Source organism: Leptinotarsa decemlineata, unplaced genomic scaffold (genome assembly GCF_025532065.1).
Source record: "Leptinotarsa decemlineata unplaced genomic scaffold, Ldec_3_MD MMD2_tig00004307_RagTag_RagTag, whole genome shotgun sequence".
Classification (NCBI taxonomy): Eukaryota; Metazoa; Arthropoda; class Insecta; order Coleoptera; family Chrysomelidae; genus Leptinotarsa; species Leptinotarsa decemlineata.
In genome coordinates, this window is record NW_027412606.1 from 5,481,378 (window position 1) to 6,580,512 (window position 1,099,135).

The window sequence follows — 1,099,135 nt, forward strand, 5'->3', positions numbered from 1 at the left end:
AAGCAGAAAATTAAAAATTATTATTAATAAAAAATGAAAAATTAAAATTAAAAGATTTCAAATCAAGTTATGTCACGATGTTTCGATTGTTAGTATCCACAATCGTCTTCGGGTGATAACTGGACTTATTCCTCCGAGATCCGACTATTTATAGGCCATTCGAGTGCTTTCACGTATTTCCTCTTCTCTCTCTCTCCGCTTCATTCGTTTTTAGCAGGAGATGACCGTTTGGCGGGAGTTGGTAATTTTTCGTTTGATTAGAGGTTTCCATATGTTACGTATCTCTACGCTAACTCAACTAAATGCATTGTTGGACAACATATACGCGGCTTCTTTGAATTTTCTCCTAATCCAGTGTTTCTCTTTGTGGAGATTTCAGCTTGAGCCCACTTATATTATGTTGATGAGCCCAAACATGCTCTGCTATTCCGAATTTGCTGGTTTCTCCTCGCTGTGTGTGTTTCTTGTGATCAGCAATGCGAACTTTCAATTGCACCTTAGTTTCACCAATTTATGATTCTCCGCACTCGCAGGGTATCCGGTAAATGCAATTCTTGGAATCGCAGTCCGCGTTTGGTGGCCTGGTTTTCGTGAGGCTGCTACGGATAGTGTTCCCAGATTTGAAGCAGGTCCTGATGTTATACTTGGACCCAATACTTCGTATCCTTTCCGATAATCCTATAATGTAGGGAAGTACAAGTACTGGTTGTGGAGGCTTCTCTTCCTTGTGGAGCTTCTGCTGTCTTCTAGCTAAAGCCTGGTCTACCATCACTCTGGAGTAACCATTCCGTTGAAGGTCGTTTTTGATGATGCCTAGTTCCCTTGCGAGACCTTCCGTTGTATTACAGAACTCGAAGGCAAGGTCTAGTAGAGTCTTGATGATTCTTCTCTTAGTCGATTGATGGTGGTTGGAATTCTGGTTCAGATACTGTCCTGTGTGAGTGGGTTTTCGATATACAGATTTTTCCCATTTAGTGTCGGTCCTCTTCACCAATACGTCTCAGAAAGGCAATTGGTTGTGGACTTCCTTTTCCATTGTAAAAGTGATGGAAGGACTAACGTTGTTGATGTGCTTCAGGAAAGTGTCTAGTTCTGCATTCCCATGGTTCCATATTATGAAGGTGTCGTCTACGAATCTCAACCAGACTCAGGGCTTCTTGTGGGCTTCTTCTATGGCCAGAGTTTCAAACCACTCCATATATATATATATATATATATATATATATATATATATATATATATATATATATATATATGGCCTATAAATAGTCGGATCTCGGAGGAATAAGTCCAGTTATCAACCGAAGACGATTGTGGATAATTACAATCGAAACGTCGTGACATAACTTGGTTTGAAATCTTTTAATTTTCATTTTTCATCTTTTATCAATATTTAAATTTTTATTTTTTGGTTGTTGTTTGGTTTTATGTTATTTCTTTGTAATTTCAGTTTTTTTGTTCAAATATAATTGTGACTTTCGGTTGATCTTTTTAATATTTTTCCAGGAATTTAAAGAAATTTACCTTTTCCTGGTAGAGACAGCAGGATTGATCTGCAAATAAGCATTCCGTAGCATCGTGAAAACACTCCTCAAGTTTGACAGATGTTCGTCAAAACTTTTTACGGTGACTATAATGTCATCAAGATAGATAAAGCATGTTTTCCAAGTAAGTTATCTCAACACCAACTCCATCAAGCGTTAAAATGTTGCGGGTGCGTTGCATAACCCGAACGGCATAAACTTAAACTGGTATAATCCATTGCCGGTGGAAAAAGCAGTCATCTCTTTATCCTCGGAGCGAATGGCCACCTGCCAATATCCGCTTTTCAGATCTAATATTGAGAACTATCTACATTCGGCCAAGATGTTGAGGGTGTCATCTATTCTAGGGAAAGGGTAACTGTCCTTTCTAGTGACATTATTAAGCCTTCTGTAGTCTACGCAAAATCTCGTCGATCCATCTTTTTTAATCACTAACACACACAATCACAACATATTCAACAGTTTTTATTTTATTTTTTTTAATTTTTCTCTCTTTGTGAACCCACATTTTGATAAAAAAGTCAAAAGACTCGCTAAGGGTCTGACTGAATCCTTGTAAAAGACAGATGTAAAGCTTTAGGAAGACCAAAAAATGGGGTCTGAGAGGAGATCGCATGAAAAAAGTTCAAGGATGAAATTTCAATTATCAAAACCGTTTACTACAAATTCTGAAGGATAATATGTTTCTTCCTCACATATTTGATTTTCTTTATAACTTTAAAAACATTAGCGAACCTCGAACATCCGCCATAAATAATTTTATAGGCCAGTAAAACACGTAAATTGAAAATATCCTGTTTCGCAAACTTATCAAGGAACAATGACATCGAGATTGAGAAGTAGGGCACAGTTCTAAATGAAAAATGAGTGGTATAACATGGGTTGCCAATATGGTGAAAGATTTGAGAAGGTAACATTTATTTCAACCTTATACATTCATCAGTTCAAAAAATATTTTTTGTTATTCTCTAGCAAAAATAGTGTTTTGAAATCTCTCGCAGTTTTTTTGATATTGCATTAAACATTTGAACTTTTACGAAATTATGCTATCTCTATCGATTTTATTCCTAAACTAGTTGCTGTTCGGGAGTTCGTTTGCGTGGACTGCAGGTTTTGGATTTTCTAACAGCCAAAAATTCTTGGGTTTTTGATTTATCAGAAAATCATTTCACAAACTGTAAATACGAGTATAGTCAACCAAAATTTCAGTCAAATCAACAGAACAATATTTTTTATGTTTTTTTTTTCAACAAATGTTCAACGTTTATATTTGAATTGTCATTACTTTTTTATTCATGAACCGACTGACATAAATCAAATACTTAATATAAATTAAATCTACCACAATGCATTAGAAAAAAAACCACACCCAAATCGGATAACACGCACACACGTGTTTTTTCTGATGCAATAAAATCTAAATTGATGGGGTTATATTTTTTAGGAGTGATTGATTTTTGGGAAAGAAAGTTTTTGGCTCAATACTACTCCATCTTGATACAAAAAAAGAGAAGAATAAGGGAGTCTTCCAAAGAAAGGAAGGAAGTAACTCTATACATGGATGTGTAGATCATGCAAAGAAGTAACTTTCAGACACAAACTGAAAGAAAGTCCTCCTGAAACAGCTACTTCCATATAAACATTGAATTATACGAATGAAAAAATTCTTTCGAAACAAATACTTCTATATGAACACTGAATTACACAGAAGATACTTTTCTCTACTCAGTTTGTATTTCAAACATTCGTTGTGGAATAAAAATCAGATATCATTCACATGAGTTCTACTTTTGATGAATGGTAACAAATTGCACTTACATAGAACACTGCCTTCCTCACTGGTATACACCGATGTTTCGCCTTAAGACACTTGCCCTAAGGCTCTTCAGTACCGAATTGAATAACATTATAGGAAATACACACACTTCATACTTGAGACACCTGCCTTAGGACAAGTGTCTTAAGGCGAAACATCGGTGTATACCAGTGAGGATGGCATGTTCTATGTAAGTGCAATTTGTTACCATTCATTTAAAGTAGAACTCATGTGAATGATATCTGATTTTTATTCCACAACGAATGTTTGAAATACTAACTGAGTAGAGAAAAGTATCTTCTGTGTAATTCAATGTTCATATAGAAGTATTTGTTTTGAAAGAATTTTTTCTTTCGTAGACTCTAATGTTTATATGAAAGTAGCTGTTTCAGGAGGACTTTCTTTCAGTTTGTGTCTGAAAGTTACTTCTTTGCATGATCTACACATCCATGTATAGAGTTACTTCCTTCCTTTCTTTGGAAGACTCCCTCATCCTTCTTTTTTTTTGTATCAAGATGGAGTAGTAGAAAGCCAAAAACTTTTTTTCCCAAAAATAAAATCTAGTAGTTTGACTTTGCTCACCTTTGATTTTTCTATGCTATTCTATTTTATGCTATCATGTATGTCTTTACATTATCTTTGTTTTCGTCTTTTCACAAGTAGTTTTTATATGTTTTTCTTTGCTATATCAAAAATTTATATAGTTTACATTTTCCAGTCCTTACCTATTATGATCACATCATCGACTTATCATATATCTGATAATACTATCTTCTTCATTTTCCAATATCTTACCTAGTATTTCTTCAACGTGTTCCTTCTTTTTTTACCCCTCATTAAGTATCACCTTAAAAATTAGGAACTTCCGATGCACCTTTCTGCCAAAGATGTCTCAAACTCAATAGTTCCTATTTTGTTCTCATATAATGATGTGACTTCTTATACCAACTCTAAATGCTTTGAATCCACAATTAACTCTTAGATTATTCCTAAACACTATCATTACGAAAATGGGGTCGACTTTATTATAAGCCTTGATAATAGGATTATCAGTTGAACTTTTCCTACTCAGATTCACCTTTATCTATTTTATTTATCGATGTTTCATGACTTCCATTCGGTACATTTCTTGTCTCTCCATCTCCCATGGCTCTTCCAAAATTGCCTGTGTATTATTTGGTTTTATATAGTGCCACCTACCTTCAGTGATCTTGAGTTTTCTAGTGGTCTTTTCTCTTTCAAATTTTATTCTCGCTTCTTTCATCTCATCCAAAATCATTCATCCTCTATTGACAAGTTTTTTTTGGATTTTTGATACGTTTCCACATATAAAATTTTCATATTTTGTTACTTTTGTAGCTCTTTTAGTGACGAAAATATAGGATGAAATTGTAGTAATGTTAGTTAAAACTACAAATGGTATAAAAGTATAGGAAGTTTAATTTCCCATTTTTCATAAAGCTATATTTCCTTTGATACAAGTCAAAAGGTTGAAATCTCTAGATATCATATTCAATAGTCTACATAAATTCACATATGGTATGTTTCTGTTTTCAACCTCTCGTCACGGACCTATTATATAGAAATTTTAGCAATTTATATCCAGACTATTATATTGCAAACGACAAAGAAAAAATGTTGCTACATAAATTTGAATTATTTTTCCTTTCAGAAAGCGATATGGCCCCAATATTTCAAAACACAAAGCAAGAAAAAGAGCCATCTTGAAAAGTGGCGAATATAATATCATAAAACCCAAATTCACAAAAAGATATCTTCGTTACGTAAAAGATATTTTCACTAGTTTGGTGGATGCGGAATGGAAGTGGACTTTGCAGGTCATGGTAATTGGTTTTTTAGGATGTTGGTTGATTTTTGCCCTCCTTTGGTGGTTAATTGCTTTCGTACATACCGATTTGCATGAAGATCACTTACCAACACGACAGGCAGAAACCGGTAAGTAAGCCTAAAAGTCATGGAGCGATGAATTTGTTCAACATCAGAAGTTGACTCAACACAGAAATACAAAACTCTTCTCTAGGCGCGTTTAACCAACCCAGTTTGCATGGAGCAAGTTCCATTCATTCCCATATTCCCGTATTTAGTCGTATCAATTACTGACTGTCGAGCTCCGTGTTCATTCATATCTATAACTTTAGAGGTTGCTGAAGTGAGAGGGATCTCCATTTGAGTGCTAAATTTTTATTGCTTCGCACTCTTGCTAGGTTGTTCTGATTGATCCACGTTGTTGCCAGCTATTCTGGTGAGATATCGATCGAAGTTGTATTCTAGTCCATTTCTGACCTTCTTGTATGTTCTACAATCTCTATTTCTGTTCTACATGTTCTATTGATCAGTATACCTTCTTATGTTCTATCGAATTTTTTGGGATCTCAATGACCTCCCAATGAAGTCGTGCGAATTAATTCGTTGAATTAGATAGGACAGCAGTTCCTTCGTATTTTATTGTGTAGTCTGTTTCTGCCAGGCCATGTTCTGCAATTACGGATGTCTCAGGTTGAATAAGGCGACAGCCACACTTATGTTCTTACACCCTGATGTTGATGCTAAGTTTAGTAGTCCCAATGTAAACAGAGCTACAGAGTCAGCGAATCCTGTAAACACATGCAGATGTCAGAGGTTCCTTGGTCGATCTGATAGTGTTGCGTAGTTGATTAGATGGCTTTCGAATCATCTCAATACTGTGACGTTTGAACAGTTTTCCAATACGGTACGTGACATTATTTTTGTAAGTCAAATATACTGTGTCTATCACCGTCGGCTGAGTAGTGATCGGAGTTGGAGTATTTCTTCTAGGATGTAGAGCGCTGTAAACCCATTGATCTGTAGAACTTGGTCTGAATGACAAAGTTCTATAGACTATAGCTATCTAATTCTAAGAGACTACGGTTAGTGTACAGATGATATATAAAAAACTAACATACAGACTAGACGAAAATGATTACGTACAATGGAATGACTTTCAGAGAGCAATGTTCCGGATGATTGAATCAAAATATATCAAAAAAATGTGTTCACTGAATAATAAACTCAAAACCCTCATATCTAAGAATAAACCGAAAGAAACCACTCCGAAAGTCATAAATATTGTTGAAAATCATTCATCACAATCGTTTGATAAGGAAGAGATCAACCTTTTGAACAACGGTTTGAAATTTGGCATCTCGCCTTCCGAGAAAGTTCTTGAGGATATCGTTGCTAGTGTTGAAAGTTCCATTCAATATATGCCCGATTCCTCGAAGGGACTAGTTCGAGAAAAGGTCAGGAATCAAATCTCTAAGAACATGATAACAGATAAACGGAAGCATTCAATAAACAACGAGAAAAACCAAAAGAAACTTATCAAACGATTGAAAGACAAGAACGTTTTTTACTTGAAAGCCGACAAAGGTAACAAAGTAGTAATTCTGGATAAATCGGACTACTACGAAAGGGTCAATACTGTCATTACCAACGGACCGTATGCGAAATTGTCCAGAAACCCGTTACCAAAGATGATTGCAGAAGTAAAAGACGTCCTAAAGAAATGCGACAACATACTTACCCCTCAACTGAAACGGAAGTTACAAGTTTCCAACCCAACGGTGTCGAAACTATATTGCCTCCCAAAAATCCATAAACCGGGAAAATCAATGCGCCCCATCGTGTCAGCTACTGGGGCTCCTACCTACCAAATAGCGAAGTGGCTCACTAAGGAATTTGAAACCTTGTCGATTGCGGAACCAGGTTTTAGTATAAAAAACTCTTTAGAGTTCATACAACATACAAAAAGCATGGTTCTGCAAGAAGGTGAGATTTTGGTTTCTTTTGATGTTAGTTCATTATTTCCTAGCGTCCCAATTCCACAGACCTTGCAATACCTCAGGGAAGTACTAGAGAAAAATAATTTCAATAACAACGAACTCGATGAATTCGTTTCTCTTACCAATTTGTTTATGAAACAAAATCGTTTCCAGGTAGAAGGTTGCATTTATGAACAACAGGAAGGAACGGCCATGGGAAATCCCCTGTCCCCCTACCTGGCAGACCTGTTCATGAGCAGATTCGAAATGGAAACTAAAGAAAAGTCAAAGTATTTTCCTAGGATTTGGCTAAGGTATTTGGATGATATTTTCGCGGTATTCGATACCAAAAAATCGAATATCGAGGACTTTGTTTCCTTTTTAAATAATAGATGTCCATCAATAAAATTCACGTATGAAGTAGAAAATAAGGGACAACTACCATTTCTTGACGTTTTGGTAATGAGGAGCAAATATGGAGGGTTAGAATACGATATATTTAGAAAAGAAACAAGCACGTACAGGTATATTCCTGACAGTTCACATCACTGTGGACAGCACAAACGTGCTGGGTTGAATTTTTTGGTGCATCGTCTTTTGATTTTCCCTCTAACACATGATAGGTTCACAAAAGAAAAACGTACAATACAGGAAATAGCAGGCACTAACGGTTTCCCGAGGGGTATTGTAGATGACATAATTAGGAAAAAGAAGTTTAGGTTAAGAATGAACGAAATCTCGACTTTCAGAAAGGACAAAAACCAAGATAAATACATCTCAGTTCCATACCACCAATATACGAAGAACTTTGGAAAGATTTTCAAGGAACTAGGTATGAAGGTGGTTTTCAAAGCAAGTCATACACTGCAGAACCTTTTGGGAAGTCCAAAAGACAAAGTCGAGAATTCGGAAAAGTCTAGAATTTACGAAATTGAATGTAAGGACTGCGATGCAAATTATTATGGACAGACAAAAAGATCTATTAAAGTGAGATATAAGGAACACATAGCACACTTAAAATATGGAAGACCTGAAAAATCAGCAGTCGCACATCATATTTTACAACAAAACCATTCCATAGACTTCAGTTCTTTAAGATTAGTTAGACAAGTTAATAACAACAGGCAACTAGATGCCTATGAGAGTGTGGAAATAAGTAAACGTAATAATATTATGAATAACGATAACAGACCAATACCAAATAGCATACTATATAGCTTGTTGAAATAATATTGTTGGGTTTACTGATTACTACAAAAAGACACATTGTAAAGATATTTAGATAGGCAATACTGTGAAACTAATTTTATATAGCTGAAAATTGTTCTTTATATAGTTGTAACATTTAAACATACATAAGGACATATTGTAAATAATAGAAAGGCCAATTGTTAAATTAATTTAGGGTGGTACACTTGTATGGGTGGTATTACTGATTACCTACCTGTATGATGTACCTGATTAGTATAAGTAGCTTCAGTTTTGAGTAGTTATTAGTTTTATCTTCCTCTTGAAGATGATCACTTGGTGATCGAAACACGTGTCGAGGTGTAAAAATAACGATTTGGTGTTGGGAAAAACTCCAGTAATATTCATTACTACACCAAAGGTTCCAAACAGTATATCACAAGTCTTCTTGTTTCATTAAAATACTAAGTTGATTTTATTTTCAAGGTTGGATTCCATGCGTCCTCAACATCAACGGATTCCATTCCTGCTTCCTTTATTCTCTAGAAACTCAACACACTACAGGATACGGTTTCAGAGCTATCACCGAGGAGTGTCCAGAAGCAATCTTTCTAATGTGTGCCCAGTGTATTATTGGTATGATCATCGATTCTTTTACAGTAGGAGTGGTTTTTGCAAAACTGACTAGACCCAGAATGACCACATATACAATTCAATTCTCCCGTAATGCCGTAGTGTGCTTGAGAGATGGAGAACTGTGCATGATGTTCAGGGTAGGGGATTTGAGGAAGAGTAGGCTTGTTGGTGAGTTTACTTCCTTTTACGAGTTGTCTAATGTAAAGAACTGCTCGGTAGCAAAATATTTTTTTCCAATTTTGATATTCAAGTGACACTTCATTGTGAGATTTTTTAACAGTTTACAAAACCGCAACATATGTGATAACTTTCTTGGGAGTGTTCATACTAGTGATGCACTGTTTAGATAAAGGGCGTCGCTACCGTTCTGTGGATATTCAAAATGAAATTATTGGTATTTGTGGAAGCGTTAAAGTTTTTGACAAAGAAGATCTGAATATAAATAAATGCGTTAGTTTTGGTTTTGATGGTTGTTCAATGATGTCAGGAAAAGACGGAGGGGTACAAGCGATCTTACGCAAAAAGTGCACCAAAGCCCTCTATTTTCATTGCTCGTCCTACAAACTGAATCTAGTTATCAATGATCTAAATTCACTTCCTGAAATTAGAAATGCCATGGGTGATTCCTAACCGTGTTAGGAATCACACGTTAAAAGGTAAGACCTCGTTAGTCCTTAGCTCGCACAAGTTTCTCAACTTCTGAGAGTTGTCGTTCGTATGGGGGTGGCAGCTGATTAACGGAAAAACAGATTTTAAAACAGATTTTTAAAACAGAACCATCAAAGATACTATAAACTTTTTTCAGAAATCAGTTTCAGGAGGAAATTGATACCTAATATTTCTAGACTTCACGAGACAAGATGGAGTGAGAAAAACGAAACCATCAGAGTTTTTAAAGAAAATCCTCCAGTAATTCTGGAAGCCTTACAAACATTATCTCAGGAAGGAAATAGTGCAACTCGAAAAAGTGCCTTCCAACTGCATGCGGTTACTTCCAGAATTTCTTTCATTCTCGGTATTATGTTGAGAGTCAAATACTCGGCTATATGGAACCCGTTGTCAACGTACTCCAATCTGTAGCTTTGGACGTGGTCAAAGCCTCGGAACACGTTAAAAGGGTTTTACTTTTAATTGAAAACCACCGTGAAAATCCACCGTGAAATTATAAACGAAGCTACTGCTTTTGCGAAGAAAGTCGGACTGGAGGAGGACATTACATCAATGCCGAGTATTACGGGGAAACAATGTCAGAGAAGCAATCATCCAGCAGAAAACCCTTCAGAATACTGGAAGAGGTCTTTAGTAATATCATAGCTTTGGAAGTGGTCAAAGCCTCGGAACACGTTAAAAGGATTTCACTTTTAATTGAAAACCACCGTGAAAATCCGGAAAAAGTGACAGACGAAATTATAAAGGAAGCTACTGCTGTTGCGGAGAAATTCGAACTTAAGGAGGACATTACATCAATGCCGCGTATTACGTGGAAACAACGCCATAGAAGCAATCATCCAGCAGAAAACCCTTCAGAATACTGGAAGAGGTCTTTAGTAATATCATAGCTTTGGACGTGGTCAAAGCCTCGGAACACGTTAAAAGGATTTCACTTTTAATTGAAAACCACCGTGAAAATCCGAAAAAAGTGACAGACGAAATTATAAAGGATGCTACTGCTTTTGCGGGGAAAGTCGGACTGGAGGAGGACATTACATCAATGCCGCGTATTACGGGGAAACGATGTCATAGAAGCAATCATCCAGCAGATTACGCCGCGTATTACGGGGAAACAATGTCATAGAAGCAATCATCCAGCAGAAAACTCTTCAGAATACTAGAAGAGGTCTTTAGTAATATCATAGCTTTGGACGTGGTCAAAGCCTCGGAACACGTTAAAAGGATTTCACTTTTAATTGAAAACCACCGTAAAAATCCGGAAAAAGTGACAGACGAAATCATAAAGGATGCTACTGCTTTTGCGGAGAAAGTCGGACTGGAGGAGGACATTACATCAATGCCGCGTATTACGGGGAAACAATGTCATAGAAGCAATCATCCAGCAGAAAACCCTTCAGAATACTAGAAGAGGTCTTTAGTAATATCATAGCTTTGGACGTGGTCAAAGTCTCGGAACACGTTAAAAGGATTTCACTTTTAATTGAAAACCACCGGGAAAATCCGGAAAAAGTGACAGACGAAATTATAAAGGATGCTACTGGTTTTGCGGAGAAAGTCGGACTGGAGGAGGACATTACATCAATGCCGCGTATTACGGGGAAACAATGTCATAGAAGCAATTATCCAGCAGAAAACCCTTCAGAATACTGGAAGAGGTCTTTAGTAATATCATACTTGGATTTAATTATCACCTCTCTGGAAGTTCGTTTTGCTGAAGAAAACACACCATCACTCGCATTATCTAAGTTACACCCGGTGTAGATGCAAAAGATGACAACTGAAAATCTGAAACAAACTTGTGAATCTATTCCACAGCTTTATGATTTACCGAACATAAAGAATGAAATCGAACTTCGACAGCAATTGTGGCACGATAGGCTTAATCTAACAAATCTTACAGTTGTTGATGTCCTAAAAGAAACAAATTCCTTCTTTCCCGAAACAGAAAAAGCATTGAAATTTTTTATCGCTTCATCATGTACGACCTGTACAGTAGAGCGATCCTTTAGCAGCCTCAGAAGACTGAAAACATGGCTAAGAAGTACCATGGTAGAAGGTCGCCCTAATGGCCTGACCATGATGAGTGTACACAGAGCTATAATGAATATAAACCTAAATAATTTTAATGATAAAGTGGTTGAAAGTTTTGCAAAAAATCCCCGCAAGCAGGGCCGTAGCGTAAATAAATACGAGGGGGGAGGGAATCCAAATTTTACCAACCCCACCAGCAAAATTTACCAACTTTCGAAAAAATGAAAGCCCAGGGATTAGTTATCCAAAGATTACCTGAATGCCTATGCTCGATAGGGTATGCACAAACAAAAATAAATTTTGGTATATATAGAAATAATAATGGGAATTATTCTACCTTGGTCTTCCACCATATCCATCATGTATAGGAATACGCATTACAAATGAAAGGAAACAACACTTGAATAATATTGTGCTTATTGTTTTCTACTATTACTTTTTTATTTTCACTGCCCGAAATTTCCCAATTTTCCAAGTCGAAAAAAACAGTGAAAAGTTGGGAATTTTGTAAAATTGTCACTTCAAAATTTGTGGACTGTTCAGGAGTGTTCTCTTACTTGGAAGAAATCAAACTTTTTTGAAGTTTTCAAACAACTCAGAATTTCAAAGTATGGAATCTCCAAGTTATGCATGTTGGGAAATCCCAACCTTCTCCTGGTTCTTTCCCTTTTCTTATTACCTCTCCCTTTATTTTCGCTCATTTTAATTTTTTTTAATTTTCATTAATTTTTTTGCTATTATTTTTTCATATCTTCGCGGCCCAAAATTTCCCAACTTTTTCCCAAGTCGAAAAAGCAGAGGGGGGGCTCCCCCCATCCCCCATGGGATATAAATATTAAATATTATTTTTGTTGAAATAAATAATTATTACTGTGTTTCAAAGTTTGATTTAGTTATTGTGTTGTCGAGGAATTGTGAAGTTTTATAGATTGATATCAGAACAGTCCTTATTACAATCGTCATCGAGGCAAAGACTTCTAAAATGTAATGCTTCATATTTTTTATTCTCCATAATATTGCCCCATTGCCCCCCCCCCTCCTTAGTCATAAGCTGGCGACGCCCTTGGATTGGAACCTTTGGTATAGTAATGGATGTTACTGGAGTTTTAATACCAACACCAAACCATTATTTTCAACACCTCAACACGAGTTTCAATAACCAAGTGATCATCTTCAAGAGGAAAATTAAATCTTCAAGAGGAATATTGAATCTTCCTCTTGAAGATAATCACTTTATGATTGAAACGTGTGTCGAGGTGTTAAATAACGGTTTGATGTGTTGATTGAAACTCCAAAAACATTCGTGTTCATACTAGCTAATTAGTGATTCACATAATAAAACAATTTGAGGTACCTACTCAATGGCTAATAGTTTCATTTGAGACTAGATATAAATTAATTTAAAATTCAAATATTACCAAAAGAGATCTTCGGCAGCTGATTTGTCGGTTTGTGTGAATCGACAGTTTCTCTTAAGTTCAGAGAGGTGGTATAGGTAAGATAAGGTCCAAAGTGAGTGGGTCTATTTGACCCTTCACCGCAACCCGCCAGGGTTTATTGTGGCTCAAACCTATTCACACTCGACCCAGCTTCTTAACGAAGCCGATTAGTTTATATGGTGAGTGGTCTTTCAGGTTAGATGGTAAGAGTACGGCTCTGCCGAACTCTAAAAACCTGATTCGGGGCAGGCACAAAGTATATGCTCTGCTATTTCATCGTTAATGAGGTAGTCGGATAGTCAAGGTGCAAGGTTTCCACCTTGATACCCGCGACAACCTTCCCATATGTGGGAAGCGTCAGAAGGAATGTTTAAGTTTACTCTGTCAATAAAAGTCCCACGAGTAGCTAGGGAAAGAAAGTTTAATCACGGCAGAGCCGCGCATTACCGTAACAAGGCGATGATGCTACGACAAGAGGGCGCCCGGTATCTCGAAGGTTCCGTAGAGACAGCTGATAGGCTCAGTATCATTCATCCTCTCGGCACGGATACACACACCTCAGGATTAAGCCATGGTTGAGATGCCATTCAGTTAGGAAATAACAGAACTACAAGTTGTTCTGTCATTCCCGTATCCAGCGGGGCTACGTGGAAGCAGGCATCCGATGGCCGATTTGCTCAACCCCCACATCCCAAACCAATGCACTCGCCAAAAATAGCATGCACAGTGGTTCAGGCAGTGAAAGATGAACAAGGACAGCCAACCCGCCGGAGAGGCGGATACCTAAACTTCTTTTCGTGGTTCCAATGTATGAGTAGACCGACCCGCAGCTACAAAAAATACGGCAAACCTTGGGTGTTGCTGAAGGTTACCTGAGTTCCTTACGTGACCTCAGACTTTGTCTGATAGTTTTTGTTGGCCTAAATATTGGATTCACGTCATATTTCGAAATTACTACTTCAAGCTCGAAATTTCTACTTCAATCTCGTAATTTCGAGTTCAAAGTTAAAACTTCGAGAGTAAAGTCGTAATTTTGAAAAAGCGAATAAACGAATTCTTAATAAAAATGTGTGGCCTTTCTGCGCTTTCATAGAGTTGATACCTTCTATCTTATTCTATTTTTAAAGTTTCATATATTAGTTTTCTCATAACTTACATAATAATGATAAAATTTTATATTTTTCAGGTGTTAGTGCTAGAGCAATTGTTATACACTCTAAAAGAACAATAGAAGGTGAGAGACTAGCCAATTATGAAACAAAACTGGAGGTGCAATGTGATGACATGGGTTCTGACCTTTTCATGGTTTGGCCGCTAACAATAATCCACAAAATAGACAATAATTCTCCCTTCTTCAATTTATCAGCATCAGAAATGCTTCATCATAAATTCGAAATTGTGATAATTTTGGATGGTGTCATAGAGAGTACTGGACAGAGCACACATGCCAGAACTAGTTATCTGGAAAACGAAATTTTGTGGGGTCGAAAATTTGAAAATATCATTTTCTATAATGAAAAAATGCAATGTTATGAAGCTGATTATGAAGTCTTCGACTATACCATGAAAGTTGAAACCCCTTTAGAATCAGCAGCTGAACTTTTATCAAGGAAAAAACAACCAATAGGTGAGAATTTTCTTCAATATAAAATGATTCATGATAATACGTAGCAGAAGTATGGCACAAAAATATTTTTATTAGACACTCCTCAAATATTGGTGTTTTAGTCGAATCAATAGGTCAATAGGTCCGTGTTAGGAATCACACGTTAAAAGGTAAGACCTCGTTAGTCCTTAGCTCGCTCAGGTTTTTCAACTTCTGAGAGTTGTCGTTCGTATGGGGGCGATAGCTGATTAACGGAAAACCAGATTTTTTTCCTCAGAAGTCAGTATGCGCTGGTCAAGCTCTATCTCCTGAAGCCCCGATACTTTCGGGAGGACGCGCCAGCATTATCAACCAACGACCACTCCCCACATCGTGGGGTAAGTGATCATTGGATCCGAGAAGCATGTGCCCTGAGCAAGCGCAGTGAGCCAAGAATGGCAGCCTTCTACATTTGTGCTGCTAAGATTTCTGCCTTAGTGCGACAAGTCGGTATGATTTTAAGATTCGAGAGTAGAGAGGACATCATTCCATCAAAGACCCTAATAATCAGAACAACCATCTTGACAGAGTAGTCTGGATAGAGTCTGCGGAGTTCCAAGAGAAAATCTCGATATTTTATCCATTTTTCCTCCTTTCTTCGGACGATATTCGTCTCGCCAGGAGCTGAAAATTCCATGACATATATCGTCTTGCTCTGGTGGTCGAGAAGTATGTATGTATGTATGTATGATTACGTTTATTCATTATTAAGGGGTTAGTAGTTTACAAAGTATTTGGATGTTTATTGGGACCCTGCTATAGGTTCATACCTCTTCAGGGTTGGTCGAGAAGAACTACATTAGCACTTTTAGGGCCGCGTTATGTCGATGGATATAGGCCGAGACCGCATATGCTGGACATGCTGATAGCAAGTGCATTAGTGTCTCGGGTGCTTCGCGGCAGGCCCTACACCTTGTGTCAGGAACCTCTATACCCATAACGCGACTGCGGTAGTATAAGTATTATTACTTATAATATTTTTATTATTTTTATTATCGTGAAAATTCCTTATTGAGGAATACACCTCTAAAAGAAAATGGTGAAGATGATATAATTGAAGTTAAAATACATAATGAAAAAAGACTAGCAATTCAGAATCTTAAAACTTAACAAATACAAAAAATTAAAAAATGAGACTTATATGATGAATGTGGAGCTGGTGCTTACGATTTACAAGAGATTCTATATCTGGGTTGAAAGTTGAAAGCTTTAACTACTGATCACTTACCAAACAAAGATTATTTCTATATTTATTTTTTGAATATACCAAAGTGGAGAATGCCCTCTCACACTAATGTGGTTGAAAACCCCATCAGCTCTTTTAAAGCTATGTTCGAAAGAACTGGATACTCTCCCATAGCCTTTATCTTAAATGGGAAAAACAATTCAAATCAAATCAAAATATACTTTATTGTTGCTTTATTATTGTTATACTAAAAAAGTATAAATGTGGATATAAAAAAGTTCCAAAAATGTATGATTGTGAATATAAAAACAGTTCTAAAAATGTATAGATAAAATACCACCATGTATAGAGTGATAGTACAAAGAATAAATTGCTAATATATTGTTAAAATACCCTTCCAAACTATAATAGGGACTATCAACAAGTAGGTTCTTCACCGCCTTTTTGAAATGAATGTTGCCTAAATTTGCAGATCTTATTTCTAATGGTAAATGATTGAACAATTTACCACCATTATAGTATATGGAATCCTTGATCAAATTCGAAGTTGGGATGGGAAGTCTAATGGTATAATTGCTATTGCGAGTAGCATAAGGAGTAGAAGCAAAGTTGAACTTCGATTTATGTTTATAAATAAGGCAAACCTTTTCTAAGATAAAAAGTGCGATGACTGTTAACATTTTATTGGCAGTGAACAAATTCCTGCCCGATTCCCTGGGTTTGACTTTGCAGAGATATCTTAGTGCCCTCTTCTGTAATATCAATACAGAAGAGAGAAGGGATGAGTTGCATGCTCCCCAAAAAGGTATTCCATAACGTAGACGAGATTCAATAAGTGCATGGTAAACGGTCTTTGCGACATGGAAACCCAACTCATTTGAAACGACTCTAACTGCATAACACCCGGAGGAGATCTTACTCTTGAGTTGTTTAAGGTGTTCATCAAATTTCAGCCTATTATCAATAAATACACCGAGAAACTTTGTGTTCAATTTATTTTTTAATATGGCAGCGTCTATTGAAATTTCATCAAGCGAACATTTGAATGATATTATATTCGTTCTGGACGCATAGAGAGAGAGTAAATTTGCATCGCACCAGCTCTTCACCTTCTTCAAGTCGGATGATATTATTTTATTCAACTCCATTGAGTTTTTTTCTTTCCACAATATTGTAGTATCATCCGCAAATAGAGTGAAACTACCAGATATATTAATCATAGTTATGTCATTCATATATAACAGAAACAGAATAGGGCCTAACACAGAACCCTGTGGTTTCGGAACCACTACGCTATACGATACATGTATTGAGACGCCAGAAGATGCTATCGTATAGCGAAATACATGTTATGGTTTTGTAAACTTTCAAATGGAAATCTCACAGTGAAGTGTGTTTTTTGAATACTTTTTATTTTTTGTTCGTTGGACTGACTTTGTTCTCAGTTGGTTCACTTCCAACTCCAATGTCAAATGTTTGAAACCAGTGTTCCCTTGGAACTGAACAAAGTAAGAATAAAGCCAGTGACGAGACTTAGGGGTCAGGTAGTATATTGAGTGTAATGATATTAATCAGTGAAAAACAGAATTAGACAATCACTCAAAAAAGAAGGTAGGCAAACTACAGACGGGTCAAATGCAAACGGATTCAATATCAAGAGCTAACTGCGAATTCGGGGCATCGTTGGAAGACGTTGCGGTCACAAAGACAACTCCAACACAGTCACGGGTGCAGCTATAGCGATCTGCGTGAATCCGGGTCAGGGATGAAATAAAACTAAATGGAGGATATTGAGTGTGATGAAGTTAATCAAATGTAAAAAAATAATGGACAATGACATGGACATGGACATGAAAGAATGTGGGCAAACCGCAGACACGTGTTTCTGGCTAAGTAGCCTTCGTCAGTACGGTACAGCCAAGCTATCGAAGGCTTGCCAGATACACGTGTCTGAAAATACTCCAAGATATGCCCAAACCATTTCTAAACAATAGACGAAGGTATACATCGGTTACCTTTTCAGAAATTTCAGTAAATGGGTGGAAAAAAGAATGGGAAAAAAAAGTTGGAATGTAACACGTTATAGTCGTGATTGAACTTATGTCCTTCTGTCAAAAAAAAGATCGCAAATGTGTAATTGGTCTTTCCATTCAAGAAACTACGTCTATGCTTTTTGATTCTTTGGGAAAATGGTTTTCCAGTTTAGCCAATATAAAATTTTGGGAAAGAACCACAAGTCAATTTATACTCGTATACTTCTGATTTATCTGACACTGCTCGAATAATTATTTGTTCTTTGTAAGCCACGTCCAAACATTCATTTTTTAAAATGACTGGTTACTGAAAATATTTTGTAATGTCAGTTAGGCTTATAATTTTATAATAGCTATAATGTAATAATGTTTTCAAATTTCAGAAGATACTAATGCCGATGTGATTGAAAAAAAAATAGAACTCACTGAATTCCTATCGACTACTAACGACAAACGCCGTCGTTCTTTGGATAAATTTCAAAAAGAATCTTCGAAACCTTACCAGAGAAAAAAAACAAGAAAATCATCGGTTGACGGTGAAAATTCTCTTTTAAATTCAACAGGAATCCTCTTGGATCGGGATAACCTGGAAACGTTTAATAATAAGAACTTCTCGAAAGTCCCACCAAAGAACATCCAATCCAGAAATATACAACATAATATTACAAAAAACGAACATTACAAATACGTGCATCAAGAAGATAAAAGAAGCGAAACTCCTCCTTTTCCTGTAAATTGGGTATAGATATTAAATGTTAGTGATTTTGCTTTAAGGACCAAATAAAAATTTAAAAAGTGTTGAAGGTCAATGTGTTTTTTTGAGCATACACCTGTTGCTAAATGTGTTGTTCTGTCAAGTTAGAGGTACAAGAAACTAAATATAAAATGGTTCACCAATATCATTGTATTCAACCGTCTGTCCATCATGATTCAATTAGTGAAAAACGGTTAGGTACATATATTTCATTGATATTATCGTACTGATTTTCATTCATAAACCTTCCATTTTCAATGCATCATATCAAGTATTCGAAATCGCTGGCTAAGTCTGAAGATACAAAAATTCATAGGAAAAATCCTGTACATTTTTTTACCTGTAAATTCATATAAATTAAAGCGACAGTCTCAGAAATATTTCATGTTGAATTAAATACAGCAATTTTATTAGTCAAAAACAGAACCGTGTCTGAAACTGTATCGAGGAGAGATACATACATATAAGAGAATAAATCTGAAAATATTCATCTCTCCCAATTATCTAAACAGTAGGTTGTGGAAGATGCCTGTCGGAAAACAACAACTTCACCGACTAATACCACGCTGGATATTGAATTCAAATAATGCTTAGAGACAAGAGCAGATTATATGGACAGAACAATATTAAGCCCAGCTGAACAGATACAAATATAAGTACATGAATATATTAATATTGAGTAAATGAAAATATATAATGCTACATAATGAACATTGATAGCAATTTCTTGTTGATTTCAATAACTTGTTTACACTAAGCTACATGCCAACTACTCGATAGAGCCTTGGTAGAATTCGTCCATACTATAATAGAACCTACAAGGAATTCTTTTACTTTCTCTCTGAATTTCTTTTTTATATATTCGCCTTAAATTAATGGAAAGGTGATTACATAACTTCTTGCTATAGGTGTAGGAAGGGAACTGAAGTAAGACTGACGTTTACTATAAGTTGAGGTGGTTTTAAATTGATTTTTATATTTTTTGTGGATAAGATACACTGTTTCCGAAATAAAACGACATACTAAGGTCAGAATTTTCTGCTTCACAAATAATGAGCGGCATGAATCCATGTAGCTAGCTTTGCATGAATATCCGATGGATCTTTTCTGTAGAGAGTATGTCATATTGAAACGAAATTGTGCACGGTTTACCCAGAAACAAATTCCATAACGTAAATAATAAAAATCAATGTGTGTGTTGTGAAATAAACTGATCTTGTAATAGTAGTATCTAACTCTCTTGCAACAACTATCACTGCATGGCATCCTGCTGCTAGTCTTTTACATAAGTAGTCGACATGGGAATCAAATTTTAGATGTTCATCAAAGAAGAGCCCTAAAAATTTGTTTTTCTTCAAATTTTCAATTTTTACATTTTCCAAGTGTACTTCCCCTATGTTACATCTAAACGTGACCACATCTGTTTTGTCGATGTTGAATAATAAGAGATTAGAATGACACCACTATTTCAACCTTCTTATGTCGACGATAATTTGAACAAGTGAATTTGAGGTGGTATTGCTATGCCAGAGGATTGTAGTGTTGACAGCGAAACATGTGAATTTAAAACATGGACTAAGTCACTGACATAAATGAAAAACTACACCGGTCCCAAAACGGAACCTTGTTGGACCCCACTACCAATGAAATGTTCCTGTGCTGAAATTTTATCTAATAGAACATTCTGCCACCGATGAGAAAGGTACGTATCAAAGCAAAGTAATGCAGATCCTTTAAATCCGTGCATTCATCTGAACAGAAAAAATCCGACCCAAACAGCAAAGTGCCTGATTTCAACGAGGTTCGACTGCATGTATGTTCTGTTGACCAGTGCCGTCTGCTGCTGACTAAATTTCCGGTACATTCTGTTGATTTCCTCACAATAGGCCTCTGCTGTGATTGTTTGGTCCATGTTCCCAAAAAATTATAGTGAATGACATCAACTACTGATCATACAGTAACCATGAGATTTTTTGGTAATTGTTCGTCTTTGGGAAGTGCTCAGGTGGATCATCAGTGTCTAATCACTACACTGAACGTCTCCTGTTGTCGTAAAGGGTCCACTTTTCATCACATGTGACGATCCGATCCAAAAAGGGACCGTTTTGGTTACGCAAAAGCAAGGAAGACAGACCTCGAAGCGTGACATCTTCTGTCGATCATTCAAATCGTGAGGCATCCACTTTTCAATTTTTTTAACCTTTCCAATACGTTTTATACCATCAAAAACCGCATGGGAGCTGACGCTCAGTTTTTCCACTATCCCACGCACCCTTTGTGATGGGTTAGTCTTCACCAGGATCCTCAAATCCTCGTTCTGAATGAAATTTCGCAAACCAACGTCGAACATTGCGTTAATTAACACATTGCCTAGTTATTTTTTAAGGCTGTTTCGGCAGCACTCTGAAAATCACTCAACCACATCATATAAATAATAATCTGAAAACAGGCAAAAAAAATTGACAGAAATAAATAGTATTAATGTATAGATATAGTACAGTATACTCGTATCCCACGACACAATAGACACGTGTGAAGCATTGTATTCGTGTCACGTGCCAGCATGAGTATGTTTGCAGAATGCTGTATAATGTCCGCTGTAGGTAGACCCACTCTGATTCGAAAGTTCATATAGAGTATAACGACCAGGTGTCACATTGTCTGGTGCATAATTGTTCATATCTAATCCATCTAGAGGAAATTTGTTGGCAACTTTTAACTTGCCTCTAAATTTTTCTTTTAGAGGAAATTTTTTAAAATGAATGACTAAAATACGGGAAAACTTATGGATCGATAGAGACTCTGTGCATTTTCTTCTTTCCTTGCAAATTAAACACGTCGGTTTTTCATGCCTCATTTGTGAAGAAATCCAAGCATTGTGGTAATCTCAATTGGACAGTTATTTGTGGTATGGGGAGTGACAAATTCCAGAAAGGATCGAATATATTACAGATGAGTGTCCACAATGTGTGCACTTCATCGTGGATTTTAATTGACCAACGAAATTATCTACAATCTTAGAGTTATATGTACTCAAAAAAATCAGTCATGACTCTTGTGCTTTTCCGCTGTCGCGCAATTTTTCGTTAATCTCCGTTAAGGTCGGTTTAGGTTTCTCAATAATTCTATTAACGTCATCATGTAAACCTTCTAAAAGATAACGAAGTAACTCGTGGGCGTCTTGATGAATCTGGTTTCAAATTATGCATATTAATTAGTTATTATCAAGTGGTTGAATCAAAATTTTCTAGAAAATAGCAAAAAAATTATTTTGAAGCCAAAGAATATGTAACCACGAGATAATGAATTTTTTGAGACACACTCTACATAATAGTTTTTCTTTCATCCGTGAAATATAATCTTCTGTCAAATTGACAATTTTGTTAAATTCTAGTAAGAAAATCAGCTTGTTTTCTAAATTTAATGGGTACCAAAGACAGCGAAGAATTCAGAAATGCCTTAGAAGACATAGCCTGTCATGCTCACAAACTGGATAGTCCATTCGGTAAACTGGTTTTCAATATCAGCAATATTCGTAATTTGACGAGTTAACTTTTCAGACAGGGTAAGATGTGTGGAATGGTGCAGAAAGTTGGCAAGTTTTTCAGATGAAGATTTGGAGTCGTGTAAACTAAAGAATGAATATGCACAACTTTTGAGAATACAAGTTCGACATAACTTCCTACATGGCCCATTCGTTACACCTCCTCCAGAATCTAGCAAACTGTGTACACTCTCCGAGTGTCTGGGAAATATAATGGCAAACCAAGTAGGTAACTTTTATTTGTAGGCAGCGAATTTAGAATTCTCGGGATTCACCGGAAAGTCTCCAGTTGGAATCCGCCTTTGACCGAATATTTTTCTCGCAGGAATTTACTTATTTGAAAGTGAATTGACCTGCTATGTTACATGTTTAAAGGGACTGCTAATTAGCCAAGATGACTCGGAAAGAAATGATTATAGCTTACCCAGAATACGAGGCTACTTTTGATCATAGTAGTCATGGCAATGACATGCAAAAACCAAAAAATGTTTATTGAATGTTAAAAAAATCGTTACATTCACATAAGGCTCTTCAATCCGGGAATTTCAATTTTTGATACAGTAGTTGTTAAAAAGTAGGGTGAATGTTCAAAATTCGCGGGCTACGTACTATCGATTAGCGATTTTTTTTATTTTTTACGTTGGTACGCTCGTCTCGAACATAAGTTCACAGTTTCAACTGTTAAGCATGTTTAGTTTGTTGGTGAGAGGCATGGAAGCTAAAAGGGTTTTGCATGTTCAGCAATTTTCTGCTATCGAAAAAAAAATGGATCAAAGAATTTGTTCAGGTTTCATTTTTGGTATTGAAAAAATAAATGAGATCTCGATCTTTTATCAAACTCCCAATTTTGTTTTCGAGAATGCTTTTCCACAGAACAGGCTATATTCAGATCGGTGAAAGACGTCTTAGCTAATCTCAATGATGATAATAAGTGCCTAACAATATTTCTAGACCTTGCCAAGGCGTTCGACACCGTGGATCACAAAATATTATTGATGCATAGATTGGAAAGATCGGGGATAAGTAGTACTGTTCTTAATTTATTTCAAAATTATCTCCTGGATAGAACTGTTTTATAAACCCCCCTTTCTATCACCATAGGCGTACCGCAAGGAACACTGATGGGTCCCATACTCTTCCTAATTTATATAGACAATATTGGATTACTGAGAAAAAACAAAAGCTCAGTAATTTCATATGCTGATGATACAACGATAATTCTTTCTGGAGATTCCTGGACAAAAGTGTACCTACCAACAAGCCGACCGAGAGTTAAATATATATTTTCATTACATTGATGGTAGCTTTTTAAGCTTAAATACTGATAAGACAAAATTTATCACCTTCAGTGCTGATATTAGAGATCAACCAGAGTTTGATAAAATAACAATAAAAAAGAAACCTGTGACTATATACATTGTACATGCCGAACTATAAAAAAATTAAATATGGGTGTAATCTTAAACCAACACCTGGTCTAAGCATGTATCATATACAATTCTGAGATTTCACAAACTTATACGTAAATTTCATCAGCTGCTGAGGGGGTATATGTACAAAACAGCCTTATGTGATCTAGAAATTACTAAAAACACAATTATAAAGATTATACTTGAAAAAAAAATATTTTTCACAAATGAAGCTAACTTACTGAATCTTAAACAAATTTATATATACCAATGTATTCAATGGATGATGAAAAACATACACATATACTAGTCATTCCTACATTATATGCATTAAATGTATGCATTAAATTACTGTGTAAAACATGTCGTTATCACCATACATACATACATAGTATTGAAACCAATAATCTTCTCTCTCTCTCTCTCTCTTCCTCTCTCTTCTTCCTCTCTCTCTCTCTACTATTGCAGTTTTTTCTTTTCCTTCCATTTTGATTGTGTCTACCAACCAATATTATTCAAGGTAGGTATTTATTTAAAGTTAATTCAAGATTTTTTTTTGTAAAATGACTCTCTAGCACGGGCTGACTTGTAATACAAGCCATAGGCTTAGACAATGCACCTAGTGCAAATTATAAAATCCTCTTGTAAACATGTCTATCTGAATAAATATATCATATTATATCATCTTCTATGGAAGCTCAGAAGGCCACATTATTAAATTTTTGTTTCTTGTATAATTTAGTTACCATTTACTATATAAAATTATTTTTGAACTCATAACTAAAATTAGAATAAAGTTATTGTGAGTAGTGGTAACTATCTGATAATTGTAGAATCTTTGTAGGTATACTAATTGGTGGTATACGTGAATGAATGAGTAAGTAATGTATTTGTTACAGATTCCATATTTGCCTCGAATAGGGCCCATGAGTCCAGTTGTGCACCACAAATCTCCAGATGGAAGGGCTTACGTGTCTGCCAAACAAATACCTGGAGGAGGTGTATTTTGTTATATGGCTGTTAGCCCCGATGGACTGAAATGTAATGCTAAACATTGAACAATGTGTTTCAAAATGAATTTTTCACGGTTTAGGCTTTTATTTCTACATTCCTCATGGTTCTTTGGATTATGTCAATCCAACAAATCATAATAATTATTGTATCATTTTACACATGGACCAACGAAATAGTTCGAATTTTTTTAAAAATAAACGAAAAAGTAATTTTCCAAATTGCTCCTATACTTCAACAATTGTCGAGTATTCCAGAAGGCAGGTTGACGGAAAAAGTTTAAGATTCGTGAAATGAGATGTGAAGATTGCGACCGAAAAGTATATTAGTCAAACTAAGCGAACTTTAATAACGCGTTTTAAGGAATATGTTTCCCATATTGGGTTTTATAGACCAGAGAAGTCTAGTGTAATTTGACATGCCAGAATAAGAGAAAAATGCTTGATATTAGTATACAACAGGCCTGTAGACGTCTTTGTCGCCTATAAAAACCTATAAAAATGTTGAAAAAACTATACACTTTTGAGCTTTCACATCGACTCTTGAAGCTGTCAGCTTCGTATCTTATAGACAAGAAACAGTATGTAGTTTATAAGGGATGGGAATCAGGATTCCTTCACAAGATCTGGTGTAATCCAAGGGTCCAAGCTAGGGCCCCTCTTCTTTTATTACTAATAGATGATCTGCCAGAGGTAGTTCAGGACTCGCATGTGCACTATTCGCGAAAGATTTTAAATTATTCAAGGATATCAAAAGTCAAGATGTGATTTTGCTACAAAATGACGTAGATAGAGTTTACGAGTGGTAAATCGCCTCACATTCAATGTTGACAAATGCTTTAGTATGTCAATCACTAGAAAAACTACGGAATGACTTTCAGTAGAATATAAACAATGAATATTTAGCCAAGAAGACAGAATGTAGAGATTTGGGAGTTACGTTGAATGAAAAACTCAGTTTTGAGCAACATATGACCAACATTATAAACAGAACAAATAGAACGATTGGCTTCATTATCAGGAGCTCATTCAAATTCACAAAAATATACACATTACTAACACTTTATAATGCATCTGTCCGTAGTATACTGAAATATGGTGCAATAGTATGGTCTCCTTATTATTCACTTCATAAAAATGAAATTGAAAAAGTACAGAAAAAATTCTAAAGATTTCTACATTACAAAAAACATGGTTAATATATTTTCAATCTTAGTTATCATACTTCCTTGAATGAAGTTAAATTCACAACCTTAGAATTTAGAACAAGAAAATCGCTTTTCTATTATTTTTCTATAAGCTATTGCATAACAAAGTAGATAATCCATACTTGTAAAAAATTTATCTGAACTACAGTACATACTTCAATAATAGAAGGAAATATAAATTTGTTTCGTCTAAACCTCGAACCAACCTAGGTTTAAATTCTCCAGTATTCAATATCTCTATATCATCTCCTGATGATGCTGACTTGGTCAGCGAAACTCTCGTCAAGAGACAATATTTTGTGGGAAAGTATTTTCATCAGATTGAAAAATTCTATCAACATAAACTTCATGAAACTGCACACAATTGTAATATTGTCCCAGCTCTTACTATTTTGTCTATGCCTATTCGGATTGGTGTGGTCATACACAAAGAAAATTGTACCCCATGTAATACTTACAAAATTCAAGTTTGATATTATGTCTAGCAGGAAACTGTCTGGCAATAAATGTCAGATGTCATACTTTTACATATTTCATACATTAAAGTATGACATTTATCATTATCAGATAGTTTTTGGAAAGTCCAACTTCCACTTCTGTAAATGTATGACATTTATTATTTCCAGAGAGTGTCTGAAAGCTCCAACCCTGAGACATCCTAGAGACCAAAACAATTAGGCATCATCTCAAGGAAAAAAATTGTCGAATACTCCATATACCTTTCGAAAATAAAAAAAAAAAAACATTTTGCAAATAATATTTATTTGAATACATAAGCTCATAATATTCAATGAACTAATATAAATTTTAAGCAACAGGAAATAAAAATATATCTGTAACACACAAAACGATATAATAAAAATAGTTTCATGCTATACATTCAAGTCCATCTGATTAAAATCTACTGAATAATTTTCAATCATATTTATATTGTTTATACATGTATCTATTTCCATTACTATCACAAATATATTCAATAGAAAACGTTTTGTGGAGATTTATAGAAAATCGGGAAACTTAAATCTTAATTTTGGACAAAAATATTTTCATGTTTTCTAAACAAGGAAGTTTGCAATTGGACAGTGGAGTAAATATTTAGTAATATTTCATAATATTCAATACAGGGTATTTTCACTTGTGAAATTTTTCCACTTCAATGATTTTAAGAATCGTCTTCAAAAATAACTAGAACTCAATAAAAATGCGTATCGAAAAAGGACTCAAAAAAAAACTGGAACTCATAATCTATTGGTCGTTCGAGTAAAATCATCCGTCTTAATCGGCATCTTTTTTCCAACACCCTGTAAGAATTAAAGATGTATCTATCTCATACAGGAGAAGTACCAACATAAAAATCATTGTGTTTCACCTCTATTCAATCAAAACTAATGAGTTCAGCCGTTTGAGCTTCTCCATTTTGTTTTCTTTGGGGACTAGCAGGGGGAGCCCCAGCCTGTTGAAAATGCGGAGGCATCTGACCTGGTTGGGGCATTTGACCTGGTTGTGGCATTGGACCTTGTTGAGGTATTTGGCCTTGCTGTGGTATTTGATGTTGGGGCATTTGACCAGGTTGGGGCATCTGGTTTTGCTGTGTAATTTGGCCCAAAGGAGGCATTTGACCTTGTGGATGCATTTGGCTTTGTGGAGGCAGCTGACCTTGCTGTGGCAATCCTTGATTCTGTGGGGTAGAACCTTGTCCTATAGGTCCCTGATTTTGCCCGACACCAGCTTGATTGCCCATTGAGATACCTGGAACCATCATATGCTGCTGAGGAATTCCATGAGGAGCAAACTGGGATTGTGGAATAGCTGCCGGGTTATTAGGAGCTGCTGAAGGTTGTGTTGCACTTTGTGGAAAACCTGGATGGTGTCCGAGAGTGGGGTTATGTAATGACTGAGGAGGTAAGGAACCTGCAAAAAAAATGTCAATCAAAACCTGTAAAAAAATGTGAAAATATCCGAATTGCGACCAACAAGTCCAAAATACTTGAAATGAATTTGAATAAATTATATTCAAGGGGTTACTGGTGTTTCATGTTTCATAGCCTTTCAAATATTTCAAATTCTGAACAGAGAGCAAAAAAGAATGTGACAATTAAAAAACAAAATTACAAGTTAGTTTTCACGATTTCAGTAATTGTCCAGAGCATTTTTGAAAGCATTAATTGATGGAGCACAAATTATATGCTCAGGCAGGCTGTTCCAGTGGAAGAAAACACGATTGAACAACACTGTGATGGTATCGCCTCTTGTGTAGTCTAACTTATACCCAGTCTCATACTGAACAATTCCATTAAAATGTACTTATTTCTTTGTGAAAGATTATTTGCATGCCTTATATAAAAAAGTTAATTTAGAAGTCGTTGAATATTGTATTTATCATGTTTTCACGACATCATAACGGAGGGCCGCTAACAACTGATGTTACTAAAACTAACATTAATGCCTGTGTAAATAGTACTTTTGTCTACCGATAGCAAACTGGTTTAATAATAACGAATCCAATATAAAATGGATTGGCTACATAAAGCCGGGTTTACTGAGTCGTTTAAATACCTACTATAATTTATTTTAATAATTTAGTCACTTGGGAATATACAACTCCAACAAAATTTTGGTTACACATTTGATCAGTTTGCTTCTAATTATAGTAAGATTTTTCTTTGTTCAAAAAGTACTCAATAGACCTGTGTCATGATAGAATAGAATATTTTATTGGTGTTAAAATAAACATTAAGTTTTTACACAGGTCAATACAGCACAGATATAGAAATATGACTTATAAATTATATAAAATATATCAAAGTAGATACTTAGGTTTCACAATATCAACAATTTAAAGTTTTCGTTTCATTTTCTCAGAGACAGATACAATAAATACAACATTCTAAAGTTTACATTTCATTTCAAATTTACTGTTAAGGAATTCATCTTAGCTATAGAAGGCTTTGTTTGTTAAATAATCTTTCAATACAATCTTCAGTTTATTTGTTTCAAGATACCTGATTTGGCAAAGTAGTTTGTTGTAGAACTCTGAAGCATAATAAAGTGAAGCATTCCTAGATTTATATAGTCCATGATTATTCATTCTTATATTGTCTCTTTTCCTTGTGTAGTGATTATGTACATTGCTTTGAGTTTTGTATTGACTAATATTTTCAGGCATATAGACAATGCATATGTATCTTGATGGAATGATCATGATTTTAAGATCAATATAAATACAAATAATACATTATTTGTTATTTATTTGATCAAACCAAACAAATTAATGCCTTGAATAGACTGCTGTTATATTTTTGAGGAACGGGTGAACATTTGCATTCACACAGCTCCGATATCCATCCCTGTGCACAGTGCTTTCTGTTACTTGAATAATTTGAAAATAATCACAAACTTCACCCCTAACTCCGTAAGAGTTAAAATTCACAATGAAATTTTGGTATTTATAGTATCAAATTTGTTATCTCTGAATAGTGAGACACAATGGCCATATTTATTAAAATTCAATTCAATTTTTAGGTGTCTCAAAGCCTAAAGTAGCAGCTTTAGTATTCATATGAAAAACCCATCTGGTTTTCGAATCAGTTGAATCAATTTTAGCCTGTAGTTTGCCACTAATTAATGATCAGCACTGCTATAAATTTCATCCAAACGAAATAATGAATGAGATGAAGTCTAGAAATGATTTTCTCACCATGTGGTGGTCCGTTTGGATGTCCCATTTGTGATGGAGCACTATGGGGTGGGATCATATGCTGCGGAAATGGGTATGTATTGTATGAACCAGCAGATGGTGCGGTGTTTGGTGGAAAAGGTGATGCGTGAACTGGAGAACCCATATATCCGTACTGAGGAATCATGTACTGCTGTTTTTGCTGTTCTTGTCTCATCTGCATTTCCCGTTCCTGTTCCTGTATGCGCTGCAGAGCCAACTGCCTCTGATATTGCAAATATTCTTGTTTTTTCTTACGCATAACATCTAGTTTGTGCGCCATTTGAAGTTGTCGCTGACGTTCGGCTTCTTCGGCTTCCCGGCGAAGTTTTTCGTTATGTTCTTCACGTAGGGCATCTAGTGCAGCTCTGGCATCCTTAACTTGTGTGAGTTTGTCTTGGAGGCATTCATAGTGGATGCGATTGTCATCATGTTCTTGAATGTAGTGCAATAGTCTTGAATGCATGGCTGTGATATTCATGAAAAGGGTCTGGACACTTGTATCATTTGCGATAGACCTAAAAAAAATAATATTGAAAAATTCTCCAGCAAGTAAAATATAATGATATCTTCCATCAATGGTTGTGGTGAATGAATATCACAACCACTGATATAACCACAATTATTTTTTGTGTTACGTCACATTATCACCATTACAACTTCTACCAAGCTTTGAATGGAATTGGCTGATAATTGAAAATCCAAATCAAAATTTACTTATATAGTTTATTGTGATTTTAACTATGAAAGTTTTAAAAACCGCGACACGTATTTCGCTATATAATAGTTTTCTCATTGGTTCTGCATGAGGAATTCATTTCTCCAGAATTGGGATCAATTTGTGTCATTGCAAATGACGAAAAATAATAGTACCTTCCAATTTAACTCTAAATGTAGAAACATAACAATAGGTGTACCACAGAGCTTCATATTAGGTCCTATTTTGTTCATTCTCTTTGTAAACAGCATTGACTCTATAATTGAGGGCAGTAGTTATACAGCACCTGATACTAAAATTTTAGGAAATTAATTTTCAAGAGCAATAAGTCAAGATTTACTTTTCAACGCAGATACAACACAGGTTATTCGTATTCACAATTGCCAAAAAAGTTGAAAACCTCCAGTTCCATGTAAATAACAAAGCTTTAAAAAGTAATGGTAGTAGTGTTGTTTTTAAGTATTCATCTGGATTAATTCCTGAATTGGAATAGTCACTGCCAACATCTGATATCTGAATTCAATTCCCTGAAGCATCTTTTTATCAATTTCAGTTATTTAGTGTCTATATACTATGCTCATGTAGACTCTAGAATTAAATATGATGTTTGTTTCTGGGGAGAGTCAACTTCAGCACAAAAGGTATTTGTTGCACAAAAGCGCATGTGTTTGAAAATATTCACCACCAGTATATGAGAATCACAAACCAGTTCCATGTGCCAAATGCGAAATTAAAAATTAATTACACTGGGCCAGAATACATTGGTCCAAAAATTTACAATAATCTTTCTGAATATATGAAGGCTTCAAAGCAACTGTATAATTTTAAACAGACACTGAAAGCATATCTGTTAGAAAGTTAATATTATGTAGCAGATTTTTTTTTATAATTCACATATCTCTTCTTCTTTCACTATTGTCTCATTTATTTTTCATGATTAACTTTATCTTCATTTTATTGTGTTGACAATTTCCTAAACAACTTTATATTTTCTTTATGAAAATAAAGTATGATTATTATTATTATTATTATTACTATTCGGTAGTGAAGACCGCAATAAACTGTGTTAGTAAGTACCAAAAACTTCTCTAACAGGCGAGAAAGTGTTTATTTCATGGAAAGACATCCTACAGACCAGCCGAATACATACTCAAAACAATCACATTACTCAAATGTGAACAGCATATAATTGTTCTGCAATAAACAACTGACTAGTAGATTTATATAAAAAAATAATGGCATTCGTTGGTACAATGAGATATAAAAGGTATGTTATTGATGTGGAGCTTCTATCTAATAAAAACAGGCCTACTTCTTCATTGAATTTGCTTGCCTAGAATATGTCAAACTAATTACATAACCTAAAGTCATAAATTTTCAAGCTAATTACGATAAATTCTAATATAATTTACAAAGAGTAATAATAATCGATTCAAAATAAAAAAAAATTGTATGCAGCTACAAAAGAGTGAATTAAAATAATATTCATCAAAATACAAATAAGCACAAAGAAAACAGAATCGAAAAAAAATTTTAATAATAAAGGGAACGTGTTCTTTACGTGACAAGCAGAAACATAGCAGATACTTGTCAGGCTTGTCAAGAATTTCCAAAAATTCAAGATGGTTTATAATTTCATGAGTAGTGTCTTCTTCCTACAATGATTCGTGGACCCTACTGGAGGGTTAATGAGATATTTCAAAAATATATAATTCATCGTGTATTCAAACAGCAGTACTCACCTTCCTCTACTTGAATTACTCTTCATCCTATTGATGAATATTTCCACGTGTCCTCTCAAAGTCTTTATAAATTCTTCCAGATCGTTGTCAGGGATTCCATTTTCTTTTACTTTGAATTTCGGTTCAGTATTTTGCAATGGAGCTGTGGCTGTAGCTGGAGCAGAAGGACTAGACGACACTGTATCAGTTTGTTCACTTGTTTGTACTTTCTCCCAGTAGGATCGATTTAGGTACCTTGCCAACTCTGGGTTGGTTTGTTCTTCTGTAGGGGTCGATGGGCGCACAAAAGGAGCCGGCTCAACTATAAATATTTTTGGTAAATGAAAAAGTTTACATTACTCTATCATTTATGTTTATTGTTGTAAATCATGCGTTAAAGAAAATAACGCCGGCCGCCACTGGTTGCCATAAACCAATCGTGACGTAGCTAATAGCGTGCGAATGTTCCCTGCCGCTCTAGAAGCAGCGAGAATAATGCTACAGATTTCGATGGAACTTTGGCGAAATTTCTACTGCATTCAATTATGATATACAGGGTGTCCCTGGACTTCCTCTTTTCCTCTCGGGAATGTATAGATTGGGTCAAAATATCACCAGTACTTCATATAACTTTTTTCCTAAAATCCTTCGTTACCAAGTAACGAGCCCTCGAAGTTACAAAATGAAAAATGTTTTTCTTTGATAACTTTTCAAGTGAATATTCAAAATCATCCAAATTTTGGTAATTGACTAAACAAATGAATTTCTTCGATGAGCTTTCATGCAGGAGTCAGTTGTTTTGCTACAAAGTCAGGAACGGACTACCCCCGATGGTCCACACCCCATAACTTTGAAATGACAGATATTTTTCAATATTTTTCAACAAATTAAGGTTACTTGGACAATTTTATGAATAAAAGTACTCGTGTGGAAAGTCGATCGGAGCAACGAGTCTTGATAAAAATGTAGTTTCACTCGACGACATCAAACCCGCTCGTCCACCATTATTTGAAATGAATAATTATCAAAGCAGAAATAATAATGATAACGTTAATTCAACAACATTTATCCTGAGATGTCTACCATTATTCGAAAATATTAGTTTTTAAGGAAAATGGAAATGATAGGTAAAATGTTCATAACGAATTTTTATAATGCAAACATGTTTAACTAACGAAACTCAAGAGCCTCAAGAGCAAACAGAAATGAAAAATCCGCTACAGAAACTGCTCGATATGACCACCTTCTCTCTCTATACATTTTCTTAGTCTGCGAAGACACCCTCTCTGTACTTGAAATAGCATTCCAGGGTCGTTTCGTATGGCTTCACAATGTAATGTTATTCTATTCAACAATGCATCTCTTGTGTGAATAGGTGTAGCGTAAACAAGGCTTTTTAGATGCCCCCACAGAAAGAAATCCAATGGATTTAAATCCGGAGACCGCGATGGCCATGAATATGGCCCACCTCTATCAATCCATCTATTGTGGAAAATATGGTTCAGATGGTCACGCAAAATCAAACTAAAATCAGGAGGAGCGCCATCGTGCATAAACCACATATCTCTTCGGGTTTGCAATGGAACATGTTCCAAAAGTCCATTCAAATCGTTCTGAATGAACTCCAAATAACGTTCTCCATTCAATCGGTCCTGTAGAACGAATGGTCCTATAAGATGGTTTCCTATGATACCAGCCCAAACATTCACGTTGAATTTCCGTTGGTGTTTGGTTTGCAATATCCCATGGGGATTTTCTTCGGCCCATATATGGAGATTATGAGAGTTGATAACTCCATCTATACTGAAACCTGCTTCATCAGTGAATAAAACTCGATCAATAAAAGTCACATCCTCTCTTTGCCTATCCATGAACCAATTGGCATATTCCAGTCGTGCTGGAAAATCTTGAGGTGTCATGGCATGTACCTTCTGGATGTGAAATGGGTGGAGCAGTTGTTCCCTAATTATTCTATGAATAGTGGACTTGGATGTATGGAACTGTTCTGATAGATTTCTGATGCTTATTGAAGGATCATCAGCGACGGCTTCCAAAATATTTTCCTCCAATACAACGGTACGTACAGTCCTAGGAGCGCCCTCACCACCTTGTTTTGTCAAAACTGTACCTACAATAATATCGAAATGAAACAAAGTGCTCAAATTAATTATCAATTATTACATACCTGTCTCCCTCAAGCTGCGATCGACACGCTCGAATGTTTCTCTTGACGGTACCGTTCGATCAGGAAAATGCTCGGAATACAGACGACGAGCTTCTGCAGCATTACAAAATGCTCGTCCATAAAATACATGCATATCTGCATATTCATTGAATGTAAACTGTTCGGCCATATCAAAAAAATTCAAAATATCCTATAGAATATTGACAATACAATGATAGTCATATGACAACGCACCACTCAACAAAACAAAATCGCATTCCAGTTTCTCAGTTTTTATCAAAACTTTCTAAAAGGTTTTTTTGTCAACATCTGTGAAAGAAATGGAACATAATTATTCCCTGGATATTTTTCACCTGATCATGTTTTTGTAGTTCATTCGTTTGCTTTTTATTAGTATAGTAAATATTTTTTCCGATGTGCGTTTTTTCAGCTAAATTTAGATTCGTGTTAAAGAATTTCTCCCATAAAATTATAATTATCAGTGAAACTCCTCAACAGTTTAGCTGTGAAGAAGAATTTGAAACATTCGAATGTTGAGTTTCATGAGATTCAGCTAACTGATCAACACGAAACGTGATTATTCCACACGTATTATGTACATACAAAATATGGAATTAATTCGATATTTCATAGTAGAGTAGCTTGTTAGTTTAAAAACACCACGAATCTACAGAACTTGATATTTCTTTTGAAAAAATATCTGCTATCACAATTGTGACTTAAACTTCCATATAGGTACTGTACTTTTTGTTTACGACTTCATTTTAGCATACTTTGTATTATTCCAGTTATAAATGTTGTTGAATTAACGTTATCATTATTATTTCTGCTTTGATAATTATTCATTTCAAATAATGGTGGACGAGCGGGTTTGATGTCGTCGAGTAGAACTACATTTTTATCAAGACTCGTTGCTCCGATCGATTTTTCACACGAGTACTTTTATTCATAAAATTGTCCCAAGTAACCTTATTTTGTTGAAAAATATTGAAAAATATCTGTCATTTCAAAGTTTTGGGGTGTGGACCATCGGGGGTAATCCGTTCCTGACTTTGTAGCAAAACAACTGACTCCTGCATGAAAGCTCATCGACGGAATTCATTTGTTTAGTCAATTACCAAAATTTGGATGATTTTGAATATTCACTTGAAAAGTTATCAAAGAAAAACACTTTTCATTTTGTAACTTCGAGGGCCCGTAACTTGGTTACGAAGACTTTTAGGAAAAAAAGTTATATGAAGTACTGGTGATATTTTGACCCCATCTATACATTCCCGAGAGGAAAAGAGGAAGTCCAGGGACACCCTGTATAAATGCTAGCCAGGAGCGTATCGACAGTCAAGTGGACGTTGCAGTGCGGTACGCAAAGTGATCTAGTGAAGACATAGACATTCAAATAATAGTTGAAGTGTTTGTTGTATTCAAAGTGAAATAAAGTTAAGTTTGATTATTCAGTGTAGTCAATTATTGGGGACCCACGGGGAAAAACGCAACATTATTATTGTCATTAATAGGCATTTTTGTTTTGTTGTTATAAACAAGGTTTGTCCCAAAAAAAAAAGTTGAATGTTCACATTTCGCGGAAAACGTACATTTGATTAGCGATTTTTCATTTTTTATGTTGGTACATTCGTCTCGAACATATGTTCACAGTTTCAGCTGCGTCATCATTTCAAGTGCTCAAAAGCACTTTGAATGATGACAGTGGCATACGGTGATTGTACTCTGAGTCAAAAACAAGTTTACAAGTGGTACAAGCTTTTCACAGAGGGTCGAGAAGATGTAAATGACGACGCTCGCCCTGGACGTCCCAGCACATCAACAACCGATGAAAATTTGGAGAAAGTGAAGAAATCACTATTAAGATGTCGGATAGAAGAGAGGCAAATCTCCAACTTCTCTTCGATGTTCCAGACTATCAAGGTTGCAAGTGAGTTCACGTCTCCAATCAGGTGGATGGCTCTTTTCTGAATGGAATCCAGCAGCTTCAGGGTATGCTTAAGGGCATAGCTTCATACATTAGAACAATACTTCAAAGAAGGTCTGAACTGAGCTTTACAAACTATCAAAAGTTGCTAGGGTGTGTACAATTTTCTGGTTAGGAACAGTGTTCCAAGCTTTTGAGAAGCAGTCTTTGCAATTCCAGCGACATGATTGTGCCAAGACAACAAACCCCCAACAAACTCATCGAAGCAGAAAGCGAAATTGTTTGTCCTGGCTTTCTACTTGTCCATCTTCATACATACGGTTTCCTTACTCGTTTCTTGATCTAGAGCAAGAAAATGGTACCTGCACCCACTTGGAATGACTAGCTCTTGACCTGCAGAGGCAACGGAGCAGGTCGGTTCTTGATTTTTTTGTAGAAACTCAACTAAAAGTGCTGAAAAGAGTTACCAAATCAAAAGCTCTTATTCGGACGCCGTCTACAGAAGTTTCTAAAAATGCTGTACCCATTTTTAACACTCATCACTATAGACAAACTTAGTTGGGAGTGTTGGTGACTAACCAAATTGATTTCTATGTATAAATAATCAACATGGGTTCTGCCAGAAAAAATCTACTTCAACTAACCTGCTGGTGTTTGAGGAAACAACATTGAATGTCTTGGAAAGCAGAGATCAAATGGATGCTGTATACACTGATTTTTTCAAGGAATTTGATGAACAAATTAAAATAATTTGGACTCTCTCAACAAAGTCGATCGTGGTTTGAGAGTTTCCAAATTGACCGTACTCAGCTAGTCAAGATAGGGTAGCTACATCTCATATAATTCAGGTTCCATCAAGGGTACCACAAGGATATCACTGTGCACCTCTCCTGTTCAACATTTTTGTTAATGATATAGCCGAATGTTTTGAGAACAACGACTTTTTAATGTCTGCAGGTAACTTTAAGCTCTTCAGACCAATAAGATCTTTGGAGGATGATAATTTATTACAACAGGATGTGAACAACTTGGTTAGAGGGTGTAATGAAAATAATTTGCATATGAACATTGATAAATGCAGTTATATCAGTTTTTACAAATTAAATAGGAAATTTAACACTTCATATTCTTTCAAGGAAAACCAATTAATGTATGTGACTTAAGTTAATGACCTAGGTGTTATTATTGATGAGCAGTTACATTTTGCAGAACATGTAGAGTATATTGCAGATCACACTTCAAAGCTATTAGGTTTCATTTAACGGAACTGTAATCACCTATCTGTTAGACCCATTAGAACAATTTACTTTGCATTAATAATCTCTTGGTTAGAATATGGATCAATTATATGGTCACCATTTTATAAGAATCACTGCTCTACATTACAAAAAGTTTCAGAATAAATTGTAAGATTTTGTGCATATAAAATGAACATTCACATAGAAAACCATAATTACAACTTTTTTGCAAATGCTCTCAACTTCAGTTCACTAAGGAAGAGAAGAGAAAATTCTGATATAATATTTATATACAAATTAATTAATGGTTTCAATATATGCACTGAACTATTTCTAGTTTTGAAAGTTAAATATGCTTTATTGTCTGAAGATTCATATATGTTGATCAATTGTATTTGTATTTTCACTTTACTCTATGTATATGGGGATAACATGTCTAAATGAATGAATAAATAACTAAAAATCAAATAAGCGAATGAAAGTCACGTACTGTAATCGATGACATGAGTAGATTACACTCATTAGTACATAAGGTTGCATAAGATTTTGTATAATTCAATATTCATTAAAAGTAGTTGTTTCAAAAATATTTTTCTTTCATGTAATTCAATGTTTATATGAAAGTAGTTGTTTCGAAAAGACTTTTTCTTCCAGTTTGTCTGAAAGTTACTTCTTTGCATGATATACAAATCTTTGCATAAAGTTTATTTTGAAATTAATTGCTTTCTTTCTCTCTTTGGAAGATTTCCACATTTTTTGTATGAAGATGGAAAAGTAAAAAGCCAAAACCTTTCTTTTCCAAAAGCATTGTCTGATATTTGATGTAGTTTTTGAGTTATGGTATCATCTGGTTGCCTTGCATACAAATATGCAGAGAGATACAGAAGACAAACATGATTCGGCAGTTGAAGTCGAACCTTGGCTTTGCAACAGGCCATCATCGGTACCCTCATACATCATTCAATATTCGAGTTTTGAACTTTCTGTTGCTTTGCCAAATGATTCAAGATAATTTATTCTGTTGAAAAAATCAAGTGCTGAATTATGAAAAATGAAGCACGTCAACCTATGAATGAATGAATCATCAAATCAAAGATTGGTTCATGTCAAATTGAATAAAATTGTATTAGAAATTTGATTTTCTATGATCACAATAATCAACTTTTTCATATTACCTTTGGTACTATACGGTATGGAACTAGTTACTTTGAATTTTTCTTTTTCTTTCGCTTCTGCTTCTGACTGGCTCAACGCTAAAGCTAACTGCAGTTCTTCTTCTTCGCGTAGTTCATCTTCATTTTTTTTAGGAGGCTCCTGAAATGAATAGCATAATTAGTTGACTTTTGCCGGAGTAATTTTTTATAGTTGTTTCAACAACATCTGAATTACACAATTCAAACGTTAATATTCCATTTTATACTTATTTTTATTGTATTTGTCCCTGTTTTATTCAAACCTGTATTAATTGCCAGTTTTTATCTATACACCATTAGTTATGCTTATATTTAAATCTACAAAGCTTTGTCAATGGGATACAAAATCTTCTGACAAATAAAGTATATTTTGATTTGATTTGAATGATCTTAGAAATGAGAAATCCAACTATACATATATACAGGGAAATGTCAAATATAGCGTTATAAACATTTACAATGAATTTCCACTCACTATTCCAGTTTCAACAATAAAATGTCGTTTGAAGAACTACCTCGTAGAAAAATCTTAAATGAGTGTTATTTATATATGCCTGATTTTATGTTTTTGTTTTGTCTCAAAACTACGTGTGTGATAATGTTAGATATGTATGATATTAGAAATATAGCTTGGACTGACCTGATTTTGCTGAGCCAAAGAACTCTTCAAATATTCTGCTGGCAATTCTGATTCTGTTTTCAATAATGCAGCTTTTGAAGCTGCTGAAGGTTTCAGAGTTTCTTCATAACAAGAGTCACAGACTCTAACCTAAAAATATAAATTCAATATTTCTGTTATCTAGATAGAACTGTGTAACCAGTAGTTTGAAAACTTACCTCTTTCTCGATTCCATACTTAGGTAAAGTAGATGTTTTTGTTGTACACTGTCCACAAAAAACCTGACCACATGCCCGGCAATGATGCTTCCTTTGCATCAAAGTAAATGGCACCCTACACCGATGGCAAACATCACCGTCAGTCCATTCTGGAGCAGTGTCAGCTGAAAACATGGCATCTGTTTCCCTCAAAACTGGAAATTTGTATCCTTCGAATTTCATTGTGTTCATCAAGTCCTTCAAAGGAGATTATACTAATTAGATCAGCTATTTCACAATCAATAATATAGTTTCTGAATCATACAGGGTGTTTTGAATTAATGTATAAGAAATTAGTGGGATACAAAAATACCACATCATCAAGCCTAAATGAGGTGGGTTGAAAAGTTCGTAGGTTAACACACAGATGGCGCTACTAGTAGTACAAATTTCACAGCCATCGGATTTTTTGTTTGTTTGTGGGATAGAAAATTTTGAGTGAAGTAACTTTTGTTGGTTTGAAGAAAATTAATAAAAAGAAATTTCATGTGTTAATAAAGCATTGCTTTACGGTGAAAAATATATTGTTGAAGCCAAGGCTTGGCTTAATTAACATTATTGTGACTTTGCACCAGTAAAATAATCCATTGAGAAGTGGTTTGCTAAGTTAATAAAACGAGCTGTTACTGACGAAAACATAAAAAACATCATTTCACATCAGAATCAAAACGATCGTCCTCTTGAGTGGTCTGCACATGGTGAACTGACCTCAAAGCGTGCAAAGACGCAACAGTCGGCTGGCAAGGTTACGGTATCAGTATTTTGAGATTCGATTATCTTGAAAAGGGAATAACCATCAACAGCGATCATTTCATCAAAAAAATGCACCCGGACATAAATCAATGAAAACGATGGCAAAATTACATGAATTGGGCTTCAATTTGATTCGCATCCACCATATTCCCCAGATCTGGCCCCCAGCGACTTTTTTCTGTTCTCAAACCTCGGAGAAATACGCGCTGGAAAAAATTTAGCACCGATGAATAGGTAACCATCAAAACTGAGGCCTATATTGATGATAAAGAAAAATCTTACTATAAAAATGATATCGAAAAATTGTATGACCGATATAATTGTTATAACTATAATCGTAATAACTATATTGAATCATGAAATCAAAATTTATCAAAAAAAAAATTTCTGTTAGCCTACGAACTTTAATTACCCAAAAAAGAATAAACATTCTACCACTGATCAAATTGAAGGACGCCAGCAGGGCCTATAAATTAAATATGCTACAAAAACTACAAAATCGAGGGATGAGAGTAATCTTGAAAACAAATTGTCATACTCCCATAAAAAGTATGCTAGATTGTTCAAATTGGTTATCAGTTGAAAGTAGACTTTACTATTTTACAATGACTCCAGTATACAAAATTGTAAATGGAATGGCACCAGAATATTTGAAAGAGTACAACATTTATAATTTATAAATAAAAACATTTATAATTATAACACAAGAAATTCCAATGATATACATACAAACAGACCGGCATTCGGAAGTACCATGAACTCGTTATTTGTTAAGGGCTTCCAAGTTCAATGAATTACCAGAAGAAATAGAAAAAAATATCAATTTTGAAAGATTTTAAAACAGCACTCAAAGAATTTTTTAAAAAAGCAATAGAACACAAATTGTATAGTTATGTGGAATTATTTGGGACATTATTTTCAATCATCTATTGTTTTTAATTGTTCCCTAGGGTATTTCTATCTGTAATGAAACCAAATATCACTATTTTAATAATAATTTAATATATGTATCTATATTTCATTATCTATTTAAATACTACTTCAAATTAACATATGATACTGAAATATTTATATATAATCTTCATTGTCTAACTACATGCTAGTTCAAATTTAAAATTTTTTTAACTTATGACCTTGCTATTTGTACTTATTCATTCTATATTTCTATATTTGTATTTTTTTATATTTCATTGTGCTAGTGTTATTATTACACTCATAGATATGTATATTAGGTTTCCTATTTCAAATAAAGATATATTCATTATTTGATCAGTATTTCCGCCCTTACAATAGACCTGAACCACCCCTAACTTTGACTTTGTTTCGGACCAATATATTTCAAAAGATAATATTCTAGCACATGAAATATTCTTTTAGATCTTCAAAATTTCCTTGGTGTATGTCATCGTTGCCATAAAATATTATTCTTTCATAAATTGATTTTAGTTTTTAGAGATCAGTTTTCACAAGTTCAGTGATTTAGCTGTCCAACTGATCTTATGGAACATCTTCAAAACTATATTTTGATATAAAATTCATTCATGGAAAGTTACTGGATTCATGTTGAAATTACCAAGTAAGAGAAACTTGGATTACCGAACCTTGTTTGTGTACCTATAAGAACAGGAAGCCCAATTTTATTGATGTTCATTGCCTCGTTTTGTATATTGAAATGAACATTAATAAAATCTTGCTACCTGTCCGTACAGGTACACAAACAACTAATGGGTTGAAAATATTCAATCACCTTCTGTCCTATCTAAAAGGTGCATGCAAAAACAGGAAATTCAGGAAAGTTTTGAAGGATTGTTTTAATGAGAGAGCCTATTATAATTCATCAGAGTACTATCAAGATACTTTTTTATTTGACTTATGTCTGAATCTCAATACATTTTAAGAAATCAATATTGGAAATTTTTTTTAAATACATTCTTATTGGCTATTTTCGTAAAGTGTTGTATTGCACTATGTAAATACAAACTTTTTTATCTTTTTCTGTTCTTTTTTGTTGTATATGCATATGCTCAGTATCTACTTGAAAATTTTATTCAACACACTAGCAATGTATATTATTTTATAGTGTATAGTTTTACATGACTAGCTTCTTACATAACTAGAATCTTCAGACAATAAAGCATATTTTGAGTTTGACTTTGAGGAAAGTGTAAGACTGAGGACCTATGAACAGATGGACCACAGCTCATAATTTTGCTGCGACACCAATGCACACCATTTTTTCTGGGGGAGCAGTAACGCCAACGAAAGAGGTCAGTATTCAATAAGGAGTCTTGGGGAAAATAATCTAGTCTTTCTAAATGTAGGAAATAAACCTACTTTCGTAAATTAGAGACATCACATTTACAGTTATTCAACAAAAAATTATTTCAAATTGCCAATCAAATAATTCTTGGACAACTTATGAAATGTTTATTCAAATTATTGAAACAAAATTACCCATAGTTATAATATTATACCCCCTAACATTAGGCGACGAACAGTTGTGAACTATATAAATGAAATATTGTCACAATTCAAGAAATATCCCAGCCAACTATTAAAACTCATTCTATATGAAGTATTTTTTTTATAAAAAATGTAGATTTGCAACCTAAAGTTATAGCAGGAAAATGGTAACAACTTGAAAAAATGAAACAACTTTTATATAAACATTTTTCTCGTTTCGTGCGTTGCTTTTATACAAAACGGAACTAGATTGGATGTGCATCTATAAAAAACTATGTATTGACATTTCTCATATTTCAAAGCAAATCATGTATTCTCTTATACAATTTTCTTACCTTGAGAGCACCATGTTTGGGATTTTTTCTGAAAGCAAAATTCCATGCCTGAATGAGTTCTAACAGTTTTGTTCGAACATTTTCATGTGGAGTTGTCTTCGATAAATCATGTAAGAATTCGCAAAACAGTTTGGTAGTGAGTTCCTCGTGAACAACAGTTCCTGAAATATGAAGCGAAATATGTTACTCGAAAGTATTGAAAAAAATTAAATGATTTTCATCTGTACAATTGTAGACAAGGCAATGCCATTAGCCCAAGATTGACAAAGTGGTTCCTACATGAAGCTGTTTTTGATATATTAGTCATGCAACGATTTTTTTGGGGCAAAGAGTTCACCAAGAATTGTATACTTGACCCCAGAATATAAGGCCATATGAGAGATTTGATTGTACAAGTCCAAACATAGTAGTTTCAGGATTTCCCCTGATACTGTGTTACAGAGGTTTTCTATAAAAAAACAGTACAAAATCAGTTTAGATGATATATCATCTATGTGGTTATTTCACATTAGTTTTTAATCTAAACAGATCCCTAAAAATTTGGTATTTGACGAATTTTATAATGATTTTCTTTCGGTTAGGTTCTAACATATTTTGTAAATAATTGAACTGCCAGGGATTTATCAACATTTACGACTGTACTATTTTTAGCAAACCATTGGGATATACTTCTAATGGAATATATTTATTTTGTAGTTCTTCACATATTTCTGTGATTAGTAAATGTGTATCTTTGTATCATATGCATTATATAACTGGAAATCCTCTTTTCAAATTACTGGGAAGGTCTGTGATGTCTCCATATTTGTTTAGATTAGGTTAGACCTTATATATATATGTATATATATATATATATATATATATATATATATATATATATATATTTTCACAACGTTTCGGCAAAGTCTCATTTGCCATCTTCTGGTGATGTCCGGAGTTTTTCAACTAGACTAGAGTCTAGTTGACCAGCACGACCAGCTATCGAAAGTGCTTGCATATAATTAAATAGGAGTTATAAAGCTTCAAATTATTTTTGTAACAAATATTAATATTAAAATACTGAAAACAAAGGAAAATTTGTTACATCATTTAAAATATATATATACAAGATTTAAATAATCTAAGTACTTACCACAATTTTTGACCATACTCTCTAGAACCAGAAGAGCATATAAAGCACTATGAGGATTCTGAGACATTAGTTTTTTCTTCAAAGCATTTAGAGCATTTCTTGGTCTGAAAATGAAAAGGAAAGATGTGAGTCATAACATTGATTTTCCAAATATATAAAATTGGAAAAACTTTTTTAAATAAATTATTCAATATATTTCTTACTTTAGAACCAGGTTACTGAAATGTACTAAATTTGGGACAATTGACACTATAAACAAGATATGTAATACAAATTGAATGTAATTATGTGAAAAAACAATTATTTTGTTCAATTTTCTTTTAATCTTATGCCTAACAAATATTTTCCCAGAAATAACTTGACTTTCTGAATTTGATCGTAGGATAATAACGAAGATTTCTGATATGTCTTTACTTCTGACTCAGTAATAATAACTCCACACTATTGCAAAGATAAATATTCCAATCTTAGGTGAAATCAAAGTCTTCCTATTGTAACTATTCTCGCCAAATTAGGTAAGTGAAATAATGGTGAATCATCAATATTACAAACCTTGATAATTCTTAGATAGAGAATGTTTGACACAAGCGCCAACTTTTGGAGATATGACTTTTCAAAACACGCAGCTGTAGACGTTTATTTGTCTGCCACATCTATTTTTTTTCCATACTCATCAAATTAATTATTCATAAATATATTTTAATAATCAATCACATTCTGTTTTCTACAAACTTCTTTGCCACGTTATATGACAATTTCATGTGTGATTTTTTTTCTATTTGTATTAGCATCACTACAATATCAGAAATGTTGTATTAGAAAGAATGTGTTAACGCCAAATTGATATAATATTAAAAATTTCATTTTCTGGTATTTTTTATCCACATAATCTTAAACGAGTAATGCTACATTCTTTCTCGATACTTATTTTTATCACATGCAAAATAATGAGTTTATTTATTAGTTGAGAATATAAATGGCCACAGCTGTATGAATAACAAGGTTATCACAGTCAATATACCTAATGTAATATTATTATATTAGATACAGAACACGAACATATACGAATTTTTAGGAGTGATTAATTTTTGGGAAAGAAAGTTTTTGGCTTTCTACTACTCCATCTTGATACAAAAAAAGCATGAGGGAATCTTCCAAAGAAAGGAAGGAATTAATCAATTTCAAAATAAGTAACTCTATACATGGATGTGTAGATCATGCAAAGAAGTGACTTTCAGACACAAACTGAAAGAGAGTCCTCCTGAAACAGCTACTTTCATAAAAAATTCTTTCGAAACAAATACTTCTATATGAACACTGAATTATACAGAAGATACTTTTCTCTACTCAGTTTGTATTGCAAACATTCGTTGTGGAATAAAAATCAGATATCATTCGCATGAGTTCTACTTTAAATGAATGGTAACAAATTGCACTTACATGGAACATTGTCATCCTCACTGGTATACATCGATGTTTCGCCTTAAGACACTTGCCCCAAGGCTTTTCAGTACCAAATTGGATAACATTATAGAAAATATTAATATAGTACAAGGCATCTTTGCTCTATAGTCCAGGTAATGAATGGAAAAAGTCATTAATACCATATAAGGGATTTTCCGTAAGTAATGTCTATATATGTTTTTTGAATTTAGTAAAGTTCAGAGAACGTACTGGGAGAGGTAGGGCATTGTACATTTTAATATCAATAGTATCGCCCATTCTTTGTAAGCAGGTTTGTATAATCAAATTATCTTTATTTCTAGTATTGTGACCATGTATATCGGACACAACAGAGTAACTAATAATGTTTTGTTTGACTTATAGTAACTTTACAAAAATTATCAGAGAGTAAAGTGTCATTATTCTAAACGTTTTAAAGATTGGTTTGCAGGAGTCTTCAAAATTAGTTCCTGTAATAGATCTTACAGCCCTCTTCCGAATGACGAATATAACATTTGAATGAAACTGACCTGCCGAGCTCCAGACAGACAAGCCATATCTGATAATGGATTCAAACAGTGCATAATAAGTAGTGGATTGCAGCGGATTGGTTAATAAGTTGTTAAACTTTTCTTATAGCAAATACTGCACTATTTAGTCTATTGCAAATTGTATATATATGTGTGTTCCAAAGTAGCCTGACATCTACATCTACACCCAGAAATTTAGTGTGCAGCATGTCTAGGTCGTTTTCTACATTGTAGGATATTCTGGATTCAAAAATGAGACTTTTGGTTTTTTTTTCATTGAGTATGAGTTTGTCAAGAACCAGGTTTTTGCTTGTTCCAAAACTTCCCCAAGGATTGTAGCCGGACACTCCCCTTAATTGATACTGATGCCAAATGTGGTGTCATCAACATACAAAATTGTCTCGATATTTGAGGTGAATATATTTGGCAAATCATTAATATAAATAATAAAGAGAAGGGGGCCCAATATTGATCCCTGAGGAACTCCTCTAACTACTAAACTACTTGAAATCGATTGGACAAGTAGGATTTGATTAGTTTGAGTGCCACTCCTCTCAATCCATAGTACTCCATTTTCCTTTTAGATTGGGTGGTTAATCAATTAATTTCAAACATAACACTAGACAAACATTTTCAATAGTTAGTAATTGCAAATCTAATTTTGAACAGAAATCGATTTATCATGATGGAATTATGATATATAATGTCGTAAACTATCCTACTTATGCTTCCTGATCTTTCTAGGTGTCACGTCCCTTCGAGAATAATTCTATCGGCTTCCTAAGACTTTCATTGGCATATATAAGCACTACTAACAGGCATATTAGGTAAGTTTATTTGGAAGGGCTGTATGAAGTGAGCTAATAAGGCGATAGATATTTGAGAATGAGTCTGAAGTTCAGTTAAAGTTTTTGTGTTGTATTAACAGTGTAGTAGTGAAATAAAGTTTAGAATCATCTGAATGTTTTTATATCAAATCTTAATTTAACATTTTACCGTCTGCTCATATTAATTATTTTACTTGTTTTCTTTTTGAATATTTTATAATTTTCTAAATTTTTATTTTACTTTTTTATACCTTTCTGGGAAAGAAAGGTTTAAGCTTTCTACTTCTCCATCTTGATACAAAAAAATGTGGGAATCTTCCAAAGAAGAAGCAGTCAATTCCAAAAAAGATGTGTAGACCATCCAAAGATGTAACTTTCAGACACAAACTGGAAGAGAAAGCCCTCTCGAAACAGCTACTTTCATAAAAAAATTGAATTGCACAAAAGAAAAATACTTTCAAAACAAATACTTTTTTATGAACACTGAGTTATACAAAAAACACCTTCCTCTATTCAGTTTGTATTCCAAACATTCGTTATAGAATTGAATTAACCTCTCCTAAAAATATACCCCTTTCAATGTTTTATACCTATTCATGAACCTAATGTTGACTGCTCATATTAATTACTTCTGGTTTCTTGTTCAATATTTCATTATTTTGTTAAATTTGTATTTAGTTAATCACTATTCATAAACATTTAATGTTTCTTTATAAAAACAGAGGTAGTTCTTCATACTAACTTTTACGGCAGAGTATTTTATTATTTTTATCAAAATACAACAAATAGTTCTGTTCAAAAGTGATTGCAAGGAATTTAACAATTGCATATGTTATCAATTACCATAAGAGCACAATCGAAATATTGTGAAGTTACTGGGTATGAAATCTTTTCTTATTTTTTTCAATTCAATTCAATGGCAATACATTGTTTGTCAACTATCAAGACTATCGGTCTTTATTGCTATTTGTGATATTATAAATTTGTTAATTGAACTTGGTGAATTGACCCAACATTTGAAAATCGGTACTGTTACTCCTATTCATAAAAATAAGAGTTCTAAAGAATTCGGTAATTTTCAAACTCATTTTTTGACATTTTTGACTTTTGAATGGCAGTATCATCGAAAGTTGATGCTTGCGCCAAACGTAGAGTTTTCAGATTCGTGTTCGGTTACAAGAATACATAAATAATTATATTTTTTATAAATTTAGCATAGGACTCTTCGCCCAATAATTATCCAAAAAGTTATTACTTATCTATATTTTCCTGGCTGATGTGTAACACAGACAGAAATATAGCAAAAAGTGGAAGTGAAATCTGAACAATGTTGAAATATAGCATATAAATGAAAGAAACGTCGGTATCAACTTACTGAACATCATTCTGTCGGATTGTATCACATATTTGTAGAATTGAATCCCAATCTGGCTCCATCAACAAATGACTTGTAGCTTTCTCTGTAAATATTTGTGTTATTAGTATATATCAAAAATGTTCAACACAGCACTCACCAAGTAGTTTATCAAAATTTCCACTACGAAATAAAGACATTGTACGGGTCTAGATTTAATAACACCTAGAATTTATGAAAAACAATGTGAATGTTAGAGTATACTTCAACAAAACAACTTATTTTTCTACAATTGTGAATTATGAGTCATCACTGTTATCAGACTGATTAGTAGGGGATTTTTTGTGCTGATTAGTTTGACATGATCAGATGATTTTTGACATGTGAAGTTGATGTCACTTACCAATGTTGCCGTGTTTGAAGGTGTGTGTACGACAAATGTTAAAATATCAGATTAAACGCTCAGCCTAGAGATCTCTCCGGAATCTTTTGAAAGATGTTCTTTTTGATTGGATCGCTTGTATCTGTTACGATTTTTGTATGAAACAATCAATTTTTCTAGTTCTCGGAACATTTTCTATTTCGAAATTCCCATTTTGTATAACATTCAAAGTGATACTACTAATTTTTATGAAGTACCATGTCAAGATATCAGGCTTAACTGGTTCGCAGACTTCAATATCACTTTTAATTCTGGTCCAGATTCTAGAAAACGAGTTTTTGCAGAAATATATGAGCTGGGTAAATTATATAGACATGCATTGAAATCTGTTTTCCCGTTAACAAGTTGTCACCACCATATGAAAGACAACCCTTAGAAGTCGGAACTTGTGGAAGCTCAGGATTAACGGAAACTTTACCTCTTAACGTTCCATTCCTAACATGGTTTGGACGGTATAAGCAGTGAAAATCAATCGTCCGGCCGTAGGACTGGAACCACCGTTTCACATAGTGGCCTATTGAATGGATAGAATGAACTACTGATGGCAACCCAACCGGCTACCTTCCCACTTCAGTATTGCATCTTCTACAACTCATGAAAGATGTCATCACTAAATTGAATTCATTTCCTTCATAATTTTCATAATACTATAATAATTCACCACTACTCAATATTTTTCAGGACTGTAACTCACTATTATCATATATATATATATATATATATATATATATATATCGATTCATTTATGTATTCATTGGTATGGAATACCTCGGGAAACTAAAATAGACTGAATAGAAATCAATTAAATTTATATTTGCCTGAAGAGCTATCAAACGTACACAACAATGAACTAAATTAGTTTCATTTGCCAAAATCCAATGTTATTCGCTGTCCTGCTCGATCAAATAACATCAAACAGTGTCAACAAAAAACCTAATATCTGTTCAATAAAAAAAATACCAATATCTCTATGTTCATTCTGCGATGCAAATAAAATAATGTCAAATTTTTTAAGATTATGGTCAAGCGCGCCGAAGCAACGACCATATAATAAGAAGAAGAAGAATTCAAATTATATGATATTCGATATCACAGAATCACACAGAATATCGGATCGATATCTCGAATTATTATGATTGAATTATCGATTATTTTTAATTCGAATTAGCCCATCACTAACGAGAGATTTTATTCTTAAGGCGTGGAAAAAGTGATTTCAACAGATTGAAGATTTAACATAATTTACTATATCGTCGGCCTAATTGTAAAACCATGTAACTCCACGAAAATCAATTTCGAGTTTATTATATCAAATTGTTGTAGAAAATGCTCTACACCAATGATATAAACCTCGTACCTCCAAAAAATTCGTTGAATTCAATAAAAAGGAATTTCCAAACCACGTATCTTTTGTTAGGGTTTTTTGTTATTTCCAACCCACTAACTCCTAGTTGTCCATATGTTAGTAATAGTCATGTCAACAGTGCTCTACCAAGTCTTTATTTTTATTACATATTCAGTTTTTTAACAATCGTGGTTAAATACACTGACGAAATAATTACCGTTTTTTTATATTTTTCAAATAGAAAAGTGATTTTCATATTGTGAATAGTTGAATAATATGAATTAATATGAATTGGAGTTATGCGGTTTGACAAAAACAGAGATTATAGGTTAGAAAACTCCGTATTGGAGTAACGTGTTTTCATATAAGCCTCTTTTTATTTCAACTATCGCAGTCATTTCACGTTTAATCGCCGATAATAATTAATGAAAATCTCAAATAATCATTATGTAATAGAAATTATATGTTTTATCAATCATAATCCGAAGGTCCCATATAAATAGAGAGTTATGTGGCTTGCAAATAGGTGATGCAGGCTGATGGATCTCTTGTAGAGATATCTAACGCAGTGACTAGTACTGATACTACCACTGATATTGCTACAGATTCACTTCCACCTTTGTATGATAGTATGATTCCAAGTGAAGGAATATCAGATAGTAATGTAGTTCCTAATGTAACTGAGGAAACAAATGTTGGGGTTATAGAAGAGAACACGTCAATTATTGACAGCACTGTTTCACGACAAGTTTCTAATGTAATCGAGGAAACCATAAATGGGATTATAGAAGAAAACACGTCAATAATCATCGACAGCACCGTTTCACTTCGAGTTCCTAATGTAATCGAGGAAACAAATAATGGGTTCATAGAAGAGATGAATTGATTGAAAAAAATATTTCTATGAAAGAGTTTTTCTCGACACTCCCAAAAGTTGAGAGTCATTATTGTAGATCATCATCAAATAAACTGTATCTTGAACCATGTTGGTCATCAAAGGCAAAATTGTATGAATTTTACTGCAATGAGATTGGTGTGGGCAGAGAAACATGAATCCATTATCCAGTTGTACGTTCCATAAAATGTTTGAGGACCTGAACCTTAGTTTCTACAGACCAAAAAAGATCAGTGTGACAGGTGCATTTCATTCAAACATAATCACATTGATAAAAGCAGCTATGACGATCATATGGAAAAAAAAGAAGAAGCAAGAAAAGCAAAAGAATTTGACAAAGCTAATGAATAACATGTCTACACAGTCGATTTACAGTCGTTACTTTTAAGCCCAAAATCCAATGTATCAGCATTATACTATCGAAGCAAATTATCTGTAGGTACATAATATGACCTTCTTTGACTTGAGATTTAAGGATGGCTATTGCTACTTATGGAATGAGAGTGAAGGTGAACTCACTGGAAATGAGTTTGCAAGCATTTTGACACACTTCATTGTTTCCCAACTACTTCTAAGAAACAATGGTAATAAAGTGATAATTTTCAGCGATGGTTGCAATTATCAAAATCGTTGTGCTATACTGGCAAATACACTAATGCATTTAGCAAAACAGTATAATATTGTCATAGAACAAAAATATTTAGAAAAGTGGCACACCCAAATGGAATGTGACTCAATTCATTCAACAATTGATAGATATCTGAAAAATAGAGATATACATGTTCCAGCTGATTACGCAGAAGTATGTTCCAAGGCCAGAAAGAACCCCAGGCCTTATAAAGTTCAATACTTAGACTACACTTCTTTCAAAGATTATACTAAAGCTATGCCATATAAATCAATCAGACCTGGAGTAGGTGTAGATCAACCAAAAGTAACAGATATTCGCTGTCTTTTGTATACAGAAGATGCGAACTCAAACAATCAAAAAACACACGATCTAGAAGGAAAGAAACAACTGCCACGGCGTGTAACGATTCACATTTAATTGGTCAATTTGATTTTCCTCAACTGTACACATCCAAACGAAAGATTCCTCGATCAAAATATAATCATCTACAAGAGCTAAAACAAACAATGCCTTCCGACTACCATTCATTTTACGATGTTTTGCAAACTGATTAGTTAAGAAAAATTTAACGATTTTCCAACTTTGGTTGGTTTGTCTCTGAATTTTTGTGTAATAAACTAATCCAATTGAAATCTGTTTGATTATTGGGACCTTTGAACCATGTAAAATTGGAGAATCGAACACTCCTTTTCATTCATTGTTACTTCATGGGATTAAATATGAACTCTTGTACTATTACGATTTTAACGTAACTCCTAGTTTTGAGATGTAAGCGGATATTTAAGCTCTATCCAAAACCTTCAACTCCGCATTCCATAACACCTAACTCCAGAAATCAGTATTTACAGAACATGTAACTCACTGAGAAACGATAAAAAAAAATAATAATCCACAAAACCTGATGTGTGACAGATTATTTTCATATTTCCATACAACAGTGTTTGATTTCGTAAGAAACCATAGAGGAAGTGTCAAATGAGAAAGTTTTATTGCTCTCCTGTAAAATAGGCAAAATGGCAGTTACGTGGTTTTACAATTAGGCCGACGATATGCTATGTGCCAAGAAAAATTATTTGAAATGAATAGTGCTTAGTCCTATAAGCATTGGACATGGGTATATTGTGTAGCAATCCTGTGACTGATATCTGATTCTATTCCATAAAGAATGTTTGAAGTATAAACTGAATGGGAAAAAGTGTTCATTGTATAATTTAATGTTTATATAGAAGTTTCTGTTGAAATTATTCTTCTACAGACCGGTTTTGAGGTATTACCTCCATAAGATAAAATTGACAGATGCCAATGGTGATTGCAAAGAAACAGAACAAAATAACATGAAAGTATCCATCATTATTAAAGATATTGGTGAAACCATTAGTTGCAATGTGATGATTTATCAACTCATTTTTTTTTCATTTTCCAGGATTAATGAGTATTGTTTGTTCACTTCGAGTCGTTTTTAACTTTTCAATGAAATTAAAAATCAACAATAAAAATTAATTGGCGCTCCAGGGTGACTTCATTGATTCCAGTGGCGCATTTGCTTTTTCAGCTGCAGGAAGGCCCGGAAAAACCTTGCTGCACCACATCATCTGAAGATATGCCAATGTCCTCTCTCATAAAACAAAATGTAGGATGTCTCCAGAGGCTCCAATAGATTAAACACATCGCCAGAACACTTTGTGACACGACTATCGTCAAACTTCAACCATTCCGTTTAATTCAAAAGTAGAATGAAACAATCCGTCAGTGTTTAGTTAGTTTATTAATGAACGCCATTTCTTTTATTTTATCATATGCCATTAGTACATAAATTTGTGAAGCATGTATGTACCTATACTACTGAAAATATTGATTTCTGAATGTTTTCTGTGATAGTCCACTTTTTTGCTATCTTGCCATTGAATTATTTTTTATCAATATTGACATTACAAATGTAACATAATGTTGTAACTGTTAATCATAAATCTTTTTGTTTTTATTTTCCAATAATTTTGTTTCATATATCTCATTTGTAAACTTTTCAATTTGCATTGTTTATTAATGAAATATTAAAATTATAATTTTGATTGACCTTCCCACAACTAACTTGCAGTTGAAAATTTATACTGCATAGATATCCTATATATGTATAAAGGCCCCGAGTTTAAATTTACTATGTTATAGTAACGTTAGTGTTACCCAATGATACATTCTAATTAAAAACATTTAGTGGTGTAGCTTTACCAATTAACGGCCTGAATTTGAAAATACAGTGTGATGCTAAAAGTGTTAACAATCATCCAATAATTTTTTCATTCGTTTGTACAAAGCTGATGGTTAATTATGAAGTTTATGATGCACTGTTTGAAGATGATCACTTAGTGATCAAACACGTGTCAAGGATAAAATAATGGCTTGGCGTTGGGAAAAATTCCAGTAATATTATTTATGGAGCTATCTAATTATGAGGTGTACTTAAAAAATTGACAAGTTTGGTTGGCTACATTATTTCTATAAAATCATTTCCTTTTTGTAACCTCTTTGAAAAATGGTTTTATTCAGCTTACTGGGAAAGATATAATATGTACATAATGTGGAAACTGATATTTCACTGAGTAACCCACCATTCATCAATCTATTTCCTATTTGCGATATTTCGTCCAAAAGCTTTCAATTCTGCTGCTTCTTTCTCGATTTCATCTTTAAGTATATCCATATGAGAATTTACAACAGTACACATCAAATCTTGTTTTAAAGTGAGAAAATATTCGAGAGTTGTCAAGTCTTGGGGTTTCTGTAACTTGGCAAATTTGCAATTAGGAGCATGTTTCAAGTGCTCCTTCCATGGATCATCTGTAGACTCCCAACCATCCAGAGCTTTGTTACAGAGAAAACATTTTACAGCATCTGGTTCTTGCTTGTTTCCCGTGAAAATGAAACCAGCTTCTGCCATCTATAAATAGAAAATTTAATATAACAAAGTATTCAAGTCATTAAAGTCATCACCTTGTCTGCATTACACTTTTCACTACTTCCAAATATCCACTTTTTGAAGGTCTTACGCCGATTCTCTTCTAAAATATATTGCATTGCCCTTTGAATTTCCTGAAAATGAATAGGATTATTGAAGAAATGCTAATGTTTTTGAACAACCTCTTTGAGTTCAGACATGATCCAATATACAAAAGGATTTTCATGTACTAAGTATTCCTAGTTATTAATAATGAGATATCTTTATTTCCTCAGAAGAGCTCCTTATATAACACAGTATCTTAGTTGAAGAAAAGCCAGAGCACAGTAGAATCAAACGCCGAAGGAACTTTACTGAAGAAAAATTTTATTACCTCCAAAACAAATAGAAAAAAACGACAAAAACTAAAATCAAATCTCAACCGTCACACAGTGTTGCCACAGGATTCGATTTCGAGCCCTCCTTGCACGGAACACATAAAATCAAAACATTTGTTTTTCATGATAGGCCAAAAAGGTGAGATTTAAATGCAACAGAAAAATTCCAGTGGATTGCTTCAACCAATAGAAACATTCTAACGTTTGGACCAATGAATGAATCAATCGGATCATTCAGTGGATTAAACGATGAATTTAAGAACTCGCCTGAAATGTGCCTCAGGTTAATTCTATTATTTCACTCTAGGGTGTGTTTTCTTCAAATTAATTTTAAGCCAGAGATTCCAATACTACCTATCAAACTTTGACATGGTTCGTCCCTGAGTTATCTCTGAAGCCATTTATCAGAGCTACATAAGATTTGACGCCCAGAAAGCTCGTGGTGTGATCTAAATCAGCTTTTGTAACTTCGGCGAGCTCTGTTGCAAGTAGCAATGGTTTTAATGGAAGTAAATGTTGTGTCAATGTACTGAATACCTTGCTTTGCTCGAATGGGCTTCAACTCGAATGTAACTCAGGGGCACTGTTTTCAAATCAGGTATCCTCTCTGTTCTGAAAATGAAATAGAGAGAGATTTCCGATTTTTGAGAGTTGACAGTTCACCAGCTGTGGAGCTGTTATTGTCTAGTTTAGTGTTTACTTCATTTCAATTTCAGTTTCGAGTTTCTAAATGTTAATTTTTCTGTTTTCTATATGAGCTCCGCATATGAAAGTTTTTTTTGAGAAATGGCTGAAGTAGATTATCAGATGGCCCTTCTTTTAGAGTATAAGTTTGAACAAGAAAAGTCATGTCTTTCAGACTTGCAATTGGCAAAATCCTTACAAGAACAGTATGAAAAAGAATATGCAGTTGAGCGTCCTGTACAAAACTTGGTGTACGAAAAGATAAATCAGAATTCTTCAAAAAACCCAACCAAATCTCTCACTGATCCTTCTTGGGAAGTAATTGACCCGACTCCAGACATTCATAATCTTTTCATGGCCTTCAATGAAAGATTTTTTTGGAACAAACTTCTGGCAGTCTGCGTTTCCTGGAGTAAGCGCATGACATCATGTGCAGGAATATGCAGCTACGATGGTCGTGGAGGAATGTGTAGAATCACCCTGAGCGAGCCATTACTGAAACTGAGGCCACGAAAGGATCTGGTAGAAACTTTGCTCCACGAAATGATCCATGCTTATCTTTTTGTTACTCACAATAATAGAGATCGGGATGGACATGGTCCTGAATTTCATAAACATATGTATAGAATAAACGCTGAATCAGGTAAATTTCATATGGTCAGATAAAGTACTTATTTGTTTCTGAATAGCTCATGTAGAAAATTAAATCAAGCAATTCTAGACAGTTCAATTTATGATTATCAGAATAATGACAGTATCATATCAAAAAATATGTTACATTCATAAATAAATTAAGACCTTATCATATCCAAAGGTTTATATTGCTGTCCATATACTAAAATATAAATTATGTATATAAATTATTAATATGTGCATAACTATATATTATATATTAGGATTCCTAAAATAAAGTCTACAATTACTACATAAGTAAGAGATAAATGATTTTCTACTTAATTCACAATTCGTCAATGATGATAAATGATTCATAAAACAACCAATCCTTTCTAACTCTTTCACGAAAATTATAATTTAAATTAATATAAGAAATAATAATAATAACCTTTATCAACCATTTTCCGTATCTAATGTACATTTGGTAAGTCAATAATTGTACTACGTAATATATTTAAACAATGATTATCTGAGATACTCGAATACTATTTTACATTCAACATTTTGCAGGTACAAATATAACTGTTTATCACAATTTCTTTGATGAAGTTAGACTCTATAAGCAACACTGGTGGAGATGCAATGGTCCCTGTCAAAAATGGAAACCTTTTTTTGGAATGGTTCGAAGGGCTATGAATAGACCACCAGGACCTAATGACAAATGGTGGGGCAAACATTCTATGGATTGTGGAGGAAGTTTCATTAAGGTAAGAGACATTGTCACTTTTTAATTGGTTTGTTGGAATATCTCAGATTCCCATAAACATAGATAATCAAAGTTCAGTACTAAACCATATTCCATGATGCCCTTCTATTTTTATAACCTTCTACGTTTTTTATATAATTTCACATTTTCCCTAAATAATAAATACTAGTGACCTGTCCCGGATCCGCACGGATGCAATGTTGATACTAAATATACATATAAACACGTGCGATCGCTGCTAATCATAAAGTGCTATAGGGTGAAGCGTGGCCTTCGACGCGCTATTTATAGGAAGGCGCCGCCGGCCCCCCGGCAAAAATATCAGTTTGGTGTTAGGGCAATTGATCTCGGAAAAAAAATATTCAACTTTCACACCAAAGGTTCCAATCTCATCGTTAGAATTGATTATACTCGAACTGATCCAACAAAAGCTTCTGAGGTAATACCATTGATCATATGATAAAATTTAATGAAGTAAAATGTATTATACTTTCAGCAACAGTATTAACTCCAGATAATACTTTCTGTGAGGAATACTTGAAGTTGAAATGAAAAACTGTGTCATCAAAATTTATATTTTCGTTCCCCCTTCATTTATAGTCACTTTTTAAATGATTTCTATAAAGTCTTGGAAGAGTAGAAGGATTGTAGTTCTTTCTTTTCAATACTTTCACCCATTTTTTTTGTCATCATTTTATCCTTTAGGAACCTAAACTCATTATATGAAATAACTCATCTAATACAACGCACTTTCTGTTTTCTTGTGCCTTTCCGCACAATTAAAATCAGCACAAGAATGTACTATGTTAATATTCAAATATATCTCTAAAACACTGTTGAAACACACTAACTAAACTCGATGAAAAAAAGGAATTGTTCCTACGCGAGATGTCAGCTAAGAAAATGTTGAAACTCAATGTTGCAAAAACAAGATAGATAGATAGATAGATATTTATTTTCTCCTTCATTACCACAATTACATGGATTAGGTAAGTCAGAAATACATAAATTGAAATGTAAAATGTATAAGGTATATATACTAAACACATCTTCCATAGACATGGATTGTGAACGTCAACAAGGATATAAACCAAGGTAAGCTTATGGAAATTACATAGAATATGAATTGTGTACAATTAAATCGCATACAACAGATACAAACTTAGTATACTGGAGATAAAATCCATGTATATACTAATACACTGTGTACACCGATACACTATTTGTGTGTTAGTATACACAGATGTGAGTTATGTATAACTGGAAATCGCAATTGAGATACAGGTCCAGATAACATTACAATATACCAACTGACCTTACTCAAAACTAGAGTGCAGGTAAACAATTATACCCACTAATTATGCTAACAAGGTTTATTTATTGGTTATGTACTACTATTTATAGTTTTTGAATAATTTTCAAATTCTTGTATATTGTAGAAGCAACCTTTGTTCATAACCTTTCTCAGTTCTTTTTTGAAGATTATTACGGACGAACATTTGATATTGTGAGGAAACAAGTTGAAATAAGTTTTTTTAAAGAATGCGTGATTAACCCTGCCCAGTAGCAAATTTTTAGAATTTCTAGTGGCATACTTTGAAATATCTCCGACTTTCTCAAAGTAATTGATGTTTGTTTTGACATACATTAGGATTTTCATGAGATATATACTAGTATCTCGGCATGATTCGTTATAGGAAAGATCAAATATTACACGAATTATCCTTTTTTGTATTATAAACGGTCTTTCCATCTCTCTGCTATTTCCCCATGACATAATGATGTAGTTCAGAGTTGAGTGAACTAAGCAGAACTAAACAGAATGGATCCGATATGACATACATTTTTAATGCCGAATCAACCAATAAATTGTGATATGGGTACTCCATTTTCCTGAGAAAATGAATCATCAATTAAAATTTCCTGTAATTATTCATTCATTTCTGTTAGGAATGAAGCCAGCAAACAAATGAATATACAATAATAAGATCGCTTGAATCCACGAATTGAGCATAAAAATGAAAATAATATTTGCCTTGATAACTGATATAATACAAGTTATATCTAAATATGATTCTAAATAGAATTTTACGAGCTGTATTTTCAAATGGTTTTCGAATGTTCATGAATCCTAATAAAATAAATCAGTTATGCATTCATGCCACCCAACAAAAATAAGAAATTCAACGTTACTGGTATATTAGGCATATTGTCATCCAGTCAGCCAGCGCCCTCTGTAGTGTATCGTTCTACAGCAAAATAGGCACCCGTCGGGACAAAAAAAACTTTCTTTAATTTGATAATAATTGTAACAGTTGTTTTCACACCGAATTGACAACAATAACAACAAAAATTGCGCCTATCGAATTGGATCATCAGATCTGTGATTGGATATTAAAAACCAATACACTTGGCAACTCCGCTCTAGACATGATTAATTTTATTGGTCAACAGACACACCGCCAATTTAAATTCTTGCTTTTCGAATTGTTCTTTTTTCTGCAAATATTGAGAGATCATGGTACCGATTAGGCTTGATAAGTATAATATACCCCTAACTCGATCAGAATATAAGGAAACCAGTATCATTTTCCATAGCATGAAACAAGCCCATTTTGAAATTTTTTGTTTTTCCTACTTTATGAATTCTCAATATTTGATTATATATTTTCAGTAACATCATTTCATTTTTAAAATTTTGATTTTTATCAGCTTAAATTTGGTTATAATTTTTTTAAAGCAATTTTATATTTAGCTCACAAGAATTTTTGTGATGAATTAACTTTCCGATGAAATGTTTTTCACGTTTTCAATAAATTGATGGATGTATCCGATACGACGTGAGGAGATCATGATTAAAAATGAGAATTAAAATTTCCATTGTTTTCATACCACTTGTATTTGTAACTAACGTTACTGTAGTTTCGTCCTATAAGGGCATTTTCAAACCAATACAATAAACTGAAATGATTAACAATGTACACCTTCATACACCTATACCACCACAGTAGGTAATAAAAGACGGTCCTCAATGACTTTATTACCTGAATTTTGTTTACCTGTGTCAATGTGAATATGCTAATATGAAAACCCTATAGTAGACCAGGTGAATTTGGTAATTCAGTAGGTTGCATTGGCACTGCTTATGTTTGTGAATTTCCAAAGATTCTAAATAATTGAGTTTCTAACCCGTGCCTGCATAGTGCAAAATTTCCGTATCGTTTAGATTCGGGAACTTGTGGTTGCTATCTAAAAAATGGTTTGAAAACCATTTTGGAATTTCATTCCCATATAATGCGGATTTTCTTTTCCTTTTGACAATCTTGAGAAGGACTGCACTATTTCCAGCACATCATTGGACTCGAAAAAAGAATTATTTTGTAGTTCTCGTTCGGATTAGTGAATTTGTATCATCTGCATATATTATTGGTTATACTGTTTTTTTCAAATTACTGGAAAGGCCTGTGATGAATATATCAAATAATGTCGGTGCTAGACAGGACGGTACTAGACATATTTGTTTCGAGTAGGTTAGACTTACACCGTTGACTAAATGGTGAAAGCACCAAAAATTAAATTAAAAAAAGCTGTTTGAAATGGTTATTTTGATTATTGGAGTCGTCAATAGATCATTGCCTTTATGCTTATTTTTGTATATCATTCATTAAAAAATAATTTTTTCTGTGACGGAAAAAAAGTTTGATTTTTTGTCTCTGATGAAAGGTAACTAAATGCCACTTTTTACGAAATTACTGAATATATCTAATACAAAAGTTACATTTCCTTTATATTGAAAGTACAATTATTAAATGTGCATTGCATGAATGATATGTTCCTTGAACTATTCGGTACAACAGTCGAATTTTCTTGTGTTGAAATTATATTTTTTTCTGCCATGGACACAACTGCCGTTGATGTACCTGGTCGCAAATCGGGTGTGGGTGTTATTTCAGCACTGCCAAACGTTCTATGAACACTTTATTAGCTATTTCTACCCTGTGAACTACCGATTCATCAACATACCCTTCAGCGACCGTTGATGACTTCCAACCGCCATGTTTCTTTAGTGTCATCAAGTCTCCCCCAGATTCAACTAAAAGTGTAGCAGACGATCTTCGGAATGAATGACCTGTATATGAATTGGAATTTTCAAGTTGGAGAAAATTAGCCACTGCTGCAGGTACATTATAAAACTGATTGCTAGTCACAACCTGATTGATATATTTTCCATTGCGATATGCATAAAACAGGCCCCGATCCTTTGCTGCTGCTGGACGAAGGGCTATGTACATTAGTACATTCGGTAAAATTTAATATATTCTTCTGTAACTACAAATCTCTTGTTTACATCATTCTTTGTTTGCTTGAGTTTCACAATTAATAACGTTCTCGAATCTTCAATATCATCTGTTACCTGGCTGATTTCATAAATTCGACAAACTCCTGCAATCCCAAATACAACAACAACCTTGGCCATTAAATAAACTTCATCGGGAGCATTATTTAAAAAGTCACTGATAATATGTGTACTCGTAAATATCGCAGCTTTCTTGGGCGTGTAACTATTTCCATTTTGTTTCAGAAATGTAATTAGTTTTTTCATCTTTCATTCCATGAATCTGTAATAAGCGGTTTCATAAATTTTCCGCGATTTAGCTGGCAATAATTTTTGAGATGCTTCTTTCGCTGCTTCTACTAACTCCGCTGGAGTCAGAGAAAACTCGGAATTAGACATTTTTCAAAATAACTACTGACCACTAAGTTCGCAATTTTCAAATCAAATCACAGAATATTAAATCGTCGTTTTTCCCGCCACAGAAAAAAATTGTGTATTATACACGGGAAAAATATTAGATTTTAGCTCTCGGTTTTTTGTCTCCCTCCACTTCGCGTCGGGAGACAACACAACCTCTAGCTAAAATCTAATACTTTTTTCCCTTGTATAATAACTAACTATTGTTGAACATGGTGTAGTAGAATAAACAATTATTTTTTGATATGTGAACTGATAATTTTTCTGTTTTAGGTTAAAGAACCGGAAAAAAATGTAAAAACTGTTTCTACGGCAAAATCTGGATCTGATAAAACAAAACAAGATATTAGGAATTTCATTCCACTGGTGGGTAAAAAATTAGCTGACACATCTGCGAATAATACTCCTACCACTTCTAATAACAACACCAAAATCAGCAATGTTATTCCAAAGTCAAACATATTTGGATTCAATGATTTGAACGGTTCTACTAAAGCAACAAAGACTAACAGTAGTGGTAATAGTTTCAAAGGATCTGTTCGAAATAACAGTAGCACTGTGATTATCAATAAAAAACCTATCAGTAGCACAAAGGATGCAGAAATAATCAATTCTAAACAACCTGATCCTCCTCCAAGTACTTCACAACCACCGAAGGTTCGGAGCCATGACGATTACTCTGTAGTACGTAATCATTGGACAAACAAGTTTCCTGTTGAATCTGCAACAAAACGTAGCTTTGATGATACCGATTCTACTCGGATCCCGTCAGAAAAACTTCCTAAATTATCTCAACCTACCATCGAATGTCCTATTTGTAGCAAAAAGATTTCAGAGGAGCATCTCAATAGTCATATAGATGACTGTCTCCTGGAAGACAATCCTCGAGTATGCATTATTTGCGAAAAAAATGTTCCATTGAGAGATTATCAAGACCATGTCAACAAGTGTTCAGAAGAGATTTTCAAAGATGATGTTTTTGTAGAAGCAACTGAAAATGTACCTGAATGCTGGAAAAAAACTAAGAAGAAAAAAATTTGTGATAGTGACGAAGATAAAAAACAGTGTGAGGTGTGTAACCAAAGAATTTCTATAAATGATTATCCAATTCATTTGAATGAGTGCTTTCATAAAATGTATGATGACATTGAAGCTAAATACAGTGAGGGTGAAGTGAAAAAAGAAATGATAGATTGTCTAGCATGTGGTAACAAAATCTTAAAATCCGAGCTAAATTCACATTTAGAAGACTGTTTGAGTATAAGTGGGATTTTTGACGATGAAAATGAACCTGCAGCACCCGAGAATGATGGAAAAGTAGCTAAGTATAACTGTCCATGTTGTACAAAGCTGTTTGAACTGGAGGAAATGAGTAATCATATTGAAGGGTGCCTGTGTACCATAGATCTGTGTTAAGAGTTGACATAGTTTTTTATTATTTCACTGAATATATTACTTGATTATTTTTGGAATTTCTGATTTCTTCTGTGATGAAAACTGAGTTGAAAACTTTGTTAAACTGCTTCAATTCTTAATTCGAATGGACTGTCGTCCATCACTATAGTGATTCATTCCTCGAGGAAAACAAAGAATTGTCAAAGTGACAATTTGAAAACTTGACATTTTTCAAAATGTAAATGTCAAATGTGGTGATTTGGGTCAAACCTGAAAAATGAAAACTTTACTGCTTCAATTCTTAATTCGAATGGACTATCGTCCATCACAATCAATCAATATACTTTATTGTCCAAGAAAAGATATTCTTATTGACAAAGCTTTCTATAATCTTAAGTCAGTACATAATTAAATTTGACAAATATACCACATACCAGTCGACAAATACAAAAATTTTCACAACACAAAAAGTGAGCATCATCGTAAAAAAAATATTTACATAGCTTATAATCTAAAATGAATATAAATGAGCATCATCGTAAAACTCCTGTAGGATATAATAGGATTTGAGCAAAAGTGTTTTTTTGCCTTTTTTTCGAAAAATATGGTGTATGGAGATTTCTCTCAAACAGGGTGGCAAATTGTTATATATCTTTTTACTTTCATACATTATTGATTTTTTCGTTAATTCTAAGTGGGGGATGGGGAGAGGTAAGTTTTTTCTCGTTATTTGACGAGAATTATGGTTTGTTTGAGCGCGCTCAGTATCGGAGACGTTGGACTTGTGCTTATGCTCCAAACATAGAGTTTCAAGTATAAAAATGGAAGTTAAAGTCAAAATTCTGTGTTTTATAAATAACGGTTTGCAATGGTTGGTGTATTTAGCTCTGGACATGAATCTGAGTGCTCGTTTCTGCAGGACGAAAACATTATAGGAAAACAAAGAATTGTCAAAGTGACATTTTGTCTTGACACCTCTGAGAAATATTGAATTTATTAATTCAGCAAAATTTTCTAAAAATATTTTAGAGAAAATATTGTTCATGGAAATAATCCGGATTTGAAAGATAATGATAGATGGCATGTGAGAGGTTGAGCAGTTTTCAGATTCAAATCATGTGATAGTTATGCAGTTGTAAAGCCGGTCAGTTTTATTTCTAAAATCTATTTGTGATGCACTGTTTGGAATCTTTGGTGTAGTAATGAATATTACTGGAGTTTTATATACCATAGATACCTCTGCTAGGTACCAGCGTCTTAAATGTAGTCTCAAATTGATTTTACAATGTGGCCTTACCTAATAGTCAGGTAAATCTGATAATTAAAATAATATATATATATAGTATTGGTCCACCATCGTTATTCATAATATTATTATGTTTACGGGACTTTTGGGATGCCTACGGGACTTTCTACAGTCCCGCAGACATCTACAGCCTGTTTTTGTTAACTTGTGTAACTAATCTTAATGAACCAAAGTCTATGGAATGGTTTTATTGCAAAATATGATGGGTGACTGCTGATTTTTCTGGTCTTCTATATTTTAGGTGTGCTAAGTGTTCCTTATATCTTATTTTAATAGATCTTTTAGTCTGTCCATAATATTTTGCATCGCAGTCCTTACATATAATTTTGGGTGAACGGCAGATGTCCAGTACATGTGAAGAAGAAGAATTTCGAATAATAAGAGTGGCCAGCGAAATTATATATGCTTTAGGAGATTGATGAGTTAATACTGAATTTCTTATTATCAGACATAATTTTGAGTGATAAGAAGCGCACAAAGTGGCTACGATTCCTACTTTTGAAAAGAAATGTAAATCTATTGCACTTGTTATAATATCAGCAGTACGACTATGATTATTTTTATTGCCTTTCCATAATTCTTTGGCTGTGACGTTTAATTGAAAATTCGGCTCCTTTGGGTAATGGTTTGACGATTGCAACTTTTAGACACTCGGGAATTACATTATTTGAAATTTGGTCTATTTGACCTTTCACTGACATACATCCAGCACTGTGAACTTGATTTGGCCGCCCCATTCACAGAGTATATGTGTTATGCTGTTTCATAACTGCAATATATGCATAAGTATATGAAAAATTATTGTTGCATGTATGCAGAGATAATCATTAGGATAAGGGTTTCATAAACAATAATCAGGGCTTTATGAAATCTGATGAAAAATGCAACTATACGAAATTATTTGACTTTATTATTCAGTATATTGTTTTTCAATTATTTACATTTGCCTACATTTTCACAAAAATACATCTTCCTGTTTATAAAAGGTATTGATTACGACATCAAACCATAAAACATTGTACATATAATATCAGTAGACAAGAAATTGTGACATGTGTGAAGGAATTAACTGATATTTCATGAAAATTCATACTTTATTCGAATAGCACTTTATTCGTTCAGCTTCCCGTTCTAGAACACCACAGACTTGTCTTCCCTTGTTAGCAGTTCGCGAGGAATCTGGTAAAAACTCTAAACAAGTTTAGTTATCAAAAAAACATTTTTTGATATTATTTTAATGTACTGAAATGAAAGAAATTGAAGTCGTATTTCATAACGGTAAGTGTTTTGAGTATTTTCACTTCTATTAGGTAGTTTCCAAAGTTTTGTCCGTTTTTATGTCATCTGTTTTTGTAGCTCCTCATCTCAATAAATATTTATTCTATGGTGTCGTGTATACTGATCGTTTGATAATTTAGTACTCTATACATTGATGTTCTTTTTTCCAAATTTCAATTTCTTGCCCCTTTTAAGCTTGTTACTATATAATGTCGTTAAGCGATTTTCTGCCAATCTTTCTCTACGAATTCAAATTGAACCAAAGCGCTGACAAAACAGCCCGAAAAATTGACCAGGCATTTGGCAATGATAGCGTGAATTATTGCACTGTTCGACGTTGGTTTGCGAAATTTCTTTCCGGAGATTTTAGCTTTGAAGATGATGCCCGAATAAGTGGTCGACGTATAGTAATCCAGGACGTGGATTTGAGGATCCCGGTAGAGACTGAACTATCATAAACGGTGCGTGGGATGCGGATCCCATTCATATTGAAAAGGTAAAAAAGCTGGAAAAGTGGGTGCCCACGATTTGAACGATCAACAGAAAATGTCACGTTTTGAGGTCTGCTCTTCTTTGCTTTTGCGCAACCAAAACGACCCTTTTTTGGTTCGGATCGTCACGTGTGATGAGAAGTGGATCCTCTACGACAACAGGAGACTTCCGAACACTGGTTGAATACCGATGAGCTACCCAGGCATTTCCCAAATGCGAATACCCAGCAAAAAAGACCGTGGTTACTGTATGGTGGTCAGCGGCTGGTGTGTTTACTGTAACTTTCTGCAACCGGCCAAAACCATCACAACAGAGTCCTATTATAGGAAATCAACCAAATATACCGGCAGCAGCCGTCATTGGTCAACAGAAAAGTTCCGATTCTGCTCCACGACAACGCCTGTCTGCTTCCTCGAATTGAGGGTCGAAGTTCTGCCTCACTCACCATACTACCCAGACCTCTCGCCAATCGACTACCATCTCTTCAAGCACTTCGATAACTTGCTCACGGTAGAACCTTCGCCAATCAGGACCAGGCAAAAACAGCTTTCGTCCACTTCATCGAATCCCGAGTAGGCAATTTTTATGCTGACGGAGTAAATTAACTTGTGTTTCTTTGGCAAAAGTGCACTGATTCAAATGGCGCTAATTGTAATTAAACTGAATGAGTATTCACTGATATTATAGTTCAAACTATACTCATGAAAACGGCCAAAACTTTTGAAACAACCTAATGATATACCGGGCATCACACATCTCATAGTCATAAACATAATCATTAAGACACGTCTCTGATAAACATATGACATCGAAATTGTTTGCTAGAGAAATTTCATAGAACTCCTTGGTTTGGTTTTCAGTACTCTTTCTGATGAAAAGTCAAAATGTGCTTCACTTTTGTTGTTGTAAGTAGTGTTGTTAGGAATATTATTGATTTCATTTATGCGCATCTTTTAAGTAAGTATTTTTACTTCAAAAATCCAGCAAAATAATGAAGCCTAATATTATTAGAAATGATGTAATTTAGTCAAAGTAGTATTTGTATGATGGTAGTTATGAATGTCGTTACGTTACAAGGTCGTTCATGCCTTCTCGTAATCCCGCTGAAAGATTACATTTTTATTCCGAGGAAAGAAAAAACCACGTGCCTCGTAATTCTACAGAATCACACGTTAAAAGGTAAGACCTCGTTAGTCCTCAGCTCGCACAAGTTTCTCAAATTCTGAGAGTTGTCGTTCGTATGGGGGCGACAGCTGATTAACGGAAAAACAGATTTTGAACAGATCGTGTTGTCATGGAAAAGCTTAACAACAACAATATTATAAACGTAAGTTTTTTGTGTTAGCGAGTTCGCTTTAACAACGACCACGGATGAAATTGAGGAAACAAAATTAAATTTCTTTAAAAATATTTGGGAAATCATATGCAGCGAGTGTTGATTCACTGCCGAAAATAACTCAAGAGCGATATCAAAAAGAATATGAACATTTTGAAGAGTGGCGTAAAAGCAAGAATGTAAAGGTGGTTAATGAAGATGTATCATTAGTCTATACGAAAGGAAAATCAGCGTTTTATTCTCCTAACTCTCTGTGGAACAAGATTTCAAAGTTGAACGTTGCTTTGAACGTTTATGACAACATTGACATTTCAAGTTTATTTTTTTAAATCGTACACCATATTTAAAGTATTACCTACAGAAACGGTATTTCCAGATTTGGAAAATTATTTTTGTTCTTGAGACGAATGTTTGATGGATACACACCAAAGAAAGCAAAAATTTTGTCTGAAGAAGTTGGAGGCAGATGATCATACATGGTTGCTAGAAAAGGTTGTATTAAGGTGTGGTATCTTTGGCGCCTGTAAACGTGATTAACTTGTTAAGCTGACTGTGGATGATTTTGAAAACCAGTACAAGAGTTTTGGTTACATTGAGGTATACTAAAAACAAAAGGAACTTCCTTTTGATGTCTATGGTTTATATCAAAAATACGGCTTTCAAATTTGGAAAATCGGCGATTCTTCATTGGTTATAGGAATGGTGTTAAACAAGTTGTGGACTATTGGATCTGTTTCAAAGATAATTGCAGCATTCTTAAAACTGGAAAATCCGCAGTTCTACACAGGGCACTCGTTTCGCAGATCCTCGGCTTCTAAGCTTGTAGAAAATGGTGACGATCTACTATCGGTAAGAGAACTTGAGGTTGGAACTCTTCTGCGGTGGCGGAGTCGTATATTGAAAATTCAGTTTCAAAGAGAATGAAGATAACGAGACAACTATTTCATGGTAATGATGTCACACCGACAAGTTCAAATACTGGTGCCATAGATGATAAATCTCTCATCGATGGAATAGAAGTTTTTTAACGGCCGCCAGCCGTTTCATCGATTTCACAAGTTGAATACACTACATATGCCTACTTTAGAAAAAAAAGAGCCCAGGTGAAATAAAACATCCTCCATTTTTTTATCATTTCGAGACCATTTCTGGTTGCCAAAAATTGGTTTTGTCTTTCTTTGACAACTCTTCAACTAACTACCAAGAGGCTTGTTTTGGATATGTACATTATTGCTAATAATAATTCTCAACGGAGTATTATGCTTCTTTATGAATATTAGAATTGAAAATACTTTTAAATTCACCATTATGTAATATGACTTTAGTTTCTTTGAGTTCATCAAAATAATATCACAAAGTGTTCTTGATACCTGAACTTGTCAACAGTTTTCACCACATTTCTCGCGAACTGCTAACAAGAAAGGTAATGGGGTAGTTCCACCCCTGCTCGGGGGTTGATTTAGTTTAATTAAAAACTAGCTTGCCAAGTGTCCTCCATAAAAATAAGTTTGACTTGTTTTTGCATGTTTTCAGATTCTTTATAGGGGACAAAATAGAGAGGCTGGTACATTTTCAAATTGACACACTGTAGTAAACAGTGGTAAACATGGTTTTACATTCCTACATAAAAATAGATTCTGTACAAAATTTCTAACAAGCTGAGTAGAATTTTCAGAATCTGGCAACATATTTTTTTAATTCAGACTTGATATTTGTTAACAGTGATAACAAAAAATTGAACATTTTGTGAAAATGTTTGAAATAAGTCACGATTAGAAGAATGTGATCGTGAGAAGAAAGTTTATTATCAGAAATGGACCCTAAAAACTTGTTTTATAGTATTATCGATTTTGGAATGGCCGTATCTCGACAAATTTTGAATAAAGACATCTAGGTATCACAAATCACATAACAAAATCTAAAATTTTACCGAGAAGATTATTCATTGCAATCACATCAGTCAAAATGAAGTTTTAATTGAATGAAAAAAATCACTGTCAATATAAATGAATAAAATATTAGCAAAATGCAGCATAGAGTAGCATTTTCAAGACCTAAATGTACAGTAATATGAATCTGTAACACGTTTTTCTACATTGATGGCATAACGAAAAATATACAGAACATGAAATTTATCCATTTGTTATCAATATTACAAAGAGTGCTGTTGTCACCTTATCACTAATTCATACATTTTTTGTCACTCGTGTCATGCTTACAGCAACGAGTTATAGGATATGCCTAGATCACTTTGATCAAAATTAGAACATTTCAACAATTTCTCGTCAACATACAGATTTCTTCATCGGCAACTGCGTACCCAGTAGATTTTCTTTCTGTTCTTGGATCTATGCATAGTGAGGTTTCTGCCTGAAAAATATAGAGAAGAGAACTGATTAGAGCTCCAAATGAAAAGCAAAGAAATTAGCTATCATTATAAAACATTTGAGTTGCAGATAAAAATGTCTAGTCGACGGAATAGAGGGGAAATCTCATCAATTTTGATACAACTCAGTGATCGATGTATTTTCATGACTTGCAACAGACGAACTTTTCAAAATCTGAATATTCTGAATCTTACGAGCAACTAAGCTGTTTTTCCCTTCTAGGAAGACGTCTGCCGCTCGCTTTTTTCAAGTGTGCAAGAAACTCTGCAGGTTCATGTGCTTTTGGCGCTTTCTCCCATCTTTTGATGACACTCATTCCAACATTCTTTTTTCCTGTACTAATTTGTAAAGGTATGTTTATCATCATGTTTTTCTGGACTTATTCTTTGGTACTCGTAAATGGCTTTATTCCTGTGAAAAAGTGACTCATATTCATATAAGACGTAATGCCACCTGCCACTTTGTTCTATTGTCTGCTGCTAAGCGTTAGAAAGTAATTTTGTTCACGTTTATTCTAAATGAATAGTGTACAGTGATTATTTTCATCTAATACCACTGCACCGTTGAAGCAGTCCTTCAGATATTTTTTCAATTGGGCTCTTCATGGTCTCTCTTCTGTACGTGGACCATTCAAAAAATAAGGTGAATATTCAAATTTCGCGGGCTATGTACATTCGATTAGCATTTTTTTATGTTGGTACACTCGTCTCGAACACATGTTCACAGTTTCAGCTGATCAGCATGTTCAGGTTGTTGACGAGATGCATAAAAATTAGAAATGTTTTACGTGTTCGGCAATATTCAGCTATCGAAAAAAAAATGATAAAAGAATTTGCATCAAATTTTGTAAAAAATGGAATTGAGTGCTCAAAAATACTTGAACTTTCGCCACTGTCAACAACAAAAAAAAATGTTAACGAGAATCGTCGAAGGACTATTAGAGTTGCTGATGGTGTCGGCATATCACTTGGCTCATGCCAAGCAATGTACATGAAGCGTGTGTCAGTAAAGTTCGTTCCAAAATTGCCGATTTCCGACTAACAAAACCGTCGCATGAACATCGCTCGGGAATTGTTGAATGGCGATCCAAATTTGCTTAAAAGAGTCATGACTGGTGACGAAATCATGGGTACATGGTTATGATATCGAAACCAAATTCCAATCGTCCCATTGGAAGAACCCAAGAGAGCCAAGACCAAAAAAGCACGCCAAGTTCGATAAAATGACATGGTTTTCTTCGATTACCCTGGCGTAGTGCATCAGGAGTTCTTGCTACATGGTCGTATCACAGTAGAATAGTATCACCTGTAGGCTCTTTTACCACGTGATCCGCCCGAGTTGCCGGGGAGCTTCAACCGCTCTTGTGCCTCGTGTCCACTTGCAAGTAACTTGCGAAAGTTTTTTCACCAAGTACTTGCCGGCGTGTCTATACTGCAGTCTAATTGTTTTGAAATTTATTGCGGCAAATTACTCTAGCAAGTTTCTTTGCTTGAGTAACGTGTACACACACTTCCAGAAAAATGTCGTCTCAGCAAGTGGTTGCTGCTGTTGTAACATGTTTTAAAAAAACAAATAAAGGAAAAGGAAAATAACAAAAAGCGTAGAAAAATTTGGGTCATAAAATGGATTCAGCGAAGATCTACGTTATGCATGGCAATGGCTTTGGCTGACGCAAAATATAGAATATTTTATGTGGATATTGGCTGCAATGGTAGAGTATCAGATGGTGGTGTACATAATATGTGTTCTCTGTCTAGAGCTTTGGAAGAAAATACTATGAATTTGCCTGCTCCACGGTCACTTCCAGGAAGAGAACACTTATCACCGTTTGTAGTCGTAGAAGACGACGCATTTGCAATGAAACCATACTTGCTTAAGCCATATCCGTTCAAAAACCAGCCAGGGCTAAATCGTGTATTTAATTACCGGCTGTCAAGAGCAAGAAGGATAATTGAGAACGTATTTGGTATTATAGCAAATCGTTTTCGAATCTTGAGAAAACCTATAGGTACAACTTGTCCCCGAAAAAGTTAGGAAAATTGTTTTGGCAATATGCGTCCTTCATAATTTTTTAATGATAAGAAATTCATCGAGAGCAAATTATGCTTTTTTTCTTTTGAATTTTTCTCCACTTCTGATTTAGTTGTGTTCTCAAGTTATGTAGCTTGCGCTGAATTTCATGTTCAGATGTGTTGAATAGTTCTGCGAATTTTTTAAATGCGCCTTGTTTTTTTACTCTATTTTTAGAATCTTTGCAATATACATTCCATATTTCTGGGTGCAGTTTAAAATTTTCAATTAGCAGAAGAGTTTCTTCTCTATTCCAAACACGTCGTTCCTCCATTTTTTTGAAAAAATCAGAATTATAATTCAGATTCAAAAAAAAAATAAATAAAAGTTTAAAATAGTTCACAAAATCTCACAATTTGCTGCAAATATTTCGAAACAGCCTCGAAATAGTAAAGTGCAAAGTAATTTGCTTAGATTAGCCGTGTACACTACAAGCTCTAACAAGTCGGCAAGTACTTGGCCCGAGAGTAAACTTTCAGCAAACTTCCTTTAGCGCTGCTGTTTACACGCATCGCAAGTGACTTGTAAGAGTACTCTAGGCAATTTGTTTGAAGGTGGTTGACAATGTTTCGTGGTGTATTTCATCAGTTCGGGCTTCTATTGTCTAATATAATATAAATTGATTTGAAATCCCTGAAAAAAATTTTAAAAAATCAAAAAGATTAACCGAATATACGAATTTTATTAAACAAAGAACTGAAAATTACAAAAAATAACATACAAGCAACTACCAAAAAAATAAAAAAATATAATAAATATTAATAAAAGCTGAAAAAAATTAAAAAATATTAACAAAAAATGAAAAATAAAAATAATATCACACGAAGACGATTGTGGATACTAACAATCGAAACGTCGTGACGTAACTTGGTTTGGAATCTTTTAATTTTTATTTTTCATTTTTTCTTAATATTTTTTAATTTTTTTCAGCTTTTATTAATATTTCAATGTGTTTATTTTTTTGGTAGTTGCTTGTATGTATGTAATTTTGTAATTTTCAGTTTTTGTTAAATAACATTCGTATATTCGGTTAATCTTTTTAATTTTTCGAAATTTTTTTCCGGGATTTCAAATCAATTAATATTATATTAGACAATGGAAGTCCGAACTAATGAAATATACTCTAGCAAATTTAATTGCTAGTGGACACGAGGCTTTGGGATGAGATTCTCATCCAACGCGTTCAGTGCTGTAGTATTGAAGGATTCGACGGTGCCACGGGCATCGGATTAGGTATAATAAACGGTCGGAAATTGTATTGTGTTTAGTTTATTCGCTGTTGTTATTATTATTTTTAGTTTTTGTAGTTGGTTATTGTTGTTTGTTTTATTATTAAGTGATTAGAAAATGGGAGATGTAAAAAAGACATTATTATATGAGCGCACGCCTATGGTAAAATAACGAAATTGGCTCCGCACTTCTCTTCGTTGTCACCGAGAACTTTGAATGTATGAATGAAAATAGTGGGAGTGAACTTCTGGTTTATTTTTACTATGGTCGTATGGTCAATAAGGAGAATTATCTTGAAGTTATGCTCCGCTTGCGAGAAGCATTACAAGAAACTCCGGTGTTGTGGAAAAACAGTTCGTGGCTTTAGCATCACGATAATGCACCTGCAAAATCGTCATTGCTTGTTCGCAATTTTTTGGTCAAAAACAACACCGTAATCATTCCTCGGCCTCCTTATTCACCAGATTTGGCCTACCTGATCCCAAGATTAAAGAGACCCATGAAAGGATGGTGTTTTGTGACGATTGAGGAGGTAAAAACCAAAAAGTGTATATCAGAAATGCTTTGATGTTTGGAAAAAATGCTGGCACGAGTGTATTATATCAGAGAGGGTCTACTTTGAGGGGGAAAAATTTGAAATTTATGAATAAATATTTTTTGAGGAAAATGCCTATACTATATTTTGATGATGCTTGCTTGTTGGCAAGATGAATCAAGAAATAATGTTTCACAGCTTTATATATTGTGTTATGAAAGAACGTACCTGTCCACAGTACGAGCTGCATTTGTTACAGTTATAAACATGTCCATTTCTCACTGGTCTCATCCCATTACAATGGTGATTTTTATCTCTCTCTGTAAAAGTACTTGATGAATGTATTATGTTTATTTAAACTGGTATTTTTTGTCCGTGCTAAGAATCACACGTTAAAAGGTAAACACTTCCTAATTTTCAGATAGGTACCATAAGTATTGGGGATTGCTTTTTATTTGGAGGCAACAGCTTATTGACAAAAAAAAACAAACTTACTCTGAACTACAATACGACAAATTTTCGACTCAATACTAAAACTTCTTCAGGACGATAGAAATGAAAACAGTGAAAAAAAAACATTGCAGAATACTTTACACGTAAACTCAGTAAATGGTACTTGTTACTTAACAAACATAAAAACAGATACAAATTTGACCTTGGTTTGGATGTTAAACTTTTATGCATATCTAATGTCTAATGTTGATGTAAATATTTTAAAGGCTAACTGTAATGACAAAAGTGACATCAAAAGTAGAAAAAAAAATTATTCCGTAATTAGTTTAACCGATTATATGCCATGTGATTTTAATTTATTCTAATATGAATCAACGAAATTGATACTTCTCCATATACATATGCAGGGTGTATATTAAATGTCATTAATTTCAGGTGGTGATTATTTGTCATATTTAATAAAAAAAAGGTCATATAAACGTGCTTCCTAACTTGCTTCGTTTCATAGTTTTCATAGGCTTTCTTTCAGTGGCGTCACAAAGGGTTACCTGATGAATATTAATGGTAAAAAATCAGTGTACGCCAAGATTGATATTTTTATCAGATTGAACAATTAACAAAAAAGCGTGTTTGAAAAAATGATCAATTGTTCGATCTAGGTTGTTCTGTAACATATTCAAAATCTTGCCGCGCGAGATTACCTATTTTGTATCCGCGGCAAGCTTCTCACTCAGAGAATGAACTAGATAAAACATTGAAAGAAATTAGTTTTTTTATTTTCAGTTCATATTTATATTAGCTTCTCTTTAGAAATGTTTTTTTACAATTTTCACTTTTAAAAATGTTTGAATCGAAGTAAAAATCAAATAAATATAGGAAACAATACTCACATACCTGAACGGGAGCCAATAAAATATCTAGGTATCCATTTAAATAGACATTTTCGATGGCACCTACAGATGAGAGAAATAATCAGAAAGTTGAGAGGTACACTTTCTAAATTCAATAACTTAAAAAACTTTCTTGACATTCAACATTTGAAAATGTTGTACTTCGCACTTGTCCAATCCCAACTATCCTATGGTATAATAGGTTGGTGAGGAGTGAATGAGTGTTATCTTAGGAATCTACATGTCATACAAAAATGGATTCTGAAGATTATATTTAATAGAAAAAATCTCATCCAACTGCTGCCTTATTTAAAGAAGCGAGGGTATGTGATGTTTGACAACTTTTTTTGTATGAGTAGACTCACTAATGTTGAAAATGGAAACATCAAAATAAAACCAATCATCCACTTCTACAATATTAGGAAAAAGGGAAACTCTTTAAATGCACCACAATGTGACAAAACCATAGGATAAAGAAATGCAACATATCTCGGACCACGCTTATACCAAATATTACCAGAAACAATTAAAAATATCAATAGTTCTCATATGTTTAAGAGAGAAGTAAAGAAATCCATTCTGAATATCGAAAGAGCTTTCTTTTCTGATTTTGTTAATGAAACTATTTCAAACAGCAATTTAACTCAAGCATTTGTCTCTGGTAATAAGGTTATTGATTAATTCATCATTCATTATCTTTCAATGTTAGATTAAGTATTTATACAGTTAATTACAATGTATCCTTATTACGAACAAGCTATAGATTACTATGGCTTCTATATAATGTATATCAGTGTATGCGATAATAAATATATTATTATTGAAAAAAAAATTACACACAGCAAAAACAGTGCGTACAATGATTTTTACCATAAATATCGATCAAGTAACCCTCTGCGATGCCACTGGAATGAAAATTCCAATTCTATGAAGAGAGGCTCCTCGTTACTCATAACAAACACACATAATTTAATAAAAATCGGCAAAAATTATTAATGAAACGGAAACGTAGGACAGTTAGGACATACGTTTATATGTACTTTTTTCATAACACACTACAAGTAATCACCAACTGAAATTAATGACATCATTAAAGATACATGACCGTATGATAAATATCACTGCTCAATATTTGTTTTTTGGTTTATAAAATTCGAACTATCATGGATTTGTACCATTTTCAGAGCAAGCCTTTTGAACATGTTTCTCTCTGAATGTTCATGTTCTATAAACCTCACAGATTTTCACCAACTTGAGATAGTTGAGCAAAGTCGGAGTTCTTTCCTTTTAACGTGTAATCATTCTAAGTGAATAAAAAATATTATTTATTGTCTTCCCAAATATCTTTGGAAAAAATTAGGATGGGTTGAACCTAAAAGAAAACCTTGTATTTTTTGGCAAATATTTGAGATAATTTTCAAATCAAATATTATGCGTATGTTTACCTTGAACTGCTGACTGTTTTCTTTTTTCACTTCTTGATTTACTGCCACGATGAACCACTCCATTGGCATAAATGGAACTACATGACATAGTCGTGCAAACTGACTGCCTCCCCACTGCTAATCTACAAACATTTATTGAAATCAGGTCAAAAAATTGATGAACAATTTTTTTAAATATCGACTTAGTACCAATTACTTGATATTAGGTTGTTTCAAAAGTTTCGTTCGTGGATACTTGGTCAACTTAATCGAAATAAGGACTATTAGAATCAGTGCACTTTTGCCAACGTAACAAGTCGACTAATTCCGTCGGCCGGAAAATTGGGTGATTGGGATTCGATGAAGTCGATGAAGGCCGTTTTTGCCTGATCCTGAATGGCGAAGGTTCTACGGTTAGAAAGATGATAGTCGGTTGGCGAGAAGTCCGGGGAGTATGATAGGTGCGGCAGAACTTCGACGCTCAGTTCGTTTAATTTTCGGCGGTGATTTGTGAAACATGTGTTTTGTCATAGAGCAGGATTCGATCTCTTCTGTTGACCACTGCCGGCTGCTGCTCACGCAATTTTCGGTATATATCGCCTCTGTTGTGATGGTTTGGCCCGGTTGCAGAAAGTTATAGTGAATCGCACCAGCCGCTGACCACCATACAGTAACCATGGTCTTTTTTATGGGTTTCTGCCTTCAGGAAGTGTTCATAGGCGTCGAACCACTGCCTTGAAGGTCGTTGTTATCCCAGAGGACCAACTTTTCATTACAGCACCATTTTGCACCATTTTGGTTTGCGCAAACGCAAAGAAGAACATAACTCGAAAAGTAACAATTTCTTTCGATCGTTCAAATCGAGGGGCACTCACTTTTCGAGTTTTTTGACCTTTCTACAATACGTTTCAAACCATCAAAAACCACATGGCAGCTAACGCCCAGTTCTTCCGTCATCCGCCCAAGCACCGTTTGTGATGGGGTCAGTCACATGCTACAAATGCAATACCCATATAATATACAGACGGCTCAAAAACCAAACAAGGCTCAAGATGTGGAGTGTACTCCAGATCACTAAGCCTAATGATTAAGTGTGGAATGGGAAAAAATACTAGCGTGGTTCAAACAGAACTGGCTAGTATCTCAATCGCCACAAAAGAAATAACCAGGAAAGGAATTTCTGGCAAAAACATAACAATCTGCACTGATAGTAGACAAGCCCTATTAGCCTTGAAACAGACAACGTGTTACCTCAGGACTAGTACTAGAGTGCCACCAAGATTTAGCCAATGCCTCGGTAACATTATCCTGAGATGGGTTGAAGAGCACGACAGAAGTGACGGTGATCGCATTGCCGACTCTTTAGCCAAGGAAGCGGTTGGACTAAGAATTTTACGACCCAGTGACACCTACAATTGCGGAACTAGCCGAACGTCACACCCATGCTCAATCCCTAGAGAAATGAAATGGAATCAAAGGATGCATTCTTGCCAGGATCACCCTGGGCAAGACGGCTCAAAATCCAAAGAAGGCTCAGGATGTGGAGTATACTCCAGATCACTAAGCCTAAGGATTGAGTGGGGAATAGGAAAAAATTCCAGCGTGGTTCAAACAGAACTGGCTGGTATCTTAATCAACACAAACGAAATAACCAGGGAAGAAATTTCTGGCAAAAACATAACAATCTGCACTGATAGAAGATAAGCCCTATAGCCTTGAACAGACAACGTATTACCTCAGGGCTAGTACTAGAGTGCCACCATGATTTAGCCAAAGCCTCGTTAGATAATAACATTATCCTGAGGTGGGTTAAAGAGCACAGGAGTAAAAGTAATCGCATTGTCGACTCTTCGGCGAAGGAAGCAGCTGGACTGAGAATTTTAGAACCCAGTGACACCTACGGCCTGATGACTTCGAAAATTGCGGACCTAGCCAAACGTCACACCCATGGTCAATCCCTAAAGAGATGGGATGGAATCAAAGGATGCAATCTTGCTAGGATCACCCTGGGCGACCCTGGGAAGCTGGCGCCGAAGAAATATCTGGCGATGACCAGGAAAAATCTACGCTTGACAGTAGGATTTCTGACTGGCCACTGTCAAGTAAGGAAACACCTCCATAATATGGGGGCTAGTGGACACACCTCTGTGCAGGATGTGAGAACTGGTAGATGAAACTGTCAGGCATGTCCTAAGCGAGTGTCTGGAGTTATCGTCAATAAGAGAGTGTGTGTTCGGCGAGTCTTGGCCTACACCTGCCGATATAAAGTAGATGTCTCCCAGTGACCTGTCCACCTTCCTGGAAAGGGTCACATGTGGCCCAAGTGCTGTAGGACTACACTCACCCTCTCTACTCTACAGATACAGATACAGAGACAGATCCTTATCCTGGATTATTATAGGTGGACCACTTCGGGACTTCGAGGCTAAAATCTCCGGAACTGAATTTCGCAAACCAACATCGAACTGTGCGTTCACTAACACTATCATTGTCAAATGCCTGGTAAGTTTCTCAAGCGATTTCGGCAGCCCTTTGGTTCGATTCGAATTAGTATAAAAATTTTTGCCGAAAATCGCTTAACGACATTATATAGTAATGAACTGAAAAGAGGCAAAAAATTAAAACTTGGAAAAAATTGAACCACATCAATGTATAGAGTACAGAATTCTCCAGTCATCAGTATACACCACCCACAGTAGAATACATACTCATTGAGAGTTTGTGCGTTTAGAAACATACGTTTCTAACCACTTAACCATGCCACATAGCCTCTTACAACTCCAAAGAATGATTCTCAACAGCCCCCTACGACTATCAGCAGTATATCTGATAGACCAGAGCTTTATTGAGATATGGAGCTACAAAAACACACAGGGCCGTCTTTAACCTATTGGAGGCCCTGGGCATAAGAGGATAATGGGGCCCCTATGACGTTGACAGAACACTATTTTGTTAGAATAGACAAAGAAAGTAGATGAACAAGGTTAAATATTTATTTTTATTAACAATCACATGAAACGAATAGATAAATGTAATATAGTCCACAAAAGTAACTTTAACAAATATTTTATTGAATTTTATTTATAAAACAAGTATGATTAAGTGAGGATTAAATATTGTTGTATTAGAGATTGCACTAAAGATAAAAACATATTCATATATTTAATTGTATTTTGTAACAGTGAATAAGAGAAATCGCGGTCGGTAACAGTAGTCCCTAGTGGGCCAGTCGGGTCCCCATTTTGTTGCAGGGAGCGTGGTTGTAGTAGAGGGCTGTTGGACGAGAGTATAAGAAGTGGAGGCCTCGTAAATTTTAGTCAGGTTGGAGAGTTGTTTTGGAGAGTTTGGTTGCAATTTTCTATGTAACTTCTCAATTGAATTAATTAGTTGATTCAAACTAGAAGCTTCATACTTCGCTTCGTTCGCTCAATTTAAATGGAGCGAGTCACACTGATAAGTGTACTACTGATAATTTTTCTTTAAAATGTGTATGTGCTAAGTATACTATTATATATTCAAATTTATTTAAGCACGCTGAAGTCGGAAAGCATAATTTTTGAGCGAGAGTAGAATAGCTTCGCGCATGTAAAAGCTAGTAAGTTGGTATTGTAGTCAGTAATTTAGGTTCGATTTCTTCGAATTATATAAGCTTTTTGGTAACAAATATTGGTTATCGTTTGGTGATCTGACAGGAACTAGGGATTTTGAATTTCATCTGAGGGGGGTCCCCTATCGATCGCGGGTCCCTGGGCACTTGCCCAAAGTGCCCATTGGGAAAGAGGGGTTTGAAAACACATAACCTTAAAACGGAAAAAACTTTTGTAAGAACCCAACAGCAGTATTCATTCCCGTATTAATATTCAGCATGAAATTATCAAAACTTTCTTTTCAGAAAATCCTTTTGTGAGCTGTCCGCGCTAAAGTAGCGATTAACGTTGAATTGAATTGCTGCAGATTATATTGAATTTACTCGTAATGTTATTATACTCTAAATGAGAGAGTTATAAGAAAATTTTTCGCGTACTTCTGACGTACGCTCTTGGAGCAATTAAGTGGAACGTTTCTCATGGAAGAAGTCTGCCAGATTGGCCAATATAAACCTGATTGCAGTCTGCACACAGAACAGCAAAGACTATATGAGAATTATGAGTGGTTGGAGTTTTGTCTTTTAATTTTGAAGAAATATTTGTAATCGTTGGTGTATACTTGAAAGCGGTAGTAATATTAGGCAAAGATTTGAAAATGTTTTTAATTTTGTAAGAATATTGTCAATGAATGGAATGGAGTTATTCTCGGAAATAATTCTATCATGAATAGGTTGGATATTGGAAGATGAACAGAGTAGCACTCTCCGCTGCTGAGTTGAACTTCGCCCTTTATTTTCTTAAATGTATTTCAAAGGATTATATTTATTTGAATGTACTGAAAGGGGAAATAATGAAGACGTTATTATTATTTTTTTCCCGTAGTATGCGCTGGTCAGGCCCTATCCCCGGCCCCGATACATTCGGGAGGGCGCGCCAGCATTATGAACCAAGGACCACTCCCCACACCGTGGGGTAAGTGATCGTTGGGTCCGAGAATCATGTGGTCTGAATTGAATGATCTGGACCCAAAGCCAACATAACACATGCCATCGCATCGGTCAAATTCAGCCTGATTTATGAGCCAGAGTCATGGAAAATTGGACGTTTCGGATGCGCTCCACCTAGAGAAGCCGTGGCGGACATTTGAACGATGTTATATTCCACACATAATGGCATCAATAGATTTTTCAAATAAATGAAAAAGGCAGCGGCGGCTCGTCAGAGGAAGCAAGGGAGGCTTGGCCTCCCCATAAAATTTGAGGCTATTCATCGCAATAAATTAATTTGATAAATGATGAATAATTATGATTATTTTTTTCTAAAAATGCTTGGTTATCATTACTCTACCATTAATTTTTAATGTAAATACATAACATGCCCGAAAAAACACTATCACTCACTACACTGTATCGTGCATCAACAAAACTCAAACGCACCGCCCATGAACGAATAACGAATAAACCATCAACCTGAAATAATAAATGCCATACGTTGCAAGGGAGCCAAGCCTCCGACCGCTTTAAAATACACAGGCTCCACAAGACCGATCCAACCAGCGACATACGTCCCGATTTGTAATTTTAGTTGCAGAAATTATAGCGTTAGACGAGGCTAGCCTCCAGTTGGTCTCCGTTAGTGTACGACTGCGTTTGTTTTTTATTTAATTATTCGTACGGGATGCCATGACGGACGGGGACTGAAAAATATTTCGGTAAATCGTTTTATTGTTTCTTGATAATATTTGTTATTTGTGTATAAAACAGGCATTAGGTATTGTATTATAGCAGTGCTTTTTGGTAATATTTTTAATGTGTTTTTGAAGTGTTTTCTTTCAATTTCAAAGTGGTTTTCACTTTTCGGTAAGTTTTTTTTTCATTTATCATGGTTGGACGAAATTAAAAAATCTGACGATATAGTCGATTGGTTGCTGACAAATAATTTTAAGTCTTTATCTTATGATAATAAATTTTACATTATTAAAACCCTGGGAAGGCCTCAACCAAATATGATTTGAATTAAAACGTGAGATAATCGACAAAATCGAGGATTTAATAGTAGTTGGTACGATAAATGCGATTGGTTATCCGGCTCCATTAAACGAGAAAAACTTTTTTGTTGGCGCTGTGTTTTATTTTCCGTACAAACCGAATACCAAACGTAGTCTAAAATAGGATACTCCGATATAAAAAATTTATCTCGTTCTACAGAAAGACATTTTAAATCTGAGGAGCATATATTTTTGTCTTGTAAATTAAAATTGTTTAGCAAACAAAATATAGCAACAGCTTTAGATACAGCTCAAAAAGAGGCCATAATTTCTTTTAATAATCAGGTTAGGGAAAATCGGTCGAATTTAAAAAGAATTATCGATACTATGATTTATTTGGGTTCCCAAGAATTAGCTTTTCGTGGACACGATGAAATCACAAGGAACTTTTAATTTTTTGGGAAAAAAAGTTTTTGGCTTTATACGAAAAAGGTCGATGATATCTCACACACAAATTTGAAGAAAGAAAGCGCTCAATTAAGAACCTTATGTATATTGTGAAAATTTGTAGTTATTATCATGACCAGTGTTATTGATTTTCACCAAATAACAAGTCAGTGTATTGAAAATTCTTGAGCAATTAAGGAGAAAATACCACCACTTCAATTATTTAACCAACAATAAAACAGTACAACAGATCTTTAAAGTTGGTCCAATGTTATCAACAAACCTTAAAATGCGCTGCCTACAGGGAAAACATATCCTGGATATTCTGTTGGTAGCTAAATATGTCAATATGCTGGTTATGTGGGGTTTCATTTCGGTTTTAACTTCACCATTTAAGAAGCAATATAGAACTGCCACGAAAAATCCCTAAAACATGTTTCAGTTGTAGATTTTTTGACGTAATTAACAATGTTATTACCTGGAAGCTTCCAAAAAGAGTATCGAAGATGAGCCAAATATATGTTTGGCCGATAAAATAAAAAATCAACAATATGGCGTAGTGCACTCCAAATAGTGGTACCAAAACTAGGGTCGATTTTGCCCATTTCTGGTATCTCTGTGTATCCTCGCAAATTGGAGAATTCAGTTTTGTGTAGAGTACTATAGATATAATGATGAACAGAGCGAAATTTATCTGAAAAATAATTGCAATCTTCAAAAACCATACTTGCAAAGTGTATGAAAGGGTACTATCCATGATAATAATTGAACAAATTTCACAAACATTTTCTATTTCGAGATTGTTTTCGCTAATAACGTAGGTTCCTCGGTGTTATCATGGATAGTGTTATTAATTTTCATCAAATAGTGAGTCAGTTCATTCATAAGTTTATGGTAGGGTTAATATCTACTTTCTCAAGTTTTTAGTATATAGCGGGATAAGGGCCGGATTTGGAAGTCTGGAGGCGCTGGGACAACTAAGGAGTGGATGCCCCTAATTTCCCTGCTATAAACAACTAATTACTCTAACATATATAAAAGAAAAAGGAAACACGATGGGCCCCTTGAAATTTTTTATAGCAGTTGAATTGTCAACTACCCGGTAAGAAAATTGAAAATTTTCAAAAAAAGGGGAAGCAGTCGAAAATCACCGCATTCTACAGATGTCGTTAAAAATGTCCATTCAAGTGCTTTCGTCAAACAATTTTTGAAATTTTAAGCTCTAAGAAGCGAAAAGTTGCAAGGAAGTTGTAAGGTCAACCGTTTTTTGGATTTATTTCATTTTTCTCTAACTCATGAGTACATATTACGAATTACACATTAAAAAAAGTATTGCTCGATCAAATCAAAATTTGATAGTAAATGAAAACTTGCAATCAGGGCTTTCTGACATATCGATAACAATATTATAATGTTTGTGCAAGTACTCTTAAGTAGTGAAAATGCATAAAAAATGTTTGGGAGGAAAAAACTAAGAGTTGCTGACCCGTCAAAATTTGGATATTCTTTTATGTATATTGTACAGTAGCTCCAATTGCCCTCCTTCAAATTCGGCCCTGAGAGGGATTAGTGAACAGTACCATAAGTAAATTGAATCAATTGAGTATCGTTGAAATCGGATCCAGATTGAAACGGATATCCTTTTAGGAGAGATGAATTTTCGGAAAAGAAAGGTTTTGGCCGTTTACTTCCCCATCTTGATACAAAATAGTGTGGAATTTCGAAATAAACTCTTTACAGAGATGTGTAGATCATGCCAAAAATTATCTTGAAGACACAAACTGGAGGAAAAAGCCCTTTTGAAACAACTATTTCCGTATGTACATTGAATTATACGAAAACAAATTTTTTCGAAACAACAGAGTGCGGGTTTAGAGTAGTACTTGTCTGATGATTCGACATAGTACCAGAAGATATCTGAATAACTATATAAAGTCATATTACATATTTTGCTTCTGCATTCATTCGAGTATTGTGTCAACTACCACCAGTATTACCATAGGTAGGTATTTAAAATCCAGGTAAACATCTTATAGTACGAATTCATTTCTTCCTTTATTCCTTCCAGGTCTGCTTTTTAGGTTCGATGAATTTCAAGTATGCCTTCGTAACAAGAGGCGTAAGATCTTGAATCAAACGAGCACAACTTCATAGATTCTATATTACAGTGTTTGTTTTTCACACAACTTCCTATAGCAGTATGGATGCTACAGTATCATACCTGTTATTCACACTATCTTATTGCAAAGCTGAGCACTACAGTAGTAGAACATCAATCACTGATATAAATAAAGGGGAACTCAGGAACTCATAGTAAATAAAATCTTGAAGACGATATTTTTATGACAGGTAATAAACAAATATAATACATGATATTTCATCAGAAGATCGAAATCTGGTTTTCTCACCATCTCAAGAATCTATATATAATATTTATAATATGAATCTATAAGATCAAACAGTTTATTGTTACATCAATAGGTATGTTCTGGTTTTAAGTTTGAACAGTTCCGGGTTCCGGATCGTTCAAAATCAATGAGTCAGTTGTAGACTGGAATGATCTATGCCACATGATATTCAGTAGGTATCCAGTTGGATGACTGTTTTATGACTGATGAAAACAGTCCAGATAGAGAACCAGAACAGACCTAATAATATATTATGCTTGAATGAGAAACAGCATACCTACCAGCACTGATATTACTGTGGGTATGGCAATAATCAAAAATGGAATAATATCGTCATTCATAGTCCAACATGTAATATCATCCAAAAAAATTCTTGCTATAATCCAGAGTATTATGACCAGAAGTGGTAAGCCTAGAAAATGTATAAGTGTATTCAAGCAACTATTGAAATTGAATTGAAATTACCCCAACCCGCACAAATATAGTATATTAGATTTTTGCTGGAATCTGCAAAAAGTGCCCTAAAGATCAAATTGTTAAGATATAGTCCTTCCATCAAAATCCATGAATAGTTCGCCGTGGTGAAATATTGCACCAAACTCGTTAAAAGTTTGCATTCGTAGTTATTTTTCTGGAATGTAAATATCAGTTTGCATTACCAGTGTTTTTGAAAGAACGTTATTGATATACCTCTAGGTCTGTCTTGAAGTACAGGTATCCATTTCTTTCGCTCAAGTCATTTGTGAGCCCCACCCCATCAATAAACAATATGTCCTTCAGAATGTAGAAGAATGCTCTCATTATAAAAGACGCAAATAAATTCATATGGAGAATGTTTCTAGCACAATGCAATTTTCTGAAAAACAAAAGTGGTACAATGAAATTTCATATATTAGGAAATTATATATAGTACCTGATAAGCAACATTATTAAGAAAGCTATCAGGAGAGATATCAATGAAACTGCATATCCTGTTTCGGATATAATTTTAACTGCTGGCACAATAGCTTCATAACTTTTTGAAATTCCTGGTTTCCCGGAATTATTGGTGAAAATTGTAGTTATTGCACCTTCATAACACGATGTATAATTAGCCCAAGGTTCGTGTGTAGTAAGATTCGTGAACCATATACCATCTTCAGTACATTTCCTGGTGACGTTATACTCCTGAAAAATATATATTTGTGAGTCAGGGAAATGTTATTCGAATCCAAATTCAGACAGAAATTTTATATGAACTGTGAGCCAACGGAAGGATAGAATGATACTTGTATGTGTGAAACACGAAAAATTGGCGAAATCATAATTTTTTAGAAACTGCACCGGAAACAATTTGATCTACACAAACTTTATTTCCAACTATCACGACATGCTTCGCTATCACAGTAGTTTTTCGTAGTAAATAACATATTATGTTATTCACTATGTAATGTAATTACGTTATTTACACTCATGTAATAATTGATGAGAAATGAAATTTATTAATAATTATGTATTCATCAATCACTAATAAACTGTATATGGCTAACCGCGCGCTCTCCGCCCTCTATCTCGCAAACGATTCAACGTATAAAAATTTTTTGAAAGAAAAATTGTAGGGAATTCAGTCCTCTACAATATTGATAATGAATACAAATAGCGAAAACCCTATAGGAAACAAGATACTTGAAAAAAATGTGCAAAAAATCGATGGTGCTGGTTGGATGCAACAGCAATATCTGCCTCGATTTATCATGTGCGAATGCTGAATTATGCCATTTGTTAAGTTAGGTTAGTGTTTTTTATATTGAGTAACTTTTCAATAAAATCATTTATTATTATTATAATTGTGACATTTGATCTTATATTTCAATAGCCGTGTACACCCTACCATACCTATGTAGTTTTTGAGAAAATTTTTAAGATGTCAAAATACAAGTTTACACGAGAATTTCAAATTCCGAGGTGAACTTACTAAGATGACTGGACTAATTATTCGAAAATACTTAAATATACTGCCGTAAACACCGTGCCTGCAGGATGATAATCTGCATGCTGAGAGGAAGATCAGAATACACAACCATCAGGGGTCGTCCTCAGGGGGAGGAGTTTGTCCCCACTGTTATGGAACCTTGTAATGGACCATAATCGACACAAAGTACCTACTTTGCTAATATATTGAAGAAACACATGCAGCAGGCTCTGAGTATTATAACTGAATGGACCAACGAACGTGAGCCCAACAAAATGGACTATGGTAGAAGTATCATAACTAAATGGACCAATGAAGAAGGGCTGAACATAAGCCCAATGAAATTGACCATAGTAGGAACAAAACAGATGGCCTAGGACCTATAAAACATCAAGGTGAAGAGATGAATCTGTTGGGGAAGGTCAAATATCTGGGTGTGCTACTAGATCCCTGGAAGCAACATCTAAAAAAAGTTAAAAGGCGGAGGTAGCTCTGAAGGCTTTCAGCAATATGACCAAGTCATAGCATTACTACAGAAGAGTAGATATAAAGTTCTACAGAGGTTACAACACAAGCCGTTCAACCCGTATTTTATCAGAACCGTCTCACTCACAATATAGAATAAATGAAGCAATCGATACAATAACGTTGTATTTTAACCACTTTTCGACCTGAAGAATGCAATTGTGTCGTGAAAACCAATACCTTTTATAATGAATAAGAACCCTAAACCAACCAATCAACTTCTCTATACTGAACCAGAGGACTTATGAAAATATTACAATTCAATTACGGTCGTTTTTGTTATACACTTTTCTCTCCTCCAGCCAGAAAAATTCACAAATTCAATTCTTAGTACTAACTTCACCACCATTATATATACCCCAGCGTATCTGACTTTAAATACTGGACTACAGAATAATCGCAGATACCGGATTAATTTGTTAGATTCCAATAATTCAAGGTGACCTCAAATTTTGTATCTTTCTAAAGCTGAAGCTAAATGGCCACAAGCAATGGTTTCGGTGAATAGCACTTTGATAGAAGAAAAATCACATCAGCCCACTGTGCTAGTATATTCCCCAAAAAATATTCCTCATAAAAGTGCCTTCAGAATGCGCGGATTTCCAAGGACTTCACATATGAGCAAGCCTAGCTTTGGTAAAAACAAAATACTTCTAGTACCAAAGCCAAATGAGAACGATCGGCTCTGATTTATCTTAAAAATTAATGGAATGAAACGTCATTCCAAAATTCAAACATAGAAATTACTGAGCAAAATGAACAATAAATTCACAAACTCAAAATAAATTCTCAATACATAAAAACTGAATAAAACATTGTCCTCAGTCGACAGTGAAAATCACAGTTTGATTCATATACCTACTTAACAACTATTGTATTATCATATTATCAATGTCTATTGAGTGATTCTACTGCGCATTGCGAATGATTTCTAATTCGAATGATAATTCGATTATTCAAACAAATCGATAATGCCATCACAACATTGAAAAATCATTGCTGCAGACTTAAAAAAGGAAAACTCCGCTTTCATGACTCTCCAGCCCTCAGGGTATTGTCTTTTGTTACTCTGAGCTTCAGCCCATATGAGTTCCCTATCTGTATATCACAGAACAAAATTCGGTTTTCGTTCTGTAACCTGCGTTCTGTACATTGATAAACATCGCCACACTGTCGCACGTCAGTCACTTGTCATATGTCAGTCTCACACGTGGGAAATGTGATTTTGGTTGTTTACTACGAAACCGATCATTTTTTCTTGCATATAATTTGTTTTTGGAGTTTCAAAGTGTTAAAGAAACATGCCTAAATCGAAAAGAGATAAGAAAAGTGGGTTTTAGGAAATTATTTATGTTTATATTTTTCTTCAATTTTAATTTGTCCTACATAACCTATTTTAATTTCAGTTTCCTTAACAAAAACCGATAAAAAGGGTTTAGCATTGAAGCAGAAAATAGTGGAAGATGTAAGGAATTGTGTGGAAAAATATAAGAGCATTTATCTGTTCACGTATCGAAATATGAGGAACGAAAAGATGAAAGAAGTTAGAGAAGAATGGAAGCCCAGCAGGTTCTTTTTTGGAAAAAATAAAGTTATAGCTATAAGCTTTGGGAAAACTGTTGAAGAAGAAGTCGAAGAAAATCTCCATAAGGTAACGTAAAGTACTAATGTCTGACATCTATCGGATAGTTAACACGAGTATTCAACCAAATGTAGGTAGTAAGTTTCTAGTTTTGAACATTGGTTACCATGTGTTCATAAGATAAAACTTGTGATTCACAACTTGAGACTGGTGAATGAATCATATTTATATAATCCTCTGACTAGTCAGTAGATGTATATTAGGTAAAGTTTGTAGATTTCTTTTTATTTCTTGATATGTTATATTTTCCTGAAGAAAAATTGTTTTACTGAAGGAATCAAATTGTCTCCTACATATATTTGATAAAGAGTCATCACATACAGCTAGTACATCATGGGGTCCATTGTTTTTATAGATATTCACCAATGGTATGAGTTTTTCAGATTTGCCGATGTTAAATATCAAGTGTCACTACCAGTAGCCTGGATTAAAACTAACATTATTATTGAACTGAGAAAGATTATGTTTGATTCGTGAAAATATGTTGATGCAATTTTGTAGATTTCAAAATATGTTCTCGGTTGACATCTATCGACACAATGTGACATCACGAGTGTTATATTATCGTCTCCGGCACTCCTATGGTATTGATGAGTCCCCAGTGTTGCCTTACCCCCTGTGAGATATTTATTTCATTGTGGAAATGAGAGGTGCTGGGTTTATCAGAATTTTCATTTTCCACTCTCAAGCAAATACAAGCTATTAAGCCTGCTGTAGTATTTGTCCTCCAGCAATTTAAGATAATATCTTTTGATATATTTTCTATTCTGTATGAAGTTGTTATTTGAAAAGAGATAAAATTTACTCTTCAAAATCCGTAAATTCTGCCTAGACGACTCTGCCCAGATGAACTCTGCTCAGATGGACTTCAACATCATACCGTCTCGTCTCAAAATAGCAGAAATTATAGCCAGATAGATGCAAAAGGCTGTCATTTTTGGTTTGCTACATTTCCTCAGGGCAAACGATTTTCAGACCCAAAGATCACATACGCCATACTTTTTATTTATGAAAGTTGAAGGTAGAAGTTACATGCTGAAATTTTCTCTGACTTTGAACTCGGAGGAACAATTTCAAATTTCGTTAATCTTTGGGACTAGTGGCAATTCAGATAATGTTCTATAGATTATGTTGATGAATCCTACTAACTGTTAAGAATCATATACTTTTGAACATATTTTACGTTTTCAAAGGTCAATAATTAATACATTTCTTTGCACTTTCAGATGTCAGCTATTTTGAAAGGTCAGTGTGGACTCCTTTTTACAGATTGTAAGAAGAAGAAAGTGGTAGATTGGTTCAATAACTACTCAGTTGAAGATTACGCAAGATCTGGATTTAAAGCAACCGAAACAGTAAATTTAAAAGAAGGTCCACTGACCCAGTTTTCACATGCAATTGAACCATATCTGAGGCAATTGGGAATGCCAACAAAATTAGACAGAGGTAATAATTATAATTATTCATTTGATGTGTTCATTCTGTTCTTAGATGTTATTTGAAAGTTCCAAAAGAAGGGTGTCAGACTTTTTTAAATATACCCAAATATAGATACAGTATGCAATATATTTCATATTGGGTATGATAAGAAATGAATATAAAAATATGGATTTTAGTAAATGAAATGGCAATAATCGAGAGCCCATTGAGTATTGAATATTATAAATATTACTGGAGTTTTTTCCCAACACCAAATCGTTATTTTTAACACTTCGACACGTGTTTCGATCACCAAGTGATCGATCATCTTCAAAGAGGAAGATTAAAACTAGAATCTGATGTGAGCTAACCCTATTTATGCTATAAAGGTAATCCCTACACTCTTATAGGCATCTAGAGTGTAGAAATAAGTAAACACAATAATATTAGGAATGACGATGACGGACCTATACCAAAGAGCAAACTATATAGCTTGTAAAAATAAAATAAAATAATGTTGTTGGGTTTACTGATTACTACATAAGGACACATGAAATGCAAAAATAAATTTGGAAAGGTAATATTGTGAAATTAATTTGTATATAGCTGAAAATTGTTTTATATAAACATATATTGTAAACTAATAGATAAGGCAAAATTGTAAAATTAATTTAGGTTGGTACGCCTGGATGGTTTACCTGTATGGGTTACCTTTATAGCATAAATAGGGTTAGCTCACATCAGTTTCTAGTTTTAATCTTCCTCTTTGAAGATGATCACTTAACACGTGTCGAGGTGTTAAAAATAACAACTTGGTGTTGGGAAAAAACTCTAGTAATATTCATTACTACACCAAAGGTTCCAAACAGTGCATCATAAGTATGGAATATTATGTCAAGAGGATTAAAATCACTAACTTTGAAATTATGTATTTTATTTTCTACCATTTTCTTTCAGGAGTTGTGACGCTATTGCGGGACTTTGAAGTTTGCAAAAAAGGAAATATACTGACTCCAGAGCAAGCTAAGATTTTGGAGTTGCTAGAGCTTAGGTTAGCCACATTCAGGTTGATCCTGAAGGCAAAGTGGACCAAAGGAAAGGGTTTTGAAGAATTTGAAGTGGACGATGAAGAAGTTGATTTAGAAGTAGGTGAAGAAATGGAAACAAATGATGATTAAAAAACTTCTTTTTAATTTTTATACACTTTTTTCAAATATTTATATAAGTTTGTATATATTTGTTAAATATAAGGTAATCAAATAGTTTTTGCTTCATTTAAATCAAATCACGGAAAGCAACATTCAAGGAAAATAAAAACTTTGGATACTATTTAATTTTAGGTACTGAATCATGAACATGGATTATGATAAAAGTGAAAATCTTCATTTATTGAACACTCATTGAATGTATCCTAGGTACAAGCTCTTGCTACTGAAAGTATGTTGCTATCACTCTATCTGACCTGATTTCAGTTGATATTTCCATTATGTCTTGTGCTAGCTAAGGAAATAATGAGGTCTTATCTTTTAACATCTTATCTTGTAAACAATAAGATGATGTTGGACCTATATTGTGGTGGATGTAGCACCTCTAAGGGTGTTCTGAAGAAGAGATTAGATTAAACTTATCCATGGCGAAAATTCATAAGCCATAGAATTTTAGGTTTGCTAGATTATGGTAGACTGCCAATTGCAAACCAAAATTATTGCTACTTGAAAAATTTGGACTTTGAAGCTCGGAAGTTTAGGTTCAAGTGAAGTGTAAGTGTTCAAAAGGGATATTGAAACACTGATTGTAAATTGCACCCCTACATTACACACTATACCATAATAAGACCGAATCCCGTCATGGAATGAAAATCTCTGGTAGTAAAGTAAAACATAAAATACACATTCCTCAATAACTATAAAAAAATCATAAATTCAACATAGGCGTAGCCAGACCATTTTTAAAAGGTAATGAATGGTTTTAATACATAACATAAAGTTTATGCAGAGAGAAAATATTTTGTTTGGTCATCAATTGAGAGTGTTCAGGGTTTTTCATTCCGGTTCACGTTTTGATTCGGGTCATTATTATACTTCGGCTTTGGATGGTTTTTACCGGTTTACGGGCCTTGGTGAACAAAGCTTCCATACGACAGATGCAGAAAAGCAGATCAATCATCAGTCAAATGACTGTTTATATTCTCTTTAACGAGTCCCCATCAAAATGAACTCCTCTAAGGTGAAGTAAAGTTTATTCTAAGTTCGTTCTCTGGTCATTTCTTGCTGCTGAAAAGCGAATGTGCCCAAGGACGCACCCAGGATTAAAACTAAGGGGACAAGCCATGATCGTTCGGGTTGCAACATTTTAGAACGGAAAAGGTGAATGAAACTAAACTTTTTTGAGAAAATTATTTAAACTTACAAGTGATTTATCAACTATGTCATTACAATGAGTTTCACAACCTATGAAACAAGAAATAATTGATAAAAATATTTGTTTGTTTTCTTCAATCATCTTCTGGTGATCACTTTGCAACTGTACATCAACCGAAACATTTTCAAGGAACGCTTTTGCAGCAGATGTTGAAGTTTTGTGTGAGTGACTGCTGACGTTTTTTGTACAATCTTCATGTATATCTTTGAGCTTTATGTATGACCTAACCATGAATTACCCCAAAACTCTTTCAACTGTAACACAACTAGGAGAAACAAGAACACAGTGAATACATGGAGCACCTTTCAAACGACTTGAGTACACCAACCAAGGGGTATATTGAATATTGATCTAAATAGCGGCGGTTACATTTTCTTTTCAAATGGCTGGCATTAGAACGAGAATCGTAATTGATGGTGGGGCTCAAGAATTTGTAAGCAGTTCCTCTTTTTTTTCCCATCCCATCCCAGTTTCTACTTAGTTTCTGGATATTAATATAGTTATACAAATAAAACAAACATTTCAGTATAAAATCAAGTAAAGTTTAAATTTAATTTTTCTCTAGAGAAATTGATGAATTACTTTACTTATCTTTTTGGAACTTAGTTTTTATATCCATTCGGGCAGCTTCTGGGTTATTTAAGGTTAGAACTTCAAACGTAAATAATAAGGTAAGCTAATATAATCTTCAAATGGAATGAATTCGAACAAATGATTATCAAAAGAAACATTTATTGAATGAATACATGGTAAAAAGATAATCTATGATGAATCCCACTAACTGGTTGACATAGATTCCTCTGCCAGTCGCTAGGTGTGGCTCTAGATCGGTGGTGCAAGATGTACAATCACGATAATTTTCATTTTCAGTATTTTTTTTTGTTTTCGTATAGAACATAATTGTGAACGATTGTACGAAAATTTCGATAGGCAATAAAATAACGATGAACTACCCTAATTTCACAAATTTCAATAGAGTAAGTATTATTTCGACTATTCAAACAGTAATTTCGAAAAGTGTAATGAATTCCAGCAATAAAACGTGCTTCCAGTGAGAGGCACTTGCCTCCCTGCCCCTCGTTGGGTACGCCCCTGAACGTGCCATCTGAAGAATAACGTCCTGGATCATTTACGTTGCTCTTCCATATTTCAATATTGATCTACAATTTTTATGTTTTGTTGATGTGATACTTCTCTAAAAATAGAGGTTTTGTGCAAACAATACAAACAAGTGCAAACACATAAATTGTATGAATGAACAATAGTGAAATCACAATGACACATTTATCCATTACCAATAATTGAAGTTACAATATATTCATTTTATGTTATTACTGAAGTTTTGAACTTTTTCGCGTACTCGGGATTCGATGAACTCGACGAAGGTCGTTTCATCTGATCCTGATTGGCGAAGGTTACCCCTGTGATACCATATTTTTAATTGTGGATTATACCGGATTTTCTAACAACAGCTACTTTTACCAGCCACTTATTCCATAGAGAATTTCACCCAATAAAAAAGTTAGTGCGTTATTGGATACGTAACTTTTTGACATCAGATGTTGTGAACTTTTCGTTCGATATAACCCGATAATAGCTGTCTTCAATATCGAGTAAACGATCTGAAAAATTGATTGGGATTTTGATTTCATCTGAATTCTTGTTGTTTGCTCGATTCTCTGTAATGTAGTTTCAGTATAATGCGTATTATTTTCTGGGTTCTGAAGATATTGTCAGCATTAACAGCTGATCCTCAGAAAATGATACCAAACTGAATTATCAACTAAACGTGGGCTTAGTAGACTCGTAATATACTTTTAGACTATCTAAGGATACTTGATCCCGCAGAGCTTGAAAACCTTAACATATAGAACAGAGTTTGGAATTGAAGCTCTGTTACGCCAGCAACGCAAAGTACGGAAATCGCATTTAGAAAATGCTAAAACTAGATACTTTTTAGATGCTTTTTAGGTAGCATTATGTGATGCTAGAAACGCAATGAAAATAATGATGAAATAATGAATGTTAAGGCAACACTATTAGGTGCTAAACGGTGAGGATCGTGAAATTCTCTAATTAATAAACAAAAGCTTCCAATTTCGCTTAACAACATATCTAAGAATCAGGTCTCTCGAAAACGAGGACGAATGATCCATCAGGTATAAACCAAGCGTGGTAATAAAGTGCTAATTAGGTGCTTGCAAGAAATTAAGATGAAAACGACTGCGAATAAGCGAAAAAAAAATCGAGATACCTGATTTGAGAAAAAAAATCAACAATGTGCAATGAAGTCTTGAGATACTCAAATAAAAATATCAATCAAAATAAAGTGCTAATCAAGTGCTCCCTAGATATTCATAGTAAAACTAGATTATTTAATGCATATGGGGCTCATGGACCTGAAAACCATTATACCTGATGTACTGGGTTTTTATAGTATCTACGTTATTTAATGAATAAGGGCAAGAAATTAAAGTGCTAATTAGGTGCTCACTAGATAAATAATAGCAAACCTAGATTCCATAATGCCTATGGGGCATTATGGAAAACCACTATGACTGATGGACTGAGTTCTTACAGTACGTTTCTCGATAAGTAAGGGTATGAGAATAAAGTGCTAATTAGGTGCTCATTAGATATTAGGAATCACACGTTAAAAGGTGAGACCTCGTTAGTTCTTAACTCGCACAAGGTCGATTTCTGAGGGTTATCGTTCATAGGTGTGAATTATCTGGTTAAAGGAAAACACATATTTCAAACATTTTTTTAATGGTGGTTATCGGGTCCATGGTGGTTATCGGGTCCATAAGCCCCATATGAATTATGGAATCTAGGTTTACTATTATTCATCTAGTAAGCACCTAATTAGCACTCTAATTTCCTGCCCTCATTCATCAAATAACGTACTATAAAAACTCAGAACATCAGTCATGAAATAATGTCATGGTGGTTTCCAGGTCCGCATGAGCCCCATAGGCATTAAATCTAGTTTTACTATGAATATCTAGTGATCACTTAATTAGCACTTTATTTTGATTGTCTATGTATTAGTTTACGAGTATCTCAAGACTTTATTGCATATTGTTGATTTTTTTCTCAAATCAGGTATCTCGAAATTGTTTTTTCGCTTATTCGCGGTCGTTTTCATCTTAATTTCTTGCAAGCACCTAATTAGCACTTTATTACCACGCTTAGTTTATTCCTGATAGAGCATTCGTTTTCGAGAGACCTGATTCTTAGATCTGTTGTTTAGCGAAATTGGAAGCTTTTGTTTATCAATTAGAGAATTTTACGATCCTCACCGTTTAGCACTTAATCAGCACATAATAGTGTTCCCTTAGCATTCATTATTTTATTATTATTTTTATTGCGTTGCTAGCATCACATAATGCTAGCAACGAAACTTTGAGTATTGAGTTGCGGTGTAAGTTACAGAGCACCTAATTTTTGACTTCGGTACCTAAAAAGCACCTAAAAAGTACCTAATTTTGGCATTTTCTAAATGCAATTTCCGTACTTTGCGTTGCTGGCGTAACAGAGTTTGGGCCTCATTCGACAGTGTGTTGGGGCCTTCTATATCGGGAGGGGTCGTCTACAGCGCAATCTATAGCTTCCCTGAGTAACGGATTATCGTGAGTTTTCGCACAATAGAAAACTCGCCGATTCCTCCACTGAATGGAATTCCTCGACTGAATGGAAGATTTTCAGCTCGGTTTAGTTTTATGTCCATGTATATAAAATTTAATTCCTAGATGATTGAGAAATGAAAATATTCATCAGTTCTACCTATAATTGATTCTACAAAATATTAATTTCTTACCGGTTTGAATCCAGCTATGTAAGATGGGCATGGGCTTACAGCTAAAACTCCTGCTGGAGTATGAGGCCAACAAAGAATAGAGTCCCAGAAAGGAGGACACATCAAACCTGAAATGAATGAGAGTGATCAGTATATCTATAAAATGGGAATCAAGGCAATTTCGTAATAATTCAGTGTGTTCCAGCTAAAACTTGTCACCCCCCTAATCTGCTAACTCGTAAAAAAATTGAAAATATCTCAGACCCGTCTATTTTTACACATTCACCAGATACATCATCATTGTGTTGTCAACCCCTTCATCCCCAGTACTTCAGAATTTTCAATGGGATTACTATAATTGTGATACATCATTCTGAAGGGAATTCAATCCGAAATACATCAGTATACTGAAATTGAGGATCGATCAAGTATTGAAGTTTTAATGAAAAGTACATTTTATAAAGATATTTTTAATTTTCATCATGTAAAATGTCTTCGCACATTCCTCAACATTCTGGATTCACAATTCTTCTGCAGAGGTCATCAAGAGAGTTTGGTTGTGTAATATTTAATAGTTATTTTTATATTGTAACTTCAACATGTACATACATTCTACATATAAATTAATTTTAGATTTTCTTTTTATATTTTGACCTCTAATATTACTCTGAATGTTTATATTGTTGCATTACTTTAAATTAGCCTCATATATGTATGTATATCCACACACAAGCAGTACTGCTTCCGAGGTATTACTTTATTCACAATCTGTATCCTATATTGCTTTGAATAGGTACATTATTATTATTAATATGAACTTTGGATTTCATAAAAGAAGTCTAATGGTGATAATCAGGTTCTCGCTTTCCAATCCATCTCCCTGTGAAATTGTCATCTAAAAATTGGCGTACAGGTTCAACAAAATCTGGAGAATTTCCATCTTGTTGAAATGTGAGCGACCATCAAGTAGACTATCATCGTTTTTAAGTAACTGAGTGATTCTGGGGTTCAGAGTTGTATCCAGAAGTTCAAGACAAACCAAGTTCCTTATAAGTTATTCTCACTGTAAAACACCCTGAAGCTTGCTTTTCATTGAGGGTTACAATGTTATCGACGAATTTGAGTTTAACGTCAATCATTCCCCTCAAAAATGTACAACTAGGTCTGCTTTCAATCATCTTGTCCTTTGTTATTAATAGTATGGTGTCAGTAAAGCGGCGGAATGATAATACATTTGTTTTAGAAATATTAAATGACAGCAGATTGGTGTCGCACCAGTATTTCTTCATATCTTAGTTTATAATCTCGTGGAGATTACATGAAATTTTATTAATACATAATACTGTGGTATCATCGGCGAACAGAGTAAATTTTCATTCTATATCGATAGATGTTAAATCGTTTATGTATAACAAGAAAAGTATCGGTCCCAGTATTGAACCTTGTGTAATGCCAATTTTAATTTCGTTTGCTGATGAGGACGATGAGGTTTTCACAATCTGACTTCATCTCGAATCGTTTATGAGTAATTCCACGGATGCCATATTAGCTTGCCTAGAGTCGGAATGAGACGTATAGGGCGAAATTTTCATGGATCACTGAGATCACCACCTTTGTGCAAAGGAACTATAGATTTTTTTAGACAGAAAGGATATGTAGCGGTCTTGAACAATTAATTTATTACGAACGCTAGTGCATTCAATGTGGTATCAGGATATCAGAAATATCAATTGAAATTGTGGATTATGAGGAATTGGTATGTTTTTTGTTAATTTTTCAGATACAGAGCAAAAGTAATTGTTCAGTTTGTTTGTGTTTATTAGTATATCAACTTGTTCTTTTCTTTGTTTTCTCCTAAAACCATTAATCATGGACCACATCTCTTTTGATTTATTGCTTGCTTGTAAAATTCTGACTTGGTAATAGAATTCTTTTGCACATTCGGATACTTTTTTATAAGTATTTCTGATTTTTCAACACAGTGATGAATAGGTGTATTATTCGTGAATTTTTCATATGATAAGGTAAACTCATATTTCTAGAGGAAACCTGCATGGCCTTCGTGAGCCAGTATTTTTTTCAGTTCAATCCTTTGATGCGGAGAATATTCATTGAGAATATTTTTTATGTAGGAATATAAAATAGAAAGAGGGTCAATTCATACCTCCTCTCCACATTTTTCTGGATAGGGAGGCTAAATGGACTGTATATAGACTTATGCATATTGCCAATTGAACAAATCAATGTAATGCAGCCTGCTGGTTGACACTGGAAGTCACAGCATTCTGGAAATGACCTCTAACTTCATGCCTCCAACTGTCAACTACGAACTGTTTTATGAAGTACTGTTCCCGAGTAGAGAGGATTGGATACTCTGGAAGAAGGGAATATTAAGAGCAGATAGTTTTTGGTTCATAGATGGATCAAAAACACCTTCAAGTTCTGATGCAGGTGTTTTCAGGCGCAGTCTCAAGACAGAGATATCAACCTGCCTAAGAACCTATGCGACTGTACTTCAAGCAAAAACTCACGCTGCAGCAAACTGCAGTAAACTGCAAAAAACGACTGTCCTCGATAGGAAGACTTAATAGATTGCTGGATTCCTGGCCATACTGGCCTAAAAGGCAATAGGGCTGCTGACTCCCCTGCAAAAGAGGGTGCTGCAAGCAGCTTCATTGGACCAGAACCTGTTATTGGCATCACTTTAGGTTTTGCCAAATAAACAGTGAACACATGGATGGCAAGAAGAATCTTCCAGGATTGGTTCACTTCAAGGCATTTATTTACCCTTCGAAACTTGATACCAAACAGTTGTTGAACTACAGTAGGGATGAACTACGATATCTAACAGGCCTTCTCACAGGTCACTGTCATTTGAATCATCATAAGCAGAGACTTGGACTGTCGGAAGGCAGCGTGTGTCGCCTTTGTTTGGGAAATGATGAAAAAGCAGGACACTTCTTGTGCCTGCCCCACTTGGGACCGAATCCGGTTTTCAGATTTTGGCAGAGCCGTACTTTCACCATCTGACCTGAAAGACCACTCACCATACAAATTAATCGGCTTCATTAGGAAACTGGGTTTATTTGGTCGAGTGTAAATAGGTGTGAGCCACAATAAACCCTTGCGGGATGCGGTGGAGGATCGAAAAGACCCACTCACTTTCGATCTAACCTAACCTACATGCACGCTTGCTTTTTACAGATCCCCTCAAAAATAAAAGATCTAAATATATTAAGATATAACTCTCTTTTGAAAGCAACTACAAAAAATACTTTCGTTAAACTGCAGTCTTTGCCACCTGCTGCAGATGCCACTTTTGAACAATCCAAAAGTATATATCTGCAAATTCAAACCTGGATCGGAAGAAAAATATGACCAAAAGAATGGGGTTGGAAATATGAATGCAAACAATGACGAAGCGACCAGCTTCAGAATCTTCATTGAACATTTTTTGTACATACAGGAAAAGTTTATTAAATTACACTTTAGCTTGCTTGGACAGTTGTACTAATTCTTCACTTACTGACCATATCAATGAAATCGATGATGACGAGAGTAATGATCAATAATGTTATAATGTAGGTATATATCGTTTTTGTGAAATATGAATTAATTAATTAGTTACTATGCAAATATTGTTTATCAGGTATAAAAATGAGATCTTTGCTCTAAACATTTTTTTTCTCATTTTTCAGTAAATTGTTCTTGAAAACTATTGTAACTGAGATGGGGCCTTTTTTTGATTGAGCTTTTAACAATAGAGTGACAGTTTTTATGAAGATTCATTGACTGGGCTTGAATTCCTAGATTTTACAATTTTTACGCCTACTCCACCAGACTACCTAACCCATTCCACAAGATATGCAAAATTGAACGATACCCAATGAAATGATGCTTTTAGGAAGATTATATCACACTTCAGCTACGTCTACCGAAAAGCCCATTGTGTAACACATCTTCACGTATTCGAACTTTTGTGTGTTTCCGGCGCTTTCCAATCCTTGCCGCATCGAAAGCTTTTCACCAAGGCAAAACCACTTTTATTTCGTTTTGTCTCGATGTTCCTCGCAGAATCACGTTACCAGACTATTAAATACTTGTGTGGGTGGTCATTGAGGCATCAAACTGGAAAGCTAAATGTGCATACGAAATGTCCTTTGCTCTAGGATTTATTAATTTACGAGAAAATGAAAGGGAGAGGTGAACATACAGTTTCATGTCGGTTTCATGGAGATAGAGAAACACTGGTTCACCCCACTCTACTTCATACAATAGAATATAATTTTGGGCACAAATAATAGAAATAAAAATAACAGACCGTATATACTTTATTATAACTATCCTTAGGTTTTTCCCGTAGGACTGTACAATTGACCTTAATTTTATTTCGCTGCTACACTGACAATACAACACAAACACTTCAACTGAAACTTCAAATGTCTGTCGCCTTATTAGATCACTTCGTACCGCACTTTCAACTAGACTTCTCGATCTGCGTGTTGGTCTGTTTATATATGGTAATCGAAGTTTCTGAAAGCCGATAGGAAAGTCGCTGGAAGTATCTCGAAGCGACGTAAAATCTAGAACAATAGCGAAGTGCAAGTCGAGTTGAGCGCGATTTCGACCGAGTCACAGTCGGTTAAAGACGACCAGCGGCGTCCGGCGTTATTTTTTCATGGAATGATTCATAACACTATCAAATACAAATCAATTCACTGAATTAAAAAAATACTTCGAAGGAGCGACTTCGTTCCCCTGTTCATAAAAGAGGACATATGCCTCTCCACTCACCAGCAATTTTGGTTGAATTGGAGACACGTGTGAATGTATTCGTGCCACGTGCCAGATTACTGATGAGTGTCCACAGTTTGTGCACTTTTCGTCAATCTCCGTTTGTGTTTCTCAGTAATTCTAATTACGTCTTCATGTGAACCTTCTGAAAGATATCGAAGGAACTCCTGGGGGACTTAATGCGCATGACCCATGAATCAAGGGGCAAATCTTTGAATCTGACTCTTCAAGTAGACTGTGTTTAAATATTACTGGAGTTTTTTCCCAACACCAAACCGTTATTTTAACACCTCGACAAGTGTTTCGGTCACCAAGTGATCATCTTCAAGAGAAAGATCAAAGTAATCAGACTTACAAGTTATTCTCATTTATACCATAGATACCTCTTCTAGGCACCTGCGTCTTAAGTGTCTTAAATTCATTTCACAATATTGCCTTATCTACCACCCTTAAATTAATTTTGCAATGTGTAAAACATTATAAATATTATAAAATATTATTTTAATAAGCTATATAAAATTAATTTCACAATATGTAATAGTCAGGTAAATCTAATCATTAAAATATTATTTCAACAAGCTTTGTAGTATACTATTAGGTATTGGTCCACCATCTTTATTCAGAATATTATTATATTTACTTATTTCTACACTCTCATAGGCATCTAGATGCCTATTGTTGTTAACTTGTCTAACTAATTTTAATGAACTGAAGTCTATAGAATGGTTTTGTTGCAAAATATAATGGGCGGCTGCCCATTATATCTTATTTCGATAGATCTTTTTGTCTGTCCATAATATTTTGCATCGCAGTCCTTATATTCAATTTCGTAAATTCCAGACTTTTTCGAATTCTCGTCTTTTGGATTTCCTAAAAGGCTCTGTAGTATAAGTATGACTTGTTTTAGAAACCACCTTCATACCTAGTTCCTTGAAAATTTGTCCAAAGTTTTTCGTATATAGGTGGTATGGAACTGAGATATATTCATCTCGGTTTTTGTCGTTTTTAAAAGTCGATATTTAGTTCATTCTTTTGTCGTTGTTCTTGTCTATATTTAGTTATTTATTCTAAGTATTTGTTAAGCAATTCCACTATTCTCCTGCTTTACATAACTGTTTGACGTTTATTTATTATTTTAAATCTAAATCCTAGTTTTTTATCCTATGAAGAGTTTTATCACAGCAGCTCACGTTATGGCAGGAAGTATTCCATGTTTTCCTTATATTTGAGTTGTAGGAATCTCATTGCTTTTGTAACAGTCGTATATTGTGTTTTTCAGTGATTTTATTAGATAAACGTCTGAAGGTTTTGTTAATCATGTATCACATCGAGTCTTGCGTTCATAAGGTTTGTTTTTGACTATTTTACGTATAGTTGAGAAAGGAATTCCGGTCAAATCTGATGTTGCTTGTAATAGTTTGTTTCCCTTGAAACCAAACTTGAGATGTAGATTCTTATATACATTGAAACATATCTGTGTTTCACTATTCAACACGACGGCGATAATCATCACCGCATTCCCCGATTTTCATTCGTCACCGTAACATGACTTCAAATTTAATTTTATGATTCTTCAGCCAATCATTAAACTCGGTTGGTAAAAATTATCCAACACGAATCGCCAAGTGTACAGTCCACGTGGACTAGTTCGTTGCCGGTTCATTTCTGTGTATTAATTTTTTAGGCTTTTGAGAGTGCCGCCAACTTCAAGAGTGCACAATATCGTTGACTTCGACTATACTTGTATGTTGTTTGCTTATCGAGTGCATTTGTTATCCATCTTTATATATATTATATTGAAATTTCAGACCAGTTGCTATTGATTTTTGGGTTCGCGTAAACGGTTAGAAATTTTGAATGTTACCATTCAGTCTATTGAATATTTTTTGTAAAAAATGAGTGCGCAAACAGACAATGAACAGTGCGTTCATTAATAACACAGCTCTACAAAAAAAAATTTTTGTGTTGCCCTGGATATTTTTGCAAATTTTTATGTTTTTGAGTGCCTAAATCACGAATATATTTACGAAAGTACTGAATGTGCTCTATTTTTTATGATTTTTACGTATCTTGTATTTTTAATAATAATCGGCTTGTTAGTAAAAAAATTTATTTTCTCAGTCATGATTAGGCTTCTGCGAAACTTTTTTGCGCGTACAAACATCACGTGATCCCCACTTCTCGGGCTACTTGCTCTGCAAAACAGCTGAGAACTCAGTTATTTGATAATATTGAAGTACTAACACGGAAATCTGGATAAGTTGTTATATGTTAATATTTTCTTTCAATTGTTGAGTGTCCGTTCTAATATATTTATCTTGTCTTTTTAAACATGAGTGTGTCTTAATAAAGTTTGTAAGTCTTGCGTTGAGTCTTTACGGCTGTGGAAAAAAGGAGAACGTTCTGGATTAGACTTTGGTATTCCTATGATCTGGATGGAGGCTAAGAATCATTTCGATGATTGTTACTTTTGCGTAGTAGATGCTAAAGGTTTCAATCGAAATCAAACGTAGAGATATCCAGATTTACAGTCTAAAAAATGTCCAGTTTTACACAGTGAAAACCTCCCTCGGCCTATTTATGTTTCAAAAGTGATTCGCATGCCCTCAGAAATAATTATGTTGCCAAATTCACAGAAATCGAATCAGTCTACCAGTGGAAGTGAATGGGTGAAACATCTACGCCAAAGTTGTTTTCTCAAAATGAACTCAGTGATTTAATACGTGATCTAAATTTATCAAAACAAGGATCAGAACTGTTAGCTTCAAGATTGAAAGAAAAAAATTTATTGGCACTGACAGTTACAATTACAACGTACAGAACGCGAGAAAGTGAGCTATTACAATTTTTTGATGAAAATGAAGGATTGGTATACTGTAATAATATTGCGAAGCTGCTTCTGGACATGGGTTTGAAAGAATACAAACCTACTGAGTGGCGTCTTTTTATTGATAGCTGTAAAAGAAGTTCAAAATGCGTCTTACTGCATAATGGAAATAAATTTGCATCAATTCCAATTGCCCATTCTATAAAACTCAAAGAAGAATATGAAAATGTCAAATTAGTTTTAGAAAAAATCAATTACTCGGAGCATCAATGGTCGATCTGTGTGGATTTAAAAATGGTTAATTTTTTTCTTGGTCAACAAAGTGGATACACGAAATACCCTTGCTTCATTTGTATGTGGTACAGTAGAGCAAACAACGTCATTGGGAACAAGATGTTTGGCCTGAAAGAAATTCTTTAACTGTAGGTAAAGCTAATGTAATAAGAGAGCCGTTGGTGAGCAGAGACAAAATTATACTTCCACCATTGCATATTAAGTTAGGAATGATAAGGCAATTCGTAAAAGCTTTGGCAAGATATTTGTAGAAAATTTGCAAAACTTAGTATGGAAAAGTTGAAAGGTGGAATATTTGATGGTCCTCAAATACGGCAATTGATGAAAGACGCTGATTTTATTAAAGTTATGACTGTTCCGGAAAGTAAAGCTTGGGAAAGTTTTGTGTTGGTAGTCGAAAATTTTCTAGGTAACCATAAAGCATCAAATTATGAAGAAATTGTACAAAATATGCTGACAAACTTTCAGATTCTAGGAGCCAAATGCCTGATTAATTTTTAGGGCTGTTTCGGCAGCGCTTTGGTTCAATTTGAATTCTTAGAGGAAAATTGTCTGAAAATCGCTTAACGACATCATAAAGTAATGAGCTGAAACGAGGCAAGAAATTAATTTTGAAAAAAAAGAACAGTATCAATGTATAGAGTACAAAATTCTTCATCGATGAGTATATACAAAGTAGAATAAATATTTATTGAGATATGGAGCGACAAAAACACATGATATTAAAACGGAAAAAACGTTTGAAACAACCTAATAAGTATTTATAGTCAATCTCCGCTTTCACTTCTATAATTTGTCGAAGACAACGATTTAAAAAATCTAGAAGAAAATATATTCAATATTCCAAAATAGAGTATGAACAATAGAAAATAATCATATCTGGTGTTTATCGAGTTTCATCAAAAATTATATTTCTTCAGAAAAGCCGCTTTCTGCGATAAAACGTTCAGGAGTAATTCTGCTGAAGGGCAGTTCTTTGTAGAAGGAATTAAGTAAATGAGCTATTATTCCATCTTAATTTACGTAGGAAGTTTAATTAATCTACTTTCGTTAAAATTGAATACACTTAACTTTGAAGTAGTGCTCCGAAGATTTGGATATTGCAAGAAAGTTTGAATTATACTTCTGTTGTCGGTTGACGAATCGAATTTCGTTTTAAGAAAAGTCAAAGCCGGAATCCTTCAGTGAAATTCAATATTTTTTGAATTGGTAATTCTGAATGAAATATAAGGAACTTTTTGAGGAACGATTATAAGAAAATATGAATAACACTGGATCTAAGAAATGAACACTGTGCTAGAAATTACGTTAGACCTTGTTAGTTTTCGATATTTGAAAATAGGCGTTCTTAGGGGGGCGCCCAATTAGCAAAACGTTTCGGACAAACAAATTATAAAACTGTATCTCTCCCAGAAATGTTTTCAATGTCTTTATGATAAAATAGCCATGAGTAGGAAATTGGTACCGTTTTATAAAATATTATACTTAGTCTTTATTATCTAATATTTTTTAAGGCCTTTGACAAACACTACAAAACAGTTTTATAAACATTTCGTCAGTTACTATAAAATTTTTGTAACGCTCTTAAAAAGTAGTTTTGTAAAGTTACTTATAAAATGATTGAAATACAATTTCATAAGAGTTTTTTAGTAGTTCCAGGTGAGCGTTATGAAATATAACGATAACGATAGAAAAGTGTTCAAAATGTTTTCTTGAAGGCGCAAGAAATAATTTTATATTGGACACAAGGAAAATATAATAGATATGTCACCAACTGAAAACTTTCAAATAGAAAGGTTGGCGCCATTTTAATAATGTCAATTTTGTACTTTGAAGACATTTTTTGTGCTCCTAAGATTGATATTTAAATTGCGAATGAAATTTTATTGACAAATGTATCCTATGTATCCTATTATTAGCAACATTTGAGCACGCCACTTGTTTTACCAATGTTTTTGGAAAAAATTATTAACTATACAAAAATTAACTCTATCGATGTATCAATTTTCTAGTCGCAAACTCAACTCATTTTGTTGTGAATAACATATTCTTATGATATCTATGTACTTTTCAGTTGTAAATATCACTTTAATGTGCATTCAATGTCAGTATTCTGAATTTAAAAAGGCGTCATTCATAAAATAATTTGCTATCTATCAATATTTTTAACGTATTTTAGCTACTATGTTACCTCTATAAAATTGTTGAGAAACACTTAGTGGATGTATTGCGACAGTGTTGGACTAATTTATTCGATTGATGATCTATTTATTTTGTGGAAATTCATATTGAATATAGAATAATGAAAATAACTTTTGTCTGATTTCTACTAAGTTTATTATTTGTTACGATAGGTTTGCGACTGGCCGTAACTAATAATAAACATAGTAGAAATTAGACAAAAGCTTCGAAGTTAACGAAAATGTCTTTGAACATATTTTGAAATTGAGCTAAAACATTCAGAACGCTACATGCAAGATTATGTGTAACTAGGAGTTTTAATGAAATTGCAGGTGGTGGAAGAAAAGAAACTGTAACAACGGCTGAACTAGAAGAAGCTATACTTGATGCGATAAAAGAAGATCCTTTAAATAGTACCATGAAAATTGCACTGCAGCTGAAAGTCAGCCTGAAAACCGTACGGACAGTTCTAAATAGAAACCTCCTATACCCATATCACATACAGCGGCTCCAAGCTCTACTGTTTCGATTATTGTTTTCCAGGTGGTTGATTTATACGATGGCACACAATAATGATTTTTCACCAAATATTTTATTAACGGACAAAGAAAATTTTTCACGAAATGCTATTATGAACTTTCACAATGACCAACGAAAATCCCCCCGTCATTAGAGAAAGCTATTTTCAGCAACAATTTTTGCTGAACAGTTGGTTAGGAATGATTGGCGACTACCTGGCTGGCTCATTTTTTGTTCCAGCTAGATTAACAGGTGAATCCTACCCGAACTTTTTGCGAGTGCCGGTAGTTATGAGAGGCAACATGTCGTTTATACACGACTGGACTCCAGTTCATTTTAGTGTTCTTGTTCGTTAGCATCTCGACATCACCTACTCTAATCGTTGAATTGGACGCGCAAGGCCTCAAAATTGGTCAGCTCGCAGTCCTGATATGTATCTTTTAGATTTATATTTATGGGAACATCTGAAGGATTTTGTTTATAAAACTCCTGTATTAGATGTAAATGACTAGATGACTTGAATAATTGACACTTGCAATGTCATAAGGAATACTCCAGGTATTTTTTAACTTGTCAGATGAATCAATGACGAATGTTCATAGGAACTTGTTTTCTTGAAACGACCTAACGAACCACTCTCTTGAGTTTGTTACCGTAGTTAGGAAACACCCCGTATAATAAATCTTAACAATTGTTATCGAATTAGTTTTGTTTCATATTTCTTGCATTTTCGAAGTATGTACAAGTTACCATACAAATCTGGGAAGAAGCCGTGAAAAACTGGAATATATGATTTGTTCAACAATGCTCATCTTTTTGATGTTCTCTGTGTGCCTTTTTGAGCTTTCTAAAAACCATAACTGTTTTCAATCTCAAAACTTGTATTTTGTTATCGTTGATAGTATACTTTGGGATCTACCTGTTTGTGCCAAACTGAAAATGAATTAAATACTGTAACTTACTTTGTGTACTTTGATTGAAATAAGGTAACCGATGTTTATTCTCCACCTCTGACCCGTACATTTTAAGACAGTTCTCTTTTGCGTCATATCGATGCCTTTCTTGCTTTTCGATAATTTCTTGTATGTGTTGGTTGGGCATAGTTGAAACCTGAAACAAAAGAAAACGTTACTGTTGATATCCTATATTTCTTCTAAGATATAATGTCTTTCAACGATCCCACTTTATTTCGGACATGTTAACATTTTCTATAAAATTCGAAATCAAGATTATTTGGTGATTTTTTGAAAGCAAAGATGTTTCGAAGTTTGTAGAGAATAATAAGATATTCTGACATATTTTTAATAAGCCCATTGCCTGAACAAGCGATGGGGACGTTTGAACGAAACTCATCCAGAAAGGCGTGAGACGAATCTCCTTATCAATATAAAAATATATAAACATAATGATCGACCTCAATAGATCCTGAAAATAACTATATATTACTGACATAATAACAATGTGAAATACATGAAAATGATTATGAAATTGATTCCTCATAACTATATGAAACTGGGTTCATGAATGATTCAATAAGGACTCAATAAGTCCATTTCTACAATACAATAAATCTTATAGATATACTTTCGAACAGAAACATTATTCCGTTCTGTCCAGTCCGTACCTTCCCGCACGTCCCGTCCCGTCCCGTCTCGCCCGTCCCCCCCCCGTCCCGTCCCGTCCCGTCCCGTCCCGTCCCGTCCCGTCCCGTCCCGTCCCGTCCCGTCCCGTCCCGTCCCGTCCCGTCCCGTCCCGTCCCGTCCCGTCCCGTCCCGTCCCGTCCCGTCCCGTCCCGTCCCGTCCCGTCCCGTCCCGTCCCGTCCCGTCCCGTCCCGTCCCGTCCCGTCCCGTCCCGTGCCGTCCCGACCCGTCCCGTCCTGTCACGTCCCGTCCCATTCCATCAAATACCTTCCCTTTCCGCCTCGTTCCGTCCCGTTGCGTTCAGTCCTTTTCTGTCCCGTTTTGTTAGTTTCTTTTCGTCCCATCTTGTCCCGTCCCGTCTTGTTCCATCCCATTCCGTTCAGTCCCCCCTTCCCGTCTCAACCCGTCTCGCTACCTGTTGGGTTACGTCCCGTCCGGTCCAATCTCGGCTCATTCCATCCTATCCTATTCTATTCTATTTGGACGATTTTTATCATTCACCTAAAATGTGAAAGTGACATTTTTTCATACGCTATGGCGAATTTACTGAAGTAAATGCATACCAACATTCTGCAAACAACGTACGTAATACCTAGTAGATTTATCAATGAATTTCATATTATGGGTTCATCTCGGTGGATTCCCCGCAGACAATTTTTTCACCCAGTAATTTACGAACTACTCAGATGATTAATGGATATTTTGTAGCAAAGAGATTATATAATTGGATTACATTCGTCTGTAGGGCTCTCTGGTGTACAATAAATATTCGTTATCGTCTTAACCGGCAGTAATTGTCAGACCATTCAGAAAAACCCAACATTTTATGACCAAAAGACGAGGTTTTATTACTGTGATACTCGGCCATTTACGAATTGAAGTTTAGAGGTTGGATTGAATGTTAACGATGCGTGTTACTAGTCTTTATTGAAATAAAAACTTAATTTTCTACACCCGTACTCTAACAATACACTTATATGACCATAATCCGTTTCATAATGATATCCATTATGATACAGATTTTTCATAACGATACAGATTATCAACCAATAGAAACCCATAATTTTCCAATCAAGCATCCTGTTCCTTTGTTTGTCCTAGATTCTATCCTAAGTAACTAATTGCTTTATTTGTCAAAATCAGTTTTCATATTACCTACCTATATTATCAAAATGTCAGAAAACAGCGATATAGAAGGAATACCATCGACTTCAATATTTTTAAAAGATCAGATTAATTACAGTTGTTATATTCAATATAAATATAATTAGAATCTTTATAGTTTTCATATATCCATGATAATACCATTAAGTTTGTGTTTTTCTTTTAAATATGAGTTAATTACTGTAAATGTGTTCAATACAAATATAATATTTATAGTTTTTCATTATTTATCGGGTTTAGAAAAAATGGCGTATGCAACTCTCATGTAATACACTCGCATATACCATACAAAACTCGCCTTCGGCTCGTTTCGTATCCCGGTTAATGCTCGTGTCTTAATAACCATCATTACATGATCGTTGCATAATATACTATTATAGGTACAGGGGTATTCCAATTTGAGTTTCAACAGGGATATCGCAATCCTGAAAAGCTAGAGAATAGATTGTATGGTGGCAGAGTTGACTATTTTCGGTTACAATTCAAAGAATAAATCGACTCTAGCTTGTTTGACTACGAACGTCTAAGGGAACCCCAAACTGTGAGTTTTACTGTATCTACTTCGTTCACGGAGATATTGAAAATCTGTTTTAACGTCGTCACGGAATTATTTGATTCACTATCAGTATTTGTCCATGAAAATTTTATACAAGATAATATCCGACTTGGATCATCTCAATTTGTGAACACGAACTTTTTTTTATCGGCAATGTTCATTTCATGATGTTGAATCGAATTCTTTTCAATGATTTTGGGAGTTTTGGTGATCTGATAATCACCAAGTAAATTATTATTTTTTCTTACGGCCCTTTTGACTGCATTATTGTTAACACTCCATTATTTGAATGCTGTTAAAAAGAATCTGTTTAAAATCTGTTTTATCGTTAACCAGCTGTCGCATCCCTACAAACAATAACCCTCAGAAGTCGAAACTTGTGCGAGCTAAGGATTAACGAGGTCTTACCTTTTAACATGTGATTTATATCACGGATTGGACGATGGCAAGTGAAAATCGACCATTCATCCTGTGGGTTGAACCACCGACCAATACGGCAGTTTATTCGAGTGAGTGAATAAAGCACCCACGTCGAACCGATCGGCTGTCGACCGACCAATTTGGAACTTATAGGACATGAAAGTTTGATGTTTTTGAACCCTCGAGAGTTGTACAAAGTAGGAAAACTTTCCTGAAAATATCAGAACATATAACTCATTTCCGTACATGGTTCATTTACCTGATAATAGATAGATATGATAGATACAAATGATAATAGAGACAATAGACAATCTTGAAGAATTTATTTAATGATTATCAAATTGCTGAAACTCACATGAATATCGTGAGAAAGTCAATTAATTGATATTGTATAAGCATTGCTGCTTAAAAGTCACTACAAAAATTCAGGTCGGTATTTAAAATTTAGAAGTTAAGTTGTCCTAAGTTGGGCGACGACATGTTGAAAAAATTGTTTCAATATATTCTAATAGCTCATTAAGTTCCAACAGAATAAACATATTTCGATCAGCTCTTGAGAAGATGAAGCAAAACATAAAATTGTAAGATTTTTATTTTTGTCAGTATAAGTCGGTAACTAAAAAAGTCAGAGTCTGAAAATATAGATTACGGCCCTCATTATTGATGAAAATTTCATTTTTGGTTTTCTACTTTTTCAATAGTATACAGTGTGTTCCCAAAGCGAAGAAAAAGTTCTATAAAATCGTTGTCGGAAGTATCTCAGAAAAGTGCTTGTTGAGATCGATTTTTATTTTCATATTATTGTTTTTTGGGCTTGTAACTCTTTCGATTTTTCATCTTTCCACCCACAAGCGGTGGCAGTCACAGTAATTCAAATGGCAAATTGTCTTCTGTGATAATTCGAATGATATAAAACCGCGGACACGTGTCCGCGGCTCTGGGCCTTGTCAGCCAGATGTGAAAATGGGCAACACTTGTTTGCCGAAACGTACACATAAGCACGGAGTCACCAAAAGGAACCAACTGTATATTCGTGGTTTTCGTCACAGAAAACTGGGTGTTGGCGAAAGGAGTTGGATTAGTTAGCATAAAAAACCCAAAAGTGAAAACATGATACCCAGATCTTTCAGCAATGTCAGTCTTTGATTGAAAAACCCAACCCAGTAGCATAAAAGTACTGAAAAAATTTTAGATGACCTTGTAACAATAGCGATTTGACATGGAGAAATGAAATGCACCTGCAGCAAAGTCAAAATTGATAATTCTGATAGCTCAGTATATTTCCCTGCCTACAATTATTAGTCGAAAACTAATTACAGTAACAGGCGATTCTAGCGCTAGATAATTTTTGATCAGCATAGCAATTCATAGAGGAAATGCTGCATCAATTTTTGGCACTATGTCTCCTTTTCAAAGTCTTGATGACATTTTTTCCGCCCACAAAATTGATCTGATATAACAAAGTTTCCAGATTTAACAGATTTACCCCAGCTTCTTCTATAGAAAATTATCAAATCGGTAATAAAAGTAAATCAGAATATAGTTTTAAAACTTATGTGGTAGAAGACTCAACAGGCAACTCAAGTCATGAAAGGACAAATGCAGAAGAGAAACAATGTTCAAACCCGTGGAAATTTTGCGGTGATTCAACCAATAGCCAAATCTCCACCTTTTGACCACCACACGCACACTGTGATGACCCACCATCATCGGCCTATGTCTGTACCCGTCAACAATTTTGACGGAGTCGCTATTGACCAGGATGCCGAAAACAAGTTCAACAACAATCTTCTCATATTCCCTTTCAAGCACTCCAGAAGGTACTACCAGTTTGTAGATCCAGACTGTTATATGATGGCTACGTTTCTATCTACATACACGATCGACGGTAGGGCAGTGAACTTGCAGCGAAGGGGTCTGCTTAATCAAAGCAATTACTGCTACATCAACTCGACTTTGTAAGCCCTAATCGCATGTCCACAACTTACTGAACAGCCTGAAGTCTACCCGGTTGGAATGCGTCGTTTTGTGGATCAGTTTGTTTACTCATTTCCTACATTAGGATGAAAGACGGAAGAGTGGATGAAAAAATCAAGAATGACCAAGAAGTTATAATCAACACGGGCATCCCATTCGGTTCGACGTAGATTTATAAAATGTTGCATAATATACGGACAGACTGGATCCAGGGTAGACAACAAAATGCGGAAGAGTTTCTATGTTTTCTTCCGAATGGGCTCAATGATGAAATGTTTGAGCTAAAGGAGTTGGTTGAATATTACACTGGAGATAAAAAAAAATTCTCGTTGACTCTGTTTTGAGCAATAATTCAAATAATGAATGGAACGTAATGGAATCGAAAAATAGAGGGCATTCAACCAGAAGGATCCACTTCATCAGTACACCGATAAGTAACATCTTCGGAGGCAACTAAAGTCAGCCATATTACTGAGAATATCCAGCCTTTCCTTACCCTGCCACTCAATATTAAGGAAATGGAGACTGTCAGAGAAGCGCTCAAGGAACTGGTCTGCAAGAACAGTTTAGAGGGGCTGACTTCGTCGAAAACTAGGTTAGGTTAGGTTGGGTCTGAAGTGAGTGGGTCTATTCGACCCCCATAGCAACCCGCGGGGGTTTATTGTGGCTCACACCTATTCACTCTCGACCAAATAAACCCAGCTTCTTAACGAAGCTGATTAGCTGTTATGGTGAGTGGTATTTCAGGTCATATGGTAAGAGTACAGCTCTGCCGAACTCTAAAAACCTAATTCGATCCCCAGCGGGGCAGGCACAACGTATATGCTTTGCTGTTTTATCAATAATGAGGTAGCCAGATAGTCAAGGTGCAAGATTCTCATCTTGATACCCGCGACAACCTTCCCATATGAGGGTTTTTGCACGTCAGCTACACCTGACGATGCCTTAGATTCAAATGTGCAGGGAAGGATTTTGGTGAATCATCATTTGAGCGCAAACGTTTGCTAACCTGTTCATGGAGGTTTGTTCGTCTACCTGAGACAGATTCTGCGTATGCCGCTCAAGAATTTAGTGCAAGGTGGTTTTAAAAGGTATCCCTCTCTAGAGGAGACGACTCAATCGTTTCCTGGCTGCACCACCTAACTTCTTTTTTTTAGGTTCAGTTATTGGATCAGGAGTTAGGGAGTTGAGAAGTTCTCGCTCCTGAACTAAATTTACAGGGAGGTCAATTGGAGTCGTAAACTTGACATTAATTTCCTCTGTAGACTCGTTCCTTATATAAATGTAGAGGAAGATGAGTTGCAGTCGTAAGCTCGACATCCATCTCCTCTATAGACTCAGCACCAGAAAGAATTTTTAAGTTTACACTGTCCATAAAAGTCTCACGAGTAGCTAAGGAAAGAAAGTCAATCACGGCAGAGCCCCGCATTACCGTGACAAGGCGATGCTACGACGAGAGGGTGCCCGGAATCTCGAAGGTTTCGTAGAGACAGCTTATAGGCTCAGTGTCATTCATCCTCTCGGCACGGATACACCTTAGATTAGATACACCTTAGATACACCTTAGAATTAAGCCATCGTTGGGATGCCATTCAGTTAGGGAATAACAAAACCACAAGTGATTCTGTCAATCCCGTATCCAGCGGGGCTACGTGGAAGCAGGCATCCGATGGCCGGTTTCCTCAACCCCCACATCCCAAGCCAATGCACTTGTCAAAAATAGCATACACAGTAGTTCAGGCAGTGAAAGATAGACAAGGACAGCCAACCCGCCCGTTGAAAACTAACGAGAAGGTCGAAGCGTGGGAGTGAATTATGCTCTAAAATTTTCCTGTTATCCTCATATTGAATTTGAAGTTTTTCGAATACAGCCATGACGGTTGGACGAAGTTGGACGGTTGGACGAAGATTATCAAGGCTTTGGAGTTTGCATTCGACTAGAAGATTGATTCTACATTGGTATGGTCGGAAGCACAGTCTCCAACAGAGAAGCACAACAAGCTATTCGCCGTCGTTTACCACGAAGGCAAAAATGCCAACATTGGACACTACGAGACCGATGCCTTCCACGTCGGCTACAAGTGCTGAATACGGTTCGACGATTCTTCGGTTAAGACCGCGCAGGAAGAATACGTGCTGAAGCCCCAGGCAACTCGAGTTCTTTAAGCTTGTCGCCTACTTGTTCGGTACAGCACAGCACGGCGCTGTCCGTTGCTTGATGACGACGGGAAGTACCATTGCCCATTTGTCCAACAACAACCAGCATACTGAAGGTGCTGTTTGTTCGATTTCAAATGAATTTCAGTTAACATCGAGCGGTGAGAGAAAAATGTCTATCTCTAGCAGTTCTGATGAAGAAGTCGTCATTATAGTTGCCGCGTTATTAAATGTCACAAAACAGAAGGATGCAGGTCCATCCCATAATTCGAAAGAGGGCAAATCTGGGACAGTTTCGTGATCTTTTCAACGACCTGAAGGAAGACGAGAAATTTTTTCGTATGACTCCAGGCAAATTTTCAGAACTTCTGGATATTCTAGACTCTAGAGCCTGCCATAACAAGCAACTCAATTTTTACTTGTCCATTTTCATAGTACCGTCTGACACCGTGCTGTCAACTGATGGTATAGCAAAACAGAGAGATAGAAACTTCCCAGGCACGTTTGGACAAGTTGATGCTGGCAAGCGCTGGCCGGCGACGCCTTCACTTGGCCAGTCCATCACAGCAAGTACCGTTATTTGCCGGACAGGATCGGAGAGCTGGAATCCTTTCCGGCGGCGGACGCTCTTGGCTGTGCCGTGCCGGGCTAGTAGGCGGTTGTCCATTCATTTCCATTGTTCCAATTCTATCCGTATTTTGACAGGACGGGCCGACTATGCTTTGCCGGACAAGTGTGCGACAAGATTTATTTGCTGTTCTGCAGCGATCGGACCATAATAAGGCCCCTTAGGGGTATGAGGTTGCTGCGTTTACGTAGTGTTCAGCGCCTGGAATCGTACAGAATTTCTCATTTGAGTTTTTATCGAATTTGATTTCATGTTGGTTTTACTGGATTTTTTATTCTTTAATTCTGTTGTAATGTGAAAAATGTACTTTGTAATTTTTTGATTTGGCTGTTAATGTGTATTTGATACCAAGAAAAAGGAAAATTTTTAGACTAAAATGGAATATAATAATCTAACATATTCTTTAACAGAAAAGAATTGTTAGAAAGTGCTTGATTATTGAAAATGATCAAGATGTTACTCTTTGTTTGAGCAAACTGATATCAAAATTGTCTCCAACTTCGATATAAGTCGTTTATAAAGTCGATTCAGGGGCCGTTCGAGTTCGTTCCTATTTACTTTTTCTTACAAAAATAGTAATGATTTGCATCTACACGATATACTTCAAGGAACTTCGATGAAAACCTTCATTAACATGCATCATGCAATGGAAAGTTTCGTGCACGGTGACATCGGAAACTCTATAGTTCGTTAACTCATGATAACAGTTTGAAAATAAAAATATTAGTGGTTAGAAGGAGTCGATAGGAGTTCCTTCTTTGTCTTTTAGGAGGTTTACATGAAGACGTTTATAAACCTAAACCGATCTTAACGGAGATTGACGAGAAATTGAGCGACAGCGAAAAAGCACAAATCGAGATATTTGAGTATTGTAGATAATTTCGTTGGTCAATTAAAATCTACGATGAAGAGCACTACCTGCGAACACTCATCAGTAAATTTATATCTTCTTTGGGATTTGCCACTCCCCATACTTATGATACACTGCTTGGAACCTTTGATGTAGTAATGAATATTACTGGAGTTTTATCCCAACACCAAACCATTATTTTTTACACTTCGACACGTGTTTCGATCACCAAGGGATCATCTTCAAGGGGAAGATTGAACTAAAAATACGTACAGTTTGTCGAGAATAGGAAAACGTGCGTAGAAGACAGGAGTAGAGACGCCCATAGCCCAAGTCAGCCGAATTTGTCTGTTGTGAAGTGAGCATCGCGGGTTATTCGAGGGTACAGTCCGAGCAGAAATAAAGCGTGAAGGGTACAATTTGAGTATTGTAACTCAACCAGGATGGAGTTTAAGTCAAACCTAAATCGTAAAGTGCTGACAATTTAAACAATGGAAGTTATAGCCAATTTTTTTTATGCAACGGGAAGCGACAGAAAATAAACCTATGAAGGATTTTAATAAAGTTCAAGAAAGAGCTGCTCTGGCAACTGGCGTAAGTTTAAGCAGTATACGAAAAATTTCAAAGGAAAGGAAATTGATTGAGAATGGAAAAGCCGCTGCTTTTTTGACACCGAATATAAAAAGAAAGAAAGCCGCCGCTAAAACTTACTTAGATGGTTTTGATAAAGGATTGCTTCGAAGATTTATTATTAATTAGTATACTGTCGATAAAAAAGTTCCAACTCTTCGGCGCATACATCATAAATTTAAATTCCAAAATAACTATGCTGGTTCCTACGGAAGCTTGAGAAAAGTTATGCATGACATGGGATTTCGTTGGACGATAACTAAAAATAATCGAAAATTAATCATGGAAAAGACAGATATCGTTCAGTTAAGAACAAATTTTCATGGACGAAAGCTATATTCATTCCTCGCATACCCACATAAAAACCTGCAATGACAACACTAGTGAAGGTTTACATAAACAAGTATCAAAAAGGCAAAGACTAATAATAGTGAATGCGGGCAGTGAAAATGATTTTGTGAAAAATGCTTATTTAAAATTTAGATCAAATACGAAGTCAGGTGATTATCATATCGAGATGAACTTCACGAATTATATAAAATCGCTACAGGAGATGCTTATTTCTAATTTAACACCAAAGAGTGTCTCAGTGATAGACAAAACTTCCTATCACAATGTGTAGGTAAATAAGTCTCCTACTTTATGTAATAGAAAAATCGAAATGATGGAATGGCTATCACCGAGTAGATATTTAGTCTGCGGTGCATGCTCACGACGATAATGAGATATTGTGAGATTGAAAGATTCTATATGCTGTGTAAGTAAATCATCGTGTTGGAATTTATTGCGTTTTTTATGTTTTCCGGCGTAAACAATCGAACAAAAACTACAACTTATTTATAACCTCCAAACAGACAGTTAACAGCACATCGCACTATCTCACCAACTTACTAAGCAAAAAGGCAGTAACTCACATGTGCTAAGAAAGAGTGCCGTATATACATTGCATATGCCGCACTTTTGTTGAATATATTGCATATACTGCTTTTGTTCCTAGTATTCACAGTGAATTTTGTACATACGGCAAACAAAATCAACGAATATTTCCACTCCTGATAGTATATACGTAGTTTTTGCTAGGTAAAGAGGACACAAAATGTTCATACTCTACAACCATCCGAAAATTTCAAAATGACCTCCTTTGTACATACGTCACTTTTGCTTAGCAGGGCAGCATCCCCTCGACAAACCGTTAATGACTTGAAGATGATCACTTGGTGATCGAAACATGCGTCGAGGTGTTAAAAATAACGGTTTGGTGTTGGGATGGAACTCCAGCAATATTCACTCCCCATACCACAAAGAACTGGCCGATTGAGTTCGTCACAATGCTTGGATTCTTCACAAGAGAGAAAACTTTGAATGGAGATGAAAAACCAACGTGTTCGAGTTGCAAGGAAAGAAGGAAATGCACAAAGTCCTGATCAATCCACAGGCTTGCATTGAATTTCGTCTAGATGGATTATACAGGGTCCTGCAACAGTGGCGCGGTGTTCCATATCTCTATATAGGAAGCAGATAGGAATCTAATTTTCTATAATATTACCTTATTGCTCGAGCTCGACAAAATAAAAATTTTGGCGGTCACACAGGGTGTTCGATTTTTTCTGGGCGGATCCCAACTGTGTCTTTTTAAATGGTAACCTATATTTTTAATCGCTTTTTCGGTTTCTTCATAGAAAATAAAATAAACTTTATGTATATCTGCACTTCGAAAATATTGACGGTTTTCGAGATATCTAGCATGACAGGTTTTTTTTTCCAATATTCGTCACTCAGAATATTTGAAATTATAAAGTGGTGCCAAGTCCAGTTGAAATTTTTTTTTGGTCGAATATTCTACATTGGTAACTCTCTCAAACGATATATCTGAAATCGACCTGTGATATACAGGGTATGAAAAACCGCTTGCCAAATATTGTAAATGAAAATTTGCAAAATCTTCCTTAGATTAAATGGAACACCCTGTATATTATTGATCCATAAGAAGCGCCAACGAAACCTCTACAAATTTCATTAAGTATTCCCTATGGCTAAGTTCAATAGTTTTTCTTAAATGAGCATTTCTTTCGAAAAATGGTCATTTTTTTAAAGCGAAATAACTATTTTTTTCATGTTATTATATTCATTCAGAGCTTGAGTTCTAGATATTCAAATTTGTCAACTGGCAAATTACAAAACTACAAAAGGGAGAGTTTAATTAAGGTTGATAATGAAACTTTTATAAAATATGTTCAACATGTCTTCCATTTTCTTGAATGCAGAGCTGAAGTCTATGTTTGAAAGACTGTTCTACCCTGCGCAAGACAGCTGGTGTAATGCTGCGAAAAGCATTCGTTATTCTAAGTCGCATATTTTCGGGAGAAGTTGGTGGCTCAACGTAAACCATATTTTTTATGTATCCCCATAAGAAAAAATCTAGTTTCGTCAAATCTGGTGATCTAGCGGGCCACCGTACAGGCCCATTCCGTCCTATCCATTTATTGGGAAATACTTCATTTAGATGATCTCTCACTTCTGCCGAATAGTGAGCAGGTGCACCATCATGTTGTAACCATATTCTATTGCGGAGGTCAAGAGGAATATCATCTAACAAACCTGGTAAATCATTTCGTAAGAAATTGAGATACATTGCACCATTCATATGTCCCTCAAAAAAGTATGGACCAATTACATATTCTCCAATGATGCCTCCCCAGACATTTATCGACCACCTATGTTGATAATCCACCTGTCTCAATAAGTGAGGATTTTCTGTCGCATAATAATGGTAATTATGTCGATTTACAAATCCATTTTTATGGAATGTCGATTCATCCGACCATAAAATATTATTGAAAAAATATTCGTTTCGACGAATTTTGTTCATGGCCCAATTGCAAAATCTCACTCTTTTCTCGAAATCAGCATACAGTAGTTCTTGATGTAACTGAACGTGGTATGTATGCAAGCGATGTTTCTTCAATACTCGTTGCACTGATCTCTCACTTATATCCACTATTTCCCCAATTTGTCGTTGACTCCTACTAGGATCTTCTTCAACAGCAAGAAGAACTTGCAATTCATTATCTTCATTAGTAGCTGGCTTGATGCGCTCATGTTTGGAATAATTAATAGATCCAGTTTCAACGAATCGTCCCAAGACCTTTCGGAAAGATCTTTCATCTGGATGCCTTCTATCTGGATACCGTTGAGAATAAATTCTACTTGCCAATAAACAATTCCTGTCTGATTCACCTAATATGAAAATCATATCAATCAAATCACTTTTTGATAACAACATTCTGATGAAATTATACCGACAGTTCAACTTCACGATTGACTAAAAATTTCAATATTCATTTGCAGCCAAATATTTTGTTCTGTCATTTGCCAGACTACTTGATTTCCAATAAATATTTCATTCGCTGAAAGGTTGTTTTAGACCGAAAGAATATGGCACAAATTCCGAGATTTTTGAAATTATTGTAACTATTCAAGAACGTCCATTTTGTGGTGTAATTCGCAACTTGTTTATCTAGCAACAGGTAATTTTAGGAATGGGCGATATTTTAAGGAAAGGGTATTTTTTGTATATTCTTATCAGTCGTCAAATGGATTTCGCTTTGAAAAAATGACCATTTTTCGAAAGAAATGCTCATTTAAGAAAAACTATTGAACTTAGCCATAGGGAATACTTAATGAAATTTGTAGAGGTTTCGTTGGCGCTTCTTATGGATTAATAATATACAGGGTGTTCCATTTAATATAAGGAAGATTTTGCAAATTTTCATTTACAATATTTGGCAAGCGGTTTTTCATACCCTGTATATCACAGGTCGATTTCAGATATATCGTTTGAGAGAGTTACCAATGTAGAATATTCGACCAAAAAAAAATTTCAACTGGACTTGGCACCACTTTATAATTTCAAATATTCTGAATGACGAATATTGGAAAAAAAACCTGTCATGCTAGATATCTCGAAAACCATCAATATTTTCGAAGTGCAGATATACATAAAGTTTATTTTATTTTCTATGAAGAAACCGAAAAAGCGATAAAAAATATAGGTTGCCATTTAAAAAGACACAGTTGGGATCCGCCCAGAAAAAATCGAACACCCTGTGTGACCGCCAATATTTTTATTTTGTCGAGCTCGAGCAATAAGGTAATATTATAGAAAATTAGATTCCTATCTGCTTCCTATATAGAGATATGGAACACCGCGCCACTGTTGCAGGACCCTGTATATGAGCAATTGTGCAGTAGGCAATGTGGCTCCTTGTTATTATAATCTATAAGCACTTTCGAATCACAGTGGGACTTACTCACAGCGAGCATTACACAGAATATTGCAGACAACTCTACACTGGCACGAATATAACGATTCACATGTGTCACCAATTTCAACAAAATCACTTGTTTCATGAAAAGGACCAAACGATTTCGCACTTTCAGTACACCTGAGAAGATGTTCCTTTTAACGTTTCAATATGTTATTATTGACCTGTTAATTATTCATATTTGTTCAACTTTCTAACGACAAAATGTGCTCATCATGATTCGATTACCTGAAAACAATTTCTAGAGGTTGCGTTAATTTATAGAAGGCTCAAATCCAGTGCTATCGACAAATGATGATACTGATTGAATATTCAGCAGGCATTCTCAATATGTTCCTTACCGTTGGAAACACTATAACTCCCTGAGGAAATCTTGTGGGATGTAATTTGTCTTTCCTCTCTAATTCCTGATTGCGAAATAAACAGCCTCGTCCATTCACGAAGAAACAAGTGGTTCTCATTAAACGTGGCCATGCCTTGTAATCAACTGCTGAGTAATTATATTTTGCAAGGTACATGTCCCTTAGCTAATCCAATTTTGTTGACGTAGGATACACGATCAAAGTAATTATGTCATTAGTGATATGAATTTTCACGTTAAGTCTGGGAGCTTTTCTAAGGAAATTACTTCAGTCTGTAAGTTCAAGGCCCATCTTAATTCCATAATAGTTTCGACCTCGGATATTGAATATCATGTTTATACAGATCGTCCATGAAGTGAGAAATGAATTTACAAATTATGAACTGAACGATATTTTTAAAAAATTCCGGAACAAGTAGAGAAACAGGGTGATCTATCTGAATAGTGACGTAATCACCGCTTTTTCGAAAAAGGAACTCATGTTTTTCTTGCAATTCCCAGAATTATTTCGCAGAGCTGATTTTGAAAAATGTATCTCAAGTACAACAAGACACATTATCAAAATTGGATGTTAATAATAATAATAATCTTAATAATAATTATCTTCGGTAGGCAAATCATCGTTATGGGCCCCACCACCTTGCCTCTGATCCCTCCGAGCGGGTCGTCGGCGGAGGCCCTTTCCTCGATTATTAGGAACCAAGCGCTGGGTCCACCGGGTGGCTAGCCCTGTGGACCCACGACCGGCACCGGAGGGAGAATATTCTTCTTCCTGCTGGGTGCGCTTGGGCTGCCAATCCGGTTTTCACCAATTGCTCGAGTAAGTGGTGGCGCAACTCACCAAACGCCAAGAGTGTTAGTGGCCATCCCTGCACCCAGAAGGGGTGTATTTCAGGGCGAATCCCTCAGTCCCCTTCTCTTCTGCATTTCACTATTGCCATTATTCGTTACGCTCAGAAATACTCGAGGGTTTAACTGTGGCACCCCCGGAAACCGGAGGCACGAGGTCACCCATTTGTTTCATATGGATGATCTTGAACTTCATACTTCTGAAGAGAAGGATCTCCATCAGTCCTTGAGGGTGGTGGAAGAGTACACGCATGCTATCGGTATGAAATTCTGGATAGACAAATGTGCAATGGTCCATCTCAAAAGAGGACGATGCGGGGACTACGGAGAGGATATGCGCTCGTAAATGGAAGCATCCTACACCATTTGGATGCCGGAGAGACGTATACGTTACTGCAACAAATATGCTTGCAGTTCCAATTTTACTCTACTCGTTTGGAGTAGTGAAGTGGACTCGGGAGAAGCTGTATCAACTCGACGTTCCATGGTTGTACTTCCCCCGACAATAGAAAGGCCATGGACTTTTGAGTTTGGGGTGTCTTCATGACAGAATGGTCCTTATTGGATACGGCTTTTAAAGTCGTCAGGAGTTCGGATCCTCTTCTCTGCATGGTCCGTGACCATGAGAGACCAGGAATTGGAGAATTTCTCTTTAGGGCAGCTGCTGAACTCGGTATAGTTTTCGACACTGAACGAGGTGACCACAACTCTGTCACCGAGTTGGAACCCGTTTAGCAAAAAGCTCAGATAAAACCCGCAGAGATCACCTCACTTCTGCGGAAACACAAGGATAAGCCAATGTATGGGTCTTCTTCAATAACATTGGAGACCTTGGCTTATCAAAGCGCCTGACGTTCGCTTTTCTCAGGTCGGGTGGGACGAAGTCGGAAACTGAGGGGTTCATCATGGCTTGCCAGGATGGTGTCTTCAACACCTTAGTCTACCTCAGTCGCGTGATGAGTATAGAGGTTCCTAACACAAGGTGCTGGGCCTGCCCCCAGGTGCTACAGCACTCTAACGGTATTGACGAGACAACGGTATTGACGAGACAACGGTGTTGCCCTACGCTCGTGGGAATATTGAATCCGTTATGGGAAAGGAGAAGTGCCGAATTTATTGGAACTATTCGTTCCCCACCATCAGGCTCATACAAGCTAATAAGCCTGATATATTCCTTTTTGACCACCAGAACAAAACGATATTTGTCGTGGAGTTTTCAGCTCCTGGCGAGATGAATATCGTCCGAAAAGAGGAGGAGAAACAGATGAAATATCGAGATTTTCTCTTCGAACTCCGCAGACTCTATTCAGACCACTCTGTCAAGATGGTTGTTCTGATTATTGGAGTCCTTGAAGAAATTATGCCATCTCTACTCTCAAATCTTAAAATCATACCGGCTTGCCGCAGTAAAGCAGAAATCTCAGCTCAGATGCACAAGGCTGTCATTCTTGGCTCACTGCGCTTGCTCAGGGCACATGATTTTCGGACCCAATGATCACTTACCCCACGGTGTGGGGAGTGGTCGTTGGTTGATAATGCTGGCTCGCTCTCCCGAATGTATCGGGGCTTCGGGGGATAGGGCCTGACCAGCGCATACTTCGGTTTTTTTTCATAGGTAAGAAAAAAATACAATGTATGGAATACAATATATACAATCCACTCACGTACCTATCAAAAGGCAGAATTCAATTTCTGATCTTTTCACGAATGACTCAATCAGAAGTTGCTCTTACATTCAACATCGAGAAAAAAATTATTTAAAAAGATTGTACATGCACAACATACGTAAATCCTAGATATAGTTCAGTGCCAAATGCACCAGAACCATTTCTGTTAGTACTAACAACAATAAAACAAAACTAATGATAAATCAAACTGTATGATAAGCTCATTTACATTAAAATTATTTTATTGACAGAGGAGTTGAGGCAATTTGTATTCTAGTAAGTAAATATTGACTTTATTTATATAATCTAGCGCGGAAAGTGATTTTAGTGAATTGGGAATTCGAATATAAAACCAGGCCACATTATAAGAGAAGGATCCATAAAATAGTGATTCTGTGGCGGGGTGTAAGTTGATTTCTGAATCTCAGAATCAAATCATGGATGTCTGTTCCATATCTTATTTTGTTGTGAAGATAACTGGGTACTTTTGTTGTTTTAGGTGATACAAGCATGAAATGTGCTTGCAAGCTTCCATTTTTTGCCATCGCATTCTCTCCAAATGATGAGGCACGTGTTGTCCCTTCCTAGTTCCTGTAATGAGTCTGAAGCATGCGTTTTGTAGGGTCTCTATCTCTATATATATATATGTAGGGTCTCTATTATACCATATATTTTTTAAATATTTTCTATCGTACACTACAAAAGATGTGACTTGTATTGTGCAAAATACAATTATATTTCTATATTTTCTCATGAAAATTCGATCGAGTATATTTTGTAGATTCCTTCCAATTTTTGATTTGCCTTATTGCTTTCTTGATATTGAAATGGCCAATTTTTGAAACGCAGATCAAACATCGCTGCGCTGTAGAGATGTCAAAACTGGCTTGATAATCCTTATTAATATATGACTGAGCAGAAGTAGAATCGCGAGGCGGCACAGAGAAACATAACTGTGTGTTGTCGGCATAGTATATTGCATTTCTTTACAAACTTTTGATTAAAAATCGCAGATATATAAGCTAAAAAGCAAGGACCCAAGGATATATGCTTGTGGCACTTCTTTTGAGACCGGTAGAGCATCCAATACAACTCCATCCACAACACCATTTTTGGTAAGATTCTTCAGATGGTTTCTTGAGAGTGACATAATTGCTTTCCGAAAAACCAAAGTAGGCAAGTTTGTCACACAAAATCTCGTGATCTATAGTGATATAATCCAGAATTACTAAACACATCCTCACCATCTACAGCTTTGAGAAGATCGTCGGTAATTGACAGAAGAGCCATGGCAGTACTTTGCTGAGAATCCTGATTGAACAATAATATGATTTTCATTGACATAATTATTAATCTGATCTTTCAGAATCAAGGACGAGAAAGATCAAAGTGAGTTTGATATTCTTCTTGAAGATGATCACTTGGTGATCGAAACACGTGTCGAAGTGTTGAAATAACGATTTGGTGTTGGGAAGAAACTCCAGTAATATTCACTACTACACCAAAGGTTTCAAACAGTGGAACATTTCACAAGTATGGTGATGATTTCACTTGGTGGGGTTTATCGAAGTTTTTTTCCACTCATTTCAGTCATCATTAAGAAATCAAGTAGAGAAATAGTTTCAATTGTGGTACTTCACAGTGTACATTTACATTTTGAATTAGATGCTTGACACTTGTTTGGTACTGTTATGGCTTAGTTTATACTGGGAGGGTGAAATTGAATATATGCATGAGAATTTCTAAATACTAAGTGTAACAAAGTACAGAGATGCATATTCCCAGATTTTAAGAATACTTCAATGTTTTTATATTCACATTTTATATTTCTTACATTTATATTTATTTTTCACAAGCTTTGTTCACAAGACTTATTCTTGATAACAACAAAGTATATATTATTATAATTTCTGATTTCACTCATTGTTTTCTTGATATTGAAATGACCAATTTTTGAAACGCAGATCTTGGTTTCAACAGGATGGGGCACTGCCGTATTCCATTTACCTGTGTTCGAGTTCGTGAACAGAACCTTTCCAGTGATTGGGAAGAGGGAACACAGTAGAACGGCCCATTAGATTACCTGATTTAAGCCCATCAGACTTGTTATTTATATTTATTTGAAATCTGAAGTCTAAATCGATGGACCTGATAATATGAGTGAGTTATACACCCAGATCAGGTAAGAAATGCGGAACGTACTAAGTACGAAACTTCAGAGATGATTTCATTATCCGAATATGCCATTATTTAGCGAATAGTGAAGAAAAATTCAAATTGCGAGTTCGTTTAATCCAGGTAGTGTATCCAATATGTACAGCGACGTGATCTTGGCTTATTAAAGCGCATGACTTTCGCTTTCCTCAGGTCGAGTAGGCTGAAGTCGGAAACTGAGGAGTTCATCATGGCTTACCAGGATGATGTCTTCAACACCTTAGACTACTGCAGTCGCGTGATGGGTATAGAGGTTCCTGACATAGGGTGTAGACACGAGGCACCCGAGACCCTAATGCACTTGCTATCAGCAAGTCTAGCAAATGCGGTCTCGGCCTATATCCATCGATGTAACTCAAATACAGGCAAATAAGACGTTCTAACCGCTTGAAAGAACAAACAAGAGGATGAAACGTTCAGTTTGAGTATAGCCAACAAGATGATTAAATTTAGTAACGCTATTTCTGAGATTTTGTCACAAAACGGTAAGACATTTACTGGTCTCAATTGTTCAGCTAAGTTAGTGTTTAGAATTTTTGGTATTGAAACTATTGTTAAAGTTTTCGACACTACTTCGGCACTACTTCGAGACCAACTTCATCAGTACTATATTTTTTTCTTTGGGATTTTATTATATTATATAAGTTTTGTAGGGACAAAGGGGTGAATTCACACATGTTTGACAAATAGATATCATGAATATTATTCATGAAATACTGGTTCAGTACATTGGTGATTGTTATTTCATCACTATGAATTATCCCTTCCCAGTTTAGACTGAAAATTGTACTTACATTTTTTCTGCCTCAAATTTGTGTGAGTTGCATCCACATCACCCTAGGCCTACCTTGACTCCCAGCATTTTGGTATTCAAAGAAATATATTTTTGACTCGTTCATTATTTTCAGAGCATTGTTGATAACAGTCATTGTGATATTCATACATGATAATTGAACAATTTTTACATACATTTTCAGTTCGTAGAAGCGTCTCGCTAATACCGTAACTTCCTCGGTTGACAGCTACGATGTAGGTTAGCGAAACGCGTCTAGAAATAAAAATTGTTTATGGAAATTGTTCAGTTATTATCATGTTATTAATTTTCATCAAGAAACGCATCAGTCCATTCATAGTTATTGTAATGGAATACAAAGTGAAAATCATTTGATTTTTTATTTCACCTTTTATCGAAATTTGTATGATAGAAAGTATGTATTCTGATAATTCGACCATATTTATAGCACTTATCTTCATTCGTTGATTATCTTTGTTTACACGCACTTTTTCAGTAGTATATAAAGAATGAAATCATTCTCTCAAGTTGATTGCTGTGTCTTAGCGTATCTCTTCACTACACGCTAAAAATATGTTGTCATGTTCTCGTCATAATTATTGGGTCGGTTTCTTTTTCTAATCCAGAACTTGAATTTACACTTCAATGTATTATATTTTATGGCCTACCTTATATTTCCTTCTGACCGTACTCTTATAATCTCAGAAAAAACTATTTCTTTGATCTAAACTAGATGAAACACATCTATCCAAGGGCAGGATAAAACAAAAGTGAATTAGGAAAATAATCCGTGCGAATTAACTTGTTTGTAATAATGAAAATTGTCAATATGAAGTCAATTTGTGGAAGTAAATATATTCTTTATATTATCAGCAACAAGGATACTGGGTGTCCGCGAACAATAAACAAAACTTCGTTGAATGACAAAAAAGAAATGTTAATTAAGCCACATTTCATTTTGGGAGTCAATAAATTCAGTTTTTAATGGTGATCAGGTGTCCACAAATGTGCAACGGTCCATCTCAAAAGAGGACAATGCGGAGATTATGGAGAGGATATGCAGCTCGTAGATGGAAGCACCATGCACCATCTGGATGTAAGAGAGACGTATACTTACCCTACGGTGGAACAACGCCACTTACAAGAGGTAGCAGCAGTGATAACTCTCTCCGCGGCAAGTATCAGCACAAACAACTATGTTGCTAGTAGTGAAATGGACTCGACAGGAGCTGTAACAACCCGACGTAAGGACCCTAAAAATGATGCCACAGTTCTACTTCCTCGACAATAGCAAAGCCGTGTACTACATGATAGAATGGAACTCGATGGAGCCTGTTAAGTCATCAGGAGTTGAGATTCCCTTTTCTGCATGGTTTGCGACTATGAGAGAGCAGGGATTGGAGCAAATACTACATGATAGAATGGAACTGGATGGAGCCTGTAAAGTCATCAGAAGTTGGTTCGCGACTATGATACAGCAGAGATTGGAACAATTATCTTTATAACAGCTGCCCAAGCGGCTGATAAAGTCGGTTTAGTTTTCGACACTGAATGAGGTGAACTGTAACCGACTTGGAACCCGTCACTTCTGCGGCAACACAGTTTCTGAGGGTTTCATCAACCGCTGTCGCGTGCTGGGTATAGACGTTCTTGACAAAATGCAGGGCCTCACGCAATGTAAGGCCTCTGAGACTATAATACACGTGCTAGTAGCAAATGTCCAGCATATGCGGTCTCAGCCTAGATCCATCGACATGACGCGGCCTCAAAAGTACTTTATTACTACATACGGCACTTTAACGGGATTGAAGAGACGCCAGTATTGCCCTACGTTCCGGGTGATATTGAATCCGTTGTAGGAATCGAGAAGTGCCGAGCTTATTGGAACTATTCATCCTCATGCTCATACAATTGATAAGCCTGATGTATGTTTGAAGATAGTTGACAATGTTTTTTGGTGCATTTCATTAGTTCGGACTTCCATTGTCTAATATGATATAAATTGATTTGAAATACCTGAAAGAATCTGTAAAAAATTAAGAAAGAGATTAGCTGAAAAATAACAATTATATTAAGCAAAAAAACTGAAATTACAATGAAATAAAATACAACGAAAACCAAAAAATCAAAAAGAAAATTGAACTATTCACACGAGATGAAAATTGAAAAATTATCAACAAGAATTGAAAATTTCAAATTGAAAGATTCCAAACCAAGTTACTTCCACACGTTTCGATTGTTAATATCCACAATAGTATTCGGGTGATAACTGTACTTATTTCTCCGAGATCTGACTATTTATAGGTCATTTGAGTGCTTCCACCTATCCCCTCTCTCCGCTTCATCGGTTTTAGTGGGAGCTGACCGTTTGGCGGGAGTTTGTCGTGTTCCGCTTGATTAGAGGTTTCCATATGTTGCGTATCTTTACGCTAGCTTGGCTGAACGCGTTGTTGAATAACATATATGCGGCTTCTTTGAATATTCTCCTAAACCAGTGTTCTTCCTTGTGGATGATTTCAGCTTGAGCCCACTTGATGTTATGTTGATGGGTCCAAACGTGCTCTGCTATTCCTTATTTGCTGGTTTCTCCTCGATGTGTGTGTTTCTTATGCTCGACCTCTTAGTTTCACCGATGTATGATTCTCCTCACTCGTAAGGTATCCGGTAAATGCAATTCTCAAAAGCGCAGTCCACGTTTGGTGGCCTGGTTTTTGTACGGCTGCTACGGATAGTGTTCCCAGATCTGAAGGAGGTTCTGATGTTATACTTGGACCCGATCTTTCTTATCATTTCCGACAATCCTCTGATGTAGGGAAGTACAAGTACTGGTTGTGGCAGCTTCTCTTCCTTGTGGAGCTCTTGCTGCCTTCTAGCTGAAGCCCGTTCCACCATCACTTTGGAGTAACCATTTCGTTGAAGGTCATTTTTTATGATGCCTAGTTCTTTTTCGAGACCTTCCTTTGTATTACAGAGCTCAAAAGCACCGTCTAGTAGAGTCTTGATGATTCCTCTCTTAGTCGATTGATGGTGGTTGGATTTCTGGTTCCTGTGTGAGTGGGTTTTCGATACACAGATGATTCCCAATTCATGTCGGTCTCCTTCAGCAATACCTCTAAGAATGGCAATTCGTTGTGGACTTCCATCTTCATTGTGAGAGTGATGGAGGGACTTACGTTGTTGATGTGCTTCAATAAGGTGTGTCTAGTTCTGCATTCCCATGGTTCAGATTTTTTCAGGTATTTCAAATCAATTTATATCATTTAAGACAATGGAAGTCCGAATTGATGAAATGCAAGCCTGATGTAGTTCTCCTGGACCATCAGAATAAGACCATATTTATCCACGAGTTTTCAGCACCCGGCGAGACGAATATAGTCCGAAAAGAGCAGGAAAAACGGATGAAACATCGAAATTTTCTCTTCGAACTCCACAGACTCTATCTAGATCATTTGTCGGGATTATTATTTTGATTATTGGAGTTTCGGATTTCAAAATTATGCCAGCTTGCCATACTAAGGCAGAAATCTTAGCCGAACAAAAAATGCAAGAGGCTATCATTGTTTGCTCACTGCGTCTGCTTAGGCACATGAATCTCGGACCCAACGGTGTGGGAAGTGGTCAGTGGATGATTATTTTGGCGCGTCCTCTCGATGGTATGGGGGCTTCGAGGATAGGGCCTGATCGCCGCAACATTAGGGATTATGAAAATAATGATAATGAAACAAAAAGAGTGGGAAGATTTCAAAGGAAGGAAAAAAATATATTTGCAATAAAAAATTCTCCACAAATATATATTCATTCAAAAAAAAACTGTTGAAACAACCATTTTCATATGAACATGGAACAACTTAATGATAGATATTCGTGTAGTTCAGTGTTAAATGAAAGTATGTTTCGAAAGGACTTTTTCGTGAAATTCAATGTTCATATGAAAGTAGTTCTTAAGAACTGTATCTACAACTGTGTAAACAGTTTTTTATAGTTATTGTCTTTCTTTTATACTTTGCGAGTTTGTTTAATGATGGATAAGTATAAAGCTGAAAACTTTTCACAAAGTTGGGTTCTAACATACTAACACGGCCAGTGTTGCCGGTCAAAACAGAATATCTTTTGCAAAATAGTAGACCAGCCAACACCGAATACGGCGCTTTTCCCGTGCGATTTCTTCTTTATCTGCAGTAAATCAATTTGCAATATTCCACAATCTGATTGAATAACGGCTTCGTTGTGAAAAATTCGAACTTTTCGCACACGGCATTCTGAATAATACAGTGTTGGATATTGCTGACATCATTTTTATTTCAATTGATTTTTTTCAAATAGTCATTTCCATAGTTGAAAAACTACCGAATGTATTTTCAAATGGTTTTCCAAAATAGATGAAGTGATTCCAGAGGAATATTCATTTGTATGATTGATTGATATTTTGTGTTGAATTAGTTGAAATATGATGGATTTTTTATGCGAAGTCGGGGTGGTGGTGCTATCCGTGCGAGGTCAGGCAGCTTTTAAACCTAACCAGCTGTTGCTCTCTGCGAACGACGAGTAGAAACTTGTACGAGATAAGGACTAACGAGGTATTACCTTTTAACGTGTGATTCCTAACTTGGGTTGAACGATACAAAGTGAAAATCGATCGTCTGGAGTTTTTTTAGAATCAGAACCATCGTGACAAAATGAATTCAACCCCCATCATAAATCGATGCGACACACGTGATAAAGAAAGATTGCAATTGCGTCGGATTTGTTTCACGTATTGGATGATTCTGTAGGTTAAGGTGATAGAAATAAGTGCATTCATGAAATTGGCATAAATTAGTATAAAATTCCCAATACAAAAAAATAGCTTCATTTCCACTTCCATCATTTCTACGGTTTCGACAAGAACCCCGTGTGGCCTTATGCCCTTGGGGATCTGTATCTGTATCTGTAGAGTAGGTCCTTTCCAGGAAGGTGAACAGGTCACTGGGAGACATCCCCTTTATATCGGCAGGTGTAGGCCAAGACTTGCCGAACACATACTCTCACATTGACGATAACTCCGGACACTCGCATAGGACATGCCTGACATTTTCATCTTCCTGTTCACACATCCTGCATAGAGGTGTGTCCACTAGCCCCTTATTATGGAGGTGTTAAAAGTGGCCAGTCAGAAATCCTACTGTTAGATTTTTCCTGGTCATCGCCAGATATTTCTTCGGCACTAGCTTCCCAGGGTCGCCCAGGGTGATCCTGACAAGATTGCATCCTTTGATTTCATCCCATCTCTTTAGGGATTGAGTATAGGTGTAAGGTTTGGCTAGTTCCGCCGTAAGTGCTACTGGGTCTTAAAATTCTTAGTCCATCCGCTTCCTTGGCTAAAGAGTCGGCAATGCGATTATCTTTACTCCTGTCATGCCTTTCAATCCACCTCAGGATCGGCCAGGCTTTGGCCAAATCTTGGTGGCACTTTACAACTAGCCCTGAGGTTACACGTTATCTGTCCAAGGCTAATAGGGCTTGTCTGCTATCAGTTCAGATTGTTATGTTATTGCCAAAAAATCCTTTCCTGGTTATTTCTTTTGTGGCGATTGAGATACCAGCCAGTTCTGTTTGGACCTCGCTGGTATTTTTTCCCATTCTCCACTCAATCTTTAGGCTTAGTGATCAGGAGTACACTCCACATCCTGAGCCTTCTTTGGTTTTTAAATCTTCTGTAAATATGCGTATTGCATTTATAGCATCTGACTCTGTGTTCTGTTTTATTTGTATTTTGTAGGGTTTATTAAACACAAACCTGGGTTCAATTGCATCACTGGTTGCCTGCTGCAGAGGTTGCGCACTAAGCGCTTCTTGCCATAGGCTCAGCTTCAATTGACCCATTAACGCAACCTCTCTAACGTACAGGTCCAGAGGGATCAGACCAGTAATTAATTCCATTGACGCGGTTGGTGTTGTTCTCATGGCTTTTGTGATGTTCAAACAAGCCAGTCGCTGTATTTGATATAATTTTTAGATGGCCGTTGCTTGTAGAACTTTCGGTCCCCATGCAATGGCTCCATACGTTAACATAGGTCTTATTATTGCAGTGTAGATCCAGTTGACCACACGGGGTGAAAGACCCCATGCGTGTCCCACTGTCCTCCGACATTGCTCATGAGGCACATATGCTCTTTTTGCTACTCTGTAGGTGAGAGTTCCATGTTAGCTTCCTTTCGAGAATAGTATCAAGGTATTTCACCTCTTCAGAGAAGTTTAGTTCGCTCTTGAAGATTTAGGGAGGTTATAAGCCCGATAAACTTCATTTCCTGGTGAGAAGGACCATCTCAGTCTTCTTGGGATCTATCAACAGTGAGTGTTTCTTACACCACGTTTGTAATAATTTCAGCCCATCCTGCGCTCTATAGCACAGTGTGTTCACAAATTTGCTGGTCTGCATGATAACAATGTCATCCGCATATGCAATTGTGTGGAATCCATTATTGTTGAGGTGACTAATCAGGGTATTCGGATTTATGTTCCAGAGAAAGGGTGATGAGACCCCTTCTTGTGGACATCCCCTCATGACCAGTCCTCTCACTGTAATGTCTTCTACATTGATACTCCTTGCTCTACCAGAGAACATCTTAAGAACCCATTCTCCTACTACCAGAAGTACATTCCTGGAGTGTAGTTGCTGGGTAATTGTTCGAAAGATTTTTTTATCAAACGGTCCCTCGATATATATGAATATACTCAGGGTGGATTCTTTGTTGTCCAATGATCTTTCGATTCTGCCAACCATATGGTGAAGGGCCGAATCAGTAGACCTTCCCTGAGTATAAGAATGCTGATTTGGATGAAGTGGGTATGCCTTTGGAGATATTGAATCCGTTGTGGGAAATGAGAAGTATCGAATTTATGGAAACTGATCATTTCCCAGGCATCAGGTTGCTATAAGCAAATTATACCAATGACGATACTGGTACAGTATTCATCTCTGCAGACTCTATCCAGACCTCCTTCAGTATCGTTGATCAGACTATTGAAGTGGTGAAATCATTGCCTCTTTCCTTTCAAATCTCAAGATCTTACCAGTTTGTCGTAATGAGGTAGAAATCCTAAAAGGTCAAATGCAGAATGCTGCCAATTTTGGCTCATTGTATCCACCCAGGGCACATGATTCTTGAACCCAATAATAATGTACCTCATGATGTGGGAAGTGGTCACTGCTTGACAATGCTGGTGCGACTTTCGAATGTATTCGCAGCTATGTAACGTAGCAGAATCGACCCGACTACGAATTTAAACAAGTGTGGCTCACAGAAGTAAGAGAAGATGTAGAATAGAAGGTAGTTCCATTTCAAGATTGGAAAATCTAAGAAGTCCGATGCAAATATCTACCAAGTTGGGGTTCAAGTTTGATTTTCTTATTATTTAAAACAAAGTGGTACTTCCTATTGGCAAATTTCGTTCAAGTAATGAATTTGAAAGATATAAAGTTTGAGAATGAACAATTAATATACAATTCAAACAATGTATTCAAAATTTTTATTTACTCACTCTGAAAATGTTGAAGTTGGAGATGAAAGTTCTACATAACAGAATGATATCTATAACTCTGAAATTGATGTTATTCAGCATATTTTAATTGATTAATTCACATTGATTGAATTTATATAATTTGTTTGCTCCACATTGTATATTCTTATAGTACATTATTGAATTATCAACGGATTATTGTCAAATATAGAAGATAATCATGAAATTATTCAGATTCATTTAAGTAAATACATGAATTGAAAGATGTTCCAACCTCACTTCAATATTTTAACACAAAAACACTCAGTATTCAGAATTCCATCTTTTGATATTTCAAGTTCATAGACATCGAAATTGATCCGATCACAGGATATGGAATATAAAACAATCTCCAAATATGCAAACTTGGCACAGATTGCATGCTGTGCATTTTACCTCAGTACAGTGACCGGATCAAAGTCGCAATGTCAGCGTATAATTCTTTATAAATATTGAGGGAGGTCAAGATAGTTAAGAGTTAACAGTTAACAGTCAACAGACAGTATTCATTTACGTATCGATTGGGTCATCAGAAATGCAGCACATCTCCTTCTCTTCAATCCTGCTGGGTGGCAGTGTAATGTAAGTTTTTTTGATTATTTTAATGTATTTTTTTATTAACATTGAGTGTGAGTTTATTTAAAGTATTTTTCCGTTTCTTTCACAATAAATATTTTATTAAGTTTTAAATGAGTTCTTTTATTATTTGAATGAATGAATGAATGGGTGAAACAGCAAATAAAAATCCTCTCGTAAATAGCCAAGCGAGAACTGAGTTGCGACACGTGGTGGAGGCGCCTCTCTCGTTCTCGGGGGCTTCATTCTTCATAATGGGCCTAATTTTCTGATACAAAAAGTTGAATTGTTCAAGTTTTGAAAATATGTTGTGATAATTAGCAGAAAAGTGTATTTTTCTTTTGTTTTCCAATAATGAGAGAATTTAATAGCTGTTTCATCCAGTAAAATTACAGTTTTTCCTTCTTTTTAATATACTTCAAATAAATGTTTTTTTTGATAGTTTGATAATTAGTTTTGAATATGTTGGTTCTTGTGCTTCATTTTTTTTTAATCCAAATATAACCTATCATTTCAGTCAACTTTCCATGTTTCCCTTCTCCTCAAATTATGAGTAATACACTTTCTAATAACTGTCCATCAGCTTAGAAAGAAAAGTATTACTGAAGTTGAGCAATCATAAAGAATATCTGTTCATTCAGCTTCTTAAGATTGCCAATGGAATAATTTGAAAAAATTTTCATTTATCGTCTGTAAATTTCGAAAGTATGAACGGTACATTTTCCAATATCTGTTTTATCAGCTTGGAATTGTACAGTTGAATTGGCTAAACGTATGGAATATCTGTTCATCCAGCTCCGTACGATTACCCATTACATGATTTCGAAATTTTGCATATGTGTCTGACTTTTTGAAAAATAAATGATACACCTACCAATATCTGTTTCATCAGCTTGGGAATGTGTATCATAGTATCAATTAGTTGGATTCATAAGATATTCCTTGTTCCCAATCATCCTTTAATAATTTATTGGTAATGACTCGTAAAAATCCTAGTCGTCGTCAACGTCAGCTCATTAAAGAATTGAAGGCAAAACTAGCATTAAACCAAGCAGTAAAAAAACAAAAATTGATAGTAAGCATCAGTCTTTCCCTTTTAGTAGACATCTATGAAACCAACCCCAAATTATTTCATAACCCTGAACAAATGTCAAAGTGTCCCAAAATAGAGTTGACAAATGAAGAAAAATTACAAGAGAAATTTAAAAGATTATTTGGTGATAATTGAGTATGATATATATTTTATGACTTCATGATTATTATTAACTAATTATTAATTCTATTATATTATTTACACAAAAGTGAATATAGATTTGGTGATTTTGTTTTTTTAAATTATCAATATTACAGTTATCTCTGGCGAAAGTTCCTTGTACGAAGAAGTAGATAGATTCTGATGTATTCTAATACATTTTTGTAATATTTCTTGAATTTTATAAAGACCACATATGTTGGTAGAAGGTTTTTATTGGTTGATGATTTTTTTTTTTTTTTTTAACAAAAAATACATATACACAGCATAAACATAACTTATCACTAATGTTTAACCACAATTAAATAATCTATATACAAAATACAAATAACATGGTAATAAATAGGAATGTCAGGTAGAAAACCTTTTACTAGAGGAGATAAACTTTTGGTGAAACTAACAGAGAAAAATTTTAACCCCAGCCACCGAAGTACGGAATTGTTTTTGAACCCAATTGACCGATCAGAAAATATATTTGCCAGATCCACACAAACTCCACGTTCCCCACAAAAACCACTGAGTCCCATAACTGTACAAAAAGAATCCAATAGACTTTTCGAAGAAGCTTGTAAAGTTGAACCTTTCACTGAAAACAAAGACAGACTTTCAGACAATCAAGATAGTGAAAACAAAATTTTTGACGAGAAAACACAGTTGACTCAGGAAAATTTTGAAATTAACGACAGTTACTTCGAAACTTTTCAACAAGATTACTTAAGAAATACCGGGGAGGAAACTGAAAACAACGAAAAATTCATTCAACAGTTACTCTCTCAATCGATAAATAAATCTTTAGACGAATCCCCAGCACGAATTCACACTCAACAACCAATCTTAAAAAACATGGTCAATATTACACTGACAGACGCCTTCACAGCAGCAAAATCGGCAGCGACCCCAACCTTTATTTCACCACAAACTTTCAATCCAAACAAGGGGAATGCAAACTCATTCATTAATTGCTATGAACGTACCTCAATAGCAAACGGTTGGGATGATAAACTGAAAATATACTACTTCGGGACATTCTTAGAGGGTGCAGCGAACATCTGGTACAAAATTTACAGTGAAGAAGCGGATAATGCAGCAAAAACCTGGAAAGAAATCTGCAAAGATTTTATAAAGGAATTTGGAGATGAAGATATCAAAAGGAGTTTGGAAGCCCGCCTACTTCAAAGGAAACAAGAAGAAAATGAACCCGTTAAGTCCTACTACTACGACCTGAAAACAATGTTCTACGAATATGACCCTTCACTAAATGCCGAGGAATTTCGCAAATTTTTTGAGAATGGAATCAGACCCGAAGTATATGCAGCATATCGTCTGATAAGACCAGACACAATGGATATGGATAGTTTCAAGACTATCATCAATAAATTAGATGATATAATTTCGAAATCTTCTCTCAGCACCATTCCTCTAGCTACTCAAAATACTACTACAACTATGACAAATCGAAATTCATTTCATGGGCCACAAAGATACCAATTCTCAAATCAACATCATCAAAACAACCAATTTCAGCCACAGGATCACTATGCCAACCAACGCCAGTCACACTACCAACCGAATCAGTTTTTTCGAGGAAATCAAAGACATAATTACTACCAACCACGTCCTACCTACAACCAAAATCACAATAACCAATACATGGGACCACGATACAACCCGCAACAAAATCCAGGGAATTTTCAAACAAACCCAAGATCGCAACCAAATTCTAATTACCTAAATGGGCCAAGAAATAATCAGAACAACAGACCTCGTCATCCAAACCAGAATACATCATATGTTCCAAACACAAGAACAACAGACGGTAGGCCTAAGTGCTACAACTGCGGAAGAATTGGACATTTTGCTTCAGGGTGTCGGGATAGACAAAACCCAAACGGCAATGGACACCACAACTGAACCCGGGTGCTGTCCTATCCACAAACAGGGTTCACAACCCCTCACAGCAATACAACATACTGACAATAGACGGCACCGTAAATAACCAAAACGTTAAAATAATTTTAGACACAGGGGCAGAACAAAATATAGTAAGCAGAGACTTGGTTAACTCTTATATACCCAATGATATCAATAAATATCTGTTAGCAGTAGGGGGTAGAAGAATTCCAACTCTTGGCAAAACAAAAATATCAGTGAAAATTGAAAATCTGAGTACAACTTGTGATACTATAGTCATAGATAAGCTACCACATCCCCTGATACTTGGAATGGAATTTTTGAGAAATCATAAAGCAATAATAGATTTTGATAAGAATTCAATAAAATTCAGTAATAAAAATGCCAACACAATTATTAATTTGTCCCAGAATAAGGAAGAGAGATTTGTAGTGACTACGATACAAAATTTAGGAAAATGTTTCTCATACAAGGACCTATATCAGGAAGAGTGCAAAAATAATTTAAAAAAAACCCTTAATGATATTGGGACTGTATCATCAAATAGAAATAAAGAAAATTCCCAAAAGATAGATAAAGAAAAAATATCCAGTGAGGCTCTATTCAACATTAGTTTCGATAATATTTCTCAGTTAGATGAAAACCCAACCACTAATCTGCACCATGAAACGGACAATTTCGAAGAAGAAATACACAAGGATCATCTTATTATACCACCACCAGCGGAATTCAGTGATAATATTACCATGGAAAAAAAGGATACTTCAAGAAACCCCTCAACACTTGAAGATAAAATTGCTATACAGGATGACTGGTACGACGATAGGGAAATGAAAAATGTAATAAAGGTCACACTCACTGACGACTTTGTTGTTCTACCAGGCATCGATTACTACTTACCAGTTCAAATCGAAAATAGCACAACAGACCAATACAGTTTTAAAATTAATGAAGAATATTTTTTGAAAAATGGACTCATCTGTATTGAACATCCAACATTGTCAAACCAGCCCTACATTCTTGTGCGTTGCTTGAAATATCACCAAATAAAACTTTTCAAAGGGTCCACAATTGGATTATTTCTTGAGAATAATGAAATATCGAATACAGCCCTACTACTCTATACATCAGAATGCGATGAAGAGGTAACCATTAAAGACCACAACTTAGACCATATAGAAGAAGGAGTCTTCAAAACTCAGATTACGGAATTACTAGAAGAATATCAGGATGTATTTTCGAAATCCACTAGGCACATGGGTCTCACTGATATCACTGAACATCGGATAGACGTAGGAGATGCAACGCCAATAAAATGTCGTCCTTATAGGGTAAGCCAAAAGGAAAGGGAAATAATAGAGGAGCAAATTTCTGAAATGCTAAAACATAATATAATTAGACCTTGCCATTCTCCGTGGGCTAGTCCGGTGGTGTTAGTTCGGAAAAAGGATGGTTCCATTCGTTTCTGCGTCGATTATAGAAAAGTAAACAGTGTAACAAAAAAAACCACATACCCAATTCCCAACATGGATGACATCCTAACATATCTTGGAGGGGCAAAATATTTTTCTACCCTAGATATGTTTAGCGGTTATTGGCAAGTGAAAATCGAAGAAAACTCAAAACAATACACAGCATTCACTACACAAGGTCACGGCACTTATGAATTTAATGTTTTAAGTTTCGGCTTATGTAACGCTCCAGGAACTTTCCAGCAACTCGCAGATAGAGTATTTGAAGGGATGAAATGGAGGGACGTCCTTGTCTATCTTGATGATATAATTGTCTTCTCTGATACACTGGAAGCTCATCTGGAAAAATTAAAAAATGTTTTTGAGAGATTACGGAATGCAGGCTTGACCTTGAAACCAAGCAAGTGTGTTTATGTAAAAAATAATGTTAAAGTCTTGGGACATATTGTTAGTGATGAAGGAATTTCACCTGACCAGAGCATTCTCGTTTCAATCGAAAAATTTCCTCAACCTAAGAGTGTCAAACAAGTACAAAGTTTTATTGGCCTATGTAACTTCTATAGAAAATTTATAAAGGATTTTGCAACTATAGCCCGTCCTCTACATGATGTCACAAAAAAACAATTAAAATTCAAATGGGGTGAAGAACAACAGAAAGCTTTTGATATGCTCAAAACAAAACTTACAACTGCCCCAGTTCTACAGCATTTTGACCCCAACAAAGAATGCGAATTACGAGTTGATGCGAGTACAGTAGGAATTGGGTCGATTTTATTACAAGAAGGTGCAGACAAACAACAACACCCAGTAGCATATATAAGTAGAAGTCTAACAAAAAATGAAGCAAACTATACCATAACTGAATTAGAAGGACTTGCAGCAATATGGTCATTATCTTATCTGCGTCATTTAATATATGGTAGGCCAGTGAAAATTGTAACCGATCACCACGCTCTCTGCTACATAAAATCACTGAAGGATCCCACAGGAAAACTTGCTAGATGGTCTCTAAAATTATCGGAGTATGACTACAGCATAATTCATAAAAATGGAAGCAAACACATGGATGCAGACTGCTTATCAAGGAATCCTGTCCTTAATAATGAAAATGATAATACGTTCGAAGATATTCCTACTTTTCTGCTACTACCAACAGATATTGCAGAGCAGCAACAACTTGACTCCGAACTTCGAAAAATATTCAACATTATAAAGGACCCTTTGAATACATCTGCCACCATCGGCATGAAAAGACGCGCGAAAAATTTCAGAATTATTGATGGAGTACTATACAAATCCAATCCTAATCCGGAAGGACTAAGAAACCTGCTAGTAATCCCAAAACATTTAGTGAGCGAAATTTTAGTTACAAATCACTCTGAACCACTTTCTGGACATTTGGGCATAGCTAAAACATTACACAGAGTCAAGTCAAGGTACTACTGGATAGACTTGTACAAAGATGTAGAAAAATTTGTAAAAGGATGCACCGATTGCCAAGCTCGAAAAGGACAAAAGAATAAAAAACCAGCAGGCCTTTTACAGCCAATCCCTGTAGGAACCCCTTTTGAGAAAGTGGGAATAGACCTGTTAGGCCCTTTCCGCAAAAGTAGAAATGGGAATACGATGATTGTGGTAGCCACAGATTACGCAACGAGATGGGCAGAGGCAGAAGCCTTGCCAAATGGAAAAGCAGGTCCAGTTGCGAAATTCATTCTAGAGAAAATAATTACCCGTCATGGTTCACCAAGACACTTATTGAGCGATCGCGGAAAAACCTTCATGTCACAACTTGTACAAGAGTTACTACTCATAATGGGAACCGTCAACCAGTACACAACAGCATACCACCCTAGTTGCAATGGGCTGGTAGAGCGATTTAATGGTAGTTTGGCAAACATGCTATCAATGTACACAAACACCGAACAAACCGACTGGGACGAATACATACCTCATGTCACTTTTGCATACAACACAGCAAGACAAGACACAACTAAATATTCACCTTTCATGTTAGTATACGCCAGAGAACCCATTCTTCCAACCGAAGCTAACCTGATGTCAACCTTGAATTCACCAGATGCCCAGCAAATAAGGGAAAGAGCACTTGCTGTACGGAATGAGGCGATTGAAAATATTCGTAAAAGGCAAGGACTAGACAAGGAAAGATACGACGACAAGCATCGTCATTTAGAATTTGACATTGGAGACAAAGTCAAAGTGTTTACCCCAGTCCGCAAAGTAGGAAAGAGTGAAAAGCTAATACTTAGATGGTTCGGCCCATACTACATCACTAGAAAAATAGGAGAAGTAGATTACGAAGTGAAAAAAGGCACTGCAGCGAACTCCAAAAAAGAAATAGTCCATGTCGGTCGTATTCTCCCCTACTATGACCCATGGACTCCCAAACCAGAAGATAACACAGAAATAGAGGATTGAGAAATATGAAGAAATGAGTGAATAGTAACTCCTGACAGGACATACACTTTGATAGAGCACAAAGCTCCAATCAACTCAATCACAATACCTCAACCCAATATTTTTACTAAAATCCCCTGTATATATTATATATCTTTTCAACATAAAGCACATACTCTAATCACAGTCAGATCCTCATTCAGAATATGTCACCCACAGAAGATACTATCTGTAAATAAGTCTTCTGGTTAACCATGTACATACAGAATATATATAGCATATAGTAATTAAATAATCAACCCCCAGGTTCTTCATCCTTGACATAAAGAGAGTCCACAGTTCTCACAATTTAGAGGTTACAGCAGGAGCATTTTGGAGACCCCTTCCCCAAACGGTGAGTTACGAGGCCACAATCCCTCTAGTTTACCAATCCAACTGGCATGAAAAATCAGAGATGAAAAATAATAAAATCCAGCAGATCGGTACTTGCAAAGGGAAAACTGATCAGACTTCATACAGATGTAGGGCAATTGAACATTTGAATTTACTACAAAACGCATTTAATATTGAGTTTCAATCACTTTCAAAAAGTTGGAGTCCCATTTACCTCAGAAATTGTTCAGGAAATGACAAACGTCACATTTTAGACAAAAGGTCATTGGATTTCTTAGGGGACGCACTCAATTGGTGTTGTGGCGTTGCTACTGAAAATAAATTAGAAGGTATGATTCTGAACGAAAACACATTGAAAGAAAAAATGTTCAATATTAAAAAAGGATTGACCAAGTCAATAAGAGCTATAAGTGAAAACTCAATCAAATTCAAACAATATGAAAAGTCTGTGGCAATGTCATTCAGAACAACAGAAAAACACATTCATGACCTGGAAGGATTCATAGACAATTTGAAAAATGATATTAACTCAGAAGAAAATGAACAAAATCAAATTCTGAATTCACTGTTGAACAATGAATTCCAAAGTTTGAAAAATATTATACAAGTTGGTAGAGCAATAAAAAGGCAAGGCATTCTTGCTTCATGTCGTCAACACCAAATCCCAATAGCAATTTTAGACCCATCCATACTCCTTCATGACCTCAGTAATTTACTGAAAGAGCTGCAAAATTCCAATCAAACATTGGCCATTTCAATTAATGACATATCAAAATACTATCAACTCCCTATTTGTGACTGCACATTCACTGATGATAATATCTTTATTCATGTCCGTATACCAATCTCACAACAATTTCATTCTTGGGAACTATATCAATTAGTAACCACCCCCTTTGCTTGGCACAACCAAACTTGTAAAATCATTCATGACACAGTATTTTTAGCAGTTTCTAATTTCAAACAATCTATACAATTGAGACAAATATCCGGTACAGGCCTTCAGCACTGTAAACCATTCCACGATAAACTCTGTTATTTACCACGCTTCTCAGCCGATTCCATTAGAGGACCAGCATGTGCAAAACAGTTATTCACAGGAGCAACTGTAGAAGAAATTAACCATCACTGCCCCCTAACTTGCCACAAATCATCAACTACAGTTATTTCAGAAATTGAGGATGAAATCTACATAATCACTCACCCAAAGAAAACCACCCGTATACAATGTCCTAATTCTATAACAAGATTCCCTGACCTAGCATACAATACCCCTGGGGCAATAAAAGCACATATTCCCTGTAACTGTAAGTTGTCAATGAATAACGAAGAAATAATTCCAGAAAGGTACCCCTGCATTGAAACATTGCCACAGACAGCCATTATTTCACACATCATTCCTGCTGCCTGGTCTAACCTGAAATCATTCATCATAAACCCTGTTACAAAAACGAACTTGCCAACATTTGGTAATATATCAGAATGCCTGAACACAAATTGGACAGTTAATATTCCTTACATCAATTTAACGTCATCTCAAGAAAGTATGCATGATATCTTGGAAACACTAGAAGAAAAGACAGCCTGGTCTTACTCTGATACTTACGGAATGCATGGAGACTCAATTTTCATAATATGGAACTCAATCTTGTCTATTTGTGTGGTATTCATTCTGTTCCGTAACCATCCAAACCTAGCCCTCCTACCAGCACTACCGCGCGCACAAGCCGACAGAGAGAACAACACTCACCATGATGTATTATTCTCCCTCCTATGTACAGCCTTCCTCATTTTTCTTTCGTACCTCTGTTACAAACTCATTGTCAAGTTCTTCTCATCCCACAAAGAACCTAAAACAATAACAGAAAGTCCTGTACCAGCTGAAAGAACAGGAAAACTAGAAGAACAAGGAAATAGATTTGTTCTAGAACTTTCTGAAAACCCATCATCCTTATCAAAAGGAAAAAGTGTGTCATGCACACTGCATAAATATGAGGATTCTGACTCAAATTAAAATATTCAACTTTAAACATATAAGAATCCAGAATAGTTAGGATATAAACATTAGAGAATAGTAATTAAATAAAAATGCAGATAGGAAAAATTTTTTCAGTTGCAATTAGATTTTTCAAATAAAATTTTACACACAATTAATTAAGGAAAAATAAGCTGTAATTACATAAGAAAAGAAACATAATAATAATGAATGCATTATTGACACCCCTTGCCAGAAGTAGTACAAACAATTCAATGTCACCACATAGTTTAATTTTTTTATTTTGTATGGAAAGTAATAGGAAATAGCATCTCAGACTGATGATCTACAAACAGTGAAGTTTGTAATATTATGAGAAATAAAAGAAGCGTATAGATATATTGAAAAGGTGAGAATTGATGATTATGTATTGAAGAAGAATCATTTATATAGGTAGACTATACACACGAGATGAAAAGGCAGACTGTGGAGGACGCTCCCAAAACTGCATGAAATTTTTCATTTTAAAGGTGTGTAAAATGTGCTAGGTGTTTAGGAGAAATGATGATGATAATAATATGAATTTTGTATGAGGCATGAAATGAAATGCGCATACATGAGGTCTTTAGAAGAAAGACAATAGGTACGATGTTGTAAAAAGTACGACACAGAAAGTTGTCTTAAGAAAAGACAAATATGATGTTTCAAGATGTAGAAAGTTACTACGTCATGGTAATTATGAAAAAAGGTGAAAGAGTATAAAGAGAATAATAATAATATATGCAAAATCTGAGAGATGCAATTTACATGTGGTTTCTAATATATATTTATCAGATATAATTCAATATTCGTCGTTGGTACTAGCCAGGAAAGTAGTTGTTTTCGATAAATATTTCCAATAGCTGTTTATTTTCATTGAAAAGAAAATAAATTGCTATTGCTATTTTCAATTTCCTATTATTCAGTGAAATGTATATCACATGAGGTGACAATTGAATAGGCAGGTGACAAAGACTGTAAGGAATCAGTAAAAAAAAAAAAAAATTGTACATAAAGAAATTGATGTTGAAATGGGTGTGTCATAAAGAACCAATGGATTTTGACAGTATGCTCAAGCATAAATCAAAAAGTATGTTTCAAAGTTGAAAAAGAAAGTCTATAAGCTATTTGCTATTTATCGTCAAATTAACTTTAATATATATCATATGTACTCTAACCAATCAGATTAAACTGTAAAATGATTGTTAACTATATAATGCAGTGATTTTTGTTGATTGTTTTTATTATCGAATTTAATAGTAACATAACCTAGCATAAGAATAAAAGTATATCATGAAAGAACTTACTGCCGAATTTCTCTCTTGTTTCATGCAATCGAGGCAACACCACACCCCAAGGCACTTCGAGGTAGTCACTACTCCACTACTCCATCACCACTGTTACGGTTTTCCACTCCAGGACATTCAGCAGATCGTACCACAGACAGCACGATGACCTAGGGAAACATGAAGTTGAATCATCATGGCTCAAATGAATGGACTATAGGAATATCGCAGTCACTAGTGCCATATTCAACCAGAAACAAATACTTACGTTGTTGCGTTACCAGTTGTTCTGAGTAGCTGATAAACAGTTCCTGTGTAGGCAGACATCATCCACAGACATAATATGTGAATAAAATTGTAATACTCAAAACAATTCAGAATCACCATCATACCGTTGAGTACCAGGATAATCCAAATCCCAAGCAGCCTACAGAAAATATTTCGCAAGTAATTTATGAAAACAACGCTAGTTTCATAAATGCTGACACAACAGAACCACAGACGATGATGTTTGAAGTTTCCCAAAAGCTCTCGAAGGGGTAATTTCTATAATCCAGGGCAGCTAATAACTTGATCACACTATTACACGATGAACACACAGATATAAATATATTTCAAAGTGTGAAATCAAAATCACTTCAGTGAACGAAAAATGCCGCTAAATATTCACATATTCATCAAATTATATGTATGTCATATGTCATGTCAAATCGTAAATCTTCTTCTCTATACACAATTGAGAGAATAGGCATGGAACAGAATGACAGATACATTTCACAGAAACCAGAAAAACATGTTCTGGTAACACGAGAAAACGCAAAGCACAACGTAATACGTAATTATAGTCCAGTCCAATTCAGTCCACTGTTACGTTGCCAATGTTTCCATCCAGTTGAGTTGTGGTAGCCGAGCAGCCGTCAACCTAAACAGTATCAGAACCAAGACACGGAACAATGTGCGGACAGATTGGTGGAGTGACACAAAGACAGATAAAGTTCAGTGCCGGACTATGACAATATTAGTGTGGGAACTCATAGTTGCAGAATCAATTGGACAATATAGTTTTTTCCAACTTTTATAGGACATGTAATTTGTAAATGATGTTTATAATCATATTTTAAACCCATTGTTTTTTTATTATTCAAAATATTTTTATTGAGTTGTGAGTTTTCATTTTTTTTTTTGTTTTTCATTACCACCCAGAAAGCTGGGGGCCAGCTTTAACGTGGAGGGGAGATGTGTCAAATATAGAAGATAATCATGAAATTATTCAGATTCATTTAAGTAAATACATGAATTGAAAGATGTTCCAACCTCACTTCAATATTTTAACACAAAAACACTCAGTATTCAGAATTCCATCTTTTGATATTTCAAGTTCATAGACATCGAAATTGATCCGATCACAGGATATGGAATATAAAACAATCTCCAAATATGCAAACTTGGCACAGATTGCATGCTGTGCATTTTACCTCAGTACAGTGACCGGATCAAAGTCGCAATGTCAGCGTATAATTCTTTATAAATATTGAGGGAGGTCAAGATAGTTAAGAGTTAACAGTTAACAGTCAACAGACAGTATTCATTTACGTATCGATTGGGTCATCAGAAATGCAGCACATCTCCTTCTCTTCAATCCTGCTGGGTGGCAGTGTAATGTAAGTTTTTTTGATTATTTTAATGTATTTTTTTATTAACATTGAGTGTGAGTTTATTTAAAGTATTTTTCCGTTTCTTTCACAATAAATATTTTATTAAGTTTTAAATGAGTTCTTTTATTATTTGAATGAATGAATGAATGGGTGAAACAGCAAATAAAAATCCTCTCGTAAATAGCCAAGCGAGAACTGAGTTGCGACATTATGAAACTATAGATACCAGTATTTGACTTACTTCATTTCGTAATAAAAGTATCGTTTTCTCATCATATTAGTTGTGACTGTAATTTATCAATCTTATCTTCATTCATGGATAATCTTTGTTTATACACTTTACTCAACGAGTATATAGTTGTACTCATGATAAATCTATCTAAAGTTTATCCCACTGTACGTTGGTGTGCATGTACCTTATACGTTTCCGAAAGCTCTTCATCACCAAGACTAAGTTAGGAGACCTACCTTCGAATATTTCCTTTTGAATTTTTCCTAGAATTATGAACAAAGTATTGACGCGTGAAATGGCACAAATTATTTTTCGCACAAGACGAACCAAACGCACAAAAAAGAGAAACTCAGATAATATTGAATCAGTTGAAACCTTGAAACAAGTTGAGTATCTCAATAGAAATATTGATATCGAGTGTCAGCCGATACTGAATCTGAAACAATCAAAGATAACATCCAAATATTCCGTTTACACTACTTGTACCGAGCTTAGTATCAAGTCATTCATGTAGAAGTGCAACTCTGAAATGACTGGAGTTCTTCGCTTGGACGAGGGCTATATTAGTTAGGTTAAGTTAAGTCAAAAGAGACTGGGTATATTCAACCCTCCACCGCAATACGCAAGGGTTTATTGTGGCTTACACCTATTCAAACTCAACTAAATAAACCCGGCTTCCTAACAAAGCCGGTTAGTTTGTATGGTGAGTGGTCTTTCAGGTAAGATGGTAAGAGTATGGCTCTGACGAACTCTTGAAATCTGATTCGGTCCCAGCGGGGCAGGCACAAAGTATGTGCTCTGCAATTTCATCATTTTTCAAACAAAGGCGACAAACACTGTCTTCCGACAGTCCCAATCTCTGCATATGATGATTCAAATGGCATGGACCTGTGAGAAGGCCTATTAGACATCGTAGTTCATCTCTACTGCAGTCCAACAACTGTTTGGTATGAAGCTTCGAAGGGTGAGTAAACGCTTTGGAGTGACCCAATCCTGGATTTGCCAGCAGTCTTCTAATCTTCTTGCCATCCAGGTGTTCAATGATTGTTGGGCAAAACCTGAAGCGATGCCAATTGCAGGATCTGGTCCGATGGATCTACTTGAACTAAAAGAGGAATCATCAAGACTCTATTAGACCGTGCTTTCGGGCTCTGTAACACGGAGGAAAATATCGAGAAAGAACTAGACATCATCAAAAATAATCTTCGACGGAATGGCTACTCTAAAGCGATGGTAGAAAAGGTTTTGGCTAAAAGACAGCAGGAGCCTCGCAAGGAAGAGAAGCCGTCACAACCAGTGCTTGCACTTCCCTACATCAGATGATTATCAGAGAGGATAAGAAGAATTTGTTTCAAGTACAACATCAGAACCTGCTTCAGATCCGGTAACACTATCTTTAGCAGCCTCACGAAAACCAGTCTACCAAACGCGGACTGCGATTCCAAGAATTGCATTTACCGGATACCCTGTGAGTGCGGAAAATCCTATATTGGTGAAACCAAAAGATCTCTGAATGTTTGCATTGCCGAGCACAAGAAACACACACAGCGAGGGGAAACCAGCAAATCAGGAATAGCAGACCATGTTTGGACCTATCAACACAACATTGAGTGGTCTCAGGCTGAGATCTTACACAAAGAGGAACATTGGTTTAGGAGAAAATTCAAGGAAGCCGCACACATGTTGTCCAACAACGTATTCAGCCAAGCCAGCGTAGAAATACGCAACATATGGAAACCCATCATCAAGCGAAAAATGGCCAACTCCCGCCAAACGGTCATCTCCCACTGAACCAGTAAAGCGGAAAAAATGGAAAGCGGGGATAAGTGAAAGTACTCGAACGACCCAGAAATAGTCATCTCTCGGAGGAATTAGTCCAGTCATCACCCGAAGACGATTGTGGATACTAACAATCGAAACGTCGTGAACTAACTTGGCTTGAAATCTCTTAACTTTTTTATTTTTATCTTTATTTTCATTTCGTACTTCTTTATTTTTATTTTTTGTTCAATTGTTCTATTTATACTTGTATGTTATTTCACTATTATTTAATTTCAGGTATTTTTGCTTGATATAATTGTTATTCACAGCTATTTATTTTTAATTCTTCTTTTTTATTTGTTTCAGGGATTTCATATCATTTCATATATTATGCAATGGAAGTCCGAACTAGTGAAATTCATCATGAAATATTGTTAATCACCTTCAAACAAACACTTGTATCTATATGGGGTATAAGTCTAAGCAGTCAAGCAAAACCAATCCTATATATAGTTCAAAGGATAGCGTAAATCAATAATTATTTTCCGGAATTGTAAGAGACTGTTCTACAAATAGGCAAGAACATATATACATATAAGCACCAAACAGTAGGTACCACGGTTAGGAACGATCGGTAAATGAATATGGATTCAGCAATAAAATAAGGGCATGAATCACAGCCTATTCAAAATAACACGTCAACCCGAATTTGATGCAGAAATTCAAATGTCGCCAACAAGTTATAATGCGTCGCTAGAGCTCAAGCGTATGCGCAATTCAAAAGTCATAAAAATAACATCAAATTTCCGCCTTACAATAAAAATACGAAAGCACTAAAATAAATTAACAGAAAGAAGCAATAACTTGCGTGAATTCCCACGGTGGTTGTGGGTGAGCAAAAGGTTCTTGAATTGTAAGTGGACAAATGATAATATCGAAGTCTCCGAGTAGCTTCTATCCTTTCGTGCTGATGACCATGAACCGTTCTGTATGTAGGTGAGAATAACTATTCGATCACCCCGTATATGGATTGATCTTCGACTACCAAAACGTCGAAAACTCTGGATTGAAGTTCCGTACAAAAAAAACCCTTCTGAGTTGGAAGGGTTTTTTTCTCCTCTGCAATACAGTTGGCGACAGGAATCGTAGATTTGGCAGAAATTTTCCCTTTTTACTTTCCTCCAATCTCTCAAAAAAACACTGTGAACAACTACCTTTTCTTTAATTTGGAATCTTTTCGGCAAAAATTCGATGGAATTTCAAGAATGAATTCCGAACCATGAAAATTTTCTAATCCTCAATAAGAGAGTGGAATGCCACAATCAACAATATTATAAAATCAATATAGGGCATAATTTCCTCTAATATCGAGCCCAGGAATATAATCCTCCAACGGAGTTATTATCACAAACTTTTTATTCCACGAGTCCTTTAAAATTTTTTTCAATGGCTACAGCTACGATCTTCGAGAACAAGGAATTTTTACCTCGACCGGGAGTAGGAATTGCATTCTCGCCTATTTTGAAAAAGTTGAGGGATAAACGCGCATGCCCCTCTGATACATAAGTAGCCCGTTGGCCAATCCGAGATCGAAAATTGAAAATTCATCATTTCAACTAATTATTATAGTCCAGGTAAATTAGTCCAGAAGAAAACATTTGAAACCAGAAACGTGTTCGATATAAATTAGGAAATGTTTTTAACAAATCAGGGTATCATACAGTGTGACCCATTTTTAATGGAAACACCCCCCTAAAATTTGAAGTTGTAAACCGATTTTAATATTTTTTTTTAAATGTCAATTACTAAAAGGTCTACCTTGGGACAAAATTTGAAATGTTTATTAAAGTTTCAGGGCATACTACGATATTTTTTCTTAGTCGAAAATCAGGATTTTTTATTAGCGATCTTTTTATTGAAAAAATCACTACGCCACAAGATTCAAAGTGCCTCTAAACAGGTGTGACCAAAATTTCATGAAAAAATATTCATTATTAACAAAGTTATGACAATTCAAAAATTCGAAAACTCACATAGCTAACAGTTACAAAAAACACCCTATACAGATCGTCCTCGTATTAGCTGCGGTACGGTAAATAAAATAAATAAAATATTCAATGAAACTGGTGCAGTATCAAAAATTATGTTAAAAAGTAAACCTGTACAAAGACGAAACAGGAATGACAGGAATGATCAAATCATTTTAGATTATTTCGGAAATAAGTCTAATGCTAGTATAAGGAATGCCACTTTAGATTTGAAACTATTAGGAGATGTCTCAAGGCGAAGAATATTAAACCTTTCAAGCCAAAATTTTTACACACACTTCAAGAAGGCGACGAAGCAAGACGCCTGGAATATTGTTTATGGACCCAAGGGGAATATTTAAACAATAGAGATTTCCTAAAAAATATTTTATATACCGATGAAGCCACTTTCACTACAAATGGAGTAATGTCATCACAGAATTGTCGCTATTGGGCAGCGGATAATCCTAACTGGGTAATAAACTGTAAAAGCCAGTATTCCCAAAAAATCAACGTCTGGTGTGGGATATTGAACGAACGAATTATTGGTCCTTTCTTTTTTGAGGAAAACATTAATACGCAGAGGTTTCTAGAATTTTTAAACACAGAGTTTTGGGATGCTATTCACGAGCTGCCGATCAATGAACGATCAAATTTAATTGTCCAGTTAGATGGGTGTTCAGTTCATTATGCCGGAGCTTCGAGGCAATGGCTCAACGAACATTTTCCAAACCGATGGATAGACCGTGGTAATCCATTTATAGAGTGGCCACCCAGATCTCCAGACCTCACAGTTTTGGACTTTTTTCTCTGGGGACTTCTCACACGAAAGGTTTACAAAAACCGCTCGACAGATAGAAATGAACTATGTGCAAGAATTCGACAGGTATGTGCAGATATTAGCCCTCAAGAACTACGGAACGTAATCAGAAACATTTGTAAGCGCTACGACACATGTATCGAAATACGTGGTGGATTAGTAGAGGCTACTAGAATATGAGTTAGAATTAATTGTTGCACTGAATCGAAACATTTCAATAATTAGTTATTAGTTACGTTTATTAAAATTTTTTAGTTCATTGTTAGTTGAATTGTGTGAATGTAATTCCGTTATTTTCATTAAAAATATTTATGCTATTTGTTTTTTTTTCATCTAGCGGCACTTTATTGTTGAAATCATGAAAAAAAGATATATTGTGACTGTTAGCTGTGTGAGTTTTCGAATTTTTGAGTTGTCATAACTTTGTTAATAATGAATATTTTATCATGAAATTTTGGTCACACCTATTTAGAGGCACTCTGAATCCATTGGAGTAGTGAAATATCGTAGAAAAAATATCGTAGTATGCCCTGAAACTTTAATAAAAATTTCAAATTTTGTCCCAAGGTAGAACTTTTAGTACTTGACATTTCAAAAAAAAATTATTAAAATCGGTTCACAACTTCAAATTTTAGGGGGGTGTTTCCATTAAAAATGGGTCACACTGTATATCCTCAAGTATAGGTTAGCTGGAAAATAAAATTTTCTTTACTAAAAATTAGTTTCTTCGAATACTTACCGGGTGAAATGATATGGTCGAATTGATAATTAAAGCGTGATATTAGAATACGGTCTTATTTTCTCAAAGTTTCAAGGAGAAAATATTTACCGCAAATTTAACCCGTTACAGTCGCACAACGCAGTTCTTTCGTGGGTCTCTTCAAACTTTGGGAAAGAAAAAAGTCGCAGAAGGTTCAGATGTGAAAATTGTTCAGTGTCTCTTCATTATCTTTCCATACCACCAACGTGTCATCATCATGTCTTGCAAGTCAGAATTCTGACTTGTATATCAGAATTCTGACTTATATCTCAGAATTCTGACTTGTATCTCAGAATTCTGGAAAAATGGGAATTTAAGAAAAACAAATGAACATCGTCGGAGTGCGCTCAGTGAAGAGATCAAAATAAATGTTCTTCTCTCTGTCGAAGAAAATCCCCATGTCTCCACTAGGCAGATAGCTCGGGAACTCGAAATTAGCCAGTCTTCAGTGGCAAGAGTTCTTGTAGCTGCAAAATGTCATCCATATAAAATAACAATCCTCCAGGAACTTACTGATCCAGATAGAAGACTTCAGTTTTGCGAAAAAATGATGGATCTACTAGACAGGAATGTTGTACATAAAGAAAACTAATAGTTTCTGACGAATCAACGTTTTTGTTGAATGGTGTGGTAAATCGTCAAAATTGTCGTTATTGAGCAGACAGAAATCCACACTGGATGAGCGAAGGCCACACTCAACATCCAGAAAAAGTCAATGTTTGGGCAGGGATCTTTGGTGATCGAGTTATAGGACCGATTTTCTTCCAAGAAAATCTTACTGGAGCAAGATATTTAGAATTCTCGCAGAAGGACCTAGTTCCGAATTTGGCTATTTTGTTCCCTTGTCCTATAGAAGCTGACGTGTCAAATAGAAACATCTGGTTTCAACAGGACGAGGCGCCTCCTCATTTTGCAAGACCTGTCCGTGAGTACCTGAATGATGTATATCCAGGCAGATGGATTGGCAGAAGAGGACCTTATGAATGACCACCTAGGTCTCCGGATTCAACACCTTTGGACTTTTTCTTATGGGGTTACTTGAAGAGCAAAGTTTTTAAAACCAAACCGGCAAATATTGAGGATTTAAAAGAATGAATAAGACAGGAGTGTAGGCTAATTTCCGGCGAAGTAATAAGAAATGTTCAAAACGAGTTTCAGTTACGTTTAGGGTATTGTCATTGGACATTTTGAACACTTGTTAACGGAAGACTATTGATTTTGAATTAATTTTTTGAATTAGATAATGTTTGTTGAATATCTTTCAAAGGACAAGGAGTAAAAAAATGAAATTTGGCAGGCATGTGCAACTTGTTGAAGTCATTAAAAAAAGGGTTGTCATTTAAAAAAAATTATCGATGATGTTATATCTCATATTTAAGACACACTGTATACTTTTTGTTGCATTAAAATAAGGGCACTTTAAAATGCTAATCGACGTGTCCGAGCATATTTCCGAAAGAAACAACACCTTTGATTTAGTGAATTTGTTCCATGTTAGAGACTCGCACTGTTTAAAGTATCATTTATATCTTTTTTGAATATCGAGATTGCGTCAAAAAATAAATCTGCTCTAACAAGATATTCACTGGCAATCCGACAAAGTCGATAAATAGGACTATTATGACTTAGATTTGACTGAGGTGTTGGAGAAACATAAAGAACGTTGTATTATTTTTTTCAAATTAGGAGATAGCTTAGATAAAAATTGAATACAGTTAACTTTTCCATTGATCACCTTGTAAATGAAAATTAAACTGGCTATTCAGCATGTCCCCCTCGTAATGTTTTGAGGATTTTCCATTGTAGTTTTATTGGTTCATTTTCAGGTCGGCATCACTAAGAAATCAATAATCGAAAAGCACATTTGTGCTTACAGTATAAATGAAAAATATTAATTTATACCTACACTTTCAAACTCAAATACAGAACTAAATGTTTTTTTGAGAGTGATGATTGGCATCCTACCCAGAACAACATACTGTAATAAATAATGATTCAAAATACTACAATAAACACTATGGTAGGACGTTTTATTTGTTGAATAACAGATCAACTCGGACAACGATACAGGCATAAAGCTAGTCGACTACAAAGTCAGAATTCTGAGATACAAGCCAGAATTCTGACTTGTATCTCAGGGAATAATAATGATACATTCAGTATTAAAAGGCAGTTTTTTGCATTTATCAAAATATGAAGATTATGAAATTTTTCTTATTGTTTGAATCGCTTCTTTCGATATAACTGGAGATACAATTGCGGTATCGCCAAAAACATATGCAGGCATTTCTTCTGCGAAGAATCCTGCACTGACACCTATCGGATACAATCCCACGCCTTTCGTAGTATTAGCCAGGGGAGTAGTTGTGTTCTGACGATCTCACTCCATTAAACTACTGTGTAGGTAAGTGAAGACTGGCACACAAAAGTCACTTACAACTTAGAATTCTGAGATACAAGTCTGAATTCTGAAATACAAGTCAGAATTCTGACTTGCAAGTCAGAATTCTGAGATAAAAGTCAGAATTTTGACTTACAAGTCAGAATTCTGAGATGAAAGTCAGAATTATACAAATCGGAAAAAATATTTTTGTGTGGCCCTTCAACGCTTTCGTACAAATCAGTTGTAGCGGAACATGCTCTCAACAGAGAAGGGACTCGCATTCTCTCATTCGTTGATACAGAAATACTCGATAAAACTCAACATTATATCGTACTGTTTCAACTGAAGTCAAGTTAAAAACATATCTTATTATTTATATGGGAGTCGACTTAAAATTGTGTGAAATTGAAATTCACCTACGAATGTTGAGACAGGGGAGAGTAATTAACTAAGTGCTACGGATATTGATCACTGTTCATGGATATGGGGTTTCAAGTTAATCTGATATGAGACCTCTGAACTGAAGATAAGAGGTCCTCGGGTTGAGTGGTGTGTGTTTATAATTAGGTTCACGAATTACGTTAACATCTATACCGTATGTTTCATCAATTTGCTTTTTGACGGTTTCAACACCAGAGGACTGTTTACGATACCGTCAATGGATAGATGATACTTGAGAGGCTGAATTGAGAAGACATTATAAATCGCTAAAATATATAAATTGAGGTATACTTTGATGAGCATTTTGGAATAAAATTTTCATTCATTAGTTTGTAACGGTTGAACTGGGTGGTATGCTGGTTTAGGCAGGAAAACAAACTTCTCAGCAAATTGCTGATCGATAAATAACAGAGTGATTGCAGATGACTCACCTACGTTGTACGGGATTTAGTTAATCCGTGTTATCAAAACAGAAAAGAAACTTCACCCGGTTTATTCTTTTTAATAGAATAGCAACAACTAATAATGAAAACACAAGTGGCAAAACTTATATGTTGTTTCAAAAGTTTCGTCCGTTTTAATGTCATGTGTTTTTGTAGCCTCCTATCTCAATAAATATTTATTCTACTGTGTCGTTTTATATACTGATCGATAGAGAAATTTGTACTCTATACATTGATGCTGTTCATTTTTTCCAAATTTCAATTTATTGTCTCTTTTCAGCTCATTACTATGGTGATAGGTGAATTATTAATCAGACGGACGCAGCATTTATCTATAATTAAATCCATTAACAACAAAAAAGAACGACAAAGAACACGAAACAAAAAATTGCAGGGTAACCTCGAGGAACTAACGCTAAGTCTCTTCTCGATCAGCGAGGAGACTGTGGAGGGGGTTTGGTTCTCGGCGGAAACCCCGAATAAGAAATATCTCTGATACTGATATTGATCGGGGTCATAAATATAGTCAAGAAGGGTCAAACACTTGGGCCCGAATTCCTTGTCTTAATCCATAATCCATATTCTGTGTTAGGAATCACATGTTAAAAGGTAAGACCTCGTTAATCCTTAGCTCGCACTGAGGGTTCTGAGGGTTCTCGTTCGTAGAAGTGCGACAGCTGTTTAACGGAGAAACAGATTTTTTTGAACAGATAAGAGTGTTAACAATAAATACCTACTCAATACATGCTAAGTAGTGTTGTTCTAAATATTCATCTGTTTTTTGGCAATAAACTTTTGTTTCGAAAGAAGAGAGCATTTCAATGATATGAGATAAAAAAATACGAAAATGATAAATTAAAATTAAAATAAAAGAATTAACATAAAAAGCCAAGCAGATGGATATTGTGGACGACTGCTTGATAATAGAGTTATGAAAAGTTAATTTCCTGAAGAAAATTCATAATACAAAATGAAAATCAATAAAGGAATAAAATGTTTCTAAAGTAAGTAGTTGTAGGAAAAACTCTACCTCGAGGAACTGACGCTGAGTCTTTTCTTGATCAGCGAGGAGACTCTAGAGCGGGTTTAGTTCTCGGCGGAAACCCCTGAATAAGAAATATTTCGGCCGAAATCCCAGAACAGAATGAATGCTTTAGCTAAAAAATGTATTCGAAGTAACTCTCGAAAAGTCATCACTGATAATGGTCGGGGTCATAAATATAGTTGAGAAGGGTCAACCACTCAATCCCAAATTCCTTGTCTCAATCCATAAGAGTGTTAATAATGAGTACCACTCGAAACATCCCTAGTGGTGGCGTTCTAAATATTCATCTGTTTTTCGACAATGAACTTTCGTTTCGAAAGAAGAGAGCATTTTAATGATATGCGTTGAGAAAATACGAAAATAATAATGAAAATTTGAATAAAAGAATCGACATAAAGAGCCAAGCACTGCCGGAACAGATTGAAAAAGTAACCAGACATTTGGCAATGATAGTGTTAATGAACGCACTGTTCGAAGTTGGCTTGCGAAACTTCGTTCCGGAGATTTTAGCCTCGAAGTGACCTTCCAAGTGGTCGACTTACAGTAATCTAGATCCAGGATTTGAGGATTCTCGTGGAGACTGATTCATCACAAAACGGTGTGTGGGATGGTGGAAGAACTGGGCGTTAGCTCCAATGTTGTTTTTGATTAGTTAAAACATATTGGAAAAATCAAAAAGCTCGAAAACTGGGTGCCCCACGATCAGAGCGAAAAGTTTTCAGGTTTCGAGGTTTGCCCTTCTTTGCTTTTGTGTAACCAATACGACTCTTTTTTGAAACGGATCGTCACATGTAATGAAAAGTGGGTCCTCTACGACAACAAGAGTCATTCAGGACAGTGGTTGGTCACCGATGAGCCATCCAAACACTTGAAAAAAGACCATTGTTATTGTATGGTGGTCGGTATCAGGTGTGATTCACTATAACTTTCTGCAACCAAGCATATGAAATATTAATCGCCTCATTTATTCGTTCCAGTCTGATTCGACGGTTTGATGAAGTCGATATCAACGAGGGTGGTTATAAACTAGCTTTTCCGATTGCTCGTTTTCTATTTCACCAATTTTTCATGGTCACATACGATCGCTCCACTTCAAAAACGAATTAATTTTCTCTTGGGTGCCAACGGCATCGACTACTCAGTCACTAGTTTCGAAAAAAGTTTTCGATGATACTACAGTTTTCACAATTTCGGTTTTACAAAAAAAAAAAGTTTTGTAAAATTTCATTGAGCAAGTTTCGTTTGAGTTTTTGACGTTACATTTCATACTCGACCAAGTTGTCAGCGAAACAAGAAAAATTTAATACGGAATACCACAACGTATACTGTCTTAGGCCTCATTCTTTTCAATATATACGTGAACGAACTATACTCTGTTCAAAGTGATGGCTGTATTCTTGGTTTCGCTGATGATACAGCAATACTTTATACTGCGGATACCTGAGAGGCACTCAAAGAAAAAACTCAAAATGACTCAAGTAAAATGAAAACATTTTTGAGTAGTGAACTACTCAAAGTGAACTTAGAAAAAACAAACTACTGGATCACCCATATTCGATAACTTAACAGTGAACATAAAAGACAAGCCATGAGCTATCTTACCACTCAATGAAATTAAATATCTGAGATGGGAGTCACATATAAAATATGTGACTCCCATCTCAGTGACTCCCATATGTGACAACCTACAGACTATTCCATATAGATTCAAATATCTTGAAAACATATTACAAACCCACTTACTAAAAATACTATACCACGCACTAGTGCACAGTAATTTTCGCTATGGAATACTAGGATGGGGAGCTGCAGCAAAAACCTACCTACATCTTCCTGAAATAAGTCAAAAACGGTTTTACAAGCTCATTTTCTCAAAAGATCGACTATACGACTCAGATCAACTGTACCTAGAAGCAAAAATTATGTACCTACACCAGACAACTATACTGTTTCCTCACACTGTTAACCCTCCGTTAGTGTACCCAAATAAATTATCTCGGTTAGTGTACTGGGGTATAGCATACCCCCAACAAAAGTCATTTCACAATTACTGAGATAATGAAATTTGATCATTTTTATAACTATATATGTTTTTCTGCATATTTGTCAGTGGAATGAAGCAAAAGCAGCAGTTGAATATTTCTCTTTGAAATTCAAAAATCACCAATCCTCAAAAAACACAGTTCAACTTTATTCATCGTGAAATATGGAGAACATGACATGGCATATACAACAAAAAAAAATCTCAAAAACTGTTTCACAAACAAAACATTGCAAAACTGGGAGTGATAACTTCCCAAATAAATGAGTTATGGTTTCTCGAAATTGGCACAATTTTCTTAGTCATCATTGCGTGCTCCATACAAATTGGACTATGACATCGCATACATACATAAAACGTCTTCCTGTCTTTGCTTCTTGGGCAAACAGAATATCTTGAGAGTAGTCGCTTCGGTTTAGGTTCATGACGTTCCACCTCTTGGTTTTCCCGTAGTCGTCGGCGTAGACAGGGGTTTTGTCTTCGTTGATTCCAAAATTCGGATATCAGTTGCAGACTGGGTTCTTTAAAAAAATATCGCCTTTTCAAATTGTATTTCTGCGTATTTGCTTTGAATATAACTTGAACCAAAAAAATAGTGTCAAGATCAACGGCGGTTGTTTCTCTCAGATAACTCATCCAATGTGTCTACATTGTTAATTATAGCATCGTCATGATGTAATATAGAGAAAAGGACGAATTCTTCGACTTTTTCGGCACATATGACACAGCTGTGATATTATCTTTGAAAGCAAATACATAACTGCGAGGCTTTCTGTTCCTTATATTCAGAAAAACGGATGGTATTTGTTTCTTGTTTTTTTTTGACAGTTCCAACCGATGTTAGCTCATGCCTCTTGAGAATTCACCTCCAAACTTGATGACATGGGGTATGTCGTACCCTGACTGATTTCTAAGATGTCTCGCTCACAACTGAGACGTTTGAGAGAGATGAGAGTGTGTAGTATCTGGAAGAATATGTTTCAACTGTAGCTACTAAGCACTAGAAGTCGATATTTCAATTCGTTTTGATTTGAGAGCTGTGACTTGGAGTTCTGGGGTATGTTATACCCCAGAACACTAACGAAGGGTTAAAATATCACCCCACACAAACACCAGTTCACACTACTCATCCATACTATACACGAAATCGAAATCAACACCTAGTTCCCTATATGATGAAAACAACAATACAACGGTCTTTTCAATATTTAGCACCAGAACTATATAATAAATTACCTTGCGGTTGAAAATATTAATATATCTTCCTCAATCAAAAAATGCATTAAAGGAGTTCATTCTTGAGAATCCAAGACCACTAGTTCATCACTATTTCGATTTTCATGTAAGCTAAACAGATCCTGAATCCTACTATGTTGTTGTGTACTGCTCATATGAATGAGAGCTTTATTATCATCCTCGTTAATTTATGAACTATGTTTTTACTTTTACATTGTTTTATTCTTTCTGCGTAACTATTATATCATTCGCATTCCTTTTATAACATTATCACATTTTAGTGCGAAACAAGTGCAACAACATATACCGCTCATTAGCTTCATTCATATGTTTCGTATAAAATAACACCTTTATAATACTATTGAATAGAGTTACGTATTATTATTACTTACATAAATGAGGAGGAAGTTTATAATTAGTCTGAATACTATTATTTTATATACTATGTATTTATTTATTCCATTTTTCTATTGTTTAGTACTTGTATATGTATGTTATTGTTATCCGTATTTTTAGGTATCGTATGGCGAAACAAGTGCAATAGAATTTATCGCTCATCAGCTTTATTCACTCTATTATATTGTGAGATACACCTTTGTATTATGGAATTAAAATGAATAAAGATCATTATTATTATATTGACACCGGAATTACCCTTCGTCGCTGTGCTATGGAAGATTTTGTTCATTCACGAAACCGGTGTGAGCTAACCAGAAATCAATACATCCTAGCAATATCGGATTTTGAAATTGGATAGATTCAAATACCTGTCAATTCATTCGGATCCGTAAAAAATTTGCACATTATCAGATTTTTCAATATAGTATAATATAAAATGTTCATGTGCTGGATAATTCAATTTGAATTCATATAAACCACGTCTCTGGCGAAAAACAAGTATTTATCAACAAACAAGAATTTATCGTTAGAACGATTTTGAAATATTTTATACAAAACATCTAATTGAAAAAGTTCAAGATTGATTGATCACGTTCTAACTTCTTTTGAGGCAAAAGTTTACCTATTTTCAGTTGATTCTGGGATTATTGATCCTGATAGCTTTGTTGAGTGAAAATTTAAGAAATAAATATCAATACACAAGAATGTGAGGTCAAATGAAATTCGTGATAGTCTAACATATATTCTATTCTACAGATCATATTATCGTGATCAAATCGGCACCGCTAAGGTTCAATGACCACTTGAGTTATCTGATAAGAACTCGAGAGAAATTGTTTTGTTACAGAATATCTAATCAACAAAATCTAATACACTGAGAATAGTATGATTAATTGATTTTTGATTTTTTATTTTTCAATTTTCAAGTGTTACTTCTGCTAAAAATAACTAGAATAATATAATTTCTCTTTTTCATCGAAATGATTTTGATATGGATAGAGTTGAAAGTATTGACTAGAAACCCGTTGAAAAAAAATTGTGTAGGAAAGTGATTGAGAGCATAATAACGGCTCGATTGATTTTGTAAATCCTTGAAATAGCAAATAGAAAAGGTAATAATGAAAACTCAGAAACATCCCTTTTCAGTGTAACATCGATTAGACGGAGAATTCGCGTAAAATACCTACAGTACTTTTAATCAAAGGAAAAATACATGGAATATGTACTGTGAATTCAGATCTGAATTATGAAAACGGCGATTCATATAGTAAATTGAAAAAATTACATTACAACAAAATGAAAAATCCACTCAAACCAAGTTCGATAAGAACCCAGGAAAGAAAATCCGTACGACCCCAGCCGCTGCAACCTCATCCTCCTATAGTAAAACCAATAATGATTGAGAGTAAAGCGCGTTGTCATATCTAAATTTCACGTTACCAGTTTATAGCAGAATCAAAATATAGTACCTAAGCGGTAGAGTTGTAGGTTGTGGCAAATTATAGATAATACACAATACTAGTACGATTAAAAGGTATTATTTATGAAAAAAATCAGTAATGAGCCTGTAATGAGTAATACTTATACATTTCCTGATTACTGATCAGTTAAAATTCATTATTTTCTGTATAGTGTTAGATATTTATTACAACTAGTGGCAACGCTGTACGCAACGATATTTCTGTCTTTGTCACTTTACCGTAACTTCCATCTCATCGTTGCAGTCCTCACTAATGTACTTGCAGCCATGAGCGTATCATTGGTTTGTGAATTATACAGCGTGAATTGTACGTTTTACAGTTAAGTTAGTCAGCAATCGACGTGTTGTGATAACAATTGGTGAAAATAATAGTGTTTAAGCGTTACATAATTATATTTCTACACCGTTCTCAAACTACTCAAAAAATGGGAGACATGGTCGGGCCTTCCACGTCGAAAAAGGTAAAACGGTCGGAGTCTCGGTCAGTAAGAGAAGAACAAATTGTACTGCGAGTATTTCACTGTCTTGAAAGAGATCATCAGCCACCAAAAGATGACTTTGTGCATATGTGCTGTAATTCTACGTGTGTACCTCCGAATAACCAACCGGGCATTTCTACATCATTAAGTTCCACAATTACAAAAGAAAAATTAGTTGATATGTGCTCTGATTATACCGGTGTACCAAAATCATCGATTTACAGAATACTAAGAGAAGCAGAAATTCATGGGGACGTACAAACGCCAAAAACTAGTAGCGGACGAAAAATATCACAGTTGATGAAGAAGCCAAAACCAGTATACGCAGAACTATTCATAGTTTCTTATTCAGAAATGAGCTGCCCACACTACAAACAGTTCTGGAGGCACTCAGCGATCATGAATTGGTCCCAAAAATGGTAAAAAAACTTTTAGGAAACTTGTACACGAAATGAAATTTACGTACGGAAAAGTTGACAGGAAAAGCATTCTCATTGAACGTCAAGAAATAATAGCATGGAGAAGAAACTATCTAAGAAAAATTGACGAATTTCGGAAGCTCAAAAAAAAATTGTACTTCATGGACGAGACATGGGTTAACCAAGGACATACGGTCAAAAAAGTATGGAAGGATGGTAATATAACAAGTGCACGACAAGCCTTTATTGAAGGTTTGTGAGTTGGGTTAAAACAGCCATCTGGAAAAGGTAGTCGTCTGATAGTTACGCATATAGGAAGCGACAGTGGATTTTTACCAAATGGTGAATTAATATTTAAATCTAAGAAAATAGGCGACTATCATGAAGAGATGAATGCGGAGGTGTTTGAAAAATGGTTTGAAGGCATCATTCAACTTGTGGAACCTGGGTCTATCATCGTCATGGACAATGCCCCATACCATAGTCGACATTTAGAATCATTATCGAAACAATCATGGAAAAAAGCAGCAATTCAAGAATGGTTAATTAATAAGAATCCAATATAACAAAGATAGTTTAAAGACAGAACTACTTCAGCTAACAAAATTACACACAGACAAATATAAAAAATTAGAGTTCTAAGGTTACCACCATACCACTGTGAATTAAACCCAATAGAATTAATCTGGGCGCAAGTAAAAGGATATGTGGCACGAGAAAACAGAACATTTAAATTAGTGGACGTGCAACATCACCTACAAGAAGCTATTCGAACTGTTTCTGCAGAAGACTGGAAGAAATGCATGCAGCATGTTTTAAAAGAGGAGCAAAAAATGTGGGACGTAGACAACCGTATTGAACACAATATTGAACCAATCATAATTCACTTTGATGATAACGGTAGCAACAGTGACAAATCTGAGGTTGAAGATTAGACGAAAATTTGTACATTCACATTTATATTATATTCTATCATCATAAATTTGTAATTCGTATTTTCTACTACCCCTGACGATGAGTTTAAGTTACTCGAAAGCTTGAGAATAGTTATTAAGAGGTCACTTATCAATTGCTGCAACCCAATAGTGGAAAAAAGTTATATATATATATATATATATATATATATATATATATATATATATATATATATATATATTGTGTTTTTTATTAATATTGTTGATTTATTTGGTACCTACTAAGTATAATTACCACGATTATTACTCCGTTTTCATAAGGCCCACCTAATGACTACAACGATTAGGTAAATTACGATATTGCAAAGTTTTAATGAAATAAATAAAAAATGTGTATGAATATTTTAACTAATTGTACCTACTAAGAATTTTTCTTTCATTCTTAACCCTCTCAAAAATTAATAAGCACGCCCCCGATTTGCTGTCAACTGGGCTTACTTCTACTCTCAATCATTATTGGTTTTAGTATAGAGGGCGTTATTTAGATTCCATCGTATTGCTCGCCTGAAGAACTGCAAATAAGGAACTTGTTCTCTGTGAAGTTTCAGTCCCAAGGGTAACGGAGCCAGGCTCCAACCTGTTTCAAATCAAGACGACGTGGAGTGAGGCTTCAGTTATTTCAACACCTCGACACGTGTTTCGATAACCAAGTGATCATCTTCAAGATGATTGAAAGTTTCATTCTTCAAACTCAAATCGCCGTATAAATTCAAGTATCAGTTATCAGAAGAAATGGAACTCAAGTTAGTTAAAACTCTTATTTACCCCCATATCGAGTATTGTTGTTCGGTGTATCACAATATAACAAGCAGAAGTTACAACGTATATAAAATACTTGCATGCTATTCGTATGCTGTATACCATATGGTGAACATGTCAAGACCATTTTGTTAAAAATCAAGGAGCTGAAAGTGAGGTACAGAGTCCAATATTTGATAAAATTTTTTTTGTTTAAGTTGCTTCAAACTAAAACACCTAGTTATTTATATAGTTTATTAAGCACGCATTCTGACATACATATGATCAATTTGAGAACTAACTCATTCAACATACCTAGACACCGTACTTCCAAATTTCAAGGATGTTTTTCCTACATAGCCCCTTCTTATCCGAATGAAATTTTACCCCTTATAAATCATAATATTCATCAATTTAAGAAAGAAATAAAATCACAGATGCTTACTGCTCAGTGTTAATTCAAAAAATTTGAAATTCAGTGAATGGTAGTGCAATGAAATTGTTAAATAATATGTTAAGAGTATCAGGAGTTATTAGCAACTATATGATCTATTTTTTTTTCTTCTCTATCATTGTTATGATAGTAAATAAGTATTTTTATAATTATTTTGTCACACTTACTGTATAATTTTTGGAAGGGGTTGAAGATAGCCTTTGGCTAACCCTCTTCCTTCTGAGTATAAATGTATTTTTTATGCATAAAAAACGATATTGTTATTATTATTTGAAGTGATTTCTTTCATTCCAATCAATTACTGCGGGAGAGAATGTTCAGTATTTATATTCAGTATTATTTGTTTACCTTGTATATATCTGTATATCGCAATATTTACTCTGATGTTCAGTTGTTTTAACTAAAACAAGGATAATTAAAAAATTTTTTGTCCGACATTGAATTTCAATATTTCGTTGTTTGAGACCAGATTAAACCTAGACATTTCAGGTAAAACATAACATAAATAAATAGCATTTGGAATAAATGAACAAATTTCTACAGGGTGTTCCTTAAACACATGCTAATATTTAAGGAGGTAATTCTTAGACCCATTTTAATAAAAAAACTTCTTATGGACGTATGTCCTAAACGCCTTAACTTTTGAGATACAGGGTGGCAAAGTTTTCAAAAATAATCAGTTTTTTAATAATAACTGAGATAATTTTGTAGACATCTTTGGCATATTTGGTACATATGTTCCATGCCTCAAGGCGCATTTTCTGATGTACACAAATTTGTATTTTTTCAAACAGTGGCATCCCTACGGGTTTCGCATTGAATATTTTTGGGGAAAAAGTACTACGCCAATGCTTTCTTTTCAAAATAAAATCATTTTTAAAATCCTCATTTATTTTTGAGAAAATTTGATCTCCTGGTATTTCTTTGTCTGACGCATGATTTTCACTCAAAAAAATAAAAATCGACAGAAAGCAAATTAAGAAATTAGATCAATTCTAAAATGAATGAGAATCTGAAAATTGCTCCATAACGCATTACCAATTCCCTAATAATATTTGAAAACATAATCTGCAAAAAAATAAATTTTTCACAAAAACGAGTTTTATTTTATTTTGTGACAGTAAGTCTAAACGAATAGCACAAATTTGTCAATTAGTAATAATACCAAAACTGATTTTAAAAATTGTTGGAAGTGGCCACCTGCACTTAGTATGCATGATTTCGCCCTTATACGCATGGAATTACGCACCCGTTCAAATATTCCCGGCGTATTTCGTATAGTTTCACACGAGGCAACTATTCGCTCTCTTAAATCTTCTAAAGTATTAACGGGAGTTTTATACACAAGAGTTTTAAGGTGACCCCATAAAAAAAAATCTAAACTGTTGAGATCGGGGGATCTTGCTGGCCATTGCGGAGGTCCTTCGCGACCTATCCAACGATTAAGGATAAACTGTATTTAAATGGTTTCGGACAATCACACTGAAATGAGCAGGGGCGCCATCGTGCATGTACCATATTCGATTCCTTAACGCAAGTGGCACATCTTCCAATAACCCAGGTAAGTCTTCTTCGAGAAAGTGTAAATAAGAACGACCATCAAGGCGACCTGGTAGAAAAAATGTGCCTATTAGATGATCACCTATAATTCCTGCCCATACATTAACCGAAAATTGGTGTTGGAAATGGGTTTCGGTTATTGCATGGGGATTTTCTTCAGCCCACACATGATTGTTATGGAAATTTTGAATGGCATTCCGAGAAAAATTTGCTTCGTCTCTGAACAAAATTTGTGTCTCAAACTGTGGATTTAGTGCAATACTTTGTAGATACCACTGACTGAAGTTCACACGCTGTGGAAAATCTCTGGGGAGTAATGCCTGCACTCTTGAAATATGGTATGGGTATAACAAAAAATCAACCAAAATACGCCAAACAATTTGATGACAAATATCCAGAGTTCTAGCGATCTTCCTCGTACTCGTCTCAGGATGTTCCTCAATTTCTTGCAGCACCGCTTCCTCAATTTCAGGAGTTCTTACTACACGAGGTCTACCTTCCGGAGTCCCTTTCTTGAAACTACCAGTTTCCCCAAGTCGACGACGAATATTTGAAAAGGTTCGGCTATCTGGTAAGGCACGATTAGGATATCTTTCCTGATAAATGCGCCTGGCTTCTGTTGCATTACCATCGGCAAGGCCATATACGTAATGCATTTGCGCCATTTCCGCAATCGTATAATTTACCATATTTACTGATATTCAGAAAAACAGCGGACTACCAAAATAACTTCAATAACACTTCAAAATCAATCAAAACGCGCTGTGACAGTTTTTAACACCAACACCTTACTTTAAACCAACATCAATATTAGCTACTGACGTTTGTACATACAGAGAATTCGTTTTTTATCGCTATGGTGGGTACGCTGTTTTTTCTGCTTTTAATCTTTAAAAGAAATCACATATCGACAAACTCCATATTTCCAAGAGGTGCAGTAAATAAATTTTGCTACACGTCATTTATTCCAGGATAACTAAATTTATGTTTTCAAAAATTATTAAGCGGTGCTGCGTTATGACGTAATTTTAATTGAGGACAGTGCATCTGCAATTATTTTGCAACAAATCTGATCTCTTAGTTTGCTTTCAGTCGATGCACGATACCGCATCAGATTTTTAAGGAATTTATCCTTAAGTAAAGTGATTTTTAATTTTTTGAGCGAAAACCATGCGTCGGACAAAGAAAACCCAGTATATCAAATCTGCTCAAAAATGTATGGAGATTTAAAAAAAAAAATTTAATTTAAGATAAAGCAGTGGCGTAGTATTTTTTTTCGCCAAAAATGTCCATTTCAAAACTCGTACGTACGCCACTGGCAGAGAAAATTAAGAAAATTGTACATCAGAAAATGCGCCTTGAGGCATGGAACATATGTACCAAATATGCCAAAGATGTTTACAAAATTATCTCAGTTATTATTAAAAAAATTATTATTTTTGAAAACTTTGCCACCCTGTATCTCAAAAGTTAAGGCGTTTAGGACATACGTCCATAGGACGTTTTTTCCTTAAAATGGGTCTAAGAATTACCTCCTTAAATATTAGCATGTGTTTAAGGAACACCCTGTATATCGATAAACAACAGCAAATTCAGCCAAAGAATGATATATGTTTGGTACAAACAGATCGTAACATCCTCATTACAACGTGGTCACATGGATTGAATGCATCCCACTGAAGTAATTTTGTTCTCTAAAGCTATTTGGTCAGATAATTTTACTATTAATCAACCGCGCATTCCTCAACTGGCAAATTGAATTCTAACAAAGATTTCTATGTTCCAACGTCGCACACTGAAAGAACGCATTGTTGAAAAACGGACACAATTTACTTTGAATGGAACACAGTTCAAACAAGTTCCCAACAAACGCCTCGCATCACCTTGTTGGACATTCTCTACATGTTGATTAATGAATAGGTGTTCAGAGTGTTTTCGGAAATGTCACTAGCAAGTTTTCGACCTGGAGTTGAGACAATTACTTCATGCCAGTATGTGTGAAAACAAATTTGAAACAGATCAATGGAAATGTCACCAACAAGTTTTCGACCTGGAATCAAGACGGAATTACTACTCTGCAATTATGTCACAGAGAAACATTTTTATTCGTTTCTGCGTGACTCACGGTCGATGGAAGGTTGAACGTTTCTGGAAAACGCAAAGCATGATTTTTCTGAAAATTTCACCCCTCACATTTCCTTACCTGTTCTATCGATCTAAAGTATTTTCAGCATTGCGGCGTTGCCACTTCCATCAAAAAGTCCTAGCAACTTTATTTTTTTAAATGGAACACCCCGTATATTAATACATTTTTGGAATTGCTCTGGTATTTTAATACTTTTTTGTTGATAATGTCCTATTCCCATCTCTATCTGATTTCGAGATAAAAAATAAATTGTGCTAAATATGGTCCAAAACATAGCCTTAATTGAAATTAAGTACATCAGTACTCTCAATTCATGAAAAGTTGATATTTTGATGATAGTTTGGACAAACTCGAAATATTCAAATAACACCAAGAAATCGACTTCATATCATACAGGGCATGCTGAAATTACTATTATTTCCATTGTGCATAAAAGTAGTCAAAAGTTCATTTTTTCAAATGAAACCTCCTGAATATTACTTGGTAAATTGAAAGATGGTAAAAAATGCTTCAAGATGATACATCATGTCCCTATACCTAAATCGTCAAGTTTTCTCAATAAAGTCGCTTTTTCTAGAAACATTATTTTTTTTTAGAATTTGGGTAGCAGTGGAATTATCAAGCTTATAGCAGTTCGGTTACTTTTATAAGTAATTTTGGAAGATGATTCGACGGTGTTCCGAATCATCTTCCATGAATGCAAATATCGATTATTCAAACGAAGTTCTTATGAAATTATTTATTATTCACATGAACAAAATTATCAAATCATTGTCAGAACGTATAAAAATTCAACCAAACGTATCCTGAATTAACACCAATGAACGAGAGGAAGTTTGTAAGGTTACAAAATAATTTCCTTAACTATGGCTCAAAGTTTCCAGGGAACAACTGTACCAAAAATCAGTCATTTCTAGGTAAAAAGTAAGATTTTGAGGGCTAAAACATGTGAAAGTACAGACAATAACAGAATAGGTTGATTCAAATTAACAAAATTGTAAAAAAATATCACATTTTCACAATAAATGCTGAAAATGTTGTCCATTACATTCTAAACACTTCAAAATGTTTTTTTGTACGCGACTTGTGGTTGCTTTTTCAATTTCCTGGGGATCCAGATCTTCAATACTCCGCACTATCGCCGTCGCAATTCTTCTTTGGTAGGCACTGAAGTACTGTATACCCTTCCTTTTAAAACACCCCATAAAAAAAGTCAAGTGGCGTGAGATCGGGTGATCTTGGTGGCCAATCCCACGGCCCTAAACGTCTAAACCAACGATCGTCGAAGATTTCGTCAAGTTTTCTGGAAACCTTCTGGGTGGAATGAGCTGGCGCTTCGTCCAGTTGAAACCACGAATTCCTATATTCCTCTAAAGGCAAATTTTCAAGAAAATCGGTTACAGTCGTCCTTAATATTTGGAGATATCTCTCCGCATTCAGTGTGTCTTCATAAATAAAAAAGCTAATTTTATTGTTCTTCAGAATACAGAAAACACTCAGGTCAAATTTTTCTTGAAAACTCATTTTTTTTGTAACATGAGGATTATGATCAGCCCAAAAATGTGTATTCTTTCTATTGAAAATACCATCCTTCGTAAACTTTGATTCGTCGCTGCAAATTATTTTTGACAAAAATTCCCGATCTTCCTGTCTATGAATCAAAAGGGATTCGCAAAAATGGATTCTACGTTCGAAGTCTTCTGCTTTTAGAGTTGAACTTTGGTAAATTTATACGGATGCATTCCGTGATTTTTCAAAATTCGTTGTACTGAAGCATGTGGTACACCTAAATATTTTTCTGCACTGCGAATGGAAGCTTCTGGATATGCATAAAAATATGCCAAAACGTTAACAGTATTGTCCTCATTTGAAGTAACAGGTTTTGGAAATGTTGAAAGCGCTTTCAACATGGAGCCATAGTTAAGGAAATTATTTTGTAATCTTACAAACTTCCTCTCGTTCATTGGTGTTGATTCAGAATACATTTGGTTGAATTTTCTACAAGTTCTGATTTGATCACACTGTCCGTGTATAATAAATAATTTCGTAAGAACTTCGTTTGAATAATCGATATTTGCATTCATTTTGGAAGATGATTCGAAACACCGTCGATAACTCTTTGTAAAATACTTATAAAAGTAACCGAACTGCTATAAGCTTGATAATTCCACTGCCACTTAAATCCAAATTCTAAAAAAAAATGTTTCTAGAAGAAGCGACTTTATTGAGAAAGCTTGACGATTTAGGTATAGGGACATGATATATCATCTTGAAGCATTTTTCTCCATCTTTCAATTTACCGAGTAATATACAGGGGGTTTCATTTGAAAAAATGAACTTACTTTTATGCACAATGGAAATAATAGTAATTTTAGCACGCCCTGTTTGATGTGGAATCGATTTCTTGATGTTATTTGAATATTTCGAGTTTGTCCAAACTATCATCAAAATATCAACTTTTCATGAATTGAGAGTACTGATGTACTTAATTTCAATTAAGGCTATGTTTTAGACCATATTCAGCACAATTTATTTTTTATCTCGAAAACAGATAGAGATAATTATAGGACATTATCAACAAAAAAGTATTAACATACCAGAGCAATTTCAAAAATGTATTAATATACGGGGTGTTCCATTCAAAAAAATAAAGTTGCTAGGACTTTTTGATGGAAGTGGCAACGCCGCAATGCTGAAAATATTTCAGATCGATAGAACAGGTAAGGGAATGTGAGAGGTGAAATTTTCAGAAAAATCATGCTTTGCGTTTTCCAGAAACGTCTAACTTACCATCAACCGTGAGTCACGCTGTATAAAATTTCCTTTCAGACCAAACTTGGTATCCAATAAGTACATTCAAGATATGTTCAACCTTCAATCAAAATAGTTATTTATTTGAAATTCCATCTTGCTTTGTAATTATAAACACATACTGTTTTTGTATAAAGCTACTTTATTTAAATTGATTGCTCTTTCATTTCTTTGGAAGATTCCCACATATTTTTGTATGAAGATGAAGAAGTAGAAAGCCAAAACCTTTCTTTCCCAATTATTTTTTAGATATTGTTTTGAGGTAGCACATAACCAATACAACATACCTTATGAACAGATTTTTTCATACCTACTGTATTTGCCATGCGAACCCACGGAATATTACATTTTTCAAAAGATTTTTCATTACTTCACTTGTGAAATGTTTTATTTCAGTTTCATGAAAGAAGTATATATTTCATTTTGTAGTATTTTATCACTATAGTTCACAGTCTCTCACGTATAAAACTTATCATTGCGATATAAAATTAAGTTTCTAGTATTTGAGCCAGAAAATTTCAATTCATTGAAGAAAAGTTGAATATATCAATCTAGCATGTAGATGTGATGTCAAAACTAATATGCTGTTGCAATGTAACAGATATGTTTTCTCGATATCATTTATTTTTTCAACCTCAAAGTGTAACGTTTCATTCGTATTATAATGCGATATCCACAAAGACGATATAATTGAGAATATAACAAAAGTACGTTACCATGACGTCTCCTAGATATCTAAAAATAATAGCGCTGGACCCAATGTGAAGACATCTTATCGATGTTTGCTGGGATTACGCCTAAGTGATATCTGTTTTCATGAAGCAAATCTTTTGGATATTTTATTGATTCCAAATGAGCATTTCGACATAATTTGTAGCCATATTTCACTTACATTTTCTTTTTGAACACTTTACTGGATCTGGATCATTTTTATATGTTCTAGTCCAAAATCTAGTTCAAGTTTAAGAAACAAAATTATGAACAATAAATTCCGCTAGCATTATTTCAGTCAAAACTCTTCGTTTTGATCTGATTAAACAGTGTTTTCGGAATGAAGGTATAGGAATGAAAGGTATATAGAAGTTTATTATCAGGATACGACGTCTATCGGAAATATTTTGAACTGAGTAATACTCTAAAACAAAGACCAAGTTATGTCAGCTGCCCTTTACAAATTGTTTATTTCTTACGCTTTGAAAGTCTGCGAAAGTATTTCATTTTATCTACTCATAAATTTCTCAAGTCTACAATAATTGTACTATGAAACACTATTATTTTAAAGTCACAAGTCAATATATAGCAAATTCTAAAACAACATACATAAGGATATGTTTTACAATGAGCTGTTTATCATTTGTTGAACACACCACACACCAGTCGGACACCAGCTCCAGCGTCCTCATTGAAAGTCGAAAGTGCCAACGCTGTACAGTATAGAGTTTTTCAAAAATTTTTGTTGTAGTCTAGAAAATAATTTTTGTATGATAATAATATAATCCTAGCACAATTTAAAATTTTTAATTTATTTTTGTTTCATTACCACAACTTTATTTAAATATTGTTTCGTCCATGATTACTATTGGCATTTGGTATAAGCATTATAACCTCAAAAAATGTCAGAGGAAGATATAGAATTGAGAGATTTGGTAGCTCAAACACTAGAATCAAATGGAACTCTTGCCAAAATAAAGGTTTTGGAACTCATTATCCAGTTTAAAAAATTAATTATAATAATTGAACTTTTTGTAGGCTCAGTTGTGTGCCAGCATCTTTCTTGCATTGGATGAGGATGAGAAGGTAATATATTCCTTAATCAAAAGTAAGTACCTTCATTTTACGTTCTTTGCAGGTTAGCAGATTGAAGCCATCACTGAATAACAAAATTACTAATTTTCTAGAAACGGAAGAAGGAAGGGGAATGTTTTGTGTTGTTCATGAATTCTTGGAATTTTTTAACATGAACTTTACACTTTCTGTATACCAGTCCGAATCATATTGTGGTGATAAATACAAATACGAAGACAGTCAAAAATTAAAAGACAAATTGAGACTGGAAAATATTTCAAATACTTCTCCACTTTTATTCCATCTGTTGAAGGTCACTCAGACAAAAGCTAAAAGCATACAAATAAATCTCGATATCAGAGGAGATAAGGAAGAAAAGTCTGCTAGTGTGAATACCGAGTCTGATAATGTGAAAACTGTTGCTGATAGTATAGGTTCGGAAGTTGAGGGTAATGAAAACTTATTATCGGTACGAGACATTTCCAGCGAGAGGAAATTTGATGCCACATTTAGTTTAACTAGCCCAACAGTAAATCTCTCGAAGACAGTTAGTGGTGACTCATTGTACATTCTCCCGAGGAGTTGTCCTCCTAGATGATCGTCCATCCTGTCCTTTCCAGAAAGGTGGACAGGTCACTAGGAGACATCTTCTTTATAGTGGCAGGTGTAGGCCGAGACTCGCCGAACACACACTTTCTTTGGCAACCTTGAGGTGTCTCACGGTGGCCTCCGCGAAGGTTACGAAAGGTGCAGCGACATTATTGTCGTTGTACGGTTTCTCAACCTTCTTGCGGTTCCTTCCGTGGAGGTGCACAAGTGAGGGAGCTTTCCTGCAGGGGCAGCCGGTTCCTTGTCTTTATTCAAAGCGAAGCTCTTGGCGTCCGCCGCAGGAAGTGCCCTTGCTGTTGGAGGTGGAGTGGAGGAGGAGGAGGCTGCACTTATAGTTGCTGCCACTCCTGCCTCCTTCGCCCTATATCTCCTGTTGGCCTAGACGCCACAAATGCGCTTACGCCTTGGCCAATGTATTACATCACGAAGTGATCTGCTATGTCCAGCCTCATTTCAAGCGGTAGGTTGGGGTGGACATTTTTGTTCAACCCCAGCCACCGCCTTAGATTAAGGTGAGCACTTCTGTCCAGCTTCGGAATTGGTTTTTGTTTTTGTTGTTTCTGTTTCTGTGTTTGTTTCATTCATGTGTGTTCTCACGAGTAGCAAGGGAAGAGTTAGCCACCAGAGCATTACCAGAGGTAGGCTGGAACATCTTGGTAACATCACGAGCGGGTGCGGCGATAAAACGCACGTATCCGCTAATTGCACGGAACTCTAAGCTCAGTGTTGACAACAAGTTGCTTATTTATAAACAAATAATTAGGTCAGCTATGTTGTACGCGAGTCCTGTGTTCTGCAGTCTCAAGAAGTCCCCTTTAATGAGACTCGAGAGAATGCAGAATAAGGTGCTCCGTATTTGCACTAACAGTGACAGATACATTTCATTGAACAATCTGTTAGTTCTGGCAGAAGTGGAGTCAGTCACCGACCATATCAGGAGCCTGGCTCAGAAATTCTTCAAGTTCTTTCTACCGAAGAGCCCGCTGACGAGGGACGTCACGGCAGTTAGAAGCTATCATGGACAGCACCGTAAGCACGGGCTAGTCTATGAAGAACTGGAGATATACCGTGAACGGCGCGAATGCGATCGCGCTTAGTTCATGGAAAAATTGGATAAGAGTATTCACGCACACATGATGACGTGATAGCAGAAATACTCTTACCTGGTTTTTTAATGAACTTTTTCCAGGGGGTTATCGACAACTGCTACCAACAAACAGACGAATGATTCTCTGAGAAGTACCGAAATGCGAGAGAATGACAACTTCCGCGTAAGCCTCGGCAGGAAGCGAAAAACTATAGATGAGGCTGATATAAGGCGTTTTCGAGTGGAGAGCCAACCGCCAACATCAGCGGGGGCGTCTCCCACTGCCCCATCGGGGGACTGTGTGGAGGCGCTTTTCTCTTCCGTGCGGAATTCTTGAGAGCGCAAATGTATCGGGGTCTTTTCCTGCCACTCTCTCTACCCCATTCACTACCCATCCCAATCCTTCCCACTGTCCCACCCCATTGGGGAAACCCTTGTGTACATTTTGTATATTTGTATATATTATTTTTTTTATATATTTCATAAACACCACAAAAAAATACATTAAAATTATATGGAGAATAGTCGATAAAGAACATTTTGATTTTGATTTTGGTAACATCCTAATCTCAAATAAAACTGTCTTCTAACATTATTTAACATATCAGTCGTGACCGACCTAATCGCAAGCGTTATTCGTTCTTTTAAGTCACTCAAATCTGAAGGTTTAGTTTTGTACACATTACTCTTTACATATCCCCATAAAAAGAAATCTAGTGATGAAAGATCAGGTGATTGCGCTGGCTATTCAATCTATTCTGGCCTGCCTCTCCATCGATTGGGAAATGTTGTATCGAGGTATTGCCGGACATTAACTTAATGATGCGGTGTTGCTGCATCCTGCTATAATAATATCGTACTCACTGGTACTCGAGGGTTTTCTGGATCAGGATATAAAATTGCTAAACTTGAAATGACATCATTTTGAAGTAGGGCAAATAATTATCGCTATTCAAGTTTTCCTGAATGAAAAAGGGACCAATGATTTCCTTTCCTACAATCCCTTCCCAAATATTAACATTTTGAGGGTATTGCGTGTATTCTTCTCTCATCGAGTGAGGATTTTCCGTTGACCAGTAGTGATAATTTTGCCGATTGGCATGACCATTAAGAGACAATTGGATGATATTGTTATCCAACATGTCCATCATTTGCTCACAAAAATGAGTTCTTCTATCAAAGTCGTCTTCCATGAGCTCCTGAGAAGGTATCATTTTATAGGGATGCATTTTATTCTCTTTCAATATGTTTACTATCGATGTATGGCTAACATTGAATGTAGTGGATGCCTGTCTACTCGATGTATGTGGGTCTTCCTCAAACTCAAGCATGAGTTCATCAGTCATTGCATTGGCAGCTGCTTTTTCATCTGCCCCACATGACCAAACTCGCGACACTGGGTCTCTATTTTGAAAACAGGGGTTTCCCTTTGAAAGTCCAATTTGGCCCACTCTGTACATTTGTATAAAAATGTATGTAGTGTGTATATTATAATTTTATCGTTATTATATAATCGTCTTCATTGCATAATATGTATGGATGAACTATTTTTATATGCTTGTGCATTGATGAACCTTACATATTTTTTATTTATTTATTTATTTATTTATTTATTTATTTGTATCCAAACAGACCAAAGGTCTAATTACATGGATAATTAATATAAAATAATCTTCACATTTCAATAATTATAATCATAAGAGTCAGTTGTGTATCTACTCAAAAACTTTGAGGTTGAATAGCAATGAACTATATATACTCTGTTATTGAATATAGTTGTGCAATAAAATCGATAATGGTAATATATGTAAATTAGCTTATCAATAGAAAATCGTAGTCGTGCACAGATGAAAATACTAAATATAATAAATTTGTATGCGTATCAAACAGATGTAGTCAAGAAAAAATCTAATATTGCTCTACGAAATACTCCCTGAGGTAGAGTCCAATCTAAATCTACTAGCACACTACATGTATTGGCCAGTCGTAGCATGGTCATGAGAGGGGATCTGTACGTTGTAACTACCAACGGAATATTGAATGGATAAGTTCTCCGAGTTCTACGGGAAGGGACATTGAATCTCAGTAATGATAGGATTCCTGGTGCATTTATCCTGTTGTTTATCACATTATACAAAAAATACATCATGGTAAGGGATCTCCTAGTTTCTAAAGAGAGAACTTTGAAGTCATGTCTAAGTTGATTGGATCTGATAATTTCAGCTGAGTCAGATGAGTCAGCTCTAATACGGTACTGTTTATAATATAGATACCTGAGCAATTTATTTTGTATTTTCTCCACTGCATTGATTGTGGACCGATATTCACCTGACCATATTATACTTGCAAATTCCAATTTAGGTCTTACAAGTGAGTAGTATAATAATTTTATAGTATTGTTATTCGTAAAGTCCCGAGTTTGTCTAATAATGAATCCCAACATTCGATTTGACGATTTAACAATATTTTGAATATGTTTGGCAAACGATAAAGTACTGTTGTAAGTTACCCCAAGATCTCTAACCTCAGAACATCTGTGGAGGACTTCCTCATCCATCATATAATCAAAGTTAACAGGATCCTTCAAACGAGTTATTGTGATGATGCTACATTTGTTAATATTAAATTTCAATTTATTTGCGATGCTCCACTCATAAATACTGTCGATGTCCCTTTGCAGATTAACACAATCCCTAACTGTTTGAATCTGTTTATATATTTTCAGATCATCGGCAAAAAGCAAACATTCAGAAAATTTCAAAATGGAAGGGAGATCATTTATGAATAGAACAAATAATAGTGGTCCAAGGTTAGATCCTTGAGGAACACCAGAGCTAGCATGAAATTTACCTGATGTGTTACCGTTGTGTTTAACACAGAAGTATCTATTTTGTAAATAACTTTTTAATAATTTCAATAAATTCTCAGAAAATCCAATTTTATTTAGTTTATATAACAAAACATCGTGGTCAACTTTATCAAACGCTTTTCTGAAATCCGTGAATACAGTATCGAGTTGACTTTTTAATTCTAGTGTATTATATGCATAATTAGTAAAAATAAATAGATTGGTATTGATTGATTTATTGTTAACAAACCCGTGCTGTTCTTCCGTGATATATATTTTTGCGTAGTTGAATATTCGTGTATAAATAATTTGCTCGAATAACTTGGCTGGAGCACACATTATGGAGATTGGCCGATAATTTTCAATGTCACATTTTTTACCACTCTTATAAATAGGTGTTGTTATAGCAGTTTTCCACATATCTGGAAAAACATTTGACTTGATGATAAGGTTGAATATATGCAGAAGTGGTATTTTTACCCAATCGCCACATGCTTTCAGAATGTATGGGGGAATTCCATCAATACCAGCCGCTTTCTTTGGTTTCAATTTCTTTATTGCATTTTCAAAATCTGACTCTCCTATTTCTCTAATGTCGCAAAAATTGTTAACTATATCAGCATCATTTATGAAATTGAGATTATATCCAGATTTACTTGTCTCATAAACAGATGAAAAGAAATTTGCAAATATCTCAGCTGTATCATTGTCATCTATTTGAATATTTTTGTAACAAAAGTTTCCTAAAGTCGACGATTTTTTACTATTATTAACATAATTCCAAAATTGATTCACATCGGTTTTTAATTCATCTTCTACTTTTGAAACGTATTCTTTAGATTTCAATCTAATCAAGTTCTTAAGTTTTTTTCTCAATTCTTTATACCTTTCTCCATAATAGTCTGATACTAGTCGTAACTTTCTAAATATATTTTTTTCTTTCAATAATTCTTTGACCTCTTTATCAAACCAAATGGGAAATTTTTTTCCTTTTCGAATATTGTTACATTTGGGCACGCATTCATCAATAATTGTGTTCCATATAATATAAAATTTATCTACAGCCTCATCCACAATATTTTCATATAACACACTATCCCAATCAGTATCTCTAACTCGTTCACTTAGCATAAGAAAATTAGCTTTTTTGTATATAAATCTTGGTTCTAATAGTTCGTTCACACGTTCTTTTACACGTTATGGCAATAAAAGAAATGAACGAGTTGAATTGAATTAAATACCTACCTATGGTGTGTTTTGCAAGAGAGCTATTCTTTTTCATTATCCTTTTTTTATAGTTTGCCGTTTCTACACCTTCATAAAATCTTCCGTTACATTTTTTAATTTTTTCATATTGTGAAAAATTACTTTCGAGCAATTCTTTCACAGATTGAAAATAAATTTCCTATTCTAAGTTCGTAAAAATTAGAGAAATTATCCTCATAAATTTAAAATGCATTTGTTCTCAACGCCATATTTGCAGAATTTCTCGAGAAGAACGTAAAAGTAATGTTCGAATTCGACGCATCAAAATTGAACTATAAAACGTAATGAAATGAATATGCTGCATTGCAATGAGATGGAGGTAATTTACGGATGCTTTACGCTCTGCTGAAGACAGAAAATATTCATCTTCTCGAATGAATTCCACATTTGAAGAAAACTCGAATAAATGGGAGAAACAAGGATAAAATATTCCGGTTTAGTAGAAACAATTCTTTTGTGGAGATACCTACGAAATAACGCTCAAAATATTCATATCTCCAGAGCGATGTGTCTTGCCAACTGTGTTATTACCTCAAAGAACTTATGAAGTGCAAATCAAGGCATGATGATGATGATTATAGAATAATTGTCAAATCGTTACATACGAACAAATATATACTGATTGAGGAAGAAAGATTTTGGCACTCTTCTTCTCCTTCTAAATACAGAAAAATGTGGAAATCTTCTAAAGAAGGGAAGAATACAGTTAATTTCAAAATAAACTTTTTTCAAAGATGTGTACTAAGAAGTAACTTTCAAACACAAATTGAAAGAAAGGAAAAACAACTACATTCATATAAACATTGAATTACTGTAAAGAAAAAATACTTTTGAAACAACTACTTTTATATGATCATTGAATTATTCAAAAAACAGTTTTTCAATTCAATTTCTACTCCAAATATTCGTTATAGAATTGAATCAGATATTCACAGGATTGCTACACAATAAAGTATATGAAAGAGGAGAAGTTTCACTTACATGGAACATTACTGCATACGCAGATGATTTCCATTTAATCGTTTCTGATTCAAATACGAAAATCTTAGAAAAAAATGTGATGATATCATAAATAAAGTAACAAGATTCTTCAATGGGCGTGACCTTTTTTCAATGATAATAAAACACAAATTACAAGTATTCACAATCGTCAGAAAAATGTAGAAAATCTGCAGGTTCTCATAGAACCTTCTGACTAATTCTCACGAACCGGCAGTCTTTGATGGATGAACATCCAAGAGATTTATGGTTAGTTACTGTTCGAAGAGATACAAACTGTGCTATCCTGAAGACGAAAAAAATTGTTCGGAAGAGGTTTTATTTTTTAGGTTCATTATTTCATTATGAACATAATTATGGCGAAGCGATAGATATGATAGACGAAGCAATAGCCGAAGATGACAGTGAAACTGAGAAAAATACGGTTGTAAATGAGACTCATCGTAGTAGTTTAAGGTGAACTAACAGCCAAATTATTTGTTTTGGCTCTGAACGTGGAGAGTTCTTTTGACGATGTTCCTCAATCGTTTGGGCACACTGAACTGAGAGTTATAGAGGTTGAAATGGAACGAAGCTTTTGAACGAGGAAACTAGATATCTGGAAATTAGAATCTATCTGCCATCATGAAAATATTGAGGGAGATAACAAACAAATACAGACATGAGGCATCTCGTATTTCAAATTTGAGATTTTAGGTTTTATAGTGTCAAATATGGAAAATAATTCATATTCATTCAAACAAATACACGAATTGAAAAATATTTCAACCTCAACTTCAAAAACACTTAGTATTCACAATTCCATCTTTCAATATTCCAAGTTCATAGACATCAAAATTAATACGATTACAGGATATGGAAATATAAAACAATTTCCAAATACGCAAAGTTGCACGGATGCGTATCAAGCATTTTTCCTTAGTACGGTGACCGGAGCAAAGTTGCAACCCCAGCATATGAATCTTTATGAATATTGAGGGAGGTCGAGATCATCAACAGGATTTATTGTGAAATTCATTCAGCATTCATTGATCACTCTTCAGAAACGGTTTTATTGAAGAATTCAGCACATCTCCTTTCTTCCGATCCTGCTGGATAGCAGTATAATGTAATGAGAGAACTGAAGAATTTCTTCAGACTCAAAATAAATTGTTTTTCCTACGGTATGCTTTTCATTCAACCTGTCTATTGCGAATATTCACTCAAAAAGTTCAAAATTGAAGAGTGTAAACCAACAATAGCTATATGAAGCAAGGAGTCCAATAGATCAATTTGTTTTTGTGCGAGGATCATTTTAATGAAATTCAATAATTTGACTGAATGACCTATCAGCAAGAACCTTATTATGAACTTCAGAGTCAGGAGAAAATAACAATCCATTTTCCGATTCAAAACTTCAATTCCAACATCTCATTCAGTTGACTTGGATATCAAAACGTCCATGAATGTTGGCCTGATCACACTGTCAGTGCAGATGTTGCAAGTTCGATAATCAATCAAACTTTGTGTAAACATGAACTCATGCAATGGCGGTTCAAACTTCATAATTATGAGAAACCGACTATTGATGTTCGCGAGGCTATGGATTAAAATAAAATGCAAACACAACTATCACATCTATAACTGCCTGTGACATTTTTGAAAAATTAGTTAAAAAAAATCAAATCATGATGAGGTTAATGAGCAGTTGTACTAGACACCGTGAATGATTACCTATTCTTTATTGACATTTTTTATTACCAACGACGATACATTCCTCTAATATATTTACTAAAATCAATATGAATGTGATATCTATACTCATTCATATTGATAATGTGAATGTGAAAGTTTGTGAGGTTGGATGTATGTATGTATATACATTTGTGGTTCTTTCACGCCTAAACGACTGAACGGATTCAGATTAAACTTTACATAAATACAGCTTATACATCAGAATAACATATAGGCTTCAATTTACGGAATATCTGTCAAATTCTTATGAAAATTGATACAATTCTCGTTTTAAGAATTTAATATAGATAACTTTTGTCTCTTACACTGAGTAATTTGAAAAAATCATTTGAAAGTTATCATGATAAGATGACCTTGACGCAACGCAGTAAGCCACCACGCGTCGCGTCTACTGTAAGACGGCGGAGGTGATGGGAGGTAGTAGAGGAGCGGTCTAAGCAACGGAGCGCCATCGCGCAGACGCGTGAGGGCAGATGTCGTTGAAGGTTGTATTACTTTTGCGATTTTCTTTATAGATAACAAAATTCTGAACCTATAATCTTGAAATATGCAGGTAGGTTCTTTCTATAGCGTAAATAAGCATCAGGAAAGGGAATCAGGAATGTCCACTCCATTACTTTGTGGTTATATTAGTATTTTCATTTCATTCCATCTATTTTTACCAAATTTTCATCGCATCTTTCATGCGTGTAAATGGTTTTTTCAAACCATTATAGCATGGTCTTCATCAGTCAGCTCTTTAGTTAGCTGGATGTGTAACTGAGAGTTCAAGTTGTGATTAACATGGCCAAGCATTTTGCACTAGCATTTGTACATTACCAAATGCAACGTACTCTGGAATTTAAAAATTCTTATTTTCCGTTTTGAATATTATCGAATTTGTTTTGGAGGTATTCGAAAGTAGATCGTCATCGATGAAATAAGCGGGAACAGTGTTCATATTATACAACGTTAGATCAGTACGATATCATTGGAATCATCATCATTGGTCTAAATCTCGGTATTCATTTCAGATATTTCTGAGAAATCATTTATACGGATTATGAAAAGTGAAAGAGCTAGCACACTTCTTCTGGAACATCTTTTTAGATATAAGGTCCAAAAAGTACTCGAAATTATTTTGTTTGATACTTTTTGCGTCCTGTTATTTGAATAATATTTGAAGAGGCCTCAAAAATTATTCATCTTATTTCGAGATAACATAATTTCTGTAATAGAAATAATAAGTGGTTTTCGTTATTGAAATCCTTGCTACTACAAGGACATCATATCAAATAGGTAATGAACTCGTCATTTATTGAAAGGGTTCGGAAAAATTTCAGATTTCAGAAAAGCATTGGAAATGAAACACGAAAGTGGTAACGGAACGAATTCAATCCTTCAAAATACCTACTGGAATCTTATCAGTATCACTACATATTTCATTTTGATTTTACTATCTATGTTTTATTTTTTCCTCTCCGCTAATTTGATTTACTACTGCGCATTATACTCGATAATTTCAACAAATAGTCAGTAAGGTCATCAAAAAATCATTCACTTGTCATAAATTATTTTTGCCATTGAATGTGTTGAAATTTCAATGGGAGGACATGTATGTGGAATTAGAAATCTAATTTCAGAGTTCAGATAACGTTAGTTTTTCCTTGGAAAAGCTCTTTATACACAGACGTTTCTTTCAAATACAAACTGAAGGAAAAACGACACAACGAGGAGATCGTCTTGGAGGTATCTCAAGTGGTTACTGCTGAAGACTGCCGGAATCCCAGATCTCAAGAATCAGAGTCTATTTGTAGAAGTGTAAAACAATAGCCTTCAGTTTTCTTGATAGTTTCTGAAGATAAGATTTCGATAAGAAAACGTTGTGTACAGTGCATTAAACTCAAGAGTAAGACCCTGTACTCTGTTTTATTTCCAATCGAAGCAACCATTGGAAAGATTAGGAAATTTCAGAAACTGTGCACATCAATGTTCATACGAAAGTATGAACATAGATGTGTGATTCAATGTTCACATGAAGTAGTTATTTCGAAAGTGTCTTTTCATCCAGTTCGTATCTGAACCTTCTTTGTATGATCTAAATATTTTCATGAAGAGTTCTTATTGTATCAATTTTTCCTTTCTCCTTCTGGAAGTTTCCCGTATTTTTATTCATTATATTGAAATGTCTGTGGTAGAAGATCTGGGGACAAATTTCTGGCCTTTTCTCCCTTTACGTAAGTGTAATCTTCAAATCACCATCAATTTCCATTCCTTATACAGTAATAATAACTTTCGACAGTTTATGTTGGTGTTTTCAAAGCAGTTTGAACAGATTTTCATTGTCTCCAGGACACATGAACAAAAATATACTTTTCAAACAGGATTTCTAAAATAATCATCACTAAAATAACAGTTCAAATTCAGTCTCTAAATCAAGAAAACTTTCACCACAGTATTTTTCAGATGATTCTGATTTAACACCAAAGCAAAATACTTTAATCTACTACATAATTGATATACTGATTCCAATAATTTTCACGATGATTATCAACAAAATAATGTTTTTGTTTTAATCCCAAACCCTCATGGTTTCCATGAGATATTGTGGAGGCCATGGAAAGTTTTCTTCAGATTTCCGCTATCTGCCCAATCAGAATTCAAATAACTGTCATCGTCGTCGTTCTCCAATTTTTTGAATTCTTCTTGCTTTCTGTAAGCATGCAACATCAATTCTTTCCTTTGCTCTTCAGTCATGATTGGTTCCCTTCCAGGAGCTCCTTCTCCTCTTTTTGAGATCTTCATTATAACCTTGCAGTTTTCTATTTTACCGACGTAGTCGCCCACGGTTTTTCCATCCCTGTAGCGAAAAATTAATGGAATTATAGAGGCATTGAGCTATGATTACCAAATTACTAATATTGTAAATCATTTGAAATATTGTCATCGATTCATTGCTCAACACTATAAATCAAGGAATAATTCAAATTATTCAAAAAAAATCAATAAAAAAATTATTCATGGTATTTGTTACATCAATATAGGCAATTCTGGAATAATTCCGAAGGAGAAATGATCTATTCTACGAATATACAGGGTGATCCTTAAACACATGCTAATATTTAAGGAGGTAATTCTTAGACCCATTTTAAGGAAAAAACGTCCTATGGACGTATGTACTAAACGCCTTAACTTTTGAGATACAGGGTGGCAAAGTTTTCAAAAATAATCAGTTTTTTAATAATAATTGAGATAATTTTGTAGACATCTTTGGCATATTTGGTACATATGTTCCATGCCTCAAGGCGCATTTTTTGATGTACAATTTTCTTAATTTTCTCTTCCAGTGGCGTACGTACGAGTTTTGAAATGTATATTTTTGGCGAAATAAATACTACGCCCCTGCTTTATCTTGAATTAAAAATTATTTTTAAAATTTCCATACATTTTTGAGCACATTTGATTTGTTGGGTTTTCTTTGTCCGACGCATGGTTTTCGCACAAAAAATTAAAAATCGCTTTACTTAAGGATACATTCCTTAAAAATCTGATGCGGTATCGTGCATCGACTGAAAGCAAACTAAGAGATCAGATTTGTTTGTTGTCAGATGCACTGTTCTCAATTAAAATTACGTCATAACGCAGCACCGCTTAATTATTTTTGAAAACATAAATTTAGTTATCCTGGAATAAATGACGTGTAGCAGAATTTATTTACTACACGTCTTGGAAATATGGAGTTTGTCGATATGTGATTTCTTTTAAAGATTAAAAGCAGAAAAAACAGCGTACCCACCATAGCAATAAAAAACGAATTCTCTGTATGTACAAACGTCAGTAGCTAATATTGATGTTGGTTTAAAGTAAGGTGTTGGTGTTAAAAACTGTCACAGCGCGTTGTGATTGATTTTGAAGTGTTATTGAAGTTATTTTGGTAGTCCGCTGTTTTTCTGAATATCAGTAAATATGGAAAATTATACGAATGCGGAAATGGCGCAAATGCATTACGTATATGGCCTTGCCGATGGTAATGCAACAGAAGCCAGGCGCATTTATCAGGAAAGATATCCTAATCGTGCCTTACCAGATAGCCGAACCTTTTCAAATATTCATCGTCGACTTGGGGAAACTGGTAGTTTCAAGAAAGGGACTCCGGAAGGTAGACCTCGTATAGTAAGAACTCCTGAAATTGAGGAAGCGGTGCTGCAAGAAATTGAGGAACATCCTGAGACGAGTACGAGGAAGATCGCTAGAACTCTGGATATTTGTCATCAAATTGTTTGGCGTATTTTGGTTGATTTTTTGTTATACCCATACCATATTTCAAGAGTGCAGGCATTACTCCTCAGAGATTTTCCACGGCGTGTGAACTTCAGTCAGTGGTATCTACAAAGTATTGCACTAAATCCGCAGTTTGAGACACAAATTTTGTTCACAGACGAAGCAAATTTTTCTCGGAATGCCATTCAAAATTTCCATAACACTCATGTGTGGGCTGAAGAAAATCCCCATGCAATAACCGAAACCCATTTCCAACACCAATTTTCGGTTAATGTATGCGCAGGAAATATAGGTGATCATCTAATAGGCCCATTTTTTCTACCAGGACGCCTTGATGGTCGTTCTTATTTACACTTTCTCGAAGAAGACTTACCTGGGTTATTGGAAGATGTGCCACTTGCGTTAAGGAATCGAATATGGTACATGCACAATGGCGCCCCTGCTCATTTCAGTGTAATTGTTCGAAACCATTTAAATACAGTTTATCCTAATCGTTGGATAGGTCGCGGAGGACCTCAGCAATGGCCAGCAAGATCCCCCGATCTCAACAGTTTAGATTTTTTTTATGGGGTCACCTTAAAACTCTTGTGTATAAAACTCCCGTTAATACTTTAGAAGAATTAAGAGAGCGAATTGTTGCCTCGTGTGAAACTATACGAAATACGCCGGGAATATTTGAAAGGGTGCGTAATTCCATGCGTAGAAGGGCGGAAGCATGCATACTAAGTGCAGGTGGCCACTTCCAACAATTTTTATAATCAGTTTTGGTATTATTACTAATCAACAAATTTGTGCTATTCGTTTAGACTTACTGTCACAAAATAAAATAAAACTCGTTTTTGTGAAAAATTAATTTTTTTGCAGATTATGTTTTCAAATATTATTAGGGAATTGGTAATGCGTTATGAAGCAATTTTCAGATTCTCATTCATTTTAAAATTGATCTAATTTCGTAATTTGCTTTCTGTCGATTTTTATTTTTTTGAGTGAAAATCATGCGTCGGACAAAGAAATACCAAGAGATCAAATTTTCTCAAAAATAAATGAGGATTTTGAAAATGATTTTATTTTGAAAAGAAAACATTGGCGTAGTACTTTTTCCCCAAAAATATTCAATGCGAAACCCGTAGGGATGCCACTGTTTGAAAAAATACAAATTTGTGTACATCAGAAAATGCGCCTTGAGGCATGGAACATATGTACCAAATATGCCAAATATGTCTACAAAATTATCTCAGTTACTGTTAAAAAACTGATTATTTTTGAAAACTTTGCCACCCTGTATCTCAAAAGTTAAGGCGTTTAGGACATACGTCCATAGGAAGTTTTTTCTTAAAATGGGTCTAAGAATTACCTCCTTAAATATTAGCATGTGTTTAAGGAACACCCTGTATATGGTTGAGCGATCTTGCTCGCATTCCTAATTGTGTCATTAATGAAGGAGTACTTCAAGTTTTCAACCGACGTTTTGAGGGAACCCGGCGATTTTGAAAAAAATTTTGAGTGTACTTACGTATTTTAATGCGTAATATATATATATATATATATATATATATATATATATATATATATATATTTTAATATTAACATATATCACAAAAAGAATTTGAAGCTTTATAACTTCTATTTATTATATGCGAGCGCTTTTATCTTCAAGGCTCTACTCAAACTGCCGATGAAGATGACAGCACAGTCAGCTATCGGTGACAATTGAATATTTTCTACATTTGAGAAGTTTCTACCGATATTAGTTGATTGGGTAGTGTAAATGTTCTTTTTTCCCTTATGCAATATGCATTATAGAGTATTCAACATTTTCCAATAAGTTTTTTATTGATATGTCCTCTTGATAAAAGGTTTTTCACTTCACTTCGACTGTGTTAGGAATCACACGTTAAAAGGTAAGACCTCGTTAGTCCTTAGCTCGCACAAGTTTCTCAACTTCTGAGAGTTGTCGTTCGTATGGGGGCGGCAGCTGATTAACGGAAAAACAGATTTTAAACAGATTTTTAAACAGAATAAATTTTATTCTATTTCTGTTTGATTTTTTCTTATAATTCTTGAATATCCCAGCAATTTGAATTTTTAAATTTAGGTTGAATAACAGAGTTCTGAAGTTAAAAATATTTTAGTTGAATGGAAAACAAGCAAGCTCTTGGTGAACTTCGAAGTTCAGGGAAAAGATTCTTGTCTTCATGTCATTATCATTTTGGATAACTCCAATACAAAACCTTTTTTCCTTCAATAGAATTTTGAATGTTCTCACGACCTGTCATCATAGCAAGAGCAATATCGTGTACTCCAATGATATAAAGTGGTAATTTTGTGAAAGAAATAAGTGTTTCGTCTTGTATAATGGTGCCGATGAGAAGAAACTTCGTAGTTCACCAAGAGTTTGTTTGTACAAGTATTGAAAAGTAGAAAGACCTAAAATGTTTTTCTAACATCTATTCTCTCCTAAAAATATTTCCTTTCCAATTTAAACTCTATATCTGATCATGTCGAACAGATATTCATAATATTATCGAAAAAAATGCATGACATGTGCCAACCAATATGCCAGCATCCTCAGCAACTTCTCTGATAGTGATTCCACGATTCTCCATAACAAATTTCTTCACTTTCTCAAAATTTCCATCGGTTGTTGATGTTCTGGGGCGTCATTCACACCTCCGCGAGCTTCTGTGAAAAGATTGTTCCACTTGTACACATTTTTCTGACTTAGAGTACAATCATCTTACCCCTTAATCGGTACGACCAATCAGCCTTACCTCATGGCATTATATGTATCCCCCCTCAATAACCACCAGTATGCTTATCAAACCAGAAAACCGACAGATGTAGCATTGAACAACCTTGTAGAGAAATTCTCCTATTCCCTTGACAACAAGGAGATTCCGGTTGGTGTATTTCTTGATATGGAAGGAGCACTACCTGAATTTATAGGATTATCTCTGGCTAGGAAAGTTATAGAATCGACCATAACTGGCTGGATCTCTGTCATACTGGTGAACTGAACTACAACTACGACTCGTCAAGGCGAGGCCATTAGGTTCATGGTCACCAGAGGCTGTCATCTTGGCAATGTCCACGTCGGAAAGCTAGCTTGTAATATCCTCCAAAGCACGTTGAACGTTGTTCACAGTTGGTGCCTGAGGGAGCAGATGTCTGTCAACACCAGCAAAACTGTGATAATCCCATTCGCCAGGAGGAGAAAATTGGACGATCTAACGGCACTTTTCCTCAATGGTAAGGTCATTCCATTTGGAATGGAGGTGAAATATCTTGGCATAGTCCTTGATGAAGAACCCACCTGGAACACTCACTTGGAAAAAGTTTTACACAAAGCCAGAGTATCCCTATGGATATGTCGAAGGTCCCATACAAATCCATTGGATTCAAGTGATGATTGTCAGATCAATGATCACTTATGGTGCAATTGCCTGGTGGCCGAACGTTTTACCGAAAACGACTCAGGCGAAGCTTTCTGGCTTACAGAGACAAGCCTGTCTGGCCATCAGTGGTGCTATCAGTACCAAATCGTCAGCGGTCATGGAGATCCTTCTAGATCTACCTCCTCTTCATATTTTCCTGGAGAGAGAGAGAGTGGCTAGATGGACTGCATATAGATTTGTGCACATTGCCAATTGCACAAATCAATTTGATGCAGAGTGCAACAGACTGTTGGTTGACACTGGTAGTCACAGCATTCTGGAAATGACTACGAACTGCCCCGAACTACGAACTGTTCCCGAGAATAGAGGACTGGTTACTCCTGGAGAAGGAAATATTAAGAGCAGATAGTTGTTGGTTCACATAGATCAAAAACACCTTTCGGTTCTGGTGCAGGTGTTTTCAATTGCAGACCCAGGACAGATATATCAACCTGCTGAGTAACTTAGGCGAAAACTTACGGTATTGAATTGTGTGTGGAGAGATTGGAAGAATCAATTGATATATTTTCGGACAGGCAAGCGGCGTTGGAAGCTCTTGGCTCCTACCGAACAACGTCCAAATTGGTAGCAAAACACTTGACAGATTGTCTCTGGTCTGGATTCCTGGCCTACTGGCCTGAAAGGTAATGAGGCTGCTGATTCCCTTGCAAAGGAATGTGCTGCAAGCAGCTTTATAGGACTAGAACCTGTCATTGGCATCGCTTTAGGCTTTGCCAAACAAAGATTGAACACCTGGATGTCAAGAAGATTTATGGACTTCTGGCAGAATCATCCAGGATTGGCTAACTCCAAGGCGTTTATTCACCCTTCGAAGCTTGATACCAAACAGTTGTTGAACTACAGTAGGAATGAAGTGTAACAGACCTTCTTACAGGTCGCTTTCATTTGAATCATCATATGCAGATACTCGGACTGTCGGAAGACAGTGTGTCTCGCCTCTGTTTGGAAAATGATGAAACAGCAGAGCACATACTTTGTGCCTGCCCCGCTGGGGACCAAATTGGGTTTTTAGAGTTCTGCAGAGCCGTACTCTTACCATCTAACCTGAAAGACCACTCACCATACAAACTATTCGGCTTCGTTAAGAAGGTAGGTTTATTTGGTCGAGGGTGAATAGGTGTCAGCCAAAACAAACCCTTGCGGGTTGCGGTGAAGGATCGAATAGACCCACTCACTTTGGACCTAACTTAACCTAACCCAACAATCATCGTATGCCACTGTCAACATTTTGAGTATTTTTGAGTGATTCATTCCAGTTTTTACACAAAATTTGATGCAAATTTTTTGATCCATTTTTTTTCGATAGCAGAAAATCGTCGAACACGCAAAACACATCCAACTTTTATGCCTTTCAACAACAAACTCAAGATGTTAAACATCTGAAACTGTGAACATATTTTTGAAACGAGTGTACGATATTGAAAAAAATGAAAATATCACTAATCGAATATACGTAGCCCTAAAAATTTGAATATTTACGTTATTTTTTGAACAGACCTTGTATTTATCTCACCATGCCTACTGTTTTGAAAAATAAATATGCTATTCACCTATACATTTCCTTTCCACAGAACCAAATCTGAGCGGTCGTGGGGTCTATAACTTGTAAAGATGCTTGCGTTCCTGTAAGATCTTCGATATTTTCGAATTCCATTCTTATGGTATCATGTGGAGGTAACTTCATAGGGTAAACAATTGTAACAGCACCTTTCAACAAGTTAATGGCTTCTTGAACTATTTTTGTTGTCAGGCACTTTTCTGAAAAATATTTTATTGCACTGATTTTTTTAGAATCATATAAAAGTTGTCAATGAGAATTCGAATGTTCTCAACGATAAAATATGCAAATACTGTTTCAATAATTCGTTTCAACGTTCTTTTTTGTTTTCAGATGAGGTTCTACTGAGCGTCTATTGGTGAGTATGGGGTAACAGATTCAAGTGGCGCTCATTTCGATTGAATTGAATGAGTTTTCACCGATATACAAACAAAACTTTTGAAACAACTCAATATTCCTTCGATAAATATTGTTATAAAGAAAGTAATTTATCTAAATTAGTACTTGTGTGGTAGTCATGACTGACAATTTAGTTCAACAGTTGTCAAAAAATAAGTTTTTTATTCATATCAAGGAACTTTTGAGTAATACAAACTATGAAATTATGAAACAAGAAAAATTAATTGGCGCTCTAGGGCGACTTGATTGATTCCAGTGGCGCATTAATAATATTGATAAAAGTAATGATAATAGTAATAGTAACGCAGGACTTGATACAATATAAGCGTAACCTCTCTATGGCCTGGATCGATTACCGTAAGGCATTTGATACAATTTCGCATGAGCTCATCTTACCTTTGCTCAGATGCCTTGCGGTACCTGACAACATAGTGAGATGCATCGAACAACTGATACCACTTTGGAGAACTCGCTTCACAATAACATCTGATCAAGCAAGAGTCCAAGCAGGGTGAGTCACTTTCAAAAGGGGTGTATTTCAGGGTGATTCCCTCAGTCACCTTTTATTCTGCATCTCACTATTGCCATTATCCGTTGCGCTCAGAAATACTCGAGGGTAAAACTGTGGCACCCCCGGAAACCGGAGGCACAATGTCACCCATCTGTTTTATATGGATGATCTTAAACATTATGCCTCTGGAGAGAAGGATCTCCGTCAGTCCTTGAGGGCGGTGGAAGAGTACACGCATGCTATCGGTATGAAATTCGAAATGTGCAATGGTTCATCTCAAAAGAGGACGATGCGGGGACTACGGAGAGGATGTGCAGCTCGTAGATGGAAGCATCCTACACCATCTGGATGCCGGAGAGACGTATACTTACCTCGTGGTGGAACAACGCCACTCACAAGAGGTAACTGCAGTGAAAAACTCTCTCCGCGGTAAGTATCAGCACAAACTTCGACAGATCTGGTCATTGGAACTGTCGGGGAAGAACAAAGTTGCTGCAACAAATATGCTTGCCGTTCCAATCTTACTCTACTCGTTTGGAGTAGTGAAGTGGACTCGGGAGGAGCTGTATCAACTCGACGTAAAGACCCGAAAAATAATGCATCTCTATAGGAGTTTGCATTCCAAATCGTCCGTTCCACGGTTGTACTTCCCCCGACAACAGGGAGGCCGTGGACTTTTGAGTTTAGAGTGTCTACATGACAGAATGGTACTGGATACAGCCTGTAAAGTCGTCAGGAGTTCGGATCCCCTCCTCTGCATGGTCCGTGACCATGAGAGAGCAGGAATTGAAGCATTCCTCCTTAGGGCAGCTGATGAACTCGGTATAGTTTTCGACTCTGAACGAGGGGACTACAAATCTGTCACCGAGTTGGAACCCGTTCAGCAAAAAGCTCGGATAAAAGCCGCAGAGATCACCTCACTTCTGCGGAAACACAAGGATAAGCCAATGCATGGGATCTTCTTCAATAACATTGGAGACCTTGGCTTATCAAAGCGCCTGACGTTTGCTTTTCTCAGGTCGAGTGGGCTGAAGTCGGAAACTGAGGGGTTTATCATGGCTTGCCAGGATGGTGTCTCCAATATCTTAGTCTACCGTAGTCGCGTGATGGGTATAGAGGTTCCTGACACAAGGTGCAGGGCCTGCCACGAGGCGTCCGAGACCCTAATGCACTTGCTATCAGCATGTTCAGCATATGCGATCTCAGCCTATCCATCGACATAACGCGGCGCTAAGAGTGCTACATTACCATCTACGGCACTCTCACGGTATTGACGAGACACCGGTGTTGCTCTACGCTCCGAGGGATATTGAATCCGTTGTGGGGAACGAGAAGTGCCGAATTTATTGGAACCATTCGTTCCTCACCCCCAGGCTCATACAAGCTAAAAAGCCTGATGTAGTCCTTCTCGACCACCAGACCAAAACGATATTTGTCGTGGAGTTTTCAGCTCCTGGCGAGACGAATATCCTCAGAAGTGAGGAGGAAAAACCGATAAAATATCAAGATTTTCTCTTCGAACTCCGCAGACTCTATCCAGATCACTCTGTCAAGATGTTTGTTCTGATTATTGAAGTCCTAGGTGGAATGATGTCCTCCCTACTTTCGAATCTCAAAATCATACCGGTTTGCCGCGCTAAGGCAGAAATCTTAGACGCACAGATGCAGAAGGCTGTCATTCTTGGCTCACTGCACTTGCTCAGGGCACATGATTCTTGGAACCAATGATCACTTACCCCACTGTGTGGGGAGTGGTCATTGGTTGATAATGCTGGCGCGCCCTCCCGAATGTATCGGAGCTTCGGGGGATAGGGTCTGACCAACGCAGACTACAGTAAAATTAAAAATAATGATAATAATATCAATTGGTTTTATTGATAAGTTCATACATGAGTAATCAGTACATACATAGCTCTTATCAAATGGCAGAATTCATTTTTCGCCAATGTTCACACATGCACAGAAATCGCTCTCCCATCCAACCTTATTCCTATTTACAATTTAATTTCAATTATAATAATTATGCATAAATAAAAATGAAGATTATGAATTACTAGTTGTTGCCCGCGGCTTCGCCCGCGTAGAATTTGGTAGTTGTGGTACTAATTAGTATCATATTGCTGTATCGCTGCTGTTCCAATGTTTTGACAGAATCAGAATCAACGAACTTAGGCGTGCGCAGCGTTGTAGAACAGTGCTTTCAAAAAATTGTTCCAAAGCGCCATCTAGCGGTGAGTTACAGAAAAATTGATAGCCTTGAAACCTTCTCTATGAAAAATTACCCATACGTGTCAAGTTTCATCACGATCGGTTGAGCAATATAGAAGTTTATCACTTACCAACCAACCAACCAACAAACACCCATTTTTACATATTAGATTGTATAATTATTGCAATATAATTGCTGCAGGAGAACCCGGCAAAACCTACATCATCGGAAGATCTTGATCTGCCAATGTCCTCTCTTTCATAGAATAAAATGTAGGATATCTACAGAGGCCCAAATGAATTCAAGATATCGCCATAATATTCAGTGATACGACTATCGTTAAACTTAAATCAGTACATTTCGTCTTTGACCAAGGCGTAATAAAGACCCGTTTCAACGCCAGAACCACAGTGAACAATGACTGCATGAAATGGTCCGCTAAAATGAAGTGTTCAACTTTTTCGAACCTTCGTAAGAGTTTGGTGCTTCCGTCATAGGTTGAGTCATGCTTGAAGATCATCAGTGTCTTTATTAGATTGACTGGTGCCTTAGTTATATACTTGTTGTCTTATAATAGTCAGTTATATTGGCGCATATTTGGCAATACCGTTGATCATCACCCGTTAAGAGTTCTATTTTCAGATTATTCAACAATAAACTATGCACGGACTGGTAAACCAGTGAGGATTTTTCCACCAAAAAGTCTACAAACACAAGACGAGAGAGACTGCATGTAATTATTCAATCCAGATCGGTCAGGAGTATTGATTCTGCTATTTTCCTGCTCACGAAGAGTAAATAAACTAATAAGTAAATAAACGTCAGTCGTTATAAAGTCGTTATAGATCCCAAAGCCCCCGGACCTTCGTCATTATAGCAAAGCTGAAATTTTCAGGATTATTAGTACAATGTCTTGTTAAGGGATATGCGTACCCATTAGCTTGAAAGCGGGGCCACTTCTCAGGTAATGCGAAGTACAGGTAGATAAACACCGTACTTACCTACGTTAAAGTAGAAACGCTAATATTTGAATATTTTCTTAAGGACATTATTTGAAATTTAAATTCATTACTGACAGACACTTTCCGTGGGCCATTACTTCAGCCAGACGTCTTGAAGGTTATGAAAAAATTGGGTAAACTACGTTATAGTAGCAAACCTGAATTTTATATATAAATAATCTTGAGTACTATTTCAAGACACTTTGTATGCAGCCAGACCAATCCAAAGGACCAATCATCCTCCCCAGACGCCATGAAACTTTACCTGTGAGTGTGGGTGTGACGGCATTATAAATACGCATGAATGCGAGTGAGAGCACTACATTATAATTTTAATAATAATTTTAATAATAAACAAATAATAATACAAATAAACACCAACACAGAACATCGCGAAAGCAGAGCTTGTATGCGATGAAACTGCCAAAATTTTCGATTAAAAAAATATACGTATTTTATGAAATAAACTATAGCAACAAACAAAAAAGAAATACAGAAGAAATAATCTAGACAGTAAATAAAACTTTTGTATGTAGTAGTTAATAAAAATAATAATAAACAAAAAGAACTACAAACCATTGCAAACAACAGGATTTGCCAATACAAAAAAAAAAGAACAACATACTATGTTACTAGGACGTCAGGCTCTTAGTAACAAATTAATTTGATGTCGTTCGTCCAAAACGAATTTTTTAATTAATTTTTTAAATTTTTTAAAATGTTCTGCCTGTCGAATGGACTCCGAAAGTATATTATAGGCTCGACTAGCTGAATGCAAATGACTTCGATGACCAATTGTTTTGATTGTCAGTTCTGTTTTGATCAATTTTTTTACTTTATTTCTAGTGTTATGTACGTGTACGTTATGTACGTGGTCTATATAATCGTGACGTTTATGTTTATATTGAAAATACACTAACTGTATGTAGTACAACTGACTAATATCAAATATTTTAGCCTCTTGATAAAGAAGGTTTGTAGGATACAACATGTCTCTTTTAAATATTATTTTTAGGAATCTTTTTTGTAGAGTCTCAAGTTTGGACAAATGACAGTTTGCGGCTCCACCCCATCCCAATATTCCGTAATTTAGCCTGGATTCAACCAGAGAGTAATATACAATCTTTATCACAGGTAAGTCTAATTATCGGTTCAGAAATTTCATTTTATATAGCATAGGCCTTAATGTTTTAATTACATTTTGTATATGTATATTCCATTTCATAGTATCGTCAATTGTTATACCTGAATATTTTATATATCTAACTCTATTTATTTCTATTATTTTATTGTTGACATGTAACTGTACAACATTAAAATCTGGTAAACCATTTTCATAACAACTAAATGGAACAAAGCACGTTTTTGAGTAATTAACAGTTAATAAATTATAATCAAACCAGTCTATAATGTGAATAAAATCTTGATTAATTTTTTGTTGTAGGTCAGCCCATGACTCACTCTGATAAAAAACAGCCGTGTCATCTGCAAAACTAATAATGGAACCTTCAGTATTCAAGGTAAGTAAATGATTAATATAAATGGTGAACACAGTAGGCCCTAGAACCGTACCTTGCGGCACACCATATATTATTAAATTTTCTTCACTTAATTTATCATTTATTTTGACTTTTTGCTTTCTTCCAGCTAAATAGCTTACCATCAAATTATAAACACTGCCCCTGAAACCTAAATCCTGTAAAGTTTCCAAAATCCTATTATGAGACACTGTGTCAAATGCCTTTGCAACATCCAAGAAAATGCATAACGATTTTTTGTTTGTATCGAGTGATTTATAAATTTTGCTTGTCAGAAAAGAGATTGCATCTTGTGTTGACCTATCTTCCCTGAACCCAAATTGATGTTCTGATATTAAATTGTATTTATTTAAGTATTTTGTAATACGAATTTTCAAAATTTTTTCAAATATTTTTGCAAAGTTAGAAATCAGGGAGATAGGTCTATAATTGGAAACTTCAGTTTTACTTCCTTTTTTATGTAATGGGACTACAATTGATAATTTAAAACAAGAAGGGTATACACCTTTATAAATAATATTGTTTATTAAATAACACAGTGGTGTTGCAATCTCATTTGCAATTTCTTTCAAACATTCTGCGGTAATTTCGTCGTAACCCGGTGATTTTTTGTTTTTTAAAGATTTTATGGTGTTAATAACTTCTTCTTCTGTTGCAGGTTCCAAGAAAATTGAATGGGGTAGTGATTTGTAAGAATGTTTACAATTTGAAGTCCGCGGTATTTTATTAGAAAGTTCTGGTCCTACATTGGAAAAATATTTATTGAATTCCGTAGCTATTTCAAAAGAATCAGTGATAGAGTTTCCTTGAACATTATGTATTTCTGTTATTCTGTTATTTGTTTCTGTATATCCATTGATTATAAAATTGATATTGCAAAAATTTTATCATATCCAATTACTCACGTGCCTTTATCATGTGCCATTTTGATGGTGCAATTTGTAAAAATCCAAAATCTGCTCTGATGAAATCTCTAGAGAAAGATATTGAGCATTGTCCACTACCGTACATTGATATTTTGATAATTGGTGGTTTTTTTATTCTTCACTCTATGAAAGATGTACCTGAATCATTTGAAAACATTTCAAAGAAAATGTTAAGAATGGTAACACAATTGAATGCCAACAGAATTGACATTATTTTCGACCAATATTTCACTTCTTCCATAAAGGATCATGAGAGATCTATCCGACAAGAATGTACACAACTGGATTTCACTATAACTGTATCAAATCAAGTTCGACCTGCTGATTTTGGAAAATAATTAAGAAATTCCCACTTCAAACAGGCACTCGTAAATTTCTTTATTTCACATTGGGCTACAGACGAGATGGTAATACGATAATACAGTTGTATCAAGTATTGATGGAAATTTATCGTACCCAGAGCATGAAGAAGCGGGCATAAAAATGTATGCAATATCGATACTCAAGCAAACATTATCATCAGATGTTCTGATAGTGACGTATCAGTTATAATGTTGGGTCATATGCATCATTTAAAAGATGATAATTCGCACGTTTGGATACTTACAGGTGCCGGAAACAATCAAAGATATATAGATTTATCCAAAATTTACGGAAAGTTGGGGTCGTCTGTATGTAGAAGCTTAATAGGCTTTCATGCTACCACAGGATGTGACTATAATCCTGCTTTCTTTAAGAAAGGCAAGCAAAGACCTTTTAAAATACTCAAAAAATCTCCTGAATATCAGCAAACGTTCCTTAAATTTGGTGATCTTGAATTATTTATTGATGAAGATAAGGAACAAAATTTATTGATGTAATACAAAAATTCACCTGTGAATTATATAATGTCTCCGGAATAAATGATGTAGATGTTGCCAATGAAAATGAAGAATTCCACCAGCAAAATCTAAGAAATTTTGACGCAAGTAATTTACCACCATGTGAAACTGAATTACTTCAACAGTTTAGGTGAGCAAATTATATACGTATTAACGATATTCTATATTTTCTTTTCTTTTCTCGATAATTTCCATTGAAATAATTTTTGAGGCGTGTCTTTCAGAGATAAAAAACTCTATTGAAAGTATGCTGAAATTAGTTAATATCACTACAAAATTGGGAGGAAAATGAAACTTCATAATTAAGTTGGGTTACCTTGCAAAACCAGATTTTTTGAAATCATTTCCTTAGCGTCCGTTACTGCCTTTTTGAGAACGTCTTGCATAGCTTTTGTTGGCTTTTTACCGTTTCTCCTCCCAACGGGATCTTTTTCGTAGGTGTGCCCACCACTGGGTAGGCACTTTTCTCCCCATGGATCGGTCAGGTTCATCTCTTCCACCTGTTCTTCGGTCAACCCCAAGATTTCCGGAGGAAACAGAGTTCCGTGGTTTGCGAGCTCATCGATTTCCGAGCAAATTCTGTCTATTTTCAGCCGTCCATTGTAAATGGCTACTACCGTCTTCACCAAATCTTCAACTGGTGTTTTCAGGGTGGTTTCGAATAAGAACTGACTCACGTCTTTGTGTTTAATGTGAACGATGACCATATTTCTGAGCGATTTGATGTTTCACTTTTACATTTAACTTATATAGGCGTCTTCTACGTTTCCTTGGTAACGTATAATATTTTCCGTTTTGTCAATATTCTCAGTGACGACATTAGTCCAGGTTCTTAGTTTGAATTTATAGGTTTGCAAGTATTTTGATCAGTAAGGGATGTACCAGTATGTTTCCAGAAAAATAAAATGATATTATAAATTCATGAAAATTGGTTCCAAAGTCCAAGTTTTACTATTTTGGTGAAATATGACTACTGATTTTGTTCATTTAAAGAGAAATAATCCATGAAAAATATTTTCCAAACATCTATTTTTTCGTTAACCAACTGCCGAGCTAAGGACTAACGAGGTCTTACCTTCTGACGTACGATTCCTAACACGGGTTGGACGATAGTAAGTGAAAATCGATCGTCTGGTCTCGAGGCTCGAACCACCGTTTCACCTGATGGTCAATTGAATAACTAGAACGTACCAAAATCAAAATTCCTTATTTTTCATTTCTCTTTTCAATGGTAAAACTCTATAAGTACAAATTATTCACAAAATGAAATATATACAATTCTTCCACACACAGGAGTGGTTAGGGGAAGGAAAGGGATAGGTGCGGGAGGGATGGACGGAAGAAGTTTAAAATCTGTTTAAAATCTGTTTTTCCGTTAATCAGCTGCCGCCCCCATACGAACGACAACTCTCAGAAGTTGAGAAACTTGTGCGATTTAAGGACTAACGAGGTCTTACCTTTTAACGTGTGATTCCTAACACAAGAAGTGGACTGCAATATTGAGCCTTGTGATGACCGCAAGAGAAAACCCCACCTCACAGTCCCACGATAGGGTGCGGGAGAAGCCCCTGCTGATGATGACGGGCAGCTCTCTGCTCAACAGAGCCTCATTACAGCTTCCGTCTAAGATGTCTCGCAATCAGCGCATCACTGATAGCAAAGTAATCGGTCTACGGTTATATTGAAGATTTTTCATGCCCTTCTTGAGTAAAGGTGGAACTCAAGCGGTCTTCAAACAAGAAATATAGAAGAAAGATAGACTAATCTACAGAACTGTTGATGTATCATTTTTGTACGATGATATTTATTTTAGGTTCTACCTAAGGTCAGGATAAATTATTACTCATTAAGAAGTCATATGATTCAAATTGCACAAGCCGATTCAATGAGTTGGAAAAAATATTCTTTCATGTTTCGAAATTTCAATTGGTCTTTACCTAAACTCAGCTAAATTTATCAGCCAGTACCTAGGAAGAAGGCCTCATGATTCAAATTGATACTATCAGAAGCGCACATTTCGCCAGCACAAGTGGCTGGCTTCTTCAGAGGTTCATTCATCTTGATGATTCAGCGATGACTCATCAAGATAAATAAACCTCTGAAGAAGACAGTCACTCATGCTGGCGATACGTTAGGAAGCAGTTCCAAAGTACGACGGCTTTCAAACCCGAATGAAGATAGTAACACTGAAAATCTCGGCAGCGAAAGCCTTAACCAATTTATCTGAGTAGAATTCAGACAGTATGAAAATGCTCGAGAAGGCTATTGTATAACGAAACACGTGTTGCAATTCTGTACACTGTCCAGTGAAAACCTCACAAAAAAATGTCACTTTATAGGCATTTCATCAGCATTATAAGCTCTGTTTATATTGATCCGTATTAATTTTTATATGATGATAATCTTTTGAATAGTATTATCAAAAAAACTATTCTCTACTGAAAATATTCCTTTTTCAGTTTTGATATCCGACATTGTGGATTGCAGGAGGAGAAGGTGGTGTTTTTTTCTGAAAATCAACAACCAATGGCCACTCCCCACACCGTGGGGTAAGTGATCATTGAGTCCAAGAATCATGTGCCCTGAGCAAACGCAGTGAGCCAAGAATGACAGCCTTCTGCATCTGTGCGGCTAAGATTTCTGCCTTAGTGCGGCAAGCCGGTATGATTTTTAGATTCGAGAGTAGAGAAGACATCATTCCACCAAGGACTCCAACAATCAGAACGACCATCTTGACAGAGTGATCTGGATAGAGTCTGCGGAGTTCGAATAGGAAATCTCGATATTTTATCCGTTTTTCCTCCTCTTTTCTGACGATATTCGTCTCGCCAGGAGCTGAAAACTCCACGACAAATATCGTTTTGGTCTGGTGGTCGAGAAGGACTACATCAGGCTTATTAGCTTGTATGAGCCTGAGGGTGGGGAACGAATAGTTCCAATAAATTCGGCACTTCTCGTTCCCCACAACGGATTCAATATCCCCCAGAGCGTAGGGCAACACCGGTGTCTCGTCAATACCGTAAGAGTGCCGTAGATGGTAATATAGCACTCTTAGGGCCGCGTTATGTCGATGGATATAGGCCGAGACCGCATATGCTGGACATGCTGATAGCAAGTGCATTAGGGTCTCGGGCGCCTCGCGGCAGGCCCTGCACCTTGTGTCAGGAATCTCTATACCCACGCGACTGCGGTAGACCAAGGTGTTGAAGACACCATCCCGGCAAGCCATGATGAACCCCTCAGTTTCCGACTTCAGCCCACTCGACCTGAGAAAAGCGAACGTCAGGCGCTTTGATAAGCCAAGGTGTTCAATATTATTGAAGAAGACCCCATGCATTGGCTTATCCCTGTGTCTCCGTAGAAGTAGGGTGATCTCTGCGGCTTTTATCTGAGCTTTTTGCTGAACGGGTTCCAACTCGGTGAGAGAGTTGTAGTCACCTCGTTCAGAGTCGAAAACTATACTGAGTTCATCAGCTGCTCGAGCAACTGCCCTAAGGAGAAATGCTCCAATTCCTGCTCTCTCATGGTCACAGACCATGCAGAGAAGGGGATCCGGACTCCTGACGACTTTACAGGCTGTATCCAGTACCATTCTGTCATGTAGACTCAGAAGTCCACGACCTCCCTGTTGTCGGGGGAAGTACAACCGTGGAACGTACGATTTGAGATGCAAACTCCTATAGAGATGCATCATTTTTCGGGTCCTTACGTCGAGTTGATACAGCTCCTCCCGAGTCCACTTCACTACTCCAAACGAGTAGAGTAAGATTGGAACGGCAAGCATATTTATTGCAGCAACTTTGTTCTTCCCCGACAGCTCCGATGACCAGATCTATCGAAGTTTGTGCTGATACTTGCCGCGGAGAGAGTTCTTCACTGCAGTTACCTCTTGTGAGTGGCGTTGTTCCACCCCGAAGTAAGTATACGTCTCTCCGGCATCCAGATGGTGTAGGATGCTTCCATCTACGAGCTGCACATCCTCTCCGTAGTCTCCGCATCGTCCTCTTTTGAGATGAACCATTGCACATTTGTCTATCCCGAATTTCATACTGATAGCATGCGTGTACTCTTCCACCACCCTCAAGGACTGATGGAGATCCTTCTCTCCAGAGCCATAAAGTTTAAGATCATCCACATAAAACAGAAGGGTGACCTAGTGCCTCCGGTTTCCGGGGGTGCCACAGTTATACCCTCGAGTGTTTCTGAGCGCAACGGATAATGGCAATAGTGAGATGCAGAATACAAGGGGACTGAGGGAATCACCCTGAAATTCACCCCTTCTGAAAGTGACCCACCCTGTTTGGACTCTTGCTTGACCAGATGTTATGGTGGTATCAGTGGTATCAGTTGTTCAATGCATCTCACTATGTTGTCGGGTACCACAAGGCATCTGAGCAAATGCAAGATGAGCTCATGCGAAATTGTATCAAATGCCTTACGGTAATCGATCCAGGCCATAGAGAGGTTACGCTTATATTGTATCGAGTCCTGCGTTACACATCTATCGATGAGCAGGTTCTCTTCACATCCAGCGACTCCTCTCTTCGACCTCCTCTGCTCATATATCCGTTCGAACACTCGGTCAACTGCGGTGAGTATTCGTGTGTATAAGATGCTTGTAAACAACTTATAACACGAATTCGAGCATGTTATCGGTCTGTAATTCTTAGGAATCGACGAATCTCCGCTTTTGGGGATGAGAACGGTCCGCCCCTCGACAAACCAATCCGGAATCGGCTGCTCTCCGTCCAGCCATAAGTTGAAAACTCTGGCCAAATGGCGGTGTGTATTTGGTAGTTTTTTCCACCAATAAGTGTTCAGCCCATCTGGGCCTGGAGCAGCAAAGTTCTTGGAACCAACAAGGGCTCTTCGAACGTCATCCGGGGTTATCGGGTTGCGAAGTTCATTGAGCTCAGGCTGTCGAAGCTCTCTGTTGAAAGCTTCGAACTGCGCTAGGGCTGGAGTGTCTAAGTTGAGTGGCTGCGGATGTTCATAGATATCCTTCCAGAAGGATTCCACCTGATCAGTAGTCGGCGGATTATCCACAACACTTGGAGGCTCTTGGAATAAGCGAGAAGATTTCTCGCGGAACCTAAGATTTCCCGCGATATTCGTATCCTATCAAGGCAATGCTGTTTGGTGGTCAACAGCACGCCTTGGCTTAGAGTGTGATGGATACGTCGTAAATTGGCGGCTATTCGCCGCACTGCGGGCGTGAAAGGCCTATTGGCCGCCCTGTAGTCTATCACACATTGGATACGAGACGCGTGTTGTCTCGCCGACGTGATCTTAGCCTCCATCTTGTATACACGCCGTTCAATCTTCCGAACCTCAAGGCCTGGATTTCGTCCTTCCGATTCGGAAAGCGATTGGACGACGTTATACACGGCGGTGTTGATTTGCCAGATGTCAGCCTCTTCTGTTAGAACACTATGAACCTCCGCATCCAACCAAGCTAGTTCTTGTGGCTTCAGGGGCCTAGTTCTGTGGAGCGCCCTGCGTGTTCTGATTGTCGTCTCCATTGGTGGTATGGTGCGAATCTCCTTTCCAGCCGTGCCAACGGGTGGTAGAACTGCCACTTCTACCACTTCGTTAGCAGACTGGGGAGGAGCTATATAGCCCTGCCGCCGAAGATAGGATACGTAATCCCTAAGATTTTGGGCGGAAAAGGCGGCATGCTCCGGATGTGTTTCACACCACAGAGCATGCAATCTTGCCATGTACTCTATTATTATTATTATTATTATTAAGGATGTTGAAATTATTGTTAACGCCAAACAAACATCTACGTTTTTCGAACTGAGAATTTCGGACCATTGTCAATTTTTGTTTAATCACGGTTTGTCGTTAGAAAGTTGCATCACAGATTTCGAGGGAGGAACAAGCACAAGAGATCTACGAAACAGAACCATAGAATATTTTCGAGAGTCGCCAACTGGCGTGTATGACAACACACAGAACACAAATTTTCGTCCTACATATAATAGACACACATATAGTTAGTTCGCGAGACACACTCTGTCACCAGTAAACCTGCCTAGGGACCTATGCGACTGTATTTCAAGCGGAAGTTTACGCTATTGAAATGTGTGCGGAGAGATTGGAAGAATCCAAGCTCATACAGTTCAACAGTGGAATAAACAGTAAATAGTGCTTCTTACACAGTGCGGTTGCAAGAAGTCCTAATTTTTTCAAATATATTCGCTCATAGTCAGGATTGAACTCATGTCAAAAGATAGTTTTTTGAAACAAATATTGAAATGATGGCAATCTAAATGATCTCCTTTTAGCTTTTATTCTTTTGGAGCTCATATACTCCTGACTTATCTGACAGTGGGTTTACCAAAGTAAAACAATTTCTACCACTCCTACTCTCGCCAGTAGAGTAGACTAGAGAGCACTGGATTCTCCAGGAGAAGGAAATATTGAGAGCAGATAGTTGGTGGTTCACAGATGGATCAAAAACATCTTCCGGTTCTGGTGCAGATGTTTTCAGTCGCAGACCCAGGACAGATATATCAACCTGCCTAGGAAGCTATGCGATTGTATTCCAAGCGGAAATTTACGCTTTTGAATTATCTGTGGAGAGATTGGAAGAATCCAACCTCATACACAAGTCAATAAAAATATTCTCGGACATTCAAGCGGCGTTGGAAGCTCTTAGCTTTTACCGAGCAACGTCCAAATTGGTAGCAAATAGCTGAAAACGACTCTTCTCGATAGAAAGACTTACCAGATTGTCTCTGGTCTGGATTCCTGGCCATACTGGCCTGAAAGGCTATGAGGCTGCTGACTCCGTTGCGAAGGAGAATGCTGCAAGCAGCGTCATCGGACCAGAATCTGTCATTGGCATGGCTTTAGGCTTTGTTAAATTAATATTGAACACCAGGATGACCGGAAGATTTATGGACTCCTGGCAGAATCTTCCAGGATTGACTCACTCCAAGGCATTTATTTACCCTTTGAAGAAGATACCAAACAGATATTGGACTGCAGTATGTCACTGTCATTTGAATTTTCATATGCAGAGACTCGAACTGTCGGAAGACAGTGTGTATCGCTTTTGTTCGGAAAATGATGAAACAGCAGAGCACATACTTTGTGCCTGACCCGCTGGGGACTGAATCAGGTTTCTAGAGTTCGGCAGAGCCGTACTCTTATCATCTGACCTGAAAGACCACCAACCATTCAAACTAATCGGCTTCGTTAAGAAACCGTGTGAATAGATGTGAGCCACAATAAACGGGTTGCGGTGGAGGGTCGAATAGACCCACTCACTTTGGACCTAACCTAACCTGTTACCAGTACGGGTAAGTATTCACGGGCGATTTTCCAAATGGCCGATTAAAATATCGGCCAATTAAAAATCATGTGGTCTCAGAATATCTTAAAAATCCAATGTCTTGTATCACATTCCTATCACTATATTCTTTTGAAGTTTCATTATACAAGTGTGGTATTTTCTCTATTTCACTAATGAGCAATCCTGGGTCGAAATCATTATTATTTTGATGTAAACCGAGAAAACGATTCAAAACACAACAAATAACAAAATGAGGCAACTGATGCCAAAGGCGATCAACTAGTTACTGGTCAGGTGTCAATCGATTGTGTGTGCGGATAGGTTACAATCTGTATGTTGAAGATGGTCGGCCGCTTATCGCCTCGCCTGCAAACCTGTGGTGTCGCTCCCAATGGAGCGATACGATAAGCGATGCAACATGAACAATCTCTAATCGCCCGATGCAACTTTTATCCACGCAACACTCCAGAGCACACTGGAGCGATATGATAGCCTATAGGGCAGGGGTGGCCAACTTGATTAGACATAAGATCTACTGTTTACTGATGAAACCCTGTGCGATCTACCACTTACATACTTCTTGAAATCTTAAATAAAACAGCATAGTGTTTAGTACACAATCATAAAATATTTTTTATTGAACAGTCTTAGGAGTCTCTTTCGTATCACATATGAGGTTGTTTCCTTAAATTTACTCAATACTTTGGAACGGAAGTCTGAGTTGATGATGTTTAATCAACATTTATAGGTCCTATCTATATATTAGTATGAGCATTACGTCGCAGTATCTTCCACTAGTTTAGCATAATCTGGTTTGTAGTTGGAAATTGCCAACTTTAAAGAATCCAATATATGAGCGTCTGTCAAGCGAGAACGGTGTTTACTTTTTGTTTGTTTTAAGTAGGAAAATGCTGACTCACATAAATATGTTGAACCAAAACACGAATGAAGTTATTTAACACATTTCTTCAAATTTGGATATTTTTCATTGGAGACCAATGCCCAGAAATCTTGACCTGAAAATGATCTTGCTTTTAGAAATATGTCGCAGCGCAGAGTAATAATTTTGTTTTGTAACATAATGTGCTCCATTTGAATTATATCTGCGAATTTTGTAGCCAATTCATAGATATCACTATGATCAATGGAATCATTAAACGGATAATTGATGAATTGAACCAATTTCTCAATTTTTTTGAAATCACTAAAGCGAATTTCGAAGTCTGCTATCACTGCCCTAATTTCTGTCGTGTACTTCTCAGAAATGAAATTGTAGGTAGGATGTTTTTCCATATGGCCCTTGATGTTTACAAATTGTTCAAATTTTGTCTTCTCTATGTCAACTATCATAGACGCTGTTTGACTTTGAAATGCTGCAATAGAACTCATCATTTCTGGTAATGTTTTATTCTTGTAGATTCAGATTCAATGTACTCAGTTTTCTAATAAAATCGGCCAAGAAAGCTAAATCACATTGCCAGTCTAAATCACGTTGCGCAGTCTGGTCTATTTATTTATATTTTTTGCCTTTCCACGATCGACTGGACTAATGGTCGCGATCGACCGGTCGATCGCGATCGACCGGTTGGCCACCCCTGCTATAGGGTGAGCAACGGAGCAGTTGTTTTCATGAGCTCCCCGAGGAGGACGTTGTTTTTGCTTACCGGTACTTGCAAAAGAGGAAACAGGAATATAGATATAGATACATTGATATAATGTTTAATATTAAACACAGTTCGGCAGTGGTTTCCCGTGGGCTCTCTCAACATGAACAGAAATTTGGAGAGTTTTAAAGAATGACCTCAAATAGTTACCATGTTTTATCGAGATTGGTGTCAAGGGGACTGCTGAAGCACGGGTTCTGCTCCACCAATTTCACGAAGAAAATAGAGAACTGCACGTTTTCTTGCTGACCCGACATGGATGTGTCGAACGAGATTGCGCTTTTTTTCTCTCAAGCGATCTAGCAGCTGTGTCCCCCTCACCGACGCGACTCCGTTAATTATCGGAGTAGTATCGCGATTGCTCCAGTGGACACTAGATTGGTTGCTTCCACCATGTATGCATGATAAGGGCCGGCACACTCCTTCACACACCTCTCCGATCCGACTCCGGTTTGATTTTGCCCCAAAAGCGGATCGGTACAGGATCGCCAGTGAGTAATCACACTTGTCATACATGCTTCCGACTTCTTTCCGATTTACCGCTCCGGCTTGATACACTTGCCACTCTCGCCACTGCCGATTCAAAGAATATCTAGGAAGGCCCTCTAAGCAAAATGTTAAAGAATTTTAGCAACTGCGATTTAGCCATTAAGGCACTCTATTTGGAAGAAGAAGATGAAGAAAATCATCTTCAGTCTGGTAATACAGAACTGGATATTTTCTGACTTGTTCAATAAGCTCCTCCGGTTTCAATGACATTTTCTGAATTTGAATTGAAGAAAACAAAACCTCAAATATCACACAAACTCCCAGCGATACGCGTCCCGCATCTGGAGAACAAATAGGCTGCACCATCGGATCATGATCGGGTGGGAGCGGAGTTGGTCACGTATCGGAACAATGTGAACTACTCAATTCGGACTAAAGTACCATTTCCCTCTCAGACACTCGTCCGACTGTATGATGGGAGTCGGATCTGAAAGGTGTGTGACAGGTGTGTCCCGGCCTTTATAAGTGATCGGTGTCAAAGCAGGATCGGGTTGCTTATCAATCACCTGTTGCATCGCTTATCGTATCGCTCCGGTGGGAACCGCGCCTGTGACATGCCATATATTTTGAAATCGGCTCAAGTCTCGATTTTCTCTGTTCGAGCCTCCGTTCCTATCTATGTTATACAGATTGGCCGATGAAATAATTGCCATGAAATAATCGCCCGTGTGTTCTAGGTCACAGATGATCAACATGCAAACACTATACACATTAGAATCAGGTGAAAGAACACATTCCGATAACGACGAGTATGATCACCAGCCTAGCACCACTGATGAGACCTAAGACGGGTTGAAAAAGCGCTGTTGGGTCACGAATGCTTCGTTTTTTGGCTCGCGTTTCAGAAAGTGCTTTTTATCAAGAAGTAATCAACTGAAAAAAAAATTGTTTAATTTCTAAACAGGAATAAATCCCAATAACAAGACATATTAATATTATTAACAAGCATGTTACAGTTGTATATCTGCCTATATACACACAATACACATACATATATACATAGATACATACACGTATACATGAATACAATACTAATTTATCAACTAGAAATACCTGAAGCGAGTGAACAAAAAAAGAAATAAAGTTAACATTTAGGAGAGTTAAGCAAAAAATTAGGTGGAAAACTTGTGTGCAGCAAGCTAGGAGAGTAATTGAAAAAAACCATAAGTCAGATATAGAGCTAACAAGTAAAAACACAGTTCAAGTGTATTACAAAAAAAAACATAATTCAGCAGTAATAAAGTAATAGTAATAAGCTCACATGGTAGAATAACTTTCAATTTGGGCTCATGTATTTTGACTAGAGTGTTAAAGTTTCTCAACGTGGTTCTTAACTTGACCAATAGGTTCATAATAAATGTCGAGATTTTCACAGAGTTGATTGTAAAGTTTGCTCATTGCAACAACTGGTGACATGAGTAATATGTTTGTTCTAGAATTTGGTAGATAAAAAATCAGTTCATTTCTAGAATTAATTCGTAGAACATGACAGTTGAAGTGGGAGAGTAGTTCGGGACAGTCAATCAGATTATTCACTAGTTTATAAATGAAAATTATAGAGTAGTAGATTCTTTGGTTTTAAATTTATTCAGTAGTTTTCTGTTGTCGATGCCTTGTTTAGGGTAAACTCCTTCTAGCTTGTAAGTAATATATGTCATGAAGCCTCTTTGTATAGACTCGATTTTGTTTATGTGGACATTGTATATGGGTGACCATATAAGGAAGGCATATTCCAGCCGAGATTTGACGTATGCATTGAAAAGAGTTAAAAAACTGTCTCTGCTACAAAAGTTGTTACAGTTACGATAAATGAGCCCTAGCATCCGTTTGGCTGAGTATGTTATTGTGTCATAGTGAATGGAGTAACTCAGTTTAGGGTCAAATGTGACACCAAGATCCATTTGATGAGTGTCCACACTATTCAAATATTTGCAATATCATCGTGAATTTCAAAACAATTTCCATCCATACAACTCGTTTTGATTTGTTTTTGCTGAAAACAAGGAATCAGCCATCGCCAACGGCATAACAATAACGTTCAACTGGTGGAGAATATTTCCGAAAATATTTGGAATGTGCTGTAAAGTAATTTCGTAGCGTCGTAGCGCAATATTTTCAACGTCGTATTTAATAAAGATACCACACAGCGAATAGAGGTCGAATGAATAACTCTTCTCAATTTTCTATATGAACGATACATTGGAGTTATGCACTTGGGATCAGAAATGTGAAACAAAATGAATTTACTTCCAATATTCATCATAGGTATAAAAAAGGTAAATAAGGTAAATAAAAACCATCGACTGTCGAGGCGGATCAATGTAACGTGTAGATACTGTTCAAAAATCAAGGTGAATGTTCAAATTTTGCGGGCTAAGTACATTCGATTAGCGATTTTTTATGTTGGTACACTCACTTCGAACATATGTTCACTTTTTCAACTGTTTAGCATGTATAGTTCGTTGGTGAGAGGCAAAAAAGTTTTGCCTGTTCGGCGATTCGCTGCTATCGAAAAATATGTTTCAAAGAATTTGCATGAAATTTTGTGTGAAAAATGGAGTTGAGTGCTCAAAGGCACTTCAAATATTGACATGGGCATACGGTGATTGTACTCTGAGTCTGAAAAACGTTTACAAGTGGTACGAGCTCTTATCAGAAGGTCGAAAAGATGTGAATGATGACGCTTGCTCTGGAAGCCCCAGCACATTAACAACCGATGAAAATGTTGAGAAAGTGAAGAAAATTGTTATGGAGAATCGTCGAATCACTACTGGAAAAGTTGCTGAGGATGTTGACATATCAGTTGGCTCATGCCATGCAATTTTTTCAAAAGAAATGGACATCAAGCGTGTGGCAGCGAAATTCGTACTGAAACTACTGAATTTTGATCAAAATACCGGCGCATGAGCGCAGGAGCTGTTGAAAGACCTTACGGCCATCTAGATTTACTTGAGAGGGTCATAACTGACGAATCATGGGTATATGGTTGTGACATCGAAACCAAAATCCAGTCTTCCCAATGGAAGAGCCCAGGAGGGTCAAGACCAAAAAAGCACGCCAAGTTCGATCAAATGTCAAAGTTTTGCTAACTGTTTTCTTCGATAACCGTGGCGTAATGCATCAGGAGTTCTTGCCACATGGCCGTACGGTCAATCAGGAGTATTATCTTGAAGTTAGGCACCGCTTGCAAGTAGCGATACGAAAAAAATGCCTGTAATTGTGGAGAAACAATTCATAGCTTTTGCATCACGATGAAGCACCTGCTCACTCGTCATTGCTTGTTCGTCATTTTTTGGACGAAAACAACATCGTGATCATGCCTCAGCCACCGTATTTACCAGATTTGCCCCCTGCGACTTTTTTCTATTCCCAAGATTGAAAAGACCCATGAAAAGACGGCGTTCTGCTACAATTGATAAAAACCGGATCACTGAGAGAGGACATAGCAAAAAGTGTATATCAAAACTGCTGCGAAAAAAATTAGGAAAAACCGCTGGCACAAGTGTTTTATGACTGAGGAGAACTTTTTTGGATTGAACGAAATAGAAATTGCTGAATAAATAAATACAGACAGCGCATACAATACGGAAACTTTGGGAAAACTTGGCGTACTTCGCTGAGTCTCCTTCACTAAACATGAATAAAAACTAGGTTTTCATGATGTCATCTCCTTCTTCCAGAACTTTTGATGATACAATGGAGTTGAGTGTTATTTTTCTGTTGTTTTCATCAATTGTGTTTTGCGATGATGCATAATTTCAAATTTGTCCACTAATTTTGATATACAGTACAACTTCTCTAGTTCGGACACTCGCTGATTCGGACATTCCAGTAATCCGGCGTTCCTAGGTGTCAGGATATTTTACCTCTGTAGTCCGGACAAATGAATGTTTTCAATACGAATCGATATTAAACGCGGATTTTTCCTTTTTAAACTTGTCAAAACCAATATTGTTCGCAACCTAACGGGTTTGGCGCCTTTGGCGGTCAGTTACCGTTTAGTTACCGTGCGTCGTGTGTCAATCTTAAAAAAAAAATGGCGCCAAATAAACGACCGCATAATACAGTTACTCTTGCGGAGAAATGTAAAATATTAGATTTTCTTGATAAGGTGAGAAGCATACGCCGTGTGGCTGAGAAATTTAACGTTCCAAAATCAACTGTAAGTGATATAAAGAAAAACAAAACTAAAATAAGAAGATTTGTGTCGGAGTCATTCAGTGGAGCAGGTATGTATGATTTAACTTTTATTGCAGGTAATGTTATTATGAAACATAATGTTTTCAGGTGAAAGGCAGGTTATCCGAAAGGAAGAACATCCCGAAGTTGAAGCTGCTTTATATGGATGGTTTCTACAGCAGCGTAGTGCTCATGTACCTATTTCTTCTGAGATTTTGCGAACGAAAGCTAAACAATTTTATGAGAGAATAAGTGGGAAGAGTGATTTTTTTGCGAGTTCAGGTTGGCTTGACAAATTCAAAAAAAGGCACGGAATACGCTTTCTTAAAGTGTGTGGTGAAAAACTTTCCAGCGATGTAAGTGCTATAGTACCATTTCAAGGAAAATTTCTAGCTGTGGTTAATGAAATGAAGCTAAGTCGTGAACAAGTTTATAATGCTGATGAATCAGCGGCCTTTTGGAGAGCCTTGCCGGACACTACGTGGGTTCATGGTCAGGAACAATCAGCTCCAGGGCGAAAAATATCTAAAGATCGCGTAACATTTATGCCCTGTTGCAATGCGGCTGGAACTCATAAGTTACCCCTTTCAGTTCTTGGAAAATCCGCAAATCCAAGGGCATTTAAGAATGCTACTTTACCTGTCAACTACAAGGCAACCAGCAAAGGTTGGAAGACCAGGACCTGGATGACCAGGACGTCAAACGTTTTTTATCGGATGTTAACCGACCTCATAAAGCATTGTTACTTGTAGATAATGCTCCATCTCATCCACCTGAGACAAATAAATTTCGATCCTGATTTCAGAGTCATGTTTTTGCCGCCCAACTGCACAGCAGTTTTACAGCCATTGGATCAAAACCTAATACAAAACATAAAAGTAGCATACAGAAAGAGGCTACTAAATCACATTATCGCTCACGAAGGTGACGATTTAGTTACAGTTTTAAAGCAATTTAATTTAAAAGATGCACTTGTTAATCTAGATATTGCTGGGAAGTCCATATCTGAAAAAAATATCCAAAAAAGTTGGATAGCATTATGGCCGAACCAAAGAACTGATGCAGAAGAAGAGGAATCTGATGAAGAGAACATTCCACTTTCAGAACTTCAAAGACGACTTTGTCAAATAAACGAGGAAGATTTAAAAACCATTACCGCTTCCTTGCTTGTGATATATGCTGAGAACAATTTGGATCGGGAAGATATTGTTGAATGGGCTTTAGGCAAAAATGAAGTCATTGTTGATTTGACTGAAGAGGAGTTGATAGGTGATGCGTTAAAATCTAAGGATGCAGAGAGCAATGAAGATTTAGATGGGAATATTGAGATTGTTGTCACTAAAGTGAAACACAGCGATGCTGTAAAAGCATTAACATTGGGAATTCAGTGGGCTGAAGAAAACAACTTACCAATGCACGAAATTTTGCTTTTAAAGAACGTGAAAGAAAAAGCGACTGAATTAGCAAGCTCTAAGGCAGTTCAGAAAAAAATTGATAGTTTTTTCAAAACCGTTTAAACTTGCATTTCTTTGTCTTGTATTTGTAATTTATGTTTTGTCCTACATAATGTATTTTTATTTCTATTTAATGTTTGTGTACCTGCGTGGACATACAGGATGTGTATGTACATATGTACATACATATTTGTTTATACATACTTATTATGTATGTATATTATAATTTGAAATATAAACATAATCTTCTTTGTAATTAGGGTACAATGATTTATTTATACCTAGAAAAAAAGCTATGTACATAGTATGTACAATGTACATATGTATATTAAAATGAAATTATTGAAATATTAATCCAGTTATCCGGACACCTCGCTAATCCGGCGCTGCTTGGAACGATATGTGTCCGGATTATCGAAGTTGTACTGTATATCAATTTCAGAAGTTTGTGAAAGGTTTGTTAATCCGAAAAGTGAGAGCAGTTATTTTTTAATCTCCACAAATTTTGATTTCAAATAGCGGCATTAATTTGATAGAGCACTGTCTCGAGAACCAAACCTGATGGTGAAATTTCAGCTCAATCGGTCGAGGTTAACTGGTTAAAAATTCAATTTCAAATGTTTTTCTACACTAAATAATATCCTGAATACATGTTAGTATGTTAGTTTTTTTAAGGACAAAATACAAGCACTACAGGAAAATCCTTAAGGCGCTTTAAGAGATTAAATCCATTTGGAGAAACGTTCCCAGGAAGTTCATTCCACATAAACGCAGTTCTCCAGATGAGAGAGTTTTCAAACAGTGAAGTTCGAGGTGTACTGAGTTGAAACTCAAAACGATGAGCAGCCACAGTTCGTCATATATTTCTGATATGTACCGCTTTTGGTGGAATCAAATGTGCCAAGTCACTTGACTACTTCCCGTGAAAATATCTATAGAAGAGAGATAAATTTCCTACCTTTCTTCGATGTACCAGGCTATCGAGGATGATATTCGCGTTTCCAATCAGGCGGATGGCTCTTTTCTGGATGAAACCCAGCAACTTCAGGGTATGTTTGGGTGCAGAGCTCCATACATGAGAACAATACTCCAAAGAAGGTCTGATCTCAGCTTTATAAAGCATCAAACCTTGCTGAGGTGTGTACAGTTTTCTGGTTCGGAACAGTGTTCCAAGCTTTCGAGAAGCAGCCTTTGCAATTTCAGCGACATGATTGTGCGAAGACATATTGGTCGTCATTTCAACCCTCAACAAACTTTTCGAAGCAGAAAACGGAATTGTCTGACCTGACATTATTATATCCAGTTCTCAGACATTTATCTTCTTGGAGAAAACCGATGCTTGGGTTTTTGTGGCATTGAATAGAACCTGATTACTTCCACACCAACTCGAAATCACTTCTAGATCCTCATTAAGATATGCAACCAATATGCAACCTCCTGCTGCCGGTGAAGATGTGCCTGCGTAGCCGATATCCTGGAATCCAAATGGAATGACGAGACAAGTGTGCTATCGTCAGCAAAGCAATATATTGGATTGTTATGTTCTGTAATGGATATGATAAACTCAAAACACAGAATACATTAAATAATAACTCAGTGATGGTTAAATAAACCCAGGATTGAGACTTATCCCTTTCTCGTCTCTGCTGTAGAATCCAAACTGCTTCAGGGAAACTATTATGGCAAAGTAGGGAGGGATCAAGGAGTTTTTGGAGAAGCAGTGTTGAAGAAAGGTTATTTGAACAAAGAACAATTCACACATTAGTCTATACAATAAAATCACTGCGCGTATCTTATTTCTTTTTGATCCAGCCTTTCCGAACTTTTCTAATTTCAAAACTGAACTACTCAACTGAGTAGATTTATTCTATCGAACCGAGAGCGGTGTTGTCGAAATTCAAATTAATTTTCCTTAAATTAATACATGCCTAAACATACCTTCTACCCTGAAAAATTGATTTTTTTTCAGACTTTTCGAAAAAACAAAGAGCTCAAGAAGTCGAAAAATCCAATCAAACATCAGTATAAAATAAAAAAAAAAATTGAATAATAAGATAATTTTCATTTATTGGGTGGGCAAAGGACACATATCTTTACAACAGGATGTTTAAATGTTCCTTTGCTGGTTTTTAAAGTGACATTCCGCACCCTGCCATCCTTTCCTGGATGTATGTCTGGAACCACGGCTAAGGGCCAATGTAAGGCTGGAGCGTTATCCGTTTTCAGGATAACTACTGAACCCACAGTTATATTAAGAATATCTTTAGTCCATTTCGAACGCATTTGTAGACTCGTCAAATATTCCGTCCTCCAGCGTTTCCAAAAATTCTGTACCATTTTATCGATCAACTGAAATCGGTTGAGTCTATTAATAGGCACCGCTGTCACGTCTTGTTTTTTTCCAATAAGTCCAATAGAAAGAGAGTTGGACACAGTATGGATCCCTGGCGGCGAACACCAGCGTTGTTGGTGAAAGTATTCGAGATATATCCATCGACGGTCAATTGCAGGAAACGTTCTTTCATGAAGCTGAAGGGCCATACACAAAAATGATCCGACAAACCATAGCATTGAAGTGTGGCCATCAAACCACTTATGCCACACACGATCAAATGTTTTAGAAATATCAAGCGCAACAGCTCTTGATTCTCCATGTTTCTCGATTGTTATTTGTTTCCGAAAGCCATATTGATGATAGCTCAAGATGTTAAAGCCTTCCAAATATTTGAGAATATGGTGGTTCACGACTTTCTCCATGATTTTTGATATCACTGATAGCAAAGCAACTGGTTATTTGAAAGATATTTCTTGCCCTTTTTGGGAATAGGCTAATGGCAAGCAATCTTCCAACGAAAAGGAAAAACCCCTTTCTGGTGAGACAGGTTGAAAAGTCTGCAAAATACTGGTGCGAGTTCATTTGCGCACTTTTCAAGTACGATGGCGATACTTTTGATGATACACATCTCCTTGCGTCATCCCTGAAAAAAAATCAGCTCATTATATTCAACTCAATGTTTTGAGGCTAGATTATCCAGTAGTGGATCTCTTCACTTATAAATTGAAAGTTGAATTAGATTGAATACAAGTTACTGTCTAATTTGTCTCTTCAGTAACGCAGCAACTTTTTAGGGTGAACTTTTCAGTTTGCCCTTCCCTACACTTTAGCAGATTCAATATTGATTTTTTCAGTTTGTGGAAGGTTATAAACCTGAAAAACAGTAAAAAATATTGAAATCCACATCGTCTTGCTCAAGGTTCAGATAGTTCTGTATACTGCCAGTCTTTCATCACACCATTCCTTCAGTGGGTTGGAACTTAAAATATTCTCTGGGGGTTCAAACGATAATGTTCTGAAGGAAAAAGCATCAATCTCATGATAATACTCCAAAGCTAACAATTTTCTCGAATTGCAGGCTTCATCCAAGTGGACATTATATTCAAGTGGTTTTAGAGACTGAAAATACATCAGGACCTGAATTTTGGGTAACGTTATGTGACTTTTATTCAAATTCTACTTCCAATTTCCAAATGGAAAATGTTTGCATTCAAAAATGTTAATAGTAACTTATTTACATTTACATACTTTCGAAAGTTTACTGCCTATAAAAGGAATACTTTGTTAATCCCAATGAATAGGTATTTCGATGTGTCTTATGGAGATGCTTCAAATGCTCTGAGAGAGAAGCCTGTCGAAAAGTAGCAATTTACGTTTGATTTGATTGGCTGTGTATTATATTCATTTGGAAAAAACTTTTTCGACAAATTATTCCGCGAAGACGCTTTTATTCAAATCGAATAGTGCTAGAACGTGTAGAACAACGATGAACAGTAGTATTTTACCCTGCACTTCTTTGAATATCAGTGAGAGTATCTATGAAAAGAAACAATTTGTCAACCTTTTTTTCGATATTCGAGTTCATCAAGGTTGCTTGTGATGTGTGGGTCTCCAATTAGGCAGCTAGCCATATATCATGTAAGCAAGATTCAAAAGTTACTGTGGTGTAAACTAATTTCTGATTCAGAATATTGTTACAAGTTTCTGAGATGCCACAATGCCTTTGTCAGTACCGTGATAGTAGCAAGACATCAGCATGTAATTTGAAAACCAATAAATCAATTGACACACCTACCGGAAATATGTGCCCTGATTCAATCATCTGGCCAGTCTCAACTCCCTACACAGTAGGTTAATGGACTGACACCTGTCAGAAAACAACTACTCCCCTGGCTAATACCACGAAGGGTGTTGGATTATATCCTGGTTTATGTCCGGTTCCATCACATCCACCTTGTTAGAGAGTTTTTGTAGCATTAAATTCCACCCCAAAACTAAATTGGATCTAGATCTTCAGTGAGATATGAAACCTCTTGTTGTTGCCGAAGATGTGCATTGACAGCTGATATTTAGAAATTCACATGAGAAGAGAAGAAAATAAAATGTCATTAATGCAAAATATTTATCTATGGTTATTTCCAATAGGTCGACGATGTATGGTGGAGAAAGGTTTGGACCACTTAGGATAGCCGGGAAATTCCAGCATTGATGTGAAAGTATCCGAGATAAAAGCATCGATGTACTTGTGACGCACTGTTTGGAACCTTTGGTGTAGTAATGAATATTACTGGGGTTTCTTCCCAACACCAAATCAACAAGAGGAAGATCAAACCGTAGATCTTCCTCTTGAAGATGATCAATTGGTGATCGAAACACGTGTCGAGGTGTTAAAATAACGGTTTGGTGTTGGAAAAAAACTACAGTAATATTTGAAACCATCCATGACTATTTGACAGGATCTCGGACTTCGATATAGCGGAAGAGTCACGAACAAAGACAATATAACTAGCCATAACATTGAATGTCAATTAGTCAACACTCACGCAAGAATTAGTCATAGGTCAAACAAACTCCTTTGTACTCTCCTAAAAGTGAATGAGGGAGATATGTAAGAAGGTCGCCTGTTGATTTTTGCTTCGGAAACCATATTGATGCCGACTCAATGCATCAAAACTATTTAGTAATACATTCATCAAAAGATTTCTTTATAATTTTCCATATTGATAGAGCTTAGAGTTATTTCAAGATAATCAAAAAGTTGGTGCAAGTTTATTGACGAATTTTTCGAGAATAATGAGGGGCACTTTTTCAGGAACAGAAGCTTTGTTGATGTTGAGCTGTTCAACTATCCAACTCACTGAATGCTATCGTAAAATGTTATGTGGATAATTGTACAGTGGAAAGAGTGGATTAGTTTTCCTGAACATCGACTGTGCAGTTTCATTCAAACGTATAAGAAGTTACATATTTTGAAATGGTATTGTGTATCCTGCCTGGAAGTTGTTTCCAAGCCACTGTATATAGTCTTGTATAACTCTCAGATATTTATACTACCGGACGATTTTATCTCTACACCTAGTTTCTGTATCTTGGTCATTTTGGTGAATGTGACTATGCGTATTAGGTTGGTCCCGGTACCATATTAGGAGTGGGATGACTAAATTGCATGATAGCCGAGTATTATGCATCCATTTCATTTCAGAAGATATAGTGACTTGTCCGTTACACAAGATCCCTGGATCCCTCAAAACCTTGGCCACAGCTGTTTTCCACATAATAATAGTCGTGAATACCAGTCATCCTATGAGCATGCAGCTGCAGCTTGCATTTCTTCACACGTCGTCTGTATGCATATTCTGATTTTTCTGTTACCCTACATAAAGTCGTTTCTGTTCACGCAACTAACCTGCTAGCCTATGGGACTGGACGCAGTAGTTTGTTGAACAGTAACAAATCCCTCATGAGTATAATGATTGTTAGTCATTTACATTTTAATCGTCCTTTTCACAGACCAGATAAAAAACCAGATCAATAAGTTCAAAATGAACCTCAAAGAGAAAATGGATCGGACTATTTATTCAGTGGAAGACTTTTATAAAAGTGAGCGTATACAATGTGTGTATTATTTACATGTATTTGAATGTATATTGTATATAATAATTCTTTTTCACTCGATGTAACTCCGTTATATTTCATTCTGCATATTGTTGTTATAAATATACTTGTATTTGAAGTTTCCCACAAAATGATTGTATGAAAAATATTATTATTATTAAGATAAATTGATGGATGTAGCCGTTACTACGTGGTAGGAGTTCATAATGAAGAAAAGAGAATTGAAACTTTTCTATGTTCTTACCTCTTTTATTTGTACCTAACGTTGCTGCAGTTTCGTCCTATAAGGACATTTTCAAACTTATACATTGAAATACATTAAAAAGTTCAATGTATAAGATCGAAAATGCCCTCATAGGATGAAACTGCAGTAACGTTAGTTACAAATAAAAGTGATAAAAAACATAGAAAGTTCCAATTCTGTTTTTTTCATTAATTTTTTTTCATAGTAGTGTGCGCTGGTCAGGCCCTATCCCCCGAAGCTCCGATACATTCGGGAGGGCGCGCCAGCATTATCAACCAATGGCCACTCCCCACACCGTGGGGTAAGTGATTATTGGGTCCGAGAATCATGGGACCTGATCAAGCGCAGTGAGCCAATAATGACAGCCTTCTGCATCTGTGCGGCTATGATTTCTGCCTTAGTGCGGCAAGCCGGTATGATTATAAGGTTCGAGATTGGAATTCCACCAAGGATATCAATAATCAGAACAGCCATCTTGACAGAGTGGTGTTGATAGAGTCTGGGGAGTTCGAAGAGAAAATCTCGATATTTTATCCGTTTTTTTCCTCTTTTCGAACTATTCGTATTATTCGTATTCGTTTTTAAATCTGGTGATAAATCCAATCCTAGCAACTATCGACCAATTTCTGTAATAGATAATTTTGCGAAGATATTGGAGCATGCCCTCAAAATTCGCCTACTGGAATTTTTTCAAAAAAATGAGGTATTAACAGAAAGGCAGTACGGATTCATTAATGGAAGTAATACTGAACTAGCTGTTTTAGATTTGTTTAAGCAAGCATCGGATGCCTTGGACAATTTAAGAAAGTGTCTTGCAATTTTTCTTGATTTGGACAAGGCCTTTGATACAATTTCTCATGAAGCACTCTTGAATAAAATGAATTTATATGGAATACGAGGACCAGCAAATAATGTTTTTACAGATTATCTTTCTTGTAGAACCCAACTGGTCAAAATGTTAGTGAACTGTGGCGTACCTCAAGGTACCGTTTTAGGCCCAATACTATTTTTACCATATATAAATAGTTTAAGTCGCATAAATAATTTTAAAGGGCACCTCATATCATATGCTGACAATACTGCAATTATCTATACAGGTGATACATGGCAACAGGTATATAAAGTAGCAGAAGAGTGTTTGGGTAAAATACAAATTTGGTAAAGTAACAATCTTCTCAACCTTAATGTTGAAAAATCGAAATTTATTACTTTCACTCTTCTGAGCAACCACCAACCTGTCCAACAAAAAAATTATTTACATATGCCAAAGTGTTCTGAAACCATTTGTGAATGTCCATATATTGAAAAAGTAACTAAACTAAAGTATTTAGGAGTTGTAATGGACCAACATCTGAGATGGGATGAACATTTGCAATATATAGTAAAAAGACTTAGACATCTTAGCTATAAAATGTATGAACTCAGGGATATACTCACAAAAAAAAGCTTAATTATTGTTTACAAATCTCTTGTTGAGTCAGTTATACGATATTGTATCACACAAACTCCTAGTGGTCCTAACCATAATATTAATAAATTGTATATTAACATATTCCAAATAAAATTGAAATGAATTGAATTGAATTATTTATATTATTGATTATTACATCATTTGTCTGAAGACTATAAAACTGGTAGTTATTCAGGAAGGGCTAACTCGATTCCCAAAAATGAAACATGGCTGGACAGGGAATTCAAATGAATAGCTAACGAAGTATCATCTTTCAATTTGAAAAAACAAAGTTGATAGTCTTTCCTCGGCGATGCAACATTACTGCCCTTCTCATCAAAAATTACTAAAATGAACTGAAATAAGGGGGACAATATTTTCGTCCTCACTGTATAATATATTCTGTTGAAAAATGTTGTTATGAGTGATTCTGTACCACCATTGTTACGAGAAGATTTCAAAGTGCCCCTTTAACGTTAATTTTTCAACTCCCATTTTTATTTTCAATGGTAATGCGTTTGCAGCTGTAGATTACGAATTTGTCATTTACTCGCCAAGCCAGTGATTATATTTTAGAAAGCATGTCTCGAAAATGTTTCAACGTTTTTCTCCAACTTTGAAGTTGTTCTGCTGGGATTAGCTGAAATATGAATCATTATCACCGTCAAAAGTATAATTAGTCCCTAATTTAACAAATTGAACGATTCAGGCTCTCTCAAGAGGTTAATTCGTTTGGTATTTAGTTTCAAATTAGTTGTGAACCTCTGAATTATTCATTTCCATTTTGACTGTGATTCATTCATCAGTAATTTCCTTTGGTTGATAATTTTCTCCTTGGGTGTAACTTTGTTGTCAGATTATTATAGAAAATAGGAATGAAGTTCAATGAAGTTCATCAATGATGCCGTTGTTATGCTATTGATTGAAATTCTTATGAGTAGTTTAACCTTATAGTTTCCCTTTTTAGAAGGACGAATTTAGCAGACAAAAAACTTAATCGTAATTACCTTTTCTGATTATTGGTAACAAAGCAGAGCAAAAAATAAAATTTTAGAAGGAACTGATTTTTATCCATGTATTGCATTTTCCTCTTTTTGTTGTGATATTTATGATATATTGTACGAAATTGAATACATACCAGCAGTGGGTGCAACCCAAGGTAATGGTACCAACCACCCCTATAATTTAAGAAACATAGTTCGAGTGATCTCACCCTTTTAACTGATATTTGTCGAAAAACGACAAATGGGAACAAAATGTACTTGTTTCATCTTGATTTCTTTCAGGTTGCAGCCTAGCTCATTTACCCTTTAAACGGGTTTTCGTCAGAGTGACGAGTGGGCTCAACTGATCAATGGTGACGGCATGAATGTCCTTAGACATCAGTACCGCCTTTCGCGGTGTACCCCTACCTGGCTGGGGTGGGATGGATGAAGATATTATTCATCTGTTAACGGAGGACACAGGAGCCTCATTCGACAGAGTGTCGGGGGCAAAATGTGAATAACCAAGTAAAGCACTTAACAAAAATAACTGCGTAAACGCAAGCGAGACATAAATGTACCACTTATTGGTGTGACACCCAAGTTGACTTGTCAAGTTTTTATGTCAGTGTTGGTGGTTTAACCAGTCATCCGACAACTACGGAAGCAGACATTTGGGATACTAACATGTTTCTAGAAATGGTATGAAATCGAGAAACGTTAATGCAGTCGAGCTGCTGAAGATTAATTTTATGAAAATCAAAAGATGAATAGATAGATAGATAATTACTATTCTGATCACTCTCATATTTAAGAGCCATCGGTAGACAGGTGTTTCAGCCTAATGGGCATTGTCACTACCGGGCAAGCGGTCCTCGATTGGAAGGTCATCTTGAACTTAGACATGTTGGAGCTTGGCTCCCTTACCCTTTGGACTGATCGGTCTTCGATTATAACTAGGTAAAGCACTCAACAAAAATAACTGCGTAAACGCAAGCGAGGCATCTATTGGTGTGACACCCAAGTCAACTTGCCAAGTTTTTTTGTCAGTGTTGGTGGTTTGACCAGTCAACCGACAACTGCGGTAGCAGAAATTTGGGAAGCTAACCTGGAATGTCATCGGAAAACTAATCTACATGTTTCTAGAGATGTTATGAAATTGAGAAAGTTTAATGCAGTTAAGCTGCTGGAAAATAATTTCATAAAATAATTTCGTGAAAATCAAAAAATTAATAATGAATAGATAAGTACTATTCTGATCACTCCTATATTGATTTCAATTTAAGAGTCACCGGTAGACAGCTGCTTCAGTCTATTGGGCAGCGTTAGTACCGGGCAAGTGGTTCTCAATTGAAGACAAAATGTGAATAACCAAGAGAAGCACTTAATAAAAATAACTGCGTAAACGCAAGCGAGACATAAGTGGAACAACCTATTGGTGTGACACCTATTGGTCTTCAGGAGAAACGTACAATATTCATTATACATAGTTACATTTGGATTGTGAAAATTCTTCTACAAAAACAAAACTTACTGTTAGTGAGGTTGGCCAACAATATAGTAACAACTCTTGTTACTTCGGCGAAGTAGCGAAGGTAGCTATAGCTGCCTACGTGGTCATGTTAGATGTTTCCTAGGAATGCAAGATCTTCTAACTGAACTGTTGGCGACATGGTACAAATGTGATGTTTTCCATTTTTGATAACCAGGTGTTGCCCGTCTCTGCACTTAGCTGCACCGCCATGGTGGGGCCAATAGCCAGAAATACGTGTTCGCGGTTTGCACTCCTTTTTGGAGCATTCGAAATTTCATTAGTTGTTTTTTGAGAACGTTAGAGATACAAAGATGAAAATTGTAAAAGACGTACGAAAAGTGAGGTTATACAATATCAGAACATTATTTGAATTGTTATAATTCATTACTGATGCATATTGAATAAACACAGACAATTATAAAATACATTAATCAATTATTGAAAATTCCAAAACGCTCATAATGACATGTGGTATTAATGTGCATAATGATTAAATAATTACTTTTGTTGAGTGTGCGATGGATAGCGTTAGTGCACGGATGCATTGCAATGAAATACTCACTTTGGTAATGACATAGGTATAGGGTCTTACATTAGGCGCTTTCTATTCTTGAATTCAAATTAAACGAATTTTGTGTGAGTGAGGCATCACCGACATTTTCAATTTCATTTTTCATCAAAATATAATGTTATTATTGAGTTGATTTGTCTCAGTAATTTCATCATCTCCTTTCTTTAAAATTTTACAGCTGGATCTTATACCAAACATTAGGCACAGTAAAAAAGGTCATTCGCGTATACCGGATATAATCAAACTTGATGATGAGGTATTTGATAAGCCTGGAGATATTGTCAATGGATTCGCCAAGTACTTCAGAAGTGTATACTTGGTTTCGGACGAGAATATGCTTCGTGAAAATTCTCATGATTCTGATTTAGATTTAGATACATTAAACATCCCTGCCTTCTCTAAAATCGATATTATCACTGCTTCAAAAAAATTAATAAATAAACTCAGCGCAGGCGTTGACAATATTCCTAGTCTTGTGATAAAGGACTGTATCGACGTTCTCTCTATACCTCTAATAGGCATATTCAACTTAATTTTATCAACTTGTGCCTTCCCTGAGCAGTGGAAAACGGCTCGAATTTGTCCGATATTAAAAAAAAACGACTTTAGCGATATCACAAACTACAGGGCAATTTCAATTTGATGTAACTTTCCTAAACTCTTCGAGGTATGTGTGCAAAATGTTATGTACTCACATTTTCCAAAAGTTATTTCTCCTACTCAGCATGGTTTCGTACAACAAAGATCATGTATGAAAAATCTTGCATGATCCTAGGCAAGCAAAAACAAGTCGATGTTGTTCATTCACACTTTCAAAAATCCTTCCTTCAAATAGACCATTAAGTTCTTCTCAGCAAATTGTCAAAATTGGGACTCTCTAACCAACAGCTTGCTCTAATTGAATCATACCTATTTAACAGAAAACAATTCGTCGAATATGAATCTTTAAAATCTGCTCAGTACGTAGTTACATCTGGGGTACCACAAGGTTCTAATATTGGACCTCTTTTATTTTTAATTTCCATTAATGACTTGGCAACCTCTTTGAATATCCCTAGCCTACTATTTGCAGACGACCTGGAACTTTATTATAAAATCGACGACATTACTGACTGCCAACGTGTACAACCTGAATTAGATGTAATCAAACTTTGGTGTAATGATAATCGTCTACAACTGAACGTATCCAAATGTAAAATAATATCATTTACAACAAAACAACGAACTTAGGGCATGTACACAAAACTGCGATGTGACGCGATACGAATTCGCAACGCAGAAAGTTGCGACACGAATTGCTGCGATTCGAATTCCTGCGGCAAGTGGCTCCCTATGGTCACCATTCCTTCGACGACCGTCAACCGTACTGGACGTATTTTGAAAACTAGGTCGTGTACAGGTACTAGATGTGGGAGGTGACATGGATCGTAAAAAGAAGTGTGCACTTTTGATATTGCTTAGGAGATACAGGCAAAAGAAACAAAGAAGATTTTGGGTTCATCCCAATCAATTCGTAAGTTCTTGCGATGCGTAATGCGAGCTCGCAGATTTTTGCGTTGTGACGTCGCACCGCAGTTTTGTGTACAAGCCCTTAAATGTACGATTATTCAATCAACAAAACTACAATCAACCGCGTACATGAGATACAAGATCTTGGTGTAACATTCGACAGTAAATTAACATTCACAACACATATAAGAAATATGACTGCTGATGCAAATAGGATGCTTGGATTCTTTTACAGGAATGGGAAAAACTTCAAAAGTATTGCCACCTCAAAATTGCTATATTTTGCGTATGCCAGATCTAAGTTAGAGTATGGCTCTGTGTTATGGAATCCAGTTTACGACTACCAAAAAACAACAATTGAGAGCGTACAAAGGAAGTTCCTAAAATACTTATGTCTAAAAGTTGATGGTCAATACCCCACGAGAGGCATCGATCATAACATATTGTTGATACGATTTGATATGACATCTTTGGAAAATAGGAGAGTTATCCTTGGTGTAAAATTCCTGCATAAATTACTAAACAACAATATTGACAGTACGGTTCTTTTACTCGAGATCAATTTCTTAGTACCAAGAAGTGAAGGTCGACACAATCTGAAATTCTATTGCGAAGCATCACGCACAAATATTATGCTACGATCACCATTGAATTTTATGTGCAGTAGCTTCAATAAAATCTGTAAACACTGCGATATTCATTTCGACTCTCTCAATGCCTTGGTATCTTGCATCCACAATCACTTTCAATAATACTATAAATAACTTTTGTGTCAGTACTATTACATTGCATGATTTGTAACTTCTTGTGTTATATACTCAACTTTTCATTTTCTTTCTAAATTCTACTTATACGAATATTATATATATATATATATATATATATATATATATATATATATATATATATATATATATATATATGATGAGCTGTTTTCTCGGGTTTCGCTCCGTGTTCTGTGTATTTTCTCCCCATAAGGATTATTTTCACAACGTTTCGGCAAAGTCTCATTTGCCATCTTCTGGTGATGTCTGGTTTTTTCAACTAGTCTAGTTGAAAAAACCAGACATCACCAGAAGATGGCAAATGAGACTTTGCCGAAACGTTGTGAAAATAATCCTTATGGGGAGAAAATACACAGAACACGGAGCGAAACCCGAGAAAACAGCTAATCATACTTTATCCGTGAGAATCTTCGAGTTAACATATATATATATATAAATATATATATATACATATATATATATATATATATATATATATATATATATACCGGGTGTCCCACACTTTATGTGACAGGCAATATCTGGTTTGTTGAAGGAGATACACAAAAATGTTTCATACAAAAGTTTTAGGAGTTCATGAGAGCTATATTTTGATATAATTTTTAAATATACAGGGTGTTTGGTGTAGGTGCTACAGACCAAAATTCCATTTTTTAAAATAGAACGCCCTGTATATCATTACATATTCAGATGCTACGTTGAATTCTGATATCATTTCATGTTTGGTTTTTGAAATTCGGTTACGGCGTTGTTGAGTTATTGCTTAAAATGTAAAGGCTTGAGAACGACCATTATTTTTAAAAATATCTCATACAATTATTCTCTCTGCATCAGATCACATGAAAATTAGTCAAAATTTTAAGTGTTCGAAGTAATGGTTTCAATTTTGAGTTGTGCAATTTAGTCAGGAATCATTTTGAATATGAAACAATTGCGAAATTGAAAGAGGTGTATTCGAAAACAAATCTTTAATTAATAACAATGTAAATAATATAACTTGATAAATCATTTCATGAGAATGTTAGGTACCTAGAAATAAGTCATGGAAATTGTTCAAAGTGATTCCCATTATACAGGCTTCGAAACGTCGAATCACTTCTCTCGTACAAGTCGCTCTTATAATATCAGGCGTAATATCACTGCACGCTAGTCGAATTTTCATTTTCAGATCATCCACATTCAAAGGGGGAGTAGTGAAAACAATATCTTTTAAATAACCCCATAGGAAAAAATCAAGCGGTGATAAATCTGGGGAACGAGCCGGCCACCGAATTGGACCCTTATTACCAATCCATCTATTTGGGTACGTTCTATCCAGATATTCAGTAACAACCTGTGAATTGTGGTGAGGAGCACCATCTTGTTGCCACCAAATTCCTTGTCGTTCTGCTATGGGAATATCTTCCATCAACTGGATCAAATCATTTTCTAGAAAATGTAAATATCGCAATCCATTGAGATCTTCATTGAAAAAGTAAGGTCCTATGATGCGGCCATTGAACAATCCACACCATACATTAATACCCCAAGTAGTTTGAAAATTACTTTCGCGGACCCAGTGGGCATTTTCTTGAGACCAATAGTGACTGTTATGTCGATTCACAACTCCATTATTGTGGAATCGCGATTCATCGCTCCACAAAATTTGACTGAATATGTTAGGACTTTCATGTAATATTACCTGAATACAAGAAATGAATTAAAGTCGTCGTTCAAAGTCCGTGGGTTTCAAACCTTGTACCAACTGAATTTTGAATGGGTGGTATTTATTTTCTTCCAGAATTCTCTGTACATTAGATTTACTCACACCGACTTCTTCTGCAAGAGTACGGATAGAAACATGTGGATGAATAATAATATAAGCCAACACATTGATCTCTAAATCTTCAGTTCTAACAGATCTCGTATGATGACGATGCTTTATAGTAGAAGGAAATGACCCAGTTCGCAATTTTTCTACAACTCTCGAAAAAGTCATTCGTGACGGAATGGGTCTGTCTGGAAAACGTTCTTGGTGTAGACGTTGTGCTTGACGGCAGTTTTTCTGACATTCCCCAAAAATTAATAACATATCATTGCAATCACTTGGACTAAACGCGAAAGGCATACTGGAGTTTTCGCACAAAGAACACAGTTACTGTTTTGCAAAGAATCACTGAATCGAACTGACAAGTAGATACAATTCAACAACATTTGTTACTATGGCATCAACAAGCATAAGCTACTTGATGAAATTGTGCAATATAAAGCAATTCACCCTCAAGTTAGTCACATTCTCAAGAATTTCAATATTATATTCAACTGATATCGATATCGTATCGTAGAGGTGAGAATAATGGTTTGTATTCAGTAGTAGTCTAGTTCAATTCAATAAAAGATATAGACTGGATTCGTGTACGAGTAAATAAGTTTTTTTGAAACTTCATATTTAAGGAAAAGTGCAATAACTCAACAACGCCGTAACCGAATTTCAAAAACCAAACATGAAATGATATCAGAATTTAACGTAGCATCTGAATTTGTAATGATATACAGGGCGTTCTATTTGAAAAAAATGGAATTTTGGTCTGTAACACCTACACCAAATACCCTGTATATTTAAAAATTATATCAAAATATAGCTCTCATGAACTCCTAAATCTTTTGTATGAAACATTTTTGTGTATCTCCTTCAACAAACCAGATATATATATATATATATATATATATATATATATATATATATATATATATATATATATTTTGTTTTAGCAAGTTTATACATTTCTATATTATATTATTTTTAATATGTATTTCATATATACTCTGTAACAATAGCATTGCCTGTATCTGGGTACTCCTGTTGGAAATAAATCTTTGTTTTTTTAAATCAGGCCAGGCTCCTCCTATCTAGGTTAACAGGAGCTTCGTCGGGGGGCGCAGCGGCCTTACACGAAGCAATGCTGCCAACCGTCTTTTTTCGAACTTTTTCTTATATAAAAACAATTACATATTTTATCAAGTCACCTCCTGCTCGGGAGACCTTTTGGTTTTTTTTCATATATACAGCCCCCTTTAGGTGATTATCCGAACCACCCCGGCTAGGATACCGTCGTGAATAAAGGGGGCCCCTTATTAGGTATTCACTTTTTGATAAGACTCTCAAACATTTTGATTATCCGTCCACTACCACGGCCACCACAAAACTCCGTTTGGCAAAATGATTAGCATTGTGACTGCTTTTTCAGAGTGAGAGTAAAACATAAAGTGAAAGTTGGGTGTTGAATCCTGTTACCAGTTTTTGATCAGCCCATCATGCATTTAATGCAAATCATCCAGCTCCGTGTATATTTGTATTCAGCAATTCATGCGATGCGAATATTCAAACGCTAATGGGAGAGGACGCAACACTATTTACTTTTCACAGTCGCGTACATTAGTCAGGTCAACAAGCAGAATAATATCTCATTCAGTCTTGCATAAACGTCAAATTATCTCTTTTGATAATTCGAATCTAACAAGTATGAACAAATTGCAAAAGAAATTCCTTGCGAACCTCATTTGAAAGGACGATCAGTCATTTGAAGTAAAAATGCATTTAAAGTCGTAGCTTGACTGATATTAGGAACTAGTGAACCGCCCCAGCTCCGCATGGATGCAATGCTGATACTAAATATAAATTCCCCCACCGAATATTAAAGGGCATTGAGAAACAATGATGAGAAGATAATTTTGTTTTTTGGACGCAGATTTTATCCCCGTGGCTGGCACCCCAGTTGGAATATTCAAAAATCTTTTCTTATTGCATATCTACAACATAAAACGAACCCACATACGAAATTTCATCGGTGATTTTTATATGTAAACGCTTCTTTTTTATCTTTAGGGGGCTCACCAGTCGGAATATTCAAAATCATTTCTTATTGCACATCTACAACAAAAATGCAAAATTTCAGCCTCCGAAAATATAGCGGTATGGAGGAACAGTGATGAAAATATAATTTTCATATGTAAACGCGCTCCTTTTTTCTCTACGGGGGGCGTATCAGTCGAAATATTGAAAAATTCTCTCTTAGTGCACAGCTAAGACCTAAAAAGCACCTATATACCAAATTTTAGCTTCCTAGGACTCACCAGTACAGATAAACTGAGATGTAACTACTCCACTGGCTAATTCCACGAAGGACGTTGGATTATATCCGACAGGCGTCAGTGCAGAAATCTTCACAGAAAATTTCCTGCATATGCAACTGGCAATACACGTGTTGTGTTTTACAAAACAGCAATACGAGTTTCGCCATACAATGGCTTCCTCAAGCGTCTCTTTACTAGAGTGAAGATACGCTTGAAGAAGCCATTGTATGGCGAAACATACGCATGAGATTTTCAGCAAACAGTTTTACAAAAACGAAACACGTGTTTCGTCATACAATGGCTTCTTCAAGCGTATCTGCACTAGAGTAAAGATACGCTTGAAAGAGCCATTGTATGGCAAAACATACGCCTGAAGAAGCCATACAATGGCTTCTTCAAGCGTATCGTTAATAGAGTAAAGATACGCTTGAAGGAGCCATTGTATGGCAAAACAAACGCCTGAAGAAGCCATTGTATGGCGAATATCTCACAATAAAGTGTTTTTTGAATACATTAGTTATGGATTTTCATCAAGTATCGGCCAATTTCATGATATACCGTTAATTTGTGTTGCATTGGATATGACAGCTATATACTCGTCAGTAGAGTAAACACAATTTGTAATCAATAGATCTTTCAGCTGTTTGACATGGGGAGGTAGAATATTGTAGAGGTTAACACCGATAAAATTTCAACTCTAGTTTTTCAGTCTTATCGTGAAAATCACAATATCTGTTTTGTGTTGATTAATTTTTGTGAATATCAATCACAAGTCGACACAGATAAATAAAAGGTATCGTCATTAGTCTCAACGATAGAAAATGAGATTTCAGGAGTTTGAGAAACAAGCCTTAGATATTATCCATACGTCTTTTTTTGTAACGTAAATATCATATTTGCATTTATGTTATCTCCCCAGAAAATTGTCACGTATAAGATAAGATAAGCTGATAATAGCGCCTGTTGAGCGATTAAGCTTTTCAATTTTCGAAGAAAAAGGTGTATGTCGACAGTTTCATGCTAAGTTGTTCTATGCGCTCTACTGTGTACTTCAATCAAATGTGTGATGAAAGTGAAAATGCTGTGTTTAGTTTTCATTCAATAATAAATCATTTCATCTAAACCATATGTCAACATTCATTTGACTTTGATTTATATAGCGCACCAAATTATCCTCGATTTTTCCAGATGTCGTGAAAGTAGTGTCATTGGCGAAAGCAAAACAATTGTGAGGTTGCATGTAGGAAGCGAGACCATTTACATATATTATGAATGAAAGAGGGATCAGAATCAAGTCTTGGGGAACTCTACATGTAATTGGTTTCGAGTCAAACACATTATTCAAATTAAGTGCCACATATCGATATCTGCTTGTAATCGTAATTGTAATTTTTTCATTGCTTCTGAAAAAAATTGTTATACGAATTTCATGTACCCCCTTTAAGGGGCTGTATCTCAACAAGGGATGCTCCAATGAAGTTTCTTTATATGAAAGATCCTATCTTTTTTCGATGAGGAATCACCTCCTTGAATGTTTCACACTCATTCAGTTACACCCTGTAGTAGGACGTCCTGAAGAAATCAATAAATATGTGGCCGTATGTGCCACTGGGTCCTAAAATTCTTAGTCCAGGCGCTTCCTTGGCTAAAGAGTCGGCAATGCGATTACCGTTACTCCTGTCGTGCCCTTTAATCCACCTCAGGATAATGTTATTATCTACCGAGGCATTGGCTATATCTTGGTGGCACTTTATTACTAGCTTTGAGGTTCAAGGCTAATAGGGCTGCGATCAGTGCAGATTGTTATTGTTTTTGGGGCAATTGAGATACGAGTCAGTTTTATTCGAACCACGCTGGTATTTCTTTCCATTCCCTACTTAATCCTTAGGCCCAGTGATCCGGAGCACACTTAACATTCTGAACCTTCTTTGGTTTTTGAGCCGTCTGTATATATGCGTATTGCATTTGTAGTATCTGACTTCGTGTTCTGTCTTATTTCTTTTTTGTAGGGTTTATTAAACACAAACCTGGGTTCAATTGCATCACTGGTTCTCTGCAGCAGAGGTTGCGCAGTGAGTTTCTGGCCAATGGGAAAGCAAACTGTCAATTTGTTGTACATAGAGGGCGCTAAGTGTTTGTCATCAAAAGATACATTGGTTATATGGGAACATTTGTGATTTTTCGTTTTTATTCAGAGAAATGGGTCGTTGTGATTCTTTCGGGTGCAAAGAAATGGGAGTTCATAAGTTTCCTAAAGATACTGATATGACAAGAAAATGGGAAAAATCTTTGAGGATAGTAAAGTTCAAACGTACTGACTGATCATTCTAGGTTATGTGGTGAACATTTCAAAGATTCTGATTTTGAGACTACTTCAAAGACAGCTGGTGAGTAGCATTCATTCTACTTACTTATATGTGATATTAATTTCATAAAATAGGATAGGATTTTCACTCCAAATTAAAAGTTTTTGAAAAATCAGCTGTGCTTTCCATATTTCGCTGTACTTCGAATTCTACCAGTCCACAGATGTTGAAATTAGAAAAAAGGAATGCTAATGTGATTGAAGCCAGCTAGTACTGAATCATCTGAAATTTTCGAAGATAAAGATAACCAGCTTCCTCTCAATGGTAAATATCCAATAAATAAATTTATTATATTGACTGCTCAACCACCATATTCCATTTGATTTTCAGATATAAATTATCTAGACCTCCAACACGAAATTGCCTCAGAAGTTACTTTCAACCCCGAGGAAGATAATCCTGATAAGGAAAGCCACCCAATCAGTTAGTCCACACAAACACCAACTTTATTCAGATTATTTTCCAAAGATGAATTTCTGATGAACAAAAAATCTGTTCTTTTTTATACAGGTCTCTCTTGAGGGATATTTTCGAAATTAAAATGTCTATCATAAGCCTCTAATCTGAAAACAAAATTGAACCTTATAACTTGCATGTTTTTGAGGTTAGAATAATGTTCATTGATTATTAGTGAAAAAAACACAGAATATGTGTTTTTTTTCAATAATATATTTCTTGGGAGCAAATTGGATGCAAAAAACTGTCTTTATAATTAGAGAGCTGTTCAAATATGCAAAATTATGAACCTTTTCACTAGATCAGCTTTCTTTCCTCCTAGGGTTGCACCTCTCCTCTTTTTACTCCTCTTTCAACTGAGCGATACGCCATGTAGAATACATCTTGAATTACAAGCAATTTTAAATAAGAAACTTTCAAATAAATCAATAAATAAAGGTGGAAACTTTGACAGCTAATGACCAATGTGACAAACACTCAGCGCACTCTGCCGGATGAGTTTCCCGTAATCATCCCCATTGAGCCATTCGTACTACGAGGTTTACACTAGCCGTGAGCAATCGTAAAATGGCCATTAACGCAACCTCCTTAAAGTACATGTCCAGAGGGGACAGACTAGTGATTAATTCCATTGTCGCGGTTGGTGTTGTTCTCATGGCTCCTATGATGTTCAAACAAGCCAGTCGTTGTATTTGATATAATTTTTGGATGGCCGTTGCTTGTAGAACTTTCGGGGGGATCAATCCCCCTTGATCCCCCCCTGGCTACGGCCTTGCCTGTTGGAAGACATCATTTCGACTCAGATAAACATTCATTCGTTTGGCTCTTTGAATCGATAATGTATATTTTTGAAATATATTCATCGTAAGGAAGATCAATTTTCTCTCTAGCCACTAATGAATATCTGAAATATCGTATAATAGATTAACTAGCGATATGAAATCAGGCCAAAATGTGATATAGGTGAGGTGAGGTGAGAATTGAGGAAAAAGTTCGATATTCACCAAATAAATACTAGGAAAAGCGTCGAACAAGTTAAAAACACCATCAATAGTGAATAATGAATCTGTTTGTCCTTTAGTTTTGAATTTCGCCGGCATATAGATAGATCCACGCAGGTTTCGACAATATGAAGTTTCGATTGTATGGATGGTCTATTCATTAGAATTTATTGAAGTTCATTCAATCACACCAAACACGTGTGCTAGTGACACATGAAATCTATTCAGTGGTCCAGGATATTAAATTCAATTTTGCATTGTGGACGATAATGGGACTTTAGGCATATAATGATGAGATGAGTATGCATCAAAAGTTGATTTTGAATAAAACAATGAATAGGAAAATGGTTGAATGATTTTCAATGGATAGACTCCAATAATTGGCTCATCGTTTTGTATGCTGATGAAATACGGAAAACGGATTATTTATTATTCATTACAAGCACATCCATTGACACAAATTATTTTTTATATCGGATCGGTTAGGTTTTTCTGTGAATAGTATTAACGAATTCCATGAACTGACAATTTCTTCGAATGAATTCATCTAAACAGACCCGTATACTATGAAAATTCTGATTAATTGAAAATAGTGTAATAAAAGCAAAACGTTTTGAGAAATCACTTGCTGAATAATGCTTTTTGTACAAATATTTCTCCCTATTTTCACCTACGAAGCTGTTATTATGCACGAAGAAAAGGCGGTTCGTCCTTCCCTTACGAAGAGGTCATTTATAGGATGGACAGGAGGCTCAATTCATGAATATAAAAGATTAAAGAGACATTCGAAGGCAATCAGTTGAACATTCAATCTTTGACGTCAACCTCCTGACGAGATTCATCTCCCAATTTTCTCTAAAGCTTGCACTTCGGCGCAAATAGCGAAAACCAGGGCCCAAATACATAGTATTCTTGATCCATCTTCAGACAGTCCTGTTCAAAACTAGTTACTTTGCAGTGACTCCAGTTTGCCTCGTTTATATTTGATATTTAGTGCATTAGTGGTTCTGCCTAGCATAACTCATGATACCTATGCTGGTTTGAAATAGAACAGTTTGTTGTTGAAACACATGCATTGTTTTTGTACCCTGCTTTCAACCATATAATAACGATGATTAATCAATCACATGTTGCAAAAGGCTTTGCAAAACATGCTACCGTGGACCACCCTACCCAAGCTAAGATGTAAGGAATCATGCCGACACCTGAATGGCCGCAGGGTGATATGCGGTCACGAACGATTTCCTTGGGGAATTGGGCGAAACCTCATTGTGATCAGCCTACCTTTGCTAATGCGGGGCTCTGCCAGAGATGACCAAGTTTTCCCTTGCTACTCGTGGGGACACACATGAATGAAACAACACAAAAACAGGAATAACAAAACAAAAACCAATTCCGAGGCTGGGCAGAAGTGCTCACCTCAATCTAAGGCGGTGGCTGGGGATAAACAGAAATATCTACCTCAATCTACCGCTTGGAATGAGGCTGGTCATAGCAGATCACCTCCAACAGCAAGGGCACTTCCTGCGGTGGGCGCCAAGAGCTCCGCCTTGAATAAAGGCAAGGTACCGGCTACCCCTGCAGGAAAGCTCCCCACTTGTGCACCTCCACGGAGGGAAACCCAAGAAGGTTGAAGAAGCTGCGCAACGACAGTAATATCGCTGCACCTTCCAAAACCTTCGCGGAAGCCACCGTGAGACAACTCAAGTTTGCTAGAGAGTGTGTGTTCGGCGAATCTTGGCCTACACCTTCCAATATAAAGGAGATGTCTTCTGGTGACCTGTCCACTTTTCTGGAAAGGACAGGATGGACGATGACCTAGGAGGACAACTCCTCGGGAGGATGTACAATGGGTCATATGTGGCCTAAGTGCTGTGAATCTACACTCACCCCCCCTACTCTACAGATATCAGACAACCTTTGAAAGTGATGTGTCTTCCAGAGTCCCGAAATTTAAATAATTTCAAAGGTGTTTTTGGGAAAGAAAGTTTTTGGCTTTCTACTACTCTATCTTATCTAAAGCAAATGAACTTTAAACGTTCAAGCCAGTCTCTATATACCTATACAGTAGGTTTAATGGACTGACGCCTATCAGAAAACAACTACTCCCCTGGCTGATACCACGAAGGGCGTTGGATCATATCCGACAGGCATCAGGGCAGGAATCTTCACAGAAAATTTCCTGCATATGCAATTGGCAATACAACTGAAAGAGTCGACCTTCAATTATGGAACGGGCACACTTGCAGACCGGTTTCGGGCTTATTAGCCACTCATCAGTGCAAGATAGTGACCATCATCGACCTAAAGTCAATGATATTCCACAATTGAAAATTGGAATTCTTTCAGAGTATTTCATTCCTCTTCCAAAGTTGAAGCGAACATCACAAAATGTCACTCCATCTAGTGGACGAGGTACTAACCAACTGCATATCCGTAATTTGCCCGATTCCTCTGAATAAGGAAGAAAAACTTCCTTATAAGCACAGCCCACTGACTAATAAGAAAAAAATACTCCATCTTAATACAAAAGATGTGGGAATATTCCAAAGAAAGGAAGGAAGCAATCAATTTTAAAAGTAGTAACTGTATATATAGATGTGTAGATCATGCAAAGGAGTAACTTTCAGACACAAACTGGAAAAAAGCCCTTCTGAAACAGCTACTTTCATATGAACACGAAAGAAAAATTCTTTCCAAACAAATACTTTCATATGAACACTGAAATATACAAATAACACTTCTCTCTATTCAGTTTGTATTCCAAATATTCGTTATGGAATTGAGTCAGATATCATTCACAGGATTTCTACACAATATACAAAATGAAAGGTAAAAAATTGAACTTACATGGAACACTGTCATCCCCACTGGTAGACATCGATGTTTCGGCATAAGACACTTTCCTTAGGGCTCTGCACTACCAATCTGGATAAGATTACAAAAAAAAAACCGCACAATTCATTCATGATTCACGATTTTTTATGTCACGGAATAAGTTTGATCTACTTATGTCATCAATGACATCGTAATGACTTTCATTTACTTATTTGATTAAATCCGAGCCAGAAGGAATCCTGTATATATTGAAAGGGTTATATTTTTAGGAGTGATTAATTTTCGGGAAAGTGTTTGGTTTTAAAAATCTGAAGCCGAGCGAGCAGACCACGTTTGATATCACGTCATCATAGATTATTTGTTTCTGTGATGAAACCAAATATCACTGTTTTAATAATACTTAAATGTATAAATGTACAAGTTCTTAACGTATGACCTTGTTATTTTTGATTTGTTATTTTTCGAATACCTATATTTTATTATCTATTCAAATGTTACTTAATATCAACATAGGATACTGAAATCTTTATATATAATGTTCATTGTCTATTTACATGCCAGTTTGAATTTCAAAATTTTCAACGTAATACCTTGCTATTTGTACTTCCTATATCTATATTTGTATTTTTTATATTCCATTGTGCTAATGTTATCATTAAACTCATAGATATGTATTATTGAATGATGTTATAAATGTTGATGTGGGTTCAGAATATAAATTTTTAATTATTATTATTTTTATTATTTCCTGAGATGAAAATTTTATTCGGCTAGACTCCTATGTTGAGTTCAAATATCATAGCTCAGTGTATAGAGATTTTTCTCAACACCTCAGGTGGATTCAGGCACAAACACAACAATTACTTACCCAAATTTGGCCTTACTTGCAGATGTTCCTGTGAAGAAATTAGAAAAAGACACAATTGATTTCCGAAAACGTAGAACAATTCCAATAATGAATGTAAAAATGTTGAAGTCAAAAATATATATAAATTAGCAGAAGAGAAGATTACTTAATTCTGAAAATGTCCTAAACCTACACCGAACTATTTTAATGTGAATATCGGAACGCACTCTTGGTCTGTAAAATGTCAGTTTATTAATTCAAGGTCACTATAATTCGTTTGCAAACTTTATTTCTGGATTCAAGCTTTAATTTGATTGCCCTATTATTTTCTTGAACAATTTCATTAATATATGTATATATTTTGATGTTAAGTGGAATCGGTAAATACCTATCGGAAATTACTATTATCAATAACTTTTCACAGATCCTTGATCTATCTCAAAATAACTTTGTATCTAATGAACTCAATCGACTTCTTGACCTGGTATTTTTCAATGGAGAGTGTCATGTGGAGAAATCAATGGATCCTTCCGTAGTCGAAGATCAGCATCATCCTGCCTTGGATATTACTTGTACTTGAGACGAAGGCTAATTACAAAAATAAACTGCATTCCTGTTTCCGGAATCATTATAATTTCAAAAGAGCCAACAATCCACAAATTAAAACAATCAAATATCTCATATTGACTGGGTCTTCTTGGAAGTTCTTCATTAATCACAAAATGCATCTACATATTACTATGGAAAACTTTATAATGTTTGTGATCGCTACTGTCCCAAGTATACAGTTAAATACAAAAATAGTAGAAGCATTATTAGAGACTTGCAGGCTAAAAGCAAAATCTGGCGCAAATATAAGCGTGAGTGTAATTTGCAGGAACTTGAAGATTTCAAATGCCTTCGGGCAAAAATAAAGCATGATGTTGATGTGGAATACAAAATATTCTTAGGTGAAACTGAGGAAGAAATACATATCAATCTCAAAAGATTTTGGTCATTCATAAATAATAAACGAGGTAGCTCCAAAATATCACAAGTACTGAATTTTGAAGGTCAATTACTGGAGGGGACTTCTAATATCGTAAACATTTTCGAACAATCGTGTACCGTTTCTTCCCCTTTTCAACCAAACTCTGATATTGATAATAATTCTTTTTTTTGATATATCAAGCTTCAGTGAAAACGAAGTATACGAGGCACTAAGCCTAAAAAGACCACTGGTCCAGATGACATTCCAGCTTTCATCCTAAAAGATTGTGCACCTGTGCTTGCTCGGCCTCTATCTATATTAATTAATATCTGCTCAAGATCGGCTACAATATAATACAATACAATACAATACAATAATATACAATACAATACAATACAATACAATACAATACAATACAATACAATACAATACAATACAATACAATACAATACAATACAATACAATACAATACAATACAATACAATACAATACAATACAATACGATACGATACGATACAATACAATACTATAGGTATAAGTTTGAAAATGTCCGTATAGAACGAAACTGCAGTAACGTTAGTTACAAATAAAAGAGCGTAAAAAACATAGAAAGTTTCATTTCTCTTGTCTTCACTATGATTTCCTACCACGTAGTAACGGCTATATGCATCAATTTATCAATATATAGTTATTTGGAAAAGGTAATATGATAAAATCAATAATTTATGAAAGTTGAATAATAAAAAATGAGAAGTATATTGATGTCACAAAAAGTAAATAAATAAGTAAATAGATAAAACTAATAAATATAGATACAGATGCACTCATATGCATATATTAAAATATATTATCTTCTTTGATATGATGCAACAAAGCTTGTTTGAAAGTGTAAATACTTCTGTTGTTTCTCAATGAACCAGGCAGTTTGTTAAATTCCACTAGTCCTCTGAAAAACAGACTATTAATTGCTTACGTCGAGTTTGTCCGGGATACATGGAAGCTTATAATGGTTCTATTGTCATATTATTGAAATAGCTAGGTTGAATATCATTCATTATTTTGAATATGAAAACCATACTTAGATAATAAGATCTGCATTTGATTAGTTCAGACTTTCATTGTCTATGATATAAGTTGATTTGAAATTCCTAAAAGAATCTGTAAAAAATTTAAAAGATTAGCTGAAAAATAACAATTATATCAAACAAAAAACTGAAATTACAATGAAATAAAATACAAGCAACAAGCAAGAAATCAAAGAATATTAACACGAGATGATAATTGAAAAACTAGTAACAAGCGTGATAACCAGTTGATTTCAGAATATGCTCCGCCATCCTCTATCATGCCATAGGCCTTCTCTTTATATATTCACGATGTGAGAAAAAATTAACAGATTGAAGAAGGTTACTTATCAAAACACCAAAACAGTAAGAAGTATTGAGTCCTCCACTAAGATATGTCGATTATATTTTCTTCATTCAATTGATATTTTTTTATTTCAAATATCAAAAATTGACTACTCATAAAGACGGTATTTGAGAGAAACTTTTAGGTATTCCCCATGTGCAAGAACTGACAAAGGTGCAAAAAAGGAACATTGAATAATATCAATGTTTTCGATCTCACCCGACAGAGAAATATAGAGTAGATTGAGATTAACGACAGCGAGACAAACACGGTTTGTTTACAAGAGAACTGAGAAAATTCAGTACAAAGAACTGTATGAAGAAATAAATCATGAAACTTCTCACGTCAAATGATTCAATCATATATCACAGGAGTGATTCTAATCGTGTTTTAGAAACAGAGTTTCATCAAACAACTCCATATGAACTAGGTAATTCAGTATCATGTTATCATCATATTAAAGTGTATGTTGTGGCCCATGAAAATGTTTAATTAATTATGCCATTTGGGACATAATGACTAATTGGGATATTGAATTTCAAAACATCTATTTCATTAGTTAATATTTGAATGGGACAAAAACAGTTTCAGATTATCTATACTGATACAAATGTGAAAATTTGTGAGGATGGATGTATGTATATATGTTTGTGGCTTTTTAACGCCTAAACGACTGAACGGATTTAGAGGAAACTTTACATATATACCGATTATACATCAGAATGGAATGAAGGCTACAATTTACAAAAGTTTTGTGTAATTTTGATCATAATATAACAATAAGTATTGAATAAGCCGAAAAAACTCTTGCTTCCTGAGAGCTTTCTTGCGCTGCCTATACCGTTGGAGTTACATGCAAATAATGTATAGTCGAAGTAAACGATAATGTGCATATTTAAAGTTGACGGCACTCTCAAAGGCAAAAAAATAAATTCATAGAAAGCCGAACTAGTCTACGTGGACTGTAGACTTGGCGGTTCGTTTTGTATGATTTTACTAACCGAGTTTTATGATTGGCTGAAAAGTCATAAAGTTAAATTTGAATTCATGTTACGGTGACGAATAGAAATCGGATTATCGCCGTCGTGTTCGGTTCAGGAACTGATCGCGATTTGAGTGTTATTGGTGCAGTTATAATTACCTAAAATTTTTGTTATCTGTACAAAATATGGCGTCCTTTGAAGTACTAATAGTAATAACGAGGGTGACAGCAACGCAGACATTTTCCAGTGTAGTGATTCCAATAGCGATGGTGAACAATGTCAAAAAGAGATACCAGTGAATGGGATTCGGATGCATTTCAATATAGAAACACAAAGAGTATGTTTCAATGTATATAAGAATCTACATCTCAAGTTTGGTTTCTAGGGAAACAAACTATTACAAGCAACATCCGATTTGACCGAAATTCGTTTATTAGCTGTACGTGAAATAGTCAAAAACAAACCTTATGAACCCAAGACGCTATGTGATACAGTATTACCAAAACCTTCAGATGTTCATCTAATAAAATCATAGAAAAAAACCATATCCCAGATAGCACAAATACGTCTTATGGACGTTTTTAAAACGTCCCGCTTGGACATTCAGGACATCTTCAAAACGTCCATTTTACGGACATGGACATCTTATGAACGTCTTTGTAACGTCCATTGTTAATAATCAGGATGTCTTTAGGACGTCCATAATAGAACATTACAGGTCTTCAAATTGACATTTACAGAATGTCTTTAGAACGTCCATTTGAGAATATTCCATAGACATAATCAGAAGCTCAAAAATATATTCACAGGATGTTCTATTCGTTTCTGTCATGCGTTTCTGTAGGCTAAAAATTATTTATTTTTCATTCATTAGGTCAGATTGCCTCGAGAAAATTAAGAAAATATTGAACATTTCAAAATCTGCTGTTTGTTCTCATGATGAAGCTGCGGACGGCGGGATGAGTGTATAGGGAACAGATTGCGAATGCCGTTCAGCATGCATATAATGTTTGTTTAAGTTTGACTTAGACATTTTGAATACGCTAACCTTTTGGCTTTTTAGTATTCAGTAAGATAAAGTGCAAACGTTAATAAGTCGACCACAATCACTAAAACAGTCGCGTACGAGTAACACGAATGACAATGACAGTCACGCGTCATACACAACAACACAGAACCACAGGTACGGAACTAACTGTTCACAACTATTAGATCATGTAGGCTACGCTATATTATTCCTCGCAAACATTCGCTATATATGATCTAAAACTGAACTAATAGTTTTAGTTCAGTCGGTTTTAATCATTGATTAATGGACAGTTCAGTAATCTGAACTGCATTACTTACCTTTTTTTTATCATTACTTTCAGAAAAGGTCGACATTGAATAAATTAAAATATCAAAAAAGCGATGCAACCAAAGGTGAAGAATGTAATAATTAAAATCGACCAGACTTCCGTACAGCCGACAGTAAAATGCAACAAGACGCGTTCTGTGGTTGGTGACTCTGATGACGGAAACTTAAAAATTGTCATTTTAAACGGTCGCATGCAAATTGGGTTAGAAATTCGTTAATTATTGGTCAACCCTAATTCCTAGTTCCTTGCCAACTGAACCAACACAGTTCAGTAGTTCGTAAAACCGCATTATACAACCTGCAATAATAAGTTATTAACTTAAGTCCAAAACTCAACAATTTGAAATCAATCTTGCGCGTGCGCACATGTTACGCATGACTTCGTGTTTTATGTATCAATTTGGAAATTGAATTAAGGAATTATATAATTCCCAAAACTCCATTCTCGAGATATCAATGTTTGAAATTGTTTTTTGATATGACCTATATGACCTCGATACCTTTATGTTGGATAACTTCACACACAGTTGGCATCACCTTCAAATGTTCTACTGCTCATTGAAGATTAAATGTTATAACAACGTCTTGCTGAATGAGATGTTTTTTGTGTAATGAACATATATATACGCCGTCTTTTATAATCATTTCATTATAATATATCCTGATTTTTTAATGTTTCTCATGAAATAATACAATGCGAACGTGAATCCAATGGGAATATAATAAAGTACCTAGAATGGACGTTCTACGGACATATATTTCTGGATGTCCCGAGGATTTACTGAACTGGACATACTTAAAACGTCCAGACTTGGTCCTGGACATTCACACGATGAATGGACATGTAATGGACGTCTTTAAAACGTCCTGTGTTATCTGGGATACGACTTTTACAAAAGAAATGAGATTTCTACAACTGAAATCATAGGGAAGAAATTGAATACTTCTGGCCATAACGTGAGCTGCTGAGACATAACTCTTCAAAATTGGATAAAGAAACTAGGATTCAGATTTAAAATAATAAACAAACGTCAAGCAGTTATGTAAAGCAGGATAATAGTGGAATTGCGTAACAGATACTTATAAAAATAAAAAACAACTAAATATAGACAAGAACAACGGCAAATTTTCTATTTGAACGAAAATCGGTATGACACTCATGACACAGTTACGAAAGGGGGGACTGATGGTTTGAGAATATGTACGCCTAACGTACCTGCAAACTAAAGATCGCGACTTATCACTGTGCATTGCGAAGGAAGTGAAAGATGGGTTTCGAATTCTTTGCAATTATGTGGGAAAAAACATGAGAACTGCGATGTTGACTATCATAAGAACATATTTTCGAGGAATGGTTTGAAAACACACTAATCCCAAATTTGGATGCAAATGGTGTGATAGTTCTTGACAACGCTTCCGCCATTACAGAAATTGCGCGAAAAACCAGTAATCTAAGTGACACGGCAGAAATGAGATCTTCAGTTTTCAGTTGAGACGTCAAGAAGAGTACTTTCACCTTGCCATTGAAGATGATTGTCGCAGTTGCAGTTGATACGTTTGGAGATTATAACCAAAGAAAACCACGGCATGACCCGGAAACCAACCAAAACATAACCATACATATTTTGCAAGTGCAATGATTTCCGTGGTCCGTTTCTCTCGAAATATATCATATGTTCTTTCTGTAGGTATGAGTCAAATTCTATGAAATTTTGGAAAATATTACAACTTTTGTAGTATTATTATTTCTATGTATCTATTATCACATCATTGAACACTTATCCTATTTTATTTCACAATCGTTCAACTCAAAATACCGGGAAAGGTACCTAAACTTACCTTATTCGATTTAAATCTCAGTCTTTGTGTCATTCATCGTTGAAGCCGTCCTCAAGAAACTTCGATGAGTTCTTCGTTCTATCTGTAATAAAAATACGAATAAAACACGTGTTTGAATTTCGGAAAGAAATTGAATGAACTAGTTATTGAAAGGATGAGGAAGCAATCGTTCTGGGAGTTTTATTGGATTCATTCATTCCCCATTGAAATGGGAAATTGATAAGGTCAACTCTGCTCTCGGATCAATATTGGAGCAATAAAACTTGAGCCTTATGCATGTCATGTCGAATGAATTCCTGCAAGAATGGAAACTAGATATTTGTTCAAACTGTTTGATACATTTTTAACGTTTGGGCAATGGTTCCCCAAAGAGGTTCTGTTTCAGGTCCGATTCACACGTGACGTTACATCGCTTTCACGTCGCCTCTATGTGATTTGTTCACATAGAAAAAACGACGAAGATAAAACAGTCCGCGCATCACCTCCGCCTAATTTCTTTTTTGTGTGAATCTGCGCTCAAAAGGCAAATTCTTTCGTTTGATATCAGTGTTGGAGGAAGTATCAAACAATGGCAGATGTAGCTTCAGCCGGTGGTCATGGCGGTTTCCGTGGTAGATTCGGTGGTGGTGGTAAAGAAGGTGGCCGAGGTGGCCCCAGAGGTCGTGGCCGTGGACGCGGTAGAAGCCGTAGTCACGGTAAGGAAGTCCAAAAGGAATGGGTGCCTGTAACTAAGCTAGGACGGTTGGTAAAAGATGGTGAGATCCGCTCTTTGAAGGACATCTACCTGTTTACTTTGCCAATCAAGGAGTATGCATTCATCGATTTCTTCAAATGGTTAGAACTGAATAATGAGGTTTTGAAGATCATGTCCGTTCAGAAATAGACTCGTGCTGGTCAACGAACTCGTTTCAAGGCTTTCGTAGCTATCGGTGATAGCAAAGGCCACATCGGTTTGGGAGCCATCCGTAGAACCATCATCATAGCCAAGCTTTTTGTCGTACCAGATTGTAGAGGTTACTGGGATAACAAAATTGGTCAACCCCACACAGTGCCTTGCAAAGTCACTGGAAAACGCGGGTCTGTAACTGTACATCTCATCCCAGCTCCGTGTGGTATTGGTATTATTTCTGTTCCCAAGAATCTACTGCAGATGGCAGGTATTGATTGAAGACTGCTATACCAGCCAAGGGCTCCACTGGTACGCTGGGGAACTTCGTTAAGACAAATTACGCAGCAATCACCAAGACTTATGCATACTTAATGCCAGATTTGTGGAAGGAGATGCCTCTTACCAAGACACCCTACCAGGAGTTTGCGGATTACTTTTACAAAAAATCACCACAATGAATCTGCTGCAGCACGTACTGAAACCGTTTGGATCGTGTTTAACAACAATGCTGTAATAGAAGCATTGAATACCTATTAGTTATTGCATCATTGTCAGTTTTTCCAAGAAATATATTATATTTTTTACAACCCTCAGTTGAGTTTGTTTTCAATGAGGCGAGAAGAATGATCGTGACGATAAATTACAGTTTTCTATTGAAAACACTTTCCCAAAACCAGAACGAAATTAGGGCCTCTCGTCACGCTAACCAAGTTAGCATCCTCAGGATATCATTATGACTTAATTTTACTACTATGTTAGTCTTTTTATATGCTAGTGGCCTAACTACTACCTGGTAGTAGTACCTAACTACTAACCTAACCTAACCTAACTACTAACTGTTTTTGATTTTAATTTTTTTCCCAGATATCGCCCAGTCGTCATCTTAAAAATTTCATCAGTTAAATTCACTTCAAAATAAAGTATTCATGCATTGATTTCATTATCCCAAATTTCAATTTTTCGAGTTGGCCCGTTCAAAAAATAAAGGGGAGGGACATTAAAGACAAGCACTGTATGTGTTGATACATATTTGTTGATACAAATGTGTTATCCAAAACTATATATATCCTTCCAATTTTTACGATTTGAAGTGTTGTTATAGAAAATTTCTGTTCAGTTTTTGTTGTTCTGCTGTTTGAAATGTTGAGCTATCACGTATGAACAAACTATGGTTACTCATGAAAAAACTGAAATCACAAGAAGATGATCCCGATCATTTCAAAAACTTTCTTCTCATGGATGATACAACTTTCAGACTATTATTGGGAATCACTAATATTAATGCACAGATACTATTAGGCTATTTTGAAAAATTCGTCTTCTTTTTATGAGTATACTGTTATATGTTAGTAACATTCAATGTATTCGAAATAAGCGTAATTCAAATAAGTTCACTCTTTTGCCAACATATCTTGTGAATAATTTGAATTATAGGGACATTCTGTCATATATAATATGAAAACGGAAAGTAGGGTGAACTAGGTACGGTTGTGACAATTTTCAGTTGATCACCCATAATTTTGTTAGTACGCCAGTTAGATAAAAAAATGCATTTTTTATAGTGAAGTGTGTATTCGTGTACACATAAATTCAAAAATACTGTGCCGAAACAAAAAGTTTAACTCATGGGACAAAAATCCATGAGTTAAACAGCCCAGGGACTGTTGTGACAGAGCTGGGGGTCGGTAGTGACAAGTTCTAAAATACACAGAAATGATTTGAAATCACTTTTATTGCGTGTAATATAAGAAATCTTAGGTTAATTCTGAGTTCTAAAACTGAAATGTGAGATACTGAGATCTAGTCAGACTCACAGTTATGACAAATGTAATGGCGACTACAACCTGCGCACTCTAAATGGGACCAAAGTTCACATTTTCCTTGGCATTTGATCCATTTTTGCCAGGTCTACTTCCAGAATATGCACCTAGACAAACCAGATAGAAATATTCATTTTCATCCGATGATGGTGGTGATATCTTATTTTTCGTGACTTTGTTTTTTCCTTTTCCATTGGTTTTTTCTTTTGGTTCCGTAAGATTTTTCTTCGCCTGCATAGTCTTCAACCGTTTTTCTTTTTCTTCATATTCTTGCCTGACTGCCTATTTTTCAGGAGTGTATATAAATAGTCGACTTTTTAGTTCTTGAATCTCTTGTCTTTCTTTGGGGAGCCTTTGGAAAAGGCCAAACGACGTCAGGTGAAAAAAGAGATAGTGTAGCTGAGGATGGCGCAATTGGCTGAACATTGCTGAGATTTGAAAATGAAGATTCGCCCAATAAGGAAGTTGAAAGTGGTGGTATATCATCGTTTGGTCCAGGATTATTCTCCCCAGCATCAGGGTTTAGTCTGTCCGTTACAAAAGATGGTTCTGCAGCATTAGTTTTTTCAGTGTCAGAGGTCAGCCTTTCTGTTTCGGAAGATGGTTCTGCAGCATTAGTCTCTCCAGCGTCAGGGTTTGGTCTATCTGTTACAAACGATGGTGCAAAAACAAGCGATTAAATTCGTGCATTTCCGCAGTTCTCCGCAAAGAAGTCCCTCGTTTTACTTCTTCATAAGCGTCTTCATATTTTTTTATGTCACAGTGCCCTCTTTCGGTCTTCCTTAAGCGTTTTCTTGGCATCTAAAAGCAAACAAAAACAATTTTCACTTATGTCAAAAAAAATGTCACAACCGTACACAACAAACCCCTCCGCAAAAAAAACCATCGCAATGATAGTATAAAATAATTTACGTACGAAGTAGTCACTGCTATTTAACTACTAATGTTCAACTTATAACTGCGAAAAACACCTATTACTCTATCTGTACACATATAAGAATAATTATTGAAAGAAATCGAATAAAAATACTTACATTTGACTGATAAAAAGGAATGTAGGCCTCGATTGGTTCCTGTTTCGTCAATTCGTGATTCGTCACCTGCCCCAAAATTTCTTGTTTCGTTACCTGTACCTTTTTGACCTTTTCGCAGGTAATAATTTATTCCGCATTCGTCAACTGGGACTACTAGGGCCATAAAAGTCCGTAAACCTAAATTCTTTTTAATGCTTATTTACAATAATTTTATATTGATCAATAATCTACACTAATATTATAAAGAGGTAAGATATGATTTTTTGTTTGAAGAAGGTGAATGAGGTGACGAAACAAGAACACCTTAAGCAGGTATATTTTGCAGTTGACGAAACAAGAAACTACCTAGGCCTCTGCTAACATTAATACCACACGATGGCTGACACAATACTGTGAAACACGTTTAGACTCGCATACCGTACCTCCCTCCCTTGCACCCTCCTTGGTATTCCTTATAGTTTCGCTTAAATGACGACTGTCACAACCGTAACCTGGCACAACCATACCCAGTCTACCCTATGCTTAGGCTTACATAATGTTCCGTTTTCGATAATACAGCTCGGATGTGACATCTTTTTAGATTACAGAATAAAAACTTGAGAGTTTGTCATATCGTTCCAAATCTAATTTCGATATAGAGCTGAAGCTTTAAAAAGAATTTAAATCGAATTATTTGCAGTGGAAGATTTCCTTACGTGATGAATTTGAATGTGAGATGCTCGCTGAAATGTTCGGGTTTGATTTATTTTCTTTCGAATTGACATGGAAAGTCAATTCGGAAGATATTTTCCTGAAAAGCTTTATAAAAACTAGTAGGTATAGAGTGAACGAATTTTTCATTTATTATTCAAATTATAATTTCATCATATTTTTTCTTAAAAATGCAACTAGTTTTTTTTATTTTCAATCATTCAATATTAACATCTGTTCACAAAAATGATTTGAATCTTCAATAACTTCCAATTAATATATGCCAGCGTTTTCGGTAGCAGGCTGTGCTATTAGCTTCATGGCTTTCTCAAACTGGATATTTTATCTTCTTGTTTGTTCTTTTATACGGTTGAAATGCCCCAGTGCAGGTATTTGTCGTCTCCTTCCATCTGGATATTTCTTTGAGTTTCCCGGTACTTGGGTTACATAAGGTAATATCCTTCGTGTTGGTGTTTCTCTAGGTTCATTGTTACTAGGAATGTCTATTGTTTTGTGAAGTATATTGAATGGAAGGTCTTGTAGTGTTCTGATTTTTATTTGTTCCCCGATAAGTGAATTATGACTTTTGATTTGATTTATGGATGTCTAGAAAATTGTATGAACATCTGAGAAAACCTTAACATCCATAAATTCAAAAGTCATAATTCACTTATCGAGGACAAATACAAATCAAAAGACAACAAACCCTAACATACTCCACAAATACACACTCCTAGAAACATCAATACGAAGGATATTACCTGATGTAACCCAAGTACAGGCAAATTCAAAGAGATATCCGGATGAAAGGAGAGAATAAATACCTGCACTAAGGCGATCTAACCGTATAAAAAAACAAACGAGAAGATAAAACGTTCAGTTTGAGTAGTCTTGATGAGAGCACCGTCTGCTATCGAAAACGCTTGCATACAACACTGAGAAGTTATTAAAGCTTCAAATCCTTTTGGTGAAAAAATGTTGAAATTAAAAAATTTATCAAATTTGCATATATTATTTTTGAAAATGTGCAGTTTCCGAGCTAGTAATTTCTATTGGTACCAGTTAGTTTCCTATTCAACTAAATGTCCTTCGAACTTGTAGAAGTGGTCTTGTAGAATTCTTTATGACCAACGAATAGTAGGAAATATATTCAACTCCTCTATCAGTTCATTCATTAACGAAGAGTTCATTTTCATGACAGAAAATGTATGATAAGGTTGAAAAACTTTTTCTTCAGTAATTTGATTAATGCCACCTTTGGAAGATTGGATACATGTGTCGATTTGTGTTTTTGATTGGGATCGAATCTTTGATGAGATATAAAACAACCTACCTCAATGTATACTTATGAAGAATGCCAAAAAATGCGTATGGTCAATTTTCCCCTCATTTTTGAAGCCCTTTATGAAATGTTCAAATAGTTACCACCCATTCAAAATGAATGTAACATAGCACATTATTGAATATTTTGATTCAATCAATGGAAATCCATAACGTATTCAAATAATACTTCATTATAAGACTTTCACTGAAAAGTACAGAACGACAACACGTGTTTTACCATATAATAGTTTCAGAGTGAATGAATTGTACCCAATTAGTGCTTTATATGAGTAAACAATTTGAATCATATTACCTTCTACTTACTCAATGACTTAAGCTTATGCAGATGACCTTGTCATACTGGCAAGGTCCACGTCGGGAAGGGTAGCTTGTAATATCCTCCAAAGCGTGTTGGACGTTGTTCACAGTTGGTGCCCTAGTGAGTAGATGTCTGTCAACCCCAGCAAAACTATGTTAATCCCCTTCACCAAGAGAAGAAAATTGGACGATCTAACGCCACTTTCTCTCAATGGTGTGGTCATTCCATTTAGAACGGAGGTGAAATATCTTGGCATTGTCCTTGATAAAAGACCCACCTGGAACGCTCACTTGGAAAAAGTTTTACACAAAGCCAGACTGTCTCTATGCCCATGTCGGATTTGTGGTAAAACTCGGGGTTTAGGTCCCAAACAAATCCATTGGATTTATGTGATGATTGTCAGACCAATGATCAGGTATGGTGCAATTGCTTGGTGGCCGAAGGCTTTACAGAAAACGGCCCAAGCGAAGCTCTCTGGCTCACAGAGACAGGTTTATCTGGCTATCAGTGGTGCCATCAGTACCACACCATCAGCGATCATGGAGATCCTTCTAGATCTACCTCCTCTCCACATTTTTCTGGAAAGAGAGGCTAGATGGACTGCATACAGACTTGTGCACATTGCCAATGGCACAAGTCAATTCAATGCAGAGTGCAACAGACTGTTGGTTGACATTGAAAGTCACAACATTCTAGAAATGACCTCTGACTTTATGCCTCCAACTGTCAACTACGAACTGCCTTATAAAATACTATTCCCGAGTAGAGAAGACTGGATCCTGCGGGAGAAGGAAATATTAAGACTAGATAGTTGTTGGTTCACAAATGGATTATGAGCACCTTCCGGTTCTGGTGCAGGTGTTTTCAGTCGCAGACCCAGAACAGAGTTATATACCTGCCTAGGAACTTATGCGACTGTATTTCAAGCGGAAATTTACGCTATTGAATTGTGTACGGAGAGATTGGATAAATCCAACTTCACTCACAAGTCGATAAAAATATTCTCGGACAGTCAAGCGGCGTTGGAAGCTCTTGGCTCCCACCGAGCAACGTCTAAATTGGTAGCTAACTGCCAAAAAAGACTCCCCTCGATAGGAAGACTAAACAGATTGTCTCTGGTCTGGATTCCTGGCCATACTGGCCTGGAAGGCAATGAAGCTGCTGACTCTCTTGCAAAGGAGGGTGCTGCAAGCGGCTTTATTGGACCAGAACCTGTCATTGGCATCGCTTTGGGCTTTGTCAAACAAACACTCAACACCTGGATGGCAAGAATAGTTATGGACTTCTGGCTGAATCTTCCAGGGTTGGCTCACTCCAAGGCGTTTATTCACCCTTCGAAGCTTGATTCCAATTAGTTGTTGGACTACAGTAGGGATGAACTAACAGGCCTTCTTACAGGTCACTGTCATTTGAATCATCACATGCAGAGACTTGGACTGTCGGAAGACAGTGTGTGTCGCCTCTGTTTGGAAAATGATGAAACTGCAGAGCTTATACTTTGTGCCTGCCCCGCTGGGGACCGAATCAGGTTCTTTGAGTTCGGCAGATCCGTACTCTCACCATCTGACCTGAAAGACCACTCACCATACAAACTAATTGGCTTCGTTAAGAAGCTGGGTTTATTTGGCCGAGTGTGAATAGGTGTGAGCCACAAAAAACCCTTATGGGTTGCGGTGGAGGGTCGAATAGACCCACTTACTTTAGACCTACCTACCTACCTACTCAATGACTTCAATAATTCACCTGGGTTTGATTATGAAATGATCATAAATTCAAATAGTAAAAAAACGTATGGTCAGGATGTCAACAGGATTTCACGGCCGGTGTACGGGGACGATTTTCTGCTATCGAAAAAAATGGATCAAAGAACTTGCATCGAATTTCGTAAAAAAAGTTCTCAAAAATACTTGAATTGTCGACAGTGGCATACAGTGATTGTACTCTGACTCAGAAAAATGTTGACTAATGTTTCAAGCTTTTCACATAAAGTCGAGAAGATTTGAATGGCGACGCTCGTCCTGGGCGCCCCAGCACATCAACAACTGATGAAAATGTTGAGGAAGCGAAGAAAATTGTTGTTGAGAATCATCAACTCACTATTAAATAAAGCATTCCTCATTGACGTCAACCATTGAAGTGAAACCACATTTTCTGTTTTGTTTTGGATTTATTTTAAGATCCTTCCACTTCCCTTTTCATTCCACTTTTATTCTCTCACGTTGCTAAATGTTCTTGAAAAAATCAATCTCAATCATATTATTCTATATAAACTTTTGAAAACGTACAAATATTAATGATGATGAAAAATAAAATATTATCCTTCTAGACCTAATATTACATATTACTGGAGTTTCATCCCAACATCAAACCGTTAAGGAAGATTGAACTTCCTGTTGAAGACGATCAGTTGGTGATCGAAACACGTGTTGAGGTGTTAAAAACCAGATAATCTTCATAGAGAAAAGGAAATTTCATTTATCGAGGAAAACCTTCATTATGTACTGGTCATCTGGCATCTCTATATTAATGAAGAAAACAATCTTCAGGCTCACAGATTAAAATTAAATAATCGAATTGATATCAGAAATAAGTTTCAAGGACGTTTAGAAATTTAGAGAAAGAGAAACACAATATTTTTGAAATGATCTCAAGAAAAACAGTCTGGTGCTTTTGATTGTGAAACAAGTCGAAGGAAATATATAAATATGTAAATCTGATTGTGGAGGTCAGAATTTTATTATGGAGGTCCCATGTAGAGAAAGTTGTTATTGAGAGTGAGAGTATTTTCTTCTATCGAATAAAATCGTGGTTAGAAATTGTTTTTCACGATGTTCAGCTGAACTGAAACTTTTTATGAAAAATGTACTTTTCATGGATATGAAAGTTGTAGTCAACAATGTCTACATAATGTCACATGAGATGAATTTTTTTTATTTGTTTCGGCTACGAAAATTATTTGTTGTCCACAATATGGAAAAAAACTCACTATTTTCTCAATAAGCCGTGATTTAATTGAATTCAAATACTTCCTTGTTGTTGCGGCAGATGGCATTGAATCATATTTGCTTATTCGGGTAAAAATTTAAGAAACTCTTGGTTTTTTTTTGAATTTCATTGAAGAAAGTACGTTTTCGAAAAAAATTATATTTGTAAATGGCAATCCCATTCTGAGGCAAATCCTGTTTGAAAGGTGTCAGCGGAGTTTTAGCTACAAAATGACACCTGCAAAAAGAGGTGCAAAAATTTGAAAGTCAAAATTGTATCAGTTTTGTTGTCTCTAATTTTTTTCGTGCCAAGGAAATCAATTACTGGGGTCATTAATATTTTGGGTAGGCTATGTTAATGAACCTTCTAACCACTCAGGACGTATCTTTACTATTCGCAGCTTCGCCAGCAATGTAACATAGGCTGTTATTATGCCTACCAATGTTACAAAAAAGTCCTCGCTTGCATCCCAGTTGAGTAACAAAAATAAATAACAGTGATTGCAACTTCAAAGTACACATACATTTACGGATATGATAAATGGAATGAAGTTCTAGTCGAGCTATTTCTAACACCAAATTATCCTCAAGTAATTGTCTCTATTATTTTTTTTGCTGTGGTCAATTCTGATGAAAATTCAAATCAGGAATATGAGACAAAAAGGGCTAACCAAACATAATTTTCACGTATTCAAAAAATACACTTCAATATGTGAATTCCATCTGAAAGTTTACAAAACCGCGACACGTGTTTCACTATGGTAGCATCTCCGGCAATCATCAATATTACCGAATACAGTATTGTGACGCCCGAAGGTGCTATTGTATATCAAAACACGTGTCGCCGTTTTGTAAACTCTCAAGTGAAAATCTCATGTCAAAGTCGGTTTTTTTAATACGTTATAACGGATTTCCATCAAGTATCGGTCAGTTCTATCATATTTTCATGATGTGAACCTTCAACCTGCTCCTACAGAGCTATCACCTTTATTTCTAAACTCTTCTTTATATAACTGCTCGCGCTTATTCGATTGTGTTACAAACTTCAACATCCACTTTTAATTTTGTTCAGAACAAACAATGTTTCCTCAACTCTACGTCTGGAAATTAAAATACTCCATCATTATTTTTTTCAGCTTCCTTAACCTGTGAGGATTCTAACATTTCAGTTGGTCGGAATGAATCTGAAAAGAAGTTTATTCAATGACCATCATTTGAATTTCTATGGTTCACAGAAATGATTTTATAAAAAAAACCGATTTTGGTAAATATGCATCAGCCGAACGAACGAGATTGAGCAGAAAAGTTCCAAGTTGAAAGATATTCATTATCCGAATTTTTTTCACCTGAATTACCGGATTCTGACTTATGCCTCCAACTGTCACCTACGAACTGCCTTTATAAAGTACTGTTACCGAGTAGAGAGGACTGGATCCTCCGGGAGAAGGAGGGAGAATAGCAGATAGTTGTTGGTTCACAGATGGATCAAAAACATCTTCCGGTTCTGGTGCAGGTGTTTTCAGTCACAGACCCAGGACAATCAACCTGCCTATATCGACTGTATTTGAAGGGGAAATTTACGTTATTGAATTGTGTGCAGAGAAATTGGAAGAATCCAACCTCATACACAAGTCAATAATAATATTCTCGGACAGTCATGCGGCGTTGGAAGCTCTTGGCTCCTACCAAAAAACATCTAAATTGGTGGCAAATTTCCAAAAACCACTCTTCTCGATAGGAAGACTTAACAGATTGTCTCTGGTCTGGATTCCTGGCCATACTGGCCTGGAAGGCAATGAGGCTGCTGACTCTCTTGCAAAGGTGAGTGCTGCAAGCAGCTTCATCGTATCAGAACCTGTCATTGGCATCGCTTTAGGCTTTGCCGAACAAACACTGAACACCTGGATGGCAAGAAGATTTATGGACTTCTGGCAGAATTTTCCAGGATTGGCTCATTCCAAGGCTGGATACCAAACAGATATCTAACAGGCATTCTCACAGGTCACTGTCATTTGCCTGCCCCGCTGGGGACCGAATCATGCTTTTAGGTCTTACTATCTGACCTGAAAGACCATTCATCATACAAATCAATCGGCTTCGTTAAGAAGATGGGTTTATTTGGTCGACTGTGAATAGTTGTGAGCCACAATAAACCGTTGCGGGTTGCGGTGGAGGGTCGAATCCACTCACTTTGGATCTAACCCAACCCAACCAGATTCTTACATAATTCTTTTTGAAATTTACATGTCAAACATGATCAAAAAACTCGACAGCATGATCAAAATGATCGAAAGAGAACGGGATATCATCAAAATGAAATAAATGAATATCTCTAAAAAATCATTAATCCTCGAGAGATTTTTCAAAAATGTATGTTATGAAAATACCACTCAATTTTTATCAAGAAATTTGTCAAAATGAATAGCTCCTACAGCACATTCGTTTCTAGTGCCCTGTACTCATGACACTGCCCTGTACTCATGATCCTGCTCCATGACAACGCCCGTCCGCACGTTTTACAAATCACCATCCGGAAATTAAACGAATTGAGAGTCGAAGTTCTGCCTCACCCACCATATTCCCCGGTTCTCTCGCCAACCAACTGTCATCTTTCCAAGCACTTCGATGAGTTTCTCACCGGTAGAACCTTTGCCAATCAGGGCCAGGCAAAAACGGCCTTCGTCATCTTCGTCGAATCTCGAGCATACCATTTTTATGCTGATGAATTTAATCGACCTGCGTGATTTTATACTTATTTGTCAATTTAATTTTATGTTTGTATAATTTTATATTTAAATGATATTATCTGTCAACACTAACTACTTGTTTATATTTATACTTATATTTGTGATTTTGTGTTATCTTGTGTGTTTTTAATTTCATACATTGATTATTTTATTTATATATGCGAATCTTTTTTCCATAATTCATTCTTATACTTTAACATTCTTCATATATACATTTTTCCACTTGGATCTCTTTTTCACCACATACAAGTAGCATCTAATGCTTCTGTGGTTTCTACGATGTTTATTCAACTGTATGTATCTCTTTAGTGTGATTTTTATCCGAATAAACATTATTATCATTATTTTTATTTATAAGGAATTTTCATTGTTTTTATTTCCTTTTTTATATTCTTTAGTCATTTCTCATCTTTTTTGTTTAATTTTCTGATTGATTCGGCCGTTACTTGATGATGATCCATAGTAATTTCATAAACTCCATCTTACCAGTTGATTTCCACAAACTTTATTTCAAAAAAATATGACACAGTAGTTTTTCGTAGTAAATAATGCACTGAAAGTTCTTTCTTCACTCTAATAGAATAGACATACACTTTACTGTCCAAGAAAATACAACCTTATTGACAAAGCTTGTTAAAAAATCTGGTATATATAGCACTTCAAAGAATAAGAGAAAAGAAACAATTCAAAAACACAAATACACAGAAACACAATTTGAGCAAAACTAAATTCACATATCTAATAGACAAAATATAACAATAGAAAATCAAATTCAACAAATTGTAGACAAAATAGTTTGTATAGTCCCTTTCAGAAGATGTGAATAACAAATATATACAATTTGAACATAAGTTCACGTGCCATGGCAATAAAATAATATATATCCTGGAACTTCATCTAGCTTTTCCTAATACGACTAATTACCAGTCCGTGCAAAGCTTATTGTTAAATCATCTGAAAATGGAATTTTTAACAGGTGATGATCAACTGTATTGTCATACATGCGCCAAACTAACTGACTGTTATAAGGAAACAAGTATAGCTGAGGCACCAGTCAATCTAATAATAACACTGATGATATTCAAACAAGACTCAACCTCTAACGGAAGCAAGAAACTCTTTGGAAGGTTCGAAATAGATGAACATTTCAACCTAGCAGACCACTGTTATAATATTCATGCAGTCATTGTTCACTGTGGTTCTGGCGTTGAATGTGGTCATTATTACGCCTTGGTCAAAGAAGAAACGGACTGGTTTAAGTTTGACGATAGTCGTATCACGAAGTGTTCTGGTGATGCATTGAATTTATTGGAGCCTCTGGAGACACCCTACATTTTGTTTTATGAGAGAGAGGACATTGTTAGATCAAGATCTTCAGATGATGTGGTGCTGCAGGTTTTTCCGGGTTTTCCTGCAGCTGAAAAAGCAAATGCGCCACTGGAATCAATGAAGTCGCCCCGGAGCGCCAATTAATTTTTATTGTTGTATTTATTTTATTTTTAATGTCATAACAATTATAAAATGACAGAAATACATTCCACACCTGGTATATCCCAGTATAAAATATAATTTAAAGTATAGGTGTCAATATAAACAACAAAAAAACACCTATATTATTTCCCAGCAAAGTTCCATTGTAATATTCATCAAGATTGTAGTACGCTTTAGTTGCAAGGGCATCTTCAACAAGATTTCTGAACTTTTTATAGCTTTTTTCCTTCCTAGTTTCGTAAGGAATGTGATTATACAGCTTTTTACTTTCATAAATTGAAGAATACTTGTTTTTGGAACAGAAAGATGTATGTTATATCGTGAGTAGGACGATCTCACCGGTATCAGATTACCAAGACAACGACTTCCAAGACTTTGAGTCAGCAGAGTCAGCAGAACGTGATACTTTTGTTATTCCCAACGTCTCCTGCTGACACCGCTGTCTACACATTATAAATGGACCCTGCGAGGTCAAATCATTGTCAGAACTAATTTAGAATTCGTTTAGTATCAACTTAGATTCTGTTCCATTTTTCATTGTAGTTTTTATAACGATATGTCTTGTTGTTATTCAAAGAAAGTCTGTAATTGAAAATAAAGTGTTTTAAAAAAGTCTTATTCAAAAGAGTGAATATAACATGTATTTTATTTTCAGTTACTTGCCGGGTTATGTAATTTGTAGGTTCCGGAGTTCCAACCATATTATGTTTTTTGTAAATCAGGAAAACAGTTTCAAGTATGAAAATGCAAGTAACAGTGAGACATTTTTCTCTAAAAAATAATGGTCTGCATGACTCACGCACTTCCACCTTGCATAAGTATCGAACCTCTCGCTTTTGCAACACAAACACTGAATGAGAAAGTTGTTGACTGCAAAATCCTCAGAAGGCAACACCATATCTCAGGTGGGACTCAATCAGGGAATGATATACCATTTTTGTTGTGGATGAACTTAGTTCATTTTAAACTTTTCGAAGTGCATAACATCCTGATGCCAATTTTTTATTCAAAGCTGAAATATGTTGATCAAATTTTAATTTGTTATCCATGAAGATTCCTAGGAATTTGGATTGCTTTTTATTCTCGAAAATTTGTCCATTCAAGTATACATTGTTAATATTACAGCTGAAGGTGAGTAGGTTTTTTTTTAATATTAAAGCACAAGTAGTTTGCGTCACACCATTTTTTCACAACTTCTAAATCACTAGAGATAGTTTCTTTCATATTATAAGTATTTTTTCCATGCCAAAGGAGCGTGGTGTCATCCGCAAAGATGGTAAAACTTCCTTGAATTGAGAGAGTCACCAGGTCATTTACATAAATAAGGAAAAGAATCGGGCCTAGTACTGATCCTTGTGGTACGCCCATAAGATATCCTTCGTGTGTGATAGTTTATCGTTTGAACCTACTAACTGTTTTCTATCACTTACGTAAGACCTGAACTAGTCATTACACACTCCTCTCAAGCCATAGTAGTTCAACTTTTGCAAAAGAAGTTCATGAAAGCCAAATTGACAGTTGGTTAATATATTGTATTTATAAAGAAAAGCTAACACCCTTTTTTTCACTATTTTTTCTATGATTTTTGAGAGTGTTGAGAGTATGGAGATGGGTCTGAAGTTTGTTGGATCTTCTGCATTACCACCTTTGAAAATAGGAATTACAAGAGCTGTTTTTAGACACGGAAGGAAATTTACAAGGGAAAAGGAAAAATATTCATATACCCCACGTAATCACAACTGAGACTATCTACTCGATCATAATTACCTAAAGCACTTACTCAACTTTTATATACGTAAGGTACATCTGTCGGTAGCCGGTCGGTTCGATGTGGGTGCTTTGTTCACTCACTCAAATCGACCGGCGTGTTGGTCGGTGGTTCAAGCCACAGGCTGAACGATCGATTTTCACTAGCTATCGTTCAACCCGTGTTAGGAAGCACACGTTGAAAGGTAAGACCACGTTAATCCTGAGCTCGCACTAGTTTCGACATCTGAGGGCTGTTGTTCATAAGGGTGCGACAGCTGGTTAACGAAAAAACAAATTTTGAACAGATTTCCAAATTATGATTACCTAGATCATATTATTTCAATTCTACATCACTTCATCTCCGTTTGAAGATATGATTTTCTTCTGAGAGATGATATGAATATGTTGAGCTTGTTTTCTCATTTATATAGCTCATATGATGTTCCTGGATGCGATTTCTACATGTTCTGCCAGTTTGACCAATATTTACTTTGGAACTAATTCCACACTTCAATCTATGAACCCCTGATTTCTCGAATTTGGATGTGTTTTCTTCATTTTTTCAACTAACTTTCCCAACGTATTACATATTCTATATGCAATTTCAATATATTGTTTATTCAAATACGAATCCACTTTTTCTGTTGTTTGTCAAAAATATGTTAAAGCTCTATAATTTTGATTTCGATTTTCTAACTTATTAATAGGAAAAACCTCTCGAACAACAGAAAATGTGGCTTCATTTTTGAATAAACAAGATTTGACTTTTCTTTTGCAACGTCCGAATGATGTTCATCAAGCCAAGCCCCGCCTTCAACAGCTTTTTTTTGCCAGAAACAATGCTTTATCACCACATCAAATTAGTTTTCATCCATTTCATTCAAACTAATAGAAGTTGCTTCACTCAAAATGTTCTATCCCACAAACTAATTGTCCGACAGCTGTGAAATTTGTACACGTGTCTTTTGGAGGTAAGTGTTAACTAAAAGTTATATAGATTCGAAACTAATAGCGCCATCTGTGTGCTAGCCTACAAACTTCCCAACGCACGCAATAGTTTTTTCTGATGGGTTTTTTCATCCAGTTTGTTGTATCTCAAAGGAACTTCTTTGCATGATGTACATGGCAAGAGTTTTCATTGTGATTCTTGTTTTTTTTTGAAGTTTCATACTTTTTTGGTTAATAATGGGAAAGTAGAAAGCCAAAGGCTCTCTTAGAAATATTCCCTTTTCAGTTTACATTCTGATATACATATTTTCCAAGTCTGCCATCATGTTGTTTTAGTTCATACCCTTACAGCTCATCATCTTCATAATTTATTCTTGAACATCCATTACATTACGATACTGTCAGAGCATCGATTCCTGAGATATGATGCGAATAGAGAATTTTCAAAGAATATATTCAAAATACCAAATGCGAACGTGCCAAAACATCTTTTCGTAATGGATTCACGTTATCTGATATTCGGAAGTCTTTTTGGCTCAGATCCCAACAAGAATATAAGTTTTCTGAAGGTGTTACCGAATTGTTAGAAGGGATATTGAAATTCCATGAAAAGGAATTTGGCATTGGTGGTTTCCGAAAAATAATATTGGAAATACTCCTCGAAGAAAGAATTCAGTAGTCGGCATTCGAAGTGTGGCAAAATTTTCATTTATGAGGGTTTCAGAATGAAACAGAAAACTTACATACATGGTGCTTCATAACTGCAAAGAAGGGAAAAATACGGATATATGCCTCAGATACATTTTCTGGTGTATAAAATATATTTTTATTTTTTCCAAAGGCGTTCGTGTGGTTTATTCTTGTTCAAAGACAGAAGTGATTTGTCACTGTTTCGTTTTGAGAAAAACATAATGGAATCTATGATTTTTCTGAGCAAATCACCTGAGCAAGTAACTTATTTATTTATTGATTTACTTATTCACTTACTCGGGATAGAAACAGAAAAATCCACTGCAGTATCCACATATTTGAATCAATTTCAAATCAACAGTTACTCACATAAAGAATGAATTAGAATTAAATATAATAACAATAAAAGCTGATTAATAGTTTGTCCTCTTAAGAGATAACATGAATAATTCATGTGCTCTTATTATTCTATTCGGAACATTCAAGCAAATTGTTGATAATAACGATGGACAATTTATTTTGTTTGTCATTATTTTTTGTAAAAATAAAATATCTGATATGTTTGTTCAAAGCTGGTTGACAATGTTTCGTGGTGCATTTCATTAGTTAGGACTTCCATTATCTGTGATATAAATTGATTTGAAATCCTTGAAAGAATCTGTAAAAACAAATTAAAAAGATTAGTTAAAAAAAAACAATGATATTGAGCAAAAAACTGAAATAACAAGCAACAAACAAAAAAATGAAAGAAAATTGAAATAATAACACGAGCTGAAAATTGAAATTATTAACGAAATGAAAATAAAAAATAAAAAAAAAGCCAAACCAAGTTACTTCACGACGTTTCGATTGTTAGTATCCACAACCGTTATCACGGTTGATTGGCCAAACCACCAACACTAATATAAAAACTTGGCAAGTTGACTTGGATGTCACACCAATAGATGGTTCCACTTATGTCTCGCTTGTGTTTACGCAGTTATTTTTAATAAGTACTTTTCTTGGTTATTCGCTAATATAAACCGTTAGTTAGGGAAGCCACAGATTATGCTGTAGACGACCCCTCCCGATATAGAAGGCCCCGACACTCTGTCGAATGAGGCCCTCATGTCCCCCGTTAACGGATGAATAACTTTTTCATCCATCCCACCCCATCCAGGTAGGGGTATCCCGTGAAGGACGGCACTGATGTCTAAGGACTTCATGCCGTCACCATGACCATGACTTCATCAGTCATGAACCCATTGGTCCCTCTCAAGACCAACAATCAGCCAAAAGGGAAGGGGAGCTGGTCTCCAAACCTGGATGAATTGACGATGACATTCTGGCTAATATAAAAACTTGGCAAGTTGACTTGGGTGTCACACCAATAGATGGTTCCACTTATGTCTCGCTTGCGTTTACACAGTTATTTTTATTAAGTATTTTTCTTGGTTATTCGCATTTTGTCTTCAATAGAGGACCGCCTGCCCGGTACTGACGATGCCCAATAGTCAATATGGGAATGATCGTTGTAACGTTGGCAAGAGTACACTCAATGGAATTTCGCTTATTTCGATTGAATTGGTATTCACTGTATGTATGTATGTATGTTTGTGGCTCTTTCACGCCTAAGTGACTGAACGGATCCAGATGAAACTATCCATAAATGCAGCTTATACATCAGAATAACATATGGGCCACAATTTACAGAGGTTTTGTGTAACTTTGATCATAATATAACGATAAGTATTAAGTAAGTCTATCCAGAAGTTATTCAGAAAACAAATCCGTAAATTCACGTATAGAATAATATAAGTACTATCAGGTCAAACAACCATAAATCAAAAAATGGGTAACAGAAATAATAGGGGGTTCTTCAGAGAAAACAATGTGGGAGTGGCATTCAGACCACATGCCAGGTTAACTGATTTTCTTTTCAATGCCAAAGATAAGGTGAACAAGTTGGAGAAATCTGGAATTTATATGTTTAAGTGTCCGGAGTGTAATAGTGTTCATGTGGGACAAGTTGTACAAACTTTTCACAGAAGGTCGAGAAGATCTGAATGATGACGCTTGCCCAAGACACACCAATACTTCAACAACCGATGGAAATGTTGAGAAAGTGGAGAAAATTGTTAAGAAGAATCGTCAAATCACTATTAGGGAAGTTGCTGAGAATGTCGGCATATCAGTTGGCTCATGCTATGCAATTTTTTCTAAAATTTTGGACATGAAGCGTGTGGCAGCGAAGTTCCTTCGAAAATTGCTGAATTTTGATAAAAAACCGTCGCATGAGCATCGCTTGGGATTTGTCGAATGACATCAACGGCGATCCAGATTTGCTTGAAAGGGTCATAACTGGTGAATACTTTCACCATCAACGATGGTGTTCTCCAGGGATCCATTTGTCTACAACCCTTTTTTATTGTATATCAGCGACATCGGCTACGGCTACGAATTGGGGTGAAAGTAACCAGATTCAATTCAATGCCACAAAAACCCAGGTATCAGTTTTCTCCAAGAAAATAAATGTCTCCGAACCGGATATAATAATGTCAGGTCAGACAATTCCGCTTTCTGATTGATACGTTTGTAGGGAGTTAAAATGGACACGAATATGTCTTAGCACAGTCGTGTCGCTGGAATTGCAAAGGCTGCTTCTCAAAAGCTTGGAACACTGTTTCGAACCAGAAAACTATACACAACTCAGCAACTTGTGATGCTTCATAAGTCTCAGATCAGACCTTCTTTGGAGTATTGTTTTCATATATATGGAGCTCTGCTTCCAAACATATTGCTGGATTCCATCCAGAAAAGAGCCATCCGTCTGATTGGAGACGTGAACAGCACGTGCAACCTTGATAGCCTGGAACATCGAAAAGAGTTTGGAGATTTGTCTCTCTTCTATAGATACTTTCACGGGAGATGTTCAAGAGACTTGGCACATATGATTCCACCAAGAGTGGTACATATCAGAAATACGTGACGGACTGTGGCTGCTCATCATTTCGAGTTTCAACTCAGTACACCTCAAACTGCATTGTTTGAGAACGCTTTCATATGGAGAACCGCGTTTATGTGGAATAAACTTTCTGAGAACTTTTTGATTCAAATCCAATGTGAATGGCTATTTTCTTACAGGCACCGCTCTGAGAGTGCTTTAAGAATTTTTCTGTAGTGCTTTTGTTTTGTTCTTATGAAAAACAATTCGTAGGTATATGATTATGATCTCCAAACCACAGTGCAATCGTCCCAATGGAAGATCCCAGGGGAGCTAAGACCAAAAAAAGGCACGGCAAGTTCGATCGAATGTTGAGGGTTTGTCCACTATTCTCTTCGATTACCGTGGCGTAGTGCATCAGGAGTTTCTGCCACACGGTCGTTTTGTCAATAGGGATTTACATTTTGAAGTTATGCGCTGCTTGCGAGAAGAAATACGAAGAAAACGTCCGGTATTGTGGAAAAACAATTAATGACTTCTGCATCACGATAATGCACTGGTTCACTTGTTATTGCTTTTTCATACCTATTTGGCCAAAAAAAATACCGTAATCATGCTTCAGCCACCGTATTGACCAGATTTAGTCATCTGCAACATTCTTCTGTTCTCTCAATATTGAAGAGACTAATGAAAGGACAGCGTTTTACGACTATTGAGGAGATAAAAAAATCGATTAGCTTCGAAACCTCATACTAAAATCATCAGAACTGCTTTGAAGATCGGAAAAAATACTGGCATGAGTGAATCATATCTGAGGGAGATGGAATTTATGATTATTTTTTTTTGAGAAAAATTAAAATTATTATTCGAGAAATGGCTGTTTAGAAAGATTCAAAACAACTTTTTGGTATGAAATTTTTTGAAATAAATGTAACAAATATGTGTGTTATAACATATGTTTTCATAATAGTAGTGAGTTTAGCTGTATTCGAAAAATGTGAATTCGTTTCATCGGTAAGTACGAGTTTAGAAGTTCTACCTGATAATAAACAATCTTTTGATTCGCTCTCAAGCAAAAAAGATACAGACTAGTCAGAATTATACTGGATTTTGAGAAAAAAACGTATTCTTTGATGTTTGAATGGAAGAAAGAATCATCGAGGTTTATAAAATTCACAGTATTGTCTGTAATGATGATTCTGAACTACTAGTACAGTTAAGCGAAGGATACGTCAACGTTAGTCACTTCTACTTCTCAGAACCAACTGTTTTGAAGTTTAATTCAGTGCTGCGACTCGTCATTATCGTGAAGGAAAATGAAATCCTTTAAGAAGCTTTTCTTATATTTTCCAATGCAGACAGGATGCAGATGAAAACAAAACAAAGTTATTTCTGCGTACGAGGTTTTACCTGTTTCTCAAACAACGCAACGTTCCACCCGTCTTTTTGATAACTGGATCCGATCACTGGTCTTTACATTTTCTTTCGTGAATATGAAATCCATTCCAGGTTCTACCTTTGAATAACTTACCGGCCAAGTTCCTTGTTATTTCTAATAAAATTCCTGTGAGTGATAAATTACTCACACAACATCAGAATGTCGAAACAAATCGTTTTTCAATTCATATAAATCACGAACAAACAGATGAAAGCTATAGAATGTCACTCCGTTTCGGAACAAAGCTTTATAATTGATAACAATAATATACTGTATGGCAAAGGAGCACACATGGAAGTATTTAGTATTTTAGGGCGCTTTCAATTTGACCGTCCAATAAAGCATGTGAATTTCAGAGTACTTATCCCCAACTGATTCAGCTGAAGTTTTTCAAATATTTCTTATATATGAATATCAAAATCGAGTCTTTTTCCAGATAGCGAACAAGTTTCATAAATTCTTTGCGTAATATAAAATGTTCATCCATCCCGCCAATGCTCATCCTTTTTGTTTTCACGTTATACTCAAATTCTCGGAACAATAATTTATGATTCAATATACACCTCGACCGGAAATTCAATATCAGATTACCGGCATGGCTTCATGAACAGTAGATCATGCGTCACTAAACTGGTTGTTTGTGAGTGAAATATTCAATGATACTGGTCAGGTAGAAAATGTAAACAGAGCGATTAAAGGAAAATGAAACGACATTATCAATGACTGTGTCAACATTTTAGGAAAACCATACATCATTTCAAATCCCCGAAGTTTATTTTTAACACGCTTTCATCAGCTTCCCCTGTATGTAATAAATTCTTCTGAACTGTTAGCTTTGATAAAATTTAATATACCTCTTCGCAGAACCCGAAAACTAGCTATGTTCAGTATACCTCGATTGGTAATAACTACCAGGGTCCCTCTTGCGACCATGTTTCGACTAGCCAACAACTTCAATGCAATGATTGATTTGAATTGGACTCTCTCACAAAGTGAATTTAAAAGCATTTGCTTGCATTATATCTTGGATATAATTGTATAATGCTCTTATTTGTGCTGTTGCTGCATTATGCACTTTTTTTCTTTTTAATATTAAGTTACAATGTTTAATTTATCCATGTAATGAGACCGATAGGTCTGTTTGGATATAAATATATAAATATAGATATGAATATGTATGTATGTATGTTTGTTTGTTTGCTTGTAACTCTCAAGCTCGGGATCTGTATATGACAGAATTATCGACATTATTGTTTGATCTATTCGCGGGCAGATGGCGCTGTATGTAACTTTCTTGATATATCAACATTATTGTTTGATGTATTCACGGTCAGATGGCGCTGTATGTAACCTCTTTGATATAATTCGAACTCACTTCACATGTATTTCTTCATTTGGAAAAAGTATTTTTCTGAATGAAGAAATACATGTTCTAATTTTTTCGTTCGTTATTGTTTCAAGCTTATTTGAAAAGCAATATTTTTAACTTTTTAGTTCGATGATAAAATCTTTTTTTTAGTTTTTTAAATTATATTTATTTACAGTAGTGAGTATGTAAATGTGAAGGTCTGTAATTATATTGTGAAAACTCATTTGAGGAATTGAATAGATTTCAACTGTGAAAGTAACTATAGAAAAAAGAATGTCCCCAACATTAAAGGGTATTGAAGTTGCTTGTAATCTTAGGGTCCCCAGTCAATATAGGGTTATTTACTGAACAGAACTCAATAGTCTCAGTTTCTAAGAACGAAGCTCCATACATAATGGCAATTTTCCAAACGACCAAAGAGAGGACCAAGTAAAAAAATTGAGTTGAAGAAACAGACAAAAAGTCAATTGTCGAAAATATTTTGAATCAACCTTTTGATACGAAAAAACTTGACCTGTTGAATAAGGATTCAGAATTTGGTTTGAGTCCTCAGAGTGAGTTCTTAGAAGATGTTGTAGTCACTGCAGTCACTAGTCAATGCAATTAAGCACTTACTTCAGTCATTCAAATGGTTTGTTCGACAGGTTTGCAAGAAATTTGTCAAGAAATACTAATGATGATAAAATATCGAAAAATTGTACGTGAAAGATCTTTTCGAAAATGGTCTCTATAACGAATTATATGAAGAAACCCATTGCCCAAGACAATACTGGATAGGGAACATGGTTGTTTTTGTTTTTTTTTTGGTAATATTTGAAAAATATATCGTGAAAATTAATTTGCTTAAAATTAATTGTTTATTAAATAAATATGGAATATATAATTTAAAAAAAATCGTTCCTTAATATTCATATTTAGTAGCAGAGAAAAAATGTAAATGAACAATTGCTTTTAAGCTTTGCTCCAAAAAAAATTTAAATATCTTATACAAAATACATTTATTTATAATAATTTTTTTAACAAATTGATCTGAAAATTAAGAAAAAAAATTTTTTTCAACTTCAAATAATAAGAATACGAATGAATTTGAATATTAAAAAAATATATATTCATTGCTTCAATTGAATTCGATACTTTTTAACGTCTTTAATTATTGATAACAGAACATGGTTGTTTTTGTTTTTTTTTTGGTAGTATTTGAAAAAATATATCGTGTTTATTAAATGAATATGGAATATATAATTGAAGAAAAATCGTTCCTTAATATTCATATTTAGTAGCAAAGAAAAAATGTAAATGAACAATTGCTTTTAAGCTTTGCTTTTCAAGCAATGAAACATTTTTAGAAACGATGGTGTTTTTTGAAATCATAATATAGCATCACTGATAAAAATACCCCAAAAATGAATTTAAATATCTTATACAAAATACATTTATTTATAATAATTTTTTAAACAAATTGAGCTGAAAATTAAGAAAAAAAATTGTTATTCAACTTCAAATGATAAGAATACGAATGAATTTGAATTTAAAAAAAAATATATTCATTGCTTCAATTGAATTCGTTACTTTTTAACGTCTTTGATCATTGATAACGAAGTGGAAAATCAACATTTTTCAATTTTTCCAACGGGAATCTTTTTTGAAGGCTTTCAAGAAAAGCTCCAAGGAGGTTTTTAGTTTAGAAATTATCAGGGTTTTTATGTGAATTTAAAATTTACAAAAATTAGTTGATTAACTGAAGTATATCTAATAAAATAATGACGTGGAAAATTGTTTTCCATGGATTTTCGTTTGTTCAAGTGTCTAGAAGATACGTGATGTTTTTGTCGATAATGATATTTAATGGGTTAAAATAATTCCTATTGTTCAACATGTTCATAACATTTATTGAGAAATTTGAAATCATAATCGAAAACCAACATGGTTTTCAACATAGTTTCCTTTTATAGCACAGTGGTAGAACATATTGAAGGAGGTGAAAGTCCAGCTACAGTATTTTGTGAATTGAGCAGGGCTTTCGATTGTGTAAACCACGCTAAGTTACTAGCAAAACTGGAAAGATTTGGTATTGGAGGGGTAGCGAATACATGGATATCAACATTCATAGAAAATCGTACACAGTATGTTAGTATAGCCCAAAACAATGGCAGCAAGACTCAGGTCAACTCACAACTGAGAGCTATTGAGAGAGGGGTTCCTCAGAGGTCAATATTAGGGCCTGTGCTATTTATATTGTATGTGACAGATATAGATCAGAATATCAACTCAGGAAAGTACACTGCATATGCAGACGATTTTTCCAGCGTTATATAGATTTCATAACAAACAAAGAGCATGTAACACAATAGAAATCGAAGTGAATGACAGGCCCTTATCAAGCTCTAATAAAGAACCAAGATAAACTTTTAGGGCTTTATATTGATGAGCACCTTGACTTGAAGGCACAATGTGGACATATTATTGCCAAACTTCACTCAATGAATTAGTTAGTTAGGAACATGCGTAATCTTTCAACCAGAAAACAGTTATTAACTCTCTATTCCGCTCATATAGACTCCCAACTTAGATATGGCATTTTATTGTAGGGTATGTCAAGTAGGTGTGCTGAGGTGTTTATAGCACAAAAAAAGATTTTTTGCTGCATGGCAGAGGTGTCTAGGTCTCATTCATGTAGACAATTGTTTCCAAACTTAGGTATATTAATAACACCATGTGTTTATTGATATGAAGCAAACAAAAATAAATTCTCATTTGATGATAATGTGCACAATTATTATACGAGAAAGGAAAAAAATATACATTTTCAGACGGTCCGTTTGAAGCTGAGTAATCAATCTCCAAATAGCATGGGCGCTAGATTATTCAATAACCTTCCACCTCAGATAAAAGGAAAGAAAAGTTTACATGTTTTTAAAAAATTATTGAAACAGTTTCTGTTGGAAAAATGTTACTAATCAGTTGGTGACTATCTCAATGAATGAATGTATGTAACCGTTTTAAATTGTTGAATTTTTTAAGTAGGTGTATGTATTATGTATTTTTATATATCTCTATTCGTGTAGTGCTATGACAACTTTCAATGCAATTTTTAGGATTGTCAATTGAGCAAGAATAAAAAAAAGGTCCGTATCGGTCAGCGTGTGTTGACGCGCATCGCCCGCTTTCTTTTTATTAGATTGTTTATAACTTTTGCAATTTTTTCGAGACCTTCTTGGAATTGTTCAAAAAGTTGCTGGAGGTCATCTCGAATCGAATGAGCCCTGGATCATAATTTTCGGTGCCCTTGGACAGAAGTTACAAAAAAAGGATCTTATGACCCAAACTATAATCTCTACTTTCGCCCAGGTACGCTTACTAGAGGGTTTTCTGCAGTAATTGTGCCAAATTAAACCCATTTTCATCACTATTACATTTGAGAGATGAAACAAAAATACGCCATAGTTTACATTTTTCTATGAGACAGTTAAATCCATGTTTTGGTTTGATTTTGCTTTAAAAAACTTCAAGTATAAACATGGATTTTGAAACGTGTTTCAAGGTTTCTGACGAAATTCATTTCAACTTTCCATACTCTTTCAACACAGAGTATTTAAACATTATCTGTAGTATATTATGCAATGCTTTCAGTTCACAAAATCCGAAGAGGAAAAACAATTTTCAGGAAAATATCAAAAATATCGCAAACCTCCGTAGCTTGTTCAATATTCATAAAAGCGCTACTCATAAATGTAGCTCATTTCATTTTCCGAACGGCTTGTTATTGAAAACTGAAATTGAGCACGCTGAAATAGGAACGTAACATTCGATGTAAAAATGAACGATGTTCCATGTAGGGCTCCCAAGGGTTAAGGGGAAAATCTGCTCGATAGATTAGTAAAAGATGCTCATAATGGTGATTCAACGGTGAAATCATTCATAATACCGATAGATATAGTCGAAGTAAACGATATTGTGCAATCTTGAACATAGAAATGAACCAACTGCAAACTAGTCCACTTAGAGTGTAGAACTGGCGATGAGTATTGGATAATTTTTACTAACCGAGTTTCATGATTGGCTGAAGAGTCATAAAATTAAATTTGAAGTCATGTTACGGTGACGAATAGAAATCGGGGAAGGTTATCGTCGTCTTGTTCTCAGTTTGTCAAAAAGCAGTATTGAATGAAAATTCAATGAAAACCTAGATAGAACGAATTTACCTATAGAAGGCATCATGGAGAAGTAAGTCCACAAATAATTGCCATTCATCCGTATACCGACAACCCAGTGACACAGAACATTATCTGAACCACGAATCCAACCATTATTAATCGACCAAAAGAGGAATCATCAAGACTTCATTAGACCGTGCATTCGGGCTCTATAATACGAAGGAAGGTCTCGAGAAGGAACTAGAAATCATCAAAAATTATCTTCAACGGAATGTCTATTCCAAAGCGATGGTGGAACAGACTTTGGCTAAAAGACAGCAGGAGCCTCGCAAGGAAGAGAAGCCGTCACAACCAGTGCTTGCACTTCCCTTCATCAGAGGATTATCGTAAAGGATAAGAAGAATTGGGCCCGTGTACATCAGAACCTGCTTTAGATCGGGAAACACTCACTGCAGCAGCTTCACGAAAACCAGGCCACCAACCGCGAACTGCGATTCCAAGAATTGCATTTACCGGATACCCTGTGAGTGCGGAAAATCCTATATCGGTGAAACTAAGAGGCCATTGAAAGTTTGCATTGCCGAGCATAAGAAACACACACAGCGAGAGGAAACCAGCAAATCAGGAATAGCAGAGCATGTTTGGACTCATCAATACAACCTCATGTGGTTCCAAGCTGAGATCATACACAGGAGCAAATTCATAGAAGAAGATGTTGTCCAACAATGTATTATACCAAGCTAGCGTAAAGATACGCAATATATGGAAACCCATAATCAAGCGAAAAATCGCCAACTCCCGCCAAACGGCTATCTCCCACTGAACCGGTGAAGCGGAAAAAGAAAAGCAGAGATAAATGAAAGAATAACCCATAAATAGTCATCTCTCGGAAGAATCAGTGCAGTCATCACCTGAAGACGATTGTAGATACTAGCAATCAAAACGTCGTAAAGTAACTTGACTTGGAATTTCTTAATTTTTATTTTTTTATGTTCAGTTTTATTTTTACTTGTATTTCATTTCACTGTTATTTCATTTCAGTTTTTTTTTGCTCAATATAATTGTTTTTTTCAGCTATTCTTTTTTAATTATTCTCTTTAGTTCTTTCAGGGATTTCAAATCATTTTAGAAGTTTTTGAATATGCTATAGAATAACCTAGATCAAATCACTTAAGACAGTATTTTCCCAATTTCGTGCATTTGTAAAAAATCATTTCTTGGAACACGTTTTATTTTATTATTCATTTGAATTCGTGAAAATATCAAATTTGGAGAGAAACAATTTCGCGCAATGATTTTCACCATAAATATCAATCAGGTAACCCTCTGTGAGGCCACTGGAATTATTATCTCAATATAATTTCATGAAACGAATCCCCTCATTACTGTTGACAAACACACTTGCTTTCGTTGAAATCGGCGATAAGACTTTTTTGTTATCAATAAAAGAACAATATCTTCAGTCGAACTTTGACACCCCGTTACTCAGAAACGAAGCAAATTACGACGTATGTTAAAAAACGTGTTTTCATAAAATATGACGAGTAATCAACACCTGTAATTAATGACATTATTCAAGATACACCCTGCAAATGAGTGAATATCAATAGAACATTCTTGGAAACCTCACTATTTTCAAGTTTTCCTAACTCCATTTGCTTCTTCCTGCTTGTCGTAACTTCTGAGAGAATTCCTCCACCAACTTATATTTCCAGACACGATCTGAGTTTTAATTGGATAACTAAATTTCTCTGTTCTCTCAAATCTTCCATTTCTCGTATTTACTTGGGGAAGCAAAGACTGTTTGAATATACAAAGAATTGACCTATTTCACAAAACAGAATGTAGGTCTCGTCTGCAACATATGCACTTGAGATGTTTTATGGAAATATCTAATTTATCTTCTATGTTCACTAATAGACTTATTAATGACTGGAAAACTATTTTAGCAAGAAAAAAGTGAACCAGACATATGAACCAAAGAATGCCACTCTTTTTCGAGTTTGAAGGCCGTTGATTTTTGGAATTTCTTCCTGACGTTTCGTTAGCACGAGTGGCTAGCTTCCTCAGAGGTTTGTAGATCCTGAGTTAATATTTCCGACGACTTGATATTACGGCTGCGTGCCGCGTATTTAAATTGACTCCTCAGGTAGTTTGATGTGCTAATACCTGTATCTGCCTTGGGTAAATTTCGTAAAGCGTGTTTGTTTGTGTTGACTCAGGTAGTCCGGTGTGATAATACCTGCAACTGTATTGGATATATTGTCAAAAACATCCATTGACCTTTTTCAACCTGCCGTCATGCTGTTTGCTGTGGGTCTGAAACCGTTTCAATATTGTGTTTTCCCAAAAGTTTTCCAATGCTGTGACCCTAGGGTCACAGACAGCATTCTGTGCCTATCATCTGCCTATCATCTGTGCCTATCATCTGAGCCTTCTTCTCGTTTTGAACGGATTTGAGCCGTGGGTTTTGACATATTCACATCCCCTATCACACCCCCAGAACATGTAACTATTTTTTTAAATGGACCACCCTATATTGTTTAATATTATCAGATGCTCCATGATGAGTAAATTTCAATGATATATAAAACATATGGTCTGAAGCTTATGATTCGGGAGCTACAAATTATTTGATTCGAAAATTAGCCACTCTGAATAACTTTTGGAACAATGAGTTTGAGGAAAAATAAAGGGGGACACATTTTGACATATTTGTAGTAAGTAGTAGTTGAGACGTATTAGTAGTCACTGCTATTTGTGACAGCTGGCTTGAAGATAAAGAAAAGTTACCTGCATTATCGGCGCCAGCATGGCGACGAATGCATATTGTATTCTTTCTAATAAATTAGTTATACAATAAATAGGGAATCTGTTTGAGTTTGAATATTCTGTTGGCCCAGTCGGAGAAGAACTACTAAGCTGAAAGACAGTCTATATAAATCTGGTGTGGTTGTAAATAAAAGGAAACATGGATAGATAGATAGATAGATAGATTTATTTGATCATGTTATATGTAAATTATATTTATGACAAGTCAGGAAACAATGGTACAATGTACAATGTACAAAGTTGTGTATAAATAAAAAAGACAGTAAAATTTGTGATGGTTCAGCACAGCATCTGAAACATGAAAATATCAAAATCATTCCGTATATGTACAGTTCGTATAATCTTTCAAATTATAAAAACAATTTTTATAAGATATTTTTTCACCCTCCTCTTGAATACATTCATGCACATACATTCATGCACATCATGACATTTCTAGCTTGACCGAGGGTTGTATCAGTTTTTGTGCATTTCTGGTAGTGTAATTGTGGTAGTCTGAATGGAAAAAATATTTATTTTTATTCTTGTGAATCTGAAGCAGTGTGTGGTAGATGAAAATACAAGGCAATGGCATGATTTTGAATTTTACAAAAAGTGATTGGCAATGTTTATCAAGTGGGACACCACCTATAATCCTGAGAGCTTTTTTTGCATATGGAATGCTCTGAGAGCATAGGAAGACCTACCCCATAGGAGTACACCATATGTTAGGTGAGTGTGGAATAATGCATGCTAGGAGGTTATTAGTGTTTGGGTGCTCAGAACTTTCTTCAGCCTACGAAGTAAATAAAGTTGGCTGGATAGTTTTTTACACAACATTTAAATGTGATTTTCCCATTTGAGTGAATCATCGACAGTTATGCCCAGAAGTTCAACATGCTTGTTATTTGTTATGCAATTATTTGATATATAATAATATTTTGGGTTTTATCCCTATTCAGCTTCAACTTGTTTCGTGAGAACCATTTTTCCGATCTTTCTTCCAGTTCTTGGGTTACGTCAATATCGAAACTTTCATTTAGCATTGTCGTATCGTCTGCAAAGTAAATTATTGTTTTGGGAAGCATAAAGTCGAAAATGTCATTTATGTAGATAACAAATAATATAGGTCCCAGAACAGTCCCCTGAGGGATGCCATGAGACATAATTTTTGTATCTGACAGAGTACTATCCAAACAAACTGCTTGTTTCCTTGAAGAGAGATAGGATATGAAGAAATTTAAAGATGTTCCTCGGATTCCATAGTATTCGAGTTTTTTGATAAGGAGATTGTGATTAACACAATCAAATGCTTTGCTCAGATCCCACAACGTTGAAAAGGTGTGTTCGCCATGTTCCACATTGTTTATTGCATTTTGTGTTATTTCCATAACTGCATTTGTGGATCTGTTTTCAATGAATCCATATTGATGTTTGTTGAGAATACTATATTCATTCATAAAGCTCATCAGACGTTCTTTAACTATGATCTCTATTATTTTTCCCAAAATGGGTATAATAGATAAAGGTCTGTAATCGTCAGGATGAAGGATCTCCTTTTTTGAAAATAGGTATAACTTTGCTAAATTTCAATACATCTGGGAAAAAAACCTCTAGAAAACAGCCGTTTATAAGAATGGTTAACGGTTCGATGGGATAATTTAGAGTTTCTTTGATGATAAGGCCATTTGAATAATATATGTCATAAGAGTTTGAGCTCTTGAGTTTTTTAATGGAGCGTATTACATCTTCATGGGTCACAGGTAACATAAAAAAAGATTCTCGAGGTGTGTGGAGGTTAGAGTAGCAATCTGTCATGTTGATATTACAGGATGGCAAAGATCTGATTATATCCTCGGCTATATTGGGGAAGAATATCTGTCTGTTCTGTTTAAAATCTGTTTTCCGTTAATCAGATGCCGCCCACATACGAACGACAACTCTCAGAAGTTGAGAAACTTGTGCGAGCTAAGGACTAACGAGGTCTTACCTCTTAACGTGTGATTCCTAACACCGTTGGAGAATCATTCCAGCTTCAACCAGATACATTCTCTCGAGAAAAATATCTGGTCGAGGTGGGAATCGAACCCACGGTCTTCCGATCGTGAGTCGGGCGCACTACCACCGCAGCCAATTCCACAATATATAGGTATATATATATATATATATATAAAATTCATCAGGGCTGATACTATTTGGGGTGACATTTGAGTTACTAGCAGAATTTCGTTCGTGATTTACTAACTTCCAAATATCTTTTGATTTGTTTTTGGAAGTTTTTACGAAATGATCATATGATTCTCTTTCAGAGCGAATAATTGCTGTTTCATAATTACGCTTGTATATTTTATAGACTTCTCTATCAGCAGGATTTTTTGAGGAGATACTCCCTGTCATTAGTAGTTTTGAGGAGTTCCTCATCTGTCGTAGTTCATTACTGAAGAAAGAAATAGGACTTTTTTTACTGTTTTTAATTTTTTCAGTGGAATGTTCACATACAAGGGAATTATATATGTATTATTCAAGAAGTCAGCCATCATGTTCATTGGGACATGGTTGTCATGGAACATCCACCAATCGACTTGTTCAAGAGATTGTTTCATGGCATCCAGTCCCTTCTGAGTAACTATTCTGTTCCACTTAGGTTCAGCAATGTCTGTAAAAAGATTTGAAATTTGTATAAACTGTCCACTATGATCTGAAATACTAGGATCTGAGATTCCAGTACAGCATTCACTATCGTTTAAATCAGTCATTATATTGTCTATGTAACTTGAAAATGTAGGAGTTACTCCAGTAGCGGTAGTTATTTTAGGGTTAAGTTCGAACGATTTGATGAAATCAACCAGGAATTTGGAATGAAGTTATTTTTAGTAATGTCGATATTGAAATCCCCCATTAATATTATGTTTTTATATCTTGCTGATATCATTGCTAGAAGTTCTTCAATTTGATTGAAGAACAGTTTATATCCTTTGGATAAAGAAGATCTGTATGTTATATCAATGCAATTTCTTTTGATAATTCAATACCACAAAATTCTGCATGCTGCTCAATGCAAAAAGTATCCAAAAGGAGAGGTTTACATTGTAAGTCTTTGTGAACATCTATGGAAACACCACCATGTTGGAGGGTTTGTCTACAAAAGCAACTAGTTAATTTGAAATTATTCAGATTAATAGTGTTCAGACTGTCTAAATTGAGCCAATGTTCAGTCAAACAAATGACATCACAATGTTCATCATCGAGGTACAACTGTAACTGTCCTATTTCATTAACTAGACACTGGATATTGAGGTGGTAAATCTTCAATGTGTCCTTCTGGAGATTTGCTTCATTGTTCTTTAGACAAAAAAAGTTTTAGGTTGTGACATGCTTCCTTCATGGAGGCCAGAATAACAGACCAAATGAAATGTGAGGGAAACCTCAGTGAAAATTTCAAAACATTTCTCCAGAATTTTGAAAGTTATCTCATAGCAACTGAGAGAGAGGCTAATGTGGACAACATTAAAATTGCATTGTTCCTGAACCCAATAGGACCAGAAGGAGTAGAAATATACAATATTCTGAAAATTATAGCAAAGGACGAGTTCAAAAGCGTTATTGATGCATTTAGAAATATTGTGCTCCACGAAAAAATAAAACTTATGAACGTTTTGTGTTCAATAGTAGAGTTCAAGGAGTAGATGAACCTTTTGACAATTTCTTTGGTCATTTTACGAACATACGCATTTCGCATAAATGCGAAAATACGAAACTAATCTAACTAGTAGGTCGCTGTTAGCGATAGGAACAATTAAACTGGTATGACGCTGTCAGTTTGTGAATTTTTGAAATTGAATTAATACTAATTGTGTGTTGTTGTTCTGTTCTTAATTTGTTACTTTAATAATTCACTTGTTATCAACGGCAGCATCCTACACATAGAATATTTGCTCGACTTCATCAACGATTACGAGAATATGGTTCATTCGACAAAAGAACGCAGGATTGTGGTCGCTATCGAGAAGTACGAACACCACAGCTTGAGGAAGCAGTACTTAATTTGATTGAAGAACAACCTACTACCAGTACTAGAAAGATTGCTTTCCAGCTAATGATCAAATGATGGTATCTCGAAGTTTAAAGGAACAACTCTTATACCCTTACCATCTGCAACGACAACAGGCACTGTTACCGCGGGACTTTCCGAATTGTTTTGAATTTTGCAAATGGATGCTGGAAATGGGGCTGGATATGGGCTGCTGAAAACCCTCACGCTATTGTCAAAACTAACCATCAAGAACAGTTTTCTCTCAACGTGTGGCTCGGAGTTATTGGGGATGATTTAATTGGGCCTCATTATCTACCTCATCGATTGAATGGTGGGGCATACGTTCAACTTTTAAGAGAAGTGCATCCAGTACTGCTGGAGGAAGTTCCTTTGGGCGTCAGACGGGATATGTTTTTCATGCATGATGAAGCTGCCGTCCATTTTAGTTAAGTAGCACGCCAGCATTTAACTGAAACATATGCAAATCAGTGAATAGGTCGAGGAGGACCACAGAACTGACCGGCTCGATCCCTGGATCTCAATCCTCTCGATTTCTCTATTTGGGCCCATTTAGAGCATTTGGTTTATCGTACTCCTGTTCGCGATGAAGAGGACTTGAGAAATCGCATCATCGATGCGTGCAGGGTAATCAGAGATACTCCATGAATATTTGAGCGAATACGTAGCTCAATGCACCGACGTCTAGACGCATGCGTAATGTCTGAAGGTAGACATATTGAACATTTAGTATGATTTCTACATGTTGTGTGTTTTGTTATTAATACAATAGTTTTGTTTATTACCCTTTAATCGTTTAATGCAGGTACTAAGTACAAAATAACAATAAATCCAGTTCGCATTTATGACGATGTCTCTGTAGTTGTTCGTAAAATAAATTTTTGCTGCGAACTGGTTTATTTTGGGCAAAAAACCCAATAGACATTTTTTGTTTAGAATCTGTTTGAAAAAAATCTGTTTAAAATCTGTTTTTTCGTTAATCAGCTGCCGCCCCCATACGAACGACAACTATCAGAAGTTGAGAAACTTGTGCGAGCTAAGGACTAACGAGGTCTTACCTTTTAACGTGTGATTCCTAACACGAAACCTAACCTAACCTAACAGAATGAAACAGGCTATCGGAAATAAATTATGGTAAACAACTAATAAGACAAAAAATTACATTGGAAATACATTTTAGGGGTTGCGTTTTCCACCCCTTACAACCATGGGGTAAACCAAATAAATAAGTGTCTTTTTGGTAGTACTAAACGTCAGGTTATTTTCAATATTGTAACTTTTTCAGTGCTTGTGAAAAAAATTGTTATACAAATTTTATGTACCCCCTTCAAGGGGCTGTATCTTAACAGGGGATGCTCCAATGAAGTTTCTTTATATGAAAGATCCTTTTTTTTTCGATGAGGAATCACCTCCTTAAATGTTTTACACTCATTCAGTTACATCCTGTGAAAGATAGGTTGAAAACATTTTTTTTTCTTCTCATTGTCATTGTCATTGTCATCAGATTTTGATTCAAGAATTACTAAAAAATATTTTCTTCTCATTTATTGCTTCTATATGAGCTGAATAACGAAAAAACATATTTTTTTTATATTTGTCTCTAGAACGAATATTTCAAAATCTGGCCTCCTGTATAATTGTTGACTGTTTTTTTTTTTTTCCTGCAAATCATCGTTTCAAAAGTTATTCAGGGTGGCTCGTTTTAAATGGAATGCACTGTATAAACCTCTGAAGAAGCTGGTCACTCGCGCCAATGAAACGTCAGGAAAAAATTCCAAAAGTCCACGGCCTTGAAACCGGAAAAATAGTGACACTGAAAACCTCCGCCGCGAAAGCTTCAACTATTTCGCCGAACTGAAGAGTGTTTCTAGATTACAAAAAAATTAATAAAACCGCTATCGGTAAACGTAATATAGGAGTTGTCTGTGGAGTATGAGAAATCACCTCACTATTCGAAGAAATATGGTCTTTCAATTTTCTGATAGAAATCATGAAACACCCCACAACTAATCACGACTTTGCAATAACTTTGCTTTTTTGTTTGTTCGCCCTTTTTGCTGCTTCGCAGTTGGAACAATATCACTCCCGAATGTATGTACACTCAAAATGCCTCTATCCAGAATGTATCACGTTTGTGTGAAGTTTTGCAGAGTTTCATTTAAAACTTGTGACCGTAGAAAGGCCAGCGGCAGCTATTTGTTTGGGTCACAGAATAATTTGCTTTCGACTGCCATCTTCGATCTCGTATACAAGAGAATGTCTGTATATATTGCGAGAATGGAAAGTGACAGACTGGCAAAAAATCCGATCTCGTCAATTTCGTATTTTTTTTTCAATAGTTAACTGTCGAATTCAAATATATGCTATCAGAGGGAACGTGACCTATACCAGTTGTCCCATCATTTTTGTTGCAGCCTCGAAAAGTTACTGCGTAATATCAACCATTGAATAATCCAGCTAGTCGTATTCATGAATTTTGCCTACGAATTGAAAAAATCAATAGGAAAAAAATTAAATGTTGCAACTTAGCTTTCTTCAGTTGTTGACGTTTCGAAAAACAATCTTTTTCCGTTTTCAAAACCTGAAATTCACTATAAAACTTTCGTCTGAAATTGTGATTGCTGTAATTCTTTTGAATTACTTCAAAAAAATCAAATTTACAGATATTCTTTGATAATTCAACTAGGGTTTATATTTCCGTTTTCAACCCCTCTTGTTAGTAAAGGAAACCAAGTAAGTTCCATTTCCACAGAGCTATTGATATACACTTGTTACCTGCTAAAAGAATCTATCCGGATTCTCAAATTTTTTCATGAGTTTCTCTAGTGACAATTTTTATTTCACTCCATTCTATAGCATAATCACAATTTGATTTCAAAATATGCTGCACTATCCTCGATCCTGCCACCGGTTTTCTCCTTATATATTCGCGATGTTGTATTAGGCAGTTACTTTTTGGGGTGACTTTTTAAGTTTGCTCTTTATCACACTTGCAATTCTCTATTGATTTAGCTCCGTATATTTTCCAGATTGTGGAAGGTTATATACCCAAAACAACAGTAGGAAGTATGGAGTCCTCTACGAAAAAATATCTTGTATTTTTCTTTCTCATCAATGAATTCCTTACTATACTCTTTGATATTTGTTGTATAGTTACCATTTCCATTCTTGTGCCAGCACTCGATCCGATAAGACGTGTTAGCAAATAGTGAAAGTGAAGTGACCGTTAGAGGTAGTAGAGCCTAATCCTTAGGAACTACAAGGACGATACGCTGCGAAATCATGAGAAGCAACAACCCCGCTGCCATCAGCACTCTCACCACTCCTTGGACACCATGTGAAGGACCCAGAAGGATACTAAGGAAGAAGCTACCGTTCCCCCAGCCAGACTCCTGGAATCAGTGGAAGAAGCGACGGAGCAAATCCAGAACATGCGTAAAGAGTACCCACTGGCGATGAGATAGAGGATGGCGCACGGCCTGGAACACCCTGAAGTCTCAGGCATACTTCCCCCTACCCAATAAAAACCCGAACCCTCAAGAACGACCACAACCATGGACTCGGACACTCCAACCAACAACGCTACTACTAACTCTCATAATTTTAATTTAAGTTATTTGTAACGGAATCCAACCCTGAAGAGGCATAATCCTATAACAGGGCCCTCTCCTCATATCAATATACCTATGTAACCTATACATCTCCATTGTTTTAGCCAGTCAAGGAATCACTGTGACTGACTTCATTTTTTAACAGGAATGAAGCAGCGGTGGCGCCACGTGTCCGAATATTTTTAGTGTCTGATTGTTGGATAACTATTCAATTTGCTCGAATATTATACACTCTGAGATTCCAAATATTAATTATTGATATTACACCTTTGCCGCGTCTCAGTGCCAGACGCCTCAGAACCATCAATGCTGACTCTGTAGTATCAGCACTGAAATGGTACCTTATATGATATGGAAATATTAGACTTCAGCTAGCTTTTCAACTAACTCTTTTACTACGATAACAGCTTTGTTTCGTTTTCATTTGGACACCCTGTACAACAACAATTTCATAAAATCCTTCAGTTTCTTCAATTTCAGTATGAAGTATAAATAACCCCAAGAGCCTATTGGATTGTCATCTAACGTAATCGATATTTTCACGCAATTCAAATCGAAATGTTACATTGTCTGTCGGCACATTTTATTAAAATGTGTAACCAAGTGAGTGAACTCAATCACATATGGCTGACTTGTCGAGCGTGTTCATTGTGTTTCAAGCATGAAGTGATATAATGAGAGTATTGAAAATAGTTGAAGGTTTTTCAAATTCATCCTGGTCATTTTTAGGGTCGTAGATGTATCTCGTTTATCAATCGACTGAAAAAGAAATCATCAAGATTCTATCAGACCATGCTTTCGTGCTCTGTAATACGAGGAAAGGTCTCGAAAAGGAATTAGATATCATCAAAAATAATCTTCAACGAAATGGCGACTCCAAAGCGATGTTGGAACAGACTTTGGCTGAAGAGAAGCCAAAGAATTGTAAGAAGGGTAAGAAGAATTGGGTCCAAGTACAACATTAGAACCTGCTTCAGATCTGAGAATACTATCCGTAGCAGTCTCACGAAAACCAGGCCATCAAACGCGAACTGCGATTCCAAGAATTGCATTTACCGGATACCCTGTGAGTGCGAAAAATCTTATAACGGTGAAAGTGAAAGTCCGCATTGCCCAGCTCAAGAAACCAGCAATCAGAAATAGCAGAGCATGTTTGTACCCATCAACAAAACATCCAGTGGTCCCAAGCTGATATCATACACAGGGAGGAACACTGGTTTAGGAGGAAATTCAAAGAAGCCGCATACATGTATTCAACCAAGCTAGCTTAGCGATATGCAGGATATACAAACCCACAATCAAGCGATTAATGGCCAACTCCCGCCAAACGGTCATCTCCCGCTAAACTGGTGAAGCGGAAAGGGGAGGTAAGTGAAAGTACTCGAATGATCCATAAATAGTCATCTTTTGCAGAAATTAGTCCAGTCATTACTTGAAGACGATTGTGGATACTAACAATCGAAACGTCGTGAAGTAATTTGGCGTAGAATCTCTCAATTTTTGTTTATCTAATTTTACTGTTTTTTACTTGTATTTTATTTCACTGTTATTCAATTTCCGTATTTTTCTGCCTAATATAATTGTTATTTTCAGCTTTCCACCGGTATTGTTTTTTCATGAAATCAACAACCCTGACCCGTCTAGAACAAAAAAAAATTGAAATTTGTTCGATTATTATCATGGATAGTGAATTGATGGATGTAGGCGTTACTACGTGGAAGGAGATCATAATGAAGGAAAGAGAATTGACACTTTCTATGTTTTTACCACTTTCATTTGTAACTAACGTTACTATAGTTGATTACATTAGCCCTAATATAGCACCCTAGTAGGTAATAATAGTGGTACTTGGCTTGATTGAGTACCTGAATTTTGTTTACAAGTTACAATGCGGATATGTTAATTTGAAAACCCGTGAGTAAACTGAATGATTTGATCATTTAACAGGTTACACCCACATTCCCACTGCCTTTGTCTGCTAACAATCTAGCTAGGGAAATTGATATAATTACACAGATAGGCCATAATAATGGTTTCAACGCAGATACTATCCAGAAGTTAGTTAGGAAACAAAGCCAGAAATTCACTTGCAGATTAATACATCCTCAGGTCAAACAACCAGAAATCAAGAAATGGGCGACTCTAACATATTTCGGAAAAAGAACAGAGATAATTGTGGGTTCCTTCAGAAAAAACATTGTGGAAATGGCATTCACACCACATGCCAGGTTATCTGATTTTCTTTTCAATGCCAAAGATAAGGTGGACAAGTTGGAGGAATCCGGGGTTTATAAGCTCAAGTGTCCGGAGTATAATAGTGTTTATGTGGGACAATGTGGTCGAAATTTTCAAAAACGGTATGCTGAACATGAAAGGTCCTTCAGGCGTGAAAAAATATGATTCGACGTTTTCAAACCATTTTTCGGCATGCAACCACAAGTTCCCGAATCTAAAAGATACGGAAATTTTGCACTACGCAAGGAAGGGTTGCAAACTCAATTATTTAGGATCCTTGGAAATTCACAAGCATGAACATTGCGTGTGCAACCTGTTAAATGATCAAATCGATTTATTTTACTCACCGGTTTTCAAATTAGCAAGCCCGCATTGTAACTAGTAAACAAAATTCAGGTACTCAATCAAGCCAAGTACCTCTATTATTACCTATAGGGGCGTTATATAAGGGCTAATGTAAGCAACTATTGTTAGTTTAATGTATAAGTTTGAAAATGTCCATATAGGACGAACCTGCAGTAACGTTAGTTATAAATAAAAGTGGTGAAAACATAAAAGTTTCAGTTCTCTTTTCTTCATTATCATTAACAGTGTTACTAATTTTCATCAAGTAATGGGTCAGTCCATTTGTAATTTGAACGACCCTAAAGTAAACTTTCCTGTTTAACAGTTATTTGTTCAGGTGCGGCTTAGGCACTCTAAAGAATCTCATTTTCCGACACAATGAATAATGTTTCTGTCTGTTAATGGTTTATGAAATTCATAATTTTCGACATTGTAATTCTATATTACTGAAATGTTTGCAAATATGTTCAACAAAGATATTCAGTACAATTGTTAGAACGATATTTTCCCATTTCAAAGAGGAAATATTTCATTGTCATAGTTTCTCAAATAAACTTTCATCTGATTCATGCTATACTGGGCTATTTCATATTTCTTGCAGTACCAAGTGATAGGAATCGCCCTCTGAAAGTCAAAAACCCGCTGATCCTCAGCTAGCAAGAGATTCGATTTTTTAGGGTTGTTGTTTCTTTGCGAACGATAACTGGTTGAGAGAAAATAAAACGGATTCGGGTACGTTCCACAGTGAAATAATCGGTGCGATTGTAAGAAGTCCTAATTTTTTCAAATATATTTTCTCATAGTCAAAATTGAACTCATGTCAAAGCATATTAGCTTTTATTTTTTGGACCTCATATACTCCTGACTTATCTAACATTGAATTTACCAAAGTAGATCGATTTCTGTCACTCCTACTCTCGCCAGTAGAGGACTGGGTCCTCTGGGAGAAGGAAATATTAAGAGCAGATGGATCAAAAACACCTTTGGGTTTCAGTTGCAGACCCAGGATAGAGATATCAACCTGCCTGGGAATCTATGCGGAAATTTACGCTATTGAATTTTGTGCAGAAAGATTGGAGGAATCCAACCTCATACACAAGTCAATAAAAATATTCTCGGACAGTGAAGCGGCCTTGGAAGCTCTTGGCTTCTACCAAGCAACGCATACATTGGTAGCAAATTATCAGAAACGACTCTTCTTTTTAGGAAGACGTAACAAATTGTCTCTGGTCTGGATTCCTGGCTAGCTATACCGGCCTAAAAGGCAATGAGGCTGCCGACTTCCTTGCAGAAAAGATTGCTGCAAGCAACTTCATCGGACCAGAACCTGTCATTGGCATCGCTTTAGGCTTTGCCAAACAAAGATCAAACACCTGGATGGCAAGAAGATTTATGGACTTCTGGCAGAATCTTCCAGGATTGGCTCACTCCAAGGGGTTCATTCACCCTCCAAAGCTTGATACCGAACAGTTGTTGTACTACAGTAGGGATGAACTACGATGTATAACAGGCCTTTTTACAGGTCACTGTCATTTAAATCATCATATGCAGAGACACGGACTGTCGGAAGACAGTGTGTGTCGCCTCTGCTTGGAAAATATTTGAACAGCAGATAACATACTTTGTGTCTTCCCCGCTGGGAACCGAATCAGGTTTTTAGTGTTCGGCAGAGCCGTACTCTTACCATCTGACCTGAAAGACCACTCACCATACAACCTAATCAGCTTCGTTAAGAACCTGGGTTTATTTGGTCGAATGTGAATATGTGTGAGCCATAATGAACCCTTGCGGGTTGCGGTTGAGATCTAAACAGTCCCATTCACTTTGGACCTAACCTAACCTAACTTTCGCCAGTTTCTACACAGACCTTTCGCCAACCGACTACCATATTTTCAAGCACTTTCTCACCGATAAAACCTCGACAATCACGAACAGGCAGAAACGGGTTTCGTCGACTTTATGGCATCCTGAGCACCCAATGTTTATACTGACGGAATTATTTGACTCATGGTACGTTGGCAAAAGGAGAACGAAATAAATATTCATTGATCTCATCAAAACAGACAGAACTTTTGAAACAACCCAATAAAAATGACTAAATTTCATTTCGCGTTAATGTCCCGGGGTTCAGAATCTATCGTATATATCTTCACGAATATATTCAAATTGTAAGTGGAGTGGAATTCTAATAGGTACATTTTCATTCGTCTCCTGGAAATATTATTGGAAAGTCTCTTGAGAATTAATTATCCAGTGAATATCTCCACACCGAAAAGAAAATCACTTGAAGCCTTTGTTATCGTGAAGTCATCAGTTCCTTTTCGTTACACTTGGAGGATAATATATTTTCACACGAATCCTGAACCCAACTAAAAATTCATGAAGGGTGAATATTGACCCTCTGAAATCGATGCATTCCGTATTAGTTTGCGGTCGACAACGAACTCCAAGACTCAATCAAGATAACATTCAGCAAAAAGTGGCAGAACGAAATAGGGATTAGGAATTATTGACGTGTGTTTCGTTCTCTTTTGAAGTAATATTTCGACCTCTTCGGAAACTAATTTCATCTGAACTGAATATTCGTGTAGAGTTCTAGTTGTTAGATGTTATTTGAAAGCATGAAATGATAATGAATCATTCATCATAGTTTGTCGTTACCTAAAGTTCATAAGCGTACCTTATTAATGCGACCAATTGTATCTTCCAATAATGCACCCAACTCCAAACGGATATTTCAACAACTTCCTGTGAAACAGACAATTCTCATTACATCAAACATTCTTCCTCATTCAGCGAAATTATCAATAGTTTTCAGCTTCCTCAAAATTATTTTTTGATAAGTCTTGATGCTGTTTCACTGTTCACAAATCTTCCGTTAAAAATTGTGAGAGGATATCAACGTTTTCTTGATTTCATTAGTTTGGACTTCCATTGTCTAATATGATATAAATTGATTTGAAATTTCTGAAAGAATCTGTAGAAAATTAAAAAAATTTGCTGAAAAATAACAATTATATTAAGCAAAAGAACTTAAACTACAATGAAATAAAATACAAGCAACAACCAGAAAAAAAAATTGAAACTATTAACAAAAAAAGTAATTGAAAATTAAAAGATTCCAAACAAAGTTACTTGTCAGTAACAAGTTTCGATTGTCAGTATCCACAATCATCTTCGGGTGGTAACAGTACTCATTCCTCAGAGATCTGACTATTTATAGACCATTCGAGTGCTTTCAACTATCTCCTCTTCCCTCTCTTCGCTTCATCGGTTTTAGCGGAAGCTAAATCGAAGTTAGATCATTTGGCTTCGTTGTTCCGCTTGATTAGAGGTTTCCATATGTCATGTATCTCTACGCTAGCTTTGCTAAATGCGTTGTTGGACAACATACATGCGTCTTCTTTGAATTTTCTCTTAAACCACTGTTACTGTTTGTGGATGATTTCAGCTTGATCCCACTTGATGTTATGTTGATGAGTCCAAACATGTTCTGCTATTACTGATTTGCAGAGTATTCGGTGAATGCAATTCTTGGAATCGGAGTCCGCGTTTGGTAGCCTGGTTTTCGTGAGGCTGCTACGGATAGTATTCCCAGATATTAAACAGGTTCTGATGTTATACTTGGACCCAATCTTATCCTTTCCGACAATCTTCTGATGTAGGGAAGTACAAGTACTGGTTGTTGCGACTTCTCTTGCTCTTGCTGTCTTCTAGCTAAAACCTTTTTCACCATCACTTTGGAGTAACCATTCCGTTGAAGGTTATTTTTTATCATGCCTAGTTCCTTTCCGAGACCTTTCTCTGTATTACAGAACTCGAAAGCATGGTCTAGTAGAGTTTTGATGATTCCTCTTTTTGGTCAATTGATGGTGGTTGGATTCCTGGTTCAGATACTGTCCTATTTGAGTGGGTTTCCCATACAGTGTCGGTTCTCTTCACCATTGTGAAATTGATGGAAGGACCTACGTTGTTTTTGTGCTTTAGGAAGGTGTCTAGCTCTGCATTCCCATGGTTCCATATTATGAAGGTGTCGTCTACGTTTCTCAACCAGACTCGGGGCTTCTTGTGGGCTTCTTCAATGGCCAGAGTTTCAAACCACTCCATATATATATTTGCTATAGCCGGTGAAAGTGGCGATCCCATTGGCAGACCCTCATCTTGCGTAAAGAATTCGTCCTTCAGTTGGAAGTAGCAGTTTCGTACACAGCAACCTAATAATTCTTGAATTATTTGAACTCAAGAGAGCCCACGAGAAAAATTCATAATCAACTTCTTTTTCTCGACGTTATGATAAAAAATTTCAAGAATACTAGTGATACGAGCGTGTATCTATCGAAAGAAAACTCATACCAACAGATATCTTCACTATAAATCTAATCACCACGCTAGCATCGAAAAAGGTAAAGTTAGATGTTTGTATGATAGGGCAATGGCAGTTTGAAATTCAGTTCATAATATGAGAGAGAAAATAACTATCATCAAAACAGTCTTGGAGCAAAACGCATATCCGGAGCAGTTTGTGGAAAGAGCTCTCAATGAAGTTGGTAAAGAAATATACAACATATACAGATCCCACAATAACCAGATATCCAACAACAATACACATACCTCATAACTCACCCACATATTTTTTAAATGAAGAGACATTTTTTCCAAAATGATAATGCTTGAAATTTTCGGAAAATTCTCCACTGAATTTTTAGTGGAAATTGTTAACGGTGGTGCGGAATATACTACGTTATTGCTACGTTCAATAAGCAATACAGAAAGCTTTCCAAGTCCAAGCAAGTTAGAAGTTAATTTTGTGTGAATTTCAGAAAAGATTCTGGAAAAACTTCTCATGAATGTACTGTTGTAAATCATGCCCTAAATAAAATAACGCCGGCCGCCACTGGTAACCATAAACCTAACGTAACGTAGCTGAGAGCGCGCGAATGTACGATGATTCCCCGCAACTCTGGAAGCAGCGAGAATAATGCTACCGAACTTCGGTGAAATTTCTACTATTACGATATTTAAAGGCCTAGCCACGAGGATATCGACACAGTCAAGTTGACGTTACAGTGCGGTACGCGAAGTGATCTAGTTAGGCGATAGACATTCAAATAATAGTTGAAGTTTAGATGAAGTGTTTGTTGCATTTAAAGTGAAATAAAGTAGAATTCAATCATTCAGTGTAGTCAAGAGAAATGTCGTAAATTACTGGTAAATATTCAGAAGAAACAAGAAAAAGACATCAAGATGTACCTTCATTCATTTGAAGATTTGAAATCTTCCCAAGTAGGTAAAGGGGAGGTGCAGGAATTGACTCAGGAATAATTTGAAAAGGTACTTCAGGAAACAAACGAGGTATTCACACAAATAATCGATAAAAAGTTTGATGTGGTTGAAAGGAAACTTGAAGAGAAACTTGAAGAAGTCGGAAGGAAATTTGAAAAGAAGCTTGGAGGAATCGAAAAAAATTGTTTTCCGGAAACTTCGAAAAGGAAAGAAAGAGTCATGGAAACGTAGATAGCCTTTTAAGAAGACCATGCCTGATATCCGGATGCAAATTTTGCCAACGACAGGAGGACAAGGATACCCCGCTACCAGAAGAAGAACTTCCCACCAGACGTGATGAAGTAGTCGGCAGAGACTCTTTTATGGACTGCTCTGATAGGAAGATAAGCTTCCCTACCTCCCGCCGCTTCGGGTTCCCTCTGACCCGGAGGGTAGCAACCTGTAAGAGTCCCTTGTCCAGGAATACTGACAGTCAATTTGAGGAATCACCTGCCCATGGTGTGGTACGGTCATTAACAGCCTCAGAGGGTAACACTACCTTCCTGACGAGGCAAGACATCATCGTAGCGCAGAAGGAGGATCCCGTCTTGAATACTATATAAGAATGGCTTGCCAAAGGAGCAAGACCGGAATGGCGAGAGTAACCAAGCAAAGGGTTACTGGCTGCAATGGGACTCCATGATCATTCGAAATGACCTATTCACTCGGAAATGGGAAAGCCCGGATGGAAGAACCCACAAATTCCAGATGATCCTTCCTGAAATGTTTATTTTGAGTATCCTCGGACAGCTTCACGATGGTCGCATTGAAGGATATTTCGGAGTGAATGGAAATCTAGCGAGAGTGCGTGAGAGGTACTATTGGGTCAATTGCTGTCGAGACGTGAAAGAGTGGTGTAAGCGCTGTGACGTATGCTCTTCGAGAGCATACGTCACAGCGCATGTCGACTTCGCAGTCGACATTTTGGGACCACTTCCTATGACAACATTTGATCATAGTTGGTTGGTTTCATAGACTACTTCTCCAAATGGCCTGAAGTAGTAGCCTTACCTAACCAAGAGGCTAAAACGGTGACAGAAGCCCTGTTGCAGAACGTAATTGCCAAACTCGGAGTATCTCAAGAACTACACTCGGATCAGGGCCGCAACTTCGAATAGGATTTATGGAAGGAAATGATGACTCTGTTGGGAATGAAGAAGACAAAAACAACTGCTCTTCACCCACAATCCGATGGAATGATCGAGAGGCATAATCGCACCATCAATAACTACCTCTCGATGTTTGTCTACGAAAACTAAAGAGACTGGGATAAATTAGTTCTTTTTTTTCTGTTGGCATACATTCGATTACGATATTTAAAGGCTAGCCACGAGGATACCGAAATAGTCAAGTGGACGATACAGTGCCGTATGCGAAGTGATTTAGTAAGGCGATAGACATTCAAATAATAGTTGAAGTTTAGTTGAAGTGTTTGTTGTATTTAAAGTGAAATAAAGTTAAGTTTGATTAATCAGTGTAGTCAATTATTGGTCAACCCAGTACTGTACTAATTGTAATATTTGTGATGTCGATTTAAACGACTTTCAGGACAGTTTGTGTATGCTAACTGATTTTCTGGCATACAATGAGTTTGTGCAGATGGTGATGGCAATTATCAATGACAGTTTCATATTTTGATTCATCAAATGCATTGGAGAGCCACAGTGAAAAAAAATAAATGTCTCTGTATTTCATTTCTTATAAATAACTTGTCTATAATTTTTTACTACTCTCGGTAACAAAATAGGTCAACTTCATTTACATCGTTTCACGAGTATCATTTTGTCAGTATAGTGTCACAGATTAAACAATCACTAAGATAAAAAATTTGAACTCATCCAATCATTGTGAATGTGGTAGACGGTAATTACTGAATCCAGCTGCTGGATGAAATTTAGGCAATTTGAAAAGCGCTTTCTGCTGCATTCAACGCAGTGCTTGTCCAACGTTGATGAAGGAGGTATTCGAGAGAGAACCATCGATTACTATTTATAGGGAACGAACTTTGAGAAAGTTTAAGGGCCTCGAACAAAGACGTTAGGACAAGCTATAATATCAGGGTTTAATTAGTAAACTTCTATGCCAGATACAGTCAAAGGTCTTGGAAATATAAAGTAGAACCCGGGGCTTTCCGAGTTTCTGGATTGCAGGCGGGGTAGTTAGTATATGTAAGAAAATCACCACTCAATCTTTGCTTCGGAAAACTGAACTGGTGATTGTACAGACTGAATTATACAGTGCATTTCTTTAATGTCTCCTCCTTTTATTTTTTGAATGGGTCAACTCAAAAAATTGAAATTTGAGATAATGAAAATGATGCACGAATACTTTATTTTGAAATAAAAATGACAGATAAAAATTTCAAGATGGCCACTGGGCGCCATCTAAAAAAAAATTTAATGGAATTGGGAGTCTTGTGACACATGATTTTGAAGCTCCTACGCCTATTATTCGCCGTTATTAAAAAAGTTCATTTGAAACAATTGTTTGAATTTGAGAACACTATTCAGATCTGGAATCACAGTCACCTACGTAACAAAAAAAAAACAATGTTTTATGGTTTTAGCCTTATAATATATTCATATTGGAACGGAAGAGGCAATAAGGTGATAGATAGTACTCCGTATTAGTGAAATTTCATATCTTTACTCTTTCATTTATTATATTGCATAGCGTTCCTATGAATGATATCTGATTAAGTTACATAACGATTGTTTGGAGTACAAACGGTATGGGAAAAGTTGATTTTCTATAATTCAATGTACATATTACTAGATGTTCAGGAAAGTTCGAATATAATTGAATAGAACTGGCCGATAGTCGATGAAAATTAATATTAAAACTCTTTGATACAGTTTATTGCATGATTTTTACTATAAAGGGTTTTATAAAAACCGCAACACGTGTTTCGCTTTATAGTGAAAATCGTACAATAAACTGTATTTATTTGTTTTAACACACTATTGTTGAATCCATATGATTATGACTCAACTCTAACCTTCGAAAGACATGTGTACAAATTTCACAGCTGCCAGACAATTAGTTTTTAGGATAAAATACTTCAAGTGGATTTATAATACACTGTTTGCAATCTTCGGTGTGGTAATATATATATATATATATATATATATATATATATATATATATATATATATATATATATATATATATATATATAATATATTAGTTGACCTTATCTCCCCGTTAAGGTATCGAATATGAAATCTGAAGTTTTGACGGATAGGAATATGCTGAACTGGTTTTTCCGGGTATTTGATCCGTGTATGTGATATTATCTCTAATTTCACCGACGTTTCGAGAAAATCTCATTTGTCATTATCAACGGGGAGATGAGGTCAACTAAGAAGAAGAAGAACTCAGGTGAAACTCAACAACATGTAAGTAGTAGGTAGTAGATAGTTTATGGACTACTCTATTTCTGAACACGTAACGAATACCATTTTACCAGTATAGTAAGAAGTGAGTTGAGCAAGGTCAACAAACTTCTGAACACATAACAGCACACCTTGATAATGACAAATGAGATTTTGTCGAAACGTCGGTGAAATTAGAGATAATATCACATACACGGATCAAATACCCGGAAAAACCAGTTCAGCATATTCCTATCCGTGAAAATTTCAGATTTCATATTCGATACCTTAACGGGGAGATGAGGTCAACTAAGAAGAAGAAGAACTCAGGTAAAACTCAACAACATGTAAGTAGTAGGTAGTAGAGAGTTTATGGACTACTCTATCTCTGAACACGTAACGAATTCCATTTTACCAGTATAGCAAGAAGTGAGTTGAGCAAGGTCAACAAACTTCTGAACACGTAACAGCACACCTTGATAATGACAAATGAGATTTTGTCGAAACGTCGGTGAAATTAGAGATAATATCACATACACGGATCAAATACCCGGAAAAACCAGTTCAGCATATTCCTATCCGTGTGTGTGTGTCTCATTACTCATGGAAACACCCCCGTATCTTCCGCACCTACCACCTGAATGAGGTTAGCCAAAGTGATGTACACTGTCCGCCACTCGCGATGGAACACCCCATTTTTACGGTAAAACATATTAGGGGGCAAAATAGGCTCAAAATTCCTTCAGATTCGTGATTAGGACTACCAACTCACTACGACTACACTTTTTTCCTGAAAAAAATTCAATCCTGAAAAAAAATCCGAATTTGTCTCACTACTAATGGAAACACCCCCGTATCTTCCGTAATATTTGAGGTGGAACGATGAAACTCTCACGACTGATGAAAATGCTCAAAATGCACCTACCACCTGAATGGGGTTGGCCAAAGTGATATACACTGTCCGCCACTCGCGATGGAACACCCCATTTTCACAGTAAAACATATTAGGGGGCAGAATAGGCTCAAAATTCCTTCAGATTCGTGATCAGGACTCCCAACTCACTACGAATACACCTTTTTCCTTACAAAATTTCAGTTCTGAAAAATCCGAATTTGTCCCACTTCTTATGGAAACACCCCCGTATCTTCCGTAATATTCGAGGTGGAACGATGAAACTCTCAGGACTGATGGAAATGCTCAAAATGCACCTACCACCTGAATGGGTGGTAGGTGCAAAGGTGAGCATAGTGATATACACTGTCCGCCACTCGCGATGGAACACCTCATTTTTAGGTGAAACATATTACGGCGCAAAATAGTTCGCTTCCAATACCTGAACCCCTTCATTCTATCTGGAAAGTACTCTCAGGTATGAAAGATACAGATGCTGTGAGATGCTATCATCCATTTTGAGCCTATCTGAGGAAAATGTCACAGCACCACATTTTTAGATTATCGAGATAGTGTAAAGCAGTGTATGAAAAATTATCGATGGCGGCATCAATTATGACTGAAGAAGATTATTCGTGAAACCAATTCTGGTTGCTAAACATCCAAATTCTTTCCCAACCAGAAGTGAGAGCTCTCGATTGATGAGCAAAAACTGCAAAAAATGGAAAAAATCTATATTCAACTTTCACTTATTCACTTTATATCAGCACATCAAGAACTACAACATATCAAAATTTCGGCAAAATTCAAGGCAAGCCTTTTCTCATAAGAAATGTGCGGGGTCCTTTATCAAAATATTGAGGTAACATTTTACCATCCGAATCAAAATTAATCTTCATACTCATTGCAACACCGAAACAACTGTTAATTTTTAAAGAAAAAATCGCACTCGGTGAACAGGTAGAATTTAGATCATTTTACCTACTTGCTGAATTGTTGTCTGAAATCATTTGAAGGGATTGAATTACATCAGTTTCATTGAATCATGCGGTGCCCTGAAATCACCATGGAAAACAGTTGCTCATTGATATTTACTGTCAACCTGACAATATTGTTGAAAGATCTTGTATTGACCCCCAGACCAGTTTTCATTGCATTTGTTGTTTCTAGTATTGTTGTTCATTGAATCACCGTTGTTCTTGATGTTTCTGCCGTGTTTTTGTTCCCATTGTGTTTATTGTTTCTGTATTCGTGTTGGATATTGTTCCTGTGTTCCAGTTGTTTTCTGTTCGTAGGTTCCTGTTCATATTTTAATATTTCTGAAGTTCCCATTTTAACTGATATCAACTCATTTTGATTAACAAAGTTCAACATGGCACGTCTGTCACTTCAAGCAAAAATTGAAATTGTTTTAATTGTTGGTGAAGGTCTTATCGTGAGGCGGCTGCTGAATTTGATAGAAGACACCCGCTCGAGGTAGCTGTACACCCTAGAACTGTACATTAAATATATAATCTATTCGTGAGCACCGGCCAAGTAACAAAGGACAGAAAAATTGTGAAACATCATATTGATGATGATACGATATTGGCGGCTAATCAAGCTGATCCTAGAATTAGTTTGAGAAACTTATCGCTTCAACTCAATTTGAGCCGCAGTAAAATATGGAGGTGTTCAAAGAGGTTTACATACATTGCACGAAGGAGATGAAATGTATATCTTATACAGTGATGAGGCTACCTTTACCACGGATGGTGTTGTATCTTCCCAGAATATGAGGTTTTGGGCTGAACAAAATACAAATTGGGTGATGAATTGTAGAGACCAAATATCTCAGAAAGTTAATGTGTGGTGAGGTATCCTGAACGAAAATATAATCGGGCCATTTTTTTTCGATCAAAATTTAAACGGACGACGTGGCGGAGTGGCGGACAGTGTATATCACTTTGGTCAACCCCATTCAGGTGGTAGGTGCATTATGAGCATTTCCATCAGTCCAGAGAGTTTCATCGTTCTACCTCGAATATTACGGAAGATACGGGGGTGTTTCCATGAGAAGTGAGACACACTGTATATATATTGTTTGGAAATTGAGAAATTATCACACATGAGTTAAAAAAGGGCTTATCTCCACTACTTCCAGATATCATCAGTCACCTTCGTTTGTTTAGATGGATAATCATCACTGAAATTCTATTATGAAAGCAAATACATGAATATACAGTTGGATCATCTCCCAATATTTGCTGTTAGTTGGAAAACATATCTATTCAGTATGAAATTTTTTAATTCAATGATATCAAACCGAAAATTGGATACATAGACACATATTTTTACTTTTCCCATCATTATCGATAAAAGTGTGACTCCATAACAAGTCGACGTCTGGATCTTTGAGAATCATATCGAACATGTTTGTTATCGGAATTCCGTTTGAATGCTGGAAAAAAAGGAGAGTATTCTACCTTTTTGACATGATATCAATATATCAAATTGTTTGTAGTCAATTTGACGAATGAATAAATTTGTTACTACTGAATGTTTATGAAATAATACACCTACATTCATTACTACAATAATCAGGCATCTATTTTCAGTAACATCCCATTTCAATTTATGGAAACTTGTGAGGTCTTCGAAGCTGGACTGTGTTTGTGAATTAACTATATTGAATGCATGCTCCAACGTGTTGTAAATTGACCGCTACAAACTAGTTAGTGAACACAAACCTTGTTTTCTATTGACTGTTGACGACTCTACATGCAGTGTTTCTATGATTTGCAACTAACTTCCTACTTTCTTCAATTATCTCTTTGTTAATATTTGAACTTCTCCTGAATTCTATCTTACACTTGAATTCCTTAGGTTTTTATCAAGCTCAAAATCATCCATTAGACAGATAAGTTTGACAGTTGAGCAAGACTTCTGCTCCTAACTTTATGGCAAATTTTACATTAAGATCTTGGTTCAATTGCACCTTGAATATTCAACGTGTACAACTCTTTTAACAAAATAAGATGAATTTTCATTTCTCTCAAAACATATTCATTCATTCGTCAATTCCAATTTTTTCCCTCCAAAGTATTCCCACTCAGATATAATACACTTGTGTCACTTTTTTTTCAATCCTACAAACAGTTCTGACATGCACTTTTTGGTATGTCTTTGAGCTCTCTCTCTCTCTCCCTCTCTCACAGCGATTCGGCTTTTATCTTCTCAATCATCGCAAAATGCCACCTTTTATGGTCTCATTATTCTTGGGAACAAGAAGAAGTTGCAGGGGGCCAGAAAATCACGGGCAGGTGTAATATCGAGGTGCGAAAGTCATGAATTGTTTTTCCATAATACCGGACGTTGTTTTCGTATTGCTTCTCTATGCTCAAGATGATACTCCTTATTGAACGTACAACTATACAGGGTGTAACTGAATAAGTGTAAAACATTCAAGGAGGTGATTCCTCATCGAAAAAAAAAATAGGATCTTTCATATAAAGAAACTTCATTGGAGCATCCCTTGTTAAGATACAGCCCCTTAAATGGGGTACATAAAATTTGTATAACAATTTTTTTCACAAGCACTGAAAAAATAACAATATTGAAATTAACCTGACGTTTTCTACTACCAAAAAGACACCTAGCCAGGAATTTATTTGGTTTACCCCATGGTTGTAAGGGGTGGAAAACGCAACCCCTAAAATTTATTTCCAATACAACTTTTTGTTTTATTATTTGTTTACCATTTAGAAATATATTTCCAATAGCCTGTTTCATTCTAAACAAAAAATGTCTCTTGGGTTTTTTGTCCAAAATGAATCAGTTCGCAGCAAAAAATTATTTTACGAACAACTACAGAGATACATCGTTATAAATGCGAACTGTATTGTAGTTAGTACCTGCATTGAACGATTGAAGGGTGATAAACAAAATTAATTTAATAATAACAAAACACACAACATGTAGAAATCATAGTAAATGTTCAATATGTCTACCTTCAGACATTACGCATGCGTCTAGACGTCGGCGCATTGAGCCACGTATTCGCTCAAATATTCCTGGAGGCTCTCTGATTACCCTGCACGCATCGATGATGCGGTTTCTTAAGTCCTCTTCATCGCAAATAGGAGTACGATAAACCAAATACTGTAAATGGCCCCAAATAGAGAAATCCAGAGAATTGAGATCCGGGGATCGAGCGGGCCAGTTTTGTGGTCCTCCTCGACCTATTCACTGATTTGCATATGTTTCAGTTAAATGCTGACGTGCTACTTGACTAAAATGGGCAGGAGCCCCATCATGCATAAAAAACATATCCCTTCTGATGCCCAAAGAAACTTACTCCAGCAGTACTGAATGCACTTCTCTTGAAAATTGAACGTATGCCTCACCATTTAATCGGGGAGGTAGAAAATGAGGCTCAATTAAATCAACCCCAGTAATTTCGAGCCACACGTTGAGAGACAACTGTTCTTGATGGTTAGTTTCGACAATAGCGTGAGGGTTTTCATCAGCCCATAAGTGATAATTATGAAAATTATTAATCTTGTCCCGAGAAAAACTACCTTCGTCTGTGAATTCGGGAAGGTAGAAAATGAGGCTCAATTAAATCAACCTCAGTAATTTCGAGCCACACGTTGAGAGACAACTGTTCTTGATGGTTAGTTTCGACAATAGCGTGAGGGTTTTCATCAGCCCATAAGTGATAATTATGAAAATTAATAATCTTGTCCCGAGAAAAACTACATTCGTCTGTGAATTCTATCGTCTTCAGAAAGTCACAATTTCTTCTAATCATTTCCAGCATCAAATTGCAAAATTCAAGACGATTCGGAAAGTCTCGCGATAACAGTGCCTGTACTCGTTGCAGATGGTAAGGGTATAAGAGTTGTTCCTTTAAAATTCAAAATACCGTCATATGATCAACATTTAGCTGGAAAGCAATCTTTCCAGTACTGATAGTAGATTGTTCTTCAATCAAATTGAGTACTACGTCCTCGAGCTGTGGTGTTCGTACTTCTCGATGGCGACCATAATCCTGCGTTCTTTTGTCGAAAGAACCATATTCTCGTAATCGATGATGAACTCGAGCAAATAATCTATGTGAAGGATGCTGCCGTTGAGGATACATTTCAGCATATCTTCCAGAAGCTTCTAACCCATTCCCCTGCAACAGACCGTAAATGTAATGCATATTAGCCATTTCCTCATTTGTGTACCTATGCCATTTTAATAACAAGTGAATCATTAAAGTAACAAATTAATAACAGAACAATAACACACAATTAGTATTAATTCAATTTCTAAAATTCACAAATTGACAGCGTCATACCAATTCAATTATCACTATCGCTAATAGCGACCTACTAGATAGATTAGTTTCGTATTTTCGCATTTATGACGAAGTATCTCTGTAGTTGTTCCTAAAATAAATTTTTGCTGCGAACTGGTTTATTTTGGGCGAAAAACCCAAAAGTCATTTTTTGTTTAGAAGGAAACAGGCTATCGGAAATACATTTTTAAATGGTAAACAAATAATAAGTCAAAAAGTTACTTTGGAAATAAATTTTAGGAGTTGCGTTTTGCACCCCTCACAACCATGAGGTGAACCAAATAAATTTCTGGCTAAGTGTCTTTTTGGTGGTACGAATCGTCAAAATAATTTCAATATTGTAACTTTTTTAGTACTCGTGAACAAAATTGTTATACAAATTTCATGTACCCCCTCTAGGGATGCTCCAATGAATATTCTTTATATGAAAGATCCTATCTTTTTTTCGATGAGGAATCACCTCCTTGAATTTTTTTTCACTTATTTAGTTATGGCAAGCACTCCCGATGCACCCCGCCACAGTAATCGAATAAATGAGCCAAACCTTGACATTTGATAGAATTTGGCGTGATTTTTTGGTCTTGACTCTCTTGGGCTCTTCCATGGCTCTTCCACTCATGATTCGAATGACCCTCCTAAGCAAATCTGGATCTTCTGGAGAGTTTTTCCACGATTTCTTCACTTTCTCAACATTTTCATTGGTTGTTCATATGATGGGGTGTGAGTACAATCACTGTATATCATTGTCAACATGTTGCCACTCAATTCAATTCGATACAATTACTTTAGTCTTCTTGGAAGGCTTCAACATCTTGAGGGATCATCAGTATGGTTTTCGGAAACAAAGATCAACAGGCGACCTTCTATCCTATGTCACTCATATTTGGAATAACGCAATCGAGAAACATGGAGAATCAAGAGCTGTTGTGCTTGATATTTCTGAGGCCTTTGACCGTATGTGGTATGAGGGTTTGCTGGCCAAACATCGATGCTACTGCTTGTCGGATTATTTTTATGTATGGCTCGCCAGCTTCCTGAAAGAAGGTTTACTGCAAGTGGCCGTCGATGGACATCTCTCAAATACTTTCAACTTCCACGCTGGTGTTCCCCAGGGATCCATATTGTCTTCAAGCCTTTCTTATTGTATATCAACGACTCATTAGAAAACACCAAGAATCCAATTTATTGCTTTGCTGACGACAGCACACTTGTCTCGTCATTCCATTTCGATTCCCGAACATCGACCGTGAATTCACATCTTCACCGGCAGCAGGAGGTTGCATATCTTAATGAGGATCTAGAAGTGATTTCGAATTGGGGTGAAACTGAGCAGGTTTAATTCAATGCCACAAAAATCCAGGCAATGGTTTTCTCCAAGAAGATAAATGTCTCTGAACCGGATATAATAATGTCAGGTCAGACAATTCTGCTTTATGCTTCGATAAGTTTGTTGGAGTTCAAATGGACACCAATATGTCTTGGCACAATCATGTCGCTGGAATTGCAAATGGTGCTTCTCGAAAGCTTGGAACACTGTTCCGAATCAGAAAACTGAACACAACTTTAGATCAGGCCTTCTTTGGATTATTGTTCACATGTATAGAGCTCTGCCCCCAAACATACCCTGAAGTTGCTGGATTCCACCCAGAAAAGAGCCATCCGCCTGATTGGAGACGCGAACATCACGTGCAACCTTCATAGCCTAGAACATCGAAGGATTGGAGATTTTTTTGTCTTCTATAGATACTTTCGCGAACAGTATTAAAGTGATTTGGCACATTTCATTCCACCAAGAACGGTTCATATCAGAAATATGCGACGAACTGTTGCTGCTCATCGTTTTGAGGTTCAACTCAGTACACTTCGAACTTCACTGTCTTAGAACTCTTTCATCTGGAGAACCGCTTTTATGTGGAATGAACTTCCTGAGACCGTTTTTTCAAATGAATTTAATCTACAGTGATTCAAAACCAATGTGAATCGCTACTTTCGCACAGCCACCACTCTGAGAGCGCCCACTCAAGGATTTTTTTGTTGTGCTTGTGTTTTCTTCATGAAAAAAAATCGATAGCAAAAATCACCGAACACGCAAAACACTTCTAACTTTTACGTCTCTCACCAACAAACTACACATTTTGAACAGCTAGAACTGTGAACATATATTCGAGATGAGTGTACTGATATAAAAAATTAAAAATCGGTAATTAAATGTACGTAGCTCGTGAAATTCGGACTTTCACCTTATTTGTGGAACAGCCTACTATGTGAATTGAAGTCACACGATCATAAATTGCACCGTAAATTTCCTTCGCCATAACATTATAAGGAAAAATCAATTTGGATTCCAGACCAACAAGAGGACACATTATGCAATGTTCTCTTTCTTGTTTGAGGTGTATTCCAATATGAATGATGGAGATGGAGAGTATTTTGTGACCGAACAAAAGCGTTTCACTGCGTTGACCATAATATACTGCTAGGAAAGCTGAATATCTATGGATGTAGAGGGATAACACTACGGTGGTTTGAGTCGTATCTCAATGGTCGCAGTCAGATTGTGAAAACGATTGATTGTTCAAACAGTATTGAAATAAATACTGGTGTACCACAGGGATCGGTTCTCGGTCCCATATTGTTCCTGTTGTATATTAACGATTTGATGAACATAAGTATATCTGGAAAATTCACTCTTTTTGCTGACGACACCACTATATTGTGGCATAGTTAATGTATAGATATACTCAATGAGACAATAGCTCATGGTATACAAAAAATCAAGTCTTGGTGTGTTCACTTCAGAATTCATCTGTAGCGAGCAGTATCATTGAGAACAGAGAGTGTACTAAATTTCTGGGACTGTATATAGACGGTGGACTGAAATTTGACGCTCACATCAGAAAAATGAAAAGTAAAATTTCCACCGGCTGTTATGCAGTGAGAGTTATTGCTAGAGAACTGGGAGTTTAAACGGCAAAAACAGCATATCACGCTTTGGTAGAGTCTCACTTAAGATACGGTATACCTTTTTGGGTTGTGTGTAGCCCTAATTTGCTGCTGGACTCTGTATTTGTATTACAGAAGAGAGCTATACGATACTTGTGCAAAGCTAAACCTCGTGACTCATGCAGGCAACTGTTTACAGATAAACATTTTTTGACGGTTCTGGCTCTTTTTATTCTGGAGACAGTGTGTTTAATTAAGAAACATCTTGTGAAACTTGAGGTTACCACCAATCACTATACAACTCGTCAGAGCGAGCAAAAAAATTTAAAATTACCTATTCCTTGCAACTCTCTGGTCAAGGACTCTTTATTTTACAATGGTGTGAAGATGTATAACCATCTGCCGAGTTATACTGAAGAGATAAATATTGATATCAATCAGTACAGAAAAATGATTAAAGAACTTTTGAGTAGTAGACCCTATTACAGTTTGACTGAGTTCTATTCCGATCATTTTCAACTTAGCATGTTTTATGTGTATGTATGTTTCAACCATTGTTTGTGGTTTTTTATTAGGTGTTTTTATACTTAAGTTTTCATTATATTTTTTTTATTTTTTTATATTCATAGGACATTCATGTATTCTTTTATATTTATTCACTAACTTTGTCAAAAGATTTCTTCTTTGGAAAATAAAGTGTAAAATAATTATTATTATTAAGGAGATGTTTCTGAAAGAAGTATTCGATAAACGATTTACTTCCCCACATAGATCTGTCAATTTGGCCACCCCATTTGTGCGATTTGACGCCATTGGATCATTTTTTCTGGGAATATGTACCTCCAATAAACTTTTGGAAGGTAACATTCGACGAGTTTTTGTCGAAATACAACTACTGTAGTGACCGAAATCATATTCAAACATCAATGGCGATAAATATTCTATGAAGTGGAGTAAACTTGATCGATATTTGGAATATTTTTGGCGTTCTGTTTTGATTTAAAGTTCTACGCTTCTGAAAACACTTTTCATGCCAAAACAGGGAGTGGAGAAATTTTTCGCTAGTGTCTATAGCACACAAACACCTCCAAATTGAAAGTATTTTATCTGGTCATTGTTAAGAGGATTCTCAACCCGTTTTTTGGAAGGTACAGGGTGGATGAAATATGAATTATCCACAATGAAGATTCATCAACTGTCTTCCTTTTTGCTAGTCTACAATCTGGTATTTTATTCGTTCATGATCCGAATGCGAACGAAAATTTTCTATGAAATAGTGGACCTTTGCAGAGAATTCATCTCAAAATTAGCAGCCGAAGGTTCACTCCTCAAGAAATGATAGAGAAAATTTAAAACAATATACAGAATGGGCCAAATTTGACACTTTTAAAGGAAAAGCCCTGTTTTCAAACTAGATAGATATGTGAAATCTGTGTCTGAGGGTCAAATTTTATGACAAACTCAATGGTGGAAACCGCAGAGCAGTGTCAGAGCATGCTTTTCGAATCTGTGGATTTTCCTTAAAAATTTTTCATTTCGATGGAAATATTTCCAAAGCACTTCTTTACGTAGAATTTAATGGTGTAAAAAAATTATTTTTTCATCAATAGTCATTGATGAAAAATTACTTTCTTTCAATCAGACACCCTGTATATTCCTATATATTTCAATAGAGCTCAAAATCATTTTTACAAAAAAATGTAGCACACTTGATGTTTCGGTAGACTCATTTTTGAAATACAGAGCTTTTAGGGTTTTTCATGTAGACTTTGATACGCACAGTTTGATCAAATAGGATTTGGACGATGCGGCGATAAAACAGAAAGAAATTGTTCAGTAGTACTATTAAATGTTGAGAAAAGCTCTTCACAGTAGCAGTTAAAACGCATAGTTTCAATAACAATTTACTCTATATTCACTATTGATAAATGAAACTTCAACAATGATAATAATAATGCTAAACAACAAGCAATGAAATATATTTTTTCAGAGAAGGTGTTCTGAATATCTATCAGCTTCCCCTACACACCTTTTCCCGATACCTTTTCTGGTGTAGTTCAATAGGAGTGAGAGAAGCAAAACTTTGCATCACTACCGCTTCCAATTCGTATCTAGAATGAGTCGACAATTGAAAAATGAGATATTCAACCTTCCCCAGAGTCAAAAGTCCATAGGAATTAGGTGTCGGTCTATTCGACCCTCCACCGCAACTCGCAAGGGTTCATTGTGGCTCACACCTATTCACACTCGGCCAAATAAACCCAGCTTCTTTACGAAGCCGATTAGTTTGTATGGTGAGTGATCTTTCAGGTCAGATGGTAAGAGTACGGCTCTGCCGAACTCTAAGAACCTGATTCGGTGCCCAGCGGGGACCGAATCAGGTTTTTAGAGTTCATCATCTTCCAAACAGAGGCGACACACACTGTCTTCCGATAGTCCAAGTCTCTGCATATGATGATTCAAATGACACTGTAAGAAGGCCTGTTATACATCGTAGTTCATCCCTATTTCAGTCCAAAATCTGTTTGGTATCAATGTTCGAAGGGTGAATAAACTCCTTGGAGTGAGCCAATCCTGGAATATTCTGCCAGAAGTCCTTAAATTTTCTTGCCATCCAGGTGTTCAAAGTTTGGCAAAGCCTAAAGCGATGCCAATGACAGGTTCTGGTCTAATGAAGCTGCTTGCAGCATCCTCCTTTGCAAGGGAGTCAGCAGTTTCGTTGGATTCCAGGCCAGTATGGCCAGGAATCCAACGTGGCCTGCCACGATACTGAGGAGAGTCGTTTTTGGCAATTTGCAACCACTGCACCATCAAGTTTGTCACAGAATTTGACCCTCAGACACAGTCATTAGTTTTCATCTATCTTGTTTGAAAACAGTAGTTTACTTCTGAAAGTATCCAGTTTGTCCCACTTTGTCCAAGTGGATAGTATCGTGAAGTAATCCAGAGCTGGGAGCTAGCATGACTGGCTCTTCAATTGTCGTGACAAAAGCGAAAGTTTTTGGATTTCGTCCTATTCGTAGGTTTGTACAAGTATTAAATTGGTCCATGGTATAAATAGATGTAAGTCGATAAATTGTTGACTATTTTGAAAATACCAGTCTATGAGAGAGGTCGTTATTAAAACTGTATGTATTGTGCATATGAATAAAGCAACTTAAAAATTTTCATAGCATAAAATTTCAGTTCAAATTTATTTTTAAACTTGTGTTGTGTTAAAGTTGTGAATTGTTATTTTTTATGAGCACGACAAAAAGTTCAATCAATGATGCCTATTAGAACATTTCGTACAAAGCAACTGGTATAATTTGCTTTACTTTCTAGGAACTCAGTAAATCAGTTTGATTACGTTCATCTGTGAAAATGTTTGTGTAAAATGACACGAGCGCACAATCAAGCTTCTCATTATCTGACATTATCTTTTTAACGATGTCATTGAGACGTTACAAGCGTAATCTGGACGGGAACATTAAACTTCATTTGTTCTACCGGAAATAATCCCTGAGGAGCTATTCCGTGCCATGATGTCACTGGGTAACCACCAACGCAAGGTTTTCGATTGCCATCAACTTTGAAAATGATCTGTTGATATCTGAAGTCTGGCAAAGACAATTGAAATTCATTCGTTGAATGAGTTTTTCAAGACAGTTTTTCGGAATGACAATGATCTACGGATATTCCAATTCAACTAAATGCCACTTTTATACAGTCCAAGCAACAAAATCATTTTCAATGATTTCACCAAATTTTATCACCGGAGTGTCATTCGATTCGGAATGGCATCCAAAAAGTTTTTTAAAAACCTGAAATTCAGCGCAAAAATATTGCGAAAGTGAGAAATGAAGGAAAGGGTTTCGTTTCCTTACTCGTTTCTTGATCTAGAGCAAAAAAAGGCTAAATGTGCGCAGTTGAAATTACCAGCTCTTGATTTGTGGAAGAAAGGAAAATTCAATTATAAGTGCTGAAAAAAATTACCAAATTGAAAGCTCTTATTCGGACACCTACAGAAGTTTCTAGAAATACTTAATTCATCCTCTGCAACTATAGTATCTGTATCTGTAGAGTAGGGAGGGTGAGTGTAAGCCCACGCACTTAGGCCACATGTGACCCATTGTCGATCAATCCCAAGAAGACTGAGATGGTCCTTTTCACCAGGAAAAGAAGTTTAACGGGCTTAACACTTCCCGAAATCTTCAAAAGCAAACTAAACTCCTCTGAAGAGGTGAAATACCTTGGTACTATCCTCGACAAGAAGCTAACATGGAACTCTCATCTACAGAGTAGAGCAAAAAAAGGCATACGTGGCTTATGAGCAATGTCGGAGGGCAGTGGGACGCGCATGGGATCTTTCACCCCGTGTGGTCACCTGGATCTACACTGCAATAATAAGACCGATGTTAACGTATGGAGCCATTGCATAGGGACCGAAAGTTCTACAACCAACGGCCATTCAAAAATTATATCAAATACAGCGAATGGCCTCTTTAAACATTACAGGAGCCATGAGAACAACACCAACCGCGGCAATGGAATTAATCACGGGTCTGACCCCTCTGGATCTGTACGTTAAGGAGGTTGCGTTAATGGCCATGGTACGATTGCGCACGGCTGGTGTAAACCTCGAAGTAGGAATGAGTCAATTGAGGCTGGGTCTATGGCGGGAAGCGCTCACTGCGCAACGTCTGCTGCAGGCAACAAGTGATGCAATTGAACCCAAGTTTGTATTTAATAAATCCTACAAAATACAAAGTAATCAGAACACAGAGTCAGATGCTACAATTCAATACGGATTTATACAGACGGCTCAAAAACCAAAGAAGGCTCAGGATGTGGAGAGTACTTCAGGTCACTAAGCCTAAGGATTGAGTGGGGAATGGGAAGAAATACCAGCGTGGTCCGAACAGAACTGGCTGGTATCCCAATCGCCACAAAAGGAATAACCAAGAAAGGAATTTCTGGCAAAAACATAACAATCTGCACTGATAGTAAACAAGCACTATTAGCCTTGAACAGACAGCGTGTTACCTCAGGGCTAGTACTTGAGTGCCACCAAGATTTAGCCAAAGCCTCGGTAGATAATAACATTATACTGAGGTGGGTCAAAGGGCACGACAGGGATAAAGGTAATCGCATTGCCGACTCTTTAGCCAAGGAAGCGGCTGGACTAAGAATTTTGCAACTATAGTATTTTTAGTATTTCATATCGAAAAGATATTCGAAGGTGTTAATCTGTGATCCAGTGAACTTCAACCTAGAATAAGCATATGAAATAGTTTGATTTCCACACATATTGACGGTCTTGAGCCGGTTTTTATAGTACGGTTCCCGAGAGAAACATAGTGGCCAAATTTATAGCTAGTTTCTTGCAATTTTCATATTTTCCTAGGACAAAATTCTTCAGCGGATATCGTTTTATACATTTGCAAAGACACATCTTCTTGCAAATCAACTATCTCCATTTGAAGTCATGCCTTTAATACATTAAACAACTTGACATCCACATCTGTCCATTCTGCTGCTACATCAACTTCAAATGGCGATTTAAGAAACGGATAGCTTGTTCATCTCTGCAAAGTCTTGAAATCTTGTAGCAAATTTCTTTCTGAAATCGGCCAGAAATTTTATAAACACTGCAATGTCTCCTTTAGAGTTCTTTTTATATCCAAGAATTGTCGGAAAATGAATATATTCTTGTCTTGCAATATCTCTTACAAAGATATCCAGCTTGCGACGAAAAGCAGCAGCTTTGAATCATATCACATGTTAATTTTTCATTTCCTTGTAATTCTGTGTATCTTTTAGAAAAGCCAAGACCAGCATATAACGCTTGTTTGTTATGAACCCAAATTGCTTTCTGGCTCCCTCCGTATGTAAGTTTTGCAGGAAAGAGGTTACTTCTTCTTTTATCAGCCAGAAACGTTCAATAACTTGACCTTTACTTAGCAATCGAACATTGTTGTGTTGCAGTAAGTCAGAATATGCTGTATCGCATTCAGAAATAAACTCCTTGAAATGTTGGTGCTAAAGAGCAGAATGAGACCTCATAAAATTAATCAACTTGACCAAGCTGTTCATCACTTTTTTCAGTGTAGCACTAAGCTTTCCACACAGGGCTGCCTGGTGAATTGTGCACTGATACGCTATTAAACCCAAGTTTGTATCCCTGACTCTCTTTACTTCACCATTTCTTTGCCAATCATTGCTGGCGCCCACTCAGTTGAAAGCGACACCATTTTATCATAACTAATGTAAGATTTAGTAATAAACTCATCAATGACCTTGAATAAATCTTCTCCTTGAAGTATATCTTTCAACGGTAATATTGCTAGCAATTCTCTGGGGATACCTACACTACAAAAACACACTTTTGTCTATTTTCCAGTGAACATGAATTTCCACAAAATAAACAAATCGTCAATCGAAGAAGTGAAACTAGCAATTCTCCCCTAAAAGTCTGACACTCAATATCAAGAAATCATACGAAAATAGACATTTTGTTCATCATCAACAATGTGCTATGGCGTAGCAAGGTGTCTATTTTCAGAGTCCACTTTACGCTTTTTAGGATTCATATTGGCATAGGTTCGAAAATATCATGAAAACGCGAAAAATCACAAAACAAATGAATGGTGCTCCGCAGTTTGAGCTGCCACTGACAGTCTGCTCATGACGTAGGCACGCACATACACACACAGGGTAGATAGGAAACTAATAAAACCATATCAGTTGTAGGTACTTGTAAAATAAGTACATACTTAGTTGAATTCTATGTGACTTTAAAAATATTACTTTAATAAATAATGGTATAGTATACATTATCTACGTATTGATTTATACTTGGTATATAACACATTACAATATTTCGCGGTCCGATGTTCGACTTTTGAGGTCCGCCAGTTGCCGACCGCTGCTTTAGGGTATGCTTAGTGGCGGAGCTCCATATATGAGAACAATACTCCAAACACGGTCTGATCTGAGCTTTATAAAGCATCAAAAGTTGCTGAGTTGCGTACAGTTTTCTGGTTCGGAATTGTGTTCCAAGCTTTTGAGGAGCAGCCTTTGCAATGCCAGCTACATTATAATGCCAAGACATATTGATGTCCATTTATCGAAGCAGAAAGCAGAATTGTCTGTTCTGACATTATGACATCCGGTTCAAAGACATTTATCTTTTTGGATATAACCGATGCCTGGGTTTTCGTGGTATTGAACTGAATCTGATTACTTTCTACCCAATTCGAAATCAACTCTAGATCATCATTAAGATATGCAACCTTCTGCTGCCGGTGAAGATGTGCATCTACAGCTGATGTCTTGAAATCCAAATATTTGAATTGTAAGACAAGGGTGCTGTCGTCAGCAGAGCAATCAACAATAAAAATATAAACAACAATAAAAATTAATTGGCATATCATGATCTTCAGATGATGTCGTGCTGTAGGTTTTTCCGGGTTTTCCTGCAGCTGAAAAAGCAAATTCTACACTGGAATCAATGAAGTCGCCCCGGGGCGCTAATTCATTTTAATTTTTTTTAAATTTTTATCGTTGTTTTTCCGAAAATACGTTTATATACAATAAAAAGAGGGTTGGAGAGAATATGGCTCCCTGGGAAACATCAGCTTTCATAATAAAAGTATTCGAGAGATATCCATCGACGACCATTTGGAGGGAATGTTCTTTCAAGAAGCTGGAGAGTCATACACAAAAATTAATCGACAAGCCATAGCATCGAAGTTTGGCCAGCAAACCCTAATGCCACCCACGGTCAAAGGCCTTACAGATATCAAGCGCGACAGCTCTCGACTATCCATGTTTCTCGATTGCGTTATTCCAAATATAGGTGATATGTGATAGATCTTTGTATGACACTGCAACTGATATGATTGAGTCAATAAACTAGTTGCATCAGTCTGACCCATAACTCGGGGCCGCACTGCAGGATGATGTAATGTCGCTTGGAGGGTGGATGGTAAAGGTGGATGGTGGAGGGGCGATGCATCCTTGACGCAGTGAAATGAAGCCAGTATCTAACTGACAGCGGAAAAGTAACAATCATGCCTCTCTTCAATAAATAAAGAAAATTATTGAAACTAAAAATTAGAACATAAACGTTAAAGAAAAGAGTTACATATTATGAAAGAAAGGACCTTGCTGTTGAGTTGTAGATGTTCCACCATACGAATCTAATGATTGTTGTTCCATCGAAAAGCATGAAACTTCAGTAGAATTTGACAATGATGAGTACTGGGTACGACTATCATAGTCGTAGCCAAATTGAGGGGCTTCCACAGACAAATTTCGTTTTTCATATTCATTCAAGATAAGGTCTTGAATTTTCCCACGGACTCAGCCTATGGCCTGAGCTTGATTCGCGCATATATGGAAGTAAACTCTTGAAGAAACACAAATCCGGATCTTCTTAGGAGCTGATTTCTTTTTCCAGAAGTGCAAATTTTCTCCTAATGAGTCTGCTGGGACCCAAATTGCCTTTCTCTTGTACACATAACTTATTACGCTTTCCTCCATAGCTAGACTACCCACCTGGAATATCAAACACGACTGATTAGGTTGGATAGACGCCTGGCGTACCTTCGTATGGTTTCTGGAGGTTAGATGGTAGTGGGGGGCCACTGCGGCTACCGTCGTTCTGTTACTCACGTTTATAAATAGCAGGATGTTCGCCAGGCAGTTATCTACATCCACCATTCTACCAATCTTCCTGCAGTGCGGCCCCAGCTGAAAGGATTCCACACTTTCGTGTAAATCGACTGATGCAACCATACGACTAGTTAAATGCGATCAAACATGCCGGTCGCACTGCGCTCAGTTGCACTGTTTTTTGTATGTATTGCCATTGTTTTCTTCACTTCAAAGCGAAATGATTGCCATATTATTTATGGCAGGAGTAATCAGATCAAGTAGTTGTACGTAGGTTGTTGAACTCATTTTATACATAGATTTTGAATTAAACAGGATCATAGCGTTCCTTTGCAACTACATTCTCCGTTAAAAATTTTGTACAAAATACGGTTGCATACAAAAACGTCTTCTGTCTCTCCTACCCGAATACCAAGACATGATAACATCCTCGTCTTCTGAATCGACTCGATTATAGTCGCATCGGTATAGTTCAAGTAAACGATGAAGTGCAACGTACATTACAACAGTTTCCATTTAATAATATAGTCAGGGAGTTAACTAATTTCGTTATCCAATAATATTTCTGATTATATAAGATTGTTATTAATACATTAGTTTTGTTTATTACCCTTCAATCGTTTAATGCAGGTACTAACTACAGAATAACAATTAATCCAGTTCGCATTTATGACGATGTATCTCTGTAGTTGTTCCGAAAATAATTTTTTGCTGCGAACTGGTTTATTTTGTGCAAAAAATCCAAGAAACATTTTTTGTTAAGAATGAAACAGACTATCGGAAATAAATTTTTAAATGGTAAACAAATGATAAGACAAAAAGTTACATCGGAAATAAATTCTAGGGGTTGCGTTTTCCACCCCTTACAATCATAGGGTGAACCAAATAAATTACTGGCTAAGTGTCTTTTTGGTAGTACAAAACGTCAGGTTAATTTCAATATTGTAACTTTTTTAGTGCTTATGAAAAAAATTGTTATACAAATTTTATGTACCCTTTTTAAGGGGCTGTATCTTAACAAGGGATGCTGCAATGAAATTTCTTTATATGAAAGATCCTATCTTTTTTTCGATGAGGAATCACCTCTTCGAATGTTATACACTTATTTAGTTACACCCAGTATAGTATATACCGAATTTTTATTCGTTACTTTGATGAGCTGTCACGAATGGTAGGAAGGGTTGTCAAGAACTATTACACTATTCGCATCCAAATTTGAAATCAATGTATTTTTGAACCATTCGTCAAAAATATTAGCTTTCATATTCTTATGACAATCAACATTGTAGTACTCAAGTTTTTTTCCACATAATTTCAAAGAATTTGGAACCCATCCTATACTTCCTCCGTAATGCACAATGATTAGTTACTATCCTTTGTTTGTAGGCATGTTAGGCGTACACCTTCTCGAACCATCAGTCCACCCTTTCGTCACTGTGTTGTAAGTGTTTTACCAAGTTTTGTCCAGATAGAAAATTTGCCGTTGTTCTTGTCTATATTTAGTTATTTGTTTAGTTATTTGTTCTAAGTATTTGTTACGCAATTCCAATATTCTTCTGCTTTCCATAACCGCTTGACGTTTGTTTATTATTTTGAAGTAGTTTCTTCATCCGATTATGAAGAGTTTTGTCACAGCAGCTCACGTTATGATCATATGATTTCAGTTGTGGGAATATCATTGCTTTTATAACAGTCGTATATTATTTTTTTCAATGATTTTATTAGATGAACATCTAAAGGTTTTGGTAATCCCGTTTCACATAGTGTCTTGTGTTCATAAGGTTTGTTTTTGACTATTTTACGTACAGTTGAGAAAGGAATTTCGGTGAAATCTAATTTTGCTTGTAATAGTTTGTTTGCCTCGAAACCAAATTATTCCTATAGATTCCTATATGCATTGAAACATACTCTCTGTATTTCAATATTCAAGTGCATCTGAATCTTATTCACTGGTATCTATTTTTCGAATTGTTCACCATCGCTATTGGAATCACGACACAGGAAAAAGTTTGCATTGTTATCACACTCGTTATTGTTATTAGTACTTGTCCAAGGACGCCACATTCAAAACAGGTAACAAAAATTTTAAGTTATTATAACTGCACTGATATAGAATTTCAACACTCAAATCGCGATCAGTTCCGGAACTGAACATTGACAACATGACGACTATAACCATCCTCGATTTCTATTAGTCACCGTAACATGACTTCAAATTTAATTTTTTGACTTTTCAGCCAATCATAAAACTCGGTTAGTATATAGAAATCATCTAATACGAACCGCCAATTCTTCTGTCCACGTGGACGAGTTGACAGCGGCTTTATTTCTCTGTATTGGTTTTTGGCCTTTGAGGGCGCCGACACTTTAAGTATGCACATTACCAGTTACTTCGACTATACAATAATTTGAAAACATCGATCTCGTGCAACTAATCGCATGAGTCGGTCGAGTAAGTTGCGTTGCATTAGTGTATAAGCTGCCTAAATGAAACTATAAAACGAAATATTTCCTTTACTACGAGTACCGCTGAAACATTTTATTTCAGCTTTAAATTAAATTTATCTCTCTAGGAGTTGGATCGTAAAACTTCCAGAGAACTGACAAACATGTTTTCCAGAAATTTATTATCGTCCACACTAGTTCTATTTCATCAGACAGTGACTGATGAGTGTTTACCAACATTAGATTCACAAAAAGTTCGTTAAAATTCAATGCTTGGTTGATAATTATGATTAATATGGGTTTTCAAAGTGAAAGTATGTATTTATGTCTCTTTTTTAGTAATACAGATGGTATTTGGAATGGCTTTTCAAAGTCATATACAGTACGTTCGGCAATGTAGTGGATAAGGGGAGAAAAAAGTATTCTTTATGAACACTTCAGCCGTAAATGATACAAAAAAGTGTATACGGTTCAAGCTTTTTATATATGGTCGAGAAAATGTGAATGACAACGCTCGCCCTGCTGGACGCCCCAGTACGTCAACAATCGATGAAGTTGTGGAAAAAATTGTTACGGAGAAACATCGAATCACTATTAGCAAAGTTGCTGAAGGCAAATAAATGGTTTTTGAGAAAAATGATATTTTTCATAGACCTCGTATACTCCAAAAAAGAATTGTGCAGTAATTTTTGATTTTCTATCCATTTGAGGAAATACGGGGTATTTCATTTGAAAGAGCTGAATTAGCTTTATACAGTGTGTTAAACCATTATATCGGCTACGGTACATATTTTAACAAAATCTCGAAACACGTCAAATTTAGATTATAATTTGACATACTTCAACGAAAAATGGTACATCTTCCTTCAAACCCCGTGAAATGACAGGTGTAAGCCCCAATTTTTTGAACGGGAAATATAGGCTGGCGATATATCGTTTGGAAGGTCTCCTCATTATTTATTCAAAAATGTTATCGCTTTCAAGTTTATTGCAATAATTAAGATGAAATAAATTTAAATCATGTAGTTACTGAAATTCAATAAAATACACTCAAAACTTATCGCAATATTCTCAAAATTTATTTCATGTTGAGGTATTGGTAATAAGAAAGTAAGGAAGAACCATAAGCAATGTGCTTTTCAGATGGTATCCTTCAAAAAACTATAAATAATTTCCGTGGCAACGTTAGTTTGAAACGCCTTGTCAACGTGTTTTGTATGTTGAAATATTCGTTGTCAGTATTTTAATTTATGTTTAAAGTTCGTTAACTTCAAGTCTGATAAATGGTTAGATTAACGGAAATGCATGAAATAACAGTTTTACGGAGATGAAACGCAAACACAACAGGAAGTAGCTTGCCTATTTCGTGGGAAATTTCGTAATTCATTGCCCATTTCTCAAGGAACAATGAGCAAAATGAAGAAGCAGTTTCGCGAGCTTGGTCATGTGGGGCAGATAAAAAAAGCAGCTGCTAAGGCAATGAGTGATAAACTCAAATTAGATCTGATGCTTGAGTTCGAAGAAAACCCACATAAATCGAGTATACAGGCATCCATTACATTCAATGTTAGCCATACATCGATAGTAAACATATTAAAATATAATAAAATGCATTATTATAAAATGATACCTACTCGGGAGCTCATGGAAGACGATTTTGATAGAAGAACTCATATTTGTGAGCACATGGACGGACAAAATTGCCGCTACTGGTCAACGGAAAATCCTCACTGGATGAATGAAGAACATTGAGAGCAATTTGAATGGCGATGATTATTTGGCACTACTTCAAAATGAAGTCATTCCAAGTTCAGCAAATTCATATCCTGATCCAGGAAACCCTCAAGTAGCAGTGAGTACGATATTGTTACAGCAGGATGCAGCATCACCACATTACCAAGTTTATGTCCGGCAATACCTCGATTGAATGGCCAGCGCGATCACCTGATCTTCCATCATTAGATTTCTTTTTACGGGTATATGTAAAGAGCAACGTGTACCAAACTAAACCTTCAGATTTGAATGACTTAAAAGCACGAATAACGCTTGCGATTAGGTCGGTCACGCCGAATATGTTAAATAATGTTAGAAGATAGTTTTATTCGAGATTAGGATATTGCCAAGGCGTTCGCGGTGAACATTTTGAACATCTACTCCGTTAATATCCATAGTTTTCTTTCGTATTCCACACTTCATTACGTTTTGCATTATATTTCAGTTGTTGAGTATATTTTATATAATTTCTGTAAATATTGATTCTGATTTATTTTATCTCAATTGTTTCAATAAACTTGAAAGCGATAACAAATTTCTCTTTTGAAGAATTGGAGGTTGTGCCTGTCATTCTAAGGGGTTGAAGGTAGGGGTGGCATTTTTAGGTTGAAGAAGGTCAAATTTACATTAGATGTATTTCGGCATTTTCTTAAAAATATGTACAGCAAACAAAGTAATGAATTTATTCAATTTGGCTTTTACACACTGTATAGCGTTCAAAAATGGTTGAAATTTGGAAGGTTTCATGGTTTTCAAAACTCAAGCTACAAGGAATCTACTAGGAAGTGATTCTAATTGACTGTTCCTAATAAAATCCATCTAGAAGCTGTGAATATGCAGGCGGTGATTTGAAAAATATTCGAAAACAAGGTTATTTTGGAATAATTTGGCATTACCGCAACAAAAATTCAAAAATTAAAATTTCTAAGACATATTCAGAAATATAGAAACGAATAGTGCAATTGTATTCTGGATGTTTCATAAAAAAACATAACTATGGTTAACTATGCTCTTTTGAATCATTTAGTACGTGACAAACTGATTTTAAAAGAGTCTTGATCGATAAATCCACAGAAAAAATTGCTAGTTCGAAAAATGATCTAAGAGCACTAGACTGATGTAATCTTATCCAGTCACCCTGTATTTTGACAGTATTTTTAACTATTGCTGCGAGTCTGTAATTACTGTTTGCCGACTGAGACGAAGGAAGCTATTAACTTCCATTAGTAATCTATGTATAAAGTCATTATTTGAATACCAATGCCTATTTTCAACATTTTATCGTAAAATGGGAACATATTTATGGATCTCAATTACTTCTGTACTTTATTGAAGAATGGTAACATATTTATTACTTGCATATATTGGTTTTCTATCGTCAGTCCATTCCTCATAAATTTTATTTACAGTTTTTTATTCAATTCGATTATATCAATATGTATTGCTATCGATGTCGTGTTTAGAAAAAAATTCATTATAAGGTATTTGCGTTTATTGAAACGAAAATATTTTTCAGCAGATATTATTTTTCGTTTCAAAATTATATGAATACGACTCACGAATTGTTGTTGTGGCAGAGCAGGCAAGATTTTGCAAGGATTGAATGAATCACTTCTCAAAGTTATAAAAATAGATGTGGATGAAGAGTTTTTTTTGTAAAAAAATGGTTTTCTATAGAAAACTGCGAAAAATCCACCTGGAGATTGAACTTTCTTGCCGCAAGTGAATTTTATGTGAAAACTTTTTCATTTATTACGTATATAGCATTCTTGTGTATGATATCTATTCCATTACATCACGAATATTTTGTGCACAAACTGAATGAAAAGAGTGATTTCTGTACTTGAGTTAACAAAAGTCTCTGCTATTTTTTCCATAAAATAGATAAATAAATGAGATTACAGTTTAACCCTAACACTATCAAAATGGAACAACTCTCAGAAGTCAAAACTTGTGCAAGGATTAACGAGGTCTTATCGTTCAGTGCGCTAGCACGGGTTGGACGATAAAATGTGAAAATCGATCGTCTGGCCTCGTAGATTGAACCAAAAAATTTTAATAGTGTTGCTACGGACGGTAGCCTGTTGGGTTGACGTGGGTGCTTTGTTCACTCACTCGAAATGACTGCCGTATTGGTCGGTAGTTCAAGCCCCAGTCTAAACGATCGATTTTCACTTGCTATCATCCAACCCGTGTTAGGAATCACACGTTGAAAGGTAAGACCTCGTTAATCCTTAGCTGTCACAAGTTTCGATTTCTGAGGGCTGTCGTTCGTAGGGGTGCGACTGCTGGTTAACCGAAAAACACATTTTAACAGAATGTGTTTAAAGATTTCATCTGATGTTGAAGTTTTCATGGGTGCTAACCTATGGAAGTTCATTCCCTTGGCCGTTTTCGTTGGAATTATCGAACGTTTCAATAAATGTTGAATTGGCACCTAACCACCCTGTAAAGTATTGTCAATTTTCGGTGGTAATATTTTCAGCTGGTACTCAACAATAGAATGAATATTGATTTCAAAAGAATTAATGATTTTAGTTATCATTTTGTTCTTTTTTTTGTGTTTTTAGCTTCTACATATTGCTTTTTTTTTTCGAATCAGGGCCTACGAATTGAAATATTGTTGCAGAAATGAAATGTTACTATAGACACATCACTTTTCATTTCATACGAACATCCAGAAGCGTCTCATTTCAGTTGTTTTCCAAACGTTCTTGAGAAGGTTGTATATTCGTCATTAACTGTTCATTATTTCAACATATCATGGGGTCAATATCTTCATTATTCAATCAAATTTGCTCCTGCATTCATCACATTGCAATTAAATGTCTCCTATACTTTAATATAGATGCATTATTGCAATATGATGAGACACCGAAATACCTACATATGCAAGTCAAACTAAATTAAATGAAATGTATATGTAACGGTTATGAAACGAAAATGCATCATTATGATTAACTTTAACTTTGGAACATAATAACGAGGCAGCGACCTCGTAGTATTTTTGTACTAAACGTGTGTCAAGAATCTTCAAATTGACACAACTTTTTATGGAGTGAACCGCTTGGTAACGTAACGCATAACGGGACCAGTGTATCTGGCTTCCCTTTTTCCTCACTTTTACATACAATGCCAGCTGTATCTAGGACATGTCTCAGTGCTAAGATGATTGTTTCGAGATGTCATCTCGAATATCCATTGATACAGTCTCCGAGTATTTTGATTTCTGGCAAAAAACGAATGGTTAAGTGAAGTATTTTGTTGTAGTCCTTTTTGCCAACAAACGTTTGACGTGGTTCTTTAAATTCTGTCTGTCTGTTTAAAATCTGGTTTTCCGTTAATCAGCTGTCGCCCCCATACGAACGACAACTCTTAGAAGTTGAGAAACTTGTGCGAGCTGAGGACTAACGAAGTCTCACCTTTTAACGTGTGATTCCTAATACGGTTGCAGAATCATCCCAGCTTCAACCCGATAAATTCTCTCGAGAAAAATATCTGGTCGAGGCGGGAATCGAACCCACGGCCTTCCGATCGTGAGTCGGGCATTCTACCACCGCGGCCAATTCCACAATTGACAAACGTTTCAAACAATGAACCGATTGAAATGAATCAATTTGAATGTTGAGTGAAGTTTACTAAAATTGATTAAGCAAAAACCGCATCCGAATCGGTTGAGCTGTTTTTGAGATTAGCATGCACAGACAAACAGACAACGACTAGTTACACATTTATCATATGGTGCATTTCTTTAATGTCCCTCCCTTTTATTTTTTGAACGGGTCGAGTCAAAAAATTTAAATTTGGGATAATGAAATTAATGCATGAATACTTCATTTCGAAGTGAAATTGACAAATGAAACTTTCAAGATGGCGACTGGGCGCCATCTGGGAAAAAAATTCAATGGAAAGGGGGGGTCTTGTGACACATATTTTCGAAGCTCCTGACAAATGCTTCATAATCCTAGAACATAATGTCAATATCTTCAACCACTACAAAATGGCGAAACTTTTAATAATTACCTGAATACATTGACATTTAACTACAGAATATGAGGTAATGAGCTTGAGGTCAGTTCAGAAGATGCTCGAAATTGTTGCCTTGAACTTCTTGACACATGAACAACCTATCTGATATTTCACGGCCGAACGTTTTCGAACACAGTAACGTCAATATCTCTACAAACATTTATTATTCTCTGCAGTATATCCAATATTGAAGCAAGTTCAGTTTCGTACACCTTTTGCTTGAAATAGCCCCATAAAGAAGTCCAAAGGTGTCAAATCTGGCGAGCGGGCTGGCCATTCTGTAGGATTTCGACGGCCAATGCAACTACCAGGACAAGTAGTATCCATATAGTTTCATACTTGTCTCGAGTAATGTGGTGATGCTTCATCTTGTTGGAATACAATATCTATATCGAATTCATTAGGATTCGCTTCGACGAATTCAGTGATGAGAGGGTCAACAGTAGTTTCCAGAATCTTCAGATACAGTTCCCCTGTTGAATTTGGATCAATAAATGGAGGTCCTACAATATGGTTCACCAATATTCCTGCCCAAACGTTAATTTTTTCTGAATATTGTGTATGTGTTTCCCGGAAAACATGAGGGTTGGTGTCACTCCAATAACGGCAATTTTGTCTGTGAACATTGCCGTTTGAAAAAATGTACATTTGTCACTAACACAAATATTGTGGAGATAGGAAGGATGCCTTGCAATGGTTTCCGTCATGATTTCGCAGAATTCTGTTCTTCGATCAGAGTCATCCCAACCAGCAAAATTGTTTTATAATTTCATGGTGCTACAGCAGTTTTATTTTGTTGGTATTTTATAATCACTTCCAAAATGCTAATTGATTACATTAGACGAGCCGTGAATATAATACAGTTGTAGGCAATAAAAGTGTTTTAAAAATTTGTCATAGAAACGTTTATAGAATAAAATTATAAATATGTTATAAAATAGTCACGAAATTATCACAGAAACTTTGTTACAACTAACTTATAAAACATATCCTCCTATAAAATCTAATTGTTTTGTAGAAGATTCACAGCACTTTTCTGTTAGGTTTTTATGGTCTTTATAAAACTATTTCAAGATTATTTTATAACTGCTTCCTGAAGTTTTAATAAAATTATTTCATTGGAATTCTTTCGAATACAATTTTGTTTTCATTGCCATATTGTGACTTCAATGACAAGTATTTCCCAAGTATTTCATAGTATGGTGTATTTACTAAAATTTCGAAACAATAAAATAACTGTTCTAAAATCAAATTGCTTTTTCTAATATATATTTGCTATCGCCAAGAATAAAATGCATCACTTTAGAAGAACCAGCTGACATTGATTTTAGAGGTCGTGTAATGAAGTATAATTTGTCAAGTTTAATTTGACAAGCGTCCCAATAACTATATGCCTAATAACGTCGTGTAATATTGGTCAGTGGAAAAAAATTAAGAAAAGTGGTTCGTTTTAGACGAAGACCCACGTAACCTGGTGTTTCAAATTTGTTCTTGCTAAAAACAGGATTATTAATGATTAAGTGTTTCTTAATAGTTTTATAGGGGTAACATAGAAGCTAAAAGCCATTAAAACTCTTGCTATTGATACCAAATTATTTTATAGAACGACGCCATTTTAAAATGATAACGTTTCGGAATACTAGCATTAGATGAGTTGAAAATATGAAATACTGCACATATAGTAATATTTGCAGATAAAAAGTAAATAGATATTATAAGATTATATTATTTATAACAAACTGAGTTGATTTGCAACTAAAAAATGAATACATCAACAGAGTGAATTTTTGTATAATTGATAATTTTTTCCAAAAATTTTAATAAAAGAGTGGCGCGCTTAAATTTTACTAATAATAGGCTATATATTTGTCGATAAAATTTCATTCGCAGTTAAACTATCAATCTTCGAAGCACAAACAATGTCTTCACCGGTTTTATACGTACAAAAGTGAAGTTATTAAAATGGCCCCAACCTTTCAGTTGGTGACATATCTATTATATTTTTCTAGTGTCCAATACAAAATTATTTCTTGCGCCTGCATTATATTTTATAACCCTTACTTGGAATTATTTGAAAAACTTTTATAAAATTGTATTTCATTTATTTTATAAGATTCTTTACGAAACTGTTTTTCAAGAGTGTTAGAAAAATTTTATAGTGACTGCCGAAATGTTCATAAAACTGTTTTGTAGTGTTTGCAAAAGGCGTTACAAAATATTATTGAAGACTATAATGTTTTATAAAACGGTACCAATTTCCTATTTATAGCTGTTTTATAAACACATTGAAAACATTTCTGGGAGAAATACAGTTTTCTAATTTGTTTCTCCGAAACGTTTTCACAACCATTATAAAATATAAAATTGCTAGTTGGGATCTTCAGTTAATTGGTGTACAATTTTGATTTTATATGGATAATACCTATTCCTCTTCAAAAGTCTCTACACAGTAGAAGGAGACACCTCATAAACATTCGGCGACGGAATAAGTAGACTGTTCAGGATTTCCTACCATCTCACCAATTATTTGCACTTGCTGTTCTTCCGGAATGGACGGATGACCTGGGGGCTTTTTGTTATGTACACTACCGGTAATTGTGAATTTGGATACAAGTTTTCTCAAATATTTTCTACAGATAGGATTATTTGGAAAACGTTCATTGAAAATCCTTTCGGTCTCATGAAAGTTACGCGTCGCACCGTAAATAAAAATCGCTTCAATTTTTTCGTCCAATGGACGAGAATTGACCATTTTTGTGATTGTTGACGTGGTACCTTTCTACTAGTAAAACCAAAAAGTAAATGAGAATATTCTAACTGAACAATGATAATCATTGTCATACATTTTGTGTCGTTTTTATAAACGAAAAATCACTTAACAAACCATATCGGTTTGTTGGAATTGCCATATGACAGATAAGGAGGAATATTTCTATCGAAATATATATGTCTTCAGGAAATTATCAAATGTTCCGCCATTTTGTTGAAGATGAAGATATTGACTTCGTATTCTAGGGTTGTGAAGTATTTGTCATGGGTTTCAAAATGATGTATCACAAGACCCTCCCTTTCCTTTCAATTTTTTCCCCAGATGGCGCCCAGCCGCCATCTTGAAAGTTTCATCTGTCAATTTCACTTTGAAATGAAGTATTTATGCATTAATTTCATTTTCCCAAATTTCAATTTTTTTGTGTTGACTCGTTCAAAAAATTAAAGGGGGTGGGGCACATTAGAGAAATGCACTGTATATATCGATATTGCTACTTATATGTCATATATTATCCAACATCATTTCAATTTCGTTGAAAAATTTAATGGTGACTCTAATTCTTATATTCTGCTAGATTGAAATGAATTTCAAATAAGCGGTTTTACACTATCCTATATCTGAGGAAGTGCCAGTTGTACCTCCATCAATAATAAGTTTGTAGCGAGACAACTTCCACGTACACATGCGACAAATTGAAACTCCCGAACTCCAAACAAAGTGTTTTGCTGCCACACAAGGACAGGCAATAAGTTTTTATTTCATTTTGTTGAATACCGTCAGTCAAGTTTTGCAAGATAAAAAAGCGAAACTGGTAGTAAGACGTAAACTTAGATAACTCATTTATTTGCTGAAGGAAAACTTGCGATACAAGTAATAAAACTGAGAAACTCGCAATGATGGAGTTTCAACAAACAGTAAAGGGTGAATATGCAGAGGACTTTTTTCCAGTTTGTGTCTGAAAGGTTCTTTTTGTCATGATGTACACATCTTGTTGAAAAGTTTATTTTGGAATTATTTTGGAAGATTCTCACATTTTGAAGAAATATGATATTGTTTTATTCGTTCTAATGTCATGTGTTTCTGCAGCTTCATATTTGAATAAATATTTATTCTACTGTGTCGTGGACTATACTGATCGATAGAGTTATTAGCTGTTGCGTTTGATATTTCTGAGGCCTTTGACTATGTGTAGCATGAGGGTTTGCTGGCCAGACTTCGATGCTATGGCTTGTCGAATCACTGCGAAGACACTGCGGCTATATACTCATTGAGACCTTTGAAATGAGGAATTGGTCCTTGGCAAACTGTTCTGGTTGCAGCATCAAGTCAAAAATTAAATGTTATTGTACATACTATTAAAAATATCGAAGTTTCATTTCGATTAGTTAAATGGATGTATTGTTAACCATTATTGAATGTATAATTTCTCTTCATATTCTTGGAAATGAACTGGTAACATTTGAAAAGCTCGAGCGATTTTCATGAAACATATCTAAGAATCACCTTCATAAAATTAACTATTAAATAAAAAACCGCATCAAAGTCGGTCAACTATTATAGGAGCTACAGTGCCACAGACAGACGCACAGATATACAGATGCACAAGTCAAACTTTCAACACACCTTTTTTGCATCGGGGATTTAAAATGAAGAAAAAATAATTAATTGAAGAAACAAAAATGTTCTTCTTTTGGTTATACTGAACTCCCTAACTATTGGTGATGCTTTGATGCTATAATCTGCTTGGATAAAACTGCCGTAGCTGAAAGTCTTTCTTGACCCTTTGTATTTCTTGAATGATTTTTTATTGTTGTTGATTTTAAAAAGCTTTCTTCAGCGGAAGCAGTACTCACAGGTAATTTGACGAAATTTCTTCCACACCATCCTCTGTAATAAATTGAAGCATATAATTATGTCTTTGATGGATGAATTTGGAGTAATTCGTAAGTCATTGCTCTCGTCTACTTGCAGGACTGTGTGTGAATCTCAACAGTTTTTCAGTATTTGATATTCTGGATTTTTTTTCAATTTGTTCAAGACTTGTTAGAGAAAAACAAAATCTTCAAAGTGTTGATATAAATCTCGAATCCATATTGCGTATCACAGACTCAATCATGGTATTTTGCTCATACCGGCTTTTGGCAGACTGTATAAGTTGATCGCTGCTTCATATCCAAACATCCTTTCCTCTTTGAATATACTTTCATCATTAAAATCTGTTAGCAAATCATAACTGCTTTTCTCAATGAACTGACGAGCGTCAGACAAACATTTTTCTATGCGGTTTATCGATATTCTTTGATCCAGTCACAAATAATAAAGATAAGATAAAGATGAACATTTTTCAATTCATCAATTTCAATTTCAGTTTATCACAAAAATGAATATATTCACGAATTTTTCATTCATATGCTTTCGTGGGTCGAAAAGTGCAATATCTTTAGGTTGAGAATCTTCTGATGTATTAATTATAAAAAAATCATGGCATGTCCTTTCGGATTTTTTGAAATTTATTTTCCGCTTTGAGGCGTGAGGCCCTTTGCACCGCGAGGCCATGGGCGGTCGCCCACACCGCCCATGCCTTACGCCGCCTCTGACGACAGCACACTTGTCTCGACATTCTATTTGGATTCCGGGACATTGGTTGCGAATGAAAATCTTCATCGGCAGCAGGAGGTTGCATATCTTAATGAGGATCTAGAAGTGATTTCGAGTTGGGGTAAAACTAACCAGGCTCAATTCAATGCCACAAAAATCCAGACATCGGTTTCCTCCAAAAAAAAAAACCGAACCGAATATAATAATTTCAAGGACAGACAATTACCTTTCTGCTTCGTTTCTTCGTTGTTTGTTGGGGGTCAAAATGGACTCCAATGTCTTGGCACAATCATGTCACTGGAATTGCAGAGGCTGCTTCTCAAAAACTTAGCACACTGTTCCGAACCAGGAAACTGTACACAGCTTAGCAACTGTTGATGCTTTATAAAGCTCAGATCAGACCTTCTTTGGAGTATTGTTCTCATGTATACCCTGAAACTGATGGATTGCATCCAGAAAAGAGCCATCCACCTTATTGGAGACGCAAACATCACTTGCAACTTTGATAGTCTGGAACATTGAAGAAAGGTTAGGGATTTTATGAATATTTTCACGGAAAGTGTTCAAGTGACTTGGCACTTTTGATTCCACCAAGAGCGGTACATATCGGAAATACGCGACGGACTGTGGCTGCTCATCGTTTTGAGGTTCACCTCACTACACCTTGAACTTCACTGTTCAAGAACTCTTTCTTTTGAAAAACTGCATTTATGTGGAATAAACTTCCTGAGATCGTTTTTCAAGATGAATTCAATCCCCAGCGATTCAAATCCAATGCGAATCGCTACTTGCGCACATGCACCGCTCTTAGAGCGCCTTAAGGATTTTCCTGTAGTGCTTGTGTTGTGTCCTTGAAAAAATATACAATAATGTTGTTAATTTTTTCTGAATTTTAATTTTTTGACTATTTTCAGTTTATTATATGATATCATGTCGTGCGATTTTCGGCCAATTTACTTCTACAAATTTCAATTGAATCGAAGCGCTGCTGAAACAGCCCAAATATAGTGTTAATGAACGCCCTCTTGGTTAGTTTAAAAAAATTTCGTTGAAGAGATTTTAGCCTCGAAGATAAACCCCGAAGTGGACGACCTACAGTAATCTAGGACGAGACATCGAAGTTCCTGTTGGAAACTGACCAATCACAAATGGTGCATAGGATGGCGTAAACACCAGAAAGCGCTGTTTCGATTCTCCTTAGGACTCATCAGTGGTACTAGGCTGATTCACTATTGCATTGCTGAACTCAACTGTCTTTGTTAAAGTAAACAGGGACGGTGACATCTCCCCTTATGAAGACGACATATATGTGGTCAAATATCAATGATAAACGAAGCTACTCAAAGGGGAGTTAGACGCATGTCTAATCATAACTAATTCAAATGAATGTGGACGCAGCTCCGGTCCGAGGAGAGTTTTAAACTGAGGAAATGTCTTTCTGATTCGACATCAAGTCACTGCATTCAATAAAATGATGTAATTCATGAACATGGTCGATAAGTTGGATAGAACAGAAAAATTAAAGATATGTTCATTAATTATTTTGTAAAATTCAGTAGTGGTACAGTACCTAGTAATAATAATATGATGAAAGTGAAACGTTTGTCAATTTAAATTCACATGCGAACTTGAGAATCTGATGATGTTTCAGTCTCAACTAATATTCAATAATAATCAATAAAAAAGCTAAGTCGAAGTACTCTTCTTGACGTTACAGTTGGTACGTCATGAAGGGAACTTCGACTACGCCACTGAAGATGACTGCCGCAGTTAAAACGACCACGACAAAACTCTGTATACAAATTATGGAAACCTTCCAAAGAAAAGGAAAAAGCAGAAATTAAGTTCATAATAAACTCTTTACAATTCGTTTACTTTTGAATATTATTTATAATTCAGGTGTATATTAGAACAATTGTTTGTATACAGATTTGGGGGCAGATAAAAGGCAGACCGTCCTCAATATCTTTGTATGGCTGGTTGCTAATAGAGGAAAGCGATTGTTTTCCTTTCAGTCCAGTCATTTAAGGTTTTATCTGCGGAAAAATTCCTACTGAGCTGAATTTTGGTATACACCTTCATTATGACGTTTTAATGAGGATGTGAAAAATCGAAATTGATATCGTGCCGGCTAAAAAAGTTATAAGGGCCGAAATGTCACGAAAATCAGTTTTTCTGGAATATCTCGCGACCTATGGCTCGAATGTCAATAAAGGTCATTCTGCAGTCGTTTCCGCACCACCTTTGAGGTAGAATGCAAGGCGCGTTTTTTACATGGTTCCCCTCGTAGTCATAATCCATGAACTTTAATGAAATGTATTTTTTATTTTATGCTCAATAATTTTTTATTTGTACATAGGGAAAAAAATTTGTATATAACTTTCTTTCATATTCATTTTCTCAAACATCTTCATGACTTTAATTTTTCCTTTCCCAAATAGTGTTGAAATTGTATCACATTCGGTTATATCATGTAGAAACAGAATATTTTTCTTGCAGTGTGGATCCTTTTTGAGACTCTCACTCGAGTATATTTTTGTTTGAACATTGTTTTTCCCTGGTTTCTTAAAAAAATGGATGTAGGTTCATCAAGTATTTGTGTGCGTGCTATGAGAACTACCAATAGATCTATGTCTTCGCCAACGAAAATTGTAATATTATTTATTGATTTTTTAATTGCTGTTTCAACTATTAAGACGTCAGCATCATCACGTGATTGTCTTGTAGAAATACCAACTTTTTTTAAATTCTCAATGAACATTTCAATTATTTTTTTTTTGTTAAATCGATTAGATAAAACTCAAATACATTGATAAAAAGCAATAGAGGTGACGCCTTATATTTATACGGTATACAATACCCTATGTGAGTGCATTCTATTCCCTTTCTCAGCGCTCTAGTCCGAAAACGGTTAACTTTAGAGAAAAATACAATAGACGTTTTTTGTAGATAATTCATTAACCTCCAAGCCATAGGTCGCGAGATATTCGCGAAAAACTGATTTTTGTGATTTTTTAACCCTACTTTTACAGCCGGCACGATATCGATGTCGGTTTTTCACATCTTCATTAAAACGCCATAATCAAGGTTTAAACCAAAATTCAGCTCAGTAGGGATTTTTCCGCAGATTGAGGTTTTAAAAACCTAAAATGACTGGATTATTGAAATAATAACTTCGATTTCAAATCCTCGTAACCAAAATGAAAGTAGTTGTTTCTAAAGAACTTTTTCTATCATGTAATTCAACTTTCATGTGAAGCTACTTTTTTTGGAAGGATTCTTCTTCCAGTTTGTATCTGAAATAACTTTTGTGTATTATCTACACATTTTTGTAAACAATTAATTCTGAACTTGATTACTTCTCTTTTCCTTCGGTATCTGTCTACAATATTTGTTTAGAGTCGGAGAAGTTGGAAGCTAAAAAACTATTTTCCAAAAACTAATCTCTCAAAATCATCCAAATTTTCAATAGCTCTGATATTTTTTTTGTGTATTTTCATTTCAACTTTTGGATGAAAATTATTCAAAATTTTTTCTGTAAAATATATCTCTATGAAAAACTTTTTAATGGAAGTGAATTTCATTCAACTGAAGAGTAAACAATTTTTTTATTTTTCTGTTGAACAGATTGATTTTCTCCATTTGCGATATCTTTCCGATATGTTATGAATGAATAATCATTACTTTTTTCAATTATTTCAATATCTCAAAATTGAATTTATTGCAACAATTAAGATAAAATAAATTAAAATCACGTGGTTACCGAAATTCGATAAAATACACTCAAAACTTACTGTAATATACTCAAAACTTATTTTATGTTAAGGTATTGATAATAAGATCATATACTTCAAAAAACTGTAAATAATTTCCGTGGCAACGTTAGTTTGAAACTCTTTGTCGACTTATTTTGTATGTTGAAACATCAATTGTCATTATTTTGAGTTTAAAGTATTTTAAGTTCAAAGTTCGTTAACTTCAAGTCTGACAAATGGTTATATTAACGGAAATGCATAAAATAACAGTTCTACGGAGATAAAACCCAAACACAACAGGAAGTAGCTCGCCTATTTCGTGGAAAATTTCGTAATTTATCGCCCATATCTCAAGGAACAATAAGCAAAAAAAAGAAACAGTTTCGCGAGGTTTTTTGAAAACAGTTAATTCTGAACTTGATTGCTTCCTCTCTTCCCTTGGTATTTGTCTAAATATTTGTATCGAGTCGGAGAAGTTGAAAGCCAATAAGCCTTACTTTCCAAAAACTAATTTCCTAAAATAATCCAAATTTTCAACAGTCTGATATTTTCTTTTGTGAATTTTCATTTTAACTTTTGGATGAAAATAATTCAAAATATGTGTTTTCGATATTATTTGTATTTTCTGTGAAACTATTTTTGGTTAATGAAATTTTATCAAGTATTTTTCTCTATGAAAACCTTTTTAATGGGAGTGAATTCCATTCGACTGAAGATTAAACAATTTTTTTTATTTTTTTGTTGAACAGATTGATTTTCTTCATTTGCGATATCTTTCCGATCTGTTATGAATGAATTATTACTTTTATCAATGATTTTAATATCTCAAAATTGAATCGTTATTATATGGTAGACTATGATCTGAGGTTTTTGTATGTTTACTTTTCCGAGTATCTATTTTTTGTGATTAAAGTCTCTTCTCCATTTTCAAAAAATGGAACATCAAAACTGAGTTATAGTTCAGAAAGGTAACATTAATGACGTTTTTTCGAAGTGTTGGCTGAAAAAAGTTTGGTAGGGTAACAGGATCAATTTTTTCTTTAAAAAACAACTGTTTCCTTACCGACGTTCCGAATTTAATTAAATTATTCTTCAAGGTTCTGTAACAATGAATTTTCATAAATATATTTTCCACAAAACTTATACGCTTTTTATCGTTTCAATTTCACAAGAAATAATGAGTTCTTGAATAAATTACTCAGCAAAAAGGAGTGTTTTCGTGTTGATGATATTACTATTTTGAAAAGCATCAGCATTTGATACAAATTTTGAAATAATAAAAAAACATTGCAACAACCAACTTTCTGAGACAACACCAACACAAAAAGACATGAAACAAACGAATGGATTCATCTGCGATTCTGATTAGGTGGTGTCTGTTTTATAATCAATGGCAGAAAAGAAAAGAATGAAAAAAGGGTAAATTATAAGTAAAATACCTGAATAAGGTGGTGCCTGTTTTTTAATCAATGACAGAAAAAAAAAGAAGGAAAAAAGGGTAAATTATACTTAAAATTTATCCTTTGTTTCATTCTTTTTCTTTCTGCCATTGATTAAAAAACAGACACCACCTTATCAGAATCAGATAAAGCCATTTGTTTGTTTCATGTCGTTTTGTATTGGTGTTGTCTCGAAAATTTGGTTGTTGCAATGTTTTTTATTTTTTTCAAATATGTATCTACTGTGTCTGATGGTTTTTAAAATAGTAATATTATCAACACGAAAAACCTACTTTTCGGTGAGTAATTTATTTGAGAACTCATTATTTCTTGTGAAATTGAAACGATAAGAATCGTATAAGTTTTGTAGAATATATATTTATGTTTGAATTGAAGGGGTTATATTTTTAGGAGTGATTAATTTTTGAGAAAGAAAGTTTTTGGCTTTCTACCACTCCATCTGGAGTAGTAAAAAGCCAAAAACTTTCTTTCCCAAAAAATATATTTATGAAATTTCATTGTTACAGAGCCCTGAAGAAGAATTGAATTGAATTCGAAACATTGGCAAGAAAACAATTCTTTTTTCGAGAAGAAAATTATATTGTTACCCAAAAAACCTTTTTTCAGTATAATTTTATGATACCTCTAACTGCTGATAGTTATTGGAAAATAAATAATCATCAGTTAAAGTCAACACTTCTTAAAATTATGCCTAATCTCAATTCAGATAATATTCCACTAACCTACTTCTCATCAGCAGCGTTAACCAGAAAACCTGTTGAATTCACTCCGTGTAAACAAATTACGAACAACTTCGGCAATCCGCAACTCCGCGCCTTGCTTGATTCCGAGAAATTCCACGCCGAACTATTATCAAAAACGTCGGAGCGACGCTTTCCAGAAGCGCCGATGATGCCAGGCGCACTTCAGCATCTCGATGAAAATTGAGCGTCAGTGACAGGTCCTTTCAGAACTTGTTTGAGTTCGAAATCTAATGAACGAATTTTTAATTTTCGATCGAGCATACGCTGTCTGTTCTGGAAAATTTCAATTTTCCTCAAAACGCCATCTTTTCATGGATCTCTTCGAAATTGGGAACAGGAAAAAAAAGTCACAGGGGGGCAAATCTGGTGAATGCGGTGGCTGAGGCATGATTACGGTGTTGTTGTTTGAAGGTAGTTGATACTATTTCTTGGTGCATTTCATCGGTCCGGACTTCTATTGTCTAATATGATATAAATCGATCCTGGAATCCCTGGAAGAATATATAAAAATTAAAAAGATTAGCTGGAAAATAACAATTATATGAAGCAAAAAAACTGAAATAACTATGAAATAAAATACAAGTTACAATCAAAAAATTAAAAATAGAACTATTAACACGAGATAAAGATTCCAAGCCAAGGTACTCCACGACGTTTGTTAGTATCCACAATAGTATTCGGGTGATAATTGGACTTATTCCTTCGAGATCTGACTATTTATAGGTCATTAGCGTGCTTCCACCTATCCCCTCTGTCTTCTCTCCGCTTCATCGGATTTAGCGGGAACTGACCGTTTGATTTCCATCTCTTATATTTCCGCTAGTTTTCCATATGTTGCGTACCTCTAGGCTAGCTTGGTTTAATGCGTTATTGGTCAACATATATTCGGATTCTTTGAATTTTCTCCTTAACAGGTGTTCCTCCTTGTGGATGATTTCAGGTTGAGACCACCTGATGTTAAGTTGATGAGCCAAACATGCTCTGCTATTCCTGATTTGCTCCTCTCTATATGTGTTTCTTGTGCTCTTAGTTTCACCGATGTATGATTCTCCGCCCTCGCAGGGTATCTGGTAAATGCAATTCTTAGAATCGTAATCCGCGTTTGGTGGCCTGGTTTTTGTGAGGCTGCTACGGATAGTGTTTCCAGATCTGAAACAGGTCCTGATGTTAAACTTGGACCCAATCCTTCTTATCCTTTCCGATAATCCTCTGGTGTAGGGGAGTACAAGTACTGGTTGTGGCGGCTTCTCTTCTTTGTGGAGCTCTTGCTGTCTTCTAGCTGAAGCCTGTTCTACCATCGCTCTGAGTAACCATTCCGTTGAAGGTCGTTTTCGATGATGCCTATTTCTTTTTCGAAACCTTCCTTTGTATTACAGAGCTCGAAAGCATGGTCTTGATGAGTCTTGATGATTCCTCTCTCAGTTGATTGATGGTGGTTGGATTTCTGGTTCAGATACTGTCCTGTGTGAGTGGGTTTTCGATATACAGATGTTTCCCATTTAGTGTCGGTCCTCTTTACCAATACGTCTGAGAAAGGCAATTCATTGTGGACTTCCTTCTCCATTGTGAAAGTGATGGAAGGACTTACGTTGTCCTTACATTTTCCTGAAACACATCAACAACGTAAGTCCTTCCATAGATGTACATTTCAATCTAACAGACCACTATCATAATATTCATGCAGTCATTGTTCACTGTGGTTCTGGCGTTGAATTTGGTCATTATTACGCCTTGGTCTAAGACGAAACGGACTGGTTTAAGTTTGACGATAGTTATGTCACGAAGTGTTCTGGCGATGTATTGAAGCTATTGGAGCCACTGGAGACACCCTACATTTTGTTTTATGAAAGAGAGGACATTGGCAGATCAAGAACTTCAGATGATGTACTGCTGCAGGTTTTTCCGGGTTTTCCTGCAGCTGAAAAAGCAAATGCGCCACTGGAATCAATGAAGTCGCCCCGGAGCGCCAATTAATTTTTATTGTTGTTTTAATTTTTATCGCTGTAATATTAAATAGTTCATAAATTTGAGTTTTGGTGAAAAAAAAAAACAAAAGATATTTTAGTGACCTCTTTTGAGAATCATAACAGATGGATACAATAATCCTGACAAAATTGATATAAAATACTATCAGGAAATATTTTTCTGAAACAAAATTTTATTGAAGCGTGAAACCAATAAAATAAGTTTACCTCGGAATATAGACTCAAGATTACTTTTACTTATTATTTCACTGAATATCGTTATTGATTATTTGGACTAGTATTCAAATTATTGTTTTTCTCAAAGCTTCTTATATGTGTATGTTCCTAGAAATAGGTACTTGTTGATTCCACTGAATTAGCAACAGTATGTATTTGTTTCATTAGCAATTACATAAATAATCATTCTGAAATATTAGAGATATTTTCTGAAAATTCTACACTCATTTGTTAAAACTAAATAAGTATAATGAAATAAATTTCTCAATTGAAATTTGAATAAATCACCATTAAAATCCGTCATTTAATGATTGGAAGTTTCAAAATTTTTCAATTTTATTATTATCGTCTCAAGACATCAGTGATTTCCGATTCTATCATCTTTAAATTCCTCTATTATTGATAGACTTTGAGTTTTTTTTTGATTGCACCAACATTTTCATCGTAAACCCTCCACAGTGTCAAGACGACACAAAATAAATTCAATGAATAAAGCAGAGCTGTATTCAGTTACTGTAGTAATATTTGTTTTTGATGTTAGATTCTTATAATTCAAATCGTTAGTATATGCACATTCAATAAGTTGATATTTGTTTTTTCATTGTGTTCAAAATTTTCAATTAGTATTCACCTCAACTTACATAGGTGTAGAAGTTTCTTGATATAATCCAATTGTTATTCGGGTTCGCTATTTGAACGGTTTTCGAACTGTCAAACATAGTCGTACAGTTGAAACTTGAAAAGTTTTGCGCGAGTCTACTCTCAATAAATAGCTGGATAACTATTTTGAATTCAGTCAGTATGAAATCACTTGAGAAAGCTTGTATAGCGAAACTCGGGTTGCGGGTGATTGCGGCTTTGTGACTGTCTAGTGAAAATTTCACAATTAAGTGTTACTCAAACTCAAAGAATGTTTGACAATAACTTGTTCATTCCCTTGTTATAGATACCAGTCCACAAATATGAGCTGTTCCAAGGAGTAATTCACAGTCGAAGTCGAGAAACTATTCATAATGTTTAACATAAACTTATTATGCGAACCGAGAAAGATCGACAAGTTCAACAATTATAGAAGCAATCTACAACAGAGAGTAGCGGTGTTTAGATTTGGGGTCACTACTGCGAAAAGCATAATTACTGAAGCTGAGAACAAGTCATCTGCTGCTCCGTTCAAGTCACAAAGAAAATCCACAAACAAAGTCCCAACTTCCAAAGGAACAGTTGATGAATTTGTGGAAGATATATTTACAGTTATTCATGAAAGGAGCATTACCATGAAAAGGATATTTTAGCTGTTGAAAATGAAGAAGGAAATGATTTTACAGATGGGATTGATACTTTCAGAATACTGTGCCAAAAACTTATAACTACGTTAAAAATAAATATTTGGAATCTTCAGTTCCTGAAGGAAAAAGTTTCATCATCTTACATGCTGAAGGTGCATCAGGATTTACACCCAATGCCGCTACGTGACGAAACTAACTCTACAAATTTCACACAAGTGCTAAAATAATAATTCATTTCAATGTTTCAAAAAATGCGTTTCAGTTATGGATAATGTATCCAACCGCAATGTTCAGTATGGTACTATCTCCTCAAAAATGAATTACTTTCGACAAACCAGCATGGTTTCATGCAAAATAAAAGCACAGAAACAGCTTTTCAGTTTATAGTCAGTCCTTGGCCTGCAAGCAAGGAGTTTCACAAGGGTCTATACTTGGACCACTGCTTTTTCTTATTTATGCGAACGACTTGATACAATACCTAAATAGTCTTTCAAAGGTACATATAGTTGCATATGCAAACGATACAAATGTTCTGGTCACTGATTGTAATACATTAGCACTTGCAGAATCAACAGAGTTCATATATAATGAAATGGGCTGAAAAAAATCAATTAGCACTAAATATCAGCAAAACAGCATTAGTCAAACTCACAATGTAGAAAACTACCGAAACTCTCAAAATAGTCAACTAGAGGTGACATCCAAACCAGAAACAAAAATGCCAGGTCTAATTCTAGATCATAAGCTGAATTGGGGTCCTCATATAGATTCACCATGTGATAAATTACAAAAGAACTGTTATGTACTGAGATTTATGTCGAATCATTGTGGAAGAGAGGTGCTCCTAAGTCTGTACTATGCAACTATTGGCTCTCACTTGCGCTATGGAATCTTGAATTGGGGTATGAGAGCTCCTCGGCTGAAAGAGTATTTATATTACAAATGTGCCATGTACTTATTTTGATACTTCCTGTTGCCTGACAAGTAAGTAATCTCAAACAACTTTCCAAATTTTTTAACCTCAAAATTTTTTTTGCAACTTCAATTTTCACTAAACTTCCTTTTCAATTAGATCACTTACTTTCAGGTGAGCACTGATTATGACGAAAGTCGAAAGCGCTTTGCAAGAATTTAAAAAATTATACACTTCAATACAAAAAACCTCTTCGATTGATTCATCGAAAGTAAATCAACCGCATGTGTGTTCCTGGATCTTGCACTGTGGATCATCAACAGCTGTTGGACTCCCTGCAAGATTCAGGAATACAAGGTGTGGCAAATGAATCATTTTCAGATTATTTGAGTTGCCGCAAACAGTATGTGAAAATAGGAAATGGAATCAGCGAAGAGAAATGTATAGAATATGGAGTACCACAAGGTACACTGATGGGGTCACTACTCACCATCCATCAAACTACAGGTCAAATTGTTAGCTTCGCTGATGAGACTGCCATTCTATACACTGCAGAAACCTGGGAGAGTCTGAAAATGAAAATGGAAAACGATCTATTGAATATTATCAATTGGTTTGACCATAAAAACCAATCAACAGATTGCCATCAAACAAGCAGAGAAAGTCCGATATCTAGGGGTTACAATAGATTGTCATTCAAGATGGAATCATCATATCGACGAAGTAACTAAAAGTTTAAGACCATTGTTATATAGATTCAAATGCTTCAATAGAATATTAGCTACTCGTTCCCTCAAAACTCTATATTATGCTCTTGTGGAGTCACGACTGCGATATGGTATCCTGAGCTGGGGTGGTGTACTTAATACTTCAAAAACTTGAGATAGTACAGAAAAAAATTTTGAAAATAATTTCCAAAAAAAAATATACGTAAATATCCCAGATAATGCCACTGTCCTTTTAATAGGTCAGCTTCTAGATTCCTATATTTCAAGAATTTTATTCATTCTTTCATAGATGGCGCCTACTTATATGTACAGTTAACCTATGTGTCAGTTATTGCAGTGAATAGATAACAAAAATTTCACTTCTGTAAGCTTCAGTTTATAATTGAGTTTGCTTGTATTTGTGCGTAACAGATATGGACAATTGGAGGTAAGGTAGAATTTATTGAAATTTATTTATTTTGACAAAGTTATGTTTATCGAAACGTAAAAATATTGTTCTTCATATTTGATAACTAAAATAAACAAATTTTTTATTTTTTTTCGTACATTTTGTTAAAAATATGTGCTGTCCTTTATAAAGGCCAGTGGCATGAACAGGTACTACAAACTTTTTTTATCGTTACAGTTATTTCAAGAGACCTCTTACGGCTCTTGAACTCATGGAAGAGATAGAAAATATTGATGAAGATACAAAGTTACCAGATGCTATAGTGCTTTTTCCACCTATTAATGCTAATGAAGGAGATACAGACGAGGATTCAGGAGACGAAGAAAATGTCGGTATCGATAATCTTCCTGCAGGGCAGCTCAACGCAGAAGTAGAAATAAGGCTGAACTCAGGCGAGGAAGAAAATGTAGGAAATAAGGATGAATTAGATTTTCCTGACGAAAATAATGGCATGGAAAATAACGACATAAGTCAAGATAACTGTTATAAGAGAAATGACGAATTTGAAGAAAATTGTCCCGTGTCATATTTTATAAGGTACAAAAAAAAAGAAAGCAAAATCATGTAACTGGGTTGAGAGAGATATTAAAGATAACATGACTTCCTGGAAAAATATACAAGGACCAAGTAATCAGTTATCGTCAGTAGAACTCTTCAGCTTATTTTTTGATGATGAAGTATGGCAAATGATAACTGACTATACCAATTTGTATTCAATCCAAAAAAATAGACCTGGTGACATAAGTCTCAATGAAATAAAATGTTTTTTTTGGAGTACTATTACTAAGTGGCTATCACTACTTTTCCAGAAGATCCTTGTATTGGGAAAGTAATGATGATGCTGGTAGCAAACTAGTGACTTCTGCAATATCGAGAAACAGATTCAATTTCATTATGCAAAATATTCATTGTAAAGATAATACAATCCTGAATGTAAGCGACAAATTTTCAAAAATACGACCTCTTGTGGAAGCACTTAATAAAAGATTCATCACTTTTGCACCCGTTCAGGAATGTCATAGTATCGACGAGACAATGGTGCCATATTTTGGACGCCATGGTTCGAAACAATTCATAAAAGGTAAGCCCATAAGATGGGGCTACAAGTTATGGACAGGAACTACTTCAAAAGGTTACATCGAGTGGTTTGAGCCTTACCAAGGTTCTACAACAAACTTGTCAGAAAGATATAAAAATCTAGGTCTAGGTGCCAGCGTTATATTGAGTTTTGCTGATGCTCTCGTATCTGAGAAAGGATGTTTAACATTCCACTTTTTTTTTGATAATTTTTTCACATCTTTCGATCTTCTAATGGTATTGAGAGATCGAAGAATAAGAGCAACGGGCACTGCTCGAGAAAATAGAATTCCAAATTGTTCCATAAAGAGTTCTACTATAATGAAGGAAGAAGTCCGGGGTATATTTGATTACGTACTGGAAGAAAAAGAAAATATTCTAGTTTGTAAATGGCACGATAACAGTATAGTGACAATGGCATCCAACTCTGAATCTGTTTTTCCCCTAGCCAGTGTTTCACGATATTCACAGAAAGAAAAGAAAAAAATCGTTGTTAAACAACCAAATATCATCAAAAAGTACAATAAAACTATGGGAGGCGTAGATAGAGCCGACCAAAATGTGAGTCTCTATCGTGTCTCTATCAGAGGCAAAAAGTGGTATTTCCTTTTGATTAGTCAATGTTTGGATATGGCCGTGCAAAATTCTTGGCAGCTGCATAAATTACAAGGCGGTAAGATGGATCAACTGGCATTTCGTCGATCTCTTGCTCAGGGTATTTTAGAGACTCATAAGAAAACTAGCAAACGAGGTCCTATTAGACCAAGTGCCTACTTACATGAACATTCTCGATACGATCATTTAGATCATCTGATAGTTTATCAAGAAAATCAGACAAGATGTGGACAGTGTCATAAAAAGATAAAATTCAGATGCGATAAATGTGATATAGCACTACACCCTAAAAGTTGTTTTCTTGAATATCATACAAAATAGAGTTATTATGAAATGTTTCTCAGGTTAACTTTTATAGAATAGAGATATGAATAAAACGATATGAATATTCATGTAGATGTTTAGTAGCTTTCAGTAGATAGATAAGGAAAATATTAAAAAGTATGTTTTTTGTAATTTAATTGAGCAGAAAAAAGAACCATTATGGAAAATTTTCGAAAAAATAATTTCGGGAGTATCTGGGTTATTAGCTACTCGTTCCCTCAAAACTCTATATTATGCTCTTGTGGAGTCACGACTGCGATATGGTATCCTGAGCTGGGGTGGTGTACTTAATACTTCAAAAACTTGAGATAGTACAGAAAAAAATTTTGAAAATAATTTACCAAAAAAAATATACGTAAATATACTGTTTGAGTTTCGCCATCATCGGTTGAAATTCTCTCCTTTCCAGAATATTCTTCCTAAGACAAAGTCGCCCAATCATAAATAACACAATGGACTACAAATTGTAGTCATTCAAACCAAAATGGGAAGAAAAACTACAATAGTTTGTAGTACTTCGATATGTATCTATCATCGTGTGTTAGCCTATGAAATTTCTACCCCATCTGGTTAAGTATATTCTGAATGTCTTTCATTTTAAACATTTGAATGTATTTGCTCTCACCGAAGTTGGAAAATCTTTCGGAAAGCCATAATATTTCAGCTTTTCCAGAAGTAAATTGTGAATGATAGTGTGAAAGCCTCGGATAAATCAATATTTGATCCAATTCGGTGAGTATTTCATCAAGTCATGACACAGAAATATAGCTTTATCTATGTGTAAAAGTCATGATTTACGAGCGGATGTTTCTTCAATTATTTTGACAGACGTGGTAAAATGCTCACTATATTTCTCTCCAACTAGTTCAGCATCAATAATGGAAAAGTTTCACTACGAAGCAACGTTTCCACTTAACCTGAAAACACTGCATGCATTATACATCTGAAAAGTGGAGTTACCATGAATTTCATATAAATGAACAGCAGCATGTCGAATGAACAACATGAATGTCGAACAACATGTCGAATGAACATAAAATTTTGATAATACAATATTTGCAGAAATTATCTCTGTCCACAAAATATCGGTACTTGAAAAAATTCGCTACACACAAACATAGCTTTCTAATGTTCAAGTTACACTCCACAGTTTACAAAATAGTAACACGTGTTTCGCGATAGAGCTATTCTATATCAGACGTGTTCACACTAACTAAATTCTACCTAATTAGTGCTCAATGTAATATATAAATTTAGAATAGAATAGAATATTTATATAACTATGTTATATACAAAAGTACATTTATACTAAGTCAGTTAGATTAAAAATACATAATGATATATTGAAAATATATTAAAATACCTAGAAGGTCATAGTAGCGACAAATGAAGATTGCCACGTTGAGTATATTTATGATCATTCTGATCTAAAAAATGAAAATAGTGATGATATTTATCAGAGCTCTTCTGAGAAAACAGAGTCGAGCGAATGGGATCTGAAAGGAGTATTCAAAGAGGCACTTCAAGATGTTGCATATATTTTTTAAACTCAACCACTGAATAGAAGCAGTGCCGCAAAAGAAATCTTTTTATCTTTTTTTGAAAGGAAATTAAATTGAGTGACTTGATATCAGATGGTAATATATTATACACATGATAGTCTGGTGAATTTCTTTGGGAGACTGTAAGCCTGTACCTGGGAGTTCGGAAATGATATGATCGTCTTGTATCATAGGAATGTACTTGAGATTGTGTTACCAAATTTATTTTTTGTCTATGTATTTCTATAAGAGTCTCATATATGTATAAGGAAGGTAGCGATAAAATTTTGAGGCGAACAAATAAAGGACGAAAATGTTCTCTGCTATTACAATTTAAAATTATTCTCAGGGCCTTTTTTTGTAGTCGATAAATTTGCAGTGACTTTGAGGAGTTACCCCACATTATGATACCGTAACTCATATGAGCATGAAAAAGTGCAAAGTAGGTACTTTTCAGTGTATCATGATTAACATATCTCTTCAATTGTCGAAGTAAAAATAGCGTACTAGAAAGTTTATGTCTGAGTTGTTCAATATGACAATTCCAGCCAAGTCTGTTATTAAGAGTTATTCCCAATAATTTAACGTTACTGTCCTCCATAAGCGAATTATTTGTAGAAAATGTGATATTCTGGGTTTAACTATTATTAAGTTGTAGCTTATTAGCCTGAAACCAATATTTGTTTTTTTCTTGTAACGCCAGTGATAACATCAGTAGTTGCTGATAGTCATAGTGAGAGGTAATCACGGTAGTATCATCAGCAAACAAAGTACACTTTTCCGGCAACAGAAATTGGCGCAAATCATTAATGTAAATGATAAACAGTACCGGTCCGAGGACCGAACCCTGTGGGACACTATGTATGTTAGTTTTCAACTCTGACCTCTCATTGCTGACTTCAACAACTTGATAGCGATTTTTTAGGTGAGATTCAAAAACCTTAAGAGCAACTCCTATCAGTCCATAATAACTCAGCTTCTGAAGAAGGATATCATGAGAGACGCAGTTGAAAGCTTTCGACAAATCACATAGGATTACTGATGCATGATGTCCTTTGTCCATCACCATTTGTCGTCCATTTGAATCACATAACCTAATTCATGACGTTATGAAACAACAATAAAAATTAATTGGCGCTCCAGGGCTACTTCATTGATTCCAGTGACGCATTTGCTTTTTCAGCTGCAGGAAAACCCGGAAAAACCTGCAGCACCACCTCATCCAAAGATCTTGATCTGCCAATGTCCTTTCTTCCATTAAACGAAATGTAGGGTGTCTTCAGAGGCTCCAATAAATTCAAGACATCGCCAGAACACTTAGTGACAGGACTATCGCCAAACTTAAACCAGTCCGTTTCGTAATAAAAACCAGATTCAACGCCAGAACCATAGTGATAAAGGAATGCATGAAAATTATAATAGTGATCTGCAAGATTGAAGTGCTCATCTATTTCGAACCTTTGTGAGAGTTTGGTGTTTCTCTCAGAGGTTGAGTCATGTTTGAAGATCATCAGGGTTATTATTAGATTGACTGGTGTCTCACCTATACTTGGTGCCTTATAATAGTCAGTTATTTTGGCGATATTTGGCAATACAATTGATCATCACCTTAAAAAAATTCCATTTTCAGATGATTTGGCAATACGCTTTGCAAGGACTGGTTATCAGTGATATTAGGAAAAGCTAGATGACGCTATAAGACTATTTATTGTACCTATAACACATACAACAGGCTTAGGCACTTTTTCCTGCATATTTTTTTCCACCTATGGCATTCTATCAATTGTTTTTGCGCACATTGGTTCAAATCTCCCAACTACTGATGATTCTGTTTACCGATGAAGCCAGTTTCTCAAGAAATGCCGTAAGGAATTTCCACAATAAACATGTTTGGGCTGAAAAAAATACACATGAGTGTGCTTGTAGATCGCTTTCAACATCAATTCTCGTTGAACGTTTGGGTTGGGTTGAACCGATATATGTGCCAGGAAGACTTACCGGCGAGGTATACCGCAACTTTTTGGAACAAACTCTACCTTAGTTTCTGGAGGATGTACCATTGTTACAAGAAATGCAATGTGGTTTATGCACGATGGTGCACCAGCTCGAGAGTTTTTAACAGTTACATACGGATATCGCTGGGTTCGTTGAGGTGGACCTCACTTATGGCCTGCCAATAAACGGATTTGAACCCCCCGGATTATTTTCTATCGAGCCACCTGAAGGCATTAGTTCACACTACTTCAGTGAAATATTTGAGAAATCGGATAATTGCTGGGTGTAACGCAATCAAAAACAATCCTGGCTTTTTTGAAAGAACTCGGGAGTCGATCGGATGCAGATTAGGAAACATTACATGCAATTTTTGGTAATAAATTGTTATTTTTGAAACTATTTTGCACTCCAAAACCATCTAAAGACAAAATATCTTTAGAATACTCCCTTAAATTTTTGTTTTGAAAACACCCTGTGTATACGGTAATGAATAGAAGCATAAATCACGTATGGAAAGTACCTTCAAATGTGAATTTGTGAGGATATATACCAAAAGGAGATGTCAAGTAGCTGATCTATTCAATCTGTTTCAAAAATGGAGTTTTTCAGTTTTCAAATAATGCTTTATTGAAATTTTGTAACTACAGTGGATGGATCAAAACATTTTTCATTAATTTTTCAAAATACAATATTTTTTTTTAATTTCACAGTTGATTTAACTGAAAAAAGCTATTTTTAGAAATATGAGGTTGTATGACGGAAGTTTTCAGGAAATCCTTAATGATTGAGTTTTTCATTATTGGATGGTGATTTAACTGATATACAGGAGAATAAATTGTTTTGAAAACATTATTATCCACATTTTTTCAAAGGAAAAGTTTCGTTATAGATTCCACGTTGTAATTTCATGGGAAAGTAACTGAACTGATCCAGAAAAGTTTCAAAACTATAGATCAGGCCAGTATAAACACGTCTGAGGAAACTATTGTATTGAAAATTGTTCAGTGAAATCCTCATAATGGGTCTATTGGTAACCAATTACCAATTTTTCCTTTTTGGGGGTTTCACTCTTAATTTTGATATGTTTACTCAGTTCATGATGTAGGGTGGTAGGTGAATGAAATAGTTGGATAAAATCAATACATCTATTTGAAATAAAAACAACACGATCGTACTTACGAAAAAACCAGCATAATTTCTGACAGTGTATCAGACCTTCGGGCCGCTCCCCATTAACTCCCCTCCTTTTCCCCTAATCCCCCTGTTCAAATATCCAGGTAACAAATCGTTTGTCAGCAATTCCAATTCCCATCGAACAAAACCAACATTCGATGAAGTATTGAATCAGCAGCCTCAGCGATTATAATTGATGTTAATATTACTTGATACAATGTGAATTGGATACTTCCGGATATGCCGCCTGGTATTCGTGGAAATTAACGAGGAATTAATATTTTTCATGTATGAATTTGGATTTTATTGGTTTTCCCCAATGATGTGACAATACACTTCATGATCTTTGATTCGTGGTTAGTTTAACTAATGGCACATATATCACAAAGAAAGTTATTCCGGATATCTAGTTTTTTATCGCATGGCTCAGATATTTTTTTTTATGTGCAAAGCTCTTGTGTCAAGGATTGATCTACTGGATGAGTTTTTGTGGTATATTAGTCAAATAAACATACAAAACAGCCCTGGTATTAGAAATGGATGAAACATAGGGGGGACAGGGCGACTAACTTTCGAGTAATGACGGTATGATGACCGGACTCTCAAATAAAACACCCCATTTGTATTTCAATTTCCGGAGTTGCCTAGTTATACTGTTAGCTGAAATATGTCTTTTGTATTCATGATAATTTTCATGTGGTTTATTCATAAGATTGATTTTGGCAAACTGGCCTCTATGGTCAGATAAACAGGGTTCATTGACACCCGTGGTAAGCAATTCATCAGTAATGTTTGTAATTATATTGTCAATGCACTTAGAAGAAGTAGCCGGATTCAACTTTGAAGTTTATATTGAGGTCTCCTAGAATTATTATTTTATCATATTTATTTGTGAGCTGGTGTAGAACAATTTCAAAATTCGTAAAAAATACATCGATATCGCCCAAACCTGATCTATAAACAAGTACGACAGCGTTTTTCAACTGAGTTAGGTAGATTGCAGTAAATTCACAGTCTTGTTCAATACTGAGTGCTTTCAAGTCAATAAGAGAGTGTTTTAGGCCCGGGTCATTACTGTTGTTTAGGTAAATGGCTAAGCCACCATGTATTTTGGTGGCCCTGCAAAAACTGCTAATCAGTTTATAACCCTGAATATTAATCAGTTTGAGACACTCTTCACTCTGCCAATGTTCGGAAAAACATAGAACGTCGTAGCTATTGTAAATAAAAAAGCATTGATTTTTTTCAACTTTGTTAGCTATACCTTGTATGTTAATGTGGTACATACTCACTAACTCCTTTTCTTTTACACTGTCAATGGTGGTCAAACATTTTGAGGAAGTCTCCAAGTTGCTTTGGCCATTATTTGTTGTCACTGAAAATTTTTCATGTATGTTATGCTTTGGAGCTAATGAGGGTTCATTCAAAGTACATCCACAGTTTTCTGTCATACATACAGTATAATCTGGGACAATCGAGGGTATAAAAAATTATCTTCTGAAGTATTGAGCAGATATGGAAATATATATATATATATATATATATATATATATATATATATATATATATATATATATATATATATATATATATATATATATATATATTTCCATATCTGCAGTTATGAATTTTTTCAGTGAATGACATATTACTGATATAGATGCTTTGGTTGATATTTTCAATATCAAATCGGTAAGGTTCCGTGATTACAATAGTATTTGTATGTTTTAATCCTAATGAGATTTTGGCAAACAAATGCGTATCCATCGTGTGTGGCCAAAAGATAACGGTATCATTTTTTGTAAAATTTTCTGAATTATTAATTGCCGTTTCTAGCAGAATATTATTATTTGCATTAGGTTTGAGTAACATCTCTAGTATATGGTGGTCATTTTTGAACTTTGTGAGGAACTTCGTCATATTTTTTCCGAAGAATCCAGCAACCATCAATATTCTTCTTTGTTTTGGGACACAGTATTGCTCCAGTGATATATTATTTTGTTTTGCTTCATCGTTGGGTATTTTTATCATCGGTGGATCTATTAAATTTGTCTGTACTTCCTTGTTCAGTGTATTTATATTTTTACGTTTATTACCTTTTCCTACGGCAATGAACTCGACTCCATCTGTTGAGATTCCTATTGTTTTTTGTACCACTAGTTTTGTCTGAGTTCCAATACAGCGTTTTTTCATTTCTGTGATAATTTTTTTATGTTCTTCCAACGAGTCATTGAGTTCCATTTCTGATTGTTCTGCAGCCTGCATCAAAGCATTCTTCTCTTTGTGTAACAAATTTGCCACTGTTATCATCACAAAATAATACATGAATAATGAACGTACTGAAAATTATGGAATGAAATTACGACGTTGGTATGCAGCTACAGGACAAAACAAACAGTAAACATTTACACTAAGTGTTTGAAGTGCACTCCATTGACCGCTACACAGTGACCTACTTCAGTATTCGTCTCTGTTGAAGCACAGGATATATGTTCCTCATTTCTTCCCAGGAGACCAAATTTAATGTCAAAAGAATTGCCGATTCTATAAGTATATTCTCAAAATTTCTATTAGCATCATGAAAAAAATCTTATGGGCTGAAAGCAGGCTATACAGCAGGGAACTACTTGGATTAGGTGAATTGTCAATAACATTTGTGGATCCTTTTCTACCTGCCGTCATGCTTGAACTTCTTAAAGTGGAATTCCACTCGCGCCAGCCACACATAAGGTAAAAATTCCAAAACTTCACAGCCTCCAAACCCAAAAACTAGTGACATTGAAAACCTCGTTTGCGAAAGCCTTAACCAACGTTGTTAATTTCCACCAATTGATGAAAAATGTTGATGAATTGCGTATTTTATTTTTCTACTCCATTCATACATATGATAATTATTCCAATTCAAACCTCAAAAATCAGCTCATATGGTCATTCATTATCATTATGCACAAAGTTATCGATTATGTAAATGAAATGCGACATCAAAGGTGAGCTTGTTTTTCAATAAACTACCAAATGTGTCACAATATATTATGATTCACATTGTCGACTCTAAAAATCAGCTCGTTTCGATATTTATTATCAGTAAATAGCAACAAAGTTAGCGCTTATGTAAACAGGTTGCGACCCCAAAGATCAATACGTCACAACAAACGTAGTCAAAGCTGGCCTCCATCGGACGACTTGAGCCCTTTTGGCAAAACCATCATCCCTGCTCATCATCACACACCCCAATGGGGTTACCTATTATATTGAGGCCGTTTGGGTACTTCTTTGACTTTCTAGTCATTGACAATCTACACTAACAGGGTTACTCAAGAAGTTACGGCATTCCATTGTGTTTTCACCTTCTCAGGGGTGCATTGAGGTTTTTAACACTTTTTTAAATATCGTTATTGCCGATATCTACATGAACTAACAGGGGTGCTCAAGAACTTACGTCAATACATCGTTCTCGAGGAAGAGCCAACTCTTCACGTACGCACTGCCCTATTTTACGAGAACGGATCAACCAATTTTAGTTTTCCAAACGGGGTTGAGTGAGGACTTTTAAGATCTTCAAAATGATGTGTTACAAGATAGGGGGTGCTATTTAAAATTATTAAGTGGGAGTAGCTTAGGGGTAAGGAGGTTAAACATAAAATACCACTGGCACTGGTTTCAAACTTCCCCCTCGATATATAAATTAACGTGTTTTTTGCATACGGCAAATTCTCCCTGCTAAACGAAGTACTAGGGGTGGGAATTTTTGAAATGAAGGCACTGTATACCAAGGAAACCTCGAAATGATTTTCAATGGATTGCTTTATTTTCCTGTACGATAGCAGAAATGTAGATTCAAACTTCAATCCAACATTTGGAAAGTTTCATTGCGGGCAATGTAATATGAAACTGATATTACCAAACGATGGTATATTGAATTCATGTCAATTCCAGGAGTTTGTTTGCGTATAAACATATCAGATTCATTGCGAATTGTAATGAAAGAGAAATAAATACAAAATTGTGCAACATTATACAGGGTTCACAATGGATTCTCAATTTTTGCTTGGCAAGCCCAGAACATGTTAAAAAGTTATTCCGTTGACTATCCACACACTTGAAATCACAAATCAAAGTGTTTTTGTTTCATAATAATTCTTCACCCATGAAATTATCTAGTTTCAGGAAAGGATATATCTGTGCAACTGATGAATGTTACTGGAGTTTTTTCCCCAACACCAAATCGTTATTTTTACACCTCGACACGTGTTTCGATCACCAAGTGATCATCTTCAAGAGGAAGTTTTATCTGTGATCGAAACACGTGTCGAGGTGTGAAAATAACGATTTGGTGTTGGGAAAAAACTCCAGTAATATTCATTACTACACCAAAGGTTCCAAACAGTACATCATAAGTACTGTGCAACTGATCTTTGTAATGCAGTGAACCTTTTAACAGAACTTGACTGAGTGCGCTGAATATTCGAAAGCTTTCAGTCTGATAAATCCTAACAAATTATTATTACTATTACTGAATTATTTTGGATTCAGCGGCTTTGTGTGTTCTCTTATGAATTATTATCTACATGATAGATCTCAAGTTGTGAAACCTAATGACAATCGTTGTACACCTCTGGCGGATCTGTACACCAAGAAAGTATTTTATGGTCCTTTTTTTAAGGACGAAACACAAACACCAAGTCACCTGAACACTTCCTGTGAAAGTATCTATAGAAGAGAGACAAATCTCCAACCTTTCTTCGATGTTCCAGAATATCAAGGTTGCAAGTGATGTTCGCGTCTCCAATCAGGCGAATGGCTCTTTTCTGGATGGAATCCAGCAGCTTCAGGGTATACATGAGAACAATACTCCAAAGAAGGCCCGATCTGAGCTTTATGAAGCATCATAAGTTGCTGAGGTGTGTACAGTTTTCTGGTTCGGAACAGTGTTCTAAACTTTTGAAAAGCAGCCTTTGCAATTCCAGCGACATAATTATGACAAGACATATTGGTGTCCATTTCAACCCCCAACAAACTCATCGAAGCAGAAAGCTAAATTGTCTGACCTGACATTATTATATCTGGTTCGGAGAAATTTATCGTCTTGGAGAAAACCGATGCCTGGGTTTTTGTGGCATTGAATTGAAACTGGTTACTTCCACCCAGTTCAAAATCAGTTCCAGATTCTCATTAGGATATGCAACTTTCTGCTGCCGGTGAAGATGTGCCTCCGTAGCCGATGTCCTGGAATCCAAATGGAATGACGTGGTAAGTGTGCTGTTGTCAACGAAGCAATATATTGGATTCTTGGTTTTTTTACAATATGTCGTTGATATATAATGAAAAGGGGGTTGGATACAATATGGATCCCTGGGGAAGTATTCGAGAGATATCCATCGACGGCACGGAATCTTCTTTCAGTTTGTCATAATTAAGTTTGTCATAAAATTTTACCCATAGCCATTGGGTTTCATTTATCTAGTTTGAAAACAGCAGTTTTCCTTCAAAAGTGTCAAAGTTAGCCCGCTCTGTACAAGTACAACACCTCCATTACCATTTCAACATATCTTTTGAAAAATGTATACTTTTGTGTAGATCCTACAATATTGAAAATGAAGGGTCTATCGGTAAGACTCCGCACTTTCATTTTCAAGGTTTGAAAAACAGTTCGTGATACCAGAACGATTTGAGTGGAGTTCATTGAATAAATCAAGGACAGACTTGAAGCAAACAATTTTCTCAAACTCCGAACTACACTTTTGGAGATGTCAACTTGGTTGGTGAAAAGTGAAACGCCCGTCGAGATGAGTATTGTAGATCTGGTGTTTGGAAAAACTGATGTGGTGTTTGGGAAAAATGGAAGCCAAAACCTCAATATTTTCCGTCACCTGTGAACATAGGTGATTCATGACAATTCAGATCAGTTTAATTTTTTTCAGTGTATATTACATGCTAAAATTCATTGAAGTCTCAGCGTGTTTATACAAATCAGTATATTTCTTCTTTGCTGTACATCAAACCATTCTCATTTTTATTTTTTTTTGTATCGATTTCTTTCTTTTTATCATTCATCATCATCAATTCAGTTTCAGGTAGACCATTGACTCCTTCAGGAGAATTCCACGATCGAACTTCTGACTTGGAGAATAGCGTGTAGAACAGGGTGCTCATCATCAGGAATCCGGTTGCTATCCAGAACACTTTTTGCCACTGGTGAGTAGTTTGCTGAAAACAAAAAGTTGTATGTAGTGATTTAGGGGCAATACTCCTTTAATGTCAAATAAATCAATGACGTTTTTATGAATGAATTTTCAATGTGGGCAATTTTCGATATAATGAAATTATGTGCGCTCCGTCTAGGTTATTGGAGCGAATTATATATTCGAAACTGTATAAATTCGTTAATAAATACATACGATCAAGTAAATCATGATGTGCTTTTGTTAAAAATGTTTAAATTTGGTTTGTCGAGGAATTTTCTTGAATCAATTAAAATTTACTTGGGAAATAGATTTTTATTGTTGAACGCAATGAAAATATTTCGGGAAAATTCCCTGCCAATTCCGGTGTTCCTCAGGGATCGAATCTATGACCTCTTTTACTAATATAGATTACCAACATTGTGGATTGGAGTTACAGTAATAAGTTATTTTTCAATATAAAAAATGTTATACGTTAACAATATCTCGTTTGAAAGATATAGTTTGATTTGAATATCATATGGATGGAGAGGTCCTGGATGTGAAAACCGAGGTAAAAGACTTGAGCGTTACTTATAATAGAACTTTTTCTCCACAAAGCATATAATGTTGTTAAGGAAATCTGCAAATCGTATGTTGGGATAATTTAACTTAGCTTCAATAATTTGAACAGGCGGATACAAAACTACTTTAAAAGGAATCGAAAAGGTTCAAAACAAATTTCTTTGATATCTCCACTTCAGAAATATCATATATGGCTTGATTACATTTCAATACGAACTTCTCGAATGAAAAACGAATTCAAAATATCATCATTAGATCAAAGGCGAAATTTGTCATCCCTAATATTCATATATTAAATATAATCAATAATCGTATTGATTCTCCTGAAATCCTAGGCTTGATTCCGTTTCATGTTCCTTCGTACCTCAAACTATGTTTAATATTTCTATGTCAATATCTACAACTAGAGCACCTCTCGTAATCATGTTGATGTTAGCTAATGAATTTACTGAAATAACAGATATTGATTGGTCTTTACCACATTCTAAGTTTTATAACACAATACTAAATAATATACTGAAAATATCTTTTGGAATTTGTAACCCATCAGTTCTGATAGTATTTATGTAAATAAAACATATACTTTTCAAGTAATATTCACATTATCTATAATTCTGATAATAAGAATCCATGTAATGAAACTGAAAAAGTGTATATGTCTGTCTGTCTATTTTTCCGTTAATCAGCTGTCGCCCCCATACAAACGACAACTCTCAGAAGTTGAGAAACTTGTGCGAGCTAAGAACTAACGAGGTCTTACCTTTCAACATGTGATTCCTAACACGGATCAAATAAATGAATAAATAAATAACCCAGTAATCCACAAGAATGATAACAATCAACGAATCTTTCACCAATCAAATGAACTTTCTGCCATGACATCAGCCCGTCTACTTTGATATGCTTTTTTTAATTGGATCCGAATATGAAACAGAATTCGAGTCATTTGATCTGATAATCCCTCATTCAGTTTTTCAAATTTTTTCAGAAAGCGTTAAGGCTGAAATCACTGCTCAAAAATTCAATGCTATAGATCCTGAACCATCCAAGTAGAATCTTCTCGATGATGAAAGAGGAAATCAAGATTATACTCTTGATGCTGTTATTTTTTTTTAGGAGGTAAAAAGTTGTAATTCCTTCATTTTAATGAAGATCTTCACAACTTCATACAAAGAACATCAAACCATTGTGTTCAGATGAAGTCTAGTGAATTTAATATTAGCTCTTGCAGAACATACACAAAAACCTTGGTATGGAGATCTTACCTATCCCTGGAAAGATTATACGGAGCCAGGCATTTTTTAACGACGAATTCAAAACTGCTTCTGTGTGAATCCTTAGTATTGTCTATTTTAAATTTTGCCGACTTCGTTCACAGCCCTAATATGTATCAATAGTCATGTTAGAAGTTCAAAACTCTTGCCTGAGATTTTTATATGGTGTTCGTAGTCAGGAAAGAATTTCAAATCAACTAACTAATATTCTATCTTAGAAGTACATCGCAGTATACATGTAGGAAGTACCAAGACGAAACAACCAGCATGAACATATTGCACATGGTCTGGTATTTATTGTGGTTGATCTGCAAGTCTGCTTACAGAGACCACAACCAATACACAGACAGCAACTAACCAACCTCGACGAGCCTTTGACAAGCTCTAGCTCAACAACCCTCCCGATAACCAGAGAGCCCTATACAGTTTACTGAACTCTAACAAATCTTGCAGGGGACTCATCACCGAGTTGAAAGTAAATTTCGACAAAAGAGCCTTCTCAAAATCTCAGAGAAAACCGCAAAAAGCCTCCAAAAACTTTTCTGGAAGCGCAAAGGCAACCTCCATTGACCTCAGCTCTCAAAATAGCAAGCCTGCTGCACCACGATCCCTACACTTGCCCTTCGTAATCAAGGGTGTCCACCTGGGCATCACTGAGGACGGGCTCATCCAATTCTCAGAAGATAGAAACATACACTTCATTAAACTCTGGGGAATCATCTCCAGAACTGATGATCCCACTCCCCTTATCCGTAGCATCACTAGGGATAGGGAACAATATTCACGATGCCTCACACATGGAGTAACCATCTTCGACAGAAAACGATGAATGCGAAGCATCGAACAATAATCTGTACCCCCATTCCTAAATACTGTAGCATCTGCAGCTTGACGGGGCATCTTGCACATACAAAACTAAATATTCACACTGCAGAGAGGCGCACTTATCCCCTAAATGCTCAAAAATTTCCAAACTTTCTGGAAAGGTGACCAACCAGTCTCACTTGAATTCTCAAAGCGAATCACCACCAAAGAAAACCTCAACGAAATCGCGCCAGTTTCAATTCAGAAATCAACAGCCACAATTGCCCTCACCAAACGAATTGAGGCTATCATAAAACTCCAGACCCCCTTATCAGAACTTTTCACTTGCTATGAGGACCGAAAAAACTGTATATTTCACTCCCAATATTGAACCAAACGAAGAAGAGACTCAAAGTCATTTTTCTCTTCCTTGATCATCATCATCACCGTTGGTTAAGACGTTCAGAAAGGATTTGCGTCCTCCTCGACTCTTGGTCCTGCTGCTGGATGAAGGGGAAAGGAAGTATTATTACTAAATACGTTTCAGTGCCCTGAAACGTATTTAGTAATTCATTTTAGTGTGGAAAATTTTCAATATAACCCACTATACATCCACAATGAAAATACTCGTGAATTCATTCACAGTTGGAAATTTCAATAAGGTATTATCAAGTTGTATTGAGGGCAATCATTAATTAGTATTATTATAGAAACATGTGGATTTTTCAAGAAGTGGTTAATAATAATAATGTTAATAATAATGTGGTCGAGTAGCAGCATTTTGACTTGATCAGGTCATTTCTTTTTAAATTTTCAAATGTTTGAAGAATAAGAAGGAGAAAAAAAATAAAAATATCAATAGAAATGTGGAAAATCTGTAGATCATACACATCATATCAAAAGCAACTATGAAAGATTAATTATTCATTCAGTAATACTTTGTTTTGAGATTTTTGTTTTCACTGAACGATTCAGAAACTGCAACACGAGTTTCACTAAACAATTGCTTCGTCAGGCATGTTTCAGTATCGAACGAAATAAATAATGTAAAAAAGATGATAGAACTGACTGATATTTATATAGGAATATAGGCTTTCACAGCTGGCATCAATATTTTAGTTGGTTACAGGGTTTTGCCTTGGTCTTCTTTGGTTACAATCTCCAAACGTTTCAACTGCAATTGCGGCAGCCACCTTCAGTGGCGTGGTCGAAGTAGTCTTCTCGACATATCAAATGACGTATCAGTTGATACGTATAAACTGATGTATCAATTGATACGTCAGTTGATACGTATTTGATACGTATCAATTGATAAGTATCAAAAAAAGTACTTTCATAACTACAATGAAGATGACTGCCGCAGTTGCAGTTGGAACGTTTGAAGATTGTAACCCAAGGAGACCACGGCAAAAGCCGGAAACCAACCTGACTTGATGAAAATCCATTATAACGTATTCAAACGTTAGTATTGTGACGTTATATAAAATGAATACTTTATAATGTAACGGAACAAATGACATACGAAATCATTTTGTTTCATTTTGTATTGAATTATGACAAAAAAAAACTTACATTCTGGTAAGTGAGAGCCCCAACAACCACTGGTGTGCAAATTCCAACGATGGCTACTAAGGCATTAGTTATCCCCAACACAATACCTGAAAATTAAAAAAATTATACCTTACTGGTACAGAATATTTCAACAGAAATGAGCTATCTGTTGTTCTGAATTCACTTTTTTGTATTTGGAATCAATCAACAATTGAATAATGAAAAATTCGTTTGAAACTGGTTGACAATGTTTCATGGTGAATTTCATCAGTTCGGGCTTTCATTATCTAATATGATTCTACTATGATTGTGCTTTCATAGATTTCGAATCATATCAGATAATGGAAGTCCGAAGTAATAACATTACTTGTAACATATCACCACCAGTGTACACTACTGGCAGATAACGCATAAGGACAGAAAAAGGTGAAATCTATCGTGCGACTTGATGCGCCTATTTGGGTTTCAAAGTGACTTGATAGTATAATCCTCGCCGTAAGTAAGAATAAGGGTCGACAGTTTTTTAATTGATGGTCATTTATTAGTTTATTATGATTATGCGGTACTTACGTTATTGAATTTAAATAAGTTTGTTTTTCAGCAGTCTGTATTGCATTTAATTTCGGATTTATTAAGGAAACGTAGATAGAATTATTCTGAAAATGTAATTCATTTGGATTGGAGCTTACATTTCAAAATACAAATTTCTTGAAAAACATTATATTTATCAAGATGAATGAATCTAAACAAAAATATATTTGAAGTTGAGATCAAAAATTAAAAAGGTTAAACTCCAGACAGATCGGAATCGCTTGTAAAGTTATCACTATACTCACTAGTACTATCGTTGTCACTATCGCCTTGAACATTTATAATAATTTTGTCTACGAAACGTTTAGTGTGTTCGTTTTTTCCACTGCTTTCGAGAAAACGAAGTGCAGCATTCGTCACATAAACTTTCAACCTATTTGAAATTGAATTTTAATCAGCCACGTATTGTTTCAGAGATAGCCATACTAATTCTTTTGGGTTCAAATCTGGATGATAAGAAGGCTATCTGAGTACAGAATGTTCATGATTCTCTAACTATCAATCCTATCAATTTCATACAACTTGAATCGTGGTTTATGGATTTCAATAGTGGAATAGAGGTAAATTTTCAGCATATCATCCGTGAAATGGATATTTCGTCATCCTTACTATTCTCTCATATCATCTCTCCTCGAGGAAATGTTCGGGCACTTTTTATACTGAACATTGTGGTATGGGGCATTGTCTATAACCAAAACGCTTTTCTCTGGAATATTGGAAATTGAAGTTTCTTGCAATCATTTTTTGTATTTGTCGTAATTCATGTCGCTATGATGGTCACCTGATTTTGTATTTAATAAGTCTGGTTACCTACATCATTGCCTTGGATCATATTCACCGCAGTCGTATCTCTGGCTGTGGAAGTTTACACTCTGCAATACCAGATAATTCAAACAGTCTGTGGCGAGTGTGACAGTTGATGATAGGTAGCCAGATTTAATTTATGTTCCTCCTCTATTCCTTTATACTGAACTTTTCTTTGTTTAAATGAATTTTTATTGCCTTGGTAAATTCTATTGAATTTCAATTATTAGAATGTCTTCTTTGAGTGTAGGTTCGCCTACAGTTGATTTGTGGGTTTACCTAAGGCGTTCTGAGAGCTCTGTACATATATTTTTTGCGGTTCCAATGTACAGATCAGATATATCTCTCTACCATTCACGACAAAAAAGAGGAGTAAACATAAGTTGAGAAGGCGCGACGTATCTGTGAACCTAAATTTGAATCATCAGAGGGGATATATACCAAAAACTATAGAAATGCAATATTCATGTTAGCTATATATTGTTGATAAAGTTCTAATTGTGAATGTATTGGTGAATGGAAGACATAACTATCAAAATAAGTCTGAAAACTGTCTCAAGGAAAGTTAGTATACGCAACAACAGACCTCCCATCTTCGCGAGCGCTAAACGCCCAAAAAACAACGATTGGAAGGTCGCAAAGGAGGTTATCACAGCACCGCTAGTTGAATGGGCTATCAAGTCGTTTCAGCCCTTGCAAGTCTCCTGGAAAGGATGGTATATTTCCAGCTCTTCTTCTAAACGGACTGAAAATAATTTTACCTATTCTTACAAAATTGTGTAGAGCTAGTCTGGCGTGGAACTATATACCAGCTAGTTGGTTGGCAGCAAGGGTGGTATATACAATGCGGTCTATATGTATGGAATAAATTCATTTTTAGCGTTGTTATGTACTATCTGAAAAAAACCTGAAACAGGTCGATTTTTATTCTTGAATTGACAATTTACAGTATGAAAATATTATCCCCCTCCAGCACCCCTTCTGAATTATAAGCACCCTTTCGAAAATTTTGTCTAGCAAAGGGGGTCGTGTGGCACCTTGTTGGAAAAGGATTTCAGGCCTCTGTTCAGCAATATGAAGTTTTTTGGTTTGGTGCAATCATAACTGAGAAAATTCATTTTAAGGATGTAGAATTTTGATAATATCTCTAGGTATAACAAAACTTCACGTAGAATTAAGATAATAATGCCACATAATATTCAGAATGTATTTTTCAATGTACTTTACAATCAAATTAAATGTTCAAAATGATCACCGTTAACTTCTTGACAATAACCGAGGAGATTTTGGAATTCTCGTACAACATTTTGAATGACCTCGGGGGTTAATTTGTTAATTTCTTCCGTTATCCTAACTTTTAAATCAGCAATATTGTTTGGTCTATTGAAATATACTTTAGATTTTGAATAACATCATAAGAAGTAATCGAGAGGAGTCAAATCGGGAGGTCTAACCGGCCATTCGATCGTTCCACGTCTTCCAATCCACCTATTGGGAAAAACCTCGTTTAAATAATTTCTAAGTGTACGTGCAAAATGCGAAGGATTTCAGTCTTGTTGGTACTAAATAGTTCGATCTATCTCATTTGGACTATTAACATCAGGAAAATGTATTTGTAATGTAGGCACTGAAAAGTTATTCAAAAAATCTAGATAAACCTCATCATCAACAGTGCCCTCAAAAAAATAAGGGCCAATAATTTTATTGTTAATGACCAGCCCAAACGTTAACTTTTTTAGGATATTGAGTGTGAGTCGCACACATCCAGAGAGGATTTTCTCTGCTCCAATATCTACAGTTCTGTCTGTTAACAGAAAACACTATTTTGTTTATGAACTGCAAAGCTGCGTTCATTCTGTCCATCATCAATTCACGAATTCTTGCCTTCTATCAGGATCATCTTCATTTGAGGGTGGTATTTTTCTTTATGCAAAACTCACAAAATAGATTATTTACTTACATCATTGTCGGCGGCAAGTTCTCGAGTTGTCTTATGCGGATTTTCCTCAATCTCTAGAAGTACATTTAACTTTTTTTCATCAGTAAAATTGACATTTCTACCTGGTTTTCCAATATTTTTTACATATCCAGTTTCAAGAAACTTTTTTTCAATTTTGTTAACTATAGACTGCGACACGTGTTGAACAGGGTATTTATTTTTAAAAATTTCACGAACCTCCTTTTGAGTTCTTGTTTTATTACCACAACCAATCATAATTGAAATGTCTATTCTTTGAGTCTCGGACAACAAATGAGCCATAATTAAATTTAATACGCCCACAAATATTATACTGTTACTTTTAGTAACTTTAAATACCTGAATGACAGCAGCCTACTAGAATCATATCAGTTGTTTATTTGGCTTTTTGTCTGATATTTTAGTATCTTCAAAGATTTTTTCCAGGATTCAAGGTTAGTAAGGAGCGTGTTACAGGGATGGTGGTCATTTTGAACATTTAATTTAATTGTAAAAATCAATTTTTTCAGTTATGATTGCACCAAACTTGAAAAACTTCATATTGCTGAACAGAGGACTAAAATCCCTTTCCAGCAAGGTGCCACACGACCCCCTTTGCTATTTAAAATTTTCGAAGGGGTGCTTATAATTCAGAAGGGGTGCTGGAAGAGGATAATATTTTCATACAGTAAATTGTCAATTTAAGAATAAAAATTGACCTGTCCTAGGTTTTTTTCACATAGTACATAATAACGCTAAAAATGAATTTTTTCCATACATATGGACCGCACTGTATATCTAAAGTGAGTCGCAGAGACCCACACCCTAAATCGGTACGACCAATCAGCCTTACTTCCTTCCTGTTGAAAGGACTTCTAACCTTGTGTATGTATTTATCACTCCCAACCTACACCGTAGGCGCTGGTAAATGCCTGATGGAAAGTAACTATTTTCTGACTAATACCAAGCTGGACATTGAATTATACCTCACAGAAAATAGTCCTGCGGACGCTTTTCGTTCATCCAACAGCAAGGCCACGCTGATATCACTCGAATAGATCACCTACAGACCGGTTTCGAAGTATTACCTCTCATCAGTGCTGGAAAGCTTCAACCTAAACAACAGTGTTTCTGGGTCACGACTGACTTCAACGCAGCTCGAGTGCATACATGAAACTTCCTTCCAAGAGACTGATTTGTTTGTTCACTGAGAATATTAATTTCGTGAATAATGTCCCAGAAGCAGGGAAAAATCATCCCCTGTTCCAATACTCAAACAGTCTAACAGAAATCAAAATGATGCTGAAAGTTAATAGAAAAAAAAACAGAATCTTCGTCGTTTTGGTCATTGGATTCGAAACCCAGATGAATAGTTATATTATATAGTTATGTTATAAATAAAATAGTGATAAAAAAACTTTCAAAACAAGCTTTTATTTAAGTACCCTAAAAAGATCAGAATAACATTTCAAATCACATTAACCACATTCATTTATGACTCAACAGAATTGAAATTATAATAAAAGCTTGTATCTATAATTTCAATTTGTAAATTGAAATTTTGTAATTAGGTAGGAACTTGTAAGCAATTCATGATGTTTGTAATTAAATAAAAGTGCCGTGAATGCTTAAAATGCTTGTTGTATTTCTAAGTCTATTTATTCATTTCATTGATGGCGTCATTATTACATGGCCGAGTTCCAGTTAATTTCGAACAGTCTAATTCTTCTATCAGGCTTCTACTTGAAGCCACGTACGCTTGGCCGTGAGCGAACAACTTTGAACCCAAGTATACAACAGCGTGGTCAACAATTGGCAACTTTTTACGTTCAGCTGTGCCATCGCTGAATTTAGCTGGAAATTGCACAGATTTCGGTTGAATAACGCGGATCCCATCTTTGCCGAAGTCGATACGGACTGATGGAGTGTTCGTGTCATACATTTGTGCTCTCCGTAAACTAAGCCATATAATTTCTAATATATGATCGATGACACCATTCACTAGACTCTTAGACACATCAACATTGTAACGCAACATCATCTTGCCCCCACAAATATTTCCAACTCTTTAGGCAACCCCCCGGTCTTGTTTATATCAGATGGTATAATATTATTCAAATCTATATTATCAATTTTTCTAGTACAATCTATTAGACTATCTTGTGCAAGTATTTTATCACAATGCAAATAAATATGGGTTCTTACAACCTACTACACCATTTATTGTCTTCTTTTCAGAGTCGGGAAGTAGGTATTTAAAGGTAAAAGATTGATTTCTAGAAATATATTTTTTTATTGAAGCCAACCCTGGATGTGGCATCTATTTCATGGTGGGCCTACCAACTGCCTATCATAAACAAATGCGTATACAAAGTTTCGTGTTCCTGCTATTTACCGCTGAGGATATCTCTCTTACGGAGCCGATCCTGGCAGCAGCATCAGGTCACGATTATGATCAACATGCATTGTCATCGGTTCTGGACCAGCATGAAAAATTTCAGGTCAATTGGATACCGGGAAGTTGGTCAAATTAAACTTGCAAGATTTGTTAACATACTTACAAGTCAAGTTAAATGAAATATTTTAATGAATATCTCTTGTTTGCCATCATCGAGGCGGAAAAGAATAATTGTGAAACCGTGGCTTATATTTCTCATGATATTGAATGAAATGATCCAAATTGTTTGTACCTTTCTTGAGTAGAAAATATTATATAGATGAACTGTTCATTTTTCGATACAATATATTTTTTTATTATTCTGCTACCCAGAGTTACCTCTATTGATACACTGATTTCAAAACAGGATCACACGATTGTGATTTATGTTATTCAGTTTATGACATATACTGGATTGAAATATGGAATTTTACGTTATCAGGACGTAGCAAGAGAAAATTAATTGAACTGTCAGTTATGAAACAATTCATCACAATATACTCCAAGCACTATTCATGTTGGTACAGGGACTCCCTATTTTCATTTGAGTGTCATATTATATGGATTATCCTAGAATTTGATATTCTGATCTGGTAATATACAGATGTGCATATGTTATACTAATAGGATCTTCCACTGAGTGAGTGAATACTGTGAATAAGAAATGATGATAAAGTGAGTTCCCTTGTATTCCTTGTCATAAATTGAGGATGTAACTATGATTATGTCGGATGATGAATTATAAACACTTAAACAATATGATTTTATAATCTCTCACATTGAATGCAAGTATTTGAAAAATACCCACTTATAGACATGAATCATTTCCATATTCGAGTAATATTATGATTGAATTAAAAATGGTATATTTTTAGAAGAGAATCATTTTTGGTAAAAAGTGGTTTTGACTTTTCACTTTTCCAAAAAAATGTGTAAATCTTTCATCGAAAGGAAAAAAGTAATTAATTTCAAAATGATTTTCTCACAGTGATGTGTAGATCATGCAAATAATTATATTTTCGAAACAAACTACTTTCATGCATACATTGAATTACATAAAAAACTTCAGAAACAACTACTGTTATATGATCACAAAAACACTTTTTTTCTGTTTGTACTTCGAACATTCGTAATGGATTTTGAAGGTGGTTGACAATGTTTCATGGTGTATGACTCACGGTCGATGGTAGGTTAGACGTTTCTGGAAAACGCGAAGCATGATTTTTATGAAAATTTCACCTCTCACATTTCCTTACCTGTTCTATCGATCCAAAATATTTCCAGCATTGCGGCGTTGCCACATCTATCAAAAGTCCTAGCAATTATTTTTTTTTAATGGAACACCCCGTATATTAATACATTTTTGGAATCGCTCTAGTATTTAAATACTTTCTTGTTGATAATGTCCTATACATATCACTATCTGTTTTCGGAATAAAAAATAAATTGTGCTAAATATGGTCCAAAACATAGCCTTAATTGAAATTAAGTACATCAGTACTCTCAATTCATGAAAAGTTGATATTTTGATGATAGTTTGGACAAACTCGAAATATTCGAATAACACCAAGAAATCTACTCTATATCATACAGGGTGTGCTAAAATTACTATTATTTCCATTGTGCATAAAAGTAGTCAAAAGTTCATTTTTTCAAATGAAACGCCCTGTATATTACTCAATAAATTGAAAGAAGGTGAAAAATGCTTCAAGGTGATATACATGTCCCTATACCTAAATCGTCAAGTTTTCTTAATAAAGCCGTTTTTGTGGAAAAATAGTTATTCACGTTTTACCTACAAGTGTTGACAGTGGCATTTTATTTTGTGAGTGGGGATTATTGCAAAACGAGCGTCAGCAAGTGGAGCAAACTCACAAGCAAAATAAAATCACTTTTAACAAATGTATCATACGAATTTTTTTGTATAACGTTACTGCCGATAATGAAAAAAATTATAGGGTCCATGGGATTTGAACACACGATCTTTGGATAACAAGGCATATGTTGCAACTACATACGCCAACTCACGTTATTTTGAGGAGGATTATTGATTAGTCATGAAGGACTTTCTACAGTTGGACTGAAATCTTCTTCGTCATCGTCAGTAACTTCACAGGGATTTAATAATACCAATAGCTCGAACTGAATGTATGAACTTTTCTAAATGATTTTTTGGTGGATGTTCTGATTGAAGTGTTTCTATCAAAGAGATTTTCAATAACAGTTGTACAAGTTGTACAAATTTTTTTTAAAGAATTTGATTTCTAGGTAGCCGTGGAAATATCAAGCTTATGACAGTTTGGTGACTTTTATAAGTAAATGATGAATGGTTATTGACGGTGTTCAAAAAAATCGCCAAAAATGAATGCAAATATTGATTATTCAAACGAAGTTCTTATGAAATTATTTATTATACACGAACAGTGTGATCAAATCATTGCCAGAACTTGTAGAAAATTCAACCAAATGTATCCTGAATTAAAACCAATGAACGAGAGGAAGTTTGTAATATTACAAAATGATTTCCTTAACTATGGCTCCATGTTAAGAGCGCCTTCAACATTACCAAAACCTGTTACTCCAAATGAGGACAATACTGTTAACGTTTTGGCATATTTTTATGCATATCCAGAAGCTTCCATTCGCAGTGCAGAAAAAGATTTAAGTGTATCACATGCTTCAGTACAACGAATTTTGAAAAATCACGGAATGCATCCGTATAAATTTACCAAAGTTCAAGCTCTAAAAGCAGAAGACTTCGAACGTAAAATGCAATTTTGTGAATCCCTTCTGATTCATACACAGGAATATCGGGAATTTTTGTCAAAAATAATTTGGAACGACGAATCAAAATTTACGAGAGATGTATTTTCAATAGAAGGAATAAACATTTTTGGGCTGATTATTATCCTCATGTTACAAAAAAATAGGTTTTCAAGAAAAATTTGACCTGAATGTTTTCTGTATTCTGAAGAACAATAAAATTAGCTTTTTTATTTATGAAGACACACTGAATGCAGAGAGATATCTTCAAATATTGAGGACGACTGTAACCGATTTTCTTGGAAATTTGCCTTTAGAGGAATATAGGAATGCGTGGTTTCAACTGGACGGAGCGCCAGCTCATTCCACCCAGGTAGTTTCCAGGAAACTTGACGAACTCTTCTACGATCGTTGGTTTAGGCGTTTAGGGCCGTGGGATTGGCCACCGAGATCACCGGATCTCACGCCACTTGACTTGTTTATGAGGTGTTTTGAAAGAAAGGGTATACAGTACTCCAGTGCCTACCAAAGAAGAATTGCGACGGCGAATAGTGCGGAGTATTGAAGATCTGGATCCTCAGGAAATTGAAAAAGCAACCACAAGTCGCGTACAAAAAAACATTTCGAAGTGTTTAGAATGTAATGGACAACATTTTCAGCATTTATTGTGAAAATGTGATATTTTGTTTACAACTTTGTTATTTTGAATCATCCTATTCTGTTATTGTCTGTACTTTCACATATCTTAGCCCACAATATCTTACTTTTCAACTAGAAATGACTGATTTTTGGTACAGTTGTTTCCTGGAAACTTTGAGCCATAGTTAAGGAAATTATTTTGTAACGTTACAAACTTCCTCTCGTTCATTGGTGTTAATTCAGGATACATTTGGTTGAATTTTTTACACGTTCTGACAATGATTTGATCACTTTGTTCATGTGTATAATAAATAATTTCATAAGAACTTCGTTTGAATAATCGATTTTTGCATTCATTTTGGAAGATGATTCGAAACACTGTCGATAACTCTTTGTAAATCACTTATAAAAGTAACCGAACTGCTATAAGCTTGATAATTCCACTGCTACCTAAATAAAAATTCTGAAAAAAAATAATGTTTCTAGAAGAAGCGACTTTATTGAGAAAACTTGACGATTTAGGTATAGGGACATGATATATCATCTTGAAGCATTTTTCACCATCTTTCAATTTACCGAGTAATATACAGGGGGTTTCATTTGAAAAAATGAACTTTTGACTACTTTTATGCACAATGGAAATAAAAGTAATTTTAGCACGCCCTGTATGATATGGAGTCAATTTCTTGGTGTCATTTGAATATTTCGAGTTTGTCCAAATTATCATCAGAATATTAACTTTTCATGAATTGAGAGTACTGATGTACTTAATTTCAATTAAGGCTATGTTTTGGATCATATTTAGAATAATTTATTTTTATCTCGAAAACAGATAGAGATGAGTTTAGGACATTATCAACAAAAAAGTATTAAAATACCAGAGCAATTCCAAGAATGTATTAATATACGGGGTGCTCCATTGAAAAAAATAAAGTTGCTAGGACTTTGTGATGGAAGTGGCAACGCCGCAATGCTAAAAATATTTCAGATCGATAGAACAGGTAAGGAAATGTGAGAGGTGAAATTTTCAGAAAAATCATGCTTTGCGTTTTCCAGAAACGTCTAACCTACCATCGACCGTGAGTCACGCTGTATATATTGATTTGATAACCCAAGTTATGTCACAACGTTTCGATTGTTAGTATCCACAATCGTCTTCGGGTGATAACATCAAGTCAATATATATTATATTAGACAATGGAAGTACGAAGTGATGAAATACATTCGTTATGGAGTTGAATAAGATATTATTCACAATGTTGCTACACAATCTATCTATACTGATATAAATGTGAGAGTTTGTCAGGATGGATGTAAGTTTGTGGCTCTTTCACGCCTAAACGACTGAAAGGATTTGGATGAAACTTCACATAAATACAACTCATACACCAGAATAACTTGTGGGCTACAATTTACAAAAGTTTTTTGCAATTTCAGTCATAATATAACGATAAGTATTAAGTAAGTCGGAAAAATTATGGCTTCCTGAGAGCTATCTTGGTGTGCGCTGCCTATATCGTTGAAGTTACATGCAGATAATGTACCGTGAGATTGTTTATTACAAATAGTTTTGAATAAAAGTCCGCAATGGCCTATATCTATCTCTTTTGTAGTAGCGACTATATGCAAAACACAAGAATACAATTAAATTGGATACTTTTTTATAATGCACATTTCAGAATACCTGTCGAATTTCTATAAACATTGATACAATTGTCGTTTCAAAGATTTAATATTGATGAACTTTTTTTTTTCAGGGAGGGTGAGTGCAGACCCTCAGCACTTGTGACTCATGGTACATCCTCCCGAGGAGGATGCCCTCCTAGGTCATCGTCCATCCTGCCTTTTCCATGAAGGTGTACAGGTCACTAGTAGACATCTCCTTTATATCGGCAGGAGTAGGCCAAGACTCGCGAACAAACTCTCTCACTGACAATAACTCCGGACACTCGCATAGGACATGCTTGACAGTTTCATCTTCCTGTTCACATATCCTGCATTAAAATGTATCCACTAGCCCCATATTATGGAGGTGTTTCCTTAGTTGACAGTGGCCAGTCAGAAGTCCTATTGTCAACCGTAGATTTTTCCTGGTCATCGCCAGATATTCCTTCGGCGCCAGCTTCCCAGGGTCGTCCAGGGTGATCCTGGCAAGATTGCATCCTTTGATTTGATCCCATCTCTTAAGGGATTGAGCATGAATGTAAAGTTTAGCTAGTTCCGCAATTGTCGAAGTCATCAGGCCGTAGGTGCCACTGGGTCCTAGACTAAGTGATTTGGACGAATTGTTTAAAAGCTATCGCTAGTTGCACATACACCGATTTTGGACGCCCGACTTTGTACCGGTCGTCCAAATTCCAATAGTGAATCACATGCGGGAACGGTACCTGGCACACACGCCGACCGGTGATCGTCGCCGGTAAAATACCGGTGAGCAGCCTTCCACTGCCACTGTATTGCCGGCAGTACCGGGATGTAGTGGCGTACATAACTAAATACACTCTTGCATACTCACCGGTTTTTTACCGACCATTCCAGTCTCGAATGCTCGGTGAAATTGTAGTTACTACGCATTAACTTCGTTTTGGTAGTGCGTGCTAATTACGACAACAAAGCAACTGATTGTTTGACCGATAAAAATCCGGTGAGTGTGCAAGCACCCGCTACCAATAAAATATCGGCCGATTTTATACTGGCCGTCCAAAATCGGTGTGTGTGCAACTAGCGTATCACGATAAGATTACCTTGACGCTGTAACATTTTTTTTGTTCAGAGTATAACGCGAACTATTTTATGAAATTACCTGTATACATGTCATATTCGATCACGATCAATTCATTTCGTACTGTCCTAGTGATGCTCTTTACTGATAGGTGCCACCAGCCAACAATGAATTAGAACCTAATATTCATCATTTATAATGTTGTCTATTCCTAGAACATTCCAAGTTCTACCTGTCTCTATTAGATGGCACACGACTTCACTCTTCCGAATCCCAAACTCCATTTCTGTCTAAAAATATTTTTGATTATTATGGATAATTATCAAGGTGATGTGATATGATAAGCGGCTTTGCCTCTCTCTGCCCCAGCAAATTTCGTTTATGCAGTATTTCTTAATTGGATTCGTTATGCTGTATGGCTATTGTTTTTCATCACTTTGTAGATCACTCAATAGTATGTTTTATACCTATTTGGAATAGAAACCTTCCTTCACTGGGGTAAGTTTTTTCAGTCCATAGTTTTTTTATAATTTCATTTGCTTTAAAAAAAGGGAATTGGCCTATTTTCCAATCACGTGAAAATTTATTCATAATTTTCTCGTAGGGTTTCTTCTGGAGAGTACCAACTCAGCCAGCTGAGAAACGATTCCGACTTCAGAATTTGTTATATAATAAGTTTGATCGACTCCAGTATCCGAATCACCTTCGTCAGCCGAATCCGAAGTATTGGTACTAATTGGCAGAATCATATTTCTACATTTCCTGAAAACTCATCTACTCTATATTCATGTAACAGTGGAACATTTTTTATAAGAGCACTGCTACAAGTTGTCGTCATCTCTTCAGGACATCACCTAGAACTCCAAGCACCATCATAAATCGAGGGAAATTAAGGCCAGATTTTCGATAATTCCTGATTCATTATTTTTTTATTTGATTACCGATTATTAGATGATATTATTATTTTCTCCTCCGTAACTGATAATGAAAAATCATTGGCACTGATATATTTATCACGTGCAATTCATGTAAAATAATTACTTTGAAGAATCAATCTTATTTTTTTACAGCGCATTATAAGACTCACACTTGTTACGCTGAACATAGTACTATGAACAGGCGAGTTATATAATATAAATGTTGATCATATCTAACTTAGATTCTCCTAAACATTTGATTATTTGAATGTTCGAATTATTAAATGATATTTTATTTTAATGTTGTTTTCGTTTTTCAACAGAGGTAGTGGAATATTTTATGTAGTCACTGGATAGTGTTTTTGTCACGTCATATAATATGAATTTTGTTTTCCGTGGTTGGCAAAATTCTGAAATACTACTGTTTCAAACCCGGCGGCGCCCGATTCAACATCAATTTTTTTTTAGTCTCCTCCTACTCACGACCCAAAGAAGCTTCCTGACTAAGAGCTCCCTGCAAGTGTACCTTTTGATAAAAAAAAAGGTTACCATGCAACAAAGTGAGCCATTACGCGTCGCGTCTGCTCTAAGACAACGGAGGGCGATGCGCGGGGGCAAAGAGGCAGTCTAAGCAATGAAGCGCCATCGCCGAGAGTGCGACCCGAACGCGGGCAGCTGCGTCAGGGCAGATGTCGTTGACATCTGCCCTGATCTGTTTTTCGTATTTCTTTTTTAGGTAACATAATTCGATTCTCGAAGCTCTTCATTACTTAGTGCAGTTGGCACATTCTTTCAGTTACTGTATTTTTGAAGTGGAAATATAAATTACTAGCTGTTGCTGTTGTCATACTAACGTACAGCCGAAGCAACTGAACCTAGAATCTTGAAATATGCAGGTAGGTTTTTTGTATAGCGTGAATAAGCGTCAAGGAAGGGAGTCAGGAATTTCCACCCCCAAGGAAAAAAATAGGGGTGTGTAGATTGTAGTTAGTATCATCAGTTTTGAAGTTTTGGGTAAATATAAAAATATTGTAACTATTTGTTTAAAATGGTCTGGCACAAAACGTAATATGACAAACCAAATTCCACGCGGGCAAAGCCGCGAGAAACAAGTAGTATAGTATACGAAAGAGAAAACATGCCACTTATATGACATGTCTGTCATCATTTATGGCAGACATCGATGTTTCGGAATAAGACACTTACATTATTGCCTCTTCAGAACCAATCTAAATAACATGGTGAGAAGATTAAAAAAAATTATGACTTTGTCTAGAATCGCCCTCTAATACTACCATCATCCTTTCCGTCATATATGAATCGATTCAATTTGCTGCCAAAACCTTTCTTTTCCATGTAATTTGTGTAAATGACAAACTGGGAATGGAGAGGGATTTTTGGCGTTTATTTGGATTCAAACCCGAATTGAGATAAACATATTGATTGCATTTGTTCAAATTTGGATACGTACTGTGCTATAGAACTGATTTTTTGAAAAACGAATTATTGGCATTTCAAAGCTACGTATTTTCTAAACGAGTGAATCAGTTTCCATAGGCAAATCAGAAATGCATAGGAGTTCCAAAGTTTTTTCAGGTCATATATTACTCGACGACTATTCCAATATGAAAAGGTTTGGAGAACGATACCGTCGCTGGGAGGATTGAGAGATTTGCAATGAAACTTGAGTCCAAACTTATTCCACTGCTGAAAAAACGACACGTTTTTGTTTTTTTGTAAAATATCCTTACCCCGGAAATTATGTCAAGCGGTACGTATTCAATTCTCCCCCTATTCGAGGCTGACATATTGAAATAATTTGCCTCCCTTCAATAATCCATATCCGTTACTACCCGTGCATAGCATTATGCCTATTTCAAGTATGCGCATATAAATGAAGAATATTCAATCAATCATAATTCAATTACCTTTGAAAGGTGTTGGTTCAGTTCACATCACAAGATGTTCGGTTGTTATACAAGATTGGGGACTACGTGCGGATGAGAGATTCCACAATCTAGTGAAAGAATGTTGTTGTAAAATGATGTTTATGGCATATGTCCTACATTGGTTGCCTTCACACATAGATGGCGCTAGTATTATTGCATTCAACGCTTTTCCAGTTATTACTAACCTTCAAAAGAGAGCTGTTGAAATTTCATGATATTGTACTCATAAGTTTGTGAGTTATTGTGACACCACTTTTGTTAATTTCAAAACCATGAATCAAAATAACAATTTCGTGTTTTAATTTCACACTGCTTCTTGATGAGATGAGATGATGAGAGATGACTGTTCAAGCAAAGCAATGGCTTGAAGAGTATTATAAGGACTCCGCTCCATCAAACGTGGTGGCAGATACACCGATGGGGCAGACCGCAGTGGAGGTCCAAATGAGGCAGTTACACCATAAAACCATAAAAAAATCCACAAAATCGTTTTCAATTATCGAAAAATGAAGTTGTGTGGGTTAGCTAAGATTGTGAAGATATAAAAGGAACGTGTCGGCTTTATATTACATGAGTAATGACTCTGGTCAAAGTGGGTGCAGCGTGAGCTCACTGTTGACCAAAATCAAGAACGTCTTGATGATGCTGAGCATCATAGTGATAAGAAGACATAGGGTTGCCATGCCTATACGGTGCCTATACCAATACAATACATGTATTTTGAAGCGAGTATCGGACTATCCTTTTCTGTACAACTTATAGGCGACGGGTGGTGGTGGGTAGGTAGGTAGGTCTAAAGTAAATGAGTATATTCGACCCTCCACCGCAACCCATAAGGGTTTATTGTGGCTCAAACCTATTCACACTCGGCCAAATAAACCCAGCTACTCAACAAAGCCGATTAGTTTGTATGGTGAGTGGTCTTTCAGGTCAGATGGTGAAAGTACGGATCTGTCCAACTCAAAGAACCTGATTCGGTCCCCAGCGGGGCAGGAACAAAGTATATGCTTTGCAGTTTCATCATTTTCCAGACAGAGGCGACACACACTGCCTTCCGACAGTCTAAGTCTCTGCATGTGATGATTCAAATGACAGTGACCTGTAAGAAGACCTGTCAGACATCGTAGTTCATCCCTACTGTAGTCCAACAACTGTCTCCTGACCAGAGACAATCTGTTTAGTCTTCCTTTCGAGGAGAGTCTTTTTTGGCAGTTTGCTACCAATTAAGACGTTGCTCGGTAGGAGCCAAGAGCTTCCAACGCCGCTTGACTGTCCGAGAATATTTTTATTGACTTGTGAGTGAGGTTGGATTTATCCAATCCCTCCGCAGACAATTCAATAGCATAAATTTCCGTTTGAAATACAGTCGCATAAGTTCCTAGGCAGGTAGATAACTCTGGCCTGGGTCTGCGACTGAAAACACCTGCACCTGAACCGGAAGGTGTTTTTGATTCATCTGTGAACCAACAACTATCTGCTCTTGATATTTTCTTCTCCCGCAGAATCCAGTCCTCTCTACTCGGGCATAGTCTTTTATAAGGCAGTTCGTAGTTGTGGTTCGTAGTGGTGGCGGGTAATGAGAGGTTATGGAGAATTTGTTTACATTTGAAGTAAGTTGGACCATAAAACAGTGGTGGTTGGTTCAGTTGATAATCAAAGGAATATTATATATTTACAAAATAAATCGATTCAGGTGAAAATGTAGTCTGTTCAAATAGTTCCTACAGTAAATCTGATTAATTATTAATGATTATTGAAATGAGGCCAGTTTTTCTACCACCTAATAGATTTTTATTTATGTATGGATTTATAATGAAGCGCATGATTTACTAGGTTGAAATTGAATAATTTCAAATGAACTAAATCATAACAATGATAAATGTTAATTCCAAAAGTAATGAACTTTGCTTCATAAAATCAGATGAAGTAATTTGTGATTTATTCTCAGATTTGATGAACAAGCGGTACGGTTCGATATTATTATGTGATTTCATTCAAAATCGGTATCCTGAGTTCTTTGTGGACCGGTATTTTTTTTTTTAATAATTCATGATGACGAATTCTATAATTCATATGTGTGCTATAGGTCGTCATATTCATTCTGTGATCAACAGGCTAAAAAGGTTTCTGCTCAATGTTCAGTTGTTATACTAAATAGTTATTCTTGTGCAACCGGTGTCAAATTTGTTATTGCTCACTCAACAACTAACTTACGTCACACAAAGAATATGATTTCCGTTTTGGTTTCTCTTTTTTTGCATGAGGCTTCCGAGTTGCATATAGACAATATTCAATAAGAAATGACCGTTGTCATTTTTGTAACCTATTTTTGGTTGGGATATGTCTTATAATGAAATAATATAAAACTAGTTTCTAAAACTTTATTTATAAGAATAAAATAAAAAAATGATCATTAAAAACATCAAAAATATCCCCTTTTATAATGTCGGTTCACAAAGACCCCTAGATACCAATTTTGAATGAAATCACATAATGATATCAAACCTTTATTTATAAGAATAAAATATAAAAAATATCATTAAAAACATCAAAAATATCCCCTTTTATAATGTCGGTCCACAAAGACCCCTGGATACCAATTTTGAATGAAATCACATGATAATATCAAATCTCAATCGTAATTACTAATATTCATGATTTCTCATCGAAAATTCTTCATATCGGATCTCACAAACCGTACCGCTTGTTTATAAAATCTGAGAATAAATCACAAATTTCTTCATCTGATTTTATGGAACAAAGTTCATTACTTTTGAAACTAACATTTATCATTGTTATGAATTAGTTCATTTGAAATAATTTAACTTTATCCCAGTTATTCATGCCCTTTATTATGAAGCCGTACATAAATGAAAATCTAGTACGTGGTAGAAAAACTGGCTCCATTTTCATAATCATTAATCATAAATCAGATTTCCTGTAGGAACTATTTGAACAGAGTACATTTTCACCTGAAATGATCCATTTTATAAATATATAATATCCTTCCGATTATCAACTAAACCAACCGCCACTGTTTTATGGTCCAACTTACTTCCCGTAAACAAAGTTATGTTGCCTTCAATGTAAGGATGGAAAAGGCCTCTCTATTGTATTTTGTTACTCTGAGTTCTGAGCAGTGTTTGGCCATGTTTGATCAGAAAAACCGGAATTTTCGGGTCGATATGTGATGATGGATGAAACATGGTTCTATTACTCCACTCCGAAATCAAAAAGATCGTCTCTATACATGGATGTGTAGATCATGCAGAGAAGTAACTTTCAGACACAAGTAACTGAAAGTAACTGAAAGAAAGTTTGTATCTGAAAGTTACTTCTTTGCATGATCTACACATCCCTGTATTGAGTTACTTATTTTCAATTTGATTACTTCCTTCCTTCCTTCAGAAGATTCCCTCATTTTTTTGTGTCGAGATGGAATAGTGGAAGGCCAAAAACTTTGTTTCCCAAAAATTAATCACTCCTAAAAATATAACCCGAATGTTTGAAATACAAACTGAGTAAAGAAAAGTATCTTCTGCATAATTCAGTGTTCATATAGAAGTATTTGTTTCGAAAGAATTTTTTCTTTCGTGTAATTCAATGTTTATATGAAAGTATCTGTTTCAGGAGGACTTTCTTCCAGTTTGTGTCTGAAAGTTACTTCTTTGCATGATCTACATATCCATGTATGGAGTTACTTATTTTCAAATTGATCACTTCCTTTCTTTCTTTGGAAGATTCCACCATTTTTTTGTATCGAGATGAAGTAGTAGAAAGCCAAAAACTTACTTTCCCAAAAATTAATCACTCCTTAAAATATAACCTCTTCAATTCAAAAAATATTGTATCTATCCTGAATACAGAATAGTTAGAATAGCACAACTGAGAAATAAACTCAGCATATTGTCTCTGGACAATGGAAGAAACCAGAATATATTGATATGGCTATTCAAGATACTGAATCATGGAGTCAACTCTCCTGAACTTCTTACACGGATAAGATTCAATGTGCCTGCAAGAATACCGAGAAATTCTCTTATGTTCAATTTACGCCTAGTTTGTACTACTGTTAGGTCACCGCTCATAATCATGTTGTGATTAGCCAATACATTCAACTTACTGATGGATATAGATTGGACAGTTTTAGTCAGCGCTTTCAAAAAACTCGTTACACAGTTCATAATAGTTCATAATAAACTTCAATTGAGCATAAATTAAGTATTAGAGTGTAAGCCATATAAATGTATCTATTTAAATTTGTATTTCAAAAATTTTTTCAATTCATGTAATAAGGCCTTGTAGGCCTGTTTGAATAATAAATAAATAAATAAATAAAAATACAAAACTAACTATAAATCCCAACAAAACTATTCCAACGCAATTTATCACGAACCACTCGGTTGATATACCGTTATTTTGAAAATGTAACTTCCAAAAGAATAACCTTTTTCTTATAGGTCCGGAACTATATAACAACCTATAACTTTAGTGAATATTACTAGAGTTTTTTCCCAAAACTAAACCGTTATTTTAACACCTCGACACGTGTTTCGATCATCAAGTGATCATCTTCAAGAGGAAGATAAAAGATTCAGTTTGATCTTTCTCTTGAAGATGATCACTTGGTGATCGAAAAACGAAGTGTTTAAATAACGATTTGGTGTTGGGAAAAACTTCAGTAATATTCATTACTACACCGAAGGTTCCAAACCGTGCTTTACAAGCTTCGAATTGAAAAATATATGAACTCAGTTCCTTTACATATCAAATGAAAATGTTATCGATGAAAATAGAATATATAATTGAATGAATAATACCCATATATTATTTATTCATCAATGTTTTTACTGAAAAATATTTAATTTTTCAAATCAACAGACACGTTCAGTTTGCACCTCTGCAAACATCATAACATTAAAATAAAAAAAACACAAAAATTATTTTCATCGTGCAAACATATGCACTACAAGCATTTATGCTTAGGTAATTTCTGTACAGTATTATATAATCTATAACAACAATATAAATTGCAAAAATGACAATTATGGAATGAATAAAGTTTGATTTGATTCAAATATATTGAAGACAATTTCCCAACAATGGGAAATTGTCGCGATGGCGCGATGCGCGTTTCGCTAACCAAGTTAGCATCCTCAGGAATCATTATGACTAAATGTTACTACTATGTTAGTGTTTTTATATCGTAGTGGTTTAACTACTATCTGCTATTGTTCCTAAGCTGAACTAAGTGTTTTTGCAATATCTCTAACATATTATATATTTCCTCTATGTTAGTGATCATCTCTAATGATTATCAGTTTTTCATTCAGAATTATTACGTATGAGACCGAACAAACAAAACAAATTAATTTAAATATGCAAGAGGTATAGTACAGAAAACATTTTTTTCAAAAATAACTAGCATTTTATCAGTTGTTTACTGATTTCGAAATGGAAAATCATGTTGCAGGGGAGCTGAAAATATACGATGAGTTACTAACTTAATTAGTGAAAGTGATGACAGAAGTTGTTTTCAATGGATTCATTTTACGCCAGAGATTCCAGATTTCACCCATTAATAATAATAGTAACATAATTTCTTAATCACTTACTTGCATAATTGGGTGTAGTATCGACCATACTTGCTAATGGTCCAGTGGATACAGCTCCATTTGATGCAACGGCTAGTGTGAGGAAAATAATTGCTGCATTTCGATTACATCCAGAGTAAGCCAGACCTAGCATGAAAAGCCCCTGAATACCACAACCTGGAAAAATGTGATATATGTAACTTGTGGAATACTTATCTGTTTTCCAATATTGAACCAAAGTTATTCTTGTGAAAGAATCTGGGATTTTATTAAATATTTCATGTGATTATTAACTTTCCACAATCTGGAAATTGAAGAACCCTGTAATACCTAGCGAAAGCTATGTTTGGTAATATACATTCTAACTTCAGGAAATTCAGAACTTTTCAAATGCCGGATCTGTTTCTCATACAATGTAAAATTATGGCAAGACCGAGAGTCTTTATATAAACACTATTCATCGGCGAGTTTTCAAAAGATATTCAGAGATATTTGTCACGAAGCTGAAAACTGATCAGGATGTAGATATGGGCCCATCAGTATCCCAGCTTTGGAATCTTGAGTTTTGTCAATTCAGCGAAATAGGTTTTCTGATGACTTTCGTCGCATGTCGGTGACTGTTACAAAGAACGGTTTGAAAAACGGGGAGGACGGGAAATTCGTGATTTCTTCGTGGCTTTTAGGAAGGCAGGGAAAACGAAAAGTTCGATGGAGTCTTGCGAGAGCCACGAAGGGGGTCGGACACAAGAGCCCGTGAAGGCGGGTTCTGTGGTGTCATCCCTCAGCCTTTGAAGCTGCGGATAGTGGCCTAAATAGGAAAGTTATTTTGTTCCTGAGCGCAGGGTGTGAAATTTAAGGAAAATCAGTAGCGAAATTGTCAGCCGGTATTGGGTACAGGGAAGTAGAAAATAAATGTGTTGGTGTTGAAGACACACCGGGTCAATGAAACCTATGGTTGACCATGAACCACCAAAGAGGCGTTATGTGAATGTTTGTCTGTTCATATATTATTTTGTCTGAGTTCATTTCCTGTTTGCAGAGAGGTTATTTAAGTTGGGTTCCTAGTGTAGGTTGTTTAGCTAGAATTCATATTTCAGGTAGAAAAGAAAGCAAATTCAAGGTTGAATACCTTTGTCCCTGAAGTAAAAGTAACACTGAAAGTATTTTGTACTGAGTTGAAGCGTTTGTGGTTATTTAAGAGGTTGAATCAATAATGAATATTGCACAGTCAAATTGGCGGCATTTTCTTCGTTCTATATTCTTTTATTTTATAGAATTCCATATTTTTTTTACACGTTTCTTTTGTTTTTCCATGAAACTGTTGTTTTATTCATTATACTTTATATTGAAAACCTCGAAATTCTATTTAATCTTGGACTGAGAAAAACACCATCCTCGTAGAGTAAGATGAAATTGAAAAAGAAAAAAAGAGTAGAGATCTCTTAGTCAATTTATTGAGAGGAGAATAGTAAGTGAAAAGTATTTCAATTAACCATATAATAAGATAAAACTATTAGTATGTATACCCAATGATCAGGTTTCAAAAAGACCTCATCTTCGTACAGGAGACCGAATTCACGCTTCTTTCGGAATTGCCTGAAATCGAGAATTTGATGTGGAGGAATTCGCTAAGAAATCTAATTCCACAATTCATATCTTTTTCAATTTTTTTGTACGTTATTACAACCCTACTTAAGTGTAGAAAGGACTAACTTTCAAGTTACTGCCTTACGCTTTGATCATCATAATTTTTTTCTCAAAAAATGTTGCGTTTACCCCTACTTATCGGGCATCTCCTTATTTATTTGAACTTATGTGTACTTCTCATTTGTATTTGTATTCGGATCTTAAATAAATAACATATATTATTATAATTCCATTGCTGATAGTGACATGAATATTTTCTGGCATTAAAAAATGTATTCACTGCTATAATTCTTTGAAAATTTTATATAAGACACACGGCAAAACTAATGAATACAGTATTTTTACTCGAAAGAACAACCAAGAAGTTCAGCTCCCACTTTCAGACAACTATTTGGTGAGAACCTTCCATGTATTCAAAGATGTTCAAACCTGTAGAGCAATTGGAAAGATTATGAATATTTGACAGCCTGGCATGTGAAGCGTAGTACCAGCGTCATTAGTGTGAACTTCGAACATAATCGCAAACAATTCAAAATGATGGCTCCTCGCTGTTTGCTTGGATTAATAACATTCAGAACTTTAAAAGACATTGGTCAACAATTATCATTGTTACCACGCTCTTTCCACATGCTGATCTAAAATATTGGTTGGTTGTAGAAATTTTAGTGTTGTTTTCCTTCATAACCCAGTAATGCAGAAAAACTCTCCCACGTATCATTTTCTTTTCTCTATGATTGAATTAATTCAAATCAATGGTTCAAAGTATGAAGAAAAAAATTCAACATGGAATCTGCCTGAATTCATGGTCACAATTCGAAGTATTTAATCCTCATTGTGAAACAATCATTTATCAATAGTGGATAAATGTGTCTCAAGAAAGTGAATATTTTTTTTTACTTTTCAGAGTCAGAATTCTATATTACCTTATTCTTCTGTCAGAAAAATGTTATATCGGACCTCTTGTGGCAGGCCGGATGAGATTCACCATCCGATGTAGAAGTTGGGCTCAAAAGTTCGTAGACTAACAAATTCCTTTTTATTCATTTTTTCAAACTCATAAAAAAACTTCACTCAAAATAATCTCACTCAAAATCTAATAGTCCGACAGCTGTAAAATTTGTACACGTGACTTTTGAAGGTTAGGTTTAATTAAAAATCATCTGAAATCATTACCTACTAGTAGCGTCATCTGTGTTAGGTTAGGTTATGTCTAAACCGCAACGCGCAGGGATTTATTGTGGCTCATACCTGTTCATATTCGGCCAAATAAACCCAGCTTCCCAACGAAGCCAATTAGTTTGTATGATGAGTGATCTTCCAGATCAGATGGTAAGAGTACGGCTCTGCCGAACTGTAAGAACCTGATTTAGTCCCCAGCGGGGCAGGCACAAAGTATATGATCTGCTGTTTCATCATTATCTGAACAGAGGCGACACACACTGTCTTCCGACAGTCCGTGTCTCTGCATATGATGATTCAAATGACAGTAACTAGAAAGAAGGCCTGTTAGACATCGTAGTTCATCATACTTAGTCAAACAACTGTTTGGTATCAAGCTTTGAAGGGTGAATAAGCACCTTGGTGTGAGCCAATCCTGAAAGATTCTGCCAGAAGTCCATAAATCTTCTTGCCATCCAGATATTCAATCTCTGTTTGGTAAAGCCTAAAGCGATTCATCTGGTCCGATGAAACTGCTTGCAGCACCCTCCTTTGGAAGGGAGGCAGCAGCTCCATTGCCTTCAAGGCCAGTATGGCCAGAAATTCAGACCAGAGACAATCTGTTCAGTCTTCCTATCGAAGAGGGTTGTTTTTGGCAATTTGCTACCAATCTAGACGTTGCTCGATAGAAGCCGTGTTAGGCTAGGAGCTTTTCAGCTCACTCAATATGTGAGTATAGAATGGTCTCAGGTGACATTCAAATCTCATTCTGCTCCAATAGCGATGCCGTTGTGAAAGTAGCGGTTCGCGTTGGATTTGAATCGCTGCCAACTCCCATCAACCATAGATAGATATTCGCTGCACTTTTATTCTTTAGTATTGGTGCAGGTTTTTTAAAATTGAAAATGAAATAATGAAAATGAATAATTCAAAGAAGGAAAGATTTAGCAATGTTTGCATGATGTTCAAATAATTATGAGCCGTTACTTGAAAATTAATAATATTTTTGAAACGCTGGAGAGTAGATCTCTTCCACATAAACGCCGTTCTTCCAATGAAAGTTGAACCTCATAACGATGAACAGCCACAATCCGTCCCGTATTTCTGATATGTACCGCTCTTGATGGAATCAACTGTGCCAAGTCACTTGAACAGTTTCCATGAAAGTATGTATGAAAGAGAGACAAATCTCCAATATTTTTTCGATGTTCCAGACTATCAAGTTTTCAAGTGATGTTCGTTTCAGTCAGGCAGATGACTCTTTTCTGGTTAGAATCCAGCAGCTTCAGGGTATGCTTAGAAGCGGAGCTCGATAAATGTTAACAGTATACCAAAGAAGCTCTTCTGTTAAAATTTTCTGATTCGTGACAGGGTTTCGAACTTTCAAAAAGCGGCTTTTGAAATTCCAGCAACACGATTATGCCAAGATATATTGGTGTCCATTTTAATTCCCAACAACCTTATTGGTGAAGACACTGTATATAAGTTTGATATTTTTGGGAAAGAAAGTATTTGGCTTTCTACTACTCCATCTTGATACAAAAAAAGGGATGAGGGAATCGTCTAAAGAAAATAAGTAATAAGTGAAAATAAGTAACTCTATACATGGATGTGTAGATCATGCAAAGAAGTAACTTTCAGACACAAACTGAAAGGAAGTCCTCCTAAAACAGCTACTTTCATATAAACATTGAATAACACGAAAGAAAATAATTCTTTCGAAACAAATACTTCTATATGAACACTGAATTATACAGAAGATACTTTTCTCTACTCAGTTTGTATTTCGAACATTCGTTGTGGAATAAATATCAGATATCATTCACATGAGTTCTACTTTGAATGAATTTTCTTTCCCAAAAATTAATCACTCCTAATAATATAACCCCTTCAATTCAAATTAGATTTCTCTTGGCTGGGATTGAATCAAATAGGTGAATGAATGTCATTACGATGTCATCGATGACATAAGCAGATCAAGCTTATTCCGTGACATTAAAAAATCGTAATTCATGAATGAATTGTGTGTATTTTCTATAATGTTATCCAATTTGGTACTGAAGAGCCTTGGAGCAAGTGTCTTAAGGCGAAACATCGGTGTATACCAGTGAGGGTGACAGTGTTCCATGTAAGTGCAATTTATTACCATTCATTCAAAGTAGAACTCATGTGAATGATATCTGATTTTTATTACACAACGAATGTTCGAAATACAAACTGAGTAGAGAAAAGTATCTTCTGTATAATTCAGTGTTCGTATAGAAGTATTTGTTTCGAAAGAATTCTTTTCTTTCGTGTAATTCAATGTTTATATGAAAGTAGCTCTTTCAGGAGGACTTTCTTTCAGTTTGTGTCTGAAAGTTACTTCTTTGCATGATCTCCACATCCATGTTTGGAGTTATTCATTTTCAAATTGATTACTTCCTTCCTTTCTCTGGAAGATTCCCTCATCCCCTTTTTTTGTATCAAGATGGAGTAGTAGAAAGCCACAAACTTTCTTTCCCAAAAATTAATCACGCCTGAAAATATAACTCCTTCAATTTAAATTTGATATTTTATTTTGACAGATTAGTCATTTGTTTGAGACAATTCAATATTGAGAATTTACTTTAAGTAAAGTTGAACAAAAGTTGCATTTGAAACGGTATTAACCAGGTTTATCAACTCAAAAAGTTTCAACATTGGTCTTTCGAGTTACTGAGAATATGCTATGGAAAAGTGAATTTACAGAAAAATGTGAATTGGTAATGCTGAAACCAGTGGATTGCAAAAGAATTGTATAAGAGAAGTAGACAATGTATTTCCTGTTAACGATTTGTTTGAACAGGAATGCAGAAAAGTTGTACTATGCCAAGAAAGAAATGCTCAGTCAGAGATAATACAGTTTCCATCAAAGAGTTCTTTTAAAGAAATGAAATCAAAAAAAAGGAAGAGTCAATTTTTTCCAGAAATCAAGTATTTCGAAGCTAAACTTGGAACTGAAACTTATTCAACAGCAGAAAGAATTAGGTGAGCAAGAAACACAAGAAAGATTGAAAGCTATGGAAAAAAGAAGAAATAGTATTCTTAAAGAAATTGAAATTCAGTAGAAAATAATCCAAAAAAGAACAACAGAAAGTGTAACCAAGTCTATACCATCTCGGGATTTGTACCAAGATCCAGTTTTCATGAATCATTGGGTTGAGAATGCCAGAAAATGTAGTAATGCTGTAAAATGTTTGAACGTTGATGAACAGTACATCAAAAATAAATCAGAATTGAGTGAAAAAAGCAACAAGCGTTATTTTATTTGTGAACATTCATGTTATTCTTCCTCTTTTGGAGGAGGTGGAGATAGAGATATTGCTCTTGACATCGCTAGAAAATGTATAGAAAATACCGCAAATACGAATGCATTACTGAAGAGACAAAGTGCAAGGGACCTTCCATATTTCCCAGGGGAACTCACTGATTGGCCTATTTTCATTGCTGAGTTCAAAAGATCTACTGAGCAGTTTTGTTTCTCAGATGAGAATAACCTTGTTCGTCTTGATAAGGCACTCAAAGGAAGAGCTAGGGAAACTGTGAAAGCCTTAATGATTTCGCCAAGTGATGTTCCTAAATTCTTAAAAAGCTTGAGATTTATCTGATAACAAAGAACATATTCATGTCAATATTTGCTGTCGATATACCGAAGATGATGAACTCCATCCAATGAAGAAATTCTCAGGCAACATTACCTGACAGCAAATTGAATGCAATAAAACGTCTCGCTTGCACGAAAAGGAAAATGAGTCGCAACAACGACCTCGCCAAACAGTATTATGCTGAGATTCAAGATTATATAAACAAAGGTTATGCAGGAAAATTAGAGAATGAAATAATAACAGAAAATCCGAAGAACTGGTTTTTGATGCTGCAGCCAAGTCGTTTAGATATAGTTTTTTGGCCCAATATTTGTTTCAATTGGTCATTGAAAGGAAAAGAGAACACTTGACACGTGTTCAACAATTCTTGCTATCAGACGATTCATTTCACGCTGTGGACAACCTAAACAATTTATCACAGATAATAGAACAAATTTTGTTGGAGCGGAAAGAGAGCTCAAAGAAGCTGCTAGTACGCTGGATTTTACAAAGTTGTCAGATGAAGTTACTTGCCGGGAAACTTTGTGGAAATTCAACCCTCCAGCTGCTAGCCTTATGGGTGGAATATGCGAACGTATGGTTCGTTCCGTAAAAACGGCTCTCAGGGTAACTTTGAAAACAGCTTGCTCCAGAGAAGAAGTACTTCAAAACTTGATGGTCAAAATTGAATATACACTGAATTCTAGACCTTCAACACATATCTTAGTAGACCCTAATGACCCAGAAGCGATCACTCCCAATCATTTTCTGTTGTTGAGACCAGGTGGTGTCGATATCTACAGTGAAAACAAAAATGATATACTCGGGAGAAAACAGTGGCGGTTCGCTGAAAGTTTGGCAAATTCATATTGGAAAAGGTGGGTCACAGAATATCGTCCTACCCAGATTCCAAGGAGTAGATGGCATTCCAGAAGTGAAACTATCGAAATAGGAGACATCGTTGTGATAATAGATGAAAATGCATCAAGAAATGACTGGTTATTGGGTCGCGTAACTGAAATGTTACCTGGCAGAGATGGCGTGGTACGGGTCATTCGAATCCATAGGGAAAAGGAACAGCTTCATTAGACCACTCACTAAACTGTGTATTTTGCCTACTGGGGTGAAAACTTCTTCACGGGGTGGAGGATGTTGAAGACACTGTATATAAATTTGATATTTCATTTTGACAGATTAGTCACTTGTTTAAAACAATTCAATATTGATAATTACTGTAAGTCAAGTTGAATAAAAGTTGCATTTAAAACGATATAAACAAGGTTTATTAACTCAAAAAGCTTCAACACTTATCGAAGCAGAAACCAAAATTGTCTGCCCTGACATTATTATATCCGGTTCGGAGACACTTATCTCTTTGGAGAACACCAATGCCTAAGTTTTCGTGGCATTAAACTGAACCTGATTACTTTCACCCAAATTCAAAATAACCTCTAGATCCTCATTAAGATATGAAATCTCCTGCTGTCGGTGAAGATGTGCATCCGCAATCGATGTCCTGGTATCCAAATAGAGACGAGACAAGTGTGCTGCCAGCAAAGCAATATATTGGATTCTTGGTTTTTTTTTCCAATAAATCAGACCTCTTGTAGCAGGCCGGATGAGATTCACCATCCGATGTAGAAGTTGAGCTCAAAAGTTCGTTCATATTGGAGACAATATGGCTCCTTGGGGAACACTAGCGTTGATGGTAAATCCATCGACGGCCACTTGCAGAGAATGTTTTTTCAGGAAGCTGGAGAGCCATAAACAAAAATGATCCGACAAGCCGTAGCATCGAATTTTGGCCAGCAAACCCTTATGCCAGACACGGCCGAAGGCCTTATAAACTTGTGAGGAGTTTCTCACATCCCACATAGTGAATGAATGTTCTCCTGAATATCTGTCATATCTATTCATGAATTATCTTCACGAAATGTTTCTTGGAGAAAATAGTTGTTTCCATTAATCAACCAAAGTAATGAATATAACTTTTTGTGATTTCAGTATTCAATAAATGTGTTTAATACATTTGCTTTAACATTCAGCCTAGTTTCGTGATTGCAGTAATCATAATTGATTGTTAGTTGTAATAGTGATATAAATAATATAGAAAATAAGAACATATGACAGTAATACTCACAGATAAAGGTTGCAAATTTCCTTACATTCGTTCTAGACATCATGTTGGATCTTAGTAAATAATCCCCAAACATAGAAAAAATGTAGGACCAAAGCATCCTGAAGAGATGAGGAAGACCAGACAGAATTCCTGTCTGAAAAAAAACAATATGACAAAATGTGTGTTTCTACAAGTATTTGGTGGAGTTCGCCGCCGAATTCAAATCCTAGAATTTTCAGAAGGGTAGCGGGGTATTATATTCTGAATAAGCAAGTTAACACATATTATTATATAATGAGAGGTGTCCTATTTCAGCCAGATTGATCTCATCGACGTTTGTTGAACTTTTTGCAGATGTAGGATCATTTCATGATTTTTTATCAAAAAGAGATTTTACCCTATGTAAGTATATGAGTCAATTAAAAAAATGAAATAAATGGTACTCAACTGCTTGTACGCTCCATCCATGAACAAACTTGAAGTAAGTGGGACCGTTTGTAATAAGTGTGAAGATGCCCCAGCATCCACCAATTTGGGCCAAAGAGTTCATCCATACTGTAATATCAGTAAGAATACATTTCCATGGTATGGATATCTGCAAAAAATAGATGAAAATGAAATAACCTGCAAAAATTCCTGGGGACTGGAGGTAAAATAAGAGCAAAATTCTTTCTCCCCCCCCCATTTTTCCGTGAGGGATTTTTCACCCGAAAGATCATACCAATGTTATCAAAGCGAAAACATGTATGTGATTCAATTCTGTATACGGACGAATCCTTTCCGAATGTAAATGCCTATCAAAATATATTTATGGAAATTCTTATTTGAAATGAAAATATATGGTCTTCCAACAGGGGTTTCTGAACTATGACGATTGTCAAATTAGTTGTTATTCATTCAGTCTGTTTTGCCAAATCACCATGGACGGATAGCTACAGCATTCAACAACACGTGTCGATTATTTTGTCAAAATGGATGTTCTCTTCGAGCAACATACCGTGCGCTCCGCCAATTTTACGGTCGTCATATTCGTCCACCGAGAAGAATATTCGCAATCTGTTCCAAGTCACGTTAGTTTACGACGTTTCGATTGTTAGTGTCTACAATCGTCTTCGGGTGGGAATGGACTGATGACCGTTTTGGCGGGACTTAGCCATTTTTCGCTTGATGATGGGTTTCCATATGTTGCGTATGTCTACGCTGGCTTGGCTGAATACGTTGTTGGACAACATTTATGCGGCTTCCTTGAATTTTCTCCTAAACCAATGTTCCTCTCTGTGCAAGATCTCAGCTTGGGACCACTCGATGTTGTGTTGATGGGTCCAAACATGGTCTGCTATTCCTGATTTGCTGGTTTGCCCTCGCTGTGTGTGTTTCTTGTGCTCGGCAATGCGAACATTCAATGGCCTCTTAGTTTCACCAATATAGGATTTTCTGCACTCACAGGGTATCCGATAAATGCAATTCTTGGAATCGCAGTCCGCGTTTGGTGGCCTGGTTTTCGTGAGGCTGCTACGGATAGTGTTACCGGATCTGAAGCAGGTTCTGATGTTGTACTTGGAACCAATTCTTCTTATCCTCTCCGATAATCCTCTGATGTAGGGAAGTGCAAGCATTGGTTGTGACGGCTTCTCTTTCTTGCGAGGCTCCTGCTGTCTCCTAGCTAAAGTCTTTTCTACCATCGCTTTGGAGTAGCCATTCCGTTGAAGATCATTTTTGATGATGTCTAGTTCCTTCTCAAGACCTTCCATCGTATTACAAAGTCCAAAAGCACGGTCTAATAGAGTCTTTATTCATTCAATTGTTCTATTTATACTTGTATTTTATTTCACTATTATTTCATTTCAGGTTTATTTTGGTTAATATAATTGTTATTTTCAGCTATTCATTTTCAATTCTTCTTTTTAAGTAATTTTAGGGATTTCAAATCATTTTATATAGTAGACAATGGAAGTCCGAACTGGTGAAATTCAAAAAAATTTTTGTTTTAATTTTTTTTTCAAATCATTGAACTTAAATAATTGAAAAGCTCAGGAAATAGCATGCAAATAAATATGTGTACGTTTTTTTAATAGAATACTTGTATTCATAGGAAAATAATTTTTTTTTAATGCTCAAACAAATTTAATTTTTTTTAATCGATTGATTAATCATCCTCATCTTCATCACGAACGAGTCTCTGTGATCAACTGTGATGGCGTCATGGCAACATAATTCAGAGTGGGGACGGAGTGAGAGAGAAATAGATAGAGAAAAAGTGGAAGAGGAATAGAAACTCGAAGAGGGGAGTGAAGGTATCATACAGCTGCACGCATTGAACTTTATCGACGAATTTCTGTTATTTCGGCTTGCAGAAATCGTCAGATTATATATTTTTCGTTATCCTTGAATCATTTTCTTCAAAATAAAAAAAAATGCCACGCTCGAGAATGTCGAAATGACGTTATTTTTTCACAACTTTGCTGCCCTTCCTTTTCTTTACGTCACTCTCAAATTGTCAGATTACTAGAATATACACTTTTTAGCATGTGGTTAACTCACCTTACCTTAATCTGACGCGCTCGAGAATTACTGATGATCTTTTTTTTTTATAATCTGATCCTTTATCATTCACGGGCGGCCTTATATATGGGGCTCATATTTGGTGGACGTACTTAACCGGGTACAAAGTATCTCCCTGTATATTAATCTGCCGCGCTTTAGTAAATCCCGAAATCCCCGCTTGGGCTTCCCTATTATTACCAACATTTTTTGGCCTGAATTAGATGATCTGGACACATGTTGTTCCAACAAAATGGCGCTTCGTGCCATTCAGCTCATGCATTCGATGTTCTGCACGAACGTATTGAGGCCTTGATCATCATCAAGGTGATATGAACTGTCCACCGAGATAGTGCGATTTGATCCCGTTAAACTCTTTCTAGTGTGGTTCTTTCGAGTCGCAGGTACCTATATGCGAATAAATCACAAACCACAGCGGTTCTCAAAGCCATCATAACCCATGCCATCGGTCAAATTCAGCCTGATTTAAGCGACAGAGTCATGGACAATTGGACGTTTCGGATACGCTTTACTCAGAGAAACCGTGGCGGATATTTGAACTATATTATATTCCACCCATAATGGCATCAATAAGTCTTTCAAAAGAATAAAAAATGTTGATGATATCTCACACACACTCAGTTTTATTCGAATTCAAAGATAGAAAGCGCTCATTGAAAGAGTCTTTATAAGTATGTAGAGTGTAGAGGAATGATTATATTGACCACTCACATGTTTCTTGGCATTGCTCACTGCCAAACTGCTCAAAATATATTCTTTTTCAGCCTCTGATATCCTTGGATGATCTTTGGGACTGTCGTACACCAGACACCACCAAGCTATGAACCAAGTGGCCCCAAGCATGGCGCAAACGTAAAATACCATTTCCCATCCCCATCTGTCTATGATGAAACCGCAAAGGGGATAAGTAAGAGCGGCGCCCACGGAACTACCTGAAAGTATAAAGTGTCATAGAAACTCATTTAAAATAATTGACAAGATAGGTTGAGAGCTTCATCACATAATGTTATCGTATAATCGTAGGATGTCCGCCATTGAGGATGACAATGTGTAGTTGGTGAAATTTAATCTCTTTCATATTTTGTGTAACACTCCTGTGAATTATATCTGATTCATTTTGAATTGATGTACATTAGGACTGAAATACCTAAAGTCGATGATTTCCGATAATTGAAAATTCCTTCAGAGTATCATTCTTTGAAATATGCTGAAGCGGACAACAAACGACAGGTTCGTCATCGCCCCATTTGCCTGTGAAAGAGGTAATCAACCGCATATCCGTCCGAAATTTGTCCAATTCCTAGTATAAGGAAAAGAAACTTCACATATAGTCAGTGGGCATACTTGAAGACCGGCTGTAAATCAAACCATCTGAAGAAAGAAATCGTTCAGGCCAGTCACAATTCCCTACACTGTAGGTTAATGGACTGACACCTATCAGAAAACAACTACTGCCCTGGCTAATACCATGAAGGGCGTTGGATTATATCTTTATGTTGATGATAGACAGTACCTTGCACTGACGAGTGGCCAAACATCCCGAAACCGGTCTGCAAGTGTGTTCCAATAATTGAAAATCTATTGCGGCAGTTGTATTGCCGCCAGCATAGGCAGACATAATTTCAGTGAAGTGAAAATTCATTAGGACTGTTTGAAGCAGGTCATAAATGATGTGATAGACAAATATTTCGCTTGATCAAACCATTGAAGAGAATATACCATGTTTCTAAAAGAAAAAAATCGTAACAGTCCTTTTCTCAGTAAATGAGAAAACCTAAATTATATGTGGAATTTCAGATTGGGATCTGACTCTGTCAAATTTTCATTATGAAAATTTTGTAATGGTCAGAAATTCACAGTGATAGGATATTCCCTTCGAAATTAGTTCAAGCGAAAGTATTAATTTCAAATTAATGTTTCTTTTTTTATATTTTCCTTGATATGTATATCGCACACCGAACATATGTTAATGGAAATTGAAGATCAGATGTTATGGTACGAATTACCCAAGTAAGCTGACACGAATCTGCTCCTTTCGTTTGGTGGAATCCAGTTCGCCGTTAGGTTATGCATAGACGGCCAAGCGAATCCCTGAAACAATTAGAAAGTCAGGGAAAGTTCGATAGTGAAATTTGAAAATTTTGATAGAGTCATTGAATTATGTCCTCAGCTTGATTCAGCTCGAGTCACGAAAAATATAATGAAAAGTGTTGCGATATTGAGAATGACACTTTTCCTGTGAAGAATCTGATTTTTATTTCTACAATTACAATAATAGGTTGTTTCAGAAGTTTTGTGCATTTCAATATCATGCGTTTTGTAGCTCCATATCTCAATAAATATTCATTCCACTGTGTCGTGGTATATACCGATCAATAAAGAATGATGTATTCTTTACATTGATGCTGTTCATTTTTTTCCTGAATCTCAATTTCTTCGGCCATTTTTCTCTACGAATTCAAATTGAACCAAACAGGACAGACTAACCTTTGTGGGGTATCTTGCATTGATGTCTTTCGAATATAACTCAATGGCCGGCGTGGTATTTGCCGGAGAAGTAGTTGTTTTCTGGCACCCATTGACTTCAATATACTATGTCGGTACGTTGGGAGAAATGAATATTCCGAAATATCATTTCGAAATATTCAATTGTTAGTCAGTCTTTGAAATAATAAAGAAACTACAATTTGAAATAAATATGGATGTGTTTTAGAAAAAAATTGACGTGTTGAGTGGAATAAGGTCTACAGCATGCCATCGTGAAAATAATGAGGCATTTCGGGAGGTTTTTCGACATGTCAATGGACCTATTCTCGAAAATTGATGTGTATCACTGAAGTATTGAGTAGGTACGTCCAAAGAGAGTTAGTCTATTTGACCACTGCAACTCGCGGGGTTTTATTGTGGCCATAATTGTCAGAACTCTGTGCAGTGGGGCAAGCCCAGAGGATGTCTCCACTACGAAGGCATGAATTCCTCCCACATTTCATCATTTTCCTCAACCTAGTGAGGATCTGATGAATAGTCTGTGACTATCTTCATAAGAAATACAAATATGTGACATTGGAAGTAGGTGTCCTGGTACGCATATAGTAGGTGTCCTTCATATAGCTACAGGGTGGTAGCTGCACCACCAGTCAAATCACGTTCTCCCTGGATTCGATCCTGTACACTATCTACAGTAGTCATAATGGCATATTGGAGAGATTCCCATTGATTGGTCGATATTGAGTTTGTCGGATATTCAAGGTGCAAGTTTCCCTCTTCAATGACCGCAGCAACCTTCTGTAAGTCAGCTAGACTTTTATACTCCAGATTCAACAAAAGACGGCTTTTTTCGCCTTCAATTTGAGTGAACCATCGTTTGAGCGTAAACGTTAGCTGACTTGGTCAAGTGGAGTTTGCCTCCTCTCCTGGTGCAGATTGTGTTTCTGCTGTTCAATAATTTGGTGATAGGCAAATCAATAAGATATTCTGCTCTCGAAGAGGCGCACCATACAGCTTCTTGTTCGTTAACAGTGTTCCTGAGGAAGTTTAAAACATTTGTCTTTGTTTATCTTGTTTATCAAATGTTATAGTATGTTCGTGCCAGTTTTCCTGTTCGAACCTGTATAAAAAATAATCGAGAGTGTAATTTGTAAATAGAAAGTTTTTGTTGACGGTACGAAAAATCATCTTCTCATTTCAGGATCAGGAAATGGAGAACTGCTCTTGCTCTGAATGTTACAGGGATGATATTCGAGGTCGTTTAGTCGACGTTCATCTTCTCTAAAGATTGAGGTCGGATTCTTTGGTTACTGTATGGTCCATGAAGGATCTCATGAGTAGCTAGAGAAGAGAAGTCCACCACAGCAGAGACCTGCATTATCGGGATTAAGCTTTCGACGAAGACAGATCGCATGATACCTCAGAGGTTCAGTTAGTGACATTGAGTGGGCATTGAGTGGGCTCAGAGTAATACATGCTTTTGGTATGGATACACACACCTTAGGATGGGGCGTCATTTATAAGGACTCCTACCTTAACTTAGCCCACCAGCTGAGGGTGTTTTGAAGATCACCAACGAGGGCATTAAAATACGAAAGCATTACCGAACAATGGGTTTTTTTAACAGTACAAGTTTAATGAAATATTGATATTCCACTCACACATAGCATTCCCTGGATACATCTTATGAAGATGAGAAACTTGGACCCCCTGTAGGCGAACCAAGGAATGATGAGGCATCCGAGTATTCCCATGAGATTTGCCAATCCAAAAACCTTTTTGGTTCCGTACTTGGTTGCTAGGAGACCACCGGGAATCTGCGTTAGCCAGTGAAACCAGAAGTAACTGCCTAAAATGTATCCCTGCTCTTTTTCATTCCAATCGAATCGACGATATTCACTATTGGAAAAATTCCCAGGTGATTTAACGGAAGTTACGTTCTGAAAATATTCAACACTTGTATCAGTATTAGAGTCCGGAATTCATGAGACGGACTGTTAGAAAATTTAAAGAAAGGTTAAAATAAAATAAGCGCTTATCATCGAATGAAAAATAATTTATTCGAATAAGCCATGAATTGAATTTCATGAGATCATATATCGACACATCATAATAAGTTCGTTCCAACATTGAGTCACAAACAGATTTCCAACTGTTTGTAAATCGTTGTCAACGCGCATGTCTGGTAAATATTGGTTTCTGATTAATTTGAAATTTCTGATTGGAACAGCTGATAGTTCAACTGAAGTTTGGCATGGAATTTCAACATAACCTTTAAAAATGATTTGGAAAAAGTTTTTGGCTTTCTACTACTCCATCTTAATACAAAAAAAGGGGATGAGGGAATCTTCCAAAGAAAGGAAGGAAGTAATCAATTTGAAAATAAGTAACTCTATACATGGATGTGTAGATCATGCAAAGAAGTAACTTTCAGACACAAACTGAAAGAATCTCCTCCTGAAACAGCTACTTTCATATAAACATTGAATTACACGAAAGAAAAAAAAATTCGAAACAAATACTTCTATATGAACACTGAATTATACAGAAGATACTTTTCTCTACTCAGTTTGTATTTCAAACATTCCACAACGAATGTCACTCCTAAAAATATAACCCCTTCAATTCTTTAAAAATAAATCTATCAAGTGTATTTCTGGAGAGTACAAGAAGGTTGCAGTATTTCATATCTCTATTCTATTTACTTATCAACATGGAACTGGGAGGTCATCGCAATTATTAATTTGTGTAATTAAAGATGTTCATATTATAGGTTCACTTAAAGAATTCCCAATTTTTCCTGCGCCAGCAAATGCATAATTTATTTTATAACAATTTTTGCAGGTTATGTTGTTTGTAAGTTGCATGAAGATAAAACAGAAACAGTAATACGGAATACGCATGCGTCAGATTGATGGTTAGAAGATAATCCTCAAACCATTCTGATAGATTTCGAACAGGTTTGAATCTTGGATGGAACAGAAAACTGATAGTTTACTAATGGTTGGAAACTCACGTTGGAACGCAATCACATTACTGCGCAGAATCCTGACTGTCAGAAACGGTTTCTGACGCTGGTTGGAACGAGCCTTATATGTTTCAAAAGTTGACAATATCGGTGAAATTCACTTACTCATAAGGTTCGTTCCAACCTTGAGTCACAAACAGATTTCCAACTGTTTGTAAATCGTTGACAACGCGCATGTCTGGTAAATATTGGTTTCTGATTAATTTGAAATTTCTGATTGGAACAGCTGATAGTTCAACTGAAGTTTGGCATGGAATTTCAACATAACCTTTAAAAATAATTTGGGAAAGAAAGTTTTTGGCTTTCTACTACTCCATCTTAATACAAAAAAGGGGATGAGGGATTCTTCCAAAGAAAGGAAGGAAGTAATCAATTTGAAAATAAGTAACTCTATACATGGATGTGTAGATCATGCAAAGAAGTAACTTTCAGACACAAACTGAAAGAATGTCCTCCTAAAACAGCTACTTTCATATAAACATTGAATTACAAGAAAGAAAAAAAAATTCTTTCGAAACAAATACTTCTATATGAACACTGAATTATACAGAAGATACTTTTCTCTACTCAGTTTGTATTTCAAACATTCCACAACGAATGTCACTCCTAAAAATATAACCCCTTCAATTCTTTAAAAATAAATCTAATCAAGTGTATTTCTGGAGAGTACAAGAAGGTTGCAGTATTTCATATCTCTATTCTATTTACTTATCAACATGGAACTGGGAGGTCATCGCAATTATTAATTTGTGTAATTAAAGATGTTCATATTATAGGTTCACTTAAAGAATTCCCAATTTTTCCTGCGCCAGCAAATGCATAATTTATTTTATAACAATTTTTGCAGGTTATGTTGTTTGTAAGTTGCATGAACATAAAACAGAAACAGTAATACGGAATACGCATGCGTCAGATTGATGGTTAGAAGATAGTCCTCAAACCATTCTGATAGATTTCGAACAGGTTTGAATCTTGGATGGAACAGAAAACTGATAGTTTACTAATAGTTGGAAACTCACGTTGGAACGCAATCACATTACTGCGCAGAATCCTGACTGTCAGAAACTGTTTCTGACGCTGGTTGGAACGAACCTAATAACATCATTTGGTGCTCTATGATTTTCATGTTGTTGATTATTTGAAATGAGATATTTTTAAAAGAACTGAATTAACTTCTAAAACTTGAGTATGAGTGTTGCAAAGTTACTAGAGTCATGTGGGGCAAGTGTACGCAGCGAGTAAGTGTGCGCAATTTAGATATCTAGGAAATGGTATATAACAACAGAACGCGATCTCTTTCCCTCAGTACTCCGCACGACTCTGTATGATACGCATGTGTGACGCCGGCCACTCGTCCCGCCATTTTGAATTCAAAGTACGTGAGATTTTTGCAAAAATTATTACGTGATTTTGTGAATTTTGTCATGTAATCTTTTATATGTCGAAATACTTCTTGAAAACTTCCATACTACCTTCGATTACCACATTTTTTGTAGTTTGATTAGAGACAATGTTGTAATTGCCCAGATGACGTAATCATGAAAAATTTTGGTCATATCTCGATATGACAGTTTGGGTTAAGTGTACGCAGACGCTTGTCGTATGGAGGAAAGTCGTCTAATAAGGGGGTAGTGCCTAATATGGGGTAGTTCAATTTTAAGCAAGTTCTTGTTCCGACACCTATTGTGAACTTTGAAAACTAACCATCGACTTCCTTTCAAAAATCTACTTTGCTCGTAATATGGGGTACCTATCAATTCCTAATTTGGGGTACCCTATATTAGGGGACTGTGCACTTTTCTGTATGAAACTAAAGTATTTTCTTTCAGATGCCTAAAAAAACGAAAAGTATGGAACAAGGAACAGATGATTTCAGCAATTTTAGCTGTTCGGCAAAGCGAGATGGGCTACAAGAAGATTGCGCAGGCCCACGGCATACTTCAAACAACCTTAGAAAGGTACGTGAAGATGAAGGGAGCGCCTGAAGAGACTGTGAATTCTTCGTTAGGACAATAGAGATCACAAACTGGCTTAGGCTCAACCCAGAACGTGTTGTATCAAGCTATCAGGTGGGAGAACTTTTTGGGAACTATATGAGAGCGGCCACCATAGATACAGCTATAAACGGGTTTAGAAAAACTGGAATGTTTCCTCCTGATAGAAACGCATTCAAAGAATATAATTTGTGGCAGAAATGCAAGGAGCAATTAATGAAGAAAGAGTAGAAACAGAAACAATGGATGAAGAAAAAGTAGAGGAAGACACAGTAGAGGAAAAACAATTAGATAACAACGAGCCAAAAGAAAAAACCCTGAAAGACAAGTTACCCCTTCAAGACAGCAAACCGCTGAGAGACAGATTACCCCTGCCTATTCCAACTGCTTCAAAAGTTATTATTAAAAAAAAAGAGTACAAGATGTGGAAAAGCTGCCGTTGTAACTAGCACTCCATACAAAGAGGAATTAGAAGGCGTTAAAAGAAAGATTAAGGATTCAAAACCAAGTCATCAGAAAAAAATTAAACATACCCAAAAGAAAAAGAAAGCGTTAGTTGCTATGGAAAAAGCAAACAAATGCATGTTGGTATCCTCTGGAGTTCTTCTACAGATTCGGCCCCTGAACCCGAGTATCAAGATTCAGATAACCAACAGGTAGAAAACTTTGAAGAAGATGCTATTTGTTTTTTTTGCGAAAATCCGTACTTCGAAGATGTCAGAGGCGAAGAGTGGGTAATGTGTCAAAGCTGCTTCAAATGGACTCATGTTGAATGGTCTAATTGTGAAAGAAATCCGTATATTTGTGACTTTTGCATTTTTAAATAATTTGTTGAATGTTCTTCCCTGATGAGAATTTTTTTATGTCAATAAGGTACGAAACTTTTCATTAGATATACTTTTTGCATTCCCATAAATGAATATTTCTCAAAAAAAATTAAATAATTTCACTTATTTTAAAATTTTACATATTAAATTAGGTACCCCATATTGCGAACATAGTGTACCCCATATTAGGATATCATAAGCCTCTAATATGGGGTAGTGTTTTTTTTGAAAACATGTTTCTTCTTATTAAATGCTTAATAGTATACCCAAAGAAACATGAAATATGGAAATAATGCTTAAAACTACCTCCGTTTTTTCATTATGGTGTTTTGAAAAAAGTACCCCATATTAGGAGACTTTCCTCTATGTGTGCGCATGCGCATACTTACCCCCCATCTTTCAGCATTGACATGGACTGTATTGATGAAGTGATATTTTGTTTCAGGGTTTGTCTTATTATTGAAAAATGCATCGGAATTACCAAAGAAAAGCTCCAGATGGAACTGTCGTTACAAATGATCAGCTTGAAGCTGCGAGATTATTAATTTCGAAGGATACCAGTAAGCGAAAAGCAGCAAAACAAGTTGGACTATAGGAAAGCACCCTTCGAAAACGTTTGAAAGCTGGGACGATAGCGGATAGTATGGGAAGATTTTTAACAACATTTACGAAGGCACAAGAGGATGAAATTTAACAATGTCTGACTATGATAAGCCTTCGAAAATTAGTTTATGAGTATGCAGAATTGAATGAAGTACCTCATCGGTTCAATACGTCAAGTTCAATACGTCAAGCTTGACGTGACTGAGTGTATGGGTTTCTTAAAAGATATAGTGAAAGAGAATGATTCTCTGAAAATGAAACCAGCCAGAAAGAGAATATGAATATGAATACTTTTTTATCTAGTAAATTTTATAACTTTTTGCCGACGGAAAACAAAGAAGTCTCAAATATATATTCCTTCAAAAAAAAGACTGAACATTATATTCTTTCTTCAGAACGTGAGGCTCTTCATTCATTGTTTGAATATTAGAATATTCAATATATTTTATTCTTGTTAATTATTTGTGTTCGTTACCTATGTTATGATATTTATGTTTCAATAATTGTATGTGAGGCTCATTAGCCTGATTTTAATACATTTACTATAATTTTATCATGTTACAATATTTTAGTGAATTATACATAATTTTATACAATGTGTTAAAACAACGATAAAAATAAAATAAATACAACAATAAAAATTAATTGGCGCTCCGAGGCCAATTCTTATATAGAAATGCAACTGAACCCAATTTTAAAGTGAGCTAATTATTGTCAATGTTTGGAATGAGTAAATCACCCACGCACATGCACTGCCTTAGTGGATACTTGTTTATTCGAAATGAAAGTGCACAATTATTATATTATTGTATTTTATTTTGAGAAACGTATTATTATTTCGAGAATAAACTCATTAGTATTATTATTGAAATGGCGACAACCTACCCCCACTTGTATTGCCAAAGCGATGGGGTTTGATAAGATCCAAGTAAATATTTTTCATGACAACCTACAAGACCTCTACAAAAAACATAATTTTGCACCCAGTCGTATAAACAATATGGATGAGAATGGTATCAGCAAAGTACCAAAAAATCACCAAAGTGATATCAGTAAAAGGCAAGAAGCTAGTAGGGAAAATCGTTTCTGCAGAAAGAGGCCAAACAATCACTCTTGAATAAGCTGTGAGTGCAACTGAAAATTTCGTACCACCTGCTTTTATACTTTTTCGAAAGAGAATGCAAGGATTTCTATTAAACAATGCACCTGAGGGAAGTATTGCAATGGTTTCTGATTCTGGGTTTATAAATCCCGACCTGTTTATAGACTACCTGCGCCATTTCAAAGATAATGTTCAGGCAACAAAAGATAATCCTGTCTTGCTTATTTTGGACAACCACTCAAGTCAAATCTCCTTGGCTATAGTCAATTTCTGCAGTGGTAATAGCATTCACTTATTGACTTCACCGCCACACAGTTCGCACAAGATGCAACCCTTAGAACGTGGCTTTTTTGGACACTTGAAAATCAAATCAGCCTATGAATGTGACAAATGGCTTAGCCACCACCCAGGCCAGGACAAACAGAGATATCTCAATTAGTGAACGAAACATTTAAAAAGGCTGCATCACTCAGTAATGAAGAATGAAGACTGGATTCAATGCAGCGTTTGTGAAATTTGGTGGCATGAACAATGCACTAGCTTTGAGGAAGGCAATTTTGTATGTGCCCATTGCAACAAGTAATTTTAGTTTTTTTATTGATCTCATTCCCATCTATAATGTTTTTGTTGTTGTAGTCGTTCTATAACATCATTCTCCAGTCATACTAGAGAAAATAATTCATAATTGCCCCAATTTTAATTTGCGCACACATGCCCTCAGGAAAGCGCACAGTCACCCGCACTCTGGGTTATGTAAAAGCATTTTGATTACCTTTGTTTTGATTTTTTTTCTTTATTTGTATGACAAAGTTTGTTCTGTTTGTAATTCTGTTGATTGAAAAATACTCTGATTAGCCTTTTTTTGTTTTATTTTACTCATAATTTTTGATTTTATAGCAACACAAAGCTAAAGTGCGCGCACTTGCCCCACATGACTCTACAGTTTTACGTGTTTGAAATACGAATGAAAACCTTTGAAACACTTTATTACGAATTTCAAGTGACCAAATGAAATTGAATGTCTTATCAAATATAGTGAAATTTTCAAGTTCCAGCAAATATTCTTCAACGAAGTTTGTTTTTAATTTGCAGTTTTGAGACGTCCTCAAGCAATGAGGTTTGAGGTCCATTTATAGGTTACGATATCCCACTAATCTAATCAGCATTTGAATTTTGGAAGCTCCTTTTTGTCACCAGAAGAAATACTTGATTTTCATTCAATAATTAATGAGTTATTCCCAACCACAGTGATGTCAACTAGTCAAAAGCGTTTTTATGCGACGTAAATTTCAAAGGAATTAGGTTGAACTCCAAATAAAAATATCACAGTACATATATTTCTGTTTGAAATAAGTCAGTTTCAAATCTGTTGAACTTTTCATAGGATTTCTGTTAAGTAAAAAAATGAAACTTCATGAATATACTGTTCGCACAGTTTCCTGAAGTCTCTTGAGGATTGCTGTTTGCAAAAAATCTTTCAATAGAACTGTAATAGATTTGAAGCCTGACAATTTGTAGTTTTGAAATAATGAATTGTTCCATTGACATAAATTGTTTCATTCACACGTTAAAAGGTACGACCTCGTTAATCCTTAGCTCGCACAAGTTTCGACTTCTGAGGGTTGTTGTTCGTAGGGGTGCGACAGCTGGTTAACGTAAAACCAGACAGATTCTGATTTTTGAATTGATAAGTACAGTTGGTTTCTGAACAATTAGTTTTCCTCATTTCGTGAGAACAATATGGTTTCAGTTCTATAGACGTATTATTAACGTCTTATTATTAACGTCGTATCATTGTAGAAGTAGTCTTTTCCCACTGAAATGATATCAAATTTACATCTGCTAATCCTTCAGTTTCATATTTTTCTTACAAGAATATATTGCCCTGCAACATCTAAAATATGTTTAAAATATGTATTTCCGTTAACCAGCTATCATACCCCTACGAACGACAACCCTCAAAAGTCAAAACTTGTGCGAGCTAAAGACTAAGGAGGTCTTACCTTCTAACGTGTGATTTCTAACCTACCCAAACTGTTGTCCTACATGATTGCAATGCTGGAATTCCGACTTGTTATAAAAATGATAGATAACGTAACAATTAAAATGAAAACTCTCATATTATCGTTAATTAGTAAACGATATTTTTTTTTATCAAACTGTTTTAGGTATTTGTTACCTTCCACAATCTGAAAAATATAGAAATTATAATGGAGAACTTTATACAAGTATAGAAAGGCAAACTTTTTAGTTTACCCCGATAAGTTACTGCGTAAAATCAAAGTATTTTCCACAAAGAAAACTGTTCTATTTATCAGTAACTTCTCGTATTCAACAATTTTGCCTATAAAAAAAAATTGCTAAGAAATAATACAATACTTATCTTTACGTTTAGGAGGCCAAAATCTGCCTCCGTCTTCAGAAATGGACAAAAAAATTCCAAGATATTAGCAGTTATTCTTTTTTGATCATTTATGTCTCAATTTTTTCAACAGTTGGTGAAGGAGTTTTGAAATATGAAATTATGTCAATGTTGTTGATTGACAACTGAAACATTCTATGTAATACAAGGTGCTCTCCGATATCAGTCTGTTGTCATTTCGCCACTATGAAGTTCTTCATTATGATTTTTATATTTTTCAGATTGTGGAAGGTAATAAATACCCAAAACAGGTTGATAAAAAACTGATTTTCCCCCACAAAAAATGACTTTCATTGAATATATATTATATTGTATTTGAATGTAAGATATTTCTGTATCTTGTAAATCATACTTGTGATACCTACATCCAATATAGTCAAATAATTATATCATTTTTTCTCAGATTTGAACCTTATCAGTTATATTGTTCTATTAATTTCAATAATCTGAAATTTCCTCTCAGTCATCTGAAAAAATTTTGTAACAGAGTGAATATATTTCAAAACAATATTTCTTGGGAAATCATAAATTGAAAGCTCTAATACTCACTATGATTTCCGATGAATTGACCACAGCTTCATTCCTTAAAATACTGCTTAATATAGTACCATTGTTCAACGAATCACTTTCTATTATGCACTCACTAGTTAATGATATATTGTTCTTTGGTTTTGGTTGCACCATTGACACTATAGCAATATTTAAATTCAGCCTCATCATATAGTTGATGGCGAACCCTGTAAAGGTCAAGTACCACAAAACATTTCTAGCGGAGCAACATTCTTTGGGTTCTGAAAGAAAACCATATTTTCCGTATAAACGGGTATCCATTTCCCTCCGCAAATTTAAACAAAATAAATGTAATAACTCATTCAATTCGTATTGTCATCTGAAAACAATTTATTTGCTAACAAATGAAGATTTCAGAAAAAAGTAAACTGGCTTTTCAGAAAAAAAATTTTCAAAGATGGAAGAAATTTTGGAAAAAATGTTCACATGGGTACTTGAAATGAATAAATTTGGTGGACATTTTTTGTCTATTTTTCACATCGAAAGACTATTGTTGATTGAAAAATTTTCTTGAGATCTTGTTTACATTCATAATGTAGTAATTTTCTTGGACAAGAAAACAAGATAAATTGATCCTGTTAACCGACTGAACCCTTCTTGACCAGTTAATTGTATTTTTATCATTGAAAATTTCGTATTTTCACATTGTTTGTACAAAACAGCTCTGAAATTGATTTAAATGAGTAGTTATAAGTATTTTGGACCTACCTGTTCTCTTTGTTTTGTCCATTTTGAAATTAGTATTTCACTGAACAACCCACAATCACACACACTCCATATTCAGTTCTGAAATTGATTAAATATAAAAATTCTTTGAAGATCTCTCTTACCATACCATAATGCTTTTATCACATTGTTTGTTGATAAACTTATTGTTATATAAATAAGTTCATTAGCAGAGAAACAAATCCCCAGATCAAACAGAGAATATAATTACATTGTCTTTTCTGATTTTGACGTACTCATATCAGATTGTCAACATTTTGAGGAGGACTATTTATAATTATCCGTATTTCTAATTGCTAAACGATCAGAATGTGTCCCTGAGTAGAGAATCTTTTTTGTGATTGAATAACAACAAAATATGCAAATAAATCTACTTCAACCACCTTTCCCTCACTATAACAGAAAATGCTGTCGATTGACATGCGTTTCGCTAACCAAGTTATGATCATCAGAAGATGAGTCATCAACAACTCCCACCAATTTAAATTTGGATAATAGATTGCTGAGTTATTGATGTATGAATTAGAAACCAGGAAAACTGATAATTCCTACCTTTGCAAGGGGATAGAAACAGCTCCAAAGTTAGTTATTCATCAGTCATCGGATATTGATCCAGGATGTATAGATACTTAGATATATACATTTATTGAATTTTTCAATGTGAACAATTTATAAAAACTCATGTCAGAAAAATAACTACATTAACAACACAAATGTCTCTTGATATTGATATAAATAAAATTACATGGTATAGGTGAATACAATGACTATACAACAATCAGAGAGAAAAAATAAGTATATATCACAGACATAGATTAATGAGTTATTTGTACATGCATTTTCGTAATGAATATGGATCAATGTCACACAACAGATCGAAAACACGTTTTTTAAAAGTTGTCAGTACATTGCTGCTTCAATGAATGAGCGAACATAGGTAGACTCTATTTACACAAATTTCAGCAAGGCCTTCGATGAAATAGATCATAATTTTTACTCATTTCCAGATTGGTGTACATGGTGCTCTACTGCGGTGGTTCTTTTCCCATGCCTTCAATTAATCACACATTGTGATAATGAATGGTTTCAAATCAACACCTATTGCTGTAACGTTGGGAGTACCACAAGGCTCCCACCTGGGTTCTTCATTATTTTCAATCTTTATGAATGACGTGAAAAAGTGCTTCAAATTTTCCAAAATATTGTTGTACGCTGACGACCTGAAAATATTCTCAAGAATAAAGTCAAAGACAGACTACTGAAATATCCAATCTGACCTTCATCGATTCTTGAATAGAACTGTCCGATACTTGATGAAAATCCATATAAAAACTAATTAATACAGTATATTGTATGATTTTCACTAAAGAGGGTTTTACAATAACCGTGACACTTGTTTCACAATAATTTTCCCGAATATGAATGAATGAATAAATGAATAAACCAATTCGAATAAAATTACAAGGTGAAGCACTCAAATCATTCATGAAATTACGACTTCATATCATGGACTTCAATTTCCGAGACAACACCAAAATAAAACGACATGAAATAAATGAATGGCTTTATCTGTGATTCTGATAAGGTGGTGTATGTTTTTTTAATCAATGACAGAAAAAAAAAATATAAAAAATGGTAAATTATTTAGGTATTCTACTTATCAAATTGACATATGCAGTATTAACTCTATCGACATATCTTCTAGTGTTAAAACTACCGCATTTGAGGATATGTATCATCTCGCTCAAAAGTCATTTGGATAATTATGGTTCAACATCTAGAATAGTTGAAAGATCAAAATAAAAAATGTGTCCATATTTTTTTTCATGTTCAACGAGAGCTGTGGAGTATATAAGATACTCCACAGCTCTCGTTCAGTTTCTTAGTCTTTCATGTGTTCTGAAACTCCTGTTTTAAGATACCGTCCGGTTTGACCAACATAGCATTTGTGACAGCTCACACAGTTCACACACTATATTGGATTGTATTGTGGTGTTTTTGTTTCGGAAAAAATGCTTTCCAACTGTATTTTCATTTGAAAAGGCCACTTTAATTTGTTCGGTACTGAGTAGTATTCCAAGTTCATCAGATACATTTTCTAAAAATTAAATTTTGTGATATTTGGGTTTCATCCCTGTATTTTGGGAAACACTTGAGAAACTTTCTGTTTTGGATTCATGTTCGCAGATGACTCTAGCATCATAATCCGAGAAAATGAATTTGGTCACTTAGCATCTGCTGCATAAAGCATAATGGATGGCATTTTCGACTGGTTCTCATCGAATGAAATGACACACAGCTTACCTTTACTGCAACGCAATGGATGCATAGCTCGTCATTGACAAAAATCAAATAAGGCTGTCTGAGTCGATAAAGTTTTTATGAACGTTCCTGTTTCCATAGTTTGCTACAGTAAGGCATTGTATTCTGGGGTATGTCTTCCTAATTCGAAAACGAGCTATTCGTACTTTGTTTGGTCTCAGTAACAGAATGTCTCACATATCCTAAAATATTTGGAGAGCTTCAACATTTTCAGCGACCATCAATTTGGTTTTCGGAAACAAAGATCAATAGGCGACCTTTCATCTTATGTCACCCATATTTGGAATAACGCAATCATGAAACATGTGATTCTGTGAACGGTGGTGTCCTGCAAAATAAATCTAACACAAAATTTTTGGGTGTATTGATTGATCATAGGCTTGAGTTTGATAAACACGTCCGACAGCTGAGAAGTAAAATTTCCTCTGGGTTTTATGCAGTGAGGGTAGTTTCTAAGGAGTTGAATTTCATTACTGCGAAAACGGCCTACTATGCATTATTTGACACCCAAATTCGATATGGGATACCTTTTTGGGGAGCATGTTGTCCAACCCTCTTGACTTCTATATTGATTATACAGAAAATACCTGTAAGATACCTCTGTATGGTGAAACCAAGAGACCCTTGCAGAGAACTCTTTATTAATAATCAAATATTACCTGTCATTGCACTTCTCATCTTGAAGACAGTATGCTTGGTGAATAAACATAAATTAAGATATAATGTAGCAACCTTACCCTATTCAACTCGAAATACGGAGTTTAGCCTCAGGCTCCCAATTCCCATCTCTAACTCAGTCAAGGATTCAATATTTTACAATGGTGCTAAAATTTACAATCATCTGCCAGTCGAAGTAAGGTCCTCTAATTTGACAGGCAAGCGTTTTAGAAAGGCTGTAAAGAAATTTTTAGTAGATAAGCTCTATTACAGTCTACAAGAATACTTTGTAGACACCTTTTAGCATGTTAATTGTATATGTTATGGTATGACCATGTATCATGTGTGGATTTTAGACGAAAAGTTATATTATAACTTGATTATTTTTTAAGTTTATTCGCTAAATTTTTTTTATTATCTTTTTAACTTGATTTATATTTATATTGATTAGTTATATTTAATTGTCCTTATTGCTTGAGCTTATGTTCTTATTTTACTAGTTAAACAAAATTTCTTTATTATCTACTATGACTTGCGATTTTACTTATATCAATAATTTATATGAATTGTCCTATTGCTCAAGCTTTGTCAACAAGTTGGCCTTGAGACAATAAAGCATATTTATTATTATTATCATTATTATGGGGTGTCAAGAGCTGTTGCGAAAGTGACCAGGTTCAATTCAATACCACGAAAACCTAGGCATCGGTTTGCTCCATGGAATTAATGTCTCCGAACCGAATATGATAATGTCAGGTCAGACAATTCAGCTTTCTGCTTCGATAGGAGCTCCGCCCCTAAACATACCCTGAAGCTGCTGGATTCCATTCAAAAAAGAGCCATCCGCCTGATTGAAGACGCGATCATCACTTGCAACCTTGAAAGTCTTGAACATCGAAGAAAGGTTGCAGATTTATCTCTCTTCTATAGATAATTACACAAAAACTGTTCAAGTGACTTGGCACATTTAATTCCATCAAGAGCGGTACATATCAGAAATACGGGACGGACTGTGGCTGCTCATCGTTATGAGGTTCAACTCGGTACACCTCGAACTTCACTGTTTAAGAATTCTTTCATTTGAAGAACGGCGTTTATGTGGAAGAGTTCTAATCTCCAGCGTTTCAAATCCAATGTGAATTACTACTTTCGCACCTTGAGGTTTTATCTGTAGTACGTGTGTTTTGTCAAAAAAAATCTCGTAGAGTCAGATATTAGCATTCTATGAGAAATCAGTCATTAACTTTATCAATATATGAATATAATCGCGTTTACAATGAACCTCTTTATACAGGAAACAAAATTTTTAATCCAGTATCGAATGAAATGAAACAACTTTCAATGAATATATCCAAAGAAGATCTGGAAAAATTATTCCAGCATCATCCGTTTCATAATGAAGAATGAACTAAAAAATTTTTCTGTAGAAAATTTTATTCAAAAATTTTCCTCTTCTCATTCGACACCAGTCGACTTTTTTTCTTTCAGCAATCCGTGAGCGATTGACGAAAGATGTTATTTTAGCAAACATGATTCGAGTTGGAAATAAAATCTTATCTAATCTAATCAATTATACAATTTTCACACTATATATTTTATTCAAGACATGTTTCTCTACAGTGCTGGTGAAATACTCCTTGTATGAAATTTATGGTGTGAAAATTGTATATCATCATGAAAAATATTATTAATTTCCAAGTGACGGCTCATAATTATTTGAACATTATGCTTCTTCGAATTATTCGTTTTCATTATTCAACTTTCAATTTTGAAAAAACTGAAACATTCATTCAAAACATAGGAAGTGAAAAATTCAACAATACTAAAGAACAAAAGTGCAGCGAGTATCTATCTTTATCTATATTTGATATTTATTCAACATTATTTCTGGAAATGGTTGATGGGAGTTTGGAACTTATTTATTTATGTTATATTTCATTCATTTAATTTTGTTTACAGTGATTGCGAATATGTAACATATGAATTGTTGAAGAAAATCTGGAATCTCAGAACATTTACATTCAGATAGTTAGCTCTTCGAATTCTGTTTCTTGTCGTCCACTATGAGCTTATCCAACTCCTTCACTAGATTTGAGGTTTTGATTCTTTCTGGAAAATGAAAAATAATCACAACATACCTACAACCACTCATGATGTAATTTTACTTTATAAAGTCAGTAATCAAACATTGAAAATTGAGTTACACAACAATCACTTTTTGTCTTTTGATTTGTGAATCAAACATTTGTAATGTAAACTGAAGCAAGAATTCTTTCAGTGGAATGTTCAATCTCTTTCATTCATTTCGTTGTACAACATTTCCCATGAATAATACAGGGCTTTTCATGATGAGCGTTAATTAGCCGTTTCTGACAAACTATTCAATGGATCAACCTGAAAATTTCACAGTATGCATAAATTAATATGACCTACACGCCTGAAATATCTCAGACGAAGCGGCGTTATCGCTTCTACTATAAAGTAGCGGCTTCTTTGATTTTTCAAATGAAACCCCTCGTATATAATATCATATTATGATTCATTATCACTTTGTCAACAAATTCATATACTATTTCCCTATACCTATCTATTACCGTTTAGAAGATATAAATTAATTTCGATATTTTTTTCACCAAACATGAACTTTTATAAATGCTGATAATCTTGAACTCCCTTGCACTAAAACGATCAAATTTGAAATGGAGTGGAGTGATACTATGAGGATCTTCACTCCGAGTCATATTTTCATTTGCCTCATATAGGGTCTTCAAAAAATGCAGATACTTTGATCTCATGAAAAAATGAGTGTAACTCAATTTTTTCAAATGGAACACCCTGTATATTTCAACATTTTTGAGCTCTACATCCAATTTTAGATCAACTGCGTTCAGATAATACTATTTCTATTTTGAACCGTTTTCGAGATAAATTGTTCCAAACGGAAACTGACGTGGTTTTCTTGCTCATTTTTTTGAATTCATCACTTATTTTGAATATTCAACATTTTTTTATACTCAGTAATATTTTTTTTTATCCAGTTTTTTAACTGTCCCAGATCAGTCAATTCGAAATTGGTATGTACCTACCTTAGAAAAAGTTACAATTTGTATACATTGAGGTATTGGTCTTTAACGTACAACAGTACACATTAATATTTTTTAGTGTGCTTCGGAAAAATAAATAAACCAACTTTCGTTGGTGGTTTTGACTGATTGTGATAGCTACCTACCAATTATAATGGAATAATGTGAAGATTAGGTTACAGTAATGAAGATTTCTTGAATTTATTAATAATATATGGTGAGTGCAATAGAATTGCAAGTAGAACATGCCGAGTATTCCATGAAAGATATCCACAACTTCCGAAGCCGAATAATAATGTGATAAATCGACTACTAAGAAACTGTAGGTTGAATGGAACCTTCCGTCCAAAAATCATTCGTAAGAACACTAAAGTGGATGATAATGACAATGGTATAACAGTTTTGGGATACTTGCATGCATTTCCAAATGCTTCTCTGCACGAGGCTGAAAGAGAGATAGGTATACCCTACGTGACAATTTGTCGAATTCTTAATAAGCATAAATGGCATCCCTATAAGTTCTACTGTGTCAAACATTTGAAAGAGACTGATTTACCTCGTAGAGTGGAATTCTTTGAAAGGTTACTTGTCGAAACTCAAGAGGATGAACATTTCCTTCACAATATCATATGGACAGATGAGGCCAAGTTCACAAAAAATGGAGTTTTCAATAGACCCAACAGTCATTATTGGGCGCCAGAAAATCCCCATGTTGTCCGCCAAAAGGGTTTTCAAGAAAGATGACAATTCAATGTATTTTGTGCCATAAAGAATGAGTCAATATTTTATATCGAGTTTTATGATGATAATTTGAATGCATCAAAATATGAAGATTTACTGAGGAATGGAGTTTAAATGATTTTAAATAATAGACCAGGAAGAGAACGTGTATGGTACCAAATGGATGGTGCTCCACCCCATAATTCTCATTCAGTCAGCGTAGCTTTAACCGCTTTTTTTATTATTTTTTTATTGATTTCAGTTCGTGTTTCAGCGTTAATAAAACTATTGTTTGAAGAGAAGTTTCATTCGATGGTTGAGGAGTATTTTAATAATTATCTTTTCATTGTATTATCTGTGACTAATTGAGAAACATCAAACGAAATCTGTTTTACAAAAATGAGTGATGAACAAGGAAACCATGTCAATTTCCGTTTGAAACAGTTTATCTCGAAAACGGTTCAAAATAGAAATAGTATTATCTGAACAAAGTTAATCTAAAATTGGATGTAGAGCTCAAAAATGTTGAAATTCACAGAGTGTTCCATCTAAAAAAATTGAGTTCCACTCATTTTTTCATGAGATCAAAGTATCTGTATGGGGCAAATGAAAATAAGACTCGGAATGAAGATCCTCATAGTATCACTCCACTCCATTTCAAATTTGATCGTTTTAGTGCAAGAGAAATTAATTATATATCTTCTAAACGGTAATAGATATGTATAGGGAAATAGTATATGAATTTGTTGACAAAGTGATAATGAATCATAATATGATATTATATACGGGGTGTTCTATTTGAAAAATCAAAGAAGCCGCTACTTTATAGTAGAAGCGACAACGCCGCCTCGTCTAAAATATTTTAGGCGTGTAGATCATATTGACTTATGCATACTGTGGAATTTTCAGGTCGATCCGTTGAATAGTTTGCCAGAAACGGCTAATTAACGCTCATCATGAAAAGCCCTGTATAGTTTCAATTTTCGAAATCTGGTGTACAAATAAAAAAATATTTTTGTATAATTCAATTTACTCATAGGAAACTACTACATGGTAGTAATAGTCATGAGGATCAAATTAGTATGTAAGCACAACACATAATTTGTTTTGTCCGTATTGTGGCATCTGAGGATACTATTGATTAATCGAAACATGAAAACACTGCATCAACATGAAACTTTCAATTCAACGCCACAAAAACCCAGGCATCGGTTTTCTCCATGTAGATGAATGTCTCCGAACCGGATATAATAATGTCATGTCAGATATTTCAGCTTTCTGCTTCGATATGTTTATTGGGAGTTGAAGTGGACACCAATATGTCTTGTCACAACCATGTCGCTGAAATTGCAAATGCTGCTTCTCCAAAGCTTGGAACACAGTTCCAAGTTTCATCATGTAGAAGAAAAAAGTGGCAATGTGATAGTGAATTTCATTTTCGAATCCTTCGAAAAATGAAGTCAGAAAAAAATAAAAACCATTTTCCAAAGTTTCTGTTTTTTCCGGATATCTCCGAATATACTTGAAATTTCAAAACTTTCTTAACAGCATATTGTTAGTCAGGTAAATGCGCAACTTTGCTCCAATTCAACTATCTTTGTATCTCTCATAGTTTCCGAGATCCCAATGGTGAAGATCGAATTTGAAACACGCTGTATATTTGTTATGAATCATAATTTTCTCAAGTAGAGGAGACTGGGGTGAAATGGCAAGACGAGATACTTGATACCACTCTGGCCACTAAGCTGTGAAATAACTCAGAGCTGAGCCATCAGGGTCTGTTGAATGGTTTGTGGTCAGTTGAGATTTCTCAAGATGACCAATCCAATTCAGAACTCAGTTCAATTAACTTCAAGATAATACTGCATATGATAAAGAAATAGATTGTTGATGAATATTTATAGGGAAGAAAGTCAAAAAATTAACTGATTCATGAAACCAATAATCGTGAAAGATATAATTTAATATGGTTAATTCTAATGGTCATAGATTGTATAAGGAATGAGTGAAAATAACGCACCTATCTCCTCGTAGCTGATATCAGACAAAACTTCAATTTTCTGAAAATATTCTTGAAAAGCTGCAAATGTTTTCGCCTGATTATACCCAGAAACACCGCTTAGTGGTTCGTGGAATATCACATCGAATAAACCAGGTTTTCTGAAAGATACATTACACAAACGATTTAAAACTTGATCTCCACCTTCACCGCTAGTTTTGACCAAATCTCCATCGTCAATCGACTCCAAATTCTGTTGACTGGTTAAACTGATATCATCATAGCCATGTTCACTCAAAACGTTCGTTCTTTCTATTACAGATTTTGATACCTTTCTAGAAAACTTTTTCTTCTTCTCTTCTTCCTCCAGTGATTCGTTGATTTCTTCCAGATTTCTACAGTTTGCATTTTTCGAATAGTAACGCCGCATCATCGTAATAAAAGGAGATTTTCCGTTAGATAACCCTATTCCTTTCTTCATCTTTTCGTGACTTCCATGTGAGCAATTCTCGCAGGTGTTTTTGCTGAATGTTAATACAGGTGAGGTTCCGAATAACGCTTTGTTAATTTCATCTAGATTGCTTCTGTAATTAGGAGACGTAATGTCAGATAGTCTTACCAAATAATTCAAACTGCCATTATTGTTCAATAATTTTGGTTTTGAGGAATATATTCGATTCATCGTGTGAGGCTCGGTTACCGTATGAATAGCCTCACATTCATTTCCTTCAGGTATACTACCCCCACTTTTATTCTCATCTATATTTATCAATTCAACTTCATCTGTTGGAATCGCACACAAAGATGTCATAAATAGACCATTATGACCAACAGTTGTATTCATACGTATATATTCACAGAAAAACTCATGTTTTACATCATCGTTCTGTTGTTCTATTGCTTCCAAATGATTTTGACCAACTTCACTGGACGCATGCAACTCTACTCTATCAGCTTCACCCAAAAAGTCATCATTATTATTATTCTGAAAAGAGTAGTTTGGTGATTTATTTACGTTAATTGTTTTCGAATGCCTACAAATGTGTTCTTCATTTGAATGTTTTCTATCATTGCTATTGAAACTGATGTCTCCCTCAGATGAAGTTTGAAAAAGTATTTGTCGATTCCTGGATACATTTCCATTGCTTAAGCTATCTTGACACCATATGTTTCCACACTTAGAGTGAATGGGATTTGTTATAGCTGTTGTACTGAATGATTTTTTACCCGAATCTTCCATAGACTTTTTTTGCGAATAACAACTTTGATGAGTTATAACTGTAGGTAAGTCATCTTGAGTGCATTTTCCTCTCTTTGGAGGGAGTTCTTTTGGATCGACTACAACCAACCCAGCCACTTTTGCATACTTTTCAGCCTTCATTCTCGCAGCTTTTTTCTTCCACTCATCAGGAGCCGGGCAATTTGGTCTAGCTTTGAAGTAATTTGCTATCTTCTGCCAGAGAGAAATTTTGTTTGAACACTTATTCGGAATAAAGCCAGGACAATCTATTTGTGATTGTCTTTTTCCATCTTCCACTTTTTTTACACATGCAGGCTCTCCTTCAGGTTCATGACAATTAGTTGTAGTTTGCTCTTCCATAACCTTTTCAGTTATTTGCGAATATTGCGGAGGTTCAGGACAAGTTTTGTATGAGCTGGGAATTGTCACTTTCACTTGTTGACATACTTTTGTTTCTATACATTGTGACAAATCTTCTGGAGTTTTCTTTCCTTTGATCATGTCACATTTACTTTGCTGGTTATTGGATATGTTAACCCTAGTTATGTTTTCAACTTCTGCCGAGCTACAGAAACGAACATTAGGAACTTCACGAATTTTACCGCAATCTGGAACTACAATGGAAGAAGTTGAATGATCTCTGCAAATCATCTCTTTTGACTTATCCAGGTCGAGACTTTCCGCAGCAAGTCTTACTCTCAGTGGTTTTATTTTTTCACCGAAATTGCTACAATGCTGTGTAAGTCCAACATTTTCTATTCCATATTTTTGACGTGCATACTCTGCCTCGATAGATGGATCTAATTTATCTTGAAATGTGTAACTGGTCGCTGAAGGCGTTTCTATTTCTGGCGAAATTTGGTACTGCGGCTGAAGGCGTTCTATTTGTTCCTTCATCACAGGACATTCATCAATATTTGACGTGAGATTCGTGTAATTACTATCGGAATACGCGGTATAAGGTGATTGTTGTTTTTTAGAATTTTTTTTGGTGGAATTTCTCCTGAAGAAGTCTGTATGTTTTTTGTAGGAGTAGCTTTTTAATGTCAGTTTTGGACAAGACTTCGATACTTTGGGAGATTTTTTCTCTTTCCTTACATGTATATACTTGATCTCACTTTTTTTAGTGCCAGCCAGAATGAATGTTGTAGAAATCCCTCTGTGCATAGGCATATCTAAAGTTTCACAGGGTGAAACCATATTTGTAGCAGATGTACTGAAGCTTTTTCGGCCATGTTCGATGAAAACACATCTATTTCTGGGATCCATGCTGGAAAAGAACCTTTTCTCATAACCTGGTAGGCTACTCAATTTATTCAGCCTATGCCACTTCTGAAAGTTATTGATTCGCCATTGAACATTTCTCAACTTTCTGAAACGACAAGAATCATCTTCCGTCAGCACATGATGTGGTACCTCATCCATTTTGTTATCGTGCTCACTTAGTTTTTTCATTGGTTCCATACACAGAATGTGATAATCCCTAACTTTGACGTTTCGATGAAAGAGAGTATGGATCTTTTTTGTGTTTTCTGTTTTTTCAAGGACGTCTTTATCTTGGAATTCTTCTAATGAATGAATATTGTTCAGTCCTTTCGCATATTTACAAACATTTCTTCTCTGAAACAATATAATATTTCCTGTACTGGTGCATATACCCCTCGAATTTTTGGGTGGCCATTTGCCTTGTTTTTTCAGTTTCTCAATTCTTTCGCGATGCTTTTGTTGATCATTGATGTAATGTTTCGCTCTCATCGGTTTTTGAAATTTCCCAAATTGGTCACAAGTCTGCGACAGACCTTTATTTTCTATACATAATTTTTCCTTTATGCAAGCTTCCTCTTTCTTTAGGTCGATTGTTCCAAGAATTGGTACCACTGGTTTCACAAGTTTGGGTTTATCAAGAGGTTGAATATATCTGGGTTGGAGTTGTCTGATTTTTTCCACTTCTAAAGGGCACTCGCTCAAGTTCTCTGCTAGTTCCTCATCAAGACAGTCTGTGAATGCGGGGTAAGGTGCTTCAGATTTGTCGCAAATGACGGGATGTTCTTCTTTGCACTTTGGTCGAATTTGAGGTGGAGGACAATTCTGTAATTGAAATTTGGGGCATTTTTTCTTTTTTTCTTTTTCACATTTTTTTGATTTTTCTTTCTTCGAGAAGGTTGAGTCTCTTCTGTAGGATACTGTTTTGGTAATAGTGGAACCTGAAATGATCAAATATCGCTTTTTAGTTTCTGAACAGATTTATAGTGAGGAGAGTGAATAGATATGCTCAATAACAACTCTCTAATAACGAAAATTATCAATTTTTTGATACTGCTACAACCTCAATATAGACAATACATACACGGGGTCTCATCGGCGACGTCGTTGAAAAACTATTGATGGGAACATTCTCAACATTCCACAGATAACTGAGGTCTATAGAGGTAACCTCAGTACTTTCAAAATCAACCACCAATCACCACCTGGTATACCAGAAGGTGTCCATACGTTATTCTAAATAGAACATCAGTGAATGAATTTTCACATTTTAACTTTCACTGGACAGATGTCGACATCAAACTCCACCAGTCTGAAGTTGACAGAAAATGTATATAGAACACCTATAATTACGGAACAGGAACTGAAAGATCGCGTTAGATGAGTCGTCGAGGAAATCAAGCCGTTGAAAATCCGCAGAGCTACGACTGAGCACGTAATAACATTAACCCATCAATGTTCACAAGTAAATGGTCAGCATTTCAGGCACCAGAGCTACTGAATTTTTATCATCAAATTTTTGTATCAAATGTCAAATAATTGTGAAGCTGATTTCACAATATTATCTCTTGTTTTCTATTGTAGACTCATTTTTGTAATCAGTTTAATTTTGAGAAGTGTTCGTTCTTGAGTCGAAATAGCAATGTTTGTCATACACCCACTATGAAATTTCATTCATGTATTCCATTAAAACTTACTGAACTAATGTGGAGTCATTATTCATCATTCAATATGTTCAATAATACATTTTTCACCGAATTACAAAATTGAATAATATACAGTGTGTTCCATTTGAAAAAAATTATTTATGGTCGTTTATCGAAGATACAAATTGAGACGTATTTTTCAGACACTCTGTATAAAATAAGATTTGAGTTCCATTCTGAAATAACAACCATCATATCTTATCTCACTGTTGCCAGAAGTTGAATTCGATGTATCAGTTGATTCATGAGATATTAAATTATAAAAATAACATGTTTTCGCCAAAAAAAATACAAAATAATTGTTATTTTGAAAACGATGAGAGATAAGTATAGAACATGTTCAACAAAAATAATTTGAATTTCGATGCAGAATTCATAAATGTTTTGAACGATGCAACTAATTTTCCTTCATTTTCAGCATTTCAATATTAAATTTTACAAAAAGGATTTGAAGCTTTATATCTCACTCCTCCTAGGCACTCCTCAGACTGTAGTTTGAGGAGTGCCTAGAAGATGACAGTACTACCAACTGTCGAAAGTGCTTGCAGATAATTAATAGAAGATATAAAGCTTCAAATCCTTTTTGTAAAATTTAATATTGAAATTTATAAATGATATAATATATAGGGTGTTCCATTTGAAATTTCCAAGTTGATGTCTGTTACATGTAGATGTGGTAACATTGCGATGGTCTAATAGACCATCAAATATGGAATACTCTGTATATATCAATACACATAACGGTGAAAGTGTTGTTTTTCTGATAATATATGATCTCTTTTTGTTAAAATTATCTTTCAATTCACTTACTTTTTCTAGGCCTATTGAAACAAATGCCTCTCACTATCTGCAGGCTGTACTGTGGTTGCATACATTTGGGTATTCTTGAATTCAATGGAGAATTACTATCCACACAAAAAATTTTTGGTGAGGTACTACTTGTTCCTATCGCTCCTATACAGGTTCTGTTGTTACAATGAAAAAACTTTTTTGGAACGTAGTCTGAAATGAAAAAAATGATATTGAACTGTGTATAACTGATCTTTCTACACATACAAGTAAGTCTTGATTATAAATAAATCAAGCTTGGCTTTTACTATATGAAACTGTTGATATAGATGTTAAATTAAATCTCATGAATGAATTCATCACAAAAACTCTTGATTATCATTCACCAAAAAAAATATCCTTTTTACAGAAACAAAATTACACTCCTTGGATCACTGACAACATAAGACTAATGCAGAAATTGGGAGACAAAGCATTAACTTGATTCAAGAAGTCAAAACTAGCACACCATTGGGATTACTATAAACAACTGAGGAATTATACTAATAAGCTATACATTACGAGAAAAGGGCATACTTGAACTACAAACTACGTAACACTGATAGTAAGAGTAGATGGCGGGAACTTATGAAATTAGAAGTTGCGAAAAGTAAAAATAAATATCTCCCTGAAAACTTGAAAAATGTAGAAGCTATTAGCAATTTTATTTCAACTATGTCTCAAAGAGATATCCCACCGGATGAAGACACTGCGCTTTTATGGCACGAACAGAAAAAAAGGTTATGTGATCAATTCATTTCACCAACCACTGAAGATGAAATCTTTAGCATCATAAATAGCATAAAATCAGAAGCATATGGGGTAGATGAAATCAATATAAGTGTTATAAAAATTTGTTGTCCTTTCATTATAACGGTACTAACTCACATAATAAACGAATGCATAAGTCAAAGTTATTTTCCTGATGAATAGAAATGTGCAAAAATTATACCCCTACCAAAATATAATCAGCCACAAAATTTTAATGATTTAAGGTCAATAAGTATTTTCCCGACATGTTCCAGAATTATAGAGAAAGTAATGAAAAATCAAGTGTGCCATTTCATTAATCGTTACAATATTTTGCCACATGAACAGTCAGGTTTTAGAAAAGGTTATAGTTGTGCAACAGCATTATTAGAGATCGTAGATGACATAATTAAAGCTATAGATGAAAATGAAGCCACCATTTTGATTATGTTGGATCATTCAAAAGCATTCGATACCATCAATCATAAAATATGTTGTGCAATATTACATTTTTTTGGGTTCAGTGATGGATAAGTGATGTTGATATCATCTTATCTAGATAATAGATTACAGAAAGTACAGATTCATGATATTTCTTCTACTTGGAGAGAAGTTAAAACAGGAGTACCCCAAGGCAGCATTTTAGGCCCACTGTTTTATACCTTGTATACTGCCACATTCATCAATGAGATGAAGTCTCGTAAATATCACCTTTATGCAGATAACTCTCAATTATATTTATCTTTCAAATCATCAGATATAGGGCAAGCAGTAACCGATATAAATTTTGATTTAAATACGATTCTAAAAGTGTCCACTGACCATATGTTGAAAATCAATCCAAACAAATCAGTAGCTATCATTTTTGGAAGTGATAACATCAGGGAAGAAGTAGAAAATTACAGCTTGAAAATGGGAAACTCTGAGATACAATTCAGACCGTATGCAGAAAATTTGGGGTTGATTTTAGATCATAAACTAAGATTTCATGAACATATAACCTACAAACTTAAAATTGCTTATTCATCATTGAAACTCATATATCCCCATAGACAATATTTGGATGTAGATGTCACGGAAACGCTATGTGATTCATTAGTTTTATCTCATTTCAACCACTGTGACGCTGTTAATAATTCATGTTTAGATAAGAACGACACGTGTCGCATAAAAAAAGTTCAAAACTCTCGTATCAGGTAAATATTTGGTATCAGAAGGAGGTCTAGAATTTTACATTAGCAGATTTGAAGTGGTTGAATATGTTCAATCGTAGACGTCTTCATGCAACATGCAAATTCTTTAAAATATTCAAATATAGGAATCCTCCCTACTTATATGGACATTTGTCTTATAGAACAGATATCCATAACCTGAATTTGCGTAAAAAGACAGTGCTAAACATTCCTGTACATAAAAAGGAAATATTCAAACGATCCGCTTCCTATAATATCTCCTCCACAATAAATTATTTCCATGAATGGGAAAAGAAAACAATTGTTTCAACATGTCAGGAACTATTTTCAAAAGTAGGTTTAAATAGCATCTGTTCAGCATTCAGAATAACTAGGTCCGCGGCGAGAATCTTGAAACATGTTTTAGCTATTCACATATCTATATCTTTATATTACTTTCTCTTTTCTTTCCTTTTTTTTTTCTTTTCTTTCATCTTTTCTTCTCTTCAAGCCTTCATTTATTTACTTTTATAATTTTTGGCATTGGTGGAAGAGCAGACGCGAATGCAAATTCGCGGTCTGAACCAAAAGCCATTTGCAACCAAATACAAAGTGTTTTTATTTTTCTCTCTCTTGTATTTTGTTTTTTGTTATTATCCTGTATTTTGATGGGCAATAAACTTATTATTATTATTATTATTTCAATATTTGAGCTGATCATTAGTTATACCTCAAAAACTGTGATGATCACGAGATAATTTCTACTTTCTTTTCGAAGCTACATCTGTCAAATTAGTTGTCATTTATTTAGTCTGTTTTGCCAAATCACCATGCGAATAACAAAATTGTTCATAGGCTGCGCTTCGCCCATTTTACAGTCGCCATAATCGTCTTATCAAGGGGACTATTCGCAATGTGGTGGATACATTTGAGTCCACCGACTCAGTAAACTATCGACCAACATTTGTACGTCAACGAAACACAAGATCTGCAGAAAGCATCGCAGCTCTCTGTGAGAGTGTGCAGGAGAATCTCAAGCAGTCGATTTTCTGTATGAGTGGTACGTGAACAAACGTTTCTGTATAACGGTATATTTTCGAAGGCTGAAATTTTGTATGTAGGTTCGCAGGGGTGCCAACCGCAGGGAAAAGTCGCGTCCATAAAACAAAATTATCTTCACATCACTGTTTCTGCATGCCCTGCATGCCGGTTGGTGATTTTATATTTAGTATCAGCATTGCACCCGTGCGGTGCCGAGGAGTGGTCGCTAGTTGCTTCATATATAGTTAGAAATACGTTGAAATGACTAGATTTCTAGCTTATCAATACGTACAATCCAGGTCTCGTAATCCCGTCGCTAAATGAATGAAAATATGATACCAAGGATATTTTAAAATTATTCAGGATGCTTTGAGAGTGAAAATTTCAAATTTTACCATTCACACCAAAATGCCATTTTGAAAAAAACTCAAAAAAACTAAAATGATTTCAAACATTTTTTTTACCACAAGTAGTGGAGAAAGAACAGAGTGTTGGAATTGCAATTTCAACATCATGTGTCTCTTTGGTTGATTTAATTGAATTCCATGCGAAATTGATTACAGTAGATACATTGTAATTATTTGTGAATACGTACGATATTGTCCCAATTGTCTCAATATTGAAAGGTGGTAGTAGAAAAGTTATTTTTGGAGTTGACTCCAAAAGTGTTGATGGATAGTGTAACTCATACTCATTAATGGTTCATTGTTGATTAGAAATTCTAGCTTTTCAATAAATGGTAAATCTTCTGGAACTACGTATGAGTCAAACATATTATGAACAACCAACTGAAATATACTGAGCTATGAGCCATCACAGGAGCCATGAGAACAACACCAACCGCGGCAATGGAATTAATCACGGGTCTGACCCCTCATGATCTGTACGTTAAGGAGGTTGCGTTGATGGCCATGGTACGATTGTGCACGGCTGGTGTAAACCTCGAAGTAGGAATGGGTCAATTGAAGCCGGGCGTGTGGCGGGAAGCGCTTACTACGCAACCTCTGCTGCAGGCAACAAGCGATGCAATTGAACCCAGGTTTGTGTTTAATAAACCTCACAAAATACAAATAAAGCAGAACATAGAGTCAGATGATACAAATGCAATACGGATTTACACAGACGGCTCAAAAATCAAAGAAGGCTCAGGGTGTGGAGTGTATTCCAGATCACTAAGCCTAAGAATTAGGTGGGGAATGGGAAGAAATACCAGCGTGGTCCAAACAGAACTGGCTGATATATCAATCGCCACAAAATAATTAACCAAGGAAGGAATTTCTGGTAAAAACATAGCAATTTGCACTGAACAGACAACGTATAACCTCAGGGCTAGTACTAGAGTGTCACCAAGATTTAGCCAAAGCCTCGGTAGATAATAACATTATCCTGAGGTGGGTTAAAGGGCACGACAGGAGTAAAAGTAATCGCATTGCCGACTTTTTAGCCAAGGAAGCGGCTGGACTAAGAATTTCAGGACCCAGTGGCATCTACGGCCTGATGACTTCGACAATTGCGGAACTAGTCAAGTGTTACACCCATGCTCAATCATTAAAGAGATGAGACGAAACCAAAGGATGTAATCTTACCAGGATCACATTGAGTGACTTGGGTCACTGTCAACTAAGGAAACACCTCCATAATATGGGGCTGGTGGACACACCTCTATGCAGAAAGTGTGAACAGGAAAATGAGACTGTCAGGCATGTCCTGTGCGAGTGCCTGGAGTTATCGTCAATAAGAGAGTGTGTTCGGCGAGTGTTGGCCTACACCTGCCGATATGAAGGAGATGTCTCCCAGTGACCTGTCCACCTTCCTGGAAAGGACAGGATGGACGATGACCTAGGAGGACAACTCCTCGGGAGGATGTACAATGGGTCTAAGTACTGTGGGCTTACACTCACCCTCCCTACTCTACAGATACTGATACTGAAAAAAATCGGTAAAAAAATGTTTTTTTGACTGAATCTTTTCCATTTGCATAGATATTGGAAATATATTCATCCATATCCATTCATTCATTCACATATTCAAATAATGTATTTATTCACTATTTTGAATTGCATCTCTGTTATGAACATTCTTGGATTCTTCAAAACATTCTAGACATATCACATGTACAATGATCATGAGTAGGATTCTAAACGACTTTGTTTCTCGAAAAATAAGAAGTTATTGATGGTGCTCAATTACTGTAGATCAGTATATTTGAATTATGCAGTAGTATTTCCTTTCGTAGATATTTCATATTGGTTATTTTCAATTTTATTGACACTTGGTCACCCTGTTCAAGAGATTTGACATGTTCAGCATATTGGGTTTGAAACATAAAAACATTTATTGCAAATTATCAGAACTTCATTCGTGTAGTTAAAGCACTGATTTGGACGTTTATAAAATTTCGCAATCGATAAAATTGAAAATGTCTTACCAATATTTGTTAAGAGATATGTCGAATTATCCATGAAATCACTAACATTGTGGGTTCTTTTCTTCAAAATTGGTGACATGACGGACTCTCCTACAATAATTGAAAATTGTATGATTATATAGACTGAAAATGAAGGGATGTACCATGGTCTTCTAACCTGAGTTGTTGGAATTTTTGGATGGATGTGCAACATATTCCTTGCCTGAAAATAATGAAAAAAATTAAGACATTCGTTGAATGAATGGAACATTTATTAGAACCTGAATTCAAAACATTATTGTGGTATGTTGAACATACCACAATAATTTTTACAACATAGGTGTCTAGAGAAAGCACAGTTGGACTGAGATCTTTTCTTAACATTCCTGTATATGGAATTCTCAACCATCTACATAGGCGAGGATAGGTTGAATTCAAAGTGAATTCAATTGTCACCAAATATATCCAGCTAATCGAAGAAACCGGTTATTTCATTTGGTAAATGATCTTTCAGGTCTGTTGAAAAAAGTTGGATAGGCAAGCACAGAGTGAGTGCTCTGCTATCAATGCCTGAATTTTCTTGTAAAATATAATCTACTTTAAATTTGATAGATCACGGTCCATTTATAATTAAAGATATACCTAAGTCTCCTATGAGCATTTTGAAGAAAATTCTTAAAAGTTGCCTGTAACAGCGCTGAATTCATTATCGTATACTATCTCCATAAATATCCTTTACAGTTGTCATAATGATATACTGACGCACATTAGATTCAGCCATTCAGGACTTTCTCGGTTATAGTTCATTATTGTTTGAACATGAGTGTTTGCCTACTTGTTCGAGGAAAGTTTTTCTCTCCTAATCCAAATACTAAATCAGGAATCATACGTTGAAAGGTAAGACGTCGTTAGTCCTTAGTTCGCACAAGTTTCTCAACTTCTGAGAGTTGTCGTTCGTATGGGGGCGACAGCTGATTAACGGAAAAACAGATTTGAAACAGACAGATACCTGCTGAGTTACTTTCAGGCTGCATCACCTAGCCTTCTAGATCTATGTACATACAGGGAAATCTGACAACCCATTACAATTACCTATCATTTTGAACCCAGTTGATAATGATAGGTAATTGAATTTCAAGAGGGTTCATATCGGTCAAGCTAACATTTTGTTTTGATACTACATTATTAGTTTTGATAGATATATACATTTCCGCAATGTATTGGAGATATGTCATTGTCGATCATTATTACATGAAGTGTAGATGTATGCACTTTCTGCCCCGGAAAGTAGTGTTCCACTAGAGCCACCTGACGTCACAGGCAATTATACCACCAACCCCAACTTCACGATAAGCAGACGTGTGCACCACTGCCACACTACCGTTGCATTGACATTAGCCAGCAGAACTTTCAGAATTGCACTTTTCTCCCCATACTCAGAGGCGGGCGTGATGGATTCATTTGCTGCTGCTGTGACCTCTCTCTACAACTCACTAATAGGAGTGACCCCTCGTTAGTTGGTATAACTACGTATTAAGCAGACGTGTGTGTATACTGAACAAATTTTCACAGAGTACACATGAAGGACAATGTCGTACCCTGCCTCCACCGTGTATGTTGAAAAAATTGTTTTGAATATGTGTTTTAGTTAACCAGCTGTCACATCCTCACGAACGACAACCCTCCTAATATCGAGGTCGAAATCTACGTTCAAGGTTATATCGCATGCACAAAGATCAAGGATGCCCTTCAAGCTCGAATCAGAAGGTCAACCCCTTGTTCAACGTCTTATTGACTCAGACATAGCTCGAGGTCGTGTGACACCAGTCACAGACAAAAATGGTGTGGCGAGGATGTTTCTATGACGTGATTCATATCTATGCACCAGAAACATTTTCAAGGTCATACTGATGACATCATTTGTCAATAAAATGCCAATAATTACTTCATATTGGTGGGGGAGGCCAAGAACCGTCGTTATTTTTCTACTTTAAAAAAAAACTAGCACAAGACTTGATTCTTGGGGAACTCCACATTTTTTCGATACAAATTGCTTTCATTCTGACAGATAATTTTGAAACCAAGTGGGTACAACGGTGTACACAAGATACTTCGTAGGTTTTTATTTCTGTTCGTTGAAATCTAAATCGAGTCGAATCATAGATCATTAATTTTAAACAATATTACCGAAAAATAACCATGAAATTGTAATAATCTCAACTAGGTAAAAGACCCACCACAAACAAAAACTATATCAAACTTCCTTTAATTAAAGGTATCAACGACGAAATGGAAAAATATCATGAAGAATTCGATCAGCCATTCGATCAGCATGAGCCGTCCAGTGCCTCAGTAATGGGGCTGCAATGCACCCATGAATGGATTATCGCAACCCTATATCCCTTTACCCGCTAGTGGAGCCGCTGCCCCTAGTGGAGCCGCTCCAACTGGCGTTGGCCCCCTGGCCAACGCCAGTTGGAGATGAGGCTCGCCAGCCTCCAGCCGCGAGCGGGCACTCACCTCCCCCCTAGAACTCATGTTAGGAAAGTTCCCTTTCCAACGTTTGATGAGTAACCGTCGAGGACTCTGTCGAGCGTCCTCTACCACACATCTTATGTCGCTGACGTCGCGCCTATTACCCGTATAGGTGCGGGATAGGGCGGTTCGCTAACAACTTTTGGGTGTACGTCGTGTGGTCTGCACCGCATACCCTTACGTTACCCCGAAGGGCACTCATGTTAGGAAAGCTACCTTTCCAGCGTTGGATGAGTATTCGCCGAGGGCTCTTGCGAGACACCTCTCCCACACATCTAGCTTGAAACCGACAAACGCCTGTTGCCCGTAGATGCGGGATTGGGTGGTTGACCGGTAACTTTATTGGGTGAGTGCCGTGTGGACTGCACCGGGGACCTGTCAAACACCCATAAGAGAGAGACAGTGGTTCCCCCGCCACTCACCCCGTTAGAAATATTTTTGTTTCTTGGGATACTACACGCCATACAATGTTTCAATATTACCCAAATCACCATGAATCACACTTTTTTGAAGAATCTGTGTTTGAACTCAAATTGAAAGGAATATATTTTTGGAAGATGTCATATTTTGGGAAAGGTTTTGGCTTTATATTACTCCATCTATAAAAAAAATTTGAGAATCTTTCGAAGAGAGAAAAAAAGAAAATAATTCCAAAATAAACTTCTCAGGAAGAAGTGTAGATCATACAAGGAAATGTTGAATTGTACAATTTTTTCATTGCATATAGGTTGATACCCCAAACTTTGAATGACCAATAGAAAAGGATGAATTTCTGAAAATCTTACGAATTGTATTCACATTGAAATGAAACTTGCCCAAAGAACTAATTGAAAAAGTAGGTAAATCATTTTTCTGTGGAACCTCATCAATGGAAATTTTCATTCAGAACTCGCTAGGACACAAAACGCAAAAAGTTAATTCGTGAAATGTGAAAATGTTTGATCATTACCGTTTGATTTTGATGGGACTTGAACCGCGATGAGGTTGTCAATGAGGGTAGTGGTAGTATAGTTCTTTTTATCTTTATCTGCTTTGAATGGATTATTCAATTTCTTATATCTCGGATAGAAGCCGAATTCTTGTCTATTGCATGTCCACTGTGTAGCTTCTGAAAATGGTTCCACTTCCTCTTCCATGACTTCAGAAAATGCAGGATATGGTGGAGGTTTCTTGTCACAACTTACAGGAGTATATGGTTTCTCGCATGTCTTCACAGATTTTTCACTGACGCATGGTAGTTTCGAATTCAGTTCACAAGTTTCACCAATTTTATGGCAAACCGATTTTTTCTTTACTGTATCTTTACTTTTTTTAGGCAACGGAACTCTTCGGTTGGTTGACTTGTTCCGAACCGTTCCCAAAGCTTGTGCATCAGTACTCAAGTTTCTTACGTTCGGCAAAGATAACGTACTTTGGTTATCATTTTGGCTTGGAGCTGCATTCATGACTTTCTTCACGTCTAGGTTTCTTCCCTGTTCTGCATTGCATATACTTTTGTTGTATTTTTCCTGTTCTGAACTGATGAGTTTTTTTAATAAAAATACCGTTGGTGTTGACTCCAGCAACGGATTTTTGCTAACATGATTTTTTGGACTTTCATATATTATTTCTGGTTGTTTCTTTATCACCCAGCCATTTTTTTCTTTCCAAACATCGGACACTCTATTGAACTCCTCAAAATCAACACCAAGATTGTTTTTTTCATATTGTGGCTCTTTCGACAACACGGAATGACTTTCTGTTTGATCTCTAATTTGCCTAATTTTTTTCATTTCATCAAACAATTCAACTCTGGAATCTGTATTGAATTTCCTTTCTGCATTAACACTAACACCTCTTTTTTTCTTGGTCTTGTCGCCACTTTTGCATTTAGGCTTTTCTGGGGTCCAATACTCCCAGCATCCCATGTCAGCCCTTGGAATGTCTATACACGGGTCGACTGTGACGCAATCTTCCGGTTCTTCTTCGCATTTCAATCTCTTCAGTGGACCAACATCAACCATTGGTCTATCAATACACGGGCAGTCACCAGCTCTCAGAATGGGAAGGGGTTTCTTTTTGTCTTTCATTTGATCATCAGCACGTGGGCAGTCTACTTCGCAAGTACACGGTTTTGGACATACTTTCGGAGGTTCTGGTACTTTAAGATTCAATCTTTTGAGAACAGGAGCTTCTTTCATCGGTGGTTCCTCAATACAAGGACAAACTTTTGCTTCTAATTTGGGCAATTCCTTCAGTTTCTCACAATAATCATCATCCGCTCTGATGCATGGCTCCGGTGGTGGGCATTTTCTTCTAGGCTTACACTTCTCTTCTGGTACACACACTTTTTGAAGCCTTTTCAAAGGCACATCAATCAACGGTGCCGATTCTACACACGGACATTCACCAGCGATTAACTGAGGCAATTTTTTTATTTTTTGTGGCACCGTGTCATCGGCTCGTGGTGAACAAGAATATTCGGGTTCACAAGGACGGATTTTAGGTTCGTCTTCGAAAACCATCTCTAATCTTTTCATTTTTGGAACTTTATCGGGAATGAAGGGTTCTCTGCAAACACAATCTGAGGGTTTCAAAACGGGTAAGGTTTTCTCTTCTATTTTCAAACAGTCATCTGCCCTGATACAAGGTTCCAGTTTGACACACTCCTCCTTTGGGTAGCACTTTTCTTCAGGAATGCAAACTTTTTGAAGTCTTTTCAAAGGAACGTCAATCATTTGAGGTGGTTCAATACAGGCACAATCGCCTGGTATATACAGGGGAAGTTTCTTAGATTTCTCAATGATATTATCATCGGCTCTGGGTGGACACGGGCAAATAGGCTCACAAGGACATATTCTTGGTGGATCTTTGAACTTAAATTTGAGCCTACGAATTTTTGGATTTTTATCTGGTATTGGTTGTTCTATACAGGGACATGGACTAACTTTCAATTTGGGTAACGTCTTTTCGCACACCTCCAAGCTATCATCAGCCCTAATGCACGGTTCTGGCTTAGGACATTCAACAATAGGGTTACACTTTTCTTCCGGAATGCAAACTTTTTGTAATCTTTTCAGAGGTACATCGACCATTGGTGGAGGTTCTACACAAACACACTCGCCAGCTTTCAAGGGTAACAATTTCTTTGGTTTCTCCACTAAGCTATCATCAGCTCTTGAAGGACAAGGGCAAGTCTCACATGGACACTCTCTAGGAGGATCTTGAAATTTCATCTGTAATCTTTTCAATCTAGGATTTATATCCGGCACATCTGGTTCTATACACGGACAAGGTGACGGGGCAATTTTTGGTAAACGCTTGGGTTCAATTTTGAGACAATCGTCTGCTCTCACACAAGGTTCTTCTTTTGGACAAGGTTTGGGTTTGGGAGTACAAGGTGAGGGTTTGAGCCTAATTTTAGATGGAAGAAAACATTTGTCAGGTGGTTTTTCTTTCTCGCAACTCTCGGGTTCCAGGGGTCGCGATTTTCTTGAGTATTTCTTCGATTGAATATTATATTTCTCCTGAGGAGTTAATTTGACTGGCTTCATTTTGGAAACTGCTGCTCCCGGATATTTAGTTGAATTCAAGGTCACTAGTGGCTCTGTACTCAAGGTTCTTTTTTGTGAAACAGCGGGGGTTTTCTGTAAGAAACTGGGTCGTCTTACGAAGTTATCGTCAGTTTGTTTACCGATCTGTTGTAATTTTTCTGTACTGGAAGTGAGTCTATCTATGTATATCGGATCTGATGCACTTTCTATTATGTTAGGCTGAGTTGTACTTTTGACTGATTTTATATCATTTTCGTTAACACTAGACTTCAATCTGTCAGCATACGAAGGCCAAGGTGTCTCCAAAGGCTTCTTGATGACTGAAACTGATTTTTCATCAGGTTCACTTGCATGTGATTGGGTAGAATCATTTTCGGTCCATGGTAACTTGAATGGCTCTTTTGGGTTCATCTCAGAATCATTCTTGAACGGAAAGTCCAATTTATTGAGTTCTCTACTTTTAATGTTAGTCAAATCTCCTTCAGATTGCTTTTGTTCTATATTTCCGATATTTGGCGTATAGAATCTTGGCGGTCTGATAACATCATATTTTGATACAGATATGGGTGGTAAACTCTTAATCATCTCGACATGATCTTCAAGTCTGAAAAGGGCGGCCTTGCTACTGGTAGAATATTCTCTATGTTGAATGTCTTCAGATCTCTTGTGTTTTTTATCGGCACTGACTTGTTCCGGTTCTTCATAACCTGGAGGAAAACGAAAGAACGTAGATGATTTACTTTTCATGAGTGTGGGATTATGATCATTCTCTGTTGAACCGAAGGGTTTCAGATTATTGGGCTGTAAATGTTCTACAGGATTAGGTCTTCTTTCCTGTTTTTCCATCAATTCAAAAACATTGAATGTCAATTCGCTCTGACTGCGGCGAGGCTTGGCAGCTTCTAATTCGTATTGCTCAGATACCTCGTAAGTATCAAAAAATTTCTCATCTATTTCATTTTCACTCAAAAGAAATTCTTTGGAATGATTCATCGGTTTTTGGGTTCTTCCTTTGGGCTTTTCACTTTCTACTTGACCCGTCTGTTTTGTAGAGGGTTTTCTCATCTTCTGAGACAACTCTCTTCTATGTATTACTTGTTCACCTAGAATTGAAAAATAGAGAAATTATATTCTGTTCAATAGGTTATTCGAAAATGCAGAAATGATAGATTTCTGCTGGTAATCATTTTATGGCATGTCAGAAGCTCTCTACGTTATCATGAGGTCATATGTCTTAGAAATTCAATATTTCGTCATTACCTTTTTCTGATAATATTATTTATAGTGATCGATATTCGACGGCTGGGGGAGTAGTGTTAATGTTTTTTTTATGGAGGGGGCGCCACTTGATTCTGATTTTACTAAAATCAAGAAATAAAAATATGCCTTAGTTACAAATTTATATAATCGATATGTATAATCGATATGTAAAAACGGAGATATACTCGACTAAAAGTTTTGATAATTATCCTCATTCTAAAAAACATATTTTATTTCTGCACGCATTAAGTGGCTGTGACACAAATTCTGCGCTTTTCAAAAAGGGAAAAAAATCATTTTCAAAAGTTTTTGAGAAACTGACAAATTTGGATGAACTAGCTGCAGCATTTGAGGAAGAAAATTGTTCGGCCCAGAGATTATTAGAGAGTGTAACTCAAACCTTATTGGCAGTCTATAATGCTCCGAAATCTGTGAAAAGTCTCGATCATCTTCGTTATATGCATTACGTCAAGTCTACAAAACTTAATAAACCTGTGCAGCTCTCAAATATTCCACCACCAAGTGCAGCTGCTCATCAACATTTCAACCGTGTATATTATCAAGTTCAAACATAGTTAGGACATGATTTGGAACCCCAGGTATAGGGTTGGGCAATGCGAAACGATTTTCTGGACAATTTTACCACCTGCTCCAGAAGATTTGCTAAATACAATTTTCTGCAACTGCAAGAGTGGTTGTGGTTCGCGATGCGGATGCAGGAAAGCGGGCTTGCAATGCTCTTTAGCTTGTGGCCAATGTAATGGGCAAGCTTGTCTCAATGCTCTACCATATCAGAGCGATATTAACGAAGATGGAACCTTTGACCCCGAAATCATGGAAGAACTTGAGACAAATGTCGTTGAAGACGATAATGAAGACCAGTTTGAAATTTACCAGCATCCAGAAGACGACGATGAAGAGAAAGAAGATGATTAAAATTATAAATTGTAGTTTTTGTACCCTTTATTCCATTTCTTTACTTTCAATAAAAATAAATGTATTCAATGATATTTTTTAATGAAAAAATCACAATTTATTTGTTTTTTTTTCATCATGTAAGAAGTTATAAATATTAGTTAGGTTGAAATTCAAATATAATTCCTATATTTTCATTAACAATTCTGCAATTACATGGGCAGGTAAGTGTTAAATAAATTAATACTGAATAAAAAGTGGATAAGTTAGGAAAAAAATGATAAAATATAATATAATAGTTGATAAAAATTGACAAATATTTATAATCATTGATTTATCGATAGTTCATCAACTATATATGGCGCGTTTTCGACCGGAGGCACCGGTTGACCTGAAGTGATGCTGTGACCGCGTGCTCTCCGCCCTCTATCTCGAAAACGGTTCACCGTATAAACAAATTTTTTGAACGAAATTTGTAGAGAATTTTGTATTCTACAATATTGATAATAAATACAAATAGCAAAAAACCCATTGGAAATGAGATATTTCCAAAAAAGCGCCAAAAACCGATTTTTGTGACCTTTGACCTTGAAATTTAATAGTTGCTTACACCCTACCATATTTAGGTTTTGAGACAACTTTCAGGGTGTCAATATACAAGTATTTACAGACTTACAGCTGGGTATCTCGAATTCCGAGGTGAACTTACTATAACGACTGGACTAATTTTAGAAACGTCTAAAAGCGTTCAAAATATGTCAAAGAGCGTCTTGGAATTCGAAAAGTGAATGGAAAACGCCAAAAAGAGTATGGGAAAAATTGAAAGCGAATGGAAAACGTCGAAATAATTTTAGAAGCCTCTAGAAGTGATCTGTGGAAAGTTGCAATCCGTTCAGTAACTGTCCCAAAAGGGTTGAGGAAATGTCAAGCTCTATAGAACATTTTCAAAGGAATATTCTATCCGTTTGGAAATATTCTTATAGGGCGAAACTACCGTAACTTTAGTAACAAATAAATGTGATCTCCTACCACGCAGTAACGGCTACATACACAAATTTATTCAATCATTACCTTATTTGAATAAAATACCACGACTGAGATATATCTCTAGTTTCCTTCATTTATAATTCTAAGATCAAGAAGTTCCTTTGTGTGGGTACTTGAAAATTACGATATTTTTGGAAAAGTCTGTCAGCCGAAATATAGATCTATACGGAGGTATAAAAAGTACTGATTGAATGTTCACAAAGTTTGATATTGAAACTAGTGACAAAGGGATCATAACCAATATCAACTTTTCTTAGTTTTTTTTTTCTGTGTCGAAACAAATTGCCTCCGAAACATTTTACTTCGTTTATTCAATGAATTTTGTCGTAGCTATAGAGTAATACTGGAAGTCGATAAAGGTACACAGCCTATTTGAATTTGATTTATATGACATTCTCACTCATCCACAGTCACTGTTTCATGATCAATTTTGTGAGTTAGGTATCTAACATTAACTACTGATTGGTTTAAATCACGTGGCGTTCTTTTTTCTCACACTCACCCCCACTCTCTGATCGATGGTTGAAAATAGGTAGTTAAAGCCACGTTGGTAACACAGTTCAAATGTAGATTGCATCAGTCGCGTCAATCATATTGGAAACATACATCACTAGTTGTTGCCCACAGCTACATCCGCGTAGAATTTGGTTTGTCGCATTAATTTAAGTGACATACCATTTAAATAAATATTAACAATATTTTCATCTACCCAAAACTTCAGGTTTCCAACTTCAAAACTGACAAAATTCAATACAATCTTTGAATCCCTATTTTTCCCCCTTTGGGGGTTTCCTCTCTTTATGCTTATTTACGCTATACAAATGATCTACCTGCATATTTCTAGATTCTAGGTTATGTAGCTTCGGCTGTACGTTGATATAAGGGTGTCGGTCAACCGATAGGTACCCATTCATACAATATTGAGAAGCATCAGTAGAAAAAACAGAAAGGATTAGAATGACATACATTGGTTATCCTACTAATCCTACTCCTACTAATATTATAAATGCGTAAAGTTTGTAAGGATGGATGAATGTAATATATTACTTTATCACGCCTGAACAGCTCAACGGATTCAAGAGTAAGTTGGTCTATAGATAGATAACTAGGAATAACACAAAGGGAAAGTTCTCACGGTAACGTGGGTTGAACAGCTATCAAATATTGTATAAGTGGGTACTGAGACTCTTATATCGACGTACATGCATAATGCCTTTTAATTCATAACATAATGTCCAACCAAACTGAAACAACAATTCTCTCTTCTACCCGTAGTAGAAGTAGAAAAAATTATTGAATCAACATAATAGCCTCTTCCCCTACATCCAATGGGCCCAACACATGTACCCCAATAAACAGAACATGAACATTTCTTCGGAGCTCTTCACAATTCAACAGATCGATGTCCGCTCTGACTGGAAAGACCACGTGACCCCCCTCAGAAACGACATTTCCTTTCTGTCTCTGTGAGCTGGCAGCTTACCATCCATGCTTCTCATCCCTCACCACACTGTCCGCCTATTCATTCGCGAATCGTATCCATTCATTCTTTTTTCCATTCATGTCCCTCAGCATCATTTCACCATCCGTCCTGTCCTTTCCACCCTTTCCTTCCACTCTCGCCGTCCAATCCTATCTCGGTGCAAGCATCTATCAATCACGTGCTCTGCCGTTTCAGGCTACCCATAGTCACAAAGGCAGGGAACCTCCGGACCCAGGTTGAATCGTGCCAGGTATCCCGGAAAGCTCCCATGCCCCGTGAACAGCTGAACAGCCTTTCGCGACTGATCCAATGATTCATATCCGACAGTTTCACAAAATCTGTAGAACAGTCACCTAGTCGTGCCCCTCTCCCATTCCCTCCTGCCATTCTCTCCTGATACTCTCTTTTATCAGTTTCTTCTCCTCCATTTTGTTGTGTAGCTTCCTCACATTCCATGTGACCTTCCCGTTATTCCTACCCTTAGTGGCCTCTTCATGTGCCTTCATGTTTTCTGTGTTACTCCCATGTAATCTGGGTAAGTACTTTCCTCATGCTCCACTCGTCAATCATCCGCTGAATCATTGTTACAGCTACAGCAGAGTCACTGACTACTTTCAGGCTCTCATCCATACTCCACATGCTCATCATTCGGTCTATCACAATCAGATCTGCTTCGTCCACGCTGCTTTGACCGGTGATGCTTTCATTCCCTGTTGTTGATTTATCCTCTCACCTTTTATACGCCCAGCCTATTCCCATTCTTTCATCCTCCAACCCCGCTTCGGCATTCCCGTACACTCCAATCATTCTTCCGTCCTCTAAATCCTCCAGCAACTTTCCTTACAGCCGTACAGACGAAGCTACCTACCCTAGAATCTTGAAACTACACTAACTAACACAACCGTCACCGACGTCTGCCCTCAAGCGTCTGCCTGCTTTCGGTTCGCCTTCTTGGCGATGGTGCTTTATTGCCTAGACCGCCCCTCCATAACCCGTCGTCGTCGTCTTACAGTAGGCGCGACTCGCAATGGCTTACTGCGTTGCGTCAAGTTAACCTTATCGTGATAACTTTTGAACGATTAGTCCAAATTATTTAGAGTGAAAGATAAAGGTTATCAATATTAAATACATTAAACGACAATTGTATCATTTTTCATAAGAATTTGACAGATATTTCAAAATGTACATTGTAGGAAAAGTATTCAATTCAACTGTATTCATGGGTCAGTATTGTGCATATAGTGGCTACCACATAAGATGTAGATATATGCTATCACGGACTTTTATTTAGAATCATTCAAGATAAGCAATCTTATGATACATTATCTTCATGTAAATTCAACGGTATAGGCAGCGCACGCTGCTGAATTGTAGCCTGATGTATTGAGCTGTATTAATGTAAAGTATCACCTAAATCCGTTAAGTCGTTCATATTATTAGTATAGATCTCATGTTGTATAAGATACCAATAACAGGCTATAATGATGTAGCGTACTCACATTTTGTATCCTGAGGATTAGTTCCACAATAGAGCCCTCGGCGAGAACCTGATGAATTTTCTGTTTTCGGCCGAGCAGAAGGATATGAATAGGATCTCTTGTATAAGTGCTTTGGGAAACAGTTTCTTCCTCTATCTTCTCGATATTCGGGTTTTACTGGAGATAGGGATCTTAACATACGAACATGACATGGTGATGATACAGGAGCGTCCTTAGAAATGAAAATATCGTTATTTCATAGAATTGTGAATGAAAAAATCTGTTGAGTAAAGAAGAAATTGAACACCCTTTCTGTATAATCAATACTTGTACTGATGGAATTCATAATCTCAATTTTGTAATTATTGAAAAATGTGGAACCTAATTTCATGATCGTTTTTTGTTGGACCAATCACAGTTCACCAAATGTAGGATTCATCACTTTCGAGACCAACGACAGATGAACAAATTAATTATTTAACAATTGCGTTTGAATTGGTGTTTTGATAATTTACCTACCGCAAAATTTTTCTTGAACATTATACTCAATCTTTCATCTGAAAGTTCGTTCGAAAAACTACATTTTCTTTAAGAAAAATGGGATTAGAAACATTAACTCAAAAATGAAAACGAGTATACCCCCACCAGAAATTTGTGATGTCGCGAAAGTTATGATATTTTCCAGAAATTCGTGGTTAGAGTAGTTAGAAACTCAAATAAGCCTAACGGTGTTGGATTATAGCCTGCACTGACGCCTGTCGGATATAATCCAACGCCGTTCGCGGTATTAGCCAGTGAAGTAGTTGTTTTCTGATAGGCGTCAGTCCATTCAACCTACTGTGTAGGTATATCCAAGACGGGATTGAATATTTAAATTTGATTTCTTTAGATTTGTTTACTGCCCGTCTTCAAGCATAGACTAATAAGAAAGTTTTTCTTCCTTATTCAGAGGAATCGGGCAAATTTGGGATATGCAGTTGGTAAGTACCTCGTCCACTAGATTAGATAAAAACAATGTACAGAAGTTACAGAAACTGCAAAATCGAGGTTTGAAAATCATCTTAAAATGTAATAGATACCTACACTCCCATTCAATGCATGCTGAGTGCCCTCAAATGGTATGATGTGGCAGATAGAATGTATTCCTCGAGTATGATATTCATTTATAAAATAACCAGAAATTTATTTCCAAAATATTTTGATTCCTTCATTACGTACAATAATCAAATTCATGACTACAACACAAGAACCACCAATGAATTCCACATTCCCAGGACAAGAACAAAGCAATCTATGAAATCGTTGTTTTTCAGAGAATTGAATGATTTCAACCAATTAACATACCACATTGAAGATTCTGTTACTTTATATTCACTCAAGGCTCAGTTGAAAAAATATATTACATCACGTACTCTATGAATTTTCTGAATTTTTTTTAATTTTTATGTTTCACATCATCGCATTATTCCATTGGTTCGAGCTTTTATGTGTTCTGTATACATTGTGTTACATCCTGTTACATTGTGGTATGTTAAATATTTCATTACCTACCCACTCGAATAATTGCTTTTATACCCTGGTATAATTGTAATATGGAACTAATTATTCTGAATACTACTGATTTGTTCTGTGTTATGGGACAATATTCTCAGGAACACATTTCTATTTTAAGGTTTTTAGCTTCTTGTATTTATATATTATTTGAACGTATTTTATTGTTAGAAGAATTTTTATACCATTTTAATATTTTTATATACCATTTTTACCTTTTTGGACTTGTATTTATATTAGGATTTTTATTTTCAGATAAATAAATGAAAAAAAAACTAGATGAAGTGACATTTTTGATGTTCGCTCCAAGTTAAGACGAGGAATGAAATACTCTGAAAGAATTTCGATTTTCAATTATGGAATATCATTGACTGTAGGTCGATGATGGTTACTATCTTGCACTGACGAGTAGCTAAGGAGCCGGAAACCGGTTTGCAAGGGTGCCCGTTCCAAAATTGAGTGTCGACCCTTTCAGTTGTATTGCCAGTTGCATATGCAGGACATTTTCTGTGAAGATTCCTGCACTGACGCCTGTCGGATATGATCCAACGCCGTTCGTGGTATTAGCCAATGGAGTAGTTGTTTTCTGTGTAGGTATATCCAAGACGGGCTTGAACATTTAAAGTTCATTTCTTTAAATTAGTAATGACTATTTTTATCACTCGAATAATACACTAATACCGCATATGAGAATGCGAAATCGAATGAAAATGATTTTTCAACTACTTTATTTCACTCAAGGCAGTGGTTAGTAAATATTCTGAGAAAACTGTGAAATTCAAGTATATTATGAGGGTGATGGACAAATTAATTTTTTGCGTTACTGATGATTTCATCTCCCTCGCCCCCTGAAATATCAAAAGAAATGGTAATATATTTTAGATATGTAGAAAATTGGAAACATATGTGAGACTGGACACAACGAAGTTACTCCCAGACCAGACAGAAGCTCCTTACAAATTGAATTAGTTACCTATCGAAACAAATTGCTACGAAAATGATGTCTGTGAAATACCAGAAGTATATTCAGTAAAAAGGATGATATGCAATGGTATCCATTCAGGAAAAAATCGTGTTTCATAACGAATTCCCTCGCTTTTAAAATGAAGCCTTCAAAGAGCAACACTTGGAGCCGAAAAAATTCCCATTGAATAATGGTAGTATGGCTTTCATTTCTGATGAAAGCTGATATTTGGACAGGAAGTTTGGTAATGAAGCGAATCAGCGGAGCAAAAACTGCGAATTTTCTTGGATTTTTACAATTCCAAGGACGGAGGCAGATTATAGCCACCAAAACGTTGAGATGAATGTCTGTGTGTAACTTTCAAGCTTGTTTTGTTGATAAAAATTTCTCTAGATCTTTTTGACACCACTGCGGAACTCTCATTTCCCACAAAAAATACTTTCAGACGAAAGCCATTTTAATTAAATTGATGAAAATATTTGTTATCAACTGAATGGAGCTCCATATTTTTCAACTGAAGTACGCAATTTATTTGGATGTAATAGAAAAATTATTAGCAGACGCAGTAAATCAAATGACCACTCGTTCTCCCAACTCTCCTCCTCACGATTATTTTCATAGGGTTACCTGATATCTCATACATCGTATGAAAGTCGAAATATCATCACAGCTCACTTGCAATGTCAGATTCGGCAAATGCCTGCAAAAAACTACTTTCATGACTAATACCTCTGTTTGAGGTCTTAACGAAATGAGCGGATCAATAGATTCTGTAAGGCTGCACTTGGGACAATGATGAATCCAAAACTGGCATTGATACTTATCTGGAAATGCCGTGAAGAACTAAGGAAACTGACAAGAATAGATTGACTATATAGGGCGTTCCAACGAAAATTTGACCCCCCCGTGTAAGTCAGAAACGGACGTGTAATCGAAAATTTCAAAGAACACGTCAATTTTTTTCTAGGGGGACTAATTCTGATATGGAAATCATACCCGAAGCTTCACCTCCCTGCGGTCAGCAGTAACCCCCTATTTTTCAAATGATAATATCAATAGCAACACAATCAACGCATAAGATGTTCAAAATGACTGACTTCCATCTAATTCCATACAATAATACAGTCTACCTTCGAAAGCGTTTCTTACATTATTGAAGATCCAGAAGTCCGGAGTCGGAAATCGGCATTCCTGAACAATTCTCTGTCGCAGGTCTACTAGATTTGTAGAATTTATTTATTCAGTAGTAAACGTATTTTGAAATGGACGACACTGTTAGTTTCTTCTGCACTGGTAGTTTTTGTTGAGCCTAGTTTTCATCCTTGTTCACTTTGTTTCAACATAGTTTATTATACTGAAGAAAGAATATAAATTGTTGCAACCTTTTATCGAAATAATGAATGTGCTAAAGCAGCTCCAAGAATGAATAACACGAATCATCCAGATCACAACGTGAGCCATCAATACGTAAAACAGTTAATGGATAAGTTTCGAACTTCAGGTTCGGTTCAAAACAGAAAACATGGAGTATCCCGTTCTGTCAGGAATGACGGAGTCGAAGTTGCAGTTTTAGGACATGTACAAATTGATATAATCGACAATCTTTTCAATAAGTAGCTAGAGCGTCTGGTGTATCAGCTACTAGTGTTTTTCCGATTTTGAAAGCCTACAAATTTCATTCTTCCAAAATAAGGCTAGTTCAGGAATTAAACGAAGATTATCCTGATCGCCGACTTTTTTTTGAGGTGTTCAGCGAGAAATTGACCAACAACCCAAACCTATTATAAAATACATGATTTTCAGACGAAATTTCTTTCATGTTGAATGGTGAAGTGAATAGACATAATTGTTGTTACTGAAGTGATGTGAATCCTAATTTGGTGATGGAAACACATTCACAAACTCCACAAAAATTTAATGTCTGGGCCGGCTTCTTGATAACCATATTGTTGGACCATTCTTCATTGAAGGTAAATTCAATGAAACACATACTTAAATCTGTTACAAGACTGTGTAGATCCTATGATCACACAAATTTAAGAAAATGATGACAATTCAGACAAGTTGTCCATAAATTCAGTAGATTTTCAGATTTTCATATTCGGGTGAGACAGTTTTTGGACGAACATTTTCCAATGCGTTGAATCGGCAGATGGGGTCCAGTGGAGTGGCCAGCTACATCACCTGATCTCACACTGATGGATTTCTTCATGTGGGGACACCTGAAGTCGAGAGTGTACTTGACTGAGCCTACAAATCTTGAAGACCTGCGACAAAGAATTGTTCGGAATGCCGATTGCTGACTCCGGACATCTTGAATAATGTACGGAACGCTTTCGAGAGAAGACTGTATTATTGTATGGAGCTAGGTGGAGGTCATTTCGAACAATTCATCCGTTGATTTTGTTTCCAGTGATATTATTTGTTGTTGATTTCCTCATTAAAATGAACGATAGCGAATTTTCTGTTTTTTCTTAAAACGTTCAACATTTAATTTCTTAATAAGGAATGGACTAATTTGAAAAAAAAGTACAGAGGCAATACAGGGACAGGAGACATTTCAAATGATGCATCATTTGACCTAAAATGCCTTTAAAAAGAATAGGGGGGGGGTAGTTGCTGACCGCAGGGGGGTGAAGTTTCGGGTGTGATTTCCATGTCAGAATTAATGCTCTTAGAAATAAAAATTGACGTGCTCTTTGAAATTTTCAAATACATGTTCATTTCTGACTTACAGGGAAGGCCCTGTAGAGAAGTTGAAAAATTTCTAAAAAATGAAGGGAAAAGTTAAACACATCATTAGAAAATCTCAAACATAGATCATGCGTAGACGTTTCTTTCAGATAAGAACCGGAGGAAATCACTTTTCTCATTTAGATTGAGCTCAAAACATTCGTAATGGAATTGAAATAGATATCATACACAGGAACGTTACACAACTCAAAATATGCTATTTAATATAATTATTATGAATGCAACAATTTTAGGGAGTTAGCCTGTGTCACGTAACAAAAGTACAGCCAATTGTAAAAAAAGTTACTCACAATTTGTTACATTTTCAGTAAATGAATTGTTCTACACGAGATAACACAAATTTTGATTATCTACCTACGACGGTAGTTTTTTCATATTTTTGGGGGTCGTCTGATTTGTCCATTCCTTCCAAGTCCCGATAAAGATTGCAGCACCAACGATTTATTTCCCCTATCTACTTCAAATATTTCATTTATACATTCTGGTTTCCGGTAATAATTTGTACATGTCTTTTGTTGGATGTTATCGATTTTCTTCTGGACATGCTACAAGTTGTCCATAATAAGTTTTCCTCCTGAGATCCAGTGCCTCACATTTTCAAAAAATATCACGTTCAATTTTTCGCCCATATTTCATTGTTAGCAGTTATTGTCTTCGTTATGCATCCCTATTTTGATCAGGTGTCATTTCAATCGACAGAGTCCTGTAATTGAGATTATTGGATCCCTGCTTTGTTGAAACAGTTCTTCCCAGTTCGTTGAGGCCTCAAACTGATGTTCCATTGCAAAATTTCATACACTTCAGCTCGAAAGACTGATGTGTAACGACCAAGCGGGTCTGAAATGTAAATTTCTCCCAGCACAGTAAATTTCAGCTCTTGTCTCATGTTCGATTTTCGAACCGTCTGTGAACCCAGTGTTTCTGTCAAGCATGTTCTTGGGAAACTATTGATTCCCCACTCTTCGCAGACGTGAAGATTCAAGAGCATCTCCAATGCAGCTGTTGGTATGATTATCACTGCCCCCCCCGCTTGGTTTGTTAATAGTGATCGTTTTTTTTCTTTTTGGTCACCAACGTTAAACAACCATTGTGTAGAGCCAGCGTCCAGCCAGTATATCTCAGCCTTCGAAGTTTTAGTCCTAAGCCCTCTGTCATGTCCTTCTTGGGTATTTTCGTTGGGCCTATGTTCAGCCTTTCTTTTTTTATCTATCCTGTTATAATAACTAATTATAATATAATGAGAGTGGGGACAAAACTCCCCATCGAGAACAACCAACCCCTTGCCACCCGAGCCACTACTGTTTTTCCCATCATGAACGTGAGAACAAATTTTGTTCCAAGCATACCGTCTATCTATCTGGAACTTGAGCCCAAAGTACTTCCTTGTTTTCATGAGCATATTCTCCTGTTTCTGTAACCTGGTATGAAGACGTTTCTAATTTTCTGTTCCTACACTCTCTCATTATTATGATAACTCACCTCCACTATAAGTTGTATTCGACTCCCCCATATGAACAGCTATTTTCGAGATAGAATGAGAACAGTGTATGTAGTAGTTTTTTTAAATTATTATTATCAGTTAGCAGAGTAGCAATGGTATTAATGAATCGATCTCGGCATTCTCAGCGTACATATACAGAACAATGATATAAGCGGTATATAACTTCGTCGCTAGTTAGGTGATATTTTGGTTATGATTCTATGATGATGTTAAAATTGACGATTTTAATTTAATGACCTCCGTTATTCTGAATATATTTCAATGCTAAGAGAATGAAAGTTTCATTACTGATTGAAACAATATTGAAGAAAACGAAGGAATCGATATCAAAAGGTATTCGCTTGTAATATGTCAAATTGACATTTCCTGTATTCCAAATAACGTTTGAAAAAATTCAAAGAAAAATCGGTAATAGAAATACTAACGTAAAGTCAAATTGTACTCACCGATATGCAGGTTAAACCAGGTAATTTTATAAGGATGTAACGTAACATAATACAAAAATTTTGTACAAGTTTACACTGCTGAACAAGTGATTCTACATAGTTGTCAGTGTTGTCAGAATTAATTATCAAGGAACGGCAGATGCATGTATTGAGTTTTGCCATTCATTTCAATGAAACATTATTCGTATGAATAATCTCAATAGAAACATAAAGTTCACACAAGAGAAAAAAATTATTTTCGTAGACTTGATCATCACACGACATAATAAATTTGAGTTCAATGTATTCATGAAATTGAGCTATACAGACAGACATTACAATTCCAAGTGATTCTGTGTACTCTCCATCCCAACAGTCATAAATTAGCAGCCTACAATTTAATGTCACACAGAGCACTCTCGTTACCTTTGTCTGTTAACAACCTAAATACTCCGGGATTGAGTGCTCTGAGATAGAATCTTCCCCACAGGGGTTCTGTATGCAGAAGCTAGAATCTCGTCCATCCACCCCCATTCATCCCTGAGTGGACCTCAACCTGCTGATGGGCACCTCTCGCTGTTGAAAGTCAGCCTTTAGGTGCTAATATTTCGTGATGTATTGATATTGTTTGTCCTGACTTAACTGTGTAATAATTGAATGGGATTTCCCTTAACATTACCTGAGATAAGTGTCTTTCGGTTGCGAACTAAGTTTGTGTGTGTCTACCTGGAATCACACGTTGAAACGTGAGACCTCGTTAGTCTTTAGCTCGCATAAGTTTCTCAACTTCTGAGGGTTGTCTTTCGTATGGTGACGACAGATGATTAACGGAAAAACAGATTTTAAACAGATTTTTTTTGTAATCTGTATATAAAGGTCCCCAATTGAGTTTAACAAAGTCCTAAGAAAATCCAAGAGAGATACGTAGAGAGGGCGATATGAGGAGGTCGAACAGACCCAAGCATGTGCCAGGCTCTACAAAATACTCTCGAAGGAACCTCAGGTCCCAATAAATAATCTGAAAACAAATACGGGGGAGTAAACAAAAACCGGAGAAGAGACTATCAGAGAGCTTTTCCGGGTACACTTTCCCGGGTCCGAAATTACAAACCGGAGTCCTGGGCGAATTCAGAACTGGAGACCCCGAAAAGGGCATCCAGGGAGGAGTGGCAAATGGCAAAGAAGGTGATAGATATGGAGAAATTTGAATGGGCTGCACACTCATTTCAACCCTATAAGTCGCCGGGATCTGATGGCTTATACCCAGTAATGCTTCAAAAGGGACCGAAAGTACAATTCTCAGAGCAAGCTTAGCACTGGGATACATACCAAAAACTTGGAGACTGATCAGGGCCACTTTCATTCCAAAACCTGGGAAAATCGGACAGGACTCGGCGAAGGCTTTGAGACCAATTAGTCTTATGTCATTTGCGTTGAAAACGCTAGAAAAACTATTTGACAGGTATATCAGGGACGTATCACTGGCTATCAGACCATTACATCGAGACCAATATGCATACAGATCAGGTATGCCAACAGAAACGGCTCTATGTCGGGTTACAGAAAAAGTAGAATATACTTACAAAAACAAGGAAGTACTTCCAGCTGATGTTTTGGACATTGAGGGCGCATTTGATAATACGTCGTTAGAATCAATCATCCAGGCGTCGAGAAGAAGAGGGTTCGACAAGACAAGCTGTAGGTGGATAGACTGCATGCTTAGAACAAGATTGGTAAACACAACCATTATGGGGGAAACAGTCGTGGCACGGGTAGCAAGGGGCTGTCCTCAGGGGGGGTTCTATCCCCTCTGTTATGGAACCTTGTAATAGACGAGCTACTATGTCTCTTGGACCATAATGGGTATGGAGCACTGGGCTATGCAGACGACTTAGTCATCTTAGTCCAGGGTAAATCCAATAATGTAGTGAAGGGATGCATGCAGCAGGCCCTGAACATTATAACAAGATGGACCGAAGAAGAAGGGCTTAACATAAGCCCATCCAAATCGACCATAATAGCATTCACCAAGAGGACTAAAACGGAGGGTCTCTAACCTCTGAAACTTCGAGGTGAAGTGTCGGGGGAGGTGAAATATCTGGGAGTAATCCTAGATTTCAAACTGATCTGGAACCAACACTTGGACAGGATAAAGAGGAAAGCGGAGGTAGCACTGATGCTCACCAGACGCACCTATGGATAAACATGGGGGATAAAACCAGACATGGTATATTAGCTATACCCGATGGTGGTTAAACCCATGATAACATACGCATCTCTGGTCTGGTAGCCAAAGATGAAGCAGGCGACCGCCATCAACAAACTAGGCAAGTTGCAAAGACTTGTATGTTTGGAAATGAAGGGAGAAATGAGAACTACCCCAACAGCTGCATTGGAGACACTCCTGAATCTACCTCCTTTACACTTTGTGATAATGGGGAAGGCCAGGATGGGCCAATTCTGACTGGAAAACTCACCGAAGTGGAGGAGCACATATTGAATATGTGCACGGACCACATGACACCGAAGTACACCTCCAAGACAAACTTCACGGCCAAAATCATAAGCCGTGAAGAGCGGAAGACCATTAGTCATTCCGAAAACATGTTTGGAAAAAACACCTGGTATACAGATGGATCGGAGACCAAACATGGAACGGGAGCTGGAATATACCAAGCGGATAGAAATCTAAACTACAGGTATCTGCTAGGACTGACTATACATATTCGTACAGGCGGAAGTGTATGCTATCTTGCAGTGTGCAAGGCTTATTAAATTGAGACCTCAAAGAAATAAGCGGATCAATACTTTTACAGGCAGCAAGAGCGCACTAGAGGCTCTGACAAAACCTGGTCTGGGAATGCCATGAAGAACTGAATGAACTTGCAAACAGGAACAAATTACCTTTGTACTGGGTGCCAGGATATTCAGGGATCACAGGTAATGATGAAGCTGATGAATGCGTTAGACGCGGATCATCAACTTCATATATAGGTCCTGAACCAGCTCTTGAGGTCCAAGTCCCGGTAGATGAATCTGTTAGGCATGTATCTTGGGAATACTTTTCCATAACCGACAAAAACATTTGAAATTCGCGCCGGCGGTAGTTCCTCCTACTATCGAATGTTTCCACTAATAAAATTCGTGTCTGTCATGATAACTATACATTGTCAACATAGGCAAATAAATGTTGGCTAACATCCGATTCTATTAGGTTGTTTCAAAAGCTTTGTCCATTTTGATATTTTGTGTTTTCGTTAGGAATCACACGTTAAAAGGTAAGACCTCGTTAGTCCTTAGCTCGCAAAAGTTTCAACTTCTGAGGGTTGTCCTTCTTAGGGGTGCGATAGCTGGTTATACATTTTTTTCAACTCCATATCTCAATAAATAAGTATTCTGCTGTGTCGTTATATATACTGATCGATAGAGAATTTGGTACTCTATACATTGATGCTGTTAATTTTTTCCAAACTTTGATTTTTTGACTCTTTTCAGCTTACATCTACATGATGTCGTTAAGCGATTTTCGCTGCCGAAACAGCCAAAAAAATTAACCAGGCCTTTGGCAATGATAGTGTTATTGATCGCACTGTTGGTTTGCGAAATTTCGTTCACGAGATTTCAGCTTCGAAGATGAGCTTCAAAGTGGTCAACCTACAGTAATCCAGGATGATGATTTGAAGACTGCTGGAGAACGACCCATCCCAACATTCCATGGCAAGGCGGAAAAAGTGGGCGTCAGCTCTCTTGTGGTTTTTGATGATTTAGATCGTATTGGAAAGGTCAAAAACCTCGAAAAGTGGCTGCCCCACGATTTGAACAATCGACAGGAATTATTGGTTTTTACTCAGTTTAGGACAGATATACATCTGCTTTTAATTTGTTTCTTTCATTCAGTAACCCAATTTTGATATTTGATAATTCAATTTTCATGTAATGAAATAAGTTGATATGAATAATGAATAAATATAAGACTTGATCGAATAGGTACTTTGATTTTTCAAAATTTCCATATCAATGAAACTATATGGAATTTGGATCTCCATTTGATAAATTACCAGTTTTCAGATTTGGAAAAATATTCAGTAACGGGGAGTTTAATTATATTCGGTTATTCAGTAAATGACACGAATTCTTGAATCGATTTATTTCTGAACATTTTAAAAGATTGAGTTCTAAACTTTTCTTTTCTGCGTGTAACACAGCATAGTCGTGATTAACCTCATGTCCTTTTAAAAGATGGTTTGCAAATGTGGAACTGCATGAGTTGTATATATTTTGACTTGTGGCTCTGGCCCAAAACTTCACATTGGACAAACGGAGAGAATTATTTTCCAAAGAATTGGAGAGCATAAAAATAGTTTTTCGAATGGAAAGATCAATTCCAAGTTTGCAAACCATTCTTTAGAAGAAAGACGCGAGTTCAATAACGACCATGAATATGAAATCACTTACAGAAACTTTATGGACTGAAAAATGAAAGCCAAGGTGAATTCTTGTTCCGCAAATACCATGTTAGTTTATTTTGAAGAGTTGTCAAGAAGATTGAAATCATCAACATTATGATCTCAGTACTCGATGCTGAGGAGTACCATAATTATTAAAAACTGTGTTGGTATGTCAAGAACTACGTGCATTTTTGAAACGCAATTCTGAAAAATATGCTCCAAAACAGTCAAAAACACAAATTCAACAATTTCAAAAGATGTACCTGATGAAAAGTATTCGTTGATAAAAGTATCAATTGAATTTTTTTTAATTTTTATCGAAAAATGAATGTTTGGTTTTCATTTCAGGGTGCTATTAGCTATTGGCCTTACAGAGGCATGCCGTTGTGATGAACTTCGAAAATTAAAAATTGATGACATGGAAGATATTAATTCGGCCCTTTTAATAAAATTACCCGATACTAAAACCAAGTGTAATATCTGTCATCCATCTAAATGAAACACCTTCAAGGTTCATTCAATAACTATATTTTCCAATTTTAAAATACCAAATCACAGAGCCCTGTCCAAGGACGTCACAGATAACTTTTTATACAGTATTATAGTCCAGGCACATTCCTACTGACATTACACTCCTCCCTTTCTAATTTAGAACTCTTGTGCTTATAACTATGGTACAAACCGCTCAGGTGGTTTTCTGAAACGCTGGGGGCGATGGGATAATTCACTGGGAGATATATGAGTCTCTTGATCACTACTAGTTGAATTGATATTATCATAATTCGATATTGACATCGTTGAATCTCTCTCTTGTGATTTTCCCACCACCGCTCCTGGTGCCTCACTGCTACCTAATTGAAAGCTCGAATTTTCCACCTCTTGAGGCAAAACAATTTGTTCCTTACTGATTTCAACTTCTCCGGTTTTGGTAAATAAGGTATCCAAAATTCTTCCAGGTTCGAAACCACATATAAATTTATCCCGAAGTGCATTGTCTAAATAAGTACCAAATTTACAATGTGTAGCTAGCCTTCTAAGACGCACTGAATATTCTTGAATGCTTTCTACTTTAAGCTTTTTCGCAGAATAAAAAGCATACCTTTCTGCATAAACTGCCCGTTGCGGTTGATAATGTTTCTCCAATAACTCAACCAACACATTGAAACCTTTATTTTCTGGTTTATCGGGAACACATAAGTCCTCGAGTAAAGCAAATGCACTCTGATTAAGGCTATTCAACAACATTGCTCGCTGCTTACTTTCCTCTGCCACCTCATTAGCAGTAAAAAACGATTTTAGTCGCCGGACATGGATGCCGAAATCATGAATGTCTGGATTGAACTCCGTTTGTAACCCAAATTGTCCCGTCGCCATGTTACTTGTTTTCAATCAAACAAATCCGTTGTTAGACTAAATTTTCAATATACGTTCATCCTCGTCGCCACTTGTAATATCTGTCATCCATCTAAATGAAACACCTTCAAGGTTCATTCAATAACTTTTCCAATTTTAAAATACCAAATCACAGAGCCCTGTCCAAGGACGTCACAGATAACTTTTTATACAGTATTATAGTCCAGGCACATTCCTACTGACATTACACCAAGGTTTCTATAAACTTCACAGTCACAGGAGAATTTGGGTAAATTTTACTTTACGGGATACTCACGGATTTTCGCTATTTTTTCTGTGATGATACTACGTAACGGTAGGAATTCATAACATTTTTTATGTCGGAGTCGATTAGTTTTCGAGATATAGCCTGTCAAAGTTTGTATGATGTCATATATTACCTTTTTTTTAAGCAATAAACGATTGTAATTCACATATTTTTATTCAACACATCTTTTTCCATATCATCGCACTTTTTTCTATTCCTTTTCATTCACTTATTGCTAAGTTTCTTGAAATCAGATTGAAATTCCATAATTTATCACATGCTAACTCAACCTAACCTAGCTCAATCTAACCTTACTTTAGAATTAAAAAAAACTGTGTATCCTCAACATCTAACCTCGCCTTCGGCTCGTGCAAACAAACTTCTGCGCTCATGAGACATATGTCGTTTTTCTCACTTGTTGTACAATATACTATTGATCAAGGTCTTTTGAAATAATAATTTCGATTTGTTGTACACTATTTATGATGAAGTATGTTCCTCAGTATGGTATTGCTCACTTTCATTTATAATATTCATACTATGCATATTATATACGCATTATTATTAGGACGTGCCCATTAAAGGGAATAGTAAGAAGTGGAAATAAATAAAAGTATATTTTATTGAAAGCTTTATTTTTAGATACACAGGATAAATATTCAATATTTCACATAGACTCAAAACGAATAAGAAGCTATTCCGTTCCTTTGGTTTTCTTGAAATCTATAGGAAAAACCACTAACCCATAGTATTACCCGCTAAAGAAAACCAGAAAAACGATTAATAGTACATTAAATTCAACCATAGAAGCTAGAATAACATTAGATATCTTTATTAAAATGTTTATCCTCCTCATTCGATTTTTACAACTCCGTAACCTTAACTTACAGTAAAGCAATATACATATATATAAAAAATAACAGCTATAACAAAAACGAATAATTCAGCATAAATATTCTCGAATACTGTAGTTAGTGGTACTAACATATCTTCCTAAGTACTTTATTCATTATGGTATAAGAAATTCTCCAAAACACTCTGTAGCTGTCAATTTGTAAACATTTAGCAAGCAAAAATAATTCAATTTCATTTTGGTTTTGGGGAATCTCTTGCAATTTTTTATACATATAAGGAATCAAAATACGAAATATACACTGATTTGAAATATCAGATTTTTTTCCAATAATCGCTAAAAGTACTGATTTTTTTCAAAATGGCAAATTTTCGGCAGGAGGTGCTGTTTAAAAATGGACCGATGTAATCTCATTGAAAGTAATACTATATTTTTTAGTCACTGAATTGAGTAAAAAAATCATTGAGTAACAAGCTTGAAGCGAAGTCATAATTTCAGATGTATTACAATAAAATGATGTCATAGTCATATTTGGATTATACACTTAGTCACACTGAGATAACTTATTTTAATTATTTGTGTATCTCCTTATTGCTTACTTTCTTTCTCGAGTTCTTTGAGTAATGCTTTCATTTCTTCAGAGAGTTGATGTTGATCAGCTACTTTACTGAAATTAAAAAGGTTGCAAATTAATTCAAAATCGTTTTTCTCAATATTGAAACCAAGTCATTTTGTGAAAAAATCAAAGTGAATCATAACATATGAGCAGTGGAATAAATACTGCTGGAGTTTTTTCCCAACACCAAACCGTTATTTTAACACCTCGATACGTGTTTCAATCACCAAGTCATCATTTTCAAGAAGAAGATTGAAAAGTTTTTTTTTCCAAACCTTTATTTTAACAAGTTGACACGTGTTTTGATCACCAAGTGATCATTTTCAAGAGGAAGATCGAAAAGTTTATTCTTCCAAACCATAATTTTAACACCTCGACACGTGTTTCAATCACAAAGTGATAATTTTCAAGAGAAAAATTAAACAGTTCAATCTTCCAAACCGTTATTTTGACACCTCGACACGTGTTTCGATCACCACGAGATAATTTTCAAGAGAAAGATTGAATAGTTCAATCTTCAAAACCGTTATCGTAACACCTCTACACGGCTTTTGATCACAAAGTGATCATTTTCAAGAGGAAGATTGAAAAGTTTAATCCTCCAAACCGTAATTTTAACACCTCGACACGTGTTTCGATCACAAAGTCATAATTTTCAAGATAAAATTAAACAGTTTGATCTTCCAAACCGTTATTTTGACACCTCGACACGTGTTTCGATCACCAAGTTATCATTTTCAAGAGGAAGATTGAGAAGTTTATTCTTCCAAACCGTAATTTTAACAACTCGACACGTGTTTCGATTACAAAGTAATAATATTCAAGAGAAAAATTGAACAGTTTGATCTTCTAAACCGTTATTTTGTAGGATCACCAAGTGATCATTTTCAAGAGAAAGATTGAACAGTTCAATCTCACAAACCGTTATCGTAACACCTCGACACGTCTTTTGATCACAAAATGATAATTTTCAAGAGGAAGATTGAACAGTTCAATCTTCCAACCTGTCATTTTAACACCCCGACACGTGTTTCGATCACCAAGTGATCATCTTCAAGAGGAATATTGAACAGTTCAATCTTCCAAACCGTTATTTTAACACTTCGACACGTGTTTCGATTAGCAAGTGATCATTATCAAGAGGAAGATTAAACGGTTCAATCCTCCTCGTGTAGATGATCACTTGGTGATCGAAACACTTGTCGAGGTAGACGATTAAACTGTTCATCCTTCCTCTTGAAGATGATCATTTGGTGATCGAAACACGTGTCGAGGTTTTGAAATGACGGTTTGGTATTGGGAAAAAGCTCCAGTAATATTCATTACTACATCAAAGTTTCCAAACAGTACATCACAAGTGGAATAGATGTTCATATTCCTTCAAACTTGTTGAAAATTGAAATTAGTCGACAACTATTTCATATGAATGGTGACTGTATTGCAAACAAAAATTTATTGAAATTCTCATAATATTGACGAGGCACCTACGGTAAGTATTAAAGTTATGTCAGTACTGTAGAAAAAAAATCATGGGATCTTAATCTCTTCTATAAAATATACGAAAGTTGTAAATATTGAAAACCAGTCATATTTCAAAAGTTTTATTAATGTTCTTACGGAAAAGTGTGCAAGAATCCCATATTTTTTTGTCGAAATTTCCGGAACGAATTTGATATTCTATTTGTTTTTGGCATTCGTCTTTCTCCTTTAATAATAGTAATGATATTAATTTATTTTTCATCAATTAGGTACAATACGTACATATAGTAAGGCAATTTAAAACAGAAAGCATACTATAATACTGATAAGCATTATATTAGGTATTCCTGTCGACTGTAGTAACATTTTTCACTAAGCAAAGTTTTAACACAGTTACAAAATACATTTTCATATTTCGAAGTTTTGATCGACGTTGTCAGTTTACTATACAGGATGATTCCATTATAGAGGGGAGATTTTTAGAATTCAGCTGTCCTGTGGGGGTATTCTGAATTAATCGCCATGCCGAGTATAGAAATTGTGAGAGGAACCATTAGTTGAGAGATTTTTTCGGACAAAGACTGCACATTTGAAAATATACAGTACTGGGACAGATAACAATTTCATTCTTATGAATACTGGTTTGAAACTCTCACGATATTTGAAGTAAAAATTAGTCTCATTATAAGCTTCTGTCCTATGAACACCCTGTTGAAATTTAAACCGCACCCCCAAGACATGATAATCAAAGAAACATTTGAGAAAGCCATTACATAATAGATGCTCATCATACTTTTCTGATCTGCAAAGTTTTCATTCGTTTTGTGGCAGAAACAGCTTTACTGAGTTTGAGTGTGTAGACATCCACAATCGTTCCCAAAAATTTCACTTCATGTGACATATCTATTTCATCAATAGAGAACACTACATCTTGAGTATTATAAAATTTCATTGTCACTGATTTTGAGGAGTTCAAGACGAGGCGATTGCGTTTACAACAAGAAGAGAATTCATCGATAATGCTACTAGTTTTGACTACCACGTCGTCTATAGTGTGTCTAGTGATTATGACAGTGGTGTCATCTGCAAACATCGTTATGTGGCAGTCCCTCACGTATTCATATAAATAATTAATAAAATGAATAATAATGATCCTAAAACTGAGCCCTGAGGAACCCCCAGTTCAACGGTATACTCTTCTGATACGGTACCTCCATATTTGATTGACATACAGCGCTCCTCCATATGGAAACTCAGCCATCTCAATACATTTTTATCCATATAATGTAATTTGTTATTATCGCTTTACTCGTGAAACAGTTAGTGAATGCGGTTTTGAATCTAGCACACTTATATGACACATGAATTTAGATATTGAAATTGTATAGTGATTCGAGAGTGATGAAGGTAATGGGGATTTCCTCAAATTACTGTTTAACTCAGAAACGAACTGTATAAAAGTATTAGTATCTTTTGTTGAGTATAATTGGTGGCTGTTAAACAGTATCATGTGTATCAGTGAAATAATTTTATATTATTTTGTTCAAAATCGGTATTCTGTTACCCTAACGCCCCTACATATGCTTTTTCAAGAACGCTTGAAGACTGGCAGTAAACAAATCTAAAGAAATGAACTTTAAACGTTCAAGCCAGTCTCTGATATACCTATACAGTAGGTTGGACGCCTATCAGAAAAAAACTGCTCCCCTGGCTGATACCACGAAGGGCGTTGGATTATATCCGACAGGCGTCAGTGTATTAACCTTCACAGAAAATTTCCTGCATATGCAATTGGCAATACAATTGAAATAGTCGACCTTATATTTTGGAACGAGCACACTTGCAGTCTGGGCTCATTAGCCACTCGTCAGTGCAAGATAGTAGCCATCATCGATCTAGAGTCAATAATATTCCATAATTGAAAATCGGAATTCTTTCAGATTATTTCATTCCTCTTCCTAAGTTGGAGCGAACAACAAAATGTCACTCCATCTAGTGAACGAGGTACTAACCAACTGCATATCCGAAATATGCCCGATTCCTCTGAACGAGAAAGAAACACTTCCTTATTAGTCAGTGGGTTATGCTTGAAGACTGATACTAGGCCACTATCTCGCACTGACGAGTGGCTAATGAACCCGAAACCGGTCTGCAAGTGTGCCCGTTTGAAAATTGAAGGTTAACTCTTTCAGTTGTCAATTGCATATGCAGACAATTTTCTGTGAAGATTCCTGCACTGACGCCTGTCGGATATAATCCAACGCCCTTCGTGGTATTAGCCAGGGGAGTCGTTGTTTTCTGATAGGAGTCAGTCCATTCAACCCACTGTGTAGGTATATCCGAGACTGGCTTGAACGTTCAAATTTCATTTCTTTAGATTAGAAGAACGCTTTTGTAAACAGAAAACGACACATTTTTAGTTTTTTCCTCATATATAAATGAATTGACGCATTCTAGAACAGTTTTGTATATGCTTGGAAATGTTTCTTGTATAATCTCGTTACCTTTCATATCCAGCTTCGTCTTTTTCTGCACCTTCTTCACCTTCAGCTGAAAAATAGATATGAATTGAATGAAGACGATAAGAATAAGTTAGGTCCACATGCTTAACATTAAAAACTATGTGCACTGCAAAAGTGATATCCAAATCTGAAATAGAATATAACTAAAAAACATCCTTAGAAGAGCATCGAAAATAATTATTGTAAGTGAAAGATGGAAATTGATACAAAAAATGATCGTGTGTGGCAATACTGAAAACAACATCCACACTCACCAAGTAACACTACAAATTCAAAGTGGAATGGAATGGTTATATACAGTGGAGAAATGAGATTTTTACTATTAATGCATTACTTTGCTGTTGCTGTGAAGGAAAGGGTCATTCTGAAAATCATCCTCTGGGTTATCCTTCTGTCTGAAGTATTCTTTCGATTTCATAAACTACATCTTACGACTTTATCTCCACAAACTTCATCAAAAAATTTCACATGTTTTCCAGCTGAAATTAGTGTGCCTGGTTTGATCAGTAATAGCTCGTTTCCATTACGAAAAAGCTACTGTGTTAGCGTGGATATCAAATCGTAGGGTGTAGTTTATAAAATTACTATAGATCTTCATCAAGTAGGTAACAACCGAATCAATCAGAAAAATATTCTTTTAATTTATAAGCGGAGCAAATTACAATGCATGTATATATAAATGAAGAATATGGAAGACATCCAATAGTTTATGCATTCGAAAAGACCAATTCCGAAAGGTGGCGCTGCTGAACTCAAGGAAACCAAATGAAATGTTAAAAAATATCATTCTGTATTGAAATGTCTAAAAATTATTATTATCGGTAATCTATCAACCAACTGATAGTCCAAGACGATGCAGTCTTCAGGGTCAATTAAATTGGTGAGGTTGTAGAGAATTTGTAAAAAAAATCCGCTCTTATGCATAGGTAAAATTATCTCCTCACGAAGTAAGACTAACACTGATCTCTCCAACTAATAATTTGGATGAATGGTGTTTTGTGTTCAGTATTAAAAGAGGACAACTTGCAACAAATATTGCAACTTTATTGTTATTATATTAATTATAAAAAAGGTCCTCAGTGATCCCATCCTTATTATCACCATGACTATTTGATGAATAGTCATGAGACACTGAATCACCTTTGAGAATTTTCTGAAGAGAAATAGTTCTTATTATTATTATATACTTAGAGTTGAATCATCTCTGTCGAAATAGTCACTACGAGACCATATATTTTCCATGAGTTTTTTTGAATAGGATTTTCGTTTTACATCACAGAACCGCCAAACTTGTCTTTTTCGCAAGCTGATAATTTGCCAATAAGTAATAGTTGATCGAATGGTTTGACTGCTCACTATACATTCTGAAACTTCCAGTTAGCTTTCTGAGAACTCTTCAAATTGGAATAAATAACGTGAATTGAGAATAGAGTTGAACCAAAAAAAAAACAATATAATGCAATAAAGAAGCAGCAAAGCATATCGTATCAGAGTTATTTTAATTTTATTGAAATTTATAAAAAATTGTGACTTTGAACGATATCGTCAGAAGTTGGAAATTATTCAAATTGATTGTGCATTATACACCAAAGAAAATTAAAGGATGTGTGAGAATTGAATTTGTGGGTCATCATGACCACTCCTTTCTTAGTTCAGTGGTTGATTATCAACTTTACTGGTTTCATACATATTTCTGAATTACCGTATTTCTGTATTTATTGTAAAAAATGTAGTAATCGGTTAGTTGGTGAAGATGGTTAAATTTTTCAAACTTGAATATGAAAAAATTTTATAAGTGCATTATTTGAGAAAATCTGTAAATTGTGTTGGATGATTTTCATTAAAAAAAAATGAGTATCGAAATCCGTTCTTAGAAATGGTTATAGCAATGAAACCGATCATACTGATGTAGAGATAGATGTATTTAGTGTAATTTGAGGAGTGAGCGAATACATTTTTATTCATCGTTTGAATTTGACGTTTGATTTCTTTCTGGTTCTTCTCGATTTTTGTCGAAATGTGTATTTAAGCAAACTACTGTGATTCTATATTAGAATGAATTTTCAGTGTTCCATACTTCTTAATTGTTTTGAGAATTTAAAAGGTGGTAGCTCAATGAGAAAACTGAACATTTATAGGCAAATTCGAACAGTTGTTGAAAAGTAAATTTTGGACGGAATTGATAGATACAATATATTACAATATTTCACAAGAACTACAGAATACACTTTGATAAAATTAATAAAAAGACTTTTCTCTAATTTCTTTCACTTGTTATTTTATTTTAACGACCGGTTCGGTAAAACCCAAAACCGGTCTTAAAAATAAAATAATTAGGATAATGGGTCAAAATTGGAAACCAGTCGTAAAAATAAAATAACTAGTGGAAATTAGACAGAAGTGTTTTTATCCATTCCATCAAAGTGATCATGAATTTCCACAATATAACTAGTCATCAATCACACACATAAAATAAAACTTGACGAGAAGAGATGATTGGAAAATGCAGAGAAAAAAATTAATTCCAACTTTTCTTGTAGAAAGTACAAGGAATGTCCTAAATTTGGACTCCTCCGATAGATACTCAAGTACTGAGGGTAGTAATATACTCGCATTTGATATTTCAATTATAATTACTGAATTATAACATTGTAACCATACTATTATTATCATTAACTCATATTGAATTTTGTCCAATCTGTCGATATCGTTCTACTAGATACAAATGAGATGTAAGTGGCTGAAAACGTTCAGAACAGAAATATTAAAAAACTCTCACCAAGACACAAAATTGGACGTATCACAACATACTGAATTACGAAATAGGGCAAAGAGTGTGATGAACATGTAGAGGAATGGTACCTATACTACCGAAGAACATTTAGTCGTCATAATTTCAGAAATGAAAACAACTTCTCAGGACAAATGATGCATATGGGCGGGGGTAGGTTTGAAGTTTTGAGAAATAACTTTAACTTTCAATAACATTGATATAATCTAAGCCCAGACACAAACAAAGTACGACTCAATTCTTCGGTAATGTTGATACCGTGTAACACTGAGATAACAATATCCTATCTACCATGTTTGGGTAAATTAAAGCGCCAATCATGTTCCCTAGGATCCACTTCAGTTTGGTCTTCTACACTGATCTCGTAACGAAGTGGTCTTCTACGGGTTACCTGGGCTATACCAAACAGAACCGTCAAAATATACTGCTATTTCCATTGGTGATCATTTGACTTGAACAAAAGTTTTAGTTTCTATAGCGAGATAGTGTCATTAACCCTTCAATTTTGTGGACCTATTGGAGACTCAAAATAAATCGTTCAACTCAATTGATCATTAATGTCATCCTTTTGTAATGATATCCAATTTACTTTTTGGACCTGACATAAACAATCCCCATTTATTTATTGGAAGATGCAAATTCACTTACTTTTCATAGTTGAAGCTGTTGACTCTTTCGACGTAGCACCACTTGTGGCTTCGTCGGAACCTGTCGAATACAAAAAAATATGAATTTCCATTTTATTGTCCCATATTAAGCTTTAGTGGAGGAAGTACTTACCGAAACATGCAGAAGTGAACACCATGCAAACAAAATATAACTTACCAAAACGAAAATGGGATCATTTACAAAAACATGAGAATTTAACAGAAAAGCTATAGAATGAAGGAAGGTTGTAAAATGCATTAGTTACATCAACAAACCTGTTAGGGATCTTGTTAGCGATGTTAGTTGGGTAGAGGGAAGATCAAATTGCTGCGTAATGGTTGTTCTGCTTCCTTGTCCGTCTGATATAGTTTTGGTGACAACCCCACGACTTTCACTTATACTCCTTGTGATCACACCCTGACCTTGTACGACGTCAGGTTGATTCAGTTGTTGGAAGTATTCTTCTATCTCTGGACCTGACATGGGGCGATTACTATCCTCATTTCGGACGATGAACCTTCTTTGAACTACTTTTTTGATATGGATGTTTCCAGCTTCGTCTATTTCTTCAGTCTCCTCACATTCTTCTCCTTCATTGAAGTCCTGAATGAACTGTTTCATTCGTTCATCGGCATCGCTACCTGTGAAAGTTACCCTCCGTACTTCAGGTGGTAAATCAACTCGGCGGTGTATAGTATGGGAAAATCCTTCATCATCATTTGGCTCAATAACTTCTGTTACGTACGGTCTGGAAGACTCGTCAGTGTATTCAGTAGTTTGACGGCCATCAAGTTCTTCATCAAACCATACCTTGCGTACTGCTGCTGCAACATCCACACATGAGGTCTGTTTATATTGATCAATAGAGTTAGTCGAAGAAACCATAGTATTAGATCCTCCACTGGTGAAGCTACCTGATAACACTGAATCGGTATCATACTGATATGTAGCATGGGTAGCGGTGGAACCAGTTACGTCAATGCTACCAGTACTTTCTAATTGATAATCATCTCGATCATGCTCTGCATCATCGTCTTTTGCGGATGAACTGAAATCTTTACCTGTACTTGAGCTACTATGATCCAGTACGCCAAGTCGCGATCCGTCCTCATCAATTGAATCACTCAGAATGTTACCTGAAGTTTCAACGGCAGCAAGATCGAGTGAATCACTTGAAATCATATAACTTTTTTCCTCTCCCCTTATTTCGATACTATCTGTCATAATATTGTCTTTCGTGGATTTTTGAGCTTGAAGCTCTATGGAGTCTGTACTAGTGGTCATTACATCACCACCTGTTTTTTGATCCAAACTATCTGTACTACCGTGTTGACTTGGTTTTTCAAATTGAAGATCTAAAGAATCAGTTGAATTTACCATAACATCGTCGCTTTCTTTCCATTGCACTTTAATGGTAGATTTTACAATTGGAGTATCCAAATCAAGATCTGGTACTTTCGACACTTCTTCTATAGAATCACCTCTTCCTAGAGATTCTGTTTTTTCAGTCTCTTTTAGGTCAGTGAATCGTTCTACGTTAGTCTGAGCTTGTTTGATGATTTCATTGATCTCAAACATTCGTTTTTCGTAATCGTCATCGTCGTCGGTATCTGTAACTATTTTTTTATCAGTAACAGACATTGTTTCGCAGCTCTCTGATTCTGAGGCGACACTTTCTTGCCCTTCGTCTATTTGGGCTAGTAGTGCCTCTTCTTCTTTGACTTTGACCTCGATTTTGTGCGCAGCGATGCAAGCTGTTTCAAGTCCTTCGAACTCTTTGAGCGAACTTGCAGAAATATCGTCACCCTGTCCACTCCTACTACTGATGTATCTGGTTTTAAAGCTGCCATTACTAGAAGAATCTTGAGACCCTTGATGGAATTTACGCATTTCTAATGACATTGCTTGTTCAAGGTTTTCAAATTCCTGTAAACTCGACATTGAAACATCATCATGTTCTCCCGATCTGGTAAAGTATTTCCTTCCTGCTAAAACATCATAATCTGGAGTACTAGAATAGGACTCCTTCAAACTTCCGCCAGAGTCTCTTTGAGATCCATAGCTAGAAGCAGCAAAATCATTCACATCTTCTTCTTTGATATCCTCCAGAGGACCACGCTCAAATTCCATTTCATACCCATAGCCTGCAGCTATCATAGCAGCTTGGTCTCCTGCAAATTGTTGTTCTATCCATTTTCTATTAGCTTCTAGTTCTCTGTCGTATTCGGTGCCATAAGCCATAGTACCTATTTTCGAGGATATTCCAACCTTATTTTTATCTGACAGGGGAGGACTATCTTCAAAGTCGAATCCCAGTTCCTCACTTGAAGAAGTACTTTCTGGGTAGAACTTTATATCTGTCATTCTTGTGAGAGGGGTTGGTGCTGAATGAGCCAAGTAGTGTTCAACTTCTATATCATGTTTCTCTTCTTTTTTTCCAGAGTGTTTTATGTTCATACTTTTTCCTTCCGCATCAAATTCATGTGCTTCTTTCCCTACCTCCTCAATAACTACAAAGTCGTCTATTAGGTCTGGTTTTTCTAGCATTTCAAACGAATCACTGCTCGGAGAATCGGTTTCTCTCTCAGAACCCTCTCTCATTGTTGTTTCTATGACTGTCGCAACTTCACTTTTTGATTCTGTCATAACTTTCTCCATCTCTGGTTCTTCTTGTATGGTGTATACATTCTCATCTAGTACATATTCTCCCCCCTGATCAGTTTCTTCCGAACTTTTACTCGAGTTTGAAGCAGGGGTTTGAGGGGTATCAACACCAACTTGTGCTTCTTGTTCATGCTCTTTAGCTTCTAGTTCGAGGTCTGGATATCTGAAGCTACTATCTACCAAAGGAGTCATATGCTGAGTTATCTTTATATCTGGAACAAATCCAGGACTCGTATCTTTTAGCATTTGCGACCGTCTTTCTTCGTACTCTTTCTGAACCCTCTCTCTTGTTTCGAGTTCATGTTTTTCTGCATCCACGTCCTCCAAAATGGGACATATCTGTTTCACCTTATGTGCTGGTGATATGTGAGCTACCATATTAAATGCCGCTTCCGCTTCAGCCTCCTCAAAGCTGGATTTTTCGCTAGACGTATTACTAGATTTGCCGTGTGAGTCACGTTTTTCTAGAATATCCTTCGTTGGAACGAAGTCTGAAATTCCCGTCAACGATTTTCTTGTTTCCACTTTAGGTCCATCGCGGGCTCGAGACGTGAATGAAGATATTTCTTGTTCAGAATCCTCAACGTTTTGTTGCATTTCGGAACTCAACTCAGGACTTTTCTCTATAGTTCCTTCGCATGGCCCAGGGGATGTTGGTCGTTCCATAGGGTGTGTACTTTCTATTATATCGGATTTTTTCATCAAATCCTTCAACTCTAAATCAGGTCTCTCATACGAGGACTCTGTAGAAAGTGGATGCTCTGAATCTGATTTGCTTACTTCTGATTGGGGTCTAGAAATATCCAAATTTTCCGGTTCGTTATCAGATTCTACATCCACATAACGCCCTTCACGCAAATCTCTATGAAATCCTTGGTCTGCTTCTGTTTCATAACTTTCTTCTTTCTCGCTTTCATCGACATCTTTCTTTTCGTCACTGCTTGTTTCTTTGAAACTGAGTTTCGTGGTGTACTTGTCACTTTCTGCAAGTTCTGACTGAATTCTTCTCTCAACTTCAGCCCGAGTGGTTGCACTTATCATTGAGCTTGTAAATGAACTATCGGAACGTCTATGTCCTTTTCTTCTTGGTTCTTCTGTCTTGCTAAATATCTGTACTTCTTCTACAGGAGACTGAGTTTCAGAAGTGACTTGAGTGCTCACACTTTGTATACCGTTCTCATCTACAACTGAAGTGGTTATTGTTACAGATTCGATGGGAAGATCTGGATGGAAGTTCATGGTGGATGTAGATATTTCAATTGTGTGAGAAGTTGGTGTAACAATGAGACTCTCTCGACTACCCCGGGGCATATTCTCTACATCATCTAAACTGAGATGTTCTGAAGTTCCCGAAACTGTCATACTCCCTTCCAGTTTCTCAGAGTCAGCTCTAGATAATTCTATAACGGTTCTTTGTGCCCCAGTGCTGGACGTACTGGACATGCTCAGGATACTCCCATCATCTAAACTAGTACCCAGTTTTTCTTCAAATTCTCCTAGGGGTAACTCTGATACCAGTACCCTCGGTTCCGGCTGGAACGTCATTTCGTAGGATCGTTTCATTTTCGACTGTACATCTGTTAGTTTGATGTCAGATGATTCTTCTTCTGAAAAATCCACTGATTCCCCAACTCCAGTATACGAGAGTATTTCTGAGTCACTGATTTCGGTACTTTGACGTAAAGCTGGTGTACGACTACTCCAAGCAGAACTCTGCTCAACTTCATCTGGAAACTGTTGATCGATTGAATCCAGAATATCGTCTAAATCGCTTGTGGACGGAACCAAAGTTTCGGAATGTTCTGAAACCTCGACGCTAGCCAAATTTCCAGAACTTTCGCTATCTAAGCTCTTCATACTTTCTTTGGAACTCATACTGCTTACTGCAGTTTGATATTCTGTGGACGTGATGTGGGACCTGGCTGAGTATTCTTGCGAGGTAAGAGCACTTTCATATTCAGACGAACCTGCGACTATTAAACCTTCTACATCTGAGGAACAAGGTCTACTTCTTCCACTGTCCAGTTCAAAACTGTGATAGTGACTCTCTCCAGAGCTGGAATATGCTTCAAATTCTACTCCAGATTTTCTTTCTGGCTTCCAGTTCGAGCTACTACTGCTTGTATCGGCATCAGATTTACTTTTTCTGAAAATTACTTCCGATGATTTTTGTGTTATTTTTTCTTCTTCTTTTTTAGAATCCTCAGGTGTTTTGGATTCTGAGCTTGATTTAGATTCACTACTAGAGCTTTTGACTATTTCATGTATTGATTCAGAGACCGATTCTGGAAGACAACTTGCAACAAGTTTTTCCAGATCGTCATCACTAGTAACGACGGTACTGAAAACTGACGTGATCTCTTCATGTTTATGATCTCTTTGGGTAACTGTGCTACTCGATATAACGTGAGTCTTATCAAATTCAAGCCTAGTTTCAATTTGAGATCCATCTTCCTGTTTTACAATTTTGCTACTTTTCTCACTTGAGGTAACTTTTTCTTTTCTACTAACTTCGTCAGAATCTTTTTCAGTTCTTGACTTAGTTTCTTTCATCGAATCATCAGCTATCTCTTTTTCTGTAAAATCCTTATCATATTTGGCATGTAACACATATCCATCTCCTTCCTTTGTTTCTATACAAGATTTTTCAAGAAGAATGTTGTCTACTTCAGTTTCAGTTTTTTCTGCTTTAGATTCTAATGTGTGATCAGTCAAAACTTCAATATTTCCTACCTCCATTTTAACGAGATCATATCCATCAGCCCTTTCGTGAGATACTTCTTTAATGGATGTGTCGACATAGTACTTCAGAATGTCACTTTCTTCGGAGAATGTTTCCGACGTAGTTTTGCTTTCATCAACAAGTATATTTTTCATCTCTGAAAGTGACTTCTCTCCTTTAAGAACATCACTCGATTTAATAGACGTATCTTTCTTAACAGAGGTGACGTGATTGTTTTCATAACTTTCGTAATCGCGCGAAGATTCAGTTTCTTCACTATGTTCTTCATCGATTATGTCTACAAATCCAGATTTATCCTGGAACCGTTTTGATTGCTCTTCAAAACTGTCATAATCCAACCGTATATCATGGATTTTTTCAGCTTCCAGTTGATCCATTTGCTGTTCTAGTAAATGAGAATAATCCATTTCCGTCCCACTGTACTTGAGATCTTCATCAGTTATTTCCATACTAGATGCCTGAGTGTCTCCCCTTGTGAGTTTTGGAAGTCCTCTTTGTCTTCTTGCCAATACAGATTCTACGAGCTCAACCTCCCTTTCATCTAAACCTTTTGTTTCAGCTAGGTGTTTCAAAAATTCTGAAACTTGCCTGTTTTCTACCTTTTGTATGGGTTTTTCTGAACAATCAGCAGTCAACGAATCATGTTTGTGAATTTCTGCTTCGATTTCTTCGACAAGAGCACTTGCAATTTTCTTAGCATCTTCTGGGTGAACTTTCTGTTGCTGTAAACTATCAAGAATTATTTTTTCAATGTCGTTATGACTATCAGATCTTATTTTATCTGATTCATAAGAATCTGAGTGGTCCAGATGTATTTCAGATCCCAAATCAGATTCGTCTTTTACACTGCTGCTTAGATCATCATCCCTCTCAACGCCAAGTAAACTACCTCTGGATTCATCTGAAACATCAACACACACGTGTTCCAGAATTTCAAGAGACTGTTGTTTCAATTCAGTTTCAAGGAGTTCGGACATTTTTTCTTGCTGGTTCTTTATGCTTTTGAAATCTACATTATCACTATCGCTCGTACTCTTGAAGTCAACTTGTTGAGTTTCTTTATTTACCATATCAGATTTTGGTGAAAGGTGACTGATTTCAATATCATCACCACTAAGTTGACTTTTTTCAATATCTTTTACTGTTTCGTCAAATATATTTTCATTTACTTTACTGGGTGATTCTGCCTTTGCGATAACTTGATCGGATTTACTCTGCACAGTAGTTTCAATTGTGTCGATGAAATCAGTATATTCCAGGTGGCTTTTGTTTCTACGAATGGACAACTTCTTATCTTCCAAATATGTTTCTGTTTTCATTAGTCTTTCTGTTTCTATGAACTCTCGGGTGAGTTCAATAGGACTTGGTTTGATGTCTTCAACCGTCTCATCGAATTCATTCTCATAGGGTGATTCTACTGAAACTTCCCAAACTGTAGTCTGAATATTTTCTTGGGGTAATTTTATCGGTGACTCCGCTTTCAATGTTTCCTCAGTTGGATATATCATATCAGGTTTATCGGTGTACTGATCTTCATGAACAGTATCCGGAATCGCCTCAGATGACAACTTTAGAGGCAATTCCGTTTCTGACATCTCATCTTCGAGCTTGGATTTATCGTTATCGTGTTCCGAAGGTTCAGTATCGATAGTAGTATCTAGTATCAATTTTTCTTCGATGGTATGAACCACATCAGACGGTGGAATGCATTCCTCAGTGATTTCACCAAGTTTCTGTGATGTTGGCGGTTCTGTTTCTAATATTTTTTCCATAGACTGCGATATAACTTCTTCACAAATATCACATTCAATAATATTTTGCGGCATTTTCTTTGCCGACTCTGTTACTAACGTTTTTTCTACAGTATGTACATCATCTGGTTTATCAGAGTATTCATCACTTTCTTCGCTAATTCTTCTTTGCTTTCCGGATAATGTGACTGTTATTTCCGGAATACTTTCATCTTCAAGATTCATTTTAGAACTTTCCGTGTCGAGAGAATCGATTGATCTTCGTTCAATATCTTGATCTAACTCTGCAATTTTTTCAGTGTCCTCAATCTCACTTTTATCTACGAGTACTTCCAAAGAATCCGGTTTTGTTGAATGGCTGTCATCTTTCAAATACTGATCATCGACCAGTTCGCCACTCTTGTCCGATGAGATGCTCTGTTGAGATTCCAAATATTTATACTGACTATCAATTTCAGTTTCTTTGTGCGTTTCATTTTGGGTGAAGTATGAAATTGATAACTGATCGTCAGCTTGTTGGGTCAAATCTAGTTTGTGCGTATCTTTGTCTGGATAGGGTAGTTTCGGATGAGTAACTTCCATAAAGTCTACAATATCATGCGGGCTGGCAGCCTCTTCATTCTCTGATACTTTCGTAGATTTATCGAGTAAGAACCCTCTTTCCTCTATAGGAGGTTGACCAATTTTTTTGCCGGCTACGACGTCTCCTAGTTGTTCTTCATAGCCTTTAGCTAGATCCTTGACAGATGATTTGATCCTTTCATTGTATATTTCTTCCTGAGATTCCTCATATTTTTCTGACGACTCTTTTTTCTTAATTTCCGGAACACACTCCGTGACTTTTTTCTCAAATGATTCTGCTAAAGATTTCACCGAACCAACTTTTTCCTCTACAACTTCACCTAATTTTCGAGAAGCTGGCGATGATTCGAAACTTTCCTCTAATTTATTAATACATCTTACAGGTTCATCAGTTATTTCTTCAATTTCCTCTCCAATGCTTCTAGCGTCGGCATCCGTATGTTCTTCCTCTGTAGAACTAACCAAATTCTTTCTCTCAGGAGACGGTTCTTCTTCAATTTCACTGGTGAGTTGTTCTTCGATCATTTCTTTTCTGATTTGTTCTTCATAATATTCCTTACGTGCTTTGATACTTCTGGCTGAAACTTCGTAAAGATCTTCCGTTGGCAAGGAAGCCGAACGTTCGTAAGTGGGTTTACGAACAGTAGATGCCGAAGGGATGAATACACTCATCAGTCTATCTCGTATTTGAGGGACTCTGTCTTCAATTTCTGAATCAGATATGTAATGTTCAACGTCTTCGCTATCTGATATGTATCCGGTATTATCCATCACACTACTGCCTCTTTGCGCTTTATCGGAATCTATGCTGTCGACTCTCTGGAAGTCAGATTTAAGTTTTTCGATAGACTTCGGACTAGTTTTTCGCTCTGACGGTGATTGAAAAGATGCTTGGTATTCAGACATGACCTTCTCATCATGGAGCGAAATATCGCTTTCTGATATTTTGGTTAAATCGGTCTGGACTAATCCACTGCTTTCGCTTGTTGAAGATTCAAATGATATGGCTCTGTCTTTAACAGATACCCTTTGATTAATTTCTTCTTCCATAACGCTCTGAGAGGTCTGCAAAACTGAACGTGGTTTTGTATGAACTTCGCTTCCACTTTCCGTTAAGCTTTGAGACGTCATTAGTATAGTTCTGGGTTTTGGCACTGGGGGCGTAGCAAATTCGTGTAACGATATTCTCTTTTTACTAACAGCCTCCATTTCCGTTATCGTAACTTCTTGTAAACTCATTCGTTTGTGAGAAGCATCTTGAGTGACCGTCTCCCAGAACCTTTTTTTGTCAAAATAACTCTCTGGTACTTCGTCCAAGAGATCGTCACGAACAGGTGATGCAGGTTTTTCTGTGGTAGTTTCATCCGTGATGTGTGGCTGTATCTTTTCAGGTGTTTTTACTATACGCGGTTTGGGCTGTGGGATTTGTTTAGCTTCGGTTGGTGTTAGTGGAACAGCTGCTTCGTTAAGTTGGTCGCAGCTGATTTCTAAAAATGCGGTTAAATGTTAGGGGAAACTAGCAATACAATTAGGTTAATATTTTTTCTTTAAGCAATTTCTCACATTCTGGTCAATTTACTCGGATACTTTTCATCTCCAAACTCACCATATATGATTTAGAAACTAGGGAACATCAAAATAATATCTACGAAACTGAAAGTTGGGCCAGAGATGGAAACAAAATAAAAATGGAAAAGAATAAAAGCCAAAGTTTGCTTGTGCTTGAGTGGTGAAACATTTTTGTGGAGTGGGTATGTGTCAATAATTCATGCAAAAAATCAAACATATCGGGCCCCGGTCAAATTTGGGTCTCGCTAAGAATCCACTAAGTTACCTAATGTTGTATCCATTGCATTTTCTACACTTTTTTGATCATGAAGTGATATTGTAATATGAGGTACTTCATGTTGAGAGTTCGACTGACTTTTACAGTCATCTTCATCAAATAGTGACATACTTATATCCATATCATCTTGTATGCTCTCGGCACTTCTATTATTGATATTTTCCAGAGATTCAAAAGGACTTGACTTTTGTAACCAGTTCATTACCGCAGTGACAAGAATTCCTTTATTATCAGAAGATTCAGTCGGTCTGTTATCAGTCGGTAATGACTCACTGCTCAAAAATGTTTTTGGATTCATCTGCATAACTGTATCCAGTAAGGAACCTTTCAATGATGACGATTTCAAATCCGGTAAACTACCCAAGTGATTTGTATTAACGTCGCCTTTGTAGTAACCCATATCTGACTTGGCACGTTTGCCTCTTTTTCTGTGTTTCGGGGAGGCGCAAGGACTTCTCATTATAGGTATTACATCAACTTCAATTCCAGCTTTATTAATTACTTTATCTTTATTCAAATTAACCGGACCCATGTAAACAATGTCACCTACGAGAATTTATGCTAGTGAGATACAACTTTTTATGAGATGAACGTATGGTGTGTTATATTGGATGAAAAGTAAAATACGTGTCAGAAAGATTTCAGGATTGGGTATAGTTATAAACCTCGGAACTAGCCTAAAATTTATCATGGTTATATCTCATTGGAAGCCAGAAGATAAATAAATAATGCTTCTAGTGTCTCTATATTTGCTCGACGCTTCATCAATGGGAATAAGGTTCCGCAAAAGTTTACAAGCCCTTGCAAACGCGTATTTCATGTAATGGCCCGAATGCCGAGGATTTGAATTAAACTATACTATGTTCTTTGGAGTATATTATATATATTACGGTCCTGACAGCTGTAACTAGCGTCTAAAATAAAACTTAATGAAAATTCCATCTGCCCGTCTGTCAGTTTGATGGATTTCCAAATATAAGATAACTGTTGAACGGAACGAGATACTGATTCTGAATTTTATATATTTTTGAGTATTTTATTAGATTATGAAGGAAATCCAAACAGAGCAAAGATGTTTCACCGCCGATTTTCCACTGATTCGAATAGAATAATAAAAAATAACTCAGAAACATTGGAAAGTTATGAAGACACCTGGTTCATTGGGTGTATTGAGTTCCATTGAAACAATTATCACTTCAGTAGTTGAGAAAATATAGAATAAAAATGATTATTTTCTTTTCTACGATATAAAGATAAAAGTTTCTTAAAATTGCTCTTTAATTCGTTTAGTTGAAGTGTAATAATGACGAAATCTGGAAAAAGATAATTCCACTTTTTATCTCCGGAAGGACTATAGATATCGAAAATAGTGAAAAATAAAACTCTAAAATTGAAGTGACTAGTTCAGGAGTTATTTGAAAAATTATGAAGTATGCAAGTATGCATGATTTTTTTAAATGGAAATCGTGTCACATTAGATCATTTTTCAAATCTATGGAAAAAATTGAAAGTTTTTTCATGAAGTAAATCAACTATGAAATATATCGAATCGATTAATCATTTCAATCAATCAATATTTATTTCCATTTTTCGACATGGCTCAGATGTATTACCACTGTGTCAATTTTAGGACGCTCTAGAACTGTCAAATATGCCATAATTTCCTGTTAATAGTAATTTTAGGACTGTGCATTTTTTCGTTTGGGACATTTTGGGAATTCTCATATATTCGATACTCGATTGCAATAAAATAACCAAAAGATCCTCTACCTAAGACTTATATGGACACAAGAGTAAATTACTGAAGAAATCATCATCAAATGAGAAAAATGAGCTATTTTTCGATTTTTTTCGACTACATAAATCTGAGTTGAATAACTTAAGGACTGGCTACATACGACCCTTTCAGCATATTTGGTTTTTATTGGTTTAATCCGGTTTCAAAACTTCTAAAAAACGAGTTTCGTGTCTCACTGTAGGTTTATCAATAATTCTGAATCAACAGTTACTTCATTTTGTACATTCAGGAAAGTTTTGAGAGTGTAGATAATTTTTATCACTTAAGAATTGTTAGCTGAGAGTCTTCTAGTCGAAAAATTTGAAATTTTTAAGCCATTGGGTTCAGAAAGTGATTTTTCAATTCCGAAAGGGAAAGTATTCTCATTCAAGGATGGTTAACAAATTTTAGGTCCGGCAGATATATTCGAGTTTCTGAGCACAATCACAAAATCTTTCGCTTCTCCCGATATGTTTGCAAGAAATTGTATCACAGAAATTCGAAATTGGTTAGATCACATGCTGATTGAACTTATTTTAGAATTGTGTCAAGTAACATCTACATAGGCGTGAATAAATGAGATGTGTTAAGACTATTAAAGCAACATCTAACGTCTACCTTGTGGGAGTTCTTGGGCGTCAATCTGGCTATCTGGGGTTTTTGATTCCCAGTCACTGCTTTTAGAAAATGTGTTCTCGTCCCACAAATGGTTGTATTCTTTCTGGAAGTCAGATATTTCTTCAGTGCTGAGTTGTGACACCAATGTTCGGTACTCGGTTTCGCGTTTCTCTTCTATCTCGGGACTGGTCATTTGTACATCTTTGCCTCCTTCTGCTTCTTTTTCGATAACCTCGGATGCCATTTTTTCGAATTTACGCTCTACCCGTCTTAATTTCTTTTCTTTAATCAAATCATTTCTGATGTCTGTTTCAATTCCTAAGTTTACTTTTTCTAACGAATCTAAAGCTTTGTCTAAGTCACGCAGTTTTCGTTCTATCAATTCTACGTCGGCCTGTGATTCTTTTTTATGTTCTTCTAGTAGTTTTTCTTGATTTGTATATTTTGTTCCTACTGGTTTATCGGTTTCCTTGAAATTTTCAGTCAAGTCAGTCAGCAAGCATTCCAGTTTATTTTCCGTCAAAATTTCCAATATATTAGACTTCACACTGTCTTGTCTCTCCTTGGTTATTTCATGAACTTCGCTGCTACTATCTTCCTCGGACTCCATATGAAATAGGGGGCTTCTCGTCGAAGTTTTGATCACGGTTTCATCAGGCTCAGTAACAATGTACGAGTCCTCACTACTACTTTCTAGAGTCGAATCATAGGTTATCTCTATTACTTCAGGCCTCTCTCCTTTCGGAAAACGTGTTGATAAGGTTCGTCTAGTTGAATATGGCGAAGTAACGTATGATGAAGTAGGACATTCAGGAATGTCATCGGTATTTCGTGGTAAATTGGATAAGTCAATATTGGCTTCTGAAATATTGGTGGAAAGTTCATTGTTTCTTCTGACTTCACCACCGTAATCCGATGTTGCTCGTGTCATTTTGAAATTTTCACCAAGATTTTCCGATTCAAGAAAATCGATAGTTTTTTGCTTCACATCCGGTGAATCTCTTGTCATATATTCAAATTTTTTCATAAGACTTTCATGTTTCTCCATGTTATCGTCAACCGTTGGTACTATATTTTTGATTGATTTCTCAACATATAATGGTTCACTTTCAATTTCTTTTTTAAGGTCATCTGTCTTGTCGCTGATTTTTCTTTCTGATTTCTTCAATGAACTTTCACTTTTCTTCGTAGATTTTTCAGAAATGTCCGCAGAGTCTGTCACTGACGGTTTTATATGGGTCATTTGCTGTCGGTGATATTCAGTTTCGTAACTTGTTTTCTTACCTCCTGCTGGAAGTTTTTTCACTGCTCCCTTTCTCTGATCTCTTGTGGCCCCCACAATATCTCCTTTATCACCCATCACTGGAAATTCCTTTTTACTCTTACCCTTCTTATTGATACCACTAGTGTCTTTCGAAATTTTATCTTGCGCTATTTTAGCTGAGTCTTCCACATTCTGAATTGTAGTTGCTACTCTCAATTTGATATGATGTTCAACCCTTTTCTCGCCACCAGATTTTCCAGTAGAAATTGTGTCATGAGTATCAAATACTTGCTTTCTCGCCTTGTTCTCCGTCATTTCACAATTTTCAGAATGTCTCCTTTCACTATCCACAGAAGACATTGGTTCAAGTATTCGTTTAGACTTCGTTGTAAATTCTTCGGTTAGTTTCATGGTGTTACTGAACTTTTCAGTAATAGTTTGTTCAAAGGAAGCAATTTCTTCTGCAGTACTCTTCTTTGTTTCCTTCAGGAAATCCGAATCTGTGGTTGATATTTTTTCTGTTCTTGATACCAATGATTTTACGGTATCTTCACTAGGAGTGTTCAACAAGTTTGTATAATCCAAGAATTCATTTTTGGTAGTATCTATTTTGACATCAAAGCTGTGCAGAAGATCGTCAACAAAACTGAGTGGTTCATTTTTCACCTCTACGTGATCTCTATTCTCTATATTCTCTTGATTTGTATTTTTTTCCATTTCATGTTCTGCTGCATCTGAAACTTTTTGTTTGGTTTCTGATATTGTTTCGGAAATAGTTCCTTCTGATTGCACATACCCTTTTTCGTAATGGGCTGGTTCCGCTGTAGAAATGTTTGTAGTCTTCACATCAAGATTCGAAGAAATATCTTGGAATGTCCCATCCATACCTTTGTCCCATCCTTCACTATAATGACTATCTGTTACTTCGAAAACTCTTTTCTTACCACTACTGGGAAAAACTTGTATTTTCTCCCCAACTTTTTCTATGAAACCTAATTTTCTCGAACCGTCGGCGCACGATTCACTTTTTTGTTTTTCAGGTTTTCTGTCAGTTACTTTCGGACTCTCTGATTTCTCCTTTTTGCTAAACATTCCAAATATTCCTGATGATTTTTTTTTTGGATTACTATCAGAATCTTTCCTTGGTTCAAGGTTCCCATCCTCATAGTTTTTCAACTCCGACATGAGAAAATCATCGGTTGTATTGATGACTTTTACTGCTTCTTCGGAAAGACTGAGTTTCATAAAATCTGTTGATGATACATGATCAGAAAATTTTCCAAATAGGGGTGTGTGAGGAATCTCGGATATTTGTTTTTTGTCGTGAGTTTCTTGAAATACAGAACCTATGGCTTGTGAATTTTGTTCATTTCCATCTGTAATTATTATATCGTGAGTCTCCGAAGTTTTTTTGGTGGAATCTGCGAACGACTGATGGTATTTGTGAATTAATTCAGATTCTTTTCCATCATCACAAGTTTCTCTGCTGGTATTATCGCTCATTTCAGCCCGAATTTTATCCAATTTGGAATTGATCTCATCTTCCAGTTTTGAAAGATCTGACAGCACTGAAGGATCCAGCTGAATTGTGCCGGTTATTACTTCTGTTGTGACTTTACTAACTCTTTCCCCTTTTGGAATAGACTTTTTGGTCACAGTGGTGGTTACTACTCTTGTGGGACTCGATTCTTCAGACTGGAAATGTTCATCAGAAAATGTTTTTTGTGTTGTAACTTTGTCATCAATTTGTTTGTCAGCGGTATCCTGAAATATATCACTCAAAACAGTAGGTGATTTATGATCAACTTCAGGATTGCTTGTAGATCCCTGAACTTCCTTTGATTCGGGACGAACATCATGATATGCGGTAACTTCCATATGCAAAAATTCAGAACTGTCTTGAATTTCCTTCAACGCCTGTGACATAGATTGGATCGTTTTCTTCTCAGCATTTTTCGCTTCACTCTGCGGTTTAGTTTTCTTTGAAAACAGTCCAAAGAAACTACCACCTTCCTCTTTAACATCGTCTTTGATTTTTTCACCCTTCTGACAGCGGTCGATTTCTCCTTCATAGAAATCTTTGCTATCAGATTCTTTTAAAGAATGATCTTTAGCTTTCTTCTCAGATTTACCCTTTTTTGGTTTCTTTCCTTCTTTTTTACTTTCTATATATTCAGACTGACCACTTTTGTCTTTTGATTTTTTCTTTGAGAAGAATCCAAAAAATTTAGATCCCTTTTCTTTTGCTTTGGTCTCAGATTCCACATTTGATACACGAGGTCTGACATCATGGTACTTGGCAACTTCTTCACGAAGAAAATTGCTGCTTGTAATCATATTTCCCAGCGCTGCAGCTGATAACTTTGGTTGTATTTCCTTGTTTTTTACATTTTCAACCTTTTGTTTCACCAATTCAGAGTAACTGCCTTCATATTTGTCTAATTCTCTATTCAAAAAATTCTCTGAATCGTGCAAACTGTTATCACCTCTTTCCCTTCTTTGATTTTGAATTCCACTAACGCCTTCAACTCCTACTTCGTATGTTTCATTCAAATATCCACCTTCCTTCACGAAGTGTTTTTCTGTTATTTTTATACGCTCTTTGCTGACAGGAGCAACTTCTGTTTTAGGAGTTTCAGAAGAGCTCAACTGAATTTTGGGATTCATACTAACCGAACATGGTTTTTCTTCATTTTTTTCATGTTTGATTTCTTGATCTAACTCCTCTACAACACTGTCGGACGTTTCAGGTAATTTTTTTCGAATTTCATTCAGTTTGATACTGATTTGTTCCTCCAATTTTGAAAAGTCCTCAAGTGTTTCAGATTCAATCTGAATAGTTCCTGTAATAACTTCAGTATTAACTCTCATAATTCTTTCACCTTCTGGAAGAGTTTCCTTACTAACCGTTGTTGTTACTATTCTGGAGGGTTCACCTTGTCTTTCATCAAAAATATTTGTTTTCATAGGCTCCTCTGTATCAGGCTCGCATACATGTATTTCATGGGTTTGCTTTATTGAATTTTCGATTGGCTGATGTTCTTCTTTTTCTACCGAATTCTTCTCCTTGGATTGGTCGAGAGGTGTTGATTTGTTTCCCCCTATTTCCTCTATCTTTCGTGGAACAACTGATTTTGACTCTGCAATTGATGGAATTTCCATTTGAATGATGGGACGAACGTCGTGATAGATTTCAACTTCATTCTTCAAGAATGCATCACTATCTATCATCGAAGTTACCGTGATTCCACTAGGCACAAGTGATTCAGCTTCGGAAGATTTCAATTTGACGTCTTTTTCTTCCGACCCCTTTTTCCTGAATATATCCAAGAATGTACCCTTCTTCTCGTCACCGTGTTTCCCTTTTGACTTTTTCGGGAACTTTGTTTCTGAAACTATGGTTGTTGTAAGTTTCTCTTGTATGAGCGTAGGTTCTTTTGTGACGATGGGGCGAACATCATGGAATCTCGCAACTTCTTCTTTCAAGAAAGAGTCGCATTCTTTATTACTGATCTGTTCACATCCGGGACCAGTATGTTCCTTCGAACTTTCAATGGAAGTTTGCTTTTCATTTTCTCCTAAACTCTTCTTCTTAGATTGATCGAGAGCTATTACTTTCTTTGTTTCTGTATCTTCCAATTTTTGTGGTGAAACTAATTTCGATTCTGCTTTTGATGGAATTTCAGATTGTATGATAGTTCTTTCGTTTGTGACGATGGGACGAACGTCGTGATATATTTCAACCTCATTTTTCAAGAATACATCACTATCTTTTTTCAAAGTTTCCGAGATTGCACTAGGCAGAAGTGATTCAGCTTCGGAAGATTTCAATTTGACGTCTTTTTCTTCCGACCCCTTTTTTCTGAATATATCGAAGAATGTACCCTTCTTCTCGTCACTGTGTTTCCCTTTTGACTTTTTCGGGGACTTTGTTTCTGAAACTATGGTTGTTGTTAGTTTCTCTTGTATGAGAGTAGGTTCTTTCGTGACGATGGGGCGAACATCATGGAATCTCGCAATTTCCTCTTTCAAGAAAGAGTCGCAATCTTTATTACTGATCTGTACACTTCTGGGACCAGTATGTTCCTTCGAACTTTCAATTGACTCTTGTTTTGCATTTTCTCCTAAACTCTTCTTCTTAGATTGATCGAGGACTATTACTTTCTTTGTTTCTGTATCTTCCAATTTTTGTGGTGAAACTAATTTCGATTCTGCTTTTGATGGAATTTCAGATTGTATGATAGTTCTTTCGTTTGTGACGATGGGACGAACGTCGTGATATATTTCAACCTCATTTTTCAAGAATACATCACTATCTTTTTTCAAAGTTTCCGAGATTGCACTAGGCAGAAGTGATTCAGCTTCGGAAGATTTCAATTTGACGTCTTTTTCTTCCGACCCCTTTTTTCTGAATATATCGAAGAATGTACCCTTCTTCTCGTCACTGTGTTTCCCTTTTGACTTTTTCGGGGACTTTGTTTCTGAAACTATGGTTGTTGTTAGTTTCTCTTGTATGATCGTAGGTTGTTGTATGACGATGGGGCGAACATCATGGAATCTCGCAATTTCCTCTTTCAAGAAAGAGTCGCAATCTTTATTACTGATCTGTACACTTCTGGGACCAGTATGTTCCTTCGAACTTTCAATTGACTTTTGTTTTTCATTTCCTCCTAAACTCTTCTTCTTAGATTGATCGAGAACTATTACTTTCTTTGTTTCTGTATCTTCCAATTTTTGTGGTGAAACTAATTTCGATTCTGCTTTCGATGGAATTTCAGATTGTATGATAGTTCTTTCGTTTGTGACGATGGGACGAACGTCGTGATATTTTTCCACCTCATTTTTCAAGAATACATCACTATCTTTTTTCAAAGTTTCCGTGATTGCACTAGGCAGAAGTGATTCAGCTTCGGAAGATTTCAATTTGACGTCTTTTTCTTCCGACCCCTTTTTTCTGAATATATCGAAGAATGTACCCTTCTTCTCGTCACCGTGTTTCCCTTTTGACTTTTTCGGGGACTTTGTTTCTGAAACTATGGTTGTTGTTAGTTTCTCTTGTATGATCGTAGGTTGTTGTATGACGATGGGGCGAACATCATGGAATCTCGCAACTTCTTCTTTCAAGAAAGAGTCGTATTCTTTATTACTGATCTGTTCACATCCAGGACCAGTATGTTCCTTCGAACTTTCAATGGAAGTTTGCTTTACATTTTCTCCTAAACTCTTCTTCTTAGATTGATCGAGAGCTATTACTTTCTTTGTTTCTGTATCTTCCAATTTTTGTGGTGAAAGTAATTTCGATTCTGCTTTCGATGGAATTTCAGATTGTATGATAGTTCTTTCGTTTGTGACGATGGGACGAACGTCGTGATATTTTTCCACCTCATTTTTCAAGAATACATCACTATCTTTTTTCAAAGTTTCCGTGATTGCACTAGGCAGAAGTGATTCAGCTTCGGAAGATTTCAATTTGACGTCTTTTTCTTCCGACCCCTTTTTTCTGAATATATCGAAGAATGTACCCTTCTTCTCGTCACTGTGTTTCCCTTTTGACTTTTTCGGGGACTTTGTTTCTGAAACTATGGTTGTTGTTAGTTTCTCTTGTATGATCGTAGGTTGTTGTATGACGATGGGGCGAACATCATGGAATCTCGCAACTTCTTCTTTCAAGAAAGAGTCGCAATCTTTATTACTGATCTGTACACTTCCGGGACCAATATGTTCCTTCGAACTTTCAATTGACTTTAAATTTTCATTTTCTCCTAAACTCTTCTTCTTAGATTGATCGAGAGCTATTACTTTCTTTGTTTCTGTACCTTCCAATTTTTGTGGTGAAACTAATTTCGATTCTGCTTTTGATGGAATTTCAGATTGTATGATAGTTCTTTCGTTTGTGACGATGGGACGAACGTCGTGATATTTTTCAACCTCATTTTTCAAGAATACATCACTATCTTTTTTCAAAGTTTCCGTGATTGCACTAGGCAGAAGTGATTCAGCTTCGGAAGATTTCAATTTGACGTCTTTTTCTTCCGACCCCTTTTTTCTGAATATATCGAAGAATGTACCCTTCTTCTCGTCACTGTGTTTCCCTTTTGACTTTTTCGGGGACTTTGTTTCTGAAACTATGGTTGTTGTTAGTTTCTCTTGTATGATCGTAGGTTGTTGTATGACGATGGGGCGAACATCATGGAATCTCGCAACTTCTTCTTTCAAGAAAGAGTCGCAATCTTTATTACTGATCTGTACACTTCCGGGACCAATATGTTCCTTCGAACTTTCAATTGACTTTTGTTTTTCATTTTCTCCTAAACTCTTCTTCTTAGATTGATCGAGAGCTATTACTTTCTTTGTTTCTGTACCTTCCAATTTTTGTGGTGAAACTAATTTCGATTCTGCTTTTGATGGAATTTCAGATTGTATGATAGTTCTTTCGTTTGTGACGATGGGACGAACGTCGTGATATTTTTCAACCTCATTTTTCAAGAATACATCACTATCTTTTTTCAAAGTTTCCGTGATTGCACTCGGCAGAAGTGATTCAGCTTCGGAAGATTTCAATTTGACGTCTTTTTCTTCCGACCCCTTTTTTCTGAATATATCGAAGAATGTACCCTTCTTCTCGTCACTGTGTTTCCCTTTTGACTTTTTCGGGGACTTTGTTTCTGAAACTATGGTTGTTGTTAGTTTCTCTTGTATGATCGTAGGTTGTTGTATGACGATGGGGCGAACATCATGGAATCTCGCAACTTCTTCTTTCAAGAAAGAGTCGCAATCTTTATTACTGATCTGTACACTTCCGGGACCAATATGTTCCTTCGAACTTTCAATTGACTTTAAATTTTCATTTTCTCCTAAACTCTTCTTCTTAGATTGATCGAGAGCTATTACTTTCTTTGTTTCTGTACCTTCCAATTTTTGTGGTGAAACTAATTTCGATTCTGCTTTTGATGGAATTTCAGATTGTATGATAGTTCTTTCGTTTGTGACGATGGGACGAACGTCGTGATATTTTTCAACCTCATTTTTCAAGAATACATCACTATCTTTTTTCAAAGTTTCCGTGATTGCACTAGGCAGAAGTGATTCAGCTTCGGAAGATTTCAATTTGACGTCTTTTTCTTCCGACCCCTTTTTTCTGAATATATCGAAGAATGTACCCTTCTTCTCGTCACTGTGTTTCCCTTTTGACTTTTTCGGGGACTTTGTTTCTGAAACTATGGTTGTTGTTAGTTTCTCTTGTATGATCGTAGGTTGTTGTATGACGATGGGGCGAACATCATGGAATCTCGCAACTTCTTCTTTCAAGAAAGAGTCGCAATCTTTATTACTGATCTGTACACTTCCGGGACCAATATGTTCCTTCGAACTTTCAATTGACTTTTGTTTTTCATTTTCTCCTAAACTCTTCTTCTTAGATTGATCGAGAGCTATTACTTTCTTTGTTTCTGTACCTTCCAATTTTTGTGGTGAAACTAATTTCGATTCTGCTTTTGATGGAATTTCAGATTGTATGATAGTTCTTTCGTTTGTGACGATGGGACGAACGTCGTGATATTTTTCAACCTCATTTTTCAAGAATACATCACTATCTTTTTTCAAAGTTTCCGTGATTGCACTAGGCAGAAGTGATTCAGCTTCGGAAGATTTCAATTTGACGTCTTTTTCTTCCGACCCCTTTTTTCTGAATATATCGAAGAATGTACCCTTCTTCTCGTCACTGTGTTTCCCTTTTGACTTTTTCGGGGACTTTGTTTCTGAAACTATGGTTGTTGTTAGTTTCTCTTGTATGATCGTAGGTTGTTGTATGACGATGGGGCGAACATCATGGAATCTCGCAATTTCCTCTTTCAAGAAAGAGTCGCAATCTTTATTACTGATCTGTACACTTCCGGGACCAGTATGTTCCTTCGAACTTTCAATTGACTCTTGTTTTGCATTTTCTCCTAAACTCTTCTTCTTAGATTGATCGAGAGCTGTTACTTTCTTTGTTTCTGTATCTTCTAATTTTTGTGATAAAACTAATTTCGATTCTGCTTTTGATGTAAGTTCAGATTGTATGATAGTTCTTTCGTTTGTGACGATGGGACGAACGTCGTGATATTTTTCCACCTCATTTTTCAAGAATACATCACTATCTTTTTTCAAAGTTTCCGTGATTGCACTAGGCAGAAGTGATTCAGCTTCGGAAGATTTCAATTTGACGTCTTTTTCTTCCGACCCCTTTTTTCTGAATATATCGAAGAATGTACCCTTCTTCTCGTCACTGTGTTTCCCTTTTGACTTTTTCGGGGACTTTGTTTCTGAAACTATGGTTGTTGTTAGTTTCTCTTGTATGAGCGTGGGTTCTTTCGTGACGATGGGGCGAACATCATGGAATCTCGCAATTTCCTCTTTCAAGAAAGAGTCGCAATCTTTATTACTGATCTGTACACTTCCGGGACCAGTTTGTTCCTCCCAACTTTCAATTGACTCTTGTTTTGCATTTTCTCCTAAACTCTTCTTCTTAGATTGATCGAGAGCTGTTACTTTCTTTGTTTCTGTATCTTCTAATTTTTGTGATAAAACTAATTTCGATTCTGCTTTTGATGTAAGTTCAGATTGTATGATAGTTCTTTCGTTTGTGACGATGGGACGAACGTCGTGATATTTTTCGACCTCATTTTTCAAGAATACATCACTATCTTTTTTCAAAGTTTCCGTGATTGCACTAGGCAGAAGTGATTCAGCTTCGGAAGATTTCAATTTGACGTCTTTTTCTTCCGACCCCTTTTTTCTGAATATATCGAAGAATGTACCCTTCTTCTCGTCACTGTGTTTCCCTTTTGACTTTTTTGGGGACTTTGTTTCTGAAACTATGGTTGTTGTTAGTTTCTCTTGTATGAGCGTAGGTTCTTTCGTGACGATGGGGCGAACATCATGGAATCTCGCAATTTCCTCTTTCAAGAAAGAGTCGCAATCTTTATTACTGATCTGTACACTTCCGGGACCAGTATGTTCCTTCGAACTTTCAATTGACTCTTGTTTTGCATTTTCTCCTAAACTCTTCTTCTTAGATTGATCGAGAGCTGTTACTTTCTTTGTTTCTGTATCTTCTAATTTTTGTGATAAAACTAATTTCGATTCTGCTTTTGATGTAAGTTCAGATTGTATGATAGTTCTTTCGTTTGTGACGATGGGACGAACGTCGTGATATTTTTCCACCTCATTTTTCAAGAATACATCACTATCTTTTTTCAAAGTTTCCGTGATTGCACTAGGCAGAAGTGATTCAGCTTCGGAAGATTTCAATTTGACGTCTTTTTCTTCCGACCCCTTTTTTCTGAATATATCGAAGAATGTACCCTTCTTCTCGTCACTGTGTTTCCCTTTTGACTTTTTCGGGGACTTTGTTTCTGAAACTATGGTTGTTGTTAGTTTCTCTTGTATGAGCGTAGGTTCTTTCGTGACGATGGGGCGAACATCATGGAATCTCGCAATTTCCTCTTTCAAGAAAGAGTCGCAATCTTTATTACTGATCTGTACACTTCCGGGACCAGTATGTTCCTTCGAACTTTCAATTGACTCTTGTTTTGCATTTTCTCCTAAACTCTTCTTCTTAGATTGATCGAGAGCTGTTACTTTCTTTGTTTCTGTATCTTCTAATTTTTGTGATAAAACTAATTTCGATTCTGCTTTTGATGTAAGTTCAGATTGTATGATAGTTCTTTCGTTTGTGACGATGGGACGAACGTCGTGATATTTTTCGACCTCATTTTTCAAGAATACATCACTATCTTTTTTCAAAGTTTCCGTGATTGCACTAGGCAGAAGTGATTCAGCTTCGGAAGATTTCAATTTGACGTCTTTTTCTTCCGACCCCTTTTTTCTGAATATATCGAAGAATGTACCCTTCTTCTCGTCACTGTGTTTCCCTTTTGACTTTTTCGGGGACTTTGTTTCTGAAACTATGGTTGTTGTTAGTTTCTCTTGTATGAGCGTAGGTTCTTTCGTGACGATGGGGCGAACATCATGGAATCTCGCAATTTCCTCTTTCAAGAAAGAGTCGCAATCTTTATTACTGATCTGTACACTTCCGGGACCAGTATGTTCCTTCGAACTTTCAATTGACTCTTGTTTTGCATTTTCTCCTAAACTTTTCTTCTTAGATTGATCGAGAGCTGTTACTTTCTTTGTTTCTGTATCTTCTAATTTTTGTGATAAAACTAATTTCGATTCTGCTTTTGATGTAAGTTCAGATTGTATGATAGTTCTTTCGTTTGTGACGATGGGACGAACGTCGTGATATTTTTCCACCTCATTTTTCAAGAATACATCACTATCTTTTTTCAAAGTTTCCGTGATTGCACTAGGCAGAAGTGATTCAGCTTCGGAAGATTTCAATTTGACGTCTTTTTCTTCCGACCCCTTTTTTCTGAATATATCGAAGAATGTACCCTTCTTCTCGTCACTGTGTTTCCCTTTTGACTTTTTCGGGGACTTTGTTTCTGAAACTATGGTTGTTGTTAGTTTCTCTTGTATGAGCGTAGATTCTTTCGTGACGATGGGGCGAACATCATGGAATCTCGCAACTTCTTCTTTCAAGAAAGAGTCGCAATCTTTATTACTGATCTGTACACTTCCGGGACCAATATGTTCCTTCGAACTTTCAATTGACTTTTGTTTTTCATTTTCTCCTAAACTCTTCTTCTTAGATTGATCGAGAGCTATTACTTTCTTTGTTTCTGTACCTTCCAATTTTTGTGGTGAAACTAATTTCGATTCTGCTTTTGATGGAATTTCAGATTGTATGATAGTTCTTTCGTTTGTGACGATGGGACGAACGTCGTGATATTTTTCAAACTCATTTTTCAAGAATACATCACTATCTTTTTTCAAAGTTTCCGTGATTGCACTAGGCAGAAGTGATTCAGCTTCGGAAGATTTCAATTTGACGTCTTTTTCTTCCGACCCCTTTTTTCTGAATATATCGAAGAATGTACCCTTCTTCTCGTCACTGTGTTTCCCTTTTGACTTTTTCGGGGACTTTGTTTCTGAAACTATGGTTGTTGTTAGTTTCTCTTGTATGAGCGTAGGTTCTTTCGTGACGATGGGGCGAACATCATGGAATCTCGCAATTTCCTCTTTCAAGAAAGAGTCGCAATCTTTATTACTGATCTCTACACTTCCGGGACCAGTATGTTCCTTCGAACTTTCAATTGACTCTTGTTTTGCATTTTCTCCTAAACTCTTCTTTTTAGATTGATCGAGAGCTATTACTTTCTTTGTTTCTGTACCTTCCAATTTTTGTGGTGAAACTAATTTCGATTCTGCTTTTGATGGAATTTCAGATTGTATGATAGTTCTTTCGTTTGTGACGATGGGACGAACGTCGTGATATTTTTCAACCTCATTTTTCAAGAATACATCACTATCTTTTTTCAAAGTTTCCGTGATTGCACTAGGCAGAGGTGATTCAGCTTCGGAAGATTTCAATTTGACGTCTTTTTCTTCCGACCCCTTTTTTCTGAATATATCGAAGAATGTACCCTTCTTCTCGTCACTGTGTTTCCCTTTTGACTTTTTCGGGGACTTTGTTTCTGAAACTATGGTTGTTGTTAGTTTCTCTTGTATGATCGTAGGTTGTTGTATGACGATGGGGCGAACATCATGGAATCTTGCAACTTCTTCTTTCAAGAAAGAGTCGCAATCTTTATTACTGATCTGTACACTTCCGGGACCAATATGTTCCTTCGAACTTTCAATTGACTTTTGTTTTTCATTTTCTCCTAAACTCTTCTTCTTAGATTGATCGAGAGCTATTACTTTCTTTGTTTCTGTACCTTCCAATTTTTGTGGTGAAACTAATTTCGATTCTGCTTTTGATGGAATTTCAGATTGTATGATAGTTCTTTCGTTTGTGACGATGGGACGAACGTCGTGATATTTTTCAACCTCATTTTTCAAGAATACATCACTATCTTTTTTCAAAGTTTCCGTGATTGCACTAGGCAGAGGTGATTCAGCTTCGGAAGATTTCAATTTGACGTCTTTTTCTTCCGACCCCTTTTTTCTGAATATATCGAAGAAAGTACCCTTCTTCTCGTCACTGTGTTTCCCTTTTGACTTTTTCGGGGACTTTGTTTCTGAAACTATGGTTGTTGTTAGTTTCTCTTGTATGATCGTAGGTTGTTGTATGACGATGGGGCGAACATCATGGAATCTTGCAACTTCTTCTTTCAAGAAAGAGTCGCAATCTTTATTACTGATCTGTACACTTCCGGGACCAATATGTTCCTTCGAACTTTCAATTGACTTTTGTTTTTCATTTTCTCCTAAACTCTTCTTCTTAGATTGATCGAGAGCTATTACTTTCTTTGTTTCTGTACCTTCCAATTTTTGTGGTGAAACTAATTTCGATTCTGCTTTTGATGGAATTTCAGATTGTATGATAGTTCTTTCGTTTGTGACGATGGGACGAACGTCGTGATATTTTTCGACCTCATTTTTCAAGAATACATCACTATCTTTTTTCAAAGTTTCCGTGATTGCACTAGGCAGAAGTGATTCAGCTTCGGAAGATTTCAATTTGACGTCTTTTTCTTCCGACCCCTTTTTTCTGAATATATCGAAGAATGTACCCTTCTTCTCGTCACTGTGTTTCCCTTTTGACTTTTTTGGGGACTTTGTTTCTGAAACTATGGTTGTTGTTAGTTTCTCTTGTATGAGCGTAGATTCTTTCGTGACGATGGGGCGAACATCATGGAATCTCGCAACTTCTTCTTTCAAGAAAGAGTCGCAATCTTTATTACTGATCTGTACACTTCCGGGACCAATATGTTCCTTCGAACTTTCAATTGACTTTTGTTTTTCATTTTCTCCTAAACTCTTCTTCTTAGATTGATCGAGAGCTATTACATTCTTTGTTTCTGTACCTTCCAATTTTTGTGGTGAAACTAATTTCGATTCTGCTTTTGATGGAATTTCAGATTGTATGATAGTTCTTTCGTTTGTGACGATGGGACGAACGTCGTGATATTTTTCAACCTCATTTTTCAAGAATACATCACTATCTTTTTTCAAAGTTTCCGTGATTGCACTAGGCAGAGGTGATTCAGCTTCGGAAGATTTCAATTTGACGTCTTTTTCTTCCGACCCCTTTTTTCTGAATATATCGAAGAATGTACCCTTCTTCTCGTCACTGTGTTTCCCTTTTGACTTTTTCGGGGACTTTGTTTCTGAAACTATGGTTGTTGTTAGTTTCTCTTGTATGAGCGTAGGTTGTTGTATGACGATGGGGCGAACATCATGGAATCTCGCAATTTCCTCTTTCAAGAAAGAGTCGCAATCTTTATTACTGATCTGTACACTTCTGGGACCAGTATGTTCCTTCGAACTTTCAATTGACTTTTGTTTTTCGTTTTCTCCTAAACTCTTCTTCTTAGATTGATCGAGAGCTATTACTTTCTTTGTGTCTATATCTTCCAATTTTTGTGGTGAAACTAATTTCGATTCTGCTTTTGATGGAATTTCAGATTGTATGATAGTTCTTTCGTTTGTGACGATGGGACGAACGTCATGATATTTTTCAACCTCATTTTTCAAGAATACATCACTATCTTTTTTCAAAGTTTCCGTGATTGCACTAGGCAGAAGTGATTCAGCATCGAAAGATTTCAGTTTGACGTCTTTTTCTACCGACCCCTTCTTCCTGAATATATCGAAGAATGTACCCTTCTTCTCGTCACCGTGTTTTCCTTTTGTCTTTTTCGGGGTCTCTGTTTCTGAAACTATGATTGTTGTTAGTTTTTCTTGTATGAGCGGAGGTGCTTTTGTGACAATGGGGCGAACATCATGGAATCTCGCAACTTCTTCTTCCAAGAAAGAGTCGCATTTTTTCATACTCTCGGTTGTTATTTGTTTGTCATTTTCTCCTAAACTCTTCTCCTCGGATTGGCCGAGAGCTATTACATTCTTTGCCTCTGTATTTTTTAACTTTTGTGGTGGAACTGATTTTGATTCTTCAACTGATGGAAAGTGTTCAAAATCAGATCTTTCTTGATCCCTCTCGGTAGACTGAACAGTTTTTCTGCTTACATCATTTTCATCTTCACTTTCATGTTTTTGGTCGTTGACGTTTTCTTCTTTGACTATGAATTGAATATCATGGTGTCCTAATCCATTTCCTAAAGTGTCATAATTTTTTGTTTTCTTTTCTTTGCCATATATGAGCATTGCATCATAGTTCTCAGAAATATCAGAAGTCATTTTTACATCATGATATTTGTTTATCTCTTCTTTGAGAAATGCTGTAGAATCTATCATATTTTTTATGGCTGTTTCTGAAAATGCAGGCCTCATTCCCGGCTTTCCTTTCTTGAGCAAACCCAAGAACCCCTTTTCTTCCTTTTCTCTGCTCTTACTTTTCTTCAATTTGGGAGTCTTGGGAATATCTTTAGTTGGTTTTATTTCGCTGGCAGAATCGACAATTTGAGGATCAATTGGTCCCTCTTTCATTGTTTCACTGTATTGTTTATCTAATTCTTTCTTTCTACTAATATTGTCAGATTCATTTCTGGTTGTGGTACTAAATATACTAAACAATTTCCCGTGCTTCTTCCTTATTTTCTCCTTCTGCTCATCTTCTAATTTTTCCTCCGATTCTTCAATTTTTGTTCTCCCATATTCTATTTTGCTAGTATTGAATAAGTTATATTTGTCGTCCGCCCAACCACTGAAAGTAATCTCATTTTGTATCAAATTGTTTGTTATTGTTTTCAAATCTGGACAAGTTTGCCATTTTTCTCGTTGACTTACAAACTGATCGGGTTGTAGAGAAATTTGTGGTTGGCTGGTTTCTTGATTAAGGAGGTTATCGAAGATTGGAGATCTCAAGGGTTTGTCAGAGAACTGAGCAATTGGTTTCACCAGGTTCTCTTCAGGTAAAATTGGAGATTTTCCTAGGATTTCTTTTTCAATTTTTCCAATACTCTCGTCTATATTCAACGTGAATGTCTCTCTAGTTTTCTTTGGGGTTTCCTTTTTGGTTGGGTCAATAGTGATCGTAAATTCTTCTTCTTCTACTGACATTGGACTAAATGTTTTAGTCACTTGTTCGTTAACAATGACAACTTTTTGTTTCTTAGGTTTGGTAGCAATCTTTTCTGCAAGATTTTCTTTGACTGCTTTTTCTCCGTTTGAAATAACATCAGTAACTATATGTTCTGCCTGTTCTCGTAAATTACGAGGTTTGCCTGAGGCTGAATCATCCAAATCTGCTATAGGAATTGTTATAGAAGATACATAAGTTAGTTGTGGAGGCGAGACAGATATTTGTTCGACATTATCGGATTCTGTAGATCGATATTCCAAAATATCCGTTGGAGAAGATTCAAAAAAGGGTATATCTGCATATTTACGATCTTCGGTAGGAGTAGGCAGCTTGGGCTTTCTGGTAGGTCGAATTGGAATTTCCGGTGGTACTTCATCCAATGGTACTTTTATCTTCTTTTTTTCTTTCTTCTTTTCTTTCTTGAGTGATTTTTCTGAATCAGAGTCAGACTCGAACGATTTGCCAACAAAGGTTTTGATAGTACCCAAGATACTTTTTTTCCTTTTTTTGTCCTTGGACAAAGCTGACTGACTTTCCTGTTTTTCATCGGCATATTTATTTATTTTATAATGCTTCTCAGTGTGACAATGGTAAGGCTCAGCGCGTGACTCAGACTGAATTAGAGCGTTAGTTAAATCATAAATTGGTTTTGGATTAACAAACGATCGATCGGTAATATTTTGGTAAAATGGTTTTTCTTCGGTATGAAATACAGTCGTTTTTCCTGTAAGAACATGCACTTTCCAACAAGCTATTCTAACTACCAAACTTTTTATCTATATATCGAAATGTAAATATCCTTACTGCAGAAAATAATCTTACCTTGGCTAATGCACGATATATTTTTGCTAATGTTAGTCAAAAAAACTAACTACAATCCACACCCATGCGTATGAGTCATCACGAGTAAATTCAGCATTTGTAAAATTGCAACTTTACCTCGTGGATTATCTTCCTTTTCGAGCAACCAATCGCAGTATGCCTGAGGATAATGGGAATTTTCTGTAATTGAATCGGAAATGATGATAGGACTGTAATGCCGACTAGAATATTGACTGTAACAGGGAAAAAAGGGGGGGTTCGCAAAAAGATCAACTCTCGGATTCATTTCGGAATCCATATGTTGAGAAGGATCAAAATCCAGAGGAAATTGTTTGTTTGTAGTGGCAAAAAGTTCAGTTTTACTCTTAGCTACATCATTTGTCCCCATAAGGTTCTTGATTCCCGATTTAGGAATCCTATCTGAATCTGGGTTTTTAACAAAAATCCTTTGGAGAGTGAAAGACGGTTTGTTTTTCTCTTCCATGTCTTTCGAATTTTCTCCTTTAGTTTTATCATGGACAAGTTGTGAATAGGACGTAGCCTTTCTCTTCTCCAGTAACCCACTGAATTTGTTTGTTAAATTACTGAACTTTTCGGATAACTTGCTTGGTAATGTTTGACTCTTGTTTCCATGTTGACCCGACGAATAACTCTCAGATATTTGATTATTTTCCTTTCGAGGAAGGTCCATGAACTCTTTAATAGATCTAATTTCAATTGCCTCTTTCCCTCTTTCGGTGGTTTTAACCATGAGTTTCACCTCTGCTTTCACCAGTTTTTCACCAGTTTCATATGTGCCTTCATCAGAACTCGTGGAGTTTTTTGAAGAACTTTCGTCACTCGCATAGTCACATTCAAAATTAGCGTTTTCGGCACATTTGATCGAAGATGTATTCAAAATTGGTTCGTAGGCATCAACCATCTGAGAGTAAGGACTCGTACAATAAGTTTTGTTTGAATAAAAGCTATCTAGTAAGCTCAGGTTTTCTTCATCTTCCTCCGGAACTATGCTCAAATTTCGATACGTTCCCTCCCACCATATATCGTCTCCCGTCTTATTATCGTGGAGTTGAATAGCTTGGGTAACGGGTTTGTTTTCAATGAATTCATAGTCATCATCATCCAGGATCTGCTCAGAGTCTACTGTGTCATTCCAACTTTCGGGATAGTGATCACTGAGGGTTTCACTGGAAGCAGTTGCTGCTCTTTCAAAATCTATTTTGTAATTGTATGGTTTCTCTGGGTTCTCATTTTCTGGTCTGTCAATCAATAACGATGTTTTACCAGAATTGAACACGTCCTTATTATTGTCTTTGTCACGTTCATTTTCTATAAATTTCTGAGTATCTTGTTCTCCATAAGAACACATCTCTGGTTTAGAACCGAAAGAAATAAGATCATACGGAGAGTCTTCCGGAGTTATTATGAGTTCCTGAGTAGTTTGATATACTTTAGGCTTGCGGATAGTTTTTTTAATGGGTACTTCTATTAGAGCATCAGTGCTAGGATACAGGTCTAGAGAATTGACACATTGTTCCTCAGGTTCCAGAACATCCAAATCTAAGCCAAACAATTTCTCTTGCTTCTCCACTTCAAACAACATTTTCTCAAGCATAGCGTCAATTTGGGTGTATGACGTGGTTTTGTGCAAAAATTGTGGATTGGGAGATGTGGACAACATACTGCGTTTTGGCTGCAATAACACGCTTTCGTATGTTACGAACTGGGTGCCAGGTGAAGACAAATCTGCCAAAAAAGTGCATTAACCATACTGGAGTAAGAATATTTGTTTATTCCGTGATGGAATAACATAGTTGATATTGGAATTAAATGTAAAAGTTGCCAATGAGAGGTGAAAAATGAGTGAGTTCACGAAGTATAGGGTTTTTTGCCGGAGATTGCTTAAGCTGTGCCCAAAAAGGTGACCCTACCCCTTTCAAATATTGCATGCACATGCAATAGTTATGCAGATTTTGAAAAAAGTTAATTGTTAACTCCTTATGTTCACTTTTTATCTTTACCTGGCTAGTGTGAAGCTTTCAGAAGCTCAATCGAAAACGAAAATGATATGTAATCAAAAACTAAATAGGTCTGCATTTAGCTGAAAAGTTAATAATAGCGATTAGTGTGGTGTTTTGGTGTTAACGCACAAAGAGCATCCTCTGGCTTGAAAAGAAAATTATAAAAAAAGGAAATGGTTAATAAAATGGAGATCGTGATTGATGGTGGTGCCCCTAATGTGAGATGATGTTCTTAACAATAATAAGATCAATTCAGAAACATAAAGAAAATTTATTTGTGTCGACAGTTTTTTGACAAAATGTCCCTTGATTGTGATATTTATGGTATTATGACGAATATTTGTTTATGATTCTTTTGCTGTGTTGCTATTAAAGCATATTTTTTTGAATTTTTTAAACTATTATTTATTAACGATTCTTTTGCTATGTATTTTTTGTAATTCAGTTATATACAGTGTGAATATCATAGATTATATGAATAGAGCTGTTTCGGAAACGAATATGATACAAGGTTGATTAAAAAAAATAAATTTCGAAATTTTTTAATGATATTATTTAAATGAATTTCACAAGACAGTTGTGAGAGAAACACTTACTTTTTGAACCTGAAGAAGGAACATTAGACTGGTTTTGTAAAATTTATAACAAGAACAATTCATCAAAATGTAGTTCTGTGATTCAAGTATATTTATGTATGGAGCTATTTTGGGCCAAGGATGCCTTCTGTTCTTGATTCATAATAATGATCCATTCTACTCAACGATCAAATATATGTACAGGGTGTTCCAAAAAAGATAGTGTATAGTTGAACTTCAAAAATAAATGACTAAATAATGATATTTTCATGAACATAGGGCAACAGAATTATTTTTTAAGAGAATGTTCCCTCCATTTCATTTAAGGAATTCTCTATAGAATCACAATTGATATTTTTGTTAAAATATTGCCTTATTTCAATTATAGTATATAAGTATAATGAAAATAAAACTGATGTTTTGATCGAGAAAATTCATAACTGCCAGAGACTATTATCATGTATTTTCACCTCCTATCAGCTAGTTTTTGCATTATTATTTTCCTTCAAAGGACTAGCTGGTATGGTTTTTGTATTAGGCGCAGGCGACAAAAAGTGTCTATTGTTGACTAGAGACTATTATTGTGAATCTTTCCTGAAAGGCGACAGCCAAGAAGAAAAAACTTTATGAAACTGTTGGATTGCTTCAATTGAACTGAGTTGTCGTTTATGGAAAGTTGACTGTTTTACTTATGGTAAAAGAACAATTGAGACGTTGTTTTCGAGTGAATTTTGGGTTTTGAAAACGGAAAAGGATAATATTTTCGAAAAGTCGCCCATCTAAAAAAACTTAGTATGAAAAGTGATTTTTTCTACTGATCTTCACAATACCATCCTTCACTATTTCAAATAACCCTCAAACCTTATATCGTTTGTCGTTTTCGATATATCACTACTGACACATCTTTTTCAATATACTAAGGAGATTTCTCGATAAAACTCGTGATTTTCAAATTTTTCAAGCGTGCTAAATACAAACAATAATTCACTTACTTTATGCTTCTTTGTTTACATCATTAATGACCATTAAAATGACTTTAATTATCTATTTAATAACTTATTAGTATATTATGCAACGATCATGTAATGATGGTTATTAAGACACGAGCATTAACCGGGATACGAAACGAGCCGAAGGCGAGTTTTGTATGGTATATGCGAGTGTATTAATAACCATTACATGAGAGTAGCATACGCTATTTTTTCTAAACCCGATAAATAATGAAAAACTATAAATATTATATTCGTATTGAACACATTTACAGTAATTAACTCACATTTTTTTAAAAAAACACAAACTTAATGGTATTATCATGGATATATGAAAACTATAAAGATTCTTATTATATTTATATTGAATATAACAACTGTAATTAATCTGATCTTTTAAAAATATTGGAGTCGATGGTATTCCTTCTATATCGCTGTTTTCAGACATTTTGATAATATAGGTAGGTAATATGAAAACTGATTTTGACAAATAAAGCAATTAGTTACAGGATTCCTCATTGAAAAATTATGGGTTTCTATTGGTTGATAATCTGTATCGTTATGAAAAATCTGTATCATAATGGATATCATTATGAAACGGAGTATGGTCATATAAGTGTATTGTTAGAGTACGGGTGTAGAAAACATTTATTATTTCAGAAACAAACTAATGTGGACATGTAATTAAATAATTCTGCTCGAGCTTGAGTATCAGTATTGTAATAATCAACTAGTAACTGATTTCCATATTGATGAATTCAACAAAAGAGAGTTATTCGAAACTATTTCTTCATTGAGTAAATGTAAAAAACATCATGGTTATAACCAAATCCTGTAACTCTTACTAACAAAGCTACTTGACTTTCCGTTCAAATTATATTTTTCACATATAGTCAGTGGGTATACTTGAAGACTGGCTAAAAAACAAATCATCTGAAGGAACAATTCGTTCAGGCCAGTCTCAACTCCCAACACTGTAGGTTAATGGACTGACACCTATCAGAAAACAATTACTTCCCTGGCTAATACCACGAAGAGCGTTGGATTATATCCGACAAGTGTCAGTGCAGGACTCTTCACTGAAGTTATTCCTTCATATGCTCTTGACGATACAACTGCCGCAATAGATTTTCAATTAATGAAACACACTTACAGACCGGTTTCGGGCTGTTTGGCCACTCGTCAGTGTAAGGTAGTGTCTATCATCAACATAAAGTCGATGATTTCCGATAATTGAAAATCGAAATTTTTCAGAGTATCATTCCTCGAACTAGGTTGAAATGAACAACAGAAACGAATTGTTACTTTAGATGATTTGATATCTAGCCTGTCCTCAGGTATGCCCACTGACTATATGTGAAAAGTTTTCTTTTCTTATACGAAGAATTGGGAAAATTTCGGATATGCGGTTGGTCACCTCTTTCACAGGCAGATGGGGTGATGACTAATTATATTCATATATGACAAATTGCTATCAGCAACTGTTCAAGGAGGGTATTATTGACTCCATTTTTTATAAAAAAAAAACTGTGAAAACAGGTTATGAACCGGGTCCATCCAATTTAAAGAAACGAATCCACTAATAATGTCACTCATGTTCTGAAAAAGACTTGAACATAGAACGTATAACAATTTGAGCAAATTTACTGAAAACAATAAAACTTCGCTGACGGATAGATCAGGTGTATAATGTACGTACCAGACCCGGTACATCAGTATTATATTCAGATGATCAAATTGACTTGTTATACACCATATATAAATTGACTTGAGGATTTCTTATACGTCAAAAGAGAAGAACTCTCTCTCTCTCTCAAAGAATTAGGAGGAAATAGAATCATTATTTGTATGAAAAGACCATTTCCACATATGAAAACCATTTTCAGCAAGATGAAGTTTTTGGAATGCTTGAAAATCAGTATCAATATCGAGACATAAAATTGGTTCAATTTCTAAATAAGTTCATAGGTTTTCAGATATTATTAGTCATTACGTAGGTGGTCATATCATTATAACCTGAATTAGTAATATATAAAGGGCCATATGTACAAAGAAATAATTAGGGAAAAAAATTAATATAAACCGAAAATGCTTCGTTTCGGAGATACAGGGTGTTGGAATTGATTGGTTTGTTCATTTTTCAAAAATAACTAACCTAATTTCCATACCTTTTTCAAATAAATGAGGTACACTTCCTCAACAATGCTGGAGGTCATCGTTTTCTCAATATTCACAATTTTCTATTACTTGCAAAAGTTGCTGAGACCAATACAAAAACTAAATATGTGGTGGATTTCGTCAAAATAAACAATTTTTTCCATAAAATATTCATCGAAAAACCATTCGTTTCCGATATACATATTTTGTCATAAATTTTTTGCAATTTTAGTTATTTGTATCTCGAAAACAAATGATTTTTCGGTAAACATTTCATAGGATAAAGTTGTTTATTTTGACGAGATCCACCACATACTTAGTTTTTGTAAGGTTCTCACCCACGCCATAGGACGTAAGTAATATAGAAAATATAGATATAGATAGAAAATTGTAAAAATCTTAAAAAACGAGTATGTCCAGCGTTGTTGAGAAAGTATTATTTTTTTACTTGGAAAATGAGTGGGAATTGGTTTTTTCATCAAAAGTACTAAAAGTCTACTGCCAAAAAAAGTAAGGGCAGTTTGAAATAAATAATAACAGCGTAAGCAGCGCTATCCAGACGTTACATGAAAATTAATACAAAATTATTATTTCTCACGTCAAAAAACCCCGATTTACATATTTCGTACGTGAAAAAATCAATTTCAACACCCTTCATCTCCGAAACGAAACATTTCCGCACACAAGTTTATATAGATTTTTTTTCTTGCAATTGTCTCAGGAATACTTGAATATTTTAACGCACCTGTGTTACACCCTGTATAAGGAAGCTCTGAGTAGATAGAATTTGGATCGGATTGCTTAAGAAAGTTATTGTTTAATAAAATGAATGTTTTGTGGAATGTTTAGTGAAAGTGTCATAATTAAATATTATTCAATACCAAATATCATTGATTTTCATCACACCTCTCTTGAATTGAAACTGTCTTCATTGTAACTGAATTCGAATTCAGTATACGAAATAAATTTTCTTTCTTTTCTGAAATTTATTTTATGGTAGGTTTTATAAGGTATGTTAGAATTGTTATATTATAAAATGTCTTTTACAGAATGCAAAATCTTGTATTTCTTACGAACGGAATGTAATACATCAACACTCCGTTCACTAATAATACAAAATTCGTTCATTTCATTTGGTGGCATATCATATTTCTTACCTTTCTGTGTTGCGTCTTTTTCTAGTGGTGGAGCTTCGGGCTCCAAGTCAAGTTGCTGTCTTGGGGCTTCCCATTCTGTGAACATAAAAACAAATTCATTAAAATCGGCAATGATTTTGTAATAATATGAAAACACATAGAAACTATGCTAGAAAAAGCCATAACATTATATTTTAGCAGAAAATATTACAGATTTTACCAGCCATATATTGTAAAACAAAGGAGGAATATTAATAATTTTTTTCCATTTATTTCTAGTATTGTTCAAGGTCATTTTCGACTGCAATTCTTTAATAACGGACAGACAGTTTTTTGTTCACACAAGGGATGAAGTAATTGATTCTGAAGAATACGTGACACATATTATGCCACAATTCAAAAAATTATGAAAATAATTTTGTTTTGAATGGAAGGTGTTTTCTTTTATCAAGATGAAGTAGTAGAAAGCCAAAAACTTTCTTTAACAAAAATTTTGTTTTTTGATTCCCAGTGAAATTTTCTTTGATGTACCATTATTCTGGAAAATGACGTTTTGAGAGTTGATTCTAGAGAAAAAATATTATATACAGTGTCATCTCCAAAGTATGTACCATATGGGAAACGTATTTACTAAGGGTTTTTCGACAAAAAGTTATTCTTGATAAAAGTTTGTGCATCCCCAAAAACTGAACATACACCAACAAAATACAGTAAAACACTCCTGATATACAAGGTGCCTTCAAATATTTCATTTTATGACAAGAGTAAAGTACTCTCATTTTGAAAAATCTCGGGAAATGTTATTTAGAAAAGTTGTTCAGTATCAAAAAATACATCTAGATTTGAAGTCATGGCCATCTAAGTGAAGTTTAATTTTTTTACCCATATTTTTGAAATGGGGACCACAAAAAAAATTTTGCTTGAACGATAATTAGACAGCATCCTGTATACGACGGTTTATTTCAAAATCCATTAATATTAAAAAATACACAACTATGGTTTTGACCACGGTTCATTTTTTGAAGAGTAAACTAATTTTCAAAAATGTAGGTTTAAAGTCATTTTTATTTTTTGTTAACACCGAAAATTACTCCAAATTTTACAGTATTATAACTAGAACTTGATATTCAATAGTATCAAGTCACAAAAATTCAAAATAAAATGGGTATTTCGGAACAAATTCATTGATTGTCTGAAGATTATTTTGGAGAATTATTTTGGACATGAAAAATATTTTGATGTTTTATGATTTGATATTATAGTTATTGGTACAATACTGTATAATTTTGAGTAATTTTCGGTGTTACCAAAAAATAAAAATAACTTTGCACCAAAACCTTTGAAAATTATGTTACTCTTTAAAAAACTTGACCGTGGTTAACACCAAAGTTGTGTAATTCGTAATATCACAGAGTTGCAAAATAAACCGTCGTGTACAGGATGCTGTCTATTTATCGTATTAGCAATTTTTTTGTAGTCCCCATTTAAAAAAAATTGGAAAAAAATTAAACTTTACTCAGATGGCCATGACTTCAAATCAAGATGTATTTTTTAATGTTGAAAAACTTTTCTGAATAACATTTCTGGAAATTCTTCAAAATAAGAGTACTTCACTCCTGTCAAATATTTGAAGGCTCCTCGTATATTACGTGTGTTTTACTGTATTTTGTTGGTGTAGGTTCAGTTTCAGGGAATGCACAAACTTTTATCAGGAATAATATTTTGTCGAAAAACCCGTCATAAGTAAGTTTCCCATATGGTACATACTTTGGGGATGACACTGTATCTTGCCACAATTAAAAAAAATAAAATAAAAATAACCAAGATTGGTTGATATGAAATAATTTGGAGAAATCTATTTCTGAATACCATACAGGGAGTTATTTTGCATACACAATGATGGAATTGCCTCTGATGCGTCTGGCTTACATATATATGTCAAAACAATTTTGAATTTTCATTTTCAACACTCCATTGACATGTGTTGAAAAAAAATCAAGAAATCAAAATTAATTAGAATATAGACTTGAATTTTGTTCATTTCTGAAGACGAAACGTTGAGATTGGTATTGTATAATTTCTTAGCTCCTTCGTTGATAGTCAATACTTTGAATTCACGCAGACACATATTGGAGTCAACTGAGAAGTTTGTCCTTTCCATACAATTTTCATATTTTTCAGATTTTGGAAGGTGAAAATACCCAAAGAAGGTCAATAAAAAACCTTGTAATTATTTCACTTTCCCCGGGCTTGAACTGTAAGCCAGAATAATGTTTAATTTATGTAAAGATCTGCAATCTCATACATATGTAAATAACCAAACTGAAAGTAATAATTATTTCAATACATTGAAATTTTTCGTGTGGTGAATAGTTCAAATTCATGCAATGCTAACTTTCAAGCTGGATATTTCTTACCGTATATAGGCCTCTGTGGATAGGATTCATGCAGATAGTGTTGATTATGCCATGCAATTTTTTCACTACTTTTTAACGATTTCAATGTCAAATAATACATTTTATATGTTCTCAACTTACCATAAAGAGCAAACAATTTTCCAAGCTTGTCATTAATATTTCAAATTTTGGCTTGTTATTTTAGAAGGTCTGTAAACATAAGTACTCAGTTCGTGAGACTGTCATTAAGTACAGTTTTTGACACCGAATTTATTATATTGAAAAAATATTGATTTCAACCTATTTCTTGATTCTCTCTAATATTTAATTGTTGAGAGATGAATGTGAATTTGATACAGACATCCCCATTCGAAAAAGTACATCCTGATTGGGATTTCCACAATAATAAATATAGTTCAAAAAAACTACAAAACACGCTTTTATAGCATATGAAACTAAAAAGTAAAAAATTAATATAGTTTGAAAAAACTAAAAGACACTTCTTTAAAGAACATCGAACTGAAAAGTTGAAAATATTTTTTTTAAATAAGCTTGAAACGATAACAAACGAAACATACAATTTTTATTGTGAAACAAGCGACGGGCGCTTGATATGCAAAAAATATGACAAAAAGCGCCCATGATTTTTTCACAATAATATAGTATTTTTCGTTCACTATCGTTTTAAGCTTATTTAAAAAAAATATTTACAACTTTTTAGTTCGATGTTCTTTAGAAGCGTGTTTTTTAGTTTTTTTAAGCTATATTAATTTTTCCCTTTTTAGTCCGATTTATCGTCAAAAATCAAAATTTTTCAAGTTCTATTCAATAGTATTATAAATCTTTAACAAACGGCACACGAATGTGAAATTCTCAAACAACATAATAAAGTTTGAGGTCTTGAATTCTATAGCAATCCAACAAAAAGCGGACAGCTGTAAAATTTGTTTCGGAGTAAAGAGAAAATTTGATGTTTCAATTTGAAGTTTCATTCAAAATAGTAATGAACCAAAAATATTTTTTTTCAAATCAATTTTTTGATTTGATATGTATATCAACCTCAATTCTAATTTTTCCATTTTTTGAAATATTTAAGTAGGTAACTGAATTGTTTAGGTGTACAATTTACGTCATTGTTGAAATCCATATTCTGGTTTGCTTTCAAATAATCAAATTAGATTTTGAAATGTATCTTCCGTTTCATTCAAAACTTTTTTCTGTACTGAATCACTGGTAATTGAAAATATTTAAATATCTGAATATTTCATCTGTAGCACAAAATTTCACTCATAATTTTTAAAATATGTTTTTTATTTTGATTTTCTTTTGAACAACCTATCAAGGAGGTTACATACAGCGCCATCTGTCCGCGAGTAGTTCAAGAAACATAAAGGAGGTTTGTACAACGCCATCTGCTCGCGAATAGTTCAAGAAATATCAAGGAGGTTACCTCCAGCGCTATCTGCCCGCGAATAGATCAAGCAATAATGCCGATAATTCTGCCAATACAGATCCCGAGCTTGAGAGTTACAAGCAAACAGATATACATACAAACAAACATATATACATACATACAGGTAAAGCTAATATAAAGCATGTAAAAATTGTTACCGTTTTATGATTTTCGAATATATGAACTGAAAAAATGCAAAAACCTGTCAACCACCAAACAAACAAAGTTATTTCGATAGAAATTACTAATTATAATGTTTCTACCTATTTAAATGAATAAAATTACCTTCGCAAAATCCAAACATCGCCGACCCTGTCTGCAAATTTAGGAAAACCTTTTTATCCTTTAAAAAACCTTTCCAAGAACTGAGATCCGATGATATTACTCCCGGTGTAAAATTTTTTCCATCTGAAAGATCTTCAACATCTGTGTAACGTTCTATATACCCACCACCTTTCAAATACATGCAGCCTTCTGAATCGAATTGTCTCTTTTCTTCAGTTATCACTTTGCTGGTGCTCATTTGATTGAGAACTACATCAACTTCATTTGGAGTGGCAGTTTCTGCTCGAGAATAGCTCATGAAATCTTCCTCAGCGGATGTTGCCATATCCTCAGTATCTGTACATATAGGACTTGGTATAACTTCGTCAAACTTTTTCATATGACTGTTCACCAATAATCGTTCTTTTGGAGAAAAAGGGCCAGATCCATCTTTGGACATGACTGTAGCCCCTCCCATTTCTCTCAGATGTTGTGGGGTACAAGACAATGGCCTAATGGCGCTATGGAACGTTTCTTCATCAGATGATACCATGTCTTCTATGTCAGTTGTTCCAACAAGAGGTGGCATGTTGATCATTGGCGAAAGGCTACGAAAATTTTCTTCATTTCCATCACTGAGAAAAATATCTTCTGAATCTGTTAATCCTCCTGTGTTTGCATTTGATTGTACAGCCAGCTTGTTTTTTTCAGAAAGGAATTTTTCATGCATATACTTCAACTTTGGTGCTCTTCGACGTTTGTGACTATCCAGTACAATTTCTTCTGTATCCGTCAAAGCATCATAACTTTCATTTTTCGCGTCGGCATTAGACTCGCGTGGGATTTTTTCTAGTTCATTCACCATACCACAGTCCTGAAACGAAAATTCAGGAGCATTGTTCGTTCTGGGGCTTTCGATATCTTCCTCTTCTTGTGAAATAATCTCATCGTCTGTTGATAGAGATACGCTTTCATAATTTGCATCATCCCTTGGAGAATCATCTTCAAGCGGAAAAATTTGTATGGTAGGAAGAGATTCGTTTTCCTTTAAAATGACCAAATTACGAACTGGAGGTGGTAAGTCCACTTCCGGTAAATCTACAACGGAATTGGGATATTGTAGTTCTTCCTCATCTGTGGAGCATACTGATTGTTTCGAGAAAGCTACTGGAATTTTTCCTGAGTGGTCTTCATCGTCAGAACTGTCTATATTTTCACAATCTGTTATAACATCCTCAGTGCTTACAGGTACCAACAGAGCTGCTGTAGTTTTTGTGTCGTTGTTGAGTCTAATACCGTAATTGGAGAGTGATGTTTTAGCTGTTTTCATAACACCTCTATCATCCGTTTCATAGTTCTCCAGATCGGTGTTGCTACGATTATCAGTAGTGTCACATACATTCACCTCGACTTTATAGTTCACTTCATCTTTAGAAGAACTATGAACTTCTGTTGTTTGGCTATAACCAGCCGCCATTTCCTCAAGTTTTGCTTCAAATGCCAAATCATCTTCAAAGTCACTTGTTGGATTGGTAGCACCCTCAGACATACCATCTAAGTCTTCCGTATCGGTAAGAAAATTGGTGTCGAATTCAGGAATGTTCAGAATAGTTTTATTCTTATCAGCAATTTGTTTACAAATCGGAAATCGTAGGTGAAATTCCTCTTCATTGTCTGAATCATATGCCAATGACTGGCTCTTTGTTTTCAGCTGTCTTCCCAATATCCTACGTTTACCAACTCGATTGTTGAACTTTGCATCGTCTTCAGAAATCTCTAAATCTTCCACGTCTGTAATCGACTGATGACGACTTGATTTATGTCTACGCCGTCTTTGTTTAGCCTTCTTTGAAGATTGTGTTCCATCATCCGAGAGCAACACTTCAACATCGGTTAGTTCGGACAAATTCGGAGACAGAGATAGGGTATTCAAAAATTGGTTATTATTTTGTGTTGTATCAGAATCATTCGAATCAGAAAGGCTTACATTGGGTATTGGTGTCAATAGTCCCGTCGCAGACTTGTTGGTTTTTTCTGTGATATTCAAATTTTCGACGTTGTAGGTGTTCAAATCTACACTATTCTCCTGAACCTCTTCATATTTCAATTCGGAATCAGTGTCATAGAATTCTTCATCAGTAAAATTATCCAACACTTTGTATTCCTTTCCATCATTCCCGTTTCTTTGGGAGGTTGACATTTGCATCCTTAGTTTCTTATTGCCTTTTGAAGTTTTCATCTGCGTTTTAAATGACTCTTCAAAGGTTCCTCCTTCCAAGTCCATGTCTTCAATCGATATGGGTTTGGCGTGTTCTACTATATTTCCGTCGAATTCATCATCCTCGGATGCTTCAAAATCTTCAAGATCTGTTAGATATTCATTCTGATTCAATTTGATTTTCAGTTTATTTTGGATTCTGGGTAAGCTGTTTCTTGGGTTAATCTCCCCATCGTACAAATCTTCAACGTCGGTTAGAGCATCCGATAAGTTCATGTGAATATCACTTTCTACTCCTTCAACTTCCTGGGTTATAGCGATTTCCGGTATATTCATATTCAAAGACATTTCGTTTATATTATTTTGAGTGGTCGGCAGCAAGTCGATTCTCCTCGTTGAATTCTGGAATACCCTGTATAATAATCATATATGTTTATTCAACAACACAAATAATGTACCATGTATCCCTTACTGCGTTTTTTTGAAAAGACAGAAGACAAAATTGGAAACCATACATATATAGAGAACACAGATTCAAGCCAGTTTTGTTACTCATTTCAGTGAAATAACTCAGATACAACTGACGAAAATATTGCATATTTGAGTGACGTTTCTTACATACCAGGATTCACACGTTAAAATGTAAGATCTCCTTAATTTTTAGTTTGCACAATTATCTTTTCACTGAGTGGTATCATTCGCGTGGGGGTGCAGAACTTTCAAGCAGAAAATGACTGATATAACAAATTGCCAACAACATATATGAAGCAAAAACTAGCCATTGAAATAATTCAAAGAGAAAAAATTTCAGAGTGAAAGATTAATTTTGGATTAAAATTTTCTAGAAGAAATGGAATTGCAAAAATATTTCCTGAAATTTAAAACCAGACTGAAGTCTCGATGACAATCTGACCTATATTTTTGTAGCAGCAGTGAAAGAGAAGCCACATCACCAAAACGTTTCGGCAAAACTGATTTTTTTTCTGTAATAAACCACAATTATAACATATGTCTTCTTTTTCAACGAAAGTATGGATAACTTTAAAAATATGAGAATTGGAGAGTTGAATGAGGACAAAGTTCTTCAAGCTTTGTGAACAAGTGGAAACAATTCACGATATCAGGACCGGGTTAGGAAATATGGGGCAGAAAGCAAATTCGTGTTTTATGATGCTGTTTGAAAAAATATTGGAAAATGTTTCGATATTTCGTATTCTTTATACTATTATCAAGTTCTTTTTCTAAATACAGGAATTTATATTTTATTGAACATTCTCAACCACTTTTTTCCTGAATACAGTGACATAATGAAATTTATCCCAAGAACATTTTTATTCCGCATATTTTAAAGAAATGTCTGTTATCCGCTAGAAAATGATGGACTGTATCACATTGCCGTTTCCAATTTCCTATCAACTACAGTATTTTTGTCTCATTCAACCAATATATCTATATCTCTACCCAGAATTCAAATGACAGAAGTGAGGTTTCAGTAGTTTATTGTCTTTCTGAAGGTGTTTACACCATTTGTTTTTATCAGTGCCTTTTTTTGATTTTTAGTTTTCAAGTAATGAGGAAGGGTCTTTAATAATTTAAATGAGAGCCAATGAATAACAGTAATAATGCAAATGATAATAGTCTGGAAGTAATTTTTCAACAGTTTGGCTTCTTCCTGATACAATTGTAATTAATAGAAGACTGGTATAGTCGAAGTGAACGATATTGTGCACTCTTAAAGTTGGTGGCATTCTCAAAGGCTAAAAAAAAAGCAATACATAGAAATGAACCGGCAGCAAACTAATCGACGTGGACTGTTGACTTGGCGGTTCGTATTAGATAATTTTTAGTTTGATGATTGGCTGAAGAGTCATTCAATTAAATTTGAAGTCATGTTACGGTGACGAATAGTCATTGGGAAATGGGGTGATGATTATCGCCGTCGTGTTCAAATTACTTGAAATGTTTGTTATCTGTTTAAAATGTGGCGTCCTTGGACAAATACTAATAGTAATAATGAGTCTGAAAACAGCGCAGACTTTTTCCAGTGTAGTGATTCCAACGGCGATGGTGAACAATGCAAAAAAGAGATACCAGTAAATGAGATTCGGATGCATTCGAATATTGAAACACAAAGAGTATGTTTCAATGTATATGAGAATCTATATCTCAAGTTTGGTTTCAAAGAAAACAAACTATTACAAGCAACATCAGATTTGACCGAAATTCCTTTCTCAACAGTACGTGAAATAGTCAAAAACAAACCTTATGAACGAAAGACGAGATGTGATACAGGATTACCAAAACCTTTTGATGTTCATCTAATAAAATCATTAATATACGACTGTTACAAAAGCAATGAGATTCCTACAACTGAAATCATAAGAAAGAAATTGAATACTTCCGGGCATAACGTGTGCTGATGTGAGAAAACTCTTCAGAATTGGATGAAGAAACTAGAAGTTAGATTTGAAACGATGAACAAACGTCAAGCAGTCATGGAGAGCAGAAGAAGAGTGGAATTGCGTAACAAATACTTGGAACAAATAACTAACTATAATCAAGAACAACGGCAAAGTTTTTATTTGGACGAAACTTGGTATGACACTCACGAAACATTTACGAAAGGGTGGACTGATTGTTCGAAAAAGTGTACGCCTAACATGCCTGCAAACAAAGGATCGCGACTTATCATTGTGCATTGCGAAAGAAGTAAGGGATGGGTTGAGGAATGCAATGCTGACTATCATAAGAACATGGAGGCTAATATTTTCGACGAATGGTTTGTGTAATAGTTCTTGACAACGCTTCCTATCATTCGCGACAAGTACCGAATAAAAATTCGAGAAAAGATGAAATACAAAGTATTTCAATGGATAACAATTTGTATTTTGAAGATTACTATACCAAAAACCAACTACTGGAAGTTTCGCAGAAAAAAACATTCGGAAAAGTGTATGACTTCCAGAATAATGCTGAAGAGTACAGACACACCATACTGAGACATCCCCCCCTATTTTTGTGTTATCAATCCCATCTAGTTGATTTGGGAAAAATTTAAAGAAAGCTTCAGGCGTGAAAATGATTTTTCAAAATTTGATAAGAAGGTGATAAAGCTAATTAAAGAAGTATCTAATATTACCGAAGAAGACTGGCAGAAAAAAATTAAAAAAGTAATTTTAGTTGAAAAAGAGTGAATGGAGATTGGACACTTTCATATTAATGGTGAAAATAAATTCATTATTGATTTAAATGAAGACAGTGATAGTGAATTAGGTAGGTTTCACTATATCGCTTACTTGAACTATACCAATGAAAACAAAATTGAATGACCGTTTGCACGCAATTTAATCCCATTGGTAACTCATTCGAATTTCCCCATGGAAGAGAATATTCAGGACTGATTGGAGGTCCTGAATAAATTTGCTTAAACGGTACCTTGTACACTCAGTCAGTCAACTACTCACCTTTGTACACTGGTTTCTGGAGATTCTGAAAAAGCAATTCTAATTCTAACATGCATACTATCTAGTTTGGGCATATTTATACGCGATTCACTATAAGCGTTACCTACACGACATAGGAGTTATACCTCTTTACGTGTGTCTATTCGAGAAGCCATGCTGTGGGATGACATCGCAATAGGTTCGGTCAACACGGATGAAGTGTTACCTTGTGCTCTACTCTCTTCTATTTGACCAAATTGGTACGTTCTTCTAGGGAGAGATACAACTTCTAAATCTGTTATCGGTGAAAGTTTTTCTTCTAACTTGATACTGGAAGATAATTCTCCAGGTTTCATTCCCTCGTATTGAGATAAAACCAACTTCCTTGGCAGCGACATCTCTTCTTCGATAGACAGTAATTCAGGTATGTCAGAGCAAGTTGTTACAAGATCCGATACCCGATGGCTTCTCTCGTGAATTGACTCAAGAGATCGCCTTTGTTTGGGTGATGTGGGTGACAAGGACTTGAATCGACCATTTGCGTCTGAGCTTACATCGTGATCTGAAGGAGAACTGGGAAGAGCAATTGATTCCGAGAGACTGGAATCAGTTGTGTCTATGAGTGATATCTCTGTTTCATTTCTTAAAGCCGACGCTACTCTCCGTATATTTTCATATGGTTGCCTATAAATTACTTCTATGGAACCTGTATGATTCTGGGTTCTAGTAAACACCTCAGATGTTACCAATTTATTCGCACCATTGGCAGATCTGATTCTGATTGGACTTCCTGGGAGAGAGGTTGGGCTAGTGCTTTCGCGACCTCCTTCACTGAGTTCGTGATATGTGGAAGGGGTAACACTCTGACTTCGAACTCTATCAGCAAATTGGACGGTTTTATCAAAGGACGGTTTGTCATGAGAATATTTCTTGATATGTTCAGTAACAACAGTACGACGTAGCTTTGTTGGGGATGGACTCGGTTTGGGACTTCCGATTCTGGGATAGATATCCCCCTTGTGGAATTTATTATCTGCCTCCAATATTTCTCCAGACTTGTGAACTTTCTCAATTTTAATGAGCTTATTTGAATCTATAGTCTTCAAATTTTTTCTTTCTTTCTCGGGTGAACTCAAAAAATGGTGCTGTTTCTTGATCTCTTCTAGTTTGGGTTTAGTGTGAGTAGATTTTATCGGAGACTTGTGCATGACAGTTGTTTTGCTTTGGATTCGATGTTGTGATTCAACTTTTTTCTGGGGTGTGCGATCAGGTTTGTCTTCTAACTTCTTTTTACTTCTAATTTTCTCATTATAGTTATCTATTTCGCGCTTGTCCTTAGTAATGCTCAGTTTAGTATCCTTTGCTTTACTATCGACTTTCATATTTCTCGACACAGTAGACATCATATAGCGATGAAAGCGATGATCATTTTTATGACTTTCCTTTGATTGTGAAAGACTTTCTTCGGTGAAACATTTCATCTTCATCTTTTCGTATTTTTTATTGGTTTCAGTTTCAGATAATTTTTCTGGGATAATATCAACTCTCGATATATTAACATTACCTTTTCTGGCAAGTTTTGGTATATTTGACGGTATTTTTCGTCCAGAGTCAACCCTACTACGTACATTTCGGTCAGTGAATGTTCCTTTCATTACTTTTTTGACAACTACATGAGTTGAAAGTTTTTCATCATCAGAACTAATATCAGCATCATCGTAATGCTTCGGTCGTTGAAGCTGTCTGCTCAGTATCCTTTTTTTCTCTGTTTCCTCTTGACTGACTTTTCGAACTTGCCTTGAATATTTTCTGGTTAACAAATCCTTGTTTATTCTTTTCGGAGTTTCCGGTGGTTGTAGATCATGCAGAGTTACCTCTAGAACATCGTCTTTCATAGTTATTTCAGGAATAGGAATATTATAACGACGTCCAATATCTTTCTTATCACCAGTTTTATTCTGTTGCGATTTTTCAACGATTGATAAGTGTGAGTCATTATCTGATAATATGTGATCCAGCTTCCTAGATGAATCACTCTCGGAAGATAAAGGTTCTGCGTCAGTTTCTGACAGTTTCGGTGATTCGCAATGGCTGCGAGAACTTCGAGGTTTTTTACTGATTTCATCAGTCGTTTCTACCAGTTTTTCAGATTGATGTTTATAAGAATCGCTTGTAGAATCTACTACTACTTTTAAAGGTGCCTCAAGCGGTTTAGCTACAAATTTACGTGTGGAAATGTCAATACCTTTCATTCTACTCCCATCTACATCATCACGTACTCCAACGGATTTTGTTCTGCTCACTGATGATGAGTCAGACTTGATACTGGTTGATTTGAATATCAAATCCTTATGGGATGTGAAGTTCGAAGATTTCTCTTTATGAGTAATACCTTTTTTAGGCAAGGATTTTCTGTCTGCAGACTGTTTTTCAGTTGAGGAACCAGATGAATGTGATATTATTCCATTTACTCCATTCGCTAATTGACGATCTGAGGTTTGTTTCTTTCGTACTATCTCAACCGATTTCTTAGGAGACTCAATTCTTTGAAATTGCTTCAAGGGTGGATACGATATTTCTTTGATTTTTGTCACTGATATAGTTGAACTTTTTTTTATGTCATGTTCTTCGATAATTGATTTTCGCCCTTTTGGTACCCTTTGTTCACTCATTGTCTTGATTTTGGATGATATAGGTTTTACACCAACCATAGACGTTGATTTAGAGCTTTCTCCTGTTGTGCTTTCCATCGAAGTTTTATCTCTTGTTTGTGTATATAACTTCAGATCTCCTCTTGGAACATTGGAAAACTTTTCTAAATGTGTTTTCGGTTTTGATTTGATATCTTTTTGGCTTTTAAGTGATTTCACCGCTCTTTCCGAGATATTAGAACGCGCCTGTTCCTTGGGAATTTCCCTTTGAATTGCCAGAGTTTCCAAAGGCATATCACTTCCTTTTCTTTCAATGATCTTTTTCCCTTTTTCCGATTCTCTAGAAAATTTTGTTTGTTTCTTATTTTTGGGTGCGGCTTTTGGTATGTGATATTTCTCACTATCTCTCTCTCCGAAGATTACGATTGTTTCAGCCGTTCCTGTTACTGTTGTCAATTTCTTAGATTTTTTTGAAAGTACTTCAGGTGATTTAGGTTTTTCTTCTAATTTCTTCTCGAAAATTTCATGAGTATCAACTTCATCTGTCATTGTTATTATATCTTTCTCAACTTTGTCCGAAAGCTGCATCTTCAGAATGGGAACAATTCTGTCAGACGGTTCTTGTGATTCGGATGACGCTACACTGGATCTCGTTTCTTTCGGTACAACACCTTCAATTTGGACTTCATGCGATTCATTTTCCCTCTCATATTCCTTTTCAATAACTTCATGACTTTTCACATCTTTCCTTGATGTTGTTATGCCTCCCTCAACTTTTTCCGTAGGCTGCTCATCCAAATCAAGAACCATTTTTTCAGATGGTTTTCCTTTGTCGACTTTCTCGGGTGAGGCTTCAGAGGATTCAAATTCTTTCAGAACAATATCTTGTTCTAGAACTTCAGGTGAGTTAGGTGCTTGTTCATATTTCATCTCGAGAATTTCATTGGTATCGACTTCATCTGTTATTGTTGTTAATTCTTTCTCGACATTTTCTGTGGTCTGTTTTTCCCAATCCGGAACCATTTTTCCAGATGGTTCTTCTTTGTCAGCTTTTTCAGACGAGAATACAGCAGATTCAGTTCCTTTCGGGATAATGACTTTTTTGAAGTCTCCTGGTGATTCAGGTACCTTTTCATATTTCTCTTCGATTATTTCAGAATTTCTGACATCTTTCGTTATTGTTGCTATGACTTCTTCAACCATTTTCGTGGGCTGTTTTTCCAAATCTGGAACCAGTTTTTCAGATTGTTCTTCTTTGTCAGCTTTTTCAGGTGAAACTAGAGCATATTCAGTTTCCTTCGAAACAATATGTTTTTCGAAGACTCCAGGTGATTCAGGTTCTTTTTCATCTTTTTTCTCGATGAATTCAAAAGTTTTGACTTCTTCATTTATTGTTGTTATGACTTCAACCTTCCCCATGGGCTGTTTCTCCGAATCTAGTATTATTTTTTCGAAAGTTTCTTTCTTATCTCCTTTTTCGGGTGAGGCTACAGCAGATTTAGTTCCTTTCGGAAAAATATATTTTGACAAAAACTCAGGTGATTCAGGTTTTATTTCATCTCCTTTTACAATAACTTCCTCAACCTGTTCCGTGAGCTGTTTTTCCACATTTGGATACAGTTTTTCAGATGGTTCTTCTATGTCAGCTCTTTTAGGGGAGACTACGGCAGATTTAGTTTCTTCCGGAACAAAATGTTTTTCTACGACTTCAGGTGAAACAGGTTTCATTTCATCTTTCTTTTCAATAACTTCAGGAGTTTTGACTTCTTTTGTTATAGTTGTTATGTCTTCCTCAACCTTTGCCGAGGGCCGTTTCTCCAAATCTGGAACAAGCTTTTCAGAAGGTTTTTCTTTGTCAGCTTTTTCAGGTGAGACTACAGTAGGTTTAGATTCTTCCAGAATTATTTGTTTTTCTACAACCTCGGGTGATTCAGGTTTTATTTCATCTTTCTTTTCAATACCTTCAGGAGTTTTCACTTCTTTTGTTATTGTAGGTATGACTTTCTCAACCTTTTCCGTGATCTGTTCCTCCAAATCTGGAACAAGATTTTCAGAGGGTTCTTCTCTGTCAGCTTCTTCAGGTGAGACTACAGAAGACTTAGTTTCTTCCGGAACAATATGTTTTTCTACATCCTCAGGTGATTCAGGTTTCATTTCATCTTTCTTTTCAATAATTTCAGGAGTTTTGACTCCTTCTGTTATTATTGTAATGACACCCTCAACCTTTTCCGTGGGCTGTTTCTTCAAATCTGGAACCAGTTTTTCACATGGTTCTTCTTTGTCAGCTTTTACAGGTGAGAGTACATTAGGTTTAGATTCTTCCGCAAAAATACGTTTTTCCACAACCTCAAGTGATTCAGGTTTTATCTCATCTTCCTTTTCCAAAACTTCAAGAGTTTTGACTTCTTTTGTTATCGTGGTAATGACTTCCCCAACCTTTTCCGTTGGCTTTTTCTTCAAATCTGTAACAAGCTTTTCAGAGAGTTCCTCTTTGTCAGCTTTCTCAGGTGAGACTACAGAAGACTCAGTTTCTTCCGGAACAATATGTTTATCTACAACCTCAGGTGATTCAGGTTTCATTTCATCTTTCTTTTCAATAACTTCAGGAGTGTCGACTTCTTTTGTTATAGTTGTTATGTCTTCCTCAACCTTTTCCGAGGGCTGTTTCTCCAAATCTGAAACAAGCTTTTCAGAGGGTTTCTCTTTGTCAGCTTTCTTAGGTGAGACTACAGGAGACTCAGTTTTTCCCGGAACAATATGATCTTCTACAACCTCAGGTGATTTAGGTTTTATTTCATCTTTCTTTTCAATGACTTCAGGAGTTTTGACTTCTTTTATTATAGTTGTTATGTCTTCCTCAACCTTTGCCGAGGGCTGTTTCTCCAAATCTGGAACAAGATTTTCAGAGGGTTCTTCTTTGTCAGCTTTTTCAGGTGAGACTACAGACGACTTAGTTTCTTCCGGAACAATATGTTTTTCAACAAACTCAAGTGATTCAGGTTCCATTTCATCTTTCTTTTCAATAACTTCAAGAGATTTGACTTCTTTTGTTATAGTTGTTATGTCTTCCTCAACCTTTTTCGTGGGCTGTTTCTTCAAATCTGGAACCAGTTTTTCACATGGTTCTTCTTTGTCAGCTATATCAGGAGAGACTACAGAGGACTTAGTTTCTTCCGGAACAATATGTTCTTCTACAACCTCAGGTGATTCAGGTTTTATTTCATCTTCCTTTTCAATAACTTCAGGAGTTTTGACTTCTTTTGTTATAGTTGTTATGTCTTCCTCAACCTTTTCTGAGGGCTTTTTCTCCAAATCTGGAACAAGCTTTTCAGAAGGTTCCTCTTTGTCAGCTTTTTCAGGTGAGACTACAGGAAACTTAGTTTTTCCTGGAACAATATGTTCTTCTACAACCTCAGGTGATTTAGGTTTTATTTCATCTTTCTTTTCAATAACGTCGGGAGTTTTGACTACTTTTGTTATAGTTGTTATGTCTTCCTCAACCTTTGCCGAGGGCTGTTTCTCCAAACCTGAAACAAGCTTTTCAGAGGTTTCCCCTTTGTCAGCTTTTTCAGGTGAGACTACAGGAGACTTAGTTTTTCTCGGAACGATATGTTCTTCTACAACCTCAGGTGATTTAGGTTTTATTTCATCTTTCTTTTCAATAACTTCAGGAGTTTTGACTTCTTTTGTTGTAGTTGTTGTGTCTTCCTCAACCTTTTCCGAGGGCTGTTTCTCCAGATCTGAAACAAGATTTTCAGAGGGTTCTTCTTTGTCAGCTTTTTCAGGTGAGACTACAGAAGACTTAGTTTCATCCGGAACAATATGTTTTTTAACAAACTCAAGTGATTCAGGTTCCATTTCATCTTTCTTTTCAATAACTTCAAGAGATTTGACTTCTTTTGTTATAGTTGTTATGTCTTCCTCAACCTTTTTCGTGATCTGTTTCTTCAAATCTGGAACCAGTTTTTCACATGGTTCTTCTTTGTCAGCTATATCAGGTGAGACTACAGAGGACTTAGTTTCTTCCGGAACAATATGTTCTTCTACAACCTCAGGTGATTCAGGTTTTATTTCATCTTCCTTTTCAATAACTTCAGGAGTTTTGACTTCTTTTGTTATAGTTGTTATGTCTTCCTCAAACTTTTCCGAAGGCTGTTTCTCCAAATCTGAAACAAGCTTTTCAGAGGGTTTCTCTTTGTCAGCTTTCTCAGGTGAGACTACAGGAGACTCAGTTTTTCCCGGAACAATATGTTCTTCTACAACCTCAGGTGATTTAGGTTTTATTTCATCTTTCTTTTCAATAACTTCAGGAGTTTTGACTTCTTTTGTTGTAGTTGTTGTGTCTTCCTCAACCTTTACCGAGGGCTGTTTCTCCAAATCTGAAACAAGCTTTTCTGAGGGTTCTTCTTTGTAAGCTTTTTCAGGTGATTTAGGTTTTATTTCATCTTTCTTTGCAATAACTTCAGGAGTTTTGACTTCTTTTGTTATAGTTGTTATGTCTTCCTCAACCTTTGCCGAGGGCTGTTTCTCTAAACCTAAAACAAGCTTTTCAGAGGTTTCCCCTTTGTCAGCTTTTTCAGGTGAGGCTACAGGAGACTTAGTTTTTCCCGGAACAACACGTTTTTCTACAAGGTCAGGCGATTCAGGTTTTATTTCATCTTTCTTTTCAATGACTTCAGGAGTTTTGACTTCTTTTGTTACAGTTGTTATGTCTTCCTCAACCTTTTCTGAGGGCTTTTTCTCCAAATCTGGAACAAGCTTTTCAGAAGGTTCTTCTTTGTCAGCTTTTTCAGGTGAGACTACAGAAGACTCAAGTTCTTCCGAAACAATATATTTTTCTACCACCTCAGGTGATTCAGGTTTCATTTCATCTTTCTTTGCAATAACTTCAGGAGTTTTGACTTCTTTTGTTATAGTTGTTATGTCTTCCTCAACCTTTGCCGAGGGCTGTTTCTCCAAACCTGAAACAAGCTTTTCAGAGGTTTCCCCTTTGTCAGCTTTTTCAGGTGAGACTACAGGAGACTTAGTTTTTCCCGGAACAACACGTTTTTCTACAAGGTCAGGCGATTCAGGTTTTATTTCATCTTTCTTCTCAATGACTTCAGGAGTTTTGACTTCTTTTGTTACAGTTGTTATGTCTTCCTCAACCTTTTCTGAGGGCTTTTTCTCCAAATCTGGAACAAGCTTTTCAGAAGGTTCTTCTTTGTCAGCTTTTTCTGGTGAGACTACAGAAGACTCAATTTCTTCCGAAACAATATATTTTTCTACCACCTCAGGTGATTCAGGTTTTATTTCATCTTTCTTTTCAATAACTTCAGGAGTTTTGACTTTTTTTGTTATAGTTGTTGTGTCTTCCTCAACCTTTTCCGAGGGCTGTTTCTCCAAATCTGGAATAAGCTTTTCAGAAGGTTCTTCTTTGTCAGCTTTTTCAGGTGAGACTACAGAAGACTCAATTTCGTCCGAAACAATATATTTTTCTACCTCCTCAGGTGATTTAGGTTTTATTTCATCTTTCTTTTCAATAACTTCAGGAGTTTTGACTTCTTTTGTTATAGTTGTTATGTCTTCCTCAACCTTTTCCGAAGGCTGTTTCTCCAAATATGAAACAAGCTTTTCAGAGGGTTCCTCTTTGTCAGCTTTTTCAGGTGATTTAGGTTTTATTTCATCTTTCTTTTCAATACCTTCAGGAGTTTTGACTTCTTTTGTTATAGTTGTTATGTCTTCCTCAACCTTTGCCGAGGGCTGTTTCTCCAAACCTGAAACAAGCTTTTCAGAGGTTTCCCCTTTGTCAGCTTTCTCAGGTGAGACTACAGGAGACTCAGTTTTTCCCGGAACAATATGTTCTTCTACAACCTCAGGTGATTTAGGTTTTATTTCATCTTTCTTTTCAATAACTTCAGGAGTTTTGACTTCTTTTGTTGTAGTTGTTGTGTCTTCCTCAACCTTTACCGAGGGCTGTTTCTCCAAATCTGAAACAAGCTTTTCTGAGGGTTCTTCTTTGTAAGCTTTTCCAGGTGAGACTACAGGAGACTCAGTTTTTCCCGGAACAATATGTTCTTCTACAACCTCAGGTGATTTAGGTTTTATTTCATCTTTCTTTTCAATAACTTCAGGAGTTTTGACTTCTTTTGTTGTAGTTGTTATGTCGTCCTCAAACTTTTCCGAAGGCTGTTTCTCCAAATCTGAAACGAGCTTTTCAGAGGGTTTCTCTTTGTCAGCTTTCTCAGGTGAGACTACAGGAGACTCAGTTTTTCCCGGAACAATATGTTCTTCTACAACCTCAGGTGATTTAGGTTTTATTTCATCTTTCTTTTCAATAACTTCAGGAGTTTTGACTTCTTTTGTTGTAGTTGTTATGTCTTCCTCAAACTTTTCCGAAGGCTGTTTCTCCAAATCTGAAACAAGCTTTTCAGAGGGTTTCTCTTTGTCAGCTTTCTCAGGTGAGACTACAGGAGACTCAGTTTTTCCCGGAACAATATGTTCTTCTACAACCTCAGGTGATTTAGGTTTTATTTCATCTTTCTTTTCAATAACTTCAGGAGTTTTGTCTTCTTTTGTTGTAGTTGTTGTGTCTTCCTCAACCTTTTCCGAGGGCTGTTTCTCCAAATCTGAAACAAGCTTTTCTGAGGGTTCTTCTTTGTAAGCTTTTTCAGGTGAGACTACAGGAGACTTAGTTTTTCCCGGAACAACACGTTTTTCTACAAGGTCAGGCGATTCAGGTTTTATTTCATCTTTCTTTTCAATGACTTCAGGAGTTTTGACTTCTTTTGTTACAGTTGTTATGTCTTCCTCAACCTTTTCTGAGGGCTTTTTCTCCAAATCTGGAACAAGCTTTTCAGAAGGTTCTTCTTTGTCAGCTTTTTCAGGTGAGACTACAGAAGACTCAATTTCTTCCGAAACAATATATTTTTCTACCACCTCAGGTGATTCAGGTTTTATTTCATCTTCCTTTTCAATAACTTCAGGAGTTTTGACTTCTTTTGTTATAGTTGCTATGTCTTCCTCAACCTTTGCCGAGGGCAGTTTCTCCAAATCTGAAACAAGCTTTTTCGAGGGTTCTTCTTTGTCAGCTTTTTCAGGTGATTTAGGTTTTATTTCATCTTTCTTTTCAATAACTTCAGGAGTTTTGACTTCTTTTGTTATAGTTGTTATGTCTTCCTCAACTTTTTCCGAAGGCTGTTTCTCCAAATATGAAACAAGCTTTTCAGAGGGTTCCTCTTTGTCAGCTTTTTCAGGTGATTTAGGTTTTATTTCATCTTTCTTTTCAATACCTTCAGGAGTTTTGACTCCTTTTGTTATAGTTGTTATGTCTTCCTCAACCTTTGCCGAGGGCTGTTTCTCCAAACCTGAAACAAGCTTTTCAGAGGTTTCCCCTTTGTCAGGTTTTTCAGGTGAGACTACAGGAGACATAGTTTTTCCCGGAACAACACGTTTTTCTACAAGGTCAGGCGATTCAGGTTTTATTTCATCTTTCTTTTCAATGACTTCAGGAGTTTTGACTTCTTTTGTTACAGTTGTTATGTCTTCCTCAACCTTTTCTGAGGGCTTTTTCTCCAAATCTGGAATAAGCTTTTCAGAAGGTTCTTCTTTGTCAGCTTTTTCAGGTGAGACTACAGAAGACTCAATTTCTTCCGAAACAATAAATGTTTCTACCACCTCAGGTGATTCAGGTTTTATTTCATCTTTCTTTTCAATAACTTCAGGAGTTTTGACTACTTTTGTTATAGTTGTTATGTCTTCCTCAACCTTTTCCGAGGGCTGTTTCTCCAAACTTGGAACGAATTTTTCAGAGGGTTCCTCTTTGTCAGCTTTTTCAGGTGAGACTACAGGAGACTCAGTTTTTCCCGGAACAACACGTTCTTCTACAAACTCAGGTGATTTAGGTTTTATTTCATCTTTCTTTTCAACGACTTCAGGAGTTTTGACTTCATTTGTAACAGTTGATATGTCTTCCTCAACCTTTTCCGAGGGCTTTTTCTCCAAATCTGGAACAAGCGTGTCAGAAGGTTCCTCTTTGTCAGCTCTATCAGGTGAGACTACAGGAGACTTAGTTTTTTCCAGAACGATATGTTTTTCTACAACCCCAGGTGATTTAGGTTTTATTTCATCTTTCTTTTCAATAACTTCAGGAGTTTTGACTTCTCTTGTTATAGTTGTTATATCTTCTCCAACTTCTTTCGAGGGCTGTTTCTCCGAATCTGAAACAAGCTTTTCAGAGGGTTCCTCTTTGTCAGCTTTTTCAGGTGAGACTACAGAAGACTTAGTTTCTTCCGAAACAATATGTTTTTCTACAACCTCAGGTGATTTAGGTTCTATTTCATCTTTCTTTCCAATAACTTCAGGAGTTTTGACTTCTTCTGTTATAGTTGTTATGTCTTCCTCAACGTTTTTCAAGGGCTGTTTCTCCAAATCTGAAACACGCTTTTCAGAGGGTTCCCCTTTGTCAGCTTTTTCAGGTGAGACTACAGGAGACTTAGTTTTTGCCGGAACGATATGTTCTTCTACAACCTCAGGTGATTTAGGTTTCATTTCATCTTTCTTTTCGATACCTTCAGGAGTTTTGACTTCTTTTGTTATAGTTGTTATGTCTTCCATAACCTTTTCCGAGGGCTGTTTCTCCAAACTTGAAACGAACTTTTCAGAGGGTTCCTCTTTGTCAGCTTTTTCAGGTGAGACTACAGGAGACTTAGTTTTTCCCGGAACAACACGTTCTTCTACAAACTCAGGTGATTTAGGTTTTATTTCATCTTTCTTTTCAACGACTTCAGGAGTTTTGACTTCTTTTGTAACAGTTGATATGTCTTCCTCAACCTTTTCCGAGGGCTTTTTCTCCAAATCTGGAACAAGCGTGTCAGAAGGTTCCTCTTTGTCAGCTTTTTCAGGTGAGACTACAGGAGACTTAGTTTTTTCCAGAACGATATGTTTTTCTACAACCCCAGGTGATTTAGGTTTTATTTCATCTTTCTTTTCAATAACTTCAGGAGTTTTGACTTTTTTTGTTATAGTTGTAATGTCTTCCTCAACCTTTTCCGAAGGCTGTTTCTCCAAATATGAAACAAGCTTTTCAGAGGGTTCCTCTTTGTCAGCTTCTTCAGGTGAGACTAAAGGAAACTTAGTTTTTCCCGGAACAATATGTTTTTCTACAACCTCAGGTGATTTAGGTTTTATTTCATCTTTCTTTTCAATAACTTCAGGAGTTTTGACTTCTTTTGTTATAGTTGTTATGTCTTCTTCAACCTTTTCCGAGGGCTGTTTCTCCAAATATGAAACAAGCTTTTCAGAGGGTTCCTCTTTGTCAGCTTTTTCAGGTGAGACTACAGGAGACTTAGTTTTTTCCAGAACGATATGTTTTTCTACAACCTCAGGTGATTCAGGTTTCATTTCATCTTCAATTTCAGTACCTTCAGGAGTTTTGACTTCTTTTGTTATAGTTGTTATGTCTTCCCCAACCTTTTCCGAGGGCTGTTTCTCTAAATCTGGAACAAGCTTTTCAGAAGGTTCTTCTTTGTCAGCTTTTTCAGGTGAGACTACAGAAGACTTGGTTTCTTCCGAAACAATATGTTTTTCTACAACCTCAGATGATTTAGGTTCTATTTCATCTTTCTTTCCAATAACTTCAGGAGTTTTGACTTCTTCTGTTATAGTTGTTATGTCTTCCTCAACGTTTTTCAAGGGCTGTTTCTCCAAATCTGAAACAAGCTTTTCAGAGGGTTCCCCTTTGTCAGCTTTTTCAGGTGAGACTACAGGATACTTAGTTTTTGCCGGAACGATATGTTCTTCTACAACCTCAGGTGATTTAGGTTTCATTTCAACTTTCTTTTCAATCACTTCAGGAGTTTTGACTTCTTTTGTCATAGTTGTTATGTCTTCTTCAACCTTTTCCGATGGCTGTTTCTCCGAATCTGAAACAAGCTTTTCAGAGAGTTCCTCTTTGTCAGCTTTTTCAGGTGAGACTACAGGAGACTTAGTTTTTCCCGGAACAATATGTTCTGCTACAACCTCAGGTGATTTAGGTTTTATTTCATCTTTCTTTTCAATAACTTCAGGAGTTTTGTCTTCTTTTGTTGTAGTTGTTGTGTCTTCCTCAACCTTTTCCGAGGGCTGTTTCTCCAAATCTGAAACAAGCTTTTCTGAGGGTTCTTCTTTGTAAGCTTTTTCAGGTGATTTAGGTTTTATTTCATCTTTCTTTGCAATAACTTCAGGAGTTTTGACTTCTTTTGTTATAGTTGTTATGTCTTCCTCAACCTTTGCCGAGGGCTGTTTCTCCAAACCTAAAACAAGCTTTTCAGAGGTTTCCCCTTTGTCAGCTTTTTCAGGTGAGACTACAGGAGACTTAGTTTTTCCCGGAACAACACGTTTTTCTACAAGGTCAGGCGATTCAGGTTTTATTTCATCTTTCTTTTCAATGACTTCAGGAGTTTTGACTTCTTTTGTTACAGTTGTTATGTCTTCCTCAACCTTTTCTGAGGGCTTTTTCTCCAAATCTGGAACAAGCTTTTCAGAAGGTTCTTTTTTGTCAGCTTTTTCAGGTGAGACTACAGAAGACTCAAGTTCTTCCGAAACAATATATTTTTCTACCACCTCAGGTGATTCAGGTTTCATTTCATCTTTCTTTGCAATAACTTCAGGAGTTTTGACTTCTTTTGTTATAGTTGTTATGTCTTCCTCAACCTTTGCCGAGGGCTGTTTCTCCAAACCTGAAACAAGCTTTTCAGAGGTTTCCCATTTGTCAGCTTTTTCAGGTGAGACTACAGGAGACTTAGTTTTTCCCGGAACAACACGTTTTTCTACAAGGTCAGGCGATTCAGGTTTTATTTCATCTTTCTTTTCAATGACTTCAGGAGTTTTGACTTCTTTTGTTACAGTTGTTATGTCTTCCTCAACCTTTTCTGAGGGCTTTTTCTCCAAATCTGGAACGAGCTTCTCAGAAAGTTCTTCTTTGTCAGCTTTTTCAGGTGAGACTACAGAAGACTCAATTTCTTCCGAAACAATATATTTTTCTACCACCTCAGGTGATTCAGGTTTTATTTCATCTTTCTTTTCAATAACTTCAGGAGTTTTGACTTTTTTTGTTATAGTTGTTGTGTCTTCCTCAACCTTTTCCGAGGGCTGTTTCTCCAAATCTGGAATAAGCTTTTCAGAAGGTTCTTCTTTGTCAGCTTTTTCAGGTGAGACTACAGAAGACTCAATTTCTTCCGAAACAATATATTTTTCTACCACCTCAGGTGATTCAGGTTTTATTTCATCTTCCTTTTCAATAACTTCAGGAGTTTTGACTTCTTTTGTTATAGTTGTTATGTCTTCCTCAACCTTTGCCGAGGGCTGTTTCTCCAAATCTGAAACAAGCTTTTTCGAGGGTTCTTCTTTGTCAGCTTTTTCAGGTGATTTAGGTTTTATTTCATCTTTCTTTTCAATAACTTCAGGAGTTTTGACTTCTTTTGTTATAGTTGTTACGTCTTCCTCAACCTTTTCCGAAGGCTGTTTCTCCAAATATGAAACAAGCTTTTCAGAGGGTTCCTCTTTGTCAGCTTTTTCAGGTGATTTAGGTTTTATTTCATCTTTCTTTTCAATACCTTCAGGAGTTTTGACTTCTTTTGTTATAGTTGTTATGTCTTCCTCAACCTTTGCCGAGGGCTGTTTCTCCAAACCTGAAACAAGCTTTTCAGAGGTTTCCCCTTTGTCAGGTTTTTCAGGTGAGACTACAGGAGACATAGTTTTTCCCGGAACAACACGTTTTTCTACAAGGTCAGGCGATTCAGGTTTTATTTCATCTTTCTTTTCAATGACTTCAGGAGTTTTGACTTCTTTTGTTACAGTTGTTATGTCTTCCTCAACCTTTTCTGAGGGCTTTTTCTCCAAATCTGGAATAAGCTTTTCAGAAGGTTCTTCTTTGTCAGCTTTTTCAGGTGAGACTACAGAAGACTCAATTTCTTCCGAAACAATAAATTTTTCTACCACCTCAGGTGATTCAGGTTTTATTTCATCTTTCTTTTCAACGACTTCAGGAGTTTTGACTTCTTTTGTAACAGTTGATATGTCTTCCTCAACCTTTTCCGAGGGCTTTTTCTCCAAATCTGGAACAAGCGTGTCAGAAGGTTCCTCTTTGTCAGCTTTATCAGGTGAGACTACAGGAGACTTAGTTTTTTCCAGAACGATATGTTTTTCTACAACCCCAGGTGATTTAGGTTTTATTTCATCTTTCTTTTCAATAACTTCAGGAGTTTTGACTTCTCTTGTTATAGTTGTTATATCTTCTCCAACTTCTTTCGAGGGCTGTTTCTCCGAATCTGAAACAAGCTTTTCAGAGGGTTCCTCTTTGTCAGCTTTTTCAGGTGATTTAGGTTTCATTTCATCTTTCTTTTCAATACCTTCAGGAGTTTTGACTTCTTTTGTTATAGTTGTTATGTCTTCCTCAACCTTTTCCGAAGGCTGTTTCTCCAAATATGAAACAAGCTTTTCAGAGGGTTCCTCTTTGTCAGCTTTTTCAGGTGATTTAGGTTTTATTTCATCTTTCTTTTCAACGACTTCAGGAGTTTTGACTTCTTTTGTAACAGTTGATATGTCTTCCTCAACCTTTTCCGAGGGCTTTTTCTCCAAATCTGGAACAAGCGTGTCAGAAGGTTCCTCTTTGTCAGCTTTATCAGGTGAGACTACAGGAGACTTAGTTTTTTCCAGAACGATATGTTTTTCTACAACCCCAGGTGATTTAGGTTTTATTTCATCTTTCTTTTCAATAACTTCAGGAGTTTTGACTTCTCTTGTTATAGTTGTTATATCTTCTCCAACTTCTTTCGAGGGCTGTTTCTCCGAATCTGAAACAAGCTTTTCAGAGGGTTCCTCTTTGTCAGCTTTTTCAGGTGATTTAGGTTTCATTTCATCTTTCTTTTCAATACCTTCAGGAGTTTTGACTTCTTTTGTTATAGTTGTTATGTCTTCCTCAACCTTTTCCGAGGGCTTTTTCTCCAAATCAGGAACAAGCTTTTCAGAAGGTTCCTCTTTGTCAGCTTTTTCAGGTGAGACTACAGAAGACTTAGTTTCTTCCGAAACAATATGTTTTTCTACAACCTCAGGTGATTTAGGTTCTATTTCATCTTTCTTTCCAATAACTTCAGGAGTTTTGACTTCTTCTGTTATAGTTGTTATGTCTTCCTCAACGTTTTTCAAGGGCTGTTTCTCCAAATCTGAAACAAGCTTTTCAGAGGGTTCCCCTTTGTCAGCTTTTTCAGGTGAGACTACAGGAGACTTAGTTTTTGCCGGAACGATATGTTCTTCTACAACCTCAGGTGATTTAGGTTTCATTTCATCTTTCTTTTCGATACCTTCAGGAGTTTTGACTTCTTTTGTTATAGTTGTTATGTCTTCCATAACTTTTTTCGAGGGCTGTTTCTCCAAACTTGAAACGAACTTTTCAGAGGGTTCCTCTTTGTCAGCTTTTTCAGGTGAGACTACAGGAGACTTAGTTTTTCCCGGAACAACACGTTCTTCTACAAACTCAGGTGATTTAGGTTTTATTTCATCTTTCTTTTCAACGACTTCAGGAGTTTTGACTTCTTTTGTAACAGTTGATATGTCTTCCTCAACCTTTTCCGAGGGCTTTTTTTCCAAATCTGGAACAAGCGTGTCAGAAGGTTCCTCTTTGTCAGCTTTTTCAGGTGAGACTACAGGAGACTTAGTTTTTTCCAGAACGATATGTTTTTCTACAACCCCAGGTGATTTAGGTTTTATTTCATCTTTCTTTTCAATAACTTCAGGAGTTTTGACTTTTTTTGTTATAGTTGTAATGTCTTCCTCAACCTTTTCCGAAGGCTGTTTCTCCAAATATGAAACAAGCTTTTCAGAGTGTTCCTCTTTGTCAGCTTCTTCAGGTGAGACTAAAGGAAACTTAGTTTTTCCCGGAACAATATGTTCTTCTACAACCTCAGGTGATTTAGGTTTTATTTCATCTTTCTTTTCAATAACTTCAGGAGTTTTGACTTCTTTTGTTATAGTTGTTATGTCTTCTTCAACCTTTTCCGAGGGCTGTTTTTCTGAATCTGAAACAAGCTTTTCAGAGGGTTCCTCTTTGTCAGCTTTTTCAGGTGAGACTACAGGAGACTTAGTTTTTTCCAGAACGATATGTTTTTCTACAACCTCAGGTGATTCAGGTTTCATTTCATCTTCAATTTCAGTACCTTCAGGAGTTTTGACTTCTTTTGTTATAGTTGTTATGTCTTCCCCAACCTTTTCCGAGGGCTGTTTCTCTAAATCTGGAACAAGCTTTTCAGAAGGTTCTTCTTTGTCAGCTTTTTCAGGTGAGACTACAGAAGACTTATTTTTTTCCGAAACAATATGTTTTTCTACAACCTCAGATGATTTAGGTTCTATTTCATCTTTCTTTCCAATAACTTCAGGAGTTTTGACTTCTTCTGTTATAGTTGTTATGTCTTCCTCAACGTTTTTCAAGGGCTGTTTCTCCAAATCTGAAACGAGCTTTTCAGAGGGTTCCCGTTTGTCAGCTTTTTCAGGTGAGACTACAGGAGACTTAGTTTTTGCCGGAACGATATGTTCTTCTACAACCTCAGGTGATTTAGGTTTCATTACAACTTTCTTTTCAATCATTTCAGGAGTTTTGACTTCTTTTGTCATAGTTGTTATGTCTTCTTCAACCTTTTCCGATGGCTGTTTCTCCGAATCTGAAACAAGCTTTTCAGAGGGTTCCTCTTTGTCAGCTTTTTCAGGTGAGACTACAGGAGACTTAGTTTTTCCCGGAACAATATGTTCTGCTACAACCTCAGGTGATTTAGGTTTTATTTCATCTTTCTTTTCAATAACTTCAGGAGTTTTGACTTCTTTTGTTATAGTTGTAATGTCTTCCTCAACCTTTTCCGAAGGCTGTTTCTCCAAATATGAAACACGCTTTTCAGAGGGTTCCTCTTCGTCAGCTTTTTCAGGTGAGACTACAGGAGACTTAGTTTTTCCTGGAACAATATGCTCTTCTACAACCTCAGGTGATTCAGGTTTTATTTCATCTTTTTTTCCAATAACGTCAGGAGCTTTGACTACTTTTGTTATAGTTGTTATGTCTTCCTCAACCTTTTCCGAGGGCTGTTTCTCCAAATCAGGAACAAGCTTTTCAGAAGGTTCTTCTTTGTCACCTTTTTCGGGTGAGACTACAGAAGACTCAATTTCTTCCGAAACAACATGTTCTTCTACAAACTCAGGTGATTTAGATTTTATTTCATCTTTCTTTTCAATAACTTCAAAAGTTTTGACTTCTTTTGTTATAGTTGTTATGTCTTCATCAACCTTTTCCGAGGGCTTTTTCTCCGAATCTGGAACAAGCTTGTGAGAAAGTTCCTCTTTGTCAGCTTTTTCAGGTGAGACTACAGGAGACTTAGTTTTTTCCAGAACGATATGTTTTTCTACAACCTCAGGTGATTCAGGTTTCATTTCATCTTCAATTTCAGTACCTTCAGGAGTTTTGACTTCTTTTGTTATAGTTGTTATGTCTTCCCCAATCTTTTCCGAGGGCTGTTTTTCTAAATCTGGAACAAGCTTTTCAGAAGGTTCTTCTTTGTCAGCTTTTTCAGGTGAGACTACAGAAGATTTAGTTTTTTCCAGAACGATATGTTTTTCTACAACCTCAGGTGATTCAGGTTTCATTTCATCTTCAATTTCAGTACCTTCAGGAGTTTTCACTTCTTTTGTTATAGTTGTTACGTCTTCCCCAACATTTTCCGAGTGCTGTTTCTCCAAATCTGATAAAAGCTTTTCAGAGGGTTCCTCTTTGTCAGCTTTCTCAGGTGAGACTACAGAAGACTTAGTTTCTTCCGGAACAATATGTTTTTCTACAACCTCAGGTGATTCAGGTTTTATTTCATCTTCCTTTTCCAAAATTTCAAGAGTTTCGATTTCTTTTGTCATCGTGGTGATGACTTCCTCAACCATTTCCGTGGGCTGTTTCTTCAAATCTTGAACAAGCTTTTCAGAGGGTTTCTCTCTGTCAGCTTTTTCAGGTGAGATTACAGAAGAATCAATTTCTTTCGCAACAATATGTTTTTCGAAAACTTCACGTGTTTCATGTTCTATTTCATCTTCCTTTTCCAAAATTTCGAGAGTTTTGACATATTTTGTTATTGTGCTAATAACTTCCTCAACCTTTTCCGTGAGCTGTTCCTTCGAATCTGGAACAATTTTTTCAAAGGGTTCTTCTCTGTCAGCTTTTCCAGGTGAGACTACAGTAGGTTTAGATTCTTCCGAAATTATTTGTTTTTCTACAACCTCGGGTGATTCAGGTTTTATTTCATCTTTCTTTTCAATAACTTCAGGAGTTTTGACTTCTTTTGTTATAGTTGTTATGTCTTCCTCAACCTTTTCCGAAGGCTGTTTGTCCAAATCTGAAACAAGCTTTTCAGAGGGTTCCTCCGGAAAAATATGTTTTTCTACAACCTCAAGTGATTCAGGTTTTATCTCATCTTCCTTTTCCAAAACTTCAAGAGTTCTGACTTTTTTTGTTATTATTGTAATGACTTCCTCAACCTTTTCCGTGGGCTGTTTCTCAAAATCTGAAACAAGCTTTTCAGAGGGTTCCTCTTTGTCAGCTTTATCTGGTGAGACTACAGAAGACTTAGTTTTTCCCGGAACAATACGTTCTTCTACAACCTCAGGTGATTTAGGTTTTATTTCATATTCAATTTCAATACCTTCGAGAGTTTTGACTTCTTTTGTTATAGTTGTTATGTCTTCCTCAACCTTTTCCGAGGGCTGTTTCTCCAAATCTGAAACAAGCTTTTCAGAGGGTTCCTCTTTGTCAGCTTTTTCAGGTAAGACTACAGTAGGTTTAGATTCTTCCGAAATTATTTGTTTTTCTACAACCTCAGGTGATTCAGGTTTTATTTCATCTTTCTTTTCCATAACTTCAGGAGTTTTGACTTCCTTTGTTATAGTTGTTATGTCTTCCTCAACCTTTTCCGAGGGCTGTTTCTCCAACTCTGAAACAAGCTTTTCAGAGGGTTCTTCTTTGTCAGCTTTTTCAGATGAGACTACAAGAGACTTAGTTTTTCCCGGAACAATACGTTTTTCTACAACCTCAGGTGATTTTTCAGATTTTATTTCATCGTTCTTTTCAATAACTTCAGGAGTTTTGACTTCTTCTGTTATAGTTGTTATGTCTTCCTCAATCTTTGCCGAGGGCTGTTCCTCCAACTCTGAAACAAGCTTTTCAGAAGGTTCTCCTTTGTCAGCTTTTTCAGGTGAGACTACAGAAGGCTTAGTATCTTCCGGAACAATTTGTTTTTCTACAACCTCGGGTGATTCAGGTTTCATTTCATCTTTCTTTTCAATAACTTCAGGAGTTTTGACTTTTTTTGTAATAGTTGTTATGTCTTCCTCAACCTTTTCCGAGGGCTGTTTCTTCAAATATGAAACAAGCTTTTTAGAGGGTTCCTCTTTGTCATCTTCTTCAGGTGAGACTAAGGGAGACTTTGTTTTCCCCGGAACAATATGTTCTTCTACAACCTCAGGTGATTTAGGTTTTATTTCATCTTTCTTTTCAATAACTTCAGGAGTTTTGACTTCTTTTGTTATAGTTCTTCTGTCTTCTTCAACCCTTTCAAAGGGCTGTTTCTCCAAATCTGAAACAAACTTTTCAGAGTGTTCCTCTTTGTCAGCTTTTTCAGGTGAGACTACAGGAGACTTAGTTCTTCCCGAAACGATATGTTCTTCTACAACCTCAGGTGATTTAGGTTTTATTTCATCTTTCTTTTCCATAACTTCAGGAGTTTTGACTTCTTTTGTTATAGTTGTTGTGTCTTCCTCAACCTTTTCGGAGGGCTGTTTCTCCAACTCTGAAACAAGCTCCTCAGAGGGTTCCTCTTTGTCAGCTTTTTCAGGTGAGACTACAAGAGACTTAGTTTTTCCCGGAACAATATGTTCTTCTACAACCTCAGGTGATTTAGGTTTTATTTCATCTTTCTTTTCAATAACTTCAGGAGTTTTGACTTCTTCTGTTATAGTTGTTATGTCTTTCTCAATCTTTTCCGAGGGCTGTATCTCCAAATCTGATAAAAGCTTTTCAAAGGCTTCTTCTCTGTCAGCTTTTCCAGGTGAGACTACAGTAGGTTTAGATTCTTCCGGAATTATTTGTTTTTCTACAACATCGGGTGATTCAGGTTTCATTTCATCTTTCTTTTCAATAACTTCAGGAGTTTTGACTTCTTTTGTTATAGTTGTTATGTCTTCCTCAACCTTTTCCGAAGGCTGTTTCTCCAAATCTGAAACAAGCTTTTCAGAGGGTTCCTCCGGAAAAATATATTTTTCTACAACCTCAAGTGATTCAGGTTTTATCTCATCTTCCTTTTCCAAAACTTCAAGAGTTTTGACTTTTTTTGTTATTATTGTAATGACTTCCTCAACCTTTTCCGTGGGCTGTTTCTCAAAATCTGAAACAAGCTTTTCAGAGGGTTCCTCTTTGTCAGCTTTATCTGGTGAGACTACAGAAGACTTAGTTTTTCCCGGAACAATACGTTCTTCTACAACCTCAGGTGATTTAGGTTTTATTTCATCTTCAATTTCAATACCTTCGAGAGTTTTGACTTCTTTTGTTATAGTTGTTATGTCTTCCTCAACCTTTTCCGAGGGCTGTTTCTCCAAATCTGAAACAAGCTTTTCAGAGGGTTCCTCTTTGTCAGCTTTTTCAGGTGAGACTACAGGAGACTTAGTTTCTCCTGAAACGATATGTTCTTCTACAACCTCAGGTGATTTAGGTTTTATTTCATCTTTCTTTTCAATAACTTCGGGAGTTTTGACTTCTTTTGTTATAGTTGTTGTGTCTTCCTCAATCTTTTCCGAAGGCTGTTTCTCCAACTCCGAAACAAGCTTCTCAGAGGGTTCCTCTTTGTCAGCTTTTTCAGGTGAGACTACAAGATACTTAGTTTTTCCCGGAACAATATGTTCTTCTACAACCTCAGGTGATTTAGGTTTTATTTCATCTTTCTTTTCAATAACTTCAGGAGTTTTGACTTCTTCTGTTATAGTTGTTATGTCCTTCTCAATCTTTTCCGAGGGCTGTTTCTCCAAATCTGATACAAGCTTTTCAGAGGGTTCCTCTTCGTCGGCTTTCTCAGGTGAGACTACAGAAGACTTAGTTTCTTCCGGAACAATATGTTTTTCTACAACCTCGGGTGATTTAGGTTCTATTTCATCTTTCTTTTCAATAACTTCAGGAGTTTTGACTCCTTTCGTTATAGTTGTTGTGTCTTCCTCAACCTTTTCCGAGGGCTGTTCCTTCAAATCTTTAACAAGCTTTTCAGAGGGTTCCTCTTTGTCAGCTTTTTCAGGTGAGACTACAGAAGAATCAATTTCTTTCGCAACAATATGTTTTTCAAAAACTTCACGTGTTTCAGGTTCTATTTCATCTTCCTTTTCCAAAATTTCGAGAGTTTTGACATCTTTTGTTATTGTGCTGATAACTTCCTCAACCTTTTCCGTGAGCTGTTCCTTCGAATCTGGAACAATTTTTTCAAAGGGTTCTTCTCTGTCAGCTTTTCCAGGTGAGACTACAGTAGGTTTAGATTCTTCCGAAATTATTTGTTTTTCTACAACCTCGGGTGATTCAGGTTTTATTTCATCTTTCTTTTCAATAACTTCAGGAGTTTTGACTTCTTTTGTTATAGTTGTTATGTCTTCCTCAACCTTTTCCGAAGGCTGTTTGTCCAAATCTGAAACAAGCTTTTCAGAGGGTTCCTCCGGAAAAATATGTTTTTTTACAACCTCAAGTGATTCAGGTTTTATCTCATCTTCCTTCTCCAAAACTTCAAGAGTTTTGACTTTTTTTGTTATTATTGTAATGACTTCCTCAACCTTTTCCGTGGGCTGTTTCTCAAAATCTGAAACAAGCTTTTCAGAGGGTTTCTCTTTGTCAGCTTTATCTGATGAGACTACAGAAGACTTAGTTTTTCCCGGAACAATACGTTCTTCTACAACCTCAGGTGATTTAGGTTTTATTTCATATTCAATTTCAATACCTTCAAGAGTTTTGACTTCTTTTGTTATAGTTGTTGTGTCTTCCTCAACCTTTTCCGAGGGCTGTTTCTCCAACTCTGAAACAAGCTTTTCAGAGGGTTCCTCTTTGTCAGCTTTTTCAGATGAGACTACAAGAGACTTAGTTTTTCCCGGAACAATACGTTTTTCTACAACCTCAGGTGATTTAGGTTTTATTTCATCGTTCTTTTCGATAACTTCAGGAGTTTTGACTTCTTCTGTTATAGTTGTTATGTCTTCCTCAATCTTTGCCGAGGGCTGTTTCTCCATCTCTGAAACAAGCTTTTCAGAAGGTTCTTCTTTGTCAGCTTTTTCAGGTGAGACTACAGAAGGCTTGGTATCTTCCGGAACAATTTGTTTTTCTACAACCTCGGGTGATTCAGGTTTCATTTCATCTTTCTTTTCAATAACTTCAGGAGTTTTGACTTTTTTTGTAATAGTTGTTATGTCTTCCTCAACCTTTTCCGAGGGCTGTTTCTTCAAATATGAAACAAGCTTTTTAGAGGGTTCCTCTTTGTCATCTTCTTCAGGTGAGACTAAGGGAGACTTTGTTTTCCCCGGAACAATATGTTCTTCTACAACCTCAGGTGATTTAGGTTTTATTTCATCTTTCTTTTCAATAACTTCAGGAGTTTTGACTTCTTTTGTTATAGTTGTTCTGTCTTCCTCAACCTTTTCCAAGGGCTGTTTCTCCAAATCTGAAACAAACTTTTCAGAGTGTTCCTCTTTGTCAGCTTTTTCAGGTGAGACTACAGGAGACTTAGTTCTTCCCGGAACGATATGTTCTTCTATAACCCCAGGTGATTTAGGTTTTATTTCATCCTTCTTTTCAATAACTTCAGGGGTTTTGACTTCTTTTGTTATAGTTGTTGTGTCTTCCTCAACCTTTCCCGAAGGCTGTTTTTCCAAATCTGAAACAAGCTTTTCAGAGGGTTCCTCTTTTTCAGCTTTTTCAGGTGAGACTACAGGAGACTTAGTTTCTCCCGGAACGATATGTTCTTCTACAACCTCAGGTGATTCAGGTTTCATTTCATCTTTCTTTTCAATAACTTCAGGAGTTTTGACTCCTTTTGTTATTATTGTAATGACTTCCTCAACCTTTTCGGAGGGCTGTTTCTCCAACTCTGAAACAAGCTCCTCAGAGGGTTCTTCTTTGTCAGCTTTTTCAGGTGAGACTACAAGAGACTTAGTTTTTCCCGGAACAATATGATCTTCTACAACCTCAGGTGATTTAGGTTTTATTTCATCTTTCTTTTCAATAACTTCAGGAGTTTTGACTTCTTCTGTTATAGTTGTTATGTCTTTCTCAATCTTTTCCGAGGGCTGTATCTCCAAATCTGATAAAAGCTTTTCAAAGGCTTCTTCTCTGTCAGCTTTTCTAGGTGAGACTACAGTAGGTTTAGATTCTTCCGAAATTATTTGTTTTTCTACAACCTCGGGTGATTCAGGTTTCATTTCATCTTTCTTTTCAATAACTTCAGGAGTTTTGACTTCTTTTGTTATAGTTGTTATGTCTTCCTCAACCTTTTCCGAGGGCTGTTTCTCTAAATCTGAAACAAGCTTTTCAGAGGGTTCCTCTTTGTCAGCTTTTTCAGGTGAGACTACAGGAGACTTAGTTCTTCCCGGAACGATATGTTCTTCTACAACCTCAGGTGATTTAGGTTTTATTTCATCTTTTTTTTCAATAACTTCAGGAGTTTTGACTTCTTTTGTTATAGTTGTTGTGTCTTCCTCAACCTTTTCCGAGGGCTGTTTCTCCAACTCTGAAACAAGCTTTTCAGAGGGTTCCTCTTCGTCGGCTTTTTCAGATGAGACTACAAGAGACTTAGTTTTTCCCGGAACAATACGTTTTTCTACAACCTCAGGTGATTTAGGTTTTATTTCATCTTTCTTTTCAATAACTTCAGTAGTTTTGACTTCTTTTGTTATAGTTGTTGTATCTTCCCCAACATTTTCCGAGTGCTGTTTCTCTAAATCTGGAACAAGCTTTTCAGAAGGTTCTTCTTTGTCAGCTCTTTCAGGTGAGACTACAAAAGACTTAGTTTCTTCCGAAACAATACGTTTTTCTACAACCTCAGGTGATTCAGGTGTTATTTCATCTTCCTTTTCCAAAATTTCAAGAGTTTCGATTTCTTTTGTCATCGTGGTGATGACTTCCTCAACCTTTTCCGTGGGCTGTTTCTTCAAATCTTGAACAAGCTTTTCAGAGGGTTTCTCTTTGTCAGCTTTTTCAGGTGAGACTACAGTAGAATCAATTTCTTTCGCAACAATATGTTTTTCGAAAACTTCACGAGTTTCAGGTTCTATTTCATCTTCCTTTATGTTTTTCTCAATCTTTTCCGAGGGCTGTTTCTCCAAATCTGATAAAAGCTTTTCAGAGGGTTCCTCTTTGTCAGCTTTTTCAGATGAGACTACAAGAGACTTAGTTTTTCCCGGAACAATACGTTTTTCTACAACCTCAGGTGATTTAGGTTTTATTTCATCTTTCTTTTCAATAACTTCAGTAGTTTTGACTTCTTTTGTTATAATTGTTGTGTCTTCCCCAACATTTTCCGAGTGCTGTTTCTCTAAATCTGGAACAAGCTTTTCAGAAGGTTCTTCTTTGTCAGCTCTTTCAGGTGAGACTACAGAAGACTTAGTTTCTTCCGAAACAATACGTTTTTCTACAACCTCAGGTGATTCAGGTGTTATTTCATCTTCCTTTTCCAAAATTTCGAGAGTTTTGACATATTTTGTTATTGTGCTAATAACTTCCTCAACCTGTTCCGTGAGCTGTTCCTTCGAATCTGGAACAATTTTTTCAAAGGGTTCTTCTCTGTCAGCTTTTCCAGGTGAGACTACAGTAGGTTCAGATTCTTCCGAAATTATTTGTTTTTCTATAACCTCGGGTGATTCAGGTTTTATTTCATCTTTCTTTTCGATAACTTCAGGAGTTTTGACTTCTTTTGTTATAGTTGTTATGTCTTCCTCAACCTTTTCCGAAGGCTGTTTGTCCAAATCTGAAACAAGCTTTTCAGAGGGTTCCTTCGGAAAAATATGTTTTCCTACAACCTCAAGTGATTCAGGTTTTATCTCATCTTCCTTTTCCAAAACTTCAAGAGTTTTGACTTTTTTTGTTATTATTGTAATGACTTCCTCAACCTTTTCCGTGGGCTGTTTCTCAAAATCTGAAACAAGCTTTTCAGAGGGTTCCTCTTTGTCAGCTTTATCTGGTGAGACTACAGAAGACTTAGTTTTTCCCGGAACAATACGTTCTTCTACAACCTCAGGTGATTTAGGTTTTATTTCATATTCAATTTCAATACCTTCGAGAGTTTTATCTTCTTTTGTTATAGTTGTTATGTCTTCCTCAACCTTTTCCGAGGGCTGTTTCTCCAAATCTGAAACAAGCTTTTCAGAGGGTTCCTCTTTGTCAGCTTTTTCAGGTAAGACTACAGTAGGTTTAGATTCTTCCGAAATTATTTGTTTTTCTACAACCTCAGGTGATTCAGGTTTTATTTCATCTTTCTTTTCCATAACTTCAGGAGTTTTGACTTCTTTTGTTATAGTTGTTGTGTCTTCCTCAACCTTTTCCGAGGGCTGTTTCTCCAACTCTGAAACAAGCTTTTCAGAGGGTTCCTCTTTGTCAGCTTTTTCAGATGAGACTACAAGAGACTTAGTTTTTCCCGGAACAATACGTTTTTCTACAACCTCAGGTGATTTAGGTTTTATTTCATCGTTCTTTTCAATAACTTCAGGAGTTTTGACTTCTTCTGTTATAGTTGTTATGTCTTCCTCAATCTTTGCCGAGGGCTGTTTCTCCAACTCTGAAACAAGCTTTTCAGAGGGTTCCTCTTTGTCAGCTTTTTCAGGTGAGACTACAGGAGACTTAGTTTCTCCCGAAACGATATGTTCTTCTACAACCTCAGGTGATTCAGGTTTCATTTCATCTTTCTTTTCAATAACTTCAGGAGTTTTGACTCCTTTTGTTATTATTGTAATGACTTCCTCAACCTTTTCCGTGGGCTGTTTCTCAAAATCTGAAACAAGCTTTTCAGAGGGTTCCTCTTTGTCAGCTTTTTCAGGTGACACTACAGGAGACTTAGTTCTTCCCGGAACGATATGTTCTTCTACAACCTCAGGTGATTTAGGTTTTATTTCATCTTTCTTTTCAAAAACTTCAGGAGTTTTGACTTCTTTTGTTATAGTTGTTGTGTCTTCCTCAACCTTTTCCGAGGGCTGTTTCTCCAACTCTGAAACAAGCTCTTCAGAGGGTTCCTCTTTGTCAGCTTTTTCAGATGAGACTACAAGAGACTTAGTTTTTCCCGGAACAATACGTTTTTCTACAACCTCAGATGATTTAGGTTTTATTTCATCTTTCTTTTCAATAACTTCAGTAGTTTCGACTTCTTTTGTTATAGTTGTTGTGTCTTCCCCAACATTTTCCGAGTGCTGTTTCTCTAAATCTGGAACAAGCTTTTCAGAAGGTTCCTCTTTGTCAGCTCTTTCAGGTGAGACTACAGAAGACTTAGTTTCTTCCGAAACAATATGTTTTTCTACAACCTCAGGTGATTCAGGTGTTATTTCATCTTCCTTTTCCAAAATTTCAAGAGTTTCGATTTCTTTTGTTATCGTGGAGATGACTTCCTCAACCTTTTCCGTGGGCTGTTTCTTCAAATCTTGAACAAGCTTTTCAGAGGGTTTCTCTTTGTCAGCTTTTTCAGGTGAGACTACAGAAGAATCAATTTCTTTCGCAATAATATGTTTTTCGAAAACTTCACGAGTTTCAGGTTCTATTTCATCTTCCTTTTCCAAAATTTCGAGATTTATGACATCTTTTGTTATTGTGCTAATAACTTCCTCAACCTTTTCCGTTTGCTGTTCCTTCGAATCTGGAACAATTTTTTCAAAGGGTTCTTCTTTGTCAGTTTTTTCAGGTAAGACTACAGTAGGTTTAGATTCTTCCGAAATTATTTGTTTTTCTACAACCTCGGGTGATTCATGTTTTATTTCATCTTTCTTTTCAATAACTTCAGGAGTTTTGACTTTTTTTGTTATAGTTGTTATGTCTTTCTCAACCTTTTCCGAGGGCTGTTTCTTCAAATATGAAACAAGCTTTTCAGAGGGTTCCTCTTTCTTATCTTCTTCAGGTGAGACTAAAGGAGACTTTGTTTTCCCCGGAACAATATGTTCTTCTACAACCTCAGGTGATTTAGGTTTTATTTCATCTTTCTTTTCAATAACTTCAGGAGTTTTGACTTCTTTTGTTATAGTTGTTATGTCTTCCTCAACCTTTTCCAAGGGCTCTTTCTCCAAATCTGAAACAAGCTTTTCAGAGGGTTCCTCTTTGTCAGCCTTTTCAAGTGAGACTACAGGAGACTTAGTTTTTCCCGGAACGATATGTTCTTCTACAACCTCAGGTGATTTAGGTTTTATTTCATCTTTCTTTTCAATAACTTCAGTAGTTTTGACTTCTTTTGTTATAGTTGTTGTGTCTTCCTCAACCTTTTCCGAGGGCTGTTTCTCCAAATCTGAAACAAGCTTTTCAGAGGGTTCCTCTTTGTCAGCTTTTTCAGGTGAGACTACAGGAGACTTAGTTTTTCTCGGAACGATATGTTCTTCTACAACCTCAGGTGATTTAGGTTTAATTTCATCTTTCTTTTCAATAACTTCAGGAGTTTTGTCTTCTTTTGTTATAGTTGTTGTGTCTTCCTCAACCTTTTCCAAAGGCTGTTTCTCCAAATCTGAAACAAGCTCTTCAGAGGGTTCCTCTTTGTCAGCTTTTTCAGGTGAGACTACAGGAGACTTAGTTTTTCCCGGAACGATATGTTCTTCAACAACCTCGGGTGATTCAGGTTTTATTTCATCTTTCTTTTCAATAACTTCAGGAGTTTTGACTTCTTTTGTTATAGTTGTTATGTCTTCCTCAACTTTTTCCGAGGGCTGTTTCTCCAAATCTGAAACAAGCTTTTCAGAGGGTTCCTCTTTGTCAGCTTTTTCAGGTAAGACTACAGTAGGTTTGGATTCTTCCGAAATTATTTGTTTTTCTACAACCTCAGGTGATTCAGGTTTCATTTCATCTTTCTTTTCAATAACTTCAGGAGTTTTGACTTCTTTTGTTATAGTTGTTATGTCTTCCTCAACCTTTTCCGAGGGCTGTTTCTCCAAATCTGAAACAAGCTTTTCAGAGGGTTCCTCCGGAAAAATATATTTTTCTACAACCTCAAGTGATTCAGGTTTTATCTCATCTTCCTTTTCCAAAACTTCAAGAGTTTTGACTTTTTTTGTTATTATTGTAATGACTTCCTCAACCTTTTCCGTGGGCTGTTTCTCAAAATCTGATACAAGCTTTTCAGAGGGTTCCTCTTTGTCAGCTTTATCTGGTGAGACTACAGAAGACTTAGTTTTTCCCGGAAAAATACGTTCTTCTACAACCTCAGGTGATTTAGGTTTTATTTCATCTTCAATTTCAATACCTTCGAGAGTTTTGAATTCTTTTGTTATAGTTGTTATGTCTTCCTCAACCTTTTCCGAGGGCTGTTTCTCCAAATCTGAAACAAGCTTTTCAGAGGGTTCCTCTTTGTCAGCTTTTTCAGGTGAGACTACAGGAGACTTAGTTTCTCCCGAAACGATATGTTCTTCTACAACCTCAGGTGATTCAGGTTTCATTTCATCTTTCTTTTCAATAACTTCAGGAGTTTTGACTCCTTTTGTTATTATTGTAATGACTTCCTCAACCTTTTCCGTGGGCTGTTTCTCAAAATCTGAAACAAGCTTTTCAGAGGGTTCCTCTTTGTCAGCTTTATCTGGTGAGACTACAGAAGACTTAGTTTTTCCCGGAAAAATACGTTCTTCTACAACCTCAGGTGATTTAGGTTTTATTTTATCTTCAATTTCAATACCTTCGAGAGTTTTGAATTCTTTTGTTATAGTTATTGTGTCTTCCTCAACCTTTTCCGAAGGCTGTTTCTCCAACTCCGAAACTAGCTTCTCAGAGGGTTCCTCTTTGTCAGCTTTTTCAGGTGAGACTACAAGAGACTTAGTTTTTCCCGGAACAATATGTTCTTCTACAACCTCAGGTGATTTAGGTTTTATTTCATCTTTCTTTTCAATAACTTCAGGAGTTTTGACTTCTTCTGTTATAGTTGTTATGTCCTTCTCAATCTTTTCCGAGGGCTGTTTCTCCAAATCTGATACAAGCTTTTCAGAAGGTTCCTCTTTGTCAGCTTTCTCAGGTGAGACTACAGAAGACTTAGTTTCTTCCGGAACAATATGTTTTTCTACAACCTCGGGTGATTCAGGTTTCATTTCATCTTTCTTTTCAATAACTTCAGGAGTTTTGACTTTTTTTGTAATAGTTGTTATGTCTTCCTCAACCTTTTCCGAGGGCTGTTTCTTCAAATATGAAACAAGCTTTTTAGAGGGTTCCTCTTTGTCATCTTCTTCAGGTGAGACTAAAGGAGACTTTGTTTTCCCCGGAACAATATGTTCTTCTACAACCTCAGGTGATTTAGGTTTCATTTCATCTTTCTTTTCAATAACTTCAGGAGTTTTGACTTCTTTTGTTATAGTTGTTCTGTCTTCCTCAACCTTTTCCAAGGGCTGTTTCTCCAAATCTGAAACAAACTTTTCAGAGTGTTCCTCTTTGTCAGCTTTTTCAGGTGAGACTACAGGAGACTTAGTTCTTCCCGGAACGATATGTTCTTCTACAACCTCAGGTGATTTAGGTTCTATTTCATCTTTCTTTTCAATAACTTCAGGAGTTTTGACTTCTTTCGTTATAGTTGTTGTGTCTTCCTCAACCTTTTCCGAGGGCTGTTCCTTCAAATCTTTAACAAGCTTATCAGAGGGTTCCTCTTTGTCAGCTTTTTCAGGTGAGACTACAGAAGAATCAATTTCTTTCGCAACAATATGTTTTTCAAAAACTTCACGTGTTTCAGGTTCTATTTCATCTTCCTTTTCCAAAATTTCGAGAGTTTTGACATCTTTTGTCATTGTGCTAATAATTTCCTCAACCTTTTCCGTGAGCTGTTCCTTCGAATCTGGAACAATTTTTTCAAAGGCTTCTTCTCTGTCAGCTTTTCCAGGTGAGACTACAGTAAGTTTAGATTCTTCCGAAATTATTTGTTTTTCTACAACCTCGGGTGATTCAGGTTTCATTTCATCTTTCTTTTCAATAACTTCAGGAGTTTTGACTTCTTTTGTTATAGTTGTTATGTCTTCCTCAACCTTTTCCGAGGGCTGTTTCTCCAAATCTGAAACAAGATTTTCAGAGGGTTCCTCCGGAAAAATATGTTTTTCTACAACCTCAAGTGATTCGGGTTTTATCTCATCTTCCTTTTCCAGAAGTTCAAGAGTTTTGACTTCTTTTGTTATCGTGGTAATGACTTCCTCAACCTTTTCCGTGGGCTGTTTCTTCAAATCTTGAACAAGCTTTTCAGAGGGTTCCTCTTTGTCAGCTTTTTCAGGTAAGACTACAGTAGGTTTAGATTCTTCCGAAATTATTTGTTTTTCTACAACCTCGGGTGATTCAGGTTTTATTTCATCTTTCTTTTCAATAACTACAGGAGTTTTGACTTTTTTTGTAATAGTTGTTATGTCTTCCTCAACCTTTTCCGAGGGCTGTTTCTTCAAATATGAAACAAGCTTTTTAGAGGGTTCCTCTTTGTCATCTTCTTCAGGTGAGACTGAAGGAGACTTTGTTTTCCCCGGAACAATATGTTCTACTACAACTTCAGGTGATTTAGGTTTTATTTCATCTTTCTTTTCAATAACTTCAGGAGTTTTGACTTCTTTTGTTATAGTTGTTATGTCTTCCTCAACCTTTTCCAAGGGCTGTTTCTCCAAATCTGAAACAAACTTTTCAGAGGGTTCCTCTTTGTCAGCTTTTTCACGTGAGACTACAGGAGACTTAGTTCTTCCCGGAACGATATGTTCTTCTACAACCTCAGGTGATTTAGGTTTTATTTCATCTTTCTTTTCAATAACTTCAGGAGTTTTGACTTCTTTTGTTATAGTTGTTGTGTCTTCCTCAACCTTTTCCGAGGGCTGTTTCTCCAAATCTGAAACAAGCTTTTCAGAGGGTTCCTCTTTGTCAGCTTTTTCAGGTGAGACTACAGGAGACTTAGTTTCTCCCGAAACGATATGTTCTTCTACAACCTCAGGTGATTCAGGTTTCATTTCATCTTTCTTTTCAATAACTTCAGGAGTGTTGACTCCTTTTGTTATTATTGTAATGACTTCCTCAACCTTTTCCGTGGGCTGTTTCTCAAAATCTGAAACAAGCTTTTCAGAGGGTTCATCTTTGTCAGCTTTTTCAGGTGAGACTACAGGCGACTTAGTTCTTCCCGGAACGATATGTTCTTCTACAACCTCAGGTGATTTAGGTTTTACTTCATCTTTCTTTTCAATAACTTCAGGAGTTTTGACTTCTTTTGTTATAGTTGTTGTGTCTTCCTCAAACTTTTCCGAAGGCTGTTTCTCCAACTCTGAAACAAGCTTCTCAGAGGGTTCCTCTTTGTCAGCTTTTTCAGGTGAGACTACAATATGCTCTTCTACAACCTCAGGTGATTTACGTTTTATTTCATCTTTCTTATCAATAACTTCAGGAGTTTTGACTTCTTCTGTTATAGTTGTTATGTCTTTCTCAATCTTTTCCGAGGGCTGTTTCTCCAAATCTGATACAAGCTTTTCAGAGGGTTCCTCTTTGTCAGCTTTCTCAGGTGAGACTACAGAAGACTTAGTTTCTTCCGGAACAATATGTTTTTCTACAATCTCGGGTGATTCAGGTTTCATTTCATCTTTCTTTTCAATAACTTCAGGAGTTTTGACTTTTTTTGTAATAGTTGTTATGTCTTCCTCAACCTTTTCCGAGGGCTGTTTCTTCAAATATGAAACAAGCTTTTTAGAGGGTTGCTCTTTGTCATCTTCTCCAGGTGAGACTAAAGGAGACTTTGTTTTCCCCGGAACAATATGTACTTCTACAACCTCAGGAGATTTAGGTTTTATTCCATCTTTCTTTTCAATAACTTCAGGAGTTTTGACTTCTTTTGTTATAGTTGTTCTGTCTTCCTCAACCTTTTCCAAGGGCTGTTTCTCCAAATCTGAAACAAACTTTTCAGAGTGTTCCTCTTTGTCAGCTTTTTCAGGTGAGACTACAGGAGACTTAGTTCTTCCCGAAACGATATGTTCTTCTACAACCTCAGGTGATTTAGGTTTTATTTCATCTTTCTTTTCAATAACTTCAGGAGTTTTGACTTCTTTTGTTATAGTTGTTGTGTCTTCCTCAACCTTTTCCGAGGGCTGTTTCTCCAAATCTGATAAAAGCTTTTCAGAGGGTTCCTCTTTGTGAGCTTTCTCAGGTGAGACTACAGAAGACTTAGTTTCTTCCGGAACAATATGTTTTTCTACAACCTCAGGTGATTCAGGTTTTATTTCATCTTCCTTTTCCAAAATTTCAACAGTTTCGATTTCTTTTGTCATCGTGGTGATGACTTCCTCAACCTTTTCCGTGGGCTGTTTCTTCAAATCTTGAACAAGCTTTTCAGAGGTTTCCTCTTTTTCAGCTTTTTCAGGTGAGACTACAGGAGACTTAGTTTCTCCCGGAACGATATGTTCTTCTACAACCTCAGGTGATTCAGGTTTCATTTCATCTTTCTTTTCAATAACTTCAGGAGTTTTGACTCCTTTTAATATTATTGTAATGACTTCCTCAACCTTTTCCGTGGGCTGTTTCTCAAAATCTGAAACAAGCTTTTCAGAGGGTTCCTCTTTGTCAGCTTCATCTGGTGAGACTACAGAAGACTTGGTTTTTCCCGGAACGATATGTTCTTCTACAACCTCAGGTGATTTAGGTTTTATTTCATCTTTCTTTTCAATAACTTCAGGAGTTTTGACTTCTTCTGTTATAGTTGTTATGTCTTTCTCAATCTTTTCCGAGGGTTGTTTCTCCAAATCTGATAAAAGCTTTTCAGAGGGTTCCTCTTTGTCAGCTTTCTCAGGTGAGACTACAGAAGACTTAGTTTCTTCCGGAACAATATGTTTTTCTACAACCTCAGGTGATTTAGGTTTTATTTCATCTTTCTTTTCAATAACTTCAGGAGTTTTGACTTCTTCTGTTATAGTTGTTATGTCGTTCTCAATCTTTTCCGAGGGTTGTTTCTCCAAATCTGATAAAAGCTTTTCAGAGGGTTCCTTTTTGTCAGCTTTCTCAGGTGAGACTACAGAAGACTTAGTTTTTCCCGGAACGATATGTTCTTCTACAACCTCAGGTGATTTAGGTTTTATTTCATCTTTCTTTTCAATAACTTCAGGAGTTTTGACTTCTTCTGTTATAGTTGTTATGTCTTCCTCAACCTTTTCCGAGGGCTGTTTCTCCAAATCTGAAACAAGCTTTTCAGAGGGTTCCTCCGGTAAAATATGTTTTTCTACAACCTCAAGTGATTCAGGTTTTATCTCATCTTCCTTTTTCAAAACTTCAAGAGTTTTGACTTTTTTTGTTATTATTGTAATGACTTCCTCAACCTTTTCCGTGGGCTGTTTCTCAAAATCTGAAACAAGCTTTTCAGAGGGTTCCTCTTTGTCAACTTTATCTGGTGAGACTACAGAAGACTTAGTTTTTCCCGGAACAATACGTTTTTCTACAACCTCAGTTGATTTAGGTTTTATTTCATCTTCAATTTCAATACCTTCGAGAGTTTTGACTTCTTTTGTTATACTTGTTATGTCTTCCTCAACCTTTTCTGAGGGCTGTTTCTCCAAATCTGAAACAAGCTTTTCAGAGGGTTCCTCTTTGTCAGCTTTTTCAGGTGAGACTACAGAAGACTTAGTTTCTTCCAGAACAATATGTTTTTCTACAACCTCAGGTGATTCTGGTTTTATTTCATCTTCCTTTTCCAAAACTTCAAGAGTTTCGATTTCTTTTGTCATCGTGGTGATGACTTCCTCAACCTTTTCCGTGGTCTGTTCCTTCAAATCTTTAACAAGCTTTTCAGAGGCTTCCTCTTTGTCAGCTTTTTCAGGTGAGACTACAGAAGAATCAATTTCTTTCGCAACAATAAGTTTTTCAAAAACTTCACGTGTTTCAGTTTCTATTTCATCTTCCTTTTCCAAAATTTCGAGAGTTTTGACATCTTTTGTTATTGTGCTAATAACTTCCTCAACCTTTTCCGTGAGCTGTTCCTTCGAATCTGGAACAATTTTTTCAAAGGGTTCTTCTCTGTCAGCTTTTCCAGGTGAGACTACAGTAGGTTTAGATTCTTCCGAAATTATTTGTTTTTCGACAACCTCGGGTGATTCAGGTTTCATTTCATCTTTCTTTTCAATAACTTCAGGAGTTTTGACTTCTTTTGTTATAGTTGTTGTGTCTTCCTCAACCTTTTCCGAGGGCTGTTTCTCCAAATCTGTAACAAGCTTTTCAGAGGGTTCCTCTTTGTCAGCTTTTTCAGGTGAGACTACAGAAGACTCAGTTTCTTCCAGAACATAATGTTTTTCTGAAACCTCAGGTGATTCAGGTTCTATTTCATCTTTTTTTCCAAGACTTCAAGAGTTTTGACTTTTTTTGTTATCGTGGTAAAGACTTCCTCAACTTTTTCCGTGAGCTGTTTCTCCAAATCTTGAACAAGCTTTTCAGAGGGATCCTTTTTGTCAGCTTGTTCAGGTGAGACTACAAAAGACTTAATTTCTTTCGAAAAAATATGTTTTTCGAAAACTTCATGTGATTCAGGTTTCATTTCATCTTCCTTTTCAATAACTTCAGGAGTTTTGACTTCTTTTGTTATTGTTGTAATGACTTCCTCAACCTTTTCCGTGGGCTGTTTCTTCAAATCTGGAACCAGTTTTTCACATGAATCTTCTTTGTCAGCTTTTACAGGTGAGACTACAGTAGGTTCAGATTCTTCCGGAATAATATGTTTTTCTACAACCTCAAGTGATTCAGGTTTTATTTCATCTTTTTTTTCCAAAACTTCAAGAGTTTTGACTTCTTTTGTTATTGTGGTTACGACTTCCTCAACTTTCTCCGTGAGTTGTTCCTTCAAATCTGGAACAATCTTTTCAAAGGGTTCTTCTTTGTCAACTTTTTCAGGTGAGAATACAAATGACTCAGTTTCTTCCGAAACAATATGTTTCTCCACAACCTCAAGTGATTCAGGTTTTATTTCATCTTCCTTTTCCGAAACTTCAAGAGTTTTGACTTCTTTTGTTATCGTGGTAATGATTTCCCCAACCTTTTCCGTTGGCTTTTTCTTCAAATCTTGAACAAGTTTTTCAGAGTGTTCCTCTTTGTCAGCTTTTTCAGGTGAGAGTACAAAATACTTAATCTCTTTCGGAACAATATGTTTTTCGAAAATTTCACGTGTTTCAGGTTCTATTTCATCTTTCTTCTCCAAAATTTCGAGAGTTTTGACATCTTTTGCTTTTGTGCTAATAACTTCCTCAACCTTTTTCGTGAGCTGTTCCTTCGAATCTGGAACAATCTTTTCAAAGGGTTCTTCTTTGTCAGATTTTTCAGGTGAGACTACAGTAGGTTTAGATTCTTCCGAAATTATTTGTTTTTCTACAACCTCGGGTGATTCAGGTTTTATTTCATCTTTCATTTCAATACTTTCAGGAGTTTTCACTTCTTTTGTTATTGTAGGTATGACTTTCTCAACCTTTTCCGAGGGCTGTTTCTCCAAATCTGGAACAAGCTTTTCAGAAGGTTCTTCTTTGTCAGCTTTCTCAGGTGAGACTACAGAAGACTTAGTTTCACCCAGAACAATATGTTCTTCTACAACCTCAAGTGATTTAGGTTTTTTTGCAACTTTCTTTTCAATATCTACAGGAGTTTTGACTTCTTTTGTTACAGTTGTTATGTCTTCCCCAACCTTTTCCGAGGGCTGTTTCTCTAAATCTGGAACAAGCTTTTCAGAAGGTTCTTCTTTGTCAACTTTTTCAGGTGTAACTACAGAAGACTTAGTTTCTTCCGAAACAATATGTTTTTCTACAACCTCAGGTGATTTAGGTTTTATTTCATCTTCCTTTTCAATAACTTCAGGAGTTTTGACTTTTTTTGTTATAGTTGTTGTGTCTTCCTCAACCTTTTCCGAGGGCTGTTTCTCCAAATCTGAAACAAGCTTTTCAGAGGGTTCCTCTTTGTCAGCTTTTACAGGTGAGACTACAGGAGACTTAGTTTTGCCCGGAACGATATGTTCTTCTACAACCTCAGGTGATTTAGGTTTTATTTCATCTTTCTTTTCAATAACTTCAGGAGTTTTGACTTCTTTTGTTACAGTTGTTATGTCTTCCCCAACCTTTTCCGAGGGCTGTTTCTCTAAATCTGGAACAAGCTTTTCAGAAGGTTCTTCTTTGTCAACTTTTTCAGGTGTAACTACAGAAGACTTAGTTTCTTCCGAAACAATATGTTTTTCTACAACCTCAGGTGATTTAGGTTCTATTTCATCTTTCTTTTCAATAACTTCAGGAGTTTTGACTTTTTTTGTTATAGTTGTTTTGTCATCCTCAACGATTTCCAAGGGCTGTTTCTCCAAATCTGAAACAAGCTTTTCAGAGGGTTCCTCTTTGTCAGCTTTTTCAGGTGAAACTACACAAGACTCAGTTTGTTCCAGAACAATATGTTTTTCTAAAACCTCAGGGGATTCAGGTTTTATTTCATCTTCTTTTTCCAAGACTTCAAGAGTTTTGACTTTTTTTGTTATCGTGGTAAAGACTTCCTCAACTTTTTCCGTGAGCTGTTTCTCCAAATCTTGAACAAGCTTTTCAGAGGGATCCTTTTTGTCAGCTTTTTCAGGTGAGACTACAAAAGACTCAATTTCTTTCGAAAAAATATGTTTTTCGAAAACTTCATGTGATTCAGGTTTCATTTCATCTTCCTTTTCAATAACTTCAGGTGTTTTGACTTCTTTTGTTATTGTTGTAATGACTTCCTCAACCTTTTCCGTAGGCTGTTTCTTCAAATCTGGAACCAGTTTTTCACATGACTCTTCTTTGTCAGCTTTTACAGGTGAGACTACAGTAGGTTCAGATTCTTCCGGAATAATATGTTTTTCTACAACCTCAAGTGATTCAGGTTTTATTTCATCTTCTTTTTCCAAAACTTCAAGAGTTTTGACATCTTTTGTTATCGTGGTTACGACTTCCTCAACTTTCTCCGTGAGCTGTTTCTCCAAATTTGAAACAAGCTTTTCAGATGGTTCTTCTATGTCAGCTTTTTCAGGTGAGACTACAGAAAACTTAGTTTCTTCCGAAACAATATGTTTCTCCACAACCTCAAGTGATTCAGGTTTTATTTCATCTTCCTTTTCCGAAACTTCAAGAGTTTTGACTTCTTTTGTTATCGTGGTAATGACTTCCCCAACCTTTTCCGTTGGCTTCTTCTTCAAATCTTGAACAAGTTTTTCAGAGTGTTCCTCTTTGTCAGCTTTTTCAGGTGAGAGTACAAAATACTTAATCTCTTTCGGAACAATATGTTTTTCGAAAATTTCACGTGTTTCAGGTTCTATTTCATCTTTCTTCTCCAAAATTTCGAGAGTTTTGACATCTTTTGCTTTTGTGCTAGTAACTTCCTCAACCTTTTTCGTGAGCTGTTCCTTCGAATCTGGAACAATCTTTTCAAAGGGTTCTTCTTTGTCAGATTTTTCAGGTGAGACTACAGTAGGTTTAGATTCTTCCGAAATTATTTGTTTTTCTACAACCTCGGGCGATTCAGGTTTTATTTCATCTTTCATTTCAATACTTTCAGGAGTTTTCACTTCTTTTGTTATTGTAGGTATGACTTTCTCAACCTTTTCCGAGGGCTGTTTCTCCAAATCTGGAACAAGCTTTTCAGAAGGTTCTTCTTTGTCAGCTTTTTCAGGTGAGACTACAGAAGACTTAGTTTCACCCAGAACAATATGTTCTTCTACAACCTCAAGTGATTTAGGTTTTATTGCAAATTTCTTTTCAATATCTATAGGAGTTTTGACTTCTTTTGTTACAGTTGTTATGTCTTCCCCAACCTTTTCCGAGGGCTGTTTCTCTAAATCTGGAACAAGCTTTTCAGAAGGTTCTTCTTTGTCAACTTTTTCAGGTGTAACTACAGAAGACTTAGTTTCTTCCGAAACAACATGTTTTTCTACAACCTCAGGTGATTTAGGTTTTATTTCATCTTCCTTTTCAATAACTTCAGGAGTTTTGACTTTTTTTGTTATAGTTGTTGTGTCTTCCTCAACCTTTTCCGAGGACTGTTTCTCCAAATCTGAAACAAGCTTTTCAGAGGGTTCCTCTTTGTCAGCTTTTTCAGGTGAGACTACAGGAGACTTAGTTTTTCCCGGAACGATATGTTCTTCTACAACCTCAGGTGATTTAGGTTTTATTTCATCTTTCTTTTCAATAACTTCAGGAGTTTTGACTTCTTTTGTTACAGTTGTTATGTCTTCCCCAACCTTTTCCGAGGGCTGTTTCTCTAAATCTGGAACAAGCTTTACAGAAGGTTCTTCTTTGTCAACTTTTTCAGGTGTAACTACAGAAGACTTAGTTTCTTCCGAAACAATATGTTTTTCTACAACCTCAGGTGATTTAGGTTCTATTTCATCTTTCTTTTCAATAACTTCAGGAGTTTTGACTTCTTTTGTTATAGTTGTTTTGTCATCCTCAACGATTTCCAAGGACTGTTTCTCCAAATCTGAAACAAGCTTTTCAGAGGGTTCCTCTTTGTCAGCTTTTTCAGGTGAAACTACACAAGACTCAGTTTCTTCCAGAACAATATGTTTTTCTAAAACCTCAGGTGATTCAGGTTTTATTTCATCTTCTTTCTCCAAGACTTCAAGAGTTTTGACTTTTTTTGTTATCGTGGTACAGACTTCCTCAACTTTTTCCGTGAGCTGTTTCTCCAAATCTTGAACAAGCTTTTCAGAGGGATCCTTTTTGTCAGCTTTTTCAGGTGAGACTACAAAAGACTCAATTTCTTTCGAAAAAATATGTTTTTCGAAAACTTCATGTGATTCAGGTTTCATTTCATCTTCCTTTTCAATAACTTCAGGTGTTTCGACTTCTTTTGTTATTGTTGTAATGACTTCCTCAACCTTTTCCGTGGGCTGTTTCTTCAAATCTGGAACCAGTTTTTCACATGACTCTTCTTTGTCAGCTTTTACAGGTGAGACTACAGTAGGTTCAGATTCTTCCGGAATAATATGTTTTTCTACAACCTCAAGTGATTCAGGTTTCATTTCATCTTCTTTTTCCAAAACTTCAAGAGTTTTGACATCTTTTGTTATCGTGGTTACGACTTCCTCAACTTTCTCCGTGAGCTGTTCCTCCAAATTTGAAACAAGCTTTTCAGATGGTTCTTCTATGTCAGCTTTTTCAGGTGAGACTACAGAAAACTTAGTTTCTTCCGGAACAATATGTTTTTCTACAACCACAGGTGATTCAGGTTTTATTTCGTCTTCTTTTTCGATGACTTCAGTAGTTTTGACTTCTTTTGTTATTGTTGTAATGACATCCTCAATCTTTTCCGTGGGCTGTTTCTTCAAATGTGGAACCCCCTTTTTAAAGGATACTTCTTTGTCAGCTTTTTCAGGTGAGACTACAGAAGACTTAGTTTTTTCCGGAACAATATGTTTTTCTATGTCAGCTTTTTCAGGTGAGACTACAGAAGACTTAGTTTCTTCCGGAACAATATGTTTTTCTACAACCTCAGGTGATTCAGGTTTTATTTCGTCTTCCTTTTCGATCACTTCAGTAGTTTTGACTTCTTTTGTAATTGTTGTAATGACTTTCTCAATCTTTTCCGTGGGCTGTTTTTTCAAATCTGGAACCCGCTTTTCAGAGAGTTCTTCTTCGTCAGCTTTTTCAGGTGAGACTACAGGAGACTTAGTTGCTTCCGGAATAATATATTTTTCCACAACATCAGGTGATTCAGGTTTCATTTCATCTTTCTTTTCAATAATTTCAGGAGTTTTGACTTTTTTTGTTATCGTGGTAAAGACTTCCTCAACTTTTTCCGTGAGCTGTTTCTCCAAATCTTGAACAAGCTTTTCAGAGGGATCCTTTTTGTCAGCTTTTTCAGGTGAGACTACAAAAGACTTAATTTCTTTCGAAAAAATATGTTTTTCGAAAACTTCATGTGATTCAGGTTTCATTTCATCTTCCTTTTCAATAACTTCAGGAGTTTTGACTTCTTTTGTTTTTGTTGTAATGACTTCCTCAACCTTTTCCGTGGGCTGTTTCTTCAGATCTGGAACCAGTTTTTCACATGACTCTTCTTTGTCAGCTTTTACAGGTGAGACTACAGTAGGTTCAGATTTTTCCGGAATAATATGTTTTTCTACAACCTCAAGTGATTCAGGTTTTATTTCATCTTCTTTTTCCAAAACTTCAAGAGTTTTGACTTCTTTTGTTATCGTGGTTACGACTTCCTCAACTTTCTCCGTGAGTTGTTCCTTCAAATCTGGAACAATCTTTTCAAAGGGTTCTTCTTTGTCAACTTTTTCAGGTGAGAATACAAATGACTCAGTTTCTTCCGAAACAATATGTTTCTCCACAACCTTAAGTGATTCAGGTTTTATTTCATCTTCCTTTTCCGAAACTTCAAGAGTTTTGACTTCTTTTGTTATCGTGGTAATGACTTCCCCAACCTTTTCCGTTGGCTTTTTCTTCAAATCTTGAACAAGTTTTTCAGAGTGTTCCTCTTTGTCAGCTTTTTCAGGTGAGAGTACAAAATACTTAATCTCTTTCGGAACAATATGTTTTTCGAAAATTTCACGTGTTTCAGGTTCTATTTCATCTTTCTTCTCCAAAATTTCGAGAGTTTTGACATCTTTTGCTTTGTGCTAGTAACTTCCTCAACCTTTTTCGTGAGCTGTTCCTTCGAATCTGGAACAATCTTTTCAAAGGGTTCTTCTTTGTCAAATTTTTCAGGTGAGACTACAGTAGGTTTAGATTCTTCCGAAATTATTTGTTTTTCTACAACCTCGGGCGATTCAGGTTTTATTTCATCTTTCATTTCAATACTTTCAGGAGTTTTCACTTCTTTTGTTATTGTTGGTATGACTTTCTCAACCTTTTCCGAGGGCTGTTTCTCCAAATCTGGAACAAGCTTTTCAGAAGGTTCCTCTTTGTCAGCTTTTTCAGGTGAGACTACAGAAGACTTAGTTTCACCCAGAACAATATGTTCTTCTACAACCTCAAGTGATTTAGGTTTTATTGCAACTTTCTTTTCAATATCTACAGGAGTTTTGACTTCTTTTGTTACAGTTGTTATGTCTTCCCCAACCTTTTCCGAGGGCTGTTTCTCTAAATCTGGAACAAGCTTTTCAGAAGGTTCTTCTTTGTCAACTTTTTCAGGTGTAACTACAGAAGACTTAGTTTCTTCCGAAACAATATGTTTTTCTACAACCTCAGGTGATTTAGGTTTTATTTCATCTTCCTTTTCAATAACTTCAGGAGTTTTGACTTCTTTTGTTATAGTTGTTGTGTCTTCCTCAACCTTTTCCGAGGGCTGTTTCTCCAAATCTGAAACAAGCTTTTCAGAGGGTTCCTCTTTGTCAGCTTTTTCAGGTGAGACTACAGGAGACTTAGTTTTTCCCGGAACGATATGTTCTTCTACAACCTCAGGTGATTTAGGTTTTATTTCATCTTTCTTTTCAATAACTTCAGGAGTTTTGACTTCTTTTGTTACAGTTGTTATGTCTTCCCCAACCTTTTCCGAGGGCTGTTTCTCTAAATCTGGAACAAGCTTTTCAGAAGGTTCTTCTTTGTCAACTTTTTCAGGTGTAACTACAGAAGACTTAGTTTCTTCCGAAACAATATGTTTTTCTACAACCTCAGGTGATTTAGGTTCTATTTCATCTTTCTTTTCAATAACTTCAGGAGTTTTGACTTCTTTTGTTATAGTTGTTTTGTCATCCTCAACGATTTCCAAGGGCTGTTTCTCCAAATCTGAAACAAGCTTTTCAGAGGGTTCCTCTTTGTCAGCTTTTTCAGGTGAAACTACACAAGACTCAGTTTCTTCCAGAACAATATGTTTTTCTAAAACCTCAGGTGATTCAGGTTTTATTTCATCTTTTTTTTCCAAGACTTCAAGAGTTTTGACTTTTTTTGTTATCGTGGTAAAGACTTTCTCAACTTTTTCCGTGAGCTGTTTCTCCAAATCTTGAACAAGCTTTTCAGAGGGATCCTTTTTGTCAGCTTTTTCAGGTGAGACTACAAAAGACTCAATTTCTTTCGAAAAAATATGTTTTTCGAAAACTTCATGTGATTCAGGTTTCATTTCATCTTCCTTTTCAATAACTTCAGGAGTTTTGACTTCTTTTGTTATTGTTGTAATGACTTCCTCAACCTTTTCCGTGGGCTGTTTCTTCAAATCTGGAACCAGTTTTTCACATGACTCTTCTTTGTCAGCTTTTACAGGTGAGACTACAGTAGGTTCAGATTCTTCCGGAATAATATGTTTTTCTACAACCTCAAGTGATTCAGGTTTAATTTCATCTTCTTTTTCCAAAACTTCAAGAGTTTTGACTTCTTTTGTTATCGTGGTTACGACTTCCTCAACTTTCTCCGTGAGCTGTTTCTCCAAATTTGAAACAAGCTTTTCAGATGGTTCTTCTATGTCAGCTTTTTCAGGTGAGACTACAGAAAACTTAGTTTTTTCCGGAACAATATGTTTTTCTACAACCACAGGTGATTCAGGTTTTATTTCGTCTTCTTTTTCGATGACTTCAGTAGTTTTGACTTCTTTTGTTATTGTTGTAATGACTTCCTCAATCTTTTCCGTGGGCTGTTTCTTCAAATGTGGAACCCCCTTTTCAAAGGATACTTCTTTGTCAGCTTTTTCAGGTGAGACTACAGAAGACTTAGTTTTTTCCGGAACAATATGTTTTTCTATGTCAGCTTTTTCAGGTGAGACTACAGAAGACTTAGTTTCTTCCGGAACAATATGTTTTTCTACAACCTCAGGTGATTCAGGTTTTATTTCGTCTTCCTTTTCGATCACTTCAGTAGTTTTGACTTCTTTTGTAATTGTTGTAATGACTTTCTCAATCTTTTCCGTGGGCTGTTTTTTCAAATCTGGAACCCGCTTTTCAGAGAGTTCTTCTTCGTCAGCTTTTTCAGGTGAGACTACAGGAGACTTAGTTGCTTCCGGAATAATATATTTTTCCACAACATCAGGTGATTCAGGTTTCATTTCATCTTTCTTTTCAATAATTTCAGGAGTTTTGACTTCTTTTGTTATTGTTGTAATGACTTCCTCAACCTTTTCCGTGGGCTGTTTCTTCAAATCTGGAACAAGCCTTTTAGATGGTTCCTCTTTGTCAGCTTTTTCAGGAGAAAATACAGAAGACATGTGTTCTTCCAGAACATTATGTTTTTCTACAACCTCAAGTGATACAGATTTTATTTCATCTTTATTTTCAATAATTTCATGAGTTTTGACTTCTTTTGTTATCGTGGTAATGACTTCCTCAATAGTTGCCGTGGGATGTTCCTTCAAATCTGAAACCAGTTTTTCAGATGGTTTTCCTTTGTCATCTTTTTCAGGTGAGATGACAGCAGATTCAATTTCTTTGGAAATAATATGTTTTTCTACGTCCTCAGGTGATTCGTGAATTTTTTCATCTTTCTTTTCAATAACTTCAGGAGTTTTCACTTCTTTTGTTATTGTTGTTATGACTTCATCAACTTTTTCCGTGGGCTGTTTCTTCAATTCTGGAATCAGCTTTCCAGATGATTTTACTCTGTAAGCTTTTTCAGGTGAGACTACAAAAGACTTAGTTTCTTGCGGAACAATTTTTTTTTCTACAACCTCAGGTGATTCAGGTTTCATTTCTTCTTTTTTTTCATTAACTTTAAGAATTTTGACTTCTTTTGTTATCGTGGTAATGACTTCCCCAACTTTTTTCATGGGCTGTTTCTCGAAATCTGGAACAAGCCTCTCAGAGGGTTCTTCTTTGACAGCTTTTTTAGGTGAGACTACAGAAGACTTAGTTTCTTTCGAGACAATATGTTTTTCTACAACCTCAGGTGATTCAGATTTTACTTCATCTTTCTTTTCAATAACTTCCGAAGTTTCGACTTCTTTTTTTATTGTTGTAATGACTTTCTCAACCTTTTCCATGGGCCGTTTCTCCAAATCTGAAACACGCTTTTCAGAGGGTTCTTCTTTGTCAGCTTTTTCAGGTGAGACAACAGAAGACTTAGTTTCTTCCGGAACAATATGTTTTTCTACAACCTCAGGTGATTCAGGTTTGATTTCATCTTTCTTTTCAATAATTTCAGGAGTTTTGACTTCTTTTATTATTGTTGTAATGACTTCCTCAACCTTTTCCATGGGCTGTTTCTTCAAATCTGGAACAAGCCTTTTAGATGGTTCCTCTTTGTCAGCTTTGTCAGGAGAAAATACAGAAGACATGTGTTCTTCCAGAGCATTATGTTTTTCTACAACCTCAAGTGATACAGATTTTATTTCATCTTTCTTTTCAATAATTTCATGAGTTTTGACTTTTTTTGTTATCGTGGTCATGACTTCCTCAACCTTTTCCGTAGGGTGTTTCTCAAAATCTGGAACCATTTTATCAGATGGTTTTTCTTTGTCATCTTTTTCAGGTGAGACTACAGCAGACTTAATTTCTTTCGGAACAATATGTTTTCTGAAGACTTCAGGTGATTCGAGTTCTATTTCATCTTCCTTTTCCAAAATTTCCAGAGTTTTGACATCTTTTGTTATTGTGCTAATGACTTCCTCTACCTTTTCCGTGGGTTGTTTCTTCAAATCTGCAACCAGCTTTTCATATGGCTCTTCTCTGTCAGCTTTTACAGGTGAGACTACAGTAGGTATACATTCTTCCGGAACAATATGTCTTTCTACAACCTCAAGTGATTCAGGTTTTAGTTCATCTTTCTCTTCAATAACTTCAGGAGCTTTGACTTCTTTTGTTATTTTTGTAATGACTTCCTCAACCTTTCCCGTGGGCGGTTCTTTCAAATCTGGAACCAGTTTTTCAGATGATTTTTCTTTGTCATCTTTTTCAGGTGAGATGACGGCAGATTTAATTTCTTTGAGAACAATATGTTTTTCTACGTCCTCAGGTGATTCGGATATTTTCTCATCTTTCTTTTCAATAACTTCAGAAGTTTCAACTTCTTTTGTTATTGATGTTATGACTTCCTCAAGCTGTTCTGTGCGCTGTTTCTCCAATTCTAGAACCAGTTTTTCCGATGGTTTTTCTTTGGCATCCTTTTCAGGTGAGACTACAGAAGATTTGGTTTCTTTGGGAACAATATGTTCATCTTTTTTTTCGATGATTTCAGGAGTTTTTTCTTCTTCAGTTATTGTTTTTATGACTTCCTTAACCTTTTTCCTGAGCTGTTTCTCCGAATATATAACCATTTTTTCAGATGTTTTTTCTTTATCAGCTTTTTCGGATGGGACTACAGCAGATTCAATTTTTTCCAGAATAAACAGTTTTTCTACGACCCCAGATGATTCAGGTTCTATTTCATCTTCCTTTTCCAAAACTTCAAGAGTTTTGACTTCTTTTGTTGTCGTGGTAATGACTTCCTCAACCTTTTCCGTAGGGTGTTTCTCCAAATCTGGAACCATTTCATCAGATGATTTTTCTTTGTCATCTTTTTCAGGTGAAACGTAAACAATATGTTTTTTTACATCCTCAGGTGATTTGGGTATTTTCCCATATTTCTTTTCAATAACTTCGAAAGTTTTGACTGCTTTTGTTTTTGATATGACTTCCTCAACCTTTTCCGTGGGCTGTTCCTCCAAATCTGGGACCAGTTTTTCAGATGGTTCTTCTTTGTCAGCTTCTTCAGGTGAAACTACAGAAAATTCAGTTTGTTTCGAAACAATAAATGTTTCGTAGATACCAGGTGATTCAGGTTCTCTCTCATCTATTTTTTCGATGATTTCAAGAGTGTCAACTTCTTTTGTTATGGTTTTCACTTCCCCAACCTTTTTCGTGGCCTGTTTCTCCAAATCTAGAACCAGTTTTTCAAGTGGTTGTCTTTTGCCAGCTTCTTCAGGTGAGACTACAACAGATTCATTTTCCTTCGGAACAATATGTTTTTCGAAGACTTCAGGTGATTCATGTTTTTTCTCATCTTTCTTTTCAATGATTTCAAATGTTTTGAATTCTTTTGTTATCGTTGTTACCACTTCCTCAACCTTTCCCGAAGGCTGTTCCTCCAAATCTGTAACCTTTTTCTCAGATGGTTTTTCTTTGTCAGCTTTTTCTGGTGAGGCTACATCAGATATATTTTCTTTCGAGGCAATATGTTCGTCTGAGACTCCAGATAATTGATGTTCCCTTTCATCTTCCTTATCAATAACTTCGAATGGTTTATCTTTGCCAGATTTTTCAGGTGAGGCTATAACAGATATAGTTTCTTTCGGAACAATTTGTTTTTCTGAGACTTCAGGTGATTCAGGTTTCTGTTCGTCTGTTTTCTCAATATTTTCGAAGTTTCTGACTTCTTCCGTTAATATTGTGACTTCCTCAACTTCTACTTCGAGATGTTCCTTTGAATCTGGAACCATTTTTCCAGATATGTCATATGAAGATCCCGTTGCTTCTGAAGGTAACATTGTGATTAGTTGCCCTTCCGGTGTTGGCGTTAGGTCTGGTTTAAGTTCTTTCACATCTTCACGAATTTGTTTGGAAGCCTCCAAAACTTCTGACATAATTTTACGCACATCTTGTTCATTGGTTGGCACGTTAGCGTCGATTTCTTTCAGATTCAGTAACTTGGGTGACGTTTTCTCGCTGATACATACAGTATCTGCAGGTGATAATAAAACAGATAATTCTCTAGATTCCACTATAGCTGCAGGAAGCGCTATGGTGGAAACAAGTATGGCGTGAGAGACTATGGCTTCTTTTATAATCTCACTCTGTATGGGTGTTATTTCAGCTTCATTTTCGGCTTGGCTTGGATGGAGTTCATGAATATTCTGTTTGACACATGGTGTCTCAGACACTTCCATACTAGCGCCGCTTATACTCTCTATTATTTTTGTTTGGTCGTTCAATAATTTACAAACCTCTCTTGGCATTTGGAAAGATGAATCAGTTTCTACTTTTTGGTCACTTCCTTTGTAATATTCCTGATAAGCTTGTTCCTTCATTCCTGGAATTTTTTTGTCGATGCGAACTTTGACACAAACAGGTTCAACACACGTTCCATCAGACTGTTTATCCTTTTCTTCGATGTTCTGTATCATTTTTTTAATTTTTTTTGGTGCATCGATAATAACTTGTTCTTCTAGAGCCGTGAGGCATGCATTCAATTCCTCGGTGGTGAATTCCCTCTCTTTTGTTTCTACAAATTTATCAGGTGGTTTTTCTGTTGTGAGGGCTTGCATTAAATTTTCTGTTACGTGTTGTTCAATATGTCCCCTTCGATCTTCTAGAGGTTTTTTTATTTCTTCTATTGACTGTCTTCTTATTTTTCTTGTTGGAGTTGTTTCTTGTGATCTCGATATCAATTCTTCAAATATTGACTTCTTATCCTTGACAGATGTATATTTTTCTTCACTAGATTCTTTTTCTTCTTTTGAAAATTTTTCTTTGGGTTCCAATTTTTGAATAGATTTTTTCCTATCTGGTTTGAGCATAACTTTTTCTTCAATCTGAACCAAGGAATCTTTAGATGTTTCTGTAGACCATTTATTAACAGCTATATCTTCTTTCTCTTTAGGTTGTCCCTTGCTGGAAGTGTCTTCATCAAAGCTGCTCTCAGCTTCACTAGAAAAAATTTTCTGTAACTCCGCAATTTTTTTACCGACATGCTTAGTGTGACTAGGAGTTGAATATTTTGATTTGATATCTTCCGTATCTGAAAATGTTTCTTCTATCCTTTCTTTCACATGTTGTTCAGTAATAACTTCCATTTTGTATTCTTCATCGTCTAATTGAGCTAGAGTCTCAGTAGAACCCTTGAAATTTGCTTCTTCTTCTTTCATGCTAGACATTTCATCTTCAGAATCAACCACATCTCTCTTTTTTCTGAAGTAATCTTTTTGTGGTGATTTACTCACTTGTTCCTCCAGCATTTTCACTCTAGCCTTGACATCCCCAGATCCCCGTCTTTTTGCTAAAATTTCTTCATCTTTGAGCTTTTCAGCAGATGATAGAGGTGGGCTTTCTTCTGGTTTTATAGGACTACAAGATGAATCTTTCATATCGATACGATCGGTAATGGTAGCAGCCTCAGATGTATCAACTTGGGATAAAGGAATAGATGAAGACTCTAAAAATTCTACTGGGCTGGTACCAGCATCAGTGAATTGTATTACAGACTCATCCATGACGTGATGTGGAAGCTCATCGACTTGAATTGGGCTGAGGCCCGCATCTGTACACTCAAGCTCTTCAATTTCTTCCTCCACGGCTGTATCAGAAATGAATCCCGTAGTCTGCAATCCCCCTAACGAACCTTGAGGTTGGTTAGCAGTGCTGGTGATACTACCCGTCGTCGGATCTCTTGTTAGTGATATACCCGTATCTGTTATGTGATGAGACAAGCTTTCGCTCAAAGGAGACACTGCCTGCGATAATGAGTTTTCGTCGTAAGTGTATATTTGTTTAGTACCACTGAAGTTCACCGTTTCTTCGCGTTTCTTCTGGGTGGACTCCAATACAGTCACTGGCGGTATTATATATTGTGGAGAGTGCTTCTCTCTACTTGCTGTCGTAGATATTCCAACATCAAATCTTTCAGATGTTTCAGTCCCCGAGTTATCTCTCCTAGTTGTTGTGACGCAAATATGTGATTGAGATTTTATAGAAATTTCTACGTCTTTAGTACCGTATAACGTTAAACGACTTTCAGCAGTTGCTAAGGCTTCTTTTGTGCGAACCTCTTTACGTCCGATGATGAGCTCTAAAGTTGGCTTCGATTCATCTTTCACAGTTGGAGGAGAATCATCTGGAGAAGGTGTGATACACGTATTGAGTTGTGGAGAGGTACTTCTATCCACATGTTTGTATTTATCGTATTTATGTTTTATGGTTGGTTTTGTCGAAAACTGATTGTTGTCATCAATTTTTTTTGCATCACTCGACTTTTGAACAATTTCTACAACGTCTTCTTCAGGACCTTTGGCTGCGACCTTTTTGATTTCCTTTTCAGCTGTCGAATACGCTATAGAAATTTTTTTGTCTGGAGTGGATTTCAAATTGATCTTTTCTTCAGAGGGCGGTATTTTATCTTTTCCGCCTCCACCTTGAAGTCTTTCCACATTTTTTCTTTCCTTTCTTTCCCAGTCCTCCGGCCGTTTTGAATCCTTAGCACCCTTTTCTTCTGGAGAAACAAAACTGTGGATATTCAATTGGCCGGGGCGAACCACGTCAGTCTCATTCAACTTAGAACTATCTAAACCTATATTCACAATTTCCGTTAACTCACTATCAGGTTCAATCGAAGGCAGTAAGTTAGAGGTAGAATCTATCACATCTGTATCTAGATCTTCGGTAGAAGCTAAACGTTTACGTTGTCCCGCAAAGAATTGGGACTGATATTGATAGTACTGACGGATGTTGTCATAAGAAGTCACTTCTTGTGACTCTATTTCTTTGGAAAGTGTAGTTGCATAATCATTCAGATATTCCTGTGAAGACATACGTTTCTCGTCTGGTGTGGGTGTTTCTAAAATGCACTCGTCTTCGCGGAAGCCATCAGTATCCAAAGAATCGTCGTCGTCCTGAGGAGACGCACTTGCTGTCGCAGGGAAAAATAAAAGAGGGTGGATATTGGACTTTTTTCGAGTGTATATTGTGAAAATATCAGTATATTGTGTTTGAGTGGTGCAACAGAAGCCGTTATTTCAGAAAATAAATCATATTTGAGGCGCTGTGGTTTATCAACTTCCGCACATACAGAATGAAATGTATGATGTCTCAAATTGTGTAAAGTGTAGGTATGGAAGGGAGGAAGTGAAGGATTACGACAGCTATTTGTATTTATAAAAAGCCTGCTAAGGCATTCCGCATCTTCATAAGCGTCTACCATTTCACAACAATGAATCCGAAAAGCTATATTTTCTTTACGTCAAATTATGCCCAAACTAGTAGCGTTTATTCTTAGACTATGAACTAGGCAAAAATAAATTAAATGATAGATCCAAAGGAGAAATAATTTTAAAATGAAAACTATAATTTAATTTATTTTATTTTTTGAAGCAAACTAAAAATTTCACTGACCTTTTGTAGCCTTTGCTACGTGAAGCCCGAGGCCGCGTATGACCCAAAATCAACCCAACCCACAGGGACCCTTGGGAAATCAATTCATGAAGATGAAATCTCGATACTCTATAATTGATTTGAAAAGGGTATATGGGGGTCGAGTTGACGATTCCATGCGCACACAGAGTTTCATTTGGAGTTTCTAAGTCACTTTGTCCTGAACAGTATGGAGTTTGCAATAACGGTTGAACAAGCAAACATCTGAAGCAAATGACCGGGCGACAAGGTAGGGATAGGTTGTGATCCAACAATTTGGTGAATGAGTCACCAAATTGATGGTATGGAAAAATGTTTTATCATCACACAAATTATGAAGTTGTTGGAAATGAATGAAGCGAAATGGAAGAGTTGCATAATCAATTCATCTCATGTTTCTTTTCTTTCTTGAAGAATGAATTCAAAATACAACGGCCATAGAACACAAACAAAGTAACTATTTATTGAATTTTGTTAATTGTCGAATTATGCAAGAATACTTTTATGATAAACATGAAAGAAAATTGCTTTCTTATACATGATTGATTTCGAAAGTTATTTTATTCATAATTAACGTGTATATTTTGTCAAGTGGTGAAGAGGGAACGTTATCCTATTCATCAAATTTATAACACATATTCGCAAACAGTCATACGAATTCTAAGTATATTAGGCAAGTTGAAACAGAAAAAACATACCATATCTTCGTCACGGCGCAAGAATATTGAAATTATTATCGGCTAAATTTTTCATACCTGGTTCTGAACGTTGCGACAGTAAAACCAAATTTACCATTTCAGAAACATGATTGATTTTTTTGGAAATTCCCGTTATTTTCAAATTACCTTTTGTTGTGTTGGCTGTCGAAGTTTTTACTATTTCTTTTGTTTCAAAAGAAGTTTGCGAGGCTGAACCTAATATTACACGTACATTAATACTATTTCCATTTTCTGACACTAATGTTACCTGTGCCGTAGCTAATAATACCTGTCTTCTTGAGGGAGATATTAAATATATGTTTAGTGCATGTAAACGTCTGAGAAGAACTTAGAGAATTATTCTGAGAAGTACCTTGAGACGGAGTATGATAAGGACCTTGAGAAAGAGTTTGAGGTTGAGTTATTTCTTCTCTGTTACCCAAATGCTGATTTGACACAGAAGAATTTGTGGGTCTATATTTATGTAAACGAGTGTGATGCTTTCCCGCGCGAATTCTACATCTATCCCTTGAACACTTATAAACTTTTTACCGAAATAGTTGAAACATAAGCGTTTTTTTGAGACAGAGTCCTTTTTTGTCTGAAGAGGTACGCAAGCGAATTTTTTACATTTGTAAATCGTGTGACTATAACCTTTGCAATAAATACATTTTTGTTCATGGTCACCTTGATCAGTTGCCACATGAGAATGAGTTAGTGACGGAGCCTAATTTCATAACCTTGATTAGAAGATGGAGATTTCCATGCTGTTAACCTTTTATCAAAAAAAGCAAGAAACTGTTAGAGAGTTGACAGAACCTTTTGATCCCTTACGAGTTCGAACTCGTTTCTTAAATTCCTATCCAATTTATTAATGAATATGTTAATTGATAGTAAATCCCAGTTATTAATGACCTTTACTGTGAGTGCCTCTGAACCATTAATATGTTGTCTTATTTGTCTCGTGAAATCGCGAAGCGCATTTGGATTTTTTGAAATAGTTGCGTGCGTAATAATTTATAGCAGGCAATTTTTTATCGTAATGAGCCTTCAAAATATCCAAAGCCTTAGTATAATTGTCATTTGAGATATTTAATTCACAGATAAGCGAAAGACGTTCGTCTTTCAGGAAGGATTTCAAATATACAAATATCTGAGAGTTCGCCAGCATTCCATCATTATGTACGCTATCTGTAAACAAATCAATGAATTTACGCCATTCTCTATAGTTTTCGCTGGAACATGGAATATTCTTACTTAGGAGTTGGATAGTTCCTGAGTTTTGTTGACTACTGTCCTAGGTATGTGCTACTGTTTGAAATTGTCAGATTTTTATTCAAAGTTTACATTTTGCTATGCAGAGAGGTATATTTAGTTTCGATTGCTTCCCTATCCTCACTCTGAAGAGTAACCTGTTCTAAATCGTTTTTGTCAATGGAGTTTTTCATTTCCCCTTGACAGTTTTCATATTCCGAGATAGCCTTTGCCAAGAGATTCTCGTATAGCGGTGGATGGCACATTAGGCGTTTTTGGTAAACCAAACAACGGTTCACTTTTAAAATTCAATGAAGAGAATATTCAGGCATTCTCTACCCAACTGAAATATTTTTGACAATGCGATGTTGCTACTTCCTTCAGGAAGTAGTATCAACTTTGATTTTTCACACGTATACACCCTGTATACAGTGTTATCCCTAAAGTGTGCACCATATGGAAAACTTATTTATTGAGGGTTTTTCAACAAAAAGTTATTCTTGATAAAAGTTGTGCATCCCCTAAAACTGAACATGAACTAATAAAATACATTAAAACACACGTAATATACAAGGATCCTTCAAATATTTGATTTTGAGGCAAGAGTAAAGTACTCTTATTTTGAAAAATCTCAGGAAACTTTATTGGGAAAAGTTGTTCAGCATTGAAAAATACATCTAGATTGGAAGTCATGGCCATCTGAGTGAAGTTTTATTTTTTTATTTTTTAAATAGGGACTATGAAAAATAAAGGTTGCTAAAACGATAAATAGACAGCATCCTGTGTACGAAGGTTCATTTTAAAAGCCTGTAATATTACGAATTACACAACTATGGTCTTAACCACGGTAATTTTTTTTTCGAAGAGTGAAATACTTTTCAATGTTTTCGGTACAAAGTTATTTTTATTTTTTGTTAACACCGAAAATTACTCAAAATCATACAGTATTGTAACGAGAACTTAATATTCAATAATATCAAATCACAAAACATCAAAATAAAATAGATATTTTGGAACAAACTCATTGATTTTCTGAAGATTATTTTGGAGAATTATTTTGGACAGGAAAATCACCAGAAAATCAAAGAGTTTGTTCGGAAATATCTATTTTATTTTGATGTTTTGTGATATGATATTATTGAATATTAAGTTCTCGTTACAATCTTGTATCGCTTATTTCGTGGCATATTTGATTACTTTGGGATCCAAATAATCAAATGTTTGGTACTTTCTGAAAATTCATCTCTCGAACGCACGGGTGTTTTGTACTCTTTCTTTGAACATTACCCACATATAAAAATCTAATGGATTAAGATCGGGTGATCTCGCTGGCAAATTCCATGTTCACAGGCGCCTTATCCACCGATAGTCAAACAGTCTGTCCAATTCTGCGCTCACTTCTATTGTAAAAGTACAGGAGCTCCATCTAGTTGGTACCAACATTCCCGATATTCTTTGAGTAACAGATTATCGATGAAGCTCTGTACAGTATTCTTCAAAGTATCCAGGTAGATTCTGGAAGTTATCGATTCCTCGTATATGGCGTACCTCAATTTATTGTTTATTAACTTGCTGAAGACATCAAAACTATTTTTTTTTTGTAATCCAGCTTCTTTTGTGACGTGAGGATTTTCACTGAACCTATTATGATAATTTTTTCTATTGAAAATTCTGTAACGGGTTAAATTTCGGAACTCAGAAGAATGAGTCGAGCCGCCCTGTAGGTTCGTTATCAGAATATTCCTGGAATGGTGGGTTATCTAGTGAGCAGGAGTAAATAAAACGTATACGTTGGTTTTTTTCTCAAATGTTTGGGCTGGCGCAGTAAATGACAGGCTTATTGAACCCGACTTTTTTCAATCTTGACTGACAGGTGAAATTCATTAAGATTTTCTTCGACACAATATGCCAAAATTATTAGATGATGTTCCTATAAATTTGATACGGAATATGTGGTTCCTACATGATGGTGCTCTACCACATTTTACATGAATAGTTCATGAACATCTAAAAAGGGATTTTTCAAATAGATGCACAGGACACATCGACCCATTTCTAGGAACCCGACACTCTCCGGATTTATGGGCTTGCGTTTTTTTCTGTGGGGCTTTTTAAAACAGTAGAGAAGTGAATACTGTGGAAAAACAACAACGGAGCATTGGAAAATGCTTATGATTTCATTGGTGAGCACCATGATGTTATATCATGCAGTGTGGAGTCGCGAAAACGCGAATGATGTGGGAATAATCATAAATCATGGATATTTTTAATTTTCAAGAATCATATATTACTATTGACGTTTTGGCTGTACTTGTTCATCTTTCACTGCCAGAACCACTGTGCATGCTGTTTTTGGCGAGTGAATTGTCTTAGGATGTGGGGACTGAGCAAACCGGCCATCGGATGCCTGCTTCCACGTAGCCCCGCTAGATACGGGAGTGACAGAATCACTTGTGGTTCCTAACTGAATGGCATCCCAACGATGGCTCAATCCAAAGGTGTGTATCCGTGCCGAGAGGATGAATGACACTGAGCTGTCTCTACAGAACCTTCGATATACCAGGCGCCCTCTCGTCGTAGCATCGCCTTGTCACGGTAATGCGGGGCTCTGCCGTGATTGACCTCCTTTCCCTAGCTACTCGTGGGACATTTATGGACAGAGTAAACTTAAAAATTCTTTCTGACGCTGAGTCTACACAGGAGATGGATGCCGAGCTTACAACTCCAACTGACCTCCCTGTGAATTTAGATCAGGAGCGAGAGCTTATCAATTCTCCAACTCCTGAACCAATAACTGAACCTAAAAAAGGTATGGTGGTGCAGCCAGGAAACGAGTCAATCGTCTCCTCAAGAACGGCGTACCTTATGAAACCGCCTTGCATCAAATTCTTGAGCGTCGTACGCAGAATCTGTCTCAGGTGGAGGAACATACCACCCCTCAGCAGTTCAGCAAAGATTTGCGCTAAAGTGATGATTGAGCAAAACCAGAGGCGAAAAAGCCCTGCTCGGTTGAATCTAAGGCAACGTCAGGTGTAGCTAACGTGCAAAAACCCTCATATGGGAAGGTTGTCGCGGGTATCCAGGTGGGAATCTTGCACCTTGACTATCCGACTACCTCATTTACGATGAAACAGCAGAGCATATACTTTGTGCCCGCCCCACTGGGGACCAAATCAGGTTTTTATAGTTCAGCAGAACCGTACCCTCACCATCTGACCTGAAAGACCACTATTCAAACTAATCGGATTCGTTAAGAAGCTGGGTTTATTTGGTCGAGTATGAACCCGCAAGCCTTGCGGGTTGCGGTGGAAGATTGAATAGACCCACTCACTTTGGACCTAACCTAACCTATCTATTACTCAACTTTTATTTAGATAATTTTTGGTCTATCAACTTCTTCTGACTAGTTCTATAAGCTGATGAAACGAATGACTAATTTTTGAAAAAGCCTGTTCTCATTTACTTATATATTTTATATGCTCTATTTGAAATTATTTCACAAATATAGACTTTCGCGGTCGGAGTCACGCTTAGAGAAAGCAAAATACAGGCTGGTGGAAATCTCAGCAACGATGCCGAGACTTTGTCCTCGCATTCAACACATATTTTACTGATGATGTCTGCCGCAGTATCAGACGAAACGTTTGCAACTACAAATTCAATTTTACTTCGAACAACGAGGCCGAATTTTGTTTTTTGTAATCGAAATGATGTTTTTATCAATCATGAGTATAAATTGAGGGGAGTATATTTTTAGGAGAGATTAGTTTTTGGGAAAGACAGGTTTTAACTTTCTACGTCTTTATCTTCATACAAAAAATGTGGGAATCTCACAATGAAAGAAAGAATGCAAGTTATTTCAAAATGAACTCTTCGATAGATCACGCAGAGAAGTAACTTTCAGACACAAACTGGAAGAAACAACTTCTTTCATATGAACATTGAATTACACGAAAGAAAAATACTTTTGGAACAACTACTCTTATTTGAACATTTAATTATACAAAAAAAAACTTGTTCCTATTCAATGTGAACTCCAAACATTGTGTAGCAATCCTCTGAATGATATCTAAATCAATTCCATAACGAATGTAAAAACTTAATAGAAAAAAGTATTTTTGTATAATCCAATGTTCATATGAAACTAGTTGTTTCTTGGCAGTTTTTTTCTTTAAAGTAATTCAATGTTTCGAAGGTGTTTTTTCTTTTAGTTTGTGTCTGAAAGTTACTTTTTACGCATACTTATAAAGAATATATTTTGAAATCAATTGCCTTCTCCCTTTCTTTGGAACAGTTCCACGTTTTTTTTTTGTATAAAGATGGAGAAGTAAAAATCCTTTTGCATGAAGATGGAGAAATAGAAAGCCGAAACCTTTCTTTCGTGAATATGTTTTCCATGAAGATGATGCAGTATTTTTATAACAATCACATTATCCTAATCCGTGAAGACAACGTTCCCAATTATTGTAAATACTATTTGTTTTCTATATAGATTATTTGTCTGTGTTCCTTATTTTGATAGGGTGAACGACGATATAAAGTGTCACACGATCACATTCACAACATCTAATGATAACAATCGTTATACGTTACGTACACAGTGGTTAATATGTCCATCAAGACTCAAAGTTAATAGTCAGCAGAAGAATAAGGCAAAGGCATGCAAAGAACGAACTAAATAGGAGTGAAGTGTTCATAGCTTTTTACAGGTGAGGTGTTTGTATGTCAGTTCATGAAACACAAAACAGTATATTTGGTTCTCGTTGAGAAAAACATTTATGAGTTGAGTACGATTGGTTTGAAATTTAAGTTCAACCATATTTTGTTAATGAGTTCCAATCAGAATGAACAAGTTTTTGATTCCGAAAATAATTGATATCATCATTATCAATATTATGACAGCTGTCTTTAACTTTTGATAATAGTGATAGAAACTTCTGTAGGATTTTCTATATACTCATTTGATTTCGAATGAAATAATCGAATTGACTCATGATTCGACATTTTGCCCACCTTGAATGGCATTATCAAGAATTGTTACTGCTCGTTGTTCGTAAATGAATATATTATAATAAATATAGCCATCAGGATAGGACAAGATATGCTTTACTGTTCATTCAGAAAAAAATGCATTTATAATTATTATCGCCCCGGAGCGCCAATTAATTTTTATTGTTGTATTTATTTTATTTTTATCGTTGTTTTAACATATTGTAATGATTTTATAAATTTTTAATTAAGTAATTATAATGTAGTGTGTATGAATGATTTCAATCTTGATTTCTTGAAATTGAATACCTATTTAACAGTGCTCAAAATTGTGCTGAATATTTATACACCCTGAGAACGACTTAGGAGTTGTCCCGATGAAAGGACGCGGACAATTGATTGAAGCTTTGATAACGGTAACGACCAATACTGGCAATATTGCAATTTCTTACAATATTGCCAAGTTACTTATTGTGACTCTGTGTAATTTTCAATAATTCATTTAGCGTATAGACGCTTGAACTTCAACGCAAATCAGTCCACAATGAATGAAGTACCTGAACATATAGGGTCTTCCAACTTCCAGTACTATCCGCAATGTGATGGATAAATTGGAGTTCACGAAACGCACGATCTGCCGAAAACATCGCCGCTGTCAGTGAAAGTGTGCATGAGAATCCGAGGCAATCGATTTCGCGTAACTAACAAGACCTCGGCCTTTCGCAGACCACAATCTGGCGAATTTTGCGTCGTGACTTGGGTCTGCATCCATATAAAATTCAACAGACTCAGGAACTGAAGATAAACGACCATAGACAACGACGTGTCTTCGCTTAATGGGCTCCGAAGCAGTTGACAATACACCCTTATTTTCATCAAAAAATCAACTCCAGCGATGGGGCCCATTTCGGGATGAATAGGTACGTGAACAAAGTTATCGAATTTGGTACGATACCAATCCACATGCCAAGTCATTTGAACACTTCCCGTGAAAGTATCTATAGAAGAGAGACAAATCTCCAACCTTTCTTCGATGTTCCAGATTATCAAGGTTGCAAGTGAAGTTTGCGTCTTCAATGAGGCGGATGGCTCTTTTTTGGATTGAATTCAGCAGCTCTAGGGTATGCTTAGGGGCGGAGCTCCATACATGAGAACAATACTCCAAAAAAGTTCTGATCTGAGCTTCATAAAGCATCAGAAGTTGCTGAGGTATGTACAATTTTCCGGTTCGGAACATTGTTCCAAGCTTTTGACAAACGGCTTTTGCAATTCCCCAACATACTCATTAAAGCAGAAAGTGGAAATGTCTGACCTGACATTATTATATCCGGTTTGGAGACATTCTTTTTTTTTGGAGAAAACCGATGCTAGAGATTTTGTTGCATTGAATTGAACCTGGTTATTTTCACCCCAATTCAAAATAACTTCTAGATTCACCTTAAGATAAGCAACCTCCTGCTGATAATAATTATAAATTTTTACAATATAGATTTCATTTCCGATACGCGTTCCAGTATATAGTAGCAAAACCAGTCAAACACGCTTTTACTGCCTTGCCTTCAATGTCATTCTAGATAATTGGATTCCACCATCATAACGTCACAATGGTATTGAAATGACTTTCAGGGAGTCGCCTGGTGCACACATTCTATACTAGAAAAGACCTTGTTGTTATTACCTTGAAAAATTTTGAAGGGTGTGTATGTGTGAAGCATCGACCCTAAGAAAAAATTGTATACACGGAATAGCCTATGAGAAAAAAATACACTCGAACTTGGGAACATAAATATTCAGGTACAATCGACCATGAGTACAGAGCACTCACATATACAAGTATATACGAGTGAAACCGCTATAGACAACGTTTACAACTATGAAGCATGAGTGCTCCGAATCAAGTACACCGCACACCTTGCTGTCAAAGCACTGCAGTACATCCTTGCACCACTAGATTCTTGTTTTCACTGAACGAATCACGGCAACTGTCTGCTCAGCGAGAAAGTGTAAAATGCCAATCGATAGGTGAATGACAGAATGTATTGATCTTGAAATGACCTTCAGGGGAGCATCGGACATCCTCTCACCGCTGGCTCCTATTGCGGACTGAATAATTTGTGGAACATTAGCACCAAATTTTTCATGAAAAAACATTCTCTTTCTCGCCTCTACTCGATGTTGAGTGCAAATTCCAATCACAATGTTCAAACTTCATGTTTCAGGCCATATGACGTGCTCATAGCTCAAGGTCGTTTAGGGTCTTCAAGATCATATGACGTTAACATAACTCACAGTCGAGTGGTGGGAGGAGGTCTTGGCATCGGTATAAATCAACTACATCAGTGTATTCAAAATTTGAAAGCATATAGGTATTCAAAGAAAGTGGGTGATGTTGATGTTCCATTGAAGATGGAATCAGCTTTATGTTAACAAATACCTCGGATTACGATTGCAACATTGAGACTTCTATGAAGACGACATCGATAGTGCTGATGAAAATTTCAACTTTTCAATAATCTTCCATTCAAATGGATAAATTTATTCCACAATTGAATCCTTATGTAACATTTCGTTATTGATGCGCTTTCAAACATCATCATTTGACGCCTGTCAGATATAATCCAACGCCCTTCGTGGTATTAGCCAGGGGAGTTGTTTTCTGATAGTCGTCAGTTCATTCAACCTACTGTGTAGGTATATCCGAGACTAGCTTGAACGTTTAAAGTTCATTTCTTTAGATTTGTTTACTGGCAGTTTTCAAGCATAGCCCACTGACTATTGAGAAAGTGTCTCTTCCTTTTTCAGAGGAATCGGGCAAATTTCGGATATGCAGTTGGTAAGTACCTCGTTCACTAGATGGAGTGACATTTGGTTGTTAGTTCCAACTTAGGAAGAGGAATGAAATACTCTGAAAGAATTCCGATTTTCAATTATGGAATATCATTGATTGACTTTAGGTCGATGATGGCCACTATCTTGCACTAACGAGTGTCTAATGAGCTCGAAACCGTGTGCCCGTTCCAAAATTGAAGGTCGACTCTTGCAGTTGTATTGCAAACTGCATATGCAGGAAATTTTCTGTGAAGATTCCTGCACTGATGCCTGTTGGATATAATCCAACGCCCTTCGTGGTATTAGCCAGGGTAGTAGTTGTTTTCTGATAGGCGTCAGTCCATTCAACCTACTGTGTGGGTATATCCGAGACTGGTTCGAACGTTCAAAGTTAATTTCTTTAGATATATCATCATTTGAGTGTCAGTTTTTTATTTTCAAGAATTGAATAATTCATTTTTAAAAAGCTTACACTTCAGGTGCCAAAGATATTCAACACACATTTTCATGAGCAATATATAAATAAATATCTATCTACCTGTCGAGTTAATTTGTCAATTGGATTGATGTTCTGTTTGAATGGTATTACTAAATATGGCGTCTAATTAACTTTGACTACACCATTGATTTTCTCAATGGGTGTTTCCAACAACTGAAAATGTGCAAAACGAGTTACTCATAGACATTATTTCGGAAATATGAAAAAGTATTTTATGAACTGACATCTGCTAATAGAAGAAAGCTGATTGGCTATTTACAGTAAGCTGTGTTATTGAAAGCTGGATTCTTCAGAAAGAGGTAATGTAAAAATGAAATGTTGGCCCATAAAATGATTTATTTTCTGTTATTTTTCAGTGATTCAGAAGGGCCAATGTTTATTTTAGTTATTACTTAGTTAACTTCCCATAGCCTAAGCCATTTTTGCACCAAAGCATGTTGCACATTTAGTAGTGTGAGTTGATTTTGTTAGTGTATAAGTACAAAATATTTTACACAAAATGACAAACAGTTTCACAATATTGAAAAACTGATTAACTATACAGTTGCCATTTTGTATAAGCAATGGACACTAAACAGTTAGTATACGTATATCGGGACGGGGTTGAAAAAATGAGGACAATCAATATTCAATTGAGGGCAAATCAAAATACTAATCAACGCTTGAACTTTTTTCAAGCGTTCTTGAACTAAACAAAATCTAACTTGTTTACCCGACTTGCAAACTCCATATAAATGTGGCATATCAATCCGTTGGGGATACATGGTACATTGAATTGTATACATATTAATGAACAACAACATTCAAGAAAAGTACTCACCTTTGTAGACCTGAAAAAAGAAATTTAAAAATTTTCGCGGCGCGATTTCTCGTTTTCCACAATAGTGTCTCCGGGAAAAAGGTAAACGGTGAACTGAATTTGAAATAGCGAAGTAATGGAACCTGATCCAATTATGCTTAAGGGAAGCCATATGATACTTTCATAATTAAGTCATGCATAAGTATGTCTCAGATCTTATGTGAACAGGTAAATCGATACTTAATTTTTGCGTATTAGATGTTAACGGCAGTGTTACATGTAGATTCGAGTGATACAATCATTTTGACTTCGTCATGAATGTAAAAATGAATATTTTCATCAAAATTGAATGATAACAAATAAAATTGAAGAAAATTTGAATGACTACAGAACTTACTACTCTGACAACAAAATACTATGTCAGTATGTACTATATATTTATGCATGATCGTAATTAAAGAATTTCCATAATTTCATTTGAAAGGCGTTTTGCAACATGGTGAATGAATAACTTCCTGTTGGTCGTTTAAAAACAAATCAATATTTGCGTTTGTTGATTTCCAGGGATTCTAGTAGGTTCAATTTTTGTCCTTTGACATACATGTTGAATTCGTGGTTATTCTCTGAAAGGTGGCAAGCAATTTCTCCAGTTCTTGTTATTCAATTGCTAGATATACTTTCTGTATGAACTTTTGGGAATAATCCATATGATAGTTTATAGACCTCTGATTTGTCATATTTTCTTATTAGTCTTTTCATTTTATCTGATGATTTTCCTGTGTATGTGAATTTTTGTACGTGTTGGTGTTATTTTCAATGTCAGAGTGTATGATTGGTTGCCTTTTATGTTTCGGGAGTTGGCAACCCTGGTGTTGCAATCTGGCAACTGACAGCTCTATCGTAAAGATGGACATTTTTGAGCTTATACGTACTCAGAACATTTTGACATACGCGCGCTATTTGAGATGTTTACAGTAACTCAAAAGATTCATCTCGGCCCAAAAATGGAATTAAATCGTTAACATTCTCATGCGATTATTTTTTACAACTTTCGACGTGGATTAACTCAGCAACAGTGCATGGATGAACTCAATTCAATTTTTGGCGATGAAGCTCCATCAAGGACCAATGTTTATCGATGATATGGTGAATTCAATCGTAGTTCACTCCAAGACGAATTTCGTGAAGGTCGTCCAAAATCAGTTGTTCCGAAAACCATTATTGCGAACTAATATTGCAAGATCGTCATGTGACCTATCGTGAGATTGAGACAAACTTACGCATTAGTGGGACCAGCATACATCCAATATTGCATAAAAATTTGACTGTCAAAAAAATTTGTTCGCGTTGGATCCCACACAATTTGTCAATCGCTCAAAAAAGGCGCGTGTCGATTGGTCGAAGGAAATGCTCAAAAAATACGATTGCGGTGCTTCGAAACACGTCTATGATATTGTGACAGGTGATGAATCGTGGATTTACGAAAGTAAACATCAGTCGACTGTTTGGGTGTTTCAAAACGAGCCATATCCAACAAAAGTTGTTCGCGCACGAAGCACTTCCAAGCAAATGGTCCTGTTTTTTTCGGAAAAACTGGACATGTCGCAACACCACTAGAACAATGCAGAACAGTCAATTCTGAGTGATACACAACCATTTGTTTGCCAGTAGTCTTCCAAGAAATCAGGAAAACCAACCGCCGAAGACAGATCACTCTTCACCACAACAATGGGACCTCTCACACGTCGGCTCAAACAACTGCATTTTTCAGCACCAAAAACATCTATTTGATGAGTCATCCGCCGGATAGTCCTGACTTGGCACCAAATGACTTCTTTTTATTCCCGCACGTGAAAAACAAACTAAGAGGTCAACGTTTTTCGACACCTGAAGAAGCGGTTGCTGCATTCAGAATGCATGTATTGGAAATACAAAAGTGCTTCGACAATTGGTTCGAACACATGCAAAAGTGTATAGTTCTTCATGGGGAACATTTTGAAAAACAATAAAGTGATTTTTCGATGATTATTATTTGTTTTTGTTCTCTAATCCCGAAATATAAAAGGCAACCATCGTACTTAGTTGACGGCCTGTTTGAAAAGTTTTTTGACAAGGATGTGATGAATCATGTTCGAGTTGAAGGTAGTGATTAAAATGGTTATTAGTAGTTGTGTCTGTATGGGTTGGTTTGTGGTAAATTACCTCAATGTTGATTTTAGTAATTGGGAGGACTAAGAAGGTTATGGAATTATTGGTTTCTAGGTCTATTGTAAATTTCATGTTTCCGTGAATAGAATTGATGTACTTATTGAAAAAATTACTGTAATTTTTGACATGTTCCTGTGAAGCAGGCTATAACACCGTCAAGATACCTATAACAAATACATTTTTAGAAAAATTGGATGTTGCAGAAGAAGTTGTCCATAAAAATTTCAGCAAGGAGGGGGCCTAGAGGAATGTGCATTATGAGCCCTCTTTTGTTGTTATTATATTGTGTTATCGATTTTGAAACAGTTTTGATCTAGACATACTGATAATAGTGAACGGATATCAGAATGAATAAAAAGGTTTGTATGATTTTTGAATAACATTTTATCTACGAATTCGTAGGAATATTGAAATTTTCTTTTGAACAATCAACAAGAAGTTATTTAACCAGCATTACTGAATCTACCTATTTGGCCAGAATTAATCATTTATCTAATTGAGTTTTGTTATAAAATGCCAATATTTTACCTGTTTTCCTAGAAGTAATATTATATTGTACCTATTGATTTTTCAAAATCTACCTGTTTTACAATATTCAATAACTTATCTAAGGAATTTTGTCAAAACCTTGTGTTACATAAAAGACATCATAAAATGGTTTCATATACTAGTAACTGATGAAGTTACCGTGTAGCAAAACGCGTTTCAAATAAAATTCATTGTGAAAATTCTATAATTCATCATTTATAGTGTTATTAATTTTGATCAAAAAACCGATCAGAGTATGCATAATAAGTTCAAACTATAGATTTGAATTTGAAAAGGAATATTTAAAGAAGAGATTTGTTTCTTTGTAGTACAAACTGAATGAAAAAATGTGCAATTAGATGTTCTTATGAAAGCAGTTGTATCGAAAGGTAAATTTCAAGAAAAAGTAATTACCATACAATATCAATTCTAGGTAAATTTCATCAAGTGGTTAATGACGATTGATTCTTGGAATTTTATGAAAATAAATTTAATATTGATAGTTAAGTCGCGATTCATGAAATAAAGTGAGAGATATGTGACCAAAAAACGCTCGACCACAAAATAAATGAATATTTCTGAAAATGTTGAGACAGGTACAAGGTTTTTTGAATACTTTCAAAGGTCTGGGGATAGTAAAATTTGGCATCATAGCCATAAACAGTGACGTAGGACTCAATGAATCACTGTGTGAAAGTTGTGTTTGAGAAATCCTCGATAAATGACTAATAAACCCCGCAGGACTATCTCGAATTTTCAGAAGGAAATGAAGATATTTAATTTTCATAGTTCTGTTTCATAGATCATGTCGTCAATTGTAACTGGTGCATTTGATAATCTTGGAAGAGTGAAAATAACAACTCAAGTGCAAAATAATTGGCTAATGTTCTTGTGAGGTTTTCTACAAATTTGAATTTTGATTATGATTGGGATATTTCCCAACCAAACACCCAGGAAAATAGGAAACATTTCCAATTTCTATATGTAAAGATGAAGAACTTCTTTGGAAAATTCCCACATTTTTTGTATCAAGACGGAGAAGTAGAAGGCCAAAAACTTTCTATCCAAAAAAATTCAATCTTTCCTAAAAATATACCCTCTGAATTCTGTAATATAGATTTTTTTTTATTTTTCTGTCCCCTTCTTTCGATGGCGTTTTGTTGAAAAAAATCCCAGTACCTGAATAGGCCACTTGCCAGATTTTTAATTTTATATCACATACAATAATTTTGGAAAGTAATGGATACAATAGAATTTCAAATAGACAAAAACTGCGGCATTAAACTTTTGTGACGTCAGAAGGGATGTATGTGACGTCAAAAGGGATGCACCTAGTTGGCATTAAAGCCTGGACGGACTTCAAAATCAAAGTAGTTACGTAACGTAAACATTTTTGCAGATTGCATTTCCTATCAGCTTGGCAACACTGGATTAAATGTCAGAAACTGTCTTCTGTCACCCCATTTTACTTTTGGGATCTTTCAAGTCGTTAGATATAGAATGAAATCGAAGTTGTGTACTTTGCTGTTTCTTTGAAGAGATTTATTAGAAAAATAATGCTTCACAAATATTATATCAGCAGGTACGTCATCCCATTTCAGTTTTGGGATCTTTGTTTTGAGTCATCAGATATAGAATGAAATTGAAGTTGTGTATTTTGCTGTCTGTGAAGATGTTTATTAGAGAAATAATGGTTATATTGTGCAGAACTGCGAAAGCACCTCTTTATCTACGACAAATAAAGTTCAAAAAGGGCCATATCATATGAGTATAATAGAAAGACTTTGAACTAACATGACATGATTCGGGTACCAATAATTACAACTTTTTCCACGTGTAAAGACCATTCAATGTAGGTAAAATTCTCGATAATTTCGTAACAAGTAAAAACAAATCCTTTCTCAGCACTTGCAGAGAATATAGCAAAATTGAGTTATTAATTTTCTAGTTTTTCACTGAATATAATAACGCACTTAAAGCGCTATTCATTAATCAATTTATGAACATCTGAATCTTTCATATTAGCCAAAATATGAAACCAACAATTTCATTATGCTAGAAAAAAATATGTTTCATTATTTCTTACCTTTTGGCTTTGACTCGCCGCATTTCCACAGACGCAAATAATGTATTATTCCAAAAACAATCTAGCCATGATCTTTTCATATAACTCTGGGAGATTATCCCACTGAGTTTTTTCCTTTTTAGTGATTATTTTATTGCATAAATAACACATTCACACAGTCACTATTATTACCCCATTATCCATCGGGAATTCACAAAGCTAGTCCGATCAAAACTGACGTTATGCAAATGACAGAGGCTCATAATGGCGCACACTGTTGCCAGATGATTATATTTCCCTCAATGGCACTGATGTTCAATCAAATAAGTGTTGAAAGGGAAAATGAAGTATTCTTCAGTCACAATATTATGTTGAATTTGTGAAATGAGTCGCCCTAATTTGTCCACACAGAACCTTTTAACTATTTAAATATATCAGATCTAACTTGATCGTATGTAATCCGACAACACTGTTACATTAACAGTCTTTGAGCAAGCCTTTCAATGAGACGTAAAATTTATTGAACTTTCTGTAAGAATTTTGCGGTATATACATTTTTGTTTGATATTGTCATTTGTTTCACCTTCCCAAGATTTTCATGTGCTCCACCTGTAACCTATTTTCTTTTTCATAGTTCTGAAAATCATGTGTTTATGAACGATATCACATGACTCCCCAGGAATTCAGCATGGGCTTGCGGTTTGAAAAAGTAAAATTGGAAGTTCACCCTGTTAGATATGAATTGGCAAAGATAGAATTGAGAAATTATTATGATGACAACTCGTTTGGCGAAACGCGCATCGAGACGAATGTTGCAGTTCTGGTGCATGAAAACAGTGTTTGTGTTGTATTGAACAAAAGTAAACTTCCGTCTGGAAAAACTGGAAAAACTTTTGTCAGTTACTTCAAAATCCAATTCACTTTTCATTAGGAGAAGGTTAACTGTGTCAAAGCAAGTTTTTTGGCTATGCTCTGCACGTTTTCATGCCTGACGTTTCGTCTACTACTGCGGTAGACATTATCAAAGGCGATTACTTGATGAGGTAACGGTCGTAATGCTCGGGTTGGTGCTCAATTTGTTGTTCCCAAAGCAAAAACTACAATGTTGATATTTGACTCCGGTTTTATATTAATATTGGTGGAGGTGTTTTGGTTTATCTTAATAGAATTACCTGAACTTGTTTGTGAACAATTATGGACGGGTAGCCAAATTTTATTAATGTTCATTGTCTCTTTTTTATATTGAAAATATGGACTTGTTTCATGCTATTGAAAATGATACTGGCCCACACAGCACTAGATATTCATGGAATATTCCCTGTATATCATAAAACGAACGTATATATTCCAAATATTCATAGAATATTCTTGGAATATATACATGCCTTTAGAATATTCATAGAATATGCTTGAATGAATATGGCAGGATTATTCACGAAAGAATGTGCATAGAATGTCTATAAATGGATTATTCTCCCTTGAATATTCTAAGAATATTGTCGATCGAATATACCATATGGTATATTCTTAGAATATATCCCCACGGTATATTTTGGAATATTCTATACAATGGAATTTTGAATTATCTTATAATAACGTATTCAAATAATTCAATATTATTAAAACAAAAATATTTGAAGATCTTAATCGAATGCATAACCTAATGTATATAACCCTGATAGTGTTAACCAGCTTTTGAACTCAACGCAAAGATTCTGGATGAATTACTCCAACAGCAACTGTTGGAAACGACAAAAAATTTGAATGGGCCAATAAATGAACCAATTGCATCAATAAATTGGTTAATTCTCATCCTATTTGTCTTTTTGTATTTGAAATTATTTGATTACAAAGCGAAAAATACTGGAAACAGAGAAATGGGGAAGTGAATAATTGGAGTAAACGTTTCTCATTGGTCAATTGAAATGTAGCGCGCGACAGTCGAATAAGCTCTGTGAAAGCGGCTGTCCCTTAATGCATGGTACATTTGCGTTTGCGTTAAATTCGACATTTGATTCAACATGGCGGTTGACGTGGCAGGTTCGCGTGTGTAATGCATGATGTGTTGGTGTTATTATCAAAGTATAATTCTGTCACGTTCAGTGTACCATTTATAATTTGGGGTTGTCCAATTTGCAGTACAGCGAATAGTTTGATTTTGGATCTTCAAACAGGAGAGTTGCATCTATTCAGTCTTCAAGAAAAGTAAGTAAAATGCAATAGTATCGATAGTAAAGTCATGGTGATTAACCTACTATACCTCATTTTAGGTTCGAGGAGAGTTGGTGTGTGGGATTTGTTGGTTTGACTAAGTACATGTTTGAACTAGAGTGATTTCAGTTGTGTATCTTCAATCGAGAAAAGTAAGTGAATGACACATTCTTTTGTATCATTTGTTTTCATAAATTTTATCACTCGTTTTCAAGATAGTATCAATTTGCCCAAAAGGAAACAGAGTGGTACCTGGTACAGGCAGGTGCGCCAAGGAACTGAAAACGTAATGATTACTTTTCAACAAGACAGTGCAAGTTGCTCTCCAAGTCATAAAATGTTGTAAATGTTCATGAGTAACCTATGCGAAAAATATCTATTTGATGCATTGTTGGACAAATATAAGGAAAACTATTCTGGTGAGCAAAGTTTGAATAACTTTAAGTAAGTGAAATTCATTGAAGAACCCATCATACCACTCATTTCAAATACTTCATTTGTGGGTTTATTTTTCTAAGTGAGAAACCTAACCTAACCTATTTCTTGATGTAATACACTTTTTCTTTTTCAATGAAATGATATATTTATTATTTTTTAATTAGTGCTGATGAATTCACAGATTTGTTATTTTAGTATATTTTTTAGTATACATTTGTTTGAGAGTAGGAACATCCTAATTTGAATACATTTCTAATATTTGTAATATGACAGTATTCAGGAATATTTTATTCGGTGAATAAATATTTTGAATTAGATTTTTTATTTTTAATATTGGTTGAAACGTCAAATATTTCAGTGTATATTGTTTTTAAAATATATTTGTTTATGAAATTTATGTGTTTTATTACTTGTGTGAATCTTGTATCAAAATGCAATATATACATGCCTAATAGCGGTTACTCGTCACATTCTTGGAATATTCCAAATATTCCTAGAATATTCATAAAATATATTTAAAGAATATTCTATGGTGTTTCTCTATTGTATATTCCTACAATAAACTAAGAATATCCTGAATATTTTATGAATATTCCTCGGGTTCTATTCCTGGAATATTCTTAATAGAATATACCTTAGATATTCTAAGAATATTATAAGATATTCCAAGAATATTCCCAAGGAATATTCTTAAAATATATCAAAGGTTCGCCAGGAGCACTTCCAGGGAATATTTTCCAGAAGATATATATATCCATAGCATATTCATAGCATAATACAATATCCCTAAGTGTATATTCATGAAATATACCTGGAATATCTATTGCTATGTGGGGGTTTGCTTATAGACTGATCGAGTTAGGGGTATATTATACTTATCGAGCGTAATTGGTCCCAATACCTCTTTATATTTACAGAAAAAAAAATTGAGAAGCAAGAGTTTAAATTTGCTGCGTGTCTGCTGACCAGTAAAATTGATCGTGTCTACAGTGGTGTTGCCAAGTGACAATTATTTCAACAAAAATACGAAGTTATGAAATATTAGAAAGAGTACATTGTCTCATACATTCAAGAGAGACAGCTGACTGGGTGGCAATATGGCTAATATATAACGGTGAATTTCTTATTTCTGGTGGGTGGCATGAATGCATAATTGATTTATTTTACTAGGGTTCATGAGCCTTCGAGAACCATCTAAAAATGTAGCTCGTTAAATCCTATTTAGAACCATAGTTTTCGAGTACATATTATTTCTTATAGAGATTTTTTTCATGAATTTAAACGTTAACGGTTTCATATACACTTCCATTATTAAAATTTCTGTGATATCAACATGAAAATGTCTACTGCCGGAGATATTTCAAAAACCACGTTTTTATTGCGTTTTGTGTTATTTGGATCCCACGTAGGTATAATTAATTCTCCCTTTCAATGCATTTCTTACACTTTCTTCTCAGATTTAGCTGTCGAAAGTAAGTGTGATTTTACTTTGGATCACGAATGAATCAGAAACTGTTTATACGCTCCGTGAATTTTACAATTTGGCAATGTTCATTATTTGTATTGTTTCTATTGGTCAATCGAACAAGAAGCGGGACTAGGCCCGTGACGTCACGAGCCTATAAAATCCGATTTTTAATAATTAATTACGGGAAAACAACAGGCGTAATAACCTTCAGACCGCGGCCGAAAACACGAAAAGTAGCTTCAAAATAGTAATTTTTCTATTTACATTCTTTGAAAGTTAACTCTATCTGCACAAAAATAAATTTTTTCTTCAACTTTGCTGTGATTATCCCTTAAAAGACATTCCTTTCAATATATCCGGCTGATATCAAATTCATTCATTTCAATGAGTTCGAAACTGGTTGTGATCAAAACTGTTGGCATTGCCAAATGATGCCTTTTTTATGATTCTCATATAAAACTGAAGGGAATGAGCTATTGAACGAACTGTAATTTTGAATAGGATGATCAGTACAATCTAAATTTGAATAACGATTTTACCGATGCCTTTTAAATGAATAATAAAGAATCCCAGTCTCATTATTGAATTCAGAAATCAATACTATTTAGTACTATGGTTGGGAACAGAGAAATACATTCACAATCTACACGAAATTTTATGAGAAAAAACAAATGAAATGTGAATAACTTGGTTTTTGAATTTTTAAAAGAAATATAGCTCTTAATTTTGTTAAAGTATAATATTTCGCAGATGAGACATATATTTCTTCAAGTCTTCTATATTTTGAAATAACCATGAGTGACATGAGAATTCTATTTTTCTAATATAAACTTATATCTAATTTTTACGGAAAAATAGAAGGGCCAAACATTTTCATTATTTGTTTTCTGTAAAGTATGATTTTTAAACTCGAAAATCAGACTTTAATTTCGAAATCACTATTCAAAACACGAAATTATGACTTCAATCACAAAATTTCGAGTTCAACTCCAAATTCTGAGATCAAAGTAGAAATTTTGAGTTCAAAGTCGTAACTTCAAGTTGAAAGTCGAAATTTCGAAATTGAAATCTAGATTTCGAGTTGAAGGTCGTAATTTTGAGTTTGAAGTCGAAATCTCAAGTTGAAAGTCGTAATTTTGATGTTGAAGTCGAAATTTTGAGTTTGAAGTCAAAATTTTGAGTTAAGTAATTTCAACTTTAATCTCGAGTAAGGGCGATCACAACTCCCTCTCCGTAGGGGATATCCGAACCCTCGAAAATCAAAGATGAACGCGACTCCACAAGGCAGTCAGTTGCAAAGCAAAGCTTCGAAATCAACCGCCGACGACCACCGCAAAGCTAGGCTCTGCAACTGACCGCCTTGGGGAGCCTCGTTTATCTCTGATATTTGGGTATTGGGTTCTCTGTCGATCCCATAGATGGCGTCCTCGTCAGGGGAGATGTTATCGCCCTCACTTGAAAAAAGAGACTTCAAACTAAAAATTTCGATTGTTAAGTCGTAATTTGAAAATTGAAGTGGCAATTCTCAATTATTAACAAGTAATGAAAATATGTGGCCCTTCTGCGCTTCCGTAAATGTTGATATGGCTCGTTCTTTTATGATTTTTCGTCGTATTCTCTATTTACTCAGCTCGTAATATATTATGTGTATTTAATTTCAATTGTATTCCTTCTCATGGAATTGTAATACTTTTTCGTAATATATCGTTCCGTGTCTCACAAATTCCAATGGAAATATAAAAATCATTGAGATTGATATGCCACATTTTGTGCGACGAATACCCAGAACTTTAGTGTTAATAATTCAAAATTCGAACACAAATGGCTTCTGTTGGGGTATTCAAAGCACATACTACTAAAAAAGCTTTGATATTAAAATCCAAGCACGGTAAGTAGGTATAGTTGGAAAAACTCACCTTGGACTGTGGCTGCTCGTTCTCGTAATATGAAGTCAGCTGGGCTTGGAGGGGGAGTCTTGGAGAACTTCGGGGATTTGGGATCTGAAAAAAGGTTTGACGTAATCTGATCGTATGACAGAGTAGGGTGCTTTTGAAAATTCAAATTAATAAGTAGATTAAAAGTTGGTAACTGACAAAAAAGTTGGTAACTGGTAAGTTGGTTACTTACATTATAGAAAGTGAAAATGATTAGTTTCTTGAAATGTAGATATAGTTCAAAATTGAAAAAATAAATAAAAATTTCTAGTTTGAAAAATAACGACATATGCTATTAAAAATACATTGCCATATAAGTGCAGCTCCAATACAATGATGAATAGAAGAAAACAACATGCAACATACTGTATTTATTGATATCATCTTATCAAGTATCATTCTATCTAGCATTATGGATGAATTTCAATAACTGTTTTTAAAAAATACTTAATGGTGGACTAGATTCAATTACATTTGGTAATTTATTGTATGCATCAAACCCTTTGAATAATAAATAATTTATGGCACTTGTCCTATTTGTTCTGCATAAATTCAGACAGATTCAGTCTCAATCGAACTCAATCGAATATGTAACCCCATTTTAATAAATTCTAGAATAACGAACAGGACAACAGACAGCAAGATTGTCAATGTTCCAGATTCAAGTGCAGGTACGAGTACAGGTACAAATACAGGTACAGATACAGGTACAAATACAACTGATTACCTGACAAGGCATAAATACGCTTTACGAAGCCTAAAAGGGTAGTCATCGGACAGCAAGCCATGATGGTTAAACCTCTGAAGGAGCTAACCACTCACGCCAGCGAAACGTCAGGAAAAAAATTTCAAAAATCCACGGCTTTCAAACTCGAAAAGCAATGACACTGACCCTTCATCTAATCAGTTTGAAAACCGGAGTTTTCCTTCAGTTTGGCTCACTCTCTACATGTATTTGATTAATGGTTGAATTTTCACAATTCGAATAGTTTTATGTATACAATACTAGTACTATGTTGCTGTATGGCTGCTGTTCCAATGTTTTGACATAATCAGAATCAACGAACTTAGGCGTGCGCAGCGTTATAGAACAGCGCTTTCAAAAAATGTTTCTGCAACACCATCTAGTAGCGAGTTACAGAAAATTTGAAAGCCTAGAAACCTTCTCTATGAAAAATTACTTATACATGTCAAATTTCATCACGATCGGTGGAGCGATTTAGAAGTTTATCACTTACCAACCAACCAACAAACATCCATTTTTATAAAGGGCTACTCAAATTTGTTTCTGTACATGGGGATATCGTAAACGATAAGAGATAGAGTGTCGGTTAAATCGTGGCAAAGTTGTGCATTTTAGAGACCTATTCAATGATGTAAAGAAATCGAATATAGCTCTTTTGGTTCTGGAGATATACAGGAAAAACCCAAAATTTCCAAATCTGTCCACATTATGGTATTGTCACTTGATGTTGGCTCTCAGAATATATCCATGAATCTTTTATACAGGGTGTCATATGAGTTGGGCCACCCCCCTCTTTCAATTTTCAAATACTGACCTGTATTTTTTGTTGTAGTTTTTGGATCGTAGACGTTCACTTCATACTGAGAGATTGAATTCAATTCTATATTTCGAGATTTTTCGGTAATATTCGATTATAATTTCGTGAATTATTTATTCCCCTTAAAATTACGGCCCTGGAAATTGGTTGACTGAGTTGAATAAAAAAAAACACGCCTCCCTATGAATCTTAGAGTTTTTCTATAGTTTTTTTTCCATTTTTAGGTACCTATTCATTTTTTTTCATTGCTCTGAGCGTTTTCTACAATGAACTTCGAATAAGAAAACCGTTTACGATTATTTGAAACATATCTACATCAAAAATATATTATATGTGTTTTAATAAGCAGAAAAAGGAATGATAGCAATAAAAACATCCGATATGAACGAATTGTAATGAAAATTGAAATGGAGTAATTTATATAGGTACCCAAAAAAATTATTGGCGCAATAAATGTTTAAATTGGAGTCTTTCCATTTCGAGACATTTTTAAACTCGATTTTTCATATTATTCATTATAATACACTTATTTGGTGCATTGTTGCGAAATCGTTCAAAATCCTCAATCTCGAGTTTTCCACATTTTGTATCTCTCTGCCAGCGTAAATTCTATTTTCAATGTCCCCCATAGAAAATGGTCCAAAATAGTAAGATCTGGTGATCTTGCAGACCATCTTATTGTCCCATTATTTGTCTCGAAATGGAAGGACTCCAATTCGAACATTAATTGCCCGATTAATTTTTTTGTTTATATAAATTACTTACTTCATTTCAATTTTCATTATAATTATAGTGTTCGTTTCGGATGTTATTATTGGTACCATTTTTTTTTCTGCTCATCAAAACACATATAATATATTTTTGTTGTAGATATGTTTCAGATAATCATAAAAGGTTTTCTTATTCGAAGTTCATTGTAGAAAACGCTCAGAGCAATGGAAAAATATGAATAGGTACCTAAAAATTAAAAAACTCTCGAAAAACTCTACGGTACGTAAGAAGACGTGAAAGTTTCTATTGTGTTTTTATTCAACTCAGTCAACCAATTTCCAGGGCCGTAATTTAAAAGGGAATAATTCACACAATTATAATCGATATTACCGAAAAATCCCGAAATATAAAATTGAATTTAATTTCAGAGTATGAAGTGAACGTCTAGGATCCAAAAACTACAACAAAAAATACAGGTCTGTATTTGAAAATTCAAAGATGAGGTGGCCCAAGTCAGATGACACCCTGTATAAAAGATTCACGGATATATTCTGAGAGCCCACATCAAGTGCCAATAGCAAAATGTAGACAGATTTTCAATATGTCTGCGAATAAAGAAGATATAGGCAAAAAAATAATTTGAACCAATGTTCTGTCAAAACATTGGAACAGAACAGAATATGGGATTTTTTGGTTTTTCCTGTATTTCTCCAGAACCAAAAGAGCTATATTCGATTTCTTTACATCATTGAATAGGTCTCTAAAATACGCAACTTTGCCATAACCTACACTCTATCTCTTATCGTTCACGAGATTCCCGTGGATAGAAACGAATTTGAATAGCCCTGTATATATGATTCTGATTCTATCTGTACTTTGGTATTGGAAATTGTGTGTATCTTCTTTCAATTTTTGAATTGCATTGATTGAAATGGGCCTTGATTCAGTGAATGAATAAATAAATTATATTTATTTCTGACCGGGATATTATAAGCTTATATCGTCATAGTTACGCTATCAATAAAGAGGGTCATAACTCCCTTGGGACATTATAGATTTTATAATTCCCTCTACCTTTCACAAGTAAAAATAAATAGAAATGAAAACTGAACCATATTTTATTTATTCACGTCATTACAAATAATAAATGTACAATTTTGAAATGTTCCCTGAAAATTACTTCCGCCACTGGAAACAATTTCTTCTTTTGTATGGCTGGAGCTTCTGTTCACTACAGTCGAGGTACCTGCCTCTTCTGATGACAAAGTAGACAACATACGCGCCGTTTTATTTCTCAATTCGATGTCAGCCAGTCCAGATATATCTTGTATTCTTTTTGGTATACGGCTTCACTTTTCGATGGAATTAATGATTCTCTTGCTTGTTCAGCTTTTTTCAAAATATCCTCCATTATATTTGAGGTAGAAACGTTTTCATCGCAAACACAGCTTGATAACAAAGTTCTGTTTATAAACAAGTAACATAGCAACAACCTAGCAACAAGAAAACTCTACTATAATCAACGGTACCTGATTCAAATATACCGGGAAGGTAATGAATTGGTACATTTTTCCGTTTCAAAAATGAACAAAATTTTATTGAAACCGGTCAGAAATAAAATTATCTATGTACCACGGGAATTAATGAGCCTTAATAACCTCAAGCAACTGCTGTCCCTCGGGCCAGAGGCCCTCGGGACGCAAACTTTGCCATCGGTAATTAAGGCCCTCCTAATTCCCTTGATACATAAATAACTATTATTTCGGCTTTGTTGGCGGTGAAGGGCACTTCCGCACGAACAGATACTATACACTAATCAGTTGAATATTGTAACTTTGGACAAATATTTGTGTGGATGGAAAAATATTCTTCAATTCGGGAGAGTTAATGACCTCTTTCACTCCCCCTATGAGTCTGAACTTGCCTTTTAATAACCACTCAGAGTATATTAACTGGTGCTCATTATTTATGGTGGGAGAGCATATACTTCATTGAAGAAAATGATAAACAATGTGTTACAATCATTGGTTTCACTCACCTTCATCTGCGATCAATTTTGGCATAATTTTCTTCTTATCAAAGCTCTGCGTTACTCCCTCCAAAAGCTCCGAATCTCCTGCGGTCTTATGCGATATTTCTGATATGAATGTGCGGGTCTCCTTCACCGTAGTTGATTTCGGTTCTTGTGATTCCTTGTGTGAAACAGTTTCGAGGACTTTCGAATCAGATGGAATTGTGGTTTTTATTTCGATGGTCCTTGATACCGTTTTTGTTTCAGGTGTAACAGTTTTGTCGTCGATCGAGACTGTTTTTGTTGTTATAGTTTTCGTTTGTTCATCTGTGGTTTTTACTTTCTGCTGAACTTCCGCGATTTTGTCTTCGACCAAGTTTTGTTCTTTTATTGTTGTGATCTCCTGAACAATTTCACGACGTTGTGAAGAAGCAGGAATTGTTCTCTCGGCCGATAAACGTTTTTGTATTTGTTCTCTGCGCTCTGCCACAGGCTTGTCGAACGTTTCTTCGTCTTCTTCCTCTGATTTCTCTATTTCTTTCTCTTCGGCTGAGTATTTATCGAAAAATTCCAATTTAACTTTAGCTGAAACAAGCAAATTTCATTCAACCATATTGTGAGAAGTGATTTAAATACAAAATATTACAAAAATGTTGACAACTTTAACTAATGAAATTCAGTGAACCGACTGATAAAAAATCATGATCTGGTTTGCAGTTTAGACTAGTACGATTGAGGCCTAATGCTAATAGGAAAAATGTAGCAACATCATCATATCGATGAATAAATGTTATTATTTTTTCAATTACAGTGAGTTCAGAAAATCAATTTCACCAAAAAATAGAAATTTCGTTGGATTATTTGTCACAACTTTCAATGTGGATTATCTGAACTAGAATGTGTCAGTTGTTTGTAAAACGATAAAGCACCATCAAAAACCACAGTATGTCGCTGGTATAGTGAATTTAATCGTGATCGTAGTTCGGCCTCCGACGAATTCCGTGAAGGTCGTCCAAAATCTGTTGTTGTGCCAAAAAAATAGATACAGTGCGAGAACTGATAGAAGCAAGATCGTTATGTGACATATTGTGAGATAGAGTCACCCTTGTACATTGTTTCTACTCCAAAACATTCGATTTTGCATGAACACTCATTTGTAAAAAAAATAGTTTGTGTTGGATACCCCATAATTTATTAATCGCTCAAAAAAGGCTCGCGTCAAGTGGTATAAGAAAATAATTAAGAAGTTTGACCGTGGTGCTCCGAAAGAGCACAGGTGACGAAATCGTGACAAGTGTAGAATCATGGATATATGAAACAGCAATCAACCGTGTGGGAATTCTAAGACGAGCTAAATCCAACAAAAGTTGTTCATGAAGGAAGTGCAACGAATGGTCACCTATTTCTTCGGCCGAATGGGTCGTGTGGCCACTGTTCCGCTTGAGCAACATAAAACGGTCAATTCTGAGTGAAACACGACCATTTTTGTTAGCCGGAAGTCTTCGGAGAAATTCGTAAAACTAACCGCCGAAGACGAATTTCTCTATCATGACAATGCGAGCTCTCACACATGTCACACTCAATTGACTCCTTCTTGTTCCCGAATATCAAAGGTAAACTGCGTGGTCAACGACTTACGAGTGCCGAAGAAGCAGTTGAAGCGTTCGAAAACTATATTGTGGAGGTGTCTCAAGAGGAATGGATAAATCAAAAGTGGGAAAATTTCGAGAAATAATAGAGCCATTTTCATCAAAAAAATGTTTGTCATAATTTGCCATTCCCGAAATATAAATAGTACCACTCTTTGAATTCTTTTCATTCTTTTTTAAATATTTCAGGATGTTCATGTAGCTCTCGTCTGTCATCTACTTCATTCTACTTACAGTCTGGTCAAGGTGGCCATCATTTTATTCTATTTGAATTCAATATTGATTTTGCTTTCTTCTGTAGAGGACACTACCTACATGTTTTTTTTTCACTTTTGAATAGTCATCGTCAGTTATCAAAATATTTCGAGAATGATTATTTGTAGCGACTTCCGATACGAATACATTTTACGTAAAAATGACATTTATTATGTAGAAAATGAATTTTATTATGTTGGGAAAGTTATCAATATCGACATTACTACAAAGATTATTTATATGAAACAAAGCTGGAAAAATCTTTATAAGCCTGTCATTCAAAAAAAACATTACGGACACGTGCTTATTTTTATTGAAAATACCTGAAAAATCGTCCGCACCTGCAATCATTGGTTTTCATTTTTGCTCAATTTTTTATAACTTTAACTTTCTTCACAACATCAATTTGTAATGTTACTTTATATCAGGTCTATACGAATGATATTCGTTTACAACCATCTTTTCAAATTATGAATGGACTGGCCCGTTACTTGATGAAAATTATTAACACTTTCCATGATGATAATTTACCAATTTTCACAAACATTTTTCAGTGGGCTATGCTTGAAGACAGTCAGCGAACAAATTTAAAAAAATGAACTTTAAATGTTCAAGCTCGTCTTGGATATACCTACACGGTAGGTTGAATGGACTGACGCCTATCAGAAAACAGCTACTCCACTGGCTAATACCACGAACGGCGTTGGATCATATCCGACAGGCGTCAGTGCAGGAATCTTCATAGAAAATTTCCTGCATATGCAAATGGCAATACAACTGAAAGAGTCGACCCTCAATTTTGGAACGGGCACACCGGTTTCGGGCTCCTTAGCCCGTATTAGCCAGTGGAGTAGTTGTTTTCTGATAGGCGTCAGTTCATTCAACCTACTGTGTAGGTATATCAGAACGGGCTTGAACATTCAACATTCATTTCCTTAGATTTTTTCACTGCCTGTCTTTAAGCATAACTCAGTGACTGATAAAAAAGTTTTTCTTTCTTACCCAGAGGAACGGGGCAAATTTCGGATATGCAGTTGGTTAGTACGAGGGTATCCGAGACGAGCTTGAACATTTAAAGTTCATTTCTTTAGATTTATATAATTAATCCAAGCAGAACACAATTACCCGTAAAATGAACGACCTTTTTTTTAAACAATTTCATTGAATTGTTTTTTTTTTCAAAACAATACAATGTTTTTCAATTGTTTTGGTGTCTAAGACTAGCAGGAGCGATTCCTCTGACTTGCAAGCCAACCTACAACGCAATATGGGGGTTTTGGCGGACCTTATGAAGTTTATGGAAGTTTGACACTGCTCTCATACAAAAAGCCCAGGTCTACAGTGTAAAGACCATGGAATTATGAATCACTCGAAGGATTTTTCATGTATGAGAACATGTATAAGAACATGAAAATATTTAAATATACTGCCATTAAGTAACTTCTTTACCAGAGACGAAGGTTGTCAAATTAAAAATGTCTGGTGAGGGAGGGTGTCAGAAAATAGTCACTGGATTAGTATATCGTCCTTACGATAGTCAGGAACCGTCACCAAACACAAATGTGAACGAGCTAATGACAGCGTGCCGAGCAGACAAATCACAGCTCGTAATTGGTAGTGTTACCAATGTGTACCATCTGACCTGGGGGACCACTGACACCATTGAAAGAAGTGGTGAACAATCACTACAGTTCATTATGGTAATAATTGTAAACGCAGCCAGATAACTTACCCTCATACGATGCGTAGGAAAGCAACACACTTGGTGGGTCTCATACCTTGATCATATATCATCAAAACAAACGGAAACAAAAGACCTGGAAACTTGCACATAGGCTCCAGGGAGGTTTTGGAACAAGACACTTTGGAAGCAGATCGATTATTGGGGAACCCCAAGTCCTAATGAATATATTGAAAAAAAAATACCAAGGAGTGTACAGAAACAAGAGTAGAGACTATAAGAGAGCTGTTTCAGCTGTACTTTCTCGGGTCAAATCACAAATCAAACATTGGAGTTCTAGACGAACTCTGAACTGGAGATTCTTGAAAGGGCATCCAGGAGGGACTAGTACCGGTACAAGGTGGCATTTATATCCAGTAATGCTCCAAAGAGAGCCGAAACTACTACTTCAAAAATTGTGTGAAATCCTCAGACCAAGTCCCGCTCTAGGATACATATCAAAACTATAGACACTGATTGAAACCATCTTATTTCCGAAACTTGGGAAAATCGGACAAGACTTCAGATAGCTTGAGACCAATGAGTATAATGTTTTTCCCATCAATGACATTGAAAAAATGTCTTGACAGGCATTTCAGGGACATTGCATTGGCTACCAGCCAATTGCATCGAGACCGATATGCGTACAGATCAGGTATATCAATGAAAACGATTTGTGGCCAGGCCACAGAATAATCAGGATATGCTTGCAAGAAGAAGAAATTACTTTTAGCTGCTTTCTTGAATCAATCATCTAGGTGTCGAGGATAGGATGGATAGATGACAGAAGCTGCCGGTGGATAGTCTGCATTCTCAGAAGAAGATTGGTATACACGTACATTATGGGAGAAATAGTGATGGCAAGGGGTTGTTCCCAGGGTTAGTTTTGTCACCATTGTTACGAAACTTCATGACGGATAAATTACCATATCTTCTGGACCATAATGGACACAAAGTATTGGGCCATCCTAGTCCAAGGCGAATATAATAATTTAGTGACAGAATCCATGTAGCAAGCACCGAATATTATAACAAGATGATCTCATGAAGAAAGACTGAATATAAACACATTCTCCAAAAATTTGAGATGAAGAGATAGTTTTGTCGATGGGGGTCAAATATCTGGAAGAGATTCTAGATCCTAGACTGATCTGGAATCAACATCTAAAGAGAAAGTAAAAAAAAAACGAACGTAGTGCTGATAGTGGCCAGACGCACTTACCGAAAAATGTGGGGGCTGAAACTAGACATGGCTTATTGGCCCTATATCATGGTGGTTAAACCTATGATAACATATGCATCTATGGTCTTGTGATGAAAGATGAAATAATCTACCGTTGTTAATTAATCAAGCAGCTATCGATCCTGGTTGGGAGATTGACAAATGGAAATATGAGGTTCATCACTTCACTTGTCCTCTGAAGATGGTACTAGTGAAGTGGTATTATAAAGCCACTTGACAATCCTACCAATTCATGACAATATAAGAGTGGGCTATTTGGAAGTTTGTCTCAAATTTCCTATTCCGAAAATCTCCCAGATATTTTGAACGTATTTGTAGAAGTGATGAAGAATTCAATGTTGCAATGTTATTATATTTTTTTCTCAGTACATTTTTCACTTCACCATCTTCTGAAAATTGGGGTTTCTCAACTCATATTACATATTTCATATATTGTTCTTGTTCTTTTAGCACTTCCAATTGAATAGGTGATTAATTGTACAATATTAAAAATAGCGGGCATTAATAGATCATAGTTCAATTACTGAAGAAAGTTATTAATTAGATATATGGCTAGTTATATTATGATTGAATTAAAAATCAATTTGGATGTAGTTGAAATCATTTGGACAGTTAACTCAATTACTTAGGGTTGAATTTTTGATATTACCATATACTGAAACAGTTGAAGAATGACAAATCTATATCATCCGATTTATCCTGATCTATAACATCTGGGAAATATGTTTTAACCCATTTGCACTAAAAAATGGATCCAACCCTGGTTGATGGGTCTCTATATTTTTTCTCTTTTTCTTCAATTACATTTTCACTTTTGTTATTCATGAAGAAAGACTACTTTGAGGGAGGGTGAATACTCCCATCTGTGATTAATGAGAGAGTTGAAAATTAGATGGGATTTGTTAACCTGAACTATTAAAATATGCCGTTAGTTTCGAGTAATCATTAAGCCTTTAGAATCTCCCATTGATGGCGATCACTCTTTAAAGGATTGATGTAGGTGGTATAACACTTTTTATCATATTACTGTTTCACAATCTTCAATTTCTGACAACTCTCGAATCAAATTACTATTGATCGAGTCAAAAAATCTTTATTGATAAATATTACATGCAGCCTTTGACGTTGCAATATGAACGAACATACATTGTCCATTAGGAATTCAGTGAAAAATATCATACCTTCTTGTCTATCTGCTCTCACCCTTTGGCCCACTTCATCACTCACAGCATCATTGTCTATACTATCTATATCTTTTTTCAGTCTATATGTTCCTATCTCCTCGTGTTTTATCCTAGTTATTGTTGGACCAGCATGGTCAACATTTAGGCACTGGGGTATTATATCTTCTCTCCCTATTCTTCGCAAGGCATTCTCTAACGTATTGGTTTGTGACTTGTTGCCGGATTGAGACAACCACATCCTGTAAAATATGTTGATTGAATGAGAAGAATGCTAATGCATATTCGTCATTGAAAGTTTTTTGTGATTGTTGCACAGTACCAAAGATTGACAAATGAAATTCCAGACCCGTTTCGGGGCAAGGTCGGGGTTATAATTAACTTATATTCTCCAACCCTCCGCCCCTTCAACCTAAATTCAAAAAGAAGATGAAGATACATAGACACCAGAGAAATTTTTTTAAAGGTTTCAGAGTAGGGCCAGTGCGAAAAAGCGATTTATGTTGAATTCAAATCGGTGAATAAATTATTGATTTGAAAAAACCGTTCCGAGATGTTTAATCCTCAAGAACGATGTTCTTCAATTGAAATAGTCTTCAGAAAGGTGTGTTGAGTTGAACTTTGAAGTGATTGGCAACTGTTTTTTGCTACGTCCTCTTAACTTATACCGGCTTTCAGTGGAATCAAGCGGATTGAGTCAGTCGAACCATTTTCTTGGAAGCATCTTATTTATTCATCGTATGGCGTCACAACTCACATATCAACGTTTCAATAAAAAAAATACCGGAACAAAGATGTAATATAGTCAGAAACGTACATCCAACAGTTTTTAATAGCAAACAGCTTTATATAAGTGGCGAATTGCTTTGTGATTGACTTCCTAAATCATCAGTTGACACTTTTCCATTATATTGTACCAGCTGCCTCACTTACAATACCACAGTCGCACATGGGAAATGGTTGCTTGCCACACTCGTTTGAAAAGTTGGTACACTTGTCATGATTTGTTAAAACTATACAGGGTGTTTCAAATTCGATCCTTACCATTGGGATCTCGGAAACTATGGGAGATACGAAGATGGTTGTATTAGGGCAAAGTTGCGCATTTATATGACTAACAATGTGTCGTTGAGAAAGTTCTGAAATTCCGAGTATATCCAGAGATATCCGGAAAAAACAGAAATTTCGGAAAATGGTTTTATTTTTTGCTGGCTTTATTTTTCAAAGGATCCGAAAATAAATTGCATTTTCATTTTGTTACTTTTTCTCTGCTATATAATTGATTTTTCAGATTTGCTATGCGACGTTTCGTCTTCCAGCCACCATCATCAACTTTATTTTTTCTTATGGGCGCTACTTTATATTCTTTCTTTGGGAAAGAAAGTTTTTGGCTTTCTACTACTCCATCTGATACAAAAAAAGGGGATGAGAGAATCTTCCAAAGAAAGGAAGGAAGTAATCAATTTGAAACTATATACATTAATGTGTAGATCATGCAAAGAAGTAACTTTCAGATACAAACTGAAAGAAAGTCCTCCTGAAACAGCTACTTTCATATAAACATTGAATTACACGAAAGAAAATAATTCTTTCGAAACAAATACTTCTATATGAACACTGAATTATACAGAAGATACTTTTCTCTACTCAGGTGTGTAATATACTGCATTTTCTCAAATTACTATTCAGCTGTTGCTAGAGGTGGATGTTCAAAATTCTGTCTCAAAATCTCTGATGAGTTTGCTGATAAGTTTTTGTATCCCTTCATTGAAGCTTGTTTTCTTCAAATATCTGATGGAAGCATCTATAGAAAAAAACAGGTTCCCAAATTTCTTTCGATGTTCCAGGTTATCAGAGTTGCTTGCGATATTGGGTCTCCAATCATGCATGACTCTTTCTTGGATAAAGTCCAGAAGCCTCAGAGTTTACCTAGTGGTGGTGAAAGGTATAATTTGATTTTATAATCATAGTCCAGTCATTACAGTAAGTTCACCTCGGAATTCGAGATACCCAGGTGTAAGTCTGTAAATACTTGTATATTGACACCCTAAAAGTTGTCTCAAAACCTACATATGGTAGGATGTAAGCAACTATTAAATTTCAAAGTCAAAGGTCACAAAAATCGGTTTTTTGCGTTTTTTTGGAAATATCTCATTTTCTATGGGTTTTTTTGCTATTTGTATTCGTTATCAATATTGTAGAATACAAAATTATCTACAAATTTTGTTTAAAAAAATTTTTTATACGGTGAACCGTTTTCGAGATAGAGAGCGGAGAGCACGCGGTCACAGCATCACTTCAGGTCAACCGGTGCCTCCGGTCGAAAACGCGCCATATATAGTTGATGAACTATCGATAAATCAATGATTATAAATATTTGTCAATTTTTATTAACTATTATATTATATTTTATCATTTTTTTCCTAACTCATCCACTTTTTATTCAGTATTAATTTATTTAACAACACTTACCTGCCCATGTAATAGGAATTATATTTGAATTTTAACCTAATTAATATTTATAACTTCTTACATGATAAAAAAAAAACAAATAAATTAGGAATTAATCTTTTTATTAAAAAATATCATTGAATACATTTATTTTTATTGAAAGTAAAGAAATGGAATGAAGGGTACAAAAACTACAATTTATGATTTTAATCACCTTCTTCCTCTTCATCGTCGTCTTCCGGCTGCTGGTAAATTTCAAACTGGTCTTCATTATCGTCTTCAACGACATTTGTCTCAAGTTCTTCCATGATTTCGGAGTCAAACATTCCATCTTCGTTAATGTCGCTCTGATATGTTAGAGCATTGAGACAAGCTTGCCCATTACATTGGCCACAAGCAAAGAGCATTGCAACCACTCTTGCAGTTGCAGAAAATTGTATTTAGCAAATCTTCTGGAGCAGGTAGTAAAATTGTCATGATAGGCTCCAGAAAATCGTTTCGCATTGCCCAACCCCATACCTGGGGTTCCAAATCATGTCCTAACCAAGTTTGAACTTGATAATATACACGGTTGAAATGTTGATAAGCAGCTGCACTTGTTGGTGGAATATTTGAAAGCTGCACAGGTTTATTAAGTTTTGTAGACTTGACGTAATGCATATAACGAAGATGATCGAGACTTTTCACAGATTTCGGAGCATTATAGACTGCCAATAAGGTTTGAGTTTCACTCTCTAATAATCTCTGGGCCGAACAATTTTCTTCCTCGAATGCTGCAGCTAGTTCATCCAAATTTGTCAGTTTCTCAAAAACTTTTAAAAATGATTTTTTTCCTTTTTCAAAAAGCGCAGAAGTTGTATCACAGCCACTTGATGCGTGCAGAAATAAAATATGTTTTTTAGAATGAGGATAATTATCAAAACTTTCAGTCGAGTATATCTTCGTTTTTACATTACCTTTCCCAACTTTTTTTAAGAAAATTTCTTGTTCGTAAGACAGTGTACGCCTAATTAAAATGACAAGTAAATCAATATCTTGTCCTATTATAAGTGCAGTTTTTTTAGACTTTGATTCTTCAATTGCAGTTTCAACAATAAGAACATCCGCATCATCTCTGGCTTGTTCAGTAGTAATATTTGCAGCTTGGAATTTTTTCAATTAACATATTAATGAACTTATTTTTGTTATTTCGATTTGATAAGAATTTTTCTTGAGTAACTGGTACAACCATTGTTTCATCGAAACAAACTTCATACGTTTTTGAAAGTGCAGCAGGTCTTCTCTGCTGCTCAATAGCTTTTACGTTCTTACTGTAGTCTGAATATCCGTCAAATACAACTATTATTTTGGAACTGTAATGCCTTTGTAAATAATTCATGTATTTATCAAAAATAATAGAAAAAGTATCTTCTCTGCTCCATACAATGAATAGATATAGATTTAATGCATGAAGAAAATGATAGAATATAATATAATAGGTAATAAAAATTGACAAAATATTTATAATCATTGATTTATCGATAGTTCATCAACTATATATGGCGCGTTTTCGACCGGAGGCACCGGTTGACCTGAAGTGATGCTGTGACCGCGCGCTCTCCGCCCTCTATCTCGAAAACGGTTCACCGTATAAAACATTTTTCCAAACAAAATTTGTAGAGAATTTTGTATTCTACAATATTGATAATAAATACAAATAGCAAAAGACCCATAGGAAATGAGATATTTCCAAAAAAAGCGCAAAAAACCGATTTTTGTGACCTTTGACCTTGAAATTTAATAGTTGCTCACATCCTACCATATGTAGGTTTTGAGACAACTTTTAGGGTGTCAATATACAAGTATTTACAGACTTACAGCTGGGTATCTCGAATCCCGAGATTCTTACCTAATTTAAGCTTAAATGACTGGATTATCAGTGAGAACTTACTGGAGTGTATACAACTCCCTAGTTCGAAACTTATTTTCTGATATCTCAGGCCTATATTCTTCCAGACCATCATTAGGATAAAACACCACTCAATTATTGCCAGCTAATGCTCTGGAATCCAGATGAAAAGAACAGACAAGTGTGCTGTCACTGTCAACCAAGCAAAATATTAGATTTTTGATTCGTTTTAATAAATCGCTGGTGTAAAGTAATAAAACACTTGCAGATAACCTCAAAGTTGAAGGTATCCGAAAAAGAACTATCGATGAACGGAACGAATAATCTGGTGAGATATGAACAAAGATGATCTGACAAGCCATAACAAAAAAAATGCCATATTTGTGAACCACTATAAAATATTTTTATAATAGTTCAATGATGCACGAAATGTTGCCATTTGAACCAGTGTTCGGTGAACAAAAATCAAGATTTTCTTATATTCAATTTCAGTTGCCTCAAACTTTGGTGGAATATACAGGCTGATTCACGGTGGATGGTTTCTGGTGAACCAGACAATGGATCACTTTGAAAATTTAATGGAGGGCATATTCGGACATTCTCTAGCCAACTAAAATATTTTCGACAATGCGGTGTCGCCGCTTCTATTAGAAAGCAGTAGCAACTTTGATTTTTCAAATGGAACATTCTGTATATAATATTATTTTTGGAATCTCCAACAATTGCCCGACAACTTTTCTTGATATTTTCCTATACCTATCTGTTACCGTTTTCGAAATAAAAATTAATTTCAATTTTTTTCTTCGAAAATCATGACTTCTAAAAATGCCGATATCTTTTAGATTAGAAGTACTATGATATCGAAATTTGGTTTGGAGTTAGGTGATACTTGGACACTTCCCACACGTCAATACAGGGTGGTAAAAAAATACAGTTTTTTCGTTTGCTTGAAAAAGTTGCTGAAATTTGATTATTTTAAATGAAACACCCTATATATTATTGAAAATTCGGAAAGCTGCTGAAATTTGCTTTCGTTCTATGTATATCATACCTATACCTAACTAGTCAAGTTTCGGACTTATGAACATTTATTTGAGAAAATGTCCCTTCAGAATGGTATTTCCATTCGGTATTTGGTAAGCAGGCCATGAATACTATTTGACAGTAGCGTTGTGACATTCTCCTAATAATATCGACATTTTCGTCACTTCAGAAGTTGCAAATACCTTCAAAACGATGGAACAAAAGTATTCAAACGAAGTTCTTATGAATTTGTTTATTATTTTTGGACAGTGTGACAAAATTATCAGCAATACATGTAGAAAGTTCAATGAAATGTATCCGAATCTACCGCCAATGAACCTCAAGAAATTTATACGAATTCAGAACAATTTCAATATGTTTGGATAAACTTTAAAAAAGCACCAAGAAACTTGAAATTGGAAATATTGATATGAATAATTATAAAAAAGTAAAACAATCATGTGGAATATTTCAAAATATGTTCGAATCGCTGGCCGTTCACTTCCAAGCACTTTAAAATGCGGGTGTTGACTGCTTTCGTGGTGGCAGATCTGATTTCATTGGGATCCAAATCTTCAAATGTTTGGGCAATCCTTTCTAACAATTCATCTCTCGAACGCACGGGTATTTTGTGAACTCTTTCTTTAAACATTCCCCACAAATAAAAATATAATGGATTAAGATCGGGTGATCTTGCTGGCCAATTCCATGGTCCCAATCGCCTCATCCACCGATCGTCAAATAGTCTATCCAGTTCTGCGCTCAGTTCTCTTGTGCAATGTGCAGGAGCTCCGTCTAGTTGGTACCAACAGTTTCGATAATCTTCGAGTGGCAGATTATCCACGAAACTGTCTACAGTATTCTCCAAAATATTCAGGTAGCTTCTGGATGTTAATGACTCCTCGTATATCACGTACCTCAATTTGTTGTCCATCAACATGCAGAAGACATTAAAACTAAATTTTTCTTGAAATCCGGCTTCTTTTGTGACGTGAGGATTTTCACTGGACCAATAATGACGATTTTTTCTATTGAAAATCCTTTCTCTCGAAAATTTCGATTCATCAGTCCAAATAATTTTATTTAAAAAAAGTGGATCTTCTTGAATGCGTGTCAACAACATTTCACAAAATTCTACTCTCTGTTGAGGATCTTGAGGCTTCATTGCTTGAATTTTGGTGAATTTATAATCATGCATTTTATGTCTTCGCAAGATTCTTTGAACCGATGAATATTTTATACCCAAATCTTCTTCAGCACTTCTTATCGATGACTGGGGAAATGCGTGAAAATATGCTAAGACATTAATCTGGTTGTCTTCGAAAGTTACGGGTCGAGGCAAGTTTCTTGGTGCTTTTAAAGTTGATCCAAATGCATTGAAATTGTTCTGAATTCGTATAAATTTCTTGAGGTTCATTGGCGGTAGATTCGGATACATTTCATTGAACTTTCTACATGTTCTGCTGATAATTTTGTCACACTGTCCAAAAATAATAAACAAATTCATAAGAACTTCGTTTGAATAGTTTTGTTCCATCGTTTTGAAGGTGTTTGCAACTTCTGAAGTGACGAAAATGTCGATATTATTAGGAGAATGTCACAACGCTACTGTCAAATAGTAATCATGGCCTGCTTACCAAATACCGAATGGAAATACCATTCTGAAGGGACATTTTCACAAATAAATGTTTATAAGTCCGAAACTTGACTAGTTAGGTATAGGTATGATATACATAGAAAGAAAGCAAATTTCAGCAGCTTTCTGAATTTTCAATAATATACAAGGTGTTTCATTTAAAATAATCAAATTTCAGCAACTTTTTCAAGCAAACGAAAAAACTGTATTTTTTTACCACCCTGTATTGAAGTAACGGAGATTAGGCTGACGTGTGGGAAGTGTCCAAGTATCACCTAACTCCAAACCAAATTTCGATATCATAGTACTTCCTAACTAAAAGATATCGGCATTTTTAGAAGTAATGATTTTCGAAGAAAAAAATTGAAATTAATTTTAATTTCGAAAACGGTAACAGATAGGTATAGGGAAACATCAAGAAAAGTTGTCGGGCAATTGTTGGAGATTCCAAAAATAATATTATATATAGAGTGTTCCATTTGAAAAATCAAAGTTGCTACTGCTTTCTAATAGAAGCGGCAACACCGCATTGCCAAAAATATTTTAGTTGGCTAGAGAATGTCCGAATATGCCCTTCATTAAATTTTCAAAGTGATCCGTTGTCTGGTTCACCAGAAACGTCTAATGTGCCATCCACCGTGAATCAGCCTGTATATGAATTTCAGTTTGACTCACGGTGTATACTCATGAAAAAAGGATAACAAAGCTGTTTTTGTTCAAATAACTGAAACGATTTTTTTATTCACAACAAGATAACTCTGAGATAATAAATAATTGAATGTATATATCTGTTATTTATAATATTTCTCACCTCAACATGCTCTGTGCCTGTTTGGCGACGCTATCGGGGTACTCCGATTTGATCACGTTTATTTCTGAGGTGGTAAGTCCCAGTTGATTGGCCAGTGGAACCCAATCTTCGCCAAGAAGATTGCTCATGTCCGCCAGCCTAGGATCAGGTCGATAGTAGTCGAAATTCTCTGAGAGGAAGGTGTACTTCCTTAAAGAATCTGTGTCGGTTAATGATATCGTATCTGTCACTATGTCATCTGGTAGTACAATATTGAGGATACATATAGGTTGTTGAGGAGGTTCGCCTTTTGGTACCTGAAAATAATATATTAAATGAGTAAATAAGATACTGATATTTTGGAGAATGGAGGTTCTCATTTTCTATTTCGGAATGGTTCCTTTGAAAACTGAATGGAACATGAAATATAACCGGTGTTCCGAAAATAGGTCGCCAACTTTTGGTTGTTTGTTGTAGCTTCATATACTTTATTATTGAAATTATTTTTTCGGAGAATATAAAAAAATGGAAAAAGAAAATGTTATTTTATTCGAAGTGTACTATGACGATGTAATAATAAATATTCGGGAAAACGTTTCATGTCAACATGGCCACTATCAACTTTTTTTTAGAATATGGACCTATCTTTCTCATTACAGACATTGATGTATATCACATTTGATATTTTTATAGCGTTTTATTTGAAATAACCACCATCATGAGTGACAACAATTTTAAATTACGGTTCTGTCGTTACACCTTTTGTATATTGTTTCAGTTTCTTCGAAATATAATTCTCAGATAACCCAATAAATTCTATATCTGGGTACTCTGACACAATAAAAATTGATTTTAGAAATTTTTATATTGCCGTAATCCTTCTTTCATGGTTTATTATCAAGAGAGAGAGAGAGAGAGATATACTTTATCGTCTAAGAAATATTGACAATTGACAAAGCATGTTAGGAAAAAATGTTGGAGTGCTTTTATAAATATACAAAATATTTTCAAAAGTGGAATAGTCCCATACTAATCAGCTAAAAAATTAACATATGTCCAATATAAAAAATGATATCACATGAATGTTTACTAAAAAACAAATAAGATATAAATAATTGAACATTTTATTAAAACAACGATAAAAATAAAATAAAAACAACAATAAAAATTAATTGGCGCTCCGGGGCGACTTCATTGATTCCAGTGGCGCATTTGCTTTTTCAGCTGCAGGAAAACCCGGAAAAACCTGCAGCACCCCATCATATAAAGATCTTGATCTAACAATGTCCTCTCTCTTATAAAACAGAATGTAGGGTGTCTCCAGAGGCTCCAATAAATTCAATGCATCGCCAGAACACTTCGTGACACGACTATCGTCAATCTTAAACCAGTTTGTTTCTTCTTTGACCAAGGCGTAATAATGATCAAATTCAACGCCAGAACCACAGTGAACAATGACTGCATGAATATTATAATAGTGGTCTGCTAGGTTGAAATGTTCATCTATTTCGAACCTTCCAAAGAGTTTCTTGCTTCCGTTAGAGGTTGAGTCTTGTTTGAAAATCATCAATGTTATTATTAGATTGACTAGTGCCTCAGCTATACTTGTTTGACAATACAGTCGATCATCACCTGTTGAAAATTCCATTTTCAGATGATTTAACATTAAGTTTTGCACGGATTGGTTATTAGTCACATTAGGAAAAGCTAGATGAAGTTCCAGAAATTCACATAAGTTTTCGGTACTTCTCGAACATTTACCACAAAGTAAACAAGTAAGGATTTTTCCAGCAAAAGATATAAATAATAGACCGTACTTGGCTACCCATCTTGAAGAAAACTTTGGATAGTGGCGAAATGGCAACAAACTGATATCGGAGAGTACCTTGTATTACATCGAATATTTCAGTTGTCAATCAACAACATTGATATAATTTCATATTTCAAAACTTCTTTGACATCTGTCGAAGAAGTAAAGAAATGAGCTCTCAAAAAAGGAATAACTGCGTATATATTCGAATTTTTATCCATTTCTGAAGACGGAGACAGATTTTGGCCTCCGAAACGTAAAAGATAAGTATAATTTCTTAATAATTTTTTTTGATAGGCAAAATTGTGAAATACGACAAGTTACTGATGAATAGAAGATTTTTCTTTGTGAAAAATACTTTGATTTTCACGCAGTAACTTATCGGGGTAAACTAAAAAGTTTGCCCTTCTACACTTGTATAAAGTTCTCCATTATGATTTTTATATTTTTTCAGATTGTGGAAGGTAACAATTACCCAAAAAAAGGTCGATAAAAAACTGATTTTTTCCTCCACAAAAAATGACTTTCGTTGAATATAAATAATATATATTGAAAATGAAATCATATCTAAAATTGAATCATAGCAGAGTTTTATTGTGAAATTTCTCGATATTATAGACTTTTTTGAGTAGAGCTTCTCTCATTCTTTTTCAGAATTTGTAATAAATTTTCTCATTCCTGATTTCCGAGATTACGTGATTAAAAATTTTTTTTAGCTTTCAAAGTAGATTTCGGAATAGGGAGAGGTATTTTATTTCCCGATATTTGCCTATGTCAAATGAAATATGATAGAAGGCAAAACATATTTCATTTGACTGCTTGATTTTGGGGTATCAACTAACTGTATTATGTTTTTGTGTATCAGACATACAGACTTTAGAATGAAAATGCAGATGAGGGTTTGAATGCCCTTGCTGATAAATGATGGTTTATAGAGTTCACGCATTCTAACTTTGCATAGGTATCTAACTCCCCTAATTGTTGTAATTCTTTACTACAAAATCCCCAAAAAGCAATTCCATACCTCAAATGAGCCTCAACCATCTTCGCTGTAGATGTGCTCAGTTCATTTGAGACGACTCTAAGTGCATAACATCCCGCCGCTAGTTTTTTTTTGTCAGTGCTTGATATGCAGATCAAATTTCAGTTTGTCATCAATAAATATTCCGAGGAATTTTGTATTATTTTTGTTCTCTAAAGTTTGTCCATTTAAGCTCAACTCATCACAGAAGGTGCTAAAGATAAGTATAGGTGATTTATTTGTATTGAAACATAAGTAATTGGAATCACAGCGTTTTCTTACCATTTCAAGATCACTAGAGATACTTAGATATTTCAATTGCTGAGCTTTTTTTCATGCCAGAGGATGATGGTGTCTTATGCAAAAAGTGAAAAATTTATGGAGACCTCATACTTTACAGGGGTGATTAAGAAAGTTTGCCTTTTCACACCTATATGAAGTTCTGCAATACATTTTTATATTTTTTCAGTACGTGAAAGATGAAAATATCAAAGGAGGGGCGATGGACAATTCTGATTTCCTCTACAAAAAAGGTTTTTGGTAGGATTCATTATCCTGTTCGCTGAAAAAATAATGAATTACCAAACATGCGCCAAACTTACTGACTATCACAAGAAAACAAGTATAGCTGGGGCACCAGTCAATCTAACAATGGCACTGATTATCTTCAAATTTGACTCAACCTCTGACGGATGCACCAAATTCTTATGAAAGTTCGAAATAGATGAACATTTCAATCTAGCAGACAACTATTATAATCTTCATGCAGTCATTGTTCACTGTGGTTCTGGCGTTGAATCAGGTCATTATTACGCAACTGGTCAAAGACGAAACGGACTGGTTTAAGTTTGACGATAGTCATGTTACTAAGTGTTCTGGCAAAGTTCTGAATTCATTGGAACCTCCGGAGACACCCTACATTTTGTTTCATGAAAGAGAGAACATTGGCGGATCAAGATCTTCAGATGATGTGGTGCTGCAGGTTTTTCCGGGTTTTCCTGAAGCTGCAAAAGCAAATGCGCCACTGGAATCAATGAAGTCGCCCCGGAGCACCAATTGATTTTTGTTGTTTCATAATTTATTGATTTGTATTACTTTTTTCTTCAATAAAACAAATACTTTTTGTTTATAAACTCAATTGTTATATTTAGAAATGTTAGACTAGAAATATATCAAGAACAACTTGTAAAACTGAAACAGAAAATTGGATTTGGTGTCAAATAGGATCCAAATATTATATTTACCTTAGGTTCTTTCATGAAAAGACACCTGCTAACAGCTTCAGCATGCTGGTCTTTAACTCTCACAGAATATGGAAGCCTATTCTCTCTAAATGCCCTGAAGGAGAACGAAAGCTGTTCCCCACTCTTGGTTATCGGTACCAAATTTCCAGCAAATTCGACGTATTGTTGTTTTCCTTCGAGTACTTCTACGTCTCTGCTTTTTGCTACCTCCGTGAAGTGTTCTTGATGTTCAAGAGTCTTATCCTCTTTGTCGTCAGTCATACAAAATACCCTCAATCTTGCTTCCAGAGGATCGACTCGTTTTGCGAATACCACGAATTTTGCCATGAACGGGACATGAATCGCCTCCCTGAATAAACAAAAAAATTAGTTGCTTCATCTGTATAGAACAGAAGATATAGAAATATACAGAATAATTTATATAAGTGGAAAGTGTCGAATATACAGTGCATTTCTTTAATGTCCCCCCTTTTAATTTTTTTAACGGGTCAACTCAAAAAATTGAAATTCGAAATAATGAAATTAGTGCATGAATACTTACTTCATTTTGAAGTGAAATTGACAAATTAAACTTTCAAGATGGCGACTGGGCGCCATCTGGGAAAAAAATTTAATGAAAAAGGGGTCTTACGATACATCATGTCGAAAATTCTGACGAACATTTCACAACTCTGAAATATGAAGTCAATATCTTCACCTACTACGAAATGCGGAACATTTAATAATTTCTTGAAGGCAAACACATTAATATAGATATTTCTAGAAATATTCCTTTTTATCTACCATATGGCAATTTCAATAACCCGATAAGGTTTTTTTAAGTTATTTTCTGTTGAAAAAAAACGTGAAAAAATGTCAGTAGGACAATGAACAACACTTTTTCCGGGAACCACATACCCAACATCCAGACAAATAAGAAACTATTTGATACTATTTTTCCCAGTCGTTGGATTGGCCGTCGAGGTCCTACGGAATGGCCAGCCCGCTCGCCAGATTTGACACCTTTGGACTTTTCGTTATATGACTATTTGAAGTAAAAGGTGAACGGAAGTGAACTTGCTTCAATATTGGATATACGGCAGAGAATAATTAATATTTGTAGAGTTATTGACGTTACTGTGTTCGAAAATGTTCGGCGTGAAATATCGGATATGCTGTTCATATGTCAAGAAGTTCAAGGCAACCATTTCGAGCATCTTTTGAACTGAACTCAAGCGTATTACCTCATTATGTAGTTAAATGTCAATGTATTCAGGCAATTATTAAAAGTTCCGCTATTTTGTAGTAGTTGAAGATATTGACATTATATTCTAGGGTTGTGAAGCATTTGTCAGGAGCTTCAAAATGATGTGTCACAAAACCCCCCTTCATTCAATTTTTTTCCCAGATGGCGCCCAGTCGCCATCTTAAAAGTTTCATCTGTCAATTTCACTTCAAAATGAAGTATTCATGTATTTATTTCACTATTCCAAATTTTTTTTTTTTAGTTGACCCGTTCAAAAAATTCAATGTGGGGACATAAAAGAAATGCACTGTATAATATTTTCAAATGTTAGAGAAATCAGAATTTTCAATAATATTGTGTAGTTCCTAAGTTTTATTTTTTCAAAAAACTGACTCCTTGAATCAAAAAGTATAATCGAGGTACTGAACGATTTAGAATGGCGTTTGAAATATTAAAACATTTCAAAGGACTTACGAAAATTTCTGGTATGAATGATTTTTATATTTTGCAAAAACTCATAGACTATTAAGGAAATCTGAACACTGACAAAAATATTTGAAGAAAAAGAAGTATGCTACAAAAAAGACTGGTTCTCAGGAACCATAACAAAAATATATCCGCCAGCGTTAGTCGAATCATGCACTTGAAAAAACAAAATAATGGACAAAAAACTGGTATTGATATAATCTAGATGAATGAAGGATATAATATAATCTGTTGGTAAAAACTGTTATTTCAAGTAACAGGTCATCAATAAATTTGCTAGATACTTTTGTTCTTTGAAAAATTGGGTATTTTTTTCACTTCTTGAAACTATAATTCAAAGACTTAAAAAAGATTCAAATATTGCAAAAGTACATAATCAAGTGAAAAAAAGTGGTTGGGCTTCTTCCAATATCTTCAAATATCACAACCAGATGTAACTGTTTCGAAGCTATTTTTTGGGTTTGATAACCAAGGTATGTAGGTTTTCATGCTTGATGTTTTATCTTCTCCCACGGTAGACATTATTGAATGGGATGAGTCAATGGACTTAATGCTCGGGTTATTCTTACAGTAAATACTATATTCAAGGTTGAAGTCTCTGGTTTTGATGCATTGATTCTTGATTTCTACTGATGAAATAAAATGACCCTTTTTAAAAAGTGTAATTCAGTGCAGATAGTCAGAATCTTCTACCGAAATTGTCTTTGGATTTCTTTTATTTCTAGTTTTGAGTTATAGCTCTGAATTCCATCAAGCACTCCTGGCCCTCTGTATCTGTAGAGTAGGGAGGGTGAGTGTAAGTTCACAGCACTTAGGCCACATGTGACCCATTTTACATCCTCCCGAGGAGTTGTCCTCCTAGGTCATCGTCCATTCTGTCCTTTTCAGGAAGGTGGACAGGTCACTGGGAGACATCTCCCAGTTACCTGTACCACTTCTACCAAGGTATTTTACCTCTTCAGAGAAGTTTAGTTTGCTTTTGAAGATTTCGGGAGGTTTCAAGCCCGTTAAACTTCTTTTCCTGGTGAAAAAGACCATCTCAGTCTTCTTGGGATTGATCGACAGTGAGTGTTCCTTACACCACCCTGGTCCCTTCAAATGGTATGTTCGACCACTTCTGATTTGTCGATATGCCCCGGGCGACAATTTCTCCTGTGTTGGGAGAGCCGTGTATAAACATTTCTCATTGTGATTCTAATGTGAACCGATCCTCATATACAAGGGATCGAGCAAACACACGGTGTTGATGAAGACTCTCTGGGATCATTGGCTGACCTTTGAGTCTCTCTGATGGTACAACATGAAATCGGTATCAGGCCAACGAAAACTATTATAAAAAGTCTAAGGGTCAACTGAGAACCCAAGAGAGCCTTCAGCCCGGTATACACCGGGGGTATACCGGATCCCTGGTTGCTACGAGTCGGCCTAAAATGGAACTAAGAAAAGTAATTTAGATACTCGGCTCCCTGACACTCGACTCATCTGGTGCATACAATCAATTCGGCAGTAGCTTGTGTAGGGCTTCTCAACTTCCTGAAAGAACGTTCCCTGCAAGTGGTCGTCGATGGATATCCTTGGAATACTTCCACCATCAACGCTGGTGTTCCCCAGGGGTATATATTGTCTTCAACCCTATTTTTTGTATGGCAACGACTTATTGGGGAAAACCAAGAATCCAATATATTGATATGCTGACGACAGGGCATCATCTGCGGATGCACATCTTCACCGGCAGCAGGAGGTTCAACATCTTGATGAGGATCTAGAAGTAATTTCGAATATGGGTGAAAGTTATCAGGTTCCATTTAATGCCACAAAAACCTAGGCATCGGTTTTCTCCAAATAGATAAATGCTTCCGTATCGGATATAATAATGTCAGGTCAGACAATTCCACTTTCTGCCTTGGTTAGGGGTTGGAATGAACACCAATATGTCTTGGCCCAATCGAGATGTGCAAAGGCTGCTTCTCAAAAGCTTGAAACACTGTTCCGAACCAGAAAATTGTACACACCTCAGCAACTTTTGATGCTTCATAAAGCCCAGATCAGACCTTCTTTGGAGTATTGTTCTTATGTATGGGGCTTCGCCCCGAAACATACCCTAAAGCTGCTGAATTCCATCCAGAAAAGAGCCATCCGCCTGATTGGAGACGGGAACATCACTTGCAACCTTAATAGACTGGAAGGTTGGAGATTTGTATCTCTTCTATAGATATTTTCACGGGAAGTGTTCGAGTGACTTGGCACAATCGATTCCACCAAGAGCGGTACATAACAGAAATACGTGACGGACCGTGGCTGCTTATCGTTTCGAGGTTTAACTCAGTACACTTCGAACTCCACTGTTTAAGAACTGTTTCATTTGGAGAATTGGGTTTGAGTTGAATGAACTTCCTGAGAACGTTTTTCCAAATGGATTCAATCTCCAGCGATTCAAACCCAATGTGAATCATTATTTTCGCACAGGCACCGCTTGAAGAGCGCCTTAAGGATTTTTCTGTAGTACTTGTGTTTCGCCTTCATAAAAACAGTACATTCACTCTGCGAAATTACCAGAATTATCCAGGTGCTTGATAAATGGATGGATGGAAATGAAAATTCAAAAACACGGAAACAATTTCAATTGAAAAGAAAAGAGAATCAATATTAATAATATCGATAACCATCCGGAACAATAGCTTCGACACAATCTCATAAACTATTTAATTATTCTGACATCTGAAAATGTTAATTCAAGGGCAGGGAATTACGAATGTATTGAAGACGTACAAAAGTAGTTTCTTCATGACCGGTAAAAGAATAACGATGTGAGAGAAAAAGCATATGCTCCAGAAATAAGTACAATTTTCTCATAACGTTTCTTGAAAAGATTTTTCAATATCTTCAAATTCATTTCGCTGGAATCGATTGTTCGAAAACTGTTTTGGGCTAGAAAGTCTTTGAGGTGTGTCATCTATCTTTCACTCTAACGTTCTAAGTTCAATTCAGAATATTTGGTATACACAGATATATAGCTCCTGAGAATATGAGCAGGGGCTCATTCCGAATGGTATGTACCTGGAGGATTTTACAATGGGTGAAAAATTACGATTGTTATAAACAACGGAATGAAGGAAAAATGTGGAATACCGATTTCCTCTTGATGACATTGAAACTATGAATATTTAAGGAATGAAACAAAAAGATTCCTGAAGAGGAAAAATTTTCCATAAAATAAAAAGTCCCGACTGTCGAAAATGTATCCTCCATTATTTATTATTTTAATTCAACAGTGGAAATGAGGTTCCGCGCGTCTATTTCATCACAGACGCATAGACCACAAAAATAGCGTTCCACCGAAAAATTTTTTTCATCATTAAATGTTTATTTGAAAATAAGAAAAAATGATGGGTCATACAAAACATTTCAAAGAATAAGGTTCTATTGGAAAAAATGTCCTCATTTTTCAAGAAATTATTATTTCGTGAATTGATAAATTATTATCGGATCTCTGCTCTGAGAAATAGTTGAATGATGAATAATTTGAATAATGAACCTGAAAAAATTTTGATTCGTGTAGCTTTTGTTATATTCATACTTAAGAAACATATGGGATAAAAGTTCATGAATGATTTTTATTTTGTTAATATTTTTTTTCAAGTGAAAAATTTGTATGAAAAAAATGAGGGTGAAGTTTTGATTCCAAGATTATTTCATTAAGATATGTCAGTTATTGATCACGATTGTAATTTTTCACGGCATTTGTTAACGAACTTATTGAAAACAGTAGTTAAATAGTTTTCATACATCAGAACCAAGTTGTCGTCATTATATCAATATCTTCGTCAATTCATATCTAACAGGGTAAACTTCTATTTTTATGTTCTGAATCGCAAGTCCAACCTGAATTTTTGGGAAGTCATAAATGTATAACTTTCAGAGATCAGAGTTTCAGAAATCAAAAAATAAGTTGTTGATGGTTCACGTTCACTTGGAAAGGTGAAACAAATGAAAACATCAAATCAAAATCAATATACTGCAAGATTCTCACTTAAAGTTCAATAAATCTTTACATCACATTAAAAGGCCTGCCTAGACTATCAAAGCACTGTGAATGATATTTACACACTCAGGTATTCATCCGACAGAGTTCTGATGAGTTATTTGAAACAACATAAAGTGGCTTCAGATTACCAGAAATTAATTCAATTTCGATTTTGATAAATTAACCAACTGACACGTGACCTAAATCAGCAACACACCTATGAAACTTCTCAAAATAGCGGTAAATATCACTGGAGTTTTTTCTCAACACCAAACCGTTATTTGAACACTTCTGCACGTGTTTCGATCATCAAGTAATCATCTTCAAGAGGAAGATCAAACTAACTAACAGTTAGTTTGATTTTCTTCTTGCAGATCAACCTAAGTAACAGTTAGTTTGATCTTCCCCTTGAAGATGATCACTTGGTGATCGAAACACGTGCCGAGTTGTTAAAATAACGGTTAGGTGTTGTAAAAAAACTCCATTGATATACATCACTTCACCAAAAGTTCCAAACAGTGCATCACAAGATAGCAGTAATCGATTTATTCTACTTACTTGTATAATTCGGTCGCCATTTTTGTAGCATCGCCGATATTTCGACAGTCCATTAACCAAAATCTTGCCGAAACTGTCGTTGTGAAAGACACACAGTCGTTGACGAATGTAAGTGGGGTTGAACCAGTAACATCTTCCCATTGTGCCCTCGTCGTTCCACCTGTTGAAATAATTCGATATCAAACTATCCACATGGTTCTGTAGTTTATCCCAACATGCATTTATTTCTTTGTTCGATAGATTTGCAACTCCAAAGGATATGACAATCTTCCAAACGTAGTTAAATCTTACCACGGTTCAGCGACATGAACAAGGATAATAACATGAGATGATTTTTTTATGTATCTATATACAGGCTGTTTTTTGTAGCTGATCCCTCGGAAACGATAAGACGTACAAAGTCAGTTGAATCGAATGAAGGTTTCCAATTCTGGAGAACTAGAATAATCTTTCGTCGAGAATATCAGTGATTGTTTTTTAAATATTAGTCAAAAGCTAGAACTGTCGTCTTTTATTTTTTGGCTCTTCCGCCTCTATTTCGAATGATATAAAAAAAGGCAGAGAACCTTTCGATATATTCTGATACAAACCAACTTGTAATGCGACGTGTCGTTCCTTAGATTTCATCATCAACCTACTTTTTTCAAACATGGACCTCTTGTGTTTTTCATCGATTTTTGTAGCCACTGTAGTATCAAATTCAGCTATATATTACAATACCGTGTATGGAAAAATTCAATTGATGATGAAATCTGATGAACGAAACGTCGCACAACGAATGTTTGAAATACAAACTGAGTGGAGAAAAGTATCTTCTGTATAATTCAGTGTTCATATAGAAGTATTTGTTTCGAAAGAATTTTTTTCTTTCGTGTAATTCAATGATTATATGAAAGTAGCTGTTTCAGGAGGACATTCTTTCAGTTTGTGTCTGAAAGTTACTTCTTTGCATGATCTACACATCTATGTATAGAGTTACTTAATTTAGAATTGATTACTTCCTTCCTTTCTTTGGAAGATTCCCTCATCCTTGTTTTTTATATCAAGATGGAGTAGTGGAAAGCCAAAAACTTTCTTTCCCAAAAATTAATGACTCCTAAAAATATAACCCCTTCAATTCAAATAAACGGATATCTTGTTGAAGCTACATCTGTCAAATCAGTTGTGATTATTCAACAACACGTGCTAATAATGAAATTATTTTATCATAATCCTTTTATGGTCATCACAATCGTCCTACCGAGGAGATTATTCGCAATACTGTGGACAAATTTGAGTCCACTGGTTCAGTAAACGATCGACCAATACCCGTAGGTCGACGAAACGCAAGATCTGCCGAAAACATCGCCGCTGTGTGTGAGAGTGTGCAGGAGAATTCGACGCGGTCGATTTCGCGTCGCTCACAAAAACTTGGCCTTTCGGAGATCACAACTTGGCGAATAATGCGTCGTAACTTTGGCCTGCACCAGTACAAAATTTAACTGATCCAGGAACCGGAGGAAAACGACGTGTGTTCGCTGAATGGACTCTGGAGCAGATGGCGACTGATCCTAATTCTACTCGAAAAATCATCTTCAGCGATGAGGCCCATTTCTGAATGAATGGATACGTGAACAAACAAAATTGTCCAATTTGGGACGATACCAATCCACATGAGATCTAAGAGCGTCCAATGCATTCCATAAAAGTCACTGTTTGGTATAGATTTTGGGCTGACGGCGTCATTGGTCTATATTTCTCTGAGAACGACGTTGGCCAGGCCATCACTGTCAATGACGAGCACTATAGGTTGTTTCATCAACTACTTTTTTTTGGCCTAAATTGGTCTCAACTTCAGCGATAAGGCTCATTTCTGGATGAATGAATACGTGAACAAACAAAATTATCAAATTTGGGACGATTTCAATCCACATGAGATCCAATAGCGTCCAATGCATTCCATAAAAGTCACTGTTTGGTATAGATATTGGGCTGAAGGCATCACTGGTCCATATTTCTTTGAGAACGACGTTGGCCAGGCCATCACTGTCAACGGCAGGACCTATAGGTCAATCAACTTCTTTTGGCCTGAATTGGATGATGTGGTTTCAGAATGACGGTGCTACACAGCTCATGCCACATTGCCGTTAGACTTTCTCTTGTGGAGTTTTCTGAAGTCGCAGGTGTATGTGAATGAGCCACATATCACAGCGATCCTCGAGTCAACATATCCATCCCTTGCCATTGGTCAAATTCAGCCTAATATATGCGCCAGAGTGGTGAAAAATTGGACGTTTCGAATGCGCTTCACCCAGAAAAGCAGTGGCCGACATTTGATAGCAGGGGAGCCCACGATGCAAAATGGGGATTTACTCGAGCGTTATTGAGACATATTAGGGTTGCAAAGCTTAGATGATGAGGAAAAAAAAATTTGTATAATATAAACCTTTTCGTCGGTGGGGGAAGCGGCTATAGATTTTCAAATATGTAAAAAAATACTGCTGCGTCAGATATTGATAGCATCAATGTCCTACGTATTTTTGATAATGTTGGTATGTTAATCTGATCTTTTGCATGATGTGGGTGGTTGTACGTAAGGGTTGAAAGTGAAAAGAAAAAAATTTGATCGAGCGCATCAGTTTTTCTAAGGGGGTGTTAAGTGCAACAAAAAAAAAGCTCTCATTCAATAATCTGACGATTTCGATCTGACGCAAACTCGCGGCCATTATTATAATGTGCAACAAAAATTCGCCATTTTGAAATATTCAAGCGCATCAGATTAGGATATATATGGTTCATCTTTATGTTTTAGACGTGCTGTCTCATAATCTGTCCATTATCTAGAGGGATTCGCTTAATCTGACGAAAACAACATTTTTTTAAAATTTCTTTCAATTCATTGAACTTGATTAATTGAAAAGCTCAGGAATACTTGTATTTACTTGTATTTATATGAAAAATTTTTTTTCAAATGCTCAAAAAAATTGATTAAACAATGAAGAAAAGAGAAATGAAACTTTCTATGTTTTCTACTACCTTCATTCGTAACTAACTTTACTGCAGTTTCGTCCTATAAGGACATTTTCAAACTTATATATTGTATAAGCTTGAAAATGTCGTTATATATTGTATAAGTTTGGAAATGTCCTTATAGGACTGAACTGCAATAACGTTAGTTACAAATAAAACATAGAAAGTTCAATTTCTCTTTTCTTCATTATGATTTCCTACCACGACGTAACGTCTACATCCATTAATTAATTGATTAATTAATCATCATCTTCATCACGAACTGTGATCAGCTGTGATGGCGTCATGGCAACAGAATTCAGAGCGGGGACGGAGTGAAAGAGTAATAGATAGAGAAAAAGTTAATAGAGAATAGAGGAATAGAAACTCGGAGAGGAAAATATAGGTATCACACAGCTGCATGCATTAAACTTCATCAACGAATTTTTGTTATTTCGGCTTGCAGAAATCAGAGATTATATATTTTTCGTTATCTTTGAATTATTTTCTTCAAAATAAAAAAAAATTAGCTACGCTCGAGAATATCGAAATGACGTTGGTTTTTTACAAATTTGCCCTCCTCTTTCTTTACGTCACTCTCAAATTGTCAGATTACTGGAATATACACTTTTTAGCCTACCTACTACCTTACTCTGATGCGCTCAAGAATTTCTGATGATCATTTTTTTACTAATCTGATCCTTTATTCCTCACAGGCGGCCTTATATATGGGGTTCATATTTGGTGGAGGTACTTAACCGAGTACAAGGTATCCCCCTATATATTAATCTGCCGCGCTGTTCATAATAGGGGGGCCCGCTTGGGCCCCCCTATTATGAACAGTGTTATATTTCACACATAATGGCATCAATAGGTCTTTCACACGAATAAAAAATGTCGATGATATCTCACACAAACTATGTTTTATTTTATTTCATATGTATGAGAATGTATGTGTGATGTATAAGATCAAAACAAATATGAAACATTATTGAAAGTTTCTCTACATCCTCTTTATTCAATTCTAAATGGAGGCGGTAGAGCCTAACATACAATCAGCTAAAATAACGGCCTGTATAAACCAATGAGACAACCCTCACATTTTATTTTTTTTATATAGAGATAGGAAGTTCCTTTGGAGTCAATCATTGATGTATCAGTCAGCACAAGCAATTGATATCTATACATTCATTTTAAAAGTTATTTTTGGCAAAAGTGAAGCAATGCAAGTGTTGAAGCATCAGCAAGAAGCAAAAGCATTCATTTGAATTGTTCCAGAAAAGACCAGTCGAATGGCAACTAACTCAAGATTTTAGAAATTCTTTCACAATTCCTGTTCTTCTGATTTTTATATTCAACGTTTTAAACGACTGATCTGACAAAATAGGGATAAATAACAAAATAAATGCAGCAAATCTATAAGGTGAAATATTGCAACTTGTGTTTTCGTGAATTCGTTAATTATCTTCAAAATAACATAAAATGAACGACTAGAGGCAAAAATATGTCCGTATATTCGAGTTTCGAAGTGAAAATACACAGTTTGGGGTTATTTACAGAAAAAGACGGTTCAAAAATAAATTAATCAATATATCAATAAACATGCGCCTAACGGAAATTATTCCCAATTATTACATTATCGATAGTTATATATCGAATTATTCTGGTTTCAACTGCGTACATTCATTTCTCACATACCTAACAAAAAAATCATATGACCAAGAGAGACATTCTAAAAGGGGGCAGCCCACAAAATTTTAGTTAGTTACCTTTGAGCGATCTTTTCCGAAACACCCCTGGGAACACGCGTGAAAATTTCCGAAAATTGCGCATTAGTTTTACTTGGATAATGAAGCTATGACGTCATCATTAGAATAGTGAAATCAATGAACTTGAAGAAAAACCAAAAATCATAATAAAATAACTTTTATTCCATATTTTTTCATTGTTCAATATTTTGTTGCAGTTTTTCTTTCAGTTTCACAGAAGGTTGTGCTTAATTCTCAAAGTAAAAGCGGACGCCATGATGACATCATTATTGGGAATACACAAAGCGCGAGGCTGGCAAACTTCATTGCATTTTCTATATAAATTGATGATTACTTGGAGTTTATATATGGTTTTTCTCGTTTATAATTCATTTATAATTTCTTCAACCCTATGTTATCAAAAATATGGTAGTTATGAATCATATTTTCTATTTCTATTTCTCACGTTTGGAAATCCTCACATGAAAATGTATTGTACAAATTTTTCTTCCATTTTGAAAGCATATGTACATGCTTTGAAACTAGTCTAAATTGTTTATTATCTAATCTAGTATGTATTTCAAAAAGTCAAGCATGAATAGCATCAACACAAATACCTGAATATAAATATATCTATAATACTTGGCATAGATTCTAAGTAAATGGATTTTCATGAAACTTCTCGATCTTCAGTTGATTCTCAATGATGTACGTTTAAAAAAAATTGGGTAAATGTTCAAATTTCGCGGGCTACGTATATTCGATTAGTGTTTTTTATTTTTTTATGTTGGTACACTCAGTTCGAACATATGTTCATAGTGTCGTTGCTTTTCCAGGTTGAAAGCCGTGGGTTTTTGAAATTTCTTCCTGACGTTTCGCTGGCGCGAGTGGCTAGCTTCTTCAGAGGTTTAACCATCATGGCTTGCTGTCCGATGACTACCCTTTCAGACCTCGTAAAGCGTATTCATGCCTTGTCAGGTAATCAGTTGTATTTGTACCTGAATTTGTACCTGTATTTGTAGCTGCACTCGAACCTGGAACATTAACAATCTTGCTGCCTGTTGTCCTGTTCGTTATTCTCGAATTCTTTAGAATGGGGTTCCATATTTGATTGAGGTTCACCGCTTCTTCTTTTCTGTTAAAATTATTCGTGTGTTTGTGGATCTCTATTGCCTCCCGTACCAGTCGGCTATGGTATCCCTGGTTGGCGGTAATTAGTTCTGTGTTCTCAAACAAAATTCTGTGGTCTCCTTCACTCAGTGCGTGTTCTGCCACAGCTGAGTTGTCTGTTTGGCCTAGTCTGCAGTTTCTTTCATGCTCTTTTAGTCTTGTTCCCATGGATCGTTTGGTGGTTCCGATATATACCTTTCCACAAGTGCACGGAATGCGATAGACCCCTGCTGCTGATAATGGAACTGAAGGAACTGAAGCTGTTCCACCTAGGCTCTATGGGCTTCCGAAAATACACAAAGCCAACATGCCAGTGAGACCGATAGTCAGTACCCCGGGCTCTCCGACCTACCACTTGGCGAGACATCTGACCTCGCTCCTACAACCTCATGTGGAAAATAGCAACTCCTACGTCAAGGATTCGACAGACTTCGTTGGTAAAATTAGAGGCTTAACGCTGGAGCCGACGGATATTCTGGTCAGCTTCGATGTGGTGTCTTTGTTTACCTATGTCCCACAGGAAGACTCTCTGAGGGGGTTAGCCCACGTGCTCCCGAATGACATCGTCGAACTCTTTAGAACAACGGATAGCTTTTCTAGATGTACTAGTAGAACGATGTGGTACCAGACTAACCAAGTGTATCGAAAACCCACACACACGGATAGATACTTGCACGCACTATCGAACCACCATCCTAGCCAAAAGAGAGAAGTGATCTCCACTCTAACGGAACGGGCTCGGAGAATATGTGAACCAGAACATCTGGAGAGGGAACTGAAATACCTGGAAGTGACCTTGAGATCGAATGGATACAGTGCCTCCGAGACCAGAAGAGCCATGAGACCGAAGGGCACCACGGTTCAGAAAGCGAAAAAGGATCAGATGGTTGCACGCGCATATCTACCGTTTGTTCCTATGGTCACGGATAGAATTGGAAAACTATTGGGCAAACACGACATCGAAACAGTCTTCAAACCTACGAGGAAGATACAACAAAGCCTCAGGTCGGCTAAAGACAAAAGAGGCCCATTATCAGCAGCAGAAATCTATCGCATTCCGTGCACTTATGGAAAGGTATATATCGGAACCACCAAACAATCCATGGGAACAAGACTAAAAGAGCATAAAAGTAACTGCAGACTAGGCCAAACAGACAAGTCAGCTGTGGCAGAACACGCACTGAGTGAAGGAGACCATAGAATTTTGTTTGAGAACACAGAACTAATTACCCCCAACCAGGGATACTATAGCCGACTGGTACGGGAGGCAATAGAGATCCACAAACACACGGATAATCTTAACAGAAACGAAGAAGCGGTGAACCTCAATCAAATATGGAACCCCATTCTAAAGAATTCGAGAATAACGAACAGGACAACAGGCAGCAAGATTGTTATTGTTCCAGGTTCAAGTGCAGGTACGAATACAGGTACAAATCCAGGTACAAAAACAACTGATTACCTGACAAGACATAAATATGCTTTACGAAACCTGAAAGAGTAGTCATCGGACAGCAAGCCATGATGGTTAAAACTCTGAAGAAGCTAGCCACTCGCATCAGCGAAACGTGAGGAAGAAATTCCAAAAACCCACGGCTTTCAAACTCGAAAAGCAACGACACTGAAAACCTCAGCCGTGAAAGTCTAAACCATACCAAAGTACAATTCCATAATAGTAGGCACAAAATTCACAGGAATATTATTGCATTAAAACGAAAACATTGTTGCCAAAGTTGTGGTTCTATACGTTTTACCTTTATTTTTCCTTATCTGTTTGGTATAATTTCCGTACGCCACTGCAAAGGACAGACTGAGGCAAAAACGTCAGGCATTTCTGAGAAATTAGTGCCTACCATTTCAGAACTACAGTATAGCATCTTTAGTTTGTTGGCAAGAGGCATGAAAGTTATAAATGTTTTGAGTGTTCGGCGAATTTCTGTCATCGAAAAAATCAATCAAAGAATTTGTTGTGTAAAAAATGGAATTAACTTCTCAGAAACATTCGAAATAATGATAGTGGCATACGGTGATTATACTCTGAGTAATTTTTTTATAAGTGGTACAAGCTGTTCACAAAAGGTCGAGAAGATGTAAATGACGACGCTCGCCCTAGTCACCCCAGCACATCAACAATCGATATAAATGTTGAGAAAAATTGTTATGTACATTCGTTGAATCACTATTAGAGGAGTAACTGAGGATGCTGTCATATCGGTTGGCTCATGATGGGCAGTTTTTGGGAATGGAGCGTTTGTTCCAAGCCGTATTTTGACTAAAAAAACTGTTGCATGAGCATCGCTCAGGGTCATAATTGGTGGCGAATCATGGATATATGGTATACTTCAAGGAGGTTGTATTGATGGCCATGTAACGATTGCGCACGGCTGGTGTGAACCTCGAAGTGAGAATGGGCCAATTGACACTGAGTCTGTGGCGAGAAGCGCTAACTGCGCAACTTTTACGGCAGACAACCAGTATGCAATTGAACCCAGGTTTGTATTTGATAAACCCTACAAAATACTAATGAAACATTTTTGTTCATTGTCACACAAGAATGACGAATTTCTGTCGTATTTTGCCTCCTGTAAGAACCAGGGAAGTTCGAATAAACTCAGCTTTCCTCATTCTTTATATTAAATTCAATATTTTTTGAAGTATGAGGCTACAGAAGTGCTAGATATAGTAATACAGCACTCTTGAAGTGATATTTCATCGATTAATATAATGTTGTTGTACCGCTTGTCTTTTGGCTAGCATATCTTCATATCACCAGCAACGGGAACTAAGTCCCTATGAAATATTGAAAAATGATGAAACAGTGGAGTACATACTTTATGACTGCCCCGCTGGGGACCGAATCAGTTTTTACCTACCTACCAAGTGATAAAACATGTAACAATTCTGTTGGTACCTATCAACAACATTCCGATTACTACAAACAACTGCAGACATTCAATTTGCTGGGTGTAACGCAATTAGAAGAATCCTGGTGTTCTTGAAAGAGTTTTGGCAATAAATTGTTACTGTCGAAATTCTTTTTCGCTCCGTAGCTTCGAAACAAAGCGCCCTATCAAAAATCATCTAGGGACAAAATATCCTTAGAATAGTCCAAGGGATAGTCCTATCCCTAAGGCATGTTTGATAAACATCCTGTTTATTATATGAACCTTAGAATTTGTACAGAGAAATAGGTAGTGATGAAATTTTGATTTTGATTTTTTGTAATAAGTAATTGAAGTATAGTTTTCTGAGGCGTGTTTTGAATATTTCAAAGAAGTTGCTGAATTAAGCGTACCACCTGTTGTCAAGAACTCGCACAAACGTAACAATGTTATCATTATCAGCATTATATGATATCCAGGTTCAAAAATAGGAAAGAAATTGTTTAAAAAAAGTGGATCAATTGTGCCTTTGATTTTTTTTTCTCTTAGGTGAAATAAGTAACATACATTGATTGAAATTTATATTCGCTCAACGAAATATACATAATTGTAACGGTGAGAATATGAACATTTTTTTTCTTAGAACCTATGCCAGTTGAGGGGGTTCAATTTTTATTTATTCAAAATGAATTCTCCTGATAGACCGGCGTTCTAATAAAATATAAAAACTCATTATAGCTACTTATCTATCTACCTACGTTCAATATCTACCGCAGAAAATAAAAGCTTGCCAACCCCTCAACGAAAACAATTGACAAAAATTACATAGGGCACAACACAACATCGAGACATGAGTCGGATGGAAATAGGTATTTCCGGAAGAAAATAGGTGTTTCATGGTCCTCACAAAAAATGGATCAGATATAAGTCATTATTGATAAGACGTGACACAAATGGAAATATACATCTAATATACATCTAATAATTGGAATGAAAATAAATTTATCTGGTCAATTCAGACATCCGAGGGTACAAAAATTCGCACACAACTCAAAGTTGGTGGTAGGGTTTATCAAAACACCACATATGAAATCTAAAATATCTTCATTGATTTCATGCCTTGAGAAAATTTATTAGGGATCGACAGTCATCAAAAAGTGGTTTTTCGCGATTTTTGGCAAAACGGTCAATTTTATAATACAATTAGCACTCAGACAAAAGTTATTGATCAGATTCTCATCTATTAAATATGCCTGGATTTTTTTCTAAGTGCCAGCACTATTATTCACGCCGGTTGGAGGCCGGGGTGGACCGGATATCCACGTGGAAGCGCTAAAGTGAATTTATATAACACCTACTCCCATTCACGCCGGTTGAAGGCCGGGGTGGGCCAGATGTCCACGTGCAAATAGGATTGTGCCAATTATATGGAAGACATGTGTGAAAAATCAGAAAGTCTTTCGAGCAGAAGGCGAATTTATGAAAAATTTCAAGTATTTTTATGATTGAAAAAGTTCGACATGAAAGGGGTGGCGGCAATGCTTCGAGCAAGACTGATGCTCGTGTCAATTTTGATAGAAGAAGGATGGACAAATGCACCAAGGTAGAAAGCAACGTCTAATAAACCTAGAGAGAGAAAGAAAGAGACTTCTGTCACAACTGCATCATAAAAACAGCTCAAAAACAATTTTTTGCAACTGTAAAATAGTATATAGTGGTAAATGTGGTTGCAAAAAAGTTGGACTGTTTTATTCTCTAGCATGTACAAATGATCAAGACCGATCGTGCTCCAATGTTGAATCACTAACAGTTAGGATTTGTTTGATACCAACGAGGAGACATGCGATGTATCACCATTGAGGAAATTGATTTTCCACCCAGGATGAAGAAGAACAACAAGAAGAGGAGGCAGAAGTATCATCTGAGAATTATGAATCTGATGAATACATTTTTCTATATTTTTCCAATTCTTAGCGCTTTTATCATTTTCAACCCCTGTCAATATCTTTTAAAATCATTCAATAGTTCCTGTGCATACTTGTTTTATGACGATTAAAACTCTTTCAACATTTTGAATCATCATATATCAGAAACGGTGGCTCTTAGAGAGAAAAGTTCCCAGACACTTAGGCCACATGTGACCCATTTTACATCCTCTTTTCCAGGAAAGTGGACAGGTCACTGGGAGACATCTCCTTTATATCGGTAGGTGTAGACCAAGACTCGCCGAACACACACTCTCTTATTGACGATAACTTCGGACACTCGCTTAGGATATGCCCGACAGTTTCATCTTGCTGTTCACACATCCTGCATAGAGGTGTGCCCATTAGCCCCATATCATGGAGGTGTTTCCTTAGTTGACAGTAACCAGTCAGATATCCTACTGTTAAGTGTAGATTTTTCCTGGTCATCAGCAGATATTTCTTCGGCTTTCCAGGGTCGCCCAGGGTGACCCTGGCAAGATTGCATTCTTCGATTACATCCCATCTCTTTAGGGATTGAGCATGAGTCTGACGTTTGGCTAGTTCCGCAATTGTCGAAGTCATCAGTCCGTAGGTGCCACTGGGTCCTAAAATTCTTAGTCCAGCCGCTTCCTTGGCTACAAAGTCGGCAATGCTATTACCTTCACTTCTGTCGTGCCCTTCAACCCACCTCAGGTTAATGTTATTATCTACCGAGGCTTTGACTGAATCTTGGTGGCACTCTAGTACTAGCTCTGAGGTAACACGTTGTCTGTTGAAGGCTAATAGGGCTTGTCTGCTATCAGTGCAGATTATCAGGTTTTTGCCAGAAATTCCTTTTCTGATTATTTCTTTTGTGGCGATTGAGATACCAGCCAGTTCTGTTTGAACCACGCGTCCCACTGTCCTCCGACATTGCTTATAAGCCATATATGCTCTTTTTGCTCTACTCTGTAGGTGAGAGTTCCATGTTAGCTTCCTGTTGAAGATATATATACATGCATATAACATAGGTTGTATCTCATCAGATGAGTAACTGTAAACTGACTTTGATCGTTCCCATTTATTTGAGATGACAAATAATAAATTTTTCTATATGGCAATATTTTTTTCATTTGCAAAATGTTTCGCAATTGTACAATTTGTCTGCTGATAATTATAAAAAACGTGTTATAAGAGATGATTTATAGATGTTATATTCAATATACAAAACTTTCAATAATAATAGTTGGTTCGATTTCAAATGAAAACTAATGCTTATCTGTTAACACTTGTGTCAAGTCATATCACTATCATACGATGAACATGTGAATATATTACATTTATATACCAGTCCAGAATTCTTACCTGTTATAGAGCAAAGAAGGCGTAGAGTTGGTGCTGAACCGGAGTATTGGTTTATCATTCCTTGTGAATGTGCCCTTGGTGCAGGCATACTCAACGTGATTGCTTTGTGGAATTTTCTCCTTCTAGGTTCGACTGTCACAACTGGGGATACAGCCACACTGTGCCCCAGGAGTTTCGCTGTTAGTTCTGGATCTATGGGTTGTGCCTGAAGACAAATATTTTTCTGGAGATCTTGCTATTACAATATGGTTTTCTTCGCAGTGTATGCAGAAATCAGAAAAGTTTTTTCAAAAGTAGTATTTTTAAATTTGTTCGCTTGGGATTGTTTTTTTCTGATTGCTCACTGAATTTGAATGTAACAATAATATCAATATGGATCGGATCATACATTGCTTCCATTTGATATTGAAGCTAGTTGGATGAAAATACTTTGGAAAATGAACATATGACACTTATGAGGCACTGTTTGGAACTTTTGGTGTAGTTATGAAGATTTCTGGAGTTTTTCCCCAACACCAAACTGTCATTTCGAAACCTCGACACGTGTTTACATTACCAGTTTGATCTTCCTCTTGAAGATGGTCACTTAGTGATCGAAACACGTACCGAAGTGTTGAAGTAATGGTTTGGTGTTGGGAAAAAACACTAGTAAAATTTATATCACACTTTAAGTATTTGAATCACATGAAGAACCATTTTTCAGGTTGCAGTCACGTTTTGGGGGCTATTTAACGAAAACTTTAAACAAAACTTGTTTGGTGAACTCACGGTGGTGCTCACCACCTTTCTCAGTACAACTGAAATGTATTATTCACTAATATCTTTTTACAGCACAAACTGATCAGCTTTCTATTCTGGGTGATTTGCTTCACTCACTCAATCCACTGCTGTGTGAACCGGGGGTTCGAACCGCAAGGTCGGACGATCGATTTTCACTTTCTATCGTCCAAACCAAGTTGGGAGACACAAGTTAAAAAGTGAGACCTCGTTAGTCCTTAGCTTGCATCACAAGTTTCGACTTTTGAGAGTGGTCGTTCGTAAAGGAGCGACAGCTCCTTAATTTCCAATATTCATAAGCTCTACCTGCAGTTGATTCAGCAGAATGTACCACCGCGCCATTAGCAGACAAAGTCTGGAAACAGCCATATAAACATATACTCTGGGGTGGGAGTCAGAATGATGAATAAATATCTTCCGAGTTCAGGTGAAAACACCTTACCCTTGCCCCTCATGTGAATCTACGACTTTGTAGGTACGTGTGGCAGATACCCGACTGCAGCATAATCAACAGCTTCCCTTCCTAACGGGTTTTCGTGAGCTTCTGCACAAGCAAAAACTCGCCAATTCCTCGACTGAATGGACTGCTTGAAGGAAGCCAGCTGCCCCAGCTTGTCCCCTGACTCCTGAAGCATACATGATGACAGGATTGAACATCGTATTGTAGATTGTGAGTTTATTTTTCAGGCTCAGTTCAGATCGTCTGTTGATAAGAGGGTACATACTTTTGATCCGACCCTCGATCTTTGCCTTCAAGGTTGTGATGTGGTTCCAGGTGAGCCTACGATCTATTAGAAGACCTAGGTACTTCACCCGTACTTTGCCAGTTGATCTTCCTTTCAGAGATCCTCACTTTTCTGGCCGGAAAAAATATCGTTTTTCCCATGGTTACCGCCTGAGTCTTTTTCGGGTTCACTCGGATCTTCCATTTGAGGTACCAGCGTTCGAGGTCGTCCAATGCACGTTGCATGTAGACAGTCCCGAGCTGCCGACCCATGGGCACGCCGTGTCATAGGCGTAGAGGGATATCCTCACATGCTCGGACCTCGGGAGATCGCTGGTGTAAAGTCAGTACAGCATGGGAGAGGGCACACCCCCCTGTGGCACTTCAGCGAGGATCTCTCTTTTATTATACAGAGAGCCCTGTATTCTAACCTGAAATATTCTGTTTTCCAGGAAAGACCCAATCCACCGGATCAGGCCCCAAGGCAAGTCGAACGCGACTGGCTTGTGCAGAAGACCTTCATGCCATACACGGTCGAAGGCCTTCGAAATGTCTTAAAAGAACTACGTGACCATTGCAATTTTGGTTAAGCTCTGCGATGGTGTTTTCGACCAGTCTCAGTACCTGTAGCTCAGTGGAGTGTTCTCTCCTGAAGCCGAACTGTTCGTCAGGCAGAACTTTTTGTTTCTTAACTTCTTCGGTTGAGTCTTTGCAGGATGACTCTTTCAGCCAGCTTAGCCACCGACAAGAGCAAATTGATCGGGCAATAATTCTGCGGAAACAGTAGGTTTTGTCTTTGTTTTGAGATCATGACAACGATCGCATGCTTCCACCTTCTGGGAAAGGATCTGAGGGCCAAAGATCTGTTGATTATTTGTAATATAATTTCAACGCAGTTTTTCAGAAGCCTTTTCAACAACTTGTTGGATATTTAAGCGACGCGCGGAGCTTTCTTTGCGACCCTGATATAATCCTTCAGCTCTTCCACAGAAGCCGGGCGGATGTTATCATTGTCATCTTCCTTGATGATACGGTGAACTCGATCTTTCAGCAAAATATCGGGGTCGATGTCGTCATTGTCGTCAATGTTAAGTTGAAACTGACATTATATCAGTAACACTGATAGAATGTCAGTTTAACCAATTACGGAGACCCCGGAGTAACACACTCCGCGGTCTCCGTAATTGGGTGAGGGAGCAGTCTTCTTCATTGTGAGTCTGCGGGTGACTCGCCAAAGCTCGTCTTCCCCAGGCTCAAGGGATTGCAAAAGCTCCTCCTACCTTTCGTTACGGTGATCAATGATGGCCTGTTTGACTTAATTGGCCATCCTACTTGCCGCAATTTTGTCTCCTAGGAAAAGGGTTCGCTGATAAGCTCTTCTCAGGTGGTTTCTCTTCCGTATCAAAGCTTTGATACGAGGGGAAACTTATTGCAGCTCTTCAGCCGACCCTCTTCCCTGGAGGTGGCCGTTCGAAACGCATCATTCACGGAAAACTCGAAACACTCAGCCGCCGCGTCGAGTTCGTCGGGGGAGAGAAGTGCCTCAGGACGGGCGCGCATCTCTCCGAGTTGGGTTGTGAAGATATCCCAATCCGTCGAAGATCTCATACGATAATCAGGGAAAAGGAGATCATCGCCCAGTACCAGGATAACTGGATTGTGATCAGAATCAAATTCCGACAGAACGTTAATTTCGCTAGTCAGAGAGACGTTTCTGAGAAGCGCTATGTTTAGTACGTCAGGCCTAGTCTGCTCGCGATAGTACGTTGGACTTATTCCTCCGAGAGCTGATTATTTATAGGTCTTTGGAATGCGTTGACCTATACCCTTTTCCTTCTCTTCGCTTCATTGGTTTTAGAGGAAGCTTACTGTTTGGTGGGAGTTGGTCATTTTTTGCTTGATTATAGGTTTCGAAATGATACGCATTTCTACGCTAGCTTGGCCAAATGCTCTGTTGGACAACATATATGCGACTTCTTTGAATTTTCTCCTAAACCAGTATTCCTCCTTGTAGATGATTTCAGCTTGAGAACACTTGATGTTATGTTGATGAGTTCAAACATGCTCTGCTATTCCTGATTTGCTGGTTTTCACCTCGCTGTATGTTTCTTATGCTCGGCAATGCGAACTTTCGATGGCCTCTTAGTTTCACCGACGTTGGATTCTCCGCACTCGCAGTGTATCCGCTGAATGCAATGCTCATTCTCAGATCTGAAGAAGGCTCTCGTTATACTCAGACCGAATCCTTCCTATCCTTTTCGACAATCCTCTGATGTAGGGAAGTACAAGTACTGGTTGTGACGGCTTACCTTCCTTGTGAGGTTCTTGCTGTCTTCTAGCCGAAGTCTGTTCCATAATTACTTTGGAGTAATCATTCCTTTGAAGGTCTTTTTTGATGATGCCCAGTTCCTTCTCGAGACCTTTCTTCGTATTACAGAGTTCTAGAGCACGGTCTACTAGAGTCTTGGTGATTTCTCTCTTAGTCGATTGATGTACAGGTTAAACAGGTTGATCTTGTATTCTGGGTAGGTTTAGCAATTAATCCACGAGCCACCCAGAAAGAATTATAGCTATTTGAAGTTCCGTCAACAAAATCATCTATAATTTGTCGATGGTTATGACTATCAATTTTCTAGATATTGTAGGAGAAATATATATGTTTTTAAAGTATTTCTTTCTCTAGATAAATAAATCTGAGTAACGTATTGTTTCATTTGAAACTTGTTGTTTTAATATCATCATGATCAGCTTAAACAATAAATGAATTTTAAATCTCTTAAATCGGCATTTTGCACAAAGTAATATTTGAGAATGAGATGAAATTAGTATTATATTATTAATTGAAAGTCATATTATTGAATGTTTCATCCATCATGAGTCTCATGATACATAATTTCCGTTCAACTGGACCTGAAATAATCTTGTATATATTTCTGGAGATTTGCTCCATCATTTCATCACATTTCATCACATGAACTTTTCCATGTATAGATCTATAGGATCTCATGAGGGACACCCTGTTTTATCTTCATCACAGAATTCAGATAGATCAGAAATACGGGAAATTTCAACTTATCGTCCCAAAAGAAACTTATCATGGAAACTTCATTACTAAGCTGTCCTTCATTTTTAAAACGAAAATCTAACGTTTTTCCACACACATACGGTAGCTGTTTTTGAAAGAATTGACGTTTAACTTTCGACTTTTGACTAGTTTTCACTCAAAAATGATCTAAGAAATTTCACTGTACAATTTATTTATATTTACAATGTTTATAAAAGAAACTCATGATTTGAGTCAAAGTCAACTATAAAAATATAGTTGAAAAAAAACTAAAAAACACGCTTTTGAAGAACATCGAACTAAAAAGTTGAAAATGGTTTGTTTAAATAAGCTGAAAACAATAACGAACGGAAAATACTAGTATTATTCTGAAAAGCGACGGGCGCCTGATATACAAAAATATGACGCAAAGCTCCCACGCTTTTTTCACAATAATACTAGTATTTTTCGTTCGTTATTGTTTGAAGCTTATTAAAAAAAATATTTTCAACTTTTTATTCCGATGTGTCTTTTTAAATTTTTTCAAACTATATTTATTTTTCACTTTTAAGTCCGACTTATTGTCAAAAAAATTTTATTTCAAGTTCTTGTCACTAGTATTATAAATCTTCAACAGACGGCGATCTTTAACAAACAACAGAATAAAGTTTGAGGTCTCAAATTCTATAGTAATACTAAGATGCAGTAAGTCTCCAGTTGTGAAATTTGTTTCAAAGTAAAGACAAAATTTACAGTGATAATTTCAAAACAAGTTTTATTCAAAATATTAACGGACTCAAAATATTTTTTCAGTAAATAATTTTATTTTTTAAATCAATCTTTTGATTTGATATGTATGTCAAGAACCTTCATTCTAATTTTTCGATTTTTTGAAATATTTGAGTAACTGAATTTTTCAGGTAGATACACAATTTACGATAAAGTTTTCATTGTTGAAATCCATATTCTGGATTCAAATAATCGAATTAGATTTTAAAATGTATCTTTCGTTTCGTTCAAAACTGTTTTCAGTACCGAATCACGGGTAATTGTAAATATTTAAATATTCCATCTGTAGTACAAAATTTCGCTAACACTTATAATTCTTAAAATATGTTTTTCATTTTGATTTTCTTTTGAACAACCTATCAAGGAGGTTACGTATAGCGGCACCTGCCCGCGAATAGCTCAAGCAATAATTGATAGTTACGTACAGCACCATCTGCCCGCGAACAGATCAAGCAATAATTGATAGTTACGTACAGCGCCATCTGCCCGCGAATAAATCAAGAAATATCAATGAGGTTACGTACAGCACCATCTGCCCGCGAATAGATCAAGTCATAAACAAACAAACATACATATCAGCAAACATACATACAGGTGAAGCTAATATAAAGCGTGTAAAAAAATATGTACTTACTATGCACCTTCGTCTCTAACATTCATTAGAGAAAATCATACACGGCCAAACATACTCAACTATATTATCTTCGACTATCTACTGAATTGAAATTATAATTTTCATTTTGCTGAATCTTATATCTATCTATTGATACTTACCTTTTGGTGATCTTTAGGCCTTTTTACTTGTGAAATATGTTTCTACCAACTTCAATAAATGAAAAATATCTATCAGGAAACTATAGAATATACCCCTAATTATAATTTTCATATATATTGCCTAACTGAAATTGGTATTTTTTTTTCAAAATGCCATTTGAAATTTGTATTCTAATTTATACATTCAAATATTTCACTGTTCTCAAACTTTTAGCGTACCCTATATATTCGGAAGGGTGGAGTTGGTTTGTTCGCTGTCTTTATCAATCTCAATGATCCTTTGCTTGCTTCCTTGTTGATTGTTCAACAAAATAATTTACATCATTGCAAAAATTCTAAGGATGCTTTGTTATTGACTTGTCAATAGGTACCTTGTATGCCTAGTGCATTTGTTATGAATACTTGTTTTTCTACAGTCTAGTAGAGTCGCATAATTCTTGTTTGCTGTGACTAGTTTTATTATTGTGAATAGAAAATAACATGTTTACAGCCTACTGAATAATTTGGCAATCGAAATGGAAAACAATCTGAATCAGCAATCGAATGCAGTATGGTTTTCTGGCGTATTTTTCTTACATCATGACAGTGTCCCCAACTGTATTGAGACAAATACATTTACTAAAAATCATTAAACTCTTTCAAGAAAAAGGTAATAATTACTTTTTTTGGAAAATTTTGACAAAGTTTTTTCTTTTGATCATATTTGCAATGCAAAGTCACTGACAGACATTTTCTAGAATTGAAATATTCTTGGAAATTTTTTTTGGTTTATAATTTTCTAGGTAACAGTCAAATTAACTCAAACATGCTCAACAGAATTATAGAATCTTACAAATATTTTTATCAACGATACAAAGACTTGTGACAAAAAATCTGAATCAAAATATTTTGGTAAATCAAATTCGCAAAAATCTTCCATCATAAAGGGATAATAGATTTCCTTATGGAGATTCTCAATAATTTTTATGATTTTTCTCTGTTCAGTACCTTTTGCGTTATCAAAACTGAGTCTTCGAAACAAACAGTCATTACAAAATCTATTCTCATTTTCCCGGAATATATTGATCATCTTCAAGAGAAAGAATAAACTAAATATACGTACAATGTTATTCTTATTCATATTATAGATTCCTTTGCCAAGTAAATTGAATCTATTTCACAATGTTGCCGTATCTACTAGTCCTAAATTAATTTAATAATGCATCCTTATGTTATAGTCGGGTAAATCTGATAATTGTATGCTGAAAGCTTTTTTTCGAATTTGATGTATGCCATCTAGGTTTGAGATGATGCAGGATATTTCTGAAGAGCAAAAGATAAAGAAAAACTATAATAAAACAAGTATATCGTACGTGAGTAATTCAAAAATGCTGGATATATATAGAAAATTTGAATATGACTTGATATTTCAGCACATCTTTCAGTTTTGAACAACTTTTCCACTCAATATTTTGTCATATTTTCTGAAATAAGAATTGTCTATCCATCAAAATGTTGTATCTGTTAATCTGCTGTTTGAGTTGAATCTACTCAAAGTGCATTCAATGTGCTCATCTAACTATCTCTAAATTTTTCCTGTACATCTTCGTAAGAACATAATTTCATGTTCAATAGAAACTTGTTGAATTATTAAATTTTCTACTACGCTCACTTCGTTTTGAAAAAAAAGTTTTTTCATTACTTTGGATGAGTTTCTATATTAATAGCATATCTAGCACATAAATATGGAAATATTTATTTTTTGAACGGATCAACTCAAAAAATTGAAATTTGGGATGATAAAATTATTGCATCAATACTTTATTTTGAAGTTAAATTGACAGATGAAATTTTCAAGATGACGACTGGGCGCCATCTGGGAAAAAATAAATGGAAAGGGGGGTCTTGTGATACACCATTTTGAAGCACCTGACGAATACTTCACAACCCTTGAATCTGACATCAATATTTCCACCTACTACAAAATGGCGGAACATTTAATAATTTCCTGAAGACAAACACATTAATATCGATATTTCTAGAAATATTAATTTTTATCTGCCATATGGCAATTCCAACAACCCTATAAGGTTTGTTTGGTTATTTTTGGTTTATAAAAACGACAAAAAATGTCAGTACGACAATGAACATCATTGTTTAGTTAGAATATTCTCATTTAGTTTTCGGATTTACTAGTAGAAAGGTATCACGTCAACAATCTCTAAAATGTTCAATTCTCGTCCATTAGAAGAAAAAAATTAAAGCGATTTTTATTGACTGTGCGACGCGTAACTTTCACGAGACTGAAAGGATTTTCAATGAACGTTTTCGGAATCCTTCTATCTGTAGAAAATATTTGAGGGAACTTATATCCAAATTCAAAACTACCGGTAGTTTACATAATAAAAAGCCCTTAGGTCATCCGTCCATTCAGAAAGATCAACAAGTGCAAATAATTGGTGAGATAGTAGTAAATTCGAAACAATCTACTTATTCCGTCGCGAATGTTTGTGAGGTGTCTCCTTCTACTGTGTGGAGAATTTTGGAGAATAGAATTTTGCGAAATCATGACGGAAACCATTGCTAGGCATTACACCTATCTCCACAATATTTATTTCAGTGAAGAATGTACTTTTTTTTCAAAGGCAATGTTCACAGACAAAATTACCGTTATCAAAGTGACACCAACCCTTACGTTTTCTGGAAAACACATACCCAATATCCAGAAAAAAATAACGTTTGGGCAGGAATATTGGGAAATCATATTGTAGGACCTGTATTTATTGATCAAAATTTAACAGTGGAACTGTATTTGAATAAAAGGATTTGGAAAAGCTGACCTCAATCCAAAAATGTATTTTCTTGGCTATAAGCCTATTTTGTTTCATATAATTCAAATATTACAATGTACAATTCACTTATCTTGATACTTCCTGTTGCCTGACAAGTGAGCACTGATGATGACGAAAGTCGAAAGCGCTTTGCAAGAATTTTAAAATATTATACACTTTAATACTAAACCTCTTCGATTCATTAATGTATTTGAATATGCTGGAAACTTCTGTTGACCCTCTCATCAATGAAATCGTCGAAGCGAATCCTAATGAATTCGATATGGATATTGTATTCCAACAAGATGAAGGACTACCACATTACTCCAGATAAGTAGGAAACTATTTGGATACTACTTTTCCCTGTCGTTGGATTGGCCGTCTAGGTCCAGCAGAATGGCCAGCCCGCTCGCCAGCTTTGACACGTTTGGACTTATTTTTAGGAGGCTATTGAAGCAAAAGGTGTACGAAACTGAACCTGCTTTGATATTGGATATAAGGCAGAGAATAATAAATATTTGTAGAAATATTGACGTTATTATGTTTGAAAATGTTCGTCGTGAAATATCGAATAAGCTGTTTATATGTCAAGAAGTTCAAGGCAACCATTTCGAACATCTCCTGAACTGACCTCAAGCTTATCACCTCATATTATGTAGTTGAATGTCAATTCATTCAGGCAATTATTGAAAGTTCCACCATTTTGTAGTATTTGAAGATATTGACATTATATTCAACGGTTGTGGAGCATTTATCAGAAACTTCAAAATGATGTGTCACAAGACCACCCTTCAAATTCAATTTTTTTTCCCAGATGGCGTCCAGTCGCCATCTTGAAAGTTTCATCTTTCACTTCAAAATGAAGTATTCCTGCATTAATTTCATTATTCTAAATTTCAATTTTTTGAGTTAACTGGTTCAAAAAATAAAAGGCGGGGGCATTACAAAAATGCACAGTACTACCTAACAATGAATTTTCATCGCAGTTTCGAATTTCGAAAAGTTGTTAATGAATGATAATCGATTTCACACATGAAGATAAACACAACATTTTTTTAAATATCATACTTACCACTTATCAAAGGAAAAAGGACAGGAAGGCATGACACAAAGCAAGGTTCAAGCAAACACAAAAACATAGCAGCTGAAGAGTAAAAAAAAATGAAATGAAAGATGAAAGTGAAGCAATCTTGAGCCGAGAGCCCAATAAAATTCAAAGTTTCTCAAAGTACTACAGTATTTATACACTGAGTGAACCGTGCTTTGTTTTCTGTCGGATGATGAGCTGCTGTAGTATACTTGGACACATATATTCCGTTGGACTGAGGAGTTGCTTGAAATGAGGGAATTTGATTTCAATGAAGACTTGACTAGAGATCAGTTTCAAGCAAAACTCCTGTTGAGAATATTCATGGCCAACTATACCACGCAGCTGAATCTTTGTGAACTTTTTGAATGAAACGTTAGTGTATTAGTCAACTGAAATTTTATTGGGCACTCATACTGTATACATTGAGAATCAGTGCAAAAAAACTAGTGATGAACATATTGTTAGTCGATACATGAAATGAATTTAAATAAATTGCCATACAGTGGCTTTCAAAATTCGTAATTTCTCGATGAAGAATTAGAAACTGAAAGTATGGCAGTGATAATACTAAATTTCATGAGTGTATCTATAAGATGATAATGTGAACAATCTACATGCATTTCTACACGATTGTCGTTAAGAACACTGACTGAAGCTAATCTAGTTGCCTTACGTAGAAATAATCAACGAAAATTTCTTGTCTTAAGCTACCTTCTAGACTCATTCTGAACTTATGAAACTAGGGAGATACCTCCTGCCAATGTTACCTTAAACCCTCTCTGTGATGTCACATTAGTGTGCATCGGGAATTATTGTTTTCAACCATGGACAATCCAGGAATGGGTTCCAAAGGAGTTTGTCTAGCATTTATTTCTTCACAGTGCAGATAAAAAAGCGAAACGAGCCTATTATTAAGCACCATGATGATATCAATCGAAAATTCGTGAGGACAAACTGTTCCTGACACCTGACTTGTTCTGTATTAAATGAGAAATAGTACTACGAACCAAATACAGATGATTAACCACCAGTACCATTATATTGAGTCCTTTTACATTCTTTCATGCACTTAGTTACATCAATACCTGTATTAATTATATTGACTACAATTTGTGTAAAATGTTTTCAATATTAATTTTATCTTATAAATATTTTTTTCAAAATGATACTGTACTATATTGACTTGTTCTATATTATGCTAGACATAATCTAAAGAACTATTATTATTATAATTATTATTTATACCGAAGTATGCGTTGGTCAGGCCCTATCTCCCGAAGCCCCGATATATTCGCGAGGGCGCGCCAGCATTATCAACCAATGACCACTCCCCACACCGTGGGGTAAGTTATCATTGGGTCCGAGAATCATGTGCCCTGAGCAAGCACAGTGAGCCAAGGCTAATTAGCTTGTCTGAGCCTAAGGGTGGGGGACGAACAGTTCCAATAAATTCGGCACTTCTCGTTCCTAACAACGGATTTAATATCCTCCGGAGCGTAGGGCAACACCGGTGTCTCGTCTATACTGTAAGAGTGCCGTAGATGGTAATATATCACTCTCAGGACCGTGTTATGTCGATGGATATAGGCCGAGACCACATATGCTGGACAAGCTAATAGCAAGTGCATTAGGGTATCGGACGCCTCGCGGCAGGCCCTGCACCTTGTGTCAGGAACCTGTATATCCATCACGCGACTGCGATAGACTAAGGTGTTAAAGACACTATCCTGTCAAGCCATGATGTACCCTTCAGTTTCCGACTTCAGCCCACTCGACCTGAGAAAACCGAACGTCAGGCACTGTGATAAGCCAAGGTCTCCAGTGTTATTGAAGAAGACCTCATGCATTGGCTTATCCTTGTGTTTTTGCAGAAGTGAGGTTATCTCTGCGGCTTTTATACGAGCTTTTTGCTGAACGGGTTCCAACTCGGTGACAGAGTTGTGGTCACCTGGTTCAGTGTCGAAAACTATACCGAGTTCAGCAGCTGCCCTAAAGGAAAATGCTCCACTCCAATTCCTGCTCTCTCATGGTCACGGACCATGCAGAGAAGGGGATCCAGATTCCAGACGACTTCACAGGTTGTAACATGTACCATGTTCTCATGGTACTAGTACTGTCTGTCTATTATTATTATTATTATACATTCCCAATGAAGCTGTGCCACATTCAGAATGGAATTTAACGAATTAATTTTTTGACTGATGTTTTCAAATTGCGTCTGGTTATGAGTTTTTGTTGAACACGAACACGACATATTCTATTCACGAAATATAATTCGGTATGAAGTGATTTTTTGAAGTGAAAATGAAAGTGAACACATTTCGAAAAAAAAATTATTGAATGGTTTGGACATCGCCCTTTTTTATTGTGTGAGCAAATAAAGCTTATTTCTGTGAAATTAGTAATAGGGGAGAATATTGCCGAGCCTTCAATATCATAAGATGATAAATGAAGTTTACCATAAAATATAGGAAAATTTTGGATTTTTATGTACATACAGAGTGGAGGTGAAAACCGTTGACGCCTAATTGTTGAATAGAGCAAGATGAGGTCGAACGGAGTTAACGTAAATACATATAATTTTCGATACTTCCAATAGGAAAAACAATAATGTTTCGTCAGTCGCTATCAACTTTTTTCAAACGGAAAGGTAAGTCTTGTGATAACTCTTTTGGTAGGTTTTTTAATTCTTCCCCAAAGTTTATTCTTCAGAATCGGACTTGCCCCATTCCTGACTTTCTAGTACTTTCATAATTTTTTTTATCTCCGAACGAATGTTTGTACAGTTATCTGAAATGATAATGCACCTATTTAGCCCTAACTAGATTGGAATTATTAGGTCCAGTGGAGTCTCAGTGGGAACCGCAGCCAACAATATTGGAAAAAAAGGACGTCACTGACTTGTTGCTGTAGTTTTTTTTAGATTATTCAACTGAAAATACAACTATTTCGTGGTTTGTGTTTTCTCCATATTTTGCTTCGTTTTCGAGGAAAAAATTTGAAGCCAATTTGCATATCATGAACACCTGCTTTGGGGACCAGCTGACAGTGATAGTGTTGTCATATCAGCAAAAATCAGGATTGTCAATTAGCAGTGGTTCCATCAAGAATAATTTTACTAACACTGAAATGGCTGACATGCACTTCTATTATGGATTTTTTTTTCTTTAAAAAGATTAATTTTATTTTCATATAATTCATTGTAACATTAAAATCAACAGTTTGAAAATAACTTTTCAAAACGCTCGAAGGTGCGAACTCGTTTCCTTCTTTTCATAAAAGAGGATGTATGCATCTCCACTCACAAGCGATTTTGGTAAAATTGGTAACACGTGTGAATCATTGTATTCATGCCACGTACCAATATTGGAATGTCTGCAGATGCTGTATAATGTCCGCTGTAGATAGACCCACTGTAATTCGAAAGTGCTTATAGATTATAACGACTGGGAGTCACATTTCTTGCTGTCCAGCAGTTTTTCATGTCCATCCAAAGTTTCCACTCTTGTGAAGAAATACAAGCATTGTGATAAACTCAATTGGCCAGTTCTTTGTGGTATGGGGAGTGACAAATCCTAGAAGGGATCGAAGGTTACAGATGACTGTCCACAATGTGTGCACTTCATCGTGGAAATCTTCCAACAAACTAACAAATCTTAGAGTTATATGTACTAAAATAAATCATCCATGACTCTTGTGCCTTTCTGCTGTCGCTAAATTTTTTCGTTAATCTCCATTAACGTCGGTTTGAGTTTCTCAATCATTCTATTAACGTCATCATGTGAACCTTCTGAAAGAAGGAACTCCGGGGCATCTTGATGCGCATGACCCATGAATCGAGGGGGAAAACTCGGAATCTGACTTTTTAAGGATACTGTGTTTACTGCTCTATCAGATGAATCTTCTGACCAAAATTCCTTGATAACTTCTGCGAAAGCTTTGATCCGAGCACCCTCCGTACTGGAAATATTGGTAGAAATTGATATCTTTCATGTACTCATCCTTTTTCAAATATTCCAGTAACCATCTCAATAAACATTGGATTACGCTGTTCATGAAACAGGGTGTTACCAATATTTTTCAAACCAGTACGCCCAAGGGTTTTGACTGAGGAATGTATCACTGATCTAATTGTGTTGTATCTGTTGGATTATCAAATCGAAATGCGGAAAAAGCATGGAAAATTTATCAGATATCTCAACAGGGTATGTGCTAGGGTATGTGAAACTGGGAGTTTCAATAACAATGCAGGTGGTTGAAGACCAGAAACTGTAGTAACACCTGAACTAGACGAAGCTTTACATGATGCGATAGAAGAAGATTCTTCAAATAGTACCAGAAAAATTACACCGCAGCTGGAAGTCAGCTCAAAAACCGTATGGACAGTTCTAAAAAGAAACATCCTATACCCATATCACTCACAGCGGGTCCAAGCTTTGCTGCTTCGGGATTTTCAATGGCATTTTTTTTCTCAATATTGTTGGCTGTGGTGCCCACTCAGACGCCACTGGACCCGAAAATTTCAATCTACTCCAGGCTGAATAAGCGCCCTTCAACTTCAAATAAATGTAGCAAAATTAAACCAAATAGGGATAAGGACATTTATAATACTTTAAAGATACCGTTTCGAACCGTAGTTAGGAAACACCCTGTATACCGCTGATGATGTCTGCTGCAATGGTAGATGAAACATTCGTTACTACTTGTTTTTTTTCAGCCAGATTTTGTTTTCTATAATCGTGGCGACGGTCGTGGAAGCCCATGTTCTTTTATTGTATTATTCTCTTTCTACGTTTGAAATATTGTAAGATTGCACAAACTCCAATGGAGAATCAAAGTTGATTTTCACAAATCATTCCGACTCAAACGATATTTCGTACATATTCCAGAGAAACTAAAGAACTTGAAGAAGAAAATAAGTTAGCAGTTCAGAAGCCAGTTCGGTATAATTTTTTTTTCCATAATGAATATAGAGCGCACCTTCTGAAGACAAACCTTGATTTTCCCTTACGGACATATTTTATAGAGGTAAGGTAGCATAAGCAGGAGTACATCGTCATTTTGTATTCAGTAGATTAGATCAGATTGTCAGAGAGCTGGCCATGGCCTAATTCACTGCGACCTTTTCAGATCTATTATGATGCTCCTTCGTTGTTAGAGCTCATTGCCTAGTTTGATCTCTTTGATGAGACTCCTGAGCCTTGACACTGACCCTTTCATATAGCTGGCAGCCTCTGGTTTCTCTTCTCCGCATCTTGCGTGTCTCAGCCTTGCTATCACTTCTCATCCACAGTGCACATACAATGCAGTTTCTTCCTCTTCTTGGCAGAACCTGTACTGGGTTTCTTCTGTCTGTTGCTCATAAGTTTCTTGAGCCAGCTATGTCCCGTTAGTAGCTACCTACCACTACCTTCACAACCTCACAGTTGTGGTTTAGCAGGTCTTTCGTGAATCTGGGCGATGATTTCTTTATGAACTCTTTCGCCTGCCTCATTCCTGGGAGCTTATTCCACCAATGTATCGATTCAGGATGCTTTCGCTATCCAGCAGAAGGGTTCTGGGCCTTGGGTGTGCCTTCACGGGCTAGAACATCGGCCTCCTCATTGCCCTTGTGACCCTCACTTCCGGGTACCCAAGCTAGAGTGATCCTATTTTGGGTACATACGTACATAAGTACGCTCAGACAGCTTCCCATCAGTCTTGAGAAGACTTGAAATGAGCTGAGCGCCTTAATTGTCGCTTAGCTGTCAGAGAATATGAGAATGGTTTTATTTGTGAACTTCCGCCTTTTTATTTCCCGTACACCGAATTCGATGGCCGCTACTTTTGCCTGGAACACTGTTCCATTATGTTCGAGGCTGAGTGTGATTCTCGTCTTTGCTCTGTCTCCGTATATACCGGCTCCCACTCCTTCTTGGGTCTTTGAGCCATCTGTATATCAAGTTTCTTCCGCTTTTACCGTTGGGCCATTTTGCCAGTCCTCTCTGCTTGGTATGATGATTTTGAAATTTTTTGAAAGTTGTACTGCGGAACTGTGTTATCCACGGGCATTCCTAGTATTGGATCTGCCTTCAGTTCATTGTCCAGTTTCAAGTATTCTGCACCGTGTGACTGGCTGATTGGGGATTTAACCCTGCATTATCCTGTGTGTCACCAGTCGAGCTTCTCTTTATATGGAGATGTGCCATGGTGGAAGTCCGAGTAGAACCTCAAGTGCTGCAGATGGGGTCGTTCTCATGGCTCCCGTAACACTTAGAGAATCTGAAGAACTTGAAGAAGAAAATTATTTCGCAGTTCAGACGCCACTTCTGTATATTTTTTTTTTCATAATGGATTCAGAGCGCACCTTCTGAAACCACCTTAAATTTCCACTACCTACATATTTTATAGAGGTAAGGTAACATGAGCACGAGTACATCGTTATTTCGTATTCAATAAATCGCGATGGAAATGCTTTTTGCAGACCACTGATGGTCGTAGTTGGTTGGTGTATTTTTTTTGTTGTATTATGAGCTAGTATCTTGTGATAGAAGTTTTCGTTGATGAAAATAGATTTAACGTTTAAAATCAGAAAAACCTTGATTCGACTGATGATTTGGATTTCTAATAGAAACAACCGAAACAAAAAATCAAAACTTTAGATATGCCACCCAGCATTCCTGAGAAGTATTACATTTATTACAACTTGGCAATCTCCCACAGATAGAAGCCATTTGGACCAATTTAGTTTTCCTCTACCATAGGATAAGATGGTTTATAATCCAGTCATTTTAGGTTTTTTTAACCTCAATCTGCGGAAAAACTCCTACTGAGCTAAATTTGGTATACACCTTCATTATGGCGTTTTAATGAAGATGTGAAAAATCGATATCGATATCGTGCCGGCTAAAAAAGTTATAAGGGTCAAAAGGTCACGAAAATCAGTTTTTCGCGAATATCTGGCGATTTATGACTCGGAGATCAATAAAACTCTCTATAAAAATTATTCCTCATACGATTATCTACAAAAAATTACTTGCATTTTTCTGTGAAATCAACCGTTTTCGGACTAGAGCGCTGAGAAAACGAGTAGAATGCACTCACAGAGGGTATTGTATACCGTATACATATAAGGCGTAAACTCTATTGCTTTTCATCAATGTATTCAAATTTTATTTCTTTCTCAGTTCGTGATAATGCAACATACATAATTGATGGTGGATTTCTTATGCATCGTGTTGTATGGCAAAAATGATGATACATCCAATAATATCATTAACAAATATATTGATCATTTATCAAACAATTTTGATCAAAATACTGTTGTCATTTTTGATGGTTACTCCGATACCAGTAAAAATATCAAAGCGATGGAACAAATAAGACGAACCGCAGCCTTTTCTACATCGTGTGAAGTTCACTTCAATGAATCGATGGAAGTTCCTATCAGTGAAGAAAAATATTCATCCAATCTATTTAACAAAAGAGAATTAATCGATATGCCCACTAAGTATTTCGAAAAAGTTGGTATTTTTACAAGACAATCACGTGATGATGCTGACGTAGTTGAAACAGCAATTGAAAAATCAATAAATAATACTATAATTATCGTTGGTGGAGACATATATTGGTACTTCTCATAGCACGCTCACAAATACTTGATCAACCTACTTCCATTTTTGTAAGGAACCAGGGAAAAACAATGTTTAAACAAAAATATACTCGACTGAGAGCCTCAACAAGTAACCACACTGCAAGAAAAAAATCTGTTTCTGCATGCTATGATCGGGTGTGACAAAACTTCAACACTTTTTGAGGAAGGAAAAATTAAAGTCATGAAGATCTTTGAAAGAAGACCCGATTTACACAATTCTGCAGAAATATTCCAACAAGAAAATTGGGCTCGAGATGCCCTTGTCAATGCTAGAAAACATTTTCTACTAGCAATGTACGGTGCTCCAAAATTAGAAAATTCAATTGACAATTACAGATACTGCATCTTTGCTAAACTAACAAGACAAAGCACAACTGTGAAATTTCAATTATCACTACCAACTTCTTCAGCAGCTATCAAATACAAACCTGGCTAGGAAAAGAAATTGATCCAGAACAGTGGGGTTGGGAGTTGAAAAATAATATATTACAACCAATAGTAGATCATATGGTGCCACTAGCACCCTATGATCTACTAAACACAATGTTTTGTAATTGTACAAAAGGTAGTGGCGGCAAATGTGGATGTAAAAAAAACAGATTGAGATGTTTTAAAGCTTGTGGACATTGTCGTGGTCAGTCATGCTCAAACGCAGAGTACACTAGTGGAGAAAATGATGAAGATGTTGATTTGAACACAGCAATAAGTCCACTCGATGTTTTGTCAGCAACTTTTGATGAAGTTGAAATTGAGGATATCGACGACGAATGCATATAAAAGAATATTATATACAATTTTATTTCCTATTTTTCAATGTACAAATAAAAAAGTATAAATGAAAAAAACCTTTCATTACACTTCATGGATTATGCCTACGGGAAAAGCCATGTCAAAAAAAAATCGCGCCTTACCTTCTACCTCAAAGGTGGTGCGGAAACGAGTGCATCAACATAATGTAGTCGCTTTCTCAGCGTTCTAGTCCGAAAACGGTTGACTTTACAGAAAAATGCAAGATACATTTTTGTAGATAATCTTATGAGAAATAATTTTTATAATGACCTTTATTGACCTCCGAGCCATAGGTCGCGAGATATTCGCGAAAAACTATTTTCGCGACCTTTTGACCCTTATATCTTTTTTAGCTGGCATGATATCAATGTCGACTTTTCACATCTACATTAAAACGCCATAATGAAGGTGTATACCAAATTTCAGCTCAGTAGGAATTTTTCCGCAGATAAAACCTTAAATGACTGGACTATTGCTACAATTCGTCAGAAATACAAGAGGTTGTCATTGTCTCTTCTCAGGATTCACTGGTGTGAACTCAAAAGAATATCACTTCCATTATTCGTTGTCATATAACGAATACTTTCATCACTGCTGTCATCACGCTAGTCTCAAATAAACATTTCAAACTTTGTCAATATTTTGCTTTTAAGCAAGTTATTCTTTCATAGAATCTATTCTATTGAAAAGTATAAAAATGACTAGATAATGACATTTTCAGAGTTTGAATGAAGTGATCCGGAAAGACCAGACAGATCTTAAACAATATTTTACAAAAAGTTGTCTGAGAAAGAAAAATGATATCATTGCAATTTTCAAAAACTAAAACTGCTCAACTCAAATCATCAATCGAATCCTTATCTGTTTTCTTAAAGTTGATGAAATTTGAAATAAATGCATACACATAAAACTAGTAAATTTGAATAAAACGCCAATTTGGACGACAATCGAACTCGTTTTGTATGAGCTTGCAGAAGCATTTTTGGAATACTTATATATTTATTGTCTAAACCCCTCTCAATCACACTAAAAACAAATAACACTTTCATCATGCAATATAAAATATTCTACAAAGTGAATAGTAACTTTAGTGATCATTAATACTTTCTTTTCAATGTTTATCTGTTTGGTAAAGTAGTTTTACTAACAGATAAATTAAAACTCTTCATGAACACACTGTATATATAACAAGTTATGGTTCATAATGAACATTCAATCAGAAAATAACTGGACCTTTTTGTATTCAGGCCTTTCTGACTTTGCTTGGGAGAATCGTCACCATTATTATTTTTTGAAATAAGTCTTTGATTCTTGACATATCTAAATATTCTGACGGAAATTAATTCTTACATTCACAAAACTTCACTTATAGTATGGTTAGACGTTGGTTCTCTATTTAGATATATTTCTTCGAAAGTAATAAAGGTGACATTTTTCTCTATTTTATTGAGAGTGTTTTCATCAGTGATTTCAAAATACCTACCCTACGGATGTTGAGAACCAAGACTAATATTATAATTTTTTTATAAATTGCAACGTAATATGCTGGCTAACTATAATGTATTCATTTTATCATGGTGTAGGTTTATGAACATAAATATATTTGATGTCAGCTGCACAAAAATAACTACTAGGGTATAATTTATTAATTTTTGATCACTGAAACCGAATCCATTCAAAATCATTATGATTTTTGACATGAACTATTGAATATAATAATCGAAAAGCCGAATCAATTCGTTAAATTTAACGAATTAAACCCATAACCGATCAACCACATATCTCTAACCTTTTGATTCCACCAAGCTTAATCACTAAAAACCTCGACCATTCATATCCAGACAACTTAAATTCAAGTAACTCTGTGACCTTATATTGTATCTTCAGAAAATAAATTCATATGGAACTGTAGATATTAGCAAAAGTTTCAGGCAGATATTGTTTTTGTTAACGTGTTGATGCAGCAAAGTCACCTGGAAGAATGGTTTGGAGTTCCATAATACAGATGAAATCAAAGGAAACTAGTTTGGACATTTGTAGGAGGAGTTGGCATATTTATGAAACGATCCTCTTCTTTCCTACAATCAGTAACGTCGGAACTGAACGGAAATGAAGCTATAGGTATCGAACTCGGTCTGAGAAAAGGTAGTCATTTGCTCACACCCAAGTCACTTGACTTATACCAGTCCTAAATGTGTGACGAATCAAGTGGTGACAACTAGATGTCGCTAAACCTAAAGGTTTAGCGACATATGAGTTGATATAACAAAATTTATATTTTGTTCAAAGTAGCCACGTGTCACCAGGGTAACGCGTTTCTTTTTTGAGAGATATGATCCTCGGAGGGGTATCGTAGTTTCTCAGAGCCATTCCTCTTGTGTTTCATGAATCCCAGCGCTAGCAACACTGGTTGTCAAATAATTTTTGTGAAGTTGGCTACCTGACATGTCATTTTTTACCTACAATGAGGTCTGCAAACTTTTGTTGCTGTAGTCGTAAGTATTTACACTACAGGTTTACTAAATATATCTGCTACAATACATTATCATAGCAAAGCTAGATTTCGAAGGCGAAGCTGAGATAGTTATGAAACTAGGAGTTATATAGAGTATTCAGAGGTAATGTCAGAAACGTAATGTCATGTGTTTCAATGGATTTCAGATTCAGTGATACCCAAAATATGTAGAAAACATTGTCAAGGTTATTTTTTTTGTCTGTAAGCTCTAATACCTTCTTCAGATGAAATTTTACTTCAAGTAATAGCTCGTTTTCTGAGAATATGTTATCTTTCAGCGATCATATAAGGTAAAAATGAAAAACGGATCATACAAACGAAAAATGAATTTGCAAAGTTTAGTATTTAACGATTTGCGCAGGTTTTCCTGGCTATTCTTGGAAAAATAAAACTGAAAGAGATAATAACATTTTTCCCTGATGAATATATTGCAGAAATTCAATAATGATTATAAACGCGTTCATCATTATAAATAGGCCACCGTTATTTTTTTACAATGAGGTCAACAACCCTCGTGAGAGTGACTAGAATAAATATGACTAGATCGAAAAATACCATTGTACTATATCAGTTGATACGAATATAAAATTTCTCAAATATTTTTAAAATTTGTTTTTCAAAAACTAACAAATTCGTATTTACAACTTTGGCCTGTTGTTTGTATAAAGGTACTTGAACATTTTACCAAATCAACGACCAGCGTTTCCTTTTTGGTATATGATTAACAGTAATTTTCCGTAGTTTATCCAAAGACACTCCTTTTCGTGGTTTGAACAAATTTACCTGAAGTCCAACTTTGATTTTTTTGGTCAACGCGCCTTCTGGGAAGACAGCCTGGACTTGAGGTACTACAGTGCTGGACACCATTCCGCCTTCTGGACCGATAGCGTGTACTTCTTGTCGCACTCTTGAAACGACTGCGAAATATTGAGGAAAATCTTGTGTCAGGATTCTTGTTATTCGTCCAGAGGAAACATCTTCCAGTTGGTTCAAGTCTAAAACGAATGAGACATACATAAATAGGAGAGCTGGTTATGGTGGTACTATGATATTAGTGATTTCATTTCTGAATTTGAAGGTGATAACTACACCAAATATGATTATTTGTTTTCTGAAAAAATATTGGAATGGTTAATTTGCTATTTCAGAAAAAATGAATTGTGTATTATGTGCCTCTATAGATTGCCCTCTGCAGATGTCATGTTATTTTTAGATAATTTAGAGTTAATTTGGACAGATTAACTGATATACTCAAATTTAGTTATAACTGGATATCTCAATAAAGATTATATGGAAATAAATTCACCGACCACACAAACACTTCATAATCTATTCAACTTTTTCAAACTGAACATGAATGTCAATTCATATACTCGCATTTCTTAATATTCCTCGTCTTGTATTGATTATATTTTGAGTAATATTCACTTGGAATACATTAAGTGCTCAGTTATTGCCTCAAGAATTTCAGATCATGAATCCATCAGTTAGACCTCGATGTTATGAAAAGAAATGAATATAAATATGGAAGACTATACAGCAGTGTGAATTACAATAGGTTTTTCCAAAACTTCTTGAACTTGACTGGCTCCCACTAAAACCGATGAAGCGGAGAGAGGGAAGAGGAGTTAGGTGAAAGCACCTGAATGACCTATAAATAGTCAGCTTTCGGAGAAATAAGGCCAGTCATCACCCGAAGACGATTGTGGATACTAACAATCGAAACGTCTTGAAGTAATTTGTCTTAAAATCTTTCGATTTTAATTTTCATTTCTTGTTGATTGTTCAATTGTTCATATTAATTTTGTTATTTTTGATTATTATAATAGTTATTTTTTTTAATTTCATTGATTCTTTCAGATATTTCAAATAATTTCCTATCATGATCGACCATGTACCATGAAACATTATCAACCACAATCAGATCCCAATGTATTGAAAGAAGTTTGCATATAATAGGAAGTTTTCAAAAGGCAACTTTCTTGCATGATTTTTGCTGAACGGAAAAATATTTTCTCATCCTCTATCTTTTCCCCGACTGAATGAATAGATTCAATATTTCCCATTTCCTTATCGAGCAAGAACTAAACTGCAACTTGATCCTAGACATTGTATTTCTTTGTTGAATATTCTTTGTTTCTTTGTTAACTAGGTGTTTTCTTATCCGAAACAAGCAGTTTTCCCCATCACCAGAAATGCATCTAAATGAAGTTTTTTTCATATCCTGAAGACTCCAACTCGCTTGGTGAAACGCGCGTCGAAAAGAGTATTGCGTTCTACGTCAAAGGTTCCAGTTTCACCCTTTACTTTTCTGATATTCCAGTATATCTCTGTATTACTAAATTTCCACAACACTTGCTATGCGTGTTTACTCGTTATTACGCTATTTCCATTCTTGAAAATATTAGCCCTTTTGAATCGGTTCAATAATATCGTTGAATATAGTAGCAACACTCAAACACCAAAGAAGGCTCAGGATGTGGAGTGTACTCCAAATCACTAAGCCTAAGGATTGAGTGAGGAATGGGAAAAATAACAGAGTGGTTCAGACAGAACTGGCTGGTATCTCAATCAAGCCCTATTTAGCTTGAACAGACAACGTGTTACCTTAGGGCTAGTACTAGAGTGCCACCAAGATGTAGCCAAAACCTCAGGATAATAACATTATCCTGAGGTGGGTTGAAGGGCACGACAGAAGTGAAGATAATAGCATTGTCGACTCTTTAGCCAAGAAAGTAGATGGACTAAGAATTTTAGGACCCACCTTGGGCGACCCTGGGAAGCTGGCGCCGAAGAAACATCTGGCGATGACCAGGAAAAATCTACGCTTAACAGAAGGATTTCTGACTGACCACTGTAAAGTAAAGAAACACCTCTATAATATAGGGCCAGTGGATATACCTCTATGCAGTATGTGTGAACAGGAAGATGAAACTGTCAGACATGTCCTATACGAGTGTCCAGAGTTATCGTCAATAAGAGAGTGTGTGTTCGGCGAGTCTTGGCCTACACCTGCCAATATAAAGGAGACGTCTCCTAGTAACCTGTCCACCTTCATGGGAAGGACGGGATCGACGATGACCTAGGAGGACAACTCCTCGGGAGGATATTCAATGGGTCACATGTGGTCTAATTGCTGTGGGCGTATACTCACCGTCTCTACTTTACAGATACAGATATAGATAGTAGCAACAGTTTTTAGAAATCTGTGTCAACGTGATCATTTTTTTTGAAGGTGCATACAGGATACCACTTGGGTGATTTAGGTAAGTTTGTTTCGGTTTAAGAAGCAAAAATACTTAGGTTAACTGATACATTAGAAATAATAGCTTGTTTGATTGATGATCAATTTATTTTCTGGTACATTGGTATATTGAATATAGAATAAAGAAAATGAGATTGTGTCCACTTGGAAATGGTCTAATAAACCAAAACCGGTCGTAACAAATAATAAACTTAGTAGAAATAAGACAAAACTTATTTTCTTCATTCTATAGGTATTCAATAGGAAATAATAGTAATGCTTTTCAGTAGCCAGAGATATAGAATACTCACCTTCTGCTTCGAAACTGTCATGTAATACTTCGTTGAGAATTTCTTCAGATGATTCAACCGTATGTTCTTTCCATGACTCGCCATTGTCCGATCGGAGAATGACAATTTCTCGTTCTTTTCCACGAAGAGCAGCAAAATGTGGCACTTCTATTATAACCGGTCTGCAAGGAAAAGGGGTATGTTAGGTATGGTAATGAAGTATTGAGATGGTATGAAACTATTTTGTATTTGTCAGTAAAACTGGCATCATACTTTTTGATTTATCAATAACTTTAGTTGAAGTTTGACTTTGGCATCAATTTTTCCTTTGATCGAATTAAAAAAATGAACAGAAGAGTAGCAGTCACGTAATTCACATCTTCTCTGAAGTTTTGATTAGAAAAAATCCATAAGTCGAGTAATTTTTCAGAAAGTTTTTCTAAATGCGAATTTATACCTTATGTAGAATTTCAAAAAATAAGACTCAAAACCACATACGAGTATACAACCCTCAGTTTTCACAATGCTTTCTTCTAGACTTATTTTCCGGAAAAAAGCCTCATTAAGTCTGCGCCTTTCTACAATGTCAATCGATTTTGAGCTTGTTTAACACAAAAATCATAAAATATATATTCTAATGAAAGGAGTTTGTACCTAAAAGTAATTATAAACATTATCACCGAAACAATTCCTTTGACAAAAGAAAATATTTTTGAAACAATGAGTTTGACTAGATCAAAAAATACCGTTGTACTAACTGTTTCATTTCGAAACTGCGGAGTCCGCAATTGAGAATGATAATGTTACATGTGAGTGAAATTTTATATGGTAACTCTTTCACAGTTCATATTGTGTAGTGTTCCTATGAATGCTATCTGATTCAATTCCATAACGAATGGTTGGAGTAGAAACTGAATAGAAAAATATAATTTTTGGTTTAAATCATTATTTATATGAAAGTACTTGTTTCGAAAGTGTTTTTCTATCATTCAATTCAATATTCATGAGAAATTACTAGTTTTAGTTTGTATCTGAAAGTACCTTCTATGCGGCATGTTCTACGCATGTTTGAAAGCAATTATTGCTTTATTTCTTCATTTAAAAGTTTTCTACAATTTTCTGTATGAAGATGGAAAAGTAAAAGTCAAAATATTTCATCCAAAAATCTAATATTTTCTAAAAATAACTTCTTCAGTTCAAAAATTCATATTATGAAAATTAAACGTATTGAAAATTCAACCTTTCTTACTAATAACAAAACTATTTTCGGTGTTCGAATAATGAATTTAAAAAAAACGAACCATTCGAAATAATGAACATTTATGAAGAGATTTTCAATAAAATCGTTGAAACTTGATTTGTGGGCTTCATTAATGATAATATTTTTCTAGATTGTCTTAATTATATTGTTATACATTTAGACACAAGTACTTTTTCGAAAATAGATATTTCATGAATTCATCTCATACAAGATCAAAAACCAATTGAATTTGCATCACATGTGTTCTAATAGCCCTATTTGGATTTTGTAGATCACATATTTTATATAGTGCTACTCTATATAGAAAATGTATCTCGGGAATAAGCAAGAGTTTAATTTATCATAGACTGCATTTGCGATGTGCATAAGAATGATGCACAGGATATCGTATGTTCATCGCTCTCCATTACTTTAAAATATTTTGAATACAACCTAGTTTTATACCCCGTTACAAGTTGATGTTATAAGCCACACAGAATCTAGAAAAGTCACATGTATTACCGATAGGTTATATTATTTACATCTGTTCATGTAAAACCTTACAGCAAAACATTCATCATCAATTTGGCAAAGTAACAAAAATAAAAGTGGTGTGAAATAATATTTTTTTTCCATGTATATAATCTATAACGAATTTTTAACAATAGAAAATGTTTCCCTAGTCCTAGACTGTGGGAAAAATTAGCGGATGTCAATTATATGATGAAAGATTTTGAGTAATCTATTCAATTCTCTCTCAAGGATAATGTTTGGTAACAATTAACTGTTATGATAATAAACTTCAGAACAATGTCACTGTAAACATCATTGACTATTCAAGAGAACAACTAGACCAAAAATCCTCTCTATATTTCGTATACAAGATGATTCAAATTATGTACGTACCAATGGTATTGTTATCATTTCAATTTGCGAACTCATTAAGATAAAAAAAAACAAAAGATCATTCGGGTAAAGTATTTTTACCGTTTTGGAAAATATATGTATTATTTTTGATGAAAAATTATATATCAATTATGAAAGCATTCGACAAGTTTTTTGTATAGTTCAATATATAAAATGGATGTTCAATATATAAAATGGATGTTTGTTGGTTGGTAAGTGATAAACTTTTACATCGGTCGACCGATCGTGATGAAACTTGACATGTATGAGTAATTTTTCATAGAGAAGGTTTTTAGGCTATCAATTTTTCTGTAACTCGCCACTAGATGACGCTGTAGAACAATTTTTTTAAAGCACTGTTCTATAACGCTACGCACGCCTAAGTTTGTTGATTCTGATTCTGTCAAAACATTGGAACACCAGCGATTCAGCAATATACACTAGTGCAGTATAAATGAAGGCTACTCAAGCTGAATATATAATAAAAGATTGACATTTTGAGGATTTCACAAATCAAGAAATAAATTCACATATATAATCGAATTAGGAAAAAAAATGACATATTAATGTATTATTATTTGTAAATAACATGAAATGAAGACAGTAAGCTAGATGATGGTTTGTTCAATTTTGGATAATGGTCTTCAGCGGATTGAAAGTAATATCGCATTGACTTCAGTGGGTATTATAATTTTCACATATCAAATTTATAGGAGACACTTTTCCAAGGTTGGGTCTAATGAAAGGTGTAAGGAAGTAATCTGGCTACGTGTATTAGCTTGAGGTACGTTGAAGTTAATTTGTTCTACTAACGGTTAACGCTGTAGTATTAGTTAATGATTTATAGTTGCGCAGAACAAAGCCAAGCAGTTTTCTAGCGGATGTCACGACAGTATTGATGTGGCCAAAAAATGTCAACCTGATATAGAACGTCACCCCTAGATATTCAACAGTTTCTTCGCGAAGGAGTATTTCTACCTCGAAAGTATAAAAATACTCAATAATATTGGCATTGCGTGTAAAAGAGCAAACTTTGCACTCTTTAACATTCATTGCCAATTTATTGATTTGACATCAGTTATCTATCAGGTCTAGCAACTCTCTAACCTTATGATTGAAACGATCTTCAAGTCGTCTGCAAAAATTGAGATGCCACACGAAAGCTTGGAGTTGAGATCATTTATAAATATTGGGAAGGGCAAGGTTCCAAGTTTGGAGCCTTGTGGTACACCTGATGGTGATAAGTATGGTGCAGACGCAAAACCATTATGAGAAACAACATTGGTTCTCTGATTCAAATAAGAGCGTAGAAGTTGAGTAAGTGAGAGATTCGAACCCATTTGAGGTATTTTCTCTAGTAACTGATTCTGACGAAGGCCTTGGCAGAATCGGTGTATATAACGTCAAATTGCCCTTTTCTATCCATAACTACTATAAAAAACTGAATTTTTTTTTGCTAGAAAGCCATGCTGGTTTGCAGAGATCAGGGGTTTGACTTGTGGCATCAACTGGTCATACACAGATATCTAAAAGACCTCCGCGTTGAAAGGCCTGTGGGAAATATAAGATGAATTTTGATTTTTACCAATATATATATATATATATATATATATATATATATATATATATATATATATATATATATATAAATATATATATTTTCTCTGACTCCACCGGAGTTAGTAAAAGCAGCGAAAGTAGCGTCACAAAAATTATTTCCAGCTAAATCGTGGAAAATTTATGAAACCGGGTATTCAAGATTCATGGAATGGAAGATGAAAAAGACATGCAGTTCTTTATCGGGGAAGGTGTTATTGGCTTATTTTTCGGAACTGGCACAACAACAAAAGCCATCAACAGTGTGGCGAATTATTCAATGATTAAAAGTATGTTCAAAAAATATTTCAAATTAATTACATTTCTGAAACAAAATGGGGAAGGTTCCACGCCCAAGAAAGCTGCGATATTTACGAGTACACATATTAGTGACTTTTTAAATAATGCTCCCGGTGACTTTTATTTATTGGCCAAGGTTTTTGTTGTATTTGGGATCGCAGGAGCTTGTCGAATTTGTGAAATCAGCCAGGCAACATTAGATGATATTGAAGATTCGGGAACGTTATTAATTGTGAAACTCAACCAAACAAAGAATGATATAAACAGGAGATTTGTAGTTACTGAATAATATATTAAATTTCACCGAATGTACAAAGCCCTTCGTCCAGCAGCAGCAAAGGATCGCCGCCTGTTTTATGCATATCGCAATGGAAAATGTATCAATCAGGTTGTGGGTAGCAATCAGTTTTATAAGGTACCTGAAGAGGTGGCTAATTTTCTTCATCTTGAAAATGCCAATTCATATACAGTTCATTCATTTCGAAGATCGTCTGCTACACTTTTAGTTGAATCTGGGGGAGACTTGATGACACTAAAGAAACATGGCGGTTGGAAGTCATCAACGGTCGCTGAAGGGTATGTTGATGAATCGGTAGCACACAGGACAGAAATAGCTAATAAAGTGTTTAGAATGTTTGGCAGTGCTGAAATAACAACCACACCCGATTTGCGACCAGGTACATCAACAGCAGTTGTGTCCATGGCAGAAAAAAATATAATTTCAAGTTACATTTCGTTACCTGTCATCAGAGATAAAATGTCAAAATTTTTTCCCATCACAGAAAAATATATTTTTAAAAATGAAAATCGATCTGTCCGAGGGTGACTATATAATTATTCCATAAGTTATCTCATTATCCAGATCAGGATCGTCAAGATTGAGTAATTTCCCCACACAGTCTCTGTGTGAGAAAAGAAAGTGAGACAAGCATACTGTCTGTGCATGCATATATACTTCATATCTATTATTGGGTTTGAAATAGCAAGCAAAACTAAAAAGTGGAAGATAAATAATAGTTTGAAGAACTGAAGGAATACGCCTCAATATCAACACAAATAAAAAATAAAAATAATTCGAAATTATCCTTTAGCTTGATGTAACTAATAACTTTTCATAAGTCTGAAATCAGGATAAATCTATTCACAAAAAACAAAATTGTCTAAAAAAAGCGGGGGGTGCTGAATATCAATTGTTATGAATATTTGGTTAGGAGTTGTTTGCCAGATTGGAGCCATAATTAAAATATAATTCAAGGCACACCATACCAGGCTTTTTCACGACAATATTTTTGTAAATAGATTTATTCTGATTTCAGACTTATTGAAAGTCATCAGTTACATCAAGCCATAAGACTCATTATCGATGTTGAACAAAATCTTAAATTAGTTTCGAATTATTTTTGATTTTTTAATTTGTGTTGCTATTAAAACGTGTTCTTTAAATTTATCAAACTATTATTTATTTGAAATATATTTCTGTTATGGAGATACGGATTTGATGCCAGCATGGGTTTCTACGCTGTATTTAAATGATAATAGAAATCGTCGCGACTAGAGGTTCAGTTCATTCAATAACAAACCATAAAAGTTACTGCGTAAATATACTTCAATGATAAATCGCGAATAACCTCAAACACAGCTACCCAAAGGTATTCCTTCCTTATATGAATACACAAACAAACCTTGACCTGTTATAAAAAATGAAAAATAGCATCATAACTTACCCGAGGAACTTTGCTCCAACTGGTCCCAACTCCAACACCCTGCTGGCCAGTGCTTCCCCCTCCATTAAGGGAGGCGGATGAGGCGTCCGTTGCGGCCTCACATATCTGCACGTTATCCTGGTGGGGCTAGGGGCGCACCTGGGGGGTACTATCACTCTCACCCCGGAATGACGACAACCACGCATTGCACCACCGCGAGCGTCAACTAAGAAGGAAACTAGGAAACTGTAAGAAAACAAAACTAGTCACTGCGATTGTTCTCTGATGAATAAATGGAATTAATAGGTGTACGGTCCGTTGAGATTGTGTCATCGTTAAAAATTGAAGGTTGTTATTATTAGTTGTGAGTTAACAGATTATTCATGCTTTTAGATGCAAATATACTGGTATTTGTTTGTTTCGTATAACATTCGGTGAAAATAAACTGGATTGTTCGTAAGAAGATCCATGTATAGCAATCAATTTGATATGCGAATGAATGAGTTTTTTTATGAACTGCCTTTCTACCACGATTTTATTTTTAATACACCAAAACAAATCATTTGGTTATTGAGGATATGAGGCAGAATTCTTATATTCTGTATCCAATGATATCGGAGACAAATAGAACGGTTTGGATTACTCTCTGTTGAAAAGTTCACTTTCCGAAGCAATAACCTCGGCAACAACACTCTCCTCCCGATGTTAGAGGCAAAATCTTACTTGATTGATGACTGGTATCACTATTAGAAAAATAGCTCTACAATCGAACTCAAAGAGTTGTTGTGGATGAAGTTGTATCGGATGCTACGGGAGTGTTACGAAGATATAACCGTTAGCCCCTGCTTTTCACCTCGTATAGATAGATAGATTTATTAGTCCTTTGTGCTACATTACGTAGATGGGACAGGTCATATTTCTCAAGTATAATATAAATGTGTAATATTATAAGATGTCTTTTTGGGAAAGAAAGTTTTTGGCTTTCTACTACTCCATCTTGATTTAAAAAAAGAAGTATAGAGTTACTTCCTTCCTTCCTTTGGAAGACTTCCTCATCCTTCTTCTTTTTTTTGTATCAAGATGGAGTAGTAGAAAGCCAAAAACTTTCTTTCCCAAAAATTAATCACTCCTAAAAAATATAACTCCTTCAATTCATATAAGATGTCATTTTTATAAAAAAATAACATCACACACATTGTAAAACAAACATATTAAAATTAAAGTAAGAATAGAAATAGATAAATAAACATGTTACGATATATACGTCACAATGACAGTGATCTGACATTAATAACTTCAAGTATAAATTCATCTATTGTGTAGAAACCTTTTTCTGATAGAAACACTTTCAACTGTTTTTTAAAAAACTTGAGGTGGCAGTGTCTTCATATCGCATGGCAGTATATTAAAGAGGCGGATACCAGCAAACATAGGAGACTTTATACAGTGCTAGTCAAAAGTCCCCTCCCCCCCTCGTATCTTTTGAACGGGTATACTTATAATAATGAAATTTGGAGTGTGGAAATAAACGGATGTAGGCTTCTTAACTGGTCATAACAGGTGACGCAATAGTCATAAATGACGTCACAAGGCCACTGTGACCAAAAATTTTAAATGGGACCCTATGGCAAGTGACAGCTCGTTTGAAAGGTATTGAAAATACCTATTCAGTCATACCAATTTTGTTTGGGTTTCGGCTGATTTTGATTGATAAATTGAAGAAATACGAAAATTATAGTTTCGCATTTAATTAATAAAGATTTAAAAACCAGTTCTTATAATAAGTGTTCAAAATGTGCTCCATATACTTCCTGGCAGTAATGCTATTGCTAAACTCTTGTCGTACTCGTCCCAGTGTGTCAGCGGAAATTGCCCTACATTCTTCAACAATTCGTTGTTTCAGAATGGCAATACTGTCAGGTGCTGTAGCGTAAACCTTAGATTTCAAGTACCCCCATAGAAAAAAATCTAATGGTGTAAGGTCCAGTGACCGAGCTGGCCATTCGATCGAACCTCGTCGTCCAATCCATCTACCACGATATTCTTCATCTAGATAACGTCTTACTGCACCGTAATAGTGTGCAGGAGCACCATCTTGTTGAAACGTTATTTCCAAGTTGTCGAATTCATCTGGATTATCTTCTAGAATTTCAAGAATTAACGCCTCAATATCAGTTTGTAACATCTCCAGATACAATTCACCGGTTAAGTTAGCATTGAGAAAAAGAGTCCCAACTATGTGGTTTCCCAAAATACCTGCCCAAACATTTACTTTTTCTGGAAATTGAGTATGTTTTTCACGAAAGATGTGAGGATTTGTGTCACTCCAATACCTCACATTTTGAGTGTTAACATTTCCATTGAGAAAGAAAGTACTTTCGTCACTAAAACAAATTGTCTGTATGTAGCCTGGTTGTTGGTTCATTTTATCGGACATAGTTTCAGAGAATTCTAGTTTTCGGTCGGGGTCATCATCTGAAAGTTGGTGCACCATTTTTAATTAGTATGGATGAAATTTGTTTTTAGCCAACACCCTATGTACTGTCCTTTGACTGACTTCACAGATAGACGCAACTTGGGCTGTGGAAGAAGTAGGGTTCACTACCATTTCTCCAAGTATGTCAATTTTTTTGTCATCACTAATTGTTGGTCGACCAGATCGTTTGGCATCTTGAACACTACCTGATGCTTCAAACTTCCGAAGAAGCTCCCTCAAATAAACCCTCGATATAGGGCGATCGGGGTACCTCTCATTAAACAGTCGTTCCGCTGCATGGAAATTGTTTCTACATTCACCAATTATTAAGATAGCTGCTACTTTGTCGGCTACAGTACGTACCATTTTGCCTATGTAAACACTTAAACGTCTCGTTAAACAATAGCTTAGGTAAATTTTCAAGGTATAAACACTTTTGACAAGTAGATAATTCAAACACGTCAACCTTTTTGACAATGAACCAGAGGCGTACTTTAAAATCTTTATTAATTAAATGCGAAACAATAATTTTCATATTTCTTCAATTTATCAATCAAAATCAGCCGAAAGCCAAAAAAAAATTGGTATGACTGAATAGGTATTTTCAATACCTTTCAAACGAGCTGTCACTTGCCATAGGGTCCCATTTAAAATTTTTGGTCACAGTGGCCTTGTGACGTCATTTATGACTATTGCGTCACCTGTTATGACCAGTTAAGAAGCCTACATTCGTTTATTTCCACCCTCCAAATTTCATTATTATAAGTATACCCGTTCCAAAGATACGAGGGGGGGAGGGGACTTTTGACTAGCACTGTATACTTTGCGTGATGGTATTTTTGGGTGATGAGCAAATAGTTATTTCTAAAGGTGCGTATTCACCAAAAAAGCGAGCACGATCGAACATGAGCGAACATACACGAATGCTCGCTCATGCTCGCTCGTGCTCGCTTTTTTGGTGAATACGCACCTTTAGATTTTGATGTTGTGAACTCCATTCTGGGAAGATATAGTGCGGAAAGCGTGAATTCATTTTAGTTGTTGAGTGGGACTTCAACTGGGTTGCTAATGATCAAAGTAGCATATTAAGTTGCGTATTCAACAAAAAAGCGAGCACGAGCGAGCACGAGTGATCATTAGCGAGCATTCGTGTATGTTTGTTCGTGTTCACTCATGTTCTCTCGTGCTCGCTTTTTTGGTGAATATGCACCTTTATATGATAATTATGGACTTCCCGATCTCGACTCTAGGTGTCTCCTACTTTCATGGATATACGTAAATATTTTTTGAATAAACAAACAGGCAACAGTTAGCATTTCATTTTGACAAAAAATATCTTTAGATGTCGTTCTGTAATCTAGATTGGAAATTAGTCTCAGTAATGCTTTCTGTTTTATGAAAATTATGTCCACCTCAGTTGCTAAACCCCAGACAGCAATTTTGTTGTAAATAATGGACTGAAACTTGGCGAAATAAACTGATATCAGTGCTTCAGTATCTAATTTATTCTCAAAGGAATTAATGTTTTTGCCAAATGGAATGTGAGTCTATTGTTGTTCACTTAAATAAAATGAATAAAAAACACTTTTGTGTAAATAACCACTGGTAGATTTATATATAATGGGTTCAAACTCGAAACCGGTCGTACGAATAAAATCTACCAGTGGTATTTAGAAAAAAGTGGTTTTTATTCATTTCATTTAAGTGATCATAAATTACCATATAGTAAACAAATCATCAATCACACATATCGCACTAGTATTTCTAAAATGCCACAACTCAAAAATCGGTATATTTGAGTTGAGACTATGAAAAAATTGGTAAATATACTGATACTGTATCAACTTGATACAGTTTATATGATCGATAAAGAAATATTTATCGATTTTTTTCATATTGATTTTTGAGTTGTGTCCTTTTAGAAATACTAGTGCGATATACCATTATTGTTCCTGAGAATTTTGTTGAGCTTGTTTATGCGAATGATTCATTTCGGAAAATGAAATTGAAATCATGTAGGCTTCGAGATGAATTTTCAAATTCCATACAGACAGTTTTTCCCAGGTTAACTGTTCTGGTTAACAATTCCCGTAACACCAGTCATAAAATTCGTGTAGGACTGAGTTCACAAGGTTATGCATTTCTTCCGTTGTTTTACTTGAAAGAATAATGGAAGTGTCGTCTGCCTAAAGGTATATCGCATCACTACTCATATCATTATGTAGATCATTCACATATAACAGAAAAATTAGTGGACCGAGTACAGTGCCTTGAGGTGTCCCGTTTGTTACAAGGAATTTATCGGACATTATATCATTCTGCTTCACCTGGAAATATATATTTGTTGGGAAATACATAATGAGCTGATTTATGTTTCCTCGAATACCAACCTGATAAAGCTCATCTGATACGAATTTAATATTCAAGGTGTCAAAGGCTCTACTCGAATAAAAAAATTAACCTATCACAATGTTTTTTTATCCATTAAATCAAGTATTTCTTGTACAAAGTTGAACGTTGCAGTTCCTTTCATTGGTGTCATTAGATCGAATATTTGCAAGTAATAATTTATTTCGCCAGATATGATTTTTTCAAAAAATTTTGAGAATATACTCATTATTGATATGGGACTATAATTCTTGATATTTTTACTGTAACCATTTTCAGCTGTTTGTTATACTTTTCTTTCCGTCCCAGAAGTCTACCTCTGCTCAGTTATATTTCAACAACGATATTCAAGCTATCTTCGACATTTCTACAGAGTTTATACGTTCAAGCTTCATTTAAAAAAATATGCAATATTGATCTTTGGACGTGACAGAAAGGGAGCTCATCAAACCTTATTTCAGGTACGTATTGAAAATGGAATACTTCAATCCCTGAACGGGATCAAAATGTAGGTTCGTAATTCGACCCAGAACTCCGATTTACAAGACATTTTAGCTACCTAAATCAAGTTTCGCATAATGTTCTTCGGTAACTGTTTCCTAATCGATATCTACAACACGAAGTTGAAACTTAGTGTTGTCAATCTTGTCAAAAATGTTTTACTGTGACAACACTTATGTACCTGATTTGAGACAATCGGGTGCTTTTTGTCTTCAACGTATTCAGAATAACTGTCTATGCTTCTCGTTTGGTATCCGGAAATACGATCAAATATCCTCAGCCATTCAAGATTCAGGATAGTTGAAAGATGAGATACATAGAACTTTGCATTTTCTCACTAACACCCACATAATCTTGACAACTCGTCAACCTGATTCTCTACTGCAAAAGCTCAAAAAAATTACCACAAATAATAGTCTGACCAAACGGAACGGTTCAGTTTCTGTCATCCCTGAAAATAAATCTTATATCTTTAATAACTTATTTCTCGTATAATGCACCTAAATGTTGTAATCAACTACCCTGTGAGTTTCAGTTTTATACAATTAACAATTTTTGAAAAAAATTAAGATCTATTTGAACAATTTCTTGCCCGGCCTTGACATTGGCTGTCTTCAATTTTACGTTACCTGTTATTATATGATTACCTTTGTTCATTCGATTTTTTGTTATAACAATGTCTATTTCTGGTTGAGTTGAAAAACAGCTTTGGCCGATATTCAATCTTTTCACCTATACATCTTCATGTTTATTTGTTATATGAATTTATTGTTTCATTTTATTATGATGAATAAACACGTAATATTATGGTTGAATTTTTCTTCAGATAGTCCAATCTGAGTTTTCTCTCTAAACACACCATACTCATTATTATATTTTCGAACGAATATCGACAACCTTTTCCCAAAACAGTATAAGAATATAGAAGTGGGTTTTCTAATGTGAAGATCAAGTCCACATTTACAAACCATGTCCTGGCAGAGAAGCATGAGTTACACTATGATTATAGAGTATAATATTTGAAAGAGGAAGGTTTAGAACTCAATCTCTTGGAATACTTGATAATTAAAAGATTCATGAATTCTAAAAATTCACTGAATGACAAAATGAATTGAAGGGGTTATATTTTTAAGAGTGATTAATTTTTGGGAAAGAAAGAAGAGCCTTAGGGCAAGTGTTTTAAGGCGAAACATCGGTGTATACCAGTGAGGGTGACAGTGTTCCATGTGAGTACAATTTATTACCATTCATTCAAAGTAGAACTCATGTGAATGATATCTGATTCTTATTCCACAACAAATGTTTGATATACAAACTGAGCAGAGAAAAGTATTTTCTGTATATTTCAGTGTTCATATAGAAGTATTTGTTTCGGTATAATTTTTTTCTTTCGTGTAATTCAATGTTTATATGAAAGTAGCTGTTTCAGGAGGACTTTCTTTCAGTTTGTGTCTGAAAGTTACTTATTTGCATGATCTACACATCCATGTATAGAGTTACTTATTTTCAAATTGAGTACATCCTTCCTTTCTTTGGAAGATTCTCTCATCCCTTTATTTTGTATCAGATAGAGTAGTAGAAAGTCAAAAACTTTCTTTCCCAAAAAGACAAAATGAAATTGAATCATTCCCCTATCTTAAATATATTTTTTATGTGGAAATAGGTTATTATATTTTTCCATATCCATGCTATTTTTTATACAATTTATACCTAAATTCTAGTGGAACTATTAGTTAGTGACTAGGTAGAAGGTCAACTATTCCAAAATGTTACTATATGAAGCGCCAATCAGGTTGTCATATATCTTTTATGTTTGAGTTATATTTTTTTTTCGATTGATACGGCAGAGGCAGATTGTTGAATTCGCACGACTTAAACTGGGATTACCATCATGCTTGCAGACCCTTATAATAATGATGATATGTCTTCCTTCAGCGTTTTTTCAAAAATATCAAGTTGAAAAATAATGGATTATTCATATAAATGATGACAGGCAAAGTTTCAGCTATAATAGCTAGTTATGAACCCAACCTCGAATGGAGAGTGTATTTATCTTATCTTGAGTTCATATCAAAGAAAAGCATAGACGAAGGGAGTAGTGAAAAAGAAAGAAAAGGTAAATTTTAATGACAATAAAAGTATCTAACTGAGTACACAGATCAAACAATTCGCATGAGACAACATTTTGTAAGGATAGCCTAAATAGAAATATATAATATAAATATTTTTCAATAATATTTGTCAATTAGGTAGAGTTGTTTAAAAATATAGAATAAAGAACTAATTAATGACTCAAATATTAAGTGAACCTCAGGTCTGTATCGAAGGAATTATATTGTTATTGACATGAATCGCTAAGTATTCGCACACCTTTCACTTATGGGACCAAACAACATGACCTGAGATTTTTTAGGTTGATGGTCAAGTTATGTCCATAAGATACGTTATACATGGTTTGAAGGTTTCTTTTATCCATCAGTAACTAGTGTGAGGTCTGTGAAATTCAATGAACAATACATTTATGTATTATCAGCGTAGTGATGCATTCAACTGCGGTAGACAAGTTCATGAAAGTCTCTGACATGAATTGCAAAAAGGAGGGGTCCAACAATAGTACCCTGCGGTACACCAAAGTTTTTAGAAATTGAAGTTGAGCGGTTACTAGCAAGGTGATCAGTTTGGGTCTATTCAGTAATACCGCAACCAAAACCAACCCATTCCAGTTCCTTACACAATATGGATGATTCCGAAATGTCAAATGCCTCACTGTCAAATGCTTCAGATAGTGAGACAAGTGTAAGTTTCTCCGTCAGTTGATTTGAAAATATCTATGACAGAACTGTGAGCCGTGGTTATGCTATAAAAGGATCGAAATCCCGACTGAACGAAGGTGATCCACGTGATTTCGCTAACATAGTATGTGATTAGTTCTTTGATGATCAAATAAAAGCCCTTGAAATGGGCTGATGGTCTGATGTCAGAAATACTTGTGGGCTCTGGAATATTTTCGGAGAAAGGGGAACTTACTAGTTTAGATGGCATAATTTGAAATAGAAGTTATATACTTCAACAAACCGAGACAAACTAAGTGCCACATTCGTCAGAATTAGATTTGTTGATTTATATTTCAGAGACCGAAGAATCTACTCACATCACAATAATTTTGGGAATTATATATCATAGTTATAGATATTATTGGACATGATAGAGATAACGCACCCTACATCTACATCTACGTACTCCAATCTTGTAGTGAGAAACTATTCTAAAAGCGAGTTCGATGCGTCATAATGAAATCTGCAAATTAGGTATATCATTGCTTGGGTTCGGGGAAAACAATCTGAATTGCTTTCAAGAATTGAAATTACTCATCATTGAAATCTTTATTACACATCAGTATCAAATATAATATTAAGTTGATCCTATTTTACAGTGATGACGATGTTTGTTGTGAAGTTTATCGTTAGTTCTCTCAGTTCAATTACTAGAAAAAAAAATGAATGAAAGTGAGTGTGAGAACTGAGCTAGGAAAGAATGTGAACTACAAAAAAAACAAACATTTTCAGAACTTCACACTTGGGCATCTGAGGTAAAAGGCGACATGACACACGAGTGCTCTTATCAGCGAAATAATCAAAATACATTTTATGTATTTTCGATGATTTCTAATAGGTTTTATGTTTGAGAACTGGAAACAAAATGGATTTCTGAGGAGTACGAGCCTTAGTAGTGAAAATATTAGATAAAACGCCGTTGATGTCTATCTGGGGCGATGCACAAATTATTTCTATGGAAGCTTGAGAGAAAACATTCACGGTCAAATATCAAATATCGAACCAATATCTCATGGTCGAAGCTCTTCGTGTTTCTCATATATATTGTTCCAAAGATAGATGACCTACAATTGAAGGTTTCCGTTGATTTTGCGTTCGTGAATCATACCAAGTTGCTTGAAATATTTCAGTTTATGAATTATCGAAAGATATTTCCATCATCTACAACTTTCTGCTCAATTATCAATGTAACTAGTAGTAGAGCACTGGTCCACAGTTACTCAGTAGTACATTACTTTTCTTCCAAATACTGGTAATGACTTCCTACGAATTTCAAAAAAAAAGAAAATACCCTTTTGTGAGCTGAGTTGAAAAGAAAAGGAGAAGAAAAGAAAAAAAAAATTCATTGCCCAACAGATGAATCCATTCACAAGACAATATTATGTTATATAATAATGCAGTATAAATAAAGGCTACTTAAGCTAAGTATATTCGAATGAAATGAATAAAAACAATTTTGTCTAAATACCACTGGTATTTAGACCAGTTATCTATCAGGTCTAATTGAGACTAGAGATAAGAGCAGCTGTCTAAACTTGTGACAGATGGAAAGATTTTCAAGTCGTCTGCAAAAAGTAAGTTGTAACAAGGAAGCTCAGAGGTGAAATCATTTATGAAGATGAAGAAAAGCAGGGGGCCAGATTGGAGCCTTGTGGAACACCGGATGGTGATAAGTATGGTGCAGATGCAAAAAACCACTTTGGTTCTCTGATCCAAATGAGAGCGTAGAAGTCGAGTTAGTGAAAGAGTTGAACCCATTTGAGTTATTTTCTCTAGTAAAATGGAGTGACTTATTCTGTCGAAAGCCTTTGCAAAGTCTGTGTATAAAAAACGTCAGCTTGCCGTTTTCTGTTCATTACTTCTATCAAAAACTGCTTGATACTGCAGAGATTCGATTCAGTGGATTTTTTTGCTAGAAAGCCATGAAAGTTTGCAGAGATCAGGGATATATGTTTACAAAATAGTTCATTTGAGCAGGTACCAAAGAGTTTCATCTTAGATTTTATAGAATGCTGTCACAATTTTTCTTTAATTATTACTGTTTAAACTCTGTTTTTCCGTTAATCATCTGCCGCCCCCATACAAACGACAACTCTCAGAAGTTGAGAAACTTGTGCGAGCTAAGGACTAACGAGGTCTTACCTTTTAACGTGTGATTCCTATACGAGCTTTTCAAATTATATGTGAATTTTGGATTTTTTAAAAAGACTATATTGTTTGGTGTAGGGAGGAAATTAATCCATTGTAGTCAGTTTTTGTGATATAGTGAACTTTCAGGTAATGATTGTTTTTTGTTTCGCGATAGAAACCACCAATGAAATATCATCTGACGTGATGAATATTATGGAAACAATAATTAAATACAGATTTCATTTGACATGCAAGTCAGACCACTTACTTTTTCCAGTGAAGCTTCCTGAAGCATCCCCAAAAGGAAAACCATTATTAGTAAACACACAAACTCATTAGTGAAATCGAAAGTATGCAATGAAACTAAAAGGAAGATTGTAATGCATTGTGAAATAATTTTGAAAAATATTTCTCATCTAATTATTCGGAAAAATGTTTATGCTTTAGAGAGTCTAGAATAACCGATGTACATAGGTTCATAATTGTGATGAAATATTAACAACAACATTATCATAATGAGGTTCAGTTTCTGTTCTTGACTAAGAAGGTGTGTATCTGAAAAAGGCATTTGAGAAGTTTTTTATTTGTCTAAGAGCTGTCTGCCTTGTACCTAAATTTTTCAGAATTTCCAGAAAACACTGAAACCTCATTGGTTTTTTGTATTTTCATGACAACCATTACACCAATCATGATACTTCACTATAAATAACGAGTCTTCCAAAAGGTACTTCCGAACTTTGATTATTGATAAAGCTACATCTGTCAAATTAGTAGTCATTTATTCAATCTGTTTTTCGAATCACAATGAAACGATATAGTATTCGATTACACGTACACTGGTTTAGTTAACAATTGATCAACTCCCGGACGTCGACACAACGCAAGATCTGACAAAAACATCGCCACTATCTGTAAGGGAGTGCAGGAGAATCCGATGTAGTCGATTTCGCGTCGCTGACAAGAACTCGGCCTTTCACAGACCACAACTTGGCGAATTTCGCGTCGTGACTTGGGCCTGCACCCGTAAAAATTCAATTGACCCAGGAACTGAAGGTGAACGACCATAGACAATGAAAAGTGTGTTCGCTAAATGGACTCTAGAGCAGTTGGCAACTGACCCTAATCTTCATCAAAAAATCATCTTCAGCGTTGAGGCCCACTTTTGGATAAATGGGTACGTGAACAAACAAAATTGTTGGATTTGGAACGATTCCAATCCTCATGTGATCCAAGAGCGTCGAAAAAGTCACTATTTGGTGTGAATTTTGACTGGAGACGCCATCGGTCCCTATTTCTTTGAGAACGCCGTTGGTCAGGCCATCACTGTCAACGGCAGGCACTACATAGGTCGATGATTACAAATTTTTTTTGGCCTGAATTGGATAATCTGGACACCGTCGATATGTGATTTCAACAGAATGGCGCTACGTGTCACATAACTTATGCCACATATTAGATTTGAAAGCATAGTTATCCCACGTGGAAATGATGTGAACTGACCACCGAGATCGTGCAATTTGATCCCGTTAGACTTTTCCTTGTGGGGTTTTCTCAAGTCTCAGGTGTATGCGAATAAGCCAGATAATCTCCTGTAACCCAATCATCAATGACTGGTCTCTCCATAAAGGTACCTTCCAAATGTATGTTTTCAGTACTTGTTATGTTTCTTATCGATCTAATACTGTCCTGTTACCATACATTCTGGTGACCCCACATGTGGATTTGGCTGTCCTTTCTACTGCCAGAGTAGAGTCAAACCATTTTGTTGGACTTTCGAACAATTCACTGGAGTGAGGGATTCATCAAAAAAATCTGATTTGGAACTCTGTATTTTCAATTTCATTTTCGTCTATTATAATTATTTTCCACCTTTTTGCTTTTACCAATAGCTTCAAGGTAACACTGTGAAAATAAAATATAGACCACTATCTATTACTACCACGATATAGATCAACTTAGTTTCTCGGTAGACTAAGATTCAAATCTTCCTTTTAGTTCAACTCCTATTGAAACAATCAACTCACCCTATATTAATGGGATGTCGTGCTATATCTATATTATCCGATGAGTATTTCTTAATGTATTCGACGTAGTTCTGAGTGACGTGTTCTGGACTGATGCTATCCTCGATATGCTGAGGCGGAAGAATGTTACTGTCTCCACTGGAAACCATCCTGTTGGAGTCTATCCTTTCGTCCCTGGTGACATCTATTGGTAGGGAATCGTCACCCAGAGATTTCATTTCATCTGCTGTGAGGTATCTGTAGGTTTGGTCGCCTAAGACCGTGTCCTCACCTGCAAAGAAGTTTGGTTATAATAATGATAATAATATAATAAAATATAACCGGCTCGTGCAGAATTATTAGCAATTATTGATTGGATGATTTGGTATCAATGGGTATTTATAAAATTTTTCATCCTGAAAATAATGTTATCTGAATTTATTGTATTATCATCCTGCCTCTATTTTAATAAAAAAAAATATCACTTTCAAAATGAGACAACACTTTATAGTGGATGAATTACAAATATTGTTTGTGTCCTATACAAGAAATAGCCTATATTTTTCAATTTATTGGTGTAATAAATATTCTGAGTGATTATAAATGACTTAATACTGCTATTAATTTGTAAAATGTGACTGTTTTTTTTTAGTCAAAGAAAATACAAAATTCCATAATTTGGAATATTTCCTCAAGATAGACATCATGATCGTAGTTTTCATTCTCATTAATAGTAGTCAATTTCAGTTCGAATTAGGTTATATTGAACTTTGGAGTTTGCAATAGATATTTTCGAAACATTTAGTTATCTTATAAAAGTTCTATATTCTTGGACAATAACCGCTAATGAATGCTACATGAGCTAACAGTTATGAAAGGGTTGGAAAAAGCTTATTAGCCAGCAAATAAAAATAAAAAAATAGAAAAAGCATTTAGTGTTGATATGTATTTCTGTTGGTACAGTGATTCAATATGTTCCAAAACTGCAATAATTGCATTATTTGATATAGACGTTGTGATGCTACTATAATAGAAAAACCGAAATAACAAAAGGTATATTTCCCATATTTTTGTACCAAATCTTTCTATATGCATTAGATACTGAAACAGTTAATGATTCCTGATATTTTTTAGTTATCGAACAATGTAATGATCATGAAAATAATTAATGTTTTTCATTATGGCGTTAGTAACAGCACGATTGGAAGAAACACTCAAATGCCTGTAGGAGATGAACCTCAAAATGATCTTTCAACCCTTCAATATATGGATAAATAAAAGCACTTGAACTTTCATGTCTTACCTCCGGTTCGGATTTCGCAGAACATAAATTATTATGATCTATCGCGGAAGTTAATCATTGAGAAAATATATACGAAATGGGTGCTTATTTCGATATGTAAATGAAATCACTATTCCTAGTGCGAAATTCCAGAGAAAAATAGCTATTATTCCTAAAATTTGACAAAATGAAAGGTAGTTAAAAGATAACTACAATAAAAATTGTTGCATGAAGGTATATAGATCGAGAATAGAAGTGTTTGCAAAGAAACTGGAAGATAAAAACCCCTTCGAAACAATTACGTTCAAATGAATATTGAATTGCAAGAGAATAACTTTTATTTCCATTCAGTTTTGAAATAAGACACTTTGCCTTATAAAAATGTAAATTCTTGACTACACTGAGAAAAATGCCCTCAGTGATAGGAAAGTTACAGCGATCCCAAGAAGATGAACAAAACATATCATTATAATTGCACATCATTTTCCCTAATCTACAGCAAACTTCAAGAAATATTGATCAAAAACAGAAAAAATCTTATTTTTTCATGGTGTGTCAACAAATTCAAGGCAGGTGTCTAACAAATTCTTGGATGATTTTGGGTTTATTAGCCGTGATCTGCAGGTTTTTACAGCTGACGTATCGTCTGCTACTGCGGCAGACCTTATCAAAGGCGAAACGGCAACGATGCGTTTTTCGCAAAAGTAAATGAGTTTGGAATTGTTGGGGAAACGGGATACAATAATTATTACCCGACAGGAAATACCGCCAGTAGGAAAACAATTGTACAGAAAACTGAAAGTACTGAAGGAATTTATAGGGTCGTTTTTGTTCACCCCAATGATATTTACAAAACATTACAGTTTCGCCAAAAGTGCTATAGTTTAGACAATGTTGGTTGAATTATGAAAAATAATATTTTCTCTCGAAAAAGGAGAATGGGCCAAATCGGTAAGGCGTGTTAAGCCATGTACCTGAGTGTCGCTACCTGACGGTTAGTGGCCGAACTGAGTCCTGTCGGTGACGAAGAAGAAGCAGCCGTTAAAGATTTCTGCTCTGAGCCTAGGATTAGATTTTTTTCTGTATTTCACTGAGGGGGTTTTGCTCATTTGTAATTGTTTTATTAGAGTTACAGTGCTGTACATATAGTATAGATAGTTATATCATTTTCTCTATGTCTCATGTGAATTAATTTTACTGAAAGAAACATTGAATACCTCTATTGCATAGTGACAAATATTATATCTCGAATGAAAACTACAATGAAGGTAGAACTAGGTAGGTAGATGGTCTATAAAAGTTGCAGCGCTGTAGATGAACTTGACAAATAATTTGCATGTGAGTTTTTTCTGCAAACAATTTGTCTAATTACAATTCATAATTGAATGGAATGAAAAATGGTTTTTGAAAAGCTAATTTGCTCAATTTCTCAAAGCAATAACATGTGTCTCCAGAACATTTTTGATTGAACGAATATTGAGAAACAAAATTTAACATTTTTGAAATAATGGAATCTGGTTATGATGAATAGGTATTATGATCCTTTTGAAAGTTACTGATCATACCTGAACTAAAAACGATTAACTGTTGATGCTTTCAAACCTTAGCTGCCACGTTTTACCCCATTCTCCCCCAATCCAACATTTCCTTTGAACTAATCTTATAGATCGCAATAAATACTGCGATCATATCGATGGAAATTGCTTTCATAATACAAGAAAAGTTGAAGAATATGTTAGAACTGACCAATACTTGAAGTAAAGTCATTATAACGTATACAAAAAAAAGTGATGTGAAATTTCCACCTGTCGTTCTAATTGTTGTGTTCTACTTGTAAGTGTTTCTGAATATTTGAAAAATTAGGTTCATGAGATATTCAAACACGAAAAATGTTTCTGTAATTTTCAATTGGGCGAGACTGAACTTTGTTATTATTTCAGGAATTTCCTTATTCAATCGATCACGATACTCTTCCGTAAAAAATCAGAGATGTCCAGTAAAAAAAATAACTTCCTTAGAATCTACAGAATTCATATTGAATATCAAATATTGATATTGAATCACTGTATCAACAAACTGATTGATGTTCGTATGCTGATGTTAGACTGGTAGGGGTATTCATCCACTGTTTTTGATATCGCAACTTACGATTGATAATTGATGTACCACAGAAATACGGCAGATAGATGTGTCGTTCATGAAGGGCCGTACCGAATCCCTCCAAAATATCTTCCCCTGTTGTTGATGATTAGTATATTTTAGTCGTATTTTTTTATTGCGGAGCCATGACAATGAAGCACAAGAAGCATGAAGCAGTCAGGTTGAGAATTGCTAATTATGTGAATATCTGTTTCTAATTCTAAACATTATAAGTGTATTTCTGTGAACTTTGTTTCCGAGTGGTGCGAAAATTACATGTTTTCTTTGAAGGTCGTTATGAAAAACTACCATGTAGTTGAACTTTGTCTATTTTTCTAAGTAAAGATCACAACTATCTACTACGATAGAAATAACTAAATACAGTCTATAAGCTATTGATGAACGTGTAAGGCTTGATATATAGGGTGGTCAAACAAAACAAACCTGTTATCGGATTCTGTTTCAACATTTTGGTAAATTGTAAGGATGTTGCTTTCGCTTGGAGTGGTGAGAACTTAACAGTTTCTTCCACCCCCAAACGATGATGATAGTCATCAAAAGTATTTTTATTCCATCAAGTGAAATGTGTTGAAGTCTTGAAATTTTCTTTACAGTAGTCTTGAAATGATTAAATTCTGCCTGACAATTTTGCAGAAATGATTGAAAACAATAGTACCAATTGTTAAAGAACTAATAAACTTCAATTGTTATAACTGAAAATATTTGATGCTACATTTGAAACAAAAAATTTATGATAATAATAATAATAAGCCGCCGATTCCGGATTGGTTTGTCGAGGGGCGGACCGTTCTCATCCCAAAAAGCGGAGATTCGTCAATTCCTAAGAATTACAGACCGATAACATGCTTGAATTCGTGTTATAAGTTGTTTACAAGCATCTTATACATACGAATACTCACTGCAGTTGACCGAGTGTTCGAACGGATATATGAGCAGAGAGGGTCGAAGAGAGGAGTCGCTGGATGTAAAGAGAACCTGCTCATCGATAGATGTGTAACGCAGGACTCGATACAATATAGGCGTAACCTCTCTATGGCCTGGATCGATTACCGTAAGGCATTTGATACAATTTCGCATGAGCTCATCTTGCATTTGCTCAGATGCCTTGCGGTACCCGACAACATAGTGAGATGCATTGAACAACTGATACCACTTTGGCGAACTCGCTTCACCATAACATCTGGTCAAGCAAGAGTTCAAACAGGGTGGGTCACTTTCAGAAGGGGTGTATTTCAGGGTGATTCCTTCAGCCCCCTTCTATTCTGCATCTCACTATTGCCATTATACGTTGCGCTCAGAAATACTCGAGGGTATAACTATGGCACCCCCGGAAACCGGAGGCACAAGGTCACCCATCTGTTTTATATGGATGAAATTAAACTTTATGCATCTGGAGAGAAGGATCTCCATCAGTCCTTGAGGGTGGTAGAAGAGTACACGCATGCTATCGGTATGAAATTCGGGATAGACAAATGTGCAATGGTTCATCTCAAAAGAGGACGATGCGGGGACTATGGAGAGGATGTGCAGCTCGTAGATGGAAGCATCCTACACCATCTGGATGCCGGAGAGACGTATACTTACCTCGGGGTGGAACAACGCCACTCACAAGAGGTAACAGCAGTGAAGAACTCTCTCCGCGGCAAGTATCAGCACAAACTTCGACAGATCTGGTCATCGGAACTGTCGGGGAAGAATAAAGTTGCTGCAACAAATATGCTTGCCGTTCCAATCATACTCTACTCGTTTGGAGTAGTAAAGTGGACTCGGGAGGAGCTGTATCAACTCGACGTAAAGACCCGAAAAATGATTCATCTCTATAGGAGTTTGCATCCCAAATCGTCCGTTCCACGGTTGTACTTCTCCCGACAACATGGAGGCCGTGAAATTTTGAGTTTGGAGTGTCTACATGACAGAATGGTACTGGATACAGCCTGTAAAGTCGTCAGGAGTTCGTATCCCCTTCTCTGCATGGTCCGTGACCATGAGAGAGCAGGAATTGGAGCTTCTCTCCTTAGGGCAGCTGCCCGAGCAGCTAATGAACTCGGTATAGTTTTCGACTCTGTCACCGAGTTGGAACCCGTTCAGCAAAAAGCTCAGATAAAAGCCGCAGAGATCACCTTACTTCTGCGGAGACACAAGGATAAGCCAATGCATGGGGTCTTCTTCAATAACATTAGATACCTTGGCTTATCAAAGCGCCTGATGTTCGCTTTTCTCAGGTCGAGTGGGCTGAAGTCGGAAACTGAGGGGTGTCTTCAACACCTCAGTCTACCGCAGTCGCGTGATGGGTATAGAGGTGCCTGATACAAGGTGCAGGGCCTGCCGCGAGGCGCCCGAGACCCTAATGCTTTTGCTATCAGCATGCCCAGCATATGCGGTCTCGGCCTATATCCATCGACATAACGCGGCCCTAAGAGTGCTATATTACCATCTACGGCACTCTTACGGTATTGACGAGACACCGGTGTTGCCCTACGCCCCGGGGGATATTGAATCCGTTGTGGGGAACGAGAAGTGCCGAATTTATTGGAACTATTCGTTCCCCACCCTCAGGCTCATACAAGCTAATGAGCCTGATGTAGTCCTTCTCGACCACCAGACCAAAACGATATTTGTCGTGGAGTTTTCAGCTCCTGGCGAGACGAATATCGTCAGAAAAGAGGAGGAAAAACGGATAGAATATCGAGATTTTCTCTTCGAACTCCGCAGACTCTATCCAGATCACTCTGTCAAGATGGTTGTTCTGATTATTGGAGTCCTTGGTGGAATGATGTCCTCTCTACTCTCGAATCTTAAAATCATACCGGCTTGCCGCACTAAGGCAGAAATCTTAGCCGCACAGATGCAGAAGGCTGTCATTCTTGGCTCACTGCGCTTGCTCAGGGCACATGATTCTCGGACCCAATGATCACTTGCCCCACGGTGTGGGGAGTGGTCATTGGTTGATAATGCTGGCGCGCCCTCCCGAATGTATCGGGGCTTCGGGGGATAGGGCCTGACCAGCGTACACTACGGTGAAAAAAAAATAATAATAATCTTTATTTCAAGGAGTGTTTTACACAAATCGGCGAAAAACAAAAAAATGAAACAGTGTCAATTTTCACAATTCTTAAATCTGATATCTAATAAGAATAATTTAGAAAGTCTTCTACATTATATGATTCTACTTCAATGACGAAGGATTTAACATTAGTTTTAAATTTGTTGATGTTCAAGGTTTTAATGTTCTCTGGTAGTCTATTAAAAAGTCGTATAGACGCATAAGAGGGATGTTTTTCAGTTGCTACTAATCTATGTATTGGATAAGATATGTTACTACAATTACGTGTTTGATAATTATAAAGGTCCACACACTTTGTAAAATCATTTTCATGTTTATACAGATATAGTACACAGTAAGTATGTGATTTTTTCTGGAAATTCCTCCACAGGTTTCTTGATATTTCATTTTGAATAAACATCATATTGCTCTTTCTGAATGGTAAATAAATGAGTCATGTGACTGTTTGATCCCCAAAATATAATCCCAAATCTTAGTGATGCTTCAAAATTTGCAATATAGTCAATTTTCAATGAGTAATCATTTAGATATTTACTTACTACTCTTGAACTGTAAAATAAGTTATTCAAAATTTTTGCCAAGTTTTCTATATGGATATTCCACTTCAAATGCTCATCTAAAAATACTCCCAAAAATTTTGAATTATTTTCTAATATGATAGGGATATATTCGATGTAAAATGGAAAGTTCAACGTTTTCCATAAAAAAAATCGATTCGAGAAAGATTCAGTATATTACTTATATTTTTTGAAAAGAAAATTCAATCAAAGAGGAGCAAGAGAAAGAGTTTTGTTTTGGTAAAAGTATAGACATTTTTCAGATGAAATTGAAGAAATATTTGAATCTCAAAGGATTGAAATGTTGTTCATATATTGAATGAGAACATTGTTTGTCCAAAAGTTACAGAAAAAAATTCAAATCCGACTTCAAACGTTGTAGGTTTCGGTTTTCCTCAAGAAGATAAATGTCTCCGAAGCGGATATAATAATGTCATTAGGAACAATTCTGCTTTCTGCTTTGATAACTTTGTTGGGTGTTGAAGTGGACACCAATATGTTTCGGCACAATCATGTTGCCGGAACTGCAGAAGCTGCTTCTCAAAAGTTTGGAACACTGTTTCGAACCAGAAAACTGTACACACCTCAGCAACATTTGATGCTTAATAAAGCTCTGGGTCGTAGACCTAGGACAGAGATATCAACCTGCCTAGGAGCCTATGCAACTGTATAGCTATTTAAGCTATTAAATTGCGCGCGGAGAGATTAAAAGAATCGAACCTCATACACAAGTCAATAAAAAATTTCTCGGACAGTCAAGCGGCGTTGGAAGCTCTTGGCAACTATCGAGCAACGCCTCAATTGATAGCAAATTACCAAAAACGACTCTCCTCGATAGAAAAATTCAACAGATTGTCTCGGGTCTGGATTCCCGGGCATACTGGTCTAGAAGGCAATGAGGCTGCCGACTCCCTTGCAAAGGATGGTGCTGCAAGTAGATTCATCGGACCAGAACCTGTTATTGGCATCGCTTCAGGCTTTGCCAAACAAACATTGAACACCTGGATGGCAAAAGAATATATGTACTTCTGGCAGAATCTTCCAGGATTGACTCAATCCAAGGCGTTTATTTTCCTTCGAAGTTGATACCTAACAGTGGTTGGACTATAGTACGGATGAACTACGATATCTAACAGGCTATCTCACAGGTAACTGTCATTTGAATCTTCATAAGCAGACACTCGGACTGTCGAAAGAGAGTGTGTATCATCTCTGTTTGGAGAATAATGAAACAGCAGAGCATATACATTGTGACTGCTCCGCTGGGGACCAACTAAGGTTTTCAGAGTTTGGCAGAGCCGTACTCTCACCATCTGCCCTGAAAGACCACTAACCATACAAACTAAACGGTTCCGTTGAGAAGCTGGGTTTATTTGGTCGAGTGTGAATAGGTGTGGGCCACAATAAACCCTTGCGGATTGCGGTGGAGGGTCGAATAAACCCACTTACTTTTGACCTAACCTAACCTAATTGTCGATAACAAATTGGGATTTTTTTTTATTTTTCCGACGGGAGTATATTCTGATACCTTTGAAAAACCTCAGAAAAAATCTCGGATTTGTTATTCAACACTTCCAATATTCCTGTTCGAATAGAAAAAAATTGTTAATTAACTAATGCAAATTGGCTGGAAAAACACGATAATATTTTTTTAACCGTGGATTATTGTTCATTGATTAATTTCAGTATGTGTCTGAATTTTTTTCAATTTTTATATTTGACGAGTTGAAATAATATTTTTTCATGATAGATTCAAAGTTTGCGTGTCTTGCGCAAGCCAGAATACCTGTTTAACTACGTATTTTATCCTTCTGGAAAAATTATAAATATTGGTTCTACAGTTCCAAAAAAGGTGAGACTTTTTTTGGAATGTTTTTCCTCTTCTGAATCTTTTATCAAATTGAAAAAATGATAAATGATTTTTGAGATATTTGCGAAAATCCGAACTCTTTTTTTCAGTTAATTGTTTATAATTTCTATAGTTTCTGCAAATAGCACTTGTTTTTTTTTTCAGAAATCATTGATACGCTATTCGGAATCGAATGACACCTCGATCATATTCATTGTTATAAGAAAGTAGTTCTTTCAGATAGTTAAGTTTGTATCTGAGAAAAAAATCTATGAAAGACATATTTTATTACAGAGTTGTCATTGATATTTCTTAGTAATTTTTGCATTTCTATGCAAAAGCAAAAGACATACAAGATACTTTTTAATATTGATTATGCCATATTATGCATAGAGTGAATTTGTCAAAAATAGGATCCTTCACTTAGAATTTATAACTCACCATTTATATGAAAACAAACCACAACTCACTCAGCTGGGAAGACTACATATTTTGGAAAAAACTTCAACAACGGTATATAATTCAAAACTGAAAATTATTACTGAGCAACTACATATTTTCAATCTATCTTGGCTACTGAACTCTGGAACATGAAACATACTCCAAATATTTTATTATTTTCAGTAGGCTTACGGTATTTAATTTAAATAGCAGTTAAAAATAATTAGTATTTATCTCACAACAAGAACAAATTCTCAGCTGTGTTAAATTGTCTGAAAAATCAACATTTTCAGAGCTTATTTACATTCCCAAGGAGTTCATGAAGTGAAATATCTCGGTGATGATGTCATGTTATTGCAAAATCGATCACGGACTGCGTTCTATAGAGATATTCGTCAGATCATTAATTGAATATGATACACTCGTCGATGGTCGAGTTTGGAACCTGTAGCGTAAAATCATGCTATTGTAAATACTTCTCACATACCAGAACTTTTATTCTGGTATGTTCTGTTCTGTATTTCTGTACAGTTTCTCGGCGCGCATTTCGCTAGGTTAGGTTAGGTCCAAAGTGACTGGGTCTATTCGACCCTCCACCGCAACACGCAAGAGTTTATTGTGACTCACACCTATTCACATTCGCAAAATAAACCTAGTTTTTCAACGAAGCCGATTAGTTTGTATCGTGAGTGGTTTTTCAGGTCAGATGGTAAGAGTACGGCTCTGCCGAACTCTAAAAACCTGATTCGGTCCTCAGCGGGGCAGGCACAAAGTAGGTGCCCTGCTGTTTCAGCATTTTCCAAACAGAGGCAACACACACTGTCATCCGACAGTCCCAGTCTCTGTATATGATGATTCAAATGACAGTGACCTGTAAGAAGGCTTGTTAGACATCGTAGTTCTTTCCTACTGTAGTTCGAAAACTGTTTGGTATCAAGCTTCAAAGGGTGAATAAACGCCTTAGAGTGAACTAATCCTGGAAAATTCTGCCAGAAGTCCAAAGCTAAGTAAATGCTTTCAATTCAAATGAATAATCACTTTTTATAATAACCAAGTTGGTAAAATATCATCAGGATATGGCTAAAACTGTCACTGACTAGTCACCACCTGATGTTGCTAACTTGGTTAGCAGAATGCAGTATTTTTTCTGGTGTGGGAAAGATATTTTAAATGAATTGATTTTACGCCAGAGATTTTCTTAAAATCCATGACAATGATAACCGATTTTTAATTCTTCAGATATTGGTGATAGTGTTTATTAGGTAAATATCAATATCGTATTTTCTTCAACTCATAGGAGATGATTTCATATTTGATGTGCTGGAGATACAATATGTATTAGGTACTCAATATTTGAAGTATGAAAATAAACGTCTTCTGAAACACAATTTCAATCACATAATATAGAAACCGTTTTATATAGAACTGGAATAGTAGATTTTTCAAACGATATCATTACTATGGTAAGTCTAATCAACAAGTTTAAAAACATGAGCCATGGCTCATTCGATTCGGAATCACCTCTAGAAAAATGTTTTTGAAGGATTTTGGTGCAGGTGAAAAATTGCAATTGTTAATAACAAAATGAAATTAAAAATAAATGGTACTTAGTTTCTCGTTAATAACTCAAAAAATATTAATATATAAGCAAATTTGAAAAAAGCTCGTTGAAGAGGAGGAAATTTCCGATAAAAAAGTCTGCTAAAGAGAGTTTATCAAAAGATATAATTTGTTTATAACATAAAATGTAATTTAAAAAAATCTAGTATCTTCTTAACACTTGAATGAATCGAGTCCCGTAGAAAAAAAGTTTTATCACCATTTTTCAAAAAGTTATTCAATTGTTAACTAACACATTTTTTCCCAATCTCCATTGGCATGAATAATGGGATAATACGTATAAAAAATTGGCCTATAAATTCTAAACTTCGTGGAGCCCTATTGATATATACAGGGTCCTGCAAACGTGGCGCGGTGTTCCATATCTCAATTTAGGAAACAGATAGGAATCTGAATTTCTATAAAATTACCTCATTGCACGAGCTCAACAATATAAAAATATTGGCGGTAACACAGGGTGTTCAATTTATTCTGGGCGGATCCTAACTGTGTTATTTCAAATTGAAACCTATATTTTTCATTACTTTTTCGGTTTCTACATAGAAAATAAAAGACACTGTATGTATATCTTCACTTCGAAAATATTGACGGTTTTCGAGATATCTAGCATTAAATTTTTTTTTTCCAATATTCGTCACTTAGAATATTTAAAATTATAAAAGTGTGCCAAGTCCAATTGAATTTTTTTTTGTTGGTCAAATATTCTACAGTGTAACTCTCTCAAACGATATATCAGAAGTCAACCCCTGATATACAGGGTATGGAAAACCGCTTGCCACATATTGTAAATAAAAATTTGTAATCTACAAATTTCATTTAGTATTTCCTATGGCTAGGTTCAATAGTTTTTTTTTAAATGAGCATTTTTTTTTCGAAAAATGGTCGTTCTTCCTATTTCTACGCCATGAACTCGATGTCCATTTGACCAGCACTGATAAGAATATACAAAAGATATATTGTTTCAATTTTGTACATTATAGCGTGTCCAAACAAATAATTTTTACGAAATAAATTTAGGTACTCATCACATGTTTCTAAATGGAAAATTATTTTTTTCATTGGATGCAGAATTTTTCCCATAAATCGTGCAATATCAAACCAAACAAGATTAAATGAAAAAACATTATGAATATTACTATTTTTTTATGTTATGGTGTATATTCATGAATTCAGGGCTTGAGTTCTAGATATTTAAATATATTTAAATATGTCAAGTGACAAACTACAAAAGGAAAAGTTTAGTGAAGGTTGATAATGAAACTTTTTTTTGAATGTAGAGCTAAAGTCTATGTTTGAAAGATTGTTTTATCCTACGCAAGACAGCTGGTTTAATGCTTCCAAAAGCATTCGTTATTCTAGGTCGCATATTTTCGGAAGAAGCTGGTGGCTCGGTGGCTCGACGTAAACAATATTTTTTATGTATCCACATAAGGAAAAATCCAGTTTTATTGAATTTGGTGATCTAGCGGGCCACTGTACAGGCCCATTCCGTCCTATATATTTATTGAGAAATACTTCATTTAGATGATCTCTCACTTCTGCCGAATAGTGAGCAGGTGCACATATATTGTTCCATTCATATGTTCCTCAAAAAAGTATGGACCAATTATATATTCTCATCCATCTCAGTAGTATGAGATGGATGAAAGCGATGTTTCTTCAACACTCGTTGCACTGATCTCTCCCTTATATCCACTATTTTAGACTGAAAACATATGGTACAAATTTCGAGATTATTGAAATTATTGTAATTATTAAGAACATACATTTTTCGGTGTAATTCAAAACTTATTTTATTTTACAATTTTTTTTAGTGGCAGATATGTCTAATACAGTTCGGAAATAAATATGTACTGTTGCTGATAATTAATGATATTTTCCATCTACTGCTGCATTAGTCTCCAACAATATCATGGATAAAATTCTTGAATTGAAAAAATACTACTGAAAAATTATTTTAGTCGTATTTTTTTTTTTAATAATCAACAGGTTAGGATTGAAAATTAAAATCGCCCTCAATGAAAATCATCAGAACATTTTCAAAAATTTCAAATGGAAATTTTTTTTGGATTCCCTTTTCAGTTTCCTATTTTTCAATTATTGATTTCAAATTTTGATTCGGAATATTTCGGAATCACCCTTACTGTCGATATCGTTGGAATCAAATTCTATCATAAACAAACTTTAATTATTCCCCAACTATTACTTAGTAATTGATCAAAACAAATTAGCGTTTAAAAAATGGATGACGTTTCCAGTACCGTTTATATTTACTCATTAATTTCTTAATTGTTTCAAATGGTTATTATCCCAATATTAGAATCCTACCTCTTTGGAAAAATACAGTTTATTATACAAAATGATTGGACTTATGATGCACTGTTTGGAACCTTTGGTGTAGTAATGAATATTACTGGAGTTTTTTCCCAACATCAAACCGTTATTTTCAACACTTCGACACGTGTTTCGATCACCAAGTGATCATCGTCAAGAGGAAGATCAAACTACAAGAGAAATATCAAACATTAGTTTTATTTTGATCTTCCTCTTGAAGATTATCACTTGGTGATCGAAACACGTGTCGAAGTGTTAAAATGACGGTTTTTTTATCGAAAGTTATATGGAATTTTGTACGGCTGCGGTATGTCACACCCCACATGTCGGATGCATGGTTAACATCAATGATAAGTCATATGGCTTGATGTAACTATTGAATTTCGATAAGTCTGAAATCAGAATAAATCTATTGACAAAAAAAATATTTTTTATAAAAAACGCGGGGTACTAAATATCCATTATTATAAATAATTGAGAGCTGTTTGCCAGATTGGAGCCATAATAAAAGTATAATATAAAGCATCCCTCGCTTTTTTTAAATAAAGTTAATTTTGTTCGTAAATAGATTCATTCTGATTTTAGATTTATTAAAAGTCATTGGTTACATCAAGCCATAGGACTTATTATCGATGTTGAACACAATCTTTAATTAGTTTCGAATTATTTCTTACTTTTTAGTTTGTGTTGCTATCAGAGCGTGTTTCTTTAGTTTTTCAAACTTTCATTCATTAATATATAAATAAGGTATGGTATTTTTTCTTTAATGTGTAATATATCTCTTCAGTATTTGTTTGTGCTGTAATGCGTTTGGGTAGTGTTCAATGTATGCGTTTATATGTATTCAATATAGTTGTATGGTGACTGAAATAACTTTGCAAATTTGCATCTTTGCCAATAAGACATGCTGTTCGTTGGACAATAAACCACATTTTTATTATTATTATTATCATCACTGATGCACACTGATGAGTCCGGTATGATAAAAATACACATTGCTTAAAAAGGATAAACTTCCAAAATTCATATGTATATATTTTATAAGAAAAAATACGATTTTTTTATTTGGTTCTGAATATTATGTTCCAATCTCCAAGGTAGTTTCTGAGCAATATTGAAACTTTGCAATACAGTTAGGATAAAAAAATGACTTACTCAAGACTCTTCTGATGTGAATGGCTTTCTTTCCCATTCTTTCGCTTCTCAACAAAACCTGTTCGAAACTGTTCAACTCACAAATCTATTTTTATAGCACCACTCAGAAACACGACTAATTTTCGTTAGAAATATCGATCGATTTTTCTTCGACAGTTTCCACCTTGTTCGATTAACAAATAACGCTCGTATCTCGCGTCAACTTCCCGTCGAGCCAACTTGATTCGCAACAACTAAGATTACGAAAACTACGCTCGATAAACAATTTGTTTATAATTTCAGTCAAAGGTAATGGGTTTAAATGTGGTGATGATTCATGCGTGTGTATAAAAAATAGTTCTCTGTAGAGAATAAGCTAAATCTGCACAGGCAGGCATTGTCATGCTGTCGGGATCTGTCTAGGATTTGGCGCCCACGAATGTACAGTCACAATAGAAAATAATGAACTTTTTAAATTGAACATAATAATGTTATACGAGGGAAGGACAAAAAGTTATATATTCAAATTGGAAAAAAATGAACCCCAATTCTTCACAAAACAAGTGGAATGGACCCAATATCAAAATTACGGTAGTTTTTTTTCTCTCATTTAATTTATATATAAATTAATGGATGTGGCCGTGGTAGTTAATTTTGTAAACTCTCAAGTGTTACTTGAATTCGTTATGAATTTTCATAATTCCATCAAATATTTTAGATATTTGGCGCTTCATTTATCCAAATATATAAAAAAAATGAGAATCAGCAAAGGTATATGAAAACGTAAATATTGGGTCCATCCTAGCGATTGTTCGTTTTGATTGTAGGCCGTTGTAGGTATACGGGGCGTTTCAACGAAAACTTGAGCCCACCTGTAAGTTGAAAACAGATGTGTATTCGAAAATTTCAAAGAACACGTCAATTTTTATTTTTGGGGGAACAATTCACCAACAACTACCCCTCCTTATTTTTTTCAACGACATAGGGGTAATAGGAGTAATACATTATTTGGAAGATTTTTTATTCCTCTATTACATCTGTGCTTTTTTTTCAAAATTGGTTCATTTGTTTGAATTTTATAAAAAAACTCAGAAAATTCGCTATGGCTCATTTTATTGAGGATGAAGTGTTCAAAATGACTTCCATCTAGTTCCATACAATAATACATTCCTTACATCATTGAAGATGTCCGGGGAGTCAGAAATCGGCATTCCCGAATAATTCTCTATCACAGGCCTTCTAGATTTGTGAAATCTATTAAATTAGTAGTAAACGTTTCAAACTGGGTAATTCTTCACGGATTATTATTCAGTCATCCTTGTTCACTGTGTTGCAACATAGTTTATTCTACTGAAGAAAGAATATAAATTGTTTCAACTCATAATTATCGAAATAAACAGATGCTGAAGCTGCTGCAATAATTTATAATACGAATCATCCAGACCACAAAGTGAGTCATCAATACTTCAAACAGTTAATGGATAAGTTTAGAACTTCTTATTCTGTTTACTGCAGAAATCATGAAGTATCCCTGTCAGAAATGACGGAGTTGAAGTTGCAGTTTCAGGACATGTGCTAATGGAATTGGCCGCGGTGGTAGTGCGCCCGACTCACGATCGGAAGATCGTGGGTTCGATTCCTGCCTCAACCAGATATTTTTCTCGAGAGGATTTATCTGGTTGAAGCTGGGATGATTCGGCAACCGTGTTAGGAATCACACGTTGAATGGTACAACCTCTTTTTTCCTCAGCTCGCACAAGTTTCTCAACTTCTGAGAGTTATCGTTCGTATGGGGGCGACAGCTGATTACCAGAAAAACACATTTTTTCAAACAGATAATCAACAATCTATCAGACAATTAGCTAGAACGTCTGGTGTATCAGGTACTGGTGTTTTTCGTATTTTGAAAGCCTGCAAATTCCATCCTTTCAAAATAAGGCTGATTCAGGAATTGAACGAAGATGATCCTGATGGTCGACTTCAGTTTTGTGAGATGTTCAACGAGACATTGATCAATGACCCAAACCTATTATACAATAAATGCTTTTCAGACGAAAGTTCTTTCATGTTGAATGGTGAAGTGAATAGACATAATTGTCGTTACTGAAGCGATGTGAATCCTTATTTGGTGATGAAAACACATTCACAAACTCCAGAAAAATTTAATATCTGGGCCGGCATTCTTGGTAATCATTTTATTGGACCATTCGTCATTGAAGGTAAACTCAACAGAGACACATACTTAAGTCTATTACAAGACTGTGTAGATCCTATGATTACACAAATTTCCTAAAATGATGACAATTTAGTAGAAAATAAAATAACATTCCAGCAGGATGGTAGCAGGATGGTGCACCCCCACATGTTGATGTTCGGGTGAGATAATTTTTGGACGAACGTTTTCCAATGAGTTGTGTATACTCTACCAAGCACACAAATCTAGAAGAACTGCGACAGAGAATTTTTTGGAATGCCAATTGATGACTTCGGTCATCTTGAATAATGTACGGAACGCTTTCGAGAGTAGACTTTATTACTGTATGGAACTAGGAGGAGGTCATTTTGATCAATGTATCCGTTGATTTTGTTTCCACTGATATTATTTGTTGTTGATTTCCACATTGAAACGAACGACAGCGAATTTTCTGTTTTTTCTCAAATAAAAGGTTGAACATGTAATTTCTCAATAACGCATGAACCAATTTCAAACAAAATCACAGAGGCGATAGAGGGACAAATGACCTTTCAAATGGTGTATCACTTGAACTCTATGCCATTGAAAAAAACAGAGGAGGGATTTTTGCTGACCGATTACACGTCCGTTTCTGACTTACAGGGGGGCAAGTTTTCATTGGAACGCCCTGTATATTTTCCGTGTAGTTTTAAAATCACTTTCTTTCTTTTTTAAGCACAACAGAATTTTGAAGACGTCTCTTGTAGCAGATAACATGCATGTTTTTCCAGCTGGAGATGGAGAGGTGGAATTTTTTCTTTAGACAGAAGAAGCAAAAGTTTTTCATTGTTTTCCAGCACCAAATATCATTCATTTTGGTATCAACTCATACGTTTTGAAATATTAATGGAAAAACTTGTAAAACCTGTGTTTTTCGTTAACCACATGTCCTATGAAAGAGAACTCTCAGAAGTCTGAACTTGTGCGAGTTGAGGATTAACGAGTACTTACCTTTTAACGTGCGATTTCTAGCACGGGCTGAAATTTCAATTTTTCTTGAATGTTGTGTTATGAAGCCGACTTTGAAATTGAAATTCAACACCCAGAGAAATACATAGACCCACAAAAAATCAAGTTTGTTATGGAAAAACATGGGATTGAACCTAAATGAGAAATCTATCAATGATCAACAAAAGGAGTCTATTATTTATAATGAAGTTCCATATTGAATTGGATAAATTTAAATTTTTACTAAATTTTAATTGATACTTCATTTCTGGAACACAGAAAATTGTGATGAATTGTGTGAATGATTATTCCACAATTTGTTTAAGTTTCAAGTGTTCCTCTGATACTGAACTGTTTGAACCAAAACGGTTCACCATTTTATATAGTAACTGTACATATGCGGAACACAATGGGAGAATTCTCAAAAGTTTCACTTGATATAATCCACGATTATTTCATAACATGAGGATATGAAACAGGTACCAGTATATGGTGGACATTATTCCCTTGAGAATCAATGGTGCATTCACTAGTATTGTAAAATTTAATGTTGAATGTAAACCCACTTTTCTCCTGAAATTATTCGAATTATACAACTTATTTTTGATAACATTCTAACGATTAATCAAATGAATTTGAGGTTTGTATCGAGGAGAAATACATACATATTTTGAAATGAAATCTCGAAACATGAATCTCTCCCAAAGTACCTATACCGTAGGTTTTTGTGAATGCCTGCCAGAAAACAAATACTTCTCCAGCTAATACCACGCTGGATATTGAATTATATCCGACAGACGTTTATGTTGTATACCTCGCATAAGTTATTCTCGCTGATGTTTCTTGTTCATCTAGCAGCAACACCATGCTGAAATTATTCAAGTAGATCACCCACAGACCGGTTCTGAAGTACAACATCTCATTAGTGTAGGAAAGATCTGACCTAAACAGCAGTGTAATTGGTACTGGATTGATTTCAACGCGGTTCGACTGCATGTGTGAAATCTTCGTCTAAGAGAAAGATTGCTAACTAACAACAACTCTATCCAGTGATCAAAACTTCTAATCTGACAGTAATAAAATGAGTTTGAAGACTGTATGTGAGTACTTGAGAATATTTCTCTTATACAAAGGTTCCTACATACACTCGAACCGCATTGAAATTAATCCAGTCTCAAGCGCTGTTTGGGTCGGATCTTTCCTGCACTGACGAGAGATAATACCTCAAAACTAGCCTGTAGGTGATCTACTCCAATAATTTCAGGACGGTTATGCTGCTGATGAACAAAAAACATCTGCAAGACCAAACTCTGTGAGGTATCTTGCATAAATGTTTATCGGATATAATTCAATGTCCACTGTGGTATTAACCAGGGGAGTAGATCTAAGGCGGTGACTGGGAATGAACAGAAATGTCAACCTCGATCTACCGCTTGGAAGGAGGCTGGACATAGCAGATCACCTCGTGATGTAATACAAAGGCCAAGGTGTAAACGCATTTGCGGCGCCGAGGCCAAAAGGAGAAAGCATGCGAAAGAGGTAGGAGTGGCAGCAACTATAAGTGCATCCTCCTCTTTCCTCACTCCACCTCTACTAGCAAGGGTGCTTCCTGTGGCGGTCGCCAAGAGCTCTGCCTTGAATAAAGGCAAGGAACTGGCTGCCCCTGCAGGAAAGCTCCCCCACCTTTGCACCTTCACGGAGGGACCCCAAGAAGTTTGGAGAAGCCGCGCAACGACAGTAATATCACTGCACCTTCCAAAACCTTCGCAGAGGCCACCATGAGACATCTCAAGGTTGCCAAATAGAGTGTGTGTTCGGCGAGTCTTGGCCTGCATCTGCCAATATAAAGGAGATGTCTCTTAGTGACCTGTCCACCTTCCTGGAAAGGACAGGATGGACGATGACCTAGGAAGACAACTCCTCGGGAGGATGTACAATGGGTCACATGTGGCCTAAGGGCTGTGGATCTACACTCACCCTTCCTACTCTACAGATACGTAGCCAGGGACGTAGTTGTTTTCCGATGGGCATTTACCAGAATACACAGTTTAGGTACTTTGGAAGAGACAAATGTTTCCAGATTTCATTTCGAAATATTCATTTTATCATTGTAAAATTTATTGGCTTGAAAATTGTGGGTTTATTTTGAAGAAAAAACATATTATTTAGTACATTTAGTACTTATGATGCACTGTTTGGAACTTTTGGAGTAGTCATGAATATAACTGGAGTTTTTCCCCAACACCAAATCGTTATTTTCAACACCTCGACACGTGTTTCGATCACCAAGTGAATATCTTCAAAGGGGAAGATTAAAACAGTTCCTCTTTGAAGATGATCACTTGGTGATCGAAACACGTGTCGAGGTGTTGAAAATAACGATTTGGTGTTGGGAAAAAACTCCAGTAATATTCATATGAATTTAGATTGAGAAGTTATATTAACTTCTTAATCACAGGTTATGAGATTTTCAAGAAAAAAATTGTGGCAACTTTATGAAAAATATAGCATGAATATTGTATATTGGTATATATTGGAAATTTTGGATATTCTAGCCAGTGGCGTCAGTGCGGAATTAACTTCGAATCATTTTAAAGAGGAAATTGATCAACAACTACTTTTTCTCAAGTTAAAAATCATTTCTGAAATGTCCATTCCTTTCTGAATAGATTTTGTATCCTGATTTTTTTTTGTTCGATGTACTGTTCTTGCATAAGAAAAACCTTTCATATACACGAAATCATGAAATCAGTTATTATTGAAGTATCTGGTATGTTAATATCAGACAATTGTTTATCTAGTCTAGTTGCGACATAATCGAGTCATATTTTGGAACAACCATGAAAGATTTGAATCAGAAAATCATCTGATGAAACTGGGGATCACTTTGAAGGAGACAAAATAAAAATTGATATATGAATAAATATTCTTGGAGAAATATTAAAATTCAACATATTTTTTCAGCAGACCTCGTATGAAGAAATGGTTTTAGCATTGATGCCAAATGAAATGTTCATCATTTCGAACGGTTTTATTTCACCTCGTAATGGTGTTTAATGTCAGTGAGGCTGAGAAACTTTCAATTTCTAAATTACACATTTAGAGGACTATTACGTCATTCTGTTAGACAAAATCCGAGCAGGTTTTCGTTTCAATGCGAACATTTTTTTATTGGTCAGGTATTTGAATTGGAGTAGCAGGTACCACTAATAAACCAGTCACGAGAAATGACAGTGTGGATCAAACAATATAAAATATGTGTTTTATCAACGAAAAGAGGGAATATGAAAAAAATTGAAACCTGATGAAATGGTTTCAAATTTAAGACAAAAAAATTTTACAGTTGTAAAAAACATTTTGTTAATTAAAAAACAACTATATTGTAATTGTTTTTACATTACAAAATTACTTTAAAGTGATTCATTTGACTTCGAAACTGGGATTACTAAGGCTGGGATTTAATCAAATAAGCGAATTAATATCATTACGTACTGATGAAATGGTTTCAAATTTAAGACAAAAAAAATTTACAGTTGTAAAAAACATTTTGTTAATTAAAAAACAACTATATTTTAATTGTTTTTACATTACAAAATTGCTTTAAAGTGATTCATTTGACTTTGAAACTGGGATTACTAAGGCTGGGATTTAATCAAATAAGCCAATTAATATCATTACGTACTGATGAAATGGTTTCAAATTTAAGACAAAAAAAATTTACAGTTGTTAAAAACATTTTGTTAATTAAAAAACAACTATATTTTAATTGTTTTTACATTACAAAATTGCTTTAAAGTGATTCATTTGACTTTGAAACTGGGATTACTAAGGCTGGGATTTAATCAAATAAGCGAATTAATATCATTACGTTCTGTCATCGATAACATGAGGAGAGTTAACTCATTTGTGACAGAAGGTTTATGAATGGATTGAGTACTTTACGTTGTAATGTTATCTAAATTGGTGCTGAAGAGACAAGTGTCTTATCCCGAAACATTGGATGTTCGCCATCAAGAATGACAGTGGAATGTTACCTCTTTCATATACTATATTGTGTAGCAATCCTTTGAATGATATCTGATTCAATTCCATAACAAATGTTTGGAGTACAAACTGGATGGAAAATGTGTTTTTGTGTAATTTAATGTATAGAAGTACTTAGTTGTTTCTATATCACCTCTAGATCCTCATTAAGATATGCAACCTCCTGCTGCCGGTGAAAATGTAAATCCGCAGCCTATGTCCTGAAAACCAAATTGAATGACGAGACAAGTGTGCGGTTGTTAGCAAAGTAGTATATTGGATTCTTGGTTTTTCCTAATAAGTCGTTGATATACAATAAAAAGAGGGTTGGAGGCAATATGGTTCCCTGGGGAACACCAGCGTTGATGGTTAAAGTATTCGAAAGATGTCCAGTTGTTTCAGTCCTAGCATCGAAGTTTGGCCATCAAATTTTCATGCCACACACAGTCAAAGGCCTTAGAAATATCAAGCGCAACAACTCTTGACTCTCCAAGTTTCTTGATTGCGTTATTTCAAATATGGGTGACAAACATATTTACGGTGTGGGTATTAGTTGGTAGAGATGAATATTTCGAAATATTTTTTTCCTATAAATAAGATCCATATCGAAGCATCTCTTCGAAATACACTTCTTTCCAGATAACATAATAATTTCTGATTCTTTGACTCTTGGAGTGTCTTTTGTCTCATTCTCTTCTTGTTCCACTAAAATCGACGTTCATCATCTTTGATTTAAAAATATGTTTTGACAATTTTCATCCGGTAAATTGTCTATTTCCACTACAATTTTAATTTTTCCGAATTGTGTATGGTATAAAAACCAAAAAGAGGTTGGTATAAAAACCAAAAAGAGGTTGTTAATAAATTCAGAACGAAATAACTCACAAAATCGTCGTTATATGCAAAAAAGTTTTCTACATTCTGGATGTTACTAATTGTTATAGATGAACAATTTATTGAATTGAAAGCGGTATATTTCAAGTAGAGGGCAGTTTTTGGAAAAGAAATGTTTTGGTTTTCTACTTATCCATCTTTATACAAAAAAAGGAAATTCCGAAGGATGAAATAATAACTTTCATATGATCCTTGAATTGAACATGAATTTTTTCTCCCTATTCATTTTGTATTCCAAATATTCGTTATGGAACTGAATCAGATTTCATTCATAGAAACGCTTGACAGTTATAATATATTGTCACTAGTTCAATGAAATGAATAAAAACACTTTTGTCTAATTTCCACTATTTATTATTACACGCTTTAAATCAGCTTCACCTGTATGTGTGTACATTTGTATGTTAGTTTGTTTGTAACTCTCCTTTTCATTTAATATCGGGATCTATATTTGACAAAATTATCGACATTATTGCTTGATCTATTCGCGGGCAGATGGCACTGTGCGTCCTTGATATAATTCGAACTCACTTTACATGTATATTTTTATTTGAAAAAAGTATTTTTTTTATTAACACGCGCGCCTGCTGCCTCATTTGTAACCCTCTTTTGGGCGCCTGCTGCCTTGAGCTTGGTAGCTGATTTTCAGGCTCCCTCTCCGGAATCGGAAAATATAAATGGTCATTTTTCTAAACAATATACGGCTGAGTGATCCCAAAGTTCAGATAAAATAAATATAGTTTAGAAAGACTGAAAAACACGCTTTTATAGCATACGAAACTAAAAAATTAAAAATAGATATAGTTTAAAGAAATAAAAAACACGCTTTAAAAGAACATCGAACTGTAAAGTTGAGAATTTTTTTTTTAATAAGCTTGAAACAATAACAAGCGACGGGCGCTTGATATACAAAAAAAGCGTCTACGCTTTTTTCACAATAATACTAGTATTTTTTTTCGTTATTGTTTCAAGCTTATTTAAAAAAACATGTTTTCAACTTTTTAGTTCGGTCTTCTTTAAAAGCGTGTTTTTTAGTTTTATAAACCATATTTATTTTATTTTTACGATCTGTTTCGGGTTTTATCCCATTATCAAATATAAAAACTGATTATATCGTTGAGAAGAAAATTTTATATTCTATCAAATAGTCAAAAAGAATATGACGGATTCTAGTTGAAATTCTTGTCTGGGTTCATTTACGTTTGAACCGGAAGATATAATCAATTAATTTATCATTATGAATAAGGGTTCTAGTAAATTTCATTTTTGGTTTCACTCTCAAATTTTTTACCGCATAAACAACTGGATGTACCATTTATTTCAAGTACTCTATTGTGAATGTTGTCATCATCATAAAGGTAACTAACAGATTTATCGTTACTTTGACTCATATCACTCACAGGTATATGTATAAGTTATCAAGATAGCTGGCTTCTTGTTTTTGAATAGAATACCTACCTCATTTTTTACTATAAGCATAGAACTTAGATTTCCTCTATTTATGAGAGCACAATTCTTCTTGAAAAATTCTGAATAGTTTTACAGTCATTGTCGAAAAACTGAATTCCAATATTTCCTATATCTTTCGTTCAGAAACTTAGCAGTCTCTGATAATGTCAAAACATGAAATTTTTATCTGAGACGAACTGAAGGCAGACCCAATACTTGGAATGCGCGTGGATAACGCAGGTCCACAGTACAACTTTCAAAAAGATTTCAAAATCATCATACCAAATAGAGAAGACTGGTGAAAGAGGAAGAAATTTGGTATACAGATGGCTCAAAGATCCAAGAAGGAGTGAGAGCCGGTATATACGGAGGCAGAGCAAAAACGAGAATCGCATTCGGCCTCGGATACAATGCAACTGTGTTCCAGGCAGAAGTAGCGGCCAGTATTCTCAAGACTGGTGGGAAGCTGTCTGAGCGTACTAAAGGAGCTAAGTACCCAAAATAGGATCACTCTAGCTTGGGTACCCGGACATGAGGGTCACAAGAGCAATAAGGAGGCCAACGTTCTAGCCGGTGAAGGCGCCTCCAAGGCTATGCCCGTCCCAGAACCCTTCTGCGGGGTAGCAAAGGGATGTATAAAGACATCCATAACTTCATGGATGCAAGCCGAATCGATATATTGGTGGAATAAGCTCCCAGGAATGAGGCAGGCAAAAGAGTTCATGAAGAAACCAACCCCCAGATTCACGAAAGACCTGCCAAACCACAACCGTGAGGTTGTAAGGGTAGTGGTGGGTCTACTAACGTGGCATAGCCGACTCAGGAAACATATGGGCAACATGGGTCTGACAGAAGATAGCAAGGCGGAGACACGCAAGATGCGGGGAAGAGATACCAGAGACTGCCAGCTATATGAAGGGATCAATGTCAAGGCTATAGAGTCTCATCAAAGATATCAAGCTAGACAATAAGCTTTAACAACTAAGGAGCATCACAATGAATCTAAAAAGGCCGCAGTGAATCAGACCATGGTCTAGCTCCCCGACAATCTGATCTAATCTAATTTGAAGAGTACAAAATAACACTTTGATTTCAATTTTCCCAATGCACAACTTCAATGAGTATATTACTGTTATAATTTATTTTTTGTAATCAGATTTTTCGACTGATTTTTAGTTGGTCTTAGACATTTGTCAAAGTACTTTTTTCAAAATCCTTTCTACGTAGTATATGTGCAATGTGCATTCATTTCAATATTGTAGGCGTAATCCTGTACCATTTACTGTTTATTCAAATCATAATGGGTTGTTGAGTGGAATTTGACGAGTTCATGAACCAACGCATTGAGCAATTTTACAGTTATTACATTGTTATTCAAAAGCCAATGTCAGAATCTATTCATAGTTCATGATGAGTGAAATTGAAAGTATAATGAAAGAAATAATCACGCAATGAATTAATCAAATTGGCGGGTTGGTGTTACTGCCTACTCTTCTACGATATTAGGATTCTCTGCACGAATTGAAAAGACCAAATCTATACGATATAATTGAATTTGTGCCTAGGTCGAAAGTCTAGCTGGAATAATGTGATGGTTCTACATTGTTCATTCAGTCCTTGTAATTTGGGAGTTTCAAAATTTATATGATAATGAAGAAGTACAAAAGGAAAAACGTTTTTGCCACAAAACTAATTCCTTCTCAAAATCCTTAATTTCCTTTCATGTAAACTGGGTACTAGGTACAATGTAAAATTGGAACCTCTGGTAAAAAATAAGTCCAGAGCAAGCAATTTTCCCAATCACCATAGAGGCAATATGTGTCCCAACCCGCGTTTCATCAATCAAGGTGGCGTCTTCAGGACATGAAAAAGACTTTGTTCCGTGTGTAATGTATGTTCCCATTATATTTTCAGCAAAACATTGGTCTTCCTTACCAACGATGGGTATCCCCATAACTTTGTTGTTTGCTTAGACACTATATTTTGAGTTTTGTGTCAGTTGTGATATGGAGCCTATTTCTACAATCAGATATTGGTGATAATTACAAATTGAATCAATAGAGATCAAGTTGAAGATCCTCTCCCGAACAAAACTATACCACAAAACTATTATTGATGAAATTAACATTATTCTGCAAAGGTGAATAAGTAGGTTTCTGTTAATTGGAACTACCTGTGTTTGTTTTAATTCACGAGCTATGGCAAGGTCATTATTTTACCTGCATAACTGAGCGTGAGTATTTTATGTAATTTCATTGCCTTCCATTGCATGAAGATGACCTAATGAATAATAATTTATAAAATCACGTTTTACCTTTTTTATACTTAGTTAGAAAGTGCAGTGAATACTGAAACGTTGTTATACACGACGTCGTTTTCATATTGCGTTTGAGTACTTTTTGCTTTGAGTAGCTTCGTCGCGTATCTCGATTAGGTTCAATTCATTTCGAGAACAGAAAAAAATCTGTTTGAAAAGGATATTTGAAGTTATATTTTTCAATATAATGTTACCAAAATCAAAGCAATGCTGTTAAAATCTGTTTATCTGTTTTTCCGTTAATCAGCTGTCGTCCCCCTACGAATGATACTTCTCACCTAAGCTAAGGACTAACGAGGTCTTACCTTTTACCGTGTGATTCCCAACAATATTTTAAGAGATATCAAAATTGAGGCGATTTTGAGAAGGCAAACACTTTTGTGTTTTAATTTTCATTCTGAGAATTTTGGATATTATTTATTTGAAATGTATCTTGAGTACTCTCTCAGAACATTACAAATGCAATTTTTCTTCGAGCGGAAAAGAATATTATTGTATTTATTCATGAATAAACTTATATTAGTATTTATCCCATTGTTACTTCAATAATTACTATTATTTTGTGCAAAGGCCCTTGCTGTTAAAAGATATCTTATTGCATACCAGTTTTTTCACTTTTTGTTGCATAACAATCGAAGGGTCTCATCATCCTGCCTATTAACGGTACCTTAATATATACTTCCGTGATTTTAACATGAGTTGAATTAACATATTAGACACTCTACTTTCAAGCTGTATAAATAATGACAGGAAGTAATAGAAAATGGCAAATTATATTTGCCAAACTTTATTTGAAAAATATATCGCAACATGTTTCGCTAGTACAGTAGCTTCCTCAAGTGATTTGAATATTTCGAATTGTTCTTACATTAATATTTGTAGATGTAATACAGGTAACCCTAATTAAAACTACCTTCAAAAAATGACCTAAAACCTCTACCTAAGGTACCTGTTCAATTATGATCACCTGAAGCATATTACCTCACACCTACATCAATGATAAGGTTTTAAGGAAAACAAGTTCAATAATGGTGATCTATTCAAATCTAATTGGTCATTCATTATTATGTTTGAATTTTTAGGTTTATTGATTTCCATCGTGATTTCCAAATGATTCAGTTTCAAACCTCCATTTTCAATGTGCCAAATTTTGAATTCTTCATTAAAGATATGATTTTTTTCTAGAAGATGATTCGAATATGCTGAATTTGTTTTCTTATTTACGTAGATCGTATGATGTTCCTGGATTCGATTCCTAAATGTTCTGCCCGTTTGACCAATATATACCTTAAGGCACGTTTCACACTTTGATTTATATACTCCTGATTTTTCGACTTTGGATGTTTTGTCTTTATCATTTTTAACCAACTTTCCCAACTATTACTTAATATTCCTGGAGGTTGTCCAGTTTTAATCTTCCTCTTTGAAGATGATCACTTGGTGATCGAAACACGTGTCGAAGTGTTAAAAATAACGATTTGGTGTTGGGAAAAAACTCCAGTAATATTCATTACTACTACTTCGTAGTAGTAATGAATATTAGTAGTAGATATGTAGATATGATTTTTTTCTAGAAGATGATTCGAATATGTTGAATTTGTTTTCTTATTTGCATAGCTCGTATGATGTTCTTGGATTCGATTCCTAAATGTTATGCCCGTTTGACCAATATATACCTTAGGGCGCGTTCCACACTTTGATTTATATACTCCTGATTTTTCGAATTTGTATCTTTTGTCTTTATTAATTTTAACCAACTTTCTCAACATATTACTCAATATTACTGGAGGTTGACCAGTTTTAATTTTCCTTTCTGTAGATGATCACTTGGTGATCGAAACACGTATCGATGTGTTGAAAATAACGATTTGGTGTATGGAAAAAAATCCAGTAATATTCATTACTACACCAAAGGTTCCAAACAGTGCATCAGAAGAACGTATTTCTTGTTCTATATGCAATTTCAATATCTCGTTTCCTAAAAAATGAAGCCACTTTTTCCGTTGGTTGTCCAAATACGTTAAAGCTCTATAATGGGGAATGTTCCTCAATTTGGGTTATTACAGCAAATGCAAGTTTGAACAAAATAAAGTTGAGTTTAATTCATGAGTTTTTCAAATTCACTTCGAAAAGTATTCAAATTGATGTTTCAAATGTTGGGTTTTGATTTTTAAAGGGATTTGTTTCTAACTCACATATTGGCAACAGCGCCTATATCAAGTTGAAATAATTTATACGTACCTAGATATTCTACTTTGAAAGAGGAAATGTATTTTTATAATTATAGTTCAATACCATCTCCACAAGCCACATAAACAACAGTTGTTTTGTTATTTATTTATATAGAGGAAGATAGGTTAGGTGCACAAAATGGCATATGTCACAGCATGTCTCGGAACTCGGAACATAAGTAAACAGAACAGCACGCTTCTGAAATATGTCATCTTTGTTTGTCTCATACAGGTAACTGATTCATTGTCCTTTATTAGCTATAACCGATGTTGCCAAATGGCAACATAGAAATAGAAGCGAATCCCTTTAAATGTTGAATGCATCATTTCATTCCTCTTTTTTAAGTATTTAAATATTTTTTTAAAGAAAAAGGTTGAAACGATTAGTTTAAAATTCGTTGTTTTAGAGCTCTATTATGAAACCTACTTGATTTGTGTCAGGAGAAACATTCTACATTTTGATTATCCACCTTATCAATAGGGAAAACGTCTCAAATCGTTTTTGCGTAGACTTTCTTGGCAAGTATTTGTTTTATTAATTCGGCTTCAAACCCATTGTTAACCGCAGTTTGCTTGATAATATTGAGTTCTTTATTGAAATTATCTATTGAAAGAGGAACATTGACTAATCTGTGAATCATGCTATTATAAGCTGTTACTTTGTTGTTCCTTCTACTTATTATTAAGTCAAAGAAATTGATTGAGTTGTCATGATTTTTGTTAATATCCCTATGACACCCAACGGAAAAACTGGCTTCATTTTTGAGAAAACGAGATATTAAAATTGCATATATATCACGAAATACGTTGGGAAAGTTATTTAAAAATAATAAAGACAAAACATCCAAATTCGACAAATCAGGAGTATATAAATTAAAGTGTGGAACGTGCCCTGAGCTATTCTTCTAGAAAAAAATCGTATCTTCAACGAAGATTTCGAAATTTTGCACATAGAAAATAAAGGAATGAAACTCGGAAGCAATGGAAATTAATAAACTTGAAAATTAAAACATTCTAATAAATGACCAACTAGATTTGAATAAATCACCATTATTGAAATTGTTTTCTTAAAAACCGAGGAAGAAATATTTTTGATGTAGATGTGAGGTAATATGATGCTTCAGGTGATCATAATTGAACAGGTACCTTAGGTAGAGGTTTAGGTAATTTTTTGAATGTAGTCTCAATTATGGTTACATGTGGTATATAAATATTAATGTAAGAATGACTTGAAGTATTCAAATCACTTGAGAAAGCTACTGTGCTATCGAAACATGTTGTGATATATTTTTCAAATAATGTGCCGAATAATGTGTGAATTGATGGAAAATGCCAATTTGCTACTGGAGCTAGTTATTTCATCAATTACAAACCCATCATATTTTTCATTCGTCAAATGTAACTATGATGTTTTGAGAATTCTCCCCATGTAAATGCAAAACAAGCAGCCAACAAGTAGCGTAACTATGAATATTTCTGAAGCCTTACCACCTTCCTCTTCGGAATCAGACATGAAGGTCTCGTGCATCAGCTCCGGTGCTTGCACTTTGTATTTTTCTTCAATATTGGTTGTCGTTGTTGTTGTGATTGTTGTCACTGTCGTTACAACTTTAAGGGTTTCGATGACAGTGATGTATCCTAGTTTCTGGGCGATGTTCAGCGGAGTTTGACCACTCTGAAAAATGAAATATCGATCAGAATTTCCACATTCACCATTATTTTGTCTGCTTGACAAATGGTGATTGTCAAAATGGGTGAAATAATCTTGTTGAAGAATTAAATATGAAACTGAGCAATTTTCTTGGAAAGTGAGTGATTTTTTCGGGTTTGTTATAGGATGGTTGAAAATCAATATCTAAAAAGTATTCACATATATTCAGTGGGCATAATTGAAGACTGGCTGTACACCAAATCAACTGAAAAAACAATTTGTTCAGGAAGAAAAAACGCTGGCACAAGAGTATTATATCTGAGGGGGACTATATATTGTAGGGGGCAGAATAAAAATGAATTATTAAGTGAATATTTCTTGAGGAAAATGAAAATTCACCTTATTTTTTGAACAGACAGCTATACACTTCACCAATCAAGAAACGAAACCCTACCATTCATTTGCATAATCATCAAAATACACTTAATGAATCTCCTTCAAGTTTTCTTTGAAATATTTGCAAGCATACTGTCATTTTGATTCAGGTCGTTAATATTGCCTCACCAATAATATTGTCATCAAAATAACAATTCAATGAAAAATCTATATTGGCAATATTTTGAAATAATTCATTAACTTTTCTGTCATGAAATACTCATTTGCATACATCTGAATCGAATGAAGTATTTATACTACAAACATTTCCGTACTTCCGGGGAATTCACTACCACGAAACTGAAATCGAAATAATTTTCATTCATTGACATTCATATACAGGGTGTAACTAAATAAGTGTAAAACATTTAAGGAGGTGATTCCTCATCGAAAAACAAATAGAATCTATCATTATTAACCTGACGTTTTGTACTACCAGGAAGAAACTCAGCCAGTAATTGATTTGGTTTACCCCATGGTTGTAAGGGGTGGAAAACGCAACCCCTAAAATTTATTTCCAATGTAACTTTTTGTCTTATTATTATTTCACCATTTAAAAAATCATTTCCGATAGCCTGTTTCATTCTAAACAAAAAATATCTCTTGGGTTTTTTGTCCAAAATAAACCAGTTCGCAGCAAAACAATATTTTACGAACAACTACAAAGATACATCGTCATGAATGCGAACTGGATTTATTGTCATTTTGTAGTTAGTACCTGCATTAAACGATTGAAGGGTAATAAACAAAACTAATGTATCAATAACAAAACACACAACATGTAAAAATCACAGTGAATGTTCAATATGTCTACCTTCAGACATTACGCATGCGTCTAGACGTCGTCGCGCGGTGTTTTCTCCAATATTCCTGGAGTCTCTCTGATTACCCTGCACGCATCGATAATGCGGTTTTTCAAATCCTCCACATCGCAAACAGGAGTACGATAAACCAAATGCTGTAAATGGCCCCAAATAGAGAAATCGAGAGGATTGAGATCCGGGGATCGAGCGGGCCAGTTCTGTGGCCTTCCTCGACCTATCCACTGATTTGCATATGTTTCAGTTAAATGCTGACGTGCTACTAGAATAAAATGGGCGGGAGCCCCATCATGCATAAAAAACATATCCCTTCTGATGCCCCAAGGATCTTCCTCCAGCAGTACTGGATGCACTTCTCTTAAAAATTGAACGTATGCCTCACCATTTAATCGAGGAGGTAGAAAATGAGACCCAATTGATTCATTCCCAATAACTCCGAGCCACACGTTGAGAAAAAATTGTTCTTGATGGTTAGTTTCAACAATACCGTGAGGGTTTTCATCAGCCCATATGGGGTGATTATGAAAATCAAAAATATTGTCCCGAGAAAAACTACATTCGTCTGTGAATTCTATCGTCCTCAGAAAGTCAGATTTTCTTCTAATCATTTCCAGCATCAAATTGCAAAATTCAAGACGGTTCGGAAAGTCTCGCGGTAACAGTGCCTGTACTCGTTGCAAATGGTAAGGGTATAAGTGTTGTTCCTTTTAAATTCGAAATATCGTCATATGATCAACATTTAGCTGTAAAAAAATCTTTCTAGAACTAGTAGTAGGTTGTTCTTCAATCACATTAAGTACTGCTTCCTCAAGCTGTGGTGTTCGTACTTCTCGATAGCGACCACAATCCTGCGTTCTTTTGTCGAATGAACCATATTCTCGTAATCGTTGATGGAGTCGAGCAAATATTCTATGTGAAGGATGTTGCCGTTGAGAATGCATTTCAGCATATCTTCTAGAAGCTTCTAACCCATTTCCCTGCGACAAACCGTAAACGTAATGCATATCAGCCATTTTCTCATTTGTGTATGCCATTTTAATAACAAATGAATTTTTAAAGTAACAAATTAGGAAGAGAACAACAACACACAATTAGTATTAATTCAATTTCGAAAATTCACAAACTGACAGCGTCATACCAATACCAATTTGATTGTCACTATCGCTAAAAGCGACCTACTGGATAGATCAGTTTCGTATTTTCGCATTTATGACGATGTATCTCTGTAGTTGTTGGTTAAATAATTTTTTGCTACGAACTGGTTTATTTTGGGCAAAAAACCCAAGAGACGTTTTTGTTTAGAATGAAACAGGCTATCGGAAATGATTTTTTAAATGGTAAACAAATTAAGACAAAAAGTTACATTGGAAATAAATTTTAGGGGTGGTGTTTTCCACCTCTTACAACCATGGGGTAAACCGAATAAATTTCTGTCTAAGTGTATTTTTGGTAGTACAAAACGGAATCACCTCCTTGAATGTTCAACACTTATTCAGTTACACCTTGTATAACAGATATGAATATTTGATGAGCTGTAACATAATTTTCAAATATTTTTCAAGACTATCATCATATAAAGACGGTAATATTGAAGGAATCCCATGATTGGGACAAGTTTCAAGGTGCTGTCAAATAATCAATTTTAAACCTGATAGTTCTTTGGCTAAAAGAGACAGGCTTGTCTGCTCATCAGTGGTGCTATCAGTACCACATCGTCAGCGGCCATGAAGATCCTTCTAGATCTACTTTCTCTCCACATTTTTTTAAAGAGAGATGCTAGATGGACTGCATATAGACTTGAGCACATTGCCAATTGCAGAGTGCAACAGACTATTGGTTGACACTGGAAGTCACAGCATTCTGGACAGCATTCTGGAAAAGATCTCTGACTTTATGCCTCCAACTGTCAACTACGAACTGCCTTATAAAGTACTGTTCCCGAGTAGAGAAGAGTGAATTCTCTGGGAGAAGGAAATATTGAGAGCAGGTAGTTGTTGGTTCACATATGGATCAAAAACGCCTTCCGGTTCCGGTGCAGGTGTTTTCAGTCGCAGACCCAGGACAGAAATATCAACCTGCCTAGGAACCCATGCGTCTGTATTTCAAGCGAAAATTTACGCTATTGAATTTTGTGCGAAGAGATTGGAAGAATTCAGCCTCATACACAAGTCAATAAAAATATTCTCGGACAGTAGAGCGGCGTTGAAAGCTCTTGGCTTCTGCCGAAGAACGTCTTAATTGATAGGAAGACTTAACAAATTGTCTCTGGATTCCTGGCCGTACTGCCCTGGAAGGCAATGAGGCTGCTGAGTCCCTTGCAAGGAAGGGTGCTGCAAGCAGCTTCAGAGCATGTCATTGGCATCGCTTTAGGCTTTGCCAATCAAAGTTTAAACACCTGGATGGTGAGAAGATTTATAGACGATTTATGCTTCTGGCAGAATCTTCCAGGATTGGCTCACTCCAAGGCGTCTATTCACCCTTCGAAGCTTCATACCAAACAGTTGTTCGACTACAGTAGGGATGAACTACGATCTCTAACAGGCCTTCTTACAGGTCACTGTCATTTAAATCATCATATGCAGACACTCGGAGTGTCGGAAGATAGTGTGGATACTGGGGAGCGAATCAGGTTCTTAGAGTTCGTCAGAGTCGTACTCCTAAAATCTGACCTGAAAAACCACTCACCATAAAAACTAATCGTCTTCGTTAAAAAGCTGGGTTTATTTGGTCGAGTGTGAATAGGTATGAGCCACAATAAACCTTTGCGAGTTGCGGTGGAGGGTCAAATTAACCCACTCACTTCGGATCTAACCCAACCTTATACTTATAATGAAGTCGGATTGAAAAGTAAGATATACTTCGAATGTATAAAGTCGCGGTTATTCAAGAAACAAAAAACGGGACTTTGCAACCTTCAGCGATTTTCCTTACTATTTAGAGCTGTTTTAAGAGTCACCAGTAATTATATTTTCATTAAGTTATAATAAAACATCAATTTGTGTCTTCAAAATGAAAAATTCTCTCAGGAACATTACGACAGACATTTAAATAGAAATTTCTCTTAATTACTGCTAACTGAATACACCTAATTGTGTCTAGGCCTTGATAGCAATTCATCCAGATAGTAGGTCATGTACGATATCGATCTCATGTTCATGTCGATTTGTAATTCGTATTATACCAAAAATAGATCTTACCTAAACCATTGAGCCGTATATAATTAGATTATCTTGATGTACACTATTTTTTGTATTGATAGATAAACGTACGCCAGAATTTGGTGGAAGAGAAAAAACTACCCAGTATACAGTGTGACAATTTAAAAACTCAAAACGGGCTATATCGGTATTTCAGCGAAAACATTATTTCAGATGGCTAAATCTAAAACAACAACAACTGCCAAAAGCTATTATATGCGATTCTATTCTTCAAAAAGGGTTTACAGAAATAATCACAAATAATAACCCCGTTCAAATAATAATTGAAGCAGATATCTCGTTTATGGGTACAATTTCCATGCATCATTATTTTTGCGGATGTTCATGGAGACTGTTTATTTTTGATGCTGTGTGTGGTTTTGATGTCACAACCATGATAGCTTGTATTTTAGTCTATTTTGTTTCACACTGTTTACTGAGAGTATTGCAGCTTGTTTTTATTGACCCGGTTTGTGTCGTGAATTTCTTGGAGTTAGTCAAAACCGTGTGGTGACGATGTTTTAGTAATGGATTGGAAGAATATACTATTTGGTCATTGAGGTCACCAGACTTAACACCACCAGATTTTTTTCAGTGAATCTATTCATAAAATCAACCTGCGCCATTTGGGAAATTTAGGAGAAATGTTCCCAACCATGTCATTCTATTGCCAGTACAAAATTTTGAAAGTTGGTGTAGAAAATGAAAATGATCTATATTATTGTTTACAAAACAACGCAACAAATTCGAACATTTGCCCAAATGACATTTTCAACAAATTTGTAGTTCTATAAAACTTCATTTCACAATTAATCCATTGATAGGAATTTTATAATTATTTATTCACCCCCTTTATTATTTACAAGTAAGTATATCATGGGCGTGCATTTTTATAGAAATTTCAGTGAAAGCTTTGCTTTTATATTTTTCAGTTGGGGTAGATGGGGACCAGGGGTTTGATTGTGGTGAGTTTTTTTTTTCATGTCATTTCAGTTTGCCATTTCTATCCTAAAAACGGTTTTGAACATTTTTTGATAACAGTGAATCAGATAAAAGGTGATATCCAAATGAAGTGTTCAGAAGAAAAAAAATATTGAAAATCATATTTTCCAGTTTCAATAAAAATTGACTTTTTGGAAAATATAAACCCCTGTATATTCCCCAGGAACAACATCAATTTCTTAGCGAAACAGCTCCTAGCAACTTTTTTTCTAGGATACCAATTAATGAGGTTATGTGAATGGTACAAATTAAATATACAATGTTTTCCAAGATGTTTGAATATGTTTGTTCTAAACGTTTTCTTCCGCGTTTTTTCAACTACTCAAACTGTGTTTAATATGATCCTACCATTTACCTGATTGTTTTTTTTACCATAGTCTTTGAAGCATCAATGTTTTTTGCACCTTTGGGTCTTAAAATAACCCCACAAGAAGTTATCCAGTTAGTTTAGGTCTGGTGGACTGAGTTGCCACTAAATGAGATCGTGAACCATTTAAGGTTCAGTTAGGAAAAGCGCATTTTCGAATTTATTTGTTGTTTTTTAAGAAAAGCCATATAACCTTTTTTGTTTAAAATTCAATACCTCAAAATAAAAACACATGATAAATATACAGGAATTTCCATTCAAGTGAATAATTCAATTCCAAAAGTATTAGATGTCGATGCGATAGATAGTTATAGGTACCTACTTGTATAGAAATATATTTATTATAGGTACTGAAACAGAAGAATGTGTTCATAAAAAACCACGTAACCATTTCAAAGATACGTTCGATGTCTTATAGAAAATAGGAAGAATAGTAAAGTATAAAACATATCTTTAGGAGATCATTATTCATGTACCAAATTTCAACTGTGTCCTATTTATAAATTCAGTAATTCACACAGCCGAAACTAGTAATTCATCAACACCCTGTATACTCTCATTCAACTCTATTATTTGTTTGTCTTGATCTCTAAATAGAAATTCATTTGTGATTATGGGGTACATTGCACATTTCCAGTTATTATTCTCATACATTTTTATTGCTTCAATTCACAAGTGCGATGGTGGTGTAATGGTCAGCATAGTTGCCTTCCAAGCAGTTGATCCGGGTTCGATTCCCGGCCATCGCAATTTTTTTATTTTTTCATGTATAGTTACGCGGTCAATATTCTCAATAAACATATTATTATATCGTGAGAACCACCAGGATGTTTGATGGGTATGGATAGTGATATTGCATTTGTTTAAGACATAATAAAAAAAAAATTAATTACGGTAAATAATGAAAAAGGTAAAAAAAAATGAGTTTATTGTACGATTTTCACTATGAAGGGTTTTACAAAAACCGCGGCACGTGTTTCGCTATATAATAGCTTCCTCAGGCATAAACAGTTTAATTTCTTTCAATATTGATTTTCATCAAGTATCGGCCAATTCTATTCAATTAATGAAATAGGTACGGTATGAATAGGTCAAACATTCGTGTCACTATTCATGCGGATGTAATCTCAGCCATAGAAATCTTGTTTGAATGGAAAGGGAAATATTGCAGGAGGGATTAATTTCTGGCAAAGGAAGGTTTTGGTTTTCTACGTCTCCATCTTTGACAAAAATGTGGGAAAAGGGTGATTCATTGCAATTACAATTTTCACAAACATGTGTAGATTATGCATAGAAGTTACTCTCAGACACTAACCAGAAGACAAAGGCACTCTCCAAACAACTACCTCCAATTCAACACTGAATTTTACGAAAAAAAAAACTTTTGGAACAACTTTTATATGAACATTAAATTACATAGAAAACATTTTTTTTTATTCAGGTTGTACTCCAAACATTTACAGGATTGCTACACAATATAGTACACGAAAAGGATGAAATTTCACTTACATGGAACACTGTTCCTCTCAATAGCGTACATCGATGTTACGGAATGAGACACTTGTCTTATTGCCTATTCAATCCAATAAGGATAACATTACAAGATAAAGCCCTCAATTAATATACCATTACGACTTAGAGCGATGCTTTGTTTCTTCGTTTCTCGCATTTTTTGTATAAAGATTCAGAAGTCGAAAGGCAAAATTAATTGATTTGGTTTTGGTTGAATCATAATTTTTCAAAAACACCCAAAACAACCCCCAGTATTCGTAAACTGAACAGTTATTAACTGGTTTTGACCCAATGCACCATAGCAGTTAACAAATATTGAATGGTACTCAGTATATATTATAAATGCGACGAATTAACTGAAGCGTTCTTGCTATATTTTCGAAATAATGTCAACTGTTATATCTCGAGGCTGTGTTTTATAAGTAATCGATTTTAGATGTCACCGTAGGAAGAAATCTGGAGGTGATAAACAGGTAATCGGGGTTGCCATTTTAATGATACTCTTCGACCAATCAATCTTTAAGGAAATCTATCATTTAGCCACGGTCTGACTGAAAGAAAGTATTGTTGTAAGTGAATAAGTTCGTCCTGCAGACTGTTTTGTGAACATTTTGTCTGATGAAACAAATAACTTTGTAAATAACGCCTTCATGATAGATCAGAAGGTACCTAATGAGTAAAAAAATGTTCAAGTGACTCCTTATTATCTATTAGTCTGCAAATAAGTCAAAAATATTTTTATTCTTTGACTATGAAATTTTATACATTGGTGAATATTCACCTATAGTCCGTTCATAATTTGTTGATAGCTCACTGCAAGTTTGACCCTCATTAGAGAACTGAAATACAGAGAGGACAGCTAATATGATATAATAACAAAAACCGAACTAAAACTGGCAGTTTAAGATGTTTTCGACTAACCCACCTTGTATCTGAAGAAATACAATACAGCTATAAAACTTTTAATCCGATTATGTAGGTATTTTGAGTGGAAATGAGTAACCAGTGTCGTAGAGTATATGATTAAAACATTAGTTACTTTAAATAAATAAATATATTAATATTCTTAAACTGTAGGTACTGTAAACTGTATTTTTATTTTAAAAAAATTTCTTTATTTTATTCAAAAATAATAAGTTACTTGCAATTTGTAAAAGATACATTTATTTAATTAATACCTATTTTTAAATGATATAAACTACGATTACTTACAAAACTATTCAAATTCAAAATAAACAGGATCATCTTCGGAATCCGAGTCGTCTTGCAAGTTAATAATTAGCGGTTGTGTCTCTACAGTCGCATCAATTATATTGTCAAGATCCCACATTTTTTGTTCTTCTTCTATTGCATGTCTTACTGCATCTCGCCAATTTTGTTCTGTAATATGTTGTAAAGACTCATATAACAATTCACGTACAGCTTGTATTTTATATGACGTATTTTTTCTAGCTCCATAGCTTTTCATTTGTGCCCAAATGAGTTCAATTGGATTTAATTCGCAGTGGTAGGGTGAAAGTCTAAGGACTGTGATGTTTCGTCTTTTCGCCATTTTGTCAACTACGTATTTCTTGAACTTAGATTTGTGTTGCCGGGCAATTTTTAAAAGTTCTGCTTTAACCATTCCATCTTCGTAAGGCAGGGACTCATTCCGCAGCCAGTCAATGATATCCTGTTTCTTCCACGCAGTCGTTGGAAGTCTTTCAACTAGTCGTGAATAATGAGGTGCATTATCTAATACTATAATTGAGTTTGGTGGTATATGTTCAATCATCTGCTCAAAATACTCTTCGAAAACATCAGCTGTCATCTCCTCGTGATAGTCTTTTGTGCTTTTGGATTCAAATTCCAACAAACCATGCTTAGCAAATCCTTTTTCACTGCCAATGTGAGAAACTATTAATCTACTGCCTTTACCAGAGGGTGGGGAAATACCAGTAGACCAACCTTCCATAAAGGCTTGCCTGGAACTTGGACAGATAAATATTATCTGTCCAAATTTTTGTGAGAGTATGACCTGCGTTTACCCACGTTTCGTCCTGATAGTAAATTGGCCTTCCTTCAGCCCGAAATTTTCGTATAGATCTTAGATACTTTCTTCTCCAACATATTATCTCTTCCCGGTCAATCAAAAGTGATTTTCGGTCTGATTTCTCCCACTGGAAATTAAATTCTTTTAAAACTAGCCACAATTTGGTTCGTCCTACATGAGGCAAATCCGGGTCGTCTCTAACTTCTTGTAAAATTTTGTTTAAGTTGGGTATATCTTTTTTGTAAGAAAAATCGTGAATTTTCCTTCGAATACCATTTTTGGCAAATTCATCAATTTCAATAGGTTTTCTCCCCCTTTTTAAGTATTCGTTTGTATTTGGGTTAGCTATACCTTTTTCTTTCTTTCTGATAGGAACCTATATATTGTTGACTCCCCTACGCCCGTCATGTTGGCACAACTCTTGATTATGTTCTGAACAGTGTTTGTGAGATTCTGAGAAACCAGAACATCGTGAACGTTCAAAACAATAGTCTTCTCTCTTGGTGAATAGACAGACTTACTGACTGTACGCAACAGTACCGGTGTAAAACTTGATGATGTTGATGATGATGACGAAGCCATCGCAAGCAATCAAACAAAACAAGCAGGAACGAAAGGTACGTATATGTTTGTAGGAATATGAAAAAAAGTTACTCACGCACTGCACAAAATTCGCAAAATAAATATTAGAGACGTTAATTACTGCCGTAGACGCCGAAACACCAACGAGCCGTAAATTAAATGCGAATAAAAAATGTACTATACCAAAAATTATTTTCGTTCGTAACAACTTCACCCTTTCAAGGCAAGTTTCGAATATAAACTGAAGCTTTATATTTAATGAATAAACACCTCAGGAACCTCCGCCTATGATTTTACGAATTTTACGACCGTTTTATGACTTGGGCCCTCATTTTGTGCTATCGACAAATTATGAACGGACTATAGGAATAAATAATACCAATTCAACAATTGGGCTCTAATAACTTTTACCTAGTCAATGATAACCAATATTGTACCTGAATTCAGATCATCCCGTCCCTATCAAGGCATACTTGCAGTTAAGAATGGCTATTTTTTTTTTGCCGATGTTGCCACTTATCAGTTAGTTGATACTTTGAGGTTTAATATTCTAGGCAAATACTTCCACATTCTTTCTCTTTGAAGGCGTATCTCCTCCACTGTTAGCTGAAGGCGTTGAACATTATAGTCGTTCTTCTCACGAATTTTCGACATTTCCCATTGAAATCAAATAATTTCAGTTCTCTGTTATGTAGTGTCGACACCTTTGTTGAAAATAATTTGATAAAAAAATGTGCCAAATAGAAAGACCAAATTAGTGATTGACGTCTTTATTTTGTGGCAACTCTTCAACAAACGCGAACTACTGAAAATAATGGTCAAGTGAGGGTGTTTTTGAAAAGGAAGCTGAATGATACTCAAAATGAGATTCTATTCCCTTCAAAATTTTAAGCCTACAAAATGCCCCCTTGGAAATAGTTGGACGCATTTTTGCATATTTTTATATTTATTGTATGAGCCGAAATACAGAAAGTGTTAAGTTTTCAAATTGATACACTGTATTCCTACTCACCGTTGTCACTGCGTTAGGATCAGCATTGTTCTCCAGAAGTATGTTGACAATATTCGCATGGCCTTGTTGAGCAGCTTGATGAAGAGGTGTATAGTTCAGAGATGTCGTCGATTCCACATTAGCGCCATTCTGAAGGAGGAACTTCACCATGTTTGTCTGTCCGTAGTGACTGGCTATGTGGAGAGGAGTGTAGCCCCCTTTAGTTGCAGCATTGACTTCTGCACCATTTTTGACCAGCACTTCGGCGACGGGTACTCTATCTTCTTGAGCGCACAGGTGGAGGGGAGTGAGACCATTCTGAAAAAAACTCTCAAATTATTTGGGAAAAAATGAAATTATGAGGTTTTCTTGGAAAATAGTATAGCAGGAACCTACAACAATGAATACCAGGGAGGTTATGTGTCGAACTGAAACTTGTATCAGTCCAAGTGAATACTTTAAAGACATTTAATGAAATCTGAAGAAACTAGAACCATACCTGGACGAAATGTCGATTGAAAGAGACGAAAGGTAATGACTAGAACTAAATAATTTTTTGAATGGCACAGATTGTACAGTTGAGCTGAAAGTCAATAGGCTCACATAAAAAAATAGATGAAATTTTATTCTTTTATTCAATATAGTTGTCTTTGAGAGCGAGGCAATTTGAAAACCAATTCATGCAATTTCGCCATTAGTGACACGGTGCACTGCCTTGATCTGTTTAAATCTGTTCTTGATGGAACAGCATTTTCGTTTTCTTCAAATGTGGCTGTTTTTCCGCGAGATCTTTCTTCAGACGCTCCAATAACGCTATGTATATTAGTCTTCGCTGCTGATGATCTTAACCTTTCCGAGATAGTCAATGAATATTATAACGGGTGATTTTTGAAGAGGTATAGGATTAGCTCGCACAAGTTTCTCAACTTCTGAGAGTTGTCGTTCGTATGGTGGCGACGGCTGGTTAACGGAAAAACAGATTTTAACCAGATTTTTTCTTTAAACAGATTTGATTTTCAATACAAAATAAAAAATTTTAAAAAATTCATGAAATCTTTATTGGATTCGATAGAACGATCAATATAATTCAATGTTTGAAGATGAATTCATGCAAATGTTGTCCGCGGCTCCGTTTTAGATAGCCCATGCGCAAGTTCCAATTTTGGGACACTCTCTCTAACATATCGACCGGTATTTCACGTATAAATGCTTCAATATTGGCTTCCAGAGCGTCAGTCGTTGCTGGTTTATCCCCGTAGACATTAGATTATTTCTTGTGAGATAATATTAAGGCCTTAATTCACTCGATCTAGGCGGCCAATTGACGGGCCCCAAACGTGAGATGAACTGTTCACCGGAGGCGGCTCCTTATTTGGCCATTGTTTCGCGTGCCGTGTGGCATGTGACACCGTCTTGTTGAAACCACATGACAGGCATGTCCAATTCTTCCATTTTGGGCAACAAAAAGTCGTCAATCATCACACGGTAGCGGTCATCATTCACAGTAACGTTCCGGCCATTATCGTCCTTGAAGAAGTACGGTCCGATGATACCACCGACCCATAATCCACACCAAACAGTGAATTTTTTGGGATGCATAAGTAGCTCTTGCATTGCTTGTGGCTGGTTTTCACTTCAGATGTGGCAATTTCACTTGTTAACGTATCCATTCAACCAGGAATGAGCTTCGTCACTGAACACAATTTTTCGATAAAAATGTGTCTCTTCCTTCAACTTTGCTAGCGCCCATTCAGCAAATGTTAGACGTTGTGGGAGGTCGTGTGGCTTCAATTCTTGCACCAGCTACATCTTATAAGGTTTCACACCCAAATTCTTTCGCAAAATTTTTCTCGTAGTGGAGTAACAGAGGCCCAATTGCTGCGAAGGGGGGCGAATCGACATTTCACGGTCATCACGAACACTGGAGGATACAGCTGCAATATTTTCTTCGTTTCTCACTCTACGTATGTGTGTTGGTGGTTTTATAGCTCAAAACTTAATGGACGATCTTTTTGAAAACGTACTTCCTAAACTGAGTTTTGAAATTTTTTTTAAAGAAATACGCTGATGATGCCATTTGTGCAATACCTTATGACAAATATCATGAATTTCTTGATGTTGTCAATAGATATGATGAAAAATTGTAATTCACTATCGAAATAGAAAATAATCAGACCCATCCTTTTCTTGATACAAGAGTTTTCCGTAAAACTAATAATTCCTTGATCACTGATTGGTATGTGAAACCTACTAATTCAGTAAGATATATCAATTGAAGACCACAGGGGAATATCGGGCTTAGTCACAAACAAATCATTTTTGAGTTATCCATGCCGTTTTGTAGCTAAACTGCGACTCTATCGTTTAGCTGTGAAGAACTGGCTAAAAACGAGCTACGTTCCGAGATAGTAGCGTGGGAAAAAACGATGCTCAGGGGAAAAAGGTGGCGTAGTCCACCGGCACAGGGGAAGAATGGGCTGAGTCCGACCATGTGATATGTGTGCGCTTGCGCGTTGACTCCGCCATTGTTGTTTACAAGAGTCGTTCTGCGTTGTTCATGAAATTTGAACGCATTTGTAAGCTGTTATTATTATTATTTCAACTTATATAACTGATTGAGAATGGAGTGTGACATTGATAAAAGTGTTATAAAAGTGTTACTATTCTTTTCATAAGAAATCAGTCAAAATCAATGTAATACTCTGTTTGAAAAAAAGAATACGAAAATTAGTACACCCTTTCCTCAAGCAAAAAAATCTCAAACTTCTTAGAAACATTTCGATCGAAAATTCCTATCCCAGAAAACTTCTCAATAAAATAATTTTTAATACTGGCAGTAATACAAATTTCGATAAAATCAACAGAAATTTATGTAATAATAATAGTACACCTATCAATTTTTCCTATAAATCTATACCTAATCTTGCAAATTTATCTTCAAATATCATAAAATATTTCATGATTAACAAAATATCAAAATATACCAAAAAAAACATTGAAAATATAAAGAATTTGAATACCAAATGGAAAAATAAAACGGAAGCTACCAAAAAGCCAAATCTCTTGTAAAAGAATCCAAAGCATTGCCACAAACTCAATTGGTCGGTTCTTTGTGGTATGGAGAGAGACAAATCCCAGAAAAGATCAAATGTTACTGAAGAGATCCACAGTGTGTGCATTTCATCGTAGATTTCAATTGGCCAACGAAATTATCTACAATCTTAGAGTTATGCATCCTCAAATATGTGAGCCATGACTCGTGTGCATTTCCGCTGTCGCTCAATTTTCCGTCAATCTCCGTTAAGATTGGGTTAGGTTTCTCATTAATTATATTAACCTCTTCCTGTAATCCTTCTAAAAGATAACGGAGAAACTCCTGGGCGTCTTGATGGGAATTACCCATGAATCGAGGAGTAAAACTTTGAATCTGATTTTATAAGGAGGATGTATTTACTACTTTATCAAATGAATCTTCTGACCACAACTCCTTGATGACTTCTGCAAAAGATTTGATTAAAGCACCCTTCATACTAGAAATACTAGTATTGATATCTTTCATGAATTCATCCTTTTTCAAATATCCCAATAACCATCTCGTATTTGATAAACATTGAATTACGCAGTTCATGAAACAGGTGATACCAATATTTTTTAAACCATTCAACCCAAAGGTTTTGACTGAAGAATTTATCACTGAACAATCCAAAATATTTTTGATACCCATTTAAGAATTTTGCAGAGGGAAAGTATTTTTTCCATTTGCTTTTATTTCAATTTCATAAAGTGGTTTTTTATTACCTCTCTTTTCTGTATAAAATTGGTTATCAGGAAACAAGTAAATTTCATCAAGTTTTTTGGAATCAGGGAGAGTACCGAAAAACGAAGCTGTATTTCCTCTTTGGATGGCTAAACTAATTTACTGAATGAGAAAAGATGTGGCTCTTGATTCGTGGGTTTCATCGGTTACCTTTTTTCCAATTTCATTGATGAATGATAAGGCTTCAGAGCCAGAAACACCAAACGTTTCAATAGCTATTGGGCGAAAGATATAATTATTTCCCAAATTCTGATATTTCCGTAGTTTGGAACTTTCTCCTAAAGAAAGCACCGGCTCTCGCAGAAGTAGCAGGAAGATGGCAAGTTGCTAATGTATCTACCCAAGTAAAGTCCCAAACAACAGATTTTCCATGTGATTTACAACATTCCTTGAAGCAATTGTAATTTGGATTATATTGGAACAACATTTAGAATTTTTACATATAGAATAATTTCACATAAAAGTGATATATAGCTTAATAATAAATCATGTGCATTACCGCAAATTCTATAGAAACAGGACATAAACCAAATTACAACATACAGAAAAAAATATTCCCAAACGCCTTTTTCTTGAAATGGTTGAAATTAATAAGTCTTCTAATTGTATGAATAAGAAAACTGACATTGATAATCTCAGCAGTATATACATTAACTTACTGGAACTAGACCAAAAATCATAAAGATAATAATGAAAATTGTATCAATCAACTCTCTCTTTAGAGCCAAATATTATCAAATCATCATGCTCATTGAAAAATGACATTTATGTGAAGGTATGACATTTGTCAAATTCAAAAAATCCATACATGTTTAACTTTCTTTCGTCAGTTATACACTGTGTCCGTAAAGTATGGAACAAATTCATTTTTAGCTAAACAGGTCATTTTAAGAAATAATTCTGAAACACGTCGATTTTTGATGTTAATTCACCGTATTTTAAAATAATAATCTAATATACAGGGTGAATTACGTTCGAGTAATGACGTCACCGTCATTTTTTTTAAATAGAACACCCCCATTTTGTCTCAATTTTTGGATTATTCTAGCTGAGCTGATTCCAAAAATGTATCACATGTTGATTCCAATTGGAACAGGGTGGACAAAAATACAGTAGTTGTGTGTGTGCTAATAAAGTAACGCGTAACATTCTTTGTTAGGTAAATTACCAATATTATCAAAAATACTTATCGTCTAGCGGCAATTGGTTTAAATGTAACACCCCGTAGTTTGCTACATGTTTAGAGTAATAAAAATGAGCTGTTTCCAAACATGTTTGGAACTTGTGGTCTAGCAGACAGAATATGAAAGAAATTATTTCTTATCTACATTTATAAAAAACAAAGTCGTCTAGTTTTTTGTGAAATATCATTATTTGTTTAGTAATTTATTGATGTTCAGTGACAGTTTAGTACTACAATATTTTTGGTATTCGTGAATATTCGAATGATTGCTTAGATTTAATTGGAAGTAGAAATGGAGTTAAGTGTAAAACAAAGAATTGAAATACTAATGATGATTGGGTATGGAGACAGATCGCGAACTCAGATGGAAGTGTGCAATTTGTTTAATGATAAATATCCAGAAAGACCTATAACGCGTTCAACAGTCTTTTAAGCTGAAAACGAAATTTCGAGAAACTGGTATGGTTGCAAATATACGCAAATCAGGTCGTCCCCCTGCAAATGCTGATACAGCATTAGATGTTTTACTGAGTTTTGGAGAAGATGCGAACACTTCTGTTCGTAAAGTTAGTCGCTAAATCGGTGTTGGCAAAACAACGGTATACAAACTATTGAAGCTTGAAAAATGGCATCCTTATAAAATCAAACTTGTGCAAGAATTAAACGAAGAGGATCCCGATAGACGACTCCAATTTTGCGAAGAAATGATGGATAAATGTCCCCGAGACCCTCTCTTGATACAAAACATTATTTTTTCTGATGAGTCCACTTTCACGTTAAATGGTGAGGTTAACCGTCAGAATTGTAGATACTGGGCAAAAAAAAACACCCACTGGATGCGTGAGCATCATACACAATACCCTCAAAAGGTAAATGTATGGGCTGGAATTGTACGAAATCGAATCATTGGACCCTACTTTATCGAAGGTAATTTAAACGGGGCAAAGTACCTTGAGTTTTTAAGGGGGTATCTCGTACCTACTTTACGTGATTTATTTCCCAGCAGACGTAATCCTGGAGGTTTTGATGAAAGTTTCCATGAAAGATTCCAGCATATTCTGTCCGCTAGACAATAAGTATTTTTGACAATATTGTTAATTTACCTAATAAAGAATGTTACGCGTTACTTTATTAGCACACACACACAACTACTGTATTTTTGTCCACCCTGTATCAATTGGAATCAACATGTGATAAATTTTTGGAATCAGCTCAGCTGGGGTAATCCGAAAATTGAGACAAAATGGGGGTGTTCCATTAAAAAAAAATGACGGTGACGTCATTACTCGAACGTAATTCACCCTGTATATTAGATTATTATTTTAAAATACGGTAAATTAACATCAAAAATCGACGTGTTTCAGGATTATTTCTTGAAATGACCTGTTTAGCTAAAAATGAATTTGTTCTATACTTTAAGGACACAGTGTATGTTCAATTCATTGTCTTTCACTCATTTTTACTGTAAGTATGAGTTGTAATGGTATTCATCGGCAAAAACAAAAAAAACCACATCTCAATTAATTATAGTCATATCGGTGGATAGACAGCCTTAAAATTCTCACCTTCGCCTCATGATTCGGATCAGCTTTATGTTCCACCAGCAGAGCAGACATTTCACCATGACCTTCCTGAGAGCTCAAGTGTAGTGGTGTGAACCCAGCCTTGCTTTCTGCATTGGGCTGGGCACCATACTCCAGTAGGGTGTTGGCGATGTCCATCTGGTTTTTCCTGGCAGCTATATGGAGTGGAGTATGCCCATTTTTTGCCGTAGCATGTGGGGAAGCACCTAATAAATGAAAGCAATCATTATTGATCATGTGAGCATATTTTTTCACTCTTCAATAATTTTTGTGATATTTTGAGAAACAAATGTCAGTGTTCATTAAATGATCAATTTAACATAAGAAATAATTGTGAGAAGTAGGTATCATTAGCTTCCTGAAAAAGAATTGCTTATGAGGCCTTTATATTTTTCAATCTGAGGACTCAATATTCTGATTGCTAATCATATACTGAAGAAAATGGGGTTGTTTCCCATTTTCCAGAAAGCTATTCAACCTAAAACCTTTTCTAACACCTGTTTCAGTAACAATCATCAATTCCCTCCCTGGAAACGTACACCGATAACATTGGATAATAGGTTCGAAAAATTACCGAAATCGACAACACAATAATCTCATAAAAAGGAGAAGAGTGCGGAAAAATAAGAATTTATCTCATTCAGCAAAATACTCCATATCAATTATCAGCAAACATACAAAAGTTAACAGAATGACAGAATACTTTTTTTCGATAAGTTTATTCATCTTCTATGAGAGGAAAGTTTTTTCCCTGAAGGTTCTGAATTCAAGGTTTCAGAAGAACTTTTCGGTTACTCCAAACTCTAGTATCTCAGTGGATACTCATTAAATTCAATCGAAGTGAGCGCGTGCGGACGGGCGTTGTCGAGAAGCAGGATCGAACCTTTCGCCTCTGGGAAGGCCATGGGTGGCTCATCGGTGCCCAACCACTGTCCTTAACCCTGCGTCCGACACGTGGGGTGTGACATACCCCAGCTGTAGAAAATTCCGGCCCAGCATCGGATATATTCAGTAGCTTCCGCATATAGCCTCCACTCTCATTCCTCGTGTCCACTTGGCAAACGCGGGTCAAGTACCTAGGTCTTATTATAGACCGTAGGCTCACCTGGAACCCGCACCTGCGTGAAGGCAAAGAAAGATCCAGGGTCGGGTGGCAAGCCTGTACCCTTTGATCAATAGAAAATCTAAGATGAGCCTAAAGAATAAAATCACGATCTATAACATAATGTTCAAGTCTGTCATCATGTATGCTTCAGGCGTTTGGGGACAAGCGGCTCCGACTAACATCTCCATCTTGGAGACTTTACAAAATAAAATTCTACGGATGATGCTCCGTGGTTCGTGCGGAATGAAGCCATCCGCAGAGATTTGAAGCTGCCTTCCATTCAGCAGTCCATCCAGTCGAGGAACCGGCGAGTTTTAGATTGCGCTGAAACTCACGAAAATCCGTTAGTCAGGGAAGCTATAGACGACCCCTCCCGATATAGAAGGCCCCGACACTCTGTCGAATGAGGCCCCTATGTCCTCCGTTAACAGATGAATAATATCTTCATCCATCTCACCCCAGCCAGGTAGGGGTATACAGCGAAGGGCGGTATGGATGTCTGAGGACTTTCATGCCACCATCAAACACCAGTCATGACTCGTTTGTCTTTCTGACAAACACCAGTTAAGAGGGGAAGGGAGCCAGGCTTCAAACCTGAACAAACTCAAGATGAATATCGTATATCGTATCGTATCGTGTCCACTCGCAAGTAACTTGCGGAAGTTTTTTCACCAAGTGCTTGCCTGCGTGTCTACACTGTAGTCTAATTGTTTTGAAATTCATTGCGACAAATTACTCTAGCAAGTTCGTTTGCTTGAGTAACACAGACTTTCAGAAAAATGTCGTCTCAGCAAGTGGCTGCTGCTGTTGTAACATATATTCAGTGAAAAAAAACAAATAAAGGAAAAGAAAAATGACAAAAAGTGTATTATTCTAATATGCGATTTATTTCCTTTTGCGTCAAAGCAAAAGAAACTAGATTCGGATGAAGACATGGGTCAGTCTCAATGTCCTCATTCTCAAATCCTCGTCTTGAAAATCAATCATTTTGGGGTTCATCTTTGAGGCTGAAATGAATTTTGCAAACCAACGTCGGGCTGTTTTGGCAGCGCTTTGGTTGAGATTGAATCCGTAGAGAAAATTTGGCTGAAAATTGCCTGATGACATTTTATATCGATGGGCTGAAAAGTGTCAAAAATATAAAATTTGGAAAAAATGATCAGCATTAAAATTCCCTATCGATCAGCATATACCAAGACACAGTAGAATGAACATTTATCGAGAACTGGAGCAAAATGAACACATAACCTTAAAACGGGCAAAACTTCTGAAACAACCTAATGATATAATATCAAGGAGCACACAAAACTGAGATAGTGGAAATGTTTATACCTTTATCTAAAAGAAGTAGAGCTACACTCTGATGGTCATAGTGGGAAGCAACGTGTAATGGAGTAACTCCATTTTTGCCCTGAGCATCCACAGGAGCTTCTTTCTGTAGAAGTAGTTTAGCCACTTTGAGGTGACCGTATTTGGCTGCCAAATGAAGAGGAGTGAAACCCTTTTTCGTTGTGGCATCCAAGGAGGCTCCATTGTCGAGCAGCACAGCCGCTACCTGAAAAAACCAAATTGAATTGATAGCATAAGATACGTACAAGAAAAATAATTTTCTTTCACCTCATCCTGGCCTTCCTTAGATGCTATGTGGAGAGCAGTGTACATATCTTTGGTAGCATTATCAACTTTGGCACCATGCTGGAGAAGTAGCATGACTATATCTACATTTCCTAGTCGTGAGGCTATATGGAGAGGAGTTTGTTGTTCTCTAGCCCTTGCGTCAACTTGAGCACCATTTCTAAGTAAGATACGTATGATATCGGTCTGGAAGAAAATAATTTAGTAACAAATATATCTTGAACTCATCAGGATCATCCTCACTTGATTAGCCCTGGCGGCTAAATGTAATGGAGTTTCTCCTCTAACAGTCGGAACGTCTGGGTTGGCATCGTGTTGTAGTAGATAGATTACAATGTTCATGCAACCCATGAAACTAGCTACATGGAGAGGAGTTAGACCACTTTCTGTTGTTGCACCGATACCTTCAAAAAAAATAATTGGTGAGGAAATGCTCTAATACAGTTATGCGCATACTATACAATTTTTTTTCGTACTATTGAAAAGTTGATACTGAAATGGGATGGATAGAATATCATGTCAAGTGTGGGAGTATTTGATGTCTCGGAATGATACTCGTAGTTGAGTATCGATGAATATGTGGAATATTTTAATATTTTTCCCTTTTTATGGAAGTAGGTGAATTTTGTTTTGTTTCCGAACCTAATAACAAGCTTTTGAGTTGACTTCCACTGTATTCTCGAAAGATAAAATGGACTATGCTGGAGTCGAGATATAGCCGAACTTGATCAAGAAAGACATTGGTTACAGGTTACATTCTAATAGTTGATTCATGCACACTTTTCATTCTAATCTGTTAATCAGTATGGATTCTAACCCGCGGGTTGGGCTACCTATCAGGCGCGTCCCCAGGTGGCGTATAGGGTAACAACCAGGGGACTGTAGGCCCTATCTGGGAAGCCAATGTGGCCTTAGAGATGGGGTCGCCGGACTCCTGATCAGTGGCAGAAATAGGTAGGGTGAGGGGAACTAAAACCCCCCAAAAGCCTTTGCAAAACATACCACCGTGGACCAACCTACACAAGCTGAGGTGTAAGAAATGGTGCCGACAGCTGAATGACCGCAGGGTGATATGTGGTCACGGACGATCCCCCTGTGCGAAACCTCATTGTAATCAGCCTACCTCTGGTAACGCAGGTCTCTACCTGAGGTGACCAACTCTTTCCTTGCTACTCGTGGAAACACACATGAATGAAACAACACAAAAACAGAAACAACAGAAACAAAAATCAATCCCGAGACTAGACAGAAGTGCTCACCTCAATCTAAGGCGGTAGCTGAGGATGAACAAAAATGTCCACCCACACCGCTTGGAATGAGGCTGGACATAGCAGATTATGTGAATTGTAATTGTAAATTATTGAAAGAATTTTTGTGTTATGAAGTGCCGTACTCATGTCTTGTTGAAGCTCTTTTTTTTAGCGTTGAAATAATCCTCATATTTGAATATTTCTCTGACTTCTCTGAATAGCCTCAGATATTACTCTCTGGTTCTATCAAGAACTTGCGTGGCATTGAAGGTAATGTTATGGCTACCCTCTGAGAGAACGTGAACGTGATTGACCATTTTGGTAACTTTTTTCCTCAGTCAAACGTGTTTCAACGCTTTTTTATGTTCCTGATGCAAAATGAACCACAACTATACGGTATTTGGTATACTCCTAGGGTACGTGATGGATCCCTGGGGTCTTTTGTTGACCAGAGACTATTCTTTGTCGTTCTTGTGGACTTGAAAATGGCCCAACTCCATGATTCTCGAGGAGCCTTCCCATTTGATCCGTCACACTTCTAGGGCGGAAAAGTTCTTCTATTGGCAGTTCGCTTCCGTGTCACCAGTGTCCGAACTGTCCCTTGGACATGTCGAAGCATTCGTGGTGGAACTTGGAATTTAGGACCCAAACAAATCCGATTGATTTATGTGATGATTGTTAGATCAATGATCACTTATAGTGCAATTGCCTGGTGGCCGAAGGCTTTACAGAAATCGGCCCAGGCCAAACTCTCTGGCTTACACAGACAGGCTTGTCTGGCTAACAGTGGTGCCATCAGTATCACACTGTCAGTGGCCATAAAGATCCTTCTAGATCTACCTCCTCTTCACATTTTCTGGAGAGACAGGCTAGATGGATTGCATATAGACTTGTGCACATTGCCAATTGCACAAATCAGTTAAATGCAAAGTTCAACAGACTGTTGGTTAACACTGGAAGTCACAGCATTCTGGAAATGACTTTTGACTTTATGCCTCCAACTGTCAACTACTGTCCAACTGCCTTATGAAGTATGTTTCCCGAGTAGAGATGACTGAATCCTCCAGGAGAAGGAAATAATGAGAGCAGATAATTGTTCATTCACAGATGATTCAAAAACACCTTCCGGTTCTGGTGCAGGTGTTTTCAGTCGCAGACCCAGGACAGAGATATCATCTTGCCTAGGAACCTATGGGACTGTATTTCAAGCGGAAATTTACGCTATTGAATTATGTGCGGAGAGATTGAAACAATCCACCTCATACACAAGTAAATAAAAATATTTTCGGACAGTCAAGCGGCGTTGGAAGTTCTTTGCTCCTACTGAGCAACTTCTAAATTGGTAGCAAATTGACAAAAATGACTCTCCCCGATAGGACGATTTGACAGATTGACTCTGGTCTGGATTCCCGGCCACAATGGCCTGGAAGGCAATGAAGTTGCTAAAGCGCATCTCAGCATGCACCAGTGTACAGACAAATTCCAAATTAGAACCGTTGCCATTTCTAGGCTGAGATCTGAGACTTCCAACATGTTAACAAAATAAATACTTTGACAATAAATAGTATATCTCCACCGAGATTGCTCATGTATATCGCTTTTACGAACGCTCAAAATAACGTATTCAAGTAACAATTTATTGTGAGATTTTCACTAAACAGTTTTACAAAATCATTACATGTATTTCAATATACAATTGCTTCCTCAGGCCTTCTAGAAGTACTTTTCTGAGAGGCATGTGTTTTATTAGTGATTGGTGTCGCCGTACGTATTATTGAACCATGGAAGTCATTTCGCATAGTACAATAACAACTTGTATTCGAGACATTGTTATTGTTACGTTTTTCCCTTGGGTTTGACAATAATTGACTTCACTGTACAATAATTAAACATAACTTTATTTCACTGTTGATACAACCAAACACTTGGTTGGAACTTCAACCAATACTCAAATGTATATCGCCCTATTAGATCGATCTGCAGGTACCATACTGTCCGCTGGACTTGACTTGATTACTGGTTATGTACGTGGGTAACGTTTATATATGGCAATCGAAGTACCTCGAAGGTGATAAGGAAATCGCCAGAAATCCATCAGAATGACGCAAAAACTAGAACAACCGCAAAACGCCGGCCAAGATAGACGTGATCTTGGCCATGTCACGATTGATTTAGAACGGCCAGCGGCTTCCTTTTTTTTAGGGGATGATTCACGACAGTAATATTATCCGATATAATTATTTGAGTCAAATTATCCTAGTTTCTTGGCTTTCTTCTTAAGTATTCAAAAACACCATTTTTGATACTTTTACATGGCATAGTTGAATTATTCATCAAACTCACTTCATTTCTTCGTATAGTCGCAGTCGTATAGTCTTGAAAATTATTTTCTTTTTTGAACCTTCAAAATTTCAACAATACAAGACAATGTCGATATCCAGATGACAAGTTATCCCATCGAATGATGAGTTTTTAGAGACTTCTTCATCTTCGGTTGGTACTCGAAGAGGCAAATGGGAGGGGGACATTTGTTACAGTACGACAGAAAATAAAAAGAGTCCTGTTACAAAATCCTTGGCTATCAAAATATGAGAACATCTTCCTAATAAGGTAATTTTCCATACTTACTTGCACCATGCTTGAGAAGTAACTCCACCACTTTTATCCGATTCTTTTTGCAAGCTATGTGCAACGGGGTGAATCCATTCAGGGCCCTCGCGTTTGCGTCGGCCTGTCTGTCCAGAAGCAGCTTTGCAACACGCACATGGCCACAATGTGCAGCTACATGCAACGCTGTGAGATAATCGACTGTAACTTCGTCAACAGGTGCTCGGTGGTAGAGTAGAATCCGAGCGGCATCAACATGATCGCCTTGGGCAGCCATATGAAGAGGAGCCAAACCATTCTGGAAAAAATGTTAACGGTAATCTCTCAACAATAATAAGGATATTCAATTGACATTCTTGCGCGCAGTACACCATCCAGTTGAATACCACCAAGGGCGTTTTTTTACCATTAAATAAAAGGCAAAGATCAGGTCTGTACTTCTAGCCGGGCTGGACTTAGCTTATGCGACAGTAAGGTGATCAGTTCCACTTTTTCCAAAATACCTACCTATTTGTCTGATATCATTCTACAACCAATTAATTTCAATTGAAGAAAACATATTACAATGACAGCTATCTAGAATCTAGAGGATTATCAAATGTCTACAGCTTTCTCAAATACTTGCCTTTAAAGAGGGTAGAGAACTGTTTATGTATCAAAACCCAGATGCCTCGTGGTTTGATTAGGCAGAAAAACTGCTGTATTGTAATATGGTCAGAATTCAATGCTCACTTAAATATTTGAGGGAAAATATGAACTTCCACATGGAGAAGAATTAAAATCCAAAACCTATGTCCCTTCACAACCACCATGGCACATCTTCCTTCGCAGGAAAAACTTCGATTTGAAGCCTTATCCATGAGAAAAATCGTGCTTGGTTTGACCAATCGAATCGAAAAAAAAATCCATGAATATACAGAGTATTCAGAAAATGCAGAACACAGACTAATCTATCGGGTAAATATATTAGAGACATCAATATGCATGGCCAAGTGACCGAATGATCAAGTGGGTCAGAAGATATTACTACAATTTGAAAAACGTGACGATAAGAACAGATTGAATCGGCAACCATAACACTGAATCCTTGTTGTACCTTCTTCAATACCAATTCAAGTATACGCCTTGAGAAGGAAACAAACGTAGCGATGAAATTTAAAAAGACGAAAATTTGAAAAGTCATAAACATAACATAATTATTATTGAAGTTTCTGAGTGACAGAACCGAGCCAACTGCAAAAATCAAATCCATGCCGAGTTTAACGACAACTTCAATTGAGAAAACATAACACGTGTCTCTGGCGACCCAAGCAACCCACTGCGATGAAGGATAATAAAAAAAGGTGCAAAAAATAAATGGATGTTGAACCTAATGTCTGCTCAGCCAAACGTTGATGACGATACAAACTCTGGCTGAGGAGAATATCTTGATACACAAACCAAACGACCACAGAAAATAATAAAGAGACATACAAGAGGCAACAGGTATAATAGAAACCTACAAAACATAAGACGACAATGAATCAGTGAACCTTAAACCTATATAAGATAAGGCAAAGGAGAGTTCATTTGATGGTGAAAAGTAACAAAATTTTCTTACAGAAAGATATTGGTTTTACTGTCTCGACCTATTTGACATTTTTTTGAAATCAAATACCTGAATTGAATCAACAAAATTTCAAGATATACCTCTTATGTAATCGAATAGATAGGTTATGGCTAACCGAAATATCGATTTCCGCCATTGAGGATGAAATTATATTTCATTGGAGGATTATGATAGAAAACACATTTGGGCTCAAATTTAGAAAAGTTCGTATTCTCATCCAGGCTTTACTCAATTTCAATTGATTGTGTTGTAGTCAACAACAATATAAAATAATGATAATAGTAATAATGATTCCAATCTTACTCTACTCGTTTGAAGTAATGAAGTGGACTCGGGAGGAGCTGTATCAACTCGACGTAAAGACTCGAAAAATGATGTATTTCTATAGGAGTTTGCATCCCAAATCGTCCGTTCCACGGTTTTACTTCCCCGTACGATTGAGTTTGGAGTGTGTACATGACATAATGGTGCTGGATATAGCATGTAACGTCATCAGGAGTTCGGATTCCCTTCTCTGCATGATCCGTGACCATGAGAGAGCAGGAATTGAAGCATTTCTCTTCAGGTGAGCTGCCCGAGCAGCTGATGAACTCGGTTTAGTTTTCGACACTGAACGAGGTGACCACAACTCTGTCACCGAGATGGAACCCATTCAGCAGAAAGCTCATAGAAAAGCCGCAAGGATCACCTCACTTCTGCGGAAACACAAGGATGAGCCAATGCATGGGGGTTTCTTCAATAAAATTGAAGACCTTGCCTTACCGCCTGACTTTCGCTTTCCTCAGGTCGAGTGGGCTGAAGTCGGAAACTGAGGGGTTCATCATGGCTTGCCAGGATTGTGTCTTCAACACCTCAGTCTACCGCAGTCGCATGATGGGTATAGAGGTTCCTGACACAAGCTGCAGGGCCTGCCGGGAGGCGCTCGAGACCCTAATGCACTTGCTATCAGAATGTTCAGCATATGCGGTCTGAGCCTATATCCATCGACATAACGCGGCCCTAAGAGTGCTATATTACGAGACACGACACCGATGTTGCCCTACGCTCCGGGGATATTGAATCCCTAATGAGCCTGATGTAGTCCTTCTCGACCACCAGAGCAAGACGATATTTGTCATGGAGTTTTCAGCTCCTGGCGAGACGAATATCGTCAGAAAAGAGGAGAAAAAACGGATACAATATCGAGATTTTCTCTTCAAACTCCGCAGACTCTATCTAGATCACTCTGTCAAGATGATTGTTCTGATTATTGGAGTCCTTGGTGGAATGATGTCCTCTCTACTCTCGAATCTTAAAATCATACCGGATGCCGCACAGATGCAGAAGGCTGTCATTCTTGGCTCACTGTGCTTGCTCAGGGCACATGATTCTTGGACCCAATGATCACTTACCCCACGGTGTGGGGAGTGGTCACCGATTGATAATGCTGGCGCGCCCTCCCGATTGTATCGAAGCTTCGGGGAATAGGGCCTGACCAGCGCACACTACGGTGAAAAATAATAATAATAATAATATTATTGTACGTGATTTGATATAGTGACACATCAATGAGGTCATTTGTAGACGAAGTTTCAATTCCCACAATGGTGTTTTTTTATTTTTGTAATACTCAATTGGAATTTACATTATTGCTGAACATATCACGTCCCATTTCGAGATCGAAAATGAAACCGTGATATAAAAATAAAATGAAACAAATGAAGTAATCAACATACAAATGTCTGCAGACAAATAAAAAATAAATAAAAAAGAGTAGAGACAGGTGAAAAATTCAAAAACTAATGAAAAAAATCAAACCAGTGGAGCGGAGAGAGGGAATAGGTTATAAGTGAAAGCTCTCGAGTGATCTATAAATAGTCATCTCTTGAAGACGAAATATCTTCAATGTTTTCTTTTGAATTCGTTATAACTTACTTTCGTTTTGGAACTGATCGGAGCTCCTCTTTCCAGAAGCATATCCACAACCTGTTCGTGTCCACTTCTGGCAGCGCAGTGAAGCGGAGTCAAGCCGTCTCTCGTTTTCGCTTCTATTGTCGCTCCGTGTTCCAGGAGAAGGGCCACCATATTGGCTTTGCCCCATTTGGATGCTACGTGTAGAGGTGTGATGTTGTGTTTGGCTGAATAATTCACGTCGGCTCCCTTTTGGATCAGAAGATTTGCTATCTGTTGATTGCCATAATGGGAAGCTATGTGAAGAGGGGTGAACCCGGATTTTGAAGTGACGTCCGGGTTATGTTCGTTCTGAAATAAACAGAAGTTTGAATCAATAATATTGTTTTTGTACAACTGTCATTAATAGTGACATTTTTAATGGTTGTCAAGAGTATTAAAAGATGATGTTCAAGTAGCGTGTTAAAAATATTTCCAACACTAGTGTTGAACATGATTTTTTTCGACTGAATAGCAATAAATAAAACATAATCATTCAATTTCCAAGGAAGTTTCATTATAGTCCAGTTCCCAGAGACCAAAAAGGGGGTTCACCTCACAAAAGGTGGGGAAGCAGATTTTATTTTTTCATTTCGTTTTAATGAGTATAGAAAGTGAAATATGAAAAATGTGACTAAATCTGGGCTCGGCACACCTTTGGTAGCCAAAAAACCTCGAAGTTTTCAGACATTTTTTGGTTTTTTCGCAATATCTCGAAGAAGTGGTTGTAGCGAAAAACTGTTTCCATAGAAAGTTGTAGAGCATTAAATTTCCTGAAAGTTTTATGAATAATTTTTTTCTGTACGACCAATAGGGAGCGAGCTACAGCATCTCAAAGATGGGCCATTTTTCTCAAAATTGTGAAAAAGCCAAATAGCGCCTTCTTTTGTGTGTGTTATTGCGACCCATGCATTCTTTGGTTGTATTTTCGAATTATATTTTGGTCTGATAAGGTTCTCCAGCCCCCTATATCATCAACCTCCCCCTCAATTTGATAATTCATGAGGAATGAGTAGGTATTTGTTGAAATGAGGTGGTAGTAAATTCATTCGTCATTTTCATAACAATAACGCCTTTTCCGAATGAGTTTACTACCACACACTCCTGATGCTGCTGCTCTACACTCACTAAGATCGTTTTACCAAATTCAAAATTGGCTGGGTGCTGCACACTTGAACCCCAAACATTAAGGGTGGATCAGCAGTCTACAGGGCCTGATTTCATAGCATGCAACGAAAGACCCAGCACCCAGAAGCCTACTTGAAAGTGTCTCGTGCATTTGCATATCTGGATGTTAGCGAGCCTATCATTGCGTCAAAGCCGGGTTGAAATGCTCCAGTCTGCAAGAAATACCGAGGCACCGACTGTGACAATGTCCCACTGTACTCCTCCAACCTGGACACAGATGGTGAGGAAGAGAAAAATACATTCACCTGATCAACCATATGGATGAGGTCTACGAGGTTCCACCCATCATGGCACCTGTTCGTGAGGAATCAGGACCGTCGAAACGCCTAAGAAGGACGTGAAGGTTAACTTCTCTTTTCATTGGTCAATTTCTTAATGATTCAGTTGTAATTAAATACTTCACTTGTTTAATAAAAGTTTTTTCCCATACACATATTTTCACACTCTACTGTCTCCTTTATTCCTTCAGTTGATGATCAATTTTGTAATGGGGAGGGGCTCACAGAAAAGTTCTATAACATTCTACTTCATTTTCATAACAATAACGCCTATTTCGAGTTTTCTGCTAAGCACCATTTGGAAAGAAAACTCTTTTCATTTCATTCACCATAGTTTTGTTTCACTGTATTGACTTGAGGCCTTGATGAAGCTGTAAAAGAATGCGAAAACTCGGCGAATAGGTTGAAATGCTTTTTCTCACATTGCATTGGACTGTGAGGGTTTCGATAAGCCTACTCATTCCTCGTCAGTTATCAATTTGGGGGAAGGTTGGGGGAGGGGGATTGGAGAGGGGGGTAATGGGGGGTCTGAAGAACCTTATCGGACTCAAATATAATGCGAAAATACAACCAAAGAATGCATGGGTCGCAATAACATACACAAAAGAAAGCGCTATTTGGCTTTTTTACCATTTTGAGAAAAATGGTCCATCATTTCAGATGCTGTAGCTCGCTCCCTATTGGTCGAAGCAGAAAAGTTTGCTTATGAAATTAGTAGGGAATTCAATGCTCTACAACTTCTCATTGGCGCTATTTTTCGCTAGAACCACTTTTATTCGAGATATTGCGAAAAAACCGAAAAATGTCCGAAAGTTTCGAGGTTTTTCGGCTACCAAAAGTTGTGCCAAGCCCGATTCAGTCACATTTTTTATATTTTACTCTTTATACCCATTAAAAGGAAAAAAAATGAAATCTTCTACACCACCTTTTGTAAGGTGAAATCCTCTGGGAACTGGACTATTATGAACAATAGGGTTGGCACTACATTTATAATTTGAATATTTCAGAGAAAATCGTTGATGATTAATAACAGAAGGACGTGATGCCTTGTGCAAATAATGCAAAAAGAACGACCTATTTTCGTTTGTGTGTTTGGAATTAGAACAATCAGTGATTTATCCAATAATATAATGTCTTCTATTAATAAATGGCAGAGCTCTTCACGCCGGCAGGCTCCATATATTCCTTAAATAGTAGCAAATTCAAATATTTTTCATTTGACGCCTCATTTATAAACCTCTGGACTTCTTCAAACCTGAGAGTTTTAAATTTTTTGGGTCTATAACTTTCATTTTTCTGCTTTAAGAATGTTATTACCTTTAAATATTTGCTTGTATCAAAAACATTTTTAACCAGCCTACTCGACTTATCATTGAAAACTTCACAAAGTTGACGAGTTCCATATTTTTGATTTATCTTCTATAATAATAATAATATTTATTTACATTACATTAAAAGAAAAGGTACAATAAAAGAAGACATTCAATGGTGAATAAATACATACTACCCAACAAGGCAAGCCTTGGTAGTGGGAGTAAAACTTTACATAAGTAATAGCCATACATTCAATCAGCCCAATAGGGGATCTGGTCAAAGTAGACAAAATACCAAAAGGCGGACCTTGACTACAGTGAAATTGTCTACGTAGATCCAGAATCTCGAAATCATATATATCAGGAAAATTAAAAGAAGATATGAAATTGAAATATAAATTATAAAGTGTTTGAAATATAAAAATATTGTTGAAAAAATAAAATTCAAAATAGTGTTGTGAATATAAAATTTCAAAAATAGTGCTGTAAATATAAAATTAAGGATAATGTTGTATATATAAAATATCATGGAAAGAGTATCGGAAGAGTAATAAATAGTGCTGTTGATATAAAATTCAAATATGAAGTCTGAAGTATATAAAATATAGAAAAAAAAGTGTTTTATATATAAAATAGTGATGTATATATAAAATATCATGGAAGAAGTTTTGAATGAATAGAGAGAATAATGTTGTATATATTAAATTTGAATACCAAGGAAACAGTAACGAAAGAATACTTATAATGAAAGAATACTTATATTATAGAGCAATGATTTCTATGTGAATTTTTTTTTTTAATTTTTTTTTAAATTGATTTTTTTTCAGAAAAATTTTTTTTTTTTGGGAAAGAAAGTTTTTGGCTTTCTACTACTCCATCTTGATACAAAAAAAAACGAGGATGAGGGAATCTTCCTTGGTCGATTCCCTCATCCTTGTTTTTTTTTGTATCAAGATGGAGTGGTAGAAAGCCAAAAACTTTCTTTTCCAAAAATTGATCACTCCTAAAAATATAACCCCTTCAATTCAAATGTTTTTTATATCAATATATTGATGGATCGGAAGGCGTGACTGGGCGCTTATCCATTCCTTAATTTTTGCTTTAGATAAATAATGGGAATTATATTCTTTCATTTCATGAGGGATCAAGCTATATAATTTGGGTCCCAAGTAGACATAACTTCTTTGTAGGGTGTTTTTTTCTGGTCTTGGTACAACAGAATACTTGATTTTGTGACATGTACTGTAGTTATGATTCATGGCTATCAGTGTATTTCTGTGAGTATTCCTAGATAAGCTAAGAAGACGGTTTCGCTGAAATTTCCTTCGACGTTTTTGAATCTACACCAGCCAAGAAAATTAGAATATGTGATAACAATTGGTAACAATTTGATTGAAGCTCTTTTTGCAGACTCTTCAATATCGCCAGGAACATACAATTCCTCACTACTGTTCTTCATTATACAAGACATCAAACACCAGCAAGAACTTTAAATGTGATTTTAAATAAAATACGTGAACTATAAACAATACTGTTTGTTGATAACCAGGTGGTTTGGCGTCTCCTGACACGGTCACTTCACAGCAAATGCAATAACATGAAAATAGTTAACTCACAAGAGATGTCAAAATGTGTTTTTATAAAAATATTGAATTTATCTATTTTATTATGAAAACATGACAGTTGTACAAAAAACTTTGTATAATATTTGTGTTAAAAATAAATTTTATTGTGTTCGTGAAATTGCTCAACTCGCTACGCTCGTTTCGCAAACGTTTTCAATCAAATTAAAACCCTACTTTTAACACTCATATCATAAATAGCTATTCGAAATTGGAATACGAGAAAAAAAAACAACACGGATTTTGTTTTCATCATTAAACGTTTCATCAATGAAACTAACTTGGGTATTCATTACCCATTATATATATTTAGCTGTGAGTTCTGATTGAACTCAAATTTTCGATTGATTCAAAAAAGTATTAGCAATGTAATTTCTGCTTTCTGAGTTTGGCCAATTTTCATTCGCCTGGAAAAGAATAAAATTGGTGAAAATACATGAGTAAATGAGTTACTTCAACCGTATTTTTTGATAATGACACATCTGAATCAATAACAAAGTATTTTTCTACAGTCATCATCAGTACCCTAGACATCTACAGCAAATTTTTCTCGGAGTATTTTTTGGCGAAGGTGCCAAGTTTGTATAGTTATTCAAACCATCTGAAATGAAATTCAGGCGCTTTCAATGTTTTTTGAAACTGTCCTGAATGATCATAAATATGCAATGGGCTTTTAAACTGGTGGAGTCATTGATATCGGTATAATGAACGATGTTCACTGAATATACATTTCTACTTATGGAAGAGAAGAATAAATAATTAGTACTCGTAAAGACAGTGTTCATCGACAGACTAGGTCAACTTTTTTTAATAAATGTATATATTTCATTGTGATTAGTAATAATTTTAAACTGCTTAGTTTCGAGTAATGTTTTTTTTTCGAAAAAATTGTAAAGTGACTAACAAATTGTTCATTTATATTATACTCATCATAAAAATCGTTAGCTGTTAGAATTATGCGGCTATGATCTATTACATCATTATCTTTCTTCCGGTTTGGGTTAATTTCATATTCTTTGAAATTGATCTATTGAAAATACTTTTCTAACACTAAAACAAAAATACTGTCTCTCGATCGTTACCAAGATGGCATCTTCAGGAGATAACTGAAACTAAAACTAAATAGATTTATTTTACGCCAGAGGTACCAATTTTATCTATCAACTTCTATTAGATGTTATAAAAAATATACAGAGTTTTGATGAAAGTTTTGTATTCATACCGAGGCGAGGGTCAGCTCATTATTAAATTTATTGAATAATCGGGAAACATTCGAAATTTAACAATTTGTATTTTTCATGACTTAATCCAATGTAATTACCTCAAGAAGAAGTTTGGCTGCCTTGACGTCATCTTTTTTGGCTGCGATATGGAGAGCTGGAAGTCTTATTTTACCTCTCGTGTCATTTTCTAGTAATACTGTTACTACTTTATCGTGTCCTTGTTGCATAGCAACTGCCAATGGAGTGAATCCATCCTGAAAAAATGATCAAGGAAATCAGTGCGTTTGAGACCACCGTAGGTTGAAGGACTGACACCTGTAAGAAAACAACTACTCTGTTTAAATATTGTTTTTCCGTTAACCAGCTGTCGCACCTCTACGAACGACAACCCTCAGAAGTCGAAACTTTCCTAACTAATGCCACGAAAGACGTTGGATTATATCAAACAGGTGTCAATGCAGGATTCTTCACTGTAGTTACTCCTGCATATGCTGTTGGCGATACAACTGCTGAAATAGATTTTCAATTATTGGAACACACTTGCACACCGGTTTCGAGCTGTTTGGCCACTCGTCAGTGCAAGGTAGTGTCTATCACCAAAGTCGATGATTTCCAATGATTGAAAATTGAATCATCTGAGTGAAAATGATTTTAAACTGTTTTATGTGCCTCAAATGGAGAGGCACAACATAAATATTGTCCGAAAAAAATAATCAGTAAAATATAGATTACTATGTGAACTCCTTACCTCCGTCGATAAACTCTGATTGGCCCCATTGGAGAGCAGGTACTTGACGACATTGTCGTGATTTTCTTGAGCTGCCATATATAGCGGCGTAAACCCATTTTGACTTTGAACATTAACTGAAGCACCATGTTGGACTAGGAGTTTGACAACTTCCTCTTGTCCAGCAAGCGAAGCGATATGGAGGGCGGTATTGCCCTTCTTCGTAGCAGCGTCAACTACGGCACCTCTCTTGAGGAGCTCTTCTACGATTTCTACGTGGCCGTCTTTAGAGGCTAAATGGAGAGCGTTGAGACCATTCTATGAAAAAAAGTATTCATTAGGAATAGTACTCTTAGAAGAACATAGGCTTTCAAAAATATCCGAGCTGGTAGGTCGTGGAACTTGAAGACCCACATGTTTCGCGTGCTACCACAGCAGACATTATCAGTGGTATATGCGTTGACTACGAGAAGGTTAGATTTCGAAGTTTTAGCAACGACTGACTCAACCTTCATCTTCGCAGTCAACTTACATACCACTGATGATATATGTCGCAGTAGCAGACGAAACATTTCATACTTCATGTTCCATTCGACAACAGCTTACCAGCCCGGATTTTCTTATATTAATAATAATGATAATAATGGCTTTTATTGATGGTTCCATACAATTACAACCAATCAAATTGCAGGATTCAATATCTACGTGTGATAAGTCATCGCAGAACAAAAAAAAAACAGTATGTTATCAGGAACAGTGCAAACAGTATATACAGCGAAATTAAAATAAAAATTTTCTTTTTCTGAGCTTGGAGAAAGGCTGATTGATTTCGATATATTTCGATCAGTTGTATCTATTTATTGTAAGAAGATATTTTTCCAATCTTCCGTTTGAAGCTTCCTATTGGCAGAGGTTTATGATAATAATAATAATAATGAGTTTATTTACCATAATGATCACAACAAAAATATCATAAAATAGCAGGGTAAACAAACAAAGGCATCACAAAAGAAACATTTTCGAAAAAATGTTTCTTGTGCTTGATATCGCCTAGTATACAGTAATAACATGAATAAATATACAATACATAGATAAATACAAGAATATCGTAAAGACATGAATGAATACACAATACATAAATAAATCCACAATATAAAGATGAATAAACGAATAAAATGAATAAATGAGTTAACAATATATATACGTATATGTTAGATGTAGCCTAGGAATTCTAGGTCTTCTAACTGGAACCACAAATGTGCGGTTGGCTCCTGTTGTTGACTCCGTGCGTTTGTGTTGTTTTCTGATTTCGGCAAACAAGTGTTGCCCATCTTTACACTTGCTGCACCGCGCTGATGAGGCCAATAGCCAGAAACACGTGTCCGCGGTTTGCCCCCCTTTTTGGAGTGTTGTGCCCACTAATTGTTTAATCTTTGATTCATATCATGCACACTCGATAAAATCTATATTTGTATTCATATCCTGGACCCGGATGTCACACAGGTAGCTATAGCTGCCCCCGTGGTCATGTTAGATGTAGCCTGGGAATTCTAGGTCTTCTAACTGGAACCACAAATGTGCGGTTGGCTCCTATTGTAGACTCCGTGCGTTTGTGTTGTTTTCTGATTTCGGCAAACAAGTGTTGCCCATCTTTACACTTGGCTGCACCGCGCTGATGAGGCCAATAGCCAGAAACACGTGTCCGCGGTTTGTCCCCCCTTTTTGGAGTGTTGTGTCCACAAATTGTTAAATCTTTGATTTATATCATGCACACTCGATAAAATCTATATTTGTATATATATATATATATATATATATATATATATATATATATATATATATATATATATATATATATATAACAATATAATATGAAATATAATTAACCGGAAGTTGATCATGATGATTTTGATACAAAAAGTAGAAGGCATGATTTAGGTAAACTCAGACCGACTGTGAGTATTATTCATCTATCAATTCACTTATCACATTTTTCGGGTTGCTATTAATAAAGTATTCCAGTCGTTTTTTGAACATATTAGTTCTCTTCAGAGGTTCAATCTCTTCCGAAATGTGATTATAGCATTTTGATGCAAGGTAAGAAAATGATCTTTGTGTTGTTGTTTTAGTCATAGAAGGAAGTTTGTAATAGTTTTTATTTCGTGTGTTATAGTTATGAGCAGGGAGTTGGTTGGAGTGTTTTGAAGTATGATATTTAATACTTGTGATGAAGAAGTTTAACTGCCTCAGGTCTAAGATCTGTGATTCAGAATAAAGTTTGTCAGAAGGATATCTGAGATTTTTGGAGTATATCAGCCTTATGAATCTCCTCTGTATTACTCCTAATTGGTTTATGTGCGTCCTTAGAGCTCCACCCCATGCTAGAATCCCGTAGCGTAGATGGCTTTCCACTAATGCATTGTATAACATTCTCATCAGGCACACAGGTATGTTTTCTTTGAGTTTTCTGAATTTGAATAGAATGGTTCTCAGTTTCTTTAATACGTATGTTATGTTAAGATCCCATTTTAAGCGATATTCAATGATGATTCCCAAGTATTTAATTTTTTTTACAGGTAGTATGGTACATTTTTCAGTGGCGCTTTCTATTTTCAATTCTTGGAAATCGGGAAGTCCAGGTGAGCTGCAGCTGAACGGTAAGTAATAAGTCTTGTCTGTGTTGATTGTTAGTAGTTTGTGCTTGAACCATTTTTTTATAATTTCGAAATCATGTTCAGTTTCAAGTTTCAGATCCATTGATATATATATATATATATATATATATATATATATATATATATATATATATATATATATATATATATATATATATATATATATATTATCGAATAGTATAGGCCCTAGGACTGTATATCAGTAGGCAATATAATAAGTGATAGATCTGCGAAATAGAGATGTTTTATATTGTGGTATTGTTGAATGTGTCCTGAATCTCAAGTTGAGACGGTGTATGTCAGGTCTAAAAGATATTTTTTCGAAAACATAAAAGGTTTTTTTGTTTGGAGGAGTTTTGAAAACATTTTGGAGAATGAACTGTTCATCTAGATTCAATATTCAACCAACCCACATCTCTGAACAGATGTGAAATATGTTTTCGTTTCCGCATATCCGTAATGAGCCTAATGCATGCATTCTGGAGCATTTGAATTCTAAAACTGTCACTCTTCAAAATTCCTGGACGGTACACTACGTCTGCGTAGTTGGCATGTCAAAGAACTAAAGAATCGCAGGGTATAATTTTATTTTCTTTTTTGAGAAATGCCCTGTTGGAATGTATCATTTTCAAATATAACCCCGTTCCAGAATTTGCGGAGTGTGTGCTTTCAAACGAAGACTGTGGTCAAGATATAAGCCCACGTTTTTTAACTTCTTTCAAGGGAAGTTCTGTTCTGTTCTATTACATTAATTCTCATGCCAAAACAACGTTTTTTCGCCACTGTTCTATTGAGAAGCATTGTATCAGATTTGTGTGCCTTGACAGATAGGCAATATTTGGTTGACATAGATATTAACCAATTATATACAAATATTGACGGAAAATAAATTTAAATTGATGGAAAAAGAATAAAAATTGGAAATCTAAAAAAGTAATTTCCTAAGATCATCTGAAAAATAGTCTCTAAAATCAATCATGATTAACCTGTATAAACAAGCCAATAGATACAATGGAAATCAAATCGCTCACTGCATGACAGATATTCGTTCAAAACTCTCTCATGCAATATTTGGAATGTGAACACCATAGAAAGTCCATTGATACAAATGTGACTCATTATACATCCTCCCGAGGAGTTGTCCTACTAGGGCATCGTCCATCCTGTCCTTTCCAGGAAGGTGGACAGGTCACTGGAAGATATATCCTTTATAACGGAAGGCGTAGGCCAAGATTTGTCGAACATACACTCTCTTATTGAGGATAATTCCGGACACTCACATTGGACATGCCTGACAGTTTCATCTTCCTGTTCACACAACCTGCTTAGAGGTGTGTCCACTAGCGTCATATTATGGAGGTGTTTCCTTAGTTGACAGTGGCCAGTCAAAAATTCTACTGTTAAGCGTAGATTTTTCCTGGTCATCGCCAGATATTTCTTCGACACCAGCTTCCCAGAGTTGCCCAGGGTGATCCTAGCAAGATTGCATCTTTTGATTTCTAGTTGTTATTATTATCCAGCCACAATTTATTCCTTCAACAGGTTTTTAGCCGAATATTTCACTATATGCTATGCATATTACCAAAAATACAATTCTTTGAAATATGGGTAATCTAAAATATAATGACACTAACGACTAAAAAACAGTTTTGAATTGTTTTGTTTGTCTGTTATTCATTTCAAATGAGTTTCTCAATGGTAGATAATAAGTATGAAAATACACTCAGGAATAGAAAAAGCTAGTCTTTGTACTCCTTAAGATGCCAATTATTTGGATTAGTAAACCGTTGAAAAATTCACTCAACAGTCAGTCAATGTGAATAATCTAAATCTAAAATTTAAACAAATATAATGGTATGAGACTCGAAATTTTTCAATCATTATTCAGAGGTCATTTTAACAGACAATCAGGAACTGAGAGAATTAGAAAAAGTTGCCAAAGCCATGGTGTCGATATACATGACCGAATGAATTACGATACAGCATACTTTTGATGAAAATAATACTTACTGCATTGCTAGTATTTATGTCGATATTTGATTTCAGATGTTCTAGAACTTTGTCCAATTGGCCATTTCGGGCAGCGCGCAAGAATGACGTATTTCCGTCAGACTGAAACAAAAAATGCATCATGAGTAAGTACATAATGGATTTCACAAATGTATCATAATTCAGGCTGTAAGATCGAGGAAAAGAAAGCAGGAATGAGTGGAATTTTTCTGTCTCCTGTCGCACAGACAAAAGCTAATTCTGTTTTTTGGTGGACATCCATTAACTGTTTATTTATTAACTTTGTGTTACTTATGTATTTCCCTACCAATAAAAACGTTTATTATTATTATTTTCATTAAATCTATCCCAGCTAAAAAAAAACAGATTCATAAGTCTTGTAAGTTCTTTATTTCTACTGACAGCTCAATATTTCCATTGATAATACATAAAAAAAATTCTATCTTGAAAGGAATCACATCAGATATCAGTACTTAAACTGACTGAAAATCCTGAATATATACACACATCGGAAAAGTCTAGGGATATTTTTTAAAATGGCAATAATTTTTTTAGATCGCTTTAGGGAAAAAAAGTTGACGGGTGATTATTAAACGAATGTAACTTACAACAAAATTTATTGAATGGTCAAAAATACTAAGTGCGCATATAAGCAAAACTAAAAAAAAATATGGCTCTTCTTTAGCACCTCGAAAAAAAATTATAATACAAAAAAAATTGGAATCAGTACAAAGTATGGCCTCCACGCTGGTTTATTACGGCCCTACATCTATCGTGCATCGACAAAATGAGATATTCAATGTCTTGTTGAGGTACATTTGCCCATTCAGCGATTTGAAGCTCTCTCAATTGAAACGTGTGAATGTTCCCTATATGCGGAGTAATTCTTCGTTGAAGCATGTCCCACACATGCTCGATGGGATTCAGGTCCGGTGATTGTGCTGGCCATGGCAATACATCAACTCCTTCGTTGGTGAGCCAGTCAGTCACTAGACGCGCGACATGTGGTTGTCGGTTGTCTTCTTGCGGTTAAGACCAAAAATCGGTCTTGAACTGCAGTTGTAGCGCGTCCTCGCCCTGGATATTGTTCGGCTGGACTGCCAGTTTCACGGAAACGCCGCCACAATCGACTGATAACACTTTGGGAGACCCCCAAACGAAGAGCTACATCATTTTGTCGCATGCCACCTTGAAGAAGCCCTACAGCTCTATTCATCTCAGCCAATGGTAAGTGATGGCGTTCCATGTTAAAGCACAATATTTCCAGTTTAATTGCTGAGCAAGAACTGCATAGAATGTACAAACTCGACACTTTCAGATTATTCATTTTAGCCGAAAACCTACAGTTTGTAAAAAACTTGCTAAAAGATTAGTTACCGTTTTTGCAGGCTTTGTTCAACCCATAGAAATCTACAGGGTGGTCGAGTGTACCAATTTAATGGAAATTAAACGACCTCATGCATTTATTTTTATGATATTTAGTATGTTATAAAAATATCCGTAGACTTCTCCGATGTGTGTAAATTACTCAGGAAATAGGTAGAAAGTGCATGTTTTTATTGTCCTGGTCCGCCTCAAGTTGGAACTGCTTATTTTATAAGCAAGCTGTTGAAAAATTTAATCAATCTCATGATGGATATGCAGTAAAAGTTATTATTTCTTTACGAAATGAATAATGTTCGATAAAATAACGAAATCGGTAATATACCTGTAGAACTAAATCAAGGGAAAAGCTTCGCATTCCTTCAACTTTTGCACCAAATTCTTAAACAGCAGAAGCATCTGAATAAAAACAATATACCTATCTGGTGGATTTATTTAACCGAGTTTAAATAGGTCTGGGTCGCAATAAATCCACGCGGATTGCAGTGAAGGGTCGAAAAGATACATCCACTTTTGACCTACCTACCTATATCTAAAAAGTGCCCTGTACCAATAGCAATATCAATCCAATAACAAACATATCAGTAGTGCATTCGTAAAATACATTCACGCGACTGCCCGCGTTCGGGTCGCGTTCTCGGCGATGGCGCTTCATTGCTTAGACAACCCCTCTACCTCCACGCATTGTCCCCCGTCGTCTTACAGTAGACGCGAAGCGTAATGGCTTTCTGCGTTGCGTCAAGTTATTCTTATTGTGATGAGTTTCAAACAATTCGTTCAAATTACTTAGTATAAAAGACAAAGTTTATCTATATTAAATACTCAAAATGACAACTGCATTGATTTTTACAAGAATTTAACAGATATTCTGAAACAGAAACTTATTATTGATGCTTGCAAAGCCACTGTATTTCGCGGTTTTTGTAAAACCCTTTATAGTGAAAATTATAAACTCTATTAATAAGTTTTGATATGAATTTCCATTAAGTATCGGCCAGTTCTATTCACTCAGATATTTTGAAATATGCATTGTAAAAATAGTATCCAATTCAATTGTATTTACGGTTCAGCATTTTGCATATAGTGCTACCACATAAGAGGTAGATATATGCTATCACAATTTTTTTTTAACTATTCAAGATTACCAATCTTACAGTACATTATCAGCATGTAACTGTATAGGCAGCGCACGCCAAGATAGCTCTCAGGGAGCAAGAATTTTTCTGACTTACTCAATACTTATAGTTATATTATGACTAGAATTACACAAAACCTCTGTATTGTAGCCTTTCTGTTATTCTGATGAATAAGCTGTATTTATGTAAAATTTCATCTAAATCCGTTCGGTAGTTTAGGCATGAAAGAGCCACAAACATACATACAAACATACATTATGTTTACTCATTTCTATACTCTTGTGGGCTTCTAGATGTCTGTTGTTAACTTGTCTAACTAATCTTAATGAACAAAATATGATGATCGACTGCCGATTTTTCTAGATGTGCTAAACGTTCCTTATATCTCATTTCAATAGATCTTTTAGTCTGTCCATAATATTTTGCATAGCAGTCCTCACATTCAATTTTGTAAATTAGGCCACACTGTAAAATTAATTGAAAACTTCATTACTACATCAATGGGTCCAAATAGTGCATTATAAATTTCATGTTTCACATAAAAATTATAGTAATACTAATATAAATTAAGTATCCTATCACTGTAAAATGGTTTCCGCACTAATAGTCCAGTCATCTTAGTCAAAATTAGGTAAGTATCTCGGAATTTGAGATACCTATCTGAAATTATCGAAAATTATGTATTTATTAATAATTAATGAACTGTATATGGCGTGTTTTTAAACGGGACTGCTGGTTGACCTTCAATAATGCTCTAACTCCGCGCTCTCCGCCCTCTTTCTCAAAACTGTTTCAATATATAAAAATTTTTGAAACTAAATTTGTTGGAAATTGAATCCTCTATAATATTGATGATAAATGTGAATGACAAAAAACCCTCAGGAAACTAGATATATTAGATTTCAATAGTCGCCCTACCATATGTAGGTTCCGAGACAAAATTGAGAACTTCAAAATACGTTGCGAATCTATTCCCAGGTGAACTTACTAACATGACTGGACTATAATGAGAAATGGAATGTAGTTATCAGTTCCTTTTTTGAATTGAACACTTTCACCAAATTTATTGAAAATATTTTTGGGTTTTATCTATATCACAAAAAAATTGAAGAAATGATTGGTCTACCTATCGCTTCAAAAACCGAATTTGTAATTTCAATACTGAAATATATTCTTCAAATAATTTATCAAGACCATAACTAGATAAAATTAATGATTTGGTATGCCAAAAATGTGTTTATAATGTAATATAATCTAAAGTTAACTCTAATTTTTCAATGGTTTATCCATGGAAAAAATAAGAAACTAGTGAAAAATTCAGACCGCTCCAATTTTGTGGGCAGCTTCTTATATTTCAGGAACACCAAATAAAAAATTGCTTTATCGACTTTACTAATTTTTCAGCGTGAAAGTTGATTTTTGTATGAACATTTTCTAGTATATTATTGTTTGCCGTGTGCCCGAAGTTTATATCACGATTATAAATAGGTCCTCTGAGAATGAAAGCAGATAAATAAACATTGTTCGAGTCATTCAAACACAAACAAGTTAGACGCCAATCTTATGCCAAATATCAAGAAGCTATTACGAAATAGGTGTTTATAAATATACCATAGAACAGCCAGTCTGAGAATTAGAAGTATGGTTCAGCGGAATAGAAAATTGATCTGATGATTTCCTCGATTGATCTAAGTGGAATTATAAGCTCTCTTTCAGCGGCGGATACAAACGGGGCACGAGTATAATGCCCCCTCAGCTTCAGACACAGCAATGAATGAATAATTCGCGAGTTTATAGATCCCACAGGTTATTTTTTCGTCAGTTCGCTGACGAACTGAAAAAATCCTAAGTCCTCAGCAGTATAGTTTTAGCGAAAATATGTCCACATTGGATGCTGCCTAGTCATTAACTCGCGCCATGAAAACCAGTTTCGAAAGAAACGAAAAATTTTTGGGAATCTTCCCAGACCTGAGTGCAGCTTTTGATTGTGTTGATCATGACATACTACTGAGGAAAATGGAGTACTACGGAATAAGAGGAGTGGCACTCAAACTAATCAAATCCTACTTGTCCAATCGATTTCAAGTAGTTTAGTAGTTAGAGGAGTTCCTCAGGGATCAATATTGGGTCCCCTTCTCTTTATTATTTATATTAACGATTTACCAAATATGTTCACCTCAAATACATAATTGTCTCATCTATGCTGATGACACCACATTTGGCACCAGTATCAATAAAGGGGAAGTTATGGATCAAGCAAAAACCTGGTTCTTGACAAACAAACTCATACTCAATGAAGAAAAAACCAAAAGTCTCCTTTTCGAATCCAGAATATCCTAGACAGGCTGCACACTAAATTTCTGGGTGTAGATGTAGATGTCAGGCTACTATGGAACATACATACAGAGTGGTACAACTGAAAGTATGCACCTTGCTCTTCTCCTTTTTTTGTATCCTAACGCAAAAATACTTGGACAGGTCAATTTTGCTTTTGAGGGGGACACATTTTAGATGTATTTTTCTACCTGTGCCCTCAACCCCCTAGCGAGGGTGCGTAACAACCCTAAAATTTTGAATGGAAAGTGGAGTCGAGTGATATATCATTTGCAAGGGCACAAAATTCTCTTTCCGATGATACCTAATTTGTTGTATTCCACTCAAACATGTAGGTATTATGAAGAAAAACAACAACAACCCAAATGTGTAATTGACTTGGTAGAATCCTACTGCAGCAAGTGCTGAAAATGTGACCCATTTGCTCCCATACAATAATACAGATTTTGTTCAAATCTATTCCTAACATTCTGTAGCATATCAGATGTTATACTTCTGCACTCTGCTGTAATTCGTTGGCGAAGATCTTCTATGGACACGGGCTGCGTAGCAAAACATTTATTTTTCAAGTGTCCCCAAAGGAAAAAATCTAAAGGCGATAAATCAGGTGACCTGGCAGACCATTCGATTGGGCCTCTCCTTCCAATCCACCGTCCAGGAATACGGTCATCTAAAAACTCTCCTACCGGAGCAACATAGTGAGGAGGTGCTCCATCTTGCTGGAAATGAAGCCGATCATCATTATGATTTTGGTCATTTTCAATTATTTCTGTTATGAGAGGATTAATTGTATCTTCAAGCATGTTCAGGTAGACATCACCAGTTAAATTCCCAGGAATAAAAAGTGGCCCTACGATATGACTACCTAATATGCCACACCAGACATTGATTTTTTGAGGGTACTGGGTATGGACCTCTCGGAATAAGTGTGGGTTACTGTCATCCCAGTAACGGCAATTATGCCTATTCACACCTCCATTCAAAATAAATGTACTCTCATCGGAAAAGCACGTGTTGAATGATAGGTGCGGATCATCAATTAGTAGCTGGCTCAGTTGTTCATAAAATTGCATCTTCATTGAGTTCCTGTACTAATTTAATTTTGTACGGATGAAATTTATAGGCTTTCAATATCCGTATTTTGGATGAACGGGAGACACCTGAGGCTGCAGCAAGCTGACGGGTACTTTGAGTATGATCCAATTCAACATGTCCCAAAACAGCGACTTCCACTGCTTCATTTTTGATCGGTTTCCGTGGCTGGTGTTTCACATTACAGACAGATCCGGTATCGACAAACTTTTGGACTAACTTGGCAACGTACGAATCATTCACATTTTTCCCGGGATGACTGTTATTGAAGAGGTGAGCAGTAAGTCTAGCACAACTATTATGTTGATAGTGAAGTTTAACAATTTCAACTCGTTCAGGAATGATATTCCATTCAGGAATGGTATTCCATTCCTGAACGAGTTGAAATAAAGTAAAGTTGAAATAATTTCAAAAGCAACCGAACTGAATCAATGAACGTTTGCCTAAATTTTTTTTGTACACTCATCTGCTGTTGTTATTTGAACCAAAAAACGCACGAGAGAAATTGAAGAATGTAGTAGTGATAAAAATGCCGTTTTTTCCGCTTTTTCATCAACACCAAAAATATCGCGTAAATGTTCTTGCTTTTTTATAACTATTCAAGTAAATACAACAAATTGGGTATCATTGGAAAGAGAATTTTGTGCCCTTTCAAATGATATATCACTCGACCCAACTTTCTATTTAAAATTTTAGGGTTCTTACTCACCCTCGCTAGGGGGTTGAAGGCACAGGTAGAAAAATACATCTAAAATGTAGCAAAATTGACCTGTCCGAGCATTTTTGCGTTAGGTTAGAAAAAAAGGAGAAAAGCAAGGTGCATACTTTTCGTTGGACCACTCGATATATATATATATATATATATATATATATATATATATATATATATATATATATATATATATATAATTTGCAACAGACTAAATAGTGCAGTATTTGCTATAAGAAAAGTTAAACAACTCATTAACCAATCCGCTGCAATAACTACTTATTATGCACGAATTCATAATAGTTATGGTTTGTCTGTCTGGAGCTCGGCAGCTCAGTTCGATTTAAATGTTATATTTGTGATTCAGAAGAGGGCTGTAAGATTCATTATAGGAGGTAATTTTGAAGAATCCTGCAAATCAATCTTAAAAACGTTGAAAATAATGCCACATTAATAGTTACTCTATTGTGTCCGATATTCACGGTCACAATATTAGAAATAAAGATAATTTGGTTATACCTCAAACCCGGTTACAAAGAATGGACTATACTATTGATATCAAAATGCCCTACCTCTCATAGTACGTTCTCTGAACTTTACTAAATTTAAAAAAACAAAGATATTACTTACGGAAAATCTCCTATATGGTATTAATGACATTTTCAATTCATTCTCTAGACCATAGGGCAAAGATGCCTTGCACGATTGTATGTATGTACTGTATTATTATTTTTATTGCACAGTTGAGTATCTTCTGGAAATTTTATATTTTACTTTTTGAGCATTCATTAATTTTATCGTATTTTGTATCAAAAGCATTTCACATATTGGATTTATTCAACTTCATTCAAAATGTACTTCAAAAATAATTCGAATATAATGATGAACAGGTACCTTATTACTTTTCTAATCATCGGAGTATTTGACTTGCGGTATACATCATGCAATTTTAATAACATTTTCAGAATCAGAACCCCATTTCCTTTCAGTCAAGTCACCCTCTTTGTAATCCCCCTGCCTACACAAAGCAAGGTTATGCACCCTGATAGTATAGTTCGCACCCTTGCGTTCCTTTCGAACAAGTGCATCATCAATTGTGCAGCATGTCCTTTGTGTGAACGTAAAGGCATGAAATTGGACAAGTTGAAAGGGAGAAGGAAAGTTTCATGTTAACAGAAAGGAATATTATTTTTTGAAAGACTTTTTTTGTGGAGTAGTCACTATTAGTATTATTCTTGGAGTGAATAAAATAACATACCTGGTTAATATATAGTAATGTTAGGAATCACACGTTTAAAGGTAAGACCTCGGTAATCCTCAGCTCGCACAAGTTTCGACTTCTGAGGGTTGTCGTTCTTATGTGAGCGACAGCTGGTTTACGGAAAAACAGATTTTAAACAAATTTTTTTTAAACAGATGTATACACTGTCGACAAGGAGCAACTGAAAAGTTTATCCTCAAGAGTGTTCACAAACTTTGTAACTCTAATTAGTCCGTAACTTGTATGATACTAAAGTCTATGATTTTTTATGGAGTAACTTTAAAAACACCCTTAAAACCTCGTGCATATGCAAAACCCCTAATTTACGTTACATTTGAATTGCTGTGCAAAATAATTATTTTGAGAAACCGTTATTCAAGAAAGTCGTTCTCCAAATGAGAGAGTTTTAAAAAATATTCGAAGAGTCTTAAATTTAACTTCTAGGAGATCTTTAGTTTGCCGCGTAATTCTGTAAAGCCTAAATATTCATGTATTTGAATGTATGTGATTCATGCATTTGTTGAATATATTATCAACTATTTTTCGTACATATTTCGTACAATAAATAAGATCACTGAACTACAAAGAAAAACGCAGGTGATTTTTTTCAACAGTATACTTCAGCAGAAAATGAATAATAATAATTATACCAAAATTTCACTTTTTCAAAATATTTGTATGAACGATATGCAGAGCAAAAGTTTTTTTTCAATGTGGCCTTCTGTTTTGACAATGAGAAATTCAGTTACCAATAGTACCAGAACCGAAAATGTATCTAGTTCGAGTGGAAAATACATTAGAAACAATTATAACATATAAAGCAAATAATTTGATAAACAATTTGTTTTTATCAAATTCTACGGTTTATTTCCAGGGACAGTAATAATGTTGTACTTTTCAACAATGCCTGATTGAAGGAAATCTTTTAATAAAACTATGAAACAACAGCTTTTTAATCACATAGTGTCATATCACAGTGCTTAACGTTTCTAGAATTTTGAACTTGTCTGGCAAAGGGGTTAAAAAAGGAAAATTATCAATATTGTCTTGATTATATTATGGACTTGAAATCGGTTACAATGAATCCTTGAAGGAATGAATCAATTATCTCTTCGAACTAGAAAAGGTATATTGTAGTGTACAAGGAAAAATTTCTACACCAAATGCAACTCCGAATCTTCGCGAGTTCAGCTATAAATTTTATAGGAACTTTCACATAAATGAGTCATAGACGCACTCGCATTACATATGCACAAAAATGATCGTTTTAGGAGCTGTTGAGAATAATCCTAAAACGTCAACGCGAAATTTGAAAATATCAACGGCCTACTAAGAACTAACGTTAGGAGAATTTTGAAAAAAAAACACAAATTCAAGACCAATAGATGTTGAACGTTGCATTGCTTTTTGTCAGTGGTTCCCGAAAAGTTGTAATCCAGTGCTAAATTTTCCGTTAAATGGTATTTAGATAGATGAGGCCTATGTGAGCAGTGTCGGCATTTTCAACCGCTACAATTCTTATATTTGGTCACAACAAAATTCTCATTCTATTGTGGAACAGAGAAGTCAAGGAAGACTTGGATTAAGTATGTGAGCAAGTGTTTAAGGGGGAGAATGTCACCAATTCTATGGCTGCAAATTTTGGCTACACCAACCGATGGCCGGCCAGGTTACCGGACCTAACGCCTATGGACATTCACCTCTGAAAAAGGTTGGAATAACTTAGTTTCAAATTGCAGACCAATTTTAGATACGAATTGGAAGCGGCAGTGATGCAAACGTTTGCTTCTCTCACTAGTATTGAACTAATCAGTTCGGCAAAAAACGTTCACACGCCAGTGTATAGGAGAAGCTGATAGATATTTCGAAGACCTTCTCTGAAAAAATATATTTTATTGTCAGTTCCTCATCATTATTATAATTATTGTTGAAGTTTTATTTATTTGTAGTAAATATAGTATAAATTGTTATGGAAACTATGCGTTTCAATTGCTGCTGTGAAAAGTTTTCTCAAGATTTCATAACTACTACTGAACAATTTCTTCATGTTTTATCGCCGCGTCGCGTCGTCCTAAGCCTACTTGATCAAAGCGTGCGTTTCAAAGTCTACATGAAAAAACCTAAAAGCTCTGTATTTCAAAGATGACTTTAGCAAAACACCGAGTGTGCTAGATTATTGGAAAGGTAATTTTAAGCTCTATTGAAATTTGCAAGAATATTCAGGGTATCTCATTAACCCATTTCATACCATCGTACTCATTTGAGTACACTTTGAAATTAAATTTTTTGCAGCGACATTTATTGGCAAAATGAAGCTGCATTAGCTGCATTAGCTGAACTGTAATTCATAGTAGAAACCTAGTTTTCCATTAGAATTACCCAAAAAATAATAATAATGGTCATATTGATAATCGCGAAAATTATGAGTAATGCATCAGTGTTTGTTTAGTGGAGCTACAAAGTAAAGTGTTGTTCTATTCGTGAATATCTGTTATAATTGATGAAAAGTGTAAGTATAAGTTACAGATAGCTAGATTACCAAAAAATTTATTGTCTGGAATTCCAGACAATAAATGTGTACTCATTCATATGAGTACATTGGGCAAACAGTGCTTAGTTTCACTGAGTTATTATACTTTTTTCAGTTGTGATTGATTCGAGACCATGAAATTTCAATGCAATAAACACCTTTAGGAACTGCTTTAGATCACATTGCTGATGGTCGTGAAATGGATATTGTAATTATACCACCAGAACCAGATTTCCTCACTGATGTTGAGGAATTCGAAATGATATTTCACCAAGAGATATTCCTGGTGAGGTAGAGATATTCTCATAAAATGATGAATTTGATTATAGATATGACAGTGAAGATGAAATTCCTTTCGCAGTATTATATACTTAGTCAAAGATACGATAGTGTAGATGATATTCCTTTGGCCATATTATATCAACAGCCACTATCTAAAGACTACAACATTCCAGAAAAAAATCTCAAATGGGCTAATACTAAAGTTGACATAACTATAAACCAATTTAATGGTCATTTACTTTGCGAATCTCAAGTGAAAGCTGAGCTATCAGATCTAAGCCTAGTTGAAATTTTTGAAACATGATTTGATCAAAATATCATTGAATATATCATCCAGGAAACTATCAGATATGCATGCGATAAGAATAACCACACATTTACCGTCACTGAAGGAGAAATGAAGACTTTCATGGGTATTCTTCTACTGAGTAGGTATCATCGTTAACATCGAAAAGGATTATATTGGTGCCTAAATGAAGATGTACAAATCACATGAGTCGAAACAAATATTATGAAATAAAAAAATGTTTTTATCTGACCAACAATGCAGAACTCGATGAAACAGATAAAATGTTCAAAGTACGATGAATAAAATGAATGACAACTTCGCAGTGGGGTGTATTCCATGAGAAGTTCTCGATTGATGAGGCTATGGTGAAGTATTCTGAACACCATTCGTCAAAGCAATTCATTAGAGGAAAATCACCATTTACTGTGGTGCAAAATCAACTTTCCCAAATGTGGTTGGTGTAAATTTGCCTCTGGGATCCAAAATTGTTTCAGAACTTGTTCAAGTCTTCGAACAACCTGGAGACTATATAATTTTTTTTGACAACTACTGAGACTACTCTGTGATATAGGGCTACCGGAACTGTAAGAAGTAATCGAACAAAAAACTGCTCCTTTCCTTATAAGAAAACAATGAAGAAACAAAAGTATGGTTACTATGATTATCGTTATGATAGCAGCAATTCGATATTATTCGTCTGATGAAAAGATAATAATATAGTAACGATGGGAATGACTTTTGACAGCATTGAGCCTCTAGCTGAAGTAAAACGATGGTCTAAAGAAGAACAAGCAAAAATTGATGTATCCCAACCAAGACTGATTGCTAATTACAATTCTGGGATAGAAAATGTTGACCTTTCAGACCAGGGAGTTAGCAATTATAGAGTCTCGGTAAAAGGCAAAAAGTGGTGGTGGCCTTTATGGACACATATACCAAATCTATCAGTTGTCAACGCATGGAAATTACATGTGTTGTCTTCAACCTAAAAAAACTTGATCTGCTAGATTTCACACGGTCCATTACAAGACATTATCTAAGAAGTGATAGGAAACCACAGTCATCTAGACTTTCTTCGAAAAATATTCCAAGAAGTTTGGTGAATGATGGGACAGAACACTACCCAAGAAAATTAGAAAAACAGTTGAGATGCAACCAGTGCCACTTACATGCAAGATGGAGCTGCCAAAAATGTAACATAACATTATGTTTAAAAAGAAACTGTTTTATACAATTTCACACAGGTAATGTTAGTAGCAAATAAAAATTGTTCATGAATAACATTTTACCTCACTTATTCTCATTGTACTCGTTTGAGTACACGTATTATTCTCTTGTATTTGTCAAAAAAAATTCTGTCCACAATATTTTTCAATTCAACTATTGATATCTCATTTGAAAAAATAAGTTTTTAACACCATTGAAGTCTTCGTAAAAATGTGCTTTGGAAATGTTTTCATACAAACATATAAATTGACATAGACATCAGTGTTAACCTAACTATTTTGAAAACAGGAGTTTCCCTTCGAAAGTGTCCAATGAAAAACCACAAGTAGATCAACATATTTCGTAAGATTAAGTTCACGTAAATATTCTTTCAATTCATGAAGGAAAAATCACGGATACATATTTCTCTTGTATACTTGTCAGTAATTAATAAATCATATACAGTTCAGTGATTAGGGTTCAACCGCTATATATCTTCTTCGAACGAACCCGCAACGAAATAAATAGGGGTGAAACAGATCCACCCCACTTTTTCCAGTAACCGTCACTGTATCATTTCAGGCACGCGATTAGGACAGATTCATTGAACCCTGTTTAATTAACTGATAACCATTCCTGATAGTAGGTCATGAAACGAAAATTAATCCATTTTGAAATGTCATCTTGGTAATAATGTCAATGAAATCAATTGAAAAATTGAAAAGCCAATGAAAGCAAAAGCTAATGAGGTACTTAGTATGTATTCATGGATTCAAAGTAGATTTCAGTCGTAAGTGAATCCACTAGGAATCGATGATGAAGTAATTTTGTATAATTTCAAAAGTAAAAAAGTAGCTGCCTTTTCAAGGGGGACTATTTCAGTGTGAACATTTTGTTTGTTTGTATGAATTTCAAAAATTATTTTCATTATACTGCTACCCTTTTGAATATTGAAAAAATGAATTCACAATATTAAATGCTGCGTTGCTAATTATTTGAACAATCGTGATAGATTATAGATAACTTTTTACTTGGAACTAGACGGTGAGGCTGGAGCTGATCAAATCAACATTGGATAATCGTACCTCTCTAGTAGGGAACCATCACCCACAGGGCAGAAGCTAGTGAGGATCTACCTAATAAACAAATTATTACTCGCAATTGACATGACATGCCAATCGACATTTTAGATCAACAAACGACAAAACTGCATCTGTCCACAACGAGATGACCCATATGTTTGTCAATCAGTCGAATCCAACATCTCCATGGGCTTATTTTTCTCTAGTAAAAATTTAATGGCTCCAAAAGCAAACCATTCACTAGGGCATCATGTCTCAAGTTTCAGTTCTTATAGTTTTTGGATTTAGAATTTGTTTTTAGTTGGTATGCCTCAATAAAGGATATGACTCAGACCAAGTGAGTTTTAATAAAATCTTTGATCAAACAAAGAGCAATTATAGAAAACTATTTTCTCAACGAAAAATTACCATCAGCCAGAAGTCAGTCAGACATAAAAAAGGGATGCTTCCTAGTTTGAAAGAAGATTTGAAACGAATGAGTTAACAAAAGGGAAAAGTCTTCAGAATTGCAAAAAATTAGCCCTATGGCACACATTCAAAACACCTCTCACAATATATAACAAACCCTCAAGGACCTCTGAGAGAAGCTCATTGAGGAGCGAATGCTTGGAAGAAGCTCAGGTCTCAATAAATATTTAAAAATCGGTTTAATCATGTAGGTAGCTGTGAACCATTTATCCAGTAATGCCCAAGGAAGGCTGGAATATCTACTTCAAAATCCATGTGTAGTATTCTAAGCGTGTTTGGTTTCGAGATACATACTCAAAATACTGGGGCAGATGACGGCTACCTACATTCCAAATTCTGAGAGATGTATTACTTTTCAAAAAACCACAACCTCAAGACCTGTGCACAAATCCATAGGGTAGCAAAACGAGCACAATACTCAGATGTTCAGCAAATTAAGGAAGTACGATGTATGTTCAGGAAATAACAGATATTTTTAATTTCCACGGTTTTGAAGACTTCAATTTTCGAAATGTGTCCATTATGTTGGTATATATGTCCTGAAACATGATACAGTTTTCAGCAGTATTCATTGTTCAATTCATCTGCGACAGCCTCTGAGTGAAATGTCGTTTTAAGAGCTCGGCGAATATCGTTTGTTAAAACAACTGTGCTGAGTCTGATATAAGTAAAACAAGAGTTTACGGGTTGAATACGTCTTTCCAAGATGTATATGAAGTCGTTGAAGATGAGAATCGTCCGGACACTCTAGCAACATCAACAACCGATGGAAACGTGAAGAAAATTACAATCAATCAATCAGCGCAGTCGCCGATGATTTTCGTGTTGAAAAAAAAAACGCTCAAATTTGTGGAGAAACAATTTATAAGTTTGGTACTATGATGATGTATTCGCTCACATTGCATTGCTTGGGCAAAAACAATACTAAAACGACGCCCCAGGATTGGAAGAATCGCACTGGCTCAAGTGCATGACATCTAATGGGGACTATTTTGAAGCCGACAACATTAATGTAGACGAATTCCTTTTTTTCTGAACAAAGTTGTTTTGTTGTAAAATGAGGGGACATCTGATAATGTCTGTAGGATTAATCATACCGCCATCGAGAAGAGGAATTGATGAAAATAGCTGCATGTAAATATAGTAACGTCTGTTGGCCAAAGATGGATCGAACTATACCCAACGACAATGTGGAGACATTCTTCAATTTACTTCATCCATATTTTCTAATAATGGAAAAGAAAATAGTGAACCAATTCTGGCCACAGAATTCATCCTTGCTTGCTACATCGGCAACGCAAAATTAAAATATCAGATGAAGTGAAGGAACGAACAAAATGAACTCAACTAAACGATTGAAGTCACAGATTGTGGACATCTTCCCTTACAGAAAAATACAGACACGTCGACAACCGTACATGAAAGAGGATCCGTAATATACTTCACGGATAAAAATTAGTTTAAAGCTTTCAGTTCGAACATATTCGTTGTCGTTTATACAATCATGCAAGTGTTTTAAATTGAAGCCCCACCAAAAAGGTGATCAGTTTCTTCAAATATATCGAAGTTAGCAATAATGAGTTTGATCGTACTATATAAATATTATACTATTCACTGTCTAAAAAGTAGTTTTGCTAAAATGAACCTTGCATCCCTGGAATCTGGAGCTATCGGTAAAGCATACTAACCCTACTGTAGTTAGAAAAGTATGTCTGGTTTCATACCAGTTGTTTGATAAATACTGGATGCACTAATTATTACTTCAGAATACGTGTAGAAATAGTTCCATTGAGTTTTTACACGTGTATAACATCAAACACAAGACACTTTCATATCTTGTGCAATGAGTGGCGGATCAAAATCAACTCCATGTTTTTTCAACATCCAAACATTACAACTCGACCCAAACTAAACGTTTACAACTGGGATCTCCAACTTTCAGGGAAGTATATTCCGCTCCAAGACTTAGTGGCCTACTTGGGAGCTACTTTCACGAGGAACCTTAACTTGGAAACCGACCTAAGAGACACCTTGGACATAGTCCGGAAAAGAGCAAATCTCCTAAAAGCCTTGAAGGGCGTACTCGGAAAATGCGCCAGTAAAACTTTACTACACACAAGTAAGTTGTTCATAAGATCGATCCTGGACTATAAAGACATGATCTACTGTGCGATCTCCCCGAAACAACGCATACGAACCACTGAAAGGAAAATACTACGCAACATAATAACCTTCCTTACCGATTACCCTCCAATAAACTATATAACACCGTGAAATAAACTCCGATAAATTTGAGACTCCAGGATTTCCATGGCCGATACGTCACCAAAACTATCCCCCTGTACGCCCGCTGGGGCCCTAGGAGAGTCCCTAGAAAGAAGCTCCCGTGTTCCCCAGCTGGGCTTCTAGGAGTGCTGGAGGATATCCCGGAGCGGTTTCGGGACATCCTTGAGTTCCCGCTGACGAACAGGTAGTAGACAGCCCACATCCTGAAGGAAACCAAATGAGGTACCCATCTCTCATTACCCCTCAGGCCTATTCAAACATGAACCCAACAATGAACAACCAGCGATTGTACCCGGACCATCAAGGACAACTCCACCCACATAAGGAACAAGAACCGCAATGCCCAAGGAACACGAGGAAATCCACCAAACCGACTAACAAAGAGTAAGCGCATTGTATTCATTGAAACAAATCATCAACACCTAGAAATGAGCTACCATTACCCATCAACCTGAATTTAGTTATATATAAACAATATTTTTTTTAAATCTACAGACCCCGAAAAGGCATGCGCCTGTAACAGGGTCCCACAAAAACTCACAACAGTAACCTACCACCATCAATAAGTAGTTAATGAACATATTCGAACTTGAGCATGGAATTTTGAGAATAACTTCCCTTTGAAGTTCTTCAGGTGTTTGAGCTCTTGAAGTGAAGAACTATTTTTGACATAATTTTCATTATTGGGGTCTTCACCTCAGTTTTTTGGAAACATTCAAGATGTATTGTTTTCTTCAAAATCAAGTTCTCATTGAGTTTTTAAGGTTTTTATGCTGTGGCGGTTTTTTTTTGGGAAATTTCATTAATCAATTCATGTGAGTGATTATTTTTTGTGAGAGTTTATGCTATCTCTATATCTCATCTATATTTTTACTGCGGTTAATAGTGTGAGATGATTCTGTAGATGTCTAATATAAACTGCTGGCAAGTTCTCATGTACAACATTCACCTGATCTGTCCAAAGTCACTCTTATAAATTGATGATATGGTGATTGATGATCTTCTACTACGTAGTGGTAGGATCATCTCCTACCACAACGTGGTAGATCATCAGTAATGATGATTTCCTAACACTAACGCGGTAGGAGATCATGAAAAATGAAAAATATATCTTCCTATGTTTTTTTACCACTTGTATTTCCAACATTACTGCAGTTTCTTCATGAGTTCATTGTATTCGTTTGGAAACGGCTTCATAGGACGAAACTGCAGTAACGTTTTTCATTTTTCATGATTTACATATTATTGTATTATAATGTTTTTATTTCATGTTATTATCTTGTTTTTGGTATGCCAGATGTTTTCATTTCATTTATTTAATTCGATTTCAGTGTCCTGAGGATGACCCAATGAACAGGTAGAAACCTCAATATTGGTATTAATTCATTTAATACCATCATTATATTAACTGAAAGGTACAAATAAACTGTTTGAAATTTCATCCGAGTTGACAAAGTTTTTGTTCCAGAATTTGAATGAAAATTTAAAACGAAATTCCACTCATACCGTTACCAACAAATGTATTTCACCATTACAAAATCAAATAGAAGTATCGTTAGTATTGCTGAAAGATTTCGGAAATTATGCCAGAAAAAAAATTCATAGATTCTCAACAAGTGTAACATATTATACAAAAACATACATGGTAGAAGTAGGAATCATATGTTCCATATTTTGATTTTCTCAAAACAATAACTAGCGTTATGAATCGATGTAACTTTTTCAATGATAAAATTTGAAAAAACTCACCATTCGTAGAAATTTTAAACACAACGACATCATATAAAAACACTCATTTTTAGCTATACTGATATTATCTACATTAACATACTATTCACAAAAAGTGGAATAAAATAGAACACTTAGGTCAACAGGTATAGATATCTCTGAAAACGGAAGATATAAGACACGTAAGACACTGAGTTTCTACTGTAGGTCCATTTCTTCAAAATATGTTTCTATATCAATGTGTAAGTCGCAGTCTTCGAAATTGTTATAATATTACTCTGAATGCACCCGGTTATATGAGTTAGGGTTGGGAAGAAGTTCCATGCGTTTTGGCGACGCCTTCGTACGTCACCGGTCAATACTAGCGTCGCGACGGCGCGTCTAGCATCGGTCTGAACAGCCCCTATAGAGGCTGCCCCGTTAGGAGATTAATCGCATATTTCCTCATAACTATTAAGACTTTTCAGATTGTAGTAGGTGCAGTAGGAATTTACATTAACAATTTTCTTTGAATGATTTGGCTGAATTTGACCGCTGGCATGGGTTATGTTGCCTTCAAGGACCGTTGTGGTTTGTGGATTATTCGCATACACCTGCGACTTGAGGAAACCCCACGAAAAAATGTCTAACTGGGTCAAATCGCATGATATTGGAGGCCAGTTCACATCACTTATAGATAAGTCACAAATTTCATCTGAAATTTTCTTATTAAAAGGGTTTTTGAGTTTGGTGTGTAGCCTATATAAGCGGTAAATTGAGTCTGAATTATGGAGCTTTTATGATGAACAAGTTACTACATAATGAAAAACAGAAAGGATATTTCATACCCCACCAATATACGTTGAGCTGTTCGTCCTGTTCCTCATGGACTTAACTTGCCTATTCCTTCACCTCTGGATACCTTGGACAACATTTTAGACGATTTAGACGCAAAAACACATAGAAGCAGTAGCGACAGTGATACGATGCAGGTACCAATGACCCTGAACTTTTCTCTCAATCAGACTTGAACGATTTATTACGAAATCTAAACCTCCAAAAGGACTCAGCAGAAATTTTAGGGTCTAGACGCAAAGAAAGACATATGTTAGTCTCCGGTGTTTCATTTTCATGGTACCGATTTTTTTACACAAAAGGGTGACCTAGTTTTCTGCAACAATGTACCCGGCGTCATGGAAATGTTCAACATAACGTATGGACCAGAGAAATGTAGATTTTTCATCAATTCATCGAAAAGAAGTTTGAAAGCTATACTTCTTCACAATGGGAACCAATATGCTTCTGTGCCTGTTGAACACTCAGTCCATTTGAAAGAATGCTACGAAAATCTTGAATTTGTTCCTAATAAGCTCAGCTACTCTGATCGTAAGTGGACCCATTTGTGGAGACTTGAAAGTTATTTCAATGTTACTAGATCAACAAAGTGGTTGCGCTAAGTTTCCATGTTTCCTATATGAATGGGATAGCCGTGACAGGAAACAACACTATGTCAAGCAGGTGTTGCCAGTAAGGAAGGGTCTTATTCCTGAAGTTAAAAATATGGAAAAACAAAGTTTAGTGGAGCTAATGAAACAGTTTGTGAAAGCATAAGACAAAGAAGGTCTATCCGATGTTAAACTGAAAGAAGGAGTCTTCGTTGGGCCTGACATAAGAAAACTTTCGAAAGATGAAAGTTTCGTCACTAAAATGGAAATGAAAAAAAAATGCCTGGAATTCATTTGAACTTCTCACAACAGGCTTTCTTGGAAACAAAATAGACCCAAACAACAAAACTTTGGTTGCTGAATTGACAAAATTATAAAATGTTGGGCTGCAACATGAGTGTCAAAGTCCATTTCCTTCATTCACGTCAGGACTACTTTCCCGAAAATCTAGGGGCTGTAAGTGAGCAACAAGGAGAACGGTTCCATCAGGACATAAAGAAAATGGAACGCAGATACCAAGGTCGGTGGAATGTTAACATGATGGCAGATTACTGTTGGATGTTAAAAAGGGAAAATTCACAAGAACACAGCCGAAAAACTACCAAAAGAAGCTTTGACAAAGAAAGAAAACGTTTTTACAAAGACTTATATTCACTTTGCAAACACTTGTGTATCACTATTATGCTCAGTTCAGCTATGTAGCATTGTTTGTTTTGCTTTCGCTTCATGTTGAAATAATAAAAATAAATTCACAGTTCCTCGTTTTTTTGTACGTTTTCAATTATTCCATCCTTATTTTGTATGCAAACCCTACGTGACAGATAAAAACAAATGTCATTTTTGAAATCAGCGCAAAAAACTAAGTACATAAAGATCAGTTAACGAAATCAAAACAATTTTTTAAAAAGTTTTTTTTGCAGACCTGTGTTCTTTATATGTGGAAGAAAGTTTGGTTGAATGACGTTTAGATACCACCGTTAGAAGATATCAGGATCTATTACTAACAAAAAAGGATTTACGACAATATGTCTGAAAGTCCTTAGGTAGTTGAAGTTAATCATTGTTCATTATAGAATTGTTGAATTCAGTTGAATTGAATATTTTCCAAAACAAATTAAAACAAAACACTCAAATATTGTCCACACTCCGCAGATTCTATCCACTGGTGCTAGGTTGCACTCCAAGCCTTGTTGAAACTTATAGTAACATTGAATCTGATGTGCTATGAGCTTACAAAATTATTACTAGATCTTTCATCATCATCTTTTGCAAAAGACTGATGATGAAAATCATGTTGTATCCCTTCTATTTGTCCTGTCGAAAGCTTTCGATACTGTGGATCATCATAAATTGGTTCCTAAGCTAAGCGCCCCAAACTTTCCTCAATATATAGTGAACTGGATACACTCAGACAGGACAGCACAAGATTTGGTAGTAAAATATGGTGATGTTGATTCCAAAGAATATCCTGTGAAACTGGAAGTCCCCCAGGGGTCAGTACTCGGACCACTTTTCCACATTATTTTCATTACCAACCTGCCTATACATATAAAGACTCACATACCTAGGTACGCTGACGACACTTCAATTACAATAGTAAACAATGATATAGTCGATTTGAAGACTGGAGTAATTATATTTGTTGAAGAATTTGGATCCTGGCATCAATGTATTTCATCGATACTTAATGTAGATAAGACAATGTCAGTAAATTCCTGTCTCCGACGCCCAATTTTTTCCAATACGATACACAATGACCTGGTATCAAACTATCTGGGAAAGTGTCTGATGTACGCAAGATAAAATTTAAAATTCTACTAACTCTTTCAACCGCACATGAATACAACATACGTAACATCGTACAATAGCATATGAGAGATCACCATATTATAATCAATGCCACTGAAAATCAAGCAAATCAGTGACAAACTCAAATTCAAAGGTGTTGTGAAAAAACTTCCGGTGAATAAATGTTATTATAGTTTACCTGAATACCTAACTGACTCCAGTGTAATCTTATTACATATACAGTTTTTACAAAGTTTTCCTGTAAATGTTCCTGTGAAAGTGTTATTCAATCTTTTACTATGACTTTATATTTCTGAAAGTTATATATATGATTTGTATGACATTATTTATTTATTGTATTTTCATTTACAATGTGCCCTATGTAGGCAGTTCATATGGCACATGAAATTTTTAGTGTATTTTCTAGTATTCCACTCTATTCTGTAGTACGGAACCAGATAGGGAAAAAGTCAATGAGAAACATAGAAAGTACTTTAAAAATACTTCTGGGATCAAATTCAGGAAAACCTCCATAATAGAGAACCTAAGACAGTATGCAGAATAATTACAAAGTTACTTACTGGACATTGTTCATTCAGATGATATCTGAACAAAATAGGGCTGTACGATGGAGACATTAACCTCAGGCAATATAACATGGAATCAGTCAGTCTCGTTTTACTTTGGACGAATGTGGGACACTGGATTACAGGAGGCAAGCAATTATGAAAGACCTGAATTATGTCCATATGAATATGACAGATATCCAACAGAATATCTGTACAAACTAGTACAGGAAACGAGATTGTTGAAATGGATGCCAAGATGGCAAGAAAAATGCTGCTGTATATTTGGTAACGATACTCAGAAACATGAAGCTTTGAGTGAAATGCAAATAATCTTAGGGGCTGATATGCTGACTTTCAGAGACAGCTGCGAAAATTTAGGGTTACTCATATATTCTAAATTACGTTTTAAAGCACATGTTACGGAAAAACTTCGAAAAGCATATTTGTCGTTGAAGTTGGTAAATCAGCAGAGAATGTATTCAAGTTTGGAAGTGAAGAAAATGTTGAGCGATACTACGATATTGTCCCATTTCAGTCACTGTGATATTGTGTATGGGTCATGTATAGATGGTTGTGACATACGTCGAATCCAAAAGGTTCAAAATTGTTGTTTTCGGCTGATGTATCACATTAGGGGAAGAGAAAGAATTTCCCATAATCTGAAGGACGCAGGATGGTTGAGTATGTATAACAGACGCAAATTACAGGCTCTCACCTTTTACTATAAAATAATAAAGTTCAAAAATCCTAAATTTCAGAATATTTCCCCAATTATATTTGAGTTTTATTTATATTCTGGTGTAACTATAGATAGAAAGTTCATTTATTTTTGTTGTAGTTTATGTGGAAGAATTGGTTTCAAGACCTAGCATAATCCATTTATACACCTCGTTATGTGATCTGAAGAAAATTTTATGTTATGGTAATAATCATTAATCATTATTATTATTAAACAGTTCGTGATGCTGCAGGGTTTTCCTGAGATAAAACTGCACTAGTCAGATAGCTCCCAAGTAGAACAGCAATGTATGAATCCTTAGAAAAATAGTACTTGTTATGCTTTTGAACTTCAAGATTCAAATCATGAAAAATTAGTTTGGCGAAAGCTGTTATTTTTGACTCATTCGAAGTTATAGCCGACTCGTCTCTTACTCTATAGGTGTGGATATCAGTTTTTGGAATAATAGCCTAAGCACAGTTCAATATTTGACTGATTACATAACGGCTTTACATTTAGTGAAATGTATAAAAAAATATTGGAATACTACCACATATGAAGCATCTGATCGACTGCATTCCTATGAAATTAGGTTACCTGTCAAGAACTGACACGTTGAAATTTCAGAGTCTATATTTAGAGTAAAAGCTTCTTCCTCCAAGATCAAGTCAAGGCATTTGAAATATTGTTTATTCTCCGGTCGGAATGATAACACTCTAATTCGCCAATTTTTAAACGTTGATAAATGAACATTTTTTTGTAATATGGTAAATCATTCAAGAGAGTAATGACCGTTTCTCTTCAGTGGAATTCTTAACATTTTATGACTTATATCAGAAATACTTCATTTAATGATATTACTCTCCAGGATAACACGGATAGTAACATCATTCCGAAGGAAAAAAGAAATTGCTTTCTATATAATGATTTTTCAATAAAGATGGAGATGTAGAGTATCAAAAAAGTTTAGAAAAAATATTTTTTCTTAAAAACTATACCTCTTTTGATTCAATTCTTCATTACTTTTTCAAGCCAACTATGTATTTTGATCAGAAATAAAAAACAAATCCAAAATTAATCAGGTAATTGCAAAAGGAATATTGTTAAGGATTATTTCCAAATAATAGTAATGATTGTTTTGAAAAATTGAAAACTCATTTCAGCCCCACCACCCAATATAAAAATACTGTGCATTCAATTTCCAGTATGTATGTATTCTTTCTCCGATACAGTCTTCAGACAAATTTCCATATGTACGTCCATGCCATAATATTATTCAATGATTCAGAACTCAATTCATATTCGAATCATAAAATGGAAATCGACCCAGAACAAAGTAATCATGTGGTTTATGTAATATTTCAAAATAATTCAATCTACTTGGATAGTTGCCAAACAGCATTTGGCGGGATTCTGTGTCGATTGAAGAAATCTGGATTTATATTTATAGATTTAATAAAAATAATTTATTGATATCCACATGTCCTTCATACTTCGAGATATGCATTTGGAAACTTATCATGCTCTTATTCATTTCGTTACTTCCTCAGGTTTCCAGAGTTTGCAAAATGAAAAACAGATGGAAGAATTACAATACTCTGGAACAATTTCATCAATATACACAATTCAATAAAATTCTCACAATGTCCCTTTCTGTTGAAATTGCAAAGCACATAAGCACGAAACAATTGTATCCTGAGTTTCCTTAGTTCGGATTTCCATTGTCTAATATGACATGATTTGAAATATCTCAAATAACAAATGAAAATAGAAATTAAAAAGATTACCTTAATTTACTAATTTTATTCAGGTTATTCCTTTATTAATTTTCATTTGTTATTTCAGAGATTTCAGATAATATGATATCAGAAAAGACGACAAAGAGCGAAAGACAATTAATTGAACATTGTATGATTTTTAATGTTGTTCATTGGCACAAAAACAAAAAAAAATCCACAAGTCAGTAAATTATAGGCCATGAAGAAACTTTTCATCAGAAGCGAAAGCTTGGCAAAGTAAAGCAGAGTTATGATTTCTTGACTGAGAGACCCCGTTACTCCATTTACAAATACATAAACATCTTAACTTCACATCAACATCAGCCCCAGCCAATTGGACAAGATAACTTTCAATACCTACATGTTAGAACAAAATGAAGAATATTGTGAAAAATATTAAATATTTAACACTTCAAGTGAAAATGTATCCACTGTATAGAAGCCATTTGCGAAAAAAACGATTCGAGTTTTTCTTTAAAGGCAATTGGTGACACTATCTTCACACTGTTTGGCACTTTATTATAAATAATCGTTCCTACAAGCAGAGGAGACTTTTCAGATTTTGTAAAGACATGTTTTCAAGTTGTGAGCATATTGTTTATTCTAGTATTATAATTATGTGAATTTATCTTTCATACAAATATCAGTCAGGTCATTGATATACAATGAAAAGTAACAAAGAGCCTAGGACAGATCTCTGAGGTATCCCTCTTCCAATTTTCATATTCCTAAAGTTCAACTTCTGAACACGGTCTGTTGGATATGATTCAAACCATGACACAACATCTACCATATATTCAGAGTTTTTTCAGCAATATTTCATGATTGACATAGTCATAGGAAAATGAAATTCAAAATTCAAGTGTATAACTGTCGATTGGTGAAAAGTCCACAAAGCTCTCCTAATTAATCACTTTAATTAACGAAAAAATTGAGAAAATGTCTTTACAGTCACCTCTTAGGTTTCCATCAAAAGTTTTATTTAGAAAATATTTTAATTTAAATCTCAGACAAACATTTCACAGAATCAGTACCATCTAGGTAAAAAAACATTTTGTAAATACTGACATAACTTAACATCAGTATAATACAAAATTAGACCAATAAATGCTTTCAAATTGTCGTCTACATTTAATGCAACAACACTGCATAGGTATTGGTTGTAAAATTTACAACATAATTCCATGAGATATTAAAAAGTTGATAACAACAGCACTTAAAAAATATTAGATAATACTGAAAAAATCGAAAATATGCTCACATTGAAATAATTCAGTTCAACAGATAATTTATTTCACTCTCATTCATAATAAAGTACTATTGATACATTTCTTCATTTCAATTTTTTTTTCATAAGCAATATCTATTTTTCATAATCTTTATTTTCCAACTAACCTAGTCAAACACAAGTGTTTTTACACTTAGCAGACTGTGTTAAAATATTATGCATGTACTAACAATTTTTTTTTATATTTATAGACATTCATTTGATATTGTATATTTGTTAATAAATTTGAATTTGTTTAGCGTTTGAGTATATACCAAAAACAGTTATTGTTAACTCTAAGCAGTAATTCGATAACAATTAATAATGACAATTCCATCAATTTCAATAACTCGGTGTAACTAAATAAGTGAAAAAACTTTAATGGAGGTGATTCCTCATCGAAAAAAAATAGGATTTTTCATATAAAGAAATTTCATTGGAGCATACCTTGTTAAGATACAGCCCCTTAAAAGGGGTACATAAAATTTGTATAACAATTTTTTTCACAAGCACTGAAAAAGTTACAATACTGAAATTGACCTGACGTTTTGTACTACCAAAAAGACACTTGGCCAGAAATGTATTTGGTTTATCCCATGGTTATAAGCGGTGGGAAACGCAACCCCTAAAATTTATTTCCAATGTAACTTTTTGTCTTATTATTTGTTTACCATATAAAAATTCATTTCCGATAGACTGTTTCATTCTAAACAAAAAATGTCTCTTGGGTTTTCTGCCCAAAATAAACCAGTTCGCAGCAAAACATTATTTTAGGAACAACTACAGAGATACATCGTCATAAATGTGAAAATACGAAACTAATATATCTAGTAGGTCGTTATTAGCGATAGTGACAATTGAATTAGTATGACGCTGTCAGCTTGTGAATTTTCGAAATCGAATTAATACTAATTGTGTGTTGTTGTTCTGTTCTTAATTTGTTACTTTAATAATTCACTTACACAAATGAGGAAATGGCTGATATGCATTACTTTACGGTCTGTCGCAGGGGAATGGGTTAGGAGCTTCTAGAAGATATGCTGAAACGTATCCTCAACGGCAGGAATATTGTTCATTCGACAAAAGAAAGCAGGATTGTGGTCGCCATCGAGAAGTACGAACACCACAGCTTGAGGAAGGCGTACTTAATTTGATTGAAGAACAACCTACTACCAGTACTAGAAAGATTGCTTTCCAGCTAAATATTGATCATATGGCGGTATTTCGAATTTTAAAGGAACAACTCTTCCGAACCGTCTTGAATTTTGCAATTGGATGCTGGAAATGATTAGAAGAAATTGTGACTTTCTGAAGACGATAGAATTCACAGACGAATGTAGTTTTTCTCGTGACAAGATTATTGAGTTTCATAATTACCACATATGGGCTGATGAAAATCATCACGCTATTGTCGAAACTAACCATCTAGAACAGTTTTCTCTTAACGTGTGGCTCGGAGTTATTGGGGATGATTTAATTAGTTCTCATTTTCTACCTCCTCGATTAAATGGTGAGGCATACGTTCAATTTTTAAGAGAAGTGCATCCAGTACTGCTGGAGGAAGTTCCTTTGGGCGTCAGAAGGAATATGTTTTTTATGCATGATGGGGATTTTGCCAATTTTAGTAACGTAGCACGTCAGCATTTAACTGAAACATGTGCAAATCAGTGGATAGTTCGAGGAAGACCACAGAACTGGTCCGCTCGATCCCCGGTTCTCAATCCTCTCGATTTCTCTATTTGGGGCCATTTGCAGCATTCGGTTTTTCGTACTCCTGTTCGCGATGTAGATGACTTAAGAAACCCCATTATTTATGCGTGCAGGGTAATCAAAGAGACTCCAGGAATATGATTTCTTCATGTTGTGTGTTTTGTTATTAATGAATTAGTTCTGTTTATTACCCATTCATCGTTTATTGCAGGTACTAACTACAAAATAACAATAAATCCAGTTCACATTTATGACGATGTATATCTGTAGTTGTTCGTGAAATAATTTTTTGCTGCGATCTGGTTCATTTTGGGCAAAAAATCCTGAAGACATTTTTTGTTAAGAATGAAACGGGCTATCGAAAATGAATTTTAAAATGGTAAGCAAATGATAAGACAAAAAGTTACATTGGAAATAAATTTTAGTGGTTGCGTTTTTTATCCCTTGCAACCATGGGGTAAACTAAATAGATTACTGGCTAAGTGTCTTTTTGGTAGTACGGAACGTCAGGTTGATTTCAATATTGTAACTTCTTCAGTGCTGGTGAAAAAAATTGTTATACAAATTTTATGTACCCCCTTTAAGGGGCTGTATCTTAACAAGGGATGCTCCAATGAAGTTTCTTCATATGAAAGATCCTATCTTTTTTTCGATGGGAAATCACCTCCTCAAATGTTCAACACTTATTCAGTTACACCCTGTATACTTATCACTGACGGTCAATACTTATCTATGATAAAACTAAGAATATAATCTTTACATAAAATGAAAAATCAATATAGGTAACTGCATCGAGTTGATATCAATACCATTCAGAGCTTCACATTCATACAACGTTAGATTGTTATTTCAGAAGTAACGATATATTTTCCAAAGTTTCTTGATTCTCATTGAAACAATATTCAAAATCGTACAGAATTGTGACTAATCGTAATAATTATATTTATAAAACTGATGAAGAAAACGTACTAAAGGTTCAATTTCAATATTTCTATACACCTTGGATTGCAAGCATTTTATTCAAGGAAAAAGTTATGTAATACCATCAATGAACAAATTGCTTGTAGAAAATAATTGGAAACGTAATACCTATGCAGAAACTTTTCCACGTAATATAAATGCAATATAAATGATTCTTTGAATATTACGCAGATTATCCTGGAACTGACAGCTCTGACGTAAATATAAAGAGCTAATAACAATATTGAGGGTAAACATGAATTCATTTCACCTGAAATACTTTGGAAATTTTTCATACCGCTTCTTGCATTTCGTATAATCGTATTGTATGAGAAAGAATGGTTTTGAATATCAGGAAAAGGTTTCCAAAGAAAGGAAAAAAGCAATCAACTCCCAAATAAACTCTATAGATAGATGTGTAGGTCTCCGTTGCAAAACTTTTGTTTTGTTATCCAATTGGATACTGTCCAACGAGTATCTTACAATTACTCTCAACCAATCCCCTCTTTTTTTGAACAGTTTTTCGTAATATTTTTCCAGTATTTCTTATGTTTCTTATTCATCGATCTGGTCCCCTTTCAATGATTTTGGTACCCACACTGCTGGTTCAGGGCTCATACATTAAGTTTCATGATCCGTGTCTAGCACACTCATCAGATACGTTCACATTCGATATTTTTATTACAGTATTTAGGAAATAGGGAAGAATTCAGATAATAGGGTGGCCGGGTAAGGGATTTGTTGATGTGATTGGAGAGGAATTAATGAAGCATTATCAGCATATCCTGGTAATTTGAAGGAATTAGAAATACTGCTCAATATATGATGGAATCGGCCGATACTTGATGAAAATCCATAACTAACGTATTCCAAAAACACTTTATTGTGAGATTTTCACTAAATTGTTTTACAAAAACGCAACACGTGTTTCGCCATACAATGGCCATGTATGGCGAAACACGTGTTGCGTTTTTGTAAAACAATTTAGTGAAAATCTCACAATAAAGTGTTTTTGGAATACGTTACTGCTCAATAGTTATTTAAGGGTAGTCTGTCATCTGGTTTGTTTGATTTTTAAAAACTCATGTATAGATTCAATCAAAGTTTCTGTCAAAGTGACTCTTCATTACTTTTTTGGAGTTAAACTTCCTGTACTTGCACATTTTACTTGAAAACAGTTGTAGAAAACTAATGTGGTTAAAGGCTATAGTGGAAAATTGGGTTTAAAGTAGTTACTTATTCTTTGGACAGACCTATCAGCGCAATATCGTTTTGAGAAAACTACTGAATGAGTAGAGAAGTCAAACATAAAACAGAATGTTGCCTCACATTTTCATTGCTACTCCTTATGAAAAAAGGAAATAAACCTGAGGCGCTCTTGAGCCGGAAGCTCTCAGTCAAATGGATCAATTAAAGATCTGAAATCAGCGACAAATGTTTATGATTCTGTGTAAAGTCTCATTATGTCTGTATGTGAAGTCTCATAAATAATAACTTTATTAAAATTTTCAAAAAATGTCTCAAAAATAGAGTAATACTATTTTGCAATAGCAACAATATTTTCTCTGAATCACAATATGGTTTTCTAGAAAACAGATCAGCAGAAAACGCGGTTTTTGAGACTTTCAAGCAAATCAACAAGTGTTTTCAAAATCAACAAAAATGCAGAACTGTCTTTTTGGATTTGGCCAAGGCATTTGATACTTTCCATCGTGATATACTTCTTCAATGTCTACCTGACATTTGTGTGAGGGGTGGTGCTTAGAAAATGAAAAAAATTGAACAAAAATTGTCAAGGTGAACGACTCTCCCAGCGATCCACTAATAGTTAACCCGGGGTGTACCCCAAAGAACTGTATTATAACCCATCTTATTTCTAATATATATATATATATATATATATATATATATATATATATATATATATATATATATATATATATATATATATATATAAGAAATTATATGGGAAAAATTATACACTCTGGCTGATTTTCAACTGGTTTAGTTCTAATGTATTTAGTGTCAATTTGAAAAGAAAAAAAATATATTGCATTTACTTCAACAACTAGAGATCAACAGCTAAAAACATTATAAAAATCTACAATTAATTGTGTGCAAATGTTCCCAATTGTAGCTGTACTCATATATAAAAAACGCTCACAATAAAATATCTAGTGATATTAGTAGACCAACCTCTTCGGTGGAATGAACACATTGATTATACATTATACGTAAATTGATCTATAAATTTCATCAGCTTCGAAATATAATGAACAGGGAAACGATTCTTTTAGTGCCTTGGCTAACTCCATAATACGTTACTGGGGGGTGGTACCTTCAAGACATCGCTAGTTAACTTAAAAGTGGTTGAAAATTCATTAATAAGAATCATGATAAAAAAGATCCGATGTATTGTACCAGTAGTTGAATGGTGGAACTGAATTTTTCGAAGTTAGATTTGTCGAAGTTTATTATGGACTGCTAATTTTTTAATTAAATTCGTACATCATACTTCCAATACTCGTAACAGTCCGGTTGAGATCATTAATGTTCCACGATTCAGACTCAGGCATAATCAAAAATGTATAAGATATATTGCACCCAAATTTTACATTCTACCTGAATCAATGAGAAACAAACTCAAATTCGAGAGAGAGTTGAAAAAATTTGCTGACATTCATTATGATATGCTTCTACTGACACTTGAATAAGGAATAACCATTACTAGATGTGAATTCCAAAGGGCATCGCAAACAGATCTCTTTCTTTCTTACCCTCTCTCTCTTCCACCCTCTCTCTTTCTCTCTCGTCCCCTATCTTCTCCTTCCTATATCTGTTCTCCACCCTACCAAATTAGTATGTTTGGTTATATAGGATGAGAATTACTATTTTGCTTGCTCCCTTGAATACAAGCTTGCTTAGGTAGTCGTAACTTCCATTAGTTCTTTTGGGATTGTATAATCTGTACATTTCATGTACCTATATTCTTTTTGTCATAGACAAATATGTATCTGTCTTATAACTGAATCAAATACATTTACTTACTTACTCACTATCATCAACCATATTGAATAGTTCAAATTCGGTTTTCGCAAATCGAACATGTTACTTGTTATCCCTGCATATACCTCGGTCCAAGTTATAAGGACATCAATCCTTTTAATCGGACATAATCTATTAACCGGAATACGAAACTTGGGACCTTTTTACGCAGCGTTTTGACTTCTGAGGGTTCTCTCTTTTTAGACCCCAAACATTTTTTATGTGAATGATGAATAGGTAATGGTTCATAACTATGGAAAAAAATTGGATGGAATCAGCAGGATTATGACATTTCACCTAGTTACATAAAAATTAAATTTATGAAATATGTGAACGGTTGACTTCAAGAGTTTTGCATGATGCTCGTGAGTAGAAGTGTTTTTTGAATAACAGTAATAAACTAGTTGAAGTAGATGAATTTACAAAACAGTATGAGCATTTTGAAAATCTATATTGACCATGAACTGGTGTAAACCTGATTTTCAATCAATAATGACGCTTGAAACTGATGCCATTTGATCTCTCGAGTCGTGTTTGTTAAACCAAGTTAGCATCATTAGGGGATAGAGACATAAATATCAACTCAGTGAATCAATATCTGGAAACAAATAGTCCTGATATTCTTGAACTCACAGAAACCCCATCAGTTTTCTATATCCCGGCTATGATTTTCACTCCCGATTCAGACGTAACTTTGGGATATATTTTTTCATCAGAAGCGATCTCTCCTCTCAACAAGAGGAAATGCTGGAACCCCAAAACTTTGATGTCAGTTGGTTCAAAATGATATCACAAAGGATCACTAAATTCATATGCTGCGTTTATCGACCACCAAGCGACTGTATAAAGCGACTGTATAAAATATCGATTTAGAGAATCCAGAAATGGAAATTCAAGTGAAAATAATATAATAGAATTGATGAAAAAATTTGCTTTAAGAGCAAAATTTCAATTTTTCCCCATTTTTTGCAATGTTTAGATGATATGACTTAGGTACTCTATTTATGGAATGAGTAATTTTGTCGAACGAATAAAAATCTGAGGGGACACGATTCCACTAATCAATTTAATGTATTATTTATGTCAAGTCGAAACAAATGATGTTATCGCAATAGTTCACCCTCTAGTACATGCGTACAAACATGATGTCATAAGTACATTTCGTCTATACTTTTTGTCCGCCCTTACAGCGTCATTCGTTACTGCATTGCATGCATACAAAAAGAGTCATACTACATAATGTTTGATCGTTATCTATTCAAAACATGGAGTAAAATGTGAATCAGAAGGAAACTATTTCGTGAGAATATTGATTTTTCCGACAAGTGAAGCAACCAATTGTGGGGTGCAAAGCTGAAAACTAAGTATATAATAGCTGGTCTGAATTTATGAATGATAATGTGACGGAAAATAAATAAATGTTTTATTCTGAAGAATGGAAGCAAAATATTATACTTGTATTTACGAAAACCGGCGAAATAGGTATACATCGTTTTGTTCATGTGTTAGGAATTTATTATTAGTTTTTCATGCAATGGGGATTTCGAATCCGTGATATTCGTCAAATTTTCAATGACTTGTTTTCTCAAATACTGCTTGTATTATTCCTAAGATTGTATTATTCAATCTCAACTGTATTGTATCTTACCGTACCGGTAGTTGAACATTCTGCAGAAACACAATAACTTTCATTAGAAGAACCACTTATTGATTTTCAACTTCTTCATTAATATAATCTTATGGAGGGAAATATGTAAAGCAAAGAGAAAATATTTCAGAAAACCCATGGTGAGTTGCTCTCACGGACGGTGTCTCACAAATTGCCGAATGCTTTCGACTTCACTTGACGTGATCTATAGGTTTTCGTGCCTGACGTTTCATCTGCTACTGCGGCAGACATTACCGAAGGCGATACGACTACGGTCTAAGTTCCAAACAGAAGGTGAATTTTCATTTATCTCAAAAAATATTCATTCATTCATCAATTTCTATTTTGACTTCTTCAAAATGGTCCCTCTTAGATATAACACATCTTTGCCAGCGTTTTTTCCAACCTTTGAAGCAGTTCTGATATGCACTGTTTGGTATGACCTTCAGCTCTCTCAGCGATTCAATTTTATCTCCCCGATCGTCGGAATACGCCGTTCTTTCATGGATCTTTTCAATCTTGGGAATAGGAAAAAGTTGCAGGGGGACAAATCTGGTGAACACGGTGGCCGAGGCATGATAATGGTGTTGTTTTCGGCTAAAACGGAGCCGAAAACAACGTGACGGAGAAGATGCATTATTGTGACGCAAAAACCATGAATTACTTTTCCATAATTCCGCACCTTTTCTTCGTATCGTTACTCGTAAGCGGCGCATAATTTCGATCAATACTCCTTGGCTAAGACCAAAAAAAGGAGCACTTGGCATGCTTTGTTTAGTTTAGTGCATATCAGAACTGCTTCGAGGATTAGAAAAAACGCTGGCACAAGTGAACTGAAGAGAAATACTTTGAAGGGACAAAATATAAACTGATTATTGAAATAAACTTTTTTTTGAGGAAAATGAAAACCCACCTCATTTTCTGAACAGACAATATCTAATAATGTTCATCTTCTGAAATAGGAAATAATACAAAGTTGGAAATATAACTGTTTGGAATTGTATTTATGTCTAGTCCTGTGAAGAATTTGTCAACAAATAATACATTACTTTCTTTGAAAAAGGTATGTATAAAAAATACTGTCTACAACTTCGTAGTGTGTTGAAGTTGGATTTTTTCGTGTCAACAACTCATTTATTTTATTGTTCGCCATTCTGTTCGCCAATATAAGGCAAAGCTACTCTGATGATTACGTTTATGGTAATTTTGGAACAAGCTAGTTTTCCAGATGTGTGTTATCCAATAAGTTTCATGAACATTTAGATTTAATTGTCCGGATATTTGTCCAACATAGATATCGACGTATGCCCAAAAATCTCAAAATAAAGCAAATTTAATACTCTTTGCGGTATTAACTAGAAAATTAATTCATGAAAGATAAAAATGAAAACTCTTTTTGGAAAAATGAACTCGTAACCCATGTTGTAACGTAACGAATAGTTGTGAACGAGTGGTCTCAACCAAAACCGTGTAATAAACATTGCACATTCATCTATTAGGTTTTGTAACACTTCTACTAAAATATGTGTTTAATTCCCACTATTAGCGTTTGTCATGCAAATTGACAATCTGAATGAGTAATTCAACGTTCATAAAGAAAATTGTTCAATTAGGATATGTTTTTTCTTTCCTTCTGTAACTGACGAAAACATCTACTAACGATATACACAATGGTTACAGTGGAAGTTCAATAGACTCACTTAATTTGAACCTACGTGTACCCCAATGACATACACATTTTCCAAACACTTGAGCCGTTGTTTACAGGTTTTTATACTAAACGTTTCGTCTGCTACTGCGGCACGAGGTACGAGGTCACTTCAAAAAATATGATTAATGTTTAATTTGTTGATGAGAGGTATCGAAGTTAGAAGTGTTTTGCGTGTTCGACGACATTCTGCTATCGAAAAAATTGATGAGACAGTGAATAAAATTGTTATGAAAATCGTCGAATCACTATTAGAGAAGTTACTGTCGGCATATTAGTTGGCTCATGCCATGCAACTTTTTCAAAAATTCTAGACGTGAAGCGTGTGGCAGCAAAGTTCGTTCCGAAATTGCTGAATTCCAACAAAAAAAAACGTAGCATGAGCATCGCTCAAGAATTGTTGAATGACTTCAACGGCCAGATTTGCTAGAAATGGTCATAAATGATGATCATATCATGGGATATGGTCATGACATCAAAATGAAAGTCCAAGCCAAAACCAAAGAAAGCACGCCAAGTTCAACCAAATGTCAGGGTTTTGCTCACTGTTTCCTTCGATTACCGTGGCGTAGTGCATCAGGAATTCACCTGTGCCACCTGTGGTCAAAAACAACTCCGTTATCATGCCTCAGCCACCGTATTCACCGATTCGCCCTCTGCGACTTTTTCCTGTTTTCAAGATTGTAGAGACCTATGAAAGGACGGCGCATATCAGTGCATATCAAAACTGCTTCGAGGATTAGAAAAAACGCTGGCACACGTGAACTGAAGGGAACTACTTTGAAGGGACAAAATATAAACTTGTTTTTGAGAAAAATGAAAACTCACCAACATTTTCATCAGTTGTTCATTTGTGGTGGTACGTCCGACGAGAAAGTCGTTATTTACATTTTCTTGACCTTCTATGAAAAGCTTGTACTACTTGTAAACATTTTTCTGATTCGAAGCGCAGTCACCGTATGACACTGTCAAAATTGTGTTTTCGAGCACTTCTCTTCTGTTATCCAGAATGGTAGACTCCTGAAGCAAGTGTCTTATGGCGAAACATCGATGTCTACCAGTTAGTATGATAGTGTTGGCCGAAGGCTTTACAGAAAACGGCCCAAGCGAAGCTCTCTGGCTTACAGAGACAGGCTTGTCTGGCTATCAGTAGTGCCATCAGTACCACACCATCAGCGGCAATGGAGAGCCATTTTTATGGAAAGGGAGGCAGGATGGACTGCATACAGACTTGTGCACACTGCCAATTGCACAAATCAATTCAATGCAGAGTGCAACGGACTGTTGGTTGACATTGAAAGTCACAATATTCTGGAAATGACCTCTGACTTCATGCCTCCAACTGTCAACTATGAACTGCCTTCTGAAGTACTGTTCCCGAGTAGAGAGGACTGGATCCTCCGAGAGAAGAAAATATTAAGAGCAGATAGTTGTTGGTTCACAGATGAACAGAGTTATCTACCTGCCTAGGAACTTATGCGATTGTATTTCAAGCGGAAATTTACGCTATTGAATTGTGTGCGGAGAGAGTGGTTGAATCCAACCTCGCTCACAAGTCAATAAAAATATTCTCGGACAGTCAAGCGGCGTTGGAAGCTCTTGGCTCCTACCGAGCAACGTCTAAATTGAATTGTGTGTGCAGAGATTGGGAGAATCCAACCTCATACACAAGTCAAGCGAAGATGAAAGCTCTTGTCTCCTACCAAACAACGTCTAAATTGGTAGCAAATTGCCAAAAACGACTCTCCTCGATAAGAAGACTTAACAGATTGTCTCTGGTCTGGATTCCTGGCCATACTGGCCTGGAAGGCAATGAAGCCGCGGACTCTTTTGCAAAGGAGGGTGCTGCAAGCGGCTTCATTGGACCAGAACGTGTCATTGGCGTCGCTTTGGGCTTTGCCAAACAAACACTGAATACCTGGATGGCAAGAAGATTCATCGACTTCTGGTAGAATCTTCCAGGATTGGCTCACTCCAAGGCGTTCATTCAACCTTCGAAGCTTGATTCCAAAAAGTTGTTGGACTACAGTAGGGATGAACAACAATGTCTAACAGGCCTTCTTACAGGTCACTGTCATTTGAATCATCATATGCAGAGACTTGAACTGTCGGAAGACATTGTTTGTCGCCTCTGACTGGAAAATGATCAATCAGCAGAGCATATACTTTGTACCTGCCCCGCTGGGGACCGAATCAGGTTTTTAGAGTTCGGCAAATCCATACTCTCACCATCTGACCTGAAAGACCACTCACCATACAAACTAATCGGCTTCGTTAAGTAGCTGGGTTTATTTGGCTAGTGTGAATAGGTGTGAGCCACAATAAACCCTTGCAGGTTGCGGTGAAGTGGCAAATAGACCTACTCACTTTAGACCTACCTACCTACCGTATGCCATTGTCAACATTCCAAATGTTTTTGAGTATTTAATTCCATATTTTACATAAAACTTCATACAAATTTTTTGATCCATTTTTTTGATAGCAGAATATTGCCGAACACGCCGAACACTTCAAACTATTATGCTTCTCATCAACAAACTGAATATGTTAAATAGCTGAAATTGTAAACATATGTTCGAGAGTAGTGTACCATTATGAAAAAATAAAAAAATCGATAATCGCATGTACGTAGCCCTTGGCAAGTAAATTATTTTTGAACAAATGTCAGAAGTTTTTATCCATACGTAAGCAGAAGTGGAAAGAGAGATGATAACTCATACCAGTAAATAAAACTTATCCTGTTTTCAAATTACATTTTTCTGATATTGAGGATGGCAAATAAATTAGTCGATATTACCATTTTCCATTTAAATGGTGAAGGCCAACTTACAAAAAATGTCCTCGTGGAAGGAAAGAATTATGTAAGTATAGAAACTATAATTTCATGGAAATAAAGCACGAAACCTGTTCGTGATTGTTGGTGAAATGTTATTTGGAATATTTCGTTGCATGAAAGTCGCAAATTAAACTGAATTTTATACCAAATATGCAAAAACTAGATAACACATTCGATAAAAGTCGAAGTAATTTAATGGAGTTTGATCCAATTTTCAGATAATAACTGTTCTCAACTCTCAAGTGTCGGTGTTACTTTCATGAAGAATATTCAAGATACTTCATTGTCGAATGTGTTCATCTGAATAGTACGATGAAATAAATTAAATTTTTGTTTATTACAAAATGGTGAAATTTTCTAATACATTCATTCGTAGAAATCAAAAGTTTATCGGAAATTTTGGATCAAAATTATAATGTTTACGTGTCATACAATAACAGCAATATTTTGAGACATATCACAAATACCATACCTACATATCATATCTTATTTATTGCCTCAATTTTTGTAAAGAAAAGATTAAAAAAAAACTTTTTTTCATAAAATTCACCGGATCAACAAATTCGGCTTTTATTTGACATGGTAGTTATAATATATTTCTACAATATACTACTCCACGTCACAACAGAAGTAAAGTATTGAGCGGGTTTTTCATTAAATTTCCTAAGTGGGTCTACTCGTAATTTTCAAAATTGCGCCGAAAAAAGTCGCTCCACTTGTTCCACTCAACAACGGCTTTCTTGGACGTGTTCATACTCAATATAAACACGCTTGAAACACGTGTTGCATAATTGTGTTTCTTTCATAAGTCATGGATTTTCATCAAGTATTGCCCAATCCCATCACGTACATTTTTCCAATTTCACCATTGTTTTTCTTAGGATTCTAAAGCAGTCTCACTTTACAAAAATATGGATTTTGGAAAACTTGTCGTAGATGCATAGGCGTATATGACATTTCTGAGAAGTGAGATTTGAATACAAATTATAGGATAGGGCGAGATCGATCAATCAATAGGAGACATTCTCATGCTATTTTTTTCGAGAGCCAGGCGACAATTGAGGTGCTCAGCTCCTACCATGTGAGCTGTTTCAGCGCACTAAGTTTCCACGATAGGGTTAGGTACCCTAGCCTGGATAACAGGACTCAAAGGACACAAGAGTAATTGGTAGTTCTCGTGGAAGATGCATCCAAGGGAAAATAGGTCCAGTGAGCTGACAAAGACAAGAATGAAGACATCTATAGTTTCGGGGATGCAAGTCGAATTGATGAATTTGGATCGCATCCATGCTTCCAGGAATGGGGTAGGTGCAAAAGATCATCAAAAAATCGTCCCCCAAATTCACAGTAGGCCTGTTGAATGAGGGTTGTGGTAGGTCTACAGACCAGGTATTGTCGGCTAATAAAACATATGGGTATTGCGGGAATGGCAGCAAAAAATCTATCTTCTTCCTCCGTCAGGAGGAAGAAGATAGAAGCACTATACCTGCTATGTGAATTCGAAGCATTAGATAAGGTAAGGCATGGGAGTGAAAAACTAGAGGCTTCATAAGGTTTCATGATCGAGACAATTTCAAGGCTTTGGAGTCTCCATGAAGAGATCGAACCAATTGAAGAGCTCTGATAACCAAGGAATTGCAGTGGAACATACCGTATGCTAGTTACCCTATCAATCTAATCCAAGGCCGTAGCCAGAAAATTATTTCCGGGGGGAGGAGTTTGGTTTGGTGGAACAGTAGAAAAACATGAAATATAAAAATGAACGAAAGAAAGAAAATGGTGCTACGTGATCATATATATTTATTAGAAAACCATTACAGAAATATTAACATTTTTTACAAAGTCAAATTTAGTTTTCTAGCTTTCTTTGCAGCGAACAAATCAATTACCTCCTCGGTTTCGATGTCAATTCTACGGTGGATTGACATTATAGCCAAACCTTTTAGTCGTTCCTGGCTTGTGGAGTTTCTTAAATAAGTTTTGAGTCATTTCAGGAAAGAGAAAGTCCTGTCAGGGGTACATGTGGAAACAGGCAGTGTCGCCAAGATCTTTAAAAGTTTGTGAATGTTTGGAAATAAGGACTGGTTGTATTCTCTGAGAGCTTCTATAGCACATGTTGGTCGATCTGGTTCAGATTCTTCCAGCCATTTTATCCGCCACATGTCTAATTCAGCATTCACAAAGTCCAATTCTAAATTTTGTTTATAGAACTCAAAGGAATATTCTTGATATTTATTATTGATTTGTTCTTTGCAACACACAGAAGGAATTGAAGAGTTAAAAGATGATAATGTGGCTTTATGATTTTGGAATCTCGACTGAAGCTGATCAATGAAATCATTCAAAAGTGGAATCATTATAGTAGGTGATTCTAAAATAAGATTCAACATCTTTTCTATTGTAGTTTGCCCTATGCTCTTGGCTTGACGTTATTCGCGGAATTTTAATCTCTTCGTTTACAGTACAGAGCAAATTCTGTGCATTCTGGAAACGTTTAGCAAATTTTGAATCAATGTTTTGGCGAATATCTTCAATAGTCTTCATGATTAAATCGACATGTTGTGAAGCTGCTGCCAAATCACAAATGGGAGATAGAAGTATTTTGCATAGTGTCACTGTGTATGGGAACAACATTCTTAAGCTACATAAGCTCATAACAAAATCACTTGAAATGACTGATCTCAGAAAAGAATTAGCCTTTGACGATGTTTCACAATCCATGTCAGTGCTTAAGTCGTCTAGTGTATCAACGATAGCTTTATAGATTTCCTTGAATCTTAACAACCCATCATGATTTTCAGTCCAACGGGTCTCGCACATTGCCGTAAGGTTTTTCCATTGTGCTTCAAGGAGGCACTTGTTTCGTTTTGCCGAGGACTGATTCTAATAGTATTTCGAATAGGCTGATCTTGGCAAGAATGTGCAAGAGCTAAATTCAATGAATGTGAGCTGCAATGGACGTATAAGGCTCCTAGATGTGACTTACAAAATATTGCCTGCACACCTTTAAAACTTTCTTTCATCGAAGAAGCTCCATCTTATCCTATTCGCAATCTACTCCCAAAGGTTTCAATTCAGATAAAATTGCATTAGCTAAATACTTTCCTTTTGTATTCTCAACTGTTACAAAAGTTAAAAAATCTTCACGCAAGATAAACACATTATATTTTGGCTCGGCATATCTCACACAAATGGACATTTGTTCTTGTTGTGAAACATCAGTAGTTTCGTCAACAAGGATTGAAAAAAAATTCGCAGTATTCAATTCTTGCACATTTATTTTGGACTATTTCACCACGAATTGCAATAAGTTCATTTTGTATGGTCGGGCTTAGGTAGGTAGCGTTCAACGTCATATTTTCCATGTGCTTCATTAGATTTGAGTCTCCATATCTGCTTCTCATCCGTACGATAGCACGAACGTTTCCATAATTTGTTTTTGGCTCAGGATCATTGATTTTCATAGGACCTGAGTCGCACGTACTTCTCAAAGCCAATTCCTGAGGTCCACATAATTTAATTGTTTCAATAACCAAAATGAGCCGTTTCCGGTTTTCGGCTATTTGCGCTAAGTATCCGCTATCAATATGACTCATTATATTTGGTTGAGATTTATTATTCACCTTCATAAAATTATCAGCCAATAATACAGAAGATTTGTGATACTGGCTTTCACTGTGATGCTTGAAATCATGTATAGCATCTTTCCAATTAGTGAGTGGCTTTGTAACCAAGGATTTCAATTGCTGATGAGAGCCTTTTCCTGCGCAATCTCTGGAAAATAATACTCAGTATTTGCATAAAGCAACTTGTTGCCCTGTACTCGTGTAAACCAACCACGAGAAGCATTCAATCCATTGAATTTGAAATTTTAGCATTCTTTTATCGTCACTTACTGGAAACTTGAATGTTTTTTCTGGCATCCAAGGACATTTCAACAATCTGTACTTCAAATCATCATCAATTTTTATGTTTGATCCCATATAGTATCCCACATTTAAAAAATGCCGAGAAACATCCGCAGTCCTAGGAAGGGCATCAGAAGTATTAATCTAATCGTATCAAACCTCCTGTTACTTCTGAACGTCAAGGAATGTTTTTTATAGTTGTAGCGTGTCATTCGTATTGGATACATTCAATAGTAAAGATTTCACAACTAACTGAACATATTTGTTTTTGAATAATTATTTGTTCCACAATTATTATTGACCATAACCAATTTTCGATAAACAGTTAATTTATCAATTATAACTGTCAGATCAAGAATACACGGTTTTATTGTATAAAGTGATTACCATGGATTGGCAATTGATTATTTATTCGGGGTCAAGGGGGTCAAGTTTGAGATGAAACCTTATAAGATAAATTGAAGACTTATTCGATTAGATCGAATACAATCCTATCATGTATATTACGTTGCTATATTTCCAGGCTATATTTCCAGGCGTAGCGTTTATTCAGATAATATAATCGATTTTGTCCACCAAAATTCGCCATTTACAAGGGAATTATTAAAAGTGTCCTTTTGGAGATCTGCGTGTATGTGGAATGAACATTCTGAGAAAGTTTCTCCAATTGGATTTATTCTCCAGCGATTCAAATCCAATGTGAATCGCTACTTTCGCACAGGCACCGCTCTTAGAAAGCCTTGAGGATTTTTTTGTAGCGCTTGTGTTTTTTCCTTGAAAAATGGAAAGACAGAAAGTGGAAACAAAAATTGGATCAATTTTTTTCTTATTCAGGGTCTGAATATGAATCATTCTCAAATTATGGATAGCGTAGTGAAACGCTCCTTTGAATGAAATTTATTGTGTGAAATCTATGATTATTATCATAGATAGTATTCTTAATCTGACCTTCAGTTGAGATTATCAATTAATGAAGGTATTGAGTGAATGAAATAGTAATTGAGACAAAAGTATATTTGTTTTGGTTGGTTTCTGGGTTTTGACGTAGACTTCGAATGCAACTGCCGCAGTTGCAGACGAAACGTTTGGGGATTATCACCAAAGAAAGCCACGGCAAACCACCCAAAATATTGACGCCAGCCATTGAAGCCTATATTCCTATAAGAGTATGTTTATCGAAATATTAATGAGTTTTGTCTAATCTAAAGCTGACATTGAGTTTTCGAATTGAGAACTCAACTATCTAAATATTTCAAAAAATGTCATTGTCTAGTTCAATGATTCAAATTCATGTTCAACACTGTTCAATTTTTGAAAATATGGGAGAAAGCTCGAAATGATGTGTTTGGAAATAAGTCAATAGATAAATCTGAAGAAATTAACTTTTAACGTTCAAGCCAGTCTTGAAAATACCTACACAGTAGGTTGATTGGACTGACGCCTATCAGAAAACAACTACTCCCCTGGCTGATACCACTAAGGGCCTTGGATTATATCCGACAGGCGTCAATGCAGGAATCTTCACAGAAAAGTTCCTGCATATGCAATTGGCAGTACAACTGAAAGAATTGACATTCAATTTTTGAACGGGCACACTTGCAGACCGGTTTCTGGCTCATTAACCACTCATCAGTGCAAGATAGGAGCCATCATCGACCTAAAGTCAATGATATTCCATAATTGAAAATCGGAATTTTTTCAGAGTATTTCATTCCTCTTCTTGGATATAATCCAACATTAGCCAGGGGAGTAGTTGTTTTCTGATAGGCGTCAGTCTATTCAACCTACTGCGTAGGTATATTCGAGACTGGCTTGAACGTTTAAAGTTAATTTCTTTATATTTGTTTACTGCCAGTCTTCAAGCATTAGCCCACTGACTAATAAGAAATTTTTCTTCCTCATTCTACTAGATGGAGTGACATTTTATTGTTCGCTCCAACTTAGGAAGAGGAATGAAACCAGTTTCGTACGTTAATAACTCAAGAACTATCAATAATTTGAGAATGAAAATAAAAGATTCTGAAAGAAAAAGAAGATTTCAATAAACAAATTCAATTTAATCCAATATTTATATTTTCAGTTTCAGGATTAATTACTTCTTCTTTGTAAATTTTCTACAATTCTGAAAACTTTCATTTCATATGTACCGATAGTTTTTGAGTTAGTGACGAAAATCTACATGGCTTCTTTTTTATCTCATTTCAACAATCGCAATTTTTTGTGTGCTATAAAATCATCAAAACTCATTTTCTACACGTCTTTCTAAATCCAAAGAGCTTTCGCTCATCTTTTCAGAAGCTTAATCTCTATTAAAGCGAATTTCAACTTGTGAACTGAACTATCAAACCAAATTACTTTCATAAGATTTCGAAACTCTTTATTACAATTTTGATCCTTCATACAATTTTATTATTTGCGTTTCATTGAATTGCAGTTTTATGAAAAAACAAGCAACAAAATTTAAATTGAGTTGATGTTTTCAATCGATTCAGCCTTCAACACACAAGTACAGGGTGCTTTTTTGCAAAATGTATTACAGTATCCTGACTATTGAGGTTGATGACATTGGTGCTAGCTTTATTCTGAGAGATGTAAAGGTATAGGTGGTATAGGAAACGTAGTGGAGTATTATGACACTATGATTTTTCTTAAATATAGGTTCAGTCACTCCCAGGTTTTCAACATAATTTGTAGTTTTTCTGTTGTAAACTTATGAAACATGTTGATGAAACATAGATACATACATCCGTACCAAACGTTGATAGGCAAAGTATGCTTCAAATTTTTTTATGGTAACATATGGGACTCTACTTATGCGAAAGCACAAAATGGATTGAACATTATATTCTCGTGGCTGAATTTTAGTCTCCTGAGTCTAAATGTTGATACAACAAAATTCTTAACCTTTTCATCAATAATAAGAGACCAACCACTAGAGGAAAACATTTTCATACATACTCCCCATTGCCAAACTCCTTTAATTTGTTCTTATATAAAGAAAACGGATACAATTTAATATCTGGGTGTGATACTTGACCAACATGTCCGCTGGGACAAACATGTAGATTTTCTCGTGAAAAGACTTAGAAAACTTATTTTTAAATTCTACCAACTCAGAAACATACTAAATGAACATTTATTACTGATGATATACGATGCATTAGCTGAATCAGTTATAAGGTACTGTATTATTGTTTGGAGAGGGTAGAATAAAACACATTTACATAATCTTCAAGTGATACAAAATACATTGCTCAAAATAGTGTTGAAGAAAGATAGAAGACATCCAACTGATAGCTTATATAAGGAGGCTAGTTTATTCAATATCAGAAAATTATACACCTATCACTGTGTACTATGGACGTTGAACTCACCTCTCACATATCTGACACACATACACGACACCCGAGCCAAATCCGAGAAAACAATTAGTGTTCTTTTTTGTAAAAACGTATATACCCAAAGGTTTCTTCGTTACTTTGGACCGAAACTTGTCAATCAAGTTCCCGTTGAATTGAGAAATATAAAAAAAAATTAATGAACGCAAAAAAACAATTAGATCCTTCATTGATCACAACTTTGATTTCTTAAAAGAAATGTTTGAATCAACTCAGTGAATCATGTCTGATTTTTTTTATCATACACCTGCCTCCTCTTCGCCTCATTGTCTGGTTCAATACTTCTTCAGTTTGATCATTGTTTTCTATTATTATTATTTTTTTTATTATAATATGATATATATATATATATATATATATATATATATATATATATATATATATATATAAATTTTTATATCTTACCGAAAGGAATGAATAGTTTTTTTTTCTCACATTCATGGTTGTGTTCAGATCTGGGAAAATACGCAACACAAGCTTTGCTTACGCGTTTCCCAAGAACTGAACACCGCCACTTATTTATTGTTATTTATTTATATTTTATTTTTTTTTAATCTACTGTAATTATCATTGAAGATAAACTAACATTTATTATAGACAAGAATACGTATGTGAATTGAATAAATTGATTGATTGGAATTTCTTTTGGAGTTGCTCTGTTGGTCAGTTCTGCTGAATGAAAATATTTGGGAGAAATAAAAGAACACACGAAAATTGCTTGTTCCAGTTTCATTTCTTATTTGCATATTTTGGACTTTTAGTTGAAGCTTATTTGTATACTTTGCTAATCATAATTCCAAGATAGATTCTGACACTACGTGAATTTGTTTTAACTTTGTTATGAGACAGAGGTCAGTTTTATTGACATTGAACAAACTATTCGTGTCTTTATAAATTCTAGTAAGATCTTCAAAAAAGTTCCAAGAAAATCAATAATGATAATAATAATGGTCATCTTCATTTCCCATCATAATAAACTTAAATGAAATACAAAAAAAAATCAACATGTTGGAAAAATGTCTAAGATCAGGTAAGCTGCTGGCAGCTCCTGTTATTGTTTTCAAGCAGGGTAAATTATGGAAAACAATCTCATGAAATTCCATGCAAATTTCTATACGACGACCTTGAAAATATGGCTTGGCGAATTCGAAGTTTAGGACAATCATTGAGGGCAATTATTGCTGAAGATACCTATATAAAACATTTCATTTTCTGACAACCAATAGGTACATTATCAGATAGATACTGCACCAGTCTGCAGATGTTTTATTGAAAATCAATATATCTGAAACTTACTCAGTCCAAAAATAATTGCAACTAAAATTTTTATCACATTTCGAAAAATTTTGGATATATAGTTTATGCCCCACAAATTCCATTATCGAATAATGTTAAAATTGTTATGCAACTAAGTAAGATACCTAATTTGATGTTCACAGCAGGATATAATCCTGCTGTCAATTTCAAAGAAAAAGAGCAATGGAAGAAGAGAAAACACCTCACCTGACCATTTTCCGTTACCATTCTGGAACGTTCCAATCCGATTTTTTCTCTACGAACGACAAACAGGAGTAGAAAATTAACACCCTACTGGAATTTGAGCAAACCTCAGGAAAAATTTCACTATATTACCGGCATACTGCCCGTATGACAAAATCTTTGCCACTGAAAGAAAAGGATATGAACCAATGGCACGGAGCGACCCCAGTATCGAGCGGAAAGTAGTTTTGACGAGCTAGAGGGTGGATTTCGCGCCCGGAATATTCCGTCGGCTACTTTCGACTGTTTGAAGGCCGCATCACACCCCTAGGGTGGGTCATGGGAGTGTGTGGGTGATGGATAAATTCGGTACAGAATTAGACCTTTGACCTTACAGGTTCAGTTGCAACACAATTTTCTACGTTCCACGTCAACATTTTCAGTCACGGGTGTGCATGAAAAATGAGACAAGTGCAGCATTGAATGCACCATTGAAGTGCTTTTTGAATCGTGGTAATTTCACCCAGCTACTGGATTCAGCATTTACAGCTATCACATTTAACAGTGAAGCGGCTTCAACCAGCTGACCACTTCTAACTAAAATTTTTTGACATCGGTTACCTAAAAAATATATTATAGTTGATTATTTTTGAAGTAAGACAACTGTGTCGATTGTCAAGTTTTTCATTGAGAAGAGTCAAGACAGAGGATGATCCTCTAAGTGGAAACTGAATATCCCACGCTGTGACAATATATTTTCCAAATAATTATATTGTATTGAATAAAATGAATTTTGCAAGTTAAATTAGGTTAGTCGAAAGTGAGTGGGTCTATTCAACCCTACACCGCAACCCATAAGGGTTTATTGTGGCTCACACCTATTCATACTCGACCAATAAACCCAGCTTCTTAACGAAGCCGATTAATTTGTATGGCGAGTAGTCTTTCAGGTCAGATGGTAAGAGAACGGCTCTGCCAAACTCTGAAAACCTGATTCGGTCCCCAGCGGGGCAGGCACAAAGTATGTGCTCTGCTGTTTTATCATTTTCCAAACAGAGGCGACAGTCCAAGTCTCTGCATATGATGATTCAAATGACAGTGACCTGTGAGAAGGAAGGCCTGTTAGACACCATAGTTCATCCCTACTATAGTCCAACAACTGTTTGGTATCAAGCTCCGAAGGGTGAATAAACACCTTGGAGTGAGCCAATCCAGGAAGATTCTGCCAGAAGTCTATATTCAGGTGTTCAATGTTTGTTTGGAAAAGTGTAAAGTGATACCAATGACAGGTTCTGGTCCGATAAAGCTGCTTACAGCACCCTCCTTTGCAGGTGAGTCAGCAGCTTCATTGCCTTCCAGGACAGTATGGCCAGGAATCCAGCCAGAGAAAATCTGTCTTCCTATCGAGGAGAGTCGTTTTTGACAATTTGCTACCAATTTAGACGTTGCTTGGTAGGAGACAAGAGCTTTCATCTTCGCTTGACTTGTGTATGAGATTGGATTCTCCCAATCTCTTCGCACACAATTCAATAATGTACATTTACTCTTGAAATACATTGGCATAGATTCCCAGGCAGGTTGATATCTGTGTCCTATGTCTGTGACTGAAAACACCTGCACCAAAGCCTGGAGTTGTTTTTGAACCATCTTTTAACCAAAAACTATCTGCTCTTAACATTTCCTTCTCCCGGAGGATCAAGTCCTCTCTACTCGGGAACAGAATTTAATAAGGCAGTTCGTAGTTGACAGTTGGAGGCATAGAATCAGAAGTCATTTGCAGAATGCTGTGGATTCCAGTGTCAACCAACAGTATGTTGCACACTGCATCAAATTGATTTGTGCGATTGGCAATGTGCAAAACTCTATATGCAGTCCATCTAACCTCTCTCTCCAGAAAAATTTGGAAAGGAGGTAGATCTAGAAGGATCTCCATGACCGCTGATGGTGTGGTACTGATGGTACCACAGATAGTCAGACAAGCCTGTCTCTGTAAGTCAAAGAGCTTTGCCTGAGCCGTTTTCTGTGAAGTCTTCGGCCACCAGGGAGTTGCTCCATAAGTTATCATTAGGCTGCCAATTATCCCATGAATCCAAGGTATTTGTTTGGGACCTAAACCGCAAGTTTTAACACAAACATCTTAAGTTACTTCATATTGAATGTTACTTCCAAGTTCTAATGAGTAGGGGGTCGATAAACATTACCATAATATTGAAGATTTTATAAACTGAGGATAAATGTCATTAGTATATTTTCTTTCTTCAAGTAGAATATTTTTGTACTTCTTTATATATTAAATAATGTTGGAATTTCTCAAAGAAATGAAAAAAAATTTTGGCAGATGTGAAGCATCAATAATAATATTTTGTGACACTTGTGATGATTGTTGAGTACATACATATTCATAAATATTTGTAAGTAAAATATACATGATCATTTGGATTCAATATACTAGTACACAAGAATCTAAAGATGAGAAAGAAAGTTTTTGGCTTTCTTCTACTCCATTTGGAAAGAAAGAAAGCCAAAAACTTTCTTTTCCAAAAATTGATCACTCCTGAAAATATAACCACTTCAATTCAATCTAAAGATTTTAAATGATGAATATCAATAACAAATTTCATTATTTCGGACTTCCATTGTCTGGTATTATATAAAATGTTTTGAAATCCCTGAAAGGACTAATAAAAAAGGAAGATTTAAAAATGAATTTCTGAATAACAATTATATTATGTGGAATGGAATGATAGTGAAATAAAATACAAGTAAAAATTGGATAATTGAACAAAAAATAAAAAGTTAAGTGGTTGCAAGCCAAGTTACTTCACGACGTTTCGATAATATGTATCCACAATCATCTTCTGGTGATGACTGGACTAATTACTCCGAGAGATGACTATTTATGGGTCACTCGAGTACTTTCACTTATCTCCGCTCTCTTTTCACCGCTTCACTGGTTTAGTGGGAGATGACTGGGTCATCTAGAATACTTTTTAATGTTTACGGCTTCTACTGAAATATTTATATTGAAGTTATTTTTGCTGGTTTCTAAATATAAATACAGATTTCGTATAAACGAGTCTATCGTGGTTGGTAGTGATCTATGAAGAGATGCGACTTAAATGTTTTTATTATTTGATGATAATTTCTACTTCTTTGATCATTCCGATTTCAATGTGTTTATAACTGTAATTTCTGTTAAGTTGAACATATATTATAAGACCATCATTATGGTTTATATCAACCCCACTATATATAAAATCGTACCCTTTTAAGTTGTACAATGATTCACATACTGCACAAAAATACATACGAGTCACTGCAATTTTTTTCAGTCGTAACTCCTCTGGTGTAACGAGTTCCCTTCATTTTATAGCAAGAACATAAACCTACAAATGTTGTGTCTCACAAAACGGGAAATAAATTATTTATTTGCCTGCTACCTGGCGGGAAGGCATTGCATGTACTCTGTAACTCACGAAACAATTTTGTGGGTCTATTTTTATGGAAACGGAGATTCGACGTCATATTGCAGACGGCTTCGTGTGGATCATTAAACACTTATTATGGATCAATGAAATCAAATGGTTTGATATTGTACCAGTCAGTTTTGATTGTAGATTGTATATGTAGATTTTTCATCTCCATCAGTACCTATTAAGTCATAACGGCTTTCTTGTTATACTATTACACTTTCTATCGCAGCTTAATTATACACGGTCTTCATGAAAACGAAACAAAGGCGAATTTTCATAGTTGTCGTTTGGAAAACATGAACGTGGAAATGTTAACCCATATTTTCAACTTCATCACCTTTGAATATCAAATGAGATTACAGTCTATCAAACATCATTGAGAAGTCATCGAATTCTCTTCTCTTCCTAGCCCCAATTTTATTCTTGCTATATATTAACGATATGGCAAAACTTGATATATCTGGAACATCGAGTATTTGTGACCTGAGCTCTATGAGTTATCTCAAACACCATATGTTTCACCCATATCATTCTTCACAAGAGATTATGATTGGAAGTCTCTCGACATATCAGTGTGTCTGTCTGCCGCAACATCAATCAATTGGATTTTTTAATGGTTTCCCCAATATCGTAACCTAGAGAAGTCCATCTTTAAACATCCTTTGATTGAGAATTTCGTATATTGGCATAGATATGTGGATGGCGTTTTGGTATGTTTTACAGGTACTAAGAGGCAACTATATACTTTTCATAGAGATATTAACAAAATTCATGAAAACATTAAATTTACTATCGAAATAAAAGCAGACAACTCAATCTGGACTTAACAATTAGTAGAATGAACAACAAACATTATTTTTCAATTTATCACAAACCGTCCTATACGGATATTACTATATACATCACAATTCTACCCATACTTATCAACACAAAGTAGCAGCTTATAATAAATAGCATGATTCACAGATTAGTGAATGTTCCTCTTTCAATAGACAATTTCAATAAAGAACTCAATATCATCAAACAAATTGCGGTTAACAATGGGTTTAATGGCTAATTAATAAACAAAATACTTGCCAAGAAAGTCTACGCAAAAGCGATTTGAGACGTTTTTCCTATTGATAAGGTAGATAATCAAAATTATAGAGCTTTAACGTATTTTGGACAACAAACGGAAAAAGTGGCTTCATTTCTGAGGGAAAGAGATATTAAAATTGCATATAGAACAAGTAATATGTTGGGAAAGTTAGTTAAAAATAATAAAGACAAAACATTCAAATTCCAGAAATCAGGATTATATAAATTAAAGTGTGGAACGTGCCCTGATGTATATATTGGTCAAACGGGCAGGATATTCAGGAATGGAATCCAGGAACATCATACGAGTTATGTAAAGAAAACAAATTCAACATATTCAAATCATCTTCTAGAAGAAAATCATATATTTGATGAAGAGTTCGAAATTTTGCATATAGAAAATAAAGGTTTGAAACTGAATCATTTGGAAGTAATGGAAATTAATTAACTTAAAAATTCAAACATTCTGATAAATGACCAACTGGATTTGAAAAGATCAACATTATTGAACTTGTTTTGTTAAAAACCGAGAAAGAATTATTATTGATGTAGATGTGAGGTAATATGCTTCAGGTGATCATCATTGAAGGTGTACCCCAAGTAGAGGTTAAGGTAATTTTTTTGAGGTAGTTTCGATTTTGGTTACCTGTAGTATATAAATATTAATGTAAAAACAACTTGAAGTATAAATCACTTGAAAAAGCTACTGTGCTAGCGAAACATAAAGTTTGTGAAGATCAAATCGTGGGGTGAAATTTTTGAAATACTCTAATAGTGACTCGACGATTCCCTATAACAATTTTTTTCACTTTACCAACATTTTCATCAGTTGTTGATGTGCTAGGGATTCCAGTGCGAACGTCGTCATTCACATCTACTCGACCTTCTGTAAAAACTTTGTAGCACTTGTGAACATTTTTCTAACTCAGAGTACAATCACCGTATGACACTGTCAAAATTATGTTTTTGAGCACTTCTCTTCAGCTATTCAGATTGGTAGACTCCTAAGGCAAGTTTCTTATGGCAAAACATCGATGTCTACCAGTGAGCATGATAGTGTTCCATGTAAGTGAAATTTACTACCTTCCACTCAATATATTGTGTAGAAATCCTGTGAATGATATCTGATTCATTTCCACAACGAATGTTTGGAATACAAACTGAGTAGAGAAAAGTGTTTTCTGTATAATTCACTGTTCTTATAAAAGTATTTGTTTCGAAATAATGTTTCTTTCGGTAAATGGAAGTTTACATAAAAGTTGCTGTTTCAAGAAGGCTTGCTCTTTCAGTTTTTATCTGAAAGTTACTTCTTTCAAAATTGATTACTTCCTTCTTTCGTTTGGAAGATTTCCACATTCTTCTGTATCAAGATGGAGTAGTAGAAAGCCAATATGTGTCTTTTCCACAATTTTGAATGTTTTTGATCATCTACTGTTGTCATGTCAGAACCTCAGAAAGCGCTTGGAGAGAATGGATTGCTTGTTCTTACTGAAAAATGGTCTTACACAAAGTAAGTTTGACAAAGACTAATGAAGATGGAATTGGAACCTCTGACGTAGAATAAATCCAAAAACAAACATGGACCCGTGGTTTTATCATGCTGTTTGACATAAATGGTAATTCATCGATAACATTTTGGGATCTTGTCGTACTGTTAATGATTATTGTGAGCATTTTTTTGTTCGAGTGAACTTTATCAAAGATCTTCATTATTGGTTAATAGTTGGGGCGGTTTACTAGTATTCCATAAATTCTAAAACAGAAAAAAGTTCTCCCATTCAACCTGAAGTCCTCTCCTCACCATAGTGAAAAATAATTTATGGAAAAATGAGATCTAAAACTAATTATTCAGGAACGTAAAAAATAGAAATAATTCACTTGGTCATTCTGGTAGAACAAAATTGTGATTATTTTCATATCTTCAAAACTTAATTTCAAATCAAAAATTTTGAGTCAACTTCACTTTCGAAATCCCATCTTCTTTAACTGATAAATTTCAATTTCTCGAATTCGTTAGGCGATTCGTTTATCGATTTTCAAAAGCATTACTGAACTTCTATCAAACAAACTATGTTTGTTGGATTTAGATAATTTGATTGAAACGAATACGTGCTGAAAATATTTTTCGCTTGAAGTAGTATTCAGTTTTCCGCAACACTTCCCAAAGGTTCAGATGGTTGCCCCTACAGAAGCGCTATATTCTGTCTAGGGACAGCTACCACCCCTAACGCGTATCGATCGCCAAACACTTTGGTCTAATTTGGTATTTTTCGCTCGCAACATTCAGTGGCGGTGGGCTTGAAAGATTCACCTCTTCAACACTGATTAAATGAGGTCACTTCGATTTTCAAAATGTTTTCTTTCGATGTGAAAATAATACTCAAGTCAAGTCGACCCGACAAATAACCAAACAGCACCAAAAAGTTTATATTCATTGTTTTGTCTTTCTTTCTACAACCCCTAAAAACGAACAGAGTTATATCAAAAATTAACCTCGAGAAGTTACTGTGTGATTTAAACCGCTGAAAAGTGCAATTAGTCAGTCTCTTGACATATTCATAAATTTTGCTAACAAATTGAATAATCAATGAAAAAAATATTCCCAAATTATTGGGAAAAAAAGTTTATGGCTTTCTACTACTCCATCTTGATACAAAAAATGATGAGGGAATCTTCCAAAGAACCGCTTCACTGGTTCAGTGGGAGATGACCGTTTGGAGGAAGCATCAAGCGAAAAAAAAATGACCAACTCCCGCCAAACGGTCATCTCCCACTCAACCAGTGAAGCGGAAAAAATGGAAAGCGGGGATAAGTGAAAGTACTCGAACGACCCATAAATAGTCTTCTCTCGGAGGAGTCAGTCCAGTCATCACCCGAAAACATTGTAGATACTAACAATCGAAACGTCGTGAACTAACTTGGCTTGTAATCTCTTAACTTTTCAATTTTTATTTTCATTTTCATTTCTTTAATTTTGATTTTTGCTCAATCGTTCTATTTTTACTTGTATTTTATTTCACTATTATTTCATTCCAGGTTATTTTTGCTTAATATAATTGTTATTTTCAGCTATTCATTTTCAATTCTTCTTGTTTAGTTGTTTCAGGGATTTCAAATCATTTTATATATCAGGTTATTAAGGCTCATTAATTCCCGTGGTACATAGATAATTTTATTTCTGACCGATTTCAATAAAATTTTGTTCATTTTTGAAACGGAAAAATGTACCAATTCATTACCTTCCCGGTATATTTGAATCAGGTACCGTTGATTATAGTAGAGTTTTCTTGTTGCTAGGTTGTTGCTATGTTACTTGTTTATAAACAGAACTTTGTTATCAAGCTGTGTTTGCGGTGAAAACGTGTTTTCTACCCCAAATATAATGGAGGATATCTTGAAAAAAGCTGAACAAGCAAGAGAATCATTAATTCCATCGAAAAGTGAAGCCGTATACCAAAAAGAATACAAGATATATCTGGACTGGCTGACACGGAAAAATGTTATGCCAAAAGATGTCACTGAAACTGTATTTCTGGCATATTTTCAAGAACTGGTAAGGAATTTTCTATGTTTTTCGGTAGATTTGGTAGTAATTGTGTTTATTCGTTTCAGTCAGAAACGTATAGTCCGAATTCTTTATGGACTAAATGGTCAATGCTAAAATCGATGGTGACTATACATGAGAAACGAGATATCACCAAGTTCAATGAACTACAGGCTTTTTTGAAACGGAAGAGTAAGAGTTATAAGCCGAAAAAGTCTGCTGTTTTATCTCCTAAAGATATTCATTTATTGCATAAGGTAATTTTTTTCTTATTTTCCTTTTTGTGTGTATTTATTTCCTTTTTTTGTTATAGGTTGTTTTGATTATGGGTTGCAGAAGGATGCAGAAGTCAGGAACTTTTGAATATGAAGATATCGGATATAGAGGACCGGGATTCCGTTTTGGTAGTGAACGTACCGGAAAGTAAAACTGGTGTATCGAAGAAATTTACAGTTGTGGATGAAAAAGTTCTCCGCTTTGCCTTTATTAAGACTTTATATGTCTTTGCGTCCTAAAGGTATTGAACGATTTTTTTTGAGCTTCCGACAAAATAAATGTACATCTCAGCCAATTGGAAAAAACATGTTTGGGAAAATCCCCAGCAAAATCGCAATGTATTTAGGATTGCCAAACTCATCTTCCTATACGGGACATTGCCTTCGTCGCACTTCTGCTACTGCTCTAGCCAATGCAGGAGCAACTATGACTAACTTAAAAAGACACGGAGGTTGGAAAAGTTCCACGGTGGCGGAGGGGTATTTGGAGGATAGCATCGAATTGAGAAATAAAACGGCGCGTATGTTGTCTACTTTGTCATCAGAAGAGGCAGGTACCTCGACTGTAATGAACAGAAGCTCCAGCCATACAAAAGAAGAAATTGTTTCCAGTGGCGGAAGTAATTTTCAGGGAACATTTCAAAATTGTACATTTATTATTTGTAATGACGTGAATAAATAGAATATGGTTCAGTTTTCATTTCTATTTATTTTTGCTTGTGAAAGGTAGAGGGAATTATAAAATCTATAATGTCCCAAGGGAGTTATGACCCTCTTTATTGATAGCGTAACTATGACGATATAAGCTTATAATATCCCGGTCAGAAATAAAATTACATAAACAGCACTGTAACGGTAAATTCCTGGAAGTCACATAAGGATCAACAAAAGTGTGTTTTTTTTCAAATGATATATTGACATGTTTTTCTAACTGAAAAAATTCACTATTACTGGAGTTTTTTCCAACACCAAATTGTTATTTTTACACCTCGACATGTGTTTCGATCACCAAGTGATCATCTTCAAGAGGAAGATAAAACTAATAACTCCTCAAAACTAAAGCTACTTATACTAATCAGGTACATCATACAGGTAGGTAATCCTGACAGTTCACATCACTGTGGACAGCACAAACGTGCTGGGTTGAATTTTTTGGTGCATCGTCTTTTGACTTTCCCTCTAACACATGATAGGTTCACAAAAGAAAAACGTATAATACAGGAAATAGCAGCCACTAACGGTTTCCCGAGGGGTATTGTAGATGACATAATTAGGAAAAAGAAGTTTAGGTTAAGAATGAACGAAATCTCGACTTTCAGAAAGGACAAAAACCAAGATAAATACATCTCAGTTCCATACCACCAATATACGAAGAACTTTGGAAAGATTTTCAAGGAACTAGGTATGAAGATGATTTTTAAAACAAGTCATACACTGCAGAACCTTTTGGGAAGTCCAAAAGACGAAGTCGAGAATTCGGAAAAGTCTGGAATTTACGAAATTGAATGTAAGGACTGCGATGCAAAATATTATGGACATACAAAAAGATCTATTAAAGTGAGATATAAGGAACACATAGCACACTTAAAATATGGAAGATTTGAAAAATCAGCAGTCGCCCATCATATTTTGCAACAAAACCATTCCATAGACTTCAGTTCTTTAAGATTAGTTAGACAAGTTAATAACAACAGGCAACTAGATGCCTATGAGAGTGTGGAAATAAGTAAACATAATAATATTATGAATAACGACAACGGACCAATACCAAATAGCATACTATATAGCTTGTTGAAATAATATTGTTGGGTTTACTGATTACTACAAAAAGACACATTGTAAATATATTTAGATAGGCAATATTGTGAAACTAATTTTATATAGCTGAAAATTGTTCTATATAAAGCTGTAACATTTAAACATGCATAAGGACATATTGTAAATAATAGAAAGGCCAATTGTAAAATTAATTTAGGGTGGTACACTTGTATGGGTGGTATTACTGATTACCTACCTGTATGATGTACCTGATTAGTATAAGTAGCTTTAGTTTTGAGGAGTTATTAGTTTTATCTTCCTCTTGAAGATGATCACTTGGTGATCGAAACACATGTCAAGGTCTAAAAATAACAATTTGGTGTTGGGAAAAAACTCCAGTAATAGTCATTACTACACCAAAGGTTCCAAACAGTATATCACAAATGGCAAAATTCAATTCGTTCGAAGAATGATTCCACAAATAAATATAATTGGCAAAAGTAACAGTTATTCTGAGCTAAATAACGATTCTCATGTCGTTTTTTCTACTCACCCCTTTCACATTTGTTGTGGTAACGCTACTGGTGGTGATTTGCCCACGCCGGCATAGAAATTCCTTATTGTCATATGAACCTGTTCGGCATTCAATGGTTTTCCTGTTTAATAATAGATAGTGGTATAAAGTCCTTTTCAAATATGAAATTATTTTTTCATTTTATTTGATAGATAGAATTAGAACCCTTGGCGTACAATGATTCTATTGAATATAATTTCCTTCACCACCACAAAAATACTGTCTCTCGACATTAAAACTTCTAATCATTCTTCTAATCAGTAGACACTTTTAATCGTCATCTCTTGATGATTTTTTTATTATCTTTGAATATGTTTTCTCTCGAGTGCACCAAAATCTTCGAAACTTTGTTGAGCAAATGACTTGAGAGTATAGTAATTTAATGAAATCCAGAAATGGTAGATAAATGAATTTCATTTTAAATTATTGTACAAGAAAGCATTTGTTCAAAAGCAACATTTTCAAAAATATGTGCACGTTTGTAAGATATATGTTGACATAGTTTCAGAAAAATGCAACAGACCAGTGCCAGATGAAACCCATTCGAAAAGGAAGGAAATATGACGAAAATGAAAGGACAAATAGATTACGCGCGATCTGAGGTCGGGAAGCAAAAGTGGGTGACTTTCTAACGCTAGTTGCATACACACCGATTTTGGCCGGCCAGTATAAAATCGGCCGATATTTTATCGTTAGCGGGTGCTTGCACACTCACCGAATTCTTATCGGTCAAACAATCAGTTGCTTTGTTGTCGTAATCAGCACGCACTACCAAAACGAAGTTAATGCGTAGTAACTACAATTTCACCGAGCATTCGAGACTGGAATGGTCGGTAAAAAACCGGTGAGTATGCAAGAGTGTATTTAGTCACGTACGCCACTACTTCCCGATACTGCCGGCGATACAGTGGCAGTGGACGGCTGCTCACCGGTATTTTACCGGCGACGATCACCGGTAGGTATGTGTGCAAGGTCCCGTTCCAACATGTGGTGCACTATTGGAATTTGGACGACCGGTACAGAGTCGGCCGTCCAAAATCGGTGTGTGTGCAACTAGCGTAACGGTATAAAACGGATTATCGTGATTTCCGGCAAAACTACAAGTCCTATTGAAAAAAGTTGGGAAGCAAAATAGTAGATAATGAACAGATGTACAACTTTTTCCGACAAACTTTTTTTACATCACCTTTAAATTTATGCGAAGTATTCAAATAACCGATTGGTTGGTTTTTTATTTTGATTTTCTGCAAAAAAATATTTCCTCAGCAAATTTGGTAGAAACTCACCTTTTGATGTTCACCACACTGTAATTTCTTGAATCTGAAATATTTCTTTTTCCCCTTATTTTGATTCAATATCGAAATATACACCCTAATTTTCTATCGAAAATTCTCACGTCAAACCATCTGTTAAAAAAAAATCGGTGTGCTTCTTGTTTGTTGAAATCGCTACTTTGCGATAGTTTCAAAAAATATACATTACTATTGGAAATTATCACAGAAAATGCAGAAAAAAAAAAAACTCGAATCCAAAAATTTATTTTCATCATTATTCAAAATTTTGAGCTATTCATTGAAATTTCTACCTCAATTACTCGAAAAATGTGACGAGTTTAATTATCAAAACCATACAAAAACACCACTTTCGCAAGGAAAATGTGTATCTAACGAGAAAACGAGGACACAATAATAAAAACGTTGATGAAAAGATTGCAGTCACGAAGATTTTCCTGTGAACAAGCAGAAGATGCTGATGCCGACATAATTGAGACCTCGATAGAAATTGTCAGAGAAAGTAATAAAATTGTCATAAAATTGATATCGATCTTTTGGTACTTTTGAATGGATTGAATTCAAATAATGATGACACTTATTTTCCCAAGCCAGGTTCTGGAAATGAAGAAGCTATATTTTTCACAACCAATAGTTTCGAATATGAATCCTTCAAAAATATAGTTGATTTTCTGCATTGCTTTTCTGGTTGCGATACATCTGGAATCGCCAGAAAAGAAATGCATGGTAGATTTATTATTGGACGATAAAAATTCATCGAATTTGGCAAATATTTTTTATAAAAAAAACGAACGAAGAAGATATCAAAAAATTGAATTACAATTAATCAAATCTATTCGTAAATGTTAAAATTATCATCCATATTGGCAAATCTCCCACCCACAGACGGTGTAGCAGAACAACTTTGTTACAGGTGCAGTACCCGCCTATCGAAATGGTGACGGAGCAGCGTGACTTATATATTATCTAAGCATTAGTCACTGGGATGACTGTGACGGTGCCGATTACATTATGTTATAGGGTAGGAAATGTAGTATTGATTCATTACCATTTGTGACTTGAAGTAAAAGAATCGTTAATATATCGTTATACTGTGAATACACGTATGCATTCCGTAACCTTGTCCAATCTACTACACGGCTCATATTATCAGCTTCAAATTCGGTTGGGTAACGAACTGACGGCAACAGATTGTAGCTGGAAGCAACATCGCGTGGCGTTATGGCCAAATTTACAGAAAAGGAATTATTTCTCTAAACTATTTTCTGCACCAGTGAAACCAAATGTGACACTCTAAAATGTGGCTGCCGAAAACATGGTTTAAAATGCACAAAGTTATGCTCAAATTGTCATTGTTCAGAAAAATTTTCCATGTTGAAGAAAAATTGATATCTTTCACTAGTTCAGACTTCCATTGTCTACTATATAAAATGATTTGAAATCCCTGAAACAACTAAAAAAGAAGAATTGAAAATAAATAGCTGAAAATAACAATTATATTAACCAAAATAAACCTGAAATGAAATAATAGTGAAATAAAATACAAGTAAAAATAGAACAATTGAATGAATAAAAATAAATAAATGAAAAAAGAAAATAAAAATAAAAAGTGAAGAGATTCCAAGTCACGTTAGGTTCACGACATTTCGATTGTTAGTATCTACAATCGTCTTCGGGTGATGACTGGACTGAATCCTCCGAAAGATGACTATTTATAGGTCGTTCGAGTACTTTCACTTATCCCCGCTATCCATTTTCCGCTTCACTGGTTCCGTGGGAGATGACCGTTTGGCGGGAGTTGGCCATTTTTCGCTTGATGATGGGATTCCATATGTTGCGTATTTCTACGCTGGCTAGACTGAATACGTTGTTGGACAACATGAATGCGGCTTCCTTGAATTTTTTCTTAAACCAATATTCCTCTCTGTGTAAGATCTCAGCTTGGACCACTCGATGTTGTGTTCATGGCTCCAAACATGGTCTGCTATTCCTGATTTGCTGGTTTCCCCTCGTTGTGTGTGTTTTTTGTGCTCGGCAATGCGAACATTTAATGGCCACTTAGTTTCACTAATATAGGATTTTCCGCACTCACAGGGTATCCGGTGAATGCAATTCTTGGAATCGCAATCCGCGTTTGGTGGCTTGGTTTTCGTGAAGCTGCTACGGATAGTGTAACCGAATCTATTATTTCATTTCAGGTTTATTTTGGTTAATATAATTGTTATTTTCAGCTATTCATTTTCAATTCTTCTTTTTTAGTTGTTTCAGTGATTTCAAATCATTTTATATAGTAGACAATGGAAGTCCGAACTAGTGAAATTCATCATGAAACATTGTCAATCACCTTCAAACAAAATTGATGTCGTTTCGTAAATTTGAACTATGACTTTCAGGTGTACATTATAAAATCTCAAAATAAATTGAAACGGAAAAATGATCAACTTGGCACTGTATCTCAAAAATGTAGACACCTTTCCAATTTTTTGCGATATATGAATGAACCAACAGGATATGAGAATTTTTACTATTGGCGGGGTGCCAAGCATGAAAGTTTTGTATTTGCCAAACTAGACTATTCAATTTTGTCAACCCAATAGGATCAAAATGAGTTTCTCTATCAACTACCTGAGATCTATAATATAATATCAGTCCTCAAAAGTCAAAACTAGTACTGAGCTTAGCTGAGAATTAATTGAGGCTTACCTATTAATGTGCGATAGATGATAGGTAGGACATAGCCATTCGTTCAGAATTGGACGAAATAGAATAAAATAGAAATAGAATTTCTTTTTTATTCAATGACAAACAAATTGATGAATCATCTAGAGAGATGATTAAAGAATAAGCTTTTTGAATTCATTTTTTCAAATCTATATAATCTATGGCATTCCAAATTCAGTTCAAATCACCTTTAGTGTCCTTGAGATTTTTTTGTAATACTCGCGTATCTTTCATTTTGTAATGAATTTTCATCTGCTTTACTACTCCATAACATCAGGTGTTTCAGAAATAACAGCCATCTTGTGGAAGCTACATCTGTGAAATTAGTTGTAATTTATTCACTCTATTTTGCCAAATCACCATGGACAGACAATGTAGCATTAAACAACACGAGCAAATTATAGAATTGTTTTAACGAAATGGGTGTTCCGTTCGGAGAACGTACCGCGCGCCCTACCCTTTTAAAGGTCACCATAATCCTACCGAGAGGATTATTCGCAATGTGTTGGGTGAACTTGAGTCCACTGCTTCAGTAAGTGATCGACCAACACCTGTATGTCGACGAAATGCAAGATCTGCCGAAAATATCGCCGCTTTCTGTGTGAAAGTGTGCAGGAGACTTCGAGGCAGTCGATTTCGCGTCGCTTACAAGAACCCGGCCTTTCGCAAACCACAACTTGGCGAATTTGCTTCGTGACTTAGGCCTGCACTTGTACAAAATTCAGCTGACCCAGAAATTGAAAGTAAATGACTATAGACAATGACGTTTATTCGCTGAATGGGCTCTGGAGCATTTGGCAAGTGACCCTGGTTTTCATCGAAAAATCATCTTCAGTGATCAGATCCATTTCTGTATGAATGGATATGTGGACAAACAAATTTTTCAAATTTTGATCGATACCAATCCATATCCAATGTATCCCGAAAAAGTTACTGTTCAGTTCAATTTTTGGGATGGCGGCGTCATCGGTCTATATTTCTTTGGACATCAACATGGATCGCATGTGGATGTTCATTCGTTTGTGTACATTTTTTTGTGGAAAATATGTAAACTGATTATGATAATTACTTATTTTTCCCGTAGTATGCGCTGGTCAGGCCCTATTCCCTGAATCCCCGATACATTCAGGAGCCTTCTGCATCTGTCTGACTAAGATTCCTGCCTTTGTGCCTCAAGCCGGTATGATTTTGAGATTCGAGAGTAGAGAGACCATCATTCTACCAAGGACTCCAATAATCAGAACAACCATCTTGACAGAGTGATCTGGATAGAGTCTCCGGAGTTCGAAGAGAAAATCTCGATATTGTAGACGTTTTTTCTCTTTTCTTCAGATAATACTCGTCTCGTCAGGAACTAAAAATTCCACGACAAATACCGTCTTGCTCTGGTGGTCGACAAGGACTACATCAAGCTTATAAGCTTGTATGAGCCTGAGGGTGGGAAACGAATAATTCCAAAAATTTCGGCACTTTTCGTTCCCCATAGATGGTAGTAAATCAATCTTTGGACCGCGTTTTGTCGATGGATAAAGGCCGAGCTCGCATATGCTGGACATGCTAATAGCAATTGCACGCGACTAAGGTGTTTAAGACACCATCTTGGCATGCCATGATGAACTCCTCAGTTTTCGACTTCAACCGCAGAAGTGAGGTGATCTCTTGCGTCTTTTATATGAGCCTTTTTCTGAACGGGTTCCAACTCGGTGACAGAGTTGTGATCACCTCGTTCAGTGTCGAAAACTAAACCGAGTTCATCAGCTGCTCGGGCAGCTGCCCTCAAGAGAAATGCTCCAATTTCGGCTCTCTCATGGTCGCGGACCATGTACAGAAGGGGATCAGAACTCCTGACGACTTTACAGGCTACAGCCAGTGCAATTCTGTCATGTAGATACTACAAACTCAAAAGTCTCCCTGTTGTCGGAAAAAGTACAACCGTGTAACGGACGATTTGGGATGCAAACTCCTATAGAGATGCATCATTTTTCGGGTCTTTACGTCAAGTGGATACAGCTCCTTCCGAGTCCACTTCACTACTCCAAACGAGTAGAGTAAGATTGGAACGGCAAGCATATTTGTTGCGGCAACTTTGTTTTTCCCCGACAGTTCCGATGACCGGATCTGTCGAAGTTTGTGCTGATACTTGCCGCGGAGAGAGTTATTATTATCATTAACATTATTATTTATTTATTCATTAACGGGTAACACCCAATTAAGTTTAAGAGATTTCACAATAAATTATATGAATACAACAAATAATTACATATAACTTACTTGCTGAAAGTAAAACTAATTTATTAATAAAAAAAATAACAGTGAGAAAATAAATTTACTGAATTGAAATATTAATTAAATAAATGAATGATTAAGATGAGGAAAATTCAATAATTGAGGATGTTTATGTTTATATTTACTACCATTTATAATTTATTTCTGAGCGAGCGTAATGCAAACTTAAATTTTGTTTCGTTCAATGAAAAGAAGTCCAGATCGACTTTATTATCACCAATAGCAACTCTAGACAGGGGAGAATGTTTACCGTAGCTACAACGATGAAAATCTATTGCAAATGTTTCTGTATTATTTGTACTTCTAGAAGGAACATGTAAGACAATTTGTGCTAGCAATGCAGGGCAGTTAATAAGAGAATTTAATAATTGAAATAAGAGTTTTGAGTCAGTTTCCACTCTACGAGTAATTACTTAGCTTCATTATATCTGCAACCCTTCGAATATCATCTAATGAATGGTCTTTCAAGGGCATTTTTAACTTGAACGCCAAAAATTTAAGAAATTTGTTTTGTACCCGTTCACTGTTTAGTGCAGGACTTTCATAGGTGGGTGACCATATGAAACTGCAATAATCTAAAACTGATCTTACCAGGGTGAAATACAGCGTTTTTATACATTCAATATTAGAGAAGTCCTTTTGTTGCTCTGTTTATAATATAATTATAATGTAGGTGAAAGTCCGGTTTTTTATCCATCACTACTACTAAATCAGTTACAAATTCGACACGTGTTAAAAGTTCTCCCGATATGTAGTAATCATAGTTTACAGGTGTAAGTACTCGATAGTACGTCATACATTAACATTTATTCACGTTGATTTGTGAACATCATTCACTAAATCTGTTTAAATCTGTCTGTAATACCAAACAATCATCTGGTGTTTGAATTGTTTTAAACATTTTTAAATCATCTGCAGAAAGTAAGATGTCGGTATATTTTAAGTTAACTCTACTATCATGAATAAAAATGTTGAAAAGAAACGGTCCTAGATGGCTTCCTTGTGGTACACCTGATAAAACATTAATTTCGTGAGATATGTATTCCTTGACTTTTACATATTGAGATCTGTTACTAATATAGCTTGCATATAGCAACCATTCCAATAGTTTTCCACAAAATCCAATTGCTTCCAATTTCTCACATAAAATTGTATATTTGTATAAATTCACTTATAGGATTTTCGTACACTGGAAGATCGTAATATTGAAAGTATCGAAAAAACTGCCTTATCTCTACAATAACTTTTACGTAATATTTTGTGCTACCACTCGTTCAAAGGAAAGCAAGATTTTTGATCCTTCGGCATAATTGTGTCAATGAACTGCTTGTTAACCTATTTTACAAAAACCCATTCGAGAGATCCTTTGATGTAGCTTACAAAGGTATCTAATCTATAGTGATGAAATTCTTTTGTCGCTGAGATGTGAAAGAAAAGAAAATTTTATTGGAACTTCATTAGTTTTGACTTCCTTTGTCTAATGACATAAAATGATTTGGAATCTTTGAAAGAACCAATACAATTGAAAATTAAAAAGAATTGCTGAGAATATCAATTATATTAAGCAAAAAAAACCTGAAGCCAATTACTTCACGACGTTTTGATTGTTAGTATCCATAGTTGGCTTCGATTATCACCCAAAGACTACAGTGAAATAAAATGCAAGCAGAAAATTGAACAATTGAAGAAAAAAATTAAAAATCGTCTTCGGGTGATGACCGAAGACGACTGTGGATACAATCGAAACGTCGTTAAGTAACTTGGATCGAAATATCTTAATTTTAAATAATGTATTTGTTTAATTGTTCAATTTTCAAATTTTGCCTGTATTTTATTGCCTGTATTTTATTTAATGCTCAATATAATTGTTATTTTCAGCCCTTAAAAGCCCTTAAAATTGCATTTGAAACAATTGATCGAAATATTCTACTTGGAAAATTAAAATATTACAGGATATCAGGGATTGTTTTCGATTGGATTCAAAGTTACTCATTCAACAGAAGACAAAAAACTAAATTTGGAAAAGAATTGTCAGATGAACTTATAATAATTGAGAGTGGCATACCCCAGGGCAGTGTGTTAGGTCCATTGCTTTTTATTATTTACCTAAATGGTGCTAATCACATATCTGGATCACACTGTATAAATCTTTTTGCAGATGATACATTGGTTTATTGTATACATGAAAATTTGGATCAGGCAATTGTTGGAACGAATAGGTCTTTAAATAGCATTGCAACATATTTATTCAATAATAAACTGAAACTAAATGTCATACAAATCATACAAAAAGTATGATTTTGACATCATCTTATAAGTATGATCAAATTGTTTGGGCAAATGCTGTTAAAAAAATTAACAATGTTAGCATTGAAATTGTGACTGAAATAAAATATTTGGGTTTTATAATTGATAAAAATTCAAAACCAAATAGTCATGCTGATTTTATTTGTAAAAAAATATCTCTCTCGTATATGTAAAAAAGTGTCTGTGTATGCTAGGTTGACTCTTTTTAAAAGCCTAATACCTCATTTTGATTATTGTACAACATTACTTTTTCTACTTGGTAAAAATAAAATAGCGCAATTGCAAAAGCTTCAAAATCGGGCATGCGATTAATATTGGGTTACTCAGCAATTAAATCGATGTTACAGTGTCTAAACTAGTTTTCAGTTGAAGAACGTATATTATATATGACTATGATCTTTATATTTAAGCTGCATAAAGGATTGCTACCCAATTACTTTCAAAAATTCTTATTGAGAAATAATGAAGTTCATGATTACAATACGAGAAGAAATAACAATTTTTACATTAATAAAACTAACACTAAATTTGAAATGAATAGTATATTTCATAAAGGCTTAAACGAATTTAATAAACTACCACAATTTGTAAAATAATCTAATTCAATAAACCATCATCATTAAAGAAGTATATTAGTGACATCTCATTATGATATTTGTAATTTTTTATTTTTTAATGTGAATAACCCAACAATTTATGTATATTTGGTTTTCCTTGACAGGTACTTTAAAATATTATTATATTTACATAGTTAATGTCGTGAGATATTTATGAATTTGTAATTTTTCTTTTTTTGTATATTAGGCTTGCCCACTTAATAAATAAATAATAATAATGAATAATAATTTTTTTTTATTTCAATTATATTAGTTCATTCGGAGATTTCAAATTGTTTATGCCATATTAGACAATGGAAGTCCAAACTTATGAAATTCACCATGAAACATTGTCAACCACTTTCAAACAAATTTTTTTGGAACCTATACAATTCATTAATTTTTCCATTCCAACAAACAGATTATCAAGCTGTATATTTAAATTCAGATGAATTGTATCATATATTCAAATTTGTTTGATAAGTTCAGATATATTTTTTCTGAATGGAATAGTAAAAAGGGTTACTGAAAGTAAAATAGTTTTCAGTGAATCGATGAATATTCCACTGAATGGTTTTCAAATTTTTCGAAATGGTTTTCGAAAGATACACTCGGTAGATAAACAGAATCAAAACAATTTTGTGATTGAATTATAGCAAATCAATCATCACATTCTATTCTGAAGATATTGATAGTAAAACATTTCACGTTGAGACAAATCAGTAATTGACTATTGTAATTTTTGAAAACTCGAAAATAAACTTCAACTATCAGTGAAATTTCGAAAAAGACAACTCACCTGTACATCAATGCTGGTAATCGATGGAAATCTCTTCTTCATCAGTTGTGACATCTTGATACTTTTAGATTTAAATAGGTTTAATTGAACTATACTGATATGGAAGAATACTCAAGAATAATAATTGAAAACGCAAAAACTAATGAATTCTAAATAATAAATTAATTAACATCACGTTAGGAGTGTTGGGATTCAGAAAAATTGAACGTACGTAAAAAATATCCAATGGGGAATGTTCCTCTTGACGAAAATCAAGTAGTTTTCATAAAAGAGCTCTAAAACAACGTATTTCAAACTTATCATTTCAACCTTTTTCTTTAAAAAATTATTTGAATACTTAAAAAAGATTATTGAAATAATGCATTCAACATTCGTTTCTATTTCACCATTTGGCAACATCGGTTATATCTAATAAAGGATAATGAATCTGTTACCTGTATGAGACAAACAATAATGACATATTTCATAGGCTTTCTGTTTACTTATGTTCCGAGTTCCGAGACATTCTGTTACATATGACATTTTGTGCACATAACCTATATTCCTCTATATAAATAAATAACAAAACAACTGTTGTTTATGTGGCTTGTGGAGGTGGTATTGAACTATAATTTATTTTTGCCTTAATTGTTGATTTATAAAGATAATTTTTTTTAAAGTAGATTATCTAGGTACGTATAAATTATTTCAACTTGATATAGGCGCTGTTGCCAATATATGAATTAGAAACAAATTCCTTTGAAAATTGAAACCCAACATTTGGAACATCAATTTGAATACTTTTCGAAGGGAATTTGAAAAACTTATGAATTAAACTCAACTTTATTTTGTTCAAACTTGCATTTGCTGTAATAACCCAAATTGAGGAACATTCCCCATTTATGTATTCCTAACAAATGCACCACGTTCAATTTTAATCACTTCTGAAAATGAAAACTTGATATATTCGAGACCACAAAATCTCTCCATCTGAGATGATCTTTTGCCAGAATTTTTTCACGGACACATGAGTCGGTTGAATCTCATGTCAAATATATTTTGCTATATATGTTGAAACATTTATGAAAAAATTTGACATGGTAATTGCTACCTGGATATATCCTTTCCCAACCAGGATTATCAAAATATACCGTTATTTATTCAATACTAATTATTATTTTAGACTCAAAAGTTATGAAATCACGTTCAGATACTCAATCAGAATTGGTGGCAACTCCAATGTGAGTGGTTCAATGATTACCACTTTGTAATAATATTCAGCCACTCGCTTCAGTTTCTTAAAATCAACTGCACTCGAAACTACTTTTTAGTTTCATATAAGTGTTGGGGATTTCAGAAATTAAAGATATTTTTAACATAGACTAATAGTTAATGTAGCCAATTCATGTCAAATTGAATGACACACTAGAAAACTAACCCAGAAATGTTAAAGAAATGTTTTCTGTGCCGGTCAACCGTATTTCAGAAGAAGAACGAGTTGAGAAGCATGTCATTTCTTGTTGGATTGAATTGAAATGAGAGCGAGAGCTATATATATTGAACAAGTTCAATATGCGAGACTATAAACCGGCCTATAAACAATTACAAACAAACCAAGATGGGGAAAAATGGTCTAGTTTTTGCAAATAATGTACTCAAAAGCTATTGACGGTAGAGACATTCAAATTGAATTTTTATGAAATGGCACCTTCCAACAATTTTATTTTGTTCATTCTGCTCGCTTTGATTATTTTTAATTCAGGTACATTGCAGAATATCACTCATATCATAAACTATAGTTATTTCTCGCGGTTCCATTCGCGTTGATTCCATTTTGTGAATAACAATTTGATGAAGAATGTTAATGAAAGCCTGGAAGTTAACGGAAATGACATCGAACATATTGTGAAATAGTTCAAAAATTTAGTGTGAAAAGACAATGCGATATTAAGTATTCCTCGCTCCTTTGTGAAACATTCAGAATAAACATTTTTCACTTCTTCGCTTTCGCTGATTTTATTGAGGAAATCAACAAAAGTAATATCAATGGCAACACAATCAACGGATAAAATGTTCAAAATTATCCCTATCTAGTTTCATACAATAATACAGTCTACTCTTGAAAGCGATCCGTACATTATTACGAATTTTATCTCGAAATTTCGACTTTATTCTCGTAATTTCAAAATTACCACTTCAAACTCAAAATTCCGACTTTAAAGTCGAAATTTCGATATTAAAGTCGAAATTTCGAAATAAAAGTCAAAATTTTGGGATGAAATTCGTAATTTCGATATTCAGAGGTCATTTCGAACATTTTATCCGTTGATTGTGTTGTCATTGATATTACTTTTATTGATTTCCTCAATAAAATGAGCGACAGCGAATTTTCTTTTTTTTTTAATAAAACGTTCAACAATTAATTTCTCAATGACGAATGAACCAATTTTGAAAAACATCACAGAAGTGATAGAAGGATAAAAGACCTTTCGAATGATGTATCACTCGACCCCCCATGCGATTGTGAAAAATATGGGGGGTAGTTGCTGTTCGCAGGGGGATGAAGTTTCGGGTATAATTTCTATATCAGAATTAGTCTCCCTGAAAAAAAAATTGAAGTATTCTTTGAAATTTTCGATTACATGTCCGTTTCTGATTTACAGGGGGGTCAAGTTTTTGTTGGAACGCCCTGTGTGTGTAAACTGTCAATTATTGATACGATGAATAATTTGTACAAACAATCAATTCAATAGTTCAGTATATCATCCTCAATGTTGGGAATAAATTATTCAGTTTTCGATTTCACATTCTTTCTTCTGACTTTTTCAGAAATTTCGAGCTTAGTTCATTCGGTTTTTGTTTATATTTGTGATTGGGAATTCAGGTTTTGATACTCAGGTTTTCAACACATTTTTTAGGATTTAAGGATATAAAAAAGTGTCAATAATTTATGAAAAAAATATTATCGAGAGATTAATAAAAATTAAAAACGTATATATTCTTTAATTTTTTTTGGTAATAATTGATAAACTATTAGAAATAAAAAATGAGTTGAATTATTTTTTCAAAAATTATTGAAATTATCAGCTCTAATGAAGGTTGTAGGAATTCCTCAAAACATTTCAATAGTTCCCAAAATATTATTCATCGAGTTTACATTCATTCGAAAATTTACCCCCTTCCACAAGAAACTTGTTTGAAATTTTCTGTCTGTCAATAGTCTTTGAGTAATGTGAAAATTTTCAACCTCATCTTTTATAATTGTTTATATCAGGTTCTGTACATTTTTGAAATATCACTGGGAATGAAGTGAGCTCTCACACTCTTTCCAACTGTGAACTAGTTTGAAAAATCAATTCTTGTCCACCCAGTTTGTCTTCAACCTTCACCTACAAACTATGTGAAAAGCTGGTATAAAAACTATGTAAAAATCAATTTTCCACGGAACCACCCACTGTCTCGATCGGAGAATTTTCTACGCACTTTAGAAATCCGAAATGAAAAATTTTCGCGCCGACCGCGATAGTGTTAGGCCGCAGTAAGAAGGAAACTGGCGAAAAACTCAACTGTATTTTTAGCGGTGCTCTAGAACGAGCTATTTCCATCCTACGGCCGCGAATAGCGAACACACACAATCATTGACAGCATCATTTTATTCACCAACAGGCTCAATTACTCTTAAAAAATGTTAATTTCGATCGATGTAGTTTTATTTTTACTTTCTAAGGTAGCGGTGAGGTAATTGCCTTGATTGCCAATGATTTGTTGCATTTTACTACGTACTGTCTTGATACATCAAACACTGGGAGTTGAGAGGAATCAACTGTATTTTTAAACCTCTGCAAATTGTACGCTGATTCATTAGCAGGACTTGATACAGTTGAAACTTTCTGGGTCGTTTGATATTAAATATTGTCACATAGTTTGAATCGATTTTGAACTCATGGTGGTACCCTTTTCATCAACGAAACAGATTCTATGTATTTCTAAAGATTCATAGGAGTGGCTATTGTAGCTATTGTTATCAACATGTTCTATGATTATTCATCCAATCAAGAATGGACAGTAATTCCTCCGGCTTGCCACGTCGATAGTTTAATTACAATTAGTTTAGTTCAAAAGTACCTTTCGGGAAAACTTTTTTCTTTGCCTTCGAAAAATATGGCGTGAAGATGAATTGCTTTTGAATTCGAGTGCCGCTTGTGAAAATGCAAGAGTAATGTCATCTTCTAGGCACTCCGCAAACTGCAGTTTGAGGAGTGCCTAGAAGATGACACTACGACCAACTGTCGAAAGCGCTCGCAGATAATTAATAGAAGATCCTTTTTGTGAAAAAAAAAATAATATTAAAATATATGTATATATATATATATATATATATATATATATATGCTTATTGGGCATCGTCATATATATATATATATATATATATATATATATATATATATATATATATATATATATATATATATATTATATATATATTATATATATATATATATATATATATATATATATATATATATATATATATATATATATATATATATATATATATATATATATATATATATATATATATAAATTAGATAATGTTAGCGACTGGAGAAATGTGTGGTAAAATGGATTAACAGGGTTTCTCAGTCAAAAAAATCAAACTCTGCTTTACTTTACCAAGCTTTCGCTTCTAATGGGAAGCTTCTTCAGGGCCTATAATTTTATGATTTTTGAATATTTTCGCCTTTGAATAACATTACAAATCATACTTACAGTAAAAATGAGTGAAAAACAATAAATTGAAGATATAAATTGACGTAAAAGTTAACATGTATACGATTTTTTTTTGTTGGTTTGACAAATGTCATACCTTCACATAAATGTCATTTTTCAATGGGTATGATGAATTACTAGATCTTTTATTTTCTTCATCATATTTCAGTAGGTAGGTGTAAATTTTACTAAGACTATCAATATCAGTTCGTTATGAAGTTATTGAGATTAGAACAAAATATTATCATCACTGAATGGTACAGAAAACCAACATCAAGTAATAGATTTATTAATTATCATTCCTATCATCCAAATAAAATGAAAATCAATTTAATGAAATCATTAAAAAACAGAATCATCAAAATTACCCATCCCGATTTACGAAACCAAAGTTTGTCTAATTTCAGTAGAATTCTGATCCAAAATTCTTATCCTAAATCTTTAGTAAACAGAATTTTATTTTGTGAAAGAACAAACTTTCGAAATAATATTGAAGAAGTTGAACATAACAACGTTATACCTTCATTCATATATAAATCACTCCCATATATTCAAGAATAGACACCAAAATTATTTATTGTATTCCGAAATAATAACCTCAAAATATCTAAAACAAATGTCACTTCTATATCTAAATTATACAGTAAACTGAAAGCTCCAATTTCAAATAAACAAAAATCCAATTTAGTATACAAAATTTCTTGTATGGATTGTTCTAAAACATATATAGGACAAACATCTAGACCTCTAGGTAGTCGCATCACTTCCCATAAGAGCGATTGTAGACGAAATGTTAATTCTTGTGCATTAACAGAACATGTTAATTCGGAGGATCATAAAATGAATTTTGAAAATCCAAATATTTCAGATAGAGAAACCAATACAATTAAAAGGATATTTTTGGAAATGATACATATTAAAAACGAAGAACATTCAATGAATAAACGAACTGATATTGATAGTCTTAGTAAAATTTACACGTACCTACTGAAATATGATAAAGAAAATAAAAGATCTAGTAATTCGAGTATCATTCAGAATTTTCTCACTTGACATTGTCAGCCAAAATTTTTATCAACTGTCATCATTTAATGTTTTTCTATCTGTTTTTGAACCGTTTATATTTTATTCTCACGTTAGTAAGTTCTCCATATTTATATATTTTTTACAAGATATATAATCTTATTATTGTAGTTGTCCTGACGAAGGTGTGAAATATACCGAAAGCTCGACATATAACAAAGAGTTTTCTTTGTAACAGCCCAGCTATTTACTGCAACCTCACGAATTAAACCGATTTATAGTTAATCCAGTCACTAATTATTCTTATATATATATATATATATATATATAAATATATATTTGATTGATGAAATTACTTTGCTTTTATTTGCAGTATTTCCATATTAACTTTTGCTTACAAACAACATTTGAAGCAATAATAACTTCTACTTATAATATACGAGCGCTTTCGATAGCTGGTTGTACTATCATCTTCATGGATCTACTCAAACTGAACGTTTTATCTTCTTGTTTGTTCTTTTATACGGTTAGAACACCCTACTGCAGATATTTGTCCTTTCTTTTCATCCAGATATCTCTTCAAATTTGCCTGTATTTGGGTTACATCAGGTAATATCCTTTGTGTTTTTTTAGTTCCATTGTTTCTAGGAATGTGTATTGTATTGTTTTGGTGTATTTTGAATTGTATTTGTTTCTTCATAAGTGAATTATGAGTTTTGAATTTATGGATGTTTAGGTTTTCCCAGATGCCCATACGGTTTCCTTTATTGACATGTTTCATGAGTTTGATGTTTTCTGGTGAGGGAAAGTTATGTTTGTTTTGTATGTTTTTCATTGCTGTTTATTTTTTGTGTTATTTTTGTGTTCGGCTTGTGATGATGTTGATGTTCAAGGGTTTGAAGATGTTTGTTAAATTTTTGGTTTGGTGATCTATGTATGTGAATGCAGTATATCGTTGCGGATGCATTCAAACCTCGCAATTGTGGATGAATATTTTCAAAAATTGTTTCTATGTAGCTTCTGATCATAAAAAAAGGATCAAAAATTGTTTTCAATGAATAATAAAGGTTTTCAATTCTTAACCTGAGTAAATTGTTGATAAAAAATTGAAAAATAACATATTTTTTTTATTTTCTCAACAGGAATGTATTTGTTAATTAACAATTATCGCACTTGCATTGTTCATCTGCAAGTAGAAGAAAATTGTTACATAACTAACTACCCACACAGCACCAGATATTAATGGAATATTCCCTGTATATCATAAAACGAACGTATATATTCCAAATATTCATAGAATATACTTGGAATATATACATGCCTTTAGAATATTCATAGAATATGCTTGAATGAAAATGGCAGGATTATTCCCGAAAGAATGTGCATGGAATGTCTATAAATGAATTATTCTCCCTTGAATATTCTATGAATATTGTCGATCGAATATACCATATGGTATATTCTTAGAATATATCCACGGTATATTTTGGAATATTCTATACAATGGAATTTTGAATTATCTTATAATAACGTATTCAAATAATTCAATATTATTAAAAACAAAAATATTTGAAGATCTTAATCGAATGCATAACCTAATGTATATAACCCTGATAGTGTTAACCAGTTTTTGAACTCAACGCGAAGATTCTGGATGAATTGCTCCAACAGCAACTGTTGGAAACGACAAAAAAATTTGAATGGGCCAATAAATGAGCCAATTGCATCAATACATTGGTTAATTCTCATCCTATTTGTCTTTTTGTATTTGAAATTATTTAATTACAAAGCGAAAAATCCTGGAAACAGAGAAATGGGGGAGTGAAGAATTGGAGTAAACGTTTCTCATTGGTCAATTGAAGTGTAGCGCGCGACAGTCGAATAAGCTCTGTGATAGCGGCTGTCCCTTAATGCTTGGTACCTTTGCGTTAAATTCGACATTTGATTCAACATGGCGGTTGACGTGGCAGGTTCGCGTGTGTAATGCATGGTGTGTTGGTGTTATTATCAAAGTATAATTCTGTCACGTTCAGTGTACCATTTATAATTTGGGGTTGTCCAATTTGCAGGACAGCGAATAGTTTGATTTTGGATCTTCAAACAGGAGAGTTGCATATATTCAGTCTTCAAGAAAAGTAAGTAAAATGCAATAGTATCGATAGTAAAGTCATGGTGATTAATCTACTGTACCTCATTTTAGGTTCGAGGAGAGTTGGTGTGTGGGATTTGTTGGTTTGACTAAGTACATGTTTGAACTAGAGTGATTTCAGTTGTGTATCTTCAATAGAGAAAAGTAAGTGAATGACACATTATTTTGTATCATTTGTTTTCATAATTTTTATCCCTCGTTTTCAAGATAGTATCAATTTGCCCAAAAGGAAACAGAGTGGTACCTGGTACAGGCAGGTGCGCCAAGGAACTGAAAACGTAATGAGTACTTTTCAACAAGACAATGTGGTTTCGTTCCTGATGTGGTGGTGGACGGACGTGATGACAGCGACCGTCCACAAAGAAGGCACGCGGACGCCATCGTTGGGGACGAAGCTCAGTTAGTGTTGTGAATGTCTGCCGTCATAGAACGTGCTATCATTAAATTAAAAGTTTTTTTTGTGAACGTTTATAAGTGTTATAGAGAAACAGCACTCCCATTCACGCCGGTTGGAGGCCGGGGTAGACCGGATGTCCACGTGGGAGTGTTAAAGTGGATTTATATAACTCCTGTCCCCATTCAAGCCGGTTGGGGCCGGGGTGGACCGGATGTCCACGTGGAGACAGGATTTTAACAATTTAAGTGTTGATTGTGTGAAAAAATTTGGAAGTCTCCAAAAAATCTTCCAAAAAATCTTTAAGTGTTTCTTATATAATAATGAAAAAGTTAGATAAAAAAGGGGTGGCAGCATTGCTGCGTGCAAGACAGCTGCGCCCCCTCGAATCGAGCTGGCTAAATGCGCCTATTGGAAGCAAAAGCCAAGAATTTTAAGTGAAGTGAAGTGAACAAGACAATGCAAGTTACTCTCCAAGTCATAAAATGTTGTAAATGTTCATGAGTAACCTATGCGAAAAATATCTATTTGATTTTTATTCCAGTTTTATTGTGCCACTTTCAAATAGTGATAATGAACGTTAATGTATATTTTGTTCCAGGAATTACTATTGAAACACTGGCTGATGCATTGTTGGACAAATATAAGGAAAACTATTCTGGTGAGCAAAGTTTGGATAACTTTAAGTAAGTGGAATTCATTGAAGAACCCATCATACTACTCATTTAAAATACTTCATTTGTGAGTTTATTTTTTTAAGTGAGAAACCTAACCTAACCTATTTCTTGTGTAATTCATTTTTTCTTTTTTAATGAAATGATATATTTATTATTTTTTAATTAGTGCTGATGAATTCACAGAGTTGTTATTTTAGTATATTTTTTAGTATACATTTGTTTGAGAGTCGGAACATCCTAATTTGAATACATTTCTAATATTTGTAATATGACAGTATTCAGGAATATTTTATTCAGTGAATAAATATTTTGAATTAGATTTTTCATTTTTAATATTGGTTGAAACGTCAAATATTTCAGTGTATATTGTTTTTAAAATATATTTGTTTATGAATATTATGTGTTTTATTACTTGTGTGAATCTTGCATCAAAATGCAATATATACATGCCTAATAGCGTTTACTCGTCACATTCTTGGAATATTCCAAATATTCCTAGAATATTCATAAAATGTATTTGAAGAATATTCTATGGTGTTTCCCTATTGTATATCCCTACAATAAACTAAGAATATCCTGAATATTTTATGAATATTCCTCGGGTTCTATTCCTGGAATATTCTTAATAGAGTATACCTTACATATTCTAAGAATATTATAAGATATTCCAAGAATATTCCCAAGGAATATTCTTAAAATATATCAAAGGTTCGCCAGGAGCACTTCCAGGAATATTCTCCAGAAGATATATATATCCATGGCATATTCATAGCATAATATAATATCCTCAAATGTATATTCATGAAATATACCTGGAATATCTATTGCTATGTGGGTAGTGACCTGAGATTATTGTTCATTCATTCATCCAGTAGGTGCCTGCATTTTTCCAATTATCAATTTTGATATTTAATAAGATAAAATAATACATTTTATTGAAGATCAAAAAATTGCCTGTGTTGCGCAAGTTAGAGTAGCCGTTTCGGAACGTATTTTCAATCTTCTGACAACATTATGAATATTGTTTCTATAGTTTGGGATATGTAAAATAGTTGCAAAAAACCAACCCCCATTTATTTCCAGTTAATTTTTTATTTCTTTTGCAATTTTCGCGAGCGGCGCTTGAATTTTTTCAAAAATCATCTACACGCTACCCTAAATCGAATGCACTTAACTAGATCATAAATTATGAATGATATGGGTGCATGGACGGAATGAGTCATATCTGATTGTTTGTATCGAGCAGTGTAACGATTGACAAATCAATAAATTCCGAAAATATTCCATCTAGATATCATCAAAGCAAAGTATATTTCACTTTTAAAATATTTCCTTGGAGTTAAATCCACCACCTCGCAGATTATCTAACTGGCTTATTCGTCCAGTTCGCCGCATACTTAGAATGCATTTAATGGAGTTGAGAGACCTTAATCAGTTAAATACTTTCTGATAACATATTTGTGGAGAAGAGTACTACTTCGATTTTTCAGCCTATAAAGGTAGTTTGAGATATTTGGCTCTCCTATCAAATACATGATTTTCTTCTGGAGAGAGTCTAGTCTAGATGATTTGCTGTTAGCTTATAGGCGGAACCCCCATAAGTATATGCAAGTGAAGTCATCAAGAGTTGCTGAGAGGTATACTATTTTCACGTTAAATGAAGTGTTACCAGTTTCTAAGAAGCTTCATTTTTATTTCAGGGATGTGATTACGTCGTATCTAATTTAATAGCTTTCCCTTTTCCAACACTGTTAGGCCTAGATCTGTTATATTTGTCAGAGAATTTTATTAGCATAATTTCTACGTTCTTGCCAAGCTAAAATAGCTTTCAGAAATAACAGCTATCAGCTATTTGACATAAAATTGGTTGTCATTTTTATTTTTGAAAGTTTGCATAATTTCCTTTGCAATTATCGCAATGAACTATTGAAAGCAACAGCAATAGTGAGTTCGAAAATGAATCTTACGAAACTTATAATGCAACAGCTACTGGTACAGAATAATTATTGCCCGGTACCAAAACGTTCATGATTTGTTCTCGAAATGAGTGTATATGCAGAAATTCAAAAATATCACATAGAAAGTAATTTTGGCACATTTAGCGCAATAATCCGAAACTCTCAAATCCTCTATCTTGTAGAGCATGTACATGGCCATTTTCTCAAAGGGCATCGCATTTCTTGAGAGGAACATTGTTGGTTATAGAGAGAAGAAATAATGAGTCTTCAAGAGCGAGTAGATCAATTATTCATTTATAGAACCAGCTAATGAAACATAGCTGATGTTATAGGTGATTTTAACAGAATATAACGATTGTAGGATATGAAAGTATCAATTTAATTTGCTTTATTTTCAGGTAGCAACAACTATTAGGTTAGTCGATACGTGTAGCTAACGAATGTCAATTGATCTAATAAACGACAGGAAAGACATGATTTTTGTGAGGATATCATATTCCAAAACACATATTGAGACAGCTTTTGTTATAATTGGGAGGTAAATCCTGCTGTTGTGAAGGCAATATTAATCTTTCCGGTCATCTCATACTCCACATAACCGATCATTCGTGAATTACAAAAAAATGTTCGATTCAGCCTAGTGGTATCCACAGTTTCGAAAACGCGGTATTCTCAAATTAAATTGATTCTAAAAAATTACATAGGCGATAGCATTCATCTAACTTCAGCAACGTTATTTGCTGATAATGGTGGAAACATCACACATTCAAAAAGACACGTGGCTGGAAGTTTACCAAACAAACAAAATTAAAAATACAAAGATCATTCAAAAATCATCAGATGAAAATAATCAATGTGAAACGTAAGCTTTACCTTCTTGTTCTGACTTTAATATATCAATAATTTCAAACAAATTAAATCCCTTCGAAATTGCCAATTGCTCAAATTTCGACATAATAATTTAAATAAATAAGAATTGAAATGTTGCTGTTACAACCTATTATTTTCTGTTCAAGTTCCAATTTTTTATAAAAAAATGACTAGGTATTTGAGAAATATGATAAATATCATGAAGAAATGTGTGAATTTCATTAGTTCGGACTTGTTGGACAGCTTCTTTGAATTTTCTCCTGGATCAATGTTCCTAACTGTTTATGATCTCAGCTTGGGACCACTCGTTGTTTTGTCGATGGGTCCAAACATGCTCTGCTATTCCTGATTTGCTGGTTTCTTGAGCTCGGCAATGCGGACTTACTTTCACCGATATATGATTCTCCGCACTCGCAGGGTATCCGGTAAATGCAATTATTGGAATCGCAGTCCGCGTTTGATGGCCTGGTTTTCGTGAGACTGCTACGGATAGTATTTCCAGAACTGAAGCAGGTTCGGATGTTGTACTTGGAACCAATTCTTCTTATTATCTCCGATAATCCTCTGATGTAGGGAAGTGCATGCACTGGTTGTGACGGATTCTCTTTCTTGCGAGGCTCCTGCTGACGTTAAGCCGAAGTATGTTCCACCATCGCTTTGGAGTAGCCATTCCGTCAAAGATCATTTTTGATGATATCTAGTTTCTTCTCGAGACCTTTCTTCGTATTATAGAGTCCGAAAGCACGGTCTAATGGAGTCTTAATGATTCCTCTTTGAGTCTATTGACGGTGGTTGTATTCGTGGTTCAAATATTATCCCGTGTGAGTGGGTTTTCGGCATACAGATGTTTCCTACTTGTCGGTCCTCTTCACCCATACGTCTAAGATTGACAGTTCGTTGTGAACTTCCTGCTCCTTTGTGGAAGTGATGGAACGGCTTACGCTGTTGATGTGTCTCAGAGGAATTAGTCCAATCTTTAATTTTTGTTCAATTGTTCTATTTTTACTTGTATTTTATTTCACTGTTATTTCATTTCAGGTTTTTTTGCTTAATATCATATGTAGTTTTTTTCAGCTATTTAAAAAAAATTATTATTTCTTAGTGGGATTTTGACTAATTTGATATAATATCAGACAATAGAAGTCCGAACTAATAAAATTTATAATGAAACATTGTCAATCACCTTCAAATAAAGTAATGTATCTCATTGTGTTGTAATTCCACAGGATTCTACAGATACGGAATACATTCGAATTTTGAAAATTAGGGACACGATCAATTATTCGCTCTCACAGTTGTGATAATTGCTAATCTGAATTCACCGATTACAATTCATGATAACCAGCAGTATATATCATTATGACATCATTTTATTGTCATAGTTGATATCATCCACACTTTTATGTAGTTCATGTATTCATATTGAAATAGTAGTAATGGGACAATAACTTTTTGTGTAGGCTCACGTCAGGGAAATGCAAATTATCTGTTTTATTTTCATTACTGCGGACGACAAATGACATTATTCAATTAGCAGCGTAGTACGCAATTTGTCATTCACAGTAGTTACTATCAGAGTTACATTGGAATAACATGCGTATCTATTACCCAAAATGGCATATCATGGCCAATCACAGTCAGAGCAGGATTTAAGAAAAAAAAATGGGCTGAACTAAAATTTCAGAAAATATTCCAAAATATTTCGTTTCCACAGCAACGTATCACGAGAAATCTGAAAGGTGAGGTAACCAAAATCATTTCTACGTTTGTTTGAAGGTGACTGACAATGTTTCATGATGAATTTCACTAATTCGGACTTCCATTGTCTACTATATAAAATGATTTGAAATCCCTGGAACAACTAAAAAAGAAGAAATAAAAATGAATAGCTGAAAATAACAATTATAATTAGCAGATTAAACCTGAAATGAAATAATAGTGAAATAAAATACAAGTAAAATAGAACAATTGAACAGAAATTAATAAAAATAAAGAAATGAAAAAAATAAAATAAAAAAAAAGTTGAGAGATTCCAAGTCTCGTTAGTTCACGACGTTTCGATTGTTAGTATCTACAATCGTCTTCGGGTGATGACTGGACTGATTCCTCCGAGAGATGACTATTTATAGGTCGTTCGAGTACTTTCACTTATCCCCGCTTTCCATTTTCCGCTTCACTGGTTCCATGGGAGATGACCCTTTGGTGTGAGTTGATCATTTTTCGCTTGATGATGGGTTTCCATATGTTACGTATTTCTACGCTGGCCTGGCTGAATACGTTGTTGGACAACATGTATGCGGCTTTCTTGAATTTTCTCCTAAACCAATGTTCCTCTCTGTGCAAGATCTCAGCTTGCCATGGGAACACTGAACTAGACGCCTTCCTGAAACACATCAACAGCGTGAGACCTTCCATCACTTTCACAATGGAGAAGGAAGTCCACAAAGAATTGCTATTCTTAGACGTTTTGGTGAATAGGACCGACACTAAGTGGGAAACATCTGTATATCAAAAACCCACTCATACGGGACAGTATCTGAACCACGAATCTAACCACCATCAATGAACTAAAAGAGGAATCATCAAGACTCTATTGGACCGTGCTTTCGGGCTCTGTAACACGAAGATAGGTCTCAAAAAGGAACTAGACATCATCAAAAATGATCTTCAACGGAATGGCTACTCCAAAGCGATGGTAGAGAATACCTTGGCTAAAAGACAGCGGGAGCCTCGCAAGGAAGAGAAGCTGTCACAACCAGTGCTTGCACTTCCCTACCTCAGAGGATTATCGGAGAGGGTAATAAGAATTGGTTTCAAGTACAACATTAGAATCTGCCTTCAGATCCGGTAACACTATCCGTAGCAGCCTCACGAAAACCAGGCCACCAAACGCGGAATGCGATTTCAATAATTGCATTTACCGGATACCCTGTGAGTGCGGAAAATCCTATATTGGTGAAACTAAGAGGCCATTGAATGTTTGCATTGTCGAGCACAAGAAACACACACAGCGAGGGGAAACCAGCAAATCAGGAATATCAGACCGTGTTTAGACCCACTAACACAACATCGAGTGTTCCCAAGCTGAGATCTTGCACAGAGAGGAACATTGGTTTAGGAGAAAATTCAAGGAAGCCGCATACATGTTGTCCAACAACGTATTCAGCCAGGCCAGCGTAGAAATACGTAACATATGGAAACCCATCATCAAGCGAATAATGGCCAACTCCCACCAGACGGTCATCTCCCACGAAACCCATGCAGCGGAAAATGGAAAGCGGGGATAAGTGAAAGTACTCGAACGACCTATAAATAGTCATCTCTCGGAGAAATCAGTCCAGTCATCACACGAAGACGATTGTAGATACTAACGATCGAAACGTCGTGAACTAACGTGACTTGGAATCTCTCAACTTTTTATTTTTATTTTCTTTTTTCATTTCTTTATTTATATTTATTTTTGTTCAATTGTTCTATTTTACTTGTATTTTATTTCACTATTATTTCATTTCAGGTTCATTTTGCTTAATATAATTGTTATTTTCATTTTTATTTCTTTTATTTTAGTTGTTCCAGGGATTTCAAATCATTTCATAGAGTAGATAATGGAAGTCCGAACTAGTGAAATTCAAAATCTCTTATTGAAAAACGATATTCATAAATTTTAATGGTATATAATTGAAGTTTTGCTGTATAATTTCTTTTGAATAATGGTATACAAATAAATGAACATGTATCCAAAATATAAGCATCCCAATTGGAAAAATAGTTGTATTCTCAGTAAGTTTATCTCGAAATTTGAGATAATCAGCTAGGAACTTGTATTTTGAGATGTTGTACGCAACTACGAGGCTCGGCTTTCAAATAACGAGACTGGTTACGAAAAAGGGTTTTATTATAAAAATTATTCTACATTCGAATGCTTCCCTTCAATATATCCCCCTCCCCTCGCCACTTTTCTATACGTTTTTTTTCATTGATCGAAGCAGTGCTGGAAGTTTTCTTTGGTGAGGGACTTTAGGAGCTCTGCCGTTTTTTGCTTTACCGCTTCCATCGACTCAAATCGGGTCCATTTCAAAGCATATTTTATTTTTGGCTACAAAAAATCACACGGTTCCAAATCTGGCGAGTACGGCGCGTGTTCGAGCACTGGAGTGCGTTTATCGGTCAAATACCGCTTCACAGCGCGTTATGGGCAGCTGCATTGTCACACCATCAACATTTTCTTGAATTTTGATTTGTTATCCTTTCTTTTTCTGATTCTGGGCAATTCAGGCGTCTTCCAATGCATCGATTGCCGCTTTGCTTCAACATCATATTGAAAAATCTACATTTCGTTGCAAGTAATAATGTTTTTCATCAGTCCGGGATCTTCTTCCAACCTTTCATAAAAATCTGGGCAGACCTGTTGACACAAGAGCTTTTGGTCAGGAATCAGGTTTCTTGCCACCAACTTCGCACAGACTTTAGTCATGTGTAATTCCTCGTGTAAAATTTTTCTTACCGTTTCTTTATGGGCGTCTACAGCCTCGTCAATCATCCGGATGCTCATTTGAAAATCTACATGCACAATTTGGTTGATTTTGATCACTTTTTCCGGAGTTGAAACAGTGACAGGGCGACCTGGCCGCTGGTCATCTCCAGTGCTCTCTTGGCCATCTCTAAAGCGCTTACACCACTCAAAAACACACGCACGAGGTAGAGAATTGTCCCCATAGACCTCTTGCAATAATTTACAGCACTCAGTGGGAGTTTTTTTTTGTTCAAAGAGGAATTTGAGATTGATACGTTGCTCCTGTTCTTCGTCACACATAGCTTTCGGCACGAGAAAAATAACACGTTCGTTTCAAACCGATACTGCAAAAATACTATAATAGTGACGAAAATGTGTTTTGGCATGTGAATAGATTTTCAGACACCCAACGCATTACTCGTTTTTTCCCCACCTCACTAGGGCGTCCCCTCGGTGCGCAGTCTCGTTTTTTAATAACCGGACCTCGTATCAAAATCTGAGGTGAAAGGACACAAAAATCGTTTCTCATGGGTTTTTCGCATTGCCAGTAGGCGAAAAAATAGATATAGTAGGTTCATACTATACAGGGTGTCCCTGGACTTCCTCTTTTCCTCTCGTGAATGTATAGATGGGGTCAAAATATCACCAGTACTTCATATAACTTTTTTTCCTAAAATCCTTCGTTACCAAGTAACGGGCCCTCGAAGTTACAAAATGAAAAATGTTTTTCTTTGATAACTTTTCAAGTGAATATTCAAAATCATCCAAATTTTGGTAATTGACTAAACAAATGAATTCCTTCGATGAGCTTTCATGCAGGAGTCAGTTGTTTGGCTACAAAGTCAGGAACGGACTACCCCCGATGGTCCACACCCCAAAACTTTGAAATGACAGATATTTTTCAATATTTTTCAACAAATTAAGGTTACTTGGACAATTTTATGAATAAAAGTACTCGTGTGGAAAGTCGATCGGAGCAACGAGTCTTGATAAAAATGTAGTTTCACTCGACGACATCAAACCCGCTCGTCCACCATTATTTGAAATGAATAATTATCTCCATTATAATTTTTATATTTTTCAGATTGTGGAAGGTAACAAATACCCAAAAACAGGTCGATAAAAAACTACAAAAAATTACTTTCGTTGAATATATATAGTGTGTCTCACTTCTTATGGAGACACCCCCGTATCTTCCGTAATATTTGATGTAGAACGATGAAACTCTCAGGACTGATGGAAATGCTCAAAATGCACCTACCACCTGAATGGGGTTGGCCAAATTAATATACGCTATCCGCCACTCGCGATGGAACACCCCATTTTTAGTGGTAGGTGCATTTTGAGCATTTCCATCAGTCCTGAGAGTTTCATCGTTCCACCTCGAATATTACGGAAGATACGGGGGTGTTTCAATAAGAAGTGAGACAAATTCGGATTTTTCAGGACTGAAATATTTTCAGGAAAATAGTGTAGTCGTAGTAAGTTGGTACTCCTGATCACGAATCTGAAAAAATTTTGAGCCTATTTTGCCCCCTAATATGTTTTACCGTAAAAATGGGGTGTTCCATCGCGAGTGGCGGACAGTGTATATCACTTTGGCCAACCCCATTCAGGTGATAGGTGCATTTTGAGCTCTTCCGTCGGTCAAGAGTGTTTCATCGTTCTTCCTCGAATATTACGGAAGATACGGGGGTGTTTCCATGAGAAGTGAGACACACTGTATGTACTTATGTAATTAGAGAAAATGAGAGTATAATTGAAATGTAATTAAAGTTTGTCCTTTAGTTATTTTACGGTTTGATGAGTCATTTATAAGTGTTATTGAATAGATAGATATTTAATTTTTGAAAAAAATTATGAAATATTATGTGATAGTGAACAAGAAATGGAAGTTATTGATGATTATGTATTTATCAAAAAATAATAAACTAGCAGTTGACCTCTGATGCTCTAACCGCGCGCTCTCCGCCCTTTATATCGAAAATGGTTCAACGTATAAATCAATTTTTGGAACAAATAGCAAAAAAACCCATAGGAAACGTGTTTTGTGATATTTAAGCTTAGTTCAAACGATTTGATAGCTAGGTATCTCAAATTCCAACTGGAAAAGAAGGTCGATCATTAGAGCATCATTCTTCCTTTTACGCATCACAGAGGCAAAGTTAGATCAACGTTCAGCTGGAATCATAAGGATCTATCATAACCAATGTCTCCAAAGACTATGAATCATTTGTCCTCTGCATATATCATCTAAACATTGACACAGATATCTCTGTGGAGCTGATATTTCAAATATAATCGGTACAGATTTTTTGTAGCTTATTTATAGCAACCCGGCCCGAACAAGTTTATGACATTCGTAATCTAACACACTATCTGTATTCAAAGAATGTACAAATTTGTTCCATAATTTACATTGGCACATTCCTGACTGAAAGAGACCATTTTTGTGTTGTATTAATAGATTCTATTAAGATAAACAGTGCTATGATGATTACATAAGAATACATTTGCCAACTCTTCCAAACCATAATGCAAAACAGAAAATTCGTTTTTTTGGCATCGGGAGTATAAGGATATACCCTATAAATATTAACTACTATACTCTGGTCAAGTGCCTTCCACATTATACTTTTTTCTTCGCCAACGAAAAATATGAACGAGGTGTCATTCTATTCGGAAAAGCTTGTAGATAATTTTCAAAACAATTGAAGTGACGGAAGGTATAAATGATTAACTGAGAAAAAAATGCGTTTATTTACAAAAAACCCACCTTTTCTTTCTTATGTCAAGAATTATGATTCATTCATAAACTCGGGTACACATTGAGCATTAATTGGCCAGGTCAAACACAGGTACGAATTGTAAAAACATACAGTGCGTTTCTTTAATGCCCCCCCTCTTTATTTTTTGAACAGGTCAACACGAAAAATTGAAATTTGAATGGTATACTTTATTTTGAAGTGAAATTGACTAAGTGATAAGATGCTCATTGGGCGCCATCTGGAAAAAAAAATTAAATGCAAACACATTAATATCGATATTTCTAGAAATATTTCTATCTATCTGCCATATGGCAATATTTTTTGTTTACAGAAACGACAAAAATGTCAGTACGACAATGAACATCATTGTTCAGTTAGAATATTCTCATTTAGTTTTCTGTTTTGCTAGTAGAAAGGTACCACGTCAAAAATCTGTAAATGGTCAATTCTCGTCCATTGGAAGAAAAAATTTCAAATATTTTTATTCACGGTGCGACGCGTTACTTTCGCTAGACCAACAGGATTCTAAATGAAAATTTTCCGAATCGTCCTATCTGTAGAAAATATTTGAGGGAACTTGTATCCAAATTCACAACTACCAGTAGTAAAAAACTGATCAATAGAGTTTATTGTATGATTTTCACTATAATTCGTCCGATTGAAGACCAATAACATAAGCTACGCTGCATCTGAAGGAAGTAAACATGAAAAAATCAAATTGATAAAAATGGAGAGAAAGATACTGTACAGCAAAAAAGACATTGCCAACATCTATCTTATAGTGGTTCATACACAACCGTTGTGTAAATTCCACTACATTGAATTTCAAGTCCTAGACTCGGATATTCGTGATAAAGTCAATGGTATCATCTTGAAAGTTTCATCTATAAATTTTACTTCAAAATGAAATATTCATACATTAAATTCATTATACCAAGTTTCAATTTTTTGAGTTGACCCGTTCAAAAAATAAAAGGGGGGGTACATCAAAGAAATGCAGTGTATATAGCATTGAATATGTAAATTTTTATTCGTAAGTTGACACTCCTAAAGTGTTTCTTGAATGAAAAAACATTCGAGAAGAATAGAGAAATAATGAAAACACGCTCAGAATTCTGAAAAAATATTTTTTTAGAAAACCCTGAAATCACTTTTTAGGGTTGTTTTAAATATTCCACGTCGTTTTATCCATATTCAACTATTCAGTATTTTCCCCTAATCTACTTTATCCGTAGCAGAAAGAAACCGACTCTATGTATAGGTACACATATGTGTTTTATAGAAATCAAAATTGTTTTTGCCTTCATTATATGTCAAGATCATCCTGTACATACAATTTTATACACTAGGGCCTGGGAGAAAGAGATTATGTCATCCAAAAAATTTATCATCTTTTATAATTTTTTGTAAGTGAAAATAGAAATATTAATACAAATTTCTCAGGTTATAAAATAAAAAATTCCATAAAGTTAGGCATTGAAAATTTATATTATATTTTCATGCCTTAGAGTTTCAAAGAATGTTCCTTCCACAATGTTACAGTTTTTATGATTTTTTTTTAATTATGTAACCATTATTTTTGTTATTCTAATTGTTTGAAGAAAAAATACAATTCAACATCAATATCACTGGAGTTCTATCTCAACACCAAACCGTTTTTTTAAGCCTCGACACGTGATCATCTTCAAGAGGGAGATTAAAGAAAACAGTTTAATCTTCCTCTTGAAGATGATCACTTGGTGATTGAAACACGTGTCGAAGTGTTAAAAATAACGATTTGGTGTCGTGAAAAAAACTCTAGTAATATTCATTACTACATCAAAGATACCAAACAGTGATTCATTACAAGTACAATTATACATGTAGAGAAATATTTCAAGTAAATGAAACCAATTATTATCTCAAATTATACAACAAAACATCAGGAGTATTATAAAAAATTGATGAATTTTAAATTTTCCGACATGACATTGACTTAGGCTTCGGCTGTTGAAGTAATTTCGATAATAATAGATGTTAATTTTTAAGTCTTTACTCACTTTCCAACAACACGGTTTCTCAGAAAGTAAATCAATCCACTTGTATAAACCTTGTTCATTACAGAAACTACTTAACTGAAAATCTTGAGAGTAGGCTACAGGTTAACACTCTCTCTATACTGACTTTTCCAAAGGTTTCGACAGAGTCAAGTACGGCCCCTACTTATAAGTATCAAAAATTCAAGCGCTTGGTATAGACGGAAATATTTTGCAAGTAATCAATAGCTTCTTAACAGGTAGAACTTCTGTCTGTAATATACGCAGATACAACATCTACGGCCATTCAGGTTCCATCAGGGGTACCGCAGGGATCCCATATGGGCCTACTGCGCTTCAAATTTTTTCTATCGGATATAGGGTTTGTTTTCGAATATTCTTAATTTCTTATATTTGCGAATGATCTCAAACTTCAACGAGCAATTACTTGCCGGGCAAAAAGTTTCAAAATGCTAGGTTTTGTGTTGAGAATTTCTACTGATTTTCCAATTGAAACAAAAAAGATTTTATATTGTGCTGTCGTAAGATCCATTCTTGAATATTGTTTGGTTATAAGGGACCCATACTATAATGTAAATATCGATTTGATTGAGAATGTTCAAAAGAAATTTTTAAGGAATTGTGCTTTTCACTTTGGTATTCAATGAAATGAATATGAGTAAAGTCAAATCTTAACCAAGTAAAATACAAAATCTTTGTAAAATAGGAGAATTTGTTTGATCTTGGGTTTCCTCTTGAAAATGAAAAATAGTGGGATAAACTGCTCAGAACTACTTCAACTAATAACTTTTCATATTAGGCAAAAAGATACGAGGAATCCTGTCATTTTTCATATACATTTTTTCCATACCAATTATGCTTTGAACAGTCCGATTCCTCGTATTCTAAAGCTGGGAAATCAATATCATAATAACTTAGATCTGTTTAATGTGTCACTTCAGGTCTTCAAAAATCAATTGAAAAGTCCATAGCGTTTCCGAAGTTTTTCTTTAGCTTACCATTTTTTTTGTAAGTACGAGATTTGTTACATCTTTCTCCTTGTAAGTACCAGATTTGTTTCATCTTTTAGTAATGTAGTCACTAGACATGTTTCATTAATATTTTGTATTTTACACTTCGCTGAATGTTTTATAAAACTGTAAATTGTAATGTAGACATCAGAATGAGCATTCAAAAATACTTTGTAGTTCTTCACACTTTGTCAAATATGTATTTGTAAATTGGCTTTGCCGTTAAATGGATAAATAAATAATTAAAATATACCAAGATATATAACAGGGTGATTTTGATCAGATTGATGCGAGTAGTGATACAGCTGCACTTTACTTCATTTCATCTGTACTGAAACTCACATCTATCTTGAGCTTTTACACTTACATTTAATGTTTTTTTGCTCAATTATAACTGAATCATACCTTAAACCTTTATATGAATTGTCCAATAAAGCCTAATATTATCATACTCACCGAAGTAGGACTCTTGTTGTCACTCATCGCTGCTACCTCGACATTTTAGCAAGAAATTTGTGATTACGTATCATCTAGAGAAGACAAGTGACATTCAGTTCGTGGGGATACTAGTTCAGAATCGTTTCAGGATCAACGGTGAACTATGCGAGAAGTTTACATAACCTAGGAATTTCAACCGATAGGGGTGCAATGCGTCTGCCAATTTACTCCCCTTGGAAAGATCGTGAAATTCCTATAGTTGCTATTGGTTGGCTCGGCATGAAACCCCGCCTGGCGAGAATATCAAGGTCGCCAAGGACGACTGTATAATCGATGTCTCAGGAAGTTCAACAGTTGAAGTTGAGAATGTTTTTCTCTTTTTGGGCTTTTGCGCCACTGTGAAGACGTCCGCAAGGCGGTGTTGGTTATTTATGTAGGTTATTATGTAATGCAATCGATGAGGCTTCGTGGGACTGATGTTATTCAGGAATTTGCGTATGAGTTATTCATTGAACTAGATCAAATAAAATGGTTGTGAATTATTAGAATATCGATTGTTTTTGTTGATACAGTTGAAATAAGTTCTTGCCCTGGGTTGACGTCAATTCGAAAGTAAATTAAGGGAAATAGATGCGAATGAGATATGACTCGTAGAAAACGGTATGAAGCATATATTTTTTCAACACAATCGAAATGTGTGTCCTTTGTTTTGAATTATTTTTCCATTTAGATGAAAAATGGAATAGTAAATTCGAAATATTTACCAAAATATGATAGTTACTGTAGTTTTTCCCAACACCAAACCATTATTTCAACACCTCGACAGGTGTTTCGATCACCAAGTCATCATCTTCAAAAGGAAGATAATTCTATTGAAGATGATCACTTGGTGGTTGAAACACGTATCGATGTGGTAAAATAACGGTTTGGTGTTGGGAAAAAACTCCAGTAATATTCATTACTACACCAAAGGTTCCAAACAGTGCATCACAAGAGAAAATGTTGGGCTGATTTGAACATATCACAAACAAGGCAAAACATGAAAAATGAATTAACGTCAAAGAGAACACGAAAAGCTCACATCTTCAACGTAACACTGAAGGTAAAACTATGAACCGTCAACCCAAAGGTAAAACTATGAACCGTCAACCTTCCCAACTGTAAATTGAAAGAATTATTTCGCTATACTATTCATAATTTTGTTGCTACAATACTTGATTACCGGATTGTATACTAGATCTTTATTTCATCAGGAACCCTTGAGGAATCCGAGTAAACGTGAATGGAACTTTATTCTGTATCTGTAGAGTAGGGAGGGTTAGTGTAAGCCCACAGCACTTAGGCCACATGTGACCCATTGTACATCCTCCCGAAGAGTTGTCCTTCTAGGTCATCGTCCATCCCGTCCTTTCCAAGAAGGTGGACAGGTCACTGAGAGACATCTCCTTTATATCGGCAGGTGTAGGACAAGACTCGCCAAACACACTCTCCTATTGACGATAACTCCGGGCACTCGCATAGGACATGCCTGACAGTCTCATCTTCCTGTTCAAACATCATGTACAGAGGTGTGTCCACTAGCCCCATATTATGGAGGTGTTTCCTTGGTTGATAGTGGCCAGTCAAAAATCCTACTAGTATGCGTCGATTTTTCCTTGTCATCGCCAGATATTTCTTTGGCGCCAGCTTCCCAGGTTCGCCCAGGGTGTAACATTTGACTAGTTCCGCAATTGCCGAAGTCATCAGGCCGTAGGTGCCACTGGGTCCTAAACTTATCAGTCCAGCCGCTTCCTTGGCTGAAGAGTCAGAAATGCGATTAGATTTACTCCTGTCGTCCCCTTTAACCCACCTTAGGGTAATGTTATTACCTACCGAGGCTTTGGCTAAATCTTGGTGGTAGTCTAATACTAGCCCTGAGGTAATACGTTGTCTGTTCAAGGCTAATAGGGCTTGTCTGCTCTCAATGCAGATTGTTATGTTTTTCCAGAAATTCTATTCCTGGTTATTTTTTTTTGTGGCGATTGAGATACCAGCCAGTTCTCTTTGGACCACTCTGGTATTTTTCCCATTCCCCACTTAATCCTTAAGCTTAGTGATCTGGAGTGCACTCCACAGCCTGAGCCTTCTTTGGTTTTTGAGCCGTATTACATTTGTATGCGTATTGCATTTGTAGCATCTGACTATGTTGTATTTTGTAGGGTTTATTAAACACAAACCTGGGTTCAATTGCATCACTGGTTGTCTGCAGCAGAGGTTGCGCAGTAAGCACTTCTCGCTATAGGCTCAGCCTCAATTGACCCATTCCTACTTCGAAGTTTACACCAGCCGTGAGATGAAAAATTTAAAAAAATCAGGAAATGAAAATTTAATATGGAAAGATTCAAAACCAAGTTACTTCACTACGTTTCGATTGATAGTATCCACAATCGTTTTCAAGAAGTAACTTGGTTTGGAATCTTTTAATTTTTATATTTCATTTCTTGTTAATACTTTTTTTAAATTGTTCAAAGTTCAATTATTTGGTTGTTGCTTGTATTTTATTTCATCGTAATTTCAGTTTATTTTGCTTGATATAATTGTTATTTCTCAGCTAATCTTTTTAGTTTTTTACAGATTCTTTCAGGGATTTCAAATCTATTTATTTCCCTAGTTTGGACAGTGGAAGTCCAAACTAAGGAAATGCGCCACGAAAAATTGTCAACCACCTCGAAGAGGATTGTGGATATTAACAATTGAAACGTCGTGAAGTAACTTGGTTACTTAATAATAATAATATCTAATAATATTTTTTTAATATTTCATCTCGTGTTAATAGTTCAATTTTTTTATTTTTTGGTTGTTACTTGCATTTTATTGTATTGTATTTCATTTCAATGTAATCTCAGTTTTTTTGCTTGATATAATTGTTATTTCTCACCTTATATTTTTAATTTTTCACATATTCTTTGAGGGATTCATATCATAATAGACAATGGAAGTCTGAACTAATGAATTGCAGCTTTTTTATCATTATAGAATTATTCAATCATAAAGTTGATATGATATGAGTAGAGAAGAAATAGTTTTAACTTTCTACTTCTTTGTCTTCATCTAGATTGATGCTGAAGAGGCAATAAGGCATGTGTCTTATTCCGAAACATTTGGATATGTACTCCAAACGAATGTTTGGAGTACACATTTTTTACCACTTTTATTTGTAACTGACGTTACTGTAGTGTCGTCCTATAGGGACATTTAAAAAACTTATATATTGTATAAGTTTGAAAATGTCCTTATATTTTGTAACGTTAGTTACAAACAAAAGTGGTAAGAAACATAGAAAGTTTCATTTCTCTTTTCTTCATTAATTAATCAATTGATTATAAAAAAATAACATTTTTGAGCATTTTAAAAAAATTATTTTCTTATAAATACAAGTATTCTACTTAAAAAACATACATTCATTTATTTGCATGCTATTTCCTGAGCTTCTCAATTAATTGAGTTCGAAGAATTTTAAAAAAATTAAAAAAAAATTGTTTTTGTCAGAATAAACGAATCCCTCTAGATAATAGTCAGAGTATGAGACAGCACGTCTAAAACATAAAGATGAACCATATATATCTTAATCTGATGCGCTTGAGTATTTCAAAATGGCGGATTTTTTTCGCACATTATAATAATAGTCGCGAGTTTGCGTCAGATCGAAATCGTCAGATTATTGAATGAGAGCTTTTTTTTGTTGCACTTAACACCCCCTTAGAAAATCTGACGCGCTCGATTAAATTTTTTTTCTTTTCACTTTCAACCTTTACGTACAACCACCCACATCTTGCAAACGATCAGATTAACATACCAACATTATTAAAAATACGTAGGACATTGATGCTATCAATATATGACGCGATCGAGTATGTCCATGCAACAGTATTTTTTTACATATTTGAAAATCTATAGTTGCTTCCCCCACTGATGAAAGGGTATATATTATATAACATTTTTTTTCTTTTCATCATTTAAGTTTTGCAACCTAATATGTCTCAATGACGCTCGAGTAAATCCCCATTTTGCATCGTGGGCTTCCCTGCTATTCGGTCCAAGTTGAGTGGCTGTATTCGACCCTCCACCGCAACCCGCAAAAGTTTATTGTGGCTTACAACTATTCGTACTCGACCAAATAAACCCAGCTTCTTAACGAAGCTGATAAGTTTGTATAGTGAGTGGTCTTTCAGGTCAGATGGTAAGAGTACGCCTGTGCCGAACTCTAAAAACCTGATTCAGTCCCTAGCGAAGCAAGCACAAGGTATGTGCTCTGCTGTTTTACCATTTTCCAAACAGAGGCGACAGACACACACTGTTCTCCGACAGTCCGAGTCTCTGTGCACAAGACTATGTGCAGTCCATCTAGACTCTCTTTCTTGAAAAATGTAAAGAGGAGGTGGATCTAGAAGGATACAAAGAAACCAACAATAGGAGATTTTCTAGACTTGGCAAAAGCCTTCGACACTGTCGATCACTCAGTTCTCCTAGAAGTCTTGGAAGATATGGGTGTACGTGGTACAGCGCATAGTCTAATGACGTCGTACTTGACTGGCAGAACACAGCGAGTTAAATTACGAAACCACATTAGTGAAGAAACATCTATTACATGTGGTGTACCTCAAGGCACGGTGTTGGGGCCAATTCTCTTCATAATATATATGAACAATCTCTTCTTCACGAAAGGAAATTGTGAAATAATAAGTTTGGCAGATGATACTGCCATTATATACGAGAACGAAACCTGGCAAAAACTGAAGAAAAAAATTGAAAATAACTTTCCTCACATTATAAAATGGCTGAATCATAGACTGCTTTCGATAAACCTAAAAAAACCGTTTATCTACCTTTTTTCAGCAACAAAAAAGGTCTTCCGCATTTCAATCAAATTACACTGGATGATAACTTCACCATACCCTCAGCAGATAAAATCGATAGACATTAAAATGGAACTCACAGATAGAATATCTGGTAAAAAAACTCTGATGCATTTTGTACAGATTTGAAAAACTTTCAGGTTTATCGATACAAAACAACTTAAAATTATATATATATATATATATATATATATATATATATATATATATATATATATAAATATATATGATTTCCCCCCACCAGAGAACATAAAACTGATAAAACAAATCAACAAGGGAAACCGCATGGACATTTGGGAAAACTTGAACATCCATAAATTCAACAGTCATAAATCACTTATCGAGGAACAAGTACAAATCAAAACACAACAAGATCTCACATTCAATATATTGAACAAAACCATACACATTCCTAGAGAAGATCTAACACGAAGAAGAGTACCTGATGCAGAGCAAATACAGGCAAATTTACCTAAAGTACCTGAAATACCTGAGTTAAGACGCTCTGACCGTATAAAGGGACAGACAACAGGATGACCAGTTCAGTTTGAGGAGTGCCAGAAGATGACAGTACTACCAACTGTCGAAAGCGCTCGCAGATAATTAATAGAAGATATAAGGCTTCAAATCCTTTTTGTAGAATTTAATATCGAAATACTCAAAATAAAGGAAAATTAGTTGCATCAATCAAAAAATATATATTGTGAACTACGGGATTATAGGATGGGAAGGAGTCTCTAAAAGTCACCTCAAACATCTTGAAGGGGCACAAAAACTTTTTTTGAGAATGATTCTAGACAGAAATAATAGATATTCAAGCGACGCTCTTTATGAAGAGTCTAATATGTTTGATACGAGACAATTATTTTTTATTAGCATAACTACAATGCAATTCTTAAATGAAAATGAACTCCAGAAACCATCTCATACAACGAGGAAAATTGGTAACTTGTCAATACCCTTCGCATCCATATCAATTGGTCAAAACTGTTACAGAGTCCTAGCTCCAAAGGCATTTAATATACTTCCTGAAGAATTGGAAAACGACACTTCCAAATTCAGATTCAAGAAAGGAATAAAACTTTTCACGAAACAATGTGATTGATATGAGACTCGTGCACTAATTGAAAACTGAAAAAATCAAATAAACAAATAAAAAAAAGACAAATAGAAAAACAATATTTTTATTAACTACTATATTGATTGTTCACCATAATTTCCCATGATGAAAAAATCACATTTTCAATACATACTGATACTATTCTTACATGTACACATTCATTTACGCGTAATATCATAAATTCTTTTATATTCGTTCTTCATCCTTCACCAGCCACATTGTATATATAAGCCTTGTTATTATCAACTTCAATAATGCTTATAATACCTTCAATAATTACCAAGTTCTCTAACACTCCTAGAATTTATACATACATTTTTAGATTGGAATTTTAATAGTTATTTTTATATTGTTAATTAAACAGGTATATACATTTCACATATAAATTAGTTTTGGATTTTCTTTTTATATTTTGACCTCCAATATTACTCTGGATGTTTATATTGTCATATTACTTTATATTAGCCTCATATATGTATGTATATCCACACACAAGCAGTACTCCTTCCGTGTAATTACTTTATTCACACGATTTCGATTAAAAAACACTATTTAACATTGTCCGAAACACATCTATTCTGTCACACTGATACTTCGCAAATATTGTATAGTATAATAACACACTAGCAAAATACCAAAACCGGGTTTCGTATTTTGTATAATCGAATTATCGTTATATTATCAACATGAAAAATTATAAAGGAGGTTGGTAATCATCATACTCTGAAAAACTCAAAATTATAAAATATTTGAAACAACTCTCAATATAGTTTACGCAAAATATGCATTTCATCAGATGCAGATCTTCAATCCTATCTATTTAGTTACATCAGTTTTCAACCAGTTCTATCCTTCTGTGATCTATTAGCTTTTAGCAAATTCCAGCAATGGCATGCAAAAAAAATAAGTTTTGTTTCCACAGTATTTTGCAATCATTACAGTTTGAATATCTCGATTATACTCTCCTCTTTATATTAATGATGCCGTGAGTTATAGTACAAATACTGTCACTTAACCTTATGCCCTTTGAATACCTTGTTGTTGACTACATTCCTCAAATTAAACACCATCAGATTCAGTAGGTCACTTCATGCTGTTTATAAATAGGTTATGAGGTGATGAAATGGTGTTTTATTAATATTCAATGTGGATCATGTCTGTACGTACCATTTACGTCTTTCAATCGGATGATAACTCATATACGGGAAGCAATTATTTCTGACCCATTCAAAAATATTACAAGAGAATATGATACATTATTATATATTAACATGATAGCAGTTTGTTGATTTGTATCTGTATCCTTCATCGCAAAGAGGAATATGATATTTAAAATAAACTTCTTTGGGGCGTCTGATGAAATAACAAGAGCTCTATCATATCTATTATACCAATACATGGATGATAGATGATATGTTTCACAGGAACGAACAGACAGTTGACTAAGTTTTTGAATTTCATTAATTCTCTCCACCCTTCTATCACATTTACAATGGAGATGGAAAAGGACGACTCTATAAATTTTTTGGACTTGACAATAACAAAAGTTAACAACAAACATGATTTTTCGATTTATCGTAAACCGGCACATTCAGATTTTATCATTTATAATTCGTTCTCACACCCGTATCAACACAAAGTGGCAGCTTTCAACAGTATGATCCACAAAATCATAAATGTGCCCTTGTTAGAGGCGAATTTCAATAAAGAACTGAACATAATAAAACAAGTATCCGTCAATAATGATTACGATAGCAGTCTTATACATTCTTTATTATCAAAAAAGTTATACATGCAGCTAAGCTTTGAAGGAAGTTTACCCAATTCGAAGAGAAGAAAGGTATAGAACCGTAACCTACTTAGGCCAACCCAGTACAAATATTTCAGATTTTCTGGACAACAAAGGTGTGCATGTTGCTTTCAAAACCAACAAGAACTTAGGCATGTACATTGAGAATAACAAAGATGAAAGTTCACTTTCAGAAAAACCAGGAGTGTATAAATTATCATGTGGGTCATGTACAATGCTTTATATGGGTCAAACTGAAAGAACATTCAAAACCCTCATAAAGGAACACAAAAATAGTTTCCAGAAAGAAAAAATAAATTCCACGTATGCCACTCATTTAGTTACAGAGGGACATGAGTTCAACCATGAATACAAGCCCCGTCATTTCTAGCAGAAAGGTTTGAACGGTAAGTTTTATTATAAAATAACCTCGAAAAAAATTGTAGATCATAAAATTCTCTACAAAAAATATATTAATACTTTTTTCTTAGAGCCACCGTTTCTGAGATACGACGAGTCAAAAAGTTGTTAAAGTTGTAATCGTCATTATATGCATGAGTATGCCACTTACATACATCTCTGAAGTTGTAATTCAGGTGAAAATAGTTTTCTATTGATATACATAAGTATGAATATGAGAATATCAGGTAAAATGAAATCCAGTCCCTTAATTTGTACGCTAGTGTAACCTTGAGCCAACATCTGTCTCCCTGTTCGAAAATATATTAGTTAAACAGGCTAATAACAATACCGACGTACTGATTATTGAAACAGCTATAGAGAAATTTAATTTGACAAATACAACTATTGTTGTTGGTGAAGATGTAGACTTACTCGTACTTACTCGAACTCCACCTGAAAACACTATTTTCTTTCTAAAGCCACGAGAAGCTCAAAGTCAAACCGAAATATACTCCTCAAAAAGTTCATCTACTTTTGCAAAGAGTCAAAATCATGTTCTATTAAACGCGCTAAGTACACTACCTCATAGGTAGCGTGGAAACGTGTGCATATAATGACGATTACAATTTTTACAACTTTTTGACTCGTCGTATCTCAGAAACGGTGGCTCTAAGAAAAAAAAGTATTTGTACATTTCTTGTAGAGAATTTTATGATCTACAATTTTTATTTGAAATTATTTCATGATAAAACTTACCGTTTCCCTGAAAATCGCGAAAAATCAATTTTTTTTCGAGATTCTTGACCTTTGACCTCGAATAAATTTTTTTCCAGACATCGCGAATTTTTGGTATTTTGGCTTGCGGAAATCGTCCAGATTATATAATTTTCGTTATCCTTGAATTATTTCCTTCAAATAAAAAAAAAATTAGCTATGCTCGAGAATGTCGAAATGACGTTATTTTTTTACAACTTTGCTGTCCTCCCCTTTCTTTACGTCACTCTCAAATTGTCAGATTACTGGAATATACACTTTTTAGCATGTAATTAACTCACCCTACCTTAATCTGACGAGCTCGAGAATTTCCGATGATCAATTTTTTTTTACTAATCTGATCCTTTATCCTTCACGGGCGGCCTTATATATAGGGCTCATATTTGGTGGAGGTACGAGTACAAGGTATCCCCCTGTATATTAATCTGCCGCGCTTTAATAAATCCCGAAATCCCCGCTTCGGCTCCCCTATTATTATCAGCTCTGAGTTTCCTTCTCAATTCATATTCCAACTTTTGATTATATTCTGTTGAAATTGTCAGCTCTACCACAATACCCACCATTACCCCCGTCACACTCTGAAATTATGACGCTCGCCATTCAGTCGTCGCTGATATATTTCGTCCTCACAGTCAACGCACATACCGCTGATAATGTCTGCCGCAGTAGCATACGAAACTACTGGTGCTTCTGGCATCACTCCTCACTACTTCACACGAAAAAAAAATACTGAGGAACAGAGTGACTCCACAGTACTTTGGAATAGTACTAAGATAGTTTTCAAAACTGTATTTCTTCGAGTTGAAAATATGATTATTTCAAGAACATCAAACATATTTGATACATGATGAAAATAAAAAACTCTAAAATAATAAATTTTCGAGTTGTTATTGTAATGCAATGTTGTTATTGACTCGAAAATTTTATTATGATGTTATTTTTTGTTTTTTATTATGTATCCAATATGTCTGATGTTTTTGAAACAATTATTGTGGGTTGTTTCAAAAGTTCAGTCCGTTTTAATGTCATATATTTTTGTAGTTCCATATCTCAATATATATTCATCCTACTGTATCATATATTCATTCTCCTGTATACTGATCGATAGAGACTTACTTAGTTTATACCATTGATGCTGTTATTTTTTTCCAAATTTTGATTCTCTCTCTTTTTTCAGCTTATTACCATATGATGTCAGCTACTTGACGCAACTTCCCTTTTCGATCATTCAAAAACATTTTGTGGATTATTTTTTTATGTCATTCCGATGAATGATTTTTGAAAATTTTCTTTAATTCAAATCTACGGACCAGCGAGCCATTAGGTCATATATCTGCATTATAAACTTCATTGACATTATGAATTGGTAATCAAGAAATCAGATTTTTTAAAACTAACATGAGAAAATTTGTAGTAAATGTTAAATGAATGATAAATAACAAAGCATAATCAAGATATAATTACAAACACTCAGGTTTTTATAGATAATTGTAAAATGTTTTTTTCCCATTTTCATATTTATTCTAGTTTGAAAAGAAAATTCGGTACAATAATAATATCTGATTTTATCAATACGTCATTTAGAACTTGACATATTAGTCATACATCAGTTGATAATATGTCTAGTAAAACGATAATATAAACTCAAAAACTCAACACCATATGGCTGCACCATACTGCGTGGATACTTTAGCTGATGAAAGTGTTTTGATATTTTTGATTATGAGCAACGACGTTAAAAAATAATTTCTCATTGGAGAAACAACTAAACGGATGGAGAAATGTGTGAGACAGTAGATAGTATTTATTTAGTTTCCACTCTGCCCTAGACTAATCGTCTATAAAATTATTGATCAACTCTTGTAAAAGCCGCAACATATTCAGTGCCCTCTGCTGGAGGGATGCCCAATCTACATCCGATCTTTCAGTGCCCTATTTGGGATACTTGGATTCTTGCTAGTATTCTTCTGTCGATATCCTGAATTAATGTGGCTATTGTACAATAGGTGGCAGCAGTACAATTATCATTCTTACTTTGAAACCCATTCAAAATTCAAACAATATTGTTTCACTTGTAGAAACATTTGGCACGGTTGAAATCTATCGAAAACTTAATATTATTTGATAATATCATTTTGGTTTGAAACAGTGTCTACGAACCTATACCAATGTTCTCTCAAATAAGTAGTATCTGATTATAATTATTCAAAACTCCTCAAAAGTACAGTTAATTCAATTTTTTTGAATCATAACTCTTTTATGATAACATATATTGAAAATAGTGAAAATTTAAATGGATGAAATAGATTTGAGTCCCGATTCTAATCATGAATGAATAACTATGCAGCAAAAAAACGGGTAGAGAACTTAAATATCTTACGAATGACGTAACAGTTGTCTTCTTTAATCAATACTGAAGAGCGCAATAATAGTTTAGAGATGGAAAACTCATTACATTTGTCCCATTGGAAACAACAATTTGAGATACTAGAGAATTTAAAAACAGACTTGACCTAACGTGGTTGCAACAATGCATTGAGCCTGTTTCTAACTTATGCTTATTTCACAAGCAACATGCCTTCCTTGTCGTCAATTAGATAAATTGACATATTAATTGGTTTCTCCCGTGTACAAGCATCAGCTAACTCTTTAATTGTTATTACCTGAGCATTAGAAATGTTTAGTTATTTGCTTTCTAATGAGTTTGTTGATCTGGACCCTCTTGACTTCTGATTTCTTTTCTCTATAACCAATACTCTTCTTTTTACATTTTCTTCAGTACAGAATAAGTAAAACATGTTATTTCAACTTTTTTTTTTGTGACTGCAAGAGAAACATTTGAAAGCAATCCCGGACTCTCGAGATCTCAATTGACTGCGGAGAGCGTTGGTTTCATAAAAACTAGACAAATATTCAGTGACGGGGAAGATTTTGCATTGGAAAATAACCTGAAGAGATCTGCTGATATTAATTATGGGATAACGCCCCATGAGTCACGAAAATTTGCATATGAATTCGTGAAAAATAAAATAATCTATCCTCACATCATTAAATGGAAAAGAGATTGCTGGTGAGGATTGGTTGGTGGATTTCCTTAAACGTTATGGAACTTTTCTGTACGATCTCCTCAAGCTACAAAGTCATTTTGAGCCACGTCTTTCAACAAAAACAAGGTACAGTTGATCTGAAAACCGTTTATGAAAGTTGATGAGAACATCATTGCCACTGATAGCTACAATTGATAATATCTAATCCGGATTCCGAGTAAGTGGGATATCATCACTCAACAAAACTATATTTCCAGTCTCAGAGTTCAGTGGATCATATATGACAGACAGATCCGCACCGGTTGTGCCTAATCCTGCACTACCTTTAGCATCAATTACTGACAGCGCTGCACAATCAACAAATCAAACAAGACCACCGCATGACCACAAACTGCTCCACGTAGTTCAACTCTTCGGAAACCATTGCAGACTATGGATTGAAAACTCCTGAAGAGAATCCAGTGACTGAATTGAAAGATGTAAACATGAACAGCGCTTCATATATTTTTCCTGAAGATTTTGTTCCATTTCCAAAAGCTGGACCACGTTTGGAAAATGAAAGAAGTTTTATAAAACGAAAAAGCGTTATCTGTACTGACACACCCGAAAAAAAAACAAGATCACAACCTGGTAAGACTCTAACCAAGAAAACTAAGAAACCACTAGCGTAGGTGAGGGAAAGGAAAAAACATCTCCGTGCAAAAAATGAAAAAAGTTGTGACGAAGGTGGAAGTGACGAGGATGAAACATTTTGTATAAAGTGTACTGAATCCTATAGTTCGAGTAGTTTTGAAGAATAATGGAGTCGGTGCACTGTGTGCAAACTATGGGCTCATACAAAGTGATTTTTTTTATTAGTCTCAGAGACAAAGATTTCAAAGGAATGTTCAACTCGGATTATATCCGCGATAAATTCATCTAACAAATGCAAATGCGTCACAAATGCAAACTAAATGTGAGGTATCATCTAAATATCACTATGATTCTAACTGGGATTCAGACGATGAAATACCATTGTCACAAATGAAAGAAGATTTGAGTGGAATTGACACCAGTCAGGGAAAGAAAACATCGAACAATAAGAAGAAAAAGAAAAAAGTTTACAATTATGTGAGAGAAGATATTTAGAATAATAATGATTTATTTGAAAAGTCTCAAAGTGAGAATGCAAGCGAACATACCCCTTTTCAGTTATTTTCGCTCTTCTTTGATGAAACGATTCTTCGAGACATCACTGAAGAAACAAATAGGTATGGATCTCAGAAAAATAGGTCCGTTCGGGTAGATATTAGCGAAATGAAAAGTTTCATTGGAGTCCTTATTCTGAGTGGCTATGTTCCACTTCCCAGAAGGAGAATGTTTTGGGAACGAGCACAAGATACTAATAGTACTTTAGTTTCCCAAGCAATATCTAGGAACAAATTTGAATACATTCTCTCAAATATTCATTTTCAGGATAACAATATTTTGGATCAATCAGACAAGTTTGCCAAAATCAGACCTCTCTTTACGTATCTGAAAGGAAAGTTTCTAAAAAATGCTTACATTGAACAGGACCATAGCGTTGATGAAGCTATGGTTCCCTATACTGGCAGACATGGCTGTAAACAGTATATCCATGGAAAGCCAATTCGATATGGTTATAAGTTATGGGTCGGAACCACTCGTCGGGGATATATAAATTGGTTCGAGCCCTATCAAGGTGCTGCTACAAATATCAGCAAAATATATAACGAGTTGGGTGTTGGAACTTCAGTGGTACTCGAATATGCTGATACTATACAATCAAAATGGAAAGATTTGATATAAGATGGAATCGGCCGATACTTGATGAAAATCCATAACTAACGTATTCCAAAAACACTTTATTGTGAGATTTTCACTAAATTGTTTTACAAAAACGCCACACGTGTTTCGCCATACAATGGCTTCATCTGGCGTGTCTTTCAACTGGGGTTGTTTTGTAAAACAATTTAGTGAAAATCTCACAATAAAGTGTTTTTGGAATACGTTTGGAAAGATTTGAAATTTCATCTATTTTTCGATAATTTTTTCACGTCTATACCTTTGTTAGAGCATCTTACTTTGAAGAAACTATATGGTAGTGGAACATTACGTGAAAATCGTATTCAAAAAAACTCCACGAGGAACTTATGATTACAATAAAATTACTGATCAAAATATAGTATTTGTCAAGTGGAATGACAATAACATTGTTACATTTGCTTCCAATGCGGTTGGAGTGAACCCTTTACACACCGCTAGACGATACTCCCAAAAAGAAAAAAAGTTTATTCAAGTTGATCAACCTCATGTCGTCCAAATGTATAATAAAAGTATGGGCGGAGTTGATCGTTCTGATCAAAACATAAGTTTATATCGGACATCTGTGAGAGGCAAAAAATGGTACTTTCCTTTAGTAACCCATTGCGTAGACATGGCAGTACACAATGCGTGGCAATTACACAAAAACTCTGGAGGAGTTATGGATCAGCTGTTCTTCAGAAGGAGTATTGCCAATACCCTACTCACCCAAAATAAAAAGGAATCCACCTACCAGAGAGGACATTGTTCAAAAAATATGTGTTTGGAGTTGCGCTTTGATCGAATGGACCATTTGGTTATACCCCAAGAAAAACAAACACGATGTGGTTCTTGCCACCAAAAAACTACCACTAGGTGTCGAAAGTGTGACATTGGTTTGCATGTTAAATGTTTTGTAGCCTACCATACTGAATAAATTTTTATTGTCCTAAACATTTTTAGTATAACTTCTGCCCATTGTCCTATATATAGTACACCCTGTAAAACTTTTTTTGGATTTTTTTTTTGAAAAACCAAAATTTATATACAGTTTTTTATTCTGAATCAGAAATAATATAGAATTGCCTCGTGATTCGCCCCAAAATTATTTGGGCATACCTGGGCTAAAAAAAAATTGATCGAAAACTTGTTGATTGAATGTCAACATATTATTTTATGGATGCAAAAATTGCACTTACGATTTGGATTGATTTGATCTTATCATAATTTGATTTGTGAGTAGAACAATAATGATGATAAAGATGAGGATGTGTCTAATGATATTTTTCATTTCTGTTCCTTCGTAGACTTGACACTCATTACTTCTTAGGTCAACTTACCCCAGGCACAGGGTAAGTTGACTCGTTTTCCACATTCTATAAAATCGAGCTTGTACAGTATATTTATTTTTTTATTTTATTTGTTTTATTGGTCACAAGTACACCATGGTGTCTGGACAAGTCACATAAGATACACATATGTGACATATATAAAATTGTAAATTAAAAATTATTTACATTGTAAAATTACAACATGATTACTAACACATGACATATGAAACAAAATTTAAAAGTGAAACATAAACATATTAAGGTCAATATAGATTATTAACAAATCTGTAAGTCATATTCATAAATAAGAGTTAGGAGTATTATGTAATAATTTGAAACAAATTTAACCAAAAGAATGAAAAAATAACAGGAATTGTAATTCAAATTAACTTAGGACAATTCGAAATCATTTACTTCGTAGTAGGCTTTCCTCAACAGAATACTCTTCAGTTTCTTTTTGAATATTTCCAGGTGTGTATCTTTCATTTCAATAGTTAATTTATTGAACAGTCTCATTCCTAGATAATTGCGACTAGTACTTGCTAATTTATGTTGTGGAATCAGCAGGTTGTCTCTATTTCTTGTATTATAATTATGATTATCACTAAGTGTCTGATAGTTGCTGATATTTTTTTTATGAATACCAAGTTAGTATATATGACTGATGAAGGTAACGTCAAAATACCTAGCTGTACAAACCACGGCTTACAACTTTACAATCTGTTTAAACCTACAATTGCTCTAATTGCTCTTTTTTGGAGTAAAAAAATAGGCTGTAAGTAGATAGAGTGTCCCCAATTTAATAATCCATATGTCATAACATTATGAAATAGTGAATGGTATGCCATGATAGCCGCTTCCCTAACAAAATTAATTTTAACTTGTCTGATATCATAAATGGCCTACTCGAAAGATTGTCTGTGTGAGTTTTCCACGACAAGTTGCTGTCCAAGTGGATTCCTAAAAACTTTAACGACTGAGCATCATTGACTTGGTTTGAGAATATCATAGAAGCTGTTTTCGCTTTATTGATTTGTAATTTATTTGCGTTGAACCAATCATTAGCTGACTCAGTTATATCCTGGATAACGTTGGTTTCCTCTCCTTGTCTTACACTCGTATAAAATGTTGTGTCGTCGGCATATAAGATAGTCTTCATATTAATTGAAGAGGGCAAATCGTTTATATATATAAGAAACAGCAAGGGTCCAAGAATACTGCCTTGTGGTACTCCATATTCTATTGGGGATTGTTTACTGAATTTATTGTCATGGTACACAGATTGTGTTCGATTTGTCATATAAGATCGCATCAAATCAAGAGATATACCTCTGAGACCATAGTATTCCAGCTTTTCGAGTAAAATATTGGCATTTTGTTCCAAGACCTTAAAGTATCACTATCAATGGAATTGCTTTTCAAAAAAAAAAAATAAACACTGAAGCAACTGAAAACTGGTCAATTATCCTCGGTCTTCCCAACATGCTCCACAGAGTAAAGGATTTGACTGTTTCAGATTTTTGTCCTGAATGAGCCAAAGTTGCATCATCTGTAATAGTTTTTCATTTTTTTTATCCATCCATTTCGAAAAAAAAAATGTTTTCATACCTGGACTTTAATTTCCCATTTAATTAGTGTGCATCTACTGCATTAGAAATTTCGTCATTTCGCTGCTATGATTCCATTCCTACGAAGAGTTTCATATGAACAATAACAACAACTGTGATTTTTCCAAGCGTAGTCCTGGAAGTACGTACCTACTATCCGGACTACTGATCTAACTCGGAAAGCTGCTACTTTGATGGAAATGGTTTGCAGTGAAAGGGAAAAATCGATGAAAAACTAATTTCGCATCACTGGAAAATAATCCAAATCAAATCAATTCTTTTCAAAATAAAATAGCTGACATTTTGGGAGGCGAATATGATTAGGTTATGAAGACGGGCCTGTGAATACACCAACTGGATCGTTCCCATAATATGCTCAGGAAACTTTTGCTCCAAGTTGAAATTGTCAAGAAACTCAAGGACCCGGATCCAATATGTGAAAAGTTCGAAAAGTATTGAACTTTGCTATTCACCCGAGTAGCATATTCCATTAAAGTTCAGTACAGTCGTCGCCTCAGCAAGGAAACTTTAGAAATTTAATACAAGAGAAGGACCGTATTCCCAGATTCAGCTAAGATAATTATTTTTTTCGAATCGATTCAACTACAGTTATGTAATCGAATTAATATGTGATAACTGATGGAAATCCACAACGTATTCAAATTATTTTTAGAAACAACTGAGTTTCATCAAACTGCAGTCAACAACGGTTACGAAGTTGATATTATCGACCGCATTTTTTTCAAAAAACCGCGAAAACAAGTCATTTGCAAGGTCTATTCAACTTCAAGAAATGATAGTAAGCACCATAGGACATTGACCATCTTTGGTGATACCACCTAACCACCTACCTAACGGGCGCGTCCGCAGGTGGCGCATAGGGGAACGATCAGGGGACTGAAGGCCCTGTCCGGGAAGCCAATGTAGCCTTACGGACAGGATCGCCGGACTCCTGGTCAGTGACAGAAATAAGTAGGGTGAGGGGAACTAAAACCCCCGAAAAGCCTCTGCAAATCATGCCACCGTGGACCAGCTTACACAAGCTAAAGTGTAAGGAATCGTGCCGACAGCTGGATAGCCGCAGGGTGATATGCGGTCACAAACAATCCCCTTGGGAAATTGGGCGAAACCTCATTGTGATCAGCCTACCTCTCTTAAGCCGGGCCCCTGCTAGAGGTGACCAACTGTTCTCTTGCTACTCGTGGGAACACATGAATGAAACAACACAAAAATAGGAACAACAAAAACAAAAACCAATCCCAAGGCTAGACAAAGGTGCTCACCTCAATCTAAGGCGGTGGCTAGGGATGAACAGAAATGTCCACCCCAATCTACCGCTTTAAATGAGGCTGGACATAGCAGACCACCTCCAACAGCAAGGGCACTTCCTACGGCGAGCGCCAAGAGCTCCGCCTTGAATGAAGGCAAGAAACCAACTGCAGGAAAGCTCCGTCACTTGTGCACCTCCACGGAGGGAACCCCAAGAAGGTTGCAGGAACCGCTGCATCTTTCAAAACCTTCGCGGAGGCCACCGTGAGACACCTCAAGGTTGCCAAAGAGAGTGTATGTTCGGCGATTCTTGGCCTACACCAATTCTAAGGAGATGTCTCCTAGAGACCTGTTCACCTTCCTGGACAGGACAGGACGGAAAATAACCTAGGAGGACAACTCCTCGGGAGGATGTACAATGGGTAACATGTGGCCTAAATACTGTGAGTCGACCCTCCCCACTCTACAGATAGCAGATAGATAGGTCACTCTTTTTTTTTATAGAAAGACTTGGGCATGGCGCACATAATGAATAATTATTTATTCAGTTACATTAAATGAAAGACAGACAAAATTTCAGTGTCGGATACATTAGAAGTAAGTATATGAGATGACTTGTGGCTCTTGCCTAAAACTTTATATTGGCCATTTTGGCCAAACCTTTTCCTGAAGAATGAAAGAGCGTAGGAGTTGTTTTTCATGAAAAGATCAATTCCACATTTGTGAATCATCTGTTACCAGATGCACACGAATACGACCACGGTTATGATGTGTCACATTCAGATGAGAAAGGTTTGAGATTGAATCTTTCGGAATAACTGGAAATCAATTGATTTGAGAATTCTAGATACTCAAATTTACTGAACGACCCAATAGAAATGAAATTATTAGTCCTCAATCAAGTAGACAGTCATATGATTCAGTGGGATGGTGATTTTCATGAACGAACGGATGGTACCGCAATGGACAGTTATTAAGTCCGGCATCAAGAATCAATAGCTGTTGCGCTTGATATGTTTAAGGCCTTTGACCGTGTGTGACATGAGAGTTTGCTGGCTAGACTTCGATGCTATGGCTTGTCGAACCATTTTTGTGTATGGCTCTTCAGCTTCCTCAAAGGACATTCCCTGCAAGTGCCATCGACGGATATCTCTCGAATACTTTCGTCATTTTGTCTCCAACCCTCTTTTTATTGTATATCAACGACTTATTGGAAAAAACTTAGAATCCAATATATTGCTTTGCTGACGACAGCCCACTTGTCTCGTCATTCCATTTGGATTCCAGGACATCGGCTGCGGAGGCACATCTTCACCAGCAGCAAGAGCTTGCATATATTAATGAGGATCTAGAAGTGATTTCGAATTGGGGTGAAAGTAACCAGGTTCAATTGAATGTCACAAAAGTCCAAGCATCGGTTTTCTCGAAGAAGGTACATGTCTCCGTACCGGATATAATGATGTCAGGTCGAATAGTTCCGCTTTCTGCTTTGATACGTTTGTTGGGGGTTAAAATGGACACAAATATGTCTTGGCACAATCATGTCGCTGGAATTGCGAAAGCTGCTTCTCAAAAGCTTGGAACACTGTTCCGAACCAGAAAACTGTACACACCTAAGCAACTTTTGATGCTTTATTAAGAGCAGATGAGATCTTCTAGTATTGTTCTCATATATGGAGCTCTGCCCCCAAACATACCCTGAAGTTGCTGGATACCATCCAGAAAAGAGCCATCCGTTTGATTAGAGATGCGAACCTCACGTGCAACCTTGATAGCCTGGAACATCGAAGGAAGGTTGGTACATATCAGAAACCCGCGACGGACTGCGGCTGCTCATCGTTTCGAGGTTCAACTTAGTACACTTTGAACTTCATTCTTCAAAAACTCTTTCATCTGGGGAACTGTGTTAATGTGGAATATTCTTATTGGGAACGTTTTTCCAAATGGATTCAATCTCTAGCGATTCAAATCCAATTTGAATCACTACTTCAACACAGGCACCTCTCTGATAGCGCCTTAAGGATTTTCCTGTAGTGCTTGTGTTTTGTTTTTAAAACAAACTGGAAAAAGCGACCGTGAAACCATATTTTTCGCTGCGTGATGTCATGGCATGGCAAGGTGGTGAAGAGGCACTAAACGATATTCTATCACATTCTAACATTCTCGACCAAAAAATTCAATTCACAATAGAACGAGAAACCCAAAAAAGCTAATCAAAACGTCGGTTGAGAAAGCTCAACGTATTTGTGACCCTGAAAGTCTTTCTGAAGAACTCAATCACCTCAAAATTTCCTTCAAAGGGGATGGTTGCTGTAACGGATATTTCAAGCAGGCCATACGACTTAGGAGAGAGAAATCCAAAGTGATCCCAGCCAGGCTAGTTAGGAGAAAAGCATTTTTTCCGTTTGTTGAAAAATTCACAACCGAATTGGGATAATCTTATAGAAACAGGACGTGAAATCAATATTGAGGTCGAGAAATTGTCGCCTCGAACAACCCGAGAATCAGGTGTAACTGATCATGCTTGAAAAAAATATACTCACATTGTCTCATTGAAGGTTACAGTAATACTCGATAAAAGTTTAAATTACTATCCAAGAGTATGAAGGGAGGCAATAGAAATTCAAAAAACACAGATATAATTTCAATAGAAAAGAAGAGACGATGAACACAAATTAAATCAGACATTGTACACAAACAAGGTCAGGTAAGGGAAACCACGTAACTCCCACCTAGCATATATAGAGTGTTAATTAAGTATGTACCATAAATTTAACAGATAATCCTTTAGGTGATTTTGAGACGAAATGTTCTTTAAACATGGGTCCGCAATTCCTTCGTTCTCAAGATACAGGGTGTTAAAATAAAAATAAAGCTATTCGTATATATCTTAAATATCCTTTACCTGATTTTGTTGTGATTTGGCAATGATATTTATAACATTCAGGAGCTGATTTAGCCCGAACGTGATTCAATTTATTAAGTCCAATGGCGTCTCGAGCGGGATTTGAACGAATATTCTTGACTTTAAAATGTACGCCACTGACTTTTGTGCAATTTTCATTATTTATTTGGATTAAGCAATTAGAAATACAACTTTTTCGTATTCAACGAAAGTCATTTTTTGTGGAGGAAAAAATCAGTTTTTTATCGACCTTTTTTTTGGGTAATTGTTACCTTCCACAATCTGAAAAAATATAAAAATTATAGTGGAGAACTTTATACAAGTGTAGAAGGGCAAACTTTTTAGTTTACCCCGATAAGTTACTGCGTAAAAATCAAAGTATTTTTCACAAAGAAAAATCTTCTATTTATCAGTAACTTGTCGTATTTCACAATTTTGCTTAGAGCTTATTTCTTTACTTCTTCGACAGATGTCAAAGAAAATACATTGGTGAAACCTCAAGACCATAGAAAGTGCGTGAGAATGAACGTCTCTTGAATTTTTTTCGTATATTGCTTAGTATTTTGAGAAAAAAAGTCGACCTCATTGCATATCCCTGGACCTCACAAGGAATAATATTTTTACAATTTTTCATTACTAATTATGTAACAATGACAACAAATATTGAATAACATTAACATTCAGACTAACGAATTGCACTAAATTCAGTGTTGGAAATGGCCTCCTTCGGCTTCAATACAACCGTCTAGCCGCCGCATCATTGAATTTCGCACTCTTCTGAAAATATCTGACGTATTTTCTGTTATGTCACATGAATTAATGATTTTATTCCGTTAATCCTTTTCACTTTGAATAGCAGTTTTGTATACCAACGCTTTAAGGTGTCCCCAGAGAAAATAATCTGAGGGATTCATTTCGGGCGAGCGAGGTGGTCATGAGTGTGGGCCTGTTCTTCCAATCCAGCGATTATGGTAATTTTCATTTAAAAATTGCCGTGACACTACACTAAAGTGTGGTGGAGCACCATCGTGCATGTACCACATACCGAATCTTTCCATGACTGGAATTTCTTCTGAAAGTCCAGGTAAAACAAATTCTAAAAACCTTGGGTATTCTTCTCCATTAAGTCTAGGTGGAAGGAAGTGAGGCCCAATGAGATGTTCACCGACAATTCCAACCCAAATATCGGGTGATGACTAGGTGATGACGATTGTAGATACTAACAATCGAAACGTCGTGAACTAACGTGACTTGAAATCTCTCCACTTTAATTTTTATTTTCTTTTTTCATTTCTATATTTTCATTTATTCAATTGTTCTATTTTCACTTCTATTTTATTTCACTATCATTTCATTTCAGGTTCATTTTGGTTAAAATAATTGTTATTTTCAGCTATTCATTTTCAATTCTTCTTTTTTAGTTGTTTCAGGGATTTCAAATCATTTTATATAGTAGACAATCGAAGTACGAACTAGTGAAATTCATCATGAAACATTATCAATCACCTTCAAACATTAAGGTTCAGATTAACATGCTTCCATTTATAAATGCCACTTCGCAAACGCAACGACGTATCCGTAACGTAAGAGATGGTCATGTTTCATCTCTTGCGGAACTATTCCTCATGGACAACCAATCAGAGCACCAAATTTCTATTTTCAACAGTTGACAGTTTGCGTCATGTACCTATCAGATATCAGTTTTCGCTTTTATGGTAAGTTTGTTTAATATTTTATGGTTTTATACTCATTCTTGCATATTTAAAAAAATATTCTGGATCATTTTTCATTGGCAAAAATGTGGTTGTGTAGAATTCGCGAATTCTTCTGTCTGCATTTGAAGGTCTTGTCTTAAATTTCCTTGATTTCCTTTTTTTTTATCAGCGCACTTGCCAATAATAATAAACAGGTGGATAATAAAAGATAATTATTATTGACAATCATTTTGAAACTTTCAAAACAAATCTTTTTGTATTTGAACGATCGTGCAATTACTATATTTCTATTCCTTTTCAATTCATTACAATGAGTGAAGGATAGAAACATATCCAACCGTACTAGTTTTATGAAAAGAAAACCAACACAACATGATTTGACAGAGCGAATTCGATATGCGCATGCGGTTGCTACAGTTTTGCGTTGCGGTGCGTCATCTATGAAAACGAGTATTTGTTTTTTTACGTTAATGATTACGTTACGGTACGTTTATGTTGCGTTACTTGAACTATAAATCCAAAGTCACAATACCGAAAGGATTTTCAATGAACGTTTTCCGAATCGTCCTATCTATAGAAAATAATTCAGGGAACATGTATCCAAATTCACAACTATCGGTAGTATACATAACAAAAAGCCCCCAGGTCATCCGTCTATTCCGGAAGAACAGTTAGTGCAAATAATTGGTGAGATGGTAGTAAATCCTGAACAGACTACTTATTCCGTCGCGAATGTTTGTGAGGTGTCTCCTTCTACTGTGTGGAGACTTTTGAATAGGAATAGGTATCATCCAAACAAAATTAAAATGGTACACCAATTAACTGAATATGACCCTGATCGAAGAACAGAATTCTGCGAAATCATGACGGAAACCATTGCAAGGCATCCTTCCTATCTCCACAATATTTTTTTTTAGTGACAAATGTACGAAATTGCCGTTATTAGAGTGACATCAATCCTCACGTTTTCCGGGAAACACATACCCAATATTAAGAAAGAATTAACGTTTAGGCAGGAATATTGGGGAACCATATTGTAAGACCTCTATTTATTGATCAAAATTCAACAGGGGAACTGTATTTGAATATGCTGAAAACTACTGTTGATGGAGCACCCCCACGTTACTTCAGACAAGTGAGAAACTATTTGGATACTATTTTTCCCGGTCGTTGGATTGGCCGTCGAGGTCCTACAGAATGGCCAGCCCGCTCGCCAGATTTGATACCTTTGGACTTTTTTATGGGGTTATTTGGAGCAAAAGGTGTAAAAAACTGAACCTAATTCAATATTGGATTCACGGCAGAGAATAATAAATATTTGTAGAGATATTGACGTTACTGTATTCGAAAATGTTGGGCGTGAAATATCGGATAGGCTGTTCATATGTCAAGGCAACTATTTCAAGTATCTTCTGAACAGACCTTAAGCTTATTACCTCATATTATGTAGTTAAATGTCAATGTATTCAGACAATTATTAAAAGTTCCACCATTTTGTAGTAGTTAAAGATATTGACATTATATTCTACGGTTGTGAAGCATTCGTCAGTCGCCATCTTGAAAGTTTCATCTGTCAATTTCACTTAAAAAAAATTTATTCATGCAATAATTACATCATCCCAAATTTCAAATTTTCAAGTTGACCCGTTCAAAAAATAAATGGGGGGGACATTTATATTCATTCACGTGGATAGATGAAACAAATTTCAGGATTCGGTATATTAATACATATTGAGATCATAACATGGAATACTAGATAAATGAAACCCCACGCGCCATCTATGATTTTTGTGGGTAACTTGTTTATTCTACACCAACATTGTAACTCTTGTAATAGGTGTTTGTATATTTTTTCAGTGTAAGTAAACGTTATTATTATCAATATTTATGGATGAAAATTAGGGTCAATTGTCAACAGCTCCGCAGCCCATTCAGCAGTTGAATTTTGTACTGGTGCAGGCCCAAGTCACGACGTAAAATTCATCAAGTTGTGGCCTTCGAAAGGCCAAGTTATTGTAAGTGACACAAAATCGACTGCCTCGGATTCTCCTGTACACTCTCACAGACAGCGGCGACGTTTTCGCCAAATTTTGCGTTTCCTCAACGTACGGGTCTTGATCGATATTTTACTGAACCAGTGGAATCGAATTCATCCACCAAATTCTGAATAGTCCTATCGGTGGGATGATTATGGCCACCGCAAAATGGGCGAAGCGCACGGTACGTTGCCCGAACAGAATACTCATTTTGATGAAACATTTTCATTATTTGCACTTGTTGGTGAATACTAAATCTGTACATGATCAATTGGCAAACCAGACTGAATAAATGACAACTCATTTGTTTTCTAATGAGGTCAATGCCTTCCATACATGATATATTTTCTCCTGTTGGAAGACTTTGTATTATTATTTTGTGCCGTGATTACGGAGTACAACGCCTAAAACCTATTTACACTCTGGATGAGAATTACCCGAATCAAGTCAAGCATTGTATCCATTAGTAGTTTACAACCGACGCAATATTTGTTCCATAAATTCCTGATGACACGGAACTCAGGAGTCAGTCTGACGCCGTTGTGAGAGTGTAAAAGGTCATTTATGCTTCCAGTCGCGCCTGGCGGGCTCCAGACTGACTCTCGTCCTTGGGACCATGCCAGACAGGAATCCAGGCTTTCCTGGAAAATTGCGAGTTATTGTGAGGGGTCGTTTGCGACCCGCAACTTTGATAGAGACTGGAATGGTCCATTTACTACGTTGTTGAGATGGTAAACATATCTAGCTAATTATAAATTCATTTCGCACTATAGGGATGATGGGGGAGAATATAATGAACACGGGTGATGTGGATCAAACATGAATAAAGATGTTACGCATATTCATTCATGTTTGCAACATGAAACAAAACGTCTAGTCGGTTTGTGTTTCAGAAGAAACATTAACGATTGCAATTTCCTATAGAGGAATCAGAGTAACCCAAAGCTGAACAACTTCCAGTGTTTGCACCCTCTTATGATACCGCTGATTATTTCTGATGCACATCTTTGACTTGATTCAAGTTTTTCATTAACCAGGACCAGGATTAAATTAATCCTGGTCCTTCTTCTCTCCTATAGGTGAATACCTATTCAGTTAAAGTGGACACTCGTGCTTCATCGCTAAATATACATTCATTCCCCTTTCTGTTTCAGTCAAATTATTTATTCCATTTGCTAGAGACACCGGTTTTGAAGGTGAGTTAAAAACTCCATTTTTTTGTCCAAGTATGATTTGATTGATTGTGTACATAGCTCGATTTTTTCCAATCTACTAGAAAATTTGATGCTGTCAGGCTATTGTATAACAAACATTTGTTGCCACCATGAATTCCAGGTACTATAGGTACTATTGATCTCGAAAATTTGTAGGGATCAGATTCAACTTTCTTGAAGTTAACTCTGTACTGAACCAGACTGTACAGAAATACCTTTGTTGCTCATTTTGTACGATTATGGATCAATCAATTAAGACGTTGAGGGAAAATTTGACAATTCTATGGCTATATTTGAAATCCAAATTCTTGATGAAATCTAAAGCCATAATGTTGTAGCGCCAGTGTGAGTTGTCAGTCTCTAAAGCATCGATTAGAGATTCCAAAGTACTTTCAACTGCCATTACTGGCTCATCAGATTTCATCTTTAGATTGACCAAATGTATGGGCAAATGAGAAATGTATATACTACCAGTGATTTTATGTTCAAAGCGTCCCTGGTACAGTCATAATAATTTCTTGCCTGTGGCCCCTTGTCGCCCTGATAGTTAGTAAACGTGCTGTCAAATGTAGTTGAGGAATAAAGGCTCGGCTAGTTGGACTGGCTGAATACCAATTTTTTGTCCGTTTCACGATATTTCTTTATCAGTACCGTGTGGGGTTAGGTGAGGTAATGAGTGGTTTTGCAAACCGATTTTTGAAAAATTTTTCTAGAGATCAATTACCCTAACACCAAACTGATATTTTTGCAGTCGACGCGCGTTTCGCTAACAAGGTTAGCATCTTCAGGAGAAGCAAATTGATACTGAATCTGAAGACAACGGTTAGCTGTTTATATACCTAAAGTATTTTGGTCCGATGTGGACTTTGTTAAATGATGGTTATCCTAATTGATTTTTCGGTAATTAACTAGTGGAACCATTACCTGTAAATGAATTTGTCAACAATAGATAAAAAAGCGGAGAAATTAATTTGCAGGTAGTGGTTCCACTAGTTAATTACCGAAAAATCAATTAGGATTATCATCATTCAAAAAACAAAGCCCACATCGTACCAAAAAACTTCAGGTATATAAACAGCTAACCCTTGTATTTAGATTCAGTATCAATTTGCTTCTCCTGAATATGCTAAACTAGTTAGCGAAACGCGCGTCGAGTGCAAAAATATCAGTTTGGTCTAGAAAAAGTTTTCAACTTTTACACCAAAGGTTCTAATCTTATTTTTATGAAAATCTTAGTGTTTTTGGGCACTTTCATCAATATGGCTTTCTGGAGACCTTTTGAAAAAACAAAAAAACATTACGTGTGAGGAATCTGTGTCAATCGACAGGAATCCGGAATTTGAAAATGAGGATTTACATGTTCAAGTTCAGCGAGTAATTTTAAATATTCATGAATGCTTGAAGAAGAAAAACTGTCACACTTCACGGAATGCTATTCTGAAAAAAATATGGGAGTTAACGAAACTATCTCGTTCGACAGTTCTTCCAATCATTAAAATAGGGGATGTCATTGACCATGCAATGAAACGAAAACAAAGGAATAAAGAATTCGCAAACTGCTACAAAAGATGTGGTGCTACAAAAGATGTGATTCGGCGAACAATTTATGGTATATATCAAAAAAATGAAGTATCAACCTTGGAAATGATTTGGTATAAATAACACGACTATCCCGATTACAATTACAAATCTTTAGAAACTCTACGAGGTGTCTTATTGTCTTGTGGTTTCAAATATAAAAAATTGAACAATCGGATGAACACAATGGAATCGACATGCATTGTTCAACTCCGACAAAAATATTTGAGGCGAATGAAAAGCTACCGAGAATCCAGCAGACATATAATCTACCTCGACGAAACTTGGTTTGACGTCCATGATGTCAAATATGGCTGGGTAGACGAAACCAAGTATTGTGCTTTGAACACACCTTCTTCAAGGGGAAAACGTGTTATAATTTTGCATGCCGGGAATGAGAGTGGTTTCGTACCCAACGCTTTGCTTCTGTCGGCCAAAAATATAAAAGATTCGTCTGCTGATTACCACGAAGATATGACTGCGGCTTTATTCAAAACCTGGTTCAGTGACCAGCTTCTCTCAAATATTCCTTCAAACTCGGTTATTGTCATGGATAACGCTTCGTATCATTCTCGGTTATTGACTACAATACCAAACAATAACACAAAAAAAGGAGATATTGTAGATTTCATGCGAAATCATGACATGGAAACATCCGAAAAGATTCCAACGAAAAAGGTATTACTGGCGACCTTAAAACAACGTGTTTTCAAAAAAGAGTATATTATTGATTCGATGTGTGAAACACGTGGTCATATTCTCTTACGTTTGCCTCCATACTATCGTGTGTTCGATTCAATTGTAATGGTTTGGGCCACAATGAAAGGAAGCTTGCGGAAATGTAATAAGTCACCGTCTTTGAATGCTGTGGTGCTTGACAATATAAGGCGAGTGGTGAATGAAGTAGGTAATAGTGATGTGTGGAAGAACTGTGTGGCCCACGTTATAAAAGAAGAGAACAAATATTATGTGCAAAGTTCCATAAATCCAATCGTTATTCAACCCGATGATGATTCCACCTCATCTGAATATAGCAAAGAAGAATTTTGATTTTTTTAGCAATTTTGTTGGCCTCTATTATTTTGTAAATATATGTTTGACGAGAATTAGGTGTGATTATTTGTGTTTTCATTGTATTTTAGAGTTTTCGACTCGGAAATCAACTCGGTACCTTAAATTTCGAAGTTTTTCATAATTACCCATGGTGGAAAAATTCAGTTGAGAGATAACTTTTTCATGGAGTGATCAATTGCTATGATTGTAAGAATAAGTAAATGAAAAACTACAACTGAAAAATAATATGCCGACGCCTATGTCGAGGCGACAATTCCTTCTCTGTGCTGTTCCAATTAGTATTGGAAATACTATATATGTTGCTGAATAATTGAAAAATATGAGAAAATCAATATCGGTGGTACTTTTTAAATGTGGTCGGGTGTATATCTGATGTATATCTAATACCAATACGATTTATAAACTCCATCAGTTAGACACACCATTGCATCTTCTACAGGCCTGCCATATTGGCTTTTCAACTATATTAAAAAAAATGATAACAACCAGTTTTTCAGTACTTTCATATACATTTTTGATATTACACTTAGTGATGATATGGGTCAATAATTAAATGATTCTTTTCTCATACTTGATTTATATATTGGGAAGGTTTTTTTAACCCCTTTCGATATTCAATATCAGATTGACAAGACTTGCCTTTGATCTAGTAAAGTGGTTTTGCATTAAAAATTATCTCAGCTTCAGTACAATTTCACGTTTTAATTTTTTTTATTTAACGTTTCAATTCTTTTACTATTTTGCATACTTCAATTTCATTTGTGTCATTTAAATGCAAACACATCTCACAGTTCAACTAATACTTGACTGACAGCAAACTATGTACTTCTTCAAACATATACAGGACAGTCTCCTTATTTCAATCAATGTTTTGCTGTTCAGTATTTACAGTTTTTAAATTCTCTTCAGGAATTGGCAGTATTACAGTTCACAATAATTCTTATTTCTGACCCATATACAGTCATTCAGGGTTGAACAACAAATGGTAATGAACTCAAAAAAACATGCAAAATATATACTCACATATAATTTGTTTTCGAAGTGAACTGGCTGAATATCGATAGATTGAGGAGGAGTGGGTCTGACGAAACCTTCCCTGAAAGGAGTTGTTTTTCTTTTATCCCCATGAGAATCATCGTCAACCCCATGACCGTGGTAGTCCCTGTATATGCCTTGAGAATCAATGAAGTGCATGTCGAAAGTATGCGGTACTCCATGCGAGTCAACGTATTGTCCAGAATCCCTTTTACCGCCTCCTTCGATGTGGTGATGGTCAGCCTCATGGTGATCGTGATCTTTGGGTGAATAGGGTAAAACCGGAAATTCTCTGTGGTGTCCGGTCATGATGTGGTGGTCAGGTGGTGGGTGGTCCATTTTGTGAGGACTCTTTGTTGGGACGAGATGTTCCTTCTCCTTTCCGTGGGAATCTTTACCATGATGGTGGTCCTTGTGATGGTCTTTATGGTGATGAGTATGAGGAATGTGATGATGGGATGACTCCATCAACGTGGGTTGGATATGAGTAACAAACTGGGCCATTTCAGTAGTTACAATTCATATAATGTCTATGAAAGTTCAACAGTGGTTGGTTATGTAGAGCTTCTGTAATTTGAATTTTGGTGGATGAAATATTTGGCTGAATTTACTTTCTGAAACGCAAATGGATTCATCAGTCATGGAATTATATTTTTTTCATGAATATTTTGGACTGATTATTTTCCATTGACTGATTCAGAGATTGACAACTGACTTGAACATTAGACTGTTGAATATGTCAAAATTCAATTGAAAATGTTATTGATGCACACAAAATCTTTCTAGTGTCCAATGAAGTAAATTGATGGATGTAACCGTTACTACGTGGTAGGAAATCATAATGTAGAAAAAAGAAATGAAACTTTCTGTTTTTTACGACTTTTATTTGTAACTAAATTTACTACAGTATAAGGACATTTTCAAACTTATACATTGAACTGTATAAGTTTGAAAATGTCCTTATAGGACGAAACTGCAGTAACGTTAGTCACAGGAGAGGAGAAGGTTCAGACTCGTAGTCCTGATGAGTAAGAAAACTGTTTTTTATTCAACCCAACTCCACTCTCGGACCCTCTAATAATATTTTCAAATTAGGTTCTGGATAACAAATCTCTTAATTGATTGTACATACTGATGGAAATATTTGAGTCGTTTTATATCTCCAATTAATTTTTGCTTATAGCGATTCAGTTGTTACGAATAGGAAGTTATACAGTGTGGAAAATCCTAATGGAATAAATATTTTCTTCATTGTATTATGCATTTTAGGATTTTTTATAAACATGAGCGATATTGCTTTCATTCCATTAAACTGTTCTACTCTATATATTGACTTCTGTGATTTTGAATGATAATGATTGTGTGAATAAAAAATGTTAAGGAACTATATTAGCAGTTTTTCGGTATGTTAACATCTCAATGAAGATAATCCTTGTTTTCTGATTCTAAAGAAGGAAACATTGATAGAGAAATTTATAAACCACTCAACTTGAATACTGAATCACTGAACTTTTCGAAACTAGATATCATGTTCCCTAGCAAATGTAAATTTTTTAAAATTTCCAAAAATTTTACTCACTAATTTCATTCTTTCGGGATATTTTCACCTTACACAATTTTGAAAATTATATGAATACAAATTATGTTTTTTCAGATTGTGGAAGTTGAGAATACTCCTACAAAAAAATGATATTTGTTTAATTTTATTAGGTAATATATAAACAAACTTTGATTGAAAAGAAAGATTAGTGAAGATGGAGAAGTAGAAAAAGGCTTTTCCCATTAAAAAACAATTTTTCATTTGAAACAAAGACGATTTGTGTTACAACATATGTAACACAATGTGTAACATACAGTGCGTTCCAATCAAAACGAGCCTCCCTAAATAACCTTTGGTACAATAATTTGCAGGAGAAATAAAAAAACACGTCCATCATACTATACAGGAGGACAAATTTTGACATATTCGCATTTGATGTTACTTCCCCCATTGCATCCCCAGAGCATGTCACCAATTTTTTTTTTAATAGATTACCCTATATTCTTTCGCATTATCAGATACTCTATGATGAGCAGATTTTAACAAAGTATAAAACATATGGTCTGAAGCTTATGGTGTCGTTGTCTCTTTCAGGTTCCCGTCTTCGGATAGCTTTTTCTGTATGATTTGGAGTGCTTCTTCGACCGGAAAGTTGGTGTAAAAGCTTTCCATGTCGAAACTAATTAGTTGCTCTTCCTGTGTGACCACAATTGACACTAGTAGTTCGACAAAATGCCTTGAATTCTTCACAAAAGACGATGTTTTTCCTTGTAATGGTTCTATTAATGGAAGTGAAAATCTAGACAAGTTTTGAGTAGCCGAATCTCTGAAGCTGATGATCGGTCTAAGCGAAACATCCTTCTTGTGGATTTTGGGTAGTCCATACAAGGCATTCGGTCGAACTACTAGGGTTCGGTCGAAGAAGCACATCAAATCATACAGAGGAAGCTATCCGAAGACGAGAATTACTAGGATGCTGTGTACGAAACTGTTATTTCCAACTGAAGGACGAAATCTTTACACAAGATGAGGGACTGCCAATGGAATCGCCACTTCCACCAGTCATAGCCAACATATATATGAAGTGGTTTGAAACTCTGGCTGGCCATTGAAGAAGCCCACAAGAAACCTCGAGTCTGGTTGAGATATGTTGACGACACCTTCATAATATGGAACCATGGAAATACTAAACTAGACGCCTTCCTGAAATACATCAACAGCGTGAGACCTTCCATCACTTTCACAATGGAGAAGGAAATCCACAACGAATTGCCATTCTTAGACGTTTTGGTGAAGAGGACCGACACTGACTGGGAAAAATCTGTATACCGGAAACCCACTCATACGGGACAGTATCTGAACCATGAATCCAACCACCATCAATCGACTGAAAGAGAAATCATCAAGACTCTATTAGACCGTGCTTTTGGGCTCTGTAATACGAAGGAAGTTCTCGAGAAGGAACTAGACATCATCAAAAATGATCTTCAACGGAATGGCTACTCCAAAGCGATGGTGGAAAAGACTTTGGCTAAAAGACAGCAGGAGCCTCGAAAGGAAGAGAAGCCGTCACAACTAGTGCTGGCACTTCCCTACATCAAGATAAGAAGAATTGGTTCCAAGTACAACATCAGAACCTGCTTCAGATCCAGTAACACTATCCGTAGCAGCCTCACGAAGACCAGGCTACCAAACGCGGACCGCTATTCCAAGAATTGCATTTACCGGATACCCTGTGAGTGCGGAAGATCCTATATTAGTGAAACTAAGAGGCCATTGAATGTTCGAATTGCCGAGCACAAGAAAGACACAGCGAGGGGAAACCAGCAAATCAGGGATAGCAGACCATGTTTGGACCCATCAATACAACATCGAGTGGTCTCAAGCTGAGATCTTGCACAGAGAGGAACATTGGCTTAGGAGAAATTTCAAGGAAGCCGCATACATGTTGTCCAACAACGTATTCAGCCAAGCCAGCGTAGAAATACGCAACCTATGAAAACCCATCATCAAGCAAAAAATGAACAACTCCCGCCAAACGGTCATCTCCCACGGAACCAGTGAAGCGGAAAATGGAAAGCGGGGATAAGTGAAAGTACTCGAACGATCTATAAATAGTCATCTCTCGGAGGAATCCGTCCAGTCATCACCCGAAGATGATTGTAGATACTATCAATCGAAACGTCGTGAACTAACGTGACTTTTCAATCTCTCCACTTTTTATTTTTATTTTTTTTTTCTTTTTTCATTTCTTTATTTTTATTCATTTATTCAATTGTTCTATTTTTACTTGTAATCTCTTAACTTTTTAATTTTTATTTTCATTCTTTTAATTTTGATTTTTGTTCAATTGTTCTATTTTTACTTGTATTTTATTTATCATTTCATTTCAGGTTTATTTTGCTTAATATAATTGTTATTTTCAGCTATTCATTCTTAATTCTTTTTTTTTTAGTTATAAAAACGTTCTAAAAAGTCTATGGTACATAGGGAGACGTGAAAGTTGCTATTGTGTTTTTATTTAACTTAGTCAACCAATTTCCAGGGCCGTAATTTAAAAGGGAATGATTTACCCAATTATATATAATCAAATATTACCGAAACAACCCGAAATAAAATATAAAAATCAATTTCTCAGTATAAAGTAACCGTATACGATCAAAAAACTACTACAAAAAATACAGGTCCGTATTCGAAAATTCAAAGATGGGGGTGGCCCAAGTCAGATGACACCCTATGTAAAAGATTCATGAACATATTCTGATAGCCTACATCAAGTGACAATAGCAAAATGTGGACAGATTTTTAATATGTCTGCGAATAAAGAAGATATAGGCAAAAAAATAATTTGAATTTTTTTTGTTTTGAATTGGAATAATGTTTGGCTTACACCACCATATCGCAAATATTATTTTCAATGCAACACAATTATAACATTGGTTAAATTGAAAAAGTTATATTTTAAGTAGCGAATAATTTTTTGGGAAAGAAAGTTTTTGGCTTTCCACTACTCCATTTTGACACAAAAAATATGGTAATATATCAAAGAAAGGAAGGTGTTCCATGTAAGTGGAATTTTTACCATTTATCATTTAGTATATGTAGGAATCTTGTGAATGATATCTGATTCAAATTCATAACAAATGTTTGGAATACAAACTGAGTAGAGAAAACTGTTTTTTGTATAATTCAGTGTTCATATAAAAGTATTTGTTTCGAAATAATTTTTTTCATGTTTATATGAAGGTAACTGTTTCAGGAGAGTTTTTTTCCTTTCAGTTTTTGTCTGAAAGTCCCTTCTTTGTATGATCTCCATATCTATGTATAGAGTTACTTCCTATGAAGTTGATTGCATCCTTCCTTTCTTTGTAAAATTTCCACATTTTTTTGTATCAAGATGGAGTAGTAGAAAGTAAAAAATGTTTTTCCAGAACATTGGTTGTATTGAATGTGGGAGAAAGCTGCCAAACGCACTGTAAGTCTATGTAATTATCTTGGTAGATCCGGAAAGAATTTCATAATTTATAAAGGCTCCCGATACACCTTATTTTCCTCTATTCTTTTAACTGAAAAAACTTCTTGCAAATATGCATTTTTCCATGATAAACATATCAACACTGTTGTACTCCTAATCTCATCATCAGTCAACTTTCATTTCATGATGACACACATTCTCCTGATTTTTTACCGAACATGTCATTATGAAATCAAAATCAAATCTTCTCACCCACCGAAATTTCAAAAAACTCTACACACCACCACGAACTTGAAACGCACACAAAATTTCACACTGTTCATACACTAAAGAGCTTTCTGTATGAATGTTTTCTTAGGAATCATTGTGAAACTGCAACTTGCTCCTAGAGAACACCGAGAACAGATGATTTTCGTTGCGACGGAGAAGTTTTCCCTCCTCCAGAGCATTCCCGGAACAAAATCATGAGATTTTCCCGCCTAACCCTGCAATCAATACACACGTTCGATCAGTAGCGGTACCCAAAAGGGGATTAGGGTAATGATGTAGTTTCAAGTTTATATATTTCATGAGCTCGAAATCTGAAATGGGCTTGCGAAGTATTTTGAGTGACTAACTCTACTATGGATTGAATAGAGCTGTTGATTTTTTCCAGATTTTGATTCTCCTTATAATTGTCATTTATTGTGAATACGAAGCTGAATATAAAAAAGACACTAGCGGAATAATCAAGTTTCAAATTTTTATTCGATGAACTCAATGAAAATTAATGACACTCCGTGATTTCGTTGTGAAGATCCGAAGCAAAGAGCTACTGAAAAATGAACTATCCTCTTTACTACTAAAGTCTACAGAAAAAGGGTTTTCACTGCATTTTATGCAGTGAGTAGTAGCATATCCCACTCGTCCAGCTACAACCAGCATAATGAAGGTGCTGTTTGTTCGATTTCGAGGGAATTTCAGTTGATATCAAGCGGTGACAGAAACATGTTCATCACTAGCTGTTCTGACGAAGAAGTCGTCATTATAGTGGCCGCATTATCGAATGTAGAAGAAGTCTCAAGAAAGAATATTTTGGGTCCATCTCATTAATCAAAAGAGGGAAATCTGGGAGAGTCTCATCATCTTTTCAACGGCCTGAAAGAAGACGAAAAATATTATCGTTATTTTCCGGACAGGATCGGAGAGCTGGAATCCTTTGCGTTGGCGGATTATATATACTTTATTGTCCAATGAAACAATCTTTTTGACAAAGTTAGTGAATAAATATAAAAGAATACATAAATGTCCTATGAATATAAAAATATAGATGGATGGATAATGTATACTGAAGTATGAAAGCACTGAAGAAAAGACCACAAACAAAGGTTGGTATCAATATTTATCTCTTTAGTGTAACTCGGAAATGGTTATACATCTTCACACCATTGTAAAATAAGGAGTCCTTGGCCAGAGAGTTGCTAGGGATATGTAATTTTAATTTTTTCTGCATGTTCTGACGAGTTATATAGTGATGGGTGGTAACCTTAAGTTTCACAAGATGTTTCTTAATGAAACACACTATCACCAGAATAAAAAGAGCTACAACCGTCAAAATTTTTTTATCTATAAACAGTTGCCTGCATGAGTCACGAGGTTTAGCTTTGCACAAGTATCGTATAGCTCTCTTTTGTAATACAAATACAGACTTCAGCAAATTAAGGCTACACACACCATAAAAAGGTTCACCGTACCTCTGTATCTGTAGAGTACAGAGGGTGAGTGTAAGCCCACGCACTTAGGCCACATGTGACCCATGATTCACCGTACCTTAAGTGAGACTTTACCAAAGCGTGATATGCTCTTTTCGCAGTATAAACTCCCAGCAATAACTCTCACAGCATAACAGCCAGTGGAACTTTTACTTCTCATTTTTCTGATGTGATCATCAAATATCAGTCCACCGTCTATATACAGTCCCAGAAATTCAGAAATTCTGTTCTCAATGATACCGAACATTTGAAAGTCATAATATTTGTTTTAGAAATATCAAGGGAGAGTAGATTGGAATCACAGCAAGACTTGATTTTTTGTATATCATGAGCTATTGTCTCATCCCTGTAGTACACCAGTATTTATTTCATTAATGTTTGAACATTTAATCGTTTTCACAATCTGACTGCGACCATTGAGATACGACTCAAACTACCGTAGCACGGCACAGCTGTGCCGTAACGGGCTAGTGAGCGGTTGTCTATCCATTTTTAGTTCCAATCCTATCTGTATTTTGACGGGACGGGCCGTGCTGTGCTGTGCGCATAACACCTTTCCGGAAGTTTTCAAACTCTCCCAGATATCTCCAATATTTAAAAAAGGTAACCATGATGATGCTAATAGTTATCGTCCCATCTCTATAGTACCCATCTTAGCAAAAATTTTCAAGTTTGTATTAAAAATTAGACTAGTGGAATTCTTTGAAAAAAATGAGTTATTTACCAACTTTCAGTACGGTTATCGATCTGGAAAATCCACAGTTGCTGCCCTAAGTGATGTTTGTGATAAAGTATTGGAGTCTTTCGAAACACAAGAATACTGTAACGCGAAGTTTTATGACCTTTCACGTGCCTTCAATACGGTAAATCATAAAATTATGGCTGGAAAACTTAAATACTACGGGATTAGAGGTGGACAACTAAATTTATTCAAGTCATACCTGGTAAATAGAAAAGCCAGAGTGCACTGGGAAAATGAAGTATCATTTTGTAGCCATGGAGCACGGAGTACCACAAGGATCTGTTCTAGGTCCCATTTTTTTATTATTTATGTCAATGATATGATGTTCGACATACGGAGCCTAAGCATCTCTATTGGTTATGCTGACGATGTATCAATAATACATTGTGACACAAACAGTCGGTCATTAGGAGACCTTATGAGAGTAACTACCTTTCCCTCAACTCTGCCAAAACTCTGAATCTCAATTTTACACTGGTTGAACAAAGAGATGAAGATCCAGTAAAATTACTCGGTGTACACCTTGACAACAGCTTGAATTTTTCGTATCAAGTATCTTTAAGAACGTCTCTCAACTGCCACATATATTATAAGACAGCTGAAAAGCAAACTAACGAAGGAATATTTGAGGATATCATATTTTTCAATATTCCATTCAACAATGACGTACGCTTTGATAGTATTGGGGATCCTCGAGTCACTCAGCTGAAATATTTACCCTACAAAAAAAAGTACTCAGGATAATGGCTGGGAAAAGTTTCAATGAACATTGTAAACCAATTTTTAGACATTTTGAAATTTTAACACTTCCTTCCTGTTTTATATATGAATGCTTGATCTACGTGAGGAAAGAAATCTCCAAAGGTAATATGATTAGAAATGAAGAAATACATAAATACCCCACTAGAAAGAGAATGATGGACTTTAAATTGCCTAAACCAAGAATAACCAAAACTAAGCTTTCTTACAGATATCGGGCAATACAATTTTATAATGCTCTTCCCTCCCACTGATCTAAAAGACGTAGCCCTGAATATGAATCGATTCAAAAGTAAAATCAAAAAAAAATTATTGCGGAAAGAATACTTTCATTTTTTTATAGTCAAATAGATAAGTATGTACATCTTACGAAGTCTGATGGATTTAATGTTACTGTTACCCTAGGGTGTATCTAATATTTTAATAATTAATAGTGTAATTCTATTTATGTACATGTGAATGTGTATATACCTATATGAGTTATGTGTTTCTGGTGTATATGTATGTGTGTGTTCTTTTTGAGTTTATCAAATCATTGATTTGACGTATGTAAAAACACTTTGTGTAATAGCATGAATAAATATCTATCTATCTATCTATCTATCTATCAAGTGGACGACAAGCTTAAAACTCAATAATAACGTATATTGTATGATTTTCAGTATAAAACGTTTTACAAAAACCGCGACACGTGTTTCGCTATACAATAGCTTTCTCAAGCTTAAAATAATTAAAATTGTTTATAATTATAGTGAGAATCATACAAAAAACGATATTATTGAGTTGAAATATCGTACTTGTGCAATAGACAATGTCGACAGTTTGGCAATCAACTGCCGTAGTTAATTTTCCAAACGAAGTTCTGAATTTCATTCGAGAATTTTTTTATTGTAAATGGTGATTTGTATCTTTCCATTTATTGCTCTCAACTACAGTTGCTATTTCATGAAACTGAGAAATGAAGCTTTGAAGAAGAGTTTGAAGAGGTATATCGAACTTCAAGAAATGACTACATTATCGCGACTAATTTTTCATCTGTGAATATCAAACATTATACATTTTTTCGAATACTAGATAAATGAAGAAATGATATAAAAGGCGGAAATCAAGGATAACTGGAGGATAACTGTAATTCACAATATAGTTATTTACTTGAAATACTCCGCAGGTCCATTTCAAATTTCAAGCTCAAAAAAACATGTCACACATAAATTAATAATACTCATCGAAATAAACTTGACGCTACGTCACCTCATAGAGGTAGAGTTATTTACTCAAACTACGTCGAAGGCTAAATTCAAATTTTGAGCTCATGAAATAATATATCGAGTGGTCCAACGAAAAGTAATGAAAATGCGGAAAAACGGCATTTTTATCACTACTACATTCCTCAATTTCTCTCGTGCGTTTTTTGGTTCAAATAACAACAGCAGATATGTGTACAAAAAGAATTTAGGCAAACATTCATTGATTCAGGTCCGTTGCTTTTGAAATTATCTCAACTTCACTGTAAAAATAGTTTATTTCATTCCCGAACGAGTTGAAATTATTAAACTTTATTATCAACATAATAAATGTTCTAGACTTACTGCTCGCCTCTTAAATAACAGTCATCCCGGGAAAAATGTGAATGATTCGTAGGTTGCCAAGTTAGTCCAAAAGTTTGTCGATACCGGATCTGTCTGTAATGTGAAACACCAGCCACGGAAACCGATCAGAAATGAAGCAGTGGAAGTCGCTGTTTTGGGACATGTTGAATTGGATCATACTCAAAGTACCCGTCAGCTTGCTGCAGCCTCAGGTGTCTCCCGTTCGTCCATAATACGGATATTAAAAGCCTATAAATTTCATCCGTACAAAATTAAATTAGAACAGGAACTCTATGAAGATGATCCTGATAGAAGGCTGCAATTTTGTAAACAACTGAGTCAGCTACTAATTGATGATCCGCACCTATCATTCAACACGTGCTTTTCCGATGAGAGTACATTTTTTTTAATGAAGCTGTGAATAGGCATAATTGCCGTTACTGGGATGACAGTAACCCACACTTATTCCGAAAGGTCCATACCCAGTACCCTCAAAAAATCAATGTCTGGTGTGGCATATTAGGTAGTCATATCGTAAGGCCACTTTCTATTCCTGGGAAATTAACTGGTGAGGTCTACCTGTTGATCCTCTCATAACAGAAATAATTGAAAATGACCAAAATCATAATGATGATCGGCTTCATTTCCAGCAAGATGGAGCACCTCCTCACTATGTTGCTCCGGTTAGAGAGTTTTTAGATGACCGGTTTCCTGGACGGTGGATTGGAAGGAGAGGCCACATCGAATGGCCTGCCAGGTCACCTGATTTACCGCCTTTAGACTTTTTCCTTTGAGGACACTTGAAAAATAAATGTTTTGCTACGCAGCCCGAGTCCATAGAAGATCTTCACCAACGAATTACAGCAGAGTGCAGAAGTATAACACCTGATATGCTACAGAATGTAAGGAATAGATTTGAACAAAATCTGTATTATTGTATGGAAGCAAATGGCTCACATTTCCAGCACTTGCTGAAGTAGGATTCTACTAAGTCAATTACACATTTCAAAGTACTGGGTTGTAGTTGTTTTTCTCCATAATACCTACATGTTTGAGTGGAATACAACAAATTAGGTATCATTGGAAAGATAATGTTGTGCCCTTTCAAATGATATATCACTCGACCCCACTTTCCATTTGAAATTTTAGGGTTGTTACTCACTCTCGCTAGGGGGTTGAAGGTACAGGTAGAAAAATACATCTAAAATGTGTCCCCCTCAAGCAGTTAAATGATAAGGTGGAAAACGTCACGAATATTACCGTTTGATAAAAAGCACGACTCTCAATTCAATCTATACGCTGTCTGTTCACCAAATTAGGTGAATTTTTATTTTTCTCAAAAATTATTTATTTATTCATCAATTTTGATTTTGTCCCCTTCAAAGTAGCCCCCCTCTGATACTATGAACTTTTGCCAGTGTTTCTTCCAATCCTTGGAGTACTTCTAATATACATTTTTTGGTATGTCCTCCCAGCGATTCGATTTTTATTTCTCTAATCATCACAAAACGCCGTCCTTTCATGACTCTCTCTAATCAACTGAAGACAGTTCACAGGGGTAAATCTGGTAAATTCGGTGGCTGAGACATGATTACGGTTTTGTTTTTGCTCTCCTGGGCTCTTGCATTGGAACGATTGGACTTTGGTTTCGATGTCATAACCATATACCCATGATTCAACGTCAGTTATGACCTGAGCGATCCTCATACGACGGTTTTTTTTTATCAAAATTCAGCATTTTTGATATGAACTGTATGGCATTAGCCAAAGATATATCGATATGCTCAGTAACTTATATGATAATGATTAGACGATTCTCCATAACCATTTTCTTCACTTCCTCAATATTTTCAGGGTTTCAGGGTCAACATTTCAAGGGTTTCTGAACACTCAATTCCATTTTTCCTACAAAATTTGATTCAAATGCTTTGATCCAATTTTTTCTATAGCAGAAAATTGCCGAACACGCAGAAGACTTCCAACTTCTAACATATTTATCCGACTCACGTAGTTATATTAAACGTGATGGTATAAAATCCTCCTGCTTTGTAGCGAGTTCGGGTGTTCCACAAGGGTCTAATCTTGAACCGTTATAATCCATACTACTTATAAATGACATTGCCCATGATATCACGTTTCATAAATTGCTATTTGCAGATGACATGAAAATATATCGTAAAATCCAAGATGAAGCAGACTGTTTCACATTGCAGAAGGACATAAATTCTTTGACTAATTGGTGTACTCGTAACGAATTTTACTTAAATACAGATAAATGTAAAATAATGACATTCACACGTAAAATATTACCGGTAACATTCAACTGGTGAAAGTTTAACGCGAATCACGGAAATCAAACGATTTTGGGGTTTTATTTGATCAAAAACTCACGTTTTACAATCATTTTCAGAATGTAATATCAACTTCAATGAGAAGTCTACGTTTCTAGTTTCGCAACTGCAAGGAATTTAATTCTTTGAAAATAGTTCACTTAACACTGATCAGGAGTAAATTAGAGTACTGCAGTGTCGTTTGGAATCCGTTCCACATGAAACATATATCTACTTTAGAAATATGCATATTTCAAATAACATGGTGCTTATCCCGAGAGGGGTTATAGCTATGACTCATTGTTGGACGAGTTCCGAATGATATCTCTAAAATAATTCAGGCAAAGCCGAGATATGTGTTTTGCATATACAATAATACATGTCTCAAATGCTATTCAGTGTACCGCGTATTTCATCTAGATTCTGTAGCACATTTCATATTTCGGTTTCCAATACACTGCATCATTTTCATTCTCCCATAACTACTATATCTAGAAGTGTTGATGATGTTCCTAGTGTAGATACATTTTTTCTAACGTTCAAACAAAAATTCAAAAAAGAGATTTTTTGTTTCATTCAAAATTAGTTTTACTATATGTATAATTTCATATTTCTAATTGTATACACATGTAAATGGGCTTGCTGGATGTATTAAATAAATAAATGAATAAATAAATGAACTTTTATGCTTGTCAGCAACAAACTAAACATGCCAACTGCGTACATATGTAAGAGTCGAATGTGCCAACATAATTTAGCATTCACCTTATTTTTTGAACTGTCCATGTATATCAGACATCCGCGGATGCATTTTCAAGATATTCAATTTCAAAGTACATAAATTAATGAAACTGGAAATAATCTCACTGAGTCTGTTTTAAAAAACACTTCAATATTAAATTTCCACTCGACAGTTCACAAAACCGCGACACGTGTTTCATAGGCGTCACAATGCCTGAAGATGCATTTGTATAGCGAAATACGTGCATTTCATTTATTAAAATTCAGAGAACAGAGAATTCAATCAAAATGGGAATCACGACAATAAATACCAAAACAAACAAACTAATGCAGTCTTTCTATTGGTGACTAGCAGATCTGCATCCGAAAAAACTTTACATTGAACTTCGCAAATGCGAAAGCAGATTTCAAAAATTATACGAATAATCCGAAATGCGGATGCTAAAATCCGAAACAACCTTCGTATCACTTTAGTGTGAAATGAGTCCTGGAAATTTATAGATCACAATTTTCTCCCTCAATACTTCAAAAAAGTAACATAACCTCTTCAAAAAATACCCGGCACGCCATTGGCGAGGAGAGCCCGACAGGAAAACAGTATTGTCCCATCTCTTCATTTGAGGGATGGGAAAATTTTCTATTTCAGTCGATACTTATTTCTCTCTCCCTACACTCTTCCCGGGATATGCTTGCGCAGAATGTTTCGGCCGAAATTTGATGTTGCTAACAATGGTTTATCCTTTTATTTCATCTTTCTTTTCTTATATTTACACGCATGCATATCGGTATGTAGGGGGAAATAATATCTACTACAGTTTATATTAGGCCTGTACCAGAAGAGGGAGGGGGAGTATTTTCAATTTTTTCTAAACCAATGAGGTAGTGGAAACTATTTTGAAATGATGATGATCCGTTACTAGAACGAAATTAATAACGTTATCAGTGATATTAATTGAACAATTATCACAAACATTTTTCATTTGTAAACATGTATCGCTAACACCCCAGCTTATATATTTCTGTATATACTGTGTTATCCCCAAAGTATGGACCATATGGGAAACTTATTTATTAAGGGTTTTTTGACAAAAAGGTATTCCTGATAAAAGGTTGTGCATCCCTTAAAACTAAACATGCAACAACAAAATACAGTACAACACACGTAATATACGGGGAGCCTTTGAATATTTGATTTTGTGACAAGAGTAAGTACTCTTATTTCACAAAATCTCAGAAAATGTTATTGTGAAAAGTTGTTTAGCATTGAAAAATACATCTAGATTTGAAGTAATGACCATCTAAGTGAAGTTTTATTTTTTTACCCTTTTTTTTAAATGGGGACTACGAAAAATTTTTTTGCTAGAAGGATAATTTTATAGCATCCTGTATACGATGATTCATTTTGAAAGCCTGTAATATTACAAATCACTCAACAATGGTGTTAACCGCGGTCAATTGTTTTGAAAAGAAATAAATTTTCAAAGTTTTTGGTGCAAAGTTATTTTTACTTTTTGTTAACACTGAAAGTTACTCAAAATTATACAGTGTTGTAATGAAAATATAATATTCAATAAAATCAAATCACAAAACATCAAAATAAAACAGGCATTTCGGAACAAACTCATTGATTTTCTGGAGATTCAACTTAAATGATTTATTTTGGACAAAAAAATCTCCAGGAAATCAATGAGTTTGTTTATAAATACCTATTTTATTTTATTGTTTTGTGATTTGATATCATTGAATATTAAGTTTTTGTTACAATACTGTATAATTTTGAGTAATTTTCGGTGATAGCAAAAAATAAAAATAAATTTGCACCCAAAACTATGAAAATCAATTTACTTTTCAAAAAAAATGACCGTGGTTAACACGAAAGTTCTCTCTCTCTATTTTGAATGGTCGTTGCTTCATATCTTCAGGCGCATTTGATCAATGCTCCTCCTGTTACGTAACTGGCTGTTTCATAACAAAATCTTCGTCGGGGGACAAAGACTGTCTTGCAGTTTGCAAGTCTGTGTCCGAAATGAGGTCTACTGTTCTTGGAAATAAAACTATTGTTTTCTTCATAAAATAGTATTGTTGCGACCCCACTCCCATGTGGACATCCGGTCCACTCCGGCCTCCAACCGGCGTGAATGGGAGCAGGTATTATAAATATTTCACACAAACACAAACAATGTTTAATAACACTATTATTCTTACGATTGCTGGCTCGTTATAATAACGGCGGACATCACAACACAAACTGAATTCCGTGTCCAAAAATGGCGTCCGCGTACCTTCTTTGTGGACGGTCGCTATCGGCACGTCCGTCAACCACCACAACGGAAACGGAACTCCTAACACGAAAGTTGTATAATTTGTAATATTACAGGCGTATAAAATGAACCGTCGTATACAGAATGCAGTCTATTTATCGTTTTAGCAAAAATTTGTTTTTCGTAGTCCCTATTTTAAAAAAATGGGTAAAATAATAAAACTTTACTTTAGTGGTCATGACTTCAAATCTTGATGTATTTTTCAATGCTAAACAACTTTTCTAACCAACATTTCCCGAGATTTTTCAAAATAAGAGTACTTTACAACTGTCACAAATCGAATATTTGAAGGTTCCTCGTATATTACGTGTGTTGTACTGTATTTTGTTGGTGCATGTTTAGTTTTAGGAGATGCACAAACTTTTATCAAGAATGACTTTTTGTCGAAAAACCCTTAATAAATAAGTTTCCCATATGGTGCGTACTTTGGGGATGACACTGTACCATAGGAAAAAGCATTTTCATCTCCTTCCAACCATTTTTCTGTTCATTTTCTAAACAAAATGTGTTACATGCCAGAATCCACTCTTATGATGCATCAAGATTTCTTCGTTCTTCAATTGGAGCGTATAGATACTTCAAGTGACTTGAAACATTTTATTCCACCAAGAGCGATACAAATCAGAAATACGCGACGGACTGTGGCTGCTCATCGCTCTGATGTTGAACTCAGTACTCATCAAACCTCATTGTTCAACAAATCTTTCATTTGGAGAACGGAGTTTATATGGAATAAACTTCCTGAGAACGTTTTTCCAAATCGATTCAATCTCCAGCGATTCAAATCCAATGTGAGTCACTACTTTTGCACAGGCACCGCTCCAAAAGCGCCTTATAGATTTTCCTGTAGTGCTCGCGTTTTGTTCTTGAAAAAAATATATACATCAAATCACGAAACGTTTCGAGTAGAAAATTATAATTTGGTAAATAATTTGCTTTCTACTTATTCATCTTTATACAAAAAAGGGGAAACTTCCAGAGAAATTAAGTGATTATCTGATTAACTTGATTTCAGTGGACACAACTTCCGTGAGATAATTCATTGGTAGGTAGAATTCAAAATTGAAATCTCTCCTACAGGATGAACTGTAATGAAAATTCTTAACCTGTAATTTTGAAGCAATCAAAATACGTTATTTTGACAAATCACCATGGAAAAGGAGGTATGTTGGTGCAAATTTTTTTCTCGTGGAATGCACAACAGCGAATTATACTGGAAATTTTTTGACGTTTGCAATAACAGACCATTATTGACAAATTGATTTTTAATTGTTGACATAATATTTAGTTTTGATACATTTTAATTACCTTCTCTCTTATAATAGTGAAAATGCAGGACTTTGAATGTTTCCAATTGAGTGTCTATATCTAATAAAATATATATAATTTATAATATAAATTTATAATTTATGACATTAAAAATAAAATAAATACAACAATAAAAATTAATTGGCGCTCCGGGGCGACTTCATTGATTCCAGTGGCGCATTTGCTTTTTCAGCTGCAGGAAAACCCGGAAAAACCTGCAGCACCACATAATCTGAAGATCTTGATCTAACAATGTCCTCTCTCTCATAAAACAAAATGTAGGGTGTCTCCAGAGGCTCCAATAAATTCAATGCATCGCCAGAACACTTCGTGACACGAGTATCGTCAAACTTAAACCAGTCCGTTTCTTCTTTGACCAAGACGTAATAATGACCACATTCAACGCCAGAACCACAGTGAACAATGACTGCATGAATATTATAACAGTGGTCTGTTAGGTTGAAATGTTCATCTATTTCGAACCTTCCAAAGAGTTTCTTGCTTCCGTTAGAGGTTGAGTCTTGTTTGAATATCATCAGTGTTATTATTAGATTGACTGGTGCCTCAGCTATACTTGTTTCCTTATAACAGTCAGTTAGTTTGGCGCATGTTTGACAATACAGTTGATCATCACCTGTTAAAAATTCCATTTTCAGATGATTTAACAATAAGCTTTGCACAGACTGGTAATTAGTCGTATTAGGAAAAGCTAGATGAAGTTCCAGAAATTCACATAAGTTTTCAGTACTTCTTGAACATTTACCACAAAGTAAACAAGTGAGGATTTTTCCAGCAAAAGATTTACAAACACAAGACGAGATGGGTTGTACGGAATCATTCAGTCCAGAGCGGCTGGGAGTATTGATTTTGCTATTGTTTTGCTCACGAAGAGTATTCAACAAGAACCCCAAGAATTCGGAACAATCCTCTTGTTGTCCTAACGAGTATCTAGTGGACTTCAAAGACTCCAGGAAATTGGTTGGAGGGAAAGATGATACCTTCTCACGAAACTGCAGCTGCATGAACAGTTGTTTGAGTTTGATGAATAAGCAGGAAACATTCTCGTTCTCGTTCATCATTAAAACTTCGTTCTTGAAATTCTTCGTCATGAACAACACTTGTAAAATGCTATTCATGTAACAAGTGTTTCCTAAATTATCCAATCCAATTTTCTTCTCTAGATTTTCAGGACAACTCTCTACTGATTCGTAAGGAAGAACACGTTTCACAGAATCTCCATAAGAACCATTTCTCAAGCTGCGATCGATCCTTCCAAGTGAAAAAGGGTTTCGTAGAGGGATCGATTCGGCTCTTGCTTCAAGAAGCGCTTCCACTGAAATGGTACCAATTCTACGAGGAATGCAACTCATTTTTTGGGGCCAAGAATGACCTGAGTCCACTGACCGCACTGAAAAAGAAGAAGGTGGATCAATCACTTGTGAATTAACCTTGATAGGAGACTGATAAATATCCACATATTTTGGCTTGTTTCGAAGAGGTTTCAGTTCCGTACTGAAATTAGGGCAATGCATGATCTCATCAAAATTATGTGAAGGAGGAATAGTTCCAAGTACTGAAGCAACATTGCCACGTTGAATAGCAATACTAATTCTTTCTAACAAAAAAGAGGTAGAACGGTGATCTTTCGTTGCTTGGCCTATTCTCCTTCCGAGTTCATGAACGAATAACAGAGACTCCGGGCCATAAACACCAAAAGTTTCAACCGCTACTGGATGGAACAGATAGTTGTTTCCAAGATTTTGGTATTTTTTCCTTTTCAATTTCTCGCCAGACAATGCTGCAGTTCCAGCAGACTTGGAACTTTCGGCTAGATGGGAAGCCGCGACCGTGTCAACGCAAGTAAAGTCCCATACCACAGGTTTACCGTATTTCCATGGTATGAGAGACATGCCATCTGGTCGTTATATATTATATATATATATATATATATATATATATATATATATATATATATATATATATATATATATATAATAGTTAGACATTAAATTATTCACTTTTTTCCCATTCAGTACTTTCAATTTTGTGTAGTTCAAATGGGCAATTCGGAACAAATTTTATTTCATCAAGTTAGAGTCGCAATCCTCTATTAATGCGAGTAAATAAGTTATGGTGCGATGATTGATCATTACATCAGACAATTTCACACATATTTTGCATATAGTATGATTTTCAAATCAATTCATTTTTTAAACAAAAAATTTTGTTGGTTTTACTATCTGTGCAAAATTCTTTATTGCAACAAAACACGTTTTTTTATGTTTTCAACTGTCAAAATACATTGATCACAGCCTCCTACGATTGATGCTTGCTGATGCTGGCTATGAATTGCATACCATTAAAGAGCGCTCAACCCACATTATTAAAAACGCAAAAAAACAATTTTCTACCACTTGTAGTTAGTCAAAATTGGAGAATATACCATTTTCTATCATGTTATGGTATTCCCATGCAGCTATAATGACTTGAAACTACTTAGTTACCATGGCAACTCAACAATCAAGTCGACCACACATTTTATGTTTCGCTGGTGACTTGATGAAGAAAATAATTTGCATTGTTGACAATGGAAAAATGGATTTTAAAAATATTTGATTTTTCACCACAATTCGGTGTGGAATTTTTTCCGAATACTACGCGAGGTCAAATCAATAACCGGAAATGTTTTTTCGTTCATGAATATCTTTAGAAAATTTATTCATGAACTCAAAAAACTTTCCGGTAATAATTTGATCTCTAGTAGTGTTACTAGTGAAAATATTTTTCTTTCACGATGAGTTTTTGCCAACTTAATATGGACACCGTATGGAATATTTCTATAGGATGGTACGGAGAATATTATATTGAATATGGTAATATGAATTTCAATATTGCAATTTCAGATTAGTTCTGATAAATTATACAATCGTATGGAAGTTTTTGGAAGAATTTGCCAAGTTGTTTTTGTAATATAAGTATTAATCAAGATCTTTATGCAAAAATCCTCTGCCATCAAACTATTTTCAAGTGAATATATGATTTTTTTAACCCCAACCGAACACCTGCACGATTCACTGATTATGTTTTGCTGATTATATTATCGGCATGAAATACTGCAATAAATTATGATTTCCTGCATTATCTCACCCTACTTCGACTATCATGGTAATTTAACGATCATATAGCCATGAATGAGTTTGCTGCATTGCATTGTTAACTAATTCAGTTAATTCTACAAAGGATATCTTCTTGAATCTCAAATTTTATAAGAATGATTTTTTTCTGTTTTCAGGTAATATTTTTTCTTTGTTCCGTCACACAGGTTTGTTCAGGGTTAAGTGGAAGAATATTTACTGTTACGTCAACCTCAATATCCAACATTTATTGTATTCTTTCGAATGAGGAAATAATAAAGGAATTGATCTTTTCATGAAAAACAACTCCTATGCTCTTCCATTCTTCAGGAAAAGGTTTGGCCAAAATGGCCAATATAAAGTTCAGGGCAAGAGCCACAAGTCATCTCATATACTTCTGATCTATCTGACACTGAAATTTGGTCTTTCTTTCATGTTGTGAAACTGAATAAATAATTATTCATTCTGTGGGCCATGCCCAAGTCTTTCTTGAGAAAAAAAACGAGTAATCTATTTATCTGCTATCTGTAGAGTAGGAAGGGTAAGTGTAGGTCAACAGCACTTAGTCCACATATGACCCATCAAACATCCTCCCGAGGAGTTGTCCTCCTAGGTCATCGTCCATCCTGTACTTTTCAGGAAGGTGAACATGTCACTAGGAGACATCTCCTTTATATTGGCAGGTGTAGGCCAAGACTAGCCGAACACACACTCTCTTATTGACGATAACTCCGGGCACTCACATAAGACATGCCTGACAGGTGTTTCCTCAGTTGATAGTGGCCAGGCAGAAATCCTACTGTTGAGCGTAGATTTTTCCTGGTCATCGCCAGATATTTCTTCGGCGCCAGCTTCCCAGGCTACCCTGGGAAGCTGGCGCCGAAGGTTATACTGGTAAGTTTGCATTCTTTGATTCCATCCCATCTCTTTAGGGATTGACCATGGGTGTAACATTTGACTAGTTCCGCAATTGTCGAAATCACTGGTCCTAAAATTCTTAGTATAGCCGCTTTCTTGACTGAAAAGTCCGCAATGCAATTACCTTTACTTCTGTCGTGTCTTTCAACTCACCTTCCCAAATGGCATATGCCATGGATATATATATCTTCTGGAGAATATTCCCTGGAAGTGCTTCTGGCGAACCTTTGATATATTTTAAGAATATTCCTTGGAAATATTCTTGGAATATCTTATAATATTCTTAGAATATCTAAGGTATATTCTAGTAAGAATATTCCAGGAATAGAACCCGAGGAATATTCATAAAATATTCAGAATATTCTTAGTTTATTGTAGGAATATACAATAGAGAAACACCATAGAATATTCTTTAAATATATTTTATGAATATTCTAGGAATATTTGGAATATTCCAAGAATGTGACGAGTAACCGCTATTAGGCATGTATATATTGCATTTTGATACAAGATTCACACAAGTAATAAAACACATAATATTCATAAACAAATATATTTTAAAAACAATATACACTGAAATATTTGACGTTTCAACCAATATTAAAAATAAAAAATCTAATTCAAAATATTTATTCACTGAATAAAATATTCCTGAATACTGTCATATTACAAATATTAGAAATGTATTCAAATTAGGATGTTCCTACTCTCAAACAAATGTATACTAAAAAATATACTAAAATAACAACTCTGTGAATTCATCAGCACTAATTAAAAAATAATAAATATATCATTTCATTGAAAAAGAAAAAGTGTATTACATCAAGAAAAAGGTTAGGTTAGGTTCCTCACTTAGAAAAATAAACCCACAAATGAAGTATTTAAAATGAGTGGTATGATGGGTTCTTCAATGAATTTCACTTACTTAAAGTTATTCAAACTTTGCTCACCAGAATAGTTTTCCTTATATTTGTCCAACAATGCATCAGCCAATGTTTCAATAGTAATACCTGGGAACAAAATGTACATTAACGTTCATTATCACTATTTGAAAGTGGCACAATAAAACTGGAATAAAAATCAAATAGATATTTTTCGCATAGGTTACTCATGAACATTTAGGTACAACATTTTATGACTTGGAGAGCAACTTGCATTGTCTTGTTGAAAAGTAATCATTACGTTTTCAGTTCCTTGGTGCACCTGCCTGTACCAGGTACCACTCTGTTTCCTTTTGGGCAAATTGATACTATCTTGAAAACGAGTGATAAAAATTATGAAAACAAATGATTCAAAAGAATGTGTCATTCACTTACTTTTCTCTATTGAAGATTCACAACTGAAATCACTCTAGTTCAAACATGTACTTAGTCAAACCAACAAATCCCACACACCAACTCTCCTCGAACCTAAAATGAGGTATAGTAGGTTAATCTCCATGACTTTACTATCGATACTATTGCATTTTACTTACTTTTCTTGAAGACTGAATATATGCAACTCTCCTGTTTGAAGATCCAAAATCAAACTATTCGCTGTACTGCAAATTGGACAACCCCAAATTATAAATGGTACACTGAATGTGACAGAATTATACTTTGATAATAACACCAACACACCAGGCATTACACACGCGAACCTGCCACGTCAACCGCCATGTTGAATCAAATGTCGGATTTAACGCAAATGTACCATGCATTAAGGGACAGCCGCTTTCACAGAGCTTATTCGACTGTCGCGCGCTACACTTCAATTGACCAATGAGAAACGTTTACTCCAATTCTTCACTTACCCATTTCTCTTTTTCCAGGATTTTTCGCTTTGTAATTAAATAATTTCAAATACGAAAAAAAAAAATAGGATGAGAATTAACCAATTTATTGATGCAATTGGTTCATTTATTGGCCCATTCAAATTTTTTTGTCGTTTCCAACAGTTGCTGTTGGAGCAATTCATCCAGAATCTTTGCGTTGAGTTCAAAAACTGGTTAACACTATCAGGGTTATATACATTAAGTTATGCATTCGATTAAGATCTTCAAATATTTTTGTTTTTAATAATATTGAATTTTTGGATACGTTATTATAAGATAATTCAAAGTTCCATTGTATAGAATATTCCAAAATATATCGTGAGGATATATTCTAAGAATATATCATATGGTATATTCGAGCGACAATATTCTTAGAATATTCAAGGGAGAATAATCCATTTATAGACATTCTATGCACAACCTTTCGGGAATAATCCTGCCATCATTCAAGCATATTCTATGAATATTCTAAAGGCATGTATATATTCCAAGAATATTCTATTAATATTTGGAATATATACGTTCGTTTTATGATATACAGGGAATATTCCATGAATATCTAGTGCTGTGTGGGTTAGCATAATGTGATTATCTACAAAGGCTTTGGCTGAATCTTAGTGGCACTCTAGTACTAGCCCTGAGGTAACACGTTGTCTGTTCAAGGCTATCAGTGCAGATTGTTATGTTTTCGTCAGAAATTCATTTCCTGGTTATTTATTTTGTGACGATTGAGATACCAGTCAGTTCTGTTTCAAACACGCTGGTATTTTTCCCATTCCCCACTTAATCCTTAGGCTTAGTGATCTGGAGTGAACTCCACATCCTGAGCCTTCTTTGGTTTTTCAGCCGTCTCTATATATGTGTATTACATTTGTAGCATCTGACTTTGTGTTTTGTTTCATATGTATTATGTAAGGTTGAACCTAGGTCACCGGCTGCCTGCAGCAGGAGTTGCGCAATAAGCGCTCCTCGCCATAGGCTTAGCCTCAATTCACCTATTCCTACTTCGAGGTTTACACCAGCCATGGGTAATCGTAATATGGCGATGATAAAGACGATTATTATAATTGTTATTATATTAAACTTCAATTATTTTTGATAGATTTCCTAGAAAGTTTTCATTAGGGCCCTTTTTCAATCTACCAGAAAAATGTATTGTATATGCTAGTCAATAGGTATTACACAGCATTTTAGATACAGACCTCCTTGTTAGTTGCCCATGCAGTGGAAACTGCAAAGAAAGACAAAAAGCGAACCCCGCCGCGCCGTTGGGAGTGACTGTAAAGAAAGGCGCTATTGTCACAACTTTCTTGATCTCGAGAAACACTTTATTATGACATTTTCACTTAACATTTTCACAGAAAAGCAACACGTGCTTCGCTGTACAATATCTTTCTCGGGCGTGTCTGTAGGCACGCCCGATTCTCTAACCGTGTCTGAAAATGGGATGTTCCTTTCCCGATTGGGGCTTTGTTCACGAGATGGGGCTGTTACTAGTTGACAATCTCTTAGAAGAATGTTTCAGACTTGCAATTGAGCCGCATTGAACTTAATGAAGCCCTCGGCACTTTACTGTTTGGGTCGGATCTTTCCTGAACTGAGAATACCTTAAAACCGGTTAGCACATCATCTACTCGAATTATTTTAGTATGGTCCTGATAATTCAATATCCAGTGTGGTATTAGCTGGGAAAGAAGTTGTTTTTCGGCAGGCATCTACCAGAACGTATATTATGCATTTGCCTATTCAGCTATTTCGTATGGCATTGTGTTATGGGGACAAGCTTACGATATTCAACAAATTTTCATTCTTCAAAAAAAGAGTCATACAGAGACAGCTTCAAAAAAATAATATTTTGACGGTTACGTGTATATACGTCATGAAGTTACTCACATAAACTTTCATAAATAGGGAAAACCCCAACAAACATAACGACAAACATAATCATAACACAATAAATAAAGATAATTTATGGATAAGTAAATGTAAACATTCATTTTATAAAAAATCGCCAATTATGGCGTTTAAACAATTTCTACAATAAATTATCCAAATAACTGAGTTGAATGAATTCGTAAGTTACCTCCAGAAGTGAACGAGCTGGTTATTTTTTGTTTTTTTTTTGACCTTCCCCCACTGGCATCAAGCTGGAGATTATTTTGTCACAGAATTTTTTAATCAATCGAGTTACTACGTTTTATATTGATATTTTAGATTCAATTGTAAATGTTAGAATTATGTTGTATATTTTTTCATTGAGTGTAGCTGAAAGGACTGTTACATTGGTTGGAAACGAAACATTCAAGGTGAGCAAATTATTTAAAATCCGTCCGGTACAGTTCGAAGTTGGGACATGTGAATAGGATGTGATTTATATCCGCTGAAGAAAAATTGTCGCATGAGCATAATGGATTCACATCAATGCCTATTTTTGCCAGATGTGCAGGGAACTTACCATGGTTCATTTTCATTCGTATGATGGTAGTGGCGTAAAATCTTGAAAAGTTTTCTATGTGGGAATACTTTTGGGGATAGTGAGGTGGATCAATGTCTCGCCCAATTTCTGGTTATTTTTCTATACAATCGGTTTTTTATTTGTTTCCATGTTGATTGCTTTTTTTTTTATTTATGTATATGTTTCTGTGTCTCTGTGTGTTTTCACAAAGTGTATTTTTTTCTTCTATAAGACTCGTCTAATCTGTTAATGTTAACATAAAAAAGGACTCAATAAAATTTGAATTTGAACATACGGCGTAGGTAGTTGGGACAGATTAATATTTAGAGATTTCATTTTCTAGTGAGTATGTATCTCCCCTCGATACAGTTTTTAGACACGAGTTATGTGGTCATAGTTCCCATGACACGGCCATTCACACGGAGATTCATCTGACTAAAAAATACTCCAGGAATCCCTTATCTCGACAAACAGTTAGCATCCACATCCAGGTGACATTCATATCAATTATCATTCTGTTTGTAGCTCTCGTGAGAGACAGTCGTCTCTAGTTCGTAAAATTAATTATTTTTAAGAATTATTTTCTCGTTCCAATCATTTAATTGGCGCATTCGGTAGGATTTGTGCAGCGTGAAAACGAACTTTTCGCATCGTGGAGATTCAACCCCTTCAGCACAATTTCGGCAAGATTCCTTCGAGGACCACCCAGAACGAGCAAACTAGAGACGACTGTCTCCTACGAGAGCTACGAACAAAATGATAATTGATATGAATGTTGACTGGATACTATATTAGGGATTACTGGAAAATCTCTTAGTCAGTTGAATCTCTGTGTGAATGGCAGTGTCATGGGTACTATGGCTACGTAACTCACGGTTTTATCTAATATTAGTTCAAGTGACTAAGCAATATCGCAACCTACTTCCACGTAAAACTTTCCGGAAATGCCACCTATTTCTTCAACGCACATTTGTTCATATGGAAGGCCACAGAAATATGAATTAGATTTTTGGAAAAATCGACGACTTACGAAGATTCTCCTAATATTGAAGTTTCCTTATCAACTTATCTGCTGTATTTGAAGGATACTCATTGCTCTCAAATAAAAGGTAACAAACCAAGGGACAAGGAAGTGTAGTCCGCTATTTTGTGTTAGGTACAGTGTGGTGGGCCATCAGAAAGACATTCAAAAGTAATGTTTTTTTTTCTGAACATCAAATTCTAATCACAAAGTCATTGAAGAATTATAACTTCTCGTCATTTTTAGCTCCATATGTTGACTAAATATTTGAGCATTTTTTATTGAGAATCGAAACAAGTCCTCTACTTTACATTTCTTCATGTCGAAAACCCACATCAAGAAGACATATATGTTTCTTTTGTACTGATGAATGAAAAATATTTCGCAAAAATGTATTAGTTCATAACAACTTTTCTATTGAATGAATAAATAAAAAACCAACCAAAAAAATGTATTCCAACAATATATGGAAAAGCAATATTGATAATTTGAAAAAACTGTTATTTCATACCGGACTGAATCATTGCCGGTGAGAAGCCCCTCCTTCAAGATGTGCAATAAATGTGTAGAAATGTATTATCAATCTGTTAGATCAGTCGAAACGCAAACATCCAAATTCAGGACCGTATTCATTTAGTGATGGATTTTGAAAGTGAATTGCATAAACATATTTCAAATTCCGACCCAAACTTTTCGCAGATACGATTTCTCCCAGACTGTACTATAAATTATTAACAAATAGACACATTTGTTAATATGGAGTGTTATGGAAATAAAGAGGCATGTAAAACTGGAAAACATGAGGGTTGCATAAAATTTTGAAATAAATTTTCAAAAATTCTGAGAATAATAATTGTAGGGTGTGAAAAGATGATACAGGAAAACATTGAAAACAATTACTTTATGCATCTAGGATTTGTATGATTCAGAGGTAGAACAACTACTTACGACTCTCACTTCTAGTCACATATCAATGATCTCTGCGTTTTAAATTGATGAAATTCACTGGGGAAAGTTCCAGCTAATTGTCAACAGAGTTGAGCATAGTCGAACGTAAACAATATGCAGTTTGAAGTAGTACCTTTGTCACTGATCATGGTTCGCGTGCCACGCTTTGCAACTCTCAGACCTTTGACAGCATCTAAAAATCTAGTGTCATTTACCGATATCAACAGTTTTATACAGTGTTATTTTGTTGAGCTCATAGTGTAAATACTTCCAAGTGAACATTGAGGCGAAGACTGTGGAATATCTTCTGTAGATAGATTGAGCTCTGCTATCTTTTCTTGAAATCCAGGGCAAAGAACGAATTTTTTTTATGAAGTGCAGCTAAACCTTGTTTTGGACACTTTGTACGCATTTTGAATAACCAGAACCATTCATTTTATTGAATAATTTCCTTCTAGTTATACATATTTCTGAGGAACCCGCTCCTAGAAATAACAAAAAACGATATTTCTCAAACCGAGTTGGTATTGTAAATTTTAAATGATATTTTCTTCAAATATAGCAAATACGTCAATAGACTAAACTGTGTATAAACACTCCATGTCAAAATCAAATTTTCAATAATGAACACACCAGAGTTCTAACAACACAAATTTACGATGCAATGGTTTGACAACTTACACAGCTGCAAAAATAGCTAACGTCAAATCAAGTTGAACAGAACGCCTGCTAGATCTGGGCTCCAATACGTATTGTCTCGCATGCAGACACTATTCAACTTTACAATCGTGTGTTATTTGACTCCGATTGTTTGTTTTCCTTTTTGGAGTTCCTGCAAACAATTGATATATTTGGCCCCAGTGTGCAACGGTTGCATCTATGTAATTCGGCTTTGCCAACTGGCGTTGCCGATTGACAAACAGCGGCATATAGTGTGGACGTGCCTTAACTAATCACGTTGGTTTTACCTAGTGAATCACTTTGAAGGTTAGTATTTTGGTTTTGTATTGTTTTTAAGCAGATAGGTGCCTACTTTTTTCGAAACCGAAATCAATGGTTACATATTACCTTTTTTGAGTGAATTATATAACACGTTTATTCAACGAAAGTCATTTTTTTAATATTATTAATTATGAACTGAAGTGGAATAATGACAGAAAAAATGTGGGCATATAGTTTCTGAAACCATTCCAGATTTCTTTGGAAACCTTTTCCTGTAGTTTCAGAATGTGTGATTCTCGGAAATGAGAAATAATCAGAAGTAACCTCCATGATTTTCAAATGTTCTATTATTCATGACCACGTTCAATAATTCCATGGACAAGTCTGAGTACATTTATTACCCAAGTATTCAGTCGAAAAATACTCAAATACGAATAAAATGAATCGATAAAATAATTCCATCGATATTCAGGTTCGTTCAGAATATACAGACCATCGAGTTAGTTTCAATCGGGAAATATCTCAATACGGGTGTAATCGTTATCTAATCTGATATAACATATATCTTAATTATCGTGAAATATAACACCTGTCAGGTGAAAAAACATCATCCAGTTACACGTAAAACTAGTGACAGGTAAATGATTGCTCTGAAGTGATTTACTTTTTTTTAGTACATAGTGTGCAGTTAGTTCTATGGATGAATTCTCCTGAAGAATTTGATAGAAACAATAAAGAAATACCAGGTATGAACATTTCCATAGTTATGTGATACATTTGTTTAAAGGTGATTGACAATGATGAATGGTGAATTTCATTAGTTCGTATTTCCATTGTTTAATTTGATATCCCTGAAAAAAAATCAATAAAACTGAAATGAATAGCTGAAAATAACAATTATATTGAACAAAAAAACGGCAATAAAATTACAATGAAATAAAATATGTACAAGCAACATTTGAAAGTTGAACAATTGTAAAGAAATAAACATTGAAAGATTTCAAGCCAAGTTACTTCACAACGTTTCGATTGTTAGTATCCACAATCGTCTTCGGGTGATGACTGGATTTATGCCCCCCCCATGCCCCTCCCGGGTTGTGTGCCCAGGTCGCAAGCTCCCTCCTTACGGAATTGCTTCCGCAGGTTTGGACCTGGCGACCCTTTCCTTCCACCCCCGTTTCTTAAGGAAACGGTCCTCAATCCAGCTGCTGGCACTTCAGCAAGATTGATATCTAACCTCTTTTGGTTGGAAACCAGCCTTTAGGTGCTTTTATTTCCCTATCTAACTTCTCGGTTTAAATTTTATTTGGCTCTTGTTTGTCGCGGTATTCCTAATTGAATTTTTGCATGGGGGCCCCCAAAGCTAACGGCGGCCATAGTTGTGGATTTATGCCTTCAAGGGATGGCTATTTATAGGTCATTCGAGTGCTTTCACCAATCCCCTCTCTCCTCTATCCGCTTCATCTGTTTAGCAAGAGTTGGCGTTTTCCGCTTGATTATGGGTTCCCATATGTTGCGTATCTCTACGCTAGCTTGACTGAATTCGTTGTTGAACAACATATATGCAGCTCCTTTGAATTTCCTCCTAAACCAGTGTTCCTTCCTGTGGATGCTCTCAGCTTGGGACCACTTGGCATTAAGATAATGAGTCCAAACATGCTCTGCCATTCCTGATTTGCTGGTTTCTTCTCGCTGTATGTGTTTCTTATGCACGGCAATGCGAACTTTCAATGGCCTTTTAGTTTCATCGATGTAGGATTCTCCGCACTCGTAGGGTATCAGATAAATGCTATTCTTGGAATCGCAGTCCGCGTATTCCCGGATCTGAAGCAGGTTCTGATGTACTTGGCACAATTCTTCTTATTCTTTTCGACAATCCTCTGATGTTACTCAAAATAATTGTTATTTTCAGCTATTCATTTCAATTTTATTGACTCTTTCAGAAAATTCAAATGACTTCTCATCATATTAGACAATGGAAATCTGAACTAATGCAATTCAAGTATTAAAATATGCTGTTTCCATCATTCCATCATTTTTATATTTTGTTACAAAAGGAAGTAGCCGGTATCTGTTTTTTCGTTTGTTTCCATTACAATATGTTTTTTTTCGTTCCGTCTCTGTTTATAGACAGAAAGTTGTTTTTGAAGTACTTCACAAAAAACTGTGAGAGTCATTATAACGGTGAAATAGTATAAGAGATGGCAATGGAAATTGAAAATAATAAAACATTTATTTCATTCCAGCTAACAAGCGTTTAAATCAGAAGCCGCTTTCAATTCTCAATTGAAATTTTACACTAATGAAGGATGTGCCCTCCCTCCATTGAATAAATTGAAAAAAATTCGTTTCAATATCAAATTTTGCAAATATTTTCACCAGATTCCAATAAAAATTAAATTATATTCACTCAAAAAATATGGATTTTATATTAAAAACATATAATTTTGAATGTAAGCTATACATCTGTTTCAATCTGTTTTAAAATCTGTTTTTCCGTTATTCAGCTGTCACCCCCATACGAACGACAACTCTAAGAAGTTGAGAAACTTGTGCGAGCTAAGGACTAACGAGGTCTTACCTTTGTTACGATACAATTTTGCTTTGTTATAAATTAAACAATTTATTTATACTTTTAATAATCGGTTAGTTTATTCATTTCCACATGCGAATTTATATATATTTAAAACCTTTCTAACCCGCCTATGACACCGACTAGGTCGGTAAATAGGTTGTGTTCCTTTTTTTTCTCACACCCAAGGACATGAGGATAAGGACGGAAATTTTAGCGAAAAGATATTTTTCGATCGTGAATTGCAGAATGAGCTGATTGCCTGGTTGAATTATTTCGCTCGTTAACTACCTAGAAGGGATTTTCGAATTTTCAGCCAACTGTGGTTCCTTTTTGATATTGTGAAGTTTGGAGGGTAAATTTTCGTTATCTGGACACCCGGCGATTTTGAAAAAATTTTTGACTGTACTTACGTATTTTGATGCGTATATTACGAATCCGAAAGAAAAAAGCGGCGCTCTCCCTTATTTAAAAAGTTACGGCCCTTCAAAGTTCAGAAAAGGGCAACTTTTCAGCCTTCTTTTTCACTAAATAAACTATTTAAAAACACAAGCATTTATTCACTAGGTCACGAATGCTTCTCCTGGTGACATTATTCTATTTTTAGGTTAGTTACTAGTGACATTTCAGAAAAAAGCGGTTGGTATTTGTCGTCGCCTACTATTTCAAATTCGTAAACACCACCAAAAACCAATTTACGATCTAAAGAATGAAGGTAAAAAACATTTGAATTACTTCAGGAATATGGACTGCAACAGTCGTACCAACCATATAATTAACCTTAAAAACGTAAAATACAGTGATATGTAACCAAAAAGCAGCTCCGTACATTTTTTAACATTTTTGTAAGAAAAATGTTGATTATTGAAGTGAAAAGTGTTAAAGAAGGAGGAATAAGGTGTAAAGGTGACCTAGTGAATAAATGCTTGTGTTTTTAAATAGTTTATTTAGTGAAAAAGAAGGCTGAAAAGTTGCCCTTTTCTGAACTTTGAAGGGCCGTAACTTTTTAAATAAGGGAGAGCGCCGCTTTTTTCTTTCGGATTCGTAATCTACGCATCAAAATACGTAAGTACAGTCAAAAATTTTTTCAAAATCGCCGGGTGTCCAGATAACGAAAATTTACCATAGTCAGTATTTTCTCTCAATTCTCAAAGGACGATCTTTGTCTGTTTTGTGTTGGAAACACCCTCGATTATTAGGAGGTTAGTACAGTATTTTCATCAACCTTGTTCAACTCAGCTATGGAACTCTAATAAATTTTGTCCTTATTGTTCTTACCTTTTGATTACGATGTTGTCATGAGAATATTTTTCTTCAGGGTGTTAGAATATTCCTAAGAAAGGCGTATTTGCATCAGCTTGAATTTGGGAAATTGAAATCGATTGCCAGATCAGTCTCTTGAAGAAGTTTCCTGATCGTTACCTTCACTAATAATTACCACTGGGAATATTAACAGATTCCTACTACATCCGTATCCACCGATACTGCCGGATCAGTATTCATTCCCTGGCAGCTTACGAAAAAGGAGCACCCGAAAAGCAGCTAAGTTTAGACTAAGTTATTTGAATAAAGAACCCGGTGTTTATTTATTTCCTATAATAAAATGTACAAGTTACCTCATTGAGAGGAGTGGTGTAAGCTTTTACGTGACGTCACATATTAGCACATATTAGCGAATGTATTATGATAGTGGTAATCTAGCAATTGAAGTGAGTAATCGGCAAACAGAAGGGTCACTGTATTTCTTCTTTTTATTATTGTAATAAACTTCCTTAGTCATTGCAAATAGAATTATTACTTTTATGAGAAGTTAAATATTTCAATAGTGGGCTTCCCCAATAACTGGGCAGTTTTCCGATTTTCAACTGGCCAACAAAAATTGGTGGCGCTTCCCCATTTAGTTAAAAATCATTGTTTTTCTTTTGATTAGTTGCACCCACGACTTTGTGCAAACCACCGACCTAGTCGGGCATGTTAGTGGTGTTTTTGATTTTCGGCAACCCTATTGTAAATTTAATTATCTTGTTCAAAAACATCGCGTAGCACCTTTCAACGTGTGATTCCTAACACGGTTTCAGAATCATTCCAGCTTCAACCAGATACATTCTCTTGAGAAAAATATCTGGTCGAGGCGGGAATCGAACCCACGGCCTTCCGATCCTGAGTCGGGCGCACTACCACCGCGGCCAATTCCATAATGTCATTACCCAATAAAAAATCAATTGAAGCAGATACAATAACTGTTAACAATGTTTTTTTCACAGGACTAAAAGTCATTCATCTATTGATGTTTACACCACTCAGTTTTTTCAAAAAATCAATCTCAATGAATCTACTGAATACTACTATACATAGGAGTATAAGAATCAAAAATGTTAATTTCAGGCGAAATGGGGCCAGTTTAGAAGTTATTTGAAGAAAAAATTGTAAAAATTGATGATTTTTCTCAATTATGAAATCATTAGTAATAATAGTAACTGGCAGTAGAAAATATTGTGATTATAACGGGCAAATAAATTTAATTGGAAGTCGATTCAGTGTAAGAGTGATGTATTGGAGTGAACTTCTAAGGATGGAAAATGGTTTTTCACAATTTCCACCAAAACAACATGTGTGTGAAAAAAAATACGAATCCAGTACGATTTTTTTCATTGCAAAAGCCTCAGCTTCGCGACCTTGTTCGTCGTTAATATTTGAACATTCGAGACATTCGATATTGTGGATATGGAAGTCACAGAATATGGAAATTTTGGCACTTGGATGATTGATTTGAAAAAAGTCAATGGTATTTGCAAGAGAAGGGAATAGTGCCCTATATTGTGTAGCGCTTGGTGGTCGCAGCGTATGAATTCAGTGATCCGTGATATTATTTCGAACCATATAACATCAAAGTTTTGCATTTCCTCTTGTTGACAGGAGAAATCCCTTCTGAAAAAACAAAATATATTCCAAAGTTACGTCTGAATCGGGAGTGAAAATCATAGCCGAAATATAGAAAATTGACGGGGTTTCTGTGAGTGCAAAAATATGGGGACCATTTGTTTGCAGATGTTGGTGCACTGAGTTTATATTTGAATTGAGTCCTCTGGTGTTGCAAAAATCGATTTTGAAGTCGCTCGTGGACCTCTTAGTAAATACAGTTACCATGCCATTTTCCTGCGAACTGATGTTAGGAAGACCCTGCTGACTGTCAAAAAATAGTGGTTTTTCGAATAACTTCTGCAGAATGAGCCCTCGAACCAGCCCCCACCCGAAAATTCGATTGAGAAGATATTTCACCTCTGGAGTGCACCATCATTCAATTTTTCCTTTATATTTCCACCTCTGGAATATATTTCCAGAACCGGAAACAGCGGCACAGCAACGAAACGTTTGCCCGAAAGCAACTTCACGCTGCCTGAGCCGTTGCAATGGTATCTCACCGGGCAATGCCGGGTGGGACCAGCATCTATCACCTACTTGAATTTTGCATCACTATAATACACCTGTTGTTTGTAATTTTATGGCCTAAAACAACACAATTATAATGCTTCAGCCACCATATTCACCAGATTTGAACTCGTGTGACTTTTTCTGTTCAAAAGATTGAAGTGACTCATGAAAAAAACGGTGTTTTGCGACGATTGAGGAGATGAAATCTGAATCGCTGACAGAGCTCAAGGACATACCAAAAAGTGCTTGTCAGAACTGCTTCGTGGATTGGAAAAACTCTGACACAGGTGGGGGGACTCCTTTGAAGGTGAAAAAATAGAAATTGAATAATAAATAATATTTTTTGAGAAAAATTCAAATTCACTTTATTTTCTGAACGTACCTCAAAAACTAATAATTCTAGAAAGAAACAGTCGAAATGAAAGTATTTCCAGAGTTTGATGAGAATAGTAAGTGAATATTTTTTCGAAAGAATCTTCTTTTGAGGGCCAATTCATAGGAGTAAGCTTCGCTCACTTGTAAAATTCACTGTCTCTCTAGAACCTATCCGACCTAAATTGAATTGTTAGGTTAGGTTGAATTTGAAGTCGTATCTATTTTATGATGTTTTCTGTGGAGAAGTGGTTTTATTTCCCGTCTAAATAAATAAATTAATAACAATTTTTTGCAACAAAATTGAATATGAGTGCCTACATACGTAGTCACAATTCAAAATTTTATTAGAGTTTTAGTGATCTCCTGATGATGCTGCCTTGGTTTACCAAATGTTTATTAAACATGCTATAGTTATGGATGTTTCATCAGTTACTGATGAAGTTACTGTGTAGCGAAACGCATTTTGATGAAAATCATTGTGAAAATTATATGATTATCATTATGAAAAGTTTTGTTAACAATTAATACGGGCAGTTTTGAGATAGCTCTCAAATTGTTAGTCACAAACAACAGCAACAGTTTCACTATCTGAAGTGATTTGATAGCAGTATTGATTGGACACCCTCACAGGTATGGGTGTGTTATCACGGATTATATTGAATTGATAACTCTTGAGATAAATGCAAGTCCTAAATTAATTTTCTATTTATCTGTCACAATATTGACTTCAGCTAGTAACGTACCGAATAATGCACATAATTGCATAGTCCCTTCTCACTGTCAAACACCTACACTGATGTCTCAATAGTTGAGAAGCATAATTGATGAATTCTGCCACAAAAACCACCTGGTGTTTCATACAATAGATTGAAATGCATTGTTTTTGAGGTTAGTGTCTTTCTATAAAGTTTTAACTTAAATATCGATGTACAGAGTGGGCCAAATTAGACCCTTTCAAAGGGAAACTCCTTTTTTTCAAACTAGATAGATGAAAACTTATGGCTGTGTCTGAGAGTCAAATTTTATGACTAACTCGATAGTGATAGTGATAGCGATATTCATCAAAGTTTCTGAGTTACAGCATATTTTTCCAAAATGTGCATTTTCGAAAAGTTGCTATAATTTTTTTCCTGTCAATAATTTCTTGTTCCTATGAAAACATTTCTGAAGCACTTTTTAACGTCAAACTCAATGGCGTAAAAAACTCATTTTTTCAAATGTGATATCAATAGTTATTGATGGAAAACTTTTTTTTTAATGAGACCCCTGTATATTCCTGCTCATTTCAATAGGGCTTAAAATAACCTTTTCAAAAATATAGCACACATGATGTTTTTTCATGAAGACTTTGAAACGCACACTTTTAATAAATAGGCTTTGGACGATTGAACAGATTGAAATTGTTCAATAGTAGTTATCAAATGTTGAGAAAGCTTTCCACAGCAGTAATTGAAACGCAATTCCAATGAAACCGATAACAATTCATGCTATATTTACTACTGATGAATGAAACTTCAACAAGAATAATAATAATGAACAAACAATTAACTATATTTTTTCAGAGAAGGTGTTTGAAATGTCTACCCGCTTCTTCTACACTCAGGCGACACCTTTTCTGAACGTTTTTGACCGAATAAATTAGTTCAATAGGAGTGAGAGAAGCAAAACTTTGCATCACTGCCGCTTCCAATCTGTATCTCCCCAGAGGTAAAAGTCCATAGGCGTTAGGTCCGGTGACCTGGCCGGTCAAAGTTTGGGTCCTTGATTTGCTATCCAATTATTACCAAAATCAAAAAAGGATTCAATATTTTGCCACCATGGATCTTCATCAAGTAACGGCCGAGCCAATCAGAAAAAAATCAGCTCATTGTCGAAATGAGTGAAATTAGTCGTCAACTCATATTTATTTCTGTAGGGCATGCTTTCAATCCACATACTATATGAATCTACATAAAATCGAATGCTGAATACCACAGTGATGAGAGCACATTTTTCTAATCACTGATGAGATAAACTCATAGCTTCAATTGATTACTTTTTGGAAAACCTTGAGAAGATATCTCATTCGAAAGTACGTCAATAATGGGAATGGTTGTGCCATTCTGTCTTAATTATTTCGTCAATTTTTTGGATATAAAGTTACATTTTCCATTCATTTTAACATTTATTCTGTAATGTTTTGGCAACCTAAAAATGCTGAAACAATAAACTAAAGTGAAATATCCCCATCTTGGGATTGCTTGTGACACTGTTGGGGTTGGTTATGACATGCTCAACCAGCGTACAAGTCATTATCAGAATCGCAATGTTGACAGATAAAAAAAGGATCTTTTTCCATACATTCCTCAAGAGCACAGTTTTAACATCTAGTACATTGAATCCGTGCTATCCTTGAGTGTGTATTCAAGTACGGTTCTCCATAAACTAGAAGAAATGTGTTCGTTCCATCCTTCGGATGATATCGATTGTGGACACTAATTATCGAAACGTCGTGACGTAACTTGCTTTGGAATCTTTCAATTTTTATTTTTCATTTCTTGTTAATAATATTTTTGAATTTTTCAATTTTCAGCTCGTATTATTATTTCAATTTTTTTTGTTGTTGCTCGTATATTTGTAATTTCAGTTTCTTGTTCAATAAAATTGTTATTTTTCGGTTAATCTGTTCAATTTTCTACAGATTCTTTCAGGGATTTCAAATCAATTTATATTATATCAGACAATGGAAGTTCGAACTGATGAACTACACCACGAAACATTGTCAACCACCTCCAAACAATTTTTTCTGTAGTGCTTGTATTTTGTCGTTAAAAAGACTATGATAACTCTTCAGCTATTTCTAATGATATCTTATCAATAAATAACACAAATTCATGAACCGCTTTGGTATTACTCGACTTTTCCGAAGCACTGGAAACGATCGATCAGGAATTACTTTGTACCAAATTATTGTAATACGTGTTCAATATTCAATCAGTGATGTAGAGTTATTTCTTTAGACGGCAAGTGGATCATATTCATCTAGTCTAGATGTGTTCTCAGGAGTTCCTCAGAGATCTACTTCAGGCCCATCGTTTTTCATTACATACACTGCAGATATTTTGAATGGGATGGAAAGTTGTAAAGTGCAGGCTCAAGCAGACGATACATAGTTGTATCTGAATTTCAGTTTGAAGAGCTCAGATTCAGCTATGAAAATCATCGATAATGAACTCAAAATGGTGAAAAATCAGGTCACTGTCTGAAACTGAATTCGAAAAAATCTGAAATAGTGTTCCTTGTTTATGAAAATAATAGAAATATTTTGAAAAATAGTATGGTTATTCACATAGACAACAAAACTTGAAGAGTGAGTGACGTAGCTGATAACTTGGAACTCACCATACCGGGTGTCAACGAATCTATTAGACAAGTCATAATTTCTAGACTATTAGGAGAATTGAAATGAGATTTGGTATAGTTGAATGGTATGTGGAGAGGAGAGTTTTCACATATTTTTCACTTTCCGGTCACTTCCGGTTTCAGCGGAAATGGCTCCGGTTCTGAATTTTTAAATGGAACACCCTGTATATTGAAACATTTTTGGATTTCTGAGACAATTCTGGATCAGAAACTGATATTTCCGGAAGTTTTTCAGCCTACTTGATTTTTTCAGAGTCACTTTTAAAATTGCATCTAGGTGTCCATGATCGGACGTAAACTAATCTATGGACCTCAGGTGATATCAGAAAATTGCAATAGCGGAGTTTTAGTGACTAGTGTGTTGAATATGAATGAGACAAGTTTACAAAATAACATTTTCGTGTCTAACTATTATTTTTCAAATGGCGACCATTTTTTGACAAGCAATTTCCGAAAAAAGGATTTTTTGACGAATCTAACGTTACTAATTTATTTGCGATTGGATCAACAAATTTAACAAATTTAACTAATAATTTCAGCGATGCACTTAGATTTTTTGCAATATCCTAAGTTCTTGAAAATTCCACTATAGTAAATTTTCAAAGTGCATCCCTCCTTGTTCAAGACACATTTCAGCTCGTTCAATTGTTTCTCTCAACACGTTTTGTAACATTTGAGGCGATATACTTCTAAATGCCTGTTGAATCCTTTCTTCTAAGATTTCGAGAGTGGCTGGGGCTGTTGCATAGTAGACCCTTTCTTTTACATATCCCCAAATGAAGAAATCTAACACAGTCAGATCCGGTGAGCGGGCAGGCCACCGTACTGGACCGTTGGTTGCAATAACTCTATTATTAAAATGCTCTATTAAAAAATCAAGTACGTCTCTGCTATTATGGGGTGGTGCTCCATCTTGCTGGAAGTAAATTTGCCGTAAAACTTCTAAAGGCATATCATTAAGATGATCCTCGATTTCATTTTGAAGAAAACCCAAGTATCTAACCCCTGTTAACTGACCTTGAAACAATATTGGACCAATTATTCTGTTTCCAACGATACCAGCCCAGACATTGACGCCAAACCTTTCTTGAAAATTGCCCTCTCTCATTGCATGTTGATTTTGTTGGGCCCAGTACCGGCAATTCTGCTTATTAAACATGCCATTATTTGTAAACCGTGATTCGTCGGAAAATAGAATGAAGTTGATAAAATTTGGGTTAACTCTATGATTTTGAAGCAACCAATCACAAAATACTACTCTTCTATTGCCGTCGTCAGCATACAAATGTTGATGTAACTGATATTTAAATGCTCGATATCCGTGCTTTTTCAGTATTTTTCTTGCTGATTCGTGACTTATCTGCATTTCTCTACTAATTTCTCTTAAAGAAACCGTTTTGTCAACTTCTACCATAGCAAGAACGTTAATCTCAGTCTCCTCATTTATGACAAACCTCTGTTCTGCGTCTCGATTTCCCTCTTGCCTAAAACGACTCTCAACATAGGGAAAATACTGATGAGATGGGTGTTGCCGATTGGGATATCTCTGAGCATACAACTCATCAGCTTTCCTTGAATTTCTGTGGCATTCTCCAAACAATAACAGCATATCCACTTTTTCACTTTGAGTATACATTATTTCGACGAAAAATTAAACTAAAATTAACGAAAATCAAGAGAAACTTCTACTTTCTGCTCATAAAGCTTATGTCACTGTCATAATCTAGATGAGCGTTTTGTTCTCCAAAGTGGACTTGATGGAAATAACCGCAAAATATTATGCATCATTCCTATCCATGGCACCCTTGACAAAAGTAAATGAATTTGTATCGAGTATTTTCCTCAGTAATATTTAATTTATGTTCTTATTTGTAATCCAATCGCAAATGAATTAGTATCGTTAGATTTGTCAAAAAATTTTTTTTTCGGAAAGTGCTTGTCAAAAAATGGTCGCCATTTGAAAAATAATAGTTAGACACGAAAATGTTATTTTGTAAACTTGTCTCATTCATATTCAACACACTAGTCACTAAAACTCCGCTATTGCAATTTTCTGATATCACCTGAGGTCCATAGATTAGTTTACGTCCGATCATGGCCACCTAGATGCAATTTTAAAAGTGACTCTGAAAAAATCAAGTAGGCTGAAAAACTTCCGGAAATGTCAGTTTCTGATCCAGAATTGTCTCAGAAATCCAAAAATGTTACAATATACAGGGTGTTCCATTTAAAAATTCAGAACCGGAGCCATTTCCGCTGAAACCGGAAGTGACCGGAAAGTGAAAAATATGTGAAAACTCTCCTCTCCACATACCATTTATCTGTACCAAATCTCGTTTTGATACACCTAATAGTCTAGAAGTTATGACTTGTCTAATAGATTCGTTGACACCCGGTATATTATGATAAACGTTTCTCCTTCACCAAATATTCTGATAAACGTTTCTCCCAGTACATCAAAAGTCTGCTAGGTAAAGATTTTGGTTCACTTAAGCTCATTTGGAGTTTATAGCATATCCTTAATTTCAAATTGGAACGTATGCTATGTAAGCCACTTGTTTTGAGGCACTTCAATTATTGTGACTTCATTCACGATCCATGCTTGATGATCGTTGATAAAATGCAAGTTCAAAAGGTACAAAATAGTTATTGTAGACGCATTCTTGGGATGAGGAAATATAATCCTATTTCTCACAAATTCATTGAATGTAAGTGGCTCAATATGAAAAGTAAAAGACAACTTCACTCAACTCAATTCGTTGAAAAAAATTTGAGTAATCCTAACCCACCAGGCCTGATACGTTGTTTCACTCCTCCATCTTGAATCCGTCCGATAAATATCAAAAACAAGGCTACCTCCACCATGCCTCCTCATGGAACAGCAATTTTCACAAATTAACCGTTCAGAATTAAAACTCCTCTCATAAATATGCAATTTTAATCACTGAAACAATGTTACGCGACAAATCATATAACTTTTCATATTTATGTAGATGTACTGATCAAAAGATGTGGTGCTAGACTAACACACAGAGTGTACCGAGAACCCACGCAGACGGAAGTACCTGCACACACTATCGAACCACCATCCTAGTCAAAAGAGAGAAGTCATATCCAATCTTCAAATGACCTTGAGCTTGAGTGTACCCGAGATCAACAAAGCCATGAAACTGAAGAGTTTCACAGCTCAAAAAGAGGAGAAGGCTCACATGGCGTATCTAACTTATATCCCTAGGGTCACGGAGATAACTGGAAAACTCTTGGGAAAGCGCAACATCCAAATCGGATCCACTATCAGCAGCAGGAGTTTATCGCTTACCGTGCACTTGTGAGAAGGTATACATCGAAATCACCAAAAGATTCATGAGAATAAGGCTGAAGGAGCATGAAAGAAACTGCAGAAATCCACAAACACACAGATGATTTCAACAGAAAAGAAGAAGCTGTGAACCCCAATTTACCTAAGCCAGACACAGGTATTATCAGACCAAACTACCTGAGGAGTCAACTTAAATACGCTTTACCTAGCCGTAATATCCAGTCATTGGAGATATTAACTCAGGATGTATAAACCTCTGAGGAAGCTAGCCACTCGCGACAGCGAAACGTCAGGAAGAAATTCTAAAAATCCTCGGCCTTCAAACCCGGAAAATGGTGACACTGAACTGTACTTTTATTATTTATAATTATTTTATCCTAAAACATTTGTTTTGAATAATCTGACATCATTAACTCCCTAACGGGTTATCGAAATCCAAAAAGTGAAGACTATCATATACGGTTTGTTCTGGTTTTTCGAAATTCAGGTTCTAGGACGTCAAGATCATGCGCAGTTGATATAGCGCGTTCTGGTCTATTGAGGATAAGTTCAGATTGATGAATCTTTTGTTCTAGTTTCGACTGTGAAATGATCCTAAACTGTCTTGAACTGTCCCGAATCGTTCGTGCTTTTGAGGCTGAACTGTTGAGAACTGATCCCGTTGCTCATGCGCATTCATGTGGAAATTTGTTTGGGCTATTTTCTAGGATGTTTTTTCATTTTTTTGATTCAAATAGTTGATGGTTGAACTGTCTACAAGGATTTTTTGTTTGTACGCATCATATTTTGCGTAGTTTCCAAACAGTTTCAGATGATAGAACCAGAACAAACCTATAGATAATTGAAATATCTTTAATACACACAAGGCTCCTCTTTTCAATTATAAAAAAATTTGATTTTTTATCATAATTCATTCTTACAGAAATTTAATTCGACTCTAATATTTTACCACGTTAGAAATTTGAGAGGTGAGTCTATTCACGTCCACATTGAATGACTCTTAAACCAATTCCAAAAATCTCGAGGACATGGTATTTTACTGAAATTCGAAGAAACTACAAGCACGGAATAATTATTTTTCATTCTGTTTTATATTTGTTACAGAAACCCAACATGTACTTGAATTTCGTTTAATGAAGAACACTTGCAAACACAGACATGAAAAAAAAAGAAAGTTTTTCTGCAAGTGAAGAGAAGATCGTTAATTACCAACCGAGTCTCCACCGAACTCATCGTCACAGTCTTCAGCAAAATCGAACAGAAACAGATTTACCTCCAGCCGATTTCAGACACACACAATCACATCGGTATCACTCCGAAGGTAAACGAAAACCTATAAAAACTGTTATACTTCCCTCCATACCTTCAGCAATATCTGAGAACTCAGAAGAAGAAGTGATTGTAGACGAAAAGTCTCAGAAAGTGATGGCCAAGGTGGAAAATGGGAGTAGATCCAGCAAGACATCAACCAATAATAAATCATCATTGGCATTTGATAACCTTGCCTATGACTCTAATTTGGATAAAAGAAGTATCGGAAGTAGAGCGGGATCTTCAAGGCAGCCTAGTTTACAAAGTTTGGAGTAAGTTTCGTTAGCTATTAATGGATATTGATTGATTTCCTCTATTGTTGAAATATGAACTACTATACTATATAATTCCAAAATAGTAGATACTGAATTCTTAGAAATGACTGACATTTTTGCCTTAACCTGTCTCTTGCAGAGGCGTACGGAAACTATACTAAACAGATGGGGAAATATTAATATAAAAAAAAAAAACTTAAAAAAAAGAAGCTTCAATTTACGCCAAAAAAGGTAAATCAGACATTGAAATTACATTGAACCTATTCATTTTCCAATTACTATATGAAATTCAATTGTAAATGATGATATTTAAATTCGATTAAATGATAATATTTAGCCTCAGTGTTGCACGATGTAAATTTGAGTTATTTTTTCCTTTAAAATTTTCACTATCAAGTTATAACGTCATTTCACAATTTGTATGTTATAAAAACTTGTCGAGAAATTTAAGCACTCGTATTACTCAGTTTGAACTTAGCTTTTTTTTAATTGGAATCAAGTTACTTAACTTACTAGTTGATCTACGCAGTAAAGTAACTTGGTTTGAAATATTTTTCAATTTCAATTCCTTTTTTTAATTGTTTTGGTTATTTTTATTTTCATTTTCATTTATTTTTACTCTGTTATCATTTTCATCGTTTATCTTTATTGTTATTTCATATCACGTTTAGGGGAGAGGAGGGTAATTGTACGCATCTAAGCAATACTTGTCATAAATCAAATGTTTTTGTTGGTAAAAACTGCAGATTTGCCATACTCGTTCATTCATATGTTCCCTTCAACATAGTCATCTCAAATTTTATACAAAATAAAAGGGGTTGGTATAGAACAGATAAAGCCAAGTTTTGTGGTTTGCGTACCGTTACCCTTCACAGCGGTTAATGATACACATTTTGTCGGGCAATGATACGGAAATAAAAACTGTTTGAAAAACTCGTGTTCATTGAGAATTGTTAGAAAATATCATAAATTTGAAAAAAGTAAACTTATTCGTAATTAAAACTTAATAAAAACGAAAACTTAAAACATATTTTAGATATTTAACAAAAACATTAAACTTATTTTAGAAACTAAATTAAAATTTGCCAACGAGGTCCCTTTTTGCAAAGAATATTTTACTGCAAAAGTCGCATTCATAGTCAGTGGCAAAGTCCTGCCCACTGCATTCAGCATGTACTCACTTCCCGCAGGTAACACATTTCTACCAAATTTCCCCATCTTTTCCGAAATCTTCACATAGCAAGCATTGTTTGAATCCACATACATGTCATCCAGTTCATCATCATCAACAAGATTTTTCTCGTCAATTTCGTTGTCCTCGGAAGTATCAGAATCTAGTTCCATATTCCTTTAATTCATTGTTTTTTGCGTGATGGCACTTTTGCTTTGATATTTTTACCCTTTCCTTCTCGAGCAAAATTTATTTCATTCCTTCTTTGTTACTTCTCCTCGAGAACTAATTTCATTGGTGTAGCTGTTAATATTTCTGACTTTCCCTTGGTACATTTTCTAGTTTTTCCTTTTCCAGTATATGACGGTAATGATGAGAGTACTGCAATGCCGACTTCGTATTTTGCTAAAGCACTTATCACTTTTGAATTTCGTTTAGGACAGGATTGAGGTATAATTGGAACGTTGGATTTCTGGAGTCCAAATCATCAGATACAGTAGGCAAATATTGACTAGCAGCATCAAAATCCTCTTTGGTAAATTTATCTGGATTAAATGGGTGGATTCCAGATGAGTTGAAACCTGATATAGCTTTTTCCATTGTCGCAATTCCAACGTAGGCATTTTCAAATATTTCTGCCAAATCTGGGAAAGTTATTTTCTCTTGCTTGTCAGTTTTTGAAAAATAATCGCACTCCTTATTGAAAGCGCATTTGAATGGGCCGAAAAACGAAGTATCGAGAGGTTGTAAGCGGTGGGAGATATGTGGCGGTATTGACATGTCAATTCCGTTATCTTGGCAATAGTTATGAATCGGAATGGCTATATGGCTATAATGGTTGTCGAGCACCAGGAGAACACGGTTTGCTTCAGTTGAATTTACATGTAATTTAAAATACTGTAACCAATAAAGCAAACATTTTTCGTCGCTCCAGCAATTATCGTTAACTGCATAAATTCCCTCTAGTGGCCCATTTTTCGTCAATGTAGAAGACATTTTCTAACAAAGATGCCAAATTGGAAAAAAAGTTTTAATGGATTCTTCATTCAACTGTCTATTGACACTTGTTCTTTCAGGTTTTCTTAGGCTGAGTTGTGGGTTTCTCTCAAGAAATAGTCGCAGCCAATCCTTGCCTGCTTCTTGGCGAGTTTTATCAAAATCGTGTCGTATGCCATTGGCTTCTGCATATTGGAACGCGAGTTTTCGTAACTCTACCGGAGTCAATCCATGAAACAATTTAGCTAGTTTAAGAACGTGACTTGCCATTTGAGTTTCAACCTCAGCTGAGAAGATAGAGGGTCTTCCTAGTTTTGGACCAGATCTGTTGTTGTTGTTTCTGTGGGCTCTCAGTATTGCCTCGTGAATGTTAAATGATCTGGAAACCTCTCGAACCTCAGAATCTATTGCCTAGAGAGCTTTCTGTAGAGTCTTCTCGGTCCAACCAGCGATATTTGTTTTTCTCACGTACTTGTTAGGCATCTGAAACAATAATATGGGCAGCTGAAACACATGTACTGATGGTTTCGATATTATGCGGGTAATGGTACGCCAATGAGGGTAATCGTACGCAACCGCGTATCATTACCCGATTTACGCCATTTGTCTTATGAGCTATTTGAACAAATTATTGGTCGATATGGCCACGAAATATATACGGCATTTGGTCCAGTAGGGGCCAGTTTATTCATGAAAAAGAAATAGAACAACTTTGAAATGAAAATGTAATACTAACCTTTACTTGAATCACGCACAAATGCTATAACAAAAATGCCAAAAACTAAAAATGGTCTATATCTAACGAACAAAAGCGTAGAACTGAAATGTACCGCAACAGTGTTGTTGAAATACGTGTGTGTCACGAGTCTATCCAATTAGCACCGACATTCAACGAACACTTGGTCATACAGGGACATGGGTACCATTTCCCGCTGCGTGTGATTCCCCGCCTCTCCCCTAATTGCTCAACCCTGCGTCCGAAATGTGGACTTTTGTAACATTTGGAGACACGTGGGTTGTGTGAGACCCCAATATGATTTTTCTCTTGAAATTATTATTTTTTTTTGAATTCTGACATAGATGTTGTGAGAATTCTATACTGTAATATCTCTTTCTGCCATGAAATAATTTTATTTTTACCAAAACGAGCAAAAAATCGTTATATTCCGTCTTTACCAAAACAAAAAAAATACAGATTGATTCGAAGAAGTCTTCTGCACATAAAACGACTAAATAAATATCAAATTGCTGGTTCAAACAGATAATAAAACATCATAAGCTGAAAAACTACTAGATTTAGTTTTCTTTGAATGCACACGATTTTGGAACTTATAGAGACACGTGGGGTTTCGTGCATCCCAGTCGCTTTATAATAGGTCTGATTCAAAGATACGTCAAACGACGACTGATTTGAGATGTGAATATGAGAGTGGAGGCTATATGACGCTGGGACGCCAATTTCGAAAAGTTATATGGAATTTTCTACGGCTGGGGTATGTCACACCCCACATGTCGGACGCAGGGTTAATATAATTGATAATTCAGCTATGTATTTTAATTTTATCTGCTCTTTCAGAGATTTCAAATCATACAAGAACTAGCAAAATTCACCACTGAACATTGTCAATCACTTTCGAACATATGTTTTATATTACTATTACTATAGCACCGTGACTCATCACTATTGCATTATTTGTCTAACGAAATAACGTTAAACGTACTCACTGGTCCCAAGACTCCTTATTTGAAACACGCCTCGCTAAACACATTCTTTTTTTATTAATTATTCTTTTATACAGTGTCATCCCCAAAGTATGCACCATATGGGAAACTTATTTATTAAGGGTTTTTTGACAAAAAGTTATTCTTGATAAAAGTTTGTGCATCCCTTGAAACTGAACATGCACAAACAAAATACAGTACAACACACGTAATATACGAGGAGCCTTCAAATATTTGATTTTGTGACAGAAGTAAAGTACTATTGTTTTGAGAAATCTCGGGAAATGTTATTTGAAAAAGTTGTTCAGCATTGAAAAATACATCTCGATTTGAAGTCATGGCCATCTAAGCGAAGATTTATTTTTTTACCCATTTTTTTTAATGGGGACTACGGAAAACAAATTTTAGCTAAAACGATAACTGACGTTTCATTTTGGAAGCCTGTAATAGTACAAATTACCACCTAGCCACGGTCAATTTTTTTTGAAAGTGAATTAATTTTCAAAGTTTTCATTTTTATTTTTGGTTATCACCAAAAATTGCTCAAAATTATACAGTTATAACAAAAACTCGATATACAATAATATCATATCACAAAACATCAAAATAAAATATATATTTCTGAACAAACTCATTGATTTTCTGGAAATGTTCTTGTCCAAAATAAGTGTTTTAAGTTGAATCTCCAGAAAATCAATGAGTTTGTTCCGAAATGCCTATTTTATTTTGATGTTTTATGATTCAATATCATCGAATGTTAAGTTCTTGTTATAATATTGTATAATTTTTAGTCATTTTCGGTATTGACAAAAAATAAAAATAACTTCGCACCAAAAACTATGAAAATTAATTTACTTTTCAAAACAATTGACCGTAGTTAATACCATAGTTGTGTAATTTGTAATATTACAGGCTTTTAAAATGAACCATCGTATACAGGATGCTGTCTATTTATCGTTTTAGCAAAAATTTGTTTTTCGTAGTACCCATTTAAAAAAATGAGTAAGTAAATAAAAATTCACTTAGATGGCCATGACTTCAAATCTGAATGTATTTTTCAATGCTGAATAACTTTTCCAAATAACATTTTTCGAAATTTTTCAAAATAAGAGTAGTTTTCACAAAATTAAATATTTGAAGGGTCCTCGTATATAACGTGTGTTGTACTGTATTTGGTTGATGCATGTTTAGTTGTAGGAGATGCACAAACTTTTATCAGAAATAATATTTTGTCGAAAAACCCTTAATAAATAAGTTTCCCATATGGTGCATACTTTGGGGATGGCACTGTACATACCAGACTCAATGATGGAAATGGTATATTCGTTCACCTTTTTTCTACATTACTCTTCAACAAATGATATATTTCTAGGGTAGTTCGAGAGCAATACTGCTGTTGCGCCAGAAAAACAAAATGCGAACGAAGACTGCTGATTGCTGTGGCTATTATGAGTATAATAATAATAGTGCTGATTATAGTTCTGGTAGTGGTAGCAACAACAAACAACGAACAAGGGTTGAAATTTGGACTCAACTTGTGAAATATGTGATTGTGAAAATGTGATTGTAAAGAATGAAAATAGTAATGAGAACAATATTGGCAAAATGAGAAATGTGTATGAAAAAGACATCAGGGGACTGACTTCTTTATATATTTTCATCATTTTGAAAATTCATATATATATATATATATATATATATATATATATATATATATATATATATATATATATATATATATATATATATATGAATATCAATGAGATGAGATATATCAATGAGATGAGGGATGATTGAAAACCAAAATTGACATAGGGAGGGAAAAATGATATGCTTTTGTAACACTAGATATCTAAGACTGAAAATTTCGTTCGACTTTGGATATTCAGATATATGCTGATTTGAATGATGATCAGCACAGGACCTGAAACAATTGTTCTAAGGTATTTAGAGTAGTTTTTTGTAGTATCTTTTGAAGTCTAGTAAGATTTTGTATACGGTAGGTAGAAGGATATTGATTGATTTTTCAAGTATAAATCAGAATAATTGGATAAAGTACATTGCCTACAGTTGTTGGAATAATATGATTATCAATCATTTCTTTCTTCTCATTCACTTCGCTCTGCTCCTAATTAGTTTCTACTATTTGACATTGCGATAAGATATATCATCATATTCGGAAATCAAATCGATTCGAAAAATAGAAAATAACAATTGAAAAATATAAATCGTTCAGTGAAGAACTTGTGACTCTATAGCTTTCTCAAAAGTTGTTTTTCAAAAGTTACAGTCGATGTTTCTCTTTCGAAAGCCTTCACATCGGAAGGTTCTCGAACCCTTTTTTTATACATCAACGACAAATTGACCTTTGCTGACGACATCACATTTGTCACTTCTTTCCATTCTTATATCAAATGTTACCTATCAATGCTTCGACATAGAAAGATTACACAAGTCTGCAAAAAAAAGCTGTCTGGATTTTTTCAACTGATTTCTATGTATTTAGGTATTCTGGAAACTAAAAAAATACTCGAATCGCAAAATTGTATTATGAAAAAATGGTCTTTTGGGCTGACTTGAAGCCATGAATAAATATGTACAATTTTATTTTCATTACTGTTTTTGAATGTATACAGGCCATAAATATCATTACTTTTTGAATATACTCCCTGTACCTCCTTTTGCCCCGGATGACGAGTTTGTATATGGTATCAATATTAAAGGTTCGATCAATACATTCAATATCTCACATGACCCACATGACGTATTTTCATAGATGCTTTAAAAAGAAGCTTTGATGCATTTCTGCTTCACAATGGCGGTTTATTCGCCTCCATTGCTGTCAGTCATTCCGTACACTTCAAGAAAACCTACAATATAAAATGTGATTCAAAAATCTTGGACATGTTGTTCGGACAACAATCTGGGTTCACCAAATGTCTTGCTTTTCATGTCTGTGGGATAATAAAGATCAAAAAAATCGCTGAATCAAACATAGTTGGCCTCCGAGGGAGCTTAACAACGTTGGCAAAAAGACGTCCTGCAAAAAACTTTCATGTCTCCTCTTCCACCACCACTTCACATAAAGCTGGGATTAATGAATTAATTTGTAAAGTTGCTTCCAAGAGATGGAAATTCCTTCAAATACTTAATACCAAAGTTTCCAGGCCTTGTAGAAGCAAAGTTGAGAAAATTGTTTTCGTTGGACAAGATATTAGATGGTTCATGGCTTATTTCAACCATGACGCATCTTCGTATAGAAGGGTGGATTGCCTTCAAAGAGGTTATGGATAAATTTTCAGCCAATGTTCCCAACTACAAACAAATCGTCATCAGAGAGATCTTCCAGATGCTTCCTATAAACGGAAATGTTCCAAAAGGAGTCTCACTGGGAAGAAGAAATGTGTTGACTGCTCACCACTGTATGTATTGTAGATGAAAAAATAAGTTTTGCTGAACAATTATAAATAAAGGAAACAAATCATCTGAAGGAACAATTTGTTCAGGCCAGTCTCAACTCCCTACACTGTAGGTTAATGGACTGACACGTATCAGAAAACAACTACTCCCCTGGCTAGTACCACAAAAGACGTTGGATTATATCCGACAGGTTTCAGTGCAGGCTTCTTCACTGAAGTTATTCCTGTATATGCTTTTGACCTTACAACTGCCGCAATAGATTTTCAATTATTGGAACACACTTGCAGACCGGTTTCGGGCTGTTTGGCCACTTTTCAGTGCAAGGTAGTGTCTATCATCAACATAGAGTCGATGGTTTCTGATAATTGAAAATCGAATTTCTTCAGAGCACCTATCATTCCTTGAACTAGGCTGAAGCGGGCCACAAATAACTCCGACTGAGTGCTATAAATTGTTGCAAGAGGCCAATGGGGATGATTCTCTATCTTGTGCGCGTGTTTTTGAGTGGTGTGAGTGCTTCAGTGAGGGCCGAGAGAGCACTGACAGCACAGTGACAGTACTGATGAAAAACATTATTACTCGCGACGAAACGTTGATTCATCAATACAATGTTGAAACAAAGCAGTAATTGATGCATTGGAAGACGCCTGAATCGCCCAGAATAAAAAAGCAAGGATGTCCAGATCAAATTTCAAGGCAATATTGATCGTTTTTTTTTCGACATTAATGGTATCGTGATAACTGAATAGGTTCCAGAGGGCCAGACTGTCAACCAGACTTACTATTTGTCAATTTTGGCAACAATGCGAAAAGGAGTTCGTAAGAAACGGTCCGAGTTGTGGAAGAACAACTCGTGGATTTTGCACCAGGACAACGCACCTGCCCCTAACGCGCTTTTTGTGAAGCGGTATTTGGCCGACAAACGCACTCCAGTGCTCGAACACGCGCCATACTTGCCAGATTTGGCACCGTGCGACTTTTTTTGTTATCGAAGATGAAAGTTGCTTTGAAAGGGAGCCGTTTTGGGTCGGTGGAAGCGGTGAAGCAAAAAAGGCAGAGCTCCTAAAGGCCCTCACCAACGAAGGTTTTCAGCACTGCTTCGATCCATGGAAGAAACGTATGGAAGATATGTGACGGGTCGAGGGGAATATATTGAAAGGGGAGCATTCGAATGTTTAATACTGTTTACAACAAAACCATCTGGCTCCGATGTCACCAGATCATTTGGAAATGAATTTGTACTGTTGAGATCAAATTAGAGAAGCTAAATCGAAGAAGAGAGGGCCTACCTATTTGAAAGATTGTGTTGTGTTGTGGATTCAGATGATGATTGATTTGTTAATATTGAAATTTGCGTTTTGTTTTCGTGATTATTATTTAATTGTCATTAGTTCCACCACCACACAATGTCATGACATGAGCCAGGCGAGATGCCCATATTTTCAGCAACTTCTCCAATTGTGATTCGATGATTCGATTCATAACAATTTTATTCACCTTCTCAAAATTTTCATTGGTTGTTGACGTGTTGGAGCGTCCAAGGCGAGCGTCGTCATTCACATCTTCCCGAACTCCTGTAAAAAGCGTCTACCACTTGTCTATGTTTTTCTGACTCAGAGTACAATCACTTTATGCCACTGTCAACAATTCAAGCGTTTATGAGCAGCTAATTGCATTTTTTACACAAAATTTAATGCAAATTCTTTCATCTATTTTATTTTAATATCAGAAAATCGCTGAACACGCAAAACTTTTTTAACTTTCATTCCTCTCACCAACAAATTCAACATGTTAAACAGCTGAAACTCTGAACATATGTTTGAAACGAGTATGCCGACATGAAAAAAAACGCTAGACGTGCTATGTTTAAAGCTATGTTTAAAAACAAGGTGAATATTCACCTTGTTTTTAAACATAGCTCGTAAGCCAAAATTGTATCAGATCGTCCATTGCAAAATGTGTCAGAATTGGAGAGACTGTGCTACCCATGGGCATGCCTTGAATTTGTTTATGAATTTTATTGGAAAAAGAAAAAAACAGTTGTATCAAAAAAGAAATGTACTGCTTGAGTGAATTGTGCAAGAGTTAATTTTCAACACTTTTATGCCATTCCGATGTTTCTTGATTGATAAACAAGATATTGAAATTGCATGTATAACAGGTGATACGTTGGAGAAGATAAAATAATAAACACGAGACATCCAATTTCGAGAAATCAGGAATATATAAATCACACTGTGGAATTTGTCCTACGCTTTATATTGATCAAACTAGCAGAACATTTAGGAATCGTATCCAAGAACATCATATGAGCTATGTGAATGAGAAAATTCAAATCATTATTCAGAAAGAAAAAAAAGTTTACAGCTGAATTATTTGAAAGCAATAGAAAATATTAAACTTAAAAACTCAAACATTTCACTGAATAAATAACTGGAGTTGATTAGATCACCATTACTGAACTTGTGTTCTCAGAAACCGACATTGTATCATTGATGTAGAATTGATATAATATGCTCTAGGTAATCGTAATTTGAGGATGTACTTCAGGTATATAAAAGCTGAGTTGATGCTTTAGGTAATTATGATCGAAGGAGTACCTGACAAGGTATCTCTCACTTATTATTACGTGGGGAATATAAAAGTTAGAATATATAATAGAATTATATAAGTCATTCACTACGAAAAAGCTACTACGATAGTGAAACATGTGATATATTTTTGGAAATGAATTATGTGGAGATCATATCGTCAGATGAAGTTTATGAAATTGTCATTCCAATGGTTTTTTATACTATTTCACTCCAACACTGTTTTTCTATGCAAATCATTTGGGAATATTTGACAATATGTTGAAGAACAATCAGTCTGGGTTTTCAGGTGGTAATCATTTTATTGTGACAAATGAAGTATGGATAATTCTACTGAAGATTAGGTCCATTACGAGTTTTTGTATCTACTCGTATGTATTTGTTAAACAGATCCATTGAAATAGTAAGTATTCCGCGATCTTATGTATATTGTGAATATATCTCATTCCATGTGGATCTCTAAGCGAGTTCAACGGGACTATCCTCAGCAGAATTGTCATCAACAGTTAATGAAGCAAGAAATAATACAAATATATTTTCTCACCAGTAGCGTGTTTATTTTATTTTGGTGTAATCAATTATGGTTTAGTTGTCTGATTCGTAAAACGTTAAACTGCTATGTGTAGAATTAGTTCAACAAAAATGTTGCTCATTTGCACTAGAACTGCAACACTCTTTTCGATTCAATAGTCCACCCCATCAGGAGATGAACCACACTGAATAACCAGATAGTCATTTTATGTCTAACTAAGTATATTCTTCGATCAATACCTATTACTATTCATAGGTTTGAAAGAAATAATTCCATTAATTTATGTCTCCTTCAAATTTCAATGTAAATTTTCATGAAATATAACATAAAGATAGATTCCATAAACTACACCTCACTATCTCCACAAACTTTACTACTACTGTGTTAGCGCGACATGTCGTGATATATTTTTCAAATGAAGTTTGTGGAGATCAAATTGTGTAGTGTAGTTCATGAAATTACTATGGATCTTCATCAAGTAACGGCCGAATCAATCAGAAAAAAATTAATAGATAAAGATAGATAGATGGAATATTCTATACGATAAGTAATTTTCGTTAGAAATGTCTGAAGGAGTCACATTGGTCGACTCTACTGATGATGTGACGATGTTGATTGCAAAAAAAAACTTTCAGTAAATACGGCAAACAAAGCATTGTTACTGGTAGTAGACTGGATGGAAAGAAGACCATTTAGTCTAACTCTAGAAAAATGTGAAGCAGTTCTGTGCAATGTGTTGCCAAATATTGGGGGACATTAGTATTTCGATTTGTTGGATAGCCCATTATATAAATGCACAATTTTATTAGGGAAAGAGCCTCGAAAAAGAGAGGTTTTATGTTCAGGTGAAGTCGAAATTCAAATTTAGATTATGTGTATAGGTTCTGAAGGACAATTTAGTGAAATGATCTGAAAGAACTATTCATTCAGGCTAGTCTGAATGAATGACACTGTAGGTTAATGGACTAATACCTACTCCCCCGGCTAATACCACGAAGGATGCTGGATTATATCCGACAGATGCCAGTGCAGGTATCTTTACTGAAGTTATTCCTGCAAATGCTGTTGACGATACAACTGAGGCCATAGATTTTCAATTATTGGAAAACACTTGTAGACCGGTTTCGTGATATTTGGTCACTCGTCGGTGCAAGGTAGTGTCTATCATCAACATAATAATAATAATGATATGTTTATTATCGCATACACTGATATACATTACATAGAGTGCTATCAAAAATAAACAAGATCACAGAAGCCATAGAAATCTATAGCTTGTTCGTGATAAGGATACATTGTAATTAACTGTATGAATACTTAATCTAGTTAAGGAGGTTGCGTTAATGGCCATGGTACGATTGCGTGCCGCTGGTGTAAACCTCGAAGTAGGAATGGGTCAATGGAGGCTGGGCCTATGACGGGAAGCGCTTACTGCGCAACCTCTGCTGCAGGCAACAAGTGATGCAATTGAACCCAGGTTTGTGTTCAATAAACCCTACAAAATACAAATTAAGCAGAACACAGAGTTAGATGCTACAAATACAATACGGATTTATACAGACGGCTCAAAAACCAAAGAAAGCTCAGGATGTGGAGTGTACTCCAGATCACTAAGCCTAAGGATTAGGTGGGAAATGGAAAGAAATACTAGCGTGGTCCAAACAGAACTGGCTGGTATCTCAATCGCCACAAAAAAAATAACCAAGAAAGGAATTTCTGGCAAAAAACATAACAATCTGCTCTGATAGCAGACAAGCACTATTAGCCTTGAAAAGACAGCGTGTTACCTCAGGGCTAGTACTAGAGTGCCACCAAGATTTAGCTAAAGCCTCGGTAGATAATAACATTATCCTGAGGTGGGTTAAAGGGCACGACAGGAGTAAAGGTAATCGCATTGCCGACTCTTTAGCCAAGGAAGCGGCTGAACTAAGGGTTTTAGGACCCAGTGGCAACCACGGCCTGATAACTTCGACAATTGCGGAACTGGTCAAATGTTACACCCATGCTCAATCCTTGAAGAAATGGGATGGAATCAAAGGATGTAATCTTGCCAGGATCACCTTGGGCGATCCTGGGAAACTGGCGCCGAAGAAATATCTGGCGATGACCAGGAAAAATCTACGCCTCACAGTAGGATTTTTGACTGGCCACTGTCAGCTAAGGAAACACCTAAATAATATGGGGCTAGTGGACACACCTCTATTCAGGATGTGTGAACAGGAAGATGAGACTGTCAGGAAAGTCCTGTGCGAGTGCCCGGAGTTATCGTCAATAAGAGAGTGTGTGTTAGGCGAGTCTTGGCCTACACCTGCCGATATAAAGGAGATGTCTCCCAGCGACCTGTCCACCTTCCTGGAAAGGACAGGATGGACGATGACCTAGGAGGACAACTCCTCGGGAGGATGTACAATGGGTCACATGTGGCCTAATTGCGTGGGCTTTCACTCACCCTCCCTACTCTACAGATACAGATACTTAATCTAACATTGAAAAAGAATGAATGATGAATTAATCAATAACCTTATTAACAGAGACAAATGCTCAACATATGCTTAAGTTAAATTGCTGTTTGAAATAGTTTGACTAAGAAAATCAGAAAAGAAAGCTCTTTCGGTATTCAGAATGAATTTCTTCACTTCTCTCTAAACATGTGAGAACTGTTGATATTTTTGATTTTTTCTGGTAATATTTGGTATGAGCGTGGTCCGTTGGTATGTTGCATTTCCTTGTCCTATGGTTTTGTGACATCGTGGTGCATTTAAAGAGTTTCCCTTTTTCCTAGTATTGTAGGAGTGTATGATTGATTTTATTTTGATGTTTCCTTTTTTCACATTACTGAGTATGCTCATACAAAAAAGTTGTCGAATATCACATACATTCGCTTCTTTAAATGAGGCAGCAGTTGGATGAGTTTTTTTCCTATTAAATATAATCTTCAGTATCCAGTTTTGTATGACATTTAGATTCCTGAGATAACAATCATTCACTCCTCACCAACCTATTATACCATAGGATAGTTGAAATTGGACAAGTGCGAAGTACAACATTTTCGAATGTTGAATGTCAAGAAAGTTTTTTAAGTGTACCTCTTAACTTTCTGATTATTTCTTTCATATGTAGGTGCCATCGAGAATGTCTATCTAAATGGATACCTAGATATTTTATTGACTCGCCTTCAGGTATGTGATTATTGCTTCCTATATTTAGGGGTCCCATATTGGGTAATGTACTGCAGTATGATATGAAAGGCAAATATTTGGTTTTTTCGAAATTGATCGTAAGTTTATTGTGACAGAACCATTTTTCGTACTCAATGAAATCGTTTTCTGCAGACATTTTCAATTGGTTCCATGAAGAGTCGGTATATAAGACAGCCGTATCGTCAGATATATTGTAAACAGGATTGGTCCTAGAACCGTTCCTTGCGGGACACCATAAGTAACAATTTTGGGATATCTCATAATTCCATCGATACTAACTCTCTGAACTCTCTGTTCTCGATCACATAGACAGCTTTCGAAAATGTCGTAAGCTTTCCCACGTATTCCGCAGTTCTCTAATTTTCTCAGGAGTTTTGTATGACTGACGGTATCAAAAGCTTTGGATAAATCCACGAAGATGCACACTGCTGGAATTTTTTTGGCAAGAGCTTCGTAAATACAAGTAGTTAGATTTTGTATTGCATCTTCCGTTGATCTTCCCTCCCTGAATCCGTATTCCTGATCAGATATCAATTTGAATTTCCTAGTAAAATTCACTAATCTTATTTTTAGAATTTTCTTTATTACTTTGGCTATGATGAGATCAGTGATACAGGTCTATAGTTACTCACTATTGTTTTGTCTCCACTTTTAAAAAGTGGTTTTATTATTCCAATTTTGAATAGTTTGGGAAAGCAGTTTTTCTGTAAACATTTGTTGATTAGGTGAGTCAATGTGATGATGATGGTGATAAAGTGATGATAAAGGTGATGATGATAAAGTCGATGATTTCCGATAATTGAAAATCGTATTCCTTTAGAGTATCATTCCTCGAACTAGGCTGAAGCGTACAACAAACAATAGGTTTATCATCGCTCCATCTGCCTGTGAACGAGGTTAACCAACCGCATACCCGAAATTTTCCCAATTCTTCATATGAGAAAAGAAAACTTTCTACATGCGTTTATGCATTTCATGATATACCTAGATGGAGCTGTCAAAACGGTTCTGCAATGTTCTCGATAATGTTGATTGAATTAAAGTTTGATTGTTTTTTTCTTATATGAAATCTCTTAAAAATTCCCTCGCACTGCCTCAAATCATGAAATTGGAATTCAGATATGAACAGACCTTGGCGAAACAAATACTGAGTGGGGTAGATTCAGCTGAACTCGATTGTAACTGTTCCATAGCATAGTTAGTACGCTTTATTGAAATTCGAACAAATACAGTCAATATGCTCATGTTAGTTCAGGTTTGAATCCATATAAGTGCCAAGAAAATTAACTTCAGTTCCAGATTGAAGTTCATCAATTAAACAAATGCTTTCCAAACAACTTTGCCAATTATTTTTTTGTTCAGAAATTGCTCCGAAGATGTTGAGAATAAGCTTTTTCCTTTGACACCAGGTACTAAATGTATCAGCAACATTTTCTAATCTGGCATTATAGTGATATCACTAGCAAACATGTTCATATGACTAACAATTACGATAGACAGTCCAACAAATGAGCCTTGAAGCACAACGAGCTCAACATTTCGGACTGATGAAAAAGAACCGCTGTATGTTACTTCCATACTGTTCAGCTTATTTACCATGTGACATGGGTGCGGGAGCTAATCTCAAAAAATAGAAATATATAACCGCGTACTGTTCTGCAGACCTATGAGAGAGAAGCACCACCATGCATTGTTTTGTTATATCTTGAAGGGAATTGAAAGTGTTTTTGATGAAAGCTTTCAATCAGCTTGGATATTTTCAACATCTTCAACAATCATTGTCATCAAAGAATCGTACACATAAACCTTCATATTGTATCACTCGGTCCATATAAGATCTAGCGGTTTTATTCGCGAATCCTTGTCTTAAATTTGTTGATCATGCTGGCCATTCAAAGGTCCCTGTCTTTTTATGAAGTAGAAAATACAAGCACCACACGAAAATCTTCAAGGCGCTCTCAGAGCGGTGCCTGTGCGGAAGTAGCGATTCACATTGGATTTGAATCACTAGAGATCAAATCCATTCGGAAAAACTTTCTCAGAAAGTTTATTCCACATAAACGCAGTTCTCCAGATGAAAGAGTTCTTGAACAGTGGAGTTCAAGGTATATGGAGATGAACCTCAAAATGATGAGCAGCCACAGTTCGTCGCGTATTTCTGATGGGTACCGCTCTTGGTGGAATCAAATGTTCCAAGTCACTTGAACGCTTTCCGTGAAAGTATCTATAGAAGAGAGATAAATCTCCAACCTTTCTTCGATGTTCCAGGCTATCTAGGTTACACGTGATGTACGCGTCTCCAATCAGGCAGATGACTCTTCTCTGGATGGAATCCAGCAACTTCAGGGGATGTTTAGGGGCAGAGCTCCATACATGAGGACACTACTCCAAAGAAGTTCTGATCTGAGCTTCATGAAGCATCAAAAGTTGCTGAGTTGTGTACAGTTTTCTGGTTCTCAACAGTGTTCCAGGCTTTTGAGAAGCATCCTTTGCAATTCCAGCGACATGATTGTGCCAAGACGTATTGGTGTCCATTTTAACCCCCCAACAAACTTATCGAAGCAGAAAGAGGAATTGTCTGACCTGACATTATTATATCCGGTTCGAAGACATTTATCTTTTTCGGTCTGAATTTTAGTGGCATTGAATTGAACCTGGTTACTTTCACCCCAATTGGAAATCACTTGTAGATCCTCATTAAGATATGCAACCTCCTGCAGCCGGTGCAAATGTGCCTCCGTAGCCGATGTCCTAGAATTCAAATGCCAAGTATGATATAAAAACTCGAGATCCCTTTGTACTAGCTCACATATCAAGCTTCTGGGTTTGTTTTTCATTAGGAGTTTGAACCGCGTAGTACTTCAAACAAAAAGATTTCTCATCAGAAAAGGCAATATTTTCGATTGAAAAACGCTTTACATATTGCTGGGGAGTAGGCAGATTCAGGCCCCGGTGTCAAGTCACAAAACCCTTGTAGCGTAACAGTACCTGAGGAGTAAGCAGATTGAAGCCTCTGTTTAGTGATAGCTTTTTGAAAATGGCTACAAAGTCAAATCGGCAAACTACAAAAAACATAAGACGCGGTTCAACTCGGGCTTTGAATTATAAAAAATCATACCTTCGAAGTAGTTTTGTTCATCTCCTGAAGACACCAATTTGGTTGGTGAAACGAGTATCGAGAAGAGTATTGCATTTTTGTTGATTGGAAAAACTGCTGGTTTTCGATGAGAGTAGTTTTAAATATTCCACAGAATTAATAACATTCAATTAAGAACCATGTGATTCTGTATTTCAGCCTAACTTTCAGTTCGTTCTGAGAGACTTCAAACAAAAGAAGTGATTAGTATTTATAGATGTTAATAATTTTGTTATTCAGAAAATGTTTTCCACCTAACCACCAATCACCCCTGATACGAAGACATTTATATGACACTGTATTTCAAGCGGAAATATACGCTATTGAATTGTGTGCGTAGACAAGTCAATAAAGATATTCTCGGACAGTCAAGCGGCGTTGGAAGCAAATTGCCAAAAACGACTCTTCTCGATAGGAAGACTCAACAGATTGTCTCTAGTCTGGATTCCTGGCCATACTGGCCTAGAAGGCAATAAGACTGCTGACTTCCTTGCAAGCAGCTTCATCGGACCAGAACCTGTCATTGGCATCGCTTTGGGCTTTGCCAAACAAACACTTAACACCTGGATGACAAGAAGAGTTATGGACTTCTGGCAGAATCTTCCAGGATTGGCTCACTCCAAGGCGTTTATTCACCCTTCGAACCTTGATACCAAACAGTTGTTGAACTATAGTAGGGATGAACTACGATGTCTAATAGGCCTTCTTACTAGTCACTGTCATTTGAATCATCATATGCAGAGACACGGACAGTGTGTGTCGCCTCTGTTAGGAAAATGATGAACCAGCAGAGCATATACTTTGTGCCTGCCCTGCTGGGGACAGAATCAGGTTTTTAGAGTTCGGCAGAGCCGTACTCTTACCATCTAACCTGAAAGACCACTCACTATACAAACTAATCAGCTTCGTTAAGAAGCTGGGTTTATTTGGTCGAGCTTGAATAGATGTGAGCCACAATAAACCCAACCCAACCGAAGACATTTATTTTTATTTGTAGAATTCGTCCTCGGTGAATGTTGTAAACTTCAAAAAATTTCTTGATAAGGAAATATACTGAATGGAAAATAAAAAACGCATTCAGTACACATTCGTTGACCTCACTTTTCTGCCTTTCGAACTTTTTGAAGTAATCAAAAAGATCTGCGTACAGAATTGAATCGAGTAAGTCCCATTCATAACCACAACGTATCATTCCCAATCGTACGACACTGATGTCATGGCACATTCAAGTATCTGTATGTACCGTATGAGAGTTTTTGTTCGATGGTGATGCATCAGTAGGTGAACGGTGGGATATTCACATTGCACGTTGAAATATGTATTCAATTGCAGAAACTTCATAACATTTTTTTATTACACGCTTTATCACAAGCTTTATATTAGCTTCACCTGTGTGTATGTTTGTAACATTTTTATTTCATATCGGGATCTGTATTTGACAGAATTATCGACATTATTGCTTGATCTATTCGCAGGCAGATGGCGCTGTAAGTAACCTACCTGATATAATTCAAACTCACTCTACATGTATTTCTCCATTTGAAAAAAGTATTTTTTTTATTGACACGCGCGCCTGCTGCCTTATTTGTAACCCTCCTTTGCGCGCCTGCTGCCTTGGGTTTGGTAGCTGATTTTCAGGCTTCCTCTCCGAAATCGGAAAATATCAATGGTCATTTTTCTAAACAATATACGGCTGATTGAACCCAAAGTTTAGATAAAATAAATGTAGTTCAAAAAGACTAAAAAACACGCTTTTATAGCATACGAAACTTAAAAATAAAAAATAAATATAGTTTAAAAAAATAAATAACACACTTTTAAAGAACATCAAACTGAAAAGTATTTCTTTTAATAAGCTCAAAACAATAACGAACGAAAAATACTAGTATTATTGTGAAAAAAGAGTGTGCGCTTTGTGCCATATTTTTTTGTAATTACTTTTTAAACTTTATTTATTTTCCATTTTTTTGTTTCGTATGCAATGAAAGCGTATTTTTTAGTATTTTTCAACTATATTTATTTCATTGCTATATACGTTTACGCTATCTGCTAAAAAAATAAGCTGAATTTTCGTTTTCCCCAGAAAAAAATTATTCATTCAAAGTAGTTCCTCTCAGATATAATATACTTGTGTTATTTTTTTTCCAATTCTCGGAGCAGTTCTCATATACTCTTTTTGAAGTGAAAAATGAGAAATAAAAATTTCTATGTTTTTTATCACTTTTATTTGTAACTAAAGTTACTGCAGGTTCATCCTGTAAGGATATTTTCAAACTCATACATTAAACTGCTCTCAAACAGTTCGTCTGGCTTCCCTTTCTCTCACGCATACGTGTGCGTTAGACATATATTGTTGACAGTATCATAAAAAACTAACCAGCAAACACATAATATTCTTTCATTGTGTGGAACGTGGTTCGAAACTTATACTAATTGAAGAAAAGGGAATTGAAACTTTATATGTTTTTTACCACTTTTATTAACACGTTTTTATTAGTTTCACCCGTACGTTTGTTTGTTTGTCAGTTTGTTTGTAACTCTCAAGCTCGTGATCTGTATTTGACAGATGAGAAAAACTGTCAAAACTAAAATAAAAGCAGCATATAGCCAATTTTCAAACTTGGCTGAAAATAATATTTTATCTGACAGCTCGACTTTCTGGTCTTTCATACACAGTGAAAAAGGTCATTCGCGTATACCGGGTATAATGAAACTTGATGATGAGGTATTTGATAAGCCTGGGGATATTGTCAATGGATTCGCCAAATATTTCAGGAGTGTATACTTTGTTTCGGATAAGGATATTTCTGATTTAGATGCATTAAACATCCCTGCCTTTAACATAACTGCTTCAAAAAAATTAAGAAATAAACTCACCGCAGGCGTTGACAATGTTCCTAGTCTTGTGATAAAAGACTGTATCCGACGTTCTCTCCATACCTGTAATAGACATATTCAACTTCATTTCAACTTCAACACTTCATCATCAACTTGTGCCTTTCCTGAGCAGTGAAAAACGACTCGAATTTGTCCGATATTAAAAAAAGGTGACTCTAGCGATATCACAAACTACAGGGCGATTTCAATTTTATGTAACTTTTCTAAACTCTTCGAGATATGTGTGCAAAATGTTATGTACTCCCATATTCAAAAAGTTATTTCTCCTACTCAGCATGGTTTCGTACAACAAAGATCATGTATGACAAAGCATGTTTAAATCAGTATCAATGTACGTACCTGCACAAGCAAAAACAAGTCGATGTTGTTTATTTAGACTTTCAAAAAGTCTTCGATCAAATAGACCAATACGTTCTTCTCAGCAAATTGACAAAATTGGGACTCTCTAACCAACTGCTCACTCCAATTGAAATATATCTAATTAACAGAAAACAATTCGTCGAATATGAATCTTTCAAATCGGCCCAGCCCTTGTGGTACCCCAGATGTACCACAAGGTCCCAATCTTGGACCTCTTTTATTATTAATTTTCATTAATGACTTGGCAACCTCTTTGAATATTCCTAGCCTACTATTTGCAGACGACCTGAAACTGTATTATAAAATCGACGACATTACTGACTGCCAACGTGTACAACATGAATCAGATGTAATCAAACTTTGGTGTAATCATAATCGTCTACAACTGAACGTATCCAAATGTAAAATAATATCATTCACAACAAAAAAGCGAACTTTAATGTACGATTATTCAATCAACAAATCTACAATCAACCGCGTACATGAGATAAAAGATCTCGGTATAACATACGACAGTAAATTAACATTCACAACACATATAAGGAATATGACTGCTGATGCAAATAGGATGCTTGGATATATATATATATATATATATATATATATATATATATATATATATATATATATATATATATATATATATATATATATATATATATATATATATATATATATATCGATTTTTTATTTTTTATTTTACCTCATCTATTTTATTTCCTTGATTACGCATCATGTATTCGACCATACTTTTTTTCTGATTTATTCGGCTGTTACTTGATAAAGATCCATATCAATTTCATACACTACACCTCAATAACGATTTGATCTCCACAAACTTTTTTTGAGAAATATATCACGACATGTTTTGCTAACACAGTAGCTTCAACAGTGATTTATATATATATATATATATATATATATATATATATATATATATATATATATATATATATATATATATATCACGACATGTTTTGCTAACACAGTAGCTTCAACAGTGATTTAAATAGAGTATATACAGTGTGACCCATTTAAGATGGAAGCACCCTTATAAAACTTACATTTTTCAACCGATTGGAATGTTTTTTTTTGTTAGGTAGATATTCAAAAAAGTCTATTAGGACACCAAATATCATGAATAAATCTCAATTTCCAGGGCCAACTAATCTTATTTTTCAAGGTCAAAAATCTAAAAAAATTACTAGCGATTTTTTTAGAAAAACTCTGACTACACCACTGGATTTGTGACATTTTCAAATGGGTAACATGTAAATTACGTTGAAATGCGTCAATCAATAAAAAAGTTATAAAGGAATGAAATTTGAAAAATATGCCGTTTAATCAACCCACCAATTCATGTTCAGGAATTTTATGAAAATTCTGAATACACCACTGGATTCAGGATGTCTTGAAATATCACTGGTCACAGTTTCATCGAAATCTGTTCAGTAATAAAAAGTTATAAGGGAATGAAATTTGAAAAATATGTTGTAAAATGAAATTTTAACAACGTTCTTACTACACCACTGTTGATTATTGAAAAAATTATTGGGGTGATTATTGCAATGTCGTACAATTATAACATCTGAAAATCATGATGGTAAAAATAGTCTATAGGTATTTCTCGAAGTGGAGTGGATACATAAACAAGTACAATCAGGAGAGAACTCCTGGTTAATCTTCATGAAAACAATTTCAACAATATAAGACAAGTCTAATGTACTCCCAATAGAAACTATAACGAAAAAAATATGCAATGGATAATAATTATTATCATTCCAGTAGGTAACATCAGCTGTGATTTCTTCCTTTTGTTGAATAGCAAAAAATGAGATTTGCAATTTTAACTGCCTGTTATTCAGAATGCATTAATGAAATAAACAAGTTAGCTGTGACTTACAGTTTCTCATCTATTTATTTGCGCATGAATTGTCATTTTGTTAAATTGTCATTTTGTTACGCACCATTAGTGAACTGAATAATTTGTATTTCAAAATAAAAACAGATAATGGCTCAATTGTCAATTCAAGAAAAAATCGAAATTATACGTCTTTCCGGTGATGATTACCGGAGTGAAAGAGAAGTAACTAGAATATTCAATGAAAGACACCCAAATCGTCCAGCCATAAGTAACAGCACGGTACATAAAATAAACCAAGTTTTCAATCGGACTGGAGCAGTAACCACATATATTTTAAAGAACAATATACGAAGAAAGAACGAAAATAACCAGACTATATTAGATTACTTCAGAAATAATCCAAATAGTAGTTTGAGGGATGCCAGCTTAGATTTAAACTTACCTAGGGAGAATGTTAGGCGATGTCTGAAGAAAAATAAATTGAGGCCATTTAAACCAAAGTTTTTACATACTCTGGAACTAGGTGATCAAGAAAAACGATTGGAATTCTGCTTATGGGCCCAGGGCGAGTATTTTAATGACAGGCAATTTTTAAAGAAAATTTTATTTAGTGATGAAGCTAGTTTCACAACAAATGGAGTGGTTTCATCACAAAATATTCGCTATTGGGCCACTGAAAATCCTAACTGGGTGATAAACTGTAAAAGGCAGTATTCAGAAAAAGTGAACGTTTGGTGTGGAATACTGAATGAAAGGATAATTGGACCATTCTTTTTCGACGGCAACATGAATGGCGCAATTTTCCTACAATTTTTAAGGAATGAATTTTCGGACGCAATAGATGAACTTCCCCTTGCAGAAACAAGAAATTTATATTTTCAGTTAGATGGTTGTTCCATACATAATGCGGGAATTGTGAAGAGTTGGCTGAATCAAAATTACCCTAATCGTTGGATAGGAAGGGGGAGTACATTAATTGGATGGCCACCAAGATCGCCTGACCTTACTTCACTCGATTTTTTCCTTTGGGGTTATGTTATACAAAAGGTTTACAAATCACGACCAAGGAATAGAGTGGAACTGTGCACCAGAATTCAGCAAGTTTGCGATGCAATTACTCCACAACAATTGAGGAATACTTTAAAAAATATTCGTAAGCGATATGATAAATGCATTGAATTGGATGGAAGTTTGGTGGAGGCCACCAGAATATGAATTGCACTCATTATTTTTCAATTCGGTATCTTCTTGGTTTCTATTTTTACATTGATTGTGAATAAAAGATTGTTTTCCGCTAGTTTGTAGCAATTAGAAAAATGTACTTACAGTTATTTTTTTGTAGATTCATTTGAAATTATTGACACTAAAGTGTGTTGTGATAAACTGATTGATTGATATGGTTCGACATACATTATGAAAGGAAATTGATTCTCCCATAAACGTTTCATGAATTTTATTTGAATAAATAACATTTTGTTAAATATTGCCCCTAATCCAGTGGTGTAGTAAGAACGTTGCTAAAATTCCATTGAACAACATATTTTTCAAATTTTATTCCTTTATAACTTTTTTATTACAGAACAGATTTCGATGAAACTGTGATCAGTAATATTTCAAGACATCCTGAATCCAGTGGAGTATATAGAATTTTCATAAAATTCCTGAACATGAATTGGTGGGTTGATTAAACGGCATATTTTTCAAATTTCATTCCTTTATAACTTTTTTATTGATTGACGCATTTCAACGTAATTTACATGTTACCCATTTGAAAATGTCACAAATCCAGTGGTGTAGTCAGAGTTTTTCTAAAAAAATCGCTAGTAATTTTTTTAGATTTTTGACCTTGAAAAATAAGATTAGTTGGCCCTGGAAATTGAGATTTATTCATGATATTTGGTGTCCTAATAGACTTTTTGAATATCTACCTAACAAAAAAAAAATCATTCCAATCGGTTAAAAAAAGTAAGTTTTATAAGGGTGCTTCCATCTTAAATGGGTCACACTGTATATATATATATATATATATATATATATATATATATATATATATATATATATAAACCACCAACACTGACATAAAAACTTGGCAAGTTGACTTGGGTGTCACACCAATAGGTGGTTCCACTTATGTTTCGCTTGCGTTTACGCAGCTATTTTTATCAAGTACTTTCTTGGTTTTTTCTCATTTTGTCTTCAATCGAGGACCGCCTGCCCGGTACTGACGATGCCCAATAGGCTGAAACAGCTGTATACCGGTGGCTCTTAAATTGAAATCAATATGGGAATGATCAAAGAGTACTTATCTATTTATTTTTTATATATATATATATATATATATATATATATATATATTTCCCTAATAAAGTTTGTGGAGATCAACTCGTAAGGTGAAGTTTATGATATTACTATGGATCTTCATCAAGTAACAGCCGAATGAATCAGAAAAAAAATCATATGGTTCAATTTAGCACCTCTGATCAGACCTTTGACGGGTCGAAACAGCGCTGTTTGGTAGTGGATCACGAATATTTTGCTTTTGGGCTCTGGTTTCAACTATGCATACTTGTATTCGACTGTTTAAAAGGGCAAAAATAGATAATTGGCAAATATTGGAATTTATTGCGTGGATAAAATGTTTTTTATTTTCAGTTCTGTTACAAAAACTCATACTCAAAGGGTTTTCAAGAATATATATAGTCTGTCATTGAAGAAAAAGAAAATGGGTTCAAGCATCACATGATTACATGTTGATATTTGAGTTTGGTATATTTTTCGACACCGAATGAGAATATGTGCTTTTATCTCAGTTGTCAATACAGATAACAACAAAACCAGCCATGTGTTAGATACACGTGTTGAAATATTTCAGATTTGTTTCATAGATACAAACATATTCAATAAAGACAAATATTTCTTTGTGTTCGATATCACCATTATTTTTCCAATGTTTACTTCAATACTTGAATGTTATGTTTCGCTCCTCTTATCTTTGTGGTGAACACAATGTTAGAATTACTAATCTGAGAGAATAAATAAATCTACTGTAATATTATTCCATAAATTGATTACTTTCCCATGATATTAATTATTTCGTCACTGAAAAAGGAGGTTATAAGGGTATTACAATTGAAATGAGGACTGGGAGCCATTGAGAAGCCGTTTGGCCGTTTGTTGATATTCATCTTATAGGTAGTTACCATCGTGAATATACACCAAAATTTTGACATTATGTTATCGAATGAAAGAGTTCTATTCACAAAAGGTCCGAAACAAACTCAAGAGATTATTTTGGGAAAGTTTTTGGCTTTCTATTACCACTCGAAACAGTTATTTTCATATAAACACTGAATTACACGAATGGAAAATACTTTTGAAACAAATACTTTCATATGAACGCTGAATTATTCCGTTTGTATTCCCAACATCCGTTATGAAATTGAATCAGATATCATTCACAGGATGAAGCACTCAATTCAATAATGAAAATTATGATTTTATGACACGAATGAGTCGAATCTACTCATTTCATCGATGACAGTACGTAATTACACACCTTTGTGTAGTTCAAGTGAACGATCTAGTGCAACCTACCTTCCCACAGCTTCCCTTGAATAATATAGTTAGGGAGCTAACTAATTTCGTTATTCAGTAATCGTTTCTGATTCGAAAGCTTCTGATAATTTCTCTTCTACATCATCTGTTTCACTATCACTGTTCCCATTTGAATTAGTAATCCATTTATTTACACCATTAATACAAAAGTGTCCAATCTCCATATAGTCTTTTTCAACTAAAATCACTTTTTAAATCCCTTTCTGCCAGCCTTCTTCGATAATATTAGATACTTCTTCAATTCACTCTATTACCTTCTCATAAAATTTTGGAAAATTATTTTTCCTCTGATGCTTTGCTTCAATTTTCCATGAATCAACGATGGGATTGAAAACACAAAAATAGGGGAAAAGTCTCAATATGGTGTGTTCATACTTTTCAGCAATACTCTCTAGGGCATACACTTTTTCAAATGTTTTTGTCTATAAAACTTCAAGGAGTTGGTTCTTGGTATAATAATCTTCAAAATACAAATTGTTCTCCATTAAAAAACTTTGTATTTCATTTCTCCTCGAATTGTTATTCGGTACTTTGATGAGCTGTCGCGAATGATAGGAAGCGATGTCGAAAACTATTACACTATTCGCATCCAAATTGGGGATCAATGTGTTTTCAAACAATTTCTCAAAAAGATTAGCTTTCATATTCTTATGATAGTCAACATTGCATTCCTCATGTTTTTTTTTCACATAATTTCAAAGAATTCGGAACCCAATCTTTACTTCCTACACAATGCACAATGATTAGACAGGATCCTTTGTTTGCAATGTTAGGCGTACACATTTTCGAACTATCAGTCCACCCTTTCGTAACTGTGTCGAGAGTGTCATAACAAGTTTCGATCAAATGGAAAATTTGTCGTTGTTCCTGTCCATATTCAGTTATTTGTTCTGAGTATTTGTCAAGCAACTCCACTATTCTTCTGCTTTCCATAAGTGATTGACGTTTGTTTATTATGTTGAATCTGAATCCTAGTTTCTTTATCAAATTCTGAAGAGTTTCAGTTGTTGGAATCTCATTGCTTTTGTAAAAGTCGTATAGTGTTATTTTTTAATGATTTCATTAGATGATCATCTGAAGGTTTTGGTTATCCTGTATCACATCGCGTCTTGCGTTCATAAGGTTTGTTTTTGACTATTTTACGTATAGTTGAGAAAGGAGTTTTGGTTAAATCTGACGCTGCTTGTAATAGTTTGTTTCCTTCGAAACCAAACTTGAGATGTAGATTCTTATGTGTATACATTGAAACATACACTCTATGTTTCAATATTCAAATGTTTCCGAATTTCGCATTGTTCACCATCGCTATTGGAATCACTATACTGAAAAAAGTCTGCGTTGTTATAACACTCGTTATTACTATTAGTACTTGTCCTAGGACGCTGCATTTTGAACAGATAACAAAAATTTCAAGTAATCATAACTGCACCAATATCGAATTTTAACACTGAATTCGCGTTTGTTTGAAGGTGTTGACAATGTTTCGTATAGCTTGATAATTTTTTTAGGAATATTAGCGATTTTAAAGAAATTGGATTCATAACCTGCAACGAGAAACAAACCCAAAATAAATAATAATAATAATAATATTCATTCACCATTTTTTATACACTTGGATATATGAGGTAAGTCAGTTGTACTACAAGCTAGTAAATATAAATAGAGGAGGAGATTGAGCACAGATTCAACTCTATATATACAGCGTGACTCACGGTTGATGGTAGGTTAGACGTTTCTAGAAAACGCAAAGCATGATTTTTCTGAAAATTTCACCTCTCACATTTCCTTACGTGTTCTATCGATCTGAAATATTTTCAGCATTGCGGCGTTGCCACTTCTATCAAAAAGTCCTAGCAATTATATTTTTTTTAATGGAACACCCCGTATATTAATACATTTTTGGAATCGCTATAGTATTTTATTACTTTTTTTTTTGATAATGTCCTATACCTATCTCTATCTGTTTTCGAGATAAAAAATAAATTCTGCCAAATATGGTCCAAAACATAGCCTTAATTGAAATTAAGTACATCAGTACTCTCAATTCATGAAAAATTGATATTTTAATGATAATTTGGACAAACTCGAAATATTCAAATAAGAAATCGACTCCATATCACACAAGACGTGCTGAAATTACTATTATTTCCATTGTGCATGAAAGTAGTCGAAAGTTCATTTTTTCAAATGAAACTCCCTGTATATTACTCGATAAATTGAAAGATGGTGAAAAATGCTTCAAGATGATATACATGTCCCTATACCTAAATCGTCAAGTTTTCTTCATGAAGCCGTTTTTGTGGAAAAATAGTTATTCACGTTTTACCTATAAGTGTTGAAGTGGCATTTTATTTTGTGAGTGGGGATTATTGCAAAACGAGCGTTAACAAGTGGAGCAAACCCACCAGCAAAATAAAATCACTTTTAACAAATGTATCATACAAATTTTTTTGTATAACGTTACTGCTGATAATAAAAAAAATTATAGGGTCCATACAAGGCATATGTTACAACTACATACGCCAACTCTCGTTATTTTAAGGAGGATTATTGGTTAGTCATGAAGGACTTTCTACAGTTGTACTGAATACTATTTCGTCATCGTCAGTAACTTCACAGGGATTTAATATTACCAATAGCACGAACTGCATGTGTGAACTTTTCTAAATGATTTTTTGGTAGGTGTTCTCATTGGAGTGTTTCTATTAAAGAGATTTTCAATAACAGTTGTACAAAAAACATAATTTTTAAAGAATTTGATTTCTAGGTAGCCGTGGAAATATCAAGCTTATGACAGTTTGGTGACTTTTATAAGTAATTGATAAATGGTTATTGACGGTGTTTCAAAAAATCGCCAAAAATTAATACAAATATTGATTATTCAAACGAAGTTCTTATGAAATTATTTATTAAAATAGGGACAGTGTGATCAAATCATTGCCAGAACTTGTAGAAAATTCAACCAAATGTATCCTGAATTAACACCAATGAACGAGAGGAAGTTTGTAAGATTACAAAATAATTTCCTTAACTATGGCTCCATGTTAAAAGCACCTTCAACATTACCAAAACCTGTTACTTCAAATGAGGACAATACTGTTAACGTTTTGGCATATTTTTATGCATATCCAGAAGCTTCCATTCGCAGTGCAGAAAAAGATTTAGGTGTATCACATGCTTCAGTGAAACGAATTTTGAAAAATCACGGAATGCATTCGTATAAATTTACCAAAGTTCAAGCTCTAAAAGCAGAAGACTTCGAACGTAGAATGCATTTTTGTGAATCCCTTTTGATTCATACACAGGAAGATCGGGAATTTTGGTCAAAAATAATTCGGAGCGACGAATCAAAATTTACGAAGGATGGTATTTTCAATAGAAGGAATAAACATTTTTGGGCTGATCATAATCCTCATGTTATAAAAGAAATGGGTTTTCAAGAAAAATTTGACCTGAATGTTTTCTGTATTCTGAAGAACAATAAAATCAGCTTTTTTATTTATGAAGACACACTGAAGACCAAAGAAGAATTGCGACGGCGAATAGTGCGGAGTATTGAAGATCTGGATCCCCAGGAAATTGAAAAAGCAACCACAAGTCGTGTACAAAAAAACATTTTGAAGTGTTTAGAATGTAATGGACAACATTTTCAGCATTCATTGTGGAAATGTGATATTTTGTTTACAAGTTTGTTATTTTATATCATCCTATTCTGTTACTGTCTGTACTTTCACATGTTTTAGCCCACAAAATCTTACTTGAGTTAAATCTTAGTTAAGGAAATTATGTTGTAACCTTACAAACTTCCTTTCGTTCATTGGTGTTAATTCAGGATACATTTGGTTGAATTTTTTACACGTTCTGGCAATGATTTGATCACTTTGTTCATGTGTATAATAAATAATTTCATAATAACTTCGTTTGAATAATCAAAATTTGCATTCATTATGGAAGATGATTCGAAACATCGTCGATAACTCTTTGTAAATTACTTATAAAAGTAACCGAACTGCTATAAGCTTGATAATTCCACTGCTAATTAAATCCAAATTCTAAAAAAAAAATAATGTTTCTAGAAGAAGCGACTTTATTGAGAAAACTTGACGATTTAGGTATAGAGACATGATATATCATCTTGAAGCATTTTTCACCATCTTTCAATTTACCGAGTAATATACCATTTGAAATAATGAAGTTTTGACTACTTTTATGCACAATGGAAATAATAGTAATTTTAGCACGCCCTGTATGATATGGAGTCGATTTCTTGGTGTTATTTGAATACTTCGAGTTTTTCCAAACTATCATCAAAATATCAACTTTTCATAAATTTTCATGATGTACTTAATTTCAATTGAGGCTATGTTTTGGACCATATTTAGCACAATTTATTTTTTATCTCGAAAACAGATAGAGATAGGTATAAGACATCATTAACCAAAAAGTATTGAAATACCAAAGCGATTCCAAAAATGTATTAATATATGGGATGTTCCATTTAAAAAAATAAAGTTGCTAGGACTTTTTGATGGAAGTGGCAACGCCGCAATGCTGAAAATATTTTAGATCGATAGAACAGGTAAGGAAATGTGAGAGATGGAATTTTCAGAAAAATCATGCTTTGCGTTTTCCAGAAACGTCTAACCTACCATCGACCGTGAGTCACGCTGTATTCACATATATTCACATACAGACATATAGGTATACACATACACATACACATATACAAATAAGCATATATGCACACAATTTGATTGAACATTTTACACCATTCACATAATTTACTCTGAATAAAATTACGTCCACTGTGAATTTGATTGTTTGTGAGATTGTCAATCAAAAAATCTTGGTAACCGTAATAGCATATTTCTAAAAGCATAGTTTTAACACAATCATGAACTGTTTTGTCATTTGTGATTTTTTTAATCACATTTGGCAGTTCATTGAAACACGTAATGGCATTATACTGAGGGGATTTTTTATAGCTTGTCAAGAGATGCTGTGGTATTTTTAGAAGTACACCGTTTCTTGTATTATGACTGTGTTCTGAATCAGTCTTACCATATAGTTTATGGTTTTGTCTAACGAATAAAATACATTTAAGTATGAAGATGAAGAGCCTGTGAATATTTTTTGTCTATGAAAACGGGCCGGCAGGTATCCCGGAAAGCCATACTATTCAGACTTATATGAGGGTAGCTCATGGCATAATATATGTTGAGTAAGCCAGTTTCATCCAAACAGGATTTCAGCTGTTTTATGTCATAATATGCTCTATTAAACTTAGCACATATATAGTCCACCTGCCTATCCCAATTTAGATTGGCGTCCCTAAAGTCCCTAAGGTCCCTAAAAATTTTATTTCTTCAGAAGTTTTAATATCATAGCTAGAGCGTCGATCAATTGGAATATTTCTTCTGGAGTGGAAGTTAACACTGATCGATTTAGAAGCATTACGAATAAGTTCATTTCTTTGGCACTAGATACTGAACTGATCAATAATATGTTCAGATTTGCTGATGAGTTGCTCAGCATTATTGCCTGCTAAATAATTAAAGGATATACTCGTATCTGATCGAAATTGAATTACGATGTTCAAGTTATTTCAAGAGACTGAATTGTGTTGATTCCAGCCCAATTTTCATAGTGTTATTATTATTTTTAGAGATGCTACAGAGTGTCTACCACATTTCCACATTTTCAAATAAAGGTAAACAACCTCTGCACTGTTTGTTGATTATGAGAGTATATTTGTAATATTGGAGATAATTGAATCTTCACATGATGTGAGGAAGGAGAAAATCGACTGTATGAGTTGTTATCAAGAACGGTGACGATCTTTAGTTATATCAAGCACGTCCGAGAGAACCGTACACTAACTTGTTAAGTGAAGTGGATTACAAATAAGTTCCTTAACAGGACAGTCTGTCCGTTTGACTTATTTCGAACGCAGAGTAAAGAGTGAGTAATGATTTATTGATTTCGTTGAAGTAATAATAATAATAATGATCATAAATGAACCGACTTTACCGACTTTATATATGAAAACAAAATTGTGATGAAAGAAGGGATCGATTAAAGACGTTCTTGTACAGCACAAGATTGTAACTATAAACAATAGACATATCAAAAAGTACATAGTCACAAACCATAATTCATAAGCCAGATTAAATTGAACTGGATCAATCTATTCACAGAAAATGGTCTCTCAATTAAATAAACATTTGTTTATGTGACAGTATGAATAATCTTATTTCTATAATGAATTCGAACTTTGATTAACATTTTATCACGTTCAAAGTGCAAATTTAAAGAAAAGAAATCCAAAATCCCTAGAACCAAATTCACATTATTTATATTTTGAACTATTTTTCCTTCGTGATAGATTTCTTGTTCTTTGAAGAATATACTGGATATTATTTGTTGATAAATGAGTCTGAAATTTCAAAATGTTTGTTTTATACCAAAAATTTTTGGTTCAATAGCTAATACAAAACAAAATTTGCTCCGTTATCTATAAGGAAACAAACTTGGAATGAAGAATCACAATAATACTTCAATGTATGAAATATGATAATTAAAGTTTTGCAACCAGAGGCCAAAAGCATCTTCAATATTCAGGGTCTACTATCGAAAGCAGTGATTTATCTCAATTTATTGCACGATTAATTCGGCAAACTCAAGTTTGTCAATGAATTTTGAAATATTTGCAACTTGAAGCATAACTATAACTTCAGATCAATTTGAATTTCAAAATTATTTTCATCAAACAAATTAATATTGTAAATCAAAGCACAAACACAAAGCATTTTCGATTCAACAGCATTCATCGATGTTTCGGCTCGATATAGGTCTCATCAGCTCATGAAAACAATAATAATAATGGTCATTTATCAAATGTAGACAAAAGATTTACACAATTTTCAGTAAATGTTAGGCAACTTAAAATTCGTCATATTCAATCTCAAAAATCTATTAAAATGAGTCCAAATCATAAAATAGAGCATATAATGTGTCTACACTGAAAAACTATACTGAACTGAAGAAGAATCCTGTTATTTCAAGTAGATCATCATCTACTCATTTCGCAAGTATAGTTAACTTTGTACTGACGCTTTCTATATTCTTAAAATTCTAATCTTTCAAAACTTACTACTAAGTATAGCTTTCTTTTTGATTAAATATCAATTATTATCAGCATGAGAAGAGTTTTTTTAATCAAGAATAGCTATTGTCTCTAAGATTTGGATATTCGTAGAAGCAAAAATATTAAAGGCATATATAAAAGTTCAGATCAAAGGATATTTGTTTTAATATGACATCAAATATAGATGGATTAGAATAAACTTCAAGTAAAATTTTACAGTTACTATTATGATAATTAGAAAAGTTTTATTAGTGTTTCAGAGAGAATGAGGCATGTAGTAGGAAACTTATTATTGTAAGCTCTCAATAATCTCGTCAGTAAACTTACATGGTTTCTCTCATGAATGTTTTGCTTGGAGCAAGTCTATGTTTCATAAATGTTACCAAATTATTCTCCTCTTTGCATCATGAACAGAACCAGATAGTGCTTCGAAAGAACGGAATAAAGATGCTCTTTCCTACGATTGAAACAGTATTCGTTGAAGATGATAATATGAAACGTTACAGAGGTTTTCAAACTTATTTTATCTACCGCCCACTTCGAAAATTAATTATTTTCTATCGCCCCCCAATTTTTTCACTTTACTACATCTCAAGAATCACAATCGCAGTCATTATTTTAATAATTCAATCATGTGTATCATATGAAAATAAGACTTTCTGATGATTTTTTTAATTTTATTTTCATTTCCTCGTTCGTTATCAGTTCTGTGAGTTCTTCTTTCAGCTGGGGTAATCCTGCTGTGTTGACATTTGAAAAAGGATCCAACAGCCAGTCCGGTATTTCCAATTTTAAAATGTCCTGGAATCGTTCTGCAAAATCACTGTGGAGGTTCTCCAAATGTTGGCAGTAAACAAGCAAGTCGTCGTTATTGAAAGATACTGCTGACAAATTAGGGAAATTGCGAAAATCACGTCTGCCGATATTATTCTTGTATAAGAGCAATTTGGCTACAAAAGCAGCAATGATATTTTTTTCAATCAAATTCAAGTCGTCCCCTTGAATTGGGACATCATAAAATAATTTATACAGGTCTGTCAAGTACGCAATATCATTCTTTGAAGTGATGAGGTTGTCGTGCAATTCTTTGTCTTTGTTTTCCAGGAACTCTATTACAGAGTCAAATAGATTGTAAAATCGAGTCAAACAGTTACCTCTTGATAACCAACGCACTTCTGTGTGAAATAGCAGTCGATTGAAATCTTCATCATCAGCAATACAAATCTGATTAAATAATCTGTCATTTAAAGAGCTGTTTCGGATTTTATTGACTGCTTTGATGATATATTGCAGTGATTGAGAGAGGCCCTCACTCGAATATTTCGCAACCTAATGTTGCTAATGAATGACACAATATACAGCGAGCACATCTCGAATTTTATTTTTTAAGAACGCTATGAAGCTTTTGTGACGTCTTGTCATAGCCGGAGCGTCATCCGTAGCAGCTGATATAATATTCTTCAGTGGAATGTCTTTCTCATCACAACATTTTTCCATATAGTTTCTCCTTTTGTATTCATCTCTTAATTCCTGGCAAATAGTAGTTCTTGATGTATTTTCTCATTTTTAGTAAACCTCACGTATGAGAACAACAATGCTCCATTGGTTGGTAAATTGGACTCTAAATCTTACAGAATTGAGAATTTAGAATTGCACATTCTTCAGATGATTGCACAATGACTCTTCAATGTTTTCAGTCATCTCATCAATTGCACGGAACTATTGCTCAAATGAATTTTTTGGATAATATCTGCCGCTGGTTTATGGAGAACAGTAGTTATTTCTTCTTTCATTGCCGGTAAAATGAGTGTGAGGTTTACCTGTTTGAGCAATTAGCAAGGAGATATTGTAGGAAGCTCGAAGTCCGTCGTCGTCTTGCTTAGAAGTTTTGACACAGTTGGCTGAGCTGAGTATTTCTTTTCCAGTTCTTGAAAATAAGTCACACTTTTGTTTTTTTTATCTCAATACATTTTATTCAAATGATCTTATAGCTTTGAGGGTTTCATCGCTTCATTCGAAATTGTTTTTGACAAAGAAGGCACATAGGAGAAAATGTATTTGTGGGATTTTCAACTAATCCATATTTTAAATATTTCGCGCTATGCTGGCCGCTTCTTCTTTTTTGCTTCCGACATAATTCTGTCTTCAAAAATGCCGAAGTAAACAATCGAGTATTAAAAACTTGCCAATGACACAGTATTCACCACCGCACTTTACCTAGCTAGTCGCTAACTTAATTCACTTGTTTCCATAATATCATCAAATGACATTACTGGCTGGATGGCGCTCGCGATTTTGTATGAGGCAGCGGGCGGGCCTAATACTTTCGAGAATGGAGACTAGAAACTTCTCGCTTCGCATTGAAGCTTACCGCCATCTATTGTACAGTTTGACAACTATCAGACAGGAAATAGTTACTGTCTAGTCTCCTAGATGGCGTTACACGAGGAAACACACCGTTAGGCGTGAAGGAGAGGTAAAGTTTGTGTTGAAAGGCCATTGCCCACCTAAACTGCTTCAACGCCCCCCAATCTTTTCTGTGCCCTCTACTGCCCCCCTATAGGCCTCCAGCGACAACAACGGCGCGTTATCGCTCACTTTGCGAAAGACTACGTTAAAGGCTGAAATTTTTGCCTTTTCAATATAAAATAACCATTTTTTTTCCATTAAATTCGAATCATATCATCACAATTAGGTCTTAGTTACGTTTCTAGACATATGAAATATTAAATTTTCTCCTTTTTTTTTTCTAGATATGAGATAAAATGAAACGCATGTTTGGAATATTCGTTCTCTTGGAATTTTTATCATTTGAAATGGGAGGCTCAGCTAGCGTGATACCACCACAATCTCCTTTGCCAACTACACCAAAACCGGAACCTCATAGGAATTGTGGTTATGAAGTAAGTGGGTATTGAAGAAATGAAAACTAGTATCCAAAATCCCAAGATGATGAAAAATGTTTCTTCCTGAAAAATCAAAATCTGGAGAAGTTCCTATTGATTTCATGAGCACCTTTTCAACCTGCTATTTCATTTAGTCAAAATAGAGCTACAAATTGATACAGATAAATGAACTTCCAAAAATAAAATTTATATTTTCAGTTCAAATTCAAAATATCTAATTTTGTTGTTGAATGGTGTTACCATGAAGCGGATCAGCCAAAAGTTGTAGATCACGTAAGTGTCTAATAACTGACAAAATGGTTGAGGAATTCGCGGGTGAGGTTTTCAGTGCAACTATTTTTCAGGTTCAAAGGTCCTTGATTTTTTTATTTTTTTCCTGACGTTTCGCTGACGCGAGTGGCTAGCTTCTTCAGAGGTTGCCTCAGGCAATCGTAATATCCAGTCATCCGATATAGGTTAGGCTAGGTTAGGTCCAAAGTGAGTAACCAACCGACCCTCCACCGGAACCCGCAAGGGTTTATTGTGGCTCACATATATTCAAACTCGATCAAATGAACCCAGCTTCTTAACGAAGCCGATTAGTTTGTATGTTGAGTGGTCTTTCAGGTCAGATGGTAAGAGTACGGCTCTGCCGAACACTAAAAACCCGATTCGGTCCCCAGCGGGGCAGGCACATCAGGTGCTCTGATGTTTCATCATTTCCCAAACAGAGACGACACACACTGTCTTCCGACAGTCCGAATTTCTGCATATGATGATTCAAATGACAGTGACCTGTAAGGCCTGTTAGACATCGTAGTTCATCTCTACTGCAGTCCAGCAACTGTTTGGTATCAAGCTTCGAAGGGTGAATAAACGCCTTGGAGTGAGCCCATTCTGAAAGATTCTGCCATAAATATTCTTGCCATCCTGGTGTTCAATATTTGTTTGGCAAAGCGTGAAGCAATGCCAATAACAGGTTCTGGTCCGATGAGGCTGCTTGCAGCATACTCCTTTGCAAGGGAGTCAGCAGTCTCATTGCCTTCCAGGCCAGTATGGCCAGTAATCCAGACTAGAGACAATCTGTTGAGTCTTCCTATCGAGGAGAGTCGTTTATAGCAATCTGCTACCAATTTAGACGTTGCTCGGTAGGAGCCAAGAGCTTCCAACGCCACTTGACTGTCCGTTAATATTTTTATTGACTTGTGTATGAGTTTGGATTCTTCCAGTCTCTCCGCACACAATGTAATAGCGTAAATTTCCGCTTGAAATACAGTCGCATAGGTTCCTAGGCAAGTTGTCATCTCTGTCCTGAGTATGCGACTGAAAACACCTGCAACAGAACCGGAAGGTGTTTTTGATCCATCTGTGAACCAATCGCTATCTGCTCCTAATATTTCCTTCTCCCGGAGGATCCAGTCCTCTACTCGGCAACAGTACTTTATGAGGAAGTTCCTAGTTGACAGTTGAAGGCATAAAATTGGAGGTCATTTCCAGAATGCTGCGACTTCCAGTGTCAACCAACAAACAGTCTCTTGCACTCTGCATTAAATTGATTTGTGCAATTGGCAATGTCTATATGTCTATAGGCAGTTCATCTTTCCTCTTTCTCCAGAAAAATGTGGTGGGGAGGTAAATTTAGAAGGATATCCATGGCCGCTGACGGTGTGGTACTGATGGCACCACTGATGGCCAAACGAGCCTTTACCCAGAGAGCTTCGCCTGAGCAGTTTTTATCGGATATAATTCAGGATGTATAAACTTCTGAAGAAGCTAGCCACTTGCTCCAGCGAAACGTCAGGACAAAATTCCAAAAATCGACAGCATTCGAACTTGAAAAATAGTGGCATTGTCTGATAACTATTCGGATGTTTTTTTTCTGAAATCTGCCGTTCATGAATATCGAATTTTTCATCATTGACAAATCAGATTATTCCCGCAATCTGGTTAGAATATGTTAATGACTCACCGAGTCATGTAAAGAACATAATGGCTATCTGTAGCGCCTCAGTATGTAAAGTCGTAGAAATCAACTTTCAACAAACTAGATAGATTCTTATGAAAAAAATAACCGGTTAACAGTGAACTCCAACTTGAAACCTTTCAAAAGGAAGTCATGCCCGCTAATACTCCCCCAAATATTCTCTGGAAATGCTACTTTCTTCACAATCTAAACACATCTTTACATTACCAATGAGTGTATCTACTTGACGCATTTTTTGTTTTCCCCAGTAGGCATACCCCATGATTTTCAGTTTTCCTCCAACAGTCACATCTTTCTTTTAACTTTTTCCAACTCTTCGCTGGTTTTCTGCATATTATTATCAAGAACTTGTGCCACCATTGATATCATGACAATTCACATTTCATTCAACTTTTAAGCAAGAAGGGCAGTGAATGATAGGGTTGACAAATTAATTCAATATTTTACTGGTCACAATTTTCATTAAACACTTTCACAATTTTATAGTATTACAAAAAAAGGGTGAAAAGCGATTTTGCGAAGCGATAGAAAGCAAGAGGAAAATGCTCTGACCTTATCTCCGTGATGTGCATGTTGTAGCTGCAAACTTCCCTTGTTGTTTCCAAGCGGTGTATGCAGTATGTCTGCGTGAGAAGCATTACAGCAAAAGTTTTCATTATAAACGGAAGAAGGTTAACAGAAAATGTTAATTAGGAGCCAGCACCAGAACTGGTCTATTTGGCACCCGGCAATTTCATCATGTCGTGCCTTCGCACATGCAAAATCTAACTTGTACAGTGTAATCGAGTGAAATAATGCACACGCTCAAAGAATAATCCAACAATCAGGCTGGATAGAATGTACAAATCTTTGGGACCGCACCTTTATCCTAAGACCAACTTCATTTGATATATATATTTCTTGAGGAATTCCGCCACAGCTGGCATGTTTACAACAACTCTATCTCTTTTTACATTAATGGTACTTGATACGCTTTCTTTATCTAGTGGAAGGCATCTTTAGAGATTTGAATTCAAAGGTGTGTACAATGAGTCCCTCTATACATCTCATCCTCAATGCTTATTGATGGTCTACTTCTCAAAGTTCATATTTTGAACTGTAGACAGTAATATAGTAAATAGAATATTCAATATTTCAATAAGTATGTCTTGACATTTTTACAATTTAGGTTCCGAATCGTTCCTGCAGAGTTTCTGATTATTCTTGACTTCTCATTTGTAGACTTATCGTCAACCTTGTATTCAACTTCCAAGACAGCGGCAACCTTTCTACATTTCTGCCACTCTAAAATGGTGAATAGAACTTCATCAGATACTTGCTGGATATTATCAACAGCTCAGTCACCTTCAGATACTTGCCTCGAAGATGAAAGCATGGTGTAGTTGTCATGATTAGGTACGAAACAGAGCCAGAACCCGCTGTTTCCCCAGAATGATCGTCCGATTACTCTGCTTTGCTCAATGGCTAAGTTGGCTGAACGTGTTGAACTGCAAAGGCTAATAAAAGAAATTGAAGACCGAAATGTTCTGCCTGACGGACGATTAGGCTTCAGTAGGACACACTCCACCGAGCTGCAGGCCCTGAGACTGGTTAATGCAGTCAAGCTGCTGGAAAATAATTCCATAAAAATCAAAAGATTAATAAATAAGTATAATTCTGATCATTCCCATAAGAAAAGTACTTAATAAAAATAACTACGCAACAAGCCACCACTATTGAGTGGTGGCTTTCCTATTATTTCTGAGCTGCCGTTGGATCTAGGGTAGAATGAAGTGAATTTTTCGGAATTATCAATGCCATATTTCCACAGTGGCATCTGATGGTTGCTTATAAAAGCTTTTAAGGCAACCCACGTGATTGTTCTGGGACTTTCAGCAGTAGTAGTAGCTCGGGAAAACTAATAATTACAAAATAATTTGAACAAAATATGTCAAACTTTCTCACCCTACTGAAAATCGCACGTTGAATAGTAAGGCCTCGTTAGTTCTTAGATCACACAAATTTCGACTTCTGAGTGTTATCGTTCTTAGGAGGCGACAGCCGACAATTAAACGGATAAAACGGTTCCAAACAGAAATATAAAAATAAAAAGATCAGATATTGAATATCGTAGAAATCATCTTAATATTACATTATAATATGGTTACATTGGAAGGATTCCAGTTTTCAAATTCCTCAACTTATTCAACTGTATCTGTTCTAGATTGTCTTCCAAATTCTACCACTAACGAACGAATTATTTTTCAGTCCTGTCATCCTATCAAAACTGGTGATTTCATAAATGTTCATATAATACCACACACACACGATGATGTTGGATGGTTGAAAACCGTGGATCAGTATTACTATGGAAGTAAGTTTAATAAATATATATTTTTGACGAATTACATGAACATTACTTATTTTAGGTCGAAATAATATTCAACAGGCTGGGGTTCAGTATATATTAGATTCAGTCATGGATGCTTTGAAGAAAGACAAAAATCGCAGGTATAGTAACCTTACTTCACTGAAAAGCTATGATCTACATTAAGATATATGCTCATACTATTCATGATTAGGTCTGCCAGATAATTTTCATCTTTTTTCCAACCTCCACTAACATACTATTCTTGGTGGACTATTCTATACTGAGAAATATAATTTAAAACAGTTTAATGATGAAACCATTCTCTCTCGAAAATTGTACTTTATAGGTGTAGCATCTCTATCAGATGTAGTTTGGGCAGATATGATGGAGCATTGAAATTGTCATTAGTAGATGAAATTGTGTTTACTTTTTTTCTCTTTAGTACTAGAAATGTATCGATTTATTCCAACTTCTACTCTTCCATGGAAGCTCATGCTAGTTTTTTCACCATCAGATAACGAACGAATTCCAGAAAGACACAGGAAAGTCGTCTTTAGTCACTCCTAGATAAAGGGCAAAATGGCAGTGTTTTTTTCTCGAACCCTTGAATAAACGTTTAACTTGATTTCATGTTGAATATTGAATGGAATAGCCAGAGCTTCATCAGTGATTCACAATTCATTGGTAAGACTCACATAATAGCTCCATTTTAACACCTACAACTCTACGGCCACATTGGGGTTAACCAACATGTGAGTCTTATTCAACATAAACAATGAGTTAGGTTTATCAAAACATCTCACCTTGGAATTTCGCAGGGCTAGTGAATGGACACGAAAATGCCACCTTGTTGATATTGAGCTGTTTCAGAATTTGCCTGACTAGACGTTGTCCCAGAAAATCGACTGTGGACTATGGCTGTTATTGCAATTGAATCATCGTTTTATGTTAGGGGTGGAAGTGTGGATTTCATAAAGCTTATTAACAGCTCCAGCTACTGACCAAAAGGATCTAGATCCGTAGCGATTTTTAAGTTTATCCCTAATTCTCTGATTGTGAAATTAGTTCCTTTCATATTTTTTTTGAGTGTGCGGTTGTTGCAAGCATTGACAAACCTAGTTCGGTTTTTGGCACTGGGATTTTTGCGTCACTGCCATTAGACGAGATTTTTGGTGGTGACAGGTTGCTGGCAATTTTCGTTGAACCAAGGTTAGCCGTTAGAAGTTCGTTCCATTGAAGAGGTATATATGTAATCGTGGATGATAGAATATTTTTCAGAAGCACAAATAGATGGATCTTTAGAACTGAAACAATTATCTAGCCAGGAAAAATTTTGGAAATGGTTCCCACTCAACAGATCTGTAATGTCAAACTTTGCGCAGCTTAGATTGTTCCCCAACATTTATCAACACTGAAATGACTTGGTGATCAGAAGATCCTAATGGGGACCTTACAGTGACTGTAAGGTCACACTCAGGAAGCCTAGTTGGCTCATTTATAATCTGAGTAAGTACGCTGCTTATTGCAAAAGCCTCAGCTTCGCCATCTTGTTCGTGTTTGATATTGGAAAGTTTGAGCCATTCGATATTGTGGACATTGAAGTCACCGAATATGAAAATTTCGGCACTGAGATGATTGATTCGCAGAAAGTCAATAGTGTTTACAAGTGAAGAGTACTCTATATTGTGTATTGCTTGGTGGTCGATAAACGCTGCATATGAATTTCATGATCTTCTGTGACATTATTTTGAACCACATAACATCGAAGTTTTGGGGTTCCAGCATTTCCTCTTGTTGACAGATGAGATCGCTTCTGATAAAAAGAGATATGCAAAAGTTACGTCTGAATCGGGAGTGGAAATCATAGCCGGGATATAGAAAATTGACGAGGTTCGTTGAAGCACTGACTTTGGTTTATGTGAGTGCAAGAATATGAGGACCATTTGTTTGCAGGTGTTGGTGCACTGAGTACATATTTGAGTTGAGTCCTCTGATGTAAAAATCGGTTTTGAAATTGCTAGTGCGCCTCTTAACAACTGCAATTATCATGCTATTCTGCTGTGGACTTCGCCATGGAGACTAATATTCGTTTTGTTAGGAGCAAGTTGAGTAAACTGAACAAATGGGGAAACTTGATAAGTAAAATCAATTGAAAAGTCTTTCCTCGCATCATAAAAAAAATAATGTCTCTCGACACGCGTTTTGCTAAAAAAGTTAGCATCATATCAGGAGGTGACTAGTCTTTAGGTATCTTCTGATGTTGTTATTGGATGTTGGAATCCTTGGAAATTGATAAACTTGATAATTGCAGATCTAATCTACTAAATTACCAAATTGAACTTGTTTTCTGGCCGGTTTTCAGATTACCGTACCTAAATTGTCACAGGTAAACAAATTTCAGATAATGAAGTCATTAAGGATCGCCTGTCATCACCTGCTGTCATAAAGATATATAAGGATGTAAATTGTTGAATATTTCAGGTTATTGTATTGTTTTGAAAATGTTAAAAGTGGTAAAGTACACAGAAAGTTTCAGTTCTCATTTTTCATGACGATCTCCCACTACATACAAACGACTTCATCTATCAGTTCATCATTCATTTCAGGTGATTGATTATATTCGATTTCTGAAATTATTAATGATTCCTTTATCAGCTTCAGTCTTTTTGACGCTGTAGGACAAATTATTAGGAGAATTGTGAATTTTCTTTCCAATTCACAAACATTCCGTTTCACAAAAATGAGATAACGTAGTGTCGAATTGAACAAATTCGTTTTTTGATACATTTTCAGATTTATTTACGTGGAGACTGCATTCTTCTGGAAATGGTGGATCAAACAGCATGATATTGTGAAATCACAAGTACGTTCATATGTAAGAAATGGTCAACTAGAATTCATCGGCGGAGGCTGGAGCATGAACGATGAAGCTGTCACCAATTATCAGTCAATAATTGATCAAATGACTTGGGGTCTCAGGTACAAATTCAAAAATAATGAAGAACAAAAATTGGTGCAAATGTATTTCGATTCCAAAAATAATTTCAAGACAAAATATTCACTAAACTTTTATTGTTTTTTATAACGTAGTGAATCTATGCTGTTTGAAGACTATTGTTAGACTAGAAATAGCTCGTTTGAATAGCTATTATTTAGAAAAGAACGGTAGCTCCAAGTGAGAATGGTCAGGACGAATAATATCTATGAACTTACTATGTGTGAACAATAGAGAAAATGCGAATACTGAGAAAGATCAATAAATCATTGTTTTGGTAGGAATCACACGTTAAAAGGTAAGACCTCGTTAATCCTTAGCTCGCACAAGTTTCGACTTCTTAGGGTTGTCGTTCGTAGGGGTGCGACAGCTGATTAACGAAAAAACAGATTTCTTTTAAACAAATTCATAGAAGATTCAATGTTTCAAGATTATTCTAAGACTTAAAATATCTCGTTCAAATTACTATTCGTTAGAGAAGGACAATAACTCCAACTAAGAATGGTCAGGACGAGTAATATCTTGAAACTCACTATACGTAAGCAGTAGAGAAAATACTGGGAAAGATAAATAAATAATTGTTCTGGTAATCAATTATTAATAGAAAATTTGATCCTCCAAGTTTATTTCAGACTGAAAAAAGCTCGTTCGAATAACTATTCATTAGAGGAGGACAATAATTCCAACTGAAGATGGACAGGGTTTCAAGATCATTCTGAGAATTGAAATAGATCGTTTGAATAACTATTCGTTAGAGAAGAACAATAGCTCTAACTGAGGATGAACAGGACGAAGTATCTATATGCAGGCAATAGAGAAAATGCCAATGCTGACAAAGATAAATAAATCATGAGTTTTGATAATCAATTATTCAATCTTTCGATCACGCACAAGAAACATTTTTTCGAAAATGTTCCTTTTGTGATGCCTTTGTTTGTTTACGCCGCTACTTTATAATATTTATGTTGTGATCATTATCGTAAATAAACTCATTATTATTATTCTCAGTGTTGAAATAGCTCGTTCAAAAAGCTATTCGTTAGAGAAGACTGATACCTCTAACTGAGAATGTGAATACTGAGAATAAATTTTCGTTTTGATATCCGATTATTCATAGAGAATTAAATGTTTCAAGGAAATCGATAAATAAATCCCTTGCTAACTTGTATTTGTACCAATGCAAAATTAAAACATTCTGAAATGACAGATTGGAAAATGTTAATTATAGATTTGAAAAGTGACTATTGACACTTCTTCAATTTTCTGCACGGATACTGTACATGCAACCCATACTGAACTATATTTCTGTTTAGAAAACTCAACGATACTTTTGGAGATTGCGGTCAACCGAAAATAGGATGGCAAATTGATCCTTTTGGACACAGTAGGGAAATGGCGTCGATCTTCGCCCAACTTGGATACGACGGTATTCTTCTAGGACGGATAGACTACCAAGATAAAAATTATAGATTGACGACGAAATCTGCTGAAATGGTTTGGAGAGGAAGTCAGAATTTAGGTAAGAGAGAAATGTATTCACAACAATATTTGTGTAAGAAGAAGAAGAAAGAATTGAATTTACCGAAATGAATTACTTTTCCGATGAATGAGAAATTCATTTTCGTTTTCAAAAGAATAGAAAAGAAAATTGCAAAATGATTTCGATCTAATTCTCATATCCTATTTTTCTATTTTGGGTTATGTGAAATGAACCATTCTTTTTGAAGAATTGTAGATTTAAGAAAACACTTTCCGTGTATTTTTTTCTAATCAACCTTTTCTCAAGAAGAAAACCTTGAAATATCTGAGTGAATAGGTGAAGAAGTAAGGTAAGAAGTAAGGTAATTGTAATATTAGCAGCAATAATATTGCTACTAATATTACAAGATATAAACATTCAACAATCAACAAAAAAATCATCCATTCCGAGAAACTTTGAAATCCTTCTGGAAATATAATAAATACCCATGATCATAAATATCGCTGATAGCTTTCAAAATCGAAATTCAACATACACCAAGAACAATGCAAGTTTAAACTTTTATTTGCACTGGTCATTATTTAAAGTAATTATTTACTTTTCAGGGGAAAAAAGTGACATATTTACTGGAGTGATGTTCAATACCTACTCACCGCCAAAAGGTTTTTGTTTCGATATATTATGTTCAGATGAACCCATAATTGATGATAGAAAAAGCTCAGACTATAATGTTGATCGTAGGGTGAGTAAAATAATCATTTTTGCACCATTTCATTTTCAATCTGTCACCTACAGAATATTGCGTTTTCTCTTCTTCGATGCACAAACACGTTTCAGTTTTGTGAGTTAACTGTTTCCCACAGATCTAGTTGGATCAAAACTTCATGATTCTTCCTTTAATTCCATTGCAGTCCACTAAGTGTCCAACAAATGGTTTTTTTATAACCATACCATATAATGAAGCCATGAAATGGCTTCAAATTGAAAAGAGTGGGCCAAAAAATATCAATACAGCAACAGGGGGCATGTAGTTTTTCTTACAAAGCCACTTCTTCTTGAATTCGTTGTTTCGATATGTTAACTGATGTGGGTGGGTGGACGATAGCTGCTTTCCTAGAAAGAGCTATGTTTTTATAATCATTCATAATATACAGGGTATCCAATAAATGTGTGACAAACCAAACTCATGTTTTCTTAATCGAAATCTTTAGATATTTTAAGTCGATTCAATTTTTTTGGCAGAGTGTTCCTTGAAAATATAGGATGGTTCGGGTTCATACCCAGTGGTTCAGAAGTAATAGTGGAATGTATGTCAAATCATGGGTCCATTCAACACCAAATATGTTTCGTGGTGCATTTCATCAGTTCGGACTAATATGATATAAATTGATTTGAAATCCCTGAAAATTAAAAAGATTAGTTGAAAAAACAATTTTCGTGAGCAAAAAATTGAAATAACATACAAGCAACAACCAAAAACAACACTCAAATCGCGTTTGTTTGAAGGTGGTTGACAATGTTTCGTGGTGTATTTCATTAGTTCAGACTTCCATTGTCTAATATGATATAAATTGATTTGATATCCCAGAAAGAATCTGTACTCTTTTCAGTAACTATAAAACACTTCACGAAGTTTAAGGTTTGTGCGTATATGGTATCCACACCATAATTATTTATGTAACCACATTGCAAATTTTCGGTCGTGGTCTCCTGTATTATAAATTCATTCAAAAATAAATTACCTCTTTTCTGAAAAACACAACTCAATGTGTTTTAGAAAAATTGTTATTGATTTTAACATTTTTTTTGAGAAGTTTTGAATTAGGTCCTCATTATATACAGGGTGTTTCATAACTGAATGCTGATCCTGAATGGCGATAATCCTTGAACTGCAACCTCTTCATTTCTGAGATACAGGATGAAGAAATGAATTTCTTCATGAAGAAATTCAATGTTGAAACAAAAAAATAATTTCTGCCCTGATATCTCTGAAACCACTTGAGGATTTTTCAATTCTACTACATGCAAAGTACGCAATAACATACGTGTTTCCATGATAGAGTTTTTTTTTTATTTTCATCAGTGGCGTCCCTGTTAACATGCCTGTCTTGCATATGGAAAAAGGACAGTTTGCCAAATGATTTTTTTTGTACCTTCCATAAAAATAATGTCATGCTTTTTTCCACTGGCGAATGGTTCTTTAGGTTGAAAATAAAATGCATTCATTTGCTTGTCCCTATGCGAAATAATCCGTTCAAGTGTACCTACCTACAGCTCGTCAAATTAGGGAGCGACTTCAATGTTTTGGCTTAGGACCTCTCCTACGATGCGCGTTCGTTAATCGACTGTGTGTATGAGAGAGAGAGACATATAATTTTCAAGTCTCTCCCTAGTTTTACCAAGATGTAGTAGGATTATTTTGTGGGCTAGACACATCTAGATTGTTGATTCCGTTGTTGCCAAAGTAAACAATTTTGTCACTTCTCTAAGTCATATAATTTACATCATAAAAACTTGTTAATTAAAGGAAAAATCAGCATTCAATCATGAAACACCCTGTATTTCTACAGTATTCTAACAATTTCTGTTGCTTTCATGATTCAACTTTGAATTCATTCGCTAGGTGGATGATTTATTCGACTACCTTGATCACCAATCTCGATATTATGCTACTAAAAACCTCATCATAACAATGGGAGGGGATTTCACTTACATGGATGCGGAAACTTGGTTCAAAAATCTTGATAAATTAATAAGGTTCGTATTATTTTCTTCCTCAGGTTGACGATTTCTTCAATTTTCTCGAAAATATGACCAATAGTTATAATACCAATAATGTGATTGTCACAATGGGCGATGATTTCAACTATCAGGAAGCTGATTCTTGGTTCAAAAATTTAGACAAATTAATCTTGTAAGTAATGTTTTGGAAATCGTTGAATATGTAAGTACAATGAGTTGTGAGAATCATAAACTTTGTTGTGGTAACTAGTCAAAATGTAGAAATATCTTTTGAGTCATCAACAATAAATTGAAATTCTACGAATAACCAGAAGTTGTTTATTAGAGATTTCAGTGTATCTTCAATGATGTTGTGAAATACAATATGGTTGATTCATCAAGAACATTATTCAAATGAACATTATTATGTAAACACGCACTTGAATGACATTGTACAATTATCAATAAATTTTCAGAAATTAATTTATTTGTCAATAATGGGGAGTGTCTGTAAACTTGTACCTTCCATCAAAGAACGTAATTCTGAAGAAATAAATTTAAAGCTAGATATTTCATGTGTGAGATCATATTATTTTGTTTTACTTTGTTCACTTCCATTTCATTTATTCACGTATTCCAGATCCGTATTGATCCTACATCTCCAGGAAAAACCTTCATTATAATAAATATTCATTGTGTCCTAAAATTAGACTCAAAAAGACCAAGAACATTCAAAATGATATCAACCAAGCACAAAAACAGGTTAAAAACACATATCAAAAAAGACAGACAGAATTGAAATTCGTTAAAGTTTATTGAATTCATCAGTTGCTCATTCGGGATATACTCTTTGAACTAGATACAGATAAATAATAATATTCTGAGTGCATATTATTCAGCAGACAAAGTACTACTGAGTAAGGAAAGGATGTCTCGAAAAATGAAGAACGATGGACAGCAATAGAAAATATATTATCTATGTTCCTCAGTGATCTTTTGAAAATGTCCTTCCTTCCTACTATTTTCGAAGCAAGGTACTTGGGTAGTCCAGTGGCCAAGATCTTGACAAAACCATTAGTCCATTAGTGATTGTAAGGCCCTACTGATTGTAAGGCTGAGTACTTTCAGTTACAGAGGATCTGACCTGTCAGTTTGAATCAAATTCACGTTGATTGTGAGAAGCATGTTGGAAACGATCTTCAGATCCAGCGGCATCAAGATTTTTGTGTGTGGTAACCATCTACGACCGAGCATGAAGACTGTGGAGTGTTACTTCCATCCAACTTCACAGTGCAGATATGGGGAGTCCTACAGGTATCGACACCCGCCAAAGATGACATTTCGATTCTGAACGATTCTGAAGCCGGCTCTGACCGATATCTCAGCCAGCAAACACATGAATCATCGCGAACCGCTGCGAAAAGTATAGATGAGTGCCGAAACGACTAGAGATATCTGGAGTGATCTTTGCTGATATAAAAACCGGCTTCTCTTCCCGAGAGGCAGTCTGTATCTAGAAAGTAAATCGTGCGTTTAAATAAAGAATTTGAACTGTGAAGATAAAGTAAGCGTTAGTTGCTAAGTGTTCTATATAAATTAGTTGTGATAGTGAAATATTGTTAAAAATAAATTTGTTCAAGACAGTTAATTCTCTAATTCGTTATAATATTTTTCTGGCGCAGAGTCTGAATAATGTTCATCAAGGCAAGCCTTGGTTTCAATAGAGTTTTCTTTCGCCAAAAAGCGATTCTTCATTAATATACGAAACTTCTTTCCATCCATTTTGTTCAAACTAATAAAATTTTCCTCACTCAAACTGATAGTCCGACGGCTGTGAAATTTGTATACGTGTCTTTTGAAGGTTACGGTTAACTGAAAATCATATAGATTCAATACTAGTAGCGCCATCTGTGTGTTCGCCTACTAACTTTTCAGCTCACTTAATAGTTTTTTAAGGCTTAGGTAGGTTCTTCTTGCGACGATACCTAATTGTTTGGAGAATTCGAGCTGTTGGTCAAAAATAACACCAAGACATTAAGCTTTAAAAACAGAAAGAATGAATTCGTTGTCAATACGTACAGGAAACTCATCAAGGCGGCTTACGTTCAGAGCTATACACCCAACATGAAATAGTCATCAATTACTTATGACATTTTTCAATAGAAAAATTACTTTCCGATTTACTATTGGAAACATTTCTTTTTTACCAATAACTTCGTGTAAAAATGTGCTTTTTCAATGAACACTGTTTTAATCTGCATTTTTATGCATTAATGTTTCAGCTACGCTAATCAGAGGCAAGCCAACGGTTCCATATACAATTTGATTTATTCAACGCCTTCTTGTTACGTTAAAGCAGTGCACGATGCATCAGTTGGAAAGAAGTCGTGGCCTGTAAAAAGGGACGATTTTTTCCCGTACGCCTCAGATCCACATGCCTTCTGGACAGGATATTTCACGTCTCGTTCAACCATCAAACGTTTTGAGAGAGAAGGAAATAATTTCTTGCAGGTAAGAAGGAATTCATTACAACTAGTAGGATCATCATATACAGTGCATTCCATTTAAAACGATCCACCCTGAATAACTCGGTACAAAAATAAAAAAACACGTCGACAATAGTGAAATATTTTGAAATATTCACATCTGATCTAACTTTTCCTATTGCACCCCTAGAACATGTCACCATTTTATTTTAATGGATCACTCTAGATTATTTCACATTATCAGATGCTCTATGATGAGCAGATTTCAACAAAGTATAGAACATATGGTCTGTAGCTTATGGTTCCGAAGCTACAAATTATTTGAGTTGAAAACGAGCCACCCTGAATATTGATTTGCAGGAAAAATAAAGAAACAGGACAACAATATACAGAAGCCACATTGAAATATTCGTTCTAGAGACAAATATGGAAGCAATAAATCAGAAAAAGAGATTTTTCATTAATTCCTGAATCAAAATCTGATGAATGGGCAATGAGAAGAAATGAATTTTCAATAGTAAATGTTCAAAAACGTTTCCATCAACTTCCATACAATGGTACAAACGAGCTTCCATTGCCGTCCTCACATGGTTGAGAATCTCGGGAGTTATTCATCTGCAATGCCTCGTGATATTCTCTCTCAAATCTTCTAATGTTGTTGATTTTATCTCATACACTTCAGACTTCAAATGACCCCATGGACAGAAATCTACAGGAGTGAGATCCGGAGACCTTGGTAGCCATTCTGTAGGACCTTTTCTGCCAATCCATCGACCAAGAAAATGATCCATCCTGCTGTGAAACTATTTTGTTTCCGAATTATTTATATTCTCCTCAATTCTCCTAATGATGCACGGTATCATTCGATTCTCCAACATATTCAAATATTTATCACTAGTCAAATTATCATCGATAAAAAACGTTCTTTGATGTGGCCACCTAAAATTCCTGCCCAAACATCCAGTTTTTGAAGTCGTTGGGTATGAACTTGACTGTATAAATAAGGATTCGTATCACTCCAATATCGACAATTTTGCTGATTGACCTCTACATTCAAACTAAATATACATTCACCCGAAAAACTAATTTTATACAAGAATTCAGCTGCCAAGTTAATCCGTTCAGTGAAACTTTCACAAAACTCGATACGTCTATCGAAATCATCTTCGTTCAATTCATGGACTAGTCTAATTTTATATGTATGAAATTTATACTAATGAAGGATCCTGAAGAAATTTGTACGACTGATTCCTGATTCTCGAGATAACTTAGTAGGAGATTGCGAATTTTCCATTAGTCCAACGTGCCCTAAAACTTCAGTACAAATAGCTTCATCGTTGGCAACTCCTGAAAGGTTAAACTTTCTATTGTTAACAGATCCAGTTTCCATAAATTTGTTCAATAATTTCGAAACGTATTTTTTTCGAACATTTCATCCTGGAAGATTAACATTGAACATACGGGCAGTAGCACTATTTCCATTCTGGTAGTACAGAGTCACTATTTCAATCCGTTCACGAAGCTTATAAAGCATTGCTTCTCAAGAATTCACAAAAACAGAAACCCCAATTGTAACTTCACTTGTTAGGTAATTGTTATTGAAGAATGAGACAAATACAATATGAAGATGATATCGAATTTAGACTTAACTAGGCAAAATAAGACTTTTTTAGTATACTTCACAAAAACACCTATGAAACCTCGGTAACAGGTTGTACAGAAGTTTGTTTGAAGGTGGTTGACAATGTTTTGTGGTGTATTTCATCAGTTCGGACTCTCATTGTCTAATATAATATAAATTGATTTGAAAACCCTGAAAAAAAAACAATTAAAAAATTAATAAAATAAACCGAAAATAACGATTTTATTAAACAAAAAACTGAAATTACAAAGAAATAACATACAAGCAACAACCAAACAAATAAAAATTGAAATATCAATGAAAGCTGAAAAATAAAAACATTATCATTAACAAAAATGAAAAATAAAAATTCAAAGATTTCAAACCAAGCTATGTCACGACGTTTCGATTGTTAGTATCCACAATCGTCTTCGGGTGATAACTGGACTTATTTCTCCGAGATTTGACTATTTATAGGTCGCTCGAGTGCTTTCACCTATCCCCTCTTCACTTTTTCCGCTTCATTGGTTTTTAGCGGGAGATGACCGTTTGGCGGGAATTGGTCGTTTTTCCCTCGATAAGAGGTTTCCATATGTTACGTATCTCTACGCTAGCTTGACTAAATGCGTTGTTGGACAATATATACGCGTCTTATTTGAATTTTCTCTCAAACCAGTGTTCCTCTTTGTGGATGTTTTCAGCTTGAGCCCACTTGATGTTATGTTGATGAGTCCAAACATGCTCTGCTATTCCGGATTTGCTGGTTTCTTCTCGCTGTTTGTGTTTCTTGTGCTCAGCAATGCGAACTTTCAATGGCTTTTTAGTTTCACCGATGTATGATTCTCCGCACTCACAGGGTACCTGGTAAATGCAATTTTTAGAATCGCAGTCCGCGTTTGGTGGCCTGGTTTTTGTACGGTTGCTACGGATATGGCATTGCCGACTCTTCAGCCAAGGAAGCGGCTGGACTAAGAATTCCAGGACCCAGTGACACTTACGGCCTGATGACTTCGACAATTGCGGAACTAGCCAAACGTTACATTCATGCTCAATACCTGCTCAGAAAAGGGATGGAATTAAAGAATGTAATCTTGCCAGGATCACCCTGGGCGACCCTGGGAATCTGGCAATGTTTGGTCATGCTAAAATACGGCTCTGAATCATTAAGACGTTTTGTTTTTGGTCGACAGTGAGTTCGCGTGAGTTCTATCAGAAACATAACCCTATGGTGTGGTAATAATAACATATCTCTGAATATAGACAAGTCAATAGCTGTTTACTTCAATACAAAAAATGCCACTGTGAACCAGAGCATACTACTTGAAACTGAAGAAACATCATTAGAAACCTCGACCTGTACAAAATTTTTAGGGGTCCACTTGGATCAAAAACTCACATGGAACGATCATGTTGAACATACATCCTCAAAACTGAGCTCATATTGCTTCATTATTAGAAACTTGCGTAACACAGTGTCAATGGAAGTACTGAAACTACTATATTTTGGCCTTATTCAGTCATGCCTGTCATATGGTCTGATTTTCTGGGGAAAAGCCCATAATAGTGGTCAATTATTTATCACTCAAAAAAAAATTATAAGGTGCATGCTGAATTTATCTAGCAAAACATCTTGTAAAAACCACTTTGTTGAGCTGGGTATTATGTCATTACCAAGCTTGTACAGTTACTCAATAATTATTCACATCATAAATAAACATAACTCTCTCAAAACAAAAAAGGATGTTCACAATCATAATACGCGGCAGAAGGACACCATCAATTTATGTTTCTCTAGATTATCAATCGGACAGGAGAATCCCAATTATATAGGAATCAAATGCTACAATAAAATATGTGAAATTAAGAAATTTAGAGAACTCAGCACAAGTTTATTTAAAAATTATCTAACAAAGTTTTTAGTACAGAAATGCTATTATTCAGTTCAGGAGTTTTTGAATGAAAATTTTGACTCGGACCACATGAAACAGTAGTCTTTTGATTCAAATTTTTAATAAATAATCCTAATTAGTATTGATAAACTTATATTTCATTTATTAATTTTTAAAGTGTGTACATGTTCCAATTTATTTATATTAATTTATTTTAATTTATGACCAAAAAGTGAATTTGTAATATTATTATAACCTACTTATTAGTGACGATTCCCATAATGTATGGTACTTGTATTATAACATTCAGTGGAAAATAAATTGTCTTGTCTTGTCTTGTCATCCATTTTGAACAGAGATTTCTCATAGTCAAATGATCATTCATTCATTCATGTTTTCTGTCAAACCCGCCTTTTTTTTCATAAAGCGTAGTCCTCATAACACTTTTCAAGCCATTTTTCCGCTTGAACGGCATTTTTCCCATCAAGGAGCGGTGAAAAATTAAAACACAAAGTTTTTTTGGATGATTTGTTTTGAAAATAACAAAAGTAGTGGCACTCTTAGCACAATAACTCACAAACTGAGGTAAACTAAGTAGAATATCATGAAATTTCAACAGCTTCCTTTTGAAGGTTTGTACTAACTGAAAAAGCGGTAAATGCAATAACACTATCGCCATCTATGTGTTAGGCCCGATACTTTTCAGCCCATGTTGTCGTATATTGCAGATTTTCACTCGACACTTCACAAGACCCACGTGTATTTCATTTTCATCAGAATCGACGTTCTCGTTGAACACTTAATTGTTCTTCGCCTTCACCAGTTTTTTCATTTTCAGATTTGTAAACAGCTTTACACTCTTGCGGAGCTAGACCCAATTGACCGAGTGGATCTGAATGCCCTCAGGGAAGCAATGGGTGTTATGCAACATCACGACGCCATCACAGGAACTGAAAAGGAACATGTCGCTCATGATTATTCGAGAATCCTAGCAAAAGGAATGGATGAATGTAATTTCATTACTGCATCTGCTCTAAGGTAAAATGAAAATATTTGGGTAATTTACATGAATCCTGATGTCGCAAAAACGAGGAATTCATAATGTTTTCAAAAATAAAGATACCAATGAAAGCAACAATATGGAAGACATAGGTATACATAATGTCCAAATAATTCAGACTACAGGTTTGTTTTGGTTCTAACATCTGAAACTGTCTGGAAACTGCGCAAGACATGATGCGTACATACAAAAAATATCAAACATTCCAAAATAGTCTTGGACACTTGGTTAAACCAGAAGGCATTTTGAGTAGACCACTGTGCCACCTATCGTAAATATGAAGAGATGAAAAGGAGAAAATACTGTTGATCATGTCCATTTTGTTATGTAGCGTATCCTTGTAGTCAGTTCAAATGTTATCTAACCTCAATCATCAATTATTTAAATCAAATAAATGAAAAAAAAACATCCTAGAAAATAACCCAAACAAATTTCCACATGAAGCGCATGAGCAACGGGAACAATTCTTAACAGTCCAGCCTCGAGAGTAAGAACGATTTGGGACGGTTCAAGACAGTTTAGGATCATTTCGCAGTCAAAACCAGAACAGAGGATTCATCACTCCAAATTTCAATTATCCAGAACGCTCTATATCAACTGCGCATGATCCTGACGTCCTAGAAACTGAATTTCGTAGAACCAGAACAAACCTTATGGCAAATTGCGATTCATCGCGAATTTTTCATTCAAAAGAATTCATAGACTAAGCCATTCTCTATTGGATTGATTTATTACCACCTTTTTTAGATGAATATTCTTTATCCGTTCAAGTGTAAAATAGATAGGTAATATCCAAGCAGGTGTAGAACATGTCAATAATATAAACAGATTATGAATAAAATGATATAAAAGAAGAGAAAAGAAATTCAATAATACTGTTTATTGTGTGATTTTCACTATAACGGGTTTTACAAAAACCGCGACACGTGTTTCCCAATACAATAGCTTCCTCAAGCATTGATAATAAGCTACTTCTAAACAACTATTTTATGTAGAAGAAAGTTTTCGGCCTTCTACTTCCCCATCTCGATACAAAAAAATGTAGGAATCTTCCAAAGAAAGGAAGAAATGAATAAAAAAATATAACTCTATACAAACATGTGTAGATCATGTAACTTTCAGACACAAACTGAAAGAAAAAGCCTTTTCGAAACAGCTATTTTCATGTAAACATTGAATTACATGAAAAAAAATACCTTTGAAACAAATACTTTCATTTGAATACTGAATTATACGAAAAACACTATTCTCTACTGCATTTGTATTCCAACATCCATATGGAATCAAATCAGATATCATTCACAGGATTTTTATACGATATAATTAATGAAAGAAGAACAATCTCACTTACATGAAACCTTGCTATCATCACTGATAGACATCCGATGTTTCGCCGTGAGAAAGACATATTTGTTGCAAATTGAATAATTTTTTGTTCAACTATATAAGGCAAAATTTCACTAGTTCGGACTTCCATTGTCTACTATATAAAATGATTTGAAATCCCTGAAACTACTAAAAAAGAAGAACTGAAAATGAATAGCTGAAAATAACAATTATATTAACCAAAATAAACCTGAAATGAAATAATAGTGAAATAAAATGTAAGTAAAAATAAAACAATTGAATAAATAAAAATAAAGAAATGAAAAAAGGAAAATAAAAATTTAAAATGGAGAGATTCCAAGTCACGTTAGTTCACGACGTTTCGATTGTTAGTATGAATTTCACTAGTTCGGAAGGCCGAACTAGTGAAATTCATCATGAAACATTGTCAATCACCTTCAAACAAATATATAAGGCAAGTTGTGTATATATAAAATAAACATTAGTGGCCCAGGTATGGAGCCTTGTAGAAATCCTACTTTTATTATTTCCTTTTCAGATTTTATTTGTTCTCATTTTTAATCTCTTTCTATTAGCTATTGAAATCTATTTGTTTCAGTAAACTTGTCGCTCCCGAAGAAAAACTTTTCGTAAATGACGAGCCTGCACCTGTTATACCTTTCGAAACTTGTCCCTTACTCAATGTGAGCCAATGTGGATTCACTGAGAAAAACAATGGTTTTGTAGTGACAGTTTATAATCCCCTCAGCAGACCTGTCTCGAAACATATCAGAATTCCAATTCGGGGAGATCATTATGTCGTCATCGATCCAAAAGGTAATTATATTCTAGTTTGTTGTTTCTCCTACTGAAGTTACTGAACTAGTTACTGAATCATCAAGCTTTCTAGTATATGAATGATGGATTATTCGAAGCAAAATCCAATACAACCGATATTTAGGAATCACGTTGAATGGTAAGACCTCGTTAGTCCTTAGCTCGCAGAAGTTTCTGAGGGATGTGGTTCGTAGGGGTGCGATAGCTGGTTAACGAAAAAACATATTTTAAACATATTTACGTAATATAGAATTGATGAATTTCTGAAAAAAACTATTTTTTGGGTATAAAATAAATAAATATTTATTTCAGCTGAAACTTGTCTTGCTCATTTTTCTACATTTGTGTTGCTTTAGAATTAATATTTCGTTGCTGTATCGTTTGTTTCTGTTTTTAATAAAGAAAACATATCAGAAAATAATTTGATAATTCAGATCTTAGGCTCCAAATATTCTGGAAATGAAATAGCTGTCAATCAGCCAACAATCAGCCATCAATAGCTGACAACCATCAGTTTCCTTCTCCCATCAGTATGCAAGGAAATACGATGATGGTAAATGCAGTTGATAATAGAACCAATACCAATTTTCAAATAACTATTTACAGTATACAACTCAAATATTGATTTGGTCCGTTAGTATCTTCAAATAGATGGTTCTTATTCTCTGGCACTCATCGAAACAAAACTTGGTGCTACTCCATCGATCTTAACCCAATTCTTTCTCTTTATCCTGAATGACAACGATAAAAAACACTACACAACACTAGCAGAAACAAATACATTCTAAACTATTTGAATTGAAGGGGTTATATTTTTAGGAGTGATTAATTTTTGGGAAAGAAAATTTTTGGCTTTCTACTACTCCATCTTGATACAAAAAAAGTGGGAATCTTCCAAAGAATGAAATGAAGTAAACAATTTGAAAATAAGTACCTCTATACATGGATGTGTAGATCTTGCAAAGAAGCAAAATCTGAGTAGAGAAAAATATCTTCTGCATAATTCAGGATTCTAATAAAAGTATTTGTTTCGAAATATTTGTTTCGATTTTCTCAAAATAGAACTCTGCTGTGGTTTGGCTCGGTTGCAGAAAGATATAGTGAATCACACCAACAGCTGACCATTATACAGTAACTATGGCCTTTTTTTGTGTGTTTTCGCCCTTGGGAAGTGTCTGGGAGGGTCATCGGTATGCAGCCATTGTCCCTGTTATCCTTAAGGACCCACTTTCCAACACACGTGACGATCCGACTCGAAAAAGGATCGTTTTGGTTGCGCAAAAGCAAAAAAGAACTCGTTTGTGGTGGTCCAGTTTCCAACAGAGTCCTTGAATTCTCGTCCTGGATTACTGTAGGTTGACCACTTCTGGGCACTTCTTCACGGCTAAACTCTCCGGAACGGAATTTCGCGAACCAAACGTCGAACAGTGCTTCTGTATCTGTAAAATAGGGAGAGTGAGTGTAGGCCCACAGCACCCATGGAGTTGTCCTTCTAGGTCATCGTCCATCCTGTCCTTTTCAGGAAGGTGGACAGGTCTCTGGGAGACATCTCCTTTATATAGGCAGGTGTAGGCCATGACTCGACGAATACACACTCTCTTATGTACGGTAACTCCGGACATTCGCATAGGACATGCCTGACAGTTTCATCTTCCTGTTCATACATTCTGCATAGAGGTGTGTCCACTAGCCCCATATTGTGGAGGTGTTTCCTTAGTTGACAGTGGCCAGCCAGAAATCCTACTGTTAGGCGTAGATTTTTCCTGGTCATCGCCAGATATTTCTTCGGCGCCAACTTCCCAGGATCGTCAAGGGTGATCCTGACGAGATTGCATCCTTCGATTTCATCCCATCTCTTTAGGGATTGAGCATGGGTGTGACGTTTAGCTAGTTCCGAAAGGCCGAAGGTGTCGCTGGGTCCTAAAATTCTTTGTCCAGCCGCTTCCTTAGCTAAAGAGTCGGCAATGCGATCACCTTTACTCCTGTCGTGCCCTTTAATCCAGGATAATGTTATTATCTACGGAGAATTTGACTAAACCTTGGTGGCACTCTAGTACTAGCCCTGAGGTAACACGATGTCTGTTCAAGGCTAATAGGCTTGTCTACTATCAGTGCAGATTGTTATGTTTTTGCCAGAAATTCCTTTTTCCTGGTTATTTCTTTTGTAGCGATTGAGATACCAGAACAGTGCTTTCATCAACACTATCATTGACAAATGCCTGGTTATTTTTTCGTAGTCTTTCGGCAGCACTTTGATTCGATTTGAATTTGTAGAGAAAAATTGGCCGAAAATCGCTTAACATCATAATATAGTAATGAACTGAAAGGAGGCCATAAATAAAAATTTGGAGAAAAATATACAGCATCAATGTATATACTACAAAATTCTCTATCGATCAGTATATGCTAGAATGAATAGTGGAATGAATATTTATTGAGAAACACATGACATCGAAAGGGACAACACTTTTAAAACAATCAAAAACAATAATATTTCCAGCACGAAGTGATAAATTCCGAAAACTCCAAGTGACTTCACAAAATGGTTTCCTCGTAACAAGTCCGTATTAACGTTTTTCCAGGCGAGCATGAAAGGAAATTGAGTGATTCAATCAGGCAGAAATGAAATCAATATGGAACAGAATATTATTCGAGTATATGGAGTATATATAATCAATGGTGTTTGGCAGAAAGTTATAAAAATAGCCGTATGTTCTGTGAAACTAACAGCTTTCTCAAGATATTTTTCTGCAACATCATATAATATCTTAGAGATTCTGTTTCCTACATGGGTTTGAAATAATACGATTATTATAATGGGAAGAATGTAGGATCTGTTTTAATGATGAAAATTAATTTCTGATGAAAATCGAAATACTTGCTTATACTTGCAAGGATTACTTGCTTACAAATATTACTCGAACCTAATTGCAATATCTGATAATTCAAAAATTCTAACCCATTTTGATTGCTATTTGGATTACAGCACTATCGGTAATTACATCAATTATGGTAATAACAGTCTCAGATGATCGATTTTTATCAATTACACGTTTCACTCTCTGACAGATATATTCATATTCAGATTGAAAATCAGACAAGTCTACCCAAAACATATATATCATTCATCCATTCATTGAATTGTCATTGACTACTGATTTTCAAATATATTGAAATTTGAACTTGTGATGCACTGTTTGGAATCTTTGATGTAGTGATGAATATTATTGGAGTTTTATCTCAACACCAAACCATTATTTTCAACACATCGACACGTGTTTCGACCACCAAGTGATCATCTCCAAGAGGAAGATCAAACTCCAGTAATATTCACTGAAATTTCAATCAAATGGTTGTTTATAAAATAATTTAACTCAGTTCCTTTTTTTCAGGAAATCAACTGGATACCGAAATGATACCCATACCTGAGTCGATACTGAGAATACCTGGTAGGAAGAGTAATGCCAAAAACGAACTTATATTTCTAGCATCTAATTTGCCACCTCTCGGTTTCAAGTCTTATTTTGTAGAAGAGGCTAGTGAGAATGACCTACCCCAAAAACCCCACAAAAATAAATCAAGGCTGCGGGTAAGAATAACAATTGAATACAAATTAGAACTTCCATTATACTATTTCTTGTCAGCTGAATATCTGACTACTCAACTTCTGATATACAGGGTGTTCATTTGAAAACTTCCCACCACGGATTTATCGAAAACTACTGATTGAAAGAAAAAACGCCGAGACACGTCAGAAGATACATCAAAGGGGACAACTTTTTAACCAATAACTACTTCACCCCCTTTCACCCTCTGCACCCCAGGATCATTTCCTTGAAAATTTTAAATGACAAGGGGTATCGAGTGATAGCTTGTTTGAAAAGTCTTCCGAAGTCCTTCATTTTGACGTTTATTTTTTTCAAATCGGTCGATTCGTTTTCCAGAAAATTAGAAAAAATTATTGATCCTAATTTGGGAATTTTCGAAACAATACATACAAAAATATTACAAATTGAAGTTTTAGGTCATTTTGGAATAAATCCTAATACTTCGTTACGCAAAATTGCTGCTGCGACTCATATTTCATTAGGCTCTGTACACACAGTTACTAAACTCCATAAATTTCATCCATTCAAAATGAAAATATTGCAAGAGTTAACCGAAGATGATTTTGATAGGCGAGTGGAGTTTTGTGAAATAATGACTGCAGCGATTAATGATAATACCATTCGTGTGAAGAATGTCTGCTTCACTGATGAATGCACATTTTATCTAAATGGATTTGTTAATAAGCATAACTGTAGGTATTGGAGCAATGAAAATCCGCATGCTTTTGTGGAAGGGCACACCCAGTACCCTCAAAAAATTAATGTATGGGCAGGCATTTTAGGAAACAAAGTGCTTGGGCCATTGTTCATTGATAGAAATTTAAATGGAGACATTTATTTGGATATGTTGGAAACTACTATCAATCCGCTTATCACTGAAACCATTGAAAACCAAATCGAAGAGGATGGAAACCCTACACTTGATGAGGCTCAGATATATTTCCAGCAAGACGGTGCTCCTCCTCACTATGTTCTTCCGGTTCGACAATGGCTAGACAACGAGTTTCCCGATAAATGGATAGGGCGAAGAGGGCCTATAGAATGGCCTGCTAGGTCCCCGGATTTGACGCCATTAGACTTTTTTCTATGGGGCCATTTGAAGTCCATTGTGTTCACTCCCCAACCTGCAAATTTGGATGAACTTCGTCAACGCATTATCGACAGCTGCCATGATATCCAACAATATGTATTTGAAAATGTCCGTTAGGAATTTGAACATCGCCTATATCATTGTTTGGCCACCAACGGGCAACATTTTGAACAATTATTGAAATAAAATGTAATATTTTTGTATGTATTGTTCCGAAAATTCCCAAATTAGGATCAATAATATTTTTCTAATTTTCTGGAAAACGAATCGACCTATTTGAAAAAAATAAACGTCATAATGAAGGACTTCGGAAGACTTTTCAAACAAGCTATCACTCGATACCCCTTGTCATTTAAAATTTTCAAGGAAATGATCCTGGGGTGCAGAGGGTGAAAGGGGGTGAAGTAGTTATTGGTTAAAAAGTTGTCCCCTTTGATGTATCTTCTGACATGTCTCGGCGTTTTTTCTTTCAATCAGTAGTTTTCGATAAATCCGTGGTGGGAAGTTTTCAAATGAACACCCTGTATGTTTGGCAGTATGTTTTCCCAATTCTGAAAATTGTAGTTTTTATCAACACTTTCAACTTCAACCTATCGATAGAAGAGATGATCTCTTTCCCTACGAAGATTCCATCTATGAGATCGACAGAAGACTCAATCCTTGAATCAAAGATAAACGAAGTTCCCCAAGGCGGTCAGTTGAAAAGCCAAGCTTCAACATTGACCGCCAAACGAGTTTCGCCATCTGTCTTTCACTGCAAGGTAACTAGATGAACCTGCAAGCAACAGCGCTGTTTCGAGCCGCCAAGGTTTCAACAGTGGTGCAAAGCTGAACCACTCAACTGTCCTGAAAAGGACAAGCCTGAAAGTAAAGGTGATGACATCTTATCGAACGAAGTCTCGAATATCAAGGATAAACGAGTCTCCCTAAAGCGGTCACTTGCAAAGCCAAGCTTGAACATCAACAGCCGCAGTGCAAGGCAAACAAATGAGCTGGTAATCCAACACCAGACAGCGCTGTTCTCACCCGCCAAATGTTGCTACGATGAATCACTCAACTGCCCTTATTCAATACTATTAGTATTGATTTGACTAAAATCAATGTTTGTTGATTCTCCTTTCTGTTCCAATTCAGTTCGGATCTCTTTCATTAGTATTCGTTTTTCATGTGGTATTTTTTGTGGTTGATGTTAATTAGTAGGTATAAGGGCTCTAAGCTCTAAGAATTTCAGTCATTTATAGCTAGGATGTTATAAACTTCCTTCGTATTATTAAATATAAAATATTCATTACCATTAACACGTTATTGTGACCAATTATTCATTGGTAACCTGTGATAATTTTTTTCTGTTTCATAAAATGTTTCTTCTCTATAATTTTCAAATAATTAGGTGATGATGAGCCTATATAGGTTCGAAACATGTACTGATTGATGGTTTTACCATTCTAACATATTAGGGTGATAATAAATTTTGGAGACTATTTTGAGTTTTTATGCATCGTAAATCTACTACACTTCACTTCGAGATATAATGGACTTCTACTACAGGTTGAAATCAATGTGTATTATTTGAATTTCAATTGAATAAATGATCAAGAAATAATCCCAGCAGAAAATACCTGCTATCATAACGTGCTGGGAATCGCATGTTATAAGGTAAGACCTTGTTAATACATACGAAACAGGAGAAATAACGCCAAAGTTACCCCAGCTAGGCTAGTGAAGGAAAAAATTTCCTACCAAATGAAAAATCTTAGAGAAAATTCAAGGTCAGCTAAGGACTCCAGAGAACCTTAAGTACTAACCGGAGTGTACCGGATTCTTTGTTGCTGCGCCTGTCGTCTCGAATAAACCAACAAATCAGCTGTAGCCGAACATGCTCTCAACAAAGAAGACACATTATCTCGTAGATACAGAAATAGTCGATAAAACTCAAAATAACTATCCTACATTATACAGTGTGTTTATTGATACAATAGTGTTCTCTCTCTCTCTCTCTCTCTCTCTCTCTCTCTCTCTCTCTCTTTCATTCCAGTGTTAGTAGGTAATGTATTTACGGCTTTGATATTGTTACGTTTTCCCCCGTGGGTTGACCAATAATTGATTACACTGAATAATCAAACTTAACTTTATTTCACTACAAATACAATAACACTTCAACTAAAACTTCAACTATAGAAAACTAAACAATACAGTTTATTGTATGATTTTCACTATAAGGGTTTTACAAAATCCGTGACACGTGTTTCGCTATACAATAGCTTCTTCAAGCATAAACTGAGAGTTACTTCTAAATTACACCATTTCATACTATAACCTAGTACCTATTCGTCTACCTAAATAATACATCTACCTGAAAAGGTCAGGTATCAATAAATTTTTCGAAAGTAGGGTTTGTAATCATGGTTGAACTCATGTCCCTCTGAGATTAAATGACTGGTATATGTGGAATTTATTTTTCCATTCTGAAAACTATATTTGTGTTCCTTTATGCGGGCTTTGAACGTTCTTCCAGTTTGACCTATATAAAACATCGGACATGAACCACACGATAATTTATACACTCCTGATTTTTCTGAAACTGAACTTTTATCTTTGTTATTTTTAAAGTGCATGCCTAAGTTGTTGTTGGTTTTGAAAGCAGTATTTACACCTTTGCTGTGCATAAAATCTGAAATATTTGTAGTGGGTTGGCCTAAGTAGGTTAAAGTTCTATAACTGTTATCCTCTTCTCTTCGAATTGGGTAAACTTCTTTCAAAGCTTGTATAAATTTTTTGATAATAAAGAATGTATCAGACCGCTATCATAATCATTGTTGACGGCTATTTGCTTTATTATATTCAGTTCTATATTGAAATTCGCTTCTGACAAGGGTACATTTATCAGTCTGTGGATCATACTGTTGAAAGCTGCTACCTTATGCTGATATGGGTGAGTGGACGAATTATGAATGATAATATCTGTATGTGCCGGTTTACGATAAATTGAAAAATCATGTTTGTTGTTAACTTTTGTTATTGTCAAGTCCAAAAAATTTATAGATTCGTCCTGTTCCATCTCCTCTCCAACTGTATTGATTAGTTTTTTGATAAATTTAATAAATTTTTATCAAGGATCGGCCAGTTCTATTCAATTACTTCAACTATAACTCGAATGTCTATCATCTTACTAGATCGCTTTGCGTACCGCTCTGTAACTTCCATTTGACTGTTAATTTATCTTCAGTGGCTTTTTCTAGAACAGGTACTATTGATAATTTCTTCAAACTGCTTCTGCTGGAAATGTCGGCTCTCATTACCGACCTCGTTGCTCCAGTATCGATGGTGAAAAGACACTGATGTTTATTCAGGAATCCATCGGAAACTAAGCTGTTACTGTTGCGTCCAATCATGGAAACCAAATACCTGGGGACTTTTCTTGACGCAGGCTGAATTTCGACTTTAGCTCCAAACTCTTGCAAACTTTTTGATGGACCTTGAGTTATTACCTTCAGTTGAGCATGGTAGACTTGTTGAAGGTGCTCACTACCATATCTGACCTCCAAAGCTGATATGACTACTTCATAATCCTTTGCCTATTCACTGGAATATTTGGCAGAAATTCGGAAGCCTTTCCTCGTAGTGCCAGTAAGAGAGCTGTTGATTTCTTTTCATTTCTCCACCCATTATTTTCTGTAGCGGTCTCAAATTGTCTGCGATAAATTGACCATGAAGATTCGCCATCGAAAGTTAGAGTTTTAATAAAACTACTGCTAGATAGGGTAGATGTAGTTTCCGATTTGCATTTTTCCACAGTAATCGGTTCCGGCAATTATTTCCGAAGTTCCCGGAAAAGTTCTTCAAACTTTTCGTCGACTTCTCCAAACTTTTCATTGACTCCTTCAAGTTTCCTTCTCACTCCTTCAAAATCCTCTTCAAATTTCCTTTCAACCCCTTCAAGCTTCTTTTCAACTACTTTTTCCAATCCCTCTTTTGTTTCCTTAAATACCTTTCCAAATTCTTCCTGAATATATTCCTGTACCTCCCCTTTACTCACTTGGAAAGATTTCAAATCTTCTAATAAATGAAGGAACATCTCATTGTCTTTTTCCTGTTTTACCTGTATATTTACCAGCAAGTCTCTGTCTTTCTCCTGTTTTTCTTGAATACCTGGTAATTATTCATGATCTTCATTTGGGCGTAATTGTTCTCCTCTCTTTTGCGTTCACCTTTCTCTTATCTTCCTCTCTTCTGCGTTTTTCATTCCCCGCCAGGCTCGCTTGCAAAGCCTCAAACATTTTCTCAAGCTTTTCCATTCCGTAGTAATCAACACTCCTTGTTTTCACCATAAAACGGAAAAATTTCAGTCAATTATTTCACTTCCGACACCAAATGTTACTTTTTCCCGTGGGTTGACCAATAATTGACTACGCTGAATAATAATGAAACTTAACTTTATTTCACTTCGAATACAACAAACAATTCAACTAAAACTTCAACTATTATTCGAATGTCTATCACCTTTCTAGATCGCTTCGCGTACCGCACTATAACTTCCACTTGACTGTGTCGATATGTTCGTGGCTAGCGTTTATATATCGTAATCGAATGCGTTAGAAATTTTCGCCGGAATTCTATCGAAATCGGTAGTATTACTCCCGATGCATCTAGAGCGACAGCGAACATCGTAAATTCGCGCGCTCTTAGCTACGTCACAATTGGTTTATGGCTACCAGTGGCGGCTGCCGTTATTTTCTTTAGGGCATTCATTATTTCTCGAACTATGTATGGTAAGAGGACCAAAATGATTCAACGAGAATTGGTGAATGAGCTTGATGTTGGTTCAAGCCCAACATTTCCTTGGGCTCCAGAATGTCTTCTTGAAATTCTCGAACTACCTGAAGTTTGGAGTAAATAATCTGCTATAACGCTTCTTCACTTGAGAATACCTCACGGCATCAAATATCCTTGACGGTATATCCATGTTCAATTTTAGAATGGAACTCAAAAAAATCGTACTCTCCTCCTCTTCTTCGGGTCTGTATCAATCTTCAATATTAATTTGGATATAGCATGTAGTTCAAATTCCTTCGGAAAAGAATACTGCATGCTTGGTTCAAAAAAGATACGACACAGTTATCAGTAACACTTTTGGGTGGAGGGTGGAACAGACCTACTCACTATTACCTAGTTGAAAGTTTGATGACCTGATCGAGGAACATATCTCAAGACATGAAAATCCGATACTCATGAATTTTATATCAAAATTTGGCCATTCAAAGTAATTCAATTTTCAGGAAGCAGAATTCCAAATCAATGAAACTACCGGGTCGATCAGCAAAATAATCATGAATAATATATCTCTAGACTTCAACCAAGAATTTCTTTACTACAAAGGATTCGTTGGTAACAATGAGGTTTTTGCGAATAGATCATCAGGTGCATATATATTTCGACCATACGGCAAAGCTTCTAGTATAGAAAACCGAAACCAAGTCAAGATCTACTTGGGCAACCTGGTTTCTGAAGTACATCAACAGTACAATGACTGGATCAGCCAAATAATTCGAGTCTATAGCGGAGAAACATACGTTGAATTTGACTGGATCGTTGGACCTATACCCACTGAGTAAGTCTCATAATATTTGTCTATCATTGAACACACCTTGATGACCAATTTCGATTTTTGTAGCGACGCTCATGGAAAAGAAATCATTACGAGATACACGACTCATTTGGACTCCAACTCTTTATTCTACACGGACTCGAATGGGCGTGAAACTCTTACAAGAATACGTAATTTCCGACCGACTTGGAATTTGAACCTCAAAGAACCAGTGGCGGGAAATTATTATCCAGTTACCTCCAAAATATCAATCAGAGAAAAAGATCTTGAAGTAGCTGTGCTAACAGATAGAGCTCAAGGAGGTTCAAGTTTGGAGGACGGGCAAATTGAACTTATGGTAAGTGATAGTTTTTGAGTTACTAATCTTATAACTGCTAGGTTTAAACAAACTCATTTCAGCTACATAGAAAGTGTTTACACGATGATGCATTCGGTGTTGGTGAAGCTTTGAATGAGACTGCTTTCGACAAGGGATTGGTCACTAGAGGATCACACTATGTCGTTTTTGGTACAAAAAAGAATCCGTCTGGTGAGTACAATATTCTGAGGTAGCTGAAGTGGTTTTCAAATATGCTCTCTATCGTACCCCAAATGAGCATAAATAACCTTTAGTCGCGAAAGTTATTTCTAGCATGAAATTAAGAAACATCAAATATGGAATTCACAATGAAATCCAAATCTGACAGTAAACTGTGTTTACTGGAAACATCAACTACTCGCAATGACACAAGAATAAAGCCCTATCAAACTAGCATGGCGAATCCAGCAACATTGCAGAAAAAAATTACAACAATGTGTAGCTAGAAATCGCAAATAATGCTATCGTGATATAAAGGTAGCAAAGTAACTCATTAAATTATATACTTTTCCTTTGATATTTACAGAAGATTTAGTAACTTTTTAGTTGTTAAACCTTGGATATAGAGAAAAAAATTGAAATATTTTTTTAAAATTTTTCTGATCTTGCTATTTTGAAACTAGTTTTTCCTGGAATTGAAGATGTTCCAAATTTGTTGTTCACCAAGAGTATACTCAAATACACCTTGAGTATCAGCAATGAAATAGTTGAACCCGATCAGCCGATTTTCTTTTTTTTTTCTTTTTCCTCGATCTTGATATTATTTTGATACTGGTTTTCCTGAGAATAAAAAGTGTTTCAAATTTGTTGCTCATAAGGAGGGTACTCAAATACACTCCGAGAATCAGCAACAAAATAGTTGGTCTAGATCGGTTGATTTTTAATATTTTTTTTTATTCTCCCTGTTCTTGCTATCTTGAAACTGTTTTTTCTGGAATTCTGTGTTTTTTAAATTTCTTTCTCACCAGAAGTATACTCAAATACATCTTGGGTATCAGCAACAAAATAGTTGAAATCGATCGGCCGATTTTCAAGTTTTTTTTTATTTGAAACTGATTTTTCTTTGAATACAGAGTATTCTCAATTTGTTGCTCAACAGGACAGTTCTCAAATACACTTAGAGAATCATCAACAAAATAGTCCGAACTGCTCGGTTGATATTTTAATTTTTTCTTTAATTTTCGTAGTTTTACTATCTTGAAACTGATTTTTTTCTCGAATGAAAAAGCTGTAAATGTTTTTGTCAAATTGACGAACCAACAACAAAGGAAGTGGAACCGTGGAACAATTCACAGCTTCTGCATCTCGGCGATGCACCTGTTCAGTTGGCATTGCTTGTTCGTAATTTTTTGGCTAAAAAACAACAAAGTAAACATACCTCAGCCACCGTATTCTCCAGATTTGGCCCCTGAAACTCTTTCCTATTCCCAAGATTGGAGAGACCTATGGACCTGTACCTATCTATTATTTTTGTTACGCCGTGCCCCAACTGTTATTTCATCAAAAGAGGTACAATGAAATGAAACTTATTCACAAAATATTATTCATATATAATCAGTGGTCATACTTGAAAACTGGCTATAAATCAAATCATCTGAAGTTAAAGGAACAATTCGAATTGTTCCTTAAGATCTATTGACAATAGGGCCCAAACTGATGTTATTTACACAGACTTTTCGACAGGCTTGATCATAGCATTCTACTGAACAAACTAGTAGCCTTTGAATTATCTCCATCCTTAATTGCACTCTTTCAGTCATATCTACGGGATCGAAAACAATATGTTCAGCTCAATGGTTTGAAATCTATCAAATATAGTGCTTCTTCCGGTGTTCCACAAGGTTCAAATCTGGGGCCGTTGCTCTTCAATATATTCATTAATTATATTGCAGATGTTATAGATGTGTATTTCCTTTTATATGCCGATGATCTAAAACTATACTGCCTCGTTGAGAACATAGATGATTGTGTGAACCTCTCAGCAAACGTAGGACGGGTTGTAGAATGGTGTTATCGAAATAACTTGTCGCTGAACCCGGATAAATGTAAGGTCATGTCCTACAGTTTGAAAACGAATATCGTGATCTTTGATTATCCAAAAGAAAACGTTTCCCTGGTGAGACCAGGAACATTTACTGATCTTGGCATCACATTTGACACTGCACTATCATTTAATAGGCATATCGATAATGTCGTCATCCTCATCCTGTCGTTTGTACGGATTAATTGTAGGTAACAGTAGTGATTTCAAAGAAATTTCGACCTTAAAAACTTTAATCTATGCTTTCATAGATTATCGTCATCCTCATCCTGTCGTTTGTACGGATTAATTGTAGGTAACAGTAGTGATTTCAAAGAAATTTCGACCTTAAAAACTTTAATCTATGCTTTCATAAGATCAAAGTTAGAATACGCCTCAGTTGTGTGGAGCCCCTTTTTATCAATATCACATTGATAGAATAGAAGCAATTCAACGAAAATTTTTGAAAGTGCTAAGCCTAAAAACCGATGGCATTTATCCCCCAATAGGAACAACCGACTCTGAATTGCTACAAAAGCATAACTTTTGCAGTCTCTAAAAAAAGCGTGAAATTATAGTGTTGCACTAACCTATAAAATTAACAAAAGCATAGTTGACTGCCCAACATTACTGGAAAAGTTTAATATTTGCATTCCTAGAATCTGTTCCAGAGATCCGAGTACTTTCTATATAAAAACAAATGTTCTTGAGAATTCTCCAATCAATACCATGTGTAAAGTGACAAATTCTGTTAGCGATAATTCAGATATATTCAGTTGCAAATTGTCAAATAAAAAATCACAAATTCAAAAATAATTGTTTTGTCACCTATAATAAAAATAAAATGTGTAGTCTTCATAGTCACTTGTTTGTATTGTTTGAAGTGTTTGTAGACTTTACAGTCACTTGTTTGTGATGTATCCATTATACTCTGTTATTTCCTGCTCTGTAATTGGGCTATGTCATGTAGAGTATTGTATTACAAATAAATGAATAAATGAATAAATAAAAAAGATGATTTGATTTATACTCAGTCTTCAAGTATGCCCATTGACTATATGTGAAAAGTTTATTTTTTCTATATGAGAAATTGGGCAAATTTCGGACGGATATGCGATTGATTACCTCGTTCACAGACAGACATTCCTCGACAACAAACCTGTTGTTTGTTGTCGAGGAATGATACTCTGAAGAATTCGATTTTCAATTGTCGGAAATTATCGACTTTATGTTGATGAAAGACACTACCATGCACTGACGAGTGACCAAACAGCCCAAAACACGTCTGCAAGTTTGTTCCATTAATTGAAAATCTATTGTGGCAGTTGTATCACCAACAACATATGCAGAAAGAACTTCAGTGAAGGAACCTGCACTGACACCTGTCGGTGTCAGGGTCCACTAACCTACAGTGTAGGGAGTTGAAACTGGTCTGAACGAATTTTCCTTCAGATGATTTCACAAAAAAAATGTTTTTTCAGTTCTGACTGTTCGTTTCATGTATTAGTTTTCATTGACAGTAGTTCTATTTTACTAACAATCATGTGAACTATTGAGTTTCCATATTTCTATGTTGATAAATAAATTATTGTTAAAACTATTGCTGCTATCTGGAGAGCAAGATTCACTTTCACCAATTACTCCTCCGTTATCAATTTTTCATTCAAATATTGTATTTTTCAGGTAAAACCATTGCTGCCCAAGAAAAAGATATAATTCAAAGAAAACTTCTTTCATCGTGGACTTTCCTGTCGCCTACTAATGGCCTAACCTATCAACAATATAAATCAAAATATCGAATGAAGGTTTGTTTATGGAATTTCCCGAATATTTTATTCAATTACCAGATTTTAACTTTTTAGTATGCTGGGTTGAACCACGCCCTTCCCGATAATGTTCAAATTCTCACACTAGAACCTTGGAAAGGCGAATCATTTCTTCTTCGATTAGAGCATGTGATAGAAAGCAATGAAGATCCTGTTTTATCCAAGCCAGTGCTTGTTGATTTGAAGGTAGGTCTATCTCTAGGATAACACTCAACCACCGTGTGATATGATGTCAATCTATCATTATACAATCATTCAATTATAATCTACAACAGACAATTGGATTTCACATGTGAATATGTGAATACAAGAAAATTATTAAAATCATGCCAACACCTACCTAATTATACAAAGTGTCTCACTTCTCATGGAAACATCCCCGTATCTTCCGTAATATTCGAGGTAGAACGATGAAACTCTCAGGACTGATGGAGATGCTCAAAATGCACCTACCACCTGAATGGTGTTGGCCAAAGTGATATACACTGTCCGCCACTCGCGATGGAACAGCCCATTTTTACGGTAAAACATATTACGGGTCAGAATAGGCTCAAAATTCATTCAGATTCGTGATTAGGACTACCAACTTACTACGAATCTGAGGAAAATGTCACAGCACCATATTCTCAGATTATCGAGATAGTGTGAAGCAGTGTATGAAAAACTATCGATGGCGGCATCTATTATAACTGAAGAAGATTATTCGTACAACTAATTCTGGTTGCTGAACATCCAAATTCTATCCCAACCAGAAGTGAGAGCTCTCGATTGATGAGCAAAAACTGCAAAAATGGAAAAAATCTATATTCAAAGGTTTACATCTCGGTACAATTCTGAGCTTTGGCTGTGGACACTTTCAATCAGCACATTAAGAACTACAACATATCAAAATTTCGGCAAAATTCAAGGCAAGCCATTTCTCATAAGGAATATGTGCGGGGTCTTCATCAAAATATTGAGGAAACATTTCATCATCCGAAACAAAATTAATCTTCATACTCATTGCAACACCGAAACAACTGTTAATTTTTAAAGAACAAATCGCACTCGGTGAACAGGTAAAATTTAGATTATTTTACCTACTTGCTGAATTGTTGTCTGAAATCATTTGAAGGGATTGAATTACATCAGTTTCATTGAATCATGCGGTGCCCTGAAATAACCATGGAAAACATTTGCTCATTGATATTTACTGTCAACCTGACAATTTCGTTGAAAATCTTGTTGTATTATTTCCCAGACCAGTTTTTAATGCATTTGTTGTTTCTAGTATTGTTGTTTTTTGAATCACCGTTGTTCCTATTGTTTCTGCTGTGTTTTTGTTCCCATTGTGTTTATTGGTCCTGTATTTGTGTTGGATATTGTTCCTGTGTTCCAATTGTTTTCTGTTCGTGAGTTCCTGTTCATATTTTAATATTTCTGAAGTTCCCATTTTAACTGATATCAGCTCATTTTGATCGACAAAGTTCAACATGGCACGTCTGTCACTTCAAGCAAAAATTGAAATTGTTTTAATTGTTGGTGAAGGAGTGAGGTCTTATCGTGAAGCGGCCGCTCAATATAATAGAAGACACCCGCTAGAGATAGCTGTACACCCTGGAACTGTACATAAAATATATAATCTATTCGTGAGCACCGGCCAGGTAACAAAGGACAGAAAAATTGTAAAACATCATATTGATGATGATACGATATTGGCAGCTCATCAAGCAGATCCTAGAATTAGTTTGAGAAACTTATCGCTTCAACTCAATATGAGCCGCAGTAAAATATGGAGGTGTTTAAGAGGCATAAAATGCATGCGTTCAAACCCAAATTTTCACATACTTTGCACGAAGGAGATGAAATCTGCCGTATGGAGTATTGTTTATGGATGCAGGGAAATTATCTCAATGACAGGAATTTTTTAAAGTATATCTTATACAGTGATGAGGCTACCTTTACCATGAATGGTGTTGTATCTTCCCAGAAGATGAGGTTTTTGGCTGAACAAAATCCAAATTGGGTGGTGAATTGTGGAGACCAAATATCTCAGAAAGTTAATGTGTGGTGTGGTATCCTGAACGAAAATATTATCGGTTCATTTTTTTTCGATCAAAATTTAAACGGATGACTATTCGTTGATTTTCTCGGAAATGCATTTTCCGATGTGTTGGAAGAACTACCTTTGGATGTGAGACACAGCATGATTTTTCAGTTTGATGGTTCACCAGTTCACAATAGTGGCATAACAAGGGTTTGGTTGAATAGGAATCTACCTATAAAATGGATACGACCCAATAGCCCTCTCGTAGTATGGCCATCACGATCCCCAGATTTAACTCCACTGGATTATTATTCATGGGGAAACTTGAAAAATAAAGTTTATAAGGATAGGCTAACAAATAAGGAAGATCTCCGTGCAAAAATTATACAAGCGTATAGAGAAATCACACTTAGAGAACTCAGAAGAGTTGGAGGAAATAACAGAAGGCGCATAGAAAAATGTGTTCGATTGGAGGGAAATTTCATAGAAGGCACGAAAATATAAAATTGTCAACAGTTGAATCATTTGAAATTGATTGTTTTGTTTTTTTATTGAAAATGTGATTTTGAAAGTAGTACTTCGAAAGAATTTTGAACTACATAAAATTTTTCGCCACAAAATATCTTTGTTGTTTTTTAAATAATGGGAAAATGAGAATATGAACTAACAGTAACCATCCTAAAACCTCACTGATTACATGTTTCCGTTCCTCTTACAAAATTACCATTTTCTCTCTTATTGAGAAGGAATAATTTTCCTGGCAACAGAATAAAAAATAAATTATTCATGTGAAAACAAAAGTCGAGTTTCTTTTAAACAATTTCGTTCATGTTTTGATGTCAAAACAAAAAAAAATCTATTTCAATTATTACGGAAGATACGGGGGTGTTTCCATGAGAAGTGAAACAAATTCGGATTTTTCAGGACTAAAATTTTTTCAGGAAAAAAGTGTAATCGTAGTAAGTTGTTAGTCCTGATCACGAATCTGAAGAAATTTTGAGCCTATTTTGCTCCCTAATATGTTTTACCGTAAAAATGGCGTGTTCCATCGCGAGTGGCGGACAGTGTATATCACTTTAGCATTTCCATCTGTCCTGAGAGTTTCATCGTTCTACCTCGAATATTACGGAAGATACGTGGGTGTTTCCATAAGAAGTGAGACAAATTCTGATTTTGTAGGACTGACATTTTTTCAGGAAAAAAGTGTAATCGTAGTGAGTTGTCAGTCCTGATCACGAATCTGAGGGAATTTTGAGCCTATTTTGCCCCTAATATGTTTTACCGTAAAAATGGGGTGTTCCATCGCGAGTGGCGGACAGTGAATATCACTTCGGCCAACCCCATTCAGGTGATAGGTGCATTTTGAGCATTTCCGTCAGTCCAGAGAGTTTCATCATCGTTCTACCTCGAATATTACGCAAGATACGGGGGTGTTTCCATGAGAAGTGAGACACACTGTATAAAAGTAGAAATTCCTAAGAGTAACATATTTGAGATGAAACTAAAATTTGGACATTTATTTTGAAATCAGGGTACGATTTTCAACCTACAGAATATTGTGTTCCATGAAAAAGAAAGTTTTTGACTTTCTACAACTCCATATTGATACAGAAAAATGTGGGAATCTTCCAAAGAAAGGGAGGAAATAATCAATTTTTAAAGAAGTAACTTTATACATAGATGTGTAGATCATGCAAAAAAGTTACTTTCAGACACACACTGGAAGAAAAAGCCCTTCTGAAACAGCTACTTTCATATAAACATTGAATTACATAAAAGAAAAATTATTTCGAAACAAATACTTTTATATATGAACACTGAATCATACAGAAAATACTTTTCTCTACTCAGTTTGTATTCTAAACATTCATTATGAAATTGAGTCAGATATCATTCACAGGATTTCTACAAATCATACTGAATGGAAGGTAAACATTTAACTTATGATAATAATAATAATATTTATTTTTCCACAAGACATATAAAATGTATAGGATAGGAATGGTCGATATATAATGCAAGAGTACTAAAACAGAGTACAGTCATTTAAGAATAAAAATATATAAAAGTCAATATAACAATACACATACACACATACAGTTACACTTATATACATAATATATGATATAACTTGCTATTACAATATTCTTACAACGAGTAGAAACATTTTTCAGTCAGGAATTGTTTCAGGGAGCTACTGATTTTTTAAAAATATTTGGCTTCTTTTATACTTTTAGGTAAATGATTGTAAATAGACAGACCCATAATTGTAGGTGCATTGTGAGAAACCATATATTTTGTGAATGAAATGTGGTAATTGTTTCTTTGGCGTGCATTTACGGGGTGAAAATCTCCCGTCGAAACAAATGTTTGTCTATTTTTGAAAATGAAGACAGATAATTCATAAATATAGACAGACATGAGGGTCAAAATTCTAAAATGTTTGAAAAGGAACCTACAGGAATATGTACTAGGAACTTTAGCTATTATTCTTACTTTTCTTTTTTGTACAAAAAAACAGTTTTTGCCAAAGTGGTATTTCCCCAAAAACATATTCCATACCTAATTCGTAACACAACCTGTGCATGGTATGGAGCCACTAGCTGAGGTATTCCAAGCATAAGTTTGATATTCCTGAACATAAAACATACGGAATTCAATCTTTTTATTAGGTTTGTACAGTGACTTTTCCAGATTACATTTCAGCCGATAAATAGTCCAAGAAAATTGGTTTCGTCTGTACTGTCAATGGATATATCAACACTCATTTTAATTCTGAGAGGATTGCATTTTCTTTGATAGTTATGAAATCGTATAATTTGGGTTTTATGAGCGTTCAAATTCCGAAAATTTGTATTGCACCAGTCCTGCATCAGTTGTAAAGCTTTATCTGTATCTTTTTTGCATATTAAATTCGTTTTTTTGAGAAATCAATGACGTGTCGTCTGCATACATGCTGGTTACATGAACGCCGTTCCAGAAGTTATTCAAATCATTAGAGTACACTATGAATAAAATAGGTCCCAGGATCGATCCTTGTGGTACACCAATATTAATGGCTTCACTCTTTGAATTGACGAAACCAACCCTTCCAAATTGGATATTTGGAATACATTCGTACTTATGACGGTGTTTCAAAAAAGAGCAAATTCATTCTAATGTCACACCTTTTGATCCATAATTATACAATTTCGATGTTAACTGACTTACATAAAACACTGTCACGTTTACTGGTAGACATCGATGTATCGCCGTAAGACACTTGGCTTAGGGCTACCAATCTGGATTGGTACTGATTTTGGAAAAAAAACACATTTCATTCATAAATTACGATTTTTATGTCACGGAATTAGTTTGATCTACATAACGACGTTATCCAAATATCTTCATCATTGGTTTCAGCTTTTTATTTCTCATTTTGTGAGTTCTTGGCCAATTCAAATATCACCAACCAATTTATTTTTCAGGACCTTTTTGCAGCGTTCGAAATAACTTCCTTGAGAGAAACAACACTCGGCGCGAATCAATGGCTGTCCGACAATCATAGACTCCATTTCAACACCAGTTCTTATCTAGAAGATTTACTTCCCAAGAACGACAAAGACGCATCTGCAAGGATCAAATGGAACAGTAGTTTGAAAAACAGAATGATGGATACAAAAGTGGATTCGTTAGACGATCCTATTGATCTGAAAATAGTTTTGACTGCCATGCAAATTCGTACTTTCATTATAGAAATGGAGAGCAAATAGTTAGCCATACAAATTTGAGTTAAAGTTGATTTTAATATATGTTTTGAATCGGTGTTTTATATTTTTTGTGGGTGTCAGTGGCATCGACTACGATGGTCATTATCTTTGTATTCTGGGTAGGTTATGTTGATAATTCCTTGAGCCGCTCCTACCTTCAACTAGATGAATATGTGGTCGAAAGGGTATTCGATTCCACGATCTTGGAATCGCGAATAGGGCAGACTAACCACTGCGTCAATTTATCGCTAAATGTTTATATTGTCTCAACTTGCATGAATTCATTGCCCCTATAATGTAATGGAATTCGTCGATACTTGATGAAAATCCATAGCGTATTCACTATAGAATACCTTCCTGAGGCGTGTATATGCTGACTGAATTTGATCAGTACTTTATATAATCATAGAGGGAGGGGTTCCCCAAGAATGCTCAAAACGATACTAGACAATCCGAGTCAAGTCATACAACTCTTCTGTCTGTAGAGTAGGGAGGGGGAGTGTAGATGCACAGAACTTAGGCCATATGTACATCCTCCCGAGGAGTTTTCCTCCTAGGTCATCGTCCATTCTGTCCTTTTCAGGAAGGGGGACAGATCACTAGAATACATCTTCTTTATATTGGCAGGTGTAAGCCAAGAATAGGAATGGCCAGACACGCCAGACAACGTCTGGCACCAATCGTAGGACGCAGAAGCAACATGGGGTTGAAAGTGAAGTTTCTGATGATTAAAACCGTACTTATGTCCATAATACTGTATACCTGCACTGCCTGGGGCCAGTGCGCACAGACATGCAGAAAGAAGATATAGTCGTTTATGAAAGCGAGCGTAAGGGCCGCCGTAAACGCACCGTTCTACATCCCCAACAGATTTATATACAGAGACTTAGACCTGGACACGCAATATGTGGACGTGTAAATGAGAAAACACGCAGAAAGCGTGTTCGATAGAATCAGATCGCACAACAACCCAGCGCTATGCGATCCCCAGATTCCAAGAAAGAGATAAACACCCGAGGCTAACAAAACAAAACCGACGACCACCCCCACTATTCGCCGTCAGGCGACTCAGGCAAGTATAGTACTAATCAGATAAACTCTCTTTCAGGTAGGTTCAACGTAGAACAACTCGACTGCGATTCAATTCCCCTCAGATTCACTGAGGAACGCCCGACGCTCATTACAACCGCCGGTTAGTTTTTGGGGGCCCCCATGCAAAAATTCAGTTAAGAATAGTCACGACTAAACATTTATTCGATCGCGAAAGAATAGCACCTAAAGGCTGACTTTCGACCAAAAAGAGGTCAGATGTCAATCTTGCTGAAGTGCCCATCAGTAAGTTGAGGACCGCTCGGAGAGCGGGGGTGGATGGAGTGGAGTATTAGGCCAAGACTCACCGAACACACACTCTCTTATTGACGTCAGTGTTAGATATAGATCAGGAGTATATGAGTTGACTTTTAGTTATCGCACAAAACTTGATACTGGCCAAACTTGGAGGACCGTTTCCCATAGAATTAAAAAACATAGAGTAGTTTCTTGAATGTGAAGACCAATTCCACATTTACCATCTTTAGGCAGAGGGGCATGAGTTCAACAACGACTGCAACGTATAACATTCGGAAGAGAAAAGTTCAAAAATCAGTCTTTTGGAAGGCTAGGAAATTATTAGGCTTAGGGATTGGTGAAATTTACTGAATGACCATATCAAATTGAATTTTTCCCTCCATCAAATCTGTTCTCCAATGTAAAAATTGGTAATTGGTTTTAGATGTCTATTAAACGGGTTGGTAAAATTTCTTTCATGCTATTTTGATTTTCAATTAGTTTATACCTAAACTCTGATGTCTTCAACACCTCAGTCTACCGCACTCGAGTGATATGTATTGAGCTTCCTGATACAAGGTGCAGGGTCTGTCGCGAAGTGCCTGAGACCATAATGCACTTGCTATCAGCATGTCCAGCATATGCAGTCTTGGCCTACATCCATTGACATAACGCGTCAATATTTCCATACTTTTACGGTATTGCCAAGACATCGCTGATGCTCTACGCTCCGGGGGATATTGGCTCAGTTGTGGGGAAAGAGAAGTGCTGAATTTATTGGAACTATTCATTATAGCCATCCTCAGGCTTATACAAACTTATAAGCCTGATGTAAGTAGTTCTTTTCGATCAACACAGCAAGACGATATTTGTCGTGTAGTTTTCAACTTCTGGCGAGATGAATTTCGTCCGAAAGGGGAAGAAAAACAGATAAAATATCTTAGATTTCCTCATCGAACTTCATACACTCTATCTGGACCACCCTGTCAAGATGGTTGTTTTGATTATTGGGGTCCGTGGTGAAATGATGCCATTTCTACCCTCTCAGCTCCAGATCATGCCAGATTGCGTATTCAGGCAGAAATCTTAGCCGATCAAATACGGAAGACTGTCATTTTTGGCTCACTGCGCTTGCTTAGGGCATACGATTCTCGGACCCATTAATCACGTACCCCACGGTGTGGTGAGTAATTATTGATTGATAATGCTGGCGTGCTGTCCTGAATGTATCGGGGCTTCGAAGATAAGCATCAACCTTAGGGTATAATGATAATAACAATACAAATGATAATAATAGTATTCACTAATTCAAAAGTAGATATTGTTTACCAATTTTTTTTCTGGATGAAAGGGCGGGGTTCAATTAAGGAGGTTCAATTAAGGGGTTCACTATAGGTTTTTTTTTATTCAACCCGAAAACAATCTAATACGATTCACACAAAAACAACGTTATATTGGCGCTTCGGATAAACCCATAATATGATGAAAAGTAGCCAATAACAGTAAACGATTCATCGTTGAAACCGAGCCCAAAAACAAAGAATACGAGATCCAATACGACAACGCTGTTTCGACTCGCATTGGTACCCAACATTTGTGCTTCGCTTAACCAGCACGAATTCACCGCTGGGCTCAATTGTTATTTGAAGGGCAAGCATATGAATTAGAAAACGCTATGGCATTTTCTCTTACGATGACGCCATTTATAGGATCGCCAGGACTCAATCCACGAATAATATCTAATATATAAAACAAAGTCGCAAAATAGTGGATCGATTTTCATTATTTTCAATTTATTGGATTTGTACTCGCTCGGATTAGCAGAATAACTAATTATACATTTGAAAAAAATGAAATTGGGGTAATCACTCTACCGAGTGAGTAGTTTTACTCTAACGAGGAAGCTACGGTGTTGGCGAAACGTGTCTGTAAATAAAAATGTTCGTGATAATTGTGTAATAATATGAGTAGTATGAGTGGCATATATAAAAATAGGAATTACGAATTTTAAATTATTTATTTTCATAGTCTTCATCGATTAGTGATGAAGAAGTTGAAATAGTAGTCGAAGTACCCATGGAAATAAGTTTCAATAATCACGAAACTATGAGTTGGGCAAAAGTAAATCTTAAGTAAAAAAGTTTTTCTTTCAGTATTAACGAAGATTCAGAGAGAGAAACAGCCGTCAAGCTAATCAATAAATTCAGATACCTACAGAATTTTCTGTTGGGAAAATTGAACCCACGTAGGTAAACTCTCAACTTTACTGGCCTTATATACATAGATTTCCAATAACTTGATTTTACTTCAGCCACTTGATCAGACTTTTATAAAATACTCATATAATATTTCAGTAATTTTGGTCATATATATTTTTCATTCCAAGTTCTTTGTTCATCCTCAGTTGATATCATAATAATCTTCAACCATGGTAGATCTGCATAAGAAGTAGCTTGGATTATTTTCAGGTCAATTATCAAAGTTTTGTTTTATTGTTCATGCTAATGTTTTGTTGAAGTGAAAGGATTTGTTACAGAATGATTTTAGATCAAATCACACATTATTACTGTCAACCTGTCACTGAGACACAATAAAAAAAAAATATTATCATCGAATCTGCATCAATATTAATATTTGACAGAACTCGTGTCTCGTGTAGTATTAGCTTGTCCGACAAGACGGCAACACCAGTGTATTATTCTGTGGTTTTATGGAAAACGCTCTGAGTCATCATTTCAGTTCTGCATGACGTGTGACTTTTGATGTTTATGTCAACAATAAGAAATGACATCAGCTGTTCAATAATTCAATTAAATTCTAATCCACATCATTTTTAGCAAGTTTCCAATATTCTCTAATTTTTTAAGATGGAAGGTAATAAAGATGAGGCAAACCGTTGCATCGAAATGGCTGAGAAATTCATCAAAGAACAAAACAGAGATAAAGCTGAAAAATTTTTACATAAAGCTGAAAGATTATTTCCAACCCAGAAAGCTAAAGGTATTTATTCTTTTTATGAATAATGATACTATGCTTATGTCCTGTGCTTTTAGATCTCCTCATCCAGATCAGTCTGATGGCCCCAAATAAATCTGAACCCACTCAACCTCGAAAGAGGACTGTTCATCAAAAAAGTGAAGACACTGAGAAGAAATCAAAGGATTACACAGAAGAACAGGAAGAGGCTGTTAAACGTATCAAAAAGTGCAAAGATTACTATGAGATTTTAGGGATCAGTAAGGATGCAACTGATTCAGAAATAAAAAAAGCATATAAGAAGCTGGCTTTACAAATGCATCCTGATAAAAATAAGTGTCCAGGTGCCTCTGAAGCATTCAAAGCAGTGGGTTAGTAAATTCCATCATCATCATTGTTTTGTATAGACAATATGGATGTTAATGACAACTTGATGCAACATTTTATTTACTCAAACTGAATTTTTTGGCACTAGGTTGTCAAGTAACAAGTAGAAATTAATAATCAGCATGGAACAATTAGCAAAAATTATAGCATTTATGCCTTTCCAATTGAAAACACACAAAGTAGTTGGCTAGCCTAAGCCATCAGATGTTTTCCGATAAGAGGAAATATGTCATATTGACTGTAGTATGTGTATATTGTGGAATTTTTCAGAAATCTGAGATAATTGAAATGGACAATGACTCAATAATCAATGTTCTGAAATGGTCATATCTGATACTAATGAGAGAATTGTAATTAAAGTAAGAAAATTAAAAGTTCGTCAATTTATATTTTTCACTTGTTACTTGTTAATTGTTAGCTTTTTGGCATGAATACATTCATTGGAAAGGCATATTTTGAAAAATAGACATATTTTTGTTCTCGATTCAAATATATAAAATTAAATCTTGGCATATTTTTCTTGGATCAGCAACATAGTTTGAAACTTCCAGTGCTATTTTATTGTTACTAACGATGATAACAATGTATTCGAGTTGCTGCAGTTCTCTTAATCTATATTAAAAAATTGCATGGTTTATTTTCTGGCGGAGTCTACCCAGTACAAAATTCTCACCTCAGTGATTAATCGTTTCGCCTTTTCACTTTTCCAGTTTGTGGCTGAAACTTACTTCTTTGTATGATTTTCAGAAACAGTATCGTTTAATAAAATTTTCTGAAATCACTCAAACTATAATTTCCCAATCATGTTTGAAAGTTCCATAATCAAAATATAACTAATTTTGAATGAACTTATGAAAAGGAGCTGTATATGAAACAATAATTGAAGTGAGATTTGGTTATTAAATAATTCTACTTCAAAAAAGTATTTGGACTTATTTGAAAAAGTAATTGAATGGAGGATGATTCTTTTGGAAAATATTTGAATTACAAAGTACAAAAAATGTTGACTTTTTAGATTCAAGTAAAATTGTCAATGATATAGTAATTATAATAAATGGTCTTTATTCATGGTACACAAATTACAAGATTGCCAATGAAAGGGGAAGTTCAGCTTACGCTGTTTTACAACTTAACCTATCAACTTAAAGTGAAAAAAAAGAGGTATATAAAAAGAGAAAAAATAAAGTAAGTAAATGATTACAAATTAGAAGCTAGCTCTAAAGGACATTGCTATATAATATATGTGTGAAATCAACTTGAGTACAAGTACAACTACAAATAAAAAGGATCTGTATTTACAGTTCAAGTATTTTTCTCAAGTTATCCCCAGTTCTGAAAGGAACTTTTCTCATACTGTTATTATTGAAGATGTCTTCAAAATCATTTTAAATCTTTAAATTTAAAAACAAATCAGTCAATCAGTCTACTAGCATTCAGCTATTTAAGGTACTTTGTATTATATGAAAATGAAGAACTAAAAGAAAAACGAAACAAAATACTAATTGATTTTCGAAAAATAGAAATAGTGACAGTCTAATAACTATAATAGTTATAGGAACTTGAAATTCACTGTTTTTATCAACATATAAGTAAACTAAAATAACTGAAATGTTTTTGCACAATTGTCATTTAATAATCCTTGGTAATGTCCAATTTGCAAAAAGATTTGAAGCAAAATTCAGAGATTTGCAGAAAAAATAATTTGATTCAGAGACTTGAATCTAAGACTCAAAAACTAAAACACGATTTGAAGAGTCAAAGAGAACAATTCAAGATTTAATTCAAGGATTTAAAGACTGAATAACTCAAACTAAGGATATAAAGATTGGAAACAAGGTTTTAAGGACTCAAAGGACTTAAGTAATTGTAAATATTTGCCGGGAAAAACTTTTCGACTTTCTACTTCTCTATCATTAAACAAAAATGTGGAAAACTTTCAAAAAAATTTAGAAAGAAAATAACTACAATAAATACTAATTGTACAGATATTAAGAGCATTAATAGGAGTTTCATTTAGCTACAAACTGAAAGAATAAACTGTTTCCAAACTGCACATGGACATTGAATTAGGCGAAAGTAAAAATATTCCTTCGAAACAACTACTTGCATATTAACATTGTATTATGAGAAAATCACTTTTTCCCATTCATTTTGGTCTACGCGATTATTTTTTATGACAATTGAAACAGATATTATTCATAGGAATGCTACGTGATGTGATACATGAAAGGGTATTGATAAAAAATGGAACATCCTCAATGGAGTGCTTCAAAGTTTTGGATAACATTACGTCTTTATGTAACTGAAAGATTCAAATCCCTTCTTGTCACGATGAGGGTACATACACATTAATTCAGTTAGTCAAGGCAGCAAACTACCGTACTGTATCATGGTATAAAATCTGATTTAATATAATCACAAGGAACATAATTGTTTATAGGGATGATGAAAGTAGAAGAGAATATGTAACAAAACATAAGTACCTACATAGTGGAACCAGATGTGATCCAAAAGTATTTCTCATTCATCAAATCAATATTTTGAGGTTGTCATGGCAATTAGAATTTTCAGTAGGTATATGTTTAAATGTTTATATTTACGTTTTTTTAAAAGGATGTAAATAATTATATTTACTTCAAACAATAATTAATCAATGTCCAGTAAATCTCAAGTTTATATAATTTAGTTGTTGGTTCTAGGAATAGCAAGTAGTAATAGTATAAGAGAAATACCATTGAATTTCATAACCTGAATCAACCTAAGAAAGCATTTGAAAATATTTCCTTTCATTCAATTACAAATACTTAGACTATGGGATGATTGAGAAAACTAAACAACTCCACCAGTGATAAGAATTGAACCCACCTATCAGCACTCAAATCCAGTACTCTAACAACTTCACCAAGATGCAGTTTACCAATTAAGTGACTTGAAGCTAAGTACAGCTTGACAAATCTAGGAAGAGACTTGAGAATTATCTCTCTCTCTGTCTCTCTCTCGCTTTCATAGTCTTTTGACAAAGGCACATCTAGTGGGTGGGACCATAACGAAATTCAGAAAGCTCTTCCTACATTTGACAAGTTGTAGGTTTCTCTTATCATTTTGTTATTAAGGAACGAACTTCTGAGAAGTGTAATTTTTCTTCCATAAAACAAATTTTTGGTGGGATAAACTCGTTTTCACTTCCCGAGTCCATGTTTCAATTTGTTTTTTGTTATAAATTATACAAACTTTTTTTATTAGCTGAATCCACTATTGCGATCTCGGAAATGGTAAAACCTACAAGTCGGTTAAATCGGACAATAGTTTCCTATTTTCAAGAACTAGAATAGTCTCTTTTCAGATCCAGAACATCAGTAGTTTTTTTTGCCTACTTGTGATTAAAAATGATTGAAACACAACTGTGAAGTTATGAATGTTCTTATCTATGATTGGCCTCCAAAGCCGAGAATACCTACCACAAGTGAGATATGCATCATTTTGCTTACTCAACCATCAGAAAATATTCACATAATTGACGTACTTTTCAATTATCATAGGAAACACATTTTATCACTTCATTTTGTAAATTTTTCAAGGGTATATGTGGGTAGATGTAATAGAAAATTGAATCACTCTAAGAAATCAGATACTATAAGAAATATCTTAACTTAATAAAATTATTCAATTTTCCTTCTCAGGTTTTGAATATTATATGTTCACTACATGCTGAGGTTTTATTCATATATAAACCCAAAAATATATATACATACGAGGTCTGTTAAAAAAATTAAGTAAATTTGAATTTTTCTCAAAAAAAAAGTTTTTTCACCAATTTGTATTTTCTCATTCAAAGTAGTCTTCCTCAGATATATACTTGTGCCTGCGTTTTTTCCAATCCTTGAAGCAGTTTTGCACTTTTTCGTATGACTTTGAGCTTTTTCAGCAATTCGATTTCTATCTTCATAATCGTCGCAAAACGCCATCCTCTCAATCGTCTCAGTCTCAGAACGGCATCCTCCCATGGGTCTCTTCAATCTTGGTAACAAGAAAAAATCGCATGGGGCTAAATCTGGTGAATACGGTAGCTGAGGCATGATTACAGTGTTATTTTTGGCCAAAAAATTATGAACAAGCAATGACGAGTAGACAGGTGTATTATCGTGAAGCAAAAGCCACGAAAAGTTTTTCCACAATATCGAACGTTTTGTTCGTATTGCTTCTTGCAAGCAGCACATAACTTTGAGATAATACTCATTATTGACCGTTCGACTACAATAGAATAATACAACCACGTGATCCGCCCGTGTTGCCGGGGACCTTCAACCGCTCTTAGGATGAAGTTCTCATCCAACGCGTTCAGTGCTGTAGTATCGAAGGATTCGACGGTACTACGGGCATCGGATTAGTTATCTATAATAAATGGCCGTAAATTAATATTGTGTTTAGTTTATTCGCTGCTGTTATTATTATTTTTAGTTTTTGTAGTTGGTTATAAGTAACTTACCACAATATCTTCCATAATATCCTTAAATTTCGTTTTTATATGAGAGCACGCCTTTGGTGAAAGAACGAAATTGGTTCCGCACTTCGTTTCGAGGTCACCGAGAACTTTGTGAATTTATGAATGAAAGTAGTGGGAGTGGTCTTAGTGGTTGATTTTTACTATGGTTCGACCATGTGGTAAGAATTCCTGGTGCCCTATGCCATCGTCATAGAAGTAAACAGTGAGCAAAACCATGACTTTGATCGAACTTGACATGCTTCATTTGGTTTTAGCTCTCCTAGGCTATTCCATTGAACCATATATATTCATGATTCGTCTTCATTTATGACTCTTTTATGCAAATCTGGATCTCCGTTTACGTCATTTAATAATTCCTTACGATGCTCGTACGACGTTTTTTTTTTGTCATAATTGAGCATTTTTATCGGTTGTTGGTGTTCTGGGTCATCCAGGGCAAGCGTCTCGACCTTCTGTGAAAAAATTGTACCACTTTTTAACCATTTTTCTGATCACGATACTCCATTGTCAACATGTCAAGTGTTGTTTAAAAATCTGTTTCAAATCTGTTTTTCCGTTAATCAGCTGCCGCCCCCATACGAACGACAACTCTCAGAAGTTGAGGAACTTGTGCGAGCTGAGGACTAACGTGTGATTCCTAACACTTGAGTACTTAATTTAATTTTTTACACAAAATTTGATGAAATTTGAACATTCACCTTATTTTTTGAACAGAAGTTTTTCGAAGTTTAAACTCAAAATTTAGCCACTTTCCACTTTATTTTTCAATTCACAATATTTTTATTGACAGAGACCAAAGTTGTTTCATCCACTCATAATTTTAATTCGCCACTCAAAAAGGTAGGCCCAAGAATAAAATTCTCATCTAGGATGTGAATTCCCTCGTTCAAAGGAATGTTGTTTCAGATAACTAATTTTGAAATCTGGTTAAAACTTTACCTCTGATGCCAATTCGTTTCAAAGTCCTAAGTGGAGTTATATGATTAGCTTTGCATCACAGGTTTAGTGATAAAAGTCTACACTTGTCCTGTCTTTAAGGTAATGCTGTTGCTGTGTTAACTGATCCAGAGAAAAGAAAGCAGTATGATTTGTATGGATCAGATGAGGATAGAGTCTCCTCTAGAGGTCATCAGTACACTTATACCAGAGGTTTCGAGGCTGATGCTACTGCTGACGAACTGTTCAACATGTTCTTTGGTGGTGGCTTCAGTGGTTCAAATGTTTATGTTCGAAGAGGAGGACGCTGGCAGAGACAATCGTCTAGTAATCAGCATCAGGAACGTACAAATCAGCGAGAAGTAAGTAGATATGGATAACTGAATACTTAATTTGACATAAGGTTCAATGACGTACTGCATGGGCTAAAAAGTTTCGGGCCTAACACATAGATGGCGCTAGTCTTATTTTATTCACTGCTCTTTCAGTTATAACCAACCTTCAAAAGAAAACTGTTGAAATTTCATGATATTCTACTCAGGAGTTTGTGAGTTATTACTAAAAGTGACACTACTTTTATTATTTTCAAAATAATGGATCAAAAACAATTTCGTGTTTTACTTTTATTGAAAAAAATACCGTTTAAGCAAAGTAATGGCTTGAAACGTGTTATAAGGACTGCGTTCCATCAGAAACAATAATCAAACATTGGTTTTCTGACTTCAAACAAGGTTGTAGACATACCGATGATGCAGAACGCAGTGGGCGTCCCATGAGGCAGTAAACTCAGAAATTATTAAAAAAAACTACAAAATCGTTTTGAATGCTCGAAAAGGGAAGTTGCTTGAGTTAGCTGACATTATAAAGATTTCAAAAAAACGTGTTGGCTTCATATTGCATGAGCATTTGACTATGAGAACAGTGTTTGGCCATGTTTAAACATAACAAACTGGAATTTGCAATCTCTTACTAAGTTATCTCGAGAATCAGGAATCAGTCATACAAATGTTTTCAGGATCCTTCTTAAGTACAAATTTCATCCATATAAGATTAGACTAGTTCATGAATTGAAAGAAGATGATTTCGATAGACGTATCAGCTTGTATCAAGATTTCTTGTATATAATTTGTTTTTCGGATGAATGTATGTTTAGTTTGAATGGTGAGGTGAATCGGCAAATTGTCGATATTGAAGTGATACGAATCTTCGTTTATACGTTCATATGTGACAATGAATGAAACATGGATCCATGGCAATGAATATTATATAGTGTTATTGTAGCGGTTGAAGGCCGAAATTGCAAAGAAACGACCTCATATGGCAAAGAAAAAAGTTGTTTCATCAAGACAACGTACCGTGCCACAAGTCAATGAAAACAATGGAAAACTACATGAGTCTCTAGTTTTAGGTTTATTCTTTCCAAGGTGGGCGTTGCTTCATTTTTATTGGTTACATTAATTGGCATGGTTTGTATACAGTTTACTCCTGGTAGTGAAACTTTATTCATATTAATTCCCTCTTCTTTTCAGTATCTGCATTTCTCAAATTCTATCACCTCCTTATACAGTCTTGGCTGGTAGCTCTAGTTTCTGTCAAGTAATTGGTATCTTCAAACACATAAACGTAAAGTCGTTCAATAAAGACTTAAGCCATTTTATTGAGGAGATAACAGATATGAGGCTTAAGACCAAGAGAACTAGTGAATTTCAATACAGTCTCTTTGTACGAGAGAGGTTCACTCAAAAATACTATACAGATAACTGTGAAAGTTATAATAGTAATATCAATTTCTCACACACGAATACCTGCTGTGTGGACAAAATGAACCAAATTGTGATATTTGTGAAGTTCAACTAACTGTGAAACATATTATAGTGCAATGCCCTCTATTCCAAATTGAGAGAGACACATTTAAGATATCCTCTAACTTGAAAGAAATGTTAGACTATAGTAATAGTAACAAAATCATTCCATTTTTACACACTTTAGATTTAATTAGGAAGTTATAAGCGTTATTTATCAACTCCACCACTAATGACCCAAAGGGTTGATGCGGTTTATTGAAATAAAAAAAAATATCAATTTATATCCATGTGTTACATAGAAAACAAGTGATATTAAATGTGAAATAGAATAGTAAAAGCTAATTACAAATAAAGTACAAGGTCACTTTTAAGTCTGGTATTGTAATTATGTGTGTTCTATTTACTTTGCATATACTAATGTCTTGAAGGTTGAGTTTTTTAAGCATGTCTTTGGAAGATTCACTTGGTTTCAAATTGGTCATGATGCATATTGTATATTTTTGTACACTGAATATTCATTCATTCATAAGAATATTCATTCTTAGTTTCTACAAACACACTAGTGATTAATTCCCAACCTGAAATGAACAAAATGATTATGAAAGTTAGGAAATAAAGATTGTTGCTGCTACATTGTATAGAAATAATTCTCAATATAAGAAGGATAAGGATCACTGATGAAATAACTCGAATCATCGGGCATGAAAATATGCAGATCTAACCTAGGAAATAACTTTGACACATTTATCTCCATTCGGTAATTTGTTTTACTCTTTGGTAAATCAAACCGTTGCACTTTGTTTAATGTTCCATTAGTTCGGAACAGAAGACATTGAACTGAAAGAAAACTAAACTGAGGAGATCAAGTCTGAATGCCAGACCGAAGTTCTAAGAGCATTTAGAGTCAGGCACTTCTTTATTATTTAAGTTCTTTTGTGACTCTTCTATGTGTTTGGAAGTCATAGTTGATTTCGAACTTTTACTAATCTGGTTATTATCTGTCAGTAATTATAAAATTTTGGAAGTTATATCAACAATCTTGATGTTTTTATATTTGAAAATGATGATACTTTCGTTTCAGCAACAAAATGGTTACACCGCTTTCATTCAGATCTTACCCATACTATTGGCCATTTTGCTTTCAATGGCTTCCAGTTTCTTCATATCTGATCCAGCTTACAGCTTACAGGCTAGTTCGTAAGTATTTGATTGTATATCATTAGAAAATTCCGAATTCAGAAGGTAAACAAAACACTGATTGGGTAATATAATAATGTCAAAAATCAATTTTATATAATTGATTCCAGTACAATTTACAATATCTTCCCTATACTTCTAAAATGATTATGAATAGCATGGATGTTTTCTAAAACATATAAGTAATAATAATGTTATTTTTTTCAATCGTGTATAGAGACCAGTATTAATACTACTGTATGCAATCTAGTACCATTTACAATTATTCCTTAGCAAATACGTTATAAACACTCACAAAAGCTAACATAACTAATACTCAAATTACACACGTATGATGGTAATTTATTTATTATTTATTATTTGTTCAATTACAATGAAGTAAAATGCCCAGATGAGCGTAGAACATGTCAGTGTAATAAATATATAGTTAAAAACATTTAAAAATTGAAATCAATTAAATGTGAGACATTTTAGCAGGTAAAGTCTGAAGGGATGGTATCTTTGAAATATTCATCAGTTGAGTAGTATGCTCTATTTAGAAGAAAGTTTTTAAGTTTATTTTTGAGTGTTGTTTTAGAGAGGCTTCTTAGTGCATTTGGAAGTTTGTTATAGATTTTTATTAGAGTATACGGTATATTTTTCTGAATATAAGTAAAATTAGGAATATAAGTAACCAAATCTGCTTTATTTCTTGTTGGGTAGATGTGTGCTTTATCAAAGTCGTTAAGAAGCTTTGGATTGCTTTTAATAAACATTATGCTGTCAAGAATATACTGACTGTATAGGGTCAGTACTTTCTTTTCTATGAATAAAGGTTTACAGCTAGCAGTTTGTTTGGATTTATAAATAACTCTAAGGCAACGTTTTTGAAGTGAAAAAATTTTTTTAACGTTCACAGATGCACCCCAAAAAATTAAGCCGTATTTAAGTCTTGAGTGGACTTGTACATAATAGACAGACATTGACGCTTGAACATTTATTGTTTTAGTGATGACTCTTAGGGCATAGCAATGCCTTGCAACATTTTCTGACAAAGTATCCAGATGAGATTTCCAATCCAGTCTAAAATCTAGCTCAATTCCCAGGAATTTTGAACTTTTACTGTTTTAATAAACATTATACAGATAAAACGATTGAAGATAAATCTGATATAATTTGAAAACTGAAAATACATTAAAAAATGTAGAGATCGATGGTGAAGGAGATATTTGTTCAGACCAAATCTACACATCATTAACTTCCAAATGATATTTTGTTTCATCAAGAATGTAAAGGGGTTGCCCTACTTTAAGTACAAAATTAGCTAGATGAAGTAGTTTCCTGTCATACATCTTTAACCAATTTAATTGTTCAATTTTTCCGATTCGTCCTCATATTTTTTGATGAGTTGATGTAATGAACATATGAATTTTTTTACTCTTTGTAGTCTTAGTGAGCTATGTACATCTCTGCAGGGACCGTAAACAAAGTCAGCATGAGTCAATTGACTCAAACCTAATGATTCACACAACTGTCGTTTTATAGACCTATTTACAAGGTTTTACTGCAGTACAGATTTCTTTCTCGGTGTCATGTAACTTCTGCTGACAACCGTTTCTATGTGTGTTCAAAAGCATAGATTATTGTCAATATATACCGGGTGTCAACGAATCTATTAGACAAGTCATAATTTCTAGACTATTAGGAGAATTGAAATGAGATTTGGTATAGTTGAATGGTATGTGGAGAGGAATGTTTTCACATATTTTTCACTTTCCGGTCAATTCCGGTTTCAGCGGAAATGGCTCCGGTTCTGAATTTTTAAATGGAACACCCTGTATATTGTAACATTTTTGGATTTCTGAGACAATTCTGGATCAGAAACTGACATTTCCGGAAGTTTTTCAGCCTACTTGATTTTTTCAGAGTCACTTTTAAAATTGCATCTAGGTGGCCATGATCGGACGTAAACTAATCTATGGACCTCAGGTGATATCAGAAAATTGCAATAGCGGAGTTTTAGTGACTAGTGTGTTGAATATGAATGAGACAAGTTTACAAAATAACATTTTCGTGTCTAACTATTATTTTTCAAATGGCGACCATTTTTTGATAAGCAATTTCCGAAAAAAGGATTTTTTGACGAATCTAACGTTACTAATTTATTTGCGATTGGATCAACGAATTTAACAAATTTAACCAATAATTTCAGCGATGCACTTAGATTTTTTGCAATATCCTAAGTTCTTGAAAATTCCACTATAGTAAATTTTCAAAATGCATCCCTCCTTGTTCAAGACACATTTCAGCTCGTTCAATTGTTTCTCTCAACACGTTTTGTAACATTTGAGGCGATATACTTCTAAGTGCCTGTTGAATCCTTTCTTCTAAGATTTCAAGAGTGGCTGGGGCTGTTGCATAGTAGACCCTTTCTTTTACATATCCCCAAATGAAGAAATCTAACACAGTCAGATCCGGTGACCGGGCAGGCCACCGTACTGGACCGTTGGTTGCAATAACTCTATTATTAAAATGCTCTATTAAAAAATCAAGTACGTCTCTGCTATTATGGGGTGGTGCTCCATCTTGCTGGAAGTAAATTTGCCGTAAAACTTCTAAAGGCATATCATTAAGATGATCCTCGATTCCATTTTGAAGAAAACCCAAGTATCTAACCCCTGTTAACTGACCTTGAAACAATATTGGACCAATTATTCTGTTTCCAACGATACCAGCCCAGACATTGACGCCAAACCTTTCTTGAAAATTGCCCTCTCTCATTGCATGTTGATTTTGTTGGGCCCAGTACCGACAATTCTGCTTATTAAACATGCCATTATTTGTAAACCGTGATTCGTCGGAAAATAGAATGAAGTTGATAAAATTTGGGTTAACTCTATGATTTTGAAGCAACCAATCACAAAATACTACTCTTCTATTGCCGTCGTCAGCATACAAATGTTGATGTAACTGATATTTAAATGCTCGATATCCGTGCTTTTTCAGTATTTTTCTTGCTGATTCGTGACTTATCTGCATTTCTCTACTAATTTCTCTTAAAGAAACCGTTTTGTCAACTTCTACCATAGCAAGAACGTTAATCTCAGTCTCCTCATTTATGACAAACCTCTGTTCTGCGTCTCGATTTCCCTCTTGCCTAAAACGACTCTCAACATAGGGAAAATACTGATGAGATGGGTGTTGCCGATTGGGATATCTCTGAGCATACAACTCAGCAGCTTTCCTTGAATTTCTGTGGCATTCTCCAAACAATAACAACATATCCACTTTTTCACTTTGAGTATACATTATTTCGACGAAAAATTAAACTAAAATTAACGAAAATCAAGAGAAACTTCTACTTTCTGCTCATAAAGCTTATGTCACTGTCATAACCTAGGTGAGCGTTTTGTTTTCCAAAGTGGACTTGATGGAAATAACCGCAAAATATTATGCATCATTCCTATCCATGGCACCCTTGACAAAAGTAAATGAATTTGTATCGAGTATTTTCCTCAGTAATATTTAATTTATGTTCTTATTTGTAATCCAATCGCAAATAAATTAGTATCGTTAGATTTGTCAAAAAATCCTTTTTTCGGAAAGTGCTTGTCAAAAAATGGTCGCCATTTGAAAAATAATAGTTAGACACGAAAATGTTATTTTGTAAACTTGTCTCATTCATATTCAACACACTAGTCACTAAAACTCCGCTATTGCAATTTTCTGATATCACCTGAGGTCCATAGATTAGTTTACGTCCGATCATGGCCACCTAGATGCAATTTTAAAAGTGACTCTGAAAAAATCAAGTAGGCTGAAAAAATTCCGGAAATGTCAGTTTCTGATCCAGAATTGTCTCAGAAATCCAAAAATATTACAATATACAGGGTGTCCCATTTAAAAATTCAGAACCGGAGCCATTTCCGCTGAAACCGGAAGTGACCGGAAAGTGAAAAATATGTGAAAACTCTCCTCTCCACATACCATTTATCTGTACCAAATCTCGTTTTGATACACCTAATAGTCTAGAAGTTATGACTTGTCTAATAGATTCGTTGACACCCAGTATACCCAAACTCTTAACCATAACAGTAGATTTCATTGTTACACCATCAATCCTATTACAATAAATATTACTCATTTTAAATGTTTATTTCCAAAGTATATCAACTGGGACTTAGACCCATTCAACTTCAAGCCATGATTTGTGGAATATCTGTATACTTTTTCCAAGGTATCATTCATATTATCGATGCTGATTTTGGCAGAACTATTTGTAGAACAATATTTCAACTCTGTTATAAGTAATTCATGACTCAAAGTGTTGAACTCTTTGCTATAATCAATCAATGCTGAAGCTGTAGTTTGATTCTGATCTGTTGGTTCCAATGTATCGTCTGTGATTTTTGTCATGACATTTAAGATACTGATTTTTTTTGGGTAGAGAATAAAACCCCTATCAAATGAGCTATCGCTTACCACCCCATACTATTTAAATTTTTAGGAAAGATTAATTGCTGGGATAGAAATGTTCTGGCTTTCTACTTCTACATCTTTATAAAACATTATTCCAAAATGTCCAAGAAATCTTCCGAAGAAAAGAAAAGCAATGAATTTCCAAATAAACTCTTTACAAAACTGTGTAGATTATGCTTTATCTTTCAGTTTGTGTCTGACAGTTACTTCTTTGCATGACCTATACATCTTTGTGGAGAGTTCGTTTTGAAATCAACTGCTTTCTTTTTTTCTCTGGAAGATTCCTATATTTTTCAAATGAAGATGGAGAAGTAGAAGGCCAGAACATTTCTTTCCCAAAAATTAATCGCTCCCAAAAATATATCCCTTTTAATTCAAATAAGTCTATTGAATTTTAACACTTCAATCAGAACAATGAATTTCAGGTTATTTAGTACAGAATTGCATCATACCAACTATACCCAAAATAGTCCTATTATAACTGGTTTGGATATTCTCGTGTCACCATAGGAGTTTAAAACTTCTCTAAAAAACCCGTTATATTTATGAATTGTTTAGAGTATATCTCATACTTTCAGCAATCTCAGTAATCATTGAATATGTATATTTTACCCAACAGTGTAAATATGTGCATCAATAAATTTTTTTTTTTTGTATTTCCAGAAAGTATCCCATATTAAGAAAGACAATGAATTTGAACGTACCGTATTATGTGAAGGAGAACTTCCACATGGAATATCAAGGTTCTGTCAAGAGGCTAGAGATGTCAGTTGAAGAGGATTATGTGCAGACCCTTAAACACGCTTGCTACAGGGAGAAAAGTTACAGTAAATGCTTTCATTATTTATTTTATAAAGTGTTTTTGGTTGTGGTACATTATTTCCAAACAGTTTCGGATTTATTAGTGAACAAAAATTTTTCTTTCCAAAATTTTTATCAAAATTAAATTCATTTTAGATCAGATCTGTGATATTGGTAAATTTTCTGTGATATTGGTAAATTTTCTGTGATATTTTCAAATTTTTGTATGTAGCTGTAATACATTCTATAGCTACTTCTTTCACTCGTTTTATTTTGGATTTGGCTAAATAATGGAGGCTTATATATAATCTAGTTATCAGAAAAAATCAAGTTACAATTTATTGACCTGAGTTAGAACAAATATTCAAAGGAAATTAAACATATTTTTTTAGTTGTCTTGCAGTGATATTTTTCGAGAATTTTTGCAGTGTGGACTGGGATTCGCTTATGTAATAAATTATACATTATGCTATATATTTGGAATAAGGTTTTGCTAAATATATCTGAAAATTAATATCATTTTCATCAGAAATCACGGGAATTTATTTCAAATATTTTATTCCATTAATTGCATGGTCATAATGGGCTCATTCAGGCTAATTTAGTTTTTTATTGAAAATTATATATTATAAAAGTAAATCATCTCAAAAGTATCCCACAAATTTTTTTTGCTTTATATGTTAATTAACAACTGAGCTAGAGCAATTGAAAATGTGAGATTGCTCGCGGTACATCTTGACGTCACACACGAGTTTCGAGCGGTGGCAACCGGGACTATAGTTGGAGATTATGAATCGCTGCTATTGTCAATTGAATTTAATTTTCTCAATTGAACAGTAATGTATATATCAATTCTGGGTAAATGGCATTTTTGAGACAAAAGTTCTATAACAAATAAAGAGTACCAAGAAAGACATAATTTCGGATTTTTCTCTTTGACGTAAATAGATCTTCGCTCAATATTGTTTTCCAAATTCCAGTTTTCAAGTATTATTCTAAACCAGGGGTCTCCAAACTTTGAAGCCTTCGGGCCATAATGATTTTTTCAGTCTGTTCCAAGGGCCAATTTCTGCCCTTAACTATATTTCTAGACTAGGATAGTCGCAAAGTGCGTGACCTAAGCAAACTTACGCTTTTTTTGCATTTCAATTATTATTGTGTATTGTGACACTTAACGACATCTAGTGGCGAGTCGTGGTACTATGTACTATCTTTTTCAGCTACCCGCTAGGTGGCATTAGGCGTAATTAAATATTTAGAATTACCGCGTTGGTTCGAGAAAGTTCTAGTTCTAGCCAGTGTATTCCGATCACCTCGAGATGGCAGTAATAATTGCATATAAAAAGGCTAGCGGCGCAACTGCGAGTTAGTCTGCGTAGGAAAGGCGAAGGAAGCGAAACTGTCTATTGTGAGACAAAGTAACACCCGTCAATAAAAGTATTTTGATTTGACTTATTGTTTTTATGTGTGATTTGTTAGTATGGAAAAGAAGCGAAAAATCGACAGTGAATGCAGAACGTTCCAAGAAAAATGGAACTTTCAGTATTTTGTGATTGAGTCCAGTAATAAGTCGCTATGTTCAATTTGTGATGAAACCATAGCTGTTCTCGAAGACTTTAACATCAAACGACACTATGAATCGAAACATCTTCATAGTTACTCCAAGTATACAGGAAGTTTGCGGAAGGAAAAATTTGAAGTTTTGAAACGCGGACTCAAATCGCAGCAATCTTTGTTTACCAAAGCGAATACTGAACAAGAGTCTGCAACTCGCGCCAGCTTTCGTGTGGCTCTTGAAATCGAAAAACATGGCAAACCATTCACCGATGGAGAAATGATAAAAGAATGCTTGATTGCAGTAGCCAGAGAAATATGCCCTGAAAAGGTAAATTTATTTAAAAGTGTCAGTTTGTCAGCAAACACCGTGGCTCGGAGGGTGCAAGACATCGCAGAAAATATATCATCTCAACTGTTTGACAAAAATGGATATCATGAGTGGTTTTCTTTAGCATTGGATGCGTCAACGGATGTGTCAGATACTGCTCAGGTGTTGATTTTTATTTGCGGAGTAGATAAAAGCTATGAAATGTATGAAGAACTTCTTGATATTGATAGTATTCACGGCACGACAACTGAGGCAGATATTTTTAAGGGAGTTGAAAATGCCATTAATAAAAAGAACCTTCGATGGAGAAATTTGAAATCTATAACAACTGATGGAGGCAAAAATATGTATGGTAAAAATAAATGAGTGGTTGCACTTGTGTCAAAGGCTGTAGAAAATGATGGTGGTCCAAAACCATTAGTCTTACATTGTATCATTCATCAACAGTCCTTGTGCGGAAAATGTTTGGATATGTCTGAAGTTCTATAACCAGTCATATCAGTTGTTGACTTCTTCAGATCCACTGGGCTGAATCACCGACAATTCCGCGAGTTTATCCAATAGATTGGAGAAAATGATTTACCATATCATACTGCCGTACGCTGGCTCAGTTGCGGAAAAGTCCCTAAGCGCTTTTTTGGACTTCGAGCAGAGATCGAAATTTTTTTAAATGAGAAGCAGCGCCCTTTTGTCGATTTAGAAAATAGTGAATGGATGTGGAAGTTAGCCTTCTATGTCGATTTGACAAATCATATGAACGAACTGAATTTGAGATTGCAAGGAGAAAATCAGCTTCTCCCTGATTTATACACCAATATCAAATCCTTCAGGCAGAAAATAATACTATTTCAATCGCAATTACGTAAAAAATGTTTCACACATTTTGAAACGTGAAATATTCAGCCACACTACAGAGACTGAATTTCCCGTCAATTTTGCAATCGAAACTTTGAGTGCTTTGAAGATAAATTTTGATACTCGTTTTTCAGATTTTCATGTCATTGCGAATGAAATTAAGCTTTTTCAAAATCCTTTTGATTCCGACATTGAAACCCTGGCTCCGGAAGTCCAAATGGAAATTATTGATTTACAGTGCAGTGATATGCTTAAGAACAAATATCAAAATTCATCTTTGTTGGAATTTTATAAGAGTCTTCCACTGGAACAATTTGATAATTTGCATAAATTTGCTCGTGGGTTGTTTTCTGTTTTTGGTACTACTAACTTGTGTGAGATAACGGTTTCCAAGATGAAGTACACAAAGAATGTTTACAGATCTCAATTAACCGATGAGCATCTTAAATCTCTTTTGATAATTGGTACAAGTAAAATTGATCTACAACTACAAAGTATTGTCGGTGGAAAATCATAATTACATAAATCTCATTAGTGTTTTTGTTTTACTGTGATTCATTTCAATTATTTGTTAGTTATTAATATGCTTAAACTTGGTTACTTAAGTTAAGTTTTCTTTGTCATCATTTCTGTTATTAAGTTTTACCTTGCGAGTAATTATCATTCTGTGTTTTCTTCTTCAACTTATCACAGCAATAGTAACAACAATTAGGTAATCATTGGCTGTCGCAGGCCAGATTGATGACAGTAAATCATTGGCTGTCGCGGGCCGGATTGATGACACTGGCGGGCCGGATTTGGCCCGCGGGCCGTAGTTTGGAGACCCCTGTTCTAGACAAAGTAGCATCTGATGATGTATCAACAGAAGTCATGTCTGATGTACTCAAACTCTCACTGTCCTCGGGAGAACTTAGTAGTAATTTTTTCCAATACTTTCTGTATTTTCTAGTTCTTTAGATCGATTTCTTTTTCGGTGGTATATAATTTTTACGGTCTGTTTAGCTTTTGATCATCGAAAAACCTGTTTATTAACTTGAATTCCAACATCAAAGGTCTTTTCCTGTGTACCTGCTTAATCAGACATGATTTGATTTTCAGAGATTTCTTTACAAGTATTCAACAAAATGTGTTTTTCCTTTTTTTGAGCAAACGGTGGAGCTTTAGATGTATGGGCCGTCAATAGATCAATCTGGCAATCAAATATATGCGGAATTACGCGTGGTTTCAATATAATTTTTCCCACTTTCGTAGTAGTGCTCAGAGTAAACTATAATTTTTTTCATTAATCATTATCATTCATACTTACATTAAAATGATCTTCGCAACAAAAATGCGTCCCCTTGGCAGATACAAAGTCGGCCCTCTGCATAGCGCGCTACCATAACTTTCGTAACAGTGAAATAAAAATTTTGTCTGGTGCAGTTACCGAAGAATTCTTACATTTAGAAACGATGCAATACTTGTAACTAAATTTTTTATCATTATTCATTATTACGCAGTATTTCGCATATCCGCCAGCACTCCCTTGTCGCTGAGTCGACTGATGTGACGTCAAGCTTAACCACGCCCCGTTTCGGTGAACGCCACATTCAACAATTAATTTGAGGGGGAAGATAAAGAGTGAAAATTCAGATTTTTTGCAGATGTACTATTTGAAACATAAACTTTCAAATTATGAAATAAAAAAAAATTGTTAAATGAGCCCATTGAGAAAACTTTTACAATGAGAAAGTTTTATATGATAGATCTTTTACTAACAATCATACCATTTAATTGAACAACAATGATTCTGTTTCGTGGCATTCAATGTATTTTTAATTCATAGGCTATTTAATTTTATGTACAAAATAACACATCTTGTACTTTTTTCCAAAAGTAAGAAGGTAAAAGTAAGTTTTGTGTTTAGACGATGTTATAATGCTATATGAAAGTACCACAAGGTTTTCATATCTTAATATACCTCGAGAACTTATAAACCAGTTTCAGTTTGGATCAATTTTAGCAAGAAATGAATATAGAATTGAGTAAGTTTTTTTTTTAATTATAATAATAAATAATGATTGAACTTTTCATTTCCTCTAGGGCAATTATATAATTTCATAGAATTAATCACAACAATTGTCATGAAAAAAAAAATAGAAATGCCTACAGTTCACCAACATAACACAATGAAAAAGCGTATGTGATGTATAAGCTATTTTCATAAGTTTTGTCCGTTTTAGTGAGTCTACTTTATTCTGTAATATCTCTGAATACTTATTCAATTCCATCGAAATAAGAGCCATCTGAATCAGTGCACTTTTACCAGCGTAACATAACAATTTTGTGCTCGGGCTTTGATCAAGTCAACAAAGGCCGTTTTTGTCTGGTCCTGATTGGAGAAACTTCTGCGGGTGAGAAAGTTATTGGGAAGTTTGAAAAGATGGTAGTCGGTTGGCAAGAGAACTGGAGAGAGGTGGGTGAGGTAAAACCTTGACGCTCAACTCGTTTAATTTTCGGAAGGTGATTTGTAAAACGTGCGGACGGGTGTTGTCGTGGAGCAGGATTGGACCTCTTCTGTTGACTAGTGCCGACTGCTGCTGACCCAATTTTTGGTACATTTCGTCTATTTCCTCACAAAAAGACTATGTTGTGATGGTTTGGCCCAGTTGCAGAAAGTCATAGGTCCAAAAAATACCAAAAGCTATATTTACACTATACAGAAAGTTGTAGATGTTGTTAGTCGAATCAAAAAATGCTTTTCAAAACGCCTTGTTGATTAGCACCAAAGAGATTGTTGTATTCAAAAAATATAATGACATACTCATAAATTGCTGATTCAAATAATTCCGCGAACGAGCTGAGTAAACTTGAAGGTCTAAAATAATTGAACTGAAATTCAAGAACTGATGGGAAATGTGTATTTCAATTATATGTGCAAGAAAGGCAACAACAGAATCAATACAATTTTTTGATAAGAAAAATTAATACTTCATTGTTTCCTGAGCTCCTTTATTTTCCATTTTTTAATCATTTGTTGAAGAAATTCATTATCAATGAAGAAAAATGAGAAACTTTTTTCGTTAAAGAAAATCTTGCAAGTGTAATTGTTTCATTGTGATAGTTTTTCCAAAACAAGATTAGTGGCAGTTTTATAAAAAAAAAATCAGTTGATTTGAAACCTAATGTATATCATTAAAATGTGGTAAAATGTTGCTTTTCTTTACATTTGTAGTTATCTCATGTGTGACATTGATGACTTGTTTATTTTGTGGTAATTCATGATCACTTTAATGAAATTTATGAAAACACTTGTCTAATTGACACTAGTTAATTTTATTTATACGACCGGTTTCAGGTTTAACCCCATTATCAAGTATAAAACTGAAATGTGAAGTTTGAAAACTCGGTTACATCGGGAGTTTTCAGGAAAGATGTAAGATGTAGTTGAACGACAGGTAGTTGAACGAACCAGGGTACCAATTTTAAAATTCAACACTGAAGATTATAGGGATTGTTAAACTTATAAATTCAAGAGTGGAGACCTACATAACTCGAGTTGCTCCATTTACAGAAATATATACCCCTAAATGAGCAACTCGAGTTGCTCGTTTACCAGAAATATATACCCCTAAATGAGCAACTCAAATTATATAGGTCTCCACTCTTGAATTTATAAGTTTGACAACCTCTATAATCTTCAGCGTTGAATTTTAAAGTCGACACCCTGGTTCGTACAACTATCTGTCGTTACATCTTACCTGAAAACTCCCGATATAACCGAGTTTTCAAACTTAACATTTCAGTTTATTACTTGATAATTGGGTTAAACCCGAAACAGGTCGTATAAATAAAATGAACTAGTGGTAATTAGGCAAAAGTGTTTTTATTCATTTCATTAAAGTGTAGTTATCTCAAACCATGAGGTTTTTGATTTGTTTTTTTTTGAGTTTTTCCTGAAAATATTTGTTCCTCTTCTTTTTCAATAATTTACTATACATAATCTGATGTGCTTGGATTGGGTCTTTCAATATATTCGTATTGGTGTTGAATGAATTGAAATTGCATTTAAATGAAAGTGCATGGTGGAAAGGGCCACATATCTTCATTCCGCCACAATTATAAACATTTGTTATAATGGGAAAGAAAGTTTTTGGCTTTCTACTACTCCATTTCGATACAAAAAAAAGGAAGGATGAGGGAGTCTTCCAAAGAAAGGAAGGAAGTAACTCTATACATCTCTATACATGGATGTGTAGATCATGCAAAGAAGTAACTTTCAGACACAAACTGAAAGAAAGTCCTCCTGAAACAGCTACTTTCACATAAACATTGAATTATACGAAAGAAAAATTCTTTCGAAACAAATACTTCTATATGAACACTGAATTATACAGAAGATACTTTTCTCTAATCAGTTTGTATTTCAAACATTCGTTGTGGAATAAAAACCAGATATCATTCACATGAGTTCTACTTTAAATGAATGGTAACAAATTGCACTTACATAGAACACTGCCATCCTCACTGGTATACACCGATGTTTCGCCTTAAGACACTTGCCCTAAGTCTCTTCAGTACCAAATTGGATAACATTATAGAAAATACGAAAGAATTTTTCTTTCGTATAATTCAATGTTTATATGAAAGTAGCTGTTTCAGGATGACTTTCTTTCAGTTTGTGTCTGAAAGTTACTTCTTTGCATGATCTACACATCCATGTATAGAGTTACTTCCTTCCCTTCTTTGGAAGACTCCCTCATCCTTCCTTTTTTTTGTATCGAAATGGAGTAGTAGAAAGCCAAAAATTTTCTTTCCCAAAATTCAAATTTGTGAAAATTTACTATGAAAACTGATAGAACCTTGTCTGAAAAACTCTCCTTACAGTTCAATTTTTTTTTTTTCAGAGGAATCTATGATATGGAAGGCTAGGAATTTTGGTGACCAAGAGCTGTATCATAATGCCCAAAACATAAAACTACCATCCTGTGAACAGCTACAAAACCTAAGAGCCAGATAACTCAATTTGTTTCTAATTAATTAATTGCTCGTAGGTATTTACTGTCTGTATATTGAAAAAGTAAGTAGTTTAGAAACACTTGATATTAAAATTAAAGTAAAGGCTTTGCTCAGTGAAGACGATTTAAGTTATATATAATAACATATGGAAGTCTAGTCAGTATGGAATGTTACACAGACTGTTCTTTTTTATTCAGATTAATAACTACATTGTACAGTTCTTGAACAATTATTTTGTGTGAAGGAATCGGACGGAATATTTCCGTTTTCTTTTGTCGTTTGGCTTGAAAATAAATGGGAAAACATTTTTGGGATTATCATGTTCCATCAGAATTTCAATTTTTTGTCTTGAAGGTATCGAGAAAACTTTTATCAACTTGTGTGGAGCAGTTTGTTAAAATACAGTATCGCAGTGATTAGTTTCTGAGAGAGTATTGTGATTTTTCTTTGTTTCATACATAATCCTTATCTATACTTATTTATTTCTCATAAGTCAGATCTTCTTGCAGACTTGAATTTTTTAGCAAATACATTCCAAATATGTTCAAACAATCTTACATATTCTACATCAATTTATCAATCAATTAATTTGCATAATAACTCACAATAATTTTTTTGCATCATCAGGAAAGACTTGAAAATATAATACTACATACACGCAACAAAGTACACTCAATATTAAAATTGAAGATTGAGAAACTCATTAATGTTGTAGTGACGCAAATCAACCAGCAGCCCTTTTATATCATTCTTGATTTTATTTATATGCAGATTTCTCATTTAAGGTGGAAGACGGTTATAGAGCCTTATGGTTTTGGTTGCGAAACTTTTATGGGTGATTGCCAGGCGATACTGTGGCATAAAAAGTTTGTGGCCGATTCTGATTGTATATTAATGGTTGTTTACTGCACTAATGTTGTGATGTAGACAAGGCATTGGGATATGTATAAAGCTGGAATAGTTAGAATATAAAATTTCTTGAATAGCGGCCTATAGCTGTCAGTCCGCTTTATTTTTCCCAATATTCTAAGCAGTCCATAAGATACCTTTGATTGAAATAGCCCCTTGTATGCTGCTCTAGAAATATAGTACGGAACAATTTCAGTGATTCTATGAAGCAGGAAAGAACACTGAATAGTTTAGAAGAAATATCTTTGATGTGGTCTTTCCAATCGAGCGTCGGATCCAGAATTACGCTCAAAAATTCGAGAGACTTTTTGCAGTCTTTTAGCTCTTTCAGAGTGTAAGTGAGTGTACTAGTTTGTTTTTTACGTCAAGGCACAAATTTCTAGCTGCACAGAATGTATCAACTTCATTTATTGCGTCTTGTTCTTCAAAGTATTCATGATCTGGGGGACTATCATAAAATGTTGTTCCGCCATCATACTGAATGGTGTTGAAAGGACTCATGTTGTTACACTGTCATATTTCCATAATTTTTCTGGTCATCCGAGAGTCAGAATATAATTTTCTATACTTAAGTACTGTTCATAAGTGACACACAGCATTCTCAATGTGGTTGAATAATAATCTTTCAAGGCATTTGAATCCGATCACATCACAAATATTTTCATTCAAACAATCCTTCATTATTTTTCACATCATTGGACATTTTTCTACGCCCCTTTCAGATTGTTATTGAAAGGTCATTTATTGTTGAGAATAAATTTCGTAATTTTCCATATCCACAGATCATCTTATTTTTTAAAACGATTTCAATCAGATCCTTTTTCATTGCGGAAAATGAAAGGTCCCAGAAAAATCCATAACAACTCTTCATTTCCTTGACAAATTTAACTCTTGTCAAGTTTCTAAGCATATTGCACATAGTTAACAACTGTTTGTAGTTTCACTGCCTCCATTATTTTAGTGTACATATGAGGGAGACAAGGTTAAACAAATTTTCTTGTTATCTTAATTGAATTGAATTAACACAACAGCATAATTAATGAATCTCCCAAGTGAGATAGATCACATATGCAAGATTCATCAATTGTTCAATACGTTTGTTGAAGAACAAATTTTTGAGAGTTACCAAACATAATATCTTTATCTGTTTTAATTTGAATATTAAATTTCGGCAAATTCAAAGCCTGCCTTTATTATACATACAATTTCCCATTTCCTGTCATTGTTAGCTTATCTTTCTTACCTTGATACAATTTGTTGAGAATTATGTATTCTGAACTTTATTGTTATCAGATTTCGTGTAGGATCATAATTCAACCAGTATATTCGAACAGGAATATTATATTCTAATGGACCTTTTAATAGATAATATTGTTATACACTTCATTTCATTTCCTAAGGTAATGTTTGATTGTAGCTATATTTGAGAAAAAAAATATGTGAAATTTTGAATGTATATGTTTGCAAATGTTGAGTTTTCTCCAAATTCATAGCTCTATCAACGTCAATAGTCATTGGTTGACATCTGATGTATTGAATTTAAGATGGTTTCAATCTAATCATAAAGTACTTCTCATAGCACAGATTTGAGAGTATCTAAATACAGGTTGATAATGGTGAGAGATGAGAGAATTACCAAAATATAGCGGGAGACAGCAATAATATGCATTTTGGTCACCTCCATATCTGTAATTAGTATGTTTCAATAGGTACAGCTTGTCAAACCAGGAAGCGACTTTAAAGTCTCGGCTTAGGACGTCCCTTAAGATGTGCGTTCGTTAGGATACTGTGTGTGTATGAGAGAGAGAGAGACAGAGAGAAAGAGAGAGGGAGAATTCTCCAGCCTCTTCCTAGTTTTGACAGACTGTAGAATACGTTGAAAGAGAAAGTCTTCCGTTGTTCAGCACATTTTTCTCATCATCAGCAAATGATTGAAAAAATTTTGGCGTGTTTTGAAAATATTTTTTCCACAAGTGTGATTGTAGACAAGAGGGGTTTCTCAAACGATTGTTATTTCCGCTCAGTGCGGTTCAAGTGTTTTTATTTTCATCAAATTTATCTACAATCAAATTACCTGTTTAGTCTGCTTAGTTTTCAAATGAAACTATTGTATCATATGAAACTTTATTATTTCAATTATTATTGTTATCAATTAGTGTTGATTTATAAGTTATAGTATGAGGTTGTTTTGTCACATTAAGGGTTTTTTTATGGATATGACTGAAGTGAACTACAATTTTGTTTCTTTCATTAATAAAATTTGTTATGTGAGGTGAGGAGAGGAGCCGAAACGGTTTGAACAATGAAATACTGGTGAAAACTAGTGAAAGATCTTTTATTCAACTGAAAGAGTTATGAGAATACTAATTTCCTTTTTTCTCTGGTTACCTAGATTGGAGTAAAAGGTATTTCATTAGAGGATAAAAGCACTCTTTAATCCTAACCTGAATGCTTCATATTTATGTTATTTATATTTATTTATTAATATATATTTATATCGGGTTCATTTGCATTTATGGAATCATTAAACTGTCTATTATTAGCTCTTAATACTTCTTTATAGACTATGTTAGAGTTTAATCACAGATCCGAATTTATTTTGATCTGTAGATTTCTTTCAATCAGAAAACCTAAGTTGTTTTCTAAACATGAACGATATTGGAATAGTCCTTTTATATTTGTTCAGAAATAATTTAGCCATATTTTTATTTCTACGTGATTTATTAATGAAAAAATTAATTTTGATAATTAATATCCGATCATGATGATTCAGATCTGATAATCTGCAAGAACATGTCTGTTGGAACCATTGATCTGATGAAAACTGAATTATCTACATCATTTGAATAATGGAGTTTTTTCATGGATCCTCTTTGGGTATTTTGGTTTGAAAATAACGAGTTTTGAAATGATGATTCCTGAGAAAATGTATCAAAAATATATTTTATTGTATTTTTTCGTTGGATAAAATTCTTTTGATGCCAAATATCAATTACAATATTTTTGACAGAAGTACTCTTGCATGGTGATATGACTATGCAATAACATGAATGTTCATTACATAATTTTTTTGTTATTTATTATTAGTGGATTTCGCATTGTACGGAAAATCCTGTTGAAAATCATGAATCTTCATGTAGCTGCCGGAATGATGAGAATACACTTTTGTTTTGTAAGAATAATGTTATTTAATGAATATGTAATGGTTGCTGTAAGTTACTGAAGAAATCAGTTCAATATTGTACATACAATTGTTTTCAAATAAATTTATTAGTAGAAAATGCAGTTTCAATGATACTTTGCAACATATCTATAGATCAAAACCAGTAACGTCCTAAAAAACAATCCAAATCTGGCCTGAGCAACACTTCATTGGTGAAGTACAATATTTTATAGTCTTCCAGTTTTCCACTGTCACTACGAATTTTTTTGATTATTTTCAACTTTCGCTCAACTGGTCTGAATGAAAAATGATTCGAACTTCATATAACTCAAAAATATGACACCTACATGCAACTGAAGTAAATGAACAAGTTAGTTCTGATACCATACTGGTATATACCAATCGATATAGAATATTATACTCTATACATTAATATCCCGCTATCCCATGCACCTTTTATGATGGGGTAGCGAAAAAACTGGAGTTACCCATATTGTTATTGATGATTCAATACGAATTGGAAAGATCAAAAAGCTCGAAAAGTAGGTGCCCTACGATTTGAGCGATCGACAGAAATTGTCACGTTTCAAGGTCTGTATTTCCTTGCTTTTGCGCAACGGAAACTATAGTTTTATGGATCCCCTACTCATCAGGAGACATTCTGCACAGTGGTTAGACAGCAATGAGCCACCTTAGCACTTCCCAAAGGTGAAAACCCCCAAAAAAGGACCGTGGTACTGTCACTATGACTTTCTGCAACTGGGCCAAACGATCACAGCAGAGTTCTATTGTCAGTAAATGTACCGAAAACTGCGCCAGCAGTAGCCGGCACTGTTCAACAGAAGAGGTCCGGTCCTGCTCCATGAAAATTAAACGAATTGAGCGTCGAAGTTTTGCGTCAACCACCATACTCTCCAGACCTTACGCCAACTGACTACCATCATTAAAAGCGTTGACAAAAGTATACTGATTCAAATGGTACTCATATCAAGTAAGTATTCACCAAGATATACAGTTTAAAGTGCACTCATAAAAACGGACAAAACGTTTGAAACAACCTAATACTACCGACTGGTTCAATGGGAAGGAGTTCCCCATATTGTAATTGGAGTGCTTCCTTATACCTTCATAAAGCATTCCTTCTCCAGTAAAAAATAATCAGAGTATTATTCAACGTATTCAAAAAACACTTAATTGTGAGATTTTCACTAAATAGTTTCACAAAAACGCAACAAGTGTTTCGCCAAACAATGGCTTGTTCGGTGTAATTCGGTAAAATAGGTATATAATGTGTAACAACGAAAACTTAACAGAGCCGTTTTTGAATATAAAAAATAAGATTTTTAAAAAAAGCTCGGACACGTCGATTTCTAATTAAAGGGGGACACCTTTCAGACTAATCAGATTTTTTGTAGTACGCACCCCCTCGGAGGGGTGCGTCCGACGACCCCTATTTAGATAGGGAAAGTAGGTCGAGTGGCACCTTCTTTTAAAGGTCTTTCGAATACCTTTGCAACTTTGTTAAAAGAAAATTTTTGTAACGATTAGTTTTAGAGATAATTTGAAGTTAAAATTGCCATGTTAATAATACATTAGACATACCACTCGGTGACTTGTATGTCTGAATAAAAAAAATTTCGAGCAGTTCTTCTTATCAGTTTTTTGTTAAATAAAATCCCTTTTTTTAAATCAATACCTACTCCTCTTCTTCCAGTTTTCATTAGTACATCGTTCGATTGTTTTGTTCAAACGGGTCGTGTATTGTTATTTGTTTAAAAATGCCTTACACTTCTGCTGAAAGGGTTTCAGTTATTGCTTTATTTTTTGGCAAATACCAAAATTCTAATAGAACATCAATTTTATTTAACGAGCAAAACCCTGGTAAACACCTAAGCAGAAATCACATTCTGGATTTGGTCACAAAATTTAGGGAGACAGGTTCGGTTTTATATAAGAAATAAAATGTTCAGAGAAGGGTAGTGAATGACGATAATGTGATTGGAGTGATTGGTCAAGTCATCGCCAATCCCGGGTTAAGTACCAGAGGTTTATCAGCAATGGCCGGAATAAGCCATATGAGCGCATGGAGAATCCTCAACAACCACAAATTCCATCCTTACAAAATTAAACTTGTTCATGAACACAATGAGGATGATTTTGACCGAAGACAGGAGTTTTGTGAGGGCATGAGTGAGAGATTAATGTAAAATCCCGAGCTGCTTTATAACATCTGTTTATCGGACGAAAGCTCATTTTATTTAAATGGTTGCGTGAACCGTCACAATTGCCGTTATTGGTCGGATGAAAACCCAAGACAATGCGCAGAAATACATACCCAACATCCCCAAAAGTTGAATGTCTGGGCCGGAATATTAGGTCCATGTTTCATTGATGGAAATTCAAAATTAAAGCATTGAATATGTAAAATAAATATAGTTAGTAAAGACACCACCCGAAGAAGCCACTGTATGGCGAAACACGTATTGCGTTTTTGTGAAACAGTTTAGAGGTGAAAATCTCACTATAAAGTATTTTTTTGAATATCCTAGTTATGCATTTTCATCAAGTATCGGCCAATTCCACCATATAGAGTAATGCTCAACAATGCACCAAAAAAATGCAGAAATCCTCACTGTACCCAGTTCACCTATATTTCATCTAATATTGTATATAAGGGAAAGAGGACACTTTAGGAGAAAATGTTCATTCATATTACACTAAAAACCCTTATTGACCTAGTCAGCATGAATGTCTAAACACGCACATTGGTGAATCATTCACATTGTGACTGGTCAGCTAGTTGATAGTATTGAAAATCTCAAAAAACACTACAGAAATATAAACGGAGTATTTGCCATCATACATTTCAACATTTATCTCTGGACACATTATAAGAAAAGACTATCAGCGATTTTTTTAAGGAAAAACAAACTCTACAGGAAAATCCTCAAGGCGCTCTGAGAGCGGTGCCTGTGCGAAAGTAGCGATTCACATTGTATTTGAATCGCTGGAGATTGAATTCATTTGGAAAAACGTTCTCAGGAAGTTCATTCCACTTAAACCTAATTCTCCAAATAAAAGAGTTCTTAAACATTGAAGCTCGAGATGTACTCAGTTGAACCTCAAAACGATGAGCAGCCACAGTTCGTCGCGTATTTTTGATATGTACCGCTCTTGGTGGAATCAAATGTGCCAAGTCACCTGAACACTTCCTGTGAAAGTATCTATAGAAGAGAGACAAATCTCCAACCTTTCTTTGATGTTCCAGACTATCAAGGTTGCAAGTGATGTTTGCGTCTCTAATCAGGCGGATGGCTCTTTTCTGGATGCAATCCAGCAGCTTCAGGGTATGTTTGGGGTCGGAGCTCCATACATGAGAACAACACTCCAAAGAAGGTCTGATCTGAGCTTTATAAAGCATCAAAAGTTACTGAAGTGTGAACATTTTTCTGGTTCGGAACAGTGTTATAAGCTTTTGAGAAGCAGCCTTTGCAATTCCAGCGATATGGTTGTGCCAAGACATATTGGTGTCCATTTTAACCCCCCAACAAACTTATCGAAGCAGAAAACGGAATTGTCTGTCCTGTCATTATTATATTCGGTTCAATGTGCTGTCGTTAGCAAAGCAATATATTGGATTCTTGTTTTTTTTCCAATATCTCGTTATATACAATAAAAAGAGGGTTGGAAACAATATGGATCGCTGGGAAACACCAGCGAAAGGTATTCGAGAGATATCCATCGATGGTCACTTGCAGGGAACGTTGCCATGCAAAAAATGATAAGACAAGCCATAGCATCGAAGTTTGGCCAGCAAACCCTCATGTTATACACAGTTAAAGACCGTAGAAATAGCAAGCGCAACAGCTCTAGGCTCTCCATGTTTCTCGATGGGGTGCCATACGATAGAAGATCGCCTGTTGATCTTTGTTTCCGAAAGCCATATTGATGATCGCTCAATATATTGAAGCCTTCCAAATATTTAAAGATATGGTAGTTTACGGCTTTCTCCATGATTTTTTATCTCAGTGATAGCAAAGCGCCTGGTCTATAGTTATTTGGAAGATTTTTCTTGCCCTTTTTGGGAACACTCTGAATGCGATCAATCTTCCAACAAGAAGGACAAATCCCTTTTCTCTAAGGACAGGTTGGAAAGTCTGCAAAATACTAATGCGAGTTCATTTGCGCATCTTTTAAGTGCGATGACGGACACTTCATCATCACAACACGTCTTTTTGATATTCAGCCGTTTCAAAATTCACCTGATTAGACGTTGTCGAAAAGTAATTTCCGGCATTGTGGATTCTAGTGTGGAAATAGTGTAAGTAAATTAACAATATAACCAATTATTCTTTGCTATTTTCTTGCTATCGTAACTTGCTGATTTTTTCCTTTCAATTTGTCTTGTTTTTACCACTATATATATCGTTCATTCCACAATTTTTACTATGTAACGTCTTTCTGAATGTATATCATTGAAGATACGCATCGTTTAAACTTCGAATTTGAATATTCCGAGATTGATATTTTCAAATTCATCATTTCAAAAATGCTGTCGCTGATCAAAAAATAAACTATCAGGACCTAGAATTGATTTACTCAATAAAAAATCTATATCAAAACGGTGATTGACAAAATAAATATCTTAAATTGAAAAAGACAACAAAAACAACATTAATATCGATATATAGAAGGGTATAAAAATAATACATGATTATTCCAAAAGGCTGCTGGCCATACAATACTTAGTTAAACAGACATGTTTACTTTCTTCATCAAGTATTGTGTTCATCGTCATTATTGTTATCCCTGACATTCTCATCAGATATGTCTGTATCGTTTGTGTCAATATTGCTGATAACAGATGTATCACGAATTTCCACTAAGTCTGATTGAGAAGTACTATTCGTTTCAATTTCAGGTTCCGAACCTTGTCCGTACACTCCATGTAGGTCATCGAGTCTATTGGAAATAACCACACTTCTGTTTGCCGTATTAGTTACTTTCGTTACTAACTGTTCAGCTTGACCTTCAAGTCGCCTGAGTCTTTCATCCCTCCTTGCTAAAACTTCCTCTAGGGTTCTCATTGGTGTTTGAGTTTTCGAAGTACTTGGAGTATTGTCTAAGGGCCCTTCAAAACTGGAGAAGTCTTCATTTGATGTGGATGGTAGGTGTATTGTTTCCTCAGGGGGAGGGTTTTTGGCTACTTCATTTTGATACGTTTCAATGTCTTCCAGCGATGTCAATTTTCCATCATCAGCCCTTCCTGAAGTATCAGATGAGAATACTTGGCCAGTATCTTCACTGCTATTTTGTACATCTGTCAATTGTTGCTTTTGAATTATGTATCCGGATGCTGCTGCTTTTGAATTGGCTTCTGTTGTGAATTCTTCTGCCAAATCATTTCCAACAGTTTCAGGAAGCGTTCTCTCATTATTTGGAAGCATTTCTTCATTTTCCACTCCTTTTTCTCCTGTTGTTTTCTGAGCACATTCGGAAATGTCTGTTTCATAACCTGGCTCATCGTCACTGCTAGAACACTCCCTATCGTCACTATATCCGCTTTCTGTGCTGTTATTCAGATCATCATTCAACACAGTATTTTTTCTTGCAGCAAATTCTGTTCTGAGTTGCCTCCACTGTAGTTCAGTCTTGGAATTTTTTGCTCTAGCCTCAGCCCACTTTTCTCTGCTGTATTCCAATTCTTCTTTGAGTTCCGTAAGTAGTTTTCGCTTTTGAGCAAGTTCGTAACGTAAAATTTTCTCCTGCGTGTGAAGCATTTGATGTTGTTTCTGCATTTTTCCGACCTGAAAATTCGAAATCAATAAATTAAGTGAAGAACACAAGGATACTGGAATGAAAATATAAGAGTCATTGAAAGATATAATGCTAAAAACTATAAAATTATGAAATGAAAAAATCACTTGTGAAGAAAACAAATTGTGCATTAAACTTGAAAGCTTTCTCTCCGTTTACCTTCTCTTATCATTCAAATATGTCAAACATTCTTTAGATATTCGAAGTTAGAAGAAGTTTATTTGTAAAGAAAAGTAGGTATTTGTTGTTGTGAAATAAAATTAAACATTTTTCTCTGAAATATAAATCCAATTCAATTAACTTTCATCTATCGCTTATACAGGGTGGACCAAAAAATCGCCGTCGATTCCCATTTGGAAAATCGACGGCAAACGTTGAGCGTTTTCACTTCTAAAATAATTTTTTTTGAATACTTAGAAGGATTCCATTAAAAATTGTTTCACTTTCTTGTTCACAATTCACGAATTGAAATTTGATGCTTGGAATTGAAAAATAACGTACTGAAAAATGAGAATTAAAACTTCCTGTTTTTATACCACTTTTATTTGTGACTAACGTTCCTGCAGTTTCGTACTACAAGGACATTTTTAAACGAATAAAATTAGTGCGCTCTCTGGGTGAAGCCGAAACGTCCAATTTTCTATGGTTCTGATGCATAAATCTGGCTAAATTTGACCGATGATATGAGTTATTTTGGCTTTGAGGACCGCTGTGGTTTGTGGCTCATTCGCATACACCTGCGACTCGATAAAACATCACAAGAAAAACTCTAACGGGGTTAAATCACACGATCTCGGTGGCCTGTTCACGTCACCTCAACGTGAAATGACACTGCCCTCAAATGGCTCGTGCAGAATATCCAATGTAGCATGAGCTGTGTAGCACGTAGATCCATCTTGTTTATGGTTGTTGGTTGTCGTTGGTTATCATCGACATATAGTGCTCGCCGTAGACATTGATGGCCTGGCCAACATCGTTTTCAAAGCCGCCAGCCCAAAATCCACACCAAACAGTGACTTTTTCGGGATGCAATGGACACTCTTGGATCTCATGTGAATTGGTATCGTCCCAAATTCGACAGTTTTGATGGTTCACGTACCCATTCATATAGAAATGGGCCTCGTCGCTCAAAATAATAATATCGATGAAAATTAGGGTCAGTTGCCAACTGCTCCAGAGCCCATTCAGCGAACACATGTTGTTGTCTATGATAGGTTATCTTCAGTTCCTGGGACGGTTGAACTTTATACGAGTGCAGGCCCAAGTCACGACGGATAATTCGCCAAGTTGTGGCCTGCGAAAGGCCAAGTTATTGTGAGTTACGTGAAATCGACTGTCTCGGTTTCTCCTGCACACTCTCACGGACAACGGCGAAGTTTTCGGCAGATCTTGATCTTGCGTTTCATCGATGTACGGATGTTGGTCTATCGTTACTGACTCAGTGGACTCTAATATAGTATTCAGCAGTATTTTGACTATTTAAATTAACTATATTTTGTTCACCATGCTCTATTCCGCATCGGAATATCGAAAATTGAATTCTAGCATAAAAACAGTAGTGCACTAATATTACAGCACATTTAATTGATTATTATAATTGTGATTAGCACAATGAAAGAAACTATGTTACTGAACAGTGGGAAATCAAAAGTAAACTGAATAAAATATTGGAAAACAAACATTTGAAATATTCCCTATAAATTTTTCCCGTCCTTAAGTTGAAAGAAAATAACTCTGATAGACGTTTGCAATTTTCCGAATTATATAGTGTACAAATAATAAATAATTCGAATAATTCTAAACAGGATTCTTTAACCGTCCTAAATATCGTTATTGATAAGACGAAAATCCTTACTTGGTCCATGAAGTTCACATCTTGAGAAGTTAAATATATGATATGAAATATATTTGTGTCCTTTTTCAACCAGGAAATCTAGCAACGTATACAATGTATAAAAACATCATCAATGATCTGATGAAATTCATAACACGCCTCATCCGTGTTGAGTAAATTTTGTTTTTCTAAACGCCAACTTTGAGAAATTGTCTTGTGTTCAGTTTTTTCGGTATACATTTTGAAGGTGAAATAAAATACTTACCACAAGCCAAGTTTTAGATAGTTCTGAATGAACCAATTCCAATCTCTTCTCTTGATCTTGTAACCTATTTTCCAGGTGTCCGTTCAACTGTTTCAGATGATTAGTTTCCTTCTCCAGGGCTTTCTTCTCTAAAATTAAGTCCTTCAACCTAATGAACGTCTGACTAACACTAAGTACTAAACTTGGTCCCTTTGGTGTTTCCACAGTCTTATAGCAAGGATTTTCTTTATCTTCGCTGTTTGTAAGTGTGTTGGTCGGAACTATTTGGTGACTGAGGAGTTCTATGAGGACTCTCCATACCTTCGGAAGATTTTCAACTATTTCCTCAGCACTGTTCATTTGTTGGTGTATTGTGGAGGTTGTTGACTCTGCAACAAAAAATATTGGAAAATAAAGTGATATTTGTGTGAAGCATATTACAACACATTGTGGCGTTTCCCATAAAAAAATAAAAAGAACCTAATGTTGTGAAAATTGTAAAGCTCAAATGTTTTCATGAGCATATTTTGAGATAATTTGAAATCGAATAAACTACTCCAGAGTTCTTGACTGCACCTGACTGATCCACCTATTTATCATTCATTCATCGTTTAATTCACAAAAATAATGAGGTGGAATACCGTCCTTCTGGAAATGTAGGATATTCTCCTATAAAACCAACTTACCATCTTCATCAATTGAAATTTGTCGGTTGTAAGTAATAAATCGATAAAACATACAAGCATGTACAAGTACAAATCGCCTGTCATACAAAATGACCCTTTTGAAGTTATTGTGTATTCTTATGGATTTGAGAGTTGTCAATGTTAAACTCCATTTCAAAGCCAATTTTTCGTCACTTCAATTCGAACAATTTTGCCAGAAATATTAATGATCTTCATCGATTTCAGCAAGACAGAAAAAAATAAAAATGAACAGCAGTAACTTATGTATTTGAAAAAAAATAAGGAACGAATATTAGAGACCTTCACGTAGATGAGAACTTCTCCACTGCATGAAACGAATTATTCAATGGGTATATTTTTAATGATTTTCTGAATTCGACAACTCGCTATTGTTTAGTGAAACACGTGTTACGGTTTTGTAAAACTTTTATAGTCAATTAAAAGTAATATCGTCACTAGGTTTCGATATGGATTTTCATCAAGCATTAGCCAGCATATGAATGTCATTACTTATTATTATAAATAGATTCAACTCATCCGTGAAATAATATCGTATAGTTATGAATTAATTGAGTACTCCATCTCATAATGTTATTCAGATTGCTGGTAAAAAAGCAATAAGACAAGTGTTTTTTTCCGAAACATCGATGTACGCCATTGATGTCCCCTCTTTTATTTTTTGAATGGGTCAATTCAAAAAACAGAAATTTGGGATAATGAAATTAATGCATGAATACTTTATTTTGAAGTGAAATTGACAGATGAAACTCTCAAGATGGCGACTGGGTGCCACCTGGGGAAAAAATTAAAAGGAAAGGGGAAGTCTTGTTCACCCATCTTTTTGAAGCTCCTGACAAATGCTTCACATCCCTAGAATTTGAAGTCAATATCTTCACCTACTACAAAATGGTATAACATTTAATAATTTCCTGAAGGTAAACACATTAATATCGATATTTCTGTCATATGGCAATTCCAACAACCCGATAAGGTTTGTTAAGTTATTTTTTGTATATGAAAACGACAAAAAATGTTATTACGACAACGAACATCATTGCTCACTTAGAATATTCTCTTCATTGGAAGAAAAAATTGAAGCGATTTTCATTTACGGTGCGACGCGTAACTTTCACGAGACCGAAAGGATTTTCAATGAACGTTTTCCGAATCATCCTATCTGTAAAAAATATTTGAAGGAACTTGTATCTAAATTTACAACTACCGGTCCATTCCGGAAGAATAGCAAGTGCAAATCACAACACAACAAAAAATATTTTTTGAATGTTTCCTACACTAAATTAGTCAATTTCTACTAATTTTGGGGTGATAAAAACGAAAATAACAATGCAAAATTTTTATTAGCTCTGGTTTTTGAGATACACAGTACTTAATCTTAAAGAGTAGTTATACTATATGTGAAAAGTGAAAGTACATAAAACAATTTTGTTATGTTTCTTTTAGAATATTTTAAGTACAAAATTAATGAAAAAAAAACATTATTCTTAGTGTTTTGACAAATAAAAGAAGTTTGTACCACCAAATTTCAATTAAGTCCATCCGATTCATTGTAAGATCGCTGTCGTTTAGCTTGTCTTTTATAAAACACTTCTGGAGCATCCCTACACACACCAGCAGTAGTCTGCAAGCATTGCTTCATTCCAACGGCCCTGATATCTCTGTTCCATTAAGGCAATGTCTTGATGGAATCTTTCTCCATGTTCGTCACTCACAGCTCCACAGTTTTGTGGGAAGAAATTAAGATGAGAGTGAAGAAAATGAATTTTTAAGGACATGTTGCATCCAAGTTGGTGGTAAGCTTGAAGCAAGCTCTTTAACCAATGCTGTGAAGTTATCATCTCTTTTGTTACCTAAAAACCCATGTACAACCCCTTTTGAAGGCTTCCCAGGCTCTTTTTTCATTTCCTGTTAAAATCATGTCAAAAGCAGGATCATTTACGATTTCACGGATTTGAGGCCCAATAAAGATGCCTTCCTTGACTTTAGCATCACTCAACCTGGGAAACTTTGCTCTCAAGTACTTAAAAGCTTGTCCTTCCTGGTCCATGGCCTTCACAAAGTTTTTCATTAGTCCCAACTTAATATGTAATGGGGGAAGGAGAACATCCTTAGGATCTACAAGAGGCTCGTAAACTACATTTTTCTCATTAGGGTTTAGGTCTCGTGTAGGCCAGTTCATTTTTTTATAGTGAGATTTTCTATCCCGACTGTCCCACAGACACAAAAAACAACAGTACTTGGTGAACCCTAATTGCATTCCTAGGAGTATAGCAATGACTTTCAGATCACCACAGATGTGCCACTTGTGTTGTTCATATTTGATTGATTGGAGAAGTGTTTTCATATTTATATACGTTTCCTTCATGTGAACTGCATCACCTATAGGAATAGAGGGTAGCTGATTTCCATTATGCAGAAGTACAGCTTTTAAGCTTAATTTTGAAGAGTCTATAAACAGTCTCCATTCAGATGGAGTGTGATCCAAATTCAAGCAGTCCATCAAACCATCAACATCAGAACAAACTACGAGGTTTTCTTTTTTCTCAAAAAAAGGAAGCAAATCTTTTTGACGCTGTCTGTACTGAGATATTTTCACATCATGTTTTAGAAGATTCCACTGTTGTAGTCTTGACCCTAACAGCTCAGCCTTTTCCTTAGACAAGCGAAGATCTCTTATAAGGTCACTCAACTCTGCTTGACTAATTCTGTGCGGATCACTAGACCTATCGCTTACCTCAAAATCAGGGTCATAGGATGTAGAAGGATGGGTTGCTCCTTCTAAACAGTCTTCATCACCTTCCTCTAAAATTTCATAGTTTTGGGGTGGAGAAGGGACTGGCAAATTGTCTGAGTGTGGTACAGGCCGAAGAGCAGATGGGAGATTAGGGTATTTAACCGTTCCTCTTTTCTTCATAGATAAACCTTGCTTAATGGGAGGAGTTAAGCAGAAATAACAGTCGTCTGTATGATTGCTAGGCTCACGCCAAACCATAGGTACTGCAAAAGCCATTGCCCGGTTTTTATTTTTCAGCCACTCTCGCAATATGACGGAAAAAGAATTACAACATATATGAGGAGCCCATGATTTATCTTGGTCCCCAACTTTCACACCAAAATAATGTTCATAGGCTGTCTTAACGATAGGTGTCATTTTACGTTTCTGAGCCTTAAATGTTATTTCACCACATATATAGCAAAAGCTATCGACAGAATTCACATACTTTCGAGGCATTTCAGATCAGCACTTAAATTAATTCAAAAATCAACTTCACACGATAATTTCAATAGCAACCACGTGCGTACAATTGACAAACTCACATAGGTTATGTTTACTATTTAAGAACAGCTGATGAGAGGGGTGTTATGTAAACAAACATGTGTACCAACTGTTGGTGATGAAATATTTCATTTGTTGAAAACTCAATATACATATATATAATATAATGATACTATATCTTGAAAACAAGAGCTAATATATAATTTTTATGGTCACTTTCGGTTTTAACACGTGGAAATACATTAAAATCATCTAATTTCAACCCCGAAACAAAAACTTTGTTGTGTTGTGAATTGGTGAGATGGTAGTAAATCCTAACACAGTCTACTTATTCCGTCGCGACTGTTTGTGAGGTATCTCCTTCTAGTGTGTGAAGACTTTTGAAGAGGAATAGGTATCATTCATGCAAAATTGAAATGGTACACCAACTAACTGAAGGTGACCTCGATTGAAGAACAGATTTTCTGCAGAATATTTCAGTAATTGTTTTGAATCTGTTTTGAAACATGTTTTTCCGTTTCTAATTATTTGTTGTGGTAACTGCTCGTAAATCGTCAAAAGAGCATCTGCAATTCGGTTCAGATTTTGGAAGGGTTGATGATCCTTCAAACAGGTGTTTGTTCACTTATCGGGAAGGTATCATTTATACAAAAAAATTGTATTTGCTGTATACATTATCTCTCTCTGCCACACGCTTCATGAGGCAACCGATATGCTGACATCCTCAGCAACTTCTTTAATAGTGATTGGACGATTCATCATAACAATTTTCTTCACTTTCTCAACATTTTCATCGGTTGCTGATGTGCTGGAGCGTCCAGGGTAATGATGAACCTTTCATTTTTGATGAAGACGTGGTTTAAAAACTCATTCGTCCTTCTTTGGGACCAACAAACTTATATCGAAAAGAATACAGGTGAGACATAACACTGGCTTTTTACAAAAAAATGGTTGCTTTGTCGAAAACTTATCAAAAAAATATTCGTGGAATTTAAAATAGATAATTCATGGAATCATCATACATATTTTTCATAACCTCATAAGTATTTCATAACGTATTGTAGTTTCAAGAGTTTTGTTAGTATTCAGTTTTCATAAATGAATTACCTATTTCTTCCTGAATTGATTCTAACTGGCCACTCAGCAAGTTGGGTTCATCTTTCAGTTGTTCTTCAATTTCTTCAGGATTATTCACTTGTTTGAGAAGGTCAAGAAGTACTTTTGGTAACGCATACGAAACTTCTGAAGATATTTCGTTGACAACAATATCCTGCAGGAGATCACGATGATCCTCCAAATGTTTCTGCAGTTTATCCAAATCTAAATCTTGAGAACTGTTGAAACCGAGCAAAATTTCTGAGAAAAGTCGGTTGATTACTGCCAATTCGGCTTGAAGTTGTTTACATTCAGCTCTTGAGAGACCCAAGTTGGATTCAAGCGTTTTGATTTCATCGTATTTCTGTGAGTTGTCATTTTCTAATTCTGATATTCGCTCTTTCAGCTCACTGAAATAAGGAAAAATGTGATCACTTGTTGTTATTAAATAGGATATACAACATAAAATTCAGAATCAATTCCAAATTTTCATAATTTTTCTCAAGAATCCAATGGAATCAAATAAAATTTATACATAGGTCAGTTTCGATAAAAAATATCTTCCACAGGCAGGCCTCCACTCTACTCATTAACAATGCTGCGTTTCTTTATAAACATCAATAAATATTCGAAAGTGATTTTCACGTGTATATCTAAAAGTTTGAAACGACTGGTTTGAAATAATCCCCGATTCTCATTATTCAAAATGAGCTCAATTTTACTTGAGTTCGAGGCAATGCAATTGTATCGTTTCCATCGTATTGGAACCTGTCAGTGAACCGATGGATATAAAAACTACTGCAATAATTAAGGAAATATGAATTAAGTTTGATTACCTTCCCTTCTCCTTTTCTGCTTGAAGCTCTTTCTTGATATCATCCAATTGAGAAATCAGTTCCTGTTTCTCCCTTCTCTCTACTCTTTGTCTCTCTTCATACAATATCCTGAGATTTCTGATATTCGCCATTTGTCTTTCGTATTCACTTCTCATGTCTTGGGAAAGAACGTCCAATTCTTTTTCCGCCACGGATTTTTCAATTTCCTCAAATTTTTGTTTAAGCTGGAAAAATTTAGATGATAATGATGAACGAAATTATGCTGGACTAAAAAATTACACTGGTCAACACTGTTTCTGTCACATGAACTTTGTGATGTTTTTGTTGTTGGCATATTGGCGTATCCTCATTAAAAATATATAATAATTTTGTTTCAATCACGTCCAATTTTTTTATATACGTGTATTTGTTTGAATACCGCCACTTAGGCGGCTGTATAACTATTGCAACAACTAACATACATTTTATTTTCGTTAGGTACATCGCAAGTATTCCACGAGTGTTATAATAACCCCGATAGATGGCACAACCAACACATGGTAGTGCCCTGAACTGGAACACCTCAGGAAGACAGCGTGAACGACCTTTAACAAGGCAAAACATACAAGACTCGAAGAGGACTGGGGTATATACCACGCCAACCTCAGAGAGTTCAAAAAAGTCTGCAGACGAAAGCAAAGATAAGCCTGGAGAGCCTACTGTGAGACAGTCGAAGACTTCCCACTAGCTTCTAGGCTACAGAAGGCACTCTCAAATGACCACTATACGAATATCGGCATCCTGACGAGGGAACATGGCGACAAAGCCGCCGACCTACAAGAGAGTGCTGAGATTATTATGGAAACTCACTTCTCAGGTTCTTCTTTTTCTGGAACGACGAACTGGACGGAAGTACCAACAACACTCCACAATACGACTGGCAATCTGCTAGTGCAGTAATTGACGAGGACAAGATAAGATGGGCCATATAGGGCTTTTCCCCCTTAAAGTCACCAGGACCTGACGGTATAAGACCATCCCTACTTCAATGGGGACTGGATATTTTTATGCCGCACCTGGTTGGAATATTCAGAGCCTCTCTAGCTCTGAGGTATATTTCCAGTAAGTGCAGAGAAGTACGAGTAGTATTTATACCCAAACCAGGTAGGATGGACTACACCTTACCAAAAACTTTCCGACCAATTAGACTCACATCTTTTTTTTCAAAAACTATGGAGAGGCTATGTACGCGGTACATAAGAGATGAAGTATTAGTTCACAACCCACTTCATCCAAATCAGCATGCGTATACTCCGGGAAGGTCTACTGGTTCGGCTCTTCACCACGTGGTTGACAGAATCGAGAGATCATTGGACAATAAAAAATCCACCCTGGGTATATTCATAGATATCGAAGGAGCGTTTGATAAAACAAGTTTTCCACTAATTTTCCAGCAACTACACTCCAGGAATGTACCCCTGGTAGTAGGAGAATAGATACTCAAGATGCTCACTAGTAGAGCAATATCTAGTGGAGCAATATCAATGTAGAAGACATCACAGTGAAAGGACTGGTCATGAGGGGATGTCCACAGAGAGGGGTCTCATCACCCCTTCTCTGGAACATAGTTCTGGATACCCTGATTATTCACCTCAACAATAATGGATTTTACACAATTGCATATGCAGATGACATAGTTATCTTGCAGACCGGCAAATTTGTGAACACACTGGGCGATAGAGCGCAGGATGGCCTCAAATTAATAGAAACATGGTGTAAGGAACACTCACTGTCGATCAATGCCAAGAAGACTGAGATGGTCCTTTTCACCAGGAAAATAAGTTTATCGGGCTTAAAACCTCCCGAAATCTTCAAAAGCAAACTAAACTTCTCTGAAGAGGTGAAATACCTTGGTACTATCCTCGACAGAAAGCTAACATGGAACTATCACCTAGAGAGTAGAGCAAAAAAAGTATATGTGTCTTATGAGCAATGTCGGAGGACAGTGGGACGCGCATGGGGTCTTTCATCCCGAGTGGTCACCTGGATCTACGTTGCAATAATAAAACCTATGTTAACGTACGAAGCCATTGCATGTGGACCGAAAGTTTCACAAGCAACGCCATCCAAAAATTATATCAAATATAGCGACTGGCTTGTTTAAACATCACAGGAGCCATGAGACAAAACCAACCGCAGCAGTGGAATTAATTACGGGTCTGACGCCTCTGGTACTGTACGTTAAGGAGATTGCGTTAATGACCATGGTACGATTGCGCACGGCTGGTGTAAACTTCGAAGTAGGAATGGGTCAATTGAGACGTTTACTGCGCAACCTCTGCTGCAGGCAACCGGTGATGCAATTGAACCCAGGTTTGTGTGTAATAAACCCCACAAAATACAAATAAAACAAAACATAGAGTCAGATGCAACAAATGCAATACGCATATATATATATATATATATATATATATATATATATATATATATATATATATATATCTTCGTGATTTGGTCTCATGGACACCAAGAACTTTCCAGGTTTTTTAATCATTTGAATGAAATCCATACACGCATTAAATTTACGAAGGAAGTTGAAGAAGGCAACCAGCTCGCATTTCTCGATGTACTGATTATGAAAAAGCCGGACGGAATATTAGGTCACACGGTATATCGAAAGCCAACACACACGAATAGGTACCTAAACGCAAATTCACACCACCACCCAAAACAAATCAAAACAAATTCACGCGGTGGCAAAAACACTCATTACACGTTCGAGGAGGCTGGCAGACAACGATCACAGACAACAAGAGTTGAACACCATCGAAACAACTCTACAAATGAATAACTATTCAGAAAGAAGTATAAAAGCGGCTGCCAAGACCACACGGAAACAACAAAAAACTCGAGATACACCGGTCATAACAACCACACTACCATATATTGCAGGAACAACAGATAAAATTAGCAGAATTCTTCACCGACATAACATATCAACTTCGTTCGTACCAGAACGGACAATAAGGTCCATGCTTCGTAATCCCGAGGATCAGATACCACTGGAGTCACAAGGAGTGTATGAAGTACCATGCCATGATTGTGACAGGACTTACATCGGCCAGACCAACAGACGAATCAACATTCGCAAAGATGAACACAAACTAGCAGTGGAGGGAAAAATCACCACGTCTTCTCTCTTCCAACACGTACTTCAAACAGGACATAACATCAATTTCGATACCCGAAACACGAGAAAACAGCTCATCAGCTCATATATATATATATATATATATATATATATATATATATATATATATATATATATATATATATATATATATATATATATATATATATATATATATAACCAAAGAAGGCTCAGGATGTGGAGTGTACTCCAGATCACTGAGCCTAAGGATTAAGTAGGAAATGATAAAAAATACCAGCGTGGTCCAAACAGAACTGGCTGGTATCTCAATCGCCACAAAAGAAACAATCAGGAAAGGAATTTCTGGTAAAAACATAACAATCTGCACTGATAGCACTATTAGCCTTGAACAGACAACGTGTAACCTCAGGGCTAGTACTAGAGTGTCACAAAGATTTAGCCAAAGCCTCGGTAGATAATAAAAGTATCCTGAGGTGGGTTAAAGGGCACGACAGAAGTAAAGGTAATCGCATTGCCGACTCTTCAGCCAAGGATGCGGCTGGATTAAGAATGTTGAGACTAAGTGGCACCTACGGCCTGATGACTTCCACAATTGCGGAACTAGCCAAATGTTACACCCATGCTCAATCTCTAAAGAGATGGGATGGAATCAAAGGATAAAATCTTGCCAAGATCACCTTGGGCGACCCTGGGAAGCTGGCGCCGAATAAATATCTGACGATGACCAGGAACAATCTACGCTTAACAGTAGGATCTCTGACTAGCCACTGTCTACTAAGGAAACACCTCCATAATATAGGGCTAGGGGACACACCTCTATGCAGAATGTGTTAACAGGAAGATGAGACTGTCAGGCATGTCCTATGCCAGTGCCCGTAGTTATCGTCAATAAGAGAGTGTGTGTGTTGGGCGAGTCTTGGCCTACACCTGCCGATGTAAAGGAGATATCTCCCAGTGACTTGTCCACCTTCCTGGAAAGGACAGGATGGACGATGACCTAGGAAGACAACTCCTCGAGAGGATGAACAATGGGTCACATGTAGCCTAAGTGCTGTGGGCTTACACTCACCCTCCCTACTCTACACATACAGATACAGAATGTACGGAACGCTTTCGAGAGTAGACTGTATTATTGTATGGAACTAGGTGGAGGTCATTTTGAACAACTTACCCATTGATATTGTTTCCACTGATATAGTTTTATTGATTTCCTCATTAAAATGAACGACAGCAAATTTTCTGTTTTTTCTTAAATAAAACGTTCAACATTCAATTTCTTAATAACGAATGAACCGATATCGAAAAAATCACAGAGGTGATAGAGGGACAAAAAACCTTTCAAATGATGTATCATTCGACCCCCCCATGCAGTTGAAAAAAATAGGAGGGGTAGTTGCTGACCGCAGGGGGGTGAAGTTTCGAGTATGATTTTCATATTGGAATTACTCCCCCTAGAAATAAAAATTGACGTGTTTTTTGAAATTTTCGATTACATGTCCGTTTATGACTTACAGGGGGTCAAGTTTTCGTTGGAACGCCCTGTATATATAAAGCATTGAATATGTAGATTCTAGTAAGTATAGACAGGACTCAAGAAGGTATTGTATAGCGAAACACGTGTTGCGTTTTTGTGAATGTGTTCAGTGAAAATCTCACAATGAAGTGTTTCTTGAATACGTTATGGATTTTCATTCGTACGTGAATTTTTATGTAATAAGATATGAATAGACAGTTTTCTCCTGCGGATTTTGTTAAATTAAAAGAGTATTACTCACCTCTGTCAACTCGGTTTCTTTAATATGCAGCATATGTTTGGACACAGATATCACATCTTTCAATGCTGCTACATGATTTTTATATTCCTGTCGTTCGGTTTCGAAACACACAAATTTTGTATTCAAACTTTGAAGGTCTACTTGTAACGCGGCTATATTTTTTTTCAGTTCACGATTTTTTTCTATAATGCACTCACTGTCTTGAAGTAGTCTGGATTTTTCTTCTAAGCGATTCTTTAAATCCTCGATTTCTGCTCGTAATCGCTCAATGGTCTCACTTTTCCCAATATCCGTTTCAATTTGCTCGTCAGTAACCTTCAACTTCCTCAAATCTTCATTTTCTTTTTTCAATCTGAGAATTTCCTGTCTTAGATCATCCATTTCCTTTTTCTTCTCGAGAATAATTCCCTTTCGTTTTTCGTGCTTTCGTGCAAGTTCTAACTTGAATTCGCTCAGTATTTCTTCTTTTTCTTCTGATAATACTCTTGAACTTGATTCACTCGCAACTGATTTGTTACTGGCGGTATATTCGCTCGTTGAACTTTTTGCGATTCTGTTTTCGCAATTCGGTTCATTCGTGGACCACCACAAATCGTCAACAGTTTCGTCAAAATGCGCACTATTTATGTTTCCCATGATTTAACTTCAACGAAAGTTCCTGAAAAAGAAAGGAAAGTGAGTAAAGGTTATTTGAGTGGGAAAACACACAGGAATGCCTACACGATAAGCAAAAAGTTAAAAATAGCTTATGAATTGCTTGGCACCTCCAGTGGCTTGTACTTGGGATGATTGGGAAATCGTTTTCGGCGGTAATTTCTTTAAAAAAGAGTATGATACATTTGAAGGGGTTAAATTTTTAGGAGTGATTAAGTTTTGTGAAAGAAAGTTTTTGGTTTTCTACTACTCCATCTTGATACAAAAAAAAGGATGAGGGAATCTTACAAAGAAAGGAAGTGATCAATTTGAAAATAAGTAACTCTATACATGGATGTGTAGATCAAACAAACAAGTAACTTTCAGACACAAACTGAAAGAAAGTCCTCCTGAAACAGCTACTTTCATAGAAACATTGAATTACACGAAAGAAAAAAATTCTTTCGAAACAAATACTTCTATATGAACACTGAATTATACAGAAGATACTTCTCTCTACTCAGTTTATATTTCAAACATTCGTTATGGAATAAAAATCAGATATCATTCTCATGAGTTCTACTTTAAACCGATGTATACCAGTGAGGATGACAGTGTTCCATATAAGTGCAATTTGTTGCCATTCATTTAAAGTAGAACTCATGTAAATGATATCTGATTTTTATTCCATAACGAATGTTTGAAATACAAACTGAGTAGAGAAAAGTATCTTCTGTATAATTAAGTGTTCATATAGAAGTATTTGTTTCGAAAGATTTTTTTTCTTTCGTGTGATTCAATGTTTCTATGGAAGTAGCTGTTTCAGGAGGACTTTCTTTCAGTTTGTGTCTGAAAGTTACTTCTTTGTATGATCTACACATCCATGTATAGAGTTACTTATTTTCAAATTGATTACTTCCCTTCTTTGAAAGATTCCCTCATCCTTTTTTTGTATCAAGATGGAGTAGTAGAAAGCCAAGAACTTTCTTCCTCAAAAAGTATTTTGACTGCCAAATTCTATGTTTTTCTGAGAAGTTAGATAAACTCAAGATGCATGTAACATAATTTGCACTGGTGTTCAAAACCTGAACCCACACATCATATATTTTAAATCTCCTACATCAAACAAGTGATATAATCAATGACTTTCTGATCAATTTGATTCTGGAAACGCAGGCATACCAAAAACATTCGATGAGTGTCGCATTGAGCTTCAATTAGAATTAGAACTCTAGTCCGTTGAGCCCCGGTATGAAAATGATTTTTTTTTGTCCATCTAACCAGTTCTTTTTGAAATAAAGAACTGAAGTTTGAACTCCTCGAAAGAATCTTAGCTCTGCTAGCTGTGCCTGTGAATATTGGATGCGCAGTAGATCAGCCGGCGAAGTGAAACGAGAGCTCATTAACATTGAGGAACTAGTGTAGTGACCATCTTTTCAAAACAGTAAGTGGAGAAATTATTCTGTGTGGTGAATTGTGAGTTAATTATTGTTTTTTGGAATCCTCTTGAACTATAAGCTGAAAAATGGGGTTCTTAGTGGACAAATCAGAGAAATTGTGAATAACGTATTAGGATTTATAACAGCGGAAGCAACGGCGGATGGAATAGGAGTTCCTCTTGCGAAGGTAAGAAGTATTACTAATGATGAGTAAAATTGTCACCAACAATTAAATTGAAAGGGTTATTTTTTTGGGAATGATTTATTTTTGGAAAAGAAAGTTTTTGGCTTTCTACCATTTCATCTTGATACAAAACATGTGAGAATCTTCCAAAAAAAAGAAGGAAGCAATCAATTTCAAAAGAAGTAACTCTATACATAGATGTGTAGACTATCAAGGAAGTAACTTTCAGAAACAAACTGGAAGAAAAAGTATTCCTGAAACGTGTACCTTCATATAAACATTGAATTATACGAAAGAAAAATACTTTTGAAACAAATACTTTTATGTGAACACTGAATTATACAGAAAAAACTTTCCTCTACTCAGTTTGTATTCCAAAAATTCGTTATGGATTTGAATCAGATATCATTCACAGGATTCTTACACAATATATTAAATGAAAGAGTAGAAAATTCACATACATGGACACTGTAGACATATGATGTTTCGCCGTAAGACACTTGCCTTAGGGCTCTTTAGTACCAATATGGATAACATTATAAGAAAAAACACAGAATTCATTCATAAAATTACGATTTCATGTCACGAAATGAGTTTGATCTACTCATGTCATCGATGACGTCGTATTGGCATTCATTTGCTCATTTGATCAAAACCCAGCCAAAGTCATCGATGACATGAGTGGATTAAACTCATTATGTGACGTAAAATCGTAGTTTTATGAATAAATTGTGAATTTTCTTCTTATAATGTTATCCAGATTCGTATCGAAGAACTTTTAAGGCAAGTGTCTTATGGCAAAACATCAGATGTCTACCAGTGAGGATGACAGTGTCCCATGTAAGTGAAATTTTTACTCTTGCATTTAGCATACCGTGTAGGAATCCTGTGAATGATATCCGATTCAATTCCATAACGAATGATTGGAATAAAAACTGAATAGCGAGAAGTAAATTGTATAATTCAGTATAAATATGAAAGTATTTGTTTCGAAATTATTTTTCTTTCGTGTTCATATGTTTATATGAAGATAGTTGTTTCAAGAGGGCTTTTTTCTCCAGTTTTTGTCTCAAAGTTATTTCTTTACACGATTTACACATCTATGTATAGAGTTACTTCTTCTGAAATTGATTGCTTTCTTCCTTTTTTTTTGAAGATTCCCACATTTTTTTGTATCAAGATGGAGTAGTAGAAAGCCTAAAAGTTCTTTATCAAAAATAACCAATATTGTATTTTAACTTTGAAGGTTCAAAAACGAGTAGCTGAAGCTACAGGGATTTGCGTGTAACTGTACGAAAAATAAAATCAGAGATAAAAAAAGGTGTTACAAAATTATTTTCAACTCAAATGATTTTTGTTGAATTTCCGAATTATGACAGGAAAAAACACACACAAATGGATACCTACATAATGGATCCAACCATCATCCAACACAGAAACGAACCGTCATCAACACCCTAGTAAACAGAGCTTTGTGAATATGTGAAGAAAACGTTGACGAAATAAAACACCAAACAACTGTGTTACAAGCGAACGGCTACGGCAGAAAAGACATAATCCGCACAACACGTCCAAAGAGAAACACCAGTGAAGGTCAGCCTCAAGGCACTGTCTATCCCATACATAGAAGGTGTCACCAACCGAATCGGGAAAACTCTAAAGAAGGTGAAAATCAACACCGTCTTCAAACCAACTAAGAAAATATCTGAGTATCTGAGATCAGCAAAAGTCAGCAGAGATCCACTCAAATCGGCGAGAGTTTACAGGATTTCATGTAACTGTGTAAAGTCTATATTGGTCAGACTAAAAGAAGCATTGGTACCCGCCTAGTCGAGCACAAGAGGAGTTGCCGATTAGGACAAACCGAGAAGTCTGCAGTCGCTGAAAATGCACTGTCCGACGGGGAACACAAGATCCTGTTCGAAAATACCGAGAAGCTAGCAACGTCGAATAATTATTTAACAAGAATGTATTTTGGAGCCACAGAAATACACAAACACCAAGAGAACTTCAACATAAAAGAAAGAGAGAACATATTTAGCAAAGATTTGGCACACAACCTTGAAAAACACCAAAACGAAGTCAACTAAATCGCGCGGGAGGTACCCGCGAACCCGCCATTACAGAAAGTGCCCAAAAAATCAGTACTATAAATGACACACCAGAAATGGGAGCTTAAGATTGAGTTGACATGTCAAAAAGAGTACTTCAGCAACGCCAATGAAGATGACTGCTGCAGTTGCAGTCGAAACGTTTGGTAATCATAACCAAAGAAGATCACGGCAAAACCTGGAAACCACCCAAAACATTCATCGACTAACTTGAAAACGAAAAAACCATCAACTGCGACTATTGCATAGCGTTATTGGAGCGTTTGAAGGACGAATTCTCGGAGAAACGGCCCCATTAAAGAAAAATGAATTGGTATTCAATTAAGACAATGCACTGTTTAACATATCTATGAAAATGATGGCAAAATTGCATTAATTGGGCTTTCAGTTGCTTCCGCATCTACCGTATTCTCCAGACCTGGCCCACTGCGACTTCAAGAGAATGCTCGATGGAAAGAAATTTAGCGCTGATGAAGAGGTAATCGTCGAAACTGAGGCCTATTTTGGGGCTAAAGACCTATCGTACTATAAAATTGGTATCGAAACACTGTATGACCGCTATAATCTTTGTATCTATATTTTTTCAAGCTTTTTTTTATGTTAGCCAACGAATTTTTCAACCCAACTATCATGATTTTGTTTCAACATTGTATGTTATTATGTGGCTGCATTTTGCTATCTTGGAAACATTTCTAAATTCTACTTCCCTGATCAGGGAAATATATTTTTAGGAACACTGCCAAAAATTTGCTTGAAGGGTTTTGCGTGGAGAATAAAACAGTCACAAAGGAAGGCTATTTTTGTGGAATTAATAATAAACGTAGGCAGATATTTATTGCGTGTTTTGGCGACCTGTTCATTTATTTGGCTGAGAATGCTTAGTCACGTTCTGCTTACGGTCAAAATTTCTACGTATTTGTATTCGATTTGTGACTTGACAAATAACCATCATAGCATATAGATAGGCAATTTCTTTGTGCCGGCACAAATATACGATTGAGGCAAAGAAACTGTATATAAGATGGACACAAAATATCAGAAGTAGTATTGCTCAGTTAAGGTATGAAAACTCAGAAATAGCTAACACAATCTAACTATCTACCTGAAAACATTCAGTAAGTTCACCTGAAACTTTCTAAATCTTTGTTTTTTTTTATAATGGCCATGTTATGTAAAGGCGATGACATCTCCCCTCACGAAGACGTCAACTAAGGGATCGAGTTGAGTCTATTTCTGCAGTTTTCACTGCAAAGCGACTAATTGAAACCAGCACTCAAAACAAACCATTCATGATCCAATACCAGACCCACAATTGGGTCAAGACAAGCCTGGGTAAGCCAAGGTGGCGTTTTCGTCACCTTGAGGACTTTTGAGGGTTGTCGTTGTCGCTGTTTAATAGAAAAGGTAATTTTTTTTATTAAAAAATACCCACATTTTTCAGAATGAAGATGGAGAATTAGTGAGCAGCCAAAATCTTGCTTTCTCAAAAAAGTTAACTTGTGATCAGATGTCACAATTTAATGACGAATTACTCGCATTCGCTAAGGTGGGGTACTATCTCCCTTCTGTGGTCGCTTCTGGTGGATAGTCTGCTTGATGCCCTCGACAGAAGAAAAGTTGATCTGCAAGCTTATGCAGATGACCTTGTCATCCTGGCAAGGTCAACGTCGGGAATGGTAGCTTGTAATATCCTCCAAAGCGCGTTGGACGTTGTTCACAGTTGGTGCCTGAGGGAGCAGATGTCTGTCAACCCCAGCAAAACTGTGTTAATTCTCTTCACCAAGAGAAGAAAATTGGACGATCTAACGCCACTTTCCCTCAATGGTGTGATCATTCCATTTGGAACGGAGATGAAATATCTTGGCATTGTCCTTGATGAAAGACTCACCTGGAACGCTCACTTGGAAAAAGTTTTACACAAAGCCAGACTGTCTCTATGGACATGTCAAAGGACTTGTGGTAGAACTTGGGGTTTAGGTCCCAAACAAATCCATTGGATTTATATGATGATTGTCAGATCAATGATCACTTATGGTGTAATTGCTTGGTGGCCGAAGGCTCTACAGAAAACGGCCCAAGCGAAGCTCTCTGGCGTACCGAGACAGGCTTGTCTGGCTATCAGTGGTGCCATCAGTACCACACCGTCAGTGGCCATAGAGATTCTTCCAGATCTACCTCCTCTCCACATTTTTCTGGAAAGAGAGGCTAGATGGACTGAATACAGACTTGCTAGAGAGGCTAGATGGACTGCATACAGACTTGTGCACATTGCCAATTGCATAAGTCAATTCAATGCAGAGTGCAACAGACTGTTGGTTGATATTGGAAGTCACAGCATTCTGGAAATGCCTCCAACTGTCAACTAGGAACTGCCTTATAAAGTACTATTCCCGAGTAGAGAGGACTGGAACCTCCGAGAGAAGGAAATATCAAGAGCAGATAGCTGTTGGCTCACAGATGTATCCAAAACACCTCCCGGTTCTAGTGCAAGTGTTTTCAGTTGCAGACCTACGACAGAGTTATCTACCTGCCTAGGAACTTATGCGACTGTATTTCAAGCGGAAATTCACGCTATTGAATTGTGTGCGGTTGGATAAATCCAACCTCACTCACAAGTCAATAAAAATATTCTCGGCTCTTGGCTCCTACCGAGCAACGCCTAAATTGGTAGCAAACTGCCAAAAACGACTCTCCTCTATAGGAAGACTTAACAGATTGTCTCTGGTCTGGATTCCTGGCCATACTGGCCTGTAAAGCAATGAAGCTGCTGACTCTCTTGCAAAGGAGGGTGCTGCAAACGGCTTCATCGGACCAGAACCTGTCATTGGCATCGCTTTGGGCTTTGCCAAACAAACACTGAACACCTGGATGATAAGAAGATTTATGGACTTCTGGCAGAATCTTCCAGAATTGGCTCACTCCAAGGCGTTTATTCACCCTTCGAAGCTTGATTCCAAACAGTTGTTGGACTACAGTAGGGATGAACTACGATGTCTAACAGGCCTTCTTACAGGTCATTGTCATTTGAATCATCACATGCAGAGCCTTGGACAGTTGGAAGACAATGTGTGTCGCCTCTGTCTGGAAAATGATGAAACAGCAGAGCATATACTTTGTGACTGCCCCGCTGGGGACCGAATCAGGTTTTTGAGTTCGGCAGATCCGTACTCTCATTATCTGACCTGAAAGACTACTCACCATACAAACTAATCGGCTTCGTTAAGAAGCTGGATTTATTTGTCCGAGTGTGAATAGGTGTGAGCCACAATAAACCCTTATGGGTTGCGGTGGAGGATCGAATAGACCCACTCACTTTAGACCTACCTACCTATCTACCTACCTACCTACAGAATGGCCAGCCCGCTCGCCAGATTTGACACATTTGGACTTTTTTATGGGGCTATTTGAAGTAAAAGTTGTACGAAACTGAACCTGTTTCAATATTGGATATACGGCAGTAGTAGTTGAAGATATTGACATTATATTCTAGGGTTGTGAAGCATTCGTCAGGAGCTTCAAAAAGTTGTGTCACAAGACCCCTCTTCCATTTAATTTTTTTCCCAGATGCTGCTCAGTCGCCATCTTGAAAGTTTCATCTGTCAATTTCACTTCAAAATGAAGTATTCATGCATTCATTTCATTATCCTAAATTTGAATTTTTTGAGTTGACCCGTTAAAAAAATGATAGGGGGAACATTAAAAAAAAACACTGTATAACAACTCCGTTTCTTATAGTGTGATTGAAACAAAAAGAGATTTCAAAAGCTCTCTCAGGAAGTTTATTTTCATATTGTCGCTAAAAGTGAAAAAAGAAGTGAGTTAATTAGGGTCAGTATAATATTTTTGGAATTTCTAGGTTATCGAATCATTTTATTCATAACCACAACATTTACACATGATTTCAGTTTTACACGTGCAGAAGGTTTTTATTTATTACAAGAAAATAATCATATTCAGAAAAAAGAAAACATAAAGAAACAATAGCGATTATGAAGTGATCATTGAATAAAAAAAACGAATAGGTACTTACAAAGTATGGGACAAAAACTAATTTCGAAGGCGCACTACTCGAACGAATTTAACTCATAGACGTACGAGAGAACAGTTTACAGAAATTATTTTTAGAATTGGTTTTATTTGAAACATACGTCAGTATTGCATACAAAGGCGGGTTGGTGATTTTTGAAAGACTCAGACTGGGTACATTGGTTTGGTTTCAAATTGTGTCGTACCATTTTTAAAAACATACTCATTAATGTGCTTTTAATTATTGTTACTGATGCAATAATGAGACGGTTTCCGCACTTCATTTCATCCTGTTGTTTCACTATTTTCAAAAAGCAATTCTTAATGAGGAGAATTTCACTAGTTAGAAGCAGCAATACTGGATTTTTATCAAAGTCAGATATTTTTTTTTTTTGAACTGTGTTGTATGTAGTATCGATCATTTCCATTACATATCCTAAATTTTTTTTTCTTGGAACATAGTGCACCAGTCATCTTTATCAATTGATAAACATTTCTCAAATGAGAAAATATTCAGATTATTCACAGTTATCTATTCAACTCTTTCATTTAGGAATCACACGTTAAAAGGTAAGACCTCGTTAGTCCTTAGCTCGCACAAGTTTTGAATTCTAAGAGTTGTCGTTTGTAGGGGTGCGACGACTGGTCAACGGAAAACAGATTTTTCAAACAGATTTATTTGCTGTCTAACCAACTATTTTAACAGTTTTTTCTGTTATATTGTCATGTGTTTATTCCAGTGTCGTAATATGTACTGATCGTTAGAGAATTTTGTACTCTGTGCATTGATGTTGTTAATTGTTTTCCAAATTTTATTTTTTTTACTCTTTTCAGCTTATTACTATATGATGTCATTGAGTGACCTACATTGATCCAGGACGAGGATTTGAAGACACCTAAAACCTAGCCAAAAATGAAATTTGTCAACTTCAATTGTCAACTTCAATTGTTATATTGGTGAAAAAAATTGCTATGGATTTTGTAAATCAAGGTATGTACTACATTTTAAGATACATAAGTTCCATTTAATAGGCTTTGTTTTCGAATATAGAGTGTAAAATCATTTGTATGAGAAAAAAACTTGTATTTTTCGTTATTCTTTTGCAGTCATGGATATTTCAAACATGTGCAAAGGATTGCACAAAATAATACTTACGTTTTATGACACTTCAAAGTTTCTAGAATAAGTTTATGAAGCAAAATCATTCACTATTCACATTTCATAGAATTTTTCTGTTGAAATTTACAGATTGTGGACCTTCTGTTATATCTATGACAAGATACAACTATACGAACTTGTTAGAGCAAGTCCACAGCGACTGCTTGACAGAAAGCTCCAGGATATGGAAAAAAAATAAGTTGAAATAACCAATTGCCCCCGAAAAAAAGTGATGAACTTCAAAAAGTCTTTAAGACTTTCAAAGTGGTATGTAAACGTAAATGGCTTGCTTGTAATAGTAAAGCAAGTCGTTCATTAGAAAAAGACCACGTATTCTAAAAACACTTTATTGTGTGATTTTCACTAGACAGTTTTACCAAAACGCAACACGTGTTTCGCCATACAATGGCTTCCTCGGGTGTGTCTTAATAACTCTATTAAAAAAGACCACGAATTGCTTAATGATTAGATTTTACTACATGCTAAAGTCTACAGGAGTCGCGTATCCGACAAAAATCCAAAGAAACAAATTCAAAAAGATTTCAAAGACAAGTTGGTATTACTCGTGGATATTCCTTAGATTGGGTATGACAACACTAATGACGGTAACACTTCACGAAGATTCTTCCAGAACGCTGAAAAAACAGCTTCAATGACGGGCAACGACATAGAATTAATAAAAAGATTCAAAACAATATTAGAGGTTTTGTCATCTGGCTTTGAAATAAACTTGGAAAAATTTTCAAGCTTCGTCAAGACTACAGCAGAAATGTACATAAATTCATACTCTTGGCAACCTGTCGCCTACAGTACCCAGAATATTGGTCCACTCATCAAGCTCATGCCTTGTTACCGATTGGACAATTATCAAAAGAAGCTGCGGAAGCTCAAAATAAACACTTTCGATAGTACAGAAAGAGTTTTTCTAGAAAGTTTTCCAGAATAGAGTGCAACGAAGATATACCTAATCGACTTTTGCTCACTTCGGACACATATTCAAGTAGCATGAGGCGAAAACAAAACAATCCAAAGAAATTATTCAGTGCTGACGCTAAGCAATTTTTTAAATTGGATGACAGCCTTCCTCAGGAATTATATGCATTAAAACTCATGTTGAAGTGAAATCTGTTGACTGCTAATAAGGTACATATTTTTTTGTAATTTTATTTATTCTTAATAATGTTATTATTTGCCGTTCTCTCATTTTATGTCTTATGTCTCATTTTATGTCTTTTTTCAATACAAAAAATATTTCATTTTACCTCCATTATTGATTTGTCTTTTTTCATTAAGAATATCACAATATGTCAATTTCTATCCATAACATTTAAAAGAAGTGAGAAAATATTTTTGGCCACGTTTTAGGTGCTTTCACCACTTTGTGCGAAGGCGGAAGAACTGGGCGTCAGCTCCAATGCGGTTTTTGATGGTATTAAACGTATTGGAAAGGTCGACAAAAATTGTGGAATTTCGAGGTCGGTTCTTCTTTGCTTTTGCGCAATCAAAACGATAATTTTTGGTTCGGATCGTCGCGTGTCATGAAAAGTGGACCCTCTACAATTGGAGACTTTCAGGACAGTGGTTGGACACCAAGGAGCCGCCCAGTCCATTCCCAAAGGCAAACATTCACCACCTGCTGGTGTGTTCCACTACAACTTCCAGCAACTTGACCAGACAATCACAGCAGAATCCTGTTTTGAGAAAATCGACGAAATGTACCGAAAATTGCATCATCAGCAACCGGCACTGGACAACAGAAGTCGTCCCATTTTGCCCCAAGACAACGCCCATCCGCATATTTCACAAATCAACGTTCGAAAATCAAACGAATTCAGCGTCGAAGTTCTGCCTCCCTCACTATACTCCCCAAACCTCTCAGCAACCGACTACCACCTTCTCAAATACTTCGGTAACTCTCTCACCGGTAGAAGCTTCGCAAATCAGGACCAGGCGAAAACAACCTTCGTCGACTTGATCGGATATTGAGAACGCAATTTTTATGCTGACAGAATCAATTGGCCTGTTACATTGGCAAAAGTGCACTGATTCAAATGGCGTGTTTTTCGATGAAATTGAATAATCATCCACTGATATATTACAGTTTGAAGCAGACTCGTAATAATGGACAAAACCTTTGAAACAACTCAATACATTTCTTCTAGAAATGTACGGAACGATTGGAATATTCTTAAACTAACATACAGGGCCGATTGGTATATTATCAATGAGAAGAAATTGATTAGTGATGAGAATAGAAGAAAAAAGCCAACAAAATCATCCTCATTGGTGAAACGCGTGTCAAAGACTACTGCTTTGGTAGCAGTAGGTTGCATTTCTTAATAAGGATCTAGAGGTGATTTCGAATTTGGGGAAAGAAACAAGGTTCAATTCAATGCCAAGGCATCGATTTTTAAAAAGATAAATGCCTCCAAATCGAATATGATAATGTCAGGACAGGCAATTTTGCTTTCTGCTTCGATGAGTTTGTTGGGTGATGAAATGGACAGCAATATGTCTATACACAATCAAGTCGCTGGAATTGCAAAGGTTGCTTCTCAAAAGTTCGTAACACTTTTGGAAAAGAAATTTTTTGGATTTCTACTACTCCATCTTGATACAAACAAAAATGAGGGAATCTTCCAAAGAAAGGAAGGAAGTAATCAATTTGAAAATAAGTAACTCTGTACATGGATGTGTAGATCATGCAAAGAAGTAACTTTCAGACACAAAAAAGAAAGTCCTTCTGAAACAGCTACTTTCATATAAACATTGAATTACACGAAAGAGAAAAAAATCTTTCGAAACAAATACTTTTATATGAACACTGATTCATACAAAAGGTACTTTTTTCTACTCAGTTTGTATTTCAAACATTCATTGTGGAATAAAATCAAATATCATTCACATGAGTTCTACTTTAAATGAATGGTAACAAATTGCACTTACATGGAACACTGTCATCCTCACTGGTATACATCGATGTTTCGCCGTGAGACACTTCCCCTAAGGTTCTTCAGTACCAAATTGGATAACATTATAGAAAATACACACAATTCATTAATGAATTACGATTTTTAATGTCACGGAATAAGCTTGATCTGCTTATGTCATCGTAATGACATTCATTAACCTATTTGATTTAATCCCAGCCAAGAGAAATCTTATTTGAATTGAGGGGGTTATATTTTTAGGAGTGATTAATTTTTGGGAAAGAAAGTTTTTGGTTTTCTACTACTCCATCTCGATACAAAAAAAAAATGAGGAAAGAAATGAGGAAGAAAGGAAGGAAGTAAACAATTTGAAAATAAGCAACTCTATACATGGATGTGTAGATCATGCAAAGAAGTAACTTTCAGACAAACTGAAAGAAAGTCCTCCTGAAACAGCTATTTTCATATAAACATTGAATTACACGAAAGAAAAAAAAATTCTTTCGAAAGAAATACTTCTATATGAAAACTGAATTATACAGAAGGTACTTTTCTCTACTCAGTTTGTATGATCTACAGAAATACCCGACTGTGGCTGCTCATCGTCTTGAGGTTCAACTCAGTACACCTCGAAGTCAACTACTTAAAAACCATTTCATTCGGAGAACTGCGTGTATGTGGAATAAACTTTCTAAGAAGGTTTTTTCGAATGAATTTAATCTTCAGCGATTCAAATCCAACGTGGATCGCTACTTTCGCAAAGGCACAGCTATTAGAGTGCGTTAAGGATTTTCCTGTAGTGTTGTGTTCTGTCTTAAAAAAATGTTCATTAGAATAAACACTTTCAGGAGAAGAAGGAATATTTTTGGGAGAGATTAGTCTTTCGGGAGAGATTAGTCTTTTGGGAAAAAGCTTTTTTCGCTTTCCACTCATCCACCATGAAAAAAATTGGGAAATTTCTAAAAAAATTAAAAAAATAAAAATGTTTGGAAATTATATTTCGAAGTATCCATTACCTCCAACTACCTACACCGTAGATTCTGGTAAATATCTGCCTGAAACAACTACTTCCTTTGTTTGAATGTGGTTGACAATGTTTAATGAATAATTTCACTAGTTCGGACTTCCATAGTCTAATATGATTTGAAATCTCTGGGAGAATAAAAATTCAGCTACTTTCTTGACTAATATCACGCTGAATATTGAATTATTTCCGAGGTATAATTCCGGTTTCGAGGTATTACTTCTCATCAGTGCAGGAAAAGTCCGAACCAAACAGCAAGGTGTCTGGGATTCGAATAATTTTATCGCGGCTCGACTACATGTATGAAACCTTCTCCTGAGAGAAATGATGTTCTCTAGTAATAGATCCATCTCGTAAACGAAGTCCCAAGCGAGAAGAAAACATCCGATGTACCAGTAATCTAGCAGAGATCAGAGCATGTCTGAAGACTACCAATTACCTACACCGTAGGTTCTGGTGAATGCCTGTCAGAAAATAACTACTTCCTTGACTGATACCACGCTGGGTATTAAATTATTTTCGACAGACATGTATGCAAGATTCCTCACAGAGGTTATTCTCGCAGATGTTTCTCATTAATCCAGCAGCAGTCGACTGTACTACATACAGTCGAGCCGTGTTGAAATTAATATAGTCCCGGGCACTTTGCTGTTTGGGTCGGATCTTTCCTGCACTCAAGACTGGTGATACTTCGAAACCGATCTGAAGGTGATCTACTCGAATAATTTCAACATGGTCCTGCTGCTGGATGAACGAAAAACATCTGCGAGACTGATCTCTGTAAGGTATCTTGTACAAATGTCTATCGGATATAATTCAATATCCAACGTTCTATTAGCCGAGAAAGTAGTTGTTTTCCCACAGGCATTTACCGGAACCTACGGTGTAGGTAGTTGGGAGAGATAAATATTTCGAGATTTTATTTCCAAATATTCATTTTCTTATACTTATGTATCTCTCCTCAATACATTCTTCATACAAAAAGAAAGAAAGTAAAAAATAACTCAAAGAAAACTCTTCATAAAGATATGTAGTGCATACATGTATGGAGATGCAAACTGAAAAAGCAGCTCTTTTTAATGAAAAGAGAAATGAAAATTTGTATGTTTTTTGTAACTAACGTTACTGCAGTTTCGTCCTATATAGACATTCTCAAACTAATACAATGAACTAACAATAATTCATTACATTCGCCAAGATATACCATTTAGGAACTTGATTGAGTACCTGAATTTACAGTTCACAATGCGGATGTGCCAATTTAAAAACCGGAGAGTAAATTAAATCGATTTGATCATTTAACAGGTTGCACCCGCAATGTTTATGCTTGTAAATTTCCAAGGATTTTAAATAATTGAGTTTGCAACCCTTCTTTGCATAGTGCAGAATTTCCGTATCGTTTAGATTCGGAAACTTGTGGTTGCATGCCAAGGAATGGTTTGAAAACGTCGAATCATTTTTTCCTAGTCTGAAGGACCTTTCATGTTCAGCATACCGTTTTTGGAAATTTCGTCCGCATTGTCCCACATAAACACTATTACACTCCGGACACTTAAGCTTATAAACTCCAGATTTTTCAAACTTGTCGACCTTATCTTTGACATTGAAAAGGAAATGAGATAACCTGGCATGTGGTTTGAATGCTACTTCAACATTGTTTTTTCTGAAACCTGCGATTATTCCTGTTCTTTTTCCAAAATATGTTAGCGTTACCAATTTCTTGATTTCTGGTTGTTTGACCTGATTATATATTAATCTGTGAGTGAATTTCCGGCTTTGTTTCCTGACTAACTTCTGGATAGTATCTGCGTTGAAACCATTATTATGACCTATCTGTGTAATTGTATCAATTTCTCTAGCTAGATTGTCTGCAGACTAAGGCAGTGCGAATGCTCTGTGCAACATTGAGTTGTAGGCTGCTAATTTATGACTGTCTGGATGATAAGAATCGCTTGAGATGGTGATGTCTGTATAGCTAGGTTTCCTGAAAACATTGAATTCGAATTTATTCTGATTGTGTGTAATGGCCAGGTCTAATAAATTCATCTGTTTCTCTATCTCTGTTTCGAGTGTGAACTGAATGTTGCTATTGAGATGTTCAAGAATGTCATAAATTGGTTCAGCTGTCGTGTAGTACCTCTGAAACAGGCAAGAATATCATCTACATATCTGTACCAAAAATAAATATGTTTTTTACCCAGGTCGGAGTTTACTATAGTGGTTTCCAAGTTGTTCATAAATATGTCTGCTAAAAGTGGACTGAGGGGTGAGCCCATTGGTAAACCTGAATCCTGTTTATTGAATTTGTTGTTGAACTGTAGGTATCTCTGATTCAGGCACACATCGGAAGCTGTTGAAACTTCACAGAAAGTGATATGGTCTACTTTGGCTTGATCTAATCTATCTAAAATGAGGGGCTTACACTCGTTGTACGGTATGTTGGAGAACATACTCTTCACATCGAATGAAAATAAAATTGAATTATGTGGCGTGGTTTGGTTCCTTATGTTTTCTAACGAAGTCAGTGAATTTTTAATGCTGTGAGGTGGGACGAAATTGGTAATATTTTTGAACAACTTGTTAAGAAGTATTACTAGTTCTCTTATCGGACTATTTATATACGTCGGGTCTTTCTTGATGACAGTAAGGTTTTCATCTCGAATGACTGACTCAATTTTCTGAACATATGCTTCTCGTTCGAAGATAACTATGGCATTCGATTTATCAGCTTTCTTGAAAACAAGATCATTATTTCTTATTTTTTGTTGTATAGTTTTTATTATGCTGGTTTCTCCACTGTTTGATAAAGAGTATGGATGGTTCTGAATTACTTCATTTCTTTTTCATTTGAAACAAATATTGTTACATGAACATTGTATTACACGATGGTGAAAGCATTTTTGAGTTTTTCTTTGAAAGTTTACATTTTTTTTGTTTGATGATGGAGAAGAAGAAAGTCAGAAAGCATTTTTCCAGGAACGCTATCAAGTTCTGTTCTTTGTTCATCGTTATTGAAGTACAATACATACTTTCTAGTTGCTAGTAAGTAATTGATAATTGATTGGCTATGTATAATGTCAATATCAAAGTAGTTTCAGTTGTTTAGGAATATATTTTTTAAATCTCAGTGGATACACCACTGTTCAATATCATGAGAGTATGTGCCAGGTTTTAAAAATATAATCTTTTCCATCTCATTCCAACTGTTGACGAAAATAAGGACAGACAATGTCTACGCGAAATTATCTAATATATTTCAGTCTATACGTGTTATTAGATATAGATTTGATACAATATTGAATTCACAGTGAATTGATCGATCTTCCCATCTGAATTTTCAACAGTTTCTGGCAACTTATCAGTTCTCAAATCATAAAACTGTCAAGTGTTTTATTATGAACTCTCTTGGTTGGATAACAAGGAAAAACGATGCAGTGATCCAGAATTGAATGAAAAATTATGTTTTTCAAAGATGCTTTATTGCTTATAAATAGTAATACCTAAATTTTGTAAATGATCTCACAGTTTTGAGGAGTTGTGTTTGTGCGCACGATGAGGTGAGTTTCAGGTTATTTTATACAAAATTGTACAACTTCTATACATATTTTCAACACATGTGTCAAAAAATATTTCCTGATTGGGTTGAATTTCAAATTCTAACTTTGTTGACCTTTGAAAAAATCAATTTTCATGGCATATTTTCCGTAATTCGACGTCTTTGATATTTAGACTAGTCTGAAACAAATATAAGATATTTCTGGAAGCAATAAAAATACCTACAATTACTGCCAAACACAGTACAAGAAGCTGTTGTATGTTTTTCGGTGTCTTGGAGAATATGTTCTTGTGATGTTTACAAATATTATGAATATTGACTATTTCTCGTTTTTCTTGGCGATAGGTGAAAATATGTCAGTCTGTTCGTGGAAAATATGGAACAAAACAAGAGCTAAAATGAAAGGATAATTAAAATGGTAGAAATTGGTGTATTATTACATTTTGAAATTATTATCATTATCATTGTTGTCTTTGTGTTTGTTGCACTTTGTTCAAATTAAAAGAGAATAAAATAATGCACAATAGTAAAAATAGGGTTGGATTATTGATTTATATATCATAATTTTTGAATCTGTTAATGAGTTATTGGCGATCCTCGAGAAAGAATATAATTTTTCTGTAATCTTTTTTTCAATATACTTGAAGTGGTCATCGAATGATAAGCAATTATCAAGTTGAAATCTCAAATACTTCACTGATGTTAATATTTCCATACGTTCATCTTCAATTTTCATATTTATGTTGTTTGTATTTATTTGATTATATTTGAATTTAGTAGTAATTATAATTGATTCAGTTTTTTTCAACGTTGAGTTTCATTTTATTGGTTTTCGAATATTTTTCTACTTTCTCTAAAACCTTATTCATTCTGCCAACAGTTTATTTTAAATTTACTCCAGTACAGGACGATAAGGTATCATCTGCAAATAAGTTGATAAACCGATGAATTGTATATCATTCAGATACAGAATGAATAATAGGGAACCAAGCACACTACCTTGTGGTATTCCTGTGTGATTTGTGTGAATATTATGATGAGAAATAATCGTTCACACGTACGCTCTGTTTCTTATTTGATAAATAATTACTTATTCATTCATAAACCATCCCTTCAATCCCATATCTTCTCAGCTTCTAAAGCAAAATACTTCTATCAATCGTTTCAAAGGTTCTTTTGAAATCTAAAAAGACAGCTACAACATATTTACCTTTATCTGTTTCATTAGTAAATTCAGTTAGCGGTAACTGAAGTTTGACGTTTGTGAGTAGTTTTGGTAATAACATATTTTGTGATAGTTAGACGTTTTGTTGAAGTTTCCGTAAGTAGAAATAGAAAACACTTATTTTGAAAAAATGGATTATTTAAACAATAATGCTCATTTAGCCGATATGCATTTCGTTTATGACCTTGCGGATGACAATGCGCGCGAAGCAAGACGTATTTACCAGGAACGATTTCCTAATCGAGTACTGCCTTCAGCTCCAACATTTGCTAGTGTCCACCGTCGTTTGGCAGAAACAGGTAGCTTTAAGAGGGCAGCTGATATTATTGGAAAACCACGAGCAGTCCGAACCCCAGAATTGGAAGAAGCTGTTTTGAACGCTCTCAAGGAGAATCCAGTAACAAGCACAAGAGTAATTGCTGAAGCTGTCAATTCTACTCAGTCCAAAGTTTGGAGAATTATCCACGATCAACAGTTTTATCCATATCATATTCAAAGGGTACAAGCTCTTTTGCCACGAGACTTTCCCCAACGCATTACTATGTGTCAATGGTTTTTGAGAAAATTGGCTGGAAATCCTCAATATTTAAGATATGTACTCTTCACGGACGAGGCAAACTTCTCCCGAAATGCTATCACAAACTCTCATAACAACCATGTTTGGGCTTTCGAAAATCCGCACGCAGTTAGTGAAAGGCATTATCAGTATCAATTTTCTGTAAATGTATGGGCGGCAATAATTGATAATTACTTGATAGGTCCTTTCTTTCTTCCGCTCCGACTGAATGGCGCAACTTACAGACACTTTTCAGAAAATGAATTGCCGGGACTACTTCAGAATGTACCATTAGAAATTCGTATCCGCATGTGGTTTATGCATGATGGGGCGGGGCTCCGTCCCATTTAAACGTTGTAGCCAGGGAATTCCTCAACACAGTCTATCCAAATCGATGGATCGGTAGGGGTGTAGAAGAACCTAACTAGGCGTGGGCACCAAGGTCCCCAGATCTAATCCCGATGGATTTTTATTTTTGGGAACATTTGAAGTCATTAGTTTATAAGACTCCAGTAGTGAACGAGGAAGATCTAAGAAACCGAATAGTAGACGTCTGTGAAACAATAAGAAACACACCAATAATTTTTGAGCGGGTACGAGATTCAATGACTAGACGACTGTATCTTCGCTGAAGGTGGAAACTTCCAACAATTTATTTGAATACAATTTACTTTTGTTTATTTTAGTTTATTCTACATATTCAAAATTTCCTGAAATAAAATGTTGACATTTCTTGCAAATTTTATTGAAACAAATACTGATTATGCACCCTTGATACAAAAATAACTATTTCGCTTAAGGATGTCATAAAGGAACGTACAGTAATGACCTCTTCAAACGAGTAAAACGTCAAATTCATTTCCAAAGCATTCTTGTGAACAAAACAAAATATTCGTAATAACTTCAACATGCATCGATTATCAAATAATCGACTTGAAGTTTTCAAGTCCAAATATTTAGAGAACGGTTGCTTACAGCGACTAGTAACAAGGGTAGCTCATTTACGTAGATATGATAGAGGAATCGATTTTTTTACTTAAAAATGTGCTAGAAGTACGCCCAAAAAAGTTATGAATCTTTAAAAAAGAAAAAGACGTGCAGGTGGCGCCCCCTACGAGTAAGAGCAATAAGAACATCAGGTTCGAATTCGACACCTCAAAAACCTCCTATTACCAAGTTTCGTTTAATTAAGTTCAGTATTTCAAAAGTTATTTGAAAAAAACGAAAATAAAAATAAAACTTCAACATCCTGTATCTTGGAAACGAAGCGTTTCCGGACATTTATTTATTTGAACAATTCATATTAGAATATTGTGACAAATCACCTCCTGAAGTTTGTCAAAGTACTTTTGAATCACCCTGTATACTACTATTTCTAAAACCTTCTATATTGGCGATAAGGTATTAATAGGTATGAATTCACTTGCTTTCATAATGTTTGTACCTTTAGGTATGGGTATAATGATACTTATTTTTAATAATTCGGGTAATTGAGCATTCTGGAGCGATGTATTGATTAAATTGAGGATTGCATGACCAGCTGTTTCAATTACTTGCTTTAACATTTTAGAATTCAAGATTTCATGGATACTACATTTATTATCTAATGACCCAATTATATCATTCAAATCTCTTATAGTAATCAATGTGAAGGTGCTGAAGGGTAAATATAAATTATTACCCAAATTGCACCATGGTTCAGAATTCCCAATACCTTGGACTGTATGTTGGTTGCTGTTTACAATGTATAGGTTGAAAGTTTCGGCAATATCAGGTTCACCTTTTTTAGTACTTACTACCCCTTCATCTTCAAATTGGATTAGGTTCGGAAATGTACGATCATTACTATTAACAGGGGTTTTTAAGAGTTTTCACATCAAATGAGAATTATTCTTGTATTTGTCTATTTTGTTATAATAATACTGAACTTTCTTTATTTTCAATGAGTTAACCACATCGTTTCCCAATTTTTTAAAAATTTTCCATCTGGTTACTTTTAAATTTTCATCTTCTACCGTAGTCACGAATATTTCATAGGCTTCATCCCGTTTCTTGATTTCGATAAAAACTTCATTGTCAAACCATGAAATATTGTTTTTGAACTTACTTGTATAGGAGAAATATTATTGACAATATTTGAATATTTTCCGACAAATTCTTCATAAAGAAAATTAACATGTATAGAGTTCAAAGACCAATTACAAAAAATGAGCTTATTCTTAATCATACTCAAATTATTATCACAAATATTTCTATATTTTCTTATTGAGCTATCTTTGTTAGATTGACTAAAGAGAGAGAAATTGACAGAAATGATTGAGTAGTCAGTAATTTTTGGGGTTAAATGAACATTTCAAACTATATTATCGTTATTGGTGAAAACCAATCTATGAATAATTGTGTATCTGGTGTCTTTCTAGTAGGCTCAGTTGATGTTTGATTCTAATGAGTTTGAATTGAAATCGCCTACCAGAATAAAACGATTTTTAGATGACACAAGCTTCTCACAAACATCCTCGAAAGCTTCTAAAACAGTTACATGAGAACTAGAAGGTGAATGATATAAACATCGTATCAACCATATTGAAGATTTGAAGTTAATTTTAACAAGTTTACCCCAGTAGTTTGATCATAGATCAGAATGTTTATAGCTAGTTTCTATTATGAATTTATGAACGAAATATTTGCATTACGACTATAATAGTATGACACTCAGTGTATACTCAAGACAGTTTGACTATAAATATTTTTTGTTTCTAGGATTGTCTATCAGAATTTTCTGTTGACTGCTTTCTGTATATTTTTGGATTCAGCGGGGGCACAAAATGAAAGAATTGAAACAAAGGAGTTCTATAGAGGAAATGAAGATAAATATGTCGATATTCTATCGAAGCCCAAGTATAATGTTCCGAATAGGCCATTTGATGGAGTTGTCGGTGAGAAAAAAGTGAAAGTGAAGCAGAAATGTAAAGGAAAGGATTGTCAAAATGGAAATGATGATACGGATGAAGATCTTCACTTCGGAAAGGAAGAAAATGATTGGAAAAATAACCATAAAATGAAAAATTATAAATATGGCAGAGAAAGTAGATCCGACATGAAACAGCTCAAGTTTCACAAAGAACGAGACGGTGGGAAAACTACCAAACACTTCCTCAAGATGGATGATTCCGAACAGCATTATGACAGAGAAGAAGATACTGGCAGAAGTTCGAAAAAACGAATAATTGAAAACGTAATTGTTGTAAAGGATAAGTTGGGTCACCTGAAAAAGAAAATTGAAGATATTGAGAAAAAACGATTCGACTCAGAAGAAAGAAATGATTGCCTTAGAAAAAATGATAAAATAATACGTAGGAAAGTAACAAAGGGACGGATATATCCAAAATTATCCAGAAATGAAGAAGATACGAAGAATTCCTCTGAGGAAGAGGAACCTTTAGAAAAAGTCAAATCTAAACTGAAAGTGAAGTATGTGGAAAGTGAAGAAAATACTCGGAAAGATAATCGAAAATCCAATTCCCGGAACCACAAAAAATTGAGAAATATCGATAGTATTGAAAAAAATGTCAACGTGGAGAAAAACACTGATTCAGGAAGTGTTGAAGATATCAGTTTCGAAGATAAAAGAACATGTGAAAAAATGGGAGGTAGGAGGGAAAAGAAGAACGATAACTGCAAAAGTGATGATGACACTGATGAAGAAGAACGTGATTTTCATACCAAAAAATTCAAATTCAGCATTAAATATGCTCACGAGAAGAAGAAGTCATCCCCTAACAGAGATGATCATTTTGTGAAAAAGATTCATGGACTCGATAAAAAAAATCGTAGGTAAGTTGAAACAGTCATTTTACATAAGTAGAAGTACAGAAAGTGAAAAAGTAGTCTTTTTCAGTCAGGATTCAGAACAGTCCTAAACACAATATCTTCCATTTGTTTTTGGATTAAAAACTTTTCCTTTTCCACATTTTCATCGGCATGTGTAAAAAAGAAAATTTACGAAATTGGAATCATCATTCGTGATTCGACTTTGAATTGTTCATATCATTCACAAATGTTTTTAAAGAGACAATCGCAAAAACAGTGTATGTAAAGCAACTACTCCAAACAACAGATATAGAATTACAAGAAGAAATTTTTTATACAACGAATATCGAAAATGGAAACTAAATTATTTGTTGGAATTTCCATACAACAAACTGAATGAAATATTGTTGATATTTAAATCCACTAACAAGAATCATGACTGTTTTAAATATTTTGGACAAGAATTCCAAGAACAAATACAAGATTCGACAGTGAATGAGGTGGAAAGTGCAATAAAATTGTGCATACAACAAACCGAATGAAATATTGTTGATATTTAAATCCACTAACAAGAATTATGACTGTTTTGAATAGTTTGGACAAGAATTCCAAGAACAAATACAAGATTCGACAGTGAATGAGGTAAAAAGTGCAATAAAATTGAAAAATTGTAAAATTTTGGTAGATCGAGGAATTCCAGCAGAAATACTGAAGACAGGAGAAAAGAAAGCGACTTATTTTAAAAGCGTGCCAAAATGACAAAATGCAAAAAAGGTGATCGAATAATCTGTGCAAATTAGATAAGAGTCGCAAAATTATAGGTAGCGTACAACAAAATATAAAATAATAAAAATTAAATTGAAAGTATACGACACAGAAATCGATAACCAATAAGGTCATTATGTTGAAATTATTGCAAAACAGTAGCTATGGCAAAAATAATGACTTCACGATTTTAAACAGAACTCCATATCACGAAACAAGTTGCCCAATGCCACGAAGCGGTTGAGAATTGCAGAAAAACTTGAATGACTAGTAGGTAAGAGGTAAAACAGGAATCCTTGACGTAAAATCACTCTTCGCAAACACCAGAACGGCAATATTTTTCTCGACACACGTTTCACTAATCAAATTGGTGTTTTCAGGCGATGAAGTAAACTTCATATTCTGAAGACTAAATATAATGACATTAACCGACACAGTCAACAAAATCGTGATGAAAGGAATTTTTTCAAAGCAGATTTCTGTCAACAGATGATTAAAATAGATCCATTATCAACTGACCTATTTAATATACTGTTGGAGCTAATATTTAAACCAACGGTACGAGTCTGGACAAGAGGCAGCAATACAAAAGTTTCGCAGACAACAAAAAGTATTTGCAAAAGTCAAAGAAGAAGCTGGTTTGCAAATAAACCAAGAAAAAAAAAGAATATATGGAGATAAGGATGGATATAACAAAAGGAAATGAATGAATAACACTACTAGAAAATGAGAGGAAATATAAATTTGAAAGAGTACCTGAGTTTGAATATCTAGAAGCAGACAATCAGAAACAATAAAATAGGCTTTTGAAATCCATGAGACAATGATAGGGCCAACATTACTAGACGCAGACAAAACTTGAATCATGAATCAGAAGAAAGGAAGAAAGGTGGCGATCTGGGAAAGGAAAATAGTGCGAAACATTTTTGGAGGTGTAGAAGAGAAAAATAAAGAAAACGAAGGAGTCAAGAGTTGGTGCTGATATACTACATGGATCAATAAGTCCCGATACTAACCCAGAGATGGCGCTCTTAGTAAACCGGTAACCACGTCTTTCTAGAGTACTAACCTTTGCTTGAAACGTGTCGAAATTTTAAGTCGATCGGACCAGAAACAGCTGAGTTATCGAGGTTAGAGTAAAGTCGTTTTGTAGTTTGTTTAAAAAATGGAAAAAACCGAGATTCGTGTTCTGATAAAACATTGTTTTTTAATGGGTAAAAACACCGTGCAAGCGAAAGAATGCTCGGGTAGACCTGTGGAAGCTGTTACACCGGAAAATGTGAGTGAAGTGACAAAAATTGTAATGAAAGATCGTAAAGTGAAGCTCCGTGAGATTGCTGAGATGACACAGATATCATATGGAAGTGTATTTACTATCCTTCATGAAAAATTGAGCATGAAAAAGGTTTTTTCTAAGTGGGTGCCGCGATTGCTTTCGATGGAACAAAAACAGCAACGAGTCGATGATTCAGAAAACTGTTTATCGCTATTTACTCGCAACAAAAAAGATTTCTTGCGTCGTTACGTGACCATGGACGAAACATGGATATATCACTACACTCCAGAGTCAAAGCGGCAGTCATCTGAGTGGCGCACAGCTGGCGAAAGCCGTCCGAAACGTCCGAAAACGCAGCAGTCAGCTGGCAAAGTGATGGCGTCAGTTTTTTGGGATGCGCATGGCGTGATTTTCATTGACTACCTCGAAAAAGGTAAATCGATCAACAGTGATTACTATATTGACTTACTGGTACGTTTGAAGGAGAAAATCGCAAAAAAACGACCGCACATGCAGAGAAAAAAAATCCTTTTTCACCAAGACAATGCACCTTGCCACAGGTCGATGAAAACAATGGCAAAATTAAACGAATTGGGCTTTGATCTGCTTCCCCACCCCCTATACTCACCAGATTTAGCCCCCAGTGACTACTGGCTCTTTGCTGATCTTAAAATAATGCTCCAGGGAAAAAGATTTGGCTCAAATGAGGAGGTCATCGCTGAAACTGAAACTTATTTTGAAGCGAAAGATACATTTTTTTATAAACATAGTATTGAAAAATTGGAAAAGCGTTGGAACCATTGTATCACCCTAAAAGGAGATTATGTTGATGAATAAAAAAAATTTTGTAAAAAAAATGTTGTTTTCATTGTTAGTCTCGGGACTTATTGATCCATGTGTTATGGAAGACTCCATACAACAGAAAATTAGAGCAGGGGGATTAAGGTAGCTGAGACATATTCTTCGAATGCCAAAGACAAGAAATATCTTAAAAATACTGCAAACAGGAAAAGCAGGAAAGAAAATAATGGGTCGACCAAGGAATAATGTGACAGCTGTGATATAGAAGAAATGGGAATGATGAATTGGAGGAAACAAGTAAAGGACAGGACGAAGTGGAGAAAGCCTAACAAGAATATATGAACCAAGGCCCTCTAGCGTTTGAGAAAGAAGTAGTGATTGGTTCAACACTTCAATGAAATGAATAATTTCCACTAGTTATTTTATTTTTAAGACCAGTTTCGGGTTTTACCCCATCATCAAGTATAAAACTAACGTGGGAAATCTGAAAGCTCGGTTATATCTGGAGTTTTTAGGTAAACTAGAAGGAGAGGTAGTTGAATCAACAAGGGTGCCAACTGTGATAGGTTAGGTTAGGTTAGGTCCAAAGTGAGTGGGTCTATTCGACCCTTCACCGCAACCCGCAAGGATTTATTGTGGCTCACACCTATTCACACTCGGCCAAATAAACCCAGCTTCTTAAGGCAGATGGTATGAAATTCAACACTGAAGATTATAGAGGTTGTTGAACTAATAAATTCAAGAGTGGAGATCTACATGAATCGAGTTGCTCGTTTAGAGGTATATATTTCGTGTTTTCAATTGATTTGTTTATTTCTATGGCTTTCATCAAATTCATTTTCTTCCCTTTATTACACATGTGTAGGATTTTGAGGTTATCTTCTCTTATCTTGTGTTTCAATTCTTGTAGATGTTCATACATTGTAGATTTGTTGTCCAAACAGACGTGATTACGGAGTCTTGCATCAAAATTTTTTACCGGTTGGCCTGTATATACTGCAGAGCATTTGTCACACTCTACAGGCCAAACCGGAAGGAATTTTGACGTAAGACTCCGTGAACACGTCTGTTTGGACAAAAAATCTACAATGTATGACCATCTACCAGAATCAAAACACAAGATGAGTAAAGATAACCTCAAAATCCTACACATATGTAATAAAGGGAAAAAATGAATTTGATGAAGCCATGGAGATTAACAAATCAATTAAAAACCCTAAATATATACTCCTAAATGAGCAACTCGTTTTATGTAGGTCTCCACTCTTGAATTTATAAGTTTAACAACTCCTATAATCTTCACTGTTGAATTTTATAGTTGCACCCTTGTTCATTAACCTACCTCTCCTTCTAGCTCACCTAACAAATCCCGATATAACCGAGTTTTCAGATTTCCATGTTAGTGTAAATATGAAATAACTAGTGGAAATTAGACGAAAGTGTTTTTATCTATCTATCAAACTCTCTACTACAATAAGCAAAGGTCTATTGTGGCTCACATCTATCTAAACTCGATCAAATGAATTAAGCTTTTTAATGAAGCCTTGTGAAGAATCATCCATTCCAAGGTTGATAGATCTTTGTACATTTTCCTCAATTCAGTGAGAACCTGCGACAACCTACCCACTTCTTTGCCACACAACTGTGTTGCTTGGTGAGTAGGTCTTCTGTACACATTTCAGTGACACATTTCCTTCACTGCAGGGTATCAATAGCACCCATTAATTAATAGACGCCCCCTTTATCCTCTCAGATGATCTCAGATACGTGTGGACTATCTTCTGGACAGCCATTATTACATACTGAAAATAAGGAAGAGTTTATTGGTAGACCAGGAGGTTTCGGATGCTCAAGAAGCATGATTCTCATCTTAGTGACCGCAACACACTTTCCATGTGAGAGCACCTGACGACGTATTTGATTCAGCCATGCAGAGATTTTCAGATTCTGGTTTAGGTGAATCATCATTTTAGCATACCTAAGTATTCACTGATCTGCTCAGGGGGAGTTTATTTATCTCCTGATGTAGAGTTTGTTCCTGCTGCTCAATGCTTTCGACGTAGTGATAATTGGGTTCACGTTTGTACCACCTAATCTTCTAGGTTTGTTAACAGGATCAGGAGTTGGAGAACTGAGAAGCTCTTTTTTTGATCCGATTTCACATGCTAGACAATTGGGATGATTCAGTCGGTATCCGTCTCCTCTATAGACTTGAGTGTCGAATTCTACGATAACTTTAAGGTCCATGAAGAAGTAGAAGCTAGAGAGAGGGTGTCCATCACGGCAGACAGTTTCTAAGATGAGAGCACCTGGTATCTCCAAGGTTCCGTTAGTGACAATGAGTAGACTCAGAGCCATACGACTTATCGATACGGATATACACTCTTTGGGATGAGGCTGTCATTAGGAAGGACTCGTACCTCTACGGGGCAGGGGTATTTTAACGCCCCTACTACAAGCAGAATCTGGGAATAAATGAATAAAATATGCACATCCATGAACGAATTATTGATATTTGCTGACTTCTCTGGTCATTATTGAACCTTTCTATGTTTTATATATTCAAAGGTAGAAATGAATGTATGAGTTGTACACTCGTTCGACAAATGATTTTGTAAAAGCTAATTGGAAAAATCAATAAAATATTGAATATGGGGTTGGAAAGTATTCTAGGAAAAATGTGGAAGCTGTGCGATAAGTATATGTGGATATAGATGAAACTGAAGGATTTTAATAGTTTTCTCTCCGCAGACATTTTTTTTACTTCGACCTCTTACTTATGCCTCTGTTTCCGGGAGAAGATAATTTTGACTTTCTATTTGTTTGAAAGTTAGCAATTGTTGAAAATGTCCCACTTATGTAACGTTGGAAGGTAACAAGATAAAGATTCTTCAATATATTTCAAGTCAGTTCGAGTTTTATTGCGAATCATAACACAACCATGTATAAATTGCAAATGTAACAGTAGTTTAACTGGCCTAACTGCTGTCATGCATCTGTGATTGAGTTCAATAATAAATTTTCAATTGTTTCGCAGGTTGAATGACGATGAATCCGATGAAGAAGATGAACTTCCGAAACGTCTATACCACGTAATGGATGATGAAGAATGATTCCCAATATTTCCTACTTGTATTATAGGATCCTTCACACCAAAATCATTTCACGTCAGTGACATCCGAATCGTTCCACATCGGTACTGTTTCATACTAGCCCTACGTTGATTTCTTTGATAAATGTTGCAATGTACCGAAACAACCTAAGTACCTGAAATGAAAATAGCTAAAATGTATATACCTTTGTACCTTAACTTTTTCTGACAAGTAAAGTATTACCTGATGAAACAATTAACTGAATTAGATAAGGTATTTGAAAATTATTTTTTTTATTTTCATTCAATAATTGAAAATCTATGGCGGCAGTTGTATCACCAACAGCAGTGAAGAATCCTGCACTGACACCTGTCGGATATAATCCAACGCCCTTCGTGGTATAAGCCAGGGGAATAGTTGTTTTCTGATGGGTGTCAGGCCATAAAACTACAGTGTAGGTGTGAATGAATTGTTCTTTTAGATGATTTGATTTATAGCCAGTCTTCAAGTATACTCACTGACTATATGTGAACACTTCGTTTTAAACTAGCTGCTGGTTAGAACGTTGGAGCTCATGAATAATATTTGTATCGAGGTTTATTTAGTTGTGATTGGCCTCATTCATTCGATTATATTTTTTTGGTATAGGAAGGTATTTTTGGGGTTGAGTGGAAGGAAAACGGAGTAGCATTTCCTGCTTCCGAGTTGAACTTTGCTATGAGGCTTCTCAATTTGAAAGTGAGCTTTTTTATGTGAGTGTCCCATTTCATGTGACTATCTAAGTAGACTCCCAAGTATTTTATGTTTTTGATTATGGGTATAATGAAGGTGTTATTATTGTCGGTGATTGATAGATGTGAAATATCCGGAAATTGGTTTTGATGATTGAAAACGAAAGACATTTTGTCTTATCGAAATTAATAGTGAGTAATTTGGAGTCGATTCATTGTTTTATTTTGAAAAAATCTTTCTCGACTCTGTTAAACAACTGTTGCCAATTTTCACCAGAATAGAAGATTGCGGTGTCATCCGTGAAGCTGATTATGTGGCCTTCTGTATCAACATTTTTTTAAATCATTTAGGTTGAATAAAATGAGGCCCAGTACTGTACCTTGTGGGACTCCAAATTCCACAGTTTCAAAGTAACTGCGTCTGCCGTTGATTTTTACGTATTGCTTTCTTCTTTCTAGATAACATTTCATCAGTTCATATACAGTGTCACCATTAAAGTGCGCACCATATGGGAAACTTTTTTTTTGAAAAGTTTCAATGAAGTTTAACTTCGGCACTTGTTCGTGCTTTAAATTTAACTCAAAATGATACGGCCAACTGCGACCCACTAACGTTCAGTGTTTGTCAAAATCAACTTTTTTTTTGAAAAAAATTGAAAAAGTGCATTTCTAGATCCAATTCAACAAAAAGTTATTTGAAAAATTTGTGTCTACGGCAATTTTATATCCATATGCCAAATTTAATGCAACTAGGATGAAGTTAACGTTTTGCTTATTTTTGACAGATATCCCCTTTATTTTAAAAAACAAGTTCGGTTGATTGTTATCAATTCATGTATACATAACAAACTAATCATGGAGTTTAACTTTACTGATAAATGTTTACTTATACGGACATTTTCAGAGAGAAATTGAAAATGTGCTTTAAAAATTTTAACATGACTGGTGCAAAGTTTCAATCACTTGGCTGTTTTCTTAAACAAACGTCAGTACCTTCAATTTTGAAAAAGCAGACACAACTCAAAAACTGCAATAAGTATTAATAAAATTACTAAAGTTGAAATTACATTAAAATTTCAATATTCAGTATTTATAGATTATTTATAAACACTAACTAGGGCGGTAAGGATGCTTAATCACGTTGAATACAATTTTTAAGTAGGTTTCGACAAACAAAATGCATGCTATGGTAGTGTCAAGTTGTTGATTTACTTGCCAAATTTTTAACAGTTATTGTTGCAATAATGTTGTCTCTCCAGGAAAGAATAGAAATAGTTTTAATATGTGGTGAGAATACACCATACCGGCAAATAGGTAACATTTTCAATGAACGGCATCCAGGAAAAAATGTTCAACATACTACTATGTCAAGGATAATGTCGAAATTCAGAGAAACAGGATCCGTAGCAAATCAATTTAAGAAAAAGCACACTCCAAGTAAATATGATGAGGAGGCCCAATTTAACATTTGTTTAAAAGTTATTGAACACGGGCAAACGAGCATAACCTATATTATAAAAAATACCGATTACAAGAGAGAAAGTGTTGGAAAAATTTTATTGAAGAATACATTTTGGCCTTACCTTTTAAGGTTTTCATTCTGGTTTCAAGCAGAGAAAGAAGAAAATGTAGTTTCCTTATAAAATGTTATGGACAGATGAGGCAACGTTCTCTTCAAATGGAACGGTAAGTTCTCAAAATTGCCGATGGTGAGCCCGAGAAAATCCCAATTTCACAGTTGAATGTGATGATCACTATTCCTTTAAAACTAATGTATGGTGTGGGATACTTAACGACCAAATAATTGGGCCATTTTTCTTTAGGGAAAATTTATCATCAGTCGGTTATCCCAACCTTTCAAATAATGAGTTTAGTGAAAGTTTTATATAATATGCCTTTGAATATTAAATACGACCTATGGTATCAGCTTGATGGCGCACCAATACATCACACGGTTGCTATGAAACAGTCTCTCCAACAAATGTTCAGAGGCAAAGTTATTGGACGTAACTGGGAACATTATTGGCCACCTAGATCACCCGACTTGACGTCTTTGTACTTTTTTTTGTAGGGTTACCTGAAACAAAAAGTGTACCGAAGTAGACCATTTACTGACATACAACATCTGGAAAATACCATTCGCGAGTGCTGTGCAAATATAAATCCCCGATTTATCAAAAATGCAGTTACAGATGTCAGCAGAAGGACCATAATTTGTTTTGAACGTGGAGGACGACATACTGAAATGTAGGTTATAAGTGTTTGACAACCTCATTTAGATCAATGAGTAATTTTTTGTACCCATTTGTATTTTCTATAATATCATTGTTGTTCAAAATTAATAATAATAATAATAGTTCTATCGAAATTATTTGAATTTTTTTTAGTTGCCTCTGATTTTTCGAAATCAAAGGTTTGTTTAAGAAAATAGCCAAGTGGTTAAAACTTTGCACCAATCATGTTACAAATTTTATAGCTAATTTTTAATTTCTCTCTAAAAATATCCGTATGAGTAAAAATGTATCAGAAAAGTTAAACTCCATGATGAGTTTGTTATGTATACATGAATTGATGACAATTAACCGAACTTGTTTTTCAAAATAAAGGAGATATCTGTCAAAAATAAGCAAAACGTTAACTTTATCCTAGTTGCAATAAATTTGTCATATGGATATAAAATTGCCGTAGACACAACTTTTTCAAGTAACTTTTTGTTAAATTCAATCTAGAAATGCACTTTTTCGAAAAAAAAGTTGAATTTGACAAACACTGAACATCAGTGGGTCTCAGTCGGCCGCATCATTTTGAGTTAAATTTAAAGCACAAACAAGTGCCGAAGTTAAACTTCATTGAAACTTTTCGAAAAAGAAGTTTTCCATATGGTTCGCACTTTAATGATGATACTGTATATTGCCACTCAACCCTGAACTTTCAATGGATTTCAAGAGTTTTTGGTGACACACTCTATCAAAACCTTTTGCTAGATCCATGAATATTATTCTTAAATGCCTATAATCCAAAGTTTTACTGTTTTCCAAGCATGTAATGGGTAATAATAAAGTAATGATAATAAACATAATTTTTATTAATAACTGGCTGAAAGTTTTGAACGTGAGGAATTTGAATTTGAAGAGTGATGAGTCAAAGCTTGATGATGCTCCATATACGTGGGCTGTTCAAAGTGTATGTTCACATTTTGCCGACTACGTACATTCAAATAGCGATTTTTTATGTTGGTACACTCGTTTCGAATATATGTTCATAGTATCACATGATTATATTTCCTTCAGTATTGTCTGAGAGTAAAATAATTGCAAACTTGTCGCTACATCAAAGAAAGCAACATAGTCGTCTCAATCGTCTCAAGCAAATAGCACTGCAATTCACACACAAAATCATTGAGATATGTCTACCCTCTATATCCCTTGAGGACACCGCTAACGAGTCATTAAAATAGGGATATACGACAAAGAACGCGAAAACACCGACAAAGAATGCGAAAATACCGCCAAAAGAACCGCTCAATGTTTTTTCTGATATTACGTTTAAGATAATATTAATAGTCGTTGGACTGAGGGTATTAATATAAATTTTCCATTGATATATTCTGTATGATGAGAAGATAATTAAAATATGGTGAAAACTAATTTTGTTTGCATATTTTATTTTGGGAAGGACAATTTATATTTGAAATAGTTTTTTATTATTTAGAATCGTTACCTTCTACAGATCTATAAAATAATCAGAATATTAAATTTACAAATAAATACAAGTGTAGAAAGGGCAAAATGTTACTGCATTTGATAAATTACCTTTTTGGAAAAAAAAACAAATTTGTCATTAACTTGAATTTAAAATATTTTGCATATTAAAAGAAATATGTATTATCTGGTGAAGTTTCAACAACTCTTTCCATTTTCTTTATCCAACCTATTTAAATCATAACATTACAATTTGTAGTTATGATTCGTTATCCATTACTATTACGGATCCCTTGCGGAAGTTTTACAAGTATGTTTTAAACCATTCTTCGAATACTGTGGCATCCATTTCTTGATGATAATCCCCATTTTTCTTCGATTCAAACACAATCAATCCATCTTTCACGAATCCTTCACTGCTGCCTATGTGAGTGATGATAAGACGACGACCTTTTTCAACTGGAATTTTCAAACTAGTGGACCAACCTTCCATAAAGACTTGTCTTCCACTATTGATGTTCTGATCTTGCCAAACCTTCGAGACGGTATGACCCTCATTGACCCATGTTTCATCCAAATAAAAAATAGATTTACCTAGTGCTCTGGCTTTCTTTATTTCTCTCAAATAGTTTCTTCTCCATTCTACAATCTCTGATTTTTCTATTACCATGCTCTTTCTATCTTGCTTTCCAAAAGTGAAATTCAGCTCATGTAATATCTTCCATATTCGAGTTCTTCTTATATCAGGAAAAAAACTGTCTTCACGAATGACTGACAAAACTTTATTTGATGTAGGTATTTCCTTTTTTTTGTAAAAAGAGTGGACTGTTCTCCTAGGTAATAGAATTCTTGACTTCTTCATCGATAACCAAACACTTTCTACCAGTGGGTACTTTCGGCTCGAAAAAGTTGTTGTTTTCGTTGAGTTCCTTCTAAAAATTGTCGATCTATTGACACCAGTCATACTCATGCATTTTTGCACTACTACTTCCTCCTTACTTTTCATTTTGGGCGGATATTGTATTCATAAAGAATAGTATACATTCATAACAATTTTTTTTTTCATTTATATTTAATGGTGACAATTTCGGACGCTTCACGATTCCCGAACAACTAGCTTTCATGTTGTACAGCTGTTTATTCAACGCGCTGTCGCAGTAAACTGAAGAATATCACGAATAACCCCGCTAAAAAGCCAAGTCGGTCTTATTGATGGGTGCGATGTGTCTGTTGACAGTATAATTCAAAGGAATATCTATTTATACCGCCTTCAAATAAACAATATTTTTTTCAATCCCCTTCAACTAAATACCTATTTGTTGGAGAATGTCTTGGTTACCACTGGACATATTTTAACATTTGTCATAGTAGATTATCTTTGAGTTGGGTTTTTCTTGTAATTCAATTTACATTGGTGAGACCAGTCGTAATCTATCTGGAAGAATCACTTCACATAAAAGTGACTGCAGACTCAACAAACGTTCCTGTGGACTAGCTGAACATGTTATCTCTTCAGATTATGATATGGAAATGCTTTTTCTAGAAATGGTTCACATAAGTAAACATAATAATAATTTAAACAAAAAATCAGAAATACAAAATTTAAGTCAAATTTACAATTATATTTTAACTTTTGATCAATAAAATTGAACAAATAATTTCAATATCAAATCAATAATAATTTTTCACTTACACTTACATTTAAATTTCACTGTATGTGCAAATATTATAATAGTCACATTTTCTCTGGTGCTGTAACAAAATTTTCAACGTCAAATTTTGCATTTGACTTTTCGTTTTTATGTTTGGATTTATATGCCCTCTTTTTATATTTTATACTAACTTTGGTGAGTATTTTGTAACATATCTATTACTGTATGATGTTCGCATGAACTTTATTTTGTAGATATTCTTGATAAAGGAAAAAAATATATATTTCCGACAGTTTGAATAACGAAAAATAGTGTTTCCATAGCCCGCAGATATTAACTGAAATACCCAACTCAAAAATAATCTATAGTTATATAATAACCAGTCAACTAAATTTGACCTTTCAATATATATATAAAATCTAGAAAGGTTAATACAGTCAATCTGCTGGAAAATAATTCCATGAAATTCAAAAAATAAATATATAATTACTTTTTGATCATTACCATATTGATTTCAATTTAAGAGCCACCAGTAGACAGCTGTTTCAGCCTATTGGGCATCGTCAGTACCGTGCAGGCGGTCCTCGATTGAATACAAAATGAGAAAAACCAAGAAAGTACCTGATAAAAATAGCGGCGTAAACGCAAGCGAAACATAGGTGGAACCACCTATTGGTGTGACACCCAAGTCAACTTGTCTAGTTTTTATGTCAGTGTTGGTGGTTTGACCAATCAACCGACAACTGCGGTAGCAGAAATTTGGGAAGCTAACCTGAAATGCCATCAGAAAACAAATCCATGTTTCTAGAAATGATATGGAATCTAGAAAGGTTAATGCAGTCTACAGCTATCTACCGGTGGCTTGAAATCAATATGGGAATGATCAAAAAGTACTTATCTATTTATTTTTTGATTTTCATGGAATTATTTTCCAGCAGATTGAAATCTTTACAGTGGCATACGGTGATTGTACTCTGAGTCAGAAAAATGTTTAAAAGTGGTACAACCTTTTCACAGAAGTTCGAAATGGTGTGAATGACGACGTTCGTCTTGGACGCCCCAACACAACAACAACCAATGAAAATGCTGAAAAAGTGAAGAAAATTGTCATAGAGAATCATTGAATCACTATTAGAGGAATGGCATGAAGCGTGTGGTAGCGAAGTTCATTCCAAAATTGCTGAATTTTGCCCAAAAAACCGTTGCACGAGCATCGCTCAGGAGTTATTGAATGGCGTCGACAGTGTTCCATATTATGCTCAAAAGTGTCATAACTGGTGACGAATCATTAGCATATGGTTATGACATTGAAAAATCTGTTTTTATATCAACTAGCTGTCACTCTCTTATGAACGACAACCATACAAGTCAAAACTTCAGCGAGCTGAGGGTAAACGAGGATATACCTTTCAACGTGCGATTCCTAGCACAGGTTGGACGATAAGCAGCGAAAATAGATCGTCCGGCTGTAGGACTTGAACCAGCGTTTCACGTAGAAGTCGATTGAATGAAAACAATGAAACGCCAATCCAAACGGTCATCGTCCCAAAAAAACAATGGATTAAGAAAAACATCAATGTTATACCTGATTCGTTGATTTGACTATTATATCAGCGTATGATACAGGCTACCCTTTAATCTCTTTGTTCTATTGTTAATTGAAAGCAGTGCATTTATTGTCGTCTGTTTGATAATTATGGAAAGTGAGTTTCTATGTTTATTCCTGATTGATTATGTGTAATTTGAGTCGCAATTCAAGTTTTTATTTTTTTTGTGTTCTTTATCTAATTGACTTTCATAGTCAGGTCACTAATTTCATTAACGATAAAATAAAACGTTTTTTGTGAGATTGCGTTAATAACTTTTTCGAAATTCTTGTTGAAAAATCGTTAGAAACAGTTACAAAAACTTGATTTACTGCAATAGTACCTACTTATGATGCACTGTAGTAATGAATATTACTGGAGATTTTTCCCAACACCAAGCCGTTTTTCAACACCTCCACACGTGTTTCGATCACCAAGTGATCATCTTCAAGAAAGATCAAACTATTTGATATTTATTTATTTATGGACTTGCCATTATACAATGAACACATTAATAGTGTGATTGAAACAATAAACAATTGAATAATAATATAGAATACCAAAAAAGAAAAAAAAAACAAATATCAATTGATTATTAATAATAATAATCAGCAGTTTCTTCATAGTAGGTCAATAAGTTCAACCTGATTTTTAAAAGAGTACAAGGATGAGTCATATCAATATAGCTGCTATTCTTATTTGCTAACCTAAGAATTCTAGTGATGGTTTCATTTAAGCCATAGCTAATAGAATGATAAAGAACTTCAAACAATATTTCAGCAGTTCGGACATTGTCTAATATAATATAAATTGATTTGAAATTCCTGAAAAAAATCAAAAGGATTAACCGAAAATAACAATTTAAAAAAAACTGAAATTACAAAAAATAACATACAAGCAACAACCAAAGAATGAAAAATTGAATGGAGTAGTAGAAAGCTAAAAACTTTCTTTCCCAAAAAATTGAAATATCAATAAAAGCTGAAAATTAAAAAAATTAAAATATTATTAACAAAAATGAAAAAAAAATATAAATTATTATAAGATTCCAAACCAAGTTACGTCACGACGTTTCGATTGTTAGTATCCACAATCGTCTTTGGGTGATAACTGGACTTATTCCTCCGAAATCTGAATATTTATAGGTCATTCCAGTGCTTTCACCTATCCCCTTTTCCCTCTCTCCGCTTCAGTGGTTTTAGCGGGAGATAACTGTTTGGTAGGAGTTGGTCGTGTTTCGCAAAAACGTGGCTTATGAGCAATGTCGAAGGACAGTGGGACGCGCATGGGGTTTTTCAACCCGTGTGGTCACCTGGATCTACACTACAATAATAAGATCTATGTTAACGTACGGAACCATTGCATGGGAACCGAAAGTTCTACAAGCAACGGCCATCCAAAAATTATACCAAATACAGCGATTGCCTTGTTTAAACAGCTCTGACCCCTCTGGACCTGTACGTTAAGGAGGTTGCGTTAATGGCCATGTTACGATTGCGCACGGCTGGTGTAAACCTCGAAGTAGGAATGAGTCAATTCGATTCGGCGGTCGCCTAGCACCATTTGGTGAACTTTGGCAATGTTTTCGTCGATAGTTTAAGTTTTTGAACGTTCCGAACGTTCATCGTTTCTTGAGCTCTCACGGCCACGTTTAAATTCAGCTGCCTGAAATTTCACCTCAGATTGAGGTGAGCACTTCTGTCTAGCCTCGGGATTGGTTTTGGTTTTTTTGTTTCTGTTTTTGTGTTGTTTCTTTCATGTGTGTTCCCACGAGTATCAAGGGAAGAGTTGGTCACCTCTAGCTGAGCCCCTCATTACTAGAAGTAGGCTGATTACAATGAGGCTTCGCCCAGTTCCCCAAAGGGATCGATCAGCTGTCGGTACGATTCCTTACACCTCAGCTTGGGTAGGCTGGTCCACGGTGGCCATGTTTTGCCAAGGCTTTTGGGGTGTTTTAGTTCTCCTCACCTTACTTATTTCTGCTACTTGAGGCCCTGTCTGGCTTTCCAGACAGGGCCTCAAGTCCCCTGGCCGTTCCCTTATCCGCCACCTGGAGGCGCGCCCGATAGGTAGCCCAACTCACGGGTATCAAACTCATGAATCACTTATGAAAAAATAATTGCTCCGGGGCTGGAAAAATTTTCAGGATGTATAGAACTCCATTTGAACTCTCTGTTCATACGCTCCAATATTCGAGGTTTTTACAAATCGATTCATTTCAGAAACAAAAGAGAAATCTTTTATTATTCGACTATGACTGAGAGTAAAGAAAAATTGAAACGTCTTGATTATTTATTACAAACTCAAGATTGCACTATTCTGTTAATTCCTTACCATTACTTCATTGACGTCAAAAACAATTTTTCAATTTCCTTTCTTGGTATTACCGTTCTTTGCTTATTTCTAGTCGGTAACACTTCAATTTTCATTTGCGTTGTTTCTAAATGGTTTGTGAAACTTCAATTCACAATTCACATATGATGATTTTTGATGCTGATAAAACTTTGGCTATTGCGGAGTTTTTTGAAATATTACATGTTGGTTTTTCAATAGTTTGAAGATTTAACGGCAATTTTGATGCTGAATGAGCCGTACGGCATCCTTCTAACAATGTGGTTGCTATTCCAGAAGAAGCAATTGCAAGCGAAATGTTGAATCTCGCACGAACAGTAGCTAAAACTAATGACATCAGGAATGTCTTACCAGTTCCATCAGGGGCATCCAGGAAATATAAACCACCATTTCCATCATCAATTGCCTTCATTAACCATTGACAAAATTACGTTTACCTGTCATTAACCTTTTTTTGTTATTCCATGTCAGATGCGTTTTTGCTATACCACGTTTTATAGTGACTTCTTGGTGACTTCACGGTAACGCGGTCGAACGGGATAAAAAGTATCCTATGTCTCTCTTCTTGTTCTAAGCTACCTCTCCACCAATTTTCAGCCAAATCGATTAATCCACCACTTCCTTTTATATATATATATATATATATATATATATATATATATATATATATATATATATATATATATTAGACAAATGACACATGTAGTAACCACAATACGTAAAAATTCTCCAAGGTGAACAAAGAAATATTCAAGTGAGATTTTGGTAAATGATGATTATCAATTCGTTAGTCTATGTAAAGGAGTATATGGTCTATTCAATTGTACTTGCGTATTCAAACAAGGGAATTGTTATGTTTGAATACACAAGTATAATTGAATAGATTATTCCTTTACATAGACGACTAAATTAACCAATTGAAAATAAACATTTCACAAAATCCCAATTGAATAGTTCTTTGCTAACCTTGGAGAATTTTCACGTCAAGGAAGGTGAATTTTAATATTTCTTAATGAATATTCATTCATTCATCAATTTCTATTTTCTCCTCAGATATAATATACTTGTGCCAGCATTATTATCAATCCTTGAAGCAGTTCTATTATGCACTGTTTGTTATATGTTTGATCTTTTCAGCGACTCGGTTTTTATCTCCTCAATCGTCGCAAAACGCCAACTTTTCATGGATCTCTTCAATCAGTAAGCAAAACTATGACATTTGATCGAAGTTGGCGTGCATTTTTTGGTCTTGACTCTACTGGGCTATTCCATTGAAACGATTGGACTTCAATTTTGATGTCATAACCATATGCCCATGATTAAAGCAAATCTGGATCACCGTTTTCAACAATTACTGGAACGAATTTTGCTGCCACACGCTTCATGCTCACAATTTCTGAAAAACTTCTTTAATATTCCTCATGACATTCACACCTTCTCGACCTTCTGCAAAAAGATTGTACCACTTGTGAACATTTTTCCAACTCAGAGTACAATCATCGTATGACACTGTCAATATTTTGAGTATTTTTGAGCACTTAAACATATGATCGAGACGTGTGTACCAATGATATGAAAAAATTTAAAAATCACTAATTGAATGTACATAGCAGCGAAATTTAAACGGTCACCCTATTTTTCAACACACCCCGTATTGTTACTGCTCTTATTTCATCAGGAAATACCTATTCATCATTCATGAAAATGACTATTCTCGAGAAAAATCGATTTGTCTATAATACACCAATTTAGAATCGAATAGTATTTAAATTGGAGGATTATATCATTTATTTACTTACCTATATGGTGACAACGTAGTTGAACTTGGAAAATGAAATATTAATAGGCGCATGCTCTCAAGATTTGTTCTTTCCAGTGAAAATTCTGTTTACGGTCTTTCAAATATTGATGAAGTATGGAGTCGAAAGTAGTTGACAATGGTGAGTTGAATCCTCAGTTTTCATTACCTCAGTATCTAAAAACGATGAAAGCGAATATAAGTATATCCCAGCATGTTTGCACAGATTTTTTTCTAACTCTTGGTAATGAAGTTTTCATCTTGGCATTGTGAAAATGTCCTGAAAAACCAACAACGTGAAGTTATACCCGGTAGGTCGTCTACGACGATAATGTCAATCATGAACTCTTGATTCGGAAACTAGATTAGATGTAATGTCCTTTGTGGCTCAAAATATGACTAGTGAGTAATTTATGGAACAGATCCCAAAATATAGAAATCAAAAGCTACCTTTCCAAACAAATTTCTGTAACATCTGGGGTTCCCTAGGGCTCTCACCTGACCCCGCTGTCATTCATGAAAATTTCATAAACGATATTGCCGATATTTTAGCTATCAATCATTGGCATGTGATATGAAAATTTAAAGGACCATTGTGAATATTAGTGACTGCCTTGAGTTAGAGCGAGCCCTTCTTTCGTTACATTAATGGTGCCTAAGTAACCATACGATTTTGAATCTCCAGAGATCCTCCTCGATAACCTTCGTGAAAATAAACATAACCTCTTATATACACGGAATTCATTAAATATGCGGCGAAACATTAAGGGACTATGCCTTGGACTATTCTAAGGATATTTTATCCTTCGATGATTTTTGATAGGACGCTTTGTTTCGAAGATACGCCGCGTCGTCCAAAGTCTTCGTGTTCGTTTCAAAGTCTACATGAGAAAACCTAAAAGCTCTTTATGTCTAATATGACTACGCAGGAATATTTTTTAAAAAAAATGTTTTCCATCGATAACTATTGATATCTGATTTGAAAAAATATTTCATCAGTTCGGACTTCCATTGTCTAATATAATAATACAAATTGATTTGAAATCCCTGAAAGAATCTATGGAAAATTAAAAAGATTAGCTGAAAAATAACAATTTTATCGAACAAAAAACTGAAATTACAAAGAAATAATATACAAGCAACAACCAAAAAAAAATAAAACACGAACTGAAAATTACAAAAAATTAAAAATTATATTATAGGTCATTCGAGTGCTTTCACCTATCCCCTCATCCCTCTCACCGCTTCATTGATTCTAGCGGGAGCTGACCGTTTGGCGGGAGTTGGTCGTGTTCCCCTTGATCATACCTTTCCATATGTTACGTATCTCTACGATAGCTGCGGTTTCTTTGAATTTTCTCCTAAACCAGTGTTCCTCCTTGTGGATGATTTCAGCTTGAGACCACTTGATGTTATGCTCTGCTATTCCGGATTTGCTGGTTTCTCCTCGCTGTGTGTGTTTCTTATGCTCAGCAATGAGAATATTCAATGACCTCTTAGTTTCACCGATGTATGATTCTCTGCACTCGCAGGGTATCCGGTAAATTCAATTCTTGAAATAGCATTCTGCGTTTGGTGGCCTAGTTTTGGTGAGGCTGCTAAGGATAGTGTTCCCAGATCTGAAGCAGGTCCTGATGTTATCCTTGGACCCAATCCTTCTTATCCTTTCCGAAAATCCGTAGGGAAGTACAAGTACTGGTTGTGGCGGCTTCTCTTCCTTGTGTAGTTCTTGTTCTCTTCTAGCTAAAGCCTGTGAATAACCCGTTGAAAATCATTTTTGATGATGCCTTTTTCGAGACTTTCCTTTGTATTATAGAGCCCGAAAGCACGGTCTAGTAGAGTTTTGATGATTTCTCTCTTAGTCAATTGATGGTGGTTGGGTTCCAGGTTCAGATACTGACAGTATCTGCATATGCAATTGGCAATACAACTGAAAGAGTCGACCTTCAATTTTAGAATGGGCACACTTGCAGACCGGTTTCGTCGGGCTCCTCAGCCACTCGTCAGTGCAAAATAGTGACCATCATCGACAATGATATTCCATAATTGAGAATAAAAATTCTTTCAGAGTATTTCATTCCTCGTCCGCAGTTGGAGCGAACATTATTAGCCAGTGGAGTAGTTGAATTTTATATCTCTCCATTCTTGTCATTTGATTTCTTGCTGTCAATATCATCGTTTTTTTTTTGAATTGGAAATAGTCACATTCTAGTTTCTGAGAGCCAATCTCAAATTATGAAATAAACCGAATTTGTTTTCAGTTTATATTTAATAGAAGACCGACTAAACAATAATTTGTGAAGAACTTTAAAATTCAACAAGATTGATAATGACAGAAATAGCAATAGCGAAAAAAACTGATCGCTTTCATCAAATCATGTTTTTTTTTCCATTTACTATGTCTACATTAGGGAAATTATTTTTTAGTGGCAATGTGTGAGAGTGAAGAAGAAGAAGAAGATTATGTGATAAATGTTCCTTCAAACTTTCAGCCGAATGATCGTGGTTTGGGTTTTCAGTTATTCAGCAGTATGGAAAAATATAAGAATTCTGTTGCACAGGTAAATAAATGGAAATAAATTGATCTTCCTTGTTTTTAACAAAATTCATTCATTATATAATTCATTCGTTTTCTGTGAACTTTACAAAATGTTGAAGCTGGCGAAATTTTTTTCAATTTTCCATCACCTTCAGTTCAATAAGCTTTTGTTCCACCTTCTACTACACAAAAAGTGACGGGAAATAAATATCCAGTTAAAGCACACGTTACCATACTTCTGCCGGGGGCGAAGTATCACCCATGGAGCTATGATTCATCCCTAATGAAGGTCTCGTCCTGAGGTGTGTGTTTCCGTGCCGAAAAGATGAATGATTGTGAGCTCACGTAGTATCACTAACGGAACCTTCGAGATCCCGTGAGCGCTCTCGTCAGAAAGCTTTGTCATGGTATGAACCATGAAGTAGCCAAAGAATTCGTCAGAAAAAGGCTCCAACTGTCCTGTAACATCGGATCAAGAGCAAAAGCTTATCAGTTTCCTAACTCCTTATTCTGTTAACAATGTATGATGTTAGATGAACAGTGTATGTTCTGGCTCAAACAGGAGTGGGGGAAGGAAACGTGTGACGTAATCGATGCAGGATGGATTGAGTTTCGTAGCGATTCAAGCGTGGAACTCTGCCCCTCGGCCCCTTCAGTACTCTACATCACCGATCAGGCCCTATTGAGACTCAGTATCACCCCTCGGCCCCCCCTTATATCGTGATCCTAATTAAAAAAAGTTTATAGCTATGAGAATCGAACCCACGACGTCCGCGTGATAGACATTGTCCTTAGCCTCTACACCAATGTAAGATATTGAAAGTAACTGCGAATGATGGGTATTTATGGAGTTGGTTTTGTCGGGGCCGAAATTGAGTCATTTATTATACTTGACCGATTTTTTTTTATTTCCGTAGACTGTTAGGGAAATTGAAATCGTCATTTCCTTGTAGAAGACAGGAAAATATACTTAGATTTGGGAAATAATCTTAATTTCATATAAAGGTGTATATGTATGTGTGTGTAATCGGCGCAAAGAGAGATGAACCAATGCCAGCATGGCAGGTTCAGTTTGCCGGTTGTAAAATAAATCGTTGTGTATTGGGCAATGTAGCGTTGCCGGTTTAAAAATTGAGCATGAAAGGTTAGGAATACGATTGTGTACGGGATGTCTCAATAAACATTTGGACCGTTTTCGACCGTTTTTCGTGCGTTTTAGATTGTTTTTTCGTGCGTGTTCGATCGTTTTTCGTGCGTTTTCAACCGTTTTGCATAGGTTTTCAATTTTTGTTGAGGATATATTATCATAAGGCGGTGAGGTTAGATAAAAAAGAAGAAATGATTCAGAATACAAATTTATTATACATTTTTATTTTGGTAATATATCACAAAGCCATTTGTATAAAATTTCTACGTTTCGGAGATTGCAATTGTACTTGGTTCGGTTGCGAATGTGATGTATACAGGGTGAAACCCCTTCGTTGATATCGAATGTGGAAACCATCCATAGTAATATAGCTATAGGAGTTCTTAGCCATTCCTTATGGAAAAACACGTGCAAATTTGAGCAGGTTCATTCTGGCGTTTTTTGGACCTCAGGCCCACTTCACACGGAAGGAGCAAAGGTCAGCGCCTCGTCTCTGCCAGACGTTCATTATGTGTAAACTGAGCCTTAGCCTTAGTAGATGAGCAAGCTTGGTCCGAGCTTGAAATCCTATGTATTTTCTTATGGAGCTGAACTTTTTGCAATACATGGGATTTTGAGCTCAAAATCCTATGTATTTTCTTATGGAGCTGCACTTTTTGCAATACATGGGATTTTGAGCTCGGATCAAGCTTGCTCACCTACTAAGGCTAAGGCTCAGTTTACACATTATGGACGTATGGCAGAGACGAGGCGCTGATCTTTGCTCCTTCCGTGTGAATTGGGCCTGAGGTCTAAAAATCGCAGGAATGAACCTGCTCAAATTTGCACGTGTTTCTCCATAAGGAATAGCTTAGAACTCCTATAGCTATATTACTAACCTAGTAGGCTAGGTGGTGTAAATTATATAGGTAGGAAGTAAATTATTGCGTCCTCGAGAGCAGAATATTCTATGAGTCTGCCTGGTACCAAATTTTCGAGCAACAGGGACAGAATCAGCATCAGAAGAGAGAAAGTCATGAGCAGGTGAGCAAATGATGATATATCCGAATCAGAATAGAACTAGCGAATAAGGCTTTCAAGTTTTGACAGGTTCCCACTTTTACCAACTGACTTTAAAAATTATTTAGCGACGTAAAAAACTCTTGCTGGTTCCAGTGGTAGGTCGAATAGACCACTACACTATGAACCCACCTACGTACATAACTTACACCATTTCAAATTGAACTGAAAATGAATCACCATCGATTTCCGAGTGGCTTGGGAATAAAAAGAAGTGCTTCATTTGTTAGAGTATTCTGGTTAACCGTGAAATAGGATTTGTATAATGAATGTCTAGCGTTTGTACCAGTTCATAACTATAACAAAACCAATCCGGAAATGAGATACCGAAAATTCACAGAAATGTACCTTATGTTAGCAAAACTGAACAAGTTTTTTATATTCCAGTTCATCACTGATAATGAAGGAGAACAAACTTATGGTGAATTACTGAAGAAAAGCATTAGAACAGCATTGCATCTTAGAGATAGAGGATTAAACAATAATGACGTAGTGATGTTATGTTCGAACAATCATGAAAATAGCTGTATTCCCTTCATAGCAAGTTTATTTTTGGGAGTTCCTGTCGCATCTCTTGATCCTGCTTTATCAATCATGGACACATCTCATTTGTTGAAGGAAGTCACACCTAAAATTATGTTCGTTGTTTCTCATGCGTTGGAAATGATAGAAACGTCTCTGTTAGAAGCAGGTAATTCACATGAAGGATACATACAAATGTATCGACCATATAAAAAATAGATTTTGTTTGAAACACATTTGTTTTTTCTAAGTAGACTATTGATTTTTCGATTTTATTCACTATTAGAAAGTTCATCCACTTAGTTTTTCCGAAAACAATTTTGTCTCCAATAATTATTATTCCATTATAATGGAATGGAATACTGTAATGAAATTGATTTCAATTTATATTCTGAACAATAGACATTTTTGAAATATATCCTTTCAAAGTTTTTGTGTATCAGATACCCAACATGCTACAACCTGATGCCTCCTATTTAGAATTGTGAAATCTGTCCACTGAGTTGCTCATTTTTTTCTCTATAAACGTACTCATCTAAACATTTCAGTCCGGTAATTTTAAATTTTGCAATAATGTTTACATTCTATTCGTTTTCATTTCATTTGTTTGAAAAAAATTCAAGCAAATGTAGTTATCACAAAGAGATGAAAAATGGCAGAAATTTTGATATTCAATTTTTGTTTTACACATGTACTCTCTTCGAATATTGAACGATGCTACGTATCTATTATAGTATTAGATAAGCTGGAAAGTTTGCAGGCGAACACACAGATAGTGCTACTCTAGTCCATTCGGTATTATATAAGAGTGAAAGAATTCCAAGAATATAAACCTGCCGGTATATCAAAGAAAGCAACATAGTCACCTCAAGCAAGTGGCACTGCAATCCATCCACAAAGTCACTGAGATATTTCTACCCGCTATGTCCCTTGAGAACGCCGCTAACGAGCCATTAAAATATTGAGTTGCGACAAACGACATCAAAAGAAGCTGCCGACGGGTTTTCTCATATTGCGTTAAAGTTAGTATTATTAGGCGTCAGACTGGGGGTACTAATTGAAATATCGAGAAAATTAATTTTATTTAAATATTTTATTTTGAGAAGGACAATTTATATTTGAAATTTGTCAGTAACTTGAATTCATGAAATTTTGCATAAAAAAGAAATATGTATCATCTGGACTAGACTATACATTTTCTTTATCTAACTCAATTTAATCAAAACAATATAATTTGAAGTTATAATTCATGTAATTGATGTAAATCAATTTGATATTATTATCATTGACAGTGGTGAAATGAAATTGATCGTAGGTTTGATAACAAAGATGGATAAAGTCTTCGAAACGTCACCTGATAAGTATACAAATAGTATTTAAACGGTTAGAAATTTGAACACCTGAATTTCGGGTTTTGCATTGTTCGAAGCCATTTTCAAGAAGTAGAAAACTGAGACTTCACTGAGAGACACACTTCAGGGTTTTGATATTCTGGTCTTGCCAAATCTTCGAGACGGTATGACCCTCATTGATCCATGTAGGTATCATCAAAATAAAAAATAGATTTACCCAGTGTTCTGGCTTTCTTCATTTATCTTAAATAATTTCTCCTTCATTCTACATTCTCCGATTTTTCTAATAACATGCTCTTTCTATCTTGTTTTCTGAAAGTGAATTTCAGCTTTCGAAAATGGCATAGAAAAATTATATGACCGCTATAATCGTTGTGACGCCCTCGAAAGAAACTATATTGACAAATAAAATCGAATTTTATCAAATAGAATTTTTTTCTATCAGCGTAGGAACTTCTCAGCTCAACTGATACATACTCGTATTGATGGAAAGCAGCTCCAATAATTTTTTATAATTACTTACAAATAATATCATAAGCGTTCTCCACTCTCTACTGGCACATGCGCCATATATTTTTTGATAAATTTGTACTGTTTGTACTATCTGTTTGTGAATCACTTCATTCTGCACATCACTAACTGACCTATTTCTCTTCCAGACATCGAAACTGAAATCGTTATTTTTGGCAGCTCAGACAAGTATACGGAGTTTGCGGATTTCCTGCAGTTCCATGAGGATGAAGAAAAATTCATTCCTGTTTATGTATCGAGTTTGCAAGAGACGGCAGTAATTTTCTTCAGTAGTGGAACAACGGGTATACCAAAAGGAATTATGATTAATCATTATACTCTAATGGGCCAGACTGACAATCTGATGTAAGAATAGGAAAGAGTTGGTTAAAACAAGATACTTAGTAGAAAAATATGCATAATTCATGACAAAAGTTTTGACCGATACTGGAATATATGAGGGAATATATGAAAATCTGAAGTTTGGGTTGGACCGCGTTTAGAGTTTTCACTTTTTCGACATTTCATCGTCGACTTTGAAGCCAGTTCCAAAAAAGTAAAACTATTCTCAGGACGAAATTTGCCTACATGCAAACTGCACACCCGTGTTTCTGATTCATTAGCTTTCATCAATACGATAGAGCCAAGTGCAAGGTTCGTCAACACTTGGTTGCAAAAACAACACAAATGCACGAAGTCACCAACAGAAGTCAGTCGCACTCTGTTAATGACTCCTATTTAGAGAAAAAAACTGAAGCAATCTTCATTTACTCCGATGCAGGCCGTAATTTTTATGAGGAAAAAAATTGTTCAGTGCAGGATTTCCTGATAATCTCAGGAAATTCGTGAAGAAGTTTCTAACAACTGAAAGTGTAGATAGAGCTAAAACATCTGAATTTCTATCTCGGACAAGAAACAGATGAAAGTACCTAATTGCGCACGACAACAGTATCTTATGAAAATAATGTCTCAATAACCACCATCAAGAAATACTTCAGAAGACATAAGTTCAATCCCATAAACTGAAAATATCACATGAATTAAATAAAGATGGAAATAACAAAAATGTAGTTTTGTAAGTTGATGATAATAATAATAACAAAATAGTGAGATGTATTGAACCACTTTGGTCAACTCGCTTCACCATAACATGTGATCAAGCCAGAGTCCAAACAGGATGGGTCACTTTCAGAAGGGATGTATTTCAGGGCGATTCCCTCAGTCCCCTTCTCTTCTGCACCTGACTATTGCCATTATCCGTTGCACTCAGAAATACTCGAGAGTATAACTGTGGCACCCCCGGAAACCGGAGGCACAAGGTCACCCATTTGTTTCATATGAACGATCCTAAACTTTATACCTCTGGAGAGACGGATCTCCATCAATCGTTGAGAGTAGTGGAAGAATTCGGGATAGACAAATGCGCAATGGTACGGAAAGAATGTGCAGCTCATAGATGGAAGCATCCTACACCATTTGGATACCGGAGAGACATATACGAACCTGAGAGTGGAACAAAGCCATTCACAAGAGGTAGCTCTTGCGAATGGCTTTGTTCCAAGTATCAGCGGCAAGTATCAGCACAAACTTTGACAGATCTGGTCATCGGAACTGTCGGGGAAGAACAGAGTTGCTGCAACAAATATGCTTGCCGTCCCAATACTACTCTACGTTTGAAGTAGTGCATGGTCCGCGACCATGAGAGAGCAGGAATTGGACAATTTCTCTTTAGGGCAGCTGCTTGAGCAGCTGATGAAGTCGGTTTAGTTTTCGACACTAACCGAGGTGATCACAACTCTGTCACCAAATTGGAACCCGTTCAGCAAAATCCTCAGGAAAAAAGCCGCAGGGATCACCTCACTACTGCGAAAATACAAAGATAAGAAAATGCATGAGTCTTCATCAATATCATTGAAGACCTTTGGCTTGTCGAAGCGCTTAACTTTCGCTTCCCTCAGGTCGAGTGGGCTGAAGTCAGAAACTGAGGGGTTCATCATGGCTTACCAGGATGATGTCTTCAACACTTTAGTATACTGTAGTCGCGTGATGGGTATAGAGGTTCCTGACACAAGGTGCAGGGTCTGCCGCCTGGCGTCCAATACTCTAATGCACCTTGCTATTACCATGTGCAGCACATGCGATCTCGGCTATATCCATCGACATAACGCGGCCCTTAGAGTGCTATATTACCATCTACGGCATTCTTACGGTATTGACGAGACACTGGTGTTGCCCTACGCTTCAGGATATACTGAATCCATTATGGGGAACAAGAAGTGACGAATTTATTGGATCTATTCGTTTCCCACCCTCAGGCTCATACAATCTAATAAGCCTGATGTAGTCCTTCTCGACCACCAGTACAAGATGATAGTTTCGTGAAATTTTCAGCTTCCGACGAGACAAATATCGTCCGAAAAACGAATGAAATATCGAGATTTTCTCTTCGAACTCCGCAGACTCTATCCAGACCACTCTGTCAAGATGATTGTTCTGATTATTGGAGTCCTTGGCGAAATGATTCCCTCTCTACTCTCGAATTTCAAAATCATGCCGGCTTGCCGCACTAAGGCAGAAATCTTAGCCGGACAGATGCAGAAGGCTGTCATCCTTGGCTCACTGCGCTTGTTCTGGGCACATGATTCTCGAACCCAATGATCACTCACCCCACGGTGTGGGGAGTGGTCGTAGGTTTATAATACTGGCGCGCCTTTCCAATCGTATCGGGGCTTCGGGGCTTCGGCCTGACCAGCGCATACTATGTTAAAAAAATAATAATAAAAAACGTCTATATTATTTGAAAAAATTGAACTAGACTGAAGAAATATATTCATAGTGTCCAAACGTTTCATTCCAAATCGAAACTTCATAAAAAGTATTTGTTTCAGCGGTGTTCTGTTCTTTACTTTTTTCTTGGAGATAAAATCATTGGAGCTTGTGCTAGTATTACCCCAGAAACGTATTCCACAATACTAATTGTGAGATTTTCACTAAACAGTTCTACAGAAACAGAATACAATAACTCTCAACGTCTCAAAACGTCTATATTATTTGAAAAAATTGAACTAGACTGAAGAAATATATTCATAGTGTCCAAACGTTTCATTCCAAATCGAAACTTCATAAAAAGTATTTGTTTCAGCGGTGGATTCATTTCTCTCTTGAACTCTGTTCTTTACTTTTTTCTTGGAGATAAAATCATTGGAGCTTGTGCTAGTATTACCCCAGAAACGTATTCCACAATACTAATTGTGAGATTTTCACTAAACAGTTTTACAGAAACAGAATACAATAACTCTCAATATATATATATATATATATATATATATATATATATATATATATATATATATATATATATATATATATATATATATATATATATATATATATATATATATATATATATATATATATATATATACAGGGTGTCCCTGGACTTCCTCTTTTTCTCTCGGGAATGTATAGATGGGGTCAAAATATCACCAGTACTTCATATAACTTTTTTTCCTAAAAGTCTTCGTAACCAAGTTACGGGCCCTCGAAGTTACAAAATGAAAAATGTTTTTCTTTGATAACTTTTCAAGTGAATATTCAAAATCATCCAAATTTTGGTAATTGACTAAACAAATGAATTCCGTCGATGAGCTTTCATGCAGGAGTCAGTTGTTTTGCTACAAAGTCAGGAACGGACTACCCCCGATGGTCCACACCCCAAAACTTTGAAATGACAGATATTTTTCAATATTTTTCAACAAAATAAGGTTACTTGGACAATTTTATGAATAAAAGTACTCGTGTGGAAAGTCGATCGGAGCAACGAGTCTTGATAAAAATGTAGTTCTACTCGACGACATCAAACCCGCTCGTCCACCATTATTTGAAATGAATAATTATCAAAGCAGAAATAATAATGATAACGTTAATTCAACAACATTTATAACAGGAATAATACAAAGTATTAGTTTTTAAGGAAAATGGAAATGATAGGTAAAATGTTCATAACGAATTTTTATAATGCAAACACGTTTAACTAACGAAACTCAAGAGCCTCAAGAGCAAACAGAAATGAAAAATCCGCTACAGAAACTGCTCGATATGACCACCTTCTCTCTCTATACATTTTCTTAGTCTGCGAAGACACCCCCTCTGTACTTGAAATAGCATTCCAGGGTCGTTTCGTATGGCTTCACAATGTAATGTTATTCTATTCAACAATGCATCTCTTGTGTGAATAGGTGTAGCGTAAACAAGGCTTTTTAGATGCCCCCACAGAAAGAAATCCAATGGATTTAAATCCGGAGACCGCGATGGCCATGAATATGGCCCACCTCTACCAATCCATCTATTGTGGAAAATGTGGTTCAGATGGTCACGCACAATCAAACTAAAATGAGGAGGAGCGCCATCATGCATAAACCACATATCTCTTCGGGTTTGCAATGGAACATGTTCCAAAAGTCCATTTAAATCGTTCTGAATGAACTCCAAATAACGTTCTCCATTTAATCGGTCCTGTAGAACGAATGGTCCTATAAGATGGTTTCCTATGATACCAGCCCAAACATTCACGTTGAATTTCCGTTGGTGTTTGGTTTGCAATATCCCATGGGGTTTTCTTCGGCCCATATATGGAGATTATGAGAGTTGATAACTCCATCTCTACTGAAACCTGTTTCATCAGTGAATAAAACTCGATTAATAAAAGTCATATCCTCTCTTTGCCTATCCATGAACCAATTGGCATATTCCAGTCGTGCTGGAAAATCTTGAGGTGTCATGGCATGTACCTTCTGGATGTGAAATGGGTGGAGCAGTTGTTCCCTAATTATTCTATGAATAGTGGACTTGGATGTATGGAACTGTTCTGATAGATTTCTGATGCTCATTGAAGGATCATCAGCGACGGCTTCCAAAATATTTTCCTCCAATACAACGGTACGTACAGTCCTAGGAGCGTCCTCACCACCTCGTTTTGTCAAAACTGTACCTACAATAATATCGAAATAAAACAACGTGCTCAAATTAATTATCAATTATTACATACCTGTCTCCCTCAAGCTGCGATCGACACGCTCGAATGTTTCTCTTGACGGTACCGTTCGATTGGGAAAATGCTCGGAATACAGACGACGAGCTTCTGCAGCATTACAAAATGCTCGTCCATAAAATACATGCATATCTGCATATTCATTGAATGTAAACTGTTCGGCCATATCAAAAAAATTCAAAATATCCTATAGAATATTGACAATACAATGATAGTCATATGACAACGCACCACTCAACAAAACAAAATCGCATTCCAGTTTCTCATTTTTTATCAAAACTTTCTAAAAGGTTTTTTTGTCAACATCTGTGAAAGAAATGGAACATAATTATTCCCGGGATATTTTTCACCTGATCAGGTGCAGCCGTTTTTGTAGTTCATTCGTTTGCTTTTTATTAGTCTAGTAAATATTTTTTCCGATGTGCGTTTTTTCAGCTAAATTTAGATTCGTGTTAAAGAATTTCTCCCATAAAATTATAATTATCAGTGAAACTCCTCAACAGTTTAGCTGTGAAGAAGAATTTGAAACATTCGAATGTTGAGTTTCATGAGATTCAGATAACTGATCAACACGAAACGTGATTATTCCACACGTATTATGTACATACAAAATATGGAATGAATTCGATATTTCATAGTAGAGTAGCTTGTTAGTTTAAAAACACCACGAATCTACAGAACTTGATATTTCTTTTGAAAAAAGAAATATCAAGGTACTGTACTTTTTGTTTACGACTTCATTTTAGCATACTTTGTATTATTCCTGTTATAAATGTTGTTGAATTAACGTTATCATTATTATTTCTGCTTTGATAATTATTCATTTCAAATAATGGTGGACAAGCGGGTTTGATGTCGTCGAGTAGAACTACAAAATATGGAATGAATTCGATATTTCATAGTAGAGTAGCTTGTTAGTTTAAAAACACCACGAATCTACAGAACTTGATATTTCTTTTGAAAAAAGAAATATCAAGGTACTGTACTTTTTGTTTACGACTTCATTTTAGCATACTTTGTATTATTCCTGTTATAAATGTTGTTGAATTAACGTTATCATTATTATTTCTGCTTTGATAATTATTCATTTCAAATAATGGTGGACGAGCGGGTTTGATGTCGTCTAGTGAAACTACATTTTTATCAAGACTCGTTGCTCCGATCGACTTTCCACACGAGTACTTTTATTCATAAAAATGTCCAAGTAACCTTATTTTGTTGAAAAATATTGAAAAATATCTGTCATTTCAAAGTTTTGGGGTGTGGACCATCGGGGGTAGTCCGTTCCTGACTTTGTAGCAAAACAACTGACTCCTGCATGAAAGCTCATCGACGGAATTCATTTGTTTAGTCAATTACCAAAATTTGGATGATTTTGAATATTCACTTGAAAAGTTATCAAAGAAAAACATTTTTCATTTTGTAACTTCGAGGGCCCGTAACTTGGTAACGGAGGATTTTAGAAAAAAAAGTTATATGAAGTACTGGTGATATTTTGACCCCATCTATACATTCCCGAGAGGAAAAGAGGAAGTCCAGGGACACCCTGTATATATATTCGGTTTGAATAGGTGAATAGGTCCTTGAATCCTGTTTGGTATAGCTGTTTCGTTGTTATTGGGTTTTGGATTCTCATGGAAAAGTTTTTTCAATAAACTGTCAAGACGTTTCGCCCCTGGCTAGAGGCTTTTTCAATTGTTTATTTGAGTTTCTTTTTATAACACATTGGATATTTGACTGGTTTCCTGAAATAGAACAACATTTTTTTGTATTACCGTTGTTTTTCTTTTAAATTGATTATTTCGTTGAATGTTCATAACTTTTTGTTTTGTACGTACCTTGTAAAAGAAATTATTTACATCAAAATAAACGAAAACACAATGAACGACAGACAGGACATAAACAATTTGAGTCAAATTTACTATACAATCTTATAAACACCACATATACACAATAACACTCATCTTCCCCAAACGAAGCCCAATATACAGTAAAAAAACAATTAAATACACATGCGCGCGCGAACTGATATTTGAACAAATCAAATCCCAACACATGAACACGTCATTTCTGCCCTCATCTCCTTCAATCACCGAAACGACACACACAGAAGATCCCTCCACCTGCCATTTTTAAGACAACGACGCTCAGTCCGATTCTCAAAAAATAAACACCAAAAACATAGGAAAACATGACCAGAACCTTTACTAACAATCACTATTAAATAAGAAGAACAACAGCACTTCAACATTATTTACATTTTGAAAAGTTATCAACAATTTAAAGCAAGGTACGTACAAAACAAAAAATTATAAACATTGAACAAAAGAATCAATTTGAAAGAAAAACAACAGAATACAAAAAATTGTATTCTACAATCGAAAAAGTCTCCAGCCAGGGGCGAAACGTCTTGACACTTAATTGAAAAAACTTTTCTATTTGAATAACTGAATGTCTGACTGACCAACTGGTATTTTTGATATTTTTAATACTCCAATTATTTTTGTTTTCTCATAATAGATTTAAAATCAGTTAACACCATTGTTCGGACAATGGAATTCTGAACCGCTATCATCAAACTAAAAAAAAAAAATGTCACTTTCAAACAAACCTGTGGTAGAGTTTGTTTACTTTGTAACGATAACAAATATTTCACATGGAATATCATTCAATTTCAGAAAATCTGGAAATATTGGAAATGTCCAACTTTCCTACTCTTCACTCTATTGGATCTCATCGGTGATATTTTTATCTGTAGTTATATGCACAGGTGGAGTTAAAGTCGTTTGTCAACATTTCAATCCAGAAGAGTTGTGGTTTCACATCGAAAAATATAAAGTAAGTACCGGAGTCCACAATGAAAGTCAATGAAAATTGACTTTCATTATCCTTATTGTTTTCCAAAGAAAGGAAATTGTAAAAGTCTCCATGAAAATATTCAGTATTTTGTGGGAAAGATCGAGAAACCCTCGTATTTCCTTCCACTAAAGGAATTTTGACTCTTTTACGAACCTCAATTAGGCACGTTTTCTATCAAATAAATGTTTCTATTTCAAAATTATCTTTTAACAAACGCTATATTATATTCAAAACAAAATACCTGGCCGAAAATTGAGACAAGCGAATTGAACTTATATACAAAGGAAATTGAAGATACTCATATCAAACTGAAAAACATTCTCCATCCTGGGAAGAATTCCATTCTCCAACCCATTCCTTCATTTCCCTCCTTCCATCTTGACTGCCACTGGAAGTTTACTCAACTTGAAAATGGGTCACCTGTAAATGTTCTTGTGTATCTGAATATCTGCAACTCGAGTTCTTCCCATCTCCCATGTAACATCATTCCCAAGTTTGATAGGTTCTTGCTCATCAGTCTATTTCTTTCGGAAGTTCAACATAGGTAAATATTCTTCAGCCATCATTTCCAAAAGGCGTTAGCAAGCATTCGTGCCTCTTTCCACTCTGTTCTCAAATATTTTCTCAATTCGAAATCTCCTGGTGGACCTTCCGTGTGTTTGTACCCCACGAGAAAATAATTCAGAGTGGGAGGTTCGAAATCTCCTGAATCGATAGATACGTGGGTTAATGATTTCTGCCTTTGTGAATCTTTCAGTGATCACTCTCAAAGATTTTTTTACCATATGAGGAGCTCTAGATGGAATGACACTGAAGTCAATACAAAAAAACTAATTAATACAGTTCATCATATGATATTCACTATAAAGGGTTTTACAAAAACCGCAACACTTGTTTCGCTACTTTTATTCAATTATTTAAGTCAATACCTTCAATAATGGTGTATTCTGGAATTTCTTGTTTGGTTTGTTCCTGGTACTAATAAGTTGATGCAGTAAGCCTGCCTTACGTCAAATACATTGGCCTCTTTAAATATTTTTTCACTGGAGTATGTAGCTCTTCTTCTGTAGATAATTTTCAGTATCCATTTCTGAATAACATTGAGGATTTCCATGTGACAGTCATTAACACTTCCCCAGCCAGTTATACCGTAAGATAAATCTGACTGTACCAGACCATAGTATGATGTTTTCAGATGATTTATATCTGAAATTTCTGTCAAGTATTTGAATTTGAATAAAAGACCTCTCAGTTTTCCTACTATATTTTTAATTTGACATCTCAGATGTCTGTCTATCACGATTATTGTTTACCGAGGCTTTGGCTAAATCTTGGTAACACTCTAGTACTAGCCCTGAGGTTACACGTTGTCTGTTAAAGGCTAATAGGGATTGTCAGCTGTCAGTGCAGATTGTTAGGTTTTTGCCAGAAATTCCTTTCCTGGTTATTTCTTTCGTGGCGATTGAGATACCAGCCAGTTCTGTTTGGACCACGCTGGTATTTCTTTCCATTCCCCACTTAATCCTTAGGCTTAGTGATCTGGAGTACATTCCACATCCTGAGATTTTCTCTGGACACACTATTACTGCAATAAATCTACGAATAGCCATTATCACGGAATCTGTTTTCATGGAAGATGCAATTTCTGAATGAACTGCTCTAACTGAAAGACAAGTGAGCATGACACCATCTCTTTCATTTTCTCCTTCCAATGGTCACCAAGAAGGGTCCACAATAATCCATGCGACCCATCACAGAAATATTGGGGGGTTCTCTACCAATTTCGTACTTCTGGCTTTTGCTGAAGACTTCAGAAATACCCTTTCATCGATTATCCAAGGATTATCGAAGGAAATTCCAGGCCCTGCCCGAATCCATTTCCAACCGTTTAGCAGATTCCTCATTTGGGTCGTCCTTTATATGTTCAACATATATTTCTCCAACAGATTTCATCGCTGTTTCTGTCACCATCGCAAGCTGTGGATATGGTTAAAGCTGGACGTCCTGACCATCTTGATACCACCAGTCTTTGGACTTGCTTTACTGGTGGCGCTGCTTTATCCGAAAAATATGTAGAAACACTGAGAGACCTACTTCCGGGATGTTTTGTGTTTCAAGTTTATGGACAATCAGAAGTTGCTGGAATTTTAACTCAGTTTAAAACGAACCAAGTCCGTGACTGTCTATACTTGCACCAGAAACCTAGATCGGTTGGCGTTGCAGTGGCTGGTTTCAAGTACAAGGTGAGCTGTTGAATTTTCATCCGAAACATGATTTCCAAATCAATTGGGAAAATACAGAAACCGTTTTCTTCATTCACTTCTACGTAAATACCATTTTTCAAAGATGCGTGTCAGTAGACCATTCATGCTTTGACCTAGACGCGTCGCAATTTGTGTTTTTTTTGTATTTCGGATTGATTTTTCCTAATTTTTCCTAATTTTTTCTTCCATTTCGCATCTATATTCATTTTGGGCGGTCAAGTTTATTATATAATATTTATTTACTCTCAAAAATCAAGGTGTATGATCGAGCTCAAACACAACGCATTCATGATTCAACACCAAAAATCGCTGTTTTGATCCGCCATAAGACTCATCAGTGGTGCTAGGCTGAACCACGAATGAATTGCTTGGCTCAATTGTACTTATAGGACGAGCCTAAGTAAGTAAGATCGATGACATTTCCCATTACAAAGACGCAATTGATGACTTCAACAGCGAACTCAATCCTCGAATATCGGAGGGGAACGAGGACCCTTAAGGTGGTCAGTTGCAAAGACAAGCTACAACATAAACCGCCAATGAAGTTCGTCCTTCGTCCAGCGAAGAAACAAGCCATAAATATAATACTCATAGAGAGAGAAACAAAGAAAGTTATGTGAGTTTCCGACCAATATCAATTTTTTCTAATTCAACCTAAATGGTATGTCCTTGAGCTTTCTCAGTAATTTGGTTTTTATCTCCTCAATCGCCTCAAAACGCCGTCCTTTCAGCGGCCTCTTCAATCATGAAAACAGGAAAAGGTCACAGGTGACCAAAGCTGGTGAATACGATGGCTAAGGCATGATTTAGGATTATTTTTGGCCAAAAAATCAATTTCGTGAATTGTTTTTCCACAACACCGGAGGTTTTATTCGTATTGCTTCTCGCAAGCGGGGTATAACTTCAAGATAATACTCATTGATTCTACAAACATGTGGAAAAAACTTCTGATGCACCACGCCACGGTGAGCGAAGAAAGCAGTGAGCAAAACGTTGACTTTTCATCAAATTAGGTCTGCTTTTTTGATCTTGACTCTCTAGGGTTCTTCCATTGGGCGATTGGACTTCGCTTTCGATGTCATAACCATATGAACTTTATAAGCAAATCTGGATCGCCGTTGGTGATACAGCCAGATGTCCTGGCCAGCTCAAAATCCACACCAAACAGTGACTTTTTCGGGATGCATTGAAAGATCTTGGATCTCATGTGGATTGGTATTCATGTGGATTGGTATTCAACCAGTTTGTGTGTTGACATACCCATTTATCATTCATGATTTTTTGATAAAAAATCAGTCATTTGCCTGCTTCGGAGCTCCTTCACCGAATACACGTCGTTGTCTATCGTCGTTTACCTGCAGTTCCTGAGTCAGTTGAATTTTGTACGTTGAATTTTTTACGATGCAAAATTTGCCAAGTTCTGGTCTGTGAAAGCCGAGTTTTTTTGAGCGACGTGAAATCGACTTCCTCGGATTTTCCTACACACACTCGCAAACAGCCGCGATATTTTCGGCAGATCTTGCATTTTGTCGACGTACGGGTGATGGTCGAACGTTCACTGAACGAGTGGATTCAAAGTTATCCACCACATTGCAAATAGTCCTCTCTATAGGAAGATTATGGCGACCTTCAAATGGGCGAAGTGCGCGGTACGTTGTCCGAACAGGGTCCATGGTGATTTGGCAAAACATTCTGAATCAACTGTCAAAGTTCTGAAGTCCCTGTTGAAAGGTCTTTTATATAATAAACATTTTGGTTATAGACAAGACTCAACATAGCGGACCATATTCAAACGATTGAAAGTTTGCAAAGCATACAAAACGTGTAATATACTCGTAGAAGAAATGGAATTCCCATTATAGCAGGGGAGCCCACGATGCAAAATGAGGATTTACTCGAGCGTCATTGAGACATATTAGGTTGCAAATCTTAGATGATAAGAAAAAAAATGTTATATAACATATACCTTTTCATCGTGGGGAAAGCGGCTATAGATTTTTGAATATGTAAAGAAATACTGTTGCATGGACATACTCGAGCGCGTCAGATATTGATAGCATCAATGTCCTACGTGTTTTTAATAATGTTGGTATGTTAATCTGATCATTTGCATGATGTGGGTGGTTGTACGTAAGGGTTGAAAGTGAAAAGGAAAAAAATAGTCGAGCGCATCAGTTCTTCTAAGGGGGTGTTAAGTGCAACAAAAAAAAACTCTCATTCAATAATCTGACGATTTCGATCTGACGCAAACTCGCGGTCATTATTATAACGCGTCAGATTAAGATATATATGGTTCATCTTTATGTTTCAGACGTGCCGTCTCATAATCTGACGATCATCTAGAGGGAGTCGCTTAATCTGACAAAAACAATTTTTTTTTAATTCATTGAACTTAATCATTCGAAAAGCTCAGGAAATAGCATGCAAATAGATAAGTGTATGTTTTTTAAGTAGAATACTTGTATTTATAAGAACATAATTTTTAAAAAATGCTCTAATAAATTGAATTTTTTATAATCAATTGATTAATTGATGAAAGAAAGAGAAATGAAACTTTCTATGTTTTTCACCACTTTTATTTGTAACTAACATTACAATATATGAGAACATTTTCAAACTTATACAATATATAAGTTTGAAACTGTCCTTATAGGACGAAACTGCAGTAACGTTAGTTACGAATAAAAGTGGTAAAAAACATAGAAAGTTTAATTTCTCTTTTCTTCATTTTGATTCCTTACCACGTAGTAACGGCTACATCCATCAATCAATTGATTAATTAATCATCATCTTCATCTTCATCACGAACGAATCTCTGTGATCAGCTGTGATGGCGTCATGGCAACAGAATTCAGAGTGGGGACGGAGTGAGAGAGTAATAGATAGAGAAAAAGTGAAAAGAGAATAGAGGAATAGAAACTCGGAGAGGGAAATATAGGTATCACATAGCTGCACGCATCAAACTTTATCGATGAATTTTTGTTATTTCGGCTTGCGGAAATCGTCAGATTATATATTTTTCGTTATCCTTGAATTATTTCCTTGAAAATAAAAAAAATTAGCTACGCCCGTGAATGTCGAAATGACGTTCTTTTTTTACAACTTTGCTGGCCTCCCCTTTCTTTACGTCACTCTCAAATTGTCAGATTACTAGAATATATACTTTTTAGCAAGTAATTAACTCACCCTTCCTTAATCTGACACGCTCGAGAATTTCTGATGATCAATTTTTGTTCTACTATTCTGATCCTTCATCCCTCACAGGCGGCATCATATATGGGGCTCATATTTGGTGGAGGCACTTAAGCGGGTACGAGGTATCCCCCTGTATATTAAACTGCCGCGCTTTAGTAAATCCCGAAATCTCCCTTGGGCTCCCCTATTATAGTACTCGCGACTGCACAGCTAGTGAATTAAACTCACGCATCGATAAATAATTTCTTTATGGTCTTGTATAATGACTAATTACGAATAAACAACATTTTGAACTTACTGCAGCTATATTTATTAACCGATTTATCACTATATTTAACGAATCAGGTAATAACAAAACTCTTACAAACACAGTGTTTTCCTCAGACAGGATAACTTGGATTGCAACGACTCCTTAGTCAAGGAGATTTTTCCGAAGTTTGAATTTCTGCGTATTATTTAGTTCGTTTTTTTTCATTACAATGCTATTTTTGATGCATGAATAAATCACCATCACAGGAGTGCGTTATTTGTTTTTCAATCAAACATTATGAAGAAATATTTGCATTGAAAATTATGAAATATTGCTAAGAGCTAATAAGCTATCAACAACAGAAACTGAAAAATATATTCAACAATGCATTAGGAGTTATTATTCACATCGGTCATTACAAATTACGTATTCAAAAAGTGATAATACTAGCATTTGTTTGTGATGAATATTGGTTCATTGATTAACACTGAATTAATTTTATTGTCATCAAACAATGAAATGAATGTTTGGTAAAATCATTCACATTCAGTGGATAAGAACTTGAACGAAGTGAAAATTGAAAATTTCGAAAATGATATGGTCTTAACAATAGATTATTGAAATCGGTTCCGTGCCCTTCTATGTAAATATTTGCTTGCACTGAACGCTTTCACTGAATTATTTTGAAGAGCAGTACCTATTAGAAGAGTTTTGTACGAATCTGGAATAGTGCAGATCTGAGATCATCCTTCACAGTGGCGCCTAATCTTATATAACTGTGATGTATTTATAGGTTTTTACATTCTTGTGTTGGGAAAATACTCCTTACTGGAGTATTTTCCCAACACAAAACTGTTATTTTTAACACCTTGACATGTGTTTCGATCGCCAAGTGATCATGTTCAAGAGGAAGATCAAACTACACCAAAGGTTCCAAACAGAAGAGCTCATGAAAATTAATCTTATAATCTATTGGAATCTATCGAACTATCAAATGATAAAAAATTTTAAGCAAATTAGGTACAAGTTGACTGTTATATGAAGACAAGAGGCAGAATTCAATTCGCATGATGACAAGTCATGATTCAATTGCTCTCCATTCATTTTCACCTCTTAACAAGTACCCTGAAAGTGAGAATCTCTGGAAGGGAGATTGACCGGCAAGGGCAGGTAAAGTACCTCGGTCTTCTGATAGACCGTAGGCTTACCTGGCCGCACATCACAACCATGAAGGCAAAGATGGAGGGTCGGATCAGAAGTCTGTACCCTCTGATCAACAGAGGTTCTGAATTGAGTCTTAAAAATAATCTTACGATCTACAACACGACTTACAAGCCTGTCGTCATATATGGTTCATGCGTTGGGGACAAGCGGCTCCGTCTAACATCTCCATTTCGGAGAGAGTACAAAATAAGCTAATACGGATGATTGTGAATGCTCCGTGGTTCATGCGGAATCAAAGCATCCGCAGCTGCCTTCCATTCAGCAGTTCATGCAGTCGATGAATTGGCAAGTTTTTGATAGTACGGAAACTCACGAATATCCGTTAGTTAGGGAAGCTATAGATTATACTGTAGATGACCCCCCTCGATATAGAAGGTCCCGACACTCTGTCGAATGAGGCCCTCATGCCCCCGTTAACGGATGAATAATTTCCCCATCCATCCCACCTCAGCCAGGTAGGGGTACTCCGTGAAGGGCGGTACTGATTTCTGAGGACTTTCATACCATCATCACCTCTAAGTCTTGAACCCATTTGTTCTTCTGACAAAAATCAGTTATAAGGGTAAGGGAGCTACGATGGATGTCGATAACAAGTACCCTCAAAATTGTTTTGGAATCCACAGCAGATATCTAACTCTGATTAGAATTATCATTAGCAAGTTATACCATGAACACTTTTTTGACATTCGACACCACTATATTGTGGCATAGTAAAGGAAAAGATATACTCAATGAGACAATAGCTCATGATATACAAAAAATCAAGTATTGGTGTGGTTCCAATCTACTCTCCCTTAATATTTCGAAAACAAATATGACTTTCAAATGTTCACTTCAGAATTTATCTGTAGCGAGCGGTATCACTGAGAACAGAGAGTTTACTAAATTTCTGGGGCTGTATATAGAAGGTGGACCGAAATTTGACCCTCACATTAGAAAAATGGAAAGTAAAATTTCCACCGGCTCTCAAGCAGTGAGAGTTATTGCTAGAGAATTGGGAGTTTATACTGCAAAAACAGCATATCAAGCTTTGATAGAGTCACACTTAAGGTACGTTATACATTTTTGGGGTGTGTGTAGCCTTAATTTGGTGGAGTCTGTGTATTACAGAAAAGAGCTATACGATACTTGTGCAAAGCTAAGCCTCGTGACTCATGCAGGCAACTGTTTATAGATAAAAAAAAATGACGGTTGTAGCTCTTTTTATTCTGAAAACAGTGTGTTCAATTAAGAAATATCTTGTGAAACTTGAGGTTACCACCCATCACTATACAACTCGTCAGAGCGTGCAAAAAAATTTAAAATTACCTATTCCTTGCAATTCTCTGGTCAAGGACTCCTTATTTCACAATGGTGTGAAGATATTCAACGAAAGTCATTTTTTGTGGAGGAAAAAATCAGTTTTTTCATCGACCTTTCTTGGGTAATTGTTACCTTCTACAATCTTTTACGTTTCGGAGCCCAAAATCTGCCTCCGTCTTCAGAAATGGAACGCAGTTATTCCTTTTTTGATAGCTTATTTCTTTATTTCTTCGACAGATGTCAAAGAAGTTTTGAAATATGAAATTATAATTTCATAGAGGCAGATTTTGGCCTCCGAAACGTAAAAGATTGTGGAAGGTAACAATTACCCAAAAAAGGTCGATAAAAAACTGGTGTGAAGATGTATAACCATCTGCCGAGTTACACTAAAGAGATGAATATTGATACCAATCAGTACAGAAAAATGATTGAAGAAATTTTGAGTAGTAGACCCTATTACAGTTTGACTGAGTTCTATACCGATCATTTTTAACTTAGCATGTTTTATGTGTATGTATGTTTCAACCATAGTTTGTGGTTTTTTATTTAGTGTTTTTATACTTAAGTTTACATTATATTTTATCTATATTTTTATATTCAACGAAAGTCATTTTTGTGGAGGAGAAATCAGTTTTTCATCGACCTTTTTTTTATATTTTTCAGATTGTGGAAGGTAACAAATACCCTAAAAAGGTCGATAAAAATTTTTATATTCATATGACATTTATGTATTCTTTTATATTTATTCATTAACTTTGTCAACAAGAATTTTTCTTTGGACAATAAAGTATATATAATAATAATATATTTTCAGATAGTCGATACTGATACAGAAATAATCTGTGGTCCAAACAAACCTGGAGAACTGAGAGTGAAGAGCAAATTCGTAATGAATGGTTACTTCAAAAAAGATTCTTCAGAATCTTTCGACTCTGACGGATGGCTTAGGACTGGTGACGTAGTTTATTATGACGAAGATGGATGTTTTTTTGTAGTTGATAGAATCAAAGAGATGCTGAAGTATAAGTCATGGCATATAGCACCAGCAGTACTCGAACAGGTGAAGATACAATATTGTTTTTTGCTTTCAATTACATACGATTTGGAACAATGGGCAATCAGAAATAGGACCTCAATCACTGTTCATATTTTAGATTTGAACACTTTTGATGGCATCTAAAAACGTATCGTTATGTACCGATCCCAACAACTACAAGCATACTTCACTTATTCTGTAGCCGTTCTCTATGTCCCATTGAGCAATACTGGACTTCTCTTGTTTATGGAATCGAATATTGTAGGAGCTATTATAGTCCTCTTGGCTCAGAACTCATTCCAGATTTTTTCTATTCTGCCGTTTCGTCTTTCTTTCGTCTTTGAAAGCCACATTTATATTAAATTTTTCGAAAATTCTAACCAAACCGTTGGGGTATTTTGGTTCGTGTAGAAGAACTGAGTTTTGAGTGTTATTTTTTCTGAAAAGACGAAGATTTACAAAAGAACTCTCATTTACTATGTTTGGAGAATTTCAGTTACTTTCATTTATTAATTTGATGACTGTATGTATCTCTTATCGATACAGTCTTTGAATAAATATATTGATTATTATTATTATTGACGTCACGGAATTTCATTCATCCACGATGAAAACTTTTATCGAGATACATACATACATACTCTCATTTTGGATCGAAACTCATGAATCACCATTAGGTTAGATTAGGTTTGTTCCAAAGTGAGCCTATTCGATCCTCCACCGCAATCCGCAAGGGTTTATTGTGGCTCACATCTATTCACGCTCGACCATATGAACCCAGCTTTTTAACGAAGCAGATTATTTTGTATGTTGAGTGGTTTTTCAGGTCAGATGGAAAGAGTACGGCTCTGTCGAACTTTAAGAACCTGATTTGGTCCCCAGCGGAGCAGGCATAAAGTATATGCTCTGCTGTTTAATCATCAATGGTGTAGTTGAATAGTCAAGGTGCAAGATTCCCACCTTGATACCCGCGACAACCTTCTCATATGAGGGTTTTTGCATGTCAGCCACACTTGCCGATGCCTTAGATTCTACCGTGCAGGGCTTTTTCGTCTCTGGTTCTGGTGAATCATCACTTGAGCGCAAAAGTTTGCTAACCTGTTCATGGGAGGTTTGTTCCTCCACTTGGAACAGATTCTGTGTACGCCTCTTAAAAATTTGGTGCAAGGCAGTTTCATAAGGTACCCCGCTCTTGAGGAGACGACTCAGTGCACCTCCAAACCTTTTTTAAGGTTCAGTTTCGTGGATCATTTAGTGATGTAAATTTACAAAGAAGTCAGTAGGAGTCGTAAGCTCGACATCCATCCCCTCTGTAGACTCGCTCCTGATCTAAATTTACAGTAAGGTAAGTTGGAGTCGTAAGCTCGACATTCATTGTCTCTGTGGACTCAGCGTCAGAATTTTTAAGTTTAGTCTGTCCATAAAAGTCTCACGAGTAGAAGGTTAATCACGGCAGAGCCCCACATTACCGTGACAAGGCGATGCTACGACGAGAGGGCGCCCGGTATTTCGAAGGTTCCGTAGAGAGAGCTGATATCCTCTTGGCATGGATACACACACCTTAGGATCAAGCCATCGTTGGGATGCCATTCAGTTTGGAAATAACAGAACTACAAGTGATTCTGTCATTCCCGTATCCAGCGGAGCTACGTGGAAGCAGGCATCCGATGGCCAGTTTGCTCAACCAAGCCAATGCACTCGCCAAAAACAGCATGCACAGTGGTTCAGGCAGTGAAAGATGGACAAGGACAGCCAACCCACCTATCACCTTTAACTATTAGGTTATTTCAAAAGTTTTGTCCATCTAAATGTTGTGTTTTTGTAGTTCCATATGTCAATGAATATTTATTTTACTGTGTCGTAGTATATACTGATCGATAGAGAATACACCCATTCTATTTATTTTGTTCCAAATTTCAATTTTTAGCCTCCTTTAAGCTCATTACTACATGATATTGTTGAGCGATTTTTGGCCAATTTGTCTCTAGGGGTTCAAATTGATCCAAAGCGTTGCTAAGCATTTGGCAATGATACTGCTCGATGTTGGTTTGCGAAATTTTTTTCCGGAGATTTTAGCCTCGAAGATAAGCCCCAAAGTGGTCGAACTACAGTAATCCAGGACGGAGATTTGAGGATTCTAGTGGAGACTAATCCATCACAAACGGTGCTTGCGATGGCGAAAGGGTTGGGTGTAAGCTCCCATGCGATTTTTGATGGTTTAAAGCGTATTATAAAGGTCTAAAATCTGAAAAAGTGGGTGCCCCACAATTTGAACAATCGACAGAAATTGTCACGTACCAAAGTCTGTTCTTCTTTGCTCTCCCACAACCAAAACAATCCTTTTTTGAATCAGATCGTCACGTATGATGAAAAATGGATCCTTTACGACAACAGGATATTGGTTGGAAACCTATGAGCCACTCAGTTACTTTTCAAAGGCGAAAACCTACCAGAAAAGACCATGGTTACTGTTTGGTGATCATCAGCTCATGTGATTCACTATAACTTCCTGCAACGGGGCCAAACCATCACAGCTGAGTCCTATTGTAAGAAAATCGACGAAATCTGCCGAAAATTGGGTCTGCAGCAGCCGGCACTGGTCAAGAGAAAAGTTTCGATCCTACTTCATGATAACGCCCGTCCGTATGTTCCATAAATCAACGTCCGAAAATTGCAATTTCCAGAACTCACGCCAACTGACTACCATCTTTTCAAGAAACACCTTTCTCAGCGGTAGAACCTTCTCCAATAACGTCTAGGCGAGAACTGTCTCCGTCGACTTCATCGAATCCCGATTACACAATTTTTATGCTGACGGAATTATTCGACGTGTGTTACGTTGGCAGAATTGTACTGATTCAAATAGCGCTTATTTCGATCAAAATGAATAAGGATTCATTGAGATTTCCATTTTGTGCATTTAGAAACTTGAGTTTCTAATAACTTGACCATGCCACACAGTCTCCTACGGCTCTGAGGAATGTTTGATTCTCTACAGCCCCATACGACTCTACAGAATGATTCTCCACAGCCCTCTACGATTGTGAGGAATATATCTGATAGACTAGAGCTTCGGAAATAATATACCGAAATATGTTCTGTGGGGTCCACAGGACCTTCATTGGGATATTGCAGTTTGAAGTGAAGCCATAAAAACGGACAAAACTTTTGAAAAAACCTAATATTTGGGGATCTGTTGTTCAGACAAGTCACCTATCTTCTCCGATCCTTATCGAAAATGACGAATATAGTTATACATCGGGTTCTCGAATTTTCAGAAAGACGACTCAAATCATAGTTGTTCCATACAAAGCAGAATACACTTTGCTTCTGTTGACATTTAAAAAAAATTGAATATGAGAGTGGACGGAAAAGTGGGATAAGTCTGGGATTCACGAAATAAGCTGAGTATTTAAAAAAATATTCTGGTCATACTGAGTGGACTGTAATGGCCCGCAAAAAGGCACGTATTCGATTTCATAGATCAGGAAAGTATATTGTTGTTCAACATGCCATAAACAACGGCCACATAATTAGCGAAGAATGCTGGAAACTGTTAAGACCGGGACATGATAAAAGTTTTTAGATAACTCCGAAAGTTTAGAAATGGAAAAGGTTATAATCCTGATAGCCCATTGTTTGCGCTAATGCCTAATTACGGGTAGAAAACAGATGAAGATTACGTATCAGCCAGGTAGTAAGTAACGATAGGAATATTAACAAAATACTAGGAACTAACTGAATGGTCTCATTATGGTGGGTAATTATTCGTCTGGATCAGAGGTTCCCAAACTTTTTCCATCATAGATCACTTTCAAAATTTTGCTGGTTAAGGTTGACCTCCTGCGGCTACATCAATGAAATATTCACAAAACTCGACCTGGAACGTGAAGGTTAGATCTAACTATAGAAATTAGCCTTGTGGTTGCGTTCCAACCACGAATTGATAGTTTTCGAGTAAAAAGTGGGATTGATTGGTTAGTATATTATTTGAATGTGCTGTGGGTGGATATCAAAAAAAGTGAAGTTGGTGAATCAAAAAAGTGATTTCATCCAACTTTAATTTCTTACATTTCTTCACAGCACACGAAATCAATCAACTTTATTTTTTTTTTATTTAGAAAAGTCCCCATCCGGTGTGGTGAAAATAAAATAATAATATTTATATTAGTGTATTTCAATTTAAAAGCCACCGGCAGACAGCTGTTTCAGCCTATTGGGCCTATTGGTGTGACACCCAAGTCAACTTGCCAAGTTTTTATGCCAGTGTTGGTGATTTGACCAATCAATCGACAACTGCGGTAGCAGAAATTTGGAAAGCTAACCTGAAATGCCATCGGAAAACGAATCCATATGTTTCTAGAAATAATATGAAATCGACAAAAGTTAATGCAGGCAAGCTGCTGGAAAATAATTCCATGAAAATCAAAAGATAAATAGATAAGTACTTTCTGATCATTCCCATATTGATTTCAATTCAAGAGCCACCGGTAGACATCTGTTTCAGCCTATTGGGCATCGTCAGTACCAGGCAAGCGGTCCTCGATTGAAGACAAAATGTAAAAAACCAGAAAAGTACTTGACAAAAATAGCTGCGTAAACGCAAGTGAAACATAAGTGGAACCACCTATTTGTGTGACACCCAAGTCACCTTGCCAAGTTTTTATGTCAGTGTTGGTGGTTTGACCAATCAACCGACAACCAACTAGAAACATATGGATTCGTTTTCCGATGGCATTTCAGGTTAGCTTTCCAAATTTCTGGTACCGTAGTTGTCGGTTGATGTAACAGAGATGTAAAGGTATTCGAAAGACCTTTAAAACAAGGTGCCACTCGACCTACTTTCCCTATCTAAATAAGGGTCGTCAGACGCACCCCTCCGAGGGGGTGCGCACTAAAAAAAATCTGGTTTGTCTGAAAGGTGTCCCCCTTTATTTAGCAATCGACGTGTCCGACCTGTTTTTTAAATCCTACTTACGCGGGTTGACCGCGTCTGTAATTTTCATCGTTTCGACGTTTTCGGCTCCTGCTTTGGAGCCATTTTCAAGAATCACTTAGATTTGTACTTACATGACTCGAGAACGAAGTCGTAATCTCCCTTGTCCTCAAGTCTCGTTACTAGCTCTATCCTTTCAGTGTTCCATTCTGAATTCGCTGGTTTGAAAGAAAGTTCAAAGAAGCTGAATATATGTTGACCAACGACGCATTCGACCAAGCTAGCGTATAGATACGCAACATATAAAACCTTTTTTCGAGTAAGAAACAGTCAACTCCCACTGAACCGATGAAGCGGAGAGAGGGAAGAGGGGATAGGTGAAAGAGTTCGAAAGACCTATAGTCGTAAATAATCATCTTTCGGAGTAATAGATCAGCCATGGATACTTACAATTGAAATGTTGTGAAGTAACTTGTTCAATTTTTAATTTTCTGCTTATTTTCAGTCTATTGTATTCATTATTCAACATAACTGTTATTTTCAGCTATTCATTTAAATTTTTCATTTTATTTGTTCTTTCAGAGATTTCAAATCATATAATATTAGACAATGGAAGTCCGAACCAGTAAAATTCACCATTGAACATTGTCAACCATTGAAACGAAAGTATAGTATGAGTTCACAAAAGTACTTTTCAGATCCTAGTGAATCATCCAGCTGTTAAAGAAGCCTTAGTGATAGGTATTCCTCATGAAGAAGATGGCGACCTTCCTATGGCCCTGCTCACATTGAACGATAACTTCAGAGAAAAAATTACTGGACAAGACATAGAGAGTTACGTGGAAGATAAAGTTCCAGACAGAATGAAGTTACGAGGGGAGTGAAGTTCCTTGAGAGTTTCCTCTTAACCCCGTCAGGAAAGGTGAAAAGAAGAGAAATGAAAAATATGATTTTGAATGGAGACATATGAAAAATTACTTTACTCGCTAGTTACTATATATTTTCCAGGGTAATTTTGGTTTGAAATTGTACTATATGTAATCAAAATCTGTCGAATAAAATAATATTGAGGTGCTGCTGATGAAATTTTGCATTTTTGTCAGTTCCCAATTGAGAAGTTGTTAATTGCAATGATTCTATAATTGAGGAAAACGAGAGATTGATTCTCTTCAGAGATGTTCGTAGTTGATAGTGGAAGCATAAACTCTTTCGAATTTACAAGTTTGCAACTTTTGTTAGTTGTTGAGAGTACATATAAGTGCAAAACAAAACACGAAGATTTTTATGAATCCTACATCAATGTTTCTGTATCTACCAACATAATAAGGAATTGAAGAAATTATAGACAATCCCAACCCTGAAGAAGTTGCATATTCTACAGATAGAATGCTTTATTCAATATGGCTTTCGAAATCTCAGAGATACAGAAGTGATAACTTTAGAAGCGATCACTAAAATAGATTCAGATAACAATAAGAATCTTGGTATGCTTTCTTGAGATTCTTGAAAGACATGTGGCATAATCGATCTCCAATTATATCACGAAATTTTCAACATATTAGTAGGAGAGTTGACAGTCACCCTTGGTTTGAAAATTATTTTTAGAAAGAAACAGTAATATGTATATATCTGGGATATGAATTTGCCGTCGCTCTCATTGCCCTGACCGAAAGCTGACTGAGCATCTTCCCTCTATCTACCGCTACCACTGTCAAGGGAACCCCTACTCCTCCTAAGTCACCCCCCTCACGCATCCCCGACGCGGAACGCTGACAATGCGGGAGGACGAATTAGCGGGGCAGAAGACCCTTTTCTTTATTCATTAAATTCCAAATAGTACAATAATCATAACAATTACATATTTACATTCACATAACGTTGTGGAATTGGCCGCGGTGGTAGTGCGCCCGACTCACGATCGGGAGACCGTGGGTTTGATTCCTGCCCCGACCAGATATTTTCCTCGAGAGAATTTATCTGGTTGAAACTGGGATGATTCTGCAACCGTGTTAGGAATCACAAGTTGAAAGGTGAGATCTCGTTGGTCCTTAGCTTGCCCAAGTTCCTCAACTTCTGAGAGTTGTCGTTCGTATGGGGGCGACAACTGATCAACGGAAAAACAGATTTTTTTTAAAAAGATTTACACTTGTCCATATTCTATAACAACTTTACATATATCTCTTCACATCTGTACTTTGAGCATAATGAAAATAACCAACCACTACTCTATTCATTTACAATAATAATAATAAAAAATAAAACATAACAAAGTCAACTCTCTGCTCCAAATAACAATATAAAGTAATACCTATCTAGCTTTTTCTTTATCCCATCGCCAACTTGCCAGGTCTGTGTGGCCTTCGTTGTCTACCTAGCCTGACTAGGCTCTCATGCTTTATTTTAATTCCTAGCTCCGCTGTAAGTCGCAACTGTCTCCTTTCACTCCACAAGGAGGTGAGAAAAAAGCTAAGCACATTGTCGGGGAAAATGAGAAGATGGACCGGGAGGAATATTGGAATGAAAAGAGAGTGTGTTAGAATAATTTATGAAAGGGTAGCGAAACCTGCAGCTATGTATGGGGTGCAAGTGTGGGGGAGTAGAGTGCATGATATTAGAGTCAGGAGACAGCTGGGCGCGACCCAGAGGCCTTTTCTCATCGTCGCATGTGGGGCATATAGGAAGGCGCCGACAGCCGCGCTCAGTGTGATCACGGGGATAGCCCCACTTCATATAGAAGCTGGGGCTAGATACCATGAATGGAGAATGAATGGGGAAAGGAAGACTCAGGATAGATTGAAAGGTATAGACAAGATACTTCCCTGGATGCAAGGGGGTTTACTGGAGGAGTCGCAGGACGAAGGGATGGACGAGGTATATGTGGATGCCAAAGCGAGAATGTACGAGGAAAGAATGGGTATTGGGTGGGCGCACGAAAGGAATGCAGGTGAATGGGCTCTTGGGAACGAGACGATTCCCGAACAGAGCAGTGTGAATGAAGCGGAACTGATTGCGATAGAGAAGGTGATAGAAATGTGGGGTATGAATGAGAACCTAAGGGTGATCAGTGACTCCGAAATTGTGGTGCGTGTGAGGAATAAAAGGGTGGCTAGAATACAGAGAATGATTGAGGAGAGGTATAAAAGGGGTGCACGGACCGAAATCGTATTGCGCAAGGGTCACCTACATGACAACCCCGGTAATAAAAAGGCCCACAAGGAGGCGGAGAAAGGAATGCGCAGGGATAGTATTTCATGGAACGTGAGGAGAATGAGTAGTTGGAGTGAGGAGAGAAAGAGGATAAAGGAATGGATTAAGGAAGAATGGTAGCGAGAATAGGACAACAGCGTGACTGGGCGACTGTTATACAGGTTCTGTAGAACAGTCGGGTATGAGTCACTGGATCTGTCGAGGAAGGCAGTCCAGCTGTTCACGGGGCACGGTAACTTCCCGGAATACTTGGCTAGGTTTAACCTGGCACGGGAGGTGCCGTGTTCATGTGGATGGGGGGAGCCTGAAACGGCAGAACATGTGATAGAGAGATGTATGGACGGCGATAGAACTGGGTGGCACGAATGGAAAGAACGGCTGGAACAAGAGAAGGGAGGAATGCAGATGAGAGACAGGAATGGAAGGAGAAATGAATGGATACGTGTGACGAACGAGTGGGCAGAGAGTGTCGTGAGAGATGAGAGGGACGGATGAGAGGCAAGCTACCAATGATGCTGCTAAAGAAATGACGCTAAGGTAACGGCGATCTTCCCAATTTAGACAACCATGGAATAGATGCTATCTGACTTGTGGAACTCTTACAGGCTGAAAATGATTTGTCAATACCTCAGAGATAATCATTTAATTAAGTTTAATTAGTTAAGTATTAACTTAGAGACAAACATATACTTAAGTATGATTAGTTAAGTTCAATTTATTATTTTATTTTTGAAAGTTGTGAAGATATGTGAATTTGGTTTGTTTTTCAATAAAGTTATGGGTCTTTGACCCTCGGTGATTTGGACGAGCACGGGTCCTTTGACAATGGTGATGCAAGGATAGAGGGAAGATGCCTAGCTGAAAGGCTTTCGAGCCAGGGCAGCACAGGGCAAAGGCATTATTCATGTCTCCTTTCACTCTCTCATTCGTTACTGACCACGTTCTCCGCCCATTCATTCACGAATCTTATCCAGTCATCCTTTTTCCATTTCTTTTCCTTAGTGTTATCTCCCCTTTTTCCCTTTCCATTCGTTCCTTTCATTCGCGCCATCCAGTCCTGTCCCCGTCCATGCATCTCTCAATCACGTGATCTACCGTTTCTGGTTCCCTGTATCCACAGAGACACGGCACTTCCGACAGGGACACGGCACATCTGGAACAGTTGAAGCTTCCTTACGACATTTTTTTCTGGAGTTCTATTTTGGGACTTGCATACTGCATCCAAAAAGAGTAACGTCCACAACACATCAATGGTGTCGTCTGTCGTGTGTCGATGGACGCTTTGGAAAAGTTAGAGATAATGGAGTCACAGTAATGTATCTTTACATACATTCTTTTGCAATTACCACTACAAAAGCACAAAATTTCGTTTCACGGGATGTGTGTAAATAGAGAAAAAAAAAATGATAACAGAAGCAAAATATTTTCTAATGTTCAACACAGTCAAAATACTATCCAAAATAAACTGTTGAAACTTTTTTGCCTTTGTTTTGCTAGACTTATCTCTACAATGAAATCATCACGATTATCCTATTGTAATGCGCATCAACTCCACAAGGAAGGATTAACGAAACGTTTATATTATATTCTTTCTCTATAAGTGTGCAAAAGAAATCAGTATTATTTTTTAGTTTTGTGTAATGTCAATGTTTCTGGACCAGATAGCATGAAATTGAATCGACTTGCGACGAATTGGTATATACAAAGGCAGGCTGAAAAGTTTCCTACCTAACAAGGATTCAAGACTTTTTTTCACAATTTTGCTTTATTTTTCTTAATAGTCTCGTTTTAACAATACACACTTCTTCCAGTGATACTCCCATATACAGATATGGGACGTGATGTCAAGTGATGATGTGTAGTATGCTTCCTTTTAGAAGATAATAGATTAAAATTACTCTATGACCATCCCAAAAAACAGTCGCCATCACTTTCACAGCTAAAAAACAGTTTCTGTTTATTTTGGAGCGAAATGCGAAAAAACCGTCCGGTATTGTAGAAAACCAATTTTTGGCTTTTACATCAGGGTAATGCACCTGCTCATTCGTCATTGCTCGTTACTCATTTTTTGGCCAAAACAACACCGTACTCATGCCTCAGCCACCTTATTCACCAGATTTGACTTCCTGCGACTTTTTTTTTGTTCCCAAGATGGAAGAGACGCACAAAAAGACAGTGTTTTACGACGATTGAGGGGATACAATCTGAATTGGTGAAAGAGCTCAAGGAAATACCAAAAAGTACATATCAGAACTGCTTCGAGAATTGAAAAAATAAGCTGGCATAATTGTATTATATCTTAGCGAAAATACTTTGAGAAGAAAGAAATAGAAATTGATGAATTGATGAATATTTCTTAGGAAAAATAAAATGCACCTTATTTTTCCGTGTGAGTATATAGAAAATAGTTTCCATTTCTACCTGTAGGATGTGATTTTGGAAATATATGGGCTTTAAGTTTCGATCTCTAGAAATCAATGAAACATTTCAGAAAACTCGAGAGTATTTGAAGACACAACTTTCCAGAACATACCGAAACATGTTGTGGAATAGTCTGGAACATTTCAGAAAAACCCAGGTCTTCGTGGATTATTCCACAGTCACAATTGCTGTGGAATGTTCTGGAATACAGTGATCTATTCGTTGAGCTATCCGTTGGAGATTCTTCTAGATTTACATCCACTCCACATTTTTCTGAAGAAAGAGGCTAGATGGACTGCATATAGAGTTTTGCACATTGCCAGTTGCACAAATCAATTCAATGCAGAGTGCAACAGACTGTTGGTTGACACTGGAAGTCACAGCATTCTAGAAATGGTCTATGACTTTGTGCCTCCAACGGATAACTACGAACTGCCTTATAAAGTACTGTTCCCGAGTAGAAAGGACTGAATCCTCCAGGAGAAGAAAATATTGAGAGCAGATACTTCTTGGCTCACAGAAGGATTAAAAAACCTTCAGGTTCTGGGGCACGTGTTTTCAGTAGCAGACCTAGGACAAAAATATCAGCCTGCCTAGGGACCTATGGGACTATATTTCAAGCGGAAATTTAGGCTATTGAATTGTGTGCGAAGTGACTGGAAGAATCCAACCTTATACACAAGTTAATAAAAAGATTCTTGGACAGTCTAGCAGCGTTGGAAGCTCTTGGCTCCTACCGAGCAACGTCTAAATTGGTAGCAAATTGCCGAAAGCAACTCTCCTTGTTAGGAAGACCTTACAGACCTTACAGTCTCTGGTCTGTATGCCTGGCCATACTGGTCTGGAAGGCAATGAGGCTACTGACTTCCTTGCAGAGGAGGGTGCTGTAAGAAGCTTCATTGGACTAAGAACCTGTCACTGGCATCGCCACAATAAATCCTTGTGGGTTGAGGTGGAGGGTCAAATAGACCCGCTCACTTCGGACCTAACCTTACTTCACCTACCCGTTGGTAGGGGTATACAGGGTGTAACTGAATAAGTGTAAAACATTCAAGGAGGTGATTTCTCATCGAAAAAAAGATAGGATCTTTCATATAAAGAAACTTCATTGGAGCATCCCTTGTTAAGATAGAGCCCCTCAAAGGGGGTATATAAAATTTTTATAACAATTTTTTTCACAATCACTGAAAAAGTTACAATATTGAAATCAACCTGACGTTTTGTACTACCAAAAAGACACTTAGCCAGTAATTTATTTGGTTTACCCCATGGTTGTGAAGGGTGGAAAACGCAACCCCTAAAATTTATTCCCAATGTAATTTTTTGTCTTATTATTTGTTTACCATTCAAAAATGTACTTTCGATAGCCTGTTTCATTCTAAACAAAAAATGTCTCTTCGGTTTTTCCCAAAATAAACCAGTTCGCATCAAAAAATTATTTCACGAACAACTACAGAGATACATCTCCATAAATGCGAACTGGATTTATTGTTATTTTGTAGTTAGTACCTGCATTATACGATTAAAGGGTAATGAACAAAACTGATTTATCAATAACAAAACACACAACATGTAGATATCATAGTAAATGTTCAATATGTCTACCTTCAGACATTACGCATGCGTCTAGACGTCGGCGCATTGAGCCACGTATTCGCTCAAATATTCCTGGAGTCTCTCTGATTACCCTGCACGCATCGTTGATGCGGTTTCTTAAATCCCCTACATCGCGAACAGGAGTACGATAAACCAAATGCTGTAAATAGCTCCAAATAGAAAAATCGAGAGGATTGAGATCCGGAGATCGAGCGGGCCAGTTCTGTGGTCCTCCTCGACCTATCCACTGATTTGCATATGTTTCAGTTAAATGCTGACGTGCTACTTGACTAAAATAGGCGGGAGCCCCATCATGCATAAAAAACATATCCCTTCTGACGCCCAAAGGAACTTCTTTCAGCAGTACTGGATGCACTTCTCTTAAAAATTGAACGTATGCCTCACCATTTAATCAAGGAGGTAGAAAATGAGGCCCAATTAAATCATCTCCAATAACTCCGAGCCACACGTTAAGAGAAAACTTTTCTCGATGGTTAGTTTCGACAATAGCGTGAGGGTTTTCATCAGCCCATATTATGAAAATTAATAATCTTGTCCCGAGAAAAACTACATTCGTCTGTGAATTCTATCGTCTTCAGAAAGTCACAATTTCTTCTAATCATTTCCAGCATCCAATTGCAAAATTTAAGACGGTTCGGAAAGTCTCGCGGTAACAGTGCCTGTACACGTTGCAGATGATAAGGGTATAAGAGTTGTTTCTTTAAAATTCGAAATACCGTCATATGAGTATAAGAAGTCGAGCAAATATTCTATGTGAAGGATGCTACCGTTGAGGATACATTTCAGCATATCTTCTAGAAGCTTCCAACCCATTCCCCTGCGACAGATCGTAAACGTAATGCAAATCAGCCATTTCCTCATTTGTGTATGCCATTTCAATAACAAGTGAATTATTGGGAAAGAAAGTTTTTGGCTTTCTACTACTCCATCTTGATACAAAAAAAGAAGGATGAGGGAGTCTTCCAAAGAAAGGAAGGAAGTAACTCTATACATGGATGTGTAGATCATGCAAAGGAGTAACTTTCAGACACAAACTGAAAGAAAGTCCTCCTGAAACAGCTATTTTCATATAAACATTGAATTATATGAAAGAAAAAATTCTTTCGAAACAAATACTTCTATATGAACACTGAATTAAACAGAAGATACTTTTCTCTACTCAGTTCGTATTTCAAACATTCTTGTGGAATAAAAATCAGATATCATTCACATGAGTTCTACTTTGAATGAATGGTAACAAATTGCACTTACATAGAACACTGCCATCCTCACTGGTATACACCGATGTTTCGCCTTAAGACACTTGCCATAAGGCTCTTCAGTACCAAATTGGATAACATTATAGAAAATACACACACTTCATTCATGCATTACGATTTTTTAATGTCACGGAATAAGCTTGATCTGCTTATGTCTTCGATGACATCGTAATGACATTCATTCATTCAATGAATGTCATTCATTCATTCATTCATTCAATGAATGTCATTCATTCATTCATTCAATGAATGTCATTCATTCATTCATTCAATGAATGTCATTCATTCATTCATTCAATGAATGTCATTACGATGTCATCGATGACATAAGCAGATCAAGCTTATTCCGTGACTTAAAAAAATCGTAATTCATGAATGAAGTGTGTGTATTTTCTATAATGTTATCCAATTTGGCACTGAAGAGCCTTATGGCAAGTGTCGTAAGGCGAAACATCGGTGTATACCAGTGAGGATGGCAGTGTTCTATGTAAGTGCAATTTGTTACCATTCATTTAAAGTAGAACTCATGTGAATGATATCTGATTTTTATTCCACAACGAATGTTTGAAATACGAACTGAGTAGAGAAAAGTATCTTCTGTATAATTCAGTGTTCATATAGAAGTATTTGTTTCAAAAGAATTTTTTCTTTTATATAATTCAATGTTCATATGAAAGTAGCTGTTTCAGGAGGACTTTCTTTCAGTTTGTGTCTGAAAGTTACTTCTTTGATTGATCTACACATCCACGTATAGAGTAACTTCCTTCCTTTCTTTGGAAGACTCCCTCATCCTTCTTTTTTGTATCAAGATGGAGTAGAAGAAAGCCAAAAACTTTCTTTCCCAAAAATTACTATAATCACTCCTAAAAACTATAACCCCTTCAATTCAAGTGAATTATTAAAGTAACAAATCAAAAACAGAACAACAACACACAATTAGTATTCATTCAATTTCGAAAATTCACAAACTGACAGCGTCATACCAATTTAATTGTCACTATCGCTAATAGCGACCTACTAGATAGATTAGTTTCGTATTTTCGCATTTATGACGATGTATCTCTGTAGTTGTTCGTAAAATAATTTTTTGATGCAAACTGGTTTATTTTGGGCAAAAAACCCAAGAGACATTTTTTGTAAACAAATAATAAGACAAAAAGTTACTTCAGAAATACATTTTTGGGGTTGCGTTTCCCACCCCTTTCAACCATGGGGTAAACCAAATACATTTCTGGCTGAGTGTCTTTTTGGTAGTACAAAATGTCAGGTTGATTTCAATATTGTAACTTTTTTAGTGCTTGTGAAAAAAGTTGTTATACAAATTTTATGTACCGCCTTTAAGGGGTTGTTTCTTAACAAGGGATGCTCCAATGAAATTTCTTCATATGAAAGATCGTATCTTTTTTTTCGATGACAAATCACCTCCTTGAATGTTTTACGCTTATTCAGTTACACCCTGTGTAAAGCAAGCTTCGCCTACCTCTTATTAGTTGAAGTTTTTCCTTTTATTTTAATCAGCACATCAACTCCTTAAATAGAGCTGCGTATCCCAGGCAGAGTGGCTTGTTTTTTGTTAAAATTCACTCGAATAAAAGTAAGTTCACAACTATCGATTTCAATTTTGGACTAATTGAGTAGCTAATACCTAAAAACAACAGAAAACTAAAATGCGACCTCAACCTTAAAAAAGATTCACTACATAAAAATGCAACTGTTACCTTTCCTCATCACGCGTGTCGCATCGGTTTGTCAGGCGCTTGAGTTGAATGGTGTGAAGGACAAATATAATTAGCTGCATCAAATATGAAGTGATACATTATTCCTAATTTCAATCGAGTTGAATAAGTTATTGTACGAAATATAAATATGTTTCCATAATTCGATTTGGCATGTCATATCTTGCTATATTTTTCCAGTCAATTTTGTCAAGAAACAAAATTGTGTTTCAGGTTCATTAATCATATTAAAAAGAGCAACACGACAAATAACAATTAGATCATTGCCAGGAAAATCTTGCGCTTCGTACGAATAAATTTATGGACTGGCGCCAAGATAAGCAAACAATGTTGTGAAAATCGTTGGTTAATTCATCTGACGCTTGTTTTCATCAATCAGAAATAGGAATATTCTGAAATTTGTTTCAGAGAAACGTGGCTATAGGTCACGCCTGTGAGATTTCTTAGGACGGTAAGTCCTAATACCGAGGAGTTTATGAACTGCACATCAATTTGACATAATAAATGACATTTTCGTCATTGAGGGTACTGAGTGGTTAATCAGCTCATTAATATTCCTTACAAATCAGCATTAAATTTGAAATGTCAATAATTTTGAATTTCAGGTCAATTCCATTCATTGAGAAGATAATAATAATAATAATAATAATCGTCTTTATTCATCGACATAATATAAAAGATGAATGAATTAATTATCAAAAGTACGAAATATTCGGCAAAAAATAACATAAAAAATAGAAAGAAATAGGAGATGAAATTATGAGAACCTCAATTTGTAAAAAAAATACACTGGTGGACAACCGAAGTTTGCCTAAGGGCTCTTCAGTACCAATCTTGATAACATTATAAGAAAAAAACACACAGTTCATTCATGAAGTCACGATTTTATGTCACAGAATGAGTTTGATCCACTCATGTCATCGATGATATCGTAATGAAATTAATTCGCTCATTTGAATAAATCCCAGCCGAATGAATCTTGTTTGCATAAATATGGAGTAGTAGAAAGCCAAAAACTTTCTTTCACAATAAAATTATCATTCCTGAAAATATAAACCTTTCAACTCAGAATTGGAATTTATTCATGAAACATCCAATGGAAAGAAATTGACAGATATCCTAACTTATCTATGATTACTGTGACGTTTCGGATTATTTCATTGTGTTGAGATTCACAATATGAAGTGTAATTAATTTTCAATATGCTATCGTTTTTTATTGACAATTATCTCAGATATTTGTCCCAAGTAGACATTTATTCTTTATCTATTTTGTTAAAAGTTACTGTGATTAACACTTCACATATAATATGGCATTGAAGGGAATACTTTTTTTTTACCGAAGATAATTTCATTACTTGAGGTTGCAACCGTCGGGCGCTGTCCGCGAAGCCCCGAATGTGAGGTTATAGATATTAGTCCAGTCATTATAGTAAGTTCACCTCGGAATTCGAGATACCCAGCTGTAAGTCTGTAAATACTTGACACCCTAAAAGTTGTCTCAAAACCTACATATGGTAGGGTGTAAGCAACTATTAAATTTCAAGGTCAAAGGTCACAAAAATCGGTTTTTTGCGTTTTTTTTTTGGAAATATCTCATTTCCTATGGGTTTTTTGCTATTTGTATTTATTATCAATATTGTAGAATACAAAATTCTCTACAAATTTTGTTTAAAAAAATTTTTATACGGTGAACCGTTTTCGAAATAGAGGGCGGAGAGCACGCGGTCACAGCATCACTTCAGGTCAACCGGTGCCTCCGGTCGAAAACGCGCCATACATAGTTGATGAACTATCGATAAATCAATGATTATAAATATTTGTCAATTTTTATTGACTATAATATTATATTTTATCATTTTTTTCCTAACTTATCCACTTTTTATTCAGTATTAATTTATTTAACAACACTTACCTGCCCATGTAATTGCAGAATTGTTAATGAAAATATAGGAATTATATTTGAATTTTAACCTAATTAATATTTATAACTTCTTACATGATGAAAAAAAAACAAATAAATTATGAATTAATCTTTTTATTAAAAAATATCATTGAATACATTTATTTTTATTGAAAGTAAAGAAATGGAATAAAGGGTACAAAAACTATAATTTATAATTTTAATCATCTTCTTCCTCTTCATCGTCGTCTTCTGGCTGCTGGTGAATTTCAAACTGGTCTTCATTATCGTCTTCAACGACATTTGTCTCAAGTTCTTTCATGATTTCGGGGTCAAAGGTTCCATCTTCGTTAATGTCGCTCTGATATGGTAGAGCATTGAGACAAGCTTGCCCATTACATTGGCCACAAGCTAAAGAGCATTGCAAGCCCGCTTTCCTGCATCCGCATCGCGAACCACAACCACTCTTGCAGTTGCAGAAAATTGTATTTAGCAAATCTTCTGGAGCAGGTGGTAAAATTGTCATGATAGGCTCCAGAAAATCGTTTCGCATTGCCCAACCCCATACCTGGGGTTCCAAATCATGTCCTAACCAAGTTTGAACTTGATAATATACACGGTTGAAATGTTGATGAGCAGCTGCACTTGTTGGTGGAATATTTGAAAGCTGCACAGGTTTATTAAGTTTTGTAGACTTGACGTAATGCATATAACGAAGATGATCGAGACTTTTCACAGATTTCGGAGCATTATAGACTGCCAATAAGGTTTGAGTTCCACTCTCTAATAATCTCTGGGCCGAACAATTTTCTTCCTCAAATGCTGCAGCTAGTTCATCCAAATTTGTCAGTTTCTCAAAAACTTTTAAAAAAGATTTTTTTCCCTTTTTAAAAAGCGCAGAAGCTGTGTTACATTCACTTAATGCGTGCAGAAATAAAATATGTTTTTTAGAATGAGGATAATTATCAAAACTTTTAGTCGAGTATATCTTCGTTTTTACATTACTTTTCCCAACTTTTTTAAAGAAAATTTCTTGTTCGTAAGACAGTGTACGCCCAATTAAAATGATAAGTAAATCAATATCTTGTCCTATTATAACTGCAGTTTTTTTAGACTTTGATTCTTCAATTGCAGTTTCAACAATAAGAACATCCGCATCATCTCTGGCTTGTTTAGTAGTAATATTTGCAGCTTGTAATTTTTCAATTAACATATTAATGAAATTATCTTTGTTATTTCGATTTGATAAGAATTTTTCTTGAGTAACTGGTACAACCATTGTTTCATCGAAACAAACTTCATACGTTTTTGAAAGTGCAGCAGGTCTTTCCTGCTGCTCCATAGCTTTTACGTTCTTACTGTAGTATAAATATCCGTCAAATACAACAATTATTTTGGAACTGTAATGCCTTTGTAAATAATTCATGTATTTATCAAAAATAATAGAAAAAGTATCTTCTCTGCTCCATACAACATGATGAAGAAGAAATCCGCCATCAATAATGAACGTCACATTATTTTCATTGAGAACAAAATCAATTGGGCTCATGTTGTCATACAATGACGATTTTGTTGTTTTTCTCATGCCATCATTATCAAAACGAGCTGTTGGATACGGACTCAATTCATATTGAAGATATTCTTCAAGATTACTTTCAAATTGTTTGCTGACAGTAATTCTTTGGAAGAGTAATAATGGATCCACTGCAACTTTACAATCATTTATTTTTACAGATTTGTTAACACTGGAAAGCGGCATTACTTTTTTGGAGCGTTTAAACTTTATTACATTAAATGATAAGTCGGTGATCTTCTTCATACACTCTAATCCAATTTCGTAAGCTCCGGTTGACCTGAAGTGATGCTGTGACCGCGCGCTCTCCGCCCTCTATCTCGAAAACGGTTCACCGAATAAAAATTTTTTTCAAACAAAATTTGTAGAGAATTTTGTATTCTACAATATTGAAAATAAATACAAATAGCAAAAAACCCATAGGAAATAAGATATTTCCAAAAAAAGCGCAAAAAACCGATTTTTGTGACCTTTCACCTTGAAATTTAATAGTTGCTTACACCCTACCATATGTGGGTTTTGAGACAACTTTTAGGGTGTCAATATACAAGTATTTACAGACTTACAGCTGGGTATCTCGAATTCCGAGATTCTTACCTAATTTAAGCTTAAATGACTGGATTATATATCGTTCATTCAAATATTTCAAGGAAGAAGATTTTCGAAATGATCTCTTCAATACGCCATTTTTTAGAATTTTTGATCAAGATAATGTGGATGAAAAAGTATCGATGCTCGTTAATTTCATCAATAATTTATTTGATAGACATGCTCCAATTATGACATCTCGCGTCACGAAACCGAAAGCTCCCTGGCTCACCGATACTTTAAAGTTAATGATATCTACTAGAGATAAAGCTCGGAAGCGATATCAAAGGACGAGATCAGAAGCTCATTTACGTATTACAAAGACCTCAGGAATTATGTAACAAAAGCAATTATTCGTGAAAAGAAAGCATACTTCAATTTCGAGTTGAATAATTGTCATTTACGAGAAATGTGGAAAATTCTTAAAGATCAAAACATAGTCTCTAATAAAAAGAATGATCTACCAGAAAATTTGAAGAATGTTTCAGAGCTAAACGAATTTTTTGTCAACTCTGTTTCTGAGGTTTCTCCTCGGGTTGAGGTTTTTGAATTTTTATCAGAATCAAAAAATAATGGATAACGAATTCAATTTCACCGAAATAAACGACCTTTTTGTGTATAAGAGTATTTGTGACATTAAAAGTAATGCTTCTGGTTCTGATGGTTTAAATATAAGACAGATACAATTAACTTGCCCTCATATTATTCCGTACATTACTCATAAACTTTTGTCTGCAAAAAAAAAATGTTTTTCCTCAGTCATGGAAAGAAGCAGTGGTTCAAATAATCCCTAAGAAAAAAAATCCTCTAGAATATAAAGATCTTAGAGGTATAAGCATATTATCCACCCTATCTAAGGTGGCAGAAAAAGCTATTGAATTACAGATACTTAATTATATAAATAAATATAACTTATTACCACCAATTCAGTCGGGATTTAGAAAGGGTTTCAGTTGCACTACTGCCTTACTGCACGTTGTGAATGATATCATTAGAGCCACTGATAGAGGAGATATAACAGTTTTGGTTCTGCTGGATTTCACTAGAGCTTTTGATACCATCAATCATGAACTGTTGATGTCCATACTCCATTACATAGGATTCTCAGAGCAATCTATTACATTACTGCGGAATTACTTGACTGAAAGAAAACAAATGGTGCGTATTGATGGAATTCGCTCGGAATACCTTCATATTAAATCGGGTGTACCACAAGGTTCCGTTCTAGGACCACTGCTTTTCAATATCTACAATTCTTATCTCATCAGAAGCTTGAATCATTGTAACGTTCATCTGTGCGCTGATGACACACAAATATATTACAGCTTTCCACCGCAAATGTTCGATGATGCTATGCAACTGATGAACAATGAACTTTCCTCTTTTATCAAATCCCCAACTGACCATTGTCTTCTCATTAACCCGAATGAGTCGAATATTTTAACGTTTGGCCCGCAACAAAAGAGAAAAATAATCGAGAAAATGGTTAGAATAAACGTTATGGGTTCTCCACTTCATAATGTTGGAATGGTGAAAAACTTGGGGGTTCTTATGGACAACAGCCTAAGATTCGAAAACCACGTCATGAAGCTTATTCAACGAGCATGAGCCTCTATTGAACTGATATATGGGAGCAGACATTATCTCACTACGGAGGTAAAAATAACTGTGTGCGAGACTCTTGTACTCTCTCACTTCAATTATGCTGATGTTCTATATGGTCCAAATCTGACTGATATATTTAAACGTAAAATTCAGACTGTTCAGAATTCATGTTTACGTCTGATCTTTGGAGTGAGAAGAAGGCAAGCGATTTCGAACACCTTGAAACTAGCTGGGTGGCTAAACATGGAGAGTAGAAGGTTACTGCATGCTAATGTTTTGTTTCATGAAATAATAACAACGAAAAAACTCCCTTATTTATATAATAAAATAACATACAGAACTGATGTACACAACGTAAATATTAGGAATTTCACTAGTTCGGACTTCCATTGTCTACTATATAAAATGATTTGAAATCCCTGAAACAAGTAAAAAAGAATAATTAAAAAAAAATAGTTGAAAATAACAATTATATTAAGCACCAATAAACCTGAAATGAAATGATAGTGAAATAACCTACAAGTAAAAATATAATAATTGAATAAATAAAAATTAAAGGAATGAAAAAAGGAAATAATAAAAAATAAAAAAGTGTAGAGATTCCAAGTCACGTTAGTTCACGACGTTTCGATTGTTGGTATCTACAATCGTCTTCGGGTGATGACTGGACTGATTCCTCCGAGAGATGACTATTTTATAGGCCGTTGAAATACTTTCACTCCCTCTACTTTCCATTTTCCGCTTCACTGATTCCGTGAGAGATGACCGTTTTGGCGGGAGTTGGTCATTTTTCGTTTGATGATGGGTTTCCATATGTTTCGTATATCTACGCTGGCCTGGATGAATACGTTGTTGGACAACATGTATGCGGCTTCCTTAAATTTTCTCCTGAACCAATGTTCCTCTCTGTGCAAGATCTCAGCTTGGGACCACTCGATGTTGTGTTGATGGGTCCAAACATGGTCTGCTATTCCTGATTTGCTGGTTTCTCCTCGCTGTGTGTGCTTCTTGTGCTCGGCAATGCGAACATTCAATGGCCTCTTAGTTTCACCAATATAGGATTTTCCGCACTCACAGGGTATCCGGTAAATGCAATTCTTGGAATCGCAGTCCGCGTTTGGGGGCCTGGTTTTCGTGAGGCTGCTACGGATAGTGTTACCGGATCTGAAACAGGTTCTAATACTTGTACTTGGAACCAATTCTTCTTATCCTCTCCGATAATCCTCTGATGTAGGGAAGTGCAAGCACTGGTTGTGACGGCTTCTCTTCCTCGCGAGGCTCCTGCTGTCTTCTAGCCAAAGTCTTTTCTACCATCGCTTTGGAGTATCCATTCCGCTGAAGATCATTTTTGATGATGTCTAGTTCCTTCTCGAGACCTTCCTTTGTGTTACAGAGCCCAAAAGCACGGTCTAATAGAGTCTTGATGATTCCTCTTTTTGGTTCCAAGTACAACATTAGAACCTGTTTCAGATCCGGTAACACTATCCGTAGCAGCCTCACGAAAACCAGGCCCCCAAACGCGGACTGCGATTCCAAGAATTGCATTTACCGGATACCCTGTGAGTGCGGAAAATCCTATATTGGTGAAACTAAGAGGCCATTGAATGTTCGCATTGCCGAGCACAAGAAGCACACACAGCGAGGAGAAACCAGCAAATCAGGAATAGCAGACCATGTTTGGACCCATCAACACAACATCGAGTGGTCCCAAGCTGAGATCTTGCACAGAGAGGAACATTGGTTCAGGAGAAAATTTAAGGAAGCCGCATACATGTTGTCCAACAACGTATTCAGCCAGGCCAGCGTAGATATACGAAACATATGGAAACCCATCATCAAACGAAAAATGACCAACTCCCGCCAAAACGGTCATCTCTCATGGAATCAGTGAAGCGGAAAATGGAAAGTAGAGAAAGTGAAAGTATTTCAACGACCTATAAAATAGTCATCTCTCGGAGGAATCAGTCCAGTCATCACCCGAAGACGATTGTAGATACCAACAATCGAAACGTCGTGAACTAACGTGACTTGGAATCTCTAAACTTTTTTATTTTTTATTATTTCCTTTTTTCATTCCTTTAATTTTTATTTATTCAATTATTATATTTTTACTTGTAGGTTATTTCACTATCATTTCATTTCAGGTTTATTGTTGCTTAATATAATTGTTATTTTCAACTATTCTTTTTTAATTATTCTTTTTCACTTGTTTCAGGGATTTCAAATCATTTTATATAGTAGACAATGGAAGTCCGAAGTAGTGAAATTCATCACGAAACATTGTCAATCACCTTCAAACAAACGTAAATATTAGGCATAAGCATGCCTTAACCCCTCCTCAGTTTAGAACAGTTTTTCAAGAGATCGTTCACATATCAAATTTGCAAATTATATAATGCTCTATCAAATTAAATTCAATATAATTTCAAACATCAAAGACAGCATAAAAAAACATCTTTTCCTGCAATAGATTTTATGATTAGGATGATAGTATAGATCACCCAAGTTTAATCAGTAGTTGCCCTTATTCTTTAATTAACTTTAACTTTACGTATATACAAATATATATTTTTTTTTCGTTTAAACTTTTACTCTAAAAAGAGATATTCGAAGAGGTATTTCGAGG

General features: G+C 35.5%; 20 protein-coding genes, 3 long non-coding RNA genes, 1 other non-coding gene and 1 pseudogene across 46 annotated transcripts; 16 read left to right on the forward strand and 9 right to left on the reverse strand.

The window, feature by feature from the left end:
* Window positions 1-2,303: 2,303 nt before the first annotated feature.
* LOC111503658 (G protein-activated inward rectifier potassium channel 3) lies at window positions 2,304-18,817 on the forward strand. Its single transcript, XM_074178836.1, has 5 exons — window positions 2,304-2,454; window positions 5,033-5,316; window positions 8,838-9,155; window positions 14,316-14,756; window positions 18,377-18,817. The coding sequence occupies exons 1-5, from the start codon at window positions 2,408-2,410 to the stop codon at window positions 18,736-18,738; spliced, it is 1,452 nt and encodes a 483-aa protein (XP_074034937.1). The 5' UTR covers window positions 2,304-2,407; the 3' UTR covers window positions 18,739-18,817.
* A 3,267-nt stretch (window positions 18,818-22,084) lies between these two features.
* LOC111503656 (uncharacterized) lies at window positions 22,085-24,788 on the forward strand. The gene is made up of 3 exons (XM_023158019.2): window positions 22,085-22,252; window positions 22,308-22,516; window positions 24,600-24,788. The coding sequence occupies exons 1-3, from the start codon at window positions 22,171-22,173 to the stop codon at window positions 24,756-24,758; spliced, it is 450 nt and encodes a 149-aa protein (XP_023013787.1). The 5' UTR covers window positions 22,085-22,170; the 3' UTR covers window positions 24,759-24,788.
* A 1,875-nt stretch (window positions 24,789-26,663) lies between these two features.
* Hrs (Hepatocyte growth factor regulated tyrosine kinase substrate) lies at window positions 26,664-48,696 on the reverse strand. 2 transcript variants are annotated; one of them, XM_074178838.1, is made up of 11 exons: window positions 48,489-48,696; window positions 48,350-48,434; window positions 44,175-44,278; window positions 43,043-43,203; window positions 39,453-39,689; window positions 39,256-39,384; window positions 38,598-38,736; window positions 32,094-32,394; window positions 29,616-30,151; window positions 27,288-27,829; window positions 26,664-27,219 (listed from the first exon to the last, which is right to left on the reverse strand). In XM_074178838.1, exons 1-10 carry the CDS (start codon window positions 48,526-48,528, stop codon window positions 27,294-27,296), a joined length of 2,268 nt encoding a protein of 755 aa, XP_074034939.1. In that variant the 5' UTR covers window positions 48,529-48,696; the 3' UTR covers window positions 26,664-27,219; window positions 27,288-27,293. The 2 variants fall into 2 exon arrangements, with proteins under 2 accessions (XP_074034939.1, XP_074034938.1); XM_074178837.1 differs by having other exon boundaries at window positions 26,664-27,829.
* A 4,714-nt stretch (window positions 48,697-53,410) lies between these two features.
* Det (baculoviral IAP repeat containing deterin) lies at window positions 53,411-55,012 on the reverse strand. Its single transcript, XM_023158026.2, has 3 exons — window positions 54,777-55,012; window positions 54,630-54,728; window positions 53,411-54,576 (listed from the first exon to the last, which is right to left on the reverse strand). The coding sequence occupies exons 1-3, from the start codon at window positions 54,792-54,794 to the stop codon at window positions 54,259-54,261; spliced, it is 435 nt and encodes a 144-aa protein (XP_023013794.1). The 5' UTR covers window positions 54,795-55,012; the 3' UTR covers window positions 53,411-54,258.
* A 598-nt stretch (window positions 55,013-55,610) lies between these two features.
* mh (DNA-dependent metalloprotease SPRTN) lies at window positions 55,611-63,254 on the forward strand. Its single transcript, XM_023158022.2, has 3 exons — window positions 55,611-56,298; window positions 56,841-57,037; window positions 62,063-63,254. The coding sequence occupies exons 1-3, from the start codon at window positions 55,758-55,760 to the stop codon at window positions 63,203-63,205; spliced, it is 1,881 nt and encodes a 626-aa protein (XP_023013790.2). The 5' UTR covers window positions 55,611-55,757; the 3' UTR covers window positions 63,206-63,254.
* Window positions 63,255-65,736: 2,482 nt separating this feature from the next.
* On the reverse strand, window positions 65,737-332,307 carry LOC111503664 (vasoactive intestinal polypeptide receptor 2). 3 transcript variants are annotated; one of them, XM_074178839.1, is made up of 13 exons: window positions 331,893-332,307; window positions 246,205-246,286; window positions 108,349-108,496; window positions 96,793-96,899; window positions 85,928-86,181; window positions 85,705-85,870; window positions 85,480-85,645; window positions 85,296-85,426; window positions 83,085-83,300; window positions 82,890-83,032; window positions 76,607-76,728; window positions 74,047-74,138; window positions 65,737-69,966 (listed from the first exon to the last, which is right to left on the reverse strand). In XM_074178839.1, exons 2-13 carry the CDS (start codon window positions 246,235-246,237, stop codon window positions 69,868-69,870), a joined length of 1,677 nt encoding a protein of 558 aa, XP_074034940.1. In that variant the 5' UTR covers window positions 246,238-246,286; window positions 331,893-332,307; the 3' UTR covers window positions 65,737-69,867. The 3 variants fall into 3 exon arrangements, with proteins under 3 accessions (XP_074034940.1, XP_023013796.2, XP_023013795.2); XM_023158028.2 differs by lacking the exons at window positions 246,205-246,286; window positions 331,893-332,307 and adding an exon at window positions 148,603-148,720; XM_023158027.2 differs by lacking the exons at window positions 246,205-246,286; window positions 331,893-332,307 and adding an exon at window positions 128,287-128,419.
* RpLP0-like (Ribosomal protein LP0-like) lies at window positions 88,660-91,813 on the forward strand. Its single transcript, XM_074178843.1, has 4 exons — window positions 88,660-88,819; window positions 88,897-89,141; window positions 90,359-90,578; window positions 91,509-91,813. Exons 1-4 carry the CDS (start codon window positions 88,792-88,794, stop codon window positions 91,727-91,729), a joined length of 714 nt encoding a protein of 237 aa, XP_074034944.1. The 5' UTR covers window positions 88,660-88,791; the 3' UTR covers window positions 91,730-91,813.
* Window positions 174,221-175,186, forward strand: LOC141479900 (centrosomal protein 43-like). The gene is made up of 3 exons (XM_074178665.1): window positions 174,221-174,474; window positions 174,533-174,580; window positions 174,633-175,186. Exons 1-3 carry the CDS (start codon window positions 174,397-174,399, stop codon window positions 175,164-175,166), a joined length of 660 nt encoding a protein of 219 aa, XP_074034766.1. The 5' UTR covers window positions 174,221-174,396; the 3' UTR covers window positions 175,167-175,186.
* Window positions 185,522-200,625, reverse strand: LOC111513465 (cilia- and flagella-associated protein 298-A). Its single transcript, XM_023169682.2, has 3 exons — window positions 200,166-200,625; window positions 192,377-192,584; window positions 185,522-185,950 (listed from the first exon to the last, which is right to left on the reverse strand). The coding sequence occupies exons 1-3, from the start codon at window positions 200,554-200,556 to the stop codon at window positions 185,677-185,679; spliced, it is 873 nt and encodes a 290-aa protein (XP_023025450.1). The 5' UTR covers window positions 200,557-200,625; the 3' UTR covers window positions 185,522-185,676.
* Window positions 246,773-247,551, forward strand: LOC111515813 (small ribosomal subunit protein uS5 pseudogene; annotated as a pseudogene).
* Window positions 331,329-335,994, forward strand: LOC141483878 (uncharacterized). Its single transcript, XR_012466348.1, has 2 exons — window positions 331,329-331,448; window positions 335,061-335,994. It is a non-coding gene; the product is annotated as an uncharacterized lncRNA (long non-coding RNA).
* Window positions 335,995-350,104: 14,110 nt separating this feature from the next.
* Window positions 350,105-399,952, reverse strand: NaPi-T (Na[+]-dependent inorganic phosphate cotransporter). 2 transcript variants are annotated; one of them, XM_074178844.1, is made up of 10 exons: window positions 399,795-399,952; window positions 399,066-399,307; window positions 390,202-390,480; window positions 388,060-388,144; window positions 386,765-386,985; window positions 383,940-384,086; window positions 383,513-383,645; window positions 374,984-375,139; window positions 354,611-354,696; window positions 350,105-350,421 (listed from the first exon to the last, which is right to left on the reverse strand). In XM_074178844.1, the coding sequence occupies exons 1-10, from the start codon at window positions 399,814-399,816 to the stop codon at window positions 350,185-350,187; spliced, it is 1,608 nt and encodes a 535-aa protein (XP_074034945.1). In that variant the 5' UTR covers window positions 399,817-399,952; the 3' UTR covers window positions 350,105-350,184. The 2 variants fall into 2 exon arrangements, with proteins under 2 accessions (XP_074034945.1, XP_074034946.1); XM_074178845.1 differs by lacking the exon at window positions 390,202-390,480.
* Window positions 399,953-404,627: 4,675 nt separating this feature from the next.
* On the reverse strand, window positions 404,628-438,619 carry LOC111504731 (uncharacterized). The gene is made up of 8 exons (XM_074178846.1): window positions 438,468-438,619; window positions 431,273-431,483; window positions 422,485-426,171; window positions 419,179-419,223; window positions 419,022-419,111; window positions 413,613-413,804; window positions 408,615-412,037; window positions 404,628-404,900 (listed from the first exon to the last, which is right to left on the reverse strand). Exons 1-8 carry the CDS (start codon window positions 438,513-438,515, stop codon window positions 404,821-404,823), a joined length of 7,776 nt encoding a protein of 2,591 aa, XP_074034947.1. The 5' UTR covers window positions 438,516-438,619; the 3' UTR covers window positions 404,628-404,820.
* Window positions 438,620-445,172: 6,553 nt separating this feature from the next.
* Window positions 445,173-843,494, reverse strand: LOC111504733 (uncharacterized). Of its 17 annotated transcripts, none has more exons than XM_074178852.1 (32): window positions 794,169-794,320; window positions 790,797-790,890; window positions 724,073-724,174; window positions 719,409-719,705; window positions 718,759-718,914; window positions 713,022-713,348; window positions 709,520-709,796; window positions 705,885-706,045; window positions 705,624-705,827; window positions 705,339-705,561; window positions 702,884-703,107; window positions 696,340-696,636; window positions 685,217-685,403; window positions 655,214-655,484; window positions 653,458-653,475; window positions 642,882-643,106; window positions 637,137-637,297; window positions 634,365-634,576; window positions 612,638-612,842; window positions 600,539-600,698; window positions 594,246-594,594; window positions 590,192-590,487; window positions 582,383-582,624; window positions 576,362-576,919; window positions 572,033-572,116; window positions 489,521-489,595; window positions 465,445-482,523; window positions 463,038-463,595; window positions 453,464-453,523; window positions 453,107-453,211; window positions 450,007-450,052; window positions 445,173-446,074 (listed from the first exon to the last, which is right to left on the reverse strand). In XM_074178852.1, the coding sequence occupies exons 2-32, from the start codon at window positions 790,848-790,850 to the stop codon at window positions 445,996-445,998; spliced, it is 23,292 nt and encodes a 7,763-aa protein (XP_074034953.1). In that variant the 5' UTR covers window positions 790,851-790,890; window positions 794,169-794,320; the 3' UTR covers window positions 445,173-445,995. The 17 variants fall into 17 exon arrangements, with proteins under 17 accessions (XP_074034953.1, XP_074034952.1, XP_074034955.1 ...); XM_074178851.1 differs by having other exon boundaries at window positions 794,165-794,320; XM_074178854.1 differs by having other exon boundaries at window positions 790,797-790,857; window positions 794,169-794,319.
* On the reverse strand, window positions 499,414-550,840 carry LOC141483957 (uncharacterized). Its single transcript, XM_074179097.1, has 10 exons — window positions 540,740-550,840; window positions 538,131-540,692; window positions 536,427-538,070; window positions 536,001-536,366; window positions 534,477-535,940; window positions 531,787-534,420; window positions 527,002-531,726; window positions 510,949-526,941; window positions 507,286-510,888; window positions 499,414-507,225 (listed from the first exon to the last, which is right to left on the reverse strand). The coding sequence occupies exons 1-10, from the start codon at window positions 549,530-549,532 to the stop codon at window positions 499,414-499,416; spliced, it is 49,596 nt and encodes a 16,531-aa protein (XP_074035198.1). The 5' UTR covers window positions 549,533-550,840.
* On the forward strand, window positions 691,879-691,950 carry TRNAG-UCC (transfer RNA glycine (anticodon UCC)). Its single transcript has one exon. It is a non-coding gene; the product is annotated as a tRNA-Gly (tRNA).
* Window positions 777,791-779,163, forward strand: LOC141483879 (uncharacterized). Its single transcript, XM_074178866.1, has 3 exons — window positions 777,791-778,197; window positions 778,257-778,445; window positions 778,502-779,163. The coding sequence occupies exons 1-3, from the start codon at window positions 778,027-778,029 to the stop codon at window positions 778,613-778,615; spliced, it is 474 nt and encodes a 157-aa protein (XP_074034967.1). The 5' UTR covers window positions 777,791-778,026; the 3' UTR covers window positions 778,616-779,163.
* On the forward strand, window positions 798,055-800,184 carry LOC141483881 (uncharacterized). The gene is made up of 3 exons (XR_012466351.1): window positions 798,055-798,703; window positions 798,769-798,861; window positions 799,713-800,184. It is a non-coding gene; the product is annotated as an uncharacterized lncRNA (long non-coding RNA).
* On the forward strand, window positions 801,653-802,265 carry LOC141483880 (uncharacterized). The gene is made up of 3 exons (XR_012466350.1): window positions 801,653-801,871; window positions 801,929-802,078; window positions 802,145-802,265. It is a non-coding gene; the product is annotated as an uncharacterized lncRNA (long non-coding RNA).
* Window positions 843,495-871,342: 27,848 nt separating the features above from the next.
* Window positions 871,343-890,950, forward strand: LOC141483882 (uncharacterized). Of its 2 annotated transcripts, none has more exons than XM_074178867.1 (3): window positions 871,343-871,508; window positions 884,967-885,445; window positions 890,710-890,950. In XM_074178867.1, the coding sequence occupies exons 2-3, from the start codon at window positions 885,021-885,023 to the stop codon at window positions 890,876-890,878; spliced, it is 594 nt and encodes a 197-aa protein (XP_074034968.1). In that variant the 5' UTR covers window positions 871,343-871,508; window positions 884,967-885,020; the 3' UTR covers window positions 890,879-890,950. The 2 variants fall into 2 exon arrangements, with proteins under 2 accessions (XP_074034968.1, XP_074034969.1); XM_074178868.1 differs by lacking the exon at window positions 871,343-871,508 and adding an exon at window positions 877,868-878,029.
* Window positions 890,951-916,755: 25,805 nt separating this feature from the next.
* Window positions 916,756-962,072, forward strand: LOC111514869 (lysosomal alpha-mannosidase). Of its 2 annotated transcripts, none has more exons than XM_074178870.1 (18): window positions 916,756-916,914; window positions 920,854-921,003; window positions 925,217-925,322; window positions 925,378-925,459; window positions 928,113-928,298; window positions 929,628-929,833; window positions 930,400-930,536; window positions 932,418-932,551; window positions 934,798-935,026; window positions 939,350-939,549; window positions 941,517-941,734; window positions 945,127-945,323; window positions 951,709-952,040; window positions 952,104-952,374; window positions 952,437-952,566; window positions 956,099-956,220; window positions 956,278-956,427; window positions 961,735-962,072. In XM_074178870.1, exons 2-18 carry the CDS (start codon window positions 920,866-920,868, stop codon window positions 962,017-962,019), a joined length of 3,123 nt encoding a protein of 1,040 aa, XP_074034971.1. In that variant the 5' UTR covers window positions 916,756-916,914; window positions 920,854-920,865; the 3' UTR covers window positions 962,020-962,072. The 2 variants fall into 2 exon arrangements, with proteins under 2 accessions (XP_074034971.1, XP_074034970.1); XM_074178869.1 differs by lacking the exon at window positions 932,418-932,551 and adding an exon at window positions 932,575-932,708.
* A 4,016-nt stretch (window positions 962,073-966,088) lies between these two features.
* On the forward strand, window positions 966,089-992,334 carry LOC111511585 (dnaJ homolog subfamily B member 12). The gene is made up of 6 exons (XM_074178871.1): window positions 966,089-966,342; window positions 966,396-966,689; window positions 972,248-972,507; window positions 975,032-975,147; window positions 980,269-980,432; window positions 988,033-992,334. The coding sequence occupies exons 1-6, from the start codon at window positions 966,210-966,212 to the stop codon at window positions 988,143-988,145; spliced, it is 1,080 nt and encodes a 359-aa protein (XP_074034972.1). The 5' UTR covers window positions 966,089-966,209; the 3' UTR covers window positions 988,146-992,334.
* A 4,462-nt stretch (window positions 992,335-996,796) lies between these two features.
* LOC111511586 (uncharacterized) lies at window positions 996,797-1,019,484 on the reverse strand. Its single transcript, XM_023167613.2, has 6 exons — window positions 1,019,347-1,019,484; window positions 1,010,950-1,011,607; window positions 1,006,024-1,006,247; window positions 1,005,200-1,005,597; window positions 1,000,133-1,000,500; window positions 996,797-998,023 (listed from the first exon to the last, which is right to left on the reverse strand). Exons 2-6 carry the CDS (start codon window positions 1,011,583-1,011,585, stop codon window positions 996,992-996,994), a joined length of 2,658 nt encoding a protein of 885 aa, XP_023023381.2. The 5' UTR covers window positions 1,011,586-1,011,607; window positions 1,019,347-1,019,484; the 3' UTR covers window positions 996,797-996,991.
* An 8,195-nt stretch (window positions 1,019,485-1,027,679) lies between these two features.
* Window positions 1,027,680-1,039,820, forward strand: LOC111511583 (uncharacterized). Its single transcript, XM_074178872.1, has 3 exons — window positions 1,027,680-1,028,012; window positions 1,032,553-1,033,626; window positions 1,039,482-1,039,820. The coding sequence occupies exons 1-3, from the start codon at window positions 1,028,008-1,028,010 to the stop codon at window positions 1,039,555-1,039,557; spliced, it is 1,155 nt and encodes a 384-aa protein (XP_074034973.1). The 5' UTR covers window positions 1,027,680-1,028,007; the 3' UTR covers window positions 1,039,558-1,039,820.
* Window positions 1,039,821-1,051,365: 11,545 nt separating this feature from the next.
* LOC111514901 (luciferin 4-monooxygenase) lies at window positions 1,051,366-1,081,687 on the forward strand. Its single transcript, XM_074178874.1, has 8 exons — window positions 1,051,366-1,051,498; window positions 1,053,784-1,053,917; window positions 1,056,489-1,056,792; window positions 1,058,635-1,058,851; window positions 1,066,214-1,066,373; window positions 1,068,341-1,068,637; window positions 1,075,444-1,075,689; window positions 1,081,300-1,081,687. The coding sequence occupies exons 1-8, from the start codon at window positions 1,051,474-1,051,476 to the stop codon at window positions 1,081,483-1,081,485; spliced, it is 1,569 nt and encodes a 522-aa protein (XP_074034975.1). The 5' UTR covers window positions 1,051,366-1,051,473; the 3' UTR covers window positions 1,081,486-1,081,687.
* The last annotated feature ends 17,448 nt before the right edge of the window (window positions 1,081,688-1,099,135 follow it).

What these genes read in the sequence shown, in the direction of transcription:
- LOC111514869 (XM_074178870.1), top strand. Translation starts at nt 920,866, where the DNA reads ATGAAACGCATGTTTGGAATATTCGTTCTCTTGGAATTTTTATCATTT. An exon ending in AAGAAAGACAAAAATCGCAG is followed by an intron (nt 925,460 to 928,112) that starts GTATAGTAACCT and finishes ATACATTTTCAG; the next exon opens with ATTTATTTACGTGGAGACTG. An exon ending in TACAAAAAAGAATCCGTCTG is followed by an intron (nt 952,567 to 956,098) that starts GTGAGTACAATA and finishes TGTATTTTTCAG; the next exon opens with GTAAAACCATTGCTGCCCAA.
- Hrs (XM_074178838.1), bottom strand. Translation starts at nt 48,528, where the DNA reads ATGTCTTTATTTCGTAGTGGAAATTTTGATAAACTACTTG. An exon ending in AAATTTTGATAAACTACTTG is followed by an intron (nt 48,435 to 48,488) that starts GTGAGTGCTGTG and finishes AAATATTTACAG; the next exon opens with AGAAAGCTACAAGTCATTTG. An exon ending in GAGTATGGTCAAAAATTGTG is followed by an intron (nt 43,204 to 44,174) that starts GTAAGTACTTAG and finishes TTCATATTTCAG; the next exon opens with GAACTGTTGTTCACGAGGAA.
- LOC111514901 (XM_074178874.1), top strand. Translation starts at nt 1,051,474, where the DNA reads ATGGAGTCGAAAGTAGTTGACAATG. An exon ending in AACGTCTCTGTTAGAAGCAG is followed by an intron (nt 1,056,793 to 1,058,634) that starts GTAATTCACATG and finishes TTTCTCTTCCAG; the next exon opens with ACATCGAAACTGAAATCGTT. An exon ending in GGCCAGACTGACAATCTGAT is followed by an intron (nt 1,058,852 to 1,066,213) that starts GTAAGAATAGGA and finishes ATTCAATTTCAG; the next exon opens with AAAATCTGGAAATATTGGAA.
- LOC141483882 (XM_074178867.1), top strand. Translation starts at nt 885,021, where the DNA reads ATGAAAAAAAAAGAAAGTTTTTCTGCAAGTGAAGAGAAGATCGTTAAT. An exon ending in CCTAGTTTACAAAGTTTGGA is followed by an intron (nt 885,446 to 890,709) that starts GTAAGTTTCGTT and finishes ATATATTTCTAG; the next exon opens with GGTAGTTCGAGAGCAATACT.
- mh (XM_023158022.2), top strand. Translation starts at nt 55,758, where the DNA reads ATGGCTGAAGTAGATTATCAGATGGCCCTTCTTTTAGAGTATAAGTTT. An exon ending in TAGAATAAACGCTGAATCAG is followed by an intron (nt 56,299 to 56,840) that starts GTAAATTTCATA and finishes AACATTTTGCAG; the next exon opens with GTACAAATATAACTGTTTAT. An exon ending in GTGGAGGAAGTTTCATTAAG is followed by an intron (nt 57,038 to 62,062) that starts GTAAGAGACATT and finishes TTTCTGTTTTAG; the next exon opens with GTTAAAGAACCGGAAAAAAA.
- LOC141483879 (XM_074178866.1), top strand. Translation starts at nt 778,027, where the DNA reads ATGGAGGATATCTTGAAAAAAGCTGAACAAGCAAGAGAATCATTAATT. An exon ending in TGGCATATTTTCAAGAACTG is followed by an intron (nt 778,198 to 778,256) that starts GTAAGGAATTTT and finishes TATTCGTTTCAG; the next exon opens with TCAGAAACGTATAGTCCGAA. An exon ending in ATATTCATTTATTGCATAAG is followed by an intron (nt 778,446 to 778,501) that starts GTAATTTTTTTC and finishes TTTTTGTTATAG; the next exon opens with GTTGTTTTGATTATGGGTTG.
- LOC111511583 (XM_074178872.1), top strand. An exon ending in CTCGATAAAAAAAATCGTAG is followed by an intron (nt 1,033,627 to 1,039,481) that starts GTAAGTTGAAAC and finishes ATTGTTTCGCAG; the next exon opens with GTTGAATGACGATGAATCCG.
- LOC141479900 (XM_074178665.1), top strand. Translation starts at nt 174,397, where the DNA reads ATGTCAGAGGAAGATATAGAATTGAGAGATTTGGTAGCTCAAACACTA. An exon ending in GAACTCTTGCCAAAATAAAG is followed by an intron (nt 174,475 to 174,532) that starts GTTTTGGAACTC and finishes AACTTTTTGTAG; the next exon opens with GCTCAGTTGTGTGCCAGCAT. An exon ending in CATTGGATGAGGATGAGAAG is followed by an intron (nt 174,581 to 174,632) that starts GTAATATATTCC and finishes CGTTCTTTGCAG; the next exon opens with GTTAGCAGATTGAAGCCATC.
- RpLP0-like (XM_074178843.1), top strand. Translation starts at nt 88,792, where the DNA reads ATGCCTAAATCGAAAAGAGATAAGAAAA. An exon ending in TCGAAGAAAATCTCCATAAG is followed by an intron (nt 89,142 to 90,358) that starts GTAACGTAAAGT and finishes TTGCACTTTCAG; the next exon opens with ATGTCAGCTATTTTGAAAGG. An exon ending in GCCAACAAAATTAGACAGAG is followed by an intron (nt 90,579 to 91,508) that starts GTAATAATTATA and finishes ATTTTCTTTCAG; the next exon opens with GAGTTGTGACGCTATTGCGG.
- NaPi-T (XM_074178844.1), bottom strand. Translation starts at nt 399,816, where the DNA reads ATGGACAAAACAAAGAGAACAG. An exon ending in ATTCGTGTCAGCTTACTTGG is followed by an intron (nt 386,986 to 388,059) that starts GTAATTCGTACC and finishes TTATACTTTCAG; the next exon opens with GTAGTTCCGTGGGCGCCGCT. An exon ending in ATGGATGGAGCGTACAAGCA is followed by an intron (nt 383,646 to 383,939) that starts GTTGAGTACCAT and finishes GTTTTTTTTCAG; the next exon opens with ACAGGAATTCTGTCTGGTCT.
- LOC111511585 (XM_074178871.1), top strand. Translation starts at nt 966,210, where the DNA reads ATGGAAGGTAATAAAGATGAGGCAAACCGTTGCATCGAAATGGCTGAG. An exon ending in AACGTACAAATCAGCGAGAA is followed by an intron (nt 972,508 to 975,031) that starts GTAAGTAGATAT and finishes CTTTCGTTTCAG; the next exon opens with CAACAAAATGGTTACACCGC. An exon ending in TACAGCTTACAGGCTAGTTC is followed by an intron (nt 975,148 to 980,268) that starts GTAAGTATTTGA and finishes TTGTATTTCCAG; the next exon opens with AAAGTATCCCATATTAAGAA.
- LOC111511586 (XM_023167613.2), bottom strand. Translation starts at nt 1,011,585, where the DNA reads ATGGGAAACATAAATAGTGCGCATTTTGACGAAACTGTTGACGATTTG. An exon ending in AAGAAACCGAGTTGACAGAG is followed by an intron (nt 1,006,248 to 1,010,949) that starts GTGAGTAATACT and finishes AAATTTTTCCAG; the next exon opens with CTTAAACAAAAATTTGAGGA. An exon ending in ATCAATTCAGGAAGAAATAG is followed by an intron (nt 1,000,501 to 1,005,199) that starts GTAATTCATTTA and finishes TTTTTGTTGCAG; the next exon opens with AGTCAACAACCTCCACAATA.
- LOC111503656 (XM_023158019.2), top strand. Translation starts at nt 22,171, where the DNA reads ATGGGTACCAAAGACAGCGAAGAATTCAGAAATGCCTTAGAAGACATA. An exon ending in CAAACTGGATAGTCCATTCG is followed by an intron (nt 22,253 to 22,307) that starts GTAAACTGGTTT and finishes TTAACTTTTCAG; the next exon opens with ACAGGGTAAGATGTGTGGAA. An exon ending in GAAATATAATGGCAAACCAA is followed by an intron (nt 22,517 to 24,599) that starts GTAGGTAACTTT and finishes TATTTGTTACAG; the next exon opens with ATTCCATATTTGCCTCGAAT.
- LOC111504733 (XM_074178865.1), bottom strand. Translation starts at nt 843,479, where the DNA reads ATGGCCCAGTTTGTTACTCATATCCAACCCACGTTGATGGAGTCATCC. An exon ending in ACTTCGAAAACAAATTATAT is followed by an intron (nt 724,175 to 842,963) that starts GTGAGTATATAT and finishes TTTTTGTTTCAG; the next exon opens with TCTGACGGAAATACGTCATT. An exon ending in ATCAGAGTTTATCGACGGAG is followed by an intron (nt 718,915 to 719,408) that starts GTAAGGAGTTCA and finishes TCATTTTTTCAG; the next exon opens with GATGGATTCACTCCATTGGC.
- LOC111513465 (XM_023169682.2), bottom strand. Translation starts at nt 200,556, where the DNA reads ATGGTCATCGTTCACATTAAACACAAAGACGTGAGTCAGTTCTTATTC. An exon ending in AAAAAATCTGGTTTTGCAAG is followed by an intron (nt 192,585 to 200,165) that starts GTAACCCAACTT and finishes AATATTTTTCAG; the next exon opens with AAAAGTGCCTGACAACAAAA. An exon ending in TGTGGAAAGGAAATGTATAG is followed by an intron (nt 185,951 to 192,376) that starts GTGAATAGCATA and finishes TTTTCGCTACAG; the next exon opens with GGATGGAAAAACCGTGGGCG.
- Det (XM_023158026.2), bottom strand. An exon ending in AAAAGTGTAATGCAGACAAG is followed by an intron (nt 54,577 to 54,629) that starts GTGATGACTTTA and finishes TTCTATTTATAG; the next exon opens with ATGGCAGAAGCTGGTTTCAT.
- LOC141483957 (XM_074179097.1), bottom strand. Translation starts at nt 549,532, where the DNA reads ATGTCTTCACAGGAATATCTGAATGATTATGCAACTACACTTTCCAAA. An exon ending in TCACGAAAAAGGTTGAGGAA is followed by an intron (nt 540,693 to 540,739) that starts GTTACTAGCACA and finishes GAAATTTTGGAG; the next exon opens with AAGAAAGATGAAATAGAACC. An exon ending in AGAAACAGCCCTCGGAAAAG is followed by an intron (nt 507,226 to 507,285) that starts GTTGAGGAAGAC and finishes GTTATTGAAAAG; the next exon opens with AAAGATGAAATAAAACCTGA.
- LOC111504731 (XM_074178846.1), bottom strand. Translation starts at nt 438,515, where the DNA reads ATGTTACGTTACATCCTTATAAAATTACCTGGTTTAACCTGCATATCG. An exon ending in TAATCCTCAGGATACAAAAT is followed by an intron (nt 426,172 to 431,272) that starts GTGAGTACGCTA and finishes TTTCAATTCTAG; the next exon opens with GTGAACAAGTAATACATAGA. An exon ending in TATCAGCTACGAGGAGATAG is followed by an intron (nt 404,901 to 408,614) that starts GTGCGTTATTTT and finishes TTCATTTTCCAG; the next exon opens with AAAGAATCAAAACCTCAAAT.
- LOC111503664 (XM_074178839.1), bottom strand. Translation starts at nt 246,237, where the DNA reads ATGACACAAAGACTGAGATTTAAATCGAATAAG. An exon ending in CTCTTTTTGGAAGCTTCCAG is followed by an intron (nt 83,033 to 83,084) that starts GTAATAACATTG and finishes AACATGTTTTAG; the next exon opens with GGATTTTTCGTGGCAGTTCT. An exon ending in TGTAGGCAGCGCATTTTAAG is followed by an intron (nt 76,729 to 82,889) that starts GTTTGTTGATAA and finishes AAATGTTTGTAG; the next exon opens with ATTAGCAGTGGGGAGGCAGT.
- LOC111503658 (XM_074178836.1), top strand. Translation starts at nt 2,408, where the DNA reads ATGAGTGGTATAACATGGGTTGCCAATATGGTGAAAGATTTGAGAAG. An exon ending in ATGGTGAAAGATTTGAGAAG is followed by an intron (nt 2,455 to 5,032) that starts GTAACATTTATT and finishes TTTTCCTTTCAG; the next exon opens with AAAGCGATATGGCCCCAATA. An exon ending in AAGGAAAAAACAACCAATAG is followed by an intron (nt 14,757 to 18,376) that starts GTGAGAATTTTC and finishes TTCAAATTTCAG; the next exon opens with AAGATACTAATGCCGATGTG.